Here is a 1153433-nt window from a genome sequence, read left to right on the forward strand (position 1 = left end):
TAGTCAAGGCTATCACCCAGCTCCAAGCAGAGGTGGTATCATCCAAAGAATTGACAACTAGCTTAGCAGAGAGAGTGAGTCAGTTGCAAGAAAAGGTAGAGAAGAAGGGACAAAGTCCCACAGGTGTGTCTTGGACAAGTCTCAGGCTTCTGGAAGTAATCCGATTTCCCTAAATGTTCCTTCTGCAATTCCTTTAGCTCCCCCAGAATGTTTCTCAGGTGACCCTTTGAAAGCGCAATCTTTCCTGGTTCAAGTGGAACTACACTTCACCTGCAGACCAAATACTTTCCCCGATGCCCAGTCCAAAGTAGCTTTCTTGTTATCATATCTGTCTGGGGATGCAGCTACTTGGGCGATTCCTCTTGTGCGTAAAAATAGTCCCTTGTTGTACAACTGGAGAAATTTTGTTCATGAATTTGAGAGAGTATTTGATCATAGAACTGTAACACAGTCAGCAGATCGTGAATTATTAGATTTACGCCAAGGGAATCAAGACCTAGTGTCGTATTTAGCCAACTTTAACCGGCTAGTAGCCGAGACATCCTGGCCTGAAGAAAAACAAGCGGTCTTGTTTTACAAGGGACTCAAAGAGGAACTAAAAGATATCTTAGCGCAAATCGACCCACAACCTACAGACTGTCAAGAATTAATAAATCTTGTCTTGAGACTTGATCATCGTTTAGCAGAACGTAAAGAAACGCGCAAAAAGATTGAAAAATATTCATGGCGCGTTCATGATAACAGAGACTCAAGAACTCCAAATGAAAGAACGCCGGAACCAATGGAAATTGGAACCACCAGAAGACCTTTGACCAAAGATGAAAAGGACCTACGCAGAAAAAATGGACAATGTCTTTATTGTGGGCGAACAGGTTATTTTGCCAAAGATTGTCCAATCAAACCAAAGAACAAGCAAGGTCCAGTTCAGAAGGTCACAGCCAATGCACCAGTTGAGTTGGAAAACTAAAACACCCAAGATGCAGAGAAGGGTTGCTCTTGGGTGTCACCGTCGACCCTTCACAATCTAGACATCTTAAACTGGAAATAAGAGTTCAGGTCAAGAAAAAGATCTATTTCAAAAAAGCTCTAGTCGATTCTGGCCCTACTGGGAACTTTGTTGATGTCCAATTGGTTTGTGCATGGGGGATCCCATGTATTGAAAAGAAGACCCCAGAAATCATCCAGGCAGTCGATGGAAAACGCTTTACTGGAGGTCCGGTAACTCTTCAGACTATCCCTTTGTCGATGATTTGTAAAGCTAAGAATCAAAGAAAGAAACATAAAGAGAAAATCATCCTTGACGTGATCCATGCTCCCCAATATGGGATTATCCTCGGCTTGCCATGGTTAACTCATCACAATCCGGAGATCAATTGGGCAGAACGAAAAATTGTGTTCTCATCTGCGCTATGTAACAAACAATGTCTCCAAAAGATTCAAGTACCAAAAGTTTGCAACTCTTACATAGCTACTGCCGCGGAGAAAGAAATTCATCTTACAAAGATGTATTTGATGAGAAAGGAGCAGAGACTCTACCTCCACATAGATCTTATGACTGTCAAATTGATCTAGCCCCAGGTGCGATTCTTCCCAACTGTCGTGTATATGCCCTGTCAGAACATGAAAATCAACATTTACGAAAATACCCAGATCAATTTTTGGAGAATGGCTTCATTCGCCCCTCTAAGTCTCCTGCAGCTTCGCCTTTGTTTTTTGTTTCAAAAGCTAATGGAGAACTTCGAACTTACATCGACTATAGGGGATTGAACAAAGTCACCATCAAGAATAAATATCCTTTACCCCTAATTCCGGTCTTATTGGAACAAGTAAAGAGAGCAAAAATCTACACGAAGCTTAACCTTCGAGGTGCTTATCATTTGGTCAGAATGAGAGAGGGTGACGAATGGAAAACAGCGTTCAAGACAAGATATGGCCTTTTTTAATACACCGTCATGCCTTTTGGTCTGTGTAATGCTCCAGCAGCATTTCAATTTTTCTTGAATGACGTTCTTAGAGAGTACCTCAACATATTTGCCATAGTCTACATCGATGATATTTTGATCTACTCAGACAATGAAAACGAACATGTCCAACATGTCAAGAAAATTCTTGCAGCCCTTCGAAAACACCATTTATACTGCAAACTAACCAAGTGTGAGTTTCATGTTACCACTGTTGAGTTTTTAGGGGTTATTCTTACCCCTCAAGGTATGGTGATGGCAGAAAAGAAAGTAAAAGCCGTATCTGATTGTCCCACCCCAAAGACTGTTCGTGATGTACAATGTTTCCTGGGGTTTGCAAATTTTTACCGGAGGTTCATAAATCATTTCTCCCAGACAGTGGCTCCAATCACTAAGCTACTAAGAAAGAAAGAAAAGTTTGTATGGTCCCCAGAAGCTGATCAAGCCTTCTCGACTTTGAAGGAAGCTTTCTCCACTGCCCCAGTCTTGACTCATCCTGATGCGAATCAACCTTTCATAGTGGAAGCTGATGCTTCAGATGTAGCAATAGGAGCCGTCTTATCACAACAAAATAAAGACACTGGTCAACTTCATCCTGTAGCTTATATGTCTCGGAAGTTGAACGAAGCCGAACAGAACTATGTCATTGCTGAAAAAGAGCTTCTGGCGATTCGTGACGCCTTTAAAGAATGGAGACATCATTTGTTGGGTGCCAAATACACTGTCACAGTATATACTGATCATCGTAATCTTCAATTCATGAGTTCCGCCAGACTTTTGACCCCTCGGCAATTACGCTGGATGCTTTTTTTTGCCGAATTTGATTTTGTAGTAACCTTCCAGCCTGGTAAAGATAATCGCAAGGCTGATGCCTTGTCCCGTCAAGAGTCTACCACGTTGCCTGCATTTCAAGCCTCCAGAGCTATCATTGCTCCTGACAAGGTTCTATGTATCATAAAAACTGAAGATTTCTTTGAAGAAATTTGCAACTCTTTCACTGTTGAAAAATGGCAAACATGGGCCCAAGCAGATCCCAAAAGGTCAATCAAGCAAGGTTTACCCTTTCATGACGCTCGTTTGTTCGTACCCACTACCAAACTTCGCAAGATAGTGTTTCATTGGTTGCATGTTATACCTACGGCAGGTCACCCAGGCACTCCTAAAACTCTTGAACTGATCCAACGCTATTTTTGGTGGCCTACCTTAACAAAAGATGTAAAAGCAATGGTAAACAACTGTGAAGTTTGTGCTCGCATTAAAACAACTCATTCAAAACCAAAAGGGTTGTTACATCCACTTCCAACCCCAAGTCGTCCATGGGAGCACATTTCTTTAGATTTTATTACCGGTCTGCCAGTGGTTCAACAGCATTCAGTAATTCTGGTGGTAGTAGATAGTCTCACGAAATATGGACATTTCATCGCCTGTAAAAAATTGCCCACTTCTAGTGAATTGGCAGCTATTTTACTGAACAGAGTGGTTCGTTATCATGGACTGCCAAAGGTTATCCTCTCCGATCGGGGGTCACAATTTTCCTACAATTTCTGGAAGACATGGTGTAAAACACTCCAAGTGACGTCTACGCTATCTACTAGTCACCATCCTCAAACAGATGGTCAAACGGAGAGACTAAATCAGACTTTGAAACAATACCTACGTGCCTACGCTGAAAAGGCACTTCATTCTTGGACATCTATGCTCTGGTTAGCTGAGTTAGCTTACAATAACTCATTCCACACTTCTATTGGCGTTACACCCTTTTTTGGTTTATTTGGCTATCATCCTGACACCCTGCCCATCACAATTCCTCAAGAAAGTTCTCTTACTCCAGCTGTGTCAGAAACCATTCAGCATTTACATCAAACCCAGAAACGGATTCAACAGCATTTAGAAAAAGCCAAACAAAAATATAAAAGGCATTATGACAAGAAAGATTGTGAGGGACCGCAATATCAACCAGGTGACAAAGTGTGGCTTTCTACAAAACATATAGAGTTCAAGAAGAAGCACATGTTTAACCCCAAATTCATAGGTCCTTATACTGTCCTTCAGCAAATCAATCTGGTGACCTATAAACTACAATTGCCCAGATCCTTACGGATTCATTCAGTGTTCCACACTTCCCTCTTGAAAAAGGTAGTCCAAAAGGTCCACCCTCATCCAGCTCCTGTTCTAGTACAAGGGGAAGAAGAATACGAAGTCAAGAAAGTGTTGGATTCTAAACTGAGAGGGCGTAATCTATGGTACTTAATCTCATGGAAAGGTTATGGTCCTGAAAGTAACTCATGGGTTTCCGCATCTGATGTTCATGCTCCAGTACTTTTAAGACGCTTTCATCGTCTTAATCCAAGCAAACCAGGCCCTAAAGCGCGTCTGGGAGAGGGGAGTACTGTCAACACCAGAGCAGTACGCGCTCTATTGGCGACAAAAATGCTAAAACCCAGCACTCTCAAAACAACGTAATTTATGTATTGTGCTGATATGTTGTGGTTTAACCTTTTGCATTGCAGAGTTCAATCCTGAAAACTTATTTTTAATATGCTTACAAATACTGTTCCTTTGCAATGTATTGCTGCAGGTTTTCAGAGTGTGTTAGGGTGTGGCCCCTTTCCAGGGCCTTCCAGAGACTTTCCCTGCAACATGCCTGGGCGTGGTTCTGGGCTGGGCCAAGACTCTATAAAAGAGAGCCAGCCCAACTCCCAGTGCTCACTATTCAGAGGTCCCGGTGCAGAGCTGCAGCTTCTTCCTGAGCTCCTGTCCCGGTGGCCTATTTGGATCTTCCAGTGTTCTGCCCTTCATCCTTCATTGGTGATCATTGTTCCAGGCGGTAAGACGGTGATTGGACTGTCCCAACACCGTTATTGAGAATTTTCATATTCTTGGTTTAATTCTTAAATGAGTAACAGATTACTTGCGCGCTACCATTTCTTGACATTTATATGGTAGTTTACAAATAGGCAAGACGCGCGATTTGTTTCATAAAGGTTTGACTTTGTTATTCAATGCGTGCTACCATTTCTTGACATTGGCATGGTGGCTTAAAAATCGGCAAGACGCGCAATTCGTTTTATGGTGTTTAAACATTGTTGTCCATTGCGCGCTACTATTTCTTGACATTTACATGATGTTTTACGAATTGGCAAGACGCGCAACTAGTTTCATGAGGATTTAACTTTGTTGTTCATTGCGCGCTGCCATTTCTTGACATTTACATGGTGGCTTAAGAATCGGCAAAAGAAGAGGGATTCGTTTCATTGTACTTTGATCTTCTTATTTATTGTGAGCTGTTGTTTCTTGACATTTACATCGTGTTTTACGAATCGGCAAGACGCGCAATTCGATTAATGATAATTTGACTCTGATATTCATTGCGTGCTACCATTTCTTGGTATTTTACATGGTGACACTCGAATCGGCAAGACGCACGATTCTCTCCTCGAGTTTATTTCATGTTGTTTATTGTATGCCACTATTCTAAGATATTTATTATGTAATATTCGAGTTGACAAGTTATGTGATTTGTTTCTTGAATCCATATTGTGTTATTCATGGTGCACAATCCTTTTATGGTGTTTACTATATACATATATATATATATATATATATATCTGCAATATGCACAATTTGTGTTGAAACATTTTAAGAGTACACAGAAGGCCAGAGTTTCTAGATGCAATATTGTATGGTCCTCATATACATTCTCAAAACAGGATTTATATGACTGGTTTAAAATGTAGTCAGAATGTTTTTACTGATTCTCATGTAAAGGAAAGTACTTGAATAAGAAAGTTTTCATTTAATTAATCTTGATTCCCTTACAGGTATCCGGCCATCTTGAAACTTAGTCATTTTAAACTTAACTCTTAGATTGTTCATGTTTTCAGAGTGACTAGGCTTAGAATCATAGTCTAGTATTGATTTCAGGAGATATAATTTTCATATTGTGTGTTCTAACCTTTTTCTTACTACAGGTCTCCTTCCCAGCGGTTCCCTTCCTAGTCCCCTCTTCCCCTCTTGGACTCTCTCAGTCTCTGTGATTTATCTATCAGAGTCTTGGAGCTGTTCAGTGGTGGACGTGTTGGGAACGTGCACAGACCCCGAGGATCTGGTGACCCTGACACACATAAGGTGTTATATTGTACCCCAGTGCTTCCTTTGGGATAGTCAGCCTTTCCATGGTGGAAAAGTGATTTTGGAGGTTATTCACTGCTAGGCCATGTAAAACATAAAATACACATGTCCTACTTTTAAATACCATGCATATTGCCCTTTATGCATTGGGGCCTTAGAGGTGACTTATAAGTATTACAAAGGCAGAGAGACAGGTGTTGCACTTCCACTTTATTGGTAGCATAAGATGTGCTGTAGGCCACCAGTGTCAGCTTACAGTCCCTGGGTACACTCTATTTTGCAGCAGACACTGGGGACTTATAGGCAAGTTAAATATGCCAGTCAGAAGTATAGCCACTTTTGACATATTTGATTTGTCAGAGCACATCCACTGGGTCCTGAATGGCAGTGCCACAGTGAGCAGAGTAAAACAACAGCAGCATCAATCCAGGCAAGAAAAAAGGTTTCAATACCAAAAGAGGCATTTTTCTACAATCTAAATCATAATATTTACTTGTGACCAGACTCCAAATTTCAACACACACCCCTACCTTCTCCTGTGTCCCAAAAGCCCCCCATCTCAGAACCCGTGGTCTCTTTATCCCATTGAACAAAGAAATGTGATATCCTAAAGCAAATCACAAATGTTGCCTATAACAGCTTCAACACCATTCTCTGAAAAACAAACCACAAATGCTCAGCATTTAAACAGACAACCACTCAAAACGGCCCAGTTGGGTATATTCCTCTCTTGTGAAATACCTAGGCATCCCATTGAAAGCTACAAAATCCCACATCCACCAACAAAAGGCCACACAATCATGTTTATAGTCACTAATCACTGACCCCTGACCCACCTCACATAACCACCCAAAAGGCACACAAATGTTATCCAAGTGTCCATCGCATCTATAAGACACCCTGTGCATACACTCATCAGCTCTTCTCTCAGATACATGCTTCATAACTGCCATTTATAAGCTAAACAATGCCTTGAGAATTTTGAAACAATCATGAGTTTTAACCTAGACATCATGTTTTTCACTAATATGTGGCTCAATAAAGCCATATGTGTCACACTTCAGAGGAGTGAGAAGCTATGAAAGGGAAACCCTCAGGCTCCTGCATTACATCACAGCTCTGCAATCAAGAAGGGTTAACTTATTTGCTGTGGTCTACTCTAAATGATCAGTAGTGAGCTCTTGGCAAATTTTAGACTTTTTTGTAGGGTCCTCACCCATCTGTGGCATGTTTCATCATTGGATCTTCACCCACTGTACCTAGTGTGACTAGGTGGGCTTGATGCAGTGTGCTAGCAGAGCACTTCACTAAAAATGAGGGATTTAAGTGGTAATTAAAATTGTCTTCTGTATTATTTGAGGTCCTTTGGCAAGGTTGAAAACAAAGTGATGTATCTGTCTATAATGACCCGAAACATCCTATGGTCGAGATGCTTCAGCCTTCTATGTGCCAGCATGCTTTCTTCAGGACTATATGTATTTCATCCCTAGAATCCATTGTTTGCCTAGGGGACCACCAATTAATCAAGTGGTTCCCTCTAGATTACCACAAAATCAATGCCCTCCTTTATGAGCCAGAGGTCAAGCCGCAGTGGGTGAAGGAAAAGAGAAAACAGAGTACAGTGGTACCTAGATGACTCCAGAGTGCACATAAGGAGTATGATCAATGCACCACCGGGACCTAACACAGTATCACCTAGAGACAAGTTTGACAAACAAAACACTCACTGATACACAATTGAAGGTACTAAACAAAGGTCTAGGTTTTGTCCCAACCCCGACCTTTGACAAATTCCATTTACACTGTGAGCTAGCTACATTCTTCCGTAACTTAAGTTTGAAGGCACACTTCGGGGACCAAGGACAGACTCATGAAACAGTTGGTGCATGCTTATGAAAGAAGTCTACTTTCTAACCCCTACACAAACTACCCAGGCAGAGCTGGTGACTTTTGAACAAGCAGTGTACACAGAAGTGGAAAACCTTGACGTTAACACATTGAGGAAATTCCAAAACCTAAGTAACATACAAAGGGATGCTATTGATGAACTAAAACAAGATTCCAGCATAACCATAAAACATGCCAACAAGGGAGGTGGGATTGTACTCCAGTCAACCATTGCATACAGAACAGAGAGTCTGAAGCTGCTGGCAGATTAGCAGAACTGTAAATTACTCACCACAGTCCCTACCCCATACTGATGGGAGAAATCAGCTCTATGGTAGAGGTAGCAGAATGTGAGGGGTGGATCAGCAAGCAAGAAAGGGATTACTTACGGAATCCCAACTTAGTAATACCATATTTTTATACCCCCTTGAAATTAATAAAAAACGCAATCGCCCTCCTGGCAGACCAATTGTGTCAGGCATAGGTTCCCTTTTGGAACCCTTGTCACAGATTTGTGATTTTGTTTTGAAGCTTATACTGCAAAACAAAGTAACATACATCAGAAATACAAAAGACCTGTTGGTACACATAAAATACAAAGAATTCGATGAACAACCAGAATTTACTAAAAATGTATTTGAATTTGAATGAACCGTCTTCCTTCAAACCCATGTTACATCTATTGGCAGTAATTTTGCCCCAAAGTGTGGCAGAGTTGTATGTTTACAACCTAGACATGAAATGCATTTTTCACAATGACAAGACATACAAATGACGTTTTACCATGTGGAAACTTTACCTTGATGATATCGGTGGTGGGGGGGTGATGTACCAACTGCCCTGAACTGCATGACATGGTTAAATGGACAAGACAGAAACTTGAAACTTACTCGCACTATCAGTAAAAAGTCACTGGCATTTCTAGAAGTAAAGATATCTCCTGAAGGAGATATACTTCAAATGGACACCTGTGAGCCACCGACTGCCAAAAATAAGCTACTCAGCTTTGACAGTTTCCAGCTGCGCCCATTGTGAGAGAGTCTTCCCTATGGGCAGTTCCTCCCCTGGAGATGGAATTGTGGTCGGACTAGCAACTTCAAAAGACAGGCGGAGAATATAGTGGAAAAACTGAGAGCCTGGAGTTATCCACAGTGGATTATCCCCAAAAAAAGAAAAGGGCTGGAAATCAAAACCATTAGTCATTACTTGACACACCAGTGAAAAAACAAGAAACCTCCTCTAGTATGCATGATGACATACAGTAGTTCCTATGACAGTGCAAAGAAAATAATAAAAAGAAACTGGCACAATTTGAATACATGACCAAGACAATGGGACTATCCCCTCTTTTCACAGAGAAGAGCAAGAAGCCTTAAGAACACCCTTGTACATACAAGGCCCAAACACAAAACAAGCACATCCAATACTATACATAGTACCTTAGGCCTCCCGGGAATTGTGGGACACTATCCATGTGTTCAGTGCAGTGTCTGCCGTCTAATGTCACCAACAAAAGAACTAGATCTGGGCTTATGATTTCCCTGGCATCTGAGAAGACACACCAGTTTCAACACAAAACACATTATGGGGGTCATTACAACCCTGGCGGACGGTGTTAAAGCTGCGGGAATACCGCAAACAGGCCGGCGGACAAAAAAAAGGGAATTATGACCGTGGCGGAAACCGCCAACATAGACAGCCACTTTAACACTCCGACCGCCACGGCGGTACAGACAAGCAGCGCTGCGGTCACCGCCAACAGACAGGCGGAAGACAATGTACCGCCCACAGTATCACAACCCGCCAATCCGCCACCTTTTCTGGGGCGGATTCACCGTGGATAAAAACACGGCGGAAACAGACATTTCAAAGGGAAAACGTTCTCCTCTACACACTCCACGAGGAAGGAGGCCCCCATGGAGCCAGAACTACAAATGCTCCCTGCTCTTGTCTTCCTGCTCCTCTACGAACACCAGCAACGTAGGCGCCGAAGACAACGGTGAGTACTGCACCTACGACATAGGGGAGGGGGGAGGCAAAAGTCACGGACACACACACGCAACACCCCCACCCCCACCCCGACCTTCACCCACTACAACACACACACCAATGCATTTCCAAACAGCACAGTAACAACCCACAACCCCCCCGGATGAATGCAAAGACAAAAGGTAATCAGTTCAAACTTTGTAATGTATCAAAATACAGTAACCAATGATATACAGATATATATAAACATTGTAAAAATCATACATCACGATTAGTACTGCAGGTATGCACATATCAATGTCCGTGGACCACTGGGCCCACAATGCATGGATGAGGCCCACACTAGATACATGTCCACAAACGGAGAGAACACTGCAGGGGCATCAGATAGAAATACAACAGGCACCTCAGGGGGAAGGGAAGGGGGGCACCTCAGCCGGATGACTGCACCATGCCAGATCCACGACGGGGCTCCATGCCCATTGATGTATCCTGGGGAGTGCAAAGCCACAGTCTCTCAAGTCACTCCAGTGGGTGGTTTGCCCACTGATTTATCCTGGGGAGTGCAAAGCCACAGTCTCACAAGTCACTCCAGTTGGTGGTTTGCCCACTGCTTTATCCTGGGGAGTGCAAAGCTGCAGTCTCACAAGTCTCTACAGTGGGTGGGTTGCCCACTGTACCATCCTGGGGAGTGCAAAGCCACAGTCTCTCAAGTCTCTCCAGTGGGTGGTTTGCCCACTGCTTTATCCTGGGGAGTGCAAAGCCACAGTCTCACAAGTCACTCCAGTGGGTGGTTTGCCCACTGTACCATCCTGGGGAGTGCAAAGCCACAGTCTCTCAAGTCTCTCCAGTGGGTGGTTTGCCCACTGCTTTATCCTGGGGAGTGCAAAGCCACAGTCTCACAAGACACTCCCCAGTGGGTGGTTTGCCCACTGCTTTATCCTGGGGAGTGCAAAGCCACAGTCTCACAAGTCTCTACAGTGGGTGGTTTGCCCACTGCTTTATCATGGGGAGTGCAAAGCCACAGTCTCACAAGTCACTCCAGTGGGTGGTTTGCCCACTGCTTTATCCTGGGGAGTGCAAAGCCACAGTCTCTCAAGTGGATAACAGTCTCCACTGGTTCTGGAGGGGGACTGGTGCCCAGAGTGCTTCATCCTGTGCAGGACAGACGGAGTGGATGGAGGTCTCCACTGGTTCTGGAGGGGGACTGGTGCCCAGAGTGCATCACGCTCCCCGTGACGGTCCCAGTTCCATCACTGTCCCAGCTGCACATGGGCTAACGATGCTTGATTTGGCGGTCTTTGCCCTGTTCAGCGGTCTTCACCATGGCGGTCTTTGCCCTGTTCGGCGGTGCTTGCCTTTGCTGTCTCTGACCTGTTCAGCGGTCTTCACCATGGCGGTCTTTGCCCTGTTCAGCTGTGCTTGCCTTTGCTGTCTCTAACCTGTTCAGCGGTGCATTGCCATGGCGGTCTTTGCCCTGTTCAGCGGTGCTTTGCCCTGTTCAGCGGTCTTCACCATGGCGGTCTTTGCCCTGTTGAGCGGTGCTTTGCCCTGTTCAGCGGTGCTTTGCCCTGTTCAGCGGTCTTCACCATGGCGGTCTTTGCCCTGTTCAGCGGTGCTTGACTTTGCTGTCTCTGACCTGTGCAGCGGTGTGTGGCATGAAGGTCCCTCAGTGCCCAGCGGGGCCGTGGCTGCCGGGGCCCTCCAGGGCACTGATGCTGGTGGTGGTCTCCGGACCAGTGACGATACTGCTGCCCTCCAGGGCACTGACTGACGATACTGCTGCCCTCCAGGGCACTGACTCTGGCGGTGGGCTCCGGACCAGTGACGATACTGCTGCCCTCCAGGGCACTGACTCTGGCGGTGGGCTCCGGACCAGTGACGATACTGCTGCCCTCCAGGGCACTGACTCTGGCGGTGGTCTCCGGACCAGTGACGATAGTGCTGGCGGTGGCGTCCCGGATGGCGGGGAGGATGGCGGCCTTCTCCGCCGTGCTGCTCTTACCAGACCTTGGAGACCTCTTTTGCCCCTTCACCACCTTGGGAGGAGTCACAGCTGACTCGGCACACCCCCCGGGACCCTTGTGTGCTGTTTTGCTGGTAGGAGTCTTCACCCGCTCCCGTCGGGCACTTTCCAACTTAAGGTGCTTTACAGGGGGTGGACTGGCAGTGCTTTGGCTCCGTGTCACACTGGCTGCCCTGGTGGCCGGTGCACTCCACAGACCTTTAACACGCACCACTGGTACCGGACTTTTTTTGGCTGAGGTGCTACTACGGGACCTATGAATTGGAGGGGTGGGGTGGTGGGAAAGAGGTCAACGTTGCTCAGGAAGAGTTTCTGACGAACACTGGGATGGGTAGCTGGAGGGGGTCTTGGAGTGGAGGAAGAGGAGGTGGTTGTAGGAGGTGTGACTTTAGGTGATTTGGGTGCAGGTGCAGGTACTGGAGGCTGTCGTGAGGTGGATGGATGTTGGGTGTGTGGGTGCCCGCATTTGTGTACTTTGGGAGGGGGCGTAACAGACACACTGGGAGTGGACACAGGGGACGTTTAAATGGTAGTGGGGGTGGTGAGTGCAGGTGAGCGGGGTGTGGTGCTGGGTGTTCTGGTGCGAGTCCTAGTGCCTGTAGATGTAGTGCATGCAGGTGAGAGTGTAGACGACACTGGGAGGGAGGAGGGAGACGACGAGGAGGGGGACACAGTGGAGGCAGTGGATGTTGCAGTGTCTGTATGCGGGTGATGCTTGTGTGAGTGCCTGTGGGATGTGTGGTGCCTATGTTTGTCTGAGCTACTTTTGTGTGGTGAGGTGTGTGCATGCTTGTCTGATGGTGTGGTTGGGATAGGCTGGGGTACAGGGGATTGGGTCTGGGTGGAGGAAGTTGGAGGGGGGAGGCTAGAGACAGGGACAATGGCTGCCATCAGTGCTGAGGCCAGAGATTGCAGGGTTCGATGATGGGCAGCCTGACCAGAATGAATGCCCTCCAGGAATGCATTAGTGTGTTGCAACTCCCTTTCTACACCCTGGATGGCATTCACAATGGTAGACTGCCCAACAGTGAGTGACCTGAGGAGGTCAATGGCCTCCTCACTGAGGGCAGCAGGGGTGACGGGGCAGGGGCTGAGGTGCCTGGGGCGAAGGTGATGCCCACCCTCCTGGGTGAGCAGGCACGGAGCGAAGGCTGAGGGGCTGCTGGGAGGGCGGTGCTGGTAGGGGGGGGTGGCGGCTGTACCTGTAGAAGTGGGGGGCACAGATGGTGCCGCCACCACAAGAGAGCTCCCATCGGCGGACGAGTCCGTGTCGCTGTTTGCTGATCCGGTGACCGATGTGAAGCTCCCCTCGCCCTCCGTCCCACTGGTGTATTCAGAGTATGTGGTGTGGCCCTCCATGGCCATGTGGGATGCAGCTCCCTCATGCTCCGGTGCCACTGCACCTCCGCCTGATGATGCTGATGCACAAAAGAACAGGGAGAGCACAAAAAGGGGTGGGGAAACAGAAGAAAGACAGGTTGAGTGCATGGCTTACCGCTACCATTGGCGGACAATACTGACACAGCAGCCCCCTGCACTACCCCGTGCTCTTGGCCTCTACAGATGCAGTTTCTGGGATATGGCCTACATGGCTATAAGTGTCATCTGTCCACATAGATGACACAGGGGCATGTATACCTGTACTTGGCACTCTACAGAGGTGGGGTGGGGGGCCACAGGGCCATGCCTTACGAAGGGGCCTAGCCTACGGAACTCGCCCTGGCCTAGGGAAACCCACAGTCCTCCTCCCCCACCCAGACCCCTCCACTGTGCGCTAAGTACGCAGAATGAGAGTGTACTCACCCCCTTGTGTCTGCTGTGATGCCCTCAAGCGCCCATCCAACTCAGGGTAGGCCACCGCCAGGTTCCGGAACATCAGGGGGGTCATGGTGCGACAGGCACCCCTCCCACATTGGGAGGCCATCCCCAGCTGAGCCTCCGCCGTCTTCTTGCTCCAGCGGCGAATGTCCTCCCATCTTTTATGGCAGTGGGTGCCCCGACACTCTGGTGGACCCCCAGGGTCCGGACGTCCTTGGCGATGGCACGCCAAATGTCCTTCTTCTGGTGGGCGCTGACCTACATGACATGTACAGGGGAAGAAGAGAAGTCATTACCAACTGCACCGCCGAAGTGAGTGGCCCCCATACCTACCCTGGCCATGTGGCACATGCATTCACAGTCCTTCATGGTCGCAGAACTCTACCCCCTTCCTACTGAAATCCAGCCCTCTCCACCCAGCATAGCGCATACAACGTGCTCCCTGTGTACTTACCTGTTGGTCTGGAGGACCGTAGAGTAGCGTGTACTGGGGGAGGACCCCGTCCACGAGCTTCTCCAACTCCTGAGCAGTGAAGGCAGGGGCCCTTTCCCCAGACGCAGCAGCCATTGTCTCTTCCAGACCGAAGTCACAGCAGCACTTGCAGTGTAGGTCCTCTCCTGTCGAAGATCAGGTATCGAGTGATTGAAAAGATAGAAAATGGCGGTCACGTCCGCGGCGGTGACGTCCACGGCGGTGCGTATCATCACCGCCGGGGCAGTTCATCATTGGCTCCTGGGACCCATAGGGTCCAATGTTAACCAATGCAGCATTGCGCCGCGGTCTACGACCGCCTACCGCGACGGTGTACAACGCCAGTTCAGTTACCTCACATCCCACTGTCCCAGTTTAGAGGTCAGGCAGCCGCCATTTCAGGGGCCCACATGGCTTCATTTACTACTGCGTCACACATACCTAGGCCTACACTCAACACACATACAGGAAGAGTTTTGTATTCCGTGTTGTGTTCTGTGTAGCTGTGGGTACATACCTGAGAATTTGTTGACTCTGTGGTCGCTGTTGTCCTTCTTAGGCACCGTCAGCTGGGACATTTGAGGAGATGGCGGAATCCTCTGGTGTACCGACCGCTGGTGGACCTGTTAACAATGGAGGAGCGACATTTGATCATCACCTACAGGTTTGACCGTGCCACAATCCAGGAACTGTGTACCCAGTTGGAGCCAGACCTGATCTCACCAATCCGCCATCCCAAAGGAATACCCCCTGAAGTGCAGGTGCTATCAGTGCTCCATTTCCTTTCAAGTGGATCATTTCAAACAACACTGGCCATGGCATCAGGGATGTCCCAGCCTATGTTTTCCAATGTGTTGTCCATAGTGTTGTCTGCCCTGCTGAAACACTTGAGGAGCTACATCGTTTTCCCTCAGGTGGAGGATTTGGCTACAGTTAAAGGTGACTTCTATGCCCTGGGACATATCCCCAACATCATAGGTGCTATTGATGGCACCCATGCAGCTCTGGTCCCCCCGCAGGAGTGAACAGGTGTACAGGAACTGGAAGAGTTATCATTCCATGAACGTACAGATGGTATGTTTGGCAGACCAGTACATCTCCCAGGTAAATGCTATGTTCTCTGGCTCAGTGCATGACGCCTACATCCTGCGGAATAGCAGCATCCCCTATGTGATGGGTCAACTCCAGAGGCACTGTTTGTGGCTATTAGGTGACTCTGGTTACCCCAACCTGTCATGGCTATTGACCCCAGTGAGGAATACCAGGGCAGAGGAACGCTACAATGAGGCCCATGGGCGGACTAGGAGGGTGATCAAACGCACCTTCGGCCTCCTGAAGGCCAGGTTCAGGTGCCTCCATATGACAGTTGGTTCCCTATTCTACTCACCAAGGAAGGTGTGCCAGATCATCATCGCCTGCTGTATGCTTCACAATCTTGCTTTGCGACGCCAGGTGCCTTTTCTGCAGGAGGATGGTCCAGATGACGGTGTTGTGGCTGCTGTGGAGCCTGTGGACAGTGATGAGGAGGAAGCTGAGGAAGAAGACATGGACAACAGGGAGTCAGTTATCCAGCAATATTTCCAGTGACACATAGGTGAGAACATTATTTTTACTATTACATTCACTTTCACACTTCTACCTCTATCCTGTCTGTCAATTTGAAGCAGTATTTGGTAACTGAGTTGTACATTTCCATTACGGCTTCACAGGTGTGGTTACCAAAGTGTGTCATCTGCTTGCATCCTTCATGGACTTGTGATGTGTGACATAGGTATGTTGGCATTACATTCGAAAACGCATTTTGTCACTGTCATAGCTAATATACATTTTCAAAATCACAGACTGACTCCAGATCGTTTTGTGGTTCAAGGGTGTTTATTGAAGTGCTAATTATTGGAGGGGGTGGCAAAATGGTGATGGGTGATGGTGGAGGAATGTCCATGGAAGTGTCCAGTCTATTAGTCTCACAGGTGCACTGCCCATATGGGCATAGGAAGTGGAGCTGGGGCAGTTCCAGTATGGACAGGGGGGCAAAGTGGGACAGTGGGATGACAATCAGGGTGGTCTCATTTCCTGGCGGGGTCTTGCCATCTTGCTCTGTCCTGTTCCTGGATCTCAGGGACGGCTTGCGGGGTGGTTCTCCGTCTGCAGGGGGTGGGGCACTGGTGTGGTGGTCCTGTGGCGGGGCGTCCTGTCCACTAGCGCCGGCGGAGGTGGTGGGCAGTTCATCGTCCATGCTTTTGTCAGGGGCCCCTTGGAGCGCCACGGTGTCCTTCATGATCTTTTGTATGTCCTTCAGCACCCCTACGATGGTGCCCAGGGCGGAGCTGATGGTTCTGAGCTCCTCCCTGAAGCCCAAATACTGTTCCTCCTGCATGCGCTGGGTCTCCTGAAAGTTGGCCAGGACCGTAGCCATCGTCTCCTGGGAGTGGTGGTATGCTCCCATGATGGAGGAGAGGGCCTCGTGGAGAGTGGGTTCCCTTGGCCTGTCCACCCCCTGTCGCACAGCAGCCCTCCAAGTTCCCCTGTGTTCCTGTGCCTCCGTCCCCTGGACCGTGTGCCCACTACCACTGCCCCCAGGTCCCTGTTGTTGGGGTGGTGGGTTATCCTGGGTTCCCTGTAGTGGTGGACACACAGCTGATTGACGTGTCCTGGGTACGGAGGTATGGGCCTGCTGGGTGGGTGCTGTGCTGGTGTTACCAGAGGGTGGAAGGTCAGTGTTGGGCTGTGCCTGTGCGAGGGTAACCGACTGTCCCGAGGCCCACGATGGTCCGGGCTGGTCATCTGGATCCAGTTGGCCAGAGCTGCTGTCGTCACTGTGGGCCTCTTCTGTGGGTGGGGTGGAGATGTCTGGACCCTCCTGTCTGGAGATATTACGTAGTGGTCCTGCAGGGGTATAAGAGCATGATTATTGCATGTGTGTGTGTCATGGTGTGCAATGGGTGGGTGTGAATGTACCCCGGTGCATGCATTCCTGTGTGGGGGCTTGTGTGATGATGGCTTGGGGGGTGTTATGGATATGTGCGGTGAGCATGCTTTAGTGATGGGTGTCCATGCTTAGTTGTGTCATGCAGGGCTTGGTGTTGGGATGTGTGGTTTGTGTTATTAGTACATTAGTGAGGAGTTGGAGTGATAGGGGAGAGGGTGAGGGTGGGGGTGTGTGATAGCATGCATGTAGGGTGGGGGATATGATAGTTAAGATTTGATTTACCAGTGTCCATTCCTCCACCCACTCCTCTTAGGCCCTCTGGATGCATGATGGTCAAGACCTGCTCCTCCTATGTTGTTAGTTGTGGGGGAGGAGGTGGGTGTCCGCCTCCAGTCTGCTGAATTGCGATGTTGTGCCTGGAGACCACTGAACGCACCTTCCCCCATAGGTCGTTCCACCTCTTCCTGATGTCCTCCAGATTTCTTGGATGCTGTCCCACAGCGTTGACCCTGTCGACGATTCTTCGCCATAGCTCCATCTTCCTGGCTATGGAGGTGTGCTGCACCTGTGATCCAAATAGCTGTGGCTCTACCTGTACGATTTCCTCCACCATGACCCTGAGCTCCTCCTTGGAAAACCTGGGGTGTCTTTGGCGTGACATGGGGTGGTGTAGGTGATGTGTGGGGTGGTGTATGTGTTGATGAGTGTGGTGATGTGTGATGGTGTTGGTTGTTTTGTGCGCGGATGTTGTATGGGTGATGGTGTTGTGTGCCTCTGTGTGGTGGGGTTGTCTATTGCTGTGCTCTCTGTCTGTCGCCTTCGTCTATAAGTTTTGGTCGTAGGGGTTTGTGGGTGATGTGGGTGTGTGTTTTATATAGTGTTGGGTGTGTGGGAGTGGTGTTTGTATGTGTATCAGGTGTGTGTATTTGGAATTGTCCAATGTGGCGGTGTTTTGGAGATGTGTGTGTATTTTGAGCGCAGCGGTGTGTACCGCCAATGGAATACCGCGGTTGAAAGACCGCCGCGTGGATTCGTGGGTCGTGATAGCATGGGCATGTTTCTGTTGGCGTGACGGTGGAGGTTTTGTTTTCGCCAGTTTATCACTGACCTTTGGTGTGGCGGACTTGTGTGGGTGTCTGAATTTCGGCGGAATCCGAGATGTGGGTCATGATAGCTGTGGCGGAATTCCGTGGCCGCAGCGGTGTGTTGGCGGTCTTCTGCACGGCGGTAAGCGGCTTTTACCGCCAATGTTGTAATGACCCCTTATATATGTTATTACCTATGTAAAAATGACTAACCCAAAGCATGGGATTTAATGTTGCAGCTTCACAGGGACTATATTTACCAGCATGCTACAACCTTATAATAAAAGAGCACCAATATGCGCAGGGACTTACAGCCTGATTTAGATCTTGGTAGTCTTACCCCCAATCCGCAGCAGACCCGAATAGACCATCAAGTCGACAACATTCTGCCCGCCGTACTTATACTTAGTATAAGTACTTAGTATTGTGGCTGAGTCGTAGACCTCCATGACACAGTGTATGCCATCACACCAGCTACTTCAAAAAGCCAACGCGGCAGAGTCCAATGCTGATGAATAGCCCACCACTGCCATCTTGATGTCAGGATCCTTCTGAGCCTATTTAGATAACACAATCATGCTGGGGGTGTATCAGTGGCAGTTCCATGACGGCAGGATTCTGTTGTTGAACCCATTCAGTATAGTACAAAGGCTGTGGCTATTGGTTGATAGCTAGCAGCCCACCCTAGTTGTATTATGGATAATCGAGAACACCGGCAGAAAACTCTATAAAACACACTCCATTTCAGACCATGATCCTTTGCCATCACACTGCAGAAGACCATTTCCCAACAGAACTTGCCAAGCAGGAGACAGATTTTTTTCTGGGTTTATGTCCCTCTGTGTTTTTGTTAACATTATTTTCTATTTATTGATTATGGTTCATCTTTTTGAACACTATTTATTTAAACAAATAATCACAATGGCAGGGAGGAGAAATCAATGTTTCACAGAGGGAACATTGTCTGTCTTGGTGGATGAAATCATTAAAGTAGAGCCGCAATTGTTTGGAGCACAAGTACAAAATACAACTATATCTCAGAAAAGGCACATATGGTCCAGAGTAGTGGACAGAGTGACTGCTGCATTCAACAATCTGGATACACAGGAGGACATTAGAAAGAGGGGGAATTTCTGTGAGGGAGCGTGCACTGACTGGGCTCCATGTATCACCTGGAGGCCCAGAGGACTGCTGGTGGTTCTCCCAGCCCCCCATTACAACTGTTTTCCTGGGAGGAGAAAGTCTTGCAGATCCCACATCCTGAAGGCTTGACAGGAATCCCTGATGGAGTGGAGAGTGGTAAGTTGAGCTTAGCAATGTCTCACAAATCACAAATGGAGTTCAGCCCTTAAGTTAGACATTTAGAATGGTTCAACACCTTCATCAAAACAGATATATCTAAACTTGACTCCACAAAATATGTCGTTTCATACCAATTACTAGCATCATGGTTGCATCTCTCTTTTAACAATGTGCAATATGTTTAGTCAGATTGTGTTTTGTTCCCCCTGGATCATCCCTTGGATTTGCTTAGTCTCTTCCTTTCTATCAACGTATGTTAATGTTCTCCCAAAAAAAAGCCCAAAACTCCATACATTTGCACATAAAGGTATACTGCTAGTAAGTGGTACTTTCACCTATTCACATCATACCCATATATATATATTAAAAAAAAAAATGTTATTATAGTTTTGAGCTTATCAGTAACATTGATATAGTGAATTCTCCAACTGTTCACCCGTACCCCCCCTGCCTCCCCACATGCATTTACATTTGTATGATATGATTCACAGTTGACAAGTCTCATTAAGTCAATTTTTACTTGCCCTCTCCGCAAAGCATTAGGTTTCGGGTGTAGTGTCTGGCTCCGCTTCGGAGTCCGAGGTGGGTCCACTTCTGCGGCGGATGTTTTTGGTGTCTTCCGCTTCTCAAGTATTGAGTCCCACTGTGTGGCATTGTCTCTGGGTCTTTGCCCTCGTAGTGCTTCTCGCAACAATACAATTTCTTCTGTATCTGCCCATTTCTCCAATACATTTTGCCATCTGTTTACTTGTGGTCCTGCCGGGGCCTCCCAATTTCAGGTGATTTCTCTCTAGCAAGGATCAGGGCCAGGTCTATGAACTTGTTGGATATTTTAAGGGCTGCAGGGTGTGGAAAGTCCCCCAACGGGGCCATTGTCGGAGACTTGTTCAGTGTTCCATCAGTACAGGCTGAGATTTTTTCGAGTATCTCTTCCCAGTATGAGTTAAGCTGGGGGCAACTCCAGAGCATGTGTACGAGGCCTGCTGCGGGTTCAGCATATCGGGGCTGCCTATGGCGTTTGTGCTGTAGATTTTGGCTATCATTTGCGGGGTTAGGTAGGCCCTGTGGTAGATATATAGGTTTATTAGTTTGAATCTGGCATTTCTGGATACTGAGTAGACATGGGAGGTGATCTGGTCCCATTGAGCTTCTTCAAATGTGATATCTAACTCCGATTGCCATTTGGCTTTAAGTTTTGTTAAAGGCAAGCGCATGCTAGCTAGCAGTGCTTTATATATTCCTGAGACCACTCCTTTCTGATCCCCTATTGAGCAGATAGTATTACAGCTATTATGGGTGGGGGGTTCAAGAGTTCCAGTTCCCCATGATTGTTGAACGACCCTAATAATGGCGTTGGGGGTAAGGAATAAACCGGGAGGGAGATCATATTGAGTTTGTAGTTCAGTGTAGGTGTAAAGTTTCCTTCCGCTGTATAGGTCTCCCAGTTTTGTGATATTGGTGGTCATTACAACCCTGGCGGACGCTGTTAAAGCGGCGGTAAGACCGCAAACAGGCCGGCGGAAAAAAAAAAGGGAATTATGACCGTGGCGGAAACCGGCAACAAAGACAGCCACTTTAACACTCCGACCGCCACGGCGGTACAGACAAACAGCGCGGCGGTCACCGCCAACAGACAGGCGGAGACAAAGTACCGCCCACAGTATCACAACCTACCAATCCGCCACCTTTTCCGGGGCGGATTCACAGTGGATAAAAACACGGCGGAAACAGCCATTTCAGTGGGAAAACGCTCACCTCTACACACTCCACGAGGAACGACGACACCATGGAGCCGGAACTCCAAATACTCCCTGCGATAGTCTTCCTGCTCCTGTACGATCATCATCAACGCCGGCGCCGAAGACAACGGTGAGTACTGCACCTACGACATAGGGGAGGGGGGAGGCAAAAGTCACGGACACACACACGCAACACCCCCACCCCCACCCCGACCCTCACCCACTACAACACACACACCAATGCATATCCAAACATTACAGTAACAACCCCCAACCCCCCCGGAAGAATGCAAAGACAAAAGGAAATGAGTTCAACCATTGTAATATATAAAAATACAGTAACCAATTATATACATATATATATATATACACATTCCACAAAATATACATCACGATTAGTAGTGCAGTGAATGCACTATTCAATGTCCGTGGACCACTGGGCCCAAAATGCATGGGCGAGGCACACACACGATACCTGAGCAAAACGGAGAGAACACTGCAGGGGCATCAGATAGAAATACAACAGGTACCTCAGGCGGAAGGGAAGGGGGGGCACCTCAGCCGGATGACAGCACCACCCCAGATCCACAAGGGGGCTCCAGGCCCATTGATGTATCCTGGGGAGTGCAAAGCCACAGTCTCTCAAGTCTCTACAGTGGGTGGCTTACCCACTGTTCAATCCTGAGGAGTGCAAAGCCACAGTCTCTCAAGTCTCTACAGTGGGTGGCTTGCCCACTGTTCAATCCTGGGGAGTGCAAAGCCACAGTCTCTCAAGTCTCTACAGTGGGTGGCTTGCCCACTGTTCAATCCTGGGGAGTGCAAAGCCACAGTCTCTCAAGTCTCTACAGTGGGTGGGTTGCCCACTGTTCAATCCTGGGGAGTGCAAAGCCACAGTCTCTTTAGTCTCTACAGTGGGTGGGTTGCCCACTATTCAATCCTGGGGAGTGCAAAGCCACAGCCTCTCAAGTCTCTACAGTGGGCGGGTTGCCCACTGTTCAATCCTGGGGAGTGCAAAGCCACAGTCTCTCAAGTCTCTACAGTGGGTGGGTTGCCCACTGCTGCATCGTGGGGAGTGCAAAGCCACAGTCTCTCAAGTCGATAACAGTCTCCAATGGTTCTGGAGGGGGACTGGTGCCCAGAGTGCTTCATCCTGTTAAGGACAGACGGAGTGGATGCTGTTCTCCACTGGGTCTGGAGGGGGACTGGTGCTCAGAGTGCTTCATCCTGTTAAGGACAGACGGAGTGGATGCTGTTCTCCACTGGTTCTGGAGGGGGACTGGAGCCCAGAGTGCTTAATCCTGTTAAGGACAGACGGAGTGGATGCTGTTCTCCACTGGTTCTGGAGGGGGACTGGTGCCCAGAGTGCATCACTCTCCCCGTGACGGTCCCAGTTCGGTCACTGCCCCTGCCCCTGCCGCACATGGGCTAGCGGTGCTTTCCCTGTTCAGCGGTGCTTGCCCTGTTCAGCGGTGCTTGAGTTGGCGGTCCTTGCCCTGTTCAGCGGTGCTTGCCCTGTTCAGCGGTGCTTGACTTTGCTGTCTCTGACCTGTTCAGCGGTGCATGCCATGGTGGTCTTTGCCCTGTTCAGTGGTGCTTGCCCTGTTCAGCGGTGCGTGCCATGGCGGTCTTTGCCCTGTTCAGCGGTGCTTGACTTTGCTGTCTCTGACCTGTTCAGCAGTGCATGCCATGGTGGTCTTTGCCCTGTTCAGCGGTGCTTGCCCTGTTCAGCGGTGCTTGACTTTGCTGTCTCTGACCTGTTCAGCGGTGCATGCCATGGCGGTCTTTGCCCTGTTCAGCGGTGCTTGACTTTGCTGTCTCTGACCTGTTCAGGGGTGCTTGCCCTCGTTCAGCGGTGCTTGACTTTGCTGTCTCTGACCTGTTCAGCGGTGCATGCCATGGCGGTCTTTGCCCTGTTCAGCAGTGCTTGAATTTGCTGCCTCTGACCTGTTCAGCGCTGCTTGCCCTGTTCAGTGGTGCTTGACTTTGCTGTCTCTGACCTGTTCAGCGGTGCATGCCATGGCGGTCTTTGCCCTATTCAGCGGTGCTTGCCCTGTTCAGCGGTGCTTGACTTTGCTGTCTCTGACCTGTTCAGCGGTGCATGCCATGGTGGTCTTTGCCCTGTTCAGCGGTGCTTGCCCTGTTCAGCGGTGCTTGCCATGGCGGTCTTTGCCCTGTTCAGCGGTGCTTGACTTTGCTGTCTCTGACCTGTTCAGCGGTGCTTGCCCTGTTCAGCGGTGCTTGACTTTGCTGCCTCTGACCTGTTCAGCGGTGCATGCCATGGCGGTCTTTGCCCTGTTCAGCGGTGCTTGCCCTGTTCAGAGGTGCTTGCCATGGCAGTCTTTGCCCTGTTAAGCGGTGCTTGACTTTGCTGTCTTTGACCTGTTCAGCGGTGCATGCCATGGCGGTCTTTGCCCTGTTCAGCGGTGCTTGCCCTATTCAGCGGTGCTTGCCATGGCGGTCTTTGCCCTGTTCAGCGGTGCTTGACTTTGCTGTCTCTGACCTGTTCAGCGGTGCATGCCATGGCTGTCTTTGCCCTGTTCAGCGGTGCTTGACTTTGCTGTCTCTGACATGTTCAGTGGTGCATGCCATGGCGGTCTTTGCCCTGTTCAGCGGTCTTTGCCCTGTTCAGCGGTGCTTGACTTTGCTGTCTCTGACCTGTGCAGCGGTGTTTGCCATGGCGGTCCCTCATTGCCCAGCGGGGCTGTGGCTGCCGGGGCCCTCCTGGGCACTGACTCTGGCAGTGGCCTCCTGGCCAGTGACAATGGGATTGCCCTCCTGGGCACTGACTCTGGCGATGGCCTCCTGGCCAGTGACGATTGGACTGCCCTCCTGGGCACTGACTCTGGCGATGGCCTCCTGGCCAGTGACGATGGGGCTGGCGGTGGCCTCCTGGGCAGCGGGGATGATGGCGGGCTTCTCCGCCGTGCTGCTCTTCCCAGACTTTGGCACTTTCTTCTGCCCCTTCCCCACCTTGGGAGGAGTCACAGCTGAGTGGACAGTCCCCCCGGGACCCTTGTGAGCGGCTTTGCCGGCTGGAGTCTTCCCCCTATCCTGTCGGGCACTGTCCAACTTCTGGTGCTTCACAGGGGGGGGACTGGCTGTGCGTTGGCTCTGTGTCACACTGGCGGCCCTGGTGCCCGGTGCACTCCACATACCTCTAACAGGCACCACTGGTACCAGAGATTTTTTGGCTGAGGTGCTAGTACGGGACCTATGAATTGGAGGGGGGGGTGGTGGGAAAGAGGTCAAGGTTGCTCAGGAAAAGTTTCTTACGAACACTGGGACAGGTAGCTGGAGGGGGTCTGGGAGTGGAGGAAGAGGAGGTGGTTGTAGGAGGTGTAAGTTTTGTTGATTTGGGTGCAGGTGCATGCGCTGGTGGCTGTCGTGAGGTGGATGGATGTTGGGTGGGTGTGTGCCCGCGTTTGTGTACTTTGGGAGGGGGTGTCACAGACACACTGGGAGAGGACACAGGGGACGTGTAAATGGTAGTGGGGGTGGTGAGTGCAGGAGAGCGGGGTGTGGTGGTGGGTGTGCCGGTGCGGGACCTTGTGGCTGTAGTGGTAGTGCATGCAGGTGAGAGTGTAGACGACACTGGGAGGGAGGAGGGAGACAACGAGGAGGGGGACACAGTAGAGGCAGTGGATGTTGCTGTGTCTGTATGTGTGTGAAGCTTGCGTGAGTGCCTGTGGGATGTGTGGTGCTTATGTTTGCCTGAGCTTCCCTTGTGTGTTGACGTGTGTGCAGGCTGGTCTGATGGTGTGCTTGGGATAGGCTGGGGTACAGGGGATTGGGTCTGGGTGGAGGAAGTTGGAGGAAGGAGGCTAGAGACAGGGACAATGGCTGCAATCAGTGCTGAGGCCAGAGATTGCATGGTTCGATGAAGGGCAGCCTGACCAGAATGAATGCCCTCCAGGAATGCATTACTGTGTTGCAACTCCCTTTCTACACCCTGGATGGCATTCACAATGGTAGACTTCCCAACAGTGAGTGACCTGAGGAGGTCAATGGCCTCCTCATTGAGGGCAGCAGAGGTGACAGGGGTAGGGGCTGAGGTGCCTGGGGCGAAGGTGATGCCCACCCTCCTGGGTGAGCAGGCACAGGGCAAAGGCTAAGAGGCTGATGGGAGGGCGGTGCTGGTAGGGGGGGTGGCGGCTGTACCTGTAGAAGTGGGGGGCACAGATTTTGCCACCACCACAAGGGAGCTCCCATCAGAGGACGAGTCTGTGTCGCTGGTTGCTGATCCTGTCCCCGCCGTGAAGCTCCCCTCGCCCTCCGTCCCACTGGTGTATTCAGAGTCCGTGGTGTGGCCCTCCATGGCCATGTGGGATGCAGCTCCCTCCTGCTCCGGTGCCACTGTACCTCCGCCTGATGATGCTGATGCACAAAAGAACAGGGAGAGCACAAAAAGGGGGATGGGACAGAAGAAAGACAGGTTGAGTGCATGGCTTACCGCTACCGTTGGCGGACAATACAGACACAGCAGCCCCCTGCACTACGCCACGCTGTTGGGCTCTACTGATGCAGTTACTGGAATATGGCCTACATGGCTATGGTGGACATCAGCACACATAGATGACACAGGGGCATGTATACCTGTACTTGTCACTCTACAGAGGTGGGGTGGAGTGCCACATGGCCTGCATTATGGAGGGGCCTAGCCTACGGAACTCGCCCAGGCCTAGGGAAACCCACAGCCCTCCTCCCCCACCCAGACACCTTCACTGCGCGCAAAGTCCGCTGAATGATGTTCTACTCACCCCCTTGTGTCTGCTTTGATGCCCTCAAGCGCCCATCCAACTCAGGGTAGGCCACCGCCAGGATCCGGAACATCAGGGGGGTCATGGTGGGATGGGCACCCCTCCCACGTCGGGAGGCCATCCCCAGCTGAGCCTCCATCGTCTTCTTGCTCCAGCGGCGAATGTCCTCCCATCTTTTACGGCAGTGGGTGCTCCGTCTCTGGTGGACCCCCAGGGTCCGGACGTCCTTGGCGATGGCACGCCAAATATCCTTCTTCTGGTGGGCGCTGACCTACATGACATGTCCAGGGGAAGAAGAGGTCATTAACAACTGCACCGTCGAAGTGAGTGGCCCACATCCCTACCCTTGGCATGTGGCACATGCATTCACAGTCCTTAATGCTCACAGAACTCTGCCCCTTCCTTCTTACAACCAGCCCTCTCCACCCAGGCATAGCCCATACAACTTGCTCCCTGTGTACTCATCTGTTGGTCTGGAGGACCGTAGAGTAGCGTGTACTGGGGGAGGACCCTGTCCACGAGCTTCTCCAACTCCTGTGCAGTGAAGGCACGGGCCCTTTCCCCAGACGCACGAGCCATTGTCTCTTCCAGACGAGGTCACAGCAGCACTTGCAGTATAGGTCCTCTCCTGTCGAAGATCAGGTATCGAGTGATTCAACAGATAGAAAATGGCGGTGACGTCCGCAGCGGTGACGTCCGCGGCGGTGCGTATCATCACCGCCGGCGCACTTCGTCATTGGCTCCTGGGACCCATAGGGTCCAATGTTAACCAATGCAGCATTGCGCAGCGGTCTACGACCGCCTACCGCGACGGTTTACAACGCCAGTGCAGTTACCTCACATCCCATTGTCCCAGTTTAGAGGTCAGGCAGCCGCCATTTCAGGGGCCCACATGGCTTCATTTTCAACTGCGTCACACATACCTAGGCCTGGACTCAACACACATACAGACAACTTTTTGGACTATGTTTAGTGTTCTGTGTAGCTGTGGGTACATACCTCTGAGTTGCTTGACTCTGCGATCGCTGTTGTCCTTCCTAGGCACCGTCATCTGGGACATGTGAGGAGAGGGCGTAATCCTCCAGTGTACCGACCGCTGGTGGACCTGTTGACAATGGAGGAGCGACATTTAATCATCACCTACAGGTTTGACCGTGCCACAATCCAGGAACTGTGTACCCAGTTGGAGCCTGACCTGATGTCAGCTATCCGCCATCTCACAAGGATCCCCCCTCAAGTGCAGGTGCTATCAGTGCTCCATTTCCTAGCAAGTGGGTCTTTTCAAACAACAGTGGCCATGGCATCAGGGATGTCCCAGCCTATGTTTTCCAACGTGTTGTCCAGAGTGTTGTCTGCCCTGCTGAAACACATGAGGTGCTACATCGTTTTCCCTCAGGTGGAGGATTTGGCTACTGTTAAAGGTGACTTCTATGCCCTTGGACATATCACTAACATCATAGGTGGCATTGATGGGACCCATGTGGCTTTGGTCCCCCCCCCACAGGAGTGAACAGGTGTACAGGAACCGGAAGAGTTATCATTCGATGAATGTACAGATGGTATGTTTGGCAGACCAGTACATCTCCCAGGTAAATGCTATATTCCCTGGCTCAGTGCATGACGCCTGCATCCTGAGGAATAGCAGCATCCCTTATGTGATGGGTCAACTCCAGAGGCACCGGGTGTGGCTATCAGGGGATTCTGGTTACCCCAACCTGTCATGGCTACTGACCCCAGTGAGGAATCCCAGGACCAGGGCAGAGGAACGCTACAATGAGGCACATGGGCAGACTAGGAGGGTGATCTAATGTACTTTCAGCCTCCTGAAGGTCAGGTTCAGGTGCCTCCATATGACAGGTGGTTCCCTATTCTACTCACCAAGGAAGGTGTGCCAGATCATCATCGCCTACTGTATGCTTCACAATCTTGCTTTGCAACGCCAGGTGCCTTTTCTGCAGGAGGATGGTCCAGATGACGGTGTTGTGGCAGCTGTGGAGCCTGTGGACAGTGATGAGGAGGAAGCAGAGGAAGAAGACATTGACAACAGGGACTCAGTCATCCAGCAATATTTCCAGTGACAAACAGGTGAGAACACTTTCTTGCCTACTACAAGTATTTTCACACTTCTACCTCTATCCTGTCTGTCAATTTCATGCAGTATTTGGTAACTGAGTTGTAGATTTCCATTACGGTTTCACAGGTGTGATTACCAACGTGTGTCATCTGCTTGCATTCTTCATGGACTTGTGATGTGTGACATAGGTATGTTGACGTTACATTTGAGAACGGATTTTGTCACTGTCATAGCTAATACACATTTTCAAAATCACAGACTGACTCCAGATTGTTTTGTGCTTCAAGGGTGTTTATTGAAGTGCTAAATATTGGAGGGGGTGGTAAAATGGTGAGGGGTGATGGTGGAGGAATGTCCATGGCAGAGTCCAGTCTATTAGTCTCACTGGTGCACTGCCCATATGGGCATAGGAAGTGGAGCTGGGGCAGTTCCAATATGGACAGGGTTACAAAGTGGGACAGTGGGATGACAATCAGGGTGGTCTCATTTCTTGGCCGGGGTCTTGCCATCGTGCTCTGTCCTGTTCCTTGATCTCAGGGACCGCTTGCGGGGTGGTTCTCCGTCTGCAGGGGGTGGGGTGCTGGTGTGGTGGTCCTGTGGCGGGGCGTCCTGTCCACTAGCGCTGGCGGAGGTGGTGGGCAGTTCATCGTCCATGCTAGTGTCAGGGGCCCCTTGGAGTGCCACGGTGTCCCTCCTGGTGTTGAGTATGTCCTTCAGCACCCCTACGATGGTGCCCAGGGCAGAGCTGATGGTTCTGAGCTCCTCCCTGAAGCCCAAATACTGTTCCTCCTGCATGCGCTGGGTCTCCTGAAACTTGGCCAGGACCGTAGCCATCGTCTCCTGGGAGTGGTGGTATGCTCCCATGATGGAGGAGAGGGCCTTGTGGAGAGTGGGTTCCCTTGGCCTGTCCGCCCCCTGTCGCACAGCAGCCCTCCCAGTTCCCCTGTGTTCCTGTGCCTCCGTCCCCTGGACCGTGTGCCCACTAACACTGTCCCCAGGTCCCTGTTGTTGTTGGGGTGGTGGGGTATGCTGGGTTCCTTGTAGTGGTGGACACACAGCTGATCGACGTGTCCTGGGTACGGAGGTATGGGCCCGCTGGGTGGGTGCTGTGCTGGTGTTTCCAGAGGGTGGAAGGTCTGTGTTGGGCTGTGGCTGTGCGAGGGGAACCGACTGTCCCGAGGCCCACGATGGTCCGGGCTGGTCATCTGGATCCAGTTGGCCAGAGCTGCTGTCATCACTGTGGGCCTCTTCTGTGGGTGGGGTATAGATGTCTGGACCCTCCTGTCTGGTGACATTGGGTAGTGGTCCTGCAGGGGTCTAAATGCATGATTATTGCATCTGTGTGTGTCATGGTGGGCAATGGGTGGGTGAGCGTGTACCCCAGTGCTAGCATTCCTGTGTGGGGGCTTGTGTGATGATGGTTGGGGGGCTGTTATGGGTATGTGCAGTGGGCATGCTTTAGTGAGGGGTGTCCATGCTTTGTTGTGTCATGCAGGTGCTTGGTGTTGGGATGTGTGGTTTGTGTTATTAGTACATTAGTGAGGAGTTGGAGTGATAGGGGAGGGGGTGAGGGTGGGGGTTTGTGATAGCATGCAGGTAGGGTGGGGGATATGATAGTTAAGATTTGACTTACCAGAGTCCATTCCTCCACCAACTCCTCCGAGGCCCTCAGGATGCATAATGGTCAAGACCTGCTCCTCCCATGTTGTTAGTTGTGGGGGAGGAGGTGGTGGTCCGCCGCCAGTACGCTGTACCGCGATGTTGTGTCTTGAGACCACGGAACGCACCTTCCCCGTAGGTCGTTCCACCTCTTCCTGATGTTGTCCCGATTTCTTGGGTACTGTCCCACTGTGTTGACCCTGTCGACTATTCTTCGCCATAGCTCCATCTTCCTAGCTATGGAGGTGTGCTGCACCTGTGATCCAAATAGCTGTGGCTCTACCCGTACGATTCTCTCCACCGTGACCCTGAGCTCCTCCTCGGAGAACCTGGGGTGTCTTTGCCATGCCATGGGGTGGTGTAGGTGATGTGTGGGGTGGTGTATGTGGTGATGAGTGTGGTGATGTGTAGTGGTGTGTGGTGTTTTGTGCGTGGAAGTAGTGTGAGTGATGGTGTTGTGTGCCTCTGTGTGGTGGGGTTGTCTATGCTGTGCAGTCTCTCTGGCCTTCGTCAATAATTTAGGGTTGTAGGGGTTTGTGGGTGATGTGGGTGTGTGTTCTATATAGTATTGATTGTGTGGGAGTGGTGTTTGTATGTGTATCAGGTGTGTGTATTTGGAATTGTCCAATGTGGCGGTGTTTTGGAGATGTGTGTGTATTTTGAGCGCGCGGTGTGTACCGCCAATGGAATACCGCGGTTGAAAGACCGCTGCGTGGATTCGTGGGTCGTGATAGCATGGGCGTGTTTCTGTTGGCGTGACGGTGTCGGTTTTGTTTTCGCCAATTTTTCACTGACCTTTGGTGTGGCGGACTTGTGTGGGTGTCTGAATTTCAGCAGATTCCGAGATGTGGGTCATAATAGCTGTGGCAGCCGCGGCGGTGTATTGGCGGTCTTCTGCACGGCGGTAAGCGGCTTTTACCGCCAATGTTGTAATGACCCCCATTGTGTGTTATCAGTTTATTAATACCTGGGAGTGTTTGATTCCCTGAGATATGTTTCAGACAGGGCAAAGGGGCTTCTGGTGCAAATGGAGTTTTAGTGCGAGAGGGCTTTAGGTATTGGTCCCAGCAGTGTCTGGTCGACTCCTATTCTATTGGTAACTGTTGTTTAGGTTTCCGGGGATTCAGTAGTATACCCATTATTCTATCCATTGGGCAATTTAAGGGGAGACGAAGTTCAGCAGCGATTAGAAGGCTGCTAATTAATTTTGCAATCCATTGCAGTTGCCCTGCCCAATAATACATTTCCATGTCTGGGGCGGCTAGGCCTCCCTCGGTCGTGGGTCTTTGAAGGGAGCGTAGTGCTATTGTATGTCTGCTCTATCCCCATATGAAATTCATAGACATGGACTCTATCTCTTTGAACATTGTTTTCAGGATTATGATTGGGATGGTTGAAAAATAGTATAGCAATCTGGGCAGTCCTATCATCTTAAGTAGGGCAATTTTTCTGTGACCGTCAGGGGTAAAGTCTCCCAGATGCGCATATTAGCTCTAATCCCTCTGAGTGCACCCTGTATATTTCCTTCTAGTAAGTCATCCTTTTTGTGGTAAATCTTTTCTCCCAAGTATTTAAACGTACTTGGGGACCAGGGCAGACCCCTTGTGTTATTAGGCTCAGTTGATCTGGAGTCCGGAGGCTGCCCCGTAATTCTCCAGCATCTTCATAGCCCCCGGTTGATCTGTCTCTAGATTTTGTAGGAAAAGCAGCATATCGTATGCGTATAAGGCGATGTGGTGGGTCAACTGTTCAGTGAAATACCCCTAAAGTGTAGACCGGTTCTAGCCATTTGGGCTAGGGGTTCTACTGCGATTGCAAAAAGAAGGGGGGATAGTGGGCATCCTTGTCTGGTGCCCTTTCCGAGCTGGAACGGGGCAGATATAGTATTGCCTGTTCTTACTCTTGCAGTGCGATTGGCATATAGTAATTTAGTCCATCTCACAAACCCTTCTCCCAATCCCAGTTTCAGCATGGACTGCTCTAAGTAGTCCCATCTTAGGCTGTCGAATGCCTTCTCTATATCGACGAGATGATCGCCGCCTGTGGCAGAGTCGGGGGCAAGGAATGGAGTACTGATATTAGGCTCCTAATATTTTGGGATGTGCTGCGTTTAGGTATGAAGCCTGATTGGTCTTGGTGTATCAATGATGGCATATTGGGGAGTAGTTTATTAACAAGGATCCGGCTCAGTATTTTGTAGTCAATATTAAGCCTTGCGCAAGCCAAGCTAGTAAGGCGCTAGTTTTGTCACCTTCCAAGTGTTGTCTGGTTAAGTATTGCTTATAATCGAAGCGTGCTAGTTTGTTGCTAGCATTGTGTATTATCGTCTTGGTTTCTGTTAGAATGGGGTATAAGTCAGGTTGTGTAGGGCGTCTTCTTTCCAGGTCTCTAAGGGAGTCTTCTAATTGTTGGAGTTCTGTTTCTATTGATTTCGGGACACCTATATTTTCGGTGATGCATTTGCCCTGAATTACTGTTTTAAAAGTTTACCATTCGATAGACCTGGAAGATGCAGTTCCCTTGTTGTGTTTAAAAAATTCAGCTATAGCTGTATGTAAAGTGTGTTTGAATGCTTCATCTTCGGCATTTCGGCTCTAAGGTGCCAGGTTGGGATTGTCGGTCTCGCCCTGCCCCAGGATAAGGAAGTCATCATGGGATTGTGATCGGATATTGTACGGCTGAGATATTCAGCTGTTATCATGTCGTTTTGAATTTCGGGGGATACTAAGAAGGTATCAAGCCTGACATGTAAATCATGCAAGGGTGAGTAATATGAATAGTCTCTTGAGTGTGGATTGGTTGTTCTCCAGCTATCTATTAGTTGCCAGTGGTGTTGCCATTCCGTAAACAATTTAACGGTTTTTAAAGATTGGGATTGTGACACTGGCGGGTGTGACCTGTCTAGGATGTTGCTTGCTATGCAGTTGAAGTCTCCCCCAATTATATTCACGCCTGCTAGGAGTGGGCCTATTTCTAGAGATAGTCTATCTAAGAATTTCCCTTGGTCATGGTTCGGTGCGTATATACCGCCCATGGTTACTTCTCTCCCCCCTAGTCTTCCATTTATCACCACGTATCTTCCTTCGTTGTCAATGATCTTGTGGAGTATCTAGAAAGGGACCCTGGGACGAACCCACACCACTACTCCCCTAGCGTAAGCTGAGTAATTAGTGGCAGTTATTTGGCCTCTCCATCTTTTATTGAGGGCTTTGACTTCTTGCTCTACCAGATGGGTTTCTTGTAAGAGAGCTATGTGTATTCCTCTGCGTTTGAGATAGCTGTGCACTTTGTATCATTTGGACATATTATTTAAGCCTCTGACATTCAAGGTTATTATTTTATACTGTGTAGTCATTATCTTGGTTTTACTTAACTGTATTGACAGGGTTAAGTGTGTGCTTTACGATATTAGAAGTCAGGATTAATAGTAAAGGTCTAGTTTGAGACTTGTCAACTTTAGTGATGGCATGTGCATGAATTATCCCTTTTTATAAACTTAACAAGAACTTCTCCCAACTCCCTTTCCCCAGGACCGGATACCAAAACATTCCCCGTCCAAACCATTATAACTTCTCTTAAATCCTATTGGTGGGTGGTGCATCAGAAACCAAGAGCCTACACTCCAGGCTGTTCCAGGGACCCAGAAGACACATATCTGCTGCCCATGGTGGTGCTTTCGAGGTTTGCTGTTCCTTGCGGTTACGTGGTGCTTTCCTCTGGCAAGTGTTATGTGTTGCTTATGTTCGAGGGGTTAGTCGGGTATTCTCTGTTCTACCCATGGGGAGTTAAATGATTTCTTCTGCTGTTCTGGAAGTTACTTTTGGCAGGCTAGTACAAGTGTCCCATGATGAAATTGAGGAACTCCCGCAACTCGAGTTGTGGTCCGAGGCATCTCCTGAGATTTGCGAGAGGTGGAGGGTCCCTCCGCTCAAGGCCGCCACTGCATCCACTGCCTCGCGCATTTCTTGTAGGGATTGATGTCTAGGAGGCGCTATTTCCAGGACCCTTTTGGTGGATCTACTATGTTTCCTGCCTGGTGTGCAAGAGGTTCTGATCCCGGAGTCCAGAGGTGTAAGGTTTAGGGTCTCCAGCCAGTCTCCCACCAGCTGTGGGGTTGAAAAAAGTGTGTCTTGCCCTCATATTCTACTCTGAGTTTGGCTGGAAAGAGCATTGCGTACTTTATGCCTTTTTCACGTAGAGTCCGTTTATAGTTATTATAGGAGGCTCTCTGGGATTGGGTTCCTTTGGTGAAGTCAGGGAATACCATGATGCGTTGGTTGTTTAATGTGATTTCACCTCTTATGCGAGTTTGCGAAAGGATATAGGGCCAGATGTACGAAAGGATTTTACCCATTCTGTGTCTATGGGAAAAAGCTTTTGTACATATGGCCCATAGTCCCTATCTTGAAGTGCAATAGTTTTGCCACTATTGGTCGCGGTCTGGATCCTGGGGGAGGAGGTCTGCCACGAACTCGATGGGCACCTTCTATCGCAAAAAATGCTGAGAGGCCTTCAGGTGGAACTATGTCTTTGAGCCAGCTTTCCAGAAATAATTCTGTATTTGCTGCAGAGGACTCTGCACCTTCTGGTATTCCGACTAGCTTCAGGTTGCTCCTGCGGGAGCGGTTTTCTGCATCTTCTGCTCTGGCCTCCAGTGCTTTGATTCGGGATGTTAGTTCGGCAGTTTCGATAGACAATGTTTTCTGTGTAGATGTCACCAGATCTAGGGTTTTTTCTGTTGCCCCTACTCTTTCTGTGAGCTTACGATGGTCGTCTCGCAGCAGTGATAAGTCCACTGTCAAATTGTCTATTTTTTGTTCGAGTGCTTCACGGGATTCTCTAACGGCCTTAAGGACTGTGCCTAGGGTTGTTTCTTGCTGAGTTGGTGCATTCTGGGATGTCACGTTTGGAGGTTGTCCGGGCATCTTGCTGGCCATCAAGTCGTCTTGGTCCTGCCCATCGCGTTTTTTTTGTGGTTTTGCCCATTCTTTGAAGCCCGTTGCGGTCTGGATGAGGTAGAGGGCTTCAGTTGTAGTGATCAGGTGTTCTAGAATTCAGGTGCTACAGTGGGGTAGATCACTTTGCGTATTTTGCGACCTCACGTTGAACGGCTGATTCGGGGAAAAGTTATTATTGAGCGGGGGGTCAGCTCCCAGTTTGCCGGCTAAGGCAGCGGGGGTTTCTGCCGAAGGTATAAATGACATCGAGTTTCAAAGTTCCGAGGTAGACTCCTGTCAGCGCACAGTGCCTTGGTGGGCAAGGGGATGGTAAACTGCGAGCAATTGGGGTCTGTGTCTTTGCTTTCGGCCTAGTGGGGGTAGTAATCCTGGTGGAGGGCCTCTTAGATGGGTTTATATGAGTGCGGTGAGGCCCAGTTCACGATTATGGGTGTTCGTTGATGTCCCTTTGACTTCTGTGGCATCTGATTAAGAATTCCCCGATAGAGCCCTACGGGGAACCCTCAACTAGGCCTGATGATGCCAGTTTCAGTCTCTTCCTGCGGTTCCGGTGTTGGTTGACCGCTCTGTTTTGCCCCTGGTCAACTTTTTGGACTATGTTTAGTGTTCTGTGTAGCTGTGGGTACATACCTCTGAGTTGCTTGACTCTGCGATCGCTGTTGTCCTTCCTAGGCACCGTCATCTGGGACATGTGAGGAGAGGGCGTAATCCTCCAGTGTACCGACCACTGGTGGACCTGTTGACAATGGAGGAGCGACATTTAATCATCACCTACAGGTTTGACCGTGCCACAATCCAGGAACTGTGTACCCAGTTGGAGCCTGACCTGATGTCAGCTATCCGCCATCTCACAAGGATCCCCCCTCAAGTGCAGGTGCTATCAGTGCTCCATTTCCTAGCAAGTGGGTCTTTTCAAACAACAGTGGCCATGGCATCAGGGATGTCCCAGCCTATGTTTTCCAACGTGTTGTCCAGAGTGTTGTCTGCCCTGCTGAAACACATGAGGTGCTACATCGTTTTCCCTCAGGTGGAGGATTTGGCTACTGTTAAAGGTGACTTCTATGCCCTTGGACATATCACTAACATCATAGGTGGCATTGATGGGACCCATGTGGCTTTGGCCCCCCCCCACAGGAGTGAACAGGTGTACAGGAACCGGAAGAGTTATCATTCGATGAATGTACAGATGGTATGTTTGGCAGACCAGTACATCTCCCAGGTAAATGCTATATTCCCTGGCTCAGTGCATGACGCCTGCATCCTGAGGAATAGCAGCATCCCTTATGTGATGGGTCAACTCCAGAGGCACCGGGTGTGGCTATCAGGGGATTCTGGTTACCCCAACCTGTCATGGCTACTGACCCCAGTGAGGAATCCCAGGACCAGGGCAGAGGAACGCTACAATGAGGCACATGGGCAGACTAGGAGGGTGATCTAATGTACTTTCAGCCTCCTGAAGGTCAGGTTCAGGTGCCTCCATATGACAGGTGGTTCCCTATTCTACTCACCAAGGAAGGTGTGCCAGATCATCATCGCCTACTGTATGCTTCACAATCTTGCTTTGCGACGCCAGGTGCCTTTTCTGCAGGAGGATGGTCCAGATGACGGTGTTGTGGCAGCTGTGGAGCCTGTGGACAGTGATGAGGAGGAAGCAGAGGAAGAAGACATTGACAACAGGGACTCAGTCATCCAGCAATATTTCCAGTGACAAACAGGTGAGAACACTTTCTTGCCTACTACAAGTACTTTCACACTTCTACCTCTATCCTGTCTGTCAATTTCATGCAGTATTTGGTAACTGAGTTGTAGATTTCCATTACGGTTTCACAGGTGTGATTACCAACGTGTGTCATCTGCTTGCATTCTTCATGGACTTGTGATGTGTGACATAGGTATGTTGACATTACATTTGAGAACGGATTTTGTCACTGTCATAGCTAATACACATTTTCAAAATCACAGACTGACTCCAGATTGTTTTGTGCTTCAAGGGTGTTTATTGAAGTGCTAAATATTGGAGGGGGTGGTAAAATGGTGAGGGGTGATGGTGGAGGAATGTCCATGGCAGAGTCCAGTCTATTAGTCTCACTGGTGCACTGCCCATATGGGCATAGGAAGTGGAGCTGGGGCAGTTCCAATATGGACAGGGTTACAAAGTGGGACAGTGGGATGACAATCAGGGTGGTCTCATTTCTTGGCCGGGGTCTTGCCATCGTGCTCTGTCCTGTTCCTTGATCTCAGGGACCGCTTGCGGGGTGGTTCTCCGTCTGCAGGGGGTGGGGTGCTGGTGTGGTGGTCCTGTGGCGGGGCGTCCTGTCCACTAGCGCTGGCGGAGGTGGTGGGCAGTTCATCGTCCATGCTAGTGTCAGGGGCCCCTTGGAGTGCCACGGTGTCCCTCCTGGTGTTGAGTATGTCCTTCAGCACCCCTACGATGGTGCCCAGGGCAGAGCTGATGGTTCTGAGCTCCTCCCTGAAGCCCAAATACTGTTCCTCCTGCATGCGCTGGGTCTCCTGAAACTTGGCCAGGACCGTAGCCATCGTCTCCTGGGAGTGGTGGTATGCTCCCATGATGGAGGAGAGGGCCTTGTGGAGAGTGGGTTCCCTTGGCCTGTCCGCCCCCTGTCGCACAGCAGCCCTCCCAGTTCCTCTGTGTTCCTGTGCCTCCGTCCCCTGGACCGTGTGCCCACTAACACTGTCCCCAGGTCCCTGTTGTTGTTGGGGTGGTGGGGTATGCTGGGTTCCTTGTAGTGGTGGACACACAGCTGATCGACGTGTCCTGGGTACGGAGGTATGGGCCCGCTGGGTGGGTGCTGTGCTGGTGTTTCCAGAGGGTGGAAGGTCTGTGTTGGGCTGTGGCTGTGCGAGGGGAACCGACTGTCCCGAGGCCCACGATGGTCCGGGCTGGTCATCTGGATCCAGTTGGCCAGAGCTGTTGTCATCACTGTGGGCCTCTTCTGTGGGTGGGGTATAGATGTCTGGACCCTCCTGTCTGGTGACATTGGGTAGTGGTCCTGCAGGGGTCTAAATGCATGATTATTGCATCTGTGTGTGTCATGGTGGGCAATGGGTGGGTGAGCGTGTACCCCAGTGCTAGCATTCCTGTGTGGGGGCTTGTGTGATGATGGTTGGGGGCTGTTATGGGTATGTGCAGTGGGCATGCTTTAGTGAGGGGTGTCCATGCTTTGTTGTGTCATGCAGGTGCTTGGTGTTGGGATGTGTGGTTTGTGTTATTAGTACATTAGTGAGGAGTTGGAGTGATAGGGGAGGGGGTGAGGGTGGGGGTTTGTGATAGCATGCAGGTAGGGTGGGGGATATGATAGTTAAGATTTGACTTACCAGAGTCCATTCCTCCACCAACTCCTCCGAGGCCCTCAGGATGCATAATGGTCAAGACCTGCTCCTCCCATGTTGTTAGTTGTGGGGGAGGAGGTGGTGGTCCGCCGCCAGTACGCTGTACCGCGATGTTGTGTCTTGAGACCACGGAACGCACCTTCCCCGTAGGTCGTTCCACCTCTTCCTGATGTTGTCCCGATTTCTTGGGTACTGTCCCACTGTGTTGACCCTGTCGACTATTCTTCGCCATAGCTCCATCTTCCTAGCTATGGAGGTGTGCTGCACCTGTGATCCAAATAGCTGTGGCTCTACCCGTACGATTTTCTCCACCGTGACCCTGAGCTCCTCCTCGGAGAACCTGGGGTGTCTTTGCCATGCCATGGGGTGGTGTAGGTGATGTGTGGGGTGGTGTATGTGGTGATGAGTGTGGTGATGTGTAGTGGTGTGTGGTGTTTTGTGCGTGGAAGTAGTGTGAGTGATGGTGTTGTGTGCCTCTGTGTGGTGGGGTTGTCTATGCTGTGCAGTCTCTCTGGCCTTCGTCAATAATTTAGGGTTGTAGGGGTTTGTGGGTGATGTGGGTGTGTGTTTTATATAGTATTGATTGTGTGGGAGTGGTGTTTGTATGTGTATCAGGTGTGTGTATTTGGAATTGTCCAATGTGGCGGTGTTTTGGAGATGTGTGTGTATTTTGAGCGCGCGGTGTGTACCGCCAATGGAATACCGCGGTTGAAAGACCGCTGCGTGGATTCGTGGGTCGTGATAGCATGGGCGTGTTTCTGTTGGCGTGACGGTGTCGGTTTTGTTTTCGCCAATTTTTCACTGACCTTTGGTGTGGCGGACTTGTGTGGGTGTCTGAATTTCAGCAGATTCCGAGATGTGGGTCATAATAGCTGTGGCAGCCGCGGCGGTGTATTGGCGGTCTTCTGCACGGCGGTAAGCGGCTTTTACCGCCAATGTTGTAATGACCCCCATTGTGTGTTATCAGTTTATTAATACCTGGGAGTGTTTGATTCCCTGAGATATGTTTCAGACAGGGCAAAGGGGCTTCTGGTGCAAATGGAGTTTTAGTGCGAGAGGGCTTTAGGTATTGGTCCCAGCAGTGTCTGGTCGACTCCTATTCTATTGGTAACTGTTGTTTAGGTTTCCGGGGATTCAGTAGTATACCCATTATTCTATCCGTTGGGCAATTTAAGGGGAGACGAAGTTCAGCAGCGATTAGAAGGCTGCTAATTAATTTTGCAATCCATTGCAGTTGCCCTGCCCAATAATACATTTCCATGTCTGGGGCGGCTAGGCCTCCCTCGGTCGTGGGTCTTTGAAGGGAGCGTAGTGCTATTCTATGTCTGCTCTATCCCCATATGAAATTCGTAGACATGGACTCTATCTCTTTGAACATTGTTTTCAGGATTATGATTGGGATGGTTGAAAAATAGTATAGCAATCTGGGCAGTCCTATCATCTTAAGTAGGGCAATTTTTCTGTGACCGTCAGGGGTAAAGTCTCCCAGATGCGCATATTAGCTCTAATCCCTCTGAGTGCACCCTGTATATTTCCTTCTAGTAAGTCATCCATTTTGTGGTAAATCTTTTCTCCCAAGTATTTAAACGTACTTGGGGACCAGGGCAGACCCCTTGTGTTATTAGGCTCAGTTGATCTGGAGTCCGGAGGCTGCCCCCTAATTCTCCAGCATCTTCATAGCCCCCGGTTGATCTGTCTCTAGATTTTGTAGGAAAAGCAGCATATCGTATGCGTATAAGGCGATGTGGTGGGTCAACTGTTCAGTGAAATACCCCTAAAGTGTAGACCGGTTCTAGCCATTTGGGCTAGGGGTTCTACTGCGATTGCAAAAAGAAGGGGGGATAGTGGGCATCCTTGTCTGGTGCCCTTTCCGAGCTGGAACGGGGCAGATATAGTATTGCCTGTTCTTACTCTTGCAGTGCGATTGGCATATAGTAATTTAGTCCATCTCACAAACCCTTCTCCCAATCCCAGTTTCAGCATGGACTGCTCTAAGTAGTCCCATCTTAGGCTGTCGAATGCCTTCTCTATATCGACGAGATGATCGCCGCCTGTGGCAGAGTCGGGGGCAAGGAATGGAGTACTGATATTAGGCACCTAATATTTTGGGATGTGCTGCGTTTAGGTATGAAGCCTGATTGGTCTTGGTGTATCAATGATGGCATATTGGGGAGTAGTTTATTAACAAGGATCCGGCTCAGTATTTTGTAGTCAATATTAAGCCTTGCGCAAGCCAAGCTAGTAAGGCGCTAGTTTTGTCACCTTCCAAGTGTTGTCTGGTTAAGTATTGCTTATAATCGAAGCGTGCTAGTTTGTTGCTAGCATTGTGTATTATCGTCTTGGTTTCTGTTAGAATGGGGTATAAGTCAGGTTGTGTAGGGCGTCTTCTTTCCAGGTCTCTAAGGGAGTCTTCTAATTGTTGGAGTTCTGTTTCTATTGATTTCGGGACACCTATATTTTCGGTGATGCATTTGCCCTGAATTACTGTTTTAAAAGTTTACCATTCGATAGACCTGGAAGATGCAGTTCCCTTGTTGTGTTTAAAAAATTCAGCTATAGCTGTATGTAAAGTGTGTTTGAATGCTTCATCTTCGAGAATTTCGGCTCTAAGGTACCAGGTTGGGATTGTCGGTCTCGCCCTGCCCCAGGATAAGGAAGTCATCATGGGATTGTGATCGGATATTGTACGGCTGAGATATTCAGCTGTTATCATGTCGTTTTGAATTTCGGGGGATACTAAGAAGGTATCAAGCCTGACATGTAAATCATGCAAGGGTGAGTAATATGAATAGTCTCTTGAGTGTGGATTGGTTGTTCTCCAGCTATCTATTAGTTGCCAGTGGTGTTGCCATTCCGTAAACAATTTAACGGTTTTTAAAGATTGGATTGTGACACTGGCGGGTGTGACCTGTCTAGGTTGTTGCTTGCTATGCAGTTGAAGTCTCCCCCAATTATATTCACGCCTGCTAGGAGTGGGCCTATTTCTAGAGATAGTCTATCTAAGAATTTCCCTTGGTCATGGTTCGGTGCGTATATACCGCCCATGGTTACTTCTCTCCCCCCTAGTCTTCCGTTTATCACCACGTATCTTCCTTCGTTGTCAATGATCTTGTGGAGTATCTAGAAAGGGACCCTGGGACGAACCCACACCACTACTCCCCTAGCGTAAGCTGAGTAATTAGTGGCAGTTATTTGGCCTCTCCATCTTTTATTGAGGGCTTTGACTTCTTGCTCTACCAGATGGGTTTCTTGTAAGAGAGCTATGTGTATTCCTCTGCGTTTGAGATAGCTGTGCACTTTGTATCATTTGGACATATTATTTAAGCCTCTGACATTCAAGGTTATTATTTTATACTGTGTAGTCATTATCTTGGTTTTACTTAACTGTATTGACAGGGTTAAGTGTGTGCTTTACGATATTAGAAGTCAGGATTAATAGTAAAGGTCTAGTTTGAGACTTGTCAACTTTAGTGATGGCATGTGCATGAATTATCCCTTTTTATAAACTTAACAAGAACTTCTCCCAACTCCCTTTCCCCAGGACCGGATACCAAAACATTCCCCGTCCAAACCATTATAACTTCTCTTAAATCCTATTGGTGGGTGGTGCGTCAGAAACCAAGAGCCTACACTCCAGGCTGTTCCAGGGACCCAGAAGACACATATCTGCTGCCCATGGTGGTGCTTTCGAGGTTTGCTGTTCCTTGCGGTTACGTGGTGCTTTCCTCTGGCAAGTGTTATGTGTCGCTTATGTTCGAGGGGTTAGTCGGGTATTCTCTGTTCTGCCCATGGGGAGTTAAATGATTTCTTCTGCTGTTCTGGAAGTTACTTTTGGCAGGCTAGTACAAGTGTCCCATGATGAAATTGAGGAACTCCCGCAACTCGAGTTGTGGTCCGAGGCATCTCCTGAGATTTGCGAGAGGTGGAGGGTCCCTCCGCTCAAGGCCGCCACTGCATCCACTGCCTCGCGCATTTCTTGTAGGGATTGATGTCTAGGAGGCGCTATTTCCAGGACCCTTTTGGTGGATCTACTACGTTTCCTGCCTGGTGTGCAAGAGGTTCTGATCCCGGAGTCCAGAGGTGTAAGGTTTAGGGTCTCCAGCCAGTCTCCCACCAGCTGTGGGGTTGAAAAAAGTGTGTCTTGCCCTCATATTCTACTCTGAGTTTGGCTGGAAAGAGCATTGCGTACTTTATGCCTTTTTCACGTAGAGTCCGTTTATAGTTATTATAGGAGGCTCTCTGGGATTGGGTTCCTTTGGTGAAGTCAGGGAATACCATGATGCGTTGGTTGTTTAATGTGATTTCACCTCTTATGCGAGTTTGCGAAAGGATATAGGGCCAGATGTACGAAAGGATTTTACCCATTCTGTGTCTATGGGAAAAAGCTTTTGTACATATGGCCCATAGTCCCTATCTTGAAGTGCAATAGTTTTGCCACTATTGGTCGCGGTCTGGATCCTGGGGGAGGAGGTCTGCCACGAACTCGATGGGCACCTTCTATCGCAAAAAATGCTGAGAGGCCTTCAGGTGGAACTATGTCTTTGAGCCAGATTTCCAGAAATAATTCTGTATTTGCTGCAGAGGACTCTGCACCTTCTGGTATTCCGACTAGCCTCAGGTTGCTCCTGCGGGAGCGGTTTTCTGCATCTTCTGCTCTGGCCTCCAGTGCTTTGATTCGGGATGTTAGTTCGGCAGTTTCGATAGACAATGTTTTCTGTGTAGATGTCACCAGATCTAGGGTTTTTTCTGTTGCCCCTACTCTTTCTGTGAGCTTACGATGGTCGTCTCGCAGCAGTGATAAGTCCACTGTCAAATTGTCTATTTTTTGTTCGAGTGCTTCACGGGATTCTCTAACGGCCTGAAGGACTGTGCCTAGGGTTGTTTCTTGCTGAGTTGGTGCATTCTGGGATGTCACGTTTGGAGGTTGTCCGGGCATCTTGCTGGCCATCAAGTCGTCTTGGTCCTGCCCATCGCGTTTTTTTTTGTGGTTTTGCCCATTCTTTGAAGCCCGTTGCGGTCTGGATGAGGTAGAGGGCTTCAGTTGTAGTGATCAGGTGTTCTAGAATTCAGGTGCTACAGTGGGGTAGATCACTTTGCGTATTTTGCGACCTCACGTTGAACGGCTGATTCGGGGAAAAGTTATTATTGAGCGGGGGGTCAGCTCCCAGTTTGCCGGCTAAGGCAGCGGGGGTTTCTGCCGAAGGTATAAATGACATCGAGTTTCAAAGTTCCGAGGTAGACTCCTGTCAGCGCACAGTGCCTTGGTGGGCAAGGGGATGGTAAACTGCGAGCAATTGGGGTCTGTGTCTTTGCTTTCGGCCTAGTGGGGGTAGTAATCCTGGTGGAGGGCCTCTTAGATGGGTTTATATGAGTGCGGTGAGGCCCAGTTCACGATTATGGGTGTTCGTTGATGTCCCTTTGACTTCTGTGGCATCTGATTAAGAATTCCCCGATAGAGCCCTACGGGGAACCCTCAACTAGGCCTGATGATGCCAGTTTCAGTCTCTTCCTGCGGTTCCGGTGTTGGTTGACCGCTCTGTTTTGCCCCTGGTCAACTTTTTGGACTATGTTTAGTGTTCTGTGTAGCTGTGGGTACATACCTCTGAGTTGCTTGACTCTGCGATCGCTGTTGTCCTTCCTAGGCACCGTCATCTGGGACATGTGAGGAGAGGGCGTAATCCTCCAGTGTACCGACCGCTGGTGGACCTGTTGACAATGGAGGAGCGACATTTAATCATCACCTACAGGTTTGACCGTGCCACAATCCAGGAACTGTGTACCCAGTTGGAGCCTGACCTGATGTCAGCTATCCGCCATCTCACAAGGATCCCCCCTCAAGTGCAGGTGCTATCAGTGCTCCATTTCCTAGCAAGTGGGTCTTTTCAAACAACAGTGGCCATGGCATCAGGGATGTCCCAGCCTATGTTTTCCAACGTGTTGTCCAGAGTGTTGTCTGCCCTGCTGAAACACATGAGGTGCTACATCGTTTTCCCTCAGGTGGAGGATTTGGCTACTGTTAAAGGTGACTTCTATGCCCTTGGACATATCACTAACATCATAGGTGGCATTGATGGGACCCATGTGGCTTTGGTCCCCCCCCCACAGGAGTGAACAGGTGTACAGGAACCGGAAGAGTTATCATTCGATGAATGTACAGATGTTATGTTTGGCAGACCAGTACATCTCCCAGGTAAATGCTATATTCCCTGGCTCAGTGCATGACGCCTGCATCCTGAGGAATAGCAGCATCCCTTATGTGATGGGTCAACTCCAGAGGCACCGGGTGTGGCTATCAGGGGATTCTGGTTACCCCAACCTGTCATGGCTACTGACCCCAGTGAGGAATCCCAGGACCAGGGCAGAGGAACGCTACAATGAGGCACATGGGCAGACTAGGAGGGTGATCTAATGTACTTTCAGCCTCCTGAAGGTCAGGTTCAGGTGCCTCCATATGACAGGTGGTTCCCTATTCTACTCACCAAGGAAGGTGTGCCAGATCATCATCGCCTACTGTATGCTTCACAATCTTGCTTTGCGACGCCAGGTGCCTTTTCTGCAGGAGGATGGTCCAGATGACGGTGTTGTGGCAGCTGTGGAGCCTGTGGACAGTGATGAGGAGAAAGCAGAGGAAGAAGACATTGACAACAGGGACTCAGTCATCCAGCAATATTTCCAGTGACAAACAGGTGAGAACACTTTCTTGCCTACTACAAGTACTTTCACACTTCTACCTCTATCCTGTCTGTCAATTTCATGCAGTATTTGGTAACTGAGTTGTAGATTTCCATTACGGTTTCACAGGTGTGATTACCAACGTGTGTCATCTGCTTGCATTCTTCATGGACTTGTGATGTGTGACATAGGTATGTTGACATTACATTTGAGAACGGATTTTGTCACTGTCATAGCTAATACACATTTTCAAAATCACAGACTGACTCCAGATTGTTTTGTGCTTCAAGGGTGTTTATTGAAGTGCTAAATATTGGAGGGGGTGGTAAAATGGTGAGGGGTGATGGTGGAGGAATGTCCATGGCAGAGTCCAGTCTATTAGTCTCACTGGTGCACTGCCCATATGGGCATAGGAAGTGGAGCTGGGGCAGTTCCAATATGGACAGGGTTACAAAGTGGGACAGTGGGATGACAATCAGGGTGGTCTCATTTCTTGGCCGGGGTCTTGCCATCGTGCTCTGTCCTGTTCCTTGATCTCAGGGACCGCTTGCGGGGTGGTTCTCCGTCTGCAGGGGGTGGGGTGCTGGTGTGGTGGTCCTGTGGCGGGGCGTCCTGTCCACTAGCGCTGGCGGAGGTGGTGGGCAGTTCATCGTCCATGCTAGTGTCAGGGGCCCCTTGGAGTGCCACGGTGTCCCTCCTGGTGTTGAGTATGTCCTTCAGCACCCCTACGATGGTGCCCAGGGCAGAGCTGATGGTTCTGAGCTCCTCCCTGAAGCCCAAATACTGTTCCTCCTGCATGCGCTGGGTCTCCTGAAACTTGGCCAGGACCGTAGCCATCGTCTCCTGGGTATGGTGGTATGCTCCCATGATGGAGGAGAGGGACTTGTGGAGAGTGGGTTCCCTTGGCCTGTCCGCCCCCTGTCGCACAGCAGCCCTCCCAGTTCCCCTGTGTTCCTGTGCCTCCGTCCCCTGGACCGTGTGCCCACTAACACTGTCCCCAGGTCCCTGTTGTTGTTGAGGTGGTGGGGTATGCTGGGTTCCTTGTAGTGGTGGACACACAGCTGATCGACGTGTCCTGGGTACGAAGGTATGGGCCCGCTGGGTGGGTGCTGTGCTGGTGTTTCCAGAGGGTGGAAGGTCTGTGTTGGGCTGTGGCTGTGCGAGGGGAACCGACTGTCCCGAGGCCCACGATGGTCCGGGCTGGTCATCTGGATCCAGTTGGCCAGAGCTGCTGTCATCACTGTGGGCCTCTTCTGTGGGTGGGGTATAGATGTATGGACCCTCCTGTCTGGTGACATTGGGTAGTGGTCCTGCAGGGGTCTAAATGCATGATTATTGCATCTGTGTGTGTCATGGTGGGCAATGGGTGGGTGAGCGTGTACCCCAGTGCTAGCATTCCTGTGTGGGGGCTTGTGTGATGATGGTTGGGGGGCTGTTATGGGTATGTGCAGTGGGCATGCTTTAGTGAGGGGTGTCCATGCTTTGTTGTGTCATGCAGGTGCTTGGTGTTGGGATGTGTGGTTTGTGTTATTAGTACATTAGTGAGGAGTTGGAGTGATAGGGGAGGGGGTGAGGGTGGGGGTTTGTGATAGCATGCAGGTAGGGTGGGGGATATGATAGTTAAGATTTGACTTACCAGAGTCCATTCCTCCACCAACTCCTCCGAGGCCCTCAGGATGCATAATGGTCAAGACCTGCCCCTCCCATGTTGTTAGTTGTGGGGGAGGAGGTGGTGGTCCGCCGCCAGTACGCTGTACCGCGATGTTGTGTCTTGAGACCACGGAACGCACCTTCCCCCGTAGGTCGTTCCACCTCTTCCTGATGTTGTCCCGATTTCTTGGGTACTGTCCCACTGTGTTGACCCTGTCGACTATTCTTCGCCATAGCTCCATCTTCCTAGCTATGGAGGTGTGCTGCACCTGTGATCCAAATAGCTGTGGCTCTACCCGTACGATTTTCTCCACCGTGACCCTGAGCTCCTCCTCGGAGAACCTGGGGTGTCTTTGCCATGCCATGGGGTGGTGTAGGTGATGTGTGGGGTGGTGTATGTGGTGATGAGTGTGGTGATGTGTAGTGGTGTGTGGTGTTTTGTGCGTGGAAGTAGTGTGGGTGATGGTGTTGTGTGCCTCTGTGTGGTGGGGTTGTCTATGCTGTGCAGTCTCTCTGGCCTTCGTCAATAATTTAGGGTTGTAGGGGTTTGTGGGTGATGTGGGTGTGTGTTTTATATAGTATTGATTGTGTGGGAGTGGTGTTTGTATGTGTATCAGGTGTGTGTATTTGGAATTGTCCAATGTGGCGGTGTTTTGGAGATGTGTGTGTATTTTGAGCGCGCGGTGTGTACCGCCAATGGAATACCGCGGTTGAAAGACCGCTGCGTGGATTCGTGGGTCGTGATAGCATGGGCGTGTTTCTGTTGGCGTGACGGTGTCGGTTTTGTTTTCGCCAATTTTTCACTGACCTTTGGTGTGGCGGACTTGTGTGGGTGTCTGAATTTCGGCAGTTTCCGAGATGTGGGTCATAATAGCTGTGGCAGCCGCGGCGGTGTATTGGCGGTCTTCTGCACGGCGGTAAGCGGCTTTTACCACCAATGTTGTAATGACCCCCATTGTGTGTTATCAGTTTATTAATACCTGGGAGTGTTTGATTCCCTGAGATATGTTTCAGACAGGGCAAAGGGGCTTCTGGTGCAAATGGAGTTTTAGTGCGAGAGGGCTTTAGGTATTGGTCCCAGCAGTGTCTGGTCGACTCCTATTCTATTGGTAACTGTTGTTTAGGTTTCCGGGGATTCAGTAGTATACCCATTATTCTATCCGTTGGGCAATTTAAGGGGAGACGAAGTTCAGCAGCGATTAGAAGGCTGCTAATTAATTTTGCAATCCATTGCAGTTGCCCTGCCCAATAATACATTTCCATGTCTGGGGCGGCTAGGCCTCCCTCGGTCGTGGGTCTTTGAAGGGAGCGTAGTGCTATTCTATGTCTGCTCTATCCCCATATGAAATTCGTAGACATGGACTCTATCTCTTTGAACATTGTTTTCAGGATTATGATTGGGATGGTTGAAAAATAGTATAGCAATCTGGGCAGTCCTATCATCTTAAGTAGGGCAATTTTTCTGTGACGGTCAGGGGTAAAGTCTCCCAGATGCGCATATTAGCTCTAATCCCTCTGAGTGCACCCTGTATATTTCCTTCTAGTAAGTCATCCATTTTGTGGTAAATCTTTTCTCCCAAGTATTTAAACGTACTTGGGGACCAGGGCAGACCCCTTGTGTTATTAGGCTCAGTTGATCTGGAGTCCGGAGGCTGCCCCGTAATTCTCCAGCATCTTCATAGCCCCCGGTTGATCTGTCTCTAGATTTTGTAGGAAAAGCAGCATATCGTATGCGTATAAGGCGATGTGGTGGGTCAACTGTTCAGTGAAATACCCCTAAAGTGTAGACCGGTTCTAGCCATTTGGGCTAGGGGTTCTACTGCGATTGCAAAAAGAAGGGGGGATAGTGGGCATCCTTGTCTGGTGCCCTTTCCGAGCTGGAACGGGGCAGATATAGTATTGCCTGTTCTTACTCTTGCAGTGGGATTGGCATATAGTAATTTAGTCCATCTCACAAACCCTTCTCCCAATCCCAGTTTCAGCATGGACTGCTCTAAGTAGTCCCATCTTAGGCTGTCGAATGCCTTCTCTATATCGACGAGATGATCGCCGCCTGTGGCAGAGTCGGGGGCAAGGAATGGAGTACTGATATTAGGCACCTAATATTTTGGGATGTGCTGCGTTTAGGTATGAAGCCTGATTGGTCTTGGTGTATCAATGATGGCATATTGGGGAGTAGTTTATTAACAAGGATCCGGCTCAGTATTTTGTAGTCAATATTAAGCCTTGCGCAAGCCAAGCTAGTAAGGCGCTAGTTTTGTCACCTTCCAAGTGTTGTCTGGTTAAGTATTGCTTATAATCGAAGCGTGCTAGTTTGTTGCTAGCATTGTGTATTATCGTCTTGGTTTCTGTTAGAATGGGGTATAAGTCAGGTTGTGTAGGGCGTCTTCTTTCCAGGTCTCTAAGGGAGTCTTCTAATTGTTGGAGTTCTGTTTCTATTGATTTCGGGACACCTATATTTTCGGTGATGCATTTGCCCTGAATTACTGTTTTAAAAGTTTACCATTCGATAGACCTGGAAGATGCAGTTCCCTTGTTGTGTTTAAAAAATTCAGCTATAGCTGTATGTAAAGTGTGTTTGAATGCTTCATCTTCGAGCATTTCGGCTCTAAGGTGCCAGGTTGGGATTGTCGGTCTCGCCCTGCCCCAGGATAAGAAAGTCATCATGGGATTGTGATCGGATATTGTACGGCTGAGATATTCAGCTGTTATCATGTCGTTTTGAATTTCGGGGGATACTAAGAAGGTATCAAGCCTGACATGTAAATCATGCAAGGGTGAGTAATATGAATAGTCTCTTGAGTGTGGATTGGTTGTTCTCCAGCTATCTATTAGTTGCCAGTGGTGTTGCCATTCCGTAAACAATTTAACGGTTTTTAAAGATTGGGATTGTGACACTGGCGGGTGTGACCTGTCTAGGTTGTTGCTTGCTATGCAGTTGAAGTCTCCCCCAATTATATTCACGCCTGCTAGGAGTGGGCCTATTTCTAGAGATAGTCTATCTAAGAATTTCCCTTGGTCATGGTTCGGTGCGTATATACCGCCCATGGTTACTTCTCTCCCCCCTAGTCTTCCGTTTATCACCACGTATCTTCCTTCGTTGTCAATGATCTTGTGGAGTATCTAGAAAGGGACCCTGGGACGAACCCACACCACTACTCCCCTAGCGTAAGCTGAGTAATTAGTGGCAGTTATTTGGCCTCTCCATCTTTTATTGAGGGCTTTGACTTCTTGCTCTACCAGATGGGTTTCTTGTAAGAGAGCTATGTGTATTCCTCTGCGTTTGAGATAGCTGTGCACTTTGTATCATTTGGACATATTATTTAAGCCTCTGACATTCAAGGTTATTATTTTATACTGTGTAGTCATTATCTTGGTTTTACTTAACTGTATTGACAGGGTTAAGTGTGTGCTTTACGATATTAGAAGTCAGGATTAATAGTAAAGGTCTAGTTTGAGACTTGTCAACTTTAGTGATGGCATGTGCATGAATTATCCCTTTTTATAAACTTAACAAGAACTTCTCCCAACTCCCTTTCCCCAGGACCGGATACCAAAACATTCCCCGTCCAAACCATTATAACTTCTCTTAAATCCTATTGGTGGGTGGTGCGTCAGAAACCAAGAGCCTACACTCCAGGCTGTTCCAGGGACCCAGAAGACACATATCTGCTGCCCATGGTGGTGCTTTCGAAGTTTGCTGTTCCTTGCGGTTACGTGGTGCTTTCCTCTGGCAAGTGTTATGTGTCGCTTATGTTCGAGGGGTTAGTCGGGTATTCTCTGTTCTGCCCATGGGGAGTTAAATGATTTCTTCTGCTGTTCTGGAAGTTACTTTTGGCAGGCTAGTACAAGTGTCCCATGATGAAATTGAGGAACTCCCGCAACTCGAGTTGTGGTCCGAGGCATCTCCTGAGATTTGCGAGAGGTGGAGGGTCCCTCCGCTCAAGGCCGCCACTGCATCCACTGCCTCGCGCATTTCTTGTAGGGATTGATGTCTAGGAGGCGCTATTTCCAGGACCCTTTTGGTGGATCTACTACGTTTCCTGCCTGGTGTGCAAGAGGTTCTGATCCCGGAGTCCAGAGGTGTAAGGTTTAGGGTCTCCAGCCAGTCTCCCACCAGCTGTGGGGTTGAAAAAAGTGTGTCTTGCCCTCATATTCTACTCTGAGTTTGGCTGGAAAGAGCATTGCGTACTTTATGCCTTTTTCACGTAGAGTCCGTTTATAGTTATTATAGGAGGCTCTCTGGGATTGGGTTCCTTTGGTGAAGTCAGGGAATATCATGATGCGTTGGTTGTTTAATGTGATTTCACCTCTTATGCGAGTTTGCGAAAGGATATAGGGCCAGATGTACGAAAGGATTTTACCCATTCTGTGTCTATGGGAAAAAGCTTTTGTACATATGGCCCATAGTCCCTATCTGGAAGTGCAATAGTTTTGCCACTATTGGTCGCGGTCTGGATCCTGGGGGAGGAGGTCTGCCACGAACTCGATGGGCACCTTCTATCGCAAAAAATGCTGAGAGGCCTTCAGGTGGAACTATGTCTTTGAGACAGCTTTCCAGAAATAATTCTGTATTTGCTGCAGAGGACTCTGCACCTTCTGGTATTCCGACTAGCCTCAGGTTGCTCCTGCGGGAGCGGTTTTCTGCATCTTCTGCTCTGGCCTCCAGTGCTTTGATTCGGGATGTTAGTTCGGCAGTTTCGATAGACAATGTTTTCTGTGTAGATGTCACCAGATCTAGGGTTTTTTCTGTTGCCCCTACTCTTTCTGTGAGCTTACGATGGTCGTCTCGCAGCAGTGATAAGTCCACTGTCAAATTGTCTATTTTTTGTTCGAGTGCTTCACGGGATTCTCTAACGGCCTGAAGGACTGTGCCTAGGGTTGTTTCTTGCTGAGTTGGTGCATTCTGGGATGTCACGTTTGGAGGTTGTCCGGGCATCTTGCTGGCCATCAAGTCGTCTTGGTCCTGCCCATCGCGTTTTTTTTGTTGGTTTTGCCCATTCTTTGAAGCCCGTTGCGGTCTGGATGAGGTAGAGGGCTTCAGTTGTAGTGATCAGGTGTTCTAGAATTCAGGTGCTACAGTGGGGTAGATCACTTTGCGTATTTTGCGACCTCACGTTGAACGGCTGATTCGGGGAAAAGTTATTATTGAGCGGGGGGTCAGCTCCCAGTTTGCCGGCTAAGGCAGCGGGGGTTTCTGCCGAAGGTATAAATGACATCGAGTTTCAAAGTTCCGAGGTAGACTCCTGTCAGCGCACAGTGCCTTGGTGGGCAAGGGGATGGTAAACTGCGAGCAATTGGGGTCTGTGTCTTTGCTTTCGGCCTAGTGGGGGTAGTAATCCTGGTGGAGGGCCTCTTAGATGGGTTTATATGAGTGCGGTGAGGCCCAGTTCACGATTATGGGTGTTCGTTGATGTCCCTTTGACTTCTGTGGCATCTGATTAAGAATTCCCCGATAGAGCCCTACGGGGAACCCTCAACTAGGCCTGATGATGCCAGTTTCAGTCTCTTCCTGCGGTTCCGGTGTTGGTTGACCGCTCTGTTTTGCCCCTGGTCACCGGTGTCCTCTGCACTTGCTCTCGTCACCCTCCTTCCACCAAAGTAGGCGTCGGGCACCCCGGATTCTCTTTGCCCCTCAGATGGGATAGTGGTTCAGCGCTCTCAGGCGAAGGGCTCTCGCCGTTCCCCCTTTTGGTTCTTGCTATGGTTGCGGCTAAGAACTCCCCGCTGTGGCTAAGGACTCCCCACTGTGCCCAACGGGGAGTTCCAGGTATGGTTGCGGCTCCTCGCCTCACTGCATCTGGGTCTGCGGGCCTCGGCGTTAGTCGTGTTCTGCAGCTCCGGTAACTGTTTGCCGCTCTGCTATTTTTTATCTGCTGCATTTCTCGTCATCGTCAGGGTCCTACGCTTGTGCCCCTGTCATTTTTCTCTTGCCCAGGTTGGCGGCCGGAGCACAGGTCTCCCCCCCTTCTAGTTGGAAAGTGGGGCCGTGCTCTCCGACCCGGGACTCCGAGTCGGGGCGCCCCGTCGTTTCACCTCAGCGGGCTGACTGTCCGATGCGGCCGCCATCTTGGGTCTCGAGGGTCATGGAAAGCGCTCGCTATTTTCTCCTCGCTTGCCCGGCCGGTGCTGTTGGTACTGCTCCCACTTTTGCTCTGTTGTCTTCCGAAGTTGGGACCACCGTTGTTAGGGCTGTCTGGGCTTGTTGAGGCTGGAATTTGACTGGGTCCCGTTCTCGGCTCCGGAGCGCCGCACTAGGCGTGCTGCTTCATCGGCTGCAGGCCATGCCCCCAAATCAAACCCATATGTGTGTACATGTTGTAAATGTGTATTCATCTCCAATATAGTTATTGAAATAGATATGTGTAACTGTATTGCAAAAACTATTGTCTATGATGTTAACAGATGACTACAACTACCATGATGTCCTGTTTTTGTATCTCCAAACAATAGTGCAATGTAATGTTCCACTACCTTCCTTTACTTCCATATGTGCACACATCTCAAAAACTTGTGCGTTTGACAGTCACCATGTCATGCTATGGATGAAAATGTCAGTTGTTGTGTTCCTCAAGCATGGTGACACCTTCTCATAGCAACATTGAATTGGTGTAGACGCTCACATAATTCATAGTCTGTTGAATCCAAGATTTCCTACCATGTGATGTGGCATACTGAATAGAAGTAGTATCCACACACAATTTACTTTGCACAGTCCATATTATGACCAATGACAGTTTTTCTATTAAGTTGGACCATAGTTTGTCTAATGTTTTGTAGCCTTCTAGGCCTTAGAATGGTCTGGTACTCTAATCTACTTGCCACTATATTGGGTTGAATGTCTGCTGCATAGAATTTACAATTCAGAAATACCATTTTGCATTTCAGGGCATCTTTACAACATAATCTTTGCATCAGTGCAAATCAGCCTGCATGTGTAAAACAATGAAAATCACACAAAGGTCTATTCATTCAGTCTGTCTGATTTTACTTTTTTAAGTTCCCCAATTTGTAGATAAAGACACATGTGAGGTACAAATCAGATTATAATTTCTTATTGTCTGCATTCTTTCCAGGTCCATCCCCACACCCCCAGGCCAGTGTATCACCGTCTGCTATTCAAGACACTTCCACTCCAGATCAGGCTCAAGCCATCAGTGAGGACTCCACTCCTGAAAATCTGGATGATCAAGAGCAGCCTGGTCCATCTGGTCTGTCTGGTCAGAGAGCTCCAGTGAGATACTTGGCCCACACCTACACCTCCCACCACAGCTGTAACCACATCTAAGCACCAGGATATCTCCACTTCCTGTGTACCGAGGAACTTCACAACAATTTTGTGTCCCCCAGACCTGGCTGCTGTTGTGACAACACCAATACCGACTGCAATTGTGCCAGAACCCAGTGGAATGGGGCACACTGCCTCCAGGGCACAGGGTGGAGGGGGTAGGCGTTGTGGGAGGGAATCAGTGGGCCAGGAAAGTGAGTCAACTGGTACCTTTAACAGCCAGACCACCATTGGCTGAGTCTTGGGAACAATACAAGAGTCTCAAGTCATGATGAGCCAGGTCGTAGCTGAGCTCCGGGAGATTCAGGAGGAGCAGAGGGATCTAATGTTCGAAATACGCAACCACAATGACAAAATAAACTCCCTGACTGGGGTGCTTTTCGACATCTATCACAACATGTGCATGGCTTTGCCCGTACCATCTGCCCTTGTCTGTGGTCCTTCTCCATCTGACCCAGTGGCATAAAAAAGGCCCCTGCAAGCCCGAGCTCCAGGGGCCCCCTCAGCACAGAACACTGTGCACGGGCAGCAGGCCACCGACTGACTCCAGGGGGGATGAGGCCCCCTTCAGGTACTTTGCAGAGGGTCCCCTCAAGTTTCGTTATACCACTGATCTGACTAAGTACACCACTGCCAGCCACAGACAGGGAGGCTGTGTCACACGAGGAGCCTGCTTCTCCCACCCTAGTCCCTGCACCTGTGCCCCCCCTCCTCCCTGGGGAGGACAGTCATCCCGACCACCAGGAGAGGATGGCAAGACCTCTACCACCACCTCCAAGAGACGCAGATCCTAATTTCCTCCAGTGTGTGTCTACCATTCACTCAGTGGACTATTTCAGGGACACATTTACTTTGTATTTTGTAGATTGGACTCCATACTTTTATACCTCTACTACTATACTTTCATCCACCACAATAGACTTTTTACTTCATAAATTTTCTCATTGTGCAAAACACTGTTCAGTTCCTTTGTGTCATGTTAATAAATGATATGGGCACAAACTACAAGACTGTTGTTGCATTTATTGTGGCATTTCATTTTTCATGTCTGTCTCTCACCATCATTTTGTGAAATATATTGTACAATTATTTGCAAAGGAACATTAGAAATGACAAATAGGCTCTGTGTTATCCATTTCATTCAAACAAATTAAATCAAAAACCCAATGTATTGGTAACATACATATGTAGGTAACAGGTCTTAGACAAAATCAGAGCTCAGTTTCATAAACCATGCATAACCCCAATAGTCTGTGCTAGTTAGAGGTGAGCACTCCCTGACCTTGACACCATGGCAGAAAGGGAATAAAACATGGGATCATATCAAATAGGCCAACTGTCATTGATGCATGAGCTCAGCTGGAGCCATACATCCTGCCCTCATAATCGGAAGTCTACATCAATAACTCCAGTAGTCTACATCATGGCAGTAACACAGTTTTAGGCCAAATGGTCATTACAGGACACTGTATCTGGTGCAATGTCACACCACCATTCAGTGGTGTGTTAAAAAATAGTTCTACAAATTATGAGGAGACACATCAACAGCTACCTCCACTGAAGACAATTGAAAATATAGTCATGTGAAGGAAGAAAAGTATGCTATGGCTTGACATACGCATGTGGTTTGAGCAAGTTAGGTGCCAAATACTGCCTTGATGGCAACATCCCAGAGGAAATAGGACTGATACAGTCTCAAGAATGTCCATTCAATCACAGTGCAAGTTGTCCCTGTACAGGATCTGTCCATCCCAAGTGGCTTTCTGTCACGGGATCAACATGTGTTCTCTTCAAAATTTCCAACGACAACACATCGCTGCAAATCTCACAACTTTGAAATGCCCAAATGAAGATTTCATGGTGAACGACCCTGAAACAGAATAACAAGAGATAATTAATGATTTCACATAATAAATTTGACTCAAATGACAAGTTAGGAGGGCACATATACTTAGCACAAGCAAAGTTATTCTATGTCAATAAAAACAGTAGCCAATATAGGGAAACTCTGATCCACTAACATCTTTACCTTTGACTTTTCCTGAACTAACCATTCCTACCAAATTACAATTAGAGACTGATATGCACCTTCTAGTATTCCGAATAGCCTCAGGTTGTTCTGACATTGGAGGTTACAATATGTAAATGTAAATTCACACTCAGGTGAAGTGATCAATCCCATCTCAACATAGGTCAATTCCTTCTTCTTCACCACTGTCATCATCATTGGGCACTTCAACATCCTCACCCACTGGCTCTTCTCAGCCTCCCTCCTCTGTGATTATTGGGATGTTCCTTCACAGGAGAATGTTGTGAAGCAAACAGCAGGCAACCGTTATTTCACACACCTTATCGCGTGAGTAGAGGAAGGCTCTACCGGTTTTGTCCGGGCACCTAAACCTGGCCTTCAGTAACCCAAAAGCCCTGTCCACTGGCCTCCATGTTCTTCCAAGGATCTCATTGAAGTGGACCTCTCCTGGCGTTGTTGCATTCCTCAGCGGTGCTAACAACCATGGTCTGTTACACTAAGCTGAGTCTCCTGCATGGAAGCAACATATCAATAAAATAATATCATATCAAGTCTTTGTACCTTCCCAAACTGGATTCAAGCAAATGATCCTTAGGTCTTATTGTACTTACCAACAAGCCAATCCTTCTCAGGTCCAAGTTGTGACATTTGCAGGTGTATGGTGCTGTTTCGTAGTATTAATGAATCATGTGTTGACCCTGGAAAGGATGCACACATACTTGAGATGTATAAATCTGCTAAGCAGAAAACTTGCATATTGATGGAATTGAAGTTCTTCCAATCGCAATAGACCTGTTCCCTTGAGTGTTTTGGCAGCAATGCAATATGTGTGCCATCTATTTCTCCAGCCACATGTGGTAGTTCAACCAAAGCATATCATTCTCCCTTCATGGTAGACAAATCCTATTGTTGTGGGAACTGGATGTAGCTGTTGATATGCCTCAACATTGAAGAAAGGACTTCTTGTAGCACACCACTGATGTGCCCCTAGATACTGCCACAGTGTATTGAAAAGAGCCAGTGGCCACAAAATAGAGTACTGTCATGAGTTTTACTATTGGTGTTATTGCAATTGTATTCCTATCGTGAGGCAGGAGATCAGGCTCCAGCTGGTGACAAAAATCCAAGATAGTTTACCTATTTAACTGAAACTTCTTAATGACATCCCTTTCCTCCATGGTGGCAAGGTTTGAAAATGGCATGAAAACCTGAGGTTGTTGTCTCCTACCCTTGCCTGGGTTCAAAGGTCTGCATGTATGGAAAAGAAAACTTAAATGGTCACACCATACTTTGATGATCAACACACAGCTTAAGTCTTGGTAACATTATGAATGTCATTGTGTCATACATGTACATACATTGTTATTACATTTTTTAACTTCAAAACTCACTTTTGTATTTATTTTAATTATGTGCAAATAATACATTTGAAATATATAATTTACCCCCATTTATTTTTCAAAATACCGCCAACTGAGGTATTGCTTCCCCTGTGGCACTATCAACATCAAACACAGTCACGGTTGACTTTTTAATGTGTCATATCTTGCCAAAAACAGTGTTGTTCATATCTGACATTTGTATAGACACTAGTCTCCATTTTGAGAGCTGGTGACACACTAACAATTTAAAAATGCACAGCTTCACACCCTAAAATGGTGGCTGCCTGACCTTGTTGTCAGGACATTGGCTACCTGACGGCTGTCTGCAGAAGTTGACAGCGTAGTAGGTGGAACAGTCCGCGTCGGACTCTGCCATAGGCTAACGTGTGTGATGGCTATGCACAATAGCCAATGGCTGTCCCTGTCTCTGTTACTACGTTCACCCCCCTCAGTAACCAAATAAAAGGTATTGTCCGGAGGCTCTGGCCTATCCTTACTAGTGCAGGCGCTACATTAGAACGCCCTTTATTTGCCTTTAAAAGAACTCCTAACATTAAGGACCTAGTGGTTCACACAAGACCTACAATAAACCGGCCCCTTGGCAATTCTGGCCCTAGCCAATGGCTTAAAGTGAAGGGACATTACCCTTGCGGCTGCTGTAATGTTTGTCCCCTGACTGACAGTATCCAAGAAGTGGAAATAGGTGAACACAAGACTTGGCAACTGAGATCCCATACCAATTGTCGTACTAAGAGCTGTATTTATATGATTACCTGTCCGTGCAACTTAAAATACATTGGCATGACGACCAGGATGGTGAAAATTCGAATTAACGAACACCGTAGTACCATTAGATGTAAGAGATCCTCTACCAAATTGACCAACCATTTTGTTGAGAAGCAGCACACTCCCAATGATATCAAATGGATTGTTCTAGAAACCATGAGAGATAACATTGACAGTACTAAGAAACTCTTAGAAAAAGAACAACGGTGGGTTTTTAGACTTAAGACCGATCTACTTGGTCTTAATGATGATATCCAGTGGTCCAGCTTTATTCATTAACAATAACACTTTCATTGTGTTTACAGTTGCCATTATTGATTTTTTTATACCACAGTTCACACATTTGTAGGCTTTCATAATGGCTACATGGTGATTACTTATGTTTGGAGGTCTGGTGGTAACGTATTAACCTTTTTTACCCCTCTTCACTTATTTGACCTTGTGAGAGGGATTTACTTTTGCTGACTTTGTGATCAGACCACTTCAAAATGGCCGACACCTTTTTGGGTCTACCTGCCCTTTTGGTAGTCCTTTCTCAGTTTTAGTTTCCCTCTCCTTCCTTTATAAACTTCTCGGTATCAGTAATCTCCTGGATTCCGGGGTTTAGGAACAGGCGTAGGTGATCCGGCAGTGGCCGTCCCTTGTAAAAGTAAGTGCCCTATTTGCAATTTACTGGCTATAACTTCCGACCGTAACCTTTTTTTCCCGCTATTTCACGGTCGATTATCTGAGGTGAGGCGCTTCCTCGTGTATGCCCTCATTTGTTTTGCGGTCATTAGGCCAAATGTATTTGGGCACCCTCACACCATTAAATCAGGAGACACGCGTCTCTGTCTACGCGCGCTCTCCTCTGTCTCCCTGATAAATGAGGGAGATGCGTGTGAACGCTCATGCGGTCACTCCCTGCAGAGTGTAATCTTTTTTGTGGCGACGAACGCACTTAGAATAGCGCTGATGCATTAGATTTATGTTATCTGCACAAGTGCAGTCGATCGAAGTCCCCTTGACAACTGCTCTATTTACATTAATTCTTCGGGATGTCTCTAATTATGACGCCCCGGTGAGTTCTCTCCTCTTTATTCTATCTATGGTTTTGTCTGATGCCATGTCTGTATATTTTTTCCTGTGCCTTTTTGCAGGTTGTCCCTAATGGGCATTTTCTCTTTGCATTTAATGCCTGTGTAATATCACATGGTGTAAGTGTTGATTAATCCTTATGTCACCAATAAGGTAGTTATTATTTTTATGATGTGACCTCTTCCTGTATGATTTGCACGATCTGTTGTCCGTAGACCTGACATGATTTGAGGTCGGATTCTATGATTCTTCAAAAAATAGGAGTCTCTTATTGAATAACTCATTTTTCTACTGGAGTTATAATTAATGTGTTGTATAATCAGATCTGTCGATTACCATTTTTAAGAATAATTCTTGTGTCCTCTATGGATGTATATATAGATCAGAGTGGATGTTTAGAGCCTGGACTACCCCGATGTGGCCCTACCATTAGTTTTTGGAGGGTAAGCAATGTGGATGTTTCATTGCCTAATTGGCTTTCGCACATCTTCTTTCTAATAAATGTTATCATCACTTTTTTGCGTCACTTGGCACATTAGGGATCCCTCACTTACGTATGGGGTTTCACAACATAATATACTGTAAATACATTGTCCTTACAAGCTATGTTATATTTTAACCTGGGTTTCTTTCTTTCCAAATTCCTTTAGGTTCTGATTTCCTTATTTATGGGAATATCCATGGTTTAAAGGATTAGGTATGTAATTAGGTCCTGACGAATCGCATAAGATAACTCTTTGAAAAAAGCGAGAAACATGTTGACCAACTACATAGAGTGACACAGGGGATCCTGTGTGCACTGTCTCTTTCTTACTATTCCCTATTAAGAGACACAACAACTATACCTACCTGTTTTTTTTATGGGGTATGTGGACATTATTCCACTAATTCTCCGTCTACTGGTTTTAATCATGTCAGAGGTATCAGCATGAGAATAAAAATCATTAGTCGTTACCTCTAGTCATTTTTAACATTTTCCTATATACCAATCCTTCACTTTATTGTTTTTTGACCGGCTACATACGGTTCTCAAAAGATCTCCGGCAAAGAGCCCCCTTGTGGGGCCCGTCAGGCATTGCAGCGCCGGCCTGACGAGGAGCTGGGCCCTATGATGAAGCATGTCACCGGATGGTGAGTGAGGGCTCTTGCTTCGAAAAATTTAGGTTTCCATCTACTGATTGAACCATTCCCTTGAAAGAAACCTTCTGCATTGTTTGGAACCGTGTGTAATCTTTTTTGATTCATTGTCCCTGTCTCTTTCACAGATTGCATCTGCTCTGTACTTGTACGTGATGTATTGCGAAAAGTTCACTTGCCTCCTAACAGTGCAGCCAAGAGGACATCCTCATTTTTTTTGCTGCTGTTACCGACCTCTGGAAGCCAGGATGCCGGGCAAAGCAGGCGACAAGGCCCCTGCCTTCTCTCTTGAAGAGCTGGAGATCCTCACCAGGGAGGTCTTGTCCCTGTAGTGCCAGCTGTATGGGACCCCAGAGGAACAGATACATGTTTGAGTGGGAAATGTTTGCCAAAGTATCTTGTTCCCTCTTTGTCCACAGGCTATTTGCTCCCTTTTTGTTCATGACTGATGTGTTGTGTTTGGAGGGTAGGTAACTGAATGATTTAATTAGGTAAAGGGTGTTGTTTGAGGATGTTAGAAAGGTCTGTGTATTGAAATGAAAATTCACCTGTGAGAATTAGCTGAGTTTTCAGTGCATGTGGCTCACAATTCCCATTTTAATGAGACAAAATGCAGGCTTCTTACTTCCAGTGGCTAGTAGGCACTGTACACCTAGTTTAAAAGGAAACATACAGCCCAGGTCAAAATGGTAGAAATCTGAATTCCAAGTAGATTTGTCAGAGTTCTTGAGTTCTCTGGTGCAGTTCTGTCAAGAGAATGTACAATCCCTAATTGTGAATTACAGTAACCTTTTGTTTTAAACATTTCATGATGCCACATATTTGAAATGGTATTGCTAGTGCTGCCAGTCTAAATGACACAGGCTCACATCAACCATTCAAGTATGTCCCCTTACCACACACACCTGTTCATACAGCACCCAAAACTATACTCTCACTGACCCATGGCTGCCCTACCAAGGCTGCCCTTAGTCCCTGTGTGTGGTGCAAACCATAGTATCTGACTCTTAGAAGGTTAGGCATGAAGCCAATGTAGCTGTGCGTGTGGTTATGTGCCTATAATGTAAGGGTTGTTTAGCCTTTATTAGTTCACAATTAATTAAACTAATCTGGATTAGGTCTCACTACACAAGAAGTTCCCACTATCTGGCTTAGATGTTGTTTGTGTCCTTTAATGGTAACACACAGGCCACAGATAACTTCAAATTAGTGTTTGTAAGGAACTTTGAAATGTTTTTAAATAATCTGTACTGTCTGTTCTGTGAATACTAAATTGTGTGGCTGCACTACAGGCAAATACAATCACTCAAAACCTATTTTGTTGTCATTTGTTCTCATCCACATAGGGCAATGCCCATCAGAAGTGTGATTTGTGTAAGATCATCACGAAAAAGGTAGGGACCCTGGGGGTATTTAAGCAGCACAACTTACATTGCAGGATGAGGTGAGAGGACCTCCGATGCTGGGTCAGAAAGTCAGCGCAAGTCAAGCTTGGCCAGGCCTCCCAAACAGGGAAGCGCGTGCCCCACAGCCTGACCCCCTTGATGTCCTGCATCTTTGTAGTGGCCTACCCAGACCTTAATGGGCAGTTGAGGGTCCAACAGTAGCATCAAGGGAGTATGTTACTATATGGAGCTATTCTAGATGTTTAACTTATTTAATTTGCAGCAATGTAGTTTGATATCAACGTGGCGGTTGGCACACATCCAGCGCAGACAATGATTTCTGGAGGTGTACGTTTTTCAGACGGTATCTAATGCTGAGTTTTGAATTGTATTTTTGGGTCAAAGTTTGTCACAAGATTCCTCATCCCAAGCCAAGTATTGCTTACAGCAGACACATAGCAGCATGAGAAAAAAGGGGTACCAAACATAACCCATTTGAAGATTGGGTCAGGTATGATGCTCCTCCACAGATGTGAGTAGGTAATGTAGGTCCAATTACTTATGACATGGCTTGTGAAGCAGTTGCAGATTCAGACTTTACATTGGTAAGTTGGAACAATGAAAATATGATCATGAGCATCTGAACCAAAAGGTCTGGAAACATGCATACAATGGCATCATTACTTATCAAAAAACTGTTTGAGAAATGTTTCAATAGCAAAAATCAGTTAATTTCACATAGACAGTAAGCAGGTTGTCATGAAGAATCAGTCCTTCCCAAATGGGCATGTGAGCCAGTCTGTGTCAACCAACACGACTTTCATGCCAGGATGAATTGATTGAAATAGACATGCATGTGTACACATTGGTGACAGAGTTTCATGTATCCCAAATGACATGTGAGTGTCCTTAGTTATGTCCAGATGGGAAAGCAGTGATGGTGAGCAAAGTGATACTTGAAAATACAATTACAGATGGAAGGTTCCATCACATAGATGTTGGTGTATCCCATCTTGTGGAGTCAATATCTTCCCCAAAAATTGTCTCTTTTAGATATGTTGAAAAGTTTTTTTTCTATGTACTTAAGTGGTTTAGTATTGTGTCCAGGCATGTGCTGTTTACTAATGCTGTCAAAGCCATTTGTCATGCAGAGAAATAAAAGTAGATAAAGGACAAAAGGCACAAAAGTATGGGGGCCAGCATGAAGAATTTGTAGACTGAGAGCAGATGGTTTGAGGAATTCTTCCCACATGCATGAGGTACTGATGATGAAGAAGCCAGGTTTGAGTGGCTTGAAGCTGGTGCAATCTGTAGACTTTGCAAATGTTTTCTAAGCAAAATTCTTGTTAAATTCCATTTACATAGAGACCCTCAAACTATTGTATCTTCTTTTACAGCATCATCTGGGCAAGGTGAAGGTGACAGCGGCCACTTCAGTGGAGAAGAAGCTAGGCACTCTGGCCCTGGTGCAGATACCACTAACACTGAGGAACACAGTACCAGTGAGGGTAAGAAGGGTGGTGCAGTGGCCACAAGTGACTCATCATCTTCTTTGGAGGTCTCTCCAGTCGCCAGTGGTGGTGGACTGTAGAGCGACTACTCCATCTGCATCATCGTTTGCCATCCATGTTCCAATCTCCACCCTCCCTCTTCCTCCACCCCCCAGCTGGCCATAGCCACTTCCCTAAAAGGAGTGGTGTCATCTTCACTGCAGGCACCTCCCCCCCACCCCGATCTCCCAGGCTGCGCTCAATCAGGAGGTTGTTGATCTTTTGATAACTATTGCTGAAGACCAGACCGAACTATTGAATACCATCCAGGGGAGTGCTGGTCAGAATACCCGCATGCTGGCTTACCTGGATGGGATTCACGGTGCCCAATCTGGCCTACAGCAGTCATTCCAAGGCATGGCCTTCTCATTGACCACAACCACCCATCCCAACCTTGTGCCACAACTCCAACCCCTTCCTCATCCGAAATCCCTCTGCCTAGCCCTATCCAGAGCACACCCTTACATGCACCCACCAGCACACCAACAACTACACAAACACCCACACATATGCACCAACACACCCACAGGTACCACAATCACACACACCACCTTCACAACACCCCCATCCACAAACACACATACTGAACACATACTGAACACAAACACCCATACCCACCCACACAACAGACACCCAGTAAAAAACACAGAGCAAAAAATACACCACATACACCAGACCCTCAGGCACCCTCACCATCAACAGACAAATGTACAATGGCCACTGATACTCCCTTTACCTCCCACCTCTCTCCCGGTCAACCTACCTCTTTCAGCAGAGAGGACCTTATGTTTGTCCTGTCCCTGATCCCTCCCTCATCCCAGACCCCACTTCCCAAACCTCAGACCACCCCATCCCCATTCAAACATCTTTGTACCTCTTACCCACCCCAACCAAATCCCAACCCACCACTTTTAAATTCTAACCCACCCCTTCCAAATCCCAATCCACCTATCACAAATACCCAAACCACCCCTCCCAAACCCAAAACCACCACTCTCAAACCCAAGGACCCACCAGTACAATCATTGAAGTGCCTGTTCTCCTCCCCATAGATGCTCCTTCCAGAGGAGGTATATTTTGGCAGTGACATTAGGAGGCAAGTCATGGGCATGCAGCTCATACTGTTAAGTAATGGCCTAGTGCCTTTCATTTTTTCTTTGCAATAATATTTATTGTACTCATGAGAGAGTTATCTCATTTACATAAAATGTTTTTATTTTGAGAATACCGTTGTACTGGCCTTACTTTTTGATTGTTACAAATTGTTTTCTGATGATGTCATTTCTGCTAATGTGTGTGCCACACACTTACTTTATTTGTGACAGTGAGAAGCACTGGTTGCATATTTTTAAATGAATACATTAGTGTGTACATTTGTGATGGGCATATTAATTTTGGTGAAATCATTCATCATGTTACTGTAGAACTTATGGCCCTCATTATGACCTTGGCAGTAAATCCCACTTACCGCCATGCTGACTGCCGCCAACATACCGCCACCACAGTGGATATCCGTTCACCATATTATGACACACACACACCAATCTTTCACTATACACACACAAGTCCGGCACACCAAAGGTCAGTGATAAACTGGCGGTATCAAAACCCACACCGTTACACCAACAGAACTATGCCCACATTATTATGACCCACAAATCACCACAGCGGACATTGAACTGCTGTAAACCATTGGCAGTACATGCCGCCATGCTCAAAATACACACACACATACAAAACAACACCACATTGGACAATTCAAACTACACACACCACACCCACACACCCACACCACTATAAAACACACACCCACATTACCCACAACCCTTTACGAATACGAACAATTGCCACCAGAGACACAGCAAAACCACTCACATAACCAGAGCCACATACCACCATCACCTATACACCACCCACGCACCTTACATCACACAGCCCAACACATCACCCTACACACCCTCACCCACCCCACTCACACTACACCCATAGCACCACAACAACACCCCAGATTCTCTGAGGAGGAGCTAAGGGTCATGGTGGAGGAAATCATCCGGATAGAGCCACAGCTATTTAGAGCACAGGTGCAGCAGATATCCATTGGTAGGAAGATGGAGCTATGGCAGAGGATCGTGGACAGGGTCAGCGCTGTTGGACAGCACCCCAGAACAAGGGATGACATCAGGAAGCGGTGGAACGACCCACGGGGGAAGGTGCGTTCCATTGCAGCAAGACACCAACTCGCTGTACAGAGGACAGGCAGTGGACCCCCACCTCCTCCCCCACAACTAACAACATGGGAGGAGCAAGTCTTGGCAATCATGCATCCTGAGGGCCTGGCCAGAGTAGGAGGAGGACTGAACTCTGGTAAGTCAACTCTATATTACTACTACCTCCCTACCTGCATGCCATCACATACCCCCACCCCACCCTCCCTCCCATCACTCCACCACCTCTCACACACCCCACTATCACAACCCACTCATCCCAATGCCAGGCCCAGCATGCACCACCAATGCATGGAGACCACTCACAGCACTGCATGGACACATATCACTAAAGCATGCACACTAGAGAATCACCTAGCCCACCACAGAACAACTCACACAAGGAAAAGCTGCCAGGGCAATAACAACCGTAGAGGGCAACCCACACATGCACAATATGCAACACACAGAAATAATAACACTGCATATACATCCCAACAGGTAACCCAGCCAATGTCACAGGAGAAGAGGTGCCAGCAACATCCAGTCCTCCCACAGAAGAGGCCCACAGTGATGACAGCGACTCTGCTTGCCTGGATCTGAATAACCAACCTGGCCCATCAGGGACCTCTGGACAGTCGGTTACCCAGGCACAGTCACACACCACCTCAGAGCATCCCCCTCAGGAAACACCACCACCACACCCACCCAGCGTGCCCATACCTCTGTCCCCAGGACACATCAATCAGCAGTGCGTCCACCACTACAGGGACCCCAGGGCACCCCCTACCCAAGAAAATCAGGGACCTGGGTCAAGTGGCAGTGGGCACACCATTCAGGGGACAGAGGCACAGGACAACAGGGAAGTTGGGAGGACTGCTGTGTGCCAGGGGAAGGACAGGCCCAGGGAACCAACCTTCCAGTAGGCACTCACCGCGATCCTGGGAGCATACCAACATTCCCAGGATACGCTGGGACAGATCATGGACAAGTTGCAGGAGAACATGTGGCTGCAGGAAGGACAGTACCAGGGAATCAGAAATCAGGAAGACACCCTGGTCTCCATTGCAGGGGTGTTGGCAGACATGGCCAAAATTATGAGGGAGGCAGTGTCACACCAGCGGGCCCCTGCCACTAGCCAGACTACTGAACAGCCCTCCACCTCTGCTGCCACTAGTGGACAGGAGGCCCTGCCACAGGACCAACAGGCCACCAGCACCCCTCCCCCTGCAGAAGGAGAACCACCGTGCAAACATTCCCTGCGATCCAGGCAGAAGCCAGAGACTATTGCCAAGACCCCCGCCAGGAAATAAGACTCTCCTGAATGTCACCCTTGTGTCCTACTCTGTCACCCTGTCCACCTTGAACTGCCATTGCTCTCCTTCCTATGCTCCTTCCAATGCACCTGTGCTACCAATACCCTGGACATTCCTCCATCATCACCCCAGCCCATTGCACTTGCCCCTCTACTTCTCAGCACTTAAATAAACACTCTTTGAAAAAATACAAATATGGAGTATGTCAAATGATTTAAGTATGTATTTGTTTAACAAGGTTTAAACATTGCACTTCAACTGTACAGTAATGTATACATAGGAACGACCTGTAGTTGGCTGCAGTGAACACACCAGGAGCGATAGAGGAGCACCAATATCTGAAAAAATAGTTGACAAAGGGTACAGTGAGTGGGCATAGAAGTGGGAATTCACAGCCTGCCAGTGACAATGTCAAACACAAATCTGTCAATGAAATGTGAACTTACACTCTCTTACCTGTGTGTCATTGGAAGTATTGACGTATCACTGCAGTTCCGTTGTCCTCATCCTCATCCTCTGCCTCCTCATCCTCACTGTCCACAGGGTCCACTGCTGCCACTCGGCCATCTCCTCCTGTAGAAAAGACACATGCATCTCAAGGCAAGGTTGTGCAACATGCAGCATGCCACGATTATCTGGCAGACCTTCTTGGGTGAGTAGCACAGGGATCCCCCTGTTAGATGGAGGCACCGAAACCTGGCCTTCAGGAGGCTGAAGGTATGTTCTATTATTCTCCTTGTTCGCCCATGTGCCTCATTGTAACGTTTCTTTGCCCTTGTCCTGAGATTCCTCACAGGGGTCAGTAGCCATGAGAGGTTGGGGTAACCAGAGTCACCTGCAAATATCGAGGGACAACTGTTAGCCACACACTATGCCATATGGCCCACACCATACCCATACACCAACATCCACTGGGTGGGAAACAGGGCTCACCTATTAGCCACACCCTGTGCCTTTGGAGTGGGCCATCACATGTGGGATGCTGCTATTCCTCAGGATAAAAGCATCATGCACCGAGCCTGGATACTTAGCACTGACATGGGAGATGTACTGGTCCACCAAACACACCATCTGTACATTCATTGAGTCAAAACATTTACGATTTCTGAAGACCTGTTCTTTCTAGCGGGGACAAATGCAATATGTGCTCCATCAATCACCCCAATGATGTTGGGGATATGTCCCATTGAATAGAAGTCAGCCTTCACTGTGGCCAAATTCTCCACCTGGGGGAAAACAATCTAGCTGCACATGTGTTTAATCAGGGCAGACAACACTCTGGTCAGCACTATTGAGAACATTGGCTGTGACATTCCTGCTGCCAAGCCCACTGTCACTTGGAAATAACCAGTTGCCAAGAAATGGAGCACAGATAGCACTTGCACAAGAGGGGGGATCCCAGTGGGGTGACGGATTGCAGATATCAGGTCAGGATCTAGTTGGGCACACAGCTCCTTGATTGTGGCCCTGTCAAGTCTGTAGGTGAGGATAATGGGCCTGTCCTCCTTTGTTGCCAAGTCCCCCGGGGTCTATACACCGGGGATGTCTCCATCTCCTATTCATCTGCAGCAGTTACAATCTATGGGGCAAAAGAGTGAGGAGCTGGTCATAATCTGTACATTGTAGCCACTACAGTTCAATGCATGATGTGATTAATTAATGTATTAGTGGCATATGTCTTGAATGTACAATTGTAATCTGTGACGCAGTTAGGAGCCATGGTCTACCCCCACTTTGAAATGGCATCCACCTGTCCAGTATGGAGGGACAGGTGTAAGTGAGGTTATTCCACTGACGTTTTGTGCCGTTGCGGGAGGCGGTCAGTAACTGCTGTGCAACTCCTCATTGGTTATTATTGAGGCCTATGGGGTACAGTGGCCGTTGGTGATGTACGCCGGCGGTGACGGTATGCACCCCCATCGACGTCACTGACATTTTCTATCTGTTCACTCACTTGCTACCTGACCTTCAACAGGAGAGGCCCTACACTGCATGAGCTACTGGGACCTGTGTCTGGAACCTACCATAGCCCATGTGACTGGGGAAAGTGCCCCTGCCTTCACCTCAGCAGAGTTGGAGAGAATAGTGGATGGGGTCCTACCCCAGTACGGACTGCTGTATGGGCCTCCAGACCAACAGGTGAGTACACTGTGAGCACAATGCATGGGGAATGAATGCATGGAGTGCTGTGTGTGAAGGCCTCATGTAGGGGAGTTGGTGGATGGGCCCTGGGCAGCTTGCAGCATGTAGGCTGGGCCATGTCTGTGCCTAAGGGGATGGGAGGGCTATGGTAGGCCATGAGTGCAACAGGCAGGACGGTCTAACTAATACCCTTCCCTGTGTATATTTCCTCTGCAGGTCAGCGCCCTGGGTATATAGCGTGCCATTGCCAACGACGTGCTGACCCTGGGGGTCTACGGCAGGTGGAGCACCCACTGTTGAAAACAGTGGGAGGACCTGAGACGCTGGGCACGGAAGACAGCGGAGGCCCAGCTGGGGATGGCCTCCAACGAGGAAGGGGTGCCCGTCAAACCCTGACCCCCCTGAACGCCCGCATACTGGCGATGGCCTATCCGGAGCTGGATGGGTGCTTGGGGGCATCACAGCAGCAACAAGGGGGTGAGTACAGTGCCCATCATTACTACTTACGCCTGATGGGGTGGTATCCGGGTGGGGGAAGTGTGCCTGTGGGTGCCCCAAGGCCAGGGCTGACATTGCAGTGTAGGTCCCATGTTGGGCAGGTTTTTGATGTAATATTCCTCCAACCTACCTAGTAGTTATCCATTTCTGGGCAGGGGTGTGTGGGTCCGAGGTATGCTGAAGTGTGCAGTATGTGTCCCTCCTCATGCCCTGGTGACTCGCATTGTTATTGGTAGTGCAAAGCGTAGTGCGTAGGGCTGTTCCCTGTGTGTGAGGGTGCTGTGTACACCAACGGTGGTGTTGGTGCAGTCATGGACCCTGTGTATCCTTTGTCTCCCTCCCCCCTTTCTTGTTTTGTCATCTTGTCCTTATGTGCATTAGCATCATCTGGCGGAGGAGCAGAGGCACCGGCGATGGAGGGAGCTGCATCCCACAGGACCCAAGAGGCAAAATCCACCAACGGTGAGGGCACTAGTGGGATGGAGGGAGAGCGGAGAACCACAGAGAAGACAGGAGGGGACAGTTTGGACATAGATTCCTCCTCCGATGGAAGCTCCCTGGTGGTGGCAGACACTTCTGTGCCCACCCCAGCTACAGGTACAGCTGCAACCCCCGTAATATCACCGCCCTCCCAGCAGCCCCTCATCGAGTAGTCCGTGCCCGCTCACCCAGAAGGGCGGGCATCTTCTTCACCCCAGGCACCTCAGGCCCTGCCCCAGTTAGCCCGGCTGCCCTGAGTAAGGAGGCTATTGACCTCCTGCGATCCATCTCTGTTGGGCAATCAACCATTGTGAATGCCATCCAGGGCTGGCAGCCCAAATGCAACAGTCCAATGCATTTCTGGAGGGCATTCACACTGGCTTGGCAGCCCAACAGAGATCAATCCAGGCTCTGGCCTCCTCTCTGATGGCAGCCATTGTCCCTGTCTCTAGCCTCCCCCCTCCAACTTCCTCTACCCAGTCCAATTCCCCTCAACCCCAACCTATCCCAAGCACACATTCAGACCAGCATGCACCCAAGACAACACACATGAGTGGCTCAGGTAAACACAAGCACCACACATCATCCCACAGGCACTCACACAAAAACCATCCTGATGCAGACACACCAACATCTACTGCCTCCACTGTGTCCCCCTCCTCCTCATCCACCACCCTCCCAGTAGCGTCTCCCCTCTCACCTGCATGCACTACATCCGTATCCACTACCTCTATCACCATCACGCCTATCACTACACACACCTCACTGGCAGTCACCACCCCAACGGCCATGCACACGTCCCTTGTGTCCTTTCCCACTTTGTCTGTGCCCCCTCCTCCCAAAGTACACAAACTGAAGCACTCAGACACCCAACAGCCATCCACCTCACAACAGCATCCAGCCCATGCACTTGCACCCAAACACAGCAGACAGACACCTCCTACAACCAGTCCCTCTTCCTCCACTCCCAGACCTTCTCCCTCTTCCCTCACCAATGTCTCTAAGAAGCTTTTCCTTTCCACCATTGACCTTTTCCCTACCCCTCGCCCCCAGTCCTCCACGTCTGGCCAGGGTGTGTAAGACCCAGGCAAGCACCTCAGCCACCTAGTCCACGGGCCCAGTAGTGTCCACACCCACTCGTGGTGGGAAGGGATCCCGGGCACCAGGCAGCTACACGGAAAGAGTGCCTGCCCCAAGTGCTGCCAGGAAGGTCACGGTGCCACCCCCAGCTGCTGCCAAGATGAGCAGGGAGCCATCCCCAGCTGCTGCCAAGAGGAGCAAGGAGCCATCCCCAGCTGCTGCCAAGAGGAGCAAGGAGCCATCCCCAGCTGCTGCCAGGAAGGGCAAGGGGCCTGCACCCGCAGGCAGAAAGGACAAGGGGCCTGGTGCAGGGACTCAGTCGGAGCCCCCACCACCAACCATGGTGGTGCAGCCGTCCGAGGCTGCAGGGAATGGGCAGGAGCTTCCACCCACAACCACCACCACCAGGAGCAGCACCAGCATGACCATCAGCAGTGGGCAACCGTCCGAGGCTACAGGGGATGGGCAGGAGCTTCCCCCCACAACCACCACCACCAGCAGTGGGCATCTGTCCAAGGCTGCAGGGGATGGGCAGGAGCCTTCCCCCACAACCACCAGCAGCAGCAGCTGCACTAGCATGGCCACCAGCAGTGGGCAGCCGTCCAAGGCTGCAGGGGATGGGCTGGAGCCTCCCCCCACCACCACCAGCAGCAGCACCGCCACCAGCACCACCACCAGCAGCAGCAGCAGTGGGCAGCCATCCGAGGCTGCAGGGGATGGGCTGGAGCCTCCCCCCACCAGCACCACCACCGGCAGCAGCAGCGGGCAGCCGTCCGAGGCTGTAGGGGATGGGCAGGAGCTTCTCCCCACCACCAAAGGAAACATCAGCATCACCACCACAGAGCAGCCGTCACCGCCGGCGTGCAGTGTGTAGTCCTGCGTCCATGGGCTGTTGTGCGGGCTGCCCCTGCAAAACATGTGCGATTGACACCCACTGGAGAGACTGTGATCTTGCACTCCCCACGTTGAAGAGCACAGGGCATGATGCCCACTCCTGAAGTAGTGGAGAAGCCATCCACTCACCCCATCTTCCCCAGGATGAAGATCACAGGGAACGATGCCCCCTCCTGAACCAGTGGAGAAGCCATCCACTCACCCCATCCTCCCCAGTATGAAGAGCACTGGGCATGTTGCCCCCTCCAGAGCATGTGGGCAAGTCACCCATTTGGGAGACTGTGGCATTGCACTCCCCAGGACCAGGCACAGGGCATGTTGCCCCCTCCAGAACATGTGGGCAAATCACCCACTTGAGAGACAGTGGCCTTGCACGCCCCAGGACTAGGCACAGGGCATGTTGCCCCCTCCAGAGCATGTGGGCAAGTCACCTACTTGAGAGACTGTGGCCTTTCACTCCCAGGACCAAGCACAGGGCATGTTATCCCCTCCAGAGCATATGGGCAAGTCACCCACTTGAGAGACTGTGACTTTGCACTCCCCAGGACCAAGCACAGGGCATGTTGGCCCCTCCAGGACCAGTGGTGTTGTTCCATCTGCCGGCTGAGATGCCCTCCCATTCCCCATCCCCCTGAGATGCCTGCTTATTTTTGAACTGATGCCCCTGCAGTGTTCTCTCCGTGTTGTTGCAGGAGTCGAGTGGGGCCTTGGACTTTGTAATGTGGCCCTGTGGCCCACAAACATTAAGGACTGGGAAGTGTCCCTTGATTTGTAAATATGTATATACTTTTAGATTGGATGCATGTATTACTACTTTATTTATCTTAATACACTCACTTTTATCTATTGGTGTTGTCCTTGCATTTTTCCAGAGGGGTTTCAGGTGTGTATGTTTTCTTACTGCATCTGCTTGTGTGTATGGTGTTGGGGGTGGGGGTGTTGCGTGTTGCGTGTTGCGTGTGTGTGTCACTCTTTTTCCTCCCTCCTGTGTGCGAGGCGGCTGTACTCACAGTGGTCGTCTTCACCTTCGTTGGTGTTCGTGGTGGAGCAAGTACTAGAACAGCATTGGGAATATATGCAGTTCAGGCTCCATGGCAGCATTGTTCTTCCCTGAGTCTCCACAGGTGAGTTGTTTCCCTTCTGTGCAGTGTTTCGGCCAAGCTTTTCATGACTTTGGTACCACTCCAGAAAAGGTGGCGGATTGCAGGGTCTTAATAGGGTGGGCGGAATGTTCCGCCTGGCTGTAGGCAGCTATCGCCGTGGTGCCTGTTGATTCCGCCCTAGCAGTCGGTGTGTTAAAGTGACTGTCTGTCTGAGCTCTTTCCGCCATGGTCATAACTTGGTGGTATTTACCGCCAGCCTGTTGATGGTATTGCCGACACTTTATCACTGACCGCCAGGGTTGTAATGAGGGCCACTAAGTGTTACTGTTATTGTGACTGGAGATTGCATGTGTGTTTATTTTGGCATGTATCAATAATATGCACATAAGCATTACACAGGAAACATAACACTTTCCAATTAAGGGGCATCTCATGTTTGTCATAAATTGCACATACCAGGGGTACATGTGACCTTCATTCATCTCTGATATGTTTGCAGTTTAGAGTTAAGATTGGTTGTACTTTCTGTGTACACCTTGTCGCATTTTGTGGTGTAATTGCTACAATATCATGGATTTTTGTATTTCATATTGGATATACTGTTAATGTATATGATGTGGTAGTTTTGGGACATTATTGCACACACATGTATGGACACGTTTTAATTTCAGATTTCTGTGACTTTTGATATAGGTGTCCATTGCCATGAAGGCAGTTAATACAGGATTGGTGGGTGCTACTAATTTCTTGGAGGGTGTTTATAGACATTTTTCTGAGTAAAAAATTACAGACATATGCATTGCATATCATTGAACTGATGTTTGAAATCCTTTGTTGAACACATTGGAGTCCAGTACTACTCTACAGTGACAATTCCAAGGATGACAGGTAAAACAGTGACTTACCTTCTGTTCTGTCAACAATGGGGTTGATTTCCTTCTTGGTACGGGGCAGCAGCAATGGCAGGACTTGTATGAATGGGTATGAAAGTTTAGCCGCTACAGTTGTATTGATGCGAATACACATTGTGATCAGCTCGGTGGCAAAATGGGCTGGAGTCCTGCTTCTAGTCACTTTAGCCTATGGTGCCATCGACGCAGGTGAAGATTCTTGGTAATGATGGTTGACCGTCAGCGTTTTTTCGCTTGTGCTCCCGCTAACATTTAAATAGTGCGAGTGGGCCGTCATGGTGGAGGACAGGTTTTCAGATGGAAAACCAACAGAGGGACTATTACTGTCAAGCTCTAAATCAGGCCCTTAGTCTTAATTACAACTTTATTAATGATTTAACTATGTAGGAAGCACAACTTAACATCGAGGAATTAATTGACCTTTTTATTGGGTACTATTCGAATAACAGGATGTACCTGGTAATGTCAATGTTAGGACGAATCCTCATATACTGGTCATGATAAGATCTGCCACAAGTCCGGGACTCCATTTCCCGACTGCCTTCAAAATGACCCTTTCCCTACACATACAGTTGCAGACACATTGCAGCAGAAGTATTGGGAAAACATCTCAATATTTGAAAACCCTTTAGGTGTATATAATTGAATATTGCACATCTTACATCTAGTCAAAGATTGGCTCAGATCTAACCTTTCAATATCATAGTGCAGGACTCTATTTTCCGACTGCCTTAAAGAAACACCGACCCTCATCTTTGTCAGTGAACAAAATGGTGTCCTACTGTGTGTCAGCCGGCCGGCTCCAGGTTAGAATATGACGTTTCTATGGGGATTTCTTCACTGGAAATGAAATAAGTACAGATGTGTAGCACCACAGTACCCTACTGGATAAACAGATTTTGAAAAGTTCATATCAAAGGCGAAGGGACGAGCCTTGAGAAAGTCCCTTTCAGGGACGAAACACGTGTCGGCTGAACTTGGTTCGGATTCTGCAGCGAATTATTTTGCATTGGACATTAAGAAACTGCATTGCTTCAAGTCAACATATGGGACAACATACACCCTTGTCACGGACTATTTGGACTTGGGTGTTCTTTGATTCTTAAATCTCTGGAGTTCAATGTTATGGACTTTACAGACGAGTTGTGTCAAATTGGTGTTATTTATCTCTTCAATTTTCTGTTGTTATTTTGATTATTAGTCTTATTTGTATAGGTGTGTTTCTGTTTGTATTAAATGTGAATTTCAAATAGTGTAGCCTATAATTTAGAATTTATTATGTATTCAAATTGTACCATGGTTGTCTATTGAAATTTAAATAGAATCAAAGGACTCAGGGTGTTAATCATTACTATAAGTAAATCAACGATAGTGTGCTCCATTCTTCCTTTTGATTACACCCCTCTGTACACGCTGGGCAAGCGAGTTGCATGGAGCACTCGGCATTAACTTCAACTCTATTTAAAAGCAGTTCTCAATGGAAGGTAGCAGCATGGAGGGAAAACCAAGTAGGTCAGATGGCAGGATGTCTTCCCTTGATGAAGTAAGTCCCGGAGACATATTTTTAATTGGGACAGACACAGATGGCACCTCAATCCCAGGAATGATTAATGGAATCTACATTATATTTCTCCCCTTTGTGTGTGACTATAGGGATCATCCGCCCCCTTATGGAGCTTAAATAGTCCACACTATATGTATGTCACAGTACAGGCATCTATGGGTCACTTGTATGTGCATGTAATCACTATTTGCCACGTCTATTCATTTTTCTCATTGTGTGTGCCTTTTTTAATGTTTTCATATGTTTCTTAAATGTAGAGTGACGATTTGCAAGCATAAAAGTGGGGGGATCTCACATGTGTGCACAGCCTGACACACACACACAAAGTATAATGTGACAAATCATAAAGTGACATTATAAAAGGGGCAAGAGAACATAACCCAAATGAAGTTACAAATTATTTCTTCTTTTCTAAATTCCTAGATGATACAGAAGAAAAGGTTCGCAAATGTCTGTATTTGTGTACATGCTTCGTACTTATATGTGTGAAGAAATAACATCATCTAAAAACTGATATATTTTGGTAATACCAAACAAAAGATTGTAGGGTTAAAATACATATAGGCCTTGAAGAAAGCTTGTTGACCCTTAGAGGTAGATAGAAGGCTGAAACATGTTGACCCATGGATGTTTTGGGTCATTATACCCAGATACATCACTTTGTTTTCAACCTTGCCAAAGGGCCTCAACTTAAATCAGGAGAGGATCCAGAAGGCAATTTTAATCCTCAGTTAAATCCCTCATTCGTATTTAAGGGCTCTGTTAACAAACTGCGTCGAGCCCACCTACTCACACTAGGTGCAGTGGGTGAGGATCTGATGATGAAGATTGCCACAAGTGGTACCTGTAGGTGAGGATCCTGCAAATATATTCAAGATCTGCCAGGATCCCACTATAGATCTTTCAGATTAGAGGGATTCCAGCAAAGAAGTTAAACACTCCTTGATTGTAGTGATTTTCAATTCTGCCACAATCAACACATTGGAGGGTCTTATGCTTCCCCTATACTCCATTCTTTGCTGTAACTGGGAAAACAGGCACAGTGGGAGGTTAGTAGTCATTCACAAAAACTTGCTAAATTCCCTAGAATTGCTGTAGCTCCTTCCAGTGCATATCTAGGGAAATCCCATCCTGTACTAAATCCAAGCTCAAAATGAACATTATTTATCGCCCTCCAGATGAAATTAGCACTTTTGATGAACAAATAATGGAGTTAGTCACACTTCAATTAATTAGCTCCAACAAAATCATCTTCCTAGGTGACTTCTATCTTGACAGATACCAAGGGCACTGGCAAACAATGGACACCTTTGCCTCCCTTATAAGTGGAATGACCTCCTGCAACACTGCCAGAAACCAACACATTGCAATGGGGCCGCTCTAGATCTGATCAGATTCAAGGCTCTTCACCTTAATGCTGATGGTCTTATCCTGGCAGATTTGTATTATCACCTTCTAATCCCCTACACAGTGACCATTACCTGCATTAAAACCTGTGGCCAAGCCACGGAAAATATGTGATTAAGAACACAAGAAACATTGACATTAAGGCCCTTGAGTACAAGGAATCACCAGAATCTCATCTCTGTAGCTCCCTAGTTTGACACCATTGCTCCCACAGATAGAATTCATTACTTGCATGGAATCCTTTTTCGAGAATTTGCACCTCTCAAAAGCAAGCACTGAGGACCCAAACATTCTCTACCTTGGTTCTCAAAAGACCATCATGAGAAAAGGAAGTACTTCAGAAAGCTTGAGAAAGAAAGGACACAATCACCCTCCTTGCTGAGTCTGTTTAGCTGAGAAATGTGAGAAAAAGCTACAAAGAGCACATTTTCAACACATATCAGATACCTTCTGGACACAGCTGAGAATAGCCCTAAACTTTGATTTGACGTAATGAAACAAGCAAAATGACACCTGTGTCCCTTGAGGTCCTATGCAATGGCTATGTGGAGGTTTTCTACAAACAAGTATAGGTCATAGACAATAACCTGCAGGCCAACTCTAACTTATAGGCGAGTATATGTTAATTTGCAAAGCACAGAGGTCCTCATCTCTTTTCAACCCAATTTCAGCATCAAAACTACTGTAGACATAACTAAGGGGAAACCATTTAACTACCTCCCACAGTCATTGGAACACGTATTATCCAAACAACTTCCATCAGTCTCCATCCTTCCCTTCTTAAGAAATGCTATAGAAAGCTGTGTAGCCTCCTCAATGTCACTTCACATCCATGCAAACAAGTAACTACTTTGACATGCTCCAATCTGGCTTTAGGCATGGTCTCAGCAATTAGACTTCAATTCTGCTGTCTGTTGATGTCTCACACTGCATCCTGGACACTGGATACTCACATCTTGCTTTCCACAATCTCTTGCCTTCCTTGGAAACAGTCAACCACCATGCTCTGAACAGCATTCAGACTCAAATAAGCAAAGGAATAGTTTTTGACTGGTTTACCCCCTATCTGATGACGAACCGTCCAGAAGTAGTGAAAATTGGGAGCTCAAGTCAGCCTGCAACAATGGGTTCCTCAAGTTGCAATCCTTCCACAAACCACATTTATCCTCATTCTAGAGCCACTTTGGGAGACTCAGAATAACCTTGGGATCCTCTTTCACCTGTGTGCTGACAATACCCAGGATTTACAGCAAGGTCTTACCCCTAGTCAGCATTACCATTCTCTCAAAATCTTGGCAAGAATTCAAACATGAATGTCGACTCGCCACCTTAAACATATCCCTGCAAAACACAATTGCTTCTTACATCTCTTATGAAATCCAGACTACCTGGACAAGAATGGATAGAGTCCCTCTCTGCCCTAGAGTGCCAACCCACCATTATTTTAATACATCATCTCAACATTGAAGGAACTTATGGCTCCCCTTCCAGCTTGCTTCTTCTTCAAGACCAGCTGTATGAGCTACAAGGCCTTGTGAAACAGCACTGTTGCATACATGGCTAAAAAATAACCACCTCAGATGGATAGTGCCACAACACGAGTCACACAATTGCCAGACTCGAGATCAGTAAATAAAAAGAAGATAAAACCATTAAGAAGACCTTTGCCATGTACATAATCACGAGAAATGGAACTACCTCTGTCAGCAACCGGTGCTTAAGTTGTAAAAATTAAAGTGGCAGTCCTAAAACTTTCCAGGATAGCAAACCTTCCCTGCAGATTCACCAGGAGACTGACCTCCTCTTCATGTTGAACATGCAGTCTCATGAAAGAGGATGAAATAGCCTTGCTTCCATTTTGTATTGTGACCATGTAAACAGAAGAGCCGGCAGTACACTGGCATGGTGAAAGAGCATTGTATTGGCTGTTCCATTTCAATGCCCACTAGAAATATAATGAGGAGTCATCTGCTGCTTCCTTTGACCAAACAGCTTCTACTGTACTGTACTTTTGTAGAGCCATCTCTTCAAACACTCTACTCACACATCAATAACCAAAATCTAACATGTACATCGTGTAAATGATCTGGAATAGTTGCCTAAGGTTTGCAACCACCAGTCAAGCATCCAATTTCCAACTAGGAATTAGGGGCCAGATGTATCAAACTTTTTGCATTTGCAAATGGTGCGAATCGCAAAATTCGCCCGTTTGCGAATGCAAAAATGCCTTTCACGATATATGAAAGGTATTTGCAGTGCAAATATAAGGAATCACTAAAATAGCTATTCCTTGCGACTGCGACATGAATTTGCATGTCGCATTCTGCATATCGCAAATAGCAACATGATTTAGTGAATCACAATCTGCGTAACGCAAATTGCGACCTAGATTTGCGAATCGCAGATTGGGATCTGCAAAATCATGTTGCTATTTGCAATACGCAGATTGCAACACGCACATTCCGTCTCGCAATGCTATGCATCAAACATTTACAAATAGCGATTATTCGCAGAATGGCCTTTTGCACATGCAATTTACCACGAAGTGAAATCAGGTGGTAACCAGGTGCAACCTTTATAAAGAGGCCCAGAATGTCTCAGCCCCTTTTCCACAATGGCTGCACTCTACGTGATGGCGAGGAGGATGAGGATCCTGGCAGGTTTGAGGAGAGGAAGGAGGAGACAGGAGCACATTTTCAGAGTGCGCATAACCCTTTTTGACCACACAGAGGAGGAGATATATGAGAAGTACAGGATAAGCTCAGCCATGATACTTGACCTGATAGCTGATTTACAACCCATACTGCAGCGCACCACACACAGGACCAATAGTATACCCACCCATGTGCAGGTATTATGCTCCCTGCTCCTATTAGCCTCAGGGAGCTATCAAGGGGTTATAGCAGCAGCTGGAGGGGTCTCACAGAGTGCTCTCTCACTAGTTTTCAATGCATTTCTCAATGCCATTCTGAGCAAAATTCAACAGCACATAAGATTCCCCAACACCCCACAGGAATGACTACAGACAAAATTCAGATTGCCTGATTCCCACATGTAATAGGCGCCATCGATGGGACACATGTAGCTATCTGTCCATTATAACCAATCTTGTGGCCAGATATCCAGGTAGCACACATGACTCCTACATCTTTCGGCACAGTGGAATTTACACAAGACTACTAGGTGGGGAGTTTAGCAAAGGATATCTGCTGGCTAATGTAATAGTTCACAATGTTGCATTGATGTAAATGTGACGTCACGTATAACAAGTACTCATTTTACTCCCCTGTCATTCCAGGAGACAGTGCCTACACCATCATTCATACTGACGCCCTACCTGAGTCCTGCAACGCCAGCCGAAAGGAAGTATAATGCTGCTCACAGGACAACCCGCAGTGTTGTGGAGAGGACCTTTGGCCTGCTGAAGAGCTGCTTCAGATGCATCCACAAGAGTGGTGGTGCACTACAATACAGCCCTGAAACAACATGCAAAATCATGGCTACATTTGCTATGTTGCACAACAGTGCTACAACGAGGGGCATACCTGTGGAACCCACCGACCCGGACTCAGATGAGAATGGTGATCCCTTGCCACCCCTTCACCCAGTAGACAGAAGCAGTGCAGCAGAGGGCAGACAAAGACGTGCTGACATCACGCGCAAACATTTCTGATGTGAGTAATGACAATACCACGCCTATTATATGTATTGCTGTAGGTAGCATCTTTATTGCCTTGATTTCAGGTAATATATGTGTGATTAGGACATAGCTATGCACTATACACAAACAGGTGCGAGTAACTGTGTCACAATATTAGCATCATAGTATAACTGTTTTGCTACATGTTAAGCTAGTCCTCTACACCCCTCATCATTACTTCCTACGTCCACGCACTCCACTTGAGAGCTCAATGGCCTCGGTGGCACCTCTTGTAGTGGGTTCAAAGACAGTACTGTGTCTGGTACTGCGATGCCTAGGATCCATCACAGGGGCTGTGAGACTGCTGAGGCTAGAGAGCTCCTCCCTTCCCCACCACCCAGTTCGCTGTTTGTGGCACTCTATGCTGTCTGCATTGTCTCCAAAACATTGGTTATTTGCACCAATCCTTGTGCAACGTCCCAACTGCAATGTGCCATCTCCACTTGTATGCCCACAGCACGTCACGTCGTGATATCAAGGCAGTTGAGGTAGAGAGACGATTGACAGATCTGCAGAACCCATCCAACCTGCCCATCAATTGGTGATGGCACCTACGGTGGCTGAAATGCTCCTGCTGAATCACAGTGCAAAGTTCCCTAATGGCGTTTGTCATCTCCTTTGTGTTTTCTGCTGCTGTTTGCTGTCCCTCATGCAGCTTGCACATGTTTTCATTAAGAGACTCTAACTGCTCGTGCATTACTCCAATGTTGTCATTGTGAGACTCAAACTGCCTGTGCATTGCACCATGTTATGATTGGTTGACACCAACTTCCTGTGCATTGACCTCATGTGTTTACATTGCTGGTGCTGCACTTTCAGCATGGAAGCTTCAAGGCCGCCAAAGAGTGATGGGCCCTCGCCTTCATCAGTGCACTGTCTGCCTGCATCGAGATGCCTCCTAAGGGGAGTGGACTGACGCAGTGGCATGGACTGCTCTCTTACTGTGATTCTAGCCTCTGGGGGTGGTGTGGGTTCTCCAGACGGCATTTCATCAGAGTCCAGGTTATACTCTGGGAGAGGTAACACTCTTGCCCTGCGTCTAGTTGGTGCATTAATGAAGGACTCACTGGTGTTTGAGTCGGACTGTGGCTGTGTTTCTCTATCCCCCACACTTCCACCTTCTGCTGCGTCAGGGCCCAGAACATCTACAATGACAGTGTGCAGCATGTAGTTTTTGATTATTTCACGAATAGTTGCATAATAGTATTAAATGTACACTGACATAGTATCACTAAGAGTCTTTTGTGTTGTTTCTCTATTTGGCTGAACACTATCTTGCTATTTATGTGGTAGTTGCACTTTAGGGGTGTGGACTACCACTCCCATAAGGCATTGTTGCGTTCTATGTAAGATGTGGCATGGACTACTTATCACACTGCATCGTGCTAATAGCTATTTTTTAGGGGGAATTTGTACATGCACATATGGGAAACACATCATTACTGCCGTTATCTTTGCTGGTGCTGGGTGTCCCTGAGGTGTCAATGTCAGTGACAGCACTGACAGCTTCAGGCAGCAGTGTGGACTCCACCATTTCTTCCATTGGTGTGGACGGTGTCTGGGTGGGTGAAAACTTAAACGTAAACTTCGCATTTGTATAGCACACTACTCACCCATAAGGGTCTCAAGGCGCTGTACACATACCGCTGTGGAACCCCTCCTGGCTTTTTCCTGTGTGGCACCCACAGGCATCCAAGTGCTGTCAGGGCCCTTCTACAGATTAAGCAAGCTATTGCCCAGAGTTACAGAGTGGGACCCATTAATTAGATTAGGCACCAAGGCGAGAATTATCTGGTCCAAGGGAATTGAGATCAAGACGCACTGAGGCAGGAATTGAACCATGGTCCCAGGCCAGATCACTGCATCAGGGTCTGCCGCTCTAACCATTGTGCCACACTTCTCCGCTTGGGTGGTCCTCCTCTGGTGCTCATTGCTTCCTTTAGCCTGCTGGTTACCCTCTCTTTGGCACAAGAATACAAGTCGTGCCACCGCTTGCAAATCTCCTCCACAGAGCGCTGCGCAACACCCACTGTCCATATTTTGGTCTGGATGTCTGACCATAGTTTCCTCTTCTCATTTTCAGGTACCTGGAGTGAGTTCTTCCCAAAAAGTTTGTTGTGGTCCCTGACCGCCTCCTCAGTGAGCACCTCCAATTCCTGCTCACTGAATTTGAGCTTGCGCTTCATGTCACCTTTCTCCTTCACATTCCCATCAGTGGCCATGTTGCTGTTTGCTCCTGGCTGGCTCACAAGGCTGCGTCCCTGGTGCTGGGCTGTGTCTCTCTGTCTGCTCCTGTGGGTGTGGCTCCTGGAAACAGCATGGGCTGACTCACTTCCTGGTTGTGATGTCATCAGGCTGTTCTGGTTTGCCGTTTTCACAATTTGCGATTTTCAAATACCAATTCGCTATTTTGTGCGATTCGGTATTTGCAACTTGCAAATTGCGTTTGCGAATTTTAAGAAATTGCTTTTACGGACTCTGAATTTTGGGCCATATGTATGAACACATTTTCCCATAGACAAAAAATGGGTAAAACCCTTTGATACATCTGGCCCTTTGTTACATCCCATTTGGCATTTCTTAAATAGCGATTTCTTAAGATTTGCTCTTTAAGAAATGCAAACCGGGAGCTTGATACATCTGGCCCTAGGTTTATAAAAACAAATATCACAACATGCACACAAAGTAATCTGATTTCCATAGCACTGTATATTTTGCCATTCAGTTTTATTTGATACACTAAGGGCCAGATGTATCAGGAAGTTCTTTTGCGAGTCGGAAATAGCGATTTTTAAGAAATCGCTATTTCTGATTTGCAAAATACTGTACAGTGTATCACATTTGCGAATCGGTAATAGCGATTTCTTAAAAATCAGCATCTCCCCTACCACCACCATGTGTGTGCCGTATCTAAGATACAGTGACCATGGACCAGGGTAGGGGGCAATAGCATTATTTTTCATGACTCTATTGTTGTACACTGCAGGAGTAGTGCCAAAATATTGGAGCTTCTCCTGCAGAGTACATAGGGGCCCATTATAAATAATGGAAGCCCCCTTTCAACACCTGCTCTGAGCAGGCCTTAAAAGTGCCGTAAAAAATGAAGTAAGGAAATCTGTTAGATTTTCTTGCGCCATTTTTTTCGCCCCCCCCTAACGGGGGAACACCCCCTTTGCATACATTAAGCCTGACGCAGGCATGATGTAGCTCAAAGGGTTACAAAATGGCGCAATGCATGCATTGCACCACTTTGTAAATACGGCGCAAGGATTTTGGCCTCGTTGGGCCACATAAGCGTCATAAACAATAACGCTAGTGTGGCCTTAGGGGGCTTAGAAATATGCCCCCAAATTTCATGTATACAAACGTCTTCTAGAATGAGTTTGAGTTCAGTAGTTCTCAGGAAATGAGCATTAAAATAATTTGTTAGTGAGCCTGAAAGAGCTAAAAAATTTATTTTCAGCCAGTCCTCAAAACATGTTTTGCTGACAGTACGTGGACCTAAACCCTAAATTAACTGTTTCCCCTCTCCATCTTGAGGGCAAGAGAGCTTTTAGCTCCCGCAAAGTTTGGTCACAAACACAAAAAAGATTTATATTTTTGAAGCTCGTGCGCAGCAGGGGTTGGCAGTCTGCATTAGGTTAACAAATGAACATTGATTTGGCCCGGCCAGGTACTGTCCTCACCTGTCCCCGCCATTGACAGGCTTGCATAAAACTCCCTTTACTCTGAAAGCATTATTATTCTATGGGTTTGGCAAATTTTGAACCGGTCTGAGACAGACCACCAAAGATGTGAGGTATTACAATCATTTTGACCCCTCATTACCTCCTTGCTTGATCTGTATAAAACACGATATAGCAGAATAAAACCAAACATGCTAAAATGTTGCCAAATGCAATGTGAATTAATGCAGAGGGTAGTGTGAAGGGAATGCTTGGTAAAAAAAAAAAAAAACACCTACACACCCCACAACATTCACAATACTAACTTAAGTTTAACAATTATTCAGATATTCACCTAAAAACTGCAGTTGTCATGCGTGGCAGAGCTTTTCCACACAACAGATACATTTTCCATACAAGCAAGGCCTGATTGTATGCAAAAATGAAATCACTAACTCTTTTGGGGTACGTGTGTGACAGATCTAGGGTTTAGAAAACTAATATTCTGAATGAAATACGAATATGTGTGCACAGAAGATCACCATATTAGCATAAAATGTAATTTTGTACTATTCATGCTAACAAAACAGAAGGCGTATTGCGAATACCAGATGGCTGTATTTCAATGCTAACCATTTTCGGAAAGTTGAGGAACAAAGTTACAAGGTCATCTTGCCTTGCGCAGATCTCCTTTAGTAAGGAAGTAGGAAACACAACATTTAACTGCTGTCCATAGCTTTAGTAACAGAGCCATTGTCTTCTGTTACAGAATGATGATACGAGAGGCATCTCACGGAGTAGCCCCTCCTTTCGCCTAAGAATCATTTGGAGTATAGAGAGATTAAAATATAGGAAGAGCGACACGCACCGTGATTCTGAGAGGGGACTTGCCGGAGCCGGTATCCAGCGGATTAAGGATAGCTCTCTGAGGGAAGGCTGGATGGATTGATACAAAATTCGGCATATTTATGCGAGAGAGATTACTTACTGCTACTTAGCATAGCAATTATGGAGCTAAGAATATATACCAATATGTGTGTAGGTGTTAGGTAGGAAGTAGGCTAAACTATTATGATTTGGGTATTTTTAATGTTCATTCGATTTTATTATGGTTGCTAAAACTGACAGACTTGCCGTCCTTAGGATAGTCAAGGTTTATGATCGGATTGTTCATAACAAATAGGTTTGTACAGTAAACTACTAACTATTGTATGTGTATGTTTCCAGGGGGTGCATAGTGGATCCACACAATTATTATGTATATATGTGGGTGTATGTACATTTTCCCTGCAGATAAAAGTTCCTCTGACATAGCTGTCTGGCTTCCGTCATCTGTGATGATCCTAACTCATCACAGATGAGAGTGAGAGAGACCTGCCTCTTTTGCTTTTCTCCATGGGTTGGTGTGCAAGCATTTCCTGGGAGTAGGGAGATCTATCCTGGTGTATTTCCAGGAAATTTGGAAGATCACAACATGGCAGACAACACAATGCGTAACCTTTAAGAGCATCTGAAATTAAATTATACTTGCAGTTTTAAGCAGAGATATTCAGATGTATTTTTGAAAAACACCTCAAAAGCTATAAAAAGATACTAAGAATCAGCCTATAATGTGAGTGTGGTAAATGAGCCTTTGTGAGCCCTTGCTGGGGAGTGAGGTGCTGAGGGGGGAGGAAATAAGAGGAGATTGAACATTGTTTTGATACCGGCAGACGTTTTCCCAGCCCTTACAGGCCAAAGATTGGAAGGGGATTCCCATTCATTGGGTGGGTGGGTGAGCTAGTGGGCGAAGCACACCTTGCATATTCTTCTACAGCATTTAAGTTTTTAATTACATTAGAGACTGCTGGTGAAACTTTGTTTTTCACACAGTGTGTCAAGATTGACCCTCAATTCCAATATGATCTTTGTGCATACTTTAGTGCCTTTGGTTTACATTGAATTCTTGACTTTGCTTCTGGGTAGATGACAACAAGTAATCCAGAATGGGCACTTGGGCCCACTCAAACGGCTAGGTCAGAAGGGGCAAGAATTAGCCAAGTATACCCAAATACCATACGGGAGCATCTTCCCACAGCAGAGACTAGGGAAATGCTTTCAGAAGTTGTAAGCATATTTAAGCAATTGAGACAGTAAGTATTTGATCACAAGGGTACTGAAGTAGTAGGTAATACTGATGCATAAACCCAAACACCTTCTACAAGCATAAATCCATAAACTAAGTGCTACGATGGGTCTGCGTCTAGCTAAATGAAGAGAGATACTGTTTAGGTCAACAAGGAAAACCTCACCTTTAGAAATGGCATTTCGGGCCTCATTACAAGTTTGGCGGTCGGACCTCTAGACAGTCATTGTGGCAGTTGTCAAAAGACAACCATATTGGCGATCTTACAGACTGCCGTACTACGAGTTACACATGCAGGACCGCCAAAACCCAGCCAAAAATGCCAGACCGCCAGTACTTAAGAGGGTGGAAATAAGCGGTCCGACAACCAATACCGACAATCCGTCGACCAACCACCGACCATATTACAAGTCAAAAGTCCCAGTGGCGGGCAGCCATGGCGGTCCACCAATGGCGGTCCAAACCACTGTGATTCACGGTCAGCAAAGTAATACACAACATCATATTGAATGGATTTGAAAACAACACAGCTGCCGCACATTGCCACACTCAGCACACCTGCAAAGCACTCTATAAAACACACCTCTTCACGCACCACAATCCTTTGCAGCTCCAACACCAAACACAGAAGCCAGAGTGCATCCAAAAAAAACAAAAAGTCAGAAAAGGCACCCTCACACACTTCTGTTTCCAATCACATCCATTTGCACATCCCAAATTCATAAACTCACATCACTTGTGAACTTGCTTCTTATTTTTTATCACCACCATGTCACCCCCAGAAAATTCCCTGTTTCATTGAAAATGAGTTAAGAGTCATGGTGGATTAAATCACAAGAGTAGAGCCACATTTATTTGGAGCCCAAGTCCAAAACACTACTATCGTCAGGAAAATGGTAATGTGGGAAAGGATAGTCAACAGAGAGAACTCTGTAGGCCCTACCCCACGCACAAAGGCCGACATCAGAAAGAGGTGGCACGACATCTGGGGGAAGGTCCGTTTCATGGCATCAAGGCACCAGATGCTGGTCCAGAAGACTGGTTGGGGCCCCCATCTCCTCCCTTACAACTCACATCCTGGAAGGACAAGGTCTTAGCCATCCTGCATTTTGAGGGCTTAACAGGAATACCTCGGAGAGTGTAGTCTGGTAAGTCACAACACAAAAATATGTCCCCAAAATAGATTGCATGCATGCTCACAGCTCACCTGTTGCCACCTTCACTGTCACCACACTCACTAGTCCAGTGTCCAACTGTCCATAGACCCCGGTCTGGCATATCACATGTGAAGAACAGTTGCCTGGGGGAACAAAATCTGTGTATAGTGTGTGTAGTACAGGGATTAACAGCACTTCAATTCCCAGCAGGCACTGTTCTAGAATTACAAAAACCAGAACAGTATATCCTTCTCTAAATTAGCTTGTTTGTCAACTCCCCATTGAAGTGTACTCACCTGAGAGGATGACCTTTGTATAGTGTGTGTAGTACAGGGACTGACATGACATTTCTCAGCAGGCACTGTTCCTGTTATTTTACTCAACCAACCCAGTGTCCTCTGCACCCAAGACCTTGGTTACTCAACTCCCACTTGAAGTGTACTCACCTGGGAGGATAACATTTATATGCTGTGGGTAGTACAGGGGCTGACGTGCCTACTAAGACCAGTAGGCTCTGCAACTGTTACTCCACTCAGCCTGCCCAGTGTCCTCTGCTCCAAAGACCCTTGTTAGTCAACTGCCAATCGAAGAAGACTCACCTGGGGGGATAACATATGTATAGTCTGTGTAGTACAGGGACTAGCATGCCTACAACTCCCAGCAAGCACTGTTACTGTAACTCCAAACACCAGAACAGTGTATCCTGCTCAAAATAAGCTTGTTTGTCTACTCCACATTGACGTGTACTCACCTGGGAGGATAACATTTGCATACTGTGTGTAGTGCAGGGACTGACATGACTTCAAAGGCCAGGAGGTTCTGGTACTGTTTCTCTACTCAGCCAGCCCAGTGTCCTCTGCTCCAAAGATCTTTGTTTGTCAACTCCCAATTGAAGTGGACTCACCTGAGAGGATATTATATGTGTTGTCTGTGTAGTATAGGGAATTACATGACTTCAACTCCCAGCAAGCATTGTTACTATAACTCCAAACTTCAGAACAGTGTATCCTACTAAATATTAACTTGTCAACTCCACATTGAAGTGTTCTCTCCTGGAAGGATAACATTTGTATACTGTGTGTAGTACAGGCATTGATAGAACTGCTAAGGCTAAGAGGCACTGGTACCCTCACTCCACTCAGCCACCACAGTGTTCTCTGCTGAAATGAGCCCTGTCCCTGAAATCATCACTGAAGTGTGCTATCATGAAACAAGACATTTGTATAGTGTGTGTTGTACAGGCACTGACAGGACTGGTACTGTCAATACAAACACCAGAACAGTGTCCTCTTCTCTGAAGTCCACAGTATATTTAAATCTCATATGATGTGTACTCACCTAGGGAGTAGGTATCAGTCTGGTATTGGGGAACACTGAGAGTGACAGGACTGCAAATCACAGCAGGCACTGTGCTCCAAACTCTAAACATCAAAACAGTGTTCTCCCCTAAAATACCCCTGTGTACCAAATCACCATTGAAGTGTACTCACCCTGTAGAAACCATAAGTATAGTGTGTGTAATACAGGGAGTAACATGGCTGCAACTCACAGGAGGCTCCCTTACGGTTACTCCAACCACCAGTCCAGTGTATACTTGCAAAAATACCCTTCTTTGGGAATTCACATATGAAGTCCACTCACCTGGGGGGATAACATATAACAAGTGCATGAAGTAAAAGGAGTGACATGACTGCTAAGGCCAGGAGGCTCTGTCTCTTAAACTCCAAATACAAGCCCAGTGTGCATCTGTTCAAATATCCTTGTTTGTTAACTTGCAATGGAAGTGTACTCACCTGGGAGAATACCTTATGTATAGTGTGTGTAGTACACGGAGTAACATGACTGTAAATCCCAGGAAGGCAAGTCCCTGTAACTCCAATCACCATGTCAGTGTCCATATGCCATAATGCATCTGTCTGTGAATGCAAAATTAAGTTGACTCATCTGGAAGGGACCAAGATACAGATCATGGTAAACTCTGTGAAGTGGCTAACCACCTAGTTCGATCTTGAACAGCTAAGCCAAGGTGAAAATATTGTGGCCAGGAAGGGCACACTGACCTGTGTGAAAAAAAAAACAAGAATCAAAGGCCTCAAGATGCATCACGTGAATGGTACTGGCAGCAGACACATTCACAATCCACTGACCACATGATGACCACAATCACATATACAACAAAGAGCTGGGTCTGCCTGCATGACAATCAACTAGGCCTTAAAAGGATCAATGCAATTCAATTCACTTAGCCTCTATAAAGCACAATACTCACCCATAGGTTCTCAAGGTGCTGTTGGGTAGGCCCTCAAGATTCAGTTGAAGAGCCAGGTCTTAAGGTACTTCTTGAATTGAGGTAGAGATGGTGACTGCCTGTAGTGGAGAGGCAAGGTGTTCCAGCATTTTGCCGCAAAGTAGGTGAAGGATCTCCCTCAAGTTGAGGATTTACTTATGTAGGAGACAGTGGTGAGCGACCGCAGGGAGGAGCGGAGAAGTCTGGCAGGGGAGTAAAGGGTGATGCGGTGGTTGAGGTAACTGGGTCCAAGGTTATGAAGGGCCTTGTAAGCATGTACAAGGAGCTTGAAGTTGATCCTCTTCTCGACGGGAAGCCAGTGGAGATCTCTCAGGTGTCCTGTGATGTGTTCTCGGAGGGGGATATTCTGGATGAATCTGGCGGAGGCGTTCTGGATTTGTTGTAGCTTGCTCAGGTTCTTCTTGGTGGTTCCAGAAAGAGGGCATTGCCGTAGTCAAGCCTGCTTGTGATGAGGACGTGTGTTACAGTCTTGCGGCAGTCACTTGAGACCCATGTGAAGATCTTCCGGAGGAGTCAGAGGGTGTGGAAACAGGTGGAGGCGATGGTGTAGACCTGTCTTGTCATGGTGAGCACTGAGTCGAGGACGACGCTGAGGTTGCATGCGTGGTCTGTAGGGGTCCAGGATCAAAGCCATATACACACCAGCCACTGTTTTGCATGCACTGGTGGCAAGATCTAAGTGTGTGCCCATCCGCCCAAGTGCTAATGAATTCATACATACTGCAGCTGGTTGGCTGAAATGGAATTGGTATGTTTCACAAGTGTCAGGCCAACACAAGTGATAGCATGTGTACCTGTCAAATAAGGAAAACTTGAAAATCCATGATTTGAAATCTGAGATCCACAGCCTTTGCTAAATGTCACTGTCATCTATTGGAGGTAGATGTCAAAATACAACCTGTAACTGTCGTAGTTGGACTCTTGCTCTAGGCAAGACTGTTGGTTTAGGGATGACAGCACTTTTGTTTGTAGGAAACTAAGCCAATCCTACAACAGGTCACAACTGTCAGCCTAACCTCCACCGGCTCACAAGCAGTACCTCACATAAACCCAAACAGTACTAGGCGATTTGTGGCAGCTTTTACGCATGGACTCAAGAGTGCAACATCTCAGTGGAGTCATGGTTCAACTGAGAGTACCCTTTTCTCACATGAGCAACAAGTCTCAGGCACACACAGGCAATGAAGGAGATGCAGTGAAGTTTTTAATAGGTTATATTAACAAAACTGCGATCTACTGTAAAATGCATGGGCTGAAATGATTAGGATAATAAACAATGCACGAAACAGAATTGTAAAAACAATAGTCGTGAATATAAGGACTCCCACCATCTTGCAATAACATGAGATGTGAAATAGGCCCTAATACCATAGCATGATAAACATAATCTCTAACAAAGAGAGCTAGGTGTGGTAAACCTAATATACCAGTACCATGTCCATGAGAAGCGCCCCAACCCTCGTTATCTTGGAATGAGGTCTCTAGATCAGACTCTGTTGTTAGCTATTTTAGCCATATTTTAGACATGTTATTTTAGCAAACTAGGCCTGCTGTTGTGCACGTTAGCCCAGTTACATTCTATTCAGCATTGCTTTATGTTTCTTAGCATTAGCCACATTTGCGGTGTTGTTTTATTTTCTCTATGTATTTGTTCCTTCGCCTAGGAAAGACTCATGTTCTTAGCATTGCACTTTGTGCTTTCCTCAAGGCTGCAGTCAGATAGGGTTGCTGGCAAAAGTGTTACGCTGTGTCTCCAACATTCACAGAAACATACAAATCCTATGTGGGGACCTTTTCTTAGAATATCAACTGTTTTATTACAAAAACACTCCTTGGTCCAATACACGTTAGAGGGAGATTCCAGCCAGATGATCACAACTGCATGCTGATTGTTGATTGACTTTGCTACAGCTGCTTGCCTAGACTACCAAACCCCTGGCCTATATGGGGACGGTGTCTCTCTAGACTACAGGCTTCCTTGCTCAGGTATGAGGGAGGCTGTCCTCCCAGGGGGGAAATCTGAAAGGTAGATTAGGGTTTATCACGCCATGCTCTAACCTAGTTTAGGTAGGAAAGATATATATATCACTTCTAGTGACAGTATGGTGGGACAGTTTTTGTGTTTCACAATCCTTGTCACAATTTTACTTCTATTGTGTTTTATCATCCTAGTTATTGCAATACATGTCATTTTATCTAAGATGCAATTACTTCAATAAACCCCTATTGAACTATATTCTGCCTCTGTTGTCTTCGCCTGTGTGAGACTAATGTAACTGAGACGAAGGGACCAGATCTGATCGGCCACGCTTTCCTGAGGAGTCTTCCTTGTCATGCGCCCAGTTGGCACAATCGGTAACCACACTGTTCTTGGGCAGAGATGAGACGCTGCTAGTCAGCCAGAAAATCCATCTTAGGCTGACAGGCGTCACATGGTGTGGTATTGTACTCAGTACCCCACAATTCAGGTGATCCTGATTCCCAAATATAGTAGCCTCATTAGGATAACGAGAACCTACGCGACATGGCGCTGCCAACGTTTGGTCAGGCACTCATTTTTGAGATCCTCCTAAGTATCTCTGCCTCACTAAAGGCTAAAGACACCTCAATCCTATATACAGAGACCTCCGTGGTATTGAGGATTTCCTCCTCAGCTAAGTAGGTAATACCTATCTAACGCTGTAGGTTGTTCAAGCTTGAACCTTAAAAGGAACAATCCCCACTTGGTGTCCTTATCTCTGAGCAAACACCTTTCCCATTAACATGGCAAACCCGCAACGGGCAGAATATGCAGTAAGTATGCGACCGCCCCTTACTGCATAATTATTGGCGAATGGCCTAACGGCCCGGAGGGGTCAAGTAACATTTGTTGATGAGGCTCATTCAGCCTATAGAACAGAACTATTTTATTCTTGGGTCATTTTTCCAGCAGTTGACGGGAACACAAACATTAAGGGCCATATTTATACTTTTTGACGCTAAACTGCGCTAACGCAGTTTAGCGTAAAAAAGTTTTGCGCCGGCTAACGCCATTCTGAAGCGCCATGCGGGCGCCGTATTTATTGAATGGCGTTAGCCGGCGCTAGCAGACCGGCGCTGCCTGGTGTGTGTGGAAAAAAACCACGTACACCAGGCAGCGCCGGCGTTGGGGAAAATGGCGTTAGGGCGTCTTAAAATGGTGCAAGTCAGGTTGACGCCAAAAAATCACCTCCACCCGATTTGCGCCATTTTTAACGACGCCCAGACGCCATTTACATGACTCCTGTCTTAGTAAAGACAGGAGTCATGCCCCCTTGCCCAATGGCCATGCCCAGGGGACTTATGTCCCCTGGGCATGGTCATTGGGCATTGAGGCATGTAGGGGGGCACAAATCAGGCCCCCCTATGCCAAAAAAAAATATAAACAAAATAAAAAATTATACTTACCTGAACTTACCTGAATGTCCCCGGGATGGGTCCCTGCATCCTTGGGTGTCCTCCTGGGGTGGGCAAGGGTGGCAGGGGGGGTCCCTGGGGGCATGGGAGGGCAGCTGTGGGCTCATTTTGAGCCCACAGGTCCCTTAACGCCTGCCCTGACCCAGGCGCTAAAATCCGGCGCAAATGCTGGGTTTTTTGCCCCGCCCACTCCCGGGCGTGATTTTTGCCCGGGAGTATAAATACAACGCATTTGCGTCGCAGTCATTTTTTTAGACGGGAACGCCTACCTTGCATCTCATTAACGCAAGGAAGGCGTTCACGCAAAAAAATGACGCTCTTTCCTCATACTTTAGCGCTAGACGCATCTAACGCCAAAGTATAAATATGGCGTTAGTTTTGCGCCGAATTTGCGTCAAAAAAAACGACGCAAATTTGGCGCAAACGGAGTATAAATATGCCCCTAAATCACTACACACTTGCAAACATACCTGCACAATACAGAGTTTATGCATATTTAGAAATACCTTTCTCTTATCAAGACCATAATAACTGGCTTCATGGTACCCTACCACATACAGTATTACATGTTAGGTTAGGCCCTCTGAGCAATGATGACCCGACCTGGCCTTTATTGGCCACATATACACGCACCCTGAAGAAGCAAACTTGGCAGTTGCTAATGTTCACCCCTTATATACAGAGCTCACTGTAATATAGACTGTTACTACATGTCATAATGCAAACATTAAATTCTAACCGAGCACGTGCTGCCCCAGTGCAACCAAATGCAATTACGCCAAGCATTAACCCTACAACTGTACATTCCAGCATGGGTAAAGCTCCAGCCAAGCGGGAGGAAATCCTGTTTTGGCTAGCTCAAAAAATAAATGCGCTGGAAGCAGTCTTTCCCCATACGGGTCCTCAGGAAAAAGGTAGAATTCTCACCATGTGCTTGCCATGCGGAATGGTTCCCACGGTTGATAACTGCAGTATTTGCCACGCTCTATACTACCGCACACGGTACACCAACACATGCCAATCTTCTGGAGGTGTTAAAACATATTCAAGATAATCTTAGATCATATCAAGAAATCTTAAAGGGGAAGCAGTAGCACTAGCAGTGCACATGCAGCTCCGGGGTGTACCTGTACAGGATCAAGAACGTGAGCTGCCAAAGATTATCGCTGAGACCTATTCTAGTACTGGTCGAGATAGTCAGGGGCCAGACTAATTAAACCACAACTATCGGGTAGATACAATAAAGATTCTACCAAACAAGCACCTGAGGGTTCTAAAAAGTGCTGGGATAAAAAAAAAAAAAACACCTAAAAAAGAAAGGGCAGGATTTCCTGTTAGGCCCCAGGAGACAACACAGAAAACACTTCATATATACAGTATATAATGAGATTTGGAAACTTTCCAAACAAGAAGCGGCTGCCCGGTTAAGGCAAATTGATCAGGAAAATTTACAGTAAGAATTAGCTGTTGTAGATAATGGTATTAACACCTTGTCCTACCGGATATACACTTTTAACAATATTGTGTCCTTTGTAATAGATATAGTACAGAGTGACATGTCATCTTTACACCATGGACAGAGACAGCTAAGGTCCATTATGCAGTTAGGTTGGACATTACAAACACTGAAAGCGGGTCACGTTCCTTGGCAATACGTTATCGCAAGGGACATATTTTTAACATTTAATTCAATGTAACAACAACAAATAATGGCTAAGAAATAAGTGACTTAATTCATGCTAAATATCGAGAAATTAGAAAATGTGCCTTTTACTGTGGCTGAAATACCATCTGCTGAATGGCTAATACACAGGGTTATAAATCTGCCTATTTCAACACTTCAATTCACATCCTGCTTGAAACACATTCTAGTAGTCTGATATGAAGGCTGGGGAATAGTTACTTAGACGAGGTGTGGGAGCTTCCTTTTTCATACAAATGTTTCAATGGCATGAATGAGGTCTTTCTTAGTGGTAGTGAATGCAAGACTTCTGTGAGCCATTCCATTGGTATGTAGACAGCTGTCCTTGCACAGGGCATGTAATGCCTCAGCAGCGAACTTGGATTATAATCTAAAGGGAGTTCCAGTCCCCTTGATTAGATCTGAGTTCCAGGTGCTCTCAAATGGCAGCCATGTGCTCCTTAACAGTGAGAGCTGTTGTGGAATGCGAGCCGGAATAGCTTATGTGGTTTCAGTCTCCCAAATTGTCACATGTTGTGAGAATGTCCTTTTTCCCCCCACACAACAACGCTACTTCAGACATGAATTTTGACAAGTTGAGCAGACTCAAGGCTTTATTGTTTCAAAAACATGTGGTGCTTACATCTGCGCGCAAGACCTATGTGCTTCAAGTTGTGAGGTCATCTTCAGAAATTCAGACCCTTTTAAGCATACATTTTCTGAGACATTTTGGTAAACTCGTGGGACGAATATTCAACATGTCTAGTAATACTGGACTTGAGCATTTCTTTAAGGCTGTTTGTTCTGGTTTCGTTCACACCTTCTCTATGTTTGGCTTAATACCTTCAGCCATACATTCAATATGTTCAAGTGTTTTCGGGGGTTTCCGATTACTTTGGCTATAATAGGTGGCATCTTGCTGTTGCTACTTTTTCTGCACAATGGCTGTCCCTTCACAACAAGGAGGACTGAAAGCCCTTCCACCAGCGCAACTGTGTCATGAACGCATGAGGCAGTATTTCGTAGCACCACTCCTGGATACTTTTGGTGTCTTTTCGAATGTGCACTGAAAGTCTGTCTTTCTAAGAGATTTCTCTCATCGTCAGATTTGGATACACACATGTTGCCACAAGTTCATTTTGGTGTATTAAGTGTGATTCTCAAGAAGTCACGTGGGTTTCTTTTGGTTGTACATTAACTTTACTGTTAAACATTACTTCATTGTATTATGTATATATTATATACCTTTTACTTTTGATTTACAGTAATCCTTTACAGCCCTGAGGAAGTCGCAGGGAGCATATTCTCCTATGATGAAACACATGTTGGCTGTTTTTCTGTTCCATTAAAAGATGAACTTTTCATCCCAAGGATTCAATTGGAGTTTCTGTTAACCTGTATAATCTACTCGGATTTGAATATTGATTTGTCAATGCAGTACCTATGGACTACTGATCTCATATTATCATTTGACCTCTGTTGAGCTGTCTTTCTAAGTGGGCTTACTTTCATTGGACGCTGATCTGTTGATGTTCTCGGTGAGGGCTGTTTGACTTTTCATCCTTGGTGTGGTCTCCCTTAACTTTTTGCCTCTGTTTCCCAGGTTGTTGATGTGTGCTGGACTCTGATTTGGCTGTTTTTGTTACTCTGGGCACTTTACCTCTGCTAACCAGTGCTAAAGTGCAAGTGCTCCTTTTCAAAATGTGTATGTAATTGGCTTATCCATGATTGGCATATTTGATTTATTAGTAAGTCCCTAGTACAGTGCATTAGAGGTGCCCAGGGCCTGTAAATCAAATGCTACTAGTGGGCGTGCAGCACTGGTTGTGCCACCCACATGAGTAGCTCTGTAATCATGTCTCAGACCTGCCATTGCAGTGTCTGTGTGTGCAGTTTTAACTGTAAATTCAACTTGCCAGGTGTACCCACTTGCTAGGCCTAAACCTTCCCTTTTCTTACATGTAAGACACCCCGAAGGTAGGCCCTAGATAGCCCCAAGGACAGGGTGCAGTGTATGGTTAAGGTAGGACATATAGTAATGTGTTTTATATGTCCTGACAGTGAAATATTGCTAAATTTGTTTTTCACTGTTGCAAGGCATGTCCCTCTCGTAGGTTAACATGGGGGCTACCGTTAAAGCTGATTAAAGTGTAAATTCCCTTGGGGAGCAGATGGACATATGGAGTTTGGGGTCTCTGAGCTCACAATTTAAAAATACATCTTTTAGTAAAGTTGATTTTAAGATTGTGTGTTTGAAAATGCCACTTTTAGAAAGTGAGCATTTTCTTGCTTATATCATTTCTGTGACTCTGCCTGTTTGTGGATTCCCTGTCTGGGTCAGTTTGACAGTTGGGCTGGTTGCACCTCACACTAGACAGTGACACAAAGGGAGCTGGGGTGTAGTCTGCATTTTCTGATGAGCCATCTGTGTTAGGAGGGAGAGGAAGAGTGGTCACTCACACCTGAAAGGGCTGTGCCTGCCCTCATACAATGCAGTCTCCAACCCCCTGGTGAGCGGTTGGGACCTGGCCTAGGCAAGGCAGGATTTCACATTCAAGAGAGACTTTGCTTTGAAGTAGGCCTACTTCAAAGGAGAAATTGGGTATAAGAAGAGCACCCAAAACCACAGACTTTAGAACACTTCTGGAAACCAAGAGGAACCTCTGCCTAGAGAAGTACTGAGGAAGAAGAGCTGCCCTGCCCGTGACTGTGCTTTGTGGAGATATCCTGCAGTTGCTGCTTCTGCCAGAGTAAGAGGGCTTTGTGCGCCTTCCATCTTGTGAAGATCTCCAAGGGCTTGATTTAGAGCTTGCCTCCTGTTGTTTGAACTCTCAGGGACAGCAAAGACTTCTCTCTGCCAGCACCTGGAGTCTCTGGAGAGACTCCTACTCTGCCCTGTGGTACTCATCCAGTTCCTGGGACCCTAAAAGGAGAAGCTGGCAGCCTAAGAGGAAGAAATCCACGCACAGAACGCCGAGCGTGGAAAAGATCGACACAACTCCGATCTGCGGCTGGAAAATCAACGCTCTGCCGGCTTAGAGGCTGAAAATCAATGTGCGCCTGTAACGTGACGGGAGAATCGACACACGGAGCTGAAGAAACGACGAGCAGCATCGCTGACGGAGGCTGGTGAGATCGCAACCCGTGCTGCGTGGTTTTCAGATCATCGTGTGGCTTGATTTCCGATGTAAGCACCGCTGGGTGTGTAAAACGCAAGGCCTGCCCGGACCCGAGAGTGCTGACTGGATTGACGCATCACTTTCCTGTGGAGAGAAGAAATGACGCACCCGACCCAACGAAAGGAGAAACGTCGGAAGGTCTCGTGAGTGAGTGAAATCGATGCATCGCAACCCCTTTTTGACGCACACTCGCCCGTGTAGAGTTATTTTTGCTGCACCCGAGGAACATTTTCACGCTAACAGTGTTAGTGTGTGTTTAAAACTACATGAAGACTCTTTTTGCTTTTTAATTGATAACATGACTTGTGTATTGTGGATTTTTGTCATTTTGGTCTTGTTTTGTTTAGATAAATATTTCCTATTTTTCTAAACCTGTGTTGTGTCATTTGGTAGTGATTTCATTATGTTACTGTGTGTGTTGGTACAAATACTTTACACCTAGCACTCTGAAGTTAAGCCTACTGCTCGCGCCAAGCTACCAAGGGGATAAGCAGGGGTTAGCTGAGGGTAATTCTCTTTTACCCTGACTAGAGTGAGGGTCCTTGCATGGACAGGGAGTAACCTGACTGCCAACCAAAGACCCCATTTCTAACAAGGGCTCGTTACCAGACATGCACGTTGTGGGTGCGTTTGCTACAGGAAACTTTCTTTGAGTTGCTCTTCATGGATCATGCAGCTATTGACTTAACATTGGGCACAACCAGGAATAATGCTTCCTCAGCTGGAGCTCAGGCTTTGGAACATGAGTGCTCCTTGGTTTTCCTTTGCAACAATTTGACGACCTTTCCACTTGCCGAAGTGGAACATTTCCTGGTTTCATTTGTCCCAGATGTGATTGGCGATTTTAAAAATTACACTGACTTTCAAATTTGGTTCTATTGGCACCATTGCTCATGTTTTAAATTGTCCCTTTTAATATTTCACATGCTTAAGTGTCTTTTAACATGTCAATATTGACATTGATGTGTATATGTCCTTATTATAGCTTTTTTAGTGCTTTTATGTTTTTAATGCTAGGAAAGGAGATGGTGCTGTATTGCCATTTTTAGTCATGTTTTTTTAGACATGTTATTTTAGCAAATTGGCCTGCCACTTGTGCACTTTACCCCAGTTACATTTTATTCAGTTTCATTTTATTACTCTAGCATAGGCGACATTTGCGGTGCAGTTTTATTGTTTTATCTAGTTGTTCTTTCACCTAGGAAAGCATTGTGTTTCTAGCAAGACATTCTTTCCACTTTGTGCTTTCCTCAAGGCTGCAGCCAGATAGAGTTGCCAGCAAAGTGGTACGCTGTGTCTCCAATATTCACAGAAACATACACATCCTTATGTGAGGAATTTTTCTAGGAACATCAGCTGTTTTAGTATAAAAACACTTCTCTGTCCCATACATGTTAGAGGGAGATTCCAGCCAGATGACCACAACGGCATGCTGATTGCTGACTGCCTTCTCTATAGCTGCTTGCTTAGACTACTGGATCCCTAGTCTACATGGCTTCCTTGCTCAGGTATGGGGGATGATGTCTTCCCGGGGGAAACCGGAAGGGTGAATTAGGGCTTATCACGCTGTGCTCTAACATAGCTTAGGTAGAAACCACACATATTACTCCTAGTGACAGTGGGATTTTTCCTGTGTTTCACTATTCTTGACACCATTTTGCTTCTAGCGTGTTTTATCATCCTAGTTATTGCAATTCATGCCATTTTATCTCAGATGCAGCTAATTCAATAAACTGTATTGAACCAATTTTTGCCTGTGTTTGTCTTTGCCTGTATGAGACTAATGGAACTGAGAGAAAAGGTTGAGATCGAATTGACCACAATTTCTCTGAGGAGTCATTTATGTCATGCGCTCAGTTGTCACAATAATTCCTGATCTTGGGCAAAGATGAGGCGCTGCTAGTTAGCCGAAAACCGGATTAGGCTGACAGTTGTCACATGGTGTGGGATTTAACTCAGTTCCCATAATTCAGGTGATTCTGCCGCCCGAATCCAGCAGCCTCATTAGGATAATGAGAACCTACGTGACAACGGTATGGTTCCGACTCTTGCCTGGTGTCGATTCACTTTTGTTATGCAACTGTGGCACTGTGTCCACTCCCAGTTTCCCAGCAGATCCTGTTATGAGGCCTTTTCTTGACTCTGTGCTAATGTGCAGCTTAATGAGGCTCTTTCTCTGATAAGAATGTAAACGGTTTTAGGGGAGACTTAATGATCTGGGATAATGTGCACTTGGCATCATTGTCAATGTGTGTCCCACAAGATATCACTTGCCCTATCTAGTCACTGCAGGGCCTGAGCAGGGTGGTGGGTTGGTCTTCAGATTGGAAAGTGTTTGTAGTCATGTGCATGTACTCAATGGTTAGGAGGTGCCACACTTGGGCAGTATGAGCAAAACAGAATGCTCTCAGCTTGGTGCACTGACATGCATGTGACTCATTTTGGATGGGACTTGTGGACATAATTTCTCATCTTGTCTATTGCATCTATGCAGGTCAACGCCCATCAGAAGAAAGGGATATCGAGATCCATCACCAAGAAGGTGCGGACCATATGGATCCACAGCCGGCAGAGTGCCCACTGTCGCAAGACGTGAAGGACCTGAGACTCTGGGCTTGCAAGATCTCAGAGGCCCAGCTGTGGCTGTCCTCCCAACGCAAGTGCGGTGCCCGTTGGACAGTGACCCCCCAATTGACCGCATTCTGGCAGTGGCCTTCCCAGAGCTTGATGTGCATTTGAGGGCAGCACAGCAGCCACAAGGTTGTGAGTACACAGCAAATTCCTACCTATCCCATTGCTAGGTGATTGAGTGAGGTATTGACTGCTCCCCCTGACAATGAGGGATGAGCCATGTGTCACACAGTAGATGGGAGATTGTATTGACATTTCAAGTGCATCTAACTGGTGTACCTTATCTTTTGGACCTGGGAACTAGGACAAAGCTGTTGGGAACCCACAAACCACTTGCTCTGAAGAGAGCACAGATGGCTGTGTGCAGTGATCATCCATATACTGTTTGTTGTTGTAGTGGGTGTAATTTGTATCCAATAGATCACTACTCTTACATGGTACAGGCCAAACGTAAGTAAGTTATGGGTCACTGTACTCTGCCATGTATCTATGTATTTGTGTATGCAGACATCTGCTACCCAGAAGCTAGTTATCTTCAGTGTGTGTTGGGTGCTAGTGCCTCACTACTGTTTGTGATGTGTAGGTGTCCATCATACATGTGACATGGCTTACATGCCTAATTGTTTGCAGATGTACCAAACTACTTTCTCTTGGTAAGTGGGGAATGTCTATTGATATGATTATGTGTCATCACTGTTGCCAACATTCCTTGTGCCTACATGTCAGCTTGTGTTCTTTTCTTTTTAGTAAAGATTTGTAAGCTGCAGCTTCATGCATGTTCTACCTATGTTGATAGGATGATGTCTGTATTCCCTGCCATATATGCAAATGGCATCCTGTTTGTAGAATTGCACATTTACAGTGGGGTTACATTTCATCTTGTGCCACAGACAGGTGTATGTCACCATTGTTAATTGTCTGACAGATGACTTCATGCGTCATAGTATGCCATTTTCATGTAGAACTGCAGTAGCAATGAGGGACATGACAGGTAGGCCCAAAGTGTGTAACCACTTTGTGTATATCTATGCCCTTGATGTGGAATTATGTTGAGAAGTGCACAGCACATGTGTAACGATTAAGGAGTGTGCCCTTACTGTTGGCATGCATCATGGAGTGACATACAGTGATGTTGGCATAACATGTTTGGGTACAGTCATTCATCCACAGACAGACACCAGGTTTGACATGTCCACGATGTGGATAGTGATGTTGCTTCTCACTGGGCAACAGGTTGAGGGCCTTCTATTATTCCTTGCACATTCTGTGTCTCTCCAACATGCAAAGGACAGATGGCTTCTACAGAAATACTCAGAAGATGTCATTGTAATGTGTGTCAGACATTAGTGCTAACTATCCTGAGGCTTGCTAATTCATTTTTTTTTGTATTCTGGAGATACCTGTACCTGACATTTTGAACCTGACCTCAACAGTGTTCCTTTCAATGCCTTATGTTTGTACTATCTGAGTGACATTGATACTACCTCGTGTTGGGACAGATGTCACTTGGTGAAGTGTACATTGTTGACATGTTTCCAGTGTGACATAGGTATTTCCATGTCACCTACTCAAGAATATTGTATATTTGTAAGCAACAAAGCAGGATGTCAGGGCATCATCTCTCGTTGGTTCATTACATGTGTGCCAGAGAGATGTGCGCATGACCTTGAGTGGGATATGTGGGAATGGACTTTACAGTTGGATACTATTGTTTGCCATTAATTAACTGAGGTCTGCTGCATGTGGGACAGCTTTGAGGATGAAGAGGTCTCCCAGTTGTTGTATGATTATTATGGTTCCAAGTCTTCAACCATGCAATTGTAGTTTTCTGAGATCCAGATTTTCCTGTGAGCAACTTTAGGAAATCCACATAGCATGCATGCATATGTTATGGCACATGTATGTGCCACTTAGGTGCAAGTTTTTGCTGGGGCCTACTTGACATAATGGTATTGTTTGTCAATCAGAGTTGTGGTTCAATGTCATTATGGACATGTGATGACCCTATTCCTCTTTGTCCTTGCAACATTAGCATCAGCAAGTGGAGGAGATGGGCCGTGCCTAGTGGGGAAGGATCTGGCCACAGAACCTCAGGTCAAGACACCACTGCCACAGAGGGACCCAGTGGCCTGGAGGGCAAGGGGAGTGCCAAGGGGACACGGGATGTGCATCCTCATCATCATCGGATTCCACTTCCAGTGGCCACTCACTATTGGTGGCGGACCCATAGGGGCATCACCCTGTGCCATCTTTGTCTGCCACTGCCCATCCTATCACCACTCTCCCTATTGATCCCCACCCAGTTGGCCATGTCTGCTCACCTAAGAGGTTGGGTGTCTCCTTCACTACAGGCACCTCTGCCCCAGCCCCTGTTATCCCTGCTGCCCTCAGTGAGGAGGCTATTGACCTCCTGATGAGTACCTATGTGGGTCAGTCAGCTAATGTGAATACCATCCAGGGATTGGTAACTCAGCTCCAACAGACTAATGCATTCCTGGAAGGCATTCAAGATGCAATGGCTGGCCTACAGAGATCTGTTCAGGCACTGGTTGCCTCACCGACAGCAGCCAGTCAGCCCCACCCCCCATTTCCCCTCCACCTCCTTCTTCCCAATCCAAATCCCCCCTCCCCTTACCTACCCAAGACAAATAGACAGATCAGCAGACATCCACCTCAAAACCCAAGAGTAGCTCACACAAACACAAGCACCAAAAAACACAATGGTGCACACACAAACAAAAGCCACCTACAGACACAGCACCACTTACTACTTCCCTGGACACTCCCACCACCCCCAGCATCATAAACACTACATCAAGCATACTGAGAGGCACAACACCAACAGTCACAAGCACACCTAGTACATCCATCAAGCCCACAGACAACACCCCAGCAGACCTGCAGACATCCACCACAAGCACCACACCTGCGGACACTACAGCTACAGACACAGATACATCTACCACATCCAGCCAACCTGCAGTCACCTCTCCAACAGACAAGCACACATCCGCCACTCTCACATCCCCCAGCACCTCCACCTCCTGCCCCCAAGACACACAAACACCCACACTCACCTACACAACAGACAGCCACCACACACAAGCATACCTCCCATGAGCCTGCAGCTACACCATCCACACCTACGCAGCCTACAACAACTCCCTCAACCTCCAAATCCCAACCAACTTCCGATGACCATCCCCATGTGCCCAAAAAGTATTTTTGTCTAACCCTAACTTTTGCCCTGCTAACCCCCATCCCAGACCCAGAAGGACCCCATTCAGCTCCCAGGCCATCCCTTCCACCTCCAAAGCCTCCCCTGACCACCCTGCAAGTAGCCATACCTCTCCCCCCAAAGAGGAAACCCAACCCCCTCCCAAGAAGATGACCATCCCTCCCAAGCCAAAATCCCTGTTCCAAATCTGATACACCTAACCTCCTACCCCTCTGTATAATCCCTGAGGAACCTGCCTGCTCCCTTGATGCCCCTTCCTGTGGAGCTTCACTGACAGTTAGGAGTCAAGTTTTAACACAATACTGTGCTATGATGCAGCATTGCATGGACTCACCAATGGCCTTCATTCAGAAACGTTTTACATAATAAACCCCAAACAGTTGTTGGTTTATTGGGTACACTTTTGTCCTGCAATTCCTTTTCTATCTTTTTGTTGTTTCTGAGTGACTTTGGTTGTGTGTCTCCAGTTTTGTGTGTTTGAGCCCGCTTGCTGCTTCATGTGCTGTTGTTTGCAGTATGTGAGTTTGTAGGCAGAGCTGGTGTCCCCCAAGAGAACGGTATTTGTTGTGTGTATGGGTATGTGTGTGTGTGTAAATACAATGGTAGTGTAATGGCATTGTGTACTGTTTGGTATGGTATTTCTATTTGTGTTGTCTGATCTGGGAATGTATGGTGTTAGACCTGTCTCCCTAATATGGCTTATGTATTCATGTGATGTGTATCAGCTTGAGTTTTGTTTGTGCAGACATGTAGTGTGTTAATTTGTGCTAGCTGTGTTTGCATTTGCCTGTGCGTGTGTACATTTAGGTGTGTGTCCCTTGCAGCTAGTTCTTGAGGAGGCATATCCCATGCAGTAAGAGTTGAATGTGCTCTGTTGACTTGCCCTTCCTCATTGTGCAGATGTGCATGACATTTGGGTTTAGCATTGTTTGGCCCCGAGACCCATGTGGGGCCATTTCCTGTGCACATGTTGTTTGAGGGGGCCTTGTTGAAAGTGAAATATGTCCCAGTACATTCTCCTTTCCTGGGTGTCCGAGATGGCCCCACCCCAGTTGTGCAGGGACCATTGGCATGTTCTTTGTCTTTTTGTCTTTCTGTGTTTTGTGCATGCCATTGTGCTTCTACTGTGCTGTGTGTGTGCGATGTGTGTGTCCATTGCAGGGTTGTTTAATGGTAGAGTTGCTTGTGTTGCATACCACATCAATACATAAGTGTGTTGTATGTGGGGACAGTCCCTGGCCAGTGGTGAATGTGAGTGTTTGATTTGTATTTGAATATGTGCTGCAGGTGTGTTGTTGTTCATGTGTATGACAATGTTGTGTAGCCTCCAGTCTCCCTGTGCCTGAGCTGTGTGGCCATGTTTATTTGTGAAGTCTTGCAGTGCAGTGTAAATGTGATGCCCAAATGGGGCATATTGTGACTGTGTGTGTATCCGTATTAATGTATATCTGTGAGTGTGTGTGTAGGTTGAGACGTGTAACTGTTGCCAGTGATGTGCCCCCCTTATGATGTGTAAGCTGGTTCTACAGGCAGTTTTTAAAGTTAATGATGCAGGTAGGTGTGTGTGTGCTTATGGTTGTTGTTAGCATCCACGTCAGCGTTGATTTTGTTGTCTTTCGATGTGCATCAGCAGCAGCATGACATTTGTGAATGGCTCCATGGCGGCATCAGACGTGTGAGGTTTCCTGCAGGTGAGTGTCTCCCTTTATACTGTCCGTTTCCACTAGCTTGTACATGGTGGTAGGACCGCCACGATCACATTGGCAGTGTGCAACCTCGTAATGGGTCCGGTGACAACACAGAATCCGCTAGCCTGTTTGTGCTTCCTCGTGACCATGGTAGTTTGTGCTACCTGGTGGTACTGGCAGACCGCTGGCAAGCTTTTGTTGGTACAACCACCAAACTCATACTACGGCGATCCGACTACCAGACTGACAGTGGTCGGACTGCCGCAGCCACCATGGCAGTCCACAGACCACCAAAATCATAATGAGGCCAATACTTATTCTACTCTAGAGGATCAACACCAAATCTAAACTCATGCTCAACATGATCATGATAGTGAACATACAACGGTCATTCATGTGGAAGTGCATGCTGCATTACTACATATTGTATGCCTTCTAGTGTGATATTGATGGAAGTATTGAAACAGATACAGGAAGGACAAAGACCTTCACTGGCAGTAGAATTGAGAATGCAGCTTATAGGCAAAAGAGGCAAATGCAGAGATAGTTCTTAGTAGTACTAAAAGTAATTCCTCAAAACTAGTTATTCACCAAAGATATGTTGATACTCCAAAAGATTTGAGGAAGGTACAGCTTACATAAGTAGTATGTCAAGTCAATGTCTCCATTGGGAGAGATGTGTTAGAGGTAAGGACGCAGGACCTAAACAAGGGAGAAATCTGTCAGCTGGGAAGAGGGGGCAGTAAAAGACAGAGACTGCCATTTTCTTCTGAAAGAAGTTGGTAATCTCTTTTTTCTACAAGAAATAAGCATGCTTCTCAGAAAGAGGATTTTGCAGAAAGGCATGGAATGGGTGGTGGCCATGGTAGACAGCCTTGGAGGGTTAATAGCCCACCAGAAGTGCCTGCCTATCCTGATCAATGAGGATGCCAATGACTATGCTTAAATTGAAACATCAGATGAGCAGTTGAATGAAACCAGTCTAATGTATAGCTTTTGATTCAGATTGAAGGCAATGTACAATAGGCCACCTAAATGATGCTTTGGATTGATTCTCATGACATAGTAGTTGCCGAAGAAGCCTGGTTCACGCAACTTATAATTGAGGCCTCTTCTTGGTGAAGAAATTATAATGAGAGCATTCTTATATTTAGTGGCTCAGATATTTAAGGAGGTTCAAAAACAGTATTCAATAAAACCGGAGGCTCGAAGAGACCTCTCACAAATCAGAAATGAAATACACTATCAGGGAAATGCCATCCCAGGCCCAATCAATAACGAATACCTAATTTACTTGGTTTTAAAACTTGAAAAACTTTCATAAGTAGTTAGAATGCCATAGCTTGAACTATCATTGTATAACTTATTCTATACAAAATGTGTATAGTACTAGATTAATGATGCAACTAACACAAAAATATTAACCCACAATAAACATAGCAAATTGGTTATTACCCAAACAATAGCCATGAAACATTATTTGACTTTGTTCTTTTGAGAAGGAACACAAATCAACTTTATAAGACTCCCACAAGGGTATAAAAGTAACCAAGCATTCTTTTCAGCAAAGGTAATTGAATTATTGAAAAGTGTTTTGAGTATGATTTCTTATGTTGATGACATGCACATCAATGATGATTCACATGAGAACATGCAACATGTTGACACGGTCTCAATGCTCAATGAGGCACATACACAGAACGTCTTTTGAATATCATGTTCCTGGGACATAAGTCATCAAATGAATCAGAAAGAACTTTTGGACCACTTGAGTGCCCCAATCTTAAGGTATAAATGACAGTAGAATGTACCTCCAGCATTAAGCAGATAGACTAGACCACTAAACCTGCACCCTGAAGAATGGTTAACAAATGTCTGAGGTAAAAGTGTCTCTGAGAGAAAAGAGAGCACTCTGGATCCACGTCTGATGGCATGAAAAGAAAGGAACTGACATCAGGGCATTGGAGTGGTACCAAAATAGTCCCTGCAAGTCATTTCTGAAGTGGAACTGCATCAGTGGGAAGCCGCACAGCACCACCTATTGGCAAGCAGAGGTACTGCTGAAAAGTTTCCAGATCCAGTCTGATGCCTGGGGAATATTCAAAAAGACGAGGAATCTGCAGCTGGAAGTCCATCAGAAAAAGCAGTTACTGCCTTAACAAGATCAGACTAATTTTGTGCAAGAGGAGGCAAAGTTGATTTAAAACAATGGAAAACCAGTATTACAAAGACAGATGAGGAAAGATGATAAAAGCTAAATTACTTTTGCCATTGATAGGCACCCTTCTACTGCAGCTTACACTTGTGGAGGTCCAACATACACTGATCCACAAGAGTGAATAAATTCATTACATAGGCAATTTGGGCACTGATCAAGCTACAAAATCTACCATGAAGGAACGTGAAGTAGCATCAGTGACTCAGTTTTGAGCTAACATTGACCCAGGCATACACTCAGCAGTTCAATCATCACACAGTAAGAAAAATATCAGCTCCTGGATTTCTGCAGAAGCACAATTATTTTCTTGTACAAGATTCACTCCCTACAGGTAAGATTTCCAAAGCAGCAGAATGATACATATGAAAGTAATCTAATTGATGAAGTCTAGTAAAAGCCTGCCATGAAAAGGTAGGTGCTGCAGTGCATACAAAATAAATCCTGCAGGAGTCTTACTGGTGGCCATTGATGCCAAACACAAACTAGGCAGTATGTACTACAATGTCTAATCTGTCTAAATTAAAATATTATAAAATAGTGTCCTCCCCAAGTCTCAGCTGGAGAAAGCAACACATAAATTCCAAATCAAATACCAACACCATGACTCAGGATGCTCAATTGAACTTGACCTGGCCACTGTGTGCCACGTATCCCTTTAGCCATTGAAGCAATCAGATGCAATCATTCCCATTCTAGGATCAACCCTATTTCCACCAGCCTCATACCCACACTGGTGCCTTAGAGATAAATTTGGATGACCCTCCCTTAAGTGGGTACCTGACGGACAGAAGGGTCCCTCCCTATGGCAAGCCAGCAGAGGCATCAGTGTTGGGTAGCAATCCGCTGAGAGAAAGGCATATTATGTGCGGCTTTGAGCAAGTAGGCTGTTGCCACTTCCTCAGAGGCTCTTTCATTTTGTGGAGGTCCATTGCTACAGGAAATCTGAATTGGTGAGAATATGTCCATTTTGTTACCTTTTGCTTACCTGCAACAGATTGCTTCCCTCTCCTATCTTTCTCCTTTGAGACTGTCTGCAATTACTATAAATTGGTCTCTTTTCATGTGACAAGAGTCAATAAACAGTTAAGGACCCCTTTATCTCACAACTATGAAATTCTACTAAGCAAAGGAAGGAACACATTTTATTTTAAATTGTCTCATCTTGAAACAGCTAGTGCAGGCTATGAAGGCTTTTGACTGTTGCAAGAAACTGGGTTGTTGGTTGAGGGGTGTGAAACCCTACTCAAACAACAGCCACAATTGGGTGTTCCACAAACATGACTAAATTGACTTGTGCTTAACCCTCTGGTAGCATGGCACAAAAGCAGTCAGGTTTCACATAGAGTAAATATTTAAAGCATTTATGCAACATTTAAACAGTAATAAAGTGAAAACAACACAAGAAACATTGAACACTAATTCAGAAAAATAGAGTCCATTTTAATACATTTTCTGGCACCAAAATGACAAAAATCCAATCAGTATTACCAAAGTTTTGAATTTTTAAGGTTTTAAGTGTAAAATAGCACCTAAAAGAACAAAACGCCAACCACAGACATTTAGTCGCACAAGACTGGGGGAAACCTCAAAAGTTATGGCCAAATGCAATGGGGCATGGTTCGAATACAAGAAGTAGATTGGGTCCATCCTCCCTTTACCTTCAGACTTAAATACATTGTAGAAGAAAAATATCTTGGAATGTAAAGTTCAGAGGTACAAGGCAGCCAGTGGTGTCCTAGGAGGAGGCATTATCGGGGAGCCACTGGATGAGGTTGCAGTGAAGATTTCGACATTTGAATTTAGCCTCTTTTTTGGATGTCAAAAATATCCAGGGGGGCAAAGCTGTAGGCTGTAGCTGACGAGGGCACCTCAAAGCCACATGCCCCTTCTTAGAGGAGCCGCTGAATAGGATTTGCTGCTGCAGAGAAGGTGGTAGCAGTAGCTGCTGTGAAATCGGGCTGCCCAGCTGGGGCACCTTGGCCAGGTAACTCACTCAGGCCAGGTCAGGTGCGATACCAAAATAGTTGGAGCCTTTTCTGTCCCTAAGGCTCTGATCAGGAGGCCAGCCAACTACCCCTTGGAGTCACTCTGAAAGCATTGGGTCAAGCAGGAAAGCAGGACTCAAATAGCAGGGCAGTCCTTCCAGGGGATAGGTATCACTACAGGCAGCAAAGCAGTACTGTGAGAGTCCTGCCAAAGATTCAGAAGTGAACTGAAGAGTTGACCTAAGAGCCCTATTTTTGTTACCTGGTGTCTACTTTGAAGTGGAAGAAAATTCAGGAGTTTTTCCCCCAAAAAAAGGTCTGGAATCTGCTGCCTTCTTGCACTGGTCTCGTGTGTCTGCAGGCACAATAGGCTAATGTTAAGTTCTTTGTATGTGAGCTAAGGCAGTTTATTTGAAGTACCAGTAGGGCTGTGCACAGCTCCAATCCCATCCTGCTGGGATGGCCCTTCCTGCCAACACCCATTCTCTCTATTGTGTGGCTGTCTGGGAGGAATACACAAAGGCCAAAGGCCAACTGCAAGTCATGTGAGACAGGAAACATGGATTTTGTTTCATTACCATGATACATTCAACTTAAAAGTACATATCCTACTTTTTAAATACAATTCACCCTTCCCTATGGAAAGTTTAGGGCCTGCCCAAAGGGTGACATATATATTAAAAAAGGAGTTTTTGGCTTGGCAAAAGATTTATTTTACCATGTCAAATTTGTAGCTTAAACCTGCATACAGGTTACAATGGAAGCACTCAGGCTTGTTTAAAAGTGCTACTTTAGTGGAAAGCATAGTAATTGATCCAGTAGTAGCATTTGATTTGCAAGTCATATACCTTCAACCTACACAGAGATCAATTAAGAGATTATTCTCTAACATTGGCAGTTCTCAGTCACTCTGTTCCCACAGCATAGTTGTGTTAAAGCCCTGAAAAAGCAACAAACTAGAGCTTTTCCACAAGTGTTCCAGTAGACCCATCAAGTATGAATAACAGTCCACAGAACCCAGGAATTTCACACGAAAAATACATTCTCTATTCAACACATTCTATCAAAAAAATATTTAAACTTCCAATCAGTTTCATACTCTCGCTAGGTACATTTCTAGAATTAACACCAAGTTAGAACACCTGAATGATGTCATATGGTGATCAAAAATGTAAACAGTGTAGGAGGCTTGCCTAGTTTGTAGTGGGTACCTAAGGTACTTACACCTTATACCAGGTCCAGTTATCCCTTATTAGTGAAATGTAGGCAGTGTCTAGAAGCCAGGCTGTCTAGAGGTAGCCGTAGGCAGAGCAGCCAAGGCTGAACTAGGAGACATGCAAACGCTCTTGCATTACCACTGTAGTCACACAGTACTCACAAACAAGAAAGACAATACTTAGTGTTACCAAAAATAAAGGTACTTTATTTTAGTGACAAAAGGTTTAAACTATGTTAGAGGCTATACTCCCTTGGGAGGTAAGTATTACACACAAAATATACACTAGTAACCAAAATCAGATAAGTAAACAGTCATAAAATAGTGCAAATAGTGAAAATCACCATAGTCTACAATGGGCCTAGGGGGAACACAAACCATTTACTAAAATAGTGGATTGCGAATGTCGGTTTCCCACCTAGGCAGGATTAGTGTGTAGAGGGGCACTGGGAGTGTGAGAAAACACCAAAGGTAAGTAAAGTACCCCACCCCAAAGCCCAGGAAAGCAGGAGTAAAGTACTGCAAGTTTCCCCAGAACACACAAGAAGTTGTGATAAACAATTATGCAAAAACCAAGCAAGACTGCAAGACACCAACAATGGACTCCTGGACCTGAAGACCTGTGGAGAGAGGAGACCAAGTCCAAGAATAGCTGAGGAGTCCAGGAGTAACAGGAGCCCCTGCTAACCTGGATGAAGTTGCAAAAGTGGATTCTCCAGTTGAAAGAAAAAGTCAGAAATGCATCAAACAAGACAGCTGCGGGTTCCTGCTTGGTGCAAGAGATGTCCCACATGGAGTAGATGGATGCAGGATGGTTTTCGTTGTTGGATTCCACAAACAAGCCTTAGCTCATGCAAAAGATGCGTTTGGTGGGAAAAGGTGCTACCTGGACCCAGGAGGGACCTGGGGGTCTCAACTCAGACTGAGGAGACAGAGGGGACTCTCAGCACTTCAGAGAACCCTCAGAAGACCAAGCAGCACCCACAGGAGTCCTAGGACACAGGGACAAAGGAGTTGCAAATCACAGTCATCGCAGCACTACACAAAGGGATCCCACGCTGCCGGAGAACAACTCAGGGAGCTGAGCATCACAGAACAGAGTGCTGGGGACCTGGGCGACGTTGTGCATAAAGGATTCCTTGAAGAAGCGCACAGAAGTCCTAGGAGCTGCAAAACACGCTGTGCACAGGGATACTGTCTGGCTCAGGGAGGCAAGCTCTTACCTCCACCAAATTGGGACAGTTGGACCTTTGGACAGTCAGGTTCACTTCAGTTTACCACCTGTGTTCCAGGACCCAGAATACTGCTCATTGCTGCAGAGAGGTGCCTGCTTAAGCAAGGAAGTGACTCCGTCACTCCACAGGGGATTCCTTCGGTCCTTCTGGTGCAGAATGAAGACAGTCATCCTCGGAGCGTGCATGACCTGTAAACTGTTGCAGTTGCTGGCAGGAGCTGAAGTTACAGAGTTGTTTTAGCCTTCTTGGATACTTTGTTGCAGTTGTAGAATTCCTGGAGCAGTTCTGCGGTTGATCCCACGGTAGAAGGTGAAGCAGAGGTTGCAGAGGATTCCTACTGTAGTCTTGCAAAACAGAATCTGAGTAAACACCCAAAGGAGAGACCCTAAATAGCTCTGAGAGGGGGATTGGTCACCTAACCAGGTAAGAACCTATCAGGAGGGGTCTCTGACATCACCTGCTGGCACTGGCCACTCAGAAGCTCCCAGAGTTCCCTGACCATCCTGAAAACAAGACGGCAGAAGCAGGGACACTCTGGAGGAGCTCTGGGCACCAGCCCTGGGGTGGTGATGGACAGGGGAGTAGTCACTCCCCTTTTCTTTGTCCAGTTTTGCGCCAGAGCAGGGACTGGGTGTCCCTGAACCGATGCGGACTGAATTATGCAAGGAGGCCACCATCTATGCCCTTCAAAGCATTTCCAGAGGCTCTGGGAGGATACACCTCCCATACCTGTGACTCCTATTTCCAAAGGGAGAGGGTGTAACACCCCCCTCCTAAAGGAAATGCAATGTTCTGCCTTCCTGAGATTGAGCTGCTCAATCCCCAGGAGGGCAGAAGCCTGTCTGTGAGCTGCCAGCAGCTGGAGCTGCAGTGAGAACCTCAGAAGGCTGTTATGGTAGTACTGGGGGGTCCATGCTGGAGCCCCCAGGGAGCATTGAATTCCCCCCCCCCATACCAGAATCAGATTGGGGGTACAATTTCTCAATCCTAGACACCTCACATTGCCATATTCAGAGTTACCATTGTGAAGCTACATATATGTGTTGACCTATATGTAGTGCACACTTAGGCCCATAATTATACTATTTTTTGATGCAAAAGCGGCGCAAACTTACAAAATACAATTGTATTTTGTAAGTTTGCGCTGATTTCGCGTCACAAAATGACGCAAATGCGGCACTAAAAAAGTATAAATATGTGCCTTATAATGATATCCCTGCACTCACGAAGCCCGGGAAAATGGGCCTGGATGATGTGGGGGCACCTCTGCTAGTGCAGGGGTGCCCTCACACACAGGTACTATGCACCTAGCCTTCAGTGTCTGAAGGTTAAGTAAATAGATGACTTATAAGTGACCTGGTGCATTGAAAATGGCTGTGAAATAGTGCTTACACTATTTCACTCTGGCTGCAATGGCAGTCCTGAAAAAGTGTTTGTATGAGCTCCTTATGGGTGGTAAAAGAAATGCTGCAGCCCATAAGGATCTCCTGGAACCCCAATGCCCTGGGTACCTAGGTAACATATACTAGAGACTTATAAGGGAGGTCCAGTATGCCAATTTGGAGTGGAAAACTGGGTTACCAGTATGTAAGTACAAATTTGGAATTGGAGAGAGCATAAGATGTGGTGAGGGCAGGGGTCAGATAGTGAGCAGGAGTGAATGGTGTTCGTGGTTTTGATGGTGTTATATTGTTGACGTGGGTCCAGGAGAGCAGAAGGCTGCTGGGTGGTGAGTCTGTGGTGTTGGTGGTTGACAGGGGGTCTGGGTATTGAAGCTGTCATGGATGACTGCGATCTTGTGATAGAAGAAGGTAGCTAGGGAGTCGCAGAGGTCTTGTGATGGCGGGATATCGTTGATTTTGGAGCCGGGGTTGGAGAGTTCCTTCACGATGTTGAAGAGCTCCTTGTAGCTCTGTGCATTGTTGTCGATGCGTTCTTTGAAGGTGGTTCTTTTGGCAGTTCGGATGAGTTGGTGGTGTCTTGAAGGCTGTGTGGTTGTCCGGTGTCCGTTCTTGGCGCCACTCTTTCTCGAGTCTTCAGCATGTTTGCTTGGATTCTTGGAGGTCGGCGGTGATCCAGAAAGCCTTTCTGCCGGTGCGTCTGTTAGAGGGTTTCTTGTTTGGGGCAAGATTGTTGGCACAGTCATCGATTCATTGCCTGAGGTTGCGGGCTTCTGTGTCGGTGTCTCTTGTGTCGCTAGGTAGGTTCCGGCAGAGAGTGGTGATCAGCTGGTCTTCTGTGACCTTGTTCCATCTGCAGTGGGGAATCCGTTGTGGGTGATGGTGTGTTGTGGGTTTCTCGAAGGAGAAGTGGATGCATCGGTGGTCGGTCCAGTGGGGTTCAGTGGTGTGGCTGAAGGAGACGTGTTTGCTGGCGGAGAAAATGGGGTCGAGCGTGTGTCCTGCGGAGTGGGTGGGTGTCGTGATGAGCTGCTTGAGGCTGAGGTTGGTGAGGTTGTCGAGCAGGGTGGTGGAGTTGTTGTCATTGGTGTTCTCGAAGTGGAAGTTCAGGTCCCAGAAGAGTATGTAGTCTGTGAATGCGAGGGCGTATGTGCTGATGACGTTGGAGATGGAGTCGCTAAACTGCTGTCGGGGGCCGTGGGGGTGGTGTTTGGATCGGTGTGGATCTGGAAGTGCAAGTGTTCGGTGGTACTGAGGGTGTCTTCGGTGCTGGGTGTGATTCTGAGGGTATTCCTGTGGACGATGGTGATGCCTCCTCCTGGTCTGTTGGTGTGCTCTCTTGTAGCCGCCTGGGATAGCTATGGCGATGTCGGGCACTAAGGAGGGGTTCATCCATGTCTCGGTAAGGAAGGCAACGTCTGGGGAGGCTGTGTCGAGTTGGTTCCCCAGTTCGACTGTGTGTTTGTGGACAGAGCGTGTGTTGAGTAGGATGCATCAGAGATGGTTGCATCCTGCGTGGGCAGGTTTGTTGTTGGCGTGGAGGCTGGTGAAGGTGTAGTTCCGGCAGGAGAATGGTCCGTGGGTGAGCTGCGGGGTGGCTTGATGGCAGGTGGATGAGCGGTCGGCGTTGAGCACGTGGAGGGTGGGGGTGTGGTAGCGGAGTCGAGTGTTGTGGCGGTGGGGGGGCGAGAAACAGGGGTTCCGGTGCTGGGCATGGTCCAGCCACGGACAGATGCAGTTGGGCTTGCCTTTGGTTTGCCTATGGTTTACTACTAACCAAACAATACTCCACAAAAACTGTTATCAGTAATAAAATATAAAATTATAAACAAAAGCCCTAGGAATACAATAATAATGAACTTTGGTTTTTTGTTTTCATTTTTTCCCAGGCATTTTGGAAACAAATCATTAGCTGTGGAGTAAATGTCTAGTAGTAAACAACATTTAAGCTAAAGAAAGTAACAGCTGTGTACCTCCTAAATGTATAGATGGTTTCTCAACATCAATTGTACAACCAGACTATTTTGCACAAAACAAAGAGAAATTGGCACTACACAAGTTATTTTGAAGAGATATGAAGTAGCTGTCTAAAACGGATCAAGTCACAGGAGGAAACCATGATTTCCAAAAGAGTGGTAAAATCGCTACCTAACCTGTCTAGAGGAAGGCGCAAAGACAAACAATACCATTGAGACTTGGCATAATTCTTTTAAGAGTTGTGTTAGAAAGTGGATTATTAGTAAGGGTAGGTAAGTACCTATACATGCAATAGGTCACTAACCCCCACTAGGTTCAGTTAGGTGTCAATAAATTAACCCCAGCTCAACAATGAGCGACAAGGCTTAATTTAGGAGACAAAGGTGCTCATTCCGAGTTTGGTGGTAACCGGACCTCCATGCCGGTGGTGGTGTTGAGACCGTTGCCAGGGTGGCAGTGCACACCGCCACATAACGAGTAAGGGAGTGAACCCAATGCAACACAGACAACTTACCGTCAGTACTGCCACCTCCGACGAGCAGTATCCGGCGGTGGTAGGGAACTTCAGGTTGGTGGGCCCCAATGTCCCGCCCACTATATTACGAGTCACCAGACCACCAGGATATTCAGGGCAGGCTGGCCACGATGAACATCTTGGTGAAAACAGAAAGTACAAAAGGAGACACTCACCTCCAGGTACACAGACGCATCTGCAGCCGCCATGGCAAGCAAACTGCAAGTCCTCCCACATTGTAGCTCACCATACACTTTCAGGGCCAGCGACAACAATAAAGACAACAACCGTGAGTAAGCCTAGCACAGAGTGGAGGAAATGGCAGTGATACACACCCACAAATAACACACATTCCTGGCATGAACAGCAAAGGCCACACACACACACGCATACAAACGTACCATAACTGCACACACATCTACACACGCACACACAAAATACGTAAAAGCCAAGTACCCAATACACACACAAAGCCAAGTAGATACGTGTCAAACATACAGCAAAACGCACACAAACACCACCAACACAGTCATACACATCCATGCACAACACCCCATAATCACACATCGACAACTAGACCACAAACACCTCAACGCAGGGATAGACAGGCATGTTGTGAAAAACCACACATCCACACACACCATAATCTGTATGTAGCAATGACACACAATCAATAACAGTGAACACACATCCAAACAATGACACAGGTGACACATGACGTACAACCAACATACAAGGAAATCCACAGATACAGCACCATAGACATGACGCACACAACATCCCATACAATCCCACAAGCAAGCAGTCAGACACATAACAACATGCACATGGCACAGCCCATCTACCCAGCGCATGCAACAACACAGACACAACCAATACACAGACCTCACACAACATTGTGCAACGATGTCACAACACCATGTAGAAGGAAACCAGGAAAAGCATCTCAACTTACCAACCACAGCAATGTGGGCAGCTGTATTAGAAACTATCAAAACGTGTTAAAATATATACAAAATGTGCAAAATGGCAAGTCCAATGTCTAGAAATGCAGGACACATAGTCCATATATCATGGCCCCAACTTGACTCCTGACAGCAAATAGGTCTCCACGTCATAGGGGCATCAAATGGAAATGCAGGCTCCTAAGTGGTTTCGGGGTCATGGTGGTGGGGGTGGCTTGGATTTGGAGCAGGATATCTCTGTTTGGGCTTGGGAGGGGGGATTTTGGCTCTGGGAGGGGTGGATTTTTTGCTAGGTGGAGGAGCAGAGGAATCACCAGAGGGGGTATCCGAATAATGGGAGGTGGACGGGCCTGGGCGGCAGGGGGACACGATGTTTAGGGGTAACACAGGGTGGGAGAAAAGTAGGGAAGAGGTCTAGGGTGGCACAGAGGACTTTTTTAGGTAGACAGGGCGGTCACAGAGTTAGAGATGAGAGTGCAGGTAGGCGGAATACTTGTGTGACGTGTTGGTGTGCTGTATGTGGATGCCGGTGTGTGCAATGTATGCATGTCTGTGGTGGGTGTATGTTGGATGGGTGAGTGGGTGCATGTGCATATCTTGGGAGGGGGGTAGAGATGTGGGGGAAGGGAATGGAAGACATGTGAGTGAATGTTGGGGTGGTGTGTGCAAGTGAGGTGGAGGTGCTGCAGGTAGCAGAGAAGGTGGTCGTGGTGAGTGCAGATATGGTGTGTGGGGTGGGTGTCTGTGAGTCTGCTGTTGTGGTGATTGAGGGTATCACAGGAATGCTAGCAGGACCAGTGTGTGATGATGCAGTGCTGGCAGGTGTGAGTGGTGATGTGACTGTAAGGGATGTAAGGGATGCAGTGTGGGAAGTGTCTGTTTTTGTGTATGCAGATGTGTGTTGTGTGTGTGCATGCCTGTGTGTTCGTGCATGGTGCTTATGCTTGTCTTTGCGCACTTTGTCTTTTGTAGTGGGTGTGTGCTGGTCTGTAGGTGTGCCCTGGACTGGTGTAGGGAGAGGGGTCTTAGATTGGGAACAGGTAGCTGGAGGGGAGACAGAAGATGAAGGTACACTGGTTGCCATCAACGAAGAGACCAGAGCCTGAAATGATCTCTGTAGGCCAGACAAGGCCCTGTGAATGCCTTCCAGGTAGACATTGGACTGCTGCATCTGGCATGCTAGTCCCTGGATGGCATTCACAATGGTTGTCTGCCCCACAGAGATGGACCTCAGGAGGTCAATAGCCTCCTCATTGAGGGCAGCAGGGCTGATTGGGACAGGGGCAGAGGTGCCTTTGGTAAAGGAGAAGCCCACCCTCCTGGGTGAGCGGGCACAGGCAACTTGGTGGGGAGCTACAGGGAGGGCGGTGATAGTGAGGGGGTAGCGGACAAGGATGGTGATGGGGTGGTCCCAGATGGGTCCGCCACCACCAGGGAGCTGCCATCAGAGGAGGAATCTGAATTAGATGTGGTGGTAGCTACAGTCTCCCAGTGGTGCTCCCCTTGCCCTGCCTCCCACTGGTCCCCTCTGCTTCATTGGTGCCAGCCTCCTGGGTCCCGTAGGGTTGCTGTATCTCCACTCGCCAGTGCCCTTCCTTCTTTGCCAGATGATGCTAATGCACACATATACAGAGGTGGAAAGAGAAAGAGGGTGGGAGAAAAAGAAAGGGAGGAAATGGTAATAACCCACACATCCACTTCACATAAAACAATACATACATTTTCCTCTGTTGGGAAAACAAGCGACCATTTACAAGAACAATAAAGTCCTGCAAGCCGTACCCAAACACATCACCGATCACCTCATCCCTGCAGCCTAGACACCTGAATGAAATTTCCTACATAACAGTCAACTTGATAAATGACTGATCCAACAATTTAACCCATTAACATGCCCAACAACATGTCAGTCATGACAGGATGAAACACATCTGACCTCAGAGGAACTGTGCACACAAACTAAATGACAGGTATGTGTGGATTACATTTGGTACAGATGACCATTGATATTGCAATTAAATCATTTGAAATGTTAACTAAACATACCTGTCATTACCCAAATACAGTGCCAATAAGATCACTTTGGACTACTACAGTATATGCAGAGATTGAGTTTGTTCCTGCATGGCTATATATAGCTAAAGTGTCACACTCCAACATGATTGGTGTGACAACCAGCACTGTACACTCCCCAAATTTCAATTGGCCATGTAAATCCCATGTCCAATGAGGGTCACAGTGCACAACCATGCAGAAGTCACCTAACACTCTACACTTACCCACTTGCAGCTGCTGTGCTGCCCTCAAGCGCCCTTCCAACTCTGGGTAGGCCATCGCCAGTATATGGGCAATTAGGGGGATCATGGTTCAATGGGAACCCCTTCCACTTTGGGAGGCCATTCCCAGCTGGACCTCTGCTGTCTTCTGGGCCCAGCGCCTCAGGTCCTCTTATGGCTTCCTTCAGTGGGTGCTCTATCGGCTATGGACCCCCAAGGTCTGCACTTCCTTGGCGATGGCTCTCCGCAACCCTTTTTTCTGGTGGGCGCTGACCTGCATGGGAAACATTCTGAAAGTGGAGGACATGATGTAAATGATACCAATACAGCTGCAACCTTTGGCGACACACAAAATACACAGACCATGCACACTGCCAATATACCACACACCACACACATAATGTGCATGCAAAACCCCAAATGAGTCATCACATGTCAGTGTGCACACACATTTACCATCAAACACCACCCAAAATGTGGGACAAAGGATGTTGTACTGACCTGTTGGCCTGGAGCCCCATACAACTGCCCATGCAGGGGTAGGACCCCTTCCACCAGTTTATACAGCTCCTCAGCTGTGAAGGCCGGGTGCTATCCCCTGCAGTGCGTGCCATCGTTGCTCCAAGATTCAGGACACAGCAGCACACGAAGTGGAGGTCTTCCTTGCCCGAATGCAGGGAGTCAATTGAGCTTGCCCATACAAAATGTCAGTCACGACCGCAGCGGTCATGACCGTCAGCGCCGACGGTGATTGTCATTGTTCCTAGTTTTCCCATAGACGTCAATGTTAACCAATGAGGAGCTGCACTGTCGTTCCAACCGCCATCCACCATGATGACTGCCGCCGGTGGAATGAGGTCATTTCCATCTGTCCAATTAATGCAGGACAGACTGATGCCATTTTAGTGTGTTACATGACTGCCCTGGGTTCACACTGTGTCATTACCTGCATAACGTCACAAAATGATTCATGCAGGTTACATTTTGTGGATAATCACATATGTAGTGAGCATCATGTGACATCACTACACTTGTCACTACATATGTCTGTATTGACAATCCAAGTACATAAGGCTCCCACAACGTGCTGAATTGCCCACTGTTAAAGCAGCCTTCTACAATATATCATATGTCCCACATGTAATAGGGGCCATTGATGGGACTCACATCACGTTGGAACCTCTGGGGGCCAATGAAAAGGTCTACAGAAACCAGAATAGTACATATTCGCTCAATGTACAAGTGGTGTGTCTTGCAGATGTGCACATAACACATGTAAACGCAAAATTCCCTGGATAGGTACATAATTCCTACATCCTGAGGAACAGCAGAGTCCCAGAATTGATGTTACAGCTATAGGGAGAAAGAGCCTGGCTAATAAGTATGTGTACTGCTCTTCATGTCAGACGTTTGACACCCATCCCAACACAGTCTGCACTCTGCCTAGCATTGTTACCTATCATCATATCTCCATTTCCACACAGGTGACTCCGGATACCCCAACCTGCCCTGGCTCCTGACACCTGTTAGACATCCAACTATAGGAGGGGAGAACAGGTACAGTGAGGCACATGGCAGGATGAGGCGGGTGATTAAGAGGACTTTAGGCCTTTTGAAAGCTAGATTTTGTTGCCTCCACGTGTTCGGTGGTGCCCTACAATACCAGCCAGGGAAAGTCTGCAAGATATTTATTGCATGCTGCATGATCCATAATCTGGCCCACAGAAGGCACATTCCAGTGTTGGAGGAGGGGGACATTGATGATGGAGCAGTTATTGGGGCCAGTGACTCTGATACTGAGGAGGAGGAGGCATACGAGGATGAGGCACATGACAACAGGACTGACCTGATTTGTCACTACTTTAAATGATTAACAGGTATGTGTGATTTGTATGTCTTCTGGACTTGGACTATGTGTTGATAAAGCCAGTCTGTACTCTAATTTTGCAAGCTCTGTGTGGGGACTACTGCCTTCTATCTTCGTTTCTGACACTGAAAGGTGCTAACTTACCATGAGGGGTAGTGGAAATGCATTGTTGCCAATAACTTTTGTGAAATGCTGGTGCCATGCGGGCACACTTTACACAAAGGAAGAGTATGTGGGAGCAAGAGGAACACACACCGTACTCGACTCCCAAAAAACAATACTAAATCACAAATGAGAGTACGGGGGTTCTTGTAACGTAAGCAGGTCGTAGTGTATCAATTGTGACACTAGACCGCTCGTATACCTCGACTAGAGGTGAAATGTGGGTGAGCGGTGGAGTAGTGTATGGTCTGAGGGGGGATTTCCTTTACGGACTAGGTGGTCTCACACACTATATAGTGTCATGCTTCATCATATGACCACCTAGCCCCACCCAGGTAGGACAGTGCCACCTGGGCGGACTCAACCTCACTGTTAAAGGAACAGGAGGGAGTGCGTAAATTAATTTAATTTCTGGAAAATGGGATCCAGCTATGATAGGGAAATAAAAACACCTACTCAGATACCCGGGTAAATTTAATAAAGGGTTCTGTGTGGTGTGATTAAAAAGGAATGGGGAACCGGTGTGAGAGCAATGACTCACAAGGTCACCTATCTAAAAGGAGTAGCCGACATGTTTCTGCCCTTATAATTGAGCTATGGAGGGTCTCTGGGCATTCATCAGGGCATTGGATCCCTGTTGCAATTGCTGCAGAACTAATCACATTAGACAAAGGGGTAGAGGAAGGGCCTACCTTAACCAAGGGAATACCTGGGGAGGACCTATAGTAAATAAGATAAAAACAGACCAAAAATAGATAGTGAAAAGATAATACACAGCAAACCACAACACACGTGACATAATTCATGCAAGCCGCAGGAGTACTGGTTGCACTTTATAAATCGCAGTTGCATCAATGCTAGCTATGCAAGGCGCACAATAGGTACGTGAAGACAATTTCTTACCCTAACACTCGAGGCTAGTGGCCTCTGGTATCCTGGAGAGGGAGCGTCCCCTTATAGTCAGACTCTAGGGTTCGGGGGAAAAGGCAGAAGGGAAGGACAACAATGAAGGTAGATGGAGAAATACAAAGGAGGCGAAAAGGAGGTTCTTAAGTGAGTGGAATGGAAAAGGGGGGGAAATAAGAGGGAGAAAACATACTGGAGACAGGGAGAGGTAGAAAACAAGAAGAAGAAAGGGGGGGTTTTGGGTTAAAATAAAAAGAAAAAGAAATCAGAAAAGGAGGTGAAGAAAAGTCAAGAGAGTGGGGGAAGAAATGGGAAACATGGAGAAAGGGAAAAAAGGGGACGGAGAAAAAGGAGAAAAGGAAGAAAAAAAAAGGAATAAGAAAGAAAAAGAAAGAGAAAGAGAAAAAGAAAGCAAGAGAAAAATAGAGAGATAAATAGAGAACAAGATGGGAAAGAAGAGGTCTCTTATCTGTGAATCCAACGTTGGCTGACTCACTGCATCAAAGGTGGGCGCTCTCTGTGCGCCTATACCGACCTCTCCTTCAGGACCGCTTGAATGAAGTGGCCTGGTTGTGCGTAGTAGATATAGTGGACTTAATAAGGTAGGATAAGATACAGCTGTTGATAATCACCGCCGCGGCCCGGGGGTGGGCGGAACCGGAAGTGCTGCGAACTCCCTTCATTTGTAGGTATCGCCCCAAAGTGGACTGGCCAAGCCCCGGTCATGCCGGGGGCCGGAAGTAGCCATGAGCGATGGGGGAGCGCCCAAAGTGACGCTGCCCTTGCGTTATGGTCCAACGGGGCTTGGCTGAGCCGCCGCGCTGGGTGGCCGAGGCTAAGGGAGACCCCTTGTGCCTGGCGGTGACGTTTGTCCCGCGAGTGTTGCCGGGAAACGTAGTTTCCCGGCAGCGCTGCCGGCTGCCCGCAGAGTGTGTCGCTGGGAAACGTAGTTTCCCGGCAGCACAGCAGGCTGCCTGTGATACGGAGAGATCGAAAAGGGGAGCGGGGGGGTTTAGGTTTTGTGACAGGGGCGCGGGGGTGGGGGGGTGAAAAAAGGAAGAGGGGGAAAAAAGGGGGGGAATCAGAAAAGAGGAAAAAGGGGCATAAGAGGAACAGAGGAAAGGCAGGGAAGGGGGAGGTGGAGGGGAGGGGTGGGTAATGGAGGAAGTAGGAGTTGGGGGGGGAAGAAAGAGAGGAAGGGGGAAGGGACAGGGGGAAGGGGAAGGGGAAGGGGAAAAGGAATATATGAAGGGCGCCAGTGGTAGAGGAGCATGGGGACATCAGAAGGAGAAGTGAGTGATGAGGTATGAAAGAAGAGAAACGAGGGGAGAGAAAAGAAAAGGAAACAGAAAGAGAAAAATAAAAATAAAAATAAAAATAAAAATAAAAAGAAGGGAAGGAGAAAACTCAAAGGGGTAGGGAGGAAAACCAATAGAGGAACAAAGAAGGGAGGCGGGGGGGTTTGGGGTTGGGGTGGGGTGGGGGGGATATATTTGGGGTGAGGGGAATGGGGAACAAGGGAGAACACTGGGGAGACAGAAGAGGTAGGGAGATGACAAATAGGCACACAAGGAGATAGAAGATGTAAGGAGGCTGGAGAAGGGGGGAGAGAGGAGGCTAGAGAGGGTTGAAGAGAGAACCAAGGTATCTCATCATTTAGTCCACCCGTGTCGGTGTGCAACCTCCAAATCCAGCGTTGCTCAGCCCTAAACAGTTTTTCAGACATGTTAGGGGTCGAAGGAGAAAAATGTTCCAGGACCGTCCATAACATGTCATCTGGGGAGTGATTTTTTTGTAGGAAGTGGCTAGTGAGTTTTGTTGCATCGCGCTTGCACCTAATCGTGCTTCTGTGCTCACAGATTCTGATGCTAACCTTTCTCGTAGTCATCCCCACATATTTGAGTAGGCAAGGGCATGTGATTAAATAGACTACGTTTTTGCTGTTACAATTCGTAAGTGATTTTTGCACCCATGGGGTTTTGAGGTCAAGATTGATGGTGGTAGATCTGTGGGTAAAGGGGCAAACGCTGCAATTGCCGCATGGATAATGACCTGTGGGGGGGGCCATTTGCCAAAGTGTAGTCTGTGCGGACGTCGTTTCTCCTTTGGTCTTGTGTGGACCACCATGTCGCGTATATTATTTGCTCTCTTATACGCGTGTAGTGGTGGTTCAAAGGGTAAACCACCCGATGTCAGGATTTTCCAATTGTCGCTTATAATCTTCTGGATTTCATTGGATAAGGGATTGAACGTGGTAACACATACGATCTTGTCCAAACTTGGTTTCGGTGCTCGGGCTGTAGCAGCTGGTCCCTATTATTGTTGCGTGCTCTTTTTTGTGCCCTGCTGACCAGATGTGGGGGATAATCCTTGGTGTGTAGCTTAGTAGTTAGTTTGTCTGCATGTTTACGATAATCGATCACGGATGAGCAGTTCCGTCTTAACCGTAGAAACTGCCCGACCGGAAGGTTATCTCTTAGAGCTCGAGGGTGGAAGCTCTGATATTGTAACAAATTGTTGCAGTCCGTTGGTTTATAGTAAACTTCTGTGGCTAACCCGCCGTCATGTTCATAGATGAGTAGGTCGAGGAAAGGTAACTTGTTGTCACCTATGCTCATTGTGAAGGTTAGAAAGGGGTTGGCTCCATTAAGCCAAATAGCGAAAGCCTGGGCCTCTTCCTTACTACCAGTCCATATTAGCAGTACATCATCGATGTATCGCTTCCAGAGTTTAATCTGGTCACGGTAGGGGTTATCCACATTCAGGACCGGATGTCTTTCGAAGTGGTCAACGTATAGACATGCTAGACTTGGGGCGAATGTGCTACCCATCGATGTGCCTTGTGTCTGCAAGAAGAAGCTATCTTCAAATTTGAAGTAGTTTCTGGTGAGAGCGAGGTGTGCTAAGTCTAGTATAAAACCAGGGGGGGTTTGGGATTCACCCATATGTATTTCCAGCAGGTTGCTTATCACCTCCATGGTGGCCTCTTGCGGGATGTTTGTGTACAGTGATTCCACGTCAAGAGTAATCAGGAGCTCCTTGGATTTGTCGAAGGCTATAGATTCCAGTAGAAGGAGGACATGGGTGGTGTCCTTAAGATAGGTAGAGATTCTTTTAACTAGCGGTTGAAGGAAGAAATCCACGAATTTTGACAATGGCTCTAATACTGAGCCTACACCGGAAACTATGGGTCTTCCGGGAGGAGGAATCTTCTCTTTATGTACTTTTGGTAAAATATAAAAGTACAGGATTTTTGGGTTGGTCTGTATCAGGAACGATGCCTCATGATCTGTGATCCAGTTGTTTTCCTTCCCTTTTGATACTAGGAAAGCGATTTCTTCTTGGACATCAGTTGTAGGATCACGTGCCAGACGCTTGTAGTGTCTGGTATTCCCCAGTAGTCGCTCACACTCCTCTCTATACATTTTTTGTGGAAGAATCACTGTGGCCCGCCCTTATCTGCTGGTTTGATAATGATATTTGGATCGGCTGTCAGGCCCTTCAGTGACTCTATTTCGATTCTGCTCATATTGTGGAATATTTTGTTGGGTGCTTCAGTAAGCCCATTGATCTTAAGGGATACTGATTTCTCGAAGGCCAGTACCTCAGGGGGCATTTGCCCTGCTGGGGGACAGAAGGTGGACTTAGGACGTAGTCCTGTATTCTGTGAGGGAGTATCATATTCCTTCCCGAGGAAGAAGGTTTTTAGGCGGATCTTACGAAACAGACCCGCTAGTTCTGTTCTGGTTCTGAATAAGTCAACTTTTGGGGTAGGCACAAAATTCAGACCTTTACTTAATGCTTGGGTTTCGGTTTGGCTAAGAATCCGGTCGCTTAAGTTAATGATGCTGACTGTATTCTCCGAGCCAAGTTTCACTTTGTCTTGCTTGTCCCTGGGGTGGCCTCCCTGTGTGTTGGGTTTTCCAACGCATCCTCTCTTGGGCGCCACTGTACTTCTTTTCTCCTCCCTCTGTCCCTCCCGTGACCTCTGTCTAAAAAAGGGGGTGGGGGTTCGGAGAAGGACCATTGGGCAGGGTGCTGCAGGTAGGGTGCTTGGTATTGTGAAGGGGGGCCATACTGGTTGGGCCAACCCCATTGTTGGTTAAAGTATGGCGGGTATGGGGGAGGTACGGGTGGATAGTTCCATCCTCCTCGACGTTGCCCACGTCGTCCGCGGCGTTGTCGTGTATTCCCTGACGAGTTACTGTCACTATCTGAGCTGATGTTACTCCCTGAGGAAGTATCAGATGTGTTAGTGGAATTCTTTGCTACATAGTCTGGTTTGGTGTAGGGGTATATCCTTTCTAGGGAAAAACGATTTAGTTTTTTTTGAAATGTTGCTATTTTTTGCTGAGTTAGGTATTCTTTATATTCATTCATGTTTTTATTTACCTCCTCCAGTTTCTTTTTGAAGGAGAGAATGCTCACACCTGACTTCAGGTTATTTTCACTGGTTTTTATCTGGATCAGTAGGGTTTCAGATAACCTAGTGGCTGTTTTTATAATTAATATCAGCCAATCTCGTGTGCATTTCCATGCTATAAGCGACCAATCTTTCCGAAATTCAAGGTCGTCTAGGAATATGCGAGGCTCATTGGTGACAAGTAGTCCGTTTGGTGCAGAGTTACTGCGGAGGTATTCTGTGAGGACAGCTCCGTGCAGTATAGTCTTAACCTGGGAGCGTTTCAATTCCACTAGGGTGTCCCAGTCCCCAAGCTGGGACAAACTCTTTGACAAAGCTGTGTCCCCAAGGAGTGATGGGGCTGCGAGGATAGCTGATACTTCCTCGTCGTTGAAGGAGAGGCCTTCTGCCATGGTGTGGCAAAGGGGGAGGGGGGAGGGAGGGGCAGGGGTATGGGGGTTTGGGGTTAAGTTTATAGTAAAAAAGGGGGGGGGAAATGGAAACAAGAGAGAACCAAAGATCTGAGGTGCGCAGGCAAGACAATAGTGCTTGCAGGGAGGAGGCGAGACAAGGATAAACCAACTCTCGCAGCCGAGAGGCTGCTCTACTATCACATTACACAAAGGGAGAGTATGTGGGAGCAAGAGGAACACACACCGTACTCGACTCCCAAAAAACAATACTAAATCACAAATGAGAGTACGGGGGTTCTTGTAACGTAAGCAGGTCGTAGTGTATCAATTGTGACACTAGACCACTCGTATACCTCGACTAGAGGTGAAATGTGGGTGAGCGGTGGAGTAGTGTATGGTCTGAGGGGGGATTTCCTTTACGGACTAGGTGGTCTCACACACTATATAGTGTCATGCTTCATCATATGACCACCTAGCCCCACCCAGGTAGGACAGTGCCACCTGGGCGGACTCAACCTCACTGTTAAAGGAACAGGAGGGAGTGCGTAAATTAATTTAATTTCTGGAAAATGGGATCCAGCTATGCTAGGGAAATAAAAACACCTACTCAGATATCCGGGTAAATTTAATAAAGGGTTCTGTGTGGTGTGATTAAACAGGAATGGGGAACCGGTGTGAGAGCAATGACTCACAAGGTCACCTATCTAAAAGGAGTAGCCGACATGTTTCTGCCCTTATAATTGAGCTATGGAGGTTCTCTGGGCATTCATCAGGGCGTTGGATCCCTGTTGCAATTGCTGCAGAACTAATCACATTAGACAAAGGGGTAGAGGAAGGGCCTACCTTAACCAAGGGAATACCTGGGGAGGACCTATAGTAAATAAGATAAAAACAGACCAAAAATAGATAGTGAAAAGATAATACACAGCAAACCACAACACATGTGACATAATTCATGCAAGCCGCAGGAGTACTGGTTGCACTTTATAAATCGCAGTTGCATCAATGCTAGCTATGCAAGGCGCACAATAGGTACGGGAAGACAATTTCTTACCCTAACACTCGAGGCTAGTGGCCTCTGGTATCCTGGAGAGGGAGCGTCCCCTTATAGTCAGACTCTAGGGTTCGGGGGAAAAGGCAGAAGGGAAGGACAACAATGAAGGTAGATGGAGAAATACAAAGGAGGCGAAAAGGAGGATCTTAAGTGAGTGGAATGGAAAAGGGGGGGGAATAAGAGGGAGAAAACATACTGGAGACAGGGGGGGAACCAGAAAAGAGGAAAAAGGGGCATAAGAGGAACAGAGGAAAGGCAGGGAAGGGGGAGGTGGAGGGGAGGGGTGGGTAATGGAGGAAGTAGGAGTTGGGGGGGGAAGAAAGAGAGGAAGGGGGAAGGGACAGGGTGAAGGGGAAAAGGAATATATGAAGGGCGCCAGTGGTAGAGGAGCATGGGGACATCAGAAGGAGAAGTGAGTGATGAGGTATGAAAGAAGAGAAACGAGGGGAGAGAAAAAGAAAAGGAAACAGAAAGAGAAAAAGAAAAAGAAAAAGAAAAAGAAAAAGAAGGGAAGGAGAAAACTCAAAGGGGTAGGGAGGAAAACCAATAGAGGAACAAAGAAGGGGGGCAGGGGTGGGGGGGTTTGGGGTTGGGGGGGGTGGGGGGATATATTTGGGGTGAGGGGAATGGGGAACAAGGGAGAACACTGGGGAGACAGAAGAGGGAGGGAGATGACAAATAGGCACACAAGGAGATAGAAGATGTAAGGAGGCTGGAGAAGGGGGGAGAGAGGGGGCTAGAGAGGCTCAACCATGACAGAAAAGGGAGAAGAAGACAGTATTGGACAGACATTGAGAGAGGAAGGGGGAGGTAGCAAGAAAATGTAGAAAAAGGAGAAAGGAAAGGAGAAGAGCGGAAGGAGAAGGGGGGGGAAAGGGGGTTCTAGGGTTGAAGAGAGAACCAAGGTATCTCGTCATTTAGTCCAACCGTGTCGGTGTGCAACCTCCAAATCCAGCGTTGCTCAGCCCTAAACAGTTTTTCAGACATGTTAGGGGTCGAAGGAGAAAAATGTTCCAGGACCGTCCATAACATGTCATCTGGGGAGTGATTTTTTTGTAGGAAGTGGCTAGTGAGTCCTTATGGCTGTACCAAAGGTTTTGGATCCTCAGTCTGCCTGTTTGGGTAAGTGTAATGGGGACATATTAGTCTTGTCCTGCTGTATAGGCCTATCATGCTGTATTGTCAGTTGCTGTGTGGCAACTACCTGTTGCTGACTACTCAGAGAGGTGAACAGTAAAAGATGTTACCTATGTGATATCTTTACTTTCCTACACGTGTGTGAGTGGCAATGCAGGCCCTCACATATGTGGTGTCATAGCTGCTGGGGCAGTCATCCTGTGTTTGTGTTCAACTGCTGTTGATGTATGACTATGCAGTACATGCCTTAAAACATTGTGCCTAATTCCATGTCATTGTCCCTCTTCAGGTCACATGTCTGTTTACACACTAGTTACTGATTTGCCTGTTGGCATTGTTGACACTGGATGTTAATACAATATGGATGTACTTATACACCTGCTGAAGATTCCTACTACATCTGTCACTTTGACATTATTGTAGTGCTGATATGTGTATATGACTGTTGCTTGTCAACCGAATTGCCACTTTAAACAATGAAGACATGCACCATGACTTGTGCAAATTGGTGTTTATTGAGTGTTTTACATTACAGTCCAGAGGAGTGGGGACTTTGTTTAGGTGAAGATCGGAGTGGGTGGTCCAGCAGTTTGTTTCACAGGTCCTGTATCCATTAACCTTAGGATGATGGGAACTTGGCATTGGACAGCCAACAGGGTGTAACAGTGGCACACAAGGGTGACTGTTCAGGAGATGGATCACTTCCTGGTGGGGGGATTGGTCTTTGCCTCAGGTCCTTCAGGATGTCTGGATGGCCGACTTCTTTTACAGGGGTCCCTCAGCTGCATGCATAGGGGTGCTGGTGGCCTGTGGGTCCTCCTGCTGGGCCTCCATTCCAGTTGCAGGTGCTGATGTAGACGACAGTGGTGTTGTGTGACTACTGGATGGAACCTGCTGTTGGGTGGAGGATGTCTTCAGGATGTTGTTGAGTTCCTTGGTGGCATTGATTACCTGCCACTGCTGCATGGCCTCCTGGTGGTATTGCCCCTGCAGCCTTTGGGTCTCCTGCATGGTGGTCAGTATCTGGCCCATCTTGTCCTGGGATTGCTGGTAATCTCCCAGGACTCTGGAGACAGCCTCATTGCCAGTCGTGTCCTGTTGCTGCCTTGTCCTTTGGTCCACGATTGCCCTCCCACTGGGCTTTGCCCCCTATGCCTCAGCCCCTGGTGCAGTGTCCCCCCTCCCACTGACACCAGGACTGTCATTGTCTTGGGATTGCAATATTGACTCATGCCCCTGTCCTGTGGGAAACACTGATGTTTGATGTGACCTTAGGACACAGGTTTGTGTAGGTGGGCTCTGCTGTGCAATGTATGCCACAGGGGAGGTGGCTTCAGTTGTGGGCAGGGTGAGGCTGGTGGTGGTGGACTACCCAATCATGCCTGATGGTCCAGGTTCATCATCCCTATCCAGACATCCAGGGGATTCCTCCACTACTGGTCCTGCTTCCAGGTCTGGGCTTTCAGTTACTGGCATCCTCTTCTGTGTGGCAGTACTTGGGAGACCTGTGGAATGAAAGGTATTGTGTCACATGATGGTATTGTACAAGTGATACACATGGTTGTATGCCATCATTGACTGGATTTGCAGGGCAGTAATGGCATTGACAGTTACTAGGTTACTGCTTGTGTTTCCATCAGTGGAATGTTGCAATGGTGCTAATTTGGGCAATAGCTTGTATTGGTCTTGCTACTGTCATTGCCATGTACTGATGTGCATTCCAATTACTTGTTGGTGAAGGAGAGTGACAATGTTTAACATGCAAGTGCAGAGATGTGAAGTGGATGTCGAAGTCATGTAAGCGTAGGGAGTGTTGCATTGTGATAGTTGTAGTACTTGCTGCAGTGCGAGGTATCCATGCAGTAGGTGGGCCTGTGAGGGAATGGTGTTAGTAGGGAGCTATGGCATGCAAGGGTGGGTATTGGGTTCATGGTGGGTTTGTGCATGTTAGAATGGTGTGAGGGGGTGAGGGAGTGGTGGGGTACATGCTGTGCACAGGGACATATTGGCCGGGGAGGGTAGTTGGCTTACCAGTCTCCAGTTCACTATGTATTCCCGTCAGCCCCTCTGGGTGTAGGATGGGCAAGACCTTCTCCTCCCACGATGATAATTCTGGGGGAGGTGGTGGGTGCCCACCACCAGTCCTCATGACGGCGATTTGGTGCCTGGAAGCCATACCCCGTAACTTCCCCTGTAGGTCGTTCCACTCTTCCTAATGTCCTCCTTTGTGCGTGGATGGTTCCCCATAGCATTCATCCTGATGAAGATCCTTTGCTATAAGTCGTTTTTCCGGGCTATGGATGTCTGCTGGACCTGTGCCCCAAACAGTTGCTGCTCCACTCTGATGATTTCATCGACCATGACCCTTAGCTCCTTGTCTGTGAATCGTGGGTTTTTTTGTGGCGCCCTGATGGTTATGTTGTGGGTAGTAAGGGTGTGTGTTGTGCAGGGATGCTGGGTGTCAGATTGGTGTGAGTTTGGGTGATAGGATGTGTGTGTGGTGCTTGTGTGCAATGATGATGTGAGTGTTGTGTTTCTCTTGATTTTGTGTGTTGTGTGATACATGTTCTGTGTGATGGTGCCTGTGTTATCTAGGTGCAGTGCCTTCTTTCAGTGTGCTCTTGCCTCACTTTCAAACTTTCTGGGTGCAAAGGGATCTGGGTATGTGTGAGGGTGTGTTTTGTAGTGCTGTGGTCAGGTGTGTGGTGTGTGTATGTGTATCAGGTGTGGGGTATTGGTATTGTCCAATGTGGTACAGTGTTCTGGGGGAGGTGCTTTTCTCCAGTGGTGGTTCGGACCGCCATTGGATTGGCGCCATGTTAAGACTGCAGTGCTGATTTGTGATTTGGCGGGTGGGATGTTCTCGACGTGGTGATGCAGACACCTCTTTCACACCTTCGTTCAGGCCGACTGTGTCTTCTTTTTGGTAATTTTTAGGGCAGTGTTGTGTTGGTGACTCGTAATACGGCAGTCTTCAGACTGCTATCACTGGTGGTCTTTCTGCACCCGTTTACACGGTGGTATTCGGTAAAGACCACCAAAGTCAGAATGACCACCAAAGTGTGTAAAGCATTCAAGTATCACAATAGAGTAATTAAATAAAACACAGGAAACAGTTTAAAAATCCAAATGCAATTTGTAAAAATAGGAAATATTTTTAACTTTAATTTGACACTAAAACAAATAAATTCGGATAAGGGGACCTGGACATATGAATTTTTAAAGAATTAATGGTTTTTAGCGCATAGAAACGAATAGCACCAATCTGGTCGCACCTCGACCAGGGCAAAGTCAAAGTTTAAGGCCGACCGCGATGGAGTACTGCTCAGCTACAGCAAGCGGGAGGCCTCAGTCAAACATTTACCTTCAGACTTAGTTGTTTTCTTGAAGATTTTCTTCAGTGGGACAAAGTCACCAGTCCGATCTGATTTCCCTGGAGCCCTGCCTCCGATACACGTCGCAGGAGACCTCAGTGAAGATTTCTATGTTCGGATTTAGATGATTTTTCAAAACAAAAATCCTCACCCAGGCCAAACCTAAATCTTGATCCGACGTCCCTGGAGCCCTCTTCGGATATGCTGCGCGGGAGGTACCGGTCAACTTTCTACATTTTGACTTAGTCACTTTTTGGGAAATTTTCTTCAGCGGTATAAACCTGCAAGTCAGGCCGGGTCACGGTTGAGGCAAGCTGGCCCTCTATGGAGCTTTTTCCAAAAAGTTCACCAACCTTCCCCAAAGTTCTGGATCTTCTTTCAAAAGGTATTTGAAGGTCCTTTATGAGTCCACAGCTCACCCCAACATTCCAGAAGCTCTGAGTTGCTCCTTGAGGGTGCGGACTCTAACTCCCAGAATGCACCTGGCTCAAGCTCCAAAATGGCCACTGGACAGTGGTCAGTTTTTTGAGGATTTGAGGCAGGGGCTATGGTTAGCTATTTTTCACCTGTAGCAAACAGGGAGTCCCTCCTTGAACCAGTCGAAGCCAGGCAAAGTACTTCTTATGGTGAAGCCCAAGTGTGCAGCTGGTGCAGTCCTTCAGAGTACAGTGTCCAGGTGCAGATCAAAGGTCCAGCAGGACAGTCCTTCTCCTTTGGATGTTCTTCCTTGTAGGGATCTGAGGAGTGGGTGCAGCTCTGCCATATTTATCCTTGCTCCTGGGTGGAAAGCAGAGGGGTCCTTGGTATCCAATCACAGGCAGGTTCCTTCCCCCTTTGATGACCACTTCCTTGGAAGTGTGGCAAAAATCAATCCCAGGGAACAACATTCCTCCAAAATCCAACATGGCTGAAAGTGATTTTTGGAGGTTAGATCTGGCTGAGCTTCCACATTGGTGTGGCTAATAATCCTAAACACACCCCTCTCCTGCCCTCTCCTAATCTAATCAAGAGGGCACCTAATTGTCTGGGGTTGCAGAATATGAGGGAGGTGTTGGGCTGCTCCAAATGTCCTTCCCTCACTTTGAAGACCAGTTTGGCTGCTCTTACCCCCATCCTATTTCTCCATCTGTTGAGTCAGATCGCCTCCCTCAGGCACATTCTTTATGTTCAACCCAGGCTACTTCACACCTCATCAAGGCAGCCTAGCTAGGCTTCCAGAGGCTGTCCTATCAGAGAAGGGCACTACAGAGCTGAAGCTGGCAACTGTTTACTTGAACTAGTTATATTAAATTCAACAATTGTAGGTTGTGGGATTTATTATAACAATCAATTTAACAGCAAGCTCAAGGTATCTGACACTTAGGAGGACTTTGTTAATTAAAATAAAGTCTCCCATTTTAGCCTATGGAGGCTATTCACTACAGTGAGGGAAAACAAATGTGGCTATTTTACCTCACCAGGGCTTATACAACACTTTTATAAGGTCCCCGCTCATAGTTACATGGCACCCAACCCTAGGGGCACATAGGTCACACCTTAGGGGTGACGTATATGTAAAAATAAGGAATTTTTGGAAGTACTTTTAATTCCAAAGTCGAATTTGCATAATGCTTTAGTTTAAAAGCAGCCAGCAAGGCAGCCCTGCCTTTAAAATGACACTGGGCACCTCAGCAGGGCACCTTTGGGTGCGCTACCTATGCTGGGGTCCCTAAACCTACATGTCCTACCATATACTACGGACTTATAGGTAGGTTGAGACTGTCAATTATAATTAGCCTAATTTGCATATCCACTTTACACAGAGCACTGGCCCTGGGACAGTAAGCAGTACCCAGAGCACAGCCAAGAGTCAGTAACCAGCAGTATCTGTACAAATTTGGGGGTGACCAGGGCAGAAAGGAAGACTTTCCTACAAGTTGATTTGGTAAAATTCTCCAACCTGTATTATTTCCTGGAAATTATGACAAAGGAACTGTTTTTTCTAAATATGAAACAGTTGCAATCATTGATAGTTAGTCTGAATCCCTGACTTCAAAAATAAGTAAAGCAATATCTGAAAGACTGTTGGCCAAAACCAACAGTTTTTGAATTTGCGAGCTTCTGTCTTGGCAATACCGCAAACATCTTAAATTACTAACAACATTAATAAATATAAAGAATTACTCTTCTGTTTTGGATAATTTCCAAATTCAATTTTCAATTAAAAAATATATTTTACTTTTACTAAAAAGTTTTTGGCCTACACTGTGATGTCTCCTTTTTTCAACTCTTGGTGAATACCATCCACTCACCAAGAGCCACTGGTAATCCAACAACCATAAACGTAAGTCACAATCTACTACCCAAAAAGTGATTAAAGTGTTTTTTTAAATTACAAAAAGGGGTGGGAATTCCCGTCATAGTTTAATATCCAACTTGCTTTATGACTTTCCTTATGTTGAATTTCATCTTCATCTGTGCCATAAAAAAGGAACCCGAAAATCCTTAAAAAAATTAGAGAGTTTTTTTATAACTAAAACAAAAAGACCAAACACACAATACATACACTAATGTTTTACTCAACATCTAACTACCTCACACAATACATTTCTTACCCTGTTATGAAAGAAAATTAGATTCTGTTCCTCATTGCTTCCAATCTTGATCATGAATGGACAGAAAATCAATAATGTGAACTTGAAAAGTAAAATAGGACACTTTCTCCCACAGGAATCAATGGGAAACTGTGGGGAATTGATTTAGTACTGTTGTGTAAATATTAATCCATTTAAAAAATGTGTATTCATTTTGTAAAAATAAGTTCAAAAAAAATGTTTTGTTATTTTATTATATATAATAACATTATGCAATGTATTTTTAAAATATACTGTATTATTTCTTCCTTATATATTTTTTAAATGTATATTTAGTATTTGATTAATGTTTACAATAATTTTTACATTTTTGCAGAAAATTTCTCTATTTATAATTTTTATTTTCTAAACAATTAACTACCCTAGTATTTGAATTAATACCCAAGTATTCATACACCTACTTACACACTACACCTATCTCCCTTACTCCCACTGCTAAAAATTGTTTTTGCATATTTAAAACAAATATGTATTTTAATGTTAATAATTTAAAATTTAAAATTAGTTAATACACAAGCATTTTAATTAAAATCTCTTTATTCATACTAACCACCCATTACCACTAAATCCCTTACATCCCGCTCCATTTTTTTTCTTCATATTTTAAACAAATATGAATTGCACTTTTATTCATTTTATATTAACAAATATTTATTAAGTATTTCAAACAATACAAGAGTACTAAAACACTTCCCAACATATTATCCTTAGATCCCTTAGATTCTGCTCTTGAAAATCATTTAGCCTATTTTAAACTACCAAGCGTTATCATAATCATAAATTCATTTAATTAAAACAGAAGTATTTAGATCAATAGTGGAATATGAATACACTCCCCAGTCCACTAGATCTGAATCCATTAAATCCTGTTTGTAAAAAACATAATTTGGCAATTTAAAAAAATTTGCTCTGTATTTTCAAAATGTAAATAAAAGATTATATTACAATAAATTAAATGGAAAATGAATGTACCCCAATTATTAGTCAATAACACAGTAGCATATACTTTCCGATACTTACCATTATGCATGGTAAAGGCCCATGAGTGGTAAAGACTACATTGCAAAGGCACTGTGGTGAAGATGGTTTTGCCTAATTTTCGCATATGCTGATTGACAACTGAAAATATCCTTGACAAACACTGGTGAGATGTGCCAACCCTCCTTTGGTACTTTTGACATCATTCCTGACCTACAGCACCGTGGACACCATACATGCCCACTAAATGTTGGTCAGTTGCGCACAGAAAAAAAACTGTAGAAGGCTTCAGTTACACCCGATTATTGAGCCCTCCCACATGGCGGGGGAAAGCAAATTCATTTTATAATAGAGGAGGCCATGTCAACTAATCAAAGAAACCCCAAGGAGTTCCAGGAAAAGACCATTACTTGTCTCATGGAGATCAAACATTAATCCCAATGTTAAAAGAAAAATATGGACCTAGCACAAATACTACTAGACCATTACTGAAAGTTGATGACTATAATTAACAAAGATAGCCCAGTCACTGTTAATAGTCTCAGTATCACCAAGGGGGGGGGCAGAATTGAGCGTCAGCATATAAGGTCGACTTTAGGACCGAGAATTTGTGAAGCTTTGGCCCATATTTATACTTTTTTTGCGCCGCAGTTGCATCATTTTTATACGCAAAAGAAGCACAAACTTACAAAATACAATTATATTTTGTACGTTTGTGCTGGTTTTGCGTAAAAAAATTACGCAAATGCGGTGCAAAAAAAGTATAAATATGGGCCTAGGTGTTAATTCTGACAAATGCCTAGGACCAGCTCCACCCAGATCTTCACGTGGTTGCAGCTCTGGTAGCTCTGCTGAGGAGTCATAGCTATGTGGTGGCATTGTTTCTGTACTGGAGATTCCCTGAGCAACTCAGATCAATTAAGTTCTTTGTTGGTCAGCTCATAAAGCGGTTTGCTTCAACTGTGAAAGGACAGCCTTGTCTCACGTGGCAGTGACCATCAATCATTGCACACTGGTAGCAGTCTAAGGGTGTGTTTTCAACAGGATTGAATTTACTGTTCATTATGTGACTCTGGAATAACCCAGGATCACATATCCTTTTACAGGGCTTTGCCTGCTCATTTTGTTATTGTTGTCTTCTCTGCTATTGTACTTGTTTGTGAGAATCAAACATGCATGTCCAAGAATGATGGCTAGGCATGGTTTTGGTGGAGACTCCCTGGAACATGATAGCCGAGGGTATATTTTTGGTGGATGAGAGTGTGATATTTGTTGCCCAGGAATTTATATATGGCCCACTCCAAGTACTGGTATTCTCAGTGTTTTGTTTAGGGTTCTCATAAATCTATCATCTTCACCGTTGGGTAGCAGCTCTGTAGTGGTGGTGGAGTTCACCATATTAATTTCTGGAATTATGGCTGAAATTGCCTACAACTATTAGGAGATTCTGATTGTTAATATTTGCAGAGCTGGGTACAAGGGGCCGGTGGGATATCTTCTGTAGTGATTAGAGCTGAAAGGTCTGGCAGTCCTATTACTTGGCAGGGCAAATGGTCAGCAATGATTCTTTCTATTTAGACATCGAGGTAAGGAAACTAAACCTTTTGCCTTAGCCTCAGCTTAGCCTTGACTGCGCTTTGTTGTGTTTGGTGTGCTACTAGTTTCAGCCTCAGAACCAGGGTTTGGAGTGTTGTGTAGCCATTTTAGCTATAGTTTTATACACATTATTTTAGCAAACTAGGCCTGCCGCTGTGCACTTTAACCTAGATATGTTTAATCATATTATTTCAACAATAGCCACATTTGAGGTCTTGTTTTATTTTCTCTATCTAGCTGTTCTTCGCCTCGGCCAGCACTGCGTTCTTAAACAGGACATTTCTTTCACTCTGTGCTTTTCTCAAGTCTGCAGTAAGATAGGTTGCCGGCAAAAGTGGTACGCTTTGTCTCTAATGTTCACAGAAACGTACACACTCTTATGTGGGGATCCTTTCGTGGAACATCAGCTGTTTTATTATAAAAACACTACTTTCACCCATGTACGTTAGAGGGAGATTCCAGCCAGATGACCACAACTGTATACTAATTGCTGGGTGCTTTGCTGCAGCTTCTTATGTAGACTACAGGCCTCTTGCTCAGGTATGAGGGACGATGTCTTCCCAGGGAAAACCTGAAGGGCAGAATTAGAGCTTAACATGCTGTGCTCTAACACAGCCTAGGTAGGAACTATTCTTAAAAACCGTAGTGACAACATGGTAGCATTATTTTTGTGTTTTACTCTCCTTGTCACAATTTTAATCCTGCCATGCTTCATCATCTTAGTTACTGCAATACATGCTTTATTATCTAAGATGCATTTACTTCAATAAAACCTTATTGAACTATACTCTGCCTCTGACTGTCCTTGCATATTTGAGACTAATGTAACTGAGAGAAACGGATGCGATCTGAGTGATCACGATTTAGCTGAGGAGTCATTTGTGTCATACGCTCAGTTGTCCAATCATCCCTGCTCTTGGGTGGAGATGAGGCACTGCTAGTTAGCCGGAACAAAACCTGGATTAGGCCGACAGGTGTCACCTGGGTTGGAACCAGACTCAGTCCCCTGCAATAAAAGTGATTCTGCCGCCCAAATCCAGTAGTCTCATTAGGATAATGAAAGCCTACGCAACAGGAGTGTTGTGTTTCTTCTGTCTCTGATCTGGTCAAAGAGGGCTCTCAGGTATTGGTTGTGCTTGTTTAAGGTGTTGACATGTACCAGGCTGTCATCACCGACAGAGTGATCTGAATAGTCCAGACAGTATTTATTTTATACTGTTCAGGAATACTTCTGTGTACTTGAGATATCAGTTGTTTGAATGTTGGCCTCTCTGAAGGCTAATATGTGGGAGAAAGTCATGATGTGGTGTTAAGACTTATGGAGTCGGACTTGGTGGCACCCAGGCCTCCGAGAACCACTTTCCACCATTGACTTCCATGATGATATTATCTACAGTTGGTATGAGGATTTGCTCATGTTGAATAGTCTTATTCGAGATCAACATTTTGTAATTTCACTTTTTTCCCCTCTGAGGCATCCAACTCATGGAAGATTTGATTTCAGTGTACTTCAAACAGATCTTCAACAATATATTTTTAGGTTGAGCATAAGCGTTTGACCTCATGTATACTTTTAGAATACTTCTTATGACTTAAAGCGATTTTGTTTGTTGGTGGCAGTTTCCTTCAAAAACTCTTGCTCGCTAGTGGTGAGTTCTGCTTTTTTCTCCTTCATTATTCTGTTTCAGAGCAGTGACCAACTACTGCATTATTCCACTTTGGATTCTTTATCTGTTGCTGTGACGGACTACTTTCCTAATTTCTTTGTTGCTGTCTTTTTACCGTGGGTGTTTTAGGCTGGTGGCTGTCTGCATTGTATTGCAGCATTCCATTCCTCCCACCTCCTCCCATGCCGCTGATATTTGTTTTGGCTTTATTCCAGTGCTGTCCTCATTTACCTCTGGCTCCTAAAATAAGCTTATTTTACAAAAGAAACACCTGCTGCCTAAACATTTAGCTCACTGTTCACGAAAGCCACAGTATGCCCTTTCTGGTAGAATGTAGCTAAACCTAGAAGCAATGAATTGAGACTTGCAAAGCATCACATCTAGAGTCACTCTCTCAGGGTCCCCTCCCTGCCATCCCTCAGAGACATCCACACACAGGGCATTGTTTATCTCCTTTATTGGGGCCATAAATCCTCTCAGACCGCTCTGCTATTGGTAACTTCATTAGAGCTTTGTTGAATTACACGGTTGACCAATTTATATGTCAAGAAAAGTCCAGTTCTAAATTTACACTGCCAATAGCTCTAACTCAAGAAAATGTGACACCTATCGCATTGCAAATGCTTGTTGTATGTTGGAGGCAAACCTGAGAAACTTAAGCAATTTGGCCACTCTGCAGACCATTAGAGTGGTGCCACTGGACTTGGTAACATGGCCAGGGGGCTAGCAGCAGTGGCCTAGGTTTTGGCAGTCGGTCAGGGAGAGGATACACAGTGTATCGCTGGGGGCTATCAACCACGCTACTTTGTACTACATTGGATGACGTGGTTTCATCAAACTCCTCTTCTTGCTGCCACTGGGCATTAGTTTGCACCTTCCTCACAGAGTTCTTTGTGTATGTTGCCCTTTTATACACTTGAGATTTTGTGCTTCCTGACGACACACACACATTTGCATCATGAGTTGGCTTCTCACATGTGGATTATGTTTATCCATGCACTGGGCATGTTGAGTATTGATATTGAGGGTTGCCACAGTAGCCACATGGTTTTTCAGTCTCTTTGGTGCTAGCTTGTGTACAGTGACATTTGCACCACTTCCAGTGTTGCTTGGATTTGTTTTAATGGGCTGGATTGATAGGAATGGCTTAGTGTGTGCAGCTCGTGCATCTGCAAGCCATGGGACATCCCCAGTGCCAGCATTTCAGTTAACGGCAATTTGGCTTAGCATAAAATCTATTTTTCTACCGGAGACTAATGACAGCCTTGGACATTCTGCACCCTTATTTATTCGGCCGTGTAGGAAATTGGGTTAATACTTACAGGGAGTGCAGAATTATTAGGCAAGTTGTATTTTTGAGGATTAATTTTAATATTGAACAACAACCATGTTCTCAATGAACCCAAAAAACTCATTAATATCAAAACTGAATATTTTTGGAAGTATTTTTTAGTTTGTTTTTAGTTTTAGCTATGTTAGGGGGCTATCTGTGTGTGCAGGTGACTATCACTGTGCATAATTATTAGGCAACTTAACAAAAAAAAATATATACCCATTTCAATTATTTATCATTACCAGTGAAACCAATATAACATCTCAACATTCACAAATATACATTTCTGACATTCAAAAACAAAACAAAAACAAATCAGTGACCAATATAGCCACCTTTCTTTGCAAGGACACTCAAAAGCCTGCCATCCATGGATTCTGTCAGTGTTTTGATCTGTTCACCATCAACATTGCGTGCAGCGGCAACCACAGCCTCCCAGACACTGTTCAGAGAGGTGTACTGTTTTCCCTCCTTGTAAATCTCACATTTGATGATGGACCACAGGTTCTCAATGGGGTTCAGATCAGGTGAACAAGGAGGCCATGTCATTAGATTTCCTTCTTTTATACCCTTTCTTGCCAGCCACGCTGTGGAGTACTTGGACGCGTGTGATGGAGCATTGTCCTGCATGAAAACCATGTTTTTCTTGAAGGATGCAGACTTCTTCCTGTACCACTGCTTGAAGAAGGTGTCTTCCAGGAACTGGCAGTAGGACTGGGAGTTGAGCTTGACTCCATCCTCAACCCGAAAAGGCCCCACAAGCTCATCTTTGATGATACCAGCCCAAACCAGTACTCCACCTCCAACTTGCTGGCGTCTGAGTCGGACTGGAGCTCTCTGCCCTTTACCAATCCAGCCACGGGCCCATCCATCTGGCCCATCAAGACTCACTCTCATTTCATCAGTCCATAAAACTTTAGAAAAATCAGTCTTGAGATATTTCTTGGCCCAGTCTTGACGTTTCAGCTTGTGTGTCTTGTTCAGTGGTGGTCGTCTTTCAGCCTTTCTTACCTTGGCCATGTCTCTGAGTATTGCACACCTTGTGCTTTTGGGCACTCCAGTGATGTTGCAGCTCTGAAATATGGCCAAACTGGTGGCAAGTGGCATCGTGGCAGCTGCACGCTTGACTTTTCTCAGTTCATGGGCAGTTATTTTGCGCCTTGGTTTTTCCACACGCTTCTTGCGACCCTGTTGACTATTTTGAATGAAACGCTTGATTGTTCGATGATCACGCTTCAGAAGCTTTGCAATTTTAGGAGTGCTGCATCCCTCTGCAAGATATCTCACTATTTTTGACTTTTCTGAGCCTGTCAAGTCCTTCTTTTGACCCATTTTGCCAAAGGAAAGGAAGTTGCCTAATAATTATGCACACCTGATATAGGGTGTTGATGTCATTAGACCACACCCCTTCTCATTACAGAGATGCACATCACCTAATATCCTTAATTGGTAGTAGGCTTTCGAGCCTATACAGCTTGGAGTAAGACAACATGCATAAAGAGGATGATGTGGTCAAAATACTCATTTGCCTAATAATTCTGCACTCCCTGTATGTGGCCTGCAAAAGTAATGGGCCCAGAATTTCCCCTTACTGGGAACCAAACACACCACTGTCAAGGTATTGAAGCAGAGCAGTCCAAGGCCTCCTCAGGGAAGGTGGTATATGCTAGTAATCGCCGTTCACTGACACGTAATAATAGCACTCAATAAATGAGTGTCTGCTCAGTGCTTTTCTGTTGAAAAAGGAAAAATACATTTATTACACAGATGCTATAAATTAATATACATTAAATTACAACTATGTAATGTAGGCAGATGGAAAATACCAGAAATAATATTGCATTTTTATCTTTGACTCCCTAGAGGGTTATACAAACATATAAGGTTTGTGAAAGGTTCAAGATCAAAACTACATGTTAAAACACCATTATTTTGTGCGTAATTGAACTCATCGATATTAACCATATGTAAATGCTCTTAGTAATGTTAATAAAGCATATTCACCTTGATCAGTAATTACTATCAACATTAGTTTGTCAATAAAACATTTTAAAATGAAAAAGACACATCTGTATGCTTTATATACCATCAAGCCACATAAAATGGAATCATAAAAACAGCCCATAAAGGGCAACGCTTTCTGATCACAAAATGTGACCATAGATCAATTCTCTAGAGAGCTCTGCACACCATGTGCCTTCCCTATTCACCTTCAGGCCACATAAAGTGTAGACATAAAATAAAGCCCTAAAGAGTGCTGCACTCCCTGCTGTAAAAAGAAAGCTCCAGCCTTCAGAGTGCAGAAAAATAATGTAAACCTAAAGTGAGAATTCTGTGACCACAAAAATTTGGAGTCAGTTTTCAAAGGCTCCTCAGGGGGTTGAGGGTACTGCTGCGCTCCTGTAGTTCTCACTGCCAGTTTTGAGGCCACCAGAAGCAGCACATCCATATGCAAAATAGCCTTTCAGGGTATTATGGGGCACTCCAGCCATAAGTAATTTATTTTTAAAGAGCGACTCTCCTACTGTGACGGGGAGAGCTACTGTTCGCTTACCTGGCACGCAGCCTGGTGGCATATGCCTCTTTTCCTTTGTTTTGTTTCTTTTAGTTCTTGGGTGCCTGGTCCCACCAGAGCACCCTCGCATAGTTCCTTCCCTGGGGGCTCTCCCTTGTCTGCCTGCCAGCTCGTGCTCGACAGCCTCAACTCTGCTGCTGTGGAAGCTGGCAGCGCTCTTCTTTCCCTGCCCCTCCTGCAGGCCACCTGCCCCTCCCCAGACATACAAAGGGGCAGGCCGATCAGTGATTTGGGTAGTGCAGGGGAGGAGTGCAGCAGCTCTAGCCCATCCTAATCCTCGCTGTAAGTGCCTAGGGTTGGTTGGTCTTAGGACCCATTCTCCATTCTCATGAACCCTTCACAGTCCTCTTCGTGGATGGGTTCTGGAGTCCTAGCCCCCACCCTTTAAATGGAAATCCAGCCCAAGGGGTTGGGGTCTCCAAGAACTTGTAGTGCTAGGGAGCTCCCATAGTTAAATAAGGTGAACTCTCCATGTGGCGACCACTGGGCCTTGGACCACCCCAGGGGTATATGTTGGAAATATGGCAGAGCCCCATACGCTCTACTCAGTAAAAAGGTCAAAGATTGTTAATCTTCAAAATGCCATAACTAGGGCCCAGTTTGCTGACTTGGATGATCTTTCACTCATTTTACTCCTGGTGTTGAGCTCTACAGAGGAGTTTAGCAGACCTCCTCACCAAAGTGGCGTAATCTACAGGGAGCTGGTTTTCCTGACTCCCTGCATAAGCCTTCCTCTGTGCCTGTCTCTGGGCGCAGAAGTCCAGAACTTTCTCCTAACTGGTCCTCAGGAGGTGTAAGGGGGCTATCCTCACTGGCTCTTAGGAGGCCCACTGATTCTCGGGGCAATTGGGGCAGAGTCCCAAATCCTTTTTGCTGTACACAGACTCAGGACATTACGCCACGAGCAGAGAGCGGGAGCGGAGTCACAGTGTGCAGCGTTCGAGCCAACAGCATTCGAGCTGACCCGTGCTGGAGCGGGCTGCTGCGGGCTGTAGTGGGCTGTGGTGAGCAGGTGGGGGGCCTGGGATCTGGTCCCCCGGCCATCGGTCCCCCACCCTCCCGCAGACCCTGGATTCATTCCTTGCCTGGTGGATTTGGTCATTTACAGGGCATTTGGATCCTGGGCCCTTCATACTGCGATGGATGGCCCGTGGAGGGGCTGTTTGAGCACTGGTTTCTAGCTTGGCGCAGTTGGAGCATCAGGACATGAGCCTTGACCCATAGGTGTGATTATTGGAACATAGAGCGCATTGGTTAGGAGCTAGATGAACCACTCAGGACTGGAGCAGCGTGACAAGCTGATGCCCCAACCTGGGCTTAAGGCAAGTGGCATTGCAAGTGGCATTGCAAGTGGGGCCAAGTGGGGGTGGTGGTGGACGGAAGCTTAGGCTGCAGGCAATCAGTCTCTGACGGAGGTGGCTGGAGTTAGGCTAGTGGAGCTTGTCAGGGCTGTGCTGCCTCACATCGTCTTGCCCCCCCCACTTTAAATTCGGCTTTCACAAACTCTCTTTTTTTTCTACAAGTTCTCCATCTACATGCTGTTTCAAGTCTCATATGTTTTCATGCAGCGTTTTGACATTATTACATAAGAGACGCATAGTATTACATCAAGAAATATACTCGCGCTGACTTTTATTACTTTATGCCTAAAATGTCCTTAATTTGAAGGAAGGAGTGTGGGAACTGTTTGCATTATGAAGCCTGGTAAAGTAAGAAAGGAGCATTTTATTTCTAAAAAATGCAAGAAATGCCGCTGAGGTGATGTTGAGTGCAATGTTACATTGCACCTATCACCATCTCCCAATGAGTGGGCTTACCCTTTTCCCATAATTGCATCACAGCGGCACCTCCTTCAACAGTTTTATAAGTCGCTGAACTGTTCAATCCCCTAACTTCAAACGCTCATCATCCTGCTGCCAATCCGCCTCATTTAAGTTCCTTGAAGTTTATCAATCCCTCTCTTTTGGCCTATCTTAAGAAGAATCCTAAGATGGAATCTAAGGCAAATGGTGGGGATGCCCAGCCAGCAACAGGTCTGGGTAAAACTGCAACACCTGTAGTTACAGAGGCCTCGCCAACAGCCTTTGGACCATTGACAATAGCTGCGTTAATTCATTGTCCTGCTTCCCCAGTTACCTTTGTGACCTCTCAGTGCTCATCAATCCCCTCTGAGGCAGGGTTCCTCCCTCAAAATGAGTCCATCATCATCACAGGAGGGCCATCTGTCTGCGATCCCACCAAAGCATGAGCTCTCTCCAATTGTTATCTCAAGTGACCACTCCTTCGATGACAGAGAGGGGGTGACTTCTCTAGCTGCTTCCCCAGCAGCTTTTTATTGGCAGGATGGGCAGGTTGCAAGCAGGCAAGACTGTCTGCAGGATTGCAGTATCGCACCTCTAACAAGTCCACCGGCAGCACAATCGACCCATAATCCAACTGGCAGCATCCGTCCTATGCTACCCACAAGGTCATCCAGTGGGGTCGGTGACACCAGCTCTCACATTGAGTTCAACAAGGGCGAGTTCAATGATCAATCACTTTTAGACCTATTCTGTCTTCAACCTGAATTTACGGGTGGTGCTGCTGTGGAATCTAATTCTGTGCTCAACTCTAAGTTTGCTGTAAGTGGCTCTGCTTGGGCACAGCTTCTTCAAACCCTTCAATCCACTGTGATGGCCTTGAACTGTCACTCTGATAAGCTGGATGTCCAAGTTGATTTGTTAAATACATTGACCACATATGTAGCTGGGATTGATCATAAAATAGAAAATCTAAACCAGTTGATTACGCCAGCACAAACAAGCTCCAACTTAGTTCAATCAACCAGCTGCTGTTCCCCAATTATTGAAAGGCTATCATCTCTGCCTACTTTTTTGAGTTCTGTCTTAACTGAAATTAATAGGCACTCCGCAGCACCTGTGCCTCTGGCGACCTTGCCAAATCTGAGGTCCCATCCTGATCCGGCTCGGAAACCAATTAAACTAAAAACATTGGATGACTATTTTTTCCCAGCAAAGAGTGCAACAACCATTAATTCAAGCCGGACTGCTGTACTGGAGACAATAAGGATTTTGGAAAACATCTCTTTATTACTAAGAATTTAAAGACATGAGGACGAAGGATGTTCATCAACCATCTCTTATATGTGGATTTATGTCAGTACTAATATAGATAACCACATTGGTTGGAAATTCGGAGATGAGTGTAAGACCTCGTGTATATGGGTATTTGCGGGACAATTGATTGTAAAAATTCTTCTGTAAAGTATTAATTTGTTTTGATTGTGTTTTGGATATAAATGAATGTGATGTATGTGATTGCCCTTGGAGTTGGATAAGAAAAATTAATTAATCAATTATGTAATTCAATTGCATCTCCAATGATTGATTTATAGATTAATTGTTTGTTAATCAGTATTAGATTTTTTCCTACTATTTGACCGTGTTGCATATATGTTACTGATACCCAGGTATAGTAGGGTTAATTGGGTAAACCCCTTGGAATTAGGCAGGATTGTGTAGCACCTGTTTTTTCAGAATTTATAAGGATTTTCTCACTAGCCTTTGATACAACAAACTAAAGCTTTACCAACACCAAGAAGTACAGTCGCAAAATACATTGGTCAAAGGTTTTATGTTAAAATGTCTGAACCCCACATTGTCAGTTATTCAGAAGCCCAGATTACTAAACTATTAGAAAATCCCTCTTTATTTAGTGGCGACCAAACTTCAAGTGAACCCTCAAGATTAGATAAAGTAGCAAGATTAAAACACCTTAAAAAGAAAAATGTAAGAACACAATTACATGCACAGGTGTTATTGGAATACCTAAAAAATAACACTATACCACAAGGATTACAAGTAAAAAATATACTGGTTTTATTTATTTTTGATAAAACTTATTTATCACAATTTAGTGGAGTAGGGACCAAATGCTCTAGGGATTAGTTAGCTTTATCCGTAGAAACAGCACTAAGGGCCAGGGAAGCTGAGCTGAAGGAAATTGAAGAGTTAGAACAGGAAATTTCTAATGACAACACTATTCAGGATGCAAGACAACTTTTAGACAATGTAAATAAGATCATTATAGATTTAAAAAATTATACAGTTAACAAAAAAATCACTAAAGTGGTGAGAGATATTAGACATTTCAATATAACAAACACCTATCCATATTTGAAGGAAGACTTTTACAAGAATAATACTCTGAGTATTTTGAATCTGCAATATCAGACAATATCTCAGAAGCAATTCATAACATTTTCAGATACATCCTCAGATTCTGAGCAAGATAACCAAGGACAATTTGTCCCTAATCAACAATTCACAGGGGCTCAACCATTTTTTGGCAGAGGAAGCCACCGGGGAAGGTGGAGAGGGACCCCGAGAGGTCAATATCAGGAGCAAGGGATTTTTCACACACTGAGAAGGACATACAGATGGTAAACTTGTGGTTCTATACTAGAAACATTGGCCCAATATGTTGATACCTTCTTAAAACCGTTTGTAGTTCAAACTCAGGCATATGTCTGAGATTTGATGGACATTATTAATAAAATAGAAGATATACCATTTAATGAAGACAGCCAGCTTTTAGTGACTTTTGATGTTGAAGCTCTCTACACCAACATTCCCCAAAATGAGGCCATTGGGGTAATCAGACAGGTATTAGAAACACGATTACCTCTAAATAATACTCCCACTGAATTTCTTATGACTTTAGCCACTCTTTGTTTAAAAAATAATTGTTTCAGATACAAAGATATTATGTATTTACAAATAAAGCTATGTAGCTATGGGTTGCAACTTTCACCGGAGATAGCAAATTTGGTTATGAACTGTTTTGAAAAGAAATGGGTATATGAAAACTTGAATCATTTTGGAAAGAACATTATAAAATGGTTTAGATATATAGATGATATACTAATGATTTGGGAAGGAGAGAAGGAACCCCTCTTAGCTTTCCAAGAATGGGTTAATAAATGTACATTAGATTTCAAGTTCACAATGAATTTTGATGTAAAAAAATCCAACTTTTTAGACCTATGGATAATCTCCAAAGAAGGTCATTTAGAAGTGAGTTTGTATAAAAAACCAACTGACCACAATACTCTACTACATTTTTCAAGTGGTCATCCGAGGACATTGAAATAAAATCTGCCCTATGGTAAATTTTTAAGAATCAGAAGAAATTGTAGTAGTAAAACTGATTACTTTGAAAATACAATGGAGTAATTAATACATTGATAAATAGAGGTTACCCAAACAAATTAGTAAAAGCAGCATCAAAAAGGGCTTGATTCACCCCTAGAGAATCTTTATTGACTCCAAAACAAAGAAGACAAGAAGATACCCCTCTGACATGTGTTATCACTTATAGTCCCAAGCCAATAAAATAAGATCAATTATTGAAAGAACTTGGAAAATATTGAGTGGATAAGGAATTGAAAAACCACTGATTTCCTTTTAAAAAGCACGTAGTTTGTGGGAACACTGGGTCAAAGCATCCTACCCTGCTGAAAAGAAAAAGGATTTAAGAATGATGCTTCAGTTTTCTACTTTACAGGGGCATTATAAATGTAAGAATTGTATAGCATGTCAGTTTACTAGTGATACTAAGGAAATAATACTGAATGGTATGGTGCACCCACCGTAAAACATGTTTCTCTAATTGTAACTCTAAGGCCCGTATTTATACTTTTCTAGCGCCGCATTTGCATAATTTTTTGATGCATAAGCGGCGCAAACTTACAAAATACAACTGTATTTTGTAAGTTTGCGCCAATTTTGCGTCAAAAAGTGGCTCAAATGCGGCGCTAAAAAAGTATAAATATGGGCCTCAGAATGTGACCTATTGCATCAAGTGCCCGTGTGATTTGGTATATATTGGACAGACATCTCAGACAGTAAAGACCAGAATCCTACAACAGAGATCAAGGATCAAATATGCAATCAAAGGCACACCATTGGTGGACCACTACTTGGAACTAAATCATAAAGCAGGTGACATTTGGTTGACAGTTCTGCAGGTTGTACACCCTAAAAAAGATGGACGACAATTATCTGCAGTTTTGAACAAAATGGAGGCAAGATTTATTGAAAAGTACGGAACAGCTAGACAAGGCCTGAATGATTTGGATGAGGTGTGGGCCTTAATCTAGAGGACATTTAATTTCGAACTACAGCATTGTCAAAATAAAGCTACCTTTCCTAGAACAATCTCGGCAATGCTGACTTGGTCATGTGGATACATGAGCTATTAGGAGAGGTTATGTCTCAATGCTATTTGATGCACACATAACTATGAGTATATGTATAAATACCTCTACAGTAAGACTGGTAGAACCTCCTAAGACCTCGTGTAAATGGGTATTTTCAGGACAATTGATTGTAAAAATTCTTCTGTAAAGTATTAATTTGTTTTGATTGTGTTTTGGATATAAATGAATGTGATGTATGTGATTGCCCTTGGAGTTGGATAAGAAAAATTAATGAATCAATTATGTAATTCAATTGCATCTCCAATGATTGATTTATAGATTAATTGTTTGTTAATCAGTATTAGATTTTTTCCTACTATTTGACCGTGTTGCATATATGTTACTGATACCCAGGTATAGTAGGGTTAATTGGGTAAACCCCTTGGAATTAGGCAGGATTGTGTAGCACCTGTTTTTTCAGAATTTATAAGGATTTCCTCACTAGCCTTTGATACAACAAACTAAAGCTTTACCAACACCAAGAAGTACAGTCGCAAAATACATTGGTCAAAGGTTTTATGTTAAAATGTCTGAACCCCACATGGTCAGTTATTCAGAAGCCCAGATTACTAAACTATTAGAAAATCCCTCTTTATTTAGTGGCGACCAAACTTCAAGTGAACCCTCAAGATTAGATAAAGTAGCAAGATTAAAACACCTTAAAAAGAAAAATGTAAGAACACAATTACATGCACAGGTGTTATTGGAATACCTACAAAATAACACTATACCACAAGGATTACAAGTAAAAAATATACCGGTTTTATTTATTTTTGATAAAACTTATTTATCACAATTTAGTGGAGTAGGGACCAAATGCTCTAGGGATTAGTTAGCTTTATCCGTAGAAACAGCACTAAGGACCAAGGAAGCTGAGCTATTTGATGCACACATAACTATGAGTATATGTGTAAATACCTCTACAGTAAGACTGGTAGAACCAACTCATCTAATTATTAATTAATTTAGTTTAAAGAAGATACTGCGATGGGGAAACTCTCTCTCTTTTTAAGGGAAACTTTCCTTTAAGGGATACAGATAATGGTCCTTTTCTTCTTGTTTAAGTTTTCTTCCTCAAATTCTATATTCAAATACTGTGATATATGATCCATAAATAACTATTAGAGCATATGCTGAAATTATTTCCTAGGAAGATCAAAGGTCTCAGCTGTGAGTTAATGTGAACTATTGGGCCGATTGGTTCACTAACAGAATTCAAAAAGTAAGTTATTGTCACATTCTTCTATAAGTGATATATTTAAAAGATACTGTAGGGGTTAGGAATATTACATCTGTGTTATTCTCCAAGAGAAAAACAAGGAATAAAAGAAAAAAACATTGGTTTTTGCTTATTGATGGTGAATATAGTCCCTAAAGATGGCTTTGACGATAAGCATAGAGTGATATATCAAAACTAAAAAGAGATTTACAATACAAACACAAAGTCATGCATTTCGTGATAATAGGTTATGCAAACTTTCTGCCGCACTATGAATAGATACGCTGTAGGGAATCAGTGTAGGTTTATGCTGCAAACATAACCCTTTCAAGATGGCCACGGTGATCAAAGAGAGTTTGTTTAAAGCTAAGATGGCCGCCACATTTGGGTAGCCAAAGGAGTAAGCCTCTTCCAAAATGGCCGCCTCAATACAGCGAACCTGCAGAACGCGCTGGACTCCACGCAAGGTAGCTTTACAAGCACTTTTGGGTCAGATGGAACAACTTGTATAACTTAAAGATGAGTTAACAGACAAGTAAGTTCCTATAAGTTTAACAGTATTTATAAATGATAAATGCATTGGCGAGTCATTAAGTGACTGATTGTTGTATATGTCAGATAGGAAAAGCCATCGTATCGGGCGTTTTTTCGGGCTAAAGAGCACAGGTACATACTTGACTCACAAAAGGAGGATAATTTGGTTTCCACTAATATATATTTTAATATTTAGGATTTACCTTAAATATCACTCAATGAGATATAAGATATCACACATAAAAGTGGGTTCCGGTAATTTTGTAATTTTGTTTCCAGCACACAACATACTAACCCAAAAGATCTTAATAAGTTTGAATGCCAGAGACACTACAGAATGATATAGGTTTTTAAGCATAATTTTTCACTGTGAAGGGTGTTTTAATTTCCATATGGTTTGAGTTGAGCAGTAATATATATTGTTTATATTTATTAGGTTTTTATCTCTCTGTTAGTCCTGAAGAGGCCCAGATGTGAAAGGGCCGAAACGCATCGACCTTGTTATATCTAGAGAGGTTGCAAGGAAAATAGAGTTGTCCTATAAGGATTTTGGAAAACGTCTCTTTATTGCTAAGGATGGAAAGAATGGAGGACTAGGGATGTGACAGCAACAAACACTTATATGTGGATTTATGTCAGTACTAACGTAGATAACCACATTGGTTGGAAATTCGGAGATGAGTGTAAGACCTCATGTATATGGGTGTTTGCAGTACAATTGATTGTAAAAATTCTTCTGTAAAGTATTCATTTGTTTTGATTGTGTTTTGGATATAAATGTATGTAATGTATGTGATTGCCTTTGCAGTTAGAGAAGAAAAATGAACAAATTAATTATGTAATTAAATTGCATCTCCAGTGATTGATTTATAGATTCATTGTTTGTTCATCAGTATTAGATTGATTTTTTACGACTATTTGACCGTGTTGCATATATAGTACTGGAGTCTTGGAGCAAGATACTTTGGCCAACCGTGTTTATAGGAACTCTCATATGCCTGGAGCCAATCGTATGGAGCCAGTTCTCTCACTTTATTCCTGGCCTGTGCCACAAACTGATTCACTACAACCATTGCCACCAGGAGCTGATCGCGGAGTTCAGCACCCGTTAAGCAAGAGGGAAAAAAGGGCTCCAGAAAAAACAGAACGAAAGGCAGAGTCTACCTCTCCTAGCGTCCCAAAATAATGTTTAACTACTGGTCCGACTTGATGTGCAGCAGTCGCAGGAGGTGTACAATGTGATTCCACAGACTAATTCTGTGATGGTCATACAGGGCAGCTCTTTACCATCTAATGAATTACAAAACTGAGGAATTCCATCAGTACTTTTGGGTGCCATTATGGAACTACACATGGATACCTGGGTCTGTATTAAATTAGGAGATGGTTGTTCCCTTTCTAGGAAAATTTCCACTGGTCATGGTGTGAAACAGGGTTGCGTGCCTGCGCCCCCACTTTTTAATCTGTTTATTGCAGATTTGTCATCGTCTCTCGATGCTGCTAATTCTCAACTCCCCAGGATTGGTGGTCTTAGGCTCAGCCACTTGCTCCATGCTGATGATCTGGCAATGTTCAGCTATACCAAGATTATCCTTAAACGACTGCTTCACCGACTTGCATCTTATACGCTTCAGAATCAATTAGAAGTTAACCTGCTCAAAACCAAAGTGGTCTCCTTCGGTGGGAAAAAGCATTTGGGAATTAGTTGGTACTACAAGAGTTGCAAACTCATTTCAGACGGGTCTTATAAATATCTAGGGGTGCATTTCGACTCTAGGGGTGGTTTTGTTAAGCATAGGAAGGAGATTGAACTTAAAGTTGTGGCTCTGCAGGTGGCCTTTTCTAAATTATTTAAAGCTCTAAAGGGGCAGAATCTCCTCCCCCTAATGGAAGTTGTGAGAGCAAAGATTATCCCTTCATTGTCTTATGGTCAGGAAATTTTGATGGTTAAAGGCTCTTGTTTATTAAATAGTCTGGTTAATAAGATCTACAAGAGAGTTTTCTATGTACCGAATCTTGCTTCTCCCACACAGGTGCAAATGGAATTTGGGCTTTTGGATCAGCAGGCAGTAGGTGCTGGCGCCTTCTTGAAGCTTTGTCATAAGTTACGCCGGGCCAAGGAAGGTAGCTTGGAGGCAGTTCTGTGGCTGGAAATTAGTGCGTCGAAAACAAAGGGATCTCCCTTTCACTTTCTGGCTGATTGTAAACGGCGATTGAAAGCCGAGGAACTCTGGGCAAGTAACCCCACCCATTCTCTTTTCAAACTGGGTGTCAAAAAGATTACACAGTTACACTTGTACCACTCGGATCGCACCCTCCTTGCCAAACGCATGCATGCCTCGTCAGTAATTTATTCTTTTAAGCTAGGTACTCCAGCTGGCTATCTTTCTAGCTCATACGGGTTTTGTCTAAAAGAGGAATTTATGGCTTAAGGATGGGTGATTGGGGTTTTCTGAAACATCCACCTACATGGCGGTTAACTCCGGAGGACGGCGTGATGCGTAGGGGATGTGGCTGTTGGGAAGAAACAACTGACATGTGGTTTGTTTGTGTTCTGCCCTTCTCAAGGAGCATAGATCTCTGCATCTGAGTAAATGGAATCCGCTCCTGTCGGCAGCCATTATTATGTCTTTGGATCCAGCGAACTCAATGTTGAATGTTTTATTGACCAAATTTATTAAAGTTGCTCAGAACAAATTTAGGGGCACTGCAAGCAGTGTATAATTATGTTTGAAATTTTCACCCGTTCTTGCCACATTTGGGTTTGTATCAATTTTGTCAAGTTGTTGAGCTTCAACTTTGCATCATGGGTTTTGATCCCTGTTGGTAGCTAACTTAAGATCATCCAACGCACTTAAGCACTTGACAGCCTTGGGCCCCCCTGTTTATTATGCACCACGTGGAGTTCTGGTTTGTGGAGGTATGATTATATTTTAATTGCAGGTTATACAATACCATTGTGAGGATGCTTTTACTGAGGTTAGCGTATATAAAGTATTGAGTATTTTTAGTATGTATTTAACGTCTGGTTCATTGGCTTCTATGTGCAGTTAGGGCTCTTTTTATTTATTTATTTCATTTTTTATTTTTTGCAAATGTGTTATTGATTCTTTCCTTTCTGCTTTAATTGTATGGGATTTTATTATCTGTACAATAAACTATTAGTTATAGTCTTTTTTGGGCCTTGGGGGTTCTTCCTTCCAGTTGTCCATGGCAGTCCAAGAGTCCAGCACCAAAGAGCACCAACACACCAACCAAGAGAGAGTCTTCTCCTCTTGCAAGAATTTTTAAAGATGGGGTGGAAGGTTTTAGAAGCCAGGAACCCCTGGCAAAACCTAGACTTTCACGTCACCTCTGTATTCCTGTCCCAATCCTCTTGTACAGCATCCTGGGACAGTTCAAGATGGTATCATCCAGGAGTCACTGGTCTCATCTGCTCCTGGGGTCGCAGCTCCAGCCACTGCCAGTGCCATTTCCACCAAAAGTTCAAAGAGGTGCCCCCTCCTGTGTTGGCTCTTGTTGCCTTGGCTTACTCCTTTGTTCAACAGGCCTGGGCTGTTCCCAGCCCTGCTGCAGTGCGATTTACAGAATAATTAGCAATAAACTTAATGCAGATTTCTTTATCCCCAGCCTTCCCTCCTCAGGAGCTGAGTGAAGCACTGCTAATTAGTCCTTTTGTATGTGGCAGCATTTGTTCCTGGTGCTGGAGATAAACGTAATTATCTTGGCACAGAAGGGTGACAAAAAGCCTGGGCTTTGATCCAGAGCTGAACCAGAGAAATATGACAATTCTGAATGATCCATAGGTTTTACAGATAACCTCCTGTAACTCGCAGATTTGATTTTCTTGCACAGGTTCCATCCCATTTTGATATGCCACTGGACTTTGTGGGCCAAATGGAAGCAAAACTGCACTCTAGGGCACCTCTCCCCATATGTGCATAATAAAGTGTCACTAAAGACAAAGACAAAACAGTAAATCACACCAATGTTTTCTAGTGTACACTAACATTATAAGGCCTACACTAGGTCAATATCTAATCCTGCAAAGTCCCCTCTGCACCAGGCTGCATGTGCCCAACTACCAGGCTGCGCTTGACAGTAGTCACACAAGCATAGCCCTCACATGTGTAACCATCCAAGTACCACTTACACTACCTGCTTCGCATTGCCCTTTCCTTAAAAGGCAGACATTGGCAGTAAACATGTAACATCCATTTGCCATGTGATAACTGTGGATGAGACACATGCAGTAAGACTCACTCTCACCCAAAGTCCAAAACCAGGTGTTCGAAAAAGCAAAAAATCCAGACATACTGAATGGGCGAAACCCAATTGCAACAGGCTGGATTAGTGAATTCACATTTGCTAGAGAGGCCATGGAGGCAGGTATAATATGTGTCAATCAGTTTAGAGGCCCTTGTTTGCCTTGGTTTAAAATAAACCTTTGATAATCTGGGTTGGCTTGTGTCTTAAATTGATAGTTGACTGCAGTAAGATTGTGCCATAGTCATTGTCACTGCCTGGCAGAGTTCGTCACATTTTGTGGATTTCTTCTGCTGCTTTCAGGTAGTTTTGGAAGTGAGCAACTTTTTTTAACCAGTGGGCTGCAACTTAAGAGGGCAAGGACAGTATATCAAAAGGCAGGATGGCAGGGCTTATGACATGAAGCATGGTGGATCATCTGTTATAATTGCATAACTGAAGGGTGTGGTAGATATGTGTAGTGCACAAACTTGCCAACAGGGTAGATAATGTCAAAATCCTTAAAGATCTGGATACAGTAACCCACACATGTTGAGTCACTACTTCTCATGAGTAGGATGCACTGTAGTAACATGGGGCTACAACTACCATCAGACGAAAGTGCACAGTGCAAGATAGCCAGTCTAGCTTTGCTTTGACAATGGAGCACATAGGCAGAGATGGAACTGGGGGTGCTGTAGTCTCTCAACCAAACTCCAAGTCTTAGTACTTAAATGATCACATTCTTATATTTTGCAACTTCTAATCATGCCAGCAACAGGACAGCTGGGCTAATAGGTGCTCAAGTCAGGCTCTTAATCACATGTTACTGCTGATCCAAATCGGAGGAGTGCCAGGAATTGCCTAATTTTTTGACACAATTTTGAAAATACCCATGCACCATACCCTGTGGGCTACAAGCCTTACATAGTGAGTTATTAATATTTAAAAGGAAGGATTTTACATGTCATGAGGGTTATTTTTAACAGGTTTAACTGCCACAGACAGGCTGCACAGGGGTAAGTTTAACCCATGTTTTCTTTGACATTGTCCTGGATGGTGCAATAGGTGAGGCAGTCTTCTAGTGGCGTATAACTTCCTGGCCCTCCCTGTACTGTTTACACCATACACTAGGGACCGAAAGGCTAGATAAATTTAACAATGAGGAATAAGCTTATTCAATCATGTTTAAAGGGGGATCCCAGGCACTTTACTACTGATTAGCAGGGGTAAAGTGTACAGAGTTCTAAAGCCAGCAGAAAGGGTTGAGCATGTGGTGAAAAATCGGGGGTGACCACGCAAAAAAGGCAGATTTCCTACACAAAGCATTACACGCAAAAAAGTAAAAAATGAACACAGGCATTGGAGTTGTAGCCAACACAAGTTTGACGAAGTCATTCATGGGCATAGCATTATGATCGGAGGGCATTTTAGTGAGTAGAGTGAAAATATGTGGGGTAGCAAGTATGTGGACATAGTTAAGAAGATGAACAGAGAAGTACACAGTGAACAGGGGTCAAAGCCAGATGAAAGAGAGCTGACAAAATAGTCAACGATACCAACTAAAATGCTTGGACAGAGATGTTCGCTAATTATACCAGCATATTCAGCGAAAATCATCCAGAGAACTGTGTGGCTCTCTTCAAATGTATGAATGTGATAGAGACAAGCAGAATCAGCTTAGGCATTTAGCTTGAATAAAGAATTCATGTTTAGGAGGGTCTAGACCCACATAAACCTTGGGGAAAGGTTGAAAATGAGCTTAGGGAACAGTGGATGACTGACAAAAGCCATACTGGTAGTACACACAGAAAACTGATAACCATTGTTTTCACTTGCCATTCAGCATGGATTCCCCAAAAATGATGGTAAGCATCTCCTGGTGCAGTGCTTTGGAGGAAAGGGGTCAGGAGGAATATTTCAGGGCAGAGAGAAAGGGAGAGGGAATGTGGGAAAGGTCCAACACTCCTGTTAACCTGGAAGCAATAAGCCAAGGCTGTAACAATACCTGCAGCACGTATAGAAAAACTAAAAAGCTAGGAGAATTAAAGATATTTCTCCATGTTGCACCTCATCTGGGGAGGCGTAGCATTTCAACGCATTCCCAGGTCCAACAGTAATGGTATATCTTGGAATGCACCAAATTCCATGGGTAGGTGCGTGGGAACACCTAACCATCCGCCTATGAAATGCCTCCCTGGGGCAGAGTGATGCAATGCAGCAAATTCTGCTGCATTTCTCTAGATTTATCATGCCACTTGGGGCCACAGAAGGTGGCCTTGCGTGGCTTGATAAATCTGACTTAGTAGTTAATCACCCATGCTCCCCTTTGAGTGCCCCTTTGATCAATCTTCCCCTTATTCACCACCTATCTTGTTCAGAGGTCGAGTCTGAAATACCTAGACCAACATGTCTTCCTGTAGATCAACTAGATGATTGATCCAGTGAGGAAATGCATGATAGGTACTGATTGGCAAAGCAGAAATTAAGTTTGTGTTCTGATTACTACCTGTTCAGCTGGATGATATTCCCCTCTTGGGGGTTCTATTCAGAGACTAGATATTTGTGGACAACGAAATACTGATGGGCTGCTCTGTCAATTGACTGAGCTTCAAGACCTTCAGTAACTCTTTGGAGTCAGTGGTGAAAGTGGACGTGTGGTCAGATTAAGTACATTGGAGAGGGTTGCTGACATGTTTGTGGTGAAACTGGCCCCTGATAAAATGAAATGATTTGGCAGAAGGCCTTTTTCGTCCGAGCTGGCAGCAAGAAAACAAAGGTATCTATCTCTCAAAATTACCATGCCATGCACAAGCTCTTCATCTTGTCCAGGTGTTTTTTTTGCTTTATGTGAATTTTATTCTCATAAAAGATGACCCCAAAGATGTCCTTGGGCAGCAAACTAGCTTCAGAATCCATGGTGTTGTGTTACCCTTAAGGCAAACCAGTAACATTTAAAAAACTATTTATTCATGTGGTGAGGAGAAAGAAGTGAGTTGAATAACCTACAGCAAGTTCTGGTCATTTGAAATTTTCCTGTAAGGTGGCAGTCCCAGGTAGGGCATTTTGCTAATAAATGCCCATGGCCACAATCGGGGCATCAAACCCACACTGCAAGATTAAGATATCAGAAGGAATGAGGCAGGACATACAGTTTAGGTGGTGAAGTTGGAGCTCAGATTTACAGAAGTTTTAGAACCAGATAAGCGTATGTGGTGGGAAAACATCAAGGAGGACACAAAGATCACCTGGAAATGATGTGGGCGAGCTGAAAAGGAAGCAGATTAAGATTTAGGGCCTCATTATAAGTTTGGCAATTGGACAAGCCGACCACCAAACTCATGGCGGTGACACCCCCCCTAAGCACATTGCAATGTTCCCACGTGGCTGACCGGCAGGAATATTGTATATTTCCAGCCGAGCATTGGAGCCAATGCCAATTCCTTTGCACACCAGCGCCATCAGAATGTACACTGTCTGCAAAGCAGATAGTGCACATTCCAATGGTGTTGGGCAAGGGCCCCCCTGAACTTCCCATGGCCTGGGCATGGGCAGTACCGGCTCCCGCCTGTGGCCCCCGGCACTGGCTTTCTGCCAGCCTTTCCATGGTGGGGTGACCACCATGGAAAAGGTGGCAGAAAGCTGAGTTGTAATCAGAACGGCGGCACTGAGTTCAGCCCACCATGGCTGAGCACAACTCAGACTGCTGTCAGCCTGTTCCTGGTGGTGATGTTCCTGGTGGTGACAGCAGTCCCCTGGTGGTTCCGCCAGCCAGGCTTGTAATGTGGCAGTGAGATTGCCTGGAGTGTGGCTGTCTGACCATCACCACGGGTTTGGCAATCATTGGACCGCCACACTTGTAATGAGGCCCTTAGTCTTGAAGGATAATGCAACATTTTCCACTATAACAATGAGGTTCAAAAGCGCTTTTTATCCAGGTCAGCATGACGAGTCTTTTATTGCCACTTTCATCCACCCCAAGTTCCTGTTCCACCACCAGCAGCCCTCCCCTCCCCCTTATGGTAGATTTATGTTATACAAATATTCTAGTTAGTTAGTAACATAAGAAGTGAAAGAGTGTTAACTCTGGCCCATGCATGGCAGCCTAAATGCAGACTCGCACAAGGAGGATGTGATACCATTAGCTCAATGGAGCCGCAACCGGGTCTGCACTTCTATTTTTTCTGGGACAATAATCGGCTGTGCATCGTGATGGAAGACCATATATTATAACTGGATTGTACAGCATGTTAAAGAAGCAGGTGCCTTAAGGCAACATAGTCTGTAAAATACGTCATGCAAACCACTCACCACAACGTAAAACATTGTAGCACACGACACTTTGATTCAAAATCATTTGCACATAGCATCAAAAATTCACCTTTTCTCATTCAAACTCTCAATGCTAGTAGCTACTGCTGCTCTTTTCACAATGCATGGGCTTTGCTAAACAGCTGACAAGAAACACCTGTGTGATCTCATTGAAATGCGAGTCACAAGGCATTGGTACGAGCTCCCTGCAGACCGGCGTCCTCCTCATCATAGGAAAATGACTCAGCCTGGTGTACTTGGCTTGGATATTTCTGAGCATGTTTAATCATTTGGAGCTCAGTGGCTAGCACTAAGGGGCATATTCAGGAGCCCCCTAGTGCCACCGGAGCGTCACTTTTTGTGACGCTCTGGTGGCGTAATGCCCTGCACTATATTTACAAGGTGACGTTAAGCCACTTTTGTGGCTTAACGTCACCCTGTAAATACGGCCCCTTCACACGCAGCACTTTGCATGGAAGGGGCGTGCCACAGAGGCATCCATTGCATTTTGATGCTGCCCCAGATTTCTGAGTTTTTGTAAACCTGAGGCAGCGCCAAAATCTAACGCCATCCAAGGGGTGGCATTAGCAGGGCGCAACAAGGAGAAATGCTTTCATTTCTCCTCGTTTTTTGCTCTTTCTATGTGTGATGCATTCTGAAGCACACATAGAAAGAGCAAATTGCCATTTAAGATTGTTTTCCTGCACAAAAACAATCTCCCCCTCAACGCAGCCACCCTTGCACAATAGTGCAAGGGTGGCTGCGTTGGCGTGCGGCAGCAAATACAGCACCAATGAAGGGGGAAACACAGGGCTGCGCCTTATTCTTTTAAATACGACGCATCCCTGCATTTTCAAAATGATGGTGCGCGCAACTGTCAAATTTGGCGCAGCGATGCACACCATCATTTTTTGTTAAATCTGGCCATAAATGTCCAGGATGGCAGCGCGAATCAGTGATATCGAGGCACCACTTTTACAATTCAGGGCATCGCATAGGTAATCATTTGTTTTCAGGTGTGGTGCATTAGTAAGTACAATGGAGCTGAACAAGTGTCACAACTCTCAGCATGCTTTTTTTTTTTTTATTAATGCCAGCACTTGCAGGATGGTATTCAAACAGCATAACGTAATATTGTAACATTCGAGTTTTCAAGTTTCCTAGGTCCTTCAGAGGCTGACTCATCCAGGTTTTTTTTTTGCATTCTGGGACATGAAGTCGTGATTCTATAATGGGAAAAAGAGGACTACAAGTCACATAAAACAGAAAAAATCCTGAACTGCATCAGCTGCTCATGCATGGATATGGGAAATTTAAGAATTCTGCAACTCTGGGTTTTAATGTCAACCAGCTCAATGTATGAAGGGCTCCTTTCACATTACTTTTTTCAGTAGTCCTACATTTGATTTGATTTTAGGTTTCAGATGTTTTTATTAGCCTTGTTAGATGAACTATTATCTACTAGAATATGTATACGCCTTAAAATAGAAAAAAGACTTTATAACACAAAACACAATTTGGTTTTGTCGTCCCCAGATCTAATTTTTTAAGGGACTCACCAGTGGATAATTTGGAACTCTAACCCTTGCACACTGCTACTCAGTGCCCAGTATATGTGCTATGACCCCTAAAACTGAAAATTGTCTTGAAACCTAATTGGTCAATTTAATTTTCTAATAAGGCAAGGGCATGATATATGGTGTAGAAACACACTTGGGCATGGAAATATGAATGCCTCTTGTGGACTCCAGTACTTATTGTGCCATCCACCACTGTAGCAGTGAAAACATAGCTTCTGGCTTACCCATTGTATCATGACAGTAGCAGTTTGAACACTGCTGCTTAGCCTTGTCATAATCACTCACTTGGCTGGTAGGAAGATTTTGAATATTAAATAAGTTACCCCTGAGCACACCTTGCTGCTCACAAAGTAGGGTGTATAATATTTAAGAGTAGAACATGTGTGATGTTAGAAACAACATCTTCCCCCAGTGACTAGCTCAAAACGAAGTTGTCAATGGACAGTTTGTAACTGGTACATAGGAAAAGTCAAAGTACGGATTCTATTCTGAAATTATTAACTTGTGACTTGTATCGGCTAAAGGCTCAATTTAAAGGCTTGCTTTTCTATTTAACACAAATCCAGTCTAATGGTGAAGTCAGATGTTATTAAATATATCAGAAATGTACCTTTTAGAAAAGTATCTCTACCTTGCCTGAAGTTACTGGAAGCTAATTTGCATTAGCTCTAAAGCAACTTCCTATCCTGTGCTTGGCCTGAAATAGGTGTGAAAGAGGTGTATAAACTGACCCCAGGGCAGAGACAATGGAGACAGGAACTAACTTAACTTCAAAAGGACCTACCCTTTTGCAAGCAAATATTAGGTAACACTAAAAAAGCCTTAGTTTTTGTCCCCAGAGTCAGATTGGCACCAAGACCAGTGCGACGAAAGCTAATCGAAGAAGTGGTTTTGTTACCACAAAGGAGGGGACAGCTCATTACCATGGCCATACCTCTGGGTGGACACAATGGCTTAAATACTTTACAAGAGTAGAAGGATTTCCCTACCTTGGCATTGCTTAAATATTTTTCTAGGGGAGAAGGCTTTCCCTGCCCTGAATTTTGAGAGTGAGGAACACTGTAGGAATGCTTGCAGTAGGGTATCAAGGAACTGCTGAAAAGGTGGTCGGGTTGCCCCAGAATCATTATCCCACTGGTTAGGGAGTCCCCATGAGTCACCCACTAGCTGCTTGTGCCAGATATAAATACGGCATGCACTGGCACCATCCTTTGAGCACTTTCTGAACATACAGAAGATCAGAACTGGAGAGAGGGCCTGAAGGACAGGACTTGTTACTTCTTGTACCCAGTGCAAGTAAGTGGACTCCAAGGGTCAGTTAGCTGACCGCCTGTATCTACAGGGACACATCAAGCTGCAAGATAACTTTTCCTGGAAATACCCAGCTGACCAGCAGCAACTGGGCCTGGACAGGACTTTGCTGTTAGCCTCTGCCTGACTCCCTGAGAGCTGCTACCTATCCTTCCCTGAGGTCCTGGGAGTATTAGAAGTGCACTCCTGTGGGTGTTAGGGCACCAGAATAAAGGTTGGAAACGTTTGAAAACTTTTCTTTCAGAGGTTCAGTGTGACCTGTTGTAGAAAGTACCGATTGGCAGTTCCAAAACATCGGATTGAATTTCAGCTTTGACCCTCTCAAGACTCCCTGCACCTCTGAAAAAAACAATGAAGTCCCCTTCTGTGTTTGGACTTATAAATTTTTTATTGCGAAATCTCCAAAGCACCTGAGCTCCAATGGGACCACAACTTCAAATATCCAGCCTTCAGTTTCACAAGGGTGACTACAATTTCACCTTTGGTCCGCTCCTCTCAAAAAGTAGCAAATTCCCTTTCTGCTTTGTGCTTTTTGTTGACATTTCCACCTAAATCTTTACAAATTCATATCACCAGTTTCTCTTATTGGATTTTTGTTATTTTAGCCTAACTTTTTGCTTTATTTTAAAGTTGTTTGGGGCATTTTATTGTGTTTTGTATGATTTTTTCTACTGTGTTTCCATTGCTTACATACTTTACACATTGCCTTGATTTGAGACATAGGCCCTGATTTATACTTTTTTTGCACTGCATGCGCATCATTTTTTGACGCAAAAGCGTCGTAAACTTACAAAATACAATTGTATTTTGTAAATTTGCGCTGATTTGCATCAAAACATGAGGCTAATGCGGAGCAAAAAAAGTATAAGGGCCTTACTGCCTTGTGTCACATTAACAGGGATTGATCACAGGTTTCTTTTATTTATTTGTGTGACATTTAACAGGTGGTGGCCTTGTCGTTTGGTGTTTATATTTGCCCACCCCAATCCGAATTAATAATCAATTTTCCTTCATTCAACTTGTGGCTATGTATGGCATTTCACATATTAATATTTCTTTCACATCCTATGTCTTAATTTAAATGGTGACATAACCATTCCCCCATGCCGTCTTTTCTAGGTAACTTTTTTGGCATTCACTGGAGTCTATAAAATATGTTGTATGGGGCTTCAATAGTTTGCACCAAGGACATTCCCATCATGACTGGCAAACCTGTAGAAATGTAAAGCTGTCAATTGGCCCCTTGCCAGGAGGACTATATTCATCCAGCTCACATCACTAAGGCCCTCATTACGAATGGTCTCTTAATTCTGATGGGGCCGGTTAAAGCAGTTACCGGTTTCATCAGAACTGTAAGCTTTCCTACTTACACATTGATATTGCAGCACTTGAAAAGGGCTGAAATCTCCATGCGAATGTCTGGGGAGAATTGAGGAATTAACAGGTGAATCAGATCCAGAATTACCAGTCCTTTTAGCAATTCCTGATATTTGTAGTAGTACCTAAAGTTCTAACTCATAAGGGGCCAGGTTTTTTCCACCCTGAGGTTTACAGTACCGATGGTAGCAGTAACTCTGTGGGTTGAGAAAATCCAGTCCATTTTCAAGGACTCTTACAATGAGAGCCAAACCTGTTAGCACTTTTCGTTTCAGTTTTCAACAAGTACCACCATGCACAGTGCTGCAGTTGTAAAGATACATGCCTGGCTGAAAGTTCAGCTGCCAAGCACTCAATGACAACTATGCAAATACAACCGATCACATTTACACTCCCAACTAATTTCCATTACACCTTTACCACCTAATATTATGTATATTTCCATATGTGCCTAGAACAGTAATGGAGAGTCCAAAAGATATTGCACAAAGATGTGTATTGCAACGCTAATACTTAAACGCCGTCACAAAAGGTCGACAATGTCACGTGAGGAAATAGCTGGAAACCCCTACTAAGATACTACAAGCAATGCACTCCAGCATTGCATCTGGGGGACCTAATATAATTCTTCCTGAGATAATACATTCTGTGTACATCTAGAATAACAATAACATTGTCCACCCTCGTAGTATATCATCAGAGAGGTTCTGGGTAAAATGGGCATTCAGGCTCTACATCTTACGGGTAGTCTATCACACATCTGAGAACAATGTTATTTCAGCACTCTGATTCAAGCATCTTTCCGGACCACCAAATCCACACTGCAAACCTTAAGTGTCTATAATAATTTTCCATTTATTGATTTCTTTTTAGGGTTTTAAAATAATACACACCATGTCCAACCCCGGTTACCAGATTGTGCATTAGAAAATGTAACTTGAGTGGGTGAAATTGTGTTTATGTATCACTTTTAATCAGTTGTGCTGGAAGTATTCATCTGCTCTGGGATTGGGATGAAGAGATAAGCCTGCCAATTAGAGGGTAGGAACTTGCTGAATGATAAGACTTTTAATTGTTCCCAGAACGGGACAAATCTAGATGTTCAATAGAGGTATGGTCAGGGCCAGCTTTAGGGCTGGTGGTGCCCGGTGCAGCAATCGTTTTTAGCACCCCCAGCCCATAACTGTTAGCACGTCAGTCCTTAATAAGTAAACTTACAAGGGGACGCGTATAGGTCGATGAACCTTTTGACTCATTTAGGATGTTCTTACCATAGTTCCAGAACAGAAACAATAATCAATACACAATAATCATTAGTCAAATCAATAATCACTAGAGTCAGTAATTATCACGCACCATGACCTTTCAACCGTGAATAACCACACCTTTTTAGTAAGGTTTAGTAAGTTTATTTCCCTTATATTAACAATGCTAAAGTCAGGTAGATTAATCTCAAAATCATATAAAACACATATAAGAACAATACTGGTTGACCAAAGCGACAAAAGAAACGCAATCGAATCAAAGCTTAAATCACAATACATTCTAAGGTAACAATGTAGATCAATAGCAAAATCACCTACAATGGTGATATATGATACATATGATACATAGAATTCAGCAAGATAGCTCGTCTAAGTGCCCTCACTAACGTCAAATTATCATCAGCATGTTGGAGTTCATTCAAAACAATTTAGAATACACATTTAGGAAAAAAATCTAGCTAAGGGAACTATTAAGACAGCGCAGTTGGTACCTAGAATTACAGTCACATTGTCATATCTACCTATCCTCGGTATGGGTCAGCAAACAGAATCAGTCTTCGTCTTCAGGTCATCAATCGATCAGCAAAACATCAGGCTCTCAGTCAGTGGATATGAGCCCAGTGACAGAATCTCGAGTCTCTTCTTCTTCTCAATATCGCATCTCAAAACGAGGTATGATCTGCCTAAAATCTCTCTCTGTACTCTGAAGTCTTTTCCCTCTGTCGCGTTGTTATAGCAAAGTCACCTAAACTATCCCCTAATTTCCTATTGGTCAGTTAATCGTACGTTTATACACTACCCAATAATATTTCTATACCAAATCTATGAATTCTAATACTTCGCTCTTCAAACTAAGTTGATTGGTCCGCTTTACGATGTCCTCATCATCCGGCTCATCAGGCAACAAATTTGTTGCATCTTCGTCTCCAGTCAGTGTCTTCATTGTTCCTGTCCTGGGAAAGTACATCTAACACACATTACACACAGCTTGTTACAATTCTAGGGACATCATCTCCTGTAAGTTGGTTCTCATGGAAAGCTTCTGCTGAGCACTTTTAACAAGACAATGAACATTTCACAGTTTAATTCACTCCATCAGCATTTTTATTAGCCGCTAAGAAATACAGCTTCTGCATGAGGCCTGGCAAAACTAGGCCAAGACACTCACTAAGTTAAGGCCCACAATTAATCGTAGAACATACTTCATAGCCCTCAATATGACATATTACTACATTAATCTAATACATTTTCAATATTTCATAAGTATTACCCATCAATTAGTACATTTTATGAACATTGGCCATTCTCCGAGGTCACATTTTCAAACATGTGCATTATTTCTCTACGTTATTCATTTTCTACATAATTCATTATTCAAAACACATAAACACTCATTAATAATTTCTAATTAAGACACCTGCTTCAGCATAACCAACTCCTCAGACTCTCTCACTACCACCTGGTAAAAGTGCCCCTCATCTCTCCCTAGCCCCTCTCTCACATACATTTCATTTGTTTTAAAGTGCTTGTAAAGGCTGGCTTTACCAACCCACCCACCTATCTGCATAAAACATAGTTCTGCTCTTTACAGCAGGCATATTAACTCTTTGCGCTACTTTATGGCGAGTCAAAGCTGCCTGACAAAACGCTGATCTCTCTCTAGAAAGAATAATAATCACATGAGTTATCTTGGCATTTTAATTGCTTCCTGAAAGCTGGACGCACAAGGAACTCTTCAGCAGGTGCTTTTAAATCGCAAGTTTCGTAAGTTATTGTTAAACACAGCGCCCCACTTAGATCAGCGCCCCCCATCCAGGTCAGCACCCGGTGCGGCTGCACCAGTCACACTGCCCTAAAGCTGGCCCTGAGTATGGTAAAGGGGTTCATCTTTAGCATGGTTCTATAGGCACTGTTAGAGAGTAATCTAATTTTTAGGTATGGCGTTAGAGAACATCTTTTGATTTTAATAAAATTGTACATATAACATACTTATATGGGCTTTCATCCAGTCTTCTTTATCCATCGGCCGATTATTGTGTCATTTACAATTTTTTAAGGTCCACTATAACATACAGCATGGGGCAATGGGTCAGTCCACTTCTGCCATTTGCTTACTCATCCAATAGTGACAGCCCTCTGTCTGCACTTTCAAGTACACCCACACACATTTAAACACAAAGTAGTTGACCTAGGTGCCAGAGAACTACTATGGCAATGTGTGCTTTTTGAGATCAAAAAAATATTTTTGTTTTTAATCAATGTTTTTTTAAGAAGGATGTGGGCTCCACAGCTTCTGCAAAAATATCTTTTTGCAGAAACCTTTCCAAAGCAAAACAAGCATTGACAAAGCAAGAATGCTGGTGGTCAACATCAGACACATTGCCTTTGAGTTCCTGGCACTGATTTTACCACCTCTAAGGCCAGGGGTCGCAAAGGGCAAGAGCGACCCCTGAGTGACGTCCATGTGTGTGAGTAATCTTTTCCATAACAGCCTGCAAGTGCTGGTCATTCTCGACACACATACAAAAGCCCGCATGAGAACCGTATTTGTGAATGTGTAATGAAATATAAAATATACGAAACGCTAGCTTCATGTTTTCCACATAAGGGCCAGTCTAAGCATGATGCTGGTTAGCCTAAGTGTCTTCAAGCATTTTTAGGGGTTGTGACAAGGACAGTAATTTTTATTATATTCACGGAAGGAAAGATACCGAGAAGCAATGGAAATGTCTCAGTGCAGAAGAACATTATGAATGAGCAGGTGCGCATTACACCACACCTTACAGGTGAGAGGCAAAAACAGGGCTAGATTGATTTACGACCTCCTTTATCCATTAGAGATTTTTAAAAAATCGGATTATTTACTAGGAATCGTTGTTATTCTAAGTGCTGGTCTTCCTTGTCACAATCCTTGCAGCCTTAGGTATGCTTTTAAGTCTAACACCTATGCCTGTTCCCCAACCTAGACTGCACCCCTTCTGGGTGTCATAAATAGGAAACACATCTTCTCCTGAACCCCAAGATTCAGCCTTATAGCCCTGTGATCGTTTTGTGTAGAATAGGATGGCGGCAAAGCAGGACTGTAATGAGAAATACCCACACGCAGAGTAATGAAGAATATGGTAAGTAACCAAGGCATTAGCTCCTCATCCATTGTCCTCACAGCACTTGGTACGGTGTGATGATGTACCAAATAAAACAAACCTGACAACCGGGATACCTGCAAAGGGCAGAAGGACTCCTGCCCCATTTACCTGGTTCTAGATGTGCGACTGAAGGAACGAAAGCTGTGTGTATCCCTGCAGGATTTCAGTGGTCTGGAATTAACCTGGTTATCTTTTACACTCTGGATGACACCTAAAATGACCATGTGAAACCCATTTGGTCTCACAAAAATGAGAGAGTAAGCTTAAGCCTTAAAGGGTTATTTTCCGGTTTTAAGGTATACAGTATATCAAATAGCATAATGTAGTCACTGCCTTTAGCTTAACGGACAGCCCTGACAATGTAGAAGGAGTTTGCAGGCTTTTTGTATAGTCTGTTTTTTTAGCCTTGCTTCTCCCATCCCTACGGTAAGTCCCCAACTCTTGCTTTGTTCCACTGTCTTCTGTTCACCAGGATCGTATTGTATGGAAGTTCTCCCTGGATCTCCTTACCACAGCCGTCTTCTGGGGGCGATGGAAGGAAGGAGTGCAGCAGCACTCAAAAATAAAGTACAGGAGTTATATCAATACTAAATGAGGCTCCTTTCCCATTATTGACACCACTAGAGCCTGTCACTATGCCATTGTTTCTTCCTATAGCACTCGGCATTGCTCAGTACCCATGCCTCACACTCTGGTGAATTCTTTTCTCCCAGCATATAGCCTTACCCGGTGAAAACCGACACCTGCACACTGTGATTCGGTGAATCACACTAGTTGGTACCCTGAAGTCCCTCCCACCACCCCCGTGAGTTGCTTGTCCCAGCCCACGGGACTTCCTGTGGCTGCGACTCACAGCGTTTGATGCTGCAACATCCGCCTGCTTCCCTGGACAGCTGGACCTACACGCGGCGCTCGGGTTACTACTCCCGGTCTCTGTCGTCTCAGCAGGCTGTCCGACGTCTCCTTCAGTGTTCCGCGGCCCGTCCTCTGCACCTCCGTCGTGTTCTCTGGGTCGCTCCTGATCCGATGTCGCCGTAGCTCCACTGCTCCATCTTGCGACACACTCCACTGGTCCAGGCGCGTTCTTTTCAATTCATGTCTTGTCTGCTGATACGTCCCGCCCGTCTGTCGTCCAGATTACGTCAGCAAGAACCGCTGGGGTACTGAAGTGTTCAGTACCTAGTCCCATATCCATGGAAATTTTGGAAAATCCGGATGTTCAGCCACCGGGCTACATATATCCAAATCAGTGACTCAATAGATCAGAATGCATAGCTCGGTCAGAATACAAAAATCAATAAAAAAACCTAATAAAGTTCAGGACAGCAAAATACAGACTTTAAAATGGGAGAGCAAACCAACTGGAATTCGCCTCCAAAGGTCAGGGAGAAAGGAGCCCCAACACGTCCAAAAGGACGGCACTGTAATAGAGTTTTGAACAAAGGATTTCACATATTCAGCACAGCTGTACTTATTTCGCAACACGTGGACCTATCATAATTAAGAAAAGTAAAACATTTACCGAAGAATATGTTTCAAATATCTCCCATAATTTCATAATGTGGAGCTTCTCACAAATTCTACCTGGACCAGCACAAATAAGGTTACACTTTTACGTAGTCTTGCCAAGACAGCTTAGTTAGACTTTGGACATACACAAACTTGCTGAAACTACAGTATAATATTATTGGGAAAGTTATTGTCTTGTCTGTGTGAAATTATATTAAACATGTATTCTACTGAGACATGAAAATACAAGTTTCTTACACGATACAAAACTTGACAACAAGCCTCACAGCCAATAGAGAGTCTGAAGACAATAGCCTATAAATTAGCATAAACTTGGTTTTCATTGGTGCAATGCATTCAATTTAATCAAAAGTGCTACATCATGACATGGAGGTGAAACAATGTAATACCAACTGCCATTGACAGAGCAGAAATATCCTGACTGGCCAAACGCTAGCACACAAGAACCAAAGCCTCGGAAACTTTACCTGTGCACCTGCAACCTCTACTGACACAAGAAAGAAAGGCTGCAATGCACCGAAGGCCTCTCATTAAATAGTCATCAGAGAAGATCTTTCAGGGGTCACCGGAGAGGAAGTCACATCCCAAAGGATCGACCAAGGACAGGACACAGAGATACAAATTCCACTTCCTAGATACCAAGGAAATAGTAAATCAGACTTAAGATACACCCAGTGAAGCAAGACTCTACATTCCTCCTTTCAGGACAAAATGCAAAGAAAAGGAATACTCCTTCTGTAAGGCGGTAGCATGGATATAAAAAAAGAGTCCAGTTAACTAAGATGTGTAAAGAACAGTGTTTATCGAGTATTATACTTTTGGAAAACAAATACATTGCCTTTCGAATTTGTTAGGTCATGTGAAATTATTGTAAATGAGGGAATAATAAGGCCATCCTATGAGAACTATCAAGGGCAGCTGCACCAATATTATATGGGGCTGAGAACCCATGTCTACCCATGCCGGTAAGAAGCCTTTGGAAAAAACTCCTCAAGGACGACCCTGAATACATGAAACTTGGAAGAAAGCAGCAATGATGGGGCGTGAAAATGACTGCCCACCATATCCCTAATCCAGGCATAGATGGGCTCATTGAGTCCAAAAATGGGAATCCAAGTCTGAGGTGAAAAGTTCCAACCACAAGAGTCAGCAAGAAGATTCTTTACAACACATTCCAGATGGCATACGCTGAGGCTGCCATCCTGGGAACTGAAACATATCTATTTGTGGCAGACGCCTGCAAAAACAACCAGGAAGATTTCCCACACATGACCAGAAAAGAGAAGCAAAACACAGAACATTCGAAAGGCTAGCATGAAGTCCACTCACGCTTGGGGAAGTCAGTGGGACCCCAAGGCACCTGAAACCAAGAAAGGCCTCTCCCGGGGGGAGGGAGGTGGAGGGCTTGTGAACCTTTGCCACCCAACATTTGAAGCCAGGAACTAGGATTGGTGGAATCAACACAGGTACCTTTGTCCAGTTGCTTTGGAGTTGTATGTGGTTAGTGTATGTAACTGGCTATTGGGCACAGTGTCATTTAGGGGGGCCTATGGCAAGTTAAAAAACAAATCAAAAAAACTTTACCTGGGATGGGTCCCCCAATCCTTAGGTGTCCTCCTGGTGTGGGTGCAGGTAGGTGGGGTGTCCCTGGGGGCAGGGAAGGACACCTGTGGGCTGTTTCCATGGTCTCTGACTGGAGAAAAAGGCCCACAGGTCCCCTCACGCCTGCCCTGACCCAGGCGTTAAATAATGGTGCTAAGGAGACTTAGCGCCATTATTGAAGGCCCTCCTCCTCCTGTGCGTGATTTTTGCACGGGAGAATAAATAAGGTGCTAGGGCCTTTCTATCTTACCACAATGTCCTTGCTTTTCAACTTGGATATAGGGAGTTTCTTTCACTCCCCTTTTTTTGATTACACCAAATGAAAGTAGTTTGTCTCTCCTCTTTTTTTGTTGTGTAGTCTGACTGATTATGTATTTATGTATACTTTTGCAGCCTTACAAAAGTCACTTTGTGAAGAAACACATTTCAGCTGCTGTTCAGTCATAAATGTACTGAAGATTGCAGTCCATCCCTTCTCAATATAACGTTTAACTGTACCATACAATGTCTATGGACGTTTACTTTTGTTTGGACTTCCTACTGAGAGCTGTCGTATCTTATATGCTGTGTGATGTACACAGTGGATCCCTTGATTCAGTGTGATTTAGCACCCTTTGTAGTAGGTGTGTTTCGATACCTATGAAGCACCACTCTAAATAGATTCTTAGGTTCTGATTTATGGAAAACGCTGCCTTTGCATCATTTTTTGACGCAAAAACTGCGTAAACTTACAAATAAATGAGGTCCTTATTGTTTATCAAATTATACTATACACGCCAACAAATGTTTCTGTAGAGGTGCAATTGTAAACCACTACTACAAAGTTCTTTGACACAAATTTACTGCGTTTGATTGGTAAATAAAAAATAATAACAACCAACTTTGTTTTTTATGTGGAAGCATGGGTTGAGGGGAGCAATGCAGAGGCAGTTTCTGGAGAAAGCAACACAGAGGCCAAAAGCTTGCAAAGACTTTTAGGGGCATATTTATACTCTGTTTGCGCCGGAATTGCATCGTTTTTTTTAACGCAAATCCGACGCAAAACTAACTCCATATTTATACTTTGGCGTTAGACCCGTCTAGCGCCAAAGATCTTGGAGTTTGCGTCATTTTTTAGCGTGGACACCTACCTTGCGTTAATGATATGCAAGGTAGGCGTTCCCGTCTAAAAAATGACTCTGAGGCATGTGCGCCGTATTTACACTCCCGGGCAAAAATGACGCCCGGGAGTGGGCGGGTCAAAAAAAATGATGTCCAGCCGTTTTAGCGTCATTTTTTAACGCCTGGTCAGGGCAGGCGTTAAGGGACCTGTGGGCTCGGAAGGAGCCCAGAGGTGCCCTCCCATGCCCCCAGGGACACCCCCTGCCACCCTTGCCCACCCCAGGAGGACACCCAAGGATGGAGGGACCCATCCCAGGGAACTTAAGGTAAGTTCAGGTAAGTATTTTTTTTTGGGTGGCATAGGGGGGCCTGATTTGTGCCCCCCTACATGCCACTATGCCCAATGACCATGCCCAGGGGACAGAAGTCCCCTGGGCATGGCCATTGGGCAAGGGGGCATGACTCCTGTCTTTACCAAGACAGGAGTCATTTCAATGGGGGTTGGGAGTAAAACAAAATGTCGCAAATCGGGTTGAGGCGAAAATTTTGCCTCAGCCTGACTTGCCCCATTTTTTGACTCCCAAGCTCCATTTTCCCCTACGCCGGCGCTGCCTGGTGTAAGTCATTTTTTTTTACGCACACCAGGCAGCTCCGCCGGCTAACGTCATTCCATAAATAAGGCGCCCGCATGGCGCTTTGGAATGGCGTTAGCCGGCGTTAAATTTTTTGACGCACAACTGCGTTGGCGCAGTTGTACGCCAAAAAGTATAAATACGGCCCTTAGTTATTTTGATTGATTTTATGGCCAGTTTGGATCTACTTACAAATTTTAAAAAGTCTCACATGATGGTTCTTAGTCCAAAAAATAGAAAAAGTGCAATCTTCTCTGTTTGGATCAGATTTTAAGTAAGGTAGAAACCTTTACTTACCTGGGAGTTCCAAACGTAACTGGCAACCTTTGATCAAATAAATATTAGTAATCTTAAATGGGCTGGTGCTGGCGTGTGTGACTTTTCATCCTGCCTTGGCCACCAGCCCTTGAGAACCATGCGGAGATTTATAAATCTAAATGTATACCTATCTCTACTTTCGGCAGTGAGATTTGGGGCAATGCGGAGGTAGATTCTTTGGGGTGGCAGAGAATACTTTTTTAGAGGCCTTCTGGGAATCGGACAAAGGGCCTCTTTACGAGTGTGGCAGTCAGGCCACCATGGAAAGGCACGACGGCGGTCAGAGTTGTACTCAGCTAGGGCGGCACTGAACTTAGCACTGCCTGGCTGATTACGACTCCCCTCGTTGCCAACCTTTCCATGGTGGTCTGACTGGCATGGAAGGGCTGGCAGTTGGGGTGTGCTCGGGGCCCCCCTGCCAACAGCATCGGAATGTGCACTGTCTGCTTTGCTGACAATGCACATTCGAAGAGTGCTGGTAGGCCCCCTCTGTCCTACGAGACAGCACTCGGCTCCTTTAAGGGAGCCAAGTGCCATCTCCCAGCACTGTCCCTGCCGGTCTGACCGGTGGGAATGCTCTATTGCACTGTCCCTACCGGTCAGGGAACATTGTAATAGGTCGGGGGATTCCTCACTATGGTGGTGGTTTCCTCCCAGCAAGTTTGGTGGTCTGGCAGTGGGGCTGCCAAACTCTTAACAAGGTCTAAAGTATTGCTACTGAGACCCTACATGAAGAGTTAAGAATTAGCTAATTTGGGGATTATATCCGTCTGTGACCTCTTCTGTTGTGGTGTGCTATTTGGCTAAAGGTAGAACTGAGCCTTAATAGGCTAGTTATTGAAGATTGCAGGTGTTTAGAAATTATGGCCAGCCTAATATGGCTGGTCTCTGTTAGAACTTTAGAGCCCACTGAAGACCAGAGCTAATTTTTAAACCCTCAGACATCACCAAACAGGACGTCACTTGGTTAAGAGAAGCCTTTTCTTTGACAATGGCAGCAGACAGGAAGACTCAGCCATGGCAAAGTTGTCATTCTGCAAATTTGTCATAGTGAAAACTGTTCCAGAGATTGAGCCATACCTCCTGTTTGAAATGCCTACCTATCGGCGTCGGTTACTTACTTATTTTAGGTTGTTTATTACAACAGTTGATTGCCCCAGAAGGCACATCGTACAAGTTCTCTGATCCACCTACTTGCTTTTGTGATTCGATCTCCACATGTGACACCTTGCACATCATACTGATATGCCCTCTTTATACCTCCCTTCGGCATAAATATAGGAAACCTCTTTTTTAACTCGGCACTTTTATCAGGCTAGACCTGCATTTTTATATTTACAACTTTTAGTAACAGAAAAAAATCGTTTTTTATGTATCAAAGTTTCTTATGGGTGTATTTAGCGCTGCAAGACAGAAGTTGATCTAATGGTTCTCTCTTTTGATGTTAATTTCTTGCTCACGCTGTGAACTTTATGTTGAGGATTCATTGAATGCATCTAAAGTGATGATACTTGCATGATTGATAGCTGATGTTATTGATTTCTATTGAAGAATACATTTTTATACTGGATATGCTCTGTGCATTGTTTAACATTCTCTAATGTAGTTAATTGGATTCTAACACTTGTGCTTACATGATTAATCTGTTTTTTAAGGATTTTAGGAAAGGATTGCTGCTTGCACTTATAGTATTTAGGGATCTGATGTTTATGACCATGTTTTAATGCTTGCACTTTATGAGATGTTGTGTCACTGTTTATGTCTCTATTATACAATAATGATCTCTCAGCCACTGTTGAACCATTTTTTCATTGAGTAAGTACTGTGTATTGTTTTATGCTATTTTATTGTTGATGACCGGATTTTAAATATTATGTACATTCATGTGGCTATGTTTTATGATGCATGTGGTTTATGGATCCTGAATCCAAAATAAACTTTATGAATGAGAAAATAGGAAGGACGGGGTTGAGGCGAGACATCAACATGGACCTGACGGGTGCGAATCACAAGGGTGATAAAGCAAAAGTGAAATACACGAGGGTGAGCGCAAAATGAAGAGGGCATAGGAAAGCACATCAGTGACAAAGAGCAACATAGAGTGCGGCGTGGGAGAGAAGTACACAAGGGAGACAGATGGGAAACAGATGTACTCCTTGGAGTGCTTCACCAAAAAGAAAAATGTACTGCTTAAAAAGCAAGCAGTGGAAGCATAGAAGCCAGGTAATCAAAATAAATAGCAGAGTCAATGCTCCATAGGTTGGGCAAAGAAGTGAGTAAATTAAAGTGACAGGAAAGCTAACCAATGGTAAACAGTAGACAGGTTCCAAGCCTCTTTATGTTCTTGGAAATGCCACAACATTTCTTTCAGAACCAGAAAGCTGCACACAGCTGCACTGTCTGGTAGACTCGACCTAATCAGTGGACAAGCCACTGGGACCACTATTTAGAAGCAGGAGAGCCACAGTCCAGCCTTATCTCCAAGCCAACAGGCTATTGGGCAGACACATACAATGGTGAGGGGTGCCAGCAGTCCTGTCTATGCAAAGTCAAGAGCAGGAAAAAACTTAGCAACTCATGCTCTGGGACAGATGAGCAAGGTACTGGTAAATCAAAATTACTGCATACTCAAATTCATATGAAAGACAGTGAAGGCAGTCGCATAATGCATACTGCGACCAATGCACCTGTCATGGATCCAAACATGCAAGTAGAATGGAGAGATAAAAAAGAAGGAAGTGAGAGAAAATAATTGCCAGAACATAGATCCCTATTTAATTGAACTCAAGTGAAGAAAGTTGAAACAGGAGAAAACTAAACATACTCATCGCCCACAAGATATGTGGAATATGTAAATAAAGTCTCTAATGTTTTAAAGGTCAGGAGCCCCCCACATAGTAAGTAGAAAAAATCAATCACACACATCGTTGACTCTGGAAAGAAGATTGTGTGCTGGCTATATTAGGATTTAAAGTAAACCATGATCACAGGAACACTACAAACAGAGCTACCCTGCCTTCACAAGCAGCATGACCCAGGCAAGTTCAGCACACAAAGAAAAAACACAAAGCAGACTGCAAGCAATCTCTGAGACTTTATCCCAAATCCCTAAAATATCCATGCAGACCAGAAAGAGATATAAGAGTACACTGACCTGCCCAAGGTAAGTAGAAAGGCTGGAGAAGGAATCTTGGCTGGCTAATGGTGGTGTCTCACAGAAAGCACAAGTGAGGTGCAATAGATAATGGGCACTGCCATATCCGTAAGTGAACAAGATCACTCCGGCATGCTGATGAAGCTGAGCAAACTACACAGGCCCCATTCATGTCAGATTAGATAATGTGTACTCCTATTCATCTTTCAGTCCCAGAACCTATTACTGGGTCACAATGGCTTCAATGGCTTCACATCTTGTAAACAATGTAAAAGCCTGATGCAGAAGCTCAGTACACCAGAAAGTGCTACCTGCACAGGCAGAGCAATCAGGGCCAACCTTATGTTCATAGGAGTACCAGGCTACTGTGGTGGCCTGAGCCTTTGGAATGGTGCCAATGATTTCACAAATCAGCAAACACCCGTGGGTCATCCAGCATGGAAAGAAACACCAGATCCCAAAAGCAGAGGTTGGAGAGCAGCAAACAGGAGGAAAAAATGCAGCCAGCTAAGATCTCACAAGACCACCACAATTTCAAAGCCAGCCCAGTTGGTGGTCTGGTCTGCAATCAAGGCAGCCAACAAGACACCACAGCATAGTGAGTACAAGCCCTGAAACCTCCCAGACAAAAGGTGAGCACAATCTCATGCCCCTATGCGCCACACTCCAACCAGAAAATGCCTTCTAGACCCCTCAGTAATACCTCTGCAACACCCCTCCTGGGCAGAATTTAACAGTAGAAACAGCACTGGTGCTCAGCAGACTGAAGTGTCAAGAACACTCTTCCAGGGACAGGTACTCATTTTCTAGAAGGTTTATCCAATAAAGTCCTCAGCCACCTCCTGACACAAACCTTTGCACAACCAACTGCCATTACCAGAAACTCCAGCACCCAAGGTACCACACCAAAGGTTCCAACTGAAGACAAAACTGCTTTCCTCTTTCAAACCTACCAACTCACATGGCACCACCGTGTGACACATGAAATCAGTTCTCTTCAAACAGTCACCCGGTGAGGAGCCCATATCACATGGTCTGCAAACAATTAGCTGGAAACCCCTGCACAGAGCAGGTTTCAAGCTAATTGTTTTGAGGTTCTGCACTGCTGATGTAAGTTACGAGGTGTGAACCTAAGGACATCACAGGCAGCCTCGCCAGCTTTGTATTGGAGTGGACAAATGGGGTGAGGTGGGCAAACAGGGGGATACATGTTTGGAAGCAATTAATTTAAAAGGTCTAATGACCTTTGACCATGGAGCACAGCCTACAGGAGTCTGAATCTAAATCCAGTCACCCACTACAAAACAAAAACACTTTGGAGGTATGTTTAACAGCAATGTTACCCTTCCTTCTCACTTGACACTCTACCTCTCTCTCCATTTATTGTGAACAAATATATGAAGACATCTTTTTGACCACAACACTCATGAAGAAGCAACCAAATGCCTGCTTTTTCTTCCCCTCAACAACTCAAAAAGGAAAACGCCCCTCCACAAAATGAAGACATATACTGTTGGATTTGGCCCTTTCTTCAGGGTCATCACCAAACTTTCTGCCTTCTCCCTTCTGTTTTTGGAAAATGTTTTTGTTGGCATTTAGGAATCTGCACACTCTACCACTGCTAACTGGTGTTAAAGTGCTTGTGCTCTCTCCTTTAAATCTGTTAACACTGGCTTACACCCAACTGACACATTTAATTTACTTGCAAGTCCCTAGTAAAGTGGTACTACAGGTACCCAGGTTGTATAAATTAAAAGCTTGTAGGTGGGCCTGCAGCACTTATTGTGCCCCATTTGAGTAGTTCTTTAAACATGTCTCAGACCTGCCAGTGCATCCTGTGTGTGCAGTTTTAAACTGATATTAGAATCCAGCAAGATAAACCTCTTGCCAGGCCTAAACCTGTTTTTATGACTCATATGGCCCCACAAGGGAAGGCACTACACAACCCAGAGGGCATAGTGAAGTGTATTAAAAAAGTTAAGTTTTATATAACATGGTGGTCAAAGCCTCCTAAATGCACTTTTTGCTACTGTGAGGCCTACCACTCCCATAGGATAACATTGGATTTGAAGTCACAGGTCTGAAAATGTTTCTTTTAGAAATTGTCATTTTTAATGTCCTAACCTTTTGGTGGCTGCAGTCTGTTTACTGGTTTACCTGACTAGGCGTAGCTGACAGTAGGCCTTTGTGTTTTCCTCCTAGCCAGTGAAACAAAGGCCATAGATGTTGGCAGGATGTGCCATCTCTGGCTTGATGAGGGGGAGGACACTCACAAAGGGTTTAACACTAGTTTATTGTGACCCCCAGACAGTCTGGTGCCAGGGCAGGGGGCAAGTAATTCCAAGCACCTCTGAGGTGGAAACCTCAACAAACAAGTCCTACTTCAAAGTGAGCACCAGATATTTGTATTGGACCCTCGGATCCAGCTCTTCAGTACACCTCTGGACGTGTGGAAGATTCAGAAGGACTGCTGTGCTGCTCTGCAGGAAGAACTACTACTCGGTTTCCCTGCTGCCCTGCTGCCAGATTGAAGGGCAGCACCTGCATCTTGAATCCAGGACCACCATAGTGACTCCAAGGGCCAGTTGGCTGACCTCCTGATCAAAGCCTCAAGGATAGTACAGGCTCCAACAACCTAGAACCCAGCTGTGAGTCCTGTCCCCCACGTGGTGCCACCCCAGTCCTGGACCGTTGGAAGTGGAACTGAAGGTGCTCTCCCAACCCAGCTGTGGTCAGAACCGATTCTGTGGGATGCATCCACGATGCAGGGTTTTGTATTGCAGCCCACAGTCTCCTCAGAACCGCCGCTGCCGCAATGCCTCAACAAAGGCCTTTGCACCGCAAGCCACTCATTGACGACTCCTCGACGACAATGCAGGAACTTGCATCACAACCTTGCAGCTCCTTATAAACAATCTGTGCAATGCATCCTCACACAGGATCTCACAGCGCTCTGCAACCAGGATTTAAGGTACTCTTGTTCAGCGGGCATAAGCCGGTTCCTGTATCTGGCCCAAATTCCATAGTAGGTGGCCTGAACATATGACTTTGTCCCAGTCCGGCATGACCAGATAACCACAGTTGGCACTTTATCCTTATAGGCACTATTTTGACTCAAAAATAAAAATTTAATATCTCTAGTTCTTGGACTTTTATTGTTTTATTGATCATTTTCCATATTGGTGGATGATTTTTCTTGTGTTGTGTTTTCCCTTTATTACTGTTTGAAGTGCTGCATAACTTAGAAGCCAGACTGCTCTTGTGCAAAGGTACCAGAGGTTAAACACAAGTTAATTTGGGGTTGGCTTGGGTTTCACCCTGACAAGGATTGTGGTATCTGCTTGAGTATGGTTTCTCCCTCCTTAACCAGTAACCCAATCTCCAACATATATAATAAGTAAACAATCTCTTCCTCAACTCCTCCTCACAAGGCAAACCGATTGCCTTTAAGAGCTGAATGCTTTTCTTCAGTGTTTTGTTAAAACGTTCCACCGCCCTAATGGTTCTGGGATCATAGGGGGCACACTTTTATGCTCGGTTCCACATGCAGCCAAATACTCTTCTTTTTCCTTGGAACAAAACTGGACCATGTTGTTTGATAAAGAGACTTTGGGGAACATTCTCTATGGAAAATGCTTCCATAAATGTTTATGACACCCATCATGCTGGTATATGAAACACACTTCATCTCAGATCTGCTCAAGAACAAGTCCACTATCACAAATAGATAGGTGAGGAATGTTCACCATTTAGTGGGCCATGTAGGTCTATTTTGGCCTCCTCCTGCAGATGCTTAGGAAGATGTCTAATTTGCCTGGGTGCTGTGCCCAATCTCAATACCTTGTCAGTTTTGCAGCATTCACCACAATCACAAAATGTCTCTCGAGCATCAGTTCCAGACCTGGCCACCGGAGGTCTTTTCTAATCCACTTCTTAGTTTTTACAATGTTTAGGTGACCCACTGGACTACCTGATTCAACTTTTCCTTCAGAGTACTTGGAGGTAGTATCTGAGTCTCTCTGAAAAGCAATCTATCTCTTTCACTGAGCTTTCTTCATGCACCAAAATGGACCCAACTCACTGTACTTCCCCTTTGGTACACTCTATCCCACTCTGAACTTTCACTTTGATGCAGAAATGCATCATCTCTCAACTCCTACCTCCTCTCCTCCTTCAAGCTCACCCCATCTGTCAAGGTAGAAGCATAGACTCTATCACCACCATCACCGGTATTTACGTTTCCCTCGCTCTCAGTACCGACCTGTTCAAGCCTCAAAAGACAAACCACTGCAAAATTCCAACAACCCAGAATCTACTAAATAACAATATTAAACTCTTGACAATCTATTAGCCACTGTCTGATTATGGTAGATACCGGATCTAAACCCTTTGACATAATAACCTCATTCTAAAATGTATGATAAGTTCTTACTGGAACATTCTCACCACATGTGAAATTCCTGAATTTCTTCAGTCTACAATATTGCAAGTGTCTCCCTGCCTTGATTTGTTTGATTTGGAACCGTTCCAATTCCCTTGTCATTGGGGTATGTAACCATGACACACTGTATTCCTGGAGCAAACGCCTGGAAGGTTGGAGCCATTTCCAAGTCTACCTTGACTCTTATAAACTCACTTTCACAATCCCCAGGAAGCCCACTAGACACAGAAATTAATATAATATATGCATGTAGGAGAAGGGCCCCATGCTGTCCTGAAAGGGACATTTGTTTTCTTTCCTGTTTGCCCCCCGGGGAGGAACAGAACATCCAGTACCTAAGGTTCCACACTCAAGGTCCCAACCCAAGAAGCCACAGGAGGGCTAGGGAGCATGAGAAAGGCAGAGAAGTCCGCTAAAGCAGGACCTGTTTAGCTAAATACTCGACAAAGACTGCCAGAAATACCCAGCACTAAAAACCGCACAGCCACAGAAGCAGCAAAGGTTATGGCTCTGTGACAATCATCACACAGGTCTGAACATTGAACGATTACTGGAACAGAAGGCATATTTCTGACTGTGACCAGACAGAAGCAAGCATTTGCAAAGTCAACTGGTCTTGCCTATGTGAGAGCCATTGGCTTTGCCAATGTCTTGTTGTTGAGAAAGGTGGCTGCTGTTCAGCATGGCTAAAGGTTAGTGGCATGGCATAGAATGGAGTGGTGTAGAGGATAGTGGAGTAGAGTGGCATAGAGTGGAGTGGCATAAAGTGGCACATTGTAGAATATCATAGACTTGAGTAGCATAAGGTAGAGTGGTGTTGAGCAGGGTGGAGTGGCATAAAGTAGAGTGAATTAGAGTAGAGTAGAATAATGTAGCTTAGACTGGAGTGGCATAGAATGGAGTGGCATGGAGTGGAAAACAGTGGAGTGGCATAGTGTGGAACGGAGTTGCATAGAGTAGAGTGGCATACAGTGGAGTGGTAGAGAGTACAGTGACGTAAGTGGAATAGTGTAGAGTGAAGTGGCATAGAGTTGAGTGGCATAGACTGGAGCGGAGTGGAGGGGAGTAGAATAGAGTTGAGTGGATTAGAGTAAAGTGGAGTAGAGTGGCATAGACTGGAGTGGTGTGGAGTGGCATAGAGTGGAGTTGGATTGAGCAGAGTGTCATATAGTAGAGTGGGGTATAGTGGAATGTAATGGCATTGAGCAGCGTGTCATACAGTAGAGTGGTGTAAAGTAGTGGTGCACAGTGCAGTAGCGTAGTGGTGAGGTGCAGAATGGAACAGAACAGAGTAGGTTGCAGTGGAGTGACCTGGAGTGGCTTAGACTGGCATTAAGTAGAGTGCTGTAGAAAAGATTAGTATGGAGTGGAGTGGTGTGAAGTGGACTGGCGTAGAGCACAGAGGCATAAAGTGGAGTGGTGCAGACTGCCCTTAGTGGTATTGTTTGGAGTGGAGCAGCATAGAGTAGAGTGGAAAGAGTGTAGTGGTGTAGAGATGGGTGGAGTGACGTAGACTGTAGTGGAGTGGCCTAGAGTAGCGCAGAGTGGTGTAGAGTAAAGTGGCGTACAGTGGAGTAGCATATAAACCTGTTTAACAAATGTATATTTACTCACAATTAAATATATATATATATATATATATATATATATATATATATATATATATATATATGTGTGTGTATGCATGTGTTTATGTATGTGTGTGTGTATATACATATGTATGTTATTCTATGCTTAACATGTTCATAAGTCATTGCATAGCTCCTAGATAAGTTGTTATATTAGATACTTATGAATCCCTGCTCTCCTTTTCCATCACACTGATTAAATGTTTTATTATCATAAGCATTTCAGTATTCAAAAATTGAGGAAAGAAATAAATGCTAGAAGAATACACTTATTAATTAACTTCAAAAATTACAAATCTTGAAAGTCTGTGCTCATACAATACTACTTTTCTTCTCATATTATTATACCCATTATTATATCCCTTGAACATATATTCCCTTACTACGTATTTACATATCTACTTATAACTCTAATCCTACTGTACTAGAGAAAAATTTAATAAAAATAAATAAAATAACATCTATAAATAAAATTCAAATTATAAATAAGTAAATTAAAGTAAAAAAGAAAATAATAATAATAATGAATAAATAAATGAAGAAAATAACAATAATTAATAAAAAAGTATATATGTATATATATATATAAATAAAGTTATAAATAAATACATATAATATAAGTGTACTCTCCTGTAAGCTTTACTTTGTCTACTCATCATCATATGTCATGTCTCTATCAATCTATCCTCCATCCCCACTCTGTCTCATCCCAAACCCATTCTACTACTGTCATCTTCAAAATAACCTTGCCTAAGCTCTTCCCTCCTCTTCCACATCTAGCTCACCCAAACCTCAGTTTATTACCATGAACTCCCAAACAACCCTACTAAATTCTCCCTCATTTATCTCACCTTTGACTCATCCAAAACCCCTCCTGCTACTATGATCTCCCTAACCCTTTCCAGACTCTTCTCCCCACTATCTCGCCTTTACTCATCTGAAGCCTCATCCTATTACTATAAACTCCCAATTAACACTTCTGGATTCTTCCTTCTATCCATCCATTACTTTAGTCAATTCAACTAACAAACTCACAAATCCTCTGCTCAAATTATCTCATAATAATACTAAAACTGTACTCATATTTCCCTATACTAATCCACCACTAATTCCTCTTGGGTTTCGGAGTAGCGTGCTACTTGCTGAAAAGTACTTTGATACCTCGTCAGGGGTAGTAAGGGCCATATTTATACTCTGTGTGCGCCGGAATTGCGTCGTTTTTTTTTACGCAATTCCGACGCAAAACTAACTCCATATTTATACTTTGGCGTTAGACGCGTCTAGCGCCAAAGTCCATGGAGTTTGCGTCATTTTTTAGCGTGGACACCTACTTTGCGTTAATGATATGCAAGGTAGGCGTTCCCGTCTAAAAAATCGACTCCGAGGCATGTGCGCCATATTTACACTCCCGGGCAAAAATCACGCCCGGGAGTGGGCGGGTCAAAAAAAATGACACCCAGCCGCTTTTGCGTCGTTTTTTAGCACCTGGTCAGGGCAGGCGTTAAGGGACCTGTGGGCTCGGAAGGAGCCCAGAGGTGCCCTCCCATGCCCCCAGGGACACCCCCGGTCACCCTTGCCCACCTCAGGAGGACGCCTAAGGATGGAGGGACCCATCCCAGGGAACATAAGGTAAGTTCAGGTAAGTAATAATTTTTTTTTTTTTGTGGCATAGGGGGGCCTGATTTGTGCCCCCCTACATGCCACTATGCCCAATGACCATGCCCAGGGGACAGAAGTCCCCTGGGCATGGCCATTGGGCAAGGGGGCATGACTCCTGTCTTTGCTAAGACAGGAGTCATTTCAATGGGGGTTGGGAGTCGAAAAAAATGGCGCAAATCGGGTTGAGGCGAAAAATTTGCCTCAGCCTGACTTGCCCCATTTTTTGGTGCCCAAGCTCCAAATTCCCCTACGCCGGCGCTGCCTGGTGTACGTCATTTTTTTTCACGCACACCAGGCAGCGCCGCCGGCTAACGTCATTGAATAAATACGGCGCCCGCATGGTGCTTCAGAATGGCGTTAGCCGGCGCTAATTTTTTTTACACAAAACTGCGTTAGCGCAGTTTTGCGTCAAAAAGTATAAATATGGCCCTAAGTGCTATATAAATACTATTACAATTACAATAGTAGAGTGGCGTACAGTGGCACAGCATAGAGTGGAGAGTGGAGCATCTTGTAGAGTGGCATAGAGTTGAGTAGTGTAAAGTAGAGTGGCCTAAAATAGTAAAGTTGTGGGTATAAGTAAAAAAAGCATCAATAGTGATGGAAGATAGGGTGCAAGCAAGGTAAATATGAAGCCATATTAAAAGTGGAAAGCATGTTGTACATTCAGGAATAATACTGAAAATACACAAAAATAACGTGGTGTTGCAAAAAAGACGAGGGAGCACAAGGATGAGGAAGGTCCATGCTGCAAAGCCTATGGGAGGTAAGCAATCGAAAGATTGAAATCAGAGTGACAATAATAACAACTAATGGTATGCTGTGAGCTAGTTGTAAGCCCACAGAATTGTAAACAATGCATCTCTCAACAAAGCGAATGCACTGTATATGCGAGACTAAAAGTCAGGAAGAGCTGGACAAGTGTTCCCCTGCATGGCTCACAGATGGCAGTAACCTAAGCTAAGGAACAGGTGTATGTGTTAGATTTAAAGGATAGATAAATCCTGTCCATGTAACAATCCACACCTCATGCTGTAAGGATGGGGCGAGGAAAGCAGATGAGAAGGTAATGTGATAATGCATTTGCCACCGATACAAGTATTTCATGCATATTTAATTATTCCACTTGCTTAATTGTTGCTCATTAGATTTGTCTGTAGTTGCTGTCACTCTCTCTCTGTTCGTTTCTCATTCATGTCATCTGTACCTTTATTTATTTTACTCATTCTCGTCTGTCTCACTCTTCTTTCCACTTCTTATAAATTTGTTCTTTTCCTACCCCATTAACCTCTTCTCTCGCTCTTTCCATTTTCTTGCACTCTTTCTCCTCTCTTTCTAGGGCATCATTCTCATTCCTCTTCGATTCCTCCTTTTAATGTTTAATTCGGTGTTACCCTCCTAAATCTTCGTCGCTGCTCTATTCGGTTAAGATAATCATTCTTGTTCCAACTCTTGCTTTGTTTTCTCTTGTCTGTTCCTTCCTCCATCTCTTCTGCGCTTCCATATCCCACTTTCCCATCACTTCTTACTGTGCAATCGCCTCTTCCTCATCCTGAGTTTCCTCAGCTGAGCTCGTCTCTGACCAGACATACATTTAACGCAGCGTTGTTATCAGTTAGAGCAGCAGCAGGCATGTCGTAGGAATGGTGAAGTGATTCACAAGGGCCCGGATACAGCCAATGGTACCCCTAGTCCTTATATCTCTGCAGGAAAGAATTTGTTTCGAGGGATCTAACCTGTATTTGCTCAATCTTGATTTGTGGATCTCACGGGAAGGCTTATTGATGTGTGAATGCAGACCAGACTGAAGAACCTAAAGAAGCCCTCTTCTCGCTTTCGCTTTCCATCCATCATTCCCTCTCTCATCTCTCTTTTACCTCTCTGATCGCTCGTTGTACATTCCTCTCCTATTCTTTCTCTCCCTCTTGAAGCTCCCTGTGCTTGCTGCAGTAAATGTTGGGGATCTGGGGAAAGTGACAGAGGCAAACCTAGCAGCCTTGGGCTTTCAAAACTGGCATCCAAAGGCACCAGCCCATTGTGAAAATGCCCGATGGATTAAGAAGGCGGTCTGGTCCTGTGTGTATACAAAGGTATTGGAGGACCTCAAGCCTAAGGAGCAACAGAGCTAAACAAGGTACGGATCACTTAAAATTCACAGTGCTCTTCATGTAGGAGATTCCTCATGTGTGAAGATGTAGTGTTTGCTGAAGAGGTGGTGTTTCGGCTCCTTTCTGAAATGCAGAAGGGCTAGGGGAGCTCTGGCACTGATGAGTATCTTTTTCCATATCCTGAGGGAATAGCTGGAAAAGCTTGTCTTCTAGTTTTCTTTTTTTCTTAGTTTTTGTTGCCAGGCGTGAACTGCACTGGCTTCTGGCATGGCAGTGTGCACCTGAGGTGGTTATTATCTGTTGGGTATGCTAGCGCAAGTGTTTTAATAAAAATTATTCATGAGTGTTTATGTATTCTGAATAATAAATTTGTGTAGAAAATAAAATAATGTAGAAAAATAATGCACGCATTTGAAAATGTGATGACGAAGAAGGGCAACCAATGTTAACGAAATGTACTAACCGTTGATTTAATAATATGAAATGTTGAATATTTGTTTGACTAATGTGGTAATATGTCATATTACGGGTTATGCAGTAAGCTTTAGCTTTATTAATTGTAGGCCTTAACTTGGAGAGTGTCTTGGCTTACTTGACAGGCCTCATGTAAAACCTGTATTTCGTAATGTTTAATAATATGGCTGTCCTAGCGAGTTTAATTGTGATTTTCTATTTTGTATTATGTGCTCGTAGCTGAGACTTGCTTCTCATGAGAACCGACTGCTAGGAGATGATGTTTCTATTAATGTAACATTTTATCTGTAATGTGTGTGAGACTGACTTACCCAGGACAAGAGCAATGAAGATACTGACTAGAGTGGAAGCTGCAACAATATTGTTACCTGACAAACAGGATTATGAGGACATTGCAAGACAAACCAATCAATGACATGTGAACGGAGTAACATTAGAATTCATAGATTTGGGATTTTAGTTTTATTGGACAAAGTGTGAACATGTGGTTAACTGACCACTAGGGATTTGGGGGATAGTTTTAACAGTTTTGACTTAAAAGGATCACATGGAGAGAAGACATACAATCTGACCATTGCCCGTTTTTGCTTGCTGTCCAAAAGGCATTTTCGTTAGACACTCTGCCCTTACTTTTGCCCACATTGCATCTTGACAAGAGACGTGCTTAACTTTAATGCTTAGAGACTTTGCGTTTTCTGAACTTTGATGCAGAATCTTGATGACTTGTTGATCGACTGATGTCCCGAGGACGAAGACTGATTCTGCTTTGCTGATCCACATTGAGGATAAGTATAATATAATAGACTGTTGATTGACATGCATATTTGCTTTTTCTTTCTAGGTACCAACTGCATTGTTTGATAGAGCCATAGCTAGATGTTTTTTCCAAATTTGTGTTACTAAATTGTTTTGCATTAAGCCCAACATGCTGACGCTAATCTGGTGTTAGTTAAGGATTCCCACTAATGAAATCATAATAACAGGGACTAATGCTTGATGAATTTCTCTTCTGAACTTGATGTATGTAATTACATTGACACCGTTGATTTTACTGATTTGCACCATAACCTTAGAATGTGTTGTAGTTCAAGCCTTGTTTAGATTACGTTTCTTTAGTTTTGGACAGCCAGTACTGTTTCTATATGTGTTCCATCTGATTTTGAGAATAATCAACATGACTTTAGCATTGTTAATTTAGGGAAATAAATATTCTAACTTTTACTAAAAGGTGTGGTTATTCATGACTGTAAGATCATGGTTCGTGACAATTACTGACTCCATTAATTATTGATGTTATTGATTACTAATTATTATTGAGTATTGATTATTGATTATGTACTGGAGCTATGGTAAAAACATCTTAATTGTGAGTCAAAAGGTTCATCAACCTATTCGCGTCCCCTTGTAAGTTTACTTATTAAGGTCAGACACGCTAACAGATATAGAGGTATGACATTTCCTGAGGTCCTATGTGTGTATCATCTTATCTTGAAGGTGATAAAGGCTTGGATGGGGAGCTAGTGTAGTTCCACTATGGTTAAAATAACAAGTTCAACCATCTTCAGACCTTTGACTAGATGTTCTTCAGCATTTTGGATTTCTTTCAAGGGTGCCAGTGTGGTGTAAGAGATATTACAGGGAAAAGTGAGGCATCTATCTAGAGAGAGGACTAAGGCTGTGACTGTTTGTATAATGTTGGTTTCCACAACATATTTTGAAGAGAGACAAGTTTCAATATATTATTGTTTGTTACTAATCTGAAGCAAGAGAATAGTAACAATCAACAAGAGCTTTAGTTAAAGGTAGGCATTGGACAGTCAATTCTTAATGAGTTCACGGCAGAATTTGACTCAGTAGGTGTCACGAGAGATGTAGATTTTTAGGTAGAGTTGTGTGTCATCAGCATAGTTATGGCTCTAGATGCTGGCTGTCTCTATGTAACATTCAAGGCCTTCCTTGTAGAAGTTAAAGATTTTTGTGGGCAGGATGACGCCCTGGGTACTCTGCGAAAGAATAGTTCCTGGGTTACTATTTAGTGTCCAATCTCATATTTACCCGCATTTTTAGTTTAAAATGATTGCTTCCATACTTAATGATGGTCATGCCAAGCTAATGCACTTTAGTGGAAAGCTCTTGCTAGAGCATTTATATCTCAGTGTACTCAAAACTTTTATAGGTTCAGAGATAATGCATCCAACAACCCTGTGAGTCATAACTAAGACATCACTTCTGCAATATTACCAATTTGCAGAGAACAAAACAATTCCTTTTGTTAATGCTTGTTGATTTTGTGACTGTGATAGTAGTAGTTAGTTTGTTTGTATGGTGGACTATGCAGGGAGGGCATTGGGGGTAGTCACGCTGACTGTTTTGAGCACATTAAATGTGCCTCCTAACTGCTTTGTTGCCTTGACGCCTCCTCATTTGTATGCAGCAATGCCCTCATATAAATAAAGGAATGTGTCCTTGTGATTGTCCCAATGCAAAATGTGCTCAAGCTTAGTACTTAATCATGAAGGGGCTCCTTTGATAATACTATAATTCCCCGGAAGCAGCAAACGTGGGCACACACACCTGTTGTGCCCCGTGCACAATTTGTGATGCAGCCCCTGGTTTTGACTGCCTGTCTTGTTACAATAATGTTCATGTCTCTGAAGAGATCTAGGTGTAATCTGGGAATGTTGTTGGTAGCTTACACACAGTAGCCTCCAGAGGGACTGTGTATGGAGTGTTTGGAATCCAATATACTTGTGAGATTATCCTTGTTACACAAAATAAATAGTTGGTATTTGGTTGTTTGATTAAGTCAGGCCATGTGATTATCGTTTTGATAGTGTGTGCCTTTGGATTTGTCTTCTCTCATTATGTTGACTTCATAGTATTCTGTGGGTAACCGTTCTTTTGAGGGTTGTCGACATTTTATGGCTATCTTTTGTTTTCTGTGGGTCTGCTTTGACAGAGTCGGTAATCACTCATTATTTCAATGCCTAGAAGAAAGCCGTGACTTGGTGAGTGGATTTGTTGGATTTGTTGGAGAACCACAATGGAGGATCTTCTGCGTACTGATGACTTGTGATTTGAGCTTTGACCATCTCAGCTAGATCTATGTCTCAAAATCCAAAGACAGGTTAGCAACCAAGTGAAAAATTACTTCTTAAATGCTGTCTCTGTGTTCTGATGGCTGATTAGGAGTAAGGTGACATGTGCAGTCGTAATCATGATGATACATTTTTTCACATGTTGTATTCCATGAAGGTGAAGTTAGTGATGTTGGAAGTAGACATACACATTGGAAGGGAGTGAGTTGACAACGTTTGATACTCGAGAAAAGCAGGGGGAATGTGATTTTGTGTCAGAAAAATCACAAACTGGATGCAATCTTTTGCCCACTTCACAAGTAACACATCTGGTCAATAGCTAGGTGGTCTAGTTAAATTAGGGGTTTTGCTAATTGTCTACAATGTGATGACATAAGTTAGGTCACCATTACTGCATTATGATTAGATAAAACATAGTTAACTGTGATAGGTTTTAATATTTTATAGCCAGCAATGCTGTTGCATTGTAAAATATAATTTACATGGTGTTCTGCTGTGTCATTGACTTTAGGTCGATGTTTGTTAGATGTATTTAGATGTAAAGTTTCTGAAACATACAGGAGTGTAGTGCTAAGTAACAGGCTAAAACTATTAACCAGGTGGATAATTTTTTTTGTACATTTACTGTGAAACAGTTGGTTGGTGACAGAAACAGAGGCACAGGCGGTAGGCAACACCCCTTTGACAAGCTGTATTATGTTATACACTGTTTTTATTTGCGTTGGAATGAAAATTGTAATTACAGCCTTTCCTCAGATGTAATGAATATATGGCTGCTGAAAAAAGCTAAGTAAAACCAATGCATGCCTATTTACCCCAATTACATTCTACAAATTGTGGCAAATGTGTGTTTCTGTACTCGTACACGACTTCTCATTATTTATCTGGCTAATTCTCCATTTATAACCACTGATTGCCCTGTATCCATCCATCCACCCGTTTGTCTATCCGTTGATGAATATACCCAATCACCCTCCTCTCCAATCAAACATGTCATTTGCTCATCTTTAATATGTCAATCCATCTGCATACTGATCTAGTTATTGATCCATAAACGTATATTTGCATTCCAAACTTAATTCATCCATATGCCAATTCACTCCCCCACCAATCATGCATATCTGTATCCAAATATCTGGCCTTTCAAACACTCTATACCTGTCAACTCATTGAGCTAATGAAACCCTGAACTTCCCCTACACTTCCAACCATCAATAAGTTTGCTGCTACTCAATAACTCATGCATCAATCAACAAATTCATGTTTTCATTCCACACATATGTTAATCTTCCCATCCACTTAGCCATGCATTTATGAAGCTGTTTGCCCGTTCATTCATTTATATGTCCATCCATGCACAGCGTCTTTCAGTGCATATATATTGCCACCAATCTATCATCATGCCTTTCTATCCATTCTACTTATTTCGAGTGCTATCTCTGAGATGTTATATATCTTCATAATGAAAGACACAAACTGATTTAGCTTCATTCTTTCTTGTTATTCTTGGTTAATTGTCTGTGCAAAACACAATCCCAATAATGCCTAAAAGGGATTCTACAAATTTGCTGCCAATCATCATAAGCCTTCAGTGCTGCGTTTGGAAAAAAATTTAAGTACACCCACTTCAACCAACTAAAATTCCCATCTTCAGTACTTTTCCACCCTAAGGCATCGTTCAACACAGTTTGTCTTTGCTTGACTTCATGATATGCTTTTTGGACACGATCCAGTGTAACCTACACATTGTGCATGTATTCACAACATTGACTGCATCTAACATGCGCCTTCTAGATCGGTTGTGTTTGTCCATTGTCTGCTGAGTAGCTCTTTTAGTTATATCCTTTATTTCTCTTTGATATTTATTTTGTTATTTTTCTTTTAACCACCTTTTCGTGTTATGTTATGAGTATGTTTTAGCACATTTCTATAATTTCTGTAGTCTTGTAGCACTTCTGATTGGTTATGAGCCTCTCAACAAATAAAGTCAAAGCAGTCTGGTGACCAATAGTGTTTTAACATTCATGATCAGAAAATTCTTATTACTGATGGGTGGCCATTCCTGATTGGGCTATTTGGTAAATCAAGAATGTCAACTTTTGAGCAGTACCATCTTGGATCCGGTGCAGCCTCCTCACTATGCTTAGACTTGATATCTCTACTTTGAATCTAAGTGCTAACAGGTGTCATTGGTGCACCCGCTCCCTAATTATCCTTAAAGTTCCTGTAGAATAAAGAAATACATCTTGGAGAGTACAATGTGAATCATTATCTTAACCACCAAAAAGTAACAACTTCCTTTTACTTCTTTAATTTACTTTGTTGAGTGCAAGTTTCTTTATTAATACAATATTTTTTTCTGAAATTTTTTACCGATACAAACGCCAACAATTCAGCACAGTCGACAGATCGGAAAAAAAAAGAGAAGAGGTAAGGAGAAATAATAGACACTGGTGCAAATTACATCTCTATTTATGTACAGACGTTCCTGTGGCATGAGAAGGCAGCAGGGCACAAGCTTGGATGGTAATGCGATGGTGTGCTTGGCCGGATTCCGTGCTCCCAAGGGTCTGGCTCTGACATCATTTTTAGAAGTTCACATTACATTGAATCCATTTCGACCTAGTTGGAAATGTTCTCTTACTAGGCGTCCTTTTTTCGTTGGTGCCCGATGACTTCCCAAAATGAGTTATTCAATAAGGTGCACTGAAAAGAAACAGCAGAAATACAAAGTGAGCAGCAAGGTCGGCAACGTAGTAATGGATTATGATCTAAGACACGGTGCTGCCCATTGCAAAGAGCCACACAGTCCTCCTACATGAATTGCAATGTTTTTAAATAGCATAGAATGGAGACAAAGGGCCTCATTTCAACCCTGGTGGTCACCGACCGCCAGGGTTAAAGTGGCGTTCATACCTCCAACAGGCTGGAGGTATGAAATGCCACATTATGACTGTGGCGGTAACGCTGCGGTCACACCGCCAGGACCGGCGGATTACCGCCATGGATGTCCCGGCGGTCACAATCCGCAAGGGCAGCACTGCAAGCAGCGCTGCCCTGGGGATTTTGACTCTCCTTACTGCCAGCCTGTCCATGTCTGCTTGGCAGACAGTGGAAAGCGCGATGGGTGCTGCTCCATTAGGAGCCGACTGCAATGTTACGGCCCACATCCCCGCTGGGCCGGCGGGCGGAACCTCTGTTTCCCGCTGCCGGCCCAGCGGGGATGTTGTAATGCAGCTGGTGGGTTTGCAGCCGCATAGGCCACCGTTAGGCGGTTCAACTTTGGCGGGCAGCGGACCTTGGCGGATGGGTTAGCCCCTCAGAAAAGTGACAGATATCCCGCCCGCCGTTTTACAAGCTCAGAGGATATAATGGAACTTGTAATACGACAGGCGGGATATCCATCAGTTTTGTGACAGAGTAGCCAATCCGCCAAGGTCGCAATAAGGTCCAAAATATTGAATGTAGTACAAACAAAGGGATATAAAATTCCTAATAATAATGAGTGCTAGACTAGATAGGACTGACGAGTTCTTCTGGTCATTGTTGTCCGCAATCCTTTGCTCAACATAAACTTACGCAGGAACAGATAAACACAAGTAGTAAAGTAACAAATAGAACCCTTGTCAAATTCTGCATGAATTCACATTCGTTCGGCAGATCAGGGCACATCTACAAAAAAGATTTGTATGGACATCAACCTGCACAGTTTTGACCTCTTCACTGAAAACGGTCCCTTCCAACCACTCCCTCCATTGCTGAGAATAGACTCATTTATATTTGCATCGAAAAATGATAATAGCCGGTGCCTGATTCTGAAAGGGTGAGTGCAAGGCTGCAGAGGTCACCTTGGGGTAAAGTCGTAGGATTATCATATTCCCTTGCTAACCCCTCAGAATATATTTGAAATCTTTGCATGAGGCTCCCAGTCCATTCAGAGAGGTGGCAGGGCAGTCATTCAGTGGCAGCAATTGGGTAACAAGAGGCAGAGACAAAATTAGAAGCAGGTCAAAGATAATGGGGGTGGGGCATAATGGTGAGTGCCACACACAGAGCAAAGCAGGACTTGCAAGCAAGTGAGAGAGAAACAGACGTAGAGAGAAAAAGAGAGATGTCGTTCTTTCAACAAGCATTGTCAAAGCCATGAGGTCGGGCTTATATTTCAAGTACTAAAACATTTAAGAAGCCTGTAGCAAGTCTGTAGCAACAACAAAACAAAAACTGCTGCTTTCTACATGCAATGCATCCATTAAATAAACAACTGAATGTGCCATGATTCAATGTACTTTTGAGATATAAAATAGTCCCTCATTGAAATGCAAGCACTCAGTAGAATCTGGAATGATAAACTGGACAGCCAAAAACATATGATGACAAAGTGAAACTCCTCTGATTGAAGCCAAAGCCCATTCTGTGTATTTTTAAAGAATTGTAAAAATAGGTTGCACAGACAGCTGTGCTGTCAAGCCAGACCTAAATTCTCACATAATACCCACCTCTCATCTGAAAATGACTTGCCCTATTCAGAGTTGGTGCCCCATCTGGCTTGCTGCCTTCTGTTTACCAGTATACATGGCCAGCACATGTCCATCTCTACTACAGTTACTTATACCCCGATAATTTAGAGGTCCATGTAAATTTAGAAACCACTTTGAATATCATATTGCGCAGTGTATTTCCACAAAAAGCAGGGTATCCTCTTATGGCTGAGTTCCAAACACACATCACACTTTTAGGCACACTCCGCACATTCCGTCCAGTCTAGAGCACAAAACAGGGAAATAACTTTTTTGGGATGATGATGTAGGTTTGGAAGGGGTTAAACCATCGACATCTATGGATATAATCTGTTAGGCGGGAGAGTGAATATGAGTTAAGAGGGTAAAACCCTCCAAAACACGGTGAGTTGACCAATGTGAAGTTAGTAAGAAGGTCTTTTAGACCAAGTGTTACAAATCCTCTATAATTTGGCAACCTTTTTCAGTTAGGGCCTGTAGGAGGCTGGCCTGGTTTGTAGTGAGTACCAAGGGGTACTTACACTCTGCACCAGGTCCAGGTATCCCTTATTAGTGTAGAAGAGGTGTCTAGCAGCTTAGGCTGATAGAAAAGGGTAGATTAGCAGAGCAGTTTAGGCTGAACTAGGGGACATGCAAAGCTCCCACTATACCACTGGTGTCATATGCACAATATCATAAGAAAACACAATACACAGATATACTAAAAATAAAGGTACTTTATTTTTATGACAATATGCCAAAAGTATCTCAGTGAGTACCCTCAGTATGAGGATAGCAAATATACACAAGATATATGTACACAATACCAAAAATATGCAGTAATAGCAATAGAAAGCAATGCAAGCAATGTGCAGTCACAATAGATTGCAATGAGAGCACATAGGTATAGGGGCAACACAAACCATATACTCCAAAAGTGGAATGCGAACCACGAATGGACCCCAAACCTATGTGAGCTTGTAGAGGGTCGCTGGGACTGTAAGAAAACAGTGAGGGTTAGAAAAATAGCCCACCCCAAGACCCTGAAAAGTAGGTGTAAAGTGCACCTAAGTTCCCCAGAGAGCACAGAAGTCGTGATAGGGAAATTCTGCAAGGAAGACCAACCCCAGCAATGCAACAATGATGGATTTCTGGATGAGAGTACCTGTGGAACAAGGGGACCAAGTCCAAGAGTCACGACAAAGTCGAGATTGGGCAGATGCCCAGGAAATGCCAGCTGAGGGTGCAAAGAAGCTGCCACCGGATGGTAGAAGCTGTGGATTCTGCAAGAACGAAGAGGACTAGGAACTTCCCCTTTGGAGGATGGATGTCGCACGTAGTGTAGAAGCTTGCAGAGGTGTTCCGACGCAGAAAGAACGCAAACAAGCCTTGCTAGCTGCAAGGGTCGCGGTTAGGGTTTTTGGATGCTGCTGTGGCCCAGGAGGGACCAGGATGTCGCCAATTGCGTGAGGAGACAGAGGGGGCGCCCAGCAAGACAAGGAGCCCTCTCACAAGCAGGCAGCACCCGCAGAAGTGCCGGAACAGGCACTACGAAGAAGAGTGAACCGGAGCTCACCCGAAGTCACAAAAGAAGATCCCACGACGCCGGAGGACAACTCAGGAGGTTGTGCACTGCAGGTTAGAGTGTCGGGACCCAGGCTTGGCTGTGCACAAAGGAAATCCTGGAAGAGTGCACAGGAGCCGGAGCAGCTGCAAATCACGCGGTACCCAGCAATGCAGTCTAGCGTGGGGAGGCAAGGACTTACCTCCACCAAACTTGGACTGAAAAGTCACTGGACTGTGGGAGTCACTTGGACAGAGTTGCTGAGTTCCAGGGACCACGCTCGTCGTGCTGAGAGGGGACCCAGAGGACCGGTGATGCAGTCTTTTGGTGCCTGCGGTTGCAGGGGGAAGATTCAGTCGACCCACGGGAGATTTCTTCGGAGCTTCTAGTGCAGAGAGGAGGCAGACTACCCCCACAGCATGCACCACCAGGAAAACAGTCGAGAAGGCGGCAGGATCAGCGATACAAGGTTGCAGTAGTCGTCTTTGCTACTTTGTTGCGGTTTTGCAGGCTTCTTGAGCAGTCAGCGGTCGATTCCGTGGCAGAGGGTGAAGAGAGAGATGCAGAGGAACTCTGATGAGCTCTTGCATTCGTTATCTAAAGAATTCCCCAAAGCAGAGACCCTAAATAGCCAGAAAAGGAGGTTTGGCTACCTAGGAAGGAGGATAGGCTAGCAACACAGGTAAGAGCCTATCAGAAGGAGTCTCTGATGTCACCTGCTGGCACTGGCCACTCAGAGCAGTCCAGTGTGCCAGCAGCACCTCTGTTTCCAAGATGGCAGAGGTCTGGAGCACACTGGAGGAGCTCTGGGCACCTCCCAGGGGAGGCGCAGGTCAGGGGAGTGGTCACTCCCCTTTCCTTTGTCCAGGTTCGCGCCAGAGCAGGGCTGGGGGATCCCTGAACCGGTGTAGACTGGCTTATGCAGAGATGGGCACCATCTGTGCCCATCAAAGTATTTCCAGAGGCTGGGGGAGGCTACTCCTCCCCAGCCCTGACACCTTTTTCCAAAGGGAGAGGGTGTAACACCCTCTCTCTGAGGAAGTCCTTTGTTCTGCCTTCCTGGGCCAAGCCTGGCTGGACCCCAGGAGGGCAGAAACCTGTCTGAGGGGTTGGCAGCAGCAGCAGTTGCAGTGAAACCCCGGGAAAGGTAGTTTGGCAGTACTCGGGTCTGTGCTAGAGACTCGGGGGATCATGGAATTGTCTCCCCAATGCCAGAATGGCATTGGGGTGACAATTCCATGATCTTAGACATGTTACATGGCCATGTTCGGAGTTACCATTGTGACGCTATACATAGGTAGTGACCTATATATAGTGCACGAGTGTAATGGTGTCCCCACACTCACAAAGTCCGGGGAATTTTCCCTGAACGATGTGGGGGCACCTTGGCTAGTGCCAGGGTGCCCACACACTAAGTAACTTAGCACCCAACCTTTACCAGGTAAAGGTTAGACATATAGGTGACTTATAAGTTACTTAAGTGCAGTGGTAAATGGCTGTGAAATAACGTGGACGTTATTTCCCTCAGGCTGCAGTGGCAGGCCTGTGTAAGAATTGTCAGAGTTCCCTATGGGTGGCAAAAGAAATGCTGCAGCCCATTGGGATCTCCTGGAACCCCAATACCCTGGGTAAATATGGGGGTAACATGCCAGGCAAGATGGTACTTTCCTACACAACCCCCCCCAAACGAAGGACAATAAGACTAGCCATGACCTGATGAGTCTTCATTGTCTAAGGGGAAATATCTGGAGAGTCCATCTGCATTGGAGTGGGTACTCCCAGGTCTATGTTCATTCCCTGTAGAGATATGGACCACCTCAACAATTTAGGGTTTTCACCTTTCATTTGTTTTAGCCAAAGTAGAGGTTTGTGGTCTGTCTGAACAATGAAGTGAGTGCCAAACAGGTATGGCCTCAACTTCTTCAGTGCCCAGACCACAGCAAAGGCCTCCCTCTCTATGGCAGACCAACGCTTTTCTCTAGGGGTCAAACTCCTGCTGATGAAAGCAACAGGTTGATCCTGGCCCTCAGAATTGAGTTGTGATAAGACTGCCCCTACCCCTAATTCAGATGCATCAGTTTCAACAATGAATTTCTTGGAGTAACATGGGCTTTTTAGGACAGGTGCAGAGCACATGGCCTGTTTCAGCTCCTCAAAAGCTTTCTGACAGCTAGCTGTCCACAATACCTTTTTAGGCATTTTCTTTGAAGTGAGGTCATTAAGAGGGGCTGCTATGGAGCCATAGTTCTTTATGAACCTCCTGTAATACCCAGTGAGGCCTAAGAAGGCTCTCACCTGGGTCTGGGTTGTAGGGGGAACCCAATCTATAATAGTTTGGATTTTCCCCTGAAGTGGTGCAATCTGTTCTCCACCTACAAGGTATCCCAGATAAACCACCTTCCCCTGCCCTATGTGGCACTTTGAAGCCTTGATAGTGAGGCCTGCCTTTTGCAGGGCCTCCACAACTTTCCATAGGTGGACCAGGTGATCATCCCAGGTGGAGCTAAAGACAGCTATATCATCTAGATATGCTGCACTAAAAGCCTCCAACCCTTGCAGGACTGTATTCACCAACCTCTGAAAAGTGGCAGGTACATTTTTCAAACCAAAGGGCATTACTGTGAATTGGTAGTGCCCTCCAATAGTCGAAAATGCAGTTTTTGCTTTAGCATCCTCTGATAACTTGATCTGCCAATACCCTGCAGTCAAATCAAAGGTGCCTAGATACTTGGCAGATGCCAGTGTATCTATTAGCTCATCTGCCCTGGGTATAGGGTGAGCATCAGTTTTAGTTACCTGGTTGAGACCTCTGTAATCCACACAAAATCTCATTTCCCTTTTCCCATCTTTGGAATGAGGTTTTGGTACAAGTACCACAGGAGAGGCCCATGGACTTTCAGAGATCTCAACCACTGCCAGTTCAACCATATTCTGAACTTCTTGTTTTATGCAGTCCCTGGCATGGTCAGGCTGCCTATAGATCTTACTTTTGACAGGCAAGCTGTCTCCAGTATCTATAGTGTGCTCACACCAAGAAGTGGTGTCTGGCACAGTAGAAAAGAGTTCAGAAAACTGACCCAGGAGATTTATGCAGTGGTCTTTCTGCTCAGCAGTAAGACAATCTGCTAGAACTACACCTTCCACTAGAGCATCTTGTTCTGTGGAAGAGAAGAGATCAGGGAGAGGGTCACTCTCTTCTTCCTGTCCTTCATCTGTTGCCATGAGCAGGGAGAGATCAGCCCTGTCATAGTAGGGTTTCAGGCGATTGACATGGAGCACCCTAAGGGGACTCCTGGCAGTACCTAAGTCAACCAAGTAGGTGACTTCTCCCTTTTTTTCAACAATCATGTGGGGTCCACTCCATTTGTCTTGGAGTGCACTTGGGGCCACAGGCTCCAAGACCCACACTTTCTGCCCTGGTTGGTACTGAATCAGAACAGCCTTCTGGTCATGCCATTGCTTTTGGAGCTCTTGGCTGGCCTGAAGGTTTTTACTGGCCTTTTTCATATACTCAGCCATTCTGGATCTTAGGCCAAGTACATAGTCCACTATGTCTTGCTTAGGAGCTTTTAAAGGTTGTTCCCAACCCTTCTTTACAAGTGTTTGAGGACCTCTTACAGGGTGCCCAAATAGGAGTTCAGAGGGGCTGAAGCCCACTCCTTTCTGGGGTACCTCCCTGTAAGCAGAAAGGAGGCAAGGTAACAGGACATCCCATCTCCTCCTGAGTTTTTCAGGGAGTCCCTTTATCATTCCTTTGAGAGTTTTGTTAAACCTCTCAACCAGTCCATTTGTTTGTGGATGATAAGGCGTGGTGAATTTGTATGTTACACCACATTCCTTCCACATGGCCTTTAAGAATGCAGACATAAAGTTGCTTCCCCTGTCTGATACCACCTCTTTTGGGAAACCCACCCTGGAAAAGATTCCCAGGAGGGCCTTTGCCACTGCAGGAGCTGTAGTGGTCCTTAGAGGAATTGCTTCAGGATATCTTGTGGCATGGTCCACTACCACCAAGATAAACCTATTGCCAGAAGCAGTAGGAGGGTCAAGGGGGCCAACTATGTCAACCCCTACCCTTTCAAAGGGCACCCCAACCACAGGTAGTGGGATAAGGGGTGCCTTTGGGGTGCCACCTGTTTTGCCACTGGCTTGACAGGTGACACAGGACTTACAAAATTCCTTTGTGTCCTCTGACATTCTAGGCTAATGAAACAAGGGAAGAAGCCTGTCCCATGTTTTCATCTGCCCCAAATGTCCAGCCAAGGGAATGTCATGGGCTAGAGTTAGGAGGAACTCTCTGTATTGCAGGGGAATAACCAATCTCCTGGCAGCTCCAGGTTTTGGGTCCCTTGCCTTTGTATACAAGAGGTTGTCCTCCCAGTAAACTCTGTGAGAGTCACTGACATCCCCATTTTGCTGTTTGACAGCTTGCTGTCTTAGACCCTCTAGTGTGGGACAGGTCTGCTGTGCCACACTCAGCTCCTCCCTGGCAGGCCCCCCTCCACCCAAAAGCTCAGCAGTTTCTGCTTCCAGCTCCTCTGGTGAAGGTTCTGCACAGGGGGGAAATTCTTCTTCCTCAGAAGTTGAATCATCTGTAGAGGGAGGGATAGTAGGTAGTGATTTACCTTTACTAACCCTAGCTTTAGGGAGCACTTGGTCCATTGTTCCAGGATCCAAGTCATCTTGTCCTTTTTGCTTTTTGGCCTGAGCCCTTGTCAAAGCAAAAATATGCCCAAGAATGCCCAGCATTGCTGCATGAGCCTCCAACTCCACTTCTGCCCAAGCTGATGTCTCTAAATCGTTCCTTAGTAGACAGTCTACAGGTAAATCTGAGGCAACCACAACTTTCTTTGGACCAGTAACCCCCCCCAGTTGAGATTCACAACAGCCATCGGGTGGCTAAGGGTGTTGTTATGAGCATCAGTCACTTGGTACTGGTGACCAAGTAGGTGTTGTTCAGGGTGGAACAGTTTCTCTATTACCATGGTAACACTGGCACCTGTGTCCCTGTAGGCCTGAACCTCAACACCATTTATTAGGGGAAGTTGCCTGTACTTATCCATATTAAGGGGACAAGCAACCAAGGTGGCCAAATCAATGGCACCTTCAGAGACTAACACAGCCTCTGTGGTCCCCCTAACAAGACCAACCCCAACTAAATTACCAAAAGTGAGCCCAGCTACTCCCTTGGGTGGGCTATTAGTATGTTTGCTCCCACCACCACTGCTATTACTAGGGGCACTAGGTGTAGCAGTAGGGGTTGTGGTAGTGGGAGGCTTGGTGCTTTTCTTTGGACAACTGGCATCAGTTGTCCAATGGCCTTTTATTTTACATAAATAGCACCATGTTTTTTTTACTTGATTAGAAGAGGATTTGGACCCACCGCCCCCACCAGAGTGTTCTTGTGGGCCTGATGAAGACTCATTTTTAGATTTTTCCCCACCCTTGTCTGAAGACTTACCATCCTTCTTCTTGCCATCCTTGTCACCCCCTGTATTAACTTTCCTGTTCACTCTTGTTCTGACCCATTTGTCTGCCTTCTTTCCCAATTCTTGGGGAGAGGTCAGATCTGAGTCCACTAGATATTGGTGTAACAAATCAGGCACACAGTTATTCAGAATATGCTCTCTCAAGATCAAGTTATACAGGCTTTCATAGTCAGAAACTTTACTGCCATGTAACCACCCCTCCAAGGCCTTCACTGAATGGTCAACAAAATCTAGCCAGTCTTGTGAAGACTCCTTTTTGGTTTCTCTGAACCTGATCCTGTACTGTTCAGTGGTTAAGCCATAACCATCTAGGAGTGCATTCTTTAAAACTGTAAAATTATTGGTATCACTTTCCTTCACAGTAAGGAGCCTACCCCTACCCTTTCCACTGAAAGATAGCCATAGGATAGCAGCCCACTGCCTTTGAGGGACCCCCTGTTCAACACAGGCCCTCTCAAGTGCAGCAAACCACTTGTTAATGTCATCCCCCTCCTTATAAGGGGGAACTATCTTGTGCAGATTCCTAGAATTAGGCTCTTTCACAGGATTACTATCTGTAATACTGCTGCTGCCACCATGGGGTCCAAACCCCAACCTCTGCCTTTCTTTTTCTAAGTCTAAAGTTTCCCTGTCTAGAGCCAGCTGTTGCTGTTTAAGCTTCAGTCTGGACTCTTCCACTCTCAATCTATTGAGTTCCCTTTCTAACATTCTGTCATCAGGGTGGGTGGGTTGGGCATGCTTTGACACAGAAGAATGGTGAGAATGAACAGAGGGAGACCTGTCCCTAACAGTTGGCACTCTAACAACCTGGCCTAAAGGAATGACATCCCTACTGTGATGAGAGCTCACATTAGTACCAGCCATGCTAGGGGGCCTGCTAAGGGGCAGGTTGGAAAGAATACCATCTAACATTCTTGCTGGGGCTGCCCCAGAGTCAGAATGTGTACCATCTGCTAACTTCTCAACAGATGTGCCAGCTAAGGCCTTATCATTTTCAATGAGCATGTTAATTAACAATTCTCTAGAGGGATTCTTCCCTACCCCTAAACCTCAATTAATGCAGAGACTCCTTACACCTTTCCAGTTAAGGTGGTCATAAGCTGTGCTGGCCAGATCAAGAGTAAGACCTGTACCAGACATGATATAAAAAGAGTTTAAGGGACAGAAAAAGAAAGAAAAAGTTTCAGAACTTTTTAAGGAAACAGAATAAAACCTTTTCAACTTTTTAAGAAACTTTATGAAAGTTTAGAGGTACTTTTCAGCACTTAGCAATAGAGTAAGAGAAGAAAAGCAAAACTTTTTGGTTAGGTGTACATACACTGAACTTGTTTTGTATATTTTTCTCTTATGAAAAGTACAAAATGACCAAGTGGTAAGTAGTTGCAAGTACTTATCCCACCGCTGCACAACCAATGTAGGAGGCTGGCCTGGTTTGTAGTGAGTACCAAGGGGTACTTACACTCTGCACCAGGTCCAGGTATCCCTTATTAGTGTAGAAGAGGTGTCTAGCACCTTAGGCTGATAGAAAAGGGTAGCTTAGCAGTGCAGCTTAGGCTGAACTAGGAGACATGCAAAGCTCCCACTATACCACTGGTGTCATATGCACAATATCATAAGAAAACACAATACACAGATATACTAAAAATAAAGGTACTTTATTTTTATGACAATATGCCAAAAGTATCTCAGTGAGTACCCTCAGTATGAGGATAGCAAATATACACAAGATATATGTACACAATACCAAAAATATGCAGTAATAGCAATAGAAAGCAATGCAAGCAATGTTCAGTCACAATAGATTGCAATGAGAGCACATAGGTATAGGGGCAACACAAACCATATACTCCAAAAGTGGAATGCGAACCACGAATGGACCCCAAACCTATGTGAGCTTGTAGAGGGTCGCTGGGACTGTAAGAAAACAGTGAGGGTTAGAAAAATAGCCCACCCCAAGACCCTGAAAAGTAGATGTAAAGTGCACCTAAGTTCCCCAGAGAGCACAGAAGTCGTGATAGGGGAATTCTGCAAGGAAGACCAACACCAGCAATGCAACAACGATGGATTTCTGGACGAGAGTACCTATGGAACAAGGGGACCAAGTCCAACAGTTGCGACAAAGTCGAGATTGGGCAGATGCCCAGGAAATGCCAGCTGAGGGTGCAAAGAAGCTGCCACCGGATGGTAGAAGCTGTGGATTCTGCAAGAACGAAGAGGACTGGGAACTTCCCCTTTGGAGGATGGATGTCACACGTCGTGAAGAAGCTTGCAGAGGTGATACAACGCAGAAAGACCGCAAACAAGCCTTGCTAGCTGCAAGGGTCGCGGTTATGGTTTTTGGACGCTACTGTGGCCCAGGAGGGACCAGGATGTCGCCAATTGCGTGAGGAGACAGAGGGGGCGCCCAGCAAGACAAGGAGCCCTCTCAAAAGCAGGCAGCACCCGCAGAAGTGCCGGAACAGGCACTACGAAGAAGAGTGAACCGGAGCTCACCCAAAGTCACAAAAGAAGATCCCATGACGCCGGAGGACAACTCAGGAGGTTGTGCACTGCAGGTTAGAGTGTCGGGGACCCAGGCTTGGCTGTGCACAAAGGAAATCCTGGAAGAGTGTACACGAGCCGGAGCAGCTGCAAATCACGCGGTACCCAGCAATGCAGTCTAGCGTGGGGAGGCAAGGACTTACCTCCACCAAACTTGGACTGAAGAGTCACTGGACTGTGGGAGTCACTTGGACAGAGTTGCTGAGTTCCAGGGACCACGCTCGTTGTGCTGAGAGGGGACCCAGAGGACCGGTGATGCAGTCTTTTGGTGCCTGCGGTTGCAGGGGGAAGATTCCGTCGACCCACGGGAGATTTCTTCGGAGCTTCTAGTGCAGAGAGGAAGCAGACTACCCCCACAGCATGCACCACCAGGAAAATAGTCGAGAAGGCAGCAGGATCAGTGATACAAGGTTGCAGTAGTCGTCTTTGCTACTTTGTTGCGGTTTTGCAGGCTTCCTGAGCAGTCAGCGGTCGATTCCGTGACAGAAGGTGAAGAGAGAGATGCAGAGGAACTCTGATGAGCTCTTGCATTCGTTATCTAAAGAATTCCCCAAAGCAGAGACCCTAAATAGCCAGAAAAGGAGGTTTGGCTACCTAGGAAGGAGGATAGGCTAGCAACACAGGTAAGAGCCTATCAGAAGTAATCTCTGACATCACCTGCTGGCCCTGGCCACTCAGAGCAGTCCAGTGTGCCAGCAGCACCTCTATTTCCAAGATGGCAGAGGTCTGGAGCACACTGGAGGAGCTCTGGGCACCTCCCGGGGAGGTGCAGGTCAGGGGAGTGGTCACTCCCCTTTCCTTTGTCCAGTTTCACGCCAGAGCAGGGCTGGGGGATCCCTGAACCGGTGTAGACTGGCTTATGCAGAGATGGGCACCATCTGTGCCCATCAAAGCATTTCCAGAGGCTGGGGGAGGCTACTCCTCCCCAGCCCTGACACCTTTTTCCAAAGGGAGAGGGTGTAACACCCTCTCTCTGAGGAAGTCCTTTGTTCTGCATTCCTGGGCCAAGCCTGGCTGGACCCCAGGAGGGCAGAAACCTGTCTGAGGGGTTGGCAGCAGCAGCAGTTGCAGTGAAACCCCGGGAAAGGTAGTTTGGCAGGACCCGGGTCTGTGCTGGAGACTCGGGGGATCATGGAATTGTCTCCCCAATGCCAGAATGGCATTGGGGTGGCAATTCCATGATATTAGACATGTTACATGGCCATGTTCGGAGTTACCATTGTGACGCTATACATAGGTAGTGACCTATGCATGGTGCACGCGTGTAATGGTGTCCCCGCACTCACCAAGTCCGGGGAATTTGCCCTGACCGATGTGGGGGCACCTTGGCTAGTGCCAGGGTGCCCACACACTAAGTAACTTAGCACCCAACCTTTACCAGGTAAAGGTTAGACATAGAGGTGACTTATAAGTTACTTAAGTGCAGTGGTAAATGGCTGTGAAATAAAGTGGACGTTATTTCACTCAGGCTGCAGTGGCAGGCCTGTGTAAGAATTGTCAGAGTTCCCTATGGGTGGCAAAAGAAATGCTGCAGCCCATAGGGGTCTCCTGGAACCCCAATACCCTGGGTACCTCAGTACCATATACTAGGGAATTATAAGGGTGTTCCAGTATGCCAATGTGAATTGGTGAAATTGGTCACTAGCCTGTTAGTGACAATTTGGAAAGCAAAGAGAGAGCATAACCACTGAGGTTCTGGTTAGCAGAGCCTCAGTGAGACAGTTAGTCATCACACAGGGAACACATACAGGGCACACTTATGAGCACTGGGGCCCTGGCTGGCAGGGTCCCAGTGACACATACAACTAAAACAACATATATACAGTGAAATATGGGGGTAACATGCCAGGCAAGATGGTACTTTCCTACAGAGCCACTCCTCAATGTTTGTTGTATGAAGGCATTGGAAAGGCCAAGGTAGCATGGGACACCTGAGTCTGTTGACAAGAGTAAGGGCCAGATGTATCAAAGTGTTTTACCCATTCTGTGCCTACGGAAAATGTGTTCATACATATGGAATGGTGGCATGGTGTATCAACAAGTCTGCTGATCCCCTTTCTGCACCTCTCTCTGATGTTCTTCTCTTCAGTCTCTCTTACCCAGCAGGGCTGTGCTGTGGGCACCCTCAAGGGTTACTTGTCTGCCATCTCTGCCTTTTTAAGGCTGCTACACCAAACTTCTCTGTTCAAATCACCCCTTGTTGGGAGGTTCTTAAAGGACTCACCCGCATGTTGACTCCTATCCCGTTCACAATCTCAAGGTGTTATGCTCATGAACTATGACTAGTGCAGTGTCTGAGCACAGTAAATATTTCAACGGTCAAATCTCACCATTTTATATTGATCAATAAATACTTTTTCTTAGTGTTACCTATTTTGGCAGATACAGTTGTGGATGTAACACAATTTTTCCTTAGAACACCCCAGGATGTCAATTGGGGAAGCTGGTGTTAGAGAATCGAGGTCTACTTGATCCATAGCTGACCACTTAGCAATTAAATTATATGTTCTTAGAGGTTAGAATGTGTTATCTTATCTTGCTGCTTGTTAACTGTCTTACTTTCATCTTGTGACATCTGGAGACAAATAGAAAATGCGAACACCCCTTTCTCGTTGCCCCATTGGTTAATAAGGAGGAAAAACAGAAAGGTGAAAGGCCTCTGTGCCTTTCCACTTTATCAACCAAGTTCACAATCACAGAAATCAAGCAAAAAAAGGCAAACACGTCGTGTCCCAGACTGTCTGGCATGTGTTCCTCCGCCTGCAGAAATGCACTTAATGCAGTGTAAAAGAATGAAAGCCTCCTTTTCTGTGCAGTATAATTATCATTACAATACAGGCACACATTACAGAGCAGCGGGAGGCCTGTAACTCAGTGGCACTTTGTTTTTGATTAACCGTTTGGGTTACAGCTTGCACTTAGCATTCGCGACAGGCTCGGTCCACAGAGACATGACTGGAAGCCATGCAATTTGTGAACAGAGGTTTACGACCTGTAGAGCGATTGGAAACAGCACAGCAGAAGTCACATTTTTAGGGGAGTGGGTGATTGGTGGCCCGATGCCCCACCTCCACCAGATAACATTACTGCATTGTTTCTATATGAGGATTGCAATGCTTACATTTTGTGAAGAGGTTTACGAACAGCATATTGATTATAAACATTACAGCAACAGCAAAATCTAAATATTGAGTATAACTTAATGGCTCTGTACTGATGAACTGTGGTTTGTGTCATTTCTTTAAATTAGTTTTATTTGTTATTGTGCATATGATATGGTATTTACCATTCTCTTTTCAAAGTAATACCAATAGTTGACATTCTATATTTATTGAGACTGTCATGACTGTGGTATACTCTAATTGTCCTTAATATTGACACTGCCTACAAGTATCCGGTCCTTCACTGCTCAACAAAGCTATCCTGGACGTTAAGTGGTCATTGTAGGACCTGCCTTTCTTTGAAGATAACACGTTCAGTGTCCTGCTGAGAAGAGGGAGAGACAATAAGAAGGTAACTTTTGCTGCGTAACTTTTGTACTGTCCGATGATTCTTATATCATCATCGATCTGATTGAAAGCCTGACATCTCACCTTAAGCATTAACTCAGGTTTAGGGGTGCCATCACTTTAATGGTTACAGTAGCTTAGTGGTAAAGCAGAGGCAAACAATGTAGGAATTTTTAATGTAACCAGTCTCATTTTTATGTTGAAGGATGATGCTGTTCCCTGCTCATTTTTTCCAGCATGATCTCATGACGTCACACTAATATGAACAGGGAAACACCAAAACATGCTTTCTCATTTAAAGAATGACATTATTATGTTGACAAGTTGATATAATGCATCAGGAGAGAGACACCTGCTCCAGGTGGTGTCAATCAAAAGTCCACAGCCTAATAGTGCTCATTTATTCTCAGTCCTGCTCCATCAGGAGGAATTCTATAATGTAGCAATTGTTATACACGCCAGACCGCTAGCACTGTAGACTTGGAAGAAGCACATAAAGAAGTAGGGAGATACCCTTCTTAATTTATTTAAGGCTGAATGTGTAGCAACATATCACCTATACCTCAAGGCTTGTGCTTAATTTATCTTCATGTGGATCTGGTGGTCTCCACTTGACCAGAAGCCATTTATCTGGAATGAGTTGCCTAAAAGGACTCACAGTCTCCTCTGGCGAAACTAGAAATGGAAATCGTATGACTATTTCTGTCTCTATGGTCTACTAGGGATGTTACAATGAAATTAAAGGAGTGACCTCCTCAGAAGACAATATGGTAGGGGCACTGTTATCAGTAACCCCTCCCTCCAGGTCCGGGGGGACACCCTGAACCTAGTCTTCCAGCCCAGGGTCTGTGCCCTCAGACTGGATCACTGCCAGGTAAACCAGGACTTTCTGGGGGGCACACCTACCCCCCACCAGGTCAGAGTTTAACCTCTGAACCTGGTCATCCAACCCAGAGTCATCACTCTGAGGTTGAACAATTGCCTGGCACACCAGGACTTCCTGGGGGGCACACCTACCCCCCACCAGGTCAGAGTTTAACCTCTGAACCTGGCTATCCAACCCAGAGTCACCACAGTGAGGTTGAACAATTGCCTGGCATGCCAGGACTTCCTGGGGGGCACACTCACCCCCCACAAGGGACACACCGTCCCCAAGGGCCACACAAGAGTCTGGTTGGCGCAGGTCTCCTGACCTCTGCCCCTCCGGCAGAGTCTGGATCTCCCCCAAACCAGAAACGGTTTCACCTGGGTCATTCCTGGGGGACTCTGTTCTCAGAGCTGACCCCTGACTCTCCAGGACCTCCCCTGGGGGTCTGAAACCCCCTCTCAACCCTCTGTCTGGACTTCTGCACCCCCTCCCTAGGAGTGGTACTGCCAGACACCAGAACTGGTGGGATGCTGGCTACAGTCACCCCCGCCAAGTTCTTCTGACACTGCGGGGCCTCCCTCAACAGGTGGCCCTATGGTACAGGCTAGGCTTCCCTCCTAGTGTTCCCTCATGGAACCCTCTAGGACCTGGGAACTACCTGGGACACTACAATCCTCTCCCACCTCACTTGGTTGGGAAACACCTAGACCACTCCCTTCAGGAGCACCCCCAAATGCCTCTTCAGACTCTCTGGTATTCACCCAGAAGTCTGCCTCCATTGTAAGCTCCCTGGGGTCAGAGAACTCACACTCCACCTGGTGTTGGCGTAGCTCTGGAAAATAAGGACCAGACATATGCTCTCCAGCAATTACATCACTCTGCCCGTCACATGTATTAACCACAGTACCCTTCACCCAACCATCCAGTGACTCAGCCTTGAAAAAGCACTCTACATCACCCTCCTGAGACTAGTGACACAGTATCTGACTGTCCCTGACACTCAACCCATACTCTTCTGGGATGTCTCCACACTCTATATCCAGGACGTCCACCAGGGGGGAACCCTTTTCCCTGTCACTCTCTTCTAGAACCAGTAAAGTGTCCCTCCCCCCAGTAGGAATATGACTCCCTGTGCCAGTTCCCCAATCCTTCTCAGGGACCCTGTGCTTAACGGGAACTACCTCATACTCTTGAACCGCCTGGGGTGTGTCAACTCCCTTCTTCAAGTTGGGCACCACATCTCTGGGCTTGTGCCCTTCTTCAGCGGTACTGGATGCAAGATTTTTGCTGCCACCATCTGAACTGGACTCAGCCCTTCCGGCCTCCAGTTTCAGCTTTTCACAGCTCAGCTCCTGAGCTGCAATCCTTTCTTTTTCCAGGGCTAAGGCTCTTGCTGCCTCAGCCCTTTCAATAAAGTCATCTAGCTCCTCTAGTGACCGCTATGCCTCTAGGAGCTATTCATATTTCACTGGTTCTCTTTCCTCATCTGAGTAGTCTTCCTCCTCATCTGAGCAGTCCTCCTCCTCATCCTCATTAGTCATTTGTTTTTTTGCTGCCTCTTCCTCTGCCCATCTTTCTTCCCCCCAGGTTATGTAGGTATCTAGCAGTTCCATCTTAGTAGATCTCCTTGACATAGGAACTCCCCATTTTCTGCAAAGCCTCCTTAGGTCAGCCTTAGTGAGGGATTTAGTAGGCACAAAGAATGACACATGGTAGATACCCATTCTCAATCTGATAAGGTATCACAGGCAAAAAACAAAATCCAAAGTCCAAAATATCAATAATATATCCAGGAGGACATCAGACAACCAAAACGAAAAAGATGAAAAATCAAGTTGACCTTCAACTGTGGGTAGGTAGTGAAATACTTAGCTACTGTATGTCACTGCACAAATACAAGTCCTATCCTCACCGCTGATCACCAATGTTAGAAATTGGGGTTTTGGTTGGCAGTCAGGTTACCCTCTGTCCAAGCAAGAACCCTCACTCTAGTCAGGGTAAGTCACACACAATCCAAATTATCCTGTGCCCACCCTCTGGTAGCTTGGCACGAGCAGTCAGGCTTAACTTAGAAGGCAATGTGTAAAGCATTTGTGCAATAAATCATACAATAACATAATATAGCACCACAAAAATACACCACACAGTGTTAAGAAACATATATAATATATAATATTTATCTGGGTATTTGCAGGTCAAAACGATCAAAGATGCAATATGAATTTGTAAAGATATCACTCAAAAGTGATATGAAGTGTCTTAAGTTTTTAAAAAGCAAACAAAGTCTCTTTCAAGCACAATGTACCTGGTTTGGAGTGGAAAATCTCCGCAGAGGGCCGCAGAGGAGGAGATGCTTGGAAAAATGGTGTGTGCGTCAGTTAAGCCCCTTCACACACTGACTTTCGTCGTTATTTTTCACGCGGGGAGACGTGCGTCGTTCTACAGGAGGAAAAATGTTGTGTGCGTCGGTTGCGCCCCTTCACACACGGACTTGCGACGCTATTTTTCACTCGGGGAAGACGTGCCTCGTTTTCTGGCACGCGGACCATCTCCTTTTATGGATCGCGGGATTACCAGATGTCCCAGGGTCTGTGCGTGGATTCTTCAGCTTGTTTTCTGGCTGCGCATCGTTCCACGAGGCTGTGCATGGAATTTTCTTTCTCACAGCAGGCGTCATGTCGATTTCCCCTCTGGAAGTCGGGCGGCGTTGTCCATGCGAGGCCATGCGTCAAAGTTCCGGCTGCCCCGTAGGCGTCGCATCAAGCTGCGTCGGTGTGCGGCGCTTTTCTCACCGCAGAGCAAGCTGTGAGTCGAAATTTTCATCGCACGAAGAGTCCAAATGAAAAAGAGAAGTCTTTTTTGCTCCTGAGACTTCCGGGAACAGGAGGCAAGCTCTAGCCAAGCCCTTGGAGAGCACTTTTATAGCCAGACAAAAGTTCAGCAAGGCAGCAGGCCAACAGCAAGGCAGCAGTCCTTTGTAGAAAGCAGACAGGTGAGACCTTTGAGCAGCCAGGCAGTTCTTCTTGGCAGGATGTAGTTTCTGGTTCAGGTTTCTTCTCCAGCAAGTGTCTGATGTGGTAGGGCAGAAGCCCTGTTTTATAATAAATTGTGCCTTTGAAGTGGGGGTGACTTCAAAGAGTGGCTAAGAAGTGCACCAGGTCCCCTTTCAGTTAAATCCTGTCTGCAGGGTCCCAGTAGGGGGTGTGGCAGTCCTTTGTGTGAGGGCAGGCCCTCCACCCTTCCAGCCCAGGAAGACCCATTCAAAATGCAGATGTATGCAAGTGAGGCTGAGTACCCTGTGTTTGGGGTGTGTCTGAGTGAATGCACAAGGAGCTGTCAACTAAACCTAGCCAGACGTGGATTGTAAGGCACAGAAAGATTTAAGTGCAAAGAAATGCTCACTTTCTAAAAGTGACATTTCTAGAATAGTAATATTAAATCCAACTTCACCAGGATTTTGTATTACCATTCTGGCCATACTAAATATGACCTTCCTGCTCCTTTCAGATCAGCAGCTGCCACTTCAACAATGTATGAGGGCAGTCCCAACGTTAGCCTATGAAGGGAGCAGGCCTCACAGTAGTGTAACAACGAATTTAGGAGTTTTACACCACCAGGACATATAAACTACACAGTTACATGTCCTGCCTTTTAACCACACAGCACCCTGCTCTAGGGGTTACCTAGGGCACACATTAGGGGTGACTTATATGTAGAAAAAGGGGAGTTTTAGGCTTGGCAAGTACTTTTAAATGCCAAGTCGAAGTGGCAGTGAAACTGCACACACAGGCCTTGCAATGGCAGGCCTGAGACAAGGTTAAGGGGCTACTGAAGTGGGTGGCACAACCAGTGCTGCAGGCCCACTAGTAGCATTCAATCTACAGGCCCTAGGCACATATAGTGCACTCTACTAGGGTCTTACAAGTAAATTAAATAGCCAATCATGGATAAACCAATCAACAGTACAATTTACACAGAGAGCATATGCACTTTAGCACTGGTTAGCAGTGGTAAAGTGCCCAGAGTTCAAAAGCCAACAACAACAGGTCAGAACAAATAGGAGGAAGGAGGCAAAACGTTTGGGGATGACCCTGTCAAAAAGCCAGGTCCAACAGACCCTTATCAGTGATTTTCTTTATATCCAGTTTGGATGGCAGCTATAATTATACCTCTCTCTTCTTTAAGCTTGGCAGTGGAAACACCAGTACGAAAGAGGTCACAAGGCTCAGAAATCTTTGACCATACAGAACAAAGAGACGGGATTACTCTAAAAGTAAAGCATGGTCCCCCATAGTGGCCATTCTGAACAGGATACAAATGCCCTTACCCATCACTCCCATTGCTTACAACCAAGGTGATAATTGAAGATCGCTTTTAGGCGAAATCTACAGATAGAGATATTGGGGGTTATTACAACTTTGGAGAAGGTGTTAATCCGTCCCAAAAGTGACGGTAAAGTGACGGATATACCACCAGCCGTATTACGAGTCCATTATATCCTATGGAACTCGTAATACAGCTGGTGGTATATCCGTCACATTTGGGACGGATTGACACCTCCTCCAAAGTTGTAATAACCCCCACTATCTTAGCACATGCTTTTGTGAGGAACAGTCATATATGAACAAATAGTCATTTCACCAAAGTTTCCAGTTGGACCATTTGGCAGTGGAGGACTGTCCGAAAGCCAGTCCAACACTAATGTTCAGACACAGAAATTGACAATGCGTTCCTTAAAAAGGACACTGAAGCCCGCCACAGCTACTACTACTACAGAACTCTGCAGCTTCAATGCTTCAAGCAGTGTAAAGGTTCTCAGTTAACTGGTAATAAGCTTCATGGACCATCTGAGAAACAGTTTAAATGATAACAAGAAGATTGATGAAACTCTAATGAGATTGAACACTCAGTAGTTCCCCATACATGAGAATAAATGAAATGCTAGCAAGTGGACAAGTCCCTGAAAACAAATTTGCAGATTATAGTAGGGCCTTTTGCTGAAATGGCCACTATGCTTTAGAAGAGAAGGCAGCGGGTGGAAGAAGACAACACTGAGATTTCAGGATGCCACACTATAGATAAAGGTTATCATCACTGTGATTGGTACAGTGAGTGGAAAGAGCATGATAGAAGATATGCAAACTTACTTATGAGAGAGGATGCTTGGTTGGAGAATAATAATTGAATCAAGGATGAATCAGAGCTCCAAGGACGTCTTGTAACCAATTTCTTATAGTAGAAAACATGTCTTGCTCTATATATTTTATATACCTTGTTTATGCTTCAATAAAAATGAAGTTGAACAAAAGTGTTCCAATGACGGATTCTGTGAAGAAATGTATTCACTCCTTGATATTCATCAAACGATGCTAAGAGAAGAACCTTGCATGAGATTTTGCAAATGACCGCACCGAGTGCCAATGAAAAGACTTGGCACTGAACTTAATGAATTATTTCACAAATGCTTTTAGCAGAAAAAATAATGCACACCTGCTTGAAATAAATATAAAGGTCCTTTTATAAAATGACAACCTCAGGTCGAAGATCCAGAACAGCTGCCATTTTCACCAAGTTAACCTGTAAATATAAACTGATATCGCTTGGTAAAATAACAATACAAAAATATGCAATGCAGAACTGAGTAATAACAAAATATGGAAAATAATGCTGGGTGAACCGAAACTGCTCGAACTTGAAACATCTCAGTTTTGATTTGATTCAAGTCTTGACGATCTGAAGCAGCAATTCTAGGATCGATATTTAAGGTCAGGTCTGCATGTCCCATTTCTTACAGAACTGTGATTTATATTGACTATCTTGTGCTGGCTTGGAACTGTGAAGATTTCTTAAGCTAATCCTTCATACTTAGGAATCAGTGTGAAAGAAACATTCAGGCCCATATTTATACTTTTTTAGCGTCGCATTTGCGTCATTTTTTGACGCAAAAGCGGAGCAAACTTGCAAAATACAATTGTATTTTGTAAGTTTGCGCTGCTTTTGCATCAAAAAGCGGCGCAAATGCGGTGCTAAAAAAGTATAAATATGGGCCCCAGATTCTTGGACTTTTTAGGTTGAGCGTGTAAGCTTTGGCCTGGTATAGGTATTGTGGGCTTTTAACCAGGCCCATGTCACGTCCATCACTTTAACTCATTCATAGGCTTGTCTTTCAAAAATCACTTGATGTCATTAGTAATTGCTTTACGTTTGTTCCACCTTGAGGCTGTTTTTTTCATGCCTTGCACACTGCCCCTTTTACATGGATTATTGCAAGATTACCGATATACTTCAGCATGGGAGAACTATTTCTTTTGTCTCTCACCCTTGTGCTGCATTTCAATACTTTAGAAGATTTACGCTGGAAACTCCGGTCAGGAGGGAACTGTGCAGAATTCTGGACATAACACAAAACAAGTGCGTTGTCTCCCATTCTAAGCTGAACAACGCAAGACACATGCTGAGATTGCACCTCTGTGGAAAAAAAACGGGAGGTACAGCGGTGTGTTAAAAAAGTAATGCTCCCTAAAAACTGGGGTCGTAGAATGAGGGCTTTAATCTAGTAATTGGGGACTTGTTTTAATCTCTAGGTTGTGCTCAATAAAACCATTTGTTTACTCATTGCAGATGTGAGGTAGCCCGCAGGACCGTGGTTCTGGAGCCAGATTTTAGGTGTGCAGTGCTATTGTCGTTACTAGTTTCCCCTCCTAGTAGGAGATACATTTGCTTAGTAAGGTTTGTTTTGTTACTTGAACCTGGGCTCTCTTAACCTACACCCCTCCTTTGCTCCCCTTTCATACTTTCTCCTCCTGAGTCATCATTCCTATCTCTCCTTTGCCACACATGTCCGCACGTCTTCTGTTCAGTTCCTCCCTCACGGTGTCGCTTTTCCTCACTTCTCCTATCTCCGCCCAAGCAAGCCCTTTTCTCTTACTTTTTTCCTCCCACCTGCATTCTCTCGCTTTGTTTCTCCTCCTATGAACCACCATTGTTGCCTTTTCCTTTTATCACTCCTCTGAAATTCCATTCCTATTAAGCATTCTCTACCTGTATTGTCTGCCCTTCTGCCTCACGTTTTCCGAGCACCCCAGACCTTTTTCTGTTCTCATATCCCCTCCATCTCCATTCTTCGTGCACCCATTCACCGCAATCGGACCATTATATCCTGTTCTCCTTTTCTCAGTTTCTTACTTCCCCTGTACCTCATTTCTAACATTCTCCTTTCCTTATACAATAATACAATATAGACTTTACCAAAGCCTTCTTTAGTACCCGTTTCTTTTTATCACCTCGTTACCTATTCTCCTTTCTCTCTCTCCGCCCTCTTTGAACCCCTAGGCATGATTTTTGCTCCTCTTGCCGAGTCATCAAAACAAAAATGTATTTCACTCCTGTAGAATCTCACCTTCCTTTCCCACTCACACTCTTCCCCTATCCCTGGATCATTGCTCTTTTCCTACCACTTTCCCTACCATCTTTTTGCTCCACCTCATCCTCCAACCTCTTCTCGCTCCTCCTCTTCCTCTCTCCTTCCCCCACGCTCTCTGACGTAACCACCGCATGAAGGCTCTTCTCTGTTTTTAGGTCGAGCATGCAATCGCTTTGACCGGTTATAAGTATTGTGGGCTTTTAACCATGCCCACAGTCACGCCCATCAATCCTAGGCTTACCTTTCAAAACTCACTTGATGTCATTGGTAAATGCTTTATGTTTGTCTCGCCTTGAGGCTGTTTTTCTCACGCCTTGCAGACTGACCATCTTAAACGGATTATTGCACAATTGCTGATGTACTTTAGCTTGGGAAAACTATTTCTTTTGTCTCTCCCCTTCGTGCTGCATGGTGACCATGGCACTCCTAGCATGAACAGGCACAACAGTGTGAACTCGATCCGCGGTATGGGAGCACTGGTCATATTGTTCAATTACCTAATCAGAGTCATTTCTTGTGGCTCGTCCCTTAAAACACTTAAAATTGGTGAATGATTTACTAAAGCAGAAATCCTCAAAGGGAAAGTGTCCCTCCCTGGACACCGTGAGAACCAATACTACAATATTCAATGCACTTGGGAAACTCATCCCATAATGCCCTGCAAGCATTCATTTCCAAAAAATGTTTGCTCTTAACTCAGCCAGCCTGTGGTGGTCCTAAGACAATGTGACCATCACCAAAACATTCACCACAATGTGCTCTTTCTGTCTACATCACCTTTGGGTCCCCACACTAGGTTAGTGAGGACTCTAAAATAATAACCCCGCCCTCCATTCAGTGGTTGTTTAACTTTTCTCATTGCTGAAACTTTTGTTTTATCCCTGAGAGATGGCCCTTGTTTGTAATATCATTGCTATAGGCTTGTTAACATTGAATATGTGTAATGTGTTATAGTCCATATTTATGCATTTTAATGTTACATTAGTGTCATTTTTTATGCATATGTGGCCCAAATGTACAAAATACAAAGGTATTGTGTAAGTTTGTACTGCTTTTACATAAAAATAAGTAGTACTAAAATAGTATAAATATGGGTCTATGTTTCTTATTGTCTAAATATATGGCTGCTTTGCATTATTTTCTGTCATTTTTGTGTGGATATGTTCCCTATGGGCTAACTATCCAGCTATATGACTATGGGGGTCATTCTGACCTCGGCGGTAAAAGGCGCCTACCGCCGGTCAGAAATCCTCCATAATCCCGCCGCGGTCGCGGAAACCCGCCACGGTCATTCTGACCCGCAGAAGGCAAACCTCCGAAAATCCGACCGCCACAACAGACCGCCAGACCAGCGGTCGGCGGAAAGGTGGAGGTGACCAAACCTCCACCGCCACGCCAACAGAAATACGCCCATCCCATTACGACCCACGAATCCACGCGGCGGTCATTCAAACGCGGTATTCCATTGGCGGGACACACCGGCGCGGTCAGAATACCCACCAACGAACAAAACTCACCCACATTGGACGATTTGAATCCCACACACCTGATACACATACACACACCACTCCCACACACACAATACAATATAAAACACCCACCCACATCACCCACAAACCCCTACGCTTACAAAATCGTAAAGAAGGCAAGAGAGAGACACCAGCATCCAAAACATAACAGCCACAGCCACTCAACACCATCACCCACACACTATCCACACACAAAACAACACACACCACCACACTCAACTCACTTAAATACACATACTCCACCCCACACATCATACACACCACCCCATGGCACCCCAAAGACAACCCCGCTTCACAGACGAAGAACTCAGGGTTATGGTGGAGGAAATCGTTCGTGTAGAGCCCCAGCTGTTCGGCACACAGGTCCAATACACCAGCATTGCCCGGAGGACGGAGCTATGGCAGAGGATTGTCGACAGGGTGAACGCAGTGGGACAGCACCCCAGAAATCGGGAAGACATCAGGAAGCGATGGAACGACCTACAGGGGAAGGTGCGTTCCATGGTATCCAGGCACAACATCGCCGTGCAGAAGACTGGCGGAGGACCCCCACCTCAACCCCCACAATTCACATCATGGGAGGAGGAAGTCTTGAACATCCTGCATCCTGACGGCCTCGCAGGAGTCGGCGGAGGAATGGATACTGGTAAGTTGAAGCTTCAATACTGCTTCCCCCCCACCTGCATGCCAAATCAGACCCCAACCCTCACCCCCATCCTCGAACCCCACCCTCACCCCCACCCCCATCCTCACCCCCACCCTCACCCCCACCCCCATCCTCACCCCCACCCTCACCCCCACCACCATCCTCACCCCCACCCTCACCCCCACCACCATCCTCACCCCCACCACCATCCTCACCCCCACCCCCAGCACACCTATTCCCCGCCAATGTCTCACCATCACAACCCACACATCCCAAAACCTAGGCCTGCATGCGTCCACTAAGCATGGACACCCATCACCAAAGCATGCCCAATGCATATACACATCCCCCCCACAAGCCACCCTCACCAAAGCCCCCACACACGAATGCCAGCACTTGGGGACACGGGAACCCACAGATACACCCATATGCCACACATTGAAACTATAACCATACCTCTATACCCCTGCAGGACCCGACCGTCAACACACCGCGGCGGAGGGGCCAGAATTATCCACACCCCCCACCCAAGAGGCCGTCAGCGATGACAGCAGCTCTGTCGATCTGGACACCGATGACCAGCCCGGACCATCGGGGACCTCTGGACAGTCGGTTCCCCTCACACAGGCACAGGCCACTATAGACCCTAACCCCTCTGGGAACACCAGCACAGCTCCCACCCAGCGGGCCCATGCCTCTGTCTCCAGGGCGCGTCAATCTGCGGTGTGTCTACCACTACAGGGCACCCAGGATAACCCACCACCCCAACAACAACAGGGACCTGGGGGCAGTGGTAGTGGGCACACCGGCCAGGGGGCAGAGGCCCAGGGAAACAGGGCAACTCGGCGGGCAGCTGTGCGACAGGGGGGGGAGGAGAGGCCCAGGGAACCCACTCTCCACGAGGTCCTCACCACCATCATGGGAGCATACAACCGCTCCCAGGAGACGATGGCGACGGTACTGGCCCGGTTCCAGGAGATCCAGGTGCTGCAGGAGGAACACTATCGGGGGTACAGGGAGGACATCCGAGCCATCAACACCACCCTGGTTACCATGGTAGGGCTGCTGCAGGACCTCGTAAACAGCAGGGCGGACACTGAACAACACCCAAGGGCCCCTGCCACTAGCCGGGACCAAGAACAGCCATCCACCTCCGCCGGCGCTAGTGGACAGGAGGCCCCCGCACAGCAGCAGCCCACCAGACCCCCACCTCCTGCAGGAGAAGAACCACCCCGCAAGAGGGCCCTGAGATCTCGCAAGACAGAGTAGGATGTCAAGACCCCCGCCAGCAATGGATACCACCTGATGTCATCCCACTGTCCCACATTGTCACCCTGTCCATCCTCGAACTGCCCATGCTCCATCTCTCCACAGGCCTCTGGACAATGCACCTGTGGGACTGTTACTCTGGACTCTGCCATGGACATTCCTTCACCATAGCCCCCACCCACTTGAAACCACCCATCCCATTTTGAGCACTTCAATAAACACCTATTTTGCACCAAAATATCAGGAGTCTGGCTGTGATTTCAATAGATTGTAATTGACATGACAGTGCAAATATGTCCTTGTACATGGTGAAGTCAGCAAACAGCTGCCACAAAGCTGTAGTCCATGGGGAAACGAAGCACAGGACTCGTAGTGGGGACCCCAGATCTGAAATAGGGAGGGAAAAGCCAAAACTCAGTCATCATACACTGGGGCAAATAGACAGGCAGCAGAGATGCTGCAGAGTAGTTAACTTTTACTAAATTATCTTTGAAATGTTACCTGTGTCCTATTGGAAGTACTGTTCAATGATTCTGTCCCTGTTGTCTGTTTCAGCCCCGTCGTCTTCCTCCTCGTCACTCTCCTCAGGTTCCACCGCTGCCACAACACCACCGTCTCGACCATCCTCCTGCAGGAAAGGCACCTGGCGGCGCAAAGCCAGGTTGTGAAGCATGCAGCAGGCCACGATGATGTGACACACCTTCTTAGGTGAGTACATTAGGGATCCCCCGGTCATATGCAGGCAGCGAAACCTGGCCTTTAGGAGGCCAAAGGTGCGTTCGATCACCCTCCTAGTACGCCCATGGGCCTCATTGTCCCGTTCCTCTGCCCTGGTCCGGGGATTCCTTACTGGGGTCAGTAGCCACGACAGGTTGGGGTACCCAGAGTCCCCCACTAGCCATACACGGTGTCTCTGTAGCTGTTCCATCACGTAAGGGATGCTGCTATTCCGCATGATGTAGGCGTCATGCACTGACCCTGGGAATTTGGCATTTACATGCGAGATGTACTGGTCAGCCAAACACACCACCTGGATGTTCATTGAATGGTAACTTTTTCTGTTCCTGTACACCTGCTCCCTGTCTCTTGGGGGAACCAAAGCCACATGGGTCCCATCAATGGCACCAATTACGTTGGGAATATGTCCAAGGGCGTAGAAATCACCCTTCACTGTAGCCAGTTCGCCCACCTCAGGGAAAATGATGTAGTTCCTCACGGATTTCATCAGGGCAGACAACACTCTGGATAACACCTTTGAAAACATGGGCTGAGACATCCCAGAAGCAATTCCCACTGTTGTCTGAAATGACCCACTTGCCAAGAAATGGAGTACTGACATGACCTGCACCAGAGGGGGAATCCCTGTGGGTTGGCGGATGGGGGACATCAGGTCGGGCTCCAGCCGGGCACACAGTTCATGGATAGTGGCACGGTTAAGACGGTAGGTCAGGATAATGTGGCGTTCTTCCATTGTCGACAGGTCCACCAGCGGTCGGTACACGGGAGGATTCATCCGTCTCCTCGCCCAACCCAGCGGACGGTGCCTAGGAAGGACAACATGGAGCACACAGTCAGGCAACCCACAGGTACGTACTCACAGCTAGCACAGTATACGATTCTCTATGCAGTGAATGGCGTGTATGAGTGGCTATGCAAGGCCTAGGCCTGTGTGACGCAGTTGAAATTGAGCCATGTGGGCCCTGGAAATGGCGGCTGCCTGACCTGTGAAGTGTGACAATGGGATGTGAGGTCAATGCGCTGGCGTGGCACACCGCGGCGGGCGGCGGGCCAAGACCGTGGCGCGAAGCCGCATTGGTTAACATTGAAGCCTATGGGTTTCAGGAGCCAATGGCGAAGGGCGCCGGCGGTGGCGGGACGCACCGCCGCGGTACGCACCGCCGCGGTACGCACCGCCGCGGACGTGACCGCCATTTTCTATCTACTTATCCACTTGCGACTTGAACTTTCACAGGAGAGGACCTATACTGCAAGTGTTGCTGTGACCTCGGTCTGGAAGGGACAATGGCTGCTGCGACTGGGGAAAGGGCCCCTGCCTTCACTGGAGAGGAGTTGGAGAAACTTGTGGATGGGGTCCTCCCCCAGTATGCGCAACTCTACGGTCCTCCAGACCAACAAGTGAGTTTAATTCTATCTGGATTTGGGGCCACTGGCTGGCTTGGGGGCCTGGCGGGGATGGGGTGCATGTTGGGGCTGGCGGGGGGCCTGGCGGGGATGGGGTGCATGTTGGGGCTGGAGGGGGGCCTGGCGGGGATGGGGGGCATGTTGGGGCTGGCGGGGGGCCTGGCGGGGATGGGGTGCATGTTGGGGCTGGCGGGGGGCCTGGCGGGGGCCTGGCGGGGATGGGGGGCATGTTGGGCATGGCGGGGGGCCTGGTGGGGGGCCTGGCGGGGATGGGGTGCATGTTGGGCATGGCGGGGGGCCTGGCGGGGGCCTAGCGGGGATGGGGGGCATGTTGGGCATGGCGGGGGGCCTGGCGGGGGGCCTGGCGGGGATGGGGTGCATGTTGGGCATGGCGGGGGGCCTGGCGGGGATGGGGGGCATGTTGGGCATGGCGGGGGGCCTGGCGGGGATGGGGGGCATGTTGGGCATGGCGGGGGGCCTGGCGGGGGGCCTGGCGGGGATGGGGTGCATGTTGGGCATGGCGGGGGGCCTGGCGGGGGCCTAGCGGGGATGGGGGGCATGTTGGGCATGGCGGGGGGCCTGGCGGGGGGCCTGGCGGGGATGGGGTGCATGTTGGGGCTGGCGGGGGGCCTGGCGGGGATGGGGTGCATGTTGGGGCTGGCGGGGGGCCTGGCGGGGATGGGGGGCATGTTGGGCATGGCGGGGGGCCTGGCGGGGGGCCTGGCGGGGATGGGGTGCATGTTGGGCATGGCGGGGGCCTGGCGGGGATGGGGGGCATGTTGGGCATGGCGGGGGGCCTGGCGGGGGGCCTGGCGGGGATGGGGGGCATGTTGGGCATGGCGGGGGGCCTGGCGGGGGGCCTGGCGGGGATGGGGGGCATGTTGGGCATGGCGGGGGGCCTGGCGGGGGCCTAGCGGGGATGGGGGGCATGTTGGGCATGGCGGGGGGCCTGGCGGGGGGCCTGGCGGGGATGGGGGGCGTTGGGCCACTGGAAAGGAAAATGCTGAGTAACTTGAACGTGGTATTTCTCCCTCCCTGTACGTGTCACATAGGTCCGCGCCCATGAGAAGATTGGGATTTGGCGTGCCATCGCCAAGGAAGTCCGGGGCCTGGGGGTCCACCATCGACGGGGCACCCACTGCCGCAAGAGGTGGGAGGACATCCGCCGCGGGACCAAGAAGACCGCCGAGTCTCTGCTGGGGATGGCCTCCCAACGTAGGCGGGGTGCCTGCCGTCAACTGAGCCCCCTGATGTTCCGGATCCTGGCGGTGGCCTACCCTGATTTGGATGGGCGCGTGAGGGCAGCACAGCAGACACAAGGGGGTGAGTAGAAGCATCATCTACTCTGTTGTCGTGCAGTGGAGGTGTCTGGGTGGGGGAGGAGGGCTGTGGGTCCCCCTAGGCCAGGGCGATATCTGTAGGCTGGGCACCCCCGTAAGCCCCTGTGTCCCCAGCCACCACCCTCAGTAGTGTGTCAGTACAGCCATCCCTGGGCCGTGTCATCCATGGGTGCAGTTGACAACTCTAGGCGTGTAGGGCATGTTCCACGGAATGCGTAGCGGACCCCAAGTGCGCAACTTAGTGCAGGGGGCATCTGTGTCTGTCATGTCCGCTAACTGTACCGGAGATCCATGTACTCAATATCCCTTTATTTCTCTCTCCCCCCCCCTTTTTGTTTGTCTTTCTGTGCTTGTGTGCATCAGCATCATCAGGCGGAGGAGAAGTGGCATCGGGGCAGGAGGGAGCTGCATCTCACATGGCCCAGGAGGGCCATGCCACAGAGTCAGACTGGACCAGTGAGACGGAGGGCGAGGGGAGCTCCACGACGGGGACGACTGGAGCATGCAGCGACACGGACACGTCCTCGGAAGGGGGCTCCCTTGCGGGGGTGGCACCATCCGTGCCCCCCGCCATTACAGGTACAGCCGCCACCCAGCGCACCATCTCCGCCCTCCCAGCAGCCCCTCCGCGTTCGCCCCGTGCCCGCTCTGCCAGGAAGCCGGGCATCTCCTTCGCCCCAGGCACCTCAGGCCCTGCCCCTGTTACCCCCGCTGCCCTCAGTGAGGAGGTCATTGACCTCCTCCGAACGCTCATTGTTGGGCAGACTACCCTTTTGAATGCCATCCAGGGGGTGGAGAGGGAGGTTCATCGCAGCAATGCGTACCTGGAGGGCATTCATTCGGGTCAGGCTGCCCATCAGCGATCGTTCCAGGCTCTGGCCTCAGCACTGACGGCAGCCATTGTCCCTGTCTCCTGCCTGCCTCTACTAACTCCCTCCTCCCAGTCTCCTGTTCCTCTGCCTGTCCCACCCACACCATCAGACCAGCCTGCACACACCTCAACACCCAAGAGAAGCTCATCCAAACATAAGCACCACAGATCACCCAGACATTCACACACGCAACATTCCGATGCAGACATGCCAACAGTCACTACCACCTCTGTGACCCCCACCTCCTCGTCTCCCTCCTCCCTCCCTGTGACGTCTACACTCACACCTCCATTCAACTCACCATCAGCCAGTGTTTCCATCACCAGCACACCCTCCACTCCAGTCCGCACACGTGCAGTCACCACCCCCACTGCCATTTACACGTCCCCTGTGTCCTCTCCCACTGTGTCTGTCACCCCCTCTTCCACACCACACAAACGCAGCCACCCACCCACCCAACAGCCATCCACCTCACGACAGCCTATCCCTCCTGCACCTGCACCCAAAGACAGCAAACGTGACTCACCTACAACCACATCCTCTCCCTCCACTCCCATTCCCACTGTACCTACCACTCTCCATTGTCCCAAGAAGCTCTTCCTCGCCACTACTAACTTCTTTCCTGACCCTGAGCCCCCCCCTCCTTCTCGTCGGGGTAAGAAGAGCACCTCAGCCACCACCAGCCCTGCAGCCCCCTTGACAAGGGTGCAGGGGTATTGGAGCCCGCCAGCCCGCATGTCTGGATCTTCACCCAGCAGCAAGGGGACAGCCAGCCCACCCCCTGGGAAGAGGAGCAGAAGGCGGAAGGGGCGCCGCAGGAGCCCGCCTTCTACATCCCCCCCGGACACCACCCAGAGACAGTCACCAGCCACAGCTCCAAAGGGAGGCAAGGGCCACAGGCCGACGACTAAGGAGGGCAAGGGCAGCAAGTTGGAGAGGTCAGGCAGCAGGCCTGCTGCCCAGGAGGAGCCCACAACCCCCATAGCCGCTGGCCCGGGAGAGCCCACCACCCCCATAGCCGCTGCCCAGGGAGGACCCAGCCCAGCTGGCCAGGAGGGCCCCACCACCCACAGCCCAGGTGGGCAGTGAAGGAGCACCATCCCCGCTGCCCAGGAGGGCACCACCATGCAATTAGCAGTTGGCCATAGACCGTCCGCCGTCTCAAGAACCGCTGAACTGGGCCCCGCCGTCTCAAGAACCGCTGAACTGGGCCCCGCCGTCTCAATAACCGCTGAACTGGGCCCTGCCGTCTCAAGAACCGCTGAACTGGGCCCCGCCGTCTCAAGAACCGCTGAACTGGGCCCCGCCGTCTCAAGAACCGCTGAACTGGGCCCCGCCGTCTCAAGAACCGCTGAACTGGGCCCCGCCGTCTCAAGAACCGCTGAACTGGGCCCTTCAAGGCAAGAACCGCTGAACTGGGCCCCGCCGTCTCAAGAACCGCTGGACTGGGCCCTTCAAGGCAAGAACCGCTGAACTGGGCCCCGCCGTCTCAAGAACCGCTGAACTGGGCCCCGCCGTCTCAAGAACCGCTGAACTGGGCCCCGCCGTCTCAAGAACCGCTGAACTGGGCCCTTCAAGGCAAGAACCGCTGAACTGGGCCCCGCCGTCTCAAGAACCGCTGGACTGGGCCCTTCAAGGCAAGAACCGCTGAACTGGGCCCCGCCGTCTCAAGAACCGCTGAACTGGGCCCCGCCGTCTCAAGAACCGCTGAACTGGGCCCCGCCGTCTCAAGAACCGCTGAACTGGGCCCTGCCGTCTCAAGAACCGCTGAACTGGGCCCCGCCGTCTCAAGAACCGCTGAACTGGGCCCTTCAAGGCAAGAACCGCTGAACTGGGCCCCGCCGTCTCAAGAACCGCTGGACTGGGCCCTTCAAGGCAAGAACCGCTGAACTGGGCCCCGCCGTCTCAAGAACCGCTGGACTGGGCCCTTCAAGGCAAGAACCGCTGAACTGGGCCCCGCCGTCTCAAGAACCGCTGGACTGGGCCCTTCAAGGCAAGAACCGCTGAACTGGGCCCCGCCGTCTCAAGAACCGCTGGACTGGGCCCCGCCGTCTCAAGAACCGCTGAACTGGGCCCCGCCGTCTCAAGAACCGCTGACCTGGGCCCTTCAAGGCAAGAACCGCTGAACTGGGCCCCGCCGTCTCAAGAACCGCTGAACTGGGCCCCGCCGTCTCAAGAACCGCTGAACTGGGCCCCGCCGTCTCAAGAACCGCTGGACTGGGCCCTTCAAGGCAAGAACCGCTGAACTGGGCCCCGCCGTCTCAAGAACCGCTGAACTGGGCCCCGCCGTCTCAAGAACCGCTGAACTGGGCCCCGCCGTCTCAAGAACCGCTGAACTGGGCCCTTCAAGGCAAGAACCGCTGAACTGGGCCCCGCCGTCTCAAGAACCGCTGGACTGGGCCCTTCAAGGCAAGAACCGCTGAACTGGGCCCCGCCGTCTCAAGAACCGCTGAACTGGGCCCCGCCGTCTCAAGAACCGCTGAACTGGGCCCCGCCGTCTCAAGAACCGCTGAACTGGGCCCCGCCGTCTCAAGAACCGCTGAACTGGGCCCTTCAAGGCAAGAACCGCTGAACTGGGCCCCGCCGTCTCAAGAACCGCTGGACTGGGCCCTTCAAGGCAAGAACCGCTGAACTGGGCCCCGCCGTCTCAAGAACCGCTGGATTGGGCCCTTCAAGGCAAGAACCGCTGAACTGGGCCCCGCCGTCTCAAGAACCGCTGGACTGGGCCCTTCAAGGCAAGAACCGCTGAACTGGGCCCCGCCGTCTCAAGAACCGCTGGACTGGGCCCCGCCGTCTCAAGAACCGCTGAACTGGGCCCCGCCGTCTCAAGAACCGCTGGACTGGGCCCTTCAAGGCAAGAACCGCTGGCCCTTTGGCAGACGTGGCAGGGCAGGATCTATCTCGGGCAGGGCTGCAGGATGTCCTCTGGCCAACTTGCCTCCTCCAGTGGCAGTGGGGTCTGTTATGGACTGTTTGGACTGTGGCTTTGCTCTCCCCAGGATGGCCCAGTGGGCAGGCCACCCACTGTATGGACTGTATGGACTGTGGCTTTGCTCTCCCCAGGATGGCCCAGTGGGCAGGCCACCCACTGTATGGACTGTATGGACTGTGGCTTTGCTCTCCCCAGGATGGCCCAGTGGGCAGGCCACCCACTGTATGGACTGTTTGGACTGTGGCTTTGCTCTCCCCAGGATGGCCCAGTGGGCAGGCCACCCACTGTATGGACTGTATGGACTGTGGCTTTGCTCTCCCCAGGATGGCCCAGTGGGCAGGCCACCCACTGTATGGACTGTATGGACTGTGGCTTTGCTCTCCCCAGGATGGCCCAGTGGGCAGGCCACCCACTGTATGGACTGTTTGGACTGTGGCTTTGCTCTCCCCAGGATGGCCCAGTGGGCAGGCCACCCACTGTATGGACTGTATGGACTGTGGCTTTGCTCTCCCCAGGATGGCCCAGTGGGCAGGCCACCCACTGTATGGACTGTATGGACTGTGGCTTTGCTCTCCCCAGGATGGCCCAGTGGGCAGGCCACCCACTGTATGGACTGTATGGACTGTGGCTTTGCTCTCCCCAGGATGGCCCAGTGGGCAGGCCACCCACTGTATGGACTGTTTGGACTGTGGCTTTGCTCTCCCCAGGATGGCCCAGTGGGCAGGCCACCCACTGTATGGACTGTATGGACTGTGGCTTTGCTCTCCCCAGGATGGCCCAGTGGGCAGGCCACCCACTGTATGGACTGTATGGACTGTGGCTTTGCTCTCCCCAGGATGGCCCAGTGGTCATGGAGTCCCCTCGTGGATCTGGCGTCGTGTACTCAAGTGGCTGAGGTGCCCCCCCTTCCCTTCCCCCTGAGGTGCCTGTCCTATTTTCTTTCTGATGCCCCTGCAGTGTTCTCTCCGTGGAGTTCTTGTCGTGGGACTGGGCCTTGCCCCTTTGCACAGGACCCCTGTGATCCACGGACAGTGGTTGGACTACATTTAGTAGCTGTATATATTTTGTACATAGTTTATTTCAATATATCTGGCCGTTTATGATCTCTTCTTTTGGTCTTTGCATTATTTCGGAGGGGGGTGGTTTGTGGGTTGTGACAGTGATCTGTGGGAATGCATTGATGTGTGTGTTGTAGTGGGTGTGGGTGGGTGGGTGTGTGCCGGTAATCTTTTCCCTCCCCTGTGTCGTAGGTGCAGTACTCACCGATGTCTTCCGCGCCGCCGGGCGTGCTCCTGGTATATGAGGAGGAATAGGAGTGCGGGGATGACCTGCAACTCTGGCTCCATACTGCCGGAATCTCCCGTGGAGTGCGTAGAGGTGAGCGTTTTCCCGTTCGTAGTCTGTTTCCGCCGTGTTCTTATCGGCGGTGCTCCCGCCCCGGAAAAGGTGGCAGATTGGTGGGTCGTAATAGGGTGGGCGGTACTTTGTCTGCCGCCGGGCTGTTGGCGGGAACCGCCGCGCTGTTTGTTTGTACCGCTGTGGCGGTCGGAGTGTTAAGTTGGCGGGCTGTGTTGGCGGTTCCCGCCAGGGTCAGAATGCCATTTTTAATACCGCCGGTCTGTTCGCGGTCCGACCGCCGCCTCTCCGCCGACCGCCAGGGTCAGAATGAGGGCCTATGTTTCTTATAAATGCTATTTTTATTGGGGGGTTCTCTAGGGGCTGTTCAAAGCATTACAGTCATATTAAAATATTTATGGCACGGAAATGTGCCCCAAAATGCTTTGCAAGACATTACTTTTACATAACATTTTTGCTCATAACTCAGCCTGTGATGGCCCTAGGGCAATGAAACCACATTTAAATCATTGACCACAATGTGTGCCTTATCTCTACATCATCTCTGGGTCCCCACACTATATGAGTGGGGACTACAAATTAATAACCCCTACCACCATTTTTTTTTTTACTTTCTTGTGGCTGGGACTTTTGTTTTTACAGTTGGGAGAATTTATGTTTTATGGGTCTTGTTTACAATATCATTGTGATAGTTCTGCTAACCTTGAAAATGTGTAATGCGCTATGCTCTATAGGGGCTAAATATATAGTTACACTGAATTACTTTCTTCCTTTATTTTTTGATGTGGTTATGCTCTCTAAGGACTGATTGCATGGTTATATGACCATGTTTCTTCCAAATGCTATTTTTATTGTGGGGTTCTCCAGGGGCTGATCTGAACATTGCAGTCAACATATACTTATGTATTTGCGGCACAAAAACGTGCCCCATATTGCTTTGCATGGCATTACTTTTACAAAACGTTTTTGCTTATAACTAATGCCAAACATCTACTTCTGACAAAGGTTTATATGATAATTGTATTTGCTTTAATAAACTCTCTCTGTTGCAATTATGACAATAATTCAGGCCAATTTAACATCCTTACTATGACTGTGTGAAAACTCTTTATATGTTTGGGTGACCCTTCTAGTTAATTTCTTTCATTAATCCTCTGTTGCTGTCTTGTGTCTTTTTTGGGGAATTGTGCTAGCCACTCTGATGGTAGGGTGATGAAAGTGTTATTATATGGGAAATAGCATGGATGAATTAAAGTAGGATGCTAAATGGCAACCTTTTCATTTTTTTACTGCAGATAGGGGAAGAAGGTAAATTGAAGTACTTTAGTTATATGCAGGGCCACTGGAATTATATGGTAGGAAAAGACGAAATTATGAGGCAGGGTTGACTAATTTATGTGGTGAGAAAAGTCCAGATATGAATTTACAATGCCAATATCTCTAAATCAAGCAAATATGAGACCTATTGTTTTGCAAATACATGTTTTTCTAGGAACCACAGTACACATTTTGACTTTGGGGATGGGCAAACATATACAGCTATTCCTTGTTTGTCTTTTAGCTTTGGCATAGAGCTAGCTGTGTACTCTCTCAACAGCATCATGTTTTTAAAAAAATCATATTAAAATACATACATTTTATGTATACAGGGACTTCGGTCACCCCTTAGTATCCATTTGTCTTTCACATTTGCTTCCTCCCACCACATTCGGAAAGTGGGCCTGCTCCCTTCAACTGATGGCTCTCTTCACTCTTAGTGATGGTATTAGGCTTGTGCACATGTTGACAGCCACCTAAAAAGTACTTCACATTAGCCTCAGGACTAACACAGCATTCTCTATTTATTTCAGAGACTTGCAGCAAAAAACACATACAAAGTAAATAAAACAATAGTCACGTCTAAAACAGGGTCACAATTCTACTTTTATTGTATGACTTTTTTTATGCAATGCAATTTTTTTCAAACACACACACCACTTTTAAATGATATCAATTTTAATTTTATATATTTAATGGCTAATACCTATGTTTACTACAAAATAATTTAGGGTGAAGGCTTGCAGAGGCTAACCCTATTGGCTTAACCAATGCTTTTTTAAGAAATTATACGTCTATATGTATATTTTGCTACGTATTTTATGAGCTTTAAACGTTTTGATTTACTAGCTGGTCAGTTACTTTGTACCGTGGTTTCTTTAAGTTGCATTAACTGCTTGTGATATGGAGGAGCGTACACGAGTTGCCCGTTTTCGAGCTTAAACTTCGAATGGAATCAATGAACGAAAAAGCCTGGAGTACCCGAATATGTTACTCATGTTGTGAGAATAACGTTTAGCAATCTGTGGCATAGAGTAGAATTGATGGTTAATGTGAGAAAGTGTTGCTTTGTTTAAACGTTTCTGAATTAGACAGCAGTCACCTTTATTCACGTGGGGATTTTTAAGTTAACTTTTTAAATATTTTCTACACAAGCACAGGCCCCAGAAGGAAATTGCCCCAGAAGCTCTTCTACAAACCATAAAACGTTTTTCCTGAAGATGGCAAACACATTTCTATGAATCATTGTTTTCTGTAGTAATGTTAGCTAGCAATGTCTATTTTTTTTCAGCACCGACTACATAGTGCAACTGACCTTGCCAAGACAGTGCCTGAGTGGCTATGCTATAATATTGATAACATGTCACGGTCCCCACCAGCCCTTGAGCCATTTTTCTTCAACTGCTTCACAGAGGGAACATGAAGGAGTAAATTCCAGATAATTTTACCAGGCGACAGAGGAAGTATTTTGTTCCTCAATGGTTCAAGGGTTTAGGATCAGCACTAAATCTGATGACATTAGGTCTTAGTCCTGGAAGGGGGCCAAATGAATAATTCTGAGATCTTGGTATATTTAAGGGAATCACAGTAATCCCGGCGAAATGAGAAACACTAGATGCCTGGCAGATGTTCCAATTAATAGAAGGCACCTCAATATAACAACTCAAGGAAAACTCTATTGCCTCCAGCCCCCTAGTTTCCACAGTAAGCTCCTCTGGACCTTCAAGATACTGCGGACAAGTGGAATTTAAAAAAAAAGGGTATTCTGGGAGTGGTGAGAAGATCTCTGTGGAATATTTGCAGTCGATACATGAGGGTGGGAGGAGAGGGGGACTGACTGCATTTGAAAGAAGTCTGTGGTTGCAGAAGAAGATAAAGACTACCTTGAATGCTAGACGCAGCATGAAGTCTGACAAAAGAAAGGTTTTTTGAGTACAGGATGTGGAAAAACTATTATATTCAGAAACAGGTGATCAGATAAATAAAGACAAGTCAGGGATTGTGGCTCTATATATAGAGAGAACACTCTTACTACTTCGGAAGCCATCAAGTTGTGATAGAGGTTATCAGCTTTGTTCAATGATGTTGCACAAAACCTCTAATAAACTGCTGAACTCACACTCTTATTTGTTACTCTTAGGGTAACCTTAGGAGAACCTCCACATGTGGCACAAAGTTAAACTAAAAGACATCACTAATCATTTCACCAGCTCAGTACTAAGAAACTCCGACAGCTCTAACACAATCCATCAAAAACAATATGAAACTGGCAGTCTCCAAGACAACTGTGAAAGGGACACATCAGTAAACTGAATGGCTCACACAATCCACCATAATCAGTATGCCACAAGAGAAAGAAAGACAATAAGGTTGTACCCTCATCCCACCCCCAAAGGACACAATTAGAACAGTCAATAAAAAACTGAAAAAGTACCCTGCAGAAACAAAGATTTATACTGATCTCTTAATATAATCAGTAACTGATCCAACTAAGTCTTCCTAAATGAACTTAGTTGTTGCACCTTGCAATATTGTAACTAGGGGTGGGCGGTGAACTGTGCTCCACTTGCAGAGTTTGTGGAGTTTTTCCCACTCTGCGCTCCACTAAGACTGCAAATTTCTGAATAACTTCACGCAGTGGAGTGGAGCGGAGTTTCTTCCTCGCTTGCACCCGTCAATGGGGAGTTGGTAAATGGGAGCAAGGAAAGTGTTACTCAAGACCACCTCCCGGTGAGATTTCTCATCGCTGGCGGCCGCAAATGGTTGTGACTGCTCACGTTGAGAAAGCTTCTGTTTCCGTTGAGGTAGCTGCCACTCAAGTATAAAAAATCAACTCAAGCGGCAGAAAAGAAGCAGTGCCCTCTAACGCTGCACAGGCTGCCATTCGCGCTGATTTTTCAGCACGGTACAAACACCTGGAGGTAAAAATTTGTGCGAATGGCACTACCTAACGCACTCCACCGCTTGCGGAACTCCGCATAGTGCGGCGGAGTTTTTTGGGCACTTCGCAGAGTTCTGCAAAGCGCAACTCTGCAAACTTCACCCAGGCCTAATTGTAACATTTAGATGAAGTAGGAACAGGATAAGGGTAGTGATAATGGACCTCTGAACATTGTTAACAAAAACATCCAAAAATACAACCATTATGAACACTGGGAAGCATTCTGGAACAAAATTCTGTCCTGGCTCAACGACAAAGCTGACCCGAGGAGGCTCAAAAGAATACATACTCCAGAGTGGGCTCGAAAGACTCCTTAGCTAAAGAGTTTGTCAAGAAGCACCTGCCCTGGACTTTGATATGAACCAACTTGAATCTCAGTATTATCTTTGATGTATAAGTATGAGAGGCTTGGATGTAAAATACACCCTCTGAATAATTTGTGCATTATTCCTGTCAATAAAATTAAAATGAACCGATGGACTTTGTAAATTGAGGGCCGAGCTGGTCAATCAACCCATGAAACACCCTTGTTTTAACTAACATCCTATGCTGGTGTTTGGTTTTACTTATTTGCAGACAGATCAAAGGCTAGATTGGCAAAAATGAACTTAATAAAATGCTTGAATGTGATTTATCAAATAATCTCTCGTTTATCTCGGCAAGATTATGCTTGCACAGGGTAAAGATGAAGGATGGAGCAATGAAGCCGGAGCTATCTATAGAAGCAGAATTGGGTTGACACACGCTGCAATACAGCATGCAACAAGGAGATAGAAGGGGATTAGAGAGCAAGTAGAATGTCAACATTGGAAGTCATTTTGACCATGAGCGTGTTGTCAAGGGATTTTCACTTTCCATGTAATTACAAAAACGACACACACAGACAAACTTAAATCTTAGGCACAGGACAAAACAGAAGATGTACCAGGCAGATGGCTTGCACCTTGTTTAAGTGAGAAATACTTTACCTGATGCAGCAGATACTCTGTCAGCTACCTATTTTTAATTGTAATTGTATTTATATAGCACTTGCTATCCCTGACGAGGTGTCTTACTATTGCTGTTTTCGGCGAGTAGCACGCCACTCCGGAACCCAAAAGGATTAGTGTGGATTAATATAGGGAATTATGAGTTAATTTGAGCAGTGGGCACGTGAGTCTGTTAGATGGACTGAATAGAATAATGGAGGGATAGAAGAGGAAAGAATCTGGAAAGTGTTCATTGGTGGAACATAGTAGTAATATGAAGTTTGGGATGAGTAAAAAGAGAGATAATGCAAATGGAACCATTTGACGCAATTAGTTCAGATCACACCAGGTTGACCACTTCCATCAACACACTCAAGACCTTACCACATGCAGTGGATTTACTGCCTTGGGAATACAGACCTGCCAATCCCTGACATCTTGTGCCTCACTAAATAGTTGGAAACATGTTGAGGCATTGTTACAGTCTTCTCTTTAAAGTGACTTAGACTCAAGAACCTATGTGCAATTCTAACACAAATGATTTACATACTATGTCGTTGGATATGGTCAGGTAGAGATTTTAGTGGTTACATATAAAATAGTGTCTAATACGTGACTCGAAAAATGAGGATAGATGTTAAAAGATTGCTTGTATGAGACACAGTTAAATCTAAACAGAAGAACTATGGAATACTGCTGTAGGAATGTTACTGATATGCAGTTTAATTTTGGACTACGATGCAATTAGTGATATTAGTCAGTTAAGGCCATATGGATCATTGGGGTAGTCAAAGATAAAGCTTTCAACATCTAAGGAGTGTACTTCTGTTGTCTGTTTTACCTCTAAGGCAGTAGGCATTATCTGAGTGGAGAGGGGATTCCGTAGTAGTCATCCTAAAAACTGGAAAGATCTACAATATAATGTGGCGTGGGGCATGGGTGAAGCTAGTGAGTGGAGTTTTGCAGAGGCTAGTGTAAGTTAAGGAGTATGCCACGTGATTAGAGCAGATGCATTTTTAATTTTAATTTTACTCTCCTGTTTTTTTTCACACAAGTAAAGGTCAAACACTATGGCGGTTCACCTTAAATGTAAGGATGAGCAGATAGCAGTAAGCTTGATATTTGGCCGAGGCCATACTAACTGTTAACGTGGATATTATATGAAAGTAATGGGCCAGATTGCACTGCGCTTCAATTCCAAAAGGCAATCCTGGGCAGCTAATCCTAATCTAAGACTCTCTCCGGAGCTACTGGTCCACACAGCAACCGTTAGGGGTTACCCTCCCACACAGCATCTCTGTGGAGCTACCTCATCCCTGGGTGGTTACCAGTGTGAGCAGCATCTCTGAGGGGCAGACCTTAATGCAGTATCCATGAGAAGCTAGCCTTCCACACAACATCCCTAAAGAGCTGCTGTACCATTCATTACCCCCAAAGAACTTCCCGTCCACATATCAGAGCAAAGGCCTCAATGCAACCATCACAAGTAGCTAACCCTTATAACATAATTCCTGAGAAGTTACATTTACATTCAACATCACTGAAGAATCACTCTTCCATGCAGAACCCCTGAGGAGCTTTATAACCGCATAGGGTGTCTGAATAGGACACAGCACACTTAAAGTGCTACATAACAAACAACATCCTCTGATCAGTCACCTTTTTACTCTGAATTACCACAACGATTTTCTCCTATGCAGAATCCCAAGGAACTGTCATTTCACAAAATATCCCAGAGGACAGTCGTTCCAAGCAGTAGTGCCTCAAGGAGAGTGACTGTGATCTGAAGTGAGGGCAATAGTCCAGCAAAGGGAGTATTTCAAATCAGCCCAAAAAATATATATATGTGTAATCCATTTTCTTGCCAGCTTGTAGGACTGTCATGCGCTGGTGCCACGACATGAAGAAGAATGAGAAGGGGGAAAAACGGAAACAAGAATGATGGCAAAAGAGAGAAAACAAAAGCAACAGAGCCAAAATAAAACAAATGAAGAAAGGAAAACATCACTCCAAGAGGCAGCAAATACAGAGAATGGCAAAGTAATGAAGGAACAACCTTCGCCTACATCCATCGTTTCCATTACATTTTAAATTCAGGACTACAAATCCCAGAAAGCAAAAAATAAACCTGTACGGGATAAGCTTCTCATTCGTGGGCCTCGACAAACTGAGAGCTTTGCAGCACGGGTGTGTCTTTAGGCCAAGCCAGGCAATGTTCCCCTTTTCGTGTTTTATTTCTCAGTGGTGAATGAAGGGATATTCAGGGCCACTGAAATTATGCAATTCTGCGGCTGCTGCTTTTTTCTCAAAATTATTAATTTGCCTCATTTGCCACATAAAGCATCATCTGCTTCAAAAACGGGGATTTTAACCAAAAAAAAATCTAATTCAAACGGATCAAGTTACTGAAAACACTTTAATGTGTGTTGGTGGGCAGTTCAAGGCCTTTCACAAAGGTTAACTGATCCTCTTTCAGTTGACTATTTCTGTATTTGGTTGTTAACTTGATATTAATGAGGTGAAATGTTTGCTCAGCCAGTATTATCATGTGAAAGCATTACAAAGTAATCAAGTAGCACAATAAAAAAAATTGCCGCATTATGCCTCATAATTTGTCTTTTCTTTCTGCAAAATGTGTTGCTCCCCTGTCTCATAGTTCCAGTGGCTCTAGCAGTATCGATGGAAACAGGCTTCTACGGTGGCCTGTGGCTGAAAGTATTCCGGATCACGTGTGACATGTTCAGCCGTTCCTCCTTTTTTAAGACCATTTAAGCATTCTACCACACTTAAATTCCGATTTACGATTTTCAGATTTAAACCACAGGTATCGGCTTTCTATTGGTTGGCAGTGCACTTAACAGTTGTGTTTTTACTGTCAGAAACAGAGAGGTGGGCGGCTGGGGTGGATCGACATCAGAAGGGGGGTGCTTTCGCTACTCGTCAGTCATTAGCAGAAACATCAGTAATGAGAATGGATCAAACATCGTCTTCACACGTTTTCCCGCATCTGACAAATGAGGATCCCATGGGGCACGCTGGGATGTTGTGGGGGAGGTGAAATCCAAGAGGCAACTGCTTAGTGTAACAATTACAGGGGCGTGGGGGGGGGGCTCCAAGGGGCACCGAAGGGGTTAGGGAAGCGCCACTGAGGGGCATGTGGAGAAAGAGAGATGAAAGAAGAAGCCTGGGGGAAGATGGGGTGGGCGGAAGACAGGTAAGCAAATAAAAAGGCTACATGGAAAGACAGGGGGGCAGAAGGGTCGAGAGTGAAGTGGGTAAGAATGGAAAAGGCAAGAACGGAGAGAAAGAAGTGGGCGGAAAAGCTGAGCGAGGAACAACCGAAGAATGGGAGAATAAATTAGAAAACGCAAGGGGGAGTGTTAAAGAGAATGGAGAGGGAGAGCACGAGAGAAAGAAGGAAAAAAGATGAAAGACAAAAAAGAGTAAGAAAGCGATGAAAAAGAAAAGGGAGTAATAATATGTATGTAGAATGTAAGAACCTACAAAGTGGACGCGACTTCATTTCGAATAGAGATGCCAATAGGAGGTTGGCGGAAGGAGGGAAAGACTGGCTTAGGGTATGAGGAGACCAACCGATCAGGCGATAAATTCAGCTGCCTAATACAGACTCTCTACCTGGTGGAGGAAATGAAGCTTCCGGGTGCACAGCCCCACGCCTCAAAGTCTCAGGTTTTCCTCCCAGATTCAGAAAAATGCAGAAAACTAATCTTTTCCAACAGTCATTCAACCTACATACCACATGCTAGCTCCTAAACAGCGGTCTTCCACCAGAATTTGCAAATTATGACCAAGTTATGATTCCAAGTGATCCTTGATAAGGTCCCTGCTCCCAGGAAAACCTTTCATCCATGGGCATAGGTTTCATTAACACTGCAAGTGCATTTGCAGTGGGGTTCAGGGTTATGAAGGTGCCCATTGCATGTCAGGTACAGCTATCGGAAGGGGGGGAGTGTGTGTATGGGTGGTGAAGTACGGCACTTGTAACAGGTGGTGTACCTTAAACATGTGTGTATCATGCCTTTGATATGCCTGTGACGTGTTAATGGATTCCCATACAACAAACTGGTGGTTGCCACACAAAATTGTGGTTTCTTATCATGTTACCTTCATTGAGTTGAATGTGATGTCCTCCAGGGTGTTTTCCCCTGCAGTCCAGTAGTCTTCCTGCTCAGGTGTTGGGAGGACACATTTGTTTCCTGTTGGTCTAACAGATTCTACAGAGAAAGCAAACACGAAACTGGTTTTGTGTGGTTTAGTCAGCTATGCCCCCCAGACCTGCCTGAAGATCCCTTTCTAAAGCTTGTCCAGCTTGTCACACTTTCAGCCAACATACATTTTTTCATTTGAGTCTCCCATTTTTAGGGTCGAGCACAAAGCGCTCCGTCCCTAGCGTAATATCTCTGTGGGCTTTTAACCACACCCATGTAGACCCCATCAGTTTGACTGGTTCGTGGGCTTGCATTTTAAAATTAGCTTGATTTAGTTAGTGAAAGGCATGCATACGTCATGCCTTTTCCGGTGTTTAACCTGCCTCAATAGCAGCGGCCAACTACTGAAAACATACGAGGCTCCACTTTTTAGTAAGGTTTCTGCACTATTTTTCTCTTTATTTTTTAGGCAGCGCGATCTCGCTGGGCAGTAGTAGAGTGCTTTACATGACATCAAACTTGTTACATGGATATTTGCACTTTTGCCGGTTACATGGATAAGTGCACATTTGTCTATATGTTTCACTGGGAGCGAACTTGTGTTTCCTTTTGTGTGTTTGCTTGGCGCTCATGGCAGCCATCGGCTCGCTTGTGTGAATCTGTATTACTTTTCAGTTTATCTGGCAAGAAAAGTCCGGTTAGGAGTTTACAATGCTAATAGCTTTAAATCGAGTAAACGCGACACCCATTGCATTGCAAATGCTTGTTGTCCCTGGTAGTTGGAAGGTGTCTGGAATCTGAAGTTAATCCAGCTTGGATGTCTGGCTGGATACCACTGTGATAGGCATTACATTAAATTTGGGACTTAACTGTCCCCTTCATCAAGAAAGCTATTGATGAAATAATGGAGCTGGGATTGTATTTATTTGTTTCCTGAATTATTTGTTGTCATTTTTATACCATCCTGATTGAAAACCCTCATGGAGATGTGATGAAAGTGGGGGTCTGGGAGAAAAATAAGGTGAGTAGTCATTATATGTTAACCACGTATATGGTAGTCATTTTATTGTAACCGATAGATAGATGAAAGCTTTCATAGAGGGTGAAAACATGAAAGGTGTGGAGGAGGCAATATCATTTACTTGTTGTGGGAACCCAATTCAGGGGACGCTAAAGCTGAATGAAAATCTTATGCTGCCTATGAAAAATGTTATGAAAGGGGATTGGCCAATAAAGATCATGCAGTTGAATGAAAGTTCACCTAAGAGTGAAGAGGTCTAAGATGCATTTGGGGGCTTTATTCTGCAGACCTCTCTGGATTATTTTTTATATCCTGGTACTCAAACTTGATTGGACCAGATCTCTTAGTTTTAGATAGGTAGGCCACATTTGTCTAGACCTTGTCAAACGCTCTGCTGTGTTATGGCAAAAAAATAAAATAATTTACACAGCTTATTGATTTAGTATCAAAGGCGAGGACCAAGCCTCAGCAGTGGCTCCTCCGCTATGGTGGAGGAGTGTTGCCCCCCACCAGCAGCAGCAAAACTTTAAAAATAAAACAATAATAAACAATTGATTTATTTTTAAAGGGGCTGAGCCATAGGGATGATGAGCATGGATGGGGCGTGGTGTGCATTCTCCTCAGTGTGCATGTGTGTTTGGGCGGCCACCTCAGGACGGCCAAACACACATGCGCACTGAGCTCTCTCCGACGGGCACTGTGTTGCTGGGTTGGAGAGAGCAGGCACAGGATCCCAGTCTGCCTGGAAGCACCAAGTCAGGGCACTCCGGCCAATCCTAACGCTGCTCTCTAGCTGCCAGAAGCATGAGAGCCATGTTAGGATTGACCACAGGGCAGGCTGGGAGCCTTTGCCTACAGTGCAGCCTAAAGACCGGCGAAGCGGCAAGGACTCAGACTTAAGGTACTTTTTTTTTTAATTAAATTTTTTAATTTATTTTGCTGTCCCACACCCACACATGCACCACCCCACCCCTTCACCGTGCAGTGAGCTGCGACTGCCGAGCCTAGTTCTCTGGAAGAAACCATGTTACTGTGAGCTGCCCTAGAAGAAGAGGAAGCTCTACTGCCCACTGTGGAAAGAAGCCGACCTCTGACCAGGCAGACAAAAGCAAGACCCAGCAGATGGATGGCTAACCGAAGGTGATGTTGGAGAAAGAAACCACCCTGGAGATGCAAGGATTTGGCAACTAGCCTTGCTAGAATCAAATCAAAGAGATCCCCTTACCCAACAGGGCTGCATACATGCAGGACGCTTTTAAGGACATAAAAAGTGGCACACTCTTTTACCCTTCGTAGGAACCCACACCCCTCATTTGCAGCCCTAGACGAACATGTTAGGTTTTTCCTATCCCCCTCAGTCTTATATAAGAATATTCTTGAGTAATGTGATCTGTCCCGATTCCAAAATGATTTGATTCATCTTTCCATCATTTCCACTTCTTGAGATAGGACTAATATCACAGTATTGATTGAGAAAATATCATTCTACAACAATATTGTATCCAGAGTATCGACTACCAAAAAATCACAAAGGCAAATATATATGGATAAATATTTGCTATTCTTACCTCCACATCTGCATACCTTGAAGGTAACTATAACACCAAGGAACATAGGGAGGGAATTAAGAATAGCACAGGACTGATTATTCTTTGGAAAATCTTGTGTGGAATTTACTGCGCCTGCTAAATACCATTATGCCACATTAAGGAGTTTACCAGATACAGCAATTACCTCTTATTAGAGTTTCTGCCACTGCAGCGAGGCATCACATGTAACTGTGACATTTATCACCACAAAATCACACTTTGCCTCTTTTCTAGGCATTTCCCCCAGATATATTGCGCCCGGTTCTTCCTGACTAAATATATCAGGGAAAAACTCTAAAGGTGCGAAAATTATTGCACACCTAAAAATTCTGATCTCTGCCAAATTCCTGTTTGTGTAGAGATAGGAAGTTGCAGCCTGTCTTGTAATCAGGCTCTAAATCTTACCTTACCGGTAGACACTTGCAACGTTTTCTGACAGTATTGCATTATCATGTACAATGGAATTGTTAAAAGCTTTGTGGTAGTTTGTTGACTCTAGGTGGTTTGGGTACCGTCTGTTTTTAGTAATTTCCTTACTTTACCTGGCATTTGTTGCATAAATGTATAAACATTTCATGGGGTCCTCCTAACACTGGCTGTGAATCTGTGCAGAGAAGTGTTTTAAGGAATTATTCGATCCTTCAGCTTTTACCGCCTCTTCCAAAAGGCCCACTGTGCACACCTATCTCCCTTACCCTTCTTTCCTGTCTGTACTGCCACCTCTCCTCTTCATCTTTTTTTTGCTTTCCCACACTTCCACATTTCCAATCCAAATGCTCTTCTCTACACATCTGCCTGCACTTTCTCCCATGACCCTCTCCTCTACTGCAACTCTCATCCATGCCTGCCTATCTTTATCCCATGTAAAATCCCATGCTACACCTTGATGTCTCGCCCTGATCCAGGCTTGAAAATAGCAACAGTCATTGTCTCAGAAAACATGAGCTTCATGTCTTCCAGGACTACCGAGCAGTCAACTAGTCCAATGTCATGATGGCCCCTTCATCCAGTCCCACTGTTTTAGCTAACAGTGAGTTCTTGGGCTTACAATTTTGGTGTATCCATTTAGGATAAGCCAGACAAGCCCAAACATGCAGAATAATGTCAGATAGGTAAAGGGTGACTGAAGGTGACTCTCATGACAAATGGGCAACTGCACAAATAGTGCCTCATGCTGTTATCACAGATATAAATCTTAGAACAACCTCTCCATTGGAGAAAAATTCTCACAGTATTTGACAGCTTGCTACCTGATTGCCTTATGTTTAATCGTAGGCTGTTCCACTTACCTCACAAATAGTATTTCACAGTTCTTCAATTCCTGTTTTTATTTCATATAATATATATTCATTTTTGCAATTAGCTTAATTCACTGCTGTGTCTCTTTCTTAATAGATAACATGGCAAACTCTGCGCTACACATCCACTGGCGGTGCCATCTTCTGTGCCTCGTCTGCCAGACCCCTCCAACAAGGGAACCACACACAACTATGCCTGCCTACTTCTGCTCTACGTAGCCAGTGTCCCAGCTCTTCTAGTAATTGGTTCTACACAATGCTTTTGATAACCCAAGATATGAGGCATTCTTATAACCTGTTCTGGATTTTTAACAACAGCACCAATCGGGATGGTTTGAAGGTCCGAAAGGAAGGATTAAACGTAGAACGTTTTCAGACAGGTCTTATAGAGAATCAGGTCAGGATAGTGGTTTGGGGTGTATCTGAACTTCCATTACGATCATGTATAGTCCAGTGGTCAACAAATTATGATTCTTGAGTTGAATAGAGCTCTCGGACTAGCCAGATGACCAGGATTACTACGTAACAAACTTTAAATAACCATTTTGAAAAACCTGCCTGTGGAAAAAAAATCTTTCGCTTTGCCTGAGAGTAGGCACGTCCGGGTACTGGTATTTCACAAGTTCCCACCTGGGACAGTGATAATGATCAACTGTACCAGTCACCAGATAAGTAACTCTGTAGCTGAATGGCTGACTCCGACTATGAAATCAAGTCAATGACAAAGGGGGGCATAAAACACCAACAGAGTCCAGTTTACAAGCACAGATTGTGGTGAATTCAGAGGCCAAAAAGGTACCAGTGCCTAGGCGATGCTGGACAGAGATGTGGATGCACCCAGGCGAGGACATTTTAGCCTCAGGTTGTTAAGTGTGAGACCTTTGTGTATTATGCTACATATAGTCTTTCACATTACATAAATGTTATTATTCAGTTGTAGGTCACCATTGAACCACAATTAATTCTAGTACCTGCAGGTTTCTTCCACAACATAATTGTTCTAATTTTTATAAAAATTAACTCAAGGTAACAATGTGCATAAGCACTGTCCTTACAAATAGATGGTTTGTGGTTTTTACTGATATGCGGAGGAGCTTAGATTTTTTACAGTAATTGTCAAACACCTTATTTCAGAAGGAAGGACGCATCTTCTCAGCAGCAAACCATCATGTCCTGGATGCCACAGAAATTGTCTGAAGAGGATATGTGGTAGTCTTCAGACGAAGTAAGAGACTACATATAGCACACTTCTAGACTTGAAATGATTGGAGAAGAGGTCACACCTGCGTTTATCCACTCACTTTACAACTGATAAGTAAGGAGATTTGTTTTAGCTCAGCTTTATCACCTTCTCTAAGCGCATCCGATGGACATCTAGGCATGGCTGGTTGCACCGAGCCAGGACTCTGGACTTTACCTCTTGAAATGATTGGAGTGCATTAAGGCCAGCACTGGCTGTATTTCTGTAATGAGCTCATATTAAAATTGAATTACATGTCAGGAATTCAAATACAATGCTCACTGGCAAACCGATAGGCCATGCTTTTGAAAGGCATGACTTGATCTTTTGGCTTTGCTAATGCTTGTTGTCGATGCTGAACAAAAAGAAAAAAATTCGTTCAGTGATGTCGGCTGTGGAAAGATACAAGTCATCCAATCAGAAGGATTGTAAAGAAGCAATACTCTAAGGCAGGGACAAACACAAGAGAAAAGAAGAAAACCATCAAACAAGTTTGACATAAAAGCCAACTACAACTGAGCAATAGGCTGACACAAGGCCTCCTAAAAATACTGGTATTATTCAGTAGGCTTTCCATGACAGCTAAAAGCTTTCCTTTAGCGAGACATAAAAATGATTTGACCGAAACCTGAGACTCGACCTGTACCACAACGCAAGCACGAAATGAACGGAGAAGGGGTTAGCCAGTCTAATCCTACTTTGGACAAGCAGCTGCTACTTATTTGAGCCCGGCAGATGATAATATAACAGTCAGAATACCTCACCTAAGAACTAAAGCAGAATACGGTCACCCTCCTAATTCTATGATCTGTGTTGTTGCAACGATCTACTTTTGATGAAATATTTTTCTGCCACCGTTGTAAAATTCTTGGCAGGAGACTGCATAAAGATTAGAAATCGTTATAGTGTCTTGCCAAGGAAATCCCATAGGTGGCAGGTAAGAAAAATAAACAAAGCTCTTTCCAGAAAGAGGTGTGAAAATGTGTATGAAAGATTAAACTCAATGATGTGGGACTGAGCTCCACATTTCTCATTTGAAACACAAAACGCACTAATTGTACTTAGGCTTTACAGGTCTGTGGTCTAGCGGACAATGCAACAAAATGCGGTGGTCAGTGACCCAATACTATTGTTGGTCTGGCCTGGAGTCTGAGTTAAGAAAGAGCGCATACCTAGAACCCATTTCCAGAAAGCTTACAATAAGGACACTTTAGAAAGAGCTCTCCTGGACCTACAATGTAAGTCCAAGAGTGCTCTATTCATGCCGCTGTTTCATGATATTCAATATGTATATGAAGCCTGCTTAGATTCGTTTTTTACAATTTTAACTTATGTGAATAGCCTGAAAATATGACCTAAATCTACACCTTCTGAACATACAGTGGATACCCCTTACTTACGCTAAAGAAGCAACTCATATCATGGACTTCCTAGGGCAATGCCAATTTGCTGATGCATCCAAAGGAAGCACTTTATGGTCAAGACTTCCTGGGCCATAACACTAAAGCTGATACACATCCTTCTGGCAACATAGACATGACACTCTCTGGGATGCACTCACTGTAGCTGATGAACACCAGGAATGAAACATCCCTATATGATGGACTTCCTCGGACATGGACACTGCAGCTGGCTATACCCAGGGAACTTTTTATACTTTGGACATTTTGTGAACTAAGGACCACATCTGGTTTACACAATGGAAATAGCAATTCATATTTGAGGTTTGCTTTGGCTGGTTGTCTCCTGGGAGAAAGCAATGGCCCAGATCTATAGTTACTAACTGCAGGGGCATGATATATGGAGCTGGTGTAGAACATGAATGATTTTAACATGAATATTTTGTATTAGGTCTTTGCTTTTACTGTTGTAGGACCTAGATGCTGCAGTTGTGTTCGAAAATGGGGTCTAACGAACCAAATCTTTTGTCACTGTGAGATGGTTTAGTAAATGCCTAGCACGTCATGCCTTGCACTTCAGCATTCTAGCCTGTTTCTACAATCTCTTGATTTTCTAATCACAATGTGTGAAGAGATTGCTTTCTCACGAACATTCGTAAAATTACCTTGCATTTAGCCTTTGGCCAGGGCATTTTTTAGGGAGACTGAGGCTGAAGAAACCGCAAATGTAAATATATCTTACTCTTACATTCCATAACTGGGGACTACTTACAAATGTGAGTCACATATTAGAGCAAAGGGACCACAGGTTCTCCAACACGTCTTTGGAAGATTGTCCGCTTTTCCTGCCCAGCTGACTTAACTCACTGTGGAATGTAGCCTAGCCTTTAAAGAACATGAGGAATACATGAATAAAATCTCAAATGGCCTGTTCCACCTTAGACTCAATGGAAAGATCAAGAAATTCCTGCCAGCCACCAACTTACGTTGAGCCATTGCACATTGTTTGCTTTCTGTTTCACATTAAGTATGGCAATGCATTTATCCCGTGTCTTTTGAGCAATACTGATAGTCTGTCCTTCACACAGCTGCCCGCATGATCATGGGTTAGAAAAATATGATCCCACTACTCCAAACCATTGAGAATGCTGATGTCTACTCCTCTATATAGACATCAAATTTAAAGATCCCTGCATCATCAGTAAGCGTGTCGAGAACAAGACTTCTGATTACCTAACAGTGAAGCTCACCATGATGGGCTGATCTCGCAACACATAGAGCTCCACTCTGGCTAGACTAGAACCCATGAAATGAAAGAGAAAAAGACAACGAGCAAAGCCTTCTAAAACTGTGCCACTAAACTGCGGAAAAAGCTTTCTTTTAAATCTGAGACTGGACCCCTCCCTCCATCACTACAGGGAATAATGAAATTCCTCAAATTAAAAAACTCTCCTTTTGAGACAAATCTTGCATTTCCCAAGATAATTCTTAGCCTTTACTATGCGCCATAACACTCCCATGAACTCCAGCTATTCTGCATGTCATCACTATTACCAATGTGCCCAGGCACTGCCAGGCTTCTATATCACAGTGCCATGTAAAGCACTGTGCCACTTCATAGAAACTTGAATAAAATGGACTGCAGATATTTTTTTCCTACTACATCTTTGGGATTGATCCAGAATCAGATGTCAGTGAAGAACATAAAAGCAAGTCCTAATTACAGCACACCATCCATAAATGCGGTGCCCGCATGGCACTGCCACATGAAGGCATCTAATCATAAATCGGCGTTAGTGCTGATCCTGATGCTAAGCCAGGATCAGGCACTGAAAAGAACAGCTATTAGTGGAGTCTTTAAGGCGTGAGATTGTGGCATCTTCTCAAAATGTTCTCTTTTCTTTGTGTCGGGCATGACACCATCTCTTTAAAGGCTGCGGTGACCGCTGTCATCCTTTGTCACACTCAGTTCCATTAGCTCTGTTCTCTGTACCTTCCAGCATACTCATATCCTATGAAGCAGAATTCTTGTGTGATCCATGGCACACACTATCTCTGTACTGCCCTCCCCACACTATTTATTCCACTTAGTGTTTGAGGGCCTAACCTGTGCTATACACAGCACACTCACACATGTGCACGCATAATCTATCTCTCTCTGAGCTGCTTTATCTGTTGCTGCAAAGTTCACTCTTCTCAAGTTTCTTTCTTTAGTTTCTAAGTTTGTGCTATGCAAGATAGCTACTCTGATCTCCTCTGCCATGTTGTGCCAACCTTGTATAAGTAGATGGCCCAAAATGTTCAGATGAACAAATCTTGCTTCTTTAGCATTAGTGGCGTATTTAGAAGGAGGCAGGATTTCTTGCAGGATAGTTAAAGCATTCCATGGACGTTATGTGTGATGTCCTACCCTTCGAACACTAGTAAAACATGTAAGAAGCCCAAAGGACGGACCTAATAAAAAAACTGCTCACTTTATTCCAGAAGGACCATCCATCAACCCCTGGCCCAAGAACTGTGACTGGAGCAGCGTGCAATATTTTAAGACATTAAGGAGTCTATTCCAGCACTTCAAGGCTACCCGAAGCCTCCCTCCCTTAAACATGAGTGTACGGGTCCACATTTTATGGCCTAATGGCAGCACCTCACCCAGCCACACTGGTAGGGGAACGTTATGCTCTTGAGACACATCTGATAAGGTTGATCAATCAAGGCCGGATCCAACAGAGAGCCATTGAGCCACAAGTTGTTCCCTCTTCAGGAGACTATGCAGTATACTGCAGAACTGCTGGAGCTCACAACATGGCTACCATGTACAGACACTGGCTGGGCCTCAACAATCAATCGCTCTTATGTGCTATCGATTTACAGCGCTTGCCGTGTCATTTAATGACAGAGACTAAAACAGAATCAATGCTTTCATTTTTTCCAAAGAAATAGACCGTTAAATAATGTTGGCAATCACCACGTATTATATATTTATCACTCTTTTCCTCCGGCATCTCTTCCGAAGAGAGGAAAGCAAGCCCCTTGAAATCCTTTGAGGCAGAGGGAGACCATAAAGTGCTTCTTTGATCTTGTCTGTCATTGTGGGTTTAATATGTCTTACCAGCTGCTTCAAAAAAGAGGGACGTGGCTAAAGCAAGCGTATAAAAAGAACCGAAACAGTGTTGTGATATTTGGAAAATGCTCCTGTAGGAAGTTGGCTCTGTATGTGCTATTTCAAAGTAAGGAATAGCATGCACAGAGTCCAAGGGTTCCCCTTAGAGGTAAAATAGTGGTAAAAATAGATAATACTAATGCTCTATTTTGTGGTAGTGTGGTCGAGCAGTAGGCTTATCCAAGGAGTAGTGTTAAGCATTGGTTGTACATACACATAGACAATAAATGAGGTACACACACTCAGAGACAAATCCAGCCAATAGGTTTTTATATAGAAAAATATATTTTCTTAGTTTATTTTAAGAACCACAGGTTCAAATTCTACATGTAATATCTCATTCGAAAGGTATTGCAGGTAAGTACTTTAGGAACTTCAAATCATCAAAATTGCATGTATACTTTTCAAGTTATTGACAAATAGCTGTTTTAAAAGTGGACACTTAGTGCAATTTTCACAGTTCCTGGGGGAGGTAAGTTTTTGTTAGTTTTACCAGGTAAGTAGGACACTTACAGGGTTCAGTTCTTGGTCCAAGGTAGCCCACCGTTGGGGGTTCAGAGCAACCCCAAAGTCACCACACCAGCAGCTCAGGGCCGGTCAGGTGCAGAGTTCAAAGTGGTGCCCAAAACACATAGGCTAGAATGGAGAGAAGGGGGTGCCCCGGTTCCGGTCTGCTTGCAGGTAAGTACCCGCGTCTTCGGAGGGCAGACCAGGGGGGTTTTGTAGGGCACCGGGGGGGACACAAGCCCACACAGAAATTTCACCCTCAGCAGCGCGGGGGCGGCCGGGTGCAGTGTAGAAACAGGCGCCGGGTTCGCAATGTTAGTCTATGAGAGATCTCGGGATCTCTTCAGCGCTGCAGGCAGGCAAGGGGGGGATTCCTCGGGGAAACCTCCACTTGGGCAAGGGAGAGGGACTCCTGGGGGTCACTTCTCCAGTGAAAGTCCGGTCCTTCAGGTCCTGGGGGCTGCGGGTGCAGGGTCTCTCCCAGGCGTCGGGATTTTGGATTCAAAGAGTCGCGGTCAGGGGAAGCCTCGGGATTCCCTCTGCAGGCGGCGCTGTGGGGGCTCAGGGGGGACAGGTTTTGGTACTCACAGTATCAGAGTAGTCCTGGGGTCCCTCCTGAGGTGTTGGATCTCCACCAGCCGAGTCGGGGTCGCCGGGTGCAGTGTTGCAAGTCTCACGCTTCTTGCGGGGAGCTTGCAGGGTTCTTTTCAAAGCTGCTGGAAACAAAGTTGCAGCCTTTCTTGGAGCAGGTCCGCTGTCCTCGGGAGTTTCTTGTCTTTTCGAAGCAGGGGCAGTCCTCAGAGGATGTCGAGGTCGCTGGTCCCTTTGGAAGGCGTCGCTGGAGCAGGATCTTTGGAAGGCAGGAGACAGGCCGGTGAGTTTCTGGAGCCAAGGCAGTTGTCGTCTTCTGGTCTTCCTCTGCAGGGGTTTTCAGCTAGGCAGTCCTTCTTCTTGTAGTTGCAGGAATCTAATTTTCTAGGGTTCAGGGTAGCCCTTAAATACTAAATTTAAGGGCGTGTTTAGGTCTGGGGGGTTAGTAGCCAATGGCTACTAGCCCTGAGGGTGGGTACACCCTCTTTGTGCCTCCTCCCAAGGGGAGGGGGTCACAATCCTAACCCTATTGGGGGAATCCTCCATCTGCAAGATGGAGGATTTCTAAAAGTTAGAGTCACTTCAGCTCAGGACACCTTAGGGGCTGTCCTGACTGGCCAGTGACTCCTCCTTGTTGCTTTCTTTGTTCCCTCCTGCCTTGCCGCCAAAAGTGGGGGCCGTGGCCGGAGGGGGCGGGCAACTCCACTAAGCTGGAGTGCCCTGCTGGGCTGTGACAAAGGGGTGAGCCTTTGAGGCTCACCGCCAGGTGTTACAGCTCCTGCCTGGGGGAGGTGTTAGCATCTCCACCCAGTGCAGGCTTTGTTACTGGCCTCAGAGTGACAAAGGCACTCTCCCCATGGGGCCAGCAACATGTCTCTGGGGTGGCAGGCTGCTGGAACTAGTCAGCCTACACAGACAGTCGGTTAAGTTTCAGGGGGCACCTCTAAGGTGCCCTCTGTGGTGTATTTTACAATAAAATGTACACTGGCATCAGTGTGCATTTATTGTGCTGAGAAGTTTGATACCAAACTTCCCAGTTTTCAGTGTAGCCATTATGGTGCTGTGGAGTTCGTGTTTGACAGACTCCCAGACCATATACTCTTATGGCTACCCTGCACTTACAATGTCTAAGGTTTTGTTTAGACACTGTAGGGGTACCATGCTCATGCACTGGTACCCTCACCTATGGTATAGTGCACCCTGCCTTAGGGCTGTAAGGCCTGCTAGAGGGGTGTCTTACCTATACTGCATAGGCAGTGAGAGGCTGGCATGGCACCCTGAGGGGAGTGCCATGTCGACTTACTCGTTTTGTCCTCACTAGCACACACAAGCTGGCAAGCAGTGTGTCTGTGCTGAGTGAGAGGTCTCCAGGGTGGCATAAGACATGCTGCAGCCCTTAGAGACCTTCCTTGGCATCAGGGCCCTTGGTACTAGAAGTACCAGTTACAAGGGACTTATCTGGATGCCAGGGTCTGCCAATTGTGGATACAAAAGTACATTTTAGGTGAAGGAACACTGGTGCTGGGGCCTGGTTAGCAGGGTCCCAGCACTCTTCTCAGTCAAGTCAGCATCAGTATCAGGCAAAAAGTGGGGGGTAACTGCAACAGGGAGCCATTTCTTTACAGCTCCAAAATGTAAGATTTCTATAAGACTCTTCTCGTGTTAACTCTCTGGAAAGCCTCGTTGCCCACCGGACAACAACTGTCTCAGTCTCGCTGTCCACCCTGCATCAGGAGAGACATAACTTCAGCAAAACTTACTGCTCCAACATTGGGCGACCACATTACTTGATGTCAGGCCGTCAGAGGGACGATTCCAACCATGGCATTTCAGTTATGCTCAGGACTTGTAACCTCTGTTTCTTTGAAATAGACCAGATGGACTAAAGAGCCTGATAAAAATGATTTGTGAAATCGAGAAGGAGTTAAATGTGGTGTCCTGGCGACATGGCGTTAGAGGTCTCTATAACCCACAGAAATGGCCCCACTGCCAGAAATGCAATAAACCCCCCATAAGTGATCATAACACAGTAATGATTCTACCACTCAAAGCAGGAATTGACACGGCAGCAGTAATTATATTGCTAAGAGAGGAATTGTTGCAACACTCACTCTGGCTTCTAACTGGAACTGTTACAGGAGCAGATTTCAATCCTATAAGGACAAATCCACCGCAGCACTCATTGACTACAAGAACAATTGCCACAGCACCAGAAAGCAAAATAACCCATGGGCTCCAAATCACTCTTCACTCCACATCTATATCCACTCTTAAACCTTCAGTTGATGTACTCTCCTTTCTGTACTTGTCCCACTACTACCCGCCTCAGGTGTAGCTCTGCCCATTTTTACGAGCCTCTCTTCCAAGCACCGGACATGACATGTACATATGCACGAACCCTCTACATTTTTTTAACAGCACCTCAAGTCTGAAGTACATCAGGTTACTTGGCCCACCAGACACCAAAACTCTTCACCTGCTTCCTTACTAGTTGTTCGCAGTTGGTGGCCAATGAAACAAACAGACCCATGCGATCAAGCCCAGGTCCTGAGTTCTGACACAAGGAGAGCCATGAAAAAGCAAAGGTGAGCCATAAAAATGTATGAGGAGCAAGCAAATGGAATACAAGGTGTTTAGGGAGACTTAATGTTTTAGTCTCTGACATCTAATTTTGGGGTCTAAGAAGTTTAGGGGCATATTTATCCTCTGTTTGCACCGAATGGAACGCACATTCAATGCAAACCTTGCCCCATATTTAAACTATGACGCCTGACCCCGCGGATGTCAAAAAACCTCTGTGTGCATCATTTTCTGGATGCAGGAAACCGTCTTGCGTTAATGACATGCAGGGAAGGCGTTCCCGTCCAAAAAATGACTTTAAGGCCAGTGCGCCTTATTAATACTCCTGCGTCATTTTGATGCACAGGAGGGGGTGGGCCTTATAAAATGGTGCACAGCCTGATGTACGCCGTTTTTTAACGCTTGGGTGAGGGCTGGCATTAAGGGACCTGTGGGCTCACTTCCATGGTCTCAGACCATGGAAGCAGTCCAGAGGTGCCCTTGCCTGCACCCAGGGGCACCCCCTGCCATCCTCGCCCACCACAGAGGACACCCATGGATGGGGGGGACCCATCCCAGGTAAGTACCGGTAAGTTGAGGTAAGTATTATTTTTTTACTTTTTAAAGTGACATGGGGGTGCCTAATTTGGATCACCCTACATGCCACTGTGCCCAATGGCCATGCCCAAGGGACAGAAGTCCCCTGGGCATGGCCATTGGGCAAGGGGGCATGACTCCTGTCTTTGCTAAGATAGGAATCATTTCAATGGGGGTTGTGCGTCAAAAAATGGCGCAAGTCCGGTTTGAGCCATGATTTTTGACTCAAACCGGACTTGCACCATTTTTTGACGCACAACCCCCATTTTCCCCTTCGCCGGCGCTGCCTGGTTTGAGTCATTTTTTTTACTCTGACCAGCCCGCAGCGCCGGCTAACCTTAAATAAGGCACGTAGGAATGGCGTTAGCCGTCAGTAAATCTTTTTACGCAAACCAGCGCCGGCGCTGGTGTGAGTAAAAAAATATAAATATGGACCTTAATATCTTAGCAATGTTGGGTCTAATTACCCATGTTCTGTGCACAATTCGAACTGCAAACAGGGATCCTGGAAATAAAACAAGGGTGGAGACCAGGCTCTATGCCCAGGGCACACTGGGTAAAGTTGCCACCATGCCCAATGGGTATTTTATATTGATTGTTGCATCTATGTCCTCATTGCTTCCTAGGGCTACGGTCTGTATTGTTCCTAGGACTTAGGGTTTGGGTTCTGATTGGTGTACAAGGCTGGGGTTGTGATTGGATCCCAGGGCTAGGGTTTCTATTGGCTCTAGGCTTTGTAGCTAGGGTTCTCATTGGCTAAGGTTAGGGTTAGGGTTACCATAGGCCTTATGTGACCTGATCACCAGGTCTATTTAACCTTAGGACTCAGGGTGCCTCAACCTGGGCATCAAGTCTAAGGGCAGAAAGAACAAGGGCGATTGGCCAGAGATGCTGCCCATTTCACATTCTAAAGCCACTCCCCTAGAAACAGACACAAAAACAACCATGAACACAAATTTGCAACAAACATACACCACTCTCTTCAAACATACATTGTTAATTCATCCCCTTCTCACTCAGATACTCTACCCAGTACTAGAACACACTTCCACATACCCTTATATTCCTACACCCACAACCCCTACACAATCCACTACTCTGTACTACAATACCACCAAATACACTTCAAACTTACCAATAAAAAACAAAGCTCACACATAACCTCACAAGCTTCCACCCCTACAACAAAATGCCTTTCACTATCCTGTCCCTTTTCCTTTTCCCAGCATTGCACTTGTAACCACGCTGAACCCTTACTTCAACCAACTATCATTCCATTTACCAACACAACAATCCCCTTCTTCTCAGATACAACCAATGACCACACGTTATCAACACCCCCTCCACAAATACATCAATATCATCTCCCTGCTCAGCCTACAGACATCTCCCGAAAAAGAGCCTCTCTCTCTCACACTACACAAATTCTATACTCACACACAACCCAAGCCCCTATTCTTTCAACATGCTCAACTCACCAATCCTTTACACTCAAACCATGCACCTCAAATCAATTACGGGATACCAGAAAATACTGCCATACAAAAACAAAAACAAATACACATACATAATTTAAGAACACATACTCTCACTCATCCAGCACCTCACATCCATCTCAACAAATGTACACACTTCCACTCTTCCCCAAATATTAGCAGGGGTAACCCACATTTAAAGCCTTCTCAAACTCTCCCTCTCTATGCATTCAATCCAACAATTACTCAATACACAATCACACACAAATACTTTCAATTCAGAGCCGCACAACATAACACTCATGCTCCACCACCCCTCTCCCACACACAGTCCACCTTCAACATATGTGACAACACAACGCTCTTCAGAACTTCGCGTTGTCTTATCGATCCAAAATAAACCCACTATTCAAACACAACTCCACAGCCCAACCCATCCATTTCAAATACACTCACCGTACCCACACACCAACACCCAAAAAGATGTCTACTAACCCTTTCGGAAGAAGATAATGAAAACCATTGACAGCGCTCCCCCGACAGTTAATGCCACAAACAATTCTACAACACCCACAACTTCAGTGACCAATTCTCATCCTCATGTAGCACAAACTCTCTCTAACTCCAAAAGAAATTATTTACACTGTCTAATGTTAAATGCTCGTTCCACTTCAAAAAAGAAGTACCAAATATTCAACCTACTGATAGGCATGCAGCCAGACCTACATTTCATTACAGAATCATGGCTGGGGAAAGATGGTCAGACCACATCCTCTTTGCTTTCCAACACAAGATACCACAACTCACCTCAACTAAAAGCATCCTACCCTCAACCACATCCTGACCATGGAACAAGCTGAAACTGGAGGAACGAGAAAATCTACCTACCTCTAACACAGATCAGGTCACCATCAATTCTGTACAAACACTCTATGGATGGTTCCAGAACAATTTTGATCTCCTAAGCCATCTGAAAACATCTAATTATAACAAAGGGAAACACCCACCTTGAATGAATACAGAATCAAAAAAGAGAAAACAAAAAATGCACATTTTCAATGCAACTGGCTCAAAACAGATACCTCTGAAGCCAAAATAACCCTACACAGACACAACAGCAACCCTACAATTCAACAGTCAAAAGAGCAAAAAAACTATACTATTCAAATCGAATTCACAATACAAAGTGTGCCAACAGAGAATTCAAATAAATACATACACAATTCCACAGACCAAACGGCTCAGAAGCTACCGATCCAATTTCTCAAGATGTTTGTGACAAACTGGCGATCCATTACAATTCTAAAGCAGATATGTTAGGTTCCTACTCAAACAACAAAAAATACAACGGCCTCAATCCATTTTCGGCAATACCCTCCAGCCAAAGGCAAACACAGCAATTACGCTCCTTCAAAAAACTATCACCGCCTGAATTTCTGGATGTTGTCAAAGCAAGCCCCACTGACCCCTGTCCACATCAAATCTTCAAAAGCATCCAGCTATCAACTTCAGTGGCTATCCTAGTAAAAACACTTGTAAAACAATCCTTAACAACAGGAGTTTTCCCATAAGACCTAAAAAAGGCAGAAATGGCTCCCATTTATTTTTTAAAACAGGCCTTCGCCATCAAGACCCCAACAGCTAAAGACCTATAGCAAAAGGACCATGCGTGGAGAAACTTATAGAAAGTGCATGTTTTTCCCAGCTATCACAATTCACTGAAGACAATTCAATACTTTATGACTATCAAACTGGTCTTTGTCCAGAAAGAGGCACTGAATTGTCCCTAATCACTTTCTGGGATGACCTCAAAAACCCAGTGAACCAGAACGGAGTTGCTGCTCTTCTTCTCTTGGGCCTTTGACACAGTGGATCATTAGAAGCTCTCCCAAAGCCTTGGGAAGTCGAATAGAGAGCTCAGCTCTCATCTGGATCAAATTGGACCTACGAAACAGAACAAATATTATATATAACCCCCCATCCTCTTCTAAACCATGCAACATTAAAGCAGGAGACCCTCAAGACTCAATCATCTTGCCCGTGCTTTTCAGCATCTACATGAAACCACTACCAGATCTGATCACTAGGTTTGACATGACCTGCTATACCTACACAGATGACACACAGATACGTTTAAACTGGAAAGCCCAAAGGACATTAAAACATCAAAACTCTTAGGCTGGCTCTGTGTTGTTGACCAATGTATGACATGTAGCCACCTCAAACTGAATGTCTCCAAAACTTAAATATTCACTGTCAGGACTGGAAAACCTGCTTGCACCAGGCCTGATGATCTAGGGCCACCTCCAAAAATATCTAAGGAGGTAAAAAAGCTTGTAATTATCTTGGACATCAAATTGTCTTTGAACCCACAAGTTAATAAGGTAGCCAAAACCAACGTTCTCACAATGAAAACCCTTCAACACATCCTCTCCCACCTAGGATTCCCACAGAAGGTTCAAGCCACCATCAACCCTGTCCCATTAAAATTGGAACATGCTAATGGTTTATATCATGGCTCAACTTTGTCAACTATAAGAATTCAGAATGCTGCTGCTCGACTACCCTTATATGTAACGCCACAAGCACGCATATTACCAGCCTTGAGGGCGCTACACTGGTTGCCAGTTGCCAGGAGATCCTCCTTCAAGCTGCTTTGCATCACAGACATCTTCATCAGGAAGAAAATCAACAAATACTTACAACAATGAAACCTACGCTCAATAATCGCTCCCTGCCTCATAATTCCAACATACAGGAAAAAACATGGGTGTGACATCTTTCTTTGTTCAAACTGTCACATGATGGAATTCCCTACATATAAACCTAACAGCCACAACTACCCCCTTCACTTCAGAAGTTTTCTCAAAAGCTGCCTCTTCCCCAACTGTCGACTATGCTCACAACTCAAGGATGTATCACTAACATATACTTAGACATCACAAATTATACTTCTCACGGTATGGAAAAAAAAAGTGTTGTTATACAAGTAAATGCCATTGTACTTTTAACTATGCCTCCTGTTATAAGCAGATACATTTATATAATGGAAAATTGTATATTACACTACAGGATATATGTGTATATCAGACCATGTCAAAATCGGTGCTTATATGTACATTCTGTGGATACATAGGGGGTCATTCTGACCTTGGCGGTCCATGACCGCCATGGCGGAGTGCGGCGGAAGCACAGCCAACAGGCTGGCGGTGCTTCCTTGGCGATTCTGACCGCGGCGGTAAAGCCGCGGTCGGAAAAGGGGAGCCGGCGGTTTCCCGCCGGTTTCCCGCTGGCCCAGGGAACCCGCCATGGCGGCGCTGCTTGCAGCACCGCCATGGGGATTCCAACCCCCTTACCGCCAGCCTGTTTCTGGCGGTGTCCACCGCCGGCACCAGGATGGCGGGAACGGGTGCCGTGGGGCCCCTGGGGGCCCATGCACTACCCATGCCACTGGCATGGGCAGTGCAGGGGCCCCCTAATAGGGCCCCACAAAGATTTTCACTGTCTGCTTAGCAGACAGTGAAAATCGCGACGGGTGCCACTGCACCCGTCGCACCCCTTCAACTCCGCCGGCTCCATTCCGAGCCGGCTTCATTGTTGAAGGGGCTGTCCCGCTGGGCCGGCCGGCGGTCTTCTGGCGGTCGCCCGCCGGCCCAGCGGGAAAGCCGGAATGACCGCCGCGGTCTTTTGACCGCGGTCTTTCGGCAGGAACCGCTTGGCGGGCGGCGACCGCCGCGGTCAGAATGACCGCCATAGTGTGTTACACCTGCTACTTATAACTACAATAGGTACTATGTGTATGTTTATGTATAAACAAGTTATTAAAGTTATCTGAAAGCAAACTTTTACCACATGATAAATGTGGACAGCAGACCATCTAGAATATTGCCCTTCAATGTACATATGGGTATTTATATATAGGTGGTTTATTCAAGCAAATATAATTGCATCCAAGCATCATTTGTATAAATATGTATGCATAAATTATATACATTTTGCTATTATAAAAAAAAAAAAAACTCCTGCCCTTCCCTACTCCCTCTGACTCGTCCCAAACCATCTGACTGCTATGAACTCCCAAACATCCTTGCCAATCTTTCACCCGTCCTTTTAAGTCATGCCACTCAACTAACAAGCACACATGACCATTACTTACAAAAACAACTCACTACTTACCCTTTTCAAACTCACTCCTATAACTCTATCCCTACCCCAAACTCTAGTAGACACACAAGAACCCAAGAGCACAATCTTTACACAACTAAAGCACAAGAATAAAAACATTTACTAACCGACTAACTACTAATCTTGGGTTTCGGAGTAGCATGCTACTTCCCAAACAATCACTTCAATGCCTTGCTAGGGGTTGGAAGCACTATTTAAATACATTTACAAGTACAATTGGTGCAGAGTACTGGGTACAGTGCCTGGTTTTTGTACTAGACAGTTCCTGCCATTACTGCAGTTTATGACCTGTGAATTCTGGATTGCTTTGGCACCATACCAAATACTCAATCATAAAAAAATCATGTTTTTAAGATTTGAATTATAATTGTAATGTCCTTTAAGAAGTGGTTTGTTAACCCATACTTCTCAAGAAGAATGCCATGCCTAGTAAATATTTCTTATGATTTCAGAATATTCTTACCTAAATATTGTCTATTATAAATATTGTGTCCAAAATATTGTTCAGAATAATATTGCCCAATTTAAGTCAACAATGGAAAATCTACAACTATGGCAAAATATTGTAAATGATATTTAGACCTAAATATTTTTGTCGAACAATACTTAGGCAATACTTAGGGAACGGTATTGTGACATAAAATAAGTTACTATTTCCACAACAATTGGAAATTACACTAACCCTGTGAATTACCGACTTTAATCCAGAAGAAATCTCATTAGTTGTGTAGTATTCTACTGCATACAACAGTACGATGTTCAGTGGCAAAATGTGACATGATGGGGCCTGACTGCAGAATGTGATGCGGGGCCTTGAGTCTCCCATATCTCACAGATATTCATTGACCTTGGGCTGACACAGCCCCCTCTGACGGGTTGGGACTCCTGGAGGGATGGAGACCCCCCTACATTGCAGAGGCTGTAAGGGCTTGTGTTACTCCTCAGAAAAGATGTTTAAGCCAGTGTCCTCCGAGGTATATAAAGGTTACTGTAGAAGGCACAAGACTGACACATATACTTGTGAATATACAAAGCTGAACCACATGAGATCATGTTAATTAAGTTGAATGATCCAAAGAATTTTGTTCCTTTAGCCCAATGTCAGAATGCAACCTTTATTAGTTGTGCCTACCAGACAACACATGATGTCTGGCTGCAAATGCCACACTGTCAGTTTACCGGATCTAACAATGGCTTAAAGCCTGCCCATTGCTTACACTTAATTGGCATTATAGTCACTCTCATTTGCTTTCTTATTACTCAATGGCTTGCCTTCCTCACCCTTGGTATTTTCATCCCTGGCAGCATAGCCTCTTCACTTTTCTCCTTCCACTGCTCACACTTTGGGAACTGCTTCTTTTCAATTTGCTTAAGAACTCCATGTGCATGTATTGTCCAAATGTCTCCTCTATGTGCTCCTACGCCCACTCCATGTTCCCCTCCCACCCCCTCTCTCTCCTCCATTACCCCTCCCACTCCCATCCATCTTTTCTTTTAATTTCTTTGCTCTAAAAAAAAATATATATATATTCAGTAATCCATCTGCCATCTGGAATTGGTAAATAAAAAAAATTTATTCAGTGTCGCCTGTGTCATTTTGCTGGCGCGTTTATATATGGTGCATCAGTAGAGTGACAAGAATGACATCACAGTTCATTGACCTATTTTTTATTTTGACCCTGCTGCACAGCGTCCTGGCACCATACAGCACCACCAAAAGCAATTGAAAAAGCCAATAGTTCCCAAAGGCGAGATCTACTGGATCTGCCAATGCTTGTTTTACATTTCATTTAGACATTCTCAGCATTTCATCCTCCCAAATGAATAAACTGATCAACACCAATCTGGTAACAGTACTATGGTATTATTTCAATAATAGTTTCTATCCCTGCTGTTTTCATACTTGCCCACAGGCACTCGAACCAGTCCCATCTCTGTTTGCAATGTAATGGAAATTACATGATTAGGCCACAGATTAGGCTCCCCATGAAATATTACAAAAAATAAAAAATTATGTAACTTGTTAATTAATGAGTGTCAGGGCTGTATTATCCCCACCTGGACCCTTTAGAACCTGGTCTGCCTCTGATAACAGCTTCGAATACATGAAGTCTTCCACATCTGGTAAAACATTTATGCAGAGTGTTTACAAGTTCAAAACTGCAGCGGTTTGTAAATATGGGACACTTTTTCCGCTATCTTACGGGAGGGGGCACTTTTACTTTGGTGCTTGGGCGTATTTTCTGTCCCAGTCCGATGTTGACCCTACTGTGACTACCATGATGGTGATAGAAAATTGTTGTTTTTATTAAAAATCAGAGAATTGCCATCACAACATCTCTTTTATCTGATTGTCACTGTCTCTACAATACACCACAGTCTGCAATGAGGTGAAGGGGTATGTGGACAATAAGTAGGAAGCTCTGAAAAGTAGGGCACATTTTCACAGGCCATGCCATTCCGTAATTTGAGCTGGTGTTTTCTGGTATTCAGCACCTGTACATAATTGTCAACCCTGGCACTTTTGACAGTCTGTCACACGGTGGCGCTGTTTGCTTAAATTAGAAATCACCGTAACAACAGTTGTTTATTCACTCAATATACAATACAAATGACTAATACCTGCCGTCCAAACCATTCTTATAGCTTTGGGGGCCTGGAATAGTCTGAACCGTCACACTTGTGGGTGTCATGATTACCAGCTGTAATGCTTCTCTCATTGGAGGTGCTGGCAGGGGCAATGGGTGGTGCAAGCTGCAGTGGCCTCCTGGCGAGGGGTCTGGCACTTTTTATTTTTTTACAAATTAAGCACTGACCCACAGGATCATCTTTGGTTTCACAATCTGGGTCAATACTTCTACAGGACTGTTGGGACTATGCAGCCAACCATCTTGATATTGGGAGAACAGGTTTTTGCCATTTCTGGTACCTATCGCTATTGAAGTGGGTTTTGCTCTGCGATGCACAAATCAGTAGCATAGCAAGGATACCATGGCCCCTGTTGTAAGCAAGTAAAATGGCCCTTTTGACTGCTGCTGGGGAAGAAAAATACAGCAATTATCAGGGTGGGTCAATGGGCTTCTCAGGCCTCTCAGCCCCCATTGCCACTGTGTCCGCTGCACCAATGGTAGCTACGCATGTGGCACTAGTTATAATACTCTCCTTCCATTCCACATTCCGAGTGGTTGGCTGAGATTAGTTGCCAGTAATAGGCACCCTGGGTAAATCATGCATACAGTGCCCTAATTTTATTTTTAAAAACGTATTTTCCCCTCAAATTGGTTGCCTAAATTAACTTGGTGCTCTAGGCGACCATCTAGTTTGCCTGTGCAGAAAGGTTGCCCCTTGTTGGAGTTGATTATATCAATGAACATCATGGCATTTAGGTTACTGATTCCAATTCCATTTGCCATGACCCCTATTTGAGGGCTAGCTGGGGAAACAGAGGAAGATTACATCATTCCTCCTCACATGTAAAGTTGCATCCAGTTCCACTAGAAAGAAAAGTTTGTGAAACTAGGTCTGATATGAATCTGCAATTACACAGCATGCAAAACCCGTGAATTAACATATGCAATATTCACCAGCACAGGTTTATTTGTTGGAAAAGACAATAACTTTTTTGTCTTCAGCCTCCCTCTTTCTCCTAGCATGAACCAACTGCTTCCATAACAATAAATCATTCTAGCCTCACAAACGACCAGAAAAAGACAAAAACGTGAACCCCTTGGCCTCTGATATTCCAAAGACATGAACTTTGAAGAAAGTGAGGTCAGTGGAATCACTTCAAATAGAACATCATTCACACCAAGGGCAACTGCTTCACACCAAGGCCAACTACTTCCAGGAAGAGCTACCTAAGGCCTCTATTCAATCACTCAGATTATTAAAGATCATCCAGTTCTCCATAAATCCTCAAACAGTGCCTAGCGTTTCATCCACCAACGAAAGATGCAATGATGTTCTACCATCTCTATGGAAGAAGAGTGCAAGCTATAGGACCTTTATAATAGCATATACCTAGGGAATTACAAGGCTGAATTCACATCACAGTTAACCTCACTAACTTGTCTGGAATGTCCCGAGTAAAGCCTAGTAGTTTTTAATGCCCAACATGACTCACCATCACCAATACCCATCATATACTCATCTATAGCTATGATGTAATAAGGAAGCCTTCAAATTATATTGACATTTGAAATTGAAATTGCATCTACATAATGCTGACAACCCTTAAGGAGGCATAGTCATCTCCATCAAGATCATCCACAAAAAGGGCAAAAGCCTTGAAAAACATTAGCTAACATGGGCACAATCCAATTCAGGTGCTTCATGTAAACATCAAAGCTACAAGACATTGACAACCATCTCTTGAGCTAAGGCTCAAGTGAGAAAAAAAAAACCTAATGACACCATACATAAGGTGTGTCCATTGAAGGTCAGGGACAGCTGGATCCATGCCACACGTTCTGGGTATCCACATGAGACAAGGTTTTGTGTAGTGCATCTAAATGGAACTTATTCAGATTATAGAGGGTTTACTAAAAGATCTGGTAAGATCCTGGCTCTCCAAGAACTACTTTGGTCACCTATGCAATATACTCAAAACACCCTCTTAACCATACTGGAGACAAAGAAATGGCTGTCAAGACAATGTCCTACTAGATACATTCAAGGCTGGCCAAGAAGATACCATGCCTATGTAGGGTTTTGACCTTTTGCCCCGTATTTTCAATGTTTGCCTAAAATGCGTCAGTGAGATATTGGCAAGATAAAGCATTGGCATTGTTCAATACACAAACAACAACTACTCTACCTTGTAATCAACAACAAGGACCAAAGCATTTGTCCTAAGTTACGATTAACAATGTTGTACCATCCATTTTCTTTAATGACATTTTAACCAAATGTAAAGTTTGATAATGGCATCCTAATTATAATCAATAGCAGGACACCCCAGCACATGAAATCTGCAAGGTGAACATATTCCAAGACACTGAATCACTCAACTTTGCACAAGACTCTTATCCCAAGCAAACCAACTCTTGTTATTAATTTGAGAAGGCAAGAAAACACTGGTCTTGTCAATTATAGACTTTGGTAAAGCACCACTGAAAGGTCTCTCCAACCCCATCCTCATCATCTGTGTTGCAGGTTTTAAGTAAACTGGGCACATTCAGCCATCTATATGGCAAGACGCACATCCAAATTATTACCTGTGAAATACATATAGCTGTACTTTGAGCCCCCCCATATCCAGAACTCAGATCTGAAGATTGTGATGGCCCTAACCATAACGCCCCCTCTATTTCCCACTTTCTGGAAACCTCCCACAGCTCAACAATAATGGCTCCTCTCTCCTTATACAAATGTCCAATGTGTGAAACAGCATGTGAACCATTCATCAGTACTCCCAAGTTTCTATTCCATCTCAAACATTCTCCCTTCCCAAACGTACTCAAAACCCTTGCTCATGAAGATGTTGGCCCCCAGGTAGCCATCCCCACTCCTTCAAGGATGATCTCATCCAATAGTACCCCTCCTAAACAATGCAACCATAGGACACAACCAAGCTTCCCTTGCAGTCCAATGTTGCAGAGTAATAGTTTGTAATCGAGTTTGTAATTGATGTAATTGTCAGAAATGTTTTCTCTCTTCAATGCACAGTGCCAAGATAACCAATATGTAGTGTAACCCTTTCCAAAGCAAAGCATTAAGTAAAACATAAATGAAAACCTGGTATACTTTCTCTTTATTCGAAAACTGATCCATCTCGAACCGCTGTCCTAATCCCAATATAAACCTGTTGCCTCACTATATATATAACTCTTTTTCTGATGTAAGGCTGACGTGCCCCAATACAAACCCCTCTCCTTCATATGACAAGAGGTTGTTGTGCCCCAGTACAAACTCCTCTTGCACTTTCTTATATTTGCCTCTCTTATTCACGTTGAACGGTGTTGGATATCTGCCAAACATCTCTCTGCAAGTACACTGACTGGCCTCTGTTGTGACTCCTAATAGAAAGTTGACAGCTCTTTTATTACAGAGATTGTACTGTTTTATTAACTTAAAAACGAAACATCAACTTCCAAGCTACCTCTCCCATGACTCCCAGAAAAAGCAACAACAGACCATCATAATCATTTGACCAGTGCAAATTAGTTCGACTTGAATCTCCTCCATTGTCAGTATTGTCCTCTTTCCTCAACAATCAGCAGCACTGGGATAAGTGGTTTTCAATTTGTATGCCTTTCTGGGACAATGCCATCCCGTGTGTTGTTTTTAATATGAATGTCAGGGCTTGTCCTTTACCAGTCCTTGCTTAGCTTACTGGTATATTCGTGTTTGTGATAATTAGCTTTCATCAGACAATTTCCAGGTGAAGTTTTTAAGAGGCGGTGGCTAGACAGACTGCAGTAGCTAGCAAACCCTTGCTCATAATAAACATTTTGCCATCTGGAACGCTCACTTTATTTTGGCAGTAAATGCTCTACAGGGTGGTGGTGTACGATTCCCTGGGCTTATAGGGTTGCAGACAAGGAGAAACTCCTGCTTCTGGCACAGGACGTGGCCACAGGGGATGGGCAGTACAAGCTCTGCACAGTTATTTCCCTAAATGCTTCCCCTCGAGAAACTCGGTCATTAAGAAGTCGGCCCACTCCTTTCCACCGTCTGATTTCTACCTGTAGCTTGTCACAGGTCTGGCAGTACACAGTCTGCTTTAGTGTGTACCACCTCCGTGTGAGCAAAAAGGAGATCCGCTGTTCTTTTCTGTCTTTTTTCTTGGTGCCCCACCACTGCCACCTCTTCTGCATTTGGCCCAATCACATGGGTATAAATAAGGACACGGCCAACTCAAATCTCAATCTTCAAATAAGGATAGCAGTAAAAATACTAAAAGGGGTCATTTAAATGTTGGACACTAAGATTCTGCCAAGGAAGGTGGATATCCTCCTACCAATCACATGGTTCTCCTGCCAGTGGGAAGTCAGTAGAATTTCCACTCTCAGCTGGCTCCGCCAATTTAAAGCTTTGCCCTTTCAGACCTCCTGCCACAGGACCACCAGATCACAGTTACAGTGGGATTTTCCTACTAGGAACCACTATGTGCAAATGGTGCTTCTAGTCAAAGAAAACAAACAATTGCCCTGATGTGCAAGGAAAAAACGGTATGTTCTTTGGACCAGCTTACCGCTTCACATTTGACTTGCACGGAAATGCAAGAATACGAACTGCCTAAAGGTGCATCCATTCAGAAAGAGGAAATGCTGTCAGTGTGTGCGGGCAGGCTATTGGGGCCACTAAGCTTTACGTCTCTGCTCGACGTGCTACACGTAACCATAAGTTTAGTCAAGAAACCTATATGTCACATGAAGCCATAGAACTCTCACAAAATGTGCAAGCTCTTTCATTTTGAAATCACAGGGTGTATGTTTTTTAGGGTCCCAAGCTTCTTAGGCTATTGAGACAGATGGTCGCTACAGCTGGGACCTTGATGCCAGAATTTCAAAACTTTGCAGATTGTCGTTATTCTTGGATTCAGCGAAAGGCCGAATTGCTTGTTGTCAGATGTACATTTCTTTTATTGCAGTTGATGAAGCTGCCACTGTAAGTACAATTAGACATCAGGTGCTGTGGCAAATGTGGTAAAATCCCTAAAGACTTCCTCTTGTCTTTAGATCTCAACACTTCTTTATTTGAAAACAGCGCCTAGTTGTGTGAGCAGGCACAGTGGTGATATCCAGTGTCTCTCTTTTCTCTCTTATTCCATTCCCTTTCTGCAGGCTTAGTTGCAACCAGTATATCATTCACAGAATGCCTTTCCTTTGGTTTGGAGAACTGCGGAAGCATGTATTGCTCATTTTGCACGCAGCCTGCAAGGTTAGTGCTTTCTCCGAGGATTTCCCTACACATCAGGGCCATTACTTTAGTTCTTTTAGAAAAGAAACGTGTTGCCCGCTCAACATACTTTCCAGCTTTTGCACAGGGAGTTGCACTCAGGGAGCGAGACCCCTGACAGGTAGACGGGCTACAGACATCCCATCAGCTCCACATGATGCCATAAGTAAGGTATACAAGCATGATGACGAGTACCATTGTTCACTTAATTGAACAGCTTTGAGTTGTATTGTTATTTTGGCTGACTCTTATTTCACGCTCCCTGAAGAGTTTGTTGAAGAAAGATTTCCAGTGGAAGGAGGTTTCTAGGAGATGCTGTACTCCTCAGGAGAGATAGACTTTTTCAGCATTTTTAAACCCTTGGACAAGCAGTCAGAGAAATTGTGACAGACAAATAGGGGCATACTTCTTCCCGGATGAAATACAAAATATGTGCCCCTAAGGGCCAGTGGAATGTAAAGCTCCGCAATATTTTAAAGTGAAAAGGACGTCTGGTTTACCAAGCCAAGTACCTTTCATAGACTAAGAGAAGAGGCTGCTTCAGCAGAATAGCTGCTAATGTGCTGTATACTCCCAGGCTGGAAAAGTAAAGTGACTGACTGTCCCAGACATCACACTCCCAGATGAAGTGTGCCATCCGGTAAAAGGTTGAGAAGAGGAGGTGTCTCCAGATATGTTAGAGGTAGGCTGGATAAAACCCATCCTTGGAACCTCTGACAGTACCCCAAGATGGCTAAGGAACATCTTGAGGGGAGATGGATAGGGGTGATCCAATGGGGGAGGGGGGAGGGTAAGATGAAGTAGGTTAAAGTAAAGAGGATGTTGAACTCAGATGAGCTGTGTCACCCCAAGGTCTCTGAATGGACCGTCTTGGTTAACATTGACTAGTACATCCATGCACATTTGCACACGTAACTGGACAAAGATGTTGGAGTGAATGTGAACAAAAGTTGTAGGCTCTATTACATAGCAAGGTTGCCCAAACGTCTGACCTATGTCCACCTCACTGTTCTAATCTGTGGACCTCAATGCACTGTCTTGCAGTTTACAGTGGAAAGACAGACATTCAGGTATTGCCTTTTATGTTAAGACTCTCCTCTACAGAATGGTGTTGCAGCAAGGTCATAAACACAGTGAAATAGTTTCTATGAACCAGTGGTATCAGACTGATACATTCCTTGAACAATATCCTCCTTATGCTGAACACCTGAAAAGGACAGCAGACCTCTCGCAGATACTTGGCTTCATCATCAATTGAAACTAGTCAAACCTCAGTCCCCACCAGACAAAGGACCTTCTGGGGTTCACAATAAATTCTGTGGTGGCAACATTGGGTTTATCTTAGTTCAAGTTGGTGAGCACCAGAAAAAAACTCAAAACAATCATGCAAAAACACAGGTTTTCATGTAGATAGCTGGAAAAGATATGCAGTGATTTGCTTCATCGATGTAATCATCTTTTCCAGGATTATTGCGCTACAAGGCCTTACAGTGATTAAAAGACCCACCTGAGGAAAGATCCACTTTATTTGCAAAACAGTTCTCTTTTACAAGGAGCCAAGGAGGAGAACCATTGTAGGCTGTTTCACATGGAGGCCTGAAATGGCCTGCTGAACTTTATATTGTCCCGCACTAGAATGGTTCCGTCCTCAGCACCGGTGCTCATGCGCTGAGGGCGGAACCCTCTGCTGTTTACAGCAGAGGGATTCCTTTTTCATTTTTGAGCCTCTGGAGCAGAGGAAGAGCTTCTCGTGCTGCCCAAGGCATTTTTTTCTCACTGTAATGACAACAGACGCACATGGCACGCTGATGTCATTACGATGAACGTGGAAGTAAAATAAGCAGACGGGCTATTTATATTTTCACTGCTTTGTTGCTCAGGGGGCTATTTCAGCCCCCTGAGCACTGAATCACAAAGGAGAGGTGTCACTGGAAAGGGTTGAACTTCCCCTTTCCAATGCTACATTTCCTAAGAGGATCCCTGCTTGGGGTTCACCCAAGGAGGCGGCGGCTTGCACCTCTTTAAAGAGGTGGGGCGTGTGAAGTGCCCCACAACTTCGCAAAAAAAAAAAAACACCCAATCCCTCAAAAACCCCAATGTAAACCACCCCTCCACCCTAAAGCCCAAATAACACTATAACAAAAACACTACACGTACATGCACTACACACTTACATGCACTACACACATACATAACATTACACAAACATTACACATTTAAAAAATAAAAGGCACTTACCCACGGGCTGCACGTCCTCCTCTCTGTGCTTCTGCTCTCCGATGCCTGAAGAGCTCCCCTAACCAATCCAGGAGCTGCTCTCATGCTGTTAACCAGCATGAAAGAAGCGCCTGGATTGGAAGGGGTGCCTTGACTCCTTCAGGCCCTGAAGGCCTGTGTCTGGTCTCCATCCAGCTGTCTTAGACAGCTGAGTGGAGAGCTTCAAGGTGCGCAGGTCACTCTGGCCGGCGCAAATCAGCCGTCTAAAATGACATGCGCACTTTGGAGCATCCCTGACAGACACTGCTCTAGTCCTCTGCTACCAGAAGCAGAGTTAGTCCTCTGTTGCCGGCAGTATAGAATATGCACTGCTGGGGGAAAAATAAAAAAGCAATGAAATCTTTTCATTGCCATTCTATTTTTTTCCTGCGCAGCTCGCAGCAGGCGACACTCACCCACCCTCAAGAAGAAACCGCCACTGCAAGGAGGGCGATCGCCTATCAGGGATCCACCCCACTACTCACCAAGGTTTTCTTTTTGGAGCAACGGCTGCTCCCTATAATAGGGGCATTATTTTGACTGTTTTCTGCCCATAATGGGGGCAGATTGGCCTTATACTTAGGCAGATCTACCCCTCCCCGGGACGCAGAAAACCACTAGACACCATGGATTTTAATAAATATATTTAAAGGAGCAGCCCATTGGGCAATGGTTGCTCTGCAATATGGGTTGTTTTTGGCCATTTTCTGCCCCCCCCCCGGTGGCAGATTGGCCCTATTTTTGGCCGATCTGCCCCAGGGGGGCAGAAAACCAGTAGACATTAAGGATTACTCTCTCTAAAAAAAAAATATTTATAGGGATGGGGGCTGTCTGCCATGGCCATGCTCCCCCTAAAAAAAGTATTACTGCCCCTCTGAGGGGCAGATAGGGGTAATAACCCAATAGGCCCCTGTCTGGGGGCAGGAAGCCCACTAGACACCAGGGATTTTTTTTTATTTGTACAGGTGGGGGGTGCCCAGCATGGGCAAGGCTATGCCCCCCTCCCCCTCCCAAAAAAAGGGTAACAGTCTTTCTGCCCCTTGTGGGGAAGATGGGGGCAACCACCCCTTCTGCCCCCGAGGGGGAAGAAAGCCCACTAGAAACCAGGGATTACCTTTTTTAAAACATTTTATCGGTTGGGGCTGCCCATTTTGAGGACATGGACATGCCCCTGCTCCCACCCAAAAAAGGAAACAGTCTTTTTGCCACTGTGGGGGCCAAGGGGCAGAAAGCCCTCTAGACACCAGGAATTACTTTTTATGTTTTTTATTTGTATCAGTCCGGGGCCCATGCTCCCCCTCCAAACAAAGGGAAACTGTCAATCTATCCTATAAGGGGGGACACATGGGGGCTTTTACCCATTACCCATTACCCGTGGAGTGGGGGACAGAAGGCCCACTAGACACCCGGGATTACTTATTTTATTGTAGGGGTGGGGATTGCCCAGGAAATAGTCCTACAGCTTCCCTGCGGACAAAAGCATCTCATCCCAATGGCAAGCAAAAGGATATTTAATTTTTTTAAGTACTGTTTTTACAGATTAGGCTAGGAGAGTTTGGCTAACTCCCAGTATCATCCCACTTGCAATGGTGAACAGCTGCATGTTTAGGGATTGGGTAGGCTGCCACCTGGAAACATCTACCAGACCCAGACTGCTTTGAAAAGTAAACATCTGGGGAAGTCCATGGTGGTGTGCTTTGCATCCATCCCCTGCCATGTTCTTACCCACAGTGCCCTGCAAACCTCAAATGTTGACTAAAAACTCACATTTTTCCTCACATTTCTGTGATGGAAACTTCCAGAACTCGCAGGAATCAACAAAATTCCTACCACTCAGCATTGCCCCACTTCTGCTGATGAAAATGCTGTACCACTTGTGGGGTTGGGCCTAGCGCCAGTGACAAGAACCGATCCACCGTATGACAATAGGAGGCCCCATGCAAGGGCTCCCACTGTCCTTCGTTTGATAAGTTCCAGTCACAGCCATTAGGTACAGCCACACAAGTGGCACAGCATTTTTATGGGCACAAGCTGAGCAATGCTCAATGGTAGGAATTTTGTGGATTCCTGCAGATTACTGAAGTTTCCATCACAGACGTGTAAGGAAAATGTGTGATTTCAGGCGAAGTTTGAGGTTTGCAGTGCATTGTGGGCAAAAACAAAACTGAAGGGATTCATGTTAGTCAACCCCCCTAGATTCTCCCCAGGTGTCTAGTTTTATAAAATGTACGGATTTGCTAGGTTTCCCTAGGTGCCGGCTTAGGTAGGGCCCAAAAACCACTGCTACCCACTTTGCAAAAAAACAGTCAGTTTTGCATAGAAAAATTAGATTTATCCATGTTGGGTTTTGGGCCATTTTCTGTCGCGGGCACTAGGCCTACCCATACAAGTGAGGTACCATTTTCATCAGAACACTTAGGAGAATGCTGGGGGGAAGGACGTTTGTGGCTCTGTGCATATTCCAGAACTTTCCATCGAAGAAATGTGAGGGAAATGTGTTTTTAGTCACAGTTTGCGGTTTGCAAGGGATTCTGGATAAACAACCTTGTGAGAGCCACGCAAGTCACCCCATCCTGGATTCCCTTAGATGTCTAGTTTGCAATAATGTACAGGTTTGCAAGATTTCCCTAGGTGCCGGCTGAGATAGGGCTCATATATCACTGCTATCCGCTTTGCAAAAAAAGGGTCCGTTTTGCGTGGAAAAGTGTGATGTATTCATGTTGGGTTTATGGCCATTTCTTTCACAGGCACTAGGTCCACCCACACAAGTGAGGTACCATTTTCCTCAGAAGACTAAGGAGAGTGCTGGGTGGAAGGATATTCGTGGCTCTGTGGAGATTCCAGAATTTTCCATCACAGAAATGTGAGGAAATGTGTTCTTTCAGTCAAAGTTTGAGATTTGCAAGGGATTCTGGGTAAAACAACCTGGTGAGAGCTACACTAGTCACCCCATCCTGGATTACTCTTGATGTCTAGTTTTCAAAAATGTACAGGTTTGCAAGGTTTCCCTAATTTCCGGCTGAGGGAGGGCCCAAAACCCTCAGCTACCCAATTTACAAAAAACAGGTCAGATTTTTTGGGGGAGACTTAGGGGACCACAGAATAGTGGAACAAGTGTTATTACAAATTGTACTTCTCTGCTTTTGCACCTTCCAAATGTAAGACAATGTGTAAGAAAGAAGTAATTTTGAGCAATACCTCCTAATTCACACGGTAGTATGGACACTCACAAATTCAGAGCTGTGCAGATAACCCCTGCTTCTAACCTCCAATTCATGTTCCCATTTCGGAAATACATAGGTTTCTTTGATACCTACTTTTTATTATTTACAATTTAACATATGAATTCTCTATACCTGGTAAATAATGTAAAACCACTGCAAGGGTCAACTAAGTTATTGGTCTCAAGTTCTTGGAAAACCCAAAAACCCTATACATCCCAGCAACCAAAAGGGTCTAGCAGAGGTAATGGTATAAAGTTTATCCTAATCGGCCATCGTGATGAGAAGTTACAAATAAAAACATTGTCACAAATGCCTGTTTTTCCTGCTAATTTTCAATATTTTTCTATTTCAACACTTGGTTTCTTTGAGTCAACTTTGAGTCAGCCTTGTAGGATCTACACAAACAACCCCTTGCTGAGTTCAGAATATTGTCTAGTTTTCAGAAATGTATAGCTCTACAGGATGTCCCATGGGTTTCACAGCTATTTCCATTATAAACTAGGAGATTGAAAGCACAAAAAGTAGGAAATGGGCTATCTGCGAATAAAATGCCAAAACTGTGTTACAAAATTTAGCTTTCTGAATCAAGTCTGCCTCTCCCTGAAAGTCGGGAAGATAGTGATTTTAGCACGGTAAACCTTTCGTTGATCCATTTGCAGGAAAAAAACAGACACTTTCATCTGCAGCACATTTTTTCCATTTTCCCCCAAAAAACAAAATTTAGCTATATTTTGGCTAATTTCTTGGTTTCGTCCAGGGGAATCCACAAACCTGTGGTACCTTTAGAATCCCTATGATGTTTGAAAAAACAAGACTCTGTTTTGGCATGGATAGCTTATATCGACAAAAAGTTATGGGTGCCAAGTGTGAACAACCCCATACAGCCAAATAAGGCTTAGCACAGGGGAGAGAGGGAGGCCTAGCAGTGAAGAGGTTAAACCTTATAATGAATACCCTTTTTTGCTGCTTACTCAGTATCGGTTGAAAGGGCTTGGACTTGCACAGTATCTGATGCTACTGTCCCATGATCTCATTTGAGATTCCGTTCAAGATCTCCATGCATGATCCCCAAAAATCTTTTATTTGCTGACGAAACGCCAGTGCCCTATCCTCTTTAAATGATCCCTCGAAATGTCAGGAAAAATATTCTATTCCTTTTGAAGGCAGTCATTTGTAGTAACATATGCCATGGCTAATTACACAGAAAGATAACTGGTCGGAAGGAAGCTTGCGCTGTCAATAGCTTTGGTTTCTCTGATACATTGTTGTAGTACTTGAACTCCTCAATAGTTTAAAAGTATCTAACTAATATTTATTACCCAATTAATGATGCTCTTCTTACTGCTTTTTTCATTTCTACACACCTTCAAAGGCTTTTTAATTTTTAAGATTTCATTAGAAACATGCACTCCATTAAACCGCACTCCCCTCTTTTGCTTTCTGTAAATATAAGATTATGTTTTGACGCAATGATTCATACAAGCACTAGGGGTACACTACTATAATGATAGTCCAGGGAGAGAGGGCTCTTGGTGCTGCTATGAAACATCTCATCACTTCCAGTCTCCAGAAAATAGCTCTTCCATTGATCCTTTGCTGTGCATGATTTTGCAGCCCAAGCCATTACACATGACATGATGATTTTATATTAGGCAAACTGTTGCGTCACCATTTTATAACAGGAGTCCACTCTTCCTTGGTACTACCAGTATCTTAATACCAACAAAAGCTGTATATGCAAATTTGAAAATTAATTGTGGAAATTCCAGAAACTTCATGAATCCAGAGCACTCAAAACAGCCCACAAATCCTTCAACAAAACACCTCCACAATTAAGTCCCACAATTAATTGAAAACAACTTTTCACTGTTGTGGAGCACTGCATTAGCTCTCTCCAACCCCTTCACCCCACTCACGACACAGAAATCCACCAACATGAATCACTTCTTCGTCAATAAAAGTAAAACATTCATAAACTATGTAGACATTGACAAATTAGATTTATATCTACCACTCATTTTCTTACTCTCTTTCTCCCCTTTACGCCTTTCACTCATTTTTTCTGGATCATAGCCTGATGATGAACAGTAAATCCCAGTCCTTAAAAATGTGTGGCGATGTCTACCAAAATCAACCACCTTCACAAAGTAAGCTAATTATTTTCGAAAACATATTGATGTACCTCGCTATAAACCTCTCTCTTTATAAGGCACTCTGTGTTGAAATGTTCAATTCATACCTCTATAGAACTTTCCAAAGAACTCTCCTTCCATTGTATATCTTGTTGTAAACCCTACTCCTTATATATAATATTTGTATCCTACTCTGTTAACACAGCTGAGGGATCTTTCAGTGGTGGCGGGCATGTATTTAGAGTAATGGGGTGGGCAAAATACAGGTGATATTAAAATAATTTAAAAAATGCCACTTACCTTTCTCAATTGCCGCATGATGTCCTCCTCCCTCAGGTGTCTTCTCTCCTCAAAACTTGGACCGAGGAATCTCCACTGCCAAATCCTGGCGCTGCTCTCATGCTGTTAAACAGTCAGGATTGGAGGGAGCAGCCTCTCTCAGAGCTCTTAAGAGTGCTATAGACCTGTACTTTCTCTAACCCAGCTGTCTAAGACAGCTAGGTTAAAGAAGCTTAAAATGCGCGTCTGGCTGGCCGTCACAAGATGGCCAAACAAAGGGACATGTACACTTTAAACATAAGTGCACAGCTTCCTGCTGCCACTCAGCAGAAATTGCCCCGCCCAGTACTGACTCTCAGTGCAGGATGGGTTGCTGAAAAATAAAATGGTAATAAATAAACTTTTCTATCATTTTATTGTTCAGCTGCCCTGGGGCATGTTTTTATCCGGGCGTGCTCCTCCGCTCTCACGGAGGAGGCACTCCTGAGATCTTTTCTCTTAAATGCACACGGTTCTGCAATTTATTTTTCAAACAGCATACGCAAAGTTTAGCCTGCACTAGTAACAGCATATTATTGCAATGTGAACCAGCTGTTTGAAGCCACCAGTCTGCCTTTCAACAGTGCAGGCAGCATCCTGGTCTGCACTGGAAAGACTGCTTGCAGCTGCAGTAAGTACTGCATCTGCTGCAAGGGGATGCCAGGGAGTGGGGGAACTCGGTGTGACTGGGACCCACTTTCTCCTCTCCCTTCATGACCACGTCCTCGTGTAAATGAGGGTATTCCTCCTCTTAACTGCACCTGCCCAAAATGTGACCGGTAAAAGCATCTACAGCACTATCTATGAAGGACCCATGCAAATGAGGGTATGCCCACTCATCATCACACCAGTGGAAAACATGCGCTGGGATGATCCGAAGCATAGAGAGGGTCGCACAAGCATCTGCAAAAGCTTTTATAATTCTAAATTGCTGCGGGGCTGGATGAAGCCATTAGAAATGCCGACTGTGCCCCTGAGGCACTACTGTAATACGGCCCCTGGTAGGAAAGGCATGATGTTCGAGAAGTCCCATCAGATATTCTGCCCCAAAGTGCGGAAGTGCATCTGCATAAAACCTCTCCCAGTCTCAAACTACAACTTGATAAATTCCATGGCCAGACTATGTCGCAAAGGGATGACCGATTTCAAAGAAGAGGATGAGAAGTATGAAGGACATAGTGCTTCAGGTCACTCCATGCCTAGGGTGCCTATTCATTGTACACCACTGCAATATGTCTCTGGCATCCTATTTTATTATTGTGCTTTGGCTGGAAGCTGCTGTGCAAAAGGTGGCTGTGTAAAAAGGCAGGAAAAATACACCACAGCGTGATGCCAGAGTAACCATTTTTTCCGGTGTGTGTGTGCAAAATTGGGAGAAAAACATCTCATTTTTTGCTGTTAATTTTTGCACAAAAAAAAACACAGATTGGTCATGTGCAGAATCTGAGGTTGGTGTCAGCCTGTGGCATAGCATGTGCAGAAATATAGTCATATTTAGAGGGCACTGCCCCACTTTCTGCATTACCTCACATTTGCTTTCCCAGTATGAATCTAGGGCTGGGCTTTGCTCGTACAGTGGAAAGCCCAAAAGAGAAAGAAATTGAGTTGGTGTGCATTGGTTTACCCACAACAACAGCATCTATGCCGGGCATATATGCACTTTGAAACCCTGATAAAGAGTATATATAATTATTTTAAATGTTCAAAAGCCTTAAAATTTATAAAAAAAATACAAAAGCCTAACCCTTACACCGAGTGCTTTGCATTCTGCACAAAGCAACAAATATCAAGGGACCAGGTTTCCTGCAAATGAAACTAAAGTGTAACTCTCAAAAGGACCTATACTAAGGGGGTCATTCCGACCGGGCCGGGGTCGGCGGGAGCACCGCCAACAGGCTGGCGGTGCTCCGCAGGGCATTCTGACCGCGGCGATATGGCCGCGGTCAGAACAGGAAAACCGGCGGTGTCCCGCCGGTTTTCCGCTGCCCTGAGGAATCCCCCGCTTCGCCGCCATGGGGGATTCCGACCCCCTCACCGCCATCCTGTTCCTGGCGGTTCCGACCGCCAGGAACAGGATGGCGGTGAGGGGTGTCGTGGGGCCCCTGGGGGCCCCTGCAGTGCCCATGGCAATGGCATGGGCACTGCAGGGGCCCCCGTAAGAGGGCCCCACTTTGAATTTCAGTGTCTGCTTAGCAGACACTGAAATTCGCGACAGGTGCTACTGCACCCGTCGCACCCTTCCCACTCCGCCGGCTCCATTCGGAGCCGGCTTCCTCGTGGGAAGGGGTTTCCCGCTGGGCTGGCGGGCGGCCTTCTGGCGGTCGCCCGCCAGCCCAGCGGGAAAGCCAGAGTGGCCTCCGCGGTCTTTCGACCGCGGAGCGGCCATATGGCGGGTCCCGCCAGGCGGGCGGCGACTGCCGCCCGCCGGCCTCAGAGTGAGGCCCTAAGTCTTTAATTTGTAAATAAAAACGTGCCGGTGCTCAAAGCCCTCCTCTTAAACACGCGGCTGCTACAATTAAATGTGCGAACACGGAATACTGAGGCAGAGTAATCCTGAAGCCATCTCGGGCCTCTTCAGTCCATTTACAGCCCTCTTGCAGCTTTCTGCTTTCTCCCATTGTGATGCTTTTTCGTTTTTCTCTTCCTCCGTTTTACCCATATGTGTCTTTTGCTCGCAGCAAATGTTTAGGGCAGAATAATAATCGCCGGCCCTCAAAAATAAGTGCCGGTGCTTAGCTCCGGAAACAACAAGCACAAATTAAGCACTGCCTATACTCCAGATAAACACCACAAATCATACCAAAACACCAGCAAAAAAAGACATCGATGACTGGTCTTTCTCGGTCCAACGAATCAAATTATGAAATTCACTTCCAGAAAAGCTACTTGCAATTACGAATTATTTGGGATTCAGGAGCATGAAGAAATCGTTACACTTCCATGCCTGAATAAACATGAGACGACTGACCAGTCTCTAAAACATTCCAACATAGCAAGAACCATGAATAGTATATATAGGAACAAGACAATTATACTGTATAAATCACAAATATAAACAATAACTACGAATTTTTGGGTTGTCGCTGCATAACAAACAAGAACATGGCCGCTGCATGCCGGATGCAAATGATAATGTATCAATACATTATACCCTACATGGTATCATTACAGCATACTTCTTTACAAAAGACCACCACTGTAGCTGTCACGGAGTATTTATAACTAAGTAGATTGGTAAGAATTTGCATGAGTTGGCATGACAACCTCAATACAATCTGGTTTGTCTAATAACATCCGTGACAATGTTCCTAGCTACGGGATTAACCTGTCGTCAAACTTAACCAGCCTCCATGTAGAGAATAACACTGCCTGCTCAAAGCGGCATAAGAAATACGTTTCAACTGCATGCCTTAAACAGGAATAACATGAACAATCCGTATCTCTTTAAGGGAGCAATACTGACCACCGCAGGGAACCTACGGATAGCGTCTTACTCGTACACAAAGACCTTCGATGATAATGTTCCTAACAAAGCGACCTACCTCTCAGTACACATATCCAAACTCCATAGGGAAGTGTAGCTCACTGCATAAACATGCCCGAGAGACCTGTTCAAGCTGCATACTACTTACCTGGAAAAACATGAATAACCATATCTTTGTATGTAAGAAATAACTAACACTTTATACACATGACCAGCCTACTAATTATCCGGGAAGGCACTTCAGTGCCTCGTCGGGTGTAGTATGTGCTATACAAATGCTAATACAATACAATCGAGCCCCAGCGTGGAAATACACTTCCTAAACCAGAGGCTTGCTGACGTCAGGATTGCAAAAATGTTCTAAAAATGTTCCAATACCTTCCGGCCCTTTCAATCTCTCTTTCCATCCACCCATTTTCTCTCTCTCACCGTCCCCTAATCACTCCCGCCCACTGTACTTAGTAAAGTTAACACGAGGGAGCTGGAGAAAGGGACAGTCACCGGAGACGCCGTGTCGCGTCTCTAGAAACAGCCTCCACTGGCTCCAACCACCAGTGTAGCGACGATGCCAAGGTAGGCCAATGATCCCTTTGACTGCTGCTAGGTCAGAAAATATAGCAATTCCCTGGGTCAATGCCCCCCTCAGTGCTCTGGGCCGCTATACATTGCTCCCACTGCACTAATGGTAGCTGTGCCCCTGGATCCAGTCCTCGCGAGTTGAAATGCATCATGAGATAAAAGACGATTTACATATTAAAGCAATGGGCCATGGGCCTGCTGATTTAATATTCAAGAACGTAATGGCGGTAGAGAACCGGCTACTTAAGCAGCTTAAGCGGTGGTTGCCACTGGGCCCACTGGGCTAGTGACCTGGGTTCTACTAAATATGAATTAGTTTTTTATGGGGCCATTTTGTCTGCAAGCAAAATGCTCAAAAAATAAGGCTGGCAGGAAATAAAATCCCAGAGGTCTAATGGAGATGAGCTAACATGCACAGCTTAGGAAAGAGAGAGTAGGAAATGCTGAAAATATGAGAAAAAGAAGAGAGAGGGCCAAACAGAAAAGTGTGCATGAGAAAGAAAGGTATGAAAAAACAATTACATATGAGAGACGAAAAATAGGTAGCTAGAGGGAAGAAATAGAGGAGAACGGTGGAAGGAAGGAATGAGGAGGATAAGTGGAATGGGAAGACGCAGAGAAGAATGGATGGAAGAGTGGAAGGGTGCACTGACGTAAGGATGGTTTGAAGTGTGAAAGGAGCAGTGGGTGGAAGGACTGATGAATGGGCAGATGCAGTCGAGCGAACAGTGGCTGAAAGGATGCATGCAAGGACATTTTGACTGGTAACTTGTGGATGGGTGGGAGAAAGTGTGGTTGGATGGGCAGGAGGATGGATGAAAGGAGGATGAATGGGCGAATGGAACTCTCCCAATAAGGGTCAGGTTTGCTTCCCTCCTCTGATCGGTGTGATTGGAGGAACAGTGTTTTCTGACTGCCAGGACTGCACTGTACTTGCACTGCCAGCTCAGCCCTCTCCCTGTTCACAAGTCCCATTTGTGAGTCCACTTGCACATTCTGGATGAGCAAAGTGCACCCGAAAATGTGACACTGCCTTGTCTTGAACACGACTCGTGTGTACCAAGGACCTATGAAGAAAAATAAAGTGCTAAGAGGTTTAAGCGTTTGCGCAGATCTCCAGATTGACGCTCACTAAGTGAGACGGGATCAAGGTAAGATTTTGGGGGTTAATGATATAAAAAGTGTATGTTTTAACAGAAAAAATCATGATTCGTATACACAGAGCTCTGTGTATGTCAATGTGCCTTCTGAGCCTATCCAAGAATAAGACTGTTCTGTGGTATGTCTCTCTTCCAATGAGCGAGACTTGAAGCTTTTTTCCTTTTTGTGCGCCAGACTTGAGGCAGAAAGACAGACCAGTGACTTTGTCACGGGAAATCCACTAAGTACGAAATAGAGCGGAAAAAATGATGTTATCAATCGAGCATTGCACCGACAAATATAGTCTTCGACCTCGTACGTGCCTTAGTGGAAATTCAAAAGGATGAAAGAGCACGAGTCACTAGCAATTTATTCACAGTAAGAGGCTTTTCGTCTTGGAATAACTGAATGATATTAATGTTGAGGACAGAACGACTCCCAGGGTGGTGTAAAGGACTGATAAGATGCGCATTGTTAACTGATGCCGGTGTAACTCGGAAGCGGCGTTTGAGATCAATTGTTCCAAAAAGGATGTGCCGTGGAGACCAACTGGAAATTGAAGAACGGCGGCCCTGTATCAACTAATTACGGCGTCGACGCTTAGGCGCGTTCTAACGCTGTCTTCTGGAGAGACAAGTGCCATTCCAACTGGGTCCTTAATAGAGATGTTTTATAGAAACCTAGCTCCCTTTTTGAACCCAGTGGCTATGAGGCTGTGGATGGCAAAGACAAAGCCTAGTGACAAGGACAAAAGACACAACAAGAAAAACAAGATACCTTCGGTAACGGGCTTTCTGGTAAAAAGAACAAGTTACTTACCTTTGGTAATGCTCTTTCTTGTAGAGACTCTAGCTTACCGCAGATTCCTCACCTTCGAATATTCCTAAGGCATCAGACTGGATTCGGAAAACTTGGAAGCAGTACCCTTGCACACCGGGAAGTGGTACCTGCAACTCCGCATCAATGCCACCCTCACTGAATGTGATGTCGCTGGCCTACATAGGTGCCAACCATGCACGCTGACATCAGCTACTTTCTTGACTCTTCCATGCCTGAAAACGCAGAGCCAAAATCAAACTGGTTGAGACCAGTTTGCAGATTCCTAGATCTATTTAGGGGAAGAGTCCAGTTCACGTAAAGGACAGGATGAGATGGGTGGTGAGGATGCTGCATCTAGACAGTTCTACTAGAAAGAGCATTACCGAAGGTAAGTAATTTGTTCTTCTGATAGATACTTCTTACCACAGGTTCCTCACCTTAGAATATATATAAAAGCAGTACCTCCCAGGAGGTGGGTCTGTGAACTGGCTGAAACCAAAAAGTACTGCAGAACTGAATGTACAAATGCACATCTCAATGGACCTGGCTGTCTATCTCAATGGACCGGACAGTGGTACTTCGTGAACATATGAAGTGACACCTACGAAACAACGTGACAAATATCAAGGGCAGGCCCTCAGCATGCCAACACACTAGTAGCACACTTGGCTCTGGTTGAATGAGCATGCAAGCCTTCAGTGGTCCTCTTCTTCGTTAATGCACAGCAAATCTTCATGCAGAGTATGATCACTCCAGAGATAGTTCTTATCTGTGCTGCTTTTCCATTCTTTGCTCCTGCAAACCTAACAAAGAGCTAATCGTCCACACACCATTGGGGTGTAGAAACAGAGCTCTCTTTGGATCTGGGTGATAAAGTCTCTCCTCCTTATGAGAGGGGTGAGGAGAAGCAAAGAATGTCACAACAGTGATGGTTCGTCTGAATTGAATAGAAGTTACTCCCTTTAGCAAAAAGGGTGCACAAGTCCAAAGAACCAGCATATTTAGGTAGAAATTGGTACACAGAGTGTTGAAGGAGAGAGCCTGAAGCTCTCTCACTCTCCATGCTGATGTTATGGCAACCAAGAAGATTGTCTCAAGGTCAACCTGACAGGACAGTTCTACAAGGTTAAAAATAAATTTAAGTCCCACTGGGGCATAACGAAAGGTGAAGGGGAAAACAAATGTTGTAGCCCTTTAAGGAAACATCACAACTGGTGATTCAAACATAGAAGCTGATCTTGCAAATGTAAAAAGGCCAATGTAGCCATAAGGCCCCATTTAACATTGCCCAAAGCAAAGTTTGCTGGGCTAGGGGCAACACAAAGAACAAAACCTCAGGCAATTTAGGATGAAGTGAGTCGACCTGTTCGGTCATGCATCAGGCCACAAACTTGTCCCAATGGTAGGCATATACCAATTAGGTTGTGGGACAATGGCTTCCAGGATGATGTTCACGACCTCCGGAGGGAGCTCAAAAGCACTCAACTGTTGCTGCTCAATGTCCAAGCTTGGTGGTGGAGGGTACGTAGGCTCAGAAGCAGGACACTGCACTGCTACTGCAACAGGAGATCCCCCGAAAGGGTGGCCTGATTGGAGCAGAGATGCTCATGGCCAAGAGCTTGGGATGCCTTATTCTCTGTGCCCAATCCGCAGACACTGAAATTACTTGGGCCTGGTCATTGCAGATCTTGTTTAGAAATCGATGCAGAGCAGTGGGAAGGCATACAGGAGTCACGAGTTCCCCTCTAATTAGAACGTGTCTACGAGCAAGAGATACTTTGGAAACTTCAGAAATGCTGACAGTCCACTTTCTCAGCTGTGGCAAATAGAGCAAGCCAAGCTTCTCCCTGTTCGCAGAAAAGACCTTGTGCTACCTACTGATGCAACTGCCATTTGTCATTGCTAAGCACTAACTGCTGAATTTACCCACCCTGGCATTCAAAGATTCTGTTAGGTGCTGCATTACCAGGAAAATCCCCTGGTGTTCCAGCCATGACCTGTGGCAAATGGCCTGCTGGAACACAGCCCATGACCCCACCCTTGTTGCTGTGCCACATAGCGGTGGTGTTGTCCGTGAAGCCCTGAATCAGCCTCTCTCAATTACATCATGCTAATGTGGAGCCTAGCATCCACTGGAAACCAGAGGTCTCTGATCTCCACCTCTCAAAGTTGGATGCTCCAACCCAGAGGTGATCCAGCAGTCACCACTGTCAGCCACAGGTGGGATGGGAACAGAGGTCTGCTACTGACCAAATCACAGTCTAGAAGCCAGCACTGCTGATCTTTTGCAGTCTCCTCCAAAATGTAGGATTGATCGGAGACGTCCACCTTGTGCTGCTGTCGCTGGGACTTCAGATCCCTCTGCAGAGCCCATATATGCCACCTGGTGCTTGACGAGCAGGAGTGCACATTAGCCATTCTGGGTTTGAACTGCTCAAGTGTGGAATCAGCTTTGTCCCCAAAAAGTCAGGAACTGTCATAGGGCAAGATTATGAGGCTGGTCTCAGAAAACCCAGTGGCCCATGTCCAGGTGTACCGGCAGAGGGCAACACTGTGCCAATGACTCTCCCTAATAAGTTAGCTATATCAAAGATACAACAAATAGTAAACACAGCCACTCTGCATGGCTTGTGAAAAGATGCATTGGGCTCACTCAGGAACAACTGGAAGGATCTGGGCCACTGAATCATGACATGTGGTGTTCAGCGAATGCAAGGCAAGGCTAGTAGAGGAGAACACTGTGCATCCAAATGTGTCAATCTATTACAACTCTCTATTAGAAGGAGTCATAGGGAAGGCATTAGAACTCATTTTATTAGCTGAAGCCTGCACTACTAGACTCACAGGAGTAGGGTGTTGAGTGACAAAGTGTGGGGCCCCGGGTACAGGGCGATGGCAACAGGCAATCTGTCAGTTGACCAGGTGCCCCATACAGGGCTTGGTTCAGGTCCCTGAAAATGTGTCTGTAACAGCCTCATTAAATGGGAGGAGAGACTCAGAACTAGCGTGGCCAGGTGGAAGGACTTCAGGCAGGGCACTGGCCTTCACCTCTTCAGAAGGCAGCTGGAAGTCAAGGATTTCTTCAGTCCTCCAGGGCCTTGAGGAGAAAACAAGACAGTGTCCGGAGATGTGTGACTCTACGCCACTAGCGTCATTAAGGTCAAAATAATAATTGTCATTCTGGTATGGTTGGACAATCTCACCTCCTGCATTGGTAACATCTGTTGTCAGTGCCAAATGTATCATGAAAAAACTATTCCTTCCCAGTATTGGCATCAGAGGGATTGCCTGATTTGGAAGGAATAAGCAGCGTTGAGTGTGACCTTGGATAGGGTCACCCCGGGGTATCTCGAAATCAGACAACACTATGGATTGGCCGTCATTGTGTGGTGTCGGTGAAGTTGGTATCGGCATAGATGAATTGTGCAGGAAACAGAATTGGTACAGAAATTGGTATGGATCTTGGCACGGATGCAGAGGGCCAAACTGGCACCAAAGGAGGTCTCTCCGGTGCAGGACCAGTTGGGCAGCCTCTGGGCTTCATGGAGGGAGAAGGCATGCAAGGGGGACCTGGCTTCATGCATAAACATAAGATCACCTAGTGGAACTCCAAGATCTGCTGTTGAGTTGGCTCAGCTCAGGGAATTCAGGGTGGTGTGGGGCAGGCTTCATGGAATTACTTCTGGAAAGGGTCCTGGAGGCATTATAATGCCTGCATCTTTGCTGGGGCCTAGAGTGGTGCAATAAAGTTGAGTCCCACTTGGACTTCTTCTATTTCTTTGACTTACCAGAACACTTGGACGTCGAAGATGGCTCTGTGGGTTTGCCTTCGGGCGTGGGAGAGGGATCTCCCCATTACGTGGGCTGATGTGGGACCGTTGGGTGGCAGACATCTGGGCACAGTTGCTGCAGGCCGTGTAGTTGTGGGATGACGCCTGGGTACCACAGGCAGCCCAAATAGGGACCACAAACATACTTCTGTTTGTGACATTACACACAAGGCTTAAACCCTGCTTTGTTGAAATGGCATTCCCTTGCACAATGAAATACATTTTGAAAAATAATTCTCAAAAAGTGCGAGAAAAAGGTGACCAAAACGACCAGGAGGAGCTCTGAATCTGTGTCGACTGGAGCAGGAAGAAAGGAACTAATGTCAACGCACTTGGTTGGTGTCTATGTAGGCTGGCGCATTTGAAATCTGGCCTGGACAACATCAATGCAGAGTTGCAGGAGCCACCTCCCAGCACCCAAGAGTACTGATTCAAAGGTTATCAGATCCAGTCTGATGCCTTGGGAATATTCTAAGGGGAGGAATCTGCTGTTAGAAGTCTCTATCCGAAGTGGGAGCAAAATATATGAGTAAAAAGCTCTCATGAGCAGAGGGAGAAGGTGCAAGAAAAGTGTTCTAGCACTACCAGATTAGGGAGGACCTGAAGACACAACTCCTTCAAAAACACTACATCATGATGAAACAACAGTCCACTTTCGCTCTGAGATACCTGTAACCCCTCCAATCACATGTTGACTGTGCCTTTGCATTTGAATCTCTACAGTGCTCCACTTCCTCTCGGCTAGGTTTGCACTCTATAAATAACACATTCATACCTACAGACATAGCATGAAACACCTTACATGAGAGGATAGATGGCCCTGAATGAATTGTGGGAGCAATTAGCATGGGAAGGAAAGACCTTACAGGAAAGGGGTGGGACTAACCTGTAAGAGAAGTAATCAGAGCAATGTGGTTATGAGAGAGAAAGCATGAATCAGAGCAACTGGAGAACACCATGAGTCGGGAAAGACTTTTTGGAGTATGGCATGAACAAACTCCATTGAGTGGAGAAAGAACACCTTGTATGGGGAAAGACAGGGCCAGATTTGCCACCTATCCTATCAAGTTCTCCCATGGTTGGCTGGAGCCACTGAAGACTGATTTTAAGACAGAGACTACAGCTTCTGTAACTATCCAGCTCCTAATAGCATTAGGTAGAGCGGGAAGAAAGAGGAAGAAGAGATAGAGCAGGATTAAAAAAGAGCAGGTGTGGGTACGAAGGAGAAAGAGTGAAAGTCAAGAGGAAAAATAGCAAAAATTGAGCTGTCTTGAACATTTTTACCAGGGCTGCTATTGATTCCCAGTCAGGGGCAGGGGAGAGATATATTGAATGGAAAGGAGAACAGTCTAAGTGAATGGACAAAGACAGCACCTTGACTGTCAGAGGAAAGAGCACTATAAATAAAAGAGGAGAGCACTTGATTGATGCGAGAGAGATGGTAGCCAGGACAGGAGGGTTTAGGGAACCCATGATGAGAGGAGAGAGAATCTTTTGTACAAGGTGAGATAACACCTAGGCAAGAATAAGTCAAGACCAATGCCCTGAAGGGTAGAGAGAGCTCTGGCATGAGACAAATGAAAATCCATCCTTGTTGTGATTCCATGAAGCACTGCCTACAAATTACAATTTTTGTAGATTTAACACCCCAACTGCGACATATCCAGATTTTTGGGATCTGAACATTTTTCAGAATCTAAATGAAAACACAGATGTTCATAGAACAATCCTGGAGGAGATTGACTGAAATAACCAAGACTACTTCCTCTCTGGCTTGGAGTCTTGACATCTACTACTGTAGCACATTTCACTTTTAGTTAGAACATAGAAAAGTCTAATGCAAGCTGCAGCCACGACATTCCAATGACTTGGAAAAGGATGCGTGTGGGAAACTATGGTATGTTTTGGGCAAAGCTGGACACGCCTTAATGCTTTTTTGTTTATTGGGGGTGGGATGCGGGAGGCAAAACGGAGAAGGAAGGTGGGAAGCAAGAGGGCAGGTGGGAGGAAACAGGAAAGGTAGGGGTTGTGAGGCAACATGGAGGGAAGAAAGAAGGATAGGAGGTAGTACGGAGGGAGGGAGGGGCAGGAGGCAACACAGAAGAAGGGGGGCAGGCGACAATACAGTGGGAGAGAGAGAGGGCAGGAGGCAACACGAATGAGTGGGCGAGTCGGGGCCAACACGGACAATAGATGGTGGGAGAGAGGTGCTTGGAGCAAGTAAATGGACAACAGAGGGTGTAGGAATGGGCCTGTGGAAAGCTGAAGACAATGGAGGGTGGGATGGTGAGGATAGGCACAAGTAGACGGACAGAAGAATGAAGAGCAGGAGGAGCACAAACAAGGACAAGTACACAAGGGACACAACTCAAAAAGGTGCACTCTTGTAGAGGTCTTAGAGACAAAGAAAAAAGTATTGACTAAAATAATGAGCAGTGGAAGGTCAAAAGTAAGAGGTCCATACTCCAGGGGAGGGACAAACACACAAAGATTAAGGAAGCCTACTGCAGCTGACCATTAAGAAGCAAGGAAATGAGAATGACAATGAAGGCAACCAACGGTAAGTGATGGGCGGTCCTGATCCCATTCCAAGGAAACAAAAGGTCTTGACATGTGCGTTCTTGGCGAGGCTTAAAAATTATGCCTCAAAGAAGGTATTTCACTGTGTAGATTTAGCTCCAGGTGTGATTCAAATATTTATTTCAGTATCTGTGCCTGGGTAAATACTAGAGAAGGAATTCAAAGTTATTCCTCACTAAATTTTCAAAATCTGATTTAATGGTTAAATCAGATGTTAGATAATTTGAGTGGAAACATAACTTTTATCAAACAAAAGTACCTTAGTTTGTATGAGCCACAACTGGCTTAAAAAGGGTTCAGTCAACCATACACATCCAGAGATGTTAAAAAAACATCCTTAGCTGGTCGAGTTAGTAACCCAGGCTTAGAAGACAATGGCTTGCCTCTGAGCCCAGGAGGGAGCTGGCGGTGCCAACATGGTTTAGCTATCCGGAAGAGGACAGCCTTAGCAGAACCTCTTTTGACTTTGGGTTGCCTATTCTTTCCTAGGTCTCTCATAGACAGCCAGGCTCCAGTCACAGTGGGAGACAGAACCAATTTGCACCTTGTCAGACAGGAGGAAGTGGCTAAGGAGCTAAAAGCACGCATGACTAGTGGCAGAAAGGTTACATCATTTTCAAACAGGGGATAATTGGTATTTTTATAGTAGGACAAAGAGGAAATGCTGCAAAAGGAGGTGGGCAACTGTGAGAAAATAGTTAGGATTCAATGGCAGTATTTCTCCACTCATTGGTTAGTGCACAGGATAAATCTGGCACCTCAATCACCACTCTCTCAGAACATCCCTGGACTCCACCTGAATAAGAAGGCCCTGTGGGAAGAAAGAAAACTCCTGACTCCTGCTGGAAGAGAAGACTTATTGAAGGAATCCCGATTCATGCTGGCAACCAGGGACTGGAACTGCTTTCCAATGGTCAAGGGTTGAGCATTTTCTTTCCCTGCTTCAGGTGAAACAAGCAGACTCTTAACTCTAAAAGGCCCCAGTCAACAAGAGAGGAAAATACTATGCAGGAGAATTGGTTGGAGAGAGATCCACCCCAAGGATTCAAGGGCTGAAGGACTAATGAGAAATAACTTTTCCCAGAGTCAAACACAAGTGGGACTTTGCCTCCGGGAGACAGGGACAAAAAGGAGACATGTTCAGGGACGTTTTCCCCAAGGAGCACAAGATGACAAAATCTGTTCTACTCACAGCTCTTTGACAAGCTGGACACGGGTTCTACGGGTCCACACAACAAAGGTATTCTACCCCGAGGAGCCCTGCCCAGCTATGGCTTCAAGCCTTTCCTCATTAGAAGATTGTGAGATACAAAAACAAGACTCAGTCCAAAGGTTAAACCTTAGACTGGGGTGTGGCAGCATATGTCCCACTAGGAGCTTTTGGCACCAAAACCAATAGCTTCAGCAGATGCGTGACAAACTCATACCCGACTTTGAGTTGCCCTCACCAGCCGCAGCCTTGGATTTTACCCCACAGTAAGATTTTAAATTTAATTTTAGAGACTAAGGGCCTGATTTAGAGTTTAGCAGAGTTTAACAAATGTGACATACATCCGTTTTGCCATATTACAAATGCCATAGTCTATAATGGAATTGTAATATGACAGACATTTGTGATGGAGTAACCCCCTCCAAAAGACTCTAAATCAGGCCTTAAGTTGAAAGGTAAAATCTTTGTCCAATACAACCGCTTGTCGTATTCGACCCCCACTCTATTGTAGTCAGCCTGAAATCACACTAAGGTCCTGGGCAAATGCAAACTGTTGTTTTTCAATGGTGCTTTACTTTCTCTAGTCACTTTTGCCTTAACACTTTGAAAAATTCATATCTCTGGTTCCCGATTCTAATTTAATGATCTTGGTGGTTCTTCTTACTCATTAGATTTTTCCCTTTTTCACTAAGAGTTTTATTGAGTTGTTTTCTTGACTTCAAAATTGTTGGTAATGCCTGAATTTAACACACACTTCTTTGGGGATTGTCTGTTGCTTGTGCCACAGCTACCTGGGGTTAAGAAGAGATTCTCTCATAACTTCTTTGACCTAACAAAATTGTGTTTCATTTAGTTTGCGGGGGCCAACCGCCTCCAAAATTAATAACTCATTTTCTGAGAATGCCAATACACCTAGCAGGGCAATAATTTAGTGGACAAGAGAGGACATAAGTGCAATGTGGGAATCAATGTTTGACAAACAATTGTTTAGGTGTGAGAAATGACCCTGGTTGTGTGACAGAGGTCAGTGTTTGTGAGTGAGATTACAGTGTATGCATTACAGGATAATATATGTATGATAAATTACAGCGATAACAACTGAGGGTGTTAGAGGTATTTGGCTGGCTGTAGAACAATGAACAAGCAGAGGTCCTCCATCACCAATGAACCGTTTGGAATTTTGGTTTCAACATATACAATTCAGAACAGTTTCCTAACTCTCTTTTTCCCTCTAACAATACTAAATAATATTTCTGAGGCTGCTTTGTCATCATCTTAGCCCAATCCCAAAGGCCCCTCCAAATGTGTTACTTCCTCTTGAAAAACAAACTGCCCCCTTGGGATGAACAATGTCAGTGCAGTGATATGTCTTGCTAGATCTTCCACGGCAGACTCCAGAGATGCTGTGAGCACACACCTGCCACATACACAATCCCAAGGGCTCGAAACTCCAAAATGGTAGACATCTGATATGCCTAGCACAGTCTCACACCTAACATCATCCCCCAGAAGATATTAACAGACAAACATTTTACGTGGAATCTAGAAGCTGCTATCTATGCCATTTTAAAAATTATGTAAACAGATCTACTATTTATGTCCCTTTAGAGATATTGTGTACAGGTGTAAATAAACCTCTACCCACAACACTACATAAACAAGTGATAGAGAGAAACAGCACTGGAAAAGAAAAGGGTTGGCAGAGGTGAGAGCCATAGTATGGAAACATGTTTATTTTACACTAGTCATCTCCAAATTAAAAAAACACTTTCTACTTATAAAGCTAGGACTGGTACATTTTACAAAATGCAACTCACAAAGTCCATGTCTGACTTTGGCGCTGGCTGAGTGATATGACATAGGACTACAAAGCAGCTGCCTAAGGGAGCACTACAATAGGGGCACATTAAGTGGGCTTGGGAATCCAAAACTGTATTGCTAAAAACCTGGAGTACTTGAATGTGTCAAATATAACACGAGCAGGGCTTTCATGCTCTAATTTAGAAATCTGTGGCACTGGAATAGCTCTCATTTTAATCACTTGCATATGTAATCTGAGGCTGTATACGTGGTCAATGATCAAATATGTGGAGTTAAGAATAGATTTTTTTTTTTAACAGCATCATATTCTGGCTATGATATTTTTGTAAGAAGCTATGTAACACACGATCTAGTGGTAGAATTATTTTTCCTTTGTACCATTGACACTTCAAGGGTAAGCAAGCCATCAAGGACCAACTTTAATTTTAAAAATTACATTGACAAGTGTTTTATTGCTAATGGCTCGGAATGATAATGGTGTTTTCTGAATAAACTGTTAAAAATATCAAAAATATCAAGTTATCTTTGAATATGGTTATGGTAAGAAAGCAAGATCCCACATCACGATAAATCTGTCAAGCGCAGGATTCAAATTCCGGTGTTTTAAGCACATAGGCCACACTCCTAGGACAGGTTATGTTTCTTAGGCCAGGGCCCTGTTATCACACACCTTTTCAACTACTTAGAGGCCCAGTTTTATGTGAACTTTTTCCAAAACAGCGTGGTTCCTTTTTTGCGACCTTAGGCTGGCACCCTCGACCTCTCCTGTTGCCAGTGATGATGTCTTCATGCCCACGCTCTGCGTGATAAGGTGCCCTTTCGAATGCAGCAGGACGTCTGCCTGCGGCTGTGAGCGAGGGTCTGGCGTTACTAAAAGCCTGACTGGCACTATGGCAGAAGGCTCGCCTTAAAATAATCTATTCGCAGTTTCCTAAGGTGTGAAGTTGCTAGCTTGATGGACCACCGTCCTCGGAGGGCTCATCCTTCATTAATTCAGCGTACTCCAAGCCCCCTCCCTTTTGCTGCACGACCCTTGCCTTCAGCCTTCCCACAGCTGTTTGTTTTACGAGATGAATTACTTGAAGTACAACCTGTCATCGGTCTTGTGGCAAATCCATAACATGTAACTGTAACAAAAAGAGCGGGCGGAGGAGGGGCGCTGCACTATGGTGGTTGCCATAGAGATTGTAGACTGAAAGCAAAAACTGAACGGTGTCACTGCACAGTGACATGATGGAGTGCACGAGCTTATAAAGAGTGGGGAGGGGAGGGGAAGTAGTGGAGAGGAAGTGCGCGTGCAAAATGGTAGCGATGGTCATGCAAAGTGTAGAAAGGATGAAAAAGGTAAGCTGAGAGAAAACAAGCATTGGCAAAGCCAGTAGGTCTCGTCTATAAAAGAACTATTGGCATGACAATGTGTTTTTGCCATGTTGTACATCAATGTTGTTGCTGTTCAGCATGGCTAAAATTTGGTGGCATGGAGTGTCATAGAGTGAAGTGGGGGAGTTGTGGTGTAGAGTGGACTTGTTGGAGAAGAGTGTCGTAGAGTTGAGAAGAGGGAAGTAGAGTTTAGTGGTTCAGTAGCAGAGTATTATACCGTGCTGTGTCGTAGAGTGGAGTAGTGTAGAGTGGAGGAGGAAAAGGGTGGAATGGGGTGGAGGGGATTGAGGTATTCTGGTGGATTTGACTGGAGTAGAATAGAGTCGATTAGGGTAAAGTGGGCTGGAATGGCTGGAGGGAGGTGCACTAAATTGAGGTGAGGTGGATTGGAAGGCATGGACTGGAGTGGGGTGGACTCAACTGGGGCAAGATGAATTGGGGTGGGGTAGATTGGACTGGAATAGGTGGATTGAATTGGAGTGATACGACTGGGGTCGGATGGATTGGACTGGAATGGAATAGGGTGGGGTGGAGTGTTGTGTATTGCACTGGACTGGAGTTGGGTGGATTAGACTGAACTGGATCGGGATGGACTGGATTGGACTAGAATAGGGTGGATTGGATAGACGCGGTGTGGATTGGACTAGATTGAGTTGAACTGGACTAGAATGGGTGGATTGGATATGAGTGGATTGGATTGGGGTGGGCTGGATGGATTGGAGTGGGGTGGACTTAACTTGGGTGGAATAGACTGGATTGGGGAAGAGTAGGGTGGAATGGAGTAGATGGGAAAGGGGTGGGGTGGAGTGGGGTAGACTGGAGTAGAGTGGGGTGGAGTGGGGTGGCTTGGAGTAGGGTGGACTAGATGGGGTGTACTGATTGAATTGGGGTAAACTGGGTGGGGTGGGGTGGACTGGATGTAGTGGGGTGGGGTGAGGTGGACTGGATTGGGATGGGTTTTGTTGAGGAACATTGGAGTGGGGAGGATTAGAGTAGGGTGGGCTGGAGTGGACTGCAATGAGGGGTAAATTAGATTGGAGTGGGGTGAATTGGATTGTGAGGGGTTGCTTAGATGATGTGGGACAGACTGGAGTGGATTGGAATGGTGTGGGGTTGAGTGGAGTGGACTGGAGTGAGGTGGATTGGATGAAGTGTGGTGGATAGGGGGGGATTAGACTGGGGTAGATTTGATTGGAGTGGGGTGGATAGTAGTGGGTGAAATGGGGTGGGGTGGATTTTTGGAGTGGGGTGGATTGGATTGGGGTGGAGTGGACTGGATTTCAGTGAATTGGATTTGAATGGGGTGGACTGTGGTGGATTAGTCTGGGTGTGGTGGATTGGAGCGGTGTGAACTGGACTGGTGTGGGGTGTACTGGATTGGAGTGGGGTAGACTTTTTGGAGCGGGAGGATGTTTGGAGTGGGTGGATTGGAGTGGGGTGGGTTGGACTGGGGTGAATTTGACTGGTGTGGGGTGGATTGGAGTGGGGTGAATTGGATTTGCATGCAGCGGATTGGATTGGGATGAGGTGGATTGGATGGGAGGGCGGTGGATTGGAGTGCGATGGATTGCAGTGGGGTGGATTGGAGTGGGGCAGATTGGCGTGGGGCAGATTGTTTTAGATTGGAGTGGGGATATTGGTTTGGAATGTGTGGGGCAGATTGTTTGGAACTGGTGTGGGGCAGATTGGAGTGGGACACATTGTTTTGGATTGGAGTGGGTCAGACTGGAGTGGTGCAGACTGTTTTGGATTAGAGTGGGGAAGATTGGAGGGGGTAGATTGTTTTGAATTTAAGTCGAGCAGATTAGATAAGGACAGACTGGAGTGGGACAGATTGTTTTGGATTGGCATGGGGTCAGATTGGAGTGGGGCTGATTCTTTTGGATTTGAGTGGGGCAATTGGAGGGGGGCAGATTGTTTTGGTTTGGAGCTGGGCAGGTTGGAGTCGGCATATTGTTTTGGTCTGGAGTAGAGCAGAGTGTTTTGGATTGGACTGGGGCAGATTGTTCAGGATTGGAGCAGACTGGAGTGCAGCATTTGTTTTGGATTGGAATGGGGGCAGATTGTTTTGGATTGGATTGGGGCAGATTGTTTTAGATTGGTGTGGGGCAGATTGTTTTAGATTGGTGTGAGGAGATTTTTTTAGATTGCAATGGGGCAGATTGTTTTAAACTGGAGTGGGGAAGAATGAAGTGTGGCAGATTGTTTTGATTGGAGTGGGGCTGACTGTTTAGGATTGGAGTGGGGCAGAGCGGACTGAGGAAGACTGTTTTGTATTTGAGTGGGGCAGACTGTTTTCAACTGGAGTGTGGACATATTGTTTTAGATTGGAGTGGGACAGATTGGAATGGGGAGAGTATTTTACTATTGGAGTAGGGCAGATTGTTTTGGATTGGCGTGGGGCAGATCGTTTTGGATTGGAACAGATTTTTTTTTATTGGAGTGGGGCAGTATGAAGTGGGGCAAATAGGGCAGACTGGAGTGGGGTGTGTTGGGAGGCTTGGAGTGTGGTGGATTGGAGTGGACTGGGGTAAATAGTTTGGCTTGGAGTGCGGTGGATTTGAGTGGGGTGGATTGGACTCAGGTGAATTGGTCTGGTGTAGGGTGGATTGGAGTGGGGTGAACTAGATTGATATGTGGTGGACTGGAATGGGATGAGGTGGATTGGATTGGAGTGCCGTGGGTTGGAGTGGGATGGATTGCAGTGGGGCGGATTGGCGTGGGGCAGATTGTTTTAGATTGGAGTGGGGCAGATTGTTTTGGATTGGAGTGGGACAGATTGGAGTGGGGCAGATGAGAGTGTGGCAGACTGTTTTGGATTGGAGTGGGGCAGACTGTTTTGGATTGGAGTGGGGCAGAGCGGAGTGAGGAAGACTGTTTTGTATTGGAGTGGAGCAGACTGTTTTGGATTGGGGTGTGGCCAGATTGTTTTAAATTGGAGTAGGACAAATTGGAATGGGGAATTTTTTTAATGATCAGAGTGGGGCAGATTGTTTTGGATGGGCGTGGGGTGTGTTGGGGATTGTTTTTTATTTGAGTATAGCAGATTGAAGTGGGGCAAATGGGGCAGACTGGAGTGGGGTGTGTTGGGAGGCTTGGACTGTGGTGGGTAGTTTGGTTTGGAGTGGGTTGGATTTGAGTGGGGTGGTTTGGATTGATCTGCTGTCAACTGAATTGTGTGGGTTGGTTCGGATTGAGTGGGGTGGACTGGCATTGATTAGAGTGGAGCAGATTGGATTGAAGTGGGGTGAAGTAGGGCTCACTGCATGATTTTGTGTTAAAGTGTATTTTTGGAAATTACACATAAGAAAGAAACAATGTTGCTTTGCAATATTTAGAACAAGATAATCGTCATCTTATGAGAACAGAGCACACAAGCAAAAACAAAACAAAACATGAGTGCAAAGTGAGATAAGGAGAGTTGGCAAAATAAAAGAAAAGAGTTAACTATAGCAATTTTGTTTGTCTTGCTGGGCACATTTTTGTCAGTCACATGCCTGCTATTTGCAAGCGCCTGGAAGTTAGAAACATGCACTTCAATCACATCAGGAGCAGAGGATGGGCACTGATTAAGCTGAATCAATCAGTGCTTGGTCCCTGCTCCACAGAGAGGAACGAAAATTATGCTAGGCCTGCAGTGACGAATTACGAGGCTTTAAAGAAGAGTGGCAGGCAAGCCAACAAATGGTAAACAACAGGCGGCTCCAAGCCCTTTTGAGTTAACAAAGTCTTGCAAGTGAGAGCATTCACTAGTGCATGCTCTCACAGGCTCAACCCTAAAAAGAGGCCGGGGAGAGGAAAAGTGTGAGAAGGCGAGATTGAAGGCAATACCAGGAGAGGTAGAGAGAGACTGAAAATGAAAGTGCCCAACAAAAAGGGAAAAGTAAGGAGGAGGGCGAAATGGATATTAAACAGATCAAGTATGGGAAGGATAATGAATTGGACATGCAGAAAGAAAGTAAGGAGTGTGAGTGGAGTCCCAGATAACGAGAGATTGGAAAATGAAATCGTGAACATATAAACAGGAGTGGAGAGAGTAAAGCAGAAGGAAAGACACCAAGCTTGTGTAGCAAACTAAAGAGAGAGTAATGGTAGACAAAAGCAGAAAGATGAGGAAATAAATAGAAACACAATTTTGTTTAGAAAACAGGAAGAAGGAAAGCAAAAGAATGTGTGAAAATATAATAGGAGAAAACTGAAAAGAATTCTTTTTTGATTGTTGTAAAAAAATGCAGGTTACAGGATTACCCTCCTGAAGAGATACACATGATCCTAACATGTCATCAGACTTTGCACACCTCATATTCTGCCATTGCTAATGCATCTTTTAGACCGATATGCAGGGTCACTACCTGTTGGATGAAGATGTGTGTATGCATGATTCGTGTTTTTTGGTGACGACTGCTGTTGTGTACTGTAGCTACTGACTATGTGGCACATTTGGGCCATAATGAATGTGTGCATACAGTATTGTTTTTTTAAAAACATTTATTTATCGTTTTAGGTAAATCAAACAAATTACACAGCTGTTGTTGTATGATAACATTCTGTACATAGAAAATTATAATAAAAAGAAAAGTCTGCCAGCACAATCCAACGGCTCTCAAGGTGGTATTGCACAACAAAGCTTGAACTTATGACGAACACAATATCATGATGGGTCAAGGCTCACAAGGCACACACTGGAGTTATATTATTCCATTTCTGCCTGCTTGCCATCTGCACTCAATGTCAAGAGGCAATCTTTGAGTTGTTGTCATATGTCCTTCGGCCTAGAGGTAAGAGATTGTAGGAAAGTCACTTGTGGTATTAAGAAAGGTCCTGTACCTGAGCCAAGCTGAAGTAGTAGGAATAGGGGAGCTGCCCCAGTACCGTGGTATTTGGCGTTTTGCTAGTAAAAACGCCATGGCTGCATAACGACGTTGGTTTGAGTCCAGCGATTTAAAATAAGCGAATAGAGCCAACAGTAGGTCAGATTCAATGGGTTGTCCTAACATAGTAGAGACAGTGGAGAAAATGTGTTTGCAGTACAATTTGATGGTGGCACAGTTCCACATCGAGTGCGCAAAATCAGCTTGGTCAGCTTTACACTTCAGGCAGTGGTGTAGCCTGGTGGGGTCGAGTTTGGCCAATGCTTTACATGTGGCATAAGCGCAGTGCAAGAATTTGTAAGAAGTAGTTTATATCTATAGTTGTTGGATACCAGTTTAGTTTGCGTGTAGCAATAGTACCAAGTTTTTTTCTGGGAGAGAGTGTCTCAGGTCATGTTCCCATGCTGCTCTCGATTTCTCTATTCCGGGGGACTTGAGCTGCAGTGATGTATGGTATAGACGGGACACCAACCTACCACAGTTCGATGACGCTATCACCAAGGACAGCTGGGGGTGAATCAGGGGGGACCTCAGGGTATGTGGAGAATGTTGCACGCATTGAGCTATGTAGGAGAGGCATCCTAATGGGGGCTCCACCTGGCATGGTCCAGCCGTCATGATGGAGCTGAGTTTTATTCTGCTGTTCACAAAAAGGTCACCCATTACTCGTAATTTGTGGGAAATAAGTGTTTGTTGTACAATGTGCTCCGGTGTGAGTGGAAGGCATGGATTATTTCCCAGTGGCATGTGTGGGGAGTATAAAATCTCTGCACCTATTTACCTCCGGAGTTTGAACTAGACCCAAAAATTGGTAGAGAGAGTCTGTATGTCTGTAGGGTCGCGAGGGAGTCCGATGGGTAATAGAGAGAAGAGAGGGGTATCTGGTGCGCCTTTTCTATTTTGAGATATGGTACCCTACAATCTGGATGGTATCAGTGGTAAGCAAAGTAGCAGTGGGCCACCAAATAATACAGTTCCAAATCTGTTACCCCGAACTCGTCACACTCGTATGGGAGTATCCGGGTCTCCCACTGAATACGTGGCTGGCATCCAGCTCATATGAGACGCAGCCACAAGCTTCATAGAGTAGTAAATAGTTATTGGTATGGAAATATTGAGAAATAAATACAGAAGCAGAGGTAGCATGACCATCTTGATAATGGCATCTGTCCCGCCACTGACAGAGGGAGTTTAATCCAGCTTTCCATCTGTGAGGTAAATTGATGAACTGCAGGGCCGGAATTTTTACGCATGGCTTCAGCTTTATCTCTGTGCAGAAAGATGCACAAATACTTAGTGAAGTCAGTGCATGAATGTAGCGGATAGTCTAGGTTACAAGAGACAGTGGCCTCCGTGAGCGGGTAAAGCTCTAGCTTTTCCTAGTTTTCCTGTAATCCGGAGAAAGTGTAAAATCGCACTATCTCACGGAATTGGAGGGGGAGACTAACAGATGGGTCACGTATGAATAGAAGAATGTTGTCTGCATGTAAGGATGTCAAAAGAGGGCCATGCCGAAATTGTAGACCTCTACCCAAATGGTGCTCCTGTAGATGCCTAACTAGTGGGTCCATCGTGTCGGCAAAGAGTATAGGGGGAGAGGGGTCAACCCTGACGTGTGCCTCTAGTTATTGGAAAGGCAGCTGTGAGCATACCATATACTCAAAGTCTTGACATTGGCTCTCTATAAAGGAACAAGATCAGATCGTGAAAACCATTGTGTATTCCTAGTTTGGTCAGTGTTGCCCGTAGGATCAGCCATTCCAGTGAGATGAATGCTTTTTTTCACATCTAAGAGTGTCACCACTTCAGAGATTGTGGGGCATATTTGATTTAAGACTGCGAAAACAGTACGGAGGTTCATGGATGTGGATCGGAAAGAGACTACCAAAAGGATATGCCTATGTGCTTTATAGAAATTCCACATAAATCTGTCAGGCCAGGAACCTTTAGAACCACTCAGAGCATCTATGGCCTGAATTTTTTATTCTCATGTAATCGGGGCGGAAAGGGACTGCTGCTGTCCAGGGTTCAGCCATACCATAGTTATTTCAGCTAGGTAGTCCGCAAGTGCTGAGTCACCACCATTGAAGCAGGTGGTGTATAGATGCTGATAATAAATTACAAATATTTGTGCAATAGCTGTACTGTCATTGGTGATGGTGCCATTGTATGCCTCAAGGGTCGTGATGTTCGTGGCATGAAAATTCGGTCGGAGGAGTTGTGCCAAAGTCCATCCTAGCCTCTCACCCTTCCCATATTGCCGTGCTCTGGCATATTTGCTAATTCCCTCTCCGACGAAACTCAAAACTCCAGCAATGGTTGGAATGAGTCACGTAGTTGGGGGAGCGGCGGGTCAGCCATGCCTACTGGGTCCATGCCACACAGTTCCCTCTCGACTCTAAGTCGGTTTGGATACTTCGCAGGACCCCTGCATGTCGGGTTATGCATTCCCCTCTAATATAAGCCTTAAAACCATCCCAGACTGTAGAGTACTTGTTTACTGAGCCAACATTAGTTTTAAAGTAGTATTGGATGACTTTGTGGATTTCCGTGTGAAAGACATCATTGTGCAATGCGTTTTCAGGAAATCGCCAATGTTTAATTGTCCAGTCTCTGCAAGGTAATAGAAGTATCATCACAACAGGGACGTGATCTGCGAGTGTACAGGACTTGTGGGTGATGTGTGTGAGCCATAGTAAGGCCCCACGCAACATGTGCCAGTGATCTATGCGGTTCCACACGTTGTGCGGTGCAGAATAAAAAATGTAGTCCCTTGTGTGCATGTTACAGTCGCACCAGGTGTCCACCAATTGAAAGGTGTTGAGGAGCTCGTTGAGTCCAAGCAGTGATTGAGGTTTGGTGATTGGTGTGCAGTTGGTGATGTCCAGCACTGGATGGCAATTAATATTAAAGTCCACACCCATAATAATGAAGTCTATTTGAAAGCGGGCCATTTGAGCTGATAGCTCTGGATAGAAGTTGGGAGGGTCCATGTTAGGTTTGTATACATTGACGCTTAGTACATATTTATCTGCTTGGTGACCGCTTACCAACAAGTATCTGCCCTCTGCATTTGTGATACTCTCTTTCTACCTGAAAGGTATACTCTTGTGGACAAGTATGCAAACCCCTTCGGAGAAGAAGCTGTAGTGTCAGAAAAAACGGTTACGCCCCAATGTAGTGGCATCTACACATTCAGGTTGTGGAGACAGACGGGTCTCCTCCACGAATGCTAGTTTAATCCCATGTCTGTTTAGGTAAGGTAGAACCTGTTTCCCTTTCATAGGGTTATTAAGGACCCGTATGTTTCAAATTATGCATGGTAGACTAAGCCCCCGTGTAACAGGAGTGTTAAGAATTAAGTATTACGTGTGCAGGTCAGAGAGTCTGAAGCATAATAATCAGAGCAAATGCTCTGCAAGAAACAACAACAATTGCAGTAAACAAGAATCCCCCCACCCACACCAAAATAAAGTCAACTAGTGAATCCCATAGTCAGTCCAAGAAATAAAAAAAATAAAGCATTCAAATGTGGTGGTGTACACCTTGGGGGTGTAGCGACGCCATCAAGGACATCTCCCTTCTGGATATCTGGTATGTAATTGGAAAGTCTGCAGTCAAGCTAGTGATAAGTCTCATCGCAATAGCATGCCAGCAGAAGAGCAGGATCACAGATGAAGAGGGTCAGTATCAACGAGTGGTGAAACATGTTTGTTCGATTAGTGCCATCATGGGAGCATTCAGGGTGGTGGTCCCGCTGAGACAGAACTGTGTGAATGCCAGGAGAGCATTTTGGGGAGTTATGAGATGGGGAGGACACACCACCATTGTATAGTTTGCAAATTTGAACAGCTTCTGGTGGGAACGGGGACATGAAGTGCAGGCCATGGGCCTTAACACATAAGCATGCTGGATAAAGCTGCTCTTCCTGCACAGCCTGTGTGAAGTCAAGATGGAAAGTATCATGCCTTGGTACTTGAGAGGTCCCAGATCACAGGCCAGGCGCAGGACAGTATCCCTGTTTCAAAAGTTGAGAAGGCGGGCTATTATCAGGTGCAGTGGCACTCTGGGTACAGGCGGTTGTCTGAGTGACATGTGCACCCTTTCTAACAAGAAGGTGTTTGTGAAGTATTCTCTGTCAAGTAGTTCAATCGAGGTTCTCCACAAAAATATCTGGGTGCCCAATGTTTGTGGTCTCAACAATTCCAGCAATTCCAATAATATTGTGGCACGATCATGCTTCTAAATACTAATTTTTGGTCATGACAGATTTTAGCAGATGTTCCACCTTTTCCAGATGTTTCCATGTGTCAGCCGAGTCATCCTCCAACTCTGATATTTTGCGCCCCGCGCCATCTAACTTGACAGCGCATCTCTCTAGGCACTCGTCAACACGGTCCAAGAGGCTAGTGAGGGTGTTGAAGCATGCATCAATGGATTTGAAGCTGGCATATAATTCAGACATTATGGCAGTGGTACCGTCCATAGAGTAACTGTCACCATCACTCGGCACAGGGTCCTCAATGACCAATGAGGATCATTGTTGCCGCGGAGTTCTGGCTGCATCAAAGGATAATTTCTCCCACTTAGGGTCATTGAGGCCCATGACTACTGAGGTACTGTGGCATAAGTGGAGAAAATTAATCGCGCTAGTCAGCGTGTGGTGCGAATAGTATGTGAAGGTCTCACCAGATCACAGTCTCACGAGGGATGCATGCAGTGATGCAAGAGATTGATTTAGGCCCCACCAGTGGCGCGTAGCAGTAATCCCTGGTTCACATGGGAGCAATGGGTTGCGTGGACCTAGGTTGCAGGCCGGAGAATGGCGGTATGGTACTTGCCACGCAGTTATGAATGTACCATTGCGTCGCTGCAGTAGGCAGGCAGTAATATTAGTCCCCCAGAGAGCCGAGCCCCAGTCCCAGGGCTGCCACACAGTCACCCAGCTCACACCAGCCTCCTCCCGGCCCAGGGGCGCCACACTCCTAGTTTGGCTGTTGGAGGACCTGCGGTGTGTCAACGGGGGTCTGCACTGTGTCTTTTTTCACATTTCGGGATTTGCAGCCAACAAGCTGGTCTTGAAGTTTGGGCTGCATGCGCCGCGGCTCTGATCTCAGTCTCACCCACAGTCCCTGTCACTGTTGTCTGAGGGCTGTGTCAGGCCTCAGCAGCCAGGAAGAAGCACAGCAGATATACTAGCACAGTGCACCACAAAAGTCCAGGCTCAATAGTTGTCAGGTCGCCCAGCATGCTCAGTGTGATGAAGTATCGGGCATGCATGTACCACTGCAAGCCTACGAACAACAGGATCGGGAGACTACTCAGGAGCTCCAGTGCTGTGCGGCCATCTTGGTCACCCGCCTGGCCATGCCCCCTCCAATAGGAATTGTTGGAGGTTATTGTACAAAGCATCACAGTGATAGCTAACTTTATGTATATTTGTGGTTTGGGGAGGTATATGAATATGTTTGCACGCTATTTCTCCACTTAGATTTAGTAAAACAAGTCATTTATATGTTTTTGATTTAGCTATAGTTGTTATATATGCATTTGAACCCTTACGACGAGTGGACACAGGTGTCTGACTCAATTTTAAAGTCAACATTGTATTCTTGCTTGATGTGCATAACTTTCTTTCTGTTTCATGCACCAGATTCAACATGTTCTCATTAAAATCTTAACTGTTAGCTTTCTTCTGTGAAGGTCATGTTTGTTGCAATTAATTGGCAGGGCAAGGAATCTTGCATAGGATAGGAGGCAGATGGGGTGGATACTCCTTTGCAAGATATCCTAGGTCTAACAGTGAATGACTGCCAGAGACAGAGGTAGAAACTCAGACAGGAAAAAACAGACAAATAAGAAGACAGATGGTGCATTAGACAAGCTGATCTTTGTGTGGACATGACAGCAGACAAAAAGATGGACAGATGGAAGACTGGTTTGATGGAGAGATAAAAGTTGAGGGAAAACAATGCTGGATCGATTGGTAGATGGATTGATGGATGTAGAGCAAAATATAAACACAATGATAGCTGGAAGACAGCTTCATAGAGAGACAGAAAAACAGATTAATACTGGAGACATAATACAGAAAAGAAGCTAGCTGGATAGATCATTCGATGGTCAGACAAACAAATAGATAAATTATGCCTGGAAAGACAAGACACATGGATATCCTTATAGATGAACAGACTTATGAATTGTTCATATAGACAGGCTGAGAAACAGAAGTGAGGGAGTGGTAGAGTTGCTGCTGCGTACAAATGCACGTCGATGCTCATCGTAGACACCCTTGTAGCGAGACACCAAAAGACCCTAGGGGAAACAGGTGCTTCATAAGTGGTGATGGTAGGACAATTTAGCTACGAAAGCATACAGGGCCATTGAAGCCTACATCCATCCATGTGGAAGGGTTCTGGTGGACACAGAGCACTCACTTCCTCGTCTCGACCACAATAGGTAAACTCTCTAGCTTCCACAAAACTCGAAAAGAGACATACGGGATTGGATGACTTAATTGCATCTCTACGGTACATTGTGATATTTTGAAACATTCCATATCAAATTACCCTTGCAAATACTCTAACAAGGCAATCTTTCAATTCTATATGAGGGCCACAAAGTTAAACAGAAACATTTAAAATACATCAATTCAAAGTGTTCCTGTTCGCCATGTAAGATCTCAACCAGATACACGTAATCGATGTTACACAAAATAATACATTGTGTCATTTAGACACAGCTTTGTTTTTAATTTAAAATGTGCAGTGTTCAATGTGTCTTTCTTAGAATTATTTTAAATGCATTCCACAACTTATTTTTGAACTTGTGATGCGATGCATTTAATGTTTTTGGTATTGGAACATATTACACATGCCATAGATGGGCCTGAGAGGGGCATCCTTGGTCTGATATTAGATCCTGTGCTGCAGACATAGGACGGTGCAATAACTCCCTGAACATGACGACAGCTAAAACACTTTCCATGAGGCTCCATATCAAACATGTGTTAATGTTAGAAATAATACTGTATGGACTACAAAAGTACCGATAAACTAATATTTAATCCCACCCTCACAAGACAAAAGCAGATATTACAGGGAAACCAACGTATAAAATTAGTCGCAGAATCCAGAAGCCTACTCACCGAGGAGATGGCTTGGTGTATTTTGCAAGTATGCCCTAATCCGACAATTCCAAAGTAAAATCCTATGCTTTTCAAATATGAACACTGTATCTGGAGGTGAAGCAGATCCCAATATGAACGATTAGTCCAGAGGCAAGCATTTATAAATAAATCCAAAATGTTCTTTTGGAAAATAGTTATTAATGCCAGCGTATATTCGTAAAAGCCGTGAAAACCTTTCTTAGCAAGGCAGCTCGGTAGTTGGGTTACCTGACCCAGGTCCTGCTAATAAGTTCATGCTGCTTAGGGTAAGTAGTTTTTCTCCCCTAATTACATAGCAATACGGCAGCCCTGGTGTACATTCGTCTACACATGATTCTAGGATAAAATACAATTACATATAAACACAAGTAGGGCACATTGTTGTAACTGGAAAGCTGTTTCAATTTATAGAGAAAGTGCGGTCCTCTTCACCTACCTTTTGAGTCACGAAGCACCAATGGAGGCGCCAACTTAAAAAACTGCAGCCTAAATGGTGATGACAGGTTTAAAAGCCAGAGCTTGAATTTAATGCCTTTCCGGTGGGCTTCTTCGATGACGCAGGACTCCAAACAAACTCAGCCAAGTTATCAATCTCCAAACCTACTGCTCCTCTGTGTGCCCACGCAGTTCACAGGTTGGGCAAAGGCTACAACTAGCCACCAGCCATCCCAGCCTCCACTGGCTTGCACCACAGATGTCAATGCTTCTTATAAGGTTCGTTCTTGTATTCTAGTCAGTTGTGAGATATCCATTTGCCTACAAGCTCCAATGGACTTGTTATCAGCAACCTGCACTTTTCTCTGTTCGACCTGATACTGGCTGGCGGTAAATTCACATTTTGTTTTCAAACCAAAACGAGACAGACGTACATGGAGACAGATTAGCAGGTCTCTTAATGTTGTCTTACCCTTACCCTCCTCCCCAAGTCTTTTTCCCCATTTTGCAAAAAAAATGCAAGTGAAAAAAGAAAAAAAAATCTTGTTTTAATTACAACCCCATCTTCAATATGAAGATTTCTAAAACGATGGAAGTGAGTGGATCTGACCCTCCCGCCCCCTCGATGCAGCCATGACAGAAGCAAAAGTCCTTTGGTAATCGGACAGAATGGGCATCCTTGGGCCACCATAGAAGCAAATGAAGCATGATGAACAACAAGGTTGGTTGATCAGTTGGTGTTGACGTCTTACATTCCATCACTCCAGGTGGTTCACTCCTTAACGTTGTTATTTTTTATGTTAGGGTGGAAATTCACTGATGGGATTAAACTGTCTCAGAGCAGGGTCCTGACTTCACTGTCCTCTTTTCCAACACGTTGTTTGGCTTTCACATTGTCCAATAAAATACATTATTTGTATACATTTATAGATCTGCTTGTGTTGGGTTAACCCTGCGGCATCACTAAGGCTGCTATGTCGGTGAGAGACAGAGGTTTCTGTGCAGCGTCCACCTCAGACTTTAGGCCTCACCACATATGGAGTTTGAAGGCTAGGTCAGTCTTAGCCTCCCAAAGACCCTGCTCCCCTCCCAGTCCGACCCTTTTGTTTCTCCCCATCCCTTCCCCCAGCCCTGATCTCATGCTATGGAAGTTGGCGACTGGCTGTTTTGCACCCTCATGGATTGAACGCTGTTCAGGATCTTCTTCTGGTGTCCTGCCAATGTCACACCTATCCTCAAGAGGTCCCTGCAACCACAAGAAGAACATCTTAGTTGAAGACAAAAGAGGCACACACCAGATCCTTTTTTATGTAAAACACATGCAATCCCTCTCAATTACAGTCAGCCAGTTTGGACTAATCAGAAGTGGTACCTGGGTCACCATGTAGCATCACCATGGTTTACAGATTTAATAACTCCTAATTTCTAACCATCCCACAGACTTGTCAGGACCAGATGTCTCTTGGATTTTATTGATGCATTCTGATTGTCAAAAAGTATGATCTAGTGATTTGAACATTTGGTTAGGTGTTGGAAGGCTGTGGGCTTGGGTCACTAATATGTAAACTACGTGTTATTTTATTTTGATCAAGTGGGTCACCTACAATAACAACAACGCCTCAACTTAATAAAGCAAAAATGAACAGAGGAATACCTTGCACATGATCCTAGCTAGCTAGCTCAATACTCCTTCTGAAATATGGGACTGGCAACACTGGCAAACGTAGTTTCAAGTACCTTGAGACTCTTCCATGATCTTACTCGTAGGCAAGTCATTGGAACTGATTGTGCTACCATCTCAAGCTTAAAGGTCACATGTCACACACAGTAGAAGCTACAAGATCAGCAAAGAATCAATCACCCTGCAAGTAGAACTTAAAAGAAATTCTCATGGCTCTATCCTGTAACAACATTTTTCCTAAGAAAACTTCATTAAATAGCGCTCGTCTCTACCTGAGTATTCCACACCAGTGCTGCCCTTAGTAAGAGTCACCCCAAATGCGGCAACTAGATTAGCGGCAGGGTGCACAAGTTCTCACATGTTAGTTCTTTCCATCTAACTACATTCTTCCAGATAGCAGCCAGAACGACCTTCAAACTCATCTGCGCTACAAGCAGAAACATATCAGAGATACCCAATCTACCCACCTGATGAAACAAAATCCAACCTAGCTAAAAGAAATAATTCTTACAATGACCACTACCGCAAAACACAGGTGGCAAGCCTTCTTCTCCAATATTTTTCCTTATTTCCATGGAGAGGGAACCTAGGCCACTGATGATCAACAGTTACCACATGAAGGTAACATCTTTTATGTGCCAAACAGTCTGAGACTGCTTCTTGCATCACTCTGTGCTTGGGCATAAATGAGAAGGACAACGTCTAACAGCTGTAATTGATTCTAGGATAAAATACAGATTGAGGAAATTCAAGCAATAATAACCAGCCGTGTTCGACTGACCACTTCCTATCTCACAAATTTAGTCTCATTAGCAGTTCGGTTCTCCTGTTGATTCTAGCCTTGGGGAGGTGTTTAAACAAGTCCATAGATTACTACAGCACCTTTTTCGAAACACCCACTTTTCTGGCAATCAGCAAGGTTTTGAACCACTGATAGGCCAGGTTTAAAAACAGCAAGCGCACTATGGGTGTCATTATGACCCCGGAGGCGGCGGTAAAATGGAGAAAAGTACTGCCAACAGGCTGGCGGTACTTTTCCCCATATTAAGACATTGGCGGCATGGCTCAAGCCAAACCGCCAATGTACCACACCGTCTGCCACGGCGGTAACGGCTGCCTCAGCCCGACGGCCGTCACTAGCCCATCTGCGGGATTATGACCCCGACTACCGCCATGGTTTTCATGGCTTCCTTACTGCCACTAAAACCATGGCGGTAGGCACTATCAGTGGCAGGGAATTCCTTCCCTGTCACTGATAGGGGTTTTCTCCGCCTCCTTCCCAATCCCCTAGTTTCCCCCCTACCACCCCTGCCTCTCCAGACCCTCCCTTCATTCATGCACCTCCATTCACACACACATGCATTCACACACTCATTCTCACATCCAAGCACGCATGCATACATCCATTCACACACACATCCACACACACTTACATACATACAAGCACACACGCATACACACAACATACGCACACTCACGCCTCCATACATGCACACACACACAAACACACAACCGCATTCACGCACGCACAGACATACACACACACACACAACACCCCCCTCCCCTGTTGGAGCACCCGACTTACCTTTTGTGAGGGGGTCCTCCGGCAGGAGACGGAACGTGGTGCTGCTGCCAGTAGCAGCGTCCACCAGCAGAACACCACCAGGCCGTATCATGGTTCATGATATGGTCTGCGACGGTCTACTGGCGTGGCACTGCTGCTGTCAACAGCGCCACCTTACCGCCATCCACCAGCATGACCACAGCCGGATTTCCATCATCCTTCTGGCAGAAATCCGTCTATGGTCATAATACGGCTGACAGCTGGTAGCCGTGGCGACGGTCTTTTGGCGGCCGTCGCTGCGGTGATAGGCAGTATATATCGCCAATGTTATAATGAGGGCCTATTTCTTTTCTAGTTACAATAGTCAACAACCATAGTCGCGAAGCAGATAAGAAAGGTGCCTCCACCATCATCCTACTCAAATGTTAGATAGGATGCATCAGACACGATGGACTAGTCAGCTATCTTTTTCCAACCTGGTATTACGAGAATGGTGCACAACACGATCTGCTCCTAACAGGGGACTAATTGCAGTGTATTGCACTGGCTCAAATGTCTTCCTTATCTCTTGTACTGACCTTCAGCAACCCCAGGGGTCATTACCTAGGTCCTGCTCTAATGCTTCTGTACAGCTTTCTAGCACTCCAAGTGATTAATTTCAGCTTAAAATGTTTACTTATGCAAACCATACTTTAATAACATTTGAAATTGACGGATAAAATTAAAACTGTAACTCTGTATTAAGCATCTGTCTATTTTCAGTGCATTCTTGGCTGTAGGCCATTGTTTTAATTTGCTGGGGTCAAAATCAAACTTTTGATGTCTGGGGCATTAGGAACAGTTGCAAGTTAAGTTGCTGGCCAGGTTTCATGGCCCTCTCCCCACCTGCATTCCTTTGCTGCATGACTTCAGAGTACTTCTTAATTAGTGTCTGCCTGTTAATGCCCAGTCAGATCACTGACAGACAATAAAGGGCAGAAATATAGTGTGGACATAATAATGTGTCAAAAATATTGATCGAAATAAGGTAAGTACAGATTTACAAACCTTAACTACTCATCTACATACATTGAAGATATATAAATATATTGTCATGGTACATATATGTGGTTAAATATAGTAAAAGATTGCATTCCCATAGAACCTTACATTCATGATACTCTTGCCCAGAGGTGGCCCATCCCATTATGGCAGAGGAGTGTCGCCCCCCTGCCGCCAGTGCAGCAAATGTGAAGAATAAAATGATAATAAACTGAATGACCATTTTATTTTTCACTGCTCCCAGCCAGAGCAGTGTTTGGGGGTGGGGCATTGTGGCTGACTGGCATCAGGGGAGTGGTGCCCGCTCCCCCAGTTTACACTACGCAGGACAGTTTGTCTGGCTATCTTGAGCCGGCCAGCCTCACATGCTCAGTGTAAACCTCTCCACTCAACTGCTTGAGACAGCTGGGTGGAGAGCAGGCACAAGCCCCCTGTGCCTTCTGGAGCGTTGAGGCAGCCCGCTCTAGCCAATCCTGGTGCTGCTGTCATGCTGCTCATCTGCAGCATGGAAGCAGCATCAGGATTTAGAGAGGGGAGCTGCCTGGTGCTCCAGGAAGTGCTCCAGGAAGTGCTGTGGTGCTGACTCGACAAAGATGACGAGGAGCAGAAGGAGGAGAGTGAGTAGGTATACAGATTATTATTTTTTTGGGCCCACTGACAGGCACTGTGAGAAACTCACATTGCCCTCAGCTTTAATTCCAGATCTCTCAGTCACAGTCTGTCATAATAACAAGCCATGATTAAGAACTTTGGAATTTGAGCCTAAAGGCATAGTGTTTTCTTCACAGTGCCTGACACTGGACTGACACTCACAACCCTCCACTGTTAAAGGTCATCGACCACTACTGCACTTGCCCTAGGTATTCTTGGAACGATATTCTGTCCACACAATATTTTGGATTCGATTTTTTGTCCAAACGCTGCCCAGGTCAACATTGTGGTCTTAAGCTGTTTCCGTTGACGATTCTCAGGCACACTCTGCCTTTATTCCCATACCTACAAAGAAATGTAATTAATGTATCCTTAGTGCTCTAATAATTAGATAGCATCTGTGGTCTTTATGTTGGACTTCCACAATATATGGACTTACACTGCCAACAAAAGCACAAGGATGTGTGATGTATGCAACCAAGGCACAAATATACTTCTGGAGGTTTTGACCCTCTTATGTGGTTGCTGGTGAACTTGTGGGCAAAATTCAAACAACCTGTGTAGTGTCCATGAAGCTTTCCATTCATCCAGTCAAGCTTTCCTGCCATATAGGTATTATCACTGTACTTCTGTTCAGACCATACTATCTTTTACATAGTACCTCAAACGGTACAGGTGGCAGAGCCTTTTCCACCCAGACTGCAAAGCTAAGGAACTCTGTGTCAGACTGCCAGGGTTTTGGTCGCCTACCCTTTTCCATAGGCAAGTGAAGACATTACTATTTCGATTTTGTTTGATTAGCAGGAAATGGGTTCAATCTGTTCCGCACCAATAAGTACACTTATGTCAGCAGGCTTGGCACATTTACATAACTATAATCCCATTTGTAAACAAACATGGTTAATGGGCGGGTGCTTAAATGTTCTGGGCTTAAGCACTAACCAGAAAGCATGCTGACGTACCTGCATCGTGATTGGAACTAAATCAGGCCACTACCTTAAGGAGCTGATTCTTTCACTTAGCAGCTTCGTCATCAGCTGCCAGGTGCCACAAGTGTCAGCAGAAACCCGTATGTTTATGTGGCGCCAAATGTTGTCTGAAGGCCAGTTCTAGGCCACAAACAAATATTAAACAAACCCAAGGGCTGACCCAGGGAACAGGAGACAATGTGGCTCTCGCGGTAGTACTGGTGTCATTCGAGAGAAGGCCTTAGTACAGAGCTCTGAGCAAAAGTATCTCTGAGTTCCGTGAGTACTGAGTAACTGGCTTCAAAAACAAAGGGCGCACACAACTGACAAGACAGCACAGGGAAGGTCATGTGATCAGTAAAAGTAATCAGTAACAGTTTTAGTTTTCTATATAGCAAGATACACCCTTCCTCAGCACTTATCTTTTAGGGTCAGATAATCCCCATTACCGGAGACAACCTGAGAGGGTTCGTGAAGGTCTATGGATTTCCATTTTCAGAGCAGCATGCTACACCTTGAGAGAGGCACATTTTGAACTTCAGAAGTAGGCACCTTGTGTACTCTTGAGTGAACCATTTCCTCTTTTGATATATGAATTAGCCTCAATATACCACTTGCATTCCCTCAAATGAGCTTGAGAGATAGCATTCAAAAGTTCCAACCTAAAATAACAATAACCATTTTCTCAAAGTATTTTCAGGCAAAAGCATAGTAATTCATTGCAACCACTAGCCAAATCCATTAAATATTAGCCGTCAAGACTATCAATGGCTTGCAGTCCATGATAGCTCTGATAAATACTGACATAATGATCTCACACAGAGAGCAGTCCTGCTCCTGACATCTTTTAAAGCACACTATCCCAAAGAAAATGGCACTCACAAAATTAGCAAAGCAGTCAGTGGATTCTCGTAAATGTGTTAGGGCAAAGGGTCTATGAAACCCTCCGATTCTCAGATTACTTTATTCTGAAACCTTCAACTATAGATTAAAATGTTTTCTACCTTTACCTCATGTCCACTCTTTGAGTACCATTAGTCTTCTGTTGATCTACCTCAATCTACCCTTTGTCTACTAATGCTATATGTCCCTTCCTGCGTAATTCAAACGTATGGGGTTCAAGTGACATTTGTTTAGGTAGCCAAGCCCTCAGTACAAAAATTAATATTTTAATGTTTAAGTACCTCTTTTTATAAAATAACAATCGAGATTAATCAATTTACATTTAAATATCAAGCTGGACCAAAAGTTCTATTTCAGCAGACATTAATAACACAAATTGTAAAGATGAGGCCAGTGCTCTTTTATGTTACCTAATCATCACTCTGTCTTTTTCTCTAAGTATCTCCAAAATCCCCCACTCCTCTCCAACATGACTGTCCCTCTAGGTGTCATGAAGGTTATGTGATATACTCACTCTGACGTAATTTGGGCAACAAGCTGAAGAGATGTGAAGCCAGCGTTGAGAAGGTTGTCCCTGTACTGACCCATTTTAATGGCATCAAGCCAGTCATCCACTGAGGTAAAAGCGGTGAAGTCTGGGATGGAGCGGTCTAGCAGTGGCTGAGAAGGCCTAAAGGATGAAGAGGAGTGAAGAATGAGACTGTACAACAAACTAACACATCAAGCATCAAAAGGATACAGTCTAAACTATGCAAAATAGCTAATACAGGGCATGTATATCTCACCCATGCCCTCAGTTTCCCCAGTCAGTTTATATCATGCTTCCTCCTTGGCTGCATAAACAGTAAACTCTAACATTTTCTATGTCTTGTCTTTAGATGTCATTGATACCAATTTGTCACTTTCATCCTCTTCAAAAAACACTTCATTATTGGCCTCCTTCACTCCTTCCGCAGGAGACACAGACACACACACACCCTCTCCCACACCACTCTCTCTCTCTCTCTCTAGTAGAGCCACCCTTTCTTGAGACAATTTAGTTCAGAAAGAATGATAAAATCTTCTTCACCACCAAGACAAATGTGTTGCCTCCCAATTGTAAGGAGGGACACGAGAGTGATTGCTTCCATTCTACACCCACTGTTAATTGTGCTTTAAAAATGAACTCTATTATCCCCCCACGACCAGTAATAAGACGTTAACATAGAGCAGAAGTGTCCAGGGCAGGGCTAGGAGTTAGAGATTCATGTCAGATTTTCAGAATTGTCACTTTCTATGTAAATAAACGTCACTGATGTTAATGGTATGTGTATTTATTTTAGACACTGTTTACCCATCAGCTATCTTACTACCAAATCTAAAGAGATAAATCTCTCCATTACAGATATGTGGAAATTTCCAAAATGCCTGACACATGGAAATTCACTGCAGATGAAGGGGGTTCATATTGTTCAGAATGTTACCAATAAACATTTTAGTCTGTAAACAAGTCTGGTTCTTAGTTATAGAATGCCCTATCTTTGTTTTGTCATACTTTGTTATCAAAAGGGGTTAGGTCGTAGGAATTTCTTGGTACCTATATTGAGGCACAGAGCTCTCAGTGCAGGTTTACAGACTCTCCTAAAAAGCTGGGAGGAGGTATTTTCTGGAACTGAGTTGGAATATCCTGTGTCAATTTACTGCTATGGGATGTTTTGACAAAACTGTGGGATAATCTGAAAACAGAGTGAGTGAGTATGTGTGTCTGTGCGTCTGTCGTTCTAAACTTCTCAGATGAAATCCAAAGGATACCTTACTATAACCGATTGAGAGAATCAGTAACCTATTTTCGAGAGAATACATTTATTGGGGTTGTATGATGGAACCACGCATTCTGCAAACATGCATGTCTGAACAAAGCGGTCGGAACAACGACCAAGTTGTTTCCACGCATGCCTTACAATGATTTTTCATTGTAAAGGCATGCCTAGTAAAGGCATGTGTGGAAATGGCATGAGTGGTTGTTGCATGCCGCCCCCGCAACCTAAAAACAGCAGTACCCTGACCCGCCACCCTTAAAAACTACCCCGATACCCACCCCTAAAAACCTGCCCCTGCCCTAAATTCTAAATTACCCGACCCCCACCTCTGCTTGTAAAAACCCGACACCATCACTTGCCCTGAATAGAAAATTACCTCACCCGTGCCCCTAAAAACCCGATCCCCTACCTACTCTGAATACAAAATGACCCCAAACCACCTCCCTGCCCCTAAAAACCCGACCCCCCACCCACCCACCCTAAAAACATAATTACCCCAACCGCCAATACAAAATAACCCTGACCCCCCACCCCGCCCCTAAAAACCCAACTGCCTCAACCGCCCTAAATACAAAGTTACCCCAACCCCCCCACCCATGCCCCTAAAAACTAAATAACCCCGACCCCTTACCCAGCCCTAAAAACCATAGTACCGACCCTTCCACCCCACAAAAAAAAATAAGTAACCTAACCACCCCTCCCCCCTCACCCAACCCCTAAAAACTACCCCCAACCCTGTCCCAGCCCCACTTCCTTATTCTCTGCCTTAACCACGCATGTGCGTTGTTCAGCACATGCATGGTAAAAAATCGTCGTTCTGCTTGCGTGAACAACACAGGCATGGTTCCAGATGCATTGTTCCGAATCTTTCCCATTTATTGGGGGTGTAACACCCCAAACACACCCACTGAATCAACTGTGTACAGTAATTGTGAATGTACAAAATGCATATTTTGTGAGAATTGTAAAGGTTTTAATTAGACAATATATTTGACTATGATTGAATTTTTTAACAATGTTACAAAACGTGGGCTCTGGGAGAAATGTCTTGCATAAAATGTGATTGTGAAAGACATTTTGCGACAAAACCTTTTGTTTAAGAAGAATCTCGCACTAAAACTGTATTACAGGCAAGGTCAAAACGTAACAACCATGGAGTGCTGCATGGTTAATGGGAATGCTCTATTGGCCACCATTTTGTCTGACCACACCAAAGTAGGCAGAAATCGTGGGGCACAGTATAGAAGTTGTCCTGAGGTGCCCATGGAGAATGAACAAGGAAGGGAAGAACACATGATTGATGTATCTAGTTGTTATTGCCAAGAGCAAGTCAGACTTACACAGCGGTGATGGTTGCCACAGTCTTGAGACTTGCTGGATTGCGGATCATCTTATCCAGGGTATTGACAATCTCAGTGAAGCGAGGCCGAGAATTTCGGTCCTTCTGCCAGCAGTCCAACATTAGTTGATGTAGAGCAGCAGGGCAGTCCATGGGAGGAGGAAGCCGGTAATCCTGCTCAATAGCATTAATAACCTGCAGAAGGAGGAAGGAAGAAACATGAAGTTTGCCGGATGAGAAAAGTACAAAAATGAAAATTGGAGGCACAAACAATAATCTAAATAAATTGAGAGAAAAAAGAATTGAAAAATACATTTCGTAATGAAGATCATATGATAAGTTTATCATTCCTGAAGAAAAATGGACAGACGGCAAAGCTCTCATGCTGAGAAGCTTGTCTTTTCCTGCTTCTTGAGTAACTTTGCATTCTCACATTTGCAGTCCTGCATTTATCATGCTAACGCTAGGAACACAAATACTAGAATGCAAAGTTGTATAGAGATGGAGAGCCAGTGAAGGATTGAGCTAGATACCAGACTCAGGCTCAGCACGGGGTCTTTATGGACTGTAGCGCAGAAAACAAGCAAAGCTATAATGTGGATTTTGCCCAGAAAGCTCACTTTAGAGGAGGGAAATGGGTTTGAGAAGGGCTGAGCATATAAACACAGTGGAATGGTGTGAAAGTCCTCAGAAAAGGGTGTTATGCCCCTGATTTTTCAAACAACATTAGAACATTGGAATGTTGGGACTTCCGTTGAAAACAATGGAGTGCTCTCGGCTTCTAATGGTTGGTTAAAACCAGGAGCTCCAACATTCCAGTGTTTGTCCCACAGTAACTGCTGTGAACTAAGGCATCGCAGGGCCCAAGGGGACTTCATTCCCCTTGGGCTTCAAGAGGCATCTGTTCTATTTATTAGAACATTATGCCCACTAGTGGTAGAATGTTCTAATAGCCTTATAGCCCACCATAGCTGGGCTATACCGGTCATTTAAGTCCAGTTCCCCTGTTAAAAGCCCTTACCTTCAGCTGTGGCCTTTAATGCTGGAGCTGGCCTTTAAAGGCTGGTATAGCCTGCTACAGTGGGTTATAAGGCTATATTAAGTCACTCTCAAGGCACTTTTGGGATCATTCAATATAGTCTTCACAGTCAGCTGATTTGCCCTGAACCAGTTTACCAATTAACCAAATTGTGTGATCATATCCTAAACAGTTAATTTAATTATGTGTGCCTCCTTTTCCTTGATAATCAAATTTGAACATGCCTTCAAATAACTCGGTTCAGGATGTGTTCCCAAGTTTGTGTATAACAAAAACATACTTTGTTTTGTTACAGTACGTTTGTCAGAACAGTGTTAACCAAGGATGGAACCAACTTTAATGCAAGCATGCAAAATGGGTCTGCCATTTGGTAAGTAAAAAAGACCTAATTTGGGTTTAGTGGGGCCCTAATATTCCTGAGTAACAAGTGCTACTGTACCTCCTGCACTGAGATGCATGCACTTTATTTATTAATGGGTTATAGAATGCCGCAACGCACCTGGAGTTTAATTAAACAATCATGTAAAGCTTGACGTATAACCAAGTTCAAGCTGATTTAACCATAGATATCCTATCTATTCCCTTGAGCATCATTGAGATTCTACCAGTTATATAAAACAACAAAAATAATTTGGATCAGAACTAACCTTCAGTCTCTCTCTCGCTCTCTCTCACACATACAAAACAAATGTACATGTCCATGCAAGATTTACCAACACAGATTCAGTCACTAACCGATGATCTCTAGTGCATACAGACTGAGAATTCTCTGTTCATATAGACAAATCCTCTCAAACAGACAGATGTCAAGACGCACGTTCAAACAGATGCACAAAACACTAATGGTACAGAATGCCTCCGAGATTCACAGAAAGTAGTGTGCATTGAGAAATGGGGCTAAATAAGGCACCCAGACAGGCTTGCTACTTATGAGAGGAGCAAAGCATACGAAAGAGATACAAAGCTGCACAACACCTAAAGTAAAAAGAATTAAAAACACAATAGTAGAGGTGCAAAGAAAAATGGATAAACAACACAATTGAGGAAATAATTTAAGAGACACAGAAGCAGAGAAAAATGCAAAAAAACAACATATACCATGAACGTGCAAAGTTACAGACAGCTGCAAAATGCTTGTTAAAAATAGGTGAAAAAGACATCCTACGGGAGACATGCAACGCCCACTCATAAACAGCGACATTTATCGAACAGATAGATCCCAATCTGAGGAAGCTCTGTGATGCCCCACTAGAAAGTAAAATATACAAGCACTGCATGCTAAGTAAAAAAGAGCCTGGAGACAAATGCAAATGATAAACACTTAAAATTGACAGTGGTAACTATAAGTAAGGAGACATGATAAAACTACCTAAAGAAAAAAAACAAATAAAAACATAAAATGCACGCTCAAACTAAAAAAATAAATAAACACAGAAAAAATGGTTAAACTGTAGCAACTGTAGAAAGACTCACCACATACTCAGTCAAAAGTGGAAAGAGAAAAGCTACATTGCACACTCAAAGAAAGATGTACACAAAAATGCACCTACCACACCCCAGGAAAAAGGCACACTTTAAAAGATCAAAGAGTACATACAGACAATACAGACTAAAAGTACAAATATAAGTATATATGTTAAAAAGAAGCACAGACATGTAAGGAACAAAGACGCAAAAGTAATGCACAGATACAAACAACAACAAGCATTGGCAAAGGCAATAGGCCCACCAATGGGCAGGCTATTGACTTTGGAAATCGGATGGAAGCAGGTATGGAGAGGAGGGGGCAGTGGTGGATAACAGGATGTTCAAAAAAGCACTATGACGTGCCCAGCACTGGCTGCTTCATATAACCTTATTTTCCTTCTGTTGGTATGTGGGAGAAGAATTAGGAAGGGACTTAAGGGCAGGGGTATAAATACAGGGGTGGTTGACAGGAGTGGTAGAAGAAGCAGAGACAGCTGACGGCAGGGCGGGGTAGAAGGAGCAGAGATGGAAATGCAGGTGGGAAGGAGGGGTAGAGGGAACTAGTACTGGGTGTGTGCATGTGCAAACAAGGACAGCAGGTGAGGGTGGGGGACATGGACAGCAATTAGGAGAAGTGGTGGGTGGGAGCGGAAACAAGCAAGACAAGTAAAAAGAGAAATTCAGAAGCGGCAAGAGACAAATTAAAAAATTAAAAAAAAAACTCAGTACTAAAGCAAAACAAAAGGGGGGTGGCGTGACCTAGCCGCTGAGGAAGATTAGCTGCATGAATGATGAGTTCCGGCAGCCGGCCCCACGCAGAGGGTATCATGGTGCTCCACCCGGGTGCACCTGAGACCGGGTGCAGATGTGGCGTCCCAGAGGCATCTAGCACTGAGCAAGGGGCCAAAAGAGCAAAGGAAGCGCAGTGGCCGGGAAACGGGCGCCGTACTGACCATCCCAAAATAGTATAAATAAAAAGAACATCACGCAAAGCACGTGCAGGTAGAGCAGATGCCGTGAGGGACACGGCGCACCACCAAAAAGCACAAATAGATAAAAATGATATTTCATGAATAGTGTGCATAAATTTTAAAAGCATTGCGTTCCTGAAGCGTGTGTCACGAGGGAAGTGCTCCATTACACTGAAGAGTGGCGTCCGTGAATCGGTGCCACAATAAGTGTGAAATGCTGGCTGGATGCAGAACTTCCATTCCATTTTGATGGGAGCATCTCCGTCTCCACTGTAAACCTGAAAACGAGCCAAACCAAAGAAAAAAAGGGTGCGCCGACAAACACATACATTAAAGAATAGAGTAATCCTGCATGTAAAAGGGACAGTCTCCATGGGAAGAAACCAAAAAACTAAAAGAGGGACAAATACATGTAAATAATCTGTAAAAAATACACATTTGAGAGGCATTACAAAGAACCAATTAAAAGCAATAGGCAGTAATGGGCGTGCACCTACTCCAGTGCTTAATTTGTGCTTGTTGTTTCCGGGCCGGCGCTTATGCTTCTGCCTCAAGCATTTGCTGCGCGCAAAAGACACATATGGGAAAGACGGAGGAAGAGAAAAACAAAAAAGCCTCACAAAGGGAGAAAGTAGAAAGCTGCTGGAGTGAGCGGAAGGGAGTGGCTTTATATGGGGTAATGAGGCCCGAGATGGCTTCAGGATTACGCTGCCTCAGTATTCTGTGTTCTCACATTTCATTGCCGCAGCCGCGTGTTTAAAAGGAGGGCTTTGGGCACCGGCACGTTTTTAATTACAAATTAAGCTCTGACCTACTCCACACAGTAGATTACAGAATATCTCGAAGAGACAGCGCATGCACTGCCTAAACGAGACCTAAAAACGCAAAGGAAAAAAATCTACCTAGATACCCAAGTACTTAACCATACATCGGCCTAAAACATACATAAAACACGCTCAAAGATATAAGAAAGGAAAAAAAAATAGGCAAAAGACGGAAAAAATACACTTGGATGCAATAACACCCACACATCTGCCTGAGGAAGACAACAAGTCGATTGAGTGCAGAGGCAGTGATGTGAAAGCTTTTTTTACAAAGTGAGATCTTGTTCCCAAAAGTCGCTTCAGTTTGTTACCGTAGCTTATAAACTCTTGGCGTCCTCAGAACGAGCTCATGCTCAGACCGAAAGAATTGCTTTTTGAAAAAGTGCTGGTTTTAGTCCCTTGCGGGAAAGCAGATGTACTTTCTTTTGTCGCACCGGGATGAGAATTCATTTTAGTCACTGGCAACTGCACTGATAAAAAGCCCCCACTTGCTCAAAGTTTTTTTGGTGATGAACTAAATAAGATTGCAGTTATTTTTCTGGCTTTAAGCCTTGATTACGAGTGGTCCGTTATATTGGGATATGTGCTTTAGCTGTTGCTGCTGCACAAACCGTGATCCTGTCCTCACAGTACACACTACAGACATATATTTTTTCACGCTAATTTTCGGCAGACCTGACGAAATTTACCGGTGGAAAAATACTACGACCTGTGAATGTTGGTGTGTAAAGCCTGCGTTGTCTGTTACGTGAGACGTTTTGAAAACCTCCCGGACGCGCAAACTCAGACATGCGCCAAATAGGGGTGCAGTGATTATAGGTATGGGGGCACATGCCAGCTTGATAGTGCAAGCCCACGGCGCAAGATGAAAGGTTTGAGGTTAGAAGCGCATCACGGCTGCCTCCGTCATCTTGAGACACGTTGAAGGATCCGTCAAGCGCCATACTTCCTCCGCTCGGAGATGTAGTAATTACTGGGCTGTGGAGAGGCCCGTGGTCCGGCCTCTCTGATCAGTGATGAAAAGAGCGAGGCGGCTGCGGGCAGCGGCAGAGCCGGGGCGGCTGGAGGTTAATCGGAGCCGCGGAGTTCCTGGGTGATTTCTCAGACGTTCTTGGAGGAAAAGCGCCATCCCTCATTACGTCTTTCGCTCACAACATTACAGGGCAGCGACCGGAGCCACTCTCTCTGCCTGACAAAGCTCTGAACATGTTCAAAGGCTGCTCCACTCCAATTACCTCCCAGCCCACCGGCAGTTCTTTCCAATTTTCTTCCCTTTCATGCTTCCTTTTTCATTCCCAACCTGGTCCATCTTTTGAAAGCTGACACGAAACTGCGTAATGGCGAGGATAATATTCTCTATATGACAAAGTGGTGTCGCATGCACAAATAGGCTCGTGCGGAAGGGAGGCCGCTGCCTGGCAGCAGTGGTACATTCTCCCCGGAACCACTTTTCGGCCCACCTGCAGCTGAACATTGCAGTACCACCGAAGGAAACGAATACACGCAGCATTTTACACCTGGCAAGTGGGAGATTCTGCAATGAGAATCGGGAAATCGGGATTTTAACCGTTGACTTGTATTGTTCCAGAGACAATTTTAGGAGGGATGCAGTTAAAATAAAGGCATTTGTGGCTTCAAAACCGTGAGTCTCCCACCTGATAGGCGTTTGTTGTCATGCATGGAAGTGTCCATGATACTACTCTTTCAAAACTTTTATTAATGGAGGGCTTAAAAATACAAAATCAAGGAGAAAAGCCAAACATCTAAATGCAGTAAGATGTTACAATCGTGTAGGAGGTAAGTGGTGGCACGATAGCTATACACCATCTTGCACCCCCCACCCTTACCATGCACGAGAGGGACACTGAAGGGGAATCCACTGAACACACACATACAACGATCCCCGACCTTAAATACAACAGACAATAAGCTGAACCCACTAGGGAAACTTAAAAAGGCATGGATACACTGGAATTGCTGGCAGTGTCTTCTTTTCATATTCTTCTAACACCTCCTCCTGTTCGCCCCCAACGTCTTTGAATTCAACAACCAGTACATTCACATTTCCATTCTGCTGCTTTATTACGGAAACCTCTTAAAACCATTTCTTTTAATTTTCTAGTCACTCATTGCACTGGACACGTCAGAAAGCCAGCCAGATAGAACACTTACCATCACAGATAACAGTACTCACCAGTGATGTTATTCCCAACCCGCCAATGCAAGAGTTAACTAACTTCCTGCAACTACAAGGCCCCAGAATAACAAAAATAATGCATTACTTCTGACAGCAATAACGTTCCTACAAGTCTCATGTCCAAGAAATTTCTTCATACAAATTGTCTTCAGGTTCCACCTTTACCCCACTGAGGGCGATTACCACTTTTGGGGTTCCCTACTCCTCGCTGACTAGCTCTGCAGATATGTTAGTCTTCTTATCTCTAACCCTCTGTATCCTTATAAATATGTATTTTTTTTTCTATGCCACCTTTCTCTCTGACTTTGTGTGTTAATCTCTCCTTTAAAATCTGGATGGGCAGGGAAGCTGTCTGCAGATCCTCTTGCTTACAGTATTCATAGAGTATGTTTTGGATCTGCCCCTTTCAACCATTGATTTATTATCAGCTTTTTTCAGTAACTGGCTCAAGGTATTGTCAGATTTATTGTAGATCAGCTAATATGATTACTTCCCACTCATCACCATGCTGTTGGTAGTTTGGTTTATTATTTCACATCCTATGGATTACTTGCATTGCCAGACATCTGAGAATATGTTACATCTAAAAACCACACTCAACCATCTCTGTTTTTGGCGTATTCATTTTTGGTCTGGTATAATCATTGTACCCATTACATCCCTTTTTAAAGTTAGGCAAGACAGTATCCAAAACATATTTTAAAGTAAATTCATGCACATAGAGACTTTGTTAGCTCTCTTGGTCTGTTGTAGTGGTGCTCACATTTTGTTAACCCCACAGCGTATAACCACAGCGCAATAGGTCATATGCATTCATCTTTAAAGAGGCGTGTCCTCAGCCACAAGTGCTGGGGCAGTGCTGATTGACACACAGATTTAGTTCTAGATCCTGGGTACACAGATGGACAAGGCCTGTTGTCTTGTGTTTTTTTAATTTTTTGATCTTCTTCATATGTAGTCTGATGGTGTCCTGGCAACAGATATGCGAATGCCAAAAGAGATGGTAAAAGTGTCAGCCATAGAAGCAGTGGTGCTGGTTGTGATGCTTTTGTGCATGATGTAGCTGGTTCTGGAGATGGTGCAGGTTAGCAAGGGCAGCCACTGGATTTCCATCAGGGTGGAGGTCACGTGGTCATATTTCTTCAGGACCTTAAGGAGGTGCAATGCCACTGCATGCAGGATGCCAATAAGGAAAGGAATTGTTGTTTTACTTTACTAAAAATTACTCCAAGGTGGCAGGGGGCTGGTTTTAATGTGCTCTCACATGAAAATAACATTTCCTAACTCCTGTGTTTGAAGGCATTGTAACATTAATCCTAGACCCACTGGACTTTTCAAACCTTGTTCTGATTGTCGCTGTCTCTTTCTATCCCTCTTCTGCCTTTCTCTTTACATTAATAGGTTTCCATCTCCCTATCTCTCCGTGTGAGCATATCAGAATCTCTTTGTTTCTTTTTGAATTTTCCCTAATGTCTTATTTCCTTTGACATTGTTCATGTGTGTCTGTCTGTCTCTCCTCCTATCTTGCACCCCTTTTCTCTCTGTATCGAACAGCCCCTCCATCACAGATGTTCTCCACCTGATTGCCAATCTCCCATTCTGTAATTATGTCCATGTAAGAGAAAATGTAATGTCGCTCTCCGCACCAGACTCTCTTAGTACCTTTCTTTCTTTTATAGCTGCCTGCATTTTCCTGTGTTCGTGTGGCTCTAAGTTCCTGTTTCCATCTATTTTTTGTGCGTGCTTCAGTAACTTTTTATGTATCTGCTCTCTAGCTGGCTCCCTCTGCATTCTGAAAAGTAACTAACATTTTTTATCTTATGCACCGAGAGCACCAGGTTGGCTTACAGCGAATCTGGTAGCATTTATTTGTGCCCCTTTTTTCAATCGGTTTACTGATTCAATTTGTTTTTAAACTCGTTTCGGCCACCTGGTTGTGATGCAATGAAATATGTGCAACATTCTAAAAAAAACAGTAAAAACATAACACGATGATGATAATACGTTGGGACAAGTGTGACATAACAATCAACTGCATCTTATCACCATAACAACGAGGACTGAAACACTGAGACCAGCAAAATGAACACTGGGGAATACTTGATGCAAGGTAACTAGAGGTCGGACAGAGTCAATCTCAAAACTGAATACAGAAGAACAGAAAACAAGCATTTGCAATGCAATGGGTCTCGCATATTTCGAACAAGTTAATTGTCATGTTTTGACATCAGCGCCCACAAGCAAAAGGCAAAAAACATGAGTGGAAACTGAAAAAAGACGACAATAAAATAAAGTTAGCTTTAAAAAATAAAACTTTACAAATTTGTTTGTCTTGCTGGGCACATTTTTGCCAGTCCACAAGCCTTCTGTTTGCGGGGGAATGGAAGTTAGAACAAAATAGTACCTGGATCACGTTGGGAGCAGCGGACGGGCACTAATTAAGTGAATTCATTTAGTGCTTAATCCCTGCTCCAAACAGAGGAACGGAAATGATGCCAGACGTGCCTTGAATAATTACGAAAGAAGAGTGCCACGCAAACCAACAAATGGTGAGCGACAGGCAGCTCCAAGCCCTTTACTGAACACAAGAGTGTCTCTCATGCGAGGCGCATGCGCAAGCGCATGCACTCGCAGGCTCACCCCTAACAAGAGGTTTTTGGACCTGATTACAAGTCGGTCGGTTAATTCTGTCCTGTGCATAAACTCCTATTTGCTTATGGGACAGAATTACATGTTAGGTTTTATTTAACGCAACTGATAATTATGGGATGTGTTAAAACAAACTCCCTACATTCAACAAACTTCGTCAGGTCAAACCCGCAGAAAGTTAATGGGACATTATTTGGTATTTACAGTACCATGCACATTTTGGTGCGTTAAACACCAAAATCTACGTTATTCCCCATAAACTCATAAAAGGTGTTATTTATCGTACCTGATAATTAATGTGCCCAGCAATATCGTTATTTATCAGGGGTGATAAATAACTCCTCAACTTCTAATCAGGCCCTTTGAGTCACTCTACAGCAGTGGTTCCCAACCTATAGAATTCTGTGGACCCCCACTTTATCGTTACTGGAACCTGGGAATTCTCACTGAATCATTATTGGAATCCGGGACTCCCCACTGAATCATTAATTGGAGCCGGGACCCAGAACTAAACATTGTCAACAATTTAAAGAATCACTCTGAGGATACTAATTTAATTTGTAGCTCCAATTTCAAATTCCTTGACATTTACATCACATCTTAAAATGTTCAGTACTGAATTCAGCCACTTTATTTGTATTCACTTTATTAATCTGTTAATATTATTTACATTTCTAAGCAGTCATGGACCCCTTGAGGAGGCTTTGCAGACCCCCAGGGGTCTTTGGACCACAGGTTGGGAACCACTGCTCTACAGGGCACAAGTAGGATGTTTCCAACAGTATTGGTATATGTGAATAAACATTTTATACTTGGACCAGGCCTAATCATGTTCTGCATGGGTGACATATGGAAAGAAAATCACTCATGAGAACAAGTGCTTATAACTATATGGCGACATCAAATTCAGTATTTAACACAGGCTAGATTAAAGTTAGTAGCTTCGGAAAAGACACTGCCCTTTCCAGAGTTTGGCTGTTCTTTAGAAATATTTGCTTATCATTCTGTTCACATCCTGTTCCGATGCAGCCCATATCTTGGCTACCACTGGGAATGTTAAAACTCTTCAGGTAGTCGAGATGATGTGACCAAATGTGGCTATGGCTGCTTTGCCCTTTAGCCATGACAGGAGAGCATCTCTTGGCTCTTTCTTTATGATTTTGGGCACATTAATAATTACCAGATTTCTCTCATCCCCTAGCAGGAAATGAGCTATGCTGTCAGTGATCGATGGCACTTCAGTCTTGGACTAAGGTGATGTTCAGCTAGCCTCGCAGGAAGTTTACAAGTCACCCTCTTCCATTTTCCACCTTGACACTGGCCCTTTCATTTGCAGTGCCACTGGTGAGAGGATACTTGTCATTCCTCATTCCTTTGCTTGGCTTTCTTGGTTAGCTCCTTTATTAAAATTTTGTGACAAAACCAATTGTGTTGTTCAGAGTTGGTTTGATGAAAGGCAGCTCAGTTAGGGTAGTATCATTTTCTTTATCGGACGATAGTGGATGCATTAGGTTGGTCTTGATGTTAGCCTTGGTCGAGTTATATTTGTCAGTCTTGACTGTGCCTTATTGTCTCCTTGTTTATTTCATTAAGGATTCTCATTAGACCTGACGTTTCTTTTTGAAGGCTTCCGATCAATCGACTCTGTGCGCTTAATATTGGTACCATATCAGATGCCAGAGTTTTGGCTGTTAGCTGACTAACCAGATCTTCAAAGCCTCAAGCTCCAGACAGAGTCCATTCCCCCAATTGACATTCTTCGGAGCTTTTAATGAGTCACTTCTCTAGCTGGACATTTCTTTGGTGTTGCCTGTGTCACTCTGTTAAGGATTTACTAATTCTATTATTGGGGTAGAGAAACTAGGCCTTGGGAAGTGGACACTGACCTACTGCCAATACACGTTAATTCGTTATTACGTGTCACAGCAGCTACTGCCACTGCCACTACTGGGGCTAATGGTTGATGGGACTGCAATATTTAGTTTTGCGAGATTCACACCACAGGTGCACACCTTCGTACCCTCCACGACATTAGTTACTCCAGCTCAGTTAATCACACTGGGGATTTCTCCTCTCCTACCACATCCTATCCATGGAATAGTGCCACACATCTCTTAACCTATCTGCACAACACTCTCCTGGAATTCGCCATCCTACCAGGACCTGCACAATGGCTTTCCCTTCATATCACCCTCCTTCCAACGTATCTGTATAGGTCACTTCCTGAGGTGCTCCCACCATACCTGAATCTGTGTAGGTAGTACTGCCTCTATATTTCACACTATGCGCAATCAGCTGATATAAGTATGATAGTGCTTTCTTGCTCACTTCACTGCTGCGGATTCTATGAGAGATGGAGCCCTGGTAACCTCAATGTAGCATTCGCTCTTTGTGAAATGACCCCCTACTATGGGTGCCTGCTTTTGGATCGTGCCTTGACAACACAACAAGGGCTGCATGTGTGAGACACTGCCATAATAACTCCTATGGCAGTAGTGCACATGTGAGTGACACAACCCTTATGCCTGTCCACAAGACAGTGCTCTGGCTTCTCCCTGCTACCATGGTCAAGACAGTGGACACTGCCCTTGCATATTCCACCTTCCTTGAGGTGAGTGTGAGATATTGCATTTGCACCTTCCTTTCTACCTTTTCTACCAGAACCATGTGTTGAAGGTACTGTCCTCACGCGGTCCACCTTAGAAGGCCTCCCTCACTCACTCATTCCCAGCTTCCAATCTACAAACCCTGAGTGTGCAGCAGTTCTCTCACAGCTAACATCTTACCAGCACCTCCCTATGTGACCGTGGGCTTGATGTATCAAATAGTTTTACCCATTCTGTGTCTATGGAGAAGTGTGTCCATTGCCCAGGTCTTCAATTAGAGCAATATTGTGAAAGAAAGCCCTGTCATAAAAGAAATCATTGTCAACCAACAGATTTTATGAAGAGGATCCTTACATCTTGGTTGGACATGTCCCAGTACGGCCTCTCTCCAAAAGACATCACCTCCCACATGACAATGCCGTAGCTCCACACATCGCTGGCAGATGTGAACTTGCGATATGCAATGGCTTCAGGAGCAGTCCACCGGACTGGGATTTTGCCTCCCTAGGACAAAAGATAAACCGATATAAAAATATTAAGAGATAGAAGGAAACATGAAAAGGTAATTAATATTTCCTAGTGTAATGTCACCGGTTCTCATGTAAAGCACTCCAATTCCTCCATGTTGCATTTGCGCTATTTAAAACTGCAAAAAAAGAATGATAGTAGGAAGAAGGGAGGAGGAATTAAAAGAAGAGAACGGAGAAGGAAACAAGGGAAAAATGGAAGAAAGTGAGGACGAGAGGGAGAAAGTACAAGAGAAAACAACATAAACAAACTGGTTGGTACTGAGAAATAGACATAATTCAGAATGCACATCCATCAACAAATGCCTCTCTTTGCTTCACCATCCATGTGCCTTGATTCCTTTGCTGATAATTTAAGGAGATACAACCTGCTAACTTATGAAGCTCGCTTGAGTTCTTTAGCACTTCAGAGCTTTCTCAAGAGACTACTACCAAATGGCCATCTCAAAAATAATTACTAGTTCATTCGGAAACAATGGCTAACAAAATAAGAAATATAGGGCCAAGTATATATAGCAAAAAAATAGGGCTTCTCTTGCTGGGCATTTCCGTGGTACTGTCCGTGTCATTATGTTTTGTGTGATTAGACTTACTAATTCTAAAATCGATCCACTTAGAATTAGTGGACCAGAAAGTAGGCATTGTGAGGAGGACACTACCTCTTGCAAATATGTGCAGTTTTTTGTTATGTGTCACAGGAACTACTGTCACTGCTACTGCTGGTAATACTGCATGGTTGTGTTTGCCTCCCCTTTGGTCCACCTTAGGAGCAGACTTTTTTGTAGGTTTCAAGTTATATCTCGGGATTCTCGAGTAATTGCAGGGATAATCTGCATTTCCTATAATTATTATACTTGAACCAAAAACAGGTCAAAAGTTGCAACCAGAACGTTTGCGACAAGTATTGAATTTCGTGAACTGACCTATGTTCTAATAGTCAGTTTGTACAGTTTCGAACCAGAGTGGGTCTCAATTCATCCAATTTAATTAATATTCATTTCATAGGTCACAAATTATGTCGTACACTGATTGGGTAAAAAAGATGATTTTTAAACGTTTTTCTGGGACTTGTTAATGGTCCTTTGGTAACTGCCTATAGCTAAGAAACTTTTGTCCACAATTCATAGAGACTAAGGGGTCCAAAGGGCACAGATACTTTTTTCGAATGAGTTACCACACAAGGTTTGTAGTAGAATTATGCTGTTGAAGTAACAGAGGGGAAGAGTAGGGATGGCACCACTGCTCTAGAGGCATCCTGTCTCATTACTTGCTTGCAGTTGGTGAAGGGACTCTACAGGGATGGGGTTTACCACAACTTGTAGGCTTGGAAATACCTCTCCTAAACATGTCATAGGCATTACCTGAGGAATCCTCTCATAACTATTGCACAGTGATTTGTATCACTATAATTAAAAAACCCGAACCTTTCTCGCCGCGCCCTTCTGATCCGCTCCGATGGCTGTCAGTACTTGCAGACGCAGGCTCCCAGCCTGCCCTGCAGCCAATCGTAATGCTGCTTTCATGCCGCTGGAAGTCTCTGCCTGCTATCTCCAACCCGGCAACACAGTGCAGGGTTGGAAACAGCATAGTACGCATTTGTGTGTGGCCAGCATGAGATGGTTGGCCAAACATACATGCGCAGTGAGGGGAGTGCTGTGCACTTCCCCATGGTCCCTGTCACGTCCCATGGCCCTGTCCCTTTCACAACAAAACCATAATAAACATAGTTTATTATGGTACTGTTGTAAATGTTATGCAGCTGCTGCTGATGGGGGTGGGGTGACGCTCCTCCGCCATAGCAAAGTAGTCGCCTCTGAAGATAGCCAGATGCTGCCACAGTAGTGGAGTGAAATATAATTTTCCTTGGGGAATCAAACATCCCTTCCACTTAAACCACAGTGTTGACTTCTTTCTCCAGTACTTTCAAACTTTAAGTTCTCTGCACAATTTAACAAGAGTATATTTAGTGATAGTGTTCTTAAAAACATTCATCTGTCTCCTGTAGTTGGAATTCGAGGCTAACATGCAACATCATTCACTGGAGAGACACTAGATAGGACGAAATCTGAACTGAATAGCCAGAATGAAATGTCTCAGTTATTTTTACGTTCTTATCTTCCACTGTACGCTTCCTTGTCTCCCTTTTGTAGATTGGATTAAATGAAGAGGCATGGTTTGTTTGTACAAAGCCTCGTCTCTGCAAGCCATGTACTTGCAGAAAGCCACTTACAAACAGATAAACTTGCTACTCACCAAGGAACTGGTGTAGGTGGGATCTGACGTGTCATCCTGCAAGTATCGCGAGAGGCCGAAGTCGGACACCTTGCACACCAAATTGCTGTTGACCAGGATGTTGCGGGCGGCCAGATCCCGATGCACATAGTTCATTTCAGCGAGGTACTTCATGCCTGCAGCAATGCCCCTGAGCATTCCCACCAGCTGTATCCCGGTGAACTGGCCATCGTTGTGCTACATTGGAAGAGACAGAACTGCTAAGTGAAGTATGCCAACAAAGACCCTTTCTTTACCACATCAGCAGTGAAGGATGTCGGTAGCATGAACGCCAATTCACCAAAATGCCAGGGGTAGCGAAAGTGACATCACATACCCTTTGACCTTCAATTTCACTCAAACACACATGCTTACACACTTACACACACTTGCACGTAAACACACAATCACTCACCAGCATGCACGCAACATATATTTAAAAGCTTTTTTTACATACCTCAACTGCCCAGAAAAATGATATTTCAGCTAGTTGTTCTCCATTTTCTATTACACTAACAGTGAATAATGAAGCAATAGTCACTATTACTGTAATATAAAAAAACTGTGAGAAAACAAAGTGAGCGGAGCCCCAAATGATGTCCATAAGGACAAGCCGCCATTGTGCTCCTGGCACTGATTTTGCCACCTGTGAGGCCTGGGGTCTTAAAGGCAGTGCCAGTGTTTGCAAGTGGCAAGCCAGGGGTAGTAGTTTTCAAATGTGGGTAGTGAATCATAGGCATTTCACAATGCTACAGCCCAATCTCAAAGTTTGGGGCACAACTTGCCCAAACTATGTTGCAAAATAATTTACTATATTCCAGGTACTACCGTCTAGTGTTTCTTCCTCATTTAGAAAATGCTGCCATGGAGTATCTTACGAAAAGACAATGCTAAGTAAACTGATATGTGCGATTTCTTTGAGATACTGTAAAAGTCCACCCCTCCCCCATTTGTAGCCACCATTTAGTAAGCCTCACCTGGGGCCTTCTACAAGCTACAATCCAGAATCACAATCTAGAAAAAAACATAAATATATACATATATATGTTTGTATGTGGGTGTGTATCATATCTGTTTGTATATATATTATTATTATATATATATATGTATACATACATATATATATATCCAAGAAAAAAATGACTCAAACAGATGATCTCACCAAAGAACAAAAATATATTTCTACTGCAATGTTTCAGCTTCCGCCTTCCTCAGGTAGTACAAGATGGTTTGCTCAGTGGCTGTACAGCTGACACTGCTGGATTTTCAAAAAGCATCATGAGTGAAGATTCTAATTGGAATGTGGAATCAATGAAGTCCTGAGAACTCTTCAGATATGCAGAAATCAAGTGCTATTGTCAGTGATGTTCAGTCCATCTGGATGCAGTGATTTTAAACAGTACATCCAGAAATTTTCTCTGATTTCCAGTAGTTCTTCCTTTAAAACATGTTCCACAGGGAAAATCTTCAAATCTAATAGTAAAGGTTCCACAAGGTTAAAATTATTGGCTACAGGCTGGTCAAGTTCTTGTTAATTATTGCTGATTTATGGTTCCTGAATCGTGTTCGGAGGTCATTCACTGTTTGGCTTACATATTGTTTTTTACAGCTTTGACTTTGGCACTGAATCACATAAATAATGCATGTTGAGCGAAATGTAAGATGCTGTCTTATTCCATCATTCCTTCTTGTAACAGAGCTAGTTACTAATGATGTTTGTAAAAGGTATTCACATGTGATGCATCTTTTAGAATCACAGCAATGAACTCCAGCATTTGTTACAGCTTGCTTAAGTTCAGCTTTCACAATAAGCGATCGTAAATTGGGAGCTCTGCGGTAAGCAACGACTGGCGGTTTTGGAAAAAGCTTTAGCAATTTCTCACAAGTGGATAGCAAGGGGAAAGTTGTTTGTATTATATTTCTGTAGTTGGGGCTGATGGATGATAGTCAACCACAAATGAGATTCTGTCACTTTTGTTTCTTCTGTTGGTATTCCAAAATAAGTGCTTCCCTGGGTAACTGAAAAGACTTGTCAAATTGTTGCAGAATGATATGCAGAGGATAGCCTCGCTTTTTATATAAGCTAACAAGCTCCTGTAGATGGTCTTTACAAGTGTCTTCATTGCTGCAGATGTGTCTTATGCTGAGTGCTTGGCTGTAGATGATGCTGAGTTTAGTGTGGCGTGGGTGAAATGAAGTCAAGTTTAGATACAAATGAGCATCTGTAGGCTTGTGGTACAGATCAGATATAATTGTGTGTTCATGAATGGCGAGTAACACATCCAGAAAAGGGAGATGACTATTCGGTTTAGTATTGCTGCCAGTGAATTTGATGGTAGGATGGATACTGTTGACAAAAGCTGTAAATTGCTCCAGTGTTCTACTTCCTGCATTCCATATTATAAATATGTCATCAATGTATCGTAGCCATACCAGCGGTTTGATGTTAGAACTCGCAAGTACATAGTCCTCCAGTTTGCCCATGAAGATATTTGCACAGGAAGGAGCCATGGATGTCCCTTGTATCTACAAAACGTGTTTACTATTGAAGGTAAAATTGTTGAATTTAAGGATAACTCTTGGAAAGTTGGTAAGCACGTTTTGTTGATGGTTTTTTTCACAGTTCTTTTATTAAGAGCTTCAGATAATGCCATAAGCCCATCATCATGTGGTATATTGGTGTATAATGATGTAACATGTGTTGGTTTGGTTTAATTTTTCAATAATCTGAAGAAAGTGACTGGTGGCCTTAACAAATGATGGAAGTTCATGGACAATCAGCTGAAGGTGCAGGACGACGAATAAAGATAGTCTCTCAGTGGGCGTATTATTGCCAGAGATGATGGGGCGGCCAGGATTGTTCATTTTGTGAATTTTGGGAAGCATATAAAATCTTCCAGGTCTTGGTTTGGGGTGAACAAGTATACCTGCTGTTGTTTCATCAATGAGGTATGTATATATATATATATATATATATATATATATATATATATATATATATATATATATGGATTCATGTCATTTGTGGCATGAAGACTATGGACCTAATCACCAATGTGTGTGCGTTCAGATCATTTAGGGATATAAGGCATCTTGAGGTGGCCCTCTGCTCTTCAGGAGTGGACTACTACATAAAGGCGACAAGTGGATGTATGGAAAGAGGGAGTGTTGTCAAAGTAGGAAAGAGGACAGTACAACTATAGGAAGATAATTAATTCCACCTGCAAACCTTTCTGAAGGTGACCCACACTGCTTCATTTTAAACGTGCAAAATATGCGTAACTTTGCATAGCTTTGCTGGTAAGCACTACTGATTCTACACTAACCCAAATCCTAAAAGTAACCATTGCCCTAACACTAATCCTACCAAATCTGAGATACTGAATTATCTTAATAATTTATTTACCTTAAAAATAGGATACCTCATATTCCTCATTTATTTTAAATATTTTATCAAATTGATGATAGCTAAAACAATAAAAAATATAGGGAATGCCTACCCTAACAAACATATGTTGAATATATCATTTTATTCAATAAATTATACCAACAAAAACAAATAAGTCTATCTCTAAATTAATGAAAATGTTATAATATTCTCTCTCTATATGTGTGTGTGTGGGTGTCTTCCATTAAATTAACTTTTAAAGTACTAATGCATTTATATTTGTGCACACATTTCAGATGCTACAATGCATGAAATGCTATGTGCAAGTAATGAAAATTACTGAATTAATTTGGTCATTGTAATGTCAGTAATGTCAGTGATAACTTAGGACGTTGAGTCTTTTACCTCTGTTATACTGGAAAAGGGTGCCTGAACCAAGAAAGAGCTTCTGCCTGTTCTGGTGCATGGAACATGGGCACAGCTTAAAGTGCATGAGAGAAGAAACACAGCATATGAGAGGGCACGTAGGACTGAATCTGGGAGCTGAGATGTTCAGGACAAGTACCAGCAAGTGTCCTGTGTATCATGCAACGTGTCTTAATTAAGATCTGCCTATTCACTTCTAACTTTTGGAACAGGTCTAAATAGGATGCGTACTAAAGTAATTTAATCAACAGATGTGGCAGCTGCATTTTGCCCAGTCTGAAGGTGGCAGATAATATATTTAGGTAAGCCAAGCAAAACTGCATTCCTATAATCCAAAGAAGATGAGGCAGCTGCCTAGATCACTAACTTTCTCCATTCTACTTGGAGGCAAGGAAGAGTTTTCCTTAAGCTATTCAAGAAGGAGTAACATCTCAGAAATCCTATTGACATGTGAGCTGAAGACCAGCACTGACAGTAACATCGACATTGTTTTAAAAGTAGGAGGTACAGGGGGTGACCTAAAAAAGCAGTGACATCCAAACAGTGGGAGAAGTCTAAAGATGATCCCCTAAAACCAACACCTTTGTTTTATTCACATACAACTTCAAAAGGTTATTGGTCATCCAATATGCAACTAAAGAAAGACATTCCAAAAGCTTATGGGCAAGACCAGAATTACTACACCTTTGTTGTATCAACAATTGATCATCAACAAGGTAGTTTAAAAAAATAAAATCCAAAAGCATGAATTACAGCAAGCAAAAGATTAAATAAATGTTACTGGATGCCACAAGGAACATAATCATTCCTATTAAATCATTGCCTAGTGTTTTTTCTTTTGAAAATAAAAAGTACTTTAATTCTGCCACAGACCTGTGTTAGAATGTCTCTTATTGTTAAATATTGTACACCCCTCCTTATGTTCTTCTTCAAGGAGTACACAAGGGGAAGTTCTTCATCTTGTAGTTGACACAGGGGGTTCAATGTGAAACTCCTCCCTCTTGCATTTGCCAGAACTCACAATTCAAATACCTCATCTATTGCATTTGACAATGCGTTCAAAATGTAAAACCTGACTCTCAGGTTAATGAGACAGAGCAGTCTATGAATCTATGATTCAATTAAATATTCTGGTCTAGAAACTCATAACTGACAACACGTAAATGGCACACGGTAAATCAATGCTCAAACTATACTTTTTTCTTTCAAAAGGAACAATTCTTTAATGTACACAACTAAATACTAAACTCAAAATGGCAAATATTTACATTTCAGATGGGATTAAAAATAAGAACCCCCTGTATAGTGTTCAACCAGATTAAACAGGTGCAAATCATGTGCTCTAACTATCATGTGGGCAACTAACCTATAAATTTAGTCTGCTGCTGTTATCTGTGAAGTACTATGTAATAATATGTGCACACCAGCAAGCTTTAAGCATAAAACCTAGCAATGCTCCTACGTCTGCCTACTGGAAACAAGAGGCTTTGTGAAGTTGTTTATAAAAAAAATGAGAGGCCTACTGCCTAGTCACCACATTTCACAATCAATAAAGCAAGCCTGTGGTTTGGTTTTACCTTGAATGAACAAGACAATGTCGTTCCCACCTATCCAACAATTTAGGCAGATTCAAAGTATACATTGACATGGACATTAACTCTCTGTCAGGAGACACCAAACAATTTTTTCGACAAGACCTACACTAGGATATATATTTACTAAATCCTTTGCTATCCATTTGCCAGTGAGTTGACAATGTACAACTAATTTCTACTACAGTTGTCAAACCGTTCAAAATGTCAAGCCCCTTCCTATTGTATCTGTCATTTAGCTCACAGTGCAAACCCCCTTCCTAGTGCAACTGTCACACAGCTCACATTAAAAAACATATTATCATTACATCCGTCAGAGTTAACAATGTAAAATCTGTTCCTTCTGCATATGTCTGAGTTCACAATGTAAAGTCCCTTCTCATGGTGTTGAAAAAAGAGTTCACAATGTAAGACCGTGTCATATCATAATTTTATGGAGTTTACAAGGTAGAGTTACTTTGTATGTTTTTTGACAAGTACTTTAGGTAAGCCCCCCTCCTATAATGTTTATCAGCATCACCCCTTCCTACTGTATTGGTTATGGAGTTATATCAAAATAAACCTCTTTCTACAGTACATGTCCTGGGGTCTCAGTTAAGAATGTGCTACCAGTTATGATCAAGGAATCTACTTTGGAGGACTGGCACAACTTTTTTTCAATCAAATGGTTGTAGAGAAGATCAGATCAACACGTAAAAAGAGTCAGAGCCCCTCTCTTGTTACAATGATTTACAGCTCTTCTTCTTGTGATTACATGAGCCCTGGCAGACAACTGCACTGCCAAGCCAGGCCTAAAAAGAAATTCCAAAATAAGGGTATGAGAGATTGTAAGAGGGATTAACTGCCACCCTTGGCCACTATGGTAATGAAATGGAATCCAAATGAGGACATATTGCCTATTAGCATTAACACAACATTATAACAACCCACACATATAGGTCTTTGAATTTTGGTTTTAACATACCCTTTTCACAATAAATAATTAAAACCTACTGTCATCATATTTCATAATAAGAGTATGAGACCTATACCATATGACAAAGCACTTCTCCATAAACCAATTGGATCCACAGCCATAATCCTTGGTGATGGTGTGCCGTGCCTTATCACCATCACCTACCCAGGCCTATACTATAGAGCATAATCTTTGCAATACAAGCACTCCTTTTCAGTGGAAGAATACAGCGACTGCCCAGTCAAATCCTGTAGGGAGGAAGATCAACATGTGGGCAGAGCTAAAGCCACTCTCTCTGAAGTGCAAGGTAAAGATTTTTCTGTTGATTACATAGGGAGCTCAACAGCTGTGCTGTCAACCCTGACCTAAAGGGATGGCTTTCGATGGCTTTATCAACAACAAATAATGCAATTTTGAGAAAGTGTAACATCTCCATTGTCCTAAAATCTGAAACTTTAATATGAATGCTGTAATATTGTTTATGTATGAGAGAGCCCTCCAGTAATAATCAGATGACTCAATAGTATAAATTGTTAAAGCAATTCAATAAATTATGCCAGCAAGTGTATTTTGTTTGCCTATTATTTTATGTTTGTATTTAGTTATTATTAGTTTTATTTTCTCGATTATGTGTTATGTTACTGTAGATAATGTTTTAAGTTACTTTCTTCCCCTTCCCGCATTGTACATGATTTTCAGGATCCAAGAATCAGTTAAATTATAATTGCATTCACAATTCTATGTGTTATTTTATGTGACATGATTCATCGTTATGAAAAAATTGCAGTGCAATTGTGTATGACTTGAATTTGCAAAAAATTGGAAACTTAATGATCTGTTCAAATTGTGGACAGATCACTGCATTTTCATAATCACCCCCAGGGGTGGTTTCTATAAAGTGCAAACAGGACTTAAATAGTGTCAGCTAAATGTCCATTATGCAGCTGACTGTTTCATTCTATATGCTTTTCAGGGGCATCAGACTGTGGCCATGTCACGAATTCCCTTAGGCATGTCCCTAGTTTCCTTGTTACCAAAATAAAGCCCCCTCTTTAATATCTTTGGAAATACCAAGTTATTCTTCTAATAGTTAATCCAAAATGCCTGCTTTCTTAGTATATATAAGTGCAGGAGCCTAAACATTTTCTTTCGGCCAGGTTTTTCCTGGTGGTCACAAGCAGTAAAAAAGGCATTACACCCTGCATTCTAAATAGGCAGATTGTGTAATGTCCATCCATGCCTCCACAGCTCCTACGCTGCTGATGGAGGCTTCCCTTTGCTCATTGGATGACTTGAGGTCTTCCTGTCCCTAAATGAGTCAGGCGGGCAGAAGGTTTGGTGAACAGAGTACTTCATCACATTTGCGATGAAGTACTCTGTCCATTAAACTTTAAATTGGGCACTAAGTTAACTTACTAGACCCTGGACTGTCCAGACAGCCCACCTCTAAGTGATTCAAAACACTGCTACAAGACTGGTAGAGTAGACGCAGCACCAGGACACCATCTCACTAACACAGAAATCACTGATCCAGCTCCCCTTAACTCCAGAATCACTTCAAAAGTACCCCAACAACAAACTAGAGAGCCACAACTCCGGAAACGCCATGAACTCTTTGAGAAAAACCTCAAAATACAAGGAATCCACAGTAGGAGGCTGATACTTTGCAAGTCAACAACCTTTACTATGGAACACAATCTAAATTAACATCTTCAACAAAGCCAACAAATTCTCTGCAAATCAGTCCACCCCACAGCAAATCTATCTTACAGCAAAGTTGGCCACCAAGTGCATTTTTGCAATTCCACACCCTCACTACTACGCTTGATAATGTCCCTAAAAAGCTGACTGTCGCGGAAGAAGGCCAATGACTTCGCAGCAAGACCAGTCTTTCTTCAAAAATGACATACACTACACAGCAATGCCAATCACCAAGTAGAAAGCCTTTCAACATGCAGGAAAGGTGACCACCTTGCACAATGTTCAAAACCTCTCATCAAATTAATTGAAGAACCTTATCACCAGAAAAAAAAGATAAAAACGTATTTTCTAACACATCTATTCCAATCGCAGCTCCAAGTGAAATTCACAGAGCCGTCCTATATCAGTATAGTTCATTCATTCTGCTATCACGTAGCCATCCTCTAGGTAACTTCCTCTGCACAACAGCTCTTGCATACACATTCCCAGCTGTTAGCCTTCACCACTCCTGCAGCGAGAGACAAGAAAACTAAATTAAGTGCAAAAAAGTGGAATTTCAAACTGTAAGACTGAATGAAATAGCTATGTGGTTCATCTTAACATGCAGCATGAAGACCTCATGAAGTCATGAGAGGTGGATTCTTTACTAATACCTTTTACATGATAATAGCAGCATTCTGGAGTGAAAACAGCACTAATGAGATCTAGAGGTATGAGGGAAACAGGGATGGAGCCAGAATCTTAAAGGGGCTCTCATGATCTAAAAATTGAATGTGGGACTCCAGGGGCCTCTTCAAGTATGAAAAGAAATTAATGAACCCGTGTAATGCAAGGGCCATGGTTAGTTCTGGAGAGTGAGGCCCACAACTGGCACTGCACGTTGAGGGTCCAGTGCTGCTATTGCATGCTAAGGTCCATGGGATAGCACTGCAAGCTGAGAGCACCATTCTAAACCTCCATACTGAGGATCAATGGATCGCACATCCTGGTGATGGTCTAGTGCTGGCACTGTATGGCAAGGGTCCAGAGCTGTCAAAGTATGCTGAGGGTTCCCATGAAGTTTCAGTGGCGGTGGACAACTAGTTGTGCTTGTGGTGAAGTGGTGGGGAACTGCTGGTGGTTTGTGGTGAAAGGCATGAACTAGTTGTGCCACTACTTCAGTTATTTGGTTGTGTGCGGGCCATGATCCAGTATTCATCAATCCATCAGTCAAAAAAAAGAGGCCAAAAGGAGGCTTAGGTGCCTCAAAGTAACCACATGCACAAGTGCGGCATTAAAAGAGCATAGAGCAAGCTGTGTTTAGAGTGCTAGGATTGACTGGGAATCTTACAAGCCAATCAAAGGTTGACTAAGAGCCTGGTCTCACTCTAGAAAGTCAAATGGATGGTTTATACAGTCACATGACTGGCTGCAGTGCTGGAAATGAAAAAGTAATCTGGGATCCCATAAACTGGGGTCAACGTATGGCAGCAAAAGGAGGCAAGGTCATGAGGGAAGGCATGTAAAGCTGAGTCTGACTACTCAGGCCCATCACTTCTCACAAAGGCTGTGTCCGGAGAGCAGCCTGAGAAGGACGCTTGAAAAACAAACAACCCAAACCTGTTCTGAAAGTTTACAACAGTATATTTTTCTTTCCTGTCTGGAAAATGTACAGACAGGCGGGCTCCAAACCACCCCACTTTATTCCGTCTTGTGTTCTTCTTGATAAAGGAAAGGAGTGCTTCGCACAGAACTCTAAGGACTACTGTGTAACCAAGCCTGGTGTCTGCTTGAAAACCAGTCTCATAGATGTAAGAGGGCATCGTTTGAATTATGCACATTTAGCTAGACAACCTGAATGTCTGCCTGAGGTACCAAAACAACTTCCTGGCTGATGAAAGAGGGAAGGATGAAAAGAGACGATCTTCAGGAGAAGATACTGTACAGGTGAAGTAACCCAGAGTGTTACCCGTATGAAGGGTACCAAGAGAAAGGTGAATTGCCAAAACAGCAGAGCCAAAAGTAACCCATGTCATGGAGGTGTCACCCCCCACCCCCGGTCCCTTTGCACAGTTTCCATGTGAGCTGCATAAGTCTGTACCAAAACAAGTAACCTCTGTTGCTGATAGTTTGCTGCAGCCTTGTGCCACCCCTCTCCTTCTATGGGGTGTTACAGAAAAAAAACAGTTTGCACTTGCTAGTCCCAATTACTTGCTTCAATATGTAAATTGGGCATTACAATACTTTCAGCAGCTGCACTGGGGTATTTAGCACCCAATATCACTGATCATATTCAAATTACTCCACTAGAAATTTCGTCCTCACCAATGAGATGTGGCTGGGCTTACCCGCAGAAAGGAATCTAGGGCACCGTTCTCCATGAACTCAGTGATGATCATTACGGGGCGGCTCTTTGTCACCACACCCTCCAGCCGAATGATGTTGGGGTGGTCAAACTGACCCATAATGCTTGCTTCACTGAGGAAGTCCCTTCTCTGTTTCTCTGAGTAGCCAGCTTTGAGGGTCTTGATGGCAACAGATATCTCTCGCTTTCCAGGAAGCTTCAATCGACCCTTGTACACTTCTCCAAACTCCCCTGGAAAAAGTGAGGAAGGGAATAGCAATTTAAACTCCACATGCCATATTATCTCAGTGAGATCACATGAAGTACATAGATGAGACACAAGGTTTTTGATGATTTTACATTCAGAGTAATTGGAGAGAACCCACAAAGTTCTATCCAATAGGAAGTGGTACACACAAATAACGAAACCAGGGTTAGAAAACTTCCAAGGGACATAATAATGTTTTATTTCACATTAATTTGCTCTTTTAATATAGGCACCAATTAAAAAATGCTATATTAACTTAAGCACAAAGAGCGAATTAGCATGTGAAAACAAACTGCAAAAAAGTATTTGAAAAAATACGCTCAAAGACAAGCTACCAAAATATCGACTTAAAATACATATCCCTCGACAAAACATTAATACTAAACCCAATCCAGCTCTTGATCACGTCTCCAAATTAGGTACAACTGGAGACATAATATGAACTCAGTCCTAAAATATGTGGGAAGTAAATTCCACTGGATTTGGAAATGAAATACAGACAAAGTTTTATTAAAGAGATTTTTTTTTAGTTTAGGATTCAGCACTCTAAATTTTCGAATACGTTTTCCCCAAAGATGTCGCTAACCTGGGTTATTTCACATGGACCTTTAGCAGTGGGATTATCTATTATTACACAGGGTACAGTGGAAATGTTAGTACTGGTCTAGAAAGTTATTATGTGTCTATATCTGGATTGCAATATAAGAGAACATGGTGAAAGAAGGTTGCACGTTAGCTATGCACTCCATAGAGAGGTGACAATGTGAGGTAGCTAAGGTAAGGACAACACTTACTGATGGAGTGAAGTGGCAACTACAGTGAAGAAATCTGAAGATGGAGTGAAGTGGCAAATACAGTGAAGAGATCTGAAGAAGAAATGTGTCCAAAACAGACAAATCAATGATATACAAATAGTACAATGTTGGGGTCATGACGTTATAGGACACAGAGGTGCCAGAGAGATGGTGAACAGATTCAGAGGAAGTGAAGAAACGAAAATTGAAAAAAGTAAATGATAGAAAGAGAAGAGAGGGAAATGGGTGGGATTTAAACATGGAAGAAGGAACATGCGGTAATCGTTAAGAGAAGGATAAAGGAGATAAAGTGGAGCTAAGATGAGTGGGGTGAAGGATATTAGGAGGAATGAGGCGATGCGCGAAAAGGAGAAGAAATTAGAGGATAAAGGAAGGGAGGAAGCAAAAACGTAAATAGGTTGAAGATGTGTGAAGGTGTGAGAGGGAAAAAAATTGGGAGGAGAGAGAAAGGAAGGGGTGGGAAAGGGACAAAATACTTTCAAGAAGTCAAAGCTGATACAGAACAACAGGAACAGGAAAAGGGGAAGGTCTGTGAAGATAGTGGAAGGAATTTGAAGAACTAAAGAATGTGAGGAATAAAGAAAGCTTAGGTACAGGATATAGGGAAAGAAGAAAGCTGTTATGAGGAAAATGGGCTACGTGATATGGAGAGAAAGGGTGGAACTAGTGGGTGGAGGAACACTGAGGCATCAGGTACAAGAAGAGCAAAATAACAAGAAGTCCAGAGGGTGTGAAGCGGAGGAGTGCCTTTGAAAGGTATAGTATCGCTGGAGGATGTAGACAATGCAGTGTTTGTGAAATTTGTCATGGCCATGATGTGTTGGACAATTACTGTCTATGGTGCCACTGGAGGATTCAAGGTATATGGTGTGAGGTTACAGAGTGGCTGAATAGTGAGAGGCCTTCGGCGTGGGTGCAGGATTTGAGTGTGGAAGAAAAGAACATCACTTTGGTGCTGTGGGTAAAGAATTGAAAGATTGTAGTGTGGCTTAAAAATTGAATTTTCGCGTGGATTGAAGATCAAAGATTAACGACTGAAGCATGTAAGGGGTGCGAGTGGCAGGTGCGAAGGTGGGTGTAAGGCAGACCCCTGGATTACATTAATGAAGGTACAATATGACAGCGACTGGAGAGCCCCGAGAAGGGTGGCGGTAACGTTTGTATAAGGGATGGTACACACCTGCTCCAATTACTTCTTCGATCTTGACGAAAGAGACGTCAATCTCCTTAGCAAACTCACGCACGGCCTCATTGGGGTCCTCATATGTGAAGGGGTCAATGTAGATCTTCATTCCTGGTGACCCTGCTCGGGTCGGGGTGAGGTAGGAGAAAGGTGAAAAGTGGGGGCGTCAGTCCAGAGAATGTTGACAACCTCGCTAACGTTTCATATTAAACCCCCTACAACAATATTGTTCCCCGTAGTTCTCGTGTCTTGGCGGTGCAGACTTTCAGGTATAGTTATATTCCCCCATAGAAACCTCCCTCCACAGTCTCTGTGTCTTTTCCTATGTGAAGCATCACTTTGTAAGAATCTCCCACTGATGAGATTATTTACTATCACATTCTTTTAAATTCGCTCACCACGGGTCCCGGTTCCCCAGCGCTTCGTCTTTTAAATGATTCAGAAGAAATGCGAAGCGGTCAGACGGTCTGTGAGAGTGCACTGTGGGACAGAAAAAAGACACCCGGCAAGCACTCTCTCCTTCACATTTCTGCCCTTGCCTGCCTACTTCCTGCTTTGAACTCTCTTCTCTCCACCTTTTGCTTTTCGAGTATCCAAGTTTTCGACTTTCTATCATACACTGCTATTCCTCTAATCCTGCTTACCCCTTGACTTCCACTTTCCCTTTTTCCGGAGCATCTCTTCTCTTCCTTCTTTTCACACCTTCCTCCGCCGTGTTCATATTGTCTCTCAGGCTCCTTGGCCCTCAAGCCTCTCTGTGAAACCAGTGTTATTCTTTCTTAACTTCAGTGCTCTCTCCTCCTTTCCCACCTTACTCTTTTATTTTCTTCTTTCTTTCTTTCCTTTCTTTCTTTCTTCCTCTTTTCCCTTTTCCTTTCTTTTTGGAAAATTTAGTGCTTCTTCCTCCTTTCCCACCTTCATTTTTGTTAACTTATGTAAAATGAAAAGTTTACCGCTCAAAATCACCCTTACTTTTAAAATTTCTTTCAATTACTTTCATATTTATTCTTCAACCTTTCTGCGTCTTTCACATCCCCTTACAATCTGCCTTATTCTCTCTATCCTTGCACTTCCCCTGTCTTCCAGTCTGTTTTTGTTGCTCCCTTCCCCTTCCACTGTTTTAGTCTTTCACAACCCTCCTTCATCCTCTCCACTTCATTATTATTTCAATACTTCTCACACATTCTTTTTGTGTTTATACCTGATTTTTCGTTAGTCTTTCTTTCCAGCAATATGTTTGTTTTCCACTTGTATTTACCATTCCTTTACCTGCTCTTTCATCCCTTCATTTCGCACTCTGAATTTCTTTACTCCAATGTATGAGTTAATTCAACATTTTTATGCTGGTTCTACTTTATTTAATTTACTTTTTTTATTAAACATACTTTTTGATTTTTTTCTTTTTTTCTGTCCGTCAGTGCAATTTTCTCTCTCTGCCCGCACTACTTTTTGTTTTTTAAATGTCTTTTTTTCCTTATCTTGTTTTTCTTTGGTGGCTGTTCTCCACCAACAACCGTGTTACCTTTTCAATCGATCCCTTTAATGTGGGCACATTGCTTAAACTGACAGACTGAGAACACCTGGCAGCGTGGTGCTCAAATCAAAAAGAAGCCATTACTTATGGGTGTCATAAAGAACCTGCGAGCAGAGAAAATCTACAAAACTCAGTCCCATATTTATGCTTTTTAGCACCGCATTTGCTTCATTTTTTTAAACAAAAGCAGCCCTAACTTACAAAATACAATTGTATTTTGTAAGTTTGCTCCGATTTTGCGTCAAAAAACGGCGCAAATGCGGCGCTAAAAAAGTATAAATATGGGCCTCAGTCTGGATCGCCACGTTTATCACACGACAGATTTCACAGATTGGAGGTCACAGGTAAAAGGGAGCGCAAGGTGCAAAAATAGAAGGTAGCAGAAGTGTGAGGGCACCCCACACGGACAAAGAGAAAGACAACGTAGCAGGGAAAATACAAGAGCTAAATGGGGGCGAACTGGAAAGAGGAGGAATGATGCAAAGGACAGATACAAATGTGCAAAAAGGGAAGCCATGATGTTTATCAAAAGGTAAAATATGCTTTCAAGATAAAAAGAAGAGGGAAGGGCGGTAAGGAGGAAGCACGAAGGATGCGCACAGAGATGGGTTAGAAGGAAAGTGAGGAAAAGATCTAAGGAGAAAGAGAGACGGAGAGGATGGGACACTAGACACAGTCAGAAAGGAACTGAAACAAGCATTTGCAATACAATGGTTCTCGCATTTGCTCGAGTTAGAGCTACTGGCGTTGTAAATTCAAAACTGGACTTTTTTTGCCACATTAATTGGTCAACCCGGCCTGATAATTTTGTCTTTTCCTGCCACATAATTCCAGTGGCCCTTCTTATAACAAAAGCACTTCCATGTTCCTTCTTCCTCTATTTGCAGCCAAAAATGAAAATGTTGCTATTTAGCATCCTCATTTAAATCTGCCATGCTAATTCCAATAGTATGCCATTTTCACCGACCCACCATCAGAGTTGCTGAGTTGCTGACTGGCAAAACAAGACAACCACGGAGGAATAACGAGAGAAATGAACTAGAAGGGTCAACCAAACATATTAGGAGTGTTGAAAAAGTCAAATTGTAATAAGGATGTTAAGTTGGCCTGAATCATGGTCAGAAAGGCAATAAGAAGAGATTAAGAAAACATATACAATTATCATATGAACCCAATAAAAACCTTTATTATAAATAAACATTTGGCATTAGACTATGATACTCAGACAGCCCCTAGGTCACAACGAAAATATATTTCATAAGAAACATAGTTATTTTACCATAGAGTTAGCCCCTTGAGAACATAACCACATGAAAAATATAGTTAAAAGTGAAGCAGTATAACATATATTTAGCCTCTAGCACACATAATACATTATATATAATCAAAGCTAACAGAATTACTACAACAATATTACAACCAATCTCTTTGAAACAATAACTACTCTCAGATATAAAACAAAAGTTCAAGAAAGAGATTAAAGACAATGAATGGAGGGAGGGGTTATTATTTTGGGGTCTCCAGTAACCTAGTATGGACACCCAGAGATAGCCTAAACAGAAAGAGAGTGTCAAGCTTAACATTTTGAAGGTGGTCCCATTGTCCTAGGACCACCACAAGCTGAGTTATGGGCAGCAATGTTTTGAAATAGAATGCTTGCAAAGCATTATGGGGCAACTTTTCCCCAAATGCAGTGTATATTGTAGCATTGTTTCTCTAGCTGTGCTGGGACAGCCGCATAGCAGATTTATGTTTTTTTTAGTAAAGCATTTATCAATTATAAGTGGGAAAGCTAGGGAGTGTGAAGGGGGATCCAAAATAAATGACTGATTGGGTAGCAGTGTTAACAATATTGCCAGAGCTCCAATACCAGTGATGGAGTTTGTGCTGTTGGAGCTGTGAGTGCTGTGAGGGCAAGGACTGCCATGGAGCACGAAGGAGCGAGACAAAAGAAAAAAAGAATTCACCCACACTGAAGTATATCGGCAATCATGCAATTATCCATGTAACAGGGTCAGTTTGCAAGGGGGTAACAAAACTGCTTAAAGGCAGGACAAATGAACAGCAATTACCAGTGACATCCAGGGATTTCTGAAGTGCAAGCCCACAAACAAGTGAAAATGACTGGCATTAGGTGGGTGTGGTTAAAAGCCCACAAAGCTTACAACAGGTCAAAACGCTTATGCGCTCGCCCTAAAAAGGAGAAACACAGAAAGAAAGAAAGGAAAATGTGAGGATTATAGTGAGGAAAGAACACTGTCCAAGGAAAGGATTTATGAAAAAGAACGTAGAAGCGAAGAAGTATAAAGGAGAAAGAAATGGCTCAAAGGAAGGTAGAAAAACAAAGAAATTATAAAGGAAGGAAGGAGATAGAGAAAACGGAAGGTGAGAAAAGGAGGAATACAGGAGGAAAGGGGAAGGAAGCTTGACCAGTACAGAGGGGTGAAGGGTGGGATGTAGCGAGGGGGCTAGGTAAGAATGAATAAGCAGGTGAAGGAAATAAGCCACGGAGGAAACAGCAAAGGACTGATGAAAGATGACAAGGAAGAAAGGAGGGGTTGATGGAAAACAGAAGGAAAGACAGAGGGTGAGTGTATGGACGGACTCTTGAGATTAGTAAATTACGTGTTGGAGTACTCTTCTAGGCAGATCCACCACTCATAGTGATGAGCAGATAGTAGTTTTTATTTCAGCTCTCATTCACTCCTCCCTGTCTCACCCCGCACATATCATCTTTATACTCTGACACTGAAAGTCATTGCTAGTATCGATCAATCCCTCACGCACCTCACTGTACGGTAATGTGTCTGTGGGACAACAGATTCCTTGGTTACAGATCACTTTTGTACTCAGTTCACAGATCTCCTTTGGGAGAGAGCAGTCGAGGGAGGGGGTGTTCTTCCTTATGTTAATGCTGGAGTGGGTGGACGGCCCTTTAGATCGCTCAGAAGCTCATCGGAGATGCATGACAGGCCCTTCTGTGAAAGCCTTCAATAGATCACCAACACACTCTGTGAGATCATCCCAGCCCACAAATCATTCACAGAGAATTACTCAGGATATCACCTGGCTTATCCGAGGATTGCAAGGCTCAGGGAGGGCTCACTGACTGATAGGAAAACGGAAACTGAGAAAGATATCATCTGAGAGGGGACCTTTGTAGACCACACGTTAGGCCATCTCGGGTGGTTTCCGTGGCTCCAGGAGTGTACATGACAAAACGTATTACGTAAGCATTTGAAGTGTCAGGCCTATGCCCACATGTAGAACAGCAGAGCTACTGTAGACCACTCGGAGGTGTTTTACCAGAGCAGTGGAGAGGGCCTACGCCACTAACCCTACGCTTGCTTATGCTGTGCACCAAACTCTTTATATTGTTTAGCTATGCACTGTGATAAGCATTGCTCATTTACACTTTTCAATAAATAAGCGCAGTATTAAAAAAAAAAACATGTGCTGCTGGTAACAAATGTTGTGCAACAATACCGCAGGGTACACGGCTCATTCTTACAAAAATGCTTTTCTACGTTTCAAAAAATAAATAAGTGCATTATTTAAAATAATAAAATAGCATCATATGTTGCTGGTAACAACTGTTGTGCAACAACAAGGCAGTGTAAAGGTCTCGTTCTGAAAAGAGCAAAGAGAGAAGAGTACAAGCAGGTTTGGTCTAACATGTCGGACACTCTGGCACTACCAGATGGTGAAGTGTCAAAGGCCCATTGTGTGGACAGTTCTTTGGTGCCGTCACAGCCCAGGAGACCACAAAAATGATCCACACACACACCGTTTCAAGTTGGCCCACTTGTCAGTCTCAGAGTGCCCGACAGGCCAGTTCCACACTGAGTACACTGCGGACTTCACTACCTGTACGTGGTGGGAGAAGAAAGTGTGAAACTTTTGGCTACAATAACCTACACTGAGGTGGCGCTTACGTATCTCTTGTAGGCACTGGCTGTGGTATGTTTTTGCTAGAGCATATTCTAAACAAAACTTGCACTCATTTGATCAGTATCTGGAAGGTGAGATGTCCTTGCTGTAGTGTGAAGCTCTGACCCTCAGATGTACTCTGATTCCACAGTAGGTAGGTTAGCAGATTGGGGCATCTCACTGGTTTTGCAGTGGCAAGCTGTGTGGGTTCAGTCTCAGGCCGCCCACTCAGACAACTCACTGCTGTTGGAGGGCACACAGTGTGTCTCAGGCCTCTCACTCAGACACCTCACTGGTGCTTCAGGGGCACAGTGTTCCCGTCTCAGGCCTCTCACTCAGACACCTCACTGGTGCTTCAGGGGCACAGAGTGTTCCCGTCTCAGGCCTCTCACTCAGACATCCCACTGGTGTTGCAGGGCACACAGTGCATCGCAGGCCTCTCACTCAGACACCTAAATGATATTGTAGGTAAACACAGTGTGTCTGGTCTCGGGCCTCTCGCTCAGCGAGAGGCTGACACCTCACTGGTATTGCAGTGGCACACAGTGTGCCCAGTCTCAGGCCTCTCACTCAGACATCTCACTGGTGTTACAGGGGCACACATTGTGTCTCAGGCCGCTCACTCAGACACCTAAACTAACTGGTGTTGACGGGGCACACAGTGTGCCCGGTCTAAGGCCTCTCACTCAGACACCTCACTGATGTTGGAGGGGCACACAGTGTGTTCAATCTCAGGCCTCTCACTGAGACATCTCACTGGTGTTGCAGGGGACACACTTTGCCTGGTCTCAGGCCTCCCAATCAGACATCTCACTGGTGTTGCAGGAGAACACAATGTGTTCGGTCTCAGGCCTCTCACTCGTGCACCTCACTGGTGTTGCAGGGCACACATTGTGTCCAGTCTCAGACCTCTCACTCAGACACCTCACAGATGTTGCTGTGGCACACAGTGTATCCGGTCTCAGACCTCTCTCTCACACACCTCACTGGTGTTGCAGGGCGCACACTGTGTCCGGTCTCAGGCCCGTCACGCAGACACCTCACTGGTGTTGCACAGGGACACACATTGTGTCCGGTATCAGGCCAGGTCTCTTAGATATCCCACTGGTGTTGCAGGGCACACATTGTGTCCCGTCTCAGACCTCTAACTCAGGCACCTCACAGATGTTGCTGTGGCACACAGTGTGTCCTGTCTCAGGCCTTTCACTCAGACATCTCACTGTGTTGCAGGGTAACACAGTGTGTCCTTCTCAGTGCTGGAGTACCACTTATTTGGAGGAGGGTAGGGCTGTAGGTGAGCACTAGCAGGCTAGTTTATACAAATAAGGCAATGGAAGTTGACAAAAACACCTCAGTGGAAATAATATTAACCTGAACTATGACCTTCCGGGTAAGTAATGGAGTATGACGTAGGCACTTTTAAAACTCTTTAAATGTGTTGTTACCCCTTGAACAGGTTTTACTCGGGCACAAGCAGGTTGTAAATATTTCTTCAAAAACCTGAAGAAGTGCAATTTGGACTCCATCCCATGAAAGAAAGCGCTAAAACAGGTGCAAACTCTCGGCCCCCGTTTTAGCACTGACACATGGCATGAGTCTGAAAGGCTCCAACGACGTGGCCTGGCTGAGGAAGAGAAGCGGGTTGCAGTTGTACCTCGCCCAGTGCTGTAGTGCTGCAGCTTGTCACTGTACACCGCCTCCTTGCTATAGGTTCGCTTTCTGAAAGAGAAAAGACAAGATGTGGTCACGGAGTGGGGCAGGAAACGCAAAGCATTCTTTCACTCGACACTACTGATGCGCTATTCATTTATCGATTTTTTGTAGCATTTAGGGACAGAGAGTTCACCGTTCACGCAGCGTTTAATCTGGGACTAACTCGGTGCAGTAAACATTCTTGGATAGTGAGACACACTACAGGAGAAGCAATAACTTACCAGTTCCTCTCTGCCTCGCTATAGACACACCGGGGGCCTTTATCTCTTAGTACACTGTATAGTGGGTTGAAATTAACAAATCTATACACTAATTCCTCCTTTCGTGATGGGGAATAATCATTTGAAACAGGGGTTACCAAGTGTTTTCTGCACAGACTTCTACTGCTTATATTGGATTATGTTTACCCCAGGAACCCACAATTTGGGGGTCAACATGCGACAGAGGAGAAGGGATAGAGTTACGACGTGCGAGTGATGAAACTCAGACTCTGACAGCCAATTTATACATTTAAAAAAGACCTACTGCAAAGAATTTGGAAACAAAAACAAATGTGACAGCAAATCTGCTCTGACTTAATTGGTCACAAGGAGGATGCATTATGAAATACCTTACAGGGTTAATACACCTGCTGCAGACATCTTCGTGTGCCCACCAATTTCCAGGGGATTATAAAAAATCTGAGACTTAATGCAGCTGCTCTGGAGAGTTGTACGATTTGCCCAGTGTTGGCTCATAAAATACTTAAGAAGGTTAATGTGCCTGCTGCGAAGCACATACTGTAAGAGGCAGATCACATATTTGTATTGTTTATGGATTGGTTAATGTGGGTTACTGCTTTGGACAGAGATATCCTTTTTAGTACTCTGAGTTTATAAACTGCAATCCTTTTATTGTAGCCCAATGAGCTGCGAGTCAGCCTCAAGGAACTGTATGCATACTGCATGTCATGGGATTCAGTTCTTATGTTTTTTTCTCTCAATCCGTTGTTATTCTACGTTTGCAAGGAAGAGTTTATTTGGGTAGCCATACATTCTTATTAGTACAGACAACCCCACTGACTGCAAAACGTTTAAATCCTGAATTTATGTTTCTCCAGGCCATGCATGCAATCTCTACAGGGTAGGACACTATGTGACTCCTACACCTGAAAACCAACATTGGCCTAAGTAACATTTTTTGTACACTGATTTACACACTTGTATGCTTTATTGTCTCTGTGTGTCTGATGTAAAGTGCTCTGACACCGTTCACTGGAATGAGTAGCACTGTAAAATAAATCATTAAAACATAAATTAGTAAGTGCCGATTCTTACAGTTTATGTACATCTCTTACATTGGGAGCAGGCAAAGGGAGTGAACAAAGTCAAAAATCTGCCTCCAAATCATAGTATCTCTTAAGTGCTTGTGAAGCAATAGCAACTTATGGGCTTTTATTTCCCTCTTTTGCACTGGCATCTAAATGATAAGCTACAAATGGCTCCTCGCCAATGTGATTCAGCTGATGGACCTTTAAATCAGGCCTTTTTTATGGACACAATATCTGAGCACTGCTGAATTGTGTCCCGATGTCGGATCCAGACCCCGCTCAGAAATACCTGTCGTAACCAGGATCCGGTCGAATCCCCTCATTTCCTGCACTGTCGACATCCTAGATGCTGTATTTTTTTTTTACACATTTATCATCTAATCGGAGCACGTGCTGAATGGAAGTGTGAGGGGCAATGTGGGTAACAGGTGTCAGTTGAAGGTCAGACTCTTCTGTCCCTGGGGAGGGTTGGGGAATTCAATAATTAACAAGGTAGACAGTTGTGTATGGGGCTGTTCTGTGCCTTTACCTGCAGCTCCTGCTGAAGAATGCAAAGTAACTTTACTGGGTGCAGACCTGCACCTGCTAGAACAGGTTCAGTGTTCCTGCACTGGTGAACTGTGGACGTAAGAGCACCACACCACTCATAACTGGGGTCATATTCAGCCAGGATGATGGGAATTACAGTGGTCAAGCTACTTTGCTTTTGTTTGAGCATCTCCTGATACAGTTTCTACCAAGCTTCTCTTTTTTCATGATGTGAAAAAATACAGACTGCAAAAACATCTTTCCAAAAACATAGTCCACAATATATAATAATAGTTGTAAACTTATCTGGTACAAGCAGTTAATGTTACATGTAAATCACGCTGATATAAATTGGTGAAGTGACGCTGTGTAAAAAGAACGTAGATAAATACATAAAATAAAATAAAAAAAACTACCAACAATACAGACTAAAATAACTATCTCACTAGAAAAATTTCCATCAGTATTGAATCAAAAACCCAACCAAACTAAGTGCACACATACATCAGTACTAGGTTAATGTAACTTTCCAGTTTCAATCCAAGCATAACTGTGGGTAAGTGTTTGAACGTGTGATTCGGTGTAAGCCAAATTTATTTTAGGAGATGTTTATTTAAGTTTGAATTGTTGATAGCTTATGCTTTGGATGCTATGTTTACGCAAACATTCTTTCAGTCAAGTTGCGACAACACGGGATCTGCTACAGTATGTCAATTTCCAATACAGACAGATGACAACAGTGGCAATAATTACGTCCTGAACTACTGCAGAAAATTTCCCAGCAAACAAATTGTAGATTTAGTAGTCAGAAATGGAAATTTCTTAGCGAGGTTGGGTACAGATCTTTAAGAGCAGCCAATTTTACCCTTATGGCTTTTCTATCATGATGGTTGGCATATTATACACCCCATGGCTTCGTAAGATGTATTCTTCAGTGTCCAATCAGCGCTTTAGGTTTTCTGCCATGGGGTGTGGTGGATGGATCCATGTTTTCTTCGACTGCCCTAGCCTTCAGCAATTCTGGTGCAAAGTCTTCAATGCAAATAAGTACAGTGCCCAGACTGAGATTTTCCTGACCCCGATGTTAATGCTTTTTGGGTTTTCGAATGAGCTGTGCCGTTTGCAAAAGTACCAACAGTATTTTATGTCAATTGCGGTTGCAGTATCCGCTCCCTGATTTTGCAGGCCTGAAAACATCAGCAGCCCGGTAATTTCACCAGTGGTTCACCAAAATGAAAAGGACCCAAGCTTCTGAAGGGGCCTTTGCCAAAAGGGTAGGGGCTGTATGAAAATATGAGGCAATCTAGGTGGTTTTTCACGCTTCAGTTCCTGCAGTGCAGAGTAAGCTATATAGGCTAAGCCATTGCTAGAGATTGTTTCCTTCATGGGCACTGTTTGCACTTTAATAGACACTGTTCGCACTTTAATAGCTAGAAATAGAGCCTCTTCGATTGGCGTTACAGACGATCAGGCAGATTTGTTCTTGTTTCTTTGGGCACTGTTTGCAATTTAACATTGATACTGTTTGCACTTCAACATCAGTATTTCTTTTTGTTTAGTCCCTGGCTCTGGGGCAAGGTTAGCTGTTTTAACTTTAGGTGCTGCCCCTCAGCCAGAATATGAGACTCTTTATGGCTTGTGATGGTTCATTAACTATGCTATATAAATGATGCAGTTGATTGTTTTTCATACATGGATTATGGTGCTGATATTTACGTAACTGCCAATACCATATGTTGAGGGTGTCATAGGGAGGATGATGGTGCTATTGGTGTTTGCTCTGTACGGTATATTCTGTCTGTGCAATGATGTTTTGTGTATTGATCCGCACTTTAGGCACTGTTGTACTTTACCAAGTGTTCGTAAATTTCTTTTTTTGTGCATGATTTATATATGTGATGTTGCTGCTCTCTTCGCTCAATTAAAAAAAGACAATATAAGCACTAATCACAACTAGGAAAATGAACAGATGGTTAGATGTCCTGTGAGCTTGAAGAGATGTTGCACTTTGGATATGGTTAGACCCTATGTGCAGTGACACAGACAGACCAAATAATAATGGCCCACTGGTTGAGATCAATTCAAGCCTTCCATCTAGCACTTTTTTACTGAGTGTTACCAAATGTTGTCACTTCAGCAACTTGTGTAAAACACAGAGATCAGTGGCTTGTGATAACAGTTCTGTCAGCGAATAAAAGGTCAATCCAACAGTGCACAAAAGATGCATTTAGTTTAATGCAATCATAATTAGGCCTGAACCCATTTTTATGTATCTGGAATGTGGTAGTGAAACAGTTACAGTCTTCTGGAATTTAGCGACCATGAAAAAGGCATCAGAGCCCTTAAACCTGAAATTTTGGGAATATGCTTCCATTTCATGGTGGTTTGTGAACTACTCCCAAATGCCAAAATGTTCCTGATATAGCTCAAAAACTGTGAAAGTTCACAGAATTCTGCGAGGCTGAACAGTTTCCCTAAACATTTAGTGAATCTGTTAAATTGTATAAAACTCCTTCACCGGCACATCCTGAGCGTGCACAATTCTGCAAAATATTTTGCCCAGGCCTTATCACATTCTGTAGTCAATGTCTACCAGTTTTGGCCTCAGGAACATCATTCAAGCCTCCATGAGACCAGGATGATCCTCATCTCCCATAGAGGAAGTAGAAGAATGACACTGGCTGAGGTACTGGTGTCACTCAGAAGGATGGATGCATGCAACTGACAGATGCTGTGTTTGTCTTTTGAAATGGCGTTACATCATTTATCCGACTAGAACCAACCTGCTGCAGACGATGTAGATGGCTACCAGTGAGACTATAAAGACCACACCAGCAGCTGCTGATCCTGCAATAAGCGGCAGCTGCTCCCTCAACTCTGATGTGTAGTCCTCTGTAAGAGAAAGAGAGAAGTGTCAAAGGACGGAAGCACAGAGAGTAAACAAAGAATTGTGGATTTGGATTTATTCTGAGGATCTGCACAATATGTATATTGCTGTTTTTTTAATTTACCGTGGCAGATTCAGAGATCGCATGAAGTCACCGAATGGAAGGTGTCAGACACATGTATGAAGCACTTTTATTTTATTTTTTCTTATTAACACCTGTTGGCTCACATTTACTAAGTGCGTCAGCCGTCATTTTCACAAAGCATATAGGTACTTTGTAGCGCAAACTGGTGAAAACAGAAGTACCGATTAATTTAGGTGCACAGATACAAATAAACAAAAATATCGCACAGTAATACTGTTCAAAAATCACTATGTGCAAGTGCCAGAACACATGTAGCAAAGCACCAGGCCACAGTTAATCTACAAAAAGAGGATGTAACTGGGCAGGACCAAAAAAGCATAAGTGTTCATGCAAAAGATAGATCCAATAAAATAGCATGAACTGACTTTGCATGAGGTCCAAATGCCAAATGAAACCAGATGCAAACAATCTCCATGCATAAAACTAATTGCCACAACATTACACGTTTTACATGATTTACCCGTAGGCTGTTGTGTCCTTGTGGCTAATTACACCATCGCTATGCATCACATTTTTCCAAGAGTCACACACATTTTTCCCCATTTATGCAAAGCAGCATTGCTGACTTTCATGCAGTGGTGCACAGTGATTGTTAGTTATTTTGGACTTGTGTTTGTCTTGTGCCATGCATTTGGTAAAATTATATCAATCCTATTGGGTTCCCCGTTACCCTTTCTTGTGAACGAAAAGCTACACATTCACCCTCAATGACAGGGTCAGCAAGAGATCCAAGGCCCACGTCAATATACCAAACTAGATATAAAGATATTTTCTCTGCCATTTCAACACAATTTCCCTCTCTATAATAGATGTGGCATACTCCAATAGTTACGTATGGAAGCAGTTGTGTATTCTCTATGATTTGCTATTCTATTTTAGGGTGGGAGGGAGTGGACATATCTTCTTACAATTGGAAGTGTAAGGGACCTAGCTGGAGTGACATGGCATACTCCAGAAAACAGGTCTGGGGCAATGCGCACCTCTGGTGCAAACAGCAGGTGAAGATATCAGATACAATATTTTTAATCCGCTGAGGCAGAAACATGAAATTCATTGATGGCAGAGAGGGGAAGCCATCCTTTGTCAGATCAAGGAAGAACGTTCACTTGAAAAATCGAGTACTCAAATCCTTACTGATAAGAGTATTATTTTCTGTGCCTTGAAAAGAACATGTAAGGGTATATCATTCCAGATTATTATAATAGGGTTTGGCTCTTTCCGGAAATAAGCCAAAGTCTAAAAATGATACTAGTCAGATAAAAATCAAAATTTTGTCTTTCTATAGGTTGTATTCGAAATATTAGTGTCCCGGCGTACCAGTGTATCTTGGTACCCCATGTTTGAAGAAAAGGGTCACAGCTGAGTACCAAAAGCAACAATCTCTGTTTCTATTGGTCACGTCTAAAGGTGCCTTAAGGTAGCATCAAGTTTGGGCTACTTTATTCTAAGGTTACAGGAGGTGATATCTTCACAACTACTGATGAAAGTAGAAGGACTCCATTTGTGTTGTGTGACACATACTGGAAAATCTCTATCAGGTTCACGGGCTGTCTAGGAATCATTGTAGCTCAAATGGAGTGGTCAACAACGAATTGGGACTAACATACTGGGTTAATAGGAGTCTTTCTTTATGGTTAAAAGGTTTAGAAACGCTTCTGACCATAAACAAATATATTCGTATTCCCAACACATATAGGTGGAAGAAATGAGCAGTCTCAGTCTAGATGCCCTGGATCCCAATACCAGGAGCTGGACAAATTGTGAACATCTGCGATGCACAGGAGGATCCAGGGAGCCTCTAGCTTTGCTGGTGACAGTTTGTGCAGCTATCTGGTGTAAGTTAATGTGGCAGTCCATGCTCACACCACAAAGCTGGGATTGCTGAGGATAGCAACAAAGAGACTGCGGGAACTTGTCAAGCTTCAGGGGAGCTCTCTCATAAGTGAGGTTCACTTTGGTGCCAACTTGTTTCTGGACAGTTTATCCTATATCTCTGTGTAGAAGATCTCAGGAGACTTGATGGATATTATTATTAGCTCAGATCACTTAGGAAAAAGCTCAGTGTGGGGTTCATCTTTTGTGGAACCAGCCTTTCAGGGACAGAGACATTTTGTGCTCAGGATCCTCATATTGAGCAGAAGGAACTTGTTTGATCTGGGGCTAAAGGTATAGTCTAGTTTAAGGGTCAGTGTAGGAGGCTGGTCTGGTTTGTAGTGGGTACCTAAGGTACTTACACCTTATACCAGGTCCAGTTATTCCTTATTAGTGACATGTAAGCAGTGTCTAGCAGCTTGGGCTGTCTAGGGGTTGCTGTAGCAGAGCAGCCAAAGCTGAACTAGGAGACATGCAAAGCTCTTGCAATACCACTATAGTCACACAGTACTTATACAAAATAAAAGACAATACTCAGTGTTACCAAAAATAAAGGTACTTTATTTTAGTGACACAAGGCCAAAATATCTTAGAGGCAATACTCCTACTGGAGGTAAGTATTATACACAATACAGACACTAGTAACCAAAATCAGGTTAGTAAACAGTCATAGAATCATAGAATAGTACAAACAGTGAAAAATACCATAGGTTGCAATGGGCCTAGGGGCAACACAAACCATATACTAAAATAGTGGAATGCGAATGTCGAATTCCCCCCTAGGCAAGTGTAGTGTGAAGAGGGGCGCTAGGAGTGTAGGAAAACACCAAAGGTAAGTAAAGTACCCCACTCCAGAGCCCAGGACAGCAGGATTAAAGTACAGTCAGTTTCCTCAGAACACACTACAAGTCGTGATGAAGAATTATGCAAGACTGCAAGCAACCAATGATGGATTCCTGGACCTGAAGACCTGTGGAGAGAGGTGACCAAGTCCAGAAGTCGATGAAGAGTTCAGGAAGAACAGGAACCCCTGCCTACCTCGAAAAAGGTGCAAAAGTGGATTCTCCGGTTGGAAGAAAAGTACAGAAATGCACCAAACAAGATAGCTGCAGGTTCCTGCTTGGTGCATGAGATGTCCCAGGTCGGGTTGTTGGATGCAGACTGTTTGCATTGCTGGATTCCGCCAACAAGCCTTGGTTTGCACAAGTATGCATTTTGCATCAAAGAGGAGCTGACCAGACCCAGGAGGGACCTGGGGGTCTCAACTCAGACTGCGGAGACAGAGGGGGCTCTCAGCACTTCAGAGAGCCCCCAGAAGACCAGGCAGCACCCAGGTAAGTCCCAGAACACAGGGACAAAGGAGTTGCAAAAGGGGGTCGTCACAGCACTACACAGCAGGATCCTACGTCGCCGGAGAACAACTCAGAGAGCTGTGGTTCACAGGATGGAGTGCTGGGGACGTGGGCTACGTTGTGCAGAAAGAACTTTTGGAAGAAATGCACAGAAGCCCAAGGAGCTGCAGAGGATATGATGCACAGGGGTACTGTCTGGCACGGGGAGGCAAGCTCTTACCTCCACCAAATTTGGACAGTTGGACCTTTGGACAGTCAGGGTCACTTCAGTCCATCACCTTTGTTCCAGGGATTAGGCTCGTCGACAGGAGAGGAGTCCTAGAGTACCGGTCGTCATCACAGAGAGGTGCCTGCAGGAGGAGGGAAGTGACTCCGTCACTCCACGGGAGATTCCTTCGGTTCTTCTGGTGCAGGGTGAAGACAGGAAGTCCTCAGAGTGTGCACACCTTGGAAACTGTTGCAGTTGCTGGCTGGAGCTGAAGTTGCAGGTCACAGGACCCTTCCTGGATACTTTGTTGCAGTTACAGCAGTTCCTGGAGCAGTCTGCGGTTGATCTGATGGTCAGAAGCTGAAGCAGAGGATGCAGAGGAGTCCTGGAGGAATCTTGCAAACCAAATCTGAGGAAACACCCAGAGGAGAGACCCTAAATAGCCCTGAGGCGGGGATTGGCAACCTACCCAGGTATGCACCTATCAGGAGGGGTCTCTGACGTCACCTGCTGGCACTGGCCCCTCAGATGCTCCCAGAAGGTCCCCACACCTTGGAATCCAAGATGGCTAACGCCAGGGACACTCTGGAGGAGCCCTGGGCACCACCTCTGGGTGGTGTTGGACAGAGGAGTGGTCAATTCCCTTTCCCTTGTCCAATTTCATGCCAGAGCAGAGACTGAGGGTCCCTGAACCAGCGTAGACTGGATTATGTAAGGAGGGCACCGTTTGTGCCCTTCAAAGCATTTCCAGAGGCTCTGGGAGGATACCCCTCCCATGCATGTAACACCTATTTCCAATGGGAGAGGGTGTAATACCCCTCTCCTAAAGGAAATGCATTGTTCTGCCTTCCTGGGATTGAGCTGCTCAATCCCCAGGAGTGCAGAAACCTGGCTGTGAGGTGGCGGCAGCTGGGACTGCAGTGGAAACCTCAGAGACCTGGTTTGGTAGTAATGGGGGTCCATAGTGGAGCCCCTAAGGTGCATGGAATTAGACCCCCAATGCCAGATTTGGATTGGGGGTTAGATTTCACAATCTTAGACACCTCACGTGGCCATATTTGGAGTTATATTGTGAAGCTACATATATGTATTGGCATATATGTAGTGCACGCTTATAATAGTGTCCCCATGCTCATGAAGTCCGGGAAATTAAGCCTGGACAATTTGGGAGCACCTTTGTTAGTGCAAGGGTAACTTTGCACCTAGCCTTCAGTAACTGAAGCTTAGACATATAGGGGACTTATAAGTTACCTTAGTGCAAGGGTAACTTTGCACCTAGCCTTCAGTAACTGAAGCTTAGACATATAGGGGACTTATAAGTTACCTGGTGCAGTGAAAATGGCTGTGAAATAGTGCGTGCACTATTTAACTCAGGCTGCTATGGCAGTCCTGAAAGAATGTTTGTATGAGCTCCTTATGGGAGGAAAAAGAAATGCTGCAGCCCATAATGATTTCCTGGAACCCCAATGCCCTGGGAACCTAGGTACCATATACTAGGGAATGTTAAGGGGGGACCACTGTGTCAATTAGAATTGGTATATTGAGTCACTAATCTATAGTGACAAATTTGGCACATGGAGAGAGCATAAGCACTGGAGTTCTGGTTAGCACAACTCCAGTGACACAGTAAGACGTACTGACAACACATATAGGCCACAAACTATGAGCACTGGGGTCCTGACTAGCAGGATCCCAGTGAGACAGCAAAAACACACTGACAAACAGGCAGAAATTGAGTGTAGCATGCCAAGAAAAATGACACTTTCCTACAGTCAGACACAAAAAACAGCTACTAACATGGATTAACTTACTTTTAGAAGTCTAGGCCCAGATGTATCAAGCAATTTTGCATTCGCAAATGGTGCAAATCGCAAAATTCTGCTGTTTGCGAATGCAAAAATGCCTTTCAAGATGTATGAAAGGCATTCGCTGGGCACATTTAAGGGATCGCAATAATAGCGATTCCTTAAAAATGCGACCCCATTTAGAGAATCACAAATTGCGATTCTCTAAATTGGAAATCGCAAATAGGGAACTCCTATTTGCGATTTCCAAAGCACATGTATCAAGCATTTCCTAAATGTGAATATGGCATTTAGGAAATGCAATTACCACCAAATCCAATTTGGTGGTAAGCATGTGCAATTTTTAAAAATGCATTATAAATGCATTTTTAAAAATGACATGTAGTGCACACATGCCCCTAGGGTATGTGCGTGATTCACATGTCTGCAAATATTTGTTTGGGGTGCATCAGAGGGGGCCTTAGACACCCAGCACCCTGGGGTTTGCATTACCTAATTTGCGAATTCCTAACTGGAATTCGCAAATTAGGAAATGCAAAACCATTCGCACCTATGGGCCTACAGGCCCATAAGGATGAATGGAGTCCCATTCTCTAATTGCGATTTGGTAATAGCGATTGCGAATTTTTAAGAAATCGCTATTACCGAATCGCAAATTTCATACATCCCATTTTGCATTTCTTAAATAGTGATTTCTTAAAATTAGCTATTCAAGAAATGCAAACCAGGAGCTTGATACATCTGGCCCCTAGTTTCAGAGTCTTCTGTCTGCACATTGTAGGGAGGGCTGGGAAGAGGGCAATGACTGCAGGGATGTAGTATGAGGACAACCATGTTACTGTACCATTAGCCACACATCTGCCACTGACTGCTAACAGACCTGCTTTAAAGGGGACATTTATACATGACCACACTTTACCCACACGCACAAGAGGTGAAGGACAAGAGGATCTTTGTTAGGAGTGGCAAACATTGTTTTCACATTGATGGATCGTCGCTCTTGCCCCAAGAGCACTGCACTCCAATATCTCTAAACCATGCCAGCCAAAAGGTATGCTTTAGGTAATGATGCAGATGAGTAATACAATTATGTATCTATGACAATTTTAGGTAGACTTTTTTGGTTCCTTCTTGTCCCAGGGAAATATGACTCTGCTGGGGAAGCACTAGAATCAGTGTCCTTGTTGTGCCTTAGATCCGAGGACATAGGACAGTCAAAAAGGTGGAATTATAAGGAGACAAGCATTAGAATAGCCAATATGCCTCGCCTGTGCTTTCTCAGTGATTTGGCCTGGTTGTACAGGAGCACGGCAGCTGTGCAGGATGGCTGAAAGTTAATAAAAAAGCACTATAACTTGGCCAGCAGTGCCTCTGCATCATAGATCTTTTCTTTATTATGGCAGTGGGCCAAGTAAGCAAGAACAGAGAGACAGGGCAGGTTTTAACACAGAGGGCAGATGGGGAAAAATTGCTATAACGCAACCTGGGGTGTCTGTGTCAGCGCTTTTTTAGATCCAGCCTAGGCAGCACACATGAGCTCTGTCAACATGCTATAATCTACTTCTGTGGGCATTCACCACATCCATCATTTTCATTCATTCCTTGTCATTCCTGTAAAAATTCCTTTAGTTTCTTAGGTAAATGCTTTAGGTTTGTCCCGCCTTGAACTGTTTTGTTAAGCCTTGGAGACTGACCCTTACATGGATTATTCTATGAGCGGCCAGTTACCTTGGTGTCAGTACACTAAAAAAAAATGATTTTGCCTCTCTACTTCACGCTTGTGGCGATATGTTGTTTCTTCCTCCAGCATCTCACTGTTTCTTTGCGATGTCTGCCCCCGACAAAGGCTGCAAGCTAGAGGGGTAATTTGTATTTATTTATTTTTTTGCACTTTTATATAGTGCGTACTTGACCGGAAGTTTGGAGTGCTTTACATGAGCACCGGTTAAATTTGCAGCCCCATTCCTAAATTTTTCCCAAGTTTAGCAGTTGAAAAATATACAAACAGGTGCCTTTTAAATAGAAACAGCACAAGGGAAACCCTTAAGGCGGCTCTCCCGGAGAGCCAATACTACAATATTCACTGCACTTGGGAAACTTCCCCATAATGCTTTGAGGGGCATTCCTGTCGCAACACATTTTTGCCCACAACTCAGCCTCTGGTGGTCCTAGGACAATGGGACCACCACCAAAACGTTCAGCACGATGTGCTCTTTCTGTCCAGACCATCTTCTGGGTCCCGACACTAGGTGGGGGGGTTCATAACCTCTCCCACCATTCGATGTTTTTTAGGCTCTCTTGTGGCTGGAGCTTTTGCTTTACTGCAGAGAGCTGTATTTTAAGGGCCTTGTTTGCATTGATATTCTAGTAGGCCTGCTAGGGGCTGAATATATGGTTACATTGCAGTGCTCTCTGCTCCTCTCTTTTCATCTGTTTATGCCCTCTGGGGCTGATTATATGGTTACATGATCATGTTTTTTCTTAATGCTATTATTATAATGGTACTCTCTAGGGGATGTTCTGACCATTAAAGTCTAATGACAGGTGTTTGAAGGAATACACAAACACAGTTTATTTCTGATAAAGGCATGGCTAAATACTTATAAGGTCCCAAAGGCAAGGCCTATTAGCTATACCAATGTTTGTTTATGTTATGGCGCAGGGAACAAGCAGCAACAGGAGGGAGGATAGGGGAGGAGCAACAAGGTGGGCTGGTGGGGAAAAAACACTCTATGATGTGGCCAGCGGTGTCTGCATGGTAGCATTTTTTTGTTATGGTGATAGGGCAAGCAAAAAAGGAAGGAGTGAGGATGGGTGTGGGGCATGAACCAACAGAGGGAAGGTGACTGGGGCAAGCAACAACAGAGGGAGGGAGGATAGGGGTTGCAAGCAATAAGAGAGGGAGGATCACTGGGGGAAAGCAACAACAGGGGGAGGGTGGGGGTTTCAAGCATCAAATGAAAACAGGGATAGCAGATGGGGCTTCCAAGTCGCAATGGACAGAGAGCGGTTGGGGTTGCAAGCAACAACAAAGGAGGGAGTATGGATTCAGGGTTGCGAACAACAACAGAGGCAGGGAGGGAGGGAGGTGCTAATGGGTAAGCAACAATGGAGGGAGAGCGGGTGGGGCAAGAAAGTGGACAGCAGAGGGCGGAGAAGTACATGAGGGAGCCTTCTTAAAAAGACTCACTCTGGAATGGTGCTTAAACTCAGAGAAAAAAAAGTAGCGCCTAGAAAAATGAGCAGTGAATGGACAGAAGTAATCTGTCCATACACCAAGGGAGGTAGAAGCACCTGAAGAGGAAGGAACCCTAGCTCAGCTGACCAATATTACGGAACCAAATGAGATTGGCAATGGTATTTAGTGGTGGTTGATAAGCCCACTGATAAAAAGCAGAAGGTCTCGAGAAAGTGAGACCTAAAAACGGCATGGTGGGGGAGCTGGTACTGACAGGTGTGGACATTAATCCTAGCAAACAATCTAGGTCGCCTGCCCATAGGCTGGGCTTCTCCGCGCCAGTTCCATCCCTGTCTAGCTGCATTAAAAAGAAACACAACAAACAATCCAGCGTCGGACCGCGTGCTGCCATTTATCACTTTCACTCCACCGAAAGGCGGGCATTAAAGAAAACGCTGGCGGCCAATTTGACAATCAGAAAATAAAAAGAATCTAAATGCTGTACGTGTGACAGATTTCTCTGCAGTGGTTTGGCGGGCATGGGACACGCTGCTATTTCTTTCTCTGACGGGTAATATCCATTCGGTTCTGTTGCAGTCTGTTTAATGGGGGAGTTACGTCTCGAGAAATGATCTATTTGTGGACTGAAAGCCCGGGGCAGGAGAGCGGCGGTCTGGCAGCAGCAGGAGAATGGGAAAAGAGAGGTAAGTTGAGGGAGAGCAGGTGTAGACACGAGAGGGGTGGAGGCGGGGAGTGGGGGGGGGGGAGGGGGGCGTGTAAAGGTTACAAAGAATGGAGCATTTTTGGAGGGGGGGAGAGATCAACGAGCGAGAGTGAGAAAGAGACACCGATGTCACATTTAATCGAAAATTGTATGAAGGGGAGAAAAGAACAAATAAGAATAAGAGATGAAAATATAGAAAAGTGAACTGTGTGAGGGGGAGAAGGGAAGTAAGACTGGAGAAAAAATTATTTGAGAGGGAGGGCAGAGAACTGTAAAATATACAGAAATTAAAAGATGAAATGACCAGGCCAAAAAAGGATAGACTTTAAAAAGAGAAATTGGCTGACGAGAGGATAGAGAAAAGAATGCATAAAGTGAAAGGTGAGGAAGCGGCACTTAAAGAAATGAACTACGGGGAGAGAAATGTAATCAGTGGATTGGAACATGAATAAATAGAAAGTACGCAGGAGTGAAGGAGAACACAAAGAAAGACACATCAAATGAGGGATGTAGGGAAAGAAAGGACAAAGACTGTAAAGACGAAGGTAATCAACAGTAAAACAAAAGAAGAGACGGGGAAAGTAAAGGAGTGCAGAGGACGAGAAGGGTAAAGAAGGGAAGCAGAATGAGGAATGTAATGTAGGACAGACGAGATTAGAGGACGCAGAGTTAAGGGCGAGATTACTGGGTAAGGAATGTTAACAAGGGAAGAAGCTCAGAAAGGAAAAAGTCCATCAACAGAAAGAGAAACCGGAAAGATGCTAACGGAAATGCGTGACCCAGCACTCAATCCTCCCATAGCCGCCTGAAGTAAGTGTTGCTACTGCCTGGACAGTCACTGTATACAATACTCCGGGCGGAGAGAATGTCTAACAGAACAGAGAGCGCACCGATGCCACTACCAACCTGAAGACCCTGGTCTGGGGGGAAGGAGTGAGCATTGAAGGCTTTTACCAGGAAATGAATGTAAATAAACGTGCTACAAATAACGCATTTGAAAACATACTATTCAACAATACGTAGCATCCTGGAAACTAAAGACAAAAATAGGGGTGCACAAGCGCGGGGCATATTGAGAAATGAAGCACTGTCATTTCTTAACAATAGATAAAAAAAAAAGCAGCAAATGCCAATAGCTGAACAAAGGAGATTGCCAACAGGCTCCAATGACATATCGGAGAGTGACGACATCTTGTTCTAATGACAGGAAATGACGATGACAACAAAGATAAACTGTTGCTTTTCCTCAGCACCCAATGCCTATACGCCAGCCTTGGAAATTGGTCCCTCTGGTATTTTTTTGGCACAAACCATATGAGTTCAGAATGAGTCCATACAAACCTCAGGTCCTTCCTCATGGTATAGGTTGACTCCATGCCAACCATCTACCTAGGGAGTTTCTTTCTTGGTACAGAACGGTATAGATAAACCAGAGCTACGCTGTCCATTATTAGGGAATTTTGTCTTAGCCAATGTTAGGGAAGCCACATTTTCTCCAGATTCAGAGCATCCCTAGTAATAGTAAGATGGACCTTCTATATGGTAGCTGGCGACACTGTGCAATCTACACGCAGACTGGTCCTTCCTCTACAAACAAGACATATCAATATCATCCAGTTAAAAGGTAAATTTGTCCCTTATTATGGCAGACAGGACTATACCAACCGTATGGTGGCTGGCTTTTCTACAAGACAATGAATCAACACATGCCAACCTTATTGAATCTAGCCTTCCTCAGAGAAAAGATCGGCGGCACCCACAGGTCCAAAGAGGTGGCTTGTCCTTGAGGAAGTAAATGACTCCACTGTAATCACAAAGAAATCATACTTTCCACAGTGGCAGAAGTAATAAGATGCCAGTTAGAGAAGATGTTACTTTCTGAATGAAGACAATGACATTCCGTCCGGGAGGAAAATGCCCCTTGTACATATCACACAGAAAGCATGCCAATCAGAGGGAAGGTTGTATGATGGAACTCCGCATGCATTTACCCCACATGCCTTTACAACTCAGTCTCTACCAAGACTGTGACGTTACCATGCATTACTTTATCACAGAAGTCAGTACAACATCTTGCATTAGGAGGCGCTGGATTTTGGAATAGTATAAATTACTATTGCAAATCCAGTCTATGAAACAGTAGGAAAGATGTTGGATTCAGAAATACAACACCAGTCCAACAACGCGCTCCCTAAGGCAAGTCGTTGTAACAACTTGTGTGGTAAAGTAATGCGCGGTAACGTCGCAGTTGTGGTGGTGACTGCCTTGTAAAGGCAGATCGTGGTTCTGACTACGTGGTAAAGGATGTTTCCCTAGAAGGAAATACCCAGGTTCGGCTTATAAATCATCCTTTCATTCAGTGTTTTACTCATTATCTATTCATCATTGTGGGACAACCCTTCAAAACGTATAAATACACAAGCATCCGCATCCGACTCCTCCTGCACATATATAAGGCCATTCCCAAGAGCAACCTTGCAAGCAGCGTCGCCCCTGGCCAGCAGCAACCGCTGCAAAGCCTTTCACAAGGAAAGAATGATAAATCAAGTTTACTATCCTATCCTTGTGAAAGGGGCAGAGCCTTGTGGGGTGACCTGGGCGAGGGGAGTGCACTGTGCACTCCCCTCAGAGCGCATGGGCCGGCCAAACATACATGCTCAATAGGCTGTCTCCAGCCCGGCAACTGTGTTGCCAAGCTGGAAAGAGCCTGCATAGGCTACCAGTCTACCTGGGAGCACCCTAACTGGGTGTTCCCAGCCAATGCCGACGCTGCTCTGAGCAGTATCGGGATTGGCACAGGGCAGGCTAGGAGCCTGTGCCTGGAGCCTGCAGGAGAAGAGCAGCGTGATGGCAGCCCATAAAGGTAAGTGTATTTTTTTTTTTTATTAATTCCCCCCAAGTCCCCCCTCCCGCCCCCTTTATAACCCACGAGCCGCGACTGCTTGCAAGAAGGAACAGTATTAGGAGCGGCAGAGCGGCGAGGGGGACTTAACTTGCCTGCCCACTGTCATGACGCAACCACGAATAGACAAGCGGCCTGCTAGACATACAAAGAAACATCAGGAGGTGCCACATTTCAATTAGAAGCCAGCAAGGGAAACACACGATTTAAAGAAGATTACAAGTGCAGCTGGTGGCTAATCCGACTGCGTCCTTTTAATCGCCCGGATCTCAGTACTTCGGTCGCGGGGGAAGGTTTGATACTAGAAAGACAAGCATACTAAAATGCACGCTCTTCAGCTTCTTATTTTTTCCGTCTGCTGTTTTATTATCGTGCCCTTCTCCCTTATTCTATGTTTCATCTCACTTTTCTATCAGACCGTACTCTGTCCTTCAATTAATTCTTCGAATCACAGAATCTCATATTATATTCCCTAACTCTCTATGACTCCCTACCCTCCCAAGAGTCTTTTCTTGTAATCTGGTGTGTCGCCTGTGTGTCTTTCTGTTCCTTCGCCTTTGCAGGATTATACAGTTCTTCCTTTTTTAATTGCCTTATGTCGCTTTCATCCTAACTCTAGCTCAATCTGCCACTTTTCCCCTACATCATGAGTGCTCACAGACATTTTATGAGAGGCCAAGAAGTATGGTCTGTGGTTCAACCAAGGGCCACATTGATTTCAGCAGGGTGGCATTCTGGTGGTGATTATAGGGGAAGCGAAGCATGTACAAACCTGGGCTCAATCTCTGCTTTCCTACTTCACCAAATTGTGTGATCCTAGGCAATTGTTTTATTTCACATTCCCTCCTTTTTTAGGGCCCCTGTTGTAATCTCTCTGTGGGCTTTTAACCATGCCCATGTCACGCCTGTCACTTTCATTGGTTCTTGGGCTTGCCTTTTAAAATCCACTTGATTTAATTAGTGAAAGGCTTTTCCAGTGTTTAGCCTTCCTCTAGCGCACCAGCCAACCACTGAAAACATACGAGGTTCCATGCTTTCAGTCTGGTTTCTGCACTACTTTGCCTTTTTGTTTTCCACGCAGCGCGATCGTGCTTGGTGTTACATAGTGCGATTGCACTCATTTTGTTTCTTTCAATTTACGTGGAAAGAAAAGTCCTGTTAGGAGTTTACAACACTAATAGCTCTAAGTCGAGCAAATACGAGACCTGATGCATTGCAAATGCTTGTTCTTCATTATTATTATCATATATAAGAGAATCTCAAAGTACATGAGTTTAGGATGTGCAATGTAGAAAACCTTATTCTGTGTATGATTTAATAAACCGAAAGGGTGCACATAACAAATGACTTGCCTTTTAGTTCACTATTGGTATTGTCGGGGGTGGGGGAGCTTGAATGTTTCTAACTACGTATTTGATAACTATCACTTTAAAAAAAATACTTCTCAATGCAATGCACTAACATAATCCTATGTATTAAGGTGAAATGGTTCTGCGTTTTTTTATTTATCAAGTATGAAGAGACTATCATTTTTACATTGTTTTTGCTGCAAGATGTTTTAAAAAATGTAGGTGTCCCTAAAGTTAAGTGGTACAGGGCACCCTAGTTACTTCCCTTGGTTAACTTAAATTGACCTTTAACCAAATGCTTGCCAGTTTATTTAATATATTTTTAATATTAGTGCTGAGTTGAGTTTACAGCCGTCCAGTGCTCCTGTTGAGCAGGGGGCCGCATGCAGTGCTTGAAATTGAAAAAATTAAAGTGCAGGTACTCTGTTCCAGAGTACCAGCTTGTTTCCGAGAAGTGCTGGTACTCTCCAATGAAAAGTACTACGTTTTTCTTGAAATGTGCCGGTACTCTCCCTTTCAAAATTAGAAAGTGCCGGTACTCAGTACCGGACATTACCGGCCCAATAAAAGCACAGGCCGCATGTTAAGATCAGGAGGGCCGCATGCGGCCACCAGGTAGTACATTGAGTATCACTGCCCAACATCCATTAATTCCAACTTTTTCACTATCTTGAATCAGTCCATGCCTCTCCTCAGTTTCTCCTAGGATGAACTGGAGACCCTGATTTCTCACTCACCATTTATTTTGTTCTTAGTAAGACTTCTTTCTCTTCTTCTTTAGATCTTTTCACTCTCCATGCTTTTCTTTCTACTTTTCATGTTTTTATTTTTCTTTTGTTCCCCCGTTTTCTTTTCTGTCTTTTCTACTTTAGACTTTACTTCCATTCACGTTCTTTCTTTGTGTTTTTGATGCTTCTTTCTGCAATCCTTGTTTACTTTCCACACTTCATTCTTGCCTCCCATCTCACCTTTTTTTATATTCTTTGTTACATTATTGAACCCTTTTGTTAATTCATACTAATCTACTCCATTTTTCTCATTTGGGATTCCCCATTCTCCCTCGTTTCCTGCACGGCCACCTGGGGCTGATGAACCTCTTGCCTCCACCTTCCCAGCTAATGTCTTTCTTTGCGGTATTATACTGCTTGTTCTCCACAGTGACCATGAATTTCCAGAAGAAAAGACCATTTTCAAAATTGAAATTGCAATATCAGAGGATAGATGTTTCGATTTCATCTCATTTTGCACGTATACAATGATACCTGGCCTGCTTTCAGGCCTGCCTTTGGTCTGATCTTATTTCAAGTTACAGTTAGTTTTTTTTCCTTCCATCATGTGGTTAGCACCGCATTTTACAGTGGGTGTCTATCATTTATGAGGCCTCCTAAAGCATCTAGCTTCAGTGTACAGTTTTGCATGGTGTAGGATTTCTCTGTGACCTGAGTCATGGTGGTATTTCTACAATGAAAAAATAAACAGAAACTTTGAAGTATTAAATAATGACCATCTTGTGCAACCACGAAGTTTATATTTTGCTCACAGTAGTCAGTCTCAAAATGCAAGCTCGATGTGGAGCTGGCACGGACAATAGCCCAAGATACCAAAATGAAAGGGGACACATTATTGAATTAGATAGATAAAAAGGTCACCCACATTTGGAAATCGGGGTCGTTTTTAACTTGTACAGACACAGTCTATAGTTGTTATGCACAGTATCGCAGATTTCATACAATTGAGCTTGCTGTGGACAATGGTTGTTGTAATGAAGGGATATCAACAGTTACAAGCAACAGCAAAGCCTTTGCCAGCAGTTTTTAGCCATGTTGAACAGCATCGCCGTTGCTGTGTAGCATGGCTAAACAAAATAAACTTTAAAAAAACAAGGCTCTATGATGCGGCACACGTCATTTTGTACTTTTTTTATTGAAGTGCCAGCAGGGAATAAGGCACATGGCGACCTATAGAAGAGGGGAGGTAAGCAAAACAAAGGGTCGGGTGTGAAATGGGGCAAGCAACACAGAAGGGGTTGGTGTGAGGCAACCTGGCAAGGGGGGAGCAAAGCGGGGGTGGAAGGAATATGGACAGCAAGATGGGGGTAAGAAGCAACGGGAGAGAGAGCAGGGGAAAAGCACATAAGCGAACAAAATGGAGGGGAAGCAAACAGTGAGAAAGAATGTGAGCAGAGCTTGGGACAAGTAACACAGAGAGCAGGGGTGGCAAAAGAAGCAACTAGTGAGAGGATAATGTGGAGCAGGCAGAAGAGAAGCACATGAACAAACAATCAATGGGAGAGCAACAGAGAAAGAGAGAGGAAGAGGGTGTGGATGGGGGATGGAGAAGAAATGCACGAGAAAGCAACAAGGAGAGGGCATTAGAAAGAAAGAACATCACTGGGCAGCACACTAGGGAGACATATTGTATTCACCTGCTATCTCGTGCAGTGTTAAGTTAAAAGAAAAAAGCAGGCCCCTTAAGAGTGAGCACTGGAAGGACACAAGTAAATTGGCAATGTTCCAGGGGAGGGACAGACTTAAGATGGACAAGACATCGAATAAGAAACAAACAAATAAGAGTGAAAGAAAAGTCAGCTAATGGTAAGCAATTGGTTGGCTCCTAGCCCTATATGCTTTTGGTAAGGGCACAATATGTTTCGCAAAATGTTATGTTGTCTGGTAGACTAGAGATTAAATTTGACCCACCAGACCATAAATCAAGCCCACTAACAGCCCACAAATGGTCCAGTCACACCTGTCCTTCAGGCACTGCAAATTTTCCTATAGGCCAGTCTGACCCCAGGCAACTTTGAGCGATCCAAAATTTCCAGAATCGTCTTTGTGTTGCAGAAGCTCCTAATTAAAACCATACGCTGGATGCACTACTCAGGCCAGTCTGAAGTACTAAAATTTAGTTTATCTTCTTCGGAGGAAAACCTTAGTGGGCCCAAGGTTGTTTTATCTCCCTCAGTTGCTAGGGAAAATTCCTACCTTGTCCTCTACTGTTAGAAAGCTGGGCTTTGCATCTGGCAGCAGCATATCCTTGGAGGCACACATAATCAAGTGTGAAATTGTTGTCTTCCCACCAGAAAGCCCTGTAATTCTCAGACACTATAATCGATTCTAGTTTTGATTACTAGAATGCTGTAATTGCTTTTACGTGGGGGTCCCGGCTTCCGCAGTGGCAAAGCTGCAGATGATCAGAAGTACTGAAATTCATGCTGTGGTTTGGATTAAAAGGAAGGACCATGACTCTAGAGCCAGGGGGTCACAGCTCTGGCTACCAGTCAATGACCATATCAGGTTATAAATGTTCTGTTGGATGGTCTGGTGTTGCCCTCACTTAGGACCCGATTCTTTAAACCATTGGAAACCCACCTATTTGCAGGGTCATTCGCTAGACAGTCAGGATCATGATTTCCTAGTAGTATCCAGGAACATTTTTTTAGTAACATGTCAAGCTGTGTGGCCCTCTGTTTTGCTTTTCACTAAAGGCCGAGCTGAAACACTCATGCACTGACAAAAATCTCTTGAATGCGCTTCTTAGTCCAAAGGAAACATTCATTATTTCACTACGCAAGGTTCCTAAAAGGAGATCAGCATGCTGAAAGCACATGTTTAAAAGTGGACACAGCAATGAAATGAAAAGATACACAAATGATTCTGCACTGCAACATACACAGCAGATATATGTATCTATATTATAATGCAAAGCAATAATTAATAAAAATGCATCACCGTGGGGCCTGTCAGATACATCATCTTTCTCCTGCCAGCAAGCCGATGACCACGTTCGACTGCGAGAAAGAGAGAACTCTACCCTCACAGGAAATATATATCAGGCATTCAACCTCTAAAATTCTGATTGAGGTCTCTGAAACTCCCACTGGGTCTCTTGTATATTTTAAACAAGAAGTATTCAAACATGCTGGCTAGTTTAGGTAAGAATTGAAAATAATACGTTGGGATTCGGCCACAATCCCAAGGTGATAATCCAAAACAAGGCCGTTCCCTGCTGTCTGAGTACATGCTTATCAGCCAAAGCCCTTGGTGAGAAAAAGTACGAAAACAAGACAAAATGCCCATTGTGCAACATTGAAAATCACTTGCAGCTTTTAACATGCCAATTGCTGAGATAAAGTCAATAGACAGAATGAAGCTAAAGCTAAGCTGAATACAAAATGGAGTCTGTAACTGGTGACCACTGGACAGCTAAGCCAGGTGCAAAGTGGTGCAACACGAAGTCAGTGGTCAAAACACACATTTCACTACACCCTCTCATTCACACCAGCTCAGAGCATTGCCCACTTTCTCCAGTTTTAAGGCAGCCTTGAATACATCCCATTCCTAGATCTTCCATAAGACACATACTTAGAGGCCTCCACGAAGGTAAATGTTTTTGTTCCATTTGACTTATTTCTGATTATGGCAGAAAATTATGCTTTGTAGACGATAAGCAGTTATTTTTCTTTTTAAGTCTAAAATCAGTTGTCATTGCATGAAAGCTTTTGAGAAGACAAAACCTCTTTTATGGCTCCCGGTTATGGAAGCCAGGGAACAGTGTGTTAAACAACGTATATCGCACTGGTGGTGGACTAGCAGGATTTTAGACAGGAAAGGGAAAAAATCATTGGCAAACCATGTAGGTAGTGTTTATGTGCTAACTTATGGAGTGAAAGCGCATTAAAAGCAGACACATTTAAGAAACCAAAGGACGTCTATAAAGAAGGGCCCCTTGCCTTCAATAAAGTTCTGTCTTATTTCAAATAAATGTGAGCTTTCATTTTAGTCCTTCCTTTCTCTCTGTGTCATAGGTACAAAAGAAGGACTATAGTTAAGGCTCACTACCCACCCAATTTCCATTTAACATAAACATACAAAGAGCCTGTATTGAAGGCCAGGCAACCTTCAGTATAGGCAGTCTTTTTTGTCTTGGCAACCCAGTGGCACTGATATAATGCATCCAAGAGGGAATGGAGGGTGAGAGGAGCAAAGACAGCACACAGAGGAAAGAGGAAGGGATGGCAGGGAAGATCAAGTAAGAGGGTAAGTGGATCGAATTAGGAAGACACACAGGGGAAAGAGACAGGGGAGTAAGGGAGAAACAAGAGAGGGAGAAACAGGAAGAGTGAGTAACACACAGGGAAAAGTGGAAGTTGGAGGAGTGGAAAGGAAGAAAGACAGTAGCCTATCTGTTGGAGAAATGAGGCCCACATTGGGGAAAGTGGGAGACTCTTAAGGAAGATAGATAGGGTGGTGTCAGGGGAAATGTAAGAGCATGATGCATAGGAAGGTGGGGCAGGAAGAAACAAGCTGAAGCAGATATTAGAGAAGTTGACAGACTTAACTAGTCCAGTCAACGATAAAGTAAAAGCAAATACCATATTTGAAGTTAGAAATATAAATCTTAAATTTGAGTAGCTGAAATGCAACAACCACCTAAACCCCTCTTCATCTGGATTCCGAGTCAACCGTAGCACAGAGACAGCCCTGATAACAGCCACCAATGACATCAGGGCCCTCCTGGACTGCAGTGAAACGACAGCCCTCAACCTCCTGAATGTGTCAGTTGCCTTCAACAGCATCTCCTATCACATTGTGATCAACAGATTCCACCACTTTGGAATACAGAGAACACCCTCAAATAGATCATCAAATATCTCACCAGAAGAACCCCCAGGATCCAACTCTCACCATTTAACTTGGAACCCAAGAAGATTATGTGTGGCACCCACCAAGGATCGCCCATCAGTCCCACCCTTTTCAACACTTACATGACTACCTGGCCATCACCGGCAGACTGCACGGGCTCAACATCATCTCCTATAATGAGGCCCACCAGCTCATCCCTTCATTGTCAGAAGACTCCTCCACCACCAGAGCCAGCTACCACAGTTACGTGGCAAAGGTCACCAAAAGTCCTCATGTTTGGGAACCACATCTCTCCATGAAATAGTGCATGCAGCCCCCACCCTCACAAACCACGCCTGCAACCTCAGTATCATTTTAGATACTAAACTATCTATGAAGAAACAGTTTCTATGTAGGAATCACCGTATGCCTCCTGGCGAGACTACTGACAATACAAAACTCAGTAGCCAGACTCATCCTCGACTTCCCCAGATGAACCTACACTACATCCCACCTCAAGAAACTACACTGGCTCCCTATCCAGAAGATATGCCATTTCAAGATGTTGACCCACAGGTACAAAACCCTGAACAACAAAGGACTAGCACAGATCAACAAGCACATGGCCTTTCACCAACCGACCAGACACCTACGGTCTGCCTCCCTCTTCCTCACAGCCACCCCACAGATCCACCAAAGCAACAGCGGAGGACGCTCATTGTCACACCTGGCAGCCAACGCCTGTAACAACCTTCCCCTACACCTAAGGGCTGCCCCATCGCTCCAGCAATTCAGGGAAGAACTCAAGACCTGGCTGTTTGAATGAATCAGATCATCTCGGAGCAGTTAGCAACTCCAACTTTAGGCTGAGACCCTAAAGGGTGATTTGCTGCGCTTTACAAATCCTGATTGATTGACTGGTTGAAGGAGGCAAACCAAAGCCCACTCTTGGTCTGTTTGACCCCTGTACTGTTCAAAACCAGAAGTAAAAAAGATAATCTGATGTAGTTAACACAGGTTATCCTAAACAAATGGACATTAACAAAACAGGGATTTCTATCGGTCAAAATGTTGGGCCTAAAAGCACATCACACTAAAGTTATATAAGGAGAAAATACTGATGAGCTCATAAATCAGAGTTAAAGTACAGAAAGGTGCTTCTTTTCGAATTGTTTCCTTACACTATTTCACTTGCTCTCAGATAGTAAACATTTAAAATCCCCCATGAAACATACAAAGTGGTTTTCTTGACTATAGATACAAAAAACGAAATTTCGGATTTGTCTTTTACACTTGCATTTAAGTGATGCCTACCAACCAAGGCATGATTTAGTTCTTTCAAGGGAGCCTCTACTGAATACATGTATGCTATAATCCCTAACTGTTCCATGTACACAGTTACTCATTGAGTCTTGTTTCTTTTTACTTTGCATTCTGTTACTTGTAGTATTTGAATCAGGCTGAAATAAAGAGAAGCTACAAATAACAGGAAAGGATGATATCCTCATGCCTGACATTGATCAGCCTGAAATCTCAAAGGAAAAAATTCGTACTCTTGCATGCAGATCAGTGACCCTAATTGCTGTTCTTGTAAGTGTCAGTTTCAGGGAGAAACGTCTCTTGTCTTCTTGTTGGGAAACAAATGTGTGAGGCATTTAAGTGCGTCTGTTACCTTTTAATGCCAAAACAAGGCTCGGCTTTGAGGGTGACAACAGGCCACTGATTTATAAGCACAATGTGCGAAGCAGTTAGTGTGTGGATCCAGTAGATGGGGAAATGGGAAAATAGTGCAAGAAACACAAGGACAAAGCACACCACCGCAAAATGGTGAGGCAACATAGGAGAAGGAAGACGAGACGTGATGGAGGGGGGGCGAAAGGGATGTGCTGAGTTGCAGGCAGCAGAAGAAAGCGGCAAGCCCTTAGACCCCACCCCCCAAACAAAATTAACGCCTTTATGAAAAAAATGTGATATTTCAAATAAAATATACTGATGTTTAGCAATATCGGTGTTTTTTCCCCATGTGAACAGCTCTAAAGAGAGAATTTTGTCCTACAAAATGTGTACCTTATTTGAGTAATTCATTTCACATTTACATTCATTTTCTTCATATTTTCCTCGCCTCACTTCTTCATTTACTTCTCTCAGCCACGTTTCTTCCCTAACTTCACTTCTTCATTCACTTCTCTCAGCACATTTCTTTCCTCACCTCACTTCTTCATTCACTTCTCCCAGCCAACTTCCTTCTCCCACAACTCCACATCTCTCTTCCTTCATCTCTCATAAGCTCATTGCTCCATCCTCCCTACCTGTGTTCCCCTCTTGTTTTCGCATTTCCTTTCCCATATCCATCTATACCTTTCTCTCTCTAGCAATCTTCTTCCTCAGGATCTTTCTTTCTCTGCTTCGTCCCCTCGTCCTTCCTTTGGCCCTCTGAAACACACTCCTACTATAAATCAGGGCCATCTATAATACCTAGACTTGTTGTCCAAAAGCATCGTCCAGCCAGTCCACTGAATGATGAGAAAAGAAAATGTTTATTACATTTGGATCAAACATAATCCCACCTGCTTGGGAAGGCCGATGCGCTCAAAGCTCCTGCTTGATTACTCTACTTACAGCTCCTGCCAAATCTTAGAGGGGCTGTCCTGGGACCTGAGAGGTACCAGACTCTTGGCACAGCAAGAAGGCGCAGTGCAAATCAATTTTATATGAATTTCTGGCTCGAGGTGACAATTTCAATACCTAAGATGTCCTCGTGATATCTATAGCTTCTACTTATGAAAACTAATTTTCTTGGACCTTCTTTGGTAAGAAATACGTTTACTGAGTAGTTTAAGTGTCCATGATACCCCCAACACAAACTTAAGTGTTTCTGCAAAAAGGAGCCCAACTGAACCAGTGTTTTATAAATATAGAGAACCAGGTCCTGGTGGACACATTAGGGTGCTCTTTGTTCTGAGTTTATACTCAACAGCTCCTAGGTATGGCATAAAGTCTGCAGCATCTATATGATTATAAATCAGATTTAGCAGGCAGTAGACATGGTTTAAGCATGCGTTCAGTTCTAGTTTGCTCTTTATATACCTGCATGGTAGCTAGAAATATGTCCTAAGGGCTTGAGTTGCCCCTCAAAAGATCTTTGTACAAACCCCAAGTCACAGTCCAACGTTCATCTTATGCACTGTTGAATTGTGTAACACTAGCACCTGTTATTGAAGCACCATGAGATAATTCATCTGCATCTTCTGTTTACCTGGTTATTTTTTTAACATTTATTGACTTCACCATTTCCCTTTCATGCTCCGTTCCAATCCTGTGCCACATTATTTTCAGACTCGTTTCTTATAATTCCTCATCTCTAACTTGATTCCTTCCCTGCATGTGTTCCTCCATAATCCTTTAATTTTAATGCAGTTCTTTCCACATCGTATTATTCTTTGCACCCTTCACACTTGCGTTAATTGCTCCTTCCAGACTCACTGCCCTTAGTTTGCTTTCAACATTCTTTATGCTGTTCCATTTTACTTAATATTTGCGATCAGAATAGATTGCTATTCCAGTGTTTTAATAAGAACGATACTTATCGTTGTCAGAACAAGACTTTGGAAATACTCTAATCATTCTGTCTGGCTTTTGAGGATAGAGCACACCACATGTTGGGCTACTAAGAATGTGACACTCGGGAAACGTTGAACGTATTGTATTGTATATGCTGGCAATGAAGATTTGTAAAAGGTTTTGTACACAACTCAGAAACACAACTATCAAAAAATATATAAACTTGGTACAGACTTGGCACTTCAGTGGCTTCATGTAGATAAAGTAAACAAAATGTTTACTCTTTCTTTGACTCCACCAGCAAGATTCTTACATACTTAATCTCCCCATACTTCCCCTTCTCCATTCCACTCAGTTTCATTCACTCTTTCCTTGCCCATACCCTTTCACTGCATTTCTTGTGTTCTTTTATGGTCTTTGCTTACGTAGATATCCTATCTTTCTCATAGTTGTTCAACCAGAAGTCACACTCACCATTAGTCAAGGTCTGAAAGCACATCTTGCCACTGTACTGTCCATATCCAGCCACTGTCCTGGCTCTCACTTGGACGACATACACCATGCCAGGCCTTAGTCCATCAATCCGGGCTGTATTTGTTTGGCTCTTGATCATGGATGAGTTGAACTCATTTTGGTCCTTTTAAGAAAGAGAACAATAATAAAGACAGAGATGCAGCAAATCACCCTGAAGAAGAATAAGGCTAGTTGCGTATAGAAATTACAAAAATCAACTAGCATTAAAATATAGTAATCTCGAAAATAGTAAGGAAAGTGTTACTCACCTGCAGTCCTATTTCTACAACTCATCACTGTAGTAAATTCATTTGCATTGCATAGTGACCCTCCAATGTTTTAGCACTGATAAGGCAATTTGTTTTTCTCAACCTTACGGGTAGGTGTTGATCCCAGCCATGTATAAATGTCTCCTTGTGATGTTGACTGGAAATTCATTACACTCAACAAAGGCTTATAATTTGATTACCAGTAGAACATGTAATCAGACCTGAATCCTGCTGGCTGACAACAGTCGTTAATGAGGCAAGCCCACCATTTAATCCATGGAAGTGAAGTACTCTCAAATCATAAAAGTTGTGGATTACCCTGGTTAAAAGGAAAAAACAACCCAGAATCTTATCATACTACGACCTATAATGGTTCGCTTTCAAAGGCTGGATCCTGCTCTGTGGAAATTTTTCATCCTCATGCTGTCTAGTAGCCACTCAGTCATCAATGGTCCCTGATTTCAAAAAGTAGCTCTCCTAAACTTATTAGTTATATTCTCTGTTGATCATTCACTCGTCTAAAACTCTGGCTCTCTGGACATCAATCAATCTACTCAATGGCCTCTATTCTCTGGACTGTCATTGAGGGCCTTGCTCAGTTGTTTCTGTTGTTTGGGGATTAGTCATATTCATGTGTCCTCCTCGTGTTGGCAATCATTTGTCTTGACTGTCTACTCTCTGGCAGACCAAAGTCTTGTTGATACACTCTGGTCTGCCATATTCGTGGTGTGATGGCCACTGCTTTTAGTCAATCTCTGGCGATCACTCACTCTTTTTGATGCACTCTGATATCTGAATGCTCCTTTATGTTTCCACTTCGCATTGCTCTTGGGCTTTGGCTGCCTCATTTTTGATGCTGCTTGTTTACATCCTCTCACTGTTTAATCGTGCTATTACTTTTCTAAATTGTGCAAGATTAATGCCCTCCAGGAAAAGTCCGAGGACGAATCTACAATCAACTCTTTATTTGCAATCTTCTTCATGGTGAGTTTAAGCTCTTCCCTTTCAACTTTGTCTCTTTCCGTCCAGTATTAATCAAAATGCTCTAGAATAATTGCTGAGGTCCAGAAGTGTAAATAAAGATTCATATAATTTTGCAAGATCTCAGAATAGCATTAGGCCACTAAATTAAATCAGTCAAGAAAAGGAAAGCACCAGGCCTGATTAGTATACACTCTGACTGCTGTGTCATATTTGCAGACTGTTGGTTGCCACAAGGGCTGGTAAGTTGATTCTCTGTAGCAAATGCAGATATTGGCGTCATTACTTCTGCTCTGCACTCAGCTATTACAGTGACTGTGTGTAAACAGAGTCCAGCACTGCAGTACTTTTCTTGTTTCATTGCTTTATCTGTCTATTAAAAGGGAGTGCTTGTTGGCTCCAAGAGTGAAAAGTCAAAAAGTCAAAAGCTCCTGACTACTTTGTAGCCTGGATAATGTTTATGGAAACATATGCTGTGGTGAAGTGTAACCATGTCTTAGTTGTGCTATATTTACTCAGCCATTCAACTCTTTTGAGAATAATCTATTCTGTGACAAACAAGCTGCAATGGAGGTGGAACCTAGACTTTTATAATTTCCCCAGGTGGGGTTTAGGAATGATATTGTGTCGGTTCTTCACTTGAAGGACCGTGGGAAGCCAGAGTACAGGGTACCAAAGCTGCTCCCGCCCCCCCCCTTTATCTTCTTAGTAAAACTCTCACACACATAGCTGTATGGAAGACCCTGAGGTCTTTTTTACATTTCTATTAAACTTCCACATATAACTAAATATTTTAAGCTACTCTGCATTGCTGAACCTCACCCACAAGCACTGGTAAGAAGTCACATTTGTTTTTTACTAAAGCTCTGCATTTTGGGGAAAATCACAGTAAATTAATTCTTAAGAAGGATAGGACAGAAATGGAACAGCAGCTTTCTTATATCTATCATGGACTTGCATTCACCATCAATTGAACCGGATCCCCATGCCCTGGCCTTGTAATTATTGACAGCACCCAAGCCAGGATAGGTGTGGCTCAGATTGCTTCAGTTAGACATTGTCTTATCTACTTTCTAAAAGTCCCGAAATCAAAAACATTTTAGGAAAAAAAGTAATTGTAGTCATTGTGATACTTTTCTTGATACGTGCATGCAACATGAACTGTAAATAAATAGGATTGAAAAATTAGAAACCTGGTGAATAGAAATATATTGTTTCTACTGATAAAAAAAACATTAAAAATTAAAACGATCCTAAACGTTAGCTTGATGATGAACATCAATTTAAAGCACTATAACCTACTGCAATTGTATTAGAAATCTCTTTCATCCCGAAACCTGCCTAAGAGACTTGAAAGGCTCCTAGCAAATTATTATGAATTTAAACCCCATTATGAAAGGGCATGCCGAGGGAAATGCAATCCAGAATGCATATGTAGCATTGAAGAGCTAAGTAATTTCCTTTTTCCTTGCCTGAAATATTCTACTTTACGAAATTTCACTCTAAAAGTAATATTTTTTAGATATGATGTGCAGTCTTAAAGTGAGGCAATAAATCTGGTGCTGAAGGCTAATTTACAGACTGGAAATTATATAACAGGTTTTGCCAAGATGAATTCATCATTACTGCCTATAAGAAGAGATCTTAGGGGAATCAATTCTCAACTGTGCAACCTTTCATCCAGTAGATGCCGTAAATAAGGGTCTGGGCACTTATTTCTGTTCTGGGCTGAGATGGCTCTAGTAGCCCTCTGTCATTTGTCTTTGGAATAGCTGGCGATAGGGCTTGGAGTTGACTCTGCGTCGGTACTACCTCAGCACAGACATCTGTTTATTAAACCAAGTTTATAAATCATATATTATTGGGAACTCCTTTGGTAAACTATTGCCATACAATTCTAGAAGAAATCTCCTGCGAGTGGCCACTTTTGATCGTGTCATGACTGATGCTGTATTTTGAAAGCAACAGCTGGGTTGGCCTCTTTTTCTGTTTTCTTCTCCTTAAGCCCACTCTTTCTTTACTTCCCTATTTTATGTGCTCCAAAGTTTTTTATGGGACAACTAAAGATTTGAAGCATTGTTCTTTCAACACTTGTTATACTGTTTAAATTGAACATGTTCACTTGCAAAAACGTACTAAACATACTGTTTAGAAAACAATTCTAGGTTAAGACAAACAGACATAAGATATGTGCATACAGGAGGGCTTTAGTGGTAAGTTACAGGAGGGGTTGACAGACCTTCCTTGGATCTGAACGGGCTCTGGAAGAGGACCTGTTGGCACAGCGTACTCTGAAATAATACTATTTTGAAATAAACATCTGTACATCCCCGCTTAGATCGCTGCCCTCATGCCAATAGGCTGATCAACCAAATGGGCCATGGACAGTACCCTCCATTTTACTGCTCTGCTTGTCAGAAAGGCACATCTAGCAGTGCATTACGAATAACATAAGAAATTATAAGGTGGCTACATTACGGCAGCAAGCCTCTCACACATGCAGAGAGGTTTCTTGGGGAGCCTCGAAAATGGACTGAGTCCTTGTTTTGTCATTCCTCGGGAAGAAGTTTTCAAAAGTGGTTTCTCAATCCTCTGGTTACAGATGAGGCTGTAGGTGACACTCAACGAGATCAACTCAGGGTTGATCTATGTAATGCAGATGTTTTTTGCATTGAAAAGACCAAATAGCCTTTCAACCAATTATCTGGCTCTTATGGTCCCTCTTTCTGATCATCTTCATAGTTAACAGCTGGTGGAGTGAGAAACAGGATCAGCGACTTGGTACATAATAAGATAAAACTTCACATTTTCTTAGTTGCTTTCATTTTTTTCTTTGCCCATTCAACTATTACAGCTTCGTCCAGCTCACTGCTAAATAAGGGCAGCAGTTAGATGGCTGCCGAAGGATGAGGGAAAGGGTTGTTGCTTGGCTGCAAACAGGTTGCTCCTCAACGAGGCTTCGCTACTGTGACTCCTTTTAGAACAAGAGATATGTTCAGATCCTTACACAGCACCTCAGTACGATAATGCGCCTGGCACCACTGTGAGGCACCACTGTGCTCTACAAAACTTTCCCGCCTGCCCAAGATCTGTCTTAGTCTTTTCCAAACTCTAGACCTTTAATACAGATGTGCTGCTCTCACCTTCTCGTAATAACGAACTTCATAGTCGAGGATGATGCCGTTTGGCTGCTCAGGCTGCGGCCAGGAGAGTGTTATGGACTTCATTGAAGCGCTGACCTGGTGCATAATGGGAACAGTGGAAGGAGCTGTTGAGAAAAAAAGACAAATCAGACTATAACAATGACAAAAGAATCATACAATAGTCCTTACAGAGCCGAGGTGCCTTAGCAAACTCAAGGATGCCTGCACTCAGCCGCAGTTTCAGGAACGAGACAGAAGAGCAAGGTGCAACAAGATGGTGCGAGAGATGGACAAGTGAATATAGGAAGAAACAGAAGGAGGTTAAGAGGAATCGAATGAATGACAGAGATAAAAATATACAAATAAATGCTCAACAGTAAGAAGTAATTGGAAGAGATGGAATGAGAAAGGGACCAAGGCAATGGAGCTGTAAGAGAAATACAGAGTATTCTTACGGGGTGAGGAACTGTACCAGCGAGAGGCAGAAGAAAGAATGCAGTAAGTGCAGGAATATTGTAACAAATGAGGTATCAACATGATTTAAAGGATGGCGTAAGGCGAGCAATGTCTCTGTGAGATCCAGTGAGGTGTACGAGAGACCAAGCAGTACAAGTAGAAACTCCACCAGGGGCAATGGGTGTCTCTGCTCAGTTCCGGGCTTCCCTCTCTAATTTAGTTCCCTTGAACACACTCATGGTAGACAGTGCCTAATCTGTGCCGGGTGTTGCAGGCTGTGGGCACCTAAACTCATTTTGGGGGCGCAAGGGTGGATTTTTTGTTTATCAACATATTTTGGCCCAGAGGAAGAAAGAGAAAAGCAGATTTAAAGCAAAAAAAAGAAGGAGGAAAAGGAGAAAGAGAGGAATACTGTGACAGAGAGAGAACGCAGGGATGAAAAATAACCTGCAAGAGTGAGATTAACAGACAAGAAGTGTAAGGTAGTGGAAGAAATAGGAATGACGTGAAATCAATACTGAGCCTCCTTGGTATTCAGCAATTCCAGCATTCATTAACTCTGATATTCAGCCACCCTAGAGGCAGGATCCCAAGAAAAAAATGCCTCTGCTCTTAAATACATTTTGTTTTTATTCAAATGAACTTCAGACAAAATACTGGAGCCTACACTACATCGTAGATCTATGTACATTTACCGAGTGAGGCATACAGAGAAGGACAGATAATAGAAAGGTGAATGAGTAAAAAAAGAAACAAAGAGACCAATTGTTGGGGGGGGGTAGAAATAAACAATAGAAAGACACACTGTACCATATAAAGGTAGGAAAAGAAGGTCCCTTGTAAATACAAACAAAGTACTACCACTTCTCAATATAAACTGAAACAAGATGCCAAGGCCATCTACAGATCCCAAGCTTGTCACTACATGGTAAGGATATTTTGTTTGCATAAAAGAATCTCCAAAAGTATGGCACTCCTGCACCTCGAATTACCATAGTCGAGCCTGCCTTGCTGGCCTGCCAGAGTTTAAGATAATAATTCACGTGACAGGCAGAGAGGTTTTAAAGCATGAGCAAAGTAGGCAATTGCCCAGGGCCCCCACCTTCCACAGGACCACTAGAAAAATGAACTTTCTGTTCATCTCCCATCTCTCCATTTCTCCATCTGAACCTTTAACACATTATTCAATACTGTTTGACATCATGGGGTTTGAATTAGCGTAAAATGGGCAATAGAGTACAAAGATGTTTTGAAGGGAGGGCCCTAAGGGATGTGTTGCCTGGTGACAGGACAAGCCCACTACCGCTGGGTCACTCATCAAGGGACATGAGCCATCCAGCACCTGCCAGACACTCCCCTTTCGTACTGTTCCCGCTCTCTTCCTTAGACTACTTCATGTAGTCCAGTTCCTCCTCATGCTCCTAAACTGGATGCCGATTACCTTTCCTCACTCCTGGGCTCAAGGTGGTCCAGTTGTTTCCTCTCTCTCTCTCTCTCGTGCAAAAAGGTCCAGACATAAGCCTGTATAGCCTATGAGGCCACTTTATTAGGACAGGCTTCTAGTCGAGCAAATTCATTATCATCAAATAGAATACATGAATCAGAAAAAAATCTTCACTAATAAATACACTTTCCTGACATCCCCCCAATCCTGAACGAGTCCCAAACTTTAACAGTCCACAAGGACAAATTAACTTGCTTTCCTCACAACATCAACCTTTTCATCTTCCATTCCTAGACCTTCCCTTGCATTACAGAGACTCTCTCTCGCCCAGCCTTCCAATTGTCTCCACTTGAATGTTCTTTTTCTAACAAACTCCTCTTCACCCCTACTCTGAGCCCCCTCCCGAGGGGTGGGTACTTCCGCACCTGACTCTCCATACCCTCTAAAGAGAGCCTCTTCAAATACTACAACCTGTTACATAATGACTTTCTGTGAAAAACAGTGCTACAATCATGTTAGTCTTAGCAGTCCATAACCTTGAGGAGAATATCTTCTAAAATGACTTGCCCTATTGCCCCCTCAATGAATGGATGAATGGATACTTCTAGAAGGCTGCACATACTACATAGCAAAATTATATATATATATATATATATATACATGTATATATATATGTATATATATATATATATATACATATAGATAGATAGATAGATAGATAGATAGATAGATAGATAGATAGATAGATAGATAGATAGATAGATAGATAGATAGATAGATAGATAGATTATTTTTTTTCACTGAAAAAACAAAGCTTACAGGGATGTTATACTTAGGAAATAGAATTGAAAACAAACATAGAAATTATTCACTGAAAAAGCCAAATGTTACAGGGAAGTTAAAGTTAGGCTCACATTTTACACGTACAAAACCAGTGAAATTCACAGATTATAGTTACCTCATCTAACTATAACTTGCAACCCTGTAATGCACTGCTTATGACCTCACGTATTACATCACTCATGACATTATCAGTGACATCATAGATGACATCACTCATGACACTGCAAATTACATCACTGATGACATCATCCAGTGAGTGTAAGTGGCTGTATAGATGTGTGAGTGGAAGAGTGGCTGTACCGGTGACAGGGTGCATGTTTGCTTGTATGGGTGAGTGGCGGAGTGTGTTTGTGACTGAATCAGTGAGTGGGTGGGTAAGTCAGTGTCTGTACGGGTGAGTGAGTAGATGTATCACTGGGTTTTTGCATAAGTGTGTGGATGTGTCAGTGCCTTTAAGGAGGAGTGAATGGACGTGTAATAGCTATATCGGTTAATCACTGGGTGTGTCAGTGTGTGCACTGGTAAGTGAGTGGGTGTATGAGATGCTGAATGGGTAAGTGAGTGGGTGTGTGAGTGGTTGTATGGATGTGTTAGTGACTGTATTGGTGAGTGAGTGGGTGAGTGACTGTATGGGTGACTTCAGAGATGTGTGGGTGAGTGACTGGGTGTGGTAGTTGTTGTACAGGTGAGTTACTTGTTTGTAAGTGTCTGTACTGGAGAGTGAGTGGCTGTGTCTGTGACTAGATAGCTGAGAGTGTGGGTATGTGACTGCTTGTATGGGTGAGTAAGTGAGTATATTGGTGGCAGTGTGGGTATGTTATTTGTTTTTGTGAGTGGTTCTACAGGTGTATGAGTTGGTGTCTGAGTGGCTATGTGAGTGTGTGAGTTGGTGTGTGAGTAGCTGTGTAGGTGTATGAATATCTGACTTAGTAATGTATAGTGAGTGAGTTGTGTAAGTGGCTGTGTGAGTGAGTGCGTGTCTGTCAGTCTAATGGCTATGTGAATGAGTGTTCAAGTAGTTGTGTGTATGGATGTACAATTGTTTCTATGGAGGTATGAGTGGACAGTTGATCTTTTTTGTGTGGATGATGTCATCAGTGATGTCATTTGAGATGTCATCAGTGATGTTACCGACCATGTCATAAGTGATGTAATATGTGAGGTCACAAGCAGTGCATTACTGGGGTGCAAGTTATAGTTAGCTGAGGTAACCATACCTGCTGAATTTCACTGGTTTTGTATGAATTAAATGTGAGCCTAACCATAACGTCCCTGTAGCCTTTGTTTTTTTCAGTGAATTTCTGTGTGTTTTTTCAAATTCTATTTCCTAACTATTAATTGCCTGTAACCTATGTTTTTTCAGTGAATTGTAACAGTTTTTTAACATAAAGTGACTTTTATTACTATACATTAATCCATCCAACGGAAGTTTGCTAAAATAGCTCCTTCTCTGTAACAGCAATGCTTTCTTTGTTTTCCTGCCTGCATCTCTGCAGGAAGGGAAACAGAGGAAACCTCAGTTCGCAGTGAGGGAGAGCTGTTTGACAGCTCTCCATCACTGCAAGCAGAGTGTTTGCTCTGACTTGGCAGTTGTCAAGCTCACACCAAGTCAGAGCAAACACTTATGTCACAGGGTGGGCACCCCAGGACATAGCAGGAGCTGGCCCTGGAGGGTGGCAGTCCCCAGGGCCATCAGTGGCTCCTCAAGGGGGGATGCGTGACCCACCTCCACCTGAAATAGCCCCAGTGGGGTGGTCTCTGGGGGGGGTGAGGGTCCCCTGGGCTCTGGGGGTACTGACTGGGCCTCGGTGTTTAATTTATGTAAAGCCCCGGGGAGGTGATGGTTCCTGCGTCTGCGGGGTGGCTGGGTAGCCCCCACATTTAATTTATTTAAAGCACTGGGGTGGCGGTCTCCGGGGTTGTGCGGGGGCTGGGCGCCTCCCCCCCAGCATTAGATTTATTTTAGCCTGGAGGAGGCGGCAGTCACTGGGGCTGTGGGGGGGCTGCCTCCCCCCACATTACATTTCTTAAAGCCTCGGGGTTGGTGGCAGTCCCCAGAGCTGCGGGAAAGGAAACCCTCCCATGCATTAGATTTCTTAAAGCCCAGGGAGCTGAGGCGGGAGTCCCCGGGGCTGCAGGGTTGTCGGCCAGCCCCACCTGCATTTATTGAGATTTTAGTCCCAGGGAAATGGAGGTCCCCGGGGCTTTGGCAAGTATAGAAGGGGGCACAGTGCGCCCCTTCTCATTTCTTGCATGCTCTCTGGGACTTGGCCCACCCCAGGGCTTCACTAAAAGGGAGGGAAACCACCAGTTTTTTTTTATGTTAGAAAAACCTGCAGGTCTGCATCTGTTGATTTTACTGATGTTTTAAAAAAATATATATTTTAAGCCCTAGCGTGGTCCCTTTGGGACCCCAACACCAGAACTAAGGGTTCAGGGTGCCCCTACCCAGGCACCCATATTTTTTTTTTTACTTCAGCCGAGTCCCAAGATGGCTGCCAATATTTCCTGCTTGAAGTGTTGACAGCGAATCAGATATCCGCACGGGGACAGTTGGTTCCGCAGAGGATCCAAATCCCTATAGATCTATATTTTTTCAACTCTAATTTCTCCAAAACTACTGGACAAATGTATACTAAATCACAAAAAGTATGCTTTTGGGCCAAGATATAGCTCTCTGGCAAATTTGGTGTAATTCCGTTCAGCGGTTTGGGATGCAGTCATGTTCAAACTTTTGAAAAATCCCATTGACATAGAATGGGGGAAAAGTGTTTTGGATCCCCCCTTTTTCTCTGCCCCGCTTGACGGATCACCCTGAAACTTTAACGACAGCAGCTGAAGTGACCAAAGCATACTTTTTGAAAATTAAATGAAGATTCATCGAGCAGTGGCAAAGTTATTGGAAAAACAAAAACGCTCTCTCTATAGTAAAGAAAAAAAAGTCCTAACTATAACTACCTAGTGTGCTCGACACTATATATATATATATATATACAGGGAGTGCAGAATTATTAGGCAAGTTGTATTTTTGAGGATTAATTTTATTATTGAACAACAACCATGTTCTCAATGAACCCAAAAAACTCATTAATATCAAAACTGAATATTTTTGGAAGTAGTTTTTAGTTTGTTTTTAGTTTTAGCTATGTTAGGGGGATATCTGTGTGTGCAGGTGACTATCACTGTGCATAATTATTAGGCAACTTAACAAAAAAAAATATATACCCATTTCAATTATTTATCATTACCAGTGAAACCAATATAACATCTCAACATTCACAAATATACATTTCTGACATTCAAAAACAAAACAAAAACAAATCAGTGACCAATATAGCCACCTTTCTTTGCAAGGAAACTCAAAAGCCTGCCATCCATGGATTCTGTCAGTGTTTTGATCTGTTCAGCATCAACATTGCGTGCAGCAGCAACCACAGCCTCCCAGACACTGTTCAGAGAGGTGTACTGTTTTCCCTCCTTGTAAATCTCACATTTGATGATGGACCACAGGTTCTCAATGGGGTTCAGATCAGGTGAACAAGGAGGCCATGTCATTAGATTTCCTTCTTTTATACCCTTTCTTGCCAGCCACGCTGTGGAGTACTTGGACGCGTGTGATGGAGCATTGTCCTGCATGAAAATCATGTTTTTCTTGAAGGATGCAGACTTCTTCCTGTACCACTGCTTGAAGAAGGTGTCTTCCAGGAACTGGCAGTAGGACTGGGAGTTGAGCTTGACTCCATCCTCAACCCGAAAAGGCCCCACAAGCTCATCTTTGATGATACCAGCCCAAACCAGTACTCCACCTCCACCTTGCTGGCGTCTGAGTCGGACTGGAGCTCTCTGCCCTTTACCAATCCAGCCACGGGCCCATCCATCTGCCCCATCAAGACTCATTCTCATTTCATCAGTCCATAAAACCTTAGAAAAATCAGTCTTGAGATATTTCTTGGCCCAGTCTTGACGTTTCAGCTTGTGTGTCTTGTTCAGTGGTGGTCGTCTTTCAGCCTTTCTTACCTTGGCCATGTCTCTGAGTATTGCACACCTTGTGCTTTTGGGCACTCCAGTGATGTTGCAGCTCTGAAATATGGCCAAACTGGTGGCAAGTGGCATCGTGGCAGCTGCACGCTTGACTTTTCTCAGTTCATGGGCAGTTATTTTGCGCCTTGGTTTTTCCACACGCTTCTTGCGACCCTGTTGACTATTTTGAATGAAACGCTTGATTGTTCGATGATCACGCTTCAGAAGCTTTGCAATTTTAAGAGTGCTGCATCCCTCTGCAAGATATCTCACTATTTTTGACTTTTCTGAGCCTGTCAAGTCCTTCTTTTGACCCATTTTGCCAAAGGAAAGGAAGTTGCCTAATAATTATGCACACCTGATATAGGGTGTTTATGTCATTAGACCACACCCCTTCTCATTACAGAGATGCACATCACCTAATATGCTTAATTGGTAGTAGGCTTTCGAGCCTATACAGCTTGGAGTAAGACAACATGCATAAAGAGGATGATGCGGTCAAAATACTCATTTGCCTAATAATTCTGCACTCCCTGTATATATATATATATATATGTCCCATAACCCCTCTAACCTATCCCCGGCCCCATTATCTTTTTATGCCTCTACCAACTGCCTTATATCGTGGGAGGGGCCTTTGCGGGTGAGGGGATGGACTATCGACTCTGCTTCCTCCCAGGGGCCCTCACTGCGCACCAAGTTACGCAGTTCACTCACTTGCTCCATTCGCTCCATGTAGCTCCTGACCTGTACTCTCTAAAGAAGCCCAGCTCCTTCCCTCGCTCCCGTGTTTCCTCCAGCCGGGTTCTACTTCTTCTGCCTGCTCTCAGAGGTTTTGCCTTCGCCATGTCTTCTCGCAGCCAGCATGAAGGGGAAGGTGGGCTGTGAATCCTTTGAGGCAGGCAAAGAGGCCTTGTGTTGTTTACCGTCCCTCATGCCGAGGCGCTGCTGTCTATGTTTACACAGCACATCTAATCCGCCTTTTCTGTGTCTCCTCGCGTGTTCGCAGGAGATGTTAATTTGCTGAAATTAAGCACTTAACTTGATTGCTGTTTTCTTAATTGCCGTTCTTTGGAGCCGTGGAGGCTTCTGCGTGATCTACATGGATAATGTGCAAAAGTGGGCACCGTGCCATCGTGGCAGGCAGGTGGATGGGCACCGTCCCCAAAATCAAGAACTCCTCCGTACTGGAAACCCAGCCAAGAAAGATACTTTGTATTAGATGTTTCCTATTATTTAGGCCTTGGTGGCCTGCATGTTTGTCCTGCCTCCGTGGCATCGTAGCCAACCCTCCTGCCCAGGCTGTGGGGTCATTTGCTAAGTAATGGACTTCCAAAGTGGATAAATCATGGAGGCGTCTGTGCCAAATAAAGCACTAGGCCTCATGCCAGGTTTTCTGTAAAGGCATAGAACTCCTACGCTACTTATACTTTCCTTAAAACATGATTAATGTGCGATGTAGTACACTTCCTGCTAGCACCTGGTCACTGAGGTTAAAACTCGCCAATTATAAATAATTTGGGATGTCAAAATATTGGGATTAGGAAGAAGTCAGCTCCAAGAAATGATAATGGCATTAAATATGAGGTCCCACGGGCGTGAGTGTGTGTGAAATATACAGGTCCCAAATGCGAATCCTGACAGGGTCAATTTAGTGTTTCATCTTTCTAAGGGTCAAAAGGTGAGCAATGTTGTGCTCAGGTAAAACCTGCCATATGCACCACTTTAAAACATAAGTGAATGCATTATAGGTGCAATAGGAAAATGTATTTATATAATCTATTTGTTGTCTTTCATAGAGCCTTACTAAAATGAGCATGTCCCAATCTAGACTTTCCTACAATGTATGTACTGGTGTAAATAAGACTCAACAAAGTATGGGGCTCTCTTCACGAGTGTGTCGTTAATTCTGAAGGGGCGGGTAAAGCAGGTTACAGGGCCCTTTGGAATTCCAAGTTTAATGGGAACACAGATAGTGCGGGGTATAACACCCGCAGATTTCAACTACTGCCAGCAGGCGAAGATTCGTAGTGGGATACCAGGGAAAAACAAATCATGCAACAATCTCCACCGTAAATCCTATTCCTGCATGTTATTCTTCAGAAATGTGTAATTTCCAGTATTCCCTCCACGTCACCCAAATTACTGACAGCCTCAAGGACGCGCCACGCGTAATGAGGGCCTAAATTGTGCAATCTGGGTGACACATCGCATAGTCTGTTCTCAAGACCCTTGTGGTGCCAAGACAGGCAAAAATACACCATATGCTAGAATGGTTTTCTATGATGATCTGAAAGGATACAAAGGACACAAGTGCTTCACTTTAGGGAGCCAGAAAAGCAGACACTGAAGGGATCAGGTGAGTATGTGAGGCACTTCAATTGTCAAACTGCAGACTCACTCTATTTAAAGTCCAGGTCAGAGTAGGAAGTAAAGGTAAATAACATGACCGTGACACCTCTTTCCCAATGCAAGCCCATGCTGGTCTGAAGACTATGGAGCCACAAGATATGTGTTGAGGATCCTGTCACAGGCCCGCAATGGGCTGCCAGGAACAAAACTAAGACGTGCCTAGGGTCAGTGTACAGTCTGAGCTTGAGTGCTTGGACGTCCATTACTTAGACACTGACACTGCTCTCAGGGTCATTTTGTATGGGGGCTTGATGCCATGGGGCGAGAGGGATTGCTGGCTCACAATATTTCTCCCAATCTGTGATGAAGTGCCCAAATATTTTCATCAACTCATGTATAGATCCCCTGCTTTTCTGGTGGTCCCTGAAAGGCTTGGGTTTGGGTCTCAGGCAAAAGCAACTCCTTCTGTGACTAGGTGGTGCATTTTTGTCTATTGAGGATGGTTCACTTGATTCAAGGTTTCTTAGGGTCATTGGACAGGGCTTAGAGATGGTCGGTAGGCAGATGTTTGTGATGCCTACTTATCTCAGTCCAACCCTTTGGTTCACTCATATGGCTCTTTGTAGATTTGCTAGGGTGTACGCCGCTGCCATTTCCTGAGCCAAAATATAGTATGGTTCACTCTTTCCGTTATTCCTTAGATGACGTTGTTCCTCCCCACCACAGTCCAGAGTTTTCTTTCAACACCATTTAGAATTTTCTTCTGAGGTGGCAGTTCCAGACGTGTACTACATTGCCCTCGTGGGTGTCCTTATGCTCAACCCTTCTCGCCCTGCTGGCTGTCTCATTGTGTTCCTTCTGCTTTATTGACTTAAGTCAAGGTTTAGGAGCTTCACTGTTCACTGTGCTGACACTGGGATGGTGTTTAGAAGGGACAGGCCAAGTATCATGGTCGCCAGGGTCTTCACAACTGCAATGAGGGGATTGGAAGAACAGGAAGTTGTGGATGATCACTGCAACATTGCCATTTGTTCCACACAAATTTGATAGCATCATCTAGGGTTCCCATCAGTCTTTCAACTTCACTTTGAGGTGTGGCCGTTGTGGCAATTTCGCAGTGTTCGATGTGCAGCACCCTGAAATAGTCCTGAGATTTTGGCTTATGCAAGGGTGATCCATTGCTGTTTTTTAAGGATGACTGGCAAACCGAAAATGCAAAAGATTTTTCCATTTTGGGGAGTATGTGTTCAAATATCCTTGACAGTACCACCTCAATGACTGGTGATAGTGTGCATGAGCCTGTCAGGACTAGAAGATATCTCTGTCCAGAAGCAGGCTGAAATCTGCACTGACTGCGTGACCCTGGCAAGATGCACTTCTCCTCATTGATTACAAGAGCAAGCTACTCTGTGCTCCCTGTGACTTTCTGACAGAAGCATTCACTCGCCATTTGATCCACAAGTGTGCCAATGCAGAGAAACCAAACCTTTCCCCTTAGATTCGATTTTGATTTGGTCACCCCTTGGTGTGCTAGGGCAACTACATAATACCATAGTGACCTGGGGATGATAATCCCAGTACCCCTCAGGAGGATTCTGTTCTTGGAGATGCTGATTTTGCTACATACTCTTCAAAGCCTTTGGAGGCAAGTTTGGCTCAGATTCCCCCTTTCATGGGCACAGGATAGCAACAACTTCAATGCACTGATCATTGATGCCTCCACGGCCTCCTGGAGTTATTTGCTTGTGTGTGTGAGATTCTGTAAAAGTTTGAAAATCTCCTCCCAAGCATAGTGTCACAGTAGCAATCTCTTGACCATTCTATTGGTTCCTTTTGTGGATTTAAAGTAGTTGTTTAGGCAAGCAGCCCATGCCCACCACCTAGTTGTAGCTGTGGTGGCCGCCATCAGTTCACTGAAGGGCAATAGTGAGTCTCTGTTGCTCCGAACGTGGGGCACATTGAAGTTCTGGGGCCTTCCCATGAGGTCCTGTGATGGTGCTATGACCAGTTTGGGCACAGAGGTGGCCTGCGTCCTTGGGAGCTCACAAGTGGATTGGCTCCTCCACTATAATCAATGTGGTCAATTGTCCTCACAACGGCTGTACAGATCCTGCACATACTGCACATTTGTGGGTGCTGGCTCTTGACTGAGTGGCATTTGGCAAATGAGGTGGGCCCCCGTGCAGTGGTCCTCACAATGCTCTGCTGACCAAGGTTTATCAGAGATTCTGCTAAATATCAATAATAATAGTCAAACGTCTGGCTGTTGCTGTCCTTAATGCAAGTGGAGCACTGGCTATGTGATACAGATCAGAACAGCACATGTTCTGCTGCATGCTGATAGAGTCCAGTTGAGCCACCCATACGGGCCCAGCACAAAAATGATTAGGAGCACCCTCACAGCATAGCCTTATAGAGTGGTGCAGACAATGAGAACATTCCTTTGCTTGAAGTGCACCCGGAGGGAGCACGCCAACATTAGCAGTAGATGAAAGAAAAACTGGAGGTGCTGTTGCATCGTGGCCACCGCTGAAATGAGCATTCTGTGCCCTCTTTTGTAGGCCACATTATGAGGGCTAGCATCCCGCAGGGGCTACATGGTGACTGTTTTGCTAGTGCAGGCACATGGTACTAGTTGGAATCCTCATCACCGCAATCCTGCTGTTGGCTGTCAAGAATGAAACTGAAGCAAGACTATGATGGGTAAGCTGGCTAAGCGCAAGTGCCCAAACATCCCTTTGCATAGACACTAACACCACACAGCTTCAGCAAGTAGGGATGAGTGAGGGCCCAGTTTGGAGCACCAGGTGGCTCCCTTCAGATCCCTTGTGGAAGGATTAGCTCAAGCACATACACAAAGAATACATTTGAACTATACTTTCTAAGTGCGCAAGGGCCATGAAATTACCACATACTGCCTGAAGCACGTGACAAATTGGAGCCACCCTTCTTGGTGGCAGTATGGGAATTTATGTTCACTTATGGCTTTTCCCAGCAGGAAGCTTGCTTTTCTGGCTAGTGACTCTTGTATACAAGCACCCCGAGGAAGTCTAAATATGCCTGTCTACTCGTGCTACTAATGCCCAATCAAAATACAAAGAATTTAATTTGCTCCATGACCAGTTTCTCTACAGACAGAACACTCTTCAATCATGCTGGAGCCATTTGGGATCTCGGAAAGTTTGAGTCTATCTTCATGTTACAGTAATGCATTGGCTTCCTATACAGCGGCACCACTAACTATCCCTTGGACAGTGGAATTATACGATTTTTCAAAATTATGATAGATTTACAGCATTTATCATATAATCCATTGAGTACAGTATAATTTGCAAATCTAAAAAAAGTGGGTTCTTGTAGCTGAAACGGATCAACTGTTAAAATCATTAGGTAAACTCTTTACATGTGAATTGAATACATTAGAAGAATGAATTGGTTAAAATTCGAGTTACTGACAGGAATATGTGATCTCCAACTTGCTCGCGCGATCGGAACATAAACATACATATTGAAACGGCTGGATATCAGCATAACACAACTGACAGTCTCTTTTCACCGGACAAGCCCTTCCGAACCACTGTCGCATCCGTGCGTGTTAAACTAACCATTTACAGAATTTAGACGTCTCACAGTTACTTAAAAAAAACTCATGTGACACGCTAAAATGTTCTTACTAGGCCTTCCCAAGAAGCGCCACACGACTGAGCAGACAGCAGGCCGCCATTACGCTCTGTTGTTAGCGAGCTGTGATAACCATTGTATTATGCAGGCTTTAACAGTAAACAAAGGACTTTCTACCTCTGTTCATTTACCCGTAGGCGTATTTGTACCGCAAACCTTCACATCTGTGCAGTAAAAACCGTGAAGATCGTTAGGGGTAGACAGGAGAGAGCAGACGCGCAAAATGAATGCGCGAGCAGGACAGAGGCGATAACTCCATCCGTGCGAAGCGCGACACCACCGAAAACAGGTCGATATTTTTTGTGGAGAGTCATTAAATATGTAATGAGGGTTTTAACTGCGAAACATCTTCCGTCGCATAATTTTGCTTGTACTTACAACCGAAGCTCAAATTATGCTTTTCATCAAGATAACGGGTTCTACATAAGCAGTATAGTGTGGGGAAGATAAATGGAAATGGCGGTCACAAAGGCAGTTAGATCTAGTTGTGCTTCCGGGGCTACCATTACCAGAGCTCAATACTACGTTTAGTATTTTACTAGTTTTTACCGTATTCACCCCTTGCATTATGCCTTTTTTAGTACCGTTCTTTTGGTAAAGACTAGAGGATTATTACGTGTGCACCTTGAACTGTAAATACGTACTAAGCAAATACTTGTTTTCAAATCCTGCAGTCATAATTTACAGTGTAGAATTCCGTTGAATTAAATCTACCATTGATAATTTGAATACTGCTGAAACGTAAGGGCTACAAAGGGAGAACTACAAAAACAGTTCTTTCCAGTGCTTTTCATGCTTGTAATTGTCATTAGGATGTGGGTTGCGTCAGATGTGTACCTTACGAACCAAAACCACCGATCTTCACAGCTGTTCGTGAAAGTGCCACGTACCAGTATACAGTCAGGAAGTAAAAGCAAAAAAACACACGCTAATGCCTAGCGTTGCAGTTATTCTAGAATAACATAAGAATTCTTAGAAGGCTAGAGAGCTGTGAAGTACTTAACTGGGGTGCACGTGAAAGCACAGACTGCATAAAGCAACAATTAAAAAAATATTTAAATGCCAACATTTCGACCAGACATAAAAATACCCTTCCAAGAAGAGGAATCTGTGTCTTATTCTCAAATCAAGCCACAATCAATTCTCATATATTGTAGCTCTTGGCTAATTTACTCGTATTACGTTAATCTCCGAGTATTTTGGGCGTATTAGGTGACAGTAACTATTTTCGGACAGAAATATTAAGGTACGGTCAAGATTTTGTTATGCTAAGTTTCGATTGCTTGTTTTGTAAAATATGTTTTTCAGTTAATGTTCTTCCGTGTTACTATCAGGTTAGTTGCAACATTTAACATCAAAACCTCAAACTGCAACACTTAAAATCAAAAACCTCAAACAGCAGGGCATAAACACGCTGATTAAAATGAGTTTTCAAGAGAAATGTATTTACAATCAGCAGAACTGACTAAAACAAGGTAATAACATACAGTTGAGGAATCTAGGAAGTTTATCTACATGCAAGATTGTAAGAATAACCGCCAACTACGTCAGTGGTTCCCATTTAGATGAACTCTATACAATTATATCAATTCCATTTGAGATTAAATAGCTTTATTTCGGCACATTGCCATAAAAGCACAAGAATAAGAATTCATCACACATAAACACTTTAAAATCAGCAATTAAAACATATCAACACATTACGAAAATGTGACAAAATAATAGAGCCTAAATCCTCAATATGAGGAACATAATACAAGCCCCCAGTCAGTCGATATAAGAAATCATAACATAAAACTTCACAATCATAATCATAAGAGTCAATCATAGCATCACAAAGTGGCGTGCATAGACATTAGTTACCCTGTAATACTTCATAAAGGGATGTCACCAAAGACAGCAATACAAGAAAAATTCTCCTCAGGTTAGAGGGGAGTGATAGAACACTGCAGGAGTAAGAATACAAAATCAATGTTCACTCATAAGTGAGAGTTCATAACTTAAATCCAACGGAGCCGCTGCTAGCTACAGGGCCAGCCTGCATCTTTTGTCACAATCTTCACATTCCCAGTAGGAATCTACTGACAGAGAAGCTAATAGTGTGGCTAACATCAAATCTTAAGATCCTGGTGGCTTCTTTGTAATAACTAACTCCCAGGTCCTGGCACAGGGGAACTATCCATTTACTCCTACAGTTTTTGAACGCTGGGCAGAAAAACAAAACATACTTGACTGTTTCTTTATGGTGGCCACATATTGGACACTGGGGCTCTAAGGCCCTTTTGTAATATGCCCAAATTTCGGTAAATGAGCTCAGTGGCAACGTTCCAAATCGAAACCGCAAGTAGAGCCGTCTGGCTACAAGCGGTTCTATTTCCTTCAGAAAGTCCTCCCACCTAAATGAATCCTTAATGATCAAAAAGCATTCTGTCAAGGGCCCATGTCCTGTCCGTGAGAACAGGGTAGAAACTTTACCTTGCCAATATGCATGCTTGATCACTGATTTGGTTATGATCCCCGCTTTGCCGGGAAAGCGCCACAGACTCTCCAGCCCGATTCCGGACAAATTAGCCTTAACATAACTTATCCATGGGATATAACTGGAGCAAGGAAGTGAAAAGATTTCCTCTAGGTCCTTACGATAAGAAAAGATCTCAGAAGTGTGCCAGATTCTTCTCCAATAGAGTAGGGGGCGCAGCTCTAGCTTGTCTTGTAAGGGTCTTAACCCTGGATCCATCATGAGTGGATACAAGGGAGCACTTATGGGGAGCCCAGTCAACTGTCGCATAAACCAAATTTCCACTGCAGTAAGGGTGCTGACTCTAAGATGATCCCACAATTCAGCACCACAGCAACAGTCCCCATGGCCTGGATGTTATAGGGCGGGCTGAATGGGGCGGTACTGCAAACTTAATAGTGTTTTAATAATGCCTTCCACTACCTATTCCAGCTTCAACCTACACTGCATAATATGGGTATGCCATTCCAAGGACTCAGTTAGCATTATACCCAAGTAGTTGAATGTGCAAACGTGTTATAATGGAGTTCCAGCTAGCCTTGGATAGGCCCTAGATGACCATCCAGGGTTCAAGATCATATACTTTGTCTTGCTTACATTGATCTCTAAACCTCTTTCTTTACAGTAACTCTCAAAGGAGGTCAAAAGTCTCTGTAAACCCACTGGTGTTTTGGAGAGGAGTAGACTATCCTCTGCACACATTAGTACGGGAACCTTCTGGGTTGCCAACTTCGGAGCGTAATGTTTTTGCACAGTTTTAGATGGTCAAAGAGGCCATTAAAGTTGGGCGAAAATAAAGCTGGAGCGAGGTCGCACCCCTGCCTAACCCCTCAGTTCACAGGAAAGGGATCCGTCAGTTCACCTGCGCTGCCACATCTTATTTGTGTGAAGTTGTCAGTATGGAGCCTCACTAATATTTCTAGTAAATACCTCAGAACCCCCATAGCAGCAAGGACCTTCTACAGGGTCGCTCTATGGACTAAATCAAATGCAGAGCGGAGATCTACAAAGACAACATATAACTGGCCTCTTCCTAGTGTGATGAACTTCCAATACAGTATTTGGAAACAAAACACCTGATCTATGGAACTTGTGGGCTCCTTAAACCCTGCCTGTAGGGTCGTCAAAACGTCTTTTGAGGACATCCAGTCTTGCAGCCTGCCCATCATCACCTTACCGAATGCTGCAACTTCTAGGGGACTCAACTGTTCCCTACTTGGGGAATAAAGGCTGGAAAAGTGAGCAACCCAATCGCTAGCAGAGATGTTACTATCCAAGGAGTGTGCTCCATCCCGTTTTTTGGATGTGACCAGATTCCAGAAGGCGCAATGGTCCTTAGCGCTAGCAGCCTTTTTCCCTCTCACCTTCTCTTCAGGGATCTAATAATTTTTTTTATAAAACCATCTATCGGACAAGATCAAAGATCTGTCCTGCTCATTTACTGGGTTAACTAATATGGATTTAGCCCTTTTTGAGGCATTAGACCAGAACTTATGTCGCCTACCCCTGCTATGTGGCCCACCCTCTTTCTAAAAGTAACTGTCTCTTATGTTTAAAAACAACTAATTGTTAGATGATATGACTACCTCAAGTTTATTCCAATCGCCCCCTAAAGGATCCACTATTAGTCATTCCTCCAAGCAGTCAGCAACCAGGCTATAGATCCTATCAACTAAATCCTGCTGCAATTGCACCCTACTCCACCGGACTCTGCACCTGTTACTAGTGACTACCATCCCTGTGTCAGTAATCTCATCTAAAGCATTAGGATTTATTTTAGGGAATATACTCAGTGTTAGTGACAGGGCCTTACGGTCTTTATCCAAATGTGGGAGGACTATTGTGTCAATTAGGTTCTTTCAATGTCTAACATATAAAAATATATACTTGATAAGACTAGTATGGTTGATTCTGTTGATGGTGTGTGCACGCTATTTAACAGAGGTAGTTCTCTGACCCACGAAGAAGTGAGGCACCAACAATGCAATGTAGTTAGTTTAGCGATTCAGAATTTGCAAAATACGAAATGAGTGTGCTCTAATATGTTTTCTGTGTACTCCAGAAATATCCAACTGACTTTATTTTTTTACTGTCCTGCCATGTGAAATTAAGTGTTGAAATTATTTTATTTGTTTGTTATTAATTTATCAGAATGTTCTAACTTTGGTACTGACAGAATGGAGGCTCACCCACATGTGTTGCTGGAGGAAGGCAGGGCCCCACTGCTTCCAGCGATCTACCTCTTCCTCAAAGCGAACTCAGGTTCAGCCATTTTCCTCCAAACAGTAAAGTTGGTTTGAGACACTACCTCAAAAAGGGTCATAACATACATCTTTGTGTTGTAGTGGGTTCTTCTTTTTTTAGGGGTTCAAATTTGGTAGCTCCTTCCCGGGACAAGAGTCACAGGTAGTAGTTCAGAACTCCAGTGTGCATAAGACTGAGTGTTACAGATAGCTTGGATTGGTGGGAGTATTAGAGATGGGACCCAATAAATTGCTCCAAAATCTCGGTAGTTTTGAAAAAGGAGTGGTAGAGCTTCACCGGACAGAGAGAGAGAGAAGGAGAGGCGGGGGAGGTGGGAAATAGGGAGAGAGAGGGGGCGGGGGAGAGAGTGAGAGAGAGAATGAAAGAGTCTGGTACGTATTCCAGGATAACATGGTGGCCTCATTGGCTAGATTCACTACCTATTTCAATCCACCTTTTGAGGGTGAAGAGGTGTCTTAGTGCTTATTAAAACTTGGCCATCGGTAAATTATGCACAACAGAGCCAGAATTAACCAAAATCAGAGGCCAAGAATGGGAAACAGAATGTCCCAGCATTCGAGGAAAGACCCACTTGGTGCATCATGAATATCAAAGAGGGATAATTGATTGAGAAGGTTCTCATCTTTCTATGTATGTCTGCAGAAGATAAAGGGAATCTCACAGTATGACTTTTCAGCTAATCAGAACTCAGGAAGGAGCACAATTATGTTAGATGCCTCCCTACCTCCTTCAGGGCAACTTACAGAATGTATATTTAGCAGAGAAGGGAACCCCTTTACCTCATTTAGAGGACTATGTTCACTGCTTCCGCCACAAGCCTCCATTTCAGACACTGCTGTCTTTGCTGCATCATACACACTAAGCAGATCTAGAGCCTGGTATCTGCCAATGAGATCGTAAGACATTTAGAACTCATTTATCTGCACTAAATTTGAATTGGGACTGATCCCTTCAATGAACAAAGCGGAAGAGTCATTGAAAGAGACCTGACAATTGGTGGAGCATCAATACACCCTGCCTTTTGGAGGTGATTCTGTGTAATGTTTTTAGGCAGCCATATGTAAGAAAAAGCTTTAGGTTAGGTGTTGCCAGCACTAGGCACGATCTCCAATCAAGTGGTGCTGCACAGACATATGTACAAACACATGTGCATATATACACTCAAGCATGAAAAGTCTAAGAAGGGGAATGAGCTTGCTGGATGAGAACCACAGCCACAAATTAAAGTGCTCCAACTGCACCAAACTCATGATTCTCCAGCCATTTTAGAGGGGTGGACCACTGAGTGGAGTCTCAGCCAGCTCCACATGTGGAAGGCCATTAGCTGGCCACAGGACTGTATGGTCATAATTTTTGGGGCTGGAAAAGAACATATAATGCTCTAGAGTATTGTGCCTATCTATCTGTCCAAAAAGATTATAGTTGCTGGTTTGGGGCAGGTTGGAGGGTAACGTTGGGCTCCTAGTAGTCTCAACCGGGGTGCCTGCTGCTGGTGATTTGGCTCTATACACTCTTACTGGCAGGTGAATACTCTTACTTGGTTTCAGGTTTCCCTCTTTAGCAGATTTTTTTTCAAGTTTATGATCGCAAGTGGAACAAGATCTCCAAAGAACACCTGATCTCCAACCTCACACAAGCTCCACCTCCCATCACCAACGAACCCAACACCGCCGCCCTCAACCTCACACAATGGTTAGAAACTTACGCAGACTCCCTCGCCCCTTTGAAAACAAACAACAACACCCGCACCATCAAGACCGCCCCCTGGTTCACCACAGAACTTCAGTCTTCCAAACGAGAATGCTGAAAAATTGAGAAAGCCTGGCACCAAGAACCCTCAATGAGCAACTTCTCTGCCTTTAAAACAGCCATGCGCAAACACCACCAACTCATCCGGACCACCAAACGGTCTTTCTACAAAGATCGCATAGACAACAACACGCACAACAGCAAGGAACTTTTTGCCATCATCAAAGAACTCACCAAACCCAAATCCTACACCATCGACCCTCTACACTCCCAAGACCTCTGCAAGCCCCTCTCCATCTACTTCCACCGCTAAATCGCAGACATACATGACAGCTTCACATCGTCAGCACCCACCATCACCACCACCGATACACCAACACCACAACAACCTGCTGCACCAACCTACTGAACACCTGGACCCCCACCTACGACGAAGAAATCAGCAAAACCATGAGCTCCATCCACCCAGGCTACCCAACAGACCCTTGCCCCCACCACATCTTCAACAATGCCAGCCAAATCATCGCTCCCCCGCTCCGGGCCATCATCAACAGTTCCTTTGACACCGCAACCTTCCCAGATATTTGGAAGCACGCCGAAGTCAACGCTCTTCTCAAAAAAAACAAAGCAGACCCTGAAGACCTCACACACTACAGATCCATTTCTCTTCTCCCCTTCCCCGCAAAGGTCGTGGAGAAGATAGTAAACGTACAACTGCCTCACTTCATAGAAGACAACATACTCGACGTCTCCTAGTCTGGATTCCGCAAAAAACACAGCCCGAGACCGCCCTCATCGCCTGCACAGACGACATCAGGACCAGATTGGACAAGGGCGAGACTGTCGCCCTCATCCTCCTCGACCCATCTGCAGCTTTTGACACTGTATGCCACGAAACCCTCGGTGCACGCCTTTTTGGCACCGGAATTCGCCACAAAGCCCTGGACTGGCTCACCTCCTTCCTCTCCGAAAGAACCCAAAGAGTTTGCCTCCCTCCTTTCCGGTCTACAGCCACCAAGATCATCTGTGGGGTCCCCCAAGGATCCTCCCTCAGCCGACCCTCTTCAATATCTACATGGCTCCTCTCGCCAACATCCTCCGCCCCCACGGCATCACCATCATTTCATACGCTGACAACACCCAGCTCATCATCTCCCTCACTAGGAACCCAGCTACCGCCAAGAATAACCTGCACGCCGGACTCCTCGACATTGCCAACTGGATGACAGCAAGCCACCTCAAATCGTACTCAGACAAAATACTGATCATCATCTTCAGCCCCAACAAGGCAGCATGGAATGACTCTTGGTGGCCCACCACCCTCGGACCAACCCCAACACCCACCACCCACGCAACCTTGGCATCATACTGGACCCGTCTCTCTCCATGACCCAGCAAATCAACGCCATATCATCCTCCTGCTTCAACACCCTTCGCATGCTACGCAAGACTTTCAAATGGATTCCTTTAGAAACAGGAAGAACAGTCACCCACGCCCTCATAAGCAGCAGACTGGACTACGGCAACGCCCTCTACGCAGGGACCACAGCCAAGCTTCAAAGAAAACTCCAGCGAATCCAGAACGCAGCCGCACGTCTCATCTTCAACCTCCCTCGCCACAAACACATATCCACCCACCTCAGATCCCTACACTGGCTGCCCATCAACAAAAGGATCATTTTCAAAATCCTTGTCCACGCTCACAAAGCCCTCTACGACACTGGACCAGCCTACCTCAACGAACAAGTCAACTTCCACATACCAACTCGACAGCTCCGTTCTGCCGACCTCGCCCTCGCTACAGTCTCCCACATCCAACGCACCACCTCTGGTGGCAGATACTTCTCCCACCTCGCTGCCAAAACCTGGAACTCCCTCCCCACCAACCTACGCAAGATCCAGGACCTCCTAACCTTCAGGAAGCACCTCAAAACATGGCTTTTTGAGTAGTGACCACCCCCCACTCGACCCCCCCTCCCCTCCCAGCGCCTTGAGACCCTACCGGGTGAGTAGTGCGCTTAAGAAATTTATTTGATTGATTGATTGATTGATCCTTCAAACTGTAAACCACTGCAGAATTGCAATTATTATTTGAAATGTACATATAGTTTATCTAAGCGTGTGGACTGTGTATTGTTTGATGCTTAAACGCCGCACCCCAAAATAGGTAGAATGCAAAGTTAAAAGAAAGTTTGTGCCATTACCATGCTGAGTCTTTAATGTGCTAAGACAACGCTAAGGCAATGCTGAAAACAAGGGTAGGAAGGGGCAATGTACAGGAGTTCACAGACTAAAGACACACCACATAATTTCCTTTTGATTTATTTTCTGGATCTGCCAAAATTCTGTGTTTTAATAAACAGTATAGATACCATTATTAACAGTATTAAGAACAATATAAATCAAGTAACGGCAAAGCCAATACACTGAATTTAAGGTGCTAACAACTGCATTGTTATTGTTACCACATAAGAGTGAGTCACGGGGAGCAAAAAAAAGCAGAGAGGGCAACAGCTGCAAAGAGTCCCCATGCAGTTTAATGAAAACACCAGCATGGAGGTGGAAGGATACACTCAAACAGCTGGCAGCATTAGGTATATTCCAATGGACTGAACCTCTCTGTGGTACCACTAGTCCAGAGACAACTCAGCAAAGAAAATGGCAGGGACACCTAACCTTGAGCTTAATACGACATCTGTCAGTGTGCTGATGGGTAGCATGCAGAATTATGTTTCTTCCTCCTAGTGTAATCAGTCTCTGCCTTTGTGTAACTTGTCATAATAAGGCCTTCGACAGTGGCCTGTCTAGTTTATTAAGCATAAAAATTCCCACAAGGCAATTGTCAGGCATACAGTCATAAAATTAAAAATATCCACACAATTATGTAGAAACAAATATTTCGTAAGAGTGCCTAACAAGGATTATAACACTGCAGATCTTTTACACTCAGCGCTTGCCAGAGGTTGTAACCAACACCAAAACTTTGCTTGCTACAATAGATCTGTGAAATCCCATATCTAAAGACTATAATATAGTTTAAAAACAATCTACCCTTAAATGTCTATTAGATTTGACCTATGCTTTTCAGAATAAATTCCTCAGGCACCATAACTTTGCAATCTTTTTTCATTAGAAACAAAGCAGGCCTATAGCCTTGATCTTGTCAATGTAACAAACTCAGCACTGCAGTACTGAGCATACGTTTTCCTACAGATCAAAAAGTGCAGTATAAGCACTCTTTTCATGAGCCACGTGTTGAACGTCTGCTTATTCAAATGCTATACTCAAGGACATCAACATGTGGGTGGAGGCAAGGCTGCTCTCGTTGGAGCTTCTTAAAGCTCTTTTTCTGGTGTTGACATAAATTTAATGATACGCGGTCAAGCCAACCCTAGAAAAAAATCACCTTTGGCGTGGGGTAGGGAGGTGAAGCAGGCCCTCAAAGGGAGCACCGTATCTGCTGACCCTGCTGAAGTGACACCCCAGGGACAGCTTCCAGCTGCTGCGGTATCATCAATATCTGGGCCGCACACGGGCCTCACGACTTCCTGCAGTCTCTGGCGGCAGCCGCCTATCCCCCACTGTCGGGAAAAGAAGACTGAAGCTGAAATGTCACATCTGAAAAATTACAGCGCGATATGGCTGCTCTGGGGTGAGAGGGAATTTCCTGAGCCTGTAAGCATTTCCTGAGGCAGACGAAGAGGGGTGAAAGAAATAAACCTCCAGTGACAGTGATACCGTCTCTCTCACAGGAAATTAAGGACATGCGGAAAGTCCCTGCCACAAGGGCCAGGCCTCTCCTGGTACACTGGTTAAGGACCTTCTTCTACTGTGACAGATGACTTTTGCAGCGAGACGGGTCTCCAGAGTTAACAAAGGCATCTCGTCTGCTGTATGATGGAGTCTGGTCTGAAACTAGGGATGGAGTATTTCACTGAAAGGGAATCATTCTGTAGCGTTATTGTGGTGCTGTAACTACTATTATTGTGGTATTCTCTCTCCTGTTCTGGTGATTTGTGCTTATTATTATGGTGAAGTTTCTACCTTTACACAACCTATCTTGATTTAGTTTGCTGTGTTACGAGTTAGCATATCTCGTTTTTAGAGGGGCGAGCCAACAAATTAACAGTGAGGGTAGAGCCGAGCCAAGGGTCCAGCTCGGATCTCACAGCCTGTGCACGAGCCGAGCTCCAAATCTCTCTGTTGTGTATATCATGCAATAAACCACATACAATATGCTAAAGTCTCTTCAAAGTGGAAATAAATGTTCTTTAAGATATGGAACCTTCGACATTAATGGCACATTATAGCATTGCACTGAGAAATACGTATTAAAAGTGATAATTTTGTACAACTAGTAGTCTGAACTCATAGAGAAAAGTGCTTTCATGCACTATAATGAAGAAAAAAAGAGTACTGGCAAAATAAAATATTTGCCTAAGATTACACAGTTTAAGTAAGGAAGTCATGATTTAGCCAGGTATTCTGTTTTCACTCTGTACAAAACAGCCAGTAACTGCATATATATTTGTGTTTCCTTACGTAAAGAATTTACCCCTTAGTGAATTCTTTTGTAGTTTTTAAAATACTCTGCAAATTTGACCAAAAGGATTTGAGCACTTTACATGAGTGCTGATTACATTATACAATGTCACTTTGCTTATAGGCATGGGAGGATTAAGTGATTTGCCCAGAACCTCTGGATGTTGATTCAATGCCGGAACTCGAAGCTGGTTCCCGAGTTCCACAGCCAGCAGCTCTGGCCTAACACCACATTTCGGGGCGAGGGATGGAGGCAAAAGCCACAGGGAAGCTCTGTTCGTTATGGATTTGAGGTTCCAACAGGACCTCGAGGTGATCCAAAGCCGTGTTTCAGGGTTGAGCCTGGCTCGAGATGTCAGTGGCTTGCCTACCTCTAACCATTTAAGTATGACAGATTTGCGTTACACCAAACAAGTCGCTCCTAAAACACTGCAACACTGATAGTCTCTTCCGCTACAGACATAACTTCTGTTATGTTATTGACCAACTACTCTTATTAATTCAGTCTCTTGTTGTTGTGATGAGGTCTGTCCTCACTTGTGAGAGTCCCTCACTTGACTGATCATCGTCCGCCTCTTGGATAGAAGAACGTTCATTCAAGAGGATGAAACACAATGGAAAATCATTGTGTGTACAGGGGCCAAGACTATGGAACGCCCTAATTTTGAAACTGAGATTTGAGTCCATGTGCGTAAAGTTTAGAAAACATTTGAGAACCCCACTACACAAATTTACACTAAACTGAGCACATCACAGAAAAACGTTCCCCATCAAAGAACATCAAGCTGGTTAACTACGCACCCATTTAGTATCTACCTGTCCCACTCTGTAATTCTATGTATCTATTCACCTATCTGTCAGCCGCTGCGAGGTAACTGAATCTAGATAAATTTGTTACCAATAGGGTTCAAAATTCGAAATATGAAAAATAGTATTTTTTATACGCCATCAGTGTAACTGTCATTACAATAAACGTAGTAAAAAGGACAATGGATGAGGTATGACAAAACAAATTAGTTATGAAAAATTTGGTTTTGTGTAAATAATTATTGCTAAACACAAGAAACATTTGCTAATAATGAAAAAAACACATGCGCTCATTGGCGGGTTGCCACCTGGTCTGTTTCTACCAGCAGCACAGGTATTTTAATGTCCTGGGGGGTACAAAAATAAGCAAAATCACCTAAAGATGATATTTTTAGCCCTTAACTGTACAGACTTCAAACAGTAAATATAAATATCAAGCATTTTAAATGTATTCACGAGCTGGTTAAAGATCCCTGGCTAGTAATCACAGTAAACAAAGAGAGAGAACTAATGGCACAAATGAATACATTCGAGTTTGTGAAAAGTCCTATTTAGTATCATGTCCAGGTCTTTACAGTCTCTTAAATCAACAACAAATGGCGGATTTTTTTTTTCTCTTGAAAGGTGGCAAATGTTTATAAAATGAAAACAGTATGGATATTGAGTCACCTGAAAAAAGTGATTACACATGGAGAGTACTACAAGAACGGCAAAAGGTATACAGTCCAGTCCAGAGACAGAGAGAGCCAACACGGAAGCATATCTACTTTCATATATGCACTACATGAATAACTCAGTGACCCAAATGGGCAGGGAAACTGCTTCAGTGTTGGCAGCATTCTCTGCCCTTCAGAGCCCCGATTCACCCCGGCCATTTGCCTTAGCACTTGTCGCTTTCCCTGTGGTGGTCGAACCCACAGCAGCACCCCTTTTCGTATGGCAGCGGCGCTAGATCCACAGAGCCGAGATCCACGATTGCGGTCAGTTGCTTCTACACTACCAGCATTTTTATGTAAGGATTTGACAGACGCTGAGCCTGCTACAGTCCTCCCTCAACCTTCATAGCTTGGATTGACCCCAGCCCATGTTGCATCTGTCTTGGATCTGGCTCTTTCTGCGGGGTCATCCCCCAACTTTTTGCCTTCACCCTCCTGTTTTCGGAACCTTTTTTTGTTGGCTTTTAGGACTGTGCGCACTCTACCACTGATAAGCAGTGCCAAAGTGCTTGTGCTCGCTCCTTCAAACATGGCAGAATTGGCCTTCACCCAATTGGCATATTTAACTTACTTGTAAGTCCTGGTAAAGTGGCACTACATATAGTCAGGACCTGTAAATTAGATGCTGCAAGAGGGCCTGCAGCACTGATTTTGCCACCCACGTAAGTAGCCTTTAACCATGTCTCAGGACTGCCTCTGTGAGCAGTTTTAAACTGCCATTTCAACCTGGCAAAATAAACCGTTTGCCTGGCCTAAACCTCCCTTTTTAGGTCTGAACCCAATTGCTTACACTCTGGTACTGACCTGATCCATTCAAACACACTTGGTCCTGTCCTCCATCCTCCGAGCGCTACACTCCTTCAACTAATTGTCATTTCTTGGTCAGGTTCCTTTCCTTCTCCTTTTCTTTACATTCATGTGATTACAAATATACTGATGGTATTTGAAAAATACTTCATTTTTTATATATTGAATAACTTATGGACATTGTTGATATCATACATTAACATCCTTGTTCGTTTGGGTCTCTGGGTTGGTCCTGAGGTGTTCATATGAAAGGAAATACGTAGCACTTTATGAAAATACCTTAATAAATACACAGTAAGCAGCGATTCTATCAGCTTAAGCAACTTTTTCCTTCATTGCAATTTTTTTTACAGGCCTTGAGTATTTATGTTACTTTTAATTTCATATATTAAATTAATACTCCAAGCTTCTACTGTTGCTTGAAACTTGTGTTAATACCACATACTAGTTTAAGGAGGATGTTGCAGAGCCTATCATGGTGGATTATGAGTTATATTACAATTTGCATCACTGTATTCATGGACAAAACGTAGCTTTAATACATCTTTCTTGTTCATCACTAACATGTGTTGTGTATGGTCGTGCACTTGTGTGAACTACAGCAAATTAGGGCAGTTTGGCATTCTGGAGGCCCCCCTTCTTTCTCACTCCACTGGAGATAAAGGGGACTTGTGTATTAGACGTTCAACAAATGTTGTCAGGAAAAAAATAACCTGCCTTCTTCCTTTCTCTCCCTGTTCTCGACTTTCTCTTTCCTTTATGTCTGAGGGAGTGTGATCTGGAAGGCATGATCATTGATAAGACCTGTCCTTATCTATACTGAAACCTCGGTGTTGTGCACAGTGGCAGCTTTATTGTTGGTGTGGTGGATGAGGCACAGGACATTCCTCTAATGTCACTAGAAAGTTTGGCCATCTCCCTTGTACTTATGCTGACCTTTGCCCAGGAGCCAAGGTGTCAATGTCCCAGGCTTAGATTAGGTTGAACCCCGATCCTTTTGAGTTCTCTAGAACAAGTGAGGAAATGGAATCATGATTGGTATAACTTAGACATTTGGGAATTCCTTCCTTCAATTCCATCTTTCCTCTATTAGATGTTAGGTTCAAGAATAACAGGTTTTCCAGCTAAGAAAATTGTACTACTCCTGTTTGATGGCACAACGTTGTGTGTATCTGAATACAGTTTGGTGATTCCTGCACAGAAGCGGGTACACTACCTGGTCAGTGTGGTTATGTAGTATAGAAATGTATGTAAATACAAATTACGATTATTCAGATCTAAAACACCTATTTGTGTAGCTCATAATTAAATGGATAAACACGTTGCCTGTGTCGTAAACATAGCTTATTCATTGTATCCACTGTTCCGGCTGGGCAAAATAGGAGAACATTATCATGTCCATAGCTCTCCTGAAAACTGGGCTCACCCTCATACAGGTAAACTATATTCAATGCTATTTTTCGCATCCTTACTTGAAAGCTCTCTGCTAGGACACCTGCAGTCACACTATAGTGGTAAGTACTCCATTGCCAGGTCATGGGCATCTCAGTCTTTGCTGAGTAGTGATTTTATCACTATATACCACATAAGGTTAGTCATTTTAGTGAGCTGTAAACAGTGATAACATAACCTGTCCAGCAGGTGTGAGAATAATTTCCCTCGTGCCCCTCTCGGTTACACCCATGAGTCAGACTTTCACCAGTAATCTCTATCTGAGAATACAAAGATAGGAGTCAATGGGAGTGGTCCAGTGTGTGTGTTTAAAAGAAGTCCCAGATGCTTCCCAATTGTGTCCCGTAAATCATCCATGGTACTATTAGCTGTTAGCAGTGACTTTCTGTGCTTTTTCTGTTTACCTCCCACCAAGGAACCATAAGCCTGGGTCCAGCACCTCCCATTTCCTGCACCCCAGGCCTGAGGAACACATGCTCCATGACATGGATAACAAAGAGGTAATCTGCCCACCAGTCTGTCGGTTAGTGGGACACAGTACCTGGCTGTCAGGTTCTGTCAAGTTCTTGAGTTCCAAAGGGTCTAGTACTTCCTACAGGGCAGGAATACCCAACCTGTTAGGGCTAGCCCTAGGTTCAGAAGTGTGTTGGCTCCATACCACAGTGACAAAGTTATTTTCTTCAGAGACCAGCTACAATCTCAGCTAACATGTTACAATCTAACACATTCACATGGCTGATCACAGCATCTGCAACACAGGCAGAAATCCACTGCTTCTTACATTATCTGCCCTTCTTGGAGTAGATATAGTACACATCTCAATCCATGCATCCAAAGGTGTTACTTGCCTGGTGACCAACGTACAAGGCACATCCTCATGCACTAGCATAAACTTCTACCTATGAAGAGATTCATAGATTGCCTTTGTGCTAACAGCTATCATAGTCCTTGTGGGTGACTCTGATGAAGGCAGAACAATCCTTCCCATGAATAGATCACCTCAAGAAATGTTAGCCTGTTTGCAACATAATGGGCTCCAGTTGCCTTCACATTGGAAATCATGTCGTTATTAACATAAGAAATTGGTTGTATGCCTTCACTTCACAAGTCACTACATAATGAGTCTTCACATGGCAGTTACAGAATCAGGAGTCACTAGATCAACAGTATATTTACACAGTAACTTTGCAGGTCAAGTTTATAATTCGGTATTTATATGTGTGTGTGAGTGTATGTATTTTTGTAACTGAAAAAACAATGGTCAAAATTACGTTATGACTAGCTATGATACTAAGATCTCCCCTTACGTTAAAAAATTTATTGGAAAAATAAATCAAAACTCAATGTAATGTTATAGTTCATGGTTGAAATAAGGTAAAAACTACTTTTAGTGGTTGATTTGTGAAACAAGAAGTATCAGGGCCCTCACCGGGAGGACACGGCAGCTAGCACCATCCACTGCCCCTGCCAGCACTGCCAATTACAGTACCAACACAACTACTAACCATCACATCCCTACAAGATTGACAATTTAGGCTATTCAAGGTGCCAAAAGCTATAAGAATGGCTTGGGTGGCACATATTAGTGATTGTTAATGTATATTAAATTAATAAAGAGCTGGTGTTGTGCTCATACCAAAATTAGGCAGACAATGCCGCAATGTGGCAGACTGTCAAAAGAGCCGGTAATGAGCACCGGAAATCACCAGCTCAAATTAAGCACTCTCTATTGTTCTTTTTTCTACTTGTTTCTTTCTTCATTCTCTAGTTTCTTTAGTCCATTCTCCTTGCCTTGCTGTACCATAGTCTTCCTTTGCGTTCCACAGCTTGTTTTCACTCTATTTTCTCTTTTCTTCACCATCATCTCTGTTTCCTGTTAACTGTGTTCTCCTTCATTCTCTCACTCTCCTATTGATTATTTTTAAAATACTATATACTTCTCTCATTCTTGTTTTATGCTTCTTTTTGACAATTTCTGTTTTCATTCTTTCTTTTATTTAGTCCCTTCCCTTATTTTCCTTTTTCCTTTTTTGTACTCCACTGATATCCACTCTCCCTCTTCCAGTGTCCACTTTTTCATTCTGCCTCATTTCTGTTCCCTAACTACCTTACCCTTTCCTTTTTACCCTCTCTTTTCGCCCCCCCCCCTCTAATTACTGGCCTAAATGCAATATATAAATTGGGTCCCATTTGTCTTTGCTGAGGCGCCTTTAAAATATGCTCTGCTGAGAGCCTTCAAATAAGATGTGGAGGCCCTGGTTCAGTGTTGAAAGCTGGGAAAAGGACAGTGTGCAAAGCTACTCCAGAACGGGGGTGCTCAATAACCTATTTTAGCATTCCTACTGCCAAGCTTGTTCACTGAGATTGTACCACATTTTACAGAGTAAAGTGACCTTATTAAGCAGAACATCGTTCTATTCTGGACTTACTGTTTGATGACCGTTCATCAGCATTGTGTGTAGAATAAAGGAGTTGTGAGAGTTTGTTCTTGCATGGAGTCCTGGTTCAAAGGCAGCATCTGCTCCCTAGTGCACACTTGCTGTAGTTTGCCCAGCTGGATCCCCGCATTGGGTCACCCACAGTTAATCGGCACTGTAGGGCGCTGGGATGGATTCGGAGTGAGAATGCTTCAAAGGGGGATGGAAGGTGAGTGCAGGACCCTCGCGCTGTGAAGCAGAAACAGCCCAATAGCCCAACAGTGCCTATGAGCGGGTCCCCCCTCCCAGAAAAAAACATCCACAAGGCTAACACCTTCAACATGGAGTCTTTAAATGTGCTAATTTCAATAACGCTGCTCCACACAATCTGCCTGCCACGTCAACGAGCGAGATAATTACACTGCAAATCGATGGGCATTTTTATATTTATGATTCATGAATTGGTTACAGGAATAGAGAGTGATGAGGGAGGGAAGCCAATAAAAGCAAAAATGACCAGCTCGCCGACACCTGTCTTTTATTACTGATCTTGTAAATGTTTAGCTGGTGCCGAGGAAGCCCTGACAGGCACTTCGTATTTTTAGGTCTGTTGAGAGACATTCTGTTCCCTTATTGTGGGGTTAGAACCTGCCCATTACTTACCATTGCATGGCTTCTTTGTAGCTCTCATTTTTTTAGTTCTAATTGTGTTTGCCCCCCCTCCCACCGTACCACCCAATCCCCTGGAGCACAGTGCATTACTATGTACTTCCACTGCAAAGTGTTTCAGATACTACTTTTTTGTTTTTATTTAAGCACTCTACAAGTGTGTTTGTGTGTTTTCCAGATGTCTGCCTCGTGTACTTCTCCCCCCACACGTTACTTCCCATTCCTCCTTGCCCAAACTCTGTTGTTGTGTGCTTCCCCACCCCCTTCTGCCCATCCACAGCTATCTGCTGCTTTTCCAGCCCCATCATGTGTTTCTTGGTTTGCTTGCAGTAGTAGCTCGTGCCCACCCTCCATAGCCCGTGTGGTTGCACTAGCCCTGCCTCCCTCTCAATTGTAGAGAGCCACCCGGGCTCTCCCTTTTGTTATACCACGTTCAGCGCGTCCGGCTCGAACGCGGAACCGAGCTGACGTAATAAAGTAAGGGGCTGCGCTTATGACCAAAGTCCGGTCTGTGCGTACTTTATTTTATCCCCCGGGCCCTGCATGGCCCAGAACTCTACAATGGCGACGAGGATGGGTCTTAGCCCGTCTGCAGCAGCTTACAGGACGAACACATTTGTTCAGCTGATGTGTTCTGGACTGTGGGGAAGATGAGGCCTCAGTGACAGCCTTGTGAAAATTATTGGGGCCTCAGTGACAGCCTCGTGCTAACTATTTTGAAGTTCAATCAGCAATTGAAGTGCATAGAAAATATGGGAACTGGGGTAATGTAATTGGTAGGAAATGCATTCTCTTAGGTTATGTAATCTTATTGTTTAATGTAATCACTGCTGATGTCTGTGTTTGTACCCATTCACAGAAGTGAATTCTGGTTGGTGCACTGGGGAATACTGACATGTATTTATAGTGGTACGAGGTCCAATCCTGTGCCTGAAAGCACTGTGAATATGCAAGTCACTGTTTAAAACTGTGTTGCACACAGTATAACTTAGGCTGCCACAAAAAAGAATTAAGTACAGATTTACTGGGTTTGCATCACAAAAGTGCAAGTGCAAAGGGTTGTGGTGGGTTTTACTTTTCAGTGCAAATCACGAGTTGTGTTGGAAAGCCACCTGAAGTAATGCAAAGCAGCCCTGTGCACTACTTGGAGCTACTTTGCATCAAAGGGGTCTACTATGGGCGCTACATGGGGGTTCTCATTGCTTAATTTGTACTACAGTAAGTCCAGGGGCCCAAAGTGGCATGGCCAGTGCTATGAATATTGGGATTGCTGAATAGTGATGCGGCGTAGTCCTGATTCCGTCACGTTTAGTCTCCATCAGACTCTCCCTGCCCCATTATCTCACTTTTGCTGATTCTTTCTCATCTCTGCTTTCTCCTACTGTCACTGTTCTTTTGCCTTTCATGCCGAGTTTTGTGTTATTCTCTCTCTTGCTCCGGGTGAAAGTCTAATTAGAAAACATAATTGCCGGTCCTCAAAAACAAGTGCCTGTGGCTCCACTGGAATCCACTGGCTCAAACCAAGCACTAAGTAATCTCATGAAACTATCCATGAGTTGTCGCAAAACATAAGTAGACATGATCTGCACAAAACTTACGCATCCTTGAGGCAGATGTAACAGTGGAGGAATTTTAAAAAGTCATCATATTTTTCAAATTTTGCACGAGTCCCGCACTGTACAGCACAAGAACAATGTGTAAAAAATGTTAAAGCACACTTTTTTTGTACTGGAAATGTCTCATCGCAGTATAAACGACTGACATTACACAGACACCCTTGCACCGTGCAAAGCCAGTGCAGGGAGAGAGAAAACCCGCACCTTAACCTAGATATCGAGCTGTTCTGCTCTCACTTTCAAACAACACAGCACAGCGGGTTTGGTTGTTGCACTGTGTTAAGGTTAAGTAAATCTGCTCTTTAGAGTTTACCATAAAACAACTGCATTAAAAATACTAGTAATATCGACCATGACTGTACGTAATATACAAAGGGTATTTTTTTATAAGTTCCCATTAGAACGGCGCACTCCAGAACTCAGCTGATCACCTCTGCTTTTCCCTTCCAGCCAGCCATTTAATGGTTGGCATTCTCTGTTCAGAAACGGGTGGTTTTCAACAAAAAGTAGAACTGTTATTGTAAAATTAAACACGATTGGCAACGCCATTCCCAATAGATCTTATCAACTTCAAATGCTGAGGTCATCCCATAGCCATTTGCAGGTGAAGGAGGCTGTGTTTGTTTTTTCAAGCTTCTTGTGCCCCATTATGTTGGCTACCACTGCCTAAAAGACCTGGGTATGAACTGGGTGGAGCAAAACTGTGTGTGGAATTTCGTACTGACCAATTAATAGAGGTCTGGTGTTCCTGCAGCTGAATCCACTTGGTGCAGGAACAGCAATCTCGGTTTTTATAGTCATAAAATCCAGCAGGTAAATTCACTGTGGGAAAAGGCTGCGTTCTAGCCCAGGCCCCCCCATAAACCCAGGCCGAACCTTAGGCAAGACACAGGGGAACATTACATTTTCCTCCCTGCCAGTCAACATTCTCCCCTCCTTCCTTCACCCTCCACACCCCCTTCTCCCTACCCACGACTTACCACAACCCACTGTACACTTTTACCAGAGCCTGTGTACCCCTTTACTCCCTAGACAGAGCAGGGGCTAAATATGTGTGTTTTAAACCCCATGGAAACGAGAATACCATGCAGAACACCACCAGGTAAATCCAAGTCTGCACAGCAATTCCTCACTCTGTGGGATTTACCTCCTAATTGCATGGTATTGGTGGACTGCAAGGAACTGGTAATTATTGGTAGGAGACTGCACTCCACCAGTAATGTGAGACTTGCAATTGTGGTCATTGCGGGCTACTTGAAGTGCCTGGAGATCGATTAAAATGGATTAGAAGCAAGAGAATGCATCAGAATGTAATTGAGAGAAGCAGTGATACTGTATTGTATTGTAATTTGCATCACTCTTTTCTAATTCTTACGAGGAAGTGCAGATATGGAAGAAACATTGGTTTGTTTTACCTTTTTTTACAGTTCTGAACCCATTCATAACATACGGCACTATTTAAACAGAAACTGAATGAAAAAATGATAAACTCTCTCATCAGGTTTAGCAAGGATTCTAATACCCTAGCCCTCCAAAGCTTTTCCGCTTTCCCGACCCCAAGTAATTGTTGCTGTATTCTAAGTGTGATGTGGGTGCTGTAGACCTTGTTGTACTGTGAAGTTCATTTGGCTTTTTACCTCCACTGAGGCTGTTTTGGGGCTCATTAAATGCACTCTTGGAGCGTATTAATGCCAGAATCTCTTAGTTTACACCTCCCAGGGGTCACTTACTTCATCTCTGTGCACTTTCTTAGCCCTGTATTCTATGAAGTTTGAATTGTATCTTTACAGACCACTCCATAGCTTGTAGATACTGAATTGTCTACCCTCAGCTATCTCTCCTACTCTCAAGAGTGAGCTTAACTAAATGATTGTTTATGACAGTTTCAGTAGTTTCACCCATGTACTCACACCAAAACACTTCAGACATAGGCCACATTGCAGTGACACATTCTGCCATGATTTAGAATTGAATACTTAAGTAACCTGTCTTTCAAGATTAATACAGATGCATAACTCTGGTCCTGATGCATGACATCAAAAAACTCCACATATAGGCAGCCCAACTAACACACACTGCTCTCACGGTGGCACCCTACTGAGTAGAAAGATAGCCCTTTATAAATGTGCTTTAGCATATTGATAAGAATATGAAGAACTGGATAAATACAACTGAAAAACAATTAAATTTACTCAAAACCTACAGCACGGCAAGGCCTTATTAATGCCATAATTGATTTGGGCAAATCTCTACTATGAACATACAGACTTTACTTTGACCCTGATTTAAAGTTGAGTTTTAAATTGCAAGCCATGCGCAAATTGATGTTTCTTATGGATTAGTAAATCAGAGTTGGGCATCAATTAACACATTCTGTAATTTTCTCCTGATAGGTTTCACCAGAAAAAGACTAGTGAAATCTATCAGGATAAAATGTCACAACACAAATGCAAACCATTGTAATTGGTAAGGCAAACATTGGTTCCACACCTTAGACTCCATTCTTATGCTGGGAAGTCAGGAAAAGGTAATTATGTTCACTCATTAATACCCCACAATATGGAAGTGATAATATTACCATGTGCTGTAATGATGATTACCAGAATTCTACACAAATTGGAACCAATCTCTTGGTTTAGAGTCTGTCTTTGTGCTTTTACTGTGATAATAGCCACACAGGTACACAGCTTACAACCCAGTCTCATTTTGGTCTCACCTAGTTTTTCTATTTTTCCACCTTCTGTAACCTCACTGCCTCCAATAAATCTCCACCTCAGTCTCTGCGCTGACAAAACAATTACATATTACAAACAGAGGCGTGAAAGAGGAGTTTGATGGGGGTGTCTGTGTTTGGAGAGAGAGAGGACTCACCCAGTCTGCCCAATTGTTTCCAGACTATTTAGCTGGTTTGTGTTCTTTATTGATTTACCCCACTTTCCTTCGTTATTCAGGTCAGTCCCTCTTGCTATGCTTCCTAGTGTTTTTCCCTTTTACATATATGGTTGTATATTTTTGTATTGTTGTATTCTTATTTATATCTACCATAGCTTTTAAGTGTGTTTCCATAATTTGGTTGGGCTCTCTCCTTTGGGACTAGATGCAATTTGTTTGCGATCACCTTGCCAGTAGTCAAGGCTTTTGCGCTGGGAAGCACGTTTATTATTTTTATTTTTATTTTTATTTTCATTTAGATTCTTCTGGTTTCCTTTTACTTGCGACTTATTTGCTTTTGTGCACCTTGGGTGTTTCTTTGGTGAATAGATGTGGGACTCCACCGTTTGGGTGTGTATATATAGTTGGTATGACCCAGAATGCTTTTGGTAATTTTTGTAAGTTGCATATACAGGCACTGTTTTTATTGTCCTGAGGAGGCCAGATTTGCTAAGGCCGAAACGCGTCGACTGTATTCTTCGAGGAATGACTCTTGGAATTTACGAACTATGAATTAAGAAATTATGGATTGTATCGGACTTTTCTCTCGGTGATTGCTTTTTCCCACTGAGGCAAGATACGCTCCATGGATAACCGTCATTTCCTCTTTCTGTGACTGCTGGTCATTGATTGACTTCGCAGATCATACTTATTTGTTTACGGTGCTTTAATGGAATTTTGATTGATGATTTGTGTGATGTATAATATGTATATATTGTATATTTTTATTAGTTGTATATAAGATTTCCCTGGGTGCACAGGTACCTGTGGACTCTATAGTCTAACTGCTGAATTTGTTAATAAAATAAATTATGTTCTAGTGAATAATTGAGTTTTTCACTGTGATAGTTATATCTATATTCATCCCTTCTGGATATTATTTTGTTTAGATTACAATTTCCAGGAATCATCAGCTCTGTATTTGCTTTTGCACTATAACATCATAGAGGAAAGCTAAAAGGATAACCAAGATCATGCACAGATATTGATTATACACAAAAACCGTTAAATGTCTCACCTTCTATAAGCTTGTAGATAACGCTTAAGGTGACAATTAGAGCCTGGTAAACAGACAGCAGATCTGCTAGTGGGGGTTAAGTCCATGGTCATCACCACTTAAGCAGATGGCTGTCCGTATTTAAAGATCCTCACCTGTCTGGCTTGGATATCTATTCTGGCAAGACAGCCACAGCTGGGGCATCCCCTTCAGACACAGAAGGTTTGCTGTGTGGCCACTATTTTTAAAGCACCCACTTTGAAAAGTTCTTTCTATGTGGAAGATACATTTTCAATGTGAAAATGTATTTTCTCACTACAAACCTTAAGTGGCCTAATGCACAGAAGCTTTCTCGCTGCGTGTGGCGTGGGTGTAGAATTTAATAAAATATCGTCTTGTTCATGGGACAGGTTGCTTCATACATCTACTTGTACTGTAAAAAAAATCCACCTGTCTCTTTGGTGCCAAGTAGTGCAGCTCTTCTCTAAGCTTTTCCCATACTGAGAAAGGTTGGAAATTTACTCCTGAAAAGGGCAGAATAAGCATTTTCCATGGTTAGGAAAAAAAGTGGTTGGAGGGAAGGTGAACTTGTAAACGCTCAACAGATTTCCGCATAAGCAAATTTACACATATGTACATATTTGCTTGTGCTAAAATGTGCAGTTCACAACTATTCTCCAGGAGTATGATTTCCTGGCCCGCTTCTATAAATACTTGTGAGTTAATGAAAGCTGTAAATCTGCACTAATCAACATTAATACAGGAAGTATCACGCCCCTAATTAGGTCTGCTGTTAACCATGTCCTTTTTGTTTTTATTAAAATTCTATCTCTTTCTATATATCTAATAAGTGGCATCACTGTGAGTGACGGCATTCTGTGCTTTCACAAAGAACATAAATGAACACAAAGTAGTTTTGTTCAGTGCCAAGAACGTTGTGGCAATATGTGTTTTTGAGAACAAAAATGTTTTGCCTTGTTTGTTATAATGGTGAGGGCTTGACAGCTCCCACAACCATAAAGTTGTACAAAAACCATGCCAAAATAGACTTGCCATTCACGCATCCGGAAATTAGGTGTGTTAGCCCTCTATGCTCGATATTCTGAGACCTGTAAATGCGTGCAGCCTCAAACAAGCATATGTTGCAATGTCCCAATGAGCTGAATGAAATGTATCTGTGGTCAACAGTACGGCATCAGCTCCTTCCTGAATATGGATTTAAAAATATTTAATAGACTCACAGTCATATAACAGAGCGACATTTTAAAGCCCTGGCAAAAAGGGTGGTTGTTATGCAAAAATTGGTTCTAAAGTGATTATGTTCTTGTATTGGTTCTAGAGATAGCTCTACCCTATTGTTTGAAGTGTTAGCTCTCCTTCTCCCCTTGAGGTTCGGGTTTGGCTGAGCCCTTGGGTATTGGAATTTGAGTAGTGCATCGCCAACTGGTGTGGCCCGATGAGGATGTAGGCCGTATGGAATGTTCACTGAAATACAGCTCTGGGCCATCTGAAATATGGCTACTGCATGGATCTGGGCTTTCCAGAATGTACAAGGCTGTACTGCTCTGGGCTGTCCAGAATGTGGGATGCTGCCCAGCTCCGCTATTTCTAGAACATAAGTTCACACGATACTCAGGCTGTCTTAGAAATTATGCCATTACCTGTTGCTGGAGATGTGGAGAAAAGAGCATTGTGGAGAATATAGGCTGGCGACTGCAAGTGTGGGATGCTAGTGGGTTATTATGGGAGTGGTGCTGTATGGTCTGTGTATGCGATTTGTTTGTATGGTTATTAGTATGTGGTTAGGCTGCTTATGTGTGCCCCAAGAGAGAAAGTACGTTTGATATCAATGGGTTTGGTTGTACAACATTGCCTAGTGTTCTATGTGTGCACATTTGTCAGTGGTTGTTGCTTGTAGAAATATGCAGGTGGTGGTGTCATGTACGCTACCGTCATTCAAGAGTTTGAATTGGGGAGTCTACAGACACGAGCTGGAGGGTGGAATTTTGGAGCAGGGAAGCGGGTTAGAGCAGCAAGAAAAGAAAGTGTGATATTAGGAGCAACATATTGCCAGTGGGTGGGCTTACTGCAAGTCTCGATAAGTCTTGCAGGGAAGGTAGTCTGGGCATTGCATAATTGAATGGGCCAAACAGGAGCGGATGGGAAAAAAGTGGGGAGGGGCAATGTGAATGTTGTGTTGATGACAACATAGCAGGTATTAATAACTCAAGTCTATTGTCGATCATTATCCCTTTTAGGTATGCCTTTGGTCCATAGTTAAGGGAATTAAAGTATGCTAAGGTAGGTCTGGGAACAGTCAGACTTTTGAACAGCAAACAAGTGCCTGTCGCTCAGAGAAAAAAAGGAGCAGGTTCAGGCCCACTTACAGCTCCGCCTTTGCAAGAAGCCTTGGAGTTCTGCAGCATACACCTCTTTTCGACATAAATGTGTAGGAGAACTGAGATCCTGAGTGCAATAAGGGTGGGGGCCGGGACGGCTAAAAAGGACAAGATTTGATGTTACTATTTGGTTTACCTTTCACCTAAATATAATTCATACACCAAATGAAAAGCAAACGTTAAACTAGTCAATAGGAAAGGGTTTGTTCTGGTGGAGAAGCTAAGATAATTAATGAAATCACTTCAGATGCTTGTGTGTCTAACTGGATGGTCACTGATTTGAATCCTGTATGATGAATGTTGAAATAATTGCATTGCTATGACATCTCAGCCTGTGACAGAAAGCAGTGTGACTATGGAAGTCAATCATTTAAAGAAATTGCACATAGTATAAAATAGTTGCAGCTCAAACAAAATGAACTACAAACAATAAGAAATGTTCCCCCGTGTTTTGACTGCCCACATTTATATTTCTTTCATTTAAGAGGCACCCTTGAGAGAAGATGAGTTTCTTGTTAAGCTGTCTGTCCCTCCTCTTGATTCACAGTGCAGGAGAGCCTCTCTCTCTTTCAACCAGAGGCATCTCAAGATCAGCTTCATTCACCGGTGATTGTTTTCAACAAAAAGTATGGGAACTGTTTCAGTAAACTTAAAAAACGTTTGGGAATGTCGTTCTCATTAGGTCTTGAACACTTTGACCTCTATGCGGAGTTCTACACAAATATTCGAAATATGTAAATTGTCCTACTCAGCTCGCTTTGCAATTGGGATTAAAAGATTTGCATTCAAGTTACAAACCTTATTCCCACATAGTCTCTCTTTTCACTCTTCTTTCAACCTCATCTCACCTTCCCTTCTAGCTGTCCCTTCCCCTATCCTACCCTTTCCATTAATTTCTGCCATACTTCCAACCATATACTTTCTCTAATTTCCTTCTATAAGGCTTTGTGTATTTTACAGCTGTCTTTTTTTCTCTTTTCATCCTTCTCTCTGACAACCTCAATATCTGCCTGAAACTCTTTCTCACTCCATTCTCTGCCCCTTGTCCCCCTATGGCCTGCCCTACTCTCATCACATCCATTCTAGCTCTCTCATCCTGCGGAATCTTGCTCACTTTCTTCTTGTCTCACTCTTCACTCTCACAATTCCAAACTTCTGTCTCTCCCTCTTTGTATATATCTCTCCCTCCCCTTTCCTCACCATCATTTATCTCTCCATTTCACATGTTCTTCCTTATCCCTTTCTACTTCTCTCTTGCTCCCTCTCTCTCCTCCATTTTACTCACACTCTTTCTGCACCCTTCCCATGGTTTTGTCTGCTCACACTCTCTTCGGGCTGCTCTTGTGCTCCCACAATAGGCTTTATACTCGAATGGCATTAAAATGACGTTGTATGGTGTAATTTTCTTGGATTTTCATGTAGCATGGGTAATGTGAAGTGCCAGAAATTATGCACGATTATGCTGGTGTTACAACATTTTCACCCGGGCTCATTGTTTGCAGTCACGGATCGCAGGGATTACTGGGGGCGGGGTGGCGTGTGCAGGGTGGGGTGTGTATCAATAACATTTAAAATGTTTTTTTTTAACTTATCTCCCCGCCGCATGTTTTTTTAAACTTATCTCCAGGGCAGGCATGCACAGAGCAGCGGCAGGCTTGACTGGGAGCGCCCAGCCAGGGCACTTCCGGGCAGAAGGGGAGCCTGTGCAGGCTCTCTCCACCCCGGCAACTGTGTTGTTGAGCTAGAGAGAGCCCTCTGCGCATGTGCGTTTGGCCGGCCCCAGACAGCTGGCCAAACACGCATGCACTCCGAGGGGAGTGCACTCCCCTCTGCTCATCACCCCCAATACCCCGCCACTTTCACAAGAAAAAGATAATAAACACAGTTTGCTCCTGGCGGGGGAGGGGCAACGCTCCTCCGCCATAGTGGAGGAGCCACCACTGTTGTTAAGGTGAGTAAATTGCAGGTGACAGGACTAGGGCACACCTTCTCGGTACATCCCATTTGATGCTAGGAGTCTCCAAGAGACGGAAAATGCAGGGAGTGAATCTGATGGCTACAGGTTTTGGAAACATGGGGAAACTATGCCCAAGAACTCAGATAGGCAGCACAGAGAAACCATGGTCCTCGTCTCAGCTGGAGAACCATAGCATGCTGGGTTTTCCATTCAGAGTTATGTGAAAGACGAAGTTCAGTCAAAATGTGAAGGAAATTACTGCTATACATTAAAAGTGGGGGATCGAAATGTTTATGCCATAGCTATTCACAACTGAGAAACATGATGGATAGTCTCGTACCTCAAGCTCTGTCGTCGTCACCGGCCATCGTCCACAGTACTCAGGATCTCTGCTGGTAGAACTTTAAAACTAACAACATACCGTGAGCTAATCGTGGTCACATAAGGGATTTTGAAGCACTATGTAGCTGCTACAATGCAGTACTAAATAATTGGGACTTTATTGGGCACCAGCACCAAACAAAGCCCTTGGGGATTAAGAATCCTCCTACAGGAGGGCTCCAGACAGCCAAAGCCTGGGATACTATTTCAGGGAAATATACGCGATGGAGATTTTTGCATACTTTTCATGCAACACTCACCTCCTGCACAGGAATCACACTATTCGCTGTTTTCGATGATTATTACAACAATTTCAACATTTCAGGTGATGTGCCAGTGTCAACAAGCTGGAAGACTTGTCTATGTGCCAGAAAGGTAATGTAAAGCATCAAGCGGCGTGGTTAGCATTACCTGGCTGAAAGATAACAATCCCAGGCAGCGCTGAGGTAAGGAGGATAACGAGAAGCGCCGATAGACAGCGGGGAACGTAGCGCGTTCATTCTTAAGGGGGCTTCTTCAGACTGCAGGTTGTATTTGTTCAGAGGTGGCCGAGAAAACAAACTAACGGGGAGAGAGCAGCAGAGGCACGGGTCCGCTCTGGCCCTAGGAGCCTACAAACAAGCTGAGCAATGCAAATATTTGGCACGTAAATCATGCAACAAACATCACAGATTGTGAGAAGTTGTCTTCAAATTTCATGAAAGTGTATTTCATTAACACACTGAAGCGTTTCACCTCAGAACAACAGATTTTTTTAAAAGTATTTATTAAAAGTGGGAGTTTTTAAATATGACCAGAGAAACATTATTGCAGGTGCGTGCCCCGATGATAATGTTTTTACCTAGGATCAAACAATTTGGTCAAGCAGGGAAGCTGAGACTGATCCCAGCTTTTGCATTTGCACACTGTTCAATTCAGCCATTAGACTATCACTTTCATCAATAAAAGGTGAATGCTTTGTGCCTAATTCTTGAAGGATGATTAGAATTTGGGTAAGAGGCAGAATCCACGTTTTATCACGAGCAGTTTTACATAGTGCGTACCTTGCCTAAGGACATAACAGTGCATCACAAAAGATACAGACTACATGACAAGTTCTATTTTTCATCACAGGAACATTTGCCATGATTCTTAGGATGCTGAGCCAAAGCAGGAATCCAAACCCAGCTCCCGATGATACGTGCTGTGCAGCTGGCCACATTGCCTGCTAGGAGGGTTTAACTAAATTTGGACTCAGGAGACCTCGAGCTCAGCCAGAGCCAGGCACATGCCTCGAGCCTGGCTCGAGCTTTCAGTGGCTCGTCCACATCTATATCTGATGCAAATACTGTGAAAAGGCGGATGCTTGGAACAGAAGGTGAGGAAAGAAAGGAACTGAGCTCAAAGCTTAAAGAGCGGATGGCAAGCAATGGGGAAGGGAAGGCAGAGGAAGGGACAGAGTAGGAGGAGAAAGGTGGGATGGGGAAGAGAAGGGAAGGAAAGAGAAGAGAAGAGAAGGGGCACTGAAGGAAATGGACAAGATGGAGAAGAGAAGACAATGAGAAGGGAGAGTAAAGGGAGGGTGGCGAGGAAGGCAGGGAAAGGTAAGTACGGGTAAGGGAAAGAAAATTGGGAAGAGAAGGGGCAAATGGGTACGATGGAGGAAAGAAAAAATAGGAAGAATAGAAAAAGAAGGGAGGAAGAAATGAGTGTTGAATTCGAACAGGAGCATGAAAGTGATAGTGTGATAAAGAAAGGTAAATAATACATAAATGCAGGGTGATGAGGTTTAGAGAAGTGTGGAAGAAACAAAAAGGTGGAGTCGTCTGACTGATCAATGATGATTACACTGAAATGATGAACAAACGGACCAATCAATAGATTGATGAAAGACAAGTCAGAGCGGTGGGCGGGCAGGGGGAAAGATGAATGACCCATGAAGAGGAAGCAAGAGGTGCTGACAGAAGGCAGGTTTACAACATGCTCTTAAAAGAAAATGAAGAGTCTGTCAATAAACAGCATACCTCACTCCTATTCTCCTGGGGCAGGGCTGCTGAAATATTAAAGACAATGTTCCAAGACTATCCAGTGAGGTTCAGAGACTAAAAGAAGGCTTTTCAGGGCAATGAAGCTTCCAAGAAGCATCATTTGCGTGGCTCTACAAGCACTGATGTTTCATCTCAGGCACGGCATCACATGGTATTAGGGGATCGGGTTGAGCTGGAGCGTTCACACAATAGACAAATTTGCCTTATTAAAGTCTGCCCTGATCACAGCCATTGACAACATCCGAACCCTCCTCGACGAAGGACAAACCACAGCTTTGATCCTCCTTGACCTCTCAGCAGTCTTTGATACCATATTCCACCACATGCTGATCAAAAGACTCCCCCACATCGGCATCCAAGGGGACGCGCTCAGATGGATCACCTCTTTACTCACCGGAAGAACCCAGAAGATCTACCTCCCACCTTACATCTCCGAACCTGAGGAGATCACCTGAGGTGTCGCCCCAGGGCTCATCCCTCATCCCACGATCTTCAACGCATATATGACCCCGCTAGCCAATATCGTCAGATCCCATGGTCTGAACATCATTTGCTATGCAGGCGACACCCAACTCATCCTCTCACTCCCCGATGACCCCTCTACCACCACAACCAGCTTTCACAGATACAAGACAAGCATCGCTGATTGGATGAAGAACAACTGCCTGCAGCCGAACACAGAAAAGACGGAAGTACTGATATTTTGGAAACTGCAGCAAAACATGGAACGACTCTTGGTGGTCATTAGCACTAGGACCCACTGCCTCCGACCATGCCAGAAACCTCAGAATCATCATTGGCAACTAGCTCATCATGAAATCACAGATCAACAAAGTCTTCTTTGCCTGCTTCCTCACTTTGCCCATACTACGTAAGATCCTCAAGTGGCTACCTCCACACACAAGTTGTACCTTGACACAGGCCCTCATCACCAGCCAAATGGACTACGGCAACACCCTCTATGTAGGGATCGCTGCACACCGCCTACAGAGACTTCAGACCATACAGAACGCCGCAGCCAGACTCATCCTTGTCCTTCCCCGACGAACCCACATCACACCCCAACTCAGGCAACTCCACTGGCTCCCTGTACAGAAGAGACGCTACTTCAAGCTGCTGCTGACCCACACACACAAGGTTCTACACAACCAAGGACCTGCTCACATTAATCATTGCCTGAACTTCGACCAACCGTCGAGAAGACTATGCTCTGCCTCCCTTTCACTTCCCCATACTCCTGCATCTACTGAAGAAGAAGTGGAGGATGCTACCTCTCTCATGTTGCAGCAAAGACCTGGAACACACACCTCTGGACCATCACCTAACTTCTGGATTTCTGAATGGCCATCAAGACCTGGCTGTTCGAATAAGCCTCAGGGGCCTGCAAGTGCCTTGATACCCTATCAGGTGATTAGCCGCGCTTTATAAATCCTGATTGATTGATTTATTTGGGACCTATTGGTTTTGCTACTGCCTTTTGACCATGCTGTGCATCATCCACAAAAAAGCATTGTTTGGTGTTGATGTGCAGGCATGGCCAAATGAGGAAAAAAAGGGTGCGATGACATAGCCATCAGTGGGTACCTGATTTTGTATAGTCATATGCATGCATTATGACATATGCGCAGGCACGTGTCATCATCACGGAAGCATTAGTATGCATCACAACAGATGTTCACATCTATGAAATGATGTGAGCACCATTTTTTTTATTTATTTTTTATTTACCATATCTAGATGGATCAGTAAATACTAAAAATGAAAACAAAGTAGCACCGAATCACTTTTTTTTAAAGCAGACGGCTTGGCAGCAATTTTCTGCCTAGCCCAGCAAAAAAAAAGCAAAAACAATAAATGAGACCATGCAGGTTCGGGGGCAAAGGATGACCATGTCAGCGGAGTGCCTGAAGGTGCAGGGGCTAAAATAAAATGAAATGCGGGTGGGGAGGAGGGGAAGCATCACATGAGGTAAGGAGCAAAACAGATGGCAGGAGGAGAAGAACATGAGAGAGAGAGACCAACATAATTTGAGCAGAGAAACACACCAGGAGGAGCACATGACCAAGAAGAAGCAACACGACCTGCCAGTGAGGCAGGAGAAGCACACAAGGGAGACTGCTGTAAAACACAGGCACTCGCATGGAATGCTTAACCAAAAGGAAAAAAAGTAGTTCCCTAAAAGTGAGCAGTGGAAAGACAAAAATGAGCCAATCAAGTGGATGGTAAAAAGAATATGCTCCGGGGGTGGGACAAACACGATAGGTCAAGATGCATAAGGAAAATCATTGAATGAGAAGCAAGAAAATTAAAGTTACAATAAAGTCAAACAATGGTATTGTAATGGACGGACATTATGCCCACTGTAACTTAGGGTAGAACTAAAATTCACACCATGGGGCCACAATAATTGTTAACTTGTTTTCATTCACAGATTTGGGAAGTTGCATTAAGAATTTAGCCTTCAAAATAAGACACCACCGCATAACAAGTATTACCAAGCTCTGTGTTCATGCCTCTGTGCTAAAAGTACCAGAATGTGAAAGATTCCATTCATACATCTGAGTTAAGGTAACACAACAGGCCAGAATGTTAAAGATTACTTCTGGCAAATTTCACACTTGCAAAGCACCTCACTGTACAGGAAATGTAAACTCGGGCTCTTAGGATCAAACATTACTAAAAATGTAATGATGCTTCATCCGTCATCGCATAGCACTCCATATCATGAGGATGATTAGAGGCAAATAGAGATATGTAAGTATTATATTTTCTTAAGCTTTCTGGAAACAAAATGGTTTTTCATATACAAGTGAACAAAATGTGCATATAAAAACAATGATTTAGCAGAATACACTTAAAGGTCTGCACCACCCTAACTTTGAAGCACACGGAGAAAAATATCAAGCTTCACATATAATCACACATCATATGTAATACACTGCTGTCCTTGGTAGGGAAATATGGCAACGATGAACACATGTACAGCAGAGAACATAAACTGAATTACAATAACAACTTGTCTCTATATAGTGCTCTATAATACAGTCTTGACATCTCCAAGTGAAGGAAGTAGCAGGTGTTACCAGTATGCTATTTTAGCCTTCCCCATCCCATCAACATATATACTCATCACAAAGAAAGGGTACCCTTTTTTTCTTTATGGCATATAGGTACACGTCATGAGCATGAGCCACATATGTTCAGAAAAGGGCCTCCCCAATGTTAGTATAATGTTTATACATACATTAGAGGAAGTGGGAGAGCGTTTTGCCCACAAAGCCATCTTGCCAACTTTTTCTTTGGACTAAGTGACAGCTGTTCATTATTGACCAATTAATCTAGATAAAAATAACTAGTCAACCTTACATGGTCTCAACTGTATGCAGTGCACACTAGATGGAGGTCTATGGAGCGGGTCTATAAGCCACAAAGCTCCCTCACCAGGGCTGGAACTTGTGATCTGTAGATCACATCTGTATATCTGAAGACCAAGCATGACTTTACTGAGCTGCCATGCTAGGGATAAAACCAGCGACCTAAAGTTTACAAACATTGCGCTCTGCAACAAGCACATAAACCATCTTAGCTATATTACCAATCCTGGAACCTCTGAGCCGTTGTATACACACAGGCAGTGTTTAATGCGCTGAGCAGAAACACTTGGGATGGCAGTAAGGGCAAATGTGGATCCATGTTCACAATTCTGAATTCTGTGATCAACCCCAAGAATACAGATTCAACTCCCTTTGTGGCTAGCTGAGATTTTTACATTTTCTAGGTTGATAGCATGAGTGCCACTGAGTGGGGTAGTAATAACTTGTTTTGTTTACAGTGTCATTAATCTGCGAGACTACGGGAAGAAAACCTATAGAAAAAAATAACAAATTGATGAATGTTGCTCACAGGGGCAGCCGAGCCACATTAAAAGTTGTTAGGCAGGTGGCGGGGGTGTTGGGAGCGTGCAGGGGAGTGGGGCACATGAGGGGACAGGAGGCTTTTAACATAAAAAAAATTACCTGGTGCTGCTGGCCACCTTGCTTTCCTGTGCCTGGTCACAGCAGCTTCTGAGACTCCGTGTGAAATCCCTGCACTGCACTCACGCTATGACTAAGCATGAGAGAAGTATGGGGATTGGCCTGTGCGGGCTGGTTTACCACTCACTCTGGCACAAGGAGTCTGTGCTGTTTCTCCAAACCAGCTATCAAATACGGCTGGGTTGGAGAAACCTAAGTGCGCATGTCTGTTTGGCTGGCCTAGAAAGCCTGGCCAAACATATGTGCACTTAAGTGTACTCGCTCCTCCTCCTCCCTCTCATGGCCCAGCCCACCCCTCCTTGCACATGCTGGCTCAGACCCAGCAGCTGAAAAATAAAATGAAATATTGTTTTATTTTTTAGCTGTTGACTCTGAACCAGTGGGCGACGCTCCTTCACCATTGCGAAGGAGCCACCGCTGGTTGCTCAACCATATGTATTGGGTGTGGAAAAATAATGTTCTGGAAATGAGCATGTCGCTTTTTTGTTGTATGGTTGAGGCTTAATGTCCAGATTTAACTTTATAAAGGAAGGTTGTCTCCTACTCTACTCCACAAGTCATTCCAAGCCACAATACACCCTTTCGCCCTAGTCATTGCTGAAAGAGTGGGAGAGACAATTCAGAGGACACCTTATGGAGGGATGGCCAAGGAGACCACTCTTTGTCCCCAAAACCCTCCATTTATGTAATTTGAGCTGAAGGGAAAGAGTAAATTGGGGGTTGGTTAAGCCGAGATGTGGACTGCTTAAACACATATGAGTGTGGATCCAACCAACAGCTTGTGTTCATTTTTAAGGTGATCAACTTTGGAAGATTGGACTAGCATTTAAGTTACTCAAATCTACTGGACAGTGGGGTACACTTTTAAAGAAATGCGTAAAATGTTGGGCATCACAAGCGTCTTACATTCATTTTTTATTTTAAAGAATGACAGTGTTCCCACGACCACCACCCATATGATCCCATCAGTCACCTGCATTTCTCTGGAAAATTGACATCTGAGCCAGTAGTACGTTGCCCGAGAAGATAACTTTCATAGAAAGTCTGAAAGCGAGAGAGTATGTGAGAAAAAGTGGCTTAAGTAAAGTGGAGTGAGAGGGGGTAGTGACACTGATGTGAATATTTAGTCTGGAGTAGATGATTCAGGGGCACGGTGGTGACTCCTCTCTCTACTGAGGTATGTTTACTTGTAAACAGTGATTTATTGTTCATGTACTATACCAAAAGTATGACTGCTAATAGGCTGGTTTAGGGCTCAATTTGTATGTTAGAGCATTAACTTGTTAGCCCACAGGCTCATATTTTTCAGTAATAATTTGTGCATGAAATTATCTATTTAATTAGGACTTTTCAAATGAAGACACATGAAATTTCCCCACCTCTGTTCAGCCACTCCCTTAATTACATAGGACAGAAACCTTATAAAGGTTTCTAGTTACTTAATCTTGTTAGACCACACCCAACAGTTTATGAGTTGCCTCCCAAAAAACTGTTAACACTTACTTGAGAACCGCCTGGAACTAAGCAGGGAATTACTCAAAAGATACAAGAAGCATTTCCTTACTGAGTGAATGTGAATGTGTCTGACAGCATGCTGATGGAAGTAAAAATGAACAAGAGCTTTGGAATATATACTGGCCAGCCACCAATCGGAAGAATCAAATGAAAAACAAGTATAAACTTATATGGCTTCTGGTTGTGCTTATCTCACAAGCTCTTAACACAATTCGTGATGTCACAAACATCTACTACGCTAAGGCCTAAGAGGTGTTCCTTGGTTTACAGAAAGTGGATAGGCTAAGGACTTCCCCACACCAGGGGACTCAGGGTTGGGGCTGTTTGATTTAGAAGGATTCTCTCGGAAGACTATTCACAAGGAGTCCTCCCTAAGCTATAGTAGCAACACAGAAGTAGGACTCCCAATTCATAGGAATTAGTCCATTCTAAAATGATTCCAAACTTTTTATGGTGGCAGCCTCCTCTCTGCAAATGTCTGCATTTAGAAATACTACTGTCAATTAAAAGGCGGTTATATCCATATCTCAGTTCTTTGACAAAGAGATAACTTGGCTTTTGTGACTAAGAGTATTTGTTTTCCCTAGATCCACTACTTAGAATGTTGCTGTTCTTTCCTAACGGCACACAGTACCATAATGTGTTCTTTGGTTGGGCTAAACAGGCTGCCCACATCAGATCCTATACTAATTCATATCACTTAGCAATATGTTTCTTCAGGAGTAAACACCAGATTCCACAACCCAGAGGTCAAACCCAAAGGTATGTTGCTGCCCACGTTATACAGCCAGCCGAATTCACCTTTTCACTTCCTTTTTACATATAAGGAATGGTGTGGTGTTCCATATTGAGGGTGTCTTTCCAATTATTATTGTGTGATCAAGGGCTGGCTTGAAGCCTCATACTGGAGAGCATAGACTCTTGGTATTCCACAGTAGATCAGATCATCAGTGATCAGAAAGGAGAAAGGTATTCTCCCCCACCAAGCAAAAGGCCCACAGACCCCCAAGTTGATTAAACACCGCATTGCTAAACCTAAAGGGGTTGTGGTGACACTCCAGTGCATGACTTCTTCCACACACCATTGTCTGGACTGCTTCTCACTCCAAGGACACAATGCGCACCATGACGTTATCATGCTCAAATGTTGTTGTGCTGAAACCTGCTCCAGAGTCCCTGCCCACCTAATAACTCAATAATATTTGGTATTGTTTCATTTTGTCTTCTCCATTTCAAGAATTGTCTATCTCATCAGAAATAGCAAGTTTGCAAGACAAATTTTTGAGTATTTTTAGTCTCCTTCATATATAATGAGAGTCCTTTCATGGGATTTGCTCTGTTACAGCCATACCAACAAGGTGATGGACTGCTTGATTCCAATCCATTGTTTTCGTCCACCATGCCACCTATTTTTGGACCCAGCCATATGCAAATCAGCTTTAACCCTGCTCTTCATGGGAACAGTCCAGCCCAAATTGCCAAGCCAGGTCCTCCTTGAACCTGAATACAGGCAACCTAGGGCCAGTTTTGTCCTAGTAAGGGCTCATCAACCAGGTATAGCTTGATTCCAATGGCACAGTGAGCACGATACCCATGTCTAGACATGCCCGTTGCACTTAAGGCATCAACTGCCACAACAACCAGGTGATGGATGGAATGCTTGAATTAATCTCGGCCACTGGCAATGACTCTGGCTGCATCCTAATCCATTGTGTTTCACCCACTATGGAATGGAATGCAGCCCGAGTAATTACAAGTGGCTGAGATTAATTCAAGTATTCCATCATCACTTTTTTGCATACTTTGATGTGTAACCCTAAGTGAGACTAGACTTGGGCCGCATGCACAATGTGTCACCGGAGCCAAGCTGTACCTGGCTGATGAGCCCATAACTAAAGCAAAACCGGTCTTGGGTTGCCTGTGTTCTGGTTGAGGGAAGACATGGCTTGGCAGTGCAGGCGGGACTGTTCCCACTGGAGCAAGGTTAAGACTGGTTTGCATATAGCTGGGTCCAAACTGAAGTGGCATGGTATGCAAAATAACAATGGATTGGGATGAGGCCAGAGTAATTACCAATGGCTGATAATAATTCACGCATTCTATCAATCACTTTTTTGTATACTTTGCTGTAAAAGCCTTAGACAGCAGAGTTACAGCACTATGTCGAAACAATACATCATTGCAATGTATCTCATGACATATATACTCTCTTAAGTCCACTAGAAGGAACCTAATTTTTCCAACATGAATACAACCTGATTACCCATAATACACGCATGACCAAAGTCAGCTATAATACATGGGATTCTGAAATGCCTGTGTAGACAGTAGTTTCTAATGCCTTTATAATACAGGAGATCTTGTAATCACGGTGTAAATTGCAGTCTCAAATGTCTTTGTAATTGGTGACTTGTGACACACCCAGTCACTGATTACAAAGAAAAAAAGTCATAACTTGGCTATTATAAGTTATAGTTGAGTTCTGACATCACAAAGCCCGCTGCCAGAGCCAGCAGTCGAGGTGAAAGCCAGGTCAGGCCACGGAGTATAATTGAAGCAGCTGTTTAAAGCAACGAAAACAGAAAGTGCTTTTCTTTATTCTGCTCTATTTAACTACCTTACAATGATAAGCATAAAAAATATGTTTTTTTGCAGTCCTTAGACAGAGAAAAGCTAGAATCTTTCTGCATGTTTCTACACATTCCGAACGACTGAAGCTTTTTTTTTTCTTTTTTTTAAACTGACTTGTATTGAACTGTTTCTAATATTTGTTTGGAACAATATCTAACAGGTTTGAGTTTATTTAATTTTGCACTAGAGATTTTATTTTTACTCTTCATGCTTGCAAGCTTTTAAGTGGTTTGTGGGAATGGTGACGGTGTGCCCATGTATTATTTGGGAGAAACTACCCTCTGGTGTATAGGATAAAGATATTCCACATCACCTCGGAGTTCTATACCTAATAAAGGATCTCAGCCTTCAGCCTCGTTCCTCTACATGGTTATGGAACTTCTCGGTGACTTGGACTATCCCCGTAATGTACAGCAGGGGGTACTTTATCCCTTATATAGTGGTGAGTGGGTGTCATACTTTTACGTATTAGTGCACTGAACATAAACATACTACTATAAGTACATTTGTTTCTCTAATATTTTGCAGACTTCGTCTCACAAAAAGGTCCAGTACTGAATAAGAAATGGGACAAAGTTATGCCCTCCGCCCTTTAAGATTTACCCCGCAGTTCACGAGTGCATATGTGTGATTTTGGGTAGGGGGAAAAAGAACACTTTTGGCTTCAAGGGTGATAGCACCATCTCTGACAACCCAGCACCTCTAACAAGCACTCGCAGATCGGTCACAGTAGAATTGAGTCTGAGTGACTTACCAGCCTGGTTGGTGGTGATGTTCACAGTCACGTGCTGCGGAGGGAAAGGGCTCTTGTTGGACACTCCATTGACGGCGTGGATCTCAAAAGTGTAAGGCATGTGGGCCCAGAGGCTGCTGATGAACACCCGTCCCTCGGCAAGGCCCAACTGCCGGGGTACAAACTCCACGTTGTCATCACAGCGTGAGCAGCTTCGCCGGTCTGCCCGACACTTCTTGCAGATGATGTTGTACGTGACGTCATCGCGGCCGCCAGTCTCTCGTGGCGGATGCCACTCAAGGGTGATGGATGTCTCGTTGATGATGGAAATGACATTCCGAGGGCCGGAAGGAACACCTTTTGAGGGAGAAGAGTAAATGTCAAGCACTAATACATTATCTGATACACAGGTGTGCTGTAACATCCACCTTCTTTTTTTGGCACCAGTTGTTTGAAAGCAAGGGTTAAACAGCATTGCAGGTACCTAATTAGTAAAACATTGATTGTATCGACTATTATTGCATTTGTCTTTCTTCTATTTGTTCTCCCATATTCTGCTGATTACTGAAATCTCAGGTGCACACAAAGGAACCCATCACCCATATGCAGGACTTTAGGATAGGTGAGGACCGAACTCTGTACGCTACATGCAATGCCACCCCACCTCTTTCCCCCACTCCAGTAGCATACCACGGTGGCAAGTTACCTGATCCACTGCACATTAATGACACTTTTCACACACTTGTACATGCACCTTTAAAAGGACTTTAAAAGGCCACACCACGGAAGTAAACACTAAAGGACCTCGTTACAAGGGGCTCAGAAGTTAGTGGCACCACTGTGATTACAAATTCTGCAAGAAGATTGTGGCTTCTGGTGGTGTTACCCTTGACATTTTGCCTGTGAAAGCGGGAGAGATGTCCAAGAGAGATGATAAAGAAAATGGGGAATAACAACAGGAACTGGGTCGGTGTTCGAGATTACCCTGGACATTCCCCATTTCTCAGGAGACACTCATGACTTAAGACCTTATCCCATTGTACTATCCATGCACACCTATCCCTGGAACTACTAATGCCTAAGGCATTTAGAGCAGAGCATGTATTCAAACAGTTATCAGCAGAAGACTCTCCAAGCGAGAGCAAAACCAAACAAATATCTGTACAGCATATTTAGCACACCAGTAAGTGCAACTTCAGCAAGGTTTTCAGTGTGAACAATACAGAAGCAACAGGGTTCCTGGGTGGGTGGGGCGTTATGGCCAGAACTGCCCACTTTAGAACTGGGGAACCAAGTTACAGACTTGATGTCTGCTCAACCTTCTGTATTTCTGGGCAAATTACTAAATCTCCTCGTTCTTAAAAACATGAATGTGACCTTGCGTGATGCTACTGATGTTCCCAGCGTCCAAGTGGGCTGGGTCCCTCTAGGTCTCAGACCGGAATTAATTAAAAACAGACATTGAAACTCGTCTGTCATGTGCCCTAGATTCATGTCATTAACTGCACTGGCAAATAACAGTGATCGAGTTATGAATAATTTATGTAGAAATGTTAAGATAATGCATGTCAATGGTTTGGTTCCTGCTTGCAGTTTTACTTAATCTTGCGTTCCCTAAGAGTTGTAACTATTCCCACGTTGTTGAGTTCTCTATTTTCTTTGTGTAGCATACTATTCCTGGATATTGCTTACTTTAAACTGAGTCGCCATGACATTTATAACGGCCACCGATTGAGAGCTCTGGAGTAGAGGCTGGGAGACTGTTCTCACAGTTTGACAGTGGGTCGTAATGGTTTTCAATATACATGGTCATACAATCCTTGGCCCCTCTGAAGAGTGTACAGAGAAATGGTCACGTATTCCAGTAGCACCTGTTGTTATTCTGTGGAATTTTTCTGAAGGAGGTACACAGATGTCAACATATTGACAAGGCAAAAATAAATTAAAATACAGTTTTTTACAGGTGAGTGGGTGTGTTGTGTGTTTGGAGGTGGTGAGGTGAAGAAGATGCAAGGAAGTGCATTCAAGGAAATGCAAAAAGAGGATGCTTAATAGGAAAGAGATGAGGTGTAAGGTATGCAGATAGTCGAGATGTGGAGAGAAAAACAGTGTACATGTCTAAAACAGAGAGTGCATATCAGGAGTGATTAAGATAGGCTGAAGACCACTACGCCTTCCACAGGACTTAGTAATGTTTAATTCACAGTCTCACAATTTCAGAATTGAAAATTTTTCAACATTAAATATTTTCAACAAATTATTTGTTGCTAGAATTTATCCTAAACGGATACCAACCACTGACAAAGCCAATAGTCCTGGATGGTTTTATGCATATGTGAGTTGCTGTGATACATAGCTGGATGAAATAACAAAAAGCTCAGACAGGAACCAAAATAGTGGTGTGGTGCCACATTATGAGAATCACAGAAATTGGTATACGTATTTAAGCCATACCCTTAATTACACAGACCGATCCCCTTTTAGAGACACCCAATTTTTGTATCCCACTTAAATCCCAGGGTACTTGTGTAAAGAGCTCCAATACATTCAGGTCGATTTAGCACTATATACAAAAAAGAAAAAAAAAGTACATGTGCAGTTTGCTAAACGTATTATTTATAGAGAGTCGAGCAGCTGACATAATGGTCCCAATTGCAAAACCTTATTCTTCCTGTAAGGAGTCATCTCCAAGACCCTGATGTAGACAGTATACATAAAACCCTATGTTTTCTTGGTGTGTCATGGAAGCCTTTCTCCAAATACAATGTTTTGCAAGAGCAATAAGAGGGGGAATGCCTACATGCACGTTACATCCAACTCGATTCCTGGACATTGACTACATAGTGGGCAATTCAGAACGTGTTGAATTAGGAGAAATGGGCCTACATGTGAAATTCATTCAAATTCGTTGACCACCAGAGAGCATACCTGTGGACTTTGAGGATCACATAAAATGAGGAAAATAAGTAAAATCAAAGACAAAAGCCGACCATTGCATGATAGTCTTCTATTTCTGTGATTTGGTCGAGAGAGGAAATTAGAAACACAAGCATCAATCTACCCTAAACTTTATACAGAGCCAACCAAAAATAGAATCTGAGGTGCCCAAGGACCAGAAGAGCAGCTCGAATATGTAGTTAACTGATCATTAAAGCATCCAACAGCACTTTCTACCAACAGCTACCCAATACATACTTACATTTGCGGCCAATAGGCACCCGTAACAACCAAAGAAATATGTATGCAATTAGATCCTGCTCTCTGGCCCCATCCACCAAAAACTCACAACTTATTAAAGCTGACATATTCACCCTGCACGTAGGCTTTGGAATCATTTATTAATTAATTCCCCAAACTTCGAAAAGGGGCTATAAATTCATATTGATGGCAGAGTGTACGATATACAAATGCTAATTAACAATAATAACAACATGTGCACAATGCTATGTGACTGCTAGCAAAACATCATGTCTATTCTTCCGTATTAAAAGAGAGACAGCAACAGCTAGCCAGAAACAGAATGTTATGATATAGACACTTGTAAAGACAGGTTCTGAATATGTTATCTTCAGGCATCATTGACATCAGAGAACTAGAACACACATAAAGGTCAGTAACCAAATTATTGAGAATGATGGAAAACTTGAGTCACAACAAGGAGAGGGGCAATAAGGTGGAATAGTTTATTTTACAAACAAGAAACTGGAAAATAGATTCAATTAATCTGCATAAGTATTTGACTAGTCTATATCAGGACTTGCAGGTGAAAAATTCAGACACATGATGACAGAAAGAACCATAATAAACCATTAATGGCTGAATGATGAATGTTCACTTTTTTGTGAATAGAACACATTCAGTTACAAAGAAAAGTAAATAATATATTCAACTTAAATAATACAATATTTTGGGTATCGCCACTTTTGGTTTCTCATACCACCTCTGTGCCAACACACACATCTTGCTCTATTTCCCCAACTGTGTTCCTTATTTCCAATCATACATCTCTAACTGTCTCACTGCAATTCAAGTTTGGATGGGCCTACAGTCCCAGGTGCACACGTTTTCCAAGGTAGACGCCATCTACTTTCCCTCCAACTCTTTTACCAACACATGTTCAAGTGTTGTTCATCTCCCTCAGGACAACACGACCTTTGCCTTTTCAGCTAGAAATCCAGGTGAACTGTTTTTCTCTTCAATGCATGGAAGAAGTCATTACCACCAGCCTCAGAGCAGCATGTCACCAGGTCATGAGCATATAAAAAATACACCATGCTTCCTCTTCCATACCACAAAGACACTATTTAATTCTCTAATACTCATCAACCTACATTATTACTGGCCTACATCAGTATACCTTTGACTCACCAGACAAGGTGCTTAATTTTGCAACTAGGACCTATTCAACCTGTAGAGAAATAAACACATTTCTATTTTGTTATAAAGCTGGGTGGACTCACTATAGGCTGTGTTCAAAGTGGCTAATGGTGCTTTCACATGCTACCTTAAAGACAAAATGACTTGCTGAGCTCCTTGCAGAAGCAAAATTGTACACACCCTGCAAGCATCTGTTTGTAGTGTGTAGTGCTGTAGATTCACATGCTCTGCCTACTCCTGCCATCTAGTGTTGGCTTTGGACGTTTGCAAGTTCTCTTTCTTTGGAGAAGCCTTCTGAGTCACAAGATGTAGACTCCTCCTTTAGTTGGCAAACAGGGGCAAAGTACGAATTTATGGGAACCACCAGCTAGACAAATTCCAAGCAAAGAATGCACGCTCAAGTAAAAAACACAATCCAAACATATGTTTAACTAAAGTATCTAAAAATATGTTTAACTAGAAATTAAAACAATTAATCTGAGGATAATGTATAAAATATTTTTAAACACAGAACATACTTGTGAGAATTACCATTTCTCAAATGTTGAACTTTTTCCTTTCAAAGTTGTTTTTCTATACCGACAGATCTGCAGTTTAGTAAATTAGATTAAATGTCCTTTTCACCACACGGTTGACATTTCCAAGCCGTTCTCTTGAGTCCAGAATTTGTTACAGAAGTCTTGCTTCATATTTATCTTGCCAGGTAAATGAAAAGGCATCATTCTTAAAGCCAAATACATTTCACATGTAACAGTTATTATGATAAGAAAGGTTATCGTATATCGCCATCATAGTTTCAACTTATTTTTTTCTGATGCAGTGGATGAGAAATATGCTCCTCTTTCTTTTGCAAAGAACAAGTCTACTTCTGGGATGCTCCAATGCTTTGCACATGGGCTCAGCTGGATCTTAGCTTTAGTGTCTGCAGGAAGCCAAGAACGCAGAAGGATGCACTTAGCTTGTTGCCTCGCATTTTCGCTGCGGGGAATCAATTCACAAATTGTTTATGAACGATAAGGTAAATTTCAAAGTGGCATGTTTGAACTTAAATATCTTAATCCAATGGCCACAAAGCAATACTGTTGAAAATAGGAATCCCCTTTCTTTTTCCACTTGCAGTTTAAATACCAAACGTAAAAAAAAACCTCAAATGAGGGAGGCAGATTTTGGTTATCCTGCCTCTCTTGGTAGTACAACATTTCACCATTCCTCTCATTTCAACAGAAATTCTGGTCTCGGTGCTCTCTTATCTGGGGCCTCGGGCACAGAAGAGGACAACCAGAGAACAATTTTAGCATTTTGCTCTCCTTTTCTAGTGTGTGGGATACTCTAAGGGCCTTAGTAATTGGTACTTTTATCAAAAAGCCACAAACCACTGGCCTCTAGAATGTTAATGAGGCACGAATACAATTATGACTGCTTGCAAAAAGTAGCAAATGCGGAATGGCGGTGTCTATAGACGTCTACCTCCTTTCCAAAAAATGTCCTGCATCTTTCTGTACAAGAGTCAGAATACCACACGAAGTGGATGGTCAAATGTTGAGAACTTACACTTTGCAAATGCTTGCCATCTGCTCTTGGCTGACAAGAGCAATTCCATGCTTTACAACCACAGAAAAAGTCAATAAGTATGTGTGCACATCATTGTGAATCACAGGTGGGGAGGAATGACCTTTGGCTGCCTTTTCCCCTTCCAATTTGTAACGGTTCACAATCCTTGAACTATGATTAGGAATGACTATCATACATCGCAATTCAGTTTTGCCCATTGTCAATTGTGACTGTACATTCATAAAGTGAGTTGCATTCGTTTTGCACTGCTAAGTACTTTGTGCAATAGGCTTCTCATTAAGATCCAAATGGGAATGCCAAAGATTAGGCCTGGGTCCAATGAGAACACTCAAGCCCAACAAGATATCCAAAGAATCAGGTACAATCAAGTGAGATCCACACCTAGACCCTGGAGATAAAGTGAAGTTCCAAGTATCATCAACAGGCCAAGTTGTCATCCAAAGGAGATACTGTCATGAAAGTTAAGTTATCACAATCTGCGAAGTTAGGAAATCTGACCTCAAATACTGGTTTGTTAGTATCTTGCTTGGTTGGATTTTGAAAGTAACTTTCAAGGTGCAAGCATAATAGGATCATATTTACTCAATATTTATGGTTACATAGTGAAATTGGCTAACAAGATATTGAACTATGAAATGATATGTGTGCTTTGTATGAAGTCATTGGCCAGATAAGGGAGAATTTTAAGGCTTCATTGTATTAGACCTGAGCCTTGAAACCACTGGAAATCAGCGTTCTAGGCCTTAGGTGAAATAAGAAGAAGGTTCTTTTCTTATTTATTGGGAGGAGCTGTGAGCTATTAGCTAAACTGGCGACCTTGGAATGTGGGGACCCAGATTATAATCCCAATTTGGGCAACTGGGCGACATTTAAGAGTTTCTGGATGTAACCTTATACCCCTGTCCCATTAAAAGTTGTACATTTATAAAATATAATTGTGAACATCTGCCATATGACTCAAGTTGGTAAAATGACACGTATTACACAGGATCTTGTATCATCTTCCAACTCCTCTTTGCTATACTCTGTCTCCAGCTATACTGGGGAACACATGCACCTGTTTGCCATACTGCAAACCGAGCTCCAACTGTAGCAGAGTACTTTAAAGGGAGCAATTCCAGATGTAACATGCCAATAGCAATGATACACCTGGAAAAGTATTGGGAGGAGACGATTTGGTTGAAACAAGATTAGCCAAACCAGGATGTGAAGCCATGTACGTATTTGGGACAGCAGTAGACGGCAAAGTTATTTTTGAACCACACACATCTTAAGTTGTGCTGATGGTTTAAGGTGGGAGAACAGGAATTATTTTTTATACCTAAAAACACCTATTCATTCATTATACTTTAAATGTAGTGGGTTCTGGCTGATTTGTTTATTGACTTCCCCCCTTGGTATATGCTGGTGATGAAAACTGGCTTTTAAAGGAATTGGAGCAACACTTTACTTTAAGACCCTTTTTGCCACCAACAATCAATGTTGTCTTCTACATCATCTCATTGGATATAACTTCCTGTCTCGTTTTCTTTACAGAGAGAGAGTGCCTCTCAATTAACACCCAGGTTGACTATGTTACCAACAGCACAATATTTTGTTTCACATGACTTAAGAAGGTCATCCGTGCGATACCATCTTCTTTGGGACCAACTCTCGCTGTAGCAGTAGTAAAATCTACGCTACACTATGTGCAAGCACTCTTAGTTGTGTGTCCCTAAAATCACTGTATCAAACTTAAAACTGAAAATGCCAGGGTTCTGTTCGTTGTACGACGTAGATAAAAAGAAATATAGTCTCTTTGGCAAGACACAAACTCCACGGCTTTCAGTGGCCGCCAGAATGAAGAAAAAGTGTCTGTGTTTGCCTTCAAACGTCATGAAAAGACATCCCAGCACCACACCTTTATTTACCAATAATATCAACTTCTTGCCAAGACGCTAGAACGTCAGGCTAATCTCTGATTTGCTACAAATTATTGGAGGTTGAAGATTATTTCTAGTGGACTTAGATCTAGTGTACTCTCCCAGGCGAGCCTCATTCAGAAGTTTAGTCTACACGTTGTTACGTAATTATTAGCACAGAGCTGTACAACTGTTCTAGCTGCTGAACTATTTACCCAATGAATGTGGGGTGTTTGCTCGTAATCAGGAAGAAGCAAAAAGAACATCTGTATTCACATAAGGCACTGCCACTGTTTCCTCTCAAAGCACAAATCAATAAAAATAAATCAGTTGGATGGGAGCTTTCAACATGTCCAGGGAAAAAATGAGCTGGCTGAAATACACATAATGGGCTGTAGGGTTTGTTGACGCACCTTGACTGCTGTTGACGGTGAAATTTCAAGAGAAATGTCTTTCCTTTACATTTGAAGGTTTGTATCAAGCACCCTTGGCGGTAGTTAGGGGAAATAGCATCAAAATATTTTACGTTAGTTCGGAGCTTTGCAGGATTAGTGTTAAAAAAGTTGTCGCTAATCCTGCAAAGCCCATTGATGCGCATTGTAATCATTGGTCATACAAAAACATATTCGCTCAGTGGAATATCGGATGTATGGACAGGGAAATAGATGAAGAGTAAGTCATCATGATGAGTTGGTGTATTAATGGGAGATTACTACTGGATGAATAGTTTTATTAAAGTTGTGTTGGAGCCTCTAGTTCATAGTGATCAGAGTTCTGTGTCATGGGGGTGGGCTTTAATCGGTCTCGGTTTTCAGTCACAAGCAGCAAGCATGCTGGGCCTTGTGGTTCCACTTTCTTCAGTGTAGGGATTTGGGCCCATATTTATACTTTTTGACGCAAAACTGCACAAACACAGTTTTGCGTCAAAAAGTATAGCGCCAGCTGGGCACCAAACTTATGGAATCCCATAAGCCGGAGCAAAGGGTGGGCTAATGTCTGGGAAATTGACGTTAGCCTGGTGGGGGTGGCGGTTTAGGGGAAGGGGGATTTGCACCAAAAAATGACACTAGGCTGGTTAGAGGCAAAAAAATGCCTTTAACCAGCCTAGCATCATTTCCTGACGTAAAACCATATATACCGTCATGCCCACCATCCCAGTGGCTCCTGGCCCTGGCCATTGCACCCAGTGCCATGTAGGGGGTCCCATTTCAGTGCCCCCAATGACACTTTAAAAAATGTTAAAAATATTTACCTATACTTACCTGGGATGGGGTCCCCCAGCCTCTGGTGTCCCTCTGGTGTGGGTGGGGGTGTTCATGGGGCTTGGGGTGGGAACCTGTGGGTTCTTTCCATGGTGTCTGATCATGGAAATGGGTCCACAGGTCCCCTAACAACTGCCCTGACCCAGGCATTAAATAATAGCGCTAAGCAGGCTTAGCACCATTATTTAGGTCCACCTCCCCCCTGTGCACCATTTTTGCATGGGAGGATAAATAAGGTGCTAGGGTCTTAGAGTCATTTATTGGACGGAAACGCCTACCTTGCATCTAATTGACGCAAGGTGGTTTCACGCATCTAAAAAATGACTAACTCCAACATTTTGACATTAGGCGTGTCTAGCGTCAAAATATAAATATGGAGCTATGTTTGCGCTGAATTAGCATAAAATAATGACACTAATTCAGTGCAAGCAAAGTATAACTATGGGCCTTGGATTATAAACATCTGCATACTTTGTGGTGCTGGATGAAAAATCAGGTGTGGCTGAAAGTCCCTGTGGTGATGTAGGTCATTTGAAAGCTGTAACCTCTACCAAGGTCACCTGATATATGCTTGTCAGTTTGTTTTATTGTTTCTAGGTTGGCACTTCCTTGGCATTGAGGTGTTTGGACACTGGGAGAAGAAAAGGCATTAAAACCAATGTTTCAGAAATAAATAACCCCTCGACCCTCCCTACTCTCGATCAGAAATTCAGCATCCCAGGCAAGAATGGCTCCTAATCAAAATAACTGCATTTGAATACCTGAAAACACACCACACTATTGTCCTGATTTAAGAAAAGTGGTGCTGCACCCAGTGCAGCACCACTTTTCTTGTGCTCCTTGGTGCCCCCTAACGCCACCATGTGTGCGCTATATCTAGATACGGTGCACCATTGTGGTAGTTAGGGGAACTAGCGTCAAAATATTTGACGCTAGTTCAGAGCTTTGCTGGATTAGCATAAAAAAAGTTGATGCTAATCCTGCAAAATCCATTGAGGCCCACTGTAACTAATGGTGTGCCTCCTTTTAATGCCTACTCTGAGCAGGCATTAAAAGTGCTGAAAAAAATGATGCAAAGAAATCTCATAGATTTCTTTGCGACATTTTTACGGCCCCCTTAGAATACATTATGCCTGGCGCAGGCATAATGCAGAGCAAAGGGTTACAAAGTGGCGCAATGCATGCATTTTGGCCTAGCTGGGCCACATTAGCGTAAAAACAATGACGCTAATGAGGCGCAAGGAGGTGCTTGGAGCTTTTAAATCTGCCTCTAAGTGATTAAGGAAAAGCGAAACCACTGCTAATTGTAAAGGATTCATCAAATCTCTAATAGGCAACAGCCAAAACACCGTGGATGCCTATTGTTAAACAGAAAGCTATACGACCCAAACCTCTACTGTAAAGCACCCAACAAAGGCAATCCGTAAATAACATATACTGCAAGCACTCAGATTAGAATGGAAGGTCACAAGATCCACCCCCGTATGGGGCACTGCTGAAGGAACCTACATCCATCACGTCGGGCGGTGAAGGGTGTCCACCATACCCCGCAACCCCCACGCAGAGCACCCACAAAAACCCACAGGTGCACGCTACAGGCTGGCTGCTTCAGCACCGAGAGCGCAAGTAAAAGCCAAATGCTTTGCTAATAAAAATCATGTAACAGCACAAGGAAAAAATAAAGTGGGACTCCGATGCTGGGGGCCTCGCTGTCTCCCTGCCCCCACGAAACACAAATTGAAAGCCTAACTTAAGCAGAATGCACCTTGAAAGAGCTCCTGCCAATTAGGCATATGGTTCACCCCGGGCCTGGCGCTCACCATGAGTGAACTCAAACTGTCAACGGATCTCACCCAGCTTCTCCTGAGAAATGTTGTACAACGTATTTGCCTTGCCCCTCCCTCCCTATTCAACCCTACTTTCAGTGTTTTTCTCTTAATTGTGTTCCAACAGGCACTTCCGAGCCCTCTTTGATCTGTTGCCACGGTTACTGAAGAAGAAAGTGTTTTGTTAAAGCGTTCAGAAAACTGCTGCTGAGTTGTTTCTTTCCATTTTTTTCATGTATCAATTTCGACTCAATTTTATTTTAATGTGGTTTGCTCGCTTTGCTCCTTGGCCGCTCTCTTCCAGTTGAAATAAATACCATGCTGCAGTGACCCTCCGCATCCCTCCTCCTCCATGCGGTATCCTGCTTTACACCCACTGGCGAGAGGAATAAAGTGTACCACACTTTAACATCAGTATTGATCCCTTTGGGATATTAAGCAGAAGGCTTACCAGCAGGTGGTGGTGAGGGGTCAGGACTGGCGCCAAGTTCCCCCAGATATTGAATTTTCATATTCTCGAAATGGGAAAGTGTGAAAACATGGGGGTCCTGGCATGTCTCCATCCACAGAGAATATTGGGCCAGATGTATCAAAAAACCCAATTGCATTTCTTAAATAGCAAATTTTAAGAAATCGCTATTTAAGAAATGCAAAATGGTATGTATGAATTTTGCGATTCGGTAATAGCAAATAGAGACTCCAACCCCATTTGCACCATAGTTGCGAAGGTTTTTGCATTTCCCAAATTGTGAATTCCAGTTAGGAATTCGCAAATTAGGAAATGCAAATCCCAGGGTGCTGGGGGCATAAGGCCCACTCTGCTGCACCCCAAAAAATGTTTACGAACATGTGAAGCACACACATGCCTCAGGGGCATGTGTGCGCTACATGTCAATTTAAAAAATGCATTTATAATGGTTTATAAGGGTTACCACTGAACTTTAATTTGTGGTAATTGCATTTCCTAAATGCCCAATTTGCATTTAGGAAATGCTTGATACAAGTGATTTGTAAATCGCAAATAGGAATTCTCTATTTGCGATTTCCAATTTAGAGAATCGCAACTTGCGATTCTCTAAATGGGGTCACAATTTTAAGGAATCGCTATTTTAGTGATTCCTTAAAATTGCACAGCGAATGCCTTTCATACATTGTGAAAGGCATTTTTGCATTTGCAAACGGCCGAATTTTGCGATTTGCACCGCTTGCGAATGCAAAAAAGCTTGATACATCTGGCCCTAAGTTAATCATTTATTTAGGTGTCACAGATATTATAAAGCCGTTAAACCATACAACTAGGCAGTGGATTGTTAAGACTTAGCCAGATAAGGTGAACCACCAGCCAACGTTAGTTGATTGCCCGTACAAATGAACTCAGGCAAATCATGTTTTGAAGAATTCAGTTTTCAGAGTTTTCCTGAGGCAGAGGTAGTGTGATTCCACTGTAATTTGGGGAAATGGGTCATGCCACACTTGAATGCTCAATGCTCCCAGAGATAGGTTGTTGTGATTTTAGCCACTTGTGTGGGTATTGTAGAATCAAATGTTGATAGCAAGAGCAAACGTTTCTTTAGGGACATAAAGAGAAGCCAGTTTTGTTCTAGGTTTGATGTTCCAATAGACGTCAAGATTGACAGCTTATCTTGGCCGCTTCGGTAAAGTCAGGGCCGAGGAGGGTGCATTAAAATGCAGTGGTGACTCCTCCGTTTTGGCGGAGGAGCTTTGCCCTCCCACCAGCAGCAACTGCTGCAGTTCCTTAAAGACTGAAATCTGGAACTTTTTGATAAAGCTCCACTGTCTCATACCATATTTCCTACTTGTTTAAATGAAAGTTTCACTATCTTCACATCATCTCTGAGATGATCATAGTGCCAGCTTTAGTGTGCTGTTTGTCAAGATTCTAGACTCTGCTTGGTTGAACAGCACTAAAAGCGCTCCACTTTTCCCACTGAACATAAGGGTGTAAACTTCTGAAAATGAATGCCTTTTTGGTGGCAGTTTTCTAAGTAAATGGTACATCTTTTTTTTTTCCTCTGGTACATGAGATATAGCAACATACCCATTTTCACATCCGTGCTCTCTTTAACAGGACTTTCCATTTCACCTCCGTGTGAGTGGTGAGATGGTAGAGCAAACTCCTATAAGATCCTACTAGATATCATGTTTCATTACGGGGGGGGTTATAAATTATGTTTTGTGACCCAGCAGTCAGATCTCCTTAGAAGACACTGCTTATGAGATGCCTGGCTTCAGACATCAATTGCATATTACCTTTTGGATTACTATCAACTCACAGTTTTGCCCGAGGGAAAGTCTGTGAATCGGTCCGTCTCGTGGTTGATTGGCCACATAACATTTTAAATGAAACCCTATGATCATTGGATCTCAGACGAAAATCACTTGCACCAGGCAGCAAATAAGCACTGGCCCCCATAAGCCAGTATATTAAAGAATATCCATCTGAGAAACTGAAGGGTAACAGATCAATTGTGTAGGTGCATAACTCCATGAGGACACCACCTCAACCGCATGTGTGGATTACCCCGTACATCTATCATTAACAGCAACCTGCTTTCAGAATCTTTTAAATGGTTTTAATGATTTTATATTAAAATTAAATACGAAGGTCAATCACAAAAGTCATTTGTAATGACCTGAGGGCCTAAAAGAACCAAATCTAACGTTTTAAAATTGGAGGACCCCTATAGAGAAGCTTCCCAATTTTGACTACTTAGGCATCTTGTTTGATGCAAGTGTGTCTTAGGAGAGGCTAATTAATCAGAGAGCTCATAAAATGGGGGCAGCTCGCGAAATGATACTTAGATTTTGCTAAAAAGATAGGCTGTAAGCCAATTAGAGAGATGATTCAGCTTTATAGAAGTAATGCTTTTCCATTGGTGTATACGGGCAGGAGTGTGAGGTTGTGCTACGTCAAAGAAACTGCAGGTAGCAGAAAACATATTTTCCTGCTGACTCCTAGCGATACCCCAAAGAACCCCAAGCTTTATTTCACACCTAGAACTCAGAATGGGATTTCTGGAGGATTGTGTGGGTATTGCCCCCCTGTTACTATGATTGAAAATATGGAGTACTCGAAAGGCCGGATTCTCCTGGAAAGTTATGGAGGATTGCTAAACTTGAATAATATGCATACTATCCCGTGGCTGGCTTATGTCAACATAGCTTTTACAGTTTAGGTCTGAGCACCCTTTTTGATTCTCCTGAAGTAATAGGCACCCAAACAAAGAGTAGAGTAAAAAGGTCCTTTGCATAATTTAGGGAGGAGAAACGAATTGTAAGGTCCTTCAGCATGCGCAACAATATTAGCTATATGCAATTTTATAATGCTTCAGGTATGAATTCTTATTTAACCTGGCTAACTAATCCCCAGCATAGATTTCATTTGGCAAGGTGAAGGCTTAAAAAGTCCAACATTTAGTTGTCTTCCCTTTAGTGGGCTCTAGGGTAGCCTTTCTTTCTCGCTGCCCAAGTGATGCTGTCTCCGCACAATCAACCGAGCACTTTATGTTATTTTGTAAATTGCATCGCTCATTAAGAGCCAAGTTCTTACGCCCATCCGGTTGCACAAGCACTTTACATCATACAAAGATGGTTTTAGATACTTGCAATCCTTAACCACACCGGAAATTTGTTTTTCTGTACTCCGCTATATCAGTGCTGCAATAAAATTAAGGAAAAATTAAGCTTTTTAAACTGACAAATTTCAGTATTTTAATAGGTTGTGTTTTAGGATTTTTAACAAGTATATTTTATAACAATTATATTTTTTTTATTTAGGGATATCTGCTGCTATAAGGGCTGGCATCAAAATTGTAACTTGGGAAAATTCTGTAAACATTGTTATGTTTTAGTTTCGATATTATTGTGAAGATTGTATTTATTACTGAGCTTTCATGGTCAATTATTTGATTGAATAAAGATTGAGATTGATTGAAATGAAATCCTATGATAATTGGATCTCAGCCTAAAATCACTTGCACCAGACAGCAAATAAGCACTGCCCCGCCCCCTTAAGCCAGTTTTTAAAAAAGCATTCATCTGAAAAAATGAAGGGTAGCAGATCAGTTGCGCAGATGCAGAATTGCATGAGGACACCACCTCAACACCATGCAAAGAAAGCTGCCCTGTAGCTGATGCTGCATAAATTCACGATTTTACAGTTCACCAGATCATGTTTTTAGGCACTCTGCTAATGCCCACGTTAGCAACCTTCCAGCTTTCGGTGAGAGGACGAGGAGGCCCAAGGACTGCTAAACTGCAACATATCTGAAGCCTGAGGAGACAGCACATGGCAGACTTCAGGTGATAACTGGATTGCATAAGCACGAGGGGAGTAATTCTGTGTCAGTCCCGTCATGCAGGAATATTCCATATCAAATATACAGCACATAACTGAGTAGCATAACATGTCAGCTACATAAGCATGCCAAGGGCTGACCAAAAAGTGCCTACCAAACCAGTTAAAATCCACACAGAGCAGCATGGCCAGGATAACAGAGAGGCAAGGCCAGAAAATCTTGCATAAGATTCTGACAGGGCTGGAAATGTCAACTCTATCAGAAAATTGGGTAGGGTTTGTGGCAAGGAGAGCAAGCTCCAACCCCAGTCTGACCTTGTGGCATGGCTTCAATTTCCAGCCATCAGAAGCTGTGATAGGGCTTGGGGCAGGTGCTCGACTCCCTGATCCCACCACCGTAATCTACATATTACACAAAGAAGCTCGGCCTGTCATTTATGAATGGAGTCCAGACCTGAAGCATTTTGCCACTGGCAGCAGAATGCCAAGTAAAATACAATGTTTGGGTGCAAAATTAATTCATAAGCAGATATCTATAAAAACAGCCAAAACAGTAATTAAAGAAAGGGCATTATGTTACACATATTTCACCAAATTTGTGATTTGTAGCATGTGAGCTTGAAAGAACTGGTACCATTGCTACCATAATCTGTGCTGTGTAATCGTGTTTTTTGCCTTTTATAAGCAGTTCACTAACACCCCAGTGTTAAGGTCATCACTCCGCACCAAGCACATCTTAAAGCAGTGCCAATGCCCGCAAGCCTTAGACTGCCATGACTTTTACATTGATTTGCCAAAGCACATCATTCTTGACCTGTCAGCTGCTATAATTTCAAAACTGGTACTCGCACAGAGCTTTCACTCATCTGAGGTAGCTCACAGCAGCACCTCATGCAATTTATTGGTACAACATTTAATTCTTGACACACGGAGTAGGTGATAAGGTGCACTGACTACAGGGTGGAGCATGTCTGAGGGCGTGGATGGGTGTTGGAAGTGAGGGGGATTGGGAAACTGAGATATAAATGGCAGGGCATTCCTTTGGTTTCAATAAGTCATGTGTGAAGTACATTGCCAAGGCTGTGTGTTTCAATGACTAGCATGTGATCCGTTGCTGGTCAGTGGTTAGCCTCAGTGACCATTATGTAATGTAACTGTAGCAACTCTAGGGGCTGCTGCAGCGGGTGTTTTCACTGGAGTAGACCAGGGACATGCAACAGCTACTTTACATAGTGGTCAATGCAGTTCACTACTGACCAGCAGGTCAGATGGGCGTCCACCACTCAACCATGTCCCCAAGGCCGGATACTCATTTGTTCTTCCTTCAAAGTCGAGATGGTTTGAACATTTTTTGCAGAGCTGATTTTTGTTCTTCATCCGGCCCTGGCACTGCCCTTTTTTGCTACTGGTGCCAGGGGTCATCAATTAGCACCAGTAACAGAAAGTCAACCGGTCTCTTCTAGATCTGTTTAGGTTTCACAGTTCTTCCCCTCCCCTGAGTCACTCAGCGGCAATTGGAAAGCTATGGAAGTGCTAATGGCGGGCGAGTGGACAGGAGACTGATGTGATGGGGAAGACAGTGGGTGTGTGGTGCCATGTCTGCAACTCCTGGGCTTTTGATTAATCTGGTGTACACCTATTGGCAGTGGTGGGGTGGTTCAAGTGGAGAAAAACTGTCCATTGGGTTAGCGCGTCTCCTTGTAATAATGAGGCTCATGTTTTCAGTCAGTCATGACTTAAACACAAAAACGTCTCTGGGTAGCTTCCCTGTTCAGTCCACAGTCCAGGATTAGAAACGGTGGCATCAAGGCTGGTTTGTTGTGCACCTGCATGGTGTTTACACAGTGATTAATCTGAGCAGGTGGCCGCCGGCGATGGGCGCTGGCAGTTATTTCTGAGGGCAGTAACTTATTTTTCATCATTAGAATCTGGCCTAGTGAAAGAGAGGGCAGGACAAAAAAGGGAGGAAGCGAAAGATGGGGAAACACTGACAACGGGAGACATGGGGACTGAAAAAACTATAAAGAGACAAGGATTAGGGTGGTGGAAGATGGAGGCGTGAGGTGGCGTTAAACCGTGGTATTCAGCAACACCAGCATTCGGCAGTGTCTGTGGTGGGCTTATAAAAGCATTTCGCTTCTAGGCCACCCCTTTTTTTTCATAAATTATTTACTAAGTGCAAGTTAGCATAAATGTGCGGGCAGCCCTGGGAATTCCATTATGCAACAGTAGCATAGCATGTACATATATCATATTGAAGGTGGTACACCGGCAATTTATCTCACTGGGTTCCTTCTGATTACTCCGATGTCTCTCGAGAACAAGCCAGTTCCGCGGAGCAATGCGCGCGGCCTCGCGGCACGCACTCCATAAGAGAGCCTTCCCCACTCTGTAATATGTAGCACAGCGATTACTTTCGGGACAATGTTTTCCCATCTTCATCTCCGTGAGGACGCACAATTATCTGCTATGCTGACGCTTCCTAAAGGCAAGATATTGTGCTGAAAATTACTGGATTGCACTTTTCGCTTTTTTTTCTGTCTACCAGTGATTTAACTGAGGCAGCAGCTTTTTAAAACATGCATTTACTAATGAAATTGGCTTGGCCTTTTAAAGTCTATAGTTTAAGTGTGTGAGTTTTTCTACACGTAGTTAACTAGCTCCATAAGTAATCGGTGTTACTGCTATCCAATTGAGGGCCTTTTTATGAGTGCACTGGTAATTCCGAAGTGATCATTTTGAACCCATAATTAGCAATACCATCGGGATGGAAATTAGTTTAGGAATATGTGTTATCACCAAAAAATGTTCAATTTCGAGCATCAATTTATGTGAGTAATTTCCCAATACTGAGTCATTTTTTCCAGAGCGCAAAATCCATCGGGGGTGACCAGGCGTATGGGCGTTGGAAACACTCAGGGTAATACTGAATGCAAAAATACAAAATGTAGTATTGTGGCAGCGGTCAGAATTCCTGTTATGTTGTTATGAGAAATTACCGGCCAGATCGGGAATTCCAACGCACATATAATGAGGGCTCTAACTCATTCTAATATGAGGCGATCGGCATTTCTAATGTAGTACCTTTACCCCCAGAATTACTGATAATGCAGGCACTAGTAATCCCAGTAACTGATATTACCATTTGAGGAGTAGTGACACCTACGGAATGGGGAATAAAATCAGAAATGTGTGTTTCTAAACCGATTTCCACATGGGGAATAAAATCGGAAATTTGCGTTTCTGTACAGATTTCCACATGTAAATCTGCAATTCTTGGCCATTTTTCTGGACACAAATTCCTCCAGTTTTGACCTGCCGAATTTCTCCCCAGAAATATCCTCAGTAATTTTGAATGTGCTAATACCATACGTGAAATTACTGCATCTCTCAGGATTGCTACTTTGTATGCTTACTCTGGTTACCTGCCGAATAGGACATTTTGAGGAACTTGGAATGAGGGCCCAAGTGGTACTCATTTCTATAACTTTAGATGGCGGAAAGCTAGCTCAGTACAAGATCGAAACATGAAACTTTCAAGTTACCTACAGCTTTCCTTACTTAACAGATAGTTCTGCTAGCCCAGTCATCAGAAAGTATGACACCGCAGGGGACTAAGGAACACTCTGCCAAATTTCATGTGTACCCGACAGGCCTCAGGATCCAAAGGTACATTGAGGTGATTTTGCCATGAGGTGAAAGTTGCACGTAAGCTAATACTGGATGGAGGTGAATGATGCACTTTTGCATGTTCAGGTAAATTGCACAGAGCAGAATGTTGCCATATCCAAACACACTCCCTTTTTACCTTGAAAGGGAAGGGCTGATTAGTTCATATCAGGGATCAACGCTGTGATTCACGGTGTTCATCCACACAGATCCCCAGAAAGATAGACCATACAGCTTTTTTAATGGAATTTGAATTCATGGCCTTCAATTAACTTGAAGATCTTACAGAAGGCTCTTGGCTCCCTGATAGGGATTGCAACAAGTCACCTGCAGTGCAAAGCAGATCTTGGAGTACGCATATTAACATCTGTACCATCTTATTCTAATGAGAACCTGCTGGTTACACGTTTGCTCAGCAAGCAAAAGAATCCCATTAGTCATTTTACCGACACTGTAACCTGTCACCAGTAGCTTCCGCAAATTTCTGTGCAGCAGAACACATAAACACCCTTAAATATCTTACTGACACCAGGAAAGTGTGTTGGGCACTGATATTGACTGCACTCGCAATAATTTGATATGAATAACTGTAACCTGCAGGTTACACCCACAACCATTTAGCAGGTCCAGAAACCCTTCAAGTTGTTTTACACATTTTGGAGAAACTGGTCTGCAGGTTACACACAGATTTCTTTTGCAAACACTGTATCTTCTGAACCAGCCTAATTAGTTTTAGTCTGTAACTCCAGGTCGCAGAGTTCTTTGTAAAATATGTTCGGCTCACTTAATCATTGCCAGGTTCTTTAATAGTCTCAGTTTTGGAATATAAAATATGTGCATGCTGGAGGCCAGTATAGGACACCCTATTAGAGTCATTTAAATACCGTCATGTCACGTCTTTTTCTCAGCACACCGGCACCGTGTATTCACATGTCACATTTCTCTGTCTGCTTCATTGGGCATGGTGTTGCCTTTACCCTTTTTATATCCATCATACCAGGAGCAAATTTCCTTCATTGGTATGATATTTTCCTTAGTTCGCTAGTATATTTTAACTAACTTTAGAATTGTAATGTCTTTACTGTCTTAACTGTGATATTGTTTTTTGTTCAGTGGTTGCACATATAATCTTACACATTAGAATGAGTAAAGCCTGGCTGCTTGGGTCAACTACAAGGGTGAACCAAGGACTCCTCACAGACATATGTTCACTATTTAGGTTTCCTATTGTTTGGTCTTGTGGGACCTCAGTTGCAACTCATATGGTGTTAGTGGCGGCTCTCGCACACAGCTCTGCAATGCAATAGGCCACAGGGAAGTGTACAACTGAATATCCACATGAAAAGTATAAATGCATACAGGAAATTATAGATTTTGTATTTCTAAGTACAGATCGACATACCTTGAAGATACTTCGAAGGTACACATTTGTGAAGTTAGGTATAGAAAATCTAAAATTTCTATTAGATTTTGTTTTCATTATTTTGTAATATCGATATTCTGTCTTTGATATTTAGTATGTGGACCACTACGGGATGTTTATTAACTGTTTACTTAACAGAGACCCTTTCCATCCATACAAGATCAACAAAGATCCTATAGTGAAAATGCCACTTTCAGCTTTGAAGATTATTCTTGCAATGATGCTACAAAAGCAAAGGTTCAGTGTTATACCAGGAGATTTAAACCACAAATTTTTCATGATGGAATATAACCCCTAAAAACCCTATCTAAAAATGTATAGTAAAATCTTGATACGTTTAACAGAGAATGATTCCCTTGAACTATTTAAAGTTGCTTGGCTTTTCCACTCGATATCTGCCTTCAGATATTATTTTTAAAACTGTAGTTGGCTCATAAGAGTGTTCTACTGAGTTTCTGCAGCATTTCAGATTAAACTCCTTCAATTAATTGAAAGCCAGACAGAATACATTAAAATGTGGCCATCAATTTTACACTTTATGGGTCTAGTAAACATTAGCCGAATAGTCCTACTACTTTGAACATTTTATTTACTGGTCAATCAACCACCCTTTGGGATCTGTTTGCTTTCTAGAAGACTTTACCCTAAACTTGGCAATCCTTATCTGCCACTTCTGACACTGCTTCAGGTTTCTTTTCTTCTCTGGTTTCTCCCTTTGCCACTGTTTCTCAGTCTTTCTGTTTCTCCTTCTATTCCCCTTATGTGTTTTCATCTCTCTTGCTGGTCCCCAAGAAAGAGTGCTGGTGTGCCCCACCTGCAGCCACTGGCTCAAATTAAACAATGTCTATATTTATTCTATATGATTTATATAGTTATCCGGATCAGAAATTCGAAATCGTGTTTTTTTCATTATGGATAATCAACCTAATGTTGAATTCGAAATCATGATTTTTTCATGATGGATAATCAACCTAATAATAATCAACCTAATGTTGGGTCTTACTTGCTTAGTGGTACACTGTGCTCCAAACTTCCGAAACTTTGATTTTATAATATTGAACTCAATCTTATTTGTTGTTGAGTATACATTTAAGGCAGTCATGTGTTACAGCAAACCTCCCCACCTCTGCTGTCAAATGAACCATGTTGTCTGCATCTAACTCAAAGCTGTTAAATTCTCCTCAGTCACTAAACAAACTAAATCAAGCAATCCTTTGAAACAGATGCTAAATCCTTCCACCAAACTATGCCTCCTCCCGTCCACCGAGGTTTAAAACTGGGGGATAAAGCCAGATAGTTCACAGAGTTGTATTGATGGTGGACAGAAGGGACATTGTGAAATTGTGAATATAGTGTATGTAGGTTGCGGAGTTGGTGTTCAAGGGAAAGGAATGCCTGAAAAAAATGAAAAAATGGGGATCATGGAAGGGATTTCAAGAGAACGAATGAAAGAAAACGTATTGTCGGAGAGAGGATGGCATATTCACTTGAGAGAAGAGAAAAGGTTTCAAGGCAGACTGATAATTTATGTCGAAATTCTTCTTAAAAGGTTGCTCATTCTGTGTATTGGTAATTGTTCCTGAAAGTGTAGACAGCAAGTTATTTGAAATCTCTAGGGTCTCTGTTCCGATCACATACATCTTTATTGAGCCTATTTCAAGGTCCCATGTTCTTTGCATCCTCTCCATAAGTCTCATTTACACCCATTCAAGTTTTGTGACACTCAGTGCAACTAATTTATCTGCCACATTCTTTCTTGCTGATGTGAGGCAGCATAAGGCATTCCCAGCATTATGAGATATGCTAGAGCACGTACTAGGTGGTTGAGAGACTCTATAAAGGCCGCTGCCATGTAAGCCACAGAATGCAGGTACCCATTGTAGAGCCTATACAGCAGCTCAGCTGGACTACCAGTGCAATAGTTAGCCCCAAAATCAGCACCAGGAGTGTAACACTTCAACTCAACATACATTCCTTCCTTGTTCATTTCGAAGCTTCAACAGGTTGCCTTGGCCGTGTATGCAAAGAGAACAAATCCATCGGCAAACACTTTTCAAATCATTCAAAATATATGGCTATCATCTGAACTCTTGGGGTAAGTTACCTACCTTAAACATAGACTTCGACATAATCTACAGGCCACCCAGTGCCTCAGATTTAAATTATCTTCACTCACCATCAGTTATTGGGCCCTTTCCTTGATCTACCATAACTTCCAGACACGCAGAAACCCTCTTCCTTCCCTTTTTATGCACCACTTTTTTCATTCATGTTAGAAATGGGGTCTTTGGTTTGCAGTCAGGTTGCCCCCTGTCCAAACAAGGACCCTCATGCTAGTCAGGGTAAAGGAGAATAACCCTCAGTTAACCCCCGCTCACCCCTTGGTAGCTTGGCACGAGCAGGCAGGCTTAACTTCAGAAGCAATATGTAAAGTATTTGTACCAACACCCACAGTAATTCAGTGGAAACACTATTAAATGACACAGCATGGAATTAGAAAAATAGAGAATATTTATCTAAACAAAACAAGAGCAAAACGACAAGCTTCCAATAGGTGGTAAACCGTGAGCTACTAAAATCTCAAATAAAATATTGAATTTAATTTTTCAGGGGATTTTGTTATTTTGAAGCTTTAAGTCAGTGGGTAGGTTCAAACTATAGGAACAAGTCAAGTAAATTTTTTCCCCTTACACTTGACTCAGAACATGGATACTTACTCGTACAGGCAGCTTCTGGAGGATCAGAGTCAGCTCGGTAGTAGCCATTTCGACAGACACAGATGGGCGAGGCTTCAGCTGTTGAACGGCTGTTAGGAGGGCACTGAGCACAAACCCCCACTCCTTGGTTTGCTTTAAACATGCCTGCTGGGCAAGCTAAAAAGAGAAGAGGAAAGAGTGGTCAGTGCATCTTCCAAAAGTGATAGTTTTTAATTTATAAACATGTTTTCCAGTTTGATCAAGCAGATGTCAATGCAAATGACAGCAACAAGATCTTAATGCTCAAGTTTTAATATGGTTGATCCAAAGCACCCACCACTAAGAACATTATTTCAGCCAGCCTTGTGCCAACAGTAATGGTGTTGGAGGGAACACCCTCTGAGTGGTTTCTCTGACATCACTTGCACCAGCATCTTTTCTATCCTGCTGCGCCACTGAAGCCATGCTGTCTCTTGACATAATTTGTTTTCAGTGTCCTACCAGCTGTGCTGGGAGCAAGCATCCAGTGTGTGGGGTGAATGGGGGACATTTGTTATGTGAGTCCTGGAAACTGACCCTGGCTTCTGCAGCATATCTCCACAACCTACATAAGTAACTACAATTCTGTGATATAGTGATGAAAAGGTATCACTGCTATATACCCCAGTGCATCACTGTCTCAATATATGGGATCCATTTTGTAGGAAATGCATGCTGTAATGGTAATCAACTTTCAGTTCAATGGCTCGAGCATAAAAGGGCCATTTAAAGTTTTTTTTACTCCAATGCCAAATTGCCTTTGAAGCCCCTAAAGTGGTTAGGCGGGTGGTTGCATGGCTCGAGTATAACAGGGCCATTTAAAGTGTTTTTGACTCCAATGCCAAATTGCCTTTGAAGCCCCTAAAGTGGTTAGGCGGGTGGTTGTAAATTATCTTTTTTTTTTTTCAGAGACTATTATTTTGAAGCATTTCCTACATTTTGATTGGTTTGCTCTTTAGTAACTGGGTGAAGAAAAGCCTGTTTTATTTGGCTTATTTCTTATGTGGTTTGCTTATTAGCAGTTTCTGATCAACAGTTTAGTTCATTTTTACAAACGGCTTCCATTTACTGGATCCAAACATATATGATCTATATCTTATGCTGTGTTTATTTTGATTGTACTGTCCTGTACTTGCTGCACTCTGATTCAACCAGCACTTCACATAGTTACACCTCGAGCCAATGTTCAGACTAAGTAAAATTAGAGCAAAGAGCACTTCAAAAAGCATTCCCCTGCATCTCTAAGTAGTTGATTTGATGTGCTCTGGTTGGTCACCTAGCCCCCATTAAGTCTGTAGTTTTTCTTTAGCCTCTGCTAGGTTCTATCCCTTGAATGCTGTCCTTGTGTGCATGTACAAACAAGCCTGTGTAGGTTCTATGTATACACATGAGAGCAGAATTGATGGTATTGTGGAACTCTTTGTGTTAATGCCTGGATGCAGCACGAACACTCGACAAGAACCAAGCAAAATAAAAACATATATATATATATATATATGCATCAAAATGAATCTGTAGAATCTGTATTTTACTCTGTTTGCCGAAATAGGGAATAATGTGAAGATCAAGCATTGATCACTCCACCACCACCCCCAGAGCTCTAATTTGGGAAGAGGGGATGTTTTAAATGCATATCAATCTCTCTATTAACAGAGAGATGAAGAAATGGGCAATCAACAGCATCCATCTTCAAATCTGTGATAGAGATCTTGGACTGAAATCTGAAGGTTGGCAATTTTATTTTTTATACAGCACAACTCATTCTGGGTGCTCTTTGCAAGTAACAAAATTAGGTGACCGAAGCTTGTTTTCCAGATAAAGCTAGCAAATAAATGTTGGAGTGGACATGGGGCCATTTTGATTGGTTCCCCAAGTAAAAGATGCATATGTATGTATGTATGTATATATACCGTATTTGTATAGTGCAAACCAATCCAATAAGACTATAGGGCAGTGCAAACGGCTGAAGGCAAGCATGGAGTCAATGAGTGATATGAGAGGGAGTTGTTTATTGGATTATTGCCATATTGTGATGCAGTGTTCTTTAGAGATGTGTGCCTTTAACTCTTTCCTAAACTGACGCAACACTGGGGAAGTCCTTATGCATACAAGGATGTTGTTCCAGATCTTGAGTGTGTAGACAATGAAGGCTTCCTGCCTCGTGTTTTGCTCTTTTTTACACTTTGTAGTCACCAACCTGATGGTGGCCTGCCACAGGTGTGCCTAGAACCACCACTGATGTTGAGCCTAAATAAAATAAGCATAATTACAAGTCTTAATAGCTTTGCAAATGAATTCGCTGGTTTTGAAGCTGCTCTGTTCCGACAAGGGGAGCCACTGTAGCTCCATTAGGATGGGAAACATGCTGCAGCATTTAGAATGGCCTTTAGGTGTGCATGTGTGGAGTCTAGGAGGCCACTGGGTCAGGCAATACCAGACATGAAATTAGAACAATTCCACAGCAGAACTGTAAAAGAAAGAACATTCTTGAATTGCCACTCCCATCCACTCGGGGAATCTTCATGGAAGTATAGTCTTCATGCATAGATATGATTTTCTAACTCTTATTCTAGTTGCAATTAACCAGAGCAGTAACTTGTAGAGGATAAGTGATTTCACAGTCAATAGTATTCAGACTTTGGCCAAATTAATTTGTGTTCCAATGGGATGCAAATGACTCCTGCGTTTTGTAACCTGCCTGACCATTAGTACTTTCAACCTAGAGCCCTTTGCCATTTTCACCATTTCTAAAACTTGACTGCGACTACAAAACACTGCTTCTAACACAAGCCCCCCATTATCACCTCCTTTCCTTGTGGTCCACAGGAACTGTACGACTAAAGAATTACTCCAGCCAAAAACAGATTAAGGATCTTTTCAACAGCACTGGCTGATTGAGATCATGGAAAAGCCACTTCTCGTTGTGACTGCAGCATTAGGTTATGAGGCTCTTCTAAGCAGATAGGACGAAGAAATTAATAGGACCTGCAGGAATAACCACTTTTATGCAATTTCCTCCAGAGATACTGGACTTGCAATCTTTATTGAAGCCCTTTAACCTGTCATTCAGAGAGCGCACAGCCTGCACGCGCTTTAGCTTTTCACAAGATATTGAAAGGAGATGAGGGAAAAATGATTTTATTATTCCACAGTTTTTTCTCCTTCACCCAGGGCAGGGAACTAAATGTTTTTTTACATAGCAGCAAAATGACTGAAAGCGCATCTGACTCTTTTTAAGTGGTACAAAGGTTACGGGGCATGCCGGGAAATGCCTTCCTATGTGGGCACTCGTGTGTCTGTGCTTTCAATGTTCGCTTGTTTGCATTTCTCTACATCGCTGGCTCGCGCTGTACCCGAGAAACAAACTGATTTCAGCAGCCAGTACTTTTCGCATAATCGCTAATCGGCTGACTCGAGTTATATTAACCAGGGAAACTCAGACCTGCAGAGAATCAAGAAACATACTCTAACACACAGAATCTAACACACGAATCTAACAAATTAATTTATTCTTGGAAATGCCCTTGAGGCAAAAGTGAGTGTCAATTTACAGAACCTCTAAGCAAGCACAAAAGAAACATCAGGAACACAAATAAAGAATTATTAGTCCCCATTCATTTGAATAAAAACAGACACAATATAGAGCAATACACATTTTATTTTGGAACTCCTTGTCAATAATTACATAGCAGACGATCTCGGGTTCTTCTGCAATGGGAATTATTTTGGATTAGGAGTTAGGAGACCCATGAATTCATCAATGACAGAAAGGATTACAGTGGTTTTCTATTATTTTGTACCCCTTAAATTAGAAAGCAAAAAAAGACTTAACCGTGGGCTTCTTTAACCTCAGGATACACACAGCTTAATATACTTAAAACATTTTTGTTTTAGGGTTATTACATTTTTTACAAGTTGTATGTTATATTAATGTTTTTTTCCAGGATATGTTATGTACGCTGTTTTAAGTCATACTTATAGGCTATCAATGACAGCCAGCTTAGTAACTCTGTGCTCAGTAGCCAACTTTGGGTAATGCAACCAAACTTCAGATTCTGTTGAGCACTGTGAATTCCTTGGAATGTATGGGCATTAAGGACAAGAAAGAAAGACTATCCTGTACTTGTGGCTCAAGTAAATAGACGGCGATTGTGGAGTTATGGTTTACGCTTCATCACTCTGAACAGAGTAAGGAATATATGCAGAGACGGTCAAAATGTGTTCCCATGTGGTAATCAAAGATATTTCCACAAAACCAGTACTCCCATCACTGCCACAGTCTATACTCTATGAAATGTGCCACCTCCCGTAGGCAGAATACTAGGCACACAAAAACACGGCACTAAAGTATTTTTACCCGGTCTGAGGCCCAAAACTCTCCTTTCCTAAAGTGTCTACAGTGTATAAAAACCGTGAGAAGAAATTGTGTTAATATTGAAAACCCTTTAAACTAGAAATCACTTCTAGCGTGGTGGGAGTATGCTTGCACTAAGCATGAGACTTGGGGCACGCTAAGTGTACACAAAAGAGGCATCATTTAAAGAAAGAGGATAAGCAGAATGTCATTACTTTATCAAGGAATGACTTACAACCTATGACTGAGGAAGCTTTATTTGCAGCATTAAATGAACCAGCAACTAAGGAGTAATTGTTGGACTGTTCAAATGATGACGACCAAGATAAGGGAAAGTATGTTCAAGGTGGTCACTTTCAACTGCTTTGATTATCGTCAGGGTTGACCGCAGGGTAGGCTGGGGGCCTGTGTCTGCAGCAAGACGAAGGAGAGGAGAGGGGCAGGCATGGTGGGAAGCAAGTTAAGTGTTTTATTTTTTTAATTTAATTTATTTTAATGTTTATTCCCCCCTCCCTGCGCGCCGCCCCACCCCTTCCACGCCCCGCGAGCGGTTCCTGCTTCCTTTCTCATTCCTCTCCATTATTTCTTTCTACTTTGTTCATCTTAATTTCTTCTCTGTCACTTTCTACTGTTTTCTAAGTAATTCACGATTTATTAACTTTTGTTTGCTTGTGTCTTGGCGTATTCTTGGCTCCCTACTACGTCAACAGTCTTCACTGTCCTGAATACCTTTATCCTCTATCATTCTCAATTTTGCACATCCCTCGTTTTTGTACTTGCCTCTATCTCTCTGTTATTCTCCTTATCTTTTTCTTTTGCATACTCCTTTGTGATCCTGAGACTAAACCTTGCTCTCCTGACTGTCTTGTTCCTTGCTACTCACATTCATCTGCCTACATTTTCTTATCTTCTTTCTCTTTGGTACTCCTTTTGAGTTTATCTTTTTCTCCTGTGCTCTCCTCTATCTCATATATTTTTTTCTCCAGGTCGCTCTCACATGCTCTCTATTCTTGTTTTCTCAAGTCCTCTGCACTCTAGTTTTATTCTTTTTTGTTCTTTCTCTGGTTCGCAAACCTTTATGAGCTATCTATCTCTTCTTTGCACTCAATTATAATCTACTTTGCACCCTGTTCATACTTTCTCTCCTGTCTGTTCATTTGTTCCCTATTACTGGCATGTCACACTCTTTCTTTTGATTATCTTTTGCCCTTCTAGTCATCTGTCAATGCTGCAAGGTGACACACCGGTGTAGACATAAATGCCTAATGACTTTTCTTTTCGTAGTCTCTTTGGTTTCTTCTCTGTTTCTTTTGCTCTCAGCTCAAATCCCCCTATCCTTGCTCACTGGTTTGGTTTTCACTTCTTATTTTCTTTACTCTCTGTAGTTCTGTTTCCTCTTTGCTATTGGAAACCATTTGCTTTCCCATCTTCCTCCTTTGCCTCACATGGTTGCTTTCTCCTTTAATTGACTTTTTGCAACGCCATTTTCTTTTCTAAATCACCTTTGTTCTCTTGCATGTATTCTTACGCTATGTTTTGCACACTTGGTTGCTCTACAATCTTTGTTACGTGCTTTCTGCTCCTTTGTTCTCCTTTTCATTCTTCTTCCTTTCCTCTGTTCCACATTGTTTTGCTTCCCTTTCTATGTATCTGCTTTGCTATCCTTTCTTTTACACATATTTGCTTTTCTAATTCTCTCTCATTTACTTTTCTTTTTTTGACCCATTTCTGTATTTTTGTTCTGTTAGCTATCTAGCTCTTTTGCTCTTCTCTCTGTGGTCCTCTTTTACTCTCTTCTCCACTCTAACCTACTTTTTTTCTCAGTGGCTTAACTTTCATGCAGTACTTTGCTTTCCTCTCTTATTAAATTGTTTATTTTCCTCGTTTCTACCCTTTTTCTATATACAGAAATGTTCCATGGGCAACTTGTCATAGCTTTTGAATTTTACTACTGAAGAGGCCGCTTAAATTTTGTTTCTCCGCAAACTATTATTTTTGTGGCTTGGATTGTATGTAAAATTCTTTTGTAGGCACTTTTATGTCCAAAAGGGCAATACATAAAATGCTCTTCAACCAAGGCCTACATTGTCAGTTTCAAGAGCATCCACTGCAGCTCTCTGTGGTGTGTTCGAGGGATTAGTTCATGGGTCAGAGTTTATTCCCCACGCCCTTGCATTCAAACCTCGTCATCTTTGTAAAAAACAAATGTGTTTTTGACTGTGTTTCAGAGAGCAGTTAAGTCTCTATGCGCATTCGTTCTATAGTAGAAGTATTCAAAGTTGGTGTAAACAGCTAGATCCGAGAAAGATTTGCAGGATTTTCATCTGGGATAAAATTACAAACAACTGGCTTAAATGGAAATCATGTACATCATATTTATCTAAAAACTGACATGGTTTAACACTCGTTGAAGACCCAAGTTTAATAGCACTGCCCAAATCAAATCAAATCAAATCAAAAGCATTTATAAAGCGCGCTACTCACCCGTGAGGGTCTCAAGGCGCTAGGGGAGGAGGGTTACTGCTGCTCGAAGAGCCAGGTTTTGAGCTGCCTCCGGAATGCAGGGTGGTCCTGGGTGGTCCTGAGGTTGGCGGGGAGGGAGTTCCATGTCTTGGCCACCAGGTAGGAGAAGGATTTCCCACCTGCCGTGGTGCGGCAGATGCGAGGGACGGCGGCGAGTGCGTGGTTGGCGGAGAGAAGTTGATGGGTGGGCGTGTAGAAACTGAGGCGACGGTTGAGGTATTCGGGTCCCTTGTTGTGGAGGGCTTTGTGTGCGTGGGTGAGGAGCCGGAAGGTGATCCTTTTGTTGACGGGAAGCCAGTGCAGGTGTCTCAGGTGGGCGGAGATGTGGCTGTTGCGGGGTATGTCGAGGAAGAGGCGGGCGGAGGCGTTTTGTATTCGCTGAAGACGTTTCTGGAGTTTAGCGGTGGTTCCTGCGTATAGGGTGTTTCCGTAGTCCAGGCAGCTTGTGACGAGGGCATGGGTCACAGTTTTTCTGGTGTCGGCGGGGATCCAGCGGAAGATCTTTCGGAGCATGCGGAGAGTGAGGAAGCAGGAAGATGATACGGCGTTGACTTGTTTGGTCAAGGTGAGAAGTGGGTCCAGGATGTATCCGAGGTTGCGTGCGTGGTCGGAGGGGGTTGGTGCGGTGCCATGGGCCGTGGGCACTGCACCAACAGCAGTTACTTCCATAGTAAAGGAAACTGAATTACTGTTTCTAGAGGGGTTCATGGTGTTTTCTCTCTTTTTATCCATTTAGTTTGTGATCATTCTATTCAAATTCTCCTCTTCTGTAAATTAGTTTCTATGCAATAGGTGACTTTAATCTGGACGTATTGCCTACGGGATAAGGGGTATTTGACACTCTTGCTTATTTTTCTATTTGCCTCTACTTTACAACACAAAATCTATTGTGTGATAGTGACTTCCAAGCTCACCCTCTTTGCCATGAATGGGTTTGAGCTTTGTACTCACCTACTACTAGGACAGCTACACCCCTCCATCAATCCGAGAACTCTCTTAACTAATTCACTCTTTCACTATCCAGGCTTGTCAGTTTCTACGTCGCACCCTTGGGAAAATTGATATGTTCTTTGGTTTATCTTTTATGTGTTGTGCAAATGACACACAAGTGATGCAGGCTCAGGCCAAAGAAGCATTTATGCAGCTAACAGTGCTTTTTTAAGCAGAAAAACGTGTATTGGGTTTTTAAAAGGTAACAGAACTTAACTGCAATGTTTAAATAAGTCTGGCTTTATTTAAACATTGCCACCTTAATAGAATAATAGTTCAAATTCAAGGGGGGCGATTATTATTTTAACACCGGTGGGGCGAGGCATTAAAAGGTTTAAAAACTACTGCTGTTCTGCATTCTACACCCCTCTCCTGTTCTCTAGGTCTGTGTGTATTTCTATTTGTCTAGCGTCCTGGTTTCTCTCTCTGTAGCTTATTGCATTCCTCATCTCGCTCCCGATCTCTCGAATTCCGTATCATTGTGCTGTTCCTCTCGTCAGTCTTACGCCCATTTCGATGGCTTCCCCATTCCTCTGTGGCTGTCCCCGTGTGCGCTTGTCCCTTTTCTGTCTATGACGTTCTAGGATCGTCTCTTGATCCCCTTGAGTGTGTCTCTTTGTTAGATTCCAATCCCCTGTACTTCTCTCCTTATGCCGCTCTGACCGTCTCTTGGGCTCGACGACCCCTACAGTTTCCCTGCTCTTTTGTCTTCTCCGGCGTTACTAGCCCATCTGATCTTCCCCTCTCATCTCTCTAGACTAGACAGTATTTATTGTATTGTGCCTACTCCAGTGTCTGCCTCTCGCCTCACATATCTTTCTTGTCCTCTCTATTTCTTGCATTTTCAGTGTTTCTTGTCATCTTGTGCCCAGTTTATCTGTCTCCCTTTCTTTTCACCCACATTTCACTTGTTACTCACTTGTTTTTCAGTAACTTTCCCGTTATTTTTTGCATTTTATTTGTCTCTCCTTTCATTTCCTCTCTGACACGTTCCTTCTTTCTAATGCCTTATGTCTCCTCCTCGTACTATTCGCCTCTTTCAGTCAATGTCCCTCTTCTTTGCCTCTGTCGTTATCTTCTGAAATTCGTCATTGATTCCCGCCATCCAGTTTTCTCCTCTCTTTATCTCTACTCCTTTTCCTGTCTCGTGCATTTCAAGTGCATGCTCCTTATTCCTCTCTGCCTTCTGTTGTATGTCAACTAGGAAGGTTTTAATTACATCTCTCCTATCACTTCTATCAAATGCCCATATCCTGCTATTTCTCTCTCACGCTTCAGCACACATTTCTCTCCACTGTCCAGATTTCTTTCTTTCTCCTTCTATCTCCTCTTTCACAAACATGTTTGTGTCGTGCTAGCTCTCCCTTTTGATTTCTGTTTTTCACTGCCTTTGAGTCCAAGCGAATTTCTCACATCTTCACCCTCTCCACTCTCTTTCACATTCTGTGCATCATTTGCTTGTTTCTCTTCCTTTTTTTTGTGTGCTCTGCTCCCTCCTCCGACGCTCTTCTTACCCTCCCACTCACCTCACTCTTACGCATGTCGCCCCCCCTTAGGTGTCTTACCTTCATCTCGCGCCGCAGTATAATTTTCCCCACCGCAGGCGGGCCCTCTGTGCCCCTTCGCTATGATGGTGAGTTAAAAGGCCTGTTGCCTCCCTCTGCTCGGCCTGGCGGTGCATTCCATCAGGCCACAGTCCCTGCATCATTTCACACGGTGTGAAAAGCTCCCATTAGAGCTCTAGCTGGGAGAAGACACCTGGCTCCCGCACGTCACTCCTCACTCTTGCAGAGTGCCTGAACATCACCGCGCTCTAACGCCACAATCACCTCACGCAGCAGCGGGAACCCGCGCCACGCAATCTGCGTGGTAATGGCAGCAAGGGTGGAAGAGGCAGTTAAGACAGATATTTCCGGATTTACACTTTTGTAGCTTTCAAGATTTCTCGTCAGATACCTTTACTGGGATTACTGACCGGCTTGTATCGACGGCGAAAGAGCACAATATCGTAATCGAAATACCGACCAGAAACAATATCGAATACTGCAATAGCGAATACCACCAAATCGTTTAAGAAGTTATAAGTGAATACGAATAATACATCTACACTTGCCTACACTTAGTTGTATTAACACAGTAGTGGTAGTCGATGTTCATGTAGATAGATACTACTGGCCTCAATACTGTGACATAAATCGTACGACTGTCAAATCAAAACCCTCAGGTTTGGATCCCTATACCTTGTAGACCATGCCACCAGCACCTTTCAGAAACTCACACTGATTACTGCATTAGAGTTATAAGTGTGGTGATAGCCCTTTTCTGGAATTCTCAGGAGTTAGAGGGGCACTGAGGGAATTTTTTTCATGCCTGAAGGGTGCTGGAGGATTTTATTTACCCCCACCACTTTCAAATCTCACCAGCCCCCGCTGTTAGGGAAGACACTCTAAACACCTACAGTTACATTGGCTTCACTTACTCCATGCCAGTGCGGCTGGCATATGTAGTTTTGCCAGGATGCCTTTAGTTTTCAATCTGGTCCTAAGTGGAATGAGGTGTTGTTGGGAAATAGCCCTCTGTGAAGGGTCACCCCAAACATTTTGCCTTCCTCTTCCTGTGACCTCATTTTTGTTCGCCCTAGTACTCTGGACACTTTACCACAGCTAACCAGTGCTAAAGTGCATGTGCTCTTTCTTTTAAACATGGTAACATTGGCTCACAGCCAATTGGCAAATTTAATTTACTTAAAAGCCCCTAGTAAAGTGTACTACATGTGTCCAGGGCCTGTAACTTAAATGCTACTAGTGAGCCCGTAGCACTGATTGTGCCATCCACTTAAGTAGCCCCTTTACCATGACTCAGGCCTGCCACTGCAGTGTGTGTGTGTGAGTGGTTTTAGACTACCCTGCCGACCACGCAAGAGAAGCATCTTGCCAGGCCTAAAACTTACTTTTTTATACTTATAAGTCACCCCAAATGTAGGCCCTATGTGACTCAAAGGGCAGGGTGTAATGTATTTAAAAAACAAGACATTTACTTTTAATTTGTATATGGCCCGGTAGGGAAAAACTCCCAAATTCGTTTTTCACTACTGCAAGGCCTGTCTCTCCCTTACAATAATATTGGAACACCTTATTTCATCGTTTAGATGTACTTTCCAATTGGGAAGAGATGAGACCCCCAAGTTTGGTGTCTCTGTACTCACAATTTAAAATCACAACTTATAGTGAAGTATGGTTTAAAAATACAGTTCTGAAAATGCCACTTTTAGAAAGTTGGCATTTTCTTACTTCAGCCATTTGGCTAAAGGCACGGCCTGCTGCTTGCCTTCAATATACATGTGGGGTGGAGCTTGTGCATTCCCCTTTAAAAATAAGCCACACTCAAAGGAAGGGTAGGTGTGACCGAGCAGCCATCTGTATGTTGTTGGGTCATCCTGAGCAGGATGAGAGGGAGGAGCTGACACACCCAAAAGGGCAGTGTTCTCACCCCACACAAAGGGCTACATATCTCTCTGTAGTGAGTCTGGAGACAGGGCCAAAAAGGGAGTGCCTCTGTGCACTTTAAAGACCCTTCTTTGAAGTCTCCTCACTTCAAAGGCACAACTGGGTACAAGTAATGGAACTCTGACACCACCAACTTTGTACACTTCTTAACTTGTGGAGATTATACCAGGAAGAAGGACTACTATGATGCTTAAAGGACTGCTTCTCTGCTGGATCTCTGCCTTGCAGGTCTCTTGCTTTTCTGACCTGCCCTGTTGCCTGCTGTTCCCCTACCTGGGTGGGAAGTACTGGGCCTGCATCACCTGAACCCAGAGTAACTCCAAGATCTTGCTGACTTGCCTCCTGTTTTCAGAAGTCTCAGGGACACAAAAGACTTCCAACTCACTTGCTACAGCACCCAGACTCTGCCATTTAGGAGTCTACCTTGCCAGGTACAGCCACCCCAGCCCTTGGCCCTTGGAAATGGGCCTGAGGTGTTCTGTTCTCTGTGGTCCTCATCAGAACTGCTGCAAAGCCTCACCGCACAGCTGCCATCCTCACCAGAATCAACGATGAGTGGCACGCAGCCCAGCAAAGACTCACGGTGTATCTACCAGTCAATCAGAACTGACACACAGAGATGCCAAGCCCTGCAAAGTATTGCTGCACAGCTCCCCAGGATCAACACAAAGAAACAAAAAGCTTCCGAAGCCTCGCTACAGCTTCCCGGGATCGATGCAAAGCAGCACCAAGTGCTGCAAGGTGTCGTCGCACAGCTTCTCGTAACCAACGCCGGATGACATGCAGCCTCACAAAGCAACACCATGCAGGCTGTGCATCAAAATTTAAGGTATTGTGTTCTGTGGACCAAAGTGGGTCGCTATAGCTGGCCCATGCTCCATCATAATCAACGTGAACTCGTGACTTTGTCCCAGTCCGGTGCGACCTGATAACTACAGTTGGCACTTTGCGCTTCTATGAGCTATTTTCACCTAGATCTTTAAAATTGCATATCTCAGGATCTACTTATTGAATTTTTGACATTTTGGTCTTGTTTTATTTATAAAATCATAATCTATTTTTCTAATGTAGTGTGGAGACTTTTGTGGTGTTTTCACTGTGTTACTGTTTAAGAATTGCACAAATACTTTATACATTGCCCCTTAAGTTAAGCCTGACTGCTCTGTGTCAAGCTTCCAGACAGTGGCCACAGGTTGACTTTTAGTATTTTTTCAACTTTCCCTGATTAGGACTGCAGAACCTGCTCAGACAGGGTGCATACCTCTGCTAACTAGAAACTCAACTTCTAGTAGATGTCATTGAAAGGAACCTTGGAAGTGAAGCAACTGATAAACAAAATCATTTCGAAGTTTGGTTGATGAGTGGCCAGCAGTGTTTTTTGTGTTCATAACCCTCCTACAGCTGTATGTGTTCGACAGCTTCTTAACATGTACCCCATGTGTCTTGTGTTTTGTATTTTTGCTTTTATTTAATTTTTGGCTGTGTATTAGGCAAGTAGGATCACGGCTGGCAGTCCACAGCGCAAGGGGTTGGGATCATCCCCCATCCCAGGATATGAGTGGTTGCACGCATGTAATCCAGGCAAGAGTGCAGAAGTATAAGCTATTCAGCTCTTAGTACATCTTTATGTTACAGTTGTAAATAAGTGTTTGTTACAATCATTGCTACTGTTTGCACAAATTCTTTCTAGAAATGTTAATCACACAATTGTATTTGTATGTTTGTTTACAACAATCATATCCCTAAACCAAGCCAGACCTATTAGCTTTGTGATTGCTTGTTAACAGTGTGATATAAATGAGTAACAATGATTTTGTTGTAAATAATTAGAATTGATAATTACAAATGGTACATTTGTGACCACTATGCACTGGACAGAGTCCAAGGATTAGATGAGCATGTAGTCTGAACTCTGTCTGTTATGGCCTATTGACTCTCACTGCCTTCAGCCTCATCTCCAGAGCTCCAAATCATGCCCCGTTGGGAACAACCTCCCACAACCAGAGCTCATCTGGTCACCTAAATGTGACTTAGCTTATATGTATAATACAAGCATTGGAAAACCCAATAGCTCAGCATTTTAGAGCCAAGACTTCTTGGCTTTGCTAATACTTATTAAAGTCAATTCCAGTTACAATACAAAATTGCATTAAAGCAAATATAATTTACAAATGTTAAGAAATTCAAAGTATTTACTTGTGTAAAATATGCAATACATATACAGTAACTTATTGGTAAAGCCAATAGGCCCGACAGGTGAGACCTACTGAATTAGCCAATACTTGTTTTTATAAGTTTTAGAACATGGTTGATGGGACTCCGGGATAATTCTTTCTTGGCTTTTAGTATGCAATTCTTGTAGACTGCATTGAGTATGTAGCGGACTGTGCAGTCAGTAGAGTATTTGTATTTTTTTCATTGTTTCTAGCCTGAACCACTCTTTTAGTTCTTGTGCATCCTCATTAACCATTTGTGGGGTTCTGCTTTGCTGACCGTTCAATTGCAACACATGAGTGGAGCACAGCTTCCTGTGTCTTGGTCATCCAGGATCCTGTTGGTGGTCAGTAGGAAGAATGCTAGCGAGACGTTGACAGCTATCACAGTTTTTGACTAACATGAGGCACCTTGCAGAGTTATTTGCCTGTTAGATGGTGTAGTCTGTCAACCATGTTAAAGCGGCCCAGGAAATTACATTGTATGCAAGAGGCAGGGAAACAGAAATCCCTATGCTGCTAATCAGTGAGAGAAATAGGTGTGCCCACGGATGTCATCATTTCAGACTATGGCTACTAAGCATGTCTACATAGTCAGACAGGAGACACCTACCTCCAAACAGCTAGCTCCACCAGGCTGCATCTCCTCTAGCCTCAATTGAGCTTACTGTCCTCATATCTGTCTTGTTTATGGAGAGCAGCTGGTGGCTTGCAAGCACTGAGGGGTAACAAATTACAATGCTGCTTCCTCCTGTGTTACAGCAGACCCATCCCTGGCTGCTCTCGCTGCACCAGTCTGAAGTCTGGCAGTAGGAGGGGCATGATGCCTAAGAGATGGCATCACGTTTTTAAGGACACCAGCCTGACATTGTGGCTGCACAACAACTGCAAGCAGAGCATTGTAACACAGGCATTTGTTATAGTACTTTTACCGCACACATGCTTTGGGGAAAAGGCAGCCAAGATTTTAAACGACTGCACTGATCCGCTAACGAGGGAGGGGTTTGGCCAATAGCCACCTTATGGGGTACCACAAAATCAGTGCTTGACGGGGCAGGAAGAGACAGACTTAGTGGCCATAAGATGCAGCTTAGTGTTATATGGGGGACACACTAGATTGGTATCCATTTGATCTCTAAGCATAAGGGAACAACGAATTCAGCAAAACTGGAACTCCCAGTGGAAACAGTGCCAAAACGCAGGGTACCTATCACAGTTGCAGCTGAGTAATGGCCATTCAAAGTATAATATGTTTATAAGTGTAACGCTATGTGAAAAATTTGCAGAGCACAGCAAACAGTCGAAAAGGGCATCCTGGCACTATTCATGGTCATTTATTGTATTCTTCTGCAAACTAATCACAGAATTTAAATTAAATTTTAACTAATCTAAAACGTTTTTCAAACACTTTAACCAAAAAAATAAAGTATGGACACAGATTGTTGAGAGGTTTACCAAAGGGGCACCAACATATCTACCCCTCTTCAACTAATTTTTTTCTTTATATGTCTTCTCACAAGCGCAGAAAGCAACAGCCAGCTCTCAGCAAGCAAGCGTTATGCTTATTTTCATATATTACGCAACTAATTTTGAAAACAGCAAGTGGAAATTAATGTGTTTTAATAACATTACCCATCTTAATTTTCTTTTGAATTCTTTTCAGAAACTGTTGTCAAATATAGAGGTCAAGCACGTCTTTCGGATACTCACTGGGTGCCGCCCTCGATTTCCCAAAATTATCTATAGGCAGTCACTTTGAGGCAGACGCCTCGGAGGTTCAGTGCCCACCACCCATTACTAGAGACAATGGGCCAGATGTAGCAAAGGGTTTTACCCATTCTGTGTCTATGGGAAAATTCGTTGGTACATATGGCCCAATGTGAGGGTCTCACCTCTGTTTCACTGCCATGCAGTGGAGAAGCTACATATTGATTGGTGGCACCAGGCCCAGAGTCCTAAGGGGGCACTGAACCCCAATAATTGCTGTAATATATTACCGCAACATCAGTTAAAGGGGGCCTTTTCCTTGATAGCCCCAAAGGGCCCATGCCATCCTTCCTAGGATACTATTGCTATGGCTCTGAAAACATGGAACAAAGCAATAGCACCCTGAAAGCGTGTGGCGATATTAAATATTTATTTTTCTTAACTAGAATAGTGTGCGGAGAATTTTGTCCGAGAAGAGGGAGCCAGGGTGGCTTGGGGGCATTTGAGATTTTAAATCGAGCACAGGCGAGGCCTGGCTTCACCCTCTACCCCCAAGTGTGGGATTTCCCAGCCCTTCCTCGCTGTGCGCATGTGCACTGTAAGTCCTCAGGCCTTCACATGGCCTCCTGTTAGCACGAGAGGCGGGAGACGCTGTCAAACATCTTCTAGGCGCTCGCAACCCGAGCTGCAGTAACACATCTTCAAAGACTCAGCGCCATTCCTCTTATCTTTCTCATTATTTCCTGGCGATGGTGCCCAGGGGGCACTCCATTGATTCCCGCCTAATTGGAAAAGAGCATCTTGCATTGTTTCATGTTATTACTTGGAGAGAAGGATTTAGATTTGAGTTCAAAGCTTCTCCACACTTCGTTTCACCCACCTGCTGTGTGACCACAAATAGGGTCTATGCAACGAAATGGCAGAGGCTAGCTCAAAACGACCACACATTCGAGGCTATAATGATCTCCACCTTGCCAGTAAGATTTAGTTGGGAGGGAGGTTCAGCCTGTGAACTCATGTAATGCTTATTCTTTCTGCAAAGAGATCGAGTGCTTAACTTTGTGCCAGTGTCAGTACCTGCACTTTATATTTTCAGAAGAAGAGCGCCTGCATTTCTCAGTTAAGGTGCAGTACTTTTAATTTGAGGGTGCCATGACTTTTCAGAAGCAAGCGGATCTCTGGTATAGGATATGTGCACTTTTATTTTTCCAACTCAAGCACTGGTTGGTGGTCAAAGGTGGTGGAGTCCACCACTCATTTTTGGGGACCAGGACTTACTTTTCGTCATCGGACTTTGACCGTGTGCAAAAGAGAGAAAGCAGGCCTAACAACATGTGAGCAGGGGACAGGGCCTGGAAGGGGCGGGCCCTCGTGCCAAGAAGCCCAGAGGCATGTGTGCAGATCCCCTTCTCCAGAGAAAAGAAGCTTACTGAGGTTGGTACCATTGTCCTGTGGTATTTTCACACCCTTAATGGACGTCCTCAGTTTAAAGCCTTTGACAATGAACTAGAAATCCACTGTTCAAAGCGACTGGAATGACTGCAATGAGTGAGCATGATGTTAAGTCGCCATGATGATTCAATCTGAGTTTGCTTTGTTAGTGCATAGTGAAGGTGTGCAGTGTCAGTGACCTATGCATTTGGAGGTGGGGTCACTCTGATGAAGGGATCACATGAAGAGGAGAAATTATGTTATTTGCTCGTATATATGTAGTGCCAGGTCTCACTTGTGAAGTCACCTGTACAAGCAGTGGTAAAGCACTACATTTATTCATCTATTCATCTGGGGAATTTGCTATGGCTGGATCTCTATAGGAAAACAAGGGTAAGTTTGCTTCTCTAATTGAATAGACAGGACCAAAGAAAAATAGTGATTGAGCAATCTCTAGGATTTCTGTATAGCTAATGATTCTCTAATCTTGCCTTATGTTTCCTCTACCATGGGACCTATGTTCAAGAAACATTTTTTGGAGATAAGGTCTTATCTGTAGCCAAACTGAGGCAAGATGCAAGCGTATTCCAACTGATGTCCAGACTCACATGTATGATGCTCCACGGAATAGACCTGAAGATGAACAAACCCTGTGAATCCTGAGCCCTGAACAAGCCACTCATTTTATTCATTTTGTAGAGGGCCAACCAATCAGTGTTGGACACCTAAACTGCTCACTGCTTGAACACCAGAGGCATGGAAAAAGTTCTATAAAACAGATGGGGATATGAAAAGCATGCACAATCTGGCACAATGTCACTTCTTCATAGGAAGGGATGGCTGTTACAATCTTTTCACACCCTCTGCATTCACTGCTTAGGTAAAAATCTTCAGAGATCTCATGAGTGTTAGATGTTTTTAGTACTCGAAAAAGGTTTTCAGAGTGTGTGTATACTATACAAAAAAACAATAAATTATATAGGTTAACAAATGAAAATGTGAAACAAATATTTAGAAGTTAGTTTGCCTTTGTAAATCACAGCATATGTCCTACATATTAGGGTGTAGACGTCTCAAAATGACAACACTTTAAAAACAAATGGATGTAAGCTTGCTTTCTGCATTTAAAATTGGGTTTTTCACAAAGTAAAATAAATGCACTGCATGTAATGCTATGATAATTAAGTGATATGGGTCTGTGAAGGGAGTATGACTTCAGAGGTATGTGTTACTTTACCCCTTCCTTGTCCCTTCTATATACTCCTCAATCTATTTCACACCTTCTCTTCTGAAAGAAGGTTCTGATAATAAGCGAGCCTTGTACAGGTGCACCATATAAACAAAAGCAAAGCTGCTGGTCTGATCCTCTTAACATAAATTATTGATGGATTCAAAGCGCACAAGCACTTGTAACCGGACCTTTATGCCCTCTGCTGAGTGATTTTCAGATTTCAGCAAAAATGTCTCAATACCATTAAAAGATGCGAACGTCTCAAAATGGTGAAGTGCTGTGGTCGGCACTTTGGAAAGGTTCAGGTGGTGTACTGGAGTATTAAAAACTGGTGCCAATAAAGTAAACCCTTGCCCAGGCAGTGGTTAATGCCCCCTTTCGTGGACTAGGAGTGGAATTTGTCTGCTGCATGAACAAAATCCTGACAGGATTAAATGCAATTTAAATAGGATGGGGACAATAACTTCGTCCAAGTCAAGAACATGTTTTGCTTAATAATTTCATGTCACACCACAGACACTGTTCTCCAAACAACAGGTAAGTCAAAAGGGCGCCCACAGAAAAGAAACAGTCTGTTCATTTTACTTTTCTTTTTTTAAGATAGGACGCCCAGAACTTTTCAGTTACCTATCACAAAACATATATGCATGTAATGTAAAAATATGTCCTGTTAATCTATTTATTAATGAAAGAGGTACTTCTAGAGGCCCAGAGGTTGGACACAGATTATAACTGAAACTGAAGCCCAGTTTAAAAGGTAATTGGTATACACAAACTATTTTACTCTGGGACCTACACGCGACGATATTAATAATACAGTGCAGCTGCTCTTCAAAACATGAAAAACATTATTTGCTAGTGTGTAACATTTTTCAGTATGAGCCGGTTAAGACCCATAGATTTCTTTTTCAAGAAATGTTGGTACTTGTCCTAGCAATGGGATATTTTGTGTATCAGTGTGTGTCAAAATGAATAAAGAGGAAGATAAAGCTGCCACAGAATGTAATCCAACACGACGTGTCTGGCAGGCCACCTAATTTAGTCACCCATGTCACACAGTTTGTTTCATCACTGTCGCATAATTCCAGTGGCCTTGCCACTTAAATTTGAAAGTGGAAAGAATATTCTCATGCCACCACTGTCAATCCGGGTGACTCTCTATTGAGAATGATATACATCAAAGTTTGTATTGCAGTCAGTTGTTATGTGTTGACCTTCAAACAGTTCACAGTATCATGTTCAGGCTGAAAACCACGTGCCCCACTCTATCGTTCCAATTCCAAAGTATTTTGGCCACCTTGCACCTGTCACAATATATTTTGTCCCGAAATAGATAAAGTTAACTGATGTTAATTGATGTCTTCTGAAGGGTAGCAAGCACTCTCCATGTGCTCTCATGCCCATGATAGGGGGCCCACGTGTGGGACTGTACCCACCTACTGATTTCCAGGTTCTTGGACACTATTTGCAAATTCCAGTTTATTCCCAATTCATGCTGCGTTTGGGGAAGCCAGTCTGCTTAGACTAAGATCTCCAGTACCTACAATTCCCTGTCCACTTCATCTCTACCCACACAGGCTACGGATTGGTGGAGGTATGAAGCATATCTGTGGCTGGCAGGTGTGAGCCTGCCCACACTTGATGGGTGTGATGATGGTGAGCTCTTTAAAGCACCAGTGTCCTCACTCCAATGTTGATCACTGTGGCTGTATTCTGTTTGACTGACTACTTGTTTCCCGGGTTCCTGAACTTTAGTCAATCCTTGTTCTTTGTACCAGTACTGCCTGCAATGCTTCCATGAATTCTGAGCTTTCGTTTGTTACTGCAAACTTGATCTTTGAACTTTCACCCCTTTTCCCAGTGCCTTCCTTCTTTCCATTTACCTTAGCTCCAGTTTCTAGTTTGCTACCTTCCTGTTTCTGCTATGTAAGCTTCCAGTTCCCCTGTATGGTTTATTACTTGCATTTCCCCCAAGTGTGCCTGTAGATGTCCCTTCTTTCCGCTAAGTATTCCTCCTTGCTATCTCCTTGTCTATCGTGGTTGTGTATTTTGGTTCTACACCCTTGCTGTTACTGCCTTGCATGTTCCTATTTGATTGCGAGGATCCGGGTGCACAGCTGACAACCTAGGCGGTGTTTCTTCTCCACTGTGAATATTGTTTCTGAGGTTCTTGTACAACATCACCATAGGGATCAGAGCCACACACCCTGCTGTTGCATGTATATCTTATATGTGGGTATTTACAGTCAGTACCTGTAACAGCAATTTAGGTGAGAAATGTTCTTGTTCCCTTGGCAAAGCTTTTCCTTTGCACCCCTTTCTGCTTTAACTCCCTGTGTGATCTTGGGCTGCTCTGTATTCTGTTTGCTTTGTGTACCCTGCCACCAGTCTTTGCCAGCGTTCCTGATACTTATAGCCTCTACGTGTAGCAGCTGCTACTAGCAGACAGTGAGTCTGCCTCTTTCCAGTACAATGAGGTTGCTTCTGCCCAGTACCCTCATGTCTCCTCTGCACATTTCCTTAGAGCTGCCATTGCATTGTTCTCACAGATCAGTTTGTAGGGGTCAACATACAAAGGCATTGCAGTCTCCTCCAGCTGCCTTTACCCAATCTTGTGAGGCTGTCTTCCATTGGGTCCCCTTTGGGTCCCCTTTGGATTCAATTTGCCTGATCACCGCAGTATCCTGTTGTCTGGTCCGCAATGCCTTCAACTGGTTCCCACAGGATGCTTTATGGTCCCCTCAGGTTTTAAGGTACCAAACCTCTTCAGTCTTCTCAGGTCTTGACTGCCAAGTCTCCTCACTCATTCTTTGCCAGCTCATGTGTAATTTGCTTGAAACTCTAAACTCCCCTTTGCTCAAAACCCACAGGCTATCTTTATTGGTCTCCTTAGACTGCCTCTGTCTAGCCCCCTCAGGCTATTGCTGCTTGGTCCATTCAGTAGGCCTTCGCCTTGTTTTGTGTGCGCCCTTTGTGTCCACAAACCCTTTTCTCATTTTTGAAAGGCAGAGAAATATAGTGTTACAATTAAGAGTCCACACCCTATGCCTCATTAACCCCAACATGACCAGTGGTTATTAAGAGACTACAGCAAATGCTAATTCATATTTCACATCACACAACAGTGCAGGAGCGAATGAGATAGCAGGCGAGGGTCGCGAGCAAAGCTGCTGCAACCGTTAGCTAACCGAGAGCTGAGGGGAGTACAAAAAAGGAGCCACTGCACAGCTGAGAACACATCACATCTCTGACAAATCTATTAAAAGTATTACATATTCCGCTAACAAGACATGATGTTCCTGTCCAAGACACCCTGCTGTAAGAACATCTCTCCGCTGTAGAGCAAGGAGGAAACAGTGGATCATAGAGGGGAGTCTGACTCTGGAAAATGAAATGTTTTATCTGTAGCACTGGATAGGTTTACATATTATCTCATGGCTGCTACCCCCACCAAATCATGATCAGATCACACCTACACTTGCCTATTGTAAATATTTTTGATTGAGACATAACATTCCATAGGGACTGTGTGTCTAAATGACAACTGTTTGTCACAGTCACTATGTAGGTGACATTTTGTTCTCAGTGGTTCTCCGCCTGTTTACTGCAGGAAAGCCAATGATGCATATAACACGCTGATGATGGGGCTGTGCAGTGGATAACATCAAATGATAGGAGACCCCTGCAAAATGTGATGATGGGCCTATGAGTCTCCTCTAGCTCACAGATATTCATTGATCTTGGCTGGGAACAAGCCCTAAAAAAAGAAGAGGGGGTACTAACCAAGCTAGGCAGTACGCAAGTAACATCATGGCGTGTGACATGACTTTCAGTGACATCATGGTGGGTGGCAACACAAGCAGAATCACAAGAAGTGGTATCACAACCCTCAACCTCACAGAAGGTGATATCACAAGAAGTGATATCAGATCTTAAGACCTCACACACATGGTGAGCAGGTCTATCATGAGTCCATTTGAGCGCATTACAATGTTTAACATATGAGATTTAGCATCAAGGTTGTGCCAAAAACGCGACGCAACCCAATGCAAAATCTGGGCCTCAACTCATACATTTGTTTTTTAAAACCCTTCCACAAAGAAATTGGCAACAAGGATATATGTGGCAGTAAGTCGGTTCTGCCTAATTGGTTGAAAAATCTGCATTTTAAAATATCCTATAGGGTTAAGGCAGCTGCTGCAGAGATCTCTGTGTGCCAACTAAATCTCAGGGAATAATAATAATTGTAAGATAATTCTGGAAGTTAATGCACTTGCTGGAGAGATCTATGTTTTGTCTAGTCCTAAATTTGAATCAAAGTAGCATAGAGGATTAATGTGTCTCAACTGGAGAATGAACACAACAGCTTGGGGGCTAGGGCGCATAGTTCACCTGGGGTGGGCATGGGGCTGTAGCTCATTGCCACCTAATCACAGCCCCTCGGGCAGCTTGGTGTTTGGGGGGGGGGGGGCGTTGCCCTGGAATGCGGACAAGGGTAAGGTGAGGTAGGGACCACCCCTTCACCGATGCAGGTGGTTACATCTGTGTGGTCCAATGGTGGATGGCACTGCAGAAGACCCTAGTGTGTGAAGCTCTTTATTGCTGTTAGATCCTAGGCTCATTATCTGTTATGATTTTAAAATGTACTGCACAGCTGACTGGATGATGTTTTTCATGGGTGCTTGACTCTTCCGGACTTGCTGTTATGCTATTTGTTTTGCTTCACTTACCTGTAATAAATTTGACACCCACCAATCTCTGTGTGTTCTGTCAGTACCTCGTTTGGGTTGAGGAGGAGCACGGACCAGACTGGGGTATCCGAGTCCAATACGTGTGAGGCTCCCGAAAGCTCCCAGCCGGGACACTCCAACAAAAGGATGCCTGATAGCTCCTTACCTTGGCTTTTGTTATGTGTCCAGTTAGAAACTGATAGGCCCCTCACTGCCAGCCCTTGCTGCTCTCCCAACAAGAAGGAAAGCAGACAACGTGCAAGCGCTGCTGATTGTGTCCCGGAGTCTGAAATCTGAAAATTACACCGGGGCAGGTTTCGCATATTTCTGTGGGGCCTAACCACAGGGCAGAGTAGATGGCCCTACTTCATGAATATAGTGAGCAGACTGTACCTTTGACTTGTGCCCTTGGCCATGTGCTGAACGGGACCGCTGACGGTTTGGGGGCCCTGCGCTACTCTTCTCGTCCTGCGGTGAATTCGCTGCACGGGGTGCTCCCCCTTTCTTTTTATCCATGCTGAACGGCAGTACCTGGGGATTTTTACAGGTGTGTTTAGCACCACCGAAAGGTGCCAAGCAGAGGGAGATCAGTACCGAGGCGCTTTATTGTACAAGAAGCGCAAGTCTCCAACGAGCGTTTCGCAAGGCCCGCAGTTCTTCTCTCACATGGCTTTCTTTAATCGTAAATGTCCCTCGTTCTGCATGGCTGGCTCTCTCCACTTTACTCTTCAACTACAGCGGTAATTGAACACGCGTGCAGATTGCAAGGCTATCAATTTGTAATTTGCGTAATGAGGCTTCTGCTGTAACATTAAGGGCAAAGCAAAGGGAGCGGGTTTAAAATAAGGATACAAAGCCATTGTGTAATACAGCAAGAGAATGATAGAGAAAGGGTGGGGCTAATAGGAGGGAAAGGGTGGGTAGATAAAGGTGTTTCAGGGGACAGCTAAAGAGACATTTGAAGAGAGTATGAAACGAGAAAGATGTTAAGAGAGAAAGGTATGGGTGTTAGAAAGCAGGAGGAACGATAACTGGGATTCAAGGCAGTTTGAGAACAAGATAGAAGCTTCAGGAAGAAGAGTTAAAGGAAAACAGTGAGAGAAAAAAATTTGATATAATTAAAAAAAAAACTTGTAATAGAACAAGAGAAAAAAGGAGGAAAAATGTGATAAAGTTTAAGAAAGAGAGAAAAAAACAGACTTCAGTTGAATGTGTTTCTTTTACAAAATGTGTTATTTACTACCCAGTATTAGGCTCTTATTCACAAACATGGAAAACAAACATACTTATGAGCTCCGTAATAGTCTTACTTATGACAATTTAAAAAAAATGTGTTAGTTGCATATTTTATTGAAACCTTTACATGAATTATTACAGTCGTCTAGTCTGCAACTTCAGTTAGGAAATTTTCCAGTTGCTTTAGCAGCAAGAGAGTATGCAATCTATGCTTCCTCTGCACAGAACACAGTGGCTACAGCACTGCCACCTTCCATTAAAAGCCCACACACCCCACAGGAGGGTCCTGGGGGAAGCTAGTTGCAAACTAGTCTTCCCCCGGGAAGGTTCATGGGATGGAGGGAGGGGGGACAGGATTGGCAGAAGGGCAGGCAGGGGGTCACGTGGGGGTCGGGGAGGATTGGGACGTCCTCTCCTGGAGTATAGCAGTATGGGAAATGAGCGTTTAGAGCTCCTTTCCTTTTTTGGGCCTGAGTTTAGGTTTTGGTGCCTCTGTTATTTTGCAGCGCGCTGGCTGCAAGGAGCGATGCTGATGCGGTGCTCACAGTGCTCCTCATACTTGGCGAAGCCGGGTGCACAGATTTACTGCAGCCCGAAGTGCTGGGGGAGGCCTGGGTTAGCTTGGAAAGGCTGACCCTGGCTGCAGTGAGGGGCGTGGCATTTGTGGTGGCAGTGTGCAGATCACCAGGGAAGGTAAAGCAAAAAGGGGAACGGGAGAGGGAGGAGCATTTACCCAGGATTAGGGGGCCCAAAGGTGCCAGTGAGGCATAGGAGCCTCACTGGGCCACAGGGAAGGGGCCCCTTGGGGCCCACTGTGAAGACAGACAGGAAGGCAAGGGGGGGTCCTTTATGGAGTCCACAGGGGAGACCCAGGAGGATGATGGAAACGAGGAGGGGACAAGGAAGGACATGGGGCCTGGGGGCCCCATGGATCTGAGTTCGGGCAAGTCAGGCAGCAGCAGGCAAAAGGTAGGTGCCCATGGGCAGAACATGGGCATGAAGAGGATGCAGGTAGGGGATGGCACCATTAAGCCCAGAGGTGAGGCAGTTGCACAGGTAGAAGGCCTGGAGTGCGGGGGTATGGTGCCTAGTGTGAGTGGGATTGGGGGGGTAAGTTGTATGGCACGGATGGTGCACCACAGGGCACCAGGAAAGGGGCCCCTGTAGTGAGCCTATGTAGTGAGCCAATGGTGGATTTGGAGGCCAGGATCAAAGAACAGCGCAGCACAGTAGAGGAGACTGAGGGCCTTTGGGAGAGGTTGTGCAGGGCCATGGACCAAGAGGAAGAACAGGCGTAACAGGTCAAGAAGGTGAAAGGGGAACTGACGGCAGAGGGAGACAGGTTAGGGCCAGAGATTCCAGGTCCAAGGGGACACTGGGTGTGGGTGCTAGTGGAACTGGGAGATGGAGGTCAGGCAGAGGGAGTGGTGCAGCTCGTGGGTCCAGCAAGGTCGTAGACGCGCCGGGCTGGAGCAGCCTGGAGGGCGGTGGCGCAAAGCCAGAGGGAGAGGTTGGCAAAAAGTTGCCCACACCAGAGTGGGGAGCATGACGCACCCAGGACATTGGTCTGAAGAACCGGGGGGTTCGCAGCGGCCCTCCCTACCACGGGGGACCATCTGCGCAGTGTGACACCCAAGGAGCGGATGACATGGGAATGATCTAGGCGCACCTCTACAGTTAGGTGATGAATGAGGCGGGTTGGATGATGTGCTTGGTGGTGAGGTTGTCTTGGAGATGGATTTTGAGGATGCCATTGATGAGTGGGAGGAAGGTGAGGTCTGGGCTTATGGTAAGGGTGGTCGGGATGTGAAAGCTGGTGGCAGGGGGGACTCACAGGCAGCAGAAATTGGTGACTTACAAGAGTCAAGTGCGGACACAGGAGGCGCCCAAGGGTGGTGGAAGCCACCTGGCATGGCGGCCATGCACCCAAGGAGGAGTGAAACTGGTTTACCAACAGGTAAGAAGGACTGGTGGGCTGTAAGGGAGAGACAGGAGGGTGGTTCGGGAAATAAGGAGTGCAAATCAATAGGAGTGGGGGATAGGGTGATTGGAAAAGAAGGAGAGGCTCAGCAGGAGTCTGAGAGGAAGGACGGAGAAGGTGCTTCAGGAACCCAGGCAGTTTCTGCTAAAGCAGGGAAGTGGCTCAGTGAGGAAGCTAAGGAGGACGCAGGTCACAAGAAACATATGCCCTGCATGGGTCTAGCCATGCTGTTGGGGTCCCACTTATCAGACAATACGAACAGTAGAATCTGGAGACATGAGTTTTCGATGTGTTCAAACTCCTTCATAGGGAAATTCAGGCAAAGGAAGGGTCAAAGGAAGAAGAGTGGGAACTGGCCAGGAAACCTAGGGTCCCCATTCCTATGGAGACGGGATGTCAGTATTAGACATTAGAAGGCCCAAATGGACTTTGGGGGTTTGCTTGGCTCAGTTAAGATGAGGAATTCAGAGTGAGGGTTAGCATAACCCGATAAGCCATGGGGGAATGTGGACTCAGAATTATGGATACATTGGATGTCGTCCACACAATCTACAGCCTCGACGCGCAGAGCGAGTGGCTTACCTATTATGTATAAGTCCTTTCAGCCACATCCTGCCCTAAAGGGGGCGGGTGCCACAACTAGCAGAGCAGACAGGCACAGGTACCTACACAGGGGAAACATCGGGGCCTACTGGAATTTTAATAAGGGATTTTGCAACAGGCACCCTTGTACGTTCAAGCATGAGTGCTCAAAGTGTGGGGACAGACATCCCATTATATAATGCTTTACACTGGCCAGCCCGGCAGAACAATGGAAGATGGGGAGGGCAGGGGATAGCAGGGCCCTGCTGGTCCAAAGAGCTCCTACGCCAATTAAGTTAGAAGCAATCTTGCCATGGTTGGCGCAGTATCCAGAGGTGGATGCAGCTTTGCAACTGGAGATGGGGTTCAGTGAAGGTTTTCGAGTGGGTTATCAAGGACCTGGAAGGCAGAGGAGGGCTGACAATTTGGGGTCAGCCAAGGAGCTTCCAGAGGTGGTAAAGAAAAAATTGAGCAAGGAAGTCCTGGAAGGGAAGATTGTGGGCCCCTTTTTAGAATGGCTGTTGCCTGATCTGATGATATCCCCTTTGGGAGTGGTACCTAAAAACACAAGAAGGGAATTTCAGGTTGATCCATCATTTATCCTGGCCTGAAGGGACATCTGCCAATGATTTCATAGCCACAGAAGATACCAAGGTGGTATACGCGTCAGTTGATGATGCCATTAGCCTGGTCAGGCAGAGTGGGCAGGGAGCGGAGCTGGCAAAGTGTGACATTAAATCGGCATTTTGTTTGTTGCCCATTCATCCTGGGGATTTTCCCTTGCTGGGGATGCAGTTTGAGGGTTGTGCTACTTCTTGTGCCCTTTAGGAGGCTCTCAGCTCCTTTTTGCAGTGGGTTTTCATGAGAGGGAGTGGGCACACGGAGGTCACGCACTACCAAGATGATTTCTTGTTCATGTGGCAGCTGGGTTCTGGTGCTTCTGGGCGGGCACTGCATAAGTTTGAGGACATGGCAGAGGCGTTTGGGGTGCCTTTGGCCCCCGAAAAGACAGAGGGTCCCAGTACAACCTTGATTTTTCTGGGGATTGAGTTGGATACGGTCACCATGGTCGCAAGATTGCCAGGGCAGAAGGTACGGGAGATTCAAACCTTTTTAGAAGTGGTGATAGGTGAGGGACACCTGGAGCTTCGGAAGGCACACAAATTGTTGGGTTTTCTCAACTTTGCTTGCAGAGTAGTGGGGGGGCATACATTCTGTAGATGGCTGGGCCTGGCCATGTCAGGTGCCACATTACCACACCACAAGATTCGGCTTTCCTTGGCGGTAAGGGCAGATTTAAGGGTGTGGCTCTCCTTTCTGGGAGATTTCAACGGTGTGCATGTGGTTTCAGGAGGAGAGAGTGGTGTGGCAGGTCCACATTTTTTCAGATGCCTCAGGAGCAAATGATTTTGGATTGTTTTGGGATGGCAGGTGGTGTGCGGAGTGCTGGCCACAGCGGTGGCTGCGGCAGGGGCACAGCCTCACATTCCTGGAGTTTTTTCTATTGCTGGTGGCATTGGCTGTGTGGGGTGATGACTTGCAGAACAGGACGGTGATGTTTCATGTGGATAACATGACTGGTGGAACTGGTGAACCAGCAGAGGGCCCGGGATTTGAGGGTTTTGAGGCTGTTGAGGAGATTCATGGTGTTGTGTTTGCAAAAGAATATTATTTTTAAGGCGACACACGTGCCCGGTGTGAACAATGTTATTGCTGACTCGTCTTGATGGCAGTGGCACCACTTTTGCAGTATGGCACAGGGAGCGTAGAAAGTCAAGATGTCGGTCCATACAGACGTCTGGGAGCGGCGGGATTGAGAGTTCTTAGGCTGGTGGAGATGTCTTTAGCCGAGTCTATCAAGAAGAGATATCATCTAGCGTGGAAGGATTTTCAGGCATTCCAGGAGGGAGCAGGAAAGACTACAAGCAGGGATCGCCAGGACAGGGAAGCATTAGTTATGCTTTATGTGTTAGAACTGATGGACGGGGTCTATCACCCACAACCATTGCAGGCAAACTGGCTGGTCGGTCTTTTTGTGGGAAGCTCTTGTAGGGTTTCGATTCGGCGGGCAATAAAATGTTGGGCAAGGTACTGAAAGGGTGGAGCAAGGAGAAACTGTACGCCGGGAGACAATTGAGGTAAGCCATTAGATTTGAATTGCTGGGTGAGATTTTGGGATGCTTGGATGAATGCTGCTATGACAAGTTGAGGTGGCGCTTTTCCACTTGTGCATGAGTTGGATTTTTTTGGGGGCTTTCAGGTTGTTTGAAGTTCTAGGATTGGGGAGTGAGGATGGTGTGCGATATGAAGAGGTGAGGATGGTATCTGGTTGCCAGGGGATATGGCTGTGGAAGTCGAAGATGGACCAGGCAGGGAGAGGGAAATGGATCTGGCTGAATGAAGAGGGGTGTGAGACAGTTTGTCCTGTGAGAGAGTGGCAGTCCTTTCAGGATTGGCCGGGGGGGGCAAGAAAGGGGTGTTTTTTGTCATCAGGACGGCAGCAGGGTCATGGCTTTTCATCTTTAATGGTGTTGTGCAGAGCATTAGTGGCGCTAGGCCAGGATCCTGTTGCATTTGAGACCCACTCATTTTGGTTTGGGGCAGCAACATCAGCGGCTCAATTGGGGTGGGGAATGATGAAGGTTTGAAAAATTGAGCGGTGGAGATCTAAGTTTTTATTGAGCGTTATGTTCGGAAGTGAAAGGGTGTTAGGGGGTGGCTTCTGTAGATGGCGGCTAACATGTTTTCTTTTCCCCTAGGGTGCATGATTAGCCCAACGAGTAACAAGGCAGTGACTTGGACAGTGTGTACTCATTCATCCATGGGGCAGCAAAACATGCTGAACGGCAGATATATGGATGCAACCTGGGACTGCCTAGCAGACGCCATGAGGGGCTCTGGTGTGGAAAGGGTGGCATGCAATGGCTTCCAGCTATGGTGCCTAGAAAGGGATGTCCACACATGTTGGTCTTGCATCTTGGGGAAAATGATTTGGTACAGTTATCGGGACTGACACTAATGCTACACATGCAGAGGGATCTAGAGATTCTCAGGCACAGACTTTCTGGGACATGTTTGGTGTGGACAGAATTTGTACCACGTAGAAACCACACTAGACCTTACCTTCAATACAGAAGCATGACCCAGCAAATACACTGTGATCACATATCACAAAGATATTCCACCTGAATTTGGCATCATCAACAAATTTCATATTGACAAAACTGGAGGAGGCCTGGCCATGATCTATACAGATATCACTAGAAACAACACATATTTAAAACCTCACTGTGGGTGACTATGAATCCTTACTGATAAAACGTAAACCCGCTCTGACTCTCACTTATTCCTTCTTTTTAATGTATAGACCACCACAACCCAGTAATGCAAACTTTAAAGCTGTCCTACTAAATAGAGTGACCATGACACATCTGAATCACCCCTAGTTATACATTCTAGATGATCTCAACAAGTGGTTTGACAAGCAGGCTGCAACTGCAATCACAGCTATCATAACCCCTTGTAAAACCTTAAACCTGCAACAAATTGTTTCTGGCTTAGCTCATTCCACTGTACACATGCTGGATGTTTTATTTGCCCACCTGCCATAGGCCGTAGTGAGAGAAAACTCCCTAGTAAGCCAGAACCTCATTATCTTCAGGATCAACAAACCTATATACAACAACACTTCGAAAACACAACAACCACCACCAATAAATGCACATAAAGACACCATCCATAATGTACTGTGCAGCATTGCTGAAGAGTAAACTAAAAAAGGCACTATTACGTGACATGACATGGGCGCTCTGATTCTTTTTATTCAATAATTCAAGTTGAATTGGCAGATTAAAAAAAAAAAAAAAAGATTTGTGAGAAAGTGGTTTTGTCTATGGTGCAGGAAGCAGGAAAGAACAAGGAAAGCACAGGTGGTGAGAGGCAACCTGGAGTGTGCAAGTTGGGAGGGATGCAATATTGAGCAAACAAAGGGGGCAGAAGGAATAGAGAGGGCTGGTGAGTGGAAGCAACACAGAGGGCAAAGGCATGGAAGGAATATTGACAGAGAGGAAGCAAAAAGGGTGAGAGACAGGAGTGACGATGTGTTGGGGGCACATGGGGAGAAACAGGATGGGAAGCACACAAGAGTGAGCACAACACTGAGGAGGCGAAGAAGAACAACACTGAGTGCGGCAGAAGGGAAAAGCAGGATACAAGGCAAACAGCTGGAAAACACATGGACTCTCATGGAGTGCTTAACAGAAAAGAAAAAAAAGTGCTTTAAAAATGAGCAGTGGAAGTGCACAGGTAGTTCATCCATGCACCAGGGGATGGATAAATACAAGAAAAGGAAGTAAAGCCCACTGAAGCTGATGAATAAAAAGCAAGCAAGGGTCAACCAGTGGCAAGCAAGTGGCAGGCTCTGAGCCTTCTGTAAGCTTAGAATAGGTCTTTTTGCCAACAGAAACTTTGCTGGTAGATCAGACCTAAAACCTAGACCTCGAAAAACGTAATGCTCTTCTTGAAACAGCTCCAATAAACATACACCCTAAAGACATAAACTGGATTTCCACTGAATTGTACAATTAGATAACAATAATCACAATATTCAGGGCTAACCATGAAAAGAAAACTAGAAGGATTAATAGGAAAACCAAAAGTAGGAAAATAGAACAAAACATACTACAAAAAGAGTGGAGAAAATCAAAATATGAAAATGACTAAATCATAGTATGCCACTATCACAGAGCCTACAGACGAGCCAGGAGAACCAAAAAAGACAACACTATTTCACATGCATAATTGAAGCTGGTTTCCCTGCTATGGAACTCCACAAGATCCAAGCAGAAGTCTCCAATTCAGAGTGTGAAAACAGAAAAACCACAAGTGCACACTTTCTGTGACAAAATCTCAGTGGAACTGATCTCTAAAAAAATAAAAAAATAGAAAATGACCATAAAACAAACACAGATAGCACCACCTTATCACATGACCCAACCACCATAGAAAGAGACAAATACAATCTTCTGTCAATAAATACTTTCAATGCCCTCTCCAAAACAAATTTCCCCAACATTTCCATCAGAAGCAGGCCATCTAGATCTGTTTAAGACCTAGTACCTCCAACAACCTTTAAAGATATCTTTCACAAAATCAGTGCAAGGGATGTAGCTAGAAGCCTACTCAACAAGGCCATGGAACTAAGTTCATTCTCACATGAGAAAAAAAAATCTCATCCCATCTGATTCAACAAATTACAGGCCATTAACAAATGATCTATTTCTAGGAAGAATATTTGAAAGTGCAGAGTTTATTTTCAAAATGGCTTGCTGTCAGACCCTCAATTCTGGCTCAGCATAGGAAGAGGCACAGACTCAACCATCATATCCATATATTTGAGCCATATGCAATTTAATGATGATTAGCCACCTAAAGCTCAACACTGCAAAGACAGACATCAAGACATGCAAATGATGACAAAATTATCAACCGACCCCTATATGGTCCAAGGAACTTGAGGCACCTCCAATAACATTGAAAGAAATCAGAAATCTAGGGATAACCCAACATTCGGACTGCTCCATGATACCACATTATAACATGGTAACCAAGAATGGATGATACACAATAAAAACACTATGTTGCATCATTCCCTACCTTGGATACCAATTAAAGCTACAAGTTATTGTCACACTCTTAGTGTCTGATTAAAAAAGAGACTTACAACCCGTAAAGTTACAAGTGTGGAATCTCCGTACATGTGGAGTTTCCACCACAATCACGGAGATCGCTACAGAAGTGCCGAAACTCCGCACTCATAACTTTTTGAGTCACAAGACCCTTTGTGAATTGGGTCCTTAATCTCCAAGCTTGGATATGCCAACAGCCTACACCTTGTCAAACCCAGATTCATCATACCAAAAAATAAAAATAATCCAAAATGCTGCCACAAAACCCCATCTTCATCATCGCCCAAGTGAACACATGGCCCTGCAATCACTCCACTGGCCACCTGTAGATAGTAGAGCGATGTTCAAGGCAGAGGCGGCTCCTTTGCAATGGCGAAGAAGCGTAACCCCTCTCACCCCCCGGCTAAGAAACAACAGCTGTAAAATAAAACAATAGTTTACTATTGTTTTTTTTCAGCTGTTGGATCAGACCCCTGTCCACCTCCTTTGAGATTTGTGGCAGCTGCCACTGGTTCAAGTTGCTTTCCTTTTTCAATATAGCCCTTCACCCCAAGGAAAATCATCACTATACTTAGAAATTAGGTTTAAATTATACAAACAAAGCAGGACGCTGCACTACAGGCAAGTGCCGTGGATCATCATACCAACTTACTATTAGAAATCTACAATTTACAGCCGACACATATGGAAAAACTGAAACAGCATGCTGCTTTCTATATCCAGGTGAGGTAAGAGCATCTCACCTGTGGCTAACCTGGGTATTAGATAATAATGTTAACTCATATATAAACCATAAGGACCATACTAATACTACAACCTTAAGATTTAGCAGTCAGCAGTAAACTGTTATTTATACAGCCTCCATTATAACTCCCCTATACTGCTTAATTCCCATAGATTCACATAAGACCTATCTGCTATGGGTCTTGTTCCTCACCCAATACTGTACCAGCCGATAAACCACCAATCATCAACTTAACTGGCATAAAACAACTGAGCCATCACCAACTGAATAGACGTGAAATAATTAGAGAGATCTACCGCATCCTGTTGGCCAATTGAAAGACTCTAAACTAGCCCACAACAGCCGATCTCACTTAGCTACATATTATGACAGCATCTTTACATCTCAGAATGACAATCAGATATAGAATGTTAGTGGTAAAGCCCATCCCGGCAGATCATCACCCATTTTCCCCTCCAACCATGCCTGCTCAGAACCATAAAATTTTAAACAAAATATTTCAGACTGGACAAATATTTCAGACTGGCAGTAACCAGTTAAGTGAACTATAATAATAAGAAATACCATAAAAGACCATATAAAGCTGCTCACAGCTAATAGCTTAATGAAAATCATAAACTGAGTGTCTAGCTCACTCACTCTTGTTCATCAGCCATACTGCTAGGCACTCACTCCATACCACCATAATACTTTATGGACTCCCTCGCCTACCTTCTATACCTCTATTATTCTATCTCTCTCTCTCTGATCATCTCCTTCTGTTGTCTTTTCGTTGTCCCTATCATTATCATGCTATTTCTATATTCACCTTCTTTGCCACTCTTTCTCTCTTTTTCATGCGTCTCTCTTGCCCTGGCCTTCTCTACATTGACAAACGCGCCCTTGCTATAATCATTTTGTGTTCCTTCTACGCTTTTCTTTCGCTGGTTTATTTATATGGTCTGTTCCAGACGAGGGCTCGGGGAGAGAGACAGATTGGCATGTTCTCGCGGCCCTTGGTGGCAGGCGCGTGGAGTGTGTGCGCCGAGGCAATTTATCATAGCAGGACAAGCATGGCAGGGAGTGTGCCACCGGCCTCAGACAAATCAGGCTTGTCCACAGGTGTGAGTCTCTTAAAAGCTGCCCGTCGCCAAGCAGCCCCTGCTTTACCATTTTAAATATTGTGCAGAACGGACTATACAACAAAGCTGCAGCTTCACCATATACAGAATTCAATGCAGAAATCACCAGCCCTTTGCCCCTCACAGAGGAATTACCTCTTCTGGGGTAAAGAGAGATACATTTCTGCGCCAATTAATTCAATTTATTTAAATGAAGCCCCATTCCGATATTGCTGCTAACTAGAAGGGGAGAAAGCACGCCTGAAGTTATTGAGTTGGCAAGTATCCCTACCACAGTTACCGACCACCACAAGGTGTTCAGAATGAGAAATAACGAGCTGAAACTACTGGGTCCATTTCTGCCCATGGTCTCCACCTACTTCCAGGAAGAACAAAATGTGCATGGAAAAGGTTTAGGTTTTACCAGGTGTGTTCGTTCACCTGGTAAAACTCTTGACTCTTGTGGGGTGCTCCACAAGACTCAGAATGTGGCCCCAAAACAATGAGGACAGTGCGGGATTCCTGCCCATTCAACCTCTGGCCTGCCAACCATAAGATATTTTTCACAATATAAGAAGTCTAGGCACTTTGGAGGGGTGGGGAAGGTGGAATGGTGTTGTGCTTTGATCCCACCATCGCCTCTCCAGACAGGGAGTGACAGCCGATTGGCAGGGGTGCTTTATTCCAGTCACTCCATGAGCACCGTCTCCTCCACCTAAGACTTCCACCTCCCAAAAAAAACAAGCATTTACAATGCATCGGGTCTCGCGTTTGCTCGTGTTAGAGCCGATCGCGTTGTAAACTCCTAACCCGACTTTTCACCTATCGGGCAAAAGTGCATTTATGCACGTAACCCGAAAAAGTGAAATCAAGTAGGTAAAGCGCTCGACTTCTGCCAAGCGAGATTGGGCTCGTAAATTAGTTAAAAAAAACTCCACGAGCCCGATGGAAAACAGCGAGCCTTGCATGTTTTCTGTACTTGGTCGCTGCGCTCGAGGAGGGCTAGCGACGGAAAAGGCATGACGTATGCGTGCCTTCGACTAATGAAAGCAAGCCGATTTAATTAGGGAAGCCCACGAACCAATAAAAAGCACTGGCGTGAAGTTGACAGGGCTCGGAGCCCTTTTCTAAATACTAAAGAGTCTCCCTGCTATACGCATGCGCGAGCGCATGCAAAGCTGGCTCGACCCTAAAAACACAAAATACTTTTAAGCTACAGCTGATGTCTTGTGGAGGTTGATAACCCCTGACTGATGGAATTCAGCTAAACAGAGCCTTCAGAAAGAGGCTGGAGGCCGTGCTTTGTAGGGGTTTCGAGTTAACCCTTTCTTCTATTGTGTGATATTGGCTCTTCGATGAATAACTGTGTTAGAAGTGTCAACATTGTATGCCACGTATGACACTTTGTGAGGTGGCTTGTCTGAACATGTAGCTTCTTGTGCAGGAAATGAGGGGGGTTCTACTGGATTCCAGATCAGGCAGCTATTATTGTGTCAGACCCACAATACAAGATGGACCCTGGGAAATATGTTGAATTTGTATATGTGTAATTTGCCAACACCGGGACACATTCAGAAGCGCCCATAAGATGGTGGCTTTCAAAGCACAACCTACAGGCAGCGAGGGGGCTCTCTTAATTTCACTTCCAGCTTGGTAAAAAACAAAATCATAATTTAAAGGGCTTTCAACCACCCCTTTGTCAGGGTATAATCCTGATTAGGAGTTATATGGAGCCTAACACTAAGATGCACACGCAACAAAGGAGAACAAAGGCACACAGCTTGTTATCATTTCACACGTACATAAGAAAAACTCTGATTTGGAGGTAGGTTTTTCCACTTTGTTCAAGTCTTGTATAGAAAAGACAAGTATACACTGTAAGAATATCAAATGTATCTGCCTGTATATGTAGGTACACTAATAACAATTTATATAGAACTTGCTCATTTATTTATTTTATTTTATTCCTTTATCAAAATATAGGGTGTCAGAGCGCTTACATCACATACACATTATGCAGAGACAATTGATCATACAAGCGTGTAAACTAATGTACAGGAAATGTTATATATGACAATGAGGGTTAAACTTAGAAGGTGTGGGGACCAGATATCGTCCATGCTGGTAGGCATTATATGTTAAGAATGCATGATCTGGAGAAACACAAAGTCAGGATTTAAAAGGGAACACAATGTTATCTACTAATAAGAATTTATCACTATCCAAAGGAACCTTTTTTTTATAGGAAATGTTACATAAGACAATAAGGGGTAAACTTAGAAGGTGTGGGAGCTGCATTTGTCCATGCTGGTAGGCATTATATGTTAGGAGTGCAAGGCCTGGAGAAACATAAAGGGCCTGATATACATTTCGTCAGACGGGCTACTCCATCACAACGGTGATTTATATCCCCACTGAAATATAAATCTCATTGTTTCCTATGGGGTTTATATTTGTCTTACAGGATATCCATCACCGTTGTGATGGAGTAACCCGTCCGCTGAAATCTAAATCAGGCACAAAGGTAGGATTTGGGTTGTATCTACTAATAAGAATTTACCACTATCCAAAGGAACAATATATAGCAACCTTAGAATAACAAATGACTAAAAAAACTGTAAGGGTATAAACCCATGCTTGGAAGTTTGTATGCAAGCTCCTTGATGCAAATGTATTGCTTATTGTGCTTTATTAAAAAGATTGCAAATTTTAACTGCAAATAACAAAATGATTCCTGTGACAAAAGCCTATGATTTATATGTTATACAAGGGACTTTGCAGCAGGCACATTATGCCACTAAATTACTTTATGAGTCAAAACTGTGACTAGACAAAACATAGATCACTCACGCGTATGCATTAACCACCAGAGTTATCTTACCACTAAAGTTATTGTCTCCTGAAAATTGCTGGATACAGAAAGATCTCTGCAGCAGGTGCCGTAACCCCATAAGATATTTTAAAATCCAGCCTCTTTTTGATCAACCAATTAAGTAAGCCTGAACAGATGTAATGTCACATTTGTCCTTGTTCCTAAGTGCTTTGCAGCAAAGTTTTAAAAAATAAAGGTATACATTTACTGTCAGACTCTTCTTTTAAGGACTCCTCCTCCTGTGACTTCACCCCTTTCTTTTGCCACACCTTGACCACTAATTTATGGGTTTCCAGAGGATTTTTTTTCCACTTGCAGCAGCTCTCTCCCAAAGGTATTCTATGGTTAGAAATATACATTTTGTCTGGGTTCCCATTTAATTTTGGCCTATCTAAGGAGAATTCACATTTAAGAGAAAGAGACAGGCCCCACCTGTGGCCCATTACTCTCCGTCTGCTATATGGAGGGCTCATTGCTAAGGAGGAAGGGGAGTTAATTCTAGGGGGCAATTTGGTGCTTCTGTCTCTCTACTGAGATTGCTATCACAAGCTGCTGCGCGGACATTGCAGATTGATAGGGGTCCTTATCCAGAGTGGTTTGACGAAGACCACAGTTCTTTGCTTGGGCGTTACCTGCTGTTCACTGGTTCTTGGTGAGCGTGTGGCTGTTACCCTACCCAACAGGATCAAAATGATTGAGTTTAGGTACTTAATATTTCTTGAGGTAGAGGAGAATCGGTGCTGAAGACTCTTCATTGGCTTGGAGAGGTGTTGCACAATCTCTAACGTCATTATCTTGTTAAAGGAAGTAATCCTTCAGCTTGGTGCTGCCCCCTAATGGAGGGAACTGGCCAGCTCAGGGGCCGGTCATGGTGGATAACTTACCCAATGTAACACAAAGGGGATGCCTGGAAAGGCAGTGGCCTTGCGAAAAATAAACCATAAACTTTCTTCTTGTAATGGAAATACTATGTTATTATTATTAGTATTAAGCTCTTGTTAGGACACCGGATGTAGGCTGAAGTTCCCAATTTCACCGAAGCTCTGTGACCTTCTTCAGGAGACGTTCTCTTCAATCAAGCCATCACACAGACTGTGATTGATAATTTCTTGGAAGCTGGTTTTATTAGTCTGATCCTCTGTGAGGATTCACTATTATTGTATGAATGCATGGTGTAGTTCGTAGGGGTACATGGTAGGCCTGTGTGGGGTAGAAATAGGAGAGTAATGATCCAATATTCTTAGGATAACTACTACATTTATTAAAAACATATATATACTTTGATTAATTTTGTGGGCATGCATCTCATGCAGAAATCCTGAAGATCTGCCATGGACCTTGTTGACTCAAGTTGGACACCACTAGTTTAGTGTTTAACTGTGAAATATGAAACCTAGGTTTCTTGTCTAGATTCCACACCTCCTCGAATTGTGTGATCGTGGGCAAATTGCTTTCTCTTCCCAAAAACTGCTTTCCTCACCAGACAAAACTGAGAGCATTAAAGACGAGCAATGTACATACTTGGTTTCTGCCAACTGCCCATTTCTATTATACATACAAATGCTTCATCTCACTCTGGCGGAGATGGTGTAAAAAAAAAACAATCTGTTTTACTAGGATTGAGCTGGTTGTACTTACAGTAACTTGAAACATCCCATGAACTGTATCAATGAAGATATGCATTTCTATAAATGCTGTTTGTGGGACTCAGAAAGTGGAAGCTAGGGTAGATGTGCATTTGTTTATAAAGGGATAGCTCCTTTCAGGTCTCCCCTGTCAACAGCATATTTGTCATGAGACATATTGTATACTATAACGGGCCTGAAACCCACCTATTGCTTAACATTCACTGGCTTTTCTTTGCTGTCTCCTAACTGGCCAGTACTTGACGGTGTCACTTCCTGTTCTTTGGTTTGGAGAATGTACTAAGTACTGATTGATGTACTTTTAGATTAGTGTCCTTCTGCTGGCCAGCCACTGCTAGCTGTGATTTAGGTACTAGTTTTTTTAGGTCGAGGGCGCCAGCGCTTTGACCTGTTGTAAGTATTGCAGACTTTTAATCATGCCCATCTCATGCTCATCACTTTCATTCGTTCCTGAGCTTGCCTTTCAAAAGTCACTTGATGTCATTGGTATTTATTGGCTTTAAGTTCATCCCGCTTTGAAACAGTTTTTGTCACGCCTTGCAGACTGCCCTTGTTACGTGAATTATTGCACGATTGCCGATACAGCGTGGGCAAACTCTTTTTTCTTTTGTCTCTCTCCTGCCTGCTGCATAGCGGCCATGGCGCTTGCAGCGCAAACAGGCACAGCAGCGTGAACCTGATCGGTGGTATTGGAGCACTGGTAACATTGCTCACAGTTACCTAATCAGAGTAATTTCTTGAAGCTCTCCCCTTAGAACACCTGAAATTTGAAAATGCCTTAGGTGAAACAGAAATCCTCAAAGTGAAAGTGACTCTCCCGGCACAGCGAGAAAGCCAATACTACAGTATTCACTGTACTCGGGAAACCCGCCCCATAATGCTTTGTAGGGCATTACTTTCACAAAACATGTTTGCTCATAACTCAGCCTCTGATGGTCCTAGGCCAATAGGGGCCACCTGCAAAACGTGCAGCACGACCCACCCTTTTTGTCTATATCATCCCTGGGTTCACACACTAGCTTAGTGGGGACCCCAAAATAATATACCCTCCAACCATTCAGTGCCTTTTTAAGTGTTCTTAAGGTTACAACTTTTGGTTTACAGTTGGGAATAGCTTGTGTTTTAAGGGCTTTGTTTGTAATATCTTTGCTATAGGCCTGCTAGCCTTGAAAATGTGTAATGTACTATGCTCTCAAGGGCCTAAATATATGGTTACACTGTATTATATTCTCCTATTCTTTTGTTCCTTTGGTTATGCTTTTTAAGGACTGACTGTATGATAACATGACCATGTTTCTTCCAAATAGCGTATTTATTGTGGTGTTCTCTCGGGGCTATTCAGAACATTGCAATCAACATATGTGGGGACTCCAAAATAATAACCTCTACCACCGTCCATTAACTTTCTCTAGGCAGGAACTTTTGTTTTACAGGTGAGAAAAGTTATGTTTTAGAGGCCTTGTTTGGAACATCATAACAATAGGCCTGCCAGGCTTGAAAACGTACAATGCCCTCTGCTCTCCATGGCCTAAATATATGGTTACGCTGCATTATTTAATGCCATTCTTTTTTCATGTGTTTATGCTCTCTAATGGTTGCCAGACCATGTTTCTTCCAAATGCTATTTATATTGTGGTGTTCTCTAGGAGCTGTTCTGAGCATTGCAGTCACAGCAACATACTAGAATATGTACGACACAAAAGCATGGCCCATAATGCTTTGCAAGGCATTACTTTTACAAAACGTTTTGCTCAAAACTGTATGTGGTGGTCCTAGGACAATGGGATCACCTTCATAACATTGACCACAATGTGCTCTTTGTGTCTACATCTTTTCTGGGTCCTCACACTATGTCAGCGAGGACTCCAAAATAATAACCCCTACAACCATTTGTTATCCCTTTAAGCTTACTCATAGGTGGAACTTTTGTTTTACAGATGTGAATAGTTATGCTTTATGAGCCTTGTTTGTAATATCATTGCAATAGGCCTGCTAGTATTGAACCTGTATAATGCTATATGTTCTCTAGAGGCTAAATATATGGTTACACTGCATTGTTTTCTACCATTTTATTCATTAGGTTATACTTTTTAGGGACTGACTGTATGATTACACAACCATGTTTACACTAGCCACATATTGCTTTGCAGGAAATTACTTTCACAAAACCTTTTTGCTTATAACTCAGTGTGTGGTGGTTCTAGGACAATGGAACCACCTCAAAATGCTCTTTCTGTCTAAATCATCTCTGGGTCCCCTCACTAGGTTAGTGAGAACCCCAAAATAATAACCTCTCCCACCATTCAGTGCATTGTAAGCTTTTTCATGACTATAACTTTTGTTTTACAGCTGTGAGAACTTCTTTTTTAAAGGCCTTGTTTGTGATATCATTGCAGTAGGCCTTCTAGCCCTAAAATGCCCTCTAGAGGCTAAGTATATGGTTACACTGCATTATTGTCTCCTGTTTTTTATGGGGTTTTGCCCTCTGGGGACTAACAATATGGTTACATATGGTTTCTTACAAATGATATTTTTATTATGGTGCCCTCTAGGAGCTGTTTTGAACATTGTAGTCTAATGTCAAACGGTTATTTCTGATAATGGTTTATATAATAATTGTATATGTTTTAATAAGCTTTCCTTATTAGAATTATGACCATGATTCAGGCCAACTTAACATACTTATTACACTATGACTGTTTGAACACTATTGATATGTTTAGGTGACCCTTCTAGTTTATTTCTCCTCTATGGCTCTCTTATGGCTTTTTTGGGAAAACTGCTTAGCCAGCCAGTAACCCTGATGGTCTGGTGGTGAAAGTGGTATTCTACTGGAATTAGCATGGCAGATTTAAATTAGGATGCTAAATGGCAACATTTTCATTTTTTGCTGCATATAGAAGAAGGTAAATGCTTTAGTTATATGCATGCCACTGGAATTATATGGCAGGAAATGGCGAAATGATGAGGCAGGGTTGACCAATGTATGTGGCAAGAAAAGTCCAGTTATGAATTTACAATGCCAATAACTCTAACTCAAGCAAATGCAAGACCTAATGCATTGCCAATAGTTGTTTTCTTTATGCTTCTCGTCCTTGTTACTTCTTCTCCTCCCATCCTCTTTGCTCCTTCCCTTCCCACTATCTGATGCTTCTTCTTTTCCCAACCGCATCCACTGTCCGAGTTGCTTCTTCCCTTCTCATCCCCACTTTCGACCATGATGTCAGTTACCCTCCCATCATGGTCTTGTTGCTTCTTTCCAACCTATCCCCACCTCGACCTCACCCTCCTGCTGTCTGCGTTTCTTCTACTCTGCCACCTCATCATTGTTTTTTGCCCGACCACCCCCACACCTACCATGAGAAAATCAAAGCGCTATGATGCAGCCTGAGCTGGCTGCATCATAGACCTTTTTTAACATTTCCACCCCCCCTCACGATTAAAGTTTACACTGCTTCTGTAAATGCTAATGTGTGTCTTGTGTTGCAGTGCAGCCTGGTCTGTAGCTGTGCTATTTGAGTCCCAGGTGTAAAGGTGAGGGAAACCCAGGGTCTCATTTACAAGAATCTGACACATCAGCACTGATGCGTTAGATTTCTTGCACCTGCCCCACATCCCCTGATGCCATGGATTTGCTGTATTTACAATAAAGAGCAAATTTTCACAGATGCGTCAGAAATTCTGACGCATCTGTTGGCGCTAAACAGGCGCATTGCTGGAGTTGCACCATTAAACTGATGCAACTCCAGCAATGCGGGGAGAGTACCATAGGAAAAAGTCCTGTGTCAATTTTACGCCAGCTCTGAGCAGGGGGTAAAATTAATTTTGAAGCATTGAAGATGTAGAATGATACAGTGAAAAGTTGTACATTTCACTGGCTCAGTTCTATGTGGCTTTTTCCGTGGGAGTGCCTACACTGCATACATTATACCTGGCACAGGTATAATGTAACGCAGGGCTTTACAAACAAACGCATTGGGCCCAATGCATCAGTTGGTAAATATGAAGCAGTGCAGTGCACTGCTAGCGCCACCGCTGTGTAAAAAAAAAAAAAAAACTACGCAGTATTGGCGCAAAGGGCTTGGAAATGAGGTCCCTAGTTTCTTTTGCGTGTGATGAAGCTATTCTTTATGAAAATGTTAAACTGCTGCATCTGTGAAGAAAACTGCCTCATGCACTGCTCTGTGGATTAAACGGGCGCTGCTGAAGGTGCTGTCAATAAATTACCTCTTACTGGGGCAAACAGTCACTTTATTTGCGTACATCTTCATACGATTGTCTGTTAGTGCTTACTCTTTTAAACATATAAAATGTTCACTTTGGAGTCTTAGGTGTAATAAAGTAGTTGAAACTTATATCTAGTTATAAAAAGCACATAGTAGTTTACAATATAGAACTATTTTCACAGCAGTTTTAAGTTAGGCAATTACCAAGGGCTTTGTACTGACCAGTGCTTAATTTGTAAATTAACAAGTGCCAAGGGCCCATGTATTATCGAGGACTGCTAGAAGTGCCATCACTGCTACATGCCAATACAAACTCTCCTATAAATGTGACAGTTAGGACAATCCAGGCCACCCAAGGCAGTAAGAATGGCCTGGACACTCTACAATTATTTTTCAAAAATGCATTTAATTGTAAAAGTTATGTGATCTGTACAAAAATAGTCAGACATCGCCATCATGTGGTTGACTATCATAAGTAGTGCTGGTATTAATTTGGTGCTGGTCCTGAGTACCGGCTCACTAGTGCAAATTAGGCACTGGAACAGATGCACCAAGCTGTACTGTTCTCAGCAGAATGGGGCAGCTGCATTCCCATATGAAGAGTCTAGTTACTAGAACAGTAGGGCATATTGTAGGTCAGAGTATAAATATGCCCCAAGGTATTTATTAGGCAGTGTCAGTACCAGCACAGTTCACTAAGGTCCAGATTTATGGAAACGTGGCACAGTGTGCTGCTGTGTCAAAATGGGTAGCGATGTGCTGCGCCGTATTTAAGTGACTATGGCACCCCCTGTGTTGTCCTCTGCGCTGGCTCTAAATTTAGCTGCCAACGCAGGCATCCCTGCACCATCGTGCAAGGATGTCTGCGTTGAGGGGTTTGATTGTTTATGTGCGGGAAGGTGTCCCTTCCTGCACATAAACAATCACTAATGGTGCTTTGGTACTTCTGTGTGTGTTGCACAATGCACAGAAGTACCAAAGTGTCATTTTCAAATGATTGTTTATGTGCAGGAAGGGACTCCATCCCGCACATAAACAATCATTTCTGGCATTTTGCTGTTTTTATGCGTGCTGCAGAATGCAGCACGCATAGAAAAAGCAAAAAACGTGGGGGAATAAAAGTATTCCTCCTCATTGCGCTCTGCTTATGCCACCTCTGGGGTGCCGTTAGATTTTGGCACTGCCTCAGGTTTACGAAATCTCATAAATCTGAGTCAGCATCAAAATGCAATGGGTGTTGCTGTGGCATGCCCTCAGCAACACCCATTGCAAGCCCCTTCCACGCACAGTGCTGCGTGGAAAGGGCTGTATTTACAAGGTGACATTACGCCACAAAAAGTGGTTTAACGCCACCTTGTAAATATGGCACAGTGCTTAGCGTTTCGTGATGCTCCTGTGGTGCTAGGGGCCTATAAATACGACCCTAAGATCGAAACCAGCTAAGTGCGGTCATATAGCTTAGTGTGAGGGTATCAAATCGAAAATAGCAGACCATGTTGTAGGATACGAGTTAAGGCGTGCTGTGCCCAGCAACGAGGTGCATTGGCAGAGAGCTGTGTACACCGCCATCCCTGGGAGAAAACAGATCACTGCAGGTCGGAATGTACGAGAGGAGGGGCGGACCACGGGCTTTGAAAGAATCATTTTCGATGCTGCTTATGCACAACGCGTAGAACAGTCATTCTGATTAATGGAAGTCTTGAATATAATAAGCGTCAGACGTCAGCTCGCAGCGCCCTGGCTGAGTAACGTGCCCGCAGTGCTGCCCCACGCTCCACATACAGCCTGCGGCTGAGCACCGAATGGAGGGATTGACTGGAAAAAATCACCTGACCTTTGGGGACAGGCGCGTGACAACTTATGGGATAAACATAATCCTTTGCTAAGACGTCTACGTGCTCCAGGTTTAAACAGGCGGATATTGTCAGCAGTGCTGCTGTCAGGCTATGACAGAGAAACCGAATGCAGAGCGCCCACCTGAGGTCACTTGTCTGTCGTAGTAAACTGAGGCAACGAGTTCTGGCTGCCACATATCCCTGCATGGCTGTCTGTGGAACCATGCATGTCATGTAGAACCTGCAGACAATTGCGTTTTATCTACTTAGCATGCAGGGTTTTAAAACATAAACGTGAAATGTTAAAAATGGCAAACCAAATCACAGAATGCAATATCAGTAGCTAAAAGTCATGGCAGGTTAAAGGTGTCACACATGGGATATAGCTACTCAGTTGTATTGAGATTGTGCAGCCTTTGTGAGTCAAAGTTGGGAGGGTCCAACCATTAAACCGTTTCGAGCCATTTTCTGTGAGAAACAGTCTCCTGCGGGCAAACATGCAAATTTGCCTAGCCCAAAACTTTCAGAAATTTTGTGGATTTCACCAGCATAATTAACATTTCTTATAGACTACCCCTAATATTCTGGCTTCATGAACCCAATGTTATTGAGGGCAGGAAAACACATATGGACAAAGGACGCTTTTGGTATATATTAGTGGGTGAAGATGAATGAACAAAGGAGTGATGTGGTTGCTGATAGATCTTACAAGGGAAAATCCAGAGATAATTGTTCGCCTCTTGTATTTAGATTTCATGGACTGCTGACCAGCGTGTTGCTGCCCAGTACCTTGGGAGAGATTTAGCAAAAGTCATACAGAAGAAATAAGGAAGGTTTGAGATAGAATCAAGAGATGAGAAGGTAATCTGTTCCCAGCTATGACTCAACTGAAGATTTGAGCGCAGTATTTCTTTTCGTCTTAATCCCATATTGAGAATATTAGGAAAGGAGGAAGGGGTATTCTAATCGTGCTTAGTGGCTACATGTTTCCCTGGACTTTTATGTAATTAGATAGTTTCTCTAGTGAGTACAATTTCCAAGAATAGAAGAGCAATCTAATACAGATCAACAGGAATTCACAAGTTAGAAAGCGCAATCCTAGGGACACAGATCACATACATGGACAGGTTATATAAGTGGACATGTAGCCTAGGGGCTAGAGCTGCTGACTTTACGACTCCAGAACCAGGTTTGAATCCCAGCCTTGGCCCATATTCGGGGCGACGCTTGGTCATCATGATTGGTGTGGTGTGAGCTTCATATTTCCCAACAATTATGCTAGGGCAGCTTGCTAAAGCACATTATATGAGCAGCAGAATATGAACGGGGATGCTTAAAAGTCAGTGGAAAGAAATAGGGGTGCAGATTGTTAGGGGTACTTAAAAAACAATATTTTTAAAGCTAATGAACATTTTAAAGCCTCTAAAACATAGACAAGAGAGAGATAGTGTGTGTGTGTTTGTGTGTGTGTCTATGTGGGCATGTACCCGAATGAAAGCATCTGTGCCCAACTATTTACAACAGAATACAGATATACAGAAAACATACACAATGCAAGTAGGCTATAACATAAAACTGGCCTGGGATATCAGAGATGCAAGACATACAAAAAAACGAAAGGCTAAATCCAGAATGAGGCAAATAATTTGATAGTAGTTGTGTCACATCAATGTCACAGATCAATAATCTTCACATGTGATTAAAGGTATCTTCAAGTGGGTGCTCTAGAACAAGGACCGAGGATAGTGTTTGTTGGGAACAGAAGTTTCAATTCTTTTTTGAAGGAGTGAAAGGGGGAACAGAGTTCCAAGGCCGGGTAGTGCATCCAGAGAAGGGCTGGCTCACTGCCATTTTTTTCTTGGAGCCTGGAGTCCCATTAGGAAGTCCGTCAAAGATGTGAATTTGAGGCTCCAGACTGATTCAGCCACTTATGAAATGGGATCAGAGAGGAGGAGTTTATGAACTATGCATGTAAGTTCCTATAAAGATCTGTCCTTGAAGGGCAGACAACCAAGTGAGAGGTACGTAGAGGTGATATATTGAAAGTGGTCAGTTCCAGAGATCCTTGGGGATCCCTGAGAAGTGCAGCTTAGAGGGGGCAGGTAAAATTTTGAAATTACAGGAGCACTTGAATGGTTAAAATAAATTCTGGAAAACTACCCTGAAACCTTGTTCAGGTAAGAAGTGTTTAATTTCACATATCTGTTTCAAATAGTAGATGGTAGTACCAATCATTTGATTGAGCTGGCTGTGAAGATAGAGGTGGGGTTTTGAATAAAGCTAGTCGATTTTTAGAGTTTGATAATGGTCAGAGTGCAATCCAGGATGATGGTGTAGTCAACTCACTTTTGGACTGGGGTAGCAACGAGAAGGAAGTTGTTTGTTGGTCTTTAATTTAAGATGGTTGTCTGTTACACAGAATTGATGTTAACCAAAGTATTGGCTAGAAGGGAATCATTGCTAGGAGAGGATGAATACAAGCAGAGCTGAGGGCCTCCTCCATGCTGGCAATGTAATATTCCAGAGTCCTTAATGATGCCTCATCAGATTCAAGGCATTGACTCAATATAGCAGGGGCATTAGGCATTCCTTGCAGTTTAGGAATGTAGTTAAGAGAAGGAGCTGCTTACCTTGATCTGTTGAGCTGATGATTAGGGTAAGATTGGAGCCAGTGTAGGCCCCTGTCTAACAGCATGTGATCTCAAAGGGTTAGAATGAGTATGTTGCGGTTAATGGTGTAAAATGCAGATATACTGAGGAGGAGATGTAGGAAGGAACTGCCATTACTGAAAAAGTGGAAGATATTGTCTTTGATATACAAAGTGACTGCTTAAGTATTGTTTCTAGCTCTAAAACCAGACTAGATGCCAAACAGCATGTGTTGATCCATTAGCAAACTGCTTCAATTGGTTGTCGACAGAATTATCAAACACTTGCTACTAGAGGAATGTTAGTAATATGTCTAAAGTTTATAGGGTCATATTGGTCAACTGACATTTTGTAAGAGGAGAGAAATGCGTTCTACTTTCAGGTAGTCCAGGAATACTCCCAGGAATGGGAAAGATGGATAAGGTTAGTCCAATGTAGTGCTTGGTGCACTGGCAGACTTTTGAATAGAAAGGTTGCTGGCCCATCTAGAAAATGGATGTGAAATGTGAGTTTCAAACTGGTATGCATCAAGTCACACAGATATCTCTATGAGGAGAGACCAGCTGTGTGACTTTCCACTCAAGTCAACAGGGACGGGATTTTATGAGGTAACTTAAAAGAATATTCAGTATTTTTTACTTTTATCTCACAAAAGTTGGCAAATTCCTGGTATTTCTTTCAAGTCCACTAGGAAGGTGTGGCTCATCTGCGTATCTTCAACTGTATGTTAGAATTTTTTTTAGATGAGACATTTTGTGATTTAATATAAATGGATTAAGTGTTGAATGTATGTTTTATAAGATCTTCTGAAGAAGTGCCCAAGACATAGGAGTTTGTGTAAAGTGTAAAATTATATGAACTGGGGTTGAGCTTCCAGTGGCGGACGTCAATTTTAGGAGGGAGAGGGGCGGTCGGGAAGCACACACACTCATTCATTCACACACGCACACACATCCATTTGCAACACTCATCAACATTTCAACATATACACACACACCAAACATTCATTTAAAAAAACACACACTTACCTTCAGCTCGGAGGTCCCAGTAGGGTTGGGACTGCTGCCTTTCCTCACTGGCTCACCTTAGGTCAGCCAATGAGGGAAGGCAGAAGTCCCAACTTTGTCACAGAGTGGGATGGGGGTCAGTGAGACTGCTGATCCCACCCCAATCTGTGACGAGGTGTCACTGAGTGACACTCGCCCTGGACGCTTCAGGGCTTAAACCTGAAGCGCCCAAGTCGGAGTCAATGGGTGACGCTTCCCTCGTCACTGAGGGGGAGGGCCACGAGGCACCTTGGCTGAGCCGAGGAGGTCACACCCAGAGGAGCTGTGACCTCTTCAGCCCACCAAAGTTCAGCTCAGGCAGCCAGGAGTCTGAGCAAATCGCACATCTCACTCTGGGCAGCCTGAGCTGAACATGAAAAGTGTCTGTCAGGCTTACCTTTGCTCAGCTTGACAGACACTCTTCATGAGGGACAAAAAGTGGGGGGCATGGCCCCTCCGCCCTAAAGGACGGGCCGCACCTGCGAGCTTCCATTAAAAGGGTGTAATACACTTAGGATGGAAGTGTTGTTTCTCTGACATTGACCTATTAGGGCTTTCTTCTAATGAGCTACATATTATTTGTGTAGATCTTCGAGCTGAGTTTCCTCAAAGTGTAGGGGGTTTTGACAGTTAGTGGGAGGGACGGTTTGAGCTTGCAGAACAAACATCATTGGAAGTGGATTCCAGGGGTGGTTTTATACTGGGTTTTTGAATGGGATAAAGAGCGTTCTTATGTCTATTCCTCCCCAAGCCACTAAATGCTCCTGTCCAGCCCTTTCCACCTCGATTGTCTTTCTTGCCTTTTCTATGTTTGTATTTCTATCTCTTCTCCATCTTTCTTGCTTTTCCTTTCTATCATCTATTTTATCTTATCCGCATCTGCGGAGCCCCTGCCCTCTCCGGCGTGTGGTCTTCAGAGTGCCCAGGTTGTGCTCCCCCTGCTCCATCAGGTCCATGACAGATGTCGAGCGCCGAGTGCCCGGCCTGGATTAGCCCATCAGTAGGCAAGCGGCATGCGGTCGGAGCACTGAGAGAGCCACTTCCCTGGTTGGCAGGCTGCATATGTAATCACACTCTGGATTCCTGCTGACCAGCTGTTTCCCGCCTGACCCTTGGCACCCAGAGCTCAGGAGCGCCTTGGCCCCGTGCAGGGAGACCAATTAAGTGGCACAGAGGCGCGAGAGGTGGAGTGGCTGATCACCACCACGAGCCCTCTAGCGGCTGCAGCGCCGCATCGTGCTCTCATGCCGGCTGCATGTCTCGATGCGAGCTTCTCGCTCTCTCTCTGTATAGCGGCCCCGTCTCTTTCTCCCTCCATGTCAGACCGCCCCTCTTTTCTCTCTCTTGATCTTTGTGACACAGCACGTCCGCACTCTTTCTTCTGCGGCACAGATTTCCAGCACTTCCGCTTTGTTCTATGACGCAGCAGCCCCCGTTCCCACTGTTGTATTCTGTTTCAATACACCCCCCCCCCCCTTTTCTGTTCTTCAATGTCGTAGTACTTCCTTCTCCACCCTCGTTCTGTCACAACACTCCCCCGTTCTCTCTTTTGTTCTACATCACAGAACTTCCCATTTGTCTCTTGTTCTAAATCACATTTCCCCTTTCTCTCTCTGACTCTGTAACATCACTCCCCCTGTCTCTCTTTTGTTCTACATCACAGAACTTCCAATTTCTCTCTTGTTCTAGATCACATTTCCCCTTGTCTCTCTTATTCTGTTACAGCACCCCCTCGCTGTAATCCCCCTTCTCTCTTTTGTTCCACATCACAGTACTTCCGATTTCTCTCTTGTTGTACATCACAACACTTCTGTCTTTTTTCTATGTTACATCACCCCCCCTTTTTTCTCTCTTGTCACAACCCTCTCGCTCTCTCTAGTGTTCTACGTCACGGTACTTCCCATTTCGCTCTTGTTCTAGATCACGACACTTCCTATTTCTCCCTCTTATTCTATGTCACGACACTCCTCTTTTTTTCTCTCTTGTTCTAGAACACTCCTCCTTTTGCTCTTTTGTTCTACATCAAGTACTTCCAATTTCTCTCTTGTTGTAGGTCACAACACTCCCCCATCTCTCTCTTCATCTGTCACACACTCCCCCTTTCTATCTTGCTCTATGTCACAACAGCTCCACTTTCTTCTTTTGTTCTATATCACAATACTCTCTCTTGTTTTAGATATTAGAGGTCACCCTCCGCTCTCCTTTTCTATGTCACAGCACTCGCCTGTTCCTTCTCCTGCTGGTCATATCAGAGGTTCTCCACTCTGGTTTTCTTGTTCTGTGGCATCACGTTCTCTTTCTCTTGCTTGTTGTAATTCACAGAGCTTCCTCTTCATTTCTTATTCTGTTACTTCCCCCGCCCCCCTTGTTCTATCACAGCACATCCTCTTTCTTTCTCCCGCATTTCGGTCCATTCCCCTGTCTCTTGCTCGCAGCATCACAAGCACGTCTACGTTCACTCTCTTTTCAGTGCTGTCTATTCGTCTTCTTTCTTTCATTGAAACTGCCTCTATGTCTAGTCAATGTGTTATAATCTCAAGCTTTTTCTCGGTCAAGCGCCCTCTCTCAGTGCTTAATTTGTGCTTTTTGTTTCCGGTGCTAAGCACCAGCACTTAATTTATGAGGGCCGGGGCTTATTCTTATGCCTCAGTCATTTACTGCAAGCAAAAGACACATGGGAAAGACGGAAGAAGGAAAAACTAAAAAGTGTCATAAAGGGAGAAAGTAGAAAGTTGCAGGATGAGCTGAAAGGGCAGGGGTGGCCGTAAATGGATTGAAGAGGCCCGAGATGGCTTCAGGATTACACTGCCTCAGTTTTCAGTGCTGGCAGATTTAATCACAGCAGCCTCATGTTTAAGAGATGGGCTTTGAGCAGAGCGCCTCTTTATTTACAAATTAAGCACTGCCCTCTCTATCTCAATATGTCCAGCTTCTGTTCAAGGCCACTTTAGAACAACTAACTGCAACAGTCTCCAACAAAAAACACCACCAAAAAACAGTAAAAATAGAAGCGCCTGACGGGACAGCACAGTGGCTAAAGTATTGTCCTACCCAAATTACCATTACTACTGAAGATAATGATTGTTTTCACTGGCCACACTGCCACGGGCACTAACAATGCTTACATCTGTCCTGGATTCATTTTCTCCAGCTGTCATATTCGTCCACAAGAACTGCATTGACTGAAGTGCCTAGAAATGGAAAAATTGGTAAACAGCTCCACCCAAACGAAATGTAATTTCACACATTTAACTAAACTGAAGCTCGGGTACGAGCACAGCGACTTGACGGCTTGTTGCAGAGAACGGAGCGCAAATTATTGGTAGGTGATATAATAATATGCTCAATTCCCACCAAGTCCATGATGGACTCTGCCTTTAATTCTTGCTAAATCAATAGATCGTGTGACATCAATTGAGTAAAAAATAATGATACATTGGTGTGAAAAGCAATACACCAAATGAAGATGCCACACACACAACAATTCAACAGCTATTTCAGTTCACTCACTGTGTTGTAAACTAAAAGTCTAAACAGTTTCCTTCAACAGGAGAAAGTCTAGGGCTGCAACACAGATTTTTGTGTTCAAAACACAAATTTATTAATTGGTATTCTAATCCTTACTGGAAAATTCTCCAGGATTTTGACAATTTGGCTCATCACCTATTGATTTTTCAAGTAGGCTGGAACTTCCAGTCAGAGAGGAAGTGTGGTAAACGTTATAAAGCAAAAGGAAGAATAGGGCCTTGAGGTCGGGACCTTAAGAGCGGGTGTTAGCCTAGGACAGGGACACTGGAAATCTTAAATTCTGCGGCGTTTTAGGCATCATTATGGATTTGCCCAGTGCTTAATTTGAGCTGGTGATTTTTTTTCTTATTTTTGAGGGCCAGCACTTAGGGGCATATTTATACTTGTTTTGCGCCAAATTTGCGTCATTTTTTTAAATGCAAATTCGGTGCAAAACTAACTTAATATTATACATTTCCAGGGCCAGGGATATAGTTCTCATGACTGTGCGTTTGTGCAGTTTCACTAAGGCTGTGCAGTGATACTGCAAGTCTAGGGCAGATTTATTGATTTGCAAGTCCCAAAAAATGTTATATGGTCAAGCTGGAAAGCTAGGACTGATCCCACATAAAACGGTTTCAAACGGTGCAATTCAACAACTGCGTGATTAATTATTTGTTATATCAACGGTAAATGTTTTGTCTTTAATTCGTAGAGAATAAAACTAACAGCACTAACCTTGTCCAGGACGTAAAGGACGTAAAAGTGCTTTACAAACGATACAAATACTTTAAACATTTCTTTTTCATCACGCGGAGATCTGCCAGGATTCACAGGATGCTGAGCTGAGGCCAGAATCTAAACTTATTTCACAGTGTCGTATGGTCAGTAGATTTAGCCAATAGTCATCCACCTACAGTGAAAGCCTAGCTCGTTTTAGGCCCGAGATTCGAACAAACCTGGAGTTGAGCCAGCACCAGGTATCTGGCTCGAGTCTGGACCGAGCTTTCAGTGCCTCGCCCACCTGTAAGTGAGCAGAGGGATGTTTGTGCATCTAACACCAGTCGGAATATTTAGGACCGTTTAGATTTTATATCATAACCATAACACACTCTTTCTACTGAGGCTTTGTATGGGGGAACTGCATTTGAGATAAAACATATTACCTTATATAGGTAATTCAAACCGGTGACCCTTAGAGTCCCTGTGGTGTTTATAGGGGTTACATCCCCTATAGTTGGTTTTACTAGTTAATGTGCCTTTTCTTGCAGCATCATTTAGTTAACCCGCCCTCATAATGTGTTCGCCACTTCCGCACAATACGAGTGGAGCTAGTTGCAGGATAGCGGGCTGCTGGCGCTCACAGAGGTAAGTAGTGCTGTAATGACAGCTCAACTGAGTCAGATATTGGCTGAGCAGCGGGGGCCGTGCGGTAAGTTCCCGCGGGGATGCCATCCAGCCTGAGTCACTGAGGCACCAAGGCGGGCTTCCTGCCGGCTCCTCAGAATGAATGTGATAAGGATGTGCGCTCTTCTCGGAAAACAGCGAATGTGAATTAGTGTGTGTGATAGAGAAGAGGCCCTCGCATCAGGACAAAGAGACGCGCGCGTGAGGGTAGGAGAGACTCACATTCAGGCCCACAAAGGTGAGCCGAGGACAGACGTACAAAAGGAACCAATTACCTACTTATTTGTTAGCTTGACTTTTTTAATAGTCACGGGAATAGAAATTACATCAGTAAATGCATTTTCGAATAGTTTAAAAAATTACTTTTGGTATTCAATTGTGGAACATTAACGTACATTTTTATAATCATTTTAACTGATTTCCTACGGTTTTCACAGCGTTATACTTGTGAAAATGTCTGCAGTTATTTTACACAGGGGTTTGAAGTGTCTGCCGTCCACTGAAATCTAAATCAGGCCCGAAATCTATTGATTAAGGATTATGCGATGAAAATAAAGTAAAAAAGCACATGCCAAAGACCACGTGGGGTTTGACTTGTACAATATATTAATTTTCTGTACAGTGATAGTGACCACAGTGCCAGCCTTTTCAAGTCATTAAGCGAAAGTGAGAGATCTTTCCTGACTCACTACTTAACGCTAATGACCCAGGTAGTCTGACGCGTGATCCACTCTAAACCCGGGATGCAGGGGTTAGCTGCAGGCCAAGGCGGAAGAGCACAGGCAAGAATACTCCATAGCAAAACCGAAACAATTCATAGAGCAAAAGAAACTCAAAGGCAAGATGTTTCTTTACTAAGATCATTTAACATGTTTTACAGAAAATGCAAACTCCCTGATAAATTAATATTTTTTTTATCTCAAATGTAACCCCCCCTTACAAAACCTCAGTGGAAAGAACGTTATAGTTATGATATAAAACATAAATGCCCCGAACAATTCCAACTGTCGTTAGCTACGCAAGCGTACCTCTGTTCACTTAGTGGTGGACAAGCCATTGAAAGCTAGAGGCCGATACCTGGTGCTTGTGTAGTCTCTATCTGTTGTGAAACACTCTATGTCCTAGAACAAGGTTTGCGCTATGTAAACCTGCCAAAGAAATACATATTCTGCATGACACCGCTCTCTAATTTTGTCCTCCAGGAACTAAGGACAAAGCATTAACTTTTGACATAATAAAGAAATACTCATCCAGTGGTTAAATTGCGCAAATTGAACTGGGAAATTCTGGGATCAGTCCTGGCTTCCCAGCGTGACCAAACTGTGTGATCGTAGGCTAATACCTTATTTCACAGAGCCTCCCTTTTAGGGTCGAGTCTGCGAGAGCATGTACTTGTGCATATGTCACACGTGCAAGACACTGTTGTGAGCAAAAAGAGCTAGGAGCCTGCCTGTTGGTTACCATTTGCTGGCTTGTCTGGTAAACTTCTTTATAGCCTCGTAATTAATCACTGTCAGCCTGGCATCATTTCCATTCCTCTCTGTGGAGCAGGGACCAAGCACTTATTGATTTAACTTAATCAGTGCCTGTCCAAGGCTCCCGCCGTGATTTGAGGTACTATTTTGTTCTTTTTAACTTCTAGTGGCCTGCAAGCAGAAGCTGCGGGGACCTGGTGACTAGCCTATCAATATATGGCCTATGGCATCCAGAATATCTTCCAACACCATTAAGATCAGTTGTAACAGTGGTGTCACTAAACACCATTTGCCAGCATCCAGAATATTCTCCACGCTTATCGCCTTATCGAGGAGCAACTTATCCATTTCAGAAAGGCTTGATAATGCAATCAAGTGTAGATATTCTTCAAGCCATACAGATGAGTATGTAGTGGATTGACTATATAAGTCTTGCTATGGCTCTGCAAAATTGTTTGCTATCCCCTCCTGGACTGTGGTGCATCATCATCATGGGTCCTTCTGCAGTGTCCATCACTCCTATGTTAAGGAATCTTCTTTTGTCCCCTGATCCTCCACTGGATCAATGTTCGCTTTGTCCTCAGCATTGGTGCTGGGTCTAGGGCAAACCGCTTTGTTGGGTACTTCCTGGTGGTCAGTGTTGTTGGCTCTCCTTCCCTTTATGAATGTTTCACCAATGATGATTCCGTCTCTTCCCGCCAGCCCCTGCTTGACTCCGGTCACACGGCTCCTTCCTGCTCCATCTGTCTCGACCCCTGTCGTAAATTGCCCCAGCAAACAGAAGGCATGGGACTGCAAAAACGTGCCCAGCAGGACAAACAAAATTGGAAAGGTTTATTTTCTATAGTTACATTTCTTTTATTTGTCAAGTCTTTTTTCACTTTGCACTCAAGTTTTGTTTTGTTTTGTTTTTGCTCATGGGTGATGTTCTCTAATGATGAGGATTATCTTGTTCTAAATATTGCAAAGCAACATTGTATCTTTCTTATGTGTAATTTCCGAAATTATGCTTTATCACACATTTACTGCATTCATGCAGTAAATCCCAATCCACCCCAGTTCAGTCAACGCCCATCCACCCCACTTCATCCTGCACCAATCCACCCCACTCAATTCAATCCAACCCACTTCAATCTACCCCATTCAGTTCTCTCAACCCACCCACACTGCCCCAGTCCAATCCAAAAACATTCCTCACTCCAATCCAAATCAATCTGCCCCACTCCAATCCAAAACAATGTACCCCACTGCAATGTAAAATAATTTGCCCCACTCCAATCCAAAAAAAATCTGTTCCACTCCAATCCAAAACAGTCTGCCCCACTCCAATCCAAAACAGTCTGCCCCACTCTAGCCTGTTCCACTCCAATCTGCAACACTCCAATCCAAAACAATCAACCCCACTCAAATCTGTCCTACTCTAATCCAAAACAATCTGACCCACTCCAAACCAAAACAAACTGCCCCACTCCAATCTGCTGCATACCAGTCTAAAATAATCTGCTCCACTCCAATCCAAAACAATTGGCCCCACTCTGATATTCCTGCCTGAGTTTGCCCCACTCCAGTCCAAAACAATCTGCCCCACTCCAATCTGCACCATGCAATCTTCCCCACTCAATCCGCCCCAATCAAAGCAAAACAATCTGCCCCACTTCAATCAGACTCAATCCAATCCAATCCACCTCACGCCAATCCAATCCACCTACTTCATCCCAATTCACCCAACTACAATCTGATCCACCCCACACAATTCCAATCCACCCCAATCCACCTCACACCACCCTAATCCACGTCACAGCACCCCAATCTACTGCACACCACCCCAACCCACGTCACTCCACCCAATCCACCCCACTCCAATTCCATCCAATCTAACCCAGTCCAATCTTCCCAACTAAAATCCACCCCACACCAATCCAATTTACCCCACACCAACCCAATTCATCAATTCCAGTCCAATTCACCAAAATCCAACCCACTCAAATCCAATTCACTCAACTCCAATCTACCCAATTCCAATCCAATGCACCCACTCCAAACCACCCAAACCAATCCACCTCACCCCATTTAAATCCACTCCACTCCAATCCAATCCACCTCATCTAGTCCACTCACTCTGATCCACCCTCTCTAACCCAATCCAGTTCACCCCACTTTACTCTAATCCAATCTACCCCACTACCGCAATCCACTCCAACCCACTCCACCCTATTCCACTCCACTGCACTTCACTTAACACCACTTCACTATACACCACTCCACTCTATGCCATTACACTCTCTGCCACTGAACCTTACTCCCATCTACTCAACTTTACGACACTCCACTCCCCATATTCTACTCTATGACACTCTGCTCCAACAAATCCACTTTACAACGCTCTACTCCCCCACTACACTCTACAACACTCCAGACTACTAACTTTTAGCTATGTTGAACAGCATCTGGAGTGCAACATGGCAAAAACAGATTTAGATTGGCAGTGCCAAGAGCATTTGTATATGCAAGACAATGTTTGTTGTTCATTATCAGCTACAAGAACACTTTTAAATATGTCAGTTATGGGTGCGCACCATACAGAACCTTTCTTTTGCTTTATATAGTAGCCTACAATGTTGCTTTGAAGTTAATACAAATATCTGCAATATGGAGGATATGCATGACAACTGACTTATCTCTTATTTCATTAACAACATTTTCATCAGGAAGGAAGCAGGTATGGTGCATGGGCACGCAGATGACCAAAATGGTTGCAAGACTGTGAAACTCCGATGCCTGCAATCCTCATCTGCTGTCCCTAGCAAGCCCTTTTGGTTGCGCTGGCAATCTGGACGGGGCTGTGAGCGGAGGGGCTGCTGTCCCCTGCGTTTGGGCTGTTTGTGCTACCTTGGGGGCTGCAGGGGTACTAATGCTTCTGCCCAGCTGCTAGGCAGCTGACCTCACCTCGTAGGCCCCATGGTGACAGGGACTATGGGTGAGCCTGAGGCTACAAAGCCCCCATCTGGCCACCTGTACCTTCCTCTGTGCCTTCGTACTCAGAAGGAGTGCTGTTTCCTCATCTTGGAGGATGGAGCAGACTGATCATCGCACCCGGGCCTAAGGCAGTGGCACATTGGGCCTACATGGAGCGGGCCCGCTGCGGCTGAGATGTGGCGATTCCCTGGGTCGCCTTGCAGTGAACATAAACTGCGGTGAGCACCTCCTCCCTATAATTCTGAAGCGCTCTCTTCCCCGTGGGACTTAGCAGGTCCCACTATGTGCACCACCTGTCAAGGCCTGCTATTACTTGTGATTGTACTATTAGATGCCTGGCTGACATTAACCTGCTGTCACTCTCAGGCCCTGGAGCAATGCCCCATTCACACAAGTACACATCCCCCTAAGCCTATTCCCTATTACTGCTGCCTTCTGTTAACATAGAAAGGGATCCTTGCGGCACTGCCTCACTTTTGGAGGTCTGTTTAGGTGTGCAGCTTTTTCCTCCTCGTCTGCCACCCCTACCATTCACGCTGCACCTCCCCAGCCAACTACTGCCTAATCTGGATTTGCTTGGTGCTCCATTTGCAGGCCTCTACCTCCAGTATGTTGCCCCACTCTGCTACGCACACTTTACTGCCTTCCCGTGAGCTTCTAAGCAGCACACTAACTCAGCCCACTTCTGCCGGTCTGCTTCTCTAAAAGTGCAATTGCTCCCACTGGCACTTTTGTGCAACCATGGGATACTGAGATTCCACGCAACGCCAACTACCGCTGGATCTCACTAAGGACTCGGACCGCCAGGGGTTCCATGAGACTGCAGGGGAGGTGATGACTCAAACCAAGACTCTTCCCCAGACATGGCCACCGTCATTCCAGAACTCCATGTGGGGTTCTGCCCCATCAACACCAGGTATGACACCCTCACTTCCTGCCTCAATCGCATGGGTGAAAGGTTGGACCGCAAAATCTAGTCCTGGATGGTGCTGAGGAGAGCATTTTAACCATGGAAGATGATTCCAACTCCGCAAAGAAGCACTTAGAAAAGGTTGAAACAATCCTTAAAACTGTGGCTATCAAGAATGAAGACCTTAAAACCCTGTCTCACCGCAACAATATACATATCCTCGGGATTGCAGAATCCACAGACACTGGTTGTATTGGTCTTTTTATGGAACACCTTCTAACAGACCGATTCGGGCTCCCCAACCTCTCACCCACTTTTGCAGTGGAGTGTGCTCATTGTTCCCTGGGCCCTAGACCAGCCCCAGGTTCATCCGCAACCTCCAATCATAGCGAGACTACTCAATTTTCGTGACCGTGACACAGCCCTACATTTGTCAAGTGAGGCGGACCAGGTTCACTATCAGGGCATGCACCTCTCTTTTTATCCAGACTTCACAGTAGCAGTCCAGGGTGCTCACTGCAAGTACACTGATGCCATGAACGCACTTCACAAACTGGTGTGACCTGCAGTATGCTGTATCGGGCCAGACAGCAGGTTCACATGGACGGCAAAATCCGCTTCTTTGACACTCGAGGGGATGCTCTGACATTTTGTAAACACTACAAAAAAGATAAATTCCCAAGCCACAATGCTGCACGCACATCCTCTCCCTTCGGCCTGCAGACGTCACAGGAGTCTGAACTGTTCCCACCAGACTGACAGCACCCCCACCATCTCAGCATTGTCGTATTGTACCAATGCAACCAAGATGCGGCTCTGCATATTTCTTTCCGCTCACTGGGCTCTTTAACCCCACGAACCTCCTGCTCCGACTTGATTAATATGCTTTGCCCTAAACTATTGCCTCAAGCACTGTCACCCCATTGCTGCGGGACACTTTCCACCTACTACGCACACTTTCTGACCACTCCCCGGTTTTGGCGCTACTCCAAATTCCTTATGGTGGTGGGCGGGAACGCTATTGCCGGTTTGTGTGCTCTGCCTTATTGGAAAATGCATTTTGCATTGAATATCACACTTCTATTACTGTCTACTTTGAATTAAATAAGGGCTCAGTATTTACACATTCAATACTCTGGGATGCCTTTAAGGCATACAACCGGGGGATTTCTATCTCAAAACACTCTAGTGTCCTACGTGGTATCCGAAACATACTTGCTCGCACTGAAGACGCGCTTAAAGACATAGATCACCCAAGCTCCCCGATGCACAATAGCCTACAATTAGTACGTCCTCTTACACTTATAGACAAGTTTGAAGAATTTGCAGAGCACAAAGTCCTTTTCATTGGCAAGTACGCCAGAGCTCGCTGATTCTATGAGGGTGAGTGGCCCAGCCGTACCCTGGCCCATCTGCTGTGTCCTCCTTGTGGTAGTTCATATATCCCAGAACTACTAAAGAATGATGGAACCAGGATCACTGACAATAGGGAGATCATGGCGGAGATACTTCATTATTACCCTATTATTCTACGCTGGGCATCCACAATGATTACACCATTTCTGATTACCTTTCTGAGATTGCCATGGTGTGGCTCTCATGCCCCCAATAACAATTCCTTAGCAATTCTAACTCTACTGACAAGATTGTGCAGGCAACTGATGACCTCAGAGGCTTCAAGCTAGCCTAGCTGATTAGGGGTGATACCCCCAAACCAGTCCCAGGATGCCTGTTCCGGTCCAGGGAGGACCTGGCCTAGCAGTTCAGGCTGGACTGTTTCCATGGGGAACAGGGTCAAGACTGATTTGAATATGGCTGGGTCCAAACTGGGATGGGACAGTGAGCAAAAGAACAATGGATTAAAACCAGATCTGAGACTGGAGGTGAGTGTTTGAAAAGTTTCAGCACTCCTTCCATCATCCTTTTGTGTTGCTTCTTTAGCTAAATGCAAAATTGCCCTGCATTGGGGTAGCAAGTCATGCCCTTCTGATTTAGACTGGCTACGTAGTATGACACAATGTAAAAGCACAAGCGAAATCTACGCTTCACTCCAACCTGCCTCCTCTCGACCCCGTGACATATCACAACCTTTCAGAGACTACTTACTACTGCAAGAAAATTATGACAATGAATAGTGGGGCCATTGATATATCAAAGGTTTATTGCTGATGCTATCCAGTCCTACTCTCAAGCTGTATGTTATATATTGTCACACCTGTGAGATTCTATTGCTGTTGCTCCTTGTGTCCTATGCAGAGAATTGATGTTCCCATCCTCTCCATTGCCAACAATGTCACTAGTCACATAATTTACCTGATGATACTTTCCTTCACTTACTGATTGCTCAAATGTTAATATCTCAATATGCAACTTAAAAAGTGATTGAGGAGTACGGTCAGTGCTTCATGTTGATATAAGATTTTTTTGTATTTTTTGTATTTTTTTTTAAAAGGAAGTGGCAGGTATGTTTCTCAGATTATGTTTAACCCTTTGGGTTCCTTGGACATAACGGTTACATCTTCGGCTGCACCGCTCGGGTGCAGAGGACTTAACCGTTACGTCCTGCATCTGGCCCACAGGGGGAGCGCTAGCATTTCCCCCCGTGGGCCTCCTGCCCCGCTCCGCTGGGCACGGGTGGAAGGGGAAACGCTCCCCCTTCCACCCTCAACCTCCCCCAACTTCCCCCCAAGTGATGTCTGATAATGTCAGCGCACGATCGCGCGCTGACCTCATCAGAGGTCACCTCCGTTTCGCTGAAAGTATGGCTTCCAGTGTGATCCAAGGAGAAACAGATACGTTTCTCCTCAGTACGGGGGCAGGCGAGGTCAGGGAGGCATGACACGGAAAGGGAAGGCTTTTCCTTTACCTTTCATGTCTCAAAGAGCATTCCTGCAGCACGATTGCTATGCGATCGTGCTGCAGGAATGCTACTAGACATCAGGGATTTGGTTTACATTTAGTAAACACATGAGGGAAGTGGCCCCTTGGGTAAGGGTCACTCACCAAAGGGGGCATTTTTTTATATGGCCATTTCTGCCCCCCTTGAGGGCAGAAACCTCTAGGCACAAGGGATTTTTTAATATTTTTATTTTTTACAGTTGGGGAGCAACCCCTTAGGCATAGGTCGCTCCTCTGGGGGACAATTTTATTTTAGGCCATTTCTGCCCACCTTGGGGGCAGATCGGCCTATTTTTCTGAGGCCAATCAGCCCCCAAGGGGGGCAGAAACCACTAGATACCAGGGACTTTTGTTTTGTGCCAATGTCAAGCAAGGGGAGCAACCCCTTAGGCAAGGGTCACTCCCCTGGGGGGTGGGGGGGGAATTTATTTTAGGCAATGTCTATCTCCCTTGGGGAAAGAGTGGCCTACCTATTTTAATTAGGCCGATCTGCCCCCAAAAGATGGGGGATAGAAAGCCCACTAGACACCAGAGAAGATGTTTTTTTTAAAAAGAGGGTGGGGTATGGGGACAACGTTTTTCTGACCACTGGTGAGCAGATGGTGCAATTACTCCTGATCTACTCTTGTGGTGTTGTGGGGGGGGGGGGGGGGGCAGAAAGCCTACTAGATGCCAGGGAATCAAAAAATAAAATAGTGGGGTGGTGGCTACCAACCAGTATGGCCATGGTTATGCCCCCACTCCAACTGAAGGGGGTACCAGTCCTTCTACTCTCCCCCCCACACTAAAACACCTTATCCGAATGGCAAGCAAAAGGACATTTGATTATTTTGGGTTCTGGTTTTATATTTGGGCCACAAGAGCTTGGTTAACTCTCAAAATCGTCCCACTTGGAATTGTGAGGGCTGCACTTTTTGGACTGTTGGACGCTGCCATCTAGATAAATCTACGAGGCCTAGACACATCTGAAAACTTTTCTTCCCACAATGCCCTGCAAACCTTCAACTTTGCTTGAAATCACACATTTACCCCACATTTTTGTGGTGGAACCTTCAGGAATCTGCAGGAATCCATCCAATTCCTACCACTCAGCATTGTTGCACCTATACCGATAAAAAGTCTGCTCCACCTGTCAGCCTAAAAACATTTTTGTTAAAACTGCCCTTTTGCACCCACTTTGGTTCCCTCTCAATTTCAATGTGTTTTTGGCTCTTCCCTGTTGCAGGCACTTGGCCCAGCTACACAAGTGAAGTATCATTTTTATCGGGAAACTGAGGGGAATGTTCAGTGACAGGAAATTTGTGCCCGTGTGGTGATCCCACACAGCAATGTGGGTAAAATGTGATGTTTTAGCTAAATTTGAAGTTTGCTGAGGATTCTGGGTAAGAAAACACTGGGGGATTCACACAAGTCACACCTATCTAGACTCCCTCGGGTGTCTAGTTTTCAGAAGTGTCTGGGTTTGGTAGGTTTCCCTAAATGGCTGCTGAGCCCAGGACCAAAAACACAAGTGACCCCCCTGCAAAAACAGGTAGTTTTGTAATTGATTATTCTGATGTGTCCACATAGTGTTTTGGAGCATTTCCTGTCACAGGCACTAGGCTTACCCAAACAAGTGAGGTACCATTTTGATCAGGAGATGTGGCGGAACGCTGGGTAGAAGGAAGTTTGTGGCTCCCATCAGATTCCAGAACTTTGCAGCATCGAAATGTGAGGAAAAAGTGTTTTTTTGCCAAATTTTGAGGTTTGCTAAGGATTCTGGGTAACAGAACCTAGTGAGAGCACCACAAGTTACCCCATCCTGAGTTTCCCTAGGTGTCTAATTTTCAAAATGCACAGGTTTGGGAGGTGTTCCTAGGGGCCAGATGAGCTAGAGGCCAAACTCCACAGCTAGGCACGTTGCAAAAAACAGGTCAGTTTTCATTTGAAAATGTTGATGTGTCCATGTTGTGTTTTGGGGCATTTCCTGTTGCGGGGACTTTCCTAACTACACAAGTGAGGTACCATTTTTATTGAGAGGCTTGGAGGAATGCTGGGTGGAAAGAAATTTGTGGCTCCTCTCAGATTCCAGAACTTCCTAGCACCGAAATGTGTGGAAAAAGTATTTTTGTTGTCGAATTTTGAGATTTGCAAAGGATTCTGGGTAACAGAACGTGGGGACAGCACCACAAGTTACCCCATCCTGGGTTTCCCTATGTGTCTAATTTTCAAAATGCACAGGTCTGGTAGGTGTTCCTAGGTGCCGGCTGAGCTAGAGACCAAAATCCACAACTAGGCACTTTCCAAAAAACACGTCGGTTTTCAATGTAAAAATTTGAAGTGTCCATGTTGCCTTTTGGGGCATTTCCTGTCACGGGCCCTAGGCCTACCAACATAAGGGAGACTTGGGGGAGCGCTGGGTGAAAGGAAATATGTGGCTCCTTTCAGATTCCAGAACTTTCTATCACCGAAATGTGAGGGAAAAGTGTTTTTTGACAAATTTTGATGTTTGCAAAGGAATCTGGGTAACAGAACCTGGTGAAAGCCCCATTCTGAATTCCCCTAGGTATCTAGTTTTAAAAAATGTATAGGTTTGCTAAGTTTTCCAAGGTGCCGGCTGAGCTAGAGGCCAAAATCCACAGCTAGGCACTTTGCAAAAAACACGTCAGTTTTCAATGGGAAAAGGTGATGTGTCCATGTTGTGTTTTGGGGCATTCCCTGTTACGGGCACTAGGCCTACTCACACAAGTGAGGTACCATTTTTATCCTTTTGGAAATGCTGGGTGGAAGGGAATGTGTGGTTCCTCCCAGATTCCAGAACTTTGCAGCACCGAAATGTGAGGGAAAAGTGTTCTTTTCCCACATTTTGAAGTTTGCAACGGATTCTGGGCAACAGAACCTGGTGAGAGCCCCATAAGTCACCCCATCCTGGATTCCCCTAGGTGTCTAATTTTAAAAAATGCACATGTTTGGTAGGTTTCCCTAAGTGCCTGCTGAGCTTGGGGCCAAAATCTACAGCTAGGCACTATCCAGAAAACATGTCAGATTTCAATGTAAAATGATGTGTCCATGTTGCGTTTCATGTCACGGGCACTAGGCCTAACCACACAGGTGAGGTACAATTTTTTTCAAGAGACTTGGGGGAATACAGAATAGAAGAACAAGTGTTATTTCCCCTTGTCTTTCTCTACATTTTTTCCTTCCAAATGTAAGACAGTGTGTAAAAAAGACATCTATTTGAGAAATACCCTACAATTCACATGCTAGTATGGAGACCCTGAATTCAGAGATGTGCAAATAACCACTGCTTCTCAACACCTTATCTTATGCCCATTTTGGAAATACAAAGGTTTCCTTGATACCTATTTTTCACTCTGTAGGAACACCTTGAAGGATCTACACAAATGACCCCTTGCTGAATTTGGAATTTTGTCTACTTTTCAGAAATGTTTAGCTATCCGGAATCCAGCATTGGTTTCACACCCATTTCTGTCAGTAACTGAAAGGAGGCTGAAAGCACATAAAAATAGTAAAAATGGGGTATGTCCCAGTAAAATGCCAAAATGGTGTTGAAAAATGTGGTTTTCTGATTCATGTCTGCCTGCTCTTGAAAGCTGGGAAGATTGTGATTTGTATATAGTGTAGTGGCTCCATCTTTTCTGATACACGAGGCAACCACTAAAAAGACACTTCCATTATTTGGTTGCTTTGTAGACTATTCTGCAGCCTTTGACGCGGTGGATCGGAACCTGCTATGGAGAAACCTCCAAAATTGGGGAGTTCAAAGCAAGTTCTTAAGGGCAATAATTCTACTTTAGACATCAACCTGGGTAAGGGTCAAGCTGTCGAGTTCTGCTATTAGCAAGAAGATCCCCACCACCAACGGGTTAAAACAAGGGTGTGTGCTGGTGCCCCTTCTACTCAGCCTTTACACAGCAGACATGCCTCAGGCATTAAAACATGCAAACCTGATCCCACCAAAAATTGGGAACCTCAGACTTACCCTCCTACAATATGCAGATGACATTCTCCTGTTGGATCACTCAAAAACTGGCCTACAAAAAGCGTTAACTGCTTTGTACAGCTATAACACTGCAAACAAAATGATGGTGAATCCCTCAAAAACTAAAGAAATAATTTTTGGCGGTCATTGAAACATCGGCACTTCCGCTGGAAAATGGGGCCAGTCATCATCAGCAGCACAGACACCTACAACTACCTGGGCGTATGGTTACCGGTAAAGGGAAAGCCCAAAGTTCACCTTCACCATCTAAAGGCAAAGGCTGACTTCATAATAACTAGAATATGCCAGCTAAACATCTTCATGGAAAGCCCAACTGCCAGACTAATTCTCCAAGTTCTCAAAGCTTCTTTTCTTCCAGCATTAAATTACGGGCACAAGGCCTATCCAGGCCAACTCATCACGCTGGCAGAAAAGATCCAAGTGAAAATCTATAAAAGAGTGTTCAAGCTTCCACAATATTTAAGGAGCAACCTGATAAGGTTAGAAGTTGGCCTGGACGGTGAAAATTGGGCACATATGGGGGCTTACTTGAAGTACTACCAAAAATTAACCGTGGCACCAACTAATACTCTGAAATCAGCTCTTCGCCACATTTTTTAAATACAGACAAATCCCTGGTCACAATTCTTAACTACAGCACTAACTAGCCTACAAATCAATAAAACAGAACTGATAAAACTGCACAGTCACAAATACCCATCAAGGCGGTCTTGAAAAGGCAGATTAAAACACTCTCCTGTGCATGTGACTTGGAAAACTTGAGGAATACTCCAGTGCAAAGAGTGGTGGTGGCATCCTATAAGAATGGCACACAGTATCTGGCACCTCAGCCCTATCTAGCTTTCACAATTAGGAAGACCTGCATGACACAGATCGCTTTTGCCAGACTGCTCGGCCTAAAAATAAAAGAACTGAATCCAAAATCGCGCTCTCTCACCAACATAAACTGTTGCAGGCTCTGCGGCTCTGAAACATTCATTCATCCATCTGCTATGCTGCTGCCCGGTACTGCTGCACACATGACGCACTTTACTAACTCCCCTCTTCCTTTGCCACGGCATAAGATCTTGTTCTGAGGCTAGAACTTTGGTATTCACTCTAAGGGAGCCAACAGAACTGGCCAAATTTGGAAAATTCATCTCACAGTTGCAAGCAAAACTGAATGAGGATTGCACGTCTATTTGATTCAATTTGTAACTATTTCAACTCTTATAAATTAATATTTTATTTCATAAGTACGACGCCAGGAACACATCAAGTTTTTGCATCTTTCTTTGCACCTTTCATTTCTCTAGTTTTAAATTTACATAAGAAGTTCTAATTTTACCGGTTTTACCGGTTAAGAATTGTTAATATTACTCAGCAGTGGCTCCCTTCTTGAATTATTAGCTGATGTCTAATACTGAAAGTGTGTTTCTTTTCCTAAACATATCATGAGTTACCACGACAACATGCTCTGCGGGTAACACAATGTATACACACACTTTTTTTTATTTAACTTGCTATAGTATGTGTATTTTGCAACGATTTTAAGTAATCATGCAATAAAGATGATGCTGGTGGTGATTTTAGCACTGCAAACCCTTTGTTGCTGCCATTTTCAGGGAAAAAACACATGCTTTTGTTCTGCAGCCCTTTTTTCCAATTTTTCTGAAAAAAGCGAAATCTCAACTGTATTTTGGCTAATTTCTTGGTCTTCTCCAGGGGAACCCACAAACTCTGGGTAATTCTAGAATCCCTAGGATGTTGGAAAAAAGGACGTAAATTTGGATTGGGTAGCTTATGTGGACAAAATATTATGAGGGCCTAAGTGCGAACTACCCCAAATAGCCACAAGAAGGCTCGGCACTCAAGGGGAAAAGGCCTGGCAGCAAAGGGGTTTAAACCACTCACCATTCATAAACACTTCTCAATGCTTTGAAGTCATCTGGTGTACTGAAGGGAAATGCTTCTATGTGTGTGTTGAAGAACTATTCTTTTTTTAGCCTTGAAGACACTTTGTCACATTCTAATATCATGTTTGTTGAATGACTTAAATGACAAATATTTTCAAGGGTTGGCTCCTGCACAGACTCTTTGAACCAGTGCCGACCCTTGGCTCGGCTATGGCTTGGCTTTCTCTGTTAATGTGTTGAATCGTCCACCTCTGCAAGCATTGGTTATTAACTCACATGTGATTCACGGACATCATCATAAATAGCATGGTAATCACATCACTAGTGACATCGTGTATGATCACATCACCAATGACACTAAAACACTAAATGATTACTCTTTTACGTATCTGACAATGGAAACACAGCTTTGTTTCTATACCAATCTGTTTGCATAAAGATGTTGAACACTCTACGACACTTGGAATGCTCAGTAGGTTATGGTACAGCTTCACACAGGTCGTGGCCTCCATCCATAGTACACTTTACAGATCTGAAGACAGTGCCATGCAGGCCCTGGGGAAGAAATGATGAGCGCACAAACTGGTCACAGGCATTGGTCTTAAAACTTGCTGGGAAGGGCCAAAGGTTGAGTTCAGTGAGTTCTGAAGCCACGGCTGTTGTGTGCAGTTTGCTTGAGGGTCATTCCCTGGCCACAGGTTCTAATGGATAAAAGCAAAGGTCAAGGACTGGAAAGGTGGGCTGAGCAAGAGACCCAAGTGAAGCCTCGTCCTGCATGCAGAAGGTTGGCAAGCTGTTCAAGGGATAGAAACAAGTGATCTGGTCACCACCAAATTGCGGGCACGTGTATCTACGAGAAAGAGAGCAGTGTCATACAGGATGGAGCCATGAGGAGATGCACAACTTCAGTCATACTATGCACTCTCCAACTCCAGAGATACTGCAACATGGAAAAGGGATAGTATGGATATTCTGTCTCAAGTATTCACAAATATACTGTATTTTTAAGATATCTGAGGGGATTAATGCACTTGCTGCAGAGACCAATACTGCAATGTACAAACTGGTAAGTAAACTCAGGCTGGTAATGCACTTGCTGAGGAAATGTGCATGTAGCGTCTGGTCATAGGTCTAAAGAATTACAGTTCATAGTGCTGGTGTGTCAGTTTCAAAGAAGTATGTACAACAAATAGATAACACATTTCTGTGCTAGCTCAGTGGGTTATTGCTTTTGTTGCAAATATGTCTATTCAGCCTGTAGGTCACGAGTTACAATCAGGTAGAATGGTTCAGTTATGTACCCATTGCAAACTTATGCATGTAACCTGTGTGGGATAATTTTATATCCTTGCAGGTTTTAACACAGCCTTTTCTAATTTAAGGTTAAAATCATCCGTTGGGTAATAATAAATGCTTATCATTGTTGAAAAATGTCACGTTGTATTGTGTGCTATACAATGATGATTACTGTAATTACACACAAAGGCATGCCTGGCATTCATACGAAGCACACATTGTTACCAATGCAGAGAGCTTTATTTATAAAACACTTACATTCTCTTTCTATCTTGGAAACTTGCAAATTTACCCGCATTCTTTGCTGCTGAATATGGAGGCAAAGTTCAAACAGTGCCACTCCATTTGATTTCAAGGCGCTCCCCGCGGAACACACAACTGGGACAAAATTATTAAAGATGTTCGTGGGAGTAAGAGATTTGCAGCTGTGGGGTTGGCCTGGGTCCGCTGCAGACTGCTTCATCACATGCCACAGGGAACTGAAAGTAAGGGGAACCCACCGACGGGGTCTCAGTGTCAGTACACGTGACACATTTAGAGAGACTTTAGGACCAGCTCAGACCCCTGTTCCAGCTCTGGGATAGCCACTGGAACAGGAATCCAGCTGGTTTCCACTATATTTCAGTCCTGATGACAAAACCGGGTTTCACCGAGAAGGCTATTTGGTGCATAAATGTGGACCTGTATCAGTGAGATCAGTGAAGGTGACAATAATGGTACTGAAATGCCATTTATGAAGAAGTTTGAGGTCATGGTCATTTTAAGTGGGAGTTATGGTTACATCTTTTTCCATAATTGCCAAATTTAAATTTCATATCATGCTTATTACCATTCACGAGAGAGGGTAGAAACATAGTAATTCACCTGAGGTTTTGACTTTCTTGAGTCATGACCTTGACCCACACCTCACCATGGAAATAAGCAGCATATTGCTCTTGGTGCATCTCCAGATATACTAAACAATAGGCTCCTGCAAACTTTTTTTTTTTTAATTGTGGATGCGAAATTTGCGTAATTCCTGAATTTACATGCAATACAAAATTTTGCATAACGCACTATTGCATAATTTTAGCCTGCGGGAAACTTGTTTGTGTTGAAAATGCCTGCTTAAACTAATGTATGGCTGTTTGTTTCTTAACTTTTTCTCTAAATGGCGTGCTTACAATGTAGAAAGCAATGCAAGATACAGTAAACCGCATTTCATCTTAAGTGTCATCGTGGATAATTTTGCAAAGTTTTTATGAAATTTCATGAAAAAATTACGCGACTTTGCGCATCCACACTGCATATGCTGAGTGACTAATTTTTTGTCTCTCCAAGTCTAAGCTTTACTCTCTCTGCTGGTATTGCTTATTATAAAATCCCAATTTATCTGCAGGCACCTCTTTCATTTTCCCTTCGCATTTCCTTGCGTTCTCTCCGCCCCACCACTTCTCCGTATCACACTCATTTTTCAAGCTCCTCTGTTCCCTGCCACCTTATTAGCATTTTGGAAGCAGTGAGGGAGCAGCGCTCCAGCTCACAGGGTCATTAATTCGGTTGTGGGGCATGTGCTCGTCGCTATCGAGACGTATCTCTGAGCGGGAGATTAAGGCTGCGTTTCTGCGCAGTGACGCGGCCTCCAAAGGGAAATGATCTGTCATCTCTCCCAGGCGTTGATGCGAAGAACCTGAGGGGCGGAGGGAAGTGACGAGGGGACCCAGCACTTCACCCGTCAGCCTCTCTGAAGACCAAAGCCATTTAGAGTAGTTTGGGTTGATAAACCAAGTGAGTTATCAACAGCATATCCCTAATACATGCAGGAGGCCAAGTATTTTCAATAAACTTTGAAGGCCAAAGCATACTTCTTATGGCAACACGGCAAACTAGACAAGCATAGGCAAAGCCAAAATGTTGCGCCTGTACAAGAGCTAAAGGGATTGGCAATGTGCTTTTGCCATGATGTACACCAGTGTGGCTGAAGTTAATCATGGCTAAAAGTGGAGTGTGGTGTGTCCTAGAGTGGAGTGGAGGGAGTAGTGTTGTAGACAGTATTTTTTACTGAGTAGAGTTGAGTAGGGAGAGTAGAGGGTAGTAGAGTACAGTGAGTTAGTGGCAGTGTGCGTTGTAGAGTGCAGTGTAATAGAGTGGAGTGGCCAGTGGAGTGTAGTCACACAGAGAGGAGTAGAATGGACTGGACTGGGGTGGGGTGGAATAGGGTGGAGTGAATTCAGTATACTGAGGTAGTGGGTGGATTGGAGTAGTTCAGGGTAGATTGGATTGGGGTAGAGTGGGTTGAATTGAGTGGACTGGGCTGGACTGGACTGGTGTGGGCTGGATTGAAATGGGTGAGATGGTTTGCAGTGGAGTGGACTGGAGTGGGGTGGATTAGATTGGTTTGGTGTGGGTGGATTTGATTGGATTGGAGTGATAGGACTGGGTAGGGTGGTTTGGAGTGAGGTGAATTAGAGTGGGGTGGATTGGACTGGAGGGGGTGGATTGGAATGGGGTGGTGGACTGGGGTAGATTAGACTGGGGTGGGCTTGATTGGAGGGGGTTGAATTGGGGATGGGTGAACTGGAGTGGGGTGAGCTGGATGGATTGGACTGAGTGGGTTGGACGGAACCGAGGTGGATTGATTTGGGGTGGAGTGGATTGAAGTGGGGAAGAGTGTGGCGGACTGGAGTGGGATGGATTGGACTGAAGTGGAGTGGGTGGACTGAAGTTGGGTGGATTGGAGTGGGGTGGGCTTGATGGGGTGGATTAGAATGGTGTGGGGTGGATTGGGGTGGGATGGACAACTGGGGTGGAATGGAATGGGATGAGTAGATTAGAATGATGGGGTGGTTTGGCTTGGATTGGGATGGAGTGGGGTGGGTTGCATTGAGGTGGGGTGAATTGGAGTGGGGTGAAATGGATTGAGTGAGGTGGAATGGAGTGGGTTGAATTTGAGTGGGGTAGACTGAAATGGAATGGGGCAGATTGTTTTGGATTGGAGTGGGGCAGACTGGAGTGGGGTAGAGTGTTTTGGATTGGAGTGCAGCAAATTATTTTGGATTGAAGTGGGGCAGATTGGTGTGGGGCAGTTTGGAGTGGGGCAGATTGTTTTGGATTGAAGTGGGGTGGATTCTGGTGGACTGGACTGGAGTCGCGTGGACTGGGGAGGGAGCAGGCTGAATTGGATTCGAGTAGTTTGGGTGGATTGGATTGGGTAGAGTGGGTTGGATTGAGTGGAGTGGGGTGAAATGGAGTGGGAGGACTGGATGGGGTGGATTGGACTGGAGTGAAGTAGGTTGAAATGGGATGAGGTGGACTGGATTGGATGGAGGTGGATTGGAGAGGGATGAATTGAGAGGGGTGGATGAGATTGGTTTGGTATGGGTGGATTGGACTGGTGTGATAGGACTAGGGTGGAGTGGACTGGATCACAGATGGATGGTTTGGAGTGGGGTGAATTCAAGTGAAGTGGAGTGGGGTGGATTAGACTGGAGTGGGGTGGATTGGACTGAACTGAAGGAGGTGGATTGGATTGGAGGTGGATGGATTATATTGCAGTGGGGTAGATTCCATTGAGGTGAGGTGGATTGGAGTGAGGTGGAATTGAGTGCAGTGGAATGCAGTGGGTGAATTGGAGTGGGGTGGATTGAATTGGCATGGGGTCGACTGAGTGGAGTATATTGGTTTGCAGTGGATGGATTAAACTAGAGTGAGGTGAATTGGATTGAGTGGGGTGGATTAGACTGAGGTGGATTAGAATGGGTCGGTTGGATTGGGGCGGTGGGAACTGGATTGGGTTAGAGTGGATTGTACTGAGGTGGATTAGAATGGGGTGGATTGGAATGAGGTGGGGTGGATTGGAGTGGCCTAGGTTGGATTTGGTTGGAATGGGGTGGACTGCATTGGTGTGGGGTGGACTGGAGTGGGGTGGATTGGAGTAGGTTGGATAGGATTGCGGTGCTGTGGATTGGATTAGAGTGGGGTAGACTGGAGTGGGGCGGATTGGATTGAGGCAGATTGTTTTGTATTGAGGGGGCAGATTGTTTTTGGATTGGAGTGAGGTAGATTGTTTTATATTAAGTGGGCAGATTGTTTTGGATTGGAGTGGGGCAGATTAGAGTGGAGCATACAGGAGACGGGTAGATTGTTTTGGATAGGAGAGGAGAGAAGGCGGATTGGAGTGGGACAAATTGTTCTGGATTGGGGCAGATTGGAGTCGGGAAGACTGTTTTGGACTTGAGTGGGCACATAGTTTTGGGTTGGAGTGGGACAGATTGTTTTAGATTGGAGTAGGGTATATTGGTGTGGGGCAACTTGGAGAGGGGCAGATTGTTTAGAGTGGGACAGACTGGAGTGGGTCAGTCTGTTTTGGATTGGAGAGGGGAAGGTTAGGGTGCAGGGGTTTGGAGTAGGCAAATTGTTTTTGACTGGAGTGGGGCAGACTGGTGTGGGGTGGATTAGAGTGGGGCAGACTGGAGTGGGGCAGATTGTTTTGGATTGGAGTGGGTCAGACTGTTTTGGATTAGAGTGGGGTAAGCTGAAGTGGGCAGGTTGTTTTGGATTGGAGTGGGGCAGACCGGAGCGGGGCAGATTGTTTTGGTTTGGAGTCGGCCAGATTGTTTTTGAACCGGAGTGCGGCAGATTATAGCGAGGCTGATTTTTTTAATTGGAGCAAGGCAGATGGGAGTGAGGCAGATTGTTTTGGACTGGAGTAGGGCAGATTGTTTTGGATTGGAGTGGGGCAGATTGGAGTGTGGGAGATGTGGATGGGGCAAATTGCTTTGGACTGGAGTGGGGCAGATTTTTTGGGACTGGAATGGGACAGGCAAATTGGAGTGGGGTGGATTGGGAGGATTGGAGTGGGGTGAATTGGGGTCGACTGGATTGAGTTGAGTGACTTGGAGTGGAGCGGGTTGGTCTGGGGTAGATTGGATTGAGTGGGGTAGATTGGTGTGGGGTGAGGTGGGGTGGACTGGCGTGGATTGGAGTGGGGTAGATTGGAGTGTACTGCACGATTACATGCTCACAAGCAAAAACAAAAGAAAACATGAGCGCAAAGTGAGAAAAGGAGACTTGGCAAAATAAAAGAAAGTTAGGTATATAAAATAAATCTTTGCAATTTTGTTGGTGCTGCTGGTGATGTTTTTGCCAGTCACACGCCTTCTGTTTGCATGTCACAAAAAGTTAAAAAGAACAAAATCGTACCTCAATCATGTAGGGAACAGCAGACGGGCACTGATTAAGTTGAGTCATTCAGTGCTCGGTCCCTGCTCCACAGAGATGAACAGAAATTATGCTAAGCCTGGCAGTGAGAAATTGCTAGGCTGTAAAGAAGAGTGTGACACAAGCCAACAACTGGTAATCAACAGGAGGGCTCCAAGCCCTTTTTTGTATACAACTGTGTCTTCCAGGTAAGATCCATGTAGTAACTCATGCACTCGCAGGTTAGACCCTAAAACACTAATTACAAGAACTGGCACCACTGAGAAGAAGAGCTAAAGAATCCCACATAGCCCTCTCTAGGCCTGAGTTGGTGTCTAGCATGGTAAATGCAAATAGTTATGTTACAGATTGTTGGTGAATTGCGCTATGAGGAAGCCTGACAAACATTACAGTAAGTTTGAGGATGTAGTCATGGTGTTACCTATATTGATGGTGACGTACCTAAGAGCTTAATAGGTAGTAAAGAAGAAGCCGTCATCTACTTGAGTAGCTTCTAACTCATCTGTGGAGAGCCTTCAACAAGTGATAAGAGGCTTTCTTTAGAAAGACATCAAACTCTCTTCAGAAGGGTCAGGCTCACCTTGGAGTGCGGTGCTCCAATGAATGGGTTAGGGCCTCTCCTGAGAGCAGTAAGTCTCACACTATGTGTACATGTTGGGATCACAATTCGAGAGTAGTTTGAATAGAAAGATAAACCACTCAAGCTGTGAAAACATAATCACGTTATGTACTTCTGAGTTATTGTTTTTCAAATACTACTGTATTCTCTTATTGACCTGAAGTATCTTTTTGCTTCAATTATGCTCACAAATTTTAATGACTACTGAGTATAAAAGCTAACCTAATTTTCAGAGTTGGAAGTGGAACTTTAGGAGAATAATTAATTATATCTTTTCAAGGGTGTCTTGCACTTTCTCCAGAAGAAGATCTTGCCACTTGCGCATTAGATACATTTTTGCTGAAAGATAAACGTTTCTGTCATGTGGTTATACTCCATAGAGTCGTCCTGAGAGAAAACATATATATGCTGTACTAATTTTGTGTATTTTAGCATTAGACTCCAACTGACACTCTTCTAATGAATATGCTGGTCAGATGACATGGCAAATGTGTTTATTTTTATTTTTTCTAATGAGCTGCTTGCTACTTTGCATTAAATGCATGTTGGACTGCAGGGCTTCCTGATGTGTGTTTTCCTATTTTTAACTAAGGGATGAAATCACAAACTGGGGTGTAGCTTCATGGAGGGTGTGTAGGGTGTTACACCCCCAAATACATGTCTTTTTTAATAAATAGTGGGGTGCAGGTGCTTGCAGTCGGGTATGGTGACATGACTGTCGGATTTCACAAGGAAATTTTACATGCACACAGACAAAAAACACACACCCTCTCTCTGTTTTAAAAGTCCTACAAAATATTGGTTATTTTACAACATATCGTGTTTTCTCTTTGAGAACTCCCACCAACCCGGATTTCTCTCCCTTTCTACTGCTCCTTAGGCCCCTCACATGCACCCTGCTTGTCCTATAACATTATATGCCAACCTGATTGTTGGGAAATCTGAATCTACCCCCCTAGCCCCCCATCCCCACACTCCCAATCATACTGACCAAACTACGGCCCTGATCTCATAGGATAGTTATAGAATGTATGCACCATGTACACTTTTTGAATTTACTGACAGTAAAGCATGTGGCTGTCGGAGCATGACACCACAGAATGTATTCTATCATCCGGTCTCCATCTGCAGTGCATAAGGACTGGCTGTGTGGACAGTAGGTGAGTTCAGATTAGCTGCCGTGCTCAACGGGTCTCTGTTCCTGACACCACAACTTCCTTTCCACCCCATCCAGTACACCACAACAGAAGGGAGCACGTAAAAATAAAATCCCCATACTATATCTATGGGACGAGAGAAGCCATCTTAATCGAGCCAATTGTTAGTCACTCAAAGAAGCTGAGTAGACCACCCCTTCTGAACCACGCCAGGCGTCCGTGCGTGACGAGGCCCCTTGTGCAAATTAGCCATTCGGTGTGTTACTGCCGTGCACAAGGTGTGCTGCCGACCTTACTGGTGTGGTTCAAATTCTTTGGTAAACACACTCAAACTATGCGCGATCCTTAAACAGTGTTTATCTTACTTTTCTTGTGTCGTGTATGAATGGAACCCAATTAATTCTGCCGCATGTTCACTGCCTTTGAGCAATTTCTGTGTTAGGTTTTTTCTTGCTGCACCTTAGATTCACCTTTTGTTTTTGTGAGTTCAGGAATGTAGTTTACTTTCAACAAGCCCTTCATAGGGGCAGCATCAAAGCCTTTCTGTAAAAGCTTCAGGTTACAGAACAGGATACACATCAAAACAGGGAGCAAATCACTCAGCTCAACAAAAACTCAGCAGCCTCGTTGTAATGTGGAGTACAGACGCGTGAGAGAGTCAACATCCGCCACGGTGAGCAATAGAAATGATCACAGATCTGACCTCTCGATGCCGCATCCCTTTATCTGGGTCTTAGCCGAGGTCCAGGGTGGACGAGCAGGTAACGGGAAGCACAGTTTATAGGGGGTGCCCAGGTGTTTGCTTTTAAGGTTCCAAACAAAAGCAGGGGATTTTGAGACGTAAAAGCATTGCTGTAACGATGCAGAGAAAAGTTCTCAAACACGTTCAACGATCGAAGACGTGCGTCATCTTGTATGGGGGTGAGAAGGCTGACAGTGTTGAGATAAATGAGACGGAACAATTCCAAGCTTGTAGGGAAGAAAAAAGGCAAAAGGAAGACTTCCAGTGGACTTGTAAATAAACTCTACATAAAATCTCTGTAGCAGGGTCAACTGGATTATGTTTCTAGGGAAGACCAAATTATGCATTAAAGCTCACTAAAAGATGCAGCAAGGAACAGCAAATTCCACAGCACTGAAGACGCTGGTCATCAGAAATAATTCTCATCCAATAGTTCAGTACTGTTCAGTGTTTTCTTCTATTTATATTCCCTTCCATGTGGACCCAGCCAACTTGTTTTGTTCCTCCCTAGGAAATTCATCGGGGCCTATAAAATATACATAAAAACCAATCACCATTCCCATGGTAAAAAAGTGATCCAGAATAATAATATTTACAGAATAAAACCTCAACCTGGATATACGTATACCCCGATTTCCCGAGCATTTGGCAATTCCAAAAATATGTCACAGCCACATATAACATAGCATCCTCATGCCATAAAGTTATACGACCTTATACATGACAAAACTGAAATTCGTGCATTGCTCCTTCTATTGATATCTACTTAAAAGTCCCTCATCTTATTACCTTATGAAGTCCCTTGAAAGAATATTTAATAACACTTACATGCTATACAGTGATCCTTCATATTTGGTTAAACTATTCCCCAAAGCATTAGGTTGATTATTCTGTTAAACTAATACACAATTAAATGTACTCATTATTTCCTGTCAAATTTTACACAATGCTTGATACCATGTCTTCTTATATTCCCATACTATAACTTTTTATCATTTAGCAAGACCTTGGTCTAAAAGTCCTGTCCAACATATATATTTCACTTAGTTATACATATGGCACCCTCCACATTCTCTTTCCAATCATATCACTGAATTAGTGTCAGTTTCTGGTATATCATGTAACTCCAAAGACCGCATATCTGATTTTTCCAATAGTCCATAATTCAAAATCTAATCATATGAATATGATACTCATATACAAATGAGAAGATTGAACAAGTTGGCAACCCCATAAAAACAAAGTAATCAGATGTCATCGCAGCAATATCTTAACAGAACATCAATACATTTCAATTTTTAACTCCACCATATGTTTCCCACATGCTTCCTCAATGTTACTCTTTTGCGACCCCAAATTCAATTACAGTTTTGCTTGAAATATTTTGTACGCGTAATAGTACTTCATAATAGAGCTACCTAATGGACAAAAACCATCTAAAATTACATTAGCAACACCTGAATCCAGCCGTATAATGGTATTAGTACTTAGTACTCCATTGCTGGCAGGTGTCCCCAGCAATCATATATCTCTAGTTTAATTAAATACAGCACCTACATCCAGCCTTTGAAGGTTTCAATAGATAAAGTGCTCAGAATTTAAATTAACTTTCTGTTATGTGGCAATATATTTCAAGGAAGAAAGTCCTTTCTGATCTTTGCATTAATACGGGCTGGAGAACTGAATTGTAACCCTATTGGATAAATGGCTAGATAGTTTAAGATGGCACCTATCCTTTGCGGATTGGGGGAATGTCGAGAATATCCATAAAACAAGATCCAACCATTAGATGAGGGACTATAAAAGAGGTTAGTGATAACACTGCATTTTCATGCTGCCAATCCGTGATGCAGCTGGAATGCTTAACGGTGTCTCCAGCACTTTACTGAAATACAGGAAGGTAAGATAGTATGCGTTGATTTATTTACATGGGTGGATAGTGCCTATACCGTCCTAATAATTGGACTACTAAATTAAACCAAATATATATGATCACTTGGGATACATGCCTACATTGGAGTACTAAGTACTGATGATACCATTATACGGCTGGATTCCGGCGCTGCAATTAATTAAACCAGGGATATATGATTGCTCAGGAAACCTGCCCGCATTGGAGTTCTAAGTCCTGATACCATTATACGGCTGGATTCGGATGTTGCTTATTTGATTGCTAATGTAATTTTAGATTTTTTTTGTCCGTAAGGTAGCTCTATTATGAAGTACTATTACGCGTAGAAATTAATTCAAGCAAAAGTGTAATTGAGAAACAGTAACAATTAGGTGGCATGTCCTGATGTCATGTGTTAAGATATTGCTGCTACAACATTGATTACAGTGTTTTTATGGGGTTGACAACTTGTTCGATCTTTTCATTTGTATATGAATATCACAACCATATGACCAGGTGTTGAATTATGGACTATTGGAATAATCAGATATGCGGTCTTTGGAGATTTATGATATAACAGAAACTGACACTAATTCATTGATATGACTGGAAAGAGAATGTGGAGGGTGCCATATGTATAACTAAGTGGAATGTATATGTTGGAAATTACTTTTAGAATAAAGTCCTGCTCAACGATAAAAAGTTATAGCATGAGAATATACAAAGACATGGTATTATGCAATGTAAAATTTGGCCTGAAATAATGAGTACATTTAATTGTGCTTTCGTTTAACAGATTACTCAACCTAAGACTTTTGGGGAATCCTTTTAACCAGATATGAAGGAACACAGTGTAGAATGTAAGTGTTATGAAATATTCTTTTAACGGACTTCGTAAGATATTATGAGGCACTCTGTATTTACAGTAGATATCAATACGGGGAGTAATGTAGGAATTTCCATGTTGTCGTGTATAAGGTTGGATAATTTAATGGCATGAGGAAGCTATGTTATATGTGGCTGTGACAGATTTTTGAATTGCTAAATGGTCGGGAAATCAGGGTATATGTATATATGGGTTGAGGGTTTATTCTGTGAATATTATTATTCTGGATCACTTTTCATGATGGGAAAGGTGTTTGGTTTTTATGTATGTTTTATAGGCCCTGATAAAGTTCCTAGGGAGGAACAAAATGCGTTGGCTCTGTCCATTTGGAATGGAATATAAATAAAACAAAACACTGAACAGTACTGAACTATTGGAGAATTATTTCTGACTGACTAGCATCTTCAAAGCTGTGGAATGGGAATAGCTCAACAAAGAGCTTGAAATTGGATCAACAAGTGATCTATCAAAGTGATGTGCTCTCTTCATGGCTTTTATTTTGATATTTGGTTGTAGGCAGTCACAACTTGACGTTTGAGCGCTGTGATTTTACATCAGACACTGAACTGACTTGTGTGGCCTAACCAAATCACCACTGCCTCTTGGAGGTTTTAAAGGTTTCAACAGTTTAATACTCAAATGCAGAGATAAGTAACTGAAAGGTGACTAGGCAACATTTGCAAAACACCTTCCACTGTGGAGCAACACTTGTCACCAAGCATTTATTAACTTTTGATCTGTTTAATCTAGAAGCAAATTTTTGTTGCTAAAATCTGCGAACTGTGCAGCAACTGAGGGATGAAGCAGCAAAGGCAGCAATCCATAATTATGTTGAAAAATCTGCTGCCACAGAATCGCTTAATACCAGTAGCCTACTCTACAGCTTGTCTGCTGGCCCAAAAAAGGGCTCAAAGGGAACCCCATTAACACTTTTAGGCAGGCAGGATCCCAGCCCCCAGAGACTGTCAAACTGTAAGGAGGGCATCAAGCCTTATTTCGGCCATTACAACGTTTCCTGAGTGTTTTACATTTCTTCATTCCTGGATTTCTACCTGTGGCAGGAATTGATTCTTTAGTGTTTTCCTCATCCTTTTGTAATTTCCAGTTTTCCCATCCTTTTTCCTCTGGGGCTCTCAGCCACCAAGCAGCCACCTATCACTGGGCTGTAGTGTAGGTTGCTTCACCCGAGAGTGCTCCCATTCTGTCTTTCCAACTGCGGGGCTTCGAGTTGGAGTCCCATCTCAAGCTAATAAGCCTGCACTATGCGAGTAGAAGAGGTCGGGGGTGTAACAGTGAGTACACTGGCCTACATAGGGATTTTGCCTACAGGTCCTACAGCATCTACTTATTTTCTTTAAGGATAAAATTCTTATAATGTGAGGTGAGGTCGCAGTCTTGCGGATCCGCTTCTGGATAGCACTAAACAAGAAAAGGTGTTTTTACTCGTTGGGGTGAGGGGTGCTCCTGTAGCAAAATGTTATTTTGCCTGAATCGCCATTGTGCTTCCGTTTCTGATTTCCATGTAGATATGTTAGCCACACTCACAATGTACGCATATCCAACACCAGCAATGAAACTTATGTAAAACCTTTCCAGGTAGCACATAATATCACCCATTTTCCTAAGCAACTTTCGGACTCAGATTACCCCCAACCTCATCAGGTACACTGAATGGGATCAGTGAACTGTAACTGCTGTTTCCCCTCAATTTTCTCGCCGAAACCAAAACCCGGATGCACAATGAACACAACTACGCGACATATATTACAAAATATTCTGAGAAAACCACGTGCCACAACAGAAGGACTGTCCGCGCAGGAAGCAAATTTTAATGCTTTGGATCTGAAAGGGGGTGAGAATGCAAGGAAAACCGGGGGCGTTGGAGAGGAAGGAAAGAACGCGGGTTGGAAGACAATGGCCAAAGGAAGGGGGCCAATTAGTGAAAAACGGGAGAAGAGCTGAAAAGGAGGGTGGAAGAGTGGAGGGGAGGAGAAGGGTAAGCAGTACCTAATTTCAGCGGGTGGTTGCGGGCGGGGCCCATGCCACTCATCTTTGGGGACCTGCGCTTACTTTTCCTCATGGGGGCATTTACCCAGAGCAAGGAGGGGTTGGAAAGACATAAAGGAAAAACAGATGACGCAGAAAAAGCTCGAAAACCGTCACAAAAAAAGCAGGAACCTGCAAGAGTGAGATATAGGGACAGGGAGGTGGACTGAAGAAGAATAAAATGGATTCTCGAGTACTCTTCTGAGCAAAATGTGGGGCACCGGCAAACATTGTTTTACAAATTAAGCAAAGGTGGGCAGAAGGAAATTGCAATGCCGTGTCAGTATGAGGGGGGAATGGAAGAAATAAGATGGGCTAGGAGGAGAAAACAGAATACAGCTCGGAGGAAGAACTCATTTACCACAAATTGCGCCGCACTTTGACTCCAGTACTAAATAAGCGATGGTTTGTGATTCACAAATGTGAGCAGCTTTTTTGGTGCCTGGCATTTTTTTTTGTACCGCTCCCAACTCTAGCTGGACAAAAGAAGAGACACAAAGTAGGGGTGGGAGAAGAGAAATACTGGAGAAAGTCATGGCGGGCGCGCAGCTGAGCCTGCTGGTTCAGTCATCCATCATCTCTGTTGTAATGTGCGAAAGGGTGCTAAGGACGGGGGATGAGGGGCTGATTTGGTTCCATCAACACTTTCAGGAAGTTTAATTTGCGATAAGCAGAGCATGTCAGAGTACAAACCATCACAATGAGAAGGAGCAGAAAGGATCGCGTCGCTCTTATACAAATGTGTCATTTCTCCCCACCCGTCCTCCCTCCTGCAGGGAGCTAGGCCAAGACAAGTGGGAGCATGCTAAATCCAACCCTTGGAGCCAGTACTCCCTGCGCACTCAGGAAGCTGTGCCCAGAAGCCAACTTCTGCAGGGGACTGGGGCTCCAGCCTCAGCAATATTTCTGTTGGGAGGGGGCTTGTGAAAGTGCACCAAAGAGTAGACTCTGCTTGGAACAGAGGTGGTGGCAGAACGGCTTTCTGCCAGAAAGTGCAGCTGTTTAGTTGCTAAGACTTCTTAGAAGACATTCTGAAAACTGACAGAAGAATGCATTCCGCCCCATGCTTACCACTGGTTTTGGGGGTTCCTAAATTACATGTGCTTGCTTTCTATTTACTGGCTTTATGTGCTTTAGGCTGTCCAGCATGTCTTTTCCCCTCCCACTGAGCATAGCCTATTTACTGTATTCTTCCACAAGTGCTTACTTTCTGTGAATAAGCCTTTAAACTTTGTTCTTATGTTGTAACATTTGCTATGCACTCAAAGACAGAGATCAAATATCAGGCTCTGTCTTCAAAGGGGGCTTAGTGCTTACTTTTCTTTCTCTGATTTCAAAGCGAGAGGACGTATCTGACAATCTCAAGCTGTGAAAGGAACATCTTTTTTCTAGGACCCAATACAATTTAAATGTCTGTAAATAACCTGTGCAAATATTTCAAGATCTACAAGAATCAGGAAATACAATTGAATCACACTTTTTTGTAAGTCGGAAGTGTGCTGGAAACAAATATTTTAATAGGATAAAAACAAATCAGTACACTAGGTGAAGCCATTTCCACACATTATCGTTTGTGTGATGTATAATTTCATTAATAAAACTGTATGCCTGGGCAACTGTAATTGTCATTTCAGTTGAAGATGTGTTGCCTGTAATGACAGTGCACTACCACACCATGCATACTCCACTCTACACCATCCAATTGACAACACTACTCCAATCTATGTCACTCTATGCCCCTCCACTCTATGACACTCTACGCCACTCCACTCTATGCCCCTCTACTGTACAACACTTTACGCCACTCCACTGTACGTCACTCTACTCCACTCTATGATACTCTATTCAACTTCAGACTTCACTGCTCTACTTCACTCTATGCCACTCAACTCCACTTTATACCACTCCACTCTACCAAACACTACTCAAAGACACACTACTCTATAAAACTCAATGCCACTCCACTCTGTTACACTCCACACAACTTTATTATACTATACGACACTCCATGCTATGCCACTCTACTCCTCACTCTATGACCCTTTACTCCACTCTACGCCAAGTCACTCCACTCTACTTCACTCCACAGCGCACCACTCTACTCTATAAAAGTCTACTCTACAACACTCCACTCAATGACACTATTGGACGTTACTCCACTTTGCAACAGTTTATGCAAATCTACGCTACACCACCCTGTGACACTCCACTCTTTAATAATCTTCTTAACCCTGCTCCACTCCACTCAATGCCGCTTTACTCCGTTCCACTCTATGTATCTCTATTCCACTTAAGTATAGGCCACTCTACGGGGGCGTGGCCAACATGGCGACCGGGATGGTCGCATAATAACCAGCTCCGGTCCCGGCCCGCTTTTAATATCCTGTCACAGACGCCTGCACACAAAAGCGTGCGGGGCGCCGCCGGCTCTCACCGGAGCACCGACACTGTTTTGCCCGGACCCGGCTGCGGAGCTCCGGGAGTGTGGAGTGAGCCGCGACCTTAAGGGGAGGCGGAGGTACGTCGCGGAGGCCGTGACTCGCGTGCTGGGCCCATCGGGGTGAAGCGCTGTCCCGCATCGCGGCGGCTCTGGCGGGGGCCGCGATCGCGCTCCCAGCGTGCCGCTGCCGGAGTGGGTTGCCGGAGGGGAGGCGCTGACTCCGGTGAGAGCGGGGGGTGCCTGCCCCTAATCTGGGATTGTGCGTCTGGGGCGGCCGCCCGCGCCGGGGGTTGCGCTCGAACGGGTGTGGGCTGCGCCCCCGGGGAGGGCCGGCCCGCTCCCCTCGCCCTACAAGTTTTGTCCCGTTGGACCGCACGGAGCTCGGGACTATTATCGTTTTGGCTGCGCTTTCCGTGGAGATGGGTGTGGCCTCTCCAATACTATAGATCCGGGACTCGGCACCCAAGGCGACTGGCAGTGTATGCCCCGGGCTAGTCGTCAGACGCTGCCACGTGGATCAAGTCCGGACCGGGGAGCTGCCCAGTAGAAAGGAGGTAAAACAAATAGAGGGGGCACAAAATAAAGGAGGAAGAGAAAAAAAAAAAAAAAAGAAGACAAGACCAACAAAGACTGAGTAAACTGAGTCACACCTGTCCCAGCCTCAAGTAGCAGCACGACGACAATAAATCACACAAAAGGGCATGATGCTGTATCCTACTGTAGCGCTTCACCGGCGGCACTAGTCGAACCGCAGCGCCTTGAGGCTCCTCGCTATAAGGGAGTACATCATACAAGCAAAGTACCCCTACCCAATCCTCACTATTCCAAGCAGCGATATCGGGTCCCAAACTGTGGGCCATACTCCTTGGCAGCAACACGCAACCCTGACAGATGTGATACGTTTTGTCCGATTGCGAAGAAACTTAACTGCCTGATGCGTAGCGAGTTCCCCACTTCAAAGGAACAAACCTCTACAGCCCTAACCAATTGTAGCTACTGAAAAGACAATCTCTGACAGCAATACCGTCACGTGCATAATCAATGGGCAAACCAAAGACCCCACGTGCACCTCCTGGTACAATGGATGCTGATGCCCCAACCCCACCTACGGAAGCCTCAGCCACACAACAAGCACTGCAAAAGATGGAAATAACACTCCAGACACACACAACGCAATTTGAAAAGATTTTACAAGCTATATTAGACACCAAAATCACTCTGGAAGCAAAAATAGGCTCGGTGATCGAGGATGTTAACTTATTGAGAGCGGACCAACACGCGTTGACGGAAAGGATCGCCGATTTAGAAAAAGATACGTCACACCTCTCACCAGCGGTAACCAAACTCCAGTCACAAATGGGGACTGTAACAGCAGAGTTGGAGACTCTGAAGCGCAGAGCTGAGGACGCGGAAGGAAGATCCAGGCGTAACAATATCCGCTTCGTGGGATTTCCCGAACGCGCTGAGGGCCCGTGCGCAGAACTCTTCATTGAGCAATGGCTAATGGAAACAGTACTGAAGGACAACGTCCCGAAGTTCTTCTCAGTAGAACGTGCCCATAGGGTTCCTGGGAAACCCTTACCACCCGGCACACAGCCTCGACCACTAATAACAAGACTCCTCAATTACCGGGATAGGGACCTCATATTGCATCTGTTTCGTAAAGAAAGTCCGATACGCTTTGAAGGAGCAAATATATCAGCTTATCCGGATTTTACAGCAGAGGTGCAGAAAAAGCGTAATTCATTTTTCCGGGTTAAAGAGCGACTAAGAGATCACAACATCAAATACGCTTTGCTGTTCCCGGCCAAACTTCGAATACAGGATGACACCCGCACTCTCTTCTTTACCTCACCAGAAGATGCATGGACTTGGCTTCACGCAAAGGGAATCGCTGATCCATTAAATGCAAGAAACCCCGTGGACACAAAACACCCCCCTAGGGACAAACGCAAACCTCGCAGGCAACAAGACACTAAACCCACCCCTGAGCAATCCCGCGCGGAACGTTCTTTACTACTGCAGACTACATCCCTCCTCGCTAATACATCTCCGAGGTCCGTGTCGACACAATCGGGAATGGAGGCAGAGCTAGGAGTACATTCTGACTCTGCGGATTCCACTTGCGGCCCCGACCTCACTCCACGGACAGCGGACGATATCTGATAAATACATACCGGTATCGAACACAATGGTACAAGATATCCCACAGTGGAAGCCAATAGTCGCCCGCTAAAGTTGTCTACTACCCACCGGCTTCGCCTCTGCTTTGCCGCTACTCCTGACAGCGGCAAAAAGATCTATGGTTGGTCCCAGTGAGCAGCAAATCTCAACAAGAATATAGCGGGTCGGGGCCAGCATTGACTTGAACGTACTTATTCGAAACACCCCTGCACCGTATGGACCGTTCTACCTGGTTGGCAAGTATTGTATCGGCGAAGCCCTTGCCACAACCACAGTTATTGTTAGATATAGTTAATGTTACTGTTTTAATTAGCAGAGTCGCAACAACAAGGCATAGATTAGCTTATGGTATTCGAAGTAAATGTCATTATTATGTTAACAATAAGTATACACTAGGTAACCACAGCTTAAACTGGCTAGTCACAATGGGCATGAAATACACTACTGTAGCAAAAAATAAAATAAAAGCCAGCCCCCCAAACTTGCAAAGCCCATGTATAAAATCACAAATAACCCATGGCAGTCCAGAGACAACAGTATAACTTACAGTATAAAATACTCACTTGGAATATAAGAGGCATGGCTTCCCCGCGTAAGCGACAACAGATACACGCATACCTTAGGAGACACCAAATACATTTTGCCATGCTACAGGAGACACACCTGGATAAGTCCTCCTTGGAACACACCAAAGTAAAATGGAAAGGGCAATTATATGGTACTACCTTTTCAACATATGCCCGGGGAGTAGTGATCTGGATAGCCCCAGGGGTCCCCTACGTCACGTCCCGCGTACAAGTTGACCCACATGGTCGATATGTCCTTCTGGAGGGCTCCCTAGATGGAGAACCCATGGCTTTAGCATCAATATATACCCCGAACTCAAATCAATGGGACTTTTTAAGGACACTTAACACTAGCAGGCTCAACGACCCAGAGATGGATGTCATCTGGGGCGGTGACTTTAATTGCGTATTAGACATTCACAAAGACCGTTCTGTCCCTCCGTTAGATAACACCCTAGCTAAGCGCGCATCACTTGAACTCGCAGAGTGGGCTTCCAATAATAGGCTAAGTGAAATCTGGAGAATAGGCCACCCTGCACACCGCGAATATTCTTTCTACTCCCCAGTGCATAAATTACACACCAGATTAGATATGTTATTCGCATCAAGGGACATAATTCCAAAAATAACCACATCAGGCTACCTAGCTCGCACCATATCTGATCACAACCCACTCCAAGCTACCCTGAGAATGGACCGCACACTCGCGTGCATTCCCACATGGCGTTTACAACCAGATGCCCTTATAGATCCTCCTTTTCATGCCGAGTTGGCTAAATGTATAATAAATTACTTTGCCTTAAATAAAAACACAACAATAGCGCGCGCCACGGAATGGGATGCTCACAAAGTGGTTATACGCGGCCACTGCCTTGCAGCTTCAATGGGAATTAAAAGAATGCTTAATAGAGAACTCCTAGAGCTAGAATCTAAAATGCGCAAGGCTGAGACCGAGGCCACTATTAGTGGGACCTCGATTGAGACACTAAACTCGCTGAAATCAGACTACAGAGAAGTAGATGCCAGACTCAGCAGACATGACTACAGACATTTTAAAGCCCGGCAACACGCAGAAGGAGACAGATCAGGCAAACTACTAGCATGGCTGGTGCGCCAACCACTACAGACCTCACCTATAGGCGCGATTAGAACACACTCAGGAGAAGTGATTAACACTCAAGCTGGAATTAATAAGACCTTCCACACATATTATCGTTCCCTATACCAACCCACTAGCCCTCCAAATGAACAACAACTATCTGAACTTCTGTCATTGATTCCCCAAAATAGTAATGTCATTGATAACGCAGCCACTCTGGATGGTCCCATTACTGGTGAGGAACTACGCTTAGCTCTCTCTCAAATGGCACGTGGCAAAACCCCTGGTTCAGACGGATTACCAATGGAATACTATAGCTCATTATCCACCCATCTACTACAGCCTTTGATCGAGGTGTTTAATGAGGCACGTAATAGAAAACAGCTACCAGACTCCATGTGTGAAGCATTAATAGTGGTACTGCCAAAACCGGGACGCGATCCACTCAATGTCAAATCCTACAGACCACTTTCCCTGTTAAATACTGACTGTAAACTCCTGGGGAAAATCCTAGCAAACAGACTACTCCCTTATTTGTCAGACTTAATCCATCATGATCAATCTGGATTTGTACCAGGGAGGAATACTTTTCTAAACATAAGACGCCTAATCCGCATACTTCACAGCACAACAGAGACCGAGGCAGTGGCTGTGGCATTGGATATAGAAAAGGCGTTCGATACACTGGGATGGGAATATCTCTTCCGCACGTTAGAGGCGTTCGGCTTTCAAAACGGCTTCATCAGCTGGATCGCCACGTTATACGCAAAACCAACAGCTCGCGTCAAAACGGGCCAAATGATATCAGAAGCGTTCCCCATTGGTAGAGGCACCAGGCAAGGATGCCCTTTATCCCCTCTATTATTTGCAATAGCTATGGAGCCATTAGCAATCAAACTCCGTTGCTACGCAGACAGGTGGGGCATCCAAGAATCCAATATTTATCATATTGTTTCCTTATATGCGGATGATGCTTTAATATACTTGCGTAACTATACCTCTTCCCTCACAGAAGTTGTACAAATCCTGGATAACTTTGCCTTATCCTCTGGCCTATGCGTTAATTGGGCGAAATCATGTATTTTCCCGCTTACCTGCATACCTGCGGAGCAGCAAATGTCATTACCATTACATCAACTGACATGGGCATATCAGACCTTTAAATATTTAGGAGTTCAGGTATACCACTCCATGACAGACTTACGGGAGGGCAACCTTGACAGGCTGCTACGTTCAACTCGTGGATCTATGGCATTTTGGAGCTCCCTCCCACTGTCACCAATGGGCCGTGTGGCCATAGCTAAAATGTTAATATTACCTAGATTCCTATACTATTTCACAGCGCTCCCGTTGCCCCTACCGCGCTCGTTTTTTCATAAATTACACTCGCTACTAACAGATTTGCTATGGGGCAGAGATAGACGGAGGGTGGCATTAGCCATTACACAATATCCACAAGAAGAGGGCGGGCTGGGCATGCCGAACTTTGAACTGTACTACGCGGCAGCCCAACTCCAATGGGTGGCCGTGTGGTTTAGCGAACCCCCCACCCCAGAGTGTACAGCGCTATTGTCTTATACAGCACCACAAACGATACTGACATCACTCATGTCCAGACCTCCTTACCTGTCTAATAAAAATCCTCTATTGGAAACAGCCAGGTACTGCTGGCGGAGATATGTCCAGGGTAAAACTCTAACTCCCCCTTATTCGCCTGCGTTGCCTCTGGCTCAGGTACCAGGTGTCCAGAACCTCTCCCATCACCATGATATACGTGTAACCAAGGCATTGAAAATAGGGGACCTGTACTCAAGCTCTAAGAGAAGCACTTTCGCAGAGCTTGTATCTCGCGGTGTCATGCAACCAGGGGCCTTCTTAACATTTAACGCCATTAACAAACTTCTGCAAAACTTCTGGGGGCGCAATACAAATGAACCCGACGAATCCCCTCTACTCACATCATTACTCACCATAGGAAACACAAAAGGCAGCATCACTAAATTATATAAAATCCTGCTAACAGATACCTGCACCACTCTGACCCAGGTCAAAGACCGCTGGGATGGGGTTCTCTCCACACCAGTTGACCAGAAGGCCTGGGAAGCTGCCCTTTCCACGATTAAATCTGTATCCCGTAATGTCAGACTGAGATACACTCAATTTAATTACATCCACCAGGCATATCTATCACCGTCTCGTATCAGCAAAATATATCCAAACTCTAAACCAAACTGCCCTAGATGCGCTACACCCGCTGCTAATTTCTACCATATGGTTTGGGAATGCCACACAATAAACACTGGTTGGTGCCGCATAACAGAAACGGTAGCAGACATAATAGAAAACACGCTTACACCCACGCCAGAATCCTGCTTGTTGGGTATACGTCACCGGGGCAAGAATGTAAAACATACTCACAAGTTTATAGACCTTGCGTTTGTAATATATAAGCGATTGATCGCTACACTTTGGAAGGCCCCTAATGCCCCCCCCTATTCCGTTTGGCTTGCAGCCTTGCATAGCTCCACACTAGCGGAGGCTCACACTCTAAGACAGCTGCAACTCAGAGGTCAGATACAAGAGGGTGCCGAATACTGGAACCACTTAGTAGTACAAATAGAATCTAGAGATGATAAATACCCCCCTTGAAACACGAAACATGAACAATATGCCCTTCAAATAAATACTTAGAAATCATGATAAGGAATATATTACACCTGACGAGACACCCCTCCTGGTACCGGCATATTAACCCGAAAAAACACAATCGGATAACAAGTGCAACACCACCCAATTGTGAATACGCAAACTGTTAGTGGCTACTGATGCGCTGTTAATCATGCCCTTGCCCCATAACAAACTATATGTCATGTAAACAAAATACTGACATCTCCCACGCCCACACAGCTGAATGCTACCACAATTGCTTCGAATTCCACTAAATATAAATATACTTTAACAACACTGCAAATATGCCTATTGTTATAAAATGTATCAAGTTTAAGTTGATTGTCAGCACATTGAAATATAACCGTACTGTATAGAAACCACAAGTACGTGTAGAGGCACATGAAAAGAGAAAAATGTTTACTCTCTTACTGATTTAAAGGAAATGTACTGCTGTTCGTGTGTTATGTTTAATAAAAAGATTTAAAAAAAAAAAAAAAGTATAGGCCACTCTACGTAACTCCACTGAATACGACTCCACTCTATGACTCAACCCTACTCTGACACTCCACTTTACAAAAATCCATTCTATGACACTCCACTCTACTCACTTTACTCCACTCTATGCCACTCCATTCTGCACCACTTTACTCCCCTCTATGCCCCTTATTCTACACCTATCCATCCTACGCCCCTTCACTTTAACACCCTCCTCTCAGATTCTTAACTGTATACCACTCCACACCACTTTACGACACTAAATGCCACTCTACACCTATCCACTCTTTGACACTCTGTTCCACTCTACAAGACTAAACTCCACTCCACTTTACGTTCCTCCACTCTACGACAGTCTGTGACACTCCACAACAATCTACACTACTTCACTTTATGCCACTCTACGTCATTATACTCCACTTTACGCCACACTATGACACTCAACGCCATTCTACAATATTCAACAACACCTAATGCCACTCCACTCCACTCTAACCCACTCTACGATACTTTACTCAACTCTCCCACAACTTACTCCACTCTACACTATGCCACTCTATGATACACCATACTATGTCCCTCCACTATACGTCATCACTCCATATGACACTCAAGTCTACTCCACTCTATGACACTCTACACCACACAACTCTATGCCACTCTATACCACTTAAGTCTAGGCCACTCTACCACCACTCCACTGTATGCCACTCCACTTTACAACACTCCACTATGAAACTCCACTTTATGGCACTCCATTCTATGAAACTCACCTCTACGACACTCCACTCTATGACAATCTACAACACTCCACTCTATGCACTACTGGCTTTGCCAATGTTTGTTTATCTTTTCAAATCAGACTCTGAAGCTGCTGCCACACCATGACCATTGGCCTGGTGAGGACTGCAGGTGAGGCTATGTCAATGGGACTCAAACCATATTGGTTTGTGAAGGTTTGCTCCTTATAACTGGAATTCTAAAATCTGGAAGTGAAATGTCAGGACAGCTCTAAGGAGACATGTGTGACACAATATCACTAGGACACTGTTTATTTCAAACATTCACAACATGGTCTACTCCATTTCCAATGCTGTTAGTGTTTGAGCTACTTGTAAAACCAAATGTAAACCGTGTCCACCTATTTAACAGAAGTGCACCTTTTCATTCACATCAGGCATGAAAACAATCATTTACAATGCTGTTTGCCACAGTGTGTGCATATGTGAGAGCCAGTGTTCGTAAAAATCAGTGAGAGAGGGCAAGTGTATGTGAGCATGTGTGTTATGCTTGAGGGAGTCCTGCTCATCCTGGTATCCTGGGGTAATTCTTGGCTTATGGGGGAAGACACTCTTGGCACTAGGTGTGGTGAGTGTTAGCAAGGCAAATGCAAACCCTAGCATGGTGGGTGCAGTTCTTGGCATATGGGGGTATCCATAGCAAGCCGCTGCTGCTGTCATATTGACAATATTTCTAGGCATAAAGAGAACACCCAGTTATGGGGGCATGCATGGCAAAATGTTTGCTCTTTCATACTAGAGATACATTTCGACATGTGGGTCACCCATGTTGTATAAGGACTGTTCATGGGAAAATTATGCCACTGTTACATAGGACGTAATTATTGGCATAAGGGGCACTCGTGACAAAATGCTGGCCCTGCAGTACTGGAGGTGGTTCTTGAAACACAGGAGACACTCTTGCTAAAATTCTGGCCCTAACATAATGGAGGCAAGTCCTGACATATGGGATGACCTGAGTACAATTTTGAAAAAAAGGAGCAATTTCTTTGCAGTGTCCTGCTTCACTGTATTGTATTGTATTCGCATTTATATAGCTCTTGAGCTGTGGGGCACTGGAGCACTTGCATACACGAGTAGCAGGCTACACCATGTAGGGTGTGTCATTGGAAGGATCCTGTCTTTCTTTTGATTATATGTTTTGATTATATGTGAGAGTGTTTACATATAAGGCGGGATGACCACAAACGTGCTGTGATTGTGTTAAGGTCTGCAGTGGGTAGCAGTGTGTTGGATGATGAAGTGTGAGACAACGCATAGTTTTATGGTTTCAGTATGCTGGTAGCTTTAAACATCTCTGCAAATTGACAAAGCGTAAAGCAAACAGCTTAACAAGGCTGGCAGGGGCGGCCCCTCCACGAGAGCGGAGGAACGTCACCCCGCTAAAAAAATGCCCCTAGAATGGAAAAATAAAATGGTAATAAACTTCCTTTATTACCATTTTATTTTTTAGCACCCGTCCTGAATCGGGTGTCAGGACGGGGTGGGGCAATTGCTGCCAAGTGGCAGCAGGAATCTGTGCACTTGTTTAAAGTGTGCATGTCCCTTTGGCCGGCCACCTTGCGCCATCCAGCTAGACATGCACACTTTAAACTTCTCTAACACAGCTGTCATAAGATAGCTAGGTTAGAGAAAGCACATGACTCCAACGCTCTTGTGAGCACTAAGAGAGTACGCTCCCACCAATCCTGACGCTTCCTGGTTACTAGCATGAAAGCAATGCCAGGATAGGCTAGTGCAGTTTCCTGGGTCCTGTCGCGCTTTGGAGTCAGGAGAGACGACGAGAGAAGAGATCGGGCTAAGGTAAGTGCCTTTTTATTTTATTATTATTATTGTAACCCCATTCCGCCCCCATTGTAAGTAAGAGCCAGCTGCCACTGAAGGCTGTTCCAAAAACGCCATTGGCTAAAGTGTGTTGACCAAAAGCAAACTCTGCATATATTGTAAGCAATAGGTCCTGAAACAATGTGCTGCCAACTCAGACCTATAAACAAATGCAAGCCGCTCTTCCAAGAGCTACCTTGTACACATTTGCCACTTACTGGGTATCCAAAAGTGCTCAGCTGTACAGTGGAAGCCACGGATCAAACCGCCAGCAGATCGTCGGAAGTCGATAGAGAGGGTGGCTGACTGTACACAACACGTAGAAACCAGCTGTAGACTGGGCTCATAGCTGGGCATTTCTTAGTGCACCCAGTTCTCTCGCCCGGTTTATTGGCACACTGTGAAACTACTAAAATATTTGACAGCTGTACACTGAGACCCTACACACAATTTTTAAATAAGCTATTTGATCCAATTTCTGGAGAAAAAAAATATTGGTGGAGCTCTCCCCCTCTCATTGAACGCACCTAACTGGGTCTCGGGAATTCACGGCAAGTATTGAGTCCCCACTTTCAGAGATCACCAGCTAAAACTGGTGAGTAGAGGTAATAAGGGCGGAGAATGAGCAGATGAGACAAGAGAAGCGATTTGGCAACTAAATTAAAAACACTGTTGAATCTGAAAGTGGATAAGACAAGGGCGTAGCTTAAATCACTACAACAGGCGCAGTAGCACCGAGGCACAGATGCCCGAGGAGTTCACAGAACCCTGATTAATGATGTATTTTACAATTCAGGCAGCAGCCTGGGGGCGCGCAGTAGGGCCTGTGACAACCTGGCTATGCCCCAGGGATTACCCCACAGCGTTCCCGACCTAGGGGCAATTCTTGCCAGTAAATGTTTTGTGAGCCTGGCTTCCATGACCGTGCACCCCGATGCCAGGCCGCCACAGGCCCCGCCTCCTGCTCTGATTCCGCCTCAAACACAACACGGCGGAGATTGATCGCACTTCTTCCATTAGAAATTAGACTGCTCTCCGAGGGCTGCTTTATTTTCTTGATGGCTTTATCGTCTCATCTATCACCGTGTACTTATCATCTTTAGATGGGAAATTACTTTCCACAAAGTAAGTCTGCAATTTACGCTCCTCACTCACTCGATACAAAATGTGTACGGCTTATTTATGGCTGTGCTTGTAGAATATATGCACCGGTTAACCATGTGTTGTGAGACATTTGTTTCATTCCCGAGCAGAAGGAGGGTTGACTTGCCTCACAATTCTGTGAGAAATAAGATGACATTACCGACTGCCGCTGATGTCTAGGGGTCGTTCGGTTGCGACCAAACCACGTGATCACATCAGCGGTTTAAAACCGCCACCTAACTCCACTTGAGCCGCACGACCCCCCAAACGTGCGCTGCATAAGTAATTCAACAGGTCCCCAAGAAATGATGCGCCGGTACAATTATTAAGGACCATAGTCAGTCGTACATCACGCCATCGTCTCTCAGAGGCAGGTGGGACTGGGGCAGAGGGGTCACATAAGACCAAGCATCCAGGTTTGTGTGTAAGGAGTTGGCACTGTCATGTGAGTACCACGTGCCAGACCAGTGACTCGGAAAAGGCTGTGGGGCGAGGGCCGACTTAGGCACTTCCGATGGGTGCTACCAACAGAGCAATCACTTGGCCACAAGTCTTGAGGGCGACTTTCAGCGAGTCATGGTCTTTCATCTAATAGAATTAAGCATGCTGGGATGTCTAGTCCTACCTCCTATTGCTTAAAGGAGGAGGAAGCTGTGTGCAGGAAAGCGGCCGGATCGGGAACGAATGGGCCTAGAAAGGAAAGGTCCACATGTTATATTCCAGTTGACATATGACACGTTTATCGTGGCTCTGGTGTCAGTGGTCCTAAGATCTTACTTTGTTTAAGAAGGCTTCTTGCTTAGTACTGTTGGTAGGTAGCATTTTGAACTTCAAGCGTGAACTGGATTTCCCAATGTTTGTCAATGCACTTACACATTGGTATTTTTGTTGTACGAACAAAACACCTTTTCATTTCAAAGTTCTATGAAACCACAAAATTGGCGTTAACGGTATAGAAACAAAGTTTCATTTTTAGGTCTGCAGTAGCCAAGCTCTTTTCATTTTAGTAACATTATATATATAATATATATACACTAGGTCTGGCAGTAGCCAATACCTTTTGATTGCACTAACACTGTATGTATGATATATTTACTTACACAGGCTTCCAGCCATCCCACTTCACCCATTGGTCTGCTGTTGTGTCTTTCACATTTTTTTCTTTCACCAAGTACCATGTGCACCATAGAGCAGAAGTCTTCAAACTGTGGGGCGGGCGCCCACCCCCAATAATCCCACTGTGGATACCTTTACACATTAGTAAATCCTGCCTCACCAGAATAATATGTTTGGCATCGTGTATTTGATTGCATTTTAAATCAGTACCCGAACTTAACTGCAATGTTTAAATCAAACATACTTAAACATTGCCAATTTAATAAAATATTTGTGAAAAATTCATAGGGTGGCAATATTTATTTTCATGCAGGCGTGGCATTAAATAGTTTGAAGACCACTAGCATACAGCAATGGATTAGGCTACTACAACTGATGGCTAACGGCACTGTGAATGATGGCATTTAGCCATTTCACAAGGAGCACATCCATACTCAAAGTAGTACATTTAATCACTGATGATGAATGTGACAATTTATGATGTTTGAGTTAAAAAATATATTTTTGAGGTAAGCCAATTATTTATGCTGTTTTACATTGTTTAGGGCAGCACAGCTTTCCCAACAATAAAGTTTTACAAAAACCATGAAAAAAGAGGCACTGATTAAATCAAAAGGCTGACTGCCAGACATATTGGCTTTGCCAATGCTTGTTAGGTTTAGTGCTAAGTAACAGTTCTGTTTAGTATAATTACATATGTATTATAGTTATAGGGGCTTTCAGCCAACCCTTTTCCCTCATGGGCATGTTGCTGTGTTACTGACTGAAGCATAGAGGATGGGACAATAGGACCACCTACCTCAGACAATGGTTGACTTTGCTGCAATTGTCTGCACTCTCTCCTTTCACAAGGAGCACATCCAACACAAAGTAGTTCATTTAAGTACCAGGAACTACTATCACAATATGCACTTTTTGAAACAAAAAAATATTTTTGCTTTGAGCCAATCTTTTTTGATCAGGGTATGATAGCTTCCCAACAATAAAGTTTTGCAAAAAACATGAAATAAAAAACACAAGCAATGACAAAATCAAAAGGCTGGTGGCCAACACCAGACCTACTGGCTTTGCCAATGCTTGTTTAAAAGTGGCAACAATATCGGTTAAAGGTTTGTTTCAATTTCACCCATTCACTACTCCACAGCTTAATACAATGCAAAGTTTTTATTTCTGTTTGTAAAAGTAAGTAGCCTTATTCAAACAGAGGGATACTACTGCAGGGATTTATCCGACTATTCATGGTGTTGGAAGCACTCTATGGCGATTTTCATCTACACGTTGAGTGTGCAACCCTTAAAAGAGAGGACTGTTAGGTGTTAGGAAGGTCTGACTGTCCGGGTGTTTGCGGCAGCTGATAGAAAATTATCCAAGTAATGTGTTCTGCTATGAAACTTTTTATTCACATAGGCTGTAACTAGTCCTTCCTGTCAACTAGCAGGCATCACGTGGGCACATTGGTAAGATTTCCAGTCATGGGCAATGCACCATGCCAGCAGGTCTTTGCATGTTCACTGGCACACAGAGGGGCTGGTTCAGTGGTAAATAGGTCTCTTATGGCTAAAATCATTTGACTGGCACATCATTTTATAGCTGCTAATGTATGCCTTTAAAGACTCCCAGTCCTACAATTGGAGGTGCATGACCTGATCCAGATTAAGGTGTGCACGTTCACTGCTATAGACAGCTGGATGCCCAGTACACAAAGCCAAACTATTAAAAAAGAGCACAATCTATATGGACACTTGTCTGTGTCCTGGGTCGCGTTTGCTGCCATGGCTCTAAAGATGTTGACCAGAAGTCTACGGGAAAATATGTGTGTCTGTGGGAGAGAGGTATGTGCACTTCCCCTCTCACTGGCAACAGATGCAAATGGTATGTCTTACGGCAGTCCTCCGTTTAGAGAGGTCCCATGCTGGCACAACAATTCCACTCCCATGCAATCAGTAAGAAGAAGCACCTAGATTTATTGAACGTAAAGGAAGGCGAGGGGACCAGGTATCTTAGAAATGTAGTAGATGGGAGGGGTTGCTAAGGAGATCAGGAATTACTGAATGCAGATAGGAGGTATCATCGAGTGTGGGAGGGTTAAGACCAAGTATTACAGAATGAGACAGGAAGGCACTAAGGGGGTCATTCTGACCCCCGCGGGCGGCGGTCGCCGCCCGCCTGGAGGGAGCCGCCATATGGCCGCTCCGTGGTCGAAAGACCGCGGAGGCCATTCTGGCTTTCCCGCTGGGCTGGCGGGCGACCGCCAGAAGGCCGCCCGGCAGCCCAGCGGGAAACCCCTCCCCACGAGGAAGCCGGCTCTGAATGGAGCCGGCGGAGTGGGTATGTGCGACGGGTGCAGTGGCACCCGTCGCGTATTTCAGTGTCTGCAAAGCAGACACTGAAATACAAAGTGGGGCCCTCTTATGGGGGCCCCTGCAGTGCCCATGCCATTGGCATGGGCACTGCAGGGGCCCCCAGGGGCCCCATAACACCCCATTCCGCCATCCTGTTCCTGGCGGGCGACCTGCCAGGAACAGGATGGCGGTATGGGGTGTCAGAATCCCCATGGCGGCGCAGCAAGCTGCGCCGCCATGGAGGATTCTGCAGGACAGCGGAAAACCGGCGGGAGACCGCCGGTTTTCCTGTTCTGACCGCGGCTGAACCGCCGCGGTCAGAATGTCCTGAGGAGCACCGCCAGCCTGTTGGCGGTGCTCCCGCATCCCCGGCCCCGGCGGTCCTTGACCGCCGGGGTCGGAATGACCCCCTAAGTGTTGTAAAATATGAGGGGAAACAATCACATAATGAGAGGGGAGAATGAGAAACCACAGGATGGGAAAGTGGGGCCAGACTCTATAAAATGTGACGTGGAAGGGAGACCAAGTACTACAGAATGGAAGTGGAGAAGTAGGGACCACTGTGATAGAATGGGAGTTCGGGAAATGGGACCAAATATTTACAGAATGGAATAGTAGGAGTAAGAAGGGGATATAGAACTTGGGGAAGAAGACGAGACCAAGTTTTCTAGGTTGGAGGGGGGTTATAGTAGTGGACGGAGAAGCAGGGTCTACGTGTTGTAGTGGGATGACAGATGACGAGACCTGGAATTGTGTCAGGGATGAAGGAAGGAGAGGCTGTATAGTAGAATGGGAGGGGAGAAGTAGGAACTAAGCACTAATGATACATAGCTTTGGCACAGAACGGGCAGGGAAGAGAGGCTATGTATCATGTGAAGAGAGAAGAAAGGAAAGTTGAGAAATTGAAAGATGGACTGGGGCACGACAGCTCTAGTAAGGAAAAATATGAAGGAGATTGAATGGCCAGGGTTCTAGCAAGCAGCTTTTGTAAAGTGTGAAAAGTGAGACAGGGTATTATTGAATGAGAATGGGAAGGAGAGATCAGATATAACAGGATGTGATGTAGAGTGGAAAAGAGACGAGGTATTAAAGTTATTGCAGAAAGGAGGGGAAGTAGAAACCAGATACCACGAGCAAGGGAGAAGGGTCAATGAAGAGATACACACAACCACCCACCCACCCACGTTTGATACCTATCTTTTTGTGTATCGTCTTTTATTCTTTATTTCTTACGGTTATCTTTCCACCTTTAGCGTACCTCATTATTTCTTGTCCTATCACCGACTCATCTCAATTTATCCTGTCTCAACACTGCTCTCTTTTTTCTTCAACATTTTCTCTGTCTTTTCTTTTCAGTCACAGTTTCTCTTAATTGTCTCAACTTCTTCATCCCATTTTACCTCGCCCTCCAATTTCTATTCTTCCCTGTCTTCTGGCAGGACTGAGCAAGGCCTTTATTCCACTGGGCATGTTCCCAGTGGGCCGCCGGGAGCCTCATTTTGAAATCTCAGGGCTGCCTCCCCAGCTCCCCTGTGTTAATTGCAGCAGGCACTGAGAGGCATCCACAGGGAAGGGGAAATAGAGGGGAAGGTTCAGAGACAGCGACCCTGGGGGGGATAAGGGAGGGAGAGAATTAGGGAGGAAGGGATGGAGGGTTAGGAGACAAAGGGGGTGGGCCTGATTTGAGCATTTTTGCCAGGGATGTATTTAGTTCCTCAGTCCAGCACTATATGTTGGCTATCTGTCGCTCCATTTAACGCCGTCTCTATCTAATATCTTTCTCCATTACTTTCTCCCTGTCCTTTCTTCCTCTCTCCCCTTCTTTATAGCGCTTTGTCTTGTGTACCACCATCCTTATATATATATATATATATATATATATATATATATATATCCATCCTCGGCCCCCCTACTCCTTTTCTTCCCATCTGCAGATCCCTTCAAATTCAGCCTCTACGTTTCTGGTTTTCTATCATTTTATTTCAATTCAACTCTCTCTCTCTCGCTCTCTCTCTTCCTTTGTTTTAACCCTCCCCATCTCCTAACCTGGCCTCCTGTTGGCTCCTCTCCGTGTTTTTTAACAACAGTTTGTGGGAAAATCTAGTGTCTGTGCCAGGCCCCTCCAGGGAGAGACACGAGCGGTTGAGATTTCCATAAAATAATAACCACAAGGCACGGTTTGTTGCACATCCTAGGCCAGAGAGAAAACCCCAGACTTTGCCAGGCTACCTCATGCCTAACTGTGACTCTTTGGTTGCAAATATTCAAATGCAAATTCAAATTGACTTTATTGACAGGCGAAGTATCAAATACCGCGAAATCTGTTCTACATAACACAGAAGACAGATAATGAGACCTACAGATACACATTAAGAACACTTGTGTGTATATATGTGGACACACGCAAATAGATATAGATACATTATACACACACACACACATGTGCAGAGTTTGATATGGTATATAAACGATTCCCTCAACAATGGCAATAAATAGCATATTAAACTAGTTAGAAAAAAGGATATTTAATTAAACTACAACACAGGAGGATACATTTGTAGATTGAGATACCATTACAGTGAGGTGTCTCTGAGCGAGAGAAGTCATTGTAACAGCCACTCTGTCAATACGCAGTGATCTCTCGCACCATTTTCACTGTAAATATGCATTTATTTTTAAGTGTGTGTATATATGTATTTTTTCTATTGTGTGTGTGTGTGCGCGTGTCTGTGCGTGCACGCCAATGGCTTCAAGTGAGGCGGGTCTCAGACCCGGTAGTAATTAGGACATCGAAACGAGTCCCTTTTGGGCATAATATTCATGTGGTTAGTATTGCTGTCAAAAACACTGATTGACCTCTGAGCAATGGGTAAAAAACAAGTTGAGATGATCCATGTTAGCAATGTAGTTCCTGATCATATTTCATGTTTTACTTAATCTTGCATTTCTCGGAATGTTATCTATTTCCAGAATGTTGCGTTTCTTAACTTTTTGGTTGATGAGCGAGAGCTCTTACAGCACTCAAGGCAGTGCCAGTTTCTCCCAGTGCCAGTCATTAGGTCAAAAGGTGTTCAGAATACGAGGTCATCCAATCCTTGGTCTCTCTGCAGAGTGGGCATAGCAATGGTCATGTATTCCAGTAGCAATTGTGCTGCTGTGCAAATGTCTGTAAGTGAGGTAAATAGTTGTTAAAATCTTGACAAGGCAAAAGTAAAAAAAATGCATTGCCTTCAGATGAGTGGGTGTGTTGTGTGTTGTGTGTTTGTGGGTGGTGAACTGAAAGAGATCTGAGAGAGTGCATTCAGGAAAGAGCTAGAAGAGGGCGTTGACAAAGAAGAAAGACAAGAGGTTTAAGCTACACAGATGTATGAGATGCAGAAAGAACAAGCATCTGCAATGCAATGGGTCTCGCATTTACTCGAGTTAAAGCTATTGGCGTTGTAAACTTCTAATGGACTTTTCTTGCCACATAAACTGAAAAGTGAAACAGTTTCACATAAGCGAGTCGACTGCCGCCATGAGCCAAAGCAAACACACAAAAAGAAGCACAAGTTAGCTTGCAGTGAAACGTATTGGCAAAAGTGCAATTATCCATGTAACCCGCAAAAGTGCGATTATCCATGTAACCAGCAAAAAGTGCAAATATCCATGTAACAGGGTGATGAGGCGTTTGTGGCACAACGCATCGGTTCCTTACTGTGGTGCGGTGTTGATGAAGAAAATGACGCCCCGGAGTGATGCGTCGGTGATGCGTCAGGTGTGGGCAGTGGCGAAGCAGCCAATCCTTACAGTGATGCGTTGGTTCAGAATGACACTGTGAAACAATGCCGGGACTTTCTCCTTGCACCACTAAAAACCTTCTTCAAGGACCCAGAACTGGACTTGGTACCACTTGACAGGACAGGGCTCTCAGTCGAGGAGCCCTGGTGCTGACAGATGAAGTTGTTGATGTCCTTGAGACTTCTTAACAGGAAGCAAGCTCAACTCAAGCCATTGGAGAACTTTGGAAAGTAGGGTGTAAAAAGCGAAGACCAGTCCTTTCACTCCTAGGACAGAAGCAGCAACCAGCAGGCCAGCACAACAATTTAACAGGAAGAGTGACAGTCCCTCCTACAGCATCCAGCTCATCTTCCTGGCAGCATGTCTTCAGTCCAGAAGTGTTCTTACTTTGTGGTCTCAGAAGTGAGGTATCATACCCATTTCTGTCTCTAAAGTAGGCAAACTTCAAAAAGAAGTCTTTGTAGTGCACAAGACTCTGTCTTTCCCTGCCCTATTCCCAGACACACTCCAGGAGTTGGGAGACTGCTTTGTGTAAGGACAGGCACAGCCCTATTCAGGTTCAAGTGTCAGCTCCTCCCACCACTCTATCCAAGGAAGACCCATCAGAATATGCCGGGCATACCTCAGCTCCCTTTGTGTGACTGTCTAGATTGAATTCACAAACAGCCCAACTGTCATTCTGACCCAGACATGTATTGCACAGACAGGCAGAGGCACAGAATGGTTAAGCAAGAAAATGCCCACTTTATAAAAGTGGCATTTTCAAACTTACAATTCAAAAACCAACCTTACCAAAAGTTGTATTTTTAAATACTGAGTTCAGAGACCCCAAACTCCATGTCTCTATCTGCTCCTAATGGGAAATTATACTTAAAAATATTTCAAGGTAATATCCATGTTACTCTACACAGGTCTTGCAAATAGTGAAAACTGAATTTAGCAGTATTTCACTATCAGGCCATGTAAAACACACCAATCCAAGTCCTACCTTTTAAAAGCACTGCACCCTGCCCATGAGGTGGCCTTGGACCTACCTTAGGGGTGACCCACATATAATAAAAGGGAAGGTTTGCGCCTGGCAAGTGGGTGTACTTACCAGGTTGACATGGCAGTTTAAACATGTACACACAGGCACTGCAATGGCAGGCCTGAGACATGTTTGCCAAGCTACTCATGTGGGTGGCACAACCAGTGCTGCAGGCCCCCTGGTGGCATTTGATTTATAGACCCTGTGCACACCCGGTGCACTATACTAGGGACTTACTAGTAAATTAAATATGGCAATCATGGAGAAACCACGGAGAAACATTTGGGGAGAACATGGCGGGCTGTGCTGAGGGAGCAGCGCGCTAGGACGCCTACCTGTTTCCTGGGTGGTGAGGACAGAAGGTGACGGCGCTGCTTGGGGGTGAGCTCACGCTTCCCGGATTTGTGGGCCAGTGACAAAGAGGGCTGGAAGCCTGCCACGGTGTATGGTAGAGGTGAGGAAGGCGGCTGGTGTTGGGCACTGGAATTGTGCCGCGCTGGAGCTTTGCTGCACGCGCCAGGGAACAGCATGTATTCCCCTCCGGGGGAATAGTAGCAGCGGCAGCACAAGCAGGCTGCCAGCGAGAGGAAAGAGGAGTCGGGCGCTGCAGTGAAGAGGAGTTCGAGGGGAGCGGCAGCAGAAGCGGAGGTGGGGAAAACCAGAGGAGCGGTTAGACAGAGTGGGGGAGGGATTGTGGTACCCAACCAGACCCTTGGAAGCAGGGGGATTTTGGGCAGAAGGTGCCAGACACGGGGCGGAAGGGGGACTTTGTGGCTGAGGAAATAGGGAAAATGAGCAAGAGTAAAGAGCCTGAAGGAAGCAGGAACACTGCGAGGAGGGGAGGCGAGAACAGGCATAAAATAAAAAGTAAGCTTACGCCCTCCCTGAGGTATTACTTTAGGGTTAGACCCGAGGCCACTGCACTTGTTCCGGGGCAGGCGAAACCCCAGAATAATCAGATGATGGAGGTCCCTGGCCCACAGATAAAGGAACAGTTTGGCGACGCTAGTGGAACAGTTGAAAACAGTGTACTCTTGTCTCCCCAAGCTAATGGATGTTTTAAGGAGGGGCAAGCAAGGTGTGGGATACCTTCCCTTGCGCAGAACAGTAGTGAAGAGTTTACTTCCCCACAAGCAGCAATTCCAGTACCGGTGGTCCCCCGGACGCCTAGGTTTCAAGCTTTGTCAGAAGCTGCAGCTCCTATAACTCCTTGCCTTACCCAAGGCTCCTCTATTGAGACAGTGATTCTTTCTATCTCGGAAGATATAAAAAAAGGTTTAGCAAATTCTGAGATGAACCAAGGGGAGATGAGGGAAGCCTGTGAGGTATTAGAAAGGAAGTTTGACAGCTTGATGGTGAGAACTCAAGTTCTAGAAGAGACTGTGGGTGTAATGAAGGAGGAATTGAGATTACATAAATAAGAGATTCAGGTATTAAATGGGAAAGAGCAGGAGTTACAAAACAGACTGGAGCAATTGGAAAATTATTCACAAATGAATAACTTTAGACTTTTGAAGATACCAGAAGGTGCGGAAGGGGGAAATTTGAAGTCCTACATGGTCTCCCTCATTAAATCTGCAGTTGGGCTTGAGGAGAGTAAAGAAGAGATTGGAAAAGACATTCAGAGAATTTATCGAGACCCCTTTATGAGGCGGCCTAATAGTAGTAAACCTCGAAGAATTTTGATAAATTTTCTAACTTATGAGTTCAAAGAAAAGATCTTGTCTAGAGCGCTAAAACAAAAAACTTTAAGAGTAGATGATGTTACATTTGAGATTAAGTCTGATTTGTCTAGGCCCACTATGGATAGGCAGTGGGAATTGAGAAAGCGCCTAAAGTTATTTAAGAGCTTGGGGGCTTCGATGCAGTTGAAATTCCCAGTGTATCTCCGAGTTATGTATAATAAAAAAATGCATAATATAAGGGACGTAAATGGTGCGGACAAATTGTTGGCACTTATCAATAATGGGCAGGCTGAATACCAGTGAAGGCTTTTCTTCTCCCATTCTAAGTATACCCAGGAATACTGGGGCGTTCTAAAAATGGGGCCAACATCGGCCTATAAATTGGGGAGGTTCTCCATGGGAGGGGCGGAGGAGGTGGGTGTTCGGGGATCACTGGGTGGGGAGCATTTGGGAGAAAAGAAAAAAAGAGCCTTGTTCACCCCGGTTAGTTCTCACACCTTATTTTAGAGATATCTAGTAGGGGTAAGGGGACAAGAGGAACGGTATCGCACATTCTTTCTTGGAATGTTAATGGTTTGAGAACCAGAGGAAGAAGAGATAGAATACTGCAATACTTAAGAGACTCAACAGCACAAATTTTGGTTTTGCAAGAGACCCATCTGGCAAGAGATGAGTGTATGAAGTTATTCAAGACGCAGAGGTGGGTCCAATCGTGTATCTGTACTGAGCACAATTTTCATACAAAAGGTGTGGCTATTCTGTTTAAACAACGACAACAAGCTAACATAGTAGTACTTGATGTAAGATCAGATCCAGCATGGCGCTGGGTTATAGTTAGAGTACAGGTTGGTGGCAGAAATATTGTATTGGTTGGGTATTATGGTCTGAGTTGTGACAATATAGAACCACTCAGACAGTTGTTCTCCCAGCTTTTTGAATTTTCAGATCCGGTTATTATGATTGGATACTTTATTGTAGTGTTAGACAATAAACTAGATAGGAAGGACAATTGCAAGTCTTTAGGAACTCCGAAATCCCAGCAATACTTGAGGAGGATGATGAAGGAATTTGGCTTGTGCGACATATGGAGACAGAGGGTCAGAAATAAAAGGGATTTTTCTTTCTTTACTAAAAAATATAGACATGCCTCCCGTATAGATTATTTTCTGTTAGATATACGGTTGAGAGAAGGTGTGGAGGACTTAGTATATCTGCTGTCTCACCTATCCGATCACGCATTGGTGTTGTTAGAAATTGTTCTGTCTCAGAGGACAACCAGTAATAGATGGACATTAGATCATTCATTATTATTAGACGATGAGGTTGTACTTCAATTACGTAAGGAAACATAGTTTTTTTTTAGTGTTAATGTAGAGTCTGCTTTGCCATCAGTGGTTTGGGACACCTGTAAAGCAGTTATAAGAGGGAGGATTATGAGTATCTCGTGTTATAAACATAAGTTGTTTAGGAATTAAATACAATCTCTAGAACAGGAAATGCTAAGGAAAATGGATGAGTTGGTGGGGATGAGGAAACGGGTGAGACAGAGGCTTTGAGGACAAACTTGAATGAATTGAGACAACAGTTGGAAAATGTATTACAAGGTAGAATTATAAAAAGATGGAAGGCAAGTAAATTGGCTCATTTTGAGTATGGTGAAAATGCGGGGAAGTTATTAGCTTGGAAGAGCAAATCAGATCAAGTAAAGAACTATATTATGGAAATTGAAGTAGATAAGTCAGGGGAAAGAGTAACGAATAGTAAGGCTATTGAGTCTGTCTTTCAGAACTTCTTTGCTCAACTTTATACAGGGGAGTTAGAGGTGGGAGAGGACATGGTTGAGGACTGGTTGGATCCTGCTATACTTCCTTGTATTTCACAGCAGGAATTACTGAATGGGCCAATAACATCAGAAATCAGAAGAAATAAGGAGAGTTATGAATAGGAGTACAGGTGAGAAGGCCCCTGGTCTGGATGGTATCCCAGTGGAACTATATATTATATAAATATTAGCTGGTAGGCTGAATAGGGTAGTGAATAATTTGATACACCCTGATCAGAAAGGTTTTTCTAGAGGAAGATATTTGCATGAGCTGACTTTTAATCTGATTGGGGCGATAGAGTTGGCCACTTCTCTTGCGATCCCCCTAGCGATTATCATTATTGATGCAATGAAAGCTTTTGATCAGGTTAATTGGAGTTATTTAAAATCGATTTTGAGACGGGCTAATTTGCGGGACAAGTTTTGTAGGATTATAGATCAGATTTATACGGCCCCCTCGGCTAAGGTATTGGTTAATGGGACCCTTACAAGATCTATTTCAATCACAAGAGGCACTAGACATGGATGCCCATTATCTCCTCTATTGTTTAATTTGTACATAGAGCCATTAGCTAGGAAGATCAGGCAGAATTTGTCAATCTCCCCTTTTAGCTGTAAAGGTTTGAAAAAAAGGTAGCTTTATATGCGGATGATCTACTTGTATATACTGATAACTTATCAACAGCCCTTCCCGCAGTAATAGAATTGGCCGAGAAATTCTGCAGTATATAAGGATATCGGGTGAATGTTGAAAAAACAGATACTATGTCTTGGAATATGGAGGAAGGCTCGACATATGGTAAGAAGGAAGTTAAGTATTTAGGCATATTGGTGACTCATGATCTTAAGCACTTAGCAGAAAGGAACCAACAAAAATTGTTAGTGGAATGTAAAGGTATAATGCAAAGATGAGCACACCTTCCATTGACTATACTTGGGAGAGTCAACTTGGTTAAAATGTCAATCTTGCCTAAGTGGAATTTTCTGTTTTCGGCTATTTCTCTTATTATTCATATAGGATATTTAGAAAAGATGCAGCTGGTCATAAATGATTTCATATGGAGGTCAAAGGGGCCAAGAATATCTTGGAAAGAACTGCATAGAAGAAGGGAAAAGGGAGGTTTGGCATTGCCAGACTTGAGGTATTATGCTTGGGCTTTTTTACTCAAGAGCGCAAGGATGTTATTTTTATGTCCAGACACCACAGCAATTGGTCTTATGTATAAGGCTATGGTTTCAACTGTTAAAGGGGCTTCAAGATACTTTTTATTTAAATTTGGAGACCCCAAGTTTAAAAAAAAAGGTTAGGTTGAAAATACTGCAAGGTCTTGCAAAGTGTTGGTATCAGTTAAGGCAAGCAGCAAAAGCAACCTATTATAGTTGTAATGTGCCCATTTTGGACTCTCCGGGCACACCAGACTGCTTTAAAGATGTTCTAGCTTTACCAATTAAAAGGACGGGGTGGAAGTTTGGGGGGATCTTTTTTATGAGGGAATCTTGCTTTCATGGGAGGAGTTGATGAAGAAAACTGGAGGATCCCAGTCTAGACTGAAGTTTCTGCAGATAAAGGAATGGGAACAGGGGGTTAAGGGGTGTTTGGGTGCAGTTAATGCTTTGGAAGATACTCTCCCGTTGTTCTCCTCGGTTTCAAGAAAGGTTGTGGAATGGTATTGAGAAATTGCAGAAGGACTAGACGGAGACTTTAAATTGCCTATAGATCTTTGGGGGAATCTTATTCCTAAGGAGCTGGTCAACAGGCGGTGGAAGAAGTCCATGTTGATTTTGCTTGATGTAATAAAGCCAGCCTCATTAAGGAAAAATCACCTTTCTACTATACATAGAGCCTACATTTCGTCGGATAAGCTGCCTAAAAGTAAAAAAAGGAGAGGTGGTTAAATGTTTAAAATGTTGTCTTGAAGGGGCAACAGATATCCATATGTTTTGGGAATGCCCGGGCATTTATTTATTTTGGGAGGAAGTATGCAGTACTGCCTCGGGCATATTAGGTTGGGAAATGACAGCATCTCTCCCTTTGATAATATTTGGGCAGTCACAGGAACTGGAAGTAAGGAGCAGAAAGGGAAGCAATGAAAGGCTTAAATTTTTGTTTTATGTAATCTTGTTGGGTAGAAGAGAAATCTGTAAAAAATTTATGTCTTTTTCCCCTCCGACACACACGGAGTGGCCCAGCGCCGTTTTTCAAACCTCGAAACTGGACTTGAATCTACGAAATAATAGGATGACAAGGGCGAACTTTTGGGCCCCTTTATTAGAATGGATATTTGAAAATTTTGAATGGGTGGGTAGTAGGTATTTAATGATAATTTCCTTTCGGTTGTCCAATGATTAAACACCTCTCTCTAGGATCTCCTGTCCGATAGTTTTTCTTTTCCCTTCGGTGGAAGATTGTATGAGAGTTAAATGGAGTCCCCTGGCATGGACCATTCTCTTCTTGAGAGGGTGAGAACAGCGTTTGGAAGAGAGCTGGTTCAGGGGCTGTGGTGAATGAGGACAATAAATAAAAAACAAATAAAATCATGGAGAAACCAGTTACCAATACATTTTAGAGAGAGAGCATATGCACATTAGGCATTGGCTAGCAGTGTTATGGTGCCCAGAGTCCTAAAGCCAACAAAAAAAGGTCAGAAAAAAAGGAGAAAGAAGACAACATTTTGGGGATAACCCTGCAGAAAGGGCCCCTTCCAGCCTACAGCCAAGGTAGACCAATCAATGCTTCGATTGACTTCCCTGCTTAGGCCAATAGAACATGGACTCTGGCCTGCAACAGCAGGGCGGTGTTCCAGTTCTATACCTTTCTGAACCCAGTTGGATTCACCTGTCCATACTCTCAGGGCCTACAAAGCTAACCCATGGGGACTCCTTCTCCTCACCTATGAACCCCATCTGTGCAGTACCTAACCTTACTTTGCTCACAGTTGTATCCCAGTAGGCAGACAGTACAACCATGGTCAACGTAGTGGTGTGGCCCATTCCACCCTGAGGATGTTACTCCTATCCCCAACTCAAGGGCATCTCTGTTGATAAGGACAGCAACCCACAGTGGCCACTCACAACTGTCAGTGATGAGAGTCAGGTATCCGCCCTTTAACGGCTCTCTAACATCTGTGGTTTCTTAGAGTGGAAGCGGTAGCCCCTTTGTTCACTCTCCCTACCACCAGTTCAGTAGTGGTATCCTGAGACTGGTCCTCCAGCCCAGGGTATGTACACTTAGGCCTGACAGGAGTCAGGCATGAGTCCCCCCAACTCCAGCTCTCCTTCTCAGGGCTCTGCACCCTCCTTTTGGAAGTGGTACCCTCAGAATCCAGAACTGTCAGGGAACTTGTGGCTGCTGTCACGCACAATTCTCTAGCCAGTTCAGGAGTGCTATCTTTCAACTTTTCCCCCAATGCCTGGTCTGCACCTTTAGGCATAGCATGTGCCTGGCAAGCCATGCCTTCCAGGGTAGTACAACCCACCCCCAAGAGAAACACATTCCTCATGTGTTATGCGAGAGTCTGTCTGACTCAGGTCTCCCAACCCCTGTCCATCTGACAGAGAATCAAGCCCTCCCAAGCCAAAAGAGGTGTAACCAGGGTCATTCAAGAGGTGCTCTGACCTCAGGGCTGGCAACACCTGATTGACTGGTTCTTCCTCTGGGGACTGACTTCCCCTGTTACCCCTCCATGTGGGCTTCTGCACCCTTCTCTCTGGAGTGGTGCTGTCAGACACCAGAACTCGTGGGAGTCTTGCGACACCGGCCCACCCAAATTCTCCTAACACTATGGGACTCCCATCAGTGGATGGTCTACTGGTACAGACCAGGTCCCCTTGCCTGTGCCCCCTTTGAGAGCAATCCAAGTACTGGCACTGAAGATAGGGCACCCTGGGCCTCTGCCGACTCCTACCCCTTCTACTCCTGGAAAGGATGTGAAGCCCTTTTCATCCCCTACAACACTGGGACCTGTCTGAGGTACTGCAGCCCTCCCCCTCTAATGGGGAAAGCCTCAGCCACTCCCCTCAGGATTACTTCCCAATGCCTCTTCAGATCCTCTGGCACTCACCAATAGGCCTGCATCCAGTGCAAGTTCACTCCACCAGGTTTTGGCGTACCACTGGAAAACTGTGACTGAAAATATGCTTTCCAGAAATCAAATTATACAGCCCCACACATGTGTTACTTGTACTATCCTTTCACCCAACCATCCAGTGTCTTAAAAAAGTACCACATCATCCACCATCTGGTTAGACAGTGTCTGATTGTTCCTGAAACTCAACCTACCTCCTCTGGGGTGACTCCATACTCCCATACCAGGGCTCCCTCCATGGGGCTATACTTCTCCCTGTCACTCACTTCTAGAGCCAGTAGAGTCCCTTCCACCATCAGGAATAGGACTCCCTGTGCCAGTACCCCAATCCTCCTGAGGGCCCCTGCGCACCTCTGGAGTTAGCTAATATCTCTGAGCCCAGTGGTGCATGTCACCCCCCCCTTAGAAACCAAGGGACAGATGTATCAAAGAAGTTTGCATTCGCAAATGGTGCGAATCGCAAAATTCCACCGTTTGCAAATGCAAAATCGCCTTTCAAGATTTATGAAAGGAATTCACAGTGCGATTTTAAGGAATTGTGACTTCGATTAGGGAATCGCAGTATGCAATTCCCTAAATAAGTAATCGCAAATAGGGAATACCTATTTACGATTACATATTCACATGTATCATGCATTTCCTAAATGCGAATTTGGCATTTAGGAAATACAATTACCACAAACTCAAGTTTGGTGGTAGGCATGTGCAATTTTTGAAAAGGCATTACAAATGCATTTTTAAAAATGACATGTAGTGCACACATGCCCCTTGGGCATGTGAACGCTTTACATGCCCAGAAATAAACTTTTTGGGGTGCATCAAAGGGGGTCTTAGGCCCCCAGCACCCTGGGGTATGTATTAGCTATTTTGCAAATTCCCAACAGGAATTCGGAAATTAGGTAATGCAAAACCATTCGCACCTACAGGCTATAAGGATGAATGGAGTCCCATTCCCTACTTGTGATTCGGTAATAGCGATTGCGACTTTTAAGAAATCGCTATTACCGAATTGCAATTTTCATACATCCCATTTTGTATTTCTTAAATAGTGATTTCTTAAAAATCGGCATTTAGGAAATGCAAACCGGGATGATGATACATCTGGCCCCAAGTCTCTGGGAATGTGGATCTTTTCTTTAGTACTGGATATGGCACTTTCACTGTCACCATCTGAGCTGAACTCATCCCCCCTGGCTTCCAAGTTCAGCTCTCTTAACTTCAGCTCACAAGCTAGAATCATTTCCTTTTCATGTCCTCAGCCCTCCTCATCACCGATAGGGCTGTGTCACCCTACGCTCCTCTTTCCTCTGCATCTGGTTGAGCCAGCTGCAGGTCCCTCTCAACCTGTCTGTCCTTAAACTCCTCAGGGGACAGGGTGTGGGAGGAGACACTGCTCCTAGCAGTAGACCCAGCAGGGGACTCCCTCTGTGTGGGCTCCCCTCTCTCCTCTGGAGCCTCTGCAAAGTAAGTTTTCGTCTCCTCTGCTTCCTCCTCAGGGCTACTGTCCTCTTGGGATTCTGGTGTGGGATCCGCCAGGAGGTTCCAAGGCCTTACATCCTTTACACTTCCAGAGTGTTCTTCCCCCTCAGAGTCCTCCCTAGAGTCATCTGATAGTGTTGCTACCCAGCATGTTTCTTCATAACTGTACAGGGCTGTCTCAAGATCCCGCCTTGTGGATCTCGTCTTCACAGCCAGCCCCCTCTCCTTCCAGAAAACTCTCATCTCCTTCATAGTATAGATGTTTAGGTGCAAGAAGTTAATTTCCGTTCTGTCAAGGCTTCACAGGTGCAACAGCCACACAGAGTTCCAAGTTCATCAAGACGAAGCAGGACTCATTTTAGAATAATAACCAATTTAGAGAAAAAAGAGAAACATTGCATTGTTATGTAATGGTCTGCAATAGAGAAGCAGTGTTCACCAATCACTGTATGTAAAGTACAAAGACAAGTCTTATCCTCACCACTGATCAGCAATGTCAGATATGGGGTCTCTAGTTGGCAGTGGTTTGCACCCTGTCCAAGTAGGGATCCTCAGTCTAGTCAGGGTAGGGTAGCCATACACCTAAAATAACCCCTGCTCACCCCTGGGGTAGCTTGGCACGAGCAGTCAGACTTATCTCAGAGGCAATGTGTATTTGTACACACACACACACACAGTAACAACACTACAAAAGGACCCCACACCAGTTTAGACCAATAGCCAATATTTATCTGAGTAAAACAAGACAAAAACGACAAAAATCCAACATACACAAGCAAAGATATCACTTTTAAAAGATTAAATGCATCTGTAAATGCAACTGCAATGGCAGGTCTGAGGCATGTTTGCCAAGCCAATCATGTGGGTGGCACAATCAGTGCTGTAGGCCCACTAGTGGCATTTGATTTACAGGCAATGGGCACACATAGTGCACTTTACTAGGGACTAACTAGTAAATCAAATATGCCAATCATGGATAAACCAATCACTAATACAATTTACACAAAGAGCATTTGCACTTTAGCACTGGGTAGCAGTGGTAAAGTGCCCAGAGTCCTAAAGCTAACAAACATAGATGAGAAAACATAGGAGCAAGAAGGCAAAAAGTCTGTGGATAGCCCTGCAAAAAAGGACCAGGTCCAACAGCCAGTATTCAGAATCACCATGTGCATACTGCACAATGGCAATCGTCCTGAACAACGCATTGTAAACAATGTGGACGTTTCCCATGCAAGCTAAACCACGCTTGGCAGAACAATGACTGCCTTTTTATGTGCCTCAACCACGCATGTGCCAAAATACACATATGCATGGTTAAGGCACAGAAAAGGGCAGGGTGGATTGAGAGAGGTCGCGGTGAGATAAGTGGGGCTGGGACGGGAGTGGGGGGTAGTTTTTAGGGGTGAGGTGTGGATTAAGGGCTTGGAGTGCCTGGGGGTCGTTTTTTTTTTTTTTTTTAGGGGCGGGATGGGGGGTTTGTATATTTCACTTTTTAGGATTTAGGGTGGGGGGTTGGGCTATTTTATTTTTTAGGAGCGGGGGTTGGTTATATTTGTTTAGGGCTTAGGGTGGGGGCGTGGTAATTTATTTTTAAAGGGTTTGGGGAAGGTTTAAGGAAGGGTGGGAGGAGAGAAGAGGAGGAAGGATCAGGAGAGGATGTGGTGAGGTAAGTGGGGTTAGGGCAATGGTGGCTGTAGTTTATAGGGTTGGGGTGAATTTTGGTTGAGGGTGGGTGGGGGGTCGGGGTAGTTTACTCAGGGGGAAGGTTTCAGGGCGGGTGGGGTGGTCTGGTAGTTTATTAAGGGGGAAGGTTTTAGGGCTTAGGGCTAGTAGGGGGTGTTGCAATAGTTTTGTTTTATGGGGCAGGGGTGGGCGTCATGGGAGGTTTTTTTTTAGGGTTCAGGGCGGGTGGTGGTTGGGGTTCTTTCGTTTCTAAGGAAGGGGTGGGGGTTAGGATAGTATTTTTGTTTAGGGCTCAGGGCCCAGGGCTCATGGCTAACCATTCATTTCTACACAGTACTGCTCTGCCCCAGTGATATACCCTTCCTAGGGACACATACCTCCAACACAGAGTCACTACTCCTATCCTGCGCAGTACTCTACATCAACCTGATGAAAGCCAAGGTTGAGTTAAGCACACAGCAGCGGAACTTTAAAAAATGTGAGCGAGTCTGGAGACCTCACTCTGATGACACAGGGTAAAAAGGACCAGTTCACTCCTACTGGTCACTACAAGGTGTGCTGCCAGCACCGTGCTTATGCTGCTTAACTCTTGGTAAAGGCAGTAGCCTTCCAGCACTGAGCGTAGTGCTTTGGGTGTCTCTCCTGGTCCAACAAGACCGCAATCCATGAGACAGGCCTATGTCAAAGCACACACGCATGACCTGTGTTTGCCTATGACTTCCAAAAACACCATTAGGAATCCAGACAACAGTAACGTTGGGCACTCAGAGCAAAGGTACACGTCTTTTTCCATGAAGAGCACTTTTCCATCCCTACTGTTATATATCTGGATGCAATAATAGACCAAAACACCAGTGGGGTGGAACACTATGGGAATTACTGACATGTAGTTTGTCCTTAAGCCACACCTTTAATTACGTAGTCCACACCACTTTTAGAGACTGCCTTTACATTTTTTATCCCACTTAAAGTCCAGTGTGTGTGTCCAATATTAAAGTGAAAATACATATGGCCAAGTAAAACAAGTTACTTAGCGCAACTGTACTAATAAACGCCCATTCACACTTTTATTACCACAGTGTAAAGGTCAAATTCAACTTTGTTGCCACAGTACAGCAAAACTGATATGAGAAATAAACTTTATAGTCTGACAGGTTGCATTTAACAATTACTTTACATTGGAAAACAACTCTCCTAATAGTCATGAAGTCTCTCAAATGTGATTATACCATACTTCACAAGTGTAAACCCTTGCATCATGGATTCAGTTAAATACACTTTGTTAAAAAAGTACCCATGAACAATGTCATATCATATATTATCCGTACAGATGTACAGAGTATAATATTCTATTTATTAACACTGTTGAGGTAGAGGAGAGGTCTAATTCTCACCTCTGATTCATGGTCCCTGTCCGTAATCAAAATAGTAATAAACTGAATTACACTCCTCGCATGTGCATTTCTACTATTTATTTTTCAGACTGGAACCATGATGTAGGGACTGATCACACCTGTCAGTGGACTTGTAGTTTATCAGCCTGCTGTGCATCAACCACTGTTCTCTCATTTGCTTGTTGAAAAGGGTTGGAGGATGCAATCCTACATTTTCATACATACATCATCACATACATAAGCTTATACGTACCCAGTTATGGTAGTAGGTTAGTCGGTAATGACAATTGGGTAGACATAATTGTACGTCGCAGCCTCACCTATGAACCAGCTTCCTGACCGTCTTGTGCCTGTTTCCAGGGTATTTAATCTCGGAATGTGTTCTTGTTCTTATGTGTTCTTTTTTCTGTTACATAAGGTTAGGGTTCAGAAGAGTCCTGCTGCTCAGCGCCTAGGCCTTTGCTAAACAAACATGATAATGACTAGAAAGAACCCTGCTTCTCTGTGGCCTTCATCGATGTCACTTCGTCACTTTAGCCTGGTGTCTCCTCTCCACTGACACAGATGGAACCTCTCAGGGGTGCCTTTTTTCACAATGCCTGAAAAGCAGCCTCTCCTGATAGCTCTCGCCTGCCATGTTGGCAGTAGTAGGACATTGCCTCAGTTTAGAAGCCTCACCCACAGACAGACAGAGGAGGTTTGCCTCTAAGAGTCTCACCTCTGTGACACTGCTCACCTGAGGCCTAACTTGCTTGGCCACTCTAAACTTACTGCCATCTGGACTTTCTAATCTTCCCTCTTTGTCACCCAGACGTGACACTGACCACACGGCTTGGCCTTTCTATTGTTCCTGTCTGTAGAACCTGACCTTTCTGCTTTACCTGTTCCTGTGACACTGGCTGCAGAACCTGGCATTTCCACTGATCCTGTCACCATCACGCTTGCTGAAAAGAGTGACATTTCCTTTCTTCCAGTGACCACACCTCGCTGCAGAACCTGACCTGGCACAGTACCTATCATTGTCACACTACCTGCAGAGAAACTGGCCACCTCTTACTGCCACTGTCACACAGGCTGCAGAACTTGACCTCTATAGGCCTCTTTCTGTCATGCTGGCAACAGCGCCTGGCTACTGAGTGCCTCTCTTTACCAATCTGCTGTAGGCCGTAGCAGTGATGGTCTACTTCATTTGGGCTACTGGGGTCGGGGGGCGTTCATGGCTGCCTGAGGCATGGGTAACAAAGTTCCAGGACTAGCTTCCTATCGAGATATAAAAGCAGCCCTAAGGGAGCTGTGTTTTTTCATCCAATGTCCCAGGATGTGGCCAGTGCATTGCTGTAATCAATCTACTCTTATCAGACAGAACATTGGTGCTTCATGCAGCGGAAAGGGCCTCTCATCTGAGTGAACCTCTGACGCTGTGGCAAAGGTGGCTGGTCTATGCAGTGGCTGAGGTATGCGACTGACCTGTGGACCATTGCTGTTTCTTCTACGGCATATGTGCCGCACTTGCTGCACTTTCACAAGAGAGCAGGAAGCTGGTCCAACAACTCACCGAGCTACAAGACTTTAACTGATTGAAAGTGCTTTGGTTGGCTATATGTGGGTGTGATTTAACACTATCAGATAGGCACAGTTTTATCTGTCACATACTACCCTAGCCCTCTGTACATGTAGTGTTTTGAATCAGGCACACGTGTTTCAAAGGTGCATGCATGGTGTGGTGCAAAATGAGGCAGGTGTCTCTGAAGACTGGTGCAACCTCTGTTTTAGAACAGTTCATTAATCTCCCTTCAAACGTCCTATAAAACCTACGTTTAGAATGATGTTCTATACACAGCACCATCTCGGCCCATTTCTCCAAATTTAGACTTAACTTACACTCAGGGCCAGGCCACTGGTGATCGTCCTCTGTCACTCCCTTATCTCAATGATTGATGATTCTAACCAAGCAAAATGAATTCTTTCTTGTGGTGTCATCCTGAAAAACTATGGACTGCCTCCATAGAAAATGTGTTTTCCTCTCACTGTGTTCAAGAAGTTGGGTTCACGGCCTGGCTGAACCCATTCTCAAAGTGACAAACTGCGCACTAGACTTTCCAGACTGTTTTTGTTGTCTCCTTATCCAAAAGAGCACCATATTAGAACTAATATTACATTAATACATTATTAAAAGTTCAGCATCCTAAATAACGACCAACTAATAAATTCAAATAAGTATCTTAATTGATGCATTGTATGTTGGTTACATTTTGGATGGCAGATAAAAATTATGGATACCAGTAGAGATGTGTAAATATGTTTTTTTTTTTTTACTGAACACTGAATCAATTTGAATATACGTGCATAACATGTTAATTTAGCATCGATTTTGACAATGTGACATCCCTGTGGCTATGATTTACATTTTGGGAGTTTTTCCTGTGTTTTTTAAATCACATTGGGTATATGGTATATAAATAAAGTTTTCAAAATGGCTGCTTGTTGTGGTCAAGATCTTGTGAGATCGAAACATGTTGAGCTGTCTGCTGTGAAATAAACCCACTAAGCAGAACCTCCTAAATGTGTCCGTATCATTTATGGAGAAAGTTTTATGGTAGCAATTACGTAGGATATATATGTCCAAACCCTTTAATTGACAGGTCAATTGTAGACAGCCTTTCCGCTCCACCTTTCTGACAAGCTATTTCCATCCTAAGCATCCACTTAATTTAGTCATTCAATCTCTGCCTCTCCCCAGTTCTTTAGATTCGGTATGTCTCCTCACTCATCCCTTTCCATCTACTTTCACTGCCCCCTCTCCCTTAGCTTCATAGAATAGCTAATGATGGGGGGGCAATAAATAAACAGGGAGAGCAGTGCACTAGCCTTGAAAATATTTGCCATGTACATCAAGCGACACATATCAAAAAGTGCATTTATTTAACATGCAAAGCATTTTACCCTTTTACCACACTGAGCGGCATATATTAAAATGACAGTGAGCTTTTAAACATGAACTTGAAAACATTCATGTCCATCACACCCCGTCGAGCGACAATCTCATTATGAACTATGAAGCAAATCAGTTGTCATGCGTAACCTCTATGTGGACTATATTCTTATTATGCATAGAATAACATAACAGCCTGTTAAATGAGACACAAGTGTTTTTGTGCACATCCTAACTCACAAATTTGATGATGTTCTCTTATGTGGTAAGTACGAAAGAGAAGGCTTGTGAAATAAAATATTTGCCTAAGATCACAGAATTTGGTTAAGTGAGGAAGCTGTAGCTGATTCCAGAATTTCTGGTTTCAAAATGTGCAATTCTGACACTAGATGGGTATCTCTTTCTGCTGTCCCTTTTCACATCAAAGGTGACTGCTTTGTTTTTATTAATTCTTTGTGCATGAGGTTAGCTCGTGAGATACAGGTAGAAACTACATTGCAGTTTGACTCACTTTTGGCTCGAGTGCACAATATGACCTTAAGCGGAGCCACCACTAAGAACAGGAGGCCCACTTACTTTCTTTTCAGCCAGACACACCTGAAGGTAGGAAAAAATATTAGTACTATGATTGTAGAATTAAAAAATATTGACAATGCCGATCCCTATAGATCCCACCAACTTCAACTACTAAGGTAATCCTAAAGCCACCTGCAAGTAGCGTAGGCTTTGTTTCACTGCTTTTGCGTTACTTTTCTTGCCTCTTGGTGTCTTGTTCTTTCTGACTAATAAGCCCACTAGCAAGGGACTCATAGAAGGCATGGTCACTGATTAAGAGCTGTGTGGCATAGAATCCCTGAGTGGAATTCCGTTCCACAAAATTATAAGAGGTCTGGTGTTCCTGCACCTAGAATTACTAGATGCAGGAACAACACAATCAATTTTCCCATCTGAAAATTTAGCAGTTAAAATCAACATGGGAAAGGTTTCATTGTAGACCAGACCCACTCCATTGCCCCTGTCCAAACCTCAGACAAGGGACTGACAGAGAATTATATTGCTTCCTCTTGCTCAACCTCTCAGCCAACTTTTTCCAGCACTGCCTTCACCTTCCTCATACCATTCCCAACCCCTGCATTACAGCCACATCCAACTCACTTTTACCACAGCCCCCTGCACACTTTTACCACATTCTCCAAGCAGCTGGTAAATGTGTGTGCTAAACACCACATAAAAGGGAATACCTTGCAGAACCCCATCTGGTAAAGTTGGGTTCACACAAGAATTCCCCCCTCTTGGGGGTTGACTTGTAATTGCCCAGTACTGGTAATTGGTGGTGCGAAGTTTACACCCTTCTGTACAATGGAATTTGTAATCGAGCCACGGTGGGCTACAAAAAGTGAACGGGGATAGCCTGAAAGGTCGAGTTATTACATCTCACCAAACCACTAAAAACAGAGGAGGTGTTCTTCACAAATTTCAAGAAAACATGAGGGGCAGGAGGAGTCGAGGAGGAACAGCAGGAGCATGAGCAGGGTGTGTGTGTATTGGGACCTATATATTTTTTCCATTTTTCTGTAGTCACCGGCTCTGTCTTTGTGCTTGCACTATGATAGCACCATAGTGGACAACTAAATAGATAATAAATGTCATGCATAGATATTGATAATACACAAACACCACCTGATGTGCCTGATATGTGAAACACCCTGCATATTGTAGCCTTGTAGACAATACATCGAGGAACATTTGCAACCTGGAGGACAGTCCTCATATCTCTCAGCCACTGAGGTAAAGGACTCTTGCCATGTTAGAACTCCCTACCTGCTTGAACATTATTTCTGTGCTGCGAGGGCAGTCTCTATTGTGGCACCACCTTCAGAGCACTACAGGCTTGCTGACCAGGCACCATTTTTAAAGCACCCATGCAACAAACATCTTTGTATTGAGAAAATAAACTGTACAAATAGGAGTTTCCATTCTCAATACAAAAAGCAGATGGCCTGGCGCAGCTTTTTCTTAATATGTGGAGGCCATTCTACATTTTCCCTGCCTGATTCCACTATGTCAATGAGGCTCGGTTAAGTTCCTAATATTTTGTTGCGACCTCTATTTAGAATGCACACCATTTTGGCCTCTGCAAATTAGAGGATCCTTCTGTGTTTAGGGAGTCTCTTAAAATTCATCTACTTCAGTGATTATCTGCATATTGTTTAGGGTTTTGCTAGTTCAGTGCCAAGATTTCTAAGGGAATTCATTGCATTTCATAAGTAACAACTCAGCTTACTACTTGCAAACATATATTTTCAGTATACTTCATGGATACCGTCAGGCACTAAATGTAAGGATGGAAGCAATTTTACAAGAAATTGAGCTGATATTAAGTGTTGTGGCTCATGGCATTTGATGGAGCTTTGTCACCTGTGGGATAGCTTGGGTGTTTGAAACCTGACCTATGGGTAGACTGAGACATAGCTCAGCTATGTGACATCTAAATATACAATTTATGGCTAACATGTCCCACCCCTTCACTGTGCCCAAATACCCCCATTGCTATACAGTGCACAATACAAATAACATAATATAACTAAACAGAGGCATACTTCTGCCCCCTAAAGCAAACGCCCCCCAGAGCTGTGTAGATGTTGGAGGGGGGCTGAGTGGCTCCCCTCAAGGAACCACTGATTGCCCTGGGGACTGCCACCTACCAGGGCTAGCTCCTGCTATGTCCCAGGGGATCCCACCCCCGGGACATAGCGGTTTGGTGTGGCTTTGCTGCAAGAGCAGCAAACACTCCGCTGTTCAACAGAGGGACCTTTAAAGCAGGTCCTGCAGTCAAACAGTGGAGCTTTCATCTCTGTCCCCTGCACGTATGCTGGGGACAGAGATGCTTCAGCAAGCACCGAGCTGCTGTCAAGACAGCTCTATGCTTGCTGAAGCAATGGCACTGCAAGGGAAGCCTTAAAGCTCCCCTACAGTTCCAGGTAGCCCGTAAAGGTTTTTAAAAAAAAAAAAAAAAAAATAGTATTTAAATGAATAAATAATATATAGGGACCCCAGGAGAGCCCTTGAGGGCTCCTTTGCAGCCTCTGAAAAAGCCTGTAAAGGGCTAAAAATAATAAAAAATATAAATAAATAAGCCCACATAGCTCAGAGTGAAGGTCGCAGACCTTCACACTGAGCTTTGGGGGTTCGAGTCTAGCTGGACTCATTTTTATTTTTTTTATATAAAAAAAATATATATATTTTTTTTTAAACAAATACATTTTTTATTTTTAATCTGAGATAAATAATTCATTTTCAGTATATCAGACATCAAAGCCTAAAAACTCTCTTTCTCCCTCTCACTTACTTCCTCTCTCTCTGTCTTTCAATCAATTTTCCCACTCACACACCCACTCAGACACATATGGACCAACTCACAGACCCAGACACTCATGTACCCACTCACAGACCCACTCAGACACTCATGCTCCCACTCACAGACCCATTCAGACCTTCATCCACTCACTCATAGCCCCAGTCAGACCCTCCTACACCCACTCAGACAGTTAGGCACTCACTCACACACCCACTCACAGACCCACTGACACCCTGATGCACCCACTCACAGACCTGCGCACATACTTACGCACCCACTCAAACGCACTCTCACACCCAGACAGACACTCTGACGGACACTCTTCCCCCCAGATACAGCCTCTCACACCTATTCTCACACCCACGGAGGCCGCAGCCAACTTCCACCGTGAATGTGCAGAGGGCCATGCACAACATCGGGTTGGGTAGTTAGGAGAGTTGGCTGCAGCGACTGGCTGCAGGCCAGCCCTTTGAGGCAACCCCTACTGCGCATGGGAGAAGGCCGTGCACGGAGCAAGGTCTGGTGCTTATAGGCAGGGCCGGCTTTAGCACTGGTGGCACCCTGCGCGACAATCCTTTTTGGCGCCCCCCCATTATCTCCTCCTCCGATTCCCGCACTACCACCCGTGAAAGTGTCTTGCATCTCTCGATAGTACCTGTCTCACATACATTTAATTTGTTTTAAAGAGCTGTTTTGGATATTTAAACTCACAACACTAGTGGTATGATTTGTAGGTTTTTATTTCAGAAAAGAAGACAGTGCACAACCTTTGAGTCAGCCCGTCTCTGAGTCACAGCATAACTGCTGTGCCCCGAACGTCCCGCCAGAGTGCCATGTGTGTTCTACTACAACGTTTCATTTTAAAACATAACACGCTGGTAAGGGCTGGTGTTACTAATCTCAGTTATCTACATAAAATACAGATTTGTTCTTTACAGCAGGCATATTAATCCTCTGTGTTACTTTATAGCGACTCAAAACTGCCACTAGAGAAAACTCCATCTCTCTCTGCCAGGAAAATCAATCACAAGAGATATCTTGACATTTTTAATGTTGCCTGACCACTGGACTCATATGGAACTTTGCTTCAGGTCCTTTTAAATTCTAAGTTATTGCTAAACACAGCGCCCCCTCTCCTGAGTTCAGAGCCTCCCGTCCAGGTCAGCGCCCAGTGCAGCTGCACCAGTCGTACCCCCCCCTAAAGCCAGCCCTGCTTACAGGACAGTGATTTCCAACCTTTTGACATCTGGGGAACCCCACTTTATCATTACTGAAATTCAGTGACCCCCACTGAATCATTAATGGAATCTGGGGACCCCCCACTGAGTCATTACTGGAAGCCTGGGACATTGTTGATGATTTGTACCGCAAAACAATACACAAAAGATACAGAACCAACACTTACACGAATGATAACACATTTTATTTAATTTGCAAGTAAATATAAATAAAAAAATTAAAATGTTAATTTTAATAAGAAGGTTAGAACTTTTCTAAATTTAATTGAAGCCAAATATCGTCCATACTTTATTTCTGTTTGATGCACCTGTAGTGCTCCCATGAATCAATCTGAGGATACTAATTTAATTTTTAGGCTCCATATTCAAATTCCTTGACATTTATAGTAAATTAAAAAATGTCCAGTTCTACATTTAGCCATGTGATTTATATAAACGTGATTAATATTTTTTAATTTTCGAAGCAGTCATGGACCACCTGAGTAGGTTTTGTTGACCTCCAGGGCAGTGCTTAATTTGTAAATAAACACGTACCAGTGCCCAAAGTCATCCTCTTAATCATGTGGCTGCTGCAATTAAATGTGTGAACACGGAATACCGAGGCAGCGTAATCCTGAACCCATCTCGGGCCTCTTCAATCCATATAAAGCCACTGCCTAGCTCTTCAGATCACTCTTGCAGCTTTCTACTTTCTCCCTTTGTGATGCTTTTTCGTTTTTCCCTTCCTCTGTCTTTCCCATGTGTATCTTTTTCTCGCAGCAAATACTTGAGGCAAAAGAATAAGCCCCGGCCCTCAAAAATAAGTGCTGGTGCTCAGCAACGGAAACAACAAGCACAAATTAAGCACTGCTCCAGGGGTCCCTTGACCACAGGTTGGGAACCACTGTTATAGGGGGTTGACCACAGGCCAAGCCCTGTAGCCAACTGCTGCGACGCAGGTTTAAAGGCTGTGGGCGGCGGTGGTTGGATTCAAGTATAGCAATTAAAATTACTATTGGTTAAAAAAACATAGAAATTCACCGGAAAAAAAAACAATTGTTATAGGGACATTATAGTTGGGTTCTGAATTTACTCATACAAAACCATAGAAATTCAGCACTTAGAGTTCTTTCAAGTTACTAAAACTTGCACCCTAAAGTAACAATCACTTGTTACTATAGATATTTAGGAGCAATTATTATAGAAAATATGGTCATTCTTCAACATTAATTCTTGAGATTTGTAACAAATGTTGCATTTTATAATGAACATTGCCCATGTGGGGTTTAGAAACAACATTGATATTTTAGAGTATTTTACACTTCATCTCCTGTGGCCTTCAGAGTGGAATTGAAAGCATGGTTGAAATTCCTATAACATTTGATACTAAGAGTCCCAATTTTGGCTTCGGTTGACGTGAACTCTTTGAAATACATTGACCATTACCCACACATGCTCTATGTTCTGGAGTTTGAAGAAATATCTGTATCTTCTTTTGCTAGAACACCATTCACTGCAAAGTTATTTCAAGGTGACCACCTTTTGTGCTAGTTCTTAAGGTCAGCTGGCTTTCTGCATGGGTATAGCTCAATCATCTCATTTGAGAACTGCTCAATGTGAGGTGCTACCAACCCTTTTAGTTTACTTTAGGATAGCATATTCCTGGCAGAGTACTTAAACTGAAGCATTTCGGAGTGATTGGCATTCAGGCATCGAATCTCAGGAGGAATGGAAGATGCATTAGGATTCAAACCTGTGCTTGGCAGTCACACATCCCAAAACCAGGTGTGTTAACCAACTAAATTCAATAATCTGAGAACTGTACATGTGGGCGGCCTCAAGCAAGCATATTTTGCAGGTTCCAGTTAAACAGATTGAAAACATACATTTGACCAACAGTCAGGCAGGAGCATATTTGTGAACATGGAATTAAAAATATTTCAAAGATTCAGTCATTTCACAGACGGTATTGGCAAACATAGTTGTCTCTTGCAATTACTTTGCGAAACTGGCACTAAAGTACTTTGCATGGGAATCTGTAGCAGGTACTCTTTAATAGTAAAATCACTCACTCCACTTTAAAGATCTGTGCCAGTAGCCTTTAAACATGGTCAACTCCACTAAAGGGTTTGTTCTAATCTATGGCATTTGATCAGCAATGTATTTATTTAATTTTTTTCCCGTTTTAAATAGTGCAAACTCAGCTGCAAGGGATTGTAGCACTTTAAGTGAGCACTAGTTACATTACACAGGGTTAGATTCAGGGTGTTAGGCTTGGGGACATTAGGTGAATTGCCCAGAATAACAGGATGTTGAGCCAGGACTCAAACCTTGTTCCTCAGTTCCAAAGTCAGCAACTCTGGTGGTACCGCCGCAGCCTCTGATCTCTTCTCTACCGCTAGCATGTTAGAAATGTACAATTTATCCTATTTTGTTGAATTGGCTCTAAGGAAAGAACTTCGCCATTGTCTAAACTGTAAGCCCCGCCTCCACTAGTTGAACAGTTTGCCCCACCATCCCTTGGGATAGGTCTTGTGCCCTTCCCCACACCACCTTGGTTTCCTCTCTTTCTTTCTAAAATGTTATGTTAATGCCGTGACCTATTTTCTGCGTTTGTGTGCGCAAGAGGAAAGGAGAGCATGATTGTCATAAAATAGGTGCTGGAATGTTCCAGAAGGAGCGAGTGCGCGCTCACCCGGAGCAAGGAGGGCTTAAGGGAGGGGCTGCGAGAGGCATCAAAGCAGGATGAGCGGAAGCGACACTTCTCCCGGGTATGCAACGGCGAGGTGGTGACAGATTGGGGGCAGCTTTGTTCTCTCGCCGTCTAGAACAATACCAATAAATGCAGAGCTGGGGAAATGATTCTCGATGGGCTTTTTTTCCACAGTGCTGCCAAGCTTCTCTGTGTCAGTTGTGCCACCTTTAGTTCCGACTTTTAAACAGCAGACTTTTGCATTCTTTCCTTTCTAGGCTTGTGTCGCACATTTACGAATGGTACTTTGATACTGCTCCCACAAACGTGTTACTGAGTTAGTCCAGATTATCTATATCGCGTGATGCAGAAGAAACAGGATTGTTGCAGGATTGTTTGTCCAGGTTGCTGCGGATGGGCACCACTAACACGTATTTCAGGCACTGGGGAATCTTTGTGACCTCCCACAATGTCCTAGGCCCTGACTCCAGCTGCATTATTTCAAAAGCACTGGGAGGCAGCCAGGCAGTCTTATTTTATTTTGGCAATGGCCATGAAAATAGAAAAAAGAAAGTGAATACAGTTATAGAACAACTTGTAGTATTGGCAGCCCCTCTTTCATAACAAAAAGTTATAACTGAATTAACAGAAAACCTACAGTCATTCCTGGATGGTGTGTGTGTGTGTGCTGCTCTCCTACCATGAAAACCAGGAAGACATCTATCGGGGGAGGAAGGTAGGCCCTAGTCCACTATTCCCTTACCCCGCAGTCCGAACGTTCAGCCTCATAAAAAACAAGCATTTGGTAATGCTAATAGATCTCAGTCAAAGGAATGTTGTATGCTAGTGGAAGCAAAGAACTGTAGGATAATGCCACAGGCAAAAGATCAAGTGACAGTTGCACTGTCAAGCCAGACCTAAACATCCATGTAGGTAAATGAAATGAATGTTCTCCTCCCATTTGTGGTGCTGCAAGAGGAAAGTACTGTAAATTATCCAAGACCATTTAATAGTACTAAAATGTCCAGTGTGCACTGAAAGTTCAAGCACAGGATAAATAAACCAAATTATCACAGCTGTGTGAGGGCAAGCACTTTTTAGGGGTGAGCCTGCGTAGCAAGCGCTTGCGCATGCGTATCGCTTGCGAGACGCTGTAGTAGTTAGAAAAGGGCTCGGAGCCCCTCCCATGTCAGGTCAGTGTCTTTCATTGTTTTGTGGGCTTGCCTTTTAAAATCTGCTTGCTTTCATTAGTGGATGGCATTCATACGTCATGCCTTTTCCTGTGGTTAGCCCTCCTCGAGCACAGCAACCAAGTACTGAAAATATACGAAGCTCACTGTTTTCCATCCTGTTAGTGGACTACTTTTTCTCTTTTTTCACAGCGCGATCTCGATTGTTTAGCAGCGGGATCGCACCCGTTTTTTTTCCATTTAAAGTGGCAAGAAAAGTCTGGTTGGGAGTTTACAACTACTAATATCGCTAACTCGGAGAAATGCGAGACCCGTTGCATTGAAAATGCTTGTTTGTTGTTGAAGTACAATTAAAACATGTACTCCTAGCTCCCAACATGGAGGCGAGGCCAAAGCCACTCCAGTGAAGCTCACATAATTGTCTTGCGACAGTTGTGCTGTCAGGCCAGATCACAAACACGGGGCCTGAATCTCATTCTGTGTTTTTCCCCAACCTACTTTCTGGGTTTAAGAGACATAGAGAGTCTGACAAGGTCAAGCCTACTACAACTGACTAGGGTTGTTTTTTATATCTGTGATTTGGCTGAGTTCTACATGCTGGCAGTGTTTAACCCTGAGGTAGAAATCACGGACAGACTCTTTTTTTTCTGTGTAAAGCTATATTTTACTTGTATCAGGGAAGACAATGACATAGAGCACTCCATGCATCCATTGTAGAAGGATATTGCATCATCTATGACAAGCTAAGGAGTGAACCTCTTAGCTACTTCCTGTTGCATATACATCATGACTTCTTGCTTCCATCACCTTGATTGCTTAGAGGCAGCAGTAATCCTCGCTAAATTCAGTGGATATCACAGTGACTACTTAATTCAAAGTTCCACGTACCTGGCCTTTGGGAAGATATCACAATGGTGATCTACAGCTATCTCTACAGGGAGGCCTGTACATAAGAATTTGCCAACCAGATGGGCTTCTTCCTCACATCAGGAAGCCCATTTTTAGACACACACAGACTACACATTCCCATTCTTTTCGCCTGCCGCCACTGCAGGAATCCATGCTGTCATTCAAAACTAGCCATTGGGAACTAACGGCAACTACCTCATTCAGTAGGAGGGGATTAACTTCCAGACGCTTGTATTCATTCACTTGGAATTCCTCACTTTAGAAAGGGCAATACACCTCGGTAGACTTAGGCTCTGGTTCTGAGTAGAATGGGAACGGGTGAGGTATTTACCTCACCTGGTAAGTACCAATGTTGAAAGTGAGTAGATACCAGATGTGACAAAAACCTAGTATTCAAAGTTTTAATTTGAAAAATTGAGAATTACTTGGGGATTTAGTGTTTTCCACACCCAGGGCCTGATGTGCAAAGCAATTGTACGGTTTCAAAGGTCAAATCTGAACCTTTGCAACCATAAGAAGGCTTTTTTAATTGTGCAAAACCTAAACTGTGACTCTGTAACACATTTCAGGCAAAACACAGGATCGGTATTTGTAAGGGCTGTCTAAAGGGCATCCTTTCCAAATATCAATTCCTTAATTTATATACTAATGTTCTGCAACAAAAATCTGGTCGCAAAACATTAATACTTGATCACCAAATCTAAATTCGTGGTAATCATCCACAAAAGGGAATGGGCCCCTAAAGGATCCCTTCCCCTTTATGGATATCAACAAAAACATTTTTAGGAGCAGGCAATGAGTGTCTCGTGGGAGCAATGTATCCTCCTGAAAAAATGTTTGTAAAATCACTCATTATCTCTTTTAAAAGCATTACTTTTTTCTTTTAGGACAAGGGCTGCATTGAAAAAAATTGCTTTATTTGAAAACGATCATGTTTCTATCCAATCGTAGCAGTTCTCAATTTGTGACATACCTCATGCATATGAATGAGGTATGTCGAAATGTGACCCACTGCAAATCGATATTTTGTGAACCAACCTATTCACAAAATAACAGTACATTCCGAAGACATTGGCGTGCAATATGCACCTACTCATCCTGAAATAATTTTACTAAATTCCTTATATGAATTCGTAAACTGCAAATCTTTATTTGATGCAATTTACAATTTCTTATTAGGAATCTTTGTACATGAAGCGCCAAGTTCTGCCTGTATTGGCGTATTTCTACATATAGAAATAATATGATGTTTCTCCTCATACTGTAGAATTCCGGTCCCTGCACAAACTTCTATCAGATTAGAGTTTGGGCATGGATTTGAATTTTCTCGTATACTCAGAATCAGGACCTCAGAAGGGAGCAGAAACAACCTGTTATTCCATCTTGCCCAAACTGTGTTTCCTGAAAAATCCCCAATGAACGAGCAGGCAGAAGGCGAGCGTCCTAGACTGGGAGAGAGGGATACACTGGGGGCAGTGGTAGGTGAGAGATTTGGTTTTCTGCTGCCCTCTAGTGGTTATTATTTAGTTACAGAAGAACAAAATTGTTGGTCTTCAGTGAACAGCTATTGACGGCATTGTAAACCAAAGGGACAAAATGTGATATTTACTAGGTAAAAATAGATGATATTATAGTAAATTAAAATATCAGCATAAACTAAAATAAATCTATTATCTATATTTGCTGGTAAACACGAGCACCTACTCCGTGTACACTCGTGAAAAATGAGCATTTTTCCTGTTTCGCAGAACGATGACGGAAAACAGAATTTCGCTTACACGTTGCGGGAAATAGAGTGGAAAAAGTACCAAAAATATACCACAAACTATGAAATCTTATGGACGTTTCGGCGCTTTGCATTCGTTCGTAAACCACGAGGACGACCATGAAGTACCAAAATGGTCACAAAACCTCCCAAAATGGCAAAATAATGTTTCTTGCCAAATAATGTAATCAACCCTGCCGCATAATGTAGTCCTCTCGTTACATAAAACCAGTGGGCCAGCCAGTAGGCCTCAGCATGTATTCCATGATCTCTGTAAAATCTTCCTGTGCCCTCCAGGCTAGGTCCCCTATATATAAATACTTCATTAAATAACGAATACAAGCACAAAGACATTCTATTGTTAATAACAAATGCATCGTATGTATAAAATATAGAACCTGACAAAAAAGACGCAAACAGCCTTGTCTACAACGGGATCCACTTTCCCTGCTTACCCAGACTTGATCATTCATTAATGCAATTAAGGAAAGTGCTCAAACCCCATCTATTCCGAATCTTCCCGCCATGCAAGTCACCTGTGATTCTGTGTACCTGATCCCCTGTGTATCTGTATTATCTAACAGGCCTTAGTTTACTTTTCAAAGGCATCTGCTTGTCGCTGTGTCCTTGCTTATTTGCTACGTATTCCTGCTCTCCGAGGCTATACTATATAAAAACATTCATCCAGCCATCCCAGATGGACCGACTGCAAATGGTGTTCCAATCTATTTATTTCCTGCATTTCAGGTCAGATTGTGTAATCCGGCCCGTGGAGTCGTGCACCAAATCGCCCCTTCGAACGTAATAAGACATTGTGACTTCGAACATTGACGCGGCCATGCAGTTTTAAGACCAGCGCAAAGAATCCCTCGGGGTAGTGGCGCTTTATGTATGACGTCAGACAGGTAGCAGCGGTGAAGGCTTGTAGTAGTCTGCGGTTCTTCTTACACGCCTGGAGACTTACTCGATTTACACCTTCGCTTTGTTTTCGTAGCTGCCATCTCAATTACGAGGGACAGAAAAAGGTGGGTTAAAACGTGCACGTTCATACGTAAGTTCTCAGCACAATCGAATACATGTTACATAATTGATAATTATAATACAGCCCTGGGCAACATGCTAAGAGCCGAGGGGCGGCAAAGCGACAAATCCGCCCCTGGGTAGAATGTCATCGATCATTTATAGCAAAGTGTCAGCGGGCTGAGCACGACGCCCCCGGAACAATACGTGCCGGGGGGAGGCGTGCGTTACACGAGCAGTTCAGATGCTAAGCGGTTTGTCTTTGTGCTCCGTCGGTGCTGCGCGCGGAGAAATAGAACAGTTATCAGTGACTAAGCCGTCATCGCGAGATGGCTGCCACTCAGCCTGTCGCTGACATTTCTATAGATATCAAGCGAAGAAACGCACCACTTACAGCTAAAGGAAGAGCCTCGCTCACTCGGCTACTCCAAAGATCAGCGAGCTGGATCCTGCAGCACTCGACCATGCTTGTTATTTTATAATTTAACACATCATTCAATGACCACACCATATCGTTATACGTTTGGCCCACCTTACCAGATGTCAGGACATTAGACAATTGGATACTGGGGTCAGGGTAAACTAGTCAGGCAGCATCCATTTTCGTTTGATCAGCATCATGCATTCCTAGGCCCCAATTCGGGGCAAACACGTAAGACTCAGAATTACCAGGTCCGATATGCTTGGAAACAGCGGCTACTCCACCAGCAGCAGCTCCAAAACAATTACTATGAAACAATTGTTTTATAGTAAAACCGGCCGGACCATGGGGCTGTGACGAGACGAAGGGGGGGAGCGGGGGTGCTCAGAACTCCCCCTCAGTGTGCATGTATGTTTGGCCGGCCAAACACACATGCGCACTGGGCTCTCTCCAACCCAGCAACGGTTGGAGAGAGCAGGAAGTGACTCGCACTCTGCCTCAGAGCGCCTTGGCTGGCGCTCTGTCCAATCCCAATGCTGCTTTCCTGCTGCCAGCAGTGTGAAAGCAGCATTAGGATTTGACGCGGGGCAGGCTGGGAGCCTGTGCCTACAGTCGGCAAGCAAATCGGGGCGGCAAGGCGCAAAAGGTACGTTTAAAAAACCTAAAATAATTTGTATATATATATTTTTGTTGTCGTGCCCCCACAACTTCCCTGCCATGCGGCAACCCGCCCCTTTTCCCTACCTCGTGCCACCACTGGGGCAACTAGTCCTGAACTAGGAAGGGGGTGGGATGGGATCTAAAACTTTTAAGAATTCGTGGCAGGTCTAATACTTAAAACAATGAGGCTGAAGCTGTTAATAGAGCCAGAACAAGATAATGTCATAAACTGCATTTTAAACATACTGGACAGACCAAATAGGCTTAGAACAATCATATTTTTGTGGATTTGATATGTTATAGGCTACAGACGGAGATCTTTAGAAAGGGTAACGAGCAGGAGCGTTGCCCCCCCGGCCAAGATCCAGGAGATGAAAAACGAAACAATAATTTTCTATTGTTTAATTTTTTGTCTGCTGGCTCAGCCAGCAGAGCAGGGGAGGGGCGGGGCGGGGCCACCGGAGGTGAGAGGAGGAGGTGAGAGTGCACTAAGTGCACATGTGTGTTTGGCCAGCCGTCTGAGGCCTGTCAAACACACATGCGCACTTATCTTTCTCCAACCCGGCTGAATACACAGCCAGGCCGGAGAAACAGCATAGACCCCAGGCTTGTGTCTGAGCGGCAGTGACTGCAGCTCAGACCAATCCTGACGCTGCTTACATGCTATGTTTAGCATGTAAGCAGTGCCAGGATTTCTGGGGAGCCTGTGCTGGTGTCCCAGTGAATGTCGGGACACCACATGGATGGAAGGGGAGTTCGACGCAGCAAGAGATGGAAACGGCATTAAGGTAATTTCCCCTCCAACATCCAGTACTATTGTTTTTTGTAAATATATTTCAAAGAGATAACCATTTTAGCCAATTCACCCACAATTCCTTTAGTGGTCAGACAATGCGTTCATGTAATATTACTGAATTAAAGTCCAAAAAGACACTCCTGCCCGACTGCTGACTAAAAGTATTTTCAGTTTGCCCATTGGCAGACTACAACATGTATTTGTTTGAGGCCACACAAATGTGTCCCTATGTCCATATAATGAGCTTAGTGTGGTTACGTGGTGTCATGGTTTAAATAAATCAATATAAGGCATGAACATCTCTACTGGTATGTTTTAGGTGAGGGACCTCAAAGAGTAATGTCACAATTTCTACAGTTTCTTAAAAATGAAAATAAATCTTATAGTAATATAATGTAGAACAAAGGGTCTCCACTCATCAATACATTCTTGTGGCATGCATAGTGCGAAAAAGTATGATTTTCATAGTTTCCAGACAATACTATAAATGCCATTTGCCATCAAACGATTAGTGGAGTACAGTCAGTGATTCCTCTATGATATACTGATATAGGCATATATTACAATGATGCCAGCACAGATTACAATTCAAATGAAAAGCTATGAAGTTTTGACTGGGCACACTAAATACTGTGTTGTTAATAATCCGTGAACAGTGCTAATGAGGAGTATACCATCTGTTGCTTTCTGGTATGTGCTAGAAATGGGGTTTCTGGTTGGCGAGGGTAGGCACATAAGCATGGAAGTAACCACAAATCTAGTCAGGGCAAGGGAGTTACACAGCTGAGATAACCCCTGCTCACCACCTTGGTAGCTTTGGACAGAGCAGTCAGGCTTATCCCAGAGATCATGTGCAAAGTGTTTGCACAACACACACAAGCCAGTGACACAATACATATACTACAAAAGAGACTTCACAATGAGCTATATAAAAATAAACTATATTGCATAAAAACACAGACCTGAATGACATAAATCCATAATACTGTGTGTTAGACCTGACAGCCTTAGGGTGGTCACCCCCAACGTTTTGCCTGCCTCCCTCCACTTTTTGACACTGCTTTGCTGGTTTTAGTACTCTGCGCCCTTTACCACTGCTAACCAGTGCTAAAGTGCATATGCCCTCTCCCTTAAATCATGGTAAAATTGGTTCATACCCAATTGGCACATTTGATCTACTGGGAAGTCCCTAGTAAAGCGCAATACACGTTCCCAGGGCCTGTAGATTGAATGCTACTAGTGGGCCTGCAGCACTGGTTGTGCCACCCACATAAGTAGCCCCTTAACCATGTCTCAGGCCTGCCATTGGAAGGCCTATGTGTGCAGTTTCACTGCCACTTCGGCTTGGCATTTAAAAGTACTTGTCAAGCCTTAAACTCCCCTTTTCTTCTTCTAAGTCACCCCTGAGGTAGGCCCCATGTAACCCAGAGGGCAGGGTGCTGTGTGGGTAAAAAGCAGGACATATATCTTTGTGTTTTATATGTCCTAAATTAATGTTCCACTGCTCCGAAGCCTGCTCCTTTCACAGGCTAACATTAAGGCTACTCTCATAAACTGTTTGAGTTGTAGATTCTGATTAGAAAGGGGTAAACAGGTCATATTTAGTATGACCAGAATGGTAATACAACATCCTGCTGACTTGTGAAGTTGGATTTTATATTACTTTTTCAGAAATGCCACTTTTAGAAAGTGAGTATTTCTCTGCACTTAAATCCTTCTATATCGTACAATCCACGCCTGGGCTGGTTGACAACTCCCTTGTGCATTTCACCCAGACAACCATAAACACAGGATGTTCATTCACACCTGCTCACATCTGTATACTGAATGGGTCTTCCTGGGCTGGAAGGGTGGAGGGCCTGACACTTACATTTCAAAGGACAGTGGCCTGCCCTCACACAATAGACTGCCAAACCCCCTACTGGGACCCTGGCAGACAGGATTGTACTAAAAGGGGACCTTGTGCACTTCTAAGCCACTCTTTGAAGTTTCCCCCACTTCAAAGGCACATTTGGGTATATAAACTGGGTCCCCGACCCTGCCAACTCCAACACTTCCTGGGAAAGAAACTCTGAACCAGAACCTGCAACCTGCCAAGAGAAGCTGCCTGGCTGCCCAAAGGACTCACTTGGACTGCTGTGTTGTAAAGGACTGCTGCCTTGCTGTTGCCCTGTTTCCTTGCTGGCCTCTGGCTCTGCTGAGAAGTGCTCTCCAAGGGCTTGGATTGAGCTTGCCTTTTGTTTCCTGAAGTCTCAGGGCCAAAAAGACTTAATCTCTGCAAATAACTCCTTGTGTGGCGAAAAATTGACGCACAGGCAGCTTAGCGGGGAAAGAATCCCCACATCGCCGAACCTGAACGACACAGCCTGGCTCCCTGAGTGGAGATCGACGCAGCGCCAGTGTTGCGACCAGAACTTTGAAGCACAGCCCATTGGATCAACACATCGCTGAGCCGGAACGACGCAGTCTGACTTCCTTCAGAAGGAATCGACTCAGCGCCTACTGTGTGACAGAAACTCCGACTCAACACCCACCGGATGGATGCAGCACCTGTGACTTCGTCCTGTGTGCCCCGGATTTATACGCATTGTCCCTGGGCATCCAAAGACCCCGCATCGCAAAGAGGATTCAAGCCTGCTCGCCGGGATTCCACGCAAAGCCCTTGCCGCATGTAAAAGAATTGACTGTCTCTGTGAGCCCGGAAATCTGACACACATCTACCTTTTTCAACGCATCTCCTCCTCTGCGGTCTTCGTGCGTGTAATTTTGACGCAAACCAGGTACTTTATGCTTGCAACAGACCATTGTTACTTTTAAGAACTTAAAACTCATCTTATCGTTACAGAAGTGATATTTTAACTTGTATTTATCAAGTTTTGAGCATTTTGACCGTAATCTACTCAGATAAATATTCTATATTTTTCTAAACCTGGGTGGTGTATTTTTGTGGTGTTTTCACTGTGTTATTGTATGATTTATTGCACAAATACTTGACCCATTTCCTTCTAAGTTAAGCCTGACTGCTCAGTGCCAAGCTGCCAGAGGGTGGGCACAGTATAATTTAGATTGTGTGCGACTTACCCTGACTAGAGTGAGGGTCCTTCCTTGTACAGGGGGTAACCTGACTGCCAACCAAATACCCCATTTCTAACACTTTGCCAACCAGGCAATTGTCATGTCACCATAGTGCAACTAAAATGAAACATTTCCATATTTCATGTCATAAGGACTACCCTCCCAGTGTACCCTAGGCAGATCCTGAAATATATTTGTTTTCCCAACAAGGTGACCATGACACATAATCAGACATCAGGTTCTGTAACACTGAGGGCAACCATATCCTGGTGAGAGACAAAAGCCAAGTAATAATCCTCCTGCAAAGCACCTTTTATGTAAAGGTCACAGTGCATTTGCGCTTCCTTTGGCAAGTATCTGGTGAGTTCCAAACCCACCCGTCAGATGCAGGAACCTCAGCGCTCCTCTTACTGTATTTACAGCAATGATGTGTCACATACTCCAAAGGGAGGCGACCCTGCTCCTCTCACGGGGGCTACCCTGGCGAGAACACTCCCCTGCAGGCAGTACCCCATGGCACTTTTCTTTGGTACGGAGGAATGGGGCACACATACATGCTCAGGGGATGGTGGGGAGCCCTCCTTGGACTTCCCTGTGCAGGATTCAAAAAGGGGCTGCTTCCCGCAGGTGTGCAGCACAGCAGCTCTGAGGAATCAGGCTCCTTCTGGCTCTCCGGTGTCTTCCTCTATGTGGAGGGACTCCCCTGGCAGAGGGGACGAATGCGGATCACTCACCCGGGCCCTGGTGCTGAAAGTAACACAAACTGACTACAGACCTACCACACTGCTCCCTTTTCCAGCCAAGGTAAACGAAAAAGTGATCAATGCATAGCTCACCGAGTTTAATGAAGCCAACTACATCCTCAACACCTTCCAATCCAGATTCAGGAGCAACAACAACACCAAAACCGCACTCCTAGCAGCCACGGATGACATCTGAACCCTACTGGACTGCAGTGAGACAGCTGCCCTCATCCTCCTCGACTTCTCTGTCACCTTCAATACCGTCTCCCACACCACCCTGTGCACCAGGTTACACTACGCCGACATTCGTGACAAAGCCCTGGAATGGATCTGCTCCTACCTCACAGGCTGAACCCAGAGGGTCATGCTCCCACCTTTCACCTCAAAGCCGACAGAAACCAGATGCGGAGTTCCCCAGGGCTCCTCCCTGAGCCCCACCCTCTTCAACATCTACATGACCCCACCCGCAGAGATCGTCAGACACCAAGGGCTCAACATCATCTCATGTGCCGACTACACACAGCTCATTCTCTCCCTCACTGATGAACCATCTACAGCGAAAATAAACTTTCACAACGGAATGAAGGCAGTCACTGACTGGATGAAGGACACCTGCCTCAAACTCGACTCGGACAGGATGGAAATCCTCATCCTGGGGCCCACCACTTCCGTCTGGGATGACTCCTGGTGCCCCACCTCCGACCGACCATACCAGCAAACCTCAGCATCATTCTTGACTCATCACTGTCTATGGCCCGCCCAGTCAACGCCGTCTCCTCATCATGCTTCCACAACCCTCGTCTGCTCCGGAAGATCTTCAAGTGAATCCCCATGGACACAAGGAGAGCAGTCACTCAGGTTCTCATCAAAAGTAAACTTGACTACGGCAATTAACTCTAGGCCACATCTTTTTCCACCTGAGAGACCTACACTGGCTCCCCATCAACAAATGCATTCCCTTCACACTCCTGACCCACTCATACAAGGCCCTCCACAACATAGGACCTGCCTACCTAAACCACCACCTCTCCTTCTAGACCCCCCCTCCAGGCAACTCCGCTAAGCACAACTGGCCCTCGCTACCATCCCCAGGATACAGAAGAACATGGCTGGAGAAAGATCCTTCTCCTACCTCGCCGCACAGACATGGAACACATGCCACTTCACCAATGGCAGTCCCCATTGCTGGCTCAGTTCAGGAAGGACCTCAAGACCTGGCTCTTCGACTGACCTGAAATCCCCAGGCTAGCACCCTGGGATCCCATGGGTGATAAGCAGTGCTTTATAAATGTTGATTGATTGACTGAAGCTGAACAGCGGAGCGGGGTGCCACTGACTCCCCAGCCCCAACTTCGGAAGGCAGCGCCTGCCTGTGCCCCTGGGGCACTGATGGAGCTCGCCACGTCTACGCTTCTTCGGCACCTCCGGGAGCCGCTGTGGGATTCCTCCTTTCCCCCAGTCTCTCCATAGAGGGGGGGAAACTGTTGCTGCACTGTCCCTGGGCTTTAGAAGCAAGAATGGTCTTCACTCACTCTCTGGAGACCAACAGGGCAGCGCTCCCCACAAGCTGGAAGCCCTAAAGGAAGAAGCTGGGGGGCCTCTCCAGTGCTACTAAATTGCTTTAATCCACCCTAAAAAGTATGAAACAGAGGGGGGCACAACACCCAACCCCTGGAGACCAGTGGAGCACACCAAATACAGGAACAGTAGCAGAAAGCCAGCACATAAGGCAGCTAGGCAAAGTAGTAGTTCCCTCTGCAGCCCAACAAGTACAGGTAGCAGTCCAGGGCCACAAATCCAGCAGTCCAGATGGTGGTTCCTTCCAGACAGCACAACAGTCCTCAGGTGGAGTACATCCAGCCAGCAGCATCTGGCGACAAGCCCCAAGCCGTGTCTAAAAACATGGGGAACAACTCCTGTACTTATACTCATTTTCTCTTTGATCTCAGGGGGCACCTCAAAGAAATGTTAGAAGTGCACTAGATCCCCCTTTAACCCAGGCCCTGGCTCCAGCCATCAGTATGGGTAACAAGCTCTTTGTGTGAGGGCTGGACATGGCCTATACAAATGTAGATGTGCCCTGTCTCTCCTTCTCCCAGCCCAGGAAGACCATTCAGTATGCAGATGTAATCCTGTTACACCTTCACCCTCCATGTGTAATGGCTGTCTGGAAAGTAAGCACAGAGCCCACCTGTCACCCAATCCTTAGACATGGATTGGAATCAGACTGCAAAGCACAAGAGTCATAGGCACAATGAAATGCCCACTTTCTAAAAGTGGCATTTCCACAATGGTAATAAAACATCCAGATACACCAATAAGTAAGATTTCTCACTACCATTCCACACATACCAAATATGGCCACACTACTCTTCATAGATCAGAAAGTAGCACTTAAACATATGGAAGGGCATTCCTAATGCAAACCTATGAGAGGAACAGCACTCACAGCAGTGAGAAACCAATTAGGCTTTTTTTCACCACCAGGACATGCCGCACAATAAAGGCACATGTCCTACTTCTTACCTCCACAGCACCCTCCCGATAGGGCAACCTAGGGCCTACCTTAGGGATGACCTAAATGTAGTTAAAGGGGAGTTCCAGGCCTAGCAGGTACATTTAGATGCCAAGTGTAGGAAACTGGCACTTGTTGCAGTTACCCCCCCCCACTACTTTTTGCCTGATATTGATGCTGACGTGACTGAGAGGGTGCACAGTTCCATAATGGCTATACTGAATACTGGGAAGTTTGGTATCAAACTTCTCAGCACAATAAACCCCCACTGAGGGCAGTGTGGGATTTTTTAAAGAATGCACACAGAGCACATCTTAGAGATGTCTCCTGTATTTTACCCAGCCCTTCAGTGCAGGACTGACTTGTCTGTGCTAGCCTGCCACTGAGAGACACGTTTCTGACCCCCTGGGATGAGAGCCTTTGTGCTCTCTGGGGGCAGAAGCAAAGCCTGCATGGGTGGAGGTGCTTCACACCTCACCCCTGCAGGAACTGTAACACCTAGTGGTGAGCCTCCAAGCTCAGGCTTCATGTTACAATACCTGTGACTCAAAAGATTAGTGATGGATTAGTAAAGGGAAATATAAATTGTTAATTTGAGGGGTGGGCATGTGAGTCTGTTAGCTTGGTTGCATAGGATAAAGAAGGGATAGAGGAGTGAAGAGCCTAGATATTGTTATTTAGGAATTCATATTAGTTAGATGAGATCTAGCATGAGTCAAAGGAGGGAAAGAGGAGGGAAAATGCTAGAAAAGGCTATATGGGAGATCATAGTAGTAGAATGAGGTTTGGGTTGAGTAAAGGAGGGATAGAGGAGGGAAGAGTCAAAAAAGGATCTTAGGAAGATTATAGTCAAAATGAGGTTTGGGATGAGTCCGAGTGGAAGTAGAGGATATATTGAAAGATTTATAGGATGGGACATACAGCAGGTCATTGGAGAGATCTGAAGGCTTTTATATTCCTTTCTACAGTAGGAGTAAAGTAATTAATATATAGATACATAACTAAATAAGGCAATTTTAAGAGATATAAAAGTGTATTTCGTAGAGTTCCCTATGCTTATCGATGGGTAGTTAGAAAGTTTAACTTTCATGTGTTACTGTACATAAAAACTATATTATTTGTGTATTTGTATATTTCTTATATTTTTATGTTTTCCTCATTATTTCAACAGCAAAGCACTTATTGATGCCCTAGATGCATCTGTTATGATGCGCCCCAAGCGAAGACAAGAGGACCTATTTGGTCATGCATCCGCAACCTACACTGAAATCTCCACACCAATAACACAACACTCTCTATGTTAGATTATTGTTTACACATAACCAATATTCCTGTATCCATAATCCTGTATCCTTAGTCCTTTAGCCAAAAACATGGAACATAAAGCCATAACCATGTACCCTTGATCATGTATCCTGTGCCTCGGTCCTCTATTCTGTACACATAACCTTCATCCATAACTCTGAATCGTTCTTCATATGCCTTCCACCCAGTATTATTATCTCTGTAAACATAACACTTAATATTGTATAATGAACACCAACTAACCCTGTACCATTAACGCCACACCCTTTAGCCAGAGCCCCATGTCCTTAGCCCTGCACCCAGAACCCCTTAGCTATAGGCCTGTACCATCCACGTTGTATCATGAATCCTACACCCATAGCATTTAGCCTTGTTGTAACCTTTACACTGCATTTTTCTTCTTTCAACCATAACCTTTTCAACCTAACCCTGGACCCATAACCCCTTAGCACTGCATGCTTGTCTCCTACATCTCTTCTTCCATCACAGTGCTAGCACTATTCTCCAAGACAAGGTAAGCATATTTGTGATTTAAATATAATAAAGCAGAAAGTCCTGCTCAGAATCAATCAGTAATACAACATTTCCATAGAGACCGTACGCATTCTGCCAAACATTAATCTGTGTTACTGATAATATTAGCCAAGCACTCAGCACATTTATTCAGTAAACAATGAAAAAGATTTTTTTCGTAAATGCGAAGAAACGCAGAAGGAAGGAGCCAATCATTTACAATTAGTGAATAGTGAGATTGTGGAAGTACAACCTAAGTTAAGCAAATGAAAACCAAGACAAGAAAAAAGTGTCCAATACTGTGATAATAACTAGTATATTGGTATAAGATACCCAACTGCCACAATTGTTCAATCCAAATAATCGCACAGGGTAATTTCCCAGTGTAGAATGACCATCACAAAGGTCTGTCTTTTGTAGTGTCGACGGCGTTTCAAAGCACCAAAACCACTAATGTGCTCAATAATTGGTGAACAGAAGTGGGCACCTGATCGAAGTGAGGTATCCTCCTCACAGCGTATCGCCAGTCTGGAGCCCCATATTATTCACACTGCATTGTTCAGCCTTCACCCACATTTGGATGGTTGTGGCTATCCTTTTTATGCACTCACGATCATTTGTGAGTATCCTCCTTCTATTCACCAATTATTGAGCACATCACAGGCTGTGGTAATTCTGTTATACATGGTTCGCCTACTGGGACCCCAAAGGGGCCAGCAAGAGTAGACTGATACTACGTTGTATTTAGACCAATTTATTTTGGCAACCATACCCCAGGTTACTATGTGTCCTGATGAGACTCTGATATCCTCAAAAAGTTTGAAACGCTGCTGACACAAAAAAAGACAGACCTTTGTAATGGTCATATGACACTGGTTGACGGATCCCTCACAGACCTCTAGAAATGACCTGAGGTTGATGAACCATTTTCTTGGAAAGTTTTGTGAAGACTTGTCAAACGTTGCCAAAGTTACTTTGGCGGATGGACGTACGCATGCACGTACGCACACACACACACACACACCCACACACACACACACACACCCACCCACAAACACACGAACACTCCTTTCTCATCCTATTTTAAGAAAGAAAAGGCACTCGGTGTGAATGCTTAGGGTATCCTTTATTTTTCAATGGAGTGGAAAACAGAAACATATTTCTGCACTATTATACCTTTGTCAACCTGCAGAATGCCATTTTGCCACTACATTTAAACAATCATATGACATCCATGTCACCAATTCACCCATGCTTGACTCATGAAAGTGTATTTTACAAGTACAAAAAAAACATTTTCTCTCTTCAATATTTATTTTAATACAAACTATTTCAAATTATTATTTTATCTTGAGCTGACAGTGTTTGTATTGCAAAGTTAATGTTGGGCTATATTTTCTATTTTCATTTCTTATAAGTTTTAAACCATATTTCACATAACGATGTTAAGCTGTTACACATATTTCCTGCCTTGTGGATGAATTGAGGAAACGCCTGTGGTGAGGCAGTGAGGCATTATGAAAGGCACAGCCGGAAATGCTGTGTTGGAGGATATATATATATATATATATATATATATATATATATATATATATATATATATATATATATAATATAAATATCTTCGCCATTACTAACCATCTGCAGTAAAGTGGTATATATATATATATATATATATATATATATATATATATATATATATATATATATATATATATATATATACACACACGCACACACACACCCACTCACACACATACGTGAGATGTTACTTAGAACTATTAAAATAAAACGTACCTACCGGTGATGTAAACTGCCACAATGTAAGACGGTGAAAATCCACCCTTGACTTGAAGTACTTACCTCTGATGTAATGACTGGCATGCACATACCTGTGATGTAATGAATGTGATGTAATGGCAACATACTGTTAGGCTCGACAATGCTTGTGTTTTTCCATTACACAGCTTTAACAAATATTGGCAAAGCCATTAGGTCTCGCCTATGTAAGAGCTATTGGCTTTGACAAAATGTTTTAGCCATGTTGCACACCAGCGTGGCTGCTGTTCAGCATTATTAAAAGTTACTAGGGTAAAGGATACTGGCTTGCAGTGGAGTGTTGTAAAGTAGAGTAGAGTGGAGTGGTGAATTAAATGCTACTAGTGGGTCCACAGCACTGATTTTGCCACCCCCATAAACAGCCCCTTAACCATGCCTCAGGCCTGCCTTTGCAAAGCCTGTGTGGGCAGTTTCACTGCCACTTTGACTTAGCATTTAAAACGACTTGCCCAGCCTTAAACTCCCATTTTCTACATATAAGTCACCTCTAAGGTAGACTTTAGGTAACACATAGGGCAGGGTGCTATGTAGGTAAAAAGCAGGACATGTACTTTTCTGTTTTACATGTCCTAGTAGTGAACAACTCATAAATTAATTTCCCACTACGTGGAAGCCTGCTCCTCCCATAGACTAGCATTACAACTGCCCGGATATACCTTTGAGTGGTAGATTCTGATCTGGAAGGAGTGGCCCTCTCATGTTTAGTATGGCCAGGATGGTAATAGAAAATCCTGTTTACTGGTGAAGTTGGGTTTAATTACTGTTTTAGAAATGCCACTTTTAGAAAGTGTGCATTTCTCAACGCTTGCGGCCATCTGTGCCTTACAGCTTGTCTCCAATCCACATCTGGTCTGTGCTGGTTGACAGCTCCCCTTGTGCATTCCACCCAGACAACAATAAACACAGGACACTCAGTCACATCTGCATTCATCTCCATACTGAATGGGTCTCCTTGGCAGGAAGGGAGGGGAGGCTCTCTCTTACACTTCAAGGGCTAGTGGTCTGCCCTCACACAAAGTACTGATAACCACTCACAAGGATCCTGGCAACAAGGACTGGGATGAAAGGGGAACTTATGCACTTCAAAACCACTCTTTGAAGTCTCCCCCACTTCATAGGCATTTTTGGGTATATAAACTGGGTCTTTGACCCCACCAAATCAACCACTTCTGGACCTATAACCGGACTCTGTCAAGAGAGACTGCCTGACTGCCCAAAGGACTCATCTGGACTGCTTTTTCTGAAGGACTGCTTTCCTGCTTGGTGCCCCTGACTCTTCTGGAAGGACTCTGTCTTCCTCTTAAAGTGCTCTCTAAGGGCTTGGTTTGAACTTGCCTCCTGTTTCTGAAGTTTTAGGGCCAACAAAGACTTCACCTTTTCAGGAAATACACATGCATGGGAAAATCAATGCAATACCTGCAGAAATGGAGTCAGCAACTGCATAGTGGCTGGAAAATTGCTGCACCAGTGACTGGAACAAAGGAGTGCCAGCTTCGCAACTGGAAATCCGGTGCAGCACCTGCTTCGCAGCTGAAAAATCACTGCAACGTCTACTAGACTGGCGCAGCACCTGCTCCTTTCTATCAGCATGTCAAGGATCTTCCCGCATCGTCCGTGGGTGTCAAAATATCACTGCATCGTAGGAAGGAACCAAGGCTGCACTCCTGAAATTTGAAGCATCACCTTGCAGCGTGGACAGAAACTATATATCCGCTGTGCCACACCAGAAAATCTGACGCAACACCTTATTTTTCCACGCATCTCCTCCTTTGCGGCCCCTGTGGGTTGCTATTTTTGATACATCCCAGGTACTGTGTGTTACAAAGATAAAACCAGTGAATCCTAAGGATTGAGACTTTTTTACATCTTCAAAATGTGATATTTCAACTTGTGCTTATTTTATTTTTTGTCGCTGTTTCCTTATTTTATTCAGATAAATATGATCTATTTTTCAAAACCTTTCTGGTGTTTTCACTGTGTTAATGTATGAGTTATTGCACAAATACTTTACATATTGCCTTCTAAGTTAAGCATGCCTGCTCATTGCCAAGCTACCAGAGGGTGAGCAAAGGATAATTTGGGTTGTGTTGTGACTTACCCTGACTAAGATTGTGGTCCCTTCTTGGACAAGGTTGTATACCTCTGCCAACTAGAGACCCAATTTCTAACAAGAGGCGTAGAGTTCAATGGTGCAGAGAAGAGGGGGTGGCATAGTGTAGAGTGGTGCAGAGAGTGGTGGCATAGAGTACAATGGTGTAGAGTAGAACAGAATGACATAGAGTGCACTGGTGCCGAGTACAGTGGTGCAAAGTAGAGTTATGTTGAGTTCATTGGTGGTGTTGTGGGTGAGTGCAGTCTTGCAGTGTACAGTGACACAGAGTAGAGAGATATTGAGTAGAACAGAGTGGCATAGAGAGCATTGACAGAGTGCAATGGTGTAGAGTGGTGTAATTTTCAATCAGCAAGAGCGCAGTCTTGCACAGTAGAGTGGCATAGAGTGCAGTGGCATAGAGTAGAGTGGTGCAGAGTATAGTGCAGTGCCGTAGAGTGCAATGGCCGAGAGTAAATTGTTTCATAGTAGAGTGAAATAGCATGAAGTGGAGTGGTGCACGTTACAGTGCAGAGGTGTAGAGTATGGTGGCTTAAAGTGGAACTAATGTCGGGTAGAGTGGAGTAGTGCAGGGTAGAGTGCACTAGCATAGTGTGGTGATGTGAAGTCAAGTGGTGCAGAGTAGTGCAGAATAGTGTGGCATAAAGTTGAGTGGCGCATAGTAGAGCAGAATGGTATAGCATGCAGTAGCGTAGAGAAGATTGATTCAGAGAAGTGAAATGGCCTATGGTACAGTGATGCAGGGTAGAGTGGAGTGGTACACAATACAGTGTAGTGGCATTGAGTAGTGATGTAGAGCATATTGACATGGAGTGCAGTGTTGCAGAGTATAGAGGCACAGAGTGGAGTGGTGCAGAGTACAGTGGAGTGTCCTAGACTGGACTGGTGTGTAGTGCAGTGCTGCATAGTAGAATGAGGTAAACTGCACTTGCTTAGAGTAGAGAAATGCAGAGTAGCATAGAGAAGCATAGAATGAAATGGCATAGAATGTCTCACCAGATGCCAGCAGTGCTAAGGCTGGCCCTAGTGGAAGGCTGCTGTTGTTTCAGTGGAACATGTTCATCTATTTCATTGTTGACAACACATCCAGCCTCCAAATAGTATGAAAACTATGTTTTGACATAGGATGGTTAAAACTGTAGTGTAACTAATGTAGTTGTTCTGGGCTCCTCTTTGTAGTTTTCTGGAAAGCAGTAATCTGCATTGTCTATGTTTTCATGGCACGGTGCTACTGCATGTGTTGTACATACTGAGACTATAGCTCATTAAGTGTAGTTGTGTATGCTGCACCAATGCATCTTGTTCTTAAAAGGGTTTGGGTACTCTTTGACTCACTAACTGTAAACAGAAATATTAGACATTCACTAGAGGCTCACATTAATCACAAGCTAACAGTGTTTTGATTGAAGAACCTCAACATATTTGTTGGCACGGAAACTGTAAGCACCTCCTCCCTACAGGCCTGTTTTAAGGGTTATGTTACAGCCTCGTAAACTGGAGCACAGGAGGGGCAGGAGTTGGCTTCATGGGGATAGTAATCTGCATTCCTCTTGCTTCCTATAGACTCTCTCACTTTGAAGTCACAGAAAGAAAAGTAAACACCAAGCTGCATCGGAAGAAGGAGCCTAAAGTTTGACCTTACTGTTTAAATGCATAGCAAATGTGACAAAATAAGAACAAGACTTAAAGGTCTGTTCACAGAAAGTGGAATCTCAGAGGATACAGTAAATAAGGTGTGGCCAAGGGCAGGAATGAACTCAAGATGGACAGCCTAAAACAAACAGAGCCAGCAAATAGAAAGAAAAGAAATGTGAGTTACAAACCACAAAGTCAATGGTTAACAATGAGCAGAATGCATTCCCAGGGAAGCTTTCCAAATGTCCCCAAGATGTCTTCAGCTAACCAATCAGCTGCGCTGTTTGGTAGGCTTCGACCTAAGAGAGTCCGGTAATGTACTTGTGCACACAGTGACAAATGGCAAAGCCTATGGTCATGTTCTGCAGGCCAACACAAGGAGTAACCTTAAGCCACATTTGGCTACCAGTTGACACTTGACATACCCGACAACCATTGGGTATGGCACATTCCTGCAGGTTTGCTGGGGATCAAGCAATATTCTCTGCTTCTCCCACAAACGAGGCCAAAGTTATTATCACAAATTGTGCTTTTACCTCTGCTGTACCAGTCTCAATCATTCTACAGAGTCATTAGCAATGTTTCTGTAGAACACTCAATGATAACATTTTGATTAACGGATCTTAATTCTGTCTACTGTGACCAAGTAGTAATCTATAATATGGAAAACATACACCATTCCAGAGAAAAAACTTCATTTGTTGCAAACAAAAAAACTAAAAAGCATTGAAACTTGCCCATTGCATTTAGCCCTGGCTTTCCCATGAAGGAAATGATCTTGACTTCGTACATGGCGTTGCAAACAATACTGTACATTAGATCATGGATGACCTTGCTGCTAACACCACACATGTCCTTAGAAGAGCCATAACCCATGCGCCATCCATGTCATGGGATTTAGAGGGTTAATGCCTAGGTTCCTCTACATGTAGCACTTGAAGGGAACAGGCACAGCCCATAAATTGCACCAACTACACACTGGGCATATTGCATGGCCTGTGACCTAGTCTGATAATAGGAATTGTGAAAAAGAGCACTCAAAGATGTCCCACAGTTGTAAAGAAAAACATGATGTGTCACCAAAAAAAGAAAGCAACAGTTTGAGAATGTTCTTGACTTTTGTTCTTTTTTCAATCTTCTTAAATCAATCCAACATATCCTCCATAGGCATATGACATGTGTTTCATCAGCAAGACTTTTTCAAGGCCATCTATTTAAGGTATTTTGTGCAAAGCCATTACAGAATATGTATATGCTGTCCTCAGAGGCTCTTAATACAACACTCATATGTTAATCAAAAGTGTCAATATTCTAGTTTAAAAATGAAACATGAGTCGCTAAGGCAAATCGTCGAAAAGAGCCCCAACTGTCACAGGAAGCTCCTAGGCCTCTCCAAAATCATCCAAGTATGGAGTACTTTTCCTGATGCATAATATCCAACTGGCATGTTTGTGCAAAATATACCAAGAATTAAAGGGTCATCATGAGCAAAGCTGCGGTAGTCAGTCGTATCTCAAACAGTGGGACATCTTTGAGTGCGTTGGTACGTCTTCTTCATCTATATATTGTGCTGGGGTAACGTGCCAGGGCAGACTTTTCACCCTTGGTGGTAGGGTGCTTGGTACTAGGTCAGCGCCATCTTCAGGGACTTTTTCAGCTTCTTTGTTGGACTTCATTTACCCCAACTGTCACACATGTAGTAGATGTGCAAACGTTATGGCGTAACCACCAAATTTCATAATCAGTGATAATAGGTATTGCACAGAGGCAAAGCGGTTAGCATAAGTTGCAAGTGAGCTGGCACTGTGCTTGCTTGCCTGAAGTGTGCAGACAGAACAGGCCTTTTGACACTACATCCAGGGTAGTACTGTGTATACTGTATGGTGCACACAAAGGGAAGGCTGTGTATGAATCATAGTCAAGGATGGCACATCTTTATGTAGAATGCATATGGATTGGCCTTTGGTCATAACTGTCAGCCCACTGCGAAGAAGACCATAGGAGATGCAAGGCATGGTCTGTGTAATCGATGATATAATTGTTGATGTCATGAGTGATGTCATCAATACTTGTGCTGTCATGTATGAGGTTCAGACTAGTATTGGGCAGGAAGATGCGTATAACATTCCTTAAAATACAAGATTATATATTCAGCATTTTACTGAGGAATTGGTATTATTAGTAATAAATGCGTAAAACGGTTAAAAGATCTTTAGTAACAATCTCAAATGCAAACACTAATGTGGTTATTATCGATTTCCGTTCGTTTGAAATATAGCTGCTGTATTTCCAAGCATCCCCTAAATGGTGCTCACAACTGCAGTATTCACAGCTCATGAGGCAAATATGAAAGCCCAGCATAAGACAGGAAAATAACAAGTCAGAGAGGAAACCAGGCATATAGTCCTTGACATGCTCCATGCCTGTTGTTTGCTCTGCCTAGTTTGTGTCTGTGAGGAGCACAGTAAAGAGTTGAGGTATTCCCCAGTTTGGCCTTACACTCTACAAAGTGTGTAGGGCCGAAAGAAGGCAGAAAAAGGGTTATTGATCAGTTTCCTCTATTATAAAATAATACATTCAATGTGGGTTACAGATAAGAGAAGCAAGTCCGCAAGATTTTAAGGTCCTCAAGTATAAATCAGCCAATACCATATATGATCTTCATTTGCAATAGAGAATAAATACATTGTGACATATCTTCCAACGCTTAACTCTTATTTGTGTTTTTTTTGGATGGACCACCAACCCAACTGGATGACAGAGGCCACATCCGCTAAGTCAAGAATTCTAGCTGCTCTGACGTGGCAGTACATGAAAGTACTCCAGCCGACATGACTGGATAGCTTTTGGCAAAAATGTGGTGCTAAGTTACTACATCGTTGCAGCTTACTCAGGAGTGCCTTTTCTTATCCGACTCAAATTCCCACTACAAGGCTTTCTTTCCTGAGGAAAAAAAATATAATTGTCCTAATGCATATGGAGTGTTCTCCCTCCGCATCAATCGCATTTCAAATTTTGTAGGTTGAGCAGTAAAAATGAATGTCAGCACTAAGCAATGAAGGTCCTGCTGAAAGTAGGGCAGGAGCTCTATTGTTTAGAATCCTGTGACCTTCTGGTGATGGGCTGCTTGTTAAACTGTTGTCCTTGGTGCAGGTAGGTGATGATCTGCTGCTGGAAAACCAGTGTTTTTCTCTTTTGTAAAACAGGCAGGTGAACCACAACACTGGTATAGCAGGATTTCCACGAGTCTACAGCGGATATTCCCCTTCCACTTTTAATTGGTGCATGTTTTAAGCTCTTAACAAATGTATGATTTTACCAGGGATTTTACCCTATTTTCAAATTTGTGATAAAACTGAATTACCACCCCATTTTAGGTCTGGTCTACAGACAGTTTTCGCTCTCTAGTAGCAAAAGACTTCTTGTGGACCGTGCTGAAAATTTACGGTGGTCGTGGAGTCCTTCGGACGACTTCCTTTTCACGTGCATGGCTTGCTTCCTATTGGGTGGCTTTCCTTCTTCTTGTGAAACATAACTTCTTCCCCATCATTTTGCTTGGATGACTTGTATCCTTCCTCTCATCACCTACATGGAACTACTGTTTTCTTTTTTAAGCACTCACAGTGAATGTTTTTGCTCTCTCGTTGCTGCTCGCTCCAGCAAGTACCTTCCTCATGTGAGCTCCGTGTTGCTCCCTCCTTTCCTCACTTGGCCTCTCCCTCAAGTGCTGCTTCTCCCATGTAATACCCTCCAACCCCAACCTTGTGCACTTTGCCCCATGCACTATGTTCTCCCCACCCCCACCACACCCATTCTTCCCCCTTCCAGGCTTTTTTGTTATTTTTTCACAACCTCGGTGGTCTATAACTCGTCCATTGGTCCCTGTGTCCACACCCTATTGCTTCCTAACATATCAGTCATTGTTCTTGTACCACTTGTGGTCATTAAACTAAAATACGCTACTTTTCAATATTTTGGAGGGTCAGGCATCTGCCATTTTCTGCCGTGGCTTTCCACTGTCAAAAAAGCGTTTTTGAGCAAGTATTGTTTTTATCTACAACTCGAAATTATGCCCGCCATTTTGGATCAGTAAAGGTGCGTGCAATGTTGGTGTCATATAGACAGTATACTTCATCACACATGCACGTGTCTCACGAACAACGCATCTGCCATCACAGTCATGGCACGTACTTGCTCTTGCATGCTTTTGCATCATCGAGGCTCAATTTTTTTGGACACTGCTTCACATCATTAGCCAAAAGCAGTGGCAAAGCCAATAAGTCTACAAGGCGAGGTCGATTGGACTTGCCAATGCTTGTTGACTTTATTGGCACTTATCAAGGCACCTGTCGGATTCAGTGCCAATTTCACTGAAGCATGAGGCTCAAATATACCTACACCATTTTTCACTATTTTCCCGTCAAATACTGCGACATGGCCCTTCCATGCAAGTGCACACTTCTTGCTTGAGGCATATTTGCTATTAAATTCCTATTTTCAAAATATATTTTATGTGTAAATGCTTTGCAGTCCCTTCTGGGTGAAATGGATGTTATGGTTTCAGTGCACAGAAGAGGATCTCTTTATCAGGTATCTTCAGGGTGTAAGGGCTCATAGTTCAGTTTCTGCACATAAAGCTGGTTCTAAAGAGAACACTAGCATTATTGCTAAAGCGCATCTCTGTCCCCGTCCTTTGTTACTAAGAGGGTATTGTGTACACCGGTAAGCATCATCCTGCAGAGCTCAGGGAAAGCTATTATCCATCCTCAGGTTTTAGATGCTCTAGCAAAGTAACAGTCAATTTACAGAATCAAAGATCAGGGCAAGGTCGAGGACTGCATCACACTATTGGAATTCTGAAAGAACTGTATAGTTTTTTATGATGGTTTTCAGAACCAAACAATGAGCAACAGTTGAGAAGCCCGCTCCGAAGCAAGTCTGTCTGGGTTGCTCCAGAGCCTAAAGAAAGCACATCTTTGTTTTTGAAAGTTTGTATTTGGCTGCTGCGGCATTGTTGTGTGACTTAATCGTCTTCAGCGGTTTCCTGGGCTGAAATGGTGGCATCTGTGAGAAATATATCTCTGCTGTTGCCTGTGCTGTGCGGTTAATATACTGCTTGTATTCTGGGGTGCAGAAATCATTTATACAAAATAAAATAAATGAAATGGCACCATGCCTTTTCGTATATGCGTGCATGGTTGGTGCCATACGTACACCCATACTTCATCACACATGCCTCTGGAATAGCGCATCAGCCCATCATCGTCATGGCACGCACTCATCATGCGTGTCTTTGCCTCATCACGCTCATTTTCTTTTGGCCACAGAAACCACTTCGTGCAGACAACCATTTAGGTACCTGCACCCAGGGCCAGCTTTAGGGCGGTGTGACGGTGCAGCCGCACTGGGCGCTGACCTAGAGATGAGGGGCACTGACCTTGAGGGGTCTACCCAGCAATAACTTACGATTTAAAAGCACCTGCTGCAGAGATCTTTGTGCATTCTGCTTTTAGGAAGCAATAAAAATGTCAACACAACTCCTGTGATTAATGTTCCTGCTAAAGAAACAGATCGGAGTTTTGTCTAGTGCCATTTTTGACTCGCCATAAAGTAGCACAAGGGGTTGTATGACAGAACCACCCATGCCAGAACAATGTATGCCTTAACAACACGGTCGGAACCACAACTGCGTCATTTCCACGCATGCATTTACCACACATGCCTTTACAATGAATTTTGTTGTAAATGCATTCCTAGTAAAGGCATATGTGGAAACTGCATTGTGGTTCTGTCATACAGCCCACCCCACCCACCCTGAGGCCCCATACTACCCCTACCCATATATCTAAACTACCCTGACTCCTTAACCACTCTAAGCCTCTAAAATAAAACTACCCTGACCCCCCCACCCCGCCCCTAAAAACTAGACCTCCCCGACACCCTGAGCCCTAAAACCTTCCCCTACTCCTAATAACTAAATTACCCCAACCATCCAAATCCATAAAAAAACTACCCTGACCCGCCCTTAAAAACTAAACTACCCCAACTCCCTCACCAGCCCTGAGCCCTAAAACTGACCCCCACCGCTAAGAGCTAAACTACTCAGACCCACCCACCCACCTTAAGCCCTAAAAAATAAATCTACCCCGACCCCCACCCCTGCCTCTAAACACTAAACTACCCCGACACCCCACCCTCCCTAAACCCTAAAACCTTCCCCCACCCCTAATAACTAAATTACCTTGGCCCCGCACCCACCCTAAGCCCTAAAAGAAAAACTACCCTGACCACCCCGCCCATAAAAACAAACCTACCCCGGCACCCCCTCCCGCCCTGAGCCCTAAAAACGACCCCTGCACGAATAGCTAAACTACCACAAGCCCCACCCACCTAAGCCCTAAAAAATAAAACTACCTTGACCCCCCACCCGGCCCCTAAAAAAACCTACTCTGCCCCCACCCTAAGCCCTAAAAAAAACCTACCCGGACCCCCCCACCCCGCCTCTAGAAAAAAACGTACTCAGTCCCCCCACCCACCTTAAGCCCTAAAGACTAAACTTCCCCAAAAAGCCCCACTCCTGCCCCTATAAAAAAATAGCCGAACCCACCCCAAGCCCTTAATCCACCCCCACCCCCTTAAAACTATCCCCAACCCTGTTCCAGCCCCACTTACCTCACCACGTCCTCTCCTGCTCTCTCCCTTTTTCTCTGCCTTAAACACGCATATGCATAGTTTGGCACATGCATGGTTAAGGCCACAGAAAAAGGCAGTCGTTCCGGCAAGTGTGGTTAAGCTTGTGTGGTAAACGTCTGCATTGTTAACAACGCGTGGTTAAGGACTTTCCCAGCACAGAGAATTAATATTCCGTGCTGCAAAAAACAGATCTGTATTTTATGTGGATAGCTGAGTGGGTTAGTAAAGCCATCCCTTACCAGCACTTTAAAACAGATGAAATGTATGTAAGAGAGAGGCTTTGGAGAAATGAGGGGCACTTTCTCCAGGTATTAGTGAGAGAATCCGAGGAGGACGCCATATGACAGGGGGCACTAAAAAAGATTGTCCCACCGGGCATCACCAGCGCTAGAGCCAGCCCTGCAACTCCTGGGCAAACGGCAGCAGCCTACCAAGTGTGGTGGCAGTGAGTGTTGCAGCATCCTAACATTCCTACAAGAGGTTCCTGCGCCACAACTATGCTATTTGACTGGAGCATGAGCTCCTGCCACAAATACATTTTGAGTTAAGGAAGACAGCTGCTGCCTATGCTTTGTCTTGTTTGTGAGTGGAGCATGAACGAGCCTGTGCAGCACCGGTGCTGTGTATATGAAGAATTGCACTGTTGCTGTACACTCTTTATCACAGATGTGATGAAGGGTTGAGCGGCAGCTATTCTTTCTCAAGGGCTATATCTTTTATCTAAACAAATTCAGTTTGAAGACATCAATGTGATCTATTTCTGGCATCCATTACTTGGTAACTAAGTAAAAGCAACCAAACCGTTTCTCGATGTACACGTTCTGTTTGTCTTAGTGGACCTAAAGAAACTCTTCTCCCTATACCAAAGAGTGGCTTTGGAACCTCTTTTTAATTAGGCTTAAACTTCTGCCCCTGGCCAATGCACCACGAACTCTTTCCATAAGGCACTGGTTATGTCTTTTGTTAATGCAAGGATGCTGCACATAAAGGGACTGACTTATACCGGGGGAGTAGGCTTTGGAATGAGTAGGAAGAAAAAAACTCACTTCCTAAATGGCATTGACAACGCTTGCCTCTGTCTCCACAGTCTCCTCAGCCTGACCATGTCCACTGCCACGGTCCTCCTCCAATGCCTAGAGTCTGGCGAGGGGAGATATTTTGGCATTTTGGTCATCAATGAGGAGAATGAGAGAGAGACACGCCTGTGTGTTCTCGACCCCAGCCAGACCTGCCAACCTACGAATATTTTTATTGTGTGAGTCTATAAGGGAAACGGGCTGTGGCCTTGGCAAGAGAGGCGTTGGACTGCCCTTCCCTACTAAGTAGTCAAAACTACCTTCCACCACAACAGTAAGGAGCTCATATGGTGCCACCTCCCATGTCACGGGGAAGTTTTAATTTGAGCCCTGCTGTGTAGATTGTTCACACCTGAGATGGAAACCCTTTCTGAGCAAGGGTTTCCATTTCACTGTGTGATACTGCCTCCTCACTGTGTGGCCGTGTGATGATACATAAAAGCTTGTGCCACATTGTAGCATGGTGTGAGTTGGCAGACCTGGTCAACACCAGTGCGTTTGTGAACCAGCATGCTTCTGCTAGCTGGGCATCAAAGAGATTGGGCAATACCTGCTGTCACAGCATGCTTCTTTCAAGATATGGCAAGCTTGCTAATAGTAAGAGCTGGGCAGCGCCTGGTGCTGGAATATCTTAAAATCACCAATAGACATCTCAACTTTTTATCTCAATTAAAAATACCATATATTCATCAGTCATGGAAAACCAGCATGGACTCTGTCTGAAGGCTTCACAACCATTTCTTATTTAAGATGGCTAGAGGAGATAAAGTTGACATCACTTGCCATATCAGCCACTCATCCAGTCACTCGCTACAAATCCTTAAAACCTTCAGCATTGCTGCTTCTTCCAGTAATTAGTAGATTCAAACATGAACTATCCGAATATTTTCTAGGTAAAATATACATTTACCCCTTGCAGCCCTCCCTATGCATTTAATTAAGGCATGTGTGTGACCTTTTGTAATAATCTGCCATCACCGCTAGGGGGCCCCCTAGGCTACGGCCATCCCTCGGCCTGGGACTGTGCCAATACTGAATGCAGTAACAATGAATAACCTTATAGACGACCCGCCTGCCAAAGTAGAAATAAGCATCAACCGGAGGCATGTGTTTCGTTAACCTTGCTTGAGTAGGTTTCCATGAACAGCCTCTTTGTTTTGACCTTTTCCGCCAGTGTGCTTGGTTAAATTCTTAATGCTATAATACAAGGTTGTTGCACGATTCTTCATCGGATATCAGCACGGTCCACGTGATTCTAAGATGCTTGGCTAAGCCATAAGCTTCAAATAAAAGAACGAATAAACACATGATCGTTTTACACACTGCTTCATGCCTGTAAGCAGGACTGGCCATGGACCAGATGGGGCAAATGTAAAACTGATGTCTGGACCTCTGAGTTTATATGCGGTATTTCCCAACATTTGGGGTCACATAACGGGAAACTGGATTAAAGAATAGGGGGCATCTACCTCTGTTCTTCTTCTGTTACAGTGGAAGACGTTTTAAAAGGAAGACAACTAAATTAACATAATTTTTAGCTTAGGAAATTGGGAGTCCCGGTTTAATGCGTAAGGGTTCGCATTTCTGAGTAAAGGTTAACTCCCGCATGCCCATATACAGAACCCTCGTGCATTAATAAGTGTGGTGGAACCCTCACTTTTTTAAATGGTCAGCTGTGCTGGAAAGTATTACAATGTGCGTTGCATAAAGATATTGTAGTCGGCGGCACGTGGATAGTTAACTGTCTTAGCATTTGTATTTGTTGCAACTGTCAGTACCCACCTTCAGTGGACTGGTTGTCACTGCTCTGTCAAAAGGGTGTAAGTTTTTAGGAAGAAATCTAGTGGTGGCATATCATTACTACTAAAGGTCTGGTAACATTATATATTTCATTCAATGTATTGGGAGCGCACCACAAGACAGTTTTCTGCTACCTGTAAGTGTAAAACTAATTAAATGCCCTTGTTCGGTCTGCCAGCAGATGTGAGGTTTCAATTCCTGAGGAGCAACAACTGATGACGTTCAATCAGAAAACCAGCACCAAGTATGCCATTGGTCGGTGCCATGGTTGTTCTGCTGTAGCTTGGTGGCTTTTTGGGCCTGCTTCAATAGCGGATGGGAGTGGCCTTAAATAAGGCAGCTGCAACCATGCACTGTAAATGAGTATGTCTTATAAGCTTCACGCAGCATCAACAGTCCATTAAAAATGGTGCACGCTGTACTGTACAAAAACAGCTTAGTAGTAATACGTCAGGACATCTCACACGAAAGAGTTAAAGGCAGCGTAGTGATCAATACTGATTTTTTTAAAGCACCTGCTTATAGGAGAGGCAAGAGTTAAAATAAAATGTACAATGCTGCATGTGATCTGCAATTGAAACTGTCTCGGGGCTGATTGAGGCAGCCATGTCATCAAAGTCAGTATGCATCAGACTGCTCGATGAATCTGAATTCATTTTTTTTAAATAGTATGCGACCCACCAATGGCATGCCATCATTGTTTTGTCAAAGCCTAGAGACTACTAGTGCTCTGTGGAAAATCAAACAACAACCTAAAGTGGTCCAATCTTCTAATAGCACGTTACACTAGTACAAGTGTCTGACATTGATTGGTGTTATTATTTAGGGCTTGATTACTAAATAGTTTAATCTCCTAAATTCAAGTTTGTTGTGCAAAAATGCTTTATGCAAAGACAAAATCTCTAGTAAGAAGGATTTGCACACATTAAGATTCTGCCAGAATGGTAGAATTTCCCTATTGTTAAATCCAGAACTAGGGCTTATTTGCAGGGTTACTACAGCAGTGACAATCAGATCCCCAAGAGTCCTGCTGGAATTAATTGTGACTTCTGGTAAAGTCATAACTTTGCTCTAAAACTAGGATCCTGCATGAACAACGTTCAGAATTGTATTTTTCAGTGTTGTGATTTGGGCCCTCAATGAATGTGCAGCGCATATTTGAGAAACGGAGAGTCTCATCCTGAGGCTAGTGCCCGCTAGCGGTCTCCAATGCAGTGGTCGAAGTGCATTAAAAAATATGGGAAGTTGTAGGAAAGTACCATCTTGCCTGGCATGTTACCCCCATTTTTCACTGTATATATGTTGTTTTAGTTGTATGTGTCACTGGGACCCTGTTCACCAGGGCCCCAGTGCTCATAAGTGTGCCTGAATGTGTTACCTGTGTAGTGACTAACTGTCTCACTGAGGCTCTGCTAATCAGAACCTCAGTGTTTATGCTCTCTCATTTCTTTCCAAATTGTCACTAACAGGCTAGTGACTATTTTTACCAATTTACATTGGCTTACTGGAACACCCTTATAATTCCCTAGTATATGGTACTAAGGTACCCAGGGTATTGGGGTTCCAGGAGATCCATATGGGCTGCAGCATTTCTTTTGCCACCCATAGGGAGCTCTGACAATTCTTACACAGGCCTGCCACTGCAGCCTGAGTGAAATAACGTCCACGTTATTTCACAGCCATTTTACACTGCACTTAAGTAACTTATAAGTCACCTATATGTCTAACCTTTACCTGGTAAAGGTTAGGTGCAAAGTTACTTAGTGTGAGGGCACCCTGGCACTAGCCAAGGTGCCCCCACATTGTTCAGGGCCAATTCCCCAGACTTTGTGAGTGCGGGGACACCATTACACGCGTGCACTACATATAGGTCACTACCTATATGTAGCTTCACAATGGTAACTCCGAATATGGCCATGTAACATGTCTAAGATCATGGAATTGCCCCCTCTATGCCATCCTGGCATTGTTGGCACAATTCCATGATCCCAGTGGTCTGTAGCACAGACCCTGGTACTGCCAAACTGCCTTTCCTGGGGTTTCACTGCAGCTGCTGCTGCTGCCAACCCCTCAGACAGGTTTCTGCCCTCCTGGGGTCAGGCCAGGCTTGTCCCAGGATGGCAGAACAAAGGACTTCCTCTGAGAGAGGGTGTTACACCCTCTCCCTTTGGAAAATGGTGTGAAGGCAGGGGAGGAGTAGCCTCCCCCAGCCTCTGGAAATGCTTTCTTGGGCACAGATGTGCCCAATTCTGCATAAGCCAGTCTACACCGGTTCAGGGACCCCTTAGCCCTGCTCTGGCGCGAAACTGGACAAAGGAAAGGGGAGTGACCACTCCCCTGACCTGCACCTCCCCTGGGAGGTGTCCAGAGCTCCTCCAGTGTGCTCCAGACCTCTGCCATCTTGGAAACAGAGGTGCTGCTGGCACACTGGACTGCTCTGAGTGGCCAGTGCCACCAGGTGACGTCAGAGACTCCTTCTGATAGGCTCCTTCAGGTGTTAGTAGCCTATCCTCTCTCCTAGGTAGCCAAACCCTCTTTTCTGGCTATTTAGGGTCTCTGTCTCTGGGGAAACTTTAGATAACGAATGCAAGAGCTCATCAGAGTTCCTCTGCATCTCTCTCTTCACCTTCTGCCAAGGAATCGACTGCTGACCGCGCTGGAAGCCTGCAACACTGCAACAAAGTAGCAAAGACGACTACTGCAACTCTGTAACGCTGATCCTGCCGCCTTCTCGACTGTTTTCCTGGTGGTGCATGCTGTGGGGGTAGTCTGCCTCCTCTCTGCACTAGAAGCTCAGAAGAAATCTCCCGTGGGTCGACGGAATCTTCCCCTGCAACCGCAGGCACCAAAAAGCTGCATTACCGGTCCCTTGGGTCTCCTCTCAGCACGACGAGCGAGGTCCCTCGAATCCAGCAACTCTGTCCAACTGACTCCCACAGTCCAGTGACTCTTCAGTCCAAGTTTGGTGGAGGTAAGTCCTTGCCTCACCTCGCTAGACTGCATTGCTGGGAACCACGACTTTTGCAGCTACTCTGGCCCCTGTGCACTTCCGGCGGAAATCCTTTGTGCACATCCAAGCCTGGGTCTACGGCACTCTAACCTGCATTGCACGACTTTCTAAGTTGGTCTCCGGCGACGTGGGACTCCTTTGTGTAACTTCGGGTGAGCACCTTTTCACACTTCCTCGTAGTGCCTGTTTCTGGCACTTCTCCGGGTGCTACCTGCTGCTAAGAGGGCTCCTTGTCTTGCTCGACGTCCCCTCTACCTCCTGGTCCGATTTGCGACCTCCTGGTCCCTCCTGGGCCACAGCAGCATCCAAAAACGCTAACCGCACGATTTGCAGCTAGCAAGGCTTGTTGGCATTCTTTCGGTGGGAAAACACTTCTGCACAACTCTCCACGGTGAGGGGGATCCGTCCACCAAAGGGGAAGTTTCTAGCCCTTTTCGTTCCTGCAGAAACCTCAGCTTCTTCTGTCCAGTAGAAGCTTCTTTGCATCCACAGCTGGCATTTCCTGGGCATATGCCCATCTCCAACTTGCTTGTGACTTTTGGACTTGGTCCCCTTGTTCCACAGGTACCCTAGATTGGAAATCCATCGTTGTTGCATTGTTGGTTTGTGTCTTTCCTGCATTATTCCTCTAACACGACTTCTTTGTCCTAAGGGGAACTTTAGTGCACTTTGCACTCACTTTTCAGGGTCTTGGGGAGGGTTATTTTTCTAACTCTCACTATTTTCTAATAGTCCCAGCGACCTTCTACAAGGTCACATAGGTTTGGGGTCCATTCGTGGTTCGCATTCCACTTTTGGAGTATATGGTTTGTGTCGCCCCTATCCCTATGTTTCCCCATTGCATCCTATTGTAACTATACATTGTTTGCACTGTTTTCTAAGACTATACTGCATATTTTTGGTATTGTGTACATATATCTTGTGTATATTTCCTATCCTCTCACTGAGGGTACACTCTAAGATACTTTGGCATATTGTCATAAAAATAAAGTACCTTTATTTTTAGTATAACTGTGTATTGTGTTTTCTTATGATATTGTGCATATGACACTAAGTGGTACTGTAGTAGCTTCACACGTCTCCTAGTTCAGCCTAAGCTGCTCTGCTAAGCTACCATTATCTATCAGCCTAAGCTGCTAGACACCCTATACACTAATAAGGGATAACTGGGCCTGGTGCAAGGTGCAAGTACCCCTTGGTACGCACTAAAAGCCAGTCCAGCCTCCTACATTGGTTGTGCAGCGGTGGGATAAGTGCTTTGAGACTACTTACCACTCTTGTCATTGTACTTTTCATAAGAGAAAAATATACAAAACAAGGTCAGTGTATATACACATAGCCAAAAAGTTTTGAATTTCCTCTTTTCACTCTTTTCTAAGTGCTGAAAAGTACTTCTAAACTTTCTAAAAAGTTCTAAAAAGTTTTAAAAGTTTTTTTTCTCTGTCTTTCAAAAAGCTCTGACAAACTTTTTTCTCTTTTTCTATCACTTTAACTCTCTCTAAAAATGTCTGGCACAGGCCAAAATGTTGATCTGTCCAAACTTGCATATGACCACCTTAGCTGTAAAGGAGCAAGGAGTCTCTGTATAGAGAGAGGTTTGAGTGTAGGGAAGAACCCTTCCTTGGAACTGTTACTTAACATGCTTAGAGAACAGGATAAGGCTAGAAGTGCCCCATCTGTAGAAAAAGCAGCTAATGGTTCCCAATCTGATCCAGGGACTCCCCCAGGAAAAGATTCAGGAAAGAAACTCCCTAACCTGCCCATTACTAGACAGTCTAGCATAGTTGGTAATGATGGAGAGCCACACCATACAAATAGTGTTGTCTCACATCATAGCAAAAGCATTTATTCTCACCACAGTGGTACTGATGTTTCTGTTAGCCAAGCTGTTAGGGTGCCCTCTGTAAGGGACAGGTCTCCTTCTGTCCATTCTCACCATACTTCTGTTTCAAGACATGTCCCTCCCACCCACCCTGATGACAGATTGTTAGAAAGGGAACTCAATAGATTGAGAGTGGAACAAACCAGACTGAAGCTCAAGAAGCAACAGCTGGATTTGGAGAGACAGACCTTAGAAGTAGAGAAGGAGAGACAGAAACTGGGTTTAGAAACCCATGGTGGCAGCAGCAGTATTCCCCATAGTCATCCTGCATGATTCCAGGAATCTGCACAAGATAGTTCCCCCTTATAAGGAGGGGGATGACATTAACAAGTGGTTTGCTGCACTTGAGAGGGCCTGTGTTGTACAGGATGTCCCTCAAAGGCAGTGGGCTGCTATCCTATGGCTATCATTTAGTGGAAAAGGTAGGGATAGGCTCCTTACTGTGAAAGAAAATGAAGCTAATGATTACAAAGTTCTTAAGAATGCACTCCTGGATGGTTATGGCTTAACCACTGAACAATACAGGATAAAGTTCAGAGAGACCAAAAAGGAGTCTTCATAAGACTGGGTTGATTTCATTGACCATTCAGTGAAGGCCTTGGAGGGGTGGTTACATGGCAGTAAAGTTACTGATTATGACAGCCTGTATAACTTGATCCTGAGAGAGCATATTCTTATTAATTGTGTGTCTGATTTGTTGCACCAGTACTTGGTGGACTCTGATCTGACCTCTCCCCAAGAATTGGGAAAGAAGGCAGACAAATGGGTCAGAACAAGGGTGAACAGAAAAGTTCATACAGGGGGTGACAAAGATGGCAAGAAAAAGGATGGTAAGTCTTCTGACAAGGGTGGGGACAAATCTAAAAATGAGTCTTCATCAGGCCCACAAAAACACTCTGGTGGGGGTGGTGGGCCCAAATCCTCTTCTAATCAAAACAAGGAAAAGAAACCATGGTGCTATTTATGTAAAATAAAAGGCCATTGGACAACAGATCCCAGTTGTCCAAAGAAAAGCACCAAGCCTCCTACCACTACAACCCCTACTGCTACACCTAGTGTCCCTACTAATAGCAGTGGTGGTGGGAGCAAACCTACTAATAGCCAATCCAAGGGAGTAGCTGGGCTCACTATTGGTAACTTAGTTGGGGTTGGCCTTGTTAGGGAGGCCACAGAGGCTGTGTTAGTCTCTGAGGGGGCTATTGATTTAGCCACCTTAGTTGCTTGTCCCCTTAATATGGATAAGTACAAGCAGCTACCCCTAATAAATGGTGTTGAGGTTCAGGCCTACAGGGACACTGGAGCCAGTGTGACTATGGTCATAGAGAAACTGGTCCACCCTGAACAACACCTACTTGGTCACCAGTACCAAGTAACCGATCCTCACAACAACACACTTAGCCACCCCATGGCTGTTGTTAATCTCAACTGGGGGGGGGGGTTAGTGGTCCAAAGAAAGTTGTGGTAGCCACAGATTTACCTGTAGACTGTCTACTAGGAAATGATTTGGAGACATCAGCTTGGTCAGATGTGGAGTTGGAGGCCCATGCAGCAATGCTGGGCATCCCAGGGCATATTTTTGCTTTGACAAGGGCTCAGGCCAAAAAGCAAAAAGGACAGGGAAGCTTGGATCCTGGAACAATGGACCAAGTGCTCCCTAAAGCTAGGGCTAGTAGAAGCAAACCACTTCCTACTATCCCTCCCTCTACAGTGGATTCAACTTCTGAGGAAGAAGAATTCCCTCCCTGTGCAGAACCTACACCAGAAGAGCTTGAAGCAGAAACTGCTGAGCTTTTGGGTGAAGGGGGGCCTGCCAGGGAGGAGCTGAGTGTGGCACAGCAAACCTGTCCCACATTAGAGGGTCTGAGACAGCAAGCTGTCAAACAGGCTAATGGGGATGTTAGTGACTCTCACAGAGTTTACTGGGAGGACAATCTCTTGTACACTGAGGCAAGGGATCCTAAACCTGGAGCTGCCAGGAGATTAGTGATCCCTCAGGAGTACAGAAAGTTCCTCCTAACTCTTGCTCACGACATTCCCCTAGCTGGACACCTGGGACAAATGAAAACTTGGGACAGACTTGTTCCCTTGTTTCATTGGCCTAGGATGTCTGAGGACACAAAGGAATTTTGTAAGTCCTGTGAAACCTGTCAAGCCAGTGGCAAGACAGGTGGCACCCCAAAGGCACCCCTTATCCCACTGCCTGTGGTTGGGGTTCCCTTTGAGAGGGTAGGGGTTGACATAGTTGGCCCCCTTGACCCTCCTACTGCTTCAGGCAAAAGGTTTATCTTGGTGGTAGTCGACCATGCCACAAGATATCCTGAAGCTATTCCTTTAAGGACCACTACAGCTCCTGCAGTGGCAAAGGCCCTCCTGGGAATATTTTCCAGGGTGGGCTTCCCAAAGGAAGTAGTATCAGACAGGGGAAGCAATTTCATGTCTGCATACTTAAAGGCCATGTGGAAGGAGTGTGGTGTAACTTACAAGTTCACTACACCCTATCATCCACAAACAAATGGACTGTTAGAGAGATTTAACAAAACTCTCAAAGGCATGATTATGGGTCTCCCTGAAAAACTCCGCAGGAGATGGGATATCCTTCTACCATGCCTCTTTTTTGCCTACAGGGAGGTACCCCAGAAAGGAGTGGGCTTCAGCCCCTTTGAACTTCTTTTTGGACAACCTGTTAGGGGTCCACTCACACTAGTAAAGGAGGGTTGGGAACAACCTTTAAAAGCTCCTAAGCAGAATATTGTGGACTATGTACTTGGCCTCAGATCAAGGATGGCTGAGTATATGAAAAAGGCCAGTAAAAACCTTCAGGCCAGCCAAGAGCTCCAGAAGCAATGGCATGATCAGAAGGCTGTTTTGGTTCAGTACCAACCAGGGCAGAAAGTGTGGGTCTTGGAGCCTGTGGCCCCAAGAGCACTCCAAGATAAATGGAGTGGTCCCCACACAATTGTTGAAAAGAAGGGAGAAGTCACCTATTTAGTTGACTTATGCACTGCCAGGAGTCCCATTAGGGTGCTCCATGTCAATCGCCTGAAACCCTACTATGACAGGGCTGATCTCACCCTGCTCTTGGCAACTGATGAGGGACAGGAAGAAGACAGTGATCCTCTACCTGATCTCTTCTCTTCCACAGAACAAGATGCTCTTGTGGAAGGGGTAGTTTTGGCTGATTGTCTTACTGCTGAGCAGAAAGACCATTGCATAAACCTCCTAGATCAATTCTCTGAACTCTTCTCTACTGTGCCAGGTACCACTTCTTGGTGTGAGCACACTATAGATACTGGAGACAGTTTACCTGTCAAAAGTAAGATCTATAGGCAGCCTGACCATGTCAGGGACTGCATAAAGCAAGAGGTGCAGAAAATGTTAGAACTAGGAGTGGTTGAGCACTCAGAAAGTCCATGGGCTTCTCCTGTGGTACTTGTACCAAAACCCCATTCCAAAGATGGAAAGAAGGAAATGCGGTTTTGTGTAGACTATAGAGGTCTCAACCTGGTAACCAAAAATGATGCTCACCCTATACCCAGGGCAGATGAGGTCATAGATACACTGGCATCTGCCAAGTATCTAAGCACTTTTGATTTGACTGCAGGGTATTGGCAGATCAAATTGTCAGAAGATGCTAAACCTAAAACTGCATTTTCAACCATTGGAGGCCATTACCAGTTTACTGTAATGCCTTTTGGTTTGAAAAATGCACCTGCCACTTTTCAAAGGTTGGTGAACACAGTCCTGCAAGGGCTGGAGGCTTTCAGTGCAGCATATTTGGACAATATAGCTGTCTTTAGCTCCAGCTGGGATGATCACCTGGTCCACCTATGGAAAGTTTTGGAGGCCCTGCAAAAGGCAGGCCTCACTATCAAGGCTTCAAAGTGCCAGATAGGGCAGGGGAAGGTGGTTTATCTGGGACACCTTGTTGGTGGGGAACAGATTGCACCACTACAGGGGAAAATCCAAACAATTATTGATTGGGTTCCCCCTACCACTCAGACTCAGGTGAGAGCCTTCCTAGGCCTCACTGGGTATTACAGGAGGTTCATTAAGAACTATGGCTCCATTGCAGCCCCTCTTAATGACCTCACATCCAAGAAAATGCCTAAAAAGGTATTATGGACAGCAAACTGTCAGAAAGCTTTTGAGGAGCTGAAGCAGGCCATGTGCTCTTCACCTGTCCTGAAAAGCCCTTGTTACTCTAAAAAATTCTATGTCCAAACTGATGCATCTGAATTAGGAGTAGGGGCAGTCCTATCACAACTTAATTCTGAGGGCCAGGATCAACCTGTTGCTTTTATTAGTAGGAGGTTGACCCCTAGAGAAAAGCGTTGGTCTGCCATAGAGAGGGAGGCCTTTGCTGTGGTCTGGGCTCTGAAGAAGTTGAGGCCATACCTGTTTGGCACTCACTTCATTGTTCAGACAGACCACAAACCTCTACTTTGGCTAAAACAAATGAAAGGTGAAAATCCTAAATTGTTGAGGTGGTCCATATCCCTACAGGGAATGGACTATACAGTGGAACATAGACCTGGGAGTAGCCACTCCAATGCAGATGGACTCTCCAGATATTTCCACTTAGACAATGAAGACTCATCAGGTCATGGCTAGTCTTATTGTCCTTCGTTTGGGGGGGGGGGTTGTGTAGGAAAGTACCATCTTGCCTGGCATGTTACCCCCATTTTACACTGTATATATGTTGTTTTAGTTGTATGTGTCACTGGGACCCTGTTCACCAGGGCCCCAGTGCTCATAAGTGTGCCTGAATGTGTTACCTGTGTAGTGACTAACTGTCTCACTGAGGCTCTGCTAATCAGAACCTCAGTGGTTATGCTCTCTCATTTCTTTCCAAATTGTCACTAACAGGCTAGTGACTATTTTTACCAATTTACATTGGCTTACTGGAACACCCTTATAATTCCCTAGTATATGGTACTAAGGTACCCAGGGCATTGGGGTTCCAGGAGATCCCTATGGGCTGCAGCATTTCTTTTGCCACCCATAGGGAGCTCTGACAATTCTTACACAGGCCTGCCACTGCAGCCTGAGTGAAATAACGTCCACGTTATTTCACAGCCATTTTACACTGCACTTAAGTAACTTATAAGTCACCTATATGTCTAACCTTTACCTGGTAAAGGTTAGGTGCAAAGTTACTTAGTGTGAGGGCACCCTGGCACTAGCCAAGGTGCCCCCACATTGTTCAGGGCCAATTCCCCGGACTTTGTGAGTGCAGGGACACCATTACACGCGTGCACTACATATAGGTCACTACCTATATGTAGCTTCACAATGGTAACTCCGAATATGGCCATGTAACATGTCTAAGATCATGGAATTGCCCCCTCTATGCCATCCTGGCATTGTTGGCACAATTCCATGATCCCAGTGGTCTGTAGCACAGACCCTGGTACTGCCAAACTGCCTTTCCTGGGGTTTCACTGCAGCTGCTGCTGCTGCCAACCCCTCAGACAGGTTTCTGCCCTCCTGGGGTCAGGCCAGGCTTGTCCCAGGATGGCAGAACAAAGGACTTCCTCTGAGAGAGGGTGTTACACCCTCTCCCTTTGGAAAATGGTGTGAAGGCAGGGGAGGAGTAGCCTCCCCCAGCCTCTGGAAATGCTTTCTTGGGCACAGATGTGCCCAATTCTGCATAAGCCAGTCTACACCGGTTCAGGGACCCCTTAGCCCTGCTCTGGCGCAAAACTGGACAAAGGAAAGGGGAGTGACCACTCCCCTGACCTGCACCTCCCCTGGGAGGTGTCCAGAGCTCCTCCAGTGTGCTCCAGACCTCTGCCATCTTGGAAACAGAGGTGCTGCTGGCACACTGGACTGCTCTGAGTGGCCAGTGCCACCAGGTGACGTCAGAGACTCCTTCTGATAGGCTCCTTCAGGTGTTAGTAGCCTATCCTCTCTCCTAGGTAGCCAAACCCTCTTTTCTGGCTATTTAGGGTCTCTGTCTCTGGGGAAACTTTAGATAACGAATGCAAGAGCTCATCAGAGTTCCTCTGCATCTCTCTCTTCACCTTCTGCCAAGGAATCGACTGCTGACCGCGCTGGAAGCCTGCAACCCTGCAACAAAGTAGCAAAGACGACTACTGCAACTCTGTAACGCTGATCCTGCCGCCTTCTCGACTGTTTTCCTGGTGGTGCATGCTGTGGGGGTAGTCTGCCTCCTCTCTGCACTAGAAGCTCAGAAGAAATCTCCCGTGGGTCGACGGAATCTTCCCCTGCAACCGCAGGCACCAAAAAGCTGCATTACCGGTCCCTTGGGTCTCCTCTCAGCACGACGAGCGAGGTCCCTCGAATCCAGCAACTCTGTCCAACTGACTCCCACAGTCCAGTGACTCTTCAGTCCAAGTTTGGTGGAGGTAAGTCCTTGCCTCACCTCGCTAGACTGCATTGCTGGGAACCACGACTTTTGCAGCTACTCTGGCCCCTGTGCACTTCCGGCAGAAATCCTTTGTGCACATCCAAGCCTGGGTCTACGGCACTCTAACCTGCATTGCACGACTTTCTAAGTTGGTCTCCGGCGACGTGGGACTCCTTTGTGTAACTTCGGGTGAGCACCTTTTCACACATCCTCGTAGTGCCTGTTTCTGGCACTTCTCCGGGTGCTACCTGCTGCTAAGAGGGCTCCTTGTCTTGCTCGACGTCCCCTCTACCTCCTGGTCCGATTTGCGACCTCCTGGTCCCTCCTGGGCCACAGCAGCATCCAAAAACGCTAACCGCACGATTTGCAGCTAGCAAGGCTTGTTGGCATTCTTTCGGCGGGAAAACACTTCTGCACAACTCTCCACGGTGAGGGGGATCCGTCCACCAAAGGGGAAGTTTCTAGCCCTTTTCGTTCCTGCAGAAACCTCAGCTTCTTCTGTCCAGTAGAAGCTTCTTTGCATCCACAGCTGGCATTTCCTGGGCATATGCCCATCTCCAACTTGCTTGTGACTTTTGGACTTGGTCCCCTTGTTCCACAGGTACCCTAGATTGGAAATCCATCGTTGTTGCATTGTTGGTTTGTGTCTTTCCTGCATTATTCCTCTAACACGACTTCTTTGTCCTAAGGGGAACTTTAGTGCACTTTGCACTCACTTTTCAGGGTCTTGGGGAGGGTTATTTTTCTAACTCTCACTATTTTCTAATAGTCCCAGCGACCTTCTACAAGGTCACATAGGTTTGGGGTCCATTCGTGGTTCGCATTCCACTTTTGGAGTATATGGTTTGTGTTGCCCCTATCCCTATGTTTCCCCATTGCATCCTATTGTAACTATACATTGTTTGCACTGTTTTCTAAGACTATACTGCATATTTTTGGTATTGTGTACATATATCTTGTGTATATTTCCTATCCTCTCACTGAGGGTACACTCTAAGATACTTTGGCATATTGTCATAAAAATAAAGTACCTTTATTTTTAGTATAACTGTGTATTGTGTTTTCTTATGATATTGTGCATATGACACTAAGTGGTACTGTAGTAGCTTCACACGTCTCCTAGTTCAGCCTAAGCTGCTCTGCTAAGCTACCATTATCTATCAGCCTAAGCTGCTAGACACCCTATACACTAATAAGGGATAACTGGGCCTGGTGCAAGGTGCAAGTACCCCTTGGTACTCACTACAAGCCAGTCCAGCCTCCTACAGAAGTGTGATCCTGAGTTCAATGGGGTCTGGTCATTGAGCATGGGGGCAAGGTCAAAGGAGTGGCTAAAAAGAACAAACTATTCTGTACCTACTTTGTTCTTTCTCCCTCAGGTAACTGCATCTAAAATAATGCACAGCTTGAATGAAAACTAAATGCAAGTTAAACTCAGTGGGAAATTCACATTTTTTATGGTCGAGCGCACGCAAGCGCTCTGGACCATGTTGTAATCTCTATGTGAGCTTCTAACCACACCCATGACACGCACGTCACTTTAATTAGTTGTGGGCTTGCCTTTTAAAAACCGATTGATTCCATTTGTGAAAGGCATGCATACGTCATGCCTTTTCAAGTGGTTAGCCCTCCTCGAGCGCACCGGTAAACTACTAAAAACATATGAGGCTCTGTGTTTTCAGCTGGTTTCGGGACTACTTTACCTTTTCATTTCCTGTGCAGCGTGATCTCGCTGGGCAGAAGTCGAGCGCTTTACATGACATCGACCCTGTTACATGGTTAATTGTACTTTTGCTGGTTACATGGATAATTGCACTTTTGCCTGCAACATGAATACTTGCACTTTTGCAGATAAATTTCACTGCAAGCGAACTTCTATTTCCTTTTTCTCTCTCCTTCCTCATGGCAACCTTTGGCTCGTATATGTGAAATTGTTTTACTTTTAATCATTAGTTTATGTGGCAAGAAAAGTCCGGTTAGTTTACAATGCTGATAGTTCTAAATCGAGCAAACGCAAGACCCTTTGCATTGCAAATGCTTGTTACATTATGACACCTCTTTTGGTTCTTGTGATCACTGCAGATGTCTGTGTGTGTAACCAGAGTATTTGAATCCTGGTTGGAAGAATGGTGACTTGTTTATGTTTACTGCTAAGAGGTCCCAGTCTTCACATTACACACAGTATAAGTTTTGGTGCCACACAATGTGCAAAAAGATTTAGGATTAAGATTAAAAAGGCACGCAGACTGTACACAGTGCAACATTTATTTGTCTTTTAACAAAAAGGAGGGGTACATTAAAAAATATTGGCTCATGATGCCCTACAGTTCGTGGCCACTTTGACTTCTGTTTCCTTGTAGTTAAAGGGGGAATTTGTGCAAAGTTTAGTGAAAACTTGTATAAGCAGGATTTCATCCAGGATTGCAAGTTTTCTCTAATTGACAATTTTGGAATGGAAGAAAACCACATTGAGGATCGGGGGTTATTTGTTTTAGGATTTTTTTGAAGTGAAATTACAGTTGTATAGCATTTTCTAGACTGTGTGAGCTGCTGTTGGCTGGCATAATATCAAAAGTCTCTACTGCTCTTTTGTAAGGTAATCTGTTTGCCTGGTGAATCGTAGAATATGCTATTAAAGTTCCTGTCTTTTCTCTATTGGCTAATTAATACTCAAATTGGGCCCATATAAACTAACTCACGTTCTCACAGAATGGCAAAAGTCTTTCTACAAAATATCTGCAGTAAGCAAGAGTCCTGGAAATACGTGGCAGAGGGGGATCAAATTATGTGGCAAGCTTTGACTAAAAGGCAAATTAGGCAGCATAACGCAGCATATTTTTTGATAACATTCCTTCATTATTTTGACATTTACACTGATTTAAACATTTTCTGAACAAAAATGTCACTTTCATAGTATTCGTTTAATACCCGAAAATTGCAAAAACAGAGAGGTGACCGGTCAGCCTTTGCTATGGGCCTTCCATTGTGCAGCAACGTTTGGACGCTTCATTTTTAGTCAAGTGTGCTCCTTTTAATTATTTAGAAGCAGATCATGAATTGTGTGTAAAATGTGACAAGTTTATGTTTATGCAAAAAACGTCCACCAAATTGCTTCTTTCCAGTGGTCCTACCTATAGGTACACATTGTCGTATGAAAACCTAAAATATTTAGAGGCTAAGTAGTAATATCGAAACTGCACTAATCGATCATGTTAAAGCCATTTTGGAGTCCCTTCAGCCGGCGATTTCCAAACCCAATGGAGAGTCCTGGTACATAAGCATCCTGGTACATCTGTGTTTAAGTAAAGGGGCTTTGTTGTGGAGTCAGGATTCCATGCATTATGCGGTATAAATAACACCTCCTTAATGTACGTCCCTTGGTGACCTTATGAAGTGGATGGGCTCGCGCTCTCGCTCACTGAATTTTCCCTCCCCGAAGGGCCTGGTTTCAAGCGCCAGCAGAGCAGACGGGAAGAGGGCTCTGCTGCCAGGCATTATGGGTAATCAAAGTCACTTGTAACGTCCATAATACTGATTTAAGATCAGAGAGATTGCTCCAGGTTTTCTGCTTCCCCCCCTAACACAGCAATGAAAATCTTAATTAAGCCATAATTTCAGAAATATCACCAGCGTTTCCTTTTTTTAATCTGGTTGTATATCGTGAGGCAGACGTTAATGAGGATGTCTCCTCTCTTGAATATGCCTGCTGAGTACGGCGGCCTCGGAGCATCGAGTCACCAGGGAACACGGCGGTGTAATGTCACTTTTATGTTCACTTTTGCGAGAGGTAGCTTTTCCCGACATGGAACATACCCTGACGTGACAAGTCTCGTAGATTTTGCAGTCAGGCGCTTTTTTTTTCTTTTCAGGACGGCAATCGAAAAGTGTCAAAACACTGGCCGGCCGATCGCGGAGCAGTGTCCGGGATTTAGTGATGAGGTAAACGTTGCTGCTTTTATGATCGGGCACAGAACAGGTGAACTCTGTAATTAGCATTCATTGATCACGAAGTCAGTGCTTAATTTGTGCCCTTGGTAGCAGATGGTGAGCATCTGCACTCATCTTGCGGACCAGGGCTTATTTTCCGTCATCAGACTGTGCGCAAGAGAGACAGAAAAGAGAAGAAAAAAAACAGCGGCCAATGTATAGGGTAGCTTCAGGCAAAGGGCATGATATCCCTTTTCCGCATGGGGATACTGGGGAAGGGATAGGTAACATGGAGGTCCATAGACACTTTGGGGGTTATTCCAACTTTGGAGGAGGTGTTAATCCGTCCCAAAAGTGACGGAAAAGTGACGGATTTACCACCAGCCGTATTACGAGTCAATTGTATCCTATGGAACTCGTAATACGGCTGGTGGTATATCCGTCACTTTACCGTCACTTTTGGGACGGATTAACACCTCCTCCAAAGTTGGAATAACCCCCTTTGTGCCATGGCGTCCCTAACGCAGTGACCTTTAATCGCAGTTTCAAACAAGCACTGGCAAAGCCAATGGCTCTTGCATATGCAAGGGCTATTGGCTTTGCCAATGTGTTTAAGCCTAGTTCTACATCAGCGTGGCTGCTGTTTAGCATGGGTAAAAGTTAGTGATGTAGAGGAGAGTCGTGTGGAGCGTCATAGAGTGAACTAGCAAACAGTGGACTAGAGTGGAGTGGCAGAGAGTGGCATGCATTGGAGTGGCATTGTGTGAAGTCACATAGAGTGGCATACACTGGACTGGAATAAAGTGGACTGGTGTAGAGTGCATTCAAGTAGTGTTGCAGAGTATAGTGGTGTAGACTACAATGGCATTGAGTGCAGTGGCATTGAATTTAGGGTCATTTAGTGCAGCGTCATAGAATGCAGTGGCATAGATTAAAGTGGTGAATTGTTGAGGGGAGTGGCACAAAGTAGAGTGGTGCAGAGTAGACTGCTGCAGAGTAGAGTGGTGCAATGTGCTGTGGCGTAGAGTAGAGTGGCATAGAGTACAATAGCGTACAGTGTTGCAGAGTGGAGTGGCGTAGAGTTGAGTGATGCAGTTGTGTAGAGTGCAGTGGTTAAGAATAGAGTGGCATAAAATGCAGTGGCATTGAGTGGAGTGGCAGAGTGGAGTTAGAATTGTGTAGAGAGCGGTGGCGTAGAGTAGATTGTTTCAGAGTAGTGTGAGGTGGTGTAGAGTGGAGTGGTGCTGGGAAGAGTCCAGTTGAGTAGAGTGGCACAGAGTATAATGACACAGAGTAAGGTGGTATTGAGTGCAGAGAGTATAATGGCATAGAGTAAGGTGGTGTTGAGTGCAGTGACATATAGTGCAGGGGCATAGAGGTAAGTGTTACAGAGTAAAGTGCACTGGTGTAGACTGTTGGCATAGAGTGCTGTGATGTAGAATGTAATGCTGCAGAGTGGCGTAGAGTACAGTGGCGTAGAGTGGATTGGTGTGGTTTAGACTTGAGTGGTTACGAGTAAGGTGGCGAAGAGTGTAGTGGTGTAGAGTGGCGTAGAGTGCATTGGCATAGGTTAGAGTGGTATAGGGTAGAGTAGAGAGGCGTAGCATACAGTGGTGTAAAGTGGAGTGGTGCAGAGTAGAGTGCAGTGGTGGAGAGTAGAGTAAAGTGGCGCAGAGCGGAGTATGCATGGTATGGTAGTGCACTGGCAATACAGACAACACATTTTTAATTGAAATGACCATTACATTTGCACAGACGTATGGTGTTACTAATAAAAATATATTGAGCACAAACAAAAATGTGTGGAAATTGCATCACCCAGTGTAATGATTTGTTTTGATCATATTAAAGTATATGTTTCCAACACTGTTGGACTTTTTCCCCTTTTGCAGGGTCATCTCCAATCTTTTTGCCTCCTTCCTCCTATTTTTTCTGACCTGTTTTTGTTGGATTTAGGACTCTGGGCACTTTACCACTGCTAACCAGTGCTAAAGTGCATATACTCTCTGTCTAAATTGTATTGTTGATTGGTTTATCCATGATTGGCATATTTGATTTACTAGTAAGTCCCTAGTAAAGTGCACTAGAGGAGCCCAGGGTCTGTAAAAACAAATGCTACTAGTGGGCCTGCAGCACTAGTTGTGCCACCCACCTTAGTAGCCCGGTAATCATGTCTCAGACCTGCCACTGCAGTGTCTGTGTGTGCAGTTTTAAACTGCCAATTCGACTTGGCAAGTGTACCCACTTCCAGGCCTAAACCTTCCCTTTTTTTATACATGTTGGCACACCTAAGGTAGCCCCAAGGGCAGGGTGCAGTGTATGTTAAAGGTGGGACATCTACTTATGTGTTTTACATGTCCTGACAGTGAAATACTGCCAAATTTGTTTTTCACTGTTGCAAAGCCTATCTCTCTCATAGGTCAACATGGGGGCTGCCTTTAAACATGGTAAAAGAGTAGATTCCCCTTGGGAGCAGATGGAAATGTGGAGTTTATGGTCTCTTAACTCACAATTTAAAAATACATCTTTTAGTAAAGTTTGTTTTTAGATTGTGTGTTTGAAAATTCCACTTTTTCTTGTTTAACCGTTTTGTGACTCTGGGGGTTATTCCAACTTTGGAGGAGGTGGTAATCCGTCCCAAATGTGACGGATTTACCACCAGCCGTATTACAAGTTCCATAGGATTTAATGGACTTGTAATACGGCTGGTGGTATATCCGTCACTTTACCGTCACTTTTGGGACGGATTACCACTTCCTCCAAAGTTGGAATAACCCCCTCTGTCTGTTTGTGGATTCCCTGTATGGGTCAGTTTGACAATTGGGCTGTTTGCGCCTCTCTCTAGACAGTGACAGAAAGGGAGCTGGGGTGTAGCCTGCATATCCTGATGAGCCACCTTGACTGAGGGGAGAAGTGGCCACTTACACCTGAAAGGGCTGTGACTGCCCTCACACAATGCAGTCTCCAACCCCACTGGTGTGTGTCTGGGGCCTGGCCTGGGCAAGGCAGGATCTTACAAACAAGGGAGACTTTCCTTTGAAGTAGGCCTACTTCAAAGGAAGAAAGGGATATAAGAGGAGGACCCAAAACCCCTGAAAATTAGATCACTTCTAGAATCAAGAGGAACCTCTGCCAAGGAGTAGAGCTGCAGAGCTGAGGAGAAGTGCTGCCCCTGCCAGTGACTGTGCTTTGGTGGGCTATCCTGCAGTTGCTGCTTCTGCCTGATAAAGGGGACAAAGACTGGACTTTGTTGTGCTTTCTTCCTTGAGAAGAATCTCCAAGGGCTTAAACTGAGCTTGCCTCCTGTTGTTGAAGTCTCAGGGCCATCAGAGACTTCCCCTGCAACACCTGAACTCTCTGCTGAGACTCCTGACCTGCCAAGTGGTGCCCTATCCAGTTCCTGGGCCCTTGAAAGATGAAGCTGACAAACAAAAACTGAAAATCCACACACAGACTGCAGTGCGGGGACATTTTCGACACACATTCCGTGACGCAGCAGATAAACGACCAGCTGCCAGCTTCGCGGCTAAAATCAACACTCCACCTGCATTGCAGCTGGGAGGTCGATGCAACGCAGCTGAAGAAATGACCCGGAGAACCCGCTAACGGAGGCTGATATCGATGCAAACCCCATGCAGTGCAGTTTTGTAATACCATGTGACCGGATTTTATACGCAACATCACTGGGTGCAGAAAAACAATGCAAAGCCTGCCCGGACACATCGGATCGACGCATCGCTGTCTTGTGGGAGAGAAGAAATGACGCACGCCGACCCGACCAGTGGAGGAACGATGCACGGTCTCGCTTGCGAGTGAGAAATTGTCACGTCGCTGTCCTTTTCCAACGCACACTTGCCCGTGCAGTGTTATTTTGATGCTACCTTCGTACTTTTGTGCTTTAACAGCATTCTCACTGTTTTCTAAGGATTAAGGCTCTTATTCTTTGAAAAATAATATCTTGACTTGTGTGTGTTGGATTTTTGTTGTTCTGGTCTTGTTTTGTTTAGCTAAATATTACCGATTTTTCTAAACCTGTGTTGTGTCATTTTGTAGTGTTTTCACTGAGTTACTATGTGTGTTACTTTGCACTTTGCTTCTGAAGTAAAGCCTGCCTGCTCGTGCCAAGCTACCAAGGAGGTGGGCGGGGTTTAACCAAGGGTGATTATCCTATACCCTGACTAGCGTGATGGCCCTTGCTTGGACAGGGGGGGACCTGACACTTCAGAAATAGTAAAACAATGTGCTTTATTTGTGTTACTAATTCTGATATATTCTGAAATACTTCCTCAGTTCATTTAAATGTTGTTGTGTGCTAGAAAAAAATCTCTTTAACACCCCTACTATCCAGCAAGTATGTTACCTAAATCCTCTCACTTGTAAGTCAGAGAAAGAAAAATAAACAAGTGCCCTTTGAAGATAGGGCCTGACATTTGACCCGACCTCTGAATGCACAACAAATGTGAAAAGATAAGAAGATTTAAGGGCCTATTTGCAGAAAGGGAGTTTATGCAAGGATACAATAAACAAGGTTTAGGCAACGGGGGAAACAAACTGAACCTGGACAGCTTAAAGCAAATAGCAAATAAATTCAGTTAACAGAAAGCCAGAAAATGGGTCACAAATCACAAAGCCAATAGTAATCAATGGGTGGAATGCATTCCTAGGTCAACTTTCTGAAAGTCGCCAAGGAGCCTTTAGAATATAGTAGGTTGCAACCTTAAAAGTAAGGCACATTTTGGCAACAAGGCAGGCACAGGGTTTTATTGTGTAGATGTTTGTTGGCAGGAACAAACGATTTGAGAGCTCTAAAAAACGGGATCTTTTTAACAGGCGAAGGAAGGAGTAGTAAGGGGAGAAAGAAAGGAAAGGCCAACCTAGAAGCAGGCCTTGCCCTGGGGCAGGCTTGCCGGGCAAGCAAAGGGAAGCATTAAAAGTGTGATGGGAGAATATATGAGCTGTAGGCGATGGCGTTTAGTAGTAAGTTTGTGTATGGATGAGGAGGCGGTGGAACTGCTTAGCGGACAGTTAGAAGGAATAATTACTCATTGTGAGGTTGGTGTATGTGATAATATATTGTGCAGAATAGCAAAAGGTCTTACATTTTGGGCTCTTGTTGTTTCTGATTAAACACAGACTTTTACACAACGCCAAGAACATATTTTGTATGTCCACTCTCCAAACAGGAATACAAAAACCGCAAGGGAGGAAGTGTAGGGCGAGCGAAGCATGAAGTGGAATCAAAGCTAGGCCATTTTGGTGTTCGGCAGCCTCGGCATCTACAATACTTATATCATTCTTCTAAGAAAATCTTTAAGCACTTATTTTTTAAAGAGAATGAAGAACAGCTGAAGTCAGTGATTAATGTGCCAAACGTCCCAGTACAAGAGAGGAGAAGGTAAATAAGGAGAGTATTTAAACTGACATGAGATGTTAGCACATGGCTCTGAATATTCAGTTTTAAAGAGGGATATGTGTACAGTATAGTGTAAATATACACCTACTCACACCCATAGGCCGGGGAAGTCAAGGAGCAATGTGTTTCAAGACATCTATGGTGGAGGTTTTTGAAATCATTCTCAAGACTTCACCTTTCTTGAGCTCTCTCTTTCATGTTCACCATTTACTTCTTCAACTCTTTGTAATCCTTGTCATCACACACTACGATCCTCCTAGCTCCACCTTTTCACTTTATCTCTCATCTTACATTGACATATATCTCTACCTTCTTGTTTCCCTTGCCTTCCTCAATCATTTCCATCACTTCTTGCTCCACCCCAATCATTTCCATCACTTCTTGCTCCATCCCTCCCCCTCTCTTCTCAACTTTTTTCTTGCTCCACCTCTCACCATTTTCCAACCTCTCTCTATTTGCTCCGCTACATGCTTCATTTCTGACGGGATAAGTTATACCCTCTCCCTATGCTCACTTTTTCAGCCTTTCTTCACCTCACTCTCACTTCGACGTATGTCTTAAACGGTTGTCTCCCTTCTCCCATAATCTCTGCCCCAACCAAACCCCGCCTCCCCTGCCACCCTAGACCACTTTATTTCTCATCCTCTCGGTCTCTTTTTCTACTGCTTACAAGTTCCACTCCAATTTAATTGTAGTTAATTCCCATTAAAGTCTCACGAGCAGTGCCAAAACTAGAATAATGTCATTAAGGTATCACTGCCTGCAATATTCCTGGAAGTCAGTGTGCGCTAATGCTCTTTTCCAGGCCAGCGCACAGGGCAGTCAGCCTTATTGTTGTGCCCAAATCACCTTCCCAGATAAGGCCGAGTTCAGAAACACCCTCCCCAATGACGGAGAAGGGTTTTTAAAAAGGATTCCTGAAAACAGCACAAGACGGCACAACACCCCAAGAGTACAGGAGGGCAACAGTCGGTGAGAAAGGGTGCCATGGGTCCTCATTCAAGCAAGGGAAATGGGAACCCCCTATCCCACCCCTGGGTAGACCCAGTGCCACTGCACCAGCTACACTGATAATGGCTACGCCCCTGGGGCAAGCAGCAGTTGCTGTTTCATATCTGTGACCTCTGAAACGAGGATTATGGTGTTTTACATTAAGGGTAAGGCTATTCTGAGTCAATATAAGAGATAACATGGGAGAGCCAGGGTCAGACTGGGCAGAAATAAGGCCTAGGCATCGCAATAAAAGTGGGCCCTCGTTATTGAATTAAAAGCTAAAAAAAGAGGCCATGTTTGCAAACTGGGGGAGTTTTAGACATGCTGTACAGGTGTTTTGCGAGGTATGAGAGACTGCATGGATTTAGCTAGCTGCAGGCAATGTTTGTTCTAATATCAGGAAAACAAGAGTAAAAACCAGCCCATTAGACCATAAATCAGGCCCACACACTGACCTATCAGACCAGCCCATTGGGCACTGCCTGATTTCCCTATGGGCCAGTCCGACCCGGAGGAGATAGCTAACTGATCAGGTAGACTCTCTCTAGTCCAGTGCGAGGTTTGTCAAAGAATATGCAAATGTCATGTAGCAACTGCATTTAGTTCTTATACATAATGCCCAAATTCATCACCCTATATCTAAATACAGGGTTTTGCCTTAAATGGTTCCACCAAATAAGCACTAGTAAAAAGTGTGTACTTGGATAGGACGAAGTGAGTAGTGCTAGACTGTAGGACACCGACCCAGCCAAAATAGAGGAAAGGTCAGACAAAGAGTTCACAGGGTGAGTGTGGGGGATGACAATTAAACAATTTCCAACTAGGGGCATATTTCCCACATATATTTGTCAATCAATCAGATATTTGTATAGTGCGGATTATCACCCGGGGAGTCTCAAGGGGCTGGTGTGAGGGACGCAGATCAGTCAAAGAGCCAGGTTTTGAGGTCCTTCCTGACCTGAGCCAGCGAGAGGGACCACCTGAGGTGAAGCAGCAACGTGCTCCAGGTCTGCGCAGTGAGGTAGGAGAGGGATCTTCCTCCAGCTGTGTTCTTCCGGATCCTAGGGGTGGTGGCGAGGGCTAGTTGAGCAAAGCAAAGTTGCCTGGGGTGTGCGTAGGAGAGGCAGTGGTTGGGGTGGGCAGGTCCGATTTTGTCTAGGGCCTTGTAAGCGTGTGTCGGGAGTATGAAGTGATGCATTTGTTGAGGGCCTTGATTAGACGTAAGTAGAAAATAACTTTTGATTCCTGGGCTTACCCCTGTTTGTGCAGGAAAAGGAATTCCAAGATCTGCAGCAAAACACAGAGACACTCCAATTTTCCTTCTGTGAATGCTGGAAGGTCAAAGCTGCCAAAATTTACCATGGGGAAACATGGGGTAAATTCCAATGCCTGTGGAATTAGGTTCAGAAAACTCCAAGTTCTGCAGGTATTCCCTAGTTTTTGAGAGGAATATGGGGAAATTGGTATTTACTGCACCTGCTAAATTCTGCATCCTGGTGTACCAGAATGCACTTGTAATCATGGCCTTATTGTAGCACTATCTCATACACCAGTTAACGAGCTGTGTATAAATAAAGAAAATGCTCATATGTGTAGTAACGTGAGACCCATTCAAATACAATAAATAGTGATTATATTATATTTCCAATACCTTCTAATTTTGATGATTTTATCTGCTTGTATTATCTTTAGTATTGTAGTTTTGGAAAAAATGTTTCAAACCAGGAGGTTTGCTCCTCCAAGTAAATGTGCCACTGGATAGCTTAGCGAGGAAAGTTGATAGAGGACAGGAGAGAAGCAGCTGACATAAAAGCTAAGGTAGGAGATAGAGCGTGAGAGCAATTACCTAGAGCGACTGGAAAAAATCAATAGGAGATTCAATTTCCTAGTGAATCAAACAAGCTAGCATTATCGCGCACTTCACTCTTTGTGAGCTGCAGAGCTCTGCATAAAATGCCACCCGCACCAGCAGGCTGGGAAGACCCTGTAGGATTGGATATGCCGCAGTAGGGGGCAGCAGGCTTCAAACACACCCTGCCTCGCCGTGCCCCGGAGACAGCTAAATTCCCAGAGCCAACAGCACAGTAGATGTCTAGGATCTAGGGCAGGCAGCAGGATGTGATTAAACCACCCTGGTTGTATCTTATCTCAAAATAAGCTTTCCATTTAAGTAGTCCTGTTCTTCATGATGGCTGTGGTCTCATTGATACCATAGAAAACAGAAATCCACCCAGACTTAGCCGTTGAAAGTTTGGTTTTACTGAGTGGTTGAGCCCTAAATGTGGCAGAGCAGAAATTGAAGTCCATGGTTTGAGGTGCCAAGACTGAAATTCAAGTACAGGCCACCAGGGAAACCCATTGGCTAATTTAGGCTCGGTGGTGACACTAACTTAGTCAGTTAGGGTCTCTTGTCCCCCTGGGAGTTGACCAGTTAGCACATGTGGTCCTGGATATAGGCTGCTTAGGTTTATGCCCCCACCCACCCTCCCAGAACTTTCACACGTTTTCAGAGGAATGGCTTGCTTTTTCAGGGTAACTAGGCAGCCTATTTGTTAGTTGTCACTTTAGGACATGTAGCAGAAAGGGAGGAGTACAAGACTGGCAGGAAGTGTTAGGGGCCTCGCTGGGTAGGTGTGACAGAGGGAATACAGGGGAGCAAAGGTTGGGTTGAGTGTGAAGGACAGCAAATGGAAAGAAAGGGAATGGTGAGGAATGAATGTTTGGATGATGGATGGGGCACTGTTTATTGTGGGGCGAGGTTTAAGGGTGGGGTAGGTTAGGAATTTTTATTGTATTAGCGAGGTGTTTTTTTTTTTTTTTACAAATGTGTTGTAAATATAAAGTTCAAAGTCTGCATACCTGTCCTAATAAAACAGCCTTGTGCTCTCAAGTTGGTAGGTTATTTCGTGCCTTGCCGCCTGAAGGAGGTTTTTGTGGGCTATTGATGGGCTAAATGGTCACCCATGTGATGGCATCAGAAGTCCACGGGTGTGTGATTTTTGTTTTGACTATCCCCCGAGTTCCTGTGAATTGGCGACCATGCACATGCGATTCATAATCACACATGAAAGTAGCTTCAACAGAGACATGGAATATATTAATTAAACATACTGTTGAGGTTTGACATTACATGAATTAGGCCCCCCCATGAAGAGAGGTGGCAAAGATGATGCTGCACAGTTATTGCACTCTATCGTCTCCTCCGGATGTTAATGGCGCTGACAAACATCAAAACCCCTTCATTAATAAACTCACAATATGGGCTCTAGAGCTGACATGTTCAATGTGACAAGATGTGCGAAGAACCCGTGGGACTTGTGACTGAAGTGACAAGAGGAGGCGAGTCAGTCGCCAGATATGCAAAACATGTGTTTGGGAGGAGAAACCTTCTCCCTGGGAGAGGAACCATAAGCACTGTGAATGAGGGATTAAAGAGTGGTCATGATTTATTGACAGCGTCCTTCTGCTCTGGGACCAGAATCTCCCACAGCTGAAAGAGCTCCTGCAACACGTCAATACACCAAGATGTAATGCAAGCTAACGCAAGCGATGGGAGGAGGGGGTATTGCCGAGTGAGGAAGGAGAGAACAAACACCCGAGCTTTCAGATCCAAATAAAATTGGTTTTACCTATTGCATCCTAAAATATGAAAAGCAAACACCTTTTGTTTTAAATCATTGTATAAATATCTCCCGTGCAAACCTTTTGTGACTCTCAAGACTTATCAACCTAGGACTGAAATGGTCTCATTTCCCAAATGGATTTTTCCTTCAGACATATGTTTCTGTAAGGGAGCAGAGAGGATTAGAGCATGGCCCCTGGAGAAGCTTCCCCAAAAGAGAAAAGATTTGGGCATCCAATGAAGTAATTCTGTCTAATGCCCACAACATAAGAATACTGCAGAAAATGTTCCTCAAACAGTTGTGGATAGCCTGACACATTCATCCGTGAATTATTGCTAAAAGTTTCAGGCGACTTTTTCAGAAATTTAAAGATGGGAGGTTAGATGAAAAAACATTTCTTTATGGCATTGCAAACCCTCCTTCACCCACAACCGAGGCCCCTGTGCCTTGAATCTACGTAAAGTGCGCCGCAGAGAACCATCCAGTCAGTAATTATGTTCTCTAATTTGATGGATTATTTGGCAAGTCAATCAGCAAGTTTTGACCATTTTAGGATTAGTTTATTTCTCATGAACATCCACGAGAAAGGGATTCATGGAAAAAGAAGTTGGTGATCAAGCACTGAATGATTTCACCTGGAGTGTGCTTCGGAGAGAATCATAGACCACTTTTTCCTGTAATCTGAAAGAGAGGCTTCAGTTTGTTTACCATGGCAACTCCCATTTTGTGAGAAGGAATGAAATCATATGCATGCTCCTGTCGCATTCAATAAAGGTGTGTAGTCTGTGGAAGTTGGGTGGGTGAGAGCATGTGCATTGACCATACCTGTAAAGCTGCCATTCATATAATTTTGCAGCTGCGGCATTCCATTTGTGGACCATGCATCACCTGACCTTTCAAAGGTGGTAACCTAGATTGACAATTATGGATTTTCTACTTAGTTCCTCCTATGTCCTTGGGCAGGTAAGAGTGAGTCAAGAGACACATGGATGAAACAGCCTAAAGAAGCCCCTCTCCTTTCTATTCTAGATTCTCAGTAGTAACTGTTAAATAATGCCTCAAACTGACAGCTAAGTAAATATAAAGGTGTGCCCTTACAGGTAAGAAGTGGAGGTTTAATGAGAGGGAGGCTAAGTCCCCATCCCACTCCATTCTTCTCACCCTAAGGTCATGTGGTTCTTCTTTGGATTCAAGAAACCCTGCACTTTACTAGATGCTAGGTGAGCTCTGAGCAGACCGGCTCTCAGTCCCATACTTTTCAGGCAGGGAAGCGATGATGCTTGTCATAACCTGGACTGCTTCTCAGCGTGGGCAATACTGCAAAGGATCCACAGGTTAACATCCGGGGATGGGTAACCTCTGCTTTAAAGCAGCTCTGAACACCATCCAGACAGGATGGATTTTAGCCATTTACTGGAACATCTTCCTAGGCAGGCTGGTCATCTTCCAGAAGACCAAGGTGGTCATTCTGACCTCGGCGGTAAAAGGCGCCCACCGCCGGTCAGAAATCCTCCATAATTCCGCTGCGGTCGCGGTAACCCGCCACGGTCATTCTGACCCGCAGCAGCCAAACCTCCAAAAGTCCGACAGCCACAACAGACCGCCAGACCAGCGGTCGGCGGAAAAGTGGAGGTGACCAAACCTCCACCGTCACGCCAACAGAAATACGCCCATGCCATTACGACCCACGAATCCACGCGGCGGTCATTCAAACGCGGTTTTCCATTGGCGGTACACACCGCCGTGGTCAGAATACACACAAACGAACAAAACTCAGCCACATTGGCCGATTTGAATTCCACACACCTGATACACATACACACACCACTCCCACACACACAATACAATATAAAACACACACCCACATCACCCACAAACCCCTACGACAAAAAATTCAGAAAGAAGCACAGAGAGACACATCATCAAACACAGAATACCATCACACAGAGGCACACTACACCATCACCCACACATAAAACAACACACACCACCACACTCAACACACTTAACTACACATACTCCACCCCACACATCATACACACCACTCCATGGCACCCCAAAGACAGCCCCGCTTCTCAGACGAAGAACTCAGGGTCATGGTGGAGGAAATCGTTGGGGTAGAGCCCCAGCTCTTCGGCACACAGGTCCAATACACCAGCATTGCCCGGAGGACGGAGCTATGGCAGAGGATTGTCGACAGGGTCAACGCTGTGGGACAGCACCCCAGAAATCGGGAAGACATCAGGAAGCGATGGAACGACCTACGGGGGAAGGTGCGTTCCATGGTATCCCGGCACAACATCGCCGTGCAGAAGACTGGCGGAGGACCCCCACCTCAACCCCCACAATTTACAACATGGGAGGAGGAAGTCTTGAACATCCTGCATCCTGACGGCCTCGCAGGAGTCGGCGGAGGAATGGACACTGGTAAGTTGAAGCTTCACTACTGCTTCCCCCCCACCTGCATGCCAAATCATACCCCAACCCTCACCCCCATCCTCGAACCCCACCCTCACCCCCACCCCCATCCTCACCCCCACCCTCACCCTCACCCCCACCACCATCCTCACCCCCACCACCATCCTCACCCCCACCCCCAGCACACCTATTCCCTGCCAATGTCTCACCATCACAACCCACACATCCCAAAACCTAGGCCTGCATGCGTCCACTAAGCATGGACACCCATCACCAAAGCATGCCCAATGCATATACACATCCCCCCCACAAGCCACCCTCACCAAAGCCCCCACACACGAATGCCAGCACTTGGGGACACGGGAACCCACAGATACACCCATATGCCACACATTGAAACTATAACCATACCTCTATACCCCTGCAGGACCCGACCGCCAACACACCGCCACGGAGGGCCCAGAATTCTCCACACCCCCCACCCAAGAGGCCGTCAGCGATGACAGCAGCTCTGTCGACCTGGACACCGATGACCAGCCCGGACCATCGGGGACCTCTGGACAGTCGGTTCCCCTCAGACAGCCACAGGCCACCACAGACCCAAACCCCTCTGGGAACACCAGCACAGCTCCCACCCAGCGGGCCCATGCCTCTGTCTCCAGGGCGCGTCAATCTGCGGTGTGTCTACCACTACAGGGCACCCAGGATAACCCACCACCCCAACAACAACAGGGACCTGGGGGCAGTGGTAGTGGGCACACCGGCCAGGGGGCAGAGGCCCAGGGAAACAGGGCAACTCGGAGGGCAGCTGTGCGACAGGGGGGGGACGGGCCCAGGGAACCCACTCTCCACGAGGCCCTCACCACCATCATGGGAGCATACAACCGCTCCCAGGAGACGATGGCGACGGTACTGGCCCGGTTCCAGGAGATCCAGGTACTGCAGGAGGAACACTATCGGGGGTACAGGGAGGACATCAGAGCCCTCACCTCCACCCTGGTTACCATGGTCAGGCTGCTGCAGGACCTCATCAACACCAGGACGGACACTCAACACCAACAAAGGGCCCCTGCCACTAGCCTGGACCAAGAACAGCCAACCACCTCCGCCGGCGCTAGTGGTCAGGAGGCCCCCGCACAACAGCAGCCCACCAGACCCCCACCTCCTGCAGGAGAAGAACCACCCCGCAAGAGGGCCCTGAGATCTCGCAAGAAGACAGAGTAGGATGTCAAGACCCCCGCCAGCAAAGGATACCACCTGATGTCATCCCACTGTCCCACATTGTCACCCTGTCCATCCTTGAACTGCCCATGCTCCATCTCTCCACAGGCCTCTGGACAATGCACCTGTGTGACTGTTACTCTGGACTCTGCCATGGACATTCCTTCACCATAGCCCCCACCCACTTGAAACCACCCATCCCATTTTGAGCACTTAAATAAACACCCATTTAGCACAAAACTATCTGGAGTCTGGCTGTGATTTCAAAATATTGTAATTGACATGACATTGCAAATATGTCCTTGTACATAGTGAAGTCAACAAACAGCTGCCACAAAGCTGTAGTCCATGGGGAAACGAAGCACAGGACTCGTAGTGGGGACCCCAGATCTGAAATAGGGAGGGAAAAGCCACAACTCAGTCATCATACACTGGGGCAAATAGACAGGCAGCAGAGATGCAGGAGAGTAGTTCACATTCACTAAATTATGTTTGAATTGTTACCTGTGTCCTATTGGAAGTACTGTTCAATGATTCTGTCCCTGTTGTCTGTTTCAGCCCCGTCGTCTTCCTCGTCGTTACTCTCCACAGGTTCCACAGCTGCCACTACACCACCGTCTCGACCATCCTCCTGCAGGAAAGGCACCTGGCGGCGCAAAGCCAGGTTGTGAAGCATGCAGCAGGCCACGGTGATGTGACACACCTTCTTAGGTGAGTACATTAGGGATCCACCTGTCATATGCAGGCACCTAAACCTGGCCTTTAGGAGGCCAAAGGTGCGTTCAATCACCCTCCTAGTACGCCCATGGGCCTCATTGTACCGTTCCTCTGCCCTGGTCCGGGGATTCCTTACTGGGGTCAGTAGCCACGACAGGTTGGGGTACCCAGAGTCCCCCAATAGCCATACACGGTGTCTCTCTAGCTGTTCCATCACGTAAGGGATGCTGCTATTCCTCAGGATGAAGGCGTCATGCACTGACCCAGGGAACTTGGCATTTACATGCGAGATGTACTGGTCAGCCAAACACACCACCTGGATGTTCATGGAATGGTAACTTTTTCTGTTCCTGTACACCTGCTCCCTGTCTCTTGGGGGAACCAAAGCCACATGGGTCCCATCAATGGCACCAATGACGTTGGGAATATGTCCAAGGGCGTAGAAATCACCCTTCACTGTAGCCAATTCGCCCACCTCAGGGAAAATGATGTAGCTCCTCACGTATTTCATCAGGGCAGACAACACTCTGGATAACACCTTCGAAAACATGGGCTGAGACATCCCAGAAGCAATTCCCACTGTTGTCTGAAATGACCCACTTGCCAGGAAATGGAGTACTGACAGGACCTGCACCAGAGGGGGAATCCCTGTGGGTTGGCGGATGGGGGACATCAGGTCGGGCTCCAGCTGGGCACACAGTTCATGTATAGTGGCACGGTCAAGCCGGTAGGTCAGGATAATGTGGCGTTCTTCCATTGTCGACAGGTCCACCAGCGGTCGGTACACGGGAGGATTCATCCGTCTCCTCGCCAAACCCAGCGGACGGTGCCTAGGAAGGACAACATGGAGCACAGAGTCAAGCAACCCACAGGTACGTACTCACAGCTTGCACAGTAAACGATTCTCTATGCAGTGAATGGCGTGTCTGAGTGGCTATGCAATGCCTAGGCCTGTGTGACGCAGTTGAAATTGAGCCATGTGGACCCTCGAAATGGCGGCTGCCTGACCTGTGAAGTGTGACAATGGGATGTGAGGTCAATGCGCTGGCGTGGCACACCGCGGCGGTCGGCGGGCGAAGACCGCGGCGCGAAGCCGCATTGGTTAACATTGAAGCCTATGGGTTTCAGGAGCCAATGGCGAAGGGCGCCGGCGGTGGCGGGACGCACCGCCGCGGTACGCACCGCCGCGGACGTGACCGCCATTTCCTATCTACTTATCCACTTGAACTTTCACAGGAGAGGACCTATACTGCAAGTGTTGCTGTGACCTCGGTCTGGAAGGGACAATGGCTGCTGCGACTGGGGAAAGGGCCCCTGCCTTCACTGGAGAGGAGTTGGAGAAACTTGTGGATGGGGTCCTCCCCCAGTATGCGCTACTCTACGGTCCTCCAGACCAACAAGTGAGTTTAATTCAATATGGATTTGGGGCCACTGGCTGGCTTGGGGGCCTGGCGGGGGGCCTGGCGGGGATGGGGGGCATGTTGGGCCTGGCGGAGGGCCTGGCGGGGGGCCTGGCGGGGATGGGGGGCATGTTGGGCCTGGCGGGGGCCTGGCGGGGATGGGGGGCATGTTGGGCCTGGCGGGGGGCCTGGCGGGGGGCCTGGCGGGGATGGGGGGCATGTTGGGCCTGGCGGGGGGCCTGGCGGGGATGGGGGGCGTTGGGCCACTGGCAACGATAATGCAGACAAACTTGAACGTGGTATTTCTCCCTCCCTGTACGTGTCACATAGGTCCGCGCCCATGAGAAGATCGGGATTTGGCGTGCCATCGCCAAGGAAGTCCGGACCCTGGGGGTCCACCATCGACGGGGCACCCACTGCCGCAAGAGGTGGGAGGACATCCGCCGCGGTACCAAGAAGACCGCCGAGTCTCTGCTGGGGATGGCCTCCCAACGTAGGCGGGGTGCCTGCCGTCAACTGACCCCCTTGATGTTCCGGATCCTGGCGGTGGCCTACCCTGATTTGGATGGGCGCGTGAGGGCAGCACAGCAGACACAAGGGGGTGAGTACAAGCATCATCTACTCTGTTGTCGCGCAGTGGAGGTGTCTGGGTGGGGGAGGAGGGCTGTGGGTCCCCCTAGGCCAGGGCGATATCTGTAGGCTGGGCACCCCCGTAAGCCCCTGTGTCCCCAGCCACCACCCTCAGTAGTGTGTCAGTACAGCCATCCCTGGGCCGTGTCATCCATGGGTGCAGTTGTCAACTCTAGGCGTGTAGGGCATGTTCCACGGAATGCGTAGCGGACCCCAAGTGCGCAACTTAGTGCAGGGGGCATCTGTGTCTGTCATGTCCGCTAACTGTACCGGTGATCCATGTACTCAAAATCTCTTTATTTCTCTCCCCCCCCCCCTTTTTGTTTGTCCTTCTGTGCTTGTGTGCATCAGCATCATCAGGCGGAGGAGAAGTGGCATCGGGGCAGGAGGGAGCTGCATCTCACATGGCCCAGGATGGCCATGCCACAGAGTCTGACTGGACCAGTGAGACGGAGGGCGAGGGGAGCTCCACGACGGGGACGACTGGACCCTGCATCGACACGGACACGTCCTCGGAAGGGAGCTCCCTTGCGGGGGTGGCACCATCCGTGCCCCCCGCCATTACAGGTACAGCCGCCACCCAGCGCACCATCTCCGCCCTCCCAGCAGCCCCTCAGCGTTCGCCCCGTGCCCGCTCTGCCAGGAAGCCGGGCATCTCCTTCGCCCCAGGCACCTCAGGCCCTGCCCCTGTTACCCCCGCTGCCCTCAGTGAGGAGGTCATTGACCTCCTCCGAACGCTCATTGTTGGGCAGACTACCCTTTTGAATGCCATCCAGGGGGTGGAGAGGGAGGTTCATCGCAGCAATGCGTACCTGGAGGGCATTCATTCGGGTCAGGCTGCCCATCAGCGATCTTTCCAGGCTCTGGCCTCAGCACTGACGGCAGCCATTGTCCCTGTCTCCTGCCTCCCTCTACTAACTCCCTCCTCCCAGTCTCCTGTTCCTCTGCCTGTCCCACCCACACCATCAGACCAGCCTGCACACACCTCAACACCCAAGAGCAGCTCATCCAAACATAAGCACCACAGATCACGCAGACATTCACACAAGCAACATTCCGATGCAGACATGCCAACAGTCACTACCACCTCTGTGACCCCCACCTCCTCGTCTCCCTCCTCCCTCCCTGTGACGTCTACACTCACACCTTCATTCACCTCACCATCAGCCAGTGTTTCCATCACCAGCATACCCTCCACTCCAGTCCGCACACGTGCAGTCACCACCCCCACTGCCATTTACACGTCCCCTGTGTCCTCTCCCACTGTGTCTGTCACCCCCTCTTCCACACCACACAAACGCAGCCACCCACCCACCCAACAGCCATCCACCTCACGACAGCCTCCCGCTCCTGCACCTGCACCCAAAGACAGCAAACTTGTCTCGCCTACAACCACATCCTCTTCCTCCACTCCCATACCCACTGTACCTTCCACTCTCCATTGTGCCAAGAAAATCTATCTCTCTACTGCTACCTTCTTTCCTGACCCTGAGCCCCCCCCCTCCTTCTCGTCGGGGTAAAAAGAGCACCTCAGCCACCACCAGCCCTGCAGCCCCCTTGACAAGGGTGCAGGGGTATTGGAGCCCACCAGCCCGCAGGTCTGGATCTTCGCCCAGCAGCAAGGGGACAGCCAGCCCACCCCCTGGGAAGAGGAGCAGAAGGCGGAAGGGCCGCCGCCGGAGCCCGGATTCGATATCCCCCCAGGACACTAGCCAGCCACCGTCAACAGCCACAACTCCAAAGGGAGGAAAGGGCCACAGACTCCCGACTAAGGAGGGCAAGGGCAGCAAGGCGGAGAAGTCAGGCAGCAGGCCTGCTGCCCATGGAGGACCCGTCACAGCTGCCCAGGAGGAGCCCGCAACCCCCATAGCCGCTGCCCCGGGAGGAACCGGCACAGCTGCCCCGGGAGAGCCCACCACCCCCATAGCCGCTGCCCAGGGAGGACCCAGCCCAGCTGGCCAGGAGGGCCCCACCACCCACAGCCCAGGTGGGCATTGAAGGAGCACCATCCCCGCTACCCAGGAGGGCACCACCAGGCAATGAGCAGTTGGCCATAGAATGGCCGCCGTCTCCAGCACCGCTCCGCTGGGGCCCGCCGTCTCAAGAACCGCTGAACTGGGCCCTTCAAGGCAAGAACCGCTGAACAGGGCCCCGCCGTCTCCAGCACCGCTCCGCTGGGGCCCGCCGTCTCAAGAACCGCTGAACTGGGCCCTTCACGGCAAGAACTGCTGAACTGGGCCCTTCAAGGCAAGAACCGCTGAACTGGGCCCCGCCGTCTCCAGCACCGCTCCGCTGGGGCCCGCCGTCTCCAGAACCGCTGAACTGGGCCCTTCACGGCAAGAACCGCTGAACTGGGCCCCGCCGTCTCCAGCACCGCTCCGCTGGGGCCCGCCGTCTCAAGAACCGCTGAACTGGGCCCTTCACGGCAAGAACCGCTGAACTGGGCCCTTCAAGGCAAGAACCGCTGAACTGGGCCCTTCACGGCAATAACCGCTGAACTGGGCCCTTCAAGGCAAGAACCGCTGAACTGGGCCCTTCAAGGCAAGAACCGCTGAACTGGGCCCCGCCGTCTCCAGCACCGCTCCGCTGGGGCCCGCCGTCTCAAGAACCGCTGAACTGGGCCCTTCAAGGCAAGAACCGCTGAACAGGGCCCCGCCGTCTCCAGCACCGCTCCGCTGGGGCCCGCCGTCTCAAGAACCGCTGAACTGGGCCCTTCACGGCAAGAACCGCTGAACTGGGCCCTTCAAGGCAAGAACCGCTGAACTGGGCCCCGCCGTCTCCAGCACCGCTCCGCTGGGGCCCGCCGTCTCAAGAACCGCTGAACTGGGCCCTTCACGGCAAGAACCGCTGAACTGGGCCCTTCAAGGCAAGAACCGCTGAACAGGGCCCCGCCGTCTCCAGCACCGCTCCGCTGGGGCCCGCCGTCTCAAGAACCGCTGAACTGGGCCCTTCACGGCAAGAACCGCTGAACTGGGCCCTTCAAGGCAAGAACCGCTGAACTGGGCCCCGCCGTCTCCAGCACCGCTCCGCTGGGGCCCGCCGTCTCAAGAACCGCTGAACTGGGCCCTTCAAGGCAAGAACCGCTGAACTGGGCCCTTCAAGGCAGGAACCGCTGGCCCTTTGGCAGACGTGGCAGGGCAGGATCTGTCTCGGGCAGGGCTGCAGGATGTCCTCTGGCCAACATGCCTCCTCCAGTGGCAGTGGAGTCTGTTATGGACTGCTTGGACTGTGGCTTTGCTCTCCCCAGGATGGCCCAGTGGGCAGGCCACCCACTGTATGGACTGCATGGACTGTGGCTTTGCTCTCCCCAGGATGGCCCAGTGGGCAGGCCACCCACTGTATGGACTGTATGGACTGTGGCTTTGCTCTCCCCAGGATGGCCCAGTGGGCAGGCCACCCACTGTATGGACTGTTTGGACTGTGGCTTTGCTCTCCCCAGGATGGCCCAGTGGGCAGGCCACCCACTGTATGGACTGTTTGGACTGTGGCTTTGCTCTCCCCAGGATGGCCCAGTGGGCAGGCCACCCGCTGTATGGACTGTATGGACTGTGGCTTTGCTCTCCCCAGGATGGCCCAGTGGGCAGGCCACCCGCTGTATGGACTGTTTGGACTGTGGCTTTGCTCTCCCCAGGATGGCCCAGTGGGCAGGCCACCCGCTGTATGGACTGTATGGACTGTGGCTTTGCTCTCCCCAGGATGGCCCAGTGGGCAGGCCTCCCGCTGTATGGACTGTTTGGACTGTGGCTTTGCTCTCCCCAGGATGGCCCAGTGGGCAGGCCACCCGCTGTATGGACTGTATGGACTGTGGCTTTGCTCTCCCCAGGATGGCCCAGTGGGCAGGCCACCCACTGTATGGACTGTTTGGACTGTGGCTTTGCTCTCCCCAGGAAGGGCCAGTGGTCATGGAGTCCCCTCGTGGATCTGGCGTCGTGTACTCAAGTGGCTGAGGTGCCCCCCCTTCCCTTCCCCCTGAGGTGCCTGTCCTTTTTTCTTTCTGATGCCCCTGCAGTGTTCTCTCCGTGGAGTTCTTGTCGTGGGACTGGGCCTTGCCCCTTTGCTCAGGACCCCTGTGGTCCACGGACAGTGGTTGGACTACATTTAGTAGATGTATATATTTTGTACATAGTTTATTTATTTATTTGGATTACTGCTGTCCATTTTTCAATATATCTGCCCGTTTGAGATCTCTTCTTTTGGTCTTTGCATAATTTCGGAAGGGGGGGGTTTGTGGGTTGTGACAGTGATCTGTGGGAATGCATTGATGTGTGTGTTGTAGTGGATGTGGGTGGGTGGGTGTGTGCCGGTAATCTTTGCCCTCCCCTGTGTCGTAGGTGCAGTACTCACCGATGTCTTCCGCGCCGCCGGGCGTGCTCCTGGTACAGGAGCAGGTATAGGAGTGCGGGGATGACCTGCAACTCGGGTTCCATACTGCCGGAATCTCGCGTGGTGTATGTGGAGGTGAGCGTTTTCCCGTTCGTAGTCTGTTTCCGCCGTGTTTTTATCGGCGGTGCTCCCGCCCCGGAAAAGGTGGCGGATTGGTGGGTCGTGATAGGGTGGGCGGTACATTGTCTGCCGCCTGGCTGTTGGCGGGGACCGCCGCGCTGTTTGTTTGTTCCGCCATGGCGGGCGGAGTGTTAATGCGGCGGGCTGTGTTGGCGGTTCCCGCCAGGGTCAGAATTGCATATTTTGGACCGCCGGCCTGTTGGCGGGTTGGCCGCCGCTTTATCACCGACCGCCAGGGTCAGAATGAGGGCCCAAGTCTGGGAAGGCCCAGGGCAGATCCCACAGAAAAAAAACTTTAAGCATGGAAAAAAAGAGCTAGCATATGGCCCCTGATTGGTTCACAATTTTAGGTGTTCCTTTGATAGCACTAGAATACTTCAGAATATTCTACCCATGGGAAAGTAGCTCTTAAGGCGGACTTGTACATCAATAGACACATAAACCTACCTCACCTGGGGAGTCACTATCATAATCAACATTCACCCTGAGAAGCAGAGATCGTATGGTGCTCTCTAGCCAGAGGTTTTCGCTCACTGTCTATGGACTTGCTAGCAGATAGTTCAAAAAGAAGGTATATTCCTGCAATGTTCCCCTCCCAGAGAATATCTTATTGTAATCTGTCCATAAGCATGTGGCGGCAAGTACCACCCTGGGACTTTGGTGTGGTGAATGCCACTACACACCATTCAGGTGACAATGCCACCAGCTTGCCTACTCGGAAAGCAGCTTTCTTCATTCTGCCCTGAGTATCCAGCCTGCACCACGTTGTCGATCACACAGTGATTGCAAGACCATTCTAATGGTCTTCAGTTTTACCAGAAGGAGAAGACGAAAGTCCATCTCTTCCCAAACACATGGGACCACTATAAACCTCGTGAGTTATCCTCAGCTCCAAGAGACTACTGTACTGTCACATTTACTCCAAATGTTAGTACAAAAGTTGCAGCTTCGCAGATTAAATTGTTTCAACTTGCCCTTCACTCTTGTACCCGAAGCTTACCGGAGGAGCTCAATCACTGTTATCATTGTACCCAATGGTTTCCAGCCTTGCCATCCATACATCTCCATTTCTTCTAGCTGCTACCTATAATTCTTGTATTGCCTCAAAGTTGCCCGACCATCACCAACAACCACTGTGCAGCCCTATTTCAGTGCTGATGGCCACTGCATGGGTCTTTAGCAATGCACCATTCCTCATACACCCTAGCCACCACCTCGTTCTCTGGTGGTTGTAAATGTATATCATCAGGCCCGAGGACTGGGGATGCACCACTTGTTTTACACCTCCTAAGGTTAGTGAACCCCAACATGTTTGGTTATTTTTCACAGTTGCTAGTGCTCTTGTTTCTAGCTCTCCTTCTTGCAAAAATGTAAACATCCCGCCCCTACCAGAAACTGACTTGATAACATCTGTACGAGCCTGGCTAATTGGAAAGGTGCCTCGAGGGTCACAGGTATAATAGCTACAGAATGTCATATGAAGTCAATGGAAAAGGAGTGCAAGCCGTCACTGCAAAAAAGGTAAGAGAAGTCACTGGAAAAGGTGTACAAGGAGTCATTGGAAAAGAGTAGAAGAAATCACAGAAAAAGGGGTGTTAATAGTAACTGAACACACACTACAAGAAGCTGTTTGTATATAGAATACAAATCACAGAAACTGTTACCAAAGACGTATAAAAAGACAGATATAAACGAGTCCCATGATTCACTGATGAAAGAGCCCTGTAGGCTTGGAAAATTGGATGTCTGATGTTACAAGAAATTAGTCAAATAGGCCCCATGTAAAAAGTTCTACATAGAAGTTAGAGGTAAAGGATTGCATTAATTCACGTCATTTATTTCCAGATGTTACACATAAAATAGCATCAAAAACTGCAACTAAAAGGGGTTCTAAAGGTCACAGAAAAGGGATCACAAGGAAGATAGTTCTACAAGCCACATCCAAAGACTTCCAGAAAACAATGGAAAACAACTACAAAAAGCTAAATGAAAAAATAGTGCACAAAGGTACAGATGCAAAAATCCAGGAGGCACTCAAAAAGGAGTCCGGACGTTGCAGTTATTGAGTCCCAGAAGGCAATGGAAGATACCTATAAGAAGTCATGCAAAAAAGGCCATGGCCTTAACTTGTAAAATGGTGCCAGGAGCCCTGCTGGAAGGAGCCTCAGAAACCATTGGACTACTTGACATTCTGCCACATAATAGGGACAGGAGGCTGTCAGCACTCTGCAAAAAACTGTGGCAAAGCTAATAGGCCTGGCTCGCATTTTGTGTCCAAAATAAAACATAAAAAATTCTGCAGCTATATAAAGCTACACAGAACAATTGTTTTCTGGCTACAATGCATCTACTAGATAAATGATAGATTTAATTAATGTGTGATGATGAAGAATGTTTTTTGAGATAGTAAAATAGTCCTCTGGCAGTACTTTGGAAGCAGCATTATAGGGCGAACAGCCAAAAACTTGGTTGCGAGAGAGAATTAATCCTAAGGGCGCAGCCAAAACTCACTCAGTGTATATATTAAAGAAGAGGTAACAATCACAGACATCTATGCTGACACGCCAGACCTAAAAACGAGAGAACTGTGTACAAAATACTGGTCACATTTTCATATTACTTTGTCTATTTTCATTCAAACCTTATAATTCTTAAGAGAGATGCACACAGGGGATTAAAAACATCTCCAATGATCCATTCCTAGAAATCTCACATTAACATTCTCAGGTGTCTGTAAACCTAAAACACTGAACAACTGCGTCCTAAGTATTCAGCATATAACGGTTTTTAGCCCAATGCCACCCATGAGGCTGCTGCTTTTATTAGACACAGCTGCAAACAATCGAGCCATTGCCAATGCCCTGTCGTGTAATATCCACACAGGTTACACCCCCTGGGCACCTCGGGTAGTTGCAAGATACACCCCGAAACAACAACGTAGCTTATTTGTGTAATTTGTTCCTTTTCTGTAGTGCTGCATGCTGCCAGAGATGCGAAAGAAGCATGCACTTGAAAGGAAAAAAGAAAGAAATTGCAAACGAAAGAAAGTGGACCAATTACGATATTAACTAAGGAAGTGGTACACAACACAAAGTGAACAGTCGCTGGACACTCAAATAACATGGCTTTTATCATCCATTTCGTTGGTCTTTTTTATTGGGCTTGGAAGAATGAAGGGCCACGTCAGCCTTTTTGAGTCTTTAACTTCTAATATTCACACGTCCAGAAGTTTTGCAACAGGCGTACATCCCACTGAGCTATCTTGCATCCCACTGAGCTATCTTGCATCCCACTGAGCTATCTTGCGTCGAAAAGACAGACAGATGCGTGTGCTAAGTTAGCAGCAACTCGATATCAGCCCCAATAAATGGTGATAGGAATCGACAACTCGCCCAAAAAAGGTTTCTCAAGGTGCATTGCTTCCTTCCTGGAGATGGCAGGCATAAACACCTGCCAGTAATAAACCGCTCATGCCCGGTCAGCCTGCAAGATTAATTTCGTTTTAGCCGGGACTCATGTCATCTGGATGAGCAGTAAAGCTGCTCAAGGAGATTCATCAGATTTCTGGCCTGAGCACTTCAGAAATCTGCGCCAGACTTTATTTCTCCCCAAAGGAAACATTTTCATGGGGTAGAAGATGGAATATGTTGCCTCGGACATTGGCGGGTGAAGGTAGTTATACGAGACCTCTCTGCCGGAGGCCAGAGACTGAAAACAAAAACACAAGAAAAGTTAACAGCTATAAAATGCTAGCGCAAAGGGAAACAAAGCAGAACCGCGCGAGTATTAGCTTCTGCTCAGTTATCTAGCCACTGGCATTTTCACGACTACTGTTGCTGCATTAGCGCATTTTTCAGAGACAACACTCTGAAGTGGTTAACTGTGAAGGGCACACTGTCTTACACCGGTGTCAGGTACTCTGCCTTTTTTATTGATTTTTGTAAAATGGACCTGGTTGTGGCACCACTACTGAAACAAAGACAACATTGAGTGTCGTCTGCTGTGGAGAAAACTTGGTAACTTGTCACTATTTTTAATAAGAAAAGTATGATTGATTTTTAACACAGCAAGCATTGCTCTCACCAAATCGACACAGTAGTTACAAAGCCTTCTCAAACAGATTCCCCCACCCCAGCCCCCAGATGGCTTATCCGGAGTGGCTACGAGTATTCCACTCAACCATGTTCTCCCAGTCCAGAAAAAGGCTCACCATTTGCCCCAAATTCTGTCATCTTTGCGGGGGCTTCCACGTGCCTCCTCCAACTTTGCACACCAGTCCATACCTCTCCCCCAGGCTGCCACAAGGGTGCAATAAGGGACCTCCAGTGTTTGCCTATGCCCCTCTTGGCCAGCAATGTCCTCAGCCACACCATCATCCTATCCCCTCGGGGCCCCCCCATATCAACAAGGGTACCCAGTTAAGTAAGCTTGGGGTTAGATTCAATCTGTTGCCCACCACTCTTTACAATGTGTAGAGGATACGTGTCCAAAAGTGTTGTATGACCCGGCAGATCCAAACCACGTGATAAACCCCTCCCCCGCTGGTTCTGAGCAGCATAAACACTTGGGCAACTAGCACACATGGGCCTTCCAAAGAATGTAAGGTGTGAGGTAAGCCTGATGCAGGTATTTAAACTGGACAAGGTGGAGCAGTGCCAAAATTGCCAAGGTGCGAGGGGCCATACTTGCATCCCACCAGACTGCCTCATTTAATGGGCCCACCCACTGCTCCTTCAGGGCGTCCAAATGGATGGGTGAGTGTGTAACCAAGGTTTTGTATATCAGGGAGATCCCACCTTTGCCCAATGGAGTCTCCAGGGTCACTCTGTGGTCCCAACCCACCCAGTGAAGTGCTGCTCCAAAAACCCAAAAGACCATCCTGCTCGGCTCAGGTAAGTGTGTGGGAATAGGTGCTGTATGCAGAATGTGGGTAATGTTGCACAGACCTATCAGAGCTACCTACCCCCCAATTCGCTGTATCTTCCCAACCCTCTGTAGGCACTAGTTCACTATCAGGAGTTGTGCCGCCCAATAATACAGCTGGACGTTCGCCATGGCCAGTCTCCCATCGTAGGTGGCCCGAATGCACTTTTTAAATACAACCGTGGGGGGCTTTCTAGCCCAGAGGAAATGAGTCACCAGCGATGCTTGTGTATTAAATCAGGAGAGGGAAGTTTTGTAGCACGTACAGCAGATGAGGTAGTGTCATCATCTTAAACAGGAGAATCCTACCCATGAGGTTAAGGAGCATTTGGCTCCATCAGGTCATATCTTCCTTGGTTTTATGCACCAAGAGGCAGAGTTTGAGGCCCCTAGTGAGCTCAGGTGCCCATGATTTATGTACTCCCAAATACAGGAAGCTAAATGGGAATTCCTGGGTGCCAAGTCTCATCTTGTCAGTCACACCTAATGGGAACCAAAAGGGACTTGTCTCAGTTCGCCCTGAGCCCAGAGGTGGACCTGAAGGTAGTGAGGGCATGGATCAACCATGACCTGGTGATAGGAACAGAGGGATAAAGTCTCCATACGGGCCGATTTTGTCCTCCGTTGCCAATCCCCAGTCAAAGCCACACACCTGCACTCTGCACCGGACCCAAGCTGCAAGTGGCTCAATAGCCAGTGCAAAGTGGAGGAGAGACAAGGGACCCCTTGCCAGATTCCCCTGCAGATGGGAAATCTAGGGAAAACCACTCCATTTGTCCTCCCCTCTGCCTGTGGGACAGCATGGAGCACCCAACATAAGCCCGGAACCCTGGGCCAAACCCCAGTTCTGCTATTGTTAGATCCAAAAATTAGCAATGCAGGGTATTGAATGCTTTTTCAAAGTCGAGTAGCAGCAGCATCACCGACCCTGCCAGGGAGAAAATATGGGCCATGTCCAGTTGGACTCTCCGAATGTAGTGGCGTGTGTTTGGGTGGAGGATAAACCCACATTGGTCTGGGTGAACCAAATCGGATAGCACCTTTAGGAGTCTATTGGCCAGGGTTTTAGCATAGAGTTTAACTTCTGTGTTAATGAGGGATATAGGGTGTTATGAAGCACATTGATCCAAAGGGCGGCCTGGTTTGGGAAAGACCACCAATGTGACCAAGTCTGCGTCGTAGGGAAAGCATCACTTCAAGACCTCCTCCAAAAACTTATTCAGGATGGGTGGGAGGAGGCCAGCACTGTGTATTCAGGAATACTCCACCAGGAAGCTAACCAGTCCTGGTGTTCTGCCAGAGTTCAGATCAAGGAGTGCCTCTCCCACCTCCTGGAGAGGGATTGCTTAATCAAGGTCATCTCTGTCCACCATCAATAGGTAGGGCAGGGGGATCTCTGCCGCTAGGTACTAATGATAGAAGCCTTGCTAATCTTTAGCATAATTTATGCATGACTATGTCTATAAGGGTATAGTTTTGACATATTCAGGGTGCTCCCTTGTGTCTTGACAAAGATAAACCTCTCTAAAGAGCTATAATAGTGAAAACATGTGTCAGGGGAATCTTTCGCTCATCCAGGTTGGCTTGGATGGTATTTTACCAATTCAAAGCACTAATACTGTGTCTGGAGTGGTGAAAGGCTTTTGTTATTTACAGCTCTGCGAGGGGGACACTGTGCTAATCCTATTCTTAAAGACTTTGCTTTAAGTCCACCCTTTCATCTGATCTTTGGTGGCCTGTGTAAATGTGTGTCCCCACTCTTCCACCCCAGTCAGTAAGGAGTCTTGGGCTGAAATGTGATTCTGACCTTACTTTGTAGCCCCAGATTAAGGCTGGATCCTCCACCTGCTTCTATATTCTTAGATAGAGAGATCTGAGAAGGATGTTGCACTTTATTGCTGTAGAACATCGTAAGATGATCGCCCATGCCTTGATAACGTATAGACTGGACTACTCTAACAGTTTTTATTTAGGACTCCCAGCTTTTCTGATTCAGCGTCTCCAAATCATTCAGAAAGCTGCTGCTCGACTGATTCTAAAAATCCCCTTTCAGGCCTCAGTGTCTAGTCATGTTCGTCAGCTTCACTGCAGACCTGCCAACTTCAACAAAAATCTCAATGTGAGGAGGGGGGCAGTCCCTTGGAGGGGGTGAAGCCTTGTGCTAAGAAGCTCTTTTGCCCCCACCCTGGCCCCAAACCCCCTCCGCTAAAAAGCAAAAAAACAAAAGCTTGCTGGGGCTGCTGCCAATATCCTGGGTGTTTTAACACCCACCAATAGACATTGGCAGTTAAAAGCCTCTGAAAACGAGCTGAAAACCACTGGTAACATAGGTATTTGTCTTGTTTTCCCCTATCACCATGTGATATTCTCTTCTCACCGGGTGGTTGCATGATGGAAGCCAATATCATGTGTCACATAGTGGCACCGTGTGGATTGGCAGGTCTGTCACTGGATTCCTGTGAATAAGAGGCTCCAGTTGAAATCTCTCATTCTGGTTCTTTGAGCTTTCAACTATAAGGGCCCTCTCTAACTTAGATGCTGATTCAAACCTCATGCTCAAGACAGATCATTGAGATCTGATAACCTTCAACTCTTTCAAATTCCCTGTATCCATAAGCCTAATAGAGGAGGAAGATAATTTCTTTATTTGGCCTCCAAGCACTTCCTTTGGCCCTAAGAAACTGTTCTTCAGAAACATCTTTCAGGAAGTCTTTAAAAACGCTATTGCTCTGACTCTTTTATTTGTTTTGGTAGCCACTCTACAGACACCGTGTTGGATGATTTTACTGCTACCGCCAGGACACCTCTTACAAGGTAGCCATGCACTCTACAAATGGCTATGTTATTGTTTTATATATATATATATATATATATATATATATATATATATATATATATATACATATATCTTTAGATGTGAAAGCAACAATAGTAATTCTCTAATTACCTATTTGCACTTACCTTCTTGATATTTTGATCCTCAATGTTTTGACACGATATTATGTCCACACAATAATTTCCTAGCAGATTAAGAAGCAAAATACTTGAAAAATACACTTTAAAATTGTAGTAAGATTTGAGCTGTGCTAATATTTGGATCCAAATGAATCTCTTCCACCGCCTGTTCACTCATTGTTATTGTAAAATAAAGTAAAGGAACACATGAACAAAACACAATTACAATTTTGCAATCAAAGCAAACGGTTCCAAAGGGATATGACAAGTTATCTTTCTAGCAGTCTATGAGGATACAGTCTGCCATTTAAGACCACTTGGGAAAGTGCACCCCTTCACCAATTTGAACTTATAATGCCAGACCAGGCCTGGGACCACCTTGGGTCTCCTCCAGGCCATTGTCTTTTCTTGCACAATTCTCCACGGTTTTTCTAAGATTCCTTTCTGCCTTGGGAACATTTTTGATAGCAATATTCCCTGTATCTCCAACCACTGCCCTTGCTTTGCTGCCAGACTGAACTGGCACTGAAGTCATTTATTCAAATACGTTCACAGGTAACTGTTTAGTTTTTAAGACAAAGGCCAAAACAAAGAGGGCTTTCTTCTTTTCACGTTCCATATTGAGATCTATTGGGAAGAACTGATATATCTCATTGACCTTTGATTTTTTTAGTAGAATTCAGATGTATCACCAGTGTGTGGGCATGCGTGCTTCAGTGTGGGGTTGTATGTTTGTGCACATGACAGACAGCGGACACCTGTGGCCTACACAGGTACCCTGTGCCAACAAGTGGAATCAACCTTATATTCAACTGTAAGTTTTGGGGCTCTCTCCAGTGTCAAGTTCTCCTGGAGGATTGCTACGGTGCCTTTCTGGGTGAAGAATAATATCAATAGGGAGAGTCCTCTGAGCAAGCGGTAAGCTCAAAGCCATCTCTTTTCCCTCAGTCCTTCCTGGTCAAATCGTTCTCTGTCTCTTCCCTATGGAGGGTTTTTTCATGATTGTATTCAGCTGGGGTAATCACTGGGAGTACAGAGTCTGCAATGCAATCTAAATTGCCAACTGGAGTATCTTCTGTGCTTGTAGCTTGGCCTGTTGATGTATTTCCATCAGGTGAGGATGAGAAGAAGGGGAAACAAACTTGAGATTGATTAAAGACACGTGCTTCTTTTCCTGCATTCTTTCTTGTTCATTCAACATCTCTCTCAGATGACAACCTTCTTTTTCACCCTTGGTTTTGTTCTGCATGTTTAGGTCGAATTATACGAATTAGACCCTGAGACAGAATTCCGCTGATATTGCTACCTCATCTGGAAGGCACACCAACCTTTCCCACAATAAGAAGTTGCCTTCTTAATGCTTCTACAGGGATAGTGCACAATGTGACATTTCCTTTAACATTATACCTATTACTTATGAAATCTGGATCTTCCAGAAAAGAAGGAAGGCTTGGTTGTGCTGCTACAGGCAACTAACACAATGTTTCAAGTAGGGTGAAAAACAAAAGGGTGCCATGGCGGGTCACAAAACTTTGTTTTCAAGTGTAGGTGATTTCAGATAAACGATAAGACGTGACAAGTGTATAAGGAATGACATAATCAACATGTATTAATATATTTGGCTGCAATTACAAGTGCCCAAGACTAGTAATTGCACCTGAATAAATCACATGCTGTGAAATCCGATACTCCAGGGTTCAGAATTTAAGGGGTGTGAAAACATGATGCATTTCCCGCTATTTACCAGGCTTCCACCAACCCTATAATTTATCGGATTTCACTTGTCGAAAAGTGCCTGTGGAACATAGTGGGCACTGCAAAGTTTACCACCCCTAGTAATTCCCTGCGCAAACGGGGATTCGTGCAGGGCTGGAAAACACCACAGGCACTTCTAATCAGCCCATTTAAGTAACACATTCCTAACTACATATAATATTCTTATAAGGTTATAAATGAAGTGAGGAAAGCATCTAGTTTAGTTAACACACACTTTTCATCCTTAACCTTAGTGATAAAAGTATTTGGCAATGAACATGCTGAATATCTAGGTCTTTACCATCACGTACATCTCTTTATACAGGAGAACTATGCCCTGGGCCTTCGGCTAGATGTGCAACTCTCATTGCACTAGACCAGTGGTCCACACATAGCAACACCGCCTCCAAAATCCTGACATTCTTCGTATCAACTATTACTGCCAGTCACACGGCTCTCAACCATTTTAAGTTCAATTGAGGCACCTCTCCTCAGATATTACAGTATCTTCAGAAAAATTGTCATTTTCTAACTAAGAATGAGTGTGTAGTGTAATAAGACTTAGTAGGATGAAGGGTGACCGAGTGACCATTGTCACCTTGCACATTTCCCTACAAGCGGGCACCCTCCTCCATGCTGCCGCCTTCCCTTGGGGCTCAGGCTAAGCTTCAGTAGATGGAGAGAGTTTGAGGCAGTCTCTCAGTTTCAAATTCTGATCTTCAAGTTGACCAGAGAAATAACATGAGCTACATTAACACCTGGAGGCAAAAGTACCAGTTTTTACAGTAGCTCGATGGCTTAAAATGCCTGCCGGTCTCAGCTTGCAATGTTCTTCAGCTAGGTCTGGTGGGTAATATTTCTGCTGCTGAGTACAGTATGTTATTTGCAGATCACAAGTTTGAATATTAGTAGGAGAGTGCCTTGGGTTCATGTGCCTGTTTCATTGTAACCAGATCACACGTTCCAATCATGAGAAGACAGCTATAGAATTCATGGGTTACATTGTCGGTCTTTGTTACCAGATCACGAACAAGTCATCTTTGGGTGTCACATTAGCTCGGTGGTTTATGCACCCCACACCCAAGACTTGCATGCAATTGGCAGAACATACATCGGAAACAATGAGAACCATTAATTGGATAGCAATTAATATAATTATACAAGCTCGTAGATTCCACTCACATAAGCCGATACAAAGTTTACCATACGGAAAAACCTTAGACTATGTAGGAACTGTAGTGAATTGGAGGCATGAAAGAAAGCCCAAGCCAATAAGACTAAGCGTTTTTTGCAGAGTTGTTACCATGATAAGGCAGAGGCAGGTCATAATATGAGAGAAGGAGATTTGTAGAGCGGTATGGTTACTCAAAAAGCTGATCTGGCGCTAAACCAATAATGGAAACAGAAAAAGGGCAGTTTTTAGAGCTTTGCGAACATCAGGGGAAGGTTGTAGTTTGCAGAGAGAAAGAGGGGGGGAGTTTGGTGTCGGGGACCCAGGTAACAGAAGGTGACTCCACTACATCTGGAACCGCAAATGTCTGAAATCATGAGAAAATAAAGTGTAGTAGAGTAAGGGATCTCAAAGGTTGGTACTGTAGAATTCTATGAATTACCTTCCTACGACAAATATGTCACTTTGAGATGAAAAAGGAAAAGTGGAAGAGATACAGGCGATGGAAAAGGAAGATGGGAGTGGGATCCTAAAGAAGACAGACGAGTGTCTTTCTTGAGTCATAAAGCAACTCAGTGAAACAACTCTAGGGAAAGTTAGGGGAAATACTTTGCTGGTATGACTTTATGTTTCAGAGCTACTGGTTTTGAAACCGTAGCCATTGCTGGTCTAACAAGTAGCCAAAAATGACATATATCACAGAGGTAAGTTTGGCGGCCCCCGGTATAATATGTTCCTTCCAACTGCACTGCTAACTATCTCAGTTCAGTCTCAAAAGGTCCGCAGAAAGAATACATATTCCTTTCTTCCTTATCCACACCCTCGAAGAGCTATCTGCCAATAAATATTCACTGCTCTGCAATCCTCAGGGTCAGGCCAATCCGAAAATACCCCAGGCAGGCTACAACAATTTGTTATAGATTGGATGAATTTGTTGAAGAAAAGACTCTGAGCAAGCGATTACCTAAAAATTGTTAAACCAATTGCAGAGTGAGGGAAGAGGACATATGATTGGCGCATAAAGAAGGAAACTATGAACCAAATACTGTACAAATCCGCACATTTCATTTCTCTACGATTGGATTATACTGAAAAGAAATTGCAAGGAATGTTTATGCAGACTGTTATCTGTGTTTTTCTTGCATGCGTGCTTTGGAAACTTTCCATGGAAAATCCTGTCTGCTTCCAGATAGGGGTACAAATTATACTTTAAATAGGAATCCAGACTGTGTCAGTGGAAGGGTTAACACCATCGTAAACCATAGACTTTGGTTCATGTCAAACCTTCCAGTACCAGAAACTTAATAGGGCAGACTGGCTCAAAATTCAGATTGAAATGTAACCCATAAACTCATAGGAGAAACAATGAAAAAGCATAAATAAAGGCAAACCGATATACTCCTGGTCTCAAAATATGGGCTGTCCCTCTGAAGTTAAGATTACTGGAGCTCAACCAATGCAGACAAGCCAGGAGGCTCATGTCTGTTTGACCAAAAGAGGAACCCAAGCAATGATGCTATTAACACATTACAAAGCAACATCATTACCACTTGACAATACGATCCTGGATGATCGTATTTGACAAGTTTTTGTTTTATCGTTTCAAGGAAAGGTTACCCCAGCACATCTCTCTTTTTTTGTCACAGTCATTACTTTTGAGGTGTCCTCAACTTCTACGACAAGCACGCCTCTGTTGCTTTTCTGTTTTTTAGGTCTGGATTTCGACAGCACAGCTAAGTGACAGACCAAAGCATTCACTTTTGTCGAACAGCCTCTATCATCCAATATCATGAACCTTTTTCAATCATGTCTTGGCTCAGCCCAGGGGAGTATTCATCTCTGACCAAATGCAATTAGCTGTTTGAGTGTATCCTGCCGCCTCCAACCAAATGCTTCCACTGAACTACCCGAGAAACTACTTTATCCCATTCTGTCAATTCCTGGTGTCTCACTCGCTAATGTTCAAACACTGTATTCATTAGCACAGTGAACCCAGACGTTTTAGCTTTGTTAATCTTCTGCCACTTTATATAGCACATTTGAGAGGGGGCTATATGTGAGTTCAGCTCCACAGTCATTCTGTTTTTCCCATCCACTATGTACATGTGTTCTCTTTATGCTGCTCCACCATGTTTGCCGATCATATTCTGAAGCATCCTCCAGGAAGGCAAGTGGGGATGATTTGTGGAGCCTTCTGAGTAGACATACCCGTGGTTTTCTGGCTGGACTTGAGGCTCGGCATGGGGAAGTGGACAGCATCACGCCCAAGGCTGATGGGGCTTTACTGTCACAGCACCAATTCAAGTGAGCCAGTTTGTCCTGTGTGTGTAGGTTCATGGACTGGAAATGCAGGAGCAACTGTACAAGGGATTTCACATGAATCCTCCAACAGGTGGATCTGTTGACAGATGCCAGATGAGTCAGTTTGGTGCAACTCCAGATTCCCTTAAGGTTCAAGGGAACTGGATTTAGAAAGAGAAAGTAATTCTGAAAACTGGAGGGAGTAAGTAACTGTGTTCAGGTATTTCCAAGTGTTCTGGCCCTGTTCCCACTTGGCGTTCTAGACAGGAGCACCAGTCAGGAAAAATGACATGGAAGTCACAGTATTTATTTGAAGGCACGGAGGATTCAGGGCAGAAGTAACTTTGGAATTTCTACCAGGGAGATGGGCAGAAACGATTTTTTTAATTGCTAATGGGAGTACATATCCAAGAATAGGGAACTTCATGGCAGATTGGCTCAGCAGAGGTTATCCAGTTTCCCACCAATTAGGTTATTCCTGTGCAACTGTTAGGCTGGTACGTCATTATTTTAAGAACCATTGCTGGATCTGTTTGTGTCACTAGATATTCCACATCTGCTACATTCTAGCACTGTGATCCAGGATTCTCTGTCTTGAAGGGTAGATCCATGAACTTTGGAACTTTCAAGAGTGCGACCGAGTGTATTTCATTCAGTTTCACTGATTCAGACCAAGCAAGCCCCAGGCATTTTAGAAATGTATTTTTGTTGGAAGCCGCATGATCTTTGGTATACCACAAGAGTAAAGAGTAGGACGGCGAGGAGGGACGTGGCTGTAACCATTGATTACTTTTCATTACTCCCCAATTCTCTTTGTCCCAGTCTTCCTAGTCACTGTACTTACATTCCTACCACGCTTCATGGACTGTATCACCAGGTAGCCTGGGGGATGGGCTGACTCTCATTCTACTTCACAGTTGCAGGAACGTATTGGAAGAGAAACAAAGGAGAAGAACTTCAAAGGTACGGACTGTGATGAGAAAGATCAAAACAAGGCACAGGGTGGATTACCAGTAAGTTATTGAAGCATTCTATTTGATAGAACCCCTGAAGGAAAGAGTGCAGATGTCAGAAGTAGTGAGACGCCTTCTCTTCAGTGACTAGGGTAAGTAATGTTAGAGAACTCTAAAAGGTAGCACGTGTCTGTCCTAAAAAAAAGCTGCCTGCAAAAGATTGAGAGGTAATATTCCCACCATGCAGAAACTATCTAACAAATTACACTGGAAATATGTGTAACATCACTTTGAAGCATCCTTTGTGTCTGCCTGATATCAATTTCTTACCATAAAAAAACACATTCTCATTCCTTTGCTGTCTGCATCTAATAAGTAAGTTTTGTCTCAGTAACTCGTGCAATCTTCTCTTTTCAAGCTTAGCTTTGTTCGGTGAACTCGCAGCTTCCAATAGCAGCCATAAAGAATATATGCACTCCTAATACTCCCAGGCCCAACATGTAAAACCACTAATACTACTACCACTGAGCTACCAGGCATAACTGTATACCCTCTGGTAGTCCTACAAACCACTCTCTGCTAACGCTACAGCCCTAATAGACATCTGCTACTACTGGTCGTCCTAGAAACAACAGTCTGCTCATGCTTAATTTGTGCTTGTTGTTTCCGGTGCGGAGCACCGGCACTTATTTTTGAGGGCCGGCACTTACTGCGAGCAAAAGACACGTATGGGAAAGACAGAGGAAGAGAAAAACAAAAAAGTCTCACAGTGGGAGAAAGCAGAAAGCTGCAAGAGTGAGCTGAAGGCAGGGAGTGGCTTTAAATGGATTGAAGAGGCCCGAGATTGCTTCAGGATTTTGCTGCCTCAGTAGTCCGTGCTCGCACATTTAATTGCAGCAGCTGCGAATAAGAGGAAGGCTTTGGGCACCGGCACGTTTTTTATTTGCAAATTAAACACTGACTCTGCTAATATATCGAACCCTAAACTGTGCTCAAATGCTAATACCGCCAGGACAAGCAATACACCAGCAGGCAATACTCGTGTTCATGGATAGCATGCACACTGCCAACACCACCAGCTCCAAGCTACAAAGCCAGAAGCAGTGTCAAATATTAACTAAGAAGAGTTCTCACCCCTAACTTTGGCAACCCAAGCATGTATATCCACTGCTAACCCTACCATCTTAAAAAGGAAACCGATTGATAATTTTGGAAATGGGGCACAGTGTACCAACTAGTAGCAGCATCAAAGATGATTAGTATATACCAAGGGGCAAAGCTATCAGTGGCGCAGCGAATGCAGTGGCACAAGTGATCGAAGGGTATGGATCCCAGCCTGGCCTGCGACCAACTGCAATTACTTTTTTTTTTTTAATAGTCCACTCGCTCCAGTGATGAGAATTTCTTTTATTAGAAGATACTGGCTCGTGTTTATTCTTCCCTGGGAGAAGGACTGAAGGGAGTCATTGTCACAGACAGTGAAGAAGAGGGAAGATATGAATGGAGATAGAGAAAGTGAGTAGACATGGAGAGGGCGGATATGAAAAATGAAAGAAGTCGGATATGGAGTAGAAACAGAAAGGGAAAGGAGGGAAAAGAGAATGAGGAGAAAATGAAGAAAGGTGATAGAAAGGAGATAGTAACTAGCAAAAGGAGGAAAAAAGTCAGAGAAATGTGGGAAGGGGGTCAGAGTGAGTAAGTGGAAAGAGATAACGAACAAGAGGAGACATCAAGACAAAGCCAGGGTGCAGGAATAAAGATTTCAGAGAGAACTGGAGGAAGCAGAAAGAAGACAGACAGCAAGAGAGAGAATGATCACAATAAATATCTGTGAAAGAGACTGAGATGAATGAGGGATTAAAGTGATGTTGGGCGGAGAGAAATCTAAGCCAGAGAAGGAAAAGAGCAGAAAGAGGACAGAGGAGAAATGAGGTGTCAGGAAGGGGGACGAAAATGAGGTGGAGTAAGGAAAAGCAGAGTTCGGAGGAAAAGAAGTAAATAAGGACGAATTAGAGCGGGAAAGATGGAGAGCGAAGTGGATAGCAAAGGGAAGTGAAATAAGAAGGAATGGGAGGACACAGGGATGGAAGCAGGGAAGAGACAGAAGCAGGGCACGGCTAATGATAAGCTGCAGTGGCTACAGGATCCAGGGATGCGAGGACTGCACTGCATCTTCATTTGTTAACATCTCTCCACGATCCGCGGTATTGGGGAAAGTTACCTATTTTTTGCCTGCATTAGAGCCCACGATCTCCGAGTCTAGAAACTACCGATTTTTACATTCGGGGCCGGGCCATAATTCTGCACTCTAACAAACAAAGAGCAAAATCAACCAGACCCATCTCCCCAAGGCGCTCTATGAATAGCCCTCCCCGGACTGGATGCGTAACAGAGGCCTACTGAAAGAGAGAGATGCAGAACGGAAGAAAGAAAGGCTGCAGCGAGGGGGCGCCGGGATCCAGCAGTAACACTTTCCCTTTATTCGAAGGTAATTCTGCTTTATTGACTGGTGTTGTGGTGGAAATAAAGAGAGGGGATTTGTTAGAGACCTTTGTTCTCTTGTTTAGTGAAAACATCAGCCTCCCAACTCCCTCTCTTTTGGAGCAAATCGCCTTGCCCCCTTGAGAGCTCCCTCCTCGGTCCTCCATCTAGCTCTTTCCAAAGGCTGCAGAGTTGCCCATTGTGCTTGAATTGCTCACGGCCATTTCCCTCTTTCAGACATTCTGCTGCGTTCTCTCGCTCCAATTAGCAATGGCCGCATCCCCTTCCTGGGAGATCTGTCTTCCCTTTCTTTCACGGGTGAGGGGCGGGCAGGGCGCGCGGGGCAGAGGGAAGGGAGCGGGGCCTGCTCACCGAGGGCAGCAGATGGCGGCCGTGATTGATATCGCTGTCAGGCCACTCTCAGGTGGTGAACGTTACGCAGCGACGACAATTTCACATGGCCCGGACCGACGTTTCCTTTGGATGAGATGCATATTTTGGAGGTTCGCTGCGAGAAAATGACATTTTACGAGAACCTGGGTTAAGTGAGCATCCAGCATTTGTGGGCCCTCCGTACACGCATCAGGGGGGAGCCACGATCTGTGAGCCGTGGCATTGGGGGATGCAAACGACGAAAGGCAAAGTTCACAGGAACATTTTTGGGGTGAAGGAGTCAGATACTCTGCATTTAGTCTTTAGAATAGTTTTTAAGTTTTACAATAGTTCACTAGCGGCATTCACCTATCGGGATGTAGAGAGACCAAGTTTATATAGTAACTTGATACTAAGGTATGGCCTTTATAACACCTTTCAGAGATACAGTAAGAAACAAGATAACTACTAGGGCTTAATTTGAGCCAGTAATTGAAGAAGGGGCAAATCGGGACCAGGGCATATTTTTCATTATCAGACTGACAGAGGGAGAGTAAGGAAGAAACATGGGAAGAAGTGGGTATATAAAAATGGGAAAACAGTGGCAAATGGAGGATGGAGGGGTGGAAAATAACCTCCAGGAGTAAGATAAAGGGGCAGGGAGCATTTGGTGGTGGATGAAATAGGCTTGGGGTGGAATCAAGGCGTTCGGGGATTGGGTTTTGACTGCAAGTGTATCCATTAGGTGACACAAACCTAGCCCCTTGTTCAAAACACACCATCAAATATTGTGGAAATGTCACACTATTATAATATAGTTTCCGCATACATGCAGTATATAAAGGTCCTCTCATCAAAGTGGAGAATAATTTGCAGTAACAAGGTTCCTGCCAGACTTTGGGGCAGCACACAGGAATGTCATCCAGCAACCTTCAGCTGCTGGTAAAGACTGACATTAAAAAACTATTAGTGGCCAGATGTACATAGCCTTTTTGTGGTTGCAAGGGGCCCAATTTGCAGAATCGGGCCATTTATGACGGCAAAAAATGCCTTCTTGTATGTACAAAATTAAATTGCGATTCAGTAATGTTACTAAATCACAATTAAGGCTTGCTACCAAATACTGACTCAGTATTTTGGGAGGGGCTTGTTTGGGGTGTCCCTTCCGAATACCGAATTGAATTGGTATGTATTAATATTTTGCAACTGAACTCTGGTTGCAAACACTTTACAGGCTACAAACATGTAGCGGTAAGCCATTCGCAAAGGGGAATGTGTCACCAACACACTCCTTCACCATTGAGAATGTTGAAAAAACTATTTTTTAAGACTAGGAAGTGGTCTTCAGGACCAATACCCACTCTTAAAAAACGTTAGCAAAATTTTTATTTATTTTTTATTAATGTACCTTACATTTTTTTTAAGGAAAACCGTCTGCATTTAATAAATAAAATGCTTTATTGAAAGTGATGACCTCTGCAAGCCACCATCTCTGTGATGGCTGCAATTCCTATTGGGTCACAATTTGTGGCCAACCTTATTAATATTCACGAGTTTGGTTGAAGTGTGACCCACTAAGAATCTGTATTTTGCAAACTGACCTATTAGTATAGAGGTCGGTTCACAATACCACACTGGTCGTAAAAAATCTAGTCACAAATTGCAACCAGTATTTTTGAGACCAGTGGTATGTATACCTGTCCCCATAGATTAAATGCATTTACTGCCCAGTGAAGTGAAAATGTCTGGCGATCTGATTAGCAGTCATTTTTACTGTTCTAAATCAGGCCCATAGGCAGGGGGTGATAAACAAAACAACTGTAAAGTTGACAAAGAACTTACAGGGTAGTTCCTTACAGAGAAAAGCTTTTACAGAGCTGTCAAGTGTTTTTAAGGCTGCGATATCAGAGAGCAGATCTGTCCCAGTGATATGTATGTTAAAAATGATTGTATTGGAACTGGCGAAACCCCACCAGATTACATAGATATTCCTTGAGTTACTCATCTACAAGACACATTCATCAGCACACAGGTCTTAAGGCACAGACATAAGAGATAACTGTCTAGTTATACAATCCTTACAGGACCATCCTTAGTCAGGAGAGCTGTACCTCATTTTCAACCACTGCTAGCCCACTAACACTTGCAGCAATCTTACCTGCAGTAAGGAATTACTTCTTTACTAGGAGTGTTCATCTAATTCTCCATTGTGGTGGGCAGAGGTGGCCCCTCCGTTATGGTGGAGGAGCGTCGTCCCACTGCTGAAAGGCAGCAGAAAGCAGAAAAATAAAATGATAATAAAAGTATTTTATTATTATTTTATTTTTCCACTTCAGTCCACAGAGTCTAGAGCGGGCGGTACCATCTTCTGCGTCAGCAGGGGGAGGAGGAGTCGGTGCATTGTAAGTGCGCATGTCAGTGTGGGCGGCCCTCTTAGGCCGGCCAAACCGACATGCGCCCTTAGTACCCTCCACCTGAGCTATGTTGCACAGCCGGGTGGAGTACCAGCGCAGGCTCCCAGCCCCTAACTGAACGGGATTTCAACCCGCTCTGGTTGATCCCAGCACTTCTCTCATGCTGGGTAACAGCATGAGAGAAGTGTCTTGACTGAGTTGGGGAGAGAAGCAAGCAAAGAAGCACCAAGGCAGCAGGAGCAAAGGACACAGAGGGTAGGCAGCAGCAGGTAAGTCTTTTCTTTTTTTTTTGTATTCCCACATTCCCCAGCTCCATGGGCTGCCCCACCAAGCCTTACTGGCAGCAGCCACCACTGGTGGTGGAAAAGATCTAGCCTGCACTGTAAACATGTCTGTACTCACACATGTGACGCCAATGTTAAGTCACTTCAACACAAACATGGCAGTCTACAGAGGCATTAAGAGCACATTGTAATGCATGACACAATTTAGCCAAGACAAAAATCCCAATTTGTCGTTATCAACAAATGCAGGGCACTTTATTTTCCATTTGTTTGCCAAACCCCCAATACAGACGAGAGGGTGGAGAGACAGAGTCACCAATGAAGACGAAGGAAGAGCGTTTCAAGGTGGAAGGAGCCTGCATCAACCCATCCTTTTAAGCTTTTAAGTCGTCTCCTTTGCTCTCTGTCTCTCTGAGACATCCGATTGCTCGCGATTGTTTGCAAATTTTACTGAGTTTATGTATTTGCTTTTGCGCTTTTATTTCTGAGAAGCTTTATTTCCCAGTAGACACACTGGTAAGTAGATTGACACTTGCATCCAGGAGCTATTGGGCTCCAATGCTGTTTTTATTTTAACCTTGGGTTTAACTCTATCATGCCATGTACTACTGCTCAGCACTCGGGATTATTCGCCCCACACTCCTAGTATAAGGGGCAATATTTACACAAGGGCTGCGCAGCAGAAGTTCCCGTGGCACGCAGAAGGCGCACCAAACTTAAGACCCTCTGCACCCTTCTGAGCCCGACTCCTGCAGCTCACCCTGTCTAAGTTACACGGCTGAGTCCGTGAAGGCACTTGCTGCAGGGGAAATGCCATCCTCTCTCACCCCTCACAACTGAGAGAATTTCATATGAAGGTTTCCTTCTCTTAACTCACATGACATCCCCTCATTTGAAACTCGATCCATATAGAGACACTCTTTCTTTAGCCTATATTTTGTTTAATGTCAGACAGTGCTTAGAATGGAAACATAGAAGTGCAGGTGCTTTGTGTCAGAGTACCTGCTTATTTCTGAGAAGTGCTGGTACTCTCAAATTAAACGTATTACGTTTTTTCTTGAGAAGTGCAGGTACTCTCCCTCTAAAAATAAAAAAGTGCCGGTATTCCGTACCGGACAGTACCGGCCCATTTAAAGCACTGATTCAGATTTTTTCAATACATTACATACTAAGGGCCCCATTTCTGTGTACATTTACGATTGTTTCCTGTTCACAAAGCTATTTACAAGTAGTATTTTTTTACCAGTGCGGAGTCTCTGCACATAAAAAGATAGGACGACCTTATCTTTTTTTGTGCGGAAAGTCCGTACTAGTAAAGACACTACTAGTACTTCCCTTAATGCGTAGGAAGCGATTGTACAAAAATGTAAGTTTATCTTTGTGCATCCGGCCCTAATTATGAACATGATTATTATGCACACGCGCAATGTGTTGTTTTCTCATGGGACTTGGCGCTGAGTTTTGCCTTTTCTAGGCTTAGCTCTGGCTATGCCCTCTGGTTACTCCCTTGTCTGTGAATGCCCATTGATTGCTGGTATAGTTATTGTACACCCAACTTCTTTTGAGTGCAATATGCACAACTCAGATGCAAATTCCACCGTGGAGTATCTCATACTTAATCTCAGACTTTTGCCTTCCATCTCCCAGTCTGGGGCGCTAGTATGTATTCTATGCATTCGAAGGTTTTATAGAATGCACCAGCCCGGATTTTGCTTAAAATTCTTTATGTGCTGCTAGTTCTTTCCATCTCATGGCACTACAGTGGCTGCTGAAAAGAAAAAATATTATTCAAAACCTTGGTGCTGGCCCAGTGAGTCTTTTATGACTTGAGTCCTAAGTACTAGTCTGATAGGATTATGCCATATCGACCATCCAGAGCACTTCGTTCTGCAGATGCACTTTTATCATCATTCTTCAGAGCAGTGCTTAATTTGTGCCGGTTATTTCCGGTGCTCAACACCGGCACATATTTCACATTTCTTTCTTCTTTGCTCAGAATGCCCGATACTTTTTGAAAAAAATATATACCTAGCTAGGTGACTGCCTGGCATGCTTCCACAGACTAGCCCACCCTGGTTTAGGTATGAAGAATGTGTATAGTTCATCACAGTAGTGATGTCATCATACCTTGTTGTTATGACCATGGTCAATTACTAATTGTGCAGTTCTCTCTATCCTGTTTATCACCTGGCCTGCTTAATACAGCCTATTGGAAATGGCCCTTTTTTAGGGCTATCCTAAAAAATGTTGCTTCTGACCTCCTGTTTTTGATCCTGTGCTGAATTTTGTTTTTGCTTGCTTTAGGACTCTATGCACTTTACCACTGCTGACCAGTGCTAACGAGCAAGTGCTCTCTATCTTAATTGTATTGGTGATTGGGTTATCCATGATTGGCGTATTTGATTTACTAGTTAATCTCTAGTAAAGTGCAGTATGTGTGCCCAGCGCCTCTGAATCAAATGTTAATAGTGGTCCTTCAGCACTGATTGTGCCACACACAAGTAGCCCTGCAAACATGTCTCAGACCTGTCACTGCAGAATCTGTGTGGGCACTTTTAAACTGCCATTTGAACCTGGAAAGTGCACTCACTTGCCAGGTCCAAATCTTCACGGTTAACGCATGTAAGTCACCCCTAAGATAGGCCAAAGGCAGCACCATGGGCAGGGTGCAGTGTATTTAAAAGGTAGGAAATATACTGGTGAGTTTTACATGACCTGATAGTGAAACAATGCTAAATTCTGTTTAGCATTGCAAGGCCTACGTCTCCCGTAGGATAACACGGGGATGAGCCTTGAAATATCTTTTAAGTGTAATTTCCCATTGGGAGCTGATATAGATTTGGAGTTTGGGGTCTCTGAACTCCCAATTTAAAAATACATCTTTTGGTGAAGTTGGGTTTTAAATTGTAAGTTTGAAAATGCCACTTTTAAAAAGTGGGCATTTTCCTGCTTAACCATTTTGTACCTCTGCCTGGCTGTGGAATACACGTCTGGTTCAGGATGACAGTTGGGCTGTTTGTGAATTCACTCTAGACAGTCAAACAAAGGGAGCTGAAGTGTGCCCTGCACATCCTGATGGGTCATCCTGGGTGAGATTGGTGGGAGGAGATGACACTTGCACCTTAATAAGGCTGTGCCTGTCCTTACAAAAAACAGACCCCTGGAGTGTGTTTGGGGCCAGGGCAGGAAAGTCAGGGCCTTGTGCACTACAAAGACTTTTCTTCTAAGTTTTCCTACTTCAAAGCAGAATTGGGAATAAGTACTGGACCTCCGACCCCACAAAGTTAGAATTCTTCTGGACTGAGGACATTCTGCCAGGAAGAAGAGCTGAATGCTGTAGGACGGACTCCCACTCTGCCTGTTACTTTTTGTTGCTAGCCTGCTGCTTGCTGCTCTGTCCTAGGAATGAAAGGACTGGACTTTGGTTTCTATATCCTACTTCCAAAGGTTCTCCAAGGCCTTGAATTGAGCTTGCCTCCTGTTAAGAAGTCTCAGGGACATGAAAGGCTTCATCTGCCAGCACCTGGGCTCTCTTGTTAAAGTCATGACTTGCCAAATCCAACCAAAAAGAAACCAAGCACATCAACCCCAGAGCGACTTCGGAACCGGCATCGCCGTCTTACTCTGTGCCTCTGCCTGCACCAGAGCCATGGTCCCCGCCAAGTGCAACAACCACGACCAACGCCACAGGCCCGACCGAAGCTGCCACACACCGACTCCGCCTCACACCTATGGCCTCATGGTGTGATCACAACATCGCAAAATCGATGCCTCGCATCTTGACCTGCTGGATTAATTGACCACTCTTTGTCATAAGGAACTTATGCCTCACTCTGACTCCACATCACCTCCCCTGCAACCGTAAGGAACCCACACCTCACATCCTCGGTTGCAGTAAGGAATCAATGCTGCACCGGCTCCAGCGATGCCTCACCTCCTTGACTCCGTGCGACATATTTGTTTCCTCATCGTTTTCCAAGATACTGTAACTGGGGTCAGTGTGACTCCGTGACCAGCCCACACTCCCTCGCGAGTGTCGTCGGACTGTTGGGAAAGTCTCCGTCAAGATGATGTGATAGCCCCCGTTGGAGCTACTGTGTTTTTTAGAGCTATACTAAGATTTCATCTTTGGAAATTCAAAATTCGTATCTTTACTTGTGCATGGTGGATTTTTGCCTGTTTGGTCTTGTTTTTTTCAGATAAATATTGGTTATTTTTTCTAAACTGATGGTGAGTACTTTTGTGGTGTTTTCATTGTGTCACTGTGTTTGTGTACAAATACTTTATATATCGCCTCTGAGATAAGTCTGACTGCTCGTGCCAAGCTACCATGGGATGAGGAGGGGTTAGCTTAGCTGTGTGACTTCCTTACCCTGACTAGAGTGAGGGTCCCTACTTGGACAGGGTGCAAACCACTGCCAACTAGAGACCCCATTTCTAACACTGCATGTCTGAGCCTACCATTAGATAATTATAGCAGGGGGCCGGCTCATCATTGAAATGAGCTAGGCAGACTATGAAAGCTCAGCTGCAGAACAGATTTGGCAAGGAGGCCATGTAAGGAATAGATGAAAGAGTAGTCTTTGCACTCATCTTGCTTCCTATGCCAGTACACAGTACTGGGCATAAAACTCCCCTCAATGTATCATAGTCATGGCCCACTGTCTGTTCCACTCTCCCTAGCAATGTGCAGGACTATGTCTGCCACTGCTTACTCCCCAGTTGCTGAGCCCCATAAATCTGGCAGTGTTATGGGGATGTTTTACTCCCCATTTGAGTTGACGTGCTGTGCTCTTGTGAGTGCTCTTCGAGTCTTTTGTATTGTTTAAGGAGCTTTTGGCAGTGTTCTCTTTATTAATTTTAAGTATCTTCATTAGTTCTGGTGTGGTAGTTTTGAGTGGTGCCAAGAATGTACCTAAGCAAACAACTAGAAAAGTGGCGGCAGCCATTTAAGAAAAATTTTGAGCACTGTAATTTAGGCCCTCATTCTGACCTTGGCGGGCGGCGGAGGCCGCCCGCCAAAGTCCCGCCGTCAGATTACCGTTCCGCGGTCGAAAGACCGCGGCGGTAATTCTGACTTTCCCGCTGGGCTGGCGGGCGGTCGCCTTCAGACCGCCCGCCAGCCCAGCGGGAAAGAGGCTTCCACGATGAAGCCGGCTCGGAATCGAGCCGGCGGAGTGGAAGCTGTGCGACGGGTGCAGTTGCACCCGTCGCGTATTTCACTGTCTGCGCAGCAGACAGTGAAATACATGTAGGGGCCCTCTTACGGGGGCCCCTGCAATGCCCATGCCAGTGGCATGGGCACTGCAGGGGCCCCCAGGGGCCCCGCGACCCCCCCTACCGCCATCCGGATCCCGGCGGTCGGACCGCCGGGATCTGGATGGCGGCAAGCTGCGCCGCCGTGGAGGATTCAATGGGGCGGCGGTACACTGGCGGGAGCCCGCCAGTGGTGCCGGTCCGACCGCGGCTTTACCGCCGCGGTCGGAATCCCCATTGGAGCACCGCCGGCCTGTCGGCGGTGCTCCCGCGGTCCTCCGCCCTGGCGGTCAAAGACCGCCAGGGTCAGAATGACCACCTTTATCTTTTACAAATTAAGCACTGCTCCAGAGTCAGACACGCAATGAAAGGTAGCTCTTCCTTTTCTCTTTTGGCTGCTCAAGCCTGCACCTTCCATTTAAATTTCATAGCATCAACAGCAAAGTACAGTTTCAGAAATCACTCAAAGCCTAACTCTTCTCCTCTGCATAAAGGCTCTTGGTCTTTTAATCCTGGTCAGACCTTAGCATCAAGACACTCCCAGGAGTAGCCGAGGGATTTTACAAATATTTCTCATTTGTTCAATTATTCATGTCTGGGGGCTTTCTCTAATTTCACCTCTCCTCCGGCCAATCTCATGGGCCCATACATCTACAAGGACGCTCATTTTACCATCCATGGTGGACTTAATCTTCACATTTATATACATGAATGATCCAACTTGGTTGGTTGTCTCAGCACTATGGCTGCACTCAGCGGCAAACAGCTTGTTAAGTGCCCTGTTTATGCAGGTGGTCATTTTATTAACCATATTTCCCTAACCACTTGCATATTTTGACTTTGCCTCCCACTCCTCTCATCAATGCACATCACTGCATTGTTCCGATTTCCCTTATTTTTTCACCATATAAGTAAAGATCATTGCACGATCAAACATCTGTTCAGTTCAGACAATGGACTAAAATCGGTAGCCTCAATTATAGTTGCACTCTGTGGGCTACTCTTATGAAACAGCCAGGATCTGAAATCTAGATATAGCAAATTCAACACCTTGGAACTCAAGGATGTCAAACATCACACTTGTCATTGCAAATCCCCTTCAGCCCCCTGGTATAAAAGTGAGGCAAGGACTGCCAGACATCATTGAAAGGCCATGGTACGTAAATGGTGGGGAAATCATGATAGCACCATCACAACTAGCTACTCACTGACCATTAAGTAATACAGAAATCCTTATCAAGTGGTCCAAAGCCTCTTTTTGTTCTCACAACATCGAGCCTGTTAACAACTCCCCTCATGGAATGACTGCTATTGCCAAAGAGTTCTGTTACCTCTCCACCTAAAATGTTACTTTTTCCTCCCAAAAGCTGTGCTCACGCCTCACAATTTTAAGATATTATTATCAAAATCTATAATGCTTTCACTGTCCGTTTTTGGTATCTATCAAAACCCTCTTCTCTTATTACCCTCCGGGTCTTCAGAACGCAGCCATTTAACCTGCCTTCAGGCTCAAACTGGCCTATAGGGCAACGAGGCAGTGTCCGATGGGTTGGTCTGATAGATCAGTGTGTGAACTGTTTTTTAAGCAGTTTGTGGGCTTGTTTTATGGTCTGTTGTGCCTGTTGTTGCTGCTGATTTCCCACACATAACTACAAACATTGTCTGCAGCAAACACAAATACAGGTAATCTTTCTTACCGTGCAAAATGGCAATAGATAGTGTCTTTACAGGTTCAAAACTGGGCTGATTTGCAAATGTGGGCCACTTTTTTTAGCTATCTTGATCACCTTGCACTGGCTACCTGTTAAGAAGAGGGTGCTTTTTAAAGCACTCTGTTTGACCCACAAAGCTCTACCTAAGGACTACCCTGAATTAGTATGTACCTAGGAGAACATTGACATCCATGGGTCAGTTCAAGGTGGTTGTATCGCAGTACAGGAAAGCTAGGCGGGGTGCACGGGTTTCATGGTTGCAGTTGCGGCAGGCAGGCTGTGGAACTCCCTATTCATATTAGGCGTTTGAGTTTTCATCTGCTGTTTCGTAAACAGGTTAAAACATGGCTTTTCTCATCTGAGCAGCTGGAAGGTATGGACTCCCACTTTGGTGGAATTTTAGTTCATCTCTCCTGCCCATTTTTAGAGACCTCCTCCTAGTGCTTTGATGCCTTTTTGGTCTAACGCGTTCTATAAATTTCAAATACAAATACAATACAAATACTTATGGGGCCAGTTTTATTTTGGTGTCGGGCCTATTTTTTTATCCACGTCCAACCCTGCCTGCTTTCACCAGTCTCACCACTGAGTCTGTAAATGAGAAGCATCAAGTGTGGATCTCCTAGAGATCCTTGCCCTCTTTGGGCTTTCACCACTGCAGAGGATATTACGGCATATCTGCTGCTTGAACTCAGTAATCATTCTTCTGACATTGCTACGGTCTCCTGTACCTTGGAACTGGCTCCAGTCGCACTGCTACATAAAAGGATGCTATCTTGCTTAGCAACTACTGTCCAATTCTGAGCTTTGTTTCAATGCCAAAATCCTTAAAAATGAATAATACCGACTCGCCCCCTTTATCAAAGTAAGCAATCTGCTGGATAACATCCTGGTTGGATTCTTTTCCAGCCCTGTCATTGAAACAGCACCTCTGGCTGCCACCAATGATATCCAGATCATCTCGGAACAAGGGCGCTTCCCTGTCTTGACTTTGCTCGATCTGTCTATGGCTTTTGAAATGGTCTCTAATAACATTCCTATTGACTGGCTTTTTGCATGCAGTGTCTGCAAACAAGCACTTGCTTGGTTACAGTAGTGTCTGACACATAATCAAAAGCCATCATTTTCCATCTTTCAAGTCTGTTTCTCTTCCAGTCAACCGCAAGGCCCCCACAGGGCTCCTCCTTGAACCCTACTCTGTTCAGCACTATATCTAGATAATTCCTCTCAATTGTCTTACTTGTTCTTTTCACTTCAAGATTATGGGGGTCATTCTGACCCTGGCGGTCATGGACCGCCAGGGCCAACGACCGCGGGAGCACCGCCAACAGGCTGGCGGTGCTCCCATGGGCATTCTGACCGCGGCGGTACAGCCGCGGTCAGAAACGGGAAACCGGCGGTGTCCCGCCGGTTTCCCGCTGCCCAAGGGAATCCTCCATGGCGGCGCTGCAGGCAGCGCCGCCATGGGGATTCCGACCCCCTTACCGCCAGCCTGGCTCTGGCGGTTTTGACCGCCAGAACCTTGCTGGCGGTAACGGGTGTCATGGAGCCCCTGGGGGCCCCTGCAGTGCCCATGCCAATGGCATGGGCACTGCAGGGGCCCCCTAACAGGGCCCCACCAAGATTTTCAGTGTCTGCCAAGCAGACACTGAAAATCGCGACGGGTGCAACTGCACCCGTCGCACCCCTTCCACTCCACCGGCTCCATTCGGAGCCGGCATCCTCATGGAAGGGGGTTTCCCGCTGGGCTGGCGGGCGGCCTTCTGGCGGTCGCCCGCCAGCCCAGCGGGAAACTCAGAATGACCGCTGCGGTCTTTCGACCGCGGTACGGTCTTCTGGCGGTTCCCGCCAGGCGGGCGGCTTCCGCAGCCCGCGGAGGTCAGAATGACACCCTATGTCTTACACTGATGATGCCCAAATTATTGTATTGATTAATGGTAACTTTTTCAGCAGAAAATATTTATCAATGTACGCTGGATGTGTCCGATTGCATGTCCAAAACCTATCTCAAGCTCAACAGTGATAAAGCCAAGATCCTAGTTTTTGGATCTTCTCCCACTATCCGGAACACCCGTTGGAACTCCAAGAATGAGGTAACACTACATGCCGGACACAAGAAGGAATGTAGGAGCCGTTTTTACTTCATTTTCTAAGCAAATTGACTATACTACTGCTTCTTTCATCTTTGTTTGCTCAAATAGTCATTCCCTTTCTACCTATATCTGCTAGCAAGATGATGCTTCAAGTGGCAATCGTCCTGACTGGACAAATGACATTTCCTCTATTTGGATATCCCTAGCTACCTCATTCACTGCCTTCAAGTGGTGCAGAATGTTATGGCTCACCTTATTCTGTGACTCCTCACTCAGACCTTGGTTATCCCCATCTTTGCAATCTGTACTTGCACCCAATTACTAAACGTTCCATTTTGAATTCTCTCTGTTTGGTCCACCGGGCTGTTAACAACTCTACCCCCCTTTTCTCTAAAGGAGGTTTACCAATTACTTTAGAAGCCAATTGCTTTGTTCATCCTCTGCTTTTCTCCTGTGTATAGCTTACATTAGGGAATTGTGGGACGGTGGACCCTCCTTCTCATTCCTAGAAGCTGAACACTGGCACTCCGTTCCTCTATTCATAAGGACCAACTCATTACCGTTATATCTTTCAAAAGCATCTGAAAGCTTGTCTCTTTAGTCTTCCTTTGATCAGTCAGCACCAGGACATCCCTTGGGATAGCAGTAGCCTCTACAGAATTCATTCATTCATCCATTCATTCACAAGAGGAGAGGGAGTAGTAGATAGTGGACATGAGTAACAGAAGCTGGTACTGGCACACAAAGAGAAGTCACCAATCCAGGACATACTTCGGGGCGAAGCACCAAGGAGACAGAGTGAGAGTCGGTCACCTGACATGACTGACACTTCTGGGGATGACAGCTGCCAAGAGCGCGGCTCATTACCACCACCTGATTTCCTTTGTTTGAGAATAGGCTAGCTCGTGTTCAAAGAGCATATTAGCGATGAGAACATGAGAACATTTCCCCAGGGAACGTGTTGTTACTGCTCAGTGAATGTGTCCTTTCCACAGGCAGCAAGGAAGTACGAGTCTGCCAGAAGTACTGAAAGTCTCCCACACACTGTAGTTAATCCCTGCACCAGATACCTGCTGCCCGCACACATATATCTTCCCCTCAGGCCCTGTGTACCTTCATCTATGGATGCAATAACAGTGCTAATAACATTTGGTTCTACTACATTCCACTTTACAGCTCTCATCATGTGGCTTCAACTCACGCACAGGGCAGGCAGATAGCAGATGGAGGGCCTGGGGTTCCTTATCTAGAACCCAATGTCCCCCACATCCTTTAAAGTGCAGCGTGTCTTTGTCTTGTGACGATTCTTTGCAAAAGCCATTTCTTGCAAACTTATTACTTTTATCAGGGTATTAGTGCAGTATAACTCAAGCCCGGAGGTCAATTTACTTCCATAAAATTAAGGATATATACATGTTTATATACATAAAATAGGGATTAAATGCAGGTTGATATAGATCATACAAGTGCTACACAGATCTAAGCGCTGGGAATACACTTTAGAATATGAAATGGCCCTTGGTAAGCCGCATACTAGGGCTTAAAGTAGAACAAGACTGAAAGAAGTGACATAAGCACGTTGATTGGGAGACAGTGTGGGGCGGCTCGTCCCTGGACACAACTGGGGTACAGCGCGGGGAGATTGGTCGACAGGGCCCAAACAAACTACAGGGGCCAGCTTAAAAAAATAAACAAAATACTTCGTTGCTATCAGGGCGATAATTAGCCTCGGGCGGGTAACCCCTCTTTATTTTAACCCCGTGGGCCGATCCCGACCCTGGGGGTCTGTGCAAGCACAATACGTGTCGTAGTGACCGGGTGGTTCACTACATCCAGCATGGGTGAGAGGATATTGGGTCTGAAAGTCGATGGAGAAGAAAAAGGATCCCATGTGTTTCCTAAAGGCAAGGTGAAAAGGGTCTAGTCTGAACAGTGTGTATTCCACATACAAGGTACAAAAAATGAATGAGGAGGTGTGTCTTCTTTTTTCATGTTTTTGTATTTCAAGAATTATTTGGGCCGTTCTATGTGGGGTGAAAGCTCGGCTTGTCAGAGTCAATTTTTTAAGACAGATAGTTTTTTGTGTGCTTCTAGTGGATGCACTCGGTTTTCAACTTGATTCAGGCTTTGAGAAGGAGCCAGCAGATGTCTGAGAGTTGTGGTAATGAGTTCATATGGGCTCTGTCCAATAATGAGATACGCAGTGCTGGTTGGGATATTCCAAATGTTTTGTTTACAGTGTCCACGTCCAATAATTGGGGGAGTGGGGGGGGGGGGGTTGGGCTTATGTCTGATGAAACGGTGGAAAACTTTATCTGTGGCAGCAACGCTTAATATCAAATTTTTGACTTCAGACCCAAAAAAAAGAATGCAGATTAAAGTTTCTTGTCAGTGACAGTCTATATGCCAGAATCTAAGCCAACTAGACATCAAAGAAAATAGAGAGTAAGGTGTAAATGTGTCGCTAGGCTTGCTTGGGCCAAAAGAACCACACCAAAATCCAAGATGGTGGTAGTACTCACTTTTCAGTCACTCAGAAGGGGACTACAGACTACTTTTCTTTCGCCCTTACGCTTCTTTCTTTGTGCCAACATAGACAAGTAATGACTGTGGTATTCAAAGTACCCCTCTTCCATGGTGCCAGTCAGCCCTGGCAACAACGCTTTAATAGTTCTGCACTATCCACCGACTTCCTCTTTTGTAGTGGAGCTGTGATGAGCGGTAGTTGTGGGGGGGGGGCTCATCTCTCGTGCCACAGATGGCAGCTCATTTCCTCCAGGTGGAACACACAGGCAGCTTCCAGAGACAATCATGCTTGTTAAGGCCTGAAATACATCTTGGCTGGTTAGGGAGCGAAAGGGCTTGTGAAATTGGGCTGAGGCATTATTGAAAGAAAATAGCCCTTTGAAATTGGACCCATACATTACTGAAAGGAACAATTGGGTTGAAAACAAGGGATGGTTTTCTCTGTGGGATACAAGACTGAGTGTCTCAAAAAAGGGGAATAAATATATCTGTCAAGACTCCTTATAAAAATGAGCCTCCCTGCTTTCAAAGGGAACGTGTCAGTTGAGAGAACATTTTTCAGTGTGTTTCAAGAGGCCATTTTCTAATCCCGCACCCAAATTACTTACTGCCACTGGGTGACGATGACTAGTTGGTAGCCTGAGACAATATGAGAATGATTTGGAGATCCCATATTTTGGGCTACACTTTTGAGAGCTATCATATCTCAATGTTCAGAACTGGAGGAGGGCTTTTCCGTGAATTCACCACTATCCACTCACACGACATGATGATCTTTTTTTGGTCTCACATTGGCAGCTTCAGCCGTCTTGTCAGAGAAAGCACTGTATTCAGTACTTTAACATAAACCTACATTGGCCTTGGGTCTGTCCCTTGCTCATCAAAGGACTGATTTTCCTATTTCAAATCTCTACTCCTGATTGAAAAGCGTCATCCTTATCCTCAAGCTTAACTCCAATCAATAACGTATGTTTTACCCCGCTTTTTATCGTCTGACGTGACCGAGTGATTGTCGCCCAACAAATATGTGAGCATCACTCAAGTGAGGTTTTGGCTCCACCCACATGTTGGGAGCCAGGAGAACATGTTCTGATTAAACAAAAGTTGTGTGCTTCCACAAATAATTGTAGCCCTCCACACACCTATGATTATTTTGTTTATTTATCCAGCTGCCTGAAGATGAACTATCAGGGCATTTACAAGACATAATGCTACTAAAGTGTCTTAGATAACCAGATAATGTATGGTGTTTTTCTCTGGCAGCAACACAGATGATAAGAGGGGAGTCATTACTCTACATATATCTTAGGTCTGGCTTGACAGTGCATTCATACGCCAGATCTATTGGCATTCCAAATGTTTGTTGATATGTTAAATGTATTCTTCCAATGCTGACATCAAGAACGTTTTTTCTTTTTGCATTTTATTGTAGAATTGCAGCTTAAGTGCTCAATTATAGTCCATGTTCTGCTCCTTGCTCTCCCCCTCTATCTCTCTTCACCATTTTCTCTCCCTTTCTGCTTCCCTAGTCATTCAAGTATCTTCCCATCATAACACACCACTTCCTATCCGTTCTTTAGCTCTCTCCTAGCCCCGGGGGCCCCAATACCTATAGGGGGGGCTCCAACCATACAGGAAGGGCCTCATTCATCCCAAGGCAATGAATATCTGTGAGAAATAGAAGACTTGGAGGTCTCTCATCTCATTCTCTAGGGGAGTCCCATAATTTTGTTTTACACGACTGCCCATCTCCCATTTAACTTTGTCAAAACCAACCACTGTAGCTGCTCTGTCGCCCACCTTCTCTGCTTCTCTGTCCCCAACCAATGCCCTGCTGACCAGCTAGTTTGCTGCCTGACAACCTCTGCTGTCACTATTAGCTTTTTAAAATATTTATAGAATTGCAGTGCAAACTTTGGAAAAGCCTGTTATTGCGATCTAAGATGGCCATGACGTTGCTACTAAAGGCAATGTGATGACCGTCTTGGTAGTATACAAAATAGGATGACTGCTTGTAGGAACTGACTTTTTATATGCTTTTGTTACAGTTCTAGAAGAACGGCATAGCAATGCTTGTTTGCTACTGGATTTATGCCCCCCCCCCCATGCACAGTGATAACAAGAACATGAATAGGAAGGAAAATATATTTCATGATGCAAGTGTTTTTTTTTTTAATCTCAAGTTTAGATTTCTGCGTTGTTGGGAAATGGGTTATTAGTAAGGGCAGGTAGGTACCTACACTTAGCAATAGGTCACTAACCTCCACTTAGGTCCAGTTAGGTCTCAGTAAATTAAACCCAGCTCAACCCTTGGTAGCTTGGCAACGAGCGACAAGGCTTAACTTAGGAGACAGACTGTAAAGCATTCAAATATCACAAAACAGTAATTACATAAAACACAGGAAACAGTTTAAAAATCCAAAACCAATTTATAAAAATAGACTATATTTTGTATCTTTAAATTGACACAAAAATGAATAACATCGGATAAGGGGAACCAGAGATATTAATTTTTAAAGAATTATTGTTTTCTAGCGCCTAGAAACAAAAAGCGCCAATCTGGTCATCTGGTCGCACCTCGACCGGGGCAAAGTCAAAGTTTAAGGCCGACCGCGATGGAGCCCGGCTCGGCTACAGCCCGCGGGAGGCCTCGGTCAAAAGTTTACCTTCGCACTTAGTCGTTTTTCTGAAGATTTTCTTCAGCGGAACGAACATGCCAGTCCAATCCGACCTCCTGGAACTCTTGTCCGGTTACGCGTTGCGGGAGCCCTCGGTGGAGATTTTTACCTTCGGACTTAGTCATTTTTTCGAGGTAATAATCCTTCGAACGGGGTAAACCTGGATCTTGATCCAACGTCCTTGGAGCCCTCCTCGGATACGCTGGCTGGGAGGTCCCGGTCAACTTTCTACGTTCGGACTTAGTCTCTTTTTTGGAGATTTTCTTCACCGGGACGAACCTGCAAATCAGGCTGGGTCGCGGTTGAGGCAAGCCGGCTAGATTTGCCACGGCGGGTCAGTCCCTCTGTGGAGCTTTTTTTCAAAAGTTCTCAAACTTCTCCAAACTTCTGGATCTTCTCCCAGTTGTTCCTGTAAGGTTCTTTTGGGGTCCACAGCTCACCCCAAGGTTCCAGAAGCTCTGAGATGATCCTTGGGGGTGTGGACTACAACTCCCAGAATGCACCTGGCACAAACTCCTTTTTGGCCACTGGACAGTGGTCAGCTGCTTTGTTTCTTCAGGAGTTGGTGCAGAGGACTCTGGTTAGCAATTTTTTACCTGTAGCAAACAGGGAATCCCTCCTTGAACCAGGTGAAGCCAGGAAAAGTCCTTCTTGTGGTGAACCCAAGTGTGCAGCTGGTGCAGACCTTCAGAATGCAGGTTCCAGGTGCAGGCCAGGGGTCCAGCAGGGCAGTCCTTCTTCTCCTTTGGTTCTTCCTTGTTGGAATCTGATGGGGATCTGAGGTGTGGGTGCAGGTCTGCCAGTTTTATCCTTGCTCCTGGGTGAAAAACAGGGGGGTCCTGGTTCTCCAATCAAGTGCAGGGTCCTTCCCCCTGTGATGACCACTTCCTGGGAAGTGTGGCAAAAATCAATCCCAGGAGGCAACATTCCTCAAAAATCCATCATGGCTGAAAGTGATTTTTGGAGGTTACATCTGGCTGAGCCCGCCTACTGGTGTGGCTAAAAATCACAAACACACCCCTCTCCTGCCCTCTCCTAATCTAATCAAGGGGGCACCTAGTTGTCTGGGGTTGCAGGATGTGGGGGTGTTGCTGGGTTGCTCCAAATGTCCTTCTCTGCCTTTGAAGACCAGTTTGGCAGCCCTCCCCCTTCCTGCCTCACCATCTGCTGAGGGGAGATCCCCTCCAACAGGCACATCTCTTTGTGTGAAGCCAGGCCACTTCACACCTCATCAAGGCAGCCTGGCCAGGCTGCCAGAGGCTGGCCAATCAGAGCACAGCAGCAAAAACAATGCAGGGCTGAAGTTGGCAACTTTTCAGGTAAAGTTTAAAACTCTTTACCTGAGCAAGTTATATTAAATCCCACAACTAGAAGTTGTGGGATTTATTATAACAATTGATTTGATACCAAACTTGTTGTATCTGTCACTTAAGGGGACTTTTAAAATTAAAATAAAGTCTCCCCATTCTAGCCTATGAAGGCCATTCACTATAATGAGGGAAAAACAAATTTGGCTGTTTTTACCTCACCAGGGCTTATAAAACTATTTTTATAAGGTCCCTGCTTATAGTTACATGGCACCCAGCCCTAGGGGCACATAGGGCACACCTTAGGGGTGACTCATATGTAAAAATAAGGTAGTTTAAGACTTTGGAACTACTTTTAATTCCAAAGTCGAATTTGCATATAACTTTAATTTAAAAGCACCCAGCAAGGTAGGCCTGCCTTTAAAATGACACTGGGCACCTCAGCAGTGCACTTATGGGGGCACTACTTATGCTGGGGTCCCTAAACCTACATGCCCTACCATATACTAGGGACTTATAGGTAGGTTGACTTAGCCAATTATAATTAGCCTAATTTGCATATCGATTTTATACAGAACACATACCCTGGGACTGGTTAGCAGTACCCAGGGCACCATTAGAGTCAGGAAAACACCAGCAAAAAGTGGAAAATGGGGGCAAAAAGTTAGGGGCTCTCTGCAATCAGCCCTGTTCTCTCACATGCGTCATTTCAACTTTTCCATCTTCAGAGCCCTCATCTCAAGTGACGGTTTGAGGTCCAGCAGCCATTTTCTTTGTTACCATATTATTCCCAGTTATGCTGGTGGCCGCTCTGGAATTCCAGATTAAGTTTTAATTTACTGGAACTAGTGAAGTACAGTTGAGTGGTGGGTGAGACTGCTGTGGGGCATGGTGTAGAATTCAATTAATCTATTTAAACACCGGATATCACAACAGAATGTTAGCTCTGGGCTCTGAAATGTGTTTTTATATGTTTAGCTGTCATCTGGTCACTTGTCATCTCTTTTTGCTTCAGAAATGCATGGCACTGAAAGAGCCAAAGGTGAACAACCTTTCACCCTCTTACTCCTTTAATAATCAATGGAGTCAAAGCAAGTCACGAGGGAGCCACCTTTCCTCACTTTCCGCCTACGGAAATCAATGCAGTGCAATTTGAGTCACAGGAGAATCCCATTTCATCACATTCTCCAACAGTAATCAATGAATTCCAGTCAACGGTGAATGATAAGCTCTCCTAGTTTCAAATCAAGCCCCCCGCACTTTCCACGGGAAGAGCTTCAATTACTGTCAGGCATCATGTATTCGGCGACTGTGGTATATGGAAGCAGGTCGGCTAGGAAGGCACTTTCCAGTGAAGCTCGCATGCACGCTTTCCAGAAATGTTGCATCATGGCTTTACATTTCCAGACACTAGGAAATAGACACTGCCATCCATCACAGAAATCTAAGGCTTGGCCCACTTACATTTATTTGGCACAACCATATCATTAGCTTTACATGAATAAACGGAGGAGGCAGTCAACACACACTTTGCAGAGATTACTATGGCACACACTTTTGTTTTCCCTGGCACACTTGGGATTTTGCAAGAGACACTATAAGATAATTGGTATAATCTTTCCAGGTATCTAGAGCACTCACCTTAGTTTTTCAAAGAATATCTAAGGCAATAATGCTAAGCACAAAATGCAACACGACTCTGGGCAGATACAGTACACCATGGAGATACCCATTTTGCAATTTCTTGACTTTTTCCAGGGCACAGCTTGCATAGCCATAAAAAAGGAGGATCCGTGTAATTTGTTCAGTGCTCACAGTGAACTGAATTGCCTTTATTCACCACAAACTTTGATACAGACTCTGACTTAAGACACAAAATATGATCAAGTGTGGAAGACAAGGTTAGAACCGGTGTCCCCTGATTCATTAGTCCATGATTCCCAATAGACCACAACTCACCACTTGGTGGTGCTCTAAGCCCTCTGCCTTACCTTACCTAATGGAAAATGCTGGTCCTGCCCTAACAGCAGTGTGCATCGTATTCACCATGACATCAAGCACAGACTTGATCATGGAACCTAATTTTTGCTTTCACCTGCATTGACATCACTAAGCAAGAAACACAGGAGTCACACCATGAGCGCCAACATTTACTCCCTTTCCCAATCCTCTTAATGCAAGGAGGCATACTTATTTTAGTCCTCTGCCAGTTGCTGCAGAGATCTCACATGGCACCTACAAGCACCAGTAACAATTTGTATAGAGTGAATAACTCATGGCCAGTGGTGGATCAAAGTCCCCTACATTTGCTGCAGTTTTTTGTGTTCAATGTTTTCCAAGCTTGCAAAAAATTCCCATAGAGCCTGAATGTAAATAGTGGCAAGCCAAAAGGATGAAGAAAATGGTGGAAACTAATGAAGATGACATAATTGATGAAGCCATCCATGATACCAAACAGAGAGGATCAATACCCAGATGTACACTTTTGTGAACGTTTTTCGGTCAAGGACAGCAAGCTCTTTTTCCATTCATGCTTATTGTTGTGTGTGCCTGATCTGTGAAATTCTCTTGAAATATGTGATGGAGGGATTTTTGGAGATTCTGGGAGAAGGCTTTATGGTAAGGAAGCATAACTGGATTTCAGAACAGAGAATCAAAGGTGGGTTTACCTCTATTGGGGCTAGAATAATGTCACAGATAACACTACACCAGGTAGTTTCTTATCACAGTGTCAAAGTCACCTGGTAAAACATCATGAAAGCAAGGCATGTGCATGGTGGTAGCTTCTCCATGATTTAATAATGTTAGAAAATCGAGGCCAGGGCTGGGGGTGGGGGAGAGTGAGTGGAGAGGCTAGGTTTTCCACCTGACCAGTATTTTACTGGCATTGGCACATTTTATAGAAAGGCCTGTTAAAAATGGAAACATTGGCAAGACACAGTATTTTTCACCTTGTAATATTGTGGGTGTAATTTAGGCGTAAATTGCCCAAATCTAGAATTACACCAATGATCTCATTGGAGAATTATATATTGAAAAGAACAGAGAAGCATGCATCACCTGAGTAAAATAAAAGGGAATGGAAGCACATAAATAGAAACCCACATTCTGAGCTCCCTGCTCCTCCTTTTGTGTTGCAGGACTTTGTGACCATCAGCTACAGTTATAATGTGTGTGTGTATGTTTGTTTTGGATATGCAATTTGTTATGATGTGTCCCTGAGTGTGTGAAGAATAGTGCTATACAAGATGAGTCATTATTTTTTTTAATTAATTAACTAATTACATATTTGTAGTTTTCTTTGTAAAGCCACCTACAAGGATTACATTTTTATAATGTGAGTCTCGATTTGTACAGTTATTCAGTTGCAATTTTTATAATTGATTACATTTTTAATACTTGTACAATGTGATGTATATGGCTGTTTGTAAAGTCTAAAGTATATGACAATTTTATATTAATTCTGTTTTCTTCTTTATTTTTATATTTGCATAATATGAAGTACATGGTTGTTTGCAATGTAAACAGTTATATTATATATGTTTACTTCTTATTTATTTATGTATTTATTTGGGTCTTGGGGTTTATGCTGGTAATGTCATTCTGTGCCCCCATTTATTTCTTTTGAATGAACCAGTAGTACCATTGAACGTCCATGTGTGTGTGATTTACTCCAAGGCTTGACTAGAGTAGGTTTAAAGACTGTTTAGGCTGTATTGGACTAGACGTGGGTATAACTTTCATAAACTGCAGCTGGCTTAACCATCTGTAGAAAGGTTGTAGTATAAGTATGTCCCTCTCTTTACCCCTCCTTAATATTCCTTTCTTTTTCTCATTCTGTAGTAGATATTTCCACTGTTGTAGCTACTCCCCATTTCCACTTCTACATTTACTGCAAACTTCCTACCTTCATGAGCAGACTTGCCGTACTCATGACGAATAATTCTGTACCTCTGCTTGTGAGATATAGGGCAGCTGTAGGCATTGATCTATACCCACTCCTATGTGAATTTCATTAATATGTACTTGAAGGAGCATTACAAGAGTACACTATCTCATAATCCTTAATGCCTTTTGTGAATAGCCTCTTAATGGAACGGCTATGTAAATGGATGCCATTTACATGGAAAATGGTTATTTCAGATATCACAATTAATCAAGTACCCTGCTCCTAAGTTGTCACCCATAGTCAAAACACTTGGTCACTCTAAATAGATTTTATTCAACCAAAGACAGACAATACTCAAAAACGTCCATCAACTACAGACTTGTTAGCAGATTTCTTAGAATCTTTAAGAGCTGTTAAGTTGAGACGCTCATGGTACTTCACACTCAAAGTCCTGTATCAGGGCATACTGAATTGCAAAGTGATGTTTAAGTGGACACTGGCCTTAATTACAGGCACAGTCGGTATATGATGCACCAAAGAACGCATATTTTTCTGTGTTCCAGGCCTTTCCCCCCAGGACATTTTAGAGGTTTGACCAGTCCAAATCTGTCAGGAGAAAAGAGCATGGATGCTATAAGTATAGCACAATACAAATTCCAATTCATAGAAAGGAATTTGCACAGGAAATGGCATTGCACTCTTATTTTTATATCAGCATCACTGTGCGTAATATATGGCATAACATATTGGCTACAGTACCACCTACCTCAAGTCACTGTGAAGTTCATTTTTAGAGTCACAGAATTCCAAGTTTACATGAAATACTTTTGTAATGTAAGATAGGTTGTACTTTATTCCTTGCATATATGGTTATATCATCCCTCTTCACCATAAAGATAATTATTTTCAGGGAAAAGGGCAAAGAGAAAAAAGTCATCCATTAAACCGAAGTTGTAATTCTACTATGACTGGTGGCTTTGAAAGCATACATAAAGTCACACCTCTGTCATAATAACGTATTACAGCAGAGTAACACTGTTATTTTCTATTACAATTCAGTAGTGATATCACAATTAAACTGCAATAAGAATATTACAGATAGCTTTTATCAGATTACAGTCTATCATCTACAATATTGAGGGAAAGCTTTGAAGACCATGTGATTGATTCTGCGCTGAGGGTGTATCTCAGGGGCCCAGAGGCAGCTGCTGTACCAGAAGCCTGTTGTAGCAAATGGCAGTGCTGTAAGTGCTTCAGCAGCAAAATGAGTGTAGGGATAGGGCAAGTGTCCCCATTACTTCTCACTACCCCTAGTAACGTGTTAAATTCATGGGTCAGACACCAACTCCTGCAGTGTTCTGTAATTCCATCACCTAAGCATCCCAGAGGTATAATGTGAGAAGTGAGAAAACCCTGCTCTCTGCAACACTATTCCATTTCTCTGTGATTAAGTATTAGGTGATCCCCAGCACTTTTGCCCACTGTCTATTTCCTCACGTGTCTTAGCCTTCAATGCATCTACAGCATACTAAATGCATACCAGCCCCAGCAACCGGCATCAGACGGTTCCTTAATTTTTAGGTCTGGCTTCAAAGCACAGCATATCAAACCTATTGTTAGCAATTGTTTCAAATATACATAGTCTGAGCTTTGGTTCCACCAAGAGGACTACAAATCTTGCACGTCTTACCACTGGCCGTTTTGAGTGTCATTCCAACCTCTAGGAGCAGCTTCCATTGGAATGTATAAGGCAACTTCTTACAACTGAAAAGTATGCTTAGTTCAATATTTATTTCTCATATGCATTCTATATAAAAATCAACTCTTTTTGCTACATTTTCTACAGCATTGGCAAAGCCAATAGGTCTGGCTTTAATGTTCTAAACATAATTTGTGCATGCAATGCATACCAAAAGGCATTTGTGTAGGCCTGTGTTGACATGTGTTATCAGATAACATCAAATCTATTGGCTTTATTAAAGTTTGTTCCGAATTACACTTAAACTGAAAAAATCCTTACTGATACGAGTGAGATAATATGATCAGATAATTCTAGAATTGGTAGTACCAGATTACTCTAAGTAAAAAGAGACACCAAATTCCCAAGCTACTTTTCCTTTCTGAAAGCAAACACTATATAGAGCGTTACTGAAATGTGTTCACTCGGGTAAGCCATGACTACAACTCCCCAGATGCAGTAATTGTTGTTAAATCAATGACCTGGAGCATAATTTGATGTCATAGATAACACAGAGTCATACTGTAACGCATTTCAATTTGATTCCTCACTCCTGATGCTTTTTGAAAATCCTGCAGTGCCAGCTGTGCAGCCACTAAGCATCTTGTACTACCTGATGAAGGCGGAAGCCGAAACGTTTTAGAGGAAATATATTTTTGTTCTTTGGTGAGTCCATCTGTTTGAGTTACTTCTTTCTTGGCTATGGATATAAATATATATATATATATATATATATATATATATATATATATATATATATAAATGTGTGTGACTAACCTACTGGCGGTCCTAGTTTCCATAGAAAAACCATTTATTGACATGGCTATATCTTTGGCACCGTTTGATGAATCTTTATAACATTTTCCAACAAAAAGTGCGGCCAAGGGTCTTGTTGTACATGGAAAGTTTTCGGGTGATTCATCTAGTGGGAGCTGAGAAAAAGAGGGAAGGGTCAAAAAAAGTGTGCTTCCCATTTTAAATTCCATAGGGCATTTGGATACGATTACAGCCCGAATGACTGGACGGAATTACACCAAATTTGGCAAAATGGTGGCTTTTGGTCCAGAAAGCAACGTTTGGTAATTTGGTGTAAATCTGTTCAGTAGTTTTTGAGAAATGAAATGAAATACAAATTTGTATATCTGTACTGAGCCTAAGCACATATCTCATGGCGAGATCTGGTTGGCTGACAGAACTTCTACCAGGAAGAGCTGGCAGCCATCTTAGAAACAATATACATGATAGCACCCCATTGTGTCATTCTATTTTCATGTGGTTATGCATCTGGGGGCTAATTGTATGGTTACATGACTATGTTTCTTACAAATTATATTTTTATTGCAGTGTCCTCTAAGGGTTGAGAATTACAGTCAACATACTACAATAATTGCTGCAATTTCTCATCCCATAATGCTTTGTAGGGCATTCTTTTTCAAAACATGTTTGCCCATAACTCAGCCTGTGGTGGTCCTAGGACAATGGGGACACATTAAAAACATTCACCACAACCTGCTCTTTTTGTCTAGATCATCTCTGGGTCCCCACACTAGGTTAGTGGTGACCCCAAAATAATAACCCCACCCTCCATTCAGTGCTTTTTAATCTCTGTCATGGCTGGAATGTTTGTTTTACAGCTGAGAATAGTTTGAGTTTTAAGGTTTTTGTTTGTAATATCATTGCAGTATGCTTGCTAGCCTTGAAAATGTGTAATGCACTATGCTGTCTAGGGCTAAATATATGGTTACACTGCTATAAGTTCAGTCACTTTGTTTTTCATGTGGTCATGCTCCCTAGGGGCTAACTATAGGGTAACATGACCATGTTTCTTACAAATGCTATGTTCATTGTGGTGTTCTCTAGAGGCTGTTCTAAGCATTACAGTGAAATGCCAAACGTTTATTTCTCGTAAAAGTTTTTATTGGGTTTATATGATAATTGTGTATGTTTTATTAATCTCCCCTTATTGCATTTATGACCATGATACAGGCCAACTTAACAACCTTATTACACTATAACTATTTGAATACTCTTGATGTGTTTGGGTGACCCTTCTACTTTATTTCTCTTGTTACTCCTCCATGGCTGTCTTGTTTTGGGAATTGTGCTAGCCAGCCAGCAACTCTGATGGTGGGGTGGTTAAAGTGGTATTCTATTGGAATTAGCATGGCAGATTTAAAGTACGATGTTAAACGGCAACATTTTCATTTTTGCCTGCAGATAGAGGAAAAAGGTAAGTGGAAGTGCTTTAGTTATAGGCAGGGCCACTGGAATTATGTGGCAGGAAAATACCAATTTATGAGCCAGGGTTGACCCTTTTATGTGGCAATTTATTGTTAGAATTTCTAAAGGAAATGCTTTGGGTATTAGTTTTGATTACATCGAGATGACATCAGACATGCTACTTATTTGTAAGAAGTATAGAATGTAAGAAATCTAGTTGTTCATTAGAATACTGTGGGGAGATAGAGGCCAGGGGTGCTGACTAAGATAACTGAGGACAAGGAAGAGGGTGCAGAGGCAACAAGTTGACCATGCTGGGCAGGAAGGGGGGGGCAGTGGCAGTACAATGGACCATGGAGGGCAAGGGAAAGGGGGCCAGGGTCAACAAACCAACCATGCAGCGCAAGCAAGAGAGGATGTGGCAATATAACAGACCATTCAGGGCAGAAGGATGGAGCAGTGGCAGTACAACCATACATGCCAAAAGACCCAATCCAAGCAGGAGACTCCGGATGTTTTAAGCCCCAAAAGGGCTTTGTTTCATCTGCCTCCTGCCTAATTACTCCTCTTTATCAATGTAAGTCAATGGGGAAAAGCAATTTCCCAAGTTTTTTATTTCAAAATATCCCTTCTTACCAAGTTAAAAATGTTGGCAAGTATGGTAGATGACAGAGAGCAGGAAGAATGGGGTAGAACATGGACTCGGATACCTGAGGACAGGAGGGAGATGGGCAAGGGCACCAAACTGACATTAGAGGACAAATGTCAGGGTTTGCAGGAGCACAATACACCACACAGGGCAAGCCGGACAGCAGTGTAGCACAATGGACTATGGAAAGCAATAGGGAGGGGATAGGGCCATGCACATGGACATCAGAGAGCAGAGGAGAAAGAGGCAAGGTCAGCAAGCTGACCATACCAGACAGACAGGAGGGACAGTTGCAGCATAATGGACCATGAAGGGCAGAGGTAGAGGGCAGTGGCAGCACATTGGACCATGCAAGGCAGGAGGGAGGGGGCTGGTGCATGGATTTGGACAATAGAAGGTAGGGAGGAGGTGAAAGGAGAAGGAGGCAGCAAGCTAACTCTTCAGGGCAGGCGGGAAGGGCAGTGGCAGAATACAGGGCAGTAATGAGGGAGTATAAGCATGGACTTGGACAATGGAAGGCAAGAAGTAGTGGGGTTTGGAGCAGCAAGTTTGGGTGGTTGCATCACAATGCCATGCCAGGCCCTGCGTCCACACACACCCACACTGTGCTTTGCAATGGGCATCTTATTTAATGCTAAAACAAAGACCTAGAAATGCACTGAAAAAAAAAAAACAAGTTACACAGATGTTATAGTTAGGAAATATAATAAAAAGAAAGCCTCAGAAATTCACTAAAAAACTGAGGTTACAGGGACGGATTAGTTGGGTTCAGATTTTACATGCACAAGACCATACATACTCAGCTGTTATAGTTAGAGTTATTTCAAGTGACTCTAAACTAGTGCCCTTAAGTTAACTATTAGCTCCGTCCTCATAATTTGCTGCTAATTACCCCTGTTATTACATCCATCATGACATCTTCTTTGCCATCATTGATAATATTATCTAGCACAAATCAGTATCAAAGAGGATGCTCTCAGACGGATGGCATAATTCCTCGCATAGCGCACCCAGAGAGTCCACCTCCCTCCCTTCATCTCACATCCCAAGCACACCACCTGCAGCATCCCTCAAGGTTCATCCCTCAGTCCAGCCCTTTTCAACATCTATATGATGCCGCTAGCAGACAGCCTAAGGACCCACAACATTAACATCGTCTCCTACGCCAACAACACCCACCTCGTGCTCTCGCTCGCAGCTGACCACTCCACCACAAAATCCAACTTCCACAACTGCATGAAGAATGTCTCAGCCTGGATGAAAGGCTACTGCCTCAAACTCAACATGGATAAGACTGAGGTGCCGATTTTTGGCAGCCACACCACCACCTGTAACAACTCCTGGTGGCCATCGGAACTGGGACCCACCCACACACCGAAAGACCACGCCAGCAACCTGGGCATTATCTTGGACAGCAAAGTCTGCAAGAAGTGACAGGTCAACGCCGTCTCCTCAGCCTGCTTCCACACTCTCTGCAGAATCTTCATATGGATCCCCATCAGCACCAGGAAAACTGTGACGCAGGCCCTCATCACCAGCCATCTGGAATGTGGCACTCTATGCAGGCACCACTGGCAAACTCATGAGGAGACAGTCGATACAGAACGCAGCAGCCAGACTGATCCTCACCCCGCCCAAACGGACTCACATCACTCAGCACCTGAGAGAACTCCACTGGCTCCCAATTCATAAAAGATGCCTTTCCAAACTTCTGAGCCAAGCCTACAAACCTCTTCATGATCTGGGACCTGCATACCTGAACCACCTCCTGAACTTCCACTGTCCTTCCAGGAACCTTCGCTCTGCCCACCTCTCCCTCACACAGACTCCGCACATCTGCCACTCCCTCATGGGCAAGCCCTGGAACATCTTCCTTCCACACCTCCGAACATCAAACTCACTGACAAACTTCAGGAAGAAGCTAAAACCTGGCTCTTTGACTAAAACCTCAGCCCATAGCCTGAATACCCTCACGGGTACAAATACAGCATGAGTGTTTGATTGATATTACTACAACATTTGCAGTAAAATTATTAATGAGAAAACTTTGCATGGTGATTGGGCGAGTTATAGTTATCTTAGGGCATGAGTTATAAATACTTGAAATAACTCGAACTGTAACAGCTGCATTTCTATGGTTTTGTGCATGTAAAATCTGAACCTAACTATAATGTCCCAGAAACTTTTGATTTTGTTTTAGGAAGATAGACAAATCGAGAGATAGAGAGATAGACAAATAGATAGACAGATAGAGTGAGAGAGAGGGATAGAATGATAGATAGATTCACTAAAAAATAAAGGTTAAAGTGACATAGTTGTGTTTAGTAATAATATCTTACTTTGCATTGAAAAAATGCCTTGGAAATTAAAATTGATGTAATAAAACATGTCATGAGTGATGTAAAATGTGAGGTAATTAGCAGTGCACAGTGAGGGTGCAAGTTATGGTTACTTTAGAGCATGAGTTATAGTTACTCGAGATAACATTAACTGGTGAATTTCCCTGGTTTTGTTTGTTTAAAACACCATGTTTTAACTGACATTTCCACCTAACTATAACATTCCTTTAACCTTTGTGTTTTTTCAGTGAATATATATATATATATATATATATATATATATATATATATATATTAATATTACTTACAGGTGGTCACCATTAGGTAGTTATAGTTAGGACTTAGTTTCCATAGGAAAAATAATTTTGTTTTGCTAATAACTTAGGTGCCATTTTGACGAACCTTCACAAAAGTTTCAAAACTAGTTTGCAACTCATTTTAGCTGCTGTCTGGAAGGTTTTGGGGTAATTTATCAAGTGGGGGGCGAGAAAAAGGGTGGGACCCAAAACATGTTTTCCCTGTGCAATTTCCCATAGGGATTTTAGACATGACTACAACCCGAACCGCAGGACGGAATTACACCAAATTTGGCAGAAAGCTAGATTTTGGTCCAGAAAGATCTCTTTTTGTAATTTGGTGTACATCTGTTCAGTAGGTTTGGGGTTAAGAAAGAACAAAAAGGTTTATGTATATGTAGAGACGCGGATCCACTGTTGATGTACCACAATGAATCCACTAATCCACATGCCAACAGCAGCGCCAACTTGACAAGAAAGTTGTAGCCAGCATTTTGTCAAATGGGACACAGTTACCGTGGAAGAGAATAAAGGTTAAATAAGATTCAAGGGTCAGGATACATGTATCCTGTTTCCATAGGACTGATGGAGGGGTTCTGAGGGACCCCTCATGGGCAAGAAATTGCCCAAAAACGTTTTTTGGGGTGTGCCAGGATCCCCCCCCCTTGTGAATGTGCAACTTATCCACGGATCCAGAGCCCTTATAAAAAAAACACCCAGTCACAGACCCACTCAACAAATACTCACACAACCATTCAAACTCACACACCCATTCACAGATCCTCAGCCACTACCACACCCAGTCACAGACCCAAACAGCCACCCACAAACCCACTTGTGCACCCACTTACCCGCCCACACAACTACTCCCACACCCACACAGCCACTCATACACCCATTCACACACCCACTCCCACACCCACATAACCACTACCACACCCAGTCACCCACCCAGACACACACAAACCCACTCACAGACCCAAAAAAATCACTCACACCCACTTACATAACCACACAACCACTTACACACCCAATTACACACCCACATAACCACTACCACACCGATACAGCAACTCACACACACTCACGGACCCACAAAACAACTCACACCCTCTTACACAACCACTCATACACAAGTTATAGTTTCTTGAGATAAATAATTATAACTGCTGTATTTTCTATGGATATTGTGTGTAAATTCTGAACCCAACTATAACTTCCCTGTAGCCCCTTTGGTTTTTTCATGAATTTCAAAGTTTAAAAAAAAAAATCTGTTTCCTTACTATAATGTCTCTTTAACCTTTTTTTTCAATGAATGGAGATATATATATATATATATATATATATATATATATATATATATATATACTGTATATATATATATACATCAAACCAAAACCCTTTCAGGAATAGACTATGTCAATCCTATGCTTAAAGATTTTGCTGTACAAATGGCAAAAGACTTTGTCACTATCTAGCTCGGCGAGGATAGCACTGTGCTAAGCCTATGCTTAAAGACTTTGCTAGATAAACAGACATTTGAGGTGAGCAAATCTAGAGTGTCGCTGGTGTTGCAGGGTGCTCCTTACTAGAGCAGCTCTCCACCTAAAATTGGGAACTTCCCAGAGTTCTCCTTTGTTTTTTTGCATAATTTATGTGTCACTCTATCCCTGAAAGGGTTTTGGTTTGACTTATACTGGGTGCTCCCTTGTGTCTGGACAAAGCTATACCCCTCTGAAGAGCTCTAATGGGAGCGAAACACGTGTCAGGGGTTGCTTTACTCATTCCAGGTTGGCTTGGACGGTATTTGACCAGTCCTAAGCTGTAATACTGTGCCTGGAGTGGTAAATGGCTTTTGTCATTTTACAGCTCGGCAAGGATGACACTATGTCAATCCTATGCTTAAAGATTTTGCTGTACAAATGTCAAAAGACTTTGTCACTATCTAGCTCGGCGAGGATAGCACTGTGCTAATCCTATGCTTAAAGACTTTGCTAGATAAACAGACATTTGAGGTGAGCAAATCTAGAGTGTCGCTGGTGTTGCAGGGTGCTCCTTAATAGAGCAGCTCTCCACCTAAAATTGGGAACTTCCCAGAGTTCTCCTTTGTTTTTTTGCATATATATATATATATTTTTTTTTTTTTAAATCGCAAGTTATAAAACAGAGATGAGTGTAGTGAACAAGTCTGACTTCCACTTCCTTTGTTCCAGAAGGGGTTCCAACAAAAATGTTTGCAAGTGGCATTAATGAAATATTCCAATATTTTCAGTCTCTGCAAACAAAACTTGTCAAATTTATTGGGACATTCAAATTACCTAACGAAGCTTTGGCAGCAAAGCAATGCAGTTTCCGAGCATTTTTTTAAACACTTGCCTAAACAGCTAAAGGTATTACAGCTGTTTTAAAAAAAGGTTTGTAATGTTACAGGATGTTAGACCTGTCATCCTTAAGGTGGTCTTACCACAGACTTTCTGCCTTTCACCTCCTGTTTTTAACTGTATCTTTTTGTTGGCCTCAGTACTCGGAGTACTTTAACACAGCTAACCAGTGCTAAAGTGCATGTGCTTCTCCCCTAAAACATGGTAACATTGATGTATCCACAAATGGCATATTTAGTTTATTTGTAAACCCCTTTTAAAGTGGTATACCGCATACCAAGTGTCTGTAAATTAAATGCTACTAGTGGGCATGCAGCACTGATTGCGCCACCTACTTAAGTAGCCCTCTAAACATGTCTCAGGCCTGCTACTGCAGAGCCTGTGTGCGGTTTCACCGCCACTTCGTCTTAGAATTCATAACCTCTTGCCAAGCCTTAAACTCGTCTCTTCCCTACATAGAAATCACAGTTTTACATGTCCTGGTAATGAAAAGATCCCAAAGTCGTTTTTTATTACTGTGAAGCCTGCTCCTTTCATATGTCAGCATTGGGATTTTCTTAATATAATTTTAAGATGTAATTCCTGATCATTAAAGGAGTAGCTGCTTCATGTTTCATATCATTGGAATGGTGATGATACATCCTCTTTACTGGTAAAGTCGGATTTATTATTACTATTTTAGAAATACCACTTTTATAAAGTGGGCATTTCTCTGCCCTCACTGCCCTGTGTGCCTACAGCCTGTCTCCAATACATGTCTGGCCTGGGCGACAGCTACATTTATTCCCTTCAGACACCCACAACACAGGATACTCAACTACATTTGCATTCATCTGCATACTGATGGGTCTTTCGGAGAACGAGTTTGGGAAGGGCTCACACTTATATTTCAAAGAGTAGTACCTTGAGCCCACACAAAGGGGCTGATTATCCCCCACTGATAGTCTGGAACCAGGGCTGGGCTGAAAGGAGGACCTGTACACTTCAGAGAGATTCTTTGAAGTCATCCTGTTCATCATAGGCAATTTGGGGTATAAGTACTGGGTCTCTGATCTCCTGAAATCAGATCACTACTGGACATAGTAAGAACTCTGCTGGAGTAAAGACTGCTGTGCTGTAAGGATTGCCACTCTCCCTGGACTGACAGTTCCCAGGAACTGCTTCTCTGCCCTGCTGCCTGCTGATCTCTGCCAAGCAGAGGACAAGGACTGGACCCATCTTGCTGACAAGAGCAAGGGTTTGCTGCCTTGCCCCCTGTTGTTCTGCAGTCTCAGGGACATCAAAGATTGCTTGCAACTCTCCTGGTGCTGCTGGAGTTTGGCATCTGTGAGTCCTACCCTTGCCTGACGTGACCCCTCCAGTCCAGGGCCTCAGAAGTGGATTTGTCAGCTATTATCTCGAAAAAGCAACGCATCGTCCGAGTGCAGCAGAAAAATCGACACATCACATCGCCGCCGGCGTTGGAGCGGCTGCCCGACAACAGCAGATTCACAGGCTGTGCTGCCCGACAGTGCTCTATGCGGATCCCCGATGATACATCACATCCACTCTCCAGGAGCCCACCAATGACGCAGTGTCCCGAGTGCAGCAAGAAAACCAACTCATCATGCTGCTGTCGGCAATGCTTTGCTCCTCCAAAGGTACTGTTGCAGGAGACCCTGTGTGGGTTCTGTAGCCTGCCTACCCTCCATCACATACAGCCTGGATTTTTACTTTGCACTGGTACATCTCAAGTAACCTTTTGACCGCTAGTGCCTTCTAAGCACTATTTTCACATTTAATCTTATCTTGATTTCTACTGATAGGATTTTTGTCATTTTGGTCATGTGCTTGTTTTACTTAGATAAATATTCCATATCTTTCTAAACCAATGTGAAGTCTGTTTGTGGTGTTTTCATTCAGTTACTGTAATGTAAGTGTGTTTCGCAAATTCTTAACTCATTGCCTCTTAGGTTAAGCCTTAATGCTCTGTGTCAAGTTACAAGAGAGTGAGCACAGGTTTATTCAGGGGGGTATATCTGGCTTACCCTGACTACGATTGTGGCCCCAATTTGATAGGGTGCACCTGTTCCATCATCCCTGTGCATAAGAGCCATTTGTCAATGCATCTGTTCACCATGTATGGATGCTCAGTCAACTTTCTGCTTTGAGAAATATTTGTTTATGGACTCTGGCATGAAAAGGGGACGCACACAAAGTCCACCCAATGCAGTGAAGGAACCACTTCCCGATTTCTTTGGCTGGATTCATGGGTACCTGATCCTTACGTTGTGCTGGGAACAGGCAGTTCTGGATCCCTTATGACTGTAGGCAGTGGGGTTCGGACACAGTCTCTTGGCAGAAAAGGTCCTCGCCACCAATATTGGATTTCAGGTCCTACTTACAGCGTCGTCATGGAGAAGAAGCTACCATGGACCTTGCTGCCTGCCATTAAAAGCAGGACAACAGGAAACACAGTTGTACTATTCCCGAACAGTGCAGGTCCCCATCTCAGGCAGCTACAAAGTCCGACTAAACACGAATCTGGCTTTGCTGATGGACTACGCTACAGCTGACAGCAATGCTGCTGAACACAAGTGATGCATGCTGTGGGTAACTTAAAAGTACAGAAATGACATCAACAACTCAGCAAGTGGAAGGAATACTGTCAAACTCATCGTTCCAATTTAAACACACCAATTGAGGGCACCAATGATTTCTTGAAGAAATTCATATCCTCAGCAAATAAGAGAAATGAAAGCCAGCATGAAGAGCGGGGACATTTTGAAGACTCAAAATTGCATGAGCACCTCTTTATTTCAGAGGGCTTCGGTGTGATCTGACAGCTGCTGTGAATGATATAAGGGCCGGAAACCTGATACTTTGTTGTTGTTTTCGCCTCCGCTGCCATCTGGGCTACTGTAATTGCCAACAGAGGCTCCTGGGAAACTGTCAGACTTTTTTCTCTGAAGAGACACCATTCATAAATCGGGAAGGTGGAACATTCCTCGACTGCTCGATACGAGGGTTGCATGTTCGATTGGCGAGCGCAAGGATGAGTGTACACATTTAGCTGGAAGTCCATGCAAGCGCAGGGCAACTGACCTATTGAAAATGATTCCTGTGGGACAATGCCCACCAGAGCACTAAAATTCCAAGGCCCCTTCCTCTAAAACATATACGGACAGGAGCGAGTCACATCTGTTCATCGACTAAGGAGCCACCGAGGGTGACTGCTACCGACCGTTGCAGCCCAGAAGATATGTGGAACATCAGTTTTGTCCCAAAGACTTCAAGGACATCAAATATTAAATTTGTAGACGGTAAGTCCTCCAACAGTGGGAAAATGGTGTCTGGGACACTTCACATAAACCTCTCGAGGAAGTTAATAAGCTATAACATAAACTATATCATATTAAAAAAGTAATATGAACACTGCCCTAATCATAATATCTGAAAGCGTAACAGTTAAATCACATTTTCTACATTTCTATTTCATTTTTTTCATGCTGCACTTATCTTGTAACCAGTGCACACAACCAATACATCTGTACGTGTGATAAAATGAAGCATTCCCTCCAGAGAGATCACTTCGATCAGTTGACCAAAATATTTGATTCCTTGTAGATGGCATGCCTATACTGCAGGCACAGAGCCTTATCTTTTGATATCAGATAATAGACATAGAGACTTTGCAAGTACCACATTCCAGATTCAAAAACTGTCTTACCCTTACAGATCACTTGGTTCTCGGGCTCATAGCCAGCCTTGCAAGTACAGCGGCCGATGGGCACCATCCATTCTCCATCCCCGTTACAATAAAGCTTGATAGGGGCGTCCACCTCCTCAGCATTGGGGATACAGATGCCCCGTGAAATAACTAGTGAGGTGCTCTCTGCCCCAGTCATTGTCTCAGGGAAGACAGCAAAGTTTTGCACAACACTGGGACACTTCTTAAAGAACACACGGACAGAGAGTAAGGACATGCAAGCCCCATAGTCTTGAAAGGCCAAGTAGAAGCCAGTTCGCGTGAGAGGTCCAAAGCTCCGCACCTCTGTGTTGACTTTCATTAGCCTCCCACCAAAGTCCACCTGGGAAAAGCTTTCATCAGCTGCAATGGTGTCCACCTTGAGGTAGGGTGCCTCCGTCCAGAAGGCAGATTTCTTTGTGGCGATGATGGCATCTGTCTCATAGTAGTAGAGATTAAAGGTCTCCTTGCAAGAGCCAGGGACATTAGGAAGGCTGCTACAATCTCGCACTGTGAAGCGCATCTCCACATAGATGCGGTTAGCTGCACGCCGGTCTATGAATGTGGTGAGGAGCCAATTGTTTTGGTTGGGTTCAAAGACGTTGCACACCTGATATGTACGGATTGTGTTGAGGTTTTCATCATATCCGCTCACCTCCTCCCACTGCAAAAGATAGAAAGAAAAGTCACTGGCTGTCGGACATGGGGAAATGATTTAATGTACACAAGAATTAATGATAAATTCATGTCAATATATTTGCAAAAATGTGGTGAACGCAAAAGATGCTTATAGAATACAAAATTATCTAATATGTTACACATATTTCTTGAGCACATTCACATGAAGTAGTGCTAGAACAAGTTTCCATCTCACAGGCAAAGCATGAAGATTGCAATAGATGTGCAAGATTCACTCTCATGAAAGTGTACTTGGGACTGAATAGCAACAGAATAAGCATAACACGCACATGCAGTAGTATCCCATTGCCCTCTATGACTGGGAATAATGTTTATAAGAGCTTTTATTGTGCAATCTCTGGTCACAAAGACAGAGATCAAGTAGAACACATCAGCAAAGCAAGCTTTTTCATCACACACACACACACATACAGAAGGGACAGCCACTGGCCAGCGAAAATGTCCTAAAAGAGAACACTTGAGAAAAGTTTAGGTGTCATGTGAGAGATTGTACCTCATAGAGCGAGCAAGCAAGAGAGTGAGACAGAGAGAGAGAGAGTAGGTGTATGCAAGCCCATAAAATAGCAAGTTTTTAGAGTGCAGGTAGAACACACAAGGAGAACTTTCTTTCTTCACACTGCTGATGCTGGGCTGAAAAAGCCAGAATATTTATTGGTACTTTTCCTACTCGCAGAGAGCGAGTACAACAAATCTTCAGTCAGCAAAGTTCCATCACGATCAGAAAGCAGGGAAACTCCAATAGCTGAATCATGATCCAGCACACACAACAGAGGCAGAGCCCATCAACAGAGAAAGCGTCCTTCAGTCATAGAATGACAATAAGTAGAACCCGCATCACTCAAGATTCTATCAGATAATCAAGCATTTGTAAAACAAAAACATCAGGAGAAGTCTATCAACACAACACGTGTTACTAAAAAATGTGTAGCAACAAACCAAGCTTCACTTATGCCTGGAGAAAGAGCCCATCAATAGAGGAAGCGTCCTTCAGTCACAGGATGACCATAAGCAGAAGCTGCACAGATAGCAAGTGGATTTTATCCAAAGGTAAAGCGTTTGTACAACAAAGACATCAGTTGGAGTTTACCAACACAAGTGTCACTCAAAAACGTTTAACTCTTCAGCAAACCAAGTTTCACTTACCCCTAGAGAAAAAGCCCATCAGCAGAGCAAGAGGCATACACAAAAGAGAACGCTGTGAAGATATCAGTTGCAGGAGCAAGCTTCTCTTGCATAAAGAGTAGGTACAACCAATTAACAAATTAAGGGCCTGATTTAGATATTGGCAGACAAGTTACTCCTTTAGGCGGATGGGACATCCATCACCGTTTTGACAGATTAACTCGTCCGCCAATGTCTAAACCAGGCCCTAAGTGTCCCTTAAAGATAGAGAATAGGCCTAGACTATTAGCTTCAAAACTTTCTTAACCCCTTGAGAACAGACAGCCACCACCCTCTAAGCAAGGTTCCTCAATAGAAAGAGCAATGTGAATACAACAGTCCGCACAAGATCTATAAGGGCGTGCAAACGAGAAAATAAAAAATAAATTGTGGCATTATGCTGGGAGGAGAAATGTACCTTAAATATTGCACCAGGCCACGTCTAAATGATCTAATTTTCAAAGAAAATAGTTACAAATTAAACGGGAGCAGTTTGTTAATGGTAAATGAATCCCAATTTTGGACAGCTATCTAGGACTGGGTTGGGGAAAGAGGTATCTTACTTAAGAACTGTAATATCGAAGCATGTGATTACAGGGACCCACCTACTTTGAGGCCATATTCTAGGCGCCTCTCGGTATATTTTGACAATCTGCTACATTTACCAACTAAAAGAGACGGAGGCTCGCCTCAATCACAGTCTGAAGGCCGCTGCAGAGATGCAGACTGACAAACTGTGACATGGAGAAGCACTTAAGACTGGCAAGAGGTGAAAGATCCCCACGCGTGACATTAGGGGTAGCTTTGAGAAGTTACTGCCAACAGCAAGAGCTTAATCTTGAAAAGGTCAATCGTTTACTCTTGTGTTTGCTTTTTTTTTGTTTTGCTGACATGTTGCCTTTTGTTGCTGTGGAGTGGTATTACAATCTACAAACAGGAAAAAAAGCGCTAGTAAAGCCAAAACGTTTGGCTTGCATTGGAATTCTTGAAGTGGGCACTTTGACAAGTAAGGCAGGTAACTGATGTTGTCCAGGTTACATATTTTATTTCCTTTCTCACGGGGATACCCATCTTACCATCCTACTGTGACTGATATGTAAAAGGCACTCTAGATATGTAGTAGTGTGCACTATATTTTGAGGAACAACCCTGGTGTATAGAATGTTCAGCTTGCTCCCTCATGACAATGCAAGAGGTGGGCACGGACATAGCTCCTTCGAATACAATGGTTCATTGGTCTACAAAAACGAAATGGTGTAGAATTGAGCACTATTACACACCCCTTTAAATGGAGCTGAATTCATGCTCCCTAAGAGTTCCACTCGACTATAAACTTTCCTACCAGGCAGATGCTGACCCTGCATTTATCACTTGCCTCAAATAGGAATTGGTATGTGGTTGTGCACATTTTGTGTCATCAATTTGTGATTCGGGATTATGCACCTGCAATGTGGGGAGTGCAGACAAACACCCAGCGCTTATTAAAGCATGGCAGTCGTGTGCATCCACAAATGCATTCGCAATTGTAACTGTATTGGCAGATTTGTTCAAATCACCAGCGAAGATAAACAAGTCCAGGAGCAGCTATTGGTCAGAATTAGTCTCATTAGTCAGATTTAGCCAAACTTGCCCTTTCATAACCTGGCACAGCCCCACCTAAACCTGATCACAGGGGTCGTGAACTCTTTTCTTTCCGCACTTACCACTCCTGGCCCTGCCCTTCCCCGAACTCCTCCAGAGCAAATGTGAGGTTACCCGGGGCTAAATATGGGACAAGTCACCAACTTTATGATATCACCACATAGGGTCACTAGATATCTGATTTTATTTCCACCGACCATGTAGGTAGGTCCGTGAATCAACATACATACACAGGCCAGCCTTGCACAAGCTTTATTTATTTGTGAATATGCCCCATTTTTTTAAGACTAGTTAATTCTGAGTCTATATTCCACATATGCTCACATGGATGCGACAATGATACCTAAAACACTGTCATATTTTATATAAAATAATATTTCAGAAGTTAATACACCATTAAAAGCGTGTTGGAATCAAAAAATTGAGGGGACAAATGTGAATCAGGAACGGAGGATTAGAATAAGGTTACACTTACTATGAACCATGTAAATTTGCATATAATTTGAATCTATTCTCAACAGCTTCATAAATAAAAGCCATCAATTCTTCTGCCTCTTATAATATAATAAAGCTTTTCAGCACAAGTCTATGAACACAGTGTATAATTACCCAGCATGCCCTGCACAGGTGATATTAGCAGGAGGCTCTACTGCTAATATATTCTTTGGCCGCAGGAGGCATTAATCTTAGCAAAAGAAAATCGCTTTAATTTTGGAACACAAGCGCTGCATTGTCAATAATAAATAGCCCAGGATGCTCTGTCACTATTGACAGCATTTCTGTAGTTAAAAATAAGTGTGATTTCATTTAAATAGGTACAATGCCTTCCAGTAGCAATACCGTGTATTAGGAGATCCCTGCTGCTGGAATCAGCAAAGCAGGGCCCGCTGGCTAATTATAATCTGAAATGGTGGCACCTGATGGTGTCACACCGACTCTGAAAATTGGAAATAATTAAAAAGGGCTGTAGAGTTAAAACCTTGTACATTATAAAGAGATGTTTTTCTAGGTCGTAACAGGGAAAAAGAATAGGAAGAGCAATGTCTGGGGTGCACTTAATTCCATACTGTGATATACTGAAACAGATGGTAGCAATACTGACTGGTGTTCTTGGTCAGCTTGACTCAACAATAACGCTATTTTATTGACTGAATGAGTTACAAGTAAGAACTTAACTACTCCAAAGGGCAACATATTCTAAGGGAAGATATGAGGACTGCAGCGATACCGGTTCATTCTCCAGTTAATGAAGTTGAGAATGCACTGCTCCTACGTGCCAACATTTCAAGATTTTTGCCGGGCTAAGCTCCACCCTTCCATAGATATGCTTTTGGACAACTGAACAAAGACTCAGGGCCACGTGCATTTAATATCTTCTAATTGCCTAGAAACAATTCCTTCTTTTTACCAGTAGCAGCAAACAAACACAGTTGAATCGATTAAATGAGGTACCATACAGTATCAGTTCTCGTTTTACACAACATTTCTTTTATTTAATATTTTTGTGGAGAGTTCTTACTTCCCATCACTTTCTAAAATTACATTGTTATTGATCAATTCTGTTTATTAAATGCACAGCAAGCCAAATACATACACAGCTAGTCGCCTACAACCCTGGGGCCGGCAGCGTTGCGAATGCAATTATATAGAACTATTCGGTCAACAGTAAACATGTCCCAAAACTTGAGAAAAATGAACAGGCTCCCTACCCCCGTTCCTCCTAGAAGAATGGGTAGTCCAGGGACAACATTAAGGGGGTGATTCTAACTTCGGCGGGCGGCGGAGGCCGCCCGCCGAAGTTCCCCCACCAAAATACCGCTCCGCGGTCGAAAGACCGCTGAGGGTATTTTGGGATTTGCCCTGGGCTGGCGGGCGGCCGCCAAAAGGCCGCCCGCCAGCCCAGGGCAAATCAACCTTCCCACTAAGATGCCGGCTCAGAATTGAGCCGGCGGAGTGGGAAGGTGCGACGGGTGCAGTTGCACCTGTTGCGTATTTCAGTGTCTGCTAGGCAGACACTGAAATACTTTGTGGGGCCCTCTTACGGGGGCCCCTGCCGTGCCCATGCCATTGGCATGGGCACGGCAGGGGCCCCCAGGGGCCCCGCGGCACCCCCTACCGCCATCCTGTTCCTGGCGGGCGAACCGCCAGGAACAGGATGGCGGTAGGGGGTGTCAGAATCCCCCATGGCGGCGCAGCAAGCTGCGCCGCCATGGGGGATTCTAAGGGCAGCGGTAAACCGGCGGGAGACCGCCGGTTTACCCTTTCTGACCGCGGCCAAACCGCCGCGGTCAGAATGCCCTGCGGGGCACCGCCGGTCTGTCGGCAGTGCTCCCGCCGACGCCGGGGTTAGAATGAGGGCCTAAGTCCGTTGGGCAGAGGGCTCGGCAGGAAAAAGGGTATTTAGGTATGGTGTATGGGTGTGTGTGTTGGTGGCTGGTCAGGTATGGGTATAAGTTGCAGTAGTTTGAGATAGGAAGGGCATGTTAGTTGAACTCGGTCGACAGGATATGTATGTAAGGAGCCCAATCTCTGGCGTAGTCCTCTAAACATTGGTGCAGGGCAAGTGATAAGCGCTCCATGCCATGTACATGCCACAGTTTGTGCAACCAGGCAGGCACTCTGTTGGGGGGTTCTGTTGGTGCCCCAGAGAGCGAGCATCACCTGGTGTGCTGCTCCCAGTGCTAAGGCCATTTGTTTGCCTCGTCGGGAACATAACAGGAATGCCTGGGAGTTAGGCACCCCTAAAATCGTATAGGTCGGGAACCTTGGAATGGAGGTGGCAAAGGCTCCATCAATGTCATCCAGCACTTGGGTCCAAAATCGTGAGAGCTCAGGGCAATGCATGCCATAGTAGGTGAAGTATGGTTCTGGTTGGGAACATTCCAAAGAGTGCCCACCGAGCAATCTTTGGAATATTCAGGATTCCAGGCACCAAGCCGGGCTGGGGTTAACTACCAGTATGATATTATCTTATATGCTGTATATGTGCTGGAAATGTTATTGGCGGAATGCCGTGCTCTGTGTTAGATGTCTGCTCAGTCTTCGTCAGACACAGTCCACCTAATTCTGCCTCCCATGGTTTTTGTTCCAGTGCACAGGTGGGAGTCTTTTTATTAAAAAGGAGAGCATATGACTAGGAAATAAGGCGTATATCCGACTTCTTCTGGATTAGCCATTTCCTAAAGGGCCTTAGAGCACTTTCCACCTGGGGTCTCGTGGTAGGGTGGAGCACCCAGTGGTGGACTTGAAGGTACTGCACCCTGTCACTCTTGCAACCCCACCATCTATCAAACTGGTCTGCGTCCAGACCTGGGATGAACCCCGGGTTGCCCAGGATTGGTGTCATTGGGAAGGGGAAGGATGTCAGGCCCGCTCTCACCACCACCACACTCCAAGGGCACCATTCATTACCGGGAAAGAGTAGAGTCCCAAGCCCTATGCCTCTTAAAGAGCCAGGGATCTCTCCAAATGTGGGATCCGACCACTGCCTGGTCCGTGAAGCAGCAGTGTTTCTCTGTGAGGGGTCTGTTCCATTCCACTAGGAACCGGAGGTATGAGGCCTGGCAGTACTGCTGGAGGGAGGGCATGGCAAGGCTCCCCGGGTGTAGTGTGGAAAGTACGGTTTCTGTAAAGGCATCCTCCTCTTCCCCTGATAATTTGATTGATGGTGGCTTGCATGGCCTGGAAGGCCTTTTTAGATGGGGTCAGAGGTAAGGCTTGGAAAAGATAGAGGATGCCCGACAAGGTGGTCATCTTAATGGCTGCAATCCTACCGAACCAAGAGAGTCCCAGATGCTCCCAGGAGGTTACATCTGTCTTAGCTTGCTTAGCTAAAATGCTGTAGTTGAGTGAGATGGTATTGGGGAGTGTGCTGGCCAGTTGGATCCCTAAATAAGGTATGTGTGAGGAAGCCCATTCAAATGGAAAGCGGGTCCGTACAGCGGATTCAGTTTGGGCAGACGCGGACAAGTTAAAAATTTGAGATTTTAGCATACTGTTCTTAAAGCCAGAGTAGGTGCCAAACGTTTGGAGTTCTGAGACCAGGGCTGGGAGGGAGGTCAGAGCATCTGAGATGGCCAACATCACATCATCAGCGTAGAGGCTGATGAAATATTGTTCACCTCCAAATGTGATTCCCATGATGTCAGGATACATTTAAATGCGTTGGGCCAGGGGCTCCATGTAAAGAGCTAAAAGAAGGGGGAACAGGGAGAAGAGCCTTTTGACTTGCGCTGTGGCCTTAGGAGAACTATAGATGCTGCAGATCCAACCACAAAACCAGGGGCCTATGCCAAAGATCTTGAGGGTCTGGTGCATGTAGGGCCAACGGACCCAATTGAAACCCTTCTCCGCATTTATAGAGAGGAGAAGGGTATCTTTTTGGCATCTGGCTACTTCATCCATCATGTGATACGGATGTCTGGTGTTGTCCCCACATTGGCGCGTTGGTAGGAAGCTGGCATGATCGGATTATCTCAGAACCGGCATCCGCGGGTTAAGGCGGTGAGTCAGGATGCTAGTAAATATTTTGGCATCTATGTTGAGAAGGGATATAGGCCTGTAGGACCTGTCGAGCCTAGGGTCTTTACCGGGCTTGAGAATGATCGATATGGAGGCCTCAAGCATGGAGTCCGTGAGAGTATCCAATGTCGCAAAGGAGTTGAAGAGGCACATCAGAACTGAGACTACTTCGTGGCAGAATGTCTTGTAAAATGCGGGAGAAAACCCATTGGGGCCTAGGAACTTCAGTGGCTTAAAGTGGGCAGTGGCAGAGATCACCACTTCGATGTGAATGGGGGAGTCAAGGGAGTCAGCACATTGTGAAGGGAGTGGGGTAGGAGGGCACAAAGATAGACAGTCAGAGGAATCAATAGGTTCCCCTGGGGTTTTACAGTAAAGAGATTTGTAGAAAAGGTGGAAAGCGTTGGCTATTTGCAAGTCTGAGTGCACTTCCGTGTTGGGAGTAGGCGAATAAAGCGGATCGATCTAGACTGTATCTTGATCTGCAAGCCATGGGCCAGCAGTTTACCTCTGTGGTTGCCTCCCAAAGAGTACTTGTGCTTTAGGTGAATAAGAGCGTATTCAGCTCTGTCCAGGTCTAGTTGTTTAAGAAGTGAACGAGAATGTTGAAGCTCTGTCCATATACGTGGGCCCGAGTGCATTTATGGATTGTTTCAAGTTCAGTAACTTTCAGTTCGAGCTCCTTTTGTTTCTCTCTGTAGAGGCGGTTTTCAGAGGCTGAGAGGGTGATGAACTCTCCACTGACCACCGGTTTCAGAGCCTCCCATAGAAAAGTCAAGGCAACCTGGCTGGAGTTGTTAATTTATAGGTAGTCAGTGACTGCTTTACGGACGGCAGTCACAGTCATATAGCATTGGAGCAGCGAGTCTCTGAGCCACCAATGGGAAGTGGCGGTTCGCATGTTGCCCAGGTGCAAGGTAAGACTAAGAGTGGTATGCTCTGAGAGCGATCTGGGCTCAATAGTAGAGTTGCTAATGAGTTGTTGAAACAATGGGGTCACCAGAAAGAAGTCAATATGAGCGTACATCTTATGTGTTGCTGAGTAGTGTGTGTAGTGATTGGTAGTGGTGTGGAGCATGCGCCAGACGTCTACAAGGCCACAGAATGCAAGCCATTGCATCCCCTGTGATGACATGGCCCCTACTTGGTTTGGGTGTTGGGCTGAATTGTCGAGAGCGTTATCCATCACTAGGTCTAGGTCCCCGCCTATCAGAACTCCTGCATCGGGTGTCTGGAAGAGAGAAGCTAGTGCACTAAGAATGAATGGCACCCGGCGTTCATTAGGTGCGTAAATGCATGCTAGTGTGAAGAGTCAGGTCTCTAACCCAAAGCGATAGGCCCAGAATCGTCACTTTATCTTGGTAATTTTGGCAACGTTGCCTCTGAACTGAGAAAACAACAGGAGAGCCACACTCCCTTCTTAGAAGGACCTAAGGACCACAGCTGCCTGGGGATCCAGGAGGAGTGCATGCAAGGGATGTCCCTGGCTAATGGGTGGGTTCCTGGAGGAGGCATATGTCACCGCCGGAGCATCCTAATAGGGACAGCATCGCCTGTCATTTTACTTAGTTATTAAGGCCTCTGACATAGAGGCTTACAATTTTAAGGTCCAAATATGTGATTTCTTGTGAGTGATAAGGGTGTGCCAGAGTCCAGTTCGAGGGGGGAGGAATCTGAAGCAACGTACCAGGCTTGCTGTCCTAATTCCCACCTAGCCCACGAATTAACATTTGACCCTATGTAGGATGGAGGAATAACACCCTTAAAACATTGAAAAGTAAAGAGCATCAAACCTAGTGTAACACATTGAAAAAGTCTATCAGCGATGGTTATCATCTGATTTGGTTGAGCCAATGGGGGAGAGGCAGCAGTTCTGCAAGAGCAATGACCAGAGGGTGTACCCATTACCAAGTGCACCAGACCCCTGTTCCCGCCCTCCACCCCATTACCCGTGGGAGCTGGAGAGCCAAAAGGGCTGATCACCTGCTATTTAGGCCCCTTGATCAATCAGCATTTGCCGCAAAGTTTGAAGCACCGCCTGCCGCTCTTTAGCCATGATGACAGAATCAGATTTCACACCGGCAAGGGTCCCTCCAACCATGTGCCAATGTGCACACTTGTGCTTCTTGCTGAGCGTATGTCTGTCAGGGCTGTCATTCGGTACGGCACCAATGATGGCCAAAAGACTCCAGGCCTCAGTGAGTGATCATATTTGAAGTAGTATGCCATTGTGACAAATGATGATTCGGAAGGGGTGGCCCCAGGTGCATCAGATTCCATCTTGGTGTACGTGGGCTGTGACCGGGAGGAACTCCGGTCATTTTTGGAGTGTTATGGTTGCCAGGTCTTGGTATAGCACGGGGGAGTGGCCCCTGAGTAGATGAGCTTCCCTGGCTTTGCGGAGGATGGTTTCTTTCATTTAGAAGTCATGCACGCACATCAGGATATCGGCTGGGGAGGGAGTTGTCTGGTCTGGCGAGCCACAGCTAGACGTCTGTGTCCTCTGGAGTTCCTAAACTGTGGCAAAACAGGGCTCTCACATACTCTCTAAGGTCCGTTCCCTCAGTGCGCAATGGAACACCCCTGATTCTCATTGTTCTGCCTTGAGCAGTTATCTAGAGCCAGTCCACCTTCTCCTCACGTCCAGTTTCACAGTCCTACATGGTGGAATCCCTGTTGATGATTTATTCCAGTTTCCGCTGCACTTCTCTTAGGTCCACAGAGAGATCCCTCTTCACCATCTGTATGTCGTCTCAGAGGGAGGTAAAGTGGGCCTTCATGAAAGACCTGGTCACTGGTCCGTCCTGGTCCCCGTTAGCTGAGAGGAGATCGAAGCATTGGAACGGGGGCTTGCTGTCCTCTGAGGGCCCTGCAGGTTTTGTTAGCATGTCCTTGAGAGAGTGATCCTTTCTAACTGTGGCAGCTGATGTGATGAGGGGCCCCACAAAACAACGCACCTGTAAAAGGCAAGGCCCACAGGTGAAGGAGCGTCTTTGATGTTAATGCAGTTGGCTGGGCCCCTAGAGTGCGGGGGAGGGGCGATCCACAGGGCCCACAGTCCAGGGTTACGGATCCTGTCCTCAGATCCCACCGGTGCACAGCAGCTCAATGGAGTCAGGGAACTAATCAGTTTGGAGGCCATATAAGTGCGGTGGCCACTGCAGTTGCCACTGGGGCAAGGGCTCAAGAGGGCCCGTAGGTTTGATGCAGCTGGGATGAGCAGGTAGGCCCAGGTCTTTGGCGGCCCCACCAGGAAAGGAGGGGGCAGCTCTAGGGTTCCCCTGGACAGGGGTGCAAGGAAGAGACTGTCCGGTCAGGGCTCTTTGCAGTATCTGCTATAGGTCCTTAAGGGCCTTTGGCGGCCTGGGCTTGGTGGGGGGCAGCACTCTCTCTGTTTGTGCTGAGTGCCTAGGCTCTGGCTGTGTAGGCGGTGGGACCCATGTCTGCTCCCAGTCTCCCCCTCTAGTTGATTCAGCATGCCCCTTGAGACCGCGGCACACTCACTGCAGGGCTGTTGTGCTGCAGAAGATGGTCTTGTAGGATGCACCCTTCACTTCTCACCTCAGGGTTGGCAGCGTTGATTGGGCGGGCCCGTTCCAAAGCCTGGGAAGGTACGGACCCCCCCCAACTGGCTCAGGGTGGCAGGAGGGGCCGAAGTGGGAGCGGTCGTCATGGCCTGGTGCAAGGCTGCATGGCCACCGATATGTTTCAGGCTGCAATGTCTTCCACGTTGGAAGCCGGCGTGGCAATGCAAGGCATCTGGGCCTGGTTGGTGGTGTCCACTGGAGACCTGCGTGGGCCCTCATCCACCGGGCCCAGCCGGTGGCAGCTCTCCTGCTGCTTGCTCTGCCTGCCTGGAGTCAGGTTGATTACTGAGGGGGGGATCGGTGTAGCCTTCTCAATCCCTTCTTTGCGTTGTATCGGCAGGCCCTCAGGGTGCACGGCCCACTTGCTATGGAGCCTGTGTGCTGCAGATGGGGCCTTGTGGTCGCACCCCTCCACTCGCCGCCCCGGGAGGAGTTGCGCTGTCCAGATGTGTCTGCTCAGAGGCCCCAGGCAGACATAGGCCCCTACCGCTGACTGAGGTAGCATGGAGAGGGGTCCAAAGTCAAAGCAATCATTGCAGTCCCAGGCAGGGCTGCGTGAATAGCCACTCAGGTTCAGACAGCGGCGCACACCATATTAGATGTGGCGAGGTGAGGTTTCTGGGTCAGGCAGGGGTCTTCCACTGGAGATCTGCGGTGGGCAAGCTGGCATCAACGGCGCTGGGGTGAGCCTCCAGGGGTGAAGGCACTCAGTGGCAAGCGAAAAGGTGGGCTAATGAGGCTCTGTAGGTTGCTGTAGAGAAGCACGTCTTACTTGTCCTCCATCTTAGTCTTGCCCCCTAAAATTACATTTTTAGACAAATAAGGAAGCAAACTCACTGAAATGACATACTAATTTCAATTAGTGTCTGCTAACGTGTGTTTGGTAACTACTTGTTAATCACAGCACTTTTTTTTAGGGCAAATGTTACAGTGATCCCAGATTGAGCAGCTGCTTACAATAAAGATATTCTCAATTTTTAAGTAGGCTTTAAATTGATCAGCATAACTCTGAACTTCTTCTTGAACAATCTCACTTAGATTAGGTGTCCTTTGTTAATAGAAAATGTCTTCTAAGTGGACTAAATTGAACTAACATAAAGATGCGGTCCTTGAATCTAAAATTGAAGATGAGTTTGTAATGAATTCAGGTTTTCCTAATTTCCTAATTTTGTGTAAAAACTGCTAAGTGGTGTGGTAGTCTCAAATTGAGCAATTGGATTGACATTCATATACTCAACCAACACAGAAATCAATGCTAACTTTGGAATCACTTTAACTATTGTCCTGAAAAATACAGATTAATGATTGTTCGTGTGGCATGAACCTAGATGGTTTTACCCTAGATGGCAGTCTATGTAAAGCCACTTGTTTTTTTCCTAAATCAGACCTACCCTTGAAAGAAACCATACCCTAGAAACCCAAGGCATGTTGGTGCTAGCTCTCTCGCCAGAAAAAAGTGTCATTTTTTGCACCAAATGCCAACATCGGAGACAAAGTCAACGCCTACATTTTCAACTGCATGTAGGCCATGCTGTGTTGAATGGATCCATGCCCTATTTTGCCCCTCTAAAAGGCATGTTTGCTGAAGCATGTCAAATAAAAGCCTTCAAGACGTTTGGCCACATCAGCCCAACACTGAAGGGACACCTTGGCTCGCATCTCCCCATCATCTTTAAGACCAGCTAATGACTAGAGGTGAGGCAGCGCCACACCATAAGCCAAGAAATTACTAAATGGGTAGAAAGACTGCAAAAAATAAAAAGCAGAAGGGAAAGCCCTATTTCCATCTACTCACCAAGGATCTGGAAAAAAATTCCCATTGACCCAAAAAATGTCTTAACACTCCTGTAATTCAGAAAACACATACATTTTGAAAACACAACATAGTAGTGGGATTGGAAAGGATAAGCTCACTGTACCTCTCTATGGTCCCTCTTCAAACTCCTCTTCACAACCCCTTTCCGACCCTTTGAACCTGTACTTGCTTTTAACCTTTAATTCAGAATCTGGTGATACCAAATTTAATTGCCCCATGTACCACGTCCCACCATGTAAAACTTGGGTTGCCTTCTTCCAATCTACAGTTTTGGTGAGTCAGTGCCAACCATTCGGAAAGTATCATGCACATCCTCCTCATTCTCTTCTCTACTGCTTGAATATAATTGCCCGCCCTCCCCTCTGCAGATTGTGATGAGAGTCGCCCAGTTTCTCCCCAACTAACCAATAGTGTTATGCACCTGAAACAACTCTCATGCACTCTGTGTCTGTGATGGTGAATCTCTTGAACTCTTAAAACACACTTCTGCAGGTGCCACAAGTGGCTGCAAGAAGCTGTTTTGGTTCTCTAGTTCTAAGTGACCTATCTTCAACATACTTGATAAACCCTTACGTTTTTAACAGCTTTACTAACTAAAGTGCCTGACGGTGCACAATCTGGTTCAATGGCAACTTCCACCATTGTGTGCATTATCTATTATATTACAATCCAAGCATTTACAACGCATGCCTTTACCACGCTTCCTTAACCATGCAATGCCTTTACCACGATTATGCCTTTATCATGCATGCCTTTATAACGAAAGGTAAGTAAATATAAGGTAAGTTATAAGTTATAGCCCTACTTTATTCATATATCTGTGTGTGTGTTGTGTGTATATAAAACTCAGTTTTTTTTTTACTATTGGTGGAGCCCCCCAACCCCACTTTTTAATTATTGTATATGGAAATATTTTCCTAATGAGTGGACCCCCAAATCTCTCCGCTTTTTCATTATTATAAAAATAAATAGCTTCTTTTTGTGGCCCTAGCCCCCACAAAGCTACCATTCTTTTAAAATGCCCACACCACCCTATAGTCTTACCTGCCCCTAATCCCCCAAAATACCAATACCACCCAATACCCTTACACACCCAAATGCTAAAAAACTCTCACCAACCTACACCATAAACCCTAGAAACACACTTACCACCCAAAACCCTTATCAACATTTAAACCCCCAAAATGCCCCAACACCCCATATCCTGACCACCCATAAACCCTGAAAACACTTTTACCACTCAATACCTTTACTCACTCCTAAATCCTAAGAAATACCTTTACCACCCACACCTTTATCCACCCCAAACCCTAAAAACACACCTACCGCCCTAAACTCCTATCCACTGCGAAACCGTAAAAAACACCCTTATTACGCTAAACTCATTTGTGCCCCTAAATCAAATAGAATTATCTATCTATCTATCTATCTATCTATCTATCTATCTATCTATCTATCTATCTATCTATCTATCTATCTATCTATCTATCTATCTATCCATCTATCTATCTATCTATCTACTTATCAAAACAAGGAGATCGAGGACAGTAATGATTATCACTACAAGAAGACAAAAGTGAGTTAGGAAGTTGGTAAACAAACATAGAAAGGGATCGTGACGCCACTGCAATGCCAACAAAACTGAGACAAGAGACCGAGTGTCACAACAAGTTGATATATAGGACTATGAAAACAATTAAAGGAGACACGGTGCTGAAGGAACAATGGCCCTGAGGCTGGTAATCTAGAGAGTCCTGTAGCAGGGTTGTGGCCACCAGGCAACCCTTAGAGTTGAGTTCCGACACCCCTCTGTGTGCAGAGACTGTAACTGTAAAGCACTGTACTTGAAAATAGCAAGTTATTCGGGAAACCCACATGATTTACCTGCTCCCACAGGAGACTCGCCAACACATAACATAAAGCCATTCAGGGCGAAGAGAAACATTTAAACACAGGATCTGGAACCAGTTATTCTCATAATGTTTTATGTGGTTTCATTGACATCCCAGCGAGACAATTCAAAAAAGAGAACAGTGTGTTTTTTGTTCTAACTTCAATATGTTCTGCCATCTCTCACTGAGTGCATAGCTAAATCTCACGGCAAACACAACCCCCACACTCCTCCCCTTCCAGTCACCCAACATTAGGCAAGTAACCACGGCAACTCAACCGCTTACCTTTGGGCTGTCACAATTCTGATGACAAGAGACGCCTGTGGTTAAATTGATGCTGTCATGAGGATTGAAGGCTGTCACTCCTGCCCCGAGAGGATCATGTAGGAACAAGACAAAAGCAGGAGCGAAGAGAGGAGGTGGGTGGTGGAGGTAGGAAAGGCCACGGGGGACTTTAATCCTCCAGTTACCACCCACCTCTCAGAGGTGCAGCAGCTCGGAGGATTGATAAACCATCAGCTATGCTTTTGTAAAAAGCATGTGTCTTGTTGCAAGCTTTCTATGCGTGCTTTCTCTTCAAACTAACACAGATATTCTGGGAATTGCTGAGCTGTATATGGGAATCACAGCTTTCGTGTGCATAGTTTAACTCGAAAAAACAGCGCACAAGCCAAAAGTGTTGGTTTATTGGCGTTTTGTCGCAAAAAACAAAACAGGGTAAGAGCTAACAGGAGCAGCACACCAGATTACCAGGTCCAGGTCCCCAAACAACTTCCCTCCAGAGAAGTCTCTTGAGATACTTCCTCACCTATAAATCGTCCTTCTAGGATTTAAAGAACATCAGAACACTGCATCTGTGGGTGTGTTTTTTACATACACAGGAGTAAACCAAACGAATGGCACAATGAGTCTCCCCTAAGAGGTAGTAAGAGAAGATAGACCTTTTATATACTTTCTGTGGGCCTGACCACATTCAGAGAAGCTCATGTTCAACTGACCATGGATTGGACGAGCGAACTGCCGATCAGCTAGAGCAGTGGTTCCCAACCTTTTCACTTCTGTGGACCCCCATTTCATCAATACTGGAGCCCGGGGACCCCCACTGAATCATTATTGGAACCAGGGGACCCGCACTGAGTCAATACTGATAGCTGGGACCTAATATTATTAAATTTTTTAAGCAGCCGCAGACCCCCTGATGAGACTTCGCGGACCCCCAGGGGCCCCCGGCCCACAGGTTGGGAACCACTGAGCTAGAGGCTGGACACCGCATCACTGCCCAGTGACTCTACAATGACAGCATGCAGACTGGTCATTAGAAATACCTGAGACGTCCTAAAAAATGGTAGGCCTCCTTTGCTTGACTACACATCCTTTAAAGAGCCAACTATGATAGCATGCAAAGGTGCAATATGATGAATGGTAATCCATCCCCACAATGGAAAAAATACAGGTACCATGAAAACACAAGAATGGAAAGGAAAAGGTCCAGGACTATGAGTGTCTGCACAAACATTTAATTATTCAGAAGATATTTTAAACTCCAACCACTTTGACACTGTAATAAAGCGTAAAACTCAAGGGGCAACAGTGGGTAAGAATTATTGAATTCTGCAGGTCGCAAGTGAGAGGGGCGTGGATGGATATAAAAAGATTGTATTAGGTATGCATAGGCAGAGTGGAACACCTGGGTTTTGCTCTCCATACATTTTGGGGATCTACCATTGGGAGAGACAGAAGATCACTCAAGACCTTTGAGCTCTGGATCTTCCAATACAATGGTTCAATCTCATTTTCACGAAGGGCCACTTTGTTTTGTAGTAAAAGGGACAGGGCCATGGGGCTGTGACGAGCACTGAGGGGGGGGTGCACAGCACTCCCCCCTCAGTGCGCATGTTTGTTTGGCCGGCTGTCTCGGGCCAGCCAAACACACATGCACACTGTGCTCTCTCCAGCCCTGCACTGTGTTGCAAAGTAGCACCTTCGCACAAAGAGAAGGCACACTGCAGGGCTTTCGTCCCTTGACGTTTGAGGGAGCTTTTGTGGTGAGGCGTACATTAATATTTAAGATGTATTTGAGGCAAGACTTTAGCATCTGCATGGATTAAACAAATATGTTTATGCAGGAGGAGTAGAAACAGTATGATCCTTAAGATGCATAAGTGATAAAGATGTTGTTTACAATGGCATTGGTGAGAAGTTTCAAAGAAGGTAAACACTAAAGATGGATCCCAGGTTGCAGCTCTTCCTGAATGGAGTGCTTGACTGGAGATGCCAATTGTGCAGGTTGAGTGAGATGTAGAGAAGAAGGATCTCAGTCTTTGAGAGGTTTGAGGCACAGCCAATTGAACAGCATCTGTGCTTCATGTGTGACTTTATGGCATCTTGCTCTCTGTTCTTTTATTTGATGTGTGTGCGGCAGTTGATACTTGAGATAGAAACCACCATCTATGTGTCGCAAGGGCAATAGGTTTATGTTGAAAGTAGTCAGTGATAATAATATTGGAGCACCTCAGGTACGACATGTTCATGGTTTCCTAGGAATGCATCAATCTCAACAGTTTCATAATACTCATAAACTGTTATACAATAAAACAGAATATCATGGACCATGGAATCAGATGCTGCAGACAAATCAAGCAGCACAGTGCATAAGTCACTGAACGAGAGAAGCTTCCAGTTGCTTAGGTTAGTGTTTCAAATGTTTCAGCAAATAAGGAATCTCAATTCATAGAACCAGAAGTATCAGCTCCGATTCAGGTGGAAGGAATATTGAGACCTCAACCTAGCAGAAAAGCTGAAACCTTGGTCTGGAGCTGACCTGATTTTCTGGACTGGCACCAGGTTCTCTCAGACTATAAGTAGTGATGCTCACTTTAAGCTTTGAAAGAACAAACACAACACAGAATGAAGCACTAATTGACTGAGGTTGGGTCGGGTCAATTAGGTCACTATGACAACGCACATATCAGAGGCAGAGAGGTGTTCTTGGTTACTTCAGATTCCAAATGGGTGTGACTTTTGGAGATGTGTTGTCTTGTATCGTTGTGTCTTAGGGAGGATTCAGTGGAGTGGAGCATCCCATGAGAAAATGTATGAGCCATTGTATAGCCTCCACAAAGTTGAGGCTCATCTGGTCTTCTTTGGAAAGTAGGCAGCTCTTTAGGTTGTCACATGCTTCCTACGACTTCTGAAGGGAGGCTTCATGACAGATAGCGGCTTATAGTTCTCTGATGATTTGTAAGTGCTACTAAAGTAGTGTTGGCTTTCCGCAATTAATGTTTATCGGACGTTTTTCTTCACTTCGAGGATGACATTTTCCAGCCCCTTATTGGTGCTGTGAGATGCACTTTGGTCCATTAATTTGTTTTTCACCAGTATCTCTTTAGGGTGGGTCAGTTTGTTTTAGTATACTAAAATTGTGAATCAAGAGATTTAACGGAACATTGGTTTTAAAGGTAGTTCTTTGTTTCAAGGAAGGAACAGGCGAAGTTCGCACTTTCTACTGTCTTTTGAAGAAAGTAATTTATAGGACAGTCAGAAGGCATGTTGATAGCAGGGAACATGTTGATGACTGCATAACGTTAGGTGCTCTGGTATTGCAGTAACAAGACAGAAATTGGCCACTGCTGTAGATTTGAGTTTGGTGCTGAGTTAATATTTAAGGCAGGAGTGAACGAGAATACAGTTGGACAAGGAGATGATATGCTTTCTGAGATTTTGAGGAAAGTGTTCAAATAGAAAATAATGTTAAAAGTGTTTTCTCCTCATTCATTGGTTCTTTGTTGAAGCCCATAATTTTCATGACAACAGCCACTTGGTTGGCTAAGTTGTCTGAAAGGTAATTCGCTTATTTCTTCAGGCTGCCTAGTACAAAGAAAGCATTTAGGTGTGAGAGATGCTGAGCAATTCAAGCAGGTCCTAGGATAAGGACATCTTGATGCTGGTGATACATGTTACAAGGAGATATTCAAGAGACTCTTAGGTTGGTCCTTGGATGTCCTCTCAAGAGGGATGCTTGGAGTATAAAACAGCTACCCCACTCTCTTTGCCTCGTTACATTTCTTGTGCAGAACGATGTTCTGGCACATACGAAGTCAGCAAGGAAGAGGGTCGATTTATTATAACCTAAGTGTAAGGAAACAGGCTTTTACAGGTCTCCCACCACTTTGTGCCCCCATTTTGACTGTTAGCTGCTGGTTTTCGACCCTGATAGTGCACTAAGGCCTGCTAACCAGGCCTCACTGCCAGTGTCCTAACCCCATACAAACTGCATGTTAAATTGGATACACCCAATTGGCAAGACCTGCTTACTTATAAGCCCCTAGTATATGGTATCTGGGGTACACAGGCCATTTAAAATAGACTGTCCACTCAGGGCTGAGCACTATTTGTGCCACTCTTTGTGTGATGAGATACAAGATGGCCCTCAGCCTGCCATTGCTGACTGGAAGGACAGTGTTTTCACTGCCAGTTCAGCTTTGCTATTTAAACCTATGGCAAATCCACCCTATCCCTTAACATATACAAGTCTCCCCTTAGGAAGGAGTCTTATGGCAGAAAGCTGTATTTTGTTAAGAAAGACATGTTTTACGATTTGTCATAGCAGCAACACTTTCAAATTGTCGTTTTGCTGTGGGTAAAGTTAGTAGCCCTATTGGCCAATACAGAGTTACCGGGTGGCATTCCAACCCAGCTAACTTTTGACTGGGACTACCAAAGTGGTTAATGCCAGATATCAAATTTATGTTACTTTTAAAGGTAAGCAACTTTCATAAAATTGCCACTCTGTGCTACAGGTAGTCCAGTATTTCACAAAGGCACTAATACACAGACAGCTTTCTGCCAGTAAACATGTAAATGGCTCCCAGGCTGGGAACAAAGGCTGTTTTTGCACTGGAAGGTGACCCCCCCCCCACCTGATTGCTGCCTGGGGTATTAGCCCAAACATTGAGCTACAGAGGTGAAGCTCCCTTTGAAAGGCTGCTGTGACAACACTTTTGGGCACAATGTCTTTTGTTTCCTGCAGACAGAGTGGAGCATTGGACAGAAAATTGAAAAACAGTTCACAAACTGGTTTTCCAGGGTGTGTAGCCCCATAGTAGCCATAACTCTGGGGGTGAGCTATCAAGTTCCTGATAATCAAGGAAGAATTCTGCCATGTTGATTGTGGCAAGAATGTTGCACCCTGGGATAGCCAGATGCCATACATCACCAGAACTGTGTCAGCAGAGAGGAGGGGACCAATTAGCCCATTGACTAGTGACCACATTGTCCCCTCAGGCACTTTGCTGGGATATAATGGGCATCCAAGGCACCCAAGACTGCAGTACTCACTGGACCTGGAAGAAGGACGAGAAGAAGACCACTTTGCACCCATTGGAAGCTCGCAAAGAGAAGCTGTGACACTGTAGCGACTGCACTTGCTGCACATTGGGCTAACGGAGATCGGACGCTGTTCTGCTTACCTTGCTTGGAAAAAGATTGATTCCCAGTCCAGGGCAGAGATGCCAAGGGTCAGTTGGCTAGCCCCCTAGAATGGCACTGGGGACAGTAAGGCTGAAAGAGGCCAGGTCGCATCCCTGGTAGCCACTGCAGAAGTTTTGCCACTACCGGACACCAGCCCCCACAAAGGACAATTCGGAAATAGCCAAAAGGTGAACCAGTGACTACTGGATGCGTGAGTGTTGGTTATGACTAGATTCGTCACTCAAGGTGAGCACCAGACTCCACCAAAGATTTGCACCATGGCTGCTGTGTTGTAAACATGCAAGGTCAGCATCCACAACCCTTGAAACCCTGCAAAGAGGACTTCTTGGGACCCCAGGATCCGCAGACAGTCGTCCCCACTCATCTGTGGACCAAGCATTTCATGGGACTTCACCCCAGTGGACTGCACAGCATGAGGAGCATCATTGGGAATTTTTAAGCCTGCATCCCTCAGCATCAGGACCACTCCATTTTCGTCTCTGGCGGTCATCCTGGATCTTGCTTTAAAAGGTTTGGATCTTGCTTTAAAAACTCTCTTTTGGCCAGGTAACTATCCAAAGTGTCCATTCTGGCCCCCTAGATCTCTGTCATGCTTGGCTTGGCCACCCAACTTAGGTCAGAGTTATAGAGCTAACTGATTCAAACTTTTCAAAAGTTATCAAATTTTTTGTTGGCCAATGGCCAAAGCTTGTTTCTGTTTGATTTAAATCTGTATCTCTAGAAACATCGGTTGGATTTTAATAATTAAGGTCTCTAAAAATTAATAAAATATAAATTGTCTTTGTTTCTTTTGTGTCGTGTGACTTTCTTATTTTGTTGTTTTGTGCTGTTACACATTTTTTCTTTGCTAAGCCTTACTGCTCGCAGCCACAGCTACCCTGGTGTGAGCTTAAGGTTAAGTAAACTTACTTGACTCGACCAAACATGGTATTTGTAGGTGTAGTGTACAATAAGGCTACCCAGCCATGTCATATAGTACACCCAAATCCTCACACCAAGAATCAATTAGGAATCGCATATGGGTGACATTACTTACAGTGAATTTGGCAAAGAGTTGGGAAACACTGACCTTAGGTACAAAGTATAGAACAGCTGTTGTCCTTCAGATGGAGCAACCAAGGATGTTCTGAGCAACTCTCAAGAATAGAAGTCCTGTGGATACCACAATAATGATGGTAACAACTTATTTGTTTTATTTAGTGCTTCATTGCACATATGTGCTTTTCCTAAACCCTATAATTAAACTCTGTCACTATTTCCCAATTTTATGGTACTCAATGTGCCTCCCTTCAAAGAATGGAGGGCATGCACGAATGGCCATGATTCTAACGCTTGATCTGCAGATTTCTGTAAATCACAGAAGTAAGGGCCCGATTCACAAATGTAAAGTAAGACCAAAAGTCTAACTTTAGACCTGGAGTCTAAGTTTAGACCTAAGGTTTAGCTTTACACCTGAAGACTAACTTTATATCTGAAGTCCAAGTTTAGACCTGAAGTCTAAGTTTACACCTAAAGTCTGACTTAGACCAAAAGTTTAACTTTCCTACTTTTCAGTATTCACAAACGTAAATTAGTATTAGTAAAGTTACTGGTAACAAAGTTACTACTAGTAAAATCTAAATGATTACTACAATTTGACAGCCTCTGTCCCTGTCTCATACAGAAGGATATGTGGAGAGCAAGAAGGGACATTTGAATGAATACATCAAGGTGTGGAGGAAACGCTGATGGATTTTGAGGAGCCATTTTGTGTTTCTTGCAAGACTGGGTGAAGCATTACATGCAGACTCAGTTCTATGAAGAACTATATGTCTTTACTAAAGCAAAGGACTAAAAATTTAATCTACAGTTAATTATTCTACAGTGATGTAAATGTAGGCCTGGCATTCTAGCTACCTTTATACTGGTTGTATTCTGAAGATTCTCAATTATGTTGTCCTGTAGCAAGCTTTTGCATATATTTTTTAAACAGCGTCATTCTTTCAACTAATAGGTCATTGTCAATTCCTCAAATGTCAAATAATTTAACGTTTTAGTAACTACAAAGATTAGGGTTGTGTAAAAAGTAGTGACTTGTGAAAACCGCACTGAATCACAGAATACTCCATGAGGTTCAACAATAGAATGAGGTATGAGGTTTCAGTCTGAATTTAGCCCATCAGATCTCATAGATGACCAAGACATTATTACAAGCTCCAACATGCCAATTGTAATCAGAAGACATGCAAATAAAAATATCCCAAACAGGCACAAAAAGTACCACATGAATACACTGGGCACAATTGAAGATACTCATGGCATGCCTCACAGAATTGTTTACACCAGTATCCTGGGGACGACTGTCATACAAACGGCCAACACAACAAGATAGGAATGCTGGGTTAAGAAGGAGTTCCCAGACCAGCCCACCCACATCTAAATAGAATAGAGTAGAATTTTAGGTGAAATATGAAGGACCTCAGACAGACACTGCTGGGTGGCTTGCCGGCCCAATTGTTCATTAGGCGCTATGGGCTCCACTTCAAAAAAGGCAATGGACTTCGCTGACTACTCACCATGCTTTATACCATGATTCTACAAAATGTTTTGTTTTGTTTTGTTTTGTTTTGTAAGAACACACTTTCATATTGGGAGTTTGTTCTTGTAGAACAAATTAACAATGGCTTGATGTGCAGTGAGCTTTGGGCTGCTGCACGATTCCCCTTCTGGGGACCCAATGTCTCAGATGATGGTTCTGTATAGGGAAAACGAGTGACAGTTTTCTAGCCTTAAATATGGAGGGGTGACATTCACTGTGACCTGATGGCCCTATCTGTGACAGCAGATACAGCTGAGACTATGTGGACAGAAACACTGCATTTTCCCACATTTAAAAGGTGAGGAGAAAACACAAGTTTAGCTGTGCGGTGTATCTGCCTTTTTATGGCGGATGCACCGTTCCAATAAACTGTATAACATTCTAGAAATACCTAGGGTTGGCATGTATTTCGGTACTGTCTCACTAAAAACTATCCTTTTGTGAAATGTTATCTCTTGCACCCTAGCTGTCAGTCGATCTCTTTTTTCTGTATCTCCATGATCCATTGCTGCTTCCTTCCAATTTTAACTCCTTTCAAGGTAATGGCATACTATTTACGGCTATATTAGAAGTTGAGCAGAGTGGTAGGTGGAGGATTTGAGGGACCCTTGCGCTCAATTATAAATGGTCTGGAGTTCCCACACTTTGATCACTGGGTACAGGAACACAGGACCTGATTTTAGAAGCTGGAAAACTCTGGGTGGTATAATCACTTAAGGATTAGGCTGCAAGTGCATATGAGACCGCCCACCAAGTACCTGCTCCGGCCCTTCCTGTGGCACGAGGGAGCAAGTGATGTTCTTCTCCAACAGACAACATTCTATCCTGCCTACTACCACCCTCGCAGTTCCCCACCTTGCAATGCCTCTGTCCTGGCTCACATACACCACCTGTTTAGAGCAGTGCTTAATTTGTAAATAAAAAGGTGCAGGTGCCCAAAGCCCTCCTCTTAAACACGTGGCTACTGCAATTAAATGTGTGAACACAGAATACTTAGGCGGCGTAATCCTGAAGCCATCTCAGGCCTCCTCAATCCATATAAAGCCCCTCCCTGCCCCTTCAGCTCACTCTTGCAGCTTTCTAATTTCTCCCTTTGTGACGCTTTTTCGTCTTTCCCTTCCTCCGTCTTTCCCATATGTGTCTTTTGCTCGAAGCAAATGCTTGAGGCAGAAGAATAAGCCCTGGCCCTCAAAAATAAGTGCAGGTGCTCAGCACCGGAAACAACAAGCACAAATTAAGCACTGGTTTAGAGCAGGTGATAAATGTGACCATTATCCCCACGGAATTGGGAATTCTTGTGCAAATTGGATTTATGTGTAGAGATACTAGTTAGAAATGTTATTTGGAGCCTCACGGAATTCACGCACCTAAATCTCTATCCCATGGGACCCATAACGTCTTCTGAGTGCAACACACCTACTAATGCAAGTATACTATTCCACGCTAAATTCACCTCCAAGCGAAGGCACAAGAAGTTTTCATCCTATTGAAACTAAAGACAGTCTGCATTCGCCATCCATGGGATAAAAGGGCTTTCATTTCATTTTGTTCAAATCCCCATAAAGCAGAAAAAAATCATTACGCACCTTCCTCAAAGAAAAAGGGGCTGCCAAACACTAGCAGATTTTAAAATGATTTACAGTGACAGCACGTCTGCATTGCTATAAATGACCACTGATCACTTGCCAGACAAGGGACTATTGACAGGGAGAGCACCCGCCTTTCTTCCACAAGGTATAGGCTTGCCTTCTTCACTCCTCCCTCAATGGGCACTTTTTTCTGCAGCCCACCTAGAAAGCATAGTGAGGCGCAGCTATCAATTGTTTAGCAAATGCAATGGCACCGGGGCCCATAGATCTGAGAGGAATACTGCACCCCAGTTACAGCTTGTTGCAAAGCCAAACCAGGGATTGGGCACCCATTTATTTTCTTTTTTGCCCTTGAAAGCATAGGACTGGAGTTTGAGGCCCGAACTGACCAGATGGGAGTCAAAACACTCTAGCTTTCATGGGAGTACAGAACAGCCAGGCGCATTTACAAGTGTAGAAATCAGCAACGGATGTGCTATTTACAGAGACGCCTTGAGCAGGTAGGCTTCTGAGGATCACAAATGTCAAATACATTAAATCCGCGCGGATTACCAGGACAAGAGGATAATGTCATTCAAGAAAATGAACAACCCATCAGGAATCATGAGAACGTGAACGGAGAAATTCAGAGCTGAATGGTGAAGAAGGGATACCAGCTACGGTGACATTGCTCATTTCCCCGTCTGATATGTCTGATATGTTCCTTCCTCAGCGCAGAAGCGTAGACACTTGGAAACCAAGAGGAACCATAACCCAGTTCATGGAAGTTATTGAAGCCAAAATCCTTTCTCCTTGTCAGGAGTATCTGCTGTTGCAGAAGGACTTCAGGTAATCTGACTTCTACAGAGCAATGTAAAAATTGGAAATAAACATCCCCTCTGTTAGACCTGTCAGCATTGGGCCTGGTTTCCCCTGTCTTTTTGACTTCTGACCTCCTGTTTTGATCCTGTGATGAACTTCGTTTGTTTGCAGGCTTTAGGACTCTGGGCTCTTTACCACTGATGACCAGGGCTAAAGTGCAAGTGCTCTCTGTCTAAATTGGATTGGTAATTGGTTTATCCAGGGTTGGCATATTTGATTTACTAGTAAGTCCCTAGTAAAGGGCACTAGAGGTGCCCAGAGCCTGTAAATCAAATGCTACTAGTAGGCTTGTAGCACTGATTGTGCCACCCACATGGGTAGCCCTGTAAACTTGTCTCAGATCTGCCACTGCAGTGTCTGTGTGGACAGTTTGGAACTGCCAGTTTGACCTGGCAAGTGTAGTCACTTGCCAGACCCAATCCGTCCATTTTACTACAAGTAAGTCACCCCTAAGGTAGGCCCAAGGCAGCCCTATAGGCAAGAAGCAGTTTACATGTCCTTATAGTGAAATACAGCTAAATTCGTTTTTCACTATTGTAAGGCCTATCTCTCCCATAAGTTAACATGGGGATTGCCTTGAAATATCTTCCAGGTGTAATTTCCTATTGGGAGCAGATGGAGATATGGAATTTGGGGTCTCTGAACTCCCAATTTAAAAATACACCTTTTTGTGAAGTTGGTTTGTAAATTGTACGTTTGAAAATGCCACTTTTAGAAAGTGAGCATTTTCCTGCTTAACCATTCTATGCCTCTGCCTGGCTGTAGGATACACATCTGGATCAGGATGACAGTTGGGCTGATTGTGAATTCACTCTAGACAGTCACACAAAGGGAGGTGAGGTGTGTCCTGCATATCCTGATGGGTCTTCCTGGGCTAGCATAGAGGGAGGAGCTGACACTTGCACATGAATAGGATTGACTGTCCTTACACAAAGCAGTCTCCAATCTCCTGGAGTGTGTCTGGGGCCAGGGAAGTAAATGCAGGGTCCTGTGCACTGCAGAGACATTCCTTTGAAGTTTGCCTACTTCAAAGGCAGAAATGAGTATAAGTATTGGACCTATGAGACCACAACTTCAAAACACATCTGGACTGAGGACATTTTGCCAGGAAGAAGAGCTGGATAATGTGGAAGGAAATGCCACTATGCCTGTTGCTCTGCTGAGCTGGCCTGCTGCCTGTTGCTTCAGTCCTGGGAGTGAAAGGACTGGACTTTCCTTTCTCCATCCTGCTTTTCCAAAGTTCTCCAATGGCTTGAACTGAACTTGCCTCCTGGTAGAAGTCCTGCGGACATCAAAGACTTCATCTGCAAGTGCCTGGACTCTTCTGCGGAGAGTCCTGAATTGCCAAGTGGTGCCAAATCCAGTCCCTGGGACCTTGGAAGTGGAAACTGGTGTCCTAAGGAAGGAAATCCATACTTTGGGTCACCGTGGGTGAAAATCAATGCATTGCCTGGCTTGCAGCAGAAGAATGGACGCAGCGCCTGCCTTGCGGTAGAAGGATTGACCCAGCGCATGTAGGACCAACGCAATGCCTGTTCCACCATGGCTATGTCATCACAGTTTGCCTGGATTTTTCCATGCATCTTCCCTGGGAATCACTTTTGCATCAACCCCGTACATCAACAAGGAACTGAGGCTGCATGACCAAAAACCATTGCATCCCCTCTTGAGCAGATGCACCACCTCCCTTGCCAGTAAGGAAGCGATGCATCACCTCTCCTGCGAAGACAGAATTGGCCCATCAACTCCCTTGTCAGTAAGGAACCAACTCATCACCTCCCTTGCGAGGTAAGGAACCAATGCATCGCTTTGATTTCCGGTGACTCACCTTCTCTGCAGCAAGCATCGTCTTTGTTTTTGATGCATCCCATGAACTGTATGTTAAAAAGAGGCAACCATTGATTTCTCTGGATTAAGACTCTTTGCAACTTTTGAAACGTGATATCTTTGCTTTTGTATGTCAGACTTCTGTTGTTTTGGTCTTGTGTAACTCAGATAAATATGGGCTATTTGTCTAAACTGGTGTTGAGTGATTTTGTAGTATTTTCACAGTATTACTGTGTGTGTGTGTGTGTGTGTGTGTATGTGGACAATTACTTTACACATTGCACCAAGAGTATGAGCATGGGTTATCTTAGTTGTATGGATCCCTTACCCCCTGACTAGAGTGAGGGTCCCTACTAGAACAGGGTGCAAACCACTTCCAACTAGAGAACCCATTTTTAACACATTCCCTCCAAAACCCCAAATGAAACCGCCCCTCCCTCCAAAAGCCAAAAATAAAATACCCCCTCTCTCCAACAGCCACATAAAAACATAACACTAACTAAAAAATAAAGCACAACCACTACACTTATACGCCTTACACATTTCAAATAAAATAAAATAAAACAGCACTTACCCACAGGCAGTGTGTCCTCCTAGCTGTTCTTCTGCTGTCTCTGCTGTCCAATGCAGGAAGAGCTCCCCTAACTAATCCAGATACTGCTCTCATGCTATTAACCAGCATGAAAAAAGTGCCTGGATTGGGTGGAAAGGGCTGGGTTAATGCCCCCTCAGGCCCTGGAGGCCTGTGTTTGGTCTTCACCCAGCTGTCTTAAGACAGCTGGCTGGAGGGCTTCAAAGTGTGCATGTGACTTTGGCTTGAGCAAAACAACCGGCCAAAGTGACATTGGAGCGTCCAGTCTCAGCTGCTTCAGTCCTCTATGCTGCCAATCGGCACCGGAGGAGTCCAGCATGTCTCTGGGCTCAGGACTGGTGCAGTGTGCACTGCGTACACTGGTAACAATAAAATGGCAATTAAATCTTTTTATTGCCATTTTATTTGTGCCTGATTGGCTCTCAGCGGACAGGGGGTGACGCTCCCCCCAACAAGAAATCACCACTGGTATGTATGTATTTATTATTTGTGTCGTGCAAATCTAGCCAAATGCTCTGTGCATGGTCAAAGAGAAGCATAAAGGCAACAAGTAGGATGCGAGCGAGATGGTTTGTAGATGGTTACTGCATTGCGGTATAGTGTTCTTTAAAGAGGTGAGTCTTCAACCATTTCCTAAATTGGAGCAGTATTGGGGTGCTCCTGATGGACACAGGGATGTTATTCCAGATCTTGGGTGCGTAGATGTAAAAAGCCTGCCGTCTTGTTATTACTTTTATACACTTGTAGTTTTCAGTCTGATTGTGACCTGGCTGCAGGTGTGCCGAGATCCACCAGACTTGGTGAGTTTGTCTGCAAGGTAAGTGCGGGTGCTTGTTGTGATAGCTTTGTAAATGATGCAGCTGGCCTCATTTACAAAGCGGGCTGCCAAGGGGAAGCAAGGGAAGGCAACAATCATATTTCGTTCCTCTTTTAATGAGATGTGGTATGGCATGCAGGGTGCACTTAGAGGCTACCAGTAAGGAGTGTGGGAGGCAATGGAGTAGGGCACTTCCACCATCTAGATACAAGAAGACCAGGGGTTTTAAGGAGCAGTTCTGAGTCATTTTCTAGAGAAAATGGTTTTGATTTTCTTAGAAGAGAGAGGCCGAATTTGTTTTTTAATGGCATTGTGTTACTTGAGAGGTCTTTGTAGTCCAGGGTGAATCCAAGTGTGTGGCATTCGATAAGTTGGGGTTCGATGCTGTCACGGTTCATGTCATTGAGCCAAGTTTGCTTTGTATCTTGTTTATTGTTCTTTGCAAATAAAAAGGAATTCTGACTAGGTTTGGTTGAGTTTCTTGTATGCACTGAGCATCCAGGTTTGGATACTGTGCAAGCGGTGTTTAAGGCTTTGAAGAAGATGAAATTTCCAAGCAGAGCTGTGCATCATTGGCATATTGGTGAATCTTGAAACTGTTATCAGTGAGTAGAACACCAAGTGGCTTCATGTTTGGGTTGAAGGTGACAGGAACGTTTGGAGCTCTGGGGGACTCCACAGTTGATATAGCTACTTTGTGATCTGGACATGCCCATGTGAAGAAACTGGTGCTGTTTGGAAAGGTAGGAGGAGAACCAGTGAAGGGCACTGATGAGGAATTCCATTTAGGAATCTAGGTTGCATATAAGGCTGAGATGGTTGACTGTGTCTAAGGCAGCTGAGAGGTCCAGCAATATCATAATGCAGGGGTCAGCAACACAGCCTAGACAAGTACATTTGAGGGGTTATCAAATGTATTACTGTGCTGGTTACATATACACAGAAGGCTTGTTCTTTGCCTGCTACCATGGATGTTTTGTGACTTTTAGGGGCCTCCATTTGGCCTACATGCGATATTTCTGAATCTACATTGAGGCTGAGTTGTTGGTTCATGAAACTTTGTGTCCCTCCCAGTCCTTTAGTGCTTGGTAGTGGACGATAAAATCCACAAAAACCCTCTCATATAATTCCAGTGTGCCTTAATACACACTGGCATGCACCCTAAGATCTTTTCATTCATAGGTTCCCCAAGACTTAGAATATATAAATATCCATTAGGCACAGACTGCCCTTCAATGGTGACCCACTACACATTGCCCACGTACTGTATAACTAGCAATCACTGGTGCCTGGTTTCTTGCAACTTTCACTATGTTCAGTGCCTTTGCATGATATAATAATGACCAGAATTAGAGGACCAGAACTAAAGGAATCTGTTGTTTGGCCCAGTTCACTAACACCTTGCTCTTGGGGTCTGAAGGTGTTCTCCATGCTACAAAAAAAGACTATGTGGCAGTTCAGGGTCCTCCTCAAGGGCAGGAGCATAATATAGGCACCTACAGCCCCTTAAGAGCAGTGCAGGTCCCGCCCTCCAGGGATCCCCATTTAACCTCAGGGCAATAACTATCTGAGCCATATGGGAGTCTCAGGGCCGCCAACATTTCCTGCATGGGACAATATTTAGTGTTACAGCACTGCCAAAGGGTGCCCTTTCTGCCTCGCATGCTGCAAGTTTGAGCTTGCACCTTGGGAGCGTATTATTGGGGGCCAAGGAGCTGTAGAAATGGTGCACCTGCTGGAAACACCCACTCTCTGCTTCAAACATCAGAGGAAGGACAGACGTGTATCCAGAATGTGCCCAGGGCCCAGGTGTGTGCTCCGTAAACCAAGAGTACTCCTCATAACTCATGCCTGTTCCATCCGGGAGAGCACACCTGCTAAATCACCCCCTAGTCAATTCAGAGAGTCTGCACTCTACTTCAGCAACCCTCTTGGGCCCATTTGTGCACACCCCTCCAGTGGCGGCCAGCAGCTTGAGGAGGGAGGGGGTCGGGCGGGAAGCACACACACACACTCTTTCTTTCACACACACACGCACGCACTCGCATCCATTAACAACACTCATAACATTCAAACATGCACGCACACACCAAACATTCATTTTAAAAGATCACACACACACTCATTCTTACATACACACACCCACACACATCCATTAACAACACTCATAACATTCAAACATGCATGCACGCCCCAAACATTCATTTTAAAAGATCTCACACACATTCTTTCACACACACATGCACGCACGCACATCCATTAACAACGCTCATAACATTTAAACATGCACACACGCACCAAACATTCATTTTAAAAGATCACTCACATAAACTCATTATTTCACATGCACGCACATCCATTAACAAAACTCATAACATTAAAACATGCACGCACCCACCAAAAATTCATTTTAAAAGATCACACACACACTTACCTTCAGCCTCAGAGGTCCCAGGAGGGTTGGGACTGCTGCCTTCCCTCAGGGAAGGCAGCAGTCCCAGCCTTGTCAAAGAGTGGGATGGGGTCGGTGAGACTGCTGACCCCACCCCAATCTGTGATGAAGTGTCACTGATTGACACTCGCCCTGGGTGCTTCAGGGCTTAAACCTGAAGCGCCCAGGTCAAAGTCAATGGGTGATGCTTTCCTCCTCACCCAGGGGAGGGCCTGGAGGCACCTTTGCTCAGCTGAGGAGGTCACGCCCTTAGGAGCTGTGAACTCCTCAGCCCAGCAAAGTTCAGCTCAGGCAGCCAGGAGTCTGCGCATATCGCGGATGGCTGCCTGACCTGAACATGAAGAGTGTCTGTCAGGCTGGCCTTTGTTCAGCCTGACAGACACTCTTCTTGAGTGGCAAAAGGTGGGGGTGGGGGGGGGGGGTATGGCCCCTCCACCCTAAAGGACGGGCCGCGCCTGCACCCCTCCACACCCCATACCACACCTGGCGCCATATGGTTACACTTCGTTGCAAAGCATTACTGGACTACATTCTCAAGCGTCATTACAAATCAGCTGGTGATTGCAGTCTGTGGGGGGCTCTCCCTTTCTGCAAGTCGCCCTTTCTTTGGCTGATATTCTGGTGGTGTTTCGCCGTTCCTCTAGCGTACCCCCTCCTCAGTCCAGCTCTTCCTCTTCCCGAGTCTCTTCTCCCTCTCTGTCTCGTGCTTTATGCCTCTCCAGGTGTCTCCATCCGTGTCTGTCTCCTCCAGTCATGTTCTTCCACCCCTCAGTCCGGCTTGCCTCCACCTATGGCTTCTGTCTGTCTACGCCTGTCACGGCACCTCATTCCTCAGTTTGAGGCAGCTATTGTGCCTTCATTCCTCACTGCCTTCATTCCTCAAAGACTTCCATTGTATGAAAAAAAACAGCTTGAAGTGCCTCGGGTGCTTTGTTCCTCATTACTTGATAAAAGTGACATTAATAGCCCTGGAAGAGCACTGCTGAGTGCAATTACTGCTGATGTTACAGGTATGAGAGCTGCTTTGAGCCCTGCTAATGTTTCATAATTGCGGCCCTTTTGGTGGAGAGAAAAGGAGCGAGAGGAGGACAAGAGAGGACGGAAGAGCGAGTAAGATAGCGAAAGAAAGGCGTGACTAAGGAGACACCAAACACTGAGAGGCGAACCGAGACCAAATCCGAGCAGACGACAATCGACGGGAGTGAAGGAATGAGAAAGTGTAAAATAGAGAAAGAGATGCTATAAAATCTACATCAACAATGCATTAATCAGCGGCTATCCAGCTTTATTTTTTCTTCTGCGTTAACCTTCAGCTTGCTGGTGAACATATACAGCGCTCCTATGCCTTGTGGCTACGTTTGCGATGTAGAAATAACTTATACGTACATACATAAAAGAAATAGCTATTTGAAGAATAAGAAAAGAGATAAATGGGATACATTAAGAGTGACAGGTGGAGCAAGATAAGCATTGAAATAGCTAATATGTTTAGGCATAATATGCCAGCACACGCAGCATTTGAGCAAGATTCTCGCAAGGAAGCTAGCAGGAATGGGTAGACAAGACTATAGTTGTAAACAAGTCCCTCATCCAGTTCTATGCAAACACTTGAGTTTGGGTGGAAGGATATGCCCAAACTGCCAATAGCATAAGGTGAGACATGTATACTCCACTTGGCTGAGCCAAGTCGTGATTGACAAAGTGTACAGCCAAAAGCTGAACGAGATTGGTCAAAGGGAGTTGGTGGTTGGATGGGGTGGAACTGAAATCCACAAAAAAAGGGTTTAAAATCAGAATACTGGGACAAAGGCAAATAATACGCAAATAAAGAACCAGAAATTACTAACTGAATAATAAACAATGGACAGCACAATTCTCCTTTAAAACAAGAATAGGAGTATCTTCCATACAACATGGCTTGCCTTTCTCATACTCTTCTCCATACGTAAGGAATCAGTGAAAATCCACTTTGGGATCTCTTGACGAGCATTACCAACTTTACCCAAATGAAAAATGAACATTAGACCTAAGGTTTGCAAGGGTATAAAACGGATCACATAAAAGAACAGACACTATCAGATGCCCACATCACATCAAACACCATTAGACACCCTGAAACAAACAGACTCTATTAGTCAAGTACCTGCAGAAAAACGTTTCCATAACTGGAGACCTGGAAGCAGTGCCAGGCATACACACAGCCGAAAAGCCACTACTGGATTCATAGAGAACAACCATCATTATCTGAAACCCTGGGTCCCAAGAGATACTCCTAGGAACCCAGAGACCAACATACACAACCTGAGATCAATGCATTTTGCCAATAACTCTGGTCAGCAGATGATATCAGGTATCACGTCAAACAGCAACTGACATTATCACGCTGGTAATGTTCTGAAACAGCACTCAGACAATGATGAAGCAGAAGGATTCTGTGTGTTATTACTTTGACCGTTATCGATCTTGCTATGACACTGGGTTTACTATTGACCAACCATGTCTCTGATTATACTCCTTGTAGCCTGCAGAAATAAGTAGTCTCTTTCTCCTGAACATACTCATTCTCCTGTTTGGTCCAGTGAGAGGGTGCAGTCTTTGGCTGCATAACGTGCTTTTCTAAGCAGTTGACATTCAGCTCGGGTTAAACATCACCTACCTTTTCCCAATATAGGGGAAGTTCTGATCTGTTCTATTGGTGGTTAGGGTCATCTGGTAGTTCTTGATTCGGGGCGAGTGGTGTGTTTTAAGAGGTGTGGCATCCTGTCTTCTTGGTGTCATTGTCTTCGGTGCGGGCAACAATTCTGCCTCTAATTTTTTAGGTCTGATGTGTAGTTAGCTATCTGTGGGCTTTAATCACGCCCACCTCACGACATCACCTTCATTCATTCTTGGGCTTGTCTTTAAAAAATCCCTTGACCTCTCTCTGCTCCCCACTCTGTGTCTCTGCTGGGAGCAGACAGGGGACTGTACTTATTGCATACGTTGTAGGCGTCTGTTAAAGGAGAGCATACATTTAACTTATGCTTCCGTAGATAATCTGACCTTTGTCCCAAAAACCGGGGCATTTGTGTAATGATATGAGCTTTGTCCCAAAAAACGGGATATTTGTTTCAAATTAAGAGAAGCATTGGGACACCTGGGCAGTCCGGTGAAAACCGGGACGTCTGGTCTCCCTTTCCTGGAGAGTCAGTTTCGTGAACAATTTGTCTGTGTTTGTGGAGGTTCATCAGTCGGTCTGCAATGTAGCCAACCTTCCTGGATAGTTAGATCCCCCTTGTTTCATTTAGTTTAGTGTGTTTAGATCGAGATAAGGCTTTCTGTGTTTATTGTTTATATGGATGAATTCTTCACGAGGAAAACCCGGTGACGGCTGGCTACCTGCTCATTAGTGGCCGCATATGAAAGGAGACCAGTGTTTAGTCGTCATGTAACACCATAAATCTTCCGACCCTCTGTTGATTCACGTTTTGTTTGTTCGACTGCTGAAGTATTACGGTTCAAAGAAACTAATGTATGTTACATTCAAGGCCAGGCGTTTTCCAAATGAGACCTCAAAGTTGTCAATGGTGTGTTGTGCGCACGTGGTGCTTGTGAAACCTGACAATTAAAGCACCAGAATGGAAACATTGCTTTGAGAGTGTATCTAGTGGTAGGCCTGGAGACTGGTTCTTCGTGGGTCCAGTGCTCTGCTTGGAAGCCTGCCTTCCATAGGGATGGTGCACGGCCTGAAACCCCGCTTTCTAGTGGACAGTGTTGGACTGACCTGTTGGGGGCTCTGGCTCTGCCAGAGGCCAGCTTGAAAGAGCCAGTGCATGGACAGGTTTTTTTGTTCTCTTCAGAAATCCTCAACGTGGGTCTACCGCCACAGCGGAAGAGTGGATAGTGCTCCGATACTACAATATTCACTACTCTTGGGAAACTCTCCCCATAATGCTTTGCAGGGTATTTCTTTTACAAAACATTGTGGCCCATAACTCAGCCTGTGGTGGTCCTATGACAATGGAACCACCACCAAACAGTTCAGCACAACATGGTCTTTCTGTCTATGGGTCCCCACACTAGGTTGGCGGGACCCCAAAACAGTAACTAAAATAGTAACCCCTCCCACCATTCAGTGTCTTTTTAAGCTCTCATTGCTGGACAGCACTGCCGTTGCCAGACCTAATGTGATCAACCTAAACAAATCAAATGAGAAATTGAAATGTAGATTTATATAGTGCGGCTTATCACCCGTGAGGGTCTGTCCGTCAGCACAGGGAGATTAAGTGATTTGCCCAGAATCATAGGACGTTACACTGACACTGAGGCTCGAACCCAAATCTCCACCTGCACAGGCGGTCGCTCAGACCACTGCGCTACATATTCTCCATCCTCACTCTGACCGCTGCGCTACATCCTCTTTTGGAATTCTATCAGGTAAACAAGTAGGGGCAAAGCCAATAGGTCTTACCTATGCAAGAGCTACTGGCTTTGCCAGTGTGTCTGGCCATGTTGTACAGCAGTGTGGCTGTTCAGCATGACTAAATGTTTGTGGCGTAGAGGAGATGGGTGTAAAGTGGCAGAGAGTGGACTGGCATAGAGTGCTGTATCGTAGACTGGAGTGATGTAGAGTGGAGTGTTGCAGCATTATAGAGCGCAATGGCATAGAGTAAACTAGAGTGGAATAGAGTGCAGTGACGTAGAGTGCACTGATGCAGAGTAGAGTGGCATAGAGAGTAGTTGCAAAGACTGCAGTGGTGTAGAGTAAAGTGGCATTGAGTGTGGTGCTGTAGAGTGGTGCAGAGCAGGGTGGCATAGAGTGCAGTGGCACAGAGTAGAGTGGTGCAGAGTAGACTGCAGTGGTGTAGAGTGGTGTGTTGCAGAGTAAAGTGGTGTAGAGTGCAGTTGTGTAAAGTGTAGTGGTGTAGAATGGAGTGATACAGAGTATGCATCTTACATTAGTGGATTTTTATACCTCAATCTATCACCCGTGAGGGAATTCAGGCATAAGGATGGTGTTAAGAGTCTGAATGAAGAAGATGGGGGAGTAGTGTACTAGTCGAAGGGCCAAGCCTTCAGCTTCTTCTGGAATTCCAACAGCCACATAGAGGTCTAATGTTTAGGGGGAGGCTGTTCCAGGACGTCGCTGCAAGGTGGGAAAAAGATCGTCCTCTGGCTCTGTATGTGCATATGCAGTATACATGGGCAAGTGAGAGATAGAGAGACAGAGTGAAGGTGCAGTGTTTGAATGCATGTGTGAGGAGCTCGAACTGCTATTGTTTCTGGACTGGGAGCCAGTGCAGCTGTCTGAGGAGGAGGGGAGGAAGAGGGGGAGGATGTCAATGCACCGAGAGAGGTCATGGATGAGTCTGGTGCTCTGGATGATCTGGAGTCCTTGGAGGAGGTGGGCTGGTATTCTTGCATAGAGTGTGTTGCCCTAATCCAGTCTGCTTGTGACAAGGGCCTGTAAGATGGTGCTTCTTGGGTCCTGGGGGAGCCACTTTAAGATCTTTCCTAGCATGCGCAAGATGAAGAAGGAGGAGGTTGTGACGTCATTGATTTGTGAAACCATGGAGAGTTTGCTTTTGAGGTTGATTCTGAAGTTTCTGGGGTGCTGAGTTGTGGTTGATGTTGGGCTGAGCTCTGAATGCCACCATGAGGAGTCCTGTGTGGAGTTCTTGCTTCGGAAGATCAGCACTTCTACCTTGTCGGAGATGAGTTTAAGGAAGTTCTCCTACATCCAGTCTGTGATGCCAGTCATGCAGTTGTTGAAGTTGTTCCTGGTAGAGTCTTTAGAGAGAGAGAGGATGAGTTGTGTGTCGTCAGCGTAGGAGATGATGTTGAGTCTGTGGTATCTGACTATGTTGGCTAGTAGAGTTATGTAGGTGTTGAATATGGGTGGGGCTGAGAGACTCCGAAGATGATTTTCTTGAGTTTCCTTGAGTCAGTGAAACGAGGTAGGCATTCTCTTTGGGTTCTTCCTGTGAGAAAGGAGGTGATCCACTTGAGTTCTGTTACCTGTATTCTAGTGTAGTGGAGTCGGGTGATAAGCATGTGATGTGAGATGGTGTTGAACGTTGCGGTGAGGTTGAGGAGGATGAGTGCAGCTGTCTCGCCTCGGTCAAGCAAGATGCATATGTTGTCCGTGGCTGCGATGACGGTCATTTGTTATCATTCCAGGATTAGGAAGTGTTCTGAGAGCTTGGCGAGCTGTTGATTGATTGCTTTCTTCATGACTTTGGCCACAAAAGGTAGTAGTGAGACGGGTCTGTAGTTTTTGCGGTCACTGAGGTCAGCAGATGGTTTCTATTGAAAGGCATTGATGTCTGCGATTTCCACATTTTATAGGAAGGTGGTGGTGGAGATTGGGGTCTTGATGATTCGTAAGTTCGAGGCTGATCTTGGGTCCACAGAGAATGAAGATGTGGTAGGGGCATGGGTCGGTGGGGGCCCCTTAGTGAAGTGTCTTCATGATGGTGGATGTGTCATGATGGGTGACTTGTCTCCATTTAGTCAGCTGTATATCTGTTGTGCCAGTGGTGTTGGTTGGGAGGTTGATGAAGTCAGACGGGTTGGGTTGAGGCATGAATTTTAGGTAGCTTCTAGGCTATCTTGTTGCAGAAGAAATCAGCGAGGTTGTTGCAGAGTTCTAGCAAAGGGGTGCTAATGTTTGCTATGGCTGACGGATTGGAGAATTCCTTGAAGGTCACAAAGAGTTCCTTGTTATTATTGCGGATGGTTTTGATTCTTGCTGCGAGGGACTTTTTCCCGTAGTTGATGGTGGTAGAGTTTAAGTGTAGTTTTGTATGTGGCCCTATCAGTTGTCACCTTGCTGTTTCTCTATCTCCTCTTTAGTTGTTTGAAGTGGTGTTTCAGTTCCTGAGGTCTTCAGTATATCATCTTTCTTGATTATTTGTTGTTCTGAGCTTGATGTGCTTGACTGGTGCAAGTGTGTTGGCGCAGTCTGTGATCCATGTGTTGGAATTTCTGATGCTGAAGTCCAGGCTGCTGGTGGGTTCTGGCTAGTTGGATGTGAGAGCGCTGATCCAGTCTGACTCTGTGACTTTGCTCCAGTTGTAGCCAGGTTTGCTGGACCTTCCTGGGGCTTGGGGGCACAGAAGGGAGGTCAGTGAAGTGTTGATGCACAGACCTCAACATGCGCTCGCTCGCTAAACACTCTGGTGTAGAGTGTATTGGGGTAGAGTGCAGTGGTAGATGTGTAGTGTTGCACAGTAGAGTGGTGTACAGTGGAGTGGTGCAGAGTATAGCTGAGTTGCCTAGGTTGCAGTGGTAGAGAGTACAGGGGCAAAGAGTGCTATGGTGTGGAACAGAGTAACATAGAGTGCATTGGCATAAATTAGAATGGTGCACAGTAGAGTACAGAGGCGTAGAGTGAAATGATGCACAGTTCAGTGGCGTAGAGTGGAATGTTGCTGAGTAGAGTAGAGTACATTGACAGAGAGTTGAGTTGAATGGTGTAGAGTGGCATAAAGTGGGGTATGCATGGTGTGGTAGCACACTGCCATTATAGACAACATATTTTCAATTGAAATTACCATTACATTTGCATACATATAGTTTTACGATAAAAATATACAGTGCATAAACATGAGGCAATGGCATCACCTCGTGTATTGATTTCTTTTGATTGTATCAAAATATTTGTTTCCATCACACTTCAGAACTTATAAAAACAATTGTGCTTCATTTCTGCTTTCTGAATCCTGAAATATTTTCATACATCTGCACATTTCAGTTTTCATACATTTACATTTTGTTGTGTGTAAGCAAAAGCCTCTCTTTCACAGCAAGATTGTCACATAAATCCTCTCAATATGAAGTCAGAGAAAGAAAAGTAAACACCAAGCTTCCTGTAAGATAGACCCTGAAATTTGACCTGTGTCTTCGAATGCACAGTGAATGTGAGAAGATAAGAACAAGCTTTAAAGGTCTGTTTACAGAAAATGAGTACTCGGTGGAAGAATATAATATATAGGATTTGCTTCCCAACTCAAGCTGGAAAACCTACAACAAATAAACCCTGAACATAGAAAGCCAGTGTAGGAGGCTGGCCTGAATTGTAGTGGGTACCAAAGGTACTTACACTTTATACCAGGTCCCGTTATCCTTTATAGTGAAATGTAGTCAGTGTCTAGAAGCCAGGCTGTCTACAGGTAGCTGTAGGCAGAGCAGGTAAGGCTGAACTAGGTGACATGCAAAGCTCTTGCAATACCACTGTAGTCACACAGTACTTACACACATGAAAGACAATACTCAGTGTTACAAAAATAAAAGGTACTTTATTTTAGTCACACAAGGCCAAAAATACCTTGTAGGCTATACTCCCTTAGGAGGTCAGTAAATCACACAATATATACACTAGTAACCCGAAACAGGTAAGTACAGAGTAGGAAAAGAGTGCAAATAGTGAAAATCACACTAGATTGCAATGGGCCCAGGGGGAACACAAACCATATACTAAAATAGTGAAATGCAAAAGTCAGTTTCCCACCTAGGCAAGTGTAGTGTGTAGAGGGGCACTGGGAGTGTAAGAAAACACCAAAAGTAAGTAAGATACCCTACCCCAGAGCCCAGGAAAACAGGACTAAAACACAGCAAGTTTCCTAAAACACACTAGACGTCGTGATAGAAGATAATGCAAGAACTAGAAGAGACTGCAAGACACCAACGATGGATTCCTGGACTTGAAGACCTGTGGAAGAAGGGGACCAAATCCAAGAAGCACTGAAGAGTCCAGGGAGAACAGGAGTCCCTGCTAACCCGGATGAAGGTGCAAAAGTGGAACCACCTGTGAGAAGACAAAGTCAGTATTGCACCAAAAAAGACAGATGCAGGTTCCTGGTTGGTGCAGAAGATGTCCCACGCCGGATGGATAAATGCAGTCTGGTTTGTGTTGCTGGATTCCGCCAACAGGCCTTGGTAAAAGCAAATCTCACGGTTAGCAGAAAATGGTGCTGCTCGGGACCCGGAGGGACCTGGTGTCTTCTACCTAAGAGGGGGACATAGAGGGGGCTCTCAGCAACTCAGAGAGCCCTCAGAAGACCAGGCAGTGCACACAGGAGTCTGACAGTTTGGGGACAAAGAAGGTGCAAATGGAGGCCCAGGCAGCATGACACAAAGGATTCCCACGCCGCCGGAACACCACTCAGGAAGCTGTGTGTCGCAGGATAGAGTGCTGGGGGCCTAAGCTGGGCTGTGCACGAAGAACTTCTGGGAAGGTCGCACACAAGCCTTGGCAACAGCAAGTTATGCAGTGCATGGGGGTACTGTCTTGCGAGGGAAGGCAAGCTCTTACCTCCACCAAAATTGGACAGCTGGACGTTGGGACTGCCGGAGTCACTTTAGTCCACCACCTCTGTCACTGGAGTGGGAACTCAAGCCACTGGTCGTCGCTGTAGAGAGGTGACTGCTGAAGCAGGGAAGTGACTCCTTCACTCCACTGGAGATTCCTTCGGTTCTTCTAGTACAGGCTGAAGACAGGCAGTCCTCGGAGGATGCATGACCTGGAAACTGTTGCAGTTGCTGGCAGGAGCTGAAGATACAATGTTGTAGAAGTTGTCTTAGCTTCTTTGTTGCAGTTTTGTAGAGTTTCTGGAGCAGTCAGCGGTTGATCCTTCGGTAGAAGATAAAGTAAAGGAAGCAGAGGATTCCTGCTAGAGTCTTGCAATCCGAATCTGAAGAAACACCCAGAGGAGAGACCCTAAGTAGCCCTGAAAGGGGGGATTGGTCACCTAACCAGGTAAGCACCTATCAGGAGGAGTCTCTGATATCACCTGCTGGCACTGGCCACTCAGATGCTCCCAGAGTTCCCTGACCATCATGAAAACAAGATGGCAGAACCCAGGGACACTCTGGAGGAGCTCTGCGCACCACCCCTGGGGTGGTGATGGGCAGGGTGGTCACCCCACTTTCCTTTGTCCAGTTTCGTGCCAGAGCAGGGACTGGGGGCCCTGATCTGGTGTAGACTGGATTATGCAAGGAGGGCACCATCTGTGCCCTTCAAAGCATTTCCAGAGGCTCTGGGAGGATACCCTTCTCATGCCTGTAACACCTATTTCCAAAGGGAGAGGGTGTAACACCTCTATCCTAAAGGAAATGCATTGTTCTGCCTTCCTGGGATTGAGCTGCTCAAGCCCCTGTGAAGGGCAGCAGCTGGGGGTGCAGTGGAAACCTCAGAAGGCTGGTATGGCAGTACTGGGGGGACATGGAGGAACCCCCAGAGTGCAAGAGATTGTGCAACCAATACTGGAATCAGTATTGGGGTGCAATTCCAAGTTGTTAGACACCTTACATGGCCATATTCAGAGTTACCACTGTGAAGTTATATATAGGTATTGACCTATACATAGTGAACATGTATAATGGCGAACCGCACTCACAAAGTCTGGGAAAATGGGCCTGGATGATGTAGGGGCAACTCTGCTAGTGCAGAGGTGCTCTCGCACACAAGTACTATGCACCTAGCCTTCAGGGTCTGAAGGCTGGTTAGACGTATAGGTGACTTTTAAGTTACGTGGTGCAGTGAAAATGGCTGTGAAATAGTGCATGCACTATTTCACACGGGCTGCAATGGCAGTGCTGAAGAAGTCTTTGTATGGTCTCCTTATGGGTGGCAAAAGAAATTCTGCAGCCCAGAAAAATTCCCTGGAACCCCAATACTCTGGGTACCTCTGTACTATATACCAGGGACTTATAAGGGGGTCTAGTATGCAAATTTGGAGTGAAATACAGAGTCACTAGTATGTAGTGACAAATTTAGAAACAGAGAGAGCATGAGCACTGGAGTTCTGATTAGCAGGACTCCAGTTACAATTTAGAAAACAGTGAAATACACTGACAAGCAGGCCATAAACCATAAGCACTGGGGTCCTGGCTAGCAGGCAGGATCCCAGTGACACAGTAAAAAACACACTGACATCAGGCAGAAATTGTGGGTAACGTGCCAAAAAGAGGGTACTTTCCTACACAACCCACCCCCCCCCCCCCCCCAACAAGGACAATACGGCAACCTTGCCCTGATGACTCTTCATTGTCTAAGTGGAAATATCTGGAGAGTCCATCTACATTGGAGTGGTTACTCCCAGGTCTATGTTCCACTGTAAAGTCCATACCCTGTAGGGAAATGGACCACCTCAACAATTTAGGGTTTTCTCCTTTCATCTGTTTTCACCATACCAGAGGTTTGTGATCTGTCTGAACTATGAAGTGAGTCCCAAACAAGTAGGGTATTAGGTTCTCAAGGCCACAGCAAAGGCCTCCCTCTCTATGGCTGACCACGCTTTTCTCTAGGGGTCAACCTTCTATTAATAAAATTAACAGGTTGATCCTGGCCCTCTGAATTAAGTTGTTATAACACTGCCCCAACCCCTACCTCAGAAGCATCTGTCTGGAAAAAGAACTTCTTAGAATACTTTGGGCTTTTAAGGACAGGTGCAGTACACATAGCCTGCTTAAGCTGCTCAAAAGCTTTTTGGCAGCTGGCTGTCCACAGTACCTTCTTGGGCATTTTCTTGAAAGTGAGGTTATTAAGAGGGGCAACAATGGAGTCCTAGTTCTTAATGAACCTCCTGTAATACCCAGTGAGACCAAGAAAGGCTCTGGCCTGGGTCGGATTAGTAGGGGGAGACCAGTCAAAAATGGCCTGGATCTTCCCGTGTAGAGGTTCAATCTGTTCCCCACCAACTAGGTGTCCCAGAAAAACCACATTCCCCTGCCCTATCTGGCATTTGAAGCCTTGATAGTGAGGCCTGCCTTTTGCAGGGCCACAAAAACTTTCCATAGGTGGACCAGGTGGTCATCCCAGGTGGAGCTAAATACAGCAATATTATCTAGATTTGCTGCACTGAAAGCTTCCAGACCTTGGAGGACTGTATTCACTAGCCTTTGGAAAGTGTCACGTGCATTCTTTAGGCCAAAGGGCATAACCGTAAATTGGTAATGCCCTCCAATGGTTGAGAATGCAGTTTTAGGTTTAGCATCTTCTGATAGCTTTATCTGCCAATACCCTGCAGTCAAGTCAAAAGTGCTCAGATATGTGGCAGATGCCAGTGTATCTATCAGCCCTGGGTATAGGGTGGGCATCAGTCTTGGTGATTGTGTTAAGCTCTCTATAATCCACTCATTTCCTTCTTCCCATTCTGAGAATGAGGCTCTGGCACTGGCACCGCTGGGCTAGACAATGGGCTATCTGAGTGCTCATTTACGCCTAGGTCCAACATCTTCCGAACCTCAGACTTGATACAGTCTCTTACATGGTCAGGTTGCCTATGAATTACAAACCACAAGGCCATTGGTAAGCAATGGCTGTAATGCATTCCTAGGGAAGATTTCTGAATGTCCCCAATATGTCTTTAGCAAACTAGACAGCTGTGCTGTCCGGTAGGCTTGGACCTAAAAAAGAGCATTCAGGAATACTACAGGGAGGGGCTTTGGCTCCTCCTACATGTTGGTATCCAGGAGTACACATTTTGATTAGGCAGAAGTTGTGTGCTTCCACCGAACAAAGTGCTTCCCCTTCCAAACAGTTGTGATTATTTTGTTTATTTGTCCAGCTGCCTAAGCAGTATGGTTGTGTGAGCTTGGACTTTCAGGGACACACCTATGACACAGATATGCTGTAAAGTGACTTAGATAACTAGATAATTTTAAATGTTTATTTTTGCTCTGGCAGCAGCATAGATGGGAGTTGGGCAGTTATGAGGAATGTGTTACAGTCCCAGCACCCTCCCCTTCCTTCACTAACTTTACACTCCAGTTCAGTCTTGTGTTTGAAAACAAAACACCATGGGATGCCCAGGATACACAAATCTACAGTTTTGTTTTGTATCTGGCTTGACAGTGCACTGTCTTTATCATATGTCATCAACACAAAGAGCTTTCAGAGTACTACTGAAAGAGTGGCTTATGCTCCACCAACATCCATTAGAAAGTCTGCTTGCATTGAACTTTTGGTGTGTGGCAAAGTTTATACTCAATGCAGCAGGTCTGAATGGGTTATTGTAGCAAGCCAATGATCCTGGATATTGCCCTGATCTCTTTATTATGAAATGTTAGGATAAAGGCACTAGACCCGCCATATTTTTTTGTGAAAAGCATACGTTGTAGTTAATACGCATTTATGTTTGGATTGTTATTACGCTATATTAAAGCCTATAGATCGATATTTTGTTACATGTAATCTCACAGAAAACTGTAATACGCAATGGTTTTTGTATTGGTCACATTTTTGTTTGCCCCTTTTAAAAGTGATAGTATTTTGCTCAACCAAATGTAATTTTGTATACATTTCTAATTTTATGGCTCTATCCGATGGTTGCCTTGTGGAAAAGCTTATGCTTAAACCTGTAGGAATCATTTGGTCATGGTGTAAAGCTATAGGCCTGAAGGTGCCCTGAAATGTCTAATGCCATAGGTCTGTTCTGCTTATTATGAAACGTTATGACAAAGGCAGTTGGTCTAGCTTATTAATTTTGAGAAGCATTTGTTAAAGCCAGTAAACCTTTAAAAGTTATCTTTTATCACATTGTGTTACAAGTTATAGAGAGGATTTTGTTATATGTAGATTCACAAATTACTGTAGTAAGCTAGGGTTTTGGTGTCGGCCATCCTCTCTGAAAACCATGGGGGCTTCTATGTGATGATTCTTGTTAGCCCCATAAAGAGGGGTTGTATATTGTTTTGCAAGCTGTATTTTTCAACATATTTGTAACTTTATAACTGTATGCTTGGTGGTTGCCAGTGTATGTGCACTTGAGTAGGAAGATGTTGTATAAGGTGCAGTGGTAAAGGGTAAAGGCTTCATCGCTTTATTCTAAAAAGGGATACCAGATTTCATATGTTTGATCTGTTTATTATGAATGTATTGTTATTACACTGTACTAAAGCTTGTAGGCAGGTATTTTGGTACAGGTCATTTCACAGATTACCATAGTAGGCAACGGTTTTGGTGTTGGTGATCCACTTGAATAAATCATGGAGATGGAATTATATATGCTACAATAACCTTGTTATGCTCTCTTAAGAACGATGATTTACCTACAGTAATTTTGTATACATTTGTACTTATATGACTGCATGCGGGATAGTTTCTTTATACAAACTTTACTCTCAGTACAGTACACTTGAGTTGGCTATGGCGAAAAGCCAATAATAAAGGCTATAGGTCTGATTGTTTATTATGAAAAGTTATGATAAAGGCCTATGTTAAGGTGAATAGGTATTTAAGACTGGATTGGATTGTCATTAATCTGAACTAAACCCTACAGGTAAATTGTTTGTTACTTGGAATCTTAGAGACTGCCTTAGTTGGCAAGGGTTTTGGTGTTGGTTACCCCCACCAACGTATAGAATAGTTGCACTGTAAGAATCCTTGTTAAACCTTGTTAGGAGAGGGAGTATTTTGAATTACCTACTGTCATTTTATATACATGTACAATTTTAGGATTGTATGCCTGATATCTGATTTGTGGGAAAATTACGCTAAGTACAGCAGGCCTGGGTTGGTTATGGTGACAAGCTAAGGATAACAGCTATAGGTCTGATTGGTGTGCAGGGCAATATTATGCCATGTACCATAAACAGGCCTGTTTATTATGAAAAGTTAATACAAAGGCATTAGGCCTGGTTTATTTATTGTGAAAGAATATGTTAAGGTTTAAAGACCAATGGTGAAAGGAATCAAGTATGGACAATTGCTTGCCCCAGCTAAAGGACTGATAAACAACAATATGAAAGCATGGATTTAGAGTGAAAAAAACAAGTGCCAGAATGTCACTTTGTCTTTTTAAATCAAACTAGATTTTGAAATACTTCAACGTTCTGATTAAAATTTCGATGTTTGCATATATTTTTGTCAATGAAATAAAATATTTCACAATTTGTGTATTTTTCTGTACACTTGTTTCCATATTTGTATGGGTTTTTTTTAAAGTTCAAATCATCAACATTGCTTAGACAGAGTTACTGGCTTCCAGTAGTGAGTCAGTGAGGGTACGGCAAAGTCATAATGTTAAGAACTGCTGAACTAGTCGACATTATTTTTTTATATCTTTACAAACTTATAACTGATTGAATGGTTCTTCTTCAGCCTTGAGTTTTATGTCATCTTGGGATGGAAACAAGGGTCAGCAGCCACCTGATCGAAGGGAGGTTATTCCACCTGGGGGCATTGGGGGAACGAGATGCACTCTAAATGAGTGGGCTTTAGTGGGCTACATCCATTAAATAATATAGCCCAAGGCTATATAGTTGGCCATTTTAGGGCTGCCACGCATCATTTTGTGGTAGGTGTACACGGTGGCAACCCTTCCTTAGCAGAGACCAAGAAGCTTTGGCTTTTGCATTTCTGCGGTAATTTATTAAGGGTCATTAGTGTAGTTTTGTTGAAGTCCTCAAGCATATAACATTCAGGATCATGGCCAAAAATAAAGTTGTTTAGGTGCTCTGACGATCCAAGAAGCTGGGTCCCTGAATTTGCTGATCGGAGGTGGTGCGCCATCTGCGTTCACCTGCAAGTTGAGGTGCGCATCAGGTGGTGTACCCGCTGCAGGACTTTCATGCTCCCAACCCCATGTGCGCACTGGTGGAATGCCAAAACCCCAGGTAGGTGTACAGGGCTGCATGTACTTTTGCAAAGTGGCCCCTAAGGCAAAGAGAGGTAAGGTGGGTATAGGGGAGGGGCTGTGGGTTATGAGCGGCATGGGTGGGGTTGCAGGAGGGTAAGGTATGCCGGCAACCCCTCCTGGGCCAGCAATAAGAGGTGGCAGGCACAGCGATGTTGTAAGGGTTGGGAAACAAGGCAAACCTTCCATGTGACACAGAATGGCCCGGGGAATGACGGAAAACATGATCAGCACGATTTAAGCCTGGAACAGGCAGCTGGTCAGGTGCGTGTGGTACATAAAGCAGTGTCTGGAAGCACTGAGAGAGACCAGGCATCTGGGGATACAGAAAGCCCTGTGGGGGAGTGGATAGACAGAAGGGTTTTGGAAGGTGTGGAGGGGAAAGGGGCAGGACAAGGCGAGGATCTGGGAGGTCCCTCATCATCAGAGTTTGGGAGATCAGGCATGGTGGCTGCAAAGAGGTTCGGAGAGGCTGGGCTGGGTAAAGGATGTCACTGGGACAATGGGGCTGGCTGGAGCGAGCACCCTGGGCCATACAATCGAAGTGGCATGCTGGGTGCCCAAGGGCAGAGCAGGAGTCTTTAGAGGGGAGGAGAAGAATACCTTCTTTTGGCAGTTTCATTCACAAGAAATAGGGGTCGAGCTTTGGCAGTCATCGTTGCCATGTTAGAATGGTACGAGGAAGGTATGGAAGAGCAGGGTAAGACGAATAGGAGCAGACTGCCCTAGGTTTATTCCCAAAAGGGAGTGGGGTGAGCAGGTGCAAGTAAAACAGCTTTCAGGGGTTTCTATGGGGTGCAGAAGATCTGCCTCCCAGCACCCGGGAGGAGGAGGAATTCAGTGGCAAGAATCAGGTAGTGGGGTCACAGGGCATTGAACACCGGACCTATACTTTTCCTTACAGGTTCCAGGTCTACGGCTAGCAGCAGACTTAGGAGAGCACAGCGCAGCTCATCAACGCTGAGGGGAAGAGAAGGCATGGCGCAGAACGGCCAGACAGACGGCGTCAAGGGATCTGGTCTTAACTAACACATGAAGGTCCAAGAGACCTCATCAGAGACAGCAGCTGACACACACAGGACATCATCAGCTTTGTGGAGTCAGGGGTTCAGAAGGCCTGCATCTATAGAGCACCTGAGTGGGCTTGGTACGAACCCCAGGGTAACCTGGACGGTAGTACCAGGGTGGGACGCAAGGTGCCACAGGGTGTGGCTGATGCAAAATGTATTATGGTTGATGTTGAATGGTCAGATTGTATGAAATTAGACTAAGAGGAAGACAGTCTCAAGGAGGTTGAGATTGTGGTCACGGTGGCGCCAAGTGCTATGGAGCAGAGGTGGTGTCAGGAAGGGGTGAGACACTTAGTTGGGGGGTCAAGCTAATCAGCATTCTAGTATTGTTTTTCAGGCCACGCACGAGCACTGAAAACATCTGTTCACATCTGTTTGGCAGAGAGGGAGTTTTCACTAGCAAGGTGGCAGGCTTTGGAGTGGGCAACGCCAGATAAGAACATGAAGACCGTAAGGGCGACCCAAGTAATGGTGTCAATGGGGGGTGGACACCGGATGTGGGCCCGGGCAAGACAAAACAAGGTTGCAGCATGGCAAGTACGTGAGGGAGACTGGGGTGTGGATAGAAGAGACGGCGCCAATGGACAAGGTGATGGCTCTTAACATAAAGAAGGAGGTGAGTTGTTCAGAAGGTGGGTCAACCACAGGGACATCTGTAGCTGAACAGTTAGGCGAGCAGGGGAAGGATACGGGCATTGATAAAGCGGTGGACAAGGTCAAAGATAAGAGAGACGGTGTAGAAGGGAAAGACAGTAAGGAGTTGAAAATAAAGAAAGTTCCATAACTGGGGGTTACAAAACTGTTGGGGTCACATATCATGTTATCCACAAAAGAAATAATTTGGAAGGGGAAGTACTTTGAAATGTTTTAAGTTGTTACATAAGGAATTAAGGGCTAAAGAAGGATTTAAAGAAGAAGAATATGAATTGGCAAAACGCTCAAGGATGCCAATCAATATAGAGAACTGGATGGCGGCCTTTCTAATTTAACCAGCTTCTATTGCGAGAAATACACTGAGCTGAGTGTGGCCCTGTTCAAACATATGGACATTATACATAAGGAACAAATCTCATTTGGGGGCAATGCCTGGATGCAGCAAGATGATGAATTGGTCAAGAGGCAAAATGCTGAAAAAAGATACCGATCAATGGCAGCACACAATGGGACCAGCAACATTTGAAAAGAAAGTCTTCAGAGCCAGCAGTCCGTCAATAGTCTATTGGCTGTTTCGGGCTTGCCACACTCAGAGAGGGGTGACGTCTACAGCTAAAAGCCAGGGAGGAACACTGTGGTCAGATTTCTGATTACTACTTTTACACCCAGATGATTTTCAGTAACTGGGTATTCAATTTGAGGGCAATGGTATGTGGATAAAGCTCTCCCAATCAGCTGTTCAATCTCATGTGCTCTGAGCATTTTTATCTGCAATGGTTATTCGTGTGGTACATTGGGCATGCCTTGGTCACCCACTTTAGGACAATTTTTTCTTTGTCATGGACTCTTGTTCTGAGGGCTGCTGTGAGTGCTGGTAAGTTTTCAGAAGCTCATGAAAGACGTTGGGGTTCCTTTGGCACCTGAGAAGAAGGTGGAAGTAACAGACGACCCTTTCCTTCTATGGAACTGAGATGGATTCTGAGGCCATGGAGACTTGCCTTCTGCGTGACAAAAAAGTGGGGCTGCAACTACTGCTCGGCACAATGCTGCCAAAACCCAAAGTCACAGTCAGGGAGATACAAGTACTCTCGGGTCATCTGAATTGTGCCTGAAGGGTGGTATGAGTGGGTTGGACCTTTTGCAGGAGATTGAGTCTGATGCTGTCACAACTATTCCTGCCACACCATAATGTGCGGCTGTCTGTGGGGGTGAGAGAGGATTTGCAAATGTGGTGCTTCTTTTTGGAGTCTTTCAATGGCATCCCCATGAATGCACCTTGGGATTTGAGTAGGATGTTCAGATCTATTCCAATAGGCTTTGATGTGTACTGGCAGTGTAGGTGGTGTGTGGTAGAATGGCATGACTGTTGGAAACAGGGGGGATTCAGCATTGCTTTTCTTGAGTTAGTTCCCTTAGTGGTAGTGGTCACATTATGGGTAGAGTTGCTAGAGCACAGGAGGGTTCTCTTTCAAGGGGACAATATGGCTGTGGTGCAGTTGGTCAACAGATAGTCAGAAAGGGACATGCAAGTGCAGAAGTTGCTGAGGGCTTTTATGCTGGCATGCCTGCTGCATGATCTTCTGTTTGGGGTGAAACATGTGCCAGGAGTGGACAGTGACACTGCAGATGCTTTGTCTCATTGACAGTGAGAGAGGTTCCATGGAGTGGCCACGGATGCGGACAGGGACCAGACCTGCATGCCACCGCAGTTATGGACAATAGGAGACACAGGATGCTCCAGCTGGTGGTAGGGCCTGTTGCTGTGTCCACAATGAAGGCATACACGCAGGCCTCAGGAGAATTATCCGTATAGAGGCCTGTAAGAGATTAGGGGAGTGGAGTGGAGTAGAGTAGAAAACGTGGTTCAGTACATTTTGTGGTTGATAGAGAAAAGGATTTTGCAGGTAACGATTGCGCGTAAATTGTTAGGCAATGCCTTTATGGGTAAGATGTTTTAGTGGCTACACGCCATTGGCAGGGGAACAGGTCAAAATTATTAAAAGGTTGGGCTAGGGGGCAGGGCAGCTTGGGCAGTCGAGAAAGCTGCTTATGTTGCAGGTTTCTTGTAAGGTGGTTGGTCTTATAACAGCCATTTGCTTAAAGTAAACAACTTTGTTCACTACTCTGATGATGTGGATGTTCTTTGGTGCTTTTAGTGTGTTATAATTTTTGGGGGGCAGGGCTGGTAGGGGATTGTTATGGGAGGAAGTTAGTTTACAACCAAATGGGATGACACTCCATCTGCGTAGCTCATAGACAGACTAGAGGTCGTAGGGATCTACTGTCTTTTAGCCAGGATGCTAATTGACAGAGTTTTGCCTATTAGAATGGGGTAAGACGCTTTGGAAACAAAGTTTAGCAGCAAAAGGTTTAGTCTTCAAGCATGCGTTAGGTGATTCAGTTACTGCTTTTTAGGTGTTTGTGATTCTGAGGAAAGCGCTTGCTGGTTTGGGTTTGGTGGTCACAGAGTATGACACAGAACTCCTTATGCATTGGAGCAGCTACAGAGGCGCTGAGGAGAGGTTGGTTCAGGGAGCAAATTATGTGTCTGGGTAGATGGCCTTCCTATTGTTTTCAACGTTATGTCAAGACGGGAGAGTGGGAATTGGGGAACAGGTAGTTTTCCCTATGTCTTCTTAATGCTTTTTTTTTTCAGGTTCGGTCTCAGTACACAGTAGCAACTCTTCTTTAGCATCGACCAAGAAGCCTTTCCCACCCACCCATCCCTCTAGTTTAGGATTTCAGGGTACACAGGATTGTTTTGGGGCAATTTGGGCAGCATTATTAGGGACACGTGGGAGAGGGGTACTAGCTGTTGATGGTTGTTGCTTGAGACAGGTGCAAGGTGTTGGTGACTTGCCCACAGGTTTGCAGAGCACTAGCTAAGGTTATTGTTGTTGACACAGGCAAAACAGGCTAAAAGGGAGGGTGTGAACAAGCTCACATTGGAAGGAAGCAGGAAGCTAAAGTTTACCTCATAGGAAGTTCAGTTTAGTGATGTTAATAATTTCATTGTTAAACAGGAGGAGTGTTAAAAGTGTTTCAATCTCAGGAGTGCACTAGGTCATGACATAAATGCTTGCTGGGCACGTTATGTGGGGGGTGGGACTTTAAGGGTAGAGGGCCGGAAGGGTAGGTGAGTTAAACGTATAGTGAGGCTTTCATTTTGTAAGGCAGTATGCCTAGGAAAACTGTTGTGATGTGCACCTGCTTCAATAAAGCAGACTTTTCCACACACATATTATAGTGTCAGTTGACTGAAAGAAAATGGGTGCATAGCCTTCTCCAGTAAGTAAAGGAGGGTAATATGACTCCATATGGATAATAGTTATGAATCACTTGTATTTTTCCTCTAATTTGATCCAACCAATGCCTCACTTAGTACAGGTAAATGCAGGGTAATTAAGCTGACATATGTTTTGAATTGGCTTTTTGAGCAGTCGTGCTTCTTGAGGCATTTTCATAATATAAATTAAAGATCTGGTGGCTGAGGAAAAAGAAGCAATGTGTTACATGACTTAGTCCAGCTGCGAGTTACTTTGTGCTGTTGCTGTCAGTTCGGCAGTGTTAACACATCCATACACTTAATCCCAATATATAGCGTTATATACAAGTGTTGAATTCAATTTTTTTTAATTCAGAAAGAGTACGTACTCAAAAGTTTTTTTTACACTAAAATAAGAGAGAAGTCAAATGGATCAAACAGTGATGTAAATTTAAGTTAAACATAGATTTCAAACATTTTTGAAAGCTCAGTAGATTAGGTTGACATGGAGATTTCCAGGTAATTTATCCTATTCACAGGGGGGATTGGGATCCTGTAGTCAAAAGACCTTAAATGTTTAGATGGTAGTAGTTTGTTTTTCAGGAAAAGTGAAGCAGTACCATGTATTACCTTATGTATAAGCATTGGAGATATAAACACTACTCTTTGTAGGTTGAGTATTGCAGCGCACAATCGCTGCTTTTCTGACATTCTGTTATCGCTTTGGGCTTTTAACCACGCCCACCTCATGCCCATCACTATCGCTCGTTCATGGGCTTCCCCTTCAAAAATCTTTTGTTATCATTGGTAAATCCTTTACGTTTGTCTCTCCGTGGGGCGGTTTGGTTACCGCCTTGGACATCGACCCTGTTACATGGCTAATTGCACTTTTGCCGATACGTCTGACAGCAAGCAAACTTCTTTTTCCTTTTGTGTGTCTCCTTCACGTTCATGGCACAACACTTTGAATCGGCTTCGCTTATGTGAAACTGTATTACTTTTTACTTTCAATTTATGTGGCAAGAAAAGTCCAGTTAGGAGTTTACAATGCTAATAGCTCTAACTTGAGCAAATGTGAAGCCCATTGTATTGTAAATGCTTATTTAATTGGCAGCCAATGCAGACTGAGAAGAGAAGGGAACATTTGCTCCCTCCATAGAACAACGTTAAATAAAAGGACAGCTACATCCTGGACTATCTTTAAGCACCTGAACAATTTGTTGGGATGCCCATACAACAGGCATTCACCAATCCATCAGTGATGAAACAAAAGAGTTTACCACTGGTATATGGAAGCTCATCAATGAAAGTCAACAGAATTTTTGAGAAGTCTGAGGTTCCATTGACAATTGGCGGCTAATATAGCCTCTTGTGAATCCATTTTAGGTTCTGCACCTGTTATTAATTCCAGAATACAAACTTGTTTTGATGGTGGTGGACAGGGGCCCATTAAGTCTGGTCAGATAGTAATGGGAAGTGTGGTCCTTGTATCTTTAATGATTAAATAGCCTGTACAGAAATCATTTAATTTTAGATCCCCCTCAACCTTCCATTGGTAAACAGTAAACAAGACAAGGGCCAGACAGTGATGGATTTACACCAGTGAGTGGAGGGTCATATTCAGTGCCTGATGGAGGTCAAAAGTGATCTAAGCATCGACCACATAGATATAACAATTAACTCAACTGTCCTTAAGCAAATATTAGAAGAGGAGATAGGGTTGAGCTCTATGGTACTTCGTATCTGATTGATTTAGATTTAGAGTGAAAAGGATGCAATGTAACTGTTTGGGATCAATCAATCAGTCAAAATGGCAAGATGGAATGAAACTATTTTAGAGAATGCTTGTCATAGCCAGAGGCTTCCAGTCGGGACAAAAGTAAGGCATGGTTGATGGTATCAAATGCGTCGAACGAACAGCAGCACTGCCCTGGCCCACACTGCACCTGAGATCATCCAGCACTGAGATGATTACCATCTCCGGTCTGTGACCAGCTTCATGTTCTACTATATGATGATGCAAAAAGGAGATGAGAACTTTGCGTATTCTTGTATTTGTTCCCCTTTTACCTATTAGTATTAACTAAAACTTACTAGATTTCTTTCATAATGAATCAACTTTGTTTCTCTATTAGTATTTATCTTTGCCTCATTTATTGATCTTCAGTGTGTGACCTTATACACTGTCTCCAAGGAGCACGAGTATCTGTTTTCGAGACAGCAACTAAGGCAAGGAATTTTATCTCTCCTGCTGCCAGCTCAAAACTCCTACAAACTGTTGAGCAGAGAAATGAACTATTCCAATATTGCTTTGCCTCTGGTAAACTAGTATACTATTCATTCATAACGAGCTTCAGGTTTTGGAGATCACAATATCCTGCCCCACTAAGGGCCTGATTTAGAACTCGGCGGACGAGTTACTCCTTCACAACGGTAACAGATATCTTGTCCGCCAAAAACGAAATCCCACAGAATATAATGGGATTTCGATTTCGGCAGATGGGTTATCTGTCACCTTTGAGACAGAGTAACCCGTCCACTGAGTTCTAAACAAGGCCCTAAACCTACTCTGCGAATACTGAGCAATTAAACTATTATTATGTACATGTATAATGTAAATATGCTTCCTCTGCACATTATATTTAATACTTTTGCCACATTGGACTCTTGCCCGAATATATATAACTATAATTGCACTCCATTTTCTATTCCCTGGTATGAAATTTATATATTATTGTAATAGTATACATTCTATTCCTCATATTTTCTTCTTAGTCCAATCTGTACCTGTTTTCATTTAGACCGCGGAATATATAAAACAATTAATAAATAAATATTTAAAAAAAATATATAGCAGTAGAAAGGCAAACCCTTATCTTCTGCAGATACACTAAGAAATAAATTTGAGCCCAGATGTTGTTCACATCCGTTTCTCTGCTGCCAATGTGCTTTAAGAGAAATCTTGGCATTCTGGCTCGGCAGCATGAACAGTGCAATCACATGCGCCTCACATTTTGATGAGACTTGGTAGATAACCAAAAGGGTAAAGAACTCTGCAAAACTGTGCTGCAGAGTAATACAAATAGAACATACTTAAATACGGTTTGAATAAAAATAAAAGATCAGCACTCTTATTCAATAAGTAAAGAGCAAGTCAGTTATAGAGCAATAGATCGAGAACCTTCTCATGAACCACAATATTAGGCCACAAGATTCCATTTTAGCAATATGTTCATTACTCCTTCTGTCTGGGAATTATCCATGTACAATGTCGTTATCGACACCACTCGTAGTTTGGTAATTATGGGGGTCCCAGCGGTGGCATCCATGGGCATCTACCTATGGGGTTCTTCAGGCCGGAGGTGTGTTCCAGACCAGGGGGGTCCCAACTGGTTGGTTTAGGTTCAGGGGTGGGGTTTTGACAGGCACGTAGGTACCCTGTGCTCCCTTTGTGACGTCCCAGTTCGATCGATTTGGTCCTGGAGGTAAGCTGGAGGTTTCTGTGACAGTTGGTAGGCCCAAGGTTAACCAGTTGCTTTTGGTGCTTTAGGCATTATTATAGTGGTTAGTGTAGATTAGGAGCATTTGTCATTGGTGGGTTGTGTTTTATTTAGGTTTGCTATAATTTCCGCACAAGCAATGCGTGATGCGTTGAGGGTGTTGTGTACAGCAGGGCGGGAGGATCTAATTAAGCCAGGGGTCTTCACACAGGCGTGAGTAGTAATGGAGCTGCCCAAACGTTCAGCAGCTACTGGTTTCGCCTCCGCTGTTCTAGCATGCTCACCACCTAAAGCAAAAATCACAATAAAGGAGGCTGTGATTATGGAGCCCATGATGGGATGTGAGAGAACTGTGAAGGTTCGCAGGAAGGCGAGCGCGCTTACCTCAGCTCATAAGGGGTCTGATGTGCATGTGGGCCGCGGGAAAGGACAAATGTGTGCTGGGCAGCAAGAGATTGGCCAGTGTGATACGGAAAAGAGAGAAGCTGGTATTTCAAGTGGGGTGGACGCATGCTGCAAAACCTCCTCCCCTGCAGAACGTGGTAACAGAAACAAGGCACTAGGTGGTGCCAGAGTGCTTGCACGCACCAGGCAGCGGAAGTGCTCGGAATTGACGAAAAGGACTGTCAACAAGAGGGGGGAAGACTGGGAAACCACCTGCAGCTCGGAGTGCACACAACAAAATAAAGAATGCCTTTCAAAGTCTGGCTATAACGCACAGGAAGGTGAAGCTCAAAGAAAAGGAGATGAGAAAGAGCTTGTATATGATAGATTACTAATGGATAATGACTATGCTCAGGAGGAAGAAGCTCAAAAGATTGTAGCAGATGAAGGCCAGTGGGTCAGTTTAGTGAGCCCTGGCAGGGCACAAGGCAGATGGGTTTGGGCAGCAGATCAGGAGGCCAGCAACACAAAGGTTATGCAAGGATACGCATTGAGTATGAAGACTGACTACAGACATGCATGGGAAGAGTTTTTATGAAGTGAGGCACAATGGAGGGACCAGGATTTGGTGTGATTCATTATGGCTAACATAGATAGGAAGGTTTCAGTTCCAATCACTGCAGGAAAGCTAGCAGGGATCAATTTCTACAATAAGTGTTCCTGGGATGTGAAACAAAGGCACGTGGGATGGGTAGGAGAATTCTAGCAGGCTGGTCGAAGGAACACAGGAGGAAGCATTTAATCAGGGAATTAATAACAATGAGGCGTTTTATATTGTTGGTCAGTGGTTTCGGTGATTGTTCCTATTCTAACTGTGAGGTTCTATTGTTCAAACTGTGTATGCAGTGGGAGCCTTTGGGTCTTTCAGGATTTTGGAGTTACTCTGCAGTATGTTTAGTGGGGGTGAGAGTGAAGCATGTGGTTGACACAGACTCTACGGTGAATATCTTTCTTGCAAGGTTAAAAACGGCTCAGATGGGTAGAGGTGCAAAGATTCCATCGCACAGGATTGGTGGTGCAGTGTGCCCGGCAGGTGTATGGTACACTTTTAAGGTAGGGGGTACAAAGGGAGCTTTTGTTTTTAGGCATGAAGATAGATCATGGTTAACTTAGTGGAGAACAACCTGGTTCAGAAGTTGGGGTTAGGCCTATTGAAAATGAAGAAGCATGATCTGGACGTGTTTGGAAAATTTTGGGCTGGTACACAAGTGGTCTGGACTGCTCTGGTTCCCTGTAGAGTTTGGAAGGGTGCTATTAAATATTCAGCAATAGAAAAGGAGAGGAGAAAGTGAGCAGAGACATGCTTTGCAAGTCCAGGGGTTTCCGATGGATTGAACACACGGACATCAAGAAAGGGAATTTTGAGTACTTTAGACAGGGTGGAGTTCATCTTTCTTATCTGGGGAACGATTTCTATTTATTGGAGATCAGGGAGAGTTTATCTAGGATTTTAGCTAATAGAGGTTGGTGTTAGTGGCTGTTGGAGCAACAGCCATTTACTATGTTTTTTTTTCATTTATTACTGTGCGGCTGTTGGGGCGACAGCCTTTTCATCTGTTTCAAGGGCCAGAATGCCACTCAAGAAAAGAGGGTGAAGGAAAAACAACTTGACAGGGTTTTTCCTGGTCGCAGAAAGGGAGGACTGCCTGACAGGCCAGAAAGTTTGGGGCCTTGCAGGGTAGGCTTGGCAGAGTGAATGCAGGAGATAGATGGTTGGATTGAGTGTGAACAAGAGTGAATGGAAAGAAAGGGGATGACAAGGAATGAATGTTTGAATGGTGGATGGGGAAATGTTTTTCATTATTTGGGGGGTATGTTTATGGGTGGGGGTGTTAGGATCTGGTCTCTGTATTAGTGAGGCAGGGTTTTGAATGATGTTTATGTAAATATGATTGATAGTCTGCTTACCTGTCCTAATAAGGCAGCCTTCAACTTTCTAACTGGTCTAATTGTACCTTCTTGCCCAATGGGAGTCCCGGTGGTGGCATCCAAGGGTGTCCACCATTGGGGTTCTTCAGGCAGGTGGTACATTCCAGACCAGGGGTGTTCCCATTTGATTAGCTTAGATGCAAGGGTGCAGTTTTGAGTGGCAGTTAGGTCCCCTGTCACCTCTGTCACATCCACGTTCGACTTATGTGGTCCTGGAGGTAGGCTAGAGGTTTTTGGTGTGAGCAAGCTGGTTGGGTAAGGTAGGCAGGCAGTTAGTGTGTCGCTTAGGGCAGGTGGGAGAAAGGAAGGACAGCCAGACAGGCTGGAAGGGTTAAGGCCTTGCAGGGTAGGCATGGCAGAGGGAATGTGGGGAGAGATGGTTGATTGTGAATGACAGTGAATGGAAAGAAAGGGGATGGCAAGAAATGAATGTGTGAATGGTGGATGGGGCAGCAGTTTTCATTGTTTGGGGAGGGAAGTTTATGATTGTGGGTTGTTAAGATTTGATCTCTGTATTAATGAGGCAGGATTTTGAATAATGTTTATTTAATTATGGTTGATAGCAGTGGCGGCCGGCAGCTTTAGGAGGGAGCGGGGCAGGAGGGAGGCACACACACACACACACACTCACTCATTCTTTCATACACAGACACGCACGCACATCCATTAACAACACTCATACCATTCAAACATGCATGCACCAACCATTCATTTTAAAACATCACACACACACACTCATTCTTTCACACACGCATGCACGCACATCTATTAACACTCATAACATTCAAACATGCACGCATGCACCAAACATTCATTTTAAAACATCACACACACTTACCTTCAGCCTTGAGCTCCCAGGAGGGTTGGGACTGCTGCCTTCCCTCATTGGCTGACCTTAGGTCAGCCAATGAGGGAAGGCAGCAGTCCCAGCCTCGTCACAGTGTAGGATGGGGGTCAGTGAGACTTCTGACCCCCCCCCCCATTCTGTGACAAAGTGTTACTGATTGACACTCGCCCTGGGCGCTTCAGGGCTTAAACCTGAAGCGCCCAGGGCGAGTGTCAATGGGTGACGCTTTCCTCGCCACCCAGGGAAGGGCCTCGAGGCACCTTTGCTGAGCCGAGGAGGTCACACCCTTAAGAGCTGTGACCTCCTCAGCCCAGCAAAGTTCAGCTCAGGCAGCCAGGAGTCTGCGCAAATCATGCATGTCTCACTCCTGGCTGTCTGAGCTGAAAATGAAGAGTGTCTGTCCGGCTGACCTTTGTTCAGCCTGACAGACACTCTTCATGAGGGGCAAAAGGTGGGGTGGGTGGCCCCTCCGCCCTAAAGGACGGGCCGTGCCTAGTTGATAGTCTGCTTACCTATCCTAATAAAGCACCATTTTCCTTTCTAACCTGTCTGGTTAATTGTGCCTTCCTGCTCCATATATGCATATTCTCGGTTTTATTGGTGTGTGTACTGGGTTTTAGCAGCATGCACCACATGTTTTGTTGTTTTCAAAATACAAGGTAATGCATTTTACAAGTTAAAAAAAGTCTGGGGGAATAGACTCCTTTTGAAGCATATGGTTCCGTTGTGTGAAATTAATTGTATGTATGTTTTCACATTTACATACTGAACGTTCTGTAGTGCATACTGACTTTCTGCAGTGCATGACACCTCCGAAAAAGCACCTGCTCAGCAGGCCGATGAGCAAACCTGTTACAGCAGTCCAGTGAGCTTCAGTCCTTCTGTTACAGACTAGTTCTTTATTTTTTTTAACCCTCACTAATTGAAGTGGCTTAATCACGAGCAGATGGTCGCTTCAAGTCTCACAGCTTAGTCCCTTTTCCCCTGTTCCACCTCTTTCCTTCCTACTACCAGAAGTTCCTCTTCAAAGGCAGCTAGACTGCTGATCTATACGTCTCCAAGTTGCTCATGTGTGACATTACACATGGTCACCTTAGAATCGTTCCGTTTTCCTTCACTCTCCTTGTGCTTCTGTTCATTTACACAACATTTGTCTTTGCAATTCACATTTTGAATATCTTTTTTCAATCTCGCTTAGCAGTTTGAGACATTAGCTTACCCTTGGACACTGAAACTTTATCAACTTCTCAGTAAATTACGACAGTGTTCACTAGCCCAACTTACAGCATTACATTGTAAACATGACAGAGTGGACCAGCTACAAGCTCTTCAGATTATGGAGAATGGCACACCCTGGAACAAGGGTGCTGAAGACACACTGTGATTCTGTAGGATCCACACCATTCGAAGTTACAAAGTATCCCAGTGCTGCACAGCCATAAGCCATTTTCCCTTGTTCAGAAATATTTCCTGTTAGACCTGACAGCGTTAGGGGGGCCTTCCCCCATTAATTTGCCTGCCTCCCTTAATTTTTCTGATTTTATTTTTGCTGGATTTAGGACTCTGTGCCCTTTACCACTGCTGACCAGTGCTAAAGTGCTTGTACTGTCTCTGCTAAACATGGTAACACTGACTCCTACCCAATTAGCATATTTAATTTACCTGTAAGTCCCTAGTAAAGTGCACTAAATATGCCCAGGGCCTTAAAAGTTAATACTGCTAGTGGGCCTGCAGAAATGATTGTGCCACCCACATAAGTAGCCTTTTAAGCATGTCTCAGGCCTGTAATTCCAAGACCTGTGTAAGCATTTTTACTGCTGCCTCGACTTGGCATCTAAAACCCTTTTCCAAGCCCTAAATTCCCCTTTTATTTCATATACGTCACTCTTAAAGTTCGCCCTATGCGACCCACAGGGCAGGGTGCAATGTATCTAAAAGGCAGGACATTTACTTATACGTTTTACCTGGTAGTGAAAAACCTCCTAAAGTCGTTTTTCCCTATTCTGAAACCTGCTCCTCTGATAGGCCAGCAATGGGAATTCCCTTATATACTGTTAAGTGGTAGTTTCCGATCCGAAAGGAGTGGCATTGTCATGTTTGGTATACTTAGTATGATAGTGAGTAATCCTGCTTAAGGTTGGAAATAACATTACTTTTGTACAAATGCCATTTTTAGACTGTGGGAATTTCTCTGCCCTTACTGTTCTCTGTGCCTTACAGCCTGCCTCCAATCCCACGCCTTTTCTGTGCTGGGTGATAGCTACCCTTGTGCATTTCATCCAGACAGCCATAAAAACGGGACACTCAGCTGCATCTGCATAATGATGACCCCCTAAAATCAGACACTTCTGGATTTACAACCGGACTCTGTCAGAAGGACTGCAGTGCTGCTCAAAGGACTCACTGGACTCCAATCAGTTAGATCATAGCTATGGAAATAAGGCTCAGAACATGGATCAACTGACGGCACAGGGGTCAAAGGTTCAACCTTCTTTGGATTACCAAGTGAACAAGATACTCCTGTGATTGTCAACTTTCAGGTGGCTCATCTGAAGTTATCTGCAGCCTTTAATGTAGATTATCTTGAAATCTTCCACCAAATTTGTGAGAACTTACACAGACCAGGGCTGCCTAATTCTGATGTCTCTACAACTTCTGCGGAGGTTCTGCAGAAACAGTGATAATCGGACACACGTGTCACTTCAGGGCATGTGCAGATCTGGCTGACCCCAATTTCTCTCCTTTCCTAGGTCCATAGGCACAGATTTTGTTATCATCAGAAATAGCATCATCAAAGATTTAGCGTTAATCTTAATATCTACACCTTGCATGGAATTTGGTTGATGCAAAGCTGAAAGCTGGTTTTAATTACTTCCAAAGATGGAGGGATACTTTCCTAATTAAAAATAGCTTTTACCTGCTTTCATGTGTAATATGTGAACAGCCTCTAACTGTGCCAGATGTCAAAGCACAGATGGAACCAAGTTTAACATACATGTTTTGATAGTGAGGGTAGAACACAGAACAAATAAATGTAAAATGTGCTGATTTCCAAATATAATGCATGATCAATAAAAGTTGTAACACACATGGTATTGTAAACAAGGGTGTACACTATAGGCACAGCATGGCCAGATCCATTTCAGATATTCCGGATCACCTCTGACTATGTAGATGAATTCCATTGAGATAAACTGGATATCCTGAACATTTTTGCTTTGAACCGAGCAATTTATGTTTATGTTGCTTTACTTCTACAGTGTGTATAACACAATTGTTTCTTGGCATTTCAGCATAGATGTTGTCTTGGTGGAGTGAAATGGAAGGAAGATTGTCATTACATTTGTCCGTTTCTAGGTCGCAGCCTGCCAGACAGTGGTGTGCTAAAGACATCTTGAGGGTTTCAGAAAGTTGAATGTATTCCACTCATTGATTACCATTGGCTTGTGGTTTGTAAGCCACACTCTCTGTTTTTTCATGTGCTAGCTTTATTTGGTTTAGGCTATCCAGGTTCCGTTCCTCCCTCCCATTGCCTAAACCATGTGTTCTGTATCGTTCCTCGAACACGCTTCTGTTAACAGACCTTTACATTTTGTTCTTGTCTCATCATATTTTCTGTGCATTCAAAGACTGGGGTTAAATGTCAGGCAGTGTCTTCCGAGGGCTCTTGTTAATTTTTATTTCTCTGACTGACTTAAAGTGAGAGTATTTATGTGGCAATCGGGTACAGGAGTGAAGCCTTGCGAGGAAGAGATGCTGATATCCTGAACAGGATAATTGGGAAAGTGTTTAGGTTCCTATTCCAACTATTACCAGGAAACTACTCCCAGGCTCAAATTAGGCTTGAATTTGGGTATTTAAACCAAAATATAGATAGGAAGGGCAGTTACATTAAAATCTGGAAGCACTTACAAGTAACAAGGGAGAATCAACTTTGTCATGCAATCTTGAAAGAGATAGGTTTGAGCCCTACCTCCAAATCCAGGCAGTACTTGGATCAGGCCCTGAAAGATCTGGATGTAGGGTCATTGGGGGATGAAAGTCTCTCCTATTGTGCATTCAAAAAAGTTTTAAATCGTACAGTGAAGAGGAAATCAGTACTCATGGATAAGGATCTGTTAGCAAGAAGATCGCATCCATGGATGATAATAAATGAGTATAAACCCCAAAATATCAGCCATATTTGGAGGGTGGGTGGTCAAAAGCTGATAAAAATGTATTTATTAAACATCGATTGGGCCTTATTCCAGGTAGCGCCCACTCAGTCCCATGGGAATGCATTGATTTAAACCCCAGGTGTAGGCTGTGTGGTTCTGAGGTGGAAGATGTCCTCAATTGATTTGTCTGTGTAGTGGTTTATGAAATGAGCATAGGACCCTATTGAAGGCTGCCTTTAATCAGAGAGGTATGCGATCATGTAGAGAAGCCGTGATCGCCTGTTTTAAACCATCTGATAATATGTTGAATGCCAGACTAACAAAATTCTTGTGTTTGACATCTAAGAAATTACTAAATGGCCAGCAGTAACATTAATATAAAATGTGGTAGTTTAACATGGTCTATGTGCATGAATAATGCAGCCCCACTATCATGATTACATGGCTCCAACTTATTTAGGGGTCGGGTAGAGGGGCCGACATAAGACCAAGTAGGCCAAAAAATATAATTTCTCTGCACTTTAAAATGTTACCGTTACCGTTTCTAGGTAATCTAGGTAAATAAATAAGTTCTACATCTCAATTGCGTAAAGCTTCTTTTTTAATATTATCAAACCTTGTTGGACATGACATAAGTTGCGGAATTTGATTAATTGTTGTTGACTACGGTCCTTTGCAGAGTGTTTTCGCCTTTCACCTTTGCATACTATCTTTACTGTAACGGCAGAGATTTTAGAAAATTGTATTTATAAACATGACAATATTTAAAACATTTTTTTTTTGTATTTTTATGTAATATGATGGGAACACAGGATTTTAACATGTATGCGATGGGGGGGGGGGGGGCTGCCAGTAAAGTCAAGTAAAAGTGGTTTTATTTTAAAATCTATAATAGATTGATAACTATGGTCATGTGCACAGTGCCTTTTATGTACTATGTTTTATCATGAAGAATCTTAAGAGGCAGAAATAGATGGTACTTATTAGTTTGAAATGAATTATGTATTTTTGCACTGCGTATTGGTTTTAATTAACTATGTATTTAATAATAAACTTGAACTTGAATGTGGCAATCTTGCTGGATACCTGGGGTAGAGATTTTTTCTATCACACAACAACTTTTAAATGAACTGTGTACGTATATCAGAATATATCAGAATTATGAATGCACAAATGAAGCACATTTTTGTTATTTCTGAAGTGTGTTGGTGCATTTTATAGTTTTATTAGCAAAACTGCATGTCTGTGCAAATGTAATGGTCATTATAATTGAAAATGTGTTGCTTGTAATGGCAGTGTGCTACCACACCATGAACACTCCACTCTACCCTGCACCATTCCACACCACTGCACTCTATTCTGCACCACTCCATGCAACCTCTCTACTCTACCCTGAACCACTGTACTCTACACCACTGCACTCTTTGCCACTGCACTCTACACCACTCCAGTCTATGCCACACCAATCTCCTCTACACAACTACAGTCTACATCGCTGTACTGTATGCCACTCTACAACACTGCACTCCGCCCCATTGCACTCTATGCCAATACACTCTACGTCAATGCACTTTACTCAGTAACACTGAATTAAATCCCCTGCACTTAACGCCAGTCCACTCTGCACCACTCCACTCTATCATGCACCACTCTAATCTATGCCACTGCATTCTACGATGCTGCATTGTGCACTCTACGCCACTATACTCTGAAACAATCTACGCCAATGCGCTCTACATCAGTCCACTCTAGTGTATGCTACTCTACACAACTCCACACTATGCCCCTCCAACACACAACACTCTCTGCCATGCCACTTTACAACACTCAACTCCACTCTTTATCATTCCATTCTACGATGCTTCATGACAATCTCCTCTATGTCACTAACTTTTAGCCATGTGACCAGCAGGCACCCTGCTGGACAACATGGCTAAAACACATTGGCAAAGCCAATAGCTCTTGCATAGGCGAGACATATTAACTTTGCCAACGCTTGTTCAATTTAAGGAAGTAATCTAGGTTGAAGGAGAGGACATATATAGTACGTATGAGGATAGACAATTTATGAATATGAGTCAGGTTGAAATTTAACAAAACTAATAAATAAAACATTCTTAAAAATAGAGGCATGGAGACCGATGGACTGAAAACCAATAGCAGTAGAAAAATGATTTCATTTGAGCCCCATACTGCTCCAAGGGAGTGAGCACAGCACACGAGTCTGACTCTCTTGAATGTGGCACAGATACACTTAAAAACTGGACCAAACAAGCCTCTGCTTTACATAATAACTTCACAAATATTGTAATAAGAATCCATACGGGTTACAGGCAAATTTGAAGAGAAGATTATGACAATTTCCAGTCCTTCGGGGCCTGCCAAGACATCCTACAGCCTTATTTCTGCTCAGCAGTAAATCATGTTTATGCTTATTAGAAAAGTGTGTGCTGCTCCCTCAAAGCTGTTTCTGAAGCTGCGTGTCTCGTTTTTACAGCCATTCAATACGGTCAGACTGTCTCTGGAAGTCTGACCAAAGATTTAAGATAGCTGAGCAGTGACCTGACAAATACCATTCTACTTTATGAAGTTGTGACTGGTTAGATGATGCGCACAATAACCGCTGGACACTGTATTGATAAGAAGATATCACAGACATTCCTTTGTACAGTGCAAGGTTCACAGAACAGAGTGCAAAACAACACACTATAGAGACCACTTATCGGAGACATTGACACCGGGATCAAGACTAGTGTGAATACCACTGCCATTGTAACCTGATTCCTACCTTTACTGGGTTCTGTGGGTACAGACTGTGTTTATGCACGTGTGATCTAATTTCAGTGTGCCCTAACTTGTGCCTTCTCTGGGTATATGAAACGGTCACAGCTTTACAATCATAGGTCGTTACTGGAATGCACATGATGGGCTGGCCTGCAGCTAATGTATCTAGTGTTGTCCAGGCTGGCACAAAATGAAGATAATCACGAACGGGCGGTATTTTTACCACTTTTAAAAAGCAAATATAAGAATAAAACATCATATAATGTGTTCTAGAGCATCCTTATTGATCCTTTGACTAATAATTAAAGTAGACAAGGAAAGTCAAGCGATGTTAAAAATGATTACGAACGATTTTATATAAAGTCAAATTTAAGTAAAACTTTGGACCTCTTAAAACATGAACGGACGGTATTTTTCTCTGCGGAGGGTGGCCACCCTAGCTGTATGGGCCTGTGGGAACCGTTCCAGTGCATCGTGTATGAGTGTAAATGTTAGTCTTAAACGGTCTTCCTCCTCCTCTGTGGAAGTAGCAGCACAACCTTATCCACTGCTCTAAGGCTGTGTCTTCTGCTGCAGCACGAGTGATCTTCTCATTGACAGGCGATCTCTGGGTCTCCGCTCCACCATTTTGAGACGTAGTATGCATGCCATGAAGGCCAGAAATCTATCTCTCAGTCATGCAAGCCCCACACTCTCTGGCAACTCCCTCTACAGTCTGTGTAGAAGTAATGAAGATTACGCCCTGCCTAATGGTGACTCCAATCTTAGGGACATAAGCTAGTTTCAAGGAGCCATTCTCTCTAATCCTAAAACCCTTCTCTAGAATTCAGGAGCACATGTCAGTTCAGCAAAGAGGCCTTGAACAAAGCACTAAACAGGTTCCTGTTAGGTGAAGGCAACTACGCTTGATAATCTTAGGAAAGTGGTTCCATCACCAGACATGTGATGACATAGCAGGATTGGAAATGTTTCCTCATTGTGATTGGAGTTTCACCCATCCCAATCATTTGCACAATGTAAAAAGGCGGACACATGGAGATGGGATCCCACCCGAGTCATCAGTGAAGTTTGAGGCTATACAACGTTAAACAGTTCTCAGGTGACTTAATTTCATTAAATGTAATCACAAAGTTCATCAAGAGAGCAAACCGACTAGCAAGAGAGGCAAGAGGTGAAGGTGGTACAAACAGCACGAGGGTGTAAATATAGGAAAAGGACAGGAGAAAATACACTGACAGATATAAAACGGTATTTATGCCATACAATACATGCTGATATCAAAATACAATAGGACTTTAATTCATATTATAAATAGTAACACTATAAGTAACAATGAAGAGACAGTTGTGGAGATGTACAATTGGTATTTGCAAGATCAGAAATATCAGCAGACTCCATAACCAATTAACCACCGCTGCACAGAAAGGTTTGTAGTCAAAGAGGGTGACCTAGAGCATGCTCCCCTAGATTTGAAAAATGGCACAATTGGTCATGTTTCTTGCTTTGATAGAAAGCAGTAGCTGAAACAACACCACCACCTGATCCAGACAATTGTTAAAAGTGACCTTTCCTTTCTGCTCATCAACCTGACATCTGTTCTATGCCCTATTCTTATCTCCTTGGCTTTGGTTACCACTACTCCTGCCATTTCAAATGTTAACCCCTACCTTTCTTAACTGCTACCTTTGCTCCAGTTGTATTCTTTGTTTCAAAGGAATGAATAAGCATAGCTTTGGGTGAAACGAAAGTGTCTCTGCTTAATCCTGCCTGCTAAAGATAGACAGCCTTTAAACTCCGCCAGTCTTCTGGAATTGCTATTTTTAGGAATGTAAGCTAATTTGATTAGGTTTGACTGATTTTTCGTAGTATATTTGGACCTTGGCTCACCAACTGAATTCTGAGAGTTAAATCTAGCCCTCCGGTGACAAGAATGAGATCCACCGAACGTACTTTATAAAAGCAAATGAAGATTTGGTATTCTGCAGGAACGAGGGTCTTCACGCATTCCAAGTGACATGAAGGAGTAGGACGCCCTCTGTAATGCACCTAGAAACTGGAACTATTTCTAAGCCTCAGTTCCGATAGCTGGCATGTTGGGATCCTTCAGTGTGCATCCAGCATTTCTATCCACATCTTTCCCACTATCCTCAATACTGTTTTAGTGATTACTACTGATTGTGGTGGTGGCTGTATCTGAGGCCCATACTAAGGCAAAGTCTCATGTTATTAGATAACGCATTACATGTTCTGAAAGCTAACTCCACACAACTCTCAAAGTGATGTTAGGTTTTGTGTCCTTTATCCAAGCCTACCTTTTTGTGAGTACATGAGGATGGGTTCATGACCATGAAAGCCCCTGGGTGAATTATGCTTCCTTATTTGTACTTTGCCTGTCTCTCAACCTAGATAGTAGTACGAAACAAAAGGACACAGGACAGCTCAACTTAGAACACCAGAAATACATAAGGATGTGGGAGAATATGCACAAAAGTCTACTTTCAGGGGTTGTGCATATGCTTGATCGTGTGTGACTATTACCCTGAGTGACCTCTAAAAATGACTGACTTTTTGGTCCATATGGCTTGCAACAGGATTTTGTTTTCTATTGAGGAGGTGAATGGCAGGAAAGACACCCAGAACTCTATGCATATATCCAATATCTGAAAACCACCAAAGTCACCAAAGCCAGTTTCAGAGACCTAGATCTTCAGCGCACCATATATATCTCACATCAGCCACGATTATCTTATTTACACCCACCTGACCATCAGGTTCATTGATATGCCTGTAATTAAACTCTCACTTACCCCAGAGGCAGGATTTGCTGTCCACCCCAACTCTGCTGTGGCTGTCCGCGTGTCCATTAATGTTTCTGTGAGGACAAAAGAGCTAGTTTTAGAATAAGAAGAAATAAAAAAATAGAACATAAAGCAATTGAAGTCACAACATGAGAATCAAAGTTCTACATCACCCCTTTCTCAGAGGGGCTAGGAAACCTGAAAACACAGCTATGTACTCCGTGTGCAACCCATAAAAAGGCAATTTCTTGCAATCCCTGAAAAACTCACAAGCAAGTTTGGTGGCTATGCTGTGATCACCCGGCTACTATAAATTTCTTCTATTACTGCCTTAAGAATTGCCATTGTGTATATTGATCAGCTCTCTGATTGCAAGCCCATGTGGTTTTGCCATATATTTTCTTGGAAGCAGCATAAAAAGCTGCTTTAAGGCTTCAGGTAACTCACTTAAATTCCCAAACTGTTTCCTAATAACTTGTGCCAAACACAAAGCCTTGTTGCAAGGATATCTTGGGAACACTAGGTATGGCTGTGCTCATTCCATAGTTTCAGGGCATCACCAAAGGGACACTGCAATAGTGTAAAATCTAAGTGTAAAAATCAAAATAACCAACTAAAATCAAGCAACACAAATCTGATAATCAATTCTTCAAACATGCTCAAACTTAAATAGCTTTTGACTTTTCTCCCAAACTCACCACTAACAATCTGCTGTTTATCTGAGGACTTTTTAACCTCTAGTTCGGCTCTATTCCCCACACCTCTCCTGATAGACAGCTCTTCCCACCTACCATAGTTCATGTAATTAAACACATTCCAACAAATCACAATGGCCTTCCCACATTCAGTTCAGAACTTGCTTTTCATACTACTCTACCATGTCTTAGTGCAAATTCAGTGTGTCAACCATACCCTTTGATTCCACCTCTCTTTGAAACAATGCAAATGTAGATCCCTGACTCTCCCACTATAGTGTTTTAACTGTAGACCACGGACCGTACACAGTTCCATGGAAAGCAGTCTTCAGTACTTGCTAACGTATGATAGTTGAGACACATAATAATTACATATGGAGCGGTAGAGGCATGCTGTATTACCCAGAATATATGCATTTTTTCTGTCCCACCTAGGCCACTGTGAAGAAAGTGCATGTACCTATTCTAGGTCCTTTTTCTTCATCAGCGTATCTCTCCAAACAGTTATGATCATATATCTTAGGTGTGTGTTTCAAATGAATGACTTCTAATTATATGTACTGAAACTGTCCATCACTGCTATAGGTTTGTCAGAACTCTTACTATTTTCAGCCCCTGAAGAAGAATCCTACACAGATGTTGACAAATTTAGCCTTGGTACCGTCCCTTCCCTTACCTCTGTGATTTATCATAGAAAGAAATGATCTCCGCCTTTCTGTGTTCAGCGGTCCAGGGGAGCCGGATTCATGTCAAAATTTCAAGATAACTATGAAGTACAATTGCTTCATGTGGCATAGTAAGCCCAGGAACCCCCATCTGGGAATGCCTGCCGTATACCGTGTATCGTGCGAGGAAAGCACAAAGGTGGGGGGTGGAATATTTACAAAAAGCCTCAGGGTCACATCTACTGATTAGTTGGGTAAGCATGGTTTTCTACCCAGTAGTATTCTGCATTAAAAGTTTTATGAAGCTTGTGTAGAGAAAAACGATCAATACCGAAAGATTCCCCTTATTACACTACCGTCACTAAAGCGTGCATACAACATGCAACGTACACCATGCAATTTGTTCGATGTTTAACACCACTATAAAAAGGCTTATATTTTTCATGTTATAAACACCTGCCACTGGACTTGTACGTAGGTAATTAATTATGACTCTGTAAATGATGCTCGGTACAATGAACTACGCTGCCCATACTAAAATGGCAGACGGGGAACCACGACTTCCCACTTTTTCCATTTCCACTTCCTCCTCTAGTGCTTCTGGTGATTTTGAATGACTGGCTCACCAGTAGCAGTGCGGTTCCGGTTGAGCGTGCACTTGTGAGGATTGTTCTTTTGGAGAGTGAGCAGGTAACTGATTATACAAGGAAATGAAAATAAAATAAGGGCACTTATGGAACGATAGGGAAATGAACCATGCATATACCCTTGCACTTAATGGCATTGCCCTGATTGTTAAATGCCACTCTCAAAGGCGAGAAGGACATCTGCAAACATATTCTCTGTCCAGGTCATTAATGTGTTGTGCAAACAGCTTTGCAATAAGCCCTTTAAGTATGACGTCACCGCAAGCTGCGGGCTTCCGCTCGGAGGAATAACTTTAACCATACATACTCTTTAGTTCCATAGTGTACTTTACTTTCCATTTCTGTCTGGTACACACGAGGCTCCGCTTCACTGATGGTAGAATATTTAAACCTACTTGTTGATAGAACACCAAGTGGAGTCATGCAGTACAATAAGTCACAATTAAATTTCACTCATATTTCAGGTGATCAGACAGTGTCGACTTTTCCAGAAGCACAGAGTAATGTGTCTGTATTCGAAGCCGCAAATAAATGAAAGAGGAAGAGGTAAATGGAAGTGCTTCAGTTATATGCTGGGCCACTGAAATTATGTGGCAGGAAAGGACCAAATTATGAGGCAGGGTTGACTTATTTATTTGGCAAGAAAAGTCCAATTAGGCATTTACAACGCCAGCAGCTCTAACTCTCGCAAATGTGAGACCTGGTGCATTGCAAATGCTTGTTTCTTTTCATTATATGCTCCCTTCAAAGTATATCACGCGCAGGCGAAAGCAACGAGCCAAGAGTACTGCGTGATGCCTTCAGAAGAGAAGTCAGGATAAAAGACACAACGACACTCTAAGTGCCAAAGGCTAGTGCAGAGAGCAGTGCCCCCTGGGCGAGGCTTTCAGTATCTGAGGTTTGTTGTTCCCTGAATATCTGACCCAACTTCTCCTTCCAGTTCGATAGCCCCTGCCACCCCTTGATGGAGATGGACAGCACAGTGACTCTGCTGGATATGGTCTGTGACCTCGTGACACTGGCCGATTGTGGGAGACAAGCCGTCTTACCGCTCGAGCAGAGTAGCTCAACCATGAAGTGAGCTTGGAAAACCTAACCGATCCACTCAATGGTATAGGTAGAGCACATTTTGGCAGCACTTAATAACAACAAACACTGAAATTCAGTGTAAAAGTGCGTTATATCGTAATATTCTATTGTTGAGTATGTTAGGAAATTAACTGTTAACTATTATACTCCCTACGCAAACCATCGTATTAATCCTTCTGTGGCAATTCTATGCATAAATGTGATAATTCTTATTTTTTGCACTATTGTTTGACAGAAACTGGCGCTACTTTGGAATTCCACTTTTCTTTCCTCTCTCCTCTATTCTCTCACAATCTCCATCTCTCGCGCGCACACATGTACTTTTTTCTCCATACTCAGTTGTTTTTAGGCTGAGCATAGCAGTGCAAGTGCTGCTTTTCTGACGTGTTGGTATTCACCTGGGCTTTTAACAACGCCCTCATCACGCCCATCACAACCACTCATTCGTGGGCTTGCCCTTCAAAAATCAATTAATAACATTGGTAAATGGCTTACGTTTGTACCTCCTCGGGGAGGTTTTGTTACCGCCTTGGCCATTGACCCTAATCGCTAATTGCACTTTTGCAGATAAGTTTGACTGCAAGCGAACTTCTTTTTCCTTTTGTGTGTCTCTTCACGCTGATGCTCATGGCGACCGTGGCGCTGTGAAGCGGCTCGCTTATGTGAAACTATTTTACTTTTAATTTTCAATTCATGTGGCAAGAAAAGTCCTGTTAGGAGTTTACAACGCTAATAGCTCTACCTCAAGCAAATGCGAGACCCGTTGCATTGCAAATACTTGTTTCTTGCTTCTCTCGCAATCTTTCCCCAGTTTAACGAACATTCACATGGAAATGTTCACCATGGAATTAAAGCACAGACTAAAGCTGTGATCATGAAGTCATCACTGATAATGTTCATGCTTTCCTTCTGAAATGAAGACTAAAAGCAATGAATACTTTTGGTACGAAGATTCAATATCACTGTGTCTTTTTGAGTCAAAAACAGATGCATTTCAAAGAGGTTTAGCAATCAAATCCAATACACACACAGGCTCTTTCTCTAAAACACACAAAACAAACAGCCTTAAAAAGCAACACGCTCCATAACCAACAGAGCAACACAGTCCCTGTGATTTTTTTGAGGGTGCACAAATGTGTAAACACTGATTTTTTTGAAGTTTCACAACACTGTAAAACACTTAAAAACACCAAAGTTCCCAGGAGCTATTGTGGAGTCTGGGAGGCCATGGAGGAGGAAGAGTGAAAAGGCTTAAACAGCATCGCTAAGGTTACTTTCTGGTAGAAATGTTTTCTCCTCTTTAGTAGAAGGAGCTGCTGCAGGACCGGCTTAGTTTTCCTGGTGATGTGTTCCTTGAAGGAGCGTTTTGTGTTCAGGGTGAATCCGAGAGACTTTGCATTGGGTAGATGTTCAGGTTTGAATCTATCCAGGTTCATGTCATTTAGCAAGTGGAATGGTGTGGGGTGTCTTGAGAGCTTAAGGGAAGATGCCTTGGATGAGGGAGTTATTGATTATGGTGAGTGGTGGTGAGAGAACTTCTCCAGGGAGGGCTTTAATGAAGAGTGTGGGTAATGCATTTTCTAAATAGGTGGTGGTTTTCAAGGAGTTAAGTATGTCAGTAGATCTTTGAGACACAGAGGACTGAAAAGTGACCATTTTAGGAGCCAGCAGAGAAAAGAGTGCTTCAGAAGAGAACCAGGTTTAATGTTGTTAACCTGTTGTTGGATCATCTGTGTTTTTTTCATTGAAGTGGTTGATGATATTGCACGTCTGTGGATTGTCTAACAGTAGGATCAAGCGGGGGATGTTGTGATGCTTGATTCTTTTGATTGTAGTTAGCTTTGGCTGATGCTATGAGCTGTCTGCAATTTACAGAGATGGACATCACTATTGCAGGGTAGTAGGAGTTGTTTTTCTTCCATTTTCTTTTCTATCTTCAGATGGAGACTTTATTGTCTGCAAGGTCTTGGAGTAATGAATGTTTCAGCTTGCACATTTGTGTTTTAGCTGTAGAAGAGATATTCACATGGCTTTCCCGGAGGGCATTGAAGTGGTTTAGAAGGAGGTTAACATCAGATGTGGAAGTGGAAGGCGAGATATAAGTTTGAGCTTTAGGCTATCTATGGAGATGCCTTTTAGGGATTCTATTGTGAGTTTACCACAATCTTAAGGTTGAATAATGAACATTTTGATGGGGATGTGAGATGGTCAGTCCTGTTTAGGGGTATTGGAGGTTTGCACTGGATATTTAATGACGTTAAGTAGGCAGTGTACAAGATGCGGCCACTGGAATGTATAGACTTGACCACAAACTGTACCATATTCAGTTTGTCATTGGGGTTGAGGAGTCTCTCATTTTTTTCATGCTGGGATTGATTGGGAGGTTGAAGGCATTGAGGATAGTAGTATGGGTATGTTGAATGCATGAGGTGAAGAGATAAGAGCATTTTTCTATGTTGAGCCAGTTATACGAAAGCATTTTGCATTTAACAGAACAAATCACAATTTCGGTCTGCTAAGAAATGCTAAATGGCCTTTTTATATGTAGAAAGGCATTTAGGGGACCAGAAAATGCGATTTCTACCCAGAAGAAGTCATATTTTGTGATCCACAAACAGGAAATAGTGTTTTCCTAATTGTGATTTCCTAAGCAAATGTACAAAGCATTTCCTAGATGCGAAATAGGAATTTCGGAAATGCAATTAGCATTGACTCCAAGTCATTGGTAACAATGGCTAATTTTAAAAAATGCACCCAAAATGCATTTTTAAAAGCTATTGTTAGAAATTAGGTCTCTGGTTGGCAGTGGTTTGCACCCTGTTCAAGTATGGACCCTCAATCTAGTCAGGGTAAGGGAGTCACACAGCTAAGATAACCCCTGCTCACCCTCCTTGGTAGCTTGGCACAAGTAGTCAGGCCTATCTCAAAGGCAGTGTGTAAAGTATTTGTATACACACACACAGTAACATAGTGAAAACCCCACAAAAGTACTCCACACCAGTTTAGAAAATGTATCTCAGTAGAACAAGAACAAAATGACAAAAGTCCAACATACCCAAGCAAAGATACACATTTTTAAAGATTAAATCTCAGTAAAGTGCTTAGAAACACAATAGCTCCGACTAGGGCTATCAAAACGTCTTGAAGGACTCATTCCCAGCAGCCCGACACCACTCGAGAGGGAGTGTGGGCTGCTCATGGAGTTGTACAGAACCCAGGTACTGTACTTTTGGAAAACAAGGAAACAAAGATGTTGCACGGAGTCGAGGAGGTGAGACGTAGCTGGAGCCGGTGCGGCGTCAGTTCCTTACTGCCACCAGAGAGGTGAGGCATTGGTTCTTTACTGCTAGGTAGGGGAGGTGAAGCGCTGGTTCCTTACGGTTGCATGAGAGGTGATGCGGCATCAGTGGCGAGGCGTCGGATCCGGCAGGGTCAATGAATCTAGCAGGTCAAGACGTGCGGCGTCGACTTTGCGGCATCGCGATCACACTATGAGGCCACAGGTGCTGCTGAAGAGTCAGAGTCGGGTGTAATGCATTTCGGTGCCACATCACTTGGGACTCATGCTGTGGCTGGACTTTGGAGACGCTGCAGTGGCATCGGGCCTGCAGCCTAGGTTGTGGTCATTGTACCCAATGGGGACCACAGCTCCCGTTCAGGTAGCGGCTCACAGCAGACGACAGCACCGGTTCCGAAGTTGCTCTGGAGACAATGTACTTGGTTTCTTATTGGTTGCACCTGAAGTCACTCCCTAGGGCCCAAGGTCTGGATTTGGCACCACTGGTAAAGTCAGGACTCTCAGCAAGAGAGCCCAGGAGCTGGCAGATGAAGTGTTTGATGCTCCTGAGACTTCTAACAGGAGACAAGCTCAGTTGAAGCCCTTGGAGAACCTTCAGAAGCAGGATGTAGGCAGAAAAGTCTAGTTCTTTCTCTCCTAGGACACCAGCGCCACATATGCAGAGGCTGGGACCGAGCCTGAACTCAGACCATTGAACGCCGAAGCGAAGGATGAGGTGCTGCAGATCTGGGCTGTGGACGGAGGCGGCCCAGAGCTTGACCCGGGAACGATGCTTCTCTGCCACGGGTCGTCGGCTCCTTTCCCCCTGCCTCTCCCTGGAAGCCTGGATCCGCGGTTGAAGTTCTGGATGAAGCTAGGGCAGGGAGCCCTGGCTTCACCATGAGCATGACTCTGAGTCGCGAGCGTGCGCAGAAAGCGCCTGAGGGGGCCCTCCTCAACGCAACACAGCAGTCCCAGAAACAAAGCAAAGGTATAGAGGGTGCCAACTGTAAAAGTCAAATAATGCTAGGGGGTGCGCGTAAGGAGGCACAAGGGCACAACAAATCTTTGATTAGCAAGAAGAGGGAGGGCCTTATTAAAGATAAATTGCAGCAGCTAACTTATGGGGGAAGCCAGGAGACTTTGGAAAGAAATACTGCTGTAAAGAATCCCTATACAGAATCTCCCTTGTTCTCGCTCTTTAAAGTGGGGCCCAGAGGACCTGGGGCTATGCAAAGCACTACTGATTGTTTCTTAGGGGCAAAGGAGGCAAATATTGAAAACTGTGCAGGGGAAGTTTAGAAGGAAGGCCTGGCTCATCAGAAAGTAACAGTATAGACATGCCCACCCCATTAGAGGAAAGCAGGGTTTCCTTTCCGATCCCATTGTCGGTTCTGATATTGAGCCCTACAGCTCAGCCCATAAACTCGCAGTCTATTGACTTTGACGCTCAAAATGTTTCAAATCTCCTCACCTCATTGACTGAGGAAATAAGAGGAAAGTTCTTGATCTCTGAGCAGAACCAAGCAAAGATTAAAACATCGTGTGAGATCACGGAGACTAAAATAAATACATTAACAAAAAATATGGCCAACTTGGAAAATGCAGTAAAAAAGCTTGATGTGCAGGAACTCTCAAATAAACAAGAGATTCAACAATTAAAATCAGGGTAGAAGTTTCCACAAGACAGGCTGGGAAAACAACATGAGACTGAACAATGTTAGATTACTGAATGTTCCGGAGGAGGTCGAAGGGAAGGATATCAAAGCCTATGTGATCTCGCTAATTAGAGAATTTTTCCACACCTAATAGCACATTAATTTGGAGGACGATATTCAGAGAGTACATATGATGTTGAAGCAAAATAAAAATATGTCAGTGACTCAAATAGAAAACAATGCCGTGAGGCTGAGGTTGCAGCCCTAATTCAGCAAAAACAGATTCTGATGATATACCTTTGTAAATAGAAAAAAAAAAGCGCTACATAATATAGCCCACAAAATAATTATAGTGGACACCAGAGGGTGGAAAACACAGCCTGCATCACCAGAAACAACAGGAAGACCACCTCACAGAGTTTATTGAAGACACTCACATACCCATTCATGTCAACACTGCCATTGGGTAAGATCTATGGCAAGGAACAGATGCAGATTCCCCTTCAAAGGAGAAAGACAACTATCTGTCAAAACCATATTTTCCTGATGACTCCACCTTGCATCTCACACTAAGTGGGAGAACTTCTAAAACATAATGGGTTTTTGCTGGAAGAAGAACAGAAAGAGACAGTTCTACTGCTTGAGACAATACTCCAATACAGAAGCAAAAACCAAACCTTCCTATGGCACTTCACATTACTTAAGAAAGAAGACCTCATCGAAAGGCGTGACACCTAGGTTGGAGTGACACCTAGGTTGGATAGATTATGTAAACAATCACCAGAAGACCCAACCTACATTAGAGGTAACTGTAATGGCTAGGTGAGTGGAATGTAGCACTGTGTTGTGTTTTAAAGTTTGCTGGAGCAAGAGTGTTCTACCTGTCCCCAGTACTGTTTTTTCAGGCTTTGTCCAGTAAACCTACTTTTAAGGTTTACTCTCAACTTCGTATCTACTTCACTACAGAAACCTTCCAGCTGACTCAGTTATCATTGCTACTGAGAGAAAAGGTTTAATGTACCACAGGGGAGCACTGGGGGTGAGGAGGAATGGTGCAGAGAGCTACCTAGGAGGCACTGTACCCTCCACCAAGACCGCAACGCCCTCTCCACCCCCCCCCAAAAAAAATGAAGGGTCGCCAAGGCTGTTGCCGACGTCCTGAGGTTTTTTCACACCTCTTAATGGACACTGGCTACCTACACCCTCAAAAGACAAACTGGAAATCCACAATATGCAGCCTTGCCTGCCACTGTGTGATTTTGGCTTCTCACCAGGTGCCACATAGGGGTAGTAAGCACTATCTAAACTTGGCAATCAAATACAAAATATGGCACATATTCGTCACGAAAGCATGAATCCCAGTTCAAACCCATTAACAATCCTTAATGGTTGTGGGTGTTGAGCGACCATATATATTTTTGAAGTCTGACACTTATTTTAACTCATTAGACCTTGACCCGGAGTAAGAGAAGAGAAAACAATAAAGGGAGAAGGAAAATATAGGAAAATAGTGACAGAGGAGGAAAAGGTAAGGATGGAAAAAAATAACTTGCAAGAGTTCAATAAAAAGACAGGAAGTGTAGGGTTGTAGAATAAAGATGCACCAGGTGCAGTCAAACGGCTATCTTGGCCTTTGCAACTCCATCAAGCGGCAGCAATGGCAGCGAGCTCCTAAAAAAAACGTAGGTCCCTTTAGCTTATAGGTTTAACAAAAAACTGAGCTGCGCTGCATAAAACACCCTGAGCTGAGACTGAGATTGTGCAGGTGAAGCTGCAAGGAATGGATGCAGAAGTACTGGGAGCAGTACTTGTGCATCCATGTGCATGATAAGAATAAAGGGATATGAGGAAGGATGGAAAGCTAGAAAAAAGGTCGGATGGAATGAGAGAAGAATAGACAGAAGGAAATAGGAAGAATGAAACAGGCATACAACGAAGGTAAGATGATGGAAAGAAGGAAAGAAAGAAGCAAAAGAATATCATGGGGATATGGGGAAGGAAATTCCATCAACAGCAAACACTGCAGGATTACACCAAAGGGGCATATTTAAAAAGATTTCATAATATGTGACAACAAACCTACTACACTTACTTGGAGCTGACAAAAGGGCCAGTGAGAGAGCACATGAGGCTACATCTGTGTACTAGCTCCTAAATACCCTCAGACCTACAAACACCATCACACTTCGTGGCTTACACCCAGCTGGAGACATACGCCAGTATTGGTTAATGAAGTGGGGCTGGAACTAGGGGTGCATAAGATGCTGCAGCACAAAAAATCAAACTTGAAAAAGTTTAACTGGAGAATGACAATCAAAGGTCCTCTCAAACGTGTTTCTTCCAGCAGTATTTTTGTGTCTTAAAAGAAACAATGCCAAAAATCCCCTATGCCTTTAGTGAGGTGACGTTATTGCACAGCACCTCCACCCTAAAAACTGTTCCAGCATCACTGCTATTTGTGCCTTCCACCAGACCATAAGTGAAATGAAAACTCAAACTAGGGCACTGGGAGCTAGAAAGCTGTAAGAAATCCTTTATTTGTGGGCAATTCCTATCGGATGTAGCCAGCTTGTGAAACATTCTATGACCACCACCTTCCACTCCAAGAAGTGTGCAAGTGGACTCAGTCTTGTTGGTCTGAGGCTCACACTCAAACCCATTTTTCCCCATAAACCCCCTTTGGCCCCTTTAAAAAGAAGGGGCGGATGATGTACACTTTGTTAACAAAAAACAACCTCTCTCTTCCCCTAAACATCTCTAGCTCTCTCTTTACTCGTATGGTGTGACATCTGTTGGCCTCAATTCATAAGCCAGTGTGCACAGAGCAGTGTGGAAACATAAACCAGCAGGGTGGGTTATTTGTCTAGGTTTTTGTAAATGATTAGGCTTAGATGCTCTCTTAGGAAGACAGGGGGTGATGCAAAGGGCGAGCAACATTACTTTCAGCTGCAAACTGAGAGAGGAAACCAGGGCTGTGTAGTGGAACTGTAAACTGCAACCTCAACCTATCCCCAAACTCACCCTCACCTTAACCACACTTGTGTCCAACCTCACCTCCACCTCCCCATCCCCCTCTCCTTCACTTCAGTGTTATACATCTTCACCTCATCCCATCTTTTTGCCCTTACACCCACCCACACCTCAGCATCACACTCAGCTTACGCACTTGCATTCATACTTGTTAATGTTCACCGATTCGGGCCCTTGTATGTTAGAGGTTCTCCAAAAGATGCGTTTCCTTTGTCCCAGGTTTTCATCGTCCAAAATGTTTTTTCACGTTTTGTTGGACTTGATGTTTTCCTTATTTGACTTATGAACTTTTGTTACCTTTGAGGAATAATCAACATTTTTAAAGAAATTCTTTAGGGGTAGAGTGTTTTCCCATTGCCCTAGCATCAAAATTAATAACTGATTGTTTCACATTGAGCACCAAAAGTAAAACCGCCTGGTAAACCGGGGGGATACGCAGACTCATAAAATAACACTAACAAAATAAGAATATATGTGATTTCAAATTAAGGTTGTATCAGATGTGGGTTTGGACCCCGCTCCCACCACCACTGCATGGTAGTAACTGATGAAGGCCAGTGCTACCACTGAAATGTCTGTAGGTGGACACAGCACGCCAGAGGAGACCTTCTGAAGTGAACTGAGGCCCAAACAACACCCTCCACTTCAGAAGTGGCCTCCAGGATCGCACAAAATAAACCAGAGGTGGACCCTTTAGCTATCCTGAAGGCGGCACCAGGAACCGAGCCCAATAATCCAGATAAGTATTCAATAAAAGGAGGAAGACACCGGAGGGGATCTCCAGAAATGTATGCAACTCTCCAGATATGTTACCAGAGACTGACACAGAGCTTCAAAAATAGAACGGAACACACTACTCTGGATTTGTTTTCGATGTCGAATAAAATAAGACAGAGGTGGCTATCCAGACTGGAGTGTAGCAGTAAAACTCCAGGTGGGCAGTCAACAACGAAATATTATTAAGAAGGGGTATCAGGAACTCAATATAATGGCTCAGATGAGTCCTTCGGAATTGAAGGCAAAGCTTCAAAATATTTCTACAAAAATCTGCTTACAATAGGTCAGATGTGTGCACTGTACAGTTGCATTACAACCTCCCCTTTTCTGCAAATAATGTCTATCCCGCTACACCCACACATTCCTTTTGCTACTATTCTTATTGTGATATTGTTTAGACATTTTGATAAAATCCCATCGTAGAGCTCAGACCAAGTGCAGCTTGAGTTTATGCTGCTGTGTCGCAGGCCTGTGAAGTTATAGGACGACTGCACTCCTGCGGCGCAGTGTGGCTCTGTTATGTGTGTTAGGGACCCTTGCACGGCCGTTTCCCATGCCGTGCTTGGGAAGCTTGGTGAAATATTTCCCCTGTATGAAAGCTAAACCAGTTGACTGTGGATTACTCGATTTATTTAACTTCCAGTAAGGTTTGGAGATGTGTAATTGTCAGTATTCGCTGTTTCATCTCCAACCCCAGACTTCATCATATCTACATTCTATTTGTCGAGCTCTGCTCAATTGCAGTAATCAAGTTATCACCTTTTATTGAGTTTTTGAGATATTTATTGTCAATATTATTTGATGGCACCGGCCACTGTCTAAAGCCTTGCTCCGTTCGGCCCATAATATGGCAAAACAAGAGCATTACCATAAGAAACGTTTGTTAAACACTGAACATGAGGACGCAGTTGTGTAAATGTACTTATGTAGCGCTTATCACCCCTGACAAGGCATTGGAGTGCTTTTCCGTCGAGTAGCAACGCTACTCCGGAACCCAAGTACTTAAAAAAAAATATATGTTTTTCTTGTGCATTATTTGTTTTAGGTTTCTGCTCTTAAATGTTCGTGTGTTTAGTGGAGTTTGGAGTAGGGATAGAATGATAGGAATGGTTTTGCAAAGGGAAGTAAGTTTGCTCATTCAAAAACACACACAACTCTGCACACCATTTGAGTACCACGGGAATGCCAGCCCATGCTGTAAAGTCTACTCATCACCCCACAGTGGGCCATCGGCATATAGCAATAACTTCAGCCCCTTGTTTCCAAAATCCAGATGATGTTGGCCTATCATCATAGAGTGTGCAGACTAAACTGCGCACCACGTATCATACACACAGCAGACAGGCTAAGTGTCTCTTTAAAACGTTTGCTAACTTCTTCTTTGCCTGCAGATATCGTTTACAACCTTCTTTCTCTCTTAACATTTGATGACATTTTATTTCATTTTCTGCTAATTAACACTGTCTCCTTAATCATCGCTTCCTTAATGATCTTTGGCGAAAACAAAGCAATCCCAGCGGTGCCAGCTGCAGGGAACACAATTCCACGCAGCGCTCATACATAGACAAGCCGGCAGAGGAAGAGGAGACGGTGAGGCCTGGATGTTCGAAGGGTGGGCGGGCTTTTGTGCATTCACTGGTCCCCAACAGGACGTGAACAAGGGTATTTCCCCAAACGTAAATAGGCTCGAGCTCATGCATCGTTTCAGAGCAGAGTCGGATGCCACCACCAACAGTGCCACCATTGCCTCCTTGTACTCGTCGTCTCAAGCAGCGTGGGACTCGGTTGAGCATGTTTGCTGTGGTTGATTCTGGCAACTACTAGACTGGTTTTCATGACCCCACCATGCCCCCCTTGTCAAATCCCTGTCATAGTCTTTTGCAGAGTGTGGCTGGTTTGAACATTTTTACTAGGGCTGACTTTGGTTTCCGGTTCTGAGTCGGAATCCCATACTGGTACCATTAAAGTGCCATAGAGGGGTGTTTGTCTTTCTCTAATACCACAAGCCCTTTTAGGTCAAGTCTGAAAGCTCATGCGCTGTGTACATTACTTACCATTGATTGGCAACTTTGTCACTCTCATTTGCTTGCTTTTCATAAGTTGACATGTGCAGCATTCACTGCCAATTCCTGTGTTTATCCCTCCCTAAACCATGGCCAAATTACATGTGTCCTTCCACTGCTCCCTTAATTGGGACTACTTTTTTCTATTTGTCTAAGCACTTGGCTTGAGTACGTCTTTTCTAGCAGTCTACCTTGTGTATTTGTCCTTCATGTTGCTTCAGGCTTCCAGCCCTCTATGCTTTTTCACCCTATATGGTACTTACCCCCACCCCTCGCTGTCCTTGTTGCTTGCCCCCCACAATGTCCCTTTTGTTGATTGCACCCTCCCACTGCCAGTTTTGTTTCTTGCCCCCCACCTGCTGTCCATGTTGTTGCTTGCCCCAATCCACTGTCCATGTTGTCGCCCTCCCACCCACTCCTTCCACCCCAAAACACTGTCCGTGTTGTTGATTGCACCCTCCGACTGCCTGAGTTGTTGCTTAGCCCCATCTGCTGTCCTTGTTGTTGCTCTGCCAGTGCCCCATTCCACCTCACCCATTGTCCGTTTTGTAGCTCTCTGTCCTGCCCCCACCCACTGTCTGTGTTGTTGTGCTCCCTCCTACTCCATGTACCTCCCTCCATGTTGCCTCTCACCAGCCCCACATTAAAAAAGAGCTTTGATATAGCCAGCACTGGCGCATCAATCATAGCACTTTTTTCCTTTCAGCATGCTGCACACCAGCCACACCGCTGTACAACATGGCTAAAATCACTGCCAAATGTAGACGAAACTAACTGGCTTTGCAATGCTTTTTTAAGCCGTGTTGTATGGCAGCCACACTGATGTACAACATGGCTAAACAATGGCATAGCCAATCACTCTCACCTCGTAGGCAAGACTTGTTTTCTTTGCTAATGTTTGCGGCAACACGTATTGAGATGTATGACTACTACACAGAAACTTGCAACACTCACAAATTCTAGAGGTTGTTGCTGGAGGGTTTCAGTGCTAGAAAAGGAAATTTGCTTTGGGAACCCATGTACTGGTGACAGGGTGTGATAGAAAAGGGGTCAAGTTTTGAGTAGGAGAGTCTGACAGTCAGCTTATGCTTTTTTTTTTTTAATGCTGTCCCCCAAAATATTGTCAGCAAGGAAAAATATAACAGTAACTCTCCTCTTACCCAATTGTTTGGTCACAGATTGCATTTTGAAATATCTTAAGGGGTTAGGGCAACTGTTGCAAATATTTTTATGTTTTCAGTAAGTGCCAGGGTATCTTAGAGGTAAGATCTGGTAGTTAAAGCAATTGCTCAAAAGATCTGTGTGCAGTTTGGTCAAAGGGTGACTCATGATATAATAGTATAGAGTGCTGATGTGCCAACAGCAAAGCATTGGATGTCGCACGCAGGTAAATGGATTGCATTTTATGAATGATAGCTTAATGGGTTGCGGCTTTTGTGGCAGAGATCCTTGTGTTATCTGCAGGTCACATTTACAATCATCGCAATAAAGCTTAGTTAGTTTTGATCCACCATCCTCTATCCATACTTATGTGCTGGGACCTCTGCCTCCCCTGTCTTTTCTCTGTCTCCACCATGCGCACATATAGTTATACATTTTGAACAGTAAATGTGGGAGGAACATGGGGGAGTGGCTTGAAAATGGGAAATACTGTCTGCTAACTGGGAGGTGATGAGGAAGAGGTATGAGGACAAGGAAGGGTTAAGGGACAGACATGCAAATATAAAGTACTAAGGGCCGTATTTATAGATCCCTAGTGCCACAGGAGCATCACTTTTTGGGACACTTCTGTGGCGCTAAGCCCTGCACCGTATTTACAAGGTGGCGTTAAGCCACAAAAAGTGGCTTAGCGCCACCTTGTAGATACAACTCCTTCCCACGCAGCACTGTGCGTGGAAGGGGTGTGCAATGGTTGTTGCTGTGGGTGTGCCACAGCAACACCCATTGCATTTTGACGCTGCTTCAGATTTATGAAATTTCGTAAGCCTGAGGCAGCACCAAAATCTAACGCCACCCCCAGGGTTGGCATTAGCAGGGCGCAATGAGGAGGAATATTTTTATTCCTCCCCTTTTTTAGCTTTATCTGTGAGTGCTACTGTTGAACCTGGCAGCTTTTTGGCATGTCTCCCCTGTCTTTTTGCGTTCGGACCTCCTGGTTTTATGGTGTACTGGACTCTGTTTTTGCTGGTTTATTGTCTCTGCACACTTTACCACCACTAATCAGTGCTAAAGTGATTGAAATTGTCCTGTTGATTGGTTTATCCATGATTGACTTATTTGATTTACAATAAGTCCCTAGTAAAGTGCACCAGAGGTGCCCGGGGCTGGTAAAACAAATGCTACTAGTGGGCCTGCAGCACTGGTTGTGCCACCCACATTAGTAGCCCTGTAACCATGACTCAAACTTGCCACTGCAGTGTCTGTGTGTGCAGTTTTAAACTGCCAATTCGACTTGCCATGTGTACCCACTTGCTAGGCCTAAACCTTCCCTTTTTCTACATATCAGGGACCCCTAAGGTAGGCCCTAGGTAGCCCCAGGGGCAGGGGGCAGTGTATGTTTAAGTTAGGACATATACTAATGTGTTTTATATATCCTAACAGTGAAATACTGCCAAATGTGGTTTTCACTGTGCAAGGCCTATCTCTCTCATAGGTTAACATGGGAGCTGCCTTTAAATATCTTTAAAGCGCAGATTCTCTTTGAGAGAAGATGAAGATGTGGAGTTTAGGGTCTTTAAACTCTGAATTTAAAAATGCATTTTTTAGTGAAGTTGTTTTTTAAATTTTCTGTTTGAAAATGCCACTTTTAGAAAGTAGGTATTTTTTTGCTTAAACTATTCTGTGACTCTCCCTGTTTGTGGATTGTCTGTCTGGGTCAGTTTGACAGTTGGGCTGTTTTGCGCCTCTCTAGACAGTGACACATTTTCTCAGTCTTCATATATAATTCTAATATTGTTTAAAGGGATTCCACTGGGTAGTAATACACACTAAAGTGAACAGTAAGTGATATATAAATGGTTATTAATTTATTTACACCTACAAATAGACGTATCTGCCATTCAGGCAGTGCATGCAATTCTCCTAGCTACAGAGTTTGGAATACAAAAGAACATGCCTCCAGATCTCGGTTTATCTCTCAGACACTCGTGAAATTGCAAGTTGAGTTTCTTTGAATCCTTGATGGCGTGACCTTCAGCTTGTTTCTAGACAGGAAGTGATTTGGACAAAAGGAGTTGATGTTTGACCTATAAGTAAGGAGTTTGCTATCTCGGCCCTGATGAAATAATTGGTATTTAAATTAATTTACATTGATTACAATTTATTTTGTGGGAGAAGGCCCACAAATCCGCCTTTTTAGGTCTCAGCTAGACAGCATATGCTCTGTCTTTTCAAGACATGTTACAATCAGTGGGCTACAGCCCACCCATAGGCTTATCATTTGTTCGCTTCAACATTGCTCTCGTATCCTTTGTTCTCGTTTGTCCATGGCATGCGTGTGTCATGCCTCTTCTTGTGTTTGGACCTCTCCTACAGCATGGACCAAGAACTTTTGTCCATTCACTCCTCCAGTTTTTGGAGCTACTGTTTTATTTGTGTTGTGTTTTCACCCACTCTGTCCTTAAACACCCACCCTCAGTAATGTTGCTTCTTTCGCCCTCCCACCTGCCTCGTCCCTTCTGCTTCTTACCTTCTCCCGCCCAAACCCATTCCTGTAGCTCCTTTCCTCTCTCATGCCAGATTGTTTTTCCCCCCTCCCTCTTGCCCCATCCCTATTACGTCTTTCCCCTCTCGAGCCCGATAGCATTAATGCAGAGAGGATGTGACGAAAGAGTTATTTACTTTGGAGCTAGGGAAGCAAGTTCAACTCTCTGTGTCAGATCAACATCCTGTGATTCTGGGAAAAGCACACAATCTTACTGTGCCTTCCAAAAATTAAATGTCCTTGTGTAATGTAACTAGTGCTCATGTAAAGTGCTCCAGTACCATCAGGCGAGTTGGCGCTTTATAAAACGGCAAAAACAAAATATATTAAACTAGGACGCATTGAGTTTTAGGTCTCGGGTTCACATCGCATGCCCTGTCTCTGCGCCCCACCATGTTGAATTCACTGTCTCACCCCATCCTGAAGACACAAAAAAGTGGTAGGGCTGCTGGCCACATCAGAGCGCTTTAGTAAGTGGCTTTCAGCCATGCTGAACAGCAGATGTGCTATATTGACAATAACAATAGCCCAGGCACTGCTGAGACCTATTGGCTTTGCAAATTCTTTTTTTTTTTTAAATTACCATTACCACCATTTACAACTACCCACCCCAACCCTAAAATTACCCTTACCACCTTTTACTTTACCACTACTCACCCCATAAACCTAAAATTAACCTTATCACCCTTTACCACTGCCTACCTCTAAACCCTAAAATGATCCTTTACCACTACACACCCTAAAACCCTAAAGTTAGCCTTACCGTAATAGTCTGCATGGTAAAAGCTGTGCGGCTGTCCCAAACCCCCTCCCCCAGAAACATAAGTGGTGACGTGAAGGATTCTCTGCCTCTGTACAACAGCCCAGCAAAAATCAAGTGATGTGCGAAGGTACTATTCTCTTCTGTAACATCCCAGCACACACATGATGATGGTTGGAGGGCCCCATCACCATGGGTAATTCAACCAGCACACACAAAGGATGATGGATGGACGGTCTTATGCCATCAGGTACCCTCCCAGTACACACAGGATGATGGGTGGATGGTCCTTTGCCTTCTTGCAACCACCGAGCGCAGACAGTATAATCGGTGTAGGATCTCTTCTCTCCCAGCACACCTGGGGGTGATATGCTGTGAGTCCTCTGCTCCGCTGTGACATCTAGGCACACAGGCTGACGGTGGTGGGTTTTCTGCTTGCTTGTAATAACCCAGTATACACAGAAGGATTGGTGGAAAGTCCTGTGCCCTTATGTAATGTACAAGCACAAATTAGGCAAAGGTTTGAGGGTTTGTTGTCCCCCTTCAACACTTATTGGGCCATGGATTGATGCATGGCTAGTGTTCCATCTTTCTGTAACAGGACAGACACACCACGTACATAGTAGGAGGTTTCCTGCACTCATACATTTGTTGGTACTGCGCTGGTGTGATCCCGTTAATAGAAGAGACAACAATTAGAGAGGTCTTTGCCCTTTTGAAACACCGTTTGCCACTAACACAATAGGAGCAATGAGCTCTGGCCCCCGGTAACAACTGATGTATCATGAAGTAACAGGCATCTTTTTCCAGCCATCTTGCATCAGTCAGGGGTTCGTTAGGGGATCTAAACATCCCTTTACCACACTGAAAAGCATCCCACATAGCAGCGCGAGGTTAGCTAATTTCTTTGGCATGAAACACGGATGGAGAGGCCAAGGAATGAATGGGACCGAGCTCATCTTGATGCCCCCATCTAGGAAAGTCATGCCACTATGTCAAGGACTTTCAGATTCAAGCTGGCCCAGATCAAGTGCAAGTAGTCATGCAATCCAGTTTTTTCAATACATTCTGGCACTGAAAGCACTGAATCCATACGCCACAACATCAAAATTACAATTATCAAAATTGAAAGTCAAGGTTGGAAGAGCTATATACACCGGACATAAGGCAATTTAAGATCAGTGTATTTTGTTTGTATTCACTGACGTCACAACTTGTGCCTGAGATGGCTGTGGACTAAGGCCTTCTCTGTAGTGGATGTAAAAGCTGGGAGGGGGTGGTAAGCCAACGAGCAAGTGCAGTCTGAGTCCCAAATGGGCGGGGAAGTTATAAATAAAGACTTTGGCAGTCCGAGGCATCAAGGGGCCATCCTTCCACCAGCCCATAAATCAGCCTGGTCAAGGGCCCCTGAAAAGTGACATCCCTGCTCTGGCTAATGAGCAAGTAACCATGAAGCCCGGACTGAGCACCATTAATCAGCACGAGAGTCCCGCTGAGCGCGCATCCCACCGCCCTGTGTGTGTATATCATGCCCGATCTGCCAGCAACCGGCATCTCCGCTCTTCCTAATCAGAGTCAGCCTGTCCTTATGATTAGTTGAGGAGCGGATTTAGCGGGAAGGGAGTTTGGCTGAAAAAGTCTCTATACTTATCTTCAGAAATCACACAAAATTATCATGGGGGGAGGTGGCCCACTCTGTGCCAGTCGCTGCCCGGCTTTGGGCCTGAGTTAGAGTTTGGCACACAGGCTACTCCTTCACAAGCGTGAAAGATTTCCCGTCTGCCATTTTACGACCTCTATAGGCTATAATGGGATCGTAATAGAGCGGGCGGGATAACCGTCACTTTCGCCAAACTCAAAATCAGACTCTTAGTTCCATCAGAACATGGACGAACCAGAACGGACGAGGCAGGCAGAGCAGCATAACGTCTATTGCTGCATTGCGCAGGGCGCTAAGACTCTTATGTTTAAATCATGTGTAGACCTGGACACGCATGTTGAAGCAAACACTTGTGAACTTGTAAGGCAGCCAGTATTTTGCAAGCTATTGAAGACTACACTGATTTGAGCTTGCTGAAGGCATTGCTTGCTTTAATATCAGGGAAATCAACCCAGCAGACCATAAAACAGGCCTACTAACAGAAAAAACACCGTCCTCCACACTGACCAGCCTATCTGGCACTGCCTGATTATCCTATAGGCCAGTTCGCTTCTGACTGTTTGCCCCTGACATGCAGCACTAGGTATACAATATTGTCTCTTACTAAGGTTTACTTCCTCAGATTGCCCACTATCTCTGAAAGCCTGCTCCCATTATACTCCTAAAGCCTGCATGAACATTCGCCTTGACTTAATTCCAATGAATTCCTGTACTTTCTTTCTCACAGTGACCCTTTCTTCACCTTCCATCATCTGCATACCATCTATTTCTGAGTAGCCTCCTCTCAGTCTCATGCCTACCTTAATGTCTTTTATTTTAATTCTGCATATGTCTCACACCTCTCTTCATAGACTACACCCTTTCCTTCTTAAAACTCCTGTCCATGCAGCCTAATAATTCCTAACCCCTGCCAGCCTGTTTACCTATCTCAATAATCATATTCCAGAAATCGCATATCACCCGCTGATGATCACACCTAACTGGATTTTATTTCTTGAGAGCACATGACTAATCCCAATAATTCACATTACCACCACTGGATTATCCCGTAACCTTGGTTCCAAAGTAGTGTGCTAAGAGCTTCAATGTCTCATCAGGGATAATACGTGCTATATAAATACAATTACGATAACAGACAGTCCTGGGGCAGCATTTGCATCATGCTGTATGGCAGAGTAATACAAATGCTGCTGTTGTATTCAAGGCAGGGGAGTGTAGTATGACAGCTACTATTTCATTATGGGTGTAAAAGAGTAACCTTGTAGCCCTTGCTTCATTGTAGGTGCCAGAGAGTAGCACTAGCCTATTATCTAGTCTCTTATCCATTGCTCTAGACTGACTGACAGACAGGAGCATGACATCCATTGCTCTAGGCATCTGTTGCTCCAGTCAGGTTAGAACAATGGCACAATAAAGAAATGGGGTGGTAGAAGTGCAGAGCATTCCTCTGTAAATAATGTTCTTATCTTTTTCACTTGATTCCTTGGTTATGTAAATAGAAGATTAATATCCATGAATGTTCTTAGATGTTAAGCAAAGGTTGTTTTTTGCATTCCTTTTCCTCTGTGAAAACCCCCCAAAGAATGCAACTGACAAGCAGTCTTTTCGAATCCTTACATGATGTTATATAATGCTCCTTACCCCTTCGGTATCTCATGAGTAGCGTGCTGCATCGTGGGACTGTGGCTGTTCTCCAAGAAGTCGAGCTCACTAAAACATCAAAGTAAGACCCTGCTTTCAATTATCTATCACAGTCACTCTCACTCTTCCCTTTAGCATACCATCTGTAAACTGTGCATAGGAGGTAGAAATCCAGGACTTCATGCTTCTCCTTCCTACAGTCAGCCAAAACGGGGAGAATGCAGTGGTGTAGATTAGAGTGGTGCATAGTAGAGTGAAGTCGAGTGGCATAGAGCGAAGTTGGGTGGCGCAGAGTGGAGTAGAGTGGCAAAGAGTGGAGTGTCATAGAATAGAGTGGCATAGAGTTCAGTGGCATGGAGTAGAGTGGCATAGAGTGGTGTAGGGTTCAGTGATGCAGATGGCAGTAGCGAAGAGTAGAGGTGAGTGTCATAGAGTGCAGTGGTGTAGAGTGGACAGTAGAGTTGAGTGGCATAGAGTGCAGTGGTGTAGAGTGGTGCAGAGAAGAGTAGCAGGAAGTGGTGCAGAGAAGAGTATAATGCCCTAGAGTGCAGTGGCATAGAGTGCGGTAGAGTAGAGTAAAGTAGCATAGAGTGAATTAGTGCAGAGTAGAGTGGTGTAGGGTTCAGTTGCATAGAGTGCAGTGTTGCAGAGTAGAGTGTCAAAGTGCAGTGGTGCAGAATGGAGTGGCATAGGGAGCAGTGGCATAGAGTGCAGTTGTGTAGAGTGCATTGGCATAAAGAGAAGTTGTTAAGAGTAGTGTGGCATAGAGTGCTGTGGTGTAGAGTAAATTGTTTCAGAGCAGAGTGAAGTGGCATAGTGTGGAGTAGTGCAGGGCAGAGTGCAGTTGGGTGGAATTGCATAGAGTGTAATGGCATAGAGTAAAGTGGTGTAGAGTGCAGTGGCATAGAGTGCAGTGGTGTAGAGTTGATTAGAGTGGCGTACAGTGGATTGGCATAGAGTGCAGGGGCACTGAGTTGAGTGTTATAGAGTAAAGTGCACTGGCGTAGAGTGTATTGGCACAGAGTGCAGGGGCGTAGAGTGCAGTGTTGTAGCGTGGCATAGAGTGGAGATGTGCATAGTAGATTTGTTCGGCATACACTGCAGTGGTATAGAGTGCAGTGAGGAAGAGTGCAGTGGTGTAGAGTGGCGAAGAGTGTATTGGAATAGAGTAGAGTGGTACAGGGTTGAGTAAAGGTGCAGAGTGCAGTGGCGTAGAGTTGTGTAAAGTGGAGTGGTGCAGAGTAGAGTAAAGTGGTGTGGAGTGGAGTGTTGAAGAGTAGAGTGGAGTGGCATAGAGTGGAGTACTCATGATGCAATAGCGCACTGTTATTACAGCCAACACATTTTCAATTAAAATGACCACTACATTTGCATAGACATACAGTTTTACTAATTAAACTATAAAGTGCACAGACGAAAGTGTGAGGAAGTTGCATCACCTAGTGTAATGATTCGCTTTGATCATATTAAAGTGTTTGTTTCCAACACACTTCAGAAATAGTTAAGATTAGTTTAGGAGTTTGTAAAGTGCATGGCTACCCGAAGGCCTCCCAGCGCTAGAGCAGAAGCAGAACGACAAGGAGGCAACTTATGTTTTGAACAGAAGGGTCTTCAAATTCTTACAAAATAACATTTCTTGACTATCCTGGTTTAGCTCCAAGGGAAGGGAATTCCAGAGATTTGAGGCTCTAAATGCTAAAGATAGATTTCCCAATCTTGCTTTCTTAATCCGTGGAACGTTAATTAGGGGGGCCGTCGAGGATCTGAGAGCCTGAGTGAAAGACTTTTCTAAGAAGTCTTAATAGACTAAAACAAGTGGCTGCCAGCTTCTTAGATTGATAGTTCCTAGTCAGGTGGGAATCAACCAAAAAACCCAAGGACTTTATGTTGTCTCTTGGTGGAGGTAGGCCTTCCAACCCATCAGGTAGCAGAGAAGGGAATCTGAGTGGGACATAATTACCCACCAGCTTGACCTCTGTTTTATCTTCATTCAGCTACGTCTACAGCTTGCCCTCCATCTAGCTACTGTTTGAAGACAGGGTATCAGGTTGGGCTGACCTTTCTTAGAGATGGTTGAGAATGAGAACACCAGCTGTGTATCGTCAGCATAGGAAACCAGTGACAAACCGTAAGGTTCCAAAATCTCAGCCAGAGGGGACATGGAGATATTAAACAACGTAGGGCTGAGAGAGGAGCCATGGGGCACTCCACAGCTGAGAGGAAGGCTGTTGGAAAAAAAATGAGCGATCAAGATCCTGAAAGGTTCTATCCCTCAAAAAGGAGGAGACCCATTTGAAGGCTCGCCCCTTGATGCCTGCTTGTAAAATTCTATGAAGCAGAATGTTATGATCTATGGTGTCAAAAGCATCATTTAGGTCCAATAGGATGATGGCGGCAGTGCCCCCTAAATCCAGTCGTCGTCGAACATCTTTGACTAGTGCCAGAAGGTCAGCCTCTGAACTATGTTGGGGTCTGAAGCCCATTTGAGTATTATGAAGGATCTTGTGTTCTTCAAGTAAGCATGATAGATGTATATTGCTATGTTTTTGAATCAGTTTAGCTCCTATAGGCAAGAGAGAAATTGGTCTATAGTTACTCTTTAGGGCTGGATCTAGATGAGGCTTTTTAGGGAAAGGTTTAATGATAGCATGTTTCCAAAGTGACAGAATAAGGCCTGTTATTAAAGACTCGTTAAGGGCCTTAGTCAGAGCAGGGGCAATCATGTCTGAATCTAATGCCAAAATGTGAGGAGGAGCAGGGTCCAGTGGAGATCCTGATTGTATAATCTGTAACAAGTTTGTTGCCAATATGTTAGTAAAGGGTGGAAAATCTAATAGAGGATCTCTGGAGTTTAGGACCTGAGCCTGGCCTGCAAGGTCGTCATTCTGGGTAGTCATATCTGGAAAAGCTAAAAAAGATGTCTAGAATTTTCTTTTGAAAGAAACAGGCCAAATTATTGCTATGCTCCTTGGAGGCTTCAGTGTGATTGGTGTGAGAGGGCACTTGAATGATTTCTTTGGGAGAGTTGGAGGACTGATATATTTTAGATGCATAATATGATGACTGTACAGCATTAATTGCTGTAGGGAAATGTCTAATTGCTTTCCTATATTTGTTCTTTGCAGACATATCGTAAGTTTTCCTCCACTTTCTTTCAAGGCGTTTATACTCCTTTTTTAACAGCAATAGATGAGGAGTGAACCATGGTGATTTTTTATGGCCCGCACCTCAGGGTGACAGCTTTTATTGGTAGTACAGAGTCTAAGGATATAGATATCCATTCATTGAATTTGTCTGCTGAACTAAGGGTGGAATTAAGGAGAATGGCTCTAGTGTTCTCAAGGGCGGAGGTCCATTCCTTGCAATTTAGCTTAGACCAGGGTTGACCAAACTACTTGTTTGCTAGTTGACCTGTGTCAACGGTGGTATTGAATATCATGAGCCTAATTAAAAAGTGATCGGACCATGACAGAGGAAGGGATGTCTGAGCTGAAAGTTCTGAGATGCTGCTGAACACGAGGTCGATCATATGACCTTTGGTATATGTAGGGATATTAATCATCTGTGTGAAACCTAGCCCTTCAAGGTCTGTAAGTAGTGTTTTGGCCACTGCATTACTTGGTTCGTCCACATGAATATTAAAATCTTAGAATAGTAAAGTTAGATTTACTACCAACTAGATCAGCAACTTGTTCAGGAAGAGCTTGAATAAACCTATTGTGAGGGCCAAGGGGTGGTAAATAAGAGCCCCAGAGAATGTGAATGTAGGGTTCACTGCTAGGGAGAAGGACATGCTGTCACAGTCAGAAATTATTAGAGATTGAGAGAGACATTTAATAGAGTCCTTAAAGATAATAGTGATCCCCTCACCCCTTGCATGTGCCATATCTAATCAGTTTATTGAGTACCCATGAGGCAGGGCCAATGTGACATCCGGAGAGGATTCCTTCCGGAGCCAAGTTTTTGTCAGAAATAAAAGTTCTGAGGCATAGTCACTCAACAGTAAATGGGTATCAATTTTGTGGGTGGGTAGGGTTCGGCAATTGACTAAAAGGAACCTGCCAAATGACCCACTGTACTTCCTTCGGGGCTGCACAACTGTAAGAAGCTGGCCTGGTTTGTAGTAGGTACCAGAGGTACTTACACCTTATACCAGGTCCAGTGATCCACCTTAGTGAAATGTAGGCAGTGTCTATTAGCTTAGGTTGTCTAAGGGTAGCTGTAGCAGAAAAGCCAAAGCTGAACTAGGAGACATGCAAAGCTCTTGCAATACCACTGTAGTCACCCAGTACTGATACACAAGAAAGACAATACTCAGTGTTACCAAAAATAAAGGTACTTTATTTTAGTGACACAATGCCAAGATTATCTCAGAGGCAATACTCCTTCTGGAGGTAAGTATTATACACAATATATACACCAGTAACCAAAAACAGGTAAGTACACACTCAGAAAATAGTTCAAACAGTGAAAAACACAATAGATTGCAACACAAACCATATACTAAAATAGTGGAATGCGAATGTCAGTTTCCCCCCTAGGCAAGTGTAGTGTGTAGAGGGGTGCTGGGAGTGTAAGAAAACACCAAAGGTAAGTAAAGTACCCCACCCCATAGCCCAGGAAAACAGGTGAAAAGTACAGCAAGTTTCCTCAGAACACACTAGGAGTCGTGGTAAGGGATTATGCAAAAACCAAGCAAGACTGCAAGACACCAACAGTGGGTTCCTAGACTTGAAGACCAAGTCTTCAAGTCTAGGAAGACTTGGTCTTCAAGTCTAAGAGACCAAGTCCCAAAGTCGAAGAAGAGTCCAGGAAGAATAGGAGCACCTGCTAACCCAGATGAAGGTGCAAAAGTGGATTCTCTGGTTAGATGAAGGAGTCACAAATGCACCAAAGAAGACAGCTGTGGGTTCCTGCTTGGTGCAAGAGATGTCCCACGTCGATTTGTTGGATGCAGGCTGGTGTTTGTCTTTGGATTCTGCCAACAAGCCTTGGCTCACGCAAATGTCGCGGTTGGTGGGAAAAAGCACTACCTGGGCCCAGGAGGGACCTAGGTGTCTCAAATCGGACTGAGTAGGCAGAGGGGGCTCTCAGCACTTTAGAGAGCCTTCAGAAGACAAGGGAGCACCCACAGGAGTCCCAGAACACAGTGACAAAGGAGCTGCAGAATGCGTTCTTGCAGCACTACACAAAGGGATTCCACACCGCAGGAGAACAACTCAGGGAGCTGAGTGTCGCAGGATAGAGTGCTGGGGACCTGGACTATGCTGTGAATGAGTGACTTTTGGAGAAAGTGCACAGAAGCCCAAGTAGCTGCAGAACATGCAGTGCATAGGGGTACTGTCTGGCACGGGGAGGCAAGCCCTTACCTTCACCAAATTTGAACACCTGGACCTTTGGACAGTCAGGATCACTTCGGATTACCACCTGTGTTCCAGGGATCACGCTCGCCGACAGGAGAAGAGTCCCAGAGTATCTGTTGTTGTTGCAGAGAGGTGCCTGCTGAAGCAGGGAAGTGACTTTGTCACTCCACGGGAGATTCCTTCAGTCCTTCTAGTGCAGAATGAAGACATGCAGTCCTCAAAGCATGCACAACCTGGGAACTGTTACAGTTGCTGGCTGGAGCTGAAGTTGCAGGATCACAGTAGCCTTCTTGGATACTTTGTTGCAGTTACTGTGGTCCTCGAGCAGTCTGCGGTTGATCTGATGGTCAGAAGCTGAAGCAGAGGATGCAGAGGAGTCCTGGTGAAGTCTTGCAAACTGGATCCGAGGAAACACCCAGAGGAATACCCGAAATCGCCCTGAGAGGGGGATTGGCCCCCTACCCAGGTAAGCACCTATCAGCAGGGGTCTCTGATGTCACCTGCTGGCACTGGCCACTCAGATGCTCCCAGAGGGTCCCCACACCTTGGAATCCAAGATGGCTAACGCCAGGGACACTCTGGATGAGCTCTGAGCACCACCCCTGGGGTGGTTATGGACAGGGGAGTGGTCCCTCCCCTTCCCTTTGTCCAGTTTCGTGCCAGAGCAGGGACTTGGGGTTCCTGGAACTGGTGTAGACTGGATTATGCAAGGATGGCATCGTTTTGCCCTTCAAAGCATTTCCAGAGGCTCTGGGAGGATACCCCTCCCATGCCTGTAACACCTATTTCCAATGGAAGAGGTGGTAACACTCCTCTCCTAAAGGAAATGCATTGTTCTGCCTTCCTGGGATTGAGCTGCTAAATCCCCAGGAGGGCAGAAACATGTCTGTGAGATGGTAGCAGCTGGGGCTGCAGTGAAAACCTCAGAGAGCTGGTTTGGCAGTACTGGGGGTCCATGGTTGAGCTCCAAGAGTGCATGGATTGGCCCCTCAATAACAGAATTGGATTGGGGGTTCAATTTCTCAGTTTTAGACACCTCACATGGCCATATTCGGAGTTACCATTGTGGAGCTACATATATGTGTTGACATATATGTAGTGCACGCTTATAATGATGTCCCCACACTCACAAAGTCTGGGAAATTGGTCCTGGACAATGTGGTGGCACCTTTGCTAGTGCAAGGGTGCCCTCACCCACAGTAAGTTTGCACCTAGTCTTCAGTAACTGAAGGTTAGCCATAGAGGTGACTTATAAGTTACCTGGTGCAGTGAAAATTGCTGTGAAATAGTGTGTGCACTATTTCACTCAGGCTGCAGTGGCAGTTCTGAAGGATTGTTTGTATGAGCTCCTTATGGGTGGCAAAAGAAATTCTGCAGCCCATAAGGATCTCCTGGAACCCCAATGCCCTGGGTAGCTAGGTACCATATACTAGGGACTTATAAGAGGGGTCCAGTGTGCCCATCTGAATTGGAATATGGAAATTTGGTAAACAGAGAGAGCATAAGCACTGGAGTTCTGGTTAGCAGAACTCCAGTGACACAGTCAAGCACAGTAAAACACACTGACATATATGCCACAAACCATGAGCACTGGGGTCCTGACTAGCAGGATCCCAGTGAGACAGCAAAAGCACACTGACAAACAGGTAGAAAGTGGGGGTAACATGCCAAGAAGGATGGCACTTTCCTACAGCGACTACACTCTGAGGAGTCCATAAGCAGTTGTTGCAGACCCAGTTTGGGACACCAGGGTCAAAGGAGCGCTAGCAGCAATTCAAAACAGGCCTTCTGAGGGCAAGGAGTTGACTAGCTGTGCTTCATTTATGTTCCTAATTCTAATATATTCTGAAATACTTACACAGGTCATTTAAATGGTGTTGTGTGCTAGAAAGAAAACTCTTTCTTTCCCCTAGTATCTAGCAAGATTGTCACATAAATCCTCTCAATTTGAAGTCAGAGAAAGAAAAGTAAATAAGCTCTCTGAAGACAGCGCCTGACATTTGATCTTGGTCTTTGAATCTGCAGATGAGATAAGAAGAAGATCTACAGACCTGCTTACAGAAAGAGATCACTAGGAAGAACACTCTAAATAAGGTTTTGACAAGAGAAGGTATGATCTCAAGCTCAACAGCCTAAAGCAAATATAGCCAACAAACGGAAAGCAAGAAAATGTGAGTTAGAAACCCAACAGGCAATGGCAAGCAATTGGCAGAATGCATTTCTTGGTCAGCTTTCTGAATGTCTCCAAAATTTATTTAGCAAACCAGACAGCTAAGCAGTCAGGTCTGCAACCTAAAATAAAATTATTGTGGGAAGTGGTGGGTGTCTAAAACTCCTGTACATTACCTCAACATCCAGTCATTCCTGTACAGGATGGATGTCTTTAAATTCTTACATATTTGGTACCCTGTGTGTTTCTGAATGTATTAGTCTTTCCATTTCGTTTGTGTCCCATTCTATGGGCTGTGTCTTACTATACATAGGTGTCCTGGAAAGTGACATTTGAGAAGTTTGTGTTCTATTTAATAGCAGACAGAAACTCCGCCCGGCACCACAAAGATTGTCACAGTGGGGGTTTATTTATTTGTTAGTCTGAACAGTATGTGGGGTTGACTTCATTTTAGGGAGACTCAGGGAAACGGTCCTCCGCCTTTCCTTGTTTTCATGCAAGTGGACACTAGACTGGATACATTGAGCTTCAAGGACTGGCAGTGCTTAATTTGTGTCAGTAGTCGCAGTTGGTGGGCATCATTTATTTGCATGAACCTGGACTTATTTTCAACATCAAACATTGGGACTTATGTTTCCTCGTCAAGCTTTTGACCAAACGTGAGAGAAAAACAAAAAAGGGAGAAGGAAGATAGAAAGAGTAAGAATAGAAACCCGCAACAAAGGAAAAAGGGAAGTGGTGGGTGGAAGAAGAAAGTGAAATGAGATGGAATTAAGATTAGGCAGTCTTGGTATATGGCAATCCTACCTAGCATTTGACAGCATCGGTGGCGGACACCTTAGAAAAAGTCTAGACCCTTATTCTTTTATTTTTTAGCTTTATTAAACAAATTAACCAATGGGGGTGGGTATAACATACAGTTTCTCAGAGAGCTGTGTGTGGCATTATGGCATTCGTAACATCACAAAGAGTATTTTTCTATAAAAGGAGAAGTGTGGTGTCTCTCAGGGGATATAAATAGCCTAGGTTTGCACCACCTGCCCCTCTCTCTCCTGGACCCACAGATTATCTGAGAGATTTCTAAATTCACAGGCTGGTAGGATGATCGATCCACTGCCACAGGAATGAATGAGCATGGGGAGTAAAGTTGCACGATCTAACCTAGAGGACAAGCAACAAGGTGCTGTCAGGTCATTTGTCCTACTCCTGCCTTCCCACATGGTAAGACAAGACACTGAAACGTTCATTTTGTGTGAATCACTTACCACGGCAGAAGTCCACCAGTTTCTGTGAGTGCTACTTTTTCTTTGTTGCCACACTGATAGTCACTTTCAATGCCTTCTGCTTGTATTCCCTACTGATGAGGAGTGTCTCATACCTAAACAGGTAAATTTACTCCAACACGTGGGAGACCATTACCAGGGTCGAATTGGAACAGAAAATAGGCATGGAAACCAAAATAAAAGTAGCCCCAATAGCGAATCACATTGCTAAAAGGTGGCTCAGATTTGCATATGGTGCAAGTTTTGAACTTGTAAGGACAAACTGTGTAAGTGGTTTGCAAGGTACGGGAGACTCCATAAACTTGTGCTTGCTCCAGCCAATGTTTCTGGTAGTATCAGAGAAATCAAAAGTGAATAAAACACCCCAACAGACCTTACAATAGGACCACACACAGCAGCCAATGCACTGACCTGTCATACTATTCAGTCTTACACTACCAGATTGCTGCACGTACACTAAAGAGGTAGGAGGCTGTTTACATCACACTCATTACAGACACAGGAAGTCCACGTGATTGCGTCTGCATGTCTCCATCTTGTGGGAGTCTGTCAGCTTTCCTTCAATCACGGTTTCTGCTCCCAGTAAGCCACTCCTTATCATTTGCTCATTTTCAGTTTCAGGCCTGGATAAAGAATACATGAACTCACTTCAGCAATGGGAGAGAGAAAGAGTTGAGGGAAATCAAGAAGGAGGGGGTCGGAAAGCAATGGGAAGTAGCACATGGGCTAGCGCAACCTTGTTAAGGATGAGAGAAGCACATGGTCAATAGCAATACAGAGGGCAGGTGGAGAGAAGTACACAAGAGAGACAGGTCAAAAGCAGATCTAGTTTTTTCGAGTGCTTAACAGTTCTTGAAAGGCAAGCAGTGTAAAAAGAGATGTCAACCAATCAAACGAGATGGTAAAGGGACAATGCTCTCTAAGATGGACAAACACGAGATTGGCAAACTGAGAAAGACAACCCATGGCAAGCAATGGGCACAATCCAGACCCTGTATGTTCTTGATAAGCCACAATGGGCCAGATGTAGGTAAGTATGGTTTTGCGACTTGCAATTTGCGAGTCGTAGCGACTCGCAAATTGCAACTCGCAAAACCACATGCAGAAAGGTGTCTCAGACACCTTCTGCGACTCGCTAATGGGTCGCAAAGACCCACCTCATTAATATTAATGAGGTGGGTCGCAATTTGCTACCCCATAGCGAGTCTGGGCACTCACGGGGATGGTGGCCTGCTGGAGACAGAAGACCACCATGTCCGTGACTGCTTCTAAATAAAGCAGGTTTTTTTTTCAAAGTGTAGCCCGTTTTCCTTAAAGGAAAACGAGCTGCACTTAGGAAAAAAAAACGAAACCTTTTGTTTTGGATGTTTTTAGGGCAGGTTGGACCACTGCCTGCTCTGAAAAAATATTTTTATGTCCAGTCACAAAGGGTAAGGGGTCCCATGGGGACCCCTTCACGTTTGCGACTGGGTTACCATCCACTTCAAGTGGATGGTAACTGCGAGTCCATTTGCGACCGCTTTCGCGGTCGCAAATGGAATTGCATAGCATTGCGAGTCGCAAATAGGAAGGGAACACCCCTTCCTATTTGCGAGTCGGAAATGCATTTTGCGAGTCGGATCCGACTCGCAAAATGCATTTCTGCATTCCAGTGAGGCTTTTGCGACTCGCAAACGGCGTTTTTCGCCGTTTGCGAGTCGCAAACGCTTTGCTACATCTGGCCCAATATGTCTCGCATTAAACAGTGCGTGTTTTTTCTAGTAGGCACAACTAAAAAGGTGAGCAAAATATAGAGAGGGGTGTGCTGGATTCCTCAGTTAGAGGCCTACCCTGTCTTTTGTGTTTGTGCAGGAGATGGTGAGAGGTTGCCTTCTAGTTCCCCTCAAGAGTTCCTTCTGTTCCCTATTATCATATGAAAAAGCTGACTGCTGTAGAGCGTAACACTGCGGGAAGGATCTTGTGTCTGCTAGCGCACCACAGTTTCACTGCCGACCCATGGTTTTTCCGTAATGGATGTATTACTTTCAACTAAAGTAAATCCTCACCACCATCTGTTCCCTTCACTAATTAGGGAGATGAGAGCAAACAGCTTTAGTAAGTACTCCAGTAAGAAGTAATGATATCAGTGATCGTGGTACAGGAGCATGCAAGCCCCAGAATGCCGCAAAAAACTTACCAGCCCAGCGATCCTGTGCTAGCCTTGCCACACTGTTCCTTTCTCCTACAGCTCACAGTGTATTAGGCTCTACATACCGCTGTTACAGAATCTCTGCTATGGGATGATACCAGATTATTGAATTTTTAATATTGATATGAAAAAATATCACGTCCAGGATATCAACTGTCAGAAAATCAATAAAGAGAATATACATTTCGGTAAATAGGTTCCTTGATGATATTCAAGGTATGCATATGTGGAGTTAAGAATAGCAAATCTACACTCTTCAACGTACACTTAATTTCATGACATACTGGTTGCCAATGTTTTTGGCCACGGTATTTGCATGTTGATAACTTTGTAATTGTATTCTGCCATACAAGCATCTGATACATACAGTGTGGTATGGTTCCTACTCGGAGTACTTGGGAATAGTTAGTAAGCCAGTAATACCAGAGATCTCTGAAAAACATAGGACTATCATAGCCTACCTGACTCTATTTTCAAGTTAAACATCAGAAGTATAAGGCCTTCCCAAACCTATGCTACTAAGGGCCAGATGTATCATCACGGCCCTTTGCGATTCGGAAATTGCGATTTGCCATGTATCACATTTGCGAATCGGTAATAGCGATTTCTTAAAAATCGCAAATGCTATTACCGAATCGCAAATTGCGATACTGCCCCATTCTCAGCTATGGGCCTGTTGGCCCATAGCTGCGAATTGTTTGCATTTCCAAAATTGCGATTTCTGAACCAGAAATTGCAATTTTGGAAATGCAAAAGGCCAGGGTGCTGGGGGCCTAAGGCCCCCTCTCCTGCACCCCAATTTTTTTTATTTTTTTTAACATGTAAGGTACACACATGCCAAAAGGGCATGTGTGTTTTACATGTTCAATTTAAAAATGCAGTTTTACTGCATTTTTAAATTTTACACCAGGTTACCACCTGGTTGCAGATCATGGTATTTTGCATGTGCAAAATGCCATTCTGCGAAAAATCGCAATTTGTGATTTTTTTCAGCATTGCCTTGCGACCTGGATTTTGCGAATCGCAAATTGCGATTCGCAAAATCCAGGTCGCAACGCTAAAAATCGCAATTTTAGCGATTTCTACTTCAGTCTGCGAATGCCTTTCATGCATTGCAGACCACTATTTTGCACTAGCAAACGGCCGATTTTACCATTTGCGAGTGCAAAATATTTTCATACATCTGGCCCTAAATGCAGTAGCTGCACAAAGACCTACATTAAAGAACAGCTGCAGTTAAGGCCGTAGTTAATCAGCTCTGTGTGGAATTCTGAGCTAACACATTCTAGAGTCAGCTGATTTGCTGTCATTATTCATAAAGCAAAAGACCATCAAGAAACCCATATTAAATGCAAATAGACTCCATTTATTACCCACTACATTTTGAACTGTGACAGTCAGTGTGAAGGGTAGCCTACATAGTGAATCACGCAATTCATTTATAAGTTTGGCCTAAAAGCCATTAGCATACTCAATCTGCATAAATCAAAATATCTGACTATTTCAAAGATAATCTGTTGATCTATCTACAAATATATGTGTGTGTGTGTGTGTGTGTACTATATAAAACAAAGGTCAAAGAGATGTTATAGTTAGGTAGGGCAATAAGATCTTACTATATGTTAAAGAAAAGTCAGAAATTCACTGAAAAACAAAGGTTAAGGTGATGCTATAGTTAGATCTGGTAATACAATCTAGTTTATGTTAAAAAAAAACCTTTACAAGTCCCTGAAAAAAACAAAGGTTAAAGCGACATTATGCTTAGGTGAAATGTCAGATAAAAATACCATTTGAAACTCAAAAAACACTGAAATTCACCAGTTATATTTTTCTGAGCTAACTATAACTTACGCCTCTGCCAGGCACTGCTTAAGACCTCACATATGACATCACTCATGCCATATTCAATGACATTACTAATGACAGCTCAGATGACATCACTGATGCATTCATTCACTCATCCTATGTTCAATTTACTCTACAAACCAGGATAGCCTCTGAAATATGAAAATATATGGAAAAAGTATTAATGGTACAGAATCACCTAAGGCATAAATGACATACTCACACAAAACAGATACAGAATGTGAACCAGCAGTGCCAATTTACCTGACAGTCAGACTGTTACAGCACAGATAACTATACTGCAAGTTTCCATGTCTATAGATATTTTATATCTGTTAATTTGTGTTTTTGTTGTTTTGGTGTGAAGTGGAACTGTGGTGTATATGCGCATAAAAGAGAGAGAGCCAGAGGGAAAAAGATGAAGAATAAAAAAGAAACAATGTCATCTGTCAGAGTGAGCTGGGGTGTGGTGCTGAATGCAGCAAACTTTTGTACATGGAGTGATGTGTAGCCATGATGTTGACTTTATGAGGGGAAGGGAACAAATGGTCCTGAAACCTAGAATTCACTTCACTCACTACAACAAAGAAAGGGAGATTTTTCATGAAATTTTCTGCCAAAAGCACTTTTGATGCAAACAAGGCATAGACAATATGACCTGCTTTACAGACTTTATTTTCTCACACTTTGCTCTACTTTTAAACTGTGGCTTTAGCCACTACCTTTCGATTTTACTAAAATGATATGCGTAATACTTACTTATAGGAGCTTTCAGCCAGCCCTCTTCATCCACTGGGCTCTTATAGCGTCATACTGATTTTGATTGTGCCCACTAGAGCATACAGCATGGGGAAATGGGTCAGCACACTTTAGCCAGTGTCTAACTTTACAGTAAGTGGTGCCATTCTTCCCTTTCATAAGGAGGACAGCCACAGAAAAAGTTGTTCCTTTTAGTGCCCTTTTTTGCTTTTAGCCACTGTTGTTTAGCTTGAGAAGGGCCCCAGCAACAAAGTTTTGTAAAACCCAAGACAAAAAAATTGGGCATTGAAAAGGGCCAAAAGGCAGGCAGTCAACACCAGACCTATTGGCGTTGCCAATGCTTGTTCCACGACAGTGAAATTATGTCACAAATCATGGTAAATTACACAATGCAAAATATAATACTATGGCCATTATTACTACTTTAAAAAATCCGGATGGAGAGTGTTTCACCTACTTTTTGAAACCGGGTTCGGTGATAATTTCACACTCATTCGATGACTTTACCTGGAGACATTTCTGCAAGATATTTTCACCCCATTCCGCTTTTTTTGTGTGGGTTATTTTTATACAGGTATATTAGAACAGGGTGTTATAATCAACCAAGTTAATAATACCACTATTTGATGTTCTCCATGGGCCAATTTTATCACCCAGTAATTCCACACACGTCACAAAAGGACCTATGAGTTCGAGTATCACTGTGCAAATATCCTCCGATGTTAGCACATGTGGGACTAGGCAGAATGTGTCAGAATGTTTACTAAATGATTGGCTATTGACTCCTGTGTTCTGGTGCGGAAATCAATGCTGCAGCACATTTCAATGGAAAATCAAATTGTGCTTGCATTTTCTCCAAGGAATCAATGAAACACGACACAGTTCAATGTAGAATCACTTTCCATCGCCGTTTCCTGTAAATTTGAATGCATGCCACTCAGAGCCACTTGCAGGAATAGGTTTAAAGGGGTCATCAGTGACATCGAGCACAAGGTGGCATGTACCTCCTCCGGCAATACATCAATTACAACTGTATATATTTATGTTAAAATCCTTTACCAGAGCAGGAAAACTGGGAGTGGCAATGCCATGTGACAAAAAACACATCACAGCCTAGGAATCCTTTAGGTCACTGTTACATTGTGGAATAAAAGACGGATCACAGACCAGTGCTTAATTTGTAAATAAAAACGTGCAGGTGCCCAAAGTCCTCCTCTGTAACTCGCAGCTGCTGCAATTAAATGTGCAAGTATGGAATACTGAGGCAGCGTAATTTTGAAGCCATCTCGGGCCTCTTCAATACATTTAAAGCCACTCCCTGCCCCTTCAGCTCACTCTTGCAGCATTCTGCTTTCTACCTTTGTGACGCTTTTTCCTCTTCCTCCGTCTTTCCCATATGTGTCTTTTGCTCGCAGCAAATGTTTGAGGCAGAAGAATAAACGCCGGCCCTCAAAAATTAGTGCCGGTGCTCAGCACCGGAAACAATAAGCAAAAATTAAGCACTGTCACAGACACTGATTTCACTGATGTATTGTGAACTTCATGCGCTGGACAAAAAGACTACTGGCCCAGCAGCTTCATGTCTCTATTGCAGCACAGTATGTGGACCAGGCCAAAGGCCAAGAGTTCCTTTATCACTTCAAGACCTCATCTGAAAATAAACAGATGGCGTACGCAGAATCCCTTCTGTCTCTGTGGAGCAAGCAACTTTATACTATATTTCCCTCTATCTCCTACTCAACGTGTCAATGAAGGATGACCCACGGTCTAATGACTAACAGTCCTCTGTCACTTGAGGCAGTGAAGAGTGACCCACAGCCCTGGGACTAAAAGTCCCTCAGTCTTCTGTTAAACAAGGCAATGAAGGGCGAAGCTCAACCCAGTGACCGAGAGTTCCTTCCGTCTTCTATTACATGAGCCAATGAAGGACGAAGCATAGCCTAGCGACTAGATTCCACTCTGTCTCCTGTTTCATGAGGCAGCGAAGGGTGACACATAGCCCCGTAACCAACAGCCCCCTCTGTCTACTGTAATATGAGGCAATTAAGTATGAAGTTCAGGCCAGTGACTAGGAGTCCCTTTTGTCTCCTGCTACATCATGCAGCAAGGAACAGAGTATGAACTAGGGTCCCTTCTGTCTCTGGTCTCTGACACACCATGTTGAGGAGGCTGAAAGACAGACTCTGAACGAAGAGTTGGTTCCGTCTCTTCTAAGTCACAAAAATAAAGATTATGAAAAGACTGAATCAGGCCTCCCTATGTCCTCCATGTTATGCTGTGCAAGGAACCATTACACCCACGTCTTTAATTAAAACTATGTGAAATTAGCAACAAGTTCAGAGTCAATAAGTAGTATGAATATCAAATACAAAATGTGTGATTGGACTGGTTCAGTGCAACCAGAATCCTTCCTTTGTATATAAGAGACTCGATGTGATATACATTCTGTAAATGAGCTTGAGGTTTCAGGATGCTATAATAATTGGTAGACTACCCTGTTTCGAGACACAGACAATCTGGAAAAATACAGATGTGCCTACTCACCCAGTGCCATCACATAATATTGGCACAATTCTTTTGGTCAGATGGTAAAGAGCCGATAGCACCAGGTGAGCTGGAAACCTCTTTACAGACCTTACAGACCTAGGGCCTCATTATTGACCCACGTGGTCACCAGACAGCCAGGGTCACGGTTGGACCGCTGCCAAAGTGGCGGTCCGACAGCGACATTATGACCGTGGCACCGCCTGCACGGTTGTCATTTGCCAGGGCAGCGCTGTTTGCAGCTCTGCCCTGGGGATTACAAGTCCCCTGTCCGCCAGCCTTTGCATGCTGGTAGCCCCGCTATGCAAAGGCTGGGTAAACGGTGGTTCTACCGGCCCCAAGCGGCCCCAGGCACTTGGCATAGGCAGTGCAAGGGCCTCCATGGACAGCCCTGTTGTGCTTTCCACTGCCCGAATTACGGGCAGTGGAAAGCACGACGGGTGCTGCTGCACATGCCACATAGGCGCCGGCTCAATGTTAAGGCCCTGTTCACCGCAGGGCCGGCGGTTGAACTCCTAATAGGGCCGGTGGTGTTCTGGCCACACAGGCGGCCTGATGGCAGTACGAGTTTGGCGGGAGGCTTCCACTGCCCCCCAAACTCATAATGAGGGCCTACGTTTTTAGCTTGTGTGTGAGGCTTTGAAATACTGAAATCCATAATAAATTTCCTACCACCCAGCATTGTCCCACTTTTGACAATAAAAATGCTGTGCCACTTGTGTGATTGTGCTAGTGCCAGCGACAGGAACAGACCCAACCAATGTCAATAGAAGTCCCCATGCGAGGGCTCCCATTCTCCTTGGTTTGAGACGTACCTGTCTCTGGCACTAGGCCTAGCCATACATGTGATGCAGCATTTTATTCACTAAAAGTGGATCATTGCTGGGTGGTAGGAATATTGTGGATTCCTGCGGTTTTCGGAAGTTTCCATCACAGAAATGTAAGGGAAATGTGTGATTTCAGGTGAAGTGTGAGGTTTGCAGGGCATTGTGGGTAAAAAAAAACATGGGATGAATGCACGTCACCCCTCCTGGGATTTTCCTAGATGTCTGGTTTCCCTATGTGCTGGCTGAGCTAGGGCCTAAAAGCTACAGCTACCCATTTTGCAAATAACAGGTCAATTTTGCATGGAAAAAAAGTGGTGTATACATGTTACGTTTTGGGCCGTTTCCTGTTGCACTAGGTGTACCCACACAAGTGAGGTGCCATTTTCATCAGAAGACATAGGAGAATGCTGGATGGAAGGAAGTTTGTGGCTCTGTGCAGATTCCAGAACTTTCCATCACAAACATTTGAGGAAAATGTGTTTTTTTTAGTCAAAGTGTGAGCTTTGCATAGGATTCTGGGTAACACAGCCTGGTGAGAGCCACACAAGTCACCCCTCTCTGGATTTTCCTAGATGTCTAGTTTTTAAAAATGTACCGGTTTGCTAGGTTTCCCTAGGTGCTGGCTGAGCTAGGACCTAAAAGCTACAGATACCCATTTTGTAAATAACAGGTCAATTTTGAATGGAAACAAATGGTGTAGCCATGGTGCGTTTTGGGCCATTTCCTGTCGCGAGCACTAGGCCTATCCACACAAGTGAGGTGCCATTTTTATCAGAAGACGTAGGAGAATGCTGGATGGAAGGACATTTGTGGCTCTGTGCAGATTCCAGAACTTTCCATCACAGAAATTTGAGGAAAATGTGCTTTTTTAGTCAAAGTTTGAAGTGTGCATAGGATTCTGGGTAGCACAGCCTGGTGACAGCCACACAAATCACCCCACACTGGATTTCCCTAGGTGTCTAGTTTTTAAAAATGTATAGGTTTGCTAGGTTTGCCTAGGTGCAAGCTGAGGTAGGGCCCAACAACCACAGCTACCCACTTTGCAAAAAATGGGTCAGTTTTGCGTAGAACAATTTGATGTGTCCACAGGGGTGTGGAATTTTACAAACTATCTACTTGTCCATGGGACAGGCTGCATCATAGTTCTACTTGTCCTATAAAGAAATCCACTTGTCCCTTTGGTGCCAATTAGTGCAGCAACAAATTATGGCAGCAATTTAATTATACCAGAGCTCTGATAACACCCTATCTGATTATTCCTGGGCTCATACCATGGTAGGGTTTGAATACTAGAAATTTCCTTCTATGGCCACCTCTCTACGGATCATATACTGGGGCTGGAAGTAGCAGTGAGCAATAGTTACAGGGAAGGAATGCCCATTTGAATCTATGCAAGCCTACTAACTTGCATGTTTTTAGAGGGGTATCCTTTTGTGTTACTAAAGTTGCCCTAAGTGGGAAGGGTATGCCCAGACGTGGGTCCCTTGCTCACTATGCCACTGGATTCAAGCTAGCCTGGTAGATGAAGGGTGATACCCTTAAACTGGCAGCAGGGTGCTTGTTTCTGGTCCAGGGAGGACCTGGTATTGCAGTTCCAGATGGATTGTTCCCAAGACTGATTTGCTTATGGCTGGGTCTAAACTGGTGTGGCATTGTGATCAAACGAACGATGGAATAAACCCAGATCTGTGGCTGTGAGTGAGTGTTTGAAAAGTTTCAACACACTGTCCATCATCCTTTTGTGTTGATAAGAGAGGTTTCACTAGATCTTCTCTGAACTTTTTCCATACTAAGAATGGTTGGAAATTTACACCTGACAAGGGCAGAAGTAAAAGCTCTTCCTGGGTTGGGAAAAAAGTGGTTGGTGGAAAGTGAACTAGTAAAGGCTCAACAAATATTAGAATGAGCAAATCTATGAAAGCATATTTGCTTGTGCTAAAATGCAGTCCACAAATATTTACTAGGAGTTCTGGCCTACTTCTGTAACTTTTTGTGAATTTATGAAAGCCATAAATCTGCACTATTGCAAGGACATATCACATGGATGCACTTTTGGACATTCCTTCATGAATTGGGCCCCAAATTAGGTCTGACGTTAACCAAGACCTTTTGTCTTCATTAAAATTCTATCTAATTATCTATCTATCCAATGGCTGGCTTCACTGTGAGTGACAATATTCTGCTCTTTCAGAAATAGCATATCTGCACACAAAGTAGTTTTGTTCAATGCCACTACTGAGCAATGTGTGATTTTTTAGGCCAAAAAATACTTTTTATTTTTTGCCAATGTTTGTTTTGATGGTGTGGGCCCGGCACCTCCCATAACAATAAAGGTTGACAAAAAATATGTCAAAACAAGACAAAACCAAAACGCTGACCACCAGTGTCAGACCTCTTGGGTTTGCCAATGCTTGTTTATTTCCATGCTTCCCATAATCTTGTTAAAAATTATTACACTGATTTTCCATTATGAATATTTTAGCAAGCATCAACACATTTTACTAAATGATGCTTTAAAGACATGGTACCAAAAGTGTCACAATAGTTAAGCAAACACTTTGGGGGTGATTCTGACCCCGGCGGTCTTAGACCGCCGGGGCCAGGGTCGGCGGGAGCACCGCCGACAGGCCGGCGGTGCCCCGCAGGGCATTCTGACCGCGGCGGTAAAGCCGCGGTCAGACCGGCAACACTGGCGGTCTCCCGCCAGTGTACCGCTGCCCTATTGAATCCTCCAAGGCGGCGCAGCTAGCTGCGCCGCCGAGGGGATTCCGACCCCCCCTACCGCCATCCAGTTCCCGGCGGTCCGCCCGCCGGGAACCGGATGGCGGTAGGGGGGGTCGCGGGGCCCCTGGGGGCCCCTGCAGTGCCCATGCCACTGGCATGGGCACTGCAGGGGCCCCCGTAAGAGGGCCCCTACAAGTATTTCACTGTCTGCTTGGCAGACAGTGAAATACGCGACGGGTGCAACAGCACCCGTCGCACCTTCCCACTCCGCCGGCTCGATTACGAGCCGGCATCCTTGTGGGAAGGGAGTTTTTCCCTGGGCTGGCGGGCGGTCTTTTGGCGACCGCCCGCCAGCCCAGGGAAAAACTTAGAATACCCTCCGCGGTCTTTCGACCGCGGAGCGGTATTTCGGAGGGGGAAGTCTGGCGGGCGGCCTCCGCCGCCCGCCAGACTTAGAATGACCCCCTTTTTTTCTTAGTTGCCTGTTTTTTGTGAACCTTTAATTTTGAAAGCAAATAATCAAACTTGCTTTCAAGCTTCTGCATCTGATCAGAGAGCATTCAGGGAGCATTATACCTAGCTTCATGTTCTTAACTTTGCAAACGCCTGTACACATTTTTATAATAGAACCACTCTCAGTAGTGCAGTCTGAGCTTACATTTCCTTAGAGTGCTCACCCTGATATTAAAGGCTTTACATTTAAGAACCATGAATACAAGCTTGAACAGCATTAACATATGAACCCAAATATTACCTTAACTGCAGACAATGCCCTTCCCTGATCCATAATGTGGTACTGTAAACTGCCAGCCAAAGGATTTGGTCTGCTGGGGGTTGGGCCTACTTATTCTAAGGACATGTAAGTACTGTTGTCCTTGACCCCAAACAATATGCCCTGGGCATCAGGCTTGAGGAATTCCACACCACTGTATCCATATTTCGTTTCGGGCCATTTTCTGTCATGGGCACCATGCCTACCCACACAAGTGAAGTACCATTTTATTGGGAGACTTACTGGAACACAGAATAGTAGAACTATTTTATTACCAATTGTATGTCTCTGCATTTGCAACGTCCAAATGTAAGACAATGTGTAAGAAAGATGTAATTTTGAGAAATACCTCCAATTCACATGTTAGTATGTGTACCCACAAATGTAGAGGTGTGCAGATAACCCCTGCTTCTAAACACCATATCTTATGCTTATTTCGGAAATACATTGGTTTCCTTGATACATACATTTCACTATTTATTTTTACCATATGACTTGCTGTATACCCGGTAACCTATGAAAACCCATTGTAAGGTGCAGTTAAATTATTGGCTCTGTGTAGCTCAGGTTCCTAGTGAACCTACAAACATAATATATATCCCTGCAACCAAAAGGACACAAATTTGGCGTGGAAAGCTTATGTGGACAAAAAGTTATTGCGGCCTAAGAGTGAACTACTCAAAATAGCTAAAAAAAGACTTAGCACAGGAGGGGGAAAGGCCTAGCAGTGAAGGGGTTAAGTCCTAGCTTATTTCAAGCCCGGTCCCCACCAATACCCTTCAAAGTACGCCAGACTGTGACAACCTGAAAGCCCCGGTCCCCAACCTGTGTCCCGCTACTCTCACACACACACAGCAAAAAATGTTCACTAATTGGCTGCTCTGATCTCCTATGGAAGCAAAAAGCTGTTGCTCTGAAAGCGAAGCCCCACTGATAGCAATCCGTTTCCATTCATCTCTGCTGATCGTTCTCGTCCATTGTAGTGTCCGTCACTGCGGGTATAACAAGGAGCTCGTTTTGATAGCAATATTGATAAGTGGTGAGGCACGCCCTCTTCTTGTGCATTTTGCCTCTGGTCACTCTATTAGCCCTTACATCTTCTATTGTCTTGCACAACTCTTAGGCCCATATTTATACTTTTTTAGCACTGCATTTGCGTCATTTATTGACGCAAAAACGGCGCAAACTTACAAAATACAAAAGTATAAATATGGGCCTCAGTCCCTCTATATCTTTTTCATACCATCTTCTTCAAACTTGTTTTATTTTTCTAGGTTCTCCTCTTTTTTGCTGTTTCTTCTTCATGCTTCATTCTAATTTTCTCTTTGGCTTCCCTTTCCTCTGTTCACCCCCCTCCTACACATTTCCCTTCTCTGCCCTAATCATTTTCTCCATATATCGGTCTTTACTAGTTTTCACATTCAGCATTACATTTTATTTTCATCTTTTTCGCTTTTCTCTACCCTATCTTTGCTTTCCTAACTTCCGATATCGCTCCTTCTCACTCTCTTCATCTTTCCTCGTGCCATCTTCTCGACTTTCACAATCTCTTTCCTTCCTCGTATTTGTTTATCTCTCTTAGCCATTTCCTTCCCTCCCTCGTACTATCGAGGACTCCATTTTGCGCACTCTGCCTGGTTTGACCTAGTGCAGAGAATGGTGATGAGCTAGTTCATCCCCGCTAAAGCAATTCATTCATCATAATCCTATTGGGCCAAGACACACTAAATCAAAGAGGCAGCCTGCCTGGAAGCAAATTACTGGAGGGGTCAGCAGTAGAGGCAAGGACTAGAGTGAAAATGTGGTGAATATAAAAGTGGAGAGAGGGGAGCGACGTGGAGGAGAGAGATGCGGGGAGTGGAGAGTTAAATCAGGTTAAATATTACCCACGAAGGCTGACAAGAAGTAAACTGAGCAAGACAAGGCTGTCGGGGAGTAGGGAGGCGATATATTCTTATTTAGATAAGCCCCTAATCCGTCCTACCTGAACCCTGGGCGGATTTACTCATCCTGGCAAACTACCTCCTTGCATTACCAATCTGTGTCTTTCTTCAAGATGGCAAGCCTAGGGAGGGCATCCAAGAGGTGGAATTCTGTCCTCCCTCAAAAAAAACCAAAAGATTCTATTATATCTTCAAAAAGGAAGTGAAAAACTCTATTTGCAAAGACAGAACTGCCTTGAATGCTTTTTTCGGCTGTCACTTGGAATATTTCAATCTAGTCCCTTTAAAACAACCTAAGAAGGAAATTATTTTCCAAAATGTCGATTTCACCCAAAGGCACCAAGTTTCCCATCGACACAAAATGCTTCCATTTTCTTACGATAATGGCATTACTCCTAGTCCTACTCCCTCGCCTTCCTTTTAACCAATGAGGCCTCCTGCCTCCCCCCTAGACCCTCCCTTCCCCTTTCAAAACCCCCCCCCACCCTTATCCCCTCCTGTACAAAAACCAAGCCCAAGCCGCAACTCGGACAGTCCGTACCGGGAGGGTGGGAGGGAACGGAAAAGGAAGGCGAGGGAGTAGGACTAGGAGTAATGCCATTATCGTAAGAAAATGGAAGCATTACCTCCCGTCCCTCCCTCGCCTTCCTTTTAACCAATGAGACCTAGCAAGAAAAACACACAGGAGACGGACATCGAGTTGCAAGACCCTTAGTTAATATCCTGCACCAAGAACATCCCAAACATTCTCTCATAGAGGATAAGACTCGGTGACCAAACACCGACTCCAAACCACCCAAGTCCGACAGCCTATAATGACGCACAAACGCCGAAGGAGAAGCCCAAGTGGCGGCCCTGCAAATCTCCACCACTGAAGTCCCCTGAAGCTCTGCCACCGTCGCCGCCATGCCTCTGGAAGACCTCCCCTGAATCCCTAGAGGAGGAACCACCTCTTTCAAGGAATAGGCCAACAGAATCAAAGATCGAACCCACCGACTCAAGGAAGCCGTGGAAGGTTTCTCACCTTAGCGCGCCGGACCAAAAGTAACAAACAGTGAATCCCCTGTACGAAAAGGAGCCACCACCCGCAGATACTCCAACAAAACCCTACGTACATCCAACAAATGCAAACGGACCTCCTCCCCTGATGAGGGATCCGGACAAAATGAAGGAAGGATGACCGCCTGCCTGGAATGGAATGAAGAATTGACTTTTGGAATAAAGGAAGGCACCGGAACCAGAACCACCCTATCGGGAAAAATCTTACAAAAAAGGAAAGGAACATGCCAATGCCCCCAATTCCCCCAACCGACGAGCCGAAGTAATGGCGACCAAAAAGAACGTCTTCAAAGATAGACGTCGCAAATCATAGTCCCCCAATGGGTCAAAAGGGGCCCCCGTCAACACATCCAAAACCAAGGACAGATCCCATGAGGGAAAAGAACGTACCGGGCGAGGAAATAAATTAATAAGCCCCTGAAAAAATCCAGGCATCAATCGCCCTTCAACTTGAAGATTACGCCATGGTCCCTAAATGCCTGAATAGCCGCCCACTGTACCCGAAGAGAAGCCACTGACAACCCTAAACGAGCACCGTCCTGCAGGAACTGCATCACCTCAAAGAGAGAAGCGCAGGAAGGATCCAACTCACGACTTAAGCACCAAGACGAAAACACCTTCCACTGTCTACCATAAGAAAGCAAAGTTGAACGTCTCCCTGAAGCCAGCAAGGTAGAACTCAAAGCCACTGGCACCTAACAGAAACGCCCTGAATAGTTGAAACGGAGGGAACGCATATAAAAGGCCCTGCGGCCAAGGACATGACATCCCGTCCACCTCCCATGCTTGGGGACACCGAAACCGGGAGCAGAAGCACTCCACTATCGCATTCTCTACTGACGCAAACACATCCAGCACTGGAAGACCCCAAAGCCGAACCAGATGCCGAAACAGAGACCTCCGGAGAGAGAAAAGTTGAGAGGAAGGAATCACTCTGCTCAGTAGATCCGCCCGAACATATACCACTCTCGCCGAATGACATAAGCCTCGGCCACTAAGTCGTCTGTGCGAACCAGAACCGCCAACCCCCTCAGGGAATCCTGGAAATGGACCAGAGCCAGGAATATAGCCCGCAATTCTCGCCAATTAGATGACCGACTCGCCTCCCGAGGGGACCAAAACCCCCGAATCTGAGCTGACCCCATCCATGCCCCCCAACCGGAGAGGCTGGCATCCGTCGTCACCACCACGGGTCTCAGAGGTGACAAAGACACCCCTACCCTCAGGTGGTCTGCATCCAACCACCATTGCAACTCTCTGTGAATCAATCCGGACCCTGGAACCCCGTCCTTCAGAGAACCGGACCCTGGATCCCACCTACTCAAGAACCACGTCATCAAGCACAGGGGATGGAAACGTGCCCAAGAACCCAAAATATCACTGACGCCAAATGTGCAGTCGCAACCATAGAAGAGCTCGGGGAGCAGACAGTAACCATACCTTCTTTACCAAAGCCTGGAGAGCATCCAACCTCTTTTCGGACACAGTCACCAACCCTGGAATAGGATGAAACCGAGCCCCTAGAAAAACCAGATCCTGGGACGGCACAAAGTCTGATTACACCCAATTGATCAAAAACCCGTGTAATTGCAGGACCCCCAGAACTTGGGCCACCTGCCTCTGCAAAAGGTCTCGTGAATGGGCATGAATCAAAATGTCGACTAGATAAGGGTGCAGAAACACCCCTTCTGAATGAAGCAAAGCCACTAGAGGAGCCAGCATATTCGTGAAAATTCGGGGAGAAGATTTCAGACCGAAAGGCAGAACGCAAAACTGTAAATGATCCTGCCCCACAGCAAACCTCAGGAACTTTTGAGAGGACCATGCCCCCGGTACGTGTGGGTAAGCATCCGGCAGATCCAGTGACACCAGAAAATCCCCTTGCCTGACCAATGGAAAAATAGTCCGAATGGACAGCATGCGGAAATGCACTGTCCTGATCCAGGTATTCACCTCCTTCAGATTGAGCACCGGTTGAAAATCCCCCTGAAACTTTCCGCACAAGAAACAAGACCGCATAAGTGCCCTGACCTCGGTCGTCTAGCGGAACATGGGAAATGGCCCCCATGACCAGTAAGTCCCGCACTCCGTCCAATAATGCTCCACTCCAAGACCCCTCTGAAGGCAGAGGTGTGGGATGCACCCCGGAATCTGGAGGAACCGCCACAAAATCTATGACATAACCATTGGTCACCATGTCTAGTACCCAATGATCGGTTACACTGTCCTCCCAAGCTGAAAGAAAGTGACACAGTCATCCCCCAACCGGCCCTCTGCCAGGCCCACAGCGAATGCCAGGACCCCTTCTTGAAACCACCCCGGGTCTCAGGAGTAGACTTCTTAGGTGAAAAACGCGGATGAAAACGCCGTCTCCTAAACGAAAAGGATTTAGCAACCCTAGTAGGAGAAGATCTGGAATGCTTCTTCCACCCTTTACCCGAAGAAGAAACCCCTTTATAAGGTAAGGCATGCTTCCGCTCCTTAAACGCCTTGGAAAGTATGGATGGTAATAGTTCTCCAAACAAGTTACAACCCTCAAACGGCAGTCTCAACAAGGCCGCCGTTTCCCCTGGATCAGCCTTCCATGAACGCAACCAGAGGGACCTACGAGCCCCAATCAAAGACCCAGATGCCAGAGCCGAAGTACGGACTATATCTGAAGACACATCCGCCAATAATCTGGCCAGCTGTTCCATACCAGCCAGGAGCTCCGAACACTCCGCCCCTTCCTGTACAGCCACCGCCAGTTTATCAAAGCCTTGAACCAATGATTGTGACGCATAAGCAGAATAAATCCCTGCCTTCAGCGCCAGATTCTCCGCCGCAAAAGCCCTCTTAAGACCTGAATCCACTTTACGGTCTGTGGCATACGTAGGCACACAATCCTCCGGATTGACTGCCGTTTTGCCAATTAGAGTAGCCAGAATAGAGTCCAGGCGTATTGAAGGAGGAAAAACCCCCTCACCCTCAAGTAAGTAAAGTTTCTGAAGGAATCGTGGAACCTGAGCCTTCTCCACATCCTTCCACTCACGAAACACCATATCCTTCACAGGTCCCTGGAAAGGCATGGCAAACATAAAAGGCGTCTGATATTTGAGGAAATAAATGAGACTCTGAGTTTGTAGGTTGAAACACAGGGAAACCTAAACTGTCCCGAACATGTGTCATCACTTCCCACATTACCTCTTCTGGAAACCTATTTCCCCCAGATGACGTTGATGGGGCCTCATCCTCACTCTCCGATGAGGATTTCCTTGCCGCTACCGATGAGTGCGCACGCTTAGACTGATCAGTCCTGGCCACGCCAGCTTGCAGTGCCCTGGTGACAGCCATTTCACCCATATCCTGCACTTCCTCACTAGACATGAGGGGAGTACCCCTGCCAGGTACCTGTGGGTTCTCAGGAAGAGCAATGCTACCCTCCCCTCCCACCTCCGAGGAGGAAGAAGAGACAACCACGTCTCTTTGCTGGAGCTTTAGGCATGGTAACCAAAATAACACTGCCTTTCATTCCAAAACACTACCCTACATATAGGACCCTGGTCCTCCCTAACAGGGCTCCACCAAACCCTAAAAAGGTCACAATCCTTGTAAAAATCCAAAAAACCACGGGCAGAACGCCCGTCCTACCTGACCAGCATCCAAAAATTGAAGTTCCTCGGTCCTCGCGGCTCCGCGGCGCGGAAACCCGGAAACTAACGCCCCAGCCACAGAGGGCCGGCTGACCCCGTCAGCCGGCCCCCAGTACACGCCTCTCGAGCAGCCATGCCGTTCGCTCAAGACGTGACCCAGCCGTAGCACTCCTCGCGGAGCACCGCGTCCCGAGGAGTGCCTCCATCGACGACCTCCAGGCCCCGCCGTGCAGGTAAGAAAGGGAAAGAAAACCGTCTAGCGTGGGCTAGACAAAAGAACAGGAGGGGATAAGGGTGGGGGGGGGTTTTGAAAGGGGAAGGGAGGGTCTAGGGGGGAGGCAGGAGGCCTCATTGGTTAAAAGGAAGGCGAGGGAGGGACGGGAGGTAATGGCTAAAACCCTTTTATACATCTGGCCCAAGGTCTTTTTAAAGTGATGTCTTTATTTTTCTGTCCTAGCTTGTATAACGAAAACCATGCATGCGCTTTTGGAAAGCACTCTGTTACTCATTCACGTGTAGATTGCATTACAAAAGTAAAAAGATGAAAATTAAATAAATAAAGCTCTATCTCGCTTGTCTCCTCTTGCCTTTATTCAACTAATCCCCATTACGTTTATCTCACCTGAGTTCTTCTGACACAACTCTTCGAATCTCTTAAATCATCTGCTACATCGTACTGGACAACTAACCCTGGCATCTCTGAAAACACCTGCCACACTATACTCGACAACCCCTGTTATCTGTAAAATCAGCCACCACACCACAGAAGCCCACAGTCCCTCACATCTCTGAAATCACCTGCCATACCATACTCGATGACAACCCTTGGCAAATCTAAAATCACCTACCACACCCTACTCGACAACGACCCCTGTCATCTCTAAAATTACCTGACACATCATACTCGATTACAACCCTTGTCATATCTAAAATAACCTACCACACCATACTCTGAATAAATCAATTATGGACATCCGCCCTGCATCTTTAGTTTCTACCACATCTGCCAACACTCTGAGTGTGGGATCATCCACATGGAAGTCACCACACATCAAGCTCTGTTTAGTACTTCTCATCAGAGCTCACCAATTCTAATCACTTGGAGTGCATAAGAGATGCACAAGTGAATAGTTGGAGAAGAAGAAATATCAAAATGGGACAGATAATCAAAAACAAGAGGGAAGCAGAAATAGTAAGAAAAGTGGTAAACGGAATTAAAATTTGCAATCTTCAAGAAAGAGTTTCAAGACAGGGGCAAGAACGAGGCGCAGGCAGCCCAGCCAGCTGCAAGGCCTTGGGACCTCCAGACGAGGCCGAGGTAATGGAATGTGAAATACTGGTCGGGTGGAAGTGTCATGCGGAACAGCGGAACACAAACAAGAACTAGCACTGCACGCTGAGCCGACAACAAGATGAGGAAGATGAACGAGGCACGTCAAAAACAAACTACTCAGACCATGGAAGGCAGGAAGCCGTCACAGCTAAACTACAGTGAACCAGGGTCACAGTCTCACCAGAGAAGGCTCCTGTATTACGAGCCAACACACTGGGGCAAGGCCAGGGCAATGTCATAAGAATACCAAAGAACGAGCAATGTCATAAGAATACCAAAGAACGGTAGTAATAAATACCACAGAATTACCATCCCACAGTGTTACACATTCAGAGGACTGCAGTAAGATTGCCACATTACCAAATAAATACCACTGTATTATAAGAACATGGTTTGGCATAACCAGAGCACTGCCATACACATACCACATTGTTTCCAGGCCACTATGTGCAACGACAAGAGAATTTATCACTATACGCACAATCATTGATGCCTCCCCTACTTAAGGCATCTTCCCTGAAGGTGTCAAGACAGCCAAATCCTCCCACTCCTGAAATAACTCAACCACTAATGACCTTGCCAGCTGAAAGGCCATCACTCATCTATCCTTCATTGGCAATATCATAAAAAAATCAGTCTGCACAACTTCAAGATCACAGCAACACCAACTATCTCCTGTATGTCAATTAAATTGGCTTCAGATCTGCAGACAACCCCTTCTATACATAGAATGTTCTTAAAAATCAGCAGACTATTCTCACACGGATATGTACTTAATTAGAAGACCCTATGATAAACAATATAAAAATGTTAACATTACTGATATATATACTAGGCCAAATGGAGAGTATCACCTTAAGAATAACCCAGTAATATCACCCCACAGTACATTTGGAGTTTAACTATATGAATAACACAATAACAAAATCCAACAGTGTGGAACATTCAGACCTGTAACATATGAATTCCACACTACTTTGGGAAAACCACAGTAATAACCACATGGTGTGCCATATCCCGGGTATTATAGTGTGCATAGACACATTAATAAAGGGGTGCCATAATACTTAAAACTCAACAGGATGTCACATCCAATGTATGTAGGAAGCTGGCCTAGTGTGTGGTGGACACCTATGGTGGTATCACCCTATACCAGGTCCAGGTATTCCCTATTAGTGAAGTGTAGGAAGTGTCTAGGAAGCCACGGCTCTCTAGAGGTAGCTGTGGATGAGCAGCCAAGACTTATCTAGGAGACCTGCAAAGCGTATGCAATACCACTAGAGTCACACAGCACTATCACACATGAAAGAACCACACAGTGTTACAAAAATAAAGGTACTTTATTAGGGTAACAAAAATAGTAGAATACTGAATAGGCAGTCCCATAACTGGAGGTAAGTAAACACACTTTTATATACATATTAGAAATCAGTAAAGAGCATAGAAAGCAATACGATTTGCAAAAGTATTGGTAAACAGTGAGGGCCCTAGGGGAGGGCCAAACCATATACTAAAAAAGTGGAATATGAAAGGCAGTCCCCCACCCTAGGAAGTAGAATCAGTAGAAGGGAGCTGGAGCAACTAGTAACCCAAAGAGGTGAGGACCAAAGTAACCCCCCAGCGACCAGTAGAGGAGAAGCAAGTACCAGGTTTTCCCCAAAACCAACATGAGGACTTTGGAAAAGGAGTATGCAAGACCCAAACAAGACTGGAAGAACCCGTAAGATGGATCCTGGCAGAAGAGGACCTGCAAAGGAAGGGGACCAAGTCCAGCTCGTGATGGAGTGTCTGGTTGTGGCAGGAGTCACTACCCGCTCTTCGGTGGATGCAGAACCAGGTTGACAGGGGGCAAAGAAGACCAGCAGTGCAGCACAGGAGATGAAGAGGAATTCCTGGAGTGATGCAGATGGTGTCCTACGTCATCTTTTGGGTTGCAGTCGGTCAGTGGTGCTGAGAACCACCAACAAGCCTTGACAAATGCAACAGAGCAAAAAGATGAGCTGCAAGGCTGAAAAGACCAGCAAGGCCCAGGGGACTCGATCCAAGGAGGGGAGTCTGGGGTGACCCTCAGCAGTTGGGAAAATCACAAGAAGATGAGGCGGCCACCACAGGCAACCCACTGGCAGCAGGCACAGCAGCGTCAGTGAGGCCCACTCAGCACACCTGAAGAGGAGTCCCATGTCGCTGGAGCCGCAGGCATGAGACTGTGCTTTGCAGGAAGGAGTGCTGGGGGCCCGGGCTACAAGGAGCCTGAAGATCCCTTGGAGGAGGAGCAAACAAGCCTTGGTAGCTGCAAGAGTCAGGGTGCCCAGGAGTACTGCCCTGCAACGAGGGGCAAGGGCTTACTGTCTCCCAAGTTGGACAGCTGGCAGAGAGGACCAAAGGGAACACTCCAGACTACCAGCTGTGATGCAGGATCCATGCAGTTCTGAAAGAGAACAGATCCACGCAGTTGGTTGTCGTTGCAGTTGGTGCCAGCAGATGCAAGGGAGTGACTCCTTCACTTCAAGGGAGTTTCCTTCTTACTTCTTGTGCAGGCTGAAGACTTGCCACCCTCACAGGATGCACAGCCGGAGAAATGTTGCAGTTCCTGGAAGGAACCAGAGAAACAATGTTGCAGAGAGGAGTTGTCACTGTAGCTGCAGATTGTCGGTTCCTGGAGGGTCCAGTTGCAGTTGCAGTGACCAGAAGATGATGTAAACGATGCAGAGGAGTCCAGCTGGAATCTTGCATGTCAAATCTGGGGACCCACCCAAATGGGAAACCCTAAATAGCCCAGGAAGGGGGATTGTTCACCTAGAAGGGTGACCACATATCAGAAGGGGGCTGTGACATCACCTACCTGACCTGGCCACTCAGGTGCTTCCAGGGGACTCTGCACATCTTAGGTTCAAGGTAGCAGAACCAAGTGCCCACCTGGAGGAGTTCTGGGGACCACCCCTGGGGTGGTGATGGACAGGGGAGTGGTACAAACTGGTTCATACAAGGAGGGCACCAAATGTGCCCTTCAAAGCCTACTGGTGGCTCTGGGAGGCTACCCCTCCCAAGTCATGTCACCCCTATTTTCAAGGGGAGAGGGTGTTGCCCCCCTCTTACCTCAGGACATCCTTTGTTCTGGCTTCCCCTGCTTCAGCTAGTCAAGCAGCTGGAGGGCAGAAACTCATCTGGAGGGTGGCAGCAGTGCGGTCTGCTTGCAAAACCCTGATAAACTAGTTGGAGCAATACTAGGGGGTCTTCTAAGGAGCCCCCAGAGTGCATGGAATCATACAACCAAGATTGACGACACTATTGGGATAGGATTCGGACATGTTGGCTACCAAACATCCCCAGGTTCGGAGTTATCATTATGTAGCTGTCCAGTACACAGGTAAAACTTACACTTACAAAGTCCAGTGCAATGGAGCTGGAGTTCGTAGGGGCACCTCTGCTCACGCATGGATGCCCTCACACACAGTTACCTGCACTCTGCCCTCTGGGTTAGCAGGGCCTACCATAGGGGTGAATTACAGTGACCTGGTGCAGTGACCTGTAGTGGAAAGGTGCATGCACCTTTTCATGTAGGCTGCAATGGCAGGCCTGCAGACACATTTTGCATGGGCTCCCATGGGTGATGCAATACATGCAGCAGCCCATGAGGAACCCCTGTTGCCCCGCCGCCTTGTGTACCTAAGTACCATATACTCGGGACTTACATGGGGGCACCCGTATGCCAATTGTGGGGTGTGCAAAGTCCAAGGCAATCAAATTTAGAGGGAGAAAGCACAATCACTGGGTCCTGGTTAGCAGGATCCCAGTGAAAACAGTCAAGGCATACTGAAAGCAGGGAAAAAGTAGGGGTAACATGCCTAAAATAGGGTACTTTCCTACAGTGTATATCTAGAGGATTGAAACTGCTTCACCAGCTCAGAGGGTGCATTACGAAGAGGTTCACAATAGGAATTAAACCCTATCAATGAAATACCGGGCCACCATCAAACAAAACCTAAGTCCACCAAAGATTCATTTTGATATATTCATAGAGTATTTTTCTACAAATAATGCTGTTGTGCAAACCAGATTAAGAATTGTGAATTTAATACGGCGTACGCACTTGGAAAGCTGTTGAATTGCTCATTTGTGTGCAGTACACCTAGTATTTAAGCTTCCTATGACATATACAATAAGTTTGCGTGGGCGCTGCTTTGGCAAGGCAACTGGTCAATTATAATTTATAACAGGACTAATTAGCTCACTAGATCTTTGCACCCAACTGGGGCCTTATTTTTAGACAATTGCAGAGTCGGTGTCCATCTATGCTCCAAACACAGCGCGTCAGAAACATTGTGTAATAAGATAGAATCAGTGCAGCCTATGGGATTGCAAGCTGTAGACTCGCTAGGGTAGGGATGTCCATGTAACTGACACCTGTGTCCCTTTCCATACAGTTACTAGTGATGCTGATCATTAGGGCCACAATTCTATTAAGGATCCAAAATCAAAGAGATTTGTTCTAGCTTTCTCACCTTGCTTCCCAAACTGTATTGCTCACGATTCTTCTCTCACTACCCGAAGCAACAGTAGTACACATCTCACCCCCATTGGCATTGCAAGCAAACATATTCCATGCTTTATCTCTATGGCAGGCCTACTGGGGTTGTCAGAGCTTGCTTCAAAGGCTGCCCTCCCAAAGCCCTGCGGCTTAAGGAGCGACTTAAAAATGCATCTCCAGACAATTTCATCACTAAATTGTGTAATTCAGGAAGTGCTCATTAGAGCTACTGAACGCTGCATTGAAAAAGGTGTTCTAATTACAACTTATTTATCCAGTCAGTGCAGTAAGGTGTGATGGGTCTTTAACTGGTATGTCTACTAACATAAGATGGAAATCATCAATAATGAAATGTAGGCCAATACATATTTCCATTTTCATCTCCCAAGCTGGCGGCGCAGATGTACCTTGGAAGAATCACGCATTTGAGATAGAGGGAATGACGCGTGAGAGGTCCAATTAGGCATAGAAATACCACTTAAAATAAAATCTTGGGTAGTTTTTGCTCGCCTTCCACCTCCTGCTGCTTTCAATTCGCTTAAGCAAGTTAATAAGCCAGCCCAGCGCTACTAAGAGCAGGCAACAGCGTCTGACATTTTAATTTCCTGTCAGGAACACAAAGCATATTTCTGTTTATCTCTTAAATCCAGGATATGCCTTCGCTACGCGTCCAGCACTCTAACCCAGTGTTACAAGGAAACAAACCTATTATATACCTAATACGAGCCATATAGCCGTTTTTAACAGTATTTTACTGAAAGAGCAGGAAGTCATCTGTTTACGCAGCGATCAAAAGGCAACATGGCGCAGCTGGATTCAAAGATATATCCTACTTCCGCCACGTGCTAGGTGGATGAGCTCACCATTTTCCAAGGTCGGCTTTGGCTGGCGCGAGGAGAACAAAAGATCGAAAAAGGGTCACACGTTTAAGAGAACAACACTCCTATCTAACGCCAAGAGGAAGAGTCCAACCGAGTGAGATTTTAGAGGTTTGACCAAAAGTAAATGTTTAAGTGGAAAACCTCTATTGGCAGTCGGAGACTCCATTGGGGTCAAGTAAGCCTTTGCAAAGTCAGTAGGTCTCACCGTAAGAATGAAAGTGCCAACCTAAGGCCTTTGCCATTTCATTTTTGCATACAATTCAATGCCAATGTGTGTGAGCTCTTTTTTTTATGTAGTCCACATCCAGGAAATGCCACCAAAAGTACAGTAACCAATTGCTCTTACCGGGCAGGTCAAAGGCCCCTTTCTGTGGTTGTACGCATGTGTATGTTGTGGGGTGGCATAAGCTCTCTCCAGAGAGCTCAAACTTTCTGTAGGCAAAACATGAAAAAATAATGAAATTTTAGATGCCTGCTTGTCTTTCCTTGGAGAATATATTTTCGTGGATGAAAGGAATTTCATTATATTAACAGGTCGGGATTGTGTTTTTTCTGAAAGGTTGCAAATCGGCACATTGTAAACTAGGAGATGTCTTGTTCTGATATTTAGCTTTTACTTATTGTACACAATCAATTTCTCTTTTTGTAACGGACTGACCATTTTTCAAAAATCAAACGTATTTAAAAGAAAGAACAGATTGTTTAATGAATTGATTCATATTTTCAAAAAATCATCTCATTTATCCAGACTTTAATTTTTTGGAATTACTAGGTATGATATACGATTTCAGGTCACAATCGCCTAATTGTTTTTTTGGAGAATCACATTGTTGCAAATGTACTCGTACATTTTGCGTAGCCACGTGGTGGTGGGCGTAGGAATTACTAAAGTTGAATACATTTTAAGTTTTGAATCAGCTGAGTTGAACATGTAGGAGAAACAAACTTAAAGGGTGCGCTTACATGCTCTCTTTGGCTTGGACGTCAGAGTAGAATTTTTGAATCTCTGAGGTTGCTAGGGTTAAGTAGTTTGACAGGGTTCATTAGAAATAGGCCCTTGAGCCAAGCATTTAAACTTGACAGGTGTTTGAACAAGCAATGTCAGTCACTGAAGTCTAAGTATCAGCAACACTAAGTGAAGATTCCATTTTGTTTGAGAGTTTCATGGGTAAACTTAACATGTATGAGCCTCCACGAGGTCACCCTCCTTCTAATCAAGAAGCTACCTCTTGTATTATCTTCACAGGTTTGTGCAAATCCACTAAGAACACAGTAGGTGTATGAGTGCTACACCCCAAAAAACACTACTAGGAGTTATTACTTTTGACTGCAGCAGTGGTGGTGAGTACAGACTGTTGGCTTAGCTAGGTATTGCCCTCCCAGATATACGAGGAGAGTGTGAGAGAGTCATGACTTCTACATGGTTTGTAGACTTAGATTTTTTCAAACAGAGATGAGTGTGAACGAGTGTACTCTGGTTTCTCGCACAGAGGTTAAATCTTCAGAGGGATGTAGTAGAAAAGGCAACGTTTTCTACATATTTGGAAAAACTAAATTGATATAAAGGGTATTTTTGGTCGGTAATACTTTAGCAGAATGTATTCTTCTCTACCACTGTTTCACTTTGAATTTGAGGTACATTTTCAGGAAAGACCTAGCTCAGCTAGCAGATGTGAATGCTATTGCTTGTGATGTTGAGCTGTCAACCTGACGAGTGAGTTCTAGGGAACGTTATTACACATTTAGCTTATTTGGTAACTATTTTTCTCCCCCATTTGATAGTTTTGTGTGAATAATGTGCACCTCCGTGTCATACATTTAACCAAAGTAGCACAACCATACACACACACACCTGCAACATACACTCCTACTATCATTTTTCGAATCGTGCTCACATGACACACACATACATAAGTGTTTTCTAATGGATCACTACTTTGCATCATCAAGGTCTCATGATTTGGCTACATTGTGAGCTGCTTGATGCCCAGTATGCTAAATGTGCTAATTTTATACTCAATACCGAGGAATATCTGCCGCCCCTGGAATTTACATCTGGTTTGATCACTGTTTCTAAATAAGTTTGCAGGATGAACTGCCAAAGTGGCCAATTTCTGAATGTGCAAATGCTGTACACTAAATATACAACGCTATATTTAAGGTGAAGCCGGAAAAGTACATCTTGGAGGTCCTAATGACCTCAGAAATGTATCTCAAATGTAATTCATGTTGCAACTTCTCACTGCACAGTACCCTTCCTGGTAAGCAATACTTTCAGACGAATCAAACAGCAAACAACAAGATCTCTTCCAAATGTATACTCAGGTTAAGATGCTCACTGGGATCTGAGAATACCTGTAGGCTAACAATTATTCTGGTGAGAATACTGGATGATACCATCCAGTATGCATTGGTAGTACGCATTGTTGCTGGGACCCCTGATGTCAGTTAGCTTAATGTAAAATGCTGCTGATTACATTGGATAACTCTGTGCTAGCATGCCTGGGAGTAACTTGTAGGGGAAGACAATGGATTCTCTGTATGGTAGCATGCCTGGACGCAGCATTCAGGAGTGGCCATCATTGTCTGAATGGTAGGCTGGTATAATAACTGTTATAAATTCCTGGCTCGGATCTAGCACACCTTTATGGTAGCATGCCTGGTATACAATGTGCATGTTAGAAATAGGGTCTCTAGTTGACAGTCGGTTTGCACCCTGTTCAAGTAGGGACACTCACTCTAGCCAGGATAAGGGAGATACCCACTCAGATAACTCCTGCTCATCTCCTTTGTAGCTTAGCACGAGCAGTCAGGCTTATCTCAGAAACAATGTGTAAAGCATTTGCACATAACACACAGTAATACAGTGAAAACACTACAGAAGGACACCACACCAGTTTAAAAAAAAATAGCCAATATTTATCTGTGTAAAACAAGACCAAAACGATAAAAATCCAACATACAGTGCTAAAGATATGAATTTTGTAACAGTTAACTTAAAAATACGGTTCCTTGAAGTCAACCTGGGGCTATCACTGCGTCGTAATTAACAAACCCAAAAGTTCAGGCCGGGCGCTGCGTCGTGGGCCAGCTACGGGGGAAGACACGCAACAAGTACCTTTGGACTTGCAGGGCGCAGTGATCCTCACGTGAGCTCTGGAGTGCGGCGTCGCTGGCGTTGCAGTGTCGGTTCTGGAGTCGTCGGGCCCTTGAAGTCACACACCTTGTGAATCGATCTCTGATGATGAAGTCAGGAGCATTTGCATGAATGGCATCGGGGCAGTGGTGCAAAGCGGGACGATGAGACGTGCGGTGCCCACAGGTCACGGTGCAGGCAGCGGCTTGGTGACGCATCCAGTGGTGTCAGTGAATCCAGGGCTGTGGTGTGAAGCGGGGCGGTGCGACATGCGGTGTCACCAGGTCACGGTGCAGGCAGCGGCATCATAGTTGCTGAAGCTCTATTGTCGGTAGGTCCAAGCCAGCGATGCAGGATGGGACGGTGCTTCGTGACCCTCACAAGCGGTGTCCACAGTCTACAGTGCGGGCAGGGAAGCCTGGGGATGACACTGAAGTAGATGATGCTGGTGTCAGTGGTGCTTTGTGTACCTCACGAGCGGGGTCCACAGGCCATGGTGCAGGCAGCGGCGCCGGTGTCAGCAGGAACAGTGTCGTCGGGGATGCCCAGGCTGCAGTGTGAGCAGGCGATACTGGAGTGCGGGGCACACAGGTTGCGGTGCAAGCAGCAGCTCGGTGAAGTCGTTCCATAATGGCGTCAGTGAGACCAGGGTCGCGGTGCGAAGCAGGGCAGTGTGGGGCAGTGCGGCTCAATGCAGCGACAGCAGGTCACAGTGCAGGCCAGCAGCTTCGTTGGCAGCGTCACAGTGGTTTCTCCTCTTGAACAGCACAAAGCACACAGTTCCCAGTGCTGCAGGTCAAGGAAACTAAAGTGTTTGGTGTCCCTAAGACTTCCAACAGGAGGCAAGCTCTACTCCAAGCCTTGGAAAACTCTCTCAAGCAGGACACACAGCAAAGTTCACCCTTTGCACTCTTTTCTGTCAAAATGGCAAAAACAGCAACTGCAGGCAAGTCCAGCAAAGCAACACAACAAAGGACCAATACTCCTCCTCCAGCTCTTCAGCTCCTCTCCTTGGCAGAGGTTCCTCTTGATTCCAGAAATATTCTAAATGTCTGGGGTTCTGGGTCTTTTCATACCCCCTTTCTGCCTTTGAAGTTGGCAAACTTCAAAGCAAAGTCTCAAGTGTTTGCAAGATCCTTTCTTGTCCAGGCCCATGCCCCGGCCCCAGGCACACCAGGGAGTTAGAGACTGCATAGTGTGAGGGTAGGGACAGTCCTTTCAGGTGTGAGTGACCACTCCACCCTCCACTCTAGCTCAGATGGCTCATCAGGAATTGCAGGCTACACACCCAGATCCCTTTGTGTCACTGTCTAGGGGAGAGGTGTGAACAGCCCAACTGTAAAACTGACCCAGATGGGGAATGCACAAACAGGCAGTGTCACAGAATGGTTTAAGCAAGAAAGTGCCTATTTCTAAAAGTGGCATTTTCAAACTAAAAGTCTAAAAACCAACTTCACTAAAAGATGTAATTTTTAAATTGTGAGTTCAGAGACCCTTAACTCCATATTTTGCTCTGCTTCCAAAGGGAATCTGCACTTTAATAATATTTAAAGGCAGTCCCCATGTTAACCAATGAGAGAGATAAGCCTTCCATGGTGAAAACCGAATTTGGCAGTATTTCACTGTTAGTACATATAAGACACACTAATATTTGTCATATTTTAAACATACACTGCACCCTGCCAATGGGGCTACCCAGGGCCTACATTAGGGGTGGCTTACATGTAGTAAAAGGGAAGGTTTAGGCCTGCAAGTGGGTACACTTGCCAAGTCGAATTGGCAGTTTAAAACTGAACACACAGACACTGCAATGGCAGGTCCGAGCCATGTTTACAGAGCTACTAATGTGAGGGTGGTACAGCCAGTGCTGCAAGCCCACTAGTAGCATTTGATTTACAGGCCCTGGGCACCTATTGTGCACTCTACTATTCACTTCCCAGTAAATCAAGAATGCCAATCATAAATAACCCAATCAACAGTACAATTTCTATAGGGAGCACTTGCACTTTAGCATTGATTAGCAGTGGCAAAGTGTGCAGAGACAATAAACCAGCAAAAACAGACCTGAAAAAAATAGGAGGAAGAAAAAGGTTTGGGGATAACCCTGCAAAAAGGGCCATTTCCAACATTACCTGAGATTATAAGACTTCAGCAGTGATTGGATTGTCTGTATGGCAGCATGCCTGAATGGAACATGGCTGGATTCGCTGTATATATATGGCCTGAATTGATTGTCAGATCACGGGGAACATAATTGCCCTTGTATGAATGTGTTAGAGGAATTTCAAGAAGGATGATGCATTGACTCTGATGGATTCATTTGAGAGCAGCGAACTATAGATTCACCAGTGTCAGTGGCATCCCTAGAATTCTCTGCCCTGTTTGTTGACAATGTATCACTGTAACAACAAGTCCTGGTTGAAAGTCCTGTTGACCGTCTGCAAATGGTTTCTGTTGGATTCAGTCTCACAATCTGGAGTTTTATATATTAGACTATTTATCTACTTGCTGAATAAAAGTACTAACTAAAATACAACCGAAAGCAGTTTAAACCAATTTAAATTATTTCTTAAACAGTTCAGTTGATGTCTAAAAATCCCATATGTGAGGCAGCAATTGCTTCAAATATAAACCATTCTGGAACTGACTTACTCTCTAGAATCCCCGAAACGTTTCTGTGGGCTTCCTCACCAGTTATCAACATGTCTGCAATGAATGCCCTTTTGATGATCCCCTCATTTGACAAATTCTAACTTTCTGTCTTTCTGCTTCCTCCCTCGAACTATGTTGACATGATTTCTCTTTCAATGTCAGTAGGCATCAATGCTTCTCACGGACACCACATCGCCCTATTGCCATGTTCTACCTTCCCCAATCACTTCTTTCACTCTCTAGCTCCCTTCTTGCCTCTCAGTGGCACTTCTGCCCTCATCCTCCTTTCTGGCCGAACAGACATCTGAGGTTATCTACCCATAATTTGTTTGCACTTTCCGAACACGTGAGTTACCAGCATTTTTGGAGAAGTTAATTCCTTCCTCATTTCTTCTTTGATTTTCTCTCTCTGGTTCCTCCAGTTCCATCTCTCCCGTGCCCTTGCCATGTCTACCATCTCTAGTCAATCACTCTGAGGTGTCCCCCTGGCAGTATAAAGTGTTAAAGAAAGAACTCATACAACATAGGCTGATATACGACAAAGTGCAGGTCACACATGCAGGTAACGTATTCTTTCATGATCCTACGACTGAAAAATTGAGTACCAATAATTTGGGCAACAGCTGACACCTGTTATTTGCAAGTTAGAAGCCTGGGAGGTGCTGTTTGAAAAAGTAAGTAAACAAATTATTGTGTTTATTTTAATAAAGTTTAGAAGTTGTAGCAAGGAGAACATGGGCCCTTGTGCAAGCAAGGAAAATGGCTCATTTGACTCCTGTTGGGTAGTAAACTACAGCAGTTATCAGGAGTGAATACAGACCTGACAACCCACACTGTGCCACCATGTGTCATACAATTTCAGGTCCCTTCACACGATCATTCGGTCAGAAGCAAATACCCTGTGGTGACAGGAAAAATGAGCTGAAAATCACTGCAAAGAGTGGATTTCTAGTTTGTTTTTCGTTTTGGAGGTTTTGGTGGGAGAGAAGTGGTGCCTCTTAGATAGTTCTAGGCACAGGCCCTCACCCCAACAAAGCCACACACCTTCACCACAACGCAAATGGTTTCTTAATGTTGGCAGGTCTGTGAATAGGGCCGTATGGGCCCTGGACCCTGTGACACTGCAGCTGCTGTGCCTATGGTAGATATGCCTCTGCATGCACAAATAATGACACAGTCTATAACACAGCAGTACATCGAATTCGAGAACCACGGCCCACCAAGGAAAGCAGATATGTGGATAGGACATTCGCTGCCAGGGGCGGACATCTTATCACATCCCAGAGTCTCTTGAGGGGAGAGTAATTAAACTCCACATCAAAGAGCATGTTATCCCGACAGAAACATCCTGACAAAAGCTGTCGGGCTCCAGCTCGACGGCTTTTCATAAACAGCCACTGAAGGGCCTCAGGCTCCATTCCTGCTTACTACCTGCTCCCTCTGTCGCTAACACACTGAGGATTCCGGCAAAACTCCAGGACATGTTTTTGGAGAAAGACTTTCGAGAGCATGGCGCCCTCAGGCTGTCGTCCTACTGACATTTTGAACGCCGTTAAGGTGGATATTTTGTGACAACTAGTGACGTTTTATAATTTCATAGAAAAGGCACACTAAGGGAAAGGTATTTTGTTAGTTCTTCCCTATCCAGGGCTGTGTTCCACCCAAACGGAAAATATGCGAATTATGGTGAAAATGAAGCGGTGGCCGTTTGGCCGACGTCTGTAATAATGTTTTAGCTATTAAAGTAATTACTGAATGTCACTGTAACGATTTTTGATCTGCTGCACCTAACTAGAGATTTGAATCACAAATCTCAACTGGGAACAGGGGTGGTGCTGCAACCAAGTTTGCATTTCTGATTCATATATTTTTTAACGGGTAGTATTTTACAAAGTTCCCCTGGGCCAATCATCATGTGTGCCTGTTGTTTGCAGTCCGGGGCACTTTGGTATTTGCATCTCCTTCTGTAATGTGGATCGCACTAGCGAGATCACAGGAGAGCGTTTGTTCTTTCATTTTCATGGTGGCAGGGCCGGATGCGAAATGGGGAATTGTTTGCCAGTGCGCCCATGCCATATTACCACATCAGGAACGCAAAGAAGCAGTCAGGAGGCGTCACGGTCAGTGCACACCTCACCGATGGAGCACCTTATGGAGGGGGCTGTAGGGTTTCGAAGGATCCCTGAGGGATCCCCCTGCGGGTCAGCGCAGTAACACACTGCATCTGCGTGCTGGCGCATTGCTGCTGCTCTTCAGACTGAAGCCACTCCATCTCCGCCGAAAGAGGGAGCAGCGGTTTCATCTCACAGCTCTGACTTTCACTACTGCACTCTCCTCGGTGCAGTAAAGAACTGTCATCATTGTGCAGAGGACAACACATTTTTAGTGCAAAGGGGTGCACTGTGGAGCAGCCCGAGTCAGTGTCCACAAAGCATAGTCTGCGCCCACTGGGAAACAACATTCTATATTATGGTCTCTGTATGAAACTTAAGCACTACGGTATACTGCGTAATGCAACTGGGGAAAATGGTGGTCACTTCACACCTGCTGCATAACCTTTTTATTAATTTTGACCTGAAAGGTTCTTCACCCACCCTTGCTTCTTGGTCTCTCCCCACATTACTGAAAACACCTAAACTTGGCTAATACAAAATCCTACAGTGGGCTTTGCAAACGACCTTTGCTTATAATTGATTTGCTTTCTTGACAATCTCAATTGTGTGCTTATTTTTCAGTGGCTTCCTGTAGGAAGTTGGCTCTGTATGTGCTATTTCAAAGTAAGGAATAGCATGCACAGAGTCCAAGGGTTCCCCTTAGAGGTAAAATAGTGGTAAAAAGAGATAATACTAATGCTCTATTTTGTGGTAGTGTGGTCGAGCAGTAGGCTTATCCAAGGAGTAGTGTTAAGCATTTGTTGTACATACACATAGACAATAAATGAGGTACACACACTCAGAGACAAATCCAGCCAATAGGGTTTGTATAGAAAAATATCTTTTCTTAGTTTATTTTAAGAACCACAGGTTCAAATTTAACATGTAATATCTTGTTTGAAAGGTATTGCAGGTAAGTACATTAGGAACTTTGAATCGTTTCAATTGCATGTATACTTTTCAAGTTATTGACAAATAGCTACTTTAAAAGTGGACACAGTGCAATTTTCACAGTTCCTGGGGGAGGTAAGTTTTTGTTAGTTTTACCAGGTAAGTAAGACACTTACAGGGTTCAGTTCTTGGTCCAAGGTAGCCCACCGTTGGGGGTTCAGAGCAACCCCAAAGTCACCACACCAGCAGCTCAGGGCCGGTCAGGTGCAGAGTTCAAAGTGGTGCCCAAAACGCATAGGCTAGAATGGAGAGAAGGGGGTGCCCCGGTTCCGGTCTGCTTGCAGGTAAGTACCCGCGTCTTCGGAGGGCAGACCAGGGGGGTTTTGTAGGGCACCGGGGGGGACACAAGCCCACACAGAAATTTCACCCTCAGCAGCGCGGGGGCGGCCGGGTGCAGTGTAGAAACAAGCGTCGGGTTTTCAATGTTAGTCTATGAGAGATCAACGGATCTCTTCAGCGCTGCAGGCAGGCAAGGGGGGGCTTCCTCGGGGAAACCTCCACTTGGGCAAGGGAGAGGGACTCCTGGGGGTCACTTCTGCAGTGAAAGTCCGGTCCTTCAGGTCCTGGGGGCTGCGGGTGCAGGGTCTTTTCCAGGCGTCGGGACTTAGGTTTCAGAGAGTCGCGGTCAGGGGAAGCCTCGGGATTCCCTCTGCAGGCGGCGCTGTGGGGGCTCAGGGGGGACAGGTTTTGGTACTCTCAGTCGTAGAGTAGTCCGGGGGTCCTCCCTGAGGTGTTGGTTCTCCACCAGCCGAGTCGGGGTCGCCGGGTGAAGTGTTGCAAGTCTCACGCTTCTTGCGGGGAGTTGCAGGGTTCTTTAAAGCTGCTTCTTGAGACAAAGTTGCAGTCTTTTTGGAGCAGGTCCGCTGTCCTCGGGAGTTTCTTGTCGTCGTCGAAGCGGGGCAGTCCTCAGAGGATTCAGAGGTCGCTGGTCCCTTTGGAAGGCGTCGCTGGAGCAGAGTTCTTTGGAAGGCAGGAGACAGGCCGGTGAGTTTCTGGAGCCAAGGCAGTTGTTGTCTTCTGGTCTTCCTCTGCAGGGGTTTTCAGCTGGGCAGTCCTTCTTCTTGTTGTTGCAGGAATCTAATTTTCTAGGGTTCAGGGTAGCCCTTAAATACTAAATTTAAGGGCGTGTTTAGGTCTGGGGGGTTAGTAGCCAATGGCTACTAGCCCTGAGGGTGGGTACACCCTCTTTGTGCCTCCTCCCAAGGGGAGGGGGACACAATCCTAACCCTATTGGGGGAATCCTCCATCTGCAAGATGGAGGATTTCTAAAAGTTAGAGTCACCTCAGCTCAGGACACCTTAGGGGCTGTCCTGACTGGCCAGTGACTCCTCCTTGTTGCTTTCTTTGTTCCCTCCAGCCTTGCCGCCAAAAGTGGGGGCCGTGGCCGGAGGGGGCGGGCAACTCCACTAAGCTGGAGTGCCCTGCTGGGCTGTGACAAAGGGGTGAGCCTTTGAGGCTCACCGCCAGGTGTCACAGCTCCTGCCTGGGGGAGGTGTTAGCATCTCCACCCAGTGCAGGCTTTGTTGCTGGCCTCAGAGTGACAAAGGCACTCTCCCCATGGGGCCAGCAACATGTCTCTAGTGTGGCAGGCTGCTGGAACTAGTCAGCCTACACAGACAGTCGGTTAAGTTTCAGGGGGCACCTCTAAGGTGCCCTCTGGGGTGTATTTTGCAATAAAATGTACACTGGCATCAGTGTGCATTTATTGTGCTGAGAAGTTTGATACCAAACTTCCCAGTTTTCAGTGTAGCCATTATGGTGCTGTGGAGTTCGTGTTTGACAGACTCCCAGACCATATACTCTTATGGCTACCCTGCACTTACAATGTCTAAGGTCTTGCTTAGACACTGTAGGGGTACAGTGCTCATGCACTGGTACCCTCACCTATGGTATAGTGCACCCTGCCTTAGGGCTGTAAGGCCTGCTAGAGGGGTGACTGACCTATACTTGCATAGGCAGTGAGAGGCTGGCATGGCACCCTGAGGGGAGTGCCATGTCGACTTACTCGTTTTGTTCTCACTAGCACACACAAGCTGGCAAGCAGTGTGTCTGTGCTGAGTGAGAGGTCTCCAGGGTGGCATAATAAATGCTGCAGCCCTTAGAGACCTTCCCTGGCATCAGGGCCCTTGGTACCAGAGGTACCAGTTACAAGGGACTTATCTGGATGCCAGGGTGTGCCAATTGTGGAAACAATGGTACATTTTAGGTGAAAGAACACTGGTGCTGGGGCCTGGTTAGCAGGGTCCCAGCACACTTCTCAGTCAAGTCAGCATCAGTATCAGGCAAAAAGTGGGGGGTAACTGCAACAGGGAGCCATTTCTTTACACAAGCCCCCCCCAGCCCACAGGCCAGGAGACACAGCCAACGCTGGAAGAGTCTTCCTAGTCTGTCAGGCGAGGAAGAGTAGAGGAAATAGGCTGGTTTGTTGCAGGGCCTACTCTGCCTTACATCCTCCTGTTCAGGTCATTCCCTCTGGGGGAACTGACCCACTTCCACAGTGATAGGACCTAGTCTGAACTGCCTCTTGTCTGTGCTTTTTATGTCTTTACCCATTCTCTCTATTTTGAGGTCAGAGGTATCCACCTCTGCTAATCTTATCTTCGCCAGGGTCACCCCTAGCTTACCAAAAGAGGTTACCCAGAGCTGGAGTAACCCCACCATGACCAACAGGGTCAGGGGGCCTAACTTGTTATTTGGCATGGGGTCTGACCACCATGCCAAGGATAGTGCAGCCATAAAGGCTAACACCCAGCAGAGGCCACTGACAGCTGTCAGTGCCCAGAACCACACCTTTAGCTCTTCACCTACAAGGGAAGGGGCTAAGTTACAGGCTTCTTTGGGTTCAGGGTGCCTGTCTGCTGTATTAGAGTGGGGGGGTTACCACATCTTGTAGTAAACACCCTTCTTCCACTCTTTCTTTTGTTAGCTGAGGAGCCACCCACTCAGGCTTAACAGTTGCCTGACTAGCCAGGACTTCTTGTGGGTCAGGTTGGACTTTATCAGAGCCACTTTTGGAGTTCTCCTCTACGGGAGCATTATCTCCTTGGCTTGCTGGAACCTTGGCTAAAGGTTGTCCACCTTTCCTACTCTGTTTCCTTTTCTTTTTCTTCTGGGGCCTACTTGCATTTACTGCAGAGGCAGGCACTCCAGAATCCTTGGGAGAGGACTGGCCCTGGACCAGTTCTTCTCTTAGGCTCTGACTAACCTCTGGGTAGTCATTTCCAAGGAGACAATCAAGGGGGAGGTCTGTACTGACTACCACCCTTCTCCAGCTAAAAGTTCCACCCACTTCTATGGGCACAAAAGCCACAGGCCTATTAGTGACCCTGTCTGGGCTAACTCTTACTCTGGCCATCTCACCTGGGATGTACTGGTTTGAGAACACCAGCCTGTCATGCACAATAGTGTGACTGGCACAAGTGTCTCTCAGGGCAGTGGCTGGGATTCCATTCACCTGTAGGTGGTGGAAGTGTCTACTTCCCTCTGGAATCTCCAACTCACCTGTTGGGCCCTTTTTCCAGTTGAAGGCTATGAAGACCTCCTCATCTGAGGAGTCATCCCCAATGGCTACACTGGTCACCCCTGGGATTTTGCTAGGGGGTTTGTTTTTGGGACAAGAAGTGTCCTTGGTGTGGTGCCCTGTCTGTTTACAGTTATGGCACCATGCCTTAGTGGCATCCCAGCTCTTACCCTGGTACCCACCTTTGTTTTGGGTTGTGTCTCTGGGCCCACCCACCGGGTCTGGTTTTTGGGGGCCTACAGGGGACTCTTTTTCTTTGTTTCTAGTGTCACCCACTTTCTCCTGGGGAGGCTTTGTAACCCCTTTCTTTTGGTCACCCCCAGTGGAAGTTTTGGTTACCCTAGTCTTGACCCAGTGGTCTGCCTTCTTTCCCAATTCTTGGGGAGAAATTGGACCTAGGTCTACCAGATACTGATGCAACTTTTCATTGAAGCAGTTACTTAAAATGTGTTCTTTCATAAACAAATTATAAAGCCCAACATAGTCATACACTTCATTTCCAGTTACCCAACCATCTAGTGTTTTTACTGAGTAGTCTACAAAGTCAACCCAGGTCTGGCTCGAGGATTTTTGAGCCCCCCTGAATCTAATTCTATACTCCTCAGTGGAGAATCCAAAGCCCTCAATCAGGGTACCCTTCATGAGGTCATAAGATTCTGCATCTTTTCCAGAGAGTGTGAGGAGTCTATCCCTACACGTTCCTGTGAACATTTCCCAAAGGAGAGCACCCCAGTGAGATCTGTTCACTTTTCTGGTTACACAAGCCCTCTCAAAAGCTGTGAACCATTTGGTGATGTCATCACCATCTTCATATTTTGTTACAATCCCTTTGGGGATTTTCAACATGTCAGGAGAATCTCTGACCCTATTTATGTTGCTGCCACCATTGATGGGTCCTAGGCCCATCTCTTGTCTTTCCCTTTCTATGGCTAGGATCTGTCTTTCCAAAGCCAATCTTTTGGCCATCCTGGCTAACTGGATGTCCTCTTCACTGGAGTTATCCTCAGTGATTTCAGAGGTGTTGGTCTCTCCTGTGAGGGAACCAGCATCTCTGACTATTATTTTTGGAGTCAGGGTTTGAGAGACCCTGTTCTCCCTAGATAGGACTGGTAGGGGGGAATTTTCCTCCAAGTTACTATCCTCTTCCTCTGAGTTGCCACCCTCAGAGGGGTTGGCCTTTTCAAACTCTGCCAAAAGCTCCTGGAGCTGTATTTTGGTAGGTTTGGGGCCCATTGTTATTTTCTTTATTTTACAGAGTGACCTTAGCTCCCTCATCTTAAGATGGAGGTAAGGTGTGGTGTCGAGTTCCACCACAGTCACATCTGTGCTAGACATTTTGCTTCTAAAAGTTGGAATACTTTTTAAGAATCTACAACTGGTTCTAGAATCTAATTCAAACTTTTACAAACTTTTAAACTCTAAAAGAAATGCTAAACAGGATCTAACACAAGGCCCTAGCAGGTCTTTTAAGAATTTAGAAAACTTTTCAAATTGCAAAAATCAATTTCTAATGACAATTTTGGAATTTGTCGTGTGATCAGGTATTGGCTGAGTAGTCCAGCAAATGCAAAGTCTTGTACCCCACCGCTGATCCACCAATGTAGGAAGTTGGCTCTGTATGTGCTATTTCAAAGTAAGGAATAGCATGCACAGAGTCCAAGGGTTCCCCTTAGAGGTAAAATAGTGGTAAAAAGAGATAATACTAATGCTCTATTTTGTGGTAGTGTGGTCGAGCAGTAGGCTTATCCAAGGAGTAGTGTTAAGCATTTGTTGTACATACACATAGACAATAAATGAGGTACACACACTCAGAGACAAATCCAGCCAATAGGGTTTGTATAGAAAAATATCTTTTCTTAGTTTATTTTAAGAACCACAGGTTCAAATTTAACATGTAATATCTTGTTTGAAAGGTATTGCAGGTAAGTACATTAGGAACTTTGAATCGTTTCAATTGCATGTATACTTTTCAAGTTATTGACAAATAGCTACTTTAAAAGTGGACACAGTGCAATTTTCACAGTTCCTGGGGGAGGTAAGTTTTTGTTAGTTTTACCAGGTAAGTAAGACACTTACAGGGTTCAGTTCTTGGTCCAAGGTAGCCCACCGTTGGGGGTTCAGAGCAACCCCAAAGTCACCACACCAGCAGCTCAGGGCTGGTCAGGTGCAGAGTTCAAAGTGGTGCCCAAAACGCATAGGCTAGAATGGAGAGAAGGGGGTGCCCCGGTTCCGGTCTGCTTGCAGGTAAGTACCCGCGTCTTCGGAGGGCAGACCAGGGGGGTTTTGTAGGGCACCGGGGGGGACACAAGCCCACACAGAAATTTCACCCTCAGCAGCGCGGGGGCGGCCGGGTGCAGTGTAGAAACAAGCGTCGGGTTTTCAATGTTAGTCTATGAGAGATCAACGGATCTCTTCAGCGCTGCAGGCAGGCAAGGGGGGGCTTCCTCGGGGAAACCTCCACTTGGGCAAGGGAGATGGACTCCTGGGGGTCACTTCTGCAGTGAAAGTCCGGTCCTTCAGGTCCTGGGGGCTGCGGGTGCAGGGTCTTTTCCAGGCGTCGGGACTTAGGTTTCAGAGAGTCGCGGTCAGGGGAAGCCTCGGGATTCCCTCTGCAGGCGGCGCTGTGGGGGCTCAGGCGGGACAGGTTTTGGTACTCACAGTCGTAGAGTAGTCCGGGGGTCCTCCCTGAGGTGTTGGTTCTCCACCAGCCGAGTCGGGGTCGCCGGGTGCAGTGTTGCAAGTCTCACGCTTCTTGCGGGGAGTTGCAGGGTTCTTTAAAGCTGCTTCTTGAGACAAAGTTGCAGTCTTTTTGGAGCAGGTCCGCTGTCCTCGGGAGTTTCTTGTCGTCGTCGAAGCGGGGCAGTCCTCAGAGGATTCAGAGGTCGCTGGTCCCTTTGGAAGGCGTCGCTGGAGCAGAGTTCTTTGGAAGGCAGGAGACAGGCCGGTGAGTTTCTGGAGCCAAGGCAGTTGTTGTCTTCTGGTCTTCCTCTGCAGGGGTTTTCAGCTGGGCAGTCCTTCTTCTTGTTGTTGCAGGAATCTAATTTTCTAGGGTTCAGGGTAGCCCTTAAATACTAAATTTAAGGGCGTGTTTAGGTCTGGGGGGTTAGTAGCCAATGGCTACTAGCCCTGAGGGTGGGTACACCCTCTTTGTGCCTCCTCCCAAGGGGAGGGGGACACAATCCTAACCCTATTGGGGGAATCCTCCATCTGCAAGATGGAGGATTTCTAAAAGTTAGAGTCACCTCAGCTCAGGACACCTTAGGGGCTGTCCTGACTGGCCAGTGACTCCTCCTTGTTGCTTTCTTTGTTCCCTCCAGCCTTGCCGCCAAAAGTGGGGGCCGTGGCCGGAGGGGGCGGGCAACTCCACTAAGCTGGAGTGCCCTGCTGGGCTGTGACAAAGGGGTGAGCCTTTGAGGCTCACCGCCAGGTGTCACAGCTCCTGTCTGGGGGAGGTGTTAGCATCTCCACCCAGTGCAGGCTTTGTTACTGGCCTCAGAGTGACAAAGGCACTCTCCCCATGGGGCCAGCAACATGTCTCTAGTGTGGCAGGCTGCTGGAACTAGTCAGCCTACACAGACAGTCGGTTAAGTTTCAGGGGGCACCTCTAAGGTGCCCTCTGGGGTGTATATTGCAATAAAATGTACACTGGCATCAGTGTGCATTTATTGTGCTGAGAAGTTTGATACCAAACTTCCCAGTTTTCAGTGTAGCCATTATGGTGCTGTGGAGTTCGTGTTTGACAGACTCCCAGACCATATACTCTTATGGCTACCCTGCACTTACAATGTCTAAGGTCTTGCTTAGACACTGTAGGGGTACAGTGCTCATGCACTGGTACCCTCACCTATGGTATAGTGCACCCTGCCTTAGGGCTGTAAGGCCTGCTAGAGGGGTGACTGACCTATACTTGCATAGGCAGTGAGAGGCTGGCATGGCACCCTGAGGGGAGTGCCATGTCGACTTACTCGTTTTGTTCTCACTAGCACACACAAGCTGGCAAGCAGTGTGTCTGTGCTGAGTGAGAGGTCTCCAGGGTGGCATAATACATGCTGCAGCCCTTAGAGACCTTCCCTGGCATCAGGGCCCTTGGTACCAGAGGTACCAGTTACAAGGGACTTATCTGGATGCCAGGGTGTGCCAATTGTGGAAACAATGGTACATTTTAGGTGAAAGAACACTGGTGCTGGGGCCTGGTTAGCAGGGTCCCAGCACACTTCTCAGTCAAGTCAGCATCAGTATCAGGCAAAAAGTGGGGGGTAACTGAAACAGGGAGCCATTTCTTTACACTTCCCTTCCTTTTTTTGCTTGCCCCTCCATTTGAGCATAGTTTCATTACCATCCTTTTCATTGGATGGCATATCCCTCCACTGTTCACACTCAGGTAAGTACTTTTATCTTTTTCTTTCAGCTCTCCATGGAAAACATGTGCTCTCTTGTGCTTCCCTCCAAAGATTCTGACACATACAACTGCCCTCATGCGCTCCATGTTGCTCCCTACTTCTCCCACCCCATCTATTGCTCCCCAATACCCTGATTTTGTATGTTTTTTTAATTGCTTTCCTCCACCTTGACTAGTTTCCTAAGCTCTCCTCTGTTGCTCTCCTGCCTCCTTCAATTGTAGTGTTTCTTTTTATAGTTTTTGGAGGACACATCATCTGCCATTTGCTGTCTGCTTGCATGTCTGTTTATTTACCGCTTAAAGACTGGTGTACACCAACTTGGAACTGTAAATAAAAGAAATAAATAAAATGCCTGCTGCGTTATGCCACCTGCATACATATGAGTGGCAATACATGCATGTATATGCTTCAAAATGTTGGACTCCTGTAGTGTCATAATGCATACGCATACATTCCTGATGACACATGAATGTGCGTGCACAAGTCTTTGTGCTAATTTCTTTCTCTTTAGCCACTGTTGCAGAGTATCAATAAAAGCATTTATTTTTCCTGAAGCTGCACAGAATTGGCAAAAAACATTTATTTTGGGGATGCTGAACACTATTTGGCAAAAAACTGTGGCAAAGACAAATAGGTTGGAAAGAAGAAACCTATTAGCTTTGCCAATGCTTGTTTTTAGTCTGAGACTAAAGCATTAGATCGAAAATCTTTGAAGAAAGGTAGCATGTGCTGGAAACAACATTTGTTAGTTGTCAACGTATTGGCTTATCCTGGTGGACTGCTTAAGTAGCGTGGTTCGGAACAAGAAAACCGAGGAAGGACTTTATCCATACACGTTCAAATGTCTTCAGCCTCAACATTATGCATGCAGTGCAGTACTACAAGAGCTGTAGCACACAATTACAGTGCAGCAAATCACTCCCACAAATTGAACATCAGCATTTTTGACCCTGTGTTACATGCACCACCTCGTTTATTAAAATTCACTTAATTTAATTGTGATTATGTAAGTTGGTAGGGTTAGCATTAGGGTAAGGATAAAAGAGCAGTGCAGCGAGGGGAAGGGGTAGGGACGTGGGATGAAGTAGTTGTGCAAAAGTAATGATACATTAATTGAAATAACTGTGCTCGGGTTAGGGACACACAATCATCGTTTACCCATGGATTAGTTTGGGAAAGATTGTTTTCTTTGATTTAAAACTGCACATAAAAAAACTATTTCACCTTACTATTCCACAGAAGGGGCTGGATTCACAAAGCAATCTGGGTATTTATATTAAACTTTATGTGCACAAATAATTTATGAGAGCAAACTCCAAACCCGAAGACACAGAATATTGAACGGCAAATGCCTGAGACAATTTTCCGAGGGAGTGCTGTCTTCGGTGTTTACATCACTGAAGTCATAGAGGATGGGAAAACTCCGACTGTCACATGAAGTACAGCACATGGGTGACTCCCATTCAGCAGGACAGTGGAAAGATTGGGGTATTTAGTCGCTGTGCACTTTGGAGCAAACTATTGTAAATATATTACTAAAGCATGCTGCGGAAGGGCACTGCCATATACAGACAGCATATTTTCCATTGAAATGGCCACAAAATTCACCTTGAGGTGCAGTTTTTATGATAAAAGGATACAGCGCACAAATAATAGGACGTGGAACACTGGTCTCATCAAATGCGTATAATTTGCCAAATGAACTGTCTTCACTTCTTTTCATCTTATTAAAATCTTTCTTTCACCTGCACCACAGAATTACACAAACTGTGCATCACTTGTGCTTTCCTATTAGCTGATATATTTTGAAATATTTGACAGTTCACGGACAGATATTTAAAGGTTGCACATTAGAAAAAATACATATGCTACAGCTTTCCTTTCCATGTACCCCAGCAAGATTGCTACATATTTCAGTTTACAAACTCTTCTAATTTTGTAATCAGAGAAAGAAAATTAAGCCCCAATCTCCTTGTTAAAATAATTAGCAGTAATTTGTCAGAAACGTAACCTGATAGTTGGCATTTATCTTTGCAGCACAGCAAATGTTACAAGATAAAAACACAATTTTAAAGCCTATTTATCACTAACTTACCATCTGAACATCAGCATAGTTACTTTGGGTGTGCTGCATCACACCCGACCCCACCTATGAGGAATGGTGTGATTTTCCCTTGTAAAGGGCATTTTCTCACACAGAAATTGTGCAGCTGAAGCGGAATCCCTGATAGAGGAAATGTGCAGTGAGGTGAGCCTGCCTGAAAAACGTAGTTATCGCTAGCAAACCTGCAGGTGTGTTTGTGAGCATCCACAATCTCTCAGCAGGAAATATGCCCTACCCCTGAAAAAGTTGAAGCGTGGAATGGAACGGAAGGAAGCGGTGTAGTTTAAAAAAAATATAAATTATGTTTTTATATAGAGAAAAATGTTTTCTTGGCTGACAAAGAAAAAACTGTAGAAATGAATGCCTTTTACAGTTGCATGTGCCTAAATGGAAATGCATGTGCGATCTCTCCTAGAAATCTCAGACAACCACAACTTCCCAGGAATGCTTCTGGAAGTCTTTGTGAATTCCAGGAAAGTCAAAAAGTACTTAAAATGTATATACTCTCCTTTGTGAAAAAGTGTATAACCTTCAACACAGGACGTTTGCTAATCATGCCCGTGATATTTCTGAAAAATACTCGCTGTCTTTTAACCACCAACTTGAAGATGTGAGACTATCCCTCGGTGCCCTCTCGTCGTGGGGAGAGGAACACCAACGGCAGCAAGGCAATGGAGCACTTAATGCCGCCAAGGAAATCTGCCCCATCCCCTGCCCAGTCCTCCGGATTGTTAGTACAACAGATAGTAGTACGGATGACTCCAGTATATCCGCAGCTCTATCAAAACACTTTCTCTTAAAGCCAAAAGGGCTCCCGCGATGGGCACAAGGGCTTCGTATTGTCTTCTTCAGGAACTTGATGCCATTTTCACAATATACTGCTTTTGTTGCTCAACCTACTTATTTACATTCTACCTTTCTCTCCATGTCTTTACTCTGGTTATCTAGCGATGCAAAGATATCTTGTTTATAATTATTTTTTAAAGAAACATGCTAATACTATTTTCTAAGGTGGGGCTTTTTTGGTAATTCAAAATAAAAAGTGAAATCTCTTCAGCAAATAAAGAACAATCGCCATGAGACCAGCACAGTAATACGTTCATGATGGACCACATTCCAAAGACTTAGAAGACCAAATAGAGTTAATTTGAGGGTAATTTCCCAGTAGCAAGAGACCTCCGAGTACAAAGTCCAAGCAAAGCCATGTAAACATCACAGTAAAAACTGATCAACCTGCACTAAATCCAGGGTGTTAACAAACGACGGGCTTAATACCAGCCTAGTGCTGAATTAACAAAAAACATAAAAGCAGGGCCCACCGTTATGCTCAGACGTGCACTGCCAGTGATACTAAATCTCGGTGTGCCAATTAACAAGGCTGCATTGTCTTCATTTCACTTCATGCACCCTTAATGGCAGACACTCCCTGCCTCTTTATCTCACTTTTGCGGGTTCTTTTTCACCTTTGCTTTCCATCTGTCACTGTTTTTCAGTCGTTCGCCGCCTTTCCTCCTTTGTTTCTCTCTCTTGCTTTGGGTAAATGTCTGATGAGAAAAAATAAGTGCCAGTCGCTACAAATGAGTGTAGGTGGGCCCCACCAGCAACCACTGGTTCAAATTAAGCACTGTCCAAACCCATAGTTGACAGCTCCTGGGCATTATTGTGTATGCCACTGTAACACTCATGGGTGTGTCAAAATCAAGGGCATTGCCTTTTGAATATCACAATAACACAGTATCAAAGCATTGCAAGTCCAGAAACGATGCTTAGGAATAAAAAGTAATACCAGACATACTAGAATGTGTTACACCTAGAAGAAACTTTGAGCCAGGTGTACTTAGAGATTTTGGTGTTGCAAACTCTGTGATCTGCAAAATTATAGGCCTGCAAAATTCCAGGATCCACCCCAGCAAAATTCCTTTGCCCTGTGTACAATCTCAATTTTTGATTCTGAAAAGTTTTTCTGAATCTCAAAATGGCATTAGCAACACATATTGAATTGTAATTTGGAAGGGGAGTGAGAGGGACATTCCATCCATATCACAACCTACTACGGTATGTATCAATGGTGTAAAGAAATGGCTCTTTTTGCATGTCCAACCCCATATTTTTGGACTAATGCTGCTGGGTTTTCGACTCTGGGAGTGCACTGAGGCCTGCTAACCAGACCTAAGTGCCACTGTTCTGATTCCATGCAAAGTATATATTGAATTGGATACAATTAATTGGCAGGGCCTGTCTTCCTTGTAAGACCCCAGTATATGCTACCCTGGGTATGTAAGGCATAGTGTTCACTTAGGACTACAGCACTTTTTGTTTGACCCTTCATGTGACAAGACCGAAAATGGCTCCCTGCTGCCACTGCAGACTGCAAGGACAGTGTTCCCACTGCCAGTTTGACTATGGCATATCAAATAATGGAAAATCCACCTTGCCCCTCTGCAATACATGGAAATCTCCTGTAAGAAAGTTCTAGAACGCGCTATGACAGGGAGCTATATATTGTTAAGTAAGGCATATGTATTTCATTATGTCTCAACAGCAAACTTCTAAATTGTAATTTTGCTGTGGGTAAAGTCGGTAGCCCCACTGGCTAACACAAGGCTACCGGGTAGCATCCCCTCCCGGCCAACGTTTGACTGGGCTACCAAACTGAGTTATGTAAAGTATCAAATTAATTGTGAAAGTAAATGCGATCTGATGCTCAGGTTGGAATTAAGGTCACTATTAATGGTTGGCCAATTTTAGAAAAGTGACCACTTAGGGCTCTGCTTGTACAGCACACACATAACTTTCTCACCACCTGCGGAGATGTTTGAACGACTCCCAGGTTCGAGGACAAAGGTAATGCCACAGCAGCGAGGAGTCACCTCCTCTGCCAGATTGGCCACTGGGCGGATTAGCCCGGAGGCGAGCTTAAAAGGGGAAGCTGCCATTGATGGGCCGCCTGGCCCAACACCCAGGAACGGGATGCTTTTTGTCTTTGTAAACAGCATGGAGATAGGGCCAGAGGTGGGAAACTTGCCACAAAACTGGTTTTACCAAGGGTGTGTTGTCCCCAGGTAGCCACACCACTAGTTTGGGCTACCTTACTCCTCATGCAGGGGCAATAATGTGGCATTATGGGATAGCCAGATGCCATACATCACAGAAACTTTGTCACTAGGTTGGTTGGGAAGCCCAGTAGCCCATTGGCTAGTGACCACGTGGTCTTCTCAGCACACTTTCCTGGGATAAATATGGCACTCCTTGAAAGCTGACCCTCAGTACTCAGTGGATCTGGAAAGAGGACAAGAGAAAGACCACTCTACATGCACAAAGTGCACAAAGAGAGGCACATAAAGAGAGGCTGCGATGCTAGAGTGACTGCTCGCGCTACACCTTGGGCTAGTGCAGTTTGGTCTCTGTCCTGTATCCCTAGCTTGGGGAGCTAGAGGACGCTGTAGGACACTGAACTCCGTGGCCAGAGTCACCCCCACGCAACTGTGAACCGAGGGCTCGACGGGACTTCATCCCTATGGAACGCACAGGATCTGGAGCATCCATGATCATCTTTGCGCCTGCATCGCTCTCCATTATCGACTATTTTGGTCAAGTCTGGATCTTGCTCTAAAAACACTCTGGTGGCCAGGTAGTCACCCAAAGTGGCCAGGGTATGCCCAGACATGGGTCTTTTGCTCACTGTGCCACTGGATTCAAGCTAGCCTGGCTGATGAGTCGTGATACCCCAAAACTGGTCCCAGGATGCTGTTTCCGGCCCAGGGAGGTTCTGGCCTGGCTGTTCAGGCTGTACTGTTCCCATGGGGAGCAGGTTCAAGACTGATTTGCATATGGGTGGGTCCAAACTAGGGTGGCATGGTGAGCAAAGGAACAATGGATTTAACCCAGATCTGTGTGCTGAAAAAAGTTTTAGCACTCCATCTATCATCCTTTTGTGTTGCTCAAGTTCTCTTTAGGCCATATCCAGGGTGTGTCCAGGATGACCCGATCCATGTAGGAGTTTGATGATAGCCACATAAGAAAAATTAACATATACTGAATGCAAAAGAAACTAATTTGCCTTTTAATACTGAAAAAGTGCCAGATCTTGCCCTCCAAGACCAATGTTGAACACCTCCTGAGCAAGACTACAATTACAGTTACTAATGTTATCAAAAAAAGCGGGTCTGGTGCTTAATTAAGATCATTGCTTACAAATGCCTTACCCAACCACAACATATGGTGATCAGAGGGAATCATGCTGCCTTAAAAAGCCTTAAACACTTAGGCCCAGATTTAAGAGGGCCTAGCGCCATCCCAGCGCCACATGCAGCTCTGGAAGACCAGAAATGCCACGCCAGATTTACAAAGTGGCGCAATGCTTGCATTGCACCACTTTGTAACCCCTTGCACCACATCATGCCTGTGCCAGGCATAATGTTTGGAAGTGGGGCGTCCTGGCGCAGGGGAGGGGGGTGAAAAAATGGCGCAAAGAAATCTAAGAGATTATTTTGTGTCATTTTTATCGCCATTTTTAATGCCGCTAAAAACAGGTGTTAAAGGGAGGCTCCCATTGTTTTTAATGGTCCTCTGGGTGCTTTGCAGAATTAGCTTCAGAATTTTTGACACTAATCCTGCAAAGCGCAGGGCTATCATAAAAAATTATGATGCTAGTACCCCTGACTACCGCCATGGTGCACCAGATTTTAAATACAGTGCACACATGGTGACGTAGAGGGGGCGCTATGGGTGCAAGAAAAGTGGCACTTCACTAGGTGCAGCGCCACTTTTCATAAATCTGCAACTTTATTTCTGGAGGAAAGGAAGAACCCAGCTGGCAATAAATACATTTACCTGGGCTCCTAAAATCCTCTCATGAGAGCTGAGGCTCAGAGCTGACAGGCTAGATCCGATTTCCCATAAATGCTGATGCTGCCCGTGTTTTCGGGACTAGCGCAATGGGGGAGGGAGGGTGGCGTTTAGAGCAAAATTTAAGCAGGAAACTCTCAATCTGGTGGATGTCAGTAACAGCTATTTCTTTTGTAACACAAACTGCCTACTGAAGAAGGTTTTCCACTTTATTTCGTAGTTCTTATGTTTTAGATGCTTCATGTGAATGCAGATATTTTGGATTCATACGTTATCTTTTATTATAGCTACTCAAAAGTGAAATGTTATTTTTAACTCATGTTATTTTTATGCAGGGGATTTCTTGACTGACCATTGTTGACAATGTTCAATGCATTTCTATATGTTAAGGCCATGCATATAGCAAGGTAATTATGCTGTATTTTTTAAGCTGTATTTCAGTCTTCAAGGATCATGTGTCATGCAGTTCTACAATTAAAATTTGCACATTTCCAGCCATTAAAGATCTATGCATTTGGTCAGTGCAAGATGTATCCTCCTGGGCGCCATTGTTTCATGAACAGAGTATCCTAGGCCCAGCCTCTGATTACTACAATGGCCAATGGAGCATTGTGCCAGCTACTATAAGATCTGCAGACACTTGCTAGGCCCTTGTTATGGCAAAGAGTAGGCAGGCACATGCAAAAGGACCGATGTGTGGCTATTGCATTTGATATGTCCATCCATACAGAGCATCACCTTTTATGTGTTTGATGTTATGCCGTAAGTGGCAAGTGTGTACCCAGGCTCACTGTGCTACTGGAGCCAAGCTTCAAATGACTGACAAGCCCAAAACTGGTCTTGAGTTGTTTGTGTTCCAGTTCAGGGATGACGTGGTCTGGTAATGCGCGCTTGAAATGTCCTGTTGGAGCAGGGTCAAGACTGATTTGCTTAAGGTTGGGTCCAAACTGAGGTGGCATTGCTGGCAAAGAAGAGGTGGTTGGAATGCTACTGTGAGTGATAGTCAGCGAGCCTTGGGGGTATAGCCACTGCTAGCACTGTCGACAATGAGCAGTGTACACAATATTAACACTGCTAGCCTTGTGGGTATAGCCACTGCTAGCACTGCCGACAATGAGCAGTGTACACAATATTAGCACTGCAAGCCTTGGGGTATAGCTTCTGCTAGCACTGCGGACAAAGAGCAGGGTGCACAATATTAACACTGAAAGCCTTAAGGGTAAATCCACTGGTAGCACTGCCAACAATGGGCAGTCTGCACAATATTAACACTGCAAGCCTTGGGGGAATTTTCACTGCTAGCACTCCTGTCAATAAGCAGTATACACAATATTTACACTGCATGCCTTGGGGGTGTGTCTAAGGCTAGCACTGCCGACAATGAGCAGTGTGCACAATATTAGCACTGCAAGCCTTGAGGGTAAATCCACTGGTAGCACTGCTGACAATGAGCAGTGTACCCAATATTTACCCTGCAACCCTTGGGTGTATGTCTACTGCTCGCACCGCCGACAATCAGCAGTGTACCCAGAGATAACACTGAAAGCCATGATCAATATAACCACTGCTTGCAATGCCACAGTGCAGAGTTCACTCGAGGGGCATAACACAGGCCCCTGCAACTCACGTGGTGCACGGGGCCCCAACCTTCCAAGGGCAACCCCAACCCTTAAGGTACGCCCACTCAGCCCAAGCCCAATGAATACGTGTGAGATATGTAAGTATCAGAGCCCTTCATCACATTCCGGGGGGCCCAATCATTTTGCGTTATGTCAGTGGTTTAGCCAATGCTAACACTGCATGCCTTGAGGATGCACTGCTTAAGCCGCCAACAGACAGCACCTGTGACTAGTAGTAACAGAGTAAACCCTGAGCAGTATACGGAATGCTGACACTCTCAACTATTAGCAGCGTGCCCAGTGCTATGCACTGCAAGCCCTGAAGAGCATGTCCACTGTTATCACTGTCAACATGGAGCATTGTACCCAGTGCTAAATGCTAGCACTGTAGACCCTGAGCATTATATGCACTGCAAACACTGCCAGCTATATGACCAAAGCTAACACTAGATGCCCTGAACAGTACTTGCAATGCTAAAGCTGTTATCATCAATTAGTGTGCCCATTTCTAGCAATGCAGGACCTTAGCAGTAAGCGCTCAATGCTAACACTGAACGTCCCTACCAGAATAAGTGCTGCTTACATTGCCAACAATAAGCAGTGTGCCCAATGCAAACACTGGAAGTCCTGAGCAGTATGCCTACTACTAACACCACAAACAAAGTGTGTCCAATGTAATCACTAAAAGTCCTGCGCAGTATACCCACTGCTAACAATGCAAAAAACAGTGTCCAATGTAAACAGTGCAAGACCTGAGCAGTATACCCACTGCTAACACCACAGCAAAGAGAAGTGTGTCCATGTAATCCCTTCAAGTCCTGAGCAGAATATCCACTGCTAGTACTGCCAACGAGAAGTGAGCTTAACGTAAACACTGCAAGTCCTGAGAACTATACCAACTGCTTATACTGCAAAGAAAGAGCAGTATGCCTAATGTAAACACTGCAAGCAGTGGCGGCTCCTCCACTATGGCGGAGGAGCGCCCCCCCACCAGCCAGCAGCAGCAAAACCTTCAAAAGTAAAACGGTATAAATAATGTTTATTATTGTTTTATCTTAACCCCTTTGCTGCCAGGTCTTTTCCCTCTCCTGTGCCAACTCTTTTTTGGCTATTTGGGGTAGTTTGCGCGTAGGCCCTCATAAGCTTTTGTCCACATAAGCTACCCACGCCAAATTTGCGTCCTTTTTTCTAGCATCCTAGGGATTCTAGAGCTTCCCAGAGTTTGTGGGTTTCCCTGGAGGAGACCAAATCATTTGCCAAAATACAGCTAAAATGTTGTTTTGTTTTTAAAAAAAAGGAAAAGAGGGCTGCAGAAGAAAGCATGTTTTTTTTCCCTGAAAATGGCATCAACTAAGGGTTTGTGGTGCTAAAATCACCATCTTCCCAGCTTTCAGGAACAGGCAGACATGAATCAGAAATCCACATTTTTCAACACAATTTTGGCATTTTACTGGGACATACCCCATTTTTACAAATTTTTTTGTGCTTTCAGCCTCCTTCCAGTTGGTGACAGAAATTGGTGTGAAACCAAATCTGGATCCCAGACAGCTAAACATTTCTGAAAAGTAGACAAAATTCTGAATTCAGCAAGGGGTCATTTGTGTAGATCCTTTAACGTTTTCCTACAGAAAGTAACAGCTAAAATAAAAGAAATATTGCAATTGAGGTGAAAAAAATAGCCATTTCTGTCCACGTTTTATTCTATACCTTTTTCCAGCTATGGCAGATTTTTTAAAGCAATATACCTTTACATCTGCTGGACTCTTCTGGTTGTGGGGATGTATAGGGCTTGTAGGTTCATCAAGAACCCTAGTTACCCAGAGCCAATAAATGAGCTGCACCTTGCAATGGGTTTTTATTGTATACCGGGTATACAGCAATTAATTTGGTGAAATATAAAGAGTGAAAAATAGGTATTAAGGAAACCTTTGTATTTACAAAATGGGCATAAGATAGGATATTGAGAAGCAGTGGTTAGTTGCACATCTCTGAATTCCGGGGTCCCCATACTAGCATGTGAATTACAGGGCACTTCTCAAATAGACGTCTTTTTTGCACACTGTCTTACATTTGGAAGGAAAAAATGTAGAGCAAGACAAGGGGCAATAACATTTGTTCTTGTTTTCTGTGTTCCCCCATGTCTTTTGATACAAATGGTACCTCACTTGTGTGGGTAGGCCTAGTGCCCGTAACAGAAAACGCAACATGGACAATTCACATTTTTACATTGAAATCTGACGTGTTTTTTGGCAAGTGCCTAGCTGTGGATTTTGGCCCCTAGCTCAGTCAGCACCTAGGGTAACCTACCAAACCTGTGCAGTGTGGAAAACTAGAGACCTAGGGGAATCCAGGGTGGGGTGACTTGTGGGGCTCTCGCCAGGTTCTGCTACCCAGAATCCTTTGCGAACCTCATAATTTGACAAAAAAACACTTTTCCCTCATATTTTAGTGCTGCAAAGTTCTGGAATCTAAGAGGAGCCACAAACATCCATCCACCCTGCATTCCCCCAAGTCTCTCGATAAAAATGGTAGCTCACTTGTGTTATTAGACCTAGTGCCCACAACAGGAAATGCCCCAAAATGCAATATGGACACATCACATTTTTACATTGAAGACTGATGTGTTTTTTGGAAAGTACCTATCTGTGGATTTTGGTCGCTAGCTCAGCCGGCACCTAGGAAAATCTACCAAACCTGTGCATTTTAAAAACTAGACACCTAGAGGAACCCAGGATGGGATAACTTGTGATGCTCTCGCCAGGTTCTGTTACCCAGAATCCTTTGCAAACCTTAAAAATTGGGCAAAAAAACACTTTTTCTTAATATTTCGGTGATAGAAAGTTATGGAATCTGAGAGGAGCCACAAATTTCCTTCCACTCAGCATTCCCCCAAGTCTCCTGATACAAATGGTACATCACTTGTATGGGTAGGCCTAGTACCCGCAACAGGAAATACTCCGAAACACAACATGGACACATCAAGTTTTTCTTATGAAAACTGAGCTATTTTTTTGCAAAGTGCCTAGCTGTGGATTTTGGCCTCTAGCTCATCCGGCACCTCAGAAAACCTAGCAAACCTGGAAATTTATGAAAACTACACACCTAGAGAAGCCAGGATGGGGTAACTTGTGGTGCTCTCACCATGTTCTGTTACCCATAATCCTTAGCAAACCTCAAAATGTGGCCCAAAAACACTTTTTCCTTAATTTCAGTGCTGCAAAGTTCTGGAATCTGAGGGGAGCCATGAACTTCCCTCTAACCAGTATTCCACCACATCTCCCGATGAAAATGGTACCTCACTTGTGTGGGTAGGCCTAGTGCTCATGACAGGAAATGCCCCCAAAATACTACGTAGACAGATCAAAATGATCAAAAACAAAACTACCTGTTTTTGTAGTGGGGGGCCCCTGCGTTTTTGGTCCTGGGCTCAGCAGCCATCTAGGGAAATCCACCAAACCCAAACATTTCTGAACACTAGACACCCAAGTGAGTCCAGAGCGGTGTGACTTGCGTGGATCCCCCTGTGTTTTCTTACCCAGAATCCTCAGCAAACCTCATATTTAGCTAAAGAATCACATTTTCCCCACACTGCTAAATGGGATCACATCATCAGCACAAATTTCCTACCACCCATCGTTCCCCTCAGTCTCCCGATAAAAATGATACCTCACTTGTATAGGTGGGCCAAGTGCCTGTGAGAGGGAAGAGCCAAAAACATGTCAAAGTGGAGGGGGAACCAAAGCAGGTCCAAAAGGGCAGTTTGAAAAAAAAAAAACATTTTTAGGCTGACAAATGGGGCAGAATTTTTATCAGTATAGATGCGACAATGCTGGGTGGTAGGAATTTTGTGGATTCCTGCAGACCACAAAAATTTAGGGAAAATGTGTGATTTCAAGCAAAGTTGGAGGTTCGCAGGGCATTGTGGGTAAGGAAATGGTGCAGGGTGCATGTGAAGCTCACAACCCTAGACTCACCCAGATGTTTAGTTTTTAGATGTGTCTAGGTCTCATTGATTTTGCTACATGGCAGCGTCCCATAGTCCAAAACGTGCAGCCCTCACCATTCCAAGTGGGACAATTTTGAGAATTATCCAACCTCTCATGGCCCAAACGTAAAACCAAAACTATTGAATGTCCTCTTGCTTGCTGTTGGGTTAAGATCCTTTAGTGTGTGGGGGGGGGGAGAGCTGAAAGACTGTTACCCCCTTCAGTTGGGGTGGGGACATAACCATGCCCATACTGGTTTGGTAGCCACCACCCCACTAATTTTCTTTTTTTAAAATTCCCTGCCATCTAGTAGGCTTTCTGCACCCCGTGGAGTGGATCAGGGGTAATTGCCCCATCTGCCCACCAGTGGGCAGAACAACTTTGTCCCCATTTATTTGCAGTGGGGGTATGGCCTTACTCCCACCATCTTTGTTTGAAATAAAATCCTCCCTGGTGTCTATTGGGCTTTCTTCCCCCCTTGGGGGTAGATGGGCCTTACAAAAATAAGCCGATCTGTCCTCAAGGAGAGTAGAAATGGCCAATAGTAATGTGCCTCATGGGGAGCGAACCTTGCCCAAGGGGCTGCCCCCCAAAAACAAAACACAAACACAGACACACGCCAATCCCTGGTGCCTAAGTGGTTTCCACCCCCGTCGGGGGCAGATGGCCCAATAAAAATAGGCGATCTGCCCCCATGGATGGGCAGAAAGGGCCTAAAATAACTTTGCCCCCCAGGGGAGTAACCCTTGCCTAAGTGGTCGCTCCCTATGTCTAAAAAATAAAAAAAAGTAAAAAAATCCCTGGTGTCTAGTGGTTTCTGTCCCCTTGGGGCAGATTGGCCAAAGAAAAATAGGCCGATCTGCCCCAAAGGTGGGCAGAAATGGCCTAAAACAAATTTGCTTCCCAGGGGAGCGACCCTTGCCTAAGGGGTCACTCCCCTTATGAAATTCTAGAAAGAAAAATCCCTGGTGTCTAGTGATTTCTGCCCCCCTTGGAGGCAGATCGGCGTAATAAAAATAGGCCGATCTGTCCCCAAGTGGGGCAGAAATGGCCTAGAAATAAATTGTCCCCCTTGGGGAGCGACCCTTGCCCAAGGGGCTGCTCCCTTATTTGTTTGCAAAAGTAAACAAAAATCCCTGGTGTCTAGTCGGCATTCCTGCAGCACGATCACATGCTCAGAAACACATCAAAAGAAAGGAAAAGCCTTTCCTTTCCTTTGATGCCTCTCTGATCTCCTCCACCCCCAATCGGAAGAGAAATGCAAGCATTTCTCTTCTGATCGCGCTGGAAGCTAAGCTTCCAGCGCTATCGGGGGACCTCTGATGAGGTTTGCGTGCGATCCTGTGCTGATGTCATCAGACGTCGGTGGGGGGGGGGTCAGGTGGAAGGGTAAGCGATTCCCTTTCCATACCTGCCCTGGGGAGGTGGGTGGGAGGCCCACTGGGGTAGCGATAGCGCTCCCACTGTGGGCCTGGTGCAGGACAAGGTGGTTACGTCCTCAGCACCCTAGCACCGGGGCCGAGGCCCTAACCGGCTCGTCCCAGGCACCCAAGGGGTTAAAGGGGCGGGGCCATGGGGGATGACAGAGACGGAGGGGGAGTGGTGTGCATGTGTGTTTGGCCTGCCGTCTCAAGATAGCCAAACACACATGCACACTGAGCTCTCTCCAACCCGGCACTGTGTTGCAAGGCTGGAGACAGCAAGCCAGGCTCCCAGTCTGCCTGGGAGCGCCCAGCCAAGGTGCTGAGGCCAATCCTGACACTCCTCTCATACTGCCAGCAGCATGAGAGAAGCATTAGGATTGGCCACAAGGCAGGCTGTGATCCTTTGCCTGGAACACTTCAGCCCAGCAGAGACCTGAAGAGAGGTGGCGCAGCAGGGACGAGGTAAGTTTTTTTTTTTGTATTATTTATTTGTTTTATTCACCTACCCCTCCGTCCCCGCCATGCCACTTTGCCCCGCTGCCAGCTGTGATTGACTGCAAGTCTTGAGCAGTATACCCACTGCTCACACTGCAAAGTGTAGCGTGCCCAATGTAACCTCTAAAATCCCTGAGTAGTATATCTGCTACTAACACTTCAAATTTAGATCAGTATGGCAAATGTACACACTGCAAGTCCTGAGCAGTCTATCCACTGCTAGTACTGCCAACAATGAGCAGTCAGTGTGCTCAATATAAATACTGCAAGTCCTGAGCAGTATACCAACTGCTAGTACTGCCAACAATAAGCAGCCAGTGCCAACAATGAGCAGTCGTTTCTACTGCCAGCACGAGTACAATAGCCAATCTTATGTCTTGCAAACACCTGCCGACCCTGCACCTTATTTAAATATGCTGACACCACTCCGCACCCCCAACGTCCCCCGCCCCCAATCTCCCTTTGCTTGAAAGCCTTTGTCCAACAGTCCTCTCATGCCCCAATTCGCCTTCTTTCCTTAAGGCGAGCGGTTCACGTTTGAAGATTTCTCGTCTCACTTCGAGGGAGCGCTGAGGGCAGAGGGCGGAAGTAATAAACACTGTCCCCGGTGTTTCCGTGGTGATTTTAATGTTTGCTGGAGCCGAAGCAATTATCTGAGTATCAACAGGACCCAGCCGTGGCTGATAATGAACCGGCTCAGACCCCGCGGCTCAGTATTGTGCAGAGAGCTTCGAGTGAGGGAAGTCTACGGGCTCTGCACAGCCTGCAACAGCTGGAGAAAAATGACAAAACTCCTCAGAGTGCCTTCAAATGCAGCTGGGCTTGCGTGTTTGGAGCACGTGCAGGTGGAAACTGTCGCTCGCGCACCTCGTGTTGGCACGGGAGCACCACAGCTCTGTCACTCCCTCCAATCCAGAGCTGCAGCACCAACTGCCATGCAGTATTGGCAGGGGAAAGAACGAATGCCACTCAACCTTGACCTGCAGATCTCTGTGCGTATCCGTAATGGCACCACTCACAGTTTAGCTAATGTCTTACTGTCATATATCCATGTTACTCCAATGTAGGAGTGCTACACACATTATACTAATTCACCCCCAAACTGACATATAGCATCCCTCACTAATCGAGTACAGTTATCCCAATTTGCTTTGAAATTGCACCCCAACCACAATCTACACCAATGTTACTCCAGTACTGGTAGCTCACACAGAGCTCTGCGATGAATCTATATCTCTTCCTGCAGCCCTCCTGCCTTTACAATACTGTTGTCTTGAACCAGGCTCTAACATTACACTACAGTTCTGACCTCCACTATACCCTTCTCTTCAGGTGCAGGCACTCATACAGCTCTCCAAAAACAATTCTTTCCTAATCTCCTGTCCCATCGTTCACAAAGTTCTGGCACTGAATACAGCTCAGTTAACGCACATCACTACCGACCAGAATCCTCGATTAATCATTGTGATGGAACTCAGTTCTGCCAGGCAACCCCAATTCTGTGCTGGCCACAAACTTCTTCAGCACCACAACTCACACAAACTTCTATAAATGCACCAATATTTCCTCGTGGAGACTCCTTCTACTCCAGAACAGAGGTGATTTCAGCATACATGTGTTTTGTCATTTTGACTCTCATTCAAGCCTGAAAGAAGCAGCCACACAGATACAGTACTCCTCACTGACTGCCAACTTCATCTGAGTAATATTCCTTTCAATGAGAAGCCTTCCTTTCAGAAGCATTACATACTTGAGCTGTCAGGAGCCTGAAGTTCCACATTATTTTCAGATTGTTACTTCTAAGTAGAATCAAATTCTTGTCCAATGACATTTCACTATAATTACAGTCACTAGAATTATGTTAATGTACAGTTGTGAATGGAGGCTTTCGTATCATTTTGGAATGCTGCTCTTGTCACTTACCCCCCACCCCCTCAACCTACATGAGTGGCTGTTGTCAGCAAAAATATTGTTCTTAACTAAATTACATCAACAGTTATTCTGATCAGGATGGAACTCAACGGCAGGCATATTCCAAAAGGTAACTTGTCACCTTCTAATTGATTTTTGCTGTTTTCAAGAATTAAAGGTGTGCCAGCCTGCTGTGGAAATGCCGGAGTGGTAGAATGGCCAGTCCAGCCCTGCACATCTCCCTATCTCTGTCACTCAAAACATGTTAACCAAATGTCCCTGGTGAGAGATAGGGGCTACTCCAGATGCATTGCTATCATTCGGTGGTATGATCTCCAGGGCTTAATCTGTAAAATAAAGTAAGTTCCAGAGCCCAAAGTTTTACTAGAAGCCTGTGGTTGGCGTTTTGAAGGGTTGGGGATCCAAACACCAAGCCTGCCTACTCTTGATTCCCCCGGATTCCTATTTAACCCACCACCAGACACTCCCTGCTTCAACTTCTTTTTCATCCTTGCTTTCTCCAGTTGTATCTGTTTTTCCGTCTTTCTCTTCCTCCTTCTTTCACCGTTTTGTGTTTTTCTTTCTCTTGCTCTGAATCATAGTCTGTTGAGGAAAAATAAATAGGGTTCCCAAACATTTGCGAAAGTTGCCCCCCCTGCAACTACCAGTTTGAATTAAGCACTGTCCAGGTCTCCTGTCAATGAGACTCGTATTAATTGAATACGAGGTTCGAAAGGATAAGTAGTTTTGATAAATTATTTTGTTTTATTGAAATATTAGATGTAATTCATGAAAATCAGTTGTATATTGTTTTCCATGATTTAGAATTTATTTGATTGCTTCATGAAGAAGTGTTATGGGTCTATTTTGTGTAGATTTTTGTATACTAGCCAGAGTGCTGGTTTGAGTCAATAAATAATCTGTGACGCTTCATTGCCCCCTGCTGGACTTGTTGTCATCAGCAAACCACAGATTGTTCCCTGCTGCTCTGACTGGTCACTCAGTTTGATTTTTGGCAAATTCTTTTACGACCTTGTTCTCTTCCTCGTTTCAGTGGTTTCAGGCATGAGGTGAGCCTGCCACCTCAGGCTGAAAGTCCATTGCCGTGTCTCCATTTCTAATAAAAATCAGCTCCACCCCCAGTTTAATTAGGTGAATATTAGGACCACCTACCAAGAAGACATCCAGGGTGTACAGAACCTCCGAGGATGGACCCACCCATAGACCAGGCAGAATGGACTCAGAGTATTGGAATTACTGGAACGATTTGCAATATCTCCCTGTTCCCCGGCTCCTCTGCTTAGCCTAATAAAGATCCCTAAAAAGGAATTGGAGCACGTAGACACTGGATGCATATTGATGTGAGAAGTGGGCCTTGGTTTGCACTTAACCCAAACTTAGCCAATGGTTGACAGCTTGCTGAGATCAACGGTTGCAGCTTTCCTTTGTTCTCGGAAATATGGATTAGCTTCCTTATTTGTGCATGCGGCATCGAGATAACAGAACCCCCCGCCCAGCCGCACCTGTGAGCCAAAGATTGTCTGCACAAGGGTCACCTGGCAAGAGTTTCTAGCAAATATGGTGGCACTGGCAGTGCCACTGTGTAAGACTAAGCATCAAACGAGTATTGGTTCTTCCAGCGTTTGAGGATCTACGCTGAGTGCATGTTGGTCATGGGTTATAATATGGTGCCCTCTTGTGGCCACATATGGTGGCCAAATAAAGCAACTGCTTCAATGACCTAATTGAGCACCGGACTTGAAGCCTGGAAAGCCGCTACCTGTGTTGTATTGTATATTGTATTGCCATTGCATTTATAAAGGAGCAGCTCCTCCATTAGAGGGGAGGAGAGTCCCCCCCCCCCCCTCGCCAGGACCAGAAACTGCAACGCTTTCACCACAAAGGAATAATAAACCTGGTTTATTATTCCTTCGTGGTGAAAGGGGCATAAGGAATGACAGCCTTGGAAGGGAGTGCACAGGGTACTCCCCTCAGAGCGCATGTGTGTTTGGCTGGCCGTCTTGGGCCGGCCAAACACACATGCGCTGTAGGGTCTCTACAGCCCAGCAACACAGTTGCTGGGCGGGAGAGAGCCTGCACAGGCTCCCAATCTGCCTGGGAGAGGCCAGCCAGGGGCGCTCCCAGCCAATCCTGATGCTGCTCACAGCAGCGTCAAAATTCGCGCAGAGGAGGCTGGGAGCCTGTGTCTGAAGTGCCAGCGAGATGGAGGAGAGGAGCAGTGAGGAGCGAGGTAAGTTTTTTTTTTTACATTATTTTTTTAAACCCCCTACTGTGGCGCTGCCCCCTCTCGTGCCCCCCCACCCCACTCCTCATTAACGTTGTGAGCTGTGACTGCATTTACATAGCATTTACTACCCCTAATAACTCAGTGTTTTTTAGTTATTGTTGATTATTGAACTATTCTTGTGCTCTGATGAAACTGAGGTATTTACTCCAGTTTATAGTGGTGAGTTAAATTAATGGGGGTTAAGGAGTGAATTATGCTTAATTTGTAAATGAAAATGTGCCAGTGACCAAAGCTCTCCTCTGAAACACACGGCCACTGCAATTAAAAGTGTGCTCTCGGAATACTGGGGCAGCTTATTCCTAAAGTGATCTTGGGCCTCTTTAATCTATTTACAGGCACTCCCTGCACCTTCAGCTCTCTCTTGAAGCTTGCTGGTTTCCCTCTTTTTGAGGCTTTTTTGTATTTCCCATGTGTCATTTTCTCGTAGTAAATGCTTGCAGCAGAAAAATAAGTGCAGCCCTCAAAAATAAGGGCCGCTGCCCCCTCTCGTGCCCCCCCACCCCACTCCTCATTAACGTTGTGAGCTGTGACTGCATTTACATAGCATTTACTACCCCTAATAACTCAGTGTTTTTTAGTTATTGTTGATTATTGAACTATTCTTGTGCTCTGATGAAACTGAGGTATTTACTCCAGTTTATAGTGGTGAGTTAAATTAATGGGGGTTAAGGAGTGAATTATGCTTAATTTGTAAATGAAAATGTGCCAGTGACCAAAGCTCTCCTCTGAAACACACGGCCACTGCAATTAAAAGTGTGCTCACGGAATACTGGGGCAGCTTATTCCTAAAGCGATCTTGGGCCTCTTTAATCTATTTACAGGCACTCCCTGCACCTTCAGCTCTCTCTTGAAGCTTGCTGGTTTCCCTCTTTTTGAGGCTTTTTTGTGTTTCCCATGTGTCATTTTCTCGTAGTAAATGCTTGCAGCAGAAAAATAAGTGCAGCCCTCAAAAATAAGGGCCGGTGCCAAGCACTGGAAATTACTGGCTCAAATTAAGCACTGGAAACACAGAATTAGTAAATAGGGTAGAGGAGGTTAGATATTGTTAGACTGCAAGGAGAGGTTACACAGGAAGATTTGTGTTCTTTCTGGGCGAGGAAAGCATGAAGGCACAGCTGCCTATTTAATCATATTTTATGTGCATAAGGAAAGCTGGCACTGTGGATACCGCTGCTGCGCTTGTGTGTACGACAGACGGTTAAATCTTCATAGATGACGAGTCTGTGTCTCAGACGTGGCTCCTCCGTATAGGTGGAACGGTGTCGCCCCACACCAGCACCAACGGCTGCAAATCCTTTTGCACAGGAAGGATAAAAAAACTCTGTTTATTATCCTTTACATGCAAAAGGAGCAGGGCATTGGGGGTGACCAGCCGAGGGGAGTGCTCTGTGCACTCCCCTCGGAGCGCATGTGTGTTTGGCCGGCTGTCTCAGGCCAGCCAAACACACATGGGCTGTCGGCTCTCTCCAGCCCAGCAACACCGTTGCTGGGCTGGAGAGAGCCTGCACAGGCTCCCAGTCTGTCTGGGACCACTCTGGCTGGGTGCTCCCAGACAATCCTGACGCTGCTTTGAGCAGCGTCAGGATTGGTGCAGGGCAGGCTGGGAGCCTGTGCCTGCAGCAGCGACTGGAGAGGAGTGGCGGGCGGCGCAGGAGCAGAGGTAAGTTTTAAAAAAAGTATTATTATTTAACTATTTTTTTCCCGTGTCCCCCCATGCCCCCTGCCCCGCCCCAGTGCCTGGAGCTGTTCCTGCTGTGTCTATTGTGTGTTTATGGAGGAAGTTTACTCTGTTGCTGTGCATGCTTTGTCTGTACTGAACTGGCGTGAGTAGCTCACAGTTCCATTCTTCATGTTTATAGAAGTCCCCACTAAGATTTTAGCTATAATTGGTGTATTAATGTAGATTCCTTTTCTTTATGGTTAGCAAAGACCCCGCTGACCCTGCACACTGCTGGTGCTTCCACAATGCAAAGTGTGGGAAAAGGTTTAGGGCTTTAGGGCTGATTGATTCTGAATTACAAGGGAAGGCTCGAAAAAAGTATTTTTTTAGTGGAAGGGGAGCACTCCAGTTGCAAAATACTGTTTTGCCAAGAGCACTGAACAGCCTTGCATAATTTCTGGGTGCACTAGTGGGCCATTTCAATCCAACAGAAGGATCCTTGTATAGGAAGGCGTGTGTTAGCTGGACCCCGAATTATAAACCTTTTGTCAACTAACACTCATACAAAGTGTACAAGGTTTACATTCCACGTAAAACTCAGGAGGATAAAGGAAAGTCATCATAGAGAAAGCACAAGTAGGCTGTTCTGTCTGTGAGACCTAAGACCGCTGCATAACAAACACACACACAAGGCCACCAAACACACGCACACACACAAGGTCTACCCACAAAGAAAATGAATCTAATGCACACATCTCTCCATCAAGATCATTAACCACTAGGCTTGTCATTGTTGAGCTATGTAACTCGCTGTCTTAGTATAGATATCTGCTTTGCATTAGGTGCCTTAACCTCAGTGTCTTCGGTGGGCAGGTCTTGTCAGTGTTCATCACCCACAAATGAAACAATAATTGCGAAATCCAATAGGTCTCGCCTATGCAAGAGCTACTGGCTTTGCCAATGGGTTTTAGCCATGTTGTACACCATCGTGGCTGCTGTTCTACATGGGCTAAGGTTTTTGGCATTGAGGAGAATCACATGGATTGTCATACAGTGGAATGGTGAAGAGTGGAGTTGGGTGTTGTAGAGTGGAGTGGCAGAGAGTCTTGTGTATTGGAGTGGCATAAAGTAGAGTGGACTGGCGTAGCATGCTTTGGCGTGGAGTGTTGCAGAGTACAGTGGCATAGAGTGCAGTACCACCGAATTCAGTGGCATAGAATGCAGCATCGTAGAATACAGTGGCGTGGATAGGAATGTTGCATAGTAGCATGTAGTGGTACAGAGTAGAGTGGTGCAGGGTAGAGTGGTGCGAAGAAGAGTGGCGCAGAGTGCATTAGGGTAAAGTGGCGCAAAGTGGAGTGCTGAAGAGATGAGTGATGCAGAGGTCAGTGTTGCAGATTAGAATCAAGTGTCATAGATTGCAGTGGCGTAAGTGCAGAGTAGAGACGAGTGGCATGCATTGGTGCAGAGTAGTGCATAGTGCCATAGAGTGCAGTGGCATAGAGTGCAGTGGTGTAGAGTGAAGTAGCATAGAGTACAGTAGTGAAGAGTAGTGTGGCATAGAGTTCAGTGGTGGAGAGGGCGGTGTTGAAGGATACGATGTCAGAGTGAATTTGTTTAGAGTGGACTAGAGTGGTGTAGAGAGCAGTAGCGTAGAGTACAGTAATGCAGAGTAGAGTGCAGCAGCATAGACTGCAGTGACACAGGGTGCAGTTGTGTAAAGTGAACTGGTGTACAATGCAGTGGTTAAGAGTAGAGTGGTGTAGAGTGCAGTGACAGAGTGGAGTGGGGCAGAGTAGAGTAGTGGCATAAAGTGCAGTGACACAGATTGTTTCAGAGTAGAGTGAATTGACGTAGAGTAGATTGTTTCAGAGGAGAGTAAAATGGCCAAGATTTGAGTGGTGCAGGGTAGTGTGTAGGTGAATAGAGTGTAACATATTAGTGTAAAGTGGTGTAGAGTGCAATGCAATAGAGTGCAGTGGTGCACAGTAGATTAGAGTGGCATACAGTGGATTGGTATAGAGTGCAGGGGCATAGATTTGAGTGTTACAGAGTAGAGTGCATTGGCAAACAAAACAGTGGCGTAGAGTGCAGAGACACAGAGTGTAGTTGTGTAAAGTGCACTGGCATACAGTGCAGTGGTTAGGCGTAGGATGCAGTGACAGAGTGGAGTGGGGTAGAGTGGAGTAGTGGCATAGAGTGCAGTGGCACAGATTGTTTCAGAATAAAGTGAAGTGGAGTACAGTAGACTGTTTAAGAGGAGAGTAAAATGGCATAGATTTGTGTGGTAAGTGTGCAGTAGATGCATAGAGTGTAAAAGATTAGTGTAAAGTGGTGTAGAGTGCAGTGACATAGAGTGCAGTGGTGCAGAGTATATTAAAGTGGCATACAAGGATTAGAGTAGAGTGCAGGGGCATATAATTGAGTGTTACAGAGTAGAGTGCATTGACATAGAGCGCAGTGGCATAGAGTGCAGTGTTGCTGAGTGGCATAGAGTGGAGTTGTGCAGAGTAGATTGGTGTGGCCTAGACTGGAGTGGTGTGGAGTGCAGTTGTGAAGAGTGCAGTGGTGTAGAGTAGGGTAACCCTGCTTAGCGTCCGAGATCGGGCACATTCAGGGCAGGGTGGTATGCCGTTTCAGGCCTCTTGTGCTGACACAGCTCACCGGCCTGGAACCTGCTTCTCTCCACACCTGCACACTTCCCCTCATCAACTGCCCTCCCTCACAAACTTGCTACGGAGGGCCAAGCACACCACATCTTGCACCAGCCTTGCAGTCACTTTTCTCTGAACTTACACACAGCTTCAGACTGCTCTTTTTTTAGGGCCCAGCACTAACAGCAGCAAACCAGCTCACTACCAGCAGTCTGGTATTTTGTTTCACAAAGTGCCTAGCCTTGCTTGCCACTGGGCTCTAAGGCACTCTCTCAGGCCAAACACATTTCTATCTGGCGGGGACTGCTGGACTACCACTCAGCAGCTGATGCTGACCAGATCTCCAGCTCTCCCTGCTGGCCTCAGCACCGCACCCCATAACACCCTTTCCTTTCCCAGGGACTCTGGGAAAACAGGTGCTTTTCAAGTGGAGCTGTGACTGCACAATTCCTTTTTTCCAAGCACAGACCCACCCTCATATACAAATACTGTCCATGCTCAGTGCTGTACCCCAGGTGCACATAGAAGAGAAAGCGAAAGGAGTGTCTTACCTGGGTCCAGCATCCAGGAGGGTCCCTGTTGCCAGCGGCCTGGCTATCTACCTCCCTCTGCCCCCTACTCCAGGCTGCTGAGGACAGTGAAAGGAAGGAGACCTGGGTCTGGAGCTGGCGCCGGTGCAGTCCCTCAGCAGCAGCTTGCAGCTTGCAGCAGCACCATGCCAACCAGTAGAATAAAGTGCAGCCCAGTTATGGGCCACCCAGCGCAAGCGCAGATTGTTTGCGCTTGCGCTTTGTAACACCCAACTAGACTGCAAATTAGTGCCAGGGCTAGCGGAGCTTTTCGCCGAACTCCGAGCTTGAAGCGGAGCATGGAGTGCCAAAAACTCTGTTAGCTCTGCCAGAAGAGCGGAGCTCACTGCCCACCCTTATTAATGAGACAAGCATGACAATGAGAGCGTGCATAAAAAGCCAGGTGGATATGAACTGACTGTGGTACAGCTGGCAAAATGGTTCCAACAGTTGAGAGTTTGCTGCTGACATCTGAAGTAACCTGGAAGTTATGAGTTTAAAATATCTACGGGGCTAATTCAACCTTTCATCCTTATGAGTTTCATGAACAGAATGTTAGTACATCAGTGGGCTATTATACTTTTGTTTTTTACACGTTAGAAATGAAATACACATGAAAACTATTATAACTTTTTGGGGCATTGGTTAAGTAGCTTGTTACATATAATCTATAAGCAAGCATACTACATATTAGTTCCAATGGGCCGGAATCAAGTAATGGCTGCAAACATATACAATGTTGTGCATCAATGGTTATTGTACCATCTAGGTTGATGATCCTGGGAATCAAAACAAACAATGAATCAAAAAAGGCCTAACTCATCCTCCCCCTGCCCGCCCTCCCTGTCTCGCACCCATCCAGCACAAATGTGGTTTATCTAGCTTACAGCATACGGTCGATCATTTTCATAATTCTCACACAAGGTGAACAGGGTGTCAATTGGACTGGGCTATCATTTCCTTCAACTTGGTCAAGTAATCATCCCACTGCCCTTCTAAGTTACACGTCTCATCCCTGGCTCGTGCATCAGCCCGTATTGAAAGCTCAGATGAGGCCCATCTTACCACATCCATTCGCCATGCTGTAAGTGAGGGGGCAGTCGCCGCCTTTCAGATCATGGCGACGTGATGCTTCGCCAGAATAAGTGCTAAACCCTGAAAGCTCACCACTTGCATTGTCTTTTTCGTCACAACCCCCTGTATGTAGGATGCAACTAGCCGGATTGTGGGTAGAATAGAATTCATTATGGTGGATATACAAGAGTTCACAGAGTGCCAGTAATCTGAAATCACTGGACATGCCCATACCATATGGAGAAGTCGGCCTCCTCTTATTGATATCTGTGATTGTGTGCTTGCTTCTGGGTACATTTTGCCTATTCTGTCCGTGGAGAGATATGTGTGTTGTAAATAGTTGAATTGTTTAAATCGACCCTGGCGTTCCGCGTTATCAACTTGATGAACCCAAGGCTTCTCTGCCAGGCAGTGTCTGTCAGTTCCGTGGATAACTTAACCTGCCACCACTTGCTAGGGGTTTGGAAATAGGGATCCGAATGATTCTGATTCAGAGTTCCGTAAATAACTGATATTGCCCATTTCAAGCTTTTGGTAGTCAGCATTAATTCCAGTGGGACCACTACTCGTCAAAGATCTCTCACAGAGTCCCACGTTCATTCAGCCACCTCACGGAGGGCTGAATATAACCGAAATTGTCCTTGAGGGAAGCCTCCCCCCTCTACTAGGTCATCAAACATGCATACTTTGCCATCTACTACTATGTCAGCCTACATTGTGTATCCCGCTTCCGTCCAAGTGTCTACTTTGTGGAGCACTTTCAATACTCTGCAGGGCAGCGGCTCCCATAAAGGTAAACTGGGAGCATACATAACACTCTTGCATCCACAAAACACATTCTTCCTCCAACACCACACTGCCACTAAGACATTCGGTTCTGTACTAGTGGAGGGACTGCACAAAAACCATCCCAACATGGAGCCTTCTCCCAGCTCAAGTCCCAGACTGTCTCTTTCAGGGCAAGACGTTGAATTGAAGTTGGCCAGCAGCGCAGTATAGCTCATAATTGGGAGCCCCTAAGCCTCCCGCCTCCAGTACTGGGGTAAACATCGTAAATGCTGCCTCTTCGTGCCCCAGATCAAGTGGGTGAGGAAGCGGAGTTCTGAGAAGAAAGGTGTTCTCAGAATCACTGTAAGTGCTGCAAAAAGTAGAGGAGTCGGAGGAGAACTAACATCTTTGCTATGGAAACTCTGCTCATTGGGGACAGTGGTAGTTGTGTCCAAAAGGATAAAGATTGCCTGATTGAGGTGAGTGCTCTACCGAACTTGCCACTAATAAGATCTTGTTCCCAGTGGTAAACATGTACTCTCAGATATTTGAAGGTATCAAATGCCCACGGTATAGGGGAGCTTGTATATTGAGGGTAGTGTGTCCTGGGCGAGTGCAGTAGGGGGAAAAAGCAAGACTTTCCCCAGTTGATCCGGAGTCCAGACACCCATCCAAAATCGTTTTGGGCTGTCATGACCTCCGGCAGAATTGACGGATCTGCTTTCATGTAAATTGGGATATCACTGGCATACATCAACACTATTTGTGAATGATCGGCAACCCCATACCCCCATGCAAGCGTGCATGTACGCAGCAGACATGCAAGGGGTTTGACGGCAAAGGCAAACAATAAAAGGGATAAGGGGCAGCCCAGCCTGGTCCTGCGTTCAATACGAAAGCTATCCTAAATAATGTCTCCCGTATGCACCCTTGCCATTGGGGAATCTTAAAGGGTCTGGATCCATCTACAAAACTCACCACAAAATCCCAGTTTCTGTAGTACACCCTGAAAGTAGCTCCAACTCAGGGTATCAAACGCCTTTTCTGTATAGAAAGAGGCCACCGAGCCTGAGTGCCTATTCTGTGGGCCCAGTCCATGTTGCCAGACAGGCACCAGATATTCAAAAATATGTGCCTACCTGGGTTGAACCTGTTGTGATCTGGGTGGATCACCATATGTACCATCGGGTCCAATCTATTTGCTAAAACTGTCCCTAATATCTTATAGTCTAAGTTAAGTAATGAGAGTGGACCGTATGAAGCCACCTCAAGTGGATCCCTCCCAGGTTTTTGGAGCACATTGATCAATGCCACTCACATGCTGTCTGGAAGGCATCCGTGCTCCTTAGCTTTTTTATAAAGAGCCAGCAATCATGGGCTAGACTGGCATGATAGGAGGCATAGAACTCGATAGGCAGGCCATTAGTGCCAGGTGTCTTACCTCTGGCAATATTCCTAATGGCTAAAGCGACCTCCTCAAATGTCAGTGGGGCATCTAATTCTTGTATCAATAAAGGATTGAGAAGGGGAGTCTCAAGGGGTCCCAGGTAAGCACAAATTGTATCGGGGGTCACATCTGATGGAGCTTGGTATAATGCTTTACAGTATTTTTCAAATCCCTTATTAATGTCTAACTGGGAGTTTACAATGGACCTGTACACAACCAAATGGTGCCGACGGTAGTGCATGAGTGTTCTGATTTCAGCAGCCATGCTAGTAAACTACTGGCTTTGTCTCCCAAGTCAGGTTGGCTTTTGGTGTATTCCTTGAAATCAAAGGAGGTTAATCTCCCGGAGAGAGCCCTATAATCAGCCTTGAGACTCTCTAAGACTGGGTATGTGGTCGGATTGGATGCCCACTCCCCCTCTGCTGATCTCATTCTATCCTCTATGTCTAACATCTCTGTTTGAAGAGCCCATCGTATACTGAGTCTCGTGGTCAAACACACACCCCACAACACCATTTTGAATGCATCCCATGCAATCATTTCATCCGATGCAGAACCTTCATTCTCAGCAAAGTATTTGTCTATGTGTTCCCCTACAGTCGTCCGGAACGCCACATCATTCAATGCTTGTGGCAGTAAACGCTAGGTTGAGATAGTTGAGCACGGTCACCCCCAATGAAAAGTCACCATCAGGGGATTGTGATCAGATAATTTTCTGGCAAAATATTCCGCCTGTCTACACTTGTCCCCCGGTGGGCCTGTGCTCTGCACTATGTCAATTCTTGTATGTAAAGCAGAATAGTGGGAGTATTCCAGCTGGTGTGGATAGAGCAAATGTTGGGAGTCCATTTCTGCAAGTATTTAGTTGCAGAGTTTGACTGGGCACCTGGGATGGGAAGGGTGGATCTATCCAAGTCCACATCTGGAACACAGTTAAAACCTCCACATCAGAATGTAGGGGAATTTGCTACTCGGAAGAGAGCAGGTGTTGGTTAGGCCAAAAAGAGGGGTTCACCCACATGGGAACCTATCACTCTGGTAGTGCTATATGATGTCAATCTAGTGTGCACTCTGCGATGATATATTTACTCCCTGGGTCAATTAAAGTGTGCTCTGGGGTAAACAGGACCCCCGGAGCTACCCAGAGTAAGACCCCTTTGGCATAGGCTGAGTAAGTGGTGCCCAGTATAAGGCCTTGCCAGTACTTACGCAACCTCTGGAGCTCTTCTTTCGTTAAGTGTGTCTCTTGGAGGTAGGCAAATTGAATAATGGGTCATTTAAAACATGAATGAACTTTGTATTGTTTTCCATAATTACCCATGTTCCCACCTTCCATCTCAACATGTTGTATTCATGTGTAGTCAGAATTGTCATGTGTATCAATAAGTCCCAGCTGTGGTCTGTGTAGTGAGAAGGAGATGCAGCGGCAAGGTGCTCGGGCAAAGAAAGAAAAAATACCAATCAATAACAAAGTAGAATAAATAATTATAACATTCCCCAACAAATTCCTGTCCCCAGGCAACGCCCTCAATCAGTCCCTGCCATACCCTGTCAACTATGATTGGGCAATGAACATCAAGTCTATTTGAAACTGAGTGGGGTCTCTGACAGTCATCGTATAATGTCTCAATTCAATCTCCCTGAAACAATACAGGAGTAAGAATGCCTTTTCCTCTCCTCCTGGTGACAGTAGACACCTATTTCTCATTCACTTTCCTTCCTTGCAAGTGTTCCCTTACAGGAAAGGGAAGGATACATGACTCGTCATCAGGTATTCTGCAGCAAATTGGCAGTCATTGGAGTGGCCAGGGGGCCACTGACAGTTCCTCTGGTATGTCAATGTGGGGCATTACATCTTGTGAATTTCTAGTTTTTTTCGTCTGAAGTACAGCCATCTGGGGGTGACAACGACATTAGTTCTGCTGCAGCCAGCGCCTCTGCTCTGCCCAGCAACATCTGCATTTCAATTCTTGTGGAGGGTCTTCTTTGTCGTTGGGTTTTTCAGGGTCCGTCTGGTGACGTCTGGGAGGAGCGCCAATAATCACCTTGGAACTCCAGCCAAGTCCATATCTCCTGAAGTGTCTGGAAGAGAAATGTATTTGAGCCAAACCCAACCTTCAGCTTTGCGGGAAATAACTGTGCATACTGAGTATCCAAGGTGCATAGGCATTGTATGAATCTCGCATTGATCGAACCTCCACCGTATAGTCCAGACAAATCATTACTGGCTATTCTCTACAGTCAAAGGCCCTATTGTTCTAGCGATCTGTAGAATATTGTCTCTGAAGTTAAATAATCTTGCCACTACAGGTCGAGGGGGGCTCCAGAGAGAAGACATTGTCCTGGCACTCTTTGTGTACGTTCCACAGAAAATAACTTGGATACCTTCCTGCCCAGTACTTGTTCCGCCAGCTGTTTCTCTATAAAAAGGTCCATACCCGGGCCTTCCATACCCTCGGTTAAGCCCACTACTCTGATGTTGTTTCAGCGAGGGTGTCTGTCAGTGTCTTTAGCCCTGGCTCATAAGTGTGCCACTTCCTTCTGCAGTGTTTCGATCTGTTGGTGATGTTCTGTCATGGATGGTTTAACCATTGCTAATTCTGTTTCTTTGTCTTTGACAAGGTCCTTTAATTTCTTTAGTCTTCATGTAGGAACCCCACATAATTCATTAAACCATCCAGTTTGGATTCCAGAGAGGATTTAAGGCTATTTACGGCTCTTAGCAGCTCTGAAAACTTCTCCATTTGATCCTGCAATTGCTCCTCTACAGTGGATTGTTGTGCCGGGGCGCTACGATCCATGACAGTGCACACATGAGACCCTTCTCCCCCCTTTACCGCTTTCCCCTTGGACATGTTAGGTCACTTCAAATAAATGTGCACTCAATGAATATGGGGCAACGGGGAGTATACCTGAAGTCCAGCATGGGTTCTCTGTGCAGCTCACTCCCCAGTGATTTATCCTTACCTGGGATTAACTTGAACGTCACTGTCCCCAAATAGACAAGGCATCTTACAGCTTTGTCTCCTTCAGAGACCTCCTCTCAGTCCTCCCGTAGGCCCACAGTCCCACAGACACCTTTAAGAGAGTACACTTTGTGAAGAGAGACCAAATAGGATCAATCAATGATTGTTATAGGTTGCATGACCTGTGAGCTATGCTCAATTATTGTCTGACTTGCTCTAGGTAGCCAGATTCTTATCACTAAGGATCATACACATGAAAACACAGAAGTGGTCTTGTGTCCAGAATGTTATTGTAAGGTGAACTGCCTGTGCTAAGAGGGGCGTTATTAGTAGACACCCATGCACGGCACTATACATGATGAACCCTCATATATAGTGTGATTAGTCACCACGCTGTGCTGAGTTTAGATTGGGGACCACTCAACCCAAATTTCGCATAGTACAGCAGAAAGAAGGACAGTCTCATCTAGCCTTACCGCTAAATTATGGCAGGCTTCCCTTCAATTAAGAAGCCTCCTTAGAAGAGGAAGGCTGTAGTTCAATAATCAAAGAAGTTGAGAGACTCCAATAGAAAGCAAATCCCCAAGAATTAAAGTTCAGTTACAGTCTCCTTGTACAAGCAGCTGGGGGTATCGATACTCGCAATCAAGCCCTGTGTTTGAGGCCTCCTACCCCCCGTTCGAGCAGGATGCAGGGCTGCTAGACCATTAAATCTTCCATTCACAGCTCACTGTCAAAAGGTCTCAAGTCTCACTCTGAGCGTCGGTGCTGTTGTCGCTCTGGGCTGGGGGGGAGGGCCGCTGCTGCGTTGCCACATTCGCGGGGGCACCAGTGGGCAAAAGCAGTCCCAGGCAGCGTCGGGAGGCTCACCGCTGTCTTCTTAGATATGTCGAGCACAGCACGCAGGAACTCAGTTTTCCGTGCCCCCTAAATGGTCAAGCACACATCTCCAGGGGGGCTGCCAATGCAACGTGTCAGGGGCAGCGGGGCAGAGATGAAGCCCCCACACCGCCAATCATATCTTTGGCCCCTTCTTGGTCACAGTGTGCGCAATGCGCAAGGTCTCGGATCCTTGCCCTCATTAACGATTGGTCACCATCTCTTGGTGCACCGTCCATGCCTCAGCGGCGCAATAGCATGGGGGATTCCTGCCTGTAAGAGCTGAATGTGGCTATGATCCTCGGTTGACAGGGGTCACACTTACCTACCTTGGTTTTGAGTGGCAGAATCTGACATGGGTTATTAAAGCTGGAGGGGATTTATGCAGATACATGTGGCAATGGGCCGGAGCTCGAGTTTATGCGACCAGCCAGTCTGCTATCTTCACCCCTCCCTCTACCCGGTTCCTACTTAACCTTTCGTTGTGTTCATGACCCTCAGCCAATCTCTCTTCTTGTAACAGGTTCAGTAGTGCAGCGAGTATGCCAGGAACCTTATTAAAAGGAAGGAAATGGCCCTGACTTCTGTTTGAAAGATAAAATAAAGACAATGATCAGGGTTTGGTGGGTCCCTCTGGGCCCTGGTGCCACTGCACCAATGTAAGCTACACTCTTGGACAGGTTCCTTTTCTCCCAGCTCTGGCAGCCAATACAAAGCAGGCTTTCACATATACACATGACAATTGATGGGCGTGCCCAGAATCCTCATATCCGGCTGGTCTGTGTTTGTCTAACTTTTCCTGGAGTTTAGAGTCTCCATCTGCAGCACTTTCCTTTATCGAAGAATAATCCTTGGTTGGGACATGTTTGACTCTGCATCAACCTTCTCTTCATATCGTTATTGTTCTCACACGCACTGGAAAAGTCAATAGGTTGCGCCTTTTAAAAACATTGGTCGACCTTTTGGCTTTATCAGTGCTTGATGACATTTTGTTTTTAGTCTCAATAAGCTCACATTGCAATAGTCTCTAGCACTGAAGCAAAATATTATGTATGTGGATGTTTTCCTTGTGAAAAGGCAGAATGCTGTAACTCACAGTGAAGTTAGCTAATTATTGAAGTGGCCAGACCCACTGCCCCATGATGTATGCTGAAGTGGGTGGAAGAAAATTGGCAGTGACATAACAACTACATACAAGAAGAGGGCTGGCTGAAAGCCCTTATAAATAGATGCATTCAACATATATATTTTATTAAAATCACAAGGTCTTGGCTATTGCCGTACCTAAGCAATGGTTAAATTGTTATTGCCAATGCTAAACAGCATAGGCCCAAAAAAATACAAAATGGCCAGCCACAACGTCATGACATGAGCCTGCATGCATCACCAGACAAGCACAGTATGCTTCATTACACTTTGTGGCATTTTTTGTTTTACTTTTAATTTACTGATTCAAGATGGTAGTAGACACTGTTATTAGATCAGTAAATTAAATGGTGAAAACATTTAAAGCATGTGAAAGTACATTAAAGAAGAACTGGGCCCTCTAAAAAAAAAAAAAAATGGGGAGAAAGCAACAAAGGAGCGGGGGGAGCAAGCAACTCCATGCTGTCAAACTGGAAGTAGTGGGAGAGCAATGGAGAATCTGGGGAGGGAAGGAATTTAAACAAAGGCAACAGAAAATCGAGCATGAGGGGAAGCAACAGGTGGGCGGGAGAGGGGAACAACACAGGAAGTGCTGGATTTGAAGTGGTAAGCAGCACACGGGGAGACACAGCAAGAGAACACAAGCCCTCCTATAAAGTGCTGAAAGAAGAACGGACTTCACCGAATGTAAGCAGTGGAAGGATGCAACTCGTTGAATCAGAAACACTGAGAAACAGCTATGCTCCAGGGAATACACAAGAAAGGAGAGAAGGGAAGGGAGAAGTGGAATGAAATTTGTTAAACAAAGAGGCAAACCCACGAGGTAAACTAAGCCAACCAATCATGAGCAGTGGGTGACCAAAATCGTTGGCATTGAACACATAACATCTTTTAACAACAGTCAGCTAAAAGCTGTCTGCAGGTCAGACCTAAAGTGACCTATTTGGAGCTCCTATGAGTTTTTTTTTCACAGGGAGTATCCCTAAGTAAACCCTTAAGATGTATCTTTACAATTCTTGCCAAATCTAAGGACAGTGTTTTTCATTCATGATATATTATTATCTGGTTGTTCTCTGGCTGTTTTTCTGAATGCTACATTCCCAAACTTCACATTGACTCTTAAACCTCAATAATCTCCATTACTGTTAAGAGTCATTTTCACCAGCACTAAGAACTATTTGTTGGAACACAGACGAACATGAATGCCCATCATAATAAATTAAGAATACAATAAATACTCTCCCAATATTTCAAAGTCAAAACTCTTTGCCAGCACATCAAGAAAACTAAATAAATTATGATACATCCTCTACTTACAATTATGTAAAAAGTTACATTGTCCACATAAATAGCACAAAACAACTGCAAATTCCGTCATGACACCCCAAAGTTAAAGCATACGAATCCATGAACTATAGGAACCTGCTTAGCTTATAAGTATTACCAGGGATCACATCCAAGACTAGAACTAATAACCTAAGAAGTCATAAACTTTAACAAAAAAGGTAAAAAATAAATTGTTCCACCTTCATTTTAATTGCTAAGCACAATAAAACGATAAAAAACAAAAGACCGTCAATGCCACAGACCAGATTCAGAAAAATGGTTCAAGTTACATATTTTGGAACAGAGTTCAAGCCACAAGAAGTCCACCATGGGGGTGCTGGTGTCACAACAATCAGACCAAAGACACAATGCCTCATTTAGCCCTGTGCATGCAGTGCTCCAGTCAATGGAGTATGTCCCACCGTAGTTAGAGATCCTAATCCGCTAGCAAGGATCCTATGCCTTCAGGGCACCCACCAGTAAACTGGATGCACTGAAGGCAGAGTAGTTTGCCAAGTGGGTGACATGTGTTATGTCTGGCAAACATTTTTGTTTTACTGAAACAAAATGCCAATCAGGGAGTTTAAATTTGCATGGCAGGGACCATAATGCCTACATAGAGTGGGGCTACCCTCACTTTGACCTAGAAGTCCTGAGGTGGTAAAAGTGTCAGGTCGAAGATTTTCACTGACAGAGCCAGCTGAAGCTATGCTGGTGGAAAGCCTGTGGTTCCCACACCTCTGTATGAAGAAGGGGAACTGGAAGGATGGCGGACTGGGCATCAGACTGTTTTTGGCGGATGGCCTGCATCAGTCAGCATCTAAATGAAGTCCTAAGAACCACAAACCAGGACCCGAAAGACACGAAAAATGACGGCCTTCAATTGTGAAAATGAATTATTACACCTCTTTCCACGCAACTAGCATCAACAGTACTAAAAAGAAAAAATAATACAATGTAGAAAAAGGAAAACTCTAAAAAGGTCATTTGCACGTATGTATAAATATCGGAAGCAGAAACACCCCAGCTCAAATAACATTTTCATCATGTATCGGTAGTTTCTGTGCCCGACTTACACAGCAGTAAAACAAAGCATTGGCGCCTACACAGTTTTGTACGGCAATTAAATGCTTGTGGTGGGTGACTTTGTAAAACAGAAGTGAGCACAATTTTGTTGATTAAACTCCCAGCAATGCTTAATTTGCAAAGTTGGTTGAAGGTGGTGGGCGCTACCATTTTTTTCCTGGGAACCTGAGTTTATTATCTTCAGACTTTCACCCAGAGCAAGAGAGAGAATGACAGAAAAGGAAGCGAGAAGGAGGTGGAGAAAGATTGGAAAACGGTGGCAAAGGGAGAAAGTAGACATTTAAAGAGCCAAAGGACTTGGCAGTGTGAGACAAAGAGACAGAAAACATGGGGAGGTGGAAGATAGAGGAATGAGGTGGAATAAAGACAAGGCAGCCTTAGCATTGGCAATCCCTGCATTTGACAACATCTCCGGTGAGTTCTAAGAAAAACTTTAGGCCTTTGCACTTATTTATTTTTAAAAATAAGTACAGGTCCTTAATGGGAGCCAGTGCTAAAACAAGTGCAAATGCCACATTTGCCTATGTCATTATTTGCTCATAAGTCGAAAATCTAATAAATATTCCAAAGGACTGAGTAATTGTGAGGATCTGATACTTATAATAAGTCAACAGTCATTCTTTTTTTCTCTTTCAATAATGACCGCTTTAATAATTTCTACATCTTGAAAAGCTGGCACTGGAGGATCCCACTTATTCAAAATGCCCTCAGTTTACTGGAGCAGTCTCCGCTATTTTCTGTGCTTTACCCAATTGCAATACACCAATTAGGGAAATTTGTTTAAGCTCCTAAATCCACTTCTTGTGTCTTTCTTTTCTTTCTGTTTACAAGGATGTCTTTATCCATCCTCAGTTCTTCCACCTACTCCTCCTCCTCTTTTAACCTCTCTTTCATTATCTGCTCTCCCCTTCTCCCATTCTGACAGGAGGTTAACTACCCTTTTGCTTATCTGTTTTCTGTCACATACAGATCACGTTATAATTTCCAGTGAGGCTGGTTACATATTGCACTATGAATGATGATATGCACAGTAGCTCTGCAGAAGTAACTGGTACAGTCCTGGGTATTGTACACAAACAAACTCTGGGCAGGATGTGAGTGGTTTACTTCACTAAGGATGTTGTAAACCACTGATTACTCAAATGAATTCCGTCTGCATTTCCTAATGTTATTCAAGTGTAATGCGTCAATTTTCTTACGATAATGGCATTACTCCTAGTCCTACTCCCTCGCCTTCCTTAGAACCAATGAGGCTTCCTGCCTCCCACTAGACCCTCCCTTCCCCTTTTTAAACCCCCCCCACCTCTACCACCTCCTGTACAAAAACAAAGCCCAAGTAGCAACTCAGACAGTCCGTACTGGGGGGGGCGGGAGGGAACGGAAAGGAAGGCGAGGGAGTAGGACTAGGAGTAATGCCATTATCGTAAGAAAATGGACGCATTACCTCCCGTCCCTCCCTTGCCTTCCTTAGAACCAATGAGACATAGCAAGAAACACACAGGAAACGGACACTGAGTTGCAAGAAGTTTATTATAATGCACACAGGCCACCAAGACCCTACCCCTATTACCCCATAGAGGATAAGACCCGGTGACCCAACACCGACTCCAAACCACCCAAGTTAGTCAGCCTATAATGCCGAACATACGTCAAAGGAGAGGCCCAAGTGGCGGCCCTGCAAATTTCCACCACAGAAGTCCCCTGAAGCTCAGCCAACGTAGCCGCCATACCCCTGGTAGAACAACACTGAATCCCCTAGGGAGGAACCACCCCTTTCAAGGAATAGGACAACAGAATCAATGATCTCACCCACCGACTCAAGGAAGCCGTGGACGGCTTTTCCCCTTTACGGGCTGGACCGAAATTCACAAAAAGCAAATCACCCTTACGGAAAGGAGCCACCACACGCAGATACTCCAACAAAGCTCTGCGCACATCTAAAGAATGTAAACAAACCTCCTCCACCGAGGAGGGATTCGGACAATATGAAGGAAGGATGACCTCCTGGCGAGCATGGAAAGAAGAATTAACTTTCGGAATAAAAGAAGGCACCGGAACAAGAATCACCCGATCCTGAACAACTTTACAAAAAGGAAAAGAACAGGCCAAGGCCCCCAATTCCCTTAAACGGCGGGCCGAAGTAATGGCCGCCAAAAAGAACGTTTTCAAAGAAAGATGGCGCAAATCACATTCCCCCAGCGGTTGAAAAGGGGCAGCAGTCAATGCATCTAAAACTAAAGAAAGATCCCACGAAGGAAAAGAACGTACAGGGTGAGGAAACAAATCAAGAAGCCCCTGAAAAAATCTAGGCATCAAATGGCCCTCATCCGGTAGATTACGCCATGGACCTCTAAACGCCTGAATAGTACCCCAAGGCACCCGCAGAGACGCCACTGACAACCCCAATTGTGCACCATCCTGTAAAAACTGCATCACATCAAATATAGACGCGCAGGTAGGATCCAGTTTATGCCGAAAGCACCAAGAAGAAAAAACCTTCCACTGTCTACCATAGGAAAGCAAAGTGGAACGCCGCCTGGAAGCCAGCAAAGTAGAACTCAAAGCCACTGATACCCCCAGACCCGTCAAACCCCGGCGTTCAACTTCCAGGCCGTCAAGTGTAACCTCCTCAATGACCCCATCGAGAGGCAAGGAAACTCCAGGGGAGACGGACAAAGAGGAAGAGGCCACATCCGTCCGGATGCCATCAGCTGCAGCAATGGAAACCAATTCGCCCTCGGCCAATGGGGAGCAATCAAGATAACCATGGCCCCCAGATGCCGCACCCTCAACAGAAAAGACCGGATCAGCTGAAACGGCGGGAAAGCGTACAAAAGGCCCCTCGGCCAAGGACACGACATCCCGTCGACCTCCCAAGCCTGAGGACACCGAAACCGGGAGCAGAAGCGACTGAGCTTTGCATTTTCCGGGGACGCAAACACATGCAGCACTGGAACACCCCAGAGACGAACCAGATGAAGAAACAGTGACTTCCGGAGGGAGAAAAGTTGAGAGGAAAGAATCACCCTGCTTAGCAGGTCCGCCCGAACATTGACCACCCCCGAATGTACGTAGCCCGGAGAGAAGGAACCCACTCCTGAGCCCACAAAAAAATCTTCCTGGCCAGACTGAACAAAGTCCTCGACCTGGTCCCCCCCTGTCGGTTGACATAAGCCTTGGCCACTAAGTTATCCGTCCGAATAAGAACCGAAGCTCCCTTCAAGGACACCTGGAAATGTATCAGAGCCAAAAATACAGCCTTCAACTCGCGCCAATTCGACGACCGATTGGCCTCCAGCGGGGACCAGAACCCCTGAATCTGTGCCGACCCCATCCAAGCACCCCATCCGGAGAGGCTGGCATCCGTTGTTACCACCACTGGGCTTAGAGGAGACAAAGACACCCCTACCCAAAGATGATTGGACTCCAACCACCATCTCAACTCCCTGCAAATCAACCCTGACCCCGGAATCCTGGTCATCAGAGAACCAGACCCTGGTGCCCACCTTCTCAGGAACCAGGTCATCAGGCAAAGAAGATGGAAACGCGCCCAAGGGACCAGAAATATCACTGATGCCAAATGACCTTGCAGAAGCAACCACAGAAGTGCACGGGGGGCCGTCTGTAACACAACCTCCCTCACCATGGACTGGAGTACACCTAACCTCTTTTCTGACACCGTCACCAAACCTAGAAGAGTCCGAAACCACACCCCTAGAAAAACCAGATCCTGGGACGGGACCAAATCTGACTTCCCCCAGTTGATCAAAAACCCGTGGTTTTGCAGGACCACCAGAACCCGGGCCACCTGCCTCCGCAACAGGCCCTGCGAGGGCACATGTATCAGGATGTCGTCCAGATACGGATGAATAAACACCCTTTCTGAATGCAGCAAAATCACCAGAGGGGCCAGCACCTTTGTAAAAATCCGAGGAGAAGACTTGAGGCCGAAAGGCAGGACACAAAACTGATAATGCTCCTGATCCACAGCAAACCTTAGGAACCTCTGAGAAGTCTTTGCCACCTGCACATGTAGGTAAGCATCCTGCAGATCCAGTGACACCAGAAAGTCCCCCTGACTGACCAAAGGAAAAATAGTCTGAATTGACAGCATGCGGAAATGCACCGTCTTGATCCAAGCATTCCCTCCCTTCAGATTGAGCACAGGCCGAAACCCCCCTGATACCTTCTGAACTAGAAACAAGACAGACTAAGGCCCTCATTCTGACCTTGGCGGTCTTTTCGCAAGACCGCCGAGTTACCGCCGCGGTAAAGACCGCCGACCGCGGCGGTATGCCGCTGCGCGTATTCCGACCGCTGGGAGCGTTCCGCCGGAATATCGCCAGCAGCCACACTGGCGGTCGGCGGGAAAGTGGAGACTGGTCAACCTCCACCGCCACGCCAGCAGAACACCGCCCCCAGAATTACGACCCACATTTCTGTGTGGCGGTCTTCTGTTGGCGGTCTTCTGTTGGCGGTCACGTCCCTATGGCTCCCGTCGCCTCCCGGAGGACCAACGCACAAGGTAAGTTGATCGTCCGTGAGGGGAGGGGGTGGGGGGGTGTTGTGTGATGTGTGCGTGCATGGGGGTGTGCGTGTGAGTGTGTAGAGGGGGTGTGTGAGTGCGTGCATGCGGGCGGGGAGTGCTGCTGTGCCTATGGGCAATGTGTGTAGTTCGGCGGGTGCGCATGTCGGCATGTATGTGTGCGGGTATGTGCCCCCGTTGTGTATGTGTGTGTGTAGGGGGTGTGTATATGTGCATGTTGGGGGTGTGTGCATGTCGGGGTGCGTGTATGTGCATGTCGGGGTGGGGGTGGGGAGGGGGTTCGTACCACCTCTGGGGGCTGGCAGGGGGGTGGAGGGTGTGGGGGGAGGACTCGGGGGGGCAGTGGGGGGTGGGGGAGACCCCTATCAGTGCCAGGGAAGGAATTCCCTGGCCCCGATAGTGCCTACCGCCATGGTTCGCATGGCGGTTCCCGAACGCCAGAAACCGCGGCGGTAAGCAGGGTCATGATACCGTTGGCGGTCTTGGGTCGACCGCCGGACCGGAGTGCGCAGACTCCAGCCCGTCGGTCATGACCGCCGTGGCTGTCGGAGTGGGGAAGTGGCGGTCGGTCGCGGCGGTGACCGCCGCGGTCAGAATGCCATTTTTAATACCGCCGGTCTGTTCGCGGTCCGACCGCCGCCTCTCCGCCGACCGCCAAGGTCAGAATGAGGGCCTAAGTGCCCTGACCCCTTTCTTCCAGGGGAACACGGGAAATGGCCCCTTTCAAAAGCAAGTCCCAGACTCCGTCCAACAATGCCTCCCTCCGTGCCCCGACTGTAGGCAGAGGAGTGGGACGCACCCCCGAATCCGGAGGCACCACAACAAAATCAATGACGTAACCATTGGCCACAATGTCCAGCACCTAATGATTGTTGACACTCTCCTGCCAAGTTGAAAGAAAATGCCTCAGCCGTCCCCCAACCTGCCCTATGCCAGGCCCACAGTGATTGTCAGGACCCCTTCTTGAACCCACCCCGGTTCAAAGGAGCAGCTTTCTTAGGGGAAAAACGAGGCTGAAAATGACGTTTCCTAAATGAAAAAGATTTTGCATCCATCTTGGGAGAAGAACGGGAATGCTTCTTCCACCCTTTCCCAGAAGCAGATCCTCCTTTATAAGGCAAGGCATGCTTCCTTTCCGTAAACGCCTTGGAAAGCATAGAAGGCAATTGATCACCAAACAAGCTACGACCCTCAAAGGGCAGTCGCAGGAGGGCAGACTTCTCCCAAGGGTCGGCCTTCCAGGACCGCAACCAGAGGGACCTACGAGCCCCAATCAAAGCTCCAGATGCCAGAGCTGAAGTACGGACCACGTCTGATGATACATCTGCCAGCAACCTGGCCTGCTGCTCCATACCAGCCAGGAGTTCGGAACACTCCGCCCCCTCCTGAACAGCCACTGCCAGCTTATCAAAGTCCTACACCAATGACCGGGCCGCATAAGCGGAATATATACCTGCCCTCAGTGCCAGCCGCGAAAGCCCTCTTGAGCCCAGAATCCATCTTACGGTCCGTGGCATCAGTAGGCACACAATCCTCCGGATTGACTTCCGTTTTGCCAATCAGGGTAGCCAAAATTGAATCCAGGCGAACAGCGAAAGGCAATACATCCTCTCCCTCTAGTAAATAAAGTTTCTGAAGGAATCGTGGAACCTGAACTTTATCCACATCCTTTCATTCTCGAAACACCATATCCTTCACAGCTCTCTGAAAAGGCATGGCCAACTTAGAAGGCGTCTGATATTGCGGGAATAAGTGAGAGTCAGAGTTCGTAGGCTGAAACACCGGAAACCCTAAATTGTCCCGTACATATGCCATCACCTCCCACATCTCCTCTCTGGAGACATATTTCCCCCCAGAGGAAGTAGATGGAGCCTTCCCCTCCTCATCCTCTGAGAAGGACCTCCCCGCAGTAGCAGGTGCATGTGCAGCTTTAGACCGACTAGGCCTGGCCATCCCTGCCTGGAGAGCCCTGGAAACAGCCACCTCTATCATCTCCTGCACCTCCTCCCTGGACATGAGTGGCGCTGCACCACCACCCGGAACCTGGTGACTCCCAGGGTTGAAATGTCAGCAGCACCCTCCTCTCCTGAGGAGGAGGAAGAAACAATCCTACGTCTCTTTGCAGGCACCTTAGGCATGGTAGAATCAAAAAACACTACCACCTCCCTGAAGACACTTCCAAATATACAGGGCCCAGGACCTCCCATAACACAACCATTAACCAATCCCCACAAAGATAAAATTACAGAATGCAGTTAAATTTGCGGGCAGAACGCACGTCCTACCAGTTCCTGGATCGAAAAAATGCTCCTTGGCACCTCTATGCGGCTCCGCAGGCCGAGGAAACCGGAAATGGAAGCCCCAGCCGCAAAGAGCTGGCTGACCCCGTCAGCCGACTCCCAGGACGCGTCTTACGATCAGCCCCGCCTGCTCCAAAAAGACGCGACGGGCCAGAGCACACCTCGCGGAGCCCCGCGCCCCGAGGAGTGCTGATACTACGTCCCCCAGGCCCCGCCGTGGAGGAAAGAGAAAAGGTAAGTCTAGCGTGGGCTAGACAAAAAGAACAGGAGGTGGTAGGGGAGGGGTTTAAAAAGGGGAAGGGAGGGTCTAGTGGGAGGCAGGAAGCCTCATTGGTTCTAAGGAAGGGGAGGGAGGGACGGGAAGTAATGTGGGTACCTTCTCGTTCACTATGGAGGCAACTATCATTTGAGTTGCAAGCAAAACTAGTTTACTAGTGGAACAGGTTCGGGATGTGACACAAGCACTTATTGTGCTTCATGGATTTCGGTAGAGGTTCTCAAGAGGGTGGTCAAGTTCAAGAGTGCAGAAGCATAACTTAGAGCTCCATCCTTTTATATGTAATTTAGATATGCAATGTGTGTTTAATGGTATTAATTTGTGTGACTTATACTAACCAAGTGCAGTGGATGGCTATATTTACCTTAATGAGAAGCCATCCGTATATCTAGTTGAACCACATTAAATGGAAAAATGCATACCTTCCTTAAATGTAATCTCTGTATTTATTTATATTAACTATACTTGTTGGGAAGTCATTTGGAAGCAAAATTTGCCCAACTTGTAACCATGTCAGAATAACAAGAATTTCCTTTTATTAAAATGTTTTGCCAGTGTCTTGTTTTCTACCCCTGCAGGTATGTTATCTTGTGCCTCATTAGATAGAGGTGACCGCTCAGCCCTCCACAGGGCTTGGTCGCCCCACTCACTGCTGCCGCTCCTGCCTGCCTTTGCCGCCTCCTGCCTGCAGATTCCTTCGCTCGCTCGCTGCTCCTGGGATTTCCCGCCGCTGCCTCCCTGCGGCCCCGCCCCCCTGTGATTCCATTCGCCGGACCGCTCCCGCCACCCAGCTGCTCCTCCCTCCCGGCTCCTTACTTAAGGGGACCGTAGGGGACCACAGAGTGTGACCGCTCAGCCCTCCACAGGGCTTGGTCGCCCCACTCACTGCTGCCGCTCCTGCCTGCCTTTGCCGCCTCCTGCCTGCAGATTCCTTCGCTCGCTCGCTGCTCCTGGGATTTCCCGCCGCTGCCTCCCTGCGGCCCCGCCCCCCTGTGATTCCATTCGCCGGACCGCTCCCGCCACCCAGCTGCTCCTCCCTCCCGGCTCCTTACTTAAGGGGACCACAGAGTGTGACCGCTCAGCCCTCCACAGGGCTTGGTCGCCCCACTCACTGCTGCCGCTCCTGCCTGCCTTTGCCGCCTCCTGCCTGCAGATTCCTTCGCTCGCTCGCTGCTCCTGGGATTTCCCGCCGCTGCCTCCCTGCGGCCCCGCCCCCCTGTGATTCCATTCGCCGGACCGCTCCCGCCACCCAGCTGCTCCTCCCTCCCGGCTCCTTACTTATGACGCCCCCAGAGCGACCGCGCAGCGGACGCGCGCAGTGGGAGCGCCGAAGGTGTGCCAAAGGTAAGCCCGTCTGCGCCCGTCCGCGCCTGGACCGCGCCCAGCGCCAGACCCCCTGGTCCTCGCCCTCGCCAGCACACCCTGCACAGCTACGATGCCAGAACCCTCCACGCACTCAACGCCTGGCGAAACACCGCCTGCTACCGAGCCACCCCGAGACGCACCCACGGACCCTTCACCTGCCTGACCTGCCGCTTCACCAGCCTACGACCCAACACTGCACCTACTAAACCGAGCCCCAGCAACAAACACCTGATGTGCATCCTGCTCAACACCCGCTCCGTTCACAGGCATGCCGTCGAACTCTGGAACCTCCTCGACTCGACAGCACCAGACATCGCCTTCCTGACAGAAACCTGGATGAACGCCTCCTCAGCACCCGACGTCGCCATCGCCGTCCCAGAAGGCTACAAAATCACCAGGAGGGACCGCGTCAACCAGACAGGAGGAGGCATCGCCATCATCCACAAGAACACCATCCGCATCACGACCAACTCTGATGACACCTTCACCTCCGCCGAACACCTCCACTTCCAGATACACACCAACCCCAAGACCACGCTCAGAGGCACCCTCATCTACAGACCACCGGGACCACGCACACAGTTCAGCGAAGACATCACAGACTTCGTCAGCCCCCACGCCATCAATTCCACCGACTACATCCTCCTGGGGGACCTCAACTTCCACCTGGAGGACGACAAGGACCGCAACACCACTGCTCTACTGGACAACCTGGCCAACCTCGGACTCAAGCAACTGGTAACCACCCCTACACACCACGCCGGCCACACGCTTGACCCAGTCTTCTCATCCAGCAAATATGTCACCTTCAGCCACTCCACCAATCTCCAGTGGACTGACCACAGCTGCGTCCACTTCAGCTTCAGTAAAACGACGACCCACCACCACCCTCAACAAACCCCCCGCAGGAGCTGGAACAAGATCACCGGCGACCAGCTCACCACCTTCCTCAGCCAGAACCCCCCCACCAGCTCAACGGACCCCAACGAAGCCGCCAACAACCTCACACAGTGGATCACCAACTGCGCAGACGCCCTCGCACCACTGAAGAAGAACCCCCCCAGCAGACGCAGCAGCAAGAAAGCCTCCTGGTTCACCGACGAGCTCATCACCTCCAAGAAGAACTGCCGCTCCCTGGAGAACACCTGGCGCACCAACCAGACCACAGACAACATGACGGCCCTCAAACACGCCACCCGCAAACACCACCAACTGATCCGCGCCACAAAGAAGACAGCCTTCAAGGAACGACTGGACAACAACACCCACAACAGCAAGGAACTCTTCAGCATCGTCAAAGAGCTCTCCAACCCCGACGCCGGAAACAATGACATCACTCCCTCGCAAGACCTCTGCGACTCCCTCGCAGCCTTCTTCCACGACAAGATCGCCAACATTCACAACAGCTTCGGCCCACCAACCACAAACCCCACCACCGAACCGATGCCCCCCACCGCCACCCTCCGCACCTGGACCCCAGTCAGCACCGAAGACACAACACGCACAATGAACACCATCCACTCCGGATCCCCTACGGACCCCTGCCCACACCACATCTTCAACACGGCTGACCACATCATCGCACCCCACCTCCGTGACATCGTCAACGCCTCCTTCAACACCGCCACCTTCCCGGAGTGCTGGAAACACGCCGAGATCAGTGCCCTGCTGAAGAAACCAACTGCAGACCCCTCCGACCTCAAGAACTACCGCCCCATCTCGCTCCTCCCGTTTCCTGCCAAAGTCATCGAGAAGACCGTCAACAGACAGCTAGCTGCCTTCCTCGAGACCAACGGATCCCTCGACCACTCGCAATCCGGCTTCCGAGCCAACCACAGCACGGAGACCGCCCTCATCGCAGCCACAGACGACATCAGATCCCTAATGGACAATGGGGAAACTGCGGCCCTCATCCTCCTGGACCTCTCCGCAGCGTTCGACACTGTCTGCCACCGCACCCTGGTACAGCGCCTGAACAACACCGGCATCCAGGGGAAGGCCCTGGAGTGGATCGCCTCATTCCTCGCCGGAAGAACCCAGAGAGTCCGCCTCCCCCCGTTCCGGTCAGCGGCCACCGAAGTCATCTGCGGAGTTCCACAAGGGTCATCGCTCAGCCCCACCCTCTTCAACGTCTATATGAGCCCCCTCGCAACCATCGCACGTCAACACAACCTCAAGATCATCACCTACGCCGACGACACCCAGCTGATCCTCTCCCTCACCAGCGACCCGGACGCCGCCAGAGCCAGCCTACACGAAGGGATGAAAGACGTCGCCGAATGGATGAAGAACAGCCGCCTGAAACTGAACTCAGACAAGACGGAGGTCCTCATCCTGGGATCATCACCATCCGCCTGGGACGACTCCTGGTGGCCCCCCGCCCTGGGAGCCACCCCCAAGCCAACGGACCACGCTCGCAACCTAGGCTTCATCCTGGACTCCTCCCTCTCGATGACCAGACAAGTCAACGCCGTCTCATCTTCATGCTTCAACACCCTGCGCATGCTTCGAAAGATCTTCCGGTGGATCCCCACCGAGACCAGGAAGACGGTCACCCAGGCCCTCGTCACCAGTCGGCTGGACTACGGGAACGCCCTCTACGCCGGCACCGCCGCCAAACTCCAGAAGAAACTCCAACGGATCCAGAACGCCTCAGCACGACTCATCCTGGACATCCCCCGACACAGCCACATCTCCGAACACCTGAGAGACCTGCACTGGCTCCCCGTCAACAAAAGAATCACGTTCCGACTCCTCACCCACGCACACAAGGCCCTCCACGACCTGGGCCCCAAGTTCCTCAACAGCCGCCTGACCTTCCACAAGCCCACCCGCCAGCTCCGCTCCGCCAGCCTCGCTCTCGCCACCGTCCCCCGCATCCGCAGAGCCACCGCCGGAGGAAGATCCTTCTCCTACCTGGCAGCCAAGACATGGAACTCCCTCCCCATCCACCTCCGGACAACGCAAGACCATCTCGCCTTCAGGAAGCAACTCAAGACCTGGCTGTTCGAGCAGTAGCGTTTCCCCCCCCCCCCCCCCCCAGCGCCTTGAGACCCTCCGGGTGAGCAGTGCGCTATACAAATGCCTTTGATTGATTGATTGATTGATAGATTAGGCTTGTTGTTTACCGTATTAGACTGACAGGCAACTGGAACCTAATGAGAAATTGGCTTTGGACATTGTAGGCTGAGACAGTGGGCAACATCCTACTTTACCAGGGAAAGCAGACCGATGTTACCATCCAAGGTCCCCGAGAAGGTTGTTCCTTTGTTCAGCAATGGGAAGTTTACAGGCTCCCAGACAATGGTCATTTTTGATTGATCCATTTGGTGGGAACTGGTATGAAGAGACTTCTAGAAGTTTCTTTCATGCTTCAATTATGTGTTCCTTAGAATAGTTTAGCAGACCTTGCCCTGACTTAATCAAGAGAAGACATCATCTCTACTCTGCTGATGTCCCCTGTACGAGTGTTGGGCTTCATGCTTTAGCACTCATAATTTTTTCCTTTGAACCTTAAACTTGGTTCATCTGATGATGACACCTTCCTCATAGAATATTTCCTTGCCACTTTCAACACTTTTTTAAGAATACAACAGTTTCTTTATTGAACCTGCTTGGTTGACATTTTGCTTGCTATATGTAATTCTGTTTTGCAACTTTTTCCTTTCTGTGGAACCACATAGATTTCACTGTAAAAAGGTATTGCTGGTGTTAGCTCCTTTCTTACACTTCAAATCCACAATCAAAGGTCCATACGACCAAAGAGGGGTCCTCTTTGATTACTTTACTAAGAGATTAAGATTCAAGGATCACCACTTCATCAAGATGAAGTGGGAAAAGAGGCAACATGATAGACAGAAAAGGGACTGAGAAAAAGGGAAAAAAGAGAGAGGTGTGCATGTGTTGCGTGTGTGTGTGTTTCTGCCCTCATAGCATAATGAGTATTTCCCATTCTTCCCAGTCATCTAGCAACCTCCACGCACATGCACTCCCATCCTACCCACCCCCTGTCTGTTATTCTACTCTCAAGGTTGACTTAATTAGCATAATATAAATCCCAAATTGCCTCATTTATTTCCATCCTGTTGCAAGTCGGAATGATAAGTGAAACTGAGCTGCTCACCAGACACTGCTGGAGAGGTGAAGCTGACGGGAAAGCATAAAAGACAGATTTTTAACAAGTGGGAAAATATAACTCCGGCAGGCTCAGTATAGGAGCTTGATGCCTCCACCACCTCTAAAGTCAAGCCATGGTGCCATCATTTACGAAATACTTTTCAGTGTCTCTACCAATGGGTTACTACAACTTATGTTTGCGGGGGGTCCTAAACACTTTGGTAGCTACCACTGTTCGCAAACAGTTTTATATAGTTTAATAATTGTATAATGTCTTGTCAGAATGTACCCGAATCAAGAAAATTACCTCTTTACCCCAGGTGAATTTTGGGCTCCCCTCCTCTATGCCTGACCTCACCAGCTTAGGAGTAAGACTTGTCAAGAACTGGTTGAATTTATAGTGCCACTACTGCGGCCTGCCTGCCTCAACACACGGCCTCTATTGCTGCCTCACACACAGCATGCAGGCCTACCAATCACAGTTGAAAAATGGGCAAGCCACATAGATTTCTAAGTTGCTTGGAGGGTGCAACAGATGAATCTGGTATTCTCAAAGCTCTCAACATGCCCGTTGGTAACCACTACGACTCCACAACAGCAGTGAGGACCTGGGCAAGCTAAAGACGGACAATACATAGGGTCAGTGCTCATATCATGTGAGCTCTGAAGAGATGGCCAGTGACAAGTGTCTGCTTAAGCTTAGAGTAGACCCAGCAGCAGCTGTTAACTTATGTACCTGGTTTGACCATCTGGATTCCACCTATTGAATGGGAAAAAATACTCCACCTGCACATCTAAAAGGACATTGCAAGTCACCTCAGAGTTCCCTGCCCTTCTGCTGCCTTGTGCTTCTTTATGTTCACAGACCTCATCAGTGATTTGCAATAGTAATAATATACAGCTGGGGACAGTATTCATATATGACACTGAAACAGGTGTCTCATAGTAGAAGAGCACCATGTGTCCCTGCTAAGGGGGTGTCTCTTGTGGTAAGACAGCACCATGAATCCCATCCAAGGTAAACCTCGACATGTCCTTTGAGAGGTTGTTTTAGAACTGGAGCACACAACATGTGTATTAAAGTTGTCTCATGCTGGGTCTACATCCTTTATGTGTGTTTCATGTTCACTTATCTCCATTACAGTTCTCTCTTTCTCTTTTCCTTTGTCATCTTGTCCCCGGTGTCTGTGTTTCTTTGGTTTGCTACTTACCGCCCTGTGCCTATGTTTTCCTAATTTCTGTTGGCTGTTACAATGTTAATGATCACTCGTGAAGGCTCTGTTTCCCAACACTTTGGCCCTCATTACAACCCTGGCAGTTGGTGATAAAGTGGCGGTAATACCACCAACAGGCCGACGGAAAATAAAATGGAATTACGTCCATGGCGGAAACCGCCAACACAGACAGCCACTTTAACATTCTGACCGCCACGGTGGTAGAAAGCAACACCGCGGCGGTAACCGCCAACAGACAGGCGGAAGTCAATGTACCGCCCACACTATTACAAGGCACCAATCCACCAGCTTTTCCGGGGCGGTACCAACGCTATCAAAAGCACGGCGGAAACAGAACACAGAAGGGAAACCACTCACCTCTCGACACTCAACGAACAACCAGGACTCCATGGAGCCTGAGTTACAGGACCTGCCGGGGCTGGTCTACCTCCTCATCTACCAGGAACATAAAAGACAGCGGCGATGACAACGGTGAGTACTGCACCTAGCACACCGGGGAGGGGAGGAGGGAAAAGAGAGTGACACACGCATGCAACTCCCGCACCCCCCACCTCCCACCCACAACAACATACACACACATATCCAGTCAGATCACAGATACACCCCGTCACCCCCTGGAAGAATACAAGGACCAAATGAAATGAGTTCAACAAGTGTAATATTTGAACAATCAGATAGCCCAAGATAACTTTAAATCATCAGTATATACAAATATTACCAGCAAGTACACAAGTCCGTACACTGTCCCATTAAATGTCCGTGGACCATTGGTCCCAAAAAGCATGGGTGAAGCCCACACATGACACCTGCCTCAAAACGGAGAGAACACTGCAGGGACACCAGGTCGTAAAAAACAGGCACCTCAGGGGGAAGGGGAGGGGGGGCACCTCAGCCGGATGATGGGACGACGCCACTGCTCCTCGAGGGGGCTCCATGCCCACTGCTTGGTCCTGGAGAGTGCAAAGCCACAGTCTCTCAAGTCTCTCAAGTGGGTGGGTTTCCCACTGCATGGTCCTGGGGAATGCAAAGCCACAGTCTCTCAAGTCTCTCAAGTGGGTGGGTTGCCCATTGCATGGTCCTGGGGAGTGCAAAGCCACAGTCTCTCGAGTGGGTAGCGTCTCCCACTGGTTCTGGAGGGGGCTTTGTGCCAAGAGTGCTTCATCCTGCTAAGGACTGGGTGAGTGGATGCTTTTCTCCACTGGTTCTGGAGGGGGCTTTGTGCCCAGAGTGCTTCATCCTGCTAAGGACTAGGTGAGTGGATGCTTTTCTCCACTTGTTCGGCCAATGATGGTGCACCAGGGATGTGGCAGTTCCCATTACCTCACCTGGGTGTCTGAGCCACGAGATTTTCCAGTAACATGTAGCATGATACTCCATGGAGGTAGATTCACACTCCACCTTGTGACGACTTAGGCTGCAAACTGCTGGTAGTGCCAGTGCTGGTGATGGTGCATCATGTAGTGTGTGCAGGGTCCAGGATGTCTCCTGCAGCCTCGGACGGCTGCCCACTGTGGATGGTGCTGATATCCGCTGTAGTGGCACTGCCTGGGCACGTCGCGGGGCAGGTGGCGGTGGCTGCGGCAGAGATGCTGCCGGTGGTGCCCGTGGTGCAGGTGTCTTTAGTAGTGGAGGGATACACCAGGCCGTCTCCTGCAGCCTTGGAAGGCTGCCCACTGGGGATGATGCTTGTGACTGTAGTTGTGGCAGCTGCCGTGCAGGTGGCGGTGCAGATGGCAGTGCAGGTGGCAGTCGTTGCGGCTGTGCTCACCGCGGTACAGGTTGCTGGGCTGTCTTGAGAAATGGGGGTCACCAGTCCATCACCCGGAAGCTCTGTGACCGGGGTTGGCCTTCCTTTGCTTTTGTGTCCCTTCCCTTGGTGTCTGGATACCATGAAACGTACCTTCCCCCGTAGGTAATTCCACCTCTTCCTGATGTCATCCTGTATTCTTGGATGCTGTCAACAATTCTCCACCATAGCTCCATCTTCCTAGCAATGGAGGTCTGCTGCACCTGTGATCCGAATAGGTGTGGCTCTACCCGGATGATTTCCTCCTCCATGACCCTGAGCTCCTCCTCAGAAAACCTGTGGTGTCTTTGAGGTGCCATGATGTGGTGTGGGTGATGTGTGAGGTGATGGTTGATGTGATGCGTGGGGTGATGTGTTGGGGTGTGTTCTTTGAGGTGCGTGGATGGTGTATGCATGATGGTGTTGGGTGCATCTGGAGGCTGGTGTTGTCTTTGCTTTTCTGTCTCTCGGCTTCTTCCAAAATTGTTGTTGTGAGGGGTTGTGGGTAATGTGGGTGTTTGTTTTATTGTGGTGTGAGTGTGTGAGTGTGGTGTGTGTATCTGTATCAGGTGTGTGTATTTTGAATTGTCCAATGTGGTTGTGTTTTGTAAATGTGTGTATTTTGAGCGCAGCAGTGTGTACCGCCAATGGTTTACCGTGGTTGAATGACCGCTGCGTTGATTCGTGGGTCGTGATAGTGTGGGCGTATTTCTGTTGGCGTGACGGTGTGGGTTTTGCTATCGCCAGTTTATCACTGACCTTTGGTGTGGAGGACGTGTGTGGGTGTCTGTATTGTGGAGGATTTCTAGGTGTGGTTCATAATACCCGTAGCGGATTTCTGCCACGGACATGGTATGTTTGCGGCCGTCGGCACGGCGGTCAGCAAACTTTACTGCCAGGGTTGTAATGAGGGCCTTAATTTCCTGGGGAGTAGCCATCGTTACTGCAGCAGTTACAATGGTACCAAAGCCCGGGCATTGAAGGGCAGGATTGCACCCTAATTATAGTTTTAATACGCAACTGGGAGGTATGGCTGCCCATGTTCCTTACATGCATTAGGGCCCATGGATCCCTCGAGAATTAGCTGCTTGTTTACGCACATTTACTTTGAATCAAATTGCTCCTCTGTGGGCTGCTTCTGATGACTATGTTCCAGTTTTAGTCTTGTCTATGCCTCCTCCCTCACTTGACTGATATCCCAGATAACCTCGAGCCCATTCCTCTATCCGTGCTTATGGCCCCCAGTGCAAATCTTCCCACTCGCACTGGTCACACTGTATTTGTGTAACTTGATCGCATGTGGGAGACTCTTTTCTATATCTTTATTGCCTTCAGGGTTTCCTGTAGTTGTAGCCCTCTTTTCCTCATCCAGGTATTTCTGGCATTGGCCCTGTCTTGGTGTGTTCCTGTCTTGTGCCTATTGCCTTTCATGTGGGTTCTTTAATCTTTCACCTGTCCCTTTGTTGTCATAATGTATTTCAGTCTGAAAACTGCTCCACACTCAATCAATCCTTTATATATGCCAGTGTTCTCGAGCTGGGGATCTTGTTGCCTCCATGTTAATGTTCCCCCTTTTTGATAATTGTTGAATGTCTGAGTCACTTATAACAGGTTTTGTTTTTGATTTCATGATCCCCTATTTGCGTTTCCCAATTTGTCTGCTCTTTCTTGTCTTGTCTTTCATCTCTAGGTGTCATCGCCCCCTTCTTCACGAGTATGTATTTACTCTTTCCAACATGTTCCTAAACTATATCTGCTCTTTCCTCTTTTTTTGAGAGTTCAAGAAGTAATTGGATTCAAGGGTTAGAGTAATGTGCTGTGATGGTGTGGAGTGTTTTCGTTGGGTGGCTTAATGAGTTGTGTGGAAGTTGGTTACACAAACTACTTATAGGACACAAATCATGTGGCTCCGATCAATCACTTTTTGGAGAAGTGTCTTGTGACACTTAGTTTAAAACTTAGTTGGACCTTAGTCAGTGGGCTGAGAAGTATTCAAACGTTTTGGCCCAAAAAATGCTGGAACTTTCTGTAGTTTTCTCTCTGTGTGAGGCAGAGGGCCTTGACTTTAACTTGCTGCATTATAGACAACCGTTCAAGAGTTCTCGTGGCAAGTGAGATCTTTTCTCTTGGGCGTATTGGAAAGAGAATTTTGACTACTGAACTTTGTAAATGCTGTAGCCAACCAGAGGGACATAGATAAGAGTACAAGGGGTCTAATGCCTTGTATCTTTTGTGGAGGTATATCTGGTAGGGTAGCAGGTGATGGAGTCTAATGTGGAGGAAGAAGCAAGTTTTGACTAAACTGTTGATGTGTAGTTTTAGAGTTAGGCTTAAGTGTCAGGCTTGAGTGTATTATTACCCCGGCCCCAATCCTCCCCCTCTACTTTTCTCTCTGAGGTTGTCATGTTGGGGCAAGTATTCATGTTGGGGGTCACAGTACTGGTATCAGGTCATAGGCTAAATTGTTCTATAATCGTTATGTAGGTCTTGTCTGGGTTCAGTTGAAGGTGGTTTCTTGCTATCCAGTGATTTACCTTGGATATGCTTTCAAGGTAACGAGAGTCACTTACAATGGGATCAGTTTGTAAATGGCACAAAAAAATATTCAGAACATGGCTGGAGCATGTTAAACCAAAGAAGCGTATCCATGCGTTTAGGGCTGACAATTACATGTTGAAAAAGGGCCTTGTGGCACTTAAAAGGCCATCTTCTGCATTTTAGAGTAAAAAGGAATCACAGCCTTTTTTGGGATCTGTCGAGGTGGGCATTAACCAGTCGAGAGCATCAAAATTCTTAACAATGTTCTCTAACCTTGTTAGTAGGCAAGGAAACATTGTATCGTGGGTTAGCTGACTGTTTGAAGAGAAATCAGGTCACTGTATATTTCTTCTCCCTGATGTCTTTCATGAAACAAGTGTATGGGTCAAGCAGAGTTTCAAAATGACAAGCATTGATTATGAAGGACCAGCACTGTTAAAAGAAGAGATAAAATATACTCACATAATCGAGTTTTTGATGTAGTGACTGTAACAAAACAATGATACCAGTGTAGATGTGAAGAATAAGGTGGCAGTTATATTGAAATATCATAACTGTGATGGGTTCAAACTTTAAAAATAATATTTGCATTAAAAAGTATTTAACATTTAAGGAAGGTAATTTTTACTTCTGTGAAATGAAAACGATGTACTACACCTTAAGCCTTAAAAGCATGGAGCAAAGCTGTTGATCTCCGGACAAATGAACAGAACTGCCCTCAATACCTCTTGCCCCTCTATGTTTCATGCAGGTATTAAAAGTTCCTTAATGCAGACTTAGACTACGTCTAGCTGAGTTCTGAAACAAAGTGTCTATCCTGAGGAGTCACAATTTCGGATTTTATTTATATATGGAAGGAGTATCCCCTGCCTCGTTACTTTTATGAGACCCGCATGCACCTCAATGAAATTTCCAATTTGGACCTGCATTTCAAATTCAGAGAACCCCGTCAATTACTGATACATTTATTGCTTCAAAAAGGCTGTCAGACACCTTGCAGCCACTTAAGATTACCATGGTGTTTGTAAATCTTGGTGGAGGCCTTATATGGTGAAGTTAAAATACACCTGGGTCCTAGTGGATACTCCTCAATTACATAAAGCAATAAAAACATTGATTATTGTTGAATTTCATATGAAGGTTAACATGAAGCGCCTGTTTTTCATGCATTTCCTGTAATGCTTGAACTTGTGTTCTTTCCTCAGGGCTGTGGAATGCCTTAAGCCATCTATTGAGGGTGTTTCCTAAAGCTCCATGTGTCTGCTTCTGGCTTCCAAATGCTTGAACGCACACTGGTAGATCACGTGTACCTTTGCAGAGAACAGGTTCAAGTCTTCAAGCCTGGGGTACAGTGGCACCATTTTTGGTGAAGGTCAATTTGTCCTTAGCTTTGTAACCCAGCGGAAAGACAGTGAGGTGGACTATCCATCTCTTGGTACCAGAAAGCCAGTCTTGGTTTGGGTCATGCACAGGAAGCTATTTTCATCGACTCGTCCAGCATTCACAAAATCCAGCCTACAATGTTGTTCCCTTGCTCGTTTTCCAACTAGATGTGGATTTGAACGTTATTGAAGCAGATGTGGCAGAGCCCTTGGAAGAGTACTAAGCTTGCACTGAAGGACTTATAATATTGAGGGGCTAGATTGAAAGGGGTGACGTATTGTTACTAAACAAGAACTCTACAGAAGGAAAAGCACCACTGACACTAATCCTGTTAGCTGTAGGTGAGGAGGAAGCATCAGATTCACTTCCAGGCACTCTTAAACACTCATTTCGAAAATTTCATATTTCAAGGAGTTTGACACTGCTGAGTAACTGTTTTCTTGTCTGCATTCAAAGACAGCAGGAACTCTTGTGCACTGTATGCTGGGGTGGATTCAAAACGCTCACAGGCCTGACCTCTGATCGGTGATCAACACAGAAATAGGTGAATTAATTTCATGACCCAGGCATGTTGAAAGCTTTGCTACATTCAGTGTGAGCTGTCTCATTCCCCGGCACACAAGCCCTGCTGAGGAGCTGTCTTTTAACCAGAGTGTGCACTACCTCTGCTGAAGAAAAATGGCCTTTGACTACGATCCTGCTGAGTGATGTTTTATAGTTTAGGTGGAGTATGCTACTGAGAGCTGTACCATAGAAGGACCTCACTGGAACACGTCGAGCTATTGGATAGCTAGAGTGCAATCTACTTTTACACCTAATAGCAGTCTCACAGCTGGAGAGCACCCTTTCTCAGCTGTGAGCTACACTGTATAGTTGTAATCCATTTTACTTACCCTCTGAGTTATCTCACACCCTACTTCAACTAAGAGCTGTCTTTACTTCTTGAGTGCACACTACACACTCCAAGAGCTACGTCACTGCCGGATTACTTTCTGTTCCGGCTAAGAGCTTACTCATAGCTGAAGTAAATTATACTGAGGCCTGCCCCGAAACCAAGGTGCACTCAACCTCAAATAAAAGCTACCTTGTAGTTTGAAAGTACCATACCTCGGGAAACAGCTGGTTAACAACCATGGAGAGCTGCCTCTGAAGAGGCAACCTTCCAGCATGGAGGGCCCTGCACTTCGTGGCAAGCAATGGTGGTGTGAGAAGCCCCCTTTCGGTTAAGCATTTACTGGGGTTTAATCCTTGTAGGTTGTCACTTCCAGAGTAGGCCATTTACAGCCTCTTCCAGCCTGACCTTCCTCCCACAGCCCAGTCATTTAGGCTCCTTAGCCTCACCTCCTCTCTCCATGCTGGGTTCCAAACCAGTAGGCAGTCTGCTTCTTCCCACTCAGGCTTCCTGGTTTTTAGGCCTTTGGATGGGACATATCTTCAAGATAAGGTTGATTTGGGTCCGGACTAGGCAGGTTGTTCTAATTTACCATTATAGTGAGCATTATCTTTGGTGCCCTTGGTTAAGGCAATATTCTGTCTACTTTAGTTTTTATTCATAGGGTGACATGGGGTGGGCTCATGGATGGAACTGATCCATCTGTATCATGACTTGCATACCATGTCTGATTCATACTTTAATTTATCCCAATTGTGGTTTGGCAAGGGGCAATAATGTGGCTGGGCACAATTTATAAATAGTGCTCTAACCACAGCCCTCTGCATCACGGGAGATGGGTCAAGAGCAAAAAAAATCAACTGCCGGCCTGCCTGCTCAGGTTCATCTCCCAAAAGGGTTGCAGAGAAAGCAAATCCTGTGGGCCTCTGTGCCACTGTTTGGTTGTCCATGGTTGCCTGTGGACTGCGCACCCCCATTTTGAGGTGTGATACGTTAGAGTATTTGGTAGATTCTACCTGATTAATTTGGCGGTTGAGTAGTTCATAACCCAACAGGTTTACATGGTAAGAGGTGATCACAGGTAGTCTAGACATCTGCACAACACAACTCTACTAACGCCGCAGTATGAATCTAAAATGATCTCAGTATTTTGAAGTGAATTTTGATACCACAAATGCTTGTGTTCTGGGACAATTTATTCTTGTGCTGGTGCCATTGTCACTTGCTGCGTCCTGCTGCTACGCTGACGAGCTGCAGCAGGAGCTCGGCTCTCTTTTCCTTGCAGCCCGGAGGACTCTAACACAGGCTCTTCAGATAACAGCAGAACACCATGCCTGGCACGAAGAGGAGGCAGCTGGAACAGCCAGGTGTCCTGGAGAACAATGAGCTGCAGGAAGCTGGTTCCTCTCCGCACATTGTCTTGTGCAGTTTTCTCTACTGTCAGAGCCATTTTGTGTTTCCTGGCCCAGTCCCTCTTTTGTCTCTGTCAGAATCATAGTGTATTCAGTGGATCGTCTTATTTTTAGAGACATGACGTTTCCTGACAGAGGTTCTTGCCTTTGGAATAATCTCTTTGTATTCTCATCTATCATTGTTTTCCACGTACGTGTTCAGAAGCCAAGAAGAAAGTTGAAGCGTATTTATTTTGGAGTAGGCTAGTTTCTTATCTTTCACCCAGTTGCTCACTTTCTTTCAGCTTTGAAAATATTACAATAATAATCCTAAATGAACCCTTTACAAACTCCCCCAGAACTCCAACTGTCCCTTTAAGTAAGTCTCCTCCTTAACCAACACAAGCCTTACAAAATAACATAATGTAGACCACAAGCATAAGATTGACCACAGAGCAGCAGACGCCAGCAGCTTCATAGTGCACCAATTATGTGGAAGTTCCAGGTGACGGGGTTCAAATGGTTTATACAGAAACTACTTGTGGCAAAAATGTTATTTCCGACATTGGACCAGATACGTTCACTGGAGACGACAAATGAAATTCTATCAGTCAAATACAACACCATCTAAAATGAACAAACCCGGTCAAGAGATGAGTATGCAGTTCCAAGATAAAATGGAAATCAAGAGGCACTGTTTAAATAGCACTTGAATACATGCCCAAGACCCCACATGTTTCAAGGGGATCACATAGAAACTGTTTGCAAATGGGCAGCTGGAATTTACTCACAGGTATACAAGTGTATGCATTCATTACAATAATCCTGCCGATTATTATGATTTGATTATCCCATTACCATTAACAGCCCCACTCTCTCTCTAAGTAATTGCAAGAGAAGTCTGGTTAATTTCCCAACAGGAACAAATGTAAAGCAAAAGCCCTAACAACTGGACTAAGTGGACTAAATCACAAACAATGCGTGTGTGGCGATTTTTCATTTTTTGTATTCACAAAATTCAACTCTATACAAAGACGGATGTCAATTTGTGGTAGCTGGGGATTACAGCTGACCCTAAGCTTGCCTTTCGGTACCTGTGGTAATGTTCTTGCTATCCCTGGTCTCAGGAGTCATGAAGACAGTGTCTGTGTCAACAGGGCAGTTAAGAGCCCTATTTACTGCCCTCTCGGTGTTCCTCTATCTCCTCATAAGCAAATAGGGGGTTGTTGAGTGGTTAATTTAGGGAAAGTGGTCCATTCCTTGGATGCCACTAATGGACAAATAGCTATGATGTCAGTTCCACTATGCCTGGTGCTTTGCATTTTGATAACTCATTGTTCATGGGTGCAATCTGTGCCCCTCAACACTTTCTGAAGTAAAACACAATTATATATGTTTACTTATGTCTTATGGAGTACTGTGTGCTGTGTCATTATTTCATGCCAACGAATGGCAACTCAGCAGATACATTTTAGTGCTGCACTACAACATTTATTACATTATGAATTAGGATATTGGCACTGTGTAGAAACTGAGCTCTGCACTATACCTGCACTCTCTAATAAAAGATGGCAACATTTGGTCAACTCAACTAGCGACATCAGATGACTGTCTTATAACCGTCTTGTAGCTTATAATTTACATAGGGGTCACTACTCAAACGTTAGTGTTGTATTCGCTCATGGGTATTATCTGTATTGACCAATCATGTGTTCGATGAGATTTAGACAATCTAGTATTTTGTAAACCTTCGGCGACCTGGAGTCCACAAAACCAGAAATGACCCAACAATACTATCAGGATATGCTGGCATTTGTAGTATGGTAACCAGGAAGGGATGAAAGTTAAAGCTGCATACACTGTAGTCAAGATGCAAAAGTATTTTTGGACAGTAAACACTGCTGCGATGTCAATGCACCATGACTGCTGTCAACAGTAACACGTTTTTCTGTGATTCAAGAATGGAAGCATCCCTCAATTTACTCCTGCTGCTATAAAGTTAATTTTTTATTTTTTATTGTTATGTCTAAATTAGAATGATGCGTATTTTGTCACGCAGCGTGATTGTTTTCATTGCTCTGTTTTTGTTGTGGTTAATTTCATTCCATTGTGCTGAGGGCTATCTAGCATGTTGATTTAATTTAAATCTCAGAAGAAGGCAATCTTCAAAAATAAACAACTGAGCTACAATAAAATCCAAGCCATTAGCCAGCAGGCCTGTGTGCGTTTGTGGAGTTTACCAATAATCCTGGAGCAGAACCACTGAAGCACCAAAGTATAGAACTGGTCAAACATCAGGAGGCAAAGTATAATGGCAAAAACATACACATGAAAGTGGACAACCAGTATTCAGCAGCAGAACTGGTCAGGCTTTAACCATCAGAACTTTCCAAAAAACAATAGTCAATACAATTGCCTTATTTCAGCCAGATGAGAGTCCACACACTACCCTAACAACTTAACAAGCTTCCAACAGCGTATCAGTACACAAACCACAGCAAGAAAATCTGTAATTAGGCAACGTAAGTGGATGATCCAAAGCCAGAAGGATTTGCCAAACAATACTAGGCAGCACACAGCAGCCTCCTTTCAGTTGAGTAGACAAAGGTTCCATCGTCTACTGGACAATCCTCATCCAGGAAATCTGAGCACATCTGAGCATCTAAAATCCTGAGAAGCAAAATTAGGGGAATCGTTAGTAGAACTTTGCAAATCACAGTGAAATGAACTTGTCAAAAGTTAGTCTGCAGAATTGACAAAACCACATTCAGCAATGATGACCTACTGTGTAGGTATGAGAGTTAACCAACTCTCAGTAGGAGAAAGTGAACAACACTTAACAAAAATGTCCAAACCTAAGATGGCAGCATGAACCAATCTTGTGTTGGCAAAAGCAGCCAACTTTAGGCCTTACAAAAGCCTAACCTGAACTGCCATGTGTCCAAACACAAGTAACGAATAGCATGCTATTTTCAGTAAAATCAGCAACAGAGTAACACAACTGAGGTTTTCAAAACTAACCTCACAGTTTCTAAGTTTCAATAGTGTGTGACAAGACAGCAGAATCTTAGAAGCATTCCAAGATATTTAACTAGCTAGAAGGGAAAATGTGTCAACAAAGTATACTCAGCAGAGATTATGATAGACTATTGACTTTCCAGACATGTATAATCCAGATGTGGGTGCATCCTGTGGTCATAGTACCTCACTGCTACTCCTTTGGGGTGTTAATCTGAAAGGAGTTGGGTAACTTGAGTATGAGACATGCTCAAGCAGAAATAAGTACCCCTAGATGATTAATTGAGGTTACCCCCTTATAAATGGGGTGAACAGTGAAACTTTCCTCAGTTGCTGGGAAAGAGGCGACAACAAACTTGCCTGCCAGGGAATACATTTTTTGGACAGTATGGTGAGCAGAATGAAAGATGTCTGTATTTAGTTAACTCCTTCTAAAAGAAGTAAGGAGTGAGGGTTTCAGTCATCAGAGGAGGTCCCAGAAATGGGGAGTAGGTAGTAAAAAAGATGATTGAGCATTACTACAGACCCTATCCATCACAACAATCTTAATAGGTCAACAGCATATGCACAGTGGGAAATTTCATCAAGCAATGAAAGAAAACCACATGGTGCCATGATACAGACAGTGAGCTTTACACATGAGTTCTACTATTAAGAAACTTAGGGGGTCATTCTGACCCCGGCGGGCGGCGGGAGCCGCCCGCCTGGAGGGAACCGCCGAATGACCGCACTGCGGTCAAAAGACCGCGGCGGCCATTCTGGCTTTCCCGCTGGGCCGGCGGGCGACCGCCAGAAGGCCGCCCGCCGGCCCAGCGGGAAACCCCCCTCAACAATGAAGCCGGCTCCGAATGGAGCCGGCGGAGTTGTAGGGGTGCGACGGGTGCAGTGGCACCCGTCGCGATTTTCAGTGTCTGCAAAGCAGACACTGAAAATCTTTATGGGGCCCTGTTAGGGGGCCCCTGCACTGCCCATGCCAGTGGCATGGGCAGTGCAGGGGCCCCCAGGGGCCCCACGACACCCGTTCCCGCCATCCTGTTCCTGGCGGTAAAAACCGCCAGGAACAGGTTGGCGGGAAGGGCGGTCGGAATCCCCATGGCGGATTCCCTGGGCCAGGGGTAAACCGGCGGGAAACCGCTGGTTGCCCTTTTCTGACCGCGGCTTTATTGCCGCGGTCAGAATGGCCCAGGAAGCACCGCCAGCCTGTTGGCGGTGGTTCCACGGTCCCCGGCCCTGGCGGTCATGGACCGCCAGGGTCGGAATGACCCCCTTAGACTGCTGCCAGGTTCTCACTACCAGAATTCCTAAAAGAAAGTGTTTTGCATGCTCCCATCCTTTGGAGCCCTCTGTCATTGTCCTTATGTGAAGAACAGAAACGGGTGCAATTCTGTAGTAAACTCAAGATTTTCTCTCAATTCTTTTACTAATCCATAGATTCCGCTACACGTCTGTGCTGCTTTGCCTTTTTCATCTTGGCCGATTCCCACTACTTCCACTCCCTAACTTCACTGTTGAAGCTAACCCACTCTTCTGACTGTGAGCTCCCTGCAGGGTTATACATGTACAATAATCATATAGAACTGCAAACACCCTTTACTTCTTGTCCACCACGATAGGTGGATGGTATACTATAGCATCTGATGGGTGACATGTCCTCTGGATTCATTCGGAAGGATGCATGCCCTTGCTCACTTTGTTATGAGCGTGAAGAGTTGGTGCGCCTGGTAAATTAATGTAAGGGAGTAGAAGACACACAAAGAAATGGTAAGTTTAACCAGCATGTAGGAACTGGAGAACCGACAATGGCATAGAGTATAGTCAGGCATTGTCTGAGATGTTGGGCAAAATCGCAGTTTGTGCAGTTGCACCCAGAATAGACAGCACAGTGCAATCCGGAACAGCGGGACCGGGTGCAGGAGGCAGACCATCAACAAATACAAGCAATGCACCCAAGAAAAGCAAACTTTTGATCCTGGAATTGCACACCCTTACTACCTACGAAGATGGAGACAGACACATAATATGCATGGTTAAGAAATGATGAGACAGCACTGCGATATAACAGCTGTATTTTAATACTCAGAGATTGTAAGTGGCAGCACTGTGTGCTGGTGAGCTAAAGCGTGCCAGGGAAGGGAGGGATAGGTCTCATTTTTTTAAAAGAAGTTCTTTTGGCATTGCTTCATATTAAATACCTGGGTGGGTGTATCATTGAGTAAGTGACAATACTCTCCTGCAGTTCGCTCTGCTACATCTTTCTCTCCTTCATCCCCATTCCTCGTCCATTCTTAGCCTTCACCCGAGCTACCTTTCCTACTTCCCTCCATAATTCGACCTTCCACTCGTCCCCTCTCCGAGAATGTTTTCCTTATAGTGTGGTGTTCCCTTACATAGTTCAACCTTTGTGTACACTTTAGATGTCCATGTACACACTTACATACTGCAGCAGAGGTTTGGTTGGGACTGCAGAGAGCCGAGGTCAATGATACAAATGATTCCTGATTTACCAATCCCTCTTTTCGCTGTATAGGGGCACGCTTGTGGGGCAGGGTTCACTTGTAACAAATGTACGTTTCTGTTTACAGTAGGATGAAAATTGAGGAGAGTAGCCTTCCTCCAGAAGTGTTTGCAGGATAATGAGAGGCAGTATTTAAATCAAGGCCAGAGACAGGCAGATCCCCGGAAAGTCAGATCTGGAAATACGTAGGTGCCACAGCAGATGCAGAGATAAGCTCATCAAGGGGCCTGGCAGTGCTCCTGAATTGAAATGGTGTGGAGGGAAATTTAATGGATGTGAAGCTAAGCAAAATATAAGTACGGAGAAGGTGGAAAGTGCCAGGTTACCGCACGTGTTCATGATATGGAAAAAGAAACCCTGGAGCCTCACAGACCTGGGCTCTCTTCACAATTCCCACATCTGAACCCCTGTGTACCCACAGTGTAAACTTTGGCAATTTACATTTTCTCCCTTCGACCTATGCTTACTAGGAAAGTTATTTTCATAGCCGTCCACTATATAAAACTCTTCACTCAATCCTTCAGACAGTTTATCTGACCAGAACAATGGAAGCAGAAGGTGCCCCGAAACATAAAAATGCCTTTGCCATTGTGTGTTTCTGTGCTGAAGGGAATCTTTAGGCCTCTGGGCTTCCAATGCTGGAAAAGGACAAGGGTTCTACTGGTAGAATACCATGGAGACAGGAGGTTCACATCAGGTTTGCACTGCAACGTGGACTGGGCAACAGGAGTATGGGGGAGGGGGCGTTCTAGAAAGTTCCGTGCTCCTGAAAGGCCTAGAAGAGCAGAGTCAAACTAACTGGATATCCCAGTAGGCTTGTCCCCAATGGCGCTCACTGAGCATGATTGCGAAAGGGGATTCTGCCATTGTCTGTAGCTTATTAACCGTACATCATTAGCTAAACTCCGGGTTTCCGATTTAGAGCCCCCACCCTCCCCTACTTTCATTAATGTGCCCATCCACTGAGATCTAATCCCTCTCTGAAGTTCTGCCTGCTTGACCTTTTCACGCGCCGCCAGCAGCCCTGGACAGCGAGGGCGCGGGCCTGGGATGAGGTGTCACTTTGGTTGATGATGTGTGAATTGATTTGGAGACAGTAAAGTGACGGGCCTGCCTCTTTGAACTCGTGTGAGGTCGGACCTGGGTTGCACGAGCAGTTCCAGACGGCAGAGCAGACCCTACACACTGTCCTCGACCCCTGGAACTGGGTCAGCAAGCAGTTGTCCCGAGCCGCTTTCGGATTGCGGCAGGAAGGATGTGAGCCAAGCAGGAGAAACAGCCAAAATGGAAGACAAATGTGCACCGTGAACTTCCCGTAATTAACAGCAGCACCGTCAAGATCAGGCGCTGCTCCGACCTGGAAAAGGCGCGCACGAGCTAATCATTCCCTCATTCATCACCACCTCTCCAATCCTGTTCTCAGCCACCCCAAACTCTAGAAATGATTAATCTAACCCAGCACGACTGCAGATAATTTACCCTATCCAGCGTAATGTAGGCCGCCAAATATTACATAAACTCCAACTGATGTATCATGTTTTCGAGCAACTGCACCGACCTAGCAGCGAAAACCACGAGCTGTGTCTGTGGTAACAGGACCAACATCAGCAGTATCTGTGGTTATATTTCATCAACCATTAGCAGTGTGTGTGGAGCCTCCACAGTCCATCAACTTACACATGTACAAGCAAGCACCAGCATATTTGTAACTAGTACCATCAAGCAACACAGCAGTACCTTTGGTGACAGTGTAAACACTCCACCATGCCTGCAGCTCTTGCATACACAACGAACTATGAATAGGAGCAACACCAACTGTATCTGTTGTACAAGAAGGAACCACCAACAATACTAGTGCTACTTGAAGACACCGAAATACTGCACTTGTGAGCAGCACCAATTTCAAGAGTAGAACCAGCAAGCAATACCAATAAAACAGTGGTACCTGCAACTTAGATCCAACTGTACCGCTGGTATGTGAATAAACCAGAAATTATGCTTGCATCATTTATCACGTTTTGCTCGTATTTCTGCTCTCTGCGCAGATTATGAACGGTCAGAGGTATGTGACAATTCAGTGTTTCTCAAACTATCACTCATTGTTCAAAATAAGTGGACAACCATGGCATGTATCAAATTTGCTTTGGGGAAATGCATGGCAATCTTTATAGTTAATGTACACAATTACAAGGATTATGATTTACTCTGACCGGTTTTATTGCCCATCTGACTTGTGGCTTTTGCTATCCCACCAGTGGCTTTAATTAATACTGAGAGTATCTCCTACTCTGCAGGATGGTAGACTGCACTAAACAGCAAAGCACCAAGCTTTGTAGGAGGAGAAAATAAGAATACTTATTATACACACTATTAAAACAATATAAAAGCAATAAAAGATTAGCAAATCTTATCTCAAACCCTGGGCAGGCAATCGTGCATGTCACCAGAAAGAAAGACCAAGATGTGGTCACTCACTTCTAGTTCCTCCTTTTTGCATTATGAGTATTGAGCAGCCATCTTGTGGGAACTTTCTTCATAGGGATAAGCAATAGTTTTCTGTCCTGTAGGAACACTGCTCTTGCTGGTAGGACTGCAACAGGAAGACCTGGACTCGCAGTAAATATGTATGTATTTAAATGTTATTTAAATGAAGTGGAAGGAGTTAATCATTCTTCGCTATGAAATGTTTTCTTTCAATATACAAGCAAATTCAGGTTTGCCTTCTGGTGTTTTTAGGAGAGAGGTCTCAAATATTTTGTTACCTCTTTTTAAGTTCTGATGTTTTGAATAATAAGGAGTTTCCTGGTCATAGATTAAGTGACAATTGTTACGCTGCAGGAATGTTATTTGTGAGAAAGATGTCCATATTGTGAACACAGAATAAATCCCGAACAGAACTCTAAAACGCATATTTTAAAGCACAGCTGGGATGCTGGGAATAAAGGATTCTCATATGTTGTTCCAAGTTTATTTAGGTAGCATTTTCTGCTGAGTACATGCTGTTTGTTACATTGCACTGTTTTTATGCATAGATGTCAAAAGGACAGTGCTAATAAAGTAATTACATTTTGTGCTCCCAGAAAGACAACAATAGTAAATGGTTTGAGAATAACCATTTTGGATAGGGTACGCTCAGAGTTGGAATTCATTGATTTTGCAGCAGTGACGTTTTCCGCATAATTTTATTACTAACTTAAATGGCTCAAAAGTTACTACAAAAAGTCTCTCATATGGCGCCACACAATGACGGACTCTTTGCAAAGATTAATTAGGTGCTATTTACTTTCTTGGTGTGTTAAATCTGTACTGATATGGAGAAACGTTTACTTAGGCACTAATAATATGTATGAAAATTACAGCATATTTTGTTTTTCCTTGCCACCTAATTTAGCCAACTTGACACATAATTTGGTTCTCCATTGCTGCATAATGCCAGTGGCACATTGCCTTACAAATTCAAACCCTCTAATGAATCCAAGTCTTAGAGGTAATGAGACTTGTTTTTCACTTCTTTTTCAAGCTTATGTTCACACTTCATCTGATTGTAGAGACAATATCTGATGAATGAGTATGTATTATAAACCTACTCACAACTTATTTTTCATCTGTAAACACGTAAGGGCATTCCACGTAAACAAACATACTTTAAACTTGAAATGTAGAAAGTAAATTATATCACCATTTCTGTGCGTAACTATTGTTTTCTTCTTCAGGATTCTATTCCATCAAAACTCCTGGTACTGTTTATCGATCAAACCGCCAAGGTATAAAAATCCATCCAAATACCAGGAATTGCTAATTTATACCATCCAAATCACAAATCATGTAATCTAACCTGACATCCTAACATCGAGGTGAAAGATGCTGAGCGGTCTGTAAGTAAGTATAAAACTCACTTTGAGTCAGTAACCAAGACAACCATGAAGGGTTATGGCTAAAGCCTACCTAAACTCCCTGGTGAAGAATCCAACCCATTATCATATGCTATTCTTTGTTTAAAGCCACTAACAATTAAAACAATGCTAACATCTCTACAGCATCTCAAAGTGAATTAAAGGCCAAACCAGTAAAGAACTCAGCATCTAATAGGCAAAAAGAAAGGAAAATCAGAGGCCGTCCCAGAATTAAAAAGGTACCAGTCCAGGAACTCCTTTATATTATGGGTAATAGATAGTGGGACAAGGGAAATGGTACATTCTAAAGGCTGCCCGCATGAGTTTAGCTCCTCTAAACTCTGAAAAAACAAGCCTTTCCTACAGAGTAGCCTTTTGGCTATGTGTCCCCCCCAAAAAAAAAAATCGACTGACAGTCAGGGTGGTTATTAAAATCAATCCAGAAACTTGCCAGCAACCCTATGAACAGGCCTGCAGTTATCATAATTCCACATGAGACCAAACAAACCAGGCCAGAGACCCAGGAATTTTGGCTAAGTCTCGGTTCCATACACACAGCCCAATACACAAGCTCTCTATTCCCACATCCAGCTCGTGGTAGAGAGGGAAGCCGGCATTATTGATTCTGCTGGATCTGCAGGAGCTGTGCTGAAAGCAACTTTTAAAGACGAATTCACACATGAGCATTCTTGATCAACCGTGGAAATAAAAGGGTGTAACCACATTTAAAGCACTGAAAGACATCAATACTGTTAACATCAATACTCCACATTTAAAAGTAAAGTACCATTTCTAAAGTAATCTTGGTACACATGAATTTCTAACAGACACCTGTCGATTTTGGTGTATGGAATGGAAATATAGGAGGTTCGGAATCTTAAAAAATATAACCCAGCTTAAGCAAAAATGTTGAAAATCAGAGAGACGGGGCGAGTCGGATAGATTCCATAGAACAGTTAATCATAATTAACATGCCTGAGTACCACACGGGCATATTATAAGAAGGAACAGCACGAGAGCACAGGACTCCCAAGAATATGAGAAGAGCAGAGAACAAGTGCACTCAGCTGATTGTAGAGCAGCATGTTGCCATCCAGGGCCCTTCTTGAAGTGATGGCTGACATTTCGCTGTGCACAGCTCTGGCAGTACACGCAGCCTTGAAAAAGGTCAGCAGAGAGAAATCAATCCATTGCATCAAGTCAATGATTAACATAAGTCATACAGGCACAGCGGGGGAGGAATAGTCAAGAGTATGAACACGCAAAAACACTCACAGACTGCAATCTGATTTACCCTCAAATGTAACATAGGCCTCGTGATGGGGACCCCTCTTATCCCAAGGGAGCGACCTTTGGCCAAGTCTGCTGGTATTTGTGAAGTAAAACAAGATCCCTCATTTGATTGGCAGGCATGCATCTGTCTTATCAATTTCAACGTTTAGTTTAGTTCATAACAATTTATGGTGCATTGGGTCCATGTCATTATCTAGCAGAAACACCACGAAGTCAGGGGATAAGGAGCACATTATGTTCTAGAACAGGCAGCACGATCCGAAGAGTTAAATATTTCTAAACTAAATGCACAGTCCACACACTTTCAGTAAATTATCATCCACATGTACCTAAAGCACAGACCCTATCAAACTCAGGTGAATGCCATATCTCATGGTCTAAAGATTGAATCACACGGATTTGTGAGTTGATGTTTCACCTCATGTGATAAATGAATCCACATTCCACTCGGTGGGCTCAGCTGCTAACTAGTTAGTCTCATTATTTCCGACACAAATGCACCTATCCTGAGAGGTTAAACCCGACATGAAGGTAAAAAAGAGACAGTGCACAATGTTGTACATAGATGACTGACCCCGAGATTGTTTCTTCAAAGATTCTCTGACTAAAAAGGTCAGAAAACTGCCGATCTCAGTACCTAGTGTTAATAGCCTAAATGTCTGCAGGAGTGAACAACTGATCTTGGAGTCGGGTTCACAGATAAATATCAATTTCAGGGTCTCAGATAGGCCCCCTTCCACCCAACATCAGTATTCAATTATCCAGCAGACATTTTCTACGACATCCATTTAAAAAAGAAGCACATTCGTTTGACTGTTTTTTTTCAAACCCAGGTGTTGATCATCCCTTCCAGATCTTTTGTATCTAATATTTATGATTTACCTCAGTATCTCCCTTGCATTAATAAGTAATCTCAAGAACTCACGCTCAGATCATTCTGGCCTTGCAGGTTATTGTCAGGGGCACTCTAAAGGTATGTATGTTTTTAACAAAAGGCCAAGACTCTCTGTGGTAGATATGTTAAAGGGGCTTCTAGAAAGGTTTTGGAAAACGTTGCTTGATGTAGTGCTACAGGCTCTTTCACTGACACATACCAGCGAATGTTCGTTCTCATGATAGGGGCGATGTTACATCACTGCTCCAGCTGCATTTGCAGTGAAGAGAACGATTTGTTTAAGAGGTCTGCAGTGGTGACAAGGATGTGTGGTGTGCAAATCTGAGATGTCCGTAGTTTGTTTGTGAGCAAACAAGCACAGTTATAATAAGTAGAAGTTTAACTTCAGAGCACAACCATTCATGGTTTCCAAAGCATACCCTCTGAAGGGGGGGAGGGGGCTTTACTGTTCACTTCAGTTCCTGAGATGTTTGCAAATGACTACTTGCAAGCTTCTCTGAATAGAAAATTATACATTTATTTTACCAGAGTTGATGTGTCGCTGGGGATGCATAGAACCTTTACAACTGTTTAACATCATATAACACAAAATGAACTTTGACAGAGGTCCTCTCTTGTAAAGCCAGCATAGAGACATTCCTTTAATGGTGGTGGTGAAACGTAAACTAGAATGGACTAAATCCCCATCTGTACTCAGGTGCAAATGTGACAGAAGTCCAGAAGACAAGATAGGAGACAGAATTTGCAATTCAACTTTTTGTCATTTTCCGCATAACTTCACCCTCCAATCACCCACCACTCCCACTTCAGTCCAATTTAACATGTCATAAAATATTTATACACGATTCTTTTGCCACTGACCATTCAAACACCTTTCGTTCTTCACCACTGACCTCCTCACTCCAAACATGAAACAATAGTGCAGAGAGCAACACAGAAATGCACAACTATCTAGATAAGGGATACCAATCTGGACCCAACTCCCTAGATGTGGCCTTCAGAATTGAATACAAAATTCCAGATGAGGCCTTAACAGTCATGTGTAAAACAGAAATCTTTATTTTTCAACAAGTCGTTCCTCTTGCTCTTTTGATATCCCTTTTTATGGGATCTTTCCACTTCGATGTCATATTAACAACCCAAACATCTGGCTTGTCAATGTTCTTTTGTTACTGCTCTGCGAATTATGGTTAAGTATAAATATATCTTAGCAGTCCATAATATGTTTATTTCTCTCTATGTGAGACCTCCAAATAGGATGCATTTCATGTGCTGTGGAGAAAGCCCCCTTGGCTACAGTTAAATATATATAAGCTGCTTTCTAATTTTTGCATTCTATCCATGTGCCCAATTATTGACATCAACCTATCTCGGAGATACTTAATTATAACTCTCTTAACAAGTTTTAATTGAGACATCACCTGCATGTTACACGAGGCCCTCATTATGCAGAAATGCCCAGACTTCTTGACTTTGTCCCCGCCTACTGTCACTCTGGTTCCTTTCCCTAAGTAACCCTCAGACCTAACTTGCATTCTCGACCTCACACCAAGGGAAAACTCAATGAGTAGAAACTTTGTTACAAAAAACACAACATAACATTAGTAATCTCCCACAGGCATCAGTTTATCCCAATGAACAGATAAAGCAATCAGTGTCACAAACTCAATTTACTTCCAGTTTCATTTTCGCAACTCCCTACTAACCTCACACGTAAACAGTCTTTCTCTGGGTCTCAGTTACCTCATTTTATGTTTTCACTTATGGAATATCGTAGAATAATAGTTTGATGATCAATTTCTTAGCACATATAGCTTGTTACTGGGTTAACAATGGATCTTACACATCTCTATTTTTAGACTTAATTGCTCTGTAATCCGGCTCTATGGTATTATGTAAAGGTTTTCCTAGTCAAAAATATTAATCTAATTAAAGCATGGGCTTTGCTTTGAAGAATAATGAGCGGTGTGTGATTTTGTGATGTGTAGCTTATTATATAAAACACTGTTCCATCATTATCACCTTTTTAAAAACACCCTTGGTGTCACCTTCAGAACGCCTCGGGGTTCTGGGAAGTCGGTTTGCCCATTGCTATGTTAAAGTGCGTTTAAAAGAAACTTCAGGTGTAGTAAGAAAGATATGGAAACCCAATAGATGCACCATGAGCTCAGATCACTAAATTCCCCTGTTGCCATATAGAAATCGATCAAGCGCCACCTCTTACTTATATTTAATCAATTAACATAATCATCCTTCAAGAAAACTCTTCTGGACTCTGTGAACGCTGTAGCCCAGCGATAGTAAAAGTACAGCCCGGGAGCTGCTTGTGGCCCACATGACCTTTACACGCAGCCCCCTCGTGAACAGCAGCACTGGTTTGATGCTGTTTAGTTGACAGAACGCTAGCATTCAGAAAGCTATTAAACGGGAAATTACTTCTTCACAACTTAACTAAAGTAAAGGAAAAGAAGCAAATAATATTCCTACAACACTTATCTTTAAGAACACTTAGGGGGTTATTCCAACTTTGGAGGAAGTGGTAATCCGTCCCAAAAGTGACGGTAAAGTGACGGATATACCACAAGCCGTATTACAAGTCCATTATATCCTATGGAACTCATAATACGGCTGGTGGTAAATCCGTCACATTTGGGACGGATTACTGTAGGAGGCTGGACTGGCTTGTAGTGAGTACCAAGGGGTACTTGCACCTTGCACCAGGCCCAGTTATCCCTTATTAGGGTATAGGGTGTCTAGCAGCTTAGGCTGATAGATAATGGTAGCTTAGCAGAGCAGCTTAGGCTGAACTAGGAGACGTGTGAAGCTACTACAGTACCACCTAGTGTCATATGCACAATATCATAAGAAAACACAATACACAGTTATACTAAAAATAAAGGTACTTTATTTTTATGACAATATGCCAAAAGTAACTTAGAGTGTACCCTCAGTGAGAGTATAGGAAATATACACAAGATATATATACACAATAGCAAAAATATGCAGTATAGTCTTAGAAAACAGTGCAAACAATGTATAGTTACAATAGGATGCAATGGGGAAACATAGGGATAGGGGCAACACAAACCATATACTCCAAAAGTGGAATGCGAACCACGAATGGACCCCAAACCTATGTGACCTTGTAGAGGGTTGCTGGGACTATTAGAAAATAGTGAGAGTTAGAAAAATAACCCTCCCCAAGACCCTGAAAAGTGAGTGCAAAGTGCACTAAAGTTCCCCTAAGGACAAAGAAGTCGTGTTAGAGGAAGAATGCAGGAAAGACACAAACCAACAATGCAACAACGCTGGATTTCCAATCTGGGGTACCTGTGGAACAAGGGGACCAAGTCCAAAAGTCACAAGCAAGTCGGAGATGGGCAGATGCCCAGGAAATGCCAGCTGCGGGTGCAAAGAAGCTTCTACTGGACAGAAGAAGCTCCGGTTTCTGCAGGAACGCAAAGGGCTAGAGACTTCCCCTTTGGAGGACGGATCCCACTCGCCTTATAGAGTCATGCAGAAGTGTTTTCCCGCCGAAAGAACGCCAACAAGCCTTGCTAGCTGCAAATCGTGCGGTTAGCGTTTTTGGATGCTGCTGTGGCCCAGGAGGGACCAGGAGGTCGCAAATTGGACCAGGAGGTAGAGGGGACGTCGAGCAAGACAAGGAGCCCTCTTAGCAGCAGGTAGCACCCGGAGAAGTGCCAGAAACAAGCACTACGAGGATGCATGAAACGGTGCTCACCCGAAGTCGCACAAAGAAGTCCCACGTCGCCGGAGAACAACTTAGGAGGTCGTGCAATGCAGGTTAGAGTGCCGGGGACCCAGGCTGGACTGTGCACAAAGGATTTCCGCCGGAAGTGCACGGAGGCCGGAGTAGCTGCAAAAGTCGCGGTTCCCAACAATGCCGTCTAGCGAGGTGAGGCAAGGACTTACCTCCACCAAACTTGGACTGAAGAGTCACTGGACTGTGGGGGCCACTTGGACAGAGTTGCTGGATTCGAGGGACCTCGCTCGTCGTGCTGAGAGGAGACCCAAGGGACCGGTAATGCAGCTTTTTGGTGCCTGCGGTTGCAGGGGGAAGATTCCGTCGACCCACGGCAGATTTCTTCAGAGCTTCTAGGCCAGAGAGGAGGCAGACTACCCCCACAGCATGCACCACCAGGAAAACAGTCGAGAAGGCGGCAGGATCAGCGTTACAGAGTTGCAGTAGTCGTCTTTGCTACTTTGTTGCAGTGTTGCAGGCTTCCAGCACGGTCAGCAGTCGATTCCTTGGCAGAAGGTGAAGAGAGAGATGCAGAGGAACTCGGATGAGCTCTTGCATTCGTTATCTAAAGTTTCCCCAGAGACAGAGACCCTAAATAGCCAGAAAAGAGGGTTTGGCTACTTAGGAGAGAGGATAGGCTAGCAACACCTGAAGGAGCCTATCACAAGGAGTCTCTGACGTCACCTGGTGGCACTGGCCACTCAGAGCAGTCCAGTGTGCCAGCAGCACCTCTGTTTCCAAGATGGCAGAGGTCTGGAGCACACTGGAGGAGCTCTGGACACCTCCCAGGGGAGGTGCAGGTCAGGGGAGTGGTCACTCCCCTTTCCTTTGTCCAGTTTCGCGCCAGAGCAGGGCTAAGGGGTCCCCTGAACCGGTGTAGACTGGCTTATGCAGAAGTGGGCACATCTGTGCCCAAGAAAGCATTTCCAGAGGCTGGGGGAGGCTACTCCTCCCCTGCCTTCACACCATTTTCCAAAGGGAGAGGGTGTAACACCCTCTCTCAGAGGAAGTTCTTTGTTCTGCCATCCTGGGCCAGGCCTGGCTGGACCCCAGGAGGGCAGATGCCTGTCTGAGGGGTTGGCAGCAGCAGCAGCTGCAGTGAAACCCCAGGAAGGGCAGTTTGGCAGTACCAGGGTCTGTGCTACAGACCACTGGGATCATGGGATTGTGCCAACTATGCCAGGATGGCATAGAGGGGGCAATTCCATGATCATAGACATGTTACATGGCCATATTCGGAGTTACCATTGTGAAGCTACATATAGGTATTGACCTATATATAGTGCACGCGTGTAATGGTGTCCCCGCACTCACAAAGTTCAGGGAATTGGCCCTGAACAATGTGGGGGCACCTTGGCTAGTGCCAGGGTGCCCTCACACTAAGTAACTTTGCACCTAACATTTACCAGGTAAAGGTTAGACATATAGGTGACTTATAAGTTACTTAAGTGCAGTGTAAAATGGCTGTGAAATAACGTGGACGTCATTTCACTCAGGCTGCAGTGGCAGGCCTGTGTAAGAATTGTCAGAGCTCCCTATGGGTGGCAAAAGAAATGCTGCAGCCCATAGGGATCTCCTGGAACCCCAATACCCTGGGTACCTCAGTACCATATACTAGGGAATTATAAGGGTGTCCAGTAAGCCAATGTAAATTGGTAAACTTGGTCACTAGCCTGTTAGTGACAATTTGGAAAGAAATGAGAGAGCATAACCACTGAGGTTCTGGTTAGCAGAGCCTCAGTGAGACAGTTAGGCACCACACAGGGAACACATACATATAGGCCACAAACTTATGAGCACTGGGGTCCTGACTAGCAGGGTCCCAGTGACACATAACAAACATACTGAAAACATAGGGTTTTCACTATGAGCACTGGGCCCTGGCTAGCAGGATCCCAGTGAGACAGTGAAAACACCCTGACATACACTCACAAACAGGCCAAAAGTGGGGGTAACAAGGCTAGAAAGAGGCTACTTTCTCACAATTACCACCTCCTCCAAAGTTGGAATAACCCCCTTAATTTTTAAAGGCACTTTGCGAAACATGAAAGTATTATAAACTCCTCAAAATACAAAAAAAGTATTTCATAAACGTATAGAAGCATTTCACTACAAGAAATCAAATCATATCACTGCAGTGAGAGGCATTTATTAAAAGAGATAATTTTCCAACATGAATTTAGAAACATTCATGCCTCCTCCCACCCTGACAACAACACCAACAGTGAACCGAGAGGCAGGTTTTTTGGCTTGTGCTCCCGCTGGGTGGTCTAGGTTGTTCTTATACTTGGAACAACATTATAGTCTATTATATCAAACACAAGAGAGGGTTTGGTGAAGCCCACACCCTGAACTCATCTATTTCAAGAAGCTCTCATGCTATGATAAAGTAAAAGGAGGAAAAGTGAAATAAAACAATTTCATGAGATCACAAAATTTGGTCAAGTGGGAAAGATGAGACTGATCCGAGATTTTCTGGTTTCAAACTGTGCAATTCAGCCACTAAATGGGTGGCACTTACTGTCTCGCATTTTACATCAAAGGTTAATGCTTTATCTTTAATTCTTAGTGCATGAGGCTAGAGCCTGGGTGGCAGTTAAAAGCCACATGAAGGCTCGGTTTGTTTTGGGCTTGAGTGTCCAAGAGAAGCATGAACTGAGCCAGAGTCATGCCTGTGGCTCAAGCTTGGCTCTAGCCTTCTGTAGCTTGTCCACCTCTATCACATACTGGCATCTAACAGGCCAAAAGCATAAGAAAGATATGATTTGATACTCAAAGAATTAGGATGTCCACTTAGCTTAATTGATCAATAAAATAATCCTCATTGATGTTAAATGTTCATATATTGTTCCAAAATATGGTATGGATACCACAGTAGTAGCACTAGATCACAATGTGCCACACACAAATAAGAGCCCTTTACGAAGTAAAATTCAACCACGAAGCATTCAGCCACAAAACTAGATTACACTCTGCCAAATCCAAAACATTCCCAAGTACACCATTTATACAGCCCAGATTTACAGATTGCTGCCCTCTTGTGTATGGAGATTGCATAGTCTCTATCAAATGACTGCCTGCATCCAGTACATGCCATGGACAGCCTAAAATCATAAACCATGACTGGATTCTTTTCAGACCTTCAGATCAATGTTCCCAACCCCGGCATATTTCCTAGAAACAAAATAATAATTGCCTGTATCAATGCAAGCTGTGGACTACCTGAAATCATCTACAACAACTTGTATTATTATTCTTACACTTGCCCATTAATCCCCCAAGCCCTGGAGATTACACAGATGCTTTACAATGACTGCCTTAGTTCAGTACAAGCCATGGACAGCCTGACATCTCTGATAACTACCTGTATTCTTCTGACTGCTGCCGGTTAATCATTTCAGACTCTGGTGATTACATAGAACCTCTCCAATGACTGTCTGTGCCTACTGTATACTGTGAGCTTCACCTCTCTCTGTACATGTATATGGTATTTCAATATCGCAAACCTAGCCAAAAGACAGAGGAGCACAGTACATAGTCAAGGCAAACATAAAGTCAATAAATAATGGGAGAGGAAGCTAGGTTGTGGGTGGTTAATGCATTGTGATGTAGTGTTCTTTAAAGATGTGATTCCTCAACCCTTTGCTAAATGGGCAGTTCTGATGGATACATGGATTTTGTTCCCAATCCTAGGTTTGGACTTGGAAAAGACCTGTACTCTTTATTTTTTCCTTTTTTACTCTTTTTGTAGTATAATGGTGAACTGACTAAGAGTGTGCCCGGAACCACCAGAGATGGTGAGCTTAACTGCAAAGTATAAGTGGTCTTGGTCATGATGGCTTTGTAAGTGATGCAACTGGTTTTGAAGATGGTGCAGGCCGGCAAGGTGAACCAAACAAGTTGCATCACGATGGAGGTGATGTGATCTTATTTCTTCATTGCCAGGATAAGACATTCTTCTGAAGTCACTTTGTGGAAGAAAATTATTGTCTTTCTTTAGAAGAGAGGCGGTCCCAGGCCGTTTTTGTATTTTTGGCAATGTGTTTCTTGAGGGTGAGGTGTGTGTGTAGTAAATAAAAGTGTCCTAGCATTTGGTTAAAGCTGGGGTTCGAATCCTTCAAGGTTCATGTCAATGAGTCAGGTTTGTGCTATATCTTGTTTGTTGTTCTTGCAAATAACATTATTCTGTCTTGGTTGGGTTCAGCTTCAGGTATTTGCTGGAAATGTAGGTCTGGATAATGGGCATGTGTTTGAGGCAGCCCTCTGAGGCAGAGGAGACTTTTAAGTAGAGTTGTGTATCTTCAGAATAGTGGTAAATCTGTTATCTGTGAGTAGAACACATGCAGCTCCATGTAAAGTTTGAAGGTGACAGAAGACAGTGTGAAACCCTGGAGGACTCAACAGGTAATAGGTATCTTTTCTGAACTGGAGGTGCCCATGTGAACAACCTGTTGGTTGGAAAGGTAGGTGAAGAACCAGGGAGTGACACCCCCGTTACTCCCATTCAAGACTCTAAGGCCCGTATGAGGGTGGGATGCTGAAATGTGGTGAAGGCAGCTGAGAGGTTCCACAATATCAGGAGGCAGAGATCATTTTCATCTGTGGTCAAAAAGGCATCACCCACAATGTATAAGGTAGTGGTCACCATGCTACAGAATCATCTGAAGCTAGGCTGGTAGTCGTGCATGAAATGATTAGCACTGATGTCATCTTGGAGTTAAATGGAGACTGCCTTTTCAATGAGCTTGTCTTGCCGATGAATGATAAGTGATGGGCCGGTAGTTGGCAAGGTCATTGGAGTGTAGTGTAGGTTTCTGTATGAGTGGGAGTGTCTGGGCTGTCTTAGCTTCTAGGAAGAAGCCTTAAGAGAGGGAGGGATTTCCAATGGTAAGTAGGGGTAAGAGAGTATCCCCAGACAGCTTTGATGAAGGACAATTATAAGTCATTATCATTTTCATCAGAAGTGGTTTTGAGGGGATTGAGTATTTGGAGTGAGGAATACATGGGCATGAGAAGGGTTGATGCAGTGATTGTCTTGAATAGCATTCTGGTTCCATTGGTGGCTTCTTTAATGTTGTTGATATGGTACTTTGCAGAGGATGATATAATGAGCTTTATGCATGTTGCATGGATCTGCATAAAGAGGTCTGTGGGTCTGTTTTTCCCCACTTTTCTTTCATGTCTGTACATAAATCGTTTACTACCAGCAAACTTGTTAGAGTACTAGGGTGGTGGAGCCTGTGGCTTGCACTCACATATCATAATTGGGGTATAGATGTTCATAAAGCTTTGAAAAAAATAGTTGAAGTTGTTTTGGAAGCTTGTTTAGAAGGGCATCAGGCATGGAGTTGGTGAGCTCAAATATTAGCATAGTTTATGGAGAAGTGTCTCTCATAGGTGAATCTACAAAGACCAGCAGTGTCAACACCTATAGCTCCAATTGCTTCCATAGATACAGCAACCTAAGACAATATATGAGCAACATTCACACCAAAATGCTTCCCACACAAACAATTTCAAGACTCTTCCAACTGAGCGCTACCTCATGGGTGAGTGTGCTGCCTGTCTGCTTTTGTGCTTCTTGGTCTTATCAGGTGTGTATATTGCTATATAAATTAATCTACAATGCAAATGCAGAAGTATTTCATGGCATAATTTCTCTCTTGTGTTACTACAGGAATATTGCAACAATACCAAACAAGAGTGTGCTACACCCAAACCTTTACTACATAGAATCACAATGATATAAAATCTTTGTTTGGAAGCTGTGGACCTAAGTGTGAGTAGCTGAGATGAAAGGTGTATCCAGTAGAAGTTTGTATTGGTCCCAATAGTCACACTTCGATAAGAAGATGAGCTTAGGGTTCATAATGGCAGTAGGAGCAGGTTCGGGAGACATATGTATTGATTGATGAAGGAAGCCTAACAGGGTTGTAAAATGTAGGTGGATCTTCACAGTGACACATTGTGTTATCGTATGTGGTTTTATGGTGCTAGCATTTGCCATAACATGTCCTTTCAGCGCTGTTGAGAAGTCAGTAAATGTCTTCTTTGTGGTTGGAGGACCAGGGGCAAGCAGCAGGTCAGTACTGAGGTGTATTAGCAAGGCTGTGGAGCCCAGTAATGATAGAATATAGAATTGGAGTCACGTGATAAGAACAGGTACAGTTCATGTCTCTAGTTAGCAGTTCATGAAAATGGACGGTGAGCCTTTTAGCCTAAGTTTTATTTGAAACTGAACGTTGGAAAGTCAACGACATGTTCTCTTTCTTTTCTTTTTTTAGAAAACAAGAGAGAATATTTGACAATGTGGAGAAATTGCACGGCTTCCTTTCTGCATCTGTGTCTTTCGTGTTCTACCCCTGAGGCAACGGAACAAGAGAGTCCAAGTAAAATTAAGAAGCCAAAAAGAAGACAGCAGACAATCGCACCTCCCTCCCATGCTGCGAACTCCCCGCAGCTTCCAACAAGCTGTCCCTCTGTGGAAGTACAACAGCATATGTCTCCCGAGGAGACAGCAAATTGTACCAAAGGGCTCCCAGAGACAGTGCCAGCTGGAAGTGGGGAGCCCGCGAGGAAGTGAGAAGGAGGGAGGAAGAGCGGGGAGCACACGGGCGGAGGAAGAGGAGAGGTGCCAAGAGTCGGGAGGAAGAAGGGCACGTGGGAGGGAGGCGGAGGAGAGGGGGGAGATGAGCACAGACAGGATGAAGCGCTCAGAAGGACCATTTATCGGGGAGGGGAGGGGAGGGTGGAAGAGCTGGGACCCGAGATGGAAAAGAGGACTGAAGAGGAACAGACAGGCAGGGCGAAGAGGCGCGAGAAAAGGCGGGGAGTGGAGACGGAAGTGATTGGGCGCAACAAAGGGAACAGACCAGGAGAGAGAGGAAACAGACAACGTGAAGGAAGACCGGAGGAAAGACATCTGGGAAGGGAACAGTAGAAGCAGAGAGCTGGGGCGGAGAGGAGGGTGAACCAGAGCAAGGGAGAAAGAAGACCTTAAAGAGAAGGGAGCAGATACAGGGGTGGTGAGGAGAATAGGAAAGTACCTTAGGGCCAGGGGAGAGAGGGGAGGAGGTTAATACATGGCAGGCAGTCGAGTGAACAGATACATAAGGGGATTCAAACAGGTAGAGATAAGAAGGGCAAACCGACAAGGTGAAGAGGACAGGAGCAGAGATAAGACGGGTCACCAGAAAAGGAAAGAGAGGAGCAAAGACTGAGGGAAGGAAAAAAGATGATGAAGACTGCGAGGCATGAAAGTGCAGACACCGCAGAGAAGGTGATACTGGAGACAAGGGGACAAAACTGGAAGCGGGGAGGAGGAGTGGAATGATTGAAAGCAGAGACAAGGGGGTAATGGGAAGAAAGCGAGAAGAATAGAGGGATTAGGTTAGAGAGGAAACTGAGACAGGCAGCCAGGGCTGGGGAGAGGACAAACAAGAGACAGCGCATTTGACAATCTGGACAATTTGCAGAGTTCTGTTCTCCATACTGCAACCATGAGGTAAACAGAACAACAATTTCAAATAAAATGAAGGATCCATGAAGGTTTCGAACTGGTTTTTAAAATACCGAGGGAGACTAGAGGCACGATCTCAGCTGAAAACATGAGTTAGTAAAAGAACTCAAAGGAGAAATGGAAAATGGCAACATAAATGCCTGGGGGAAGAACAGATGATCTCGTCCAAAGTATTCTGCTGGGCAATGTTGTTTTTATTAGTCATGATGGTACAGAAGAAGAAAGGGGACTACCTGATAATTTACCATATTTTATGTCCAGTACAGGGACAGATGGTTATGTCATTAGCTGGAGTCAATGGTGATGTTTTCAAACCTCAACAGGTTGACTGAGCTAATAAGAGAAATGTGGGTGAGACACGAAGTTGGCTAAATGCACGTTCAAAATCCACTTACTCCCTCCCCTTTCTGATTTCAAGTGATTTGTATTTGCAGGGTATACAAATCTGAGGGCTTTGTTGTTTTTTCTGAAATGTTTACCACCTTCTTAGAGCAGGTATGCTTGTGATGATCAGGGGTTGCAGCATGTACTGCGCTACCTAGACAAGGTTTGTCCTGCGGGCAGTACAGAGAGAACATGTAAGAGACACTTAGAAGTGGTCACTAATGAGAACCAACAGGGCAGAGAGCTGTCTTGGGTTGCTTGTGCTCCCTTCAAAGTGGATATGCCACAGCAGTTTGGGTTGGACCATCCAGTTTGAGGCTGTGCTAAATCCTATTTGCATATGGTTGATATCTGTATGTAACGGCACAGGTAAGCGAATAAATGATAGACTCGGATGCAGCCGAGTGGCTACCAGTGGGTGAGATTATTTAAAGAATTCCCCACATCTTTCTTGCTATCTAGAATGTTTTGAAGGTATACATCAGTGAAGTAGTGGCACCAGAAAACACGGCAGGATTCTGCAGTAAACTGACTTTTCTAGACACTAGAAAATGAAATCCACACTACCACAAGACAAACCAAAGAAACTTGAGGAGCTAGTGTGAGAAGAAGCAGACGGGGAGAATCTAAATTATGAAAATTGTAGTAATTGCTGTGAATTTTGTATGCATGACGGAACTGACTAGTAGAGATTTCTGGAGAACCAAGGCAAGGAAAGGGGCATTCAAGCTACATCACAGGTGAGGTTCTCAAACAGAGAGAAGGCAGAGCGAGGCACGGAAGCCTTTCCTCGAACCGTGAACACACAGTGTCAGCGTGGATTCATACTGGGCAAGATTCCTTGGGATGGCTACAGAAGCAGAAGAGACTACAATATAAAAAAATCCAGGAAACATTGCAAACGGGAGTCTGGTGACTGAGTAGCTGTTACATGGATCCCTAGCGCACAAGACAATTAGCTGCAGACAGACATGGAAGTTTCAATGAAACGTGGCAGAGTATGCGCTTGTGACTAAGATTAAGCTGGCACACTGGAGAAAGGATGTAGGAGGTTTCTTGTGGGACATGATTGATAAACTTTAGTCAGGAAAGATGGCTGGAGTAGAGTTTTATGTTTAATGTTTATGGGGATGTGACTCATCGGGGTGGGTAATGGAAAGTGTGATTTTAGAGGGAAGGGCTAGAGAATGCCTAGGTGTCAAGCCAGGAGGAAAAACTGTATTGACTACACTTATGCGAAACGCCATTCATTTGTCTGAGTGAGTAGACTGTCGCCAATTGGAGGTGTTTTCATGTTGCTCAATCTTCTAGATAATTTATTTGAAAGGTTTCCTGTTGTCTGGCAAGACAGGAAAAAGCGTCATAGGCTGTGCTATGAGATATCACCACCTAAGACAGAGGAATGGGTATTTGGATCCAGATGAAGAAAAAAAACAAAGGGAGTTAAAAAGGGCAGTCAAGGTTGTACCAAGAGAATGATGTCCAAGAGTTTTTGGAAATAATGGTGTCAAGTTAGAGGAAGTTCAATATGTATGATTATGGAAGGAAGCTGATGAATGCAGTGCATGAGGTAATGCTCGGGTGACGCTGGGCAGAATCTGAAAAATGTCAGTGTAGGGCAGACAAATGAGGGCTACATTATGATTAAAAACTGGGGGTGGGGGGTGATGTACAACTGAAACACTGTTCAAAGCCAGGAGTCATATTTGAGTCATACCCTGTGTGATGACTGTAGTTCTGCTTCTACGCTCTTCAGAAGTGGCATGAAATCGGTTTACCTAATGACAGGACATGACATTAAGATTCAGAAACGTAGATACCCTTTGAAATGCAACAAAAAAACACAAGCGCTCACCTCCCACTTTCACTTTGTCAAAGGTTGGAAGTGGGAATGACACATTATGGGTGGTGAAGAGGTAGAACGTGTTCTAAAAACGAACTATCCTAATTTTGCTTGCTTGAAGGAAATCCTATGACACTGGATTGTGGTGGATATGACTCTTGTGGCAAGCCATAAAGAGCCGAAACAAACCTGCAAACAATTATTGCTGATCCAAGAACATAGTTTTGAGTACACAGTGACATCCTTAGTATGCATTATCCAAAAGTGCAAGGTGTTTTCCCAGTTATATCAGTGTGAAGAGAAAACATTAAAGTCAGTATGTTGTAGAACAGTGGTTCCCAGCCTGTAGTCTGGGGACCCCTGGGGGTCCATGAAGCCTCCTCAGGGGGGCCGTCGCTGCTTAGAAGATTACATAATATTAACAGATTAATAAAGTTTATACAAACACAGTGGCTAAAGGTACAACTAAAAATGTAAAAACATCGTAAATGTCAAGGAGTTCGAAAATGGAGTCAAAAAATGAAATTAGTATCCTCAGATTGATTCGTGGGAGCAGTGCAGGTACATCAAACAGAATACAGTATGGATGCTGTGTGGCTTCAATTGAATTTAGAAAAGCTCCATCTTTCCTATTAAACTTTTATTTATATTTATTTGCAAATTAAATAAAATGTGTTATCTTTTGTGTGTTTAATGAATGCTTGTTTCTGTATTTTTGGCGTATTGTTTTGCAGTTCAATCCATTGACAAGGTTTAAGCCGGGTCCCCGGCTTCCAGTAATGACTCAGTAGGGAGGGAGTCCTAGATTGCAATAATGATACAGTGGGGGTCCATAGAACTGTAAAAGTTAAGAACCACTGTTGTATAATATAGATTTTCCTCGAAAATCCACTTTTTCATGTTCACCAACCAGATATTTAAAAGGTGTTTTCTTGGCCACTGTTGCCTCCCATTTTTAAAGTCTTCTGTATGAAATAATTCCTCATATGCTAAATCCCCTCATCTTTTGATGTTATTGGTTGCCTTTTTCTGAAGTTTCTTAAGATATCCAGTTATTACGGAAAAATTAAACTTTTAATACAACTTAACTGCTGTAATGAGCCTTTTAAAGATCTTGTTTTTATCTGTCCGTAAGCTATTAAGAATTCATATCTTGCTTACAATCCACAATTCCACTCTACTGTAATCCTGAGTTAATTGAGGCTAGTCTTTTTCGGCCTGTTCTGACTTAAACCTCAAACCATTTGCACATCCCCAGATTTCACTTCCCTCGAGATCTCCTTGTAGCTTGTCCTTAACCTTGTAGCCATGCTTCCATCCTGAATTTAGAGTGGCATTCTGGCTGTTGTCCTGTAGACCATTCATGAATACACCAATATGTGCACTAACCACATTGGCACTGGCCGTGAAACCTCTTGTTGTGAAGCTGCTCCATCTGCCATAAAGCATTAACCCAAGACTTCAGCCACTATCCAGTTCTTGAGGGAGGCCACAACATCAGTGTCCAAGTTGATCTTTTCCAATTTACTTTGTATTTCTCAAGGCGTTTACATAGTTTATTATTATCAAGACTGATGGATGAACTGCTTTTCTTTTGCCCAACACATTTATTACCCTTCAAGAAGATGACAATATGCTAAATGGAATTCATTTTCTACAAACCAGTGGTGGTCCTTGTTTACTAAATTACATTTTTCGAGCCGCGAGCAAAATTCATATCTATTTTATATGGTTTTATTGTAAAGTTTACTGGATTAAAATCTCCTGAGTATTTGGTTTATCGTTTTTTAGATGATTTACAATGCACATCCTTCCCCAATGATTTCTCTAAAGTATTTGTCACAGCTTTGAAATAGCTTAAAAAGCTCCCTGAGAACTCAAAGATGCGTTTTTCATAAATGCTGAAGCAAAGTTCTAGTCTCATTTGTTCGACTTTCAAACGAACTTCACAGTTTAGTTTATTGACGCTGTCGCACCTTAATTGTGCAGTATTAGATAGTATAAAACGTTCACTAAAGCGGACCACAGGGCTGAATTGTGAATTTACTTTGAAAGGCTGATGCTCTAAAGCTCCCACTGCAAGGAATTTTGAATAGGATTCCATTAAAAATGGCAACAGGATTAAAAGTGGACATATCAGGAACCAGCAAAGCAATTACATGGAAAGTGTGACAAAGGCAATGAGTAAGGAATACTAAAAGAGGAAGACAGAAATAAAAAAATAAAGGGAAACCAGAAATGGAGTTTCAAACCATGAAAAAACTTGCAGCAAGATCTGACTGTACCCGTTCACTGGAAAGAGAACAAACCATTAAGGAAAGAAGTGAGTGAAGTACACAATGAAGACAAAGTAGAGAGGAAAAGTAGAGGACCCTTTCCAGCCATAGAGACCTGACCCAGCTACCTGTATTGCTCAGAAACTGGATAAGGTTCAGAGTAAGGAGTGCTCCATGTGCTTACAGACAAAGAACTTGGAAAGACCTCCGTCAGAAAGTATAGAGTGTGCTGCGACTGCCTATATGTAGCACAATACTGGGTCTGGAACACTAGAAAGTGCCTTGGAAGGAACCTGCCAAGCTTGTTTAGGAGAAAGCTAATAGGGAGAAAGCTCGGGAGCCAGAGGAGACAATCCCCTGTGCAGAAGGGAGGGTAGACGCTTCTCTTTTCAGATATAATTGTGTTTGATAGGCAGTTTTGGGACATTGCGCCTAGTTCATGCGGTCGCATCAAAGGATAAGGAGTTATAATGTGGAGCCCTTCTGTAGCGGGTAGTATTTTAATGGAACAATGGTGGCCGGGTTTGTCTGGAGGCAAGTTTAATGCTGGCAAAGACATCATAGTAGTATTAACTGATCATGTTCATATGATATCTTCTGTTGCCTGCAGTGTCACCTCAGGAGTGGCTACAGATACTGCACCAGATGGCCAGATGGCAGGGGAACCATCATCGCTTGGTGACTTAGTGGATCCCATCTCCTAGTCAGAGTTTGGCTCAGTTTCACGTAGTGTGGTAGCCAATTGTAAGGCCCGCCGTTTCTCCGGTATGACTTGCTCCAGTTCAGGCAAGGAATGTAGTTGTGTCACTTGAGTAGGGCGAGAGTGACACCCCTTACGGCGGGTCACAGACGATTCTGTAGGTGATCGCATCCAGCGTTTGCAACAAGCTGACAACAAAGGTCCATTGGACTCCAGCCATTCCCATGCGGCTTACAGGGAGTCAAAGAAATGTATTTTGCCCTTGACAACCAATCTCAACCGTGCTGGGAGGAGTTGTGAGTTTCGGATGTCCAAGGTGTGGAGATGTCGTTTGACTACCATAAAGGAATTCCATTGCTTGTGCACCAATACAGTGTAGTAGGGGAAAAACATAACTGAGGAGTTCTCCACTGTAATGTTTTGGAGTTTCTGAGTTTTGTGAAGATAGAGTCCCTGTCACAGTAATGAAATAGAAGGAAGTGAAACAGGTGGGGGTTCGCTCCTGGTGGTGGCCTCCGTATCGGGCAGTGATCAGCATGTTCCACTGAGAAGAACTGGGATAACGCCACCGGCAAGAGAAAGTCTCATATCCATTTTTCTACAAATGTCACCGCAGCTGTGCATTCTGCGTCTTCCGGCAGGCCTACCCCTTGCACATTGTTTCTCCGTGAGCACCCTTCTGCGTCTTCAGCTTGGCACTCCAGAACATGAACGCGATCTGTCAGGGAGAACAGTGTTACTTGTAGTTCCTTGGTTGTTGGTTGTAGTTCAGAGAGAAGGTGTTCAGCATTTTTTACTTTGTTCGCTAGTTTCTGATGATCCGCTTGCAGTAGTGTAAGATCAGCTGTGATGTGGTCTATTTTGCTCTACAAGGACGTGCGCTTGTTTCCTAATGAAGTGGTACATTTTTCCACTGATGCTAGTACCGAATCCAGTTTCTCCCCAATTGTATTAACAGACTCGGGGTGGTCTGGCGAGTAATGGCCCTCTCCTCGTTGGACAGAAGAAGGACACGCAAGATGCGCTGTGTGTATCATTCTGAAGGCATCCCATTGTGTCACTGGAACAGATTGGGTTCAATAAGTGTTTACTCCCTTATTCATTTTACAGGTAGGGCCCCCTTGTTGGCGCCCGTCTTGAGTGTGGCAGCACGAGCAATCCCACCTATGCAGTAGAAATCAGAGGTTGCGCCCCATGGTGACTACATGTGGTAGGGGTAAAGTCCACCCACTTCAGCAGCGGAGGAGTCGTATTTGCTGGGGGGTTAATTCAGGAAGCGTTTACATGCCCTTATAAGCCGTCTGCAGCATTTCAATACTTAAATGCAGTGGCAATGAGACAGCAGGTCTTACCCCTGATAAGACTTTGTGAAAGTGGGGATCCTGAAGGAGGAGCGCATTCCAAGGTGCACAATGTGTATGCGGCAGTGGAGCAGCCTGGGACTTTTACCTCAAGGAATGCTGGCATACAGTCTAGGCCCAATGGACAAGAGGGGAGGAAATAATCACTTGAAAGTATAGTAGCTGTGCACTTACTGTAGTGTCCTGTACTTCTGCTTACGTTTAGATCATGCCTCAACAACTGCAGGTGCCTTGGCAAAGAGAGCCGCAGGGGAGACCCCGCCATGCAGTATGAGTCATGCAGGCTTGTCTCCGTGGCCCAAGTCATGATGGACCCCAGTGTGGGTCTTCCAGCGCAGGTTCTGCAGGCATGTATAAAAGAAGGGCCTCCCGCAGCCTCCGTCCGGAGATCCAAGCCACAGGCAGTCCAGTTGCGAGTCCGGTGGGAGGGAGGCCTGGGGGAAACATCTTCTGATTTCATTCAGCACAGGACATCCAATGCCTCATGTGTGCCACTCCGTCCCAGTCCCCTGCAGCGCCCTCGCTGCACGGGCAGCAAAGACATCAAAGTAGGAGCGCCGACTCAAAGCAGTTCCTCAATCTGCCTCAGGGGGGTCTCTGGTGCGCAGGGCGCGTTGATTTCCCCTCTGGGCCGATGTTACCAGATGCGGTCCCAAGAATGGCAGTAGGTCATTCACATCCACATCCTGATCACCGCCTCACCAACAGATCACCAAAGCGGGCCAGTTCACCGACCAACAGCACAGGACTCCTGAATTACAGCCTATATTAGGAGAATGACAAGCGTCGCTTATGATAACTGGCAGTTTGGCGGGGATAGAAGTCGGAGTTCACTCAGGGCGCACCCGCCATCTAGGCCACGCAAGCCACGTAACCTTAAATGGAACCTACTAAGGCCGTATACGCCACAAGCAAGTGCTACAGCAAGAAAAAACACCTGTAATATTGGGAATAGAAAAAAAAGTAACTATAGCTGTAACTGTACAAGAAACAAGATAATAATAACAATAATAATAATATAGAAAGTCTGTTTGACGAACTGAATTCTAAGGACAATGACAGAATACTCAGCAATGTTTTGGGTGAGGAGTTAACCTACTGATTAATATCTCAAGAGGATGAACATAAAACGCAGACCATATCCAGTCCTGAGAACACCTATCTCCATCTGACATATGCAGCTTACATGGCGCACTAGACAAGAGCAGTGGTAGAAAAGCAGAGACAAGTTGAAAACAGATGCAGAAGTAATGAGTCCCCGAGGTCCCTGCATCTGGGATAATCTGCTTACATAGAATCCTGACGTGGCAACTGGTCTTAGACCGCTTTCTGCTCTAGGACTGTGATCACTGATGAACACCGGGGGAAACTGAAGGAAGGGAAAAATGAAATAAAGGAAGAATGAACCCTGTCAGAACCACTTTCATTTTACCCACAGATAATAATGCTACAGGAACAGCACATTTAGTTTGTGCTTCTAACCTATTTATTAAAAATCGCTTGAAGCTTTTTTCAATCTCAGCGCTCTATATTTTGTGGTTATTTCACAGTCAGCCCTCAGGAGCAACCCCATCTGCCACACTCTGCTCTCCGCTGATGACGGCCGAAAGCCAGAAACACGTGTCCGGAGATACGGCACTCGCCGCACCAACTTATGGTGAAAAACTTTCTACAACATTCCAGCACTTGCTGCACCCATTTATGGTGAAAGACTTTTGAAAGATTATTCTAATTCATTCTAATGACTGCATTTACCATGATGCTTTGGGGCTATTCGAGCTGAAATGTAAGACAGGGTGCTCCCTTTTTGGATTGAGCCCTCAGGAGTTACTTGAGTGGCTCATGGGACTGGGTTTTTCTGCCTCTTTACTACATTGGTCAAAGGTGTCATTAGAAACAAGGTTAAAGCATGATCACCCCTTGTGAGTAGACCAGGTACAAACTATGGACAAACATGCTCTTGGCTCGGAGTCACATATCAATTTGGCATTCTTAACATGAGGACTTCACTACTCCTTCTTAGGCGTAGATTTGCGAATTTGCTGCTTTAGGGTGCTTATGATTCCAAAGCAAGTCTGGTGACTCATGGTTGGACTATTGAGATATCAGAATATTGTAGTGAAAACACTGAGGTCCAAAATATTGACAGGTAAATATATTTAGGTAGGCATAGATTCTTAACTCAATGTACCTCGAAAACATGTATATCATTAAGGTACACAAAGGTAGAGTTAAGTATAGTAAGCCTATACTTAGAAATATATACTTAGTTGTCAATGTTGTGTTCCTCAATAATTTGGCTACAATATTCTGGGTTTGCGATATTCCCTACTCAATATTCCTTACCTTCACTGTCACTGACAGATTGCAGATAGTTATTTAGTGTACCAAAATAACAAGAGCAGACTCGTGGGATTGCCACAGGACACAGCAACCTGCCCCTGGCACCGTGACCAACCCATGGCCTTTCGATACGATACGATCAAAGAAAAGAGTGATTCTGATTAGATCCTGTGAGAAGAAACGAGTTAAAAGTCAAGCAGGAAGGGAACATGTGCTGCTTAAAGGTCTCGTTCTTCGAAAGTGATTGGAAGCTGTCTGAAGACGCATTTAAGAATGTGCCATCTGGTCCCTTTCGCTTCAGCTCTATTAAGGACATGGGATGTGGAATGGCGCAGCGCCTTCTCCGACAGGCAGCTTAAGAGCAAGGCTGTTCATCAAAAGGAGAAAAGGAGCAACCATGAAAGCCACAGAGAAGAACTGCATTAGTAGGCACAATTGACTCTTTTGGCACTCGGGTACCTTCACACTCTGGTTTTGGGGATGCTGTTACTGAACTAAGTCCGTTTTCTGATTGTTTTAGCTGCAGCTTTCTGACTGTTTTTGCTAAATCATCAGCCCTGTGGTAATTTTGTGTGTATGCTGATTTGTGTAGGTGTTATAATAGTTAGTGCTTTCTGGGGTGAGGACTGTGGGTCTTTGCGAGTTTGTGTACGTGCCAACTGGTTGGATTGGTTTGTACACATGTGACTGAGATAATTCAGAGAATAACATGTTGTTAGCGTCCACATTATCGGTTTAAACCAGAGTTGCTGTGTTTACGTATCTCTATAAGGACTGCCAAATATACTCTTTTTAAATCGTAAAAAGTGTAAATTTAAAAAAATTAAGATTTGGAGGGTTACCTGTTGTGCCAGTCTCTGATGTTTCGGCTAAACTAAAGATGGAAATCGAAATGTAGCCACTATACTAGCAAAGAGTATAAACAGTTTTTTCATGTCCCATTGCATTGTGACACCTTTAAACAGTATGGGCTTTTTTTTCAGTGCCAACTATCGGTGCTGCAGTTAATAACACTCAAGAAAACAATTGCATGCAATAAGCTGTGTAAATGTCACTTTCTGCTGTACAACAGGTACGTTTCTTACTGTTTTTGCAAATTAGATGTTCACTATAAAGTGTAATCTGGAATATGTATTTTATATTGTTTTGTATTTCCGACTGTGTCATACATCAAGAACACACTGAAATAAAATTCAAACTTGTATCATAAAAAATACCACATTCTGAGTCCTAGCGTACACTTCCCAATAAAATAAGTCTAATTAATGAAAACCCACCCTTCGAAACCAAAGTATATTTCCACAATTCACGCACAAGTCGTATAGGAGCACTGCCAAGCGGAGGAACCATACCCTGTTAAGAATGCTCTCCTGCAGTCCCTAGCATGACCCGTTCTTAGAAAAGAGATCCTGTTCTGAAAACATTCCTCCAGTGCCAGACTGGCGCTAAAGTCTAATCATGACCCTTAAAAGGAAGACATTCATACACACTTCCATGCCCCCAGAGTACTGGTCACTATGGAAGTATTGTGTTTCGCAGTGCATTTCTCACGAGAATATGTTCCTCAACAGCAGTGGGTCTTCTTAAAAAAATTATTCCAGTTGTAATTGCATTATTATATATATATATATATTCGTTCTTCTACAAAGGTATAGAATATTTATACAGCACTTACTAACCCTGCAGTGGTGCTGAAGGGTTTTGTGGACTTTTAGCACGCTACTCCTTTGGCGCCAACTGTTAGTGCTTACATAGAGGTGGGCGAGTAAACAAATTAACAGGGAGAGACGAGCCAAGGGTATGGGTTGGCTCCAGGAGTCTGTGCACGAGCTGAACCCTGAAAATAGTTGCCATGTAAATCATGCGACAAACAAATGCAAAACTATGATAAAGTCTCTTTCAAATTCAAGGAAGAGTATTTCTTTAACATGATGAATTGTTTCCCCTTAGTACATAGGATTGTAGCACTGCATTGAGTGGTTATTATTAAAAGTGACATTTTAAAAACATTTTACCGTCCACAGCTTGACGACATTGCCATGTGAGAACTTAAGAGGCAAGTCAATTTTTTCTGTACCCTATGAATGGCCTGAATTCTTATTATGGTTGGTGCAACACTGTAGTCTATTAAACCAAATACAAGAGGTTTTGTATAGTGCACTTCCTTAACTCACATATTTGAATGTGCCCTCATATGTGATAACAAAGAAAATAAGCATATGCAATGCAATAGGTCACGCATTTGTGAGTGATAAGAGCTATTGGTGTTGTAAAGGACAACGTCTTTTACCTACGTGTTTTGGTTTGGAGTGTAGTGGATGTATGAGCAGACACTCCACTTCACACTTAGCATTGTTGAAGTTATGCTAAGGAAGTCACAGTAACTCCACCCTTACAAACAACTTGTGTGAAGATAACCCACACCACACAAACTTACCCAACGACACAAATGTGGTATTGGAAGAAAATCCCACAGAAGAGAACCTCTCCTTGATTAATCATAACCACTGATAGCCCGTTCGATGGGTTAAGAGGCAAGGTAACTGATGAACACTACACTTTACAAACAATGAGTAATTGTAAACAAAAGTAGAGGTTAGCAATGAAACTCTATTGTAGACTGTAACATTAAACAGCAGCAGGAAAACGTGTGTTGTTTACTTTGAATGCCAGATGCCCTGCTGATGTCCTCTTTACAAACGATCACTGGTTTTGGTAAGCAACCTTTATCATTCCCTACAAGTTGTTTACAGTCCAGCCTCCCTCCATTCTGAGATGTGGCTTCAAAGACAGTGGTACTTGCAAGCCAAAAGCAGACTGCTGCATCCCCAATACGCACCAGACAAAGAACCCTAGGGAGAGGATGTGGCGTAACGGCTGAGCTGCCGACTTTGGAGCTGAGGAACACTGTTTGAGTCTCAGCGCTGGCTCAACATCCTGTGATTGGGGAAAATCACTTAATCTCCCCTTGCTACCAAAAATGAATGTGTCCTTGTGTAATGTAACCGGTGGTCATGTAAAGCTCTCAAATACCTTCATGTCGAGTTTGCGCTATATAAAACTGCAAAAAAATAAATAAAACGCTCCAAAACCTTTGTGTCAAGGTTGTGCTCCATAAAAGTGACCTTTTTGTCAAGTTTGCGCCACATAAAACTGGAAAAAAAACAAAGCGCTCAATACCTTCACGTAGAGTTGCAATAAAATTAAAAGCAAAGAAACAAGATGTCTGAAAACAAGGAAAAGGAAAAAACAATATACCACCATGAACGCAAACAAACAAAAGCGTTCAACAATGCAAATCCCATTAGAAACATGAAGTACGGCGTCCGTGAAGCAGGAACTGTGCTGATACACGAGCCGATGCAAGCTAAAAAAAAGAGTGTGCACAAAGGAAACTAAATAAAAAAAAGAGTAAGACCATATATAACAGAAGCAATCCTGATGGGAGATTACAAAAGTGCACAAGGAGTGAGTAGTGAGCATTTGCACCAATCAGAAGCAAACATTTAGGAAAGACAATAAAACAACCCAATAACAAAGAAGGGAGAACTTAAAGCCCATTTTCTAAATGCAACATCTCGAAGAGGCAGCGCAAAAGCTGCTAGAGCAAGAGCTAAAAAGAAGGCTCAGTGAAATAAAATGTTTGTCTAGGATCACACAAATTCGCAATGCGAGAAGCCAGAACTTACCGCAGGTTTTCTGGTTTCCAAATATGCAATAAAATCATTGGAGGGGTATCTCTTACTCTTCATTTCAAAGTCAAAGATTTATTATGTATTTCTAATTAAAACGTTGTTATAATGAGGTTACAAAAGTCCACCTTGTTCCAGTCTCAGCAAAAATATTTAGCATGTAATGGTGCAGTCAGGTAAATGAGGTTCCAGTCCCATAATTTCTCCAATTTTTAGTTGTTCAACACTATTTACACCTAATGACTGTACGTGCAGTGTAAGGGACCACAGAAAAAGGCATAAGGGCTAGAGAGCACCAGTGTGTCTTCTGTAAAGCGCATTTGCAATTCTGAATCAGCTTCAATGTATCTTGCCTCTGAAACAGAATAACTGGAAAATACAGTAACAAATTAAGGCTTTAAAGGGCCCTGTGGACACTTGTACTATTGGAGGGAGAGGGGCTTGGGAAGTGTGGTGTGGCCACACTGTAACTACACTCGTCTTGCTTTTCATTTTTAAAGTGTGTGGTTGTGGGAGAGGAAAGACAGATGTGACATCTTTTCAACTCATTTAACGCTTGGCATTTTGGTACTTGCAGTCTAAAATGTTTTCATTCATTCTTTTTCACCTTTGTAATTCCTGACATGTTTTTCGATTGTCTTTTAGTTCTGCAGGGGAATGAGTCAATTAAATATACTGATCTGTGTGCAGGTCCGTCATTTGAAATAGGGACTAGCACAGTTACCTCTTAAGATGGTAAAGTTATTGCAGTGGTTTGCAGAAAGATGTATGAGTTTATTTTATGTATTGCCTTACATGCTATTCTTTCTCCAGCGGTAAATAATTATAAGGTAAGGTAGATGATTCTCGAAATGAGCCTTAGCCTGGCATGTGCACACTTTGCACACGTGTCACATACAGTAACTCGGTTCTTTGCATTTCTTTGATGACAGGTCCCTGTGAGAGACGAGAAAGAGAAGGTAAATGATGGACATCTATCGGGGGGAGGTGTTAGACCCTGAGACGAAAGGGACAGTGCTTCGCATCTGTTAGAACACCTCCAGGTGGCTTTTTGTGGACCCTGAAACGCTTCTTAGCTTGGATAAAGTCATTGCCCGTTTCAAAGGAATTACATCACACCCATGAACTAAGGAGTTTAATTATACGTGCATTCATATCGTTTAACAAAACGCTACCCGAAGAAGCCAAAGAAACAAAGAAATGATAATATGTGCACCGTAGACAGGCTACAGTATCTTTTGCGACACTCTGCAGATACTACGCTGTAAGGAAAATGCCTTAATTCCATATTTGAAGTGTTCGCTGGCTTTAACAGCGCAGTATACTAACGCTAACAAACTGTCGCGATAATCTGCTCAACCAGCAGCTGACTGGGGTTTTGCCGCCCTCCTCAAGCAAAGACACTAGGTAATCTCAGCTCACTCTATACATGCTGCCCAAGATCACACCAGCTGTCATCTCTTAGTGTTTAACCCAGCACACCTATGTACCACATTCTTCAGTGCGAGATGCACTCATGCAGATGCACTTCATCAAACCATTTGCCACCACACAAGATTGGTTCCAACACAGCCTTGCTACGTGATTAGATTAGAGCAGTGTGCAGTTTTTAGGGATGGAATTGTCCTAAGAGACTGCACAGAAAGTGGTACACTGTATCCTATTTTTAGATTTTCGATATTATTTGGTCTATGTGCATCAACTTTGATCTTAATTTTAGTCTTTCTTTTTAGAGATTGTAAATTAATCGAAGTTGAGCCCAAGCCCTTAACTGTTCAGAAGTGGTTATTCCCCACCAATTAGTTAATTCACTCTGTAGTTACTGCATAGGACTTAGATTCTAAGCGTGAGACCCGCTGTTATCAAATCTCCCCTCCAGAAAGCACTGAGCACGTTCCAAGCCCAAGGTGCCATGCTGTGAGCTCCAGAGATGTCAACAGGGGCAGAGGACACACATAAGCCAACTGTGATCGTGAAAGTGATGGACCCCTTTTATAACAGTCCTTGGAGGCTCTATCCTCGCCTACCTCTTCAACTGGACACTCATGACCAAGAAGGTTGGCTCTGAAGGGTTCACCACCAAAGATCCCTACAGAATGCATCGCAGAAACATACAAGACCTTGATAGGCTCATTTACAACATGTTATTGTAACAGGTAGTGCTCTCAGTAGTTAAGATATTGTTTATGGTGACCACAAATATATAAATAAGGTATCAAGCTGTGCTGTGCCTGTGCCAACACGCAAAGCCGTACCCAATGCAAAAACACACTAAACAGTTATTTGCCCTATAACTCATGCAGCTTTATCTCTGTTCCCCCTTCCTCATGTTTTCGGGCTAGAGGTGGTTGTTTCCAGAACATGAACGTCTGACATGTTGGTAAATGTAACCTAATTTGCTTGTGTTCTTTTTTTTACTACTTAATTACATAAATCAACTTTGCCTCATACACTTAGCACATGTGGCACCTTGACAAGGACCACAACATTTCTTAGGATTTTTTCTCCAAGCATTATGAGAAACCTGATGATAAATGCCACATATGATGAATTGAGATTAGGTCAGTGAAACCATATCCTTGCTTGACTTGTACAGTGTCTTGTATGGTGCTGGTAATGTCAGTCTTGCCTCTTTCGCCGTGGATTTAATTAGAGATACCACTGTTTGTGCAATGTCACTTAGGAACAGGATGATGCAATAGGGATTTCAGAAGTTTTCCTGAGAGAAGCTACATTTGTAAATTTGGAGCAGGCCAGATAGTTAAAAGGCTGTCAATCCTGGGGAGCAGACTGTAATGTGTCTGGCTGCACCTCAACTCTACCTTGCATCTTCTAAGAGACATAGGGGGTTATTCCAACTTTGGAGGAAGTGGTAATCCGTCCCAAAAGTGACTGTAAAGTGACGGATATACCACCAGCCGTATTACGAGTCCATTATATCCTATAGAACTCGTAATACGGCTGGTGGTAAATCCGTCACATTTGGGACGGATTACCACCTCCTCCAAAGTTGGAATAACCCCCATAATCTCCTCTAGTAACCTATTCCATAAATCCTGTCTGTAACCCTGTGCTCATCTGTGCACACTATGTCCTGTTCCCCTCCAACACTAGCTGAAAGCAAGCAATTACACCCAGTCAATGCACCACTGTCGCAGGAACCTGAGAGCTGTACCCATCCACCATCTGCATTACTGGCAATGTCTCGCTGACACCGTTGTGACACAGTCATTGTAACCACCACATGCCTAGTCATGACATTAAATTAACAGGATGCTGCTGCTCACTGTAGCTATGATGAGCATCATCCGTCTTCTATGCTCACGCCAAGGCATCGGTGCCTAGAAACAATTGCATTTGCTCCAGGAATCTCTGTGTGTCTGTGTGGGAATGTGGTGCATTACTTTTAACGGCGAGGTGTTGGCACTTCTCAGGAGCAAACGCACTCTCAGATCCTACCTGCACTTCAATAAAATGTAATTTCAAGTGCTGGTTGCATTGTCTTTCTCTAATATGCCGCTAGTGAGACGCATGTGGCATACAAAAAAAATAGCAAGAAACAATATTTCCATGATCGTCACAACCCAGAAGAGCCCAGTGCACACAAAGAGCTAACTCCACAGCGATAGGGTGGAACTACATTTCTAACAGTGGGTTGATCAATGTTATCATATTATATGCTAGAGAGTGTAATTGCAACAAAGGAAGAACAGAGGAAAGGTGTGCTCTGCAGATGACTTAAAGAGGGTGGAGGAAGCAGGCTAGCAGGTGCTTGCCCTCTATAGTGCCACCCCCGTGACCATCAGGTCCATGTCCGGACTCTGGTACAGTCTGCCAATCAGGATCAGCTGTTCTCAAACTCATAGACTGAGGCCCACTGTTTAACTGCCCTAAATATGTGAGTTTTCAGTGTCCTGTGTGGCTGACATGAGAGTAGGGTGAATTCCCCAATCACCCTTGCCCTGGTTCCAGTACAGCAGCATTACACTCTGATGAGCAAGCATGGGACGACACACGTGTACTTCAGTGAGGAAACTTTTACCACTACTCAACCTCCAACCATCAATCAATCAATCAAAGAGACTTATAGAGCGCACTACTCACCAGTGAGGGTCTCAAGGCACTGGGGGGGGGGGGGGGGGGGGAGGGGAGATCACTGTTCGAAAAGCCAGGTGTTAAGGCTCTTCCTGAAGAGTAGGAGGTCCTGGGTCTTGCGGAGGTGAGTGGGGAGGGAGTTCCAGGGCCTGGGGGCCAGATAGGAGAAAGATCTGCCTCCAGTGGTGGTGTGTTTGATGCGAGGAACTGTGGCCAGAGAGAGGTCGGTGGAGCGAAGGTGGCGTGTGGGAGTGTCTAGTACTTACACTAGAGGTACAGACCCAGTGTTCACAGTTTGTACTCTGAGAAATGGAGGTACCTTTCATCTGACAAGTTTCAGTGTGCGCCACAGTAACTGTTTCATTTGGCAGAAGCACTACATAAATTAAAAGAAACTGCCAGGGGAAGCTTTTTCTGACCCTTTCCAAACTGCCTTTCGTAACAAAGGTTCCTTTATGACTCCTGACTTGCTAATTGCATCGAACGCACCTGCATGTAAATTCGCCTATGAGACAATGACCTAGATGCTTCATGTGTGCCCTCTGCTCACACACGTGTACTTCCCCCCACCACCACCTGCCTACACATGAAAGAAGAAAAAAAACAGCAATCCAGTACCCCGGTGCTTCTGCGACAGTAACGTAATTCCGGGCATTTGCGGAAAAAATGGCAAACTGAACTGAAGAGAGCTAGCTGTAATTAAACCAGCAGTTTGTTGTAACTTGAAGTGGAGTGGTTCTGAAAAGAGCCGATTTCAAAACCTTTCTATCGCGTTTACACCCCCCACGCCCCACCCCATATTCCTTTAATTGCTTTGAAATGCGTTTTTCCGGGAACAGTGCAATCTGCCCCCTCACAGTTCATTTTCAGTCAATTGAATTTAACCCCTTCGCCTGTCCAGCTCGGTAAAATTAACAGAGACACGTGCGTTGGGGAAGTCGGACAAAGGCCAATGTCAGAGAGGATTTAAGGCGGGGCACAGTGGGATCTGGCCCAGGGCCCCAGCCTTTAAGGGGGTCCTGATAGAGCCAACTCTGTTCTGCAGGCAGTCCTGCCCTGATGGCCTGCATGATTCTTAAACATTGATGGTTTTACATACTGTTTTCCTTTGATTTATTTTTAATACGGGTAATGTGTGGGTGTCTGTTACAGACGTTTGCCGAGAAATCTTGTGTTTGTTTTTCAACACCATGCAACATCAGTAAAAGAGTTTCTTTTAGATAGAAACAGGGCCTCCCATATTCCAAACAGGAGAAGGTCTGGGAGATTGTTTGAAATATTAGTGAGCTGGTGCTGTATTTCAAAAAACACGTTTCTATCCCTAAATGCTAGATGGAAACACGTTTGGAATTTGGACCACTGAACTTGTCAGTGACCTGGGGAAACAGAACATCAAAGAGATGTAGCTAGATCATAAATTCAAGGTTGTTCGGATCAGGGGCCCTCAAAGATACATTTGGCCAGGGCCTCCCAAAATCCTTAAGATGTCCCTGGCCAATGTGGTGCCAATGAGGCGCAATTTCCACTCCTGAGCCAGTGAGGGGCCTAAAAATGCTGTCACGGGCCGTCTGATTTGATTTTGCATTTGTTGAGTGTATTTAGTCATGAATAGGGTTCCTCATGATGGGTGCTGAAGTGGGCAGGAAGGCACTTGCCCGTTGATACCTCTGGCAAAGTCCTTCCTACCCCTTATCATGGATGGCCTGAAAGCAATGGGAGGAACCAGAAGTAAAGCAGCTTTTAAGAAGTGCAGTCCCCCTTTTACTCTTCTACTGGCTATTCAGAAGATGATAGGAGGCTGTTGGGTTGCTAAAGGGTAAGAAACCGAATGTCATCCTGTGATGATATCAGTTATTAAGGGGTACACAATGTCACATCCCCTGTACATGGCATTTGAGTTCAACAATACCCATGTTCCTCATGCTTTCCGGCTTAATTTGTACAACAGTTGAATGGAGAGGTCTCCAACTTGGGTCCCTTGACAATCAGGGGTATGGACTGAGTGCACCGGCAACTGACCCTAGTCCTTCACTGACCCTCCATAGCTCTGCCATGGGGAAGTGATGAGATGCTGCTTACTCCAGGGGACCAAGTTATAGTCCAGTAGCACATGCTCATCTCCCAGAATCCAGGGGAACCTTTTTTAGGGCTGGCTCCGGCATGGTGCTTTTTAGAGCACAGCTTAGTATTGGGCCCGGGCTCCCTTAGCATCAGGGAGAAGACGAGTTTGTCCAGTGTGAAATCCAGCAGAGGCCACGAGAAGTAGTGACAGGTGCCCAAGGCAATAAATATGCTGATGGTGGTCTTCTGTTTGTCTAGTAAGTCTCCAGGTTAGACAATCAGATATTTATTTTCGGCAATTGCTGATGTACATAATAACGTTTTTCTAAGCAATGATTACTTGATCTTGATTACAAATAAATATGGCCCGATAATGTGATTCTCATATCTAACGCTGGGAAATTTCATGGTTGATTTCTTCAGTGGTGAGAACAAATGTTGGATTAGTGGTCTTGCTCTTGGGTCTCCCCACCTTTTCTCGGGGTCCTTTACCTAAGATGCTTTAATGTTAACCTCTATGAGCTCACAACAGCGTTGAAAATAAGCAATGGCTCTTTGAGCTCCATATTCACCTTAAAAGTTCACCGACACTGAAAGGCTGAAATGCTGCCATTTAATCAACTTTCTTCATGGTGTACCATGGGGCTAGACATTTTTGAGAGGCAATACACTCTCCATTTCACAAAGCATGGGGGTCTTCATTCTAGGCATTATACTATCTCTTATTTGTTTCCTTGAAAAAGTGCCACCATACTTCTTTTACCAGATTCATGACAAGCAGCAGTAACACAGAATGTATAGGATGTGCCATTATTATTACTTATTGTATTTATACGGATGTTGTTAGTACAGTCCCTTTTTATAAAGCAGCTTCTTATGAATAATGCACTCAATGCTTAAATTCTTCTGAGCACTTGTTATGCCTTAATTCAATGCTCGTGTTGGGCATGCGCTGCTGTATGGGTGGGCTCGGGTGAGAACTAGGGGACACTGTGAGGTCTGAGCTGACAAGATACCACCAGGGAGGGACAAGCATCAACTGCTGGTCACATGTAGGTTCACACATGAATAATTGGCTGTTTCAGGGTGTGGGCAGTGCTGCTGCATGTGTTGTGCAAAGAAAGACTTCACTGCTGCACGTGCTGAGAGCCTGCAATGCTGCTGCACATTTGTGATGGTTGGAATGCCAGAACTGCTGCAAAAGGATCAGACACCACGTCTTCATGTGCTGTGGGAGAGCAGCCTTCCCTGCTGCACGTGATCCACAGGCAGAAACGTATGCTTGGAGGGTGAGTAAAAGGGCTACATGCTGTTGGTGTTCACGTGATTCTTCATTTTGTATCTTATGTGTTCCATAGGTTCACTGAGCCTTCCCTATTGACATCCAAGGATCTGGACTAACTTTATCAACAGAACTGCACCAATTCTTCTGCAGTGTCAGAAGAGAGCCTAAGACACAGCCCTTCAGTGATCACTACATCTCCACGCAATAGAGTTCACCACCAATCAGTGTGCTGCTTTATTACTAAAGTCCTGAATCGTAATTCTTGGCCTTTGCTCTGCCCTAAGTTGCTCTATAGCTTACACTACAAATTACTATACATACATATGCACTAGAAATGAGCGAGCCAACAAATTAACAGGGAGAGAAGAGCCAAGCTAACGGTTAGCTCTAGCTCTAAGAGCCAATGTGCAAGCCAAGCATTAAAAAATTTTGGAGAGTACATTTTGCAACAAAGATCACACTGTAATCTGATAAGGTAATCTTCATGGTTCAAAAAAGTGTATTTCTTTAGTTCACTAAAGCTGTTCACTTTAGCACATCAGACTATCACACTGCATTGAGAGGTTTTTTAGTTAAAGTGAGTTTTTACGCGCATGAGGAGCATTCCTGCCCAGACAACAATGCTATTAGTGAAGTACATGCATGTCAAAGGTCATGTAAACTCTATTTGTGGCTAGACTCTTATTATACCTAGAGCAAAATTCTGGACTACTAAATCAAGCAAATGTTTCTTTCACAACACACACCCTGTACTCGGGTATTTGAAGGTGTGCTCAAATGTGTTAACGAGCAAAAAGGAGATTCAATGAAATAAAGTGTTTGTCGACGATCACATAATTTGGTCATGCATGCAAGCCATGCTTGATCCCAGATCTTACAGGTACACGCTGTGCAGTTCATTGACTAGATGGGTATCTATTTCTGACATCAAATATTAATGCTTTGTCTTTAATTCCTGGAGGACCAGATTAGAGCTGTGGATGGCAGGCAGAAGGAACATTTTATTTTTTGAGGTTTCCCATAGCACAAGACTAGCCCAAGAATATAAGAACCCTTGATAACAATCAGGGACTACAATAAAGCTTTCTTTTTTTTTAGATTTGCTGGGATTCCCAGGACACTATGAAAAGGCCAGGAATCGAACTCAGTTCTCCATTTTACATGGTCGGTAGCTGCAGCCACTTGGCCACATCACCTCCTGTGAACGCTCATCTCGCTTTGGGCTTGCGGTTCCGAAAGGAACTCAAACTGAGCTAGAGCCAGGCCTCTGGCTTGAGCCTGGCTCTAGCTTTCAGTGGCTCACCCACTTCTGCTATGCAGTACCTCCACATGATTAATCACCAGTATTACAGGGAAACATCCATCATTTGTAGTTGGTGGTTTCTCGTGTAAATTAGGGATTCTTGCACGGCCTCATGCTGACGGTTCATAACCTGTGTGTGAGGAATATTTGCCCTAAAGCAGTAAGGTCTGTCACCTACATGTGTGGGGGACAGTTTAGTGGCCTGCGAGTGTGCCCGAACTATCTTAGGACGTCAGCTGTGCATTAGATCCCAGCTCTCACGAACCAGGACACCAAGCAGAACAAAGCAAAAGAGGTTAATTTCTGCTGGTGGTTGTAGATGGTGGCACTAGCACTCATTTTTTAGAACTAAGAATTATTTTTCATCATCACACTTTGGCCCAAAGCAATACAGAGATACGCAAAATAGAGAGGGAAAGACGGGGAGAGAAAGATAGGAACTCAGTGATAAAGGGAGAATGCGGGGATAAAAAAGAACCTACCAAGGTGATATAAAGAACAGGAAGTGTAGGGTGGTGGAAAAACGAATTAGATGGAAGAAAAACTAGGCAGCCTTGGCATTTGGCAACACAATAGGCTGCCTCCTCAGAAAAACTATGTTCCCTTGAAATTATTGTTATTCATTTTACGAATTAAACATTGCCAATGCTCAGAACAGAGGACTGCTGCCAGGGTCCTCAGTAAGAGATGCCAATCACATCAACCAAAAACAAATGTGCCAGGGTCCTCAGTAAAAGGCAGCTTCCACAGCCGATCCTCTACGAACATGCGTCTGTCCTCGGTACAAGATGACAGCCACAGTTCATCGACCACAAACATGTTAGGCCCCTCAGTAAGAGACAACAACCATGATCAACTAAGCACAAATGTGCCAGGTCCCTCACTAAAAGACACCAAAAATGATCTAACTAGCAGACGTGCTGGGGCCTTCTGAAACAGATGCCGACAGCGGTCATCAAACCACAAGTGTGCTAGTGCCTTCAGTAAAAGACACTGACCACAATAGACCCACTAGACATGTGTCGGGGCCTTTGGTAAGAGACGTCGACCGTGGCTGACCATTCACAAACATGAGGTGGCCGTGAGCAAAAGACACAATCAACCAACCAGAAACGTGGCAGAGCAACACCAACCACGGCTGGCAAACCACAAACGTACCTGGGCACACAGTAAAAGCTGCCAACCATGGTTGACCAATCACAAACATGCAAGGGCCCGCAGGAAAAAAAGACATCAACCACAGATGACCAACAACAATCCTGCTGTTGCCCTTGGTAAAAGATGCTGACCAACGACAAACACACAAGGGCCCCGATTAAGAGTTGCCTACCATTGGCAGCCAGTAACAAGTCACAACCCTCAAGAGAGATGCAAATCACAGGTGACCAATCACAAACGTCTCCGGATCTCTGCAAAAGACGCCAATCACAGCTGATTAATCACAAGTGTGCCAGGAACGTAGTAAATAATGCCAATCACTGTTAGGGCTTTATCTGAGCTAGTAGTTGCAGGTGGGCCGTTAAGCACTAAATTGTGGGGACCAGAAGTTATTTTCCCTCGTCAGACTTTTATCCAGATCAAGCAAGAGGAAACTCAAAAGGGGAAAAGAAAGAGGAAATGACTGAAAAACAGAGATAAAAGGGGAACAAGCGAAGAAAGCAGGAATGAAAAGAAACTTACAAGAATGAGTCAAATGGGAGAGGGGAGTCTGGTGGTGGATGAAGGTGGATGGCCACGTCACTCGCAGGGGATATTAAATGTAACAGCCCCTGAGTGTTTCCCCCAGGACATCGCAAGTAGAATTACTCGAAGATCCTAACGCAAGAAGCGGAAATTGCTCCAAGAGAAGGGGCGCAAACAAGGACGTCCTCGGGCCATAGGGAGTCACGAGTGGGACACAACGACAACGGACAACCTTGCTATTATCCCAGAAGGGACAGGTGGTATTCTGGCAGCTGAGGGTTGGCATTAGCTCGCTCTGCGTTGGCACTTATGCAGCAACTCGGGAATTTCAGAGGCGCAGTCCCAAAGCGAAATAGCAAAGCGCTGGAAGAGGGCTCCTACACCTCCGAGATTCCCACTGGCTGGGTATGGGTTTCTGGGAGGGTGGGTTAGTCTTAAACCGCTCTGAGTGCTCGGACCACCCGTAAGCTGACCCCAGCTGTGTATCGCAAAAAGAAATTATGAATCAATTTGACACGGTTTTTCACAGTCGCGTGTGGTCTGTTTTGTGAGATGTAAACTGTGCGTCTGTTGAAAGAGCAAGAATGCAAAGGAGTGGGGAGGAAACGCCTAGAGGCGTGCGGTGGAATCAAATCTACGCAGCCTCGGCACCTCTGATATTCGTAGCACCGGCAGGGGGCGTCTGACCAAAACGTTTGTTACAGACACTTCCTGTTTTACAAATTAAGCACTGAACTGCTGACCAGCCACAAACATGCCGGGGCCCTTTCTGGAGTCCAATCACGCCCAACCAAGCACGAAGGGAGACCATTAAGGCCGATTTCGCCTGTCTCACCTCTTGCAGACACCTCAGAATGGGTGCTCTTTCTCTCTCGTGTCTAACCGAGACGTCTCGCGGGTGGCCTGTTCACCTCAGCCCTCCTCCACACTCAGTACGAATCTCTCTCACCGCGAGGCGCACAAGGCTTCCTTAGAGAGTGTGCCCGCTCGCTAATCGGAAACTGAATAGATATCCATTACACCAAATTGGAGTTCCGAGCGCATCCTGAGTATAATTAATTCTCTGAATGCGCCTCATTGACAAACCCGCCGCTGCCAGAGTCTCCGGCTCTCTGGAGAGGGAGGCCTCGATGGTCGAGCCCAAGAGGGAGCGGGGGGCTGCCATCTACGCCGGCCATTGTACACCACCTGGCACCTCTCTCGGGGCCTGTGGTAGCTTTTTGCCACCAAAGCCTAAACAATTTTGCATATGCCCTCTCCCTCCTTGCAACTGCATTTACATAGGATTTACCACCCCTGACAAGGCGCGAAGCGCTTTACGCTGGGAAGCACGCTGCTATGGAACCCAAGGTTAGTAACAAGCCTTACGTGGCTTCTAGCGTGCGCCTACCAGGGGACTGCCTTGAACCCACTCGGTCTACCACAGCTCAACCCCTGCACACTGCGGTCAAGGCAGGACGGAGGGCAGTCACAAGCAGTCTGTGTGTGACTGTCGCTGCAGGCCAGCCACCATGCATGACCGGGACTAACCCAGGATGTACCGAAGTGATTGCAAGCATGGTATTTTGGACAGAGGGTACTCCCTTCTTCGGAGGCGACCATACGAGCTCATGTTCTCATTACTTTTATCAGAAAAATAAGTGTGTGCCAGGTACATCGGCTGGAGTCCATTGGTATCAAACGTGTAGTGTTCTGCCAGACTGCATTTACCAAATACTGCCATCCAATCTGGAAACTCGAGTGTTATAGCTAGGGCCAGGGGGATCATGTGATTTTGAAGCCCCAGCGTTTTCCACATAATTATGAATTTGCAGCATTTGCCACATAATCCATCACTTGCTGCAAAATCTCCATATTTAAATACAAATACCTAGCTCGAGGGATTCAGTTTTGGTAATGAAACGGCAACACACGTTGCTGCGAAGGACCGGTCCTTCGCAAAGGTTGACTGGTCAGCTTACTGTTGCCAATCGCTGTATTTGGATGTCAGACCGGTACTAATGAGATTAATCCTTTGCCAAGGTAGTGACAAAATGATGAGGTAATACTATCATAAAATGTGCTGCACAACTTGCCTTTTCTTCCCTCATAATTTAACAAAAAAAGCCTGCTGCATAATTTGGTCCTCCCCTGCCATTAACTTCAGTCGCCCAGGCTATAGCAGACTGAGCACGACTCACTGCTCAGTGGCAGCCCGGGGTGCCATATCACTGAACATAACTCCCCTCTATCAGTCATTCTACCGTCAGTGACTTGCGGCCTCGGTGGGGGTGGGCGAGTGGGGGCCCCACCCCCTGCAGCGCACAGGCCAGCGCTGCTTTATCCCAGAGACTGCCAGTAACTGCATGCAGGCCCCTGGCTGCTGCTTGCAGCCGAACTGCGCCTCCCACCCGTCCCCGCACGGAAGGGTCAGCGCGGCCCCCTGGAGGGGCAGGGCCTTCCGCTATCTGCCTGGTCTAACACTGGAGAGGCCCGCCAGTTCACCCTTCCAACGAATGGGCAAGTATGAAGATTAGTGGACGGTGGCAAATATAATGCTGGGCTGGCAATGGGAAACACCAATACGAGTGCCTTAGCTATAGCGCTGGGGCTACACTACGCTCGCTGCAGCAGGTGCCTTAACCCACTACGCCATTATATTAAAATACTACCCCGTTACATACGGTTTAAAAATGTGAAATCGCTGCATTTGTTCTCAAAGTTATCCTACTAGGATTAGAACGTCTACCCTTTCAGTTCAGCTAGCTCAGCGAGTTAACACACGCTACAGATATCATTTATGATCTACGGGTCTGTGTTAGAATCCCGACAAGGCAGACCCATCCCACCATCTTTCTGAGGTCAGTAAATTCAGCAGCATTATATTCTGTGATAGCAACATCTGTTATTTATGGTGCTTAGAAACTGCTGTGGTGCTATAAAAAGCACTATGTAATACAATTGCTATATTCCCTGCGGGTCAATAACCAACGCAGTCACCTGACTCCAGATTGAAAGTTCTACAAATCTTAGGAGCAGGCGCTTTATAACCTGGAAGTCTCCCCACAGGTCTCCCACCTGCCGCCTGCTTGTGGTTCTCCGCTCTTCGCGCGCGTACTATTAACCTACGCATGCGTTCTCTCTCCAATCTAGGAACGGACAATATCTGGTTAGGAAAGAATGAGACTCGTGGAAGAGAAATGAGGGCAAAATGGGGGAAGGGGAGATAAAATGCAAGGAAAAGGTGGAACAACGTAGAAGAGAACCGATGAAACAGAGAAACAGCCAAGGGAATGTAGAAGCAAATGAGAGAGATTCAGGTGCGTAGCTTCCATTGGTGCAGCAGGTGCAGTGGCATCGGGCCCGGACGTCCCAGGGGCTAGCGAAACGATGAACTATTGCTGCATTTTATCACTCAAGCAGCAGCCATGGGGCATTTCCTTCCTTCCACTAGGCCCATAATAACACCTGGTTACGTTGCAAGAAACGCGCAGCAACATCTGAGGTTGAAGGGGTTTGGATGGCGTGAATTAATGATGGACAGACCACGGCCTCACGTGCTGTTGGTCCAATAAGGTAACGGGAAGGACGAGAGATACAGTTATATAAACGCGTAAAGTAGAACACGTGAAGGAGATAAGGCATGAGTTGATGAAACAAAGGGAGCCCGTTAATGAAACGTCACAATGGGCACATACGCGTTAAATTGATCTTTTTCTAGCGCTGGACCTCATCCTCTGTGTTCAAGCGCTGTAAACAATGCGTCTTACTGCTACAAAAACCGATGGCATTAAAATGCGGAGGGGGGGGGGGGCGACAAAGAATGTGTGTTGGAGGCGGGGGGACAAAAGACCTAAAAGCTTATATGGTTGACAGCAGGATCGGCGAGATAAAGACGCGTTGGGAGATGGAGGGGTTTGGGGGGGGGTGGGGGGGGGGAGGGGCGGGCGCGGGGCTGAAAATGGCAGGGTAGAAAATGTGACAGGATCAGGTGGTGACCAAAAGGGTGAAGCACACAGGACGCGAGTGACCAGAAAGGAACCGGAGAGTGGTAGGGAAGTGGTTGGGTGTTAGAACAGTAAAGCAAAAAGTTATTACATCCAGCTAAAAAAAAAGGAACGGAAAATGTGTGAAATTAGAGAAATATGCTAGACTTTGAATGATGCGAGTCACTGAGGTAGCATGGTGGGTTCATGCATCTGTTGAAGCACACTGCATGCAGCCTTTCAGTGACAGATTTGAAACGCAGCGTGTTCTATCCACCACGCACCCTCCCAGCCTCAATACAAGGCCCACAGCTAACGGGAGACACTGTAATACAGATCATCTCAGGCGTTTAGAAGCAGAATCACTGTGATTACAAGCGCTGTATAAAAAACAAGCTATTGCTGCAAGGCAAGACGAGAGAGGAACAATTTGGTGTAGCGGCCAGGTACTCGTTCCAGGATAGGGAACTCCAAGGACAGGGGAAGAGGTCCAGTCAGCCAGTCAGTCAGTCTTACGTTACGTTAGGAATGCTGACACCCGCCACCTCCCCCCTCGCTGCCCCCCTGAGTTTTCCTTGACACAACCTCGGGGCTCCTGGATCACGGAATGTTAAACAAGCACTGCATTGCAGCTCAGAGTACCCAAAGGAGGCGGCGGGATGGGGGCAATAGGGGAGGGGCAAACTAGGGGGAGGGGTACAACACACCACTGTACATCTAGCCTAAAATCATACACCAAGTCCCTTTCATCTACAAACTCCTTCTCAGCGTGCTCTTGATTTGCGCTTAAGTGCTAATGCACCATTGCTTCCCTGGGGGCATGTGGCAGTGCCCATTAAAGCCCTCTGTGCAGGGCTGAGCACATGTACGTCTGTGTATACATACTGATATTAACAAGCGCTTTAAGGAAACGGCATCGTTCCAATGTAGGAGGCAGAGGAAGGGCAGAACAACATACAGAGATACATAGGTAAAAAAACACACGTAAAATCAGAATCCAGCGGACGCTATACAAACAAGTGGGGGTCCAGTTTACCTTCCACGGCTGTCATTCCAGACACCAGGCAGAAAAACACCAGTATATCCAATTCCATGGCAGAGAGAGCAATTCCCCAAAAAGATGAAAAAAGTCCTTGCCTGAAAAAAAATCAATGAAAAAATATCCAAAAAAAAGAGTTCCGTGAAAGCAGCGCTCCAGATCTCCAGAACACCACTGCCGTCTCTGATTTCCTTGAGCGAGCAGGCGCGAATCCCTCTGAGTGGGAACAGTTTGCAGATGTGGTTGAGTAAGGAGGATGTTCGTGTAAATGAATGAATGTGTGTGAGGGTTAGTGTGTGCATTTGTGGAGATGGGGCAGAAACCGGGATCCAGCTTCTGATATCACATTACAGGGCTGTAGTAAGAAAGTGTACAGTGAGAGCAGGAATCGGGATCAGCCACTGGGGCTGCTGAGGGAGAGGGGGAGGGCGAGGGCTCCACAGTCATCTCCGCCGTCCGCACCATCGCCAGCCCCACCTTCCCTTCTCCAAAGTCTGTCACACCCATAGCATCTCCCGGCCAATCAAGGAACACAAACTCCAAGCAACCCCCCACCCAATCAGCAATAAGCACCTCCCCGCTGAGGCATTGTTCATTTTTAAGAAACTTTTTCAAGCAAGCTGGAGCTTTCAAGAGCGGCTTCTTCCTCTTCGTAATCAGTGAAATGCCGCCACCCTGTGGCTATTGGCACAATTACATAACAGCGCTATTCACACTCGCCAAAGCTCCCTGACTCCTAAAATATAGGTCACTATAATCTAGTTATTCCATCCCTATAATGAAAACATCCTCTTTTGATCTCCAACTACAGCCTACTTTAATTTTCCCAGTCTATGTCGTGCAGGAGTACGTGCCTCAGAAATCTCAAAGCAATGCAAATGTACACCTCATACATGTAAAAGGAATGCACATGTACCGTTTTAGCTCGTTTGCTATGCACACATCTAAATTGAACAGACAACTGATTGGTAGATTGAATCGGATATATTGGTGGTGGTCGCAGTTCATTTTCCCCGTGAAAAAAATACCACATTAACAGTTCGCTCTTGGCGTTTTGGAGATTTCTAGCAGAAAATAAAGCAGACTCTCCTTTTATTTCCAATTCCTGCTGTGAAATATACTATATTTCCTTTGACAGAGTCTCTGCGACCGAGGCGCCTACACCTGCTTTCCAAATGTGCACTGTCACTTGATTTTGCTATTCAAAGAGATTGGTTCTAAGCCAGGGGTGTAACATAGGCCCCTGCAGCCCCCAGGGCACAGCCTGGGTTGGAGCTACCCTCCATGGGTCCCCCAAAATCCAAGCGAGGCCTTCCTTATTCAGCCGAAGGCCAATGTATATCTGTAAGATATTGTAGTGTCCTGCTGGACACGTTCTAGTGTTTCCACAGCCACTCTGGTGAGGGTTGGCTTCTACACTCACCCCATACCCATCCATCACAGGCATCACCAGTCAGGTGACCATGCTAATAAAAAGGGCCATCCACACGTGCCCTGGGCCAGTTATATGCACCCTCAAACTGTGTCTGTGTCACCTTATTTAGTAGCATGAGGGCCAAGGGCCACCAACACTAAAATGGTGACGAGTAGGTCTTACCCCCATGTGCTTGCTGCCTAGCGCTTCACTGTACCTCGTAGGAGGAAGATTGTATGCAGAGCATGAGGCGCCCCCACGGTCTCCCACGAAAGAAAAAGGAATCATCTCCGTGCTGGAAAAAGGAGAAGAAACTGTCCACCAGCGATAGTCCGATGCCGCTAATATCATCAGTCTGCTGCGTGACTGTGTGAGTCGGCGGCCAGCACAACACGGGGGCGAGAAGAACTGAAGGCAGCCCAAATCCCGAGAGGTGAGACAGGAACCTGAAAATAAGGCTGGCACACATCGTCCTGCTGTTACCCCTGAAAAGAGACGCACCAGCTGTGTCCCAAGGGTGGTGCACACCCATACCCACCACCCACTGCCAGACACCGCCACCCCCGGCACCCGCTTTCACAGCACCCAGGCGATGGAGATGTACTGGGCCGGAGCATGGCACAGGGGCAAAGACCAAGGTCACTCCTGCAATAAGGCGAGTCGGGCCCGCCCCTTAATAAAGAAGCCCCACACTTGTAGTGGCCATGTCCACAGGGAAACAGGAGCACGCAGCACAAAGAAAGCTGATAGGGCCCACCTGTGAAGCTGCTGTGTCGGAGAGAAACTCCTCCCCTAAGCCCACGAGGAATGTCATAGCGGCCCGCAGCACTAACAAGTCTGCCTAGGCCACAAGGAGGAAGGCGTAACAGTGCTGCCTTGCACCGAAGGACGTGAGAAGTGCCCAGGGCCATCCCCCAACAAGCGATAGGACCAGTGATCCGCATGCAAGACTGCCAGCCCCTCCACCGGGGCATAGTGCAGGTTTCCTGCCTCAACACCGTGAGACTGTTTGAAAAAAAAAGAGAGCGAGAAAAGTAAAACTGCACTCACCTGCAGAGGTGAGCTGCAGCACCAGCCACCAGTGAATGAAATCCCTGGCATCTACACCAACGATGCCCACAGTCGGTGGAAATAATGCCTGGGAGAAGAAGCTACCCGGGCCGGCCACACCACAGCTCAAGATGGCCATTGTTGGCCCATGGTTCAGCTGGTCAGCAGAACTGACCAACCCTGCCAAGCCCTCGAGTGAAGAAAAGGGGGAAGAGAACGGTGACCCTCCAGTCAGGGAGCAGACCACCGAGAAGATCCTGAAATGAGCAAGTTGTACTGACAGGAGTCAGCCTGAGAGAGGCTGCGATGAAACACAATGCACCGGCTGAGGTGCAGCTCACGCCAGCGAAAGGTCCATGTGGCGCAACATGTGACTTGTGGCGCAACTCCACATTAGGAAAAGAGAAGAGGAGAGAAGAACGAGATGTAGCAAGATCATCATCTTTATGAGGTGCATCACCCAAAACACCTGAGAAGCACAGCACCACCCGAGTGGAGCCAAAGTCAGCAAAAAGACCTAAAGTTGACAAGGCATTCCTGGCACTGTGGGAGGCTGACCACCCAAACACCTGCCATGAGCCCCCATGAACTGGACACCTGCCGAAGAGAGCAAATTCATTCATTTGACCATCCACCCTTGGGGTTGCACGAGGCTTGGATGTGGTCCTGTTGGGAGTTCTGCAGAAACCCACTTTGGCGCGGCCATCCAAAAGCCCGCACAGCCCACGCAGTCCAGTGGCAATCCAGGGGCAAGACCCTCAAGGGAATTCCAGTGAGAGAGGAATCCTGCTACAAGAGATGTGTCTGAGGCAGCTCCACAACAGGCACCTGGAAGCACGGAAGTCACAGACAGAGACTGGTCACTCAAAGACTATTGCACTAAGGCCAGAGTACCGGAGTCCTGATGGCCTGAACACGTCAACCCTGCCACAACCACCCTTGTGGCTCCATGCGTGACTGGGATGCGGTCCAATGGGTAGTTCCTCATCGATGCCTTTGCTTGGCCTGCAATAGGTCCTCACAGTACACACGGTCCCATGGCAGCCCGCCAAAGGGCCTCAAGGAGACTCCTGTGCAATGGAGTTCTGGCATGAGAGGGAAGCCTGACGCTGCTCTACCGATGATCATCGGGATGCACCAAGGCATTCAGGGTCGACACTTCTTCATCCAGGTCATTCGTAGTCTTTGGACGTGTGCCATTCCTGGAAATGGAATGCCTTCCAGAGATCCTTAAAGTGGACTCCTCCACTGCTCCTGATGCACCACCATCAAACTGTGTAAAGAGACTACAACACTGCGAGCCCAGGTGTGACCAGACTGACTGTCCCCAAGCGAACTGTGATGTCGTAGACAGGCGACTGAAGTAATCAATCAACACTGCCATTCGTGTCCAGAGCAGTCTGGTTAAACTAAGGAGATGTGCCGTGATGCTGAGTGCCCATCTGTATCTGTTCTATGCAGCATGTTCAGCAGACCGCCTGAAGAGACTCGCTTTTTCTTTTGTGTTTTTGTTTCTATCCCACAGGTTGGACTTGGTTGTTTGTTCTTCAATAAAGTTTGGGAGGGATGTAGTGTCCCGCTGGACACATTCCAGTGTTTCCACCAGCCACTCTGCTGAGAGCTGGCTTCCACACATACCCCACACCCATCCATCACGGGCATCACCAGTCAGGTGACCCTGCTAATAAAAAGGGCCGTGGACCAGTTATATGCACCCTCACTATGGCCCATATTTATACTTTTTTAGCACAGCATTTGCGTCATTTTTTGAAGCTAAATCGGCGCAAACGTACAAAATACAATTGTATTTTGTAAGTTTGCACCGATTTTGCATTAAAAAACGATGCAAATGCGGCGCTAAAAAAGTATAACTATGGGCCTATAGGGGTTATTCTAACTTTGGAGGAGTGTTAATCCGTCCCAAAAGTGACGGTAAAGTGACGGATATACCACCAGCCGTATTACGAGTTCCATAGGATATAATGGACTCGTAATATGGCTGGTGGTAAATCCGTCACTTTTCCGTCACTTTTGGGACGGATTAACACCTCCTCCAAAGTTAGAATAACCCCCTATGTGTCTGTGTCACCTTATTTAGTAGAATGACGGCCTAGGGTCCCAAACACTACAGTTATAGGAAACATACAGCCAGGACACCCCATTGTGAAGGGGGGCTCCCTTAATTTGAGATAAGCCACTATAGTAAGCAGAGGAGCTGCAATGGTGCTGTTAGGCTAATGCCCTCATCAAGAGTGGGCCTGTGCTCCCTCATTAGGTAATAAAAGGCATGGAAAGTGGGGTTCAGTTGCATCACTGGCCATGGTGACACTGCATCTGTCATAATATTGATAGCAACGCAGCTGTCTCTCAGCCTTAGAAAGCGGTTGTACAAAGTCATAGAGGAAACATATACATGGGGATACTATCCCCTGCAGCACCATCAACTGTTTTTAAATTATATCAAATCAATGAAATCATGTGGCAATGATTATTTGAAGGGGAATTCTACTATTTTTTTCCACTTGCTTGACGCTTCTGGACTAGGCCTATCCCACCAGTTCATATGTCCTGCTCTATCAACCCCACCGTTTACATTGTTTTCTTTACCTGTTACTCCAATTTCTTCCTTAGAACCAGGGACGTAGCTTCAGGTCATATGTGGGGGGTGCTACACCTCTCTAATAAATGAATTTTCCAATAAATAGTTTGTTACAGATGCCTTCAGTCGGGTATGATGAGATGTCTGCCGGATTTCACCAGGAATTTTTTAATGCATTCAGACTAAACACACACACACACTCTCCCTCTAAGTTTTTAAATTAGTCAAAAATATTGGTAATTTTACAAAATATTGTGTTTTCCCTCACTTAGTACCCCTACCAATCCACGTTCCTCTAGTTTTTTACTGCCCCTTAAGCCACTCCCATGCACACTTCTTCTTGTATAATGTATTTAAACATTATAGGCCAGCCTGATTGTCAGAAAATCTGAAGCTCACCCCCCCAATCTTGCTGACCAAGCTACACCCCTGCTTAGAACCCCCATGCCTCTTGCTCCCAGAGACACCTTTTACTCACAGTTCTCCCCGTTGCGCAACCTGCGACTGAGCGTATCTCCTCCGTACCTCAGTGGATGGTAGGCAACCAGCACAACAAGCAATTGGGGCCCATCGAACCTTGCACTATGATGACATAAGCACGTCGACTAAGTGCTACCGCATCAGAGGTCGAGGTGGGTAGGATCGGACAGGCATGACATGCCCATTATTTTTTACTTTATGAAAAAGCATTCACCTAATTGTGTGAAAAGACAACTATCCCAGGACGGTTTAATTCAAATAGTTTTAATGCTTTAGCTGGAGTGTCATTCAGGGAGTCAGTCTCCTGTGCTGTAGAACCGAAGGCGACGGCAGGCAGGCAGGTAAATAAGCCTTCTTGCCAGGGTGCCTGCTTGCCAGAAAGAAATGCAAATGTGTGCAACTGGATAATCTGTAAATGTAAAGGGTGGTTGGGAGATGGTACTGGCTTTAATTGATGGAATTACGATTTGATAACTTGTCCATGCATTCAACCTGATCCCAATTCCAACTGCACTTGTTCTTTTTTTGTGATCTTTATAAAGAGCTACGTCTACGCATTTTAAGGCCTCTTTTGTGAAACCTTAATATTAGAGAGTGAAAGGCAGCTTTATTTTAGCTACAGCTGCTTCAGACAGAGGCAGTTAGCCTCACGCAATGCACTTTAAACTAATTTCTCTGTTTTTTAAATCTATTTGCACAAGGTGTTATTGCTAGATTTGTCAATTTTATTGAATTTTTAGTTTTGTTTCTATTACATGAAATTACTATTTTTTTTAATGTATTATTAATTACCATGCTTTTTTATGTATACACTGTATTTTTATATATGTTGTTTGGTTTAATATGTACTTTTCTGGGTTCTTTAAAGCCAAATAAAGTTTGAATTGACCTGACTTGATGGAATCACCTGAAGCTTTGTGGGGAAAAAAGTGTACTCTTTTTGGGTGCTATTTCAAGGGAGTTACCAGTGAAGGGAGTTTTGGAGGCACCATTTTATCCTAAGATAAATATTTGTGCATTTTGTAGCAGTCTATCTTATACTAGGTGGAATGCAAGTTTAAAATAAAGACTTACAAATGCACAGTGCCTTTAAGTCAAGTGTTCGGACCTCATAGCGCTAAAAATACACAAGTCACTATTCTCCACTGTAACAACCAAAATTTAATTCGGTGGCTTTCTGGTTACACACAGACCTCTGCAGTGCATTAAATTATAGAGGTTTAATACTTTACTATGGGTATTTCCCACTGATGAACATAACTTTTTAAAATGTATTTTTCATTTAAGCTTCACATTATTTTATCTTTACTACCTAAAGGTGAAAAAATAAAAAAACGTATAGACTATTTCTAGCCACACCTTTGACCACACCCCACGCTCACTGATCTCGCCTCCATTGCATGCAGCATCAGAGTTTCCATACGTTTTTTAATGCACTTCGACCACTGTGCCATGCCATCACATCTACACCTTCGTAGGCCCCTACCCCTGGAGGCAGAGAGGGTGTTGCTCTCCTCTGCCTGGGGCCCCGCTGGGGAAAGGCATGGCCATGGACTCGCTTACTGAAGTGTAAGTGATCACTTTATTCAGCTGCAAGCCGGGCTCATATTGATCAACCCCACTGCTCTGCTGCACACACTAACTGGCCCTGCCAACAATCCTAAAGTGAATGACTATCCCTTCCCATTTCTAAACACTTCCGGTCCCTAAATGACCCATGTTTCGTCCTTTGTATTCGCAAACTCCAGTTTAACTTTTGCCTTCAAGCTAGCATGGCCTTCCATGCACCTCTAATTCTTCCTGGTGCTTGTCTGGCTTGCTGCTCCTGGAACAGGTCTCCCTCGGAGTTAATTTTCACTTCTGTCTCCTCCCCTACTTTTGCATTTTTCTCTTTACCTGTTACCCCATTCTGTTTCTTGGAGCCCACAAGTTGTCAGCAGAAAAACCCTCCCTGAGGTGTTCTTACTGTCCCCCCCAATCTTAACCCATATCTCATCCACCAGTCTTCCAACACCTCGGTCATAATCTCCACATAGACCCTGTTTTCCAGTAGTGGCATGTGCAGCCTATCATGGAGAATCAGAACCAAACAATCACACACAATGCACGGATGTTTCGCCATCTCTATCCCTTTCACCTTACCAGACCATGACAGTTTCCCGCTGAGTTAGTCACAGTTGGCTTCATGGGGTCTAGCCATATTATTCTAGGCAGCAGTTCAGTACAAAGTAATGACCCACTGTCCCATCTGCCTCTAATGACCCCACAAGTCCTTCTTTATCATTTTGATACATTTGGCATTCTCTCACCCCTCCTGCGTGCCCCCGTGGCCACACCCCTGCACTCTCATTTTGCTGCAATCCAGTCACAGTTGTTGTTATTAGTACTGCCTCCCAGAATGGGCCAGCCTCATTTTTTTTTTACTACCGAGTGGCTGCAAATCTTTACTTCTGTTTCCATCCCACTCTTCTCTACTGGAACTGGCAATGTGGGCAGCAACATCAACCATCCATTCCAAATCTTGGCCTTCTGTGCCGCACATATCACTGCATCGAATCACTGTGCCATCTACTTACGCATTGCCTCAGCACTGAGCACCTTTCTGGCAGACTTTCACTCACTTGCCATAGACGTCAATGAATAGGTGGCACCTTACCCGCTTCCTCGTTTTAGCAACTTTACAATAACTCTCACTGGGCATATACCATCAAGTCCTCTATTGGGAGTTGGAGGTGTGGGGGTGATTTGAACACTGGTTATCCACTAACAACGTACCTCCTCCCTTAATTTGTCTCGTACTATTTGGTTCTATCTGTTCATTTTTATTGAAAGATTTCAAGTTCTCGCCCAATCCATGTGTTCTCGGGCCTGACTATGGGATCCTGAAGCCCTCCATACTGATAGCATGCTACTATGTTGTAGTTCCAGGAGACCCTGAAGGGACTCGGTTCTCTCTCGTACCTGCCCCCTCCTCATAGGGTGGATGCCAAAGAAAGAGCTGTACTAGTAGTTGTAGCCTGCTGCCTATGTGCAAAGTTTGCAACGGCCGGATGGGTGTCTAAAGCAGCCTCAGTTTGTTGTCAAGTTCACCCCACAACTTCAGCGAGTTCACATTCCAATGAGAAGAGACTTTCTTCAACGTAGCATAGCTAGGGTAGTCCACTGAAGCTAATGATTGGCTTTCATACCATTTCCATAAACTTGAATAATTCTACACTAGCTTTTGGGGTCTTATTTAAAAGGATACTGACAGAGATCGTAAAAACTGGCATCTATGTGTCATATTTGTTGACACTCTGTGTAGGGCATTGGACCACCTCCCTCTCCTAAAATTTTGAACCCTCCTTGCACCTTGTTTCTCTGTGCAGCAGCTTAAAATATCTATGCACTCATTGCCCCAAATTTCTTTCTCCCTGCTCCCAAGTTTCCCCTTAACACGTCCCCTCAACCGGCCCCATTTACGGCAACTTCTTGAGCTTGTCCATCTCTTTCTTTTTTCTCTCGTCTCCCTTCTTACTCCTTTCCATGACATCCACCACCATGGCACCTGCTGTCTCTTTTGAGGCCGTAGTTGCCCCCCGCCGTGTTCCACATGTTTTTCTGACTCCTGTCTGAAAGCCTCCAGCACGTGTCTTGCTTGCAGGCCCTTCCTTTGTGGCCTTTTCTGGGCTCGTCTTAGGACTTTTTGCCTTCGAGTATTTTCCCAAGACTTGAATAGCATCCTCTGAAACTGCACAATTTCCCCCCCAGTTCCACTTTCTGCCACCTCCAACGCCCCCCCCCCCCCCCCCCCACTGTTCTTCTTCTCAGCCATTCGGCCCAACAGTTCATTCACTCTCCACACATTCTAGCAGACATCCTCACACTCCTCTCCGGCTTTTCAGTAATCTGGCTTCAGCTCTCGGAAGGTTTTGATCCCTGATCGCTGGCTTCCATTCCCTCCTTTGATCTACCCACTGACAGTTGTCTGTCTCGAGGTAGCTCCCTCGCCCTCCGATGCAGGTTTGCAATGGCCGCTGTCCTGTACCCCACTACCTCCAACTCCATGTCAGACTCCCCCCTGGCATCCCTGGCCTGCAACTACTCTCAACTGTGCCTCAGCCCTGCCTGCGAGATTTAGTTCTCGTCTCTTGGTTCTTACCCTTTCTCATCTTTATGAGTCCTCCTTCTCGGAAACCTTACTGGCTGTTTCTTCCTTCTTCACATCTAACACGCCTGCTTTCCCTCATGTGACACATACACTCAGCCTACTGAGGGTGGCCTTCTAATCGCAAGCCCACAATCTCTTGTCCAGGCCCTTGCCATGTCCAGGACACTACCTGTAACATTGATTTCATGGAAGCACCCTAGGATGCCACCCATACAGCTGCCCTAACGCTCTCAGCTCTGCTGAGATCCTCAATGTCTTTGTTCTGTGTCAAGCATTTTCTTGTGGAGATGGTGCACCGTGCACCTCCTTCATCTCTGTTGTCTGTAAACCAGCCACCCTCTCCTGGTCACCCTCTCCTGGTCACCTCTAGCCAGGGCAAGAGTAATTATTCCCATGCAGACCAGCAACCAGAACCTTCAGCTCCGCTCATGCCCGCCCTCCTCATAGGCCCCTTCGTAGACTTTGAACATAACATCTATAACGCAGGTCCCAGGGAACCCATTCACAGTATTATATTCTTAAGAAGTCCCTGGTAATGGAATCAATGAACACTAACTTCTGAAATGAGCATAACAAACATTTTCTGAATACACAAAGTACTGTCTTAGCCTCTTTTTTCTTCTTAGTAGAAATATCTGTATACCATGAAGCAATAAAAGGGTTGTACAATAAGTGTTTATAGTGCAGAGTACGCAGTGCTCAAAGACGTGTTTAATTATGTAGAGATACTTATAAAAAATGTTGACATCCTAGATTTTTGTACAAATTCTAAACAACATGAATCCTGTAGGAAGTTTATTTGAGGTTTCCAATATGAATAAATCAAATCCTAATCAAGGGTGTATTGCCATCGCTCACCCCATTTATGAACTGGTGGCTTTCACCAGTCCTATGACCATCCATCCATGCGCCCAGGAGAAGAAAAGAGGACACTTAATCTAGTTCATTAGCACCAATTGAAAGTAAGCATCCAGTGTAACAGGGATAAATAGCACATATCTCCTTCGTAATTCTGAAGATATCAAAAAGCACTGACACAATCAGTGGTTACTACTGCTCTAAATTTACTTCACACTGAAATGAATCAGGATATATAGGAAAGTGAAAGGATCGAAACGTCAACAATACACCCTTGATTGTGATTTGTAAGTATTTGTCCTTGTATTAGCGCGTCAGAACCTTGATAAGTAAACTTACAAGGAGACACGCCTAGCCCGATGAACCTTTTGACCACGTTCAGAGACTTCCCAGTACGAGGTATCTTTCTGGCATCACAATCAATATCTCAATAACCCAATCAATCTCTTAGTAACTAATTAATTCAATAATCAATAACATTTAATATAAGTCAATAAAGCAAACACTCCATGACCTTTCAGTCATGAATAACCACACCAATTTAGTTAAGAATTAGAATATTTATTTCCCTATTTGTTACAATCTAATATCATCTCCGTTAATCTCATTAGCAATCAATCTCATTAGTAACTCTTCAAACTTGTAATTAAAACACAATTTATCAAAGTATAGAGCATATACGACCAGCATTAACATGTCATTAGTAAGAAACAGTTTAGCGAGTTGCAATGATACGTGGTTCAACAAAGCAAGAATTCAGTCATTTGTCTATTTGCGTAAGGTTTTGGTGAACACCTTAACTAACCTCGAAATAGCATCAGCATGTGGGGCTTCATGCAAAACAATTTAGCAAACACAAATTTGGAAAACATCTAACTATGGCCCCTATCAAAGAGCAGTTGGCACCTAGAAAGAAAAGGCAAACAGACAATTACAATTTCATCAGATAGTTACCCCTCCAACGAATCAGCAAACAGCGTCGGTCTTCGTCCTCAGGACATCAGTCGTTTCGACATCAGCAAGGATAGGACAGGGCAAAGTCTCAGTATGGCATAGCTAAAGAATAAGGCTCTTCCCTCATAAGGAGGAGAAATAAGCATCAGTAAGGACTTGGATAGAGGATGGTTAAAGTATCAAGAAGAATAACAGCAAAGTCTCAAAAGAACAATGGCAAGTATGACTTAAGGCAGAATGTCAGAATAATGGCAAAAGTGTCCCAATAATGGCTGATTTGTTCTCGGGTCCTGCGGTTATATCAAAACAGTTGAACTAGCCCTGCATTCCCCATTGGATCATTTTTGGTGCATCATTATCTCTGTCCAATAATTTTCCACGCACCTCACTAGAATTTTCCACAAAAAACAGTTCTCATGCAGTTGATTGGCTCCTGTAATTGACGTCTTCATCGGGCGGAATGTCAGGTAAGAAGAGTTACACTTTACGCTCCAGTCAGTAGTCCCATTGTCTTCTCCTAGTCTAGACAGCCTTGTACCTGTTACGAATTACACTGTTGCATTCGGCAAGAATGTCTCCTTGAGCAAGTCAGGTCCCTTGAGAAAGAATTTACTATGGCTACACACACATATCTAGCTTCTGGAAAAGTACAGGTTTGTGTCCTTCAGGAAAGCAGCACATTGCATGTTAGAAAAAACACATTTTAATATGAGACCAGGCAGCTAGGCCCAGACGCTCGCTAACTAAGGCCTAGTAATTTAGTTAACAACACCCAAATACATAGCTCTAATTATGATATACTAATACAAATTCATACATTAGTACATTATTAATTCGTCATTAATAAGTTTCATTAGTCTTTGTATATATCCGTGGTCACTCCCTGTGGGCACATTGCAAACGTGTGTATTATTTTCTACGTTGCCGCATTTTCTATGCAGCTTCATTATACATTGCATTGCAAGCTTTTCATGTTAATATTAATTCTAAAAGTCACACTCCAACACTTGTTCATATAAAATAGTCTGTGAACATATCCTCCTGGGATCCCTGCATAGCTGCAGTGCTTGGGGACCCTGGTTCGGCTGTCCTCTACCTATACTTAGAGCTTTGAAACCAGGTGTGCCTGCCTTTCTCTCATCAGCAACACTCTCCGCTCCTTTGGGCGGGTCCATCCCCCTGGCGGTTCACTGGATGTTGTATATATGTTCATAGGGTCCATTTTGGATTGTCTACCCCAGCGCCCTTGGGACATCATGGACTCTTGGAGTAAAGCCACTGTGATTCTCCCACCAACCATGTGGGAGCCTAGGGATGGAGAGAAGAGGAAATAGGCCTAGGACCCAAAGTAAAAGTGGCCACATTAGTGAAATAGCCAGTTAAGATCTATCCAACATTTACAAAACTAGTAAGTTTTGAACTTGAAAAGAGACGCTGTATAGCGTTCTACAAGGTGTGGCATGCATTTGTGCTTGCTGAAGGCAATGCTTTTGGTAATATCACGGACATCAACACTACGAACCAGCAGACTAGACCAAAAACAGCCCACAAACAGCCGGTCTAAACACAGACCTGTCAGACTAGTTATTCTGCACAATCAAGTTACCTGATAGACTAGGCTGTGGAGAAGCCAAAGACCAACACTGCTGCAAGGACTCTGACTCTGCCCTTGAGGGCCTGGATGTGGGTGCCAGCATCATGGGTCTGCCTGAATTCCAAACAGCAGTCTCCGCACTGCCCTCATTGCTGACCAGTCATCCTCAATGTCTTCTGGGATGGCACACTGGCCGCGTCCATCCCGAATCAGTACAATGAACAACTGAGGCTTGTCGCGATCTTCAGTGTGATGACAGAGGTTGAAAACCGCATCATTACATCAGCACCTCCCTCCTCCCCCAATACTCTCCAGGTGGAAAGGGCAGGTATCTTCCCTTTCCCCATGGCCCAGCTTATAAACTGTTGTACATCTAAGGTAGACAGCTCTCTAGGAAAAATAGGGGTAAATCCCTAGGTGTGGAGGTGGCATGAAGAATGGGATAGGGTTGGGCAAGAGAGAGAGCAGCAGGTGGTGTGGGTTCAGAGTAGCCCCTTGGATGTGGCGATAGATGAAATTTCACGGTAAATTTTTCAACTTTTTTCTTTTTTTTTTCTTTTTAACGGTGGGATTCTGTTACTGTAGACTGTCCTTATCAGCACAGTGATTAATGGGTGGAGTGTAACTTAAAAATGGTGCCAGAGCCCCAGGTCACACACGGATCTCAGCTGCAGACAGGACCAGTCCAAGGATTTTTGGGGTTCTTGGCAAAAGGGAAGATGTGAGGCCCTCTAATTTGCATGTGACATCATAAGAAGGGATATCAAAGAAAGTGATATCGCAGGATTATTCATCTTCTTTTGCACTGCTGAAGTGACATAGTGTGAATATCAGTAACATAGCTATAAAGAGAAGTACCCAAATGAAATCAGCCTATTCTATTTTAAAGCAGTATTAAGTGGATTACATTAGTCACACTGAACAGAAAGGTTAGGCACATGTCTCACAGAGATGGGTTTCCTTACTGATTGTTTCCAGATTTATGTATGATAAACATTCCAGAGCGTTAATTTAAATAATTATTATTATTTTTTTTTATTAATTGAATGGCTCTCTCAGCATCACTACAGTAAACATTATACAACTGGGTGTGGCGAAATACATTTGAGCTGAAATACACGTACCTTTTCCTTTTAATTTAAAAACATTATAAATCACTGCTCAGGAATAAAAAAGACAGCAGGGTTCTGTAGAAAAAAAACAAAGCATGCATTGCAGACAAGCCCAGTGCATCCATGTGAGGCTGCATAGAAGAAGATTTAAAATCACCCCAGTACTGCCAGGCTGTTTACAATGTGAGTTTGTGGAGATCTTAAGTGCATACAAAATTTAATGTATTCCTTTCATTTGGATCTTGTACTACTACATTTATAATGGAAACATGAAAAGGCAAGATCCATAATGCAAGGACATAACACCAGGATGAACTACGCGTGCTATAAAGAAGCAACTTGAGGCCCCCTCTGGTGGAAGCCCGAGCTAGTGAAAGTTACAGTTTTCATATACATCCCTTTTACTGTGACTGGAAAATAGTTTGATGATACACTTATGTTGGAACTGTTAGTGAAGACAATTGTGAAGATAAGGCAGTGGACAGCTTTGGTGTGAGTGTGTGTGTGCTTGTTTCAGCAGTATAACAGTGCTGTTCATTCCTGCCACTGCAGTGAGAGTTTAGGCCTTTGTATCATCTGGAACGGAGAAATAATATCAGCATTAGGTTTTGCGTCATGGCTACTGCGGAACAGCTCCGTTTCATAGAAAGAAACTGGAAGTTGACACCTTACTCATCTCTGTAGAATTGGTCATACTTTTGGAATCATTAAGATGTTCTTGCATCACATTGCTGCAGAGATGTTACTACAGTAAAGGGCTCATGGTGTGGTGGAGAACTAAAGGGAATTGCTGTGACGATCCACTAGAGGGAACAGATTTTGTGTGTGTCAGCAAGTGGGAGTTAAAATGGGGAGTCAGACTTTGTTTATGGGGGCTTTGCAGAGATTAGCACTAGCTGACAGAGGTCGCTAAGGTGTTTTTTCCTGTAGCTCTCTTGAAGAAGGCACTGAGGATGCAGTACTTCACAATTTATTTGGGACACCTTGAACTTTGATAAAAACACAATATACATCTCATGCACAGCTCATGGCACTATAAGGCTTTCTCAGCTTACACTACAATTGATAGTGGAACATTGAAGTAGAGTTGGGTGTCACTCAAAATGCCATACGTATGATGTAGAGATGCTTTTGGACTTGGCCCTTTCTGCAGGGTCATCCCCAAACTTTTTGCCTTCACTCCTCCTATTTTTTTCTAAATTTGTTTTTGTTAACCTTAGGACTATGCGCACATTGGCACTGCTAACCAGTGCTTACATGCTCTCTTGTCATGGTAAAACTGACCTACAGCAAACAGGTATATTTAATTTACCTTTAAGTCCCTAGTAAATTGGTACTGTGCGTGCCCATGTCCTGTAAAGTAAATGGTAGAAGTGGGCCTGCAGCACTGATTGTTCCATGCACTGAAGTAGCCCTTTAAACATGTCTGAAGCTTCCCACTGCAGCCTATGTGTGTAATTTTAAACTGCCATTTTGATGAGGCCAAATAAGCCTTTTGCTAGGCTCAGGCCTTTCTTTTTAATACACATGTCACCCCTAGGGTAGGCCCTTGACAGCTCAGAGTGCAGGGTGCAATGTATTTAAGAAGTTAGATGTACTTTTAAGTTTTACATGTTCTCGTAGCGAAAAACTCTCACATTTGTTTTTCCCTACTGCGAGGCCTACCTCTCACCCAGGATAATATTGAAGTTCCCCTATTGTATTTAATAAGTGTTAACTTCCAAATGGGACTAGGTGACCATTGCATGATGTCTTTGGAATTGTAATGAAAGATCCTCTCTTATGTAAGAGACTGAGTTTAAAATAAAACATTTAAAAATTTCACTTTTAGAAAGTTGCCATTTTCCTGCTTTAGCCATTTAGGGGCTGATTTCAGAGCCCCTAGATCCTCCTTTCACCACACTTGCGTTATTTTATTGATGATAAGATGGCCCAATGAGGCCAAAATCACAACACCAGATTTTTCTTGTGTTTTCTTGTTCTCACTTTATGACTGCTTGAAATTCTGCATAAGTACTTTACACATTGCCTCTGAGTTAAGCCTGACTACTCTGCCAAGCTACCTGTGGGTTGAGCGCAGGTTAATTTAGGGTTTGTTTGTGCCTCACTCTGACAAGGATTGTGGTTGCTGCATGAGTAGGGTTCCACGCCAACCAGTATCCCAAATTCCTGGAGATGCCACACATAAATACACAGAAAATACAGAACTTTCACACATAGGCCCATATTTTATACTCTGTTTGCGCAGAATGTGCATTAAAAATCTTGACGCACATTCGGTGCAAACCGTGCAACATATTTATACTTTGATGCCCGAGCCCGCGAACGCCAAAATTCCGCCGTGTGCGTCATTTTCTGGATGCGGGAAACTACCTTGCGTTAATGACATGCAAGGTAGGTGTTCCCGTCCCAAAAATGACGTAAACACCCGTGCGCCATATCTATGCAACCGTGCAAAAATCCTGCACGGCCCGGGAAGCGGAGTCAGAAAATGACGCACAGCCCGATTTGCGTAAAAAAATAACACCTGGGTCAGGGCAGGCATTAAAATGGGGCAAACACACTAGTACTTAAGGAAAACACACACAAGCAACAGCAGAGCTCCAAAAGGAAGACATGGAGGTGCTTTTAGGCCTGCTTTAGGCCAGGAGTACACTTTGGCTCCACCAGCCTGCCTCCGTGCCCCTGACCCCGCCGTTTGCCGCTGTAAGGAAGTTCGAGGCCCTCCACCACCCGCAGGCACCTGACCTGCGCCCCATCCCTGGTGTCTAGTGGTAGGCGTATCTAGTGTGGCATCGTTCTAGACTCATCTCTCCATGACCCAGCAAATCAACGCCATATCATCCTCCTGTTTCAACACCCTTTGCATGCTACGCAAGACTTTCAAATGGATTCCTTTAGAAACAAGAAGAACAGTCACCCACGCCCTCATCAGCAGCAGACTGGACTAGGGCAACGCCCTCTACGCAGAGACCAGAGCCAAGCTTCAAAGAAAACTCCAGTGAATTCAGAACGCAGCTGGACGTCTCATCCTCAACATCCCTCACCATTAGCACATATCCACCCACCTCGGATCCCTACACTGGCTGTCCATCAACAAAAGGATTATTTTCAAAGTCCTCGTCCACGCTCACAAAGCCCTCCACGGCACTGGACCGGCCTACCTCAACAAAGAGTAAACTTCCACATACCAACTCGCCAGCTCCGCTCCGCCGACCTCGCCCTCGCTACAGTCCCCCGCATCTAATGCACCACCTCCGGCGGCAGATCCTTCTCCCACCTCGCCGTCAAGACCTGGAACTCCCTCCCCACCAACCTACGCAAGACCCAGGACCTCCTAACCTTCCGAAAGCACCTTAAAACATGTTTTTTGAGCAGTAACTGGCAATCCTCCCCCCCCACAGCGCCTTGAGACCCTAACGGGTGAGTAGTGCGCTTAGGACACTATTTGATTGATTGATTGCTATTCATCCAGCATGCACGCAGATGCAGAGCACAGGACCAACAACAGCAGCTTCTACAACGCCAGCAGGGACCCCAAAGGCAACGCAGAAGGCAGGAGAGGATATTCCGCACCAGGACAGCCCTTCTGGGACTCTGCCAACAAGACATCATCCAGAGGTACAGGCTCAACTGGCAAGCCATTCAGCAGCTGCTGCGCAACATTGAGCCACAGGTGGCGCCCAGCTTGCAGACACCCCACACCATACCACCAAAAACCAAGCTGCTAGCTGTACTCCACATGTTGGCAAGTGGCTCCTTTCAAACCACTGATGCCCTGGTTGCCGGGTTCTCAGAGCCCTCATTCTCTGCCTTCCTACCAAAAGGTACTGGATGCCATCATCTCCCTCACACCCCGCCACATCAGCTTCCCCAACACACAGCAGAAGCAGCAGGAGACCAAACAGGGGTTCTACCAAATCAACGGCTTCCCACACGTGCTTGGTGCCATTGACTGCACACATGTATGCCTTGTGCCACCTGCTACAACCGAACATCTATACCGCATCAGGAAGCACACACACTCCATCAATGTGCAGGCCATTGTTGATCACCGGGGATTGATCACCAACATCGTGGCAAAGTAACCTGCCACGATGGGAATGTACATGATTCATTCATCTTCCGCCACTGCACCATCAATAAACACTTCCAAAATGGACGATATGGAAATGGCCTACTTGTTGGTAAGTACAGAAACCTACTTATTTACACACTGCACAATAACCCTCTAGGACAAACAACACATACATCACTACATTGACACGTGGCCAGGAACACACTGAGGTTGTGACACCGCTAGGCATGTTTGATATCCTCACCCATTTGGATACACACCTATGGACAAATGACAGAACCAAATAACAACAGATGCCACTCCACAGACACGAGGGAACAATTTAAAACAACACAATGACAATGACATGGCTTTAACTGCCAGTACAACTTGGAAGATTAATCTTTCAACATCACATCAAGAACACTCAATAAACACCCTTCCAAGCAATAAGTACTGTGTAAGGGGTGTGTAATGTGTTTTGCTGCAGGTCAAACACCATAACACATATAGCATGATGATGACTACAATGAAGGTGACATGGAATAATTGAGGCTGTATCAATATCTCACATCACTCCTGCTCTGACATTGCCCACTACCAATAAGCAAGTGGACTGTGCTAAGAAAACATATTGATGTGACAATATTGAAAGTGCACATTCCTACACATACGGATTGAGACAATTTCACACACACACAACAGATGTACAGGCATATGGTCCTTCTGACACTCAAAATGACAACCTTACAACCAAGTTAGCCAGCGGAACTAGAATATGTTCAGTAGTATGGGTACACGTTAGAACCAGAGTCGACTTAGAAAGGGCAGAGAAATAGGTCTGCAAAGAATTTGTCAGACATGGGATATTTGTGCACAGTCAATTGTCAACACGTCAGTGCTGACAACGTATGGAGATGTGTTGTACATTGTTACCTTGCCAAATCTAAGGGCCTCACTGATGTTTAACTAATTCTATTGCATATGTTAAATTGGATGGGATGTCCAGGCCATATAGATGCAAAAGTGTTACCACCACCGTGGAATTTAATCTGTGTATGGAAGTATCATGTCACCCCCAGTTAAGAAACATGGACCCCTATTTTACATGACATAATGCAAGGGAGTACCCAATGTACTGCAACTCAACAAAAATACAGCTGACATTAGGTCAATCAGCCAAACACCAGTTCAGATAAGGAAACAACCCAATGCTGATGGTACATCCTAGAAGCCTAGGATTCCACACAATAACACAAACACCGATGAGTCACAGACAACATAAGAGAACAACTGCCATGCAAAGTGAGAATCATGGTGCAAGCAACATCAACATTTTCTCTTTCAGCTGATCAAGGGTATGGTATCCAGCCATTGATCATGACCCCATGTGCAAACCCAAGCACTGCAGCAGAGTGTACCTATAATGAGGCACATCAGAGGACATGCACCATAGTCGAGAGGACCATTGGCATCCTGAAGTCAAGATTCAGGTGCCTCGACATCACCGGAGGCAGCCTCCTATACTCACCTGAAATGGTGTGCAAAATTATTTTGACCTGTGCGATGCTGCACAACATATGTGTAAGGAGGAACATTCCCCTATATGAACCCGACCCACAAATGCCTGAAGAGGAGGAAGAGGAGGATGCTGTCCATCAACATGAGGGTGACCATCCAAACACAGCTGCAAGATTGCGTCGGCGACAACATATTGTCCAAAATTTCTTTTAACTCTACTCATCCATCACCACTGTCTTACCATATCAATAAACACCTATTCTATTCACTATATCATGGTCTGGTTAATCATTTTTGCATAACATTATCCTAAGAATCATAATCAGAGTGTAGCCTCATGGAGCATTGCAGAAATACAGATTAGAATACAGAAAAAGCACATCATATTTGATGGGTATGAATGTACACCCAACTTCACACACACTGTAAATGACATATATCCTGTCCATTTCACATTTGAAGGGCAATATCAGAGGAGCACAGCTATTTCATACATACATGTTGGCAACATGGTTCAATGCAGCATATGGTACACAACTAAGACACCATCATTCAATAAGATAAAAAAATGCCTCATACATGAGGCAGTGGATGTGCTATTGCATTGGTAACAAGAAGTTATGACCAGACCCTTGACATCAGTAAGTGTTACATCAGCTATCTTTGCAAGGAGTATGTGTGACAAGAATTCCATTTAAGCAGCAAATGGATTGAGTGAGTGCCCCAGGTATGATGGCATTGCTCTCAAGACATCCCCTACACATGCCGGCCCAGGTCTTAAGTCCTGTCACTTCCATGTTCTCTGTCTCACCCCACCCTTCTTCAGAGTGCCCTGGAAAAAGAATATTTGTACCCAGATAATCCCTCATCTACACACACCCAGACTCACATTCTGAATCCAGGCGCGCTTCCCTCTTTAGTATGATATGCCATAGTCATTGTTCTTCTGTCTGCATGGACCTCTGGTTGGATAATGCACTGCCTTGTATTCTGTAGGACCTGTAATCACCTGTACATTGCTTCCCATGTGAAAGGTGCTGTTGGCCCATTGAAATTGATTCTCACCTACAGGACCTGTGAGAGACTGAAGCTGCACACACCTGTGAGCACCTCCATGCAGACCAGCCTTTTGAACATGCACTGCCCTTGCAGCTACCTGTAACGGCATAGAAACTGCCATTATAAGTATAACACTGTACTGCATTGCAGTATAAATCACTTGTGTAACACAGGCCTTGGGATACTGTGTTATGTTACAACACACAGGACAAATACAGTTTCCATTTTCCACAGTGTTGTTCCAGCTTTTACCAGTCTCAATCTGCTCACTGTGTATTTGCCTTGTTCATTTTTGTTCCTTATTGACCCTGCATCCTGTTACCCTTACTGGTTCCTGTCTTAGCATCACCATGAAGGTTCCCTGTGGCTACATTTGTCTCATAGTTGCATCCCCTGCCCTCACTTTCCTCCTGGGGTATTGTGTCAGGTAGGTCTACAGTGAATACTCAAATACATTGTATTGCGTAATATGTTTACTTATCGTATCATGGGATGGAACTTGTCTTCAAATAGCCTAATCATGGCCCACCCCTTGTCTGGGTTTCATGTATGCATGAGTGACAAATAGTGACAGTGTACCAAGGCTGTATGCATGGATTGGGTATGGTGCCTCCAGCACAACAAACAACGTCAGATAATGTGCATGAAATGTCAACACATGTTAGGACCCTGACAGTCCACACGCTGATTCACATTGCCTCCAACATGTAGATGGAGCTTGTGTGGTGAATAGCTGTGAGATTAATCATCACAGAGGCACTGATGTTCCCGGCTGCAGTAGGAATTTTAGAGGCCACCCTGTGTACACATGTTGTGAGGAAACCTGCCGGTTTAAAATTCCTGATCCATTAACTTTGTCAGCACACCAAGGTTGCCCTGTTGTCAGTCTCATAAGATGTCTGTAGTGCCATAGCTGGACTATCCCCATGTGTGTTCTCAATTCCTCTTCGGCTTTCCTTCAATTCAGCTGTGAAGGATACTTTGTAAATGCAGGAAATGGCTCTACAGACTCATGACTAGACCTGCACATAACTGTGACAACATGGATCCCAATAATGACTCAGGCTACACATGGCCCCACACACTTGAACTAGACACCTTTGTGCAATTAACCACTGGAAAGATGTGAACATGTGCTGCTTGGTCTGCTGGTCCTCCACTGCCATAGGAGAAACATGTCTCCTTTATATGACTAAAACTGTGGCGTGACATGACATGACATTTGTGGATTGTTTTTGGGACTCAGTGTCACAAATACCATACTCACATAGCTTTATCTAATGCCTGACTCATGGGTAGTATACAAACATGTGCCTAGGAAGTAGTATCCAACATTCCAGGACATGTGATGGCTTAGTCTTGGAACATTGCCATGATCAACCGTCTTCTATCTATCCTGTGCATGGTTTGTCGTTGGTGATGCGTATGTCCCAAAAAACCTTGGAAGTTCACACAACATTTGTTGCTACGTGTATGATAAACACATTTTGTTTCTCATATCCACACTGAATAGCATCTGATGGTTGGACACATTGAATACACATGCATACGAGCAGATTTGAGAAAATGCGTCTTGTGATGTTCAGACAGTGGGACAACTACATTAGTAAGAGCCAATTCACACACATTGACACACAGGCATAGAGTTACTGTATTGAGTTGCGTAGCCTTGCTATCCTCTATTGACGCAAAACATGCCCAAACTGGGTAATACCTATTTGCATTCCACACGTTTGGCCATCTATTGCGTCAGTGAAGAGTGCAAATCCAGTACAACAACTAGAGGATCATGGTCCGCAGTAGTATGATCTGTCACATGTGCCCACACACTGGAATGCACAATGTAGGTGACAACAGTCTGCTCTGTTTTGTCACACCTGTCATGTACTATTACAAATGAGAAATGACCCACACGCAGTCAAAGACAGACATTTTTACGTGTACGCATCAAAAAAGATGCACATGCATCAATAAATGACGCAAATGCGTTGAAAAATGACACTCATTGCCAGGATACATCCATTTGCCCTGAGCGGTAATTCCCACACTGTACCCCATGAAATTGGTTAAGTATGAAAAATATTTCAAAATATGGATGCAGTATAATTTCTAAGCGTGTGCGTCAAGAACAAAATATGCACAGACTGTAAGCGTGATAATATTTTGACGCATAAGAATGAAAACATACCGCATTTAAGACAGGAAGTGATGTAATAGGATATCCTGTTTACAGAATTGGTACAGTGGGTGTACTTTTACTTTCACTTTGCAGTCTGTGATATTTCCTGACTGTGTGGCTGTGTTTTGACTTGTCTCTCTGTCCATTTTGTGAATTTGTCTCCTGTATGGGCTTCAAATTGTCTTTTGGTGTTTCCTAAGTGTCTGTGGTATCCTGTGTAAATGTATTTTTGTCATTTTTGGTGTATAAATTTGTCTTTGTACTGTTGGGAGTCTGTTGTGGGTATTGTTAGTTTGGGGATAGTTGGGCTGTTTTGTGTTATTTTTTTTTCATTTCCCTCTCGTACTTTCCCTTCATTATCCTCTGTACCCCTTTATCACATTTTGTTTTTGCAAGCATGTTGGGTAGGCCTCGTCTTGGCAGGATGGGAGAGCAGGAGCGGGGGGGATTTATTTGGCTGGTGTGCCACTTCCTACCTTTAATGATAGAAGCAGGTAGGCATGTGATACAAAGAATCTACAACACACCGAGCACCGACCACCAGCTGAAACACCGTTGGGCTGACCTGGTTGCCAGGAAGCAAGACCTGCTGGGCAACCTGGGGACTGTGATTGGTGTCCCTGTTGGTGAGTACAAATCAGAGTAATGTGCACATTTAAATGCTCTGTAGTGACAGTAGCAGATTTGTTCATATGCTGCAGGCAATGTTTTTGGACATGTGGAATGCAAGTTAAACATACAGTTGCCGTGAGTTATACAATAATTCCCATACATTACCGTCATTTGTTGACGTAACAGCTGCACTAACTTACAAAACACAACAGGAGCCTGTAAATTAGTGCTGCCTTCACGTCAATAGATGATGCAAATGTGGCTCTAACATATGTTTTATACATGGTCTGTGAGTGTACCAGGAAAAACATGTTTTTAATACAGATATTTTCAAGAAATAATGTGTCCCTCAATTATTTCTGATACATGTCAGAACTGGATTCTGACACATACGTAACAAGTTATAGCTGACCTCAGGTAACATCTTAGACTGATATTTGGACTTTATTGTGCCACAATTAAATTAGGGATGGATGCCAAAAGTAATGCACACGCGTTCATATCAAAATGTTTGGTGCAACTTACCACAGATGTGGCACATAAATAGAAGCAAATGATACAAATTGAGGGGTAACAACTATCCCTGGTCCTCTGTAGATTGTACCTGTGTGTTTTACATTGGTCGTAGTCACAATAGTTGGGTGACTGGTATTGCAATCCTCCAGGAAAGTGGCTTTGCATATCTCACATGGATACATATGATGAGAGGAATACACTCCATGAATGAGTCTGCAAACAAATGATGGTGCATGTTTGACACCACATGATAGTTAGGGCCACTGCATGTGTGAAGATATGTGTTTATCATTCACTGGGGTGCCCAGGTCTGTACATGTTTGCAGTGGTATGTCGGAAGCAGTATCATCTTGTCTGAGAGGCCTCACTTTCTGATTTAATGTTACACATACTATTTGTATTTGGAAGTGTTGTACAGTGCACAGACATTGAGCACATTTCTCCCTTCCATGCTTTACAGGTGGACCTACCCCCAACACTATCGGAGAGGTGGTCGATTTGCGGACCCAGACATCTCCAGTAAGTGTTGATATTTCTGTTCTGTGTTGTGTTTGCTGCTGTTGTGTGATTGACTCCTGTGTATTGGACACTGTTAGAAATTGGGTTTTTGGTTGGCAGTCAGGTTACCCTATGTCCAAGCAAGAACCCTCACTCTAGTCAGGGTAAGTCACAAACAATCCAAAATTATACTGTGCCCACCCTCTGGTAGCTTGGCACAAGCAGTCAGGCCTAACTTAGAAGGCAATGTGTAAAGTATTTGTGCAATAAATCATACAATAACACCATATAGCACCACAAAAATACACCACACAGTGTTTGGAAAAATATAGAATATTTATCTGGATAATTGTAGGTCAAAACGAATGAAGATGCAATGTGAAATTGTAGAGATATCACTGAGAAGTGATATTAAGGGGGTCATTGCCGCCCGCCAAAGTAACCCCGTCGAAAGACCGCACTGCGGTCAAAAGACCGCGGGGGTCATTTTGACTTTCCCGCTGGGCCGGCGGGCGACCACCAAAAGGGTGACCCTGCAACAATGGAGCCGGCGGAGTTGCAGGGGTGCGACGGGTGCAGTAGCGCCCGTCGTGATTTTCACTGTCTGCAAAGCAGACAGTGAAAATCTTAATGGGGCCCTGTTAGGGGGCCCCTGCACTGCCCATGCCAGTGGCATGGGCAGTGCAGGGGCCCCCAGGGGCCCCCAGGGGCCCCACGACACCCGTTCCCGCCATCCTGGTTCTGGCGGTGTAAACCGCCAGAAACAGGCTGGCGGGAAGGGGGTCGGAATCCCCATGGCGGCGATGCAAGCAGCGCCGCCATGGAGGATTCCCTGGGCCAGGGGAAAACCGGCGGGAAACCGCCGGTTCCCCTTTTCTGACCGCGGCTTTACCGCCATGGTCAGAATGGCCCTGGAAGCACCGCACCGCCTGCCTGTTGGCGGTGCTTCCGTTGCCCTCCACCCTGGCGGTCATAGACCGCCAGGGTTGGAATGAGGGCCTAAGTGTCTTAAGTCTTTAAAAAGCAAACAAAGGGGGTCATTCTGACCCTGGCGGCCGGTGGCCGCCAGGGCCACCGACCACGGGAGCACCGCCAACAGGCTGGCGGTGCTCCCACGAGCATTCTGACCGCGGCGGTCAGAAGCGGCAAGTCGGCGGGCTCCCGCCGACTTACCGCTGCTCGGGGGAATCCTTCATGGCGGCGGAGCGCGCTCCGCCGCCATGAGGATTCTGACCCCCCCTACCGCCATCCTGTTCATGGCGGGAAAACCGCCATGAACAGGATGGCGGTAGGGGGGGTCGCGGGGCCCCTGGGGGCCCCTGCCGTGCCCATGCTAATGGCATGGGCACGGCAGGGGCCCCCGTAAGAGGGCCCCGCAAAGTATTTCAGTGTCTGCCTTGCAGACACTGAAATACGCAACGGGTGCCACTGCACCCGTCGCACCTTCCCACTCCGCCGGCTCGATTACGAGCCGGCATCCTCGTGGGAAGGGAGTTTTTCCCTGGGCTGGCGGGCGGTCTTTTGGAGACCGCCCGCCAGCCCAGGGAAAAACTCATAATACCCTCCGCGGTCTTCTGACCGCGGAGTGGTATAATGGGGGCGGAATTCTGGCGGGCGGCCTCCGACGCCCGCCAGAATCAGAATCACCCCCAAAGTCTCTTTCAAGCACAAAGTACCTGGTTTACAGTGGAAAATCTCCGCAAAGGGCAGCAGAAGAAGAGATATGTGAAAAAATGGTGTGTGCGTCAATTTCTCCCCTGCACACACGGACTTGCGTAGTTATTTTTCACGCGGGGAAGTTGTGCATCGTTTTCCAGCGTGCGGACAGTCTCTTTCTGTGGTTTGCGGGATTACCAGAAGTCCCGGGGTCTGTGCGTGGATTCTTCGGCTTGTTTTCCGGCTGCGCGTGGAATTTCCGTTCTCACGGCAGGTGTCGCGTCGATTTCCCCTCTGGAAGTCGGGCAGCATTGTCTTGCAAGGCCGTGCTTCGAAGTTCTGGTCGCCCTGAAGTTGTGGCGTCAATCAGCGTCGGTGTGCGACGATTTTCTCGCTGCGGAGCAAGCTGTGGATCGAAAATTTCGGCGAACGAAGAGTCCAAATGAAAAAGAGAAGTCTTTTTGGTCCTGAGACTTCAGGGAACAGGAGGCAAGCTCTATCCAAGCCCTTGGACAGCACTTTTACAGCCAGACCAGAGTTCAGCAAGGCAGCAGGCCAACAGCAGGGCAGCAGTCCTTTGTAGAAAGCAGACAAGTGAGTCCTTTGAGCAGCCAGGCAGTTCTTCTTGGCAGGATGTAGTTTCTGGTTCAGGTTTCTTCTCCAGCAAGTGTCTGAGGTGGTAGGGCAGAGGCCTTGTTTTATACCCAAATGTGTCTTTCAAGTGGGGGAGACTTCAAAGAGTGGTTTAGAAGTGCACCAGGTTCCCTTTCAGTTCAATCCTGTCTGCCAGGGTCCCAGAAGAGGGTGTGGCAGTCCTTTGTGTCAGAGCAGTCCCTCCACCCTCCCAGCCCAGGAAGACCCATTCAAAATGCAGATGTATGCAAGTGAGGCTGAGTACCCTGTGTTTGGGGTGTGTCTGAGTGAATGCACAAGGAGCTGTCAACTAAACCAAGCCAGACGTGGATTGTAAGGCACAGAAAGATTTAAGTGCAGAGAAATGCTCACTTTCTAAAAGTGGCATTTCTAAAATAGTAATATTAAATCCAACTTCACCAGTCAGAAGGATTTTGTATTACCATTCTGGCCATACTAAATATGACCTTCCTACTCCCTTCAGATCAGCAGCTGCCACTTCAGCAGTGTATGAGGGCAGCTCCAAAGTTAGCCTATGAAGGGAGCAGGTTTCACAGTAGTGTAAAAACGAATTTAGGAGTTTTATACTACCAGGACATGTAAACTACACAGTCCTGCCTTTTACCCACACAGCACCCTGCTCTAGAGGTTACCTAGGACACATACTAGAGGTGACTTATGTGTAGAAAAAGGAGAGTTTTAGGCTTGGCAAGTACTTTTAAATGCCAAGTCGAAGTGGCAATGAAACTGAACACACAGGCCTTGCCCTGGCAGGCCTGGGACAAGGTAAGGGGCTACTTGAGTGGGTGGCACAACCTGTGCTGCAGGCCCACTAGTAGCATTTAATCTACAGGCCCTAGGCACATACAGTGCACATTACTAGGGACTTATAAGTATATTAAATAGTCCAATTGGGTATGATCAAAAGTTACCATGTTTAAAGGGAGAGAGCATATGCACTTTAGCACTGGTTAGAAGTGGTAAAGTGTGCAGAGTCTAAAAGCCAGCAAAACAGAGTCCAAAAAGTGGAGGGAGGCAGGCAAAAAGTTAGGGGTGACCACCCTAAGGCATTTCAGGTCTAACATGTGTCCCCCCCCAGCTGAAAGTGGGGAGAGCTACCCGACCTTCTGGGAGCTCTCATCGCTAAGGCGGAAGTATCTGGAGAGACCATCAGCATTGGCGTGGTCAACCCCTGGGCGATGCTCCACCATAAAGTCCATCCCCTGTACGGAAATGGACCACCTCAAGAGTTTTGGATTCTCACCCCTCCTCTGCATGAGCCATCTTCAGGGCCTGTGGTCTGTCTGAACCCGGAAGTGAGTCCCAAACAGGTAGGGTCTTTGCTTTTTCAGTGCCCAGACCACAGCAAATGCTTCTCTCTCAATAGCACTCCACCTTTGTTCCCGTGGTAATAGTCTTCTGCTAATAAAGACTACTGGTTGGTCTGAGCCCTCCTCATTTAGCTGTGCTAGAACAGCCCCTATGCCATGCTCTGAAGTGTCTGTATGCACAATAAATTCCTGGGAGTAGTCAGGGGCCTTGAGCACGGGAGCTGTGCACATGGCTTCCTTCAGAGAATCAAAGGCTTTCTGACAAGCCTCTGTCCAATTCACCAACCTAGGTTGTTTCTTGGAAGTGAGTTCTGTCAAGGGGGACACAATGGTACCATAGCCCTTGATGAATCTGCGGTAGTATCCAATGAGGCCCAAAAAGGCTCTCACCTCAGTCTGTGTTCTAGGTGGTTGCCAGGCCTTGATAGTTTCAATCTTGACCTGGAGTGGCTGCACCTTGCCACCACCTACTAGGTGTCCCAAGTACACCACAGAACCCTGCCCAATCTGGCACTTACTAGCCTTGATAGTCAGGCCTGCCTGTTGCAGAGCCTGAAGCACCTCCTTGAGGTGGAGCAGGTGTTCCTCCCAGCTGGAACTGTAGACAGCTATGTCGTCCAGGTAAGCTGCACAGTAGGCATCTTTACCAGCTAGGACCCCGTTAACCAACCGTTGGAAGGTAGCGGGGGCATTTTTCAGTCCAAATGGCATCACCCGGAATTGGTAATGGCCATCAGGGGTGGAAAATGCTGATCTTTCTTTAGCCCCTCAGTCAGGCCGATCTGCCAGTACCCTGAAGTAAGATCGAACGTACTCAGGAACTTGGCAGCACCGAGTCTGTCAACGAGCTCATTAGCTCGAGGGATGGGGTGAGCATCAGTCCGGGTGACAGAGTTGAGACCCCGGTAGTCCACACAGAACTAGAGTTCTGGCTTCGCACCTGGGGCAGTTGCCTTAGGAACCAATACCACCGGGCTGGCCCAGGGACTACTGGATTTCTCAAGAACCCCTAAAGTCAACATCTTGGAGACCTCCTCCTTGATGCTGGCCTTCACCTTATCCGACAACCTGTACATTTTGTTCTTCACAGGGGGACTGTCACCTGTGTCAATGTCATGAACACAAAGGTGGGTCAGTCCAGGAGTAAGGGAGAACAGGGGGGAAAACTGCTCTATCAGCTCATAGCAGTCTCCTCTCTGGGTTAGAGTCAGGTAGTCAGAGAGAATGACACCCCCCACTGACCCATCCCCTTCTTTGACAGATAGGAGGTCGGGGAGAGGTTCACTCTCCTCTTCCATGCCCTCATCTGTGACCAGGAGTATACTGACCTCAGACCTCTCAAAGTGAGGTTTGAGCCGGTTGTGATGGAGGACCCTTAGGGGGTGCCTAGGGGTCTTGAGGTCCACTAGGTAAGTGGCCTCCCATTTACGCTCCTTGATCTCAAAGGGGCCAGTCCAGCGGTCCTGGAGAGCCCTGGGCTCTACTGGCTCCATCACCCAAACTTTGTTTCCAGGTGAGAACTCAACCAGAGTGGTCTTCCGGTCATACCACTCCTTCGTCACCTCTTGACTGGCCTCGAGGTTACTCTGGGCTTGCTTCCAGAAGCGTTGTGTTTGGTTGGGGAGGGCCAGCATGTAGCTGACCACATCCTGGGGAGGTGAGTTGGGAGCTTTCTCCCAGCTTCCTTCACAATGCTTAGGGGTCCCCTGACAGGGTGACCATAGAGAAGCTCAAACGGGCTGAACCCCACCCCTTTCTGAGGCACCTCTCTGTAAGCAAACAACAGGCAGGGTAAGAGGACGTCCCACTTATGCCTCATGGCTTCAGTCAGGCCACTAATCATGCCTTTCAGGGTCTTGTTGAATCTCTCAACAAGCCCATTGGATTGAGGATGGTAAGGGGTGGTAAACCGGTAGGTCACCCCACACTCATCCCACATGGACTTCATGTATGCAGACATGAAGTTTGTGCCCCTGTCAGACACAACCTCCTTAGGGAATCCCACACGGGTAAATTTTCCCAACAGGGCTCTGATTACCACTGGTGCAGTCACTGTCCTCAGAGGGATGGCCTCTGGATAGCGGGTGGCATGGTCCACCAAAACCAGGATAAACCTGTTGCCCAAGGCAGTTTTGGGGTCCAAGGGACCAACAATGTCGATGCCCCCCCCCCCCCCCCTTTCAAAGGGGGTGCCAATGACTGGGAGTGGGAGCAGGGGAGCTTTAAGCCGTTTCCCTGTCTTTCCACTAGCCTGGCAGGTGGGGCAAGTTCTGCAGAAGTTATCTGAGGCTTTCCTCATTCTGGGCCAATGGAAGTGGGTGTCAAGCCTGTTAAAGGTCTTGTCTTGGCCCAGGTGTCCTGCCAGGGGGATGTCATGAGCCAGACCCAGTAGGAAGTTCCAGTAACACTGGTGGACCACCAGTACACGGGCTGCCCCAGGACCTGGAACCTTATGCTCACTGTAAAGGAGATCATTCTCCCAGTAAATATGGTGAGTGCCAGAGGCGTCACCTGCTGCTTGGGCTATGGCTTGTTGCCTCAGACCCTCAAGGGTGGGGCATTCTTTCTGCGCCTTGCAGAATTCTGCTCTGGTTGGCCCACCCTCTACTTGCCAGCCAGCAAGTTCAGGTAGGTTACCCAGGTCAGCTATGTCCTCCCCAGTGGGCTGAGGGGCCTCCTCCTCCTCAGGGGCCTCGTCCACCACCGTGGGAACATTTGAGGCGGGTTTCCTGCGCCTCTTGCCCTTCCTCTTTGCAGCTGTCTGGGACATTTTTCCAGGCTCCAGGCGCCCTTGACTCCCTTACCGGGCAGCCATGGACCGTGTGGTCATGCAGACCCACTCAGGTAACCTTAACATCTACAGGTGAGATCTGAGCTCTACTTCTTTCCAAGCAGTATGCTCAAGATCATTACCTAACAGACAATCTACAGGCATGGCAGGACTCACAGCTACTTTCAGAGTACCAGAGACCCCCCTCCCCCCCACTCAAAGGGAATCAGAGCCACCGGTAGGTGACTCTCACGATTGTCAGTGACTATGACCTGGTGGATTATATTAGGGACTATCTGCTCTGTTGACACCAGCTGACTCTTGATAGTAGTCATACTGGCTCCTGTGTCACGCAGAGCCTCCACCTTTTACCCATCAATGGTGACCCACTGCCTGTACTTGGAAGTATTGTGGGGCATGTGGGCTTTGGGCACCATTTCTCTTTCTCCCAGGGACACTAGGGAAATCTCTACCTGCTCCCCAAAGCTATCTGGGTCCATCTAATCAACCTAGTAGTGGACGGTGCCCTCTTGAAGCACTGGGGGTAGCCGTTATAGTGACCATACTGGTAGCACTCTAAGCATTTGGGGTTGGATCTCCCTGATTTATCATAAGTCCCTGGATTTTTCCCAAATCTGGAAAAGGAATGGTTGCCACCCCCTCCCTGGGAACTCTTTTGGGGGCCTTTGGAGAGTTCCTTATCTGTAAGGTTATCTCCCCCCTCTTTCTTCTGTTGGGAACCCTGACCACCTTTGTCGGTGTGTCCCCAGGTACCTTTTTGGACACTCTGGTGCTAACCCAGAGGTCCGCCTCCTCAGCAAGCTTCCTGGGATCAGTCAGCTTACTATCTACCAAGTGCTGGCACAACTCTGTATAAGTAGTATTGAGCATATGCTCTCTAAGAATCAAGTCATATAACCCTTTATAATTATCTACTTTGTTGCCCCGCACCCATCCATTCAGTGCCTTACTGGAAAAGTCAAACAAATCTACCCATGTATGTGTGGTTTGTTTGGTGCTGTCCCTGAACCTCTGACAGTATCCCTCAGGGGTCAGCCCAAACTTGGCAAGTAATGTGGCTTTCTGAAGTGGGTATGTGTTTTGATCAGGTTGATCCAATGTGAGAAGTGTGTCCCTCCCAAATGGCGGCACATAACCCCACATAGCTACCCCCCATTGCCCTTCAGGAACCTCATGAGCCCTTAGTGCAACTTCATAAGCAGCTAACCATTTATCTATGTTATCTCCCACCACAAAACTGGGCACCACATTTTTGGGTATACGAACCTTCTTTTCTCCAGCAGGTCCTGTCTGTATGCCACCATTATTGCTGGATTCAGACTGTCTCGCCTTGATCTCCAGCTCCTTGAGACTCAGTTTATGAGCCAACAATAGTTTCTTTTCAGCCAAAGCTCTTTCAGCTTCCACCTGTTTGGCTGCTCTTTCAGCCTCAGCTTGTTTGGCTTCTCTCTCTGCCCTCTTTTCTTCCTGTTGGGCCTCAATTTTCAGTTTTGCCATTTGCAATTGGAACTCCCTTTCTTCTCTCCTTTCCTCTGCGGTCAGGCTTTGCTCAGAGACACTGCTCCCTGGTCTGGAAGGGGGCATAATTGCAGTGGTAACATTACCCACTGATGGCAATAAATCCTCTGAGAGGCCATTTTCTGGCTCCTCTTCCTCCTCATCCTCCTCTAAATGGGCTTCTGCCCAGGCCCTCAGCGCCACTTGAAAGTCCTCCTATTTGGAGGCCCCTTGGGTCGGTACTCTCAATACCCTGCAGAACCCTCTTAGCTGTTTGACAGTATATGTCTCCAACAGGACTAGGTCCAAATCTCCTACTTGAGACCCAGCCAGAGACATGTTGAGTGAGGATTTAGGCCCATATTTATACTTTTTTAGCGCTGCATTTGCGTCATTTTTTGACGCAAAAACGGCGCAAACTTGCAAAATACAATTGTATTTTGTAGGTCTGCGCCGTTTTTGCATCAAAAAGCGGCACAAATGCGGCGCTAAAAAAGTATAAATATGGGCCTTAGTTTTTGAAAATTGTCAGGAAAAATGAATTTGCAAAAAGAGATCAAAATCAAGTTGACCTTCAACTGTGGGTAGGTAGTGAAGTACTTAGCTACTGTATGTCACTGCACAAATACAAGTCCTATCCTCAACGCTGATCACCAATGTTGGAAATGGGGTTTTTGGTTGGCAGTCAGGTTACCCTCTGTCCAAGCAAGAACCCTCACTCTAGTCAGGGTAAGTCACACACAATCTAAAATTATCCTGTGCCCACCTTCTGGTAGCTTGGCACGAGCAGTCAGGCTTAACTTAGAAGGCAATGTGTAAAGTATTTGTGCAATAAATCATACAATAACACCATATAGCACCACAAAAATACACCACACAGTGTTTGGAAAAATTTAGAATATTTATCTGGATAATTGTAGGTCAAAAAGAATGAAGATGCAATGTGAAATTGTAGAGATATCACTGAAAAGTGATAATAAGTGCCTTAAGTCTTTAAAAAGCAAACAAAGTCTCTTTCAAGCACAAAGTACCTGGTTTACAGTGGAAAATCTCCGCAAAGGGCCGCAGAAAAAGAGTTACGTGAAAAAATGGTGTGTGCGTCGATTTCTCCCCTGCACACACAGACTTGGGTCGTTATTTTTCACGCGGGGAAGTCGTGCATCGTTTTCCGGCACGTGGACAGTCTCTTTCTGTAGTTCGCGCGATTACCAGATGTACCGGGGTCTGTGCGTGGATTCTTCGGCTTGTTTTACGGCTGCGCTTCGTTCCGGGAGGCTGTGCGTGGAATTTCCGTTCTCACAGCAGGCGTCGCGTCGATTTCCCCTCTGGAAGTCGGGCAGCGTTGTCCTTGCGCGGCCGTGCGTCGAAGTTCCGGTCACCCCGAAGGTGTCGCGTCGATCAGCATCGGTGTGCGGCGATTTTCTCGCTGCGGAGCAAGCTGTGCATCTAAATTTTCGGCGCACGAAGAGTCCAAATGAAAAAGAGAAGTCTTTTTGGTCCTGAGACTTCAGGGAACAGAAGGCAAGCTCTATCCAAGCCCTTGGAGAACACTTTACAGCCAGACTAGAGTTCACCAAGGCAGCAGGCCAACAGCCGGGCAGCAGTCTTTTGTAGAAAGTGAGTCCTTTGAGCAGCCAGGCAGTTTTCATGGCAGGATGTAGTTTCTGGTTCAGGTTTCTTCTCCAGCAAGTGTCTGAAGTGGTAGGGCAGAGGCCCTGTTTTATACCCAAATGTGCCTTTGAAGTGGGGGAGACTTCAAAGAGTGGTTTAGAAGTGCACCAGGTCCCCTTTCAGTTCAATCCTGTCTGCCAGGGTCCCAGTAGGGGGTGTGGAAGTCCTTTGTGTCAGAGCAGTCCCTCCACCCTCCCAGCCCAGGAAGACCCATTCAAAATGCAGATGTATGCAAGTGAGGCTGAGTACCCTGTGTTTGGGGTGTGTCTGAGTGAATGCACAAGGAGCTGTCAACTAAACCTAGCCAGACGTGGATTGTAAGGCACGGAAAGATTTAAGTGCAGAGAAATGCTCACTTTCTAAAAGCGGCATTTCTAAAATAGTAATATTAAATCCAACTTCACCAGTCGGCAGTATTTTGTATTACCATTCTGGCCATACTAAATATGGCCTTCCTACTCCCTTCAGATCAGCAGCTGCCACTTCAACAATGTATGAGGGCAGCTCCAATGTCAGCCTATGAAGGGAGCAGGCCTCACAGTAGTGTAAAAACGAATTTAGGAGTTTTATACTACCAGGACATGTAAACTACACAGGTACATGTCCTGCCTTTTACCCACACAGCACCCTGCTCTAGGGGTTACCTAGGGCACATACTAGAGGTGACTTATGTGTAGAAAAAGGGGGGTTTTAGGCTTGGCAAGTACTTTTAAATGCCAAGTCGAAGTGGCAGTGAAACTGCACACACAGGCCTTGCCCTGGCAGGCCTGGGACAAGGTAAGGGGCTACTTGAGTGGGTGGCACAACCTGTGCTGCAGGCCCACTAGTAGCATTTAATCTACAGGCCCTAGGCACATACAGTGCACATTACTAGGGACTTATAAGTATATTAAATAGTCCAATTGGGTATGATCAAAAGTTACCATGTTTGAAGGGAGAGAGCATATGCACTTAAGCACTGGTTAGCAGTGGTAAAGTGCGCAGAGTCTAAAAGCCAGCAAAACTGAGTCCAAAAAGTGGATGGAGGCAGGCAAAAAGTTAGGGGTGACCACCCTAAGGCATGTCAGGTCTAACAGACACATAGCAAGGTGTGATGTGCTGGTCAATGATCGGATTTGTTTCTTGAGTGGAGTATCATTTTTTCCCATCTTTGAGTTGGGCAATCTTTAGCGTATAGCCATAATTCGGGATTGTAGGGCAGTCCTGTAGGCACGGACATATGAATAGGGATGACTTTGGTGGATAAAACGCAAATTCAGACAATTTAGCAGAGGACCATATTTGTGATTTAGTCAGCAAGTCGGACCCTGATTCTCACAGAATAGGGATGCCAAAGTCTTACCCACAGACTTCAGCTTTCCTATTCACTAATGAACATGTTTGACTGTATGTTTGACTTCATAGCAGCATGTGTATGAGGCACTTGAGTACAATGGCCTAGGTGTGCATGCAGCTCATGGCCAGATGTGTGCTTGCATCTATCTGCTTGTTGTAAGTCATGTGTTACTGGTAGGAAATTATGTTGATAATTGTCTGCATGTCCAAGGTTTGGGTGTATCCTAGTTGGACATCCTCCTTCCCTGTGGTGGACTGCCCAAACCCATGTACAGCTGTCCAAAGCTTCTTGGGTGTCCTTATTGTTTGAAAGTATTTGTTGCTTGTCGACCCCACCCCCCCTCAGGCACAGGCGTAGGGTTGTGAAAAGTGTACCTAGGACTGATGATCCAAGTTTTGTACACAGACATGTAAATCTGTAAGTCACTTGTACAAAACTAGGATACCCACTCATGATTAGCAACTGCATTCTATCCTGGCAATTCCATTTACAACTCACAGATCTTGTGGCCCTTGATTGTCATCCAGAAGTAAGTCATTAGTTGGCCTGTCACATGTGGAGGACTTGCAGCATTTTTTACGTTACAAATGGCTGAACAATGATGCATAGGTCATTTATGTTTTACCCATCTTTTAGAGTATTTCTGTGCTGTTTGAAAGGACATGTGTACTCTGCATTGGCATGTACTTCCTGAGGGACAATCAGTGATCTGTATGATGATATGGGCTGTTTTTGGTACATTAGATGTATTGTCTGATTTACTTCTGGAGCCATATCACACAATGAAGTACCTAATATTTGGTTTTATATTTGTTTTAACAGCTGCCAATATGAATTCCATCCAGATTCAGGGGTTTCAGCGCAGGGCGATGCGTTACCGCCACATTCTGGATGTGGAGTCTGGGTTCCGCAACATGGCAAGGCGTTATCGCCATGAAAGAGCCTCCCGAGTGTGGAGGGCATTTGCCCAAGGCCCTTCAGTGTCCACCACAGCCACCACTACCAGTACTACCACTACCACCCAGGTGGCACCAACCTTAGCAGGCACCTTTGCTGGACTGTAAACCTCCATTGCTCCAGGACCTGTCACAGCACCACCTGCACCACTTCCTACAGGCATGGCACCGACAAGGGGAAATACATCTTCAACTGGCACCCAGACCACCCTTGCTGCAGTCATTGACCCAGCAGATTTTCAGCAGATGCAACGGGACATTGACCGTATGTTGAGGAAAATGACCAGGCTGCCGCAGGAGGTGGCACAAGTTAATAGGAGGGTGAGTGCCATAAGGAAGACCCTGCGGAGGGCAAACTTGTAAACATTTTACCCTCAGCCATGATTCCCTCCCCTTCCTCCTCCTTCCTGGTTCTTTTCAGTAGTGGGTTTAGTTAGGTTAGAATAGGCTGTTAGTTTAGTTAGTAGTAGTGGGTATGTCGGGTGAGGGTATGATACTTTTAATATCTGTTTTTTATTATGTGTGTGGTTCGATGATTTTGGGGTTTTGGTGTTTTAAAAAAAAAAAGTTTTTTTTTAAATAAAATGTAAAAATCCCAAGAAATATATATTTGTTTAGTATAAGATAGTATGGGGGTGATTCTAATTCTGGCGGGCGGCGGAGGCCGCCCGCCAGAATTCCGCCCCCATAATACCGCTCCGCGGTCAGAAGACCGCGGAGGGTATTATGAGTTTTTCCCTGGGCTGGCGGGCGGTCTCCAAAAGACCGCCCGCCAGCCCAGGGAAAAACTCCCTTCCCACGAGGATGCCGGCTCGTAATCGAGCCGGCGGAGTGGGAAGGTGCGACGGGTGCAGTAGCACCCGTCGCGTATTTCAGTGTCTGCAAGGCAGACACTGAAATACCTTGCGGGGCCCTCTTACGGGGGCCCCTGCCGTGCCTATGCCATTGGCATGGGCACGGCAGGGGCCCCCAGGGGCCCCGCGACCCCCCCTACCACCATCCTGTTCATGGCGGCTTTCCCGTCATGAACAGGATGGCGGTAGGGGGGGTCAGAATCCCCCATGGCGGCGCAGCAAGCTGCGCCGCCATGGGGGATTCTGAGGGCAGCGGTAAACCGGCGGGAGACCGCCGGTTTACCCTTTCTGACCGCGGCCAAAGCGCCGCGGTCAGAATGCCCTGCGGGGCACCGCCGGCCTGTCGGCGGTGCTCCCGCCGACCCTCGCCCCGGCGGTCGAAGACCGCCGGGGTTAGAATCAGCCCCTATGTGTTTAGGTTAGTATATGTTGTCCTCCATGTGTCCCGTCTTATAAGGGAGGTGGGGGGGTGATGTTTAGATCGTTTCGTTAAATGTGATAAGTATGTTTAGCTTAGGTTAGTTAGGGCCAGTTGTGGGTAATGTTAGGATAGGTTAGGTTAGGTAAGGTGTTTCCCCTGGTTTTAGCTTCTGTTTTTACCGTTTAATAAATATTTAGGTAACCCTTTACAGTATGTGTCACATGCTTGGGGATCAGGGCCTTGGCATGGGTGAACAGTGTCTCTTTATTATTAGCTTTTGCGTCACATCCTGCAACCAAATCCCACTTGAGCTGTTACATTGGCAGCTACACCAAAGCTACTTTGCTAGGATTCTGCCATCCATTGCACCCACCACTCAAGGTTACTATGTATCCCAAAATGTTGTTAATTTTTGATGTACGTTTTCAATCTAACATACTTTGCGAACAGAATTGGTATTGAGGACACTGTGTTAAGTCTGCCTGCAGCCTGATGTCCAAGCGAAGCCTTATAAGGTGAGTGGTAGTCTGCTCTCATCTAGTATGGTATACAGAACTCACACCTATCATTTGTCACAATGCTCAGCCAGGTTACATATTTTGTACGTACACTCATACACATCCACTCATGCACTAAGGTGTGTGTTAGGTAAAATTTGAGTGAAATGTCACATACGTTACTTTTGGCTTGAAGAAAAAGTTGAAGGCAATAATTTGTGGCTTAGACATCCCTTGAGGAAGCGTTATTCTGTCCAACATAGCATTCTGGTGTATAGTTTCTATTTTCCTCAGAATTACCACTGTGCATAGTTATAAGCCAACATTCTTTGAGGTCAGTTGTATTGACAGTCTATAATCATTGACCTGAGGTAAACATCACTGATGGCCATCATGGTTGATATGTCACATTACACAGAGACAAAGTTGTTGTGTAAGTGCTATTTATTGAAAGTGCTGTAGTGCTATATGTACATTGTCCATGATTGTGAGTCCATTAGTGTGACACCTTCCATTGTGATCCTACACAAGTGTCAAAGGGCATGTCATCGGACATGCTGGGGTGAAGTGTCAGACAGTGCAGAGGGACAGGATTTGCCAATGAGTTAGTGAGAGACAATCACAGGGCAGGGTGACAAGATAAACAGTGGGCTGAAGAACAGTGCTTGAGTGCAGTTGTTGCAAGACTGGCATGTTCCAAAGCACAAGGCCTTGCTTATAGGTGGCCATGTGGCAGGGACTAGTGCTACCGGGCACTCTTACGGGTGAAGGTGATCTGTTCCACGTCTTTATCTTCTGATGTGTGTGTAGTCTCCTATGCCCTTGGTGGTAGTGGTTGTGAAGGGGCAACACACACCTCAGTGTTTGAAGACGTGGAGTCAGACATCCTGGTATCTGCCAACTGTGGGGCTATTAAGGGCAGTACTGCAGCAAGGAGGAGCTGCTGGTTCTTAAGTATAGCATTCACATCACTGTGGTAGGCAGCCAGGTCGGCCCTCAGGGGTTCAATATTGCATTCGTGCACGCATTGACAGGATTGTTGTTGTAGGTGTTGTGTCAACTCTCTTACAGCTGTGCTGATTTCCTTTAACCTTTTTTCAAGTTCCTGCAAGATTGATGTGCGTCCTTGCATGGCTGCTGCCTGTTCTGCAGTTGACATCATGCTCGAACGCACCCCTTCTAGGCTGGCTGCCATATTTTCCATCACCACCAGCACCTCCTTGGCCAGCTCCCGTTGTACTCCATCTACAGTTCTCTCAAAGCTGGTGCCAGTGTTGTCAGAGTCTGCAGCTGGGTTGGAGCTGGCAGGGCGTACAATTGGGGTGGTGGGTGGGTCCTCTGTGATGGCTGCTAGTTCTGTGCTCCTCCTTGTGACTGAAGGTGGGGTCTGGAGGGTCCCAAGGACATATTGGAGGGTCTGCTGGCTGATGTTTGTCAGCTCGTCATCCATGTCATCAGGGAAGTCCAAGACAGGCATATCCCCAGGAGAGCCATCGTCCTCTGCAATGAGATATGGTACAATTAGTGTGTCTGTGTTGTGGGATTTGTAACGTGACGTGCCTGCCTTCCTATTAGTTGCTCATTGTGATCTTGGTGCCTGTTCATTGTTCCTGTCTTTCATATTAGCATTCTCCCAAGCCTATGCCCCACCTGCATGTCACATGTATTGTGGTCAGTTTGGAGACTTGTCAGCATCACATCCTGTAGGTGTTGGTTCTTGCCAATTTGTGAAGTGCCACCTTCTTGTCCTAATCAACCCTCCTTCTGCTTCCATTTTCATGGTGAGGCCTTTCACTGGCTGTGGGTGTTCTGATGGCACTTGCATCACACTTAACATTCTGGAACTGACCCAGTCTCTGATATTTCACATCCACCTATATGTTGCCGAGACCTAGCATATACTATGTATTGCATTGGCATGGCACGATACGGGTGTCAGCATTGGTAGTGTGTACTGCTGATGTTGGGAAAGTTTGCTACATTGGATTGCACTGATGGTCCTAGCAGTGTTCCAGTTCCTCCTCTGACTGTGAGGGTGCATTTTACTAGCCAGTTACATATGTCCTCCCCCTCAATGCTGTTGTCTGAGCAGTATGACATTTGGGATGTTGCATGGTGTCATTGGAGCTATTGCGAACCAGGCACAGGTTGGACCCTGACATATGCAGCATGGGTATGACATTAGTGTTGTGTACCTCATAATGATTATGACAATGGCTGATGTTTGTAGCAATTATGGACAATCACATTTGACAGGATTGGAACATTTGTATTGATTTCAGGGGATTGATAACTTTGTCATCCTGAACCCTCTAATTTGGGTGTGTTTGATCCATGGGGACATTACTGCCATTAGCTACTTGACCTGTACACACAGCAGAGGTGGTAGTGACAACTGTTGTCAATGTTAAATTCCACTTGCAGATATGGCCTTAGACTGTTAAGTGAGCCCTAGTTCATGTAGGGTGGATACCAGCTGAAGCGTGACAGCAGGCCAGTTTAACATTGTACCCTACCCTCCTGGCCTGGCTTTACCTTTCCAACATCCTTGGCATGGCAGCATACCCCCATGCAAAGGTTGTTGGTGTAGTGTAGCACTGTGCCCCAGGTTTCCTCTGAATGGGCCATGCCCCCGTACTGTGCCTCTTTACCCATGCCACTCCCTGAATATCATGACTTGCATGCATTGTGTAGTAAGTATGACCCCCCCGCTTGCAGGTAACCTTTGTGAATTTTAGTTTCCCATGCGACTTACCCTGCATCTGTGTTGTCTCCTGGTAGTCTGTGCTGTCCTGTCCTTGAATCCCTGTGACGATCTCCTCGGGGATGACGGCTGCCACCATCTCCTCCATGTGGTCCAGGGCCTCCTGCGGTGCTGGACTCCCACCTCTAGTCTACAGTGCTGCCTTCCTGTTCCTGGTCATCTTTTCCTTGGTCCTGCGCTTGCAGTCATGCCAGCGTTTCTTGCACTCGATGACTGTTCTCCGTACTTCTGCCACACTGTTGATCTTGTCAACAATTTGTTGCCATATTGCCTCTCTCCTACTAATTGGCAACTTTGAGGTGACAAACAGTTGGTGCTGGTGTTCCATCACCTCTTTCACCAGAATTTCCTGCTCCTCTACACTGAAGCAACACTTTCTTTTCTTCTTCTCCCTGTCCTGGGTCTTGAGTGGGTCCTCCTGGCTGGTTCCTGGTCTGTTGTCATCTTCCTGGGGTCTGTGCAAACATCTGGGATCCATTTTGGCTCTCCTTAGCACATTTTGCTGTGTTTGCGCCGCTTTTTGATTCAATTGCGTCAAAAAACTTCGCGTTTCTGGTTTATGACGTCATAAACCGTCTCACAGTCATTTTCGACGCATTAATGTTGTTTTTCTTTACGATGTGACGCATTGGTTTGAATAAAAAAAAATGTCTCTCACCTGTGGTTTGCACCGCTGTGGGTCAAAGTATAAATTTGATGCCGGAACGGCGCAAAGAAATGGCTTCAGCCGGCGGTAACATTTTTGACAGAAAACTGCATCGGTGCAGTTTTGCGTCTAAAAGGATAAATATGGCCTTAAGTTTGGACAACGTACAGATGGGTCAGAATGTGGTTGAATTGACAGTGAGGTATTCGAAAACAGACTAGAAGAGAAAAGGTACTGTAGTCCGTTTGACCATATTAGGGGACCCAGAGTATTGCCCGATAGAGCTGCTCTGGACGTACACAACCTGTCATCCCAAACAACCAGGATATTTACTTCTTCACCAGGATGGCTAGCATCTCACCCAATATCAATACAGAAGTGTCCTGAGGTACTTCACAGTGGAGGTACAAAAAAAACGAAACTCATTCTACCGGGTCAAAGAGCGTCTCAGAGAACACAATATTAAATACTCCTTGCTGTTCCCCGCTAAACTCCGAGTGCAGGACGTCACTCGTACTCTATTTTTCACTACTCCTGAAGATGCATGGACATGGCTTCACGCAAAAGGACTAGCTGACCCTCCATCCCCTAATGACAAATGCCTACCCCTGAGAAATAAACGTAAACCTCGCAGTAAACAAGGCAACAAACCTTCCCCTGAACAATCACGAGCAGAAAGATCGCTACTGCTACAGTCTGCGCAGCGTTTTGCCAATGTATCACCGACATCTTTCTCTGAGCAATCAGAAGCTGAACCCGAACTAGAGTTAAACTCTGACTCAACGGAAACCGAGCGGGGTCCAAACCTCACTCCAAGAACAGCAGACGACATCTGTTAAATACTTGTTCCCATATACAGGATACCATTTCTTCTGCTGTTACTAATTAGACACTGTTGTTGTTTGCAATTGCATAAATATTTTCCCTGTCTTGTGTGCCCGGCCCGCCGCCGCTCGGTCCTGGCAATGATACCAATATACGCAAAATAGGCCGGTTCTAAAATCACTCTACTACCCATAACCATGGAACACCCTCCGCACTATATGGACTGTTACCCCAAGAAGACAAGTTTTATTATCCCCTTGTTTTTATCTCACCTGCTACTGTCGTTAAACATAGCGGATCTTGTAGCTGCAGTTGAATGGAAAGTTTTGTTATTATGGGCCTGATTCTAACTTTGGAGGACGGTGTTAAACCGTCCCAAAAGTGGCGGATATACCACCTACCGTATTACGAGTCCATTATATCCTATGGAACTCGTAATACGGTAGGTGATATATCCGCCACTTTTGGGACGGTTTAACACCGTCCTCCAAAGTTAGAATCAGGCCCTATGTGTATTGACATGTACTAATTATAGAGCGTCACATCATAATGTAAACCTTAAAAGCAAGGCACACATTTCAGTAGCTAGGAAGCTAGTTGTTGGGTACAGATACCAAATAACAAAGAAAATTGGGCTTACACAACCTCGAGCGGTATCCCCTCAGAATATCTCACTCAAATCCCATGGCATCACAAAATAAACACTATACTACACAATACAAAACCTTAACATGGAATGTAAAGGGCATGGCTTCCGCAAGCAAAAGACAACGGATTTACACATATCTTAGGAGGCACCAGATACACATAGCCTTGATGCAAGAGACCCACTTAGATAAATCCTTGTTGGCACTAACTAAAACAAAGTGGAAAGGACAATTATATGGGACCACCTTTTCGTCATATGCCAGAGGAACTGCAATCTGGATAGCCCCCGGGGTTCCATATACTGTGTCCCACAAACAGTGCGACCCAAACGGGCGGTACGTAGTTCTAGAAGGTACTTTAGATGGCGACCCATTAGCCCTGATAACCTTATATGCTCCTAACACAAATCAACGCGACTTTCTAGGGACAATGGGCAGTAGCATGCTCAACGACCCCGCAATAGATGCCATATGGGGCGGAGACTTTAACTGCGTTCTGGATATTTTGCAAGACCGCTCTATCCCCCACTAGAACGTGCCCCGGCTAAACGAGCATCGCTTGATCTGATAGAATGGGCTACTAATAACATGCTTACTGAAATATGGAGAACTTCCCACCCCACATTACGCGAGTACTCGTTTTATTCACCAGTGCACAAACTCTATACTAGGCTAGACATGTTCTTCGCTACATCTAACATAATCCCAAAGGTAACTACATCTGGCTACCTAGCCCGCACCATATCAGACCATAATCCACACTACTCCATGTTGCTGTGGGGCTATATTCATGCCCGCATTCCAACATGGCGCTTACAGCCAGACGCCTTGACTGACCCCCCCTTTAACACAGAATTGGCCACATGCCTGTCAACCTATTTCTCTCTAAATAAAAATACAACATCAACCCGAGCTACTGAATGGGATGCCCATAAAGTAGTAGTTAGAGGGCATTGCCTGGCAGCATCGGTGGGCATTAAGAAAATGCTGTCCTCAGAATTACTAAAACTGGAAGCCAAAATACATAGAGCGGAGATTAAAATCTCAACAAACAATACACCGCCAGAAACACTTATATCACTGAAAGCAAAATATAGAGAAACAGACGACAGCCTTGGTAAACACAATTATAGACATTTTAAAATGAGACAACATGCTGAGTGGGACAGATCGGGCAAACTATTGGCGTGGCTGGTGCGCCAATCACCGCAATAGTCACCGATAGGAGCTATCAAACTACAAACAGGAATAGTGGTCAACACCCAAACTGACATCAACAAGGCCTTTTATACATATTATCACACGTTATACCAACCTTCTACCCCTCCCACAGAACAGCAACTGGCCGAATTCCTAACTCAGATTCCCCAAAACTCGAGCATTGTCAATAACGCGGATATCCTAGACGGCCCCATTACTATTGAAGAGCTTCACTTGGCCCTTTCTTAGATGGCACGAGGCAAAACCCCTGGCGCAGATGGTTTACCGCCAGAATATTATAACTCGCAAAGTACCCACCTGTTGCAACCTCTGTTAGAGGTGTTTAATGAAGCGCGCAATAGAAAACAACTGCCAGACTCCATGAGGGAAGCACTAATAGTGGTTCTACCAAAACCGGGGCGGGACCCTTTGGACGTCAGATCATACAGACCACTCTCTTTGTTGAACACCGATTGCAAACTTCTTGGAAAAATCCTAGCAAATAGATTACTCCCCCATCTACCTAACTTGATACACCCAGACCAGTCGGGATTTATCCCGGGTAGAAATACTTTTATTAATATAAGGCGCCTAATTCGTATCATGCACAACACCACTGACCCAGAAAGTGTGACTGTGTCACTAGATATCGAGAAGGCGTTTGATACGCTAGGCTGGGAATATCTATTTAGCACCCTCAAGATGTTCGGATTCCGGAGCGGCTTCATCAATTGGATCACAACACTATATTCCAAACCAACAGCCCGACTTAAAACCGGCCAGGTAGTGTCAGAAACCTTTCCTGTGAGCAGAGGAACCAGACAAGGCTGCCCGCTATCACCATTGCTATTCGCAATAGCTATGGAACCACTTGCAATTAAGATCAGGAGGTACGCACATAAATGGGGAATAAGGGAGTTCGAAGCATATCATATAATTTCTTTGTATGCAGATGATGCCCTGGTATATTTACGCAACCACTCTGACTCCCTGCCCAAGATAATGCATATACTGGATGGCTTCGCTCTTGTATCTGGCTTACGTGTGAACTGGTCTAAATCCTGTATCTTTCCCCTCACTCGTTTGCCCCCTGAACGACAAACATCATCCCCCATACATCAATTACCATGGTCGTACCAAACCTTCAAGTACCTGGGTGTCCAAGTGTATCACTCTATGGCAGATCTAAGAGAAGGTAACCTAGATAGGCTTCTCCGCTCCACCCGAGGCTCCTTGGCATTCTGGAGTTCCTTGCCCCTATCGCCCATGGGCCGGATAGCAATAGTCAAGATGCTAATATTACCGAGATTCTTGTATTATTTCTCGGCACTCCCGTTGGCCTTACCGCGCTCATTTTTCCATAAAGCACATTCACTACTAACTGACTTACTCTGGGGCAGAGACAGACGCAGAGTAGCTCTAAACACCACGCAATACCCACAAGAGGAAGGTGGCTTGGGTATGCCGAACCTTGAGCTATATTATGCAGCAGCCCAACTTCAATGGGTCACCCAATGGCTAAACGAGCCGTCCAACACAGAGGTTACAGCAATAATGGACTACATAACCCCTACACAGATATTGGCATGGTTACTAACAGGTCTCCCTCATTTACGACATAATACCCCCCTGCTTAGCTCGGCCAGGCATTGTTGGAAGAGATATGTACAAGGCAAAATGTCACCCCTCCCCTATTCTCCCTTAATCCCAGTACCACAGCTCCTGGGCTTCCACGCCTTATCCTCTCATCATGACTTACGAACGGTTAATACCCTCTATACAGGAGACCTATATAATGAATCCAGAGCAATCAAGTTCGCAGATCTGATGGCTGCGGGGGCAATGCAGCCACGAGCCTTTCTGACATTCAATGCCATTAATAATCTCCTACGCAACATATGGGGCTGTGGACAAAACGAACCAAACAAATCCCTCCTACTTTCTGCAATACTTTCTATGGGAGAGGCAAAACATACTGTTACTAAATTATACAAAATACTCCTATCAAGAAGTTGTAAAGCTCTAACCCAGGTCAAACTTCGATGGGATTCCGCTCTTCCTACACCAATAGCACAAAAATCCTGGGACACAGCCCTCACTTCGATCAAGTCCGTATCACGCAACTTTAGACTAAGATACACGCAATTTAATTATGTGCATCAGGCTTATCTCTCCCCAGCTCATATTCATAAAATATATCCAGGATCTAACTCCATATGTCCAAGATGCGCTGCCCCGCAGCAACCTTCTACCATATGGTCTGGGAATGTCGCACGATCAACACTGGCTGGAACCAAATCGTCAACACAACCATAGACCTATCAGGCCAACCGCTTACCCAGACTCCAGAATCCTGTCTACTTAATATACGATACCGAAAAAAAAAAGATAAACATACCCACAAGTTTGTAGATTTAGCATTTGTGACATACAAACACCTGATAGCCACACATTGGAAGGCCCCAAATGCCCCTCCCCATTCCATCTGGCTACGTGACCTGCACGATTACACATTGGCGGAAGCTCAAACTCTGAGGCAATCACAGCATAGAGGTCAGATACAAGGTGGGATTGAAAATTGGGATCTCTTTGTAGTTAGAATTGAATCTAGAGATGACAAATACCCCCCATGAACTATACCCTTTAATAACCTTAAAACACGCTATCCCTAGATCTACACACATTAACTGAATCTGCCAAGAATAGATCCAAATTATTGCATCACTAGGCCTAGCCCACACCACATTTATCCAACGACCGACCCATGACACAACTATCCCCCTATACTAAAGAGCACACACAGAAATGTAGCCCTCGGAGCCTGTACAACTTCACGCTCCCACTATCATAATGGACGCCAAAGGACATACCTAAGAATATTAATTATCATGTCATATGTTATTAGTTATAGAATGTTTATGGAAAGCCAGTACACTGAAATGTACCTAAGCTGTGTAACGTATAAACGTTGGTAGATAGGTGACTTTTCACCAAAATATATGTAGTGTACTGCTATGTCCAGACCTTGTTTGACTTTAAGTTTAATAAACAGATTAAAAAAAAAAAAAAAGAAGTGTCCTGAGGTGGGCACTTTCAGAGGTGGGATACTGTGGACAGAAATGGTCAATGCATTCCTTTAAAATTGGGGCTGCTACCACTGCTTTGAAGAAAGATTTGCCACCGGGCCAATTAAGCGTATTTGAAGGTGGATGACAGATACAAATTGTATGATCGGAACAGAGGCAGGGAAGTGTTGTCATCGCATCCTTCCCAATTGCAGAGTACACAGTGACTTGTGGCTACATGAAGGTAGCGGGGGGCATCCGAAAAGATTGTATAATGAACAGTTGCATGTGTTGTCAATGTCTTCCCTGCCCAAATAAGTGGAGCAGCGGTCTTTGTTACAATAAAGTGTTATGTTGGTAAATATGTGACTCAAGGACCCCAAAAATTCCTTATGCCTTGATATTGGTACTGGAAGCTAACAAATTGAGTGTGATCGCAGATGTGAATAAAATGTGTGGTAATGCTTACCTTATTTTATTTAGGATTTAAAACAGTGTAAGTGATGGGTCACTCCTTTGTGGCCAGAGTAAAGCAGTGGGCCAGCGAGAAGAGTTGTAACTACGGTTTCGGTAACGTTGAATTGTCATTGATGGGAAGCCCAGGAATGAGAGGGGCCATGCTGAAACCGAAATGTCGCCATCTTTTGGGGAAGAGAGAGATTAGGCCCTACATTCTGATAATCCAATGGGGAGAAATGATCTGACCTCTTGTAGGAGGGGCCTCCTTTTGCAGGCCCTACAACAGGATCTTACCAATGTAGACACTCTAATAAGAGGTGGTGAGATAGTCTGGTCGAAAATCATCTCATGTAGGGTGTGGCTGGGAGCTACATCACCTGTGGCTATTGAACTGTCCAGGTGGAAAATTAACCTATCCCTACCAAAATTTACAATGTAGCATGGATTGGGTTTCACCAGACATAGAAAGCTCAGTGGGCATCTGGGCGGTAATTTCGTGCCAGATAAGGTAAATTTGTCTGATGTGGGTACAGACATTTTCCTGCTGAACATTAGGGATGCCCTGGAGAGGGCTGCCTATACTTAAAGGGTATGCGAGGAGATCATAGGTGGGGGGGGCCTTGGTTATTGTGATGTGCCATCCTCGAGGCTTGTTGGAGTTGCAGGGCAATCCTAAAGCTTTAAAACAATTATAGGCCTCCAGATAGTGGATCTTGGAACCAAAAGCAACCCCTCACATCACTGGGAGTCTTTACAGCTGGGCCTGGGATGACCCGCCAGCGCTCCTCGATCCCTCAGTGGAAAGTTGAAATACTGAGCAACTGTGGAGACTGGCTGGGGTCTCGCTCTGACTTGTCAGGCGCATGGTGCAAAAGTGAAGAGTAGGGTGGCAATCCATTGTAAATTAATGAACTATAAAGAATATATGTGTGTTGGTGTTGAAAACACCAACAGGACACCTCTGGCTTTCTCAGGATGGGTGTTGGCTGTTCAAGGAACTCACAGTCGACACCTGGATCGCCCATAATAAATAAACATGTGAAATTTTTTTTAATCCACAGAGAGTGTCATTGTCATTTATTATGTCACATGCATTGTGTTGTTGTAATTTCAAGGTCCTCATATTCTCAAAGATCTAGGGATAGCAATGCTATGTAGCTGGCCAACTCTTACGCAGTGCAACATAGATGGGGCGGCATCCTAATAATGCTCCCATGCTACAAAGGTAGCAGAGCACATGGGGCCACCTTGGTGGAGAGGGTGGGCCACCCTTCTTATTATTGCCCTGGGTGTCAGGAGGGGAGGAGTAAAGGCCAAGAGGTATCATAAGGGGGTCATCTCAAAGTGCTGGGCCTCTTTGGTGATCACTGTTAATCACTCACCCTCCCAACAACTTTAAAAAAACAAATAAATATATAAATGAGTAAATATAATGTATATAAATATATATACATAGCTATACATATATACATACACACACACATATATATTTATACATATATATGTATATGTAATAACTTTCTTTTACAGAATTTTCTGGCATTGTCCAAGGCAGAGTTACAGCGTACTCCTAAAGCTTTCAAACATTTAAAAGGCCTCCAGATAGTGGATTTTGAAGCCAAAAGCAATACCTCAGGTCACTGGGAGTCTTTACGGTAGGGCCTGAGATGATGGGACAGTGTTCCTTGATTCCTCTTGGGACAGTTGAAATCTTATTCAACTGTGGAGGCTGGCCGGGGTCTCGCTCTGACTTGTCAGGAGCATGACACAAAATTGAAGAGTAAGGAGTAACTCATTGTAAATGAACAAGCTGCAAAGGATCTATTGGGCATATTTAAGAGTCCCTAGCGCCTTCTTACGCCTCATAAGTGTCTTTTTTTTTACGTTAATGTGGCCCAACGAAGCCAAAATCATAGCACCAAATTTACAAAGTGGCATAATGTAAGCATTGCGCCACTTTGTAACCCCTTGCACCAAATTATACCTGCACCAGACATAATGTACGCAAGGGGGCACTCCGCCAAGTGCCAGGCCGAAAAAATGGTGCAAAGAAATCTAAAAGATTTCTTTGCATCATTTTTTGGCATTTTTAACACCGGCATTAAAAGGGGGCAAGCCATTGTTTTCAATGGGCCCCTATATACTGTTGAGGGTTATTGCAAAAATCTTGCCACTAACCCTGAACAGTACATCAATAGCGTCAGAAATTCTGATGCTATTTCCCACTATCCTGCACCATGGTGCACCATATTTTAAATACGGTGCACACATGGTGGTGGTAGGGGGGTGCAAGGGGCTGCAAGAAATCCTGAGCAACTGTGGAGGCTGGCCGGGGTCTCTCTCTGACTTGTCAAGAGCATGACTCAAAAGTGAAGAGTAGTTTGGCTACCCATTTTAAATGAACGAGCTGTAAAGAATCCATGGGGCATATTTAGGAGACCCTAGCGCCTTCTTGCGCCACATAAGAGCCATTTGTTTTATGCTAATGTGGCCCAATGAGGCCAAAATTGCCACGCCAAATTTACAAAGTGGCAAAATGCACTCAATTTGCCACTGTGTAACCCCTAGCACGACATTCTGCCTGCGCCAGGCATAATGTATCCAATCGGGGCGATTCGTCCACTGCGTGGGGGGGGTCGAAAAAATGGCACAAAGAAATCTAAAAGATTATTTGCTTCATTTTTTCAGCATTTCTAACGCCGGCGTTAAAAGGAGGCAAGCCATTGTGTTCAAACAACAACTATGTCTTGTTCAAAAGTCAGAAATTATGATGCTATTGCCCCCTTCCCTGCCCCATGGTGCGCCATATTTTAAATACAGCGCACACATGGTGGCAGCAGTTAGGGGCACAAGGGGCCGCAAGGAAAGTGACGCTACATGTATTGTAGCACCACTTTTCTTAACTCTGTCCCTAAGTCCGTTGGTGCTGAAAACACCAACAGGACAGCTCTGGCTTTCTCAGGATGGGTGTCGGCTGTTCAAGGAACTCACTGTTGACACCTGGATCACCAGTAAGCTAACCCAACCTGTGTAATCAATAAACTTGCAACATTTTTAACCACAGAGTGTGTCGCTGTCATTTATTATGTTGCATGCACTGCGTTGTAATTCCAAGGTCCTCACATACTCAAATGGCTAGGGGAAGCAATGCTATGACCCCTCCTTCTCCGAAACCTGACTGTTTCTTCCTTTCTTACATCTCATATGCCTGCTTTCCCTCATTCAACATGCACACTCAGCCTACTGAGGGTGGCCTCCGAATCGCAGGCCCACAATCTCTTTCCCAGGCCCTTGCTATGTCCAGGACACTACCTGTAACATTGATTTCATGGAAACACCCTAGGATGCCACCCGTACAGCTGCCCTAACGCTCTCAGCTCTGCTGAGATCCTCAATGTCTTTGGTCTGTGTCAAGCATTTTGTTGTGGAGGTGGTGCACTGTGCACCTCCTTCATCTCTGTTGTCTATAAACCAGCCACCTTCTCCTGGTCACCCTTTCCTGGTCACCTCTAGCCAGGGCGGTGGGGGTGCTCACAGGACTAATTATTCCCCTGCAGACCAGCATCCAGGACCTTCAGCTCCGCTCATGCCCGCCCTCCTCATAGGCCCCTTCCTAGACTTTGAACATAACATCTATAACGCAGGTCCCATGGAACTCATTCACAGTATTATATTCTGAAGATGTCCCTGGTAATGGAATCAATGAACACTAACTTATGAAATGAGCATAACAAACATTTTCTGAATACACAAAATACTATCTTTAGCCTCTTTTTTCTTCTTAGTAGAAATATCGTTATACCATGAAGCAATAAAAGGGCTGCACATTAAGAGTTTATAGTACAGAATGCAGAGTGCTCAAAGAAATGTTTAATTACATAGGGATACTCATTAATAATTATGACACCCAAGATTGTTGTAAAAATTCAAACCAACATGAATCCTGCCGAAAATCTCTTTGAGGATTTCAATGTGAATATGTCAAATCCTAATCAAGGGTGTATTGCCAACGTGTCAACCATTAATGAACTGGTGGTTTTCACCAGCGTAAGACCATCCATCCATGCGCCTAGGAGAAGAAAAGAGGGCACTTAATCTAGTTCATGAGCACTAATTGAAAGTAAGCATCCAGTGTAACAGGGATAAATAGCACATATCTCCTTCGTAATTCTGACGGTATCAAGGAGCACTGACACAATCGGTGGTTACTACTTCTCTAAGATGATCCGGATATTTGGGAAAGTGAAAGGATCGAAACGTCAACAATACACCCTTGATTGTGATTTGTAAGTATTTGTCCTTATTCATATAAAATAGGCTGTGAACATATCCTCTTGGGATCCCTGCATAGCTGCAGTGCTCGGGGACCCTGGATCCGCTGTCCCTCTGTTGACACTCAGATTTGTGCCCCCCCAGGTGTGCCTGCCTTTCCCTCTTCTGGGCCCTCTTTATTCGTTTGAGAGGGACCAACCCCCTGGCTGTTCACAGGAAATTGTATGTACGTCCCCGGGCTTCATTGTGGATGTCTATTCCTAGCCCCCTCGGTGCACCGTGGACCCGTGGAGTAAAGCTACTGTCCTTCTCCCATCAACACTGGGGGGGGGAAGCCCAGACGGGGCAGAAAATAGGCCTAGGTACCAAAATAAAAGTGACCCCATTAGTGAATTAGACAGCTAAGATATGTCCATAATTTGTAAAATGAAGCAGTTTTGAACTTGTAAAGGGACACTGTTTAGTGTTGTGTAAGGTATGGCATGCATTTGTGCTTGCTGAATGCAATGCTTGTGCTAATATCAGGGAAATCAACAGTGAAAAAACAGCAGACCAGACCAGACCAAAAAACAGCCCAGAAACGGCTGGCCTAAACACAGACCTGCCAGACTAGTTATTTTTGACAAATCAGATTGCCCGACAGACTAGTTGGTGAAGAAGCCAAGACTAACACTGCTGTAAGGATGCCCTTTGATGCTGCCCTTGAGGACCTCGATGTGGGTGCCCGCATCATGGAGTTCCCTGAATTGCAAGCAGTAGTTTCCCCACTGCCCTCTGCCCTGCCAAGTCATCCTCAATGCCCTTCTGGGATGGCACACTGGTGGCTTCCATCCTGAATCAGTACAGTGAACATCTGAGGCTTGTCACGATCTGCAGTGTGACTAAGCTCAGACATAAGACATAAGCTCAGACAGTAAGACATAAGCTCAGAGGTCGGGAACCTCTGCATCATCACATCAGCAGCTTCCTCCTCCAATACTCTCCAAGTGGAGAGGGCAGTATCTTCCCTTTACCCAGATCCCAGTTTATAAGCAGTGGTACATCTGATGTAAATAAAGAGCTCTCTAGGCAAAACAGAGGTAAATCCTTGGGTGTGGGTGTGCCATGAAGTGTGGAATAGGCTTGGACCAGAGAGATGGTGTGGGTTGTAAGTAGCCCCTTGGATATGATTAGAGATGAATTTTAATGGTAAATCTTTCAATTTTTTTCTTTTTAACTGTGGGATTCTGTTGATGTAGACTTTCCTTGTCACCACACTGGTTGATGGGTGGTGTCTCCCTAAGAATGGTGCCTGAGACCCATGTCACACATAGATCTCAGCTGAAGGCAGGACCGGCCATATAATTTTTGGGGCTCTGGGAAAAAGGGAATGTAAGGCCCTCTAATTTCCATGTGACATCACAATGAGTAATATTACAGAAAGTGACATCACTGGACTATTTATCTTCTATGGCACTGCTGAAGTGACATAATATGGATATCAGTAACATGGATAAAAAGACAAGCACCCAAATGAAACAGTTTAAAAGCAGTATTAAGTGGATTGCATTATTCACACGGAACAGAAAAGCTAGGCACAGATCTCAAAAAGGTGGATTTCCTTACTCAATGCTAATTGATTGTTTCCGAAATTGTGCATAATAAAAATTCCAGAGCATTGTAGAAAAGTAATCGTATGACATCAGTATAGTAAACATTATGCAACAGGGTACAGTGAAATAAAGTTGAGTTCAAATACCTGTACCTTTTCATTTTTTTAAAGCATTATAAATAACAGGTCAGAACTAAAAAGGACAGCAGGGTTCTGCAGAAACAAAGCAAAGCATGCACTGCAGACAAGCGCATTGCCTCCATGTGAGACGGCATCAGAGAAGGGTTAAAATCACCCCTGAACCGCCAGGCTGTTTACAGTGCGAGTTTTTATAGTTCTCAGGCTTATTTATCATTTGATTTATTTATTTAATTTCTATCTTGTGGTGCTGCATTTATGAAAGAAACATGAAAAGTCACGTTCCAGAATGCAAGGAAATAACAGAAGGATGAACTACTTGTGGAATAAAAAAGGAACTTGAGACCTCCTTTGGTGGAAGTCTGTGCTAGCGAAAGTTACAGTTTTCATTTAAATTCCTTTTACTGTGACTGGAAAAGAAAGCTTGACGATACACTTATTTTGGAACTGTAAGGGAAGCCAGTTGTTAAGATAAATCAGTGGACAGCTTTGGTGTGTGTGTTCACGGATGTGTGTGTGTTTGTTGCAGCAGTACAACAGTGCTGTTTATTCTGCGAAAGAGCTGTTTCTTAGCTATAGCTAGAAACTGGAAGCTGACCCCTTACTCATCCCTGGGGAAATTGTCTTCAATACGCTTAGAGTGAAGACATTCTTGCATCACATTGATGCAGAGATGTTACTGAAGGGCTCTTGCTGTGGTGGAGAACTAAAGGGGGGTTGCTGTGACAGACCCACTATAGGGAACACACTATGGGTGTGTCAGCAAGTGAGACTTAAAATAGGGAGTCAGACTTTGTTTATGGGGGCTTTGCAGAGAGCTGCAATGACTGACGATGGTTACTAAGGTGCTTTTCCCTGTATCTCTCTGAAAGAAGACACTGAGTATATACTACTACACAGTTTATTTTGGACACCTTCCCCATTGATATAAACACAATATACATCTCATGCACAGCTCATGGCACTATAAGGCTTTCTCACCTTACACTCACAACAAAGAATGCTGTAGTTTACAACTGCTAGTGTAACATTCAAGTAGCAATTGGATGTCACTCAAAATGTCATACATACGTATGATGTATAGATACTGTTGTACGTGGCCCTTTCTGAAGGGCCATCCCCAAACGTTTTGCCTTCACTCCTATTTTTGCTCAATTTGTTTTTCTTGGCGTCAGGACTCTGCGCATCTTGGCAATGCTAACCAGTGCAAATGTGCTTCTGCTCTCTTGTCTAAACATGGTAAAATTGGCAATTGATATATTTAATTTACCGTTAAGTCCCTAGTAAAGTGATGCTATGTGTGCACAGGGCCTGTAAAGTAAGTGCTAGTTGTGGGCCTGCAGCACTGATTGTGTCATCCACTGAAGTAGCCATTTAAAAGTGCGGCCTCCTACTGCAGCTTGTGTATGCAAATTTAAACTGCCATTTCATTGCCAGCCCAGTCCTTCCTAGGGTAGGCCCTTGACAGCCCAGATGGCAGGGTCAATGTATGTAAGAAGTTGGACATGTACTTTTAAGTGTTACATGTCTTCACAATGAAAACCTCTTCAATTGATTTTTCCCTATTGCAAGGCCTTGAACCATAGAATAATATTGAAGTTACCTTATTACATGTAATAAGCTGAAATTTCCAAATGGGACCAGGGAACCAGTTCATGCCGTTAATGAAAGATCCTCTCTTATGGTAAAGACTGATTTTAAATACAAATTTTGAAAAATTGCACTTTTAGAAAGTTGGCATATTCCTGCTTTAGCAATTTAGTGCCTGCAGCATGTCTCTGGGTCACATGGTGGTTGCAGTTGAGCTTTGTATATTCCTCCTAGACAGCCACATACAATAGAGAACTGTGGCATGCTTTGATGGTTCATCACTGGCGGGATGGGATGGCGAGGCTGGGCCTAGCCCTACTTCCACTGTGTCCTTTCTCCACATAAAGGGCTGCCTACCCCCTGCACTTGGTCTGAAACCAGGGCAGGGTAGGCAGGAAACATGTGCATTTCATTAAGAAACTTCTAGAAGCTTCTACCACTTCAAAGGAGGCACCAGGTATAAATATTGGACCTCAGACTCCAACTCATCAGTACACGTCTTTATTTGTGGATATTATGCCAGAAAGAAGGACTGCTGTGACGATGAAGGAACTGCCACTCTGCTGGATTACTGCTCTGAAGGACTGTTGCCCTGCTGAGCTGCTGCCCTCTTGCCTGAGTGAGAAGTGCTGGACCCTTTGAAGTGGGCCTGAAGGTGCTCTGCTAGCCAATCTGTTGATCCAGCAGAACTGACACACCTCCACTGCAACGTGGTGCAACCCCAAGTAGAAGCGACGCATCGCCTCTGTTAGGAGGATTTCTCAGCGCAAGGACTTTGCACTGACCTCACAGCCCAGATCGGAACCACTGCTGTGTGCAGCTTCACAGACACATGCTCTCACATCACAAATCCCTAGCCGACAGCACCCTCGACAAAGATGCAGGTTCTCACATCACAGCCTCGCATCTCTTCGGAACTTACACATCACCTTGACTGTGCAACACATTCTCGATACTGGACTTTGCATCGTAAGCCCTTGTCAACATGATCCTTGATGATGTCGAAGGACCTCGCATGGCGGCTTCGCAGCTCCTTGGAAGCGATGTATCGCCTCAGCTGCACTACACCTCCTTGACATAGGGCATCACAACACTCTGCAATCAGGATATAAGGTATTCTTGTTCAGTTGGCCTAACTGGATTCCTGTAGCAGTCAGTGCTCCATCCCATTCAGCCTGAACTTGTGACCTTGTTCTGGTCCAACACAACCGGATACCCACAGTGGATGCTTTGTTTTTTTTGGCCATATTTTCACTGAAATCTTTAAAATTGCATATTTCCAGTTCTACTGATTGGATTTCTGATGTTTTGATGTTTTGGTCTTGTTTTATTCACTATAACTTGCTTTATTTTTCTAAACTGGTGTGGCATTTTTCTTGTGTTGTTTTCACTTTCTTACTGTTGGAAATGCTGCATAACTACTTTACACATTGGCTCACAGAGTTAAGACTGACTGCTCTGTGCAAAGCTACCTGAGGGTTGAGCACAGGTTAATTTAGGGTTTGCTTATGTCTCACTCTGACAAGGATTGTTGTTGCTACTTAATTAGGGTTCAACCTCCCTCAAGCATGATCCCAAATACTTAGAAATGTCACACATAAACACACAGCAAAAAAGGAAATATCACAGATAGCGTAAGTACCTGTCTTCCCATACAAAGCACCGATCTTCAAACCTTAAAATGCATCTATCTTTCATTTAAGGAAACAAAATGCTTCCTTCTACATAGGGCTAATTTCTCTTGTCCCTTTTGTCACTTCTCCCCCTATTACCTTTTTTTCTCCATGGTACTCCGAAGAGTCCTTCTAACGGTATCTAGAACCCTATAAATCATAAATAAATAGGTACAATTAGATGTGCTGATGTTAACGCAAATATCTTAATTTGAAATTATTAATTAATGTTTATGTATTCTGAGTAATGAAATTTATAGAAGATGATTAACGTAGAAAAATAATGTGCATGTTTGAAATTGTGACCTCTGAGAAGTGGCTACCAAAATTCACGAATTATATTAAAAGTGTAATTAACATATATAAAATATTGATGTAAAAGATTAATGTAGTAATGTATCATGTTGAGAGATATAATGTATGCTTTGCATTAATTGTAGGCCTTAACTTAGCTAAAGTCTTGGCCTAGCCTTGCCAGGCCTCATGCAGAAGCTGTATTTCTTAGCGTTTTAATAGAAAATGCTGATAAGCTGAACTAACCGTGAACTGTTAAAAATTGCTTAGCTGAAACCTCTATGTGAACTGACGGACAGGAGATAATGGAACTCGAAATGTAGCGATTAACGTGTAAAGCGCACTGAGTGTACTTTCCCAGGGCTTGAACAATGAAGACACTGACTGAAGACGAAGATGCAACATTTTCGATACCTGACGGCCGGATGATGAAGACATCGTAAAGTGAACCAATCAACGACATGTGAACTGTGAAATATTAGAATTCATAGATTTGATTTACAAAATGTATTGGTTAAGGGAAAATCGTATGATTAGATGACCAATTAGGAATTGGGGGATAGTCTGGGAGACTGTAATATAACAACGTGACGAGAGAACAGAGAGACAGAGGAGATGTAGGAGAACAGATGTTAGGGGAGAGACTGAGAGATCGTAGAGGTGATTCGAGATTCTGTCATTCGGCTCATACTCTTTGAGAGTCTGATGTGATGCTGATCAACTGATGACCTGAAGACGAAGACTGACTTTGTTGCTGATCCATACCGAGGATAGGTAGATATGACAATGTGACTGAATTGTCTTTTTGTGCCTTTTCTTATAGGTACCAACTGCGCTGTCAGATAGTTTCCCTTAGCTAGATGTTTCTAAATTCTTCTTCTATATTGTTTAGCATGAAGTCCCACATGCTGATGCTAATTTGCATTAGGTGAGAGTAACTGTCCTATGACGATTGACAGATCACAGAGACAATGTTTCACAGACTGATTTGCTGAACTCCATGACATATGTTGACTTACTGCCTTTGATTCACATGTTGACTTATGCTAATGCTTTAGAATGTACTCTGATGCAAGTTTTGATTAGGTTATGGTTTTGGCACCTTCTAAGGAATTAATTGAGGATTTTGCTTGAATTGAATAAAGTTTGACTAATCTCATGACTTAGTATTGTAACTAATAGGGAATAAAATTACTAAAACGTATGCTGAGTTGTGGTTATTCATGGCTGAAGAGTCATGTTGCGTCATTATTGTTTCATTAATTAATTGATTAATGACTTGTTTAATGATTATTGAATTTTGCGTATTGCTTATTGGGAAACATTGGTCACGTCATAGCTAGCATACTCCATGAGAATCAAAAGGTTCATCGACCTTTGCGTGTCCCCTTGTAAGTGTACTTATTAAGGACCAGGCGAGCTATCACTGATTACACTCTAAGGCCAGATGTACGAAAGGATTTTACCCATTCTGTGTCTATGGGAAAAAGCTTTCGTACATATGGCCCTAAACTCTTTTGTACGTGCATTTAATAACCAACATTTCTGACTGCGGGCTACATGCAGGAATCGGCTCCAGCTAACAAGTTTTTTCAATGGGATTTGAACCTGTGAGCAGCAGGTTACACAGCGATTAGAAACAGTAGCCTACCGTACACACATAGATTTCGAGGCTGACACCTAGTGCTTTGCACATTACCCTCAGATCAGATATCCGTAGTAACTAACTACCAACTTCATTTATGGCATATATAAAATATTCCTTTTTTGCTTGCTTTCTTTATTCTTTCATTCATCTTTTTTATCCTGGTACCTGAACAGAGTCCCAAGCAGTGGACCAGTTCCTGCTTGTTTGTTTGTTTTCATCTCTCCTTCTTTTTTGTCTCGTTTCCTTTTCTTTTCCTATAATCTACAGCTGTTCTCGCTGATTTGCAGTTTCATTTCTTTTAATCCGTGTACCACAATATGTGTGTGGTTTTTGTTTTTTTCTCCCTTTCATTTGTCTTCTTCCTTTCTCTTTTTCCTGCTCAGTTCGTCTCCTGCAGGATATATCATCTTTTATTGCTCACGTATTTCTCTCTCTTCTCACTCTTTCACTGTTTTCCTTATATGTTTAGTTCTCTTTCCCTTTGCCACCCACTTCTCGCCCTTCCATTCTTTTTAATCTACTTTTCCTTGTGGGTCCTTATGAACACCAGTGTAGATGACAAATTCCGATCACTCCTTTTACTAGGTAAAAGCAAGGATGTTCGTATTCACACCTAATTCTGCATTCATAAAAATTGCTTTATGTTTCTTGGGGCTGCGACTGCAATTCAAGGCTTCTCACAAACAACAGTCACAGGGTGAAGAAAGAGAAAATGGGAAGGAAACTAGGGGCAGCGCCTGGTTATTAAGGGCTGTTGGTTTTTATCAACCTTAAACTACGGACACTGCGTGCTCTATTATATGAAATCCATTATTGTATTCCTTTTTTTTTTTTTTTACAAAGTCTGTCTTTTTAAAGGTAGGTCAAATTAATCTTCAGTTTAGCACCGGTGCACAGCTCTAGCTCAACCACTGCTCCGGTATTTGACTCCAACTTTGTATCTTCCATTGCCCAATAATGCTGCATTGGTACATACATGCTATTGTGATGTTGCTGTATTCCCAAATGATAAGATACTTGGCTTCGATGGAGGTTGTACATCCAGGATACATGCTCACAAATAGCTGTGCCCAGAGGTGATGTTGGCTACTTAATTTGTGCTGGTGGTGGCTGTAGTGCACCACTGGCTCTTATAGCAGGGGACCGTCACTTTTCGCCACCTTCCCGATGTCTGGTGGCTGTCACTGTGACCAGCGCCATTCGATTCTGTAAAATGGCTGTTCTTTGGATAGCCAATTGATCTGGAATCATTACCAAAGCTGGGATGGTCTAATTCACAACCTCTTTAAGAAATTTATAAAGACCGTACACCTTATGTATGATGAGTCCCTTCCTATACATAGAAAATAGAATGGCAAAGAAACAGGCGGTCTTGAAGAAGAATCTGTGGAATCGCTGGTGAGAAGGGAGCATGTTGGAAATGGAAGCATACCCGTGATGATGTAAGCCAGTAAACAGGATCCAGACAAATCAACCGGCTGCCAACCATAGGGCCCCACAGAAGTTAAGTAACACACTGTTCGGTAGGTTGGATGCTGGACATTAGGACTCCAGAAGGCAGCTGAAGGAGGAACTTTGACGCAGATGTAGCTGAAACAATAATGTCACATTCACACTGCTCTATGAAGATGCTATTATTTCGCGCTTCACAGTCCATCCCATTAGTGGACTTAAAGACAGTGATCGTTTTGGTCGGGTGCAAGGAAACCGCCATGAGTCATGAGTACCAAGGTACTATTGTTATGACACTCCTCAGGGTGGAGTCCATGAAAGTACAGATCACAGCAAGTTTCGTCTTTGCCAGTAGTATTGGGGATTATGGGCACATCCGCTTCAGCATTGTTGGGCCAACTAAAGCAAATTCCTCGAGAAAAGATGTTACGATCCTGTCAGTATTGTTTCAAAAGATGCAAGTTGGTATTCTCACAGTACAACAAACATCTGTTCTGTGGGTGGGATATGTAGGGATGATGTGTTTTGAGCCAGCCATCACTCGTTAATTCAATGCAGTACCACACCATTTTATAAACAACGAGCCTTGCGACAGAGGCAGTCAGGCCCAAGTAGTGGAGGGTTATCAACTAGTGTGTTCGAAGTTGGTACCGGTGTGGAGAAGGGGGTACTTACTGGAGCCAATGGCTTAGCAAATGCCCCCGCATCCCCGCGCTGCGGGGGCGGTGGTGGTGGGGGGGAGCGGAATCTGCCGAGCTCAGCACAGTACTCTGGCCTGGGAACTCCTGAGTGAGCTGGAGCGGGGATGGGGGATTTGCATAGGGAGCCCTTCAAGTTTCATTTCAGTGACTGAAATTGGCAAAGTTTCAAAGGCAAAGCTGCTGGAACACCTCCGGATGTCTTTGAAGTGTGCCAGTTCAGTAAAGAAGGGATGAAATAAGAGTCTAGATTGAAGCAGGAGACTAACAGTGGAAAGTCTTCGGGGTCTGACAATTCTGTGGTCCATTTGCAGTGGCTGGGATGGATCCTTACAAGCATTCCTTTAGGTTTCACATACATGTTAGTGGTGTGGATAATTTGGAAGGGACCCCTCCAGTAGGGTTGAAGGGAAACTCTGCGTTGATGCACTCATACATCAACATAGAGGGTTAATTTTCTGAGATGGAATAATCGGGTTGACCAAGGTGTTAAGGGCCGTGCATCCGGCCACTTGAGGCCAGTTTCAACGTAAATCTTAGCTATCGTATTTTTTAAGGTATTGCTGTATCTCCCCACTCTGCTCAGGGAGTCTGGGTGCTAGGCACTTTGGAAATTGTTGTTGGTTTCTATAGAGCTTTGCACAACCCCTGCACCATATCAAGGCCAGTCTCCACAATCCATTTACTGGAAAATCTAGGGGGGGTCTGCAAAAGTGAAGAGTAGACACCCAATCCTCTCCATATGCTTATTACTCAACCCACAAGCCTAGGAGAACTGTGAAAGTGCAATAGCCTCTGAGGGATGTTGTGGTTGGGACAAGAAAGAGAAAGAGAGACAGAGAGGTAACCTTCTGAAGTTCCAGAAGGTTGGACAGCTTCGGAGTCAGGCGTCACCTTCTTCCTCAAGACCCTATGGGGAGGGGTTTCTTTGGATTTTGACCATTCATGACAATCCTTGGGGAAAGAAATGACAGGTGTTGAGATGTCACACCCTGATCAAATAATAGTCCCCTTTTCTGCCTTAGGCTTTTGAACATTTTATTGTAACCCATCTTCTTATATTCAGGGGATGTGTTCCTCTTTCAGCTTCTCTAGGGGACACCAAGTTAAAAATTGGATACTTCTTGTCAATAGTGCGTTGTCTTGTCTTGGTTTGTCTTGAGGGATACAAACACAGAATAGTCACACACTCCAACCACCATTATCACAGCTAGTGCTCTTTTTCCTCCCCCTTTCTAGCTTCTGTCTTTACTTTGCAACACATACGTCAATATCAAGCACCACTGTGCTGGCCTATACTTGTAAGGCTTGTCTAGAGACTTAGAGTTCTTGACAAACTTTTATGTCACACCCTTTCATGGAACTTGCTTAGCCAGATGTTTCCCCCATCAGACTGGTCTCTGATTGGTAAAGGCGACAAATAGTGAAATGTTTCTAATGGAATTAGACATTGATTTGTGCACTAACCCTGTTGCTTCTTATTGTTGGTAAAGGCTTAATGAATGTTCTGTACCAACTGTAAAGCGTCAAAAGGGCCTTTGTAATTCTGTCTTGTCTTTTCCAGGTTTACAAGGTGATGTAAGAGGCCGCGTCAGAAGACGAGCATCTGAAGAGGGGATTGAAGCCTCCTGGAGGCCGGTCGCAGTAAGGAAATAGACACCAGGATAGCAGACTGTTGATGGGCTCTGGAGAGAATGCTCTCTTCCTGAGAGTCACAAAGTCAAGAAGGCTGCAGCAGTAGGGCCTCAGTCTTAATAGCTCTGCACCCAAGATAGATGACATACTCTGATCTCTCTCAAGATTTCGAGAAGGGCGAGGTCTTCATTCTGGAAATGTCTATTCTCCGATTGTAGCCCTTAAACCGGGGGTTAGCAGGGGAACAATCAATCCATAGGGTTAGGGGGTCACAGCCACATTAAGACGAGGCTAAGGGTGCCAGTGGCGCAATGGGAGGCCCAGAGGATCATACTAAGAATGGGTTAACAGACCAGGCTAGCAGTGTTGGTGGCGCAGTGTGCCAAGGAGTAGACTGCACAAGCTGAGCTTAGCATGACATACCACAGAACTGGCAAAGTGAGATTCCTTCTCTCTAGGCATGCAGAGTATGAGCCCAATCCTAGATATAAAATTCATAAACAACCTTTTATCCACTGTGTTAGAGGTGGCACACACACTCGGAGTTGTTCACTTCAATATAACTGTGGAACATACATTAAATTATATGAAATATGATTAAGGACAGTGTTTAGGTATCTGAATAAAGTCCATCTGTTGGTAGGCAAATGGTTCCCATGTTAGTAGGTGGGCAGTGGGGGCAGCTGTAATCCCTTTCCCATTGCTGTGAGTGTTCTCAAGTGGTAGAAGGATAACGGTACTGACTGGGTACAGAGAAAAAGAAAGGTGAAAGCCAATGGATAGCTAAGGCATGAATTGAACCACCCCTTCAGAAATGGACAAGACCGTGACACAACCTGGTGGGGTTGGAGAGGAGAGATTTCTGGCCAATCATTCTCCCAGTGCTGTCCCTCTACACTCCATTAATGTCTTTTTTTACAATTATATTTCATCCACGATTGTTTCTCTTTTCAGGTGAACACTCTTGCAAGACAGATAAATCTTTTAGTGTAGATACAGGACATTCATCAGTTTGAACAATGTACATAGCCAATTACCTGAGGTAAATAGTGACTTTCAACAACTTTGTACTGTGTGCACACACCATAACTAGCTGTGTATGACTGTACTAGTTTCTAAAACAAAAGCCATCTACATAGTATATCAGTTCGCTGTTGAGAATTGGCACATCCAGGGCTCAGTGAAATGGGTTGTTACTATTAAGCAGTCATGAGTGTCACCTTCTAGTGCCAGTGACAGTAAGGAGGCCTGGTTCAGGGTAGGAACAGCCACCAATGTGAGGTGAGAAACAGAGAGCAAGAGGATTTCATAAAAGAACACCTGAGTTATGGACAGATGTTGGGTTTGGTGGTGGATGGAAGGGTAGTTACAGGCTGGGAAACAGCCACTATACAACCAGAACCTAGGACTATGTTTTCAGAGCCTACTACCAGGTGGGCAGTAGCTGACACCAAACCCAAATAGGGTGATAGAACTGCAGATATGACATTGCATATCATATATATATTGAACAAAGGTAGAACCCTTGGGAAATACCAAAGTGCCTAGATCACATTACAGAGCCAGAGAAAAGATGGATGGTGACCCAATAATTCTCTGTGGGAGTCAATGCCACCTGAGCTAAATCCCAGAAAACGAGAAAGAAAAACGATATTTACTGTCCTTAGGTATATAGATGGGCAAGAAGGTAGAACAGAAGTCAATAACTGTGAACCGTTTGGCAGTATGGGGGAATACATAACTACGGTGGTCATTATGACATTGGCAGTGACAGTTAAAGTGGCGGTAATACAGCAAACAGTCTGGCGGTAATTACTGCCAAATTAAGACCATGGCGGTGAGAACTCCCATAGACAGCCAATGTACCACACCAACTGGCTGGACGTTAACACCACGCACCTCGGCGGTAGCCATCAACTGCCAGGCGGAAGACAAGGTACCGCCCACCATATCATGACACTGCAATCTGCCACGATCTCCGGGGTGGTACCAGTGCCATCAAAAGCCTGGCGCAAACACTGCACAGAAGACCAAAGACTCACCATCAGAGACACAGAGAAGAACCACACTGCCATGGAACCGGAACTGCAAGTCTTTCCGATACTCTTCTACGACATTGTTCCACCTGGAAAACCAATGCCGACGAAGATGACGACGGTGAGTACAGCCACCTAGCACACAATGGAGGGAGGGAGGAAAAGGAGAGTGACACACACACACACAACACACACCATTCACACACACACCATAGACACAAGCAGTTGCAGAGGAAAAACAATGGCACACGACACGTCATAATAATGCAAGAACTACAATAAGGCAGTACAGAGAATGTATTGAATGGGAACAGCCATTAAATGAACCAATTGGATAACAAAGAGATATGTACAATTGTCCACAAAGGGCCATTGCCCAGTCCAAAATATAAAGGGCCCACATGGCCACATGACACAACTCAAGGCGTAACTTGTTTCTTGACAAAATCTGCACAGAACTGCGTAGGGGCATCATTTTGAAGTGGGCAGGCACCTCAGGGGGAAGGGGGCACCTTAGCTGAAGTGGGGAACTTGCCCACTGGCTCTGGTGGGCGATCCATGCCCATTATTCTTTCGCTGGGGAGTGCAAGTTCACAGTCTCTCAGGTGGGGGACTTGCCCACTGGTTCTGGAGGGGGCTCCATGCCCATTATCCTTTGCTGGGGAGTGCAAAGTCACAGTCTCTCAGATGGGGTACTTGCCTACTGGTTCTGGGGGTGCTCCATGCCCATTATCCTTTGCTGGGGAGTGCAAGGTCACAGTCTCCAGGTGGGGCGCTTGACCACTGGTTCTGGAGGGGGCTCCATGCCCATTTCTCAATGCTGGGGAGTGCAAGGTCACAGTCTCTCAGGTGGGGTACTTGCCCACTGGTTCTGGAGGGGGTTCCTTGTACAGCGTCCCTGGCCTACACTCGCCCTGCAGGACGTGAGGGCAGCATTGTCTCAGCTGGAGGTGAGAGCTCCGTGACCACTGGTGGTGGTGGTACCCTGCCAGCCTCTACTGGAGGTGATGGCTGCTGTGTCTCAGCTGGGGAAGCTGCCTCCTGGACAACCTCTGCAGGAGGTGAGGGCTACTGTGTCTCAGCTGGGGAAGGTGCCTCCTGGGCAGCCTCTGCTGGAGGTGAGGGTGCTGTGTTTCTGCAGGGGTGAGGGCCCCATGCCCACTGGTGGTGCTGGTTTTGGTACCCTGCCAGCCTCTGCAGAAAGTGAGGGCTGCTGTGTCTTAGCAGGGGAAGGGACCTCCTGGGCAGCCTCTGTTGGAGGCAAGGGCTGCTGTGTCTCAGCTAGAGGTGAGGGCTTCTTGGCAGGAGGTGTGGGATCCTTCCCCTTCCTGGCATGTGGAGTGGGATCCTTCCCCTTCCTAGCTGGTGGAGAGGGATCCATCCCCTTCCTGGCTGGTGGAGTGGGATCCTTCACTGTCTTGCCTCCACGACTAGGAGGTGCCTCCACTGTCCCCATGGACTGTTTGGCTGAGGTGCTGGGCTGGGTTGTTGGGACCCTGCTCTTACGGGCAGGACAGGGGGAGAGAGGGCAAGGGAAGAGGTCAAGTTGGGCAAGGAAAAGCTTCTTAGGGACGGTGGCGCTGGATGAGGTAGGAGGGATGGGAGTGGAGGTTGACGGAGTGGTTGTTGGAGGAGTACGTCTGCTGGACTTGGGTGCAGGTGCATGGGCAGTGTGCTGATGTGAGGTGGATGGCTGTTGGGTGTCTGAGTGCCTGTGTTTGTGTCTTTTGGGGGGGGCAGAGAGTGTGGGAGAGGGCACAGAGGACGTGTGGATGGATGTTGTGGAGGTGTCTGCAAGAGAGGTGTGTGTGCTGCTTGGTGTGGTGATACTAGTCTTGGATGCTGAAGCAGTGCATGCAGGTGTGACTGTGGACATGACTGTGAGGGAGGTGGAGGAGGACGAGGGGGAGACAGTGGAGGCAGTGGATGTGGTTGTGTCTGCAACTGTCTGGTGTTTGCGTGAATGCTTGTGGACTGAAGTGTGGTGCCTGTGTTTGACTGTGACACTCTTTTGTGATGTCTTGTGTGCATGCTCATCTGTATGTGTGCATGGGATGGTTTGGGGTTGAGGAGACTGGGACAGGGAAGTGGTAGTTGGAGGGGGGGCAGTGGGAACAGGGGCAATGGCTGCCATCAGAGAGGAGCCTAGAGCCTGTATTGATCTCTGTTGGGCCGCCAATCCACCGTGGATGCCCTCCAGGAATGCAGTGCATTGCTGCATTTAGGAAGCCAGCCCCTGGATGGCATTCACAATGGTTGACTGCCGTACAGAGATGGATCTCAGGAGGTCAAAAGCCTCCTCACTCAGGGCAGCAGTGTTCACTGGGGCAAGGCCTGAAGTGCCTGGAGCAAAGGAGATGCCGACCCTCCTGGGTGAGCGGGCACGGGCAACTTGCTGAAGGGCTCCAGGTAGGGTGGTGCTGGTACGGGGGTGGTGGCTGTACCTGCAGCTGGGGCAGACAGAGGTGTCCGCCACCACCAGGGAGCTTCCATCGGAGGAGGTATCTGAGTCAGTGTTGTCACCTCCTGCCTACGCCGTGGTGCTCCCTTTGCCCTCTGTCTCACTGGTTCCCTCGGCTTCGGTGGACTCTGCCTCCTGGGTCCTGTGGAATGCAGCTCCCTCTGTGGTCAGTGCCCCAGCTCCTCTGCCAGATAATGCTAATGCATACATGAACAGGATGACAGAAGGAGAAAGGGGAGAGGGAGAGAAAGGGAACACTGGGTCAATTACAAAACCAACACCACAGTTGGCATACACAGTACTGTCACACACAGGGTTCAGGATTGAGCACTGTGCATTGCACTGGCCTTCAATTGGCTAGATGCCACAGCAAGATGAGGGCCACCCACTGCCAACTTTACCCCTCCTGGGACCCACTAAGCCCTGTCTGACATGGAATGCAACTTAGCTGGGTTACCTGGATTTGCTATACACCCATTACCCTTGAGTTGGATCAAGCTGCAATGTCTGACCCGGATTAAGGGGCACCCACTAACTCACACCCACCACCCGAATCCCATGCCACCTACCAATTATTGTTGTAACGCCCACTGTACTCACCCCCTTGTGGCTGCTGTGATGCCCTTAAGCGCCCATCCAGATCTGGGTAGGCCACCGCCAGTATGCGGGCCGTCAGGGGGGTCAGGTTCCGACGGGCACTCCTTCCTTATTGGGAGGCCAACCCCAGCTGGGCCTCCCCGGTCTTCCGTGCCCAGCGTCTCAGGTCCTCCCACCTTTTCCGACAGTGGGTACTACTCCTGCTGAAGACCCCCAGGGTCCACACGTCCTTGGCGATAGCATGCCACAATCCCTTCTTTTGATGGGTGCTGACCTGCTGAAACGATACAGTCGGGAGGACACCATTATACATTCAAGCCAGCCTGTCACACATATGGCCCACCAATCCTGTTTCCATCTTCATTGGCACACACATCGCCCAGCGCCCACCATGTACACTACCACAAAATATCCAATGTTCTCAATCGTGCTGGCAATGGTTTTGTCTGCCTTGGTGAAACATATGTGCAGCTACATTGTTTTCCCCAGGTGGAACATTTAGCCACTGTGAAACCAAGATTCAATGCAATGGGGCGTATCCCCAATCTTAGATATGGGTTTTCTGGTTGTCTAGGGTATGCACCTCAGCCAGGCAGAACCCACCCACTTTAGTCAGGGCAAGGCAGTTACACGTTCAAGATAACCCCCGCACACCCCCTTGGTAGCTTGGCACGAGCAGTCAGGCCTATCCCAGAGGCAATGTATAAAGCGTTTGCACAACACACACAACACACGTGACGCACTATCCCCACCACAAAGGAAACACAAAGTTATATGAAAATAAACTGTATTGTACACAATGCAATTATTAGACCAAACATCACATATCAGTACTATCTTGCTACCTAAGCAGTTTTCAGAACGTTACACATTACTTACTCTGCAAACTAGCAGTAGTCACATGTAACACACAGGTTACTCAGTATTCTGCAACACAAGCAGTAGTCAGGAAACACATTATTACACCAAAGCACCTGTCATAAGAATCTTATAAACACCCATAGTAGCAATATTATAAACCATATAGAAAGTCATAAAACATATTAGTACGGTATGCCCATAATAGGAACATGTTCATACATATATCAACACATCAAAACCAGGTAAGCAATATATGAATCAGCACAGTCTTTAGAAAGAACTTAGAATATATATTATCCCTTTAGGGATACCTGTTTGAATGATAGAGACACCTCCAGTGCCTAGAGGACGAAAAATGGGGCCCCCGGTGCTCCTCTGCGCAAAACAGGGGCCTCTGGTATCCGTTGGGCTAGAGGAGGGCGGCACGCACCTCCTCTGTGGTGTGGACAGGACTCTCCAGGGGACCATCATCACTTGGGGTCCCCGGGCCTCAGCCAGCCCTCACGAGGGTGGGCCAAAGTCCTCCGGATAATGCAGGGGGGCACCATGCACCCCCTCCCATTCGTAACATGCCCCTCTTGGGGCCCGCGATCACTTGGGGTCCCCTCCAGGCCTGCACTAGCCCTTCATTGTGGGGGGAGACCACCAAACTGACACTGGCCCACGAGGGGGCCAACAAGGAGTCTGCAGCGAGGGCGAGCCTCCGGTGAGGCTGCCGCCCCACCCACAGATGAAACAGGAGCCCTCCGGGGCTTGGCAGGCGAAGGAGAGGCATCCTCCTCTCCTCCCTGCTTTCCACAATGTTCTGGCCCAAGACAGGGCCTGCCAGTGCCCCAGGGGTGCTCTACGGAGCTGTCCTCACCCCGGGGGCACCAATAGGAGCACGCTTGCTCCAGCTTCGGAAAAAGTGTTTTTCTTCGTGCCCCGGCAGCACCAGGAAGCACGCTCACTCGTGCTTAGGTGAATGCAGCCTCCCCGGCTGCGTTGATGATTTCTAGCACCAGGACAGGCTCTTCAAAAAAGCTATGATCACAAATGAGGTCTGGGTTGCAGCGGGGATTCTCATAGCAGCAGAGCGCTACGCAAGCGCAAAACACAGGAAAGGGGCAGTGCTTACAAGCGCTAAAGATATCCCCAAAGAGGTGCTTTTCAAAGAGCTTAACTCAGTAAAGTGAAGCACCCCTCGTGCTTAAAAGTGGATGCAGGGATCAGGGGCCACAGCACCCTGCCCCTGGGGAGCAGAGTTCTAGGAAAAGGCCCACAGGTGGAGGGGCCCAGTGACAGGCCAGCACAAAGAGGATGCAGCAAGTGGCAAGTCCTTTACAGTGACCAAGCAGGTCACAGGTCAGCACAGCAGCAGCAGTCCATGGCTGTTTCCTGGTGAGTCCTTCCAGCATTTCTGTGTCCAGTTCCAAGATGATTCCAAGAGTCTCCAAATTGTGGGGAAAATTCCCCTGTACTTATACTCAAAACCCTGTTTTGCAATGGTAGAGAGGGGAGGTTCCAGTCAGTTACAACTGGTTCTGGGAGTGCCCCCTCTCCCTTTCAGCACAGGCTCCAAACATCAGGGTCTGGCAAGTAAATTTAGATGCCAGGTCCCTGTGGCAGAAAACAGGTTTGAAAGTCTACTTCAGTGGGTGGCGCAAGCAGTGTTGCAGGCCCACTAGTAGTATTTAATTTACAGGCCCTGGGTATAGAGATACCACCGTACAAGGGACTTACAGGTAAATTAAATATGCCAATTAGGTATAGGCCAATCATACCAACTTTAGATGGGAAAGCACCTGCACTTTAGCACTGGTCAGCAGTGATAAAGTGCTCAGAGTCCTAGAGCCAACAGCGAGTGGTCAGAAAAAATAGGAGGAAGGAGGCAAAAAGCCTGGGGATGACCCTGCATAAGGAAAAAAGTCCACCACCCAATATTATTGGGGCAATTGACTGTACACATATTGCGTTTGTCCCCCCTCCCCTCCAGAATGAACAATATTCAGGAATCGTAAGAGATTCCACTCACTCAATGTGCAAATGGTGTGCCTGGTGGACCAGTACATCTCCCACATCACTGTCAAGTATCCTGGGTTGGTGCATGACGCCTTTCTCCTGAGGAATAGCAGCATCCCAAATGTGATGGTCCAACTACAGAGCACAGGGTGAAGCTAATAGGTGAGCCAGAGTCCCTACCCACTGTATGTCAGAGTATGCCTTCAGGTGTTATCCCCATAGCATTGTGTTAGGCTAAATTTTGTCCCTCAATATTTGCAGGTGACTCTGGCTACCCAAACCTATCATGGCTCCTGACCCTGTGAGGAATGCCAGGACTGGGGCTGAGAACCATTATAATGAGGCACTTGGGCAAACCAGAAGAATAATCAAAGGACCTTCGGCCTCCTGAAGGCCAGGTTCAGGTGCCTCCATCTGACAGATGGATCCCTGTGCTACTCACCTGGGAAGGTCTGCCAGATAGTAGTGGCATGATGCATGTTGGGCCTCAGACGACATGTGCCTTTTCTGCAGGAGGAGGAGACTGGATATGTCCTTGTGGCAGCAGTGGACTCTGAGGACAGTGAGGATGAGGAGGCAGAGGATGAGGATGTCCACAACAGGACATCAGTTATACGTCAATACTTCCAATGACACACAGATGAGAAGGTGGAACTGACCATTGCTTTGACAATTGATTTAATCTGTTTGAATGCAGCATGATGGCATTCACTTCCTTTGCATCTCAACTTACTGTCACCTATAGCGTGTCATTTTACAGATGTTGGTGATATGACAACAGTGTCCTGATGTGATTACTACAGACAGTTACAGGTCATTAATTGTATGCTATCACAGGGTCAACATTATTTGCTCTAGATGTGACTGTTACCCTAAATGCACATTCTCAACACATAAAATACTATCAGTCAAGTTGTGTCCAAGGATGTTTATTGTAGTGCTATAAATTTGAGGGAAAAGTGCAATGGAATGGGGTAATGGTAGAGGAAAGTCCGGGGTATTGTTCCAGTCTGTTTGTAGCACAGGTCCAGTGTCCAAGTGGCCATAGGAAGGGGAGCTAAGGCAGTTCAAAGTGGACAATGTGACAGGATGGGACACAAGGGGAACAATCACAAGAGTCTCATTTCCTGGCGGTGGTCTTGGTCTTGGCAAGTGTCTCTGGCTTCTGTCTGGGTCACAGGGAACATTTATGTGGTGGCTCACCTTCAGCAGGGGAGGGGTGCTGGTGGCCTGAGGGTCCTGTGACTGGGCCTCCTGCCCACTAGCTGCAGCAGAAGTGGATGGATGGTCAGTAGACTGGCTAGAGGTAGGGGCCTGCTGGTGTGCTGTTGGTTCCCTCATGATGTTTGCTATGTCTGCCAGCACCTCTGCTATGGAGATCATGGTGGTGTTGAGGGCCTGCAAGTCCTCCCTGATCTCCTGATGGTATTCCTCCTGCAGCCACTTATTCTCCTGCATGTTGTCAAGGATCTGGGCCATCGTGTCCTGGGATTCTTGGTAGGCCCCCAGAATCTTGGTGAGTGCCTCCTGGAGAGTCGGTTCCCTGGGCCTGTCCTCCCCCTGGCGCACAGCGGTCTTCCCAGTGTCCCTGTTGCCCTGTGACTCTGTCCCCTGAACGGTGTGCCTACTGCCACTGAACCCAGGTCCCTGATTGTCTTGGGAGTGAGGCTGGACTGGGGTCCCTGTACTGGTGGGCGCACTGCTGATTGACATGTCCTGGGGATGGAGGTGTGGGGACACTGGTTGGGTGCTGTGGTGTTGGATACTGATGGGGAGGCTCTGTGGTGGACTGTGATTGTGCTTGGGTGACTGGCTGTCCAGTGGTCCGTGATGGGCCAGGTAGGCCATCCAGATCCAGAAGTCCAGAGTTACTGTCATCATTGGGGGCATCTTTTGTTGGGGGACTGGATAGTCATGGCACCTCCTCTCCACTGACATTGGCTGGGATACCTGTGGGGATGTAAATGATGTATTATGCTTCATGGGTATGACATATTGTACATCCATGGCTTCCCCTCTATTGTTGATGTTGCCCTGCCACCTTTTGCTTGTGTATGGTGATGTATTGTGGGAATGTTAGTTTCCTTGTGCTGTGCATGCTTTAGTGATTGGTGTCCATGCAGGGCTGGTAGGGGTGTCCATGCATTGGTATTGCATGCAGGGCTTGGCATTGGGGTTAGTCATATGTTTAGGTGCAGTGCGTGGGATGTAGTGGAGTGATGGGAGTGAGGGTGAGGGGGTGTGATGGCATGCAGGTATGGGGGTGATAAGTGTTAAATGTTGACTTACCAGTGTCCAGTACTCCGGCTACTCCAGTGAGTCCCTCAGGATGCAGTAATGCCAGTACTTGCTCCTCCCATGCTGTGAGCTGTGGGGGAGGAGGCGGGGGTCCACCGCCAGTCTCTGTATGGCAAAGCTGGTGCCTTGCTGCTATGGAATGTACCTTCCCCCGTAGGTCATTCCACCTCTTCCTGATGTCGTCCCTTGTTCTTGGGTGCTGTCCCATGATGTTCACCCTGTCCACGATTCTCAGCCATAGATCCATCTTCCTGGCAATGGATATCTGCTGTGCCTGTGCTCCAAACAGCTGTGGCTCTACCCTGACAATTTCCTCCTCCAGGACCCTTAACTCCTCCTCAGTGAAACGGGGGTGCCTTTGTGGTGCCATGGGTGTTGTGTGGTATGTGTTGGTAAGAGTGTGTTGAGTAATGTGGTGGGGTGTGTGATGTGGAGTGCGTGAGGGATGTATGGATGTGAGTGGTGTGTGTGTCTAGTTGTCTCTGTGCTGTTCATGTCAATCTCCTGGCAGTAATTGATGTTGATAAAGGGTTGTGGGTAATGTGGGTGTGTGTTTTATAGTGCTATGGGTGGGTGGGTGTGTTGTGTGTATGGGTGTCGGGTGTGTGTTTTTTGTATTGGCGAATGTAGTGTTGCTTTGTATGTGGGTGTCCATTCTGAGTGCGGCGGTGTGTACCACCAATGGTTTACCAACGTTGAATGTCTGCAGTGACGATTTGTGGGTCATAATGTGATGGGCGTTGCTTTGTTGGCGTAACAGCATGGGTGTTGGGACCACCACTTTTGCACTGACCTTTGGTCTGGCGGATTTGTGTATGTGGCTGTATTCTGTCGGATTGATGTGTGTGTCAAAATATGAGAAACAGATATTTGCTACCGTAGCGGAATGTTGGCAGCCATCACCGTGGTGGCAAGCAGCATTTACTGCCAATGTCACAATGTGGGCCTTTGTGCTTTTATTTTTGGGACTATGGACCTTTTTTATAGTTCACTGTACCTAATTTACTCTGTTAAATAATAAAATAGCAAATTACTCCATTGCCCTGGTGGATTAACCATGATCTGACTTTAAGGTGTCTCCTACCCCAGTGGACATTCCTTAACACAGAACCTGCTGTCATGACATATCCTGCCAATGTATTAAACATTTGATGAACAGCTCCGTCAGCATGATGGTATAGTTCATCAAACACTTAGCATGCTTTTGTATTTTCAAAACCAAAATCTCAAATCCGAATTTAGTTCTTGAAATACAAAAATTAATGCCCCCCACACCAAGGGAGTTGTCTTCCATTGTGAGGGGGTGCTTTTGCAGTTATCATTGTCCCTTACTAACAGGTTTTACTCAGCGGTGACAGACAGTGAAAACCTGCCATTCAACACTCATTCTAAATCAGGTTGGTGGTTGAATGACCAGAGTAAAGGGTATTTTAGCAAAATAGATGGAGTAGCCTCCATTGCTGACATACTTAAGGTATACCCATCTGTAAATCAGGTGGGCAAACCTCTTGTGCTTCGCCTTTGACTCACCTGAAAATTTAGACAGCAATGATGGCTTGTTGGAGGAATGGCCTCTAGAGCAGGAACATGCTTGTCTACTTGGCTTCAAGCCGGAGCAGAACCACTGAGATTTCTTTCTGTGGTCCTCAACTTACAGATCTGCTTCACATTGCTGTATTGCATTTAGGTTCATAAGGGCATACTCCTGGCAAACATGAAATTGTCTGCAACAGTCCTTACACATTTCAACCCTGTAGTTTTACGAGGAGACGTAGGCCCTCATTTTGACACTGGCAGTAAAAACCGCATATCGCTGCGGCGACGGCCACCAAAGGACCGTCACCGCAGCTACCAGCCGTCTTATCCGTATCTGTATTATGACCACAGCCGGATTTCCGCCAGAAGAATGGTGGAAATCCGGCTGTGGCCATGCTGGCAGATGGCGGTAAGGTGGCGCTGCTGCCACCAGCAGCGCCATGCCAGTAGACCGCCGCCAGCCGTATTATGACCCATAATACTGCCTGGTGGTGTTCTGCTGGCGGGCACTGCTGGTGGCAGCAGCGCCCCGTCCCGTCTCCTGCCGGAGGACCTCCTGGACACAGGTAAGTCGGGTCTCCGACAGGGGAAGGGGTGGGGGGTGTTTTGTGTGTGCGTGAATGCAGGTGTGTGTTGCGTGTTGAATGCGTGTGTGCATGTATGGAGGTGTGGGTGCATGTATGTTGTGTTATATGAATGCGTGTATGTATGAAAGTGTGTGCGTATGTGTGTGTGAATGGATGTATGCATGTATGGATGCATGTGGGAATGGGTGTGGGTATTTGTGTGTGTGAAGGGGGAGCATAAATGTGGGGAGTTGGTGGGGCTTTGGAGAGGTGGGGGTGGGGAGGTCTAAGTGGAGGGGGAAACCCCTATTAGTGACAGAGAAGGAATTCCCTGTCACTGACAGTGCCTACCGCCATCGTTTTCGTGCTGTTAAGAAAGCCACGAAAACCATGGCGGTAGGTGGGGTCATAATCCCGCAGGCAGAACAGTGACAGCCGCTGGGCTGGAGTTGGATATCTCTCACCCGGTGGCTGTTACTGCCATGGCGGTCGGAGTGGAGCATTGGCGGGTTGGCTTCAGCCAACCCGCCAATGTCATATTATGGTGGTAAGTACCGCCAGCCTGTTGGCAGTACTTACCGCCATATTGCTGGCTACCGCGGGGGTCGTAATGACCCCCATAGTTCCTTTGTACACCGAACAAAATAATTTTTTGAGGAATAACTTGTCAAGTGATTAGAAAAACATTGAGAGTGAGATCTGGATCCCCATATGAAGGTGGGGAAAAAAAGAAACAGACATCAACATGAAGGTGTGGTGCCTATATGCAGCTCAACTGTCCCCTCAGTATAGCACTGCATGCCGGCACACAGGAAGAATGCTGTTAAAATCTTGAAAACCAAGTCGGCCTGGGAATATCCTAAAGGTAAGCAATATACAAACTCTTTTTAGATTGTTTTGACAAGAACTCTTATGAAAGAGCCGCTAATTGAATGTTATGAAAAATAACAATTAATGTGCACCTTCAAACACTTCTGCTTATGTGAAATATTATTTATTGTTTGAAACATGTTTTTAAGAATATTGAACATTGTTGACTGTTTGAATTATATATATAAACAATCAGTGAGCTATCAAATAATTCTGAAATAAAATATGAATCAATATTCGCGCGTTTACCTAAACTAAGTGCCTGATTTATAAAAAGTTAGCACCACCTTTGCACACTTTTTTGACTTTTGAAAACTTACAAAATATAATATATCATTATTTTTTGTAAATTTGCACCGCTTTTGCATCACAAAATGACGCAAAGGCGTTGCTAACCTTTCATAAATCAGGCCCTAAATATCATATGATTCCATTACCATAAAATGTGCACTCGGGTAAACAAATATATGATATGCAGTGGGAGGTTCAAATGCAGGAAAAGTGCAAAGAGTAGATCATCCTGGCTTGATATTGAAGCAATTGTTATGTATATATGACTTTGCACATTGATAAATGAAGAATGCAAGGCAATAATGCCTTGTGCCTAAATAAGCTAAGCAGCATGGTACAAAACAAAAATTAAATCCACAAAAGAATAAAAACAAAACAGTCTTGAGATGGCTACAAGGATAAGCAGCAGCATCTTGTGACTGTCTTTCTCTTGTTTACTGAGTTTGTACTATTATGAAGCAAACAGGCTTTTACAAACCTGCAGCACTGAAAAGGGAGTTCACAGATAAAGATGATGCTGTTTCCAGTTCTTCTTATTACAAAAGGAGTCAGAGGTATTACAATACAGTGGATGTTTACTCTTTTTTCTAAGTGTTGATGATAATGAAGCTATGATTTGATCAAATAATGAAGATGTTGAGACTGCAGGTGAATATGGTGTTAAAGATGGAGCTAAAGCTGTAGTTCCAATTGTTAATGCCTTTTGTAGATTGAAACTGGTTGTGTCCAAAAATAAAGTGATTGTCAGTAGTCCAGTTCTTGTTGGTACAGATGATGACACAGGTGACTTCCCAGATGCAGAATCATATATAGGATCTTTAAAAGGCAGCCGAAACACCACCAGCGATGGCGGAGTGAAGCCCGCCGTATCATGAGTGACAAATACAACACCGCCAAATTTTGATTGGAAAAACAACACCGTCGGCCCAAACGATGGAAAGAAGGAGGCAGTTGTCCCACCTCCACCGCCACACTGAGAAAATGCCACCCGCCAAATTCCGATACACAGCAACGTGCAAACCAACACGGTGGTAATCCTTTGGCGGTCCAAACCGCCATGGGAAAATAAGAAGCCACAACCGCAGCAACACCACACCGGATATGATAACACCAATAGCAACACTTGAAACACATACACACATCTGTCCACAGCACTAGAAAACACCCCCACACATACCCAGAACCCTTTGCAAATTGAAACCCAGATAGAGCGAGAGAAGGACACACTGAAAGGGGGCACTGCACCTAGATACCACAGGCACCATTACACAAAGCACGCAGCACACAACACACTACTGCACACAAATACCACAGAGCATATGCCCATATCATTGCACATATTCACAACTACAAACAGCACACCCACAATCCCTGCACACCATACAACCCCACCCACAACACAACCACCATGGCTCCACAAAAAAAAAAACAGATTCACTGAAGAGGAGCTCAGGGTAATGGTCGAAGAAATTGTCAAAGTGGAGCCGAGACTGTTTGGCGCACCTGTCCAGCAGCCATCCATACCCTGGAAGAACCACTTATGGCAGAGGATAGTCAACAGGGTGAATACAGTGGGAAACCCTCCACGCACAAAGGAGGATATTAGGAAGAGGTGGAACGACCTGAGAGTTAAGGTATGGACCATGGCTTCCAGGCACCAGGTGGCCGTCATGAGGACTGGTGGTGGGGCACCACCACCTCCCCCAGAAATGGCACCGTGGGAGGAGATGGTCCTGGCCATACTACATCCCGAAGGCCTGACTGGAATTGCTACTGGATTGGTTTAGGAGGCTAGCCTGGCTTATAGTGGGTACCTGAGGGTAATTACACCTTCTGCCAGGTCCAGTTATCCCTTATTTGCAATACACTCGGAAAATGAAACCATTTGGTTTCATTTTTTCAGAGTAGGCAGTGGTCCATTGGACCACTGCCTGCTTTGAAAAAATATTTTTGTCGACATTCACAAAGAGGAAGGGGTCCCATGGGGACCCCTTCCCTTTTGCGAATGAGTTAGCACCCACTTCACATGGGTGCTAACTGCTAATTGCTTTGCGACCGCGTTCGCGGTCACAAAGCAATTCTGCAACGCGGTGCGAATCGCAAATAGGAAGGGAACACCCCTTAATATTTGCGAGTCGCATTCCCATTTTGCGAGGCAGTACCGACTCGCAAAATGGGAATGTGCATCGCGATGCCCATTTTGCATGGAGCAAACTGCGAATTTCGCAGTTTGCGCCATGCAAAACGGTTCCTACATCTGGCCCTATATCACAAGAAACACAATACTCAGAGTTACTAAAAATAAAGGCACTTTATTTTAGTGACAATGTGCCAAAAATATCTCAGAGGATATACTCCCTTACGAGGTAAGTAAAATACACAAAATATATACACAAAACTAAATCAGGTAAGTAAAACAGTCAGAAAGTAGTGCAAACACTGTAGAATTCAATAGGATTCAATAGGCCTTGGGGCAACACAAACCATATACTCTGGAAGTGGAATGCGAACCACAAATGGACCCCTAGGCTAGTGTAGTGTGTAGAGGGTTGCTGGGAGTGTAAGAAAACACTAAAGGCATCCAAGATATCCCACCCCAAGACCCTAGAAAGCAGGAGTAAAGTGATACTACTTCCCCAGAAACACACTAAACTCGTGATATGAGATTCTGCAAAGACCACAACAGACTGCAAAGCACTGAAGATGGATTCCTGGACCAGAGGACCTGCAAAGGAAGGGGACCAAGTCCAAGAGTTACGAAAGTGTCCAGGGGGGCAGGAGCCCACTAAACCCCGGATGAAGGTGCAAAATGGCTGCCTCTAGATGGAAGAAGCTGAAGATTCTGCAACAACGAAAGGTGCTAGGAACTTCTCCTTTGTGCAGAAGATGTCTCATGGAGTGCTGGAAGATGCAGCATTGTTTCCTTGGAGAAAGACCGCAAACAAGGCTTGCTTGCTACAAAGGTGACAGTTGAAGAAAACAGGTGCAGCCCGGGCCTAGGAAGGACCAGGATGTCACCACTTGGGGGAGGAGACAGAGGGGGCCCTCAGCCATACAGAGAGCCCATGCACAAGAAGGCAGCACCCACAGAAGTACTTGAACACGGGTGCAAGAAAACTGAGCATGGCAGTCGTCTCAACACTACAAAAGAGGGTCCCACAGAGCCAGTGGTCAAATCAGTGAGTTGAACAATGCAGGACGGAGTGCTGGGGACCTGGGCTAGGCTGTGCATGAAGGATTCCTTGCAAAAGTGCACAGAAGCCCTGGTAGCTGCAGTTCATGTGGTGCACAGAATTACTGTCTGGAGAGGGGAGGCAAGGACTTACCTCCTTCAAATTTGGACAGTTGGACTACTGGACAGTCTGGGTCACTTGGGTCTACCACCTGTGTTCCAGGGGCCATGCTCCTCAGGATGAGAGGGGTCCCAGAGTACCAGTGACGCTGAAGTTTGGTGCTTGCTGGAGCAGGGGGAAGATTCCGTCAACCCACAGGAGATTTCTTTGTGGCTTCCAGTGCAGGATGAAGGCAGGCAGCCCCAAAGTATGCACCACCAGGAAACAGTCGAGAAAGCCGGCAGGATTAGGCGCTACAATGTCACTGGTAGTCTTCTTGCTACTTTGTTGCAGTTTTGCAGGTGTCCTGTGGCAGTCAGCGGTCGATCCTCGGCAGAAGTTGAAGAGGGAGATGCAGAGGAACTGGTGAATTCTTGCAAGTGGTTATCTGAGGAAAATCCCACAGGAGAAACCCTAAATAGCCCTCAGAGGAGGATTGGCCACCTAGTGAGGTAAGCACCTATCAGGATGGGTCTATGAAGTCACCTGCTGGCACTGGCCACTCAGAGGCCCCCATTGTGCCCTCACACCTCTGGATTCAAGATGGCAGAGGTCTGGGACACACTGGAGGAGCTCTGGGCACCACCCCTGGGGTGGTGATGGACAGGTGAGTGGTCACTCCTCTTTCTTTTGTTCAGTTTTGTGCCAGAGCAGGGACTGGGGGTTCTCTGAACCGGGGTAGACTGGTTTATGCAAGGAGGGCACCATATGTGCCCTTCAAAGCATTTCCAGTGGCTGGGGGAGGCTACTCCTCCCCAGCCCTTGACACCTATTTCCAAAGGGAGAGGGTGTAACACCCTCTCTCAGAGGAAATTCTTTGTTCTGCTTTCCTGGGACACGGCTGCCCAGACCCCAGGAGGGCAGAACCCTATCTGTGGGTTGGCAGCAGCGGTAGCTGCAGAGAAAACCCCAGAGAGCTGGTTTGGTAGTACCTGGGGTCCATAGTGGAGCCCCGGGGATGCATGGGATTGACAACCCAATACCAGATTTGGCATGGGGGAACAATTCCATGATCTTAGACATGTTCCATGGCCATATTCGGAGTTACCATTGTGAAGCTACATATAGTTATTGACTCATATGTAGTGCACATGTGTAATGTTGTCCCCGCACTCACAAAGTCCGGGGAAATTGCCCTGAACTATGTGGGGGCACCTTGGCGAGTGCCAGGGTGCCCTCACACTTAGTAACTTTGCACCTAACCTTCACTAAGTGAAGGTTAGACATATAGGTGACTTATACGTTACTTAATTGCAGTGTAAAATGGCTGTGAAATAACGTGTGCGTTGTTTCACTCAGGCTGCAGTAGCAGGATGTGTAATATTTGTCTGAGCTCCCTATGGGTGGCAAAATAAATGCTGCAGCCCATAGGGATCTCCTGGAACCCCAATACCCTGGGTACTTAGGTACCATATACTAGGGAATTATGAGGGTGTTCCAGTGTGCCAATTAGAATTGGTGAAAATGGTCACTAGGCTACAGTGACAATTTTAAAGGCAGAGAGAGCATAAGCACTGAGGTTCTGGTTAGCAGAGCCTCAGTGACACAGTTAGTCACTACACAGATACACACATTCAGGCCACAAACTATGAGCACTGGGGTCCTGGCTAGCAGGATCCCAGTGAGACAGGCAAAAACAAACTTACATACATGTGAAAAATGGGGGCATCATGCCAGGCAAGATGGTACTTTCCTACAACTGGACACTGGTAAGTCCACTGTATTCACTGGCCCCCATGTCCCTGTGCACAGCATATAACCCACCACCTTCTCACCTCCTCAAACCACCTGAATGTGCATAATCTAATCATTGGCCCCATACCCCCACTTGCATGTCACATCTCCCCACTGACATCATTCCCTCACAGCCCAACCTTGTGCATGGATGCCTCAAACAGCAGAAGGTACCACAACTACCACAATGCAACACTCCCTACCCTTGCCTGACTGCTATGTCCATATCACATCTCTGCAATTGCATGATAAACCATGTCACTCCCCATCACCAATATGTTGTAGGATTGCACATCAGTACAAGGCGATGACAGTAGCAATAAAAATGTAAACTGTACTGCAAATTAGGACCATTGCAACCTTCCACTGATGGGAACACAAGCAGTGGACTGCAAACTGTCAATGTCAGTACTGCCCTGTAAATACAGTGAATGAGGAAATACAACCATGTGTTTCACCGCATAAATAACATCATCTGACACAATACCTCTCATCTCACAGGTCTCCCAAGTACTGACACACAACAGAGGAGCCAGGTGACAGGAAGCCCAGGCCTGGATGCAGCACCAATAGGCTACGATCCACATGCAAGTTTGCATTCAGACAATGAACCTGGCCCATCAGGCATGAGTGGTCAGTCCACCACCACAAGCCTTACCCTGCCCACAACCCAAACCGCCTCCCATGTGGCAGCCAGTGCTCAGCAGAGCCCACCTTCCCATACTTGTGTCCCAAGGTCACATCAGTCATCAGTGTCCCCCACAAGACAGGGACAGGAGTCAACTGTGCAAACCCAAGACAATGACTGCCCTGGTGTCAGTTAGAGGGGGCCCACTGCACCAGGGGCACAGGTACAGGGGGCAAGGGCCACTGGGAGGACAATCGTGGGACAAGGGACGAGGCAGATCCAGGACACTCTAAAGCTGGGTGATTCTGAGGAGTATAGATGGAGCTACCTGTCCATCCATTAAAAAATCTATTGGTAGGCCATATATTTGGTACTGATGATGGTGCACCTAATAGAAGATCACCCAAAACTTCCTATACCCAGTGATCATAAATCACTGATATCAACATTACTATATGTATAGGGCACACATCAAAATACAAAGTCCATTTGGAGTCGGTTTTCTTGTCTTTTTATTTCTTGAATCCTGATTTCCAGCCGTAAGTTTCAATTATTGCTTGTCACTTTGCCGCCAACACGTGTTTCGTCCGGGGTGTACCCCATGACTTCATCAGGGCTGTAATTACATAAAGCAATCTATTCATTTCAAGACAAAAATCAATAAGCATCCTTTTAACCTCTTGTGCAAAGAGTGGAATACTAATGTTGTTCGTGATTCATACCAAATACAAATTTTTTTGCTATAATCATAATATAAAAAAAACTTATAAAAAATCCCCATTGAGAAATACATAAGTAGCGAAACCTATAAACAGGCAGTGTTAAAAAAATGCACATGCAAAAAATATACTCCCAAACGTGTTTGCTCATACAGTGCTATTAGTTATGCAAGCTTTTACATGGTCAGGATGCGGTCTCCAAGGTCCTGGGAGCCTACCAGCAAACCCAGGACCAGTTGGGCCAGATACTCACCACCTAGCAAAACACACAGAGGCTGCAGGAGGAATACCACCAGGAGGCCAGGCAGCAGTGGCAGACACACAGTGCCACCATGGCCTCCATATTGGGGGAGTTCAAGGAACTCAACTGCATCCTGCGGACATTCTCCACCCACCAGCAGGCCCCATCCAGTAGTCAGTCCACACCACTGCCCTCAATATCAGCACCTGCTCCTGGAATGGAGGCACAGCAGGAGGACCCACAGGACAGCAGCACCCCTGCAGCTGAGGAACCACCCCGTAAAAAAGGTCACCCATCTAGGCATCCTGCAGAACCCCAGGCCAAGACCAATTCCCCTACCAGGAAGTGATCCATCTTCTGATATGTCACCCTTGTGTGCCACTGTACCACCCTGTTGGCTGTCCAACACCAAGGTCACATAATTCCAAGGCTAATGGTCACAGGACCTATGAACCTAACAGCTGGACCACCTACTCTGATCATCACCCAGACCACTACCCCACTCCTCTGGACTGTGAAATGCTACACTAAATAAACACCTACAATCACAAGTCATTGTGCATGTCTCTTTATTGTTAGTATTGCCAAATATGTTGAAGAACAAAAACATAATACACAGGTCTACAAAACACAGATGTCCAAGTTACATATGTATTGTGATACTCTAGGAGGTGTGTAAGTACATCCATTTTGTTTTCACGTCCGCTATCGACTACACCAACAAGCAAATCCAGCAAGCAGACTGCAAACAAAGATGTCACCTGAAGAGGGATAAATAAATGGAATGAGGTACAAGGTGGTAGGAATGTAAACTACAGTCATACTTAAACAGCAGTTGAGCACAAACACAGGATGAGTGTCCCAGCAGCTATTGTGCACCATAAAGTAGGGACTGCATTGACATTCACACACGTGTGGGACAGGAAAGATGATACATAGGTAACATCCTCAAATGCACACCTCCTTGAGTAGTAATGAACAGGTACCTGACATCCAGCAGATGTTAAAGCATGATATACCCACGCAGCAGGACAAAAGTGAGAAGTCCCCCAAGCATAACCCCAAATGGGCAATCTGAGGACCCTAAACCTTCACAACAACTTTAAGGCTGTACCGCAATAGCACCAGCATACCACAAATGAAGTTAGCAGCATTGCATTTCCACTACCCCTCATGGTGAGTCACCTACCCTTCAAGGTCGTCAACTAATATGTAAGGCTCCAGTCCCCACACATACATTCATGCATGCAAATACTGCCTACAGACTGCCTTCAACAAAACATCTCCAATGCGCAGATGATATGTAATGCAGACATACCTGTACATCAAGGAAAGTAGTGACAAATCATGTCAGTCCTGTTGTCATGTGCCTCATCCTTGTCTGCCTCCCCCTCGGCATCAGAGTCACCGGCCACAAAAGCAGCTCCAGCATTAACGTCCCCCTCCTCCAACAGTGGGATGTGCCTTCTGAGGGCCAGATTATGGAGCACGCAGCATGCAACAATGATCTTGCAGACTTTCCCTGGATTGTACTGTAGTGCACCACCAGAAACATGGAGACAATGAAATCTGGCTTTCAAGAGACCGAAAGTATGTTCAATCACAAGCCTCATCTGGCCATGTGCCACATTGTACCTGTTCTCCCCTAAGGTAGTTGGATGTCTCACAGGTTTCAGGAGCCAGGGCAGGTTGGGATATCCGGGGTCACCTGTGTGGGAAGGAAAACATGGCCATGGGTAACATTGCTAGGCGGAGTGCTGACTGGGTCATGAGGGGTATAGACGTCTGACATGGAGAGCAGTACACCTACCTATGAGCCAGGCCCTTCGCCCTATAGCTGAGGCATTATTGCAGGGACACTGTTGTTCCTCAGGATGTAGGAATCATGTACTGATCCAGGGAATTTAGCGTTCACATGTGTAATGTATTGATCTGCAAGACACACCACTTGTAGATTGAGTGAATATGTACGCTTCCTGTTCCTATAAACCTGTTCATTGATCCTCGGAGGTACCAAGGCAATGTGAATTCCATCAATGGCCCCAATTACATAGGGCACATTTGAGATGTTGTAGAAGGGTGCTTTCACAGTGGGAGATTCTGGAGGTATTGGGAACCTAACGTACCTGTGCACATGCTTGAGTAGGGCATCCAGCACATCCTGCAACACCTCATAGAACTGTGGCTGCGACAAGCCTGCAACCAGTCCCACAGTGCTCTGAAATGAGCCACTCACCAGGAAATGCAGGACTGATAACACCTGCACTGTTGGAGGGATGGCATGGGGATTCCTCAAACCTGGCAGGAGGTCTGCCTTCAACTGGGTGACCAGTTTCCTGATGCACAAACGGTTCAGTCGATAGGTCAGAATGATGTGGTGCTCTTCCATGGTTTCCAGATCAATGAGGGGCCTGAATATTGGTGCAGTCCTCCTCACTCCATTCTGGCCAAATCTGTGCGGGGATACAAACAACAATCAGGATGTCTGTCACAATGTAGGCTACACAGTATGATACATGACAGTCATTATGCACTACTCATGCAGGTTGCATGTAATGTGTCAGTACACATTACTCTACCATCCATACCTAATCAGATGATGGCACATGATTACTGTGTGGATGGACGTATACAGGACATGTACACCTACACCTTTTCTGTGTTTTACCTTACTGGTTACATATGCTGACAATTGTTGTGTCAAGTCTGTACATTTCACTAGACACGCCCTACATGTGTCCATATTCACCATGTCAGACCTGAAGTATGTTTATATGTTGACAGGCAGTTAGTGAAGCTGTGTAAACTCTGGACAGTAATGTCACAAACTAAAATGGCATCCGCGTGTCCGGCATGCATTGGACTGCTGAAGTGATCTCGTTCTGCCGGCGGAAGTCATGGCAGAGTGCGGTCAGAACCGCTGTGCAACTCCTCATTGGTTAACATTGATGTCAATGGGAAACTGGGACCAATGACGATCACCGCTGGTGGTGACGGTCATGGCCGCTGTGGTCATAACTGCCATTTTGTGTGAGACAGCTCACTTGGAGTAACGATGGCATGCACTGCACGGGAAAGGGCTCCAGCCTTCTCAACAGAGGAGCTGGAAAAACTGATGGAAGGGTTCCTACCCCTGTATGGGCAGTTGTATAGAGCTCCAGGACAACAGGTCAGCACAACGTCGATGGGTCCACAAGCTGTGTGTTATTTGACGATGTATTTGTATGCTCATTCACATGTCATGACTGACTAGGTGTGTAGCATGCACATGATATGTGTGGGACATTGCCAGTGTGTATGAGCAGTAATCATTGTGTGTCGCCTACGCTCACTACTGGATTGTTATCATTTATACAATGTCCCCTCTTTTCTCATTGTTTCCCAATCAGGTCAGCGCCCACCAGAAGAAAGGGTTGTGGCGAGCCATCAACAAGGATGTGCGGACCCTGGGGGTCCATTGCTGCCGTAGCACCCACTGCAGGAAGCGGTCGGATGATCTTCATCTCTGGGCCTGGAAGACTGCAGAGCCCCAGCTGAGGGACGGCCTCCCAACGTGTGAGGGGGTGCACATCGGACCCTGAACCCCTAATGGCCCGCATACTGGCAGTGGCATACCCTGATTTGGATAGGCGCTTGAAGGCAGCACAGCAGCCACAAGGGGGTAAGTGTTGACTGTCAGGTCACCACTGCATGGTTGTGCACTGTCACCCTCCTTGGACTTGGAATGAATGTAGTCAGATGTGATTTAGGGAATGTACAGTCCTGGTTGCCACACCCATCAAGTAGGAGTGTGCGATGGATGCTATGTTGAGCCATGTAGGATGAGTAGTGGTGGTTGAGTGACACATGTTCTGCTGTATGTATGGGTCTCTCTAGCCTGCTATCATGTCAATGGCTGCATCCTCCATCTCTGCGTGTACTGTAGTAGTTTGAGTTGGTCATGATGGCACTGTATATAGGTAATGACAGGCAAGTTACGTGAGGGTTGCAGTTGCATCACTTCCTACATCAATGGATCCTCTGTACCACATGTACTCCTCACATTCCTGTCCATTAGTTAGTGTCCGAGTCCCTCTCTGCTTAAATTAATATCATCCTGAAGTGGTTGACATGTGATTGGTTATAGTCCAGGGCTTGATTTTAGGAGTAGTCATTTTGGCAATGATGGACATGTAGGTGTCTCCATGCAGGGGTTTGGTCTGCAGGGTTGCAATGGGTTTGGACATAACTTGCATGACTCTTTTTGGTAATAACTGCTAAATTGTCCAATGTGTGGCAGGCAGGGACTGCTATCTGCATTGTTTGTATGTGAAGTGGATGTGTATGTTCTAATATTTCCCCCCCTTTCTGTTTCTGCCACCCTCCTTTTCTCTCTCCTCTTCTGTCTATGTGTGCATTAGCATCATCTGGTGAGGGAGGAAGGGATGCTGCAGCCCACAGGAGTTGCCCGTGCCCGCTCACCCAGGAGGGTGGGCATCTCCTTCGCCGTAGACACCTCTGCCCCTGCCCCAGTCAGCCCTGCTGCCCTTAATGAGGAGGCTATTGACCTCCTGAGGTCCATCTGTGTAGGGCAGACAGCGATCGTGAATGCCATCCAGGGACTGGCATCCCAGATAGCAGACTAATGCATTCCTGGATGGCATTCATGGTGCCTTGTCTGGCCTCAAGAGATCGTTTCAGGCTCTGGCCTCCTTGTTGATGGCAGCCAGTGGCCCTTCATCTTCTGTCCCTCCTCCAGCTACTTGTTCCCAATCCACAAGCCCTCTCCCTACACCCGTCCATGGCACACTAACACACATGCATACACCCAGTGAAACAGACAAGGTGCGCAAAGACAGACATGGGCATCACAGACGTTCACACAGACATGCACACACACAACACACATCTGCAAACACAACAACAGACACTTCTCCCACCACCTCCTCCCGTACAGTCAGATCTCCACTCATACCTGCCAATACAGCATCATCACACACTGGTCCTGCTGTTATTCCTGTCATCCCCACAATCACCACAACAGCAGACTCACAGTCACACACCCCACACACCACATCCGCACTCACACGACTACCGTCTCTGCCAACTTTAGCACATCCACCTCGCTTGCACACACCACCTCAAAATTCACTCACATATCACCCATTCCCTCGCCCTGCTTCTCTGCCCCCTCCCAAGAAATGCATACATACCCACTCACCCACCCAACATTCAGCCACCACACACACCCAGAAATTGCACACACTAGCACCCACAGACAGCACACAGACACATCACACGACCACTCCCTCTACCTCCACTCCTCTCCCTCAATCATGTGACCACCCCCATGTACCTAAGAGAGTTTTCCTTGCCGCCCTTGACCTCTTCCCTACTCCTCTCCCATCCCGTCTTCCCCATAAACAGCGTGAACCCCTGCCCCTCTCAGGTCCTTCCACCTCCCATTCCTTGGGTCCCCCCTCTGGTGTTTCCCCTGCTCCTCCACCCAGCAAAAAATCCATCCCTCCCAGTGCCAATGTCACCCCTCCCAAGCTCAATCCAAAATGTGCCCCTTCCACTTCCAAGCCTCCCCCAGCACCCCACACCCCTGCCTGTCCCATTGTTGCCCGTATGTAGTGCAGGCCTAGCTTCAGTCAGGAGTCAGGTTGGGCCATTCTTCATGGACAAGGTGTCCTGCAAAACTGGACATTTGAACTTGCCATTGGCACCATTGTATGTAGTTTTTTTTCAATACAACTACCCACATTGCTGTGGTTGGCAAGATGAGATGCCTGTCCTGGTTTCCTTCAACATTGTGATGTGACATCTGTATCCAAAGCTGTGTGGTGTCTGTGTGTGGAATGTGTCTGTGTTGTTGCATGCACTTGGTAGATGGTTTGGGCCACGGGGATGTTGTGATGTGTGTGTCTGCTTGCTTGTGTGTTTGAATGGGTTGTTGTGTGAGTCTGTGTGTCTATTGCTAGATGTGTGTACTTCCTTGATTGTTGGTTGTACTTTTTGTGTCAGCTGTATGTTTGTCTGGATATGTGTTCACAGCTATTGATTGTGTTTCATTGCTACATGGAGTTCATGGTGTGTGTGTATGTGTGGTGTCGCACAACGTGCCTGTCTATGCCAATGTTGAGGTGTGTGTGGGGCAGTTGTCATTGTGTGTTTGTGGGGTGTGTTGGTGGTGTTGTTGTGCGTTTTGCTGTATGTTTGGCACGTATCTGCATGGCTTTGTGTGTTTATTGGGTATTTTGCATTGAGGTATGTTGTGTGTGTGGTCTTCGCTGTGTGTGTGGGGTATGTGTGTTCTGTGTGGGAGTGTATCACTGCCATTTCCCTCCCATCTGTGCTAAGTATACTTATGTTGTCGTCTTCATCGGCGGAGGAGGTCCTGAAGGTGTATGGCAATATACAACGCTGGGAAGACTGGCAGTTCATTTGCCATGGCATCTCTGTGCCTGGAGGTGGATGGTTACATTTATACTTTCTGTTTACGCCAGGTTTTTCATGGCGGGATGGCCCCACTAAATATCCTGGCCGAGTGGTTACTCGGAATATGGAGGGCGGGACGTTGTCTGCCTCCTGCCTGAAGTTGTCTTCCGCCGGTGGATGAGGCTCGTCGGCAGTGGCGGTGCTGGCGGTGAGTTGTCTGTATTGCGTTGGATTCACCACGTTACTCATTATTTGGCACTGCCACCCTGCCGGCTGTAACAAGACCGCCATCGACGTAGCGGTTCGGCTACTGCCAAACTTGGAATGAGCACCTGAATCTCGGACCTTTGTAGAACCGGGGACAAATTGCACTTCTGAAGAAGAGGGTATAAATGGCAAAAAAGAATAAAGTGCATAGTGCTTTGTTTAGCTGTATTATCGGAAGGGCAAACTGGAATAATACTGTTCCAGTCAACATCTCTGGGAAAAGCAACTAGTAAATGTAAAGTGTGAAAATGAAGCCTGGTCATATAAGATCTACAATTCAAATTATGAATTGATGTTAAATAAAATTCACATCCCAGCGATGTTTTCATCATATTATAATTAAAACTGTTATTGAGTTTATCAAAATCTGTGGTCGCCCATCCTTCAGGGTGAATACTGATATAGCTTCCCTATTCTCCATCACAAGATTGTGCAAGAAAGCCTCCCTGTCCACCCTCCCCCATTTTACCCTCAGGCTCTTATCATACGAGTCATAAGAGCCAAACTCTCTTGCTTCCCTAGTGCATCCAACAGGTGAAGATCCAACATTACAGGTAGGGGACTGTGATCGCTAATACAGGAAACAGACACATTGTAATCTTATATTAAGTTAGCCAGGATACTATAATAAAGTAGATCTCATTACCCTTTTGTATAATCTTTAGAAAATACCAAGCAACAATCAATCTGTTTAGAGCATCCCAAAAAACAGTGTGCTGAAAATAGACAAGCTCCTCCACATCCCTTGTCTCCAAATCACATTTTTAGGGATCTCTATTCCCACGGAACCAAGCCCATTCTATTAATGTCTCCTTATAGTAGCTGTAAAGAAAACTCACTAAGGGCCACATGTACGAAGGATTTTGCACGTCGCAAACAGCGAATCTGGCTGTTTGTGACGTGCAAAATGCAATTAGGAAGGGGTGTATGATTGTTTTGTGATCACGTAAAACAATTGCAGTTAGCACCAGTGTCAAACTGGTGCTAACCCATTCGCAAATGGGAAGGGGTCCCCGTGGGACCCCTTCCCCTTTGTGAATGTCACTGAAAAAATTAAACAAAAGCGTTTCATTTTTTGTTTTTGAAATGCATCTAGTTTTCCTTTAAGGAAAACGGGCTGCATTAAAAAAAAAAAACAGCTTTATTTAAAAGCAGTCACAGACATGGTTGTCTGCTGTCTCCAGCAGGCCACCATCCCTGTGAAGGCCGCCATTCCCAAGGGGGTCGTAAATTGCGACCTACCTTATGAATAATCATGAGGTAGGCATTTGCGACCCCCTTGCGAATCGCTATTAGTGTCAATGGCACTATACTACATTCGGATTTGTGACTCGCAAATATTTAGTCACAATGCCGAACTTTGGTACATATAGCCCTAAATCCCTTTCTAGCTCTTGAATTAAGGTGATCAAGTGTGAGTCAATACAGCTATTATACATATTAACCAAGACCATATCAAAGCTATTTGGGATCTGCAATAACGACAGAGGGCTGATAATTAGGCCTACAGTGAATTACACTAGTAGAGAGGCTGGTTAATTTAACTGATCATTAAATAGCTAACCCACCCTTAGCTCCACCCACACTGATGGAGTGGCAGCACTGCACAAAGTCACAAACACAAAAATTCTTAGGCATCCACCTCACTTGCAATAATACAATGTCTAATTTATTAATTCTAAAAGCCAATCAGGATTTGAACGTTTGGGATGAACCTCAGCTATGTTCCAGGACATGATTTTCAGCCCTCACTGCCCAGCCCCTTCCCTCTCCGAGCAGGACTCAGGACCAGAAAAGGAGGTGGAAAAGCTCCCCTGTGGAGGCCCAAGCTTCCCGGCCCACCAAGTTGCTGCCACACAGAAGTCTGTGCTGGTTGCCTCTCGTTAGTAGAAAGTCATTCCAAGCCCTCTACTAATGCAAGAGCATAAAAAGAGTTCCAAACCTCAACATTGTAAAATGGGTTCAGATCCTTCAGTTGGGAGTCTATACCTTTTTCAGGTCATAGAGAAAGCACCTCCGGTTTATAAAAATAACCCAAGTATAATACATGAATAGTACTGAGAGACAAGGGCTTATTATAAAAACACCTGATTAGGGAGTTGACTGTGTTGGGAGACTTAAAATTAACAATTACTCAGTTCCCACTCACTTCCTTTTTACCGGACCAACCTTGGAGTTTATTCGGACCATTAAAATTTAGTTTGAAAAATCAAGCCACCATCCAGGACTTTTCCATTGCCAATGGATTACTTTCTTTTTCAGTGCCAAGTGATCTTCTTTTACCAAGGGCTTGAGGGTGGGAACGTTTACCAAAACCACCATATATAGAGTGCATTCTGAAGAAAGCTGGGGAAAATAGTTTTTCATGGGAAAGAAATGCTCTACTGGAAGACCCTGCACCTTTCTCACTCACTCTCTCTGCTGTATTTTTCCTGGAAAATATCTAACAAACTTTTTCCCACCCAGCCCCCAGGATTCTTACAACAACCACGACTAGGTAGTATTTCCAAACAACGCGGGGCTAGGGGCAAAAGTGGGGTTGACAGCTGACCTCCAAAGCTGACTCTGCAGACAAAATTTAACTCAGTTCGGATAGTTTGCTCTTAAACATCCCCAGGTGGATTAAGATGAGATTGAATCTGTTAGCCAGATGTTCTAGTGCCTTTTTACATCTAACATCTGTTAGGTCTGTGAATTTGTTCCTATCCTCATAACATTGGCCCACTGGTGTGGATGAGGTTGATAAACATTGCCTTTTTTACTTGACCCCACAGTCCACTCTCTTTCTCTTGCGCACTTTGCCCCTGGATTTTACTCCCCAGTGCTGGTCCTGGGTTTTCCCCTCCTGTGATATTTTGGGCGGACCATGTTCTGTTGTTTTAGATGAGGAGACTAGTAACCGGCTTCCCCTGGCTGAATGGTCACAATGGAGCACAATTGCAGGAACATCCTTTGTGCTTCCCATACCAGTAGTAGGGACTAAAGGGCCTGAAGAGAGCAGCATACAACATTCAACCAGCTCAATCTCCATATTGATAACACCCACTGCTCCCTGTCAGAAACCATCTAATGGCGTTCTGGAGGTTCTTCAAGCTGTCATAGGAGGATTACTTGGCACCTCAGTTATCTTATGCTTTCTCATTAGTGGAATTAGAAACAATGCCATTGTAAAAGCAGGTGAAAGGCCTCAAGAAAGAGAGGGAAACCAGCTCTACCTTCTAAAAAACAAAAGAGGGGTGGCCCAGCCCAATCTCTTCAGAGCTCTGAAGGGTGCAGGTTAGACCTGCCTTTGGCCCGGGCTTTGTCTGGGCCACGTCTATGTGCGTTCAATGGGCATCCGTCTCGCGATGCGGGAGGCTGACATTATGCACCCGGTGCCTCGTTGGATACGGCCCTGCCACAAATGGTTTTATTGAATTTTACAAGGGGAATAAGTGCTGGTATTACTACATTCAATTTTTTTTTAACTCACAAAAAATTACATTGATGTACATATATTTTTGCATTCTTAGGTAAAAATAGATACCGGAGATACAGTAACACTGATAAAAACCTATCCCTTCAACATCCGCCCTAATTAAATATAGTCTACTTCACTCATCAGATATATACATATTCCCCATCCCTTGAAGGGAAATTTACAGGAACATTGTCTTTGTTGAGGCTATGAGAATATTTAGAAGGGAAACTGTCAGTAGGCTTTTAATCTTTCAATGTTTCTTATATCGTCATCATAATATCTACATCAATGTTTAGTTTGTAAGTTAGGGCAGCAGTTTTAAAGGTTTTCACTGCTGTCCTTTCAGCTACATCAGCTGAAAAGTTCCATTTAGAGTGAATTCCTTCATTTTTGTGGAGTTGGGTATGTCATTGACCAATGAAGCTTATCCTGTGGAACATCTACATTTCCCCAAAGTTGTCTGCTTTTTATCAATTTACCTTTGCATCTCTGAATCCACGTATACACTAATGTGGCAAGTCCATATTATAAACCTATACACAGAATGCAGAGTATGACACAGTAAGTTTGGGGTATAATGGATGAGCATGTTGAAGAGCATGTAATAGGATATATATTTCTGCTATCCACGCAATGCAGTCACATAAAACATTAGTATGTCCACATAGCGCCCTGACATCACTGCCCCCAAAAATTCCCTGTGCTGCAGGTTAAGCTGCTGAATATTTTTGTTTAGTGACAATCGGAGACTGTGCAATGCCGTCCATGCAGAAAAGGCTCTTGTATTCATGTATGAGTAATATAGTTAAAGTTTGTGGAAGGTTCTGTATGTACCATAGTAATTCTTAAGTCCGAAGTGCTGGACCATACTCCAACTTTATGCCAGTCACAGATTTAAAGATGCATCTTACTGAATCCCAACAAAGGTATAGAGAAGGCACATTTAGGATAAGAACTGTAGTAGCGGCTTCTAGTGAAGCTGTAGAGAAAATATGATTATTTGTTTCCCTGTGATAGACAATGTTCCTTTATTACAGCTGTTAGAACTGTCATGGGGATTTTCTCAATAGAAGTAAATTCTTCATCTGCAGCAGAATGTAAATGAGATCTGAATATTCTGGGGGTTGCCTATCCCACACTGTGAAGTACATATGTGCAGCCTGAAGTGTTAGGAATAATCCTAATTATTGAGTATACATTGTCAAATATTGTAAGTATTAAGGGCAATATGTACAGGAAATAGTAATTGGGATTTCCTAATGTACAAAATAAAGATTTCCAAAACAGTAATTTCTAATCGGTTTGCAAATAACCCGCCATCATAAATATTAATGAGGTAGGTCACAATTTGTGACCCCATAGGAATTATGGCCATCACAGGGATGGTGGCCTGTTGAGGTTAGCAGACCACCGTATCTGTGATTGCTTTTTAATAAAGCAATCTTTTTGTTCTTTAATTTGCACAAAGGAATCTTTGATGCGTTTAAGAGTACGCAGTGGTCCATGGGACCAGTGCCTGCTCTTAAAAAAAAATAATCAAAATTCACAAAGAGGAATGGTTCATATTCATATTTGTGAATGGTTACCACCTCATAAAAAGTGCTGGTAAAAAAAGAATGTTTTGTGACCGTAATTTATTTGCAAAACATTCATGCATACTACTGCGATTCTGTATTTGGAAGAGATGCCCTTAACATGCCTGTTCCAAATATTGAATTACAAACACAAATTGTGATTTGGTAATGTGCTACCATATTGGAATATTAAGCATATTTGTGGTTGGAAAATGGCCCAGTTCTGTGAGTCAGGCCATTTCCACTTTCAAAAATGATTTATACAGATGGTCCTTCATTTCTAAAAAAATCTGCTGCATTCCACGTAAGATATCTACGTGTTTTCTTACCATTCTTTTCTGAAAATGTACATGTAATTATTTCATATAAGTGCCTAACTCACTCTGCATAGGATGGCAAGCAAGCTCTTCCAAACTTTAAAAAAAAAACAGCAGCGATTGCAACTTTCTCAGAGTGTTTGGAGGTTGTAAAATAGCACACGTCTGTATGAAGCCAGGTTGCCATTTTTTACCCTTACTATATAATTCAAATTCAAAGACAATAGAAGCTAAGATATGCAATCTTAGATTTTTTTAAATGTGTTTTGTGACCAGGTTGGTTTGTGATTGTCGCCATTCTGTCCACCCTATCTAGGTGTTCAGTCAAGCTATCATCTATATTATAGATGTCATCAATGTGGGACAACACCTGAGAATGGTCTTGCAGATCTCCCTGATTCTTGCTCGAAAAAGCCCAGGGCTATTCTAATAGTCCTGATGCAATCTTGTATATGCGTATTGAAGTCCACTGGCGGAAATACTGGCTAGGTACTGGGATTCAGGTGCTATTTTTTTGCTGAAGAATCCATCTGAAATATTTAATGTTGTTTTGTATTTTTTTATTGATATTTTCTCTTTATTGATCAAATTACATTAATCTTCACTGGACTCCTGCTGTGGTAGAGATCCAGTCCTGGGTTTCCTTTCTTGTTTTCCTTAGTTTCTGGTGCAGCCTTTTATTTAACATAACCTTCTGACTAATTTTTGGTTTGAGTTGCAGTTTTGCCGCTCGACAATTTAAGGTATCCTATCTCATAGAGGTTATGCTTCCAAAATAAATTTAAGCTAACGATCTTGAACCGTACCGATGACGCACTGCCAGAACCACTGCTTTCCTTCAAATGTTACTAAAATCGATCAAAGAAATGGTTCCAAAATTACCTATTAATTTCAAGACTAGGTCAAAAGATGGTGCAGCTTCATGTTCATTCGGTATTTGCTTTACCAACGCTAGTAACACTGACAGGGGTGCCATGCGTAATAACGTAAATGCTTGCAAGGATTGTTCCTTGTTTAGTACACTTTTCTACAGGTTGTATCGTAGCAAGTGGAACACAAATTGTTAGCATTCTGTATTAATCTTGGAGTGTTCCTGTGACGAAACACTGCTTCCAGTTGAAGAATTTTTACAAGCAATCCACAGTGGAATCTTGTCTCACACTGTGAGCACTTTTTCGAAGAGAGCATTAATAGTTTGTGGATTGACTGCCTTCACTTCAGGACAGACTTGTTGTATAAGCCAAGTACTATTGCTCTAGTCGTTGTTGACTACGCAGCGTACTGTCTAAGGACCTGATTTTGAGTTTGGCAGATGGGGTTACTCCATCACAAATGTGATGGCTATCCCATCCGCTGTATTACAATTCCATTATATCCTATGAACTGGATATCCGTCACATTTGTGATGGAGTAACCTATCTGTCAAACTCTAAATCAGGCCCTATATCTCCTGTAAATGGCCTGTAAATGTCTAAATCTGGTGCAGGCAGATTTGCTGCCTATGGAAATGGTATATAACCAGCCATTTTGATATTCTGAACTACATGAAGTAATTGTCCTCTAAACAAAGCCTGGTGTACCTGATAACCTAGGAGGATTTCTTAATCAAGATAAGGTTGAAAATTAGCAGGTGTGATGGGTATTTCAGCAACTTTGTATGCATGAAAGAGCCCTTGTTTTGCTCTACAGGATCAAACCCCAACCATAATTATAATATTTCAAAGGAGTATGAAGCATGTGCATTTACAGCAAAAGTTAGGGAAGCACCTTGCAAAGGGTTTTTCTGATGCCCTGAAGTTTACTCACACCAGAACAGGATGTTACATTGAAAAACATATTCAGAGTGAGATTCAAAAGTGAAATTGGGATGGAAATGTTTTTTTTACTAGTTAGGCACTTGACAAACCCACAGCAAAGATTCGGCTCCTGTCTGAACTGAGGGAGGAAACCAATATTACAACGATGTCTCAGCAACTAGTAATGATTGGTAACATCTCGTGTGTTTCATTCAAGATTTCTCATAGATTTGCCCTGTGGATTGAGCTGAAAATTATTCAGAATAGAACCTGAGTTTGGGGATCTCTAGACGCACCTGGCAGGGCAGATTAAGTCAACATATGAATTTAAGAAAGAGAACCTGGTGGATTGTTCCTATGAAACACATGCACCTTACATAAGGATGGTGCATTCTGGGCAACAATCACCCCTGTCTGAATCAAAGAAATACTTGTTGTTAGTAGGTTCCAATCTGCCTTTCTCCAAGAACAGACACACTCAATATACACTAAGAATTATTTTATGATTTTATGAAAATCAAAATCCCACTCTAGTGCACATAATGTGTATCATTGTGACTATAAATACAAATAGAATAATGGCAGCAATATCAGCAAATGATCAGCATATTGAAAAGACTTGTAACATTATAACTGTGTAACTGGGTCGCTACCAATCCGGTTACTTGCGCCGACACCAGACCGGCCGAAAGGTGCTCTTCGCGTTGGTGACATCGACTCATGTAGAAACCCGGATATCTGGGTTTCTACCAACACAAAAGACGGACTGCAGCCTCACGCGCCGAGTGAAGGAAAGACAGAAGCGCCCACAGATGAGAACACGAGTCAGGAAGGATGCGAAGGGGAACCAGCAACAGGACGCAAGGAAGAAGACCCAGACCCGACGGCACGGGCCTCGGAGGCCCTCACAGTCTCCATCTCCTGCCACGTCCCTGGAGGGACGTGGTTGGCGCAGGTACATACCTGCCTAAAAACCCGATACCGCACATTACTCAGGAGGGAGGAGGGAGCGAGTGGTGCAAAGGGGGAGACGGGTAGAAATAAACAAGACCCGACCGAGAGTAGTGGGCCAGAGGAAAGGCTTTCGCCCTGAACTTTCCTTTTGTTTTACTTTTCCCTTTTTGTTGTGTCCGGTTGTTGAGGTTTGTCCTTGTGTTTTTTTTTTGGTTGTGTGTTTTTTTTTTCCTTTGACTAAAACCCACCAGGAGGATTGTGAAGTCAACAGTCCTCCTATATGTACCTGATTCTTTTTCATTGCTGAATGCAAAGGAGCACGTCACGACTGGGTGAAAGCTTGTATTCTGGTATTTTTTACCCCGACACCCCTCCCCGCCACACCGCACCGCCCTCTTCTAACCTTAATCAAAGAACCCCAGTATATCCGACTTACCTTTGCTTTCTTTTTCTGTTCCCTCCCATGTCCATCTCCAACACTGTTGGCCTCTGCTTCTTCTGGGACGGCGGAGACCGCATCCTCGGGGCGGGCCAGCTGAAAAGAGTAGAAAAGAACGGATGAACAATTAAAGGGAATAAGTCTTGGGAAACAGATCAGTAAACTGGGAAAGAGACTGGCAATCGACCAAAGAGACTGAACAAGAAAAACACAGACAAGAGAAAATAAAGACACCAATTTAGAAAAATCTAATATCTCGCCTCATTGAAGTTCTGTTCTCATAGCGCTATACCTGCACCTCCTACAAACTATAATTTAGGACTTTCATGCATTTGATTTCTAACTCCTGCATCCTTGCCTCTAGCTAAACCATCTTAGCACCAAAAGGTGTATGCATAAGTGTCTTGGGTGGCCTTGTCATTCAAAACAGCAGAGACATTGTTCCGTATGAAGCTGATAATGCCTGTCTGGTGGTGCTGGGATTTGTGCTCTTGACCTTCAGGAAGGTATTGACTTACAGCTCCTATCGTTGTGAGCCCAATCTCTCAGCCCCCTTGAGATGTGAATATAACTTTTCCTGTAATACCTGTTTTGATTTAGCTCTTTTCAGATTGTATTTTATTGATGTGCCTGTAATTGAATGCAATTAAAAATACAAATCAATGTGCACCTTCACCTTCTTCTGCTTATATGAAATATTTGCTGTTTAGGATAAATATTAAACAAGTAAACAATCTGAAAATGTGTTGACTGAATCACACAAAGACACTATTGCTAAACTATCAAATCATACTGAAATAAACATTAAGCAATGTATGATGCATAGCAAAACTACATATGTGTGTATAATTGGAAGTTACACATTCAAATAAATACATATATGGAATGCAATAAGGGATTCATAAGCAGGAAAATGTGAATATTGCATCACTGGATTGTTTATTCTGTTCAACCATACCCTATGCTCTCTGAGTTTCAGAGGATTTCAGCTTTCCAGCGATAATTAACATGGCTTGGCCAATGCATGGTTAGGCAAATAACTCCTTTATTTTGTCCTAAGTGAGTAGCTTTGCTTAACTGCATGATAGCAGTTAAAATAACATTTTGTGTACAGGCAGCTGGGCACACCAAGGAGGTGATTATTGCCTATTTCACTTGAATGGTTCCATGCACCCTCCAACAAGTATGCTATTTCCTTAACCCAAGCTATGTGAACATCATAGTGAATGGATGACTTCCATTTAGAGGGATATGTATGTGCAGTGTAGGCAGTCTACATCGATACAGCCCTGATATACCATCATGATTATGGGGGCTGTCCTGCACACACACCCAATGCTTAAGCCATTGCTGACCTCAATCATAAAATGTTTCCTCTGTATGGGCTACACTGGGTTGAATACACAATGTTACATGTAAGCCAACCACTTCACTTTGTCCAGGTGGATGCCCACCTCAGTTGTGCTTGGTATTGACTAGTCAAGCCGGTTCAAACTTGAACAAAGTTCCTTCCTGATTGGGAGTTGTGGCCCATACACTGCTTCACAAATCTTTTTAAGCTTCTCTAGTCAGTCAATTCTCTTGAGTTGGAATTGACAACAATATGGTCAGCGTGTGCCCACTTTATTCTTGGCAGGAACAAGCTAGGCAAAGACTTCCTCCTGGACTCTGTCTACCTGCCAATATATTTGTGTGCAATCAAAGGAGAGGATGTTTCTACAACTAGATCATCTTCAGGAACATGCCATCAGAGATAGACTGGCCCATAGGGCAATCAGGCACTGCCCAGGGGCCTTATCTGAAAGTTTCGTATGTCTGCCGTTCTTTTTTTAGGTTTGTGGGTCTGTTTAATGGCCTATTGCACCAAGTTTTTTCTATCCATTTCCACTATGTTGCCACAAGCATTGCCTGTATCAAGCAAAAAAACAGATCTCCTATACTTTGCAAACAACTATACAACCTGTCTTTACAAGTTCAAAACTACCCAATTTGGAAATGTGGACCACTTTTTTAGGTATTTGATTTGCTGATGATGGCCATGTTTATTTTGGGGACTGGGCCTTTTTTGTCCCAGTCTAACCCTGCCTGCCATCCACCAGGGTGTGAGAAGGAGCACTTTGAAGAGAGAGGAGAAATTTGAGTCAGGGAGGAGACTGCACAGTTCTGAAGCACCACCTGGCTGTGTAGGTGGAACAATATTAGAGACAAGGTATTGCAGGATGACTCTTGCTAGAACAACACCATACTAGTTTTCATGGTACCTCTGGGTTGGGTGGCAGGTCACTGGGAGCACCTCTTGTGAATCTCCACCTCTGTCACTAAGGTCCTGTGGCTAGTTACCTATTTCTGTTAATAGTACCAGGCTACGTAGTCCCCAATTACTGGGAGGTGCCCTGGTAGAGCAACATGTACTGTACTTATCCCCTGTCTACATTAAAGTTCTTGTCACCAATTGCAAGGCTGCTGAGATGAAGGTGACCAAGGAGCACTGAAAATACCCACAATAAATCAATATACTACCTGTTTGCCTCTTTTGCAGTTGTGCATCACCAGTTACCAGGCACATCGGAGGCTGTTTGGAAGTAAGAAAAATCTGACAAAGCATTGAGGTCTGATAAACAAACTCTTACTCTGTTTCCCAATGGCCCATAACCAATAGTACTTTGGGACCTAGAAATCTCTGGTGTGGAGAGTGTTCTTTTTCTTATTTCTCTAATTGTGAAAGTTTGCCAGCAAGAAAATCCAGTGGAATACATAAAATTGACCTCTGGTGGTCTACAACTCTAATAGATTGACCCATGCCAAATTTTCCAGATTGCAAACCCCTCTGCTAAAATTACATCAAAAGAGGCTGCAGAGCCTTGGACAGCACTAAAGTGTCCCAGGGTGCAGCGCTACTAATAAAGTAAAATGGACCTATAGGACAGCTTTGGGACATAGACTAGCACTGGCCTATTCATTTTTATGGCGTGATAGCATCTACATTTGTTTCAGAGCACTTTTGGGGTCGTATCTTGATATATGTTTGAATGGAAGCTTCTAGTTTTCTGCTGAAGGTTTGTTCTTCACTTTTACAACAATTTAAATAAGGAGATAGTTACATATGAAATAATATCTCAGGCTAGACATGGAGCTTTATTGACTTCGGTGAACAGGATACTCTGTTACAGATGTGGCGGATATTCCATCCCCATATTACAAGTGTAATAGGAGATAATGCTGTTGTGATACGGCGGGTGAGATATCCGTCACATTTGTGATGGATTATCTTGTCCGTTAAAATATAAAAAAGAAACTAAGTAAATAATAAGGGCCCCATTTACAAGGCCTATGTGCCACTGTTGTGTCCTTTTTTTTACACAGTGGTGGCGCTAGCAGTGCTCTACACTGCTCCAGATTTACAAACTGATGCATTTGGTCCAATGCGTCAGTTTGTAAACCCTTGCGTCACATTATACCTGCGCCAGGTATAATGTATGCAGGGTAGGTGTTTCCACAGGAAAAGCCACGGAGAACTGACACAGTGCAATTTACAACATTTCACTGTGTCATTCTGTGACTTCACTGCATCAGAATTTTATTGCCTGCTCAGACCAAGCATAAAATTGATATAGGGCTTTTCTCTGTGCCAGCCTCATCGCATTGCTGAAATAGCTTCATTTTTGTGACGCTAGTCCAGCAATGCGTCAGTTTAGCATCAACAGATGCGTCGGAATTTCTGACGCATCTGTGAAAACGTGCACCATGGAGCTCTGCATTGTAAGTTGTAAAGTTAGGGGTTCGGAGGGCAGCGTTAGAAATCTGACACATCAGGCCAATGACTCAGATTCTTGTAAATGAGGCCCTAGGAATCAGTTTGTAAATCTGCAGTAGTGTAAACCACACCTAGCGCCATCGCTGCATCTAAAAAAATAATGCAACTGTGGTGCAAAGGCCTTGCGTATAAGGCTCAAGGGCGCATATTTACAAGAAACTGGTGCATCAGTGCTGATGTGCCAGTTTTCTTGCATCGTCCCTGCCCCACCTAACGGCACCATGGGGGCACCCTATTTACAGTATGGTGCACAATGATAGTCATTAGGAAATAGCGTCAGAATTTTTGACACTATTGTGGCGCTTTGCTGCACTAGCATAAAATATTTGGACGCTAGTGCAACTAAGTGCAAGCAGGCCCACAGGTTTCTATGGAGGCGTCATTTAATTGCATGCTTTGAGCGGGCATTAAAAATGACACCACAAATGTTGCAGTGAAATCTTGCAGATACCACTGCACCATTTTTGCGGGCCTCCTAGTGCTGGAATTCCCCCTTGCATACATTATGCCTGGTGCAAGAATAATGTGGCGCAAGGGGATGCAAAGTGGCACAATGCGATCATCGTGCCACTTTGTAAATAAAGCCTTCCTAACGCCACATTAGCATCAAGAAAAACTATGCTAATGTGATGCAGGAAGGGGCTAGGGGCTTGTAAATATGCCCCTAAGTGTCTTATGAAGAACAACGTAATTATCATGGTATTATGGCACCATCAATAGCACTTGCCAGAATGACTGATGGGCGTGGGATACTACTGCAGAGATTTTAGGAAGCTATGAATTTGTGAAGTTAGGCCAATTTCTGTAGTCAGTAGGAATGAGAGGCCACCATGAGGGACGCTATATATGGTAACGTAAGGTTCTACTAACCTGTTAGACTTGGCATCCTTGGCGTGGTCTCCCCTAACTTTTTGCCTCTGTTTCCCAGGTTGTTGATTTGTGCTGAACTCTGTTTTTGCTATTTTTGATACTCTGGGCACTTTACCACTGCTTTCCAGTGCTAAACTGCAAGTGCTCCTACGTAAATATATGTGTAAATGGCTTTCCATGATTGGCATATTTGATTTACTAGTAAGTCCCTAGTACAATGCACTAGAGGTGCCCAGGGCCTGTAAATCAAATGCTACTAGGGGGTCTGCAGCACTGGTTGTGCCACCCACATTAGTAGCCCTGTAAACATTGCAAAGACCTTCCACTGCAGTGTCTGTGTTTGCAGTTTTAAACTGCCAATTCAACTTGTCAAGTGTACCCACTTGCTAGGACTAAACCTTCCCTTTTCTTTAATGTAGGGAACCCCTAAGGTATGCCCTGGGTATCCCCAAGGGCAGGGTGTAGTGTATATTAAAGGTGGGACATGTACTTATGTGGTTTAAATGTCCTGACAGTGAAATACTGCCAAATTCGGCCTATCTCTCTCATAAGTTAACATGGGGGCTGCCTTTAAATGTTATTAAAGCACAGATTCCCTTTGGGAGCAGATAGACATGTGGAGTTTGGGGTCTCTGAACTCACAATTTAAAAATACATCTTTTAGTGAAGTTGGTGTTTGGATTGTGTGTTTGAAAATGCCACTTTTAGAAAGTAGCATTTTCGTACTTAAACCATTCTGTGATTCTACCTGTTTGTGGATTCCCTGTTTAGGTCAGTTTGACAGTTGGGCTGTTTGCATCTCTCTCTAGACAGTGACACAAAGGGAGCTGGGGTGTACCCTGCATATCCTGATGAGTCCTCTGTGCTGGGAGGGAAGGGAGGAGTGGTCACTTGCACCTTAAAGGGCTTTGCCTGCCCTCACACAATGCAGTCTCCAACCCCCGGGTGTGTATCTGGGGCCTGGCCTGGGCAAGGCAGGATCTTACAAACAAGGGAGACTTTCCTTTGAAGTTTGCCTACTTCAAAGGCAGAAAGGGGTATATAAAGAGCCCCCCAAACCTCTGAAAATTAGATCACATCTGGAACCAAGAGGAACCTGTGCCAAGGAGAAGAGCTGAGAAGTGCTGCCCCTGCCTGTGACTGTGCTGTGTTGGGCTAACCTGCAGTTGCTGTTTCTACCTGTGAAAGGGGACAAAAACTGGACTTTGTTGTGTTTTCCTTCTTGAAAAGAATCTCCAAGGGCTTGAACTGAGCTTGCCTCCTGTTGTTGAAGATTCAGGGCCATCAAAGACTTCCCCTGCCAGCACCTGGACTCTCTGCTGAGACTCCTGCCCTGCCAAGCGGTGCCCTGCCCAGTTCCTGGGTCCTTGAAAGTTGAAGCTGGCAGACAAAGACTGAAAATCCACATACAGACCGCCGTGCGGGTAGATTTTCGATGCACCTTCCGCGACGCGGTTGACAAACGACGCTCCGCCGGCTTCGTGGTTGAAATCATTGCTCCACCTGCATCGCGGCTGGAAGATTGACGCAACGCAGCTGGAGAAACGATGTGCAATACCCACTAACAGAGGCTGATAATGAAGGAAACCCCACGCAGTGCATTTTTGTGATACCATGCGACTGGATTTTCAACGCAACATCGCTTGGTGTGGAAAAACAACGCAAAGCCTGCCCAGGCCCGAGGTGCCCGTCCGGATCGATGCATCGCTATTTTGCGGGAGAGTAAAAACGACGCATGCCGATTGGCCTGAAGTAGGAACAATGCACGGTCTCGCTTGCGAGTGAGAAATCGACGCATTGCTTAACTTTTCCGACACACACTCACCCGTGCAGTGTTATTTTGATGCTACCCAGATACTTTTGTGCACTAACAGCGTTCTCACTGTTTTCTAAGGATTAAGACTCTTATTCTTTGAAAATTCATTTCTTGACTTGTGTATTTTGGATGTTTGTTGTTTTGGTCTTGTTTTGGTTAGATAAATACTACCTATTTTCCTAAACCTGTGTTGTGTCATTTTGTAGTGTTTTCACTGAGTTACTGTGTGTGTTGGTACAAATACTTTACACTTTGCTTCTGTAGTTAAGCCTGCCTGCTTGTGCCAAGCTACCAAGACGGTGAGCAGGGTTTAGCTGGGTCTGATTCTCCTTCCCCTGACTAGAGTGAGGGTCCTTGCTGGTACAGGGGGTAACCTGACTGCCAACCAAAGACCCCATTTCTAACATAAACCATTCAAAATATCTAAGTATTTGAAAGGTCAAACCTAGCATGACAAACTGTTTCGTTTGTTGGAGATACCAGGTACCACAAAATGGCAAAAAGGCATGTATGTTACCATGTCTTACTTAGACTACGATGACTGTAGGGAACAAAGTGAAGTCCGTGAACCTGTCTAGGGTTGGATACCATATGGAAAAGCAGCTTTAACCATATACTATTAGTAGGACAAATGAGGAAAGAGCTGAGCAAATAATTGCCGGGACATTTTCGACAGTACTAAACACCACAAAAGGCATAACATAGAATTACAAAGAGCATACCACAACAAAGAACAAGCAAGAAAGACATCTGACTAAATAAGGGCAAACCGTTATGAACCGTAAACAGAGAAACTAACACATACGGGGAATTGAAGCTGCAAACTGTGTGTAATTGGAGTAGCAGATATAAGAAGGAAAACTACCACGAAACCTAAAAGGAAAGAAGACAACGAGAGTCGTATGGAAAACAGGGGCGTTAGTAAGTACGACATACATTACAGTGAAATGTAAAGAAACTAGTGATAATCTCGAAGAAGGGAATGTGAACAGTGACTGCTGATTATTAAAATGAACTTCCACATTCAGTCATTCTTTTGTGACATACTTGATTAAATTAAATTGCAGCTTTCTATATATGGGTGAAACCATTTGAAAATGTCAGCAATAAGACAAGTTGGTGTTAATTCAGCAGTTGCTCCTTTCTTCAGGAAAGCAAGATGCAACACTTGGCAATTACGTTTTCAAAAATTAATTTACTGTTGCCTCCGCTTTAGGTCTCGTGCAAAAGCGCAAAGGTGCCACAAGGCATGGTGGATTCGTTTTCTGAACACATTAATTCTATCTAGTCTGATTTACCACATTAATCTGCATTGCTGTAGCAGATTCATTACACGTTTTGAATTCTTCTGTTTATTTTCTAATTATCTGCCTACATAATTAGCAATCAGTTTTGAACAGAAAAATACAAATCATGTACAACAATAGGCCTCACAATCTTCCCACACCGATTCACAGTATCATGAATACAGGAATTTTACATTTGTAAGTGGAACTCATCGTTAAATTTTAAAAAATCGATTTAGCATAACTGAAACTGCTGCAATCGTTTCCTGGGATGCTAACTATGTCTTCAAATTATGCCCATCTATGATATAAAAAGCCCCGTTATTTACTTGGCATTTGGAGTGAGAAATGGCTGATTAGGTTGCACAGCACCTAGAAACTATTTGAAGGTATTCTTTAAGCTTTGCCATGACTTAAGAATCAGAAAGATGTAACACCTTTGTTTCACATTCACAGCAAGATCTCCATTGAAGCCCTGTTTATGAAAACCTTAAATTGGTATCTTTGTCCTTGCTTTTGCAGGTGTAGAGTGCTGGGAGATCCTCCTTCGCTCCTTTCTATGAATCACAGTTACATATTTTTTTGTTAATAAACATGTTTAAACTTCTAATAGAAGTGTGGGCACATTTTCTGTATATTAATGTGTAAATTGGCTATTACAAGTTTAAAGTGAAAGGAGGGAATGTTTGCATTTCTAGTATGTTTCGGAAGCTCTGCTAAATAAATGCATACAATACTGGCAATCCTTAAAGTTTGTTAGTATTCACAACCATTTTGGAGGCCTTTCACTCTCTGCACACTTCCACACATATGGTCAGATTAAGGGCAGGACTCAGGCCCTTATTTGTACTTTTTTGCACCACATTACCGTCATTTTTTGACGCAAAAGTGGCACAGACTTACAAAATACAATTGTATAAATCAGGGCTTAAGTTTCCAGTCCTGTCATCCTATATTCATTTGGTGTGCAGGGCAAAGGAGTGTTCCAAGAGCATTGACGAACATCCTGTCTGGGCAAGAGTCTTTACCACATAGTATTCCCCTTTGCTCTTTGTGCAGTGTTTTGTTGTAGTGTGTTGGAAGGAATTACAAAAGAAAAAATGGAAATGAATATAAACTCATAATTTAAAATCAGGTGCAGGTCCTGTTTTGCCCAATTCAAATCCAATAGCAGCAACCAGAAAATGCACATTGTGAACAAAGCTCACTCTTGCTCCTTCCTACTAAAGTTCTGGAACGATCAGAAGACACATCCAATCAAGGAGCAACTAATTCACTTAAAATAAGCAGTCAACATCTATTCCTTCCAGGATAATTGAGGCCCTCCCCTTAAGTGACATCAGTGTTCATTCTGGTGCATGCTCCTGTAGTTCCTGCTAAGTTTGCATGTTATGAATAAATAATAAAGCAGTTCTGAAGGAGAAAGTTCCACCTGCATGGCTTTGTAAAGTGTGCACTCCTGCATGGCTTTGCAGAGTGTGCACCCACCACAACATGTTCACTAGCCAAATGTAGTGTTTTGATCCCCACCGTAGTACACACAGTGATCACCCATACGTGCTGAGGTATTGTTTCTTTCTTGAGTGAAATACAGGACAAGGCTGTGATACTGGAGAGGCAACCCATGTGCATCCTATAATAAATGAGTGTGGCTACCAGTATATTTAAATGTTTTCAATCTGTCTGTCAGTTCCCAACAACCAAGTCTTTTGCTTATCTGTATGTGACATAGATGGGTAAAACTGTATACATGGATACCTGGAGTCTGTAGAGTATGTAGCCATAGCCACAATGGCTTCCATTTTGTGAGTTACAAAATCCAGTGGTACCCATTATAGAGTGCAACCAGACAGCTACTGTGAATTGTAGGACTTTTTGAGACATTTAAGGGATGTTGTGTAGTGAGCCAGACTGGTGAGTTTATAGGAGAGGAGACAATAAGTCCTTTTAAAGTTAGAGTTTCTCCCTGCTCTTTCCTGACACTTTGTTCTAGGCAAGGGCAAACACCCACAGGTTAAGAAGACTCAGTGGGATCAGCCTGCATATCTTTTGTAGCTGTTTTTTTTATTTCTGCTGGAAGGAGACTCCCAGTCCCAGCTCATCTCTATCATTCACACTCTGTCTGTAAGTTAGATATAAAGATGTTATATACATTTGCTGGGAGTTTGCCAAGATTTCCTGATCAGAAACCCGGGGTCCGACCCCAGTGGACATCAGGAAAATCCTTAGAGTGCCAGGGATAGGGAGGGGAACGCCAACTCCCTATGCCACGTTAGGGAACAATAACCTGGGGAAATCTGACACGTCTGCCAGGAGAAGCTGCCTAGAAGTTCCAAGGACAGAGCTGGCCAACTATGTAGGAGAAGTGCAGGAGGTGCGCTTGCATGAGGAACATGTTGTGAAGGAGCCTAGATAGATGACTCAAGAGCTTGGGTAACAGGAAAAACCTCAATCATCGTCTCCATATTTGAATTAGGTGTCATGGGAACTCAATAGAGTGAGCTCTGAGACAAGACGTCTAGCACCACAATAAATTCAAGTGCTGGAAAAAGCTGTCTGTTGTTAGAGTTCCGACACATGAGAAAAATGTATAAGATCTGTGAAGAGACTGCATCCAGCCGAAGTCATCACTTTTGTGATCTGGGGTGGACACCTAGTTTGTTTGGGTGTTAGCTGTGACTGGGCTTGGCAAGCAACCCAACTATCAGACCACCAAGACCATGACCACTGTTAGAAATTGCGTTGTTGGTTGACTTGACTGTGAGCCCTGGTCAAGCAATAGCCACAATCCCTTGCAGGGTGAACCACAAAGAGTCACTAATTTAACCTAAACTTAACCCTGGGTAGCTTGGCACAAAACAGCAGTCAGGCTAAACTTAGAGGCAATATGTAAAGTGGTTAAACAGCACACAAACAGTAATAAAGTGAACACACACCACACAAGAAATTCCACACCAATCTGGGAAAATAGAGAAATGTTTGATAAATGATTTGACACCAAAACCATCAAAATCTAATTAGTAGAACTGGAGGTATGAATTTTTAAAGTTTAATGTTCAAAATAACAAGTCTTCCGCTTTGGAAAATGACCATCTTGGCGCTTTTAGCCCCACAACCAAAGGTCTAGGAGTGGATGGAGACGGGCCCAGGAGCGGGTTCAAGATGGTGGGAGCCTGTTATGTCCCTGTGGCTGTGAACAGGAGGCCAGCTAAACAAGCCCTTGGAGTCACTTCTGAAGTCCTTGGTGCAGGTGAAGATGCAGGGCTCCACAATAGGGCTGGCCTCTGAAGGTTCAAGGAAAGCTCCAGGCAGCAAAGTAGTCCTTCCAGGTATAGCAGCAGACCGGTAGGATGCACAGCAGGTCACAGCGGCAGGCAGTCCTCTGGGAGTCCTTCCACAAGTCAAGTAGTGAAATGAAGAGTGGTTCTGAAAGCACTATTTTTATACCCTTGTGCCCTGCACCTAGAAGTTAGGGGAAGTTTCTAGATGGGTTATTTGAAGCTTCATGAGTTTCATGCCTCCCCTGCCCTGGCTCCTAGCTGGCTGCACTGATCATACAGGGTCACTAAGTCTATAATGTGGTTTCACAGCACAGCCCATTCAAGTGCAAGTGGGGCTGTGCTTAGCTCTGTACCCCTCCTACCAAGTCAATTAATGGCCCATTCAAGCCTTCTAATACCTCTATTGTGTGACTGTCTGGGGTGAGTTTACAAAGGCTCAACTGCCAGGTGCACTCAGTCATGTGACCTAAGGCAGGCAGCAGGCACAGAGGGCTAAGGACAGAAAAATGCCAACTTTCTAAAAGTGGCATTTTCAAACTTGTAATTCTAAAATTGACATTACCATCAAATAGGGTTTATGATTACAAGTTCATAGGTACCAAACATGGCATAGCCACCTCCTCTGGTTTAGGAATTACAGCTTATTAAATATACCAAGGAATTCCCAATTTTATCCTTTAGAAGGGGTAGGCCTCACAGTGGTGAAAAACACATTTGGGAGTTTTTCACTACAAGGGATGTAAACAGAAAAGTAAATATCCTAACTTTTAATGACACATGACCCTGCCCTATGGGCAACCCAGGGTCTACCTTAGTGGTGACATATGTGATAAATGGGGAGTTTAAGGCTTGGCAAAGGGTTTTAAATACCATGTCGACATGGCAGTGGGACACTGCCTTCAGGCATCGAAGGCAGGCCTTGGACATGTTTTAAAGTGCTATCTAAGTGGTTTGCCACAATAAGTGCTGCAGGCCCACAGGTAGCATTTAGTTTACAGGCCATTTCTATATAGCATACCACCCTACAAGGAACTTAAATATAAATTAAATATGCCAATCAGCTATATGCCAATCAAATCATGTTTTAGGGAGAGAGCACAAGCACTTTAGCATTGGTTAGCAGTGGTAAAGTGCACAGAGACCTAAGGTCAACAAGCAAAAAATCCAGCAAAATATAGGAGGAGCAAGGCTTAAGGTTTGGGGGTGACTCTGTAGAGAGGGTCATTTCCAACAACTACCATGACCTGAATACAGCCTCCTCTTCATGGGTCCTGGAGCTGCTGCCAGTGATCTGATTGGCATTCCAGGTTCCAGAGTGAGAACACATCGCCTGGGCCAGTGCAGACCCAATATCTTATCTACTCGGTAAGCCGTTCTGAAAGCACACTACAGAAATGCCATTTTCCAGATGACAGTGACACCAGCATAAACATATAAATGTACATGCAGAGCTTTACATCTCCTCTCAAAAGTGGTTTTCTATATTTTTATGTTTTATTCACTTTACTTTTCCACTATTAGACCTTATCAGCTGCGCCATACAAATGCATGCTTTTATTCTTTTTGTCTCTGTCAACTCCATGTAGTTAGTTCTTCATCCACAACCCCGGGAAATATGAGGGCTTTCCAGTCTCTTTCCCATCCTGGAAGGAATGTTAATGCAGCCCTCGAAAGGAGTTGAATCAGAGTTGGTGAATACCCCACATACATGTTTGTGGGTGCTCACACCTGGTAACACTCACTTTCCTAACTTTGCTTGACGTTTACAACTGAAAATTTCTCCACGTTTGATGAGAAATCCGAAGTAGTTAGTCCGTTTTTTTGCCTACCTGGAATCTTCTTGGGAATTCCTGGCAGGCATAAATGGACGTATTTTAATCAGTAAACATACATTTATAGATGAAAATACCTTTATGAATAGGGCTCACAAAGTTTACACGGGACACTATTTTTATATGTATTTGTCTTACTCAGTGCTTAATTTTGTATGTAGAAAAACATGTGCCAGTGCCCAAAGCTCCTCTGAAACATGTGGCTGCTGCAATTAAATGTGCAAGCACAGTATTGAGGCAGGTAAGCCATCTCGGGCCTCTCAAATCAATTTACAGCCACTCCCTGCCTCTTCAGCTCACTCTTGCAGCTTTCTGCTTTCTCCCATTGTGACGCTTTTACCATCTTTCTCTTCTTCCATTTTTCCCACATGTGTCTTTTTCTCGCAGTAAATGCCTGATGCAGAAATATAAGTGCCGGCCGACAGAAATAAGTGCCAGTACCCCGACCACCAATAGCTCAAATTAAGAAATGGTTTTACTCATTTTAGGATTATTTTCTGCATATTATGTCATATGTGAGCATTCTAAAATAATCATAGAGCACTGAAACAATTTAATGTTGTCATTAGCATCGAGGGCAGAACAGGAAATGATATGCAGGCACAGATTGGACCAATCCAATCCAACACAGCATTACAGCTCTTACAAGATGTAGTTAGATGTTCTCTTTGCTCATGCATTTTTGGTATTTAGAAAATAGGAAAGCTGTGTGGCTACAGTAACTATCCCTTGCAGATCTCATGTGATAGAAGGTCAGGAACAAGCACATAGATTTGCTGGGATGGATATTAAAGGAAGCCTGCAAGGGTAAGCATTCATGCACGCCAAAGGACTCAATTACTTCTAGAAATTCCCATGGGGATGATCTACAGAACAGCTAACCTACTACTTCATTTGGTTCTGTTCTAATACCCAGACTTGTTGCAGGGTCTGAACAACTCTGTAATGTACTATATGTTGTCCGAAATCCATTTGTGGGCATGCATCTCTATCTGGTGGTGAGATGGGCCTTGTGGCCCACCTACATTTGGTTGATCCAGGTGCTCTGGACTTGTGCAGGCCTACTGTCTGTAATCCCCACAGTTGTACCTCAAAGTGCTAGTAGTCATGTTGGAGGTGCTGTACCCTGGCAAGTTCACCCTCTGTTGTGGTGTGCATGAACATGTACGAGCAGCAAATATGGCCTAAGAACAGTGCTGTGACGTGTTCACATCTTGTCTTGCACACTGTAATAGACCTGATTGTGGGGTTTTGGAGGCTGTGGTGCAGTCTTGCTCGCCAACAATGAAAGGATCAAGGATGCATATTTTCAGCGGACAAATATGGGACTCTCTCCGTCTCTGCATCACTGAGCAAGAAGAATCAAGATGAAAGCCAACTTCTGTCTAGCAGTGAATGTGTGGTTTCTTAATACCCTCCACCCAACCTCCCCCTCCCAATGCAAATATTTGCCTAACGAAAGAGAAAGTGTGCATTTTGAAAGCATGCTGCTAAGTATATTGGAGAATAATAGATTGTTATTTATAAAGTCAAAATGTATAGTTAAAGACATCGTTAAATATATCCATATGTCTTAAAGCAAGTCAGTAATAATATTAATGAAAACCAGGAAGGCATTTATGTTTTCAAGTGGAACGTTTATGTGATAAAGTAGATGCTTTTCGCACATACAAAAATAGTGGCATGCTTTGATTCTTGCCCGTGCTGGCACAGGGACAACCAAGTAATACAGAAGAATACGTTGCTGGTGTCTCCCACTATTGAGGGCTCGCGGTATTTGTTCTGCGATGGAAGTTTGGCAGAAGTCTGTAACCTTCCCTGTTCAAAACCCTAGCGTTTGCGAACAACAAAAAAGCAAGACGAAGCAAATTAAGATTATACGTGATATAAGTAACCTGTAGAGAACAGAAACCATGTCACTTAGATGATGGATGGTGTAATGAAGTAATTTTATTTCCTGGGTTTATTTAAGGTTAGTAATATTGGTTACCTTAAGTTGAGATATCGTGCCATCAGGGTGGAGGCGAGTCAGATGGGCTCTGGGTCAACAGCTCCTCACTCAGGTGGAATCAACCTTGACACAGGCGTAGGAATAATCCATCCTGACCTTCATCAATAAGTGCAGACCCACAGGTAAATAAAAACTTGCCTTCAACCACCCAGATGTCTCTTGCTCTGGCTAGACAACCACGAAAGCAGCGTTATCAAATGAAGAAATAAATAACAAAACGTAGTACAGGGAGGTAGTGTTCTCATCAGGCAGAGTCAACACTCAGCTCACATCCACTTGTAGAATTACTTTTTTGGGGTATTCCTCTACTCAGCTAAAGTGAGGGTTAGAGAGAGCTCCAAGGCCCGGAAACGTTGTGTATTGCTTTTAGACAGCCTAGGAAACAGCAGAGATGAAAGAGATAATAAGCCTGTGTTAACGCGTCCCTTTATGATAAATTATTACACATTGGGACTCGTTTTAGGCCAATGAATCTTTTGACCCTGTTGTGAGACACCTTAGGACGAGATAGCTAATCAACAAGTCAATTAATATGTCAATAACGTCATCAATATTTATTATAACAATGCACTTTACTTTAGTCAATGACATTTAATATACTCTGGAAACACCATGACCTTGCAGTCATGAATAACCACACCAGTTTAGTATGAATTTAGTGATATTTATTCCCTATTGGTTACAATACCACTAGCAAGTTTATTAATCTTAAAACCAAGAAACAATAGCATAGTCACAATATGGCAACTCTGATAAGACTTCATCAAAGCAAGAATCACAAACATTAGAATATAACACACCGTCAGCATAGATAATTCTAAGCAGAGTATATTAGCGCATTGTTCAACAAAACATAGATTCAGTCATTTGCCTATTTGCGTCAGCTCAGTGAACCCCTCACCTAACCTCAAACTAGCATTGGCATGTTGGGCTTCATGCAAAACAATTTCATAACACCAATTTGGAAAACATCTAACTATGGCTCCTGTCAAAAGGAAGTAGTTGGTACCTAGAAAGGAAAATCAAACAGATAATCACAATTTCATTGTCATATAGTTACCCTCCAAGTTTGTTCAGCACTCAGGTTCTGTCTTCGTCTTCAGGACATCAGTTGATTCGCCATCAAAAGAGATTCAGCTCCTGCAAAAAGGGGAAAGGGGCCCTTCCCTCATAAGGGGGTAAAGTGCAAATGGGCAATCTAAGGACAGAATGGTTTTAAGAACCAAACAGCAAAGTCTCTATGCAGAGTGACAAAGTGTCTGGGTCATAGTAAATAGCATCAGCATCTCCCCCTCTCCTAGTCTCCTGCTCCCTAATTCTGATTTATTTCCTGGTGACAAGGGTTTATATCCTCTTTTCGTGGTACATTCCCCTAAAATCTGATTGGACAAGGGGTTGCACCCCACTATCTTTAACCAATTAAAAACACATTAGCTCATCAAATTTGTTACCCCATAACAGTTCTCACGTATTTTATTGGTGTTTATGATTGACGTCTTTAACGGGTGGAATGTCCGGTATGATTTCATCATCTTGGGGTCATTTGCACATCTTCGGTCAGTTGCTCCATTGTCCGTACCGGTTTAGGCGACCTTGTACTTTACATTAATCTACACTGTTGCATTCAGCTAAAAATGTTACTACAGGCAGGGTGAATTTCATGGGAACGGATCTTCTACAGTTACATTCAGCTTCTAGCTTTTGGAAAAAACAAGAGTTCAAGTCCCTTAGCAAGTCAGCACACTGCACGTTAGAAAAATACATTTAATATGAGAATCAGGCAGCTAGGCCTCAACTCATGCTAACTAAGGCCTACTGATTTATTAGCAGAAGTCTAATATATTTAACCTTTCAACATTAATGTAAAATCACAATTTAATAAAACATTTCACCATTATTAGTCATTTTCATTAGTTCCCGTATACATTGGCGGACACTCCCCGTGGGCACATTTCAAGTGCACGTTTTAGCAAAACATGTTAATACAGTTTCTATGCGGCATCATTATACATTAGTTCATAAACATTTCATGTTAATATAGATTATATAAGCTACCCTCTCTCAGTCCCTCCTCTGATGACCTTTGTCATCACACAAACCTTTCCCTTTCAACCTTTCACTTTCAATTTTTCACTTTGCGCATGATGCGCATTTCAACATCTTGCCCTTTGTTTGAGCTTTCCCAAATTTCATTAAACATTTTCTCTCTTCCACTTTCTTAATTTCTTTTACTTCGTTTTGTCAAATTTCTTTTAATTCTCTCATTAATTTTGCATGCTCTCCATAAACCTTATAAACAAATCAGGACAATTAGTAGACCCCCTAATATTTTTGCAAGTACCCCACCCCATTCCAAATATTACTAAACCAATTCCCTACTTTGGTAATTCCTTTCCCAACTTTCTCCCAAACTCCAGGTTCCTTCAGCTCCTTTACATCTGCACTATCTCTTGTTAGGTTAGTAAGCATACTTCTAATCTTTTTGCTATTGTCAGGTATGAACGCACAGCAATGGTGCTCATTAAGCATCTTACAGACTCCGCCGCTCTTCGCTAAAAGAATGTCTAAAGCAAGCCGGTTTTGAAGAGTCATAGCTCTTTCCACAGCAAGTTCAGTATCCATCAGGAGTATAGCCCCTGTGAAATTTGTCAGCATGTTATCCACAATAGTAGACAACTTTTGAATCTTTATGGAGTTTAGGATAACCCCTACTGAAGGAATTATGGCTCCAAAAATGTCACCAACGACAGCAGCCACTGTCTCTCTCTCTTTTGTCTAGCATGTTGTATTTCAGACATTTTAGGTATTTGTTTTAAGTCATCAATCTGGTAAATCTTTGGGAAAACTATCCCCAAATAACATGTCCCATACCATCCCTTAGGGAGACGGTAATAAGCATTGAGTCCACATATATAATAGATCCCAGGGATCGCTGGATCCTGTCCATTTGAGATGAATGTCCATTTACTCTGAAACAAAAACACATGCCGGCATTCACTCATTCCCACAAATAAAGTGTCATGCTCAGATTTCGGCCTGTATATACAAAGCCTACCTACGTGTAATGCATCTATAGCTAATTTGCCCTGCGTCTTTATTGCGGTGTAAGCATGATCATTTGCATATGTGCGTTTTTCTAATCCCTTTTCTAGCCTTTCCTTCAGTGCTTTGCGTCTATCATCAGTGTGATCTAAGAAGCTCTTCTCTACAGGTGTTAGTAAGCAGGTTAAATTATTGCGGTGTGCATAAGCTGTCCCAAATGTTAGTGTTGGTTCAAAGAATCCCCTAACTAACTTCATACTGTGCTCTTTAGCTAATTTATTTAAAAACTCAATCACAGGCACAAAAGAGAACACTACATCTAAATTAGAATAAAAATATTGCACATGTTCCTGGTCTTAGAATCTTGTTAGCAGCAAACTACAGCTTATCCCATATGTTAGAGGCAGACTATGGTAGGTGACCCCTTCTTGTAATGATGAAGGAATCTTTGTGCACACATAACAATTCTTTGCATCCATTGTGTCAACATACTCATTCAGCAAGCGATAGAAGACGTTAGTGGAGAATTCCCCTTCTGAACTAGTTCCCTCATGTAAGTATTTTGCATCCTGCTCAAACTTTTCTGGCGGTGTTAGTGTAGCAGTCTCAGGTTTGGAAGCATTGTTAGTCACTTTCTTATCCAACCATGGCTTTCCCACAATCACACCTATAATTATCATTGCACACACAATACCTAAGATAGCACTTAACCAACCACACACCCTACCCTTTTTGCTACTACCTCTAGTGTAAGCCATGATCTGTAAAGAACCAGATAGCAGAAGACACAATACAAACAATCAATTTGAGGACTATTTAAAAGCTCCTTTTTTTTTTTTCCTTAATGCCAAGTCTCTCTTTCTTTCTTTCTGCAAGTATTTACAGCTTTTCACTCACCCCAGGACCCTTTTGTCAAATCAGGTTAACAGCTTGTCATAATCGGTTTTCAGAGTTGTTAGAAATGGGGTCTTTGGTTGGCAGTCAGGTTACCCCCTGTCCAAGCAAGGACCCTCACTCTAGTCAGGGTAAGTCACACACAGTCCAAATTATCCTGTGCCCACCCTCTAGTAGCTTGGCACTGAGCAGTCAGGCTTAACTTAGAAGGCAATGTGTAAAGTATTTGTGCAATAAATCATCCAATAACACAATATAGCACCACAAAAATACACCAAACAGTGTTTAGAAAAATATATAATATTTATCTGGGTATTTACAGGTCAAAACGATAAAAGATGCAATAAGAAATTGTAGAGATATCACTGAAAAGTGATATGAAATGTCTTAAGTCTTTAAAAAGCAAACAAAGTCTCTTTCAAGCACAAAGTACCTGGTTTGGAGTGAAAAATCTCCGCAAAGGGCCGCAGAGGAGGAGATGCGTGGAAAAATGTTGTGTGCATCAGTTTCGCCCCTTCACACACGGACTTGCGTCATTATTTTTCACGCGGGGAAGACGTGCGTCGATTTCCGGCATGCGGACAGGTCGCCTCTGTGGGTCACGGGGTTTTCAGACGCCCCGGGGTCTGTGCGTGGAATCCTGGGCTTGTCGTCCGGCTGTGCGTCGTTCTGGTAGGCTGTGCATGGAATTTTCTTCCTCACAGCAGGCGCTGCGTCGATTTCCTCTCTGGAAGTTGGGCGCCGTTGTCCAGGCGGCCTGTGCATCGAAGTTCCGGTCGCACCACAGGCGTCCCGTCGATCTTTTCCTTGCGGGGTCGAGCGGTGTCTTTCCGGATCGGCGTGCAGTGAATTTTTCACCACGGAGCAAGCTGTCAGTCTAAATTCTCGGTGCACAAGGAGTCCAGTTGAAAGATGGAAGTCTTTTTGGTCCTGAGACTTCAGGGAACAGGAGTCAAGCTCTAGCCAAGCCCTTGGAGAGCACTTCTGCAGCAAGTCAAGAGTTCAGCAAGGCAGCAGGCCAACAGCAAGGCAGCAGTCCTCTGTAGAAAGCAGTCAGGTGAGTCCTTTGAGCAGCCAGGAAGTTCTTCTTGGCAGGATGCAGGTTCTGGTTCAGGTTTCTTCTCCAGCAAGTGTCTGAGGTGGTAGGGCAGAGACCCTGTTTTATACCCAAATGAGCCTTTGAAGTGGGGGAGACTTCAAAGAGTGGCTTAGAAGTGCACCAGGTCCCCTTTCAGTTCAATCCTGTCTGCCAGGGTCCCAGTAGGGGGTGTGGCAGTCCTTTGTGTCAGAGCAGACCCTCCACCCTCCCAGCCCAGGAAGACCCATTCAAAATGCAGATGTATGCAAGTGAGGCTGAGTACCCTGTGTTTGGGGTGTGTCTGAGTGAATGCACAAGGAGCTGTCAACTAAACCTAGCCAGACGTGGAATGTAAGGCACAGAAAGATTTAAGTGCAGAGAAATGCTCACTTTCTAAAAGTGGCATTTCTAAAATAGTAATATTAAATCCAACTTCACCAGTCAGCAGGATTTTGTATTACCATTCTGGCCATACTAAATATGACTTTCCTACTCCCTTCAGATCAGCAGCTACCACTTCAACAATGTATGAGGGCAGCCCCAATGTTGGCCTTTGAAGGGAGCCGGCCTCACAGTAGTGTAAAAACGAATTTAGGGGTTTTACACTACCAGGACATGTAAACTACACAGGTACATGTCCTGCCTTTTACCCACACATCACCCTGCTCTAGGGGTTACCCAGGGCACACATTAGGGGTGACCTATATGTAGAGAAAGGGGAGGTTTAGGCTTGGCAAGTACTTTTAAATGCCAAGTCACAGTGACAGTGAAACTTCACACACAGGCCTTGCAATGGCAGGCCTGGGACAAGGTAAAAGGGGCTACTTGAGTGGGTGGCACAGCCAGTGCGGCAGGCCCACTAGTAGAATTTAAACTACAGGTCCTAGGCACATACAGTACACATTACTAGGGACTTCTAAGTAAATTAAATAGTCCAATTGGGTATGATCCAAGGATACCATGTTTAAAGGGAGAGAGCATATGCCCTTTAGCACTGGTTATCAGTGGTAAAGTGCGCAGAGTCTAAAAGCCAGCAAAAACAGAGTCCAAAAAGTGGAGGGAGGCAGGCTAAAAAGTTAGGGGTGACCACCCTAAGGTTGTCAGGTCTAACAAGAGTCAATTCAGGTTATCAGTGTCACATCCGGTAATTCTCAGTCTCTTTTCTCAGCTTTTCAGCTTTCAATTTCAATTTCACTATTTAACACAGTCTCTTTCTCTGGTTGATTTCAGGTGCCGTAGTATTGTCCTGGTACCTCTCAATCAAAACAGAACGCTAAGAATTCTTGTTGCCATTCAGATGTCGTTGCATATGCCCATTCAGGACCTGCATACTTCTGTTTACGACTCTTTTTCTTTTCAGTCTGCGTTCGCTTTGCAACTCTCCTTCACTGAGGTCCTCTTTTCTAATTGTATCAATTTCTTCCTCTATTGTGTCACCCGGGATCACTTTCTCTCTTGCAGCTTGCTTCTTTGTCCAGTTATCACCTTTATATGTTTTCTTTCTGCTTGGCCTTTCAGGACGTTGAACAGCACCCTCCTCCTGTGCTATGGTGTTTTCTCTTGACGGACCTGCAAGTGGCTCAGGAGGAGTCGGTGTACTTTGACCTCCTCTGCTTCTTCCCCCTCGTCTTCAGGATCTGTAACGGGCTCAAGTTCAAACCCGTATCCGTCTACTTCTGGGAGAACCTCTCCTTGTCTTGGTTCTCCTGCTGCCTCTGCTGAGATAGGCTCACTGTCATCTCTCTCGAACTCGTTTACTGTTTGAGGGACTAAGCCGTCCTCAGTGGGCTCTCCTTCAGTCTCAGTTCCCCTTTGAATACTCTCCGGCCCTGAGACTTCCTTCTCTGCAGTTGTTGTTTTGGACACTTCAAGTTCCTCATCAGTTGGACATGTCACCTTCTTTGTGTGACTGGCATGTATCCAGTTTGGAACGCCTGCGCATTTCACAGCAGTGGTTGTTGTCAGTATTACTTGATATGGCCCCTTCCAACGCGGCTCCAAACACAACTTCCTCACGTGTTTCTTGACAACCACCCAGTCACCGGCTTTCAGGGTGTTACCTGGATCACTGATCGGTGGCAATGTGTTAGCCTCCACCTGGTGAGAAAAAGTGCGGACCACATCAGCCAGACCCTTGCAGTGGTCCAACACCATATCATCCGTGATATTCACAAGAGCATTTGCAGGTACTGTGGGCAACCTCATAGCTCTGCCCAGCAAAATCTCGTGGGGGGATAGTCCTGTCTTCTTATCAGGTGTGTTTCTCATTGACATCAGCACTAAGGGCAATGCATCTGGCCACTTCATATTGGTAGCTGCACACATGTTTGCCATTCTCGACTTCAAGGTACCATTCATCTGTTCCACTAATCCTGATGCTTTAGGGCGGTAGCTACAATGCAGCTTCTGCTCAATGTCCAATGCAGCACACAACAGCTTAATCACCTCATTGTCGAAGTGTCTGCCCCTATCTGATTCTAAAGAGACCGGAAATTCGAACCGTGGTATTAACTCTCTAAGCAACAGCTTTGCTACTGAGAGACTGTCATTTCTACGTGTAGGGTAGGCTTCAATCCAGTGACTGAAAACACACACAATCACCAACACGTACCTCAAGCCTCCACACACAGGCATTTCAATGAAATCCATCTGCATCTTGCTAAACGGACCTCCAGCTCTCCCTATGTGGCTCAAAGTCACCACAGTCCCTTTTCCTGCATTCATCTGTTGACAGATGATGCACCTGTGACAGGTAACCTTGCGGTTTGTCTGAATTTTGGATTGAACCAATCAATTTTGAATAATCTGATCATTGCGTCTCTCCCAAGATGTGCCTGTCCATGGTAAACCCTTGCAAACTGTGATAAAAGATTGTTTGGCAAAACCAACTTCCCCTCCTCTGAGACCCACAAGTCGTCAGACCTCTGCATTCTTTGCCAGGAGCATTTTTCCTCTCTGCTAGCACGGCCATGCAGTGACTTTAGCTCATCTAATGTATCAACCACTCTTAATGCAAAGTTCAAGCATGTTTCATTTTCAGTTTCAGGTAATAGTTCCCACTGTTCCTTGAATGATATACAGTTCAATGTGCAAAACCTTGCGACTTGATCTGCATAGCCGTTTCCCATTGACACAAAGTCTTGTGACTTGACATGAGCATTATAATTCACCACGGCAATTTCAAGAGGGAACTGAATCGCATGCAACAAATCCTTAATCTTTTCGCCATTTTTCACTGGTGAGCCAGAAGAGGTCATGAAACCCCTCTGTGACCATAATTGGCCAAAATCATGTACAATTCCAAATCCGTATATGCTGTCAGTATAAATAGTGACTTTCAGGTTTGCAGCTGCGTGGCATGCCTTAGTAAGGGCAATTAATTCAGCCACTTGTGCGGAATACACTCTTTCGAGCCAGGAAGCTTCTAGGATACCGGTGATTGTTCACACGGCATAACCAGCTCTCAGTATTCTGACTGAGTCTCTCAAGCATGAACCATCAACAAACATAATGTAATAATTTTCTTCTAACTGTGTATCCTTGATGTCAGGTCTGGGTTTGGTGCATAGTTCTGTTACCTCAAGACAATCATGTTCTACTTCCTCGTTATTACTAATCTCAGCATTTTCCACAGGAAGTAAAGTTGCTGGGTTCAATACGGTACACCTCTTGAGAGAAACATTCGGAGACCCCAGTATAATGGTTTAATATCTCGTCAGCCTAGCATTTGTCATGTGCTGAGTCTTAGTTCGGGTTAACAGAATTTCAACTGAATGTGGAACCATTACTGTTAAGGGATGCCCCATCACTATGCCTTCACACTATGTGAGGCTCTGACCGACTGCTGCAACTGCGCGCAAACAACCCGTTAAGGTTACTGCGACTGGGTCCAAAGTAGCTGAAAAGTATGCTACTGGGTGGTTTGCACCTCCATGGACCTGTGTTAAGACAGACAAAGAACAAGCATCACGTTCATGACAAAACAGTAGAAAAGGCTTTGTGTAATCAGGCATACCTAAAGCTGGCGCCCTGCACATACACTCTCTCAATTCCATGAATTCCTCAAGCTCTTCCTCGGACAAGATTATGGTACCCGGGTCATCCTGAACTTCTTTACCTGTCAATTTCACCAAAGGTTTGGAGATAATCGAAAAGTTGGGAATCCACTGGCGACAGTAGCCCACCATTCCCAAAAACATCCTGACATCTCTTTTAGTTGTTGGGCGGTTCATCTGCAGTATGGCTGTCACCCTTTCTTTTGATATTCTCCTGGAGCCCTTTTCAATCAAGTGGCCTAAGTACTTCACCTCTCTCTGACAGTATTGCAGCTTCTTTGGGGACATTTTATGTCTGTTTTTTCCCAAATGGTTCAGTAAGGCAATTGTGTCATACCTGCAGTCGTCTTTTGTTCTGGATGCGATCAACAAATCATCAATGTATTGCACTAGAGTCAAACTGAAAGGCAGTTCTAATGACTCCAAGTCCTCCTTCAATATGTGATTGAAAATGGACGGTGACTCAGAAAACCCTTGAGGAATTCTGCACCAACTGTACACCTTATCCAGGAATTTGAAACTGAAAATAAATTGGCTATCCTCATGAAGCGGCACCAAAAAGAATGCTTGAGACAGGTCCACAACTGTGAACCACTCTGCATCACACAGAACCTGAAATATGATCACGGCTGGGTTTGGTACTATGGGGCAGCATTTTACCACAATCTCGTTTATTTTTCTCAAATCCTGCACAATTCGGGCCTTTCCACAAGGCTTTTTCAGGCCCATTATTGGTGAATTACACGGGCTGCTCATCACTTCTTTCAGAACTCCTTGCTTTACAAAGTCTGCAATTATCTGTGATACCTGATTTATGTAATCTCTGCCAATCTCAACTTGAACTGGGTCTTTAATCGGGTTTGTCAAATACTGAGTTGCCACACCAACCACCCTTATGGTACGTCCTGAAAGTGGTAATTTTGGAACCTCTGCACTTCGGACTGTAGAGCGTGTAGCTCCCATGTCAACCAGGAATGAAACCTTGTGTCCCATCACCTTTCCCTCTACATAGGGTCCCCTCTGATCTACTTATAGGGACGCTGCAAGCCTGCACTCCTCACTGTCAGAACTATCATCCGACCATTCATCATTTATACCATCCTCACCACGCAATGGGAACTGTTGCACTGTATTGTTTTGACTCATTGTTTGACCTGTGACCTGCTGAGGAAGCATCACCTGTTGCTGTCCCATCGGAGCTAATGGTAATTGCATTTGCTGTCTAGGTACCATGGGAACCTGCTGTTGTACCTGCTGCATTTGTGCTGGTTGAACACGCAGCATTTGTATTTGCTGCATGGGCTGTAACCCCTGCATTTGAACCATGTTATTCTGGAAATTCTGATTTTGTCCTCTAATTTTTGGACCCCTCACATTTTGAAATGAACCGACATCATTGCTTTGTTGAACAACACCATCCTGCACCACATTTGGGCATTCCCGCTTCCAATGCCCCACGCCCCCGCACGCGTGACATGGTGACACCTTTTTCATCCCCTGTACAACATTTTGAACCACAACAGTATTCAAGTCTGGACCGCGGTTCACAAAACCTCGACCTCAGCCTCTCGGTTGTGCCTGAAACATGCCATTTCCTTGCGGTTGCTGCTGTATCATCTGCTGTACTCCACTTCCCTGCATCCCTGCCTGCGCTGCCTTAATCTGCATCACCATCACTTTCTCCTTCAACTTTCTCTGCTCCAGCTCAATCTCATCACTAAAGTATTTTGCATACTGCAACACCACATCAATCGGCTTTGCTTGCCAACAGATCAAATGATTCTTAATCATCTGGCTAATCTCTGGTCTCAGCCCTTCAACAAATCTGAACACAAGATGATTCATATCTTGCGGTTATATGGTTTCAGTGCCACTGTAATGCTTGAATGCTTTCAACAATCTCTCATAGTAAGCATGAATAGACTCTAGCCTCCTGTCAGGTTCGATCGATCTTCTGCCAGTCAGAAAGTTGCTTCAAAAACTCAATCACTTTATGATAGTACTTCATCCCCTCCTCAGATGGTGCTCCAGGCACCTTATCCCTTGCCGGCTCCTGTGTCAGCCAGTCCACACCCCTCTTGCACTCAAGCCACAAGTCAGGTGGAACTATAATCTCAAACAGAGTATTTAAGTCCTCTCAAAGACATTTTGCAAGCTTCACAAACCTATCTGTCTGCTGCTGATTTGTTATCTGTCGGCTTCTCCCTCAATCTAGGATAATCTTTTGTGAATGACAGAATGTCTCCCCTGGACCAAGGTACATGGACTAAAACCCCTCCAGCTGTTTCTCTCATTGGTAACATCTTTACTGTCCCCGTGTCCGGTGCAGTTTTAGCCTGACTTGGTTCTGGACTTTCGCCCTTCTCTTTATCTCTTTTCTTTGCCCATCTGCCTTCCCACTTCTCTAAAGCTCCCCAGATTTGAGCACTTTGCAGTATCTCCTTAAGATGCGCTTTCATTCCAGTAGATCTCATGTGCTCAAAATCTTTAGAATCAAAGTCTAATCTGTAGCTTCTTTTCAGATGTTTAGTATTCCCAATGTCTATGTTGTATTTGTCTGCCAGGTTTGCCAACCTCTGATGCACCTTGCCCACTTCTTTAGTGATCTTGGGGCACAGATACCTCAATTCTGTGTATGACTCCAACCTGTTTACCCCCCATTGTCCCTTCCACTAGTTCCGCAGCTTCTACGCCCAGTCTCACAAAATTCAGGTATTCGTCCTTTCTGGCTTATCTGTGGTTGCCGCAGTATTTTGGGAAGCATAAGCCCTTTCTAAATACTCATTTAATTGTTGCGCAGAAAAACCTTGCAAGGAAATGTTCCCTGAATGCATCAGTGGTGACTGTGATGTATTTGTACTCATTGTTTGTGGGGCTAGCACACTTAACCCTGCTTGTCTCATTGCCTCCAAAGGAGCCTCAATCGGACTGAGGTCTAGCAAGGACTGGAGTCCTTCTGCTGATTGCTCTCTTGATGTTATTGGCTGGGGAGTTCCTGTGAACCCTCCTCCTACTACCTCTAGGGTTCTCACTCCCTGATCACACACATCAGGCTTTCCCTGCGCATACAATGGTACTGAGGGACCAACAGTGATTGGCAATGATATGGCAGCTGGTGTCTGACCAGGTCCCAAACCCCATGGAGCAGTAACTCCCAAAGCTTGACTCACTGTAGCTGGTGCAGGTACTAACAGAGGTCCTGCTGCTGGATTATCACCCGGAATCAGCTGTTGCTGTGGCTGGGGCAGCAATTGCGGAGTTGGCTCAATCTGCACTAACTTTGATCTCGTATATATCGTATCAGGCGGCACCATTAGACTCGTGTTTGTCTCTAGTCCTGGGGCATCTAGATAAATCCTCTGTATCTGTGGCGGAGGTTGCAACTGTATCTGCGCGTCTGGTGCAGTGGGTACACTGACACCATTCTGTATCAAAACCATATCACCTATCTGCATTGCCGCTACTCTCTCCCTCTCAGTTCCCGCATACGCAAGCAGAATTCGACCTGCAAATCCTACTCTTGACTTGTCAATGGTTTGTTCTAGTGCGCTTTAGAACTTGCCAAATCTCCATCGAAGGTTTCACACACACAACTTGACTCAAACTTGACTTGTCAACCACACCCGATTGACCTAATAAACTGCACAAATTACAACATAAACCCAAGTGTCTCCTACACTTGTCAATATACTCCAGAGTCTTAGACCACGACGGGTCCGTACATCACCAACCAACCATGTGGATAATTGTTTTGAGCACAAAGCACCACATTTACATGAAGTTTGCTGACTTCCCTACTCTCATACTGTGGAGTACGCCCACTCCTACTAAAACAACATTACCTGACTTAAACACACAAACTTCACAAAACACCTGCAATATGCATAAGCTGAGCAAGCGCAAATTCTACACCACACATGCTAAAACGCCGAGAACATTCCCAACTCACTTAGGCAGGCTCCGAGGTCCTGGGAAAGTCATGGGGAATTTAGAAACACACCATACCTCCAATTTGCATTATCTCAGAAAAACAATCTAAGCAATAATCCTCCGTCCTAGGACCCCAAAGGGCCTAAACCGTCGCTCTGCTACCAGAACTGTTAACACGTCCCTTTATGATAAATTATTACACATTGGGACTCGTTTTAGGCCAATGAATCTTTTTACCCTGTTGTGAGACACCTTAGGACGAAATAGCTAATCAACATGTCAATTAATATGTCAATAACGTCATCAATATTTATTATAACAATGCACTTTACTTTAGTCCATGACATTTAATAAACTCTGGAAACACCATGACCTTGCAGTCATGAATAACCACACCAGTTTAGTATGAATTTAGTGATATTTATTCCCTATTGGTATCAATACTACTAGCAAGTTTATTAATCTTAAAACCAAGAAACACAATAGCATAGTCACAATATGGCTAATAAGACTTCATCAAAGCAAGAATCACAAACATGAGAATATAACACACCGTCAGCATAGATAATTCTAAGCAGAGTATATTAGCGCATTGTTCAACAAAACATAGATTCAGTCATTTGTCTATTTGCGTCAGCTCAGTGAACCCCTCACCTAACCTCAAATTAGCATTGGCATGTTGGGCTTCATGCAAAACAATTTCGTAACACCAATTTGGAAAACATCTAACTATGGCTCCTGTCAAAAGAAAAGCAGTTGGTACCTAGAAAGGAAAAGCAAACAGACAATCACAATTTCATTGTCATATAATTACCCTCCAAGTTTGTTCCGCACTCAGGTTCTGTCTTTGTCTTCAGGACATCAGTTGATTCGCCATCAAAGGAGATTCAGCTCCCGCAAAAAGGGGAAAGGGTCACTTCCCTCATAAGGAGGTAAAGTGTAAAAGGGCACTCTAAGGACCGAATGGTTTTAAGAACCAAACAGCAAAGTCTCTATGCAGAGTGACAAAGTGTCTGGGTCATAGTAAATAGCATCAGCATCTCCCCCTCTCCTAGTCTCCTGCTCCCTAATTCTGATTAATTTCTTGGTGACAAGGATTTTTATCCCCTTTTCGTGGTACATTCCCCTAAAATCTAATTGGACAAGGGGTTGCACCCCACTATCTTTAACCAATTAAAAACACATTAGCTCATCAAATGTGTTACTCCATAACAGTTCTCATGTATTTTATTGGTGCTTATAAGTGACGTCTTTAACGGGTGGAATGTCCGGTATGATTTCATCGTCTTGTGGTCCTTTGCACATCTTCGGTCAGTGGCTCCATTGTCCGTACCGGTTTAGGCGACCTTGTACTTTGCATTAATCTACACTGTTGCATTCAGCTAAAAATGTTACTACAGGCAGGGTGAATTTCATGGGAACGGATCTACTACAGTTACATTCAGCTTCTAGCTTTTGGAAAAAACAAGAGTTCATGTCCTTTAGAAAGTCAGCACACTGCACGTTAGAAAAATACATTTAATATGAGAGACAGGCAGCTAGCCTCGACTCATGCTAACTAAGGCCTACTGATTTATTAGCAGAAGTCTAATACATTTAACCTTTTAACATTAATGTAAAATCACAAATTAATAAAACATTTCACCATTATTAGTCAGTTTCATTAGTTCCCGTATACATTAGCGGCCACTCCCCGTGGGCACATTTCAAGTGCACGTTTTAGCAAAACATGTTAATACAGTTTCTAACGCGGCATCATTATACATTAGTTCATAAACATTTCATGTTAATATAGATTATATAAGCTACGCTCTCTCACCTGTTCTCGAAGAGCTAAGTTCATCCACCATTTTCCAATCACAGTTCTTGCAGAAATAAATGCTCACAAATAGGTAGTGGTAACCATGCACTGATAAAGATTGTGAAGTTTTTATCAAGTGTACACCTACCAATTATTGCTATCAGTGTTGCAAAAGGTTATGCATGTGCTGTTTACAAACATGCCAAACGTTCAATAAAACAACCATGACTAGGACCTTGTCTGCCCCACACCTTTGGACATAATTTGCATTCAGAGGCCTACAGGCTACTGTAGGCCTCTGAAGGCAAATGGGAGTAGCTACTTCACCTCAAAAAGCTACACTATGTTGGCACCAGTCTGAGCTTGTGCAGGATGGATAATGGGAACTACATTATTGCGATTAGAGAGTGGGGAGACCATTAAAAAGTCTTGCTCCGAGGGTACACAAAAGGAGAGCTTGAAAAGCCCGGGTGTACTCTTTAACGGTTCTTCAGGATCAGGGTTATTGAGATTACCCAAATGACGAGATCCCTGTCATTGCCCAAATGACAGAGAAACATTGAGGGTCAAAGTAACAATGCAAGGGATGGGAAGGCTTCGTTAGCCAAATTAACATTTTTTAAAAAACATTTTCATAAATAGGAGACTGGCTACTGCTGTTCTACCATACACGCCCCAGACACAATGTTCATCCTTCTGCTAGGTAAAGTAACAGAAGGAGAGTACAAACGTTGCCACAGGATAACATCGCGTTATCCTGTGGCAACGTTTTTTGTGCTCAGTATCAGAAATATTTGCCAACAAACAATGCTTTTTTTTTTGCTTCAACTCTCTTATCGTTTTGTAAGTGCCTAAATTTGATTTAATTTTCAGTGCCCTTCATGAGGAGGAAACAATGATTAGTCAAGCAGCTGACACAAAAATAAAACCTGATAAAACAATGGTTTTGTGAAAGAAAAATATATCTTCGAGCAAACTTGAAGCCTAAAACAGGTTTATTATGCACAAATAGGCAAAAATAAAGTGATATTGCAACCAAGCGAGACAGAGCTTTGATTCACCAAGCTAATGAGCATCTACTGCTAACCCCTCCCATAATATCCTCAGCTTTTATACATTTCTTTGCATAGACCAATAAAGCAGCATACACGTGACAGATACCGAAACTATAGATAATTGTGTTAACAGGTGCCTGGATTTCTCATGCAAGAACAAAAAACAGAACTTGAAAATAGATACACAAGGAGATCTCAGACGCTGAGCTAGCTTGACTGAGAAGGTGCAGTTCTTAGTGCCTGGCATAGTAATGAGGCCCAATATGTCAGAGGCGAGTGAACACAAGCACATTACCATAACGTAGGCATACAAAATGGCTGCAGGTTATTCAACATAGTGCTTTAGAAAATGCATTATGGAGTCACAACAGCAAAACAACTTCCCATTATAATGCTGTTGTATTTTTTGGAAAGTTTTAGTGTGCTTACTTGATAGAATTCTTTGCAGGTTAATGGAGAGTATGAAGTAGACACATAAAAATCGAATGATACTTAGGATTTGCATGCCTGTGATATATAAACTTGGCTTCAGGATAACATGCACATGTTTTAGCTTGTCACTTGCTACTATGGTGTTCACATTGATTCATAAATTAAGGGGGTTGTAAGTTCTTCTCTCTTACACTGTTGTTGAAAATAAACCTGAAGTTACTATTGTATTATAAACAAGGGGTTTCATTTAACCCCTTAGCTGCTGGGCCTTTTCCCCCCCAGTGCTGAGCCCTTTTTTGGCTATTTGGGGTAGTTCGCGCTTAGGGCTTCATAACTTTTTGTCCACATAAGCTAACCACGCCAAATTTGCGTCCTTTTTTTCCAACATCCTAGGGATTCTAATGGTACCCAGAGTTGGTGGTTTCCCCTGGAGGAGACCAAGAAAATAGCCAAAATACAGTGAAAATTTAGATTTTTCCAAAAAATGGGAAAAAAGGGCTGCCGAAGAAGGCTTGTGGTTTTTTCCCTGAAAACGCCATCAACAAAGGGTTTCTGGTGCTGAAATCACTATCTTCCCACCTTTCAGGAACGGGCAGACTTGAATCAGAAAACCAAATTTTTCAACACAAATTTGGCATTTTACTGGGACATACCCCATTTCTACTATATTTGGTGCTTTCAGCCTCCTTCCAGTTAGTGACAGGAATGGGTGTGAAACCAATGCTGGATCCCGGAATGCTAAACATTTATGAAAACTAGACAAAATTCTGAATTCAGCAAGGGGTCATTTGTGTAGATCCTACAAGGTTTTCCTACAGAAAATAACAGCTGAAATAAAAAAATATTGAAATTGAGCTGAAAACAACAGCCATTTTTCTTTATGTTTTACTCTGTAACTTTTTCCTGCGATGTCAGATTTCTGAAAGCAATATACCGTTTTGTCTGCTGGACTCTTCTGGTTGCGGGGATATAAAGGGCTTGTAGGTTCATCAAGAACCCTAGGTACCCAGAGCCAATAAATGAGCTGCACCCTGCAGTTGGTTTTCATTCTATACTGGGTATACAGCAATTCATTTGCTGAAATATGAAGATTGAAAAAGAGGTATCAAGAAAACCTTTGCATTTCCAAAATGGGATCAAGATAAGGTTTTGAGGAGCAGTGGTTATTTGCACATCGCTGAATTCCGAGGTGCCCATACTAGCATGTGAATTGCAGGGCATTTCTCAAATAGACGTCTTTTTTACACACTCTCTTATATTTGGCAGGAAAAAATGTAGAGAAAGATAAGGGGCAATAACACTTGTTTTGCTATTCTGTGTTCCCCCAAGTCTCCCGATAAAAATGATACCTCACTTGTGTGGGTAGGCCTAGTGCCCGCGACAGGAAATGCCCCAAAACACAACATGGACACATCCTATTTTTTTTATAGAAAACACAGCTGTGTTTTCCAAAGTGCCTACCTGTAGATTTTGGCCTCTAGCTCAGCCGGCACATAGGGAAACCTACCAAACCTGTGCATTTCTGAAAACTAGAGACCTAGGGGAATCCAAGGAGGGGTGACTTGCGGGGCTCGGACCAGGTTCTGTTACCCAGAATCCTTTGCAAACCTCAAAAAGTGGCTAAAAAAACAAGTTTTCCTCACATTTCGGTGACAGAAAGTTCTGGAATCTGAGAGGAGCCACAAATTTCCTTCCCCCCGGCGTTCCCCCAAGTCTCCCGATAAAAATGATACCTCACTTGTGTGGGTAGGCCTAGCGCCCGCGACAGGAAACGCCCCAAAGCGCAACGTGGACACATCCAAATTTTTGGAAGAAAACAGAGGAGTTTTTTGAGAAGTGCCTACCTGTAGATTTTGGCCTCTAGCTCAGCCGGCACCTAGGGAAACCTACCAAACCTGTGCATTTCTGAAAACTAGAGACCTAGGGGAATCTAAGGAGGGGTGACTTGCGGGGCTCGGACCAGGTTCTGTTACCCAGAATCCTTTGCAAACCTCAAAAAGTGGCTAAAAAAACAAGTTTTCCTCACATTTCGGTGACAGAAAGTTATGGAATCTGAGAGGAGCCACAAATTTCCTTCCACCCCGCGTTCCCCCAAGTCTCCCGATAAAAATGATACCTCACTTGTGTGGGTAGGCCTAGCGCCCGCGACAGGAAACGCCCCAAAGCGCAACGTGGACACATCCAAATTTTTGGAAGAAAACAGAGGTGTTTTTTGAGAAGTGCCTACCTGTAGATTTTGGCCTCTAGCTCAGCCGGCACCTAGGGAAACCTACCAAACCTATGCATTTCTGAAAACTAGAGACCTAGGGGAATCCAAGAAGGGGTGACTTGCGGGGCTCGGACCAGGTTCTGTTACCCAGAATCCTTTGCAAACCTCAAAAAGTGGCTAAAAAAACAAGTTTTCCTCACATTTCGGTGACAGAAAGTTCTGGAATCTGAGAGGAGCCACAAATTTCCTTCCACCCGGCGTTCCCCCAAGTCTCCCGATAAAAATGATACCTCACTTGTGTGGGTAGGCCTAGCGCCCGCGACAGGAGACGCCCCAAAGCGCAACGTGGACACATCCAAATTTTTGGAAGAAAACAGAGGTGTTTTTTGAGAAGTGCCTACCTGTAGATTTTGGCCTCTAGCTCAGCCGGCACCTAGGGAAACCTACCAAACCTGTGCATTTCTGAAAACTAGAGACCTAGGGGAATCCAAGGAGGGGTGACTTGCGGGGCTCGGACCAGGTTCTGTTACCCAGAATCCTTTGCAAACCTCAAAAAGTGGCTAAAAAAACAAGTTTTCCTCACATTTCGGTGACAGAAAGTTCTGGAATCTGAGAGGAGCCACAAATTTCCTTCCACCCGGCGTTCCCCTAAGTCTCCCGATAAAAATGATACCTCACTTGTGTGGGTAGGCCTAGCGCCCGCGACAGGAAATGCCCCAAAACAGAACGTGGACACATCACATTTTTTCATAGAAAACAGTGCCTACCTGTGGAATTTGGCCTCTAGCTCAGCCGGCACCTGGGGAAACCTAGCAAGCCAGCACATTTTTGAAAACTAGAAACCCAGGGGAATCCAAGATGAGGTGACTTGTGGGGCTCGGACCAGGTTCTGTTACCCAGAATCCTTTGCAAACCTCAAAATGTGGCTAAAATACCACGTTTTTCTCACATTTCGGTGACAGAAAGTTCTGGAATCTGAGAGGAGCCACAAATTTCCTTCCACCCAGCGTTCCCCCAAGTCTCCCGATAAATATGATACCTCACTTGTGTGGTTAGGCCTGGTGCCTGCGACAGGAATAGATCACACAACGGTCAATGTTGGTCCTTACGTGAGGCAGCTGTTGACCCTGGGGTGATCCATTCCTGGCACAGGCACTAGGTGTAGGCACTCAAGTGGGGTAGTGTTTTTATCAGGACAGGTGAGGAGTCACTGGGTGGTAGGAATGTTGTGGATCCCAGCATATTCCTGTAGTTTGTGTGACAGAAATGCAAGAAAAATAGAGTTTTTTTTCAACATTTCAGCTTTGCAGGGTATTCTGAGTAAGAAAACTTTGGGGAATCCACACAAGTCACACCTCTGTGGACTCCCCCGAATGTCTAGTTTCCAGAAATGTTTGGGTTTAGTGTGTTTCTCTATATGGCCGCCGAATCCAGGACCAAAAACACAGGTGCCTGCCTTACAAAACCAGTTTGTTTTGCCATAGACAATTTTGATGTCTCCACAATATGATTTGGGTGGTGGAATTTGGGGCTTAACTAAATTGGTGAGCTCCCAAGAGAGCACTCTCTCTCTGCTTGCCGCCGCATTCACCTGCTCTCTGGGTTTGCCTAACCCACTATTACCCAGTTGCACGAACAGCTTGCGAAGGGACAGCAGGACTGTCCTCATCACCTCCCTCATAATGTACTGGAAGAGGAGTTTTCGAATGGGACTCCTCTGACTGAAAAATCACTCCCAGAGTCTGCGCCATTGTCCTATCCCTCAGATGCTGTCTCAGTATCTGATGTCTCAGTCTCTGATCCTATGTCAGAGCGGTCCTCTATAACCCAAGTGCAGGCAGCAGTCATCCATCATGATGCCATCTCTGCTATTGGCTAAACTGTTGCTCTAAAACACTAGCCTACGTAGACAGTCACAAAATCGATGGTGTGTGTGAGATACGTGCAACAGTAGAGGCCACCTTACCTGCGCTTCTTCCCTCAATCAGCACGTACTTTCAAGACACTCAAAAAACACCTTGTCACATACCATTCGTCACAGTCTTTAGCACCTCCTGCGCCCAGTCCAACAATCATTATTGGTGCTCCCACTCCCTCCTCCTCGGATTCCCTCATTACCACCCAGCAAAAGTGCCCTTCATCTCTCCATAGACTTTACTAATGTACTCAGCTATTTACATAAAATACAGATGTGCTCTTTGCAGTAGGCATATAAACCTTCTGCGCTTCTTTATGGCACTAAAACTGCCACTAGACAAGTCGGACCCTTTTCCCCCCAGGGAAACCACACACATATTGACAAAAGTGATGTATATATGACAGCCAACCACCTGAAACTCAACTCAAGCAAAACCGAAATAATCCGCTTTGGCCCACACAAAAACACCTGGGACCCCCCATGGTGGCCCACCACGCTAGGCCCTGCACCCACCCCCGCCAACTACGCACGCAACCTCAGCATCATCCTAGACTCCTCCCTCTCTATGACCCAACAAATCAACGCTCTTACCTCCTCATGCTTCAACAAACTCCGTATACTGAAAAACATTCAAATGGATCCCCACAGAGACCAGAAAAACTGTCACTCACGCACTCATCAGCAGCAGGCTTGATTACGGAAACGCCCTCTACGCCGGCACCACTCTAAAACTCAAGTGCAAACTACACGCATCCAGAACTCAGCAGAACGACTCATCCTCGACCTCCGCCGACACAAACACATCTCTCCACACCTCAAATCCCTCCACTGGCTCCCCATTGACAAAAGGATCACCTTCAAGATCCTCATCCTCGCACACAAATCACTCCACAACACAGGCCCTGCCTACCTCAACGAGAGTCACCTTCCACACCCCCACACGAAACGTCCGCTCAGCTGACCTCTCTCTCGCCTCTGTCCCCCGCATCAAACACACCACCACCGGGGGCAGATCCTTCTCCTACATTGCACCCAAAACCTGGAACGCACTCACAACCCACATTCGCAAGACCCAAAACCTACTTCTTTTCAGGAAGGGCCTCAAAACCTGGCTTTTTGAACAGTGAACCTCCTAGCCCCTTTCCCTCCCCCTGTCCCCCCCCCCGCAGCGCCTTGAGACCCTCACAGGTGAGTAGCGCGCTTTATAAATCTCTTTGATACAGATCTACCTATATATATATATATATATATATATATATATATATATATATATATATATATATCTACATAGATATATCTATAGATATATCCATGTACCTAGATATATCTATCTACATAGATATATATATATATATATATAGATATATACATATATATTTTTTTTAGTTGCTCTATGGTTTCCTTGGGGGCCAAAATGGCCCCCAGGGAAACCCTACAACATCTAAAAAAAAAATTGCCCCCACAGGGGGTCACCCTGCCCACGGGCGACCCCCTGTCATTTCATTTTTTTTTTTTAAAAAAAAAAAAAAAATCCCCTGGGGGGGGGCGCAATCGCGCCCCCCCCCCCCCCCCAGGGGGCACCTACCTTTTTTTTAATAATAAAAATTATGCCGGGGGGGGGGCGGCCCGTTTTCCGGGGGGGCCGCCCCCCAAAAGTGAAATCCCTGGTGTCTAGTGGGGTTTCCTGGCCCCCGATCGCAGCTGTGCTGCGATCGGGGGCCAGGAAACCGTTTCAGAAGGCCTTGTAAGAAAGGGGAGACTCTCCCCTTTCTTACGAGGCCTTCTGAAACTGTTTCTGGCCCCCGATCGCAGCTGCGATCGGGGGCCAGAAACAGTTTCAGAAGGCCTCGTAAGAAAGGGGAGAGTCTCCCCTTTCTTATGAGGCCTTTTCAAAATGTTTCCTGGCCCCCCCGATCGCAGCTGTGCTGCGATCGGGGGCCAGGAAACACTTTCAGGAAGGCCTCGTAAGAAAGGGGAGACTCTCCCCTTTCTTACAAGGCCTTCCCGAACGTGTAAAAGGCCGTTTTCCCCATGAAAGCAGGAAGCGGCCGCAAGGCTGCTTCCTGCTTTCATGGGGAAAACACCTTTGCAACGTCAGCGCGCCTCGCGGCGCGCTGACGTCACAAAGGGGCGGGTGGGGGGCGGGGGGAGACACAGTAGCTTCCATGTCTCCCGGGGGTAGTAAAAAATAAAATAAAAAATCCTCGGGCGCGACGCACCCGAGGATTTATTAATGCCCTTCCTGGTGTCGGCCACTGGTCGTGACCCGCACCAGGGAGGGTGTGTGGGCGTCGGCCAGTGGCCGACGCCCGCACTCAAGCGGTTAAGGACTGGAAGTTTGTCAGATCCCGTTAATTGTTCAGATGCAGACATGGGCTACTGGGCCACAACCGTAGAGGCTAAAGCCTTTTGTAACTACTGACTCTTGTCTAGCTTACTATGGCTCTGCAGGCTGGGCAAGTACAACACTTTCTGTACTTGACTCTCATTGGTAGCAAGGCAAGAAGCCACATGCTTCTCAGGGAGGTTAGTGTGGGGATTACTCAGGCTCAAGGGTCAATATCACCACACAAACAGTGAAATAAAATCAATGTCCAGTCAAGTGCTTCTTTTTGTAGAAAAGTCAAGTCATTTATTACAAAGAAAATGTAGAATTCCACTACACAATCAAAAATGCATGAATACCTGGTTCCTGGATTGCTAGTTTTGGTGGTTTAGGAGTTTCTATGGACTAGCCCTCTACCTGTCACTTGTGAGTCCCTTGTTTCTAGGCTCCACCACTCAGGTTCAGCCTTAAAGGTAATTTGGTGGGTTCTGCTCTATACCCTCACCACCTTGACCTAGTCTTAGCACTAATTTGTTTAGGTCTAGGCCTATTCAGTCTTCCAATATGTTCATAGTAGAAGTGCAGTGGCACATTTGGCTCTCCTTCAGCAGCAGGGTATCACCAGCCACAGGAGTTTCCATGTGGTGCTAACACATCCCGACCTAGGTACTTTATTTACACGGGGACTCGTTTTAAGCCAATTAATCTTTTGACCCTGATTGGAGACACCTTAAGACGAGATATCTATTCAGCATTGCAATCAATAAATCAATAACCTCATTAATATTCACAATAACAAATTAATCAACTAGTTATCAACATTAGCAGTAAACCAAACACACCATGACTTTTCAGCCATGAATAACCACACAACCTTCAATAAGATTTAAGATATTTATTCCCTATTTGTTACACTCTACTAGCAAGTAGAGTATCATTAGCACGTTATTCAACAAAGTAAAGATTCAGTCATTTGTCTCTTTGCACCCAATATTAGTGAATTCCTCAACTAAACTCTATTTAGCATCAGCATGTTGGGCTTCATGCAAAACAATTTAGTAACACAAATTTAGAAAACATCTAACTATGGCCTCTGTCAAAAGAGCAGTTGGTACCTTGAAAGGAAGGGCAAACAGACAATTACAATTTATCATCATATAGTTACCCTCTGTAATGGGTCAGCATACAGAGTCAGTCTTCGTCCTCAGGTCAGCAGTTCATTCACCATCAGCCAGGATAAAACAGTAAAGTCTCAACAAGATAGGGCAAAAGGAATTCTTCCCTCATAAGGAGGAGAAGCAAGTATCGGGCAAGGCAAGAAAGGTGAGGATGGTTTAAAGTATCAAACAGAAAAGTCTTAAAGCAGAATATCAGAGTAACAGCAGAGTGTCCCTCTAATGGCTGATTTCTCCTGGTACCACGTTGTTAAATTGAATTTGCCAGACAGGTCTCTAATTTCCAATTGGTCAATGTTTGGTGCATCGTTATCTCTGTCCAATAATCCGTTGATCACCTTACTAGAATTTTCACTTAAGACAGTTCTCATGCAGTTTATTGGCTCCTGTGATTTACGTCTTCAATGGGTAGAATGTCAGGTAAGAAAAGTTACACTCACCGTCCCAGTCAGTAGTTCCATTGTCTTTACCAGTTTAGGCGACCTTGTACCTGTTGCGAATTACACTGTTGCATTCGGCAAAAATGTCTCCTTGAGCAAGTCGGGTCTCATGAGAAAGAATTTAGTACGGTTACACACACATCTCTAGCTTCTGGAAAAGTAGTTTCATGTCCTTCAGGAAGACAGCACATTGCAAGTTAGAAAAACACAGTTAATATGAGACCAGGCAGCTAGGCCCAGACCCTTGCTAACTAAGGCCTAGCGATTAACTTAGCAAAACCTTAATACATAATTCATAAAGCTAGTACAGAATCATACATGAGCACATTATTTATTCATTATTAGTCAAGTTCATTGATCATCGTATACAGTGGTGGCCACTCCCCATGGGCACATTTCAAACACGTACATTACACTAAAACATTTTCTATGCAGCTGTAATACACATTTTCTTGCAAGCTTTTTCATGTTAAGATTGAATATAAAAGCTACACTCCAACAGTGGCACTTGGCAGTGATTTTAGAATCTGAGCTGCAGCCAGCTGTGCCTATTGTTTACCAAGAATACATGTATATTTCTAATAAGAACTGTTGTTTTCTCCAATATTGTTAATGCACTCGTTCTTATTAAGTAGGGTTGCTTTGTGTTTTGTAAGGTAGCCAGCTGTGCAGGCATCGCTCAATGGGTCGCTGCAGGAGCAGAGGCCCTCTTACAGGCGGCAAGCTACAGATCAGAAATCACTCCGGAGCACAGGTGGGTACTTGATTCAGGATGTGATCCACTCCAATGCTCCGTGTGAATGTGGTGGTTAGTATATGTGCCGCCGAAGCAAGTTTGGGTTGGACGGACATTTTGTGGTTTGAGAGGAGTGGGCCAGTGGTGTTTTGTTTTTTCTTTTGGGGGGGAGAGGAAGCGAGTGTCAAGCGGTCCCCCCCCAGCCTCAGACGGCGTCAGAACTGTGCAGACTCGGAAGGGGGAGAGCATGACATTTATTCAAATTCCTGCTTATTGGGGACTCTGGCATTGGAAAGTCCTGCCTTCTGCTTAGGTTTTCAGATTACACCTACACGGAAAGCCATATCAGCATATTTGGTGTTTATTTTAAAATCAGAACTACTGAATTAGATGGGAAAACAATTAAACTTCAAATATGGGACACAGCAGGCCAGGAGCAATTCAGAATGATCACTTTCAGTTAATAAAGAGGAGCCCATGGTATCATAGTAGTGGATGATGTGACAGACCAGGAGTCCTTTAATAATGTAAAACAGTGGCTGAAAGAAATAGATTGTTACTCCTGTGAAAATGTTAACAAATTGCTGGTAGGAAATAAATGCAATATGACCACAAAGAAAGTAGTAGACTACACAGCAGCAAAGGAATTCGCAGACTCCCTTGGAACTCCATTTTTGGAAAATAGCACAAAAAAATGCAACAAATGTTGAACACGCTTTCATGACAATGGCAGCTGAGATTAAAAAGCGAATGGGCCCTGGAGCAACATCTGGTTGGGCAGAAAAGTCCACTGTCAAAATTCAAAGCACTCGGGTCAAGCAGTCCTGTGGAAGTTGCTGCTAAAACCTGCCTCCTCATTGTGTTACCACACCAGTGAATTTGCAATCTCATCCTAAGTGACAAAAGAAACTTGCCTGAATTGTACTGTATGTAGTCGCACTATGACAGATTCTTACCGTCTCCCCAAGGGTCAGAGATTGGAAATAGTCATTGCTGACTTTTTTTATTCCCTGACTCAAGACCGACAACTTAATTTTCAGATCAGTTTTAAACCATTGTGTGTGTGTATGTGTATCTACTGGTTTATAAATAATGTGTTTATTCTTCATTGCTTTACATATACCAGACTGTCTCATGTGGTTGGTTAGAAAATAATTTTGTTTTGATGTTCCTGTTGGCATGTTTATATGTCGGGTTTAGTCTTCTGAAGATGAACTCTAGCAATTTTGTATCAAACAGCACAACAGTGTCTGTCACTTTCCATGCAGATATAAAAAAAAATTAAGAATGTCGTGCTTCTTCTTGAGTGCGATGCGCAGATGATGATTCTTTGGTGCAGCAGATGCAAGGCACTATCTTCAGCACACAGTGGCTCGAGATAACCTTGAGTCTTCACCACGCACCCCAAGAGCATCTCTCTGGCCACTTAATCTTCTGGACAAAACACTTTGCAGTTCCACAGCCACACTGTCCTCTTGTGGGGTTCACAAGCCACCTGCAGGGGCTTATCCTGGCTTCAGCCGAGTCATCTACATGGCAGTATTATGAGTCCTTTAGCACACTTTAGCACACTTGCTTAGCTAGACTCTATCAGGCCAACCCTTAACCAAGGTCAATTACAGACGTCACTTCAATGATCAGATCCTCAAGCAGAATTGGTGCTTCCTGCCATCGCTCACAGGTAGGATAGCTTGGCACCCATGTCAGTCCAGTAAGCCCTCCTTCAGATTTTACTCCTTTACTTCTCAGGAGTTGACTGTCACAAACCCTTGGCTAGTAGTTCTGAAGAACTCTGTGGAGGACACATTTCTCAGTAGAAGAGGCCACAACAATGAACAACAATGGGTTTTGTTTTCCCTTCTTTATACTGATTTCGCTGACAGAGAATGTATATGCCAGGGCTGCATTGTTGGAACCAGTGTGCATCAGTTCCCCTTTCATGTGTCTTGTTAGGCTACCTTCAAGGCCTGGCCTTTGTCTGCAGGAATGCTTTGAACAGCAGGACAATCTCCAGGCAGAATGCCCACCACAGAAGTACAAAAAGATGAGAGCAGGCTGCATCGAGCTCTTTACAACCACTCCTCACAGAGATCATGAAGAGAAACAAGAGTCTGAGTAAAGGGCTCCTTTCCCTAACAAAGGATACTACAGCCCTACCCGGGAACCCCTGCTGACCATGTAATGGCAGCTGCAGTTGTAGTCATTTACAGCCCCATGATTCAGGAAGGGCCCTGGAACCTTTAAGAAAAGTCAGCCTCCTTTTTCCTCACCTTAGCGTCTGGTGCTCCTCTTCCCATCTAGAAGAATCCAGCTTTACACATATGTTTATTAAGAGAAAGCCACCTCTCCTCCATCTTGTACACTGGTCTAGGGTGTTGGTTTCAGTATGGAACCCATAATCCTGTATCACTCATGTAAGGCATGCTACTAATTCTAGACACACACATAAAATGCAAGGGAAATCAAGTTTTCGATTCTGGGTTAATTGTGAGCAGCTTAACATTTTAAATAAATGGGCAGGTTTGTCATGGTGTGTTGGGGCACCTAACAAGCTGGGGTCAGGGCAGGGAAGAAGGGAATGCCTGACACCTCTGGGGTGAAAACATTTGGAACATTCTATTACTTCATAGTGGGCACCAGGTATAAATAACTGACCCTTACACCAAACTCTTTAGTATACATCTGGGCCTGTGGAAGACTCAGAAGAAGGATTGCTGTGCTGCTTTGCTGAAAGAGGGACTTCCACTCTGCTGCTCCGCTGTGCTGCCCTGCTGCAGTCTGTCAAGTTGACAAATAACAGTTGTTCTGTTCAGTCAAAGTGGAGAAGCAATAAAGGTGCATTTAACTCTTTTTATCTTGACCTATTTGCTCTGTGTTCAGAGACAGAGGTCAAAAGTCAGTTAGTCTTCTTACAATTACCTTCTCTTCTCTTACTGCAGAATTCCAGGATTTTGTAAAGGGAACTGTCTGATCTGCTGTACAGAGTGTGAAATGAAAAGCTGCAGGGTGCCAGATTTTTCCAGAACACACATTAAATAGCTAATAAGTCAATTGTACAAACATTTCAGAATATCTCAGTAGTTGTGAAAGCCCATTTTTTGTATTTCTGCGTGATGAACAAATATTTTAATAGGAATGAAAAAAATCAGAACACTTTACTTGGTGGTGTGCAAATGCTAAATATATTTTCTGAAAACCAACTGTCACAGATTATTGTTAATACACTAAATAGTTTTATCAGTAAAGCTGCAAGTTAGCGGGAAGGTTTTTGGCCATTTCGTGGAAATTTACTGTCTGTAAATGACAGTGCGCTACCACATCATGCCTTAGTGCTATATCTATTAAAAGTGAGTGTTTAAACATAAACTGAGAAACGCTCTTGCCCCTGCACTGATGGCAATGCTATTAATAAACTAAAAGGCAAGTCATGGATCATGTGTACCCTATGTACGGGCTCGATTTTTCGGGCATAATTTATGAGGAAGTCACATACTGCAACGCAGTAAGTCACCTTGCTGCACTGCACTGTGTGACAGGGAAAGGGCAAGAGCGTGCAGTATTTAAGGCACACTGGGCTGCCTAGCACCAATGCAGGCACCCTTGCACAATGGTGGAAGGGTACCTGCATTGCTAGCAGGATTGTTTTTGTACAGGAAGGGACACTTTCCTGCATAAAAATAGTCCTGGGGGCCATATACCTCTTCTTATGTGTGCTCTATATTGCAGCATGATTTACGCTGCACTGTCACTCCAGATTGCTGGAGCGACTCCGAACCACGCAAAGTGGCTTTGCATGGCTTCAAAAATCTGTCTTAAGGTTTGTGTCACTCTTGTACCACATCACTTAATGCAAGAGCGATGCAAACAGCCTTATAAACATGCCCCACATTATACACAGAGCAAACGTTTAGTCTATTTAATCAAACAAAATGATTTTTTGTACAGCATAAATGCTGAACTCACATATTTGAAGGTGCACTCATATATGAGAATGAAGAAAGAGATGAGTCTATAAAATAATTATTTTATTAGCATCACATAATTTGAGACCGGTTTACGGGTCAAGTACATTACAGTTAGGTGGAGTAGATTATTCAAGTTACTTGACCTGCAGGTCTTGTAATATTTCTGTGATTTTTTGAGGCCTGTAAGTGTAAAGTTATCTCGCTAAGTGAAATTTTGGACGTTAGTAATACGTCTCCCTTTGATATAATATGGAGGGTTCTTGAGCCTTCCCTTCCCACATCTCATCGTAAAGGTTTCTTTACATTAATCTTCAGATTTCCCTCTTCCATAGTAAAAGAGTTTGAGTTGTTTTTGCAACTGATTGGGTTTTGTGATAGTAGTGCTGCATCATTCGCATACAGTGATTTGGGAAGGGGTAGCCAATCAACTCTAGGAACATCAATACCAAAGGATTCAACCTTCTCCACTACTCCATTATTATAAAAGGAAAAAATGAAGGAGGGCAACACACAACCCTGCTTAACCACTCTCCCTATTTAAAGGGATTATTAATTCCTTACATTGCCCATAACACACCCTAGTGCAGAGGTCTTCAAACTGTGGGGTGGGCCTCCTGGGGTGGCTCAAGTGATCCCATTGGGGTCGCCAGACTCTGGCCATAACAAGCATTATGCAGGTAACAGTGCTTTGTTTTAAGCAGAAAAAATATTGTATTTTTAAAACAGTAACAGAGCTTAACTGCAATGTTTATATAAGCCTAGCCATATTTAAATATTGCCAACTTACTAGAATCATTGTGAAAAATTTTGAGGCGGATGATTCTTGTTTTTTTCAACTGGGAGACATGGCATCAAAAAGTTTGAAAAACCACTACGTCTGGCGGATAAATTATTGTGTATATGACTCAGATGTAAAACTATGTCCTTTGGTGCATCTAGCAAGTCCATACAATGCCAAGGCTTGTTGAGATTTACTAGTCAAAGGTACTGCTCAGGTTCATAAAATACAAATGTATACTCCTCTCATTTGCCCTTGTATATTTTCCCACAAAGAGATTCAAATGTAGGCAATACTCTACCATGCCCAACCCTTTCCTAAAACCATAGTAAGCCTTGGTCACAATTGTATTATCTTCTGTGCATAGTTCCAGTCTTCCCAGAATAACCCTTCCTACAAGGGGTATGGGTTGATAACATTTCAGATCACTTTTACATCTCTTCTCAAAAATGGAAACTTATTATTTCCGACCAAGATATATATTACAGAGTGGTGATAGTCACTACTGTAGTTACAGCTAGGGTTAAGAGAGATCGGAATTCTTTGGATATTTCACCTCTGATAATATTGCACCTGTTTAACGAATCTCTACACAATATTGCAGACCTATTCTTACTTTACATTGGCGGATGATATAACGTTTTGTGGCAATTGGTCAAGACGGTGAAAAGATAAAAGGGAAGTCAAAAGCCATTATTTCACCAATGCCTTCTTCACGGAATCTTCCATCTTGCGCAAAATAGCTGCATGGTATACATGACATTTGGGAGGATTAGATATTATGGTGCGCAGATGATCCTTTTGGGTACTACAGGTAAGTAGGGTAAGTATATTTTACGTTGCGGTATTTTAACTTAGTGATATCTGTGGTCTCAGTATTTTCATGAAATTTGCAGTTTGTGGTGCTATTTTAATTCATTAGGCGATCGGCTAGTGACTGCCTTCACAAAAGTTAAAGTTAAAGTTTTGCTGTGTGCACTTTGCCTGTCGCCTGGCTTTTACCCCTAGATGTAGGTAAGGATTCAATATTTCCCCCCTACCTATTACCATTTTCTTAAAGCGGCAATAGGTAGTCAAAATATTTATACGTTTCTATACGTTAAAAAAACATGTATGGAATATCACAGTACTGAATTGGTAGTACCTCTGTGTATTTTTTATTTTTAACATGTTTGAATCTTCAGTAAAAAGTCTACGGACTACAGCGGTTATACAAATTAATGCACTACTTAAAAGTATTTTTTTAAAATGTGCAGTTCTCCTTAAACTGCATGAAAAATATATATGTAGGAAAGTACCCATTTTTCTGCCCGTTGTCTGTGTGCTTGACTATGTTCACTGGGATCCTGCTAACCAGGACCCCAGTGATTATGCTCTCTCCCTTATAACTTGGTAACTTTGTTACTTACACCCCACATTTGACATACTGGTGCCCCCATGTAAGTCCCTAGTATATGGGACCCAGGTACCCAGGGCACTGGGGTAGCAGGGGATCCCCATGGGCTGTAGCATGTATTATTCTACCCATGGGGAGCCAATGCAAAGTGTTCTGCAGGCCTTCCATTGCAGCTCGTGTGAAAGGGTACATGCACCCTTTTTCACAACAGTTCACTGCACCAGTTGACTGTAAGTCACTCCTATGACAGGCCCTCCTAGCCCAGAGGGCAGGGAGCAAGTACCTGTGTGTGAGGGCACCCCTGCACCAACAGAGGTGCCTTTACAAACTTCAGTTCCATTTTCCTGGACTTCGTGAGTGCGGGGATGCCATTTTGTGTGCTTAATGGACATAGATCACTACCTATGTCCAGCTACATAATGGTAACTCCGAAACTAGGCACGTTTGGTATATCAAACATGTCAGAATCATATCCCAATACGGTTGCCAGTATTGGAAGTATGATTCCATGCACTCTGGGAGTTCCTTAGCGGACCCCCAGCATTGCTCGTACCAGCCTTCTGGGGTTTTCCAGGCAGCCCAAGCAGCTGCCACCCCTCAGACAGGTTTTTGCCCTCCTGCTGCTTGAACAACTCAAGCTCAGGAAGGCAGAGCAAAAGATCTCCTTTGGGAGAGTGGGGTAACCCCCTCTCCATATGATAATAGGTGCTGCATGGCTTGGGAGGGGTAGTCTCCCCAAGCCACTGGTATGCTTTGAAGGACACATTTGATGCCCTCTGTGGATAAACCAGTCTACACCCGTTCAGGGACCCCCTCAGTCCCTGCTCTGGTGCGAAACTGGACAATGGAAAGGGAATTGACCACTCCCCTCTCCATCACCTCCCAAGAGTGGTGCTCAGAGCTCCTCCAGAGGGTCCCTGGTTTCTGCCATCTTGAATCCAAGGTTGGCAGGGACCTCTGGGAGCATCTGAGTGGCCAGGTCAGGCAGGTGACGTCAGAGCCCCCCCTCGATAGGTGCTCACCTGGCTAGGTAACCAATCCCCCTTTCAGGGCTATTTAGGGTCTTCCTCTGGGATGGGTCCTCAGATTTGGCTTGCAAGATTCCAGCAGGACTCCTGTGCAACCTTACTTTGACTTCTAGCCACTGGAACCGCGAGTGGACCTTCCAGGAACCGATAATCTGCATCCACGATGAAGACTCAGGTTACAACATTGTTTCCACAGCTCCTTACAGCTTCTGCAACATTTCCCTGGCTGTGCATTCTCTGAGAGTGGCAAGTCTTCAGTCTGTATGAGAAGGAAGAAGGAATCTCCAAGCGTGACATTTGCCTTTGCGAAGGCTTGTTGGTGAAATCCTTGCAACAGAACCCGACTGCAATTCTTCTTCCAGCATGGAGCATCATCTGTATTCCTCATGAACTCTTCACCGATTCCAGGGCTGCAGTACTGACCTTCTTCACATTGCCAACGACCAACTCCTGCAATCCTAGATAGGTGGGTAGGGGCTCCTGCCCCCACTGGACACCTCTGTGACTTCTGGACTTTGTCCCCTTCTTCCCCAGGTTTTCTTCTTCAGGAACCCACCGCTGGTTTCTTGCAGTCTTGTCTGGGTGTTGCATTTTCTTCTTTTCCTCCCTTTTGGGTGGTTTGGTGGAAATCCAGTAAATTACTCCTTCCTTCCTGGTTACTAGGGAGCACCATGGTACTTGCCTTTGGGGTTTCCCAGTATCCCCCAGCTCCCCTCTCCACATTCCACTTACCTAGGTGGGGGTCCTGTGTACGCATAGCATTTGTTTAGTATATGGTTGGGGATCCGCCTAGGGTCACTATTGTCTATTTGCCTTTGCACTGTTTTCTATCATTTTCTATGCCTATTGCTGATAACTAGTGTATATCTTTTAACCCCCATTATGAGTTTGGTGGGCAGTGGAGGCCACCTGCAAAAGTCATACTGCCATCAGGCCGCCTGTGCGGCCTGAACACCGTCGGTCCTATTAGGAGTTCACCGCAGGGCGGTGGGAGGAAACAGCGTTTCCGCCCACTGGCCCTCCACTGAACAGGGCCTTATCATTGACGCCGGCTCGTAATCGAGCCGGCGCTAATGTGGTGGTGTAGTGGGTGCAGCAGCATCCGTCACACCTTCCACTGTTTGTAATTCGGGTAGTGGAAATCGTGACAGGGCTGTCCATGGGGGCCCCTGCACAGTCCATGCCAAGTGCATGGGCAGTGCAGGGGCCCCATGGGGTGCCGGGCACCCCCTTTCTGCCAACCTCGGCATGGCAGGGCTACTGCCATGCAAAGGCTGGCAAAAAAGGGACTTGTATTCCCCAGGGCAGCGCTGCAAGCAGCACCGCCCCCCTAGAAGATTACAACCGCCGAGACTGCCATGGTCGTAATTTCGAGCTGGAATGCCATTTTGGCGGCGGTCCGACAGTGACCCTGGCGGTCTGGTGACTGCCAGGGTCATAATTAGGCCCTTAGGGCAGATGTAAGGAGGCTTTTGCGCCTCGCAAACGGCGAAAAACGCCGTTTGCGAGGCGCAAAAGCCCCTATGCGATGCTGAAACACATTTTGCGAGTCAGTACCGACTCGCAAAATGTGTTTCAGACTCACAAATAGGAAGGGGTGTTCCCTACCTATTTGCGAGTCGCACCGCGATGTAGAGTTGATTTGTGACCGCGAAAGCGGTCGCAAATCAACTCACAGTTACCATCCACTTGAAGTGGATGGTAACTCATTCGCAAATGGGAAGGGGTCCCCTTGGGACCCCTTCCCCTTTGTGAATGCTCACAATAATATTTTTTCAGAGCAGGCAGTGGTCCTATGGACCACTGCCTACTCTGAAAAAAACCGAAACAGAAAGGTTTCGGTATTTTTTCTATTTGCAGCTCGTTTTCCTTTAAGGAAAACGGGCTGCAAAGAGAAAAAGAAAAAAACTGCTTTATTGCAAAGCAGTCACGGACATGGAGGTCTGCTGTCTCCAGCAGGCCACCATCCCCTTGAGTGCCTAGACTCGCTATGGGGTCGCAAACTGCGACCCACCTCATAAATATTTATGAGGTGGGCCTTTGCGACCCCATAGCGAGTCGCAGAAGGTGTCTGAGACACCTTTCTGCATTCCCTTTTGCGAGGTGCAAATTGCGAGTCGCTGGGACTCGCAATTTGCACCTCGCAAAAGGGAACCTTCCTACATCTGGCCCTCAGTGTGTTACTTACCTCCTATTGGAGGGTTGCCTCTCTAGTACTTTTTGTTATTGTGTCACTAAAATAAAGTACCTTTATTTTTGTAACAATGAGTGTTTTTCTTTCATGTGCGTAAGTGCTGTGTGATTACAATGGTATTACATGAGCTTTGCATGTCTCCTAGATAAGCCTTGGCTGCTCTTCCACAGCTACCTCTAGAGAGCTTAGCTTCTATACACTGCCTACACTACACCAATAGGGGATACCTGGACCTGGTATAAGGTGTAAGTACCTCAGGTACTCACAACACACCAGGACAGCTTCCTCCAATATAGAAAATTACAAATACATTTCTCTACCTATTAACACTTTAATAAGGTAGTAATCGGTAGGGGACAACAATAAAACCTACTACTTACCTAGATGTAAGACCCTAATTCAGAACACAGCGAAACGCAGAATGCAGACAAAATGTGCTGAAAATGCCTTGGATGCTTTTTAAATTTGGTAAACACAGTCATTAGCCAATCAAATACTGCCTTATCATGTGCAATCACATACTGTCTTATCATGTGCATGTATTGAGGTATACTGCAAAATTATTACTGTTTATCACAGCACATTAGATAAAAAACTATTTTAAAAAGTATAACTTTAAGACTACTTACACTATTCACACATACTACCAAACATTACCACTCACACCAAATAATACATTTTCTGCCACATTACATCTAAATCTATTAACACACTTCCACGATACATCTCATTCAATTACCACACTCAACTGTAAGCCACTCCACTCTATGCTATTACACTCTAAACCCACTCCACTCCACCCCACTCCATTCTATGCTAATTCAGTCAATGCCACACCCACTCTACCACACTCTGCTCTATGCCATTCCACTCTACACTGCATGCTATTACACTCCACGCCACTCCATTTATGATACTCTAGTGTGCGCCAATACACTGTACACCCTTCCACTCTATGCTACTCCACTCTACCGTATTCCACCACACACAACTTTACTCTTTGACACTACACTCTATGCTATTCCATTCTATGCCACTCCACTGTACGCCACTTCAGTGTTCAGCACTGGACTGTATGCTATTCCTTTGTAGTCAATGCATTTTATTCCACTCCACTGTACACCACTCCACTATATGTCAATCCACTCTACGACAATCCAGTGTGCGCTATTACATGGTACATCACTCCATTTTATGACGGTACAGTCGAAGCCACTCTTCTCCACATCAGTCCATGCTACCATACTACACTGTATGCTATTCCACTGTACAGTAATCCACTCTACGCTATTCCACTATATCCCACACTTCACTCTATGTCGCTACACTGTAGGCCAGTAACACTCAGCGTTATTCTACTGTACACCAGTCCACTGTACACTACCCTTTTTAAGGAAAGTTGACAACAGAAAAACCAAAAGACTACCGCACATTCCTATAGTACAGAGTGTTGTTAAGGTGCTCAAACATTCAAAACATGCCTGTTGTCAAGCATGTGTATCGGAACAAGAAACCTTGTACCAGCAAGTTAGTTCTATAAAAAAAAAAAGAGAATGGAGCACACAAATGATGATGTCATTCTGTGAATAGTGAATAGTGTTCAGGTAATTATGACTCATTGAGTGTATGAGAGAAACATGGTGTAAATCCCCATGAAAGTGGTATCAATATAATAAGTATTCATTAAGAAGTTACAGAAGAAGATCATAGTTTTGAGATTAGATAAATCATAAAGATTGAGTTTAATGTGTACATAGAAAGTTATTATACAATGAATTCCAAAAAAGTAATAAACACTATAGCTATAGTTCCATAACACATAGCCAATTCATAAATGAAATGGATGCACTAACAAATATATGTGTTGCTTCAACCAACGGGTGGTTCATCCCCTGAAAGAGAACATATATAGTCCCATAAATTGATGAAAGGGATGAAATTGTCAACTTGGAAGATTTGAGAAGCTGAAGGATAATATCTTCATCCAGTTGGCAGAAGGATAGTTCAGTTCATCCAAGTTCAGCCGACACGTGTTTCGTCCTCTAAGGGACTTTATCAAGGCTTAAAGTTTCTATTAGTTTCTCAATGTCTTTATAGCCTTCATAATTTGAGGTAGATAATGTAGGTCCAAAATGTTTCAAAGGTCACGGAAAGTCTGTGATAGGAATCTCCTACATTAGAAGTCAATTGATATGAGTTCAATATGGTCCTGGCATCCAAAAATAATGTGCCTTAGAGAGTGGTGCGCTGTCCTATGTCAGTCCTTCGGTGGCAGTTTACACTACCCCACTGTATGCCACTCCACTCAATGCCACTCGGCTCTACACCAGTACACTCTACGCTATTCCAATGTATGGTACTGCACTCTACACCCCTCCTTAGTCCGGTATTATACTGTGCTACTACTGTCTACCCCACTACATTCTACCTGCTCCACTCTGCAAAATTCCACTCTAAGTTATTCCACTCTACAACACTCCACTCTTCAGTGTTCACCACTCCACTCTGCACTATTCAATCTATGCCTCTAACTCTATGCCACTCCACTGCCCACACTATGTTCGGTATTCCACTGTATGCCACACCAGAATATTCCACTCTACACTATTCCAATGTACGCCACTCCACTGTACCGCAGTCGACTCTATACCAGTCCACTCCACAACACTCCACTGCACACCACTCCATTTTATGCCACTCCATTGTAGCCTCTGCACTGTACACCACTCCACTGTAAGCTATGCCACTGTATGCGGCTTAAGTGTACAAAACACTCCAGTCTATGCCAATCCACTGCATGCTACTACACAAAATGCCAATACATTCCACACTATTCCACTGTACCCAACTCCACTGTACACTACTCTACTCCATGAAACTCACTCACACTACTCTACTCCATAAAACTCACTCTATGCCACTGCAGGCTACACAACTGCACTGTATGCCACTCCAGTATACTCCACTCCACTCTACAACAATCATCTGTGCACTATTACACTGTACATCACTCTATTCGATGCAACTTCACTGACCGCCACTCCACTGTATACCATTCCACTCTTCCCCTTTGTGAAATTCCTTCCAAGCCCCTCTACTATATGCTGTTCCACTATATGCCAACTCCACTCTATGTCACTACACTGTATGTCAATAACACTCAGCATTATTCCACTCTAAACCACTCCCCTGTACGCTACTCCTCTGTATGCCACTCCACTCTATGCCACTCCACTCTACACCACTCCACCGATATTACACTGTACACCACTACAGTCTACCCCACTTCACTCTACCCAGCTCCACTCTCTAATACTCCACTCTATGCCAATACACTGTATGCCACACCAGTCTATGTCATTCCACTATTTGTCACTACACTGACCTCACTCCACTCTATGCCAGTCTATTGTATGCTATTTTACTCTATGCCACTCCATTCTACCGTATTCCTCACAACTCCCGTGTATGCCACTCCACTCTACCTCACTCCAGTGTACCCCATTCCACTGTATTCCACTCCAGTGTATGTCACTTCACTATACACCACTCTACTCAATGCTGTTCCACAGCACTCCACTAATTGCCAGATTAGACAAAGGGATGGCAAAAGGAGGGGGTATTGCAGTCATTTATAGGGACTGTTTGAACCTTACCTTTCAGCCTCTTCAGTTAGTGGAGGGGGAAGGGATGTTTTTTTATCCAGCTCTTAACCCTTGTTATACCTTCTCTGGGATCCTAATTTATCGCTCCCAGGCCCCTCGGAAACGTTTTTAGACTCTCTCTTAGACTGTACGGCAGATTTTATATGTGCCAGACCTAATCTTAAGAGATTTTAATATTTATGGTGAGATCCCGGAACGAACAGATTCAAGGCGTCTACTTGGTGGTATGGAAGCAATGGGCCTGACTCAACTTGTTAAAGGCCCTTCCCACGAAATGGGTCATACTATTGACTTAGTGTTTAGTAACGCTCCTGCCCTGACATGTAGGACTCCGACCCCACTTGCATGGCCTGATCATTTTTTAATTTCTATTGAATTAGCCACGGGTACAATGGTGAGTGGGAGTAAGCCTGTTGTTCAGGTCGGGAGATCGTGGAATAAATTGGATAAAGAGAATTTTTTAGTCACTTTGGAATCTCTTAAGTCCAGTGTCATGAGTAAGATGGGATCTGAAGTTGAAGCTTTCAGTGACTGGATCACTGAAAGTCTGGACATAGTTCTTCCCCTGAGGCAAAAGTCTGGTCCGCGTAGAACAACTAGTGCCCCTTGGTTTACCCCCTCATTACTTCTCCTAAAAAAGGAATATAAAAAGTTAGAAAGAACTTGGAAAAAGCTGTTTGTTCCAGCAGATAGGGAAGCTTACAAGGGGGCTATCAGAAGGTATCATGCTGAAATTAAGGAGGCACAGAGGGTTTTCTACCAGCAGAAAATTGAGGGAGCGGCAGGTTCCCCCAAAGTAGTTTTCCAAATATTAAAAGATATTCTACACGCGCCGGTGAAAGACAATCCGTTAGAGGCTTCCATAGAACACAGCAATTTACTATCTGAATTTTTCCACCACAAATTTTTGGACATCTATGCCACTTTTGGGGAGGAAAGTCCTTCACTGAACGAGGAGGAATTTGTTAATGGTGTTAATACAGCCTGTCTTTCTCACCTTAACCCTCTTTCACAAACTCAAGTGTTAAATTTCTTGAGTGCCCTGAAATCAGGATCCCCTCTGGACCCTGCCCCTCCTCACATATTTGTGCAGGGGGCGGAAGTTATTGTTCCGATGCTGACACATTTACTTAATGATTCTCTTACCAACGGAGTAGTATATAGCTCTTGGAAGCATGCTATAGTGAGACCGCTATTAAAAAAACCTTCTCTTGACCCGACAGTGTTGAAGAATTTTAGACCCATTTCCCTTTGGCCCACCCCGCTAAAATTCAGGATAAATACATCAATTGGCAACTCTCTACCTTTTTAGAAGAGAATAGGTTGCTCCATCCCACTCAGATGGGCTTTAGAACTGGTCACAGCACGGAAACTGCATTAATTGCAGTTACGGAAGAGGCTAGAAAGAGGGTTGACCAGGGTCTTACCACAGTGATTATTACGCTGGACTTGAGCGCAGCTTTTGACACAGTAGACCACCAGGTATTGATCCAGAGAATGAGGGAGCTCTGAATTAAGGAACAGGCACTTGCCTGGTTTACTCCCTTCCTACAGGACAGGTCCTTTCAGGTCCTAGATCGATCATTCCTATCAAACACACTACAGTGCAGGTGTGGTGTACCTCAGGGCTCTGCCTTTAGTCCGACACTCTTTAACATTTATTTGGCCTCTTTGGTGGAATCATTTGGGTTAGCATTAGTGTCCTATGCTGATGACACCCAACTGGTGGTTTCCTTTTCTGCTAATGAGACCTCAGAAGGAGCCGCTTTCCTTACTTTTATGCAAGGGGTCTCAAGCTGGATGACTCAGAGTAAATTGCACCTAAATGAGGAGAAGACGGAAGTCATGATACTGGGCCCTGAACCAAGGCCTGGAATTTCTCGCACCTGTCCTTCGGCACTGAGTGAGTTCCCTCCTCCCAAAAAGCATGTTTAGAGCCTGGGGATCAGTCTGGATCCCCTTCTGACGCTAGACCTGCAGGCTACGAACATATCTACTACTTGCTTTGCCTTACTGAGACTTCTTAGGAAGATTTTTGTTATTCTTCCAGCACAGGCTAGAAGGCTCATTGTGCAAGCTGTTATTCTTTCAAGGCTAGACTACGGGAATGGCCTTTTCCTAGGCCCCCCAGTATATGTTAAAAAGAAATTACAAAGAGTTCAAAATGCTGCAGCTTGTTTATTACTGAACATCCCGAGATGGTCTTCTGTGAAAGCTGGATTGGCCTCCTTGCACTGGTTGCCGGTTGTACAGCGGAATAAATTTAAGGCTCTATGTCATATCCACAGGTCTTTGCATGATAGAGGACCTATGCGCCTTAGGAACTTGCCCACTTTTTAAAGGCCGAATAGAGATTTGAGATCCACTACTCTTGCTTTAGTAACCGTACTGAAAATAAAGAAAGCAAGATGGGGTGGGTCCTCTCTGATGTTTTTAGGAGCCACATTGTGGAACTTGCTGCCTCTTAATCTTCGGCTGATGGAGCAAGAACTATAATTTCGAAAGGCCTTGAAAACTTGGTTATTCTAGGTCCAGTTGTTTTTATTCCTTACTTGTTGCGTATCACTCTCATCCCCTCTGTGGTTAGGGTGTAGTAGCGCTAGGAAACCTGAGGGTAGCCATGCGCTCTATAAATTGTGTAACATAACATAACACTATACTGCACCTCACTCCACTCTAGAATGCCCCACTGTTTATCACTCCACTCTGTGTCCACTCTATGCTATTTCACTGTACTCCACTCACCTCTAACACAAACCACTGTATGCAAATAAACCGTATGGCACCCCACTCTATGCTATTGCACTGTATGCCACTCCACTGTATGCAACTCTAATATAGGGTATTACACTGTAATCAACTCCACTGTACGCCACCCCACTTTGACACAGTATTCTACCCCACTTCATGCTTTGACACTCCACTCCATGTCACTCCAGTTTATGCCACCGCACTCTACACTAGCCGCTTGTCACAACTCCAGTCTAAACTATACCACTGTATGCCAATTCACTCTCACCACTACACTCCATATACACCACTCCACTGTGTGCCGGTCCACTATATGCTATTCCACTTTAATCCACTACACCAGTGGTTCTTAACCTTTTGACTACTGAGGACCCCTACAGAATCAGTACTGGAAGCCGGGGGCCCCCAAGCAATTTGTAGGATTTAAACAATAAAACAGTAATTCACAAAAAATACGCAAATATGTACACACCAAACAAATGCTCAAATTATTAAAGCTTTTATTATTTTATATTGAAAAAAAGTATGAAAAATCTACAACACACCACTCTTCGCTACTCCACTATATCCCACTCCACTCTGTGCCATTTTAATGGAAAGGTTAGTGCAGCATGTCGGCGACTATCTTTTCATTGCTTGGTTTTATTTCAGAAAATTGAATCCTTAGGTCAGATACCACATTTCTCAGGTGATTTCCGTATTTATTTTTTAAGTACATAAGATCCGAAAAGCTTTTTTCCGAATAATGTGTGGTGGGGAAAGCAGGTAAAACCTCAAGTGTTTTTGCTAAGCGTAAAATGACAAAGCTTTGCCAAGCAGCAAAGAAAGAGGCAGTCAAGATGGTGCTCACCATTTTTGAAGGGACAGGTTTATCATAATTGGAGTAGAGATTGTATGGAGACTCATGGGAAATGTAATTTGATGATAACATGTTTTATTGGCGACTGTAAATTTCACAGTAAAAGAAGAGAAGCATAATCTGAGCCTCTGGTCCTGACATAGAATTCAGAATAATCTGTTGGTACATGCAGCCAAAGATTTGCTAGAGTTTTTCTTGAATTAAAGTTTAAGTGCACTATCTGTAGAGATTTCAGTCAATTTCTTCAAATGCTGTCAGCCCCGTAAAATTGTCACTATATACATTAAAGGATCTTTAATCCAGTTTTGGCTTTTATCTGGAAGTGGAAAGTAGAATCAAAATGTATTTTTGATAAGTGAAGAGCTCACAAATCTAATTTTATCATTGCCTCAATCTTGTCTTCGATATTAGAAATTGTCATACCTTCCCCTTGCATACACAAATTGAGTGCATTGAAATGAGCAAAGATGTCTGCCATATACAACAGTATGTCTAACCAATTTTACTCAATTAAGCACTCATTAAGTGCTAATTTAGATTCCAGTTCAGTGAAGAATTAAAAAAGCAGACACTAAATTTTACCACAAGACAGCCACCGAGCAACTCTACGTAGCAAAAGCTGATGATTGTTGGACTTTTTTGCTTATCCAGGGTCATCCCCAGTCTTTTTACCTCCTGCCTCCCATTTTTTCTGACCTGTTGCTGTTGGCTTTTGAACTTCTGAGCACTTTACCACTGCTAACCAGTGCTAAAGTGCATATGCTCTCTGTGTAAATTGTATTGTTGATTGGTTTATCCATGCTTGGCATATTTGATTTACTAATAAGTCCATTGTAAAGTGCACTAGAGGTGCCAGAGCCTGTAAATCAAATGCTACTAGTGGGCCTGCGGCACTGGCTGTGCCACCCACATAAGTAGCTCTGTAATCATGTCTCAGACCTGCCATTGCAGTGTCTGTGTGTGCAGTTTTAACTGTAAATTCGACTTGGCAGGTGTACCCACTTGCCAGGCCTAAACCTTCCCTTTTCTTACAGGTCAGACACCCCTAAGATGGGCCCTAGGTAGCCCCAAGGGGAAGGTGCAGTGTATGATTAAGGTAGGAAATATAGGCCCTCATTCTGACCCTGGCGGTTTGTAACCGCCAGGGCAGAGGGCAGAGGAAGCACCGCCAACAGGCTGGCGGCGCTTCCGGGGCAATTCTGACCGCGGCGGTAAAGCCGCGGTCAGAAAAGGGGAACCAGCGGTTTCCCGCCGGTTTTCCCCTGCCCCAGGGAATCCTCCATGGCGGCGCTGCATGCAGCGCCGCCATGGGGATTCCGACCCCCTTCCCGCCAGCCTGTTCCTGGCGGTGAGGCTGGCGGGAACGGGTGTCGTGGGGCCCCTGGGGGCCCCTGCAGTGCCCCATTAAGATTTTCAGTGTCGGCAAAGCAGACACTGAAAATCGCGACGGGTGCCACTGCACCCGTCGCACCCCAGCAAATCCGCCGGCTCCATTCGGAGCCGACTTCATCTTTGCTGGGGCTTTCCCGCTGGGCCGGCGGGCGATCTGCTTGAGATCGCCCGCCGGCCCAGCGGGAAAGTTGTGATCACCGCCGCGGTCATTTGACCGCGGTGCGGTGTTTGGGCGGTTTCCGCCCGGCGGGCCGCACCCGCCGGGGTCGGAATGACCCCCATAGTAATGTGTTTTATATGTCCTGACAGTGAAATATTGCTAAATTCGTTTTTCACTGTTGCAAGGCCTGCCTCTCTCATAGGTTAACACGGGGGCTACCTTTAAGTCTGATTAAAGTGTAGATTCCCTTTGGGAGCGGATTGACATGTGGAGTTTGGGGTCTCTGAACTCACAATTTAAAAATACATATTTTAGTAAAGTTGATTTTAAGATTGTGTGTTTGAAAATGCCACTTTTATAAATTGAGCATTTTCTTTCTAATACCGTTTCTGTGACTCTGCCTGTTTGTGGATTCCCTGGCTGGGTCAGTTTGACAGTTCAGCTGGTTGCACCTCACACTAGACAGTGACACAAAGGGACTGGGGTGTAGTCTGCATTTCTTGATGAGCTATCTGTGCTCGGAGGGAGGGGAGGAGTGGTCACTTATACCTGAAAGGGCTGTGCCTGTCCTCACACAATGCAGTCTCTGACCCCCTGGTGAGTGTCTGGGGCCTGGCCTGAGCAAGGCAGGATTTCACATTCAAAAGAGACTTTGCTTTGAAGTAGGCCTATGTCAAAGGAGAATATGGGTATAAGAAGGGCAACCAAAACCACAGCCTTTAGAACACTTCTGGAAACAAGAGGAACCTCTGCCTGGAGAAGAGCTGAGGAGAAGTGCTGCCCTGCCTGTGACTGTGCTTTGTGGAGCTATCCTTCAGTTTCAGCTTCTGCCAGAGTAAGAGGGCAAAAACTGGACTTTGTGTGCCTTCCATCTGGTGAAGAAATCTCCAAGGGCTTGATTCAGAGCTTGTCACCTGTTGTTTGAAATCTCAGGGACAGCAAAGACATCTCTCTGTCAGCACCCGGAGTCTCTGGAGAGACTCCTGCTCTGACAAGTGGTGCCCTATCCAGTCTCTGGGCCCTTGAAAGGAAAGCTGGTGGAAATCTAAGGAAATCGACTTCGGACGACTTCGGACTGACGCCGTTGCTGAATCCGGTGATGCCGCCTGCAACCGACTCCGTGATCTTTGCTGGAACGCGCCGACCTTCGCAGGCCCGACGCCCCTGCAGCCCAGCTGAAGTCTGTGACTCCGTGGAAGTCGCTGCACCACGTCGAGACCGAGGCCGCTCGAACTGCGCAGATTCAACATTTCACACAGACGCCTCAATCCCCAACTTCGCACATCGACTTGTTTTCACTCTTCACCAAAGGTACTGTACTTGGGGGTCTAGGCAACTCCGTGTCCGACGTCGCTGGTGTCGGCTTGTTGGGAACGACTCTGTCACGATGCCCTGTTAACACCTCATCGAAGCATTTTGTGTTTGTAAGCACTATTTTTGAGTTTAATCTTTAAAAATTAATAACTTGACTTGTGTATGTCGGATTATTTCCATTTTGTCTTGTTTTGTTTAGATAAATATTTCTTATTTTTCTAAACTGGTGTTGTGTCATTTTGTAGTGTTTTCATTAAGTTACTGTGTGTGTTGGAACAAATACTTTACACCTAGCACTCTGAAGTTAAGCCTACTGCTCTGCCAAGCTACCAAGGGGGTAAGCAGGGGTTAGCTGAGGGTGATTCTCTTTTACCCTGACTAGAGTGAGGGGATTTGGACTTGTATTTGTACTTGACATACAGTGATTAAGTGTACACTACTGTTTTGAGTTTAGACCACTACGTGACCAAATACTACTTGTCTTGTGATTCTGCTTTTTGTTCTGTTGTGTCCTCCTGGAAATATTGCTAATATTTTTGGACTTTGGTTTTTGGTTGTGAAGCCTTTGCAGAATGGAAGTCAATTTCTGTCACCTATTTATGTATAAAAAGTGGCAGCTTAAAGCATTCTGCATGGAAAGGGGACTGGCTGTGAACAAGAAATCCAGAAGGAAGGATATTGAGTCAGCCCTGTTCAGTATGAGTTGAAACGTTGTCAGGCAACACCACCAAATGAGTCTGAGGAGGAGAACTACTCTGAGGAGGAGGACTACTCTGAGGAGGAGGGCAGTGGCCCTGAGGAGGGAACAGAAAGAGATGATTGGCTCCTAGCTCGAATCCGGAGTCTAGAAGAGCTGGAAGCAGAGTTTGAGAGGGCTGAGGAGAAGAGAGCCTTAGCCCTGGAAAAAGAAAGGATTGCAGCTCAAGAGCTGAGCTGTGAAAAGCTGAAGCTGGAAGCCATGAGGGCTGAGTCCAGTTCAGATGGTGGCAGCAAAAATCTTGTATCCAGTACTGCTGAAGAAGTGCACATGCGGATGTGGTGCCCTACTTGAAGGAGGAAGTTAACACACACCACGAGGTTCAGGGGTATGAGGTAGCTCCAGTGATGCACAGGGTCCCTCAGGTAGATTGGGGAACTGGCATGGGGAGTCATATTCCTACTAGTGAGAGGGACACTCTCCTGACTCTATGTGAGAGTGTCAGGGAGAGGGGTCCCCCCCCCTGGTAGAAGTCCTGATTATGGAGTGTGAAGACATCCCAGAAGAGTGTGGGTTGAGTGTCAGGGACAGTCAGGCACTATCTCACCAGTCCCAGGAGAGTGATGTGGGGTGCTTTTTCAAAGCAGAGTCACTGGATGGTTGGGTGAAGGGTAGTTTGGTTAATTCATGTGAGGGGCTGAGCAATGTAGTTGCTGGAGAGCATATGTCTAGTCCTTATTTTCCAGAGCTACGCCAACAACAGGTGGAGTGTGAGGTCTCTGACCCAAGGGAACTTACACTAAAGGCAGACCTCTGGGTGAGTCCCAGGGAGTCTGAAGAGGCATTTGGGGGTGCTTCTGAAAGGACTGGTCTAGGTATTTCCCAACAAGGGGAGGTAGGGAAGGATTGTAGTGTCCGAGGTGGGTCCCAGTGTACTGGGACGGGTGAGGGACCCCATGTTCAGTCTCATAGGAGAGGGAATGGGAATGGGCTGCGGCCCAAGGTGCCCGAGATCCGGTCCCAGGTCCTAGAGGGTTCCATGAGGGAACACCAGGAGGGGATCCTAGCCTGTGCCGTAGGGCCATCTGTTGAGGGAGACCCCACAGTGTCAGGAGAACTTGGGAGGCAGCTGTAGCCAGCATCCCACCAGTTCTGGTGTCTGGCAGTACCACGCCTAGTGAGGAGGTGTATGAAGTCCAGACAGAGGGTTTAGAGGGGGTTGTGGACCCCAGTGGAGAACCTGGAGGGTCAGGGGTCAGCTCTGAGAGCAGAGCCCCCAGGAATGACCTTGGTGAGACCATTTCTGGGTTGGGGGGAATCCAGACTCTGTCAGATGGGCAGAGGTCAGGAGACCTGTGCCACCCAGACTCTTGTGTGGCCCTTGGAGACGGTGTGTCCCTTAAGGCGGGTAAGTGTGCCCCCCTGGAAGTCCTGGTGTGTCAGGCAATGGTTCAACCGCAGGTTGGTGAATCTGGGTTGAATGATCAGGTTCAGGGGGTAAACTCTAACCTGATGGGGGGTAGGAGTGCTCCCAAGAAAGCCCTGGTGCGCCAGGCAGTGGTTCAACCGCAGGGTGGTGACTCTGGGTTGCATGACCAGGTTCAGAGGGTAAACTCTGACTTGGTGGGGGGTAGGTATGCCCCCCACGAAGTCCTGGGTTGCCAGGCAGTGGTCCAGTCTGAGGGTACAGACCATGGACTGGAGGATCAGGTGCAGGGGGTAAACCCTGACTAGAAAGGGTGGTGGTTTTCCCAATCACCCCCCCCCCTGGTGTGATTTCAAGGGGTACTCTCCCTGAGAGGGGGTGCAGAACCCTGAGAGTAGGGGAAAGGGAGCGAGAGAGACTCACCTCTGACCCCAGTGCAATCTAAGGGTACAAACCCTGGACTGGAAGGCCAGGTTCAGGGTGTCCCTCCTGACCTGGAGGAAGGGGCTACTGCTAACAGTGTCCCTACCATGTTGTCTTCTGGGGGCCACTCCTAGTTGGGGGGTGCAGGACCCCAGAAGGGAGGGCAGGGGGAGGGAAGCCTCACCCCTGGCCCTGGTCCAACCTGAAGGTACAGACCCCAGGTTGGAGGAACTGGTGGAAGAATTGTGCAGGACTGCTTCTACAAGCACCCTGACCATTTTTTACTCTGGGGGTGCCGCTCCTGGAGGGAGGGTACAGAGCCCCAGAGGGGAGGACCAGGGTCAGGTTGTCATCCCTGACCTGGTGGAAGGGAGAGTAGTCAAAGGGTGCCAGGCACCAGGGGCTACCTCCCCTCCACTCTTCGCAGTCACAGTGGTTGGAGAGGCCTGAGGTCGGGCTCTCATCCCTGACAGTTGTCAGGGGTCACTGTGGCTTGCTGACCTGGTGGACAGAGTTGCCCCTGGGGGAGGGGGACGAGAGTCACACCCCGGGGGTGGAGTGGGCAACACCACTGTGTTGGCCCTGGTAGTACTATCTGTCCATTGGGATACATCTGTGAGTAAGGTAAAGTTAGGTGCTGCACAAATGGTATCTGCAGATGTGGAGAAGGGTTCCCCATGGGTTAGCTCAGTTGGCCCAGAGAATATGGACAGAGGGATTCAACAGGAGTCAGGAAGGCATAGAACTGGAACATGCCCCTGCTGTTGTGGGCCTGTGTCCTTGTTCTATCGCCCCAATCAGGGAAGTACATCAAGGTATTGATTGTTCGCCCCGGGCTTTAGGCTGGTAGGGGGTCATGTTGGACTTTTTTTGCTTATGCAGGGTCATCCCCAGTCTTTTTGCCTCCTGCTCCTATTTTTTCTGACCTGTTGCTGTTGGCTTTTGAACTCTGAGCACTTTACCACTGCTAACCAGTGCTAAAGTGCATATGCTCTCTGTGTAAGTTGCATTGTTGACTGGTTTATCCATGCTTGGCATACTTGATTTACTAATAAGTCCCTAGTAAAGTGCACTATAGGTGCCATGGCCTGTAAATCAAATGCTACCAGTGGGCCTACAGCACAGGTTGTGCCACCCACATAAGTAGCTCTGTAATCATGTCTCAGACCTGCCGTTGCAGTATCTGTGTGTGCAGTTTTAACTGTAAATACGACTTGGCAAGTGTACCCACTTGCCAGGCCTAAACCTTCCCTTTTCTTACAAGTCAGACACCCCTAAGGTAGGCCCTAGGTAGCCCCAAGGGCAGGGTGCAGTCTATGGTTAATGTAGGGCGTATAATAATGTGTTTTATATGTCCTGACAGTGAAATATTGCTAAATTCGTTTTTCACTGTTGCAAGGCCTGTCCCTCTCATCGGTTAACATGGGGGCTACCTTTAAATCTGATTAAAGTGTAGATTCCCTTTGGGGGCGGATTGACATGTGGAGTTTGGGTTCTCTGAGCTCACAATTTAAAAATACATATTTTAGTAAAGTTGATTTTAAGATTGTGTGTTTGAAAATGCCACTTTTATAAATTGAGCATTTTCTTTCTTATACCATTTCTGTGACTCTGCCTGTTTGTGGATTCCCTGGCTGGGTCAGTTTGACAGTTGGGCTGGTTGCACCTCACATTAGACAGTGACACAAAGGGAGCTGGGGTATAGTCTGCATTTCTTGATGAGCCATCTGTGCTCGGAGGGAGGGGAGGAGTGGTCACTTATACCTGAAAGGGCTGTGCCTATCCTCATACAATGCAGTCTCTGACCCCCTGGTGAGTGTCTGGGGCCTGGCCTGAGCAAGGCAGGATATCACATTCAAAAGAGACTTTACTTTGAAGTAGGCCTATGTCAAAGGAGAAATTGGGTATAAGAAGGGCAACCAAAACCACAGCCTTTAGAACACTTCTGGAAACAAGAGGAACCTGTGCCTGGAGAAGAGCTGAGGAGAAGTGCTGCCCTGCCTGTGACTGTGCTTTGTGGAGCTATCCTTCAGTTTATGCTTCTGCCAGAGTAAGAGGGCAAAAACTGGACTTTGTGTGCCTTCCATCTGGTGAAGAAATCTCCAAGGGCTTGATTTAGAGCTTGCCTACTGTTGTTTGAAGTCTCAGGGACAGCAAAGACATCTCTCTGCCAGCACCTGGAGTCTCTGGAGAGACTCCTGCTCTGACAAGTGGTGCCCTATCCAGTCCCTGGGCCCTTGAAAGGAAAGCTGGTGGAAATCTAAGGAAATCGACTTTGGATGAATTCGGACCCACGCCGTTGCTGAATACGGTGACGCCGCCTGCAACCGACTCTGTGATCTTTGCTGGAACGCGCCGACCTTCACAGGCTCGACGCCCCTGCAGCCCCGCTGAAGTCTGCGACTCCATGGAAGTCGCTGCACCACGTCGAGACCGACGCCGCTCGAAGTGCGCATATTCAACATTTCACACAGACGCCGCAATCCCCAACTTCGCACATCGACTTGTTTTCACTCTTCACCAAAGGTACTGTACTTGGGGGTCTAGGCAACTCCGTGTCCGACGTCGCTGGTGTCGGCTTGTTGGGAACGACTCCGTCACGATGCCCTGTTAACACCTCATCGAAGCATTTTGTGTTTGTAAGCACTATTTTTGAGTTTAATCTTTAAAAATTCATAACTTGACTTGTGTATGTCGGATTTTTTTCCGTTTTGTCTTGTTTTGTTTAGATAAATATTTCTTATTTTTCTAAACTGGTGTTGTGTCATTTTGTAGTGCTTTCATTAAGTTACTGTGTGTGTTGGTACAAATACTTTACACCTAGCACTCTGAAGTTAAGCCTACTCCTCTGCCAAGCTACCAAGGGGGTAAGCAGGGGTTAGCTGAGGGTGATTCTCTTTTACCCTGACTAGAGTGAGGGGATTTCTACTTGTATTTGTACTTGACACACAGTGATTAAGTGTACACTACTTTTTTGAGTTCAGAACACTACGTGACCAAATACTACTTGTCTTCTGATTCTGCTTTTTGTTCTGTTGTGTCCTCCTGGAAATATTGCTAATATTTTTGGACTTTGGTTTTTGGTTGTAAAGCCTTTGCAGAATGGTAGTCAATTTCTGTCACCTATTGATGTATAAAAAGTGGCAGCTTAAAGCATTCTGCATGGAAAGGGGACTGGCTGTGAACAAGAAATCCAGAAGGAAGGATCTTGAGTCAGCCCTGTTCAGTATGAGTTGAAACGTCAGCAACACCACTAAATGAGTCTGAGGAGGAGAACTACTCTGAGGAGGAGGACTACTCTGATGAGCAGGGCAGTGGCCCTGAGGAGAGAACAGAAAGAGATGATTGGCTCCTAGCTCGAATCCAGAGTCTAGAAGAGCTAGAAGCAGAGTTTGAGAGGGCTGAGGAGAAGAGAGCCTTAGCCCTGGTAAAAGAAAGGATTGCAGCTCAAGAGCTGAGCTGTGAAAAGCTGAAGCTGGAAGCCATGAGGGCTGAGTCCAGTTCAGATGGTGGCAGCAAAAATCTTGTATCCAGTACTGCTGAAGAAGTGCACATGCCCAGAGATGTGGTGCCCTACTTGAAGGAGGAAGTTAACACACACCACAAGGTTCAGGGGTATGAGGTAGCTCCAGTGATGCACAGGGTCCCTGAGGTAGATTGGGGAACTGGCATGGGGAGTCATATTCCTACTAGTGAGAGGGACACTCTCCTGACTCTATGTGAGAGTGTCAGGGAGAGGGGTTCCCCCCGGTAGAAGTCCTGATTATGGAGTGTGAAGACATCCCAGAAAAGTGTGGGTTGAGTGTCAGGAACAGTCAGGCACTATCTCACCAGTCCCAGGAGGGTGATGTGGGGTGCTTTTTCAAAGCAGAGTCACTGGATGGTTGGGTGAAGGGTAGTTTGGTTAATTCATGTGAGGGGCTGAGCAATGTAGTTGCTGGAGAGCATATGTCTAGTCCTTATTTTCCAGAGCTACGCCAACACCAGGTGCAGTGTGAGGTCTCTGACCCAAGGGAACTTACACTAGAGGCAGACCTCTGGGTGAGTCCCAGGGAGTCTGAAGAGGCATTTGGGGGTGCTTCTGAGAGGACTGGTCTAGGTATTTCCCAACAAGGGGAGGTAGGGAAGGATTGTACTGCCCGAGGGGGGTCCCAGTGTAGTGGGATGGGTGAGGGACCCCATGTTCAGTCTCAGAGGAGAGGGAATGGGAATGGGCTGCGGCCCAAGGTGCCAGAGATCCGGTCCCAGGTCCTACTTTTAGAAAGTGAGCATTTTCTTGCTTGTACTGTTTCTGTGACTCTGCCTGTTTGTGGATTCCCTGACTGGGTCACTTTGACAGTTGGGCTGGTTGCACCTCACACTAGACAGTGACACAAAGGGAGCTGGGGTGTAGTCTGCATTTCCTGATGAGCCATCTGTGCTCGGAGGGAGGGGAGGAGTGTTCACTTACACCTGAAAGGGCTGTGCCTGTCCTCACACAATACAGTCTCTGACCCCCTGGTGAGTGTCTGGGGCCTGGCCTGAGCAAGGCAGGATTTCACATTCAAAAGAGACTTTACTTTGAAGTAGGCCTATGTCAAAGGAGAAATTGGGTATAAGAAGGGCAACCAAAACCACAGCCTTTAGAACACTTCTGGAAACGAGGAACCTCTGCCTGGAGAAGAGCTGAAGAGCTGAGGAGAAGTGCTGCCCTGCCTGTGACTGTTCTTTGTGGAGCTATCCTTCAGTTTGTGCGTCTGCCAGAGTAAGAGGGCAAAAACTGGACTTTGTGTGCCTTCCATCTTGTGAAGAAATCTCCAAGGGCTTGATTTAGAGCTTGCCTCCTGTTGTTTGAAGTCTCAGGGACAGCAAAGACATCTCTCTGCCAGCATCTGTAGTTTCTGGAGAGACTCCTGCTCTGACAAGTGGTGCCCTATCCAGTCCCTGGGCCCTTGAAAGGAAAGCTGGTGGAAATCTAAGGAAATTGACTTCGGACGACTTCGGACCGATGCTGCTGCTGAATCCGGTGACGCCGTCTGCAACCGACTCCATGATCTTCGCTGGAACGCGACGACCTTCGCAGGCCCGACGCCGTTACAGCCCCGCTGAAGTCCACGACTCCGTGGAAGTCGCCGCACCACATTGTGACCGACGCCTCTCGAAGTGCGCTGATTCAACGTTTCGCACAGACACCGCGGTCCCCGACTTCGCGCATCGACTTGTTTTCACTCTTCACCAAAGGTACTGTACTTGGGGGTCTATGCGACTCCGTGTCCGGGTCCGCTGGTGTCAGCTTGTTGGGAACGCGTCCGCCACAACGCCGTGTTAACACCACATCAAAGCATTTTGTGTTTCGAAGTGCTATTTTTGAGTTTAATCATTAAAAATTAATAACTTGACTTGTGTATGTCGTATTTTTGCCGTTTTGGTCTTGTCTTGTTTAGATAAATATTTCCTAATTTTCTAAACTGGTGTTGTGTCATTTTGTAGCGTTTTCATTATGTTACTTTGTGTGCTGGTACAAATACTTTACACCTAGCACTCTGAAGTTAAACCTACTGCTTTGCCAAGCTACCAAGGGGGTAAGCAGGGGTTAGCTGAGGGTGATTCTCTTTTACCCTGACTAGAGTGAGGGTCCTTGCTTGAACAGGGGGTAACCTGACTGTCAACCAAAGACCCCATAGCTCACAAATCTAATTTTATAATTGCCTCAATCTTGTCTTCGATATTAGAAATTGTCATACCTGCCCCTTGCGTACTGAAATTGAGTGAATTTAAATGAGCAAAGATGTCTGCCATATACAAAAGTATGCATAACCAATTTTACTCAATTGAGCACTCATTAAGTGCTAATTTAGATTCCTGTTCAGTGAAGATTTCAAAAAGCAGAGAAAAAATGTAACCACAAGACAGCCACCGGGCAACTCTATGTAGCAAAAGCTGATGATGATCATGATCCATTGACTGGCAAAGCTGCTCAAAAAGCCTTGAATTTGGTGACTTAGCTTTGAAAATCTAAATTTTGGCTGATTCATTCATGACCTTTTTTAACTTATTCCTCTGGCATCTTCTTAGGTGCTAATGATTCTCACTGAATGCAGCAATAATGCCAACAGGCCCATAGGTGCGAATGGGACCGGTATCGCAATTTGTGATTTGGTAATAGCATTTACGATTTTTAAGAAATCGCTATTACCGATTCGCAAATGTGATACATGGCACTTTGCGAGTTGGAAATAGCGATTTCTTAAAAATCACTATTTCCGAATCGCAAATGGCCTTGATGATACATCTGGCCCATAGTGCGCTCCCCATCTGTGGTGATTCCTAAGCAGTTTGGCCATTGCAAATATCGGCAGAACTGTAAATCTTCAATAATGCTCCCCTTATGTAGCTAACATAACACAGGGGATAGGATTTATTTGCTATGCCTGTACTTTCATCTACTTGTAGGCTACAACCCGGACTTTTACAAATTCTTTCAATCAACTGTTCTTTTAGATTGTCTGACATTTTGTTAATTTGCTTTTATACAGAGTAGCTAGATAATGCCAACACATTTAAATGTTTTGCTGCTTTTTCCTCAACCATTACACTCACAATGGCTTTATCAGCAGGTACTATTAGTTATTCAGCAATTGTATGCCGTTTTACAGTTTTTGCTATGAGCATGGATACTTCAGATGAAACTTTAAGAGCAATTTCATTCAAAGATCCTGTTGCAGTTTTCTTAATTATTTTTTTACTTTGTCGGAACTCTTGTCCTTTATATTTGAAGAGTTCTGTGTATTTGATAGCATGTTCTTTATGCTTAGTTTCCAAGTGTCTTCATATTCTAGAGGTTTCATGGTCTCGTTTGACAAAATTTCATAACATAGCACACATTGTGGTTGCTGTTCGTGTTCTGAATTTGAACATGTGGAACCCATTGATAAATATTCAACATCGTATTTGTGACTCTTCATTTTCTTTTGACCTAAATCACTTTGTTTTCAGCATGATGAACCATCATCGAAGCTTCAGTGGCTTTCCACTTAAGTGCAAGCCAGCGATCCATCAGCCTCATGTTTTTACAATACCCACGAATGACAAGTCTATTGAATCACAACATTTAGTTATGGAATAAATTTCTAGCAAAGCTATTTGGTAATGCACCTAGACCTTCCCTACTTTACCTACTACAGGTAGCCCTCCTCTGATTTTTCCAGGCTACATATGCTCTGACATTTATAGATGAAGCAATGTCTGTAAGAAACTGTTAACACTGTATACGCACTGGTTTTGTGGAAAAGACAGAGGACACCAGCAAATCATATGCATGTATATGACAATCTTATTAACGCTGCTTGCAATGTTCATATGTGAATTTGCCAGATAATTTACCCAGCCAAAAAAACCTAACATTCCCTCACTGCAGCAGTTATAAATGTGTGCTGCAACACTGCAACTGGAAATGATGCATAGGGCGTATGCTGAATAAGACTTAGGGCCTGATTTAGATCTTGGGGGAAGGGTTACTCCTTCACAATGGTGATGGACATCCGGTCCACCGAAATCTAAATACCATAGCAAACAATGGCATTTAGATTTTGGCGGACGGGATATCTGTCACTGTTGCGACAGAGTAACTCCTCCACCGAGATGTAAATCAAGTCCTAAATGTTTGTTTCCAATGTTGTGAGATGGCATAGCACTGCATCTCTATTATCCAATTTTACAGTACTCACATTAAACTGGCAAGCAATGCTTGAAATGTAATATAGAGGTGCTGGTACTTAACATCCCAGAGTACCTATTGGCTAATAAGCACTGATGGTAATCTCTGATTAAAAATTATGAACTCTTCCTCAGAAGTGTTGATACACTCCTGTTAAAAAAAAATAAGTGCAAGTACTCGGTACCTCTCGGTACCTCCACTTTTTAAAGTTCTGCTGGACGGTTTAGTGATAAGAGTCAAACCTGTTGTGACTGGTGAAATTTGACAGTGGTGTGACACAAATAAATGGCCCAAGTTTCTGTGACTGGTCAAACTCAGCTCTTCCAAGGGAGGTTTGTGAGGGGGATCTCGCTTGGCGAAGTATCAAACAAAATGTGCAAAATGGAGCATTATACAATGTACATCACATTTTCCAAAAAAATTGTGTATATAGATCACTGATCCAGTGTTTCACAAAAGAAATCTATGTAACAAGGCAAACAGTATGCCTCCAAAATAGGCTGCACAGAACTCCAAACTGATTCTCAAAACAGAGCTAGTATGAAGTATATCTATTCAGAGTGTGCTAGAGAAGCGCTGAAATCACCAAAACAGAGATGTTTTTATTACTGATTAGTCAGAGACAAGACACAGGTCACTTAAAGAGAGCTGTGCAACAATTCACAAGAGAGTGAAAACAAAGGAATGCATAACAACAATAGCTGGCAAATTGCCTTATTTCATAGGTAAAACCATCGGAAGATTCTGACTTTATAGCCAATAGTTAGCCAATTGCCTTCTTGGACTTGTAGTCTAATGATTTTTTTCTGAGGCAACTCAGTTGTCATGTATAAAATTGTAGTATACATGCCATGTTTCTCACCCCCCCTGTACTGCTACGGCACACAAGCACCTAATAGTTAAGTGTTTGCATTCTGTAGCACAGACATATTTTTTGGTGCTATATATTTTAGCAGGACACAGTTTGCAGAAGTATAAAAACATTTAAATGTTTATGTTGAAAGGTCCACTGTTTGAAGTGGAGAACTGCTTCCCTGCTGGTCCAGGCCTTGAGCTGCCTGAGCGCTCTTCAGCTTCAGAACAACTTAAGAGGCACAGCTCTTCTGCATGCAGATCACAAGTGGCCAGAAGTGGAGAAAGAACAGTGGCATCAAAATGCTCAGGGCCCAAAAGATACTGACTTTCAGCCCACTGTATACACACCCACTCAAAGAAAAGGAAACAGCAGCATTGCTGTACGAGTGTGAGACAGGATAATAAAATAAGGCTGGTCACTCTTCAACTCACACTTAAGCCTGAACGGTGATTGTCCTTATTTAGTCCTGCCACCTCTGCAATGTCATTCACAGCTCTTGTGTGCTGTGAGGGTGCATGGGCTTTTCCTTAATCAGTCTATCTAAATGCCTTTAATGATGAGAGAAGGCTTGGGTAGGTGCTCAAGACCTGCGGACCCCCTGGAAATGTGTCACAGACCATTGGGGGTCCATGGCCACAGGTTTTAAACCCCTGCACTGCATTCTATGACACTTCACTCTATGACACTCCATTATATGCTATTCCACTCTAAGCCACTCCACTCAACAACACTCCACTATACCAGATGGTACTGTAGGCCACTACACTTTACCTCACTCCATTGTATGGTGCTCCGCTCTATGCCATTGCATTCCATGCTACTCAACTGTAGACTATTCCATCACACTACACTTTATGCCACTTCCCTGTTCACCTCTCCACTGTACGGTAAAATACTTATACCACTGCACCCTAAAACATTCCACTTTACTTGTTACACTCCATGCGAATCCAATGTACATGACTCCACTCTACCACACTCCACTATAAGCCACTCCCCTCTACACCACCCCACTGTACACTATTCCACGGTATGCCACTCCACTGTACTACATGCCACTCTGCTCAACTCTACTTAACTTTACAACACTTTACTGTACGACTGCACACTTTTTTACACTCTCCTCGACATTCCTGTACCACACTACACTTAATGACAATCCACTTGGCAACAGTACTATTCAGCGACAATTTCAAAAAGATTGTTATTAAGAATATTTTTTTTTTAATTTAATGAAAAGAACCAAAGGTTAAACATCTATTACAGTTCAAATGGAGAATGGGTGAATTATAGTTAATGCAGTGTGGCTTCCAAGTTGAATACAACACTGTATAAAGGTGCAGAATTACAATAATTTGAGAGTGTTGCATAAATTGTAAATAAAAGGTATGAGTATAGCTTTAGAAATTAAAATGTCCGTGTATATTAATGGCTGTTATAGCTAAAGAATAAACAATGCATAATTTCAAATTTAAGGTACAACCATAATGGCAGAATGTATAATGTTTGTGTGTATTCTAAGTTTGGTTTGTATAGAAAGAGAAAATAAAGTTTTCCTCACTATAGCAAAGATTTAACTCCTGGCTTTTCAATTCATTTATTATTTGAATACCAAACAAACTTAAACTACACAAACATTAGAATTTCTCAAGTTTTAGTTATATCTTAAAATTATAATGTGTGCTCAGCTTGAAACGTACTGTGACTTGTGTACCCAGTACACACTACTGTGAACTCTCTAGGCAGACTACATTAACTTTAACTCACGCATTCCCATTGCATAGCTTTTAACCTTTCATATTATGTCATGGATACCAGGTTAAATCATAGGATTCATAGCAACACTCGTGGCATCTGAAATTACATCATTTATAAGAACACTGTGCATGGTAGCAGGCCACGTTATAGTGTAATCTGTCTAGCAAGTTCACAACTGTGAACTGTGTAATGGCGTACATGAGTTATAGTACATTTCGATCGGGGCACAAATCATAACCTTAAGGTATTACTATAACTTTAGAATTTCTAATGTTTGTGTAGTTTAAGTTGTCTTTGTATACAAATAAATTAAGTTTACCTAACTATAACTAAGACTAAACCTTTGTTTTTTCAGTGAACTTCAAAGCGTTTCTTCTGTAAGAGATGTTTTAAATCGCAGAGTGGAGTTTCATCGAATAGAGTGATGTAGAATGGAATAGAGTGGAGTAGAGTGTTGTAGAGTGGAGTAGCAGAGAGTGGAGCTTAGGGCCAGATGTAGGAAAATCCAATTTTGCGACTTGCAAATTGCGAGTCTGACCGATTCGCAATTTGCAAGTCGCAAAATCGGATGCAGAATGGTGTCTCAGACACCTTCTACCACTTGCTATGGGGTCGCAAAGACCCACCTCATCAATATTCATGAAGTGGGTTGCATTTTGCGACCCCATAGCGAGCCCCTGCACTCACAGGGATGGTGGCCTGCTGTAGTCAGCAGACCTCCATGTCTATGACTGCTTTATAAATAAAGCAGTTTTTTTTTTTCATTTTGCAGCCCGTTTTCCTTAAAGGAAAACGAGTTGCAAAATGAAAACTAAACCGAAACCATTTGGTTTCATTTTTTTCAGAGTAGGCAGTGGTCCATAGGACCACTGCCTGCTCTGAAAAAAAATGTTTTTCGACATTCACAAAGGGGGAGGGGTCCCATGGGGACCCCTTCCCTTTTGTGAATGAGTTACCACCAGTGTGACACTGGTGGTAACTGCGAGTTGGTTTGCGACCGCATTCGCGGTCACAAAGCAACTCTGAATTGCGATGCGGTCGCAAATAGGAAGGGAACACCCCTTCCTATTTGCGAGTCGCATTCCCAAATTGCAAGTCGGTACCGACTCGCAATTTGGGAATGAGCATTGCGTTCGGTCGTTTGCATGCCGCAAACTGCGATTTTTGCAGTTTGCGACATGCAAACGGCTTACTACATCTGGCCCAAAGCAACTCTGAATTTCGATGTGAGTCGCAAATAGGAAGGGAACACCCCTTCCTATTTGCGAGTCACATTCCCAAATTGCGAGTCGGTATCGACTCGCAATTTGGGAATGAGCATCGCGTTCGGCCGTTTGCATGCCGCAAACTGCGATTTTTGCTGTTTGCGGCATGCAAACGGCTTACTACATCTGGCCCTTAGTGTTGTAGAGTGGAGTGTTGCTGAGTGGTAAGAGTTAAGAGGAGGACAGTGGTGTAGTCGAAAAAGTCAAAGAGAAGAGTGTTTTAGTGTGAAGTGTTGTAAAGTGGAGTAGACTGGGGCTGGATAGAGTGAAATACAGTGTTGTAGAGTGAAAGTGCCAGTGAGTGTATTTGAGTGATGCAGAGTGAAGTTACATAGAGTGGCATGGAGAGGAGTGGTGTAGAGTGGAGTAGAATGAAGTAGTGTCTCACAGAGTAGAGTGGCATAAAGTGGCATGGAGTGGAGTGGAGAGAGTTGAGTAGAGTGGACTATAGGGTTGTAATGTGGCATTTAGTGAAGTAGACTGTCATAAAGTGGCATTGTGTGGAGTATAATGTTGTAGAGTGAAGTACCATAGAGTTTAGTGTCATAGATTGGAGAGGAGTAGAGTGTTGCAGAGTGGAATGGAGTGTCATAGAATGGAGTAGAGTGGAATGGCACACAGTGGTGTGGCATAGAGTGTTATTTAATAGAGTGTCATGTGACAGTGTTGTGGCGTAGAGTGGATTGATATGGAGTGAAGTGGTGTGACATAGATTAGACAGGAGTGGCATACAGTGGAGTGTCATGTTGAAGAATAGAGTGCAGTGGCATGTTTTAGAGTGGCATGCTCCCTCTCCTTTTTTAACAATTTCGACCCTGGGGATGTGGTCCCCGGGACTCCTTAATAGCTCAGGGAGTGGGGTCACATGTCCATCTCCCCTTCAAAATGCATTTAGCCCTGAGGTCCTTGGGGCCATGAGAGGCTTAGGGAGGGAGTCCCCAACCATTCCCTCTCTCCCCAAGTATATTAGAATAAAGATCCCTTGCCCGGGCCCACCCCAATAGCATTTTATGTTTTTTTAAAATATGTTGCAATCCTGTGGGAGTTCTGCAGGATCTCGACTTTTCAATTTTTTAAAAAAAAGTTTGCAAGTGCTCAGGGGGCAGGGTATCTCTATCCTACCACCTTATATCTTTTTTATTTATTAATCTAAGGACAGGGAACTAAGGGCTTTATTTATATTTAGGAGATCTTGGCGGAGGGGACTACACCATCACAAACATGACGGATAGCCTGTGCACTGTAATAAGAACCCATTATATCATACAGAGAATATAATATGGTGGGCGGGACATACATCACTTTTGTGACAGATATTCCATCCGCCGAGATCTAAATCAGGTCCTAAGTCTCCGAGCCATGTAATGGCTCCCCAGAAATGTTTTCTCATGTTGCAGGCAGTCACACTCCTGCAGGAGTGTGGAGGCCAAAAGGCAAAAAAAAAACAGGACCAATCAGAAGGCTCTATTTTTTTAAATTGGGTTCCAAGGACTCTCACAAGAGAGAGAGGGAGGCACACACATGCACACACATATATAAAGAATGCTGATGGAGCAAAGAATGGATGGTCTTGGGGTGGTGCAGACAGAGAGAGGAGAAAGAGAGGACGAGTCCAAGTCAGATATAAAGGCCTTTCAGGATGTAGTCAGAATATCTCTCAATATCGTTCAAGTCAAGCAATTCTCTTCTGTACAAAATAAAGCAGCATTGCTATCTGCCTCGTTAATGCAAAGGAGGGCAACATTATAAATAAAACAAGCAGAATGAATACATCATCTTCGCTCTCAGTGATGTATTTATTGATTTCATGAGCAAAGATAAAATGGAATGTTAATAGATTTTTTTTTTAAGTAAACCAATCGAAACTGTTCTGCCCTGCAGCAGTGGGAACAGGCTGCGAGGCAAGTAGTCACACGCTTGACGTTTTGCAAAATCAAATAAATAATTAAATAGATAAGAAAAATAAACCACAAGTGATTCCGTGGTACAACTAACTATAACTGCGTGGCTAATGGAATCAAGCAGACATCACAGCAAATGTTGGTGCGATAACCATTAGCTGGGCAGTACTTACACACTTGCTGCTGCTTGAGTAATTACGACCACACGTGTTCATTAATGTTGCTCTTAGGCCTCTGATTTTAAACCCATAAACATTCTGTACCAAAACATTCTGATATATCCACTAAAGGCTCAAATTAATTGCTCTGTAACCCTTGCAAATAGGCATGCGTGTTTTCAAGCACCCTCTTACCTTAGCTGCCATTGCTGCAGATTCAAAATGTTGGAAGATTTTACAGCAACTATTTCTACAGCCAGTGTATAGAACATGCACACAGGGGCACAGAAGATGCATGCACACATTCACAAGCAGATCACACACATGGACACAGATGTCTGGGCTGTGGATGGGCCGTGGTATGGGAGGCTCGTGATTGATCATGGCTGGTACAGCATGTGATACGGGCAGGAAACTGGGACCTACCATTTTACAGGTACTTGAGAGGTAGTGACAGGTTTCCTGGTGTGCATCGGCATTGTATGCAGTTAAACAATGGGATTTACCTAGCTCTGTGGGTAGAGAGGGCTTATTTGGTTCCATTGGAGGCAGTATGAATAGGCTTTGCTCCTACCAGTAGTTTGCGACCTTGTCTACTTTGGGCTGATCTCCTGTCTCCCATTTGATTGGGTGCATACTCCTGCTCAGTGACAGGATAACCTCGCAGGTGAGAGTGGGCTTTGCAAATAAACATAGCATAACACAACACAACAAAACATACATAGTAAATGGTGATGAAGGATGTTCAGGGAAGAGTTTCAAAGCAAAGCTTGATTGGCAGATTTTTGTGAGGGTGGTTCAGTACAGTCAAGCTAAAACTCAGCAACCCCTGCGTCTTGGACAATACAAAATGAAGGGCCTGTACATAATTCAGAGATTAGCCAAGTTCTAACCAACTCTGATAATCCTCCTTTAGTTAGACCACAACATTTTTCGTAGCCCAGATAGATCAGTACTTATGGCACATGAACATTCTCAGGCATACAATTAGGACTTGATTCACATTATAAACTTACATCTTTGTGTAAGTTAAAGTTTTTTTGGTATTCACAAACTACAAGTTAATAGTAAGTTTACAACTGTGGAGAGTCCGGGGGAGGGGCAGATAACTTCGCGCATAAAAAGATATGATAGACTTGTCCTATATTTATAAGTGCAGAGTTCTATACCCCGACTGTGCAGCCTCAGCAATCATAAACTTACTATATAGACTCGTAGTATGTCAATATCCAAAAAAGTAACTTACCTAAAAGTGTAAGTTTACCTTTGTGAATTAGGCCCTTATTTTGTCTATCCCAGAATACACCTACGAGTACGTCCTAGTATAGCTCTAGTTCCAGAGCCCAGAATAGCGCAAATATAAAAAAAACAGAAGCTCTCCATGCTATGTCATCATGGACAAGTTGTAAATCCAAAACCTTTAGAAATGAGATAGTGATCATAGTTAGTTTTGAGTAGTTAATATAACACCAGGAGCAGGAGTGTGCTATATCTACAGAGATCTCCACCTCTCTCTCTAGTCCTGTTGCAGAATTTTGCTGCTGAGCACCATGCGCACACCCTTCCTCTATGGTGCAAGGCCGTGTATGTGACTCTAGCATAGGTTTGTACTGGAAGGGTTTCTTTCCACTACAAAATACTATGCCTAGACAACTTTTAAAACTTTTTCTACTTTGTATGTGTGCTGTAATGTGAAGCACACATGAAAAGAAAGGAGAAATTAAAACATTTAGGGGCATAATTATTATCTGTTTGTGGCAAATTCACTTCATTTTTTTAATGCAAATTTGATGTTAGACATGTCTTGCGTCAAAATATTGGAGTTTGCACTATTTTTTGGATGTGTGACCCTACCTTGTGTCAAGACAATGCAAGGTAGGTGTTTCCATGTAAAAAATAGTTCTATCCCCATAGTCCCATATTTATTACCGTGCTAAAATAACGAGGGGCTAAATAATGGTGCAAAGCTTGCTTTGCACCATTATTTAACGCTTGGGTCAGACCAGGTGTTAGGGGACCTGTGGACCCATTTCCCTGGTTAAACACTATGGAATGGGTCCACGGGGGCCCTCTCCAAGCCCCAGGAGCACCCCCACCCACACCAGAGGGACACCAGAGGATGGGGGAACCCATCCCAAGTAAGTAGGGTAAGTATTGGGAAGTATTTTTTAACTTTTTAACACAAAACATGGGGCCCCCTGCATGGCAAGGAAATGCTGTAAGTACGATCCCCAGGGCACACAGCGTACGGTGTGTTTGTAAATAAATAATGCCATCAGCGGAGTGCGGCAATCAAAGTAACTAGTGTGCTACTCAAAAAAAAAAAAAAAAACAATCTCAGCTTTTCTTTACTGGTCGATCGCCATTACAGGTGAGAGAGGTGGGGACCATGAGGTGCTGGCACTGCAACAACCACCAACCCCAAGAGGTTAAACAACCAGGAGGGGCTTGGTGCACGGAACAGGCACCCATGGAATGCACCTGAAATTTGATCTTGCAGGAAACAAGGAAATGCTGTAAGTACAATCCCCAGGCTACACCATGTATGGTGTGTTTTAAATATGAATCAGCAAGTGTGCCAATCAAAGTAACCAGTGTGTTTCTCTAATAAACAAAAAAAAGAGTATGGTTGAAAACTTCAGCTTCGCGTGTTTGCCTCGAGAGAGTCAACAAACACAGCATTCCAAAAACACCAGCCATGGAAATTTGTGATTTACCAAAGAAAAGTAAGGCATTTAGAAAGGCACACGCACCAAACTATGACAAGCGATGGGCGTGCTGAAAGCCCACAGACAAGATACAGCATGTTGAGAGCTGCCTATGTGCAACCTAAAAAGTGCTTCTAAATGTATGTTGTGTGTGTGCTTGCATGTGAGTGTGCTTATGTGAGAGAGAGTATGTGTGTGAGTGTAAATGTGTGTATGTGTAAGAATGCATGCAAGTGTGAAATTGAAGGTCAGAGAGCATGTGATTTCACTTCCGCTACCCCTAGCATTTTGGTAAATTGACGTTCATGGTACTTTGTTGTGATGATGAGCACGCTAACCAGCTAGAAATGCATAGAGAGAGAGCAACATCTACTTGCCAGTATGTCAGTAACCTGCACTGTGACTGAGAACATTCATCTGATGGATAGGAAAATGGAGCAAAATCTGAAAGTGATTTTTTCAGCTGCAGAATTCCATCCAATGACTCATCTTCCAGCGATTCACCAGGAATTGATGATGGCAGTCGTGTTGTTCCTTCACAAACATAGTCTGTGCAGCGGAGCGACCATAGGAGGTTAGATCAACCCAGAGAGCCGACACCTGCAGCAGCAAGCACAAAGTGTTCTGTTGGTAGCCCCTAAATTTAGCCCAGCCCCAAATTCTGCCCTTCACTGGCAATACTGGATGTAAAGTCAATATGGCCAATTTTCTGCCAATTGACTGTTCATATGTTTTTGAATGTTGACTTCCTTGAGCAAATTGCACAGCAAACAAATATGTGTGCATAACAATTTCTGAGAGTGCATGAAGGCACTCTGGGGCCTCATTCTGGGGCACGTCAGTGGATTCCCACTTGACATTAGGAGTTGAAGATATTTTTGATTCTTACGCCCAAAATGGGGTTAGTGTACACACCAACCTTGCAATGCTACAGGTCTTCTCTCACACTGTAACCCCCATCTTCTCACAGTACATAAGTAGAGATAATTAATTGCTATTGCAAGGTATGCTGCATTGAAATGGCAGTTCTGCTGCATTGCCCCGGGACCATCCAGACCATGCAAGGTTGTTTACAATTCAGCCTGTTGCAGAACATTTGTCTGCTAGGTTTCCAGAGATTTATACTTCTGGAAAGAATGGATCCATCAATGACATACCTTCATAAATTAGACTCCAGGAGGACTCCAAAGTGGTGTGTCTTGAGGGGATCCCACAATTTTCTCTCACCCATAAGCCCTTGCAATCCTCAAACATTGGCTAAAAACATATATTTCCTTCATATTTTGGTGAGTAAAATACTGGAATTTGCATGGAGCCACAAATTTCATGCCACCAAGAGTTCCCACATGCCTCCTGACACAAATGGTACTTCGGAAAAATGCAGGGTCCATTACACAATGGCAACGTCAACAAAAGGGCTAGCTTCAGTTTCTGGGCCAGGACTCGGCTGCCACCCAGGGAAACCTACCAAACCCAGGAATTTCTGAAAACTACACACACAGGAGAGTAAAGGGTAGTGTGCCTCTTGTGGGTCCAACAAAGTTTTCTAACCCACAATGCCCTGCAAACCTTAAAATGTGCCTAAAATCACACTTTTCCTGCATTTCAGAGACATATTCTTCCAGAATCAGAAGGAATCCACAAAATTTCTGCCACCCAATGTTCCTCTACTTGTCCTGATAAAACGCCCGCCTCACTTGTGTGGCTGGAAACTTTTGCCCGTGATAGGAAAAGATCAAACTAAGTTCAATGTGTGTCCTCGCAAAGGGATACTCATTGACCTCGGTTTGATTTGTTTCTGTCTGGGACACTAGGCCCAGCCACACAAATGAGGTCCACGGTGTATAAACAGCTTAATGAAATCTCTCTGTGTCATAAATGTAAAACAAACGAGATTTATTAATAATTTCAAACATTTTCTCCATTTGTATCTTGTGCTAACATATACTTCTAATAATAAATTATCGTATTATTCATAAGAAAAGGTAGGTGCTACTAAACAAACAGTGAAAGTGCTAAGGTGCAAGTGAGTGACGGTGATATGTACAAGTAGTGCAGAGTGTGGTTGTATAAAAATTATAGACTTCCAGTGGCTCCTACAATCCAGGAAGCCCTGGTATGTCACAAAATTTATTTTCTGTTTTTCTCATCCACACTTTTGAGATGTATCGACGTTTCAACCCCTGATGCAGGTAAGTCAGGATGGGGTCATCATCAGGACAGGGATGAATGCAGTGGAAGCACCTACGGGGGCATAAGTCACCGGATTAATGGGAGTCTGATGACTCATTATCCACTACTAATAGGGAGATCTAAGTGCAACTCACCTATGTTCCAGTGAAGGGAAAAGGACCAGGAATGGTTGAGATCTCTATTGAAAAATAATAAATGAACCGTGAGTCACAGGCATTGATCAGAATGTGGAACATACACTAAAATGATTAGAAAGTGAAGAGGGACTTACAGAGGTTGTAGTCCCAAGAGGCTGTTAGTTAGTATCAGTCTGTTGGTTCCTGTTAATTGGGCAGGCCAAGTGTCGCTTCAATTCGACGTTGAGGAGATTACTAAAAAATATGTATATATTAGATATTGAAACATCTCTGAATAAGAATCAGATAACGGTAATTATTCTGAAGGGTATGGGAAACCAACTCACATCAGCTAGAAAAATCCATGGGCTAAGTATAGCCAGGGGGCGCCAAGGCGGTGGGGTTCAAATTATCTATAAACCCAAAAAATGTATAAAAGTCTAAATAGTGAAAGATGAATGTAATTAAGTGATGTGGTAAGAAACTCACATTAGCTAGAACCATCCATGGGCTATGTATAGCCAGGGAGCGCCAGTGAGGTTCCAATTATCTATAAATAAATATAGGGGGTAAACCTGATTATTAATATCTCCAGTCTGAGAGAAGCATGTGTAAACCGTAAAGAATTCTCACCTACTTGTAACTAGAAACACTCTCAAGGCGGGCGGACGGCCGCATTGGTCGGCCAATGCCCAGTACTCTTAGTGTGCGGTCTTTTAAAAAAAGGTCAGCAAGAACGCCGTTCGTAACGCGGACGTTCTACATAAATGGCTCCGTGTCTGGATTGGAACTAGTACTCCGGGCTGTGATTGGAGGAGAGCTCCTCCAATCTTTGAGCAGCATCGTTGGGGCGGCCTTCGGACAAAGCAGGGGGTGTTCCCCTTCTGGTCCGCTCCGCCGGAAAATCATATCGGGAAGCCGAGCGCGGCCGCGAACTGCGTGCAAGTGCAAGCGCTTCGGGTGCATGGGGAAATTGTTATAAGTGTTGGTCATGTAGGCCGTATGCACCTACCCCCATGACAGCTAAAATCGTGAGCATGCATGGTGACTACATGATATCATTAATATAGTTAAGAACGTTCAATTATGTAATCGTGTGGTGAACATCGTCATATATGTGCCATAATATCCAGATCCATATTATGTCCTATTACATTGTATCAACAATAGGGTAATTCGTAATTATAAGCAATCACACAAGTAAATGGATATAGTAATAAAGTATAAACTTAATATAAGGGTTTTCAATGGAAGGCTCATACAATACGTGCTATCATATAAATGATGGTCATCAAGAGGACCCTAGTCCTTAAAAAATGAATTAATCGTGTGTCTCCACAGGGGTATAAACTAAAAACTAAAAGCTAGAACAACATCCAAACCACATATCCAGGCTTGGGAGTTACCTATCGGTATGCTGTCAATTTGGTAGGTCTGTCATATAGTAAAAGCTTATAAAACCGAATGTCGCCAATCCTCGGTGATGTTGAGTCCCTTATTGATGGTGTCACATTTTTCAATCCAAAAGAGTTTGCGCTTTGATAGGATGCGTTCGTTATCTCCACCCCTTGGTCCCAAGGATATGCGCTCAATCACTTGCCATTTTAACTCTTCACATGTATGTCTTGCTATCTCATAGTGCTCTACTAAAGGAGCGCCGATCTTTTTGCATCTAATCCTACTTTGGTGTTGGAGGATCCTACACTTGACTTTTTGCGTGCTCTGTCCTATATACAGTAAGCCACAGGGACACCAAATGGCGTAAATCACATCCTGCGTGTTGCAATTGCTAAATTTCGGCAGTGTGAGTGTACAGTTATTGTGACCGAAATCTGTTGTATTGAAAGTTGTTTTTCAGGCTGCGCAATTACTGCACTTGTAGTGACCAACTACTGCAGGTAGGCCCCACAATGTGTTTACGTGCTTCTTGGGTTCCTGGGGCAAGAGGGCACTCGTGAGGCTGTCTTTCAAATTTGTACCCTTCTTGTATGAGAACAAGGGTGTCTCTTGTGTATGCAAGTGGTCCTTAATCAGTGGCCAGTATTGTAGAATTATTTTGCGGATGTTATTACTGGCAGAATTAAAGATGGTGACGCAAGCAAGTCTATTGTTTTCTGTTTCAGTTTGTTTGGGCTCCAGAAGGGTTTCCCTATGATTGAACCAGGCTCTTTTCATCGACCTTTTCACCAATCTCCTTGGGTAACCCCTTTCTATCAATCTATTGATCAGAATGTCAGATTCCTTGAAAAAATCTTTTTTATTTGTGCAATTTCTCCGGATTCTGAGGAATTGCCCGAAGGGGAGATTATCTCTAAGGCCTCTAGGATGATGGCTTGTGTAATGCAAGAGTGTATTCCTGTCAGTGGGTTTGCGATATGGGGTCATGTAAAGCTTTTCATTTTCCACTCCTAATTTCAGGTCAAGGAACAGGATGCTTGTTTTGCTGGTTTCCATTGTGAATTGGATGTCCCTAGATTGGTCGTTTAACCATACGTGAAAGTCTCTCAGTTGAGTCACAGTCCCACGCCAAATCAGTAGAACATCATCGATGTTTCTAGACCATTTTCTCAAATGGCCTAGAAAGGGATTTGATTGGCTGAAGATGTGTTGTATTTCATAGTCTGATATATATAGATTTGCTAGATTCAGTACAAAAGTAGCACCCATAGCTACACCCTTGGTCTGGAAATAGAATTGATTGTCGAACATGAAGTAGTTTTTACCCATGGCTATTCTCATCATCTCTACCAGAATATACAACAACACTCTGCACTACTTGTACATATCACCGTCACTCACTTGCACCTTAGCACTTTCACTGTTTGTTTAGGAGCACCTACCTTTGCTTATGAATAATACGATAATTTATTATTAGAAGTATATGTTAGCACAAGATACAAATGGAGAAAACGTTTGAAATTATTAATAAATCTTGTTTGTTTTACATTTATGACACAGAGAGATTTCATTAAGCTGTTTATACACCGTGGAAGTCTAGGCTACATTCCCCTTGCACTGACCTCTATTATTATTGCATGTATTACCTTGGTCATGAGGGTTAGTGGGCAATTGCTTCATTGTATCACTTACACAAATGAGGTGCCATTTTTTATCAGGAGACTTGGGGGAATGATAGGTGGTGGGAAATGTGCTGGTCCCTTCAAATTCCAAAACTTTCCATCACAAAAGGGAAAATTCGTGTTTTTTTAGTCAAAGCGTAAGGTTTGCAAGGTATTCTGCGTAAAAAACCCTGGTGAAAGCCAAGCAAGTTTTAAAAAATGTACAGGTTTGCTAGATTTCCCTAGGTGACAACTGAGCTAGGGTTGTGTTTTGGTTAATTTCCTCTCTCATTTTTATTGGAAGACTTCTGGGAGCATTCAAAAGTCAAACATTTGGTATTACCCCTTGCACATTTCAAATGTAAACCAGTGTGTAAGAAAGAATACATTTTGAAGAATACCCTCCAAATCATTCTCTAGCATAAATACCCGCACATCCTGAGATGTACAAATAACCACTACTCCTAAACTTCATATCTTGTGCCCATTTCAGAAATGAATACGTTTCTTTAACACTCGGTTTTCATTCTTCAGATTTCACTATAGAAATTGGTGTATACTCAGCACTCAATTAAAAAAATATAATATGGTGCAGCCCATTTGTTGCCTATGGGTACCTTGGTTCTTGAAGAACCTTTAAACCCTATATATCCCTTAAACCACAAAGGTCTAGAAGATGTAGTGGTATATTGCTTTTGTAAATCAGCCATAGTGCCAAAATGTTACAAAATGTGTAAAATGTTGCCACAACTGGCGTTTTTTTCCTACTCATTTTCAATATTTCTTTATTTCAACCGATTTTTCCATTGGGAAAACCTTGAAGAATCTACAAATATGAACACTTGCAGAATTCTGAATGTTGTCTACTAATCAGAAATGTATAGCTTCCCTGGATGACCCACGGGTTTCACACTGGTTTCCACTACAAACTGGAAGTAGGTTGAAAGCACAAAAAATTGGAAAAATGGGATACCTTTCTGAAAAATGCCAAAAGTGTGGAACAAAATTAGGTTTTTGATTCAGCTCTGCATGTTCCTGAACACTGGGAAGATAGTGGCTTCAGTACAGGAAACCATTAATTGATGCATTTTTTTAAAGAGAAGCAGACACTCTTATCTGGAACACTTTTTCCCTATTTCTCTAAAAAAAAAAAAAACCCCTCATAATTTTGCTATATTTTGCTTATTTTCTTGGTCCCCTCCAGAGGAATCTACAAACCATTGGTACCTTTTGAAATCCCAGGATTTTGGGAAAAAGGACACACATTTGGTGTGGATACCTTATATGGTAAATAGTTATGGAGCCTTCAATGCTGACTACCCCAAATAGCTAAAAAAGGGTTCAGCACTTGGGAGGAGAGAGAGGAGTTAAGGAAAACCTTTACAATGGATATATTTTTGTATTAAGAAAAAACAGCCCTATGAAGCACTAACATACACCCTACATTATCCTGGTGCTTCAGTAATGTAGAGTAGGGGAATACATTAAGAGGAGAACAGAAAGTGTTTCAGCTTTTTCTTGAAGAGGGAATAGGAAGAGTTAGATGTAAACTCAAGAGATAGATTGTTCTATAGCCGAGGGGCTAAGTTGGAGAAGGATATTCTTCTGCCTGCACAGAGATTTCTTAAAACATGGAATAGCCAGTTAATTACCAGAGCCTGAGCATATAAAACACATCATATTATATTTGAATAATATGGAGTACCAGCGGCATAACAAAGGTCCCCAAGCTCCAGGGGCCCCCCTCTGCACAGTACCCTGACCTGAGAGCTCCTGAGTGAGTCTAGAAGGGGATCCTTCCATGTACTTTGCAGGGGGAGGCCTTAAGTTTTGTTACGCCACTATGGAGTCTGGATAATCTATTTGTGAACAAGGCATAAGAGTTAAAATTTGACTGTTATTTTAGGTAAACAAAAAGTTAAGCCAGAATAAGAGTGATTGAGAGAAATCGGGAGGGAGTGGTTCAGAGTCGAGCCACTTTGTTTTGGTAAGTTTGTAGTCTACAAAGTTGTTTTTTGGAAATGCCAAAAATAGAATAGAGCATTGCAATGATCTAGTCTGGATCCAATAATATTGGCAAAATCAGTTTTTTTTACCATCAAATGAGAGAAGAGGAAAGATGGCCTTCAACTTCTACATGTGAAAAGAGCATGCTGAAATGACAGCTAAACCATGAATATACATTTTAAGTTTGAAGTCACGTTTGACACCAAAATGTTTGACAGGGATTTGGGTTGAGGAAAAGGACCAGTGGTAGATGGCCAAAATGAGGTAGACCAAGCTGAGGGGTCATTACCAACTGTTAGTAATTGGGTTTTTGGTTGGCAGTTAGGTTACCCCCTGTCCAAGCCAGAACCCTCACTCTAGTCAGGGTAAGTCACACACAATCCACATGATCCTGTGCCCACCCTCTGGTAGCTTGGCACTGAGCAGTCAGGCTTAATTTAGAAGGCAATGTGTAAAGTATTTGTGCAATAAATCATACAATAAAACAATATAGCACCACAAAAATACACCACACAGTGTTTAGAAAAATATATAATATTTATCTGGGTATTTGCAGGTCAAAACGATAAAAGATGCAATATGAAATTGTGGAGATATCACTGAAAAGTGATATAAAGTGTCTTAAATCTTTAAAAAGCAAACAAAGGGGGTCATTACAACATTGACGGTAAAAGGCGCTTACCGCCGTGCAGAAGACCGCCAATACACCGCCGCCGCGGCGGGAGCCCGCCACAGCTATTATGACACACATCACGGAATCCGCCGAAAGTCAGACACCCACACAATCCCGCCACACCAAAGGTCAGCGATAAACATGCGGAAACAAATCCTCCACCTCCACGCCAACAGAAACACGCCCATGCCATTACGACCCACGAATCCACGCAGCGGTCTTTCAACCGCGGTATTCCATTGGCGGTACACACCGCCGCACTCAAAATACACACACATCTCCAAAACACCGCCACATTGGACAATTCAAAATACACACACCTGATACACATACAAACAACACTCCCACACATCTAACACAATATAAAACACACACCCACATCACCCACAAACCCCAACGACCCAAAATTAGAGAGAAGGCCATAGAGAGACAGCACAGAATAGAGAACCCCATCACACAGAGGCACACTACACCATCACCCACACAACACCCATGCACAAAACACCACATACCACTACACTCACCACACTCATCAACACATACACCACCCCACACCTCACACACACACCACCCCATGTCATGCCAAAGACACCCCGCTTCTCTGAGGAGGAGCTCAGGGTCATGGTGGAGGAAATCCTACGGGTAGAGTCACAGCTATTTGGCTCACAGGTACAGCACACATCCATAGCCAGGAAGATGGAGCTATGGCAAAGAATAGTCGACAGGGTCAACGCTGTGGGACAGCATCCAAGAAATAGGGAGGACATCAGGAAGAGGTGGAACGACCTACGGGGGAAGGTGCGTTCCACGGTATCCAGGCACCACATCGCGGTACAGCGGACTGGCGGCGGACCCCCACCTCCTCCCCCACAACTAACAACATGGGAGGAGCAAGTCTTGTCCATCTTGCATCCTGAGGGCCTCGCAGGAGTTGTTGGAGGAACGGACACTGGTAAGTCAAATCTTAACTATCAGATCCCCCACCCTACCTGCATGCTATCACACACCCACACCCTCACACCCTCCCCTATCACCCCAAATTCTCACTAATCTACCCATGACACCAACCACCCATCCCAACCCCAAGACCTGCATGACATAACTAAGCATGGATACCCATCACTGAAGCATGCCCACTGCACAGACCCAGAACATCCCCCCAACCATCAGCACACAAGCCCCCACACAGGAATGCCTGCACTGGTGTACACGCACACCCAAACATTGCACACCATGAAACACACTCATGCAATAATCATGTACTCATACCCCCGCAGGAACCCGAAGGAACGTCACCACACCAGAGGGTCCAGACAACACCACTCCACCCCCAGAAGAGGCCCACAGTGACGACAGCAGCCCTGCCCTACTGGATCTTGATGACCAGCCCGGACCATCGTGGGCCTCAGGACAGTCGGTTCCCCTTGCCCAGCCACAGCCCAACACCGACCTTCCACCCTCTGGGAACACCAGCACAGCACCCACCCAGCGGGCCCATACCTCCCTACCCAGGACAGGTCAATCAGCTGTGTGTCCACCACTACAGGGCACCCAGGCTAACCCACCACCCCAACAACAACAGGGACCTGGGGGCAGTGGTAGTGGGCACACCGTCCAGGGGACGGAGGCACAGGAACATAGGGGAACTGGGAGGGCTGCTGTGCGACAGAGGAGGACAGGCTAAGGGAACCTACTCTCAACGAGGCCCTCTCCTCCATCATGGGAGCATACCACCACTCCCAGGAGACGATGGCAACGGTCCTGGACAAGTTGCAGGAGACCCTGCGTCTGCAGGAGGAGCAGTATTTGGGGTTCAGGGAGGAGCTCAGGACCATAGGCTCCGCCCTGGGCACCATTGTAGGGGTGCTGACGGACATTCAAAAGACCTTGAGGAACACAGTGGCACTCCAAGGGGCCCCTGACACTAGTCACGACGATGAACTGCCCACCACCTCCGCCGGCGCTAGTGGACAGGATGCCCCACCACAGGACCAACACACCAGCACCCCATCCCCTGCAGACAGACAACCACCACGAAAGCGGTCCCTGAGATCCAGGAACAGGACAGAGCAAGATGGCAAGACCCCTGCCAGGAAATGAGACCACCCTGATTGTCCTCCCACTGCCCCACTTTGTTACCCTGTCCAGATTGGAACTGCCCCAGCTCTACTTCCAATGCCCAGATGTGCAATGTACCTGTGAGACTAATAGACTGGACTCTGCCATGGACATTCTTCCACCATAACCCATCACCATTTCACAACCCCCCTTCATTTTTTAGCACTTAAATAAACACCCTTGAAACACCAATAAAACTGGAGTCAGTCTATGATTTTGAAATTTGTATTGTCAATTACAGTGTCCAAAAGGGTTACCCATTGGAAGGCCAGCATACCAATGCCACACATCACAAGCCCTTCAAGGGTGCAAGCTGTTGACACGTAGGTTACCACATTTGTGAAACTGAAATGGAAGGGGACAACTCAGTTAACAAATAGTGAGTGAAATGTAGGTACAGGATAGAGGTAGACATGTGAAAGTTAATGTTATGTTAAACATGAAAATGTACTCACCTGTGTCTCACTGGAAATATTGCTGTATGACTGTCTCCCGGTTGTCGTTTTCTTCTTCCTCAGCTTCATCCTCATCACTGTCCACAGGCTCCACAGCTGCTACATCACCGTCATCTGGATCATCCTCCTGCAGAAAAGGCACCTGGCGTCGCAATACCAAGTTATGGAGCATGGAGCAGGCGATGATGATGTCGCACACCTTCTTCGGTGAGTAGAATAGGGAACCACCTGTCATATGGAGGCACCTGAACCTGGCCTTCAAGAGGCCGAAGGTGTGTTCGATCACCCTCCTAGTCCGCCCATGGGCCTCATTGTACCGTTCCTCTGCCCTGGTCCTGGGATTCCTCACTGGGGTTAGTAGCCAGGAAAGGGTGGGGTAACCAGAGTCCCGCAATAGCCATACACGGTGCCTCTGGAGTTGACCCATCATATCAGGGATGCTGCTATTCCGCAGGATGTAGGCGTCATGCACTGAGCCAGGGAACATAGCATTTACCTGTGAGATGTACTGGTCTGCCAAACAGACCATCTGGACATTCATCGAATGATAACTCTTCCTGTTCCTGTACACCTGTTCACTCCTGCGGGGGGGGACCAGAGCTACATGTGTCCCACCAATGGCACCTATGACGTTGGGGATATGTCCAAGGGCATAGAAGTCACCTTTCACTGTAGGCAAATCCTCCACCTGAGGGAAAATGATGTATCTCCTTACGTGTTTCAGCAGGGCTAACAATACTCTGGACAAAACGTTGGAAAACATAGGCTGAGACATCCCTGATGCCATGGCCACTGTTGTCTGAAATGACCCACTTGCAAGGAAATGGAGCACTGACAGCACCTGAACGTCAGGGGGGATTCCAGTCGGATGGCGGATTGGTGTCATCAGGTCTGGCTCCAACTGGGTACATAGTTCCTGGATTGTGGCACGGTCAAACCGGTAGGTCACAATCAAATGTCTCTCTTCCATTGTCAACAGGTCCACCAGCGGTCGGTACACCGGAGGATTCCGCCATCTTCTCATATGTCCCAGCTGACGGTGCCTAAGAAGGACAACAGCGAAGAAACAGTCACCATTCCTCCAGGTATGTACCCACAGTCACACACAAGACTACAACAGACAATTAACCCTTCCGGGATATGTTTTGAGTGTAGGCCTCGGTATGTGTGACGCAGTAGTAAAGGAAGCCATTTGGGCCCCTGAAATGGCGGCTGCCTAACCTCTAAACTGGGAGAATGGAATTGTGGGGTAACTGCGCTGGCGTTGGACACCGTCGCGGTAGGCGGTCGTAGACCGCAGCTCAATGCTGCATTGGTTAACATTGGACCCTATGGGTCCGGCGGTGATGATGCGCCCCATCTCGGACGTCACCGCCGCGGACGTCACTGCCATTTTCTATCTGTTCAATCACTAGATACCTGACCTTCGACAGAAGAGGACCTACACTGCTAGTGCTGCTGTGACCTCGGTCTGGAAGCGACGATGGCTGCTGCGTCTGGGGAAAGGGCCCCTGCCTTCACTGCACAGGAGTTGGAGAAACTTGTGGATGGGGTCCTCCCCCAGTACATGCTACTCTACGGTCCTCCAGACCAACAGGTCAGTACACTGGGAGCACGTTGGATGGGCTAGGACTGGGTGGACAGGGCTGGGTGGGAGAGGGAAGGGGGCAGAGTTCTAAGAACAGAAATGCATTGGGATGAATGGGCCACATGGGCAGAGTTGGGAGGGGGACACTCACATTGACGGTGCAGTTGATAATGACTGTTCCTCTTTCCTTGTGCATGTCATGTAGGTCAGCGCCCACCAGAAGAGGGACATTTGGCATGCCATCGCCAAGGAAGTCTGGACCCTCGGGCCCACCAGAGACGGGGCACCCACTGCCGGAAGAGATGGGAGGACATTCGCTGCTGCAGCAAGAAGACGGCGGAGGCTCAGCTGTGGATGGCCTCCCAACGTGGGAGGGGTGCCTGTCGCACCATGACCCCCCTGATGTTCCGGATCCTGGCGGTGGCCTACCCGGAGTTGGATGGGCGCTTAAGGACATCACAGAAGACACAAGGGGGTGAGTACAACTTCATTCGGTGGACTTTGCGCGCAGTAGACGGGTCTGGGTGGGGGAGGTGGGCTGTGGGTGTCCCTAGGCCAGGGCGAGTTAGGTAGGCAAGGCCCCTCCGTCATGTAGGCCATGTGGCACTCTACCCCAGCTCAAAAAAAAGGCAAATTGATGTATAGTTGCCCCTTTGCCATCCATGTGGGCAGATTTCTACCATTGCCATGTAGGCCATATCCCAGAAATTGCATGTCAGAGGGCAGGAGCACGGCATAATGCATGGGGCTGCTGCATCTGTCTTGTCTGCCAACGGTAGCGGTATGCCATACACTAAAACTCTCTTTCTTCTGTCTCCCCCCCATTTCCTGCTCTCCCTGTCCTTTTGTACATCAGCATCATCAGGCGGAGGTACAGTGGCACCGGAGCACGAGGGAGCTGCATCCCACATGGCCATGGAGGGCCATACCACAGACTCTGAATACACCAGTGGGACGGAGGGCGAGGGGAGCTTCACGTCAGCCACAGGATCACCAACCAGCGGCACTGACTCGTTCGCCGATGGGAGCTCCCTTGTGGTGGCGGCACCATCTGTGCACCCCACTTCTACAGGTACAGCCACCACCCCCCCTACCAGCACCACCCTCCCAGCAGCCCCTCAGCGTTCGCCCCGTGCCCGCTCACCCAGGAGGGTGGGCATCACCTTCGCCCCAGGCACCTCAGGCCCTGCCCCAGTCACCCCTGCTGCCCTCAGTGAGGAGGCTATTGACCTCCTCAGGTCACTCACTGTTGGGCAGTCTACCATTGTGAATGCCATCCAGAGTGTAGAACGAGTGGAGAACGAGAGTAGCAACACAGTAATGCATTCCTGGAGAGCATTCATTCTGGTCAGGCTGCCCTTCAGCGAACCCTGCAATCTCTGGCCTCAGCACTGATGGCAGCCATTGTCCCTGTGTCCAGCCTCCCCCCTCCAACCTCCTCCACCCAGACCCAATCCCCTGTACCCCAGCCCATCCCAAGCACACCTACAGACCAGCATGCACACAAGTCAACACCCAAAAGTAGCTCAAGCAAACATAGGCACCACACACACCACAGGCACTCACACAAGCATCACACCCATACAGACACAGCAACATCCACTGCCTCCACTGTGTTCCCCTCCTCCTCTTCTCCCTCCTCCCTCCCAGTGTCGTCTACACACACACCTGCATGCACCACATCTACAGGCACTAGGATTCGCACCAGGACACCCAGCACCACAAGCCGCTCACCTGCACTCACCACCTCCACTGCCATTTACACGTCCCCTGTGTCCTCTCCCAGTGTGTCTGTGACGCCCCTCCCAAAGTACACAAACGCCGGCAATCACTCACCCAACATCCATCCACCTCACGACAGCCTCCAGTACCTGCACCTGCACCCAAAACACCTAAAGTGACACCTCCTACAACCACCTCCTCTTCCTCCACTCCCTTACCCCCTCCAGCTACCCATCCCAGTGTCCGTCAGAAACTGTCCCTCTGTCAAATTGACCTTTTTGCCCCCACTCCCCCCCTCCAATTCATCAGTCCCGTCGTAGCGCCTCAGCCAAAAAGCCTCCAGTACCAGTGGTGCGTGTTCCAGGTTTTTGGAGTGCACCGTCCACCAGGGCAGGCAATAGGACCCGGAGCCAAGGCACTGTCAGCCCACCCCCTGTAAAGGCTCTGAAATTGGAGAGTGGACGACGGGACCGTGTCAAGACTCCTGGTGGGACAACAAGTGAAATTGGATCGAAGGCGATTGGTGAGTCAGCTGTAACTCCAAAGAAGGTAGGGAAGGTCCAGAGGAAGTCTCCCCAGCCTGTTGTGAGTGTCACGGCGGAGAAGTGCGCCATCATTTCCGGCGGTCCAGACACAACCGTCAGCACCATCGTTACTGGTCCAGAGACCACCGCCAGAGTCGCAGCCCAGGAGGGCCCCACTATCGTCACTGGTCCAGAGACCACCGCCAGAATCACAGCCCAGGAGGGCCCAAGTATCGTCACTGGTCCCGAGACCACCTCCAGAGTCACAGCCCAGGAGGGCCCAAGTATCGTCACTGGTCAGGAGACCACTGCCAGAGTCACAGCCCAGGAGGGCCCAAGTATCGTCACTGGTCCAGAGACCACCGCCAGAGTCAGTGCCCAGGAGGGCCCAAGTATCGTTACTGGTCAGGAGACCACCGCCGGAGTCAGTGCCCAGGAGGGCCCAAGTATCATCACTGGTCCAGAGACCACCGCCAGAGTCAGTGCCCAGGAGGGCCCAAGTATCGTTACTGGTCAGGAGACCACCGCTGGAGTCAGTGCCCAGGAGGGCCCAAGTATCGTTACTGGTCAGGAGACCACCGCCAGAGTCACAGCCCAGGAGGGCCCAAGTATCGTCACTGGTCAGGAGACCACCGCCGGAGTCACAGCCCAGGAGGGCCAGAGTATCGTCACTGGTCCAGAGACCACCGCCAGAGTCAGTGCCCAGGAGGGCCCAAGTATCGTTACTGGTCAGGAGACCACCGCCGGAGTCAGTGCCCAGGAGGGCCCAAGTATCGTTACTGGTCAGGAGACCACCGCCAGAGTCAGTGCCCGGGAGGGACCAGGATCCCACAGCCCCGCTGGGCGATGTTGGAACGTCAAGCCACACACCAATGTCCAGTGTGGAGTTCGTCAGGCCACACACCAATGTCCAGTGTGGAGTTCGTCATGCCACACACCAATGTCCAGTGTGGAGTTCGTCATGCCACACACCAATGTCAGTATCCGAACCGCCATGTCAGAGCACCACTGAACAAGGCCAAGACCGCCATGGCAAAGCACCGCTGAACAAGGCCAAGACTGCCATGGTGAAGACCACTGAACAGGGCAAAGACCGCCATGGTGAAGACCGCTGAACAGGGCAAAGACCGCCATGTCAGAGCACCGCTGAACAGTCCATAGACCACCATGGCAAAGCACCGCTGAACAAGGCCAAGACTGCCATAGTGAAGACCACTGAACAGGGCAAAGACCGCCATGGTGAAGACCGCTGAACAGGGCAAAGACCGCCATGTCAGAGCACCGCTGAACAGTCCATAGACCGCCATGGCAAAGCACCGCTGAACAAGGCCAAGACTGCCATGGTGAAGACCACTGAACAGGGCAAAGATTACCATGGTGAAGACCGCTGAACAGGGCAAAGACTCCCATGGTGAAGACCGCTGAACAGGGCAAACACCGTGTGGGTATGAATAGGCCGCCACATCAGGCATCCTTATCCCATGTGCAGCTGGGACAGTGACAGGACAGGAACTTTCACGGGGAGACTCATCCAGTCTGGGCACCAGTCCCACCCACTACGAGTTGAGAACTACATCTACTTGCGATAATGTGGCTTTGCACTCCCCACGATGGCACAGTGGGCAAACCACCCACTGTAAAGACTTATGAGACTGTGGCTTTGCACTCCCCAGGATGGTACAGTAGGCAACCCACCCACTGTAGGGACTTGTGAGACTGTGGCTTTGCACTCCCCAGGATGGCACAGTGGGCAACCCACCCACTGTAGAGACTTGTGAGACTGCGGCTTTGCACTCCCCAGTATAAAGCAGTGGGCAAACCATCCAATGTAAAGACTTGTGAGACTGTGTCTTTGCACTCCCCAGGATGGTACAGTGGGCAACCCACCCACTGTAGAGACTTGTGAGACTGTGGCTTTGCACTCCCCACGATGGCACAGTGGGCAACCCACCCACTGTAGAGACTTGTGAGACTGTGGCTTTGCACTCCCCAGGATAAAGCAGTGGGCAAACCACCCACTGTAAAGACTTGTGAGACTGTGGCTTTGCACTCCCCAGGATACATCAATGGGCATGGAGCCCCATCGTGGATCTGGCTTTGCAGTCATCCGGCTGAGGTGCCCCCCCTTCCCTTCCCCCTGAGGTGCCTGTAGTGTTTCAATCTGATGCCCCGGCAGTGTTCTCTCCGATTTTGGTCAGGTATCTATTGTGGGCCTCGCCCATGCATTTTTGGACTGTTGGTGCACGGACATTGTTGTGTACATATCTGCACTACTTCTTGTATTGTATATATAATTATGACAGATTTTGAGATATAAATCAGTATATTTTTGTATGACATGTATATTGGCACATTACAATGTTTGACCGAAATTCGCTTTTTCTTTGCATTCTTCCGGGGGAATTGTGGGTTGTTAATGTGATATTTTTGACTGCTTTGGTGTGTATGTTGTGATATGCGAGGGTGGGGGTCCCCCTAACTTTTGCCTCCCCGTGTCGTAGATGCAGTACTCACCGGTATGTTCTGCGCCTACGTCGCTGTTGTTCGTATAGAAGCAGAAAGACAAGGGCAGGTAGGATTTGGAGTTCCGGCTCCATGGAGTCATCGTTCCTCGTGGAGTGTGTTCAGGTGAGCGTTTTCCCATAGCAAAAGCTGTTTCCGCCGTGTTTTTATCCACGGAGAATCCGTCCCGGAAAAGGTGGCGGATTGGTGTGTTGTGATACTGTGGGCATTGTCTTCCGCCTGTCTGTTGGCGGTGACCGCCCCGCTGTTTGTCTGTACCGCCGTGGCGGGCGAAGTGTTAAAGTGGCTGTCTTTGTTGGCGGTTACCGCCAGGGTCATAATTCCCTTTTTTTGTCCGCCGGCTGTTTGCGGTATTTCCGCAGCTTTAACACAGTCTGCCAGGGTTGTAATGACCACCAAAGTCTCTTTCAAGCACAAAGTACCTGGGGCCATATGTACGAACACATTTTCCCATAGACACAGAATGGGCAAAACTGTTTGGTACATCTGGCCCCTGGTTCGGAGTGGAAAATCTCTGCAGAGGGTCGCAGAGGAGGAGATGCGTGGAAAAATGGTGTGTGCGTTGGTTACGCCCCTTCACACATGGACTTCCGTCATTATTTTCCACGCGGGGAGACGTGCATCGTTCTACGGGAAGAAAAATAGTGTGTGCGTCGGTTTCGCCCCTTCACACACGGACTTGCGTCGTTATTTTTCACTCTGGGAAGACGTGCGTAGTTTTCCGGCACGCGGACCGTCTCCTTCTGTGGGTCACGGGATTACCAGATGTCCCAGGGTCTGTGCGTGGAATCCTAGGGTTGTTATCCGGCTGCGTGTCGTTCCGGTGGGCTGTGGGTGGAATTTTCTTCCTCACAGCAGGCGTCACGCCGATTTCCTCTCTGGAAGTCGGGCAGCGTTGTCCAGACGGGCCGTGCGTCGAAGTTCCGGTCGCACCGCAGGCGTCGCATCGAGCGCTGTCTTTCCGGATCGGCGTGCAGTGAATTTTTCACCGCGGAGCAAGCTGTGCGTCAAATTTTTGGGCGCACAAGGACTCCAGTTGAAAAAGAGAAGTCTTTTTGGTCCTGAGAGTTCAGGGAACAGGAGGCAAGCTCTATCCAGGCCCTTGGAGAGCACTTCTGCAGCAAGACAAGAGTTCAGCCAGGCAGCAGGCCAAAAGCAAGGCAGCAGTCCTTTGTAGAAAGCAGTCAGGTGAGTGGTTTGAGCAACCAGGCAGTTCTTCTTGGCAGGATGCAGGTTCTGGTTCAGGTTTCTTCTCCAGCAAGTGTCTGAGGTGGTAGGGCAGAGGCCCTGTTTTATACCCAAATGTGCCTTTGGAGTGGGGGAGACTTCAAAGAGTGGCTAAGAAGTGCACCAGATCCCCTTTCAGTTCAATCCTGTCTGCGAGGGTCCCAGTAGGGGGTGTGGCAGTCCTTTGTGTGAGAGCAGGCCCTTTCTAAAAGTGCCATTTCTAGAATAGTAATAGTAAGTCCAACTTCACCAGTCAGTGGGATTTTGTATTACCATTCTGGCCATACTAAATATGACCTTCCTACTCCTTTCAGCAGCTACCACTTCAATGATGTATGAGGGCAGCCCCAATGTTAGCCTATGAAGGGAGCAGGTCTCACAGTAGTGTAAAAACGAATTTAAGTGTTTTACACTACCAGGACATGTAAACTACACAGGTACATGTCCTGTCTTTCACCCACACAGCACCCTGCTCTAGGGGATACCTAGGGCACGCATTAGAGGTGACTTACATGTGGAGAAAGAGGGGTTTTAGGCTTGGCAAGTACTTTTAAATGCCAAGTCGACGTGACAGTGAAACTGCACACACAGGCCTTGCAATGGCAGGCCTGAGACAAGGTAAAGGGGCTACTTAAGTGGGTGGCACAACCAGTGGTGCAGGCCCACTAGTAGCATTTAATCTACAGGCCCTAGGCACATATAGTGCACATTACTAGGGACTTATAAGTAAATTAAATAGTCCAATCAGGTATGATCCAAGGTTACCAGGTTTAAAGGGAGAGAAGAAGAAGAAGAAACTTTATTCGGTATGACAAAATTCATCCATTACAGCAAGATAATCAACCAATAAATTATTAAAATACCAATAAAAACCATATGTAGTAAAAACACCCATCATAAAAACCTCATTCATAAAACAGAAAAAGAATAAAAAGAAATCACTCTAAAAATTCTACATTTTTTCGCCAAGTAGTAGCTCCCTTCAGGAATGATCCCAGGCCCTTCCATACCAATACATCTGAGGTCATTTGCAGCCACATAAAAGCAAGACTGTATTGCACGAAACCCTTGTTCCTTAGGAGTGGTAATAAAAATCGAGTTCTAAATGGTGCATAAAAGACACAAAAAAGTGTAAAATGGATCAAGGTCTGATGGGACATCCCATCACAGGGGCAGGGTCTAATACATTTTTCCCCATACTGACCTAAGGGGAAGCACAAATCTCTTCTAATGATCCCCAAGCGAAATCGAGTTATGAGAGACCTTTCCCTCACATCCTTAATTTCTAAGAGATATCGCTCAGGACCCACCCACAACTTTAGCACAATAAAATCCCTGATCGATTTTTTCCCCAGAACCTCCCCCTCTCTCTTGGTCTCCTGGATTCTCAGAAAGTTATCCTCAACCCATTTCTTATCATAGCTAGTCAGGTCCTCGGGATAATCAAACAAATCAGGCCGCCCCAGGTCATGTGCCATCTTCCTTATCTGCGACAGCCAGGGAATATGCTTCACATTATCGCAGGCCAGACAATCCCTTAGGATATCCCTATTAAGAGTGGCATGTTCGTTACTCCAAACTGAGATCCATAGCAGAAGGGGGGCCAGCTGGGTAGTGTCCTGTACATACTCAAGCTCGAGTTCCAGGTGTAGGCAAAAACCAGGAATATTTTGTCCAACACCCAGAAGCCTTCTACAAAAACGATTTTCTTCCACCATAAGGGCTCGGGTATCCCTAAACCCCCAAAGTGCCGAACCATACAGGAGAACAGGTAGGCATTTCCGCCTATAGATTTCAAGCAGGGATTTGATAGGTTTGCTGCCTACCCTAGCCGCAAAGTCAAAGGTTGCACCAACTGTTGCATGAAAAAGCACAATCCTTCTAGCAATACAGGGTTTCCAAGATCCTTTCTCATCAAAAATGACCCCTAAGTATGGGAACTCGTGGACTCTGCTAATAACTTGATCCCCCACCCTTAGCTCCCCCACCCTACTCATAGGTTTACCGCACACCACAAAATGTGATTTCTTAAAGTTTACCTCCAGTCCCAAAGCTGACATAAAAATAACATAAGCTCTAACTAATTCTCGGAGACCGTTCATTGTGCGGGCCATAAGGACTGCGTCATCCGCATACGTCAGCACAGGGATATCAATACCCTTCACCTTCGGGACATCCCTGGAGTATTCCATCAGAAAGTCGGACAATCCATTTGTATATAGTAGGAACAAGGTAGGGGCCAAAACACACCCCTGGCGCACACCCCTTGAAAGCTTAAAAGCCTCCGAGCATTCCCCATTAGGGCCCACCCTCACATTTGCGATTGTCCCTGAATGGAGATATCGGAGAAGCTCTACAGTATCAGGATCCAACCCTGACTGAATTAGCCTTTTCCATAATAAAGACTGGTTCACTTTATCAAAAGCACAGCTAAGGTCCATAAATGCAAGATAAAGGGTACCTTTCCTAGCCTGGATGTATTTACCGATCATCATCAGTAAATTGAGACATTGTTCTTGCGTGCCGAGGCCTTCCCTGAAGCCATAGTGTTCCCGACTTAGAATATCATTTCCTATCATCCAGGCCTCCAGACGGCCTAGGATAATTTGTCCCAGAATCTTCGCAGAGGAGTCCAGGAGTGATATGGGGCGATAAGACTTAGGATCATTACGATCCCCCTTTTTAAACACTGGAACTATACATGCCAGTCTCCAAGAGGCATGGATACCCACAGTAACAGCTGCATTGAGGACATTTAGGAGAATGGGTGCCCATAACTGAGGGTTAGCTTTATACATGTCCATCGGGATCGAGTCCGGGCCCGGAGCTTTATTATGCGCGCTACTCTGTATTGCATCACTAACCTCCTATAGTGAAAACCTGATTGCTAGGTTAGGAGCTGCATCATACACGCTCTCCCGAATATTTCTTAGGGGGGTACCATCAAATATTCCACAGAAATGAGTTACCCAGGCCTCCGGGGCAATATTACAGCCAAGGCCCTCAGAGGTTTCTATTTCAAAGGAGCCTCTTTACCACCTTCCAAAACAGGCCAGGGTCCTTCAAAGCTGTAGCACGCTCTAACTCTTCCCAAGCTTTATCTTTATATTTTAGCTTACTATCCCTCAGGGCCCTTTTATACCTCATTCTAGCTTCTTTTACGAGAGCCCAGTCTCTAGGGTGAATCTTGGTAGCCATCTTTAAATTTACCCTTGCATCATAGCAGGCTTTGTCGTACCAGCCACATTTGCGTTTGCTAGGGTGGCTGCCAACTGGAAAGAGGCAGTCTCTGACTGCTGCATTTACTACTGTTATCGTATCTATAACAGTCGTGGGATTTTGCGCTTCTGTCAGGAGTATTTCCATAAATAGGTGTAAGTTATCCCCCACAACCCTTCCTACTACTTTTTGAGAGTCTACTTGCTTCCACCCAAGCCTCCTACCCTGATCCCTTGTCTCCACCATTACAGGCCTACCTCGTCCCCGTAAGCGTAGGACCCCAGGGAGTTTAAAGGACAGTATAAGGGGATTATGATCGCTAAAGCACTCGCCTAACACTTTACCCCCAATCACCAAGCCTCTCATAGGAGGAGACACAAAAATATAATCAATGGTGGATCCAGACCCTCTTCCCACATAGGTTGGAAGTTGATGGGTGCCTACTGCTTCAATATCATAGACATTTAAGAGGCCCAACTTCCTGAGTTCCTTTAATAGATCTCTGCCTCTAGGGTCCTGCAGACCATGCGCTGACTAGTCCTCTCGGTCAGGAATAAAGGGATTAACCACAGTGCTAACCCTGCCCAATTTGGCATTAAAGTCACCCGAGATGATGGCACAAAATTCCAATCCCACCTTCTCCATTCTATATTTCATAACCTTGAGAACGGAGAACAAGGCCCCAATTTGGCACCCCACATCCCACACAGCATTATAAAAGTTGACCAGTAATATATTAAAATGATTAGAGAAGAGTACCCAAACCAGCAATATACCTTGATGGTTGCAGTTAATTTGAAAGGCACCCACTATCTTTGAGAGGCGAATTAGGGTAACCAGGCCACCTTTTGAGCGACCACCAAGAGACTGCACAGCTGGAATGGCATATCTGTCATACCCATCCCACACAGACAGTCCCTCCGACCAGGTTTCCTGAAGCATGATGACATCATAGTTAGCCACACACCCAACCCAAGCTTGATCCGATAGCTTAGCATCATAGCCCGCAATGTTCCATGAGATAAGATTACACTGTGTGAGCACCTCTTCTTGTACAGCCAGCGCCTCGGCGCATTGTCAATCCACCCCCTCCAGGGATAGGTTGCTGTTGGTTCTTCTCCTATTTTCCTGCAGGCTAATCTGTCCCGGGGGAGATTCCTCCCAGAACCAAGAGACACCCCAGTACTCAGACGCATGTGATCGTAGAAATAGCCCAAAGGGACCATACCCATTTTACTTGTTCTACAAACAGGAGGGCGAAGGCTAGAAAGAAGCCTTTTAGTCAGGGCAGGATATCTGACGTTTATGATAATACAGTCTTCATTTCCCACCTTATTTTTAGGACCGACCCAGCCAATTCTTCTGGCAAACAGAATATCCTTGAAGTCTTTACATGAAAAATCACAATTATTGCTCAGCCAGTGGCCAACCTTATTTATGAGTTGGTTGTTAGACTCAGTTGTCCCAGAAACAAGAGCAGGCACATTCGTCAGGACTACCACATAGGGGGCACATGCTGGGGGGAGATCCAAGCAAGCTGAGGAGGGCCTGGCCGTTGGCGGGTTCAAAATATCGTTTTCAGACAGCAGTTGACCACCCCCCTTGGCTGCCACAGAAACCGTCTCAGGCTGCCTCCTGCAGCTAAACATATTGACGGTCCCCTGTGGCCTTACTGAAGACGTTGGTGCAGTTGGAGCAGTCTCAACACAGGCACCCTGACCCCCTGAATTTACTGGATTCACCAATAGGTAAGGTGATTTACCCATGGGCCCCAAAGGTCCTGCAGCTACCTCTGGTAGGGACATCTCCTCACCGGCGCAGGGATGCTTAGTTGAAGCCATACCGTGTCCTCCTTGGCTACCTTGCGCACAAATCAAGGATACTGTTTTTTTATGGCTGATAGTTTTGCCACCACGGGAGACAAAATCTCCTGTATAATTAAAGGGAGAGAGCATATGCACTTTAGCACTGCTTAGCAGTGGTAAAGTGCGCAGAGTCTAAAAGCCAGCAAAAACAGTGTCCAAAAAGTGGAGGGAGGAAGGCAAAAAGTTAGGGGTGACCACCCTAAGGCTGTCAGGTCTAACATGTGTCCCCCCAGCTGAAAGTGGGGAGAGCTACCCAACCTCCTGGGAGCTCTCATCGCTAAGGTGGAAGTATCTGGAGAGACCATCAGCATTGGCATGGTCAACCCGTGGGCGATGCTCCACCATAAAGTCCATCCCCTGTAGGGAAATGGACCACCTCAGGAGTTTGGGATTTTCACCCCTCATCTGCATGAGCCATCTGAGGGGCCTGTGGTCTGTCTGAACCCGGAAGTGAGTCTCAAACAGGTTTGGCCTCAGCTTCTTCAGTGCCCAGACCACAGCAAAAGCTTCTCTCTCAATAGCACTCCACCTCTGTTCCCGTGGTAATAGTCTTCTGCTAATAAAGACGACTGGTTGGTCTAGGCCCTCCTCATTTAGCTGTGCTAGGACCGCCCCTATGCCATGCTCTGAAGCGTCTGTCTGCACGATAAATTCCTTGGATTAGTCAGGGGTCTTGAGCACAGGGGCCGTGCACATGGCTTCCTTCAGAGAGTCAAAGTCCATAGTCAGCCATGGCAAAGCACCGCTGAACAAGGCCAAGACCGCCATGGTGAAGACCGCTCAACAGTCCATAGCCAGCCATGGCAAAGCACCGCTGAACAGTCCATAGCCAGCCATGGCAAAGCACCGCTGAACAGTCCATAGCCAGCCATGGCAAAGCACCGCTGAACAAGGCCAAGACTGCCATGGCAAAGCACCGCTGAACAAGGCCAAGACCGCCATGGTGATGACCGCTGAACAGTCCATAGCCAGCCATGGCAAAGCACCGCTGAACAGTCCATAGCCAGCCATGGCAAAGCACCGCTGAACAGTCCATAGCCAGCCATGGCAAAGCACCGCTGAACAAGGCCAAGACCGCCATGGTGAAGACCGCTGGACAGTCCATAGCCAGCCATGGCAAAGCACAGCTGAACAGTCCATAGCCAGCCATGGCAAAGCACCGCTGAACAAGGCCAAGACCGCCATTGGCAAAGCACCGCTGAACAAGGCCAAGACCGCCATGGCAAAGCACTGCTGAACAAGGCCAAGACCGCCATGGTGAAGACCGCTGAACAGTCCATAGCCAGCCATGGCAAAGCACCGCTGAACAAGGCCAAGACCGCCATGGCAAAGCACCGCTGAACAAGGCCAAGACCGCCATGGTGAAGACCGCTGATCAGGGCAAACACCGTGTGGGTATGAATAGGCCGCCACATCAGGCATCCTTATCCCATGTGCAGCTGGGACAGTGACAGGACAGGAACTTTCACGGGGAGACTCATCCAGTCTGGCCACCAGTCCCACCCAGTACCAGTTGAGAACTGCATCTACTTGCGTCAATGTGGCTTTGCACTCCCCAGGATGGTCTAGTGGGCAACCCACCCACTGTAAAGACTTGAGAGACTGTGGCTTTGCACTCCCCAGGATGGCACAGTGGGCAAGCCACCCACTGTAGAGACTTAAGAGACTGTGGCTTTGCACTCCCCAGGATGTAACAGTGGGCAACCCACCCACTGTAAAGACTTGAGAGACTGTGGCTTTGCACTCCCCACGATACATCAATGGGCATGGAGCCCCGTCGTGGATCTGGCTTTGCAGTCATGTGGCTGAGGTGCCCCCCTTCCCTTCCCCCTGAGGTGCCTGTAGTGTTTCAATCTGATGCCCCGGCAGTGTTCTCTCGGATTTTGGTCAGGTATCTATTGTGGGCCTCGCCCATGCATTTTTGGACTGTTGGTGCACGGACATTGTTGTGTACATATCTGCACTACTTCGTGTATTGTATATATAAATATGACAGATTTCGAGATATGATTCAGTATATTTTTATATGACATGTATATTGGCACATTACAATATTTGAACGGATCTCGCTTTGTCTTTGCATTCTTCCGGGGGGATTGTGGGTTGTTCATGTGATGTTTTTGACTGCATTGGTGTGTATGTTGTAATATGCGAGGGTGGGGTTGTTTGGTGGGTGTCCCCCTAACTTTTGCCTCCCCCCTCCCCCGTGTCATAGATGCAGTGCTCACCGGTATGTTCTGCGCCTACGTCGCTGTTGTTCGTACAGGAGCAGAAAGACAAGGGCAGGGAGTATTTGTAGTTCCGGCTCCATGGACTCGTCGTTCCTCGTGGAGTGTGTTGAGGTGAGCGTTTTCCCATAGCAAAGGCTGTTTCCGCCGTGTTTTTATCCACGGTGAATCCGCCCCAGAAAAGGTGGCGGATTGGTGTGTTGTAATAGTGTGGGTGGTACTTTGTCTCCCGCCTGTCTGTTGGCGGTGACCGCCACGCTGTTTGTCTGTACCGCCGTGGCGGGCGAAGTGTTAAAGTGGCTGTCTTTGTTGGCGGTTACCGCCAGGGTCGTAATTCCCTTTTTTTGTCCGCCGGCCTGTTTGCGGTATTTTCGCAGCTTTAACACCGTCCGCCAGGGTCGTAATGACCACCTTTGTCTCCAGGTTGAAACTCTACCAGGGAGGCCTTCTGGTCATACCAGCGTTTCATTACCTCTTGACTGGCCTCAAGGTTACTTTTGGCCTCTTTCCAGAAGCAGTTCATCTGGTTGCGGAGGGCCAGCATGTAGCTGACCACATCCTGAGGGGGTGCCCTTGGAGCTTTCTCCAACCCCTCCTTGACAATGCTTAAGGGTCCCCTGACAGGGTACCCATAGAGGAGCTCAAAGGGACTGAACCCTACCCCCTTCTGGGGTACTTCTCTGTAAGCAAAGAGAAGGCATGGTAAGAGGACATCCCACTTACGCCTCAGAGCCTCAGGGAGACCACCAATCATGCCTTTCAAGGTCTTGTTGAATCTCTCCACAAGACTGTTAGATTGGGGGTGATAGGGTGTGGTGAACTTGTAGGTTACACCACACGCATCCCACATAGACTTCATGTATGCAGACTTGAAGTTAGTGCCTCTGTCAGACATTATCTCCTTTGGGAATCCCACAAGGGTAAATATCCCCATTAGAGTTCTGGTCACCACCAGTGCAGTTACGGTCGTCAGAGGGATTGCCTCTGGGTAATGGGTGGCATGGTCCACCAAAACCAGGATGAACCTGTTGCCTAGGGCAGTTTTGGGGTCCAATAGACCAACAATGTCGATACCCACCCTTTCAAAGGGGGTGCCAATGACAGGAAGTGGAATCAGGGGGCCTTAACCCTTTTTCCTGTTTTACCACTGGCCTGGCAGGTAGGACAGGATCTAAAGAACGTATCTGAGTTTGTCCTCATTCTGGGCCAATAAAAGTGGATGACAAGCCTGGCAAAGATCTTGTCTTGCCCCAAATGTCCTGCCAGGGGAATGTTGTGAGCCAGACCCAGCAGGAAGGTTCGGTAATACTGGGGGACCACCAGCGCACGCGCTGCCCCAATGGCCGGAACCTTAGGCTCACTGTAGAGGAGATCATTCTTCCAATATATGAGGTGATCGCCAGAGGCTTCACCTGCTGCCTGGGCTGATGCTTGCTGCCTCATGCCCTCTAGAGTGGGACATTCTTTCTGCGCCTTGCAGAATTCCTCCCTGGTGGGCCCACCCTCAACTTGCCAGCCAGCAAGCTCAGGTAGGTCACCTAGGGCGGCAATGTCTTCCCCAGTTGGCTCGGGGGCCTCCCTCCTCAGGAACCCCGTCAACCACTGGGGGAACTTCTGGGACCGGTTTCCCGCGCTCCTTGCCCCTTCTCTTGGCAGTTGTCTGGGCCATTGTTCCAGGCTCTAGACGCCCTTGATTTCCCTCTCGGTCAGCCATGGACCATGTGGTCATGCAGACCCACTCAGGCAATCCTAACATTTCCAAGTGAGACCTTAGCTCTACCTCCTTCCAGGTAGTGTGTTCAAGGTCGTTGCCTAACATACAATCTACAGGCATGGCAGGACTCACAGCTACTTTCAGAGTACCAGAGACCCCCCCCACTCAAAGGGAACCAGAGCTACCGGTAGGTGGCTCTCACGATTGTCGGCGACTATGACCTGGTGGAATGTATTTGGGGTGAACTGCTCTGCTGACACCAGCTGACCCTTGACAGTAGTCATACTGACTCCTGTGTCACGCAGAGCCTCCCCCCTTTGCCCATTGATGGTGACCCACTGTCTATACTTGGAAGTATTGGCAGGCATGTGGGCTTTTGGCACCATCTCTGCATCCCCCAGGGACACTAGGGTTACCTCTGTCTGCACCCCAAAACTGTCTGGGACCATCTCCTCCCCGAGCGCTACACTAGCCAACCCAGGTGTCTGCCCTCCTTTGGGGGGCTGTGTCCTCTTGGGACACTTGGAGTCGCCCTCAGAGTGCCCATACTTATTGCACTCTGAACAGTGGAGTTCAAACCTCCCTGTCTTATGGTCAGTGAAACCTTTCTTTTGAGAATCAGACCGGGACTGGTTACCAGTACTCCCTTGGGAACTATTTTGGGGGCCTTTTGAGAACTCCTTGTTTTTAAGTTTTTCTCCCCCCTCTTTCTTCTGATGGGAACCCTGACCACCTTTCTGGCTGTCCCCCCCAGATACCTTTTTGGACACTCTGGTACTAGTCCAGAGGTCCGCCTCCTCACCAAGCTTCCTGGGATCAGTCAGCTTACTGTCTACTAGGTGCTGGCGCAACTCTGTAAAACAAATACTGAGCATATGCTCTCTCAGAATCAAATTAAACAATCCTGTGTAATCATCTACTTTGCAGCCCCGCACCCATCCATTCAGTGCCTTACTGGAAAAGTCAAAGAAATCTACCCATGTTTGTGTGGATAGTTTGGTGCTGTCCCTAAACCTCTGACGGTATTTCTCAGGGGTCAGTCCAAATTTGGCAAGTAAAATGGCTTTCTGACATGGGTATGTGTTTTGATCTGGTTTGTCCAATGTGAGAAGTGTGTCCCTCCCCAAAGGTGGCACATAACTCCACATAGCTGTACCCCATTGCCCTTCAGGAACCTCATGAGCCCTTAGTGCAACTTCATAAGCAGCTAACCATTTATCTATGTCATCTCCCACCACAAAACTGGGCACCACATTTTTGGGTATACGAACATTCTTTTCTCCAGCAGGTCCTGTCTGTATGCTGCCACCATTACTGCTGGATTCAGACTGCTTTGCCTTGAGATCCAGCTCCTTGAGACTCAGGTCATGAGCCAACAAAAGCTTATTTTCAGCCAAGGCTCTCTCGGCTGCTTGGGCTTCTCTCTCTGCCCTTCTTTCCTCCTGTTGAGCCACAATTTTCAATATGGCCATATGCAATTGGAACTCCCTCTCTTCTCTCCTTTCCTCTGCGGTCAGGCCTTGATCAGAGACACTGCTCCCTGGTCTGGAAGGGGGCACAATTGCAGTGGTAACGTCACCCACTGATGACTACAAATCCTCTAAGGGGCCATTTACTGGCTCCTCTTCCTCATCATCCTCCTCTAAATGGGCTTCTGCCCAGGCCCTCAGCGCCATTTGAACGTCCTCCTTTCTGGAGGCCCCTTGGGTGGGTAATCTCATCACCCTGCAGAACCCTTTTAGCTGTTTGACAGTATATTTATCCAACAGGGCTAGGTCAAAATCTTCTGCTTGAGACCCAGCCAGAGACATGTTGAGTGAGGATTTAGATTTAGAAAATTGTCAGGAAAAAAAATGAACTTGCAATAGAGAAAAAATCAAGTTGACCTTCATCTGTGGGTAGGTAGTGAAATACTTAGCTACTGTATGTCACTGCACAAATACAAGTCCTATCCTCACCGCTGATCACCAATGTTAGAAATGGGGGGATTTTGGTTGGCAGTCAGGTTACCCCCTGTCCAAGCAAGAACCCTCACTCTAGTCAGGGTAAGTCACACACAATCCAAAATATCCTGTGCCCACCCTCTGGTAGCTTGGCACTGAGCAGTCAGGCTTAACTTAGAAGGCAATGTGTAAAGTATTTGTGCAATAAATCATACAATAACACAATATAGCACCACAAAAATACACCACACAGTGTTTAGAAAAATATATAGGTGGTCATTACAACCCTGGCGGACGGTGTTAAAGCTGCGGTAATACCGCAAACAGGCCGGCGGACAAAAAAAGGGAATTACGACCCTGGCGGAAACCGCCAACTAAGACAGCCACTTTAACACACCGCCCGCCACGGCGGTACAGACAAACAGCGTGGCGGTCACCGCCAACAGACAGGCGGAAGACAATGTACCTCCCACACTATCACAACACACCAATCCGCCACCTTTTCCGGGGCGGATTCACCGTGGATAAAAACACGGCGGAAACAGCTTTTGCTATGGGAAAACGCTCACCTCAACACATCCCACGAGGAACGAGGACACCATGGATCCGGAACTACAAATACTCCCTGCCCTTGCATTCCTGCTCATCTACGACCAACAGCGACGTAGGCGCAGAACATACCGGTGAGTACAGCACCTACGACACGGGGGAGGGGGGAGGCAAAAGTTACAGGGACACACACCAAACACCCCCACCCTCGCATATTACAACATACACACCAATGCAGTCACAAAAATCACAGTAACAACCCACAATCCCGCCAGAAGAATGCAAAGACAAAGCAAATAGCGGTCAAACTTTGTATTGTGTCAATATACTACTCATTAAAAAATATACGGATATATATATCACGAAATCTGTCAAAAATAAATGTACAATACAAGAAGTAGTGCAGAGATGTACACAACAATGTCCGTGCACCAACAGTCCAAAAATGCATGGGCGACGCCCACAATAGATACCTGACCAAAATCCGAGAGAACACTGCCGGGGCATCAGATAGAAACACTACAGGCACCTCAGGGGGAAGGGAAGGGGGGGCACCTCAGCCAGATGAATGCAAAGCCAGATCCATGACGGGGCTCCATGCCCATTGATGTATCCTGGGGAGTGCAAAGCCACAGTCTCTCAAGTCACTTCAGTGGGTGGGTTGCCCACTGTGCCATCCTGGGGAGTGCAAAGCCACAGTCTCTCAAGTCTCTACGGTGGGTGGCTTGCCCACTGTTACATCCTGGGGAGTGCAAAGCCACAGTCTCTCAAGTCTCTACAGTTGGTGGCTTGCCCACTGTTGCATCCTGGGGAGTGCAAAGCCACAGTCTCTCAACTCTCTACAGTGGGTAAGTCACACACAATCCAAAATATCCTGTGCCCACCCTCTGGTAGCTTGGCACTGAGCAGTCAGGCTTAACTTAGAAGGCAATGTGTAAAGTATTTGTGCAATAAATCATACAATAACACAATATAGCACCACAAAAATACACCACACAGTGTTTAGAAAAATATATAGGTGGTCATTACAACCCACTGTTACATCCTGGGGAGTGCAAAGCCACAGTCTCTCAAGTCTCTACAGTTGGTGGCTTGCCCACTGTTGCATCCTGGGGAGTGCAAAGCCACAGTCTCTCAACTCTCTACAGTGGGTGGGTTGCCCACTGTTACATCCTGGGGAGTGCAAAGCCACAGTCTCTCAACTCTCTACAGTGGGTGGTTTGCCCAC

General features: G+C 45.1%; 1 protein-coding gene, 1 long non-coding RNA gene and 1 pseudogene across 4 annotated transcripts; 2 read left to right on the forward strand and 1 right to left on the reverse strand.

Annotated features, from left to right (window-relative positions):
* Positions 1-191883: 191883 nt before the first annotated feature.
* On the reverse strand, positions 191884-946284 carry EPHB1 (EPH receptor B1). Of its 3 annotated transcripts, XM_069213562.1 has the most exons (18): positions 945798-946284; positions 766457-766521; positions 697839-698520; positions 454217-454372; positions 431173-431508; positions 379193-379317; positions 374761-374923; positions 351463-351571; positions 346784-346848; positions 339663-339785; positions 337404-337651; positions 326997-327212; positions 324571-324720; positions 312465-312658; positions 309840-309995; positions 302519-303763; positions 229986-230144; positions 192259-193081 (listed from the first exon to the last, which is right to left on the reverse strand). In XM_069213562.1, the coding sequence occupies exons 1-16, from the start codon at positions 945853-945855 to the stop codon at positions 303655-303657; spliced, it is 2955 nt and encodes a 984-aa protein (XP_069069663.1). In that variant the 5' UTR covers positions 945856-946284; the 3' UTR covers positions 192259-193081; positions 229986-230144; positions 302519-303654. The 3 variants fall into 3 exon arrangements, with proteins under 3 accessions (XP_069069662.1, XP_069069663.1, XP_069069664.1); XM_069213561.1 differs by lacking the exon at positions 229986-230144 and having other exon boundaries at positions 191884-193081; XM_069213563.1 differs by lacking the exon at positions 229986-230144 and having other exon boundaries at positions 697845-698520.
* A 97178-nt stretch (positions 946285-1043462) lies between these two features.
* LOC138265655 (uncharacterized) lies at positions 1043463-1044766 on the forward strand. Its single transcript, XR_011199395.1, has 2 exons — positions 1043463-1043653; positions 1044165-1044766. It is a non-coding gene; the product is annotated as an uncharacterized lncRNA (long non-coding RNA).
* A 39583-nt stretch (positions 1044767-1084349) lies between these two features.
* LOC138265099 (ras-related protein Rab-1A pseudogene) lies at positions 1084350-1084935 on the forward strand (annotated as a pseudogene).
* The last annotated feature ends 68498 nt before the right edge of the window (positions 1084936-1153433 follow it).

Source organism: Pleurodeles waltl, chromosome 11, assembly GCF_031143425.1.
Source record: "Pleurodeles waltl isolate 20211129_DDA chromosome 11, aPleWal1.hap1.20221129, whole genome shotgun sequence".
NCBI classification, from domain to species: Eukaryota; Metazoa; Chordata; class Amphibia; order Caudata; family Salamandridae; genus Pleurodeles; species Pleurodeles waltl.

Excerpts from the sequence above, each read along its gene's own strand:
- EPHB1 (XM_069213561.1), bottom strand. The coding sequence starts at position 945,855 with ATGGAATTGGATATACTGGTGTTTTTCTGCCTGGTGTCTGGAATGACA. Across the intron at positions 766,522-945,797 it reads TGGAATGACAGCCGTGGAAG|AAACATTAATGGACACGCGG; the intron begins GTAAACTGGACC and ends TTGTCCTCACAG. Across the intron at positions 454,373-697,838 it reads GAACCAAGTGATCTGTAAGG|CTTGCCCAGCAGGCATGTTT; the intron begins GTAAGACAGTTT and ends TTCTCTTTTTAG.